The 1,119,639-nt window shown below is 45.8% G+C and overlaps 1 protein-coding gene across 1 annotated transcript; it reads left to right on the forward strand.

Annotated features, from left to right (window-relative positions):
- Window positions 1-76,380: 76,380 nt before the first annotated feature.
- DHTKD1 (dehydrogenase E1 and transketolase domain containing 1) lies at window positions 76,381-947,586 on the forward strand. Its single transcript, XM_069228664.1, has 17 exons — window positions 76,381-76,657; window positions 152,938-153,093; window positions 211,400-211,611; window positions 232,121-232,315; window positions 307,619-307,888; window positions 343,775-343,946; window positions 385,696-385,894; window positions 512,570-512,882; window positions 535,837-535,921; window positions 577,409-577,548; window positions 613,350-613,500; window positions 659,162-659,268; window positions 740,858-741,022; window positions 787,648-787,730; window positions 852,557-852,726; window positions 883,170-883,255; window positions 945,641-947,586. Exons 1-17 carry the CDS (start codon window positions 76,384-76,386, stop codon window positions 945,740-945,742), a joined length of 2,880 nt encoding a protein of 959 aa, XP_069084765.1. The 5' UTR covers window positions 76,381-76,383; the 3' UTR covers window positions 945,743-947,586.
- The last annotated feature ends 172,053 nt before the right edge of the window (window positions 947,587-1,119,639 follow it).

Below are 1,119,639 nucleotides of genomic sequence, written 5' to 3' on the forward strand. Positions count from 1 at the left end.
GGAGTACATCACTCTGGCAACCATGCTGTTTATGGCTGGCTGCAGACGTCTGGTAACCTTCTTATATCGAGCACTTCGGGACAATAGATCGACTAGCCCACTACGGATTCAGGAGCAGTGGCATGACGTATTGGGTGAGCAGCTAATGGACAAGGAATGGGACAGTGTGCATTCAGCTGTCCGGATGTCGGCCGCAAATGCCAGGTTTAAATTGATTCAACATAGTGCCCCAGGTGCACTTGACTACAGTCACACTGGGGGTTTTATACCCAGGTCGCTTCTCTTCTTGCCCAAGATGTTTCCGGCAGAAGCGGATTTCATACATATGATCTGGTGCTGTGTATCCTTAGATTCATTAAATTCATATTGGCAGACAGTAGTAGATTGCCTAAATTAAGCCCCTGGTTAGACATTATCTCGCATCCTAAATTATGCCTCCTTGGCCTCTTCCCCAATGAAAGGAAGAAAAGGCTAAGCAGGAAGTTTTTGATAATAGCCCTCGTCCTGGCAAAACGACAAATTGCAATAAGTTGGTTGGCTCTGTCCCCCCCGTAGTTGATTGTTGGTTGAAAGATATGGCTTAATGGGCAGTGGCAACGGAGTGCCACACGTGTTAATGCAGACAGGACGATAAATTGTTGGATGATCTGCGTTCATAGGGGCCATGATTGCAGATTTACTGAACCCTCCGGACACCAGACCCCCTAGAGAATAATTTTGGGTGAGGTTCAGAAGCTTGATATGTGGGTTATTATTGGGTGGTTCCGCCCCGGAGCGCCTATGTCAGGGTATAGCTCATGGTGCTCGCCCCCACTTATTACTTTCTGCAGCTGTGGTAGTTCGGTAAGGTGGAACGATTTTGTGGCAGTATGCACTCCTCTGGGGCTGTATCTTCCCTGTCAGGATCTAGATGGTCTCAGGTCTTCACTGATAGCACACATGGGTAGAGCGAGGGAATGGTGGGGTGAGAAGAAGGGCTGTAACTGATTGGATTATTTGCACACAAGGTTTTTGTTGCATGTTATAATGTTTTACTCAATTTGTCACTATGGGAGTCATTACGACCATGGCGGACGGTGGTAATTTGGGGAAAGGTACTGCCAAAAGGCTGGCGGTACCTTTTCCCAAATTATGACATTGGCGGTTTGGCTCAAGCCAAACCTCCAATGTACCACTCCGTCCGCCAGGGTGGAAACGGCCGCTGGGCTAGAGTCTTCGGTCTCTAGGCAGGCGCCCACCACAATCCCACCCTCGGGATTATGACCCCACCTACCGCCATGTTTTTCGTGGCAATCGTACAGCCACGAAGACCATGGCGGTAGGCACTATCAGTGCCAGGGAATTCTTTCCCTGACACTGATAGGGGTCTCTCCCACCCCCTCACGATTTCCCACCCTCCCCCTCTCTCTTCCGCACCCCTCGCACATTTACACACCCGCATGCGCACACATACACACTCATACACACACGCATACCCACATCCACCAACGCATGCACACAAACATACCCACACACCGCAACACACACTAACATATATTGTCGCATATATGCATTCACAATGCACAATATACACGTACACTCACATTCAGTCATTCATGCATGCATTCAACGCAACTCACACCCGCATGCACGCATACAAAAACAGACACCCCCCACACACACACAACACCCCCACACACACCACCCCGCACCCCACCTCCCTCTCCTGTCAGAGAACCCGACTTACTTGCATTCAGGGGGTCTTCTGGCAGAAGACGGGATGCAGCGCTGCTGCCAGCAGCAGCGTCTGCCAGCAAAACACCGCCAGACTATATCATGGAACATGATACGGTAGGCAGTGTTTTGCTGGTGTGGCGCTGCTGCTGGCAGCAGCGCCACCTTACCACCATCCGCCGCCATGACCACTGACGGAATTCCGCCGGCGTTCTGGCAGAATTCCATCTACGGTCATAATGCAGGTGGGCGTCTGATAGCCATGGCAAAGATATGTTGGTGGCTGTCGCCATGGCATTAGGCGGCATTTACCACCAATGTCATAATGAGGGCCAATCTTTCCTAGGCATTGAACAAATCTCGTGGAGTGGGTAGGGATGGGTAAATCTATATCATCCTGGTTTCTAAATATTTTTTGCAATGCTTCCTGGTCACTAATGATGCTGTATCCTTTATTTGCCATGCTATACAATTGTTATGGTAGCAAATATGCTTTTGATATGGAATTGTATGTATTGAAATGACAATAAAAATCTATCTGGAAAAAAAGTGTTTGAACACTGCTTGGAACTAGTTCTACAACTGGTAATTTGGATTAGGTGTCTATAAAACAAGAGCTAGGTACCCATCTAGAAAACGTCCACAGTTGACACTAACTTGAGTGTACAGGGCCATGCTGATTCTCCCAGTGGTGACTGGTGTGGGCCTGTCTGGATCACTATTTATTTGACACGGTATGCATTAAATCATTTGTTTCCCCACTTTCACATCCTTCCCTGGAAACTATACTTTTTCACTAATTCAGCCTTTTTTTCCATTCCCTGGTGGCGTTGATGGGCAATTGTTATCACTATGTCCTGTACAATTCTTTGGACTACTATCCTTTTTCCTTGTAGCACAAGTTCTTCACTGGTCACATGCTCTCCAGATTTGCTCCATAGTGTTTCTCGAGTCTTTGTCAAGTATTTTGCAGTTTTCTAGAAAGGACATCCATTGATCGGTCTTGATAGCTTCCTGAGTTTGTTCTAGGCAAGCGTGTTGCCACGAGGCATAGGAGCTCCTCAAGTGAGAGTGCTCTGGAGCATACCACCTTGGGAATCATGTGGACGTGCTGTTCCATTTGGTGTATTGTTTTCAGTGCTTCTCCTGGGGTGCCTGATTTAAAATACGGGGAGGCAGGTTACTGGAGGTGCCCAGGAAGACATTTACCAGGGGTTTGTGATAACTTTGAAGCAATGTCCTCTTAAATACATGTGAGTATGGATGCAACCCCATTTGATGGTTAGTGCTTTGTTCTTGATTTGGGAGTATCTTGTTTCAATGTCTTAGGGTGCTCAGCTATTAAAGGCTACCAGTATCATGCATAGGGTCAAAATAGGCCATTGTCACATTATGAAGCAGGGCATCTTTAGTTCTCCGGAGTGTCGCTTGTTGGACTTCTTCCCACTCCCACCGTGCCTGGGTGTTCTTTAGCACCCTCAGGGGGCTTGTGAGGGTAGCGAGGTTGGGGATGAACCTGCCATAACAGTTTGACAAACCCAGCAAATTCATACTTCGGAGACTGATGTGGGGTGATGGGCATTTCTGATGTCATTGGACTTCTTTGGGTCTACACTAGTGCTTTCAGAAGAGAATACATAAACAAAGAATTCAACCTTTTATTTGAAGAAAGAACACTTAGTTCAGTATGTAGCCACTGTCTGATATCCTTTGGAGTGCGGCACAAACGTGTGAGAGCAGTGTTCATCTTTGGTTTTAGAGTATATGAGCATATCATCACTGATATTAATGACCCCTTCAAGATCAGTCAGTGCTTCTCATATCGCATTTTGAAAGACTTCTGCAGCAGAAAATATTCCAAAGTGAAGTCTTAAGTATCGTCCCAGGCCGAGGTACGTAGAGAATGTTGTGATGCATCTGCTTTTCGGGTCGAGGACTAGTGGATGATATCCTGAGTTGAGGTCAATTTTAGAAAACCACTTTGCTCCTGTGAGATTAGCTATTATATTATCCATAGTGGGAATGATGTGACGTTCATGTCAAACTGCCTGGTTAGGAAGCTTCATGTGAATAGATATTCTCACTGATCCTCTGTGTTTGAGTTTCGGAACAATCACCATTGGTGAGACCCACGGGCGTCAGACCATTGATCTTCTCTGCTACCTCCAGCTTGTCGGTGGTGGAACGGGATGCAGCAGTGCGTCAGAGCAACTGGCTTGATGTAGTCATTGATATGTAGTTTGACACTGTAATTCTTCAGACACTGCAGGCCTGTGAACATGTTTTGGAAGTCATGCGGTATTAAGTCTAGTTGGCAGTAGCACACATGTGGCAAAGGCTACTAATCCCAGGCCTTCAGCCGTTCTGCAGCTGATCAAGGCATCACTGACCTCATGGTGACAGAGAACTTGGCATGTGTCTGCTGACTCTCATGGTTGACAGTGCTATTGGGAGAAGAATGTTACTGCCATAAGTGAAGATTTTGGTCTTGGTGTCAGATAATTTTGTTTTTTCTCTCAGGCATTTGTAAGTGCACCATGTCATTACATTGATAGATGTACTTGTGTCAGTGAGTGTAGGTACCACGCCATCACATTGACAGATGTACTTATGTCAGTCAGTGCAGTGATGGGCTGGCCGTTGATAGGAATTTTGCATTGTGGTTGTGACCTTCTTTACGACATTTTGCAAAGGCATAGGAGAGAAAAAAATGTCTTTGTCACTTTCATCAATGTTGTTGAATGGATCATGGTGGCTTGGATGGCTCTTACACTTCTCAGGAGTGTCCATCAGGATGTTTCAGACTAGGGTGTGGATTAGTGTATGTGCGTCTCCTTCCCTTCCTCTGGCGCTGCTGCGACAAATGTGGGTGAAGTAATTATACTTTCCACAATTTTTGCATGATTTCCATTGTGACGGGCAATGCAGTGGTTGGTGTGAATCCAAACCACAGTAGTTGATGCGTCATAGGAGTGATGGGTCTCTAGGTTTTCCCCATGCCACACGTGGGTTCGGATCCCATCTTCGTTGCCAGTGTGCTTTTGGGCCTAAATGAGTGGGGAGCTCAGAATGGAATGTGGAGAGTGAACATGCTGCACACACACAGTCCATTAGGACAGACTCAGCCCCAAGTGGCAGGACGACCATTTATTTATCCTAGAGGTCACACCTGACTTCCAGGTGCATGTGCCGTTAGACGCAGCTGATGTGAGGTTGAAACACTAGACCAGTACACATGCCACCAATTGTCAGGCCCCCTTTGGGGTGGGGGGGCTACTAGGTCTCAGTCGTGGTAGCTGGGATGAGTTTCCACAGGTGTGCTGAGGACCATTCTACTATGGCCCTGTAAACTGGGCCAAGCAGAACCCTTTCGGCAGTTAACTCTCAGTGCAGCGAAACCGAGCAAGCTATTCTTCTCAAGGAGACAGTGTGAGGGACAAGAGCTCAAACTTCAACAGTCAATCAAAAGACACAATAATGTAAGGTCCAGCCCATTGCTTTCATCTGGCAAAGGGAATACATAGCAGGTGAGCTGCTTGAGACCTCAGTGGTCTTTTAGGACAATAGGGTGTCAATTTGTCCTGAAAGTATTTAGGACTAGTCCTGTAGGAGGCTGCGTGTGCCACAATGATTCCTTGAAAATTACCCTCTTCTTCACTGGAAGCCAGTGTGGCTGGCTTCGACAGTGGGATATCGAGGTGCATTTGGGCAGGTTAAACTCAAGGCAGATGGCCATGTTCTGTATCTTTAGAAGTTTCTGGATGAGGTAATCTGGTATGCCTAAGTACACAATATTAGCTTAGTTGAGTCTCAACAGGATGAAAGTCAGTACCACAGCTTTCTGGGCTTCCCATCGCAGGAATCTTAGGGATTTCCTTAGCATCCTGAGAATCCAACAAGAGGTTTTTATTACAGCAGAGATCTGAGGCTTGAGGGCTAAGTTAGTGTCTATAAGAACTCCTAGGTTCCTTGTCACTTGGGTGGGAGGGGGGTGTTTGTGTTGTACAGTTGGCCGGCCAGGCACCTGACAGCCAGGTAGGGGGTTGTTGCCAAATATCAGGACCTCCGTTTTGTCAGAATTACATTGAAGGGTGTTAGCCTTCAGCAATCCCATCACAGCTGACACAAAAGCTGCTAAATTTGTTATTTTCTCTGGCTAATTGTAGGTCAGTAACAGTTGTGTGTTGTTAGCATAAGAGACAACACAGATGACAAAGGAGTATATAAGATATGCATACAGCATCAAAAAAGCATTGAAAAGTGTGGGGCTCAGGGCTAAGCCCTGATGCACTCCATACTTGCGTTTTTTGGCATCAGAGTAGAGTTGTTTAAGCCAGACTACCTGCGCCCTGTCCTTAAGGAAGGACCTCAGCCAGGCACAAGCCCTTCCCTCTACTCTGATCATGGTAAGACGATGGGGCAGGATCTCATTTGAGGTCTTGTCAAATGCTGCTGAGAGGTCTAATAGAATCAACATGGCATTTTGACTTGCATCCAGGATAAATTTGATGGAATCAATGATTTCCATCAAAGGCAGACTTAGTGCTGTGGAGGGCCCTAAAACATGATTGAGAAGGGCGTAAGAGATTGTTACTATCTAGAAATTGTATTAGTTGGGTATTAACAACTTTCTCAATGATTTTAGAGGCCCCAAGGAGCAAACAGATTAAATGAAATTTGCTAAGTTGTTAGGATCTGCGTTTGTTATTTTTAGTAGGGGAATCACGTTTGTTTTTTTCCATGTAGGGGGCACTATCCCTGACTGAAGAGAGGAGGTGAAGAGCTCATGGAGTGTGGATCAAAGGCAATCCCCTATGAGGCTCATAACGTGAGGGGGGGAGGGGACCAGGGGCAAGCCGGATGTACTTTTGGTGATCAGGCTTTCCACATCCTCAACTGATGGGGGAGGAGAACTGCTTAAGTTTAGCCTGAGCCTGTGGCATAGGATGGCAGATGATATTAGCAGGTATGCTTGCTTGTGCTTTCATGAGTTTGTCCTAAATATTCTGAATTTTTACTTCAAAGAAAGTACTTAATTGGAAGCGTAGGATGGCAGTGGATTCAATGAGAGGTGCAGTGCATTTGGGGTCTGTAAAGTTGGTTACGATTCTAAAAAAAGTTTTCACAATGTTATTGGCTTTATTGATTTTGATAGTATAGAATGTGCAGCGAGCCAGCTTTAGGTTATGTGGTATGCACTAAGGGCCTTTTTGTACTGCGTTTTACTGGAGGCATTATATTCTTTACACCATGTGTGTTCAATTGATTTACATAGTTTCCTCTCCTCCACTAGTTCCCTTGTGAACCATTGGGCCGAAGGGCTTGCCCTGGGTGTTCGATTGGTGGCCATAGCAGAGACTGTGGATTGAGCTTCCAAAAGCCAGTTGTTGACATGGCTTTCTTCAGACACAGTGTCTGTCAGATGTACGAGCAATTACCATGTTGCAGGAGTGAAAGGGACACAAAGTAGTTCCCTCCTTCCCTTTAAATCAATCAGACCACAGCTATGGTCAAGCCTGACCCACTGGGACAAAGGGACAAAGCCAAATTTGAGGTGGACCCCAGCTTCCCACTTGATGATGTAAGGATTGTCTTCCAGCTTCAAAAATAATAAGACTTTAGAATTTGAAACACTTAAGATATTGGGCCTCATTCTGAGGCCGGCGGGCGGCGGTCGCCGCCCGCCTTGCGGGAACCGCTATATGGCCGCTCCGCTGTCAAAAGACCGCGGAGGCCATTCTGGCTTTCCCGCTGGGCTGGCGGGCGACCGCCAGAAGGCCGCCCGCCAGCCCAGCGGGAAACCCCTTCCCACGAGGAAGCCGGCTCCGAATGGAGCCGGCGGAGTGGGAAGGGTGCGACGGGTGCAGTAGCACCCGTCGCGAATTTCAGTGTCTGCTAAGCAGACACTGAAATTCAAAGTGGGGCCCTCTTACGGGGGCCCCTGCAGTGCCCATGCCATTGGCATGGGCACTGCAGGGGCCCCCAGGGGCCCCACGACACCCCTCACCGCCATCCTGTTCCTGGCGGTCGGAACCGCCAGAAACAGGATGGCGGTGAGGGGGTCGGAATCCCCCATGGCGGCGCAGCAAGCTGCGCCGCCATGGGGGATTCCTCAGGGCAGCGGAAAACCGGCGGGACACCGCCGGTTTTCCTGTTCTGACCGCGGCCATACCACCGCGGTCAGAATGCCCTGCGGAGCACCGCCAGCCTGTTGGCGGTGCTCCCGCCGACCCCGGCGGTCCTTGACCGCCGGGGTCGGAATGACCCCCATAGTTCTTTTTCCCAATTGATGTGACCCCTTCTGTCTCACCTAATGTCCCTTCCCCCTAGTAAGTTGATGGTTTTCTCTCAGATGGAGGCCACTATTCATAGATCTAAGAATACAGAGTTGAGACTGTTATTTCAGGAGACCCTATATAAACACACACAACAATGTAGAAATATAAGTACAAGTCGTATCCTACTATTACCCACCTAAAGATTAAGGCCGCTTGCCGCCCGCCAAGTTGAAACCGCTGTGCAGCCGCCAATGCGGCCGCACTCCCGCAGTGGCTATTTGGAGATTCCCACTGGGCTGGCGGGCAGAAACCTAGTTTACGCCCGCCGGGCTAGCGAGGATCTCGGCCGCAACACGGGAGCCGGCTCCAAGTGGCGGTGCGACTGGTGCAGTTGCACCAGTCGCGATTTTCACTGTCTGCTTTGCAGACAGTGAAAAGCTCCATGGGGCCATGGCAGGGGGCCCCCCGACTCCCCTTTCCGCCAGCCTTTTCATGGCGGTTCATACCGCCATGAAAAGGCTGGCGGGAGGGGGACAAGTAATCCCCTGGGCAGCGCTGCAAGCAGCGCTGCCCTGGGGGATTACAACCGCCGGGACCAATGTGGTGGGAAACCGCCGGGACCAATGTGCCGGGAAACCACCGGTCCCGGCGGTGCGACCATGGCGCTTCCACCACTGTTGTAATCCCATGTGAAGCACCGCCAGCCTGTTGGCAGTGCTTCCGTCGAAACAGCCCTGGCGGTCTGTGAGAAAACAGGGCTGATTGCAGAGGCCCCATAACTTTTTGCCCCCATTTTCCACTTTTTGCTGGTGTTTTCCTGACTTTAAAGGTGCCCTGGGTACTGCTAACCAGTCCCAGGGCCTGTGCTCTGTGTAAAATGGATATGCAAATTAGGCTAATTATAAGTGGCTAAGTTAACCTACCTATAAGTCTCTAGTATATGGTAGGGCATGTAGGTTTAGGGACCACAGCATAGGTGGTGCACACCTAGGTGCACTGCTGAGGTGCCCAGTGTCATTTTAAAAGCAAGCCTGCCTTGCTGGCTGCTTTTAAATTAAAGTTATATGCAAATTCGACTTTGGAATTAAAGGTACTTCCAAAGTCTTAAACTACCTTATTTTTACATATAAGTCACCCCTAAGGTGTGCCCTAGGTGCCCCTAGGGCTGGGTGCCATGTAACTATAAGCAGGGACTTTATAAAAATAGATTTATAAGCCCTGGTGAGGTAAAAACAGCCAAATTCGTTTTTCCCTCATTGAAGTAAATGGCCTGCATAGGCTAGAATGGGCAGACTTTAATTTAAATTTTAAAGTCTCCTTAAATGTTACATACCAAGAATTTGGTATCAAATTGATTGTTGTAATAAATCCCACAACTTCCAGTTGTTGGATTTAATATAACTAGTTCAGGTAAAAAGTTTAGACTTTACCTAAAAAGTTGCCAATTTCAGCTCTGCATTGTTTTTGCTGCTGTGCTCTGATTGGCCAGCCTGCAGCAGCTTCTGCCAGGCTGCCGTGATGAGGTGTGAAGTGGCCAGGCTTCACACAAAGGAATGTGCTTGGGGGAGAGAATCTCCCCTCAGCAGATGGTGAGGCAGGAAGGGGGAGGGCTGCCAAACTGGTCTTCAAAGGCACAGAAGGACATTTGGAGCACCCAGCAACACCCCCACATCCTGCAACCCCAGACAATTAGGTGCCCCCTTGATTAGATTAGGAGAGGGCAGGAGAGGGGTGTGTTTATGATTTTTAGCCACACCAGTGGGTGGGCTCAGCCAGATGTAACCTCCAAAAATCAGATTCAGCCATGTTGGATTTTTAGAGACTGTTGCCTTTTGGGATGGATTTTTGCCACACTTCCCAGGAAGTGGTCATCACAGGGGGACGACCCTGTACCTGATTGGAGAACCAGGGCCCCCCTGCTTTTCACCCAGGAGCAAGAATAAAACTGGCAGACCTGCCCCCACACCTCAGATCCCCTCCAGAATTCAACAAGAAAGGAACTTAAGGAGAAGAAGGACTGCCCTGCTGGACCCCAGGCCTGCACCTGGACCCTGCACTCAGAAGGACTGCACCAGCTGCACACTTGGGCTTCACCACAAGAAGGACTTTGCCTGGCTTCAACTGGTTCAAGGAGGGACTCCCTGTTTGCTACAGGTGAAAAATTGCTAACCAGAGTCCCCTGCACCAACTCCTGAAGAAAGCGACCAGCTGACCACTGTCCAGTGGCCAAAAAGGAGTTTGCGCCAGGTGCATTCTGGGAGTTGAAGTCCGCACCCCCCAAGGACCATCACAGAACTTCTGGACCCTTGGGGTGAGCTGTGGACCCCAAAAGAACCTTAAAAGAACATCTGGGTGAAGCCCCAGAAGTTTGGAAAAGATTTGAGAATTTTTGGAAAAAAGCTCCAGAGAGGGACCGACCCGCCGCGGAAATTCTAGCCGGCTTGCCTCAACCGCGACCCGGCCTGACTTCGTGGCTCGTCCCGGTAAAGAAAAACATCCAAAAAAGAGACTAAGTCCGAACGTAAAAAGTTGACCGGGACCTCCCAGCCATCGTATCCGAGAAGGGCTCCATGGACGTCGGATCAAGATCCAGGTTTACCCCGGTCGAAGGATTTTCATCTCGAAAAAACGACTAAGTCCGAAGGTAAAAGTCTCCACCGAGGAAACCCACATCGCGTATCCCGACAAGGGCTCCTGGAGGTCGGATTCAACTCGCATGTTCGTCCCGGTGAAGAAAAACTTCAAAATAAAGACTAAGTCAGAAGGTAACTTTTTAACCGAGGCCTCCCGCGACCTGTAGCCGAGCAGGGCTCCATCGCGGTCGGCCTGAAAGTATGACTTTGCCCCGGTCGAGGTGCAACCAGATGACCCGATTGGCGCTTTTTGTTTCTAAGCGCTAGAAAAGTAATAATTCTTTAAAAATTCATATCTCCGGTTCCCCTGAACCGATTGTAATCGTTTTTGTGTCATTTTAAAGATAAAAATATAAACTATTTTTATAAATTGGTTTTGGATTTTTAAACTGTTTCCTGTGTTTTATTTAATTACTGTTTTGTGATATTTGAATGCTTTACACTTTGTCTCCTAAATTAAGCCTTGACGCTCGTTGCCAAGCTACCAAGGGTTGAGCTGGGATTAATTTACTGAGACCTAACTGTACCTATGTGGAGGTTAGTGGCTTGTTGCTAGGTGTAGGTACCTACCTGCCCTACCAATAACCCATTTTCCAACATAATTGGAAGCAGCGACGGGATCCTGTACTTGTGTTCAATATCACGTTACAGTTTTGGGTAAAACAAATTAAAAATCCTTTAAATTGTCCTAGTGCAAAAATTGTTTTTAATTTTTAATTTGGATTAATTTCAATTATTGAATTTTTGTAATTTTTCTAAATTCTTGTTTCCAATTTTTGCAAAAAGTTTTTGTTGACACAAAACTAGGGAACCATGGAGCTTGATCTGGCTAGCCTACCCACACTGACAGTAGTCCAGCTTAGGGGGTTGTGTATTGAAAGAGGGTTGCCTGCAACCACTGATCTCAGGAAGCAAATCCTGATCACATCCCTGACAGCATGGGCTGAGGCCCAAGAGGTAGAGTCAGAAGAAGCTCCAGAGGAGGGAGAAAGAAGGGAGGATGCAAGCTCTAACCACTCAGGGGAGGGAAGGCATCTGAGCCTAAGTGAGGATGAGGAAGAACGGTCCTCAGTAAATACAGTCACTAGGGGCAGACCCAAAGCTAGTGGTGGGAAGGGGGTCCTTTCAGGAGGAGAGAACCCATCCATCAGAGAAAGAGAGCTGGAGGCCCAGCTAGCATACATAGCTTTGGAAGCAGAGAAGCTGGCCCTAGAAAAGAAAAAGTGGGCATACAAAGAGAAAAGAGATGGAAGCAGCGATAAAGAAGCTGAGGTGTCCATGGGTGGGGGAGTTTGCCCCAGATTACCCAAGGGGGTAGTTCCTGCTTATGTAGAGGGGGATGACATAGATAAGTGGCTGGGGGCCTTTGAGAGGGCACTCCAAATGAGAAGGGTTAGGCCTCAATACTGGGGTTCCCTTTTGTGGGAGTTGGTCCCCAACTCAGGGAGGGATAGGCTTCTGACCTTAAGGGGGGAGGAGGCAGATTCATACCCTAGTATGAAGAGGTGCTTAGCCAAGAAGTTTGGTCTGACCCCAGAGCAATATAGAATGAAGTTCAGGGACACCCAGAAGGTCAGTACCCAGTCTTGGGTTGACTTTGTGGACATTTCACTAAAGGCACTAGAGGGCTGGATTATTGGTAACAAAGTAGATACTTATGAAGGGTTATACAATCTGATCATGAGAGAGCACATCTTGACCAATTGTACCCAAGAAAGGTTACGCCAGCATCTAGTGGACTCTCAGCAGACCAACCCTAGAGAGCTAGGGGAGGCAGCTGATGAGTGGTTGAGAACCAGGGTGGTTGTCAAGTCCCAGGGGGGAGACTCCAAGAAGGGGGGGACAGGTCCCCAAAAACCTAAGGAGGGAGGTGGTAAGCCCACCACAGAGACTCCCTCTGTACCCCAGAACCCTAAGAAGGAGGAGAGTAAATCCCACTCTGACCAGCAGAGACAGTTAGACCCAGGGTTAAAAAAGCTCTTGGACAGTAGGGCTTGCTTTGACTGTCAGCAGACAGGTCACTTCAGAGGAGATGCAGCCTGTCCAAAGAAGGTGGTTAGCACTGGGCTGTCCAGTGTAGCCATAGAGGAGGATTCCTCAGATGATGAAGTCCTCCTAGCATTGAGCTGGGAGACAGGACCAGATGGTAAGCTGGTGATCCCTGAGGGTGGGAGTAGGCACTTCCACCACATTCAAGTGAATGGGATCCCTACCACTGGCCTGAGAGACACCTGTGCCAGTCACACTATAGTGAGTGACCGGTTAGTGACCCCAGACATGTATGTCCCAGGAAAGACAAAGAAAGTCAGGATAGCCACAGGGGAGGTCACCTCCAAACCTGTAGCCATAGTGCCCCTAGAGAGGGAGGGTATCCTTGACTGGATTAGGGTGGTAGTCAGTGCTGACCTTCCCCTAGATTGTATCCTGGGCAATGACCTCCCAGAGGTGAGTCTGGTCACAGATGGGGTGGTCGCCCAGGGCGCCCCCCCAACCCAAGGTCCTGGGGAGTCAGTCTCTACAGTTAGGAGACAGGGGTCCCCAAGAAAAGGAAAGAAGAAAAGGAAGGGTAGGCCACTCTTAAAGAGAGTTCCAGGGAGCCAAGGGCCTTCTGCCCCAGTAAGGGGGGAGCCCAGAGTTGGCACTGGTGAGGCCTCACCTGACACCAAGGAAGTCCTGAGTAGTCAGGCAGCTGTCCAGATGCAGGGTGTTGCCCCTGCACTGACAGAAGAGAGAGTGGAAGGAGGGTGTCTGCCACAGGAGGTGGTAGCCCCCCACTCTAGACAGCAAGAGGGGTGCCAGGACCCCAAAGTTGCCCCTAAAGCAGCTCAGCCACCTGTCAGTGGAGAGCTTAGGGTGTGGTTCTGGGTACTGACAGCTGTCAGTAGCCTCTGCTGAGTGCTAGCCTTCCTGGCAGCAATGTACTTGGCCTGGGAGGCAGACCCCAGGACCAATAGCAAAGTAGGCCCCCTGACCCTATTGGTCATGGTGGGGTTGCTCAAGTGTTGGGTGACCTCTTTGGGTAAGCTAGGTGTTGCCCTAGCAAAGTTTGGAGTAGGGGAGGTGGGCACCTCACTACCCAAGTTGGCAGAGAGAAAGGAGGAAGACCCCCCTAGAGGAAAGTTTCAGTTTGTGTTGGGTCCTTTTACTGTTGGGATGGCTTCACTACCCATAGGGAGTGACCCTGACAGGAGGATATAAGGCAATTGTAGGCCCTGCAAAGGGACAGCCAGTTTTCTTCACTGTCTTCCTCGCCTAACAAGCCAGGAAGACTCTCCCAGGGTTGGGCTGAGTCTCCTGGGCGTGTGGGCTGGGGGGGGGTTGTGTGAGAAAACAGGGCTGATTGCAGAGGCCCCATAACTTTTTGCCCCCATTTTCCACTTTTTGCTGGTGTTTTCCTGACTTTAAAGGTGCCCTGGGTACTGCTAACCAGTCCCAGGGCCTGTGCTCTGTGTAAAATGGATATGCAAATTAGGCTAATTATAAGTGGCTAAGTTAACCTACCTATAAGTCCCTAGTATATGGTAGGGCATGTAGGTTTAGGGACCACAGCATAGGTGGTGCACACCTAGGTGCACTGCTGAGGTGCCCAGTGTCATTTTAAAAGCAAGCCTGCCTTGCTGGCTGCTTTTAAATTAAAGTTATATGCAAATTCGACTTTGGAATTAAAGGTACTTCCAAAGTCTTAAACTACCTTATTTTTACATATAAGTCACCCCTAAGGTGTGCCCTATGTGCCCCTAGGGCTGGGTGCCATGTAACTATAAGCAGGGACTTTATAAAAATAGATTTATAAGCCCTGGTGAGGTAAAAACAGCCAAATTCGTTTTTCCCTCATTGAAGTAAATGGCCTTCATAGGCTAGAATGGGCAGACTTTATTTAAAATTTTAAAGTCTCCTTAAATGTTACATACCAAGAATTTGGTATCAAATTGATTGTTGTAATAAATCCCACAACTTCCAGTTGTTGGATTTAATATAACTAGTTCAGGTAAAAAGTTTAGACTTTACCTAAAAAGTTGCCAATTTCAGCTCTGCATTGTTTTTGCTGCTGTGCTCTGATTGGCCAGCCTGCAGCAGCTTCTGCCAGGCTGCCTTGATGAGGTGTGAAGTGGCCAGGCTTCACACAAAGGAATGTGCTTGGGGGAGAGAATCTCCCCTCAGCAGATGGTGAGGCAGGAAGGGGGAGGGCTGCCAAACTGGTCTTCAAAGGCAGAGAAGGACATTTGGAGCACCCAGCAACACCCCCACATCCTGCAACCCCAGACAATTAGGTGCCCCCTTGATTAGATTAGGAGAGGGCAGGAGAGGGGTATGTTTATGATTTTTAGCCACACCAGTGGGTGGGCTCAGCCAGATGTAACCTCCAAAAATCAGATTCAGCCATGTTGGATTTTTAGAGACTGTTGCCTTTTGGGATGGATTTTTGCCACACTTCCCAGGAAGTGGTCATCACAGGGGGACGACCCTGTACCTGATTGGAGAACCAGGGCCCCCCTGCTTTTCACCCAGGAGCAAGAATAAAACTGGCAGACCTGCCCCCACACCTCAGATCCCCTCCAGAATTTAACAAGAAAGGAACTTAAGGAGAAGAAGGACTGCCCTGCTGGACCCCAGGCCTGCACCTGGACCCTGCACTCAGAAGGACTGCACCAGCTGCACACTTGGGCTTCACCACAAGAAGGACTTTGCCTGGCTTCAACTGGTTCAAGGAGGGACTCCCTGTTTGCTACAGGTGAAAAATTGCTAACCAGAGTCCCCTGCACCAACTCCTGAAGAAAGCGACCAGCTGACCACTGTCCAGTGGCCAAAAAGGAGTTTGCGCCAGGTGCATTCTGGGCGTTGAAGTCTGCACCCCCCAAGGACCATCACAGAACTTCTGGACCCTTGGGGTGAGCTGTGGACCCCAAAAGAACCTTAAAAGAACATCTGGGTGAAGCCCCAGAAGTTTGGAAAAGATTTGAGAATTTTTGGAAAAAAGCTCTAGAGAGGGACCGACCCGCCGCGGAAATTCTAGCCGGCTTGCCTCAACCGCGACCCGGCCTGACTTCGTGGCTCGTCCCGGTAAAGAAAAACATCCAAAAAAGAGACTAAGTCCGAACGTAAAAAGTTGACCGGGACCTCCCAGCCATCGTATCCGAGAAGGGCTCCATGGACGTCGGATCAAGATCCAGGTTTACCCCGGTCGAAGGATTTTCATCTCGAAAAAACGACTAAGTCCGAAGGTAAAAGTCTCCACCGAGGAAACCCACATCGCGTATCCCGACAAGGGCTCCAGGAGGTCGGATTCAACTGGCAGGTTCGTCCCGGTGAAGAAAAACTTCAAAATAAAGACTAAGTCAGAAGGTAACTTTTTAACCGAGGCCTCCCGCGACCTGTAGCCGAGCAGGGCTCCATCGCGGTCGGCCTGAAAGTTTGACTTTGCCCCGGTCGAGGTGCAACCAGATGACCCGATTGGCGCTTTTTGTTTCTAAGCGCTAGAAAAGTAATAATTCTTTAAAAAATCATATCTCCGGTTCCCCTGAACCGATTGTAATCGTTTTTGTGTCATTTTAAAGATAAAAATATAAACTATTTTTATAAATTGGTTTTGGATTTTTAAACTGTTTCCTGTGTTTTATTTAATTACTGTTTTGTGATATTCGAATGCTTTACACTTTGTCTCCTAAGTTAAGCCTTGACGCTCGTTGCCAAGCTACCAAGGGTTGAGCTGGGATTAATTTACTGAGACCTAACTGTACCTATGTGGAGGTTAGTGGCTTGTTGCTAGGTGTAGGTACCTACCTGCCCTACCAATAACCCATTTTCCAACACGGTCTTTGACCGCCAGGGTTGTAATGAGGGCCTAAGTCTTGAATTTCTACAAAGAAGATTACTGCCTCAACCACAGTCCTAATGAAAATATGTATCACAAACTCCTTAATACCTTTATAACCCTAATCAGAGTTCATCTCCTAATAGTAATGTTTCACAGTTCATCAACTTAAACACACAGGGGGTCATTATGACCCCGGCGGACGGCGTTAATATGGAGGAAAGTACCACCAACAGGCTGGCGGTACTTTCCTCCATATTATGAAATTGGCGGTTTGTCTGAAGCCAAACCGCCAATGTGCCACACCGATCGCCACAGCAGTAACGACTGCCAGGCTGGAGACTTCACTCTCCAGCCCGGCGGCGGTCACTTGCCCCCCTGCGGGATTATGACCGCACCTTACCGCCACGAACACCATGGCTGTAGGCACTATCAGTGACAAGGAATCCCTTCCCTGTCACTGATAGGGGTCTTCCCCGCCCCCTCCCCCTACACGGATTCCCCCAGCCACCTTCATCTCCAGCCCCCCTTCATACATGCACCTCCATTCACACACGCACACATGCATACACACACTCATTCACAAATTCATCCACGCATGCAGACATCCATTCACACACACATCCACACACACTTACATACATACAAACACACACACATTCACACAACATAGACGCACTCACACATCCATACATGCAAACACATACAAAACGCAACACACACCCGCATTCACACACGCACAGACATACAGACACACCACCACACACACACACACACAACACCCCTCACCCCCTCCCCAGTCGGAGCACCCGTCTTACCTGTTGTGAGGGGGTCCTCCGGCAGGAGACGGGCCGAGCACTGCTGCCAGCAGCAGCGTCCGCCAGCAGAACACTGCCAGGCCATATCATGGGTCATGATACGGTCTGCGGCTGTCTACTGGTGTGGCGCTGCTGCTGGCAGCAGCGCCACCTTACCGCCATCTGCCAGATTTCCACCATCCTTCTGGCGGAAATCCGGCTGTGGTTATAATAGGGCGGATGGCTGGTAGCCGCGGCGACGGTCTTTTGATGGCCGTCGCCGCAGCGGTAGGCAGTTTTTACCGCCGGGGCGGTAATGTGCCCCATAATGTGTTAAATTCTTGTAGCAAGTTCATCAAAACTGGGAAATATTTATATATCTCTTATTTCGTGTAGAAAATAAGCAACGGTTAAAATCACCACCTTCTGATATTCATAATATTTCATAAGTTCAAGCCTTTATGAAATAATAATTTGTCTCTTTTTTCTTGTAGGTAGCAACAGCGGTTAGAATCATCAGTTCTATCAAAACAATGTCCATTAGATAAGTATACTTATGCTTTGAATGTAGCTTGTATTGATTATACCAGCATAAATTGCCGCTTTTGGTAACTGTGTTTTCTGTTTGTTTCACCAGGATTCCAGGAAGACAGAAGGCGCATCACCAGAAAAGACAAAGACATCGAGGACCCGACGCAGGAGGACATACCCACCAGGATTCTAAGAAAGATGGAAGACGGCAATCGCTCGGGCCAAGGATAGGAGAGAAGGACACTGATGAAAACACCTGAAGACACCAGCCCAGAAGTCCAGCAGGTGAGTACTGTGGGGGGAACTCAAACAATGAGTGGCCCCTGTACCCAATCTGGAGATAGTCTCCCTGCAGCAGAGTACCTAGCGCGTCCGCGCTGTGGCCATCTTTAAATAGTAATTGCTCTACTATGCCTGAACCACTAGTGTGCTGCCATCTAAGATGGCACCTCTCATTGCACAGTGCCCCACCTTTATCCCTGGCCTGACCTCATTGCACTGCAGAGCAAATGTTTCGGGCAGGTTGGGGTGTATGTTGGGCCTGTAATGGATTTCAGCGTGAGGTGAGTGATGAATATCAGATTGGCAGTATAGGGCCTTCAGGGTTTGGTGACAAAATCTTTGGGGCTAATACCAGGATTCTAAGAGCAGCACAGGGAATACACATCAGATTAAAATTTACATCAGATTCAAATTCATATCAGATTGAAATACAGTTTTAAAACAATTCACAATTATTAAAAAATCATAGAGCTAGTGATTAGTCGTAAGAACCATCCTGTACCCAATCTGGAGATAGGCTTCCTGCAGCAGAGTGCCTAGCGTGTCTGCGCTGCGACCATCCTTAAATGGTAATTGTTCTAGGGTACCTGAACCACTGGCACGCTGTCGTCTAAGATGGCGCCTCGGCACCTCTCAATGCATATCACTACCCCCCTCACCATTGTAGGAAATTTCTAGTGCCTACAATTCGCCAAGATGATGTGTGCACAGGTGGTAATCAAGCATAGGTGCAGATCATTTCAATTTACCTCTTTGATTAGATGTGCTACTCAGTTCTACAGTTCTCACCCCATGCCGTTCACTTGATGAAAAACCTTTATTTCTTGCAGAAGATTTCTTTGACCACGTTTAGCCCCTTGCTCTATCCACAGACTACCTGATTAGCGATTGTTACAGCTTCTGTCCCCATTCTTTGCTGTGGCAGCTTCTCACTACATGGGTCTCAATGACAAACTCCCTTTGGAACAGGGTCAAGCATGCAAATCCTATGCATCAGCAAAACTTACATTGAAATGGAAGTGTAGGAAAAGTGATCCTTTATATATGCTCACCCCCCCACTTTTCGCCCCAGTACTGATGGCTATGACTCTAACCAGACCCTAATGCTTGTGCTCTCTTTCAAAACTGATTTGTCAACATGGTAATTCTCTGATTGGCAAATCTTTACCGCCTTATATGTCCCTAGGGCATGAATGGTAAAGGGTCCCCAGGGCTGCAGCACAAGTTTGTGCCACCCTGAGTGACCCAAAAAAATACTGATAGCAGGCCTGCCATTGCAGACTTCAGGAGCAGGTCAAACTGCTCGATCTCAACTGTGCCCTCACCATGCGTGACACTGTCCCATGCAATGCCTTTCATATATGCCAGACACCCCTAAGGAAGTCCTCTGCACCCCAGCAGGCAGGGTTCATTATATTTAAGGTGCAGGCATGTAAACACAGACTTATATGTCTTTATAGTATCTTTTCCATTCAAGTACACTATAAGTGATAGCTGGTCAAAAGCATAACATGGAACTTGCACCCATTGGCTCCATTATGGTTCCACCTAGATATGTTGAGTTTGGTGACAAATAACGTGCTTTCTCTCCACTAACATCAATCTGGTGTCGAGGGACAGCTGGCATGTACCCAGCTGGCACCTTAGAGGTTACCCACCTGTCACCTACCTTGGAGACTACCCACCTCTTAACTTCTTTGTGCGTTGGTAGGCAGGCTGCACTTTTCTGTGCCTGCTACCGCCAAGACAGGATTCTGACCTCCTGCCTGGTAGTGTGAACACTCCCAGGAGTCAGAAACAAAGGCTGAGGCAAAAAGGAGATCACACCTCCGCCCCCCCAGCCAGGCTAGTAAATTGGCACTTCAGGGGGGTGAGCTTCAAAGGCTTCACCCCCCTAATAGGCTTCTGTGTTGTCCCCCATAGGAGGACACAGCCCTCCCCCTGCCCCAGGCACATTTGTCCTTGGTCAGGTGGTAAGTTGTGCAGGACAGTGCACACCCCCAGAAGGCTGACCACACCTCTAGGGTGAGCAGCCCAGTCTGTGCATTAAATTTTGATTTCTGCCACCTTAGGAGTGGCAGAACAGAGGGTTTTGGGTAGTAAAAGGTGACCCACTCCACGAGGTGTGGTCACCTCCGGGGCAGATTAGCTGCAGGAGCTAGCTGCTCATTGGCCACTAGCTTCCACACTCCTAACTCCCCTAAATCCAGGATTTGAGGGACACCCCTGACACAAGAACCTCAGATCTGAATAACTGGCTTTTGAAGAAGGACCAAAAGGTGTTGCCAACATTCAGACTTTGCCCACTGCAACAAAGCAAAAGAGGGATACTCGGTCTTTGAGGCAACAGACTGGGAAATGCATGAACAACCCTTGTCCTTGGCTCAAACTCAGCACTCCTGACTAGAAACACCCCTGTGGAGGACAGAAGCATTCTCAGTCTCCTCCCCTGGACTAATCCCCTGCAAACTTTAGGTAAAAACTCTCTCAGGATCTGAAGATTCACTGGCCATAGGGCTCTCCGTGGTATTGCCTAAATGCAGGTGCCCCCATGTCTTGTGGAAGTTGTAGTCTCCCCTGTCCTGACGTTTCAGGTCACTACTTCGCTCCCCCGGACCTTGTGAAGTTCCCAAACCTTTTTGTCAACCTTACCGAAGCCAAGGCTTGTTAGTTGCCAGCCTGGTAACTGATCCCCACACTCGATGCTGCAACTGCTGGGCACACCATGCAGACTGCATCTGATATTAACAACCCAGCCCCTGCTGAGTTTTTGCTTCTTGATTTCTGCAATGTTGTTTAAGTGGTAAAATCAGAAACACTGCGAGTCATGCTCAGCATTAAGGACAGCCAGGACAACTCTGCATCCGGATGCCATGGGCCACATAAAACCAAACTGACTGTTGTGGCGTGGTCCTAGAACCCGCACCACCTTAAGTCGGTAAGGGTTCCATGTAACTCGAGCCCGAAGTGACCGCTTGTCACTAGTGGGTTTTCTCCATTGACTTCAATGTAACATTTAAATGATTTAATTTTGTTTCTAAAACTATAACTCCGGTCGTACTGATGCAATTCCGTTTATTTTGGTGTCTAAATTAAGACAAAAATAAGCTCTATTGTTGTAAATTGGTGTTGGATTTCTTTTGAGTCATGTCAATTACTTATCATCCATTTTGGTGCTCTGAAATGGTTAACACATGTTCCACTAGTAAAGCCTGACTGCTCTTTGCCACACTACCAGGACTGAGCTAGGATTTATTAGTGGGAAACCAAGGACCATCTTTGGGGTTTTGTGAGAGTATCACATGGTGAGGACTAACCCCACACCACATAATACTCCACTTTCCTACAGGCAGCACTCGACAACCAGCGCACACTCGTACACATGGTGCTCTGAGCCAAATTCTCAGTACCAATGTGTCTTTGGCAGTTGTGACGTGACAGGCCAATCAAGCTCCCACTTTAGAAACTCGCCTTCTTGGGCATCAGCAGTTGCAGCATCAGTTCTTGGATCCACAGTGGGCTGCCAGATGACAAAGTGGTACTCACACTTGAGAAGTCTTGGTGCAGTTCACAATGAAACTGCACAGAGTTGCTTTTGTGTTTGCCCTCTAGGGCAGTCAGGTTTCTCTAGGTGGTCATCAAGTCAGAAACATGCTGGGCTTCTCCTTTTTGACAATCTCTCCTGTTCTAGGGCCAAGCAATCACTTCCCTTCATTTAGTAGGCAGGCAGCCTCATAGGCACTGGGCAGACCCTCTCCCCTCTAGCATAAAGTGCAGATATCAGGTGATGTCCACCTCACCTCTGAGGGTCGGGCTTTCAGGCGAATACCATCCCTAGTCGCACAGTAGTGCTTCGAGTACGTTGCAGAGCAGTCCAATCCTTCATCATGGAACAAAGTGGGGTGGTTTGGATCACACTTTTATACACATTTTCCAGAATGGTCTTTGGATCCACTGTTTAGGGTTTAAAAACCAGTTTGAGAGGTTCTTTTTTAAATGGCATTTTCAGGATAGTTCTCGGACACAGCCTTTGTAAAGGGTGATGGCTCTCGAAACAGGTAGCAATGGAACTTGTTCCAAGTAGGATTATTCAAAACAATGGCAATGGAGTGTGAGACCTCTGCAGCGGAAAGGCATTAGCCTTACAGAGGCAGTAATCAGGGACAGGCAGGAGGGCAGACCCGGCCTACAAACTCTAACAGTACAGAGAGTCCTACTGCCATATATATGTTACCCACTCTCTTCACGTACACGCACACAACCTGCACAAGAAATGTCAGTGCAAAGGTCTGGGTTTCACCTACGAATAGAACTTTACATGAGAGGAGCCATTATACTCAGCTCTCCCTGACACATGCTTGGCACGCATCCTAAGACACAGAGCAGGTTCCAGACCTTGCATTGCCAGGGAGAGGCTTCTACGCAAATGCGAGAATAAGGTGACACTAAGGCCAAACAAAAAAGTTATAATGCTAGTCTCACATGCAGTCTGGCAGTCGGGTTAGGGGTACACACCTGTTACCATTTGTTCTGTTTAGCTTCAAACTAAGAGGGAACAAGGCTAAAGAATGCAAAGGATGCAGCACTCTTAGTCTGAGTAATTCATTTATTAAGGCACTTCCCAGGTCTCAAACAAGGATATACAAAAATATTAACATGAGCATTTAACTTGAATGCAGAAAAACAAATGCAGATACTAAAATAATCACAGCAGTTGAATGATAATAAGCAGAAAAAGTGCAATATATCAACAATGAATATGTATGTAGTGAATATATATCTATATTTACGCATGCACAGAGTGAAGCTAGATGATTAAGAATTAAAAATGCATCACCATGGGGATCGAACTCTTCATCCTTGCCAGCATCATAAAGCCGAGGAACCCTGGACGGCTGAGGCAGGAGGTTTTTCCAACATGGGGTGTTTCCTGAACCATGTGTTGAGTTGTAGCAGACATCACCGATAGTAATATTGTAAGTAATTAAATGGGTTAGGCTATCCTATTTCTCATCCGTTACCTCTTGGCAAAACCTGCAGTATTCATACAAGCAAAAGTGTGACATGTCACTTTCTTGAACTGCTCCATCTTTGTTATTGGTATTAAAGATTTGCAGCAAAACACTGGCAGAAGTTGGTATGGTGACAAGGACGTTGATATGACATCAACAGTACTTAGACATAAAGAAATCCGATGTGTTGAGCACTGCTCATGCCAGTCCAAACATTTTCGATCAGGTGCAGTAAAGGTGTTGATTGGCGTGGTCGGTCAATCATTTTGGAGCTGAGGGCTTTCGCTCCCTCCCGACCCCACACGCCCGAAGGGAGACCACATAGAACAGCTAGCACAAAGACACCTCATTGTATGGTCTGTAAAAGAGAAAAGTATGATCATTCTCACAAATAACATTTAGACGCTGGTATAGATTCCCATTTCTTGTGTCCTGGTTTCATGACTGACAGGACATTGTCTTTGCCCTTTGCTATGTTTTCTGCTAGTCTAGCAGGAAAATGTATGGATTCTACCTACATCTTAACACCAGGGTTTTTGTCAATTGAGCCAAAACCTCCCTACCCACGCACTGTAAGAAGGGCTGGGGCAGTCCCCTTTTTTTACTATTCCTCCATACACTGGAATGATTCAAATTTAAGCAATTCAGTCTCCAGATTGTAGTATCAAGTCAGTGTCTCCAGTATTCAAAAGAATAGTTTTTAATTCTCCCTGGTAGTCTGCATTGATCACTCCCCCCACGACCTGAATACCCTTGAATGACAACCCAATCTGGGAGCAATCAATCCGAAATGCTCTGGGGGAATCTGTATTCCAAAACCTGTTTCAAGAAGAGCCGTGTCTCTTGGTTACAATTGGTAGGTGTTTATGGCATGTAGATAAAGATTTGCAGATTATGGTGTGGCTAGGTAAAGAGCTAAGGCTCCTGGTTTTATTTCCCAATACATAATGGTGTTGGTCGCTACATGGGGTTTTATCTGAAACGCTGACGTCAACAGTCACATTAAAGGGGGTCTCTGCATTTGTCAATGGTCTGTTATTCAGAATTTGGAGGGCTTCATTTAAATGCTCTCTCCAGTTTCTTAAAGTTCCATCTGATAATTTTCGTAATTGTGCTTTCAGTAAGCCGTTCATTCTCTCAGTCAGTCCTTCAGCTTGTGAATAACATGGAATATGTTAAATCCACTCAATATTATGTTGAGAACAATAATCCTGCACCAATTGTCCTTTGAAGTGTGACCTGTTGTCACTCTGGACTTGGAGTGAGACTCCATAATACAAAATTAACAAGTCCAGAGTGTTGATGGTATTAAACTGAGTGGCATATTAGCAAGGGATGGCAATCAGGTAGCCAGAATAAGTGTCCACTACTGTGCAAGCGTACTGACACCCACGACTAGTCGGTATTGGCCCAATGTAATCAGTCTTCCATATCTGCCCTGGCAACTTCCCTCTCCCCAACTGATCTTTGACAGTTTGTGGGACAGATCTCTGTTGTGTGTGTTGACAAATAGAACACTGCATGGTCACTGTTTTTATCAAATCAAGGTGAATGTGCATCCTTCTAATCTCCACACACCTATTAGTGGCCTTCTCTCCCAGATGTCCACATTTTTGGTGCACCCACTTAGCCATCCCCACCAAGTCAGAATCTTGTGTCGCTACTTCTGCCTCTGAGATTTTAGCTTTGTTGTCTGCAAGAAAATTAAACCATTGTTCTAGTGAGTCAGTGGGACAGTGGGACTGTGGGCATCTACATGATACACAGTAATGGTACTTTACTTTGGCATTTCCCAAATTTTTTGCCATAATTCTTTGTCTACCTGCATCAGGGGTCCTACAAGATCTGTATAAATACATCTCACTCAGACAGGGTTATCAGAGGGATTCCCACAAGGTGCCATCAACGCTATCTATGCTACACGTCACCTTGATACAGACCCAGCCTTCGTGTCCCCATGGAGTCTGATCTGAAGACCTCATTCCAAGGTAACCAGGGTTGGGGGGGGCTCTTCTCACAGACATGGTACTGGCAGATCAGGTTCATCATGCTATGGTATTAGGGCTCATTTCACTCCTATTTCACATTTTATGTTATTGCAAGATGGTGGGCGTCTTTATATTCATGACTCTCATTTTTTAAATTCTGTTTCTTGCATTGTTCATTCTCCTAATCATTGAATCCCATGCAATTTAAAGTAGATTGTAGTCTTGTTTATAAAGCCTATTGAAAACTTGACTGCATCTCCTTTATTGCCTGTGTGTGAATGAGACTTGTTGCTCATGTTAGAAAAGGGTAATCTCAGTTTAACCATGACTCCCCCGGGATGTCGCACTTTTAAGTCCATGCGTAAAAGCTGCCACAAATCACCTTTTACTATTCTGGATTTTGGTGAGGTACTGCTTGTGAGCTGGGAGGGTTTGGCCAACAGTTGCAACTTTTTGTAGGATTGGCCTATTCGCCTAAAAACTAAAGTGCTGTCAACCCTAAACCAGCAGTCTCGTTTAAAGCAAGAGCCCAACTACGACATGGCGCCACCAATGATAGTGTTTAGGCACTCATTTACAGACGCCCTGAGTATCTTTGTTTCACACACAACAGGTACCCTAAGTACCATTACATGGAGACGTGGTCTTGGGGATAATCCACCTCAGCTGAACAGGGAGCACCTAATTAGGCTGTAGGTTGTTCGAGCTCAAACTCTTAAAAGGACTTTCTGCCCACTTGGTGTTCCATCTCTTGACTCATTTGGCAGTTATGTACATGCCATGTGGGAAGGCAGGTGGCTAACTCATTGGCGGTAGACCAAGAATCAGTATAAATGTGACAGGTAGGAGGCAATTCCTGTTTCAGTGCCTGATATACAGCATACAGTGCTGCATATTGACTACTCTTACCTTCTCCTGTAGTGGATAGTAAACCATACATGTTTCCTATCCTCAGGGGACAAGGATTCAAATGTCTCACCCCACCTCACTGGTGACTCTTTTATCTCTGGTACGTCCTGCACCCTCTAATCATCCTGCCTGGGGGCCTGTGCTACCTGTTCATGCTGTAGTAAATCCTATTTAGTCTTAATGGGGATCAGGAGTTTAGCTTAGCCTTTTGGCTTGCAGGCCTGTGCCCCCATCACCTAGTGACTTTTCACCTACTTAGCCTGCTCTGTTTTAGCACATTTATTTAATTATTTCTTCTAAGATAGCTGCAATGTTTATAGTTAGGAAGATGTTTTTATTTCACATTATCAGTGCCACTCTATGAAGGCGTTACTATCAGTGTCAAAGACAAATGAGATACGTAGGTATTCACATCACATACTTTCCCACTTACGTGTGACAGTAACATAATGTACCTTTTCAGGGAATTGTTTATATAATTGCCACCCCAAGCATGCCTTATTATCTATTGTTTGGGAACATACCTGCGTCAGGGGTCCTAAAAGATCTGTATAAATACATCTCACACAGACAAGGCTATCAGAGGGATTCCTACCAGATGCCATCAACGCTATCCGTGCTAGCTCCATTTTGTAAGCCTCTGAGCATCTCCCCTGTGTCCTGATACAGCCCAGTGTTCAAGGATTGCAAAAAGACCTAGGTAAGGAGCCCTGAGATTTTTCTGGGTAAATAGTATTATTTGTTCAAAAGTGTTTATTTCAGCTACCTGTGTCTGTTTTACTGTGGACTCTCTGTATTTCAGGCAGCCTGGCCTCTTTTAAAGTGGTGGGTTTTTTTTAATTCGTTTTTGCCGTGACTGTGTGAATTGCCTTGCTAGTTTGTGGCACACCTCCCCCCCTCCCCTTTTTCTCTTCTAAGTAAAAAGGTTACATACATCTTGTAGAGTGTGTTTTTTGGAGACTGTTTTAATCTGTTTCTGTGATTTAAATTGTGCTTAAAAACTGTCTGCCCCCCCTGTATTTTTGCCTCTAAAAAAGCCCGATTTCAGAGTGCGCGCCCAGCAGTATTTCTGTGTTTGTTTCATAAACAATCTCTCCCTTACCTGGAAAGTAGACTCTGCTAGCTTGGAACTGTGGATTCAGCCTGTCTGTATCCAAGGAGATTTTGAATAGAGCAGCAGTTGCCTTTCCCCCTGACCACAGGGACTGGACTTCAGTTAACTTGCTCCTTATTTAAGTTCCTATTGGTTGTTGCATATGTTGTTGTGATAGGTTGTTGGGAGATGGTCTTTCATTGGTTGCTGGCTCCAGGGCTGGGGTTATGATTGGTGGATAGGGCTGCAAATCTGATTGGCTGTTGGTTCTAGGGCTGAGAATCTGATTGGCTGTTGGTTCTAGGGCTGTGATTGGTGGATGGGGCTGAGATTCTGATTGGCTGTTGGTTCTAGGGCTGTGATTGGTGGATGGGGCTGAGAATCTGATTGGCTGTTGGTTCTAGGGCTGTGATTGGTGGATGGGGCTGAGATTCTGATTGGCTGTTGGTTCTAGGGCTGTGATTGGTGGATGGGGCTGAGATTCTGATTGGCTGTTGGTTCTAAGGCTGTGATTGGTGGATAGGGCTGAGATTCTGATTAGCGGTTGGTTCTAGGGCTGTGATTGGTGGATAGGGCTGAGATTCTGATTGTTGGTTTTAGGGCTGGGGCTGTGATTGGTGGTTAGGAACAGGGCTATGATTGGTGATTAGGGCTGGGTCTCCCATTAGTTGTTTGAATCAGGGCTTGAAATTGGATTGGCTAGGTTTAGGACCAGCTTCCTATTGGCCGGTAGGGCTATTAAAAGCTAAGATTCAGGGCGTCTCAGCCCGGGCGTCAAGGCAAAGGGCGGAGAGGACAAGGGCAGCTGCCTGTTTGGGCCTGTTTGGAACAGGAAGGGATTAGGGACTAGGGACCGAAATGCTGCCCAATTCTCAGTGGACCAAGAATGGTTCTAACCCCTACACATCCCTCAACATGCAAACACATATTCTACAAAGGCATCCAACTCATGCATCACGAACTGACCACAGACAGATTGCATTGCCCCATCATGCAACACAATACCCTTTATACAACACATATACCCATATCCCCCACAACTACTACAGTCAAACACCTGCCTTCTCACAGCAAACACTACTCTGTCCACTCCCACTAACACAGCCTGCCATCACCCACACAACACAAAACTATAGTATACATTTCTCTCAGTCTCAGCCTTCCAGATACACACTCTCTGCTCATACTAACCAACAACACTATCCGCTGTTTGCTCCACACAGACCACCTGTCATCATAACAATGCCCAAACCCTGCTTTCAAACACACCATCTACAAACACTCTTCCCTTCTCTTCACCAATTACACACAACCATACAATCCCCACATTACACTCCACCACACATATTACCTCTTCCAGTCATCGCAACTAACACTAACTCCCCTGACACACATCCATCACCTCTTACACACCTCATACATTCATCTCCAAAACACATCAACACCCCGTCTAACACTCAAATTCCACTCACCAGCACTAACTCACATACAAATCCCTCATCAAAAACAACTACACCAATATCCCCTCTCACTATTCCACAAAAACAATACCAACCACAAACATCAGCACATCAAAGCAACACAAACTTAAATTACACTTATCGTCATACCCACCCTCAGGACTACACAAAGAATACAAATTCCATCCTATCTCCACCCCTACTTTCTCACTCTTCACAAACACCTACCACAAGCACCACAACCCAGCAACTTTCATTCACTCGCCTCTCCTCCATTGCACAACTTAGAGCCTTACATCATGATCCACATGCTCCTCAACCACCCCTAACCCATACTCCATCCACACTAAACAAACGCAAACAAAATAAAAAACATGCCACTCATAGCAAACTGGCATCCCCTTGTCTATTACTTAATAAAACTACCCTACAAAAAACAGTACACTCCTGATGGCTCTCTCAGTCACAAAGTCCACCACCCACACACACAGACCCAACAAAATGCCTCCTCAACCTGCTGGAAGAGGAACACTATATTGAAAAGCAAGACTATTGTGAGCCTCAAACAGTTATCACAACTAGCAACACTCCTGCTTCAAGCTCACATTATACTACTTACCCTTCTCCTAAACAAAACAACACTACCACTAACACACCTTTTCTAAACTGCCAGCTCATAAATGCTCGATCACTCTAAAAAAACAAGCACCACATCTACGACCTGCTCACAGACACACAACCTGACTTACTATTCATAAATGAATCCTGGTTGGGAGATGAAATGGCCCCAGTGTTGCACGAAGACGTTCCTCCAGGCTATCAAACCATCACACAAAACCGTATAGGCAAGAGAGGAGGTGGACTAGCTATTATATTCAAACAGGCATTGAACCTCAGTAAAACAGACAACATCTCCATACAAGGTTGTGAAGCCCTCCTTACCAGATGCCACCCTACTCCAACTTCCTCCTGTAACTTTCTCCTCCTTTACAGACCTCCACCTAACAACTCCACATTTCCAGATGCTTTTCTAGACACAGTCTAAAACCTTATTACACTATACTCCAACCTATGCATTCTTGGGGATTTAAACATTTGGTTTGACAAACCCAAAATGCCCCATCCAAAAGCTATCACCGCTGGCCTAGTCGCATTGAACCTACATCAGATTGTACACAATCCCACACACATCGCTGGTCACATCCTAGATGTCATTTTTGCTAAGCCTGAACTAGTTACTATTCATAGCATCACGCCAATCACTTGCTCAGACCACCATTTGATAACTTTCTGACATACAACTCCACAAATCAACACACCCCACAACTACTTACATACATACACCTATCGACCATGGAGCAAACTCAATTTGGATGACTTAGAAACACAACTAACAGCCAACACAGATCTAGATACAATTAATTATGTGCCAAAACTTTATGAGTGGCTACAGGAAGCTTTTGATATCCTAACACCACTCAGAAAAACTAAACACAACAAAAGAAAACCAACACCTTGGAGAAACACAGAACTTAAAAAGATAAAGCAACAAATCAGAAAGTTGCAGTGGACCTGGCTCAAAACAAACAAGAGTCAAGACAAACTGCAGCTACACAAACTTAACAGGATATACAAATCATCGTTCAAAAAAGCTAAAAAAGGTACTGCTCAGACAGAATTCAAAATGCTCAATCTACAACCAAGGAATTTTGTACAATTCTCAATGAATTTCGAAAACCTACATGCATGGAAGGAAGTCATCCCACTACTCAAGGTTTCACAAACAAATTGGCAACTCACTACACAACCAAGGCAGACACATTGGACTCCTATTTAAAACAGAAGAAAAACATCAGCACCAACCCCTTTCCTAAAATACCCTCTAAGAATAAACCAACCCAACCTCTACAGTCCTTCAAACAAATATCCCAAGATGAATTTAGGGATTTGGTCAAAGCAAGCAGACCTTCTGGTTGCCCTTCTGACCCTTGCCCACCACATATCTTCAAGAACATTCTTCTATCTACTTCTGCTGCCACACCTGTAAGAAGAATCATCAACAACTCTTTAACTTCAGGAACTTTTCCTGTAGACCTGAAAAAGGCATACATACGACCTTTATTAAAGAAAACAAACCTAGACCCGCAAGACCCCAACAACTACAGACCAATCACAAATGGACCTTTCCTGGACAAATTGATAGAAAGAGAAGCATTCGCCCAGATGTCACAATTCATTGAAGACAATTCTATACTTTCAGGCTTCCAAACTGGAAGAAGCACTGAAGCGACACTCATAGCAATCTGGAATGATCTTAAAAACACAGTCGACCGAAATGGAGTTGCTGCACTACTTCTCTTGGACCTCTCAGCTGCCTTTGATACGGTTGACCATGACACCCTAGTTCAAAGACTCCACGAAGCCGGCATACAAGGGATTGCTCTTGACTGGATTACTTCCTATCTTCAAAAAAGATCGAATATCATCCACTCGCCCCCCCTTCTCGTCCGAACCCTACCTCACAAAAGCAGACGTCCCCCAATGGTCAATCATCTCACCTTCGCTTTTCAACATCTACATGATATCTTTACCAGAACTGATCAATGATTTCCATCTCATATGCTACAACTATGCAGATGACACACAAATACTACTTAAATTAGAATGCCCCCAAAACATTGAAAACTCACAAGTCTTCAGTTGCCTCAGAGCCGTTGATCAGTGGATGACCTGGAGCCATCTCAAACTAAATACCTCCAAAACAGAAATACTTATATGTGGTGACTGGAAATGTTATGACCCTATGTGCGTCTGGCCTGACGATCTCGGACCACCTCCTCAATTATCCAAAGAAGTTAAAAACCAAGGAATCACCATGGATTCCAAGTTAACTATGAATGCCCAAGTGGACAAATTAGCATGAACAAGCTTCATCACCTTAAAGACTTTACGATGCATCTTCCCCCACCTCGGATTTCCACACAAGGTGCAAGCTACCATCTCGCTTGTACTATCCAAACTGGATTATGCCAATGGCCTCTACCATGGATCATCTCTATCTATTATGAAAAAACTACAATGTATCCAGAATTCCGCAGCCAGGCTACTATTACATGTAAAGCCGCAAGCCCACATCTCCCCTGCCTTGATAGCACTACACTGGTTACCCGTTGTCAGAAGATGCACTTTCAAGCTGCTTTGTATCACCCACAAAGCTATACATGGAACAGGACCGCTTTTGATCAGAAACAAAATAACCAAATACATCCAACAAAGAAACCTCCGCTCAAGATTGGCGCCCCGCCTTAAAACACCACCATACAAGAAAAAGACTGTAGGTGGTACATCCTTCTCCGTTCAAGCAGCCAAACTATGGAATTCATTACCCCCAACTATAAGAGCCACAGATAACTTTCTTGTCTTCAGAAAACTACTCAAGAGTTGGCTCTTTCCCTCATAACCACCATATTCAAACAACTATGAACTACATATGCCTATGTTGATAAATATTGTTTTCAGATTATGTATATATTTCTAATTATGTATAGTTTCTTTAGAAAATATGTATTGCTACTATGTCATAACAATAAAATACACACATACTCTTTAAACCTGTTTGACTAAGTATATTTTACCCATGGTTCTAATTATGTATTGTATGTGCATATGTGTGTGTATTCATATGTGTGTGTATGTATATATATGTATGTATGTGTATATGTTGTTTCTGTGCTTGGCATGTTCGTGGGTCATTGCATGGCTTCTGGGTGGGTTGTTATACTAGATATCTATGAATTCCTGCTCTCATCTTATCACACTTATCTACCCATCATCATATGTCTTGTCTCTTTCATACTATCCTCCATTCTCACTCTGACTCATCCCAAATCCTTTCTACTACTTTCATCTCCTAAATAACTCTGCCTAAGCTCTTCCCTCCGCTTCCACATCTAACTCACCAAACCTCACTCTACTACCGTGACCTCCCACACAACCGTACTAAATTCTCCCGCATTTATATCACCCTGCTACTATGCTCTCCCTAACCCTTCCACATACTCTTCCCTCCTCCATCCCCCTTTACTCATCCCAAGCCTTTGGGTTGAGTAAATTAAGGATATACTCCCAATTAACACTTCTGGATTTCTTTCATCCTCCACCCCTCCATTACTCCAGTCAATCTAACCAACAAACTTTCATATCCGCGGCTCAAATTAACTCATAATAATACTAAAATTGTACTCATTATTTCCCGATACTAATCCATCACTAATTCTTGTTGGGTTCCAGAGTAGCGTGCTACTCACCGAAAAGCGCTTCAATGCCTTGTCAGGGGTAGTAAGCGCTATATAAATACGATTACAATACAATACATGTCGCCTTGATACAGACCCAGCCTTCGTGTCCCCATGGTGTCTGATCTAGAGACCTCATTCCAAGGTAAAGAGGGTTGGGGGGACTCTTCTCATGGACATGGTACTGGTAGATTAGGTTCATCATGCTGGGTATTAGGGTTGATTTCACTTACATTTGACATCTTATGTTACTGCAAGATGGTGGAGGTCTTTATATTCATGACTTTATTTTTTACAATTCTGTTTCTTGTATTTTGCATTATCCTAATCATTGCGGCCCTTGCAATTTACAGTAGATTGCAGTCTTGTTAATAAAACCTATTGAAAACTTTACTGCATCTCCTTCATTGCCTGTGTGTGAATGAGACTTGTTACTCATGTGAGAAAAGGGTAATCTTCGTTTAACCACGACTCCCCTGCGATGTCACACTTTTGAGTCCATGAGTAAAGGCTGCCTCAGCTGAACAGGGAGCACCTAATTAGGCTGTAGGTTGTTTGAGCTCGAACTCTTAAAATGACTTTCTCTCTACTTGGTGTTCCATCTCTTTACCCATTTCACAATATGGCTAACGCCATAGACATTCCCGAGAACACCAGACAAGCATTAACACTACACCTAGTAGCGCATGGCTTAACAGAAGAGGGCGGGATGTCATATTCATCGTAGAAGCTAGTGAAGCTTACCAAGCAGAAACATTTTACTCCTGGGTCACCTTTCATGAGGAAGACCCTAGATCATTCACATTCCACACATACATAGTTGCAAATGTACCACAACGGTACCAGGCATACCAGTATCTTGAAATACTGATTACTTATCAAGAACATCAGAACTGGTTTAATGGCGCCCTACCACACGTAATACAGCATGTGAGATTAGGTCCCTTAGGTAATGATAGACCAACGTGTCCTACGTTTGCCACATATACACCACACCCCGGTGTACAAAATATGTAGGCAGCTGATCAGTGCAATCTTTATAATGAGCTAGTAACACTATATAGACGACTTGTTCGGTTCGTAATGTGAACTCAGAACACAACACCAGCGCGTCCAGCACCACCAGCAACTGCTGGATACCAATTGGCCACTACTGGGATTAATCCACAAACAGTACATTCTATCATGGACAAACTAACTAGCTGGAAGCTGTGTTTCCTCATAGGGGACCACAGGAAGAACATAGAATTCTCACAATGAGCTTGCCCTTTGGGATCGTTCCCTCAGTGGATGACTGCGCCACATGGGGTACAGTCTTAGCTGCAATTTATACAATCACACATGATACCCCTGACACTTGCCAATTTACCAGAAGTGTTAAAACAAATTCAGAACGAACATGGGGCTGCACCAGCTCTAGATCTGGGGATGAAATTAATGCGTAACTTCAACGCAGTCTCCTCAATAATACTTAGTAACATTAAAGGGGAATCAATAGCGTTGGGTATACGCCAGCGACTGGAAGAGATTTCACACCTGGAACAGGAGAAACAGCTACCAAAAATTATTTCAGATTCCAATACCAGTATAGGACAAGATAGTTTGGGAGCCAGGCTGAAAAAGCCTGAAATACATTGTACCACCCCTAAGGAAGGTACCAAACAAGCACAAAAGGGTTCTAAAAAGCGCTGGGATAAACAAAAGCAAATTATACACAGACAAAGTCAGAGAGCAGATTCTCCACACCTGGAGAACTCCGAAAGGAGATATAACCCCCCACCCGACAGGGTTTATGATCAAAATATCCAGATTGAGGGAAACATACAGCAGACCATTAGTGTGATATTCTGGGATGAACTTAGTTCTGATATCCTACTGGGCGAATGGGACTGGCCACCTAAGCACGTCCGTAAGCTCCGACATGGGGAAGATGTAATTTTGCCTTCTTTCTCTGATGTTGTTCCAGAGGCGGTAAGGCTTGTTTTACTGGGCTTTAGCGCAGGCACCTGCACTATACTGCAACCATGCAGGTTGGGACAGGGATTCTCCTTACCATGTAATACCTGTTAGGTCTACATCCCAGCCTCAGCACAATATCCTGTTAAACACGAAGCCAAAGCTCAAGTGAGGGAGATCCTCACTCAGCTCGAGTACCAGGGAGTAATTGAGCCCTGTGCCTCTGCAATGAATAACCCGTTATTTCCCGTTGCAAAACCCAACCATTCATATAGAATAGTCTTAGATTATAGACATTTAAGCAGTCATACACGCACATATGCAATATAAAATTCACACAGCACAGCACTAATTAACAACATAGTGCATAATGAATACAAAACAACCTTGGATATCTCATACGTTTTTTTCTGCCAAAACTTAGCACACAAAAGTCGGAACCTAAGTGCATACTCATTTGGCTCACAAAAACACTTCTGTCGTTTGCCCCAAGGCTACAAGAACAGCCCAGGGCTGTTCTCCGTCTGTATAACATCAATATTGCATGATATTGATCCTCAGGCGCAGTTTTACGTGGATGACATTTATCCCACAGATGACGACCTCAACATTCAGCTTGCAAGGGTCGATCGGATCATTCTAGGATTCGCAGCCCTTGGTTAGAAATTTCAGTTTAGGAAAACTAAAATAGCCTTTCACATTGTACTGTTCCTGAGATATGAGCTATCGAATGAGGGCAAGAGCCTGGCCCTGCATTTTTTAGAGAACTCCAGCCACCAAATACTATCAAGAAACTACAGTCTTTACTTGGTTTCTTTAACTTTGGCAGAACATAAATTCCTGACTATGCACAAAGTATCAAGCCATTCTATGACTTAATAGACACTGGACAGTAGAACACATACGCATCCTTAGAGGATTGCAACAGGACATGCTAGAAGCAAAACACTTGTGACAACAAAACAAATTTGGTCATCAGAATAATTGCTGGTGCCACTGGGTTCACTTATGTCACCTTTAACGAGGGCGACACAGTGCACATAGCATACAAATCACATTTATATTCCAATGCAGAACAGTGCTTTGCACCCACAGAAAAAATGCTAACTGCTGTACAGATGGCTGTCATCAAAGAGAGACCACTTGCCCAAGGGAGACGCATTATTGTCGTTATCCCAGAGCCAGCCTTAGAAGCCGTCACCAAACTTAGTGTTCCTAACGCTAAAGCATTTCATCCATGTTGGATTCGATGGGCAACCTCCCTGACTGCCACCAATGTTGATTACATCTTTGATCCAAAACTTCACACAAAATAATTTCTTCAATACGAACAGGAGTACGCCGCACCTCTAAACATCTTGCCGCTTGACAGATACAATACTGTCATTTACACTGACAGTTTAGCACAACCAGCTGTAGGTACTAAATATCAGTACTCAGCCGCTTGCGCAGCTGTGAGCAGAGTGATGAAGGATGGTATATTCCACCCTCACAATACCTACACGCAGACCCTCAAGGACTGCACAGCTCGGCTGGCTGAATTTAAAGCCCTTATCCTAGCACTAGAACATACGGGTCCAAGACAGTCCACTTTGATTGTCTTTGATTTGTACTATTGTGTCCAGTCCTACAATGATTATCTTAATCATTGGCGATTGAACGGATTCAGAGACTCAAAGGGGAACATCATAAAACACAGAACTCTGTGGGGGAGGGTGGCTGATCTTAAGGATAACCTACTGAGTGCTTATGTAGTCCATATATTGGGCCACCAACGTGTAGGTGTACACGTTATTGGCAACACTTTGGCTGATGAAGCGGAAAAATCTGCAGTAGCTACTGCTTCTGTGGCTGTAATAACTCGTTCCCAAACGAGATTGGATAATGAAATTTGGGCTGTCGTGAAAGCTTTGGATAAAGCCAAGCCTCTCCCAAAAGCATACCCTACAAAATACTCTTACCACTTCAGTGCACAGAATGTTGCCTATGCAACACTTCCTGGGGTGGGAGATCGAGTGACCCCCAGCCAAGATCAGAGATTAGATCTAATCAAAGCAACGCATGAGAGTGTTGCCTCTTCACATGCTGGTGTTGCGGCACAATAACATTTCACAGAAACGCTTCTGGTTGACAGGTCTATACAAACAGACCAAGCAATATGTCCTTTGCTGTGAAATTTGCCAGCAGATAAAGGGCTCAAACATCAAACGCCCACAGAGACATCCTTCTTAATGTCCAACAGGCCACTACAATATGTGTACCTGGACCATTGCGGTCCTCTTTAACCAGATGATGCATACAAATACATTTTAGTCGATGTACATGCTTGTTTTAGCCTCCTGTGGGTAAGGCCTCAGCAGTCGGCTGACGCTTGAACTGTTATAAAAGACTTGCTGATCTTTATCGATACATAGGCGGTTGCAGCATTCCATTAGGACCAGGGCACTGCCTTTGCCTCTAAGGCATTCAGGGACACCATGAGGACAACAGGCATTGAACTCCATTACTCCTCACCATACCATGCAGATGGAAATTCAGTTGTGGAGAGGAAAAATCAAGATCTAAAGCAGTCCTTAACAGCTAGAGTATTAGGTTCTGGACGCAGCTGGCTTCATCACCTATATGGGGTCCAGAGAGCACTGAATAATATACCAAGATGGTCCTTGGGAGGACGCAGGCCTTATGAGATTCTCTTTGGGATACCTAGGTATGTCCCAGGTCTAGATGGCCCTGGTTTGGTGGCAGCAGATACACCTTTTGACATAAATAAATGTTTCACTGTCTTACAGGACTTTCAAGAATATTGAGATGATAACTCATCTGCCTGTGCTGCCACGTTAGAAATAAGGGATTTGCCAACAACTTCTACTGGCTGGATTCCTAGAGTTGGGGATCTGGTTTGTGAGAAGATTGCTGTGAAGAAGAAATTTGGCCCATTCTACAGAGCACCGGTCCAAGTCCTGGGAATACAAGATACCAGAACTGTCATCTTACCACCGCTGCCCAGTTCCAAAGCAAACAGATTCATCTCCATTGATAACATCAAACTCCATCATGTGGCCAATCCTGCACAGTAGACCCAGAGGTCCCTTGGGTAGTTCCCGGTCCCCTCTCACTAGCTAACAGGTCATACCTCTTCAAGGAGGAAATAACAACTCTTCTGACTACAACAGCATGTACAACAATGCTACAAACGCCTCTTCGAGCATGGGGAGAGTGGAAATGAGCTCTTGCTGATTCCTGTTACCGCTTCAACTACAGCACCTGTCCAAGATGTGGCTGTCTTCTGTTCCAACTCAACGCAAAATGACAACATTGTCTACTATGAGCCTCCACACTAAGTGGATCCATCCACAGTAATGCACCGGCTCCTGTGTTTACAGAGACTTCTTCTGGTTATTTCATCGACCTTGATGACTCTTCTTCGACTTCATCTGCACCTGAACTTGAAACTGCTTCAAAGACACGTAAGCTGTACATATGGCTTAAAAATAACTACTTAATTTATCCATGGAACTATCTTTGGATATTTCTGACATTTCTTGCGGTTCTATTATGGATTGGTTTCATTACTGTTTTCTTTCTCCTTATAAACGGTCATTATCTTCCTGAACGCTCCTCTGTTGAACCAGTGGATGAAGTTCTCATTCCATATCTTTCCTTACATAAGGTCCAAAGAGACTTGTCCTTTGTGAATATTTCCACTGTATTAATTCCTGATGTGATTGTTTGGGACAAAGTTCCAATTCATATATATGGGCCTACTGAGGTAATTCAAATACCATATGCCTTTAACATTTCAATGACTGATGTAATTACACCTAATGTTGTTTTGTTTCTGATGACTAGGATGTTAAAACAGTTGATTCCATGCTAGCTGAATTGAAGGATTATACTGTATTTGAAAGTGTTGATGTGTACACTAACACAAAGAATTATGGGGAAATGTTTTGTTGTAATAACACCTGCACTGTGCAACTAGACACAGATCAGTATTCAATTACACACAGTGGGAACACTGTTCAACTCCACCTGTGGGGAGCCCAAAACATTATTCGGATAAATTCACATATTTGAAGGGCATGACGTTAAGAATGCAGAATCATACTACTTCAAGTTACCACCTTTTAGAATTAGGAAAATTTAGCTAACAAACACAAAATTGATATATTCAGATTCCTTTGTTTCCCCACTTACGGTTGAAGGATATGAATAATGGAAGAACACTATAGATGCAAAGAGTGTATGGGGAACACAAGATTGGCAAATTCAGGGTAGAGATGTTTTATTTAGAGTGTGCCTTATTCTTGTCCAAATGATCTTTCTAAATGACACAATTCAACAGACATAATTTCTAGCGTTACCGATAATAAAAGAAATGAATGGGCCCAGTATTCCCACATGGGCAAAATTTACCAATTGGCAGTCCTTCCTAAATGTCACAGAGGAAGAATTAGATGCAAAGGTTCAGGCAGGTACCTATCATTTTCCAGTCCCGGCGGATGGTTATTGTGGCCAATAGAGTATTTTGTTAATTCCTCAGGGGGTTGCAAGACTAGCCGGCCTCGCTTTGTCTCGGGTCAACACCCGGGTATAGTTACTACATACAGTGTGGGTAAACTGTGGTTACAGACTAACACATTAGCAGCAGTTTGAGAACATCATAATACTCTTATCTGAAGATATAGATTTGCAGGACTTCTTGATAGGTCCTAGAAAGCCACACTCTAAAAGAGCCATATATGCCGTATTCAATGAGATCTGGAAGCTTTCTCAAAAGGAAGCAGCTGCGCTTTTAAGGCAGATAGATAAGGATAATTTGAAAAAGGCTTTAGCTGTTGTTGATAATGGCACGAACACTCTGTCCAAAAGGATATATTCCCTTCACAACATAGTGTCATCTGCGATAGACATCATTCAGAATTACATGTCGTTTTTACACTATGGACAAAGTCAACTGCGTTCCATCATGCAGTTAGGTTGGACACTACAGATTCTGAAAAAGGGGCTCGTTCCATGGAAATACATTAACAGTAGTGACTTGTTTGCTGCTTTTAACTTATGCAGGGAACAACAGACAGTGGCTAAAAGGGAGGCAGGTTTCACCATGCTTCTCATAGAAAAGTTAGAAAAGTTGCCTTTCACGGTTGCAGAAAGTCCATCGACAGTATGGCTCATGCATGGCATTATAAATCTGCCCGTTTCCACCTTTTGTTTTTCAAAATGCTTGAAACATCTTGCAATGGGCAGATTCAAGCAGTTAGCCAGTAGCTATATTAAAGAGGAGTAGGAGTTGCCCTTTGGATATAAATGTCTGAATGTCAAAACAGAGGTCTTTCTCAGCGGAAGTGAATGTGAGACTACTGTTAGTCATTCAATGATTTGCAAACAGGTGTCCCTTCATGGCCTTTGCAATAAGGGGGTTGTGAACTTAGCCTGTTTTCTGATAGGAAGTCCCGTCCCTTTGATTCGTCCAGCATTTCATATACTTTCTAATGGAAGTTATGTGGCCCTGAATGAACAAAGCTGTTGCGGTATGAAACCAGGAATTGCTTACGCAATTTCGGTCTCTAAGATTGTAACGTGTTACAGACATGTTTTATTCCCCCCCACACAAGAGATAAGAGTAGCAGAAATGTGGCCTCACATTGATACTACTAATGTAAATTATGACAAGCTGAGCAGACTAAAGGAGCTACTGTTCCATAAACAAGTTGAGTTGACATCGACTAGAGAGACGCATGCTCTCCAGATAGCAAGATCATCAGCTGAGATACAATCCCTAATAAATACCAACTTTCCCGCTCACTTTGGAAAACTGGTATCCAGAATATTCAACGCTTCGAGCACTACAGGGGTTGTGCACTTCTTTACGGCTGTCAGGTCTTGATTTGTGTCCATCTTCCAGACTGTCTTTGGAGTCATTCCTTCAGCTATCCATTCACTCTTTTCAAGTGTGTTTGGCAGCTTTCCTGTGACTTTGGCATTAATCGATGGGATACTGCTGCTGTTGTTCCTGATACAATGTGGTTGTGCCTTCCCAGCTAAGCGGAGTGATGGAGGTACTACCACCAGCCCAGCTGTACCGTGATGGCATGGTACAGTACTTTGGTGCTCCATTGCTGGAGGAATTGGAGCATGATTGGTCACTGTCATTCCAACTAATCCTATGGTGTGTGCAACCAGTCTTTCATTGCACCTGATGCCTCTTCGAACATCTACCTTCGATGGGCCTTGCTGTTCTGCCAGTGCCGCCCTTGGTGGACTATCTGGCTCCATTAGACGCTTTGGATGGTGCTGCCCTCACAGGAGATCCTCCATCTGGGGCTGCTGCGCACTACTGCTCCGTGGATCCATCTGCCAATCCTGTTATCGATCTGACATCTAACAATGTGGTTTCCTTCCTGAATGCCCTTCCTTTCGATGGCTTCGAAGACATTCTTAAAGATCATGACTACTGGGAAATTAATTTGACCATTGGTCTATTCAAAAGTTTCAAAGTTGTTTGCCAACATTGTATTTAACTTTGCCGTGCTGTGCTTGACATGCTCGACATTTGTCTCTTCAAATGTTTAGCTATTTTTAGCAAGTTTTTATTTAGATTTTAGTAATATGCTTTTAGCTTGTTTTAGTCCAGATCATTTTAGCTTGGGTTCATTCACCTTCTCTGACGTCATCATTATGGTGTCATACTTGTTCCGGCATTGGGGAGGGTCTAGTGGATCCTTTAGTTTCAATCGGAATCAGGAGTTTAGCTTAGCCTTCTGGCTTGCAGGCCTGTGCCCCGGTCACCTAGTGACTTTTAACCTACTTAGCCTGCTCTGTTTTAGCACGTGTATTTAATTATTTCTTCCAAGACGGCTGGTATGTTTATAGTTAGGACAATGTTTTTATTTCACGTTATCAGTGCCAATCTGTGAAGGCGTCACTATCAGTGTCAAAGACAAGTGAGATATGTAGGCATTCACATCATGTACTTTCCCACTTACGCGTGACAGTAACATAATTTAGCTTTTCAGGGAATTGTTTATATAATTGCCGCCCAAAGCATGCCTTCTTATCTATTGTTTGGGAACATACCTGCGTCCGGGGCCTACAAGATCTGTATAAATACATCTCACACAGACAGGGTTATCAGAGGGATTCTTAACAGATGCCATCAACGCTACCTAGGCTACACATTGCCTTGATGCAGACCCAGCCTTTGTGTCCCCACCGAGTCTGATTTAGAGACCTCATTCCAAGGTAATGAGAGTTGGGGGGCTCTTCTCACGGACATGCTACTGGCAGATTAGGTTTATCATACCAAGCTCTCTTTAAGTGAGAGATTAGGTTCATCATGCTAGGGTATTAGGGTTCATTTCACTCCTATTTCACATCTTGTGTTATTGCAAGATGGTGGGGGTCTTTATATTCATGACTATAGTTTTCACAATGCTGTTTCTTGCATTGTTCAATATTCTAATCATTGCAGCCTATGCAATTCACAGTAGATTGCAGTCTTGTTAATAAAACCTATTGAAAACTTTACTGCATCTCCTTCATTGCCTGTGTGTGAATGAGACTTGTTGCTCATGTGACAAAAGGGTAATCTCCCTTTAACCACGATTCCCCTGAGATGTTGCACTTTTTAGTCCATGCATAAAGGCTGCCACAAATCACCTTTTACTATTCTAGTTTTTGGTGAAGTAGTACTTGTGAGCCAGGAGGGTTGGGACGACAGTTGTGACTTGTAGGAGTAGCCAAGTCGCCTACAGACAAACGTGCTGTCATCCCTAAACCAGCAGCAAGAGTCCATTGTTGACAATGGAGGGCTGCTGGTCCCACTCCGGCGCTGTCCTGCATGTACCACTTCTATCGAATTATACTGGCTTCTTGTGCATGTCGCATTTAGTGAGTTTTAGATGAACTCATCACCCACTGCATTGTTGGAAACTCAGGTCTCAGAATCACATTGTGATCTAGGGTAATTTGCTCAGTATCCACTAGAATCCAGTAATATGCAAGTAAATGATTTTCAAAGGGATTATATCACTTTCCAGCATCTGGTAGCTTTTTGATCAAGAAACCCAGGCACCCTCTTTCTTCCCTGTTTTTTCCACATGCTCCAATTTGCCTGTTACCCCTGAACTGTTAAGTGTAACTCAATGTCTCCTTCCTGTACTGGCCATAAGTCTAAAGCCTGCTGAATCAATTCCTTTGCCAAGAGGAAGGTTTTGGTAACCTTCCCCCTCCCTTTTAGTAATTTGTAAAATTCAAGCGCTGGGTGTACTTGTCTGTGTTGAAAACACACAAAAGAATTGGCCAGATACCAATGTGCATTTCCAAGACGGTGCCATATAATTCTCTGCTATAAACATTCTCATCCTGGTACACTCTTATCACTGTTGCACCACCCATGATATGTTCCCTTCTCTGGTGAGAAGAGCGAAAACATGTTCAATATAGAAAACAAGCTGTGCATGGAAAAATACCTGCGACACCGATGTGACGGCATTTGAAGCTAAGCTAAGCATAAAATGGAGTCAATGACCAGGATGGAATCAGTGGTTAAATAAATATAGCATTACACCATTTTATTTTTGTGTATTGCAGCATTTATATAGCACAGCACCTGCTACCTCTATGTGGGGCGCTGAAGTGCATGTCTACATGGATAGCATGCTATGCCATGTAGGGCGTGAGGTTGGCAAGATTTTTGTCTTTGTTTTGCTCCTATGTGGGAAGTGTTCCCTTGTTGTTTGAGATGACTATGAGGTGGGGATATTGGACGTAGAGTCTAGCAGTATGGTGGATGGTAAAATGTGAGAGAAAGCCACTCAGTTTATGGTTTTCAGTATGCTAATAGCTTTCAACAGCTCTGCATGCCCCTTTATGTTATTTCTTATGATATAGTCTGCTTAGCTGGTTATTGCACTGGGTTGCCAAGTCTGAGACTTTGTGTATAGTTGTGTTGGGGAACTGGCATGGTTGGAGGGAGAGAGGAGTTGAGAGATTTGTTTGGATGGGAATTATTAAGATCATCCCATATGTGAGTGCCATTGTGAAATGTAAAGAAGCCGTTAGGTGGTATAAATATGTAGGACCTGCAGTAGTGGCTATATTATAGTCCTCCAAATTGTCCAGCATTGTGTGACAGATCTCTCCAGTTATTCCATGGATGTTCATTTGGTGATATATTTTTTTGGGCTGTACCGTTCTTGTGATGGGCAACCCTAATAGCAGATATGGCTTATATGAATGTAAGTGATATAAGTTACAATTTGCTGCTAACTAACTGTGTATTACTCTTAGTATTATTGAGGTCCATTGCAAGTACATAACTACACAATGCCACGACAAATCATAGGTCAGCCCTATGTAGCTTACCTGCATATTGAAGCATGACCCAGCAAGTCAACGCGATCTCCTCTTCCTGCTTCAACACCCTCCACAAGCTTCGGAAGATTTACAAATTAAAATGGATCCCCACTGGAACCAGAAGGACGGTCACCCAAGCCAGCGTAAGCAGCAGAATGGACTACGGCAACGTCCTCTACACAGGAAACATGGCCAAGCTCCAGAAAAGACTGCAACGCATACAGAACGCCTCTGCATGCCTCATCCTGGACATCCCCTGCCACAGCCACATCACAGCCCACCTGAGAGACCTGCACTGGCTCCCCGTCAACAAGAGAATCACGTCCAAACTCCTCACCCACGCTCAAAAGGCACTGCACAACACTGTACCAGAATACCTCAACAGACGACTCTCCTTCTACACCCCGACCGACAACTTCGCTCCGCTGACCTTGCCCTCGCCACCATCCTACACATCCACAGAACGACCGGTGGCGGCAGATCGTTCTCCCGCCTCACCGACAAGACGTGGAAAATCTCTTCCCACTCATCTGCAACAGACACAGGACCTACTTACCTTCAGGAGAAACCTCAAGACTTGGCTGTTCGAGCAGTAGCAGCCCCCCCCCCCTCAGCGCCTTGAGACCCTCACGGGCGAGTAGTGCGCTTTACAAATGCCTTGATTGATTGATTGATTTGCTGTCTGGGTTATTTCTATTCTTTGGGTTCTGAGCTGAGGATTGCGCATAAGGGTGCAACTGTTTTCTGAGTTCTGTTGCCGGGATGTGGGGTGGTGCAGTTATCTAGCAAATAGACATGTTTTCAACTGTCTTCAGAAGTGTATATGCTCCAGGATGCGTCTGATGCTAGCTGGTACTGAGTTCCAAAGCTTGGTCGCTTCTACTGGGAAAGCAGTGACTCCTATGGATTTCTTATGATAATATTGTATAATTGTAGGAAGTTGGCTCTGTATTTACTATTTCAAAGTAAGAAATAGTGTGCACAGAGTCCAAGGGTTCCCCTTAGAGGTAAGATAGTGGCAAAAAGAGATAATTCTAATGCTCTATTTTGTGGTAGTGTGGTCGAGCAGTAGGCTTATCAGAGGGTAGTGTTAAGCATTTGTTGTACACACACAGGCAATAAATAAGGAACACACACTCAAAGACTTACTCCAGGCCAATTGGTTTTTATATAGAAAGATATATTTTCTTAGTTTAAGAACCACAGGTTCAAGATTTACAAGTAATACTTCAAATGAAAGGTATTTCACTCAGGTGTTCTAGGAACTTTGAATAATCACAATAGCATGTACAGTTTTGACAAAAATGGCAATAAGCTATTTTAAAAGTCGACACAGTGCAAAAATCAACAGTTCCTGGGGGAGATAAGTAATTGTTAAGTTCACAGGTAAGTAAAACACTTACAGGGTTCAAAGTTGGGTCCAAAGTAGCCCACCATTGGGGGTTCAAGGCAACCCCAAAGTTACCACACCAGCAGCTCAGGGCCGGTCAGTTGCAGAGGTCAAAGAGGTGCCCAAAGCACTTAGGCTTCAATGGAAGCAGGGGTGCCCCGGTTCCAGTCTGCCAGCAGGTAAGTACCCGCGTCCTCGTAGGGCAGACCAGGGGGGTTTTGTAGGGCACCGGGGGGGACACAAAAGCAGGCACAGAAAGTACACCCTCAGCGACACAGGCGTCGGGTTTTGTTTTGAAAGCAATGGGGGAACCCGGGGGTCTCTTCAACGATGAAGGCAGGCACGGGGGGGGCTCCTCGGAGTAGCCACCACCTGGGCTAGGCAGAGGGTCGCCTGGGGGTCACTCCTGCACTGGAGTTCGGTTCCTTCAAGTCCTGGGGGCTGCGGGTGCAGTGTTGGTCCCAGGCGTCGGGTCCCTTGTTACAGGCAGTCACGGTCAGGGGGAGCCTCTTGATTTCCTCTGCAGGCGTCGCTGTGGGGGCTCAAAGGTCGTCTCTGGTTACTCACGGGCTCACAGTCACCAGGGAGTCCTCCCTGAGGTGTTTGTTTTCCGCAGGTCGAGCCGGGGCGTCGGGTGCAGAGTGGAAAGTCTCACACTTCCGGCGGGAAACGTGGAGTCTCTAAAGTTGCTTCTTTGTTGCAGAAAGTTGCAGATGGTTGAACAGAGCTGCTGTTCACGGGAGCTTCTTGGTCCTTTGGGTGCAGGGCAGTCCTCTGAGGCTTCAGAGGTCGCTGGTCCCTTTTGGATGCGTCGCTGTTGCAGTATTCGTCGAAGTAGGGAGACAGGCCGGTGGGGCTGGGGCCAAATCAGTTGTCGTCTCTGTCTTCACTGCAGGGCTTCAGGTCAGCAGTCCTTCTTCTTCTTTAGGTTGCAGGAATCTAGTTTCCTAGGTTCTGGGGCCCCTAAATACTGAATTTAGGGGTGGGTTTAGGTCTGGGAGGGCAGTAGCCAATGGCTACTGTCCTGGCTATACCCTATTTGTGCCTCCTCCCTGTGGGGAGGGGGGCACATCCCAATCCTATTGGGGGAATCCTCCTTCTACAAGATGGAGGATTTCTAAAAGTAAGAGTCACCTCAGCTCAGGACACCTTAGGGGCTGTCCTAACTGGGGGGTGAGAAAAATCTCCGGATCCAGTCTGACTCCTGGGAGAAAATTCTAAGGTAAGTAATCTGCAACTAGAATATGTCTCGACCAGATTTATTGTTACCGAAGGTAAGTAACTTGTACTTTGAGTGTAATTTCCCAATGGGAGAAGGTTGAGATATGGAGTTTTGTGACTCTCAGCTCACAAATTAAAAATACAACTTTTGGTGAAGTTGGTTTTTAAATTGTAAGTTTGAAAATGACAGTTTTAGAAAGTGGGCATTTTCTTGCTTAACCCTTCTGTGCCTCTTCTTGGCTGTGGAATCAATCATCAATCAATCAGAGTATTTGTAAAGCACACTACACACCCGTGAGGGTCTCAATGCACTGAGGGGAGGGAGTGGTGGCTGCTACTGCTCAAACAGCCATGTCTTGAGGTCTCTCCTGAAGGTAAGTAGGTCCTGTGTCTGTCGCAGGTGGGTGGGAAGAGTGTTCCACGTCTTGGGGGCGAGGTGGGAGAACAATCTGCCACCGGCAGTCGTTCTGTGAATGCGTGGGACGGTGGCGAGGGCAAGGTCGGCGGAGCGAAGCTGTTGGGTCGGGGTGTAGAAGGAGAGCCGCCTGTTAAGGATTTCTGGTCCGGTATTAGGCAGTGCCTTGTGGGCATTTGTGAGGAGTCTGAACGTGATTCTCTTGTTGACGGGGAGTCAGTGTAGGCCTCTCAGGTGGGATGTGATCCTCCTTCTACAAGATGGAGGATTTCTAAAAGTAAGAGTCACCTCAGCTCAGGACACCTTAGGGGCTGTCCTAACTGGGGGGTGACTCCTCCTTGTTTTTCTCATTATCTCCTCCAGCCTTGCCGCCAAAAATGGGGGCAGTGGCCGGAGGGGCGGGCGTCTCCACTAGCTGGGATGCCCTGTGGTGCTGTAACAAAGGGGGTGAGCCTTTGAGGCTCACCGCCAGGTGTTACAGTTCCTGCAGCGGGAGGTGAGAAGCATCTCCACCCAGTACAGGCTTTGTTCCTGGCCACAGAGTGACAAAGGCACTCTCCCTATGTGGCCAGCAACATGTCTGGTGTGTGGCAGGCTGGCAAAAACTAGTCAGCCTACACTGGTAGTCGGGTATGTTTTCAGGGGGCATCTCTAAGATGCCCTCTGGGTGTATTTTACAATACATTGCACACTGGCATCAGTGTGCACTTATTGTGCTGAGAAATCTGATACCAAACTTCCCAGTTTTCAGTGTAGCCATTATGGTGCTGTGGAGTTTGTGTTTGACAGACTCCCAGACCATATACTCTTATGGCTACCCTGCACTTACAATGTCTACGGTTTGGCTTAGACAATGTAGGGGCATAGTGCTCATGCACTTATGCCCTCACCTGTGGTATAGTGCACCCTGCGTTAGGGCTGTAAGGCCTGCTAGAGGGGTGACTTACCTATGCCACAGGCAGTGTGAGGTTGGCATGGCACTCTGAGGGGAGTGCCATGTTGACTTAGTCATTTTCTCCCCACCAGCACACACAAGCTGTGAAGCAGTGTGCATGTGCTGAGTGAGGGGTCCCTAGGGTGGCATAAGACATGCTGCAGCCCTTAGAGACCTTCCCTGGCATCAGGGCCCTTGGTACCAGGAGTACCAGTTACAAGGGACTTACCTGAGTGCCTGGGTTGTGCCAGTTGTGGAGACAAAGGTACAGTTTAGGGAAAGAACACTGATGCTTGGGCCTGGTTAGCAGGGTCCCAGCACACTTTCAAATCATAACTTAGCATCAGCAAAGGCAAAAAGTCAGGGGGTAACCATGCCAAGGAGGCATTTCCTTACACAACCCCACCCCCCCAAACAAAAGAGGATGAGACTAACCTTTCCCAAGAGAGTCTTCATTTTCTAAGTGGAAGAACCTGGAAAGGCCATCAGCATTGGTATGGGCAGTCCCCGGTCTGTGTTCCACTATAGAGTCCATTCCCTGTAGGGATATGGACCACCTCAACAGTTTAGGATTTTCACCTTTCATTTGCATCAGCCATCTGAGAGGTCTGTGGTCAGTGTGAACTACAAAGTGAGTACCAAAGAGGTATGGTCTCAACTTCTTCAGGGACCAGACCACAGCCAAGGCCTCCCTCTCAATGGCACTCCAACGCTGCTCCCTGGGGAGTAACCTCCTGCTAATGAAAGCAACAGGCTGGTCAAGGCCATCATCATTGGTTTGGGACAGGACTGCCCCTATCCCATGTTCAGGGGGATCAGTCTGCACAATGAACTGCTTGGAGTAATCTGGAGCTTTTAGAACTGGTGCTGTGCACATACCTTGCTTTAGGGTGTCAAAGGCCTGTTGGCATTCTACAGTCCAGTTGACCTTCTTGGGCATTTTCTTAGAGATATGTTCTGTGAGGGGTGTCACTACGGATCCATATACCTTCACAAACCTCCTATAGTAACCAGTCAAGCCAAGAAATGCCCTGACTTGAGTCTGGGTTTTTGGAGCTTCTTAGTCCAGAATAGTCTGGATCTTGGGTTGGAGTGGCTGAACTTGGCCTCCACCCACAAGATGTCCCAAGTAAACCACAGTACCCTGTCCTATCTGACATTTAGATGCCTTGATAGAGAGGCCTGCTGTTTGCAGGGCCTGCAAAACCTTCCTCAGGTGATCCTGCCAGCTGGAGCTAAAGACAGCAATATCATCAAGATAAGCTGCACTAAAGGACTCCAAGCCAGCAAGGACTTGATTCACCAACCTTTGGAAGGTGGTAGGGGCATTCTTTAAGCCAAAGGGCATCACAGTAAACTGATAGTGCCCATCAGGTGTAGAGAATGCTGTTTTCTCTTTTGCTCCTGGTGCCATTTATATTTGCCAGTACCCTGCTGTTAAGTCAAAGGTACTTAAGTATCTGGCAGCACCCAATTTATCAATTAACTCATCTGCTCTTGGTATGGGATGAGCATCTGTCTTGGTGACAGAATTAAGCCCTCTGTAGTCCACACAGAACCTCATCTCTCTCTTGCCATCTTTTGTGTGTGGTTTGGGGACTAAGACCACTGGGCTAGCCCAGGGGCTGTCAGGGAGCTCAATGATTCCCACCTCCAGCATCTTGTGGACCTCCACTTTTATGCTTTCCTTAACTTGGTCAGACTGTCTAAAAATGTTGTTTTTGACAGGCATGCTGTCTCCTGTGTCCGCATCATGGTGCACAGGTGTGTCTGACCAGGGGTTAGGGAAAAGAGTTCAGGAAACTGTTGTAGGACTTTCCTACAGTCAGCTTGCTGTTGGCCAGAGAGGGTGTCTGAGTAGACCACTCCATCTACTGAGCCATCTTTAGGGTCAGAGGAGAAGAGATCAGGGAGAGGTTCACTCTCAGCTTCCTGGTCCTCATCTGTAACCATTAACCTGTTTACATCTGCCCTGTCGTGAAAGAGTTTGAGGCGGTTCACATGGATCACCCTTTTGGGGGTCCTGCTAGTGCCTAGGTCTTCCAGGTAGGTGACCTGACTCTTTTTCTCTAGCACTGGGTAAGGGCCACTCCATCTGTCCTGAAGGGCCCTGGGAGCCACAGGCTCCAGAACCCAGACTTTCTGCCCTGGCTGAAACTCAACCATAGCAGCCTTTTGGTCATACCACATCTTCTGGAGCTGTTGGCTGGCCTCAAGGTTTTTACTTGACTTTTCCATGTTCTCTGCCATCCTGGAACATAGGCCTAGTACACAGTCCAATATATCTTGCTTAGGCTCATGAAGAGGTCTCTCCCAACATTCTTTCACAAGAGCTAGTGGTCCCCTAACAGGATGGCCAAACAGAAGTTCAAAGGGGGAAAACCCTACTCCCTTCTGAGGCACCTCTTTGTAGGCGAAAAGCAGACATGGCAAGAGGACATCCCATCTCCTTTTGAGCTTTTCAGGGAGCCCCATGATTATGCCCTTCAATGTCTTGTTAAACCTTTCAACAAGGCCATTGGTTTGTGGATGGTATGGTGTGGTGAACTTGTAAGTCACCCCACACTCATCCACATGTGTTTAAGGTATGCTGACATGAAGTTGGTACCTCTGCCAGAAACCAGCTCCTTAGGAAATCCCACTCTGGTAAAGATACCAAAGAGTGCTTTGGCTACTGCAGCAGCAGTAGTGTACCTAAGGGGAATTGCTTCAGGGTACCTAGTAGCACGATCCACTACTACTAGGATATACTGATTCCCTGAGGATGTGGGAGGTTCAAGTGGACCCACTATGTCCACTCCCATTCTTTCAAAGGGGACCCCCACCACTGGGAGTGGAATGGGGGGGCCTTTGGGTGGCTACCTGTCTTACCACTGGCTTGCCAGGTGGCACAGGAGACACAAAACACATTTACTTTCTGGGACATGTTGGGCCAATAGAAATGGTTGATTAACCTCTCCCATGTCTTGGTTTGTCCCAAATGCCCAGCAAGTGGAATATCATGGGCTAAGGTCAGAATGAACTCCCTAAACTCCTGAGGCACTACTACTCTCCCAGTGGCACCATGTTTGGGATCTCTTGCCTCAGTGTAGAGGAGCCCATCTTCCCAATAGACCCTGTGGGTTCCACTGACTTTTCCTTTTGTTTCCTCAGCAGCTTGCTGCCTAAGGCCTTCATTAGAGGGACAGGTTTCTTGCCCCCTACACAGCTTTTCCCTTGTGGGTCCCCGTGGGCCCAAGAGTTCAACCTGATAAGGTTCCAACTCCATAGGCTCAGTTCCCTCAGGGGTTAGAACTTCTTCCTGAGAAGAGAGGTTCTTTTTCTTTTGCTGTGTTGAAGCTAGTTCTCCAGTCTTCTTTCCTTTTCTCTTGGAGGGTTGGGCCATTACTCCAGACTCCAACACCTCTTTTTCACCCTGAGCCTTGCACTGTGCCCTTGTAGTGACACACACCAGTTCAGGGATACCCAGCATGGCTGCATGGGTTTTGGTTCTACCTCAGCCCATGCTGAGGTCTCCAGGTCATTTCCAAGCAAACAGTCTACTGGGATAGCAGAGGAGACTACCACCTGTTTCTGGCCAGTGACCCCTCCCCATTCTAAAGTTACCGTAGCCATGGGATGTACTTTAGTCTGATTGTCAGCGTTGGTGACTGGATAAGTTTGTCCATTCAGGTTTTGTCCTGGGGAAACCAGTTTGTCTGTCACCATTGTGACACTGGCACCTTTATCCCTCAGGGTTTCTATACTAGTCCCATTAATAAAGTGTTGCTGCCTGTATTCTTGCATATTAGGGGGCCAGGCAGCTAGTGTGGCTAAGTCCACCCCACCCTCAGAGACTAATGTAGCTTCAGTGTGGACCCTGATTTGCTTTGGGCACACTGTTGATCCCACCTGGAGACTGGGTATTCCAGTGCTAACTGGAGTAGTAGTAGAAGTGGAACCTTTCTTGGGAGAGGCCTTGTCTCCAGTTTGGTGTCCCTGCTGATTACAGCTACGACACCAGGCCTTTTTGGGATCGAGGTTTTTACCCTTGTACCCAAAAGAGGATTGTGAAGAGGCTTTGGACCCTCCCTCCTGAGCAGGTTTTTGAAGCCCTGTAGAAGACTCTTTAATTTTTTTCCCTCGGATGTCTGAACACTCTTCCCCTGGGGAGGTTGTACAGCCCTTCATAATCATTTACACCACTGCCATTAATCCAACCATCCAGTGATTTGACTGAGAAGTCAACAAAATCAACCCAGGTCTGGCTTGAGGATTTTTGAGCCCCCCTGAACCTAATCCTGTACTCCTCAGTTGAGAATACAAAGCCCTCAATCAGGGTAGCCTTCATGAGGTCATAGGATTCTGCATCTTTTCCAGAGAGTGTGAGGAGTCTATCCCTACACTTTCCAGTGAACATTTCCCAAAGGAGAGCTCCCCAGTGAGATCTGTTTACTTTTCTGGTTGCACAAGCCCTCTCAAAAGCTGTGAACCATTTGGTGATATCATCACCATCTTCATATTTTGTTACAATCCCTTTGGGGATTTTTAGCATGTCAGTAGTTTCTCTGACCCTATTGAAGTTGCTACCACCATTGATGGGAGCTAAGCCCATCTCTAGTCTTTCCCTTTCTATGGCTAGGAGCTGTTTCTCCAAAGCCAATCTTTTGGCCATCCTGGCTAACAGGATGTCATCTTCATTGAGGCTGCCCTCAATGCTTCCAGAGTTTCTGGACTCCCCTGTGGGAGAAGCAGCATCTCTGAATATCACTTGTGGAGTCAGGGTTGGAGAAACCCTGGTCTCCCTAACTAGGACAGGAGGTGGGAAATTATCCTCCAGGTCACTAGCTTCCTCCTCTGTAAGGTCGTCTTCAGAGGGGTTGTCTTTAGCACACTCTGCCAAGAGCACCTGGAGCTGTACTTTGGTAGGGTTTTATCCAGTTTTTATCTTTTTAATTTTACAGAGAGTCCTTAACTCTGACATCCTGAGATGCAGGTAAGGGGTGAGGTTGAGTTCCACCACCATCTCATCTGTACTAGACATTATTTCTCTAAAAGTTGGGATACTTTTTAAGAATCTAAAACTATCTCTAGAACTTAATCCAAACTTTTACAAAACGTTTAAACTCTAAAAAAAATGCTAACAGGTTCTAACACAAGGCCCTAGCAGGACTTTTAAAAATTTAGAAAAATAGCTCAAATTTCAAAAATCAGTTTCTAATGAAATTTTTTTTAATTTAGTCGTGTGATCAGGTAATGGCTGAGTAGTCCAGCAAATGCAAAGTCTTGTACCCCACCGCTGATCCACCAATGTAGGAAGTTGGCTCTGTATATACTATTTCAAAGTAAGAAATAATGTGCACAGTGTCGAAGGGTTCCCCTTAGAGGTAAGATAGTGGCAAAAAGAGATTATTCTAATGCTCTATTTTGTGGTAGTGTGGTCGAGCAGTAGGCTTATCAGAGGGTAGTGTTAAGCATTTGTTGTACACACACAGGCAATACATGAGGAACACATACTCAAAGACTTACTCCAGGCCAATAGGTTTTTATATAGAAAAATATATTTTCTTAGTTTATTTTAAGAACCCCAGGTTCAAGATTTACAAGTAATACTTCAAATGAAAGGTATTTCACTCAGGTATTCTAGGAACGTTGAATAATCACAATAGCATGTACAGTTTTGACAAAAATGGCAATAAGCTATTTTAAAAGTGGACACAGTGCAAAAATCAACAGTTCCTGGGGGAGATAAGTAATTGTTAAGTTCACAGGTAAGTAAAACACTTACAGGGTTCAAAGTTGGGTCCAAAGTAGCCCACCATTGGGGGTTCAAGGCAACCCCAAAGTTACCACACCAGCAGCTCAGGGCCGGTCAGTTGCAGAGGTCAAAGAGGTGCCCAAAGCACTTAGGCTTCAATGGAAGCAGGGGTGCCCCGGTTCCAGTCTGCCAGCAGGTAAGTACCCGTGTCCTCGGAGAGCAGACCAGGGGGGTTTTGTAGGGCACCGTGGGGGGACACAAGCAGGCACAGAAAGCACACCCTCAGCGACACAGGTGTTGGGTTTTGTTTTGAAAGAAATGGGGGAACCCGGGGTCTCTTCAACGATGAAAGCAGGCACAGGGGGGGCTCCTCGGAGTAGCCACCACCTGGGCTAGGCAGAGGGTCGCCTGGGGGTCGCTCCTGCACTGGAGTTCGGTTCCTTCAAGTCCTGGGGGCTGCGGGTGCAGTGTTGGTTCCAGGCGTCGGGTCCCTTGTTACAGGCAGTCGAGGTCAGGGGGAGCCTCTTGATTTCCTCTGCAGGCGTCGCTGTGGGGGCTCAAAGGTCGTCTCTGGTTACTCACGGGCTCACAGTCACCAGGGAGTCCTCCCTGAGGTGTTTGTTTTCCGCAGGTCGAGCCGGGGCGTCGGGTGCAGAGTGGAAAGTCTCACGCTTCCGGCGGGAAACGTGGAGTCTCTAAAGTTGCTTCTTTGTTGCAGAAAGTTGCAGATGGTTGAACAGAGCTGCTGTTCACAGGAGCTTCTTGGTCCTTTGGGTGCAGGGCAGTCCTCTGAGGCTTCAGAGGTCGCTGGTCCCTGTTGGATGCGTCGCTGTTGCAGTATTCGTCGAAGTAGGGAGACAGGCCGGTGGGGCTGGGGCCAAATCAGTTGTCGTCTCTGTCTTCACTGCAGGGCTTCAGGTCAGCAGTCCTTCTTCTTCTTTAGGTTGCAGGAATCTAGTTTCCTAGGTTCTGGGGGCCCCTAAATACTGAATTTAGGGGTGGGTTTAGGTCTGGGAGGGCAGTAGCCAGTGGCTACTGTCCTTGAGGGTGGCTACACCCTCTTTGTGCCTCCTCCCTGTGGGGAGGGGGGCACATCCCAATCCTATTGGGGGAATCCTCCTTCTACAAGATAGAGGATTTCTAAAAGTAAGAGTCACCTCAGCTCAGGACACCTTAGGGGCTGTCCTAACTGGGGGGTGACTCCTCCTTGTTTTTCTCATTATCTCCTCCAGCCTTGCCGCCAAAAGTGGGGGCAGTGGCCGGATGGGTGGGCATCTCCACTAGCTGGGATGCCCTGTGGTGCTGTAACAAAGGGGGTGAGCCTTTGAGGCTCACCGCCAGGTGTTACAGTTCCTGCAGCGGGAGGTGAGAAGCACCTCCACCCCGTACAGGCTTTGTTCCTGGCCACAGAGTGACAAAGGCACTCTCCCCATGTGGCCAGCAACATGTCTGGTGTGTGGCAGGCTGGCAAAAACTAGTCAGCCTACACTGGTAGTCGGGTATGTTTTCAGGGGGCATCTCTAAGATGCCCTCTGGGTGTATTTTACAATAAATTGCACACTGGCATCAGTGTGCACTTATTGTGCTGAGAAATCTGATACCAAACTTCCCAGTTTTCAGTGTAGCCATTATGGTGCTGTGGAGTTTGTGTTTGACAGACTCCCAGACCATATACTCTTATGGCTACCCTGCACTTACAATGTCTAAGGTTTGGCTTAGACAATGTAGGGGCATAGTGCTCATGCACTTATGCCCTCACCTGTGGTATAGTGCACCCTGCCTTGGGGCTGTAAGGCCTGCTAGAGGGGTGACTTACCTATGCCACAGGCAGTGTGAGGTTGGCATGGCACTCTGAGGGGAGAGCCATGTTGACTTAGTCATTTTATCCCCACCAGCACACACAAGCTGTGAAGCAGTGTGCATGTGCTGAGTGAGGGGTCCCTAGGTGGCATAAGACATGCTGCAGCCCTTAGAGACCTTCCCTGGCCTCAGGGCCCTTGGTACCAGTGGTACCAGTTACAAGGGACATACCTGAGTGCCAGGGTTGTGCCAATTGTGGAGACAAAGGTACAGTTTAGGGAAAGAACACTGATGCTGTGGCCTTGTTAGCAGGGTCAAAGCACACTTTCAAACTATAACTTAGCATCAGCAAGGGCAAAAAGTCAGGGGATAACCATGCCAAGGAGGCATTTCCTTACAATGATGGTATGTGGTGTAAGCCTGGAGCACAGTGTTCTGTTTGGTTTGTATTTCGTGATGTAATTTGTAGGTATAGTGGTCCTTTTGCTTGTCAGGCTGTGTGGACAAACCATGCAAGAGACATTCTCGCCCCACCTCTGTGTTACATAATCTTGATGGACATGAATGTTTAAGTTATGCTACGCTATGATATGCTATGATATGGTATTCAGATTTGCAGAGCACATTATCACCCGGGAGGGTGTCCTGGTGCTGAGCAGGTGTGAGTCTAGCTACCTTTAGGTAATAGTGTGACTACTCAAAAAGCCAGGTTTTCAGCTTCTGGTGGAATTCAAGAAGTGAGGAGGTGGCTCTTATGTGTAGTGGCAGGCCGTTTCATGTTTTAGAAGCAATGTAGAAGAAGGCTCAACTGCCGGATTTGAATTTCCCTATGTGTGGGATTTGTGCAAGTATGAGTTCAGATGATCAGAGGTGTCTGAAAGGTTTGTGAAAGCATATGTGATAGTTGAGGTATGCTGGGTCAGTGTTATATACTACAGAGGAAAGCATGAGTGAGAAGTTTGAATTGTTCTCATTTGTGAAGGGGGAGCCAGTGGAGCTCCTTTGGGTGAAGTGTAATGTGAGTGTGGCGTGGGAGGTTGTGAGTGATTCTGTCCACCGAGTTCTGAATGGTGTGCAGCCTTCTAGTGATTCTGTTTGTTGCTCCTGGCATAGTGTGAGTTTCCATAGTCCAGCCGGCTTGTGACTAGGGAGTGCATGACGGTTTTCTGGGTGCTGATTGGGATCTATTTGAAAATCTTCCTCAGCATCTGCAGGGTATGAAAGCATGAGGTGGTGATGGCACTGACTTGGGCAGTCACATTGTTTGCTCTTGATATTGATCTCAAGGTTCTTGTCATGGGTGGTGCGGGTGGTTGATGGCCCAGGCTCTGTTTACCACCAGGTAGAGTCCCATGGTGATGTACTCTTTCCGATAATGAGGATTTTGTTCTTCTCTGTGTTTAGCTTTAGGCAGTTGGTCTTCATCCAGTGGGCAATTTCAGTCATGCAGGCATTGAACTTGGTCCGGGTACTCAGCGTCTTGCCCGTGAGGGAGAGAATGAGTTGAGTGTCCTTGGAATAGGAGGGAAAGTTGATGTTATAAGAATGGATGATGCTGGCTTGAGGGATAATGGTATGGTTAAAAAGGGTTGGGCTCAGTGGGGATCCTTGCGGTACTCCACGGATGAGGTCATGGGCATCCGAGATGTATGGTGCTAGGCTAATTGGCGGGGTCCTTCCAGTCAGGAAGGAGCAGATCCATCAAAATGCATGTCCATAGATTCAAATGTTGTGTAGGTGTTGGATGAGGGTGAAATGGGAGACTGTGTCAGATGCTGCGGAGAGGTCCAAGAGGATGAGGGTCACTACGTCTCTTCTGTCCAGAGTCATGCAGATGTCATCTGCGATGATAATGAGCGCAGTTTCCATGCTGAGGTTGGGTCTGAAGCCAGACTGAGTGGTGTTAAGAAGTTGGTGATCATTGAGGTATTCAGTGATGTGTCTATTAATGATTTTCTCTAAGACTTTGGCCAGGGGTGGTAGCAGGGAAATTTGTCTGTAGCTGGTGAGCTTTGGAGGGTCAACAAAGGGTTTCTTCAGCATTGGGAGAACAGTTGTGTGTTTTCAAGCATCTGGGAAGGTTTGGAAGTGATGGAGGCGTTCTGAATGGGTGTGAGTATGGCGCTGATGGGTTGCAGTCCTCTGGAGTAGGCACAGTGGGGTGGGGGCCCGATGGGGCCCCTGAGTGGATGGACTTCACTGTGGCAGTGGTTTCTTCTGGGGTGAAGATAGGCCATGTGGTTAGTATTGGTTCTTTGGATATGATAGGGAGGTGCCTGGCAAGGTCTGTTAGGTCCAGTTGTGGGCTGAAGTAGTTGTAAATGGCAGTGATTTTGTTGCTGAAGAACTGAGAGAGATTGTTGCAGAGGTCCTGCCAGGGGGTGATTGAGTTGTAGGCGGCTAATGGTGAGGTGAAATCTTTTACAATGGCAAGGATTTATTTTATTCTGTTGGTGCTGGCATTGATGTGGTATGCCAGTGCATGCATTTGCCGATCTAGATCATTTGGTGGAAGCATCTTAGAGCGGATTTGAATGTGATCTTTTCTGCAGTGTTGTGGCTCATTCTCCACTTGCGCTCCAGTTGTTTGTATTGTTGTTTCATCTGTCTGAGTTCCTCCATTTGCCAACTAGCTTGAGGGCTGGATATTGCTGTATTGCTATGTTTCGGGGGGCATGGAGTCGGTGCAGGAAGTGATTCAATTGTTGAAATTCTTGATGGCTTTTAAGAGGTTGTTGCTGTGTTTGGGTCGGTGAGAGGTCCCTTTAGTTGGCACTAGTTGTGTGATCCGACATGTTGTACTTTTTTCCTATACTTTTTACAAGTTGGTGGTGCACTCACCTGTCCATACTGTATCAGAGGTGTAGATGTTTCTGCCTCCTGATAGTTACCCTAGATAAAACGGGCTTTCAATGAGCTCCTCTTTCAGGGACGGAAGAGGTTGGGTCAGTACTTACGGCACCTCCTGATTCTTCTGCTTCATGACTCCTCATGGCTAACTTATCCTTGGGGAATGCAGGTTACTTTTCCTAATCTTATAAACTGTATTGATGAATATTGATAGTTTTCTAAATACATGCCCGGATTAATTTTTATATCTCTGGATAGGTGAGGGATACTCAAATATTTATTATTTTTAAATACACATTTATCGACAAAGATGTATCGTTTGTGAAGACAGTCTCTCTTTTTCTTCCACTTATGAGCTTCTTGGCTTGTCATGATTCCTCTCTTCTGTCTGCTGGTCCTGTTCTTTTTCCTCCTGTCATTGAAAATGATTTGCAAATACTAGTGCACCCCTGAGCTATGATGTCATCAGCAACAGCTGACGCAACTTCTACAATCTGCCACAGGGTCAGACTAGCAAACTGTGATTTCTTCATTTGTGGTTTGAATCATTTTGATTTGGTGTTTTATCACAAACTCTGTACATACATTATAACTAGCAATTCACAAATTGTGAGTCGGGGGGTAGGCAGGCAAATAAAATGGGACTGCTTAATAGAACACTGAGTGATCGTGACTTTTCCATGGAAGCCAGAGGGAATTGTTTCCCTGATGAAAATGTGCATAAAATGGTGCAACATTATGCATTCTATAGCATAAAAGGACATTTGGTTAATACTGTATTTACCTGTATTGACAACTTTCTTGCATTCTATCTTTATTTTCATCTTCTTTTTCCTTATGTTCTTCTTTTACCCTGTCCTTCTTCCTATCTACCGTTCTCCTCTATTTTCTATTCTTTTTTCTCTCCTTCTCCTTTTATTCCTCTTTCCATATTTCTGTCTGTGTATCCTTTCATCTCTCATTCTTACTGTTCTTCGTGTTCATATTTTATTCTTTCAATATTTCCTTATTCACAAATTTCAATCTTTTTGTTCCTTTCTTTCTTTTCATCGTCCTCTTGTCCTTCCTTCTACCTTTCATTACATCCATTATTTGTTTTCCTTTTATTTGTTAATTCTTCGTCAACTCCAGTTGGAAGAGAACTGCAAGTACGTCACTACTTTTTCGACTCATGTTGGATTGTTCAGATACAAAAGGTTGAGTTTTGGAGTGTTGTCAGCTCATGAAATAATTCAGGATGATATATGTCGAATAATTCAGCCTTTCATGTATGCTTTTAATTACAGTGATGACATACTGGTATTTGGAGCAATGCAAGAGGAACATGACAAGGCTCTTACACAAGTATGCCACTTACTTGCTGATGTAGGGCTCACTCTGAACGCAGCAAAGTGTGTGTTTCATAAGGCCAAACTTAAATTCTTTAGGCACATATTCTCTGATGGGGGAATGACTACTGACACAGATAAAGTTCAAGCACTGTCAGCTACTGCCCCCTCACAAGATGTCACTATGCTAAGATCCTTCTTAGGCATGGCCAGTTATTGTTCAACGTACACTTGTGACTGCTACAGTGGGCCGGTGGGGCTGGGGGCAATCCTTGCTGACTTCTCAGAGACACATACATTGTGGCCTATAGCAGTCGAAGCCTGTTGCAAATAGACAGAATGTGCCAATTGACAGCTGGAGAAGGGGAGTCTGGCTGTAGTGTGGGCCTGTGAACATTTTCATGTGATTCTATATGGAGAATGTTTCACTATCATTACTGACACCAATCAATGCCCACTATTTTTGGAAACCCGAAACCCGACTGCAAGAGTACGACTATGCAATTGTCCACAAGCCGGGTAAAGATCAGAACCCTGCTGATTACTTTTCACGAGTACCAGTACATCGTCACAGTGCGATATCCAAAATGGCTCAAGAGTACATTAACTTCATTGTGAAGTCCCGCATGCCAGCAGCCTTTTTCATAGAACAGATTATTGCTGCTACTAAAGCCGATAAGAACATGTTTATCTTCAAAGACATATTTTCAACTCAGTTGTGGAAGAGGAGCACTCGACCTGTTGCTGATGATGTTGAATTAAAAAAATTAAAAAATATACAGGATGAACTGTGTGTGACCATGGAAGGTGTTGTATTGAGAGACTCAAGAATTGTCATACCTGAGAGCCTAAGTCAGCAGGTCATTGAACTAGCCCGTGAGGGAAATCGTGGCATTGCAACCAGCAAAATAGCTCTACGAGATTGAATGTGGTTCCTGCGTCTAGATGTGAGGGTAAGAAAGGGAACTAAAAGAGTGCCATCTTTGGAACTGCCTTTCCCCCAAAGTGACACAGCATCCACTGACAATGTCTGAGCTTCCTGCACAGGTTTGAGAAGAAGTTGCAGTTGATTTCTTTGGGGCCTTAGGAAATTGACATCATCTCATGGTAGTCATTGATGAGTACTCACACTATGCTTTAGTAGAGGAGCTATCATCAACAACCAATGATAAGGTCAACGAGTGACTGGTCGACATCTTTGCAGCATGGGGTATCCCCGCCAATCTCAAATCTGACAGAGGTCTGCCATTCAACGAAGATATCAAGGAGTTTGTAATCCGATTAAACGTCAAGCATAAAAAGAGTACACTTCTGTGGCCACTAGCTAAAGGTGTTGTAGAACAATTCATGGGTACCCTCAAAAGGATAATTCAATGAACATCGATGGAGGAAATCAAGTTAAACCAGACCCTGTGTCAAGGCCTTCATGCTTATTGTTCAGCTCCTCACTCCATAACTGCCATCTTGGTATTAGGGACAGCCATCTCAGCACCTTGAGACCATACGGGTGATTAGCCGCGCTTTACAAATTTCTGAATGATTGATTGATTGAGCCATCAGAACGAAACTGCCACAGTGGACCGTCCTTTAAATTCTGATAAAGTTTGTGTCACAGACACTTCTCGAAAGTGCAAAATGAAAACATATGTCGACCGGTGTCAACGAGCTCAGGAAACAGTCTTTGATGAAGGTGACTGGGTCTTGGTCAAACAGAAACGAAAGTGGAAACCAGTCACTCCTTTTGCTGTTGATCCCCTAAGAGTGGTGACATGCAAAGGAGACACAGTGAAGGTGCATCGTCCTGGACAGTTCATTAACCGGGATTCATCACATTTAAGCACCTACCTCGACGTTTATCAGCTCCTACAAATATGAATCATGTGTTCCCGCCTAACAGTCCGAATCAAGCTTCAAAACCGGTACCATCGATGTAAAACCAGAGTGCATCTCAACTACCTAATACCACTCGATCTGGCTGACTAGTGCAAGCATTTCAACAACTTATTTGTTAGGAAAAGATCCAAGAACAGTGAGGCATGAGTGGGGGGATGAGAATAATATTTATTTAAGTCCGATTCAAGCAAGCGGCACCGACAGACCCAGCACCGTTGCCTCCAACTGTCCGCCGTTAAACGCTGCAGGCGTCCCACATTCCATTGCCGAATTCCTACGTATTATCACACATCCCCCTCTCAACAAAGAAAATTTACAACAACAAAAACATAATAACTACGGAACAACTAATCTAACAATACATTAGAAATATATAGCATATATTGAATATCACATAATAAGGCAAAAACAAAGAACAACATTTCACTTGTGGATTACATAGTCCTTTAGATATGTAGGCATTTTCTTATTCCTCTCACTACGGCGTGGCACTTCACACTCATTGTCATAATCACTATGACACCCAGACTCACCCACGCCAGTAAGATCACTTCCAAATAGATATCCACTGCATTCCTCTCTGCACTCTGCATCCTGTATCACAACATTAGGCTCTCCCCTACATATAGACACACGCCTTACATTCCAAACTTTGCCATCATCCAATTTCAACGCATTCCTCAAGACTCTCACAATCTTCTTCGGTTCGGACCATTGAGATTTTCCTTTTTCCACAAATCCAAGTAACTTAACTCGAACACTTTGTCCCACTTTGAGTCCACCAATACTGGATCTAACATTCTGGCTAAACTTAACCTGAGATTGCAACACCCTATTCTTCATCTCCTCATCACAAACTACCTTAAACTTCTCACGATTTCTTTCCATCAACCACCAAGGAACTAAACCAGTAGAAGGCTTCCTTCCCCTTAACAGTTCAAAAGGCATTTTCCCTGTCACAGAAGGTGATGATGCCCTGTAGGAAGAAAGCATCTTTCTTACTGCTTCCTTCCATGGAATTCCAGACTTTAAAGCTAGTTGAATAGTTTCCTTAACAACCCTGTTAAATCGTTCAACTAATCCATTAGAAGAGGGATTATACAAAGCTACCCTGACATGCTTAATGCCATTTCTTTTTAAAAATGCTGCCATTTTTGTAGAGGTAAACTGCACACGATTATCGGATACTAATGTCTCTGGAACCCCTTCTCTAGCAAAAACATTCCCCAAAAACTCTATGACAACCTCAGTAGAAATTTTGCTCACAAACTCAACCTCAGGCCATTTGGAAAAATAATCCATCAAAACAACAGCATAAGCTTCTCTTGCAGGTAACGTGGAGAACGGACCAATTAAATCAATAGCCAATTTCCTCCAAGGCCTATCAGGTAGTTCAACTGGCAATATCGGTGCAAAACAAGGTTTAGCACTCTTATCACTTTGGGCACAAACAACACAATTTTGCACAAATCTGTCAACCATTGCATCCACTCCTGGCCACCAGAAAAATTCCTTTACCTGCCGTTTATTCCGAGACATTCCACTGTGACCAACATGACTTCTTTGCACAATCGCATCACGTACTCCCTTTGGAGGAATTATTCTGTCGCCATGCATGATTATACCATTTTCTAAACTAAGTTCATTTTGCAATTTCCATAGCACTGCACTCTCACCTCTCATAGATCTCTCACTAGGCCACCCATCACTTATATATTTTTTTTATCAATTGCATTTCATTATCTTTCATCATTTCACGTTCCCATACTTGTTCAGTTAGTACTGTTTGTTCCGTCTCACAATTTATCTCAGAACCAGAGATTACATCAGCATACGTGTATGCAACATCACATTCTACATCATCATGTGCATCTTGAATAGGTAATCTAGACAATCCATCAACAATAAAATTATTTCTACCGGGTACATACTCTATATCAAAGAAATACATTTGCAATTTGGAAGCAAGTCTTGCTAATCTTGAAGACAAATTCCGTCCACCACCTGGTTGTAGAATATTCACTAAAGGTTTGTGATCTGTACGCAATTTAAATTTTCTTCCCCACACATACATTCGAAATCTTTCTAGAGCCCACAAAGCTGCCAACAATTCTTTCTCAATTACTGAGTAATTTCTTTCAGATTGAGATAAAGTACGTGAGGCATAAGATACAATCCAATTCTCACCATTACTTTTCTGCGAAAAAACAGCCCCAATGCCATAATTGCTTGCATCAACTGCAATTATACAATCAGCATTCGTTACAAATGGCTTCAGACATGGTGAATTCACAATTTCTCGTTTGATACAATCGAAACATTCTGACTGTTCTTGCTCCCACACAAATTGAACATTTTTCTTTAAAATTTTCCTCAAATTCTCCACCTTTGTTGCATAATTCTCTATGAACCGAGAATAAAATTCAGTAAGACCCAAAAACGACATTAATTGTTCTTTACACTCTGGTATAGGTGCGTCCACTATAGCTTTTACATTACTTACTTTGGGACGGATACCTTCAGATGAAATTACATGTCCTAAATATTCGACCTGGGACTGGCCAAAACTACATTTATCTTTCCTTACAGTTAAGCCATTTTTGTCAAGCAATGTTAAAACATGCTTGAGAACTTTGTCATGTTCTGCCTTGTTCTTGCCATATATCAATATGTCGTCCTGGAACACCCTTGCATTACTCACGTCACAAAACATCTTGCTCATCTCTCTTTGAAATACTGCGGACGCACTAGCAAGACCAAAGGGCATTCTTAGTTCCGAAACGCACCTTCCGTCGTTACAAATGCTGTATAATGCCGTGAAGATTGATCCAGCTCAATTTGATGATATGCGCTGGATACATCAATAGTAGAAAAGATTGAAGCGTGGCACACAGACAAAACCAGTTCTTGCAGATTCGGTAACGGAAATGTATCAACCCAGATCACTTCATTTAAAGATCTTAAGTCGACACACAGTCTGAGATCCCCATTTTTCTTGAGAGATAAAACCACTGGTGATATCCAATCAGAGCTCTCAATCGGTTCAATAATATTTTTCTCGCACAAATCCTTCAACAATTCTTTCAACTTAGGTCTATAATTTATCGGAACATTGCGTACTTTGTGGGGGCGTGGCCTGACGCCGATGGCAGAGGAAGCCTCTCCGTGAGGCTCCTGCTAGCGATCCCCACTCCGGTCCAGCCTGAAATGCAGTGGACCCCCAACCCGCCCCATTGCCTGGCTGAAAGTGCGAGGGGGTCCCGAGGTTCATTTTGAGGGGCCCGATCCCGAAGGGAAGAGAGTTTTGGGGCCGAATTTGCGGCCGACGGAGGGCCGCAAAAAAAATAAAAAACAAGATGGCGGCCGCGATCTGACTGGCGTTCCCGGCGGCCCACGATCCACTACAGCAACTCCCGGATCCTATCCAGCTCTCCCCTCTGTGGGACAAGAATTACAAGGGGACCTGGCGGTTCCCTCTGGGGACCCAGAGCCGATGAACAGTGGGGCCCAGCACTTCGACTGTGCTCGGCTGAGGACTGCGGAGCACACACAACATGGCGGCCGGCACCCGAGGGAAGGATCCAGCGGATCACGGTTGGAGGCGATAATTCCGGGGTTCCCCCGGAGCTCCTTTGGCAGCTCCCCTCTGAGGGCGACTGATCGCAGTCTGCACGGCAACGCCGGGGGGTACTTCTGGGAGGCTTGACTCCATGGACCTCCTGAGATGAGCTGGAACGAGGGGGACGAAGTCGGCGGCTTGATAGGGTGAACCTGGCCTGCACTGAGGCACGGTGCATACGGCCCTCCTCTACAGGGGTCCGCCTGGTTGCGCAGTGCTAACTACAGGAGAGTGCAAGGGGCCCCAGACATGCTTGAAGGCGCCCTCCACGAACGGCGAGGCTGCTTGGCTCGACAGGTCCACACCCTGACTGGGAGGAGAGAGAGAGTCCTGACTACCTGGCGTGTGGTGTCCCCAGGGGTTCTTGGCGGCCTAGAGTGCGGAGTGCGGCTGGCACTGGAAGGCGATAAACCTCTTACACGAGTACCGAGCACCGGAAACAGCAATTCTCTAATAACAGTTCGGCGATCCCTCTGGCAGTGCAGTATACAGCGCTGAGGTGGTAGAGTCGATGTCCAGAGCCCACCCACCAGACGGAGTTGGAGCCATACCCCAGAAAATGGGTAAAGTCGGTCGCCGGAGGAACATGGAACAAAAAGGTAGGTCCTCAGCTGAAGCACAGGCAGACCCGCCTGACCCCAGGAATGGCGCTTCAGGAGAGGGACGCGACGACCCCACACTTCAAGATGTCCTACAAGCTATAACGGCTTCCCGTGTAGCACTGGAGGGGAAAATCAACACTTTGGCCACGGATCTCACAGTACTGCGAGATGATCACCGTCGCCTGGCCGAAAAGGTGTCCACCACCGACAGACAACTTAAAGAGCTTCTTCCGGAGGTCAAGGATGCCACTAAGTCTACACAGCAGCTGGAGACCCGGATCAGGGCCCTGGAATTAAGGGCCGAAGATGCGGAAAATAGATCACGACGCAATAACATACGGGTGATTGGTATGCCTGAAAGTGTTCCACAAACTGGCCTGGCGGAGTTCCTCGAGCGGTGGCTCCGAGAGGACTTAGCGGACGATGGACTTTCTCCTTTTTTGCGATTGAGAGGGCACATAGAGTTCCGATGCGTCCTACCCCTCCGGGAGCCCCCCCGCAACCTATAATAGCCAGGCTTCTTCATTACCGAGATAGGGATTACCTGTTGCATCAAAGCAGGACCAAAGGGGATCGCACAATGGACAATCACACGGTACGTATCTTCCCAGATTTCTCCCGGGAAGTACAGAAACAACGGGCCACCTTCAGGGATGCAAAACAGAAACTGCGCCAATTGGGTCTACAATATGGCATGCTGTTCCCGGCGAAGCTTAGGGTAGTGACCAAAGACAGTACACAGTTTTTCACTACGGCGGAGGAGGTATGGCAATGGCTTGATCTACTTCCTCATGAGGGGAATGGTCCTCCGACACAGGGCCCTGAGCATGGACGGAGGAGAGGGACTAAACGCAACACGGCCCGTATAGTAAATAGTCCTTCCCCCGTGGAGATGCAAACTGAGAGACAAAAAGCCATGGAGGCAGCAGCTTCATTGAGCGGCTCTGATCGCGGATCCCAAGTACAAACCGCTGCAGACTGTGAACCATCTGATTCGGACCATGAATCCGAGACTTCCCATGTATCCGACAGATCGGGCCCGGCCATAACACCGGGCACTTCTGACTGTATCATATGAGAGTCCTCCCATCGAACTTCACTTGCACCAGTTGCCCTGGTCATGAGGGCCTCCTCTGGCAGACACCGTAGTGGCCGGTGAGGTGGGCGCACTGGCTGTCACTCTGGCGGTCGTACCCGCCAGATGGATGAGATCTGGGTCCACAAGTACTACTATATCTTGCAATCCGGTAGTGGGGATTGGAGCGATGGCCCACTCCTTTTGTGAGCTAGGAGTTCCCCCGCTTTCGATAAACTAGTTGACATTTCACGAAGTTTGGATGAGAGCCGTTCAAACTTTTGTCCTGGGTAAGGGGAGTTGGGATGTTAATTGTTGGGGCTTGTTTAGGGGGAGTGATGAGTGGTGGATGTTTAACATTGGTCTGCTGGTGTTGTATAATGTGAGAGTAGGGATCTTCGTGGTATCTGCTATCCCTCCATGGGGCATGTCACAGATGGGGATTGAAACACGGTTATGGCGACGTTAGGCACTTACAAATTTCTCTCATGGAATGTACGGGGCATGCACACAATGTCTAAGAGATATAAGGTATTCTCACATTTACAGCGGAGGGGGATTCAGATTGCGTTGCTCCAAGAAACACATTTAACCCAGGCTGAAGGGCTAGCACTGCAGAAACGGTGGAGGGGCCAGGCATACTATACCTCTTATTCCGCATTCGCCAGGGGTGCCTTGATATGGATCAGAGCCGGGGTTCCATTCCAGATATTGGACATGCTCATAGACCCTGAGGGACGTTTTGTAGCAATCCGGGGTTGACTGGAGGGAAGAGATCTAGCGTTGATCAATGTCTATGCCCCGAACTGGGACCAGGGTGAGTTCTTTGCACGCTTATCGGGCCTTCTAGCCACCTATTTGCAGTTCCCCATAGTGATGGGGGGCGACTTTAATTGTGTGGCCAATCCCTCCAGGGATCGCTCCCACCCTCCATTACATGATTCCCCTCTGTTGAGAGTAGCAGGGCTATTCTCCTCCTGGCAGGCGAGTTGGGGGCTGGTAGATGTCTGGAGACGGCTACACCCTGAGACTATTCCTACTTCTCTCCCTGGCACGAGCTCCATGTCCACTTAGATGTGTTTTTCTGCTCCCCAGACATTTTCCCTCAGGTGCATAATGTTGAATACCTGACCCGCACAATCTCTGATCATAACCCTCTGTTACTAGAGTTACGCTGGGGTTCACCCCCTCCCCGCATCCCCACCTGGCGGCTGAAGACTGAGTCCCTAGAAGACGCACCCTTTCGGGAGGAGCTGAGTCAACATATTACCCACTACTTTGTAGATAACGAGGCTTCGACCAATAACCCCTTGATTAAATGGGACGCTTTTAAAGTGGTGGTACGGGGGCGCTGTATTGCAGGAGCGGTGGGGGTCCGAAGGACTCTACTTAGGGACACTGAACAAGCGGAGAGTGAGCTGCGAGATCCGGAGAAAAAAAGGCCTGAAAATCCACTCCTTCAACCTACTATCTTAGAACTTAGAGTAACGGTTGCTGACTGTGTGGAGCATCTTCGATGCTTCGACTACCAAAACTATATCACACGAGCACACGAGGAGAGAGACAAAGCGGGTCGGATGTTAGCATGGGTAGTATCGCAAACGCATAAGACATCACCTATCCTGGAAATTATATCGGAGTGGGGGAATCCCCTTCACGGGCAGGAGTAAATTAACTCTCACCTCATGACCTTTTACGAACGATTATATAAAAGCACTCTTCATCCTGACGGTAACTCCACCGATAGTTATGTATCTAGACTGCAGTTGCAGACACTACCACCGGACGCTGCGACACAACTTGAGGGCGCCATTACACAACCAGAGATTCGTAGGGCCATTAGTGAACTATCGAGGGGAAAGACTCCCGGGACAGATGGTCTCCCTATCGAATTCTATGCCATGTATATAGATTTGTTAGCTCCTAGGCTCGAGATTCTATATCAATCCGCCAGAGACCGAGGAATTTTGCCGGCAACAGCGAGGGAGGTGGTAATAGTGCCCTTGCTTAAACCTGGGAAAAATCCTGCGGAAGCCGGGGCATACAGACCTTTATCCATGCTGAACCTGGATTACAAGATCCTCAGCAAGGTACTGGCCTCTAGGCTGCTCCCCCACATGGCAACGCTAATACATACTGACCAGGCAGGGTTCATCCCGGGGCGCAACACAGCGGATAACATACGCAGATTTATAGCGGTCCTGAACGATCGGAATTCGACTAGCCCAGCCCCTGGAGTGCTCGCAGTCGATATAGAAAAGGCCTTTGATAGCTTGGAGTGGGCTTTCCTTTATACAGTGATGTCCCGCCTTCGTTTCGGACCTGAATACATTGCCTGGGTCAGACTGTTGTATACTGAGCCCACTGCTAGGGTAAGGACAGGACGGACTATATCCAGACCTTATGTGGTTGAGCGGGGTACCAGACAGGGGTGTCCCCTATCACCGCTGCTGTTTGCACTGGCTATGGAGCCATTGGCAGCCTCAGCGCGCTGTGGTGGTGGGGGTCCCGGCATAGTGGCGGGGAGCAAGAGACATCAGATAGCGTTGTATGCGGATGACCTGTTGATCTTCTTAGACGATGTACACAGAGACCTTTCCCGAACCCAACAGATGCTTTTGCAGTTTGGTGAGCTTTCTGGACTTCGGGTGAATTGGGGCAAGCACGGCCTGTTTCCTTTGAACGCTACTGTAGCCCCACCATTGGAGTTGGGAAATGTCCAGTGGGTTCCAAGATGCCTCTCATATTTGGGGGGTCAGGATTCTCCATGACCCACAGGATATAATAGACAGCAATATCGGAGGCTCATTGCGGTCCCTCCATTCCAACATGGCTTTCTGGCAAACCTTACCTCTATCTGTAGCGGGGAGGGTAGCCATCCTTAAAATGGTGGTGTTGCTTCGCCTCCTGTATCACTTCACGGTCCTGCCAGTATGGATTACTAAGGCCATGTTTGCAGAACTGGAGTCCATGGTCATCGCCTTTCTCTGGGGGGGTGGACGGAAGCGAGTGGCTCTGGCCAAACTTCAGAAGCGGTCCCCAGACGGAGGCCTGGCAGTCCCGGACTTTGTGGCTTACTACTTGGCAGCGCAGCTCCAATGGTTGGCGCAATGGATAGGCAACAGAGTAGCGACAGAGTTGGGGGTAAAGGCATTTACTCCCCCAGAGACTAGATTATACGAACTGTTGTTGGGGTGTCCGGGTACTGGGACGCATGAGTCCCTTGAATTTAAAGTCCTTGTGCGCTGTTGCAGGAGCTTCTTACGTAAACTTAAAGTAAAGGCCCCTTACTCCCCTGACCTACCCCTCTTGTCCCTAAGAGCTTTGCCCCATCGGGGTGACTGGGGTGGACTCCAGTCCAGGGTGGAGGCCGGGATACAGACGGTAGGAGCACTATTTAAGGAGGGGACGCTGATGCCGTTTGAAGTCCTTCGGACACAATTCGGTCTACAAGGAGGGCACTTCTTATTATATGGCTCAGTAGTGGCTAGTATCAGGAAACATTGGCTGAGACGGACAGGAGAGCTCACTGCACAAACAACCTGTACATATTTGGCGACTTCTTCTGGCACCTTTAAGGCAGTTTCTAATCTCTACAGCAGGGTTCAGGTGGATAGGACCATACCTTTGACTCAGCTCAAATCGTCCTGGAAAGTAGACCTGGGCACAACTATATCCGATGTGGACTGGGAGCGTATTCTGGGGGGCTTCCCCAAAATGACTTGCAATGCAAGATTTAAGCTGATTAATTTTTATGTACTACATAGGGCATATCTCACCCCTGAGCGGATCAGCAGGTACTTTGGAGTGGAGGGAGTACATTGCCCGAGGTGCGGGCTAGAGAAGGCGGAATTTAGGCATATGTTCTGGAGCTGCCCTACGGCGGAGGTGTATTGGGCGGAGGTGAGCCGACTGGTGGCTGGAGCGATAGGAAGGGAAGTCCCCTGCACAATAGGTCATTGTCTGCTTGGCTGGTTTCCACGCACGGCTAAGTACACAATAACCAACAGGTTCCGGGACTTGGCCTACGTACTGGCCAAGAGGGAAATAGCGATGACCTGGAAGAATCCAGTTGGGCTGAGACTGTCCCAATGGACTAGAGAACTAACTAGGTGGGCTGGGTGCGAGAGCGCTATTCTACATGGTGAGGCCAGAAGGGGTTGGCGGCCCCTGGAGGCGGCGCAAGGTTGGGATGCGATATTAGACTCCTTTAAGGAGGAATGTCGATTGGGTCCAGTCCCCTGATTAAATGATGATTGGATGCTTTGTGAAGTTGCCAATAGACCCAATCCATTGGTGCCATTACGATGACCCCGGGGCAGGATCCTACGGTTGGACTAGATGGGGGAAACACTCTCACATTGTGAGTGGAGGGTCGACTCTTTCATAGCACACCTACATACAATACAACTATCCAGATATGCTACCAGTATCATCACTGGTGGGTGGGGAACTGTTGGGGAGGTTGAGGGATGGGGAGTAGGGTAGATGTTGCAACATTAGATTGCTGTTAGTGCAGAGATGTGTAGAGTGAAAAAGCTCTTGCCCTCAGAGTCTATGTAGATCACTGTATGTTCTCTTATACTATGTTTACCTGCTCACTGGTTGATCGAAATTGCAATAAACTTTGTTTACAAAAAAAAACATTGCGTACTTTGTGCCTCACAGGGCTGGCATTTTCCTGTAATACAATTTTATGTTTAAATCCTTCTAATTTACCTAAAGACTTCGAAAACACTGTAGGATACCATTCTTCTAATTTGTCTAATTTGCTATTTTGGAATTTTGGATTTATAGTATGTCAAATATCCATCCTCCACCATTTTTTCTTGCTGAACCTGGTCAACCTCCTATTCGATGGGAACTATGGATAGACTTATTTGAAGCTTATGTGGAAGTTTTGGAAGAGCAGGAGTGCCCTCCTGAAAGACATTTGGCGTTATTGAAGCACAGATTGGGCGCTATCGGATTAAGGGAATATAAGAACTTGCCACCTGTTCAGAACGTTGGAAATTTTAACGTATATGAACTTGCTAAGAAACAACCTCAGGAACGTTATGGTAGAAAAATAAATGTAGTATTGGAACGCTACAAATGTTATTCAAGATCTCAACAGGACGAAGAATCTATTGATGAATTCGTAGCTGCTCTTAGAGGTTTAGCTATTACTTGCAAATTTGAACAAATGTCGTATGACCAAGTTTTGCGGGATCAGATTCTGATGAAAACTAAATCTCGCAAAATTCAAGAGAAATTGTAGTTGTGTGGGAGTGACTTGTCCTTGAACCATGCAATCGATGTAGCACGAACAATGGAAGTGTCTGAAAAATGTATTCAAACTGTAAGGAAGGATATGAATGATACTGAACATGGTGTGGTTGATGTTAGTGCTATCTCCAAAGACTCAAAAGGTGTTGAAAAAAAAATTGAATGGAAGAAGAGTGCTACTAGGAATTGTTACAGATGTGGTGCTGCTGACCATTTAGCAAATTATAAGAAGTGTTTGGCGACTAACAAGTGTTGCAATTTATGTAAAAAGATGGGACACTTTAGCAAAGTGTGTAAAAGTATGAAAGGGGTCAGTTATATTTCTAGGCAAGAAGATCTCGATTGTGTAGGAGTGCATGAAGTCGTGTTGAGTGTATTACCTAATGATGATCGTACGTCTCCGGTGTCAACGAGCTCAGGAAACAGTCTTTGATGAAGGTGACTGGGTCTTGGTCAAACAGAAACGAAAGTGGAAACCAGACACTCCTTTTGCTGTTGATCCCCTAAGAGTGGTGACATGCAAAGGACACACAGTGAAGGTGCCTTGTCCTGGACAGTTCATTACCCAGGACTTATCACATTTAAGCACCTACCTCGACGTTTATCAGCTCCTACAAATATGAATTATGTGTTCCCGCCTAACAGTCCGGATCAAGCATCAAAACCGGTACCATCGATGTAAAACCAGAGTGCATCTCAACTACCTAATACCACACGATCTGGCTGACTAGTGCAAGCATTTCAACAACTTATTGAAGAAATATAATGTGACTGTTGTTTGTACTTTTTATTTAACAAGGGGGAAGATTTTGTGTTGTGAGACTATGTGCGCTAGGACCCTTGCGGTTCTTGGTGGTTTAAACAGAATGATAACGTAACCTACTTGGAAGTGTTAAGGTGTCGTTATTAATGGTTATGATGTGATCAGAGAGCAGTGTGTGATCGTATGCTGAGGGATAAAGATGTCTGTTATAGAGCTCCGTGTGTGGCATGGTCATTTACATGCTCCCATGCTGGGGAGGACGCTACACATACGATTTTATACAAAGTTCTACTTAAGCACATGTCCGGGCCTTCGCTGAATACATTCATGCCAAAAGACCCAATTCAGGTGAGGGACTCATGATTTTCAAAGCCAAAAATGGCTTTAATGAAGCTTTCTCGTGCCTGAAATTAGCTACACTTCAGTACAAGTCAATGAGGAAAGTACATTCCCCAAATGTTTATTTTTTTTTAAATCTTTCTCTTCCTGTAATCCTAACGTTGGCATGTATGAAAATCTTAAAATGTGAACAGATGTCCAGTATTTTCTCTGGTGCAAACTAAAAACACCAACTCGACATGGCATACTCCCTGTGGGCCCTGTCCACAATACAATGCATATATTATGAATAAGACACCCCTCTGGCAGGCATTCTAGCCCTAAGGCAGGGTGCACCATATTATATGTGAGGGCATAGCTGCATGAGCAATATACCCCACTGTGTCCTTGCCAAACCTGGGACATAGTGAGTGAACAGAGTAGCCATTATAATACATGTGCTGGACACTGGTCAATACGAGTTTCCCAGCTACATGATGGCCACTCTGAATCCTGGGTTGCTTGGTATCAAACAACTCAGAATGATAACTCCAACCTGGTACCAGTATTGGATTTACCCCTAAAAGTACCTGGGATCGCCTTAGAGGGCCCCCCTGCAAATGATAACTACCCTTGCATGGTTGCTGACTGGTCCTACCATGCCTGCCACCTCCAGACACCCAATCTACAAACCTTGGGGGAGAGGCCCGACTCTCTGGTGGTTTGTAGAACAATACCCTTACAGGGTGGAGGTGCCAATCCCCCCTCCCTCAGCAATGTGCATTGCCCTAGTGGCGAGCTTCAAAGGGCTTACCACATTTGAAACTCAACCTCCAGGTCTGCTGGTAGCAGCAGATGGTCAGCCCCTTTGCAAACCCCCACTTTTGGAGGAAGCAAAGGTGGGAAACTACACAAAGAGTAGGAGGAGTGGCCCACCTGGCACGCACCACCCCTAAGGTGTTGCCTGCGAGGTGGGCACTCCATTTCATTTTCCTCCATCTTAGATGGAAGGTAAATAGCCAATCAGAGATAGGGAAGTGACCCTTCCCACAAGAAGCAGTCACTGTAGTGGGTGTAGCCCCACAAAGTTAGGTGTCCCATTGGACACTACCAGGTTACCCCTAAAACGCCCACTAAATTCAGTATTTCGTGGGCATCCCTAGACCAGATGATCAGATTTGAAGGACACAAAGAAGACCAGCACCAAGAAGATCCAAGGCACAAGAGCTGTGGACCTGCTGCACAAAGAAAAGGCGCCAAACCCTGCCTGCTGCACCTAGGACCGACAATCGCCGCTGCGGAACTGCTGGACAACTGGACTGCCCTCAAGAACCACAGAGGGCCTTCAGGCTTTGCCAATCACCCAAGAACTCCCTCCAGAGTGGAGGTGCCACTCTGCAACAAGAAGAAACCATCAAACCAGTGAGGGTCACTTCACTGACCAGCCGCTAATTCCCGAACCGGAAGTCGCAGCTGGGCCCGACGACACACCGACCGTAAGGACAAACCCTGCAAGTGTTTCAAGTGTGATGGCACTGCACCCTTCAGTGGTTGAACCGTGCCAGCACCCTGGGTATTGGTCAGTTGACATAGGACAGCAGGAAAACCAGCCCGCCCGGGGCTGAAAAAGGACCAGGAGGAAGCCAAAGTCGAGGGACTTCAGGAACACCCCGGACCTCCCGCCAGAGTGTCCCTGTTGTCCTGCAACCAACCCTTGAAGCGACTTACCTCCAGATCCAAAGGGCAACCTTGCGCACAGCTCCTGGCTCACCGACTCGCTCTGCACCCAACCGCCCTGTGCCCTGCAACGTAGAACCTGCTGTGTCCGAAGGGTCTCTCACCCCTTGCGGCCTCGACACTCCAAGGGGACCTCCAAGGAACCACCTCCAAATTTATCTGCACAGACCTTTTCCAAGTGGTTCCCCGCAGGGGCCTGCACCAGCTTCAGAGACCTTTACCCGCTGCTCCCGCCAGAATCGGAAACTGCCTGAACTTCTCTCGCTGGCACAGTGTGCCCACCGATTACCTCAACCACCCTGCAAATGAAGAACTTGGTAAAGCAAGTGAGTGATTTTATATGTATTTTTAAAGGTGACTTTCTATTGATTCCTACGGTGCGTAATTACGCACAAAAAGACTATTTTTATTATGCTTCGAAAATTCATATATCAAAAATACTTAACCAGTTTTGGTAATCTTGGTCTTAAAAATTACATAAACATCTGAAGTTTTTTTATAAATTGGTCTTGAGTTATTCCTGATTGTGTGAGTGGCAAGATTGATACTGTGAGTACAGCAAATGCTTTGCACTTCTCTAGGATTGGCCTAACTGCTGGACCAAGCTACCTTAAAAATTGGAGCTTTAGGTGTCCTAGTTTTCACTCCTGTAAACCAAGGTGTGGTTGCCTGTACCCCCTGCACAGTGTGCCTAGCTTTGCACACTACATAGAGGACCAGCCTCCTACAGTTAAATGCCAGTCTCATGGTTAATTTCTTTTACTCAATAAAGGATGTTGAAGTTTGCAAAAGTATAGACGAACAAGAGCCCAATTAGGAGTACCAGCTTGAGAAAAGCGCACGCCTGTAAAATTGCATTGAATTATGCATCTAAACAACTGAAGATGTATGTAGTTTGGCTAGGCTTCGCTAGTGACAACACAAAGATCGTAACGTACGCATAGTTTATTCATATATATACTATCGTTGAACATTTTTTTGTATTGCTTCTGATGAGTTTACCTATGCCCTTGTAAAATGGCATAATCTATTGTTACGCACAACCAATACTAAAATGCTCTTAACCCTTTATCGGTGCCCAAGGGACGGTCTGGAGACTTGAAAAAGGAGGCAGAATGAAAGCAACGCAGATCTTCGCTCAATCACTTAGCGTTACCCTCCTCGCACCAACTGTCATTGCAGACGTTTATAACAGTACAATTCTGTGAGATTAGTGAAGGAGAGCACGCAGCGTTTCGTGCCTTTACTTTTACGTGACCCCTTCTGCTCCACCCCGCGCACAACACATGGCTTCGTCCTACCGGCTACTTCCCTATGGCGAGAGGTCCAGCCAATGGGCTCGGGGGGTGTTGCCTGCGCGTCGGTGCGTGGGCGGAGTCTGAGAGCGGCACATGTCTCTGTAGACTAATGCTGATCTCTACTGTAAACATGTCGGGGCTGCGGTATCTGCTTTACAGGGCCCTGAGGCGTACACAGCCCGGGCTGCGAGTATATCATACGAATCGCGGGGTCTATGGCTACAAGCCCCGGAAGGCGGAAAGTGAGGAACAAGGGGCTGTCCTCGGCGTCTCTTCCCACAGCAGACAAGGTACGTGCAGAACGAGTAGTGGAGGTTTAGGAGACTCCTATTACAAACCATTGGTAGTAAAGCAGAGAACACCCACGTCAGTGCTCCTGTCAGACTGACAGCGCCACAAGGACTCCCTGCACACTAACGGTACTATTGTAAGCCCCCGCCCCCCAACGCTGGCAGTGCGTCTAGGACTTGTTGCACTGAAAGTGGCTTTGGTGACATGACTCTATGGCCCAGCTCTCATGCCTTCACTTAACCCTCGAACACTGACAGTGCCACAATACCCTTGCCTGAGTATCAACTGCACTGTCATCCCACTGACAGTGCTCAGGTACACTAACCTCACTGACGGTGCTGGTCACTCTGACTGTCTAGCTTTAAGTACGCCTGAGCAGATAACCATCATCGCTGTGGAAGAAAGTAATAATAATTTGTATTGATGATGCCATCATCGCTGTGGAAGAAGGTGATAATAATTTGTATTGACGATGCCCGCCAGAAGAGCAACGCAGATGTATTCATACATCAAGAGCGCCTCATGACACGATGAATCCCCAACTGTCACTCGGTTCCTACCCGCGAACCCCATCGTTCCATCCACACGCACACAAAGAATTGAAGGTCAAAGGGTAGGAAAACAAGAGCAAAAAATAACTTTTGGATGTTACATCAGCTTGACTTTTTGGAGAAAATGTAATCCATTAATCAGTGTTGTAACAGAATGACAAGTCAACACTGCTGCAAGAGCTGTAACCATACTGCTTACCTTTGGCCACGCCACACTCTTGTGTGGGCAGGCAGCAGTTTTAACCTCATCTCCAGATTCGTATTTTCTCCAACATCCTTCTCGGACTTATGCAGACGAATCGAGTACTTCTTGCATTTCCACGGTTCCACCATTTACTACACTTGATGGTTTCCTCCCAGCAGAGTTGCTGTCAGATATTTTAGATATTTATTTTTGCGAGCTGAAGTGATAGCTCACTCGCACTGCAAGGGAAACAGCTCAACCTCTGCTCATCTTACATTCATTCTCAATAAACTGCGAGGCTTGCTATACTTATTACTGCTAAGCTCTGTGAAAAGTTTCTTTGTCTTTGCAAATTTGTCTGACGTTCAATTATTGTATGCGTTTAGTATCATCATCATCAAAATCTTTATTCGGTTGTACAAACAACCATAAAATAGCAAACAAAGAACAACTCATACAATTATAAAACATATGGATGAGATGCAAAAAGTTATAGTTACCAGACGGCAATAAAAATAGAATAAAAAAAAATGGCAGCCATACATTAATCAATGAGGTCTAGAAGGCCTATATCTCAAAAAAGCTTGTAAAAAACAAGAGACAACATATAAAACATGTTGATTGGGGAGCGTCTGTAAGTACATAATTGCGCGCATACTTGGGTGAAGTTCAGAGACTCCAGCAATGCGGACAATAAACTTCTATCTGGGCATACTGAAATATGTTCCAAACCTTACAAAATGCAAAGTGTCCTGTGGAAACCAATTGTCGCAGCCACAGGGCAGCATAGGGTCAGGATGAGTCCAGCTGCTAGGTGACGCCAAAAGATGGTGTAAAAAGTTAAATCTGAACCTGCTCAAAACAGATTTGTCCCTCATGTTGGGTCCCTGTGCTAGGTAAGGCTCCAAGCCCTGAACTGTTTTCAAAAACATGTGTCCCTTCACCATAGGTTTCATCAATTTTTCTTGTTCTCTAGCTGTGGAAGCACGCTCTAGAAACAGATCCTTCACTTCACCCTTTTCAATTCTAAGAGTGACAATGAGTGGAGATCAAGAAACATATCCGATCTCCTTAAAGTGGAAAAGGCTGCCATTGCATAAGTGATCCAGTGAATTTAATACGCAAAATGAAGGGAGAGGTAATCCAAGAGAATCTGTCTATTTAGCTTAAGTCCCTCCCTGGTCCAGATCTTAATCCAATTTAACAAAGGACTAAGGGCAACTGTGTCACCCTAAGTATCTTATTTCGAGCTCCCCAAGGACTAAGAAGACCGGAGTGCTTTGAGGTACCTTCACCTGCCGTCTTAAAAATTGATTTTGTCAGTCTTTGTGTACCCCCAGACCTCGCTGTCTTACAGGACCTGTGACACACATTTGGCCTGGTATATCTTAAGCAGAATATGTAGTGACCAAGAACCAAACATATGTAAAAAGCTGGCCACCGCCCCAGTGGCCTTGACAAGCTCAGACCTCCTCCCCTCAGTCAGAGGCTTCCAATTTTTGTTCACGTCAAACAACACCCATAAATAAGGAAAGGCCAGGATTTTAGCCAGGTAGTGATTAGCCACCTCGAATGTTTTAGAGCTGGTGGACCAAGGGCAAACAACCATGGCATACGATTTGGTGAAGTTTACTGCTAAATCCAAACTCCTTATAAAAGCATCAAACTTGTCAAAAAGTAGCTGCAGCCCTACAGAAGTTTGAACCATGAGAACCGCATCATCGGTATATAACAATACCGGAGGCAATTTCTTTCCCATCCTTGTAGAATCTGCCTTGACAGTGAGAAGGGTTTGCTCAAGACCTTTAATGTAGAGGGGGAACAGGAAGAGTGTAGGAATGCACCCCTTACGAATACCTATACAAGTGGGAAAGGCTGAGTGCAGTCAGCTCCTTGAGAGAGCCGCACCAATGCAGAGGTGCCAGAGTGCAGGTCAGGTAAAAGGGCCATTATATTCGGATCTACCCCTATCGCGAGAAGCAAACCCCACAACTTCGCACAATTTAAACTACAAAAGGCAGACGTACGGTACATGAATGCCAGGTGGAGAGATTAAAACAGAGCAACCATATACTTATTAATAATTAAGTATAATTTTAAACATTGATCCAATGTTGACCTGCTGGATGTAAAGCATATTGAACCTCAGAGAAGATATCATTAGTCCACACCATTAGCCTATTTAGAATTATTCTCCCTAGAACCTTAACTACTGTATCAATCAGTGGGATAGGGCAATAACACTGGGTATTGTCCTTATCTTGTTTCTTGAGTACTGGCACAATCACCGCCATAGATCACGAGGGCAACGTCCCCACCCACCCTGCAGCATTCAAAATCAGTCAAAGCTGGGCCCCAGATCTCAATATTGTCCTCAAACAAATCTGAGAGAGCCCCATCAGTGCCAGGGGCTTTGTTGTATGATAACACACAAATGCCCTGAGTAACTTCGTCTGATGTGAAAACAACACTAGCCCTACTCTTCACAGGTTTCACCCTATCCACTCCACCTACATTGGGCCCAAAGTTATAGACACTTTCAAAGTGGTCAGTCCATTGTTGCTCTGAAATATGGTAGCATATTGCTGGGTCGTTTGTCTCCGCAAAGCAGAGCCTGTTTATCACCCTCCAGAAAAGAGAGCTATCTCCCAGCTCAAGCCTGGCCTAGCTCCTCCCAGGCAACTTCTCGCAGTGTAGATTTGCAGTTAGCTAGGGCCTTTTGTATGACATCAACAGGAGGCAACAAGATTCCTGTCTCTGGGGGCCTGCTTAAGAACTGCCTTCAAACGATGAAGGTTCCTTGAACAAATCTTACTGAACTTCTTAGGATCCTGTGAGGCCGAATTTATCACCAGAACCGACAATTCTAGGATTTTCTGGCTAATGTCTGCAAATGCTTGCAAAATGCCCCTTTCTGGGACACTTGGGTCCAGACAGGTGGAAATCTCCTGCTCACAGCTAGAACAAAAGAAACCTTTAAATTGCAATGGTTCCAATCCAGGTCCAATTGATTGTTCTACCCTGATCAACAAGAGAGAACCCCTTTGCTTCTCACCCAGGGCTTTAACACCAAATACTACATTAATGACTTAGGACAGGGGAATATGATCACTAAAAGGCCTATGGATAATATTAAAATAGGAGATATACAATAACAAGGGGACTGATACAAATATAAAATCTGTAATAGTCATACAACCCCTCCCTTTGAATGTTGGTAAAATAAGTGGATTGTGGAAATTAACCAGCTTCTCAAAGGAAAGACCAGGTTCTACATGTCTGGGATAGTACTAAGCCCTAACCCCTGGCTCCCCCTGGTGTGAGCCGGATGGAGCCCCTCGTTCAACAGACATTTAGGGGGTCATTCCGACAGGGCCGCGAACGACGGAAGCACCGCCAACAGGCTGGCGGTGCTTCCTTGCCCATTCCGCGGTCAGAAAACCGGGGCCGGCGGTTTCCCGCCGGTTTTCCCCCGGCTGGGCGAATCCGTCATGGCGCCGCCATGGGGATTCTGACCCCCTTACCGCCAGCCTGTTTCTGGCGGTTGTCACCGCCAGGAAGAGGCTGGCGGTAACGGGTGTCTAGGGGCCCCTGCACTGCCCATGCCACTGGCATGGGCAGTGCAGGGGCCCCCTAACAGGGCCCCAGCCTGCTTTTCACTGTCTGCATAGCAGACAGTGAAAAGCACGACGGGTGCAACTGCACCCGTTGCACACCTGCAACACCACCGGCTCCATTCGGAGCCGGCTTCAGTGTTGCAGGCCGCCTTCCCGCTGGGCCGGCGGGCGCTAACAATGTTAGCTCCCGCCGGCCCAGCGGGAAGGTCGGAATGGCCCCAGCGGTCTTTTGACCGCGGAGCGGCCAAATGGCGGTTCCCGCCGGGGTCAGAATGACCCCCTTAGTCTTAGTTGTGCCCGACACTAGAGGACAATCATATAGATGACAACCCTTCCCCCCCCCCACAAGCATTATCTTCTCCTTCCCGGGACCATGTTCTGACAGGGAATCCATAGCGAAGCGTAAACGGTGAAGAGTGGCAACACTATCTAGCCCATCCTGTGCATTATAGAAGTTAGCCAGTACTATCAGGGTGAGACCTGGGACCAGTATCTTCACCCCTGCAGCATATGTGAATCCCATTCCAGATCCCTAACGTTCCCACACAATTCTACAGCAACAAGAGTGATCAAGCCCCCACTGGTCCCACCTCTTACTGAGGGCACTGAAGGGGAAAAAAGTAAGTATTAGATCCTTCCAAAAAGGAGTTTTGCTCCTCCCAAGATTCCTGGAGACAAATGATCTAATAGGATTTGACAGACTGCACCAAGATGAGGTAATAACACTTGGCATATAACCCTCCAATATTCCACAAAAACAACTTCTGGTCATTTGAGTTGCCAACTGAAATAACTTCCTGGGGAGAGGCAGGCCTAAGGGATAACGGTGATGAGCCAGGGGTACTGTCAGTCAGTCACACGACTCAAGATTACTTAGGGGGTCAAATTTGAGCACCTTGTAGACTGAAGGGCATGCACTGGTGCTACTGAGTCCTTGGGGGGCATGCTGGTGCCACATGACGGGGCAAAATCAGAGGAGTTAAACATCACAGGTGAGGTGTGCTGCCCTGGCTGTGAAACCACCACATTGTTTATATGGTCCTAGATTTACGAGACTTGGGATTCAGTTTGAGTCAACCTGGAAAGTATAGGGAGTAGTTTGGCATTTAAGTCAGCCTTAAACTCGGACAATAGATCATCAATAAAAGGGTCAGACTGCGGGAGACAGCGTGACTGTGAGTCAATTTGAACAACTACATTAACTAAGCTGCTCCTCTGATTAGGAGCTGCCGCACCTCTCCTCCTCTTGCAATTTGAGCCGACAATGAGGCTTGAGGGCCTGAGTTCTTGGTCATGACTCTCCTTCCTCCCACCTTTGGAGGCGGGGCCGTGATCTCTAAAGTACCACTCTGGTGACCTATCAACCTGCTGATATCATTTGTACCTCTGAACTCGTCCATCCTCCTGGGGACATCAGGGCAACAACGGAAACGGGGAGAGATCAGGGGAAGGCTGCTCATAGAGACAGCCTTCTTCCAGCCAACTCAGTCTCCTTCGAGGCCAACCCAACAGCTCCATTCAGAAAACCCTCAATGGTGGAAACTTGATGAGCGTTGTATAGTGTCATTAACTTAGTGGCAGGCACTGTTCTCTTTCCCCATAATCCTAGCCGCTCCAACCAACCAACACCGCTGAAGAGCTGAGGACCAGTAGGCCCCAAGTGCAGAAACAAATACAAGTGGTGCAGGGCTGACCCCAACCCCACAAATGATACTATACAGAAAGTAAAAGAAAAAAATGCTGAGCATGTTAATCATAGTTGAAGTCCCCAATGAAAAGGCACCTGTGCCTCCAGAGAGATGTAGCTAATGTTCCACTCGCAATACCAGCTTAAATAACTGGCAGTTACTGCATGGAGCTCTGGTAAAGTCCAGTCGCAGCCAGGATCGGTATTGGTAACTCTGCACCATTGGCAGTACAAACGCGCAAAAACCAGGGGAAATGTACCTGTACTTGAGTCGTGATCCCAGAAAATCATTTGGCCAAACCAGATGGAATTAAACGGCAACCGACAAAGCAGGCCAAGAGTGATGGCCCTGCCCCTCCTTTTCCTGCCGCTGAAGGTTGGGATCAGTGTAGGCACTTTATAGCGGGTTGAATGTCCACAGGTATTTGCAGGGCTAAGGATCTCCTCCAGAGCCCTCTGTGAATGCTAGGACACGTAGTCCCCTCCAAAACCAGCAGAGTTTTTCCCATGCTGTGGGATCAGTGCAGGCGCTTTGTAGTGCTTTTTATGGCCACAGTTGTTTGCAGGGCTCAAGGTTGCCTCCAGAGCCCTCTGTGAATGCTGGGATCCATAGTCCCCTCCAAAACCGTCAGAGTCCTTCCCATTCATTTAACTTTCCTTCTATTCTAATCTTTTCCTTCCCATTCATTTAGCTTTCCTTCTATTCTAATCTTTTATTTAGAATAGACAAATTGTACTGTTTGATATATAAACATCTTGAAAAGTTGAGAGCATAATATGCATGATTCCACCGTCACTGATGCATAATATGCGTCATAATTGTGTTGTCAAAATCCGAAAGCCAGTACAACTGCTGTTTCCAATGGAAAGCTCTGTTCTTACAAAAGGCAACTCCAGTATTATTAAATCCCAACCCTATACTAAACTCCAACTTCTCTCGTTCCCTACACAACCTCTCCACCCTACAAAGTGATGTAGGACACAACCCAACAGAGTTACTCAGCATACTTTTCCAAGTATGATGAGGCTAGGGAATCTTGTATACCACTGTTTGTCAATTCTCGGTCTGTTTCAACAGTTTCAAATATTGTGAATCCTCAGCGCATATACCATTATGTGTTCTAGTTTTTACTACCTTCAGCCTCAATAATAAGGACAAGGATGGGACTCCCACCAAGAGGTAAGTCAGCACTTGGCTCCAAACCATTTCAAAGTTCTCTTTCCTATCTGTAATAGTCAGTTACTTTCTCTATCACTAGGAGATCCCTTAAGTGTGAATGACAGCTGTAGTCTGGTATTTCAAGGTGGGTGGTCTCGCTCCCATCAGGACTCTGGGTAAGTCCTGTGTGATAGGATAGCCCAGAATAGTCTTAAGGGCCTCCAGGGCTTCAAACCAAACGCGGGAGGTATGGGGTCAGTGTCACCTGATATGCCCTGTACCACCTATTGCATCACAACCTCTCCAGCATTTAGCACCGCCATTAGGATAATATTTGTGAAGTTAGGTTGGATAGTGATACCAATAAAAAAGTGGTTTATAATGGGCTTCTGTGCCAGAGATGCTGTGTACTGCTTGATTGAGGTCCCTCCAAACCAAGAGTGAGCCATTGAGTGAGTGGTACTCCTGTGAGCTCTTGCCACCCCTGACACTGTCTCTTTTGGTCATAAGATGTAATATTTAATAAACGTGTATTAGGTTGTATGATTATGCCTTTTGATCCTGTTGCTTGCTGTACCCATTTCTCAAATATTGTGAAATCCGTGGTAGATACCTCACTCAGTCCCCACTAAAGCACCCAGTGCTTTAACTGTGTTTAGTGAAACCTTTCTGCTTCATGAACCTGCACGCTTTGCTTACACTCATTAAAGGACCTAGTCCTACCACTTTGAAATAAATCTTCTATCATGAGGCAATGTCCGTCATGCCAAAAAGCGAAAGGTTTGGTGTAAATGAGGGGATAAAATGGATTGGGATATGTGAGGATGAATACATAGTTAAGTGTAACTGTTAATTTACTGTGTCCCAAGTCTTGAGGGTCCTGACCGATGGTGTGCTAAGGTAAATACTTTATGGACAGTCACCTTTGGTGTTCAGATCAGATTCCTCAGTACGAGACCTGCAATGGCGCTGTCCCCATGCAGCCACTGTTTATGGGAATCTCTAGCATTCCATTCTGTGAGCACTCGGAGTTTGGCTACTCTGTAGTACATCTTAAGATCAGGTAATTCCAGGCCTTCTCTCTCACACGATTGGCACACAGTTGTATAAGATACTCTCAGCTGGCCGCTCACCCAAGTGTATTTCAGTATTGATTTTTTTTTTTTAAGTTTCCAAAAAAAGGATTCTGTAATACTAATTGTTAGGGCTTGGAATAGGTACAGCAGTTTTGGGAGTAGTGTACTTTTAATAGATTTTATTTTGCCCATCCAGTGGAGTTGTAGTGAGCCCCTTTTATGAAGTTCCCTCATCAACAAGACCAATGTTGGAGGATAGTTTGCATTATATAAATCCACAATGTTCGGAGTAATGGTGACCCCCAGGTATTTGGCTGAGGTAGGGGCCCAGCGGAATTTAGAACTATTATTTGGTGTATCAACCTTTTGCTGTGGGAGTGTTAAATTAAAGATTTTAGATGTCAACATATTCATTTTGAAGACCAAGACTACTTTGTATTCAATTAAAAGGTCAGATAGACTGGGAAATGAGACCTTAGGGGTCTGTGAGCGCAAGCATAGTATTCTCTGCAAAGAGCATCACTTTGGCCAAAGCAAAGTCCCTGAATATCCTCAACCTCCTGAATTCTCTTGCCAAGGATTTTATAGTTAAGGTGTACAAGATGTGAAATTATGGGCAGCTTTGTCGGTTGCCTCACCTTGGGCTAAAAGGGGGAAATCTGACATTTAATGTTAATTCTCAAGACTGGGTCTCAGTTGTTGGCCAGAATCATTGCTTTGACTTTAGGGCCGCAGCCTAAGTTAAGTCAAACCTGTTGCAGGAACCCCTAGTCCAGCCGACTGAAGGCTTTTTTGGTGTTGAGAGTTACTTAGAGTGACAGCGGTACAAGGGAAGCAGCAGTTTTTTTTGCTAGTGTGAGGGGCCGTGGACTTTGCATACCTGACAGATGGCGTGTGACTACACCCCTCAGCTGTCATTGGCTACAGAATAGGGTATCTCAAATCACACTAAATGTGCACCTTCACTCCCGCAGCAGCTTTTGTTTTGTTTTACCAGTGCGGGTGGCCAGGGACTTTGCATACCTGACAGCTGGGATGGGATTACAACCCCCCAGCTGTCCTTGACCACAGAGGAGGGTCTATTAGTTTTATTAAAGGATCCTCCTCCCTACTTGCAGGCCAGTCTGACCAGTTTCATTGTACAACGCGAGCTGTGAGTAATATTACCTCATTTGATTTTTCCTCGGGTCCCAAAGAAGATGGCCAAGAGGCGGCATTACAATATTGCCACAGGGGGTGCTGGGTCTTTGGAAAATGTCTGTCGGGAGCCATGGGGGCACTCAATAAAGAGATATGTGATGCTAAGGCTAAACTTGAGGCAATAATTAAATCTGTTTCTGCACAGGCTGACCTCCATAGCGAAACACCCCCCTCCACTCACTCCCCCACCATCCTGCCCTCCCTAACCTAGGAGCTGTCAATCTGGCTCTGTTCAGTGTTTCTAGGTATGTAAACGATAACAATTATTGGTGGTCATATCTGAGACTATAATGCCTCTATCTCTCTTGCAGGACCCTGACCCCCCGCCTACAAAGAAATCTAAAGCATTGGAGGCACAAGCCCTATCCAGCAAATGGTCTCTTTTATCTGGTAGTTCCAGCACTAGACCCTGCTCAACTTATTTCAGCCATGGAGCAGTGAATTACTGCTTAATTAACTAATATTTCTTTAAGACTAGCCTTAATTGAAACCCTATTAGAGACCTGTGTGGGCTCCCTATGTCCCTTGGGTAAGGAGCAGTCTCCCGAATCCTGCATGCCCCCTACACTGACCGTTGATCAAATCAACAAACCTGGTGGCTGAGCGGCCTTGGAATCGGCAAGTAATGAGAGTGCTCGACCCTCAATTGTTTGAAGCTTTCAAAAGGCCACTCGGCCCTCTTCAGAACAACAGTCACTCAATACTAGTATAGTACCTTCCCGGCTCTCCCTGGATAAACACCCCAAGACTTCTTCGATTCACCTGATTCAGCACTGTATGTTTTGGTTTTCTGCTACATGGAATAGGTCTGTTATAATACCCATTTTAAAGAAAAAAGAAATAAAGCCCAGCCAGAAAATTATAGGCCTTATTAGATGCAACGGCCAAAGTCATGGTCCGTATTCTGTTACACAGGCTGGTGGACTGGACAGCAGTGCATGATATTCTAACAGATACCCAGAATGGCTTTAAGAGGGTGTGGGCACTGTTGATCAACTTCACAACAACAAGGGACCGAGGGCCGTTAAAGGTCTAGCATGCATGCCCCCACCTATTTATAAAGGTAAGTATACAGTTCCTACAAAAACCAAAAGCACTGCGTGCAGGTCAGAACCCCACACGGGGGGAGCCCCTTTCAGGAGCAAGAGCCTTCACACACTCCAAGGGTGCTTCATCATCGGGCAGCTCCACGTTTTGACGGTGCTGCAATGGCCAATGGGCCTCAGTAGTGGGCTCTTTGCCAGAGATCTTTTCTGGTTGCCGATGTGAATGGTGAGGTGCAATAGAGGTTTGGTGTTATGAGAGTGAGAAGATTGGTGCAGGAAAGGTAAATTAAAAATGACTAGCGGAGATCCAAAATCAGTTTATTCAGTGAATTCTATTCATACACCTGAGTCAGAATGATCATTGCGCCCATTACTGACTCACTCTATTGCTTTTAATCATGACAGGGGCTCTTGGATGATAAGGCGACGAGGTGTAGAGCTTTCTCTGATAACCAAAAATCTAATGTATACTCTTACAATCTATTCATACACAGGAAGCCCTGCAACAGTACCTCTCTGATGCCCTAAACAGAGAGCAGTTTTTTGTTCTAACAAAGTTTCGATTTAATCTCTTACTCCTGCCCATTGTGTCCTCTGCTGATTGCTGCACCTTACAGGACCTAACCCCATGTCCCTGTGATGGTTTCTCTGTTCAGTAGACCTTACATATTATGTTTTTCTCCTCGCCGTACCAAATCCCAAGAAGAACATTTTGATTGCTAACTCTTAACGTTTTTCAATTTTCCCAAAGCAGGCCGGCTTTATTATTTTTTACAACAGTTACATAACCTGTGGATATGCTGCTCAGTTGCGCCTTTCATTTAGTATGTTGTAAAAGTTAGAAAAATTCCAATAAATTTATTATTGTGGCATGATTAATTGTACGTATTTTGTATGTTTTGCACTGATATTATACTCAATAATTTATGTTTCAGAAATGCAGCAAATGAAGATATTTTTTTGACTTTGACAATGGTACAGCCTTTTCAGTATAGGTGTGTCACTCTGCATAAATTATCATGGGTTTCTCAATATTTGCTAAATCTTGATTGGGCAGGATTAATCCGATTTAGAGGGATATTTTCCAGGCAGTTGGCCAGGAACTGTGAGTAGACCTTGATGACAGTATTGGTCAGGACAATAGGCCTGTAGGAGCTACAGAGTTTGGAGTCTTTCCAATATTTATGGATCAGAGTTATCATTGTCTCTGGTATTGAGGGGGTGATTCCAGATGCTTGTGTCAATGATTTGAACAGTTTGGTGAGATGGTGCATAAACAAATATGCAAATGTTTTCATAAACACTCCCCCCCCCCTCCTCCCCTGAAGATGTTTTGTTGGTTTTCAGTGGTTTGCTAGCTGTTTATACCTCATCCTCTGTTATTAGGGAGATGGGACTCTCTCTCTGCTGGGCCGGTACTTGGGGAATACGTTCTTTATCTAGGTAATATTTCTGTAATATTTGGAACAGCATGTCAAGTAGAATTTGTGGAATGCTTTCAGTTTGTGTTCTCTCTCCTATTCCTTTTAATAAATGTTTGCGTATGTATAACTGTGATATGTTAATCATTACCTTTCTGATTACCGTTGTGCTGTCGTCCGTCCCAGACCATGGACCGGTATTGGTGCAGCCTAGTCAATGCCAACCTTTTATGTAGTAACACAATTGGTGTAATTCCACTAGAATTATGGTTAATGGAAAGCACCCTAAAAATCTGGCTCTTAAAGCCTTCTTCACAGGCAAGTCTTCTAATTCTACAGTCCTTTAGTTTGCCCCTTTTTTTACTCAACTACTCCATTGCACCAGGGTTGTACAGAGAAACCTTAGCGTGAGCAGCACTGTTTTCCTTCAAGAATGTGCTGAAAGTCATAGTTTGCAACTGGGCTCCATTGTCACTTGCAGTTTGGCTAAGGACACCTTCTCAGGAGGATACTTGTTTCTGGAATTTAGCTACTTCCAGAGAAGATGGCTGTTCAAGGGGTTTCAATTCAGTCTACTTGCAATATTTGCTGCAGCAACGTGTTTGTTATGAGACAAAACTGTTCATTGGTGTGATTAAAATCAATGCTCTTTTCCAAGGTATTTCTGGCACATCACATCCTTATGATCTTCGCAGCATTCACTGTTGCATGTTCCTGGTTCATCTGGTGAAGAAGACAAAAAAACATGAATGACATTCATTTTCCTTGTACTGTAATCTAGTGATAACACGTTCATGTGTATTTTACATGCTGTCTAGCAGAACCTCCATTTTCAATTTCGTTGACAAGAGGTTTGTGATCGGTATCGAGTAGGAGGGGCCTGCCTCACAAGAAGCTTTGAATCTGTTAGCCTCCCACAACCAACCCAAATTTAATGTTCAACCACTGAGTTTAAAAAATAAAAAAAATTATTATGACCCCTCCCCAGTCTACTCAATGCAAACACTATCTCACATTCTTTTACAGATCACATAAGCCGGTTTGACTCCTGCCAATTGCCACCACTGAATCCAGAGTTTCAGGGAAGGACTTTAACGACTGTGCTTCTTGTAATTACTTCTTTAGCTCCATCATACAGTAGTCACACTGATTATTCCACACAAAGTAGATTTTTTTTATTAATCTCCTCATAAGTTTCACTTTCTCTGAGAAGCTCTGTATTAGCTTGGAATAGGACTTTCATATCCTGAAGAAGGATGCTAGTTCCTCTTTCTTTCTAGGTGGTGGTGACTTTGCAATGGCGGCGTTGACCAAGGTATTCCACACTTGGCTGTGTGAATTTACACTTGCCTTTCACTAACGTCAAACTTCTTTCTTGGATTCTCCGTACAATTTTGCTAAGCATAATGATGTACTCCTCCTTGGCTGTGATGTAGGAGATCTGAAAAGGCACTTCAATTCCTTTCGAAGTGCCTGTTCATTATATCCTTGAACTTTACCTTAGCTGGGTTAAAGCTAACGAGCATTTAATACAACCAATATACTCCTTCATGCTTTATGAACATTAGGTTTTAGAACTCTTGTGCGAGCAAACGTGATGATGGGCAGTAGTCAAAAACAATGTTGCAGATATTTTGACTCTGCCCAAGGTCAATACCATTCCATTAATGTGCAGCAAGGGTTGGCACTCTGTTAGCATTTGTCATCTCAGATTTCTGAGATCGATGCAAAGGTTGATGTCTCCGCTATTCTTTTTTAGCAGTCACCACTGATGATAGCCGTAGCGCTGCTGTGATTGGTGCAGTGATGCAAACTGCACACTATCCAGGGCTTTTTCTCTGCCTTCATGGCAGACAGTGGAATATTGCATACTCCAAGATTATGTGGTGTTGAAAGCCTTTCAAAAACGAATGTTTCTCTCTGAATACTCTCCTGTAATTTTACATGACAATGTCCAGATTCTCCTTCAACACACTGAAAATGAAATGTACGGCACCTTCCAAGGGTTTATAAACATGCAAAGATTTTGTTGCTCAGACTATCTGAGTCTGACATTCTGAGATGTCATACTAACAACTAAAATAACAGGAACAACAGTTGAAGAGGAGGATGGTAGGCATAGAGTGAGAGGAGGAAGATGAAGAAAGAAGATTCATATACAGACAGAATATCCTAGCGTGGTCAATAAGGTATTACCTGCTAGCACTAAGTTTTAGCCACTATCAAATATTTTAAACAGTTTTCTATTGATATATCATAAACATAAAATGTAAAATATCCTTAGTCAGACAGATGCAGGATCAGCTGTATATGTGCCAATTATTGGCCCCAAAATTGAACCCTGTGGCTCACACTGTTGATACAGTGAGATATAATTTGTGATCTTTCTCCCCTCAGTGTCTTTAAACAGTGATGCCTTCTAATATGGGTATAATTTTAAATGACAGTACTCCAATCAATAAAATCGTTTTTTATAAACATAACCCCAACAGCATGACATGCATGCAACTTTGGAACTATGTTGGCTGTAGATAAACAATTGAAGCAGCACCAATGTTGAGCACAAATTGTATCTATGGTACCCCCGGTAGGTTACCCAACTTTTAGTCATGGCTTTGTGGGACACTTGAAGACTGGTGGGACGTAGAGCACATTTTTGGGTCTTTATTCCAGAACCCCCTCTTCTGAATTACACTACTTTAAAAGCTTTAAATATGTCAAATATTGTACATATACATTGTGTTTATTGTGTTAAGCTGTGTGAATTTTAATCCATTTACCACCTCCTGGAGTAAGCTTTGACTGCTCGCGGTTGGCATCTTTGGACAGTCAAGTTACTAATAGAATAACTCTGTCATCCAAATGGAATGAAACTGTCCTGAAGTTGGCAACACCAATGTTAAATATCAGTATCCATCATAAATTCTGCTCAGTAACCACCTACTGCTCCTAGACTTAAAGACAATAGAAGTTTCAGAACCTATTAAAACTCAGTTCCAACGCTATAAGCCTGGTTTCTACATTATTATAATTTTTTTATACAGTTCCCAACTCTGTGCTCATCAGTATTCTTAGATATCAGAAGGGAGTCAGCTGTATTTGTAGAAGCATATCTGTTGTACATATAATGTGAATCCAGACAGCCCCCCTACCTCCTTAAGCGTATCCTCAAGTTTGACCCATGTCCCTGCTGGTTCTCTGATGTCGTCATCCACTTATGCTGAGATTATCATTCTTTCGGACTGAAGCACTATTCCATCTTCTGTATAACTGAATCAGATGATATGTGCTAATGTTTTTGTTCCAAAGTAAATACGTTAGGGAGAATATGACACTCTGGCCTGATTCCCTTCTGAGTTTCCCATCTCCTTAATATCTGTTTCCCAGTGAAACTGTGTCATACTTTTATTATATAGGAGAGACACCCATCACTGAGATGTCCCTCCCATAACATACAGGGGTGTGGAATTTAATCCGATATCTACTTGTCCATGGGACAGGTTGCTTCATAAATCAACTTGCACTGTTAAAAGTATCCACTTGTTCTTTTGGTGTAACTTAGTGGGCCCATACTATAGCAGGGTTTGAATACTACCAATTACCTTACATCACCACCTTTCTGCAGATCTATATACTGGGGCTGAAGGTAACATTAACTAATAGTTCCAGAGTTGGAATGCCCTTTTTAGTCTGTACAAGCCAACTAGCGTGGTTTAGAGGTTTTCATCATCTCTTCTCTAATCTTTTCGCATAGAGGGAAAGGTTAGAACCTTACTTGCATGAGCATACCTACACATGCATATTTGCTCGTTCTACAATGCAGTTCAAAAATATTTTGTGGCCTACTTCTGTAAGTTTTTGTGAACTCGAGAAAGCCGTAAAGATGTACTATTATGTGGATATATGCCATGGGTGCACCTATGGTCCGTATAGTCACACTAACTCCAAAGGATACAACCGGTGGAAGCACCTATGGTCCGTATAGTCACACTAACTCCAAAGGATACAACCGGTGGAAGCACCTATGGTCCGTATTGGATTTCTTTCTTCTTTCCGTCTTCTTTCTTGATCAACATTTTCTTAACTGGTCATTGGAGATTAGTTTGTAGCTGGATTTGTCTGTTGGATCTTGGTTGTTCGTCTTCATGAGTGACCTGATATTGGAGGTCTCGAAGCAGAAATGGTAGGTGCCTTATGTTAGAGAGTTGTTGATGAAGGTCTTTGCAGGAGTGCCAACCATGGTTAAGAGTAGGATGTCCTTTAAGGCTTGAGTGGGGCATCGCTATGACAGTGAGTCTGCTGTGATGCTTGTGTTGACCAGCTGTTTGAAATGGGAGATTGAGCTTTAGTTGAAGAAAGCCAGAGTCCAATGTTTTGTCACTCTTTCTCATCTCAGTCTGAGCGGTCCGAACTGCAGGTCTTTTGGTCCTGAGTTGATGTTCCAACATTTTTACTTTTGAAACTTGGTGAATATTGATGGCATTACAGAAATGTTAAGTCAGTGGTCTTCATTTTGTTGGATTTTGGGTTGTATAATTGAAAAAAACCCTATTAAATTCCCATTAAGGGCATTTCGCCTTGAACATCCGGTTGCAGTAGTTCAGCTAAGAGGAGTCTTTGCTTGATGGTTAGATCATATAAATGTCTTGAAGAGATTTTTCCTGCTGAAACACTTGGAAAGCCGTTTGTAGAGTTGCTCTGCTTATGTTATCTGTTTGGGATTCAAAACCACAGATAAATATTATTTGAATGTGGAGAGGTTATGTTTGTCCCACTCTTGTAGGTGGCACTGTTGGTCTGTGTTATTTTGGCGATGATTTAGTGTTCACGTAAGATGATGGACCGCAATGCATTGAGGGTGCTATTTGCTGCACATTCAGACCACAGACCATATAAGAGAAGTTAAGAACCACTAGATTAGTTGTGTGGTGTGTTTATAGAGGAGGTTAGGAAAGCATCTGTGAAATCTGTCTTCTGAAGGAATGAGCAGAAGGAGGAAACCAATAGTGATTTTCACTCTCTTGACAAAGTCATGAAAACCTGAGGTCTTTAAAATGAACCTTGAAGATGACTTGTAGTCCTCCTCCAGACTTTTGGTGACTTTGTACATAGATTCCATAATTAAGGGCATTACTTGTGCAGAATTGGGGATGAAATGTCTCAACCACATTTTTGTTATTAAAAATAGGTCTGGCTTTGAATCTGAAATCAGGTTATAGCTGCTTACACTTCTTTTTCATTGAATGTGTGCTGCTAAGAAAACAATTTGGGTAATAGGGAGGTGGCATAGGAAAGGGATGGGTCATTAGTGGAAGGGTTTGTAGTTGGAGTGAGGAAGAGGTTGAAAATGCTAGCAGTGAAGAGCATTGAAAGTTAAAGAAGTAAAAAATGTAGAAATTAACATTCTCATGCCAAGAGATCTACAGTCTTCTGCTCCACATGTTATAGCATGGCTTAACAAAGTGGGGTCCAGAGAGGCAGTGGTATGAGGTGAGTAGGAAGTGAGAGACTAGAGGAAGTGGAGGATTTGGAAAGATTGGGTGTCCAGGTACAAAGAGAAAAATGCTCAAACATTGAGGGTGGGGTGGGGGTGGGAAGAAGTACAGATGGAACGGCACAACAACCTCAGTTTATTATTTCAGTGAGGAGGGATGTTGTGTGCGCTGTGAGGAATACGGGTTGATGGTGCCTGAAATTCCTGAAAGGAGCATTAGACATGAATGCATGAAGAGAGCGCTGGAAGGTTATGGGTAAAGTAAGGTAATCGGAAGGATAGAAAGAGGAGGATATTGGGATGCTCCTCCACCTGGGCGATAAAGTGAAAGACTGGAGATGGCAGAGTAAGCAGAAGGTAATGCTCAGAGCAGGTGGGAAAGACGTAAAATGCCACTGGGAGAATAACAGATGATATGTGGGAAAGTATAATTTAAGGGTGATAAGAAAGGGTCAAGTGGCATTATAAAGAGTAGTGAAAGTTTGAATGAAGTTTAATGTTAAAAGAGGATGAGTAGGGAAGGAAATTGGTAGACAAAGAATAAGGGTTCTCAAGAAGTGGAAGGTTGTGGGCAACTGTAGCATGGGCAGGAAGTGAGAAATGAGGTTGGGAGGGCAAAAGCAGATGCAACAGATTAGAGTGAAAGAGCAGTATTACTTTAGGCAGACTTCGGAGGAAATTTGCACGACACAATAGAAGGAAATTCGTGTTACTGGGGGTTTCCAGTTGTGGAGGAATAGTGATCAGGTAAGGTAGGGTGAGGAGGCAAAAGGGGTGAAATGGGGGAAATGATACTGTTTCTGGGAAGAAGATAGAAAAGCATTGGGATGAGAGGTAAAGGGTTTATCTAATGAGATACACCACAATGCTGAATCACAGGTGAAACCTCAAATTCCACTATAAAATGCTTTGAATCACTATTGTGTAATTGACAATCTGTGCAGGCCACCGAGATGTGACAAAGACACAAACCCCAGAGATGCAACTTCCAGAAAACTGCTAGTTAAGCCTCTATGGAGTTCCAGTCATTAGATGTATAGGTGCAGTCAACACTGTGTGCTGCCCAAGTTTAGGACTATGATCTCAATGACTCTTCATGGCCAACGGCTGTAAAAGTCACCATATGCTGCTGGTTTGGACCTTTGGATGTTCTTGAATGACTGATTAGGATTTATAATGTACTTTTAATACAAAACATGTACATACAAAAATGTCTCCTGTGCACAGACTTTACTTCAAATCTCTGAAAAATATGTAAAGAATAATTTCTAACTTAGTGGCAGTTGAAACCGATCAAATGCTAGTACACAGGTAAAAAGTATTTTGTTAAACTGTTTTCATTCAGAAGAAAAGTGAAGTAAAAACCATTTGTTTCCAGTGCAGATATGGCTTTGTGCAAAGAATGTACTTTATTAAGTGAGAATTGTAACCACTGCGACAGGGAAGGTCACGTTGGTACAGTTATTAGGTATGAAAACATAATATTTAAAGGAAAGCCAACCTAAAAACGTCATTACAAGGAGTCAGAAGTGGATTGTTTGAAACGTAAAGATGTGATGGTCGTTTGGAGGAATGTGAATAGTGTTGGGGAGTAAGACAATTTTGGGCCTTCCATGTACATCATTTGTGTCAGAGACAAGAATTTGGAAGGCATGGCAGTTTCGGGGTTTCCACTTTTACCATAAATACCAAAGAGTACTTTGATAGCAAACCCCAGAGTATAATAAGGGAACTAAAGGAAGCAGGTGTGAAAGCATTTGATAGGAATAATATATATTTCATGGGGTACTTTGCTGATGAAATGTGTTTCATTCATACAGCAACTTGGATTAAAATCTATATTTCTTTAAAGGTAGTTTGTGTTTTAAAATTAATTCAGGGACCAATGTAGATTAAGTATATTATTGAACTCCTGCTCTCCGGAAAAAGTAATGGCCATTGAACAGGAAATTAAAGAGAATCTAGAAAATGCCACCAGAGAGAATGTTCCACTGTGTTTTTAAGGGGAGTGGGATAAGTTATGTTCTGTGCATTTGTAAAGGGCACTATCACCTGCGAGGGTGTCCTGGCACCGAGTGGATTTGTGTGTGCCTAGCCGTACCTATGATAGGTTGATTAATTTAAAGGCCTTGTCTTCAACTTCTTGCGGAATTCAAGAAGAGAGGAGGATGTTCTGATGTGGAGAGGGTGGTCATTCCACACTTGAGGAGCAATGTAAGAGAACACATGGCCTCCCGATGTGTGGAATGTTGACTAGTAGACGTCATGCAGAGGTGTATGGATGGATGGATGGATGGTTGGTGGGTGGAAGGAGATGCTACTGTTCTGGTAGGTGGGGCCTGAGTTGTGGACTTCCTTTAATGTGTGTGAGAAGTTTGAATTGGGCACATTTGTGTATTGGAAGCCAATGTTGTTTTCTGAGGTGTGGTGTAATATGAGTTCTGAGTGGGACGTTGAAGATGAGGCTGGATGGTCTGTACTCTTCTAGTGAGTTGCTTGGTTTTCCTGGCGTAGAGGGTGTTCCCATAGTCCTACTTGCTGGTGACTAGGGTGTTAGTGACAGTTTTTATTGTGTTGCTAAGATAAAGGTTTTCCTCAACAAACTAGTTTTTAAGCTTAATGCCATTAAACTGAAGTTAGGAGGAGTCTCTTTTACTGTAAGAAAGGACCTACATGTCAGGCTAGAGGAAAGGATGAGAAATTGCATAATTGAGGAAGTAGAGTCTGCAGAATGGGTGTCTTGCGTTGTTTCCTTATAAAGGGTATGGGAAATGTTTGTTGTTGGACCCTAGAGCTTTAAACAATTGTATTCTTGTAGACAATCAACCCTTACCCAACATTAATGCAATAATTTTTATGTTAGATGGAGTAACTGTATTCTCCAGTTTGGAATTTAAAATTGTGTGAAATCGGGTCGAATTAGCTCCTGGATCCAAATCACTCCCCACATTTATGAAGCCCTTTAGTAACTTCTGTTTTTAAGAGAATACCATTTGGTTTGACCACATCCATTCTTCAGAGAACCATGTGCTGTATTTTCCTAAATGTAAATTCAGCAGTCAATATTTTCCCAGATTATATGCTGGCATTCTCTAAAAACAAGCATTGACAAAGCCAGTAAGTCGCACCTATGATAGCTATTGGTTTTGGCAATGTTTTGTAGCCATGCTGTACAGCAGCGCAGATGCATTGCAGTATGGCTAAAACTCATTTTAAAAAGTGCTATGATGTAGCCAGGGCTAAAGCACTTAAAAAAGAAAATATAATAAGTACCTTAGCGCTGGGTGCATTGTGGTGCTTTTTTGTTATTATTTTTAGCCATGCTCCTCAGCAGCCACACTGCTATACAGCATGGCTACAAATCATTGCCAAAGTCAGTAATGCCTATGCTGTACCGCATGAACAAAAGGCGATAGCAGAGCCTACAGTCTCAAAGGTGAGATCTCTTTGGCTTTGCCAGTGCTTGTTAGGACGTGGCCAACATCACTGCGATTCTGAGCAAATTAATCAATCTTCCCATTGTGAGAAGGTAGCCTCTTTCTAGCCTTGTTACCCCCACTTTTGGCCTGTTTGTGAGTGTATGTCAGGGTGTTTGTCACTGTTTTCACTGTCTCACTGGGATCCTGATAGCCAGGCCTCAGTGCTCATAGTGAAAACACTATGGTTTCAGTATGTTTGTTATGTGTCACTGGGATCCTGCTGGTCAGGACCCCAGTGCTCATAGGTTTGTGGCCTATATGTATGTGTCACTGGGACCCTGTCACACAGGGCCCCAGTGCTCATAGGTGTGCATGTATATGTTCCCTGTGTGGTGCCTAACTGTCTCACTGAGGCTCTGCTAACCAGAACCTCAGTGGTTATGCTCTCTCATTACTTTCAAATTGTCACTAACAGGCTAGTGACCAATTTTACCAATTTACATTGGCTTACTGGAACACCCTTATAATTCCCTAGTATATGGTACTGAGGTCCCAGGGTATTGGGGTTCCAGGAGATCCCTATGGGCTGCAGCATTTCTTTTGCCACCCATAGGGAGCTCTGACAATTCTTACACAGGTCTGCCACTGCAGCCTGAGTGAAATAACGTCCACGTTATTTCACAGCCATTTTACACTGCACTTAAGTAACTTATAAGTCACCTATATGTCTAACCTTTACCTGGTAAAGGTTAGGTGCAAAGTTACTTAGTGTGAGGGCACCCTGGCACTAGCCAAGGTGCCCCCACATTGTTCAGAGCCAATTCACTGAACTTTGTGAGTGCGGGGACACCATTACACGCGTGCACTACATATAGGTCACTACCTATATGTAGCTTCACCATGGTAACTCCAAATATGGCCATGTAACATGTCTATGATCATGGAATTGCCCCCTCTATGCCATCCTGGCATTGTTGGTACAATTCCATGATCCCAGTGGTCTGTAGCACAGACCCTGGTACTGCCAGACTGCCCTTCCTGGGGTTTCACTACAGCTGCTGCTGCTGCCAACCCCTCAGACAGGCAGCTGCCCTCCTGGGGTCCAGCCAGGCCTGGCCCAGGATGGCAGAACAAAGAACTTCCTCTGAGAGAGGGTGTGACACCCTCTCCCTTTGGAAAATGGTGTGAAGGCAGGGGAGGAGTAGCCTCCCCCAGCCTCTGGAAATGCTTTGTTGGGCACAGATGTGCCCAATTCTGCATAAGCCAGTCTACACCGGTTCAGGGACCCCTTAGCCCCTGCTCTGGCGCGAAACTGGACAAAGGAAAGGGGAGTGACCACTCCCCTGACCTGCACCTCCCCTGGGAGGTGTCCAGAGCTCCTCCAGTGTGCTCCAGACCTCTGCCATCTTGGAAACAGAGGTGCTGCTGGCACACTGGACTGCTCTGAGTGGCCAGTGCCACCAGGTGACGTCAGAGACTCCTTGTGATAGGCTCCTTCAGGTGTTAGTAGCCTTTCCTCTCTCCTAGGTAGCCAAACCCTCTTTTCCTGGCTATTTAGGGTCTCTGTCTCTGGGGAAACTTCAGATAACGAATGCATGAGCTCAGCCGAGTTCCTCTGCATCTCCCTCTTCACCTTCTGATAAGGAATCGACCGCTGACCGCGCTGGAAGCCTGCAAACCTGCAACATAGTAGCAAAGACGACTACTGCAACTCTGTAACGCTGATCCTGCCGCCTTCTCGACTGTTTTCCTGCTTGTGCATGCTGTGGGGGTAGCCTGCCTCCTCTCTGCACCAGAAGCTCCGAAGAAATCTCCCGTGGGTCGACGGAATCTTCCCCCTGCAACCGCAGGCACCAAAAAGCTGCATCTCCGGTCCCTTGGGTCTCCTCTCAGCACGACGAGCGAGGTCCCTCGAATCCAGCGACACCGTCCAAGTGACCCCCACAGTCCAGTGACTCTTCAGCCCAAGTTTGGTGGAGGTAAGTCCTTGCCTCACCTCGCTGGGCTGCATTGCTGGGAACCGCGACTTTGCAAGCTTCTCCGGCCCCTGTGCACTTCCGGCGGAAATCCTGTGTGCACAGCCAAGCCTGGGTCCACGGCACTCTAACCTGCATTGCACGACTTTCTAAGTTGGTCTCCGGCGACGTGGGACTCCTTTGTGCAACTTCGGCGAGCACCGTTTCACGCATCCTCGTAGTGCCTGTTTCTGGCACTTCTCCGGGTGCTACCTGCTTCAGTGAGGGCTCCTTGTCTTGCTCGACGTCCCCTCTCTCTGCAGGTCCAATTTGCGACCTCCTGGTCCCTCCTGGGCCCCAGCAGCGTCCAAAAACGCCAAACGCACGATTTGCGTGTAGCAAGGCTTGTTGGCGTCCATCCGGCGGGAAAACACTTCTGCACGACTCTCCAAGGCGTGGGGGATCCATCCTCCAAAGGAGAAGTCTCTAGCCCTTGTCGTTCCTGCAGTATTCACAGTTCTTCAGCCTAGTAAGAGCTTCTTTGCACCAACCGCTGGCATTTCTTGGGCATCTGCCCATCTCCGAGCTGCTTGTGACTTTTGGACTTGGTCCCCTTGTTCCACAGGTACCTTCAGACAGGAATCCATCGTTGTTGCATTGCTGATTTGTGTTTTCCTTGCATTCTCCCTCTAACACGACTATTTTGTCCTTAGGGGAACTTTGGTGCACTTTGCACTCACTTTTCAGGGTCTTGGGGTGGGTTATTTTGCTAACTCTCACTATTTTCTAATAGTCCCAGCGACCCTCTACAAGGTCACATAGGTTTGGGGTCCATTCGTGGTTCGCATTCCACTTCTGGAGTATATGGTTTGTGTTGCCCCTATCCCTATGTTTCCCCATTGCATCCTATTGTAACTATACATTGTTTGCACTGTTTTCTAAGACTATACTGCATATTTTTGCTATTGTGTATATATATCTTGTGTATATTTCCTATCCTCTTACTGAGGGTACACTCTAAGATACTTTGGCATATTGTCATAAAAATAAAGTACCTTTATTTTTAGTATAACTGTGTATTGTGTTTTCTTATGATATTGTGCATATGACACTAAGTGGTACTGTAGTAGCTTCACACGTCTCCTAGTTCAGCCTGAGCTGCTTTGCTAAGCTACCATTATCTATCAGCCTAAGCTGCTAGACACCCTATACACTAATAAGGGATAACTGGGCCTGGTGCAAGGTGCAAGTACCCCTTGGTACTCACTACAAGCCAGTCCAGCCTCCTACATTGGTTGTGCAGTGGTGGGATAAGTGCTTGAGACTACTTACCACTCTTGTCATTGTACTTTTCATAAGAGAAAAATATACAAAACAAGGTCAGTGTATATACACATAGCCAAAAAGTTTTGCATTTCCTCTTTTCACTCTTTTCTAAGTGCTGAAAAGTACTTCTAAACTTTCAAAAAGTTCTTAAAAGTTTAAAAAGTTTTTCTGTCTTTCCAAAAAGTTCTGAAAACTTTTTTCTCTTTGTCTATCACTTTAACTCTCTCTAAAAATGTCTGGCACAGGCCAAAAAGTTGAACTGTCCAAACTTGCATATGATCACCTTAGCTGGAAAGGAGCAAGGAGTCTCTGCATAGAGAGAGGTTTGAGTGTAGGGAAGAATCCTTCTTTAGAACTGTTAATTAATATGCTTAGAGTACAGGATAAGGCCATAAGTGCCCAATCTGTAGAAAAAGTAGCTAATGGTTCTCAATCTGATCCAGGGACTCCCCCAGGAAAAGGTTCAGGAAAGAAACTTCTCAGCCTGCCCATTACTAGACAGTCTAGCATAGTTGGTACAGAGGTTGAATCACATCATACTGATGATGTGCTCTCACATTCTACTGGTAGCCAAGCTGTTAGGGTGCCCTCTGTAAGGGACAGGTCTCCTTCTGTTCATTCCCATCATACCTCTGTATCTAGAAATGTCCCTCCCACCCACCCTGATGACAGATTGTTGGAAAGGGAGCTCAATAGATTGAGAGTGGAGCAAACCAGACTGAAGCTCAAGAAGCAACAGCTGGATTTGGATAGACAGTCTTTAGAAATAGAGAGGGAAAGACAGAAAATGGGTTTAGATACCCATGGTGGCAGCAGCAGTATTCCCCATAGTCATCCTGCAAAAGAGCATGATTCCAGGAATCTGCATAAGATAGTTCCCCCTTATAAGGAGGGGGATGACATTAACAAGTGGTTTGCTGCACTTGAGAGGGCCTGTGCTGTACAGGATGTCCCTCAAAGGCAGTGGGCTGCTATCCTATGGCTATCATTTAGTGGAAAGGGTAGGGATAGACTCCTTACTGTGAAAGAAAGTGATGCCAATAATTTTACAGTTCTTAAGAATGCACTCCTGGATGGTTATGGCTTAACCACTGAACAGTACAGGATAAAGTTCAGAGAGACCAAAAAGGAGTCTTCACAAGACTGGGTTGATTTCATTGACCATTCAGTGAAGGCCTTGGAGGGGTGGTTACATGGCAGTAAAGTTACTGATTATGAAAGCCTGTATAACACAATCCTGAGAGAGCATATACTTAATAATTGTGTGTCTGATTTGTTGCACCAGTACCTGGTAGACTCTGATCTGACCTCTCCCCAAGAATTGGGAAAGAAGGCAGACAAATGGGTCAGAACAAGGGTGAACAGAAAAGTTCATACAGGGGGTGACAAAGATGGCAATAAGAAGAAAGATGGTGAAAAATCTCAAGATAAGCATGGGGATAAGGGTAAAACCAAAGATCCCACTTCAAATCTTAAACACTCTTCAGAGGGTGGGGATAAAACAAATTCTTCCTCTTCTTCCCAACCTGCACACATTAAAAAGCCTTGGTGCTTTGTGTGTAAAAACAGAGGCCATAGGCCAGGGGATAAGTCCTGTCCAGGTAAACCCCCTGAGCCTACCACCACTAATACATCAAGCTCTAGTGCCCCTAGCAGTAGTGATACTAATGGTGGGACTGCTGGCAACAGTCAAGCAAAGGGTGTAGTTGGGTTCACTTATGGGTCCATAGTGGAAACTGATGTAATCAGTCCCAAGACAGTTTCTGTCACACCTAGTGGCATTGGCCTTGCCACACTGGCTGCTTGTCCCCTTACAATGGATAAGTACAGGCAGACAGTTTCAATAAATGGTGTTGAGGCCTTGGCCTACAGGGACACAGGTGCCAGTTTCACTTTGGTGACTGAAAACCTAGTGCCTCCTGAACAACACATCATTGGACAACAGTATAAGATTATTGATGTCCATAACTCCACTAAGTTTCTTCCCTTAGCTATAATTCAGTTTAGTTGGGGTGGAGTTACTGGCCCTAAGCAGGTGGTGGTATCACCTAGCTTACCTGTAGACTGTCTCTTAGGTAATGACCTAGAGGCCTCAGGTTGGGCTGATGTAGAGTTTTATGCCCATGCAGCCATGCTGGGCATCCCTGAGGAATTGTTCCCTCTCATTTCAAGTGAAATGAAAAAGCAAAGGAGAGAAGGCCTGAAAACTCAGGATCCCTCTCCAGCAACAGGTAAAAAGGGTATCACAGTATCCCCTAACCACCCTACCATTCAGGATACTATTCCTGTGGTGGGAGAAACCTCTCCTGGGGTGGCACCTGTTCCAAGGGAATCATCAGCTGGCAAAGCTGGACTCCCTGAGGTGGAAGTACCTCTCTGTGGGATAACTAACATTGGTGAGAAAAAGAGCACCATTTTAGTTAACATGGAGCATCCCTCCAACCCTCCCAGAGAAACTTTAGTGCAGAAACTCTGCACTGCCTCACAACACTTAGGACAGCATCCCTGCCCTAGTGTGGAGCTGATAGGACAGCATCCCTGCCCTGCTCCAACCCAAGAGAAACAGCATCCCTGTTCTCTCTTCCAGCCATATGGACAAAGTTTTTGCCCAGCTATGGCTTTTCTGAGACAGCATCCCTGTCTGGCATTTCCATCACTACAAATAGGTTCAGTGGACAATTCCCACTGCTCTAAACTAAAACTTACTGATAGAAACTCTGAAAATACATCTTCACATTGTTGCTTAGCTAAAAAACTTCAAACAGGGTGGTTTACATCCCCACAGGGAAGTAACCATATAGTGGATGATAAAGGGAGTAACCAGTCTATTGCAGAGCTACTCTCTACTTATCACCACTTAGACAATAAAGTCTCAACTGGCCAAGGTTAGCCTTATTGTCCTTCGTTTGGGGGGGGGTTGTGTGAGAAGGTAGCCTCTTTCTAGCCTTGTTACCCCCACTTTTGGCCTGTTTGTGAGTGTATGTCAGGGTGTTTGTCACTGTTTTCACTGTCTCACTGGGATCCTGATAGCCAGGCCTCAGTGCTCATAGTGAAAACACTATGGTTTCAGTATGTTTGTTATGTGTCACTGGGATCCTGCTGGTCAGGACCCCAGTGCTCATAGGTTTGTGGCCTATATGTATGTGTCACTGGGACCCTGTCACACAGGGCCCCAGTGCTCATAGGTGTGCATGTATATGTTCCCTGTGTGGTGCCTAACTGTCTCACTGAGGCTCTGCTAACCAGAACCTCAGTGGTTATGCTCTCTCATTACTTTCAAATTGTCACTAACAGGCTAGTGACCAATTTTACCAATTTACATTGGCTTACTGGAACACCCTTATAATTCCCTAGTATATGGTACTGAGGTCCCAGGGTATTGGGGTTCCAGGAGATCCCTATGGGCTGCAGCATTTCTTTTGCCACCCATAGGGAGCTCTGACAATTCTTACACAGGTCTGCCACTGCAGCCTGAGTGAAATAACGTCCACGTTATTTCACAGCCATTTTACACTGCACTTAAGTAACTTATAAGTCACCTATATGTCTAACCTTTACCTGGTAAAGGTTAGGTGCAAAGTTACTTAGTGTGAGGGCACCCTGGCACTAGCCAAGGTGCCCCCACATTGTTCAGAGCCAATTCACTGAACTTTGTGAGTGCGGGGACACCATTACACGCGTGCACTACATATAGGTCACTACCTATATGTAGCTTCACCATGGTAACTCCAAATATGGCCATGTAACATGTCTATGATCATGGAATTGCCCCCTCTATGCCATCCTGGCATTGTTGGTACAATTCCATGATCCCAGTGGTCTGTAGCACAGACCCTGGTACTGCCAGACTGCCCTTCCTGGGGTTTCACTACAGCTGCTGCTGCTGCCAACCCCTCAGACAGGCAGCTGCCCTCCTGGGGTCCAGCCAGGCCTGGCCCAGGATGGCAGAACAAAGAACTTCCTCTGAGAGAGGGTGTGACACCCTCTCCCTTTGGAAAATGGTGTGAAGGCAGGGGAGGAGTAGCCTCCCCCAGCCTCTGGAAATGCTTTGTTGGGCACAGATGTGCCCAATTCTGCATAAGCCAGTCTACACCGGTTCAGGGACCCCTTAGCCCCTGCTCTGGCGCGAAACTGGACAAAGGAAAGGGGAGTGACCACTCCCCTGACCTGCACCTCCCCTGGGAGGTGTCCAGAGCTCCTCCAGTGTGCTCCAGACCTCTGCCATCTTGGAAACAGAGGTGCTGCTGGCACACTGGACTGCTCTGAGTGGCCAGTGCCACCAGGTGACGTCAGAGACTCCTTGTGATAGGCTCCTTCAGGTGTTAGTAGCCTTTCCTCTCTCCTAGGTAGCCAAACCCTCTTTTCCTGGCTATTTAGGGTCTCTGTCTCTGGGGAAACTTCAGATAACGAATGCATGAGCTCAGCCGAGTTCCTCTGCATCTCCCTCTTCACCTTCTGATAAGGAATCGACCGCTGACCGCGCTGGAAGCCTGCAAACCTGCAACATAGTAGCAAAGACGACTACTGCAACTCTGTAACGCTGATCCTGCCGCCTTCTCGACTGTTTTCCTGCTTGTGCATGCTGTGGGGGTAGCCTGCCTCCTCTCTGCACCAGAAGCTCCGAAGAAATCTCCCGTGGGTCGACGGAATCTTCCCCCTGCAACCGCAGGCACCAAAAAGCTGCATCTCCGGTCCCTTGGGTCTCCTCTCAGCACGACGAGCGAGGTCCCTCGAATCCAGCGACACCGTCCAAGTGACCCCCACAGTCCAGTGACTCTTCAGCCCAAGTTTGGTGGAGGTAAGTCCTTGCCTCACCTCGCTGGGCTGCATTGCTGGGAACCGCGACTTTGCAAGCTTCTCCGGCCCCTGTGCACTTCCGGCGGAAATCCTGTGTGCACAGCCAAGCCTGGGTCCACGGCACTCTAACCTGCATTGCACGACTTTCTAAGTTGGTCTCCGGCGACGTGGGACTCCTTTGTGCAACTTCGGCGAGCACCGTTTCACGCATCCTCGTAGTGCCTGTTTCTGGCACTTCTCCGGGTGCTACCTGCTTCAGTGAGGGCTCCTTGTCTTGCTCGACGTCCCCTCTCTCTGCAGGTCCAATTTGCGACCTCCTGGTCCCTCCTGGGCCCCAGCAGCGTCCAAAAACGCCAAACGCACGATTTGCGTGTAGCAAGGCTTGTTGGCGTCCATCCGGCGGGAAAACACTTCTGCACGACTCTCCAAGGCGTGGGGGATCCATCCTCCAAAGGAGAAGTCTCTAGCCCTTGTCGTTCCTGCAGTATTCACAGTTCTTCAGCCTAGTAAGAGCTTCTTTGCACCAACCGCTGGCATTTCTTGGGCATCTGCCCATCTCCGAGCTGCTTGTGACTTTTGGACTTGGTCCCCTTGTTCCACAGGTACCTTCAGACAGGAATCCATCGTTGTTGCATTGCTGATTTGTGTTTTCCTTGCATTCTCCCTCTAACACGACTATTTTGTCCTTAGGGGAACTTTGGTGCACTTTGCACTCACTTTTCAGGGTCTTGGGGTGGGTTATTTTGCTAACTCTCACTATTTTCTAATAGTCCCAGCGACCCTCTACAAGGTCACATAGGTTTGGGGTCCATTCGTGGTTCGCATTCCACTTCTGGAGTATATGGTTTGTGTTGCCCCTATCCCTATGTTTCCCCATTGCATCCTATTGTAACTATACATTGTTTGCACTGTTTTCTAAGACTATACTGCATATTTTTGCTATTGTGTATATATATCTTGTGTATATTTCCTATCCTCTTACTGAGGGTACACTCTAAGATACTTTGGCATATTGTCATAAAAATAAAGTACCTTTATTTTTAGTATAACTGTGTATTGTGTTTTCTTATGATATTGTGCATATGACACTAAGTGGTACTGTAGTAGCTTCACACGTCTCCTAGTTCAGCCTGAGCTGCTTTGCTAAGCTACCATTATCTATCAGCCTAAGCTGCTAGACACCCTATACACTAATAAGGGATAACTGGGCCTGGTGCAAGGTGCAAGTACCCCTTGGTACTCACTACAAGCCAGTCCAGCCTCCTACACCCATGGGTGAAAAAGGAAAACAAAATATGACATTTGTCAAAACAAATTCTAGCACATAAAGAAAACAATTGCACCCATGTTTTGTCTTAGTGAAAATACATTTAGAAGCAGATAACGTCTGTTGTCGTAATAAACCAAATAATATTTATTGTCACAATAAACAAGGGCTTCTTTAAAGTGTGTTTGGCATGGTAAAATGTAGTTGCAAGTGGCAAGAGGTTCAACAAGGACGACAGGGGAGAAGAAAAAGTAAAACTACCTCAATCACAGCATAGTCAGCAGAAGGACAGCACTCACCCTAAAGCAATCAGTGATTGGTCCATGCTCCAACCGAAAGAAGAGAGAGTGAAGCCAGCACACGCTGGCCAGTTAGTAGGCTGCAGATAAGAGTGACCGTGAAGCCAACAAATGTTTAAGCCCTATTCAATATCTCTTCCAAGTGAAAGTGTATGAAGTGCATACGCTGTTGCAGGCAATACCTAATTAGCAACACCATTTTGAAGTTATAAGTAAATGTGTTTCAGACTACTTAATTAATTAATAATGTGTTACTTTGAGTGCAGATAGGTGCTCCTTGTTTAGGCCACCCTGTTTCTAACGAGGAACTTAGTGAAAACGATGGCCCAAATAGTAAAGAGAGGTGTATCTAACCTGCAGGCATGTCCTAGTATTACTGCAGATTAGTGGAACATTTTACTGAATTAATTAAACCTTTGAGACTGTTAATACATATTGGTCAAAAGTTTGAGTAGGGTAATACCAGATAAAGGCTTTAGATTCTGTAAAAGAAGCCATTACCATGTCACCTACCTTGCAACCATTCTGTGATGGTATGACTTGCGTATTCACTGTTGTGTGTTTATACTGTGATTAGTACTGTTAAATTCTTTCCAAAGATTCTGACTGAAATGTATCATTTGCCTTCAGAGCCCTTAATGTAATTGAACTCAAATGAGCTGTGTTAGAGAATTATTGGTTTGTGGTTTGACTGTAAAACATTTCCAGTGCTCTTTTTACGGAGGCAGATTTATTGTTAGATCTGACCATAAAAAGTTAGTTAACATTTTGTCTCCACGAGGTAGAAAATATTTTATGGGAAGAATTCAAATTTTTTATTTAAAACTGCACAAAAAACGGTTTTGAAATCTGTTTCTTCATTGGCAGAGCCAAAATATGCAACTATTGTTTGCCTCTCACAAATTCCATTAAGATCCCTACGAGCAGTGAAGAATGTGAAACTTGTGTGATTTCCTCCATACAGGAGATGGTGGATTAGTCTTTCTGCTGTGTCACTGGAAAAAAAGACTGGCCGGCTTGAGATCAAAGCAATGACATTCTTAAAAAAAACCAGGTCACTTCAAGGACCTCTTCATTGTTTTAATCATGTTGCAGCAAAATTGGAACTAAAATGAAGTCTCATTTTTGAAACAGGAAATATGTATCACCTCGTAAGTTAGACACAAGTTAGTGGAGAGTGGGCGTCAAACTCATATTGTGATGTTTGCCGTAAAAAATTCTTCTGAGAATCCACTTTTGGTGGCGAGACGTAGTATGAAGTAGACACGTGGGTGAGAAGTTGTAAAATCTGTGCTGACTGACAGGATCTCTCAAACGGCCACCTTACTGGTGTCTCCTGTTAAATGGCCACTACTTAGTATATTATAGGATATTTTAAAGCCACATCTTCCCCACTAAAACATGCCTTGGTGTTAGTAGAATTCTATCTTACGTGGCCGGAAGGGATATTCGTAGAAGATCCTGGAACTAAGAAGGTTTTAAATTTCTGATGTAAAACTCCATTAAAGAAGAGCTCCCCAAAACTTAGGTTTCAGACAGTGGAGTTCAGTTGAAATGGTAGATTTGCTGGAGAGGTATGGCACTGGCCACATCACTGCTTTTTATGGTGCAAAATACAAAAATCAAGTGAAGTGGTTCAGCCATTACATAGCAGTTGTATAACACAAATGTCACAGTACAGACAGTCTTTGGGGAAAAAATACAAGATCAAGGATATGGTCTTACAGGATCTGTCTCATCCAGTCACTGGGCAAAGTCCCTGCTTTGTTCTTAGACACAGAAGATGAGTACCACAAATCTGCCCATGGTGGCTCAAGAAATAGATCACCAGTTTTGATTTGGAACAAGAACTTTATGTGAACGTCATTGAAAAATGTATGTAACCTACAATTCAAATCTAAAGTGAAATATGAAAAAAGAAACAGTGCTAGGTTCTTTGGCTTTTACAAGGTAAACTGGGTACAGATTCAGAGTCCCCACATGATAGCCAAGACTAATTCTACATGTTTACATCTAATGAAGGTAGTGATATTAAATGTGGTGGTAAGTGTTGGAATGTAGGAAGAGTGTCAAAATGTCAAGGAAAGGTGAACAGTTTTTCTTGAGTAATGAGGAGAATGATCAAGGTACTGAAACAGCTCATAAGTACTCTTCCAGGGTAGAAGAGTTAGCTTGCCTCAGTGGTGATCGGTCAAGCACCTATATACTCTCCACCGTAGGGAAAACGAGTACCTGCACAGGGAAGGATCTGATATAGAAAATTATGTCAGGGATTATGTTGCTTTCAGAGTAAAAAGACAGTGAGTGCCAAACCCAGGAAACCTTCTTCGAAGCTCACTCAAGACTAATGTTTCGTCTGGTTTATTTTTTATTCTTGTACAGATGGTGTTTTGTTCAAAGGAAAAAAATGTGGAATGTTTTACAATAAGCAGTTCCATTATATTGCCTGTGTGCTCGCCACCAGCCCTCTTCCTGTAGAAGTTATCCTGATATAATCTCTTGTGGTTGATCTACTCCTGGCAGCAACTTTGTGACTTACCATTCCATTCTGTCAGTTGGAGCAGTTGGAAAAAATGTCAGTGGCTTTATGTGGTGATTCACTTGGTCGCTTCTACAACAATCTTTACACATTTGTTGACATCTGCATAACTAATTTAAGAGTGGCAGCCATACGATAAGATACACTATTTTGTTTAGCGTGTAGAAGTTAGTTTACATAAATACTTTGCTGTTCAATCCTTGTATCAAATAGAGTCTTTTAGCTGCAGATTCCTTACCTTAGCATATTTCCCAGGCATCAGACTGGATCCGGATTTTTTTGAGCAGTACCTCTGCATGCTGGAAGGTGACGTTAATTGGCTTGGGGTTGTCCGTGGCAGATGTGACATGTGCGGTGCCTATACAGGTGCCAGCCCAGTGAACTGACATCAGTTCTTTTCGTTCCACACCATCAGCACAGATCTGGAGAGAGCTACCTCAGTCCATTTTTTGGACTGTTTCTTCAACATTTTGACAACCCTTTTGGAGCTTTTTGCTTACAGTGTGCATTGGGATGTCTCATATAAAAACCTGTGGGGTTTAAATACTATTATTCCTATCACAGACAAATATCTCTGAAAGACCCCGCAAAAAATCTAATAAGTCTAAGTGCTCTTAGAATTCATTGCACCAGTCCAAATCTTCACACAAGCAGCAGGAGCAACACCACCATTCTAAGACCCGCTCCCACAGGTCAGCTGTGGAGTCTGAGTCTGGGTCTGCTTGCACCTCGCAGAATTCTCTGGAGCCAGAACGACTGCTGCCCAATTTCATGAAACCATGCACCTCATATTTGGGTGGGCCAAGCTCTCTGAAGCAAATTTGGGCCTCACAAGTTTGTTGGGTGCCCCACAGGATATCTGTGTCAGGTCTGCCCGCTGTGCCAGCCGGGCCCCTTGGATTCGTTCCTAGTTCGTTATCTGCTTCATTTGCTTGTAACCTTACCCAGTGCCAGTCTCAGTGACTGCCGACCCCATTGTCATTCCCAGCTCTGATACAGAGCCGGACTGGCATCACCTGAAGTTGACTGTCGCAAACTAAAACTCACCCTTTGAAGTCAGAGCCAGGGTTTATTTTTTTTTCACCCAACCCCTTGGAAGAGACCGAAGGGGAACTGGGATGAGAAACTGGTGGATGCCAGTGATTTTGACACCTCTCCAGACATTGGCTTAGTCTCTCCTTTAGTGTGTCCATGGAGGAAAGGGCTTCCTTTGCCATGGTGGTGAGGAGGGTGGCTGAGGTTCTGGACATAAAGCTGCCCTCTGTGTAATGAAGCCCTCACAGATGTCCTATTTGAGGCATGGGCCAAGCCCTGCACAGTGGCTCCTATATACAGGAAGATTGCCCGCCGCCAACACCCTGCTCCTGAAGACTCAACTTTACTAGCCCAGCACCCCACCCTGGAGAACCTCCACATCTGGAGTCAACCCTAGCATGTTCCCTACCACACCGGCTAGGGAATCCAAGAGGCTGGACACCTTTGGCGGGAGGATGTGAACAGTGCATGCCTCGTGGGCCAAAATTCCCACACAGTTTGAGATTCAGTTGTACAAGTGCTGCCCATGGTCTCGGAGGAGGCCGAAGCCATCCTGACCCAGGCTATCGCCAATGGAGAGGGACATCGCAGACTTCATCATACACTGACTGGATACAACCGACTCGCTAGGCAGAGCGATTGCATCATCAATGACACTCCAACGCCACGCCAGGCTGAGATCTACTGGCATTTTGGGGGATGTCCATGCATACCTCATGGCCTTATGGACATGACCTTTGATGGCACTTGCCTTTTTAAAGATCAGGCAGATTCAGCGCTCAAGTGCTTTAGAGTCAGCAAGGCCACTGCCCAGTCATTAGGACTCTCCACGGCCCTGTATGGTTACTTTTGGGGCTACCCACCATGTCCATTCCAGCCCAGCCAACAAGCACCCGTTTCCGTTTGTGGCCTCAGACGCAGCTCCCACAATCCCTGTGGGATCTAAGGCCAGAGGTCTGCCACACTCAACCCTCCAAACTCCTTTAGTTAGCCCTTTTACTAACACAGGCACGGGATCCAGCACCACCTGCCTCACTGGCAGGCCATAACCTCGGATGAATGGGTGCTTCAGATTGTTCAGTGGCATTACTGCCGTCCATTTAGTGAAACCCTGCTGCAGATGTCACTATCCTCAGATCAGCTGACGAAGGACTACCTCTGCCTGCTCCATCAGGAATGCAGGCTCTTTTGGCCTTTTGTTGTTAGGGTGCCGGCATCAGAAGTAAGTCATGTTGCTATTCCTGCTCCTTTAGAGTTCCCAAAAAGGATGGAGGCTGTTACCCTATATTACACCTGCGTCCTAACAACAACTTCTGATAGAAGGAGAAATTATTGATGCTCACATTAGCTCAGGTCCTGTCTGCTTGGAGACTGAATGGTAGCTTTGGACTTGCAAGATGTTGATTTTCACATACCTGTCCTACCGGCCCACTGGTGTTTCCTGCCACAAGCACTTACAGTTCTCTGTGCTCCCTTTCGCCCTTAACAGCGCCTCTCAGATGTTCACAAAGGTGATGGCAGTTTCACAGCCTATCTGTGGGGTCAGTGGTTCCAGTCTTCCCCTACCTTGATGACTGGCTGTTGGAGACGGGCCTGCCCCGGGCAGTTGTCTCCCACCTGCACACCACAGTAGACCTACTGCATTTGCAGGGGTTCACTTGGAACATGCCAAATTCACATCTGACTACCTCTCAGGCATTCCCTTTCATTGGAGCTATTCTTGACACGTGCAATATTGAGCCTGTGCTTCAGAGTGGCAAGTCCAGCATGTTCAGGCTATTATTCTGATGTTTCAGACTGTATCCTGGATTTTATTGACTGTGAAGCTGCTGGGCCTCATGGCCTCCTGCATCTTGCTGGCATATGTGGGCTCTGTAGTGACACCTGAAGTCCCAGTGGGTGCAATAGAAGAGGAATCGCTCTGACCTGGTCCAGAAATCAGAGAGAACTGCAAAAGATCTGCAGTGGTGGCTGACAAACCATTATTGGGTCATTGCCAACTCCCTCTCCCTTCCCCACCCAGTGATGTTGTGACAGATGTGTCATTCCTGGGTTGGGATGGCCATCTAGGAGAGGTGGAGAGCGGAGGGCTCTGGTGTCCGGCCAAGCTTCAGCTCCACATCAACCTGTTTGAGTTAAGAGTGATTCGCCTGACATTGAAAGCCTTTCTTCCTTCAGTCAAGGGAAGGCTTTTTCAGGTGCGCACAGACACCACCACCACCATGTGCTATTGCAACAAGAAGCATGGGTGGGGTTTTGGACCCTGTGTCAAGTGCTTTGTGCCATCGGTCCTACGATCAGGCTGCCCTTTTGGGAGGGTCTTCTGTCACAGCAAAAGGGCAGGGGCCTGCACCTGAACCTGGGCATGCTTCACCTTCTTGCATGGAGATTGAGCTGCTGCAACTGGCAGTCTTTGACCTCCTTGTAGAAGTCTACAATGTAATTCTGGCAGCCAGGTGTCTCTGTACCAAGCCAGCATACGCCTGCTGATGGTGCCAGTTCATGACTTGGTATACTACCAAAAAATATTGATTACCTCTCTGCGCCTTCATCCAAGATGGTGTTATTTGTTCTATTGCTAGGCTAACAAGGCTTTGCTTTGGGCACAGTTATAGGGTTCTCTTTCAGCCAAATCTGCATTCTTGCGGTTGCCGGATCAGCCCTCCCTGTTCAAATCACCTGTTGTGACTTGTTTCCTAAAAGGACTCCAACACCTGTTTCCTTCAAAACCCTTCCGCATGCCCCAGTGGGACCTGAACTTAGTTTTGAAATTTTTGATGTGCACACCCTTTGAGTATATGCACAGCTGCCCTCTGCAACTTTTGACAATCATAACAGCCTTTCTATTGACTATTGCATCAGACAGAAGGGTTAATGAGCTGAGTGAGTTAGCAAGCATTCTCTGTGCGCCATCTTTAAACTAACTTTCTTCCAGCTAAACTGATTCTAAAAAGGCATGCCTTGTTTCTGCTGAAAGTGGTGACACCTTCCACACCGGCCAGACCCTCTGATTAGAAAACTACTTTGCTTTGTCTCATCCTTCCAAAGGTGAGAAAAGACTCCATCGTCTGGATCCAAAAAGAACGTCATACATTGATCAAACCGTAGAACACCGGATGGACAATCAACTCTACCGAATAAGGTGTTACCAAATGTAAGTAACTTGTTCTTCAGGGCAGGTGAAAATATGTTGTTAGTAATACATGCAATTATTGATATGATATATTCTAGGGTGGGAGGTCGATGGAGAAAGAAAAGGCAAGAAAAAAAACATGATCCTCACAGACCAGGGGAAAAACTGCTCTGAATGTATCGGAGTGCACACTTAGCTTTGCTCAATAGACATGAAAACAGCAACCCTGCAACTCAGTCAGTGCCACCAGATGTGAATTGAGACAAACATACCCTACTGCAAGCCACATCAGACTGATCAGTGCCCTGAAAACAAACATTTCTGTCATCCAGCCAGAGCTGAGAGTAATCGCTCAGATTTGACTCAGTTCTGTCTCAGATTAATACTCCTGTGGCCGACTGTAAGCAATATAGGCTTCATAATACACTGTTCTAAGTGGCTCTTTTATTTGAAGTATGGATTGATCCTTTAACTGCCTAGCTTATAATCCAATCCAATACTATCGTCAGTCTGTGGAATCTCACCACCCCTCCCACCATCTGGATAAGATTGGTAGGACTTACTGCTCATTGATGACCACTTGATAACTCTACCATCCCTGCATGATCCAGCAATTACAAACTACAACTGTTCCTGAATATCATCTAATGTCATTAATATAAAGAATGACCATAATACTATCTTATCATGGCAGAACTCTGACCCTTTCCCCTTCCACACTTGTCTGCTTGGTTCCATAAATCTTATAATGAACAACCCTATGCAGTGAGTATCAGTATGGTTTATAACATGCAACAATACCTTAAAGAGACCTGCAAAGCCGATCAAGACTGCCAGGATAATACTAACACTACACAGTATTTCTATTGCACATCTTCATCCATCACATGGCTATGTGCTGCTTGCGATAGTATTATACCACACCTATGTAGCCATCACACACTATATGTAAAGAGTTACCATACATGATTGAACAAGTACAACAAACTTAAAACCACACATCCTACAGTGCATAGCTGCACCACTCAAAAGTGCTATACAAATATTACCACACAATTCTGAGAGGGGTTAGACTTTTACCTCCATCCTCATTTTATTGCTCAGAGTTTAGAATAAGGTGTTATGATTGACTGTCAAATGCCACTGATCAAGTGAAATGTCAAGACATAAAACCCTGTCATCGAGCATGTGCACACAGCGCAATCTGTGATTTGCAGAACGGCTGTTGCAGTACTATAACCTGCTCTGAATTCCGACTGAAAGTTGTCAAGGAGGTAATTATTACTGAAGTATTCTTTGTATTGTTCATACAACATTTGAGAAGTTCAGTGAGATCTGAAATTGGGTACCAGTTATTAAAATCATCTGAGTATTTTGTATTCTTTTACGGTTAGAGACTTTGCCTTCTTACGGGAAAAAAAGCCTTGAGTAAAAGATGTTGATTAAATAATTTCCAAATGTGAAATAGTGAAATTATTAGATACTTTGAGATTGGAGATGGAAATGTCAAGTCGGCAAAATCTTTTAAAATTGGACCACTTGTTCAGATATTTTTTGGGCACTGTGGGAGTTGGTGGATTATTGGTGGCAAAAATAGAGCAAGACTTCAGAGGTTAAGACTTTCTAAGTAATGTACCAACTATTTGAAAATTTGCTCCTTGACATTTCAGGGCTAGCTGTTGCTAGAGTTTATGTTGCCTAAGCTTTGAGGACCTAGCTACAAATTGTGATTTACACAATTACACATGTGAGAGCTTGAATACATAATTTTATCTCCCTGTACTTCTGTTTTTTCTCGCCTGCTAAGTGAGGGGCAATTCAACAGCCCATGAGTATTCTGTTCCCTTTACTATATCAACCAATTACAAGATCACCTGGATATTTTACCTGCTTTGAACGTCCACCTGTTAGCAAAAGTTGAAATGTCTTGATGAAAATATCTGGAGCTGCAACTCTGCGATTGTGGAGCTCATAATTCCAGAAGAATTCCCACTACCTCCTGTCACCTGATACCTTAGGAATTACAGGCCACTCAGAATGAGTGCCATACAGATTAATTTGTAGTTGAAGGCTTATCCGACACTGCCTTGTAGTCTTCATGTCTGAGACTAATTTAGAGTATATCTGTATCAATGTGTTAAGACTACATATGGGTAATGGAAACTACCTGAAAGTAGTCTGAGAACTGCCATACCTTCCCTTGTCCTAGACCATTATGCATAAACCGAAGTAACCCTAGTTAACTGGCTCCCATTAAGAAATAGCTGATCCAGAAGTTGTGGACTGCCACCTTTTTAATCCACACCTGAACACATTTTTTGTTTTTATTGAGCGGGATCTTTTGGGAGCTACGTTCCCATGCTTTTTGTAATTTTACCAAAACACTTCCCACACTTTTTGTTAAAAACAACCAAGGGAAAGATGGGTCTCCTATCTTGTGAAGCAAAGAGATTTGGCAGCCAGCTAAAGCAGAAACAGGGCTTCTCTAAAGGCTGTCTGCTAGCTGAAAGGAATATAAATGTGTGCAGTTGAGATCAGAAAAGCTAAAGGCTGCCTGGGAGCCAGTACAGGCTTTAATTGATTATCATTTTAATCTTTTTGGTGCCAAAACCTTTTATTTTGAATAGGCACTGTAAGGATGTTACCAGTTCTGAAATGTATCTTTATAAAGAAAACCTATTAAAGAGAATTGCACTAGGTAATGTGTGATTGATATTACTAACAAGCATTCAATCAAATCAATCAAGCAGAATTTGTAAAGCTCAACTAATCTCCCAGTAGTTTTTCCAGGTGTTGCTTGAATGTGAATTTACCTTGAAAAAAACAAACAAAAGACAAGTGTTATTTGGCAAAACAGAAACATCTGGTGCAACTAAACACTACGGCTGGGAGAACAGTTATAGAAATGGGGTATGATGACTATCTCAAAGTACAGTTGATCTGAGCGGTGTTATGTAACATTTCTCTTGGCACCATAAAACAATTTGAACATTCCTTTTTAGGTAAGGAATGTGGGCCGCTATATTGGAGACATAAATAATGTCCTGATAAGAAATACAGGTGGGCCTCGACCTTGCGTGGACACAGTGAGTGCCAGTGGGTAAAGTGTCCAGATGTCCCGCCTGAGGGGCGCGTGATCTCTGCGTGTTACTGTGTGCGCTGTGTTCTGATTGGCTGAGTATTCCTAACTTCATGTGGCATCTGACTTTATGGTATTTTTGGAATGTTCGCACCCCTTCAGCCATATGTGCTTTATTGAGGCCAATCTCCTGGGACCATTGTGGTGTCGCTGCTTGTATCTGTGGGATTTGGTCTGAGTTTCTTGTTCACACATTTATCTGCCAGCTTTGTGTTGCCCCGTCAATCAGTAACCTCAGGCCTAGGTTTCAGAACCTGCCTGACTGTTTATTTCGGAGTCTGGCTTGATGGAGAGTTCATGACGGGTGAATTCAATAAAAGTGATGCAATTTTGTTTTTATATGTGAAGATATAATTTTGCCCATCGACATTGACATTTTCGGTATTAACGTTGCCCCCTCTAGTTAAATTTTCAACTACACTATCTAAACCAACATTCACATTATTGGCGGCTTGTTGTTCTTTATTCTTGACTATTACTGTTTCCCTAGTCACTTGTATTCTACCCATTTTGAGGACTACATTTTTACAGCAGGAGACCCCCAGGTGCAGAAAACCACACAAAACATTAATGATACGAAAATTGGCAATGTTGACATGCACAGTCCGGTCAGCTGCGGAGGGAGCCAGGAAAATCAGTTTGTGAGTCACTCATGCTCAGGGGCACCCTCCCCCCTCACATATGTCTCTTTGTAAATGGTGCAGTGCTAAGATGGCAAGAGTCAGAGTCCTGTTGTCCATGTCATTCCCTGGTATAAACGTGCAGCAGGATGCATTGATCTTGGTACACACCCCTCCCTCCATTGCGGTCATTAAGTCCAACACACATCAATGTTGCATCACCATGATGTGGATGGCTCTCAATTTGCTTAATGCGGTTCATCATCTTAAGCTATTCCGACCTGGTTATTTGTAACCAGCGTACATTCGTTTTCATCTGCATGGTTATGAAGCGTATGGAGCCTCCACTGAAAATTTGTGCATAAGAGAACGGTCTGAATTCTTCTGAAATGTCCTTGTACTGAGCTCAGCCAAAGTAATCGGCAGTTCATTTTTTCTCAAGCCTGGTGCAACAGAGTTGTCTTCTTCTTCAGTGGGTGTTGGTACAACTCTTACAGATCTTCCATGGCAATGAGCTGGGTCGGGTGTGTATAGTGACGAGGGAGCAGAGGCCATGCCATCTGGGGGATAAGATGAGTGTAGGCAAACTCTGCTGCATTGCTAGTAAGTATCCATCAACATGGAGGTGCCCTATTGCATGTCCGCAATGTGTAGGATTGTGTCACAGTTTTTATTTGTTCCCAGTGGATTTGTTCCTTTACCACTGAAACTCAAGTGATGCAGTGCAACTTTCCGTACAGTGGGTTATCTATGCTGTTTTTTCAACCCTCCCCTGCGGAACTCATTTCCCTTCGTATCATCAAGGTGGATGGCCCTATGGTGAAACTTCATGTCTAGGGTCCATTTGGTATTATAGAAGACAGCCCCAAGTATGCTAAGAGCCACCCTAGGACCACAAATCGAAGCAGGAGCGCATGTGTTTGTGCATTGGTGTGGTGTTTTTGCTACCTCACAGTCTCTTTTCTTGAAAGTCTTGGGCCAAACAGTATCCTTCCCTATGGTGCCCCTCCTGCGCATTCTATCTAGATTGAATATCGCTAGGCTTAGTGAGAAGGTACAGTGCTGTCGGATTGGTCTTGTATTGGGTCAGATTCACCACTACTCTATGGTGTTCTACTCTAGTGGGTTATATCTTGGCCCTAATCCTCCATAGGTATAGGTGGAGAAGGCATTTTACTTTTCAGGGGCTACCTCTTGAGACAAGTAAAGCCTGTCTGCGACTACTGCATGTGGTATCAGCAAACAGACGCTGCATGACCTGGATGATGTCTTGGAACCAACAGTGGTCATGTGCTGATACCATGTGTTGTGTAAGAGGGCGCTGTGTAGAGTGTGTGGCCTGCTAGTATGGGTGCGGTGTAATTATAGGTGACATGGGAGAGCTCTCTACGCAAGCGCTGTGACAATTTCTGGATGGGCTCCATTTGACTTTGGCAATAAATGGGTGCTGCAGCACCCAGAGTAAACAGAGTGTATTCAAATGTGCAACAGTACTTATGGAGCATTGCCTGTCTTGGGATGAATTCCAAGGTTAGGGGGGGGGTCTCTTGATTTTGACAGTTCATAAGGTTTGTGGAGCGGCTCATGGGGGTTGGGTTTGCAGAGGAAGGTTTCATCCGCACATCAGAAAGGTGGACCCACTCATCCTTCCCCTCCAGCTTGACGGTGGTAGTTCTTGCAAAGATCACTCTGTAGGGTCCTTTAAAATTGACTTGCTTCCATTTCCTTACAAGAAATGTAGATTTCTTCCAGAGTTTAGGTGTTTGATATGGTTGCTTGATGGTGATGAACTTGGAGTTTCGATGGTTGACCCATTTAGATAGGAACTTATAGGTTTTGGTTAGATCAGGGAGATACACATGTAATTCGTCCCCTAGTGCTTGAGAGCTACCCTCAGTGCTTAATTTGGTCTGTGTCTTTGAGATGGTGTTCTCATCATTCTACCAGTTGCAGTCTGGTGTGGTGTGAGATGGTGATCGCTGCTGGACATGTTCCTTATTATAAACAAGGCTAGGGGCAGAAATTGGAGCCACTTCTTGTTAAGGCTGGCACAGATTTTCCTTATTTTATTTTTTAACAGGCCGTTGAGTCTCTCAATAACGCCTTTGCTTTGGGGGTGATACACTGAGGCCAGTTTATGTGTTATTCCTAAAAGGGTGCAGATGTTATTGAACATGGAGTTGACAAAGTGTTTTCCGTTAACTGACCGGATGATGTCTGATACCCTCCTTCCACTACCTGGGTATTACTTCTCTCACAAGGAATGTTTCCGCTACCTTGGCGTTGCAGTGCACACATGGACCAGCTTCAGTCCAGCTAGAGTATGGGCATACTACAAACATCAGGTATTGATAGTTAGCATATGGATCAATCATGTCAATAAAGTTGATGTCCAACGCCCTGACGATGTTGGCCAGTGAGGTCATGTAAACGTTAAAGAAAGTAGGGCTGAGGGATGAACCCTGTGGAACTCCGCAGACAATATTCTTGGGTTTGGAGGGAAAAGGTGGCAGACTGACCATGTGGATTCTTCCGGTGAGGAATGATATGATTCATCTGAGCGCATATCTATGCATACTGATGTTGTAGAGTCTTGTGTGCGTGTAGTTGGAAACAGTGTCGACAGCTGCTGAGAGGTCAAGGAGGTTTAGTGCTACTGTTTCTTCTTGGTTAGGGAGGGTCTGGATGTTGTCTTTGGCTGCGATCCGGGTGGGCTTGGTGCTGTGGTTGCTGTGCAGTCCTGATTGGGATGCATCAAGTAGCTGGTTCTGCTCCAGGTAGATCGTGCGTTGCCTGTTGATGTGTTTTTCAAGCACTTTGACTGGGAATGGGAGCAAGGAGATAGGCCGGTAGTTTTCGAGTTCATTGGGGTCTGCAGAGGAATTTTTGAGGAGCTATCTGACTTCTTCATGTTTCCAGGCAACGGGAAAGTTTGTGGTGGTGACTGATGTGTTGAGCAGGACTGTAAGTTCATGGCTGATCCTTTGGTTTCTGAGGTTGAAGATGTGGTTCAGGCATGGGTCTGTTTGCGCTCCTGAGGGGTTGGGCTTCATGATTGAGGTGGTGTCTTTGTTGGACTGCTGGTTCCAGGCAGTCAGTTGGTGGTTAATGTGGGTTGAGGAGAGGGCGTATTGGTTGAGGATGTCTGTGGGTGTGGGCTGGGGTTCAAAGTTTCTATATATTGGTATATTGTTGTGATCTTACTGTGGAACAAGTCACCGAGCGTGTTGAAGATATCTGGAGAGGATGTGATGTATTTTTTTTCTGGCAACTGGGTTGGAAAACCCCTTAAAGATGATGGAAAGCTCCTCGTTGTTGATGTTTTCGAAGCAAGTGGCTAAGACTGTTTTCTTAGTTGTCTTCAGCAAGTGGTGGTAGAGGTTGAGGGAGGTCTTGAACACTGCTCTGTCGAGATATCCATGCTGCTGCGTTATCTTCTTGTTTCACTTTTCTGAGTTCTTGGGTGTACAAGATAGCCTTCCTGGAGGATCCACTGTGCTTGTAGCTTTTGATGTGGACGGTGCTGTTGGAGCAGTTGGTTTATCCAGGCGTTGAAGTTCTTGATTCCTTGATTCCTTGTTCCAGTGGCTGGTTTGGAGGTGTTGAGGGCGTTCATCCAGCAGGTCTTTGACATTTTGCTCCAGCTGTGTGTGTGGGCGGGGGCGCCTATGTACAGCTTGAAGTTTAGGAATTCAATGAGGGTGGTGGTGTTGTTGGGGGTGGTGGGGCATTGTATGGTCTCCTTGTGGATAATGGCGGTTCCTCCTTCTGGCCTGTTGGTGCGGTCTTGGTGAGTGATTTTGTAACTGTCAGGAGCTTCTGTGGTAATGTCAGAGGCGGATGCAGTGTTGAGCCAGGTCTCGGTGAAGAAGACCGTGTTGGATGTGAGGGTGGTGATGAGGTTTCATACCTCGATGGAGTGTTTGCATAGGGAGCCCGTGTGGAGGTGTAGGCAGTGGAGTTTGTGGTTCGTTTCTGTTGTGGTATGTCAAGAGGTCGGTGGGCTGCTCTTCGGCATGGCAATGTTCTGTGATGTGATGGTGGGTTTGCTGGTGCAGGAGAATTTGAAGTTGGCATAGGCAAATGTTCCTACCATAGAGTACGGTGCTGCCTGGCAGCAGTGTTCGCTCGGCCGGCCGGTGTTCAGGCCACTGAGGAAGGTGGGTCTGTAAGTGCCTGTGAGCCTGGGACCAAGGGTCTTGGTGCTGGTGCAGCCCAGGTGCAGTGAGGCTTGCCTTGGGTGCACCAGCAGAGCAGCCTATTGTGCGTGGCTGCTCTGCGGCCTCCATCAAGTAGGTTCTGGAAGGAGGGGGGTGCTGGAAGGAGGGGGACGGTGGGAGGCGGGAAACGGGTGGCTGAAGCATGGGAGTAGAGCATCAGGGGAAAAAGGCAGGAAGCAAATGAACAAGCATTGGCCTGTCTAATAGGTGCCACATTTGTAACCTATTGGCTTTGGTATTTGCTTTTGGCATTTGCTCTTGGTTGGACCGTACACAAAAATCTTCGCTAAACAGTACAACAACTGGCTCCAACGTTATTACAAAATTAGTGATGATACAGCTGTGCCATCAGTTGGACCCTGTTAACAGTTTGTGTTTGGTACCCAGACATAGAACCTTAACGAACCGTGGTAATATATTTGATGTACTAGGGTGAAATGCTTCTGGACGTTATATACATACTTTTTAATTTTGTAGAGACCTGTATCATATTTTTACATGTTTGTTGCATGATTTAGATGCCAAAAAATTTCAAAGCTAGGCTTGTGCACGGGCTCTTAAGAGCCAAGCCAAACCCTTGCCTTGGCTCCTGTTGGCTCATCCATCTTTAGTGTGTAAACCAGTTGTGAACAAGACCACACACTGCAGCTGTTCCCCTCCCCACCAGTGCCCCCCCACTCACAGCACTTGAAAGATATTGTGTCTCTTGCAGCTCGAAACAGGTTGCTGGTGTCCATGGCCTGAGGGTTGGGTCTCCGCTGAGGGGTGATGTAGCCGCATCAAACCAGTGGTCTGGTGTAGGGCAGAGGAGCTGGCAGGATGCCACTGACAAAGTTTAGGAGGGAGGCAGTGACCCATTAACAGCTTCAGCTGTTCCAGAAACCCTGCACAAAATGGAGACTAGCTGTAGAGGGCTCCCGAATGGAGATCATAGAGTTAAGGATAGTCTAGCACCCGTGGCCAGAGAGAGGTAAGGTCCAACCTTGCCACTCTATTGGTGAAGATGAAAAACCATTGAGTGGCAGGAATGTCTAGCAGATAGGTCATAAAGTATCAGAACATTATGAGTGGACGCGACTTGGGAGAAGCTGACACAGCACTCCTTTTTTTTTTTTTTCGTGTGTGATCGGCTGCTGGCACAAAGCAAATAAAAAGTGGGATAGGATGATAAAAAAGAAGAACGTTGGGTGAAAGCCTTTTGTTACGAAAGCACGCAGGTTTACTGAAAATCATGCTCCAAAGCTGACCAAGCACCCAGATTGTAACACAAGCAGTAAAGAAGTAATAAATTAGTTCCCAAAATTAACAGGTAACCAATCAAAATGAAAGGCTACAGTACTTGCCCAGTGCTCTGTGGGATGAGACAAAAGGAAGGGGCAAAGAGGAAGGATTACCCATTAGCAAGCAAGAATTTTTAAAGGACACTGACATCGACAAATAAAAAAAAGCAGTAGGCGAAGCTGAACCACACAAGCATATACAACAGGTTCCCTAAGCAACAGCGCAAGTTTGGTCTAGGCTCGACCTACAAATGAAGTCAGCAATGGAAAAAGATACTAGAAAGGTAATAGAAATGGGGCAACAATAGCAAAAGACACTAGAAAGACAATACATATGGGGGAAACAATGGAAAAGGAGCTAGAAGGCAATAGAAAACGGAGGCAACAATGGAAGAAGACACTGGGAAGGCAGTAGAAAAACAGAAAAGTAGAAATGCCAAGGCAATAGAAAAAAGATATAGAAACAGTAGAAAGGTGACGGCAAAACCAATGGAGCACGAGGGACAGCTGGGTCTGGACCTGCTAAATGGGCTTGTGCTGCCAACATTGGTAAAGCCAATAGGTCTGGCACTAGCTGCCAGCTTTTGCCTGTCAGTGCTTGTTTTGTTTTGAGTTTTTTGTAAAATCTTATTGTTAGGGAAGCTGTCTGGTCCTTGTCTGTGCAAATTGACAAAACATTGGCTGAAAGAAAAAACATTTTTTGGGGGCTGCTATTGTAGCCTATGGCACTAAAGGGAACTGTCTTGTGTACTGATGTGCTCCTGGTGAAAGGGAAGACTGCTGTCACTCACAGTGGAGCTAGGCAATAGCTGTAGGGAGTGAGCCATTATCCAGGGCTGTTTACTGTAGTGAGGAGCATAATTAAAATGTGAGCAACCAAAAGATGGAGGGGACTGGCTGAAAGCCCGTATAAGTAAGTGTATTATGCATGCATTTTAGTCAAAGCAAAAGGTCTTGGCTAATGCCAGTCATATAAATGTAACTTTTGAAAACACTACAAGCACTTAAACAAGGAATCTTTTTCCACATTTTGCAGCAGCATATCATATATTGTGTTTAATATATTTTTAAGTTGAGTGTAAGCGTACGGCCGCTTGTATACTTAAGTATGCTGCTTGTGGGCTTAAAGCAATTTCATTTATTTGTTTCAGTGTCCTTTAAAAATCCTTGCTTGCTAGTGGTCAGTTCTGCAACTGTATAATTCCACTTTGGTTCTTTATCGCTTGATTTGACGGACTACTTTATAATTTCTTTGTTGCTCCTGTTACACTATGGGTCAGCTGCACCGAGTGCACCTACCAGAAAGACCTATAGTTTAGAATGACATACATTTTAGAAATTGGTATCTCATTCCTTTCGAACTTTAAAAAAATCAATAGCGCTTTACTTGACCTATTGAAGTCCACAATTTGCCATTTCAGGCTGTGCTTGTGACTCAGTGTTGAATGCTGTGAATGCCATATTGGTTATCTTAACGCAACATAATTTCCATCCACTAGGTGACAGCGCTGTAGCCCTGCGAACTGTGTGATGTTCTGCATTAGGATTGCAGTGTCTCCTTTGTTCTCTTAACCCCAACACTAAAGGTTAAAGTCTATTTGCAGCACTTAACTCTACCAAGTGAGCACCACCAATAAGGTGATTCATCCTGCGTCTTGAGATCCGACGCTATATTAGGTATGTTATTTCTGGCCCTGCAGAGCAGTCTGAGAAGTGCAAGAGATGGTGGTGGAGGGAACTTCTGAGCCCAGCTCTGAGGTGGCGGTGCTTTTGCTACTTTCTGCCTTGCATGCCTTGTTCGATTCGAAGGAGCTGGCTCTCCTGCTTAGTTCTGTCATTGAGAGGTGAGAAATATCACAACACCTGTCTTTACCTAGCTAGTGACTCACATGACAGTGGACCACCTCTCCCATCGTGCTTTGGGCTGGAAAGTGTTGCTCAGTTTTCAGTGAGAGGCATTAAACGTTGTGATGTCAGGAGAGATGTTCGTAGCTTCAAATCTTACTAATGATTACAATGATGTTCATTCTAATCACTGTATTTCCTACCAAGTTATACAAACATCATAATCATGAGTCAGCCATTGCTTAAATTAAGTATAGAGTGCACACACACAGCCACATAGCAGATCAAAACACACTTAAAAGAAACTCACCTAGTGTTATATATGTCAGTTGTATATTTTGACTACTGTATAGTTAGTTCTTTTCTGATGGATACATCTACCTCTGGATTTCTCACCTTTTGAATATCCCAGTGCGCAGCATTCAACTGAAACTTTTCCCTAGCTCTCCACGTTGACGAGGACGTCATAATAAACAGCTCCACACGCAACTCCATCTGACGTCATCGGATCCATAAGACGTCCTTGCCAGCATGATGACGTGAGTTCCCTTTTTTCTGTGCATTTAACGCATAATGTTTTTTCTTGGCTCTCCGTTGGTGATACAGTGTATCGAAAAGGAAAGTTGTTTTTTGTCCTGATTCAGACAATGTGCCCTCTGAATAAATCAGGTTTCAAGCCATGTAGAAAGTTTAGGGGGTCAAATGTCTGTGACTGACCTGCATGTGGTCTGTTTGTGGTGCTTGTGTTCAGACCACCACGTCAGGGAGTGTTCGGCATGTCAGAGAATGAACCCCAAAGCTTTAAAGGAGAGGGAAGCAAAGCTGTTTCTTGCGAAAGCAAAGAAGAAAGAAAAACGTAGTAATTGGAGGTCTCACTCTCACTCTGAGCCACCATCACATTGCTCGTCGAGGTCATCCAGGAAGGAGCACAAGAAATGATGGCGCCGGTCCTAAGGGATGTGACTCCACAGCTTCGTATGCCTTCTCTGAAGTCACCCAAAGTGACCCGATGACGTCGCTAGTGGAGATTCAGGGTTTGCCGGTGGTGCCTCTACCATTTTCTCTGGTGACTCCCCCGGATCTGGAGCAGGAAGAGATTCAACCGGCGTCTGGCCCTTTGTAGCCTCCTCAACAGGAGAATGAGTTTCCGAGCTTTCCTGCTCTGGGGCAGATCTGTCCCATTTTCTTAATGCCATGTATGGCAATTTCACTAGGGCCATGACTCCCTCAGGTGCGCCAGCTGGCCCCAGGGGTCTAATGTCCTTTTCATTGGGAGGATTCCTGGTGCTCCGTTATTGCCCTTCTTGCCCATGGACCAGTTGCCCTGCCTTTCGGCACCAGTGGCGCCTGTACCGATGTCGGAGAGGTCTCAGCCGACCTCACGTTACTCTTTAGTACAGTCTGGATCTCCAGTACTTAGGTCACCACCTCTGGTTCCGGCAATACCATCATCCTGTGCTCTTCTGATGCAGGTGCCGGAGTTGAGACCAAGATCCAGAAGAGAAGCTTTGAGGCGGCTGAAGGAGGAGCAATATCTAGCCTCACATCAAGGTCGGGACATCGAGGAAGATGAGATGAACTCCCCATATCAGGACTTTGAGGGGATTGAAGTGGCTAGTGGTCTGGATACTTCCCTGGAGTGGGAGTTGTTGTCCTCAAAGGGTTTGCCTTCACATGAAGAGATCTCATCACCATACAGTTGTACGGATGGCGCCTGATATGTTGGACTTGTCTCTCCTCACAGCTGAGATGAGGTCCAATTTGTTAACACTGGTCCTTCATTCTTCAGAACCCTTGCTGCCATTTAACAAGGCATTAACAGAACCGGTTGAGGAGATTTGTCAGAAGCCTGTGTCTACTCCAGCAGTGTCAAGGGCAATAGCTAGGAGATATAAGACTGCTCCAGGAAATCCTGCATTCCAGAGTCAGCCTCCAACACCAGAGAGTCTGGTGGTAGTGGTTTAGGCTTCTTGCTCTTCCAGGTCTGCTTCTGGATCCCCGTCCTTAAGCCCCTGGGGCAAGGGAATCAAAACAGATGGAACTGACTGCTAAGAAGGTCTTGTCCTCTGGTAGCATGGCATTAAATTAGGTAATTGTCACATTTTTGATGGGTCGGGGTGTGTGTGTTTGTGTGTGTATGTATGTGTGTGTATATATATATATATATATATATATGTGTGTGTGTGTGTATATATGTATATATATATGTATATATATGTTTATATATGTATATATATATATATATATATATATATATAATGGACTCAGCTAGATGGGTTCTTTCTAAGTTACCAGAGTAATTACAAGGGCTTTTTCCAGAGCTTTTGAGTGATAGCCATGTTGCAGCAAAGCTGGTCATACAGTCTGGAGTGGATACTGCAGACTGTCTGGCCAGGGCAATGGGGACCTCAGTTGCCACCAGGAGACATGCATGGTTGAGGGGTTCGAGTGTCTCCACTGATGTACCTTTCAAAGGGTCAAGAATATTTGGACCTAAGGCAGAGTTGACTCTTGAACTGTTTAAGGAAAGCAAGACAAGGGCTAAAACGCTGGGCTTACAGTCTCTCTCTTCAGCCTACAGACCGTTGTACAGGTTCAGAGGATTTAGCCATGCATACTCCTTTTGAGGGAGGCAGCAGCAGCAACAGCAGCCAGCCATTCCCCTGTATAGGTCCTACAGAGGGCTTGGCAGGTCATGACAGAGAGGTTCTGTCCACCAGCCTCCCTCCTCCTCTTTCTCTTCTGCCTCCCTGGCCACTGGTGCAGGAAAGTGACATCTTGCAGCACGCTTTGCCTGTGCGAGGGCGGCAAATTCATTTTCAACAGTGTTGAAAGGCCATAACATGGGACAATTGGGTTTTGAGCATTGTAGAAAATGGTTATGCCCTACCCTTCCAAGAGTTTCCCCCTCACTTTCCACCCCACCCCAGCACAGCTATTGTTCACAAGAACATCATCTATTGCTTCTGCAGGAAGTACAAACACAACTTTTGAAGGGAGCAGGAAAGGGGTCAGGGATGTTATTTGAGATATTCCTTGATTCCCAAAAAGGACAGGCGTTTATGCCCAATCCTGGTTCTAAGGATTTTGAATTTATTCCTTGAGTAGGAAAAATTAAAAATGCTGACCTGGGCTCAGGTTCTTCTTGCGGTGGACAAAGAAGACAGGATGATTTCCATTGATTTGCATGATGCGTATTTTCACATCCCCATTCTGCAGTCACATCGGATGTATCTCTGGTTCATGGTAGGGACGCAGCAATACCAATTTGTGGTCCTTACATTTTATCGTACTGCCACACCTCGAGTCTTCACAAAGGTGATGGTGGGGGTTGCAGCGCATCTCAGAAGGTGGGGAATATTAGTATTCCCTTATCTGGACAATTAGTTAATCAAAGCCAACTCTCCAGAGTTGGTGCTGCACCATTTACAGGTGACAACACAGTTGTTCAATCTGGGCTCTTTGTTAAATGTGCCCAAGTCTCACCTGGAGCCCATGCGTCACCTCCTGTTTATAAAGAAAGTACTGGACACAACAGTGAATCGTGGCTACCCTCCTCCTCAGAGGATTCAAGACATTCAGGCTATGTTTCTGATGTTTCAGGATGGAGTGGTTGCTCGAGTCCTAAAGGTTCTACACCTGCTCGGTCTCTTCGCTTCCTTTGGTCACTCATGCACTTTGGCACATGAGGGCTCTCCAGGGGTGCCTTCACAAGCAACGGTTTCAACACAACAGAGTTCTCAAGGAGTCAATATGGATCTTCAGGGACACTGCAATGGATCTTCAGTGGTGGAGTGTAGACGGCACCCTGACACTACTGAAACTGTTTTGCCCACCACCTCCATTGACCACAGTGATAACAGATGTTTCAACTGTATGCTGGGGACCACAAGTGGGGGATCTGGAGATCAAGGGACTTTGGTCTCCAGAAGAACAGATGTTTCACATCAGTCTGTTGGCATTGTGGGCAATACGTCTGGCTCCCAAGGCCCTCATCTCTCCCATTCATGGTTAGTCGGTACAAGTCTACAAGTCTTGACAGACATCACTACAGTGATGTCATACATCAACAAACAAGGAGGAGTAGGGTCATATTTTCTCTGCAGAGAGCCTCTATGACTCTTGTCCTGGGCTCAGGACCATCATATTTGCATAGTAGCAAACCATTGTGCTGGAGTTCTCAATGAACGTGCGGACAGTCTGAGCTGGCACTTTTCAGCTGACCACAAGTGGCGACTCCTTCCGAGGTTGTTCTTCATGTCTTCCACTTATGGGGGACGCCTCAGAGAGACCTGTTTGCCGCTCACAAGACCGTGCACTGCCTGTTGTTCTGCAGCCTCCAGTATCCGATGCACGGAGTGCTGGGGGATGTGTTTCTGTTAGACTGGAGGAGCCCCCCCTATATCCTTGTTTCCTCGGGTTCTGAGGAAGATTCGCCAAGACCGGGCCCAAGTCCTGTTAATAGCCCTGAATTGGCCAAAAAGAGTGTGTTACACAGATCTCGTCAGCTCTCACTATGACCTTCACTCCATCTCCCTCACAGGGCAGCCCTCCTCTCGAAGTCGCAAGGATGGGTTCTACACCCCCACCTCCAGAGCCTGCACCTACATGCCTGGAGAATGAATGGGGCAACATGAATTCCTTTTCTCTTCTGCTGATGTTGTGGGTGTTATTCTGTCAGCCATGCGACACTCCACCAAAACCGTCTGTGCTGGTAGATGGGCCAAGTTTGTCAAATGGTGTGAAGAACAACATCTTGATCCTTTAAAGGCCCACTTATCCAATGTTTTTAATTTGCTCTTTCTTTAGCACAGCGAAGTTGTACATTTGTGACAGTGGAGGGCTCTTTGTCTGCACTGTCGGCATTTAATATTTGTCTGACCAACCCTCTTTGTTTAAGTCCCATATAGTTTTAGGGTTTCTTAAGGGTTTGGCTAATATGTATCCCCCCACTCCGTTCATTATGCCTTGGTGGAACTTAAATTTGGTTTTAATGTACCTGATGGGTACATCGTTTGAGCCTTTACATAGATGCCCATTGAGGCTCCTTACGTTAAAGACTGTTTTTCTAGCGGAGATCACTTTGGCTAGACATGTTAGCTGGCTGCCAGCTCTGACTGTTAAACCCCCATTTACCACTTTGCATGCCAACAAGGTGGCTCTGAGAACCAGGGCAGCTTTCCTGCCAAAGGTAGGGACTCTTTTTCATTTAGGGCAGTCCATCACCCTTACGACCTTTTATCCTCCTCCCCATCCCTCTAAGGAGGAGGAGAGGCAGTATCGCCTGGTTCCAAAGAGAGCATTGAGCTTCTACATGGACAGGATGAGCGAATTTAGAACGGGTGATCAGCTGTTCATGGCTATGTACGCAAGATGAAGGTCAAAGCTGTCCACAAAAGAACATCGTTAATGTGGGTCATCCTTTGCATCAAAATAAGTTATGCTTTGGCAAAGAAATAACCTCCCGAAGGTATAAGAGCTCTTTTGACCAGAGCTTAGGCTGCTACATCGGCCTTGGCTGAAGGTGTTCCTGTTGCTGATATTTGTAAGGCAGCAACTTGGGCTTCCCTCTACACTTTCGCAAAGCATTACTGCTTTGACTCAGAAGTGAGGAAGGAAGGTAATTTTGCCCATTCTGTTTAGCAGGACTTCTTGGTATAGGCTGACAGGCACCCACCTCCGAGTGCAGGACTGCTTTGGAACTCTATTCAAAAGGTGAGGAATCCACAGATAGATGTATCCATCATAAGAACAAGTTACTTACCTTCGGTAATGCTTTTTTCTGGTGGACACAGTAGTTACCTGTGAACTTCTCACTGACCCACCTGCCTCCCTGTTTCGTGTCTGGATATACAAAGAAAAATCAAAATGTTTGTATATATTGGAAATTGTACATACAGAATGTATGTTTCTATATAAATGTATGTGTTCACCTGTTCTTGAAGGCAGAGGAAAAAAGTGGGTGAAACTGATGTCAGCACTCTGGCGGGGACTTTTTATGGCTCCGATGACATCAGGTGGTGTCGACTGCGGAGCTGATCCATTGTGACCGCCTCATTGACATGGAGAGCTAGGGAAAAGGTTCTGTCAAGTGCTGCACACTGGGATATTCAAAAGGTGAGGAATCCACAGATTATTACTGTATCCGCCAGAAAAAGTGTTCCCGAAGGTAAGTAACTTGTTCTTTACTATTAGTGTTGAAATAGCTTTCTTTTGCAATCTGGACACCGTCTTTGCATATTTCTGGAATTTCCATTGCTTATGTGTGGTTTTCATTCTCTGCAGTTAATGGAGACTTTAAAGTGCTTAGGAATGGCGTGTGTTCATGGGAAAGTAAAATTAACTGTTTCCTACTAAAGAGCTGTGTGGTGTGTTAGTTGTATGGATGTGTACAGCAGACTTTTGCTTTTTATCGTTTAACTTGGCCATTGGTTGTGGTGACCTTGCCTATCCACTTTCTTTTATAGAGAGCATTGCCAAAACAGGTAACTCGCTGGGATGAGGTGTGGTGCCTGTGATGGTGCGTTATGTTTAAGCCAGTTTCATCTAAAAAAGAGTGATGGAGAGTTGCTAGTGCTTTGGCTACTGACTTGTGCTGGTGTTGCGTTGTATGTATGAAGGTACCATGGACTCTCTATTGCATGTTCTCTTTGAGAAAGGCAAATTATTAGGGGAAATTATGTGTTGTAGGGAGTACGTTATAATAGTAGTCTGATTACGTGGCATGACTGCGCTGCATTGGATATTGATAAGATTTCTATCAATTGTGTTTTGTTGGATTAGTGTGTGGCTTTTTGTGGTTGCAAGTGCTGTTGTGAGTACTACGATAGCCACCTGTGTGGCATATCTGTGCAGTATTAGATGTATGCAATCTAATATCTTGTGTAATATTTTCTTACGTTTGCTGTAGCAGTCGTCATTGCTTGGGGGCCATGCTTGGTGTTACTCCTATGTTTTAAAGTATTTATGCAGCGCCACAATATCTAAATGGGACTTTTATGTTTACAGCTAAAGAGAGTAATCACAAAAGGCCTGGTACTCCGGATAGTAGCATCTAAACCATTTGTTTAACTACTTTAGGAGAAGGATCATAACATATCAATACACATAATTTAACTCGACAACACAATTACACAACACACCATATGCATCCAATCCACACCACCAAATTCCACATCATGACACATTTATCAGCACACCACATATTTAAACTCCACTACTTACCACTCCACAACACAATACCAATCCACATAATTACACTCCATGACACAAAATCCCTCTCCACATAATTTCAGTACATACAATACTACATAATTAATATCCACATACTTCCACTGCACACCATGCCACATAATTCCCCTCCACAAATCCACTCAACACCGCACTATTCCACCCCATACAATTGCACAACTAACAATTCAAATCCAACCCACATAATTCTACTTTAAACCACATACATCCTCTCCACTTTAAACCAACGCACATGGGTAAAAGACATTGTCATTCACAACGCCAATAGCTCTAACTCTCTCAAATGCAAGACCAAGTGCGTTATTCTTTTTAAACTAATGATTTGCATATTCATAGCGTATCATTGTAACTGTCACTTTTCCCTAGTGCACCAACTACTATTCAAATCAATGACCACCCGGTTAGCCATACAGACATCTGAAGCAATTGTATTAACCAACTGCACTTTCTCGGGGGGCACAAGGGCTGTACAAGAAACTAATCGCACATGGGCCAAACAGGGCTCAAATAGCTGCTGAGACTCCTGCTGATGGCTGAGGAGCTGCTCTCGGCCGACTGGGGCGGCATTTGGGCAGCGGCGCAACACGTATGGGCACACATGGCTGCAAGGCCACAGACCAATGAGGAACGTGTCCGCTGCCTGGATGGCGTGCCTTCCTGCCGCAGGCCGAGGTCCGCCTGGCCCTGGCTCTGATGGGTGGTGGCGGCCACGAACATTGGGGCCGGTTGTGGCAACGCCAGGACCTTTGTCTCCCGAGGTTTGGGGGGATGAGCAGGGCTCAAACTTGACTACTGCCAGTGCCCGTGGACTTAGAGGTGAGTGGGAGCAGGCAGGCCTTACGGAGCTGCCTGCTTCTCACCTCTTCTGGAGCACATGCTGCGACTGTCCTCTTTGGGGTGCATCGCTGCTGTGAGTGGGCTCACCCCGGTCAGGCAGGCCTCTGTCAGGGATGCACAAATGGTGCAACTGCAGGGGGGCTGGTGACACATGTTGCCCCAATCTGGTTCTAAGAGTTTTGAATTTATTCCTCAGGCACTCCTGCACTTCAGTGCATGTCGCCAAGAAACAACCAGAGTGTTGAGCTCCAGCCAGACTGGGGAAGTGTGCTAAGAGCAGTATTACTGACGTACTCCTTGCAAGACCACCCAAAAATTAAATCAGCAGTGGGTGCACTACGTGTCGGGCGGTGCATCCAGTGCCCCAACTGTAAAGTGCCGCTGTCGCAAGGTGGTCATGGACATACACGGAAGACCTGGATACCTGATATGAATAGCATGTAAACCTGTGTTTTGTCAGTCAGAACCATTGCACTGAGAATACAACACCCAAGGTGGATCTCATCACGACAACAGAGCGACAACCTTAGTAGCCACCACAATGGAGAGGACCGAACCCAAAAGTGGCAGGCTTGACTCCCATGCTCACTTCTGCTCTTCTCCTTGGAGAGCTCTTCCTCTCGCACCTTTGATACCTGTATTCCTCCCACGGACCAAAATGTGCTCCTAAAAGCAACCCGCAGGAATGCACCAATACTCCTTAACAATGCAAGGATCTCACTGTTTCGTTATTATACTGTTGCCATACAGTGCAGTCGCTCCTCCTTTCAGGAAGTAAAACATAATTTACGTTCAGCGGTCCTCTCCTTTTTTTTCTCTTGTTCCCAGCCAAACTTAAACTATTGCAAAATGGACAAGCCCACTTTTTTTGATTCTCTGTATAAAGCACGTGAACGACTGGAACAGAATATCTCATGAACTTGTGGAACAGATGCCGATTGGCTCACTCCCCCATAACCTCATAGGACGCCACATTGTCGACGGCAGGGTGTTGCAACCCGCGAAACCCTGGGTTTTTGCCTGATATTGATGCTAATGTGACTGAGTGTGTGCCTGGATCCTGCTAACCAGGCCTCAGCACCAGTGTTCTTTTCCCTTAACTGTACCATTGTTTCCGCAATTGGCACACCCCTGGCACACAGCTCATTCCCTTGTAAAAGGTACCAGTGGTACCAACGTCTCTGTGGCCAGGGAGGGTCCCAAAGGGCTCCAGCATGTATTGTGCCACCCTAAGGGACCCCTCACCGAACACATGCACACTACCACTGTGGATGGTGTGTGCTGTTGCAGAGAAAGATGTAAAGTCGACATGACACACCTGCCAGGGTTCCATGGACACAAACCACTACCTGTGGCATAGGTAAATCATAGATAAATCACTCCTCTAGTAGGCCTTACAGCCCTAAGGCAGGGTGCACTATACCACATGTGAGGGCATAGCTGCATGAGCAATATGCCCCTACAGTGTCTAAGTCTATTCTTAGACATTGAAAGTGCATTATGGCCATACTAAGTACATGGGCTTGGAGTTTGTCATTACAAACTCCACAGCTCCATGATGGCTTCACTGTAGACTGGGAAGTTTGGTATCAAACTTCTCAGCGCAATAAACCCACACTGATGCCAGGATTGGATTTATTGTAAAATGCACACAGAGGGCATTTAAGAGATGTCACCCGGTATTTTACCCAACCCTCTAGTGTAGGGCTGACTGGCCTTTGCCAGCCTGCCACTAACAGACACGTTTCTGACCCCATGGGGGGATAACTTTAGGCTCTTCCAGGTCAGGAACAAAGCCTGCTCAGGGTGGAGGTGCTTCTCACCTCCCCCTGCAGGAAGTGCTACACTTGGAGGTGAGCCTTGAAGGCTCAGACCTCTTGTTATAGTGCCCCAGGGCACTCCAACTAGGGGAGATGCCCAGCCCCTGGACCAAGCCCCAAGACTGGCAGCAGGTCTGGCGGGAAAGTTGGGTAAAACAAGGAGGAGTGACCACTGCAGCTAGGACCACCCCAAAGGTGTCCAAAGCTGAAGTGACCCCCCCTCCTTCCAGAATCCTACACCTTGCTTTGGAGGATGCCAGCCAATAAAGCTAGGAATGTCCCCCCTCCCCAAAGGGAGTTTGCACAGGAATGGTGTAGCCCCCTCTCAGGGACAGTAGCCATTGGCTGCTGCCCTCTGAGACTTGTATCGCCCCTAAATCTAGTACTTAGGGGCACCCCTGAACCTTTCTCTCCAGATTCCTGGCGACCTCATGAAAGAAGGACTGAAGAGCTGACCTCAGCAGTGAAGATTCCAGATGACAGCTGACTTGGCCCCAGCCCTACCAGCCTGTCTGCAGATTCAAGACTCCTGCTACAAAAAGGCGACGCATCCTGCAGGACCAGTGACCTCTACAAACCCCCAAAGGACTGCCTGCCCAGCAGGGGACCAAGAATTCCCAAGGTCAGCAGTCCTGTCTAGAAGAAACCAGCATTGTCCAGCGGACGCCTCTCCTCCTTGTCCGACCTTTGATTTTCCAGAACTGACCCCCTGGATCCAGCGTGCTGTATCTTTGTGACCGCTGGGGTCCCCCCGTTGAAAAGCATTGGGCGCCCGATGCTGTATTTGCACCCTGCACACGGCCGCACCTGTGCCGCTGAGGATGTGTTTGGTGCTGATTTGTGCCCCCCCCCAGTGTTCATCTGAACCCGCAGTCCTGTGCCCTGAAACCACATGTACTTACCTGCAATCTGTTTTCTTCCAAGTGCCCCCAGTCCTCATGATTCAATTGAAAACCCCACCCCAACTTTGACCTCTGCAGGTGGCCGGTCCTGTGTTGCTAGTTGTACACTTTGGGATCAACCTGAACTTTGACCTGTGGACATCCTAATCCCTAAAGACTGGGATCGTAAGTCAAGTACTTAACTGTGCTAACACTTTTCCTCCCCTAGGTCTGCATTGGGTCCTGTGTGAAATTGCACTGTCACTTTTTTAAATTGAAAAGTGTTACTTACTTGCAAACTGTTTTATCTACAAAACCTAAACAAAGTAAATTTGATACATATGCTTGATACCTGCGTACAACTGCACTTACATGCAACAAAGACATTTTGGTTCTAGTAATATAAAACCATTGTCCTGGAATTAGTCAATGAGTGTGTGCCTCATTTCTTGACTGTGTACAAAAGATGCTTTGCACTACCCTCTGATAAGCCTAACTGCTCCAAGACACTACCACAAAAGAGAGCATTGGTATTATCTACTTTAGCCACAATTGAGCCCTCTGGGGAACACATGGATTCTGTGCACACTGTACCTCATTTTGGTAAAGTATTTACACAGCAACCTTCCCACAGCAGTCACCCACACATATGTTATGTTAGATGGACCAAATCAAGCAGTGTCTACCCCATACACCATGACCACAGTTTCAAAATCATATAATATTCTCATCTGGAATGGGTGGGGGTTGGCTACAGTTCATAAGCGTCATAGAATACTGGCTGTACAGGAGGCATGCACAAATTGTTTACCTACGACTCTTGTCTTAAAAAGGAAATAGAGAGGACATCTCTTCCACACATCTCATTCTTCTTATGCTCGTGGAGCAACGATATGGCTCCAGGTGGGCATCCATTTTGCAAATCAGGACACTTGCATCGGTACAGAGGGTCTATATGTACTTGTTTAGGGAACACTGGACGGTTTACCCTTAGTGCTTGGATGGATATATGCTCCCAACACCAATTCGGAGAAATATTGGTTACATTCAACAACTGTACTAGCAGATGGGGTACAATATCCCTGGGTACTTGGCGGTGACTTTAGTGCAGTACTAGATGTTAACCTCGACCACTCTCGCCCCCCTCTGCGTAGTGCACCTGCTACGGACCAAGGCAAAGCCCTTCAGCAATGGGCGATGGGTTGGTCACTTACAGATCCTTGGTGATTCCGCATCATAGCCCTGCGCGAGAATGCTCATTTTTTTTCTGCCTACATAAGCTGCTCCACTACCGTCTTGATAGGTTTCTCTGTGCCTCTCATTCACAGCCTAGTATCACGCATGCCACATACCTCGCAAAAATATTCTCATATCATAACCACTTAGAGATCACACTGGTTTGGGGACATGTACCTACACCCATACCCACTAGGAGGATGCAGCTGTCAATACTAGAGGATGCAGCCTTCCGAGACTCCCTTGCCAACACCATAGACAAATTATTTTGACGAAAATGCTGGGATGACCTCTTCACCGCTAATGGAGTGGGAGGTGTTTAAGGTGGTGATATGGGGTGCATCAATGAATACACTGGTAAGGGCATGCCAAGAAACACTAAGAGCACTAGAGCAAATTGAATACAGCATGACCCAGTTGGAATAAGTGGAGGCAAGACATGAAATAGACTCAGCGCCACTACAGTGGGAAGATTAGCACACACTGAATGCTCAGAACGTCTCAGAATAATAGACTACCGAACATATTTGCAAAAAAAACACACAGTAGCGGTCAAGTCGGGCTTCTTATTGCCCCGGAGTACCCAACCTACACAGGCCCTACCCCAATTATATCCATAAACTATCAAACACAGGGCGAGGTATCCACACAGTTAGACATAAATACAGCTTTTTGAGATTTTTACATTGAGCTTTACCCCACTGTAGTGAAACATGTGTTTTGACCACTGACTTTGTGTTGCACCTGGATTAGCTGTCCAGTGTTCACCAGTTACAGACTACATTTTGTATTCAGTTTAGCCTTAGATTAATTCTGCCTATTGACTTTATCGTAGCATTAGACACTGCCATGTTAAAGGCTGCCCGTAATTTTCCACATTGTAAACTGTGCATTCTGTCTTGTTTTCGTGCTTTTTCTCACCAAGGGCTTTGGTAGATAAGGGTGTACTCAGATGGCAGGGAATGGCCTTGTTTTGACTTGACATCTTGGGATTGTGACCGAACCCCCATGTGTTATTTTCAAAGTATACCTAAACTAACCAGCATGTTTGAATCGCAAAATGAGGGGGGTGGGGGCTCCAGAAAGCTCCTTTTTGATTTTTTAAGATATAAAAAGACCCAGTGCGACAGTGAGAGGGTCAGTGGCCTCAATCAGGATTCTAGACGTCGGATGCCTTATATCTTTGCCGTGAGGGTAGAGGTCTCCCTCTTTCGCAGTTGAACGGGGTCATCGTCTTGCTGGCATGAGAAAGATGAAGTACCTGACAGGCCCTACGGCGATGCATTTTTTATTCATTATTTGCTTTACGTTATAATATAGATACATATATTTGCTGTGTATATTTTGGTATGTTTTCATTTCATTGCTGTGACTATTTTTAAACGTGTGCTTTCAATATGCTGATCTCTGTTTAGGAACTGTGCATAGTGAAATAATAAATCTCTTCTTAGGCATTCCAGAGATTTGTCAGCTCGGTCATTAGTGAAAAGCAAAACAGCCATCCCGTGCTGCCGTCCACAGACACAGTGTCTGACTATCTTGACAGAATATGCAGACAATATGATTCTGTACTTCAAGAAGCTGCATATGGCTCTTACTGAAGTAGCTAGAGCACTGTCTGAATTCTGACCATTATCAGGTCTACAGATCAGTGCTGACAAATTCTGTGCTTTCGTTATCACGGGCACTCCAGTGCAGTAGCCACTAGAATTTGGGCTTACATCAATCCAAATAGCACCCCCCATTTCCCGCTACTTGGGGATCCATTTATATTGTGAGGCACAAGATATACTATAAGGTAATCTCATGTATTCAGTAAACTCGCTTAAACCTCAAATCAGTTTTTGGACCACGCTATCTCTTTCAGTAGCCGGCCGCTTAGCATTGGCAAGGATGGTCCTTCTCCCAAGGTTGCTCTATCACTTAAATTTGCCTATTGTGATCCCGGTTTGGGTGTTTAAAGTGTCGAACACATTGCTGATTGAATTAGCATGGAGGGGAGGCCGCCGCAGGGTGAGCTTGGCAAAGCTTCAGTTACTCGTGGTGGGAGACGGTATAGGTGCCCCGGACTTTAAAGCATACTGCATTGTGGGACAACTGCAATGGTTGGCATACTTGCTGGCTGGCCATAACCTACATGAAATAGGATTCACAACAACCCAGATTAATAATGGCTGGTTACACGAACTGCTATGACCTGGAGCATCAGCCCCCGTACCTTACTGCACAACTGTGGGGACTTCCTGTTGCTCTGGGCACACTATCAATGCACTCTATAAGTGTGTGGGAACAGTTGGAGACAATGACAGTTTCTGCAATGTTCTCAGACGCGACATTAATGTCACACTCTGATTTTATACGTGCCCATGCACTGCCTGACACCTTACATTTACCCTGAGCGATACCATCCTGCTCATAACTGTGCAGTGGTCTGATAGGATAGGTCTAAACCTGTAACACCTTCATTATGAGGATTATATTCACGCATAAACTTTGTTGACTGTGGCTGCTATACATATACACATTCTTAGAAAGTGTCATGGGCCTAGCACTAACTGTAAACTCTTCCAATTGGTGACTCATAGTTGTCTGTGGATGTTGAGAAGGAGGAGGGCTGGATGAAAGGGAATGGCAAATTACTGTAATACATTGAATGTTATAGGTGCCTTTTTCTCTTACATCTATACGACAGAAACCATACATCGTGTTTGAACTGTAAAATGTCACTCCCTGACATGGAGACACTGTTATATGATGGCTATTATGTCAATAAAATGCAATAAAGTTTGTGAATGAAAAAAATTGCTTTCTTACCTGAAAAATATATATTCCACCATAGGGAGCTGGGTTCTGATTGCACTATTACCTCCCCTCCCCACCACACACTTTTTGCCTGGTTTTTAGATGAAACTTCGACTGAAGTGCACTGGATTCCTGCTAACCAGGTCTCTAGTGCCAGTGTTCCTTTCATAATACAAGACAGCTGGTCACTTGAGCCAAGTAACCAGGCCCTTCAGCCCCCTTTAAGTCCCTGGTAAATGGTACCCCTGATACCTAGAGCATGGGCCCTCAAGAGGGCCGCTCAGAGCTGCAGCACAACTGTGACACTCTGAGGGACCTGGCACGAAACTTCTGAAGACTGCGATCGCACGCTGCTTGACAAGGTGCTTCTAAAATTGAAAACACAGCCTGTGTGCCATGTCCCCTGAACTCTGCATTTAATATATGTAAGTCACCCCTCTAGCAGGCCTTCCAGTCCCATGGCAGGGTGCATTATATTACACGTGAGGGCATGTCTGCATGAGCAGATATGCCCCTGCTATGTCTTTGTAGATTCTCAGACATAGTAAGTGTACAGGGAAGCCATACACTAGTCACTATGAGTTCCCCAGCTACATGATGACTTCTCTGAATCCTGGGATGTTTGATATCAAACATCTCAGAATAATAAGTGATGGATTTATTAAAAAATGCACCCAGAGGCACCTTTTAGGTGCCCCCTGAAAATGTACCAGCTACTAGTGTGTTGACTGACTGGTCCTGAATCACCCTTGTGGAAGATGTGTGGACAGCCACAAACATAGTATCTTTCCAAGAACTCCAGCGGACCTATGCATTATCCAACACACAGTTTTATAAATTCTTGCAGCTGCATCATGTGTTGAGGGTACACATCCCCCCTGACACCTCTGTACTAGAATTCAGTCCTTTGGAAGCTACGGTGATGATGGGGGCCTTGGGTAAGGGACAGGTCTCTCAGATATACCGCTCCCTGATTCTGAACACTCCTGAGACTCTCCATTACCTTAGGACCCGCTGGGAAAATTGGATTGGACTTTTGGAGGATGTAAACTGGTGGGATGCATTGATGACACCTAGAGCCTTCCTGATATCCGCCAGGTTATGACTGGTGCATTTATACTTTCTACACTGTGCTTATCTTACCCCTGTCAGACTGCATAGGGAAGGTCTTTTGGCCAGTCCACAGCGCAACTGCTGCTCCCACTGCCTGGCCAACTTCTTCCATATGATCTGGTCATGCCCAGTCATAGTACCTTACTGGAAGGCGATCCTGGCTGAGCTTTCCATGGTGCTGGGTCAAACATTGTACCTCTTCCCACTTGTAGTTCTATTGGGGGTGGATGGGGGGTTCACGGGCGCACACGATTCAGCTAGGCATTGCCCTAATGGTCGCTAAAAGAGATATTGCGGCACACTGGAAGGCACCTGGCCTCCCTGCAGTTTAAAAATGAAGGCAAGGTGTCGATTGGTATGCCCAGATGGAAATGGCGGTGTACGTGGCACGGGGATGTCCACAAAAAAAAAATCAAGATTTTGAATATTTGGGTCGATGGTACAGGACTGGACACTGAACTGCTGTAACAATGGAGCTGATTGTCTTATCATGTTGATGCTATCTTATGTATTGCATGTTATGTACCTGATGTGATAGGTATACATGAACCTTCGACATGGCGCGCTAATAGTTATTTGACCTGTAGTTGTGACTTGCTGTTTTGTCTAAAAAACAATAAAATGTGTTTGTCAAAAAAATAAAACAAGCTTCTGCACCCTTAACACCATGCAATTGACTTACGGTTTCTATCCTCCCTCTCCGCCGCCCCAATTAGATCCTTACAATATGTCTAAGTAGCCATATCTGCAATAGAGCCTAAGATGAATTTAAAAGTTGATGCTTTACACATTTTCCACAAGTTTATCTCTTTGCCTTTCACTTCTTATTGTAAACTCCGTTCCAAGGAGTGTAGAGGTTTCGGGCAAGCCAAGGCAGGCGATTTCTTAACTAAATATTCCTCTAGCAGTTGCCACATTTTCTTACGCTTTGTTCCCTAATATTATAAATCCCAAGTTGGCATTTCCACTTCAACTGATAACTCTAGTTTGCCAGCCCATACCTGTATAATAGGAATCTTTGTATTTTCATTTGTGGCCTATCAGTTACTTTGCTTCTGAGGTCATATTCACTATCAGTCTCCAGTCACTTTTTGATAGACCTTACATTTCAAGTTGCTTCAGGCTCAAAATCACAATTGCCTGGCCCAAGACAATAGAGAATCCAACTACCCGCTTTATGTGAATCAAAACCTCTTTCCTGAAAATCTATAGCATTAGGAAGAACCACCCTACATGTACTTTACCCCCTTCCTGTCCACATTCTTTCTAACATTTTCCCTCTAAACATATTTGCATCTTAAATGCTTTGTTTGAGATTTGTTCCTACTGTCATATGACATTATACATCGTTTTTCTGTTCTGAACACTTGAACCTGGGATACTCTCCTGCAATATTTTTCACCTTTTCAGATGGGATATCATTCTTGAGATCCTTTCCCAACGTTTTGTGTATGGCTAGCTTACTTTCAACCATGAAAATGCAGAATGAGTATTGGACATCCAGCTTTTCGTCGTTGTATAGGTAGCAAGAAGTACTTCAAACCTAGTAAGGTTCTGTTGTCTGCTGGTTTGTTGTTCGGTATTAATATACAGTGCTATAGCTGAAAATAGTGTGTTAATTTAGATTAATTTAAATGGAATTCTTTCTTGCAGATTTTAAAAGGCTTGATCTGATCCCTTAAAACACGTCCTTCAAACTCCTTGCCCCTTTGTCCCCATCTACAAAATGGATCCCAGTGGCCGCCTATGGTAAACTCTGCATTTTTAAATAGTAGCATGAAACGTGAGGGAAAGAATGTGAACCCCTGATGCTTCATCAGTTTGTCCCACATCTTCAGCGTGGGATACTTTACATCTGAGATGTTACCGATCAGTGCTCGAACGTTTGGGGAGCCATGCTGTATACTATGGGCCCATTCCAGAAATGCTGCTTCTGTATGTATCTGGGCTTCCGCCTTTCACAGTGTGGCTGTTAGAAAAGTACCTGAAGTTGTGTGGCTTGATGATATCTTTTTACATTGGTTAGGGAAACCTCACCCTCTTTCCTTCCCGTCATCAGCACTGATTTAATTATTGTTGATATTCTACCCTTTGAGACACATACAGAGATCCACCAGATGGATCTGCCATCTATGGGAGCCTTGAACCACCAGAAGTCCTGCAAAAACGAAGCACAGATGTGTTTGCAGGAGTCCTCATGCAAGCTACAGCAAATCATAGGGGAAAGGAGACAGGGAGGGGGAGTCAGAGGAGAAGTTACTCTACCATTGAAGCACATCAGCTCTACTTAGTATGTCCTTACAGGTGACACCTGGTCAGAGAAGGAACACACCAAGTTGGCGTAGCTACCATTCAATAGACAGGCAAGACTTGCCGGAAGATAGGGTGAATCTGAGGCTTCTTGCTGAGGCTTCGTCTAATTTTGAACTGTGCTACTCTGTTTTTGTCTTTTGATAGTGGTTTGCGAAAATGCATCACATCACATTATGCAAGATCATACCATTACTGCCAGTAAGAAAATTCACCAACAAGCACCACACTGGTCCACAAAATCACAAAAGCTAAAAAATCTTTGCTAAAACTACTGTAAATAAAGACCACTCTGAAGGGTAATTTGAGAAAGTTTGGGCATCAAACCTGAACTTGGTAATGGGGTTATTGGCCAGTTCAAAAGAACATGGGTGGTGAACCTTAATAGATATGCAGAAATTTAGAAAGAACAAAGCAGACAAGGTGAAAAAAGGTTGACAAAAGAATTAAGTAACATTCACTGCTCCCCCAAAAACTTTGAATACCTAAGTTAACATCCGTAGTGGGTCTCCTCTCCGTTAAACCTTCAAAGTAATTCGTTTTCAGCAGATTTCATCTGTCTGAACATCAGACCTCGATCTCATAGTGGCACCCTCAAAGTGACTTGATTCAAGACACTGCCTAGTGCAGTATAACAAAAAAAAACTATTTCCCCAAATCTTGCAAGCGCTCCCCTTTGCTGCTGTCACAGGACTAATATCTCAAAGGAACAGAACTTGCTGTTCCATGGGTGTCACTTCCCATTAGCTAGGTCCCATCACAGCACCTTTGGCAGTTCTTGCCCTGGAGTGTGACCAGCACTGAAAAAGCCTCTCTTTAGAGCATTGCTTTCCCTTCCCTGAAGGTTTAGTGGCCCTCTCCTCAACACATGTGGGCAGTGTTCATAGTCTAGGTCTGTCCCATTTCTCTAGAATTCTGAGATTGATTCCAGCAGGTCTCTACCAATATCTGACATTTATCAGCCATAAACGTATTGTTGACCTCTCTTTTATCGTCCTACATCTTCTCTAGACTATTTCCCAGTGAGGAAATGGAGAGCACTGCACACTTCTGAATTGCATCACACGTTAACTCCTCTTCTGCTGGTAGGGCATGAAATCCTCCTTCTTGCCTGTGTTTCCCTCCGTGGTTTGGACTGCACTCTCAGCTTTATAAACTGATGTTTTATTGTCCAGTCAGCATCTCAGTGCTGTAAACTTGCACATTATCTAAATAGTTGTCAAGTTTATCTAGAAAGATCATGAGGACCCTCTCCTTCTTTGGACAGACCCAATGCCAATTCCAGATAATAACTAAATGTTCACTTCCTCTTACGCCGTTCTGATGCTAGGATCCTGGAAGAAAGTCCTTCAATTGGGTAGCAGATTTAGTTCTGCTTGCAGGTGTCACAGTAGACTAATGCCCTCATTCTGAGTGGCCCAATGTGAGGTTATAGCACCTGTTAAATAGCAACATTGAGGGCTTTGTTATTTATTGGATGTAATAAATAGCACCACTTATTAGTTGTTCTCCTAAAATGGGGCATGATGAGTATAGGGAAAGGTGCGGAAGACATTGTGACGCAAAGGGTTAATTAGCTTGAGCAGTGTAGTTGAGCGTGATGCCTGTTGAAACCCGAACATCGTGGAAAAGTTCATGATATTAATTTCAAGCTTGTTTGTGTAGGAGACTCTGTCTCAACCTTGAGAACGAGAGTACATGGAGAAGATGGAATGAAAACAATGGCTGGGAAGGGGCAGAGCAGCCAAGGGACAAGTGCTGATAACATAGCTAGAAAATGCCAGAAAGGGATAGAATCCAAGCTTTGAGTTATTTAAGCACTGAAGTGCAGGTGAGGCATTTGAAGCTCGCAGATGGGGTTGTGAAAGCTGCCATCTCCAAGCCTAGCGCTGCCTCCCTGTTTGCTGTTCAGAGACCGTGACGCTTGAGAGGGGGAGAGGTCCAAGCGGGAGGTAGAGGGCTTCTCAGCATTTCGTGGACTAAGTTAAGTTCCACACAGGGATGAAAGGCCTTTGTTTCTCTGCTCTAATATTATGATTGATTATTATGCTTGCACTGTATTTATAATCTGAAGTATTCAGCTCGTTTATATTTTGCTTTCTGAACATCGAAGTGTGAGTCTGCTGCAATAATTGAAACATTCATTTTGGTGTACAGTAAATCTAAGCTTATCTGAAGTATTCAACTTGTTTATATTTTGCTTCCTAAACATCGTAGTGTGACGCATTTTGGTATACAGTTAATCAAAGCTTACAGTTGTCAATTAACTATTTGCTCATATATATATATATATATATAGATGCTCTTTGTAGTGTACTCATATAATAATAGGTGCTCTTCATTGCTATTTTTATTCTACCATTGTTGATGTGCTAAATGCATACATTTACCTAAAATTCTAGTAAAGCTAAATTGCATTCATAATTGGCGTGTGGTCCTTCATTGAGCGTCCTTATTGACTTATACCGAACAGTTGTCAACCAGTCACCTGGATAAGACATTTTGGTACCAGAAGTGGGGCATAAGTCAATAATGCCTCTTTGGGGACATAAGAAAAATGGGGCAGAGAGCGGAAGGCAGCACAGGCCAGAAGCCAGATCCATTCCCGGGTGGTTAGCAACTGACCCGTTCTCTGGTGTGGCAGGACTCCTGAACCGGTGGGCAGCGCCGGTATTATGGGAAGCACTAGGTGAGAAAGTGACTCCCCTCTTTGTGGAAGATGAGGTCGAGAGTGTGAAACTAAGAGGGGCAAAGCTGGAGCTGAAAGCGGCAGGGCAAGTGGGATGGCTTTTCCTGTCTGCGCCCCGTATGGTATACAGGAAGACAAAACTGCTGGATGAGGTTGCAGCCTTGCAGGAAAGTGCAGTGCCTCGGGGTGATCAAATGGAGGCAAGGTGCACCGCATTAGCAGCAACAGTACAGTAGGCAGAAGCCTAAAATGCCCTCAGCTGTGCAAGTGAGGGCACTGGTACGCAAACAGAAGAGTAGGCAGAAGCCTAAAATACCCTCAACTGTGCAAGTGAGGGCATTGGTACGCAAAGAAAATTGGGATCCATATACTTGGGATGGGACAGTCTCAGATAATGATGGTGACTGGAATTGGGAGGATGAGGTGGAAGTACGTGTAGCAGAACTAGGTGGAGTTGAAAGTGGAGAAGGAAGTGTAGGTGAAGTTGAAGTTGGAAGAGGAAGTATAATGGAGGTTCGCCCACTCGTGCAAAACAAATCAAAGGGAGTGAATGGTGGGCAAATACAGAATTCTCATTTGGTGAGAGATTATACGCAGAGTGAGTTGTTGGAGATAACCCGTATGTTTAGGCAGATGCCTGCAGAGCCTTTGTTTAAATGGTTGGTGAGATTGTGGGACACTGGAGAAAAAGATACATTACAGAATCCTTTTACGTTAGGTGCCATCATAGAAGGAGACCCATTTGAGCTGGAAATGATAGTACAGGATGATGTAGTGATGTGGAGCCTATGGCAGAGGCAGGGAAAAAAGAGGGTGCCACAAGGATTTTGGTCAAAGAGATTAACACCATCCATGAGCAATTACACCCCGTTAGGAAAAGAACTAGCAGGGGCATATTGGGCTTTAGTGGAAACAGAACGCATAACTGATGATCGGCCGGTCACCTTAAGAACATGGGTCCCCTTACTAGGTTGGACAAGAGAAGGAGGGGTTGGCACTAAAGTAGGCAGGGCGCAGGAGTTTACCATCGTGAAGTGGAAATGGTATCTGCAGCAGAGGGCAAAACCGGGACCAGCAGGACTATCAAAGTTGCAAGAAGATACGCTAGGGGCAGTGGACTTGCAGGCAATGGCCCTTGCGAAGGAGCCCTCTGAAATGGAATCCTCACCATTTAAGACAGCCCCGCCTTTTGAACGACTCACTGAAGAAGAACAGCAAAATGCATGGTTCATAGATGGTACAGCCTGGTACTATCAAGGAAAAAGACAATGGCAAACAGTCGCATTCCAGCCTGCTACAGAAACGATGTTGCTGCGGGGAGGGTATAATGGGTCAAGCCAGCTTGCAGAACTGCAGGGGGTAGCAGCAGTGATCGAACAAGCCCCCATCAGAGAGAAAACATTTGTGTACACTGACAGTTGGGCCACTTACCAAGGACTAGTAATCTGGGCCCCGACTTGGCGCAAGGATGGATGGAAAATTAAAGGCACCCCCATTTCGGGAGGCAGGCAGTTATAGGAAGAGATGTGGGAGAAAGGGCAAAAATGTCAAATCTATGTGGAACATGAGGATGCCCATTGCCCATCGGATACCTCACTTGCATCTCTATTCAACAACACCGCAGATCAAATGGCCAAAACACGAACGGTGGTCATCAATGAGGAAGCTGAAGCTGCTTTAGCAAACAGGGCCCATGCAACATCCGGACATCTAGGAGAGAATGGCATTTATACATGGGCACAGCAACGACAAATTTCAGTTACTAAAGAACAAGTGCAACAAGCAGTAAAGGAGTGCCCAACATGCAACCAGATTAGACAAATGCCCCTGCAAAAGAAGCCTAGCGGCCATATCAGAAGAGGAACTGCAGCTGCTACGGTGTGGCAATTGGACTATATTGGGCCGCTACCAAAAGAAGGAAGAAAAAGCTACGTATTGACCATGGTGGACACATACTCTGGCCTTATGTTGGGTATGCCCTGTAAGTCTGCAGATCAAAAGTCCACTTTGCGAAGGCTAAACTACCTGATAAAACATTATGGGGCACCTGATGAGATCTAAACGGATAGGGGCACACAATTTTCAGTGAAAACAGTGCAGGCCTGGGCGCAGGAACAGGGACTTTGGTGGATTTTGCACCTTAGTTATTATCCACAAGCTGCAGGCATGATTAAGAGATATAACGGATTGGTGAAAGAACAGCTAAAAAGTTATCAGCGCATGACAGACTTGCACAATTGATTTGTGAACAAGCGTACACCCCCCACATTGAAGAAAGATCTGCCCCCCGATAACACCCAGAGAGGTGAGGGAGGATTTGGAAGCACAGGAAGAAAAGTATGGGTGAACCATCCAGGGAAAAAGCCAGAGGCATGAGAGATATTGAGTCAAGGGGTGGGGAGTACATATATTGTACTTTTAAAGAACCCTAATGTACCTGTATTTGTACCTGCAGTGAGACTTAGCCCACGGTCATAAACGATGACATCTGCGTCGATGACGTGGTTCCTGTTTGCAGTCATAATTACAACCGGAAGAGGTGTTTGGGTCCGACCGAATGTAGCAGAGAATGTCGTTATGGACCTTCATGTCACTTGTGCACCTCAAGCCGCTAATGTAGCTGATGACCAGGGAAATGTTTCACTTTGCAACGTGAAGGTACCTGGAGGCAAGTGGATGGCTGCCAAAGTTGTGACCTGGAAGGTAACTGGACAGCAAATCCGACATGCCAGCGGACTGAACGAGTTGCAGGGGACACCAGCAACAGTACAGGCTTTGGGTCATATGCTAAACATGATATGTAAATATTGTGATACCATTGTACATTTTACACCAGCACAGGCATACCCGTGTAAACCTTATGATCGCTCTGACAAATTATTTTACCAGGACATATGGTGGTTGTTACAATGAACAATGGAACCAAAGGAGTTCGATACCCCAAACCACCAGCCTTCATGTTTTATGTAACCGAAAGACGCATGGTCAGCAACTTAGGCAACGTTTCTATAGTTCGATATAGAATAGGATGTAAGCAAGCTCTGCTTGCAAGCATAATTAATCTTATTGTGTTACAGCTAAATATTGCCTAGGGGAATGTCTCAAAGTATGATCCATTATGTGCACCATGGACACCACAGTTATGGCCCTTGCCAAAGTTACGCATTAGAAGAGATCTAGGATCCTTGATAGCCGGGGCCACCGGAATCGGGGTAGGGGCCCTGAATTCTTTTGATATTGAAGCCATTAGGAACAAGCTATCTTCTACAGGATATATTATAGGAGAGGCCATAAAAGTAATTTCTCAATGGGCCCACACACTCACAAGAAGTATGGAAGGTCCTGTGTGGGTTGTATCGTGATTGGCAATGGCATAATTTCACTTATGAACAATTCAGAAAAAGATTTCAAAACACATAAACAGTGACTAAGGGCATCTAGTGCATACTATGGCAAAGCATTGTTAATCAACAGTATGCAGACTTTATAGCAGAATGGGGACAGCTTCAGGGTGAATATTGGAGACAACAATTGCATTTGCCTGAGGAAATATGGGTAAAGCCCATACAGTTTCACTGTGAGGAAGAACTGTGTTATGCTCTTTTTGATATAGCAAGAAGTGATCTTCCTCCTGACATATGATGCCCCTTTATATTGCTCCCCGTAGTGATAGGTAAAGAATGGTGGATACCTCACACTGACAAAAAGTGGATTGATCAAACAAATCACACTGTAGATCCCACTAGATGTGCAGAATGGTCTAAGGGCTGGGTATGTACCCACACTGGACGGGTGCTAGATCCATGTCCTCACACAATACCAGGAGAATGTGAATGGTTAACTTATCCTATTAATGGCACAGACTTATATCAGATAGGGACAGAGAGCATATGTTATGTCACTAATCATCCCTTACTTATTAACTGATTTATACAAACCACCGGAGAGCAAGTAATGTGTATGTGCAATGTTACCAGCATTATTGACGTAAGCACTCACATCTTGTACCGACTGATTATGGTGAACTAACCACATTTCAGACGCAAATGCGAGTGCAGTTAGAGAGGAACATCTTGCTTGTTGTAAAGCTACCCAGATTAGAGGCAATCAGGCACTACGCACAAGTTACCTTTGCTAAATTTGATATGGCAGTTAAATACCCAAGGATACAGCCACACAGATGACCGTAGACGGTAAACTGCTTATGCATACTACTTCACACATCCAGCAAGTAACTGAGCATCATTGGTATGACATCTTCTTAGGCTAGGCACCCGGAGCTACGAAGATGCTAAATATCGTGTTACATCCGCTAATTTGGTTATTGGTTGTTTGTGTTACGCTAATGACTATACTATGTAGACCATATGTACACACAAAACAGTTTTATACTAAGATGCAGGCGCTTAGAATAACGCTGACAAGTATTCATAGCAACCTAGCTAGCGGAATGTCAAAATAAATGATATCTGTTTCGCATGCATCGCGCTCATCTAAGGGGTGGAGTGATCAGTAAAGGGAAAGGTGCGGAAGACATTGTGACGCAAAGGGTTAATTAGCTTGAGCAGTGTAGATGAGCGTGATGCCTGCTGAAACCCGAACAACGTGGAAAAGTTTACGATATTAGTTTCAAGCTTGTTTGTGTAGGAGACTCCGTCTCAACCTTGAGAACGAGAGTACAGGGAGAAGATGGAATGAAAACAATGGCTGGGGCGGGGCAGAGCAGCCAAGAGACAAGTGCTGATAACATAGCTAAAATATGCCAGAAAGGGATAGAATCCAAGATATTTAAGCACTGAAGTGCAGGTGAGGGATTTGAAGCTCGCAGATGGGTTTGTGAAAGCTGCTATCTCCAAGCCCAGCGGTGCCCCCCTGTTTGCTGTTCAGAGACCGTGACGCTTGAGAGGGGGAGAGGTCCAAGCAGGCGGTAGAGGGCTTCCCAGCATTTCGTGGACTAAGTTAAGTTCCACACAGGGATGAAAGGCCATTGTTTCTCTGCTCTATCATTATGATTGATTATTATGCTTGCACTGTGTTTATAATCTGAAGTATTCAGCTTGTTTATATTTTGCTTTCTGAACACCGTAGTGTGAGTCTGCTGCAGTAATTGAAACATGCCTTCTGGTGTGCAGTAAATCAAAGCTTATCTGAAGTATTCAACTCGTTTATATTTTGCTTCCTAAACATCGTAGTGTGACGCATTTTGGTATACAGTTAATCAAAGCTTATATCTGTCAATGAACTCTTTGCTCATATATATACATAGATGCTCTTTTGTAGTGTACTCATATATAAATAGATGCTCTTCATTGCTATTTTTATTCTACCATTGTTGATGTGCTAAATGCATATATTTACCTGAAATTCTAGTAAAGCTAAATTGTATTCATAATTGGCGTGTGGTCCTTCATTGAGCGTCCTTATTGACTTATACCGAACAGTTGTCAACCAGTCACCTGGATAAGACAGGGCATAATGCCTAATGCACCCAAATCTGCATGTCCTGGTATTTTTCTGACACTTTTCTCCCTTAAATTCTGGCATGTTTGACTTGGTGAAATGTAACAGAAGATGCTACTTTAGTACACCCAGAATGTACCAAGGCCCCATTAGAAAATAAGTTGTTCTGTCTTTCCACTGTGGCACACTTATAATAAGGTGCATTGTGCACCCAATCATAGATTATGGTCTGACTTCTGGGCAGCTGCAAACTGGTGCCTGCAGGGGGGTGCAGAGACTGATGTCTCCCTTCTGCAGAGGAATGTGCTCAGGCCTTCCTCTGGGGTATCATGGACTGTGCGACAACTCATTGTGGTTCTTATTCCTGCACCTGATGGTCTCTTTGCCTCTGCGTCCACCTCCACTATGCTGTGTGGGCGAAGAGGCAAATTGTTTGTTATTAGTAACAGACCATGTGCTTGTGCTAATGGGGAACACGCCATTAGAACTGTGTGTCTGCTACAGATCAGCTCTTGCGAGCATCTGTGATCCCTTCCGTAATACGAAAGCACCACTGAGCGCAGAAAGTAGGCACACAAGCCTGTTGCTCCCCTCAGCACATTATGTAATATAACCAGAGGTGCAAAAAAAAATATATCATAATTCCAGTATGTGTTTTAACAGGAGTTACCAAACACATCAGAAATTATCAGGAAACTTTTATTTCGGGCCTAATAAGGGCAGTTTTTTTACACTTCCCAACTATTAAAGCAACACTGGGTGGAGCAACATAAATTGCCTGGCGACAGTTCAACTAGTCAACTTTGCCTTTGTGTCCCTAGCATCTGCCGTTCTGCTCACACTAGGCCGTCCTGTTGGCACAGTGGGTCCAGGATGTGTGGGATGTGAGCTGGCGGTTTCACCTTTGTTGCAGTGGGAGAAGTAAGCTGATCATCCCCCCATTCATGCTCCTCCTCCAGTGGCCTGGGGCCATGCTGTGTTTACCTACAGACGCTGGTGTAGTGTAGTCCTTTGCCTTTTTTTGACCACCCCTCTCCACCACTTCGCTGGGCTGCCGGCCTCTCTCACAAGTATGCCTAAAATGTCCATCTGTCCTGTATGCATATCTACACAATCTAGTAATTTAAATGTTCAAGGAAATGCTTCATTTACACTACACCCCGATATTCGTAGACGTTTTAGGGTGAGTAAAGTCTGTTTTCTGTGAGATACTTGTGCTCAATGTTGAAAGGAGACAGACAAAGAAGAAATATGAATAAGAAATGAACAAAGGCAAGAAGATTTGATGTATTTGTTGGCTTTAGTTTGGGTCTTAATCTACTCACACGAAACGTTAGAACAGATGAATATTCTTTTACTGTATCACGTTTATAGGTTGAGAACTGCTAAACATATGCATAAAGTTTCAATTTACAGTTGAATTCATCTGCTCTATTTGGAATAGAAAAAATGTTTTGCATTTATTTTTGGCGAAGAAACTGAGAATGGTTAGTTAAAGAAGCTGGACCTTTCATAAATGTGCCCTTTTGCTTTATATTGTGTTCCTGATCTAATGCATCTTTTTCTTTTAGTTGATCATGGTCTTGCTCGACTAGTAACCGCATACCGTGAACATGGGCATAAAGCAGCAAAAATCAACCCCCTGTTTGCTGGTCAAGCTGTGATCAATATGGTTCCTGAAGTTCAAGCTCTAACCGAAATTCTGCAGGGACCTTTCAGGACCACAGGTTTGTTTCTTTTTCATTTGTCTTATCCATTTGCTTGTTTTACGTTTGTTTATTGTTTTTATTACATTAATAGAAATTTAGATTTATTATTTAACATTCGTCTAGACATTGAGAGTTTTGATTTTGTGAACCACTATGGCCAGTACTTCCAACCGTTCATTCCTTCACAACCTCTTATTACCAGCCTGTATTGTGCATATACACATTGGTAAAATGAAGAAAAAAAAACACCTCTTAAAAGAAAACCATAGCATACTGGGACCAATCTGTTTCTTGTACTCAATAGCAGTAAATATTTAATGTGTGACCATAACAACCGTATTAGTTTTTATAGTGCTGCCTACAGCAGTTATGCAGTTTCCCAACACTACAAGTACCGAGTGTTAAGACAGTCCGACTTCTTAGTAGTAATTTTGTCTTCTTTAAAAAGATGAACATCCTTTCGCCTATACCATGATCATCATTTATTTTTGAGGAATGGCCTGTTGCTGCATGCTTCTACGTATGGAACTGATCTGCAGGTTATACACAGATGACAGTTATTAAATGCTGAACGCCAGTGAGCTGTTTTAAATCCTAGCTCATGTCTTTCATGATGTATTCACAATTCCGTGTTAGAACCAGAGGTGAGGATCATGCTCATCTTTCTATCCTTTTTATTAATCAGCAATATTCAAAGACCAAACTACCTTTCCAATAACTCCCTGGGAAAGGACTACAGAAAAAAATGAACAACTAATAAAACTTCTCCACTAGTGTCCATATAGTCCTGTTTCCGTCCTTGTACTTCCTCATTCTTTCCTGCTTTAGAGAAGATAAGTGTTTTTACATTCCTCGTTATTGTTGTTCTGTTGTGTGAAGTTATTTTTCCTCTGCAGCAACCGCGTCGTGGAGTGTGCTTCTTCGACACTCCACCCCGCGGGTTCATTTCTATCCCCACATTCCATGACAACAGCGGGGAGTGAGGTGAAGCAGCCCCTGGAGGGCAGGCTGCTGGCTGACGTGTGCTGCACGTCTCCTCTTTTCGGGGGCTGGTGTCTCATTTAAACTGAGACACTCGTCCCTTGTGCCTCACAGCTCCGGTGCCCTGGAAGGTGGGGTCCGTATGTAATAAAAATTGCCGGCGGACGCCTGTGGGCAGCTCTGTATTCCTTTGAGCAGCCTGCAGGCTTATCTACTACCACTATAGCGAAGGTGTACTGCACATTTCTCTTGCTGCTGCGGGGCTGGGCCCACGGCTCGCTCCACTCCCCTTATACTTCATGGGAGTTTGTCTCTGAGCTGGCACTTAATTCCTGGCTTTTCCCCAGGCATAGTCTGGTAGTGACTTGTCACCCCTATCAATTCCTGGCTGCGTCCAGGTCATTCTGGTGGTCAAAACGACCGTGATTGGGGCTACATTTTAGTCCACTGGGTAATTAGTTGCCTGGCACCCCTTATAATTACCGGTATAATTACTGGGCCTAGCTCTTGGAGCACAAGCATATTGCGGGGGATTTTTTTTTTATATATATATATATATATATATATATATATATATATATATTTATATATATATATATATATATATGTTCGATGGCATGTGTAGCTGCAGATACACATGCTGTGCACATCCCGCCATCTGGTGTTTGGCTCGGAGTGTTACAAGTTGTTTTTCTTCGAAGAAGTCTTTTCGAGTCACAAGACCGAGGGACTCCTCCCATTTCGACTCCATTGCGCCTGGGTGTCGACTCCATCTTAGATTGTTTTTTTTTCTGCCATCGGGTTCGGACGTGTTCCTTTTCGCTCCGTGTTTCGGGTCGGAAAGTTAGTTAGAATCTCGGAAAAAACGTCAGTATTGTTTGCGTTCGGTATCGGGTTAGTTACAACAGATCGACACCGAATTTTGAAGAGCACCGGTGGCCCTTCGGGTTTTTTTCGATCCCCCGTCGGGGCCTGGTCGGCCCGGCCACGTGTGACTTCAAGGCTGATGGAACGGACCCCATTCCGCTTCTGTCCAAAATGCCATAACAAGTATCCGTATACGGATCAGCATCTGGTCTGTAACTTGTGCTTGTCTCCAGAGCACAAGGAAGATACTTGTGAAGCCTGTCGAGCGTTTCGGTCGAGGAAGACATTAAGAGACCGAAGAGCCAGAAGACTGCAGATGGCGTCGCTGCCGACAGGACAAGAGCGTTTCGAGGAGGAAGAGGAAGCTTTCTCTTTCCACGAGTCGGACTCAGAAGAGCTCGAGGCCGAAGAAATGCCGAAAATCGTGAGTAAGACGTCGAAACATAAGACTCACGAGAAGTCAACAAAAGCCCAGGGGACGCCACCGCCAACAGGCCATGGCTTAACCCAAAAAATAGGTGACCGATCCAAGGCATCGAAAAAGGGCACGCTTGCGGCAAAGTCATCCGACTCTGGTCGAGATACCGCCACACAGCAATCTCGGACCCGAGACATCGGCTCAGAGAAATTTCGGCACCAGGACAGCGGCACCGAACAAGTTCGGCACCGAGACACCACCACGCCGAAAATTAAAAAGGTTTCTTCGGAGCCTAAAAAGACGTCCGAAAAAGGTTCGGTTCCGAAACATCCAGCCTCAGAGCCGAAAACAGGTTCCTATACAGAGGAACAAGGATTGTCCTCCCAAATGCAAAAACATAGATTTGGAGAGGAACTTGAAGCAGTAGAGCCAGACCATACTCAAAGAAGGCTCCACATTCAAGAAGACACAGGGAAAATAACCACTCTTCCCCCAATTAAAATAAAAAGAAAACTTGCCTTTCAAGAAAAGGACAAGCAGCCACAAGCAAAGGTAGCAAGAAAAACAACTCCACCACCATCTCCACCACCATCAGTGCACACATCACCGGTAGCAACTCCTCCACTGATGCACTCCCCGACTCATACTACAATGAGTCAAGATGATCCCGATGCATGGGACCTTTACGATGCTCCAATATCGGACAACAGCCCAGACTCGTACCCTGCCAGGCCGTCCCCACCTGAGGACAGTACATCTTACACACAGGTGGTCGCAAGGGCAGCTGCTTTCCATAACGTCACCTTGCATTCCGAACCAATTGAGGATGACTTTTTGTTTAACACGCTATCCTCCACTCATAGCCAATACCAAAGCCTACCTATGCTCCCAGGAATGCTAAAACATTCAAAACAAATCTTTCAGGATCCTGTTAAAGGACGAGCCATAACTCCAAGGGTGGAGAAAAAATACAAGCCACCGCCAACAGATCCAGTTTATATTACAACGCAGTTAACACCAGACTCAGTAGTTGTCGGGCAGCTCGTAAGAGAGCGAACTCTCATACCTCGGGGGACGCACCACCTCCAGACAAGGAGAGTCGCAAATTTGATGCTGCGGGCAAAAGGGTTGCAGCACAAGCAGCAAACCAGTGGCGCATTGCCAATTCACAAGCACTTTTGGCAAGATACGATAGAGCTCACTGGGATGAGATGCAACATTTCATAGAACACTTACCCAAGGAGTTCCAAAAAAGAGCACAACAAGGTTTTCGGGGGCAATATAGAGGGGGACAATTCCAGAAAAATAGAGGAAAGTTCCAAAGCCCCAAAACTCCTCAAAATAAGCAGTGACTTACAAGTCACACATCCCAATCACATAACACCTGTGGGGGGGAGACTAAGCCAATTTTACAAACATTGGGAGGAGATAACAACAGATACTTGGGTACTAGCAATTATCCAGCATGGTTATTGCATAGAATTTCTCAAATTCCCTCCAACAGTCCCACCGAAAACACACAGTATGTCAAAACAACATATAGATCTTCTAGGACTAGAAGTTCAAGCGTTGCTCCAAAAAGAAGCAATAGAATTAGTACCAAAACAAGAATTAAACACAGGAGTTTACTCACTGTACTTTTTAATACCCAAAAAAGACAAAAGACTAAGACCTATACTAGATCTCAGAACATTAAATACATACATCAAATCAGACCACTTTCACATGGTTACATTACAAGAAGTAATCCCACTGCTCAAACAACAAAACTACATGACAACACTGGATCTACAGGATGCATATTTCCATATACCAATACATCCTTCACACAGAAAGTACCTAAGGTTTGTATTCCAAGGGATACATTACCAATTCAAAGTGTTGCCATTCGGAATAACGACTGCGCCAAGAGTTTTTACAAAATGTCTGGCAGTAGTAGCTGCACATATCAGAAGGCAGCAAATACATGTGTTCCCGTACCTAGACGATTGGTTAATCAAAACCAACACGCAAAAACAGTGTTCCCAACACACAAACTATGTCATAGAAACCCTACACAAACTAGGTTTCTCAATCAACTACCCAAAGTCACACCTTCTGCCGTGTCAAACACAGCAATACCTAGGAGCAACAATCAACACAGTAAAAGGAATTGCCACTCCAAGTCCACAAAGAGTCCAAACATTTCACAATGTAATACAAGCCATGTATCCAAAACAAAAGATACAGGTCAAAATGGTAATGAAACTGCTAGGCATGATGTCTTCATGCATAGCCATTGTCCCAAATGCAAGGCTGCACATGCGGCCCTTACAACAGTGCCTAGCATCACAATGGTCACAAGCACAGGGTCAGCTTCTAGATCTGGTGTTGATAGATCGCCAAACATACATCTCGCTTCAATGGTGGAACAGTATAAATTTAAACCAAGGGCGGCCTTTTCAAGACCCAGTGCCACAATACGTGATAACGACAGATGCATCCATGACAGGGTGGGGAGCACACCTCAATCAACACAGCATCCAAGGACAATGGGACATACAGCAAAGACAGTTTCATATAAATCACTTAGAACTGTTAGCGGTATTTCTAGCGCTAAAAGCATTTCAACCCATAATAACCCACAAATACATTCTTGTCAAAACAGACAACATGACAACAATGTATTACCTAAACAAACAGGGAGGGACACACTCGACACAGTTGTGTCTCCTAACACAAAAAATATGGCATTGGGCGATTCACAACCACATTCGCCTAATAGTACAATTTATTCCAGGGATTCAGAATCAGTTAGCAGACAATCTCTCTCGGGATCACCAACAGATCCACGAATGGGAAATTCACCCCCAAATACTGAACACTTACTTCCGAATTTGGGGAACACCACAAATAGATCTATTTGCAACAAAGGAAAACTCAAAATGCCAAAACTTCGCATCCAGGTACCCACAACATCAGTCTCAGGGCAATGCGCTATGGATGAACTGGTCCGGGATATTTGCGTACGCTTTTCCCCCTCTCCCACTCCTTCCATATCTAGTAAACAGGTTGAGTCAAAACAAACTCAAACTCATACTAATAGCACCAACATGGGCAAGACAACCTTGGTACACAACACTACTAGACCTTTCAGTAGTACCTCATGTCAAACTACCAAACAGACCAGATCTGTTAACACAACACAAACAACAGATCAGACATCCAAATCCAGCATAGCTGAATCTAGCAATTTGGCTCCTGAAATCCTAGAATTCGGGCACTTACACCTCACACAGGAATGTATGGAGGTCATAAGACAAGCTAGGAAGCCTACCACTAGACACTGCTATGCAAATAAGTGGAAAGGATTTGTTTATTACTGCCATAATAATCAAATTCAACCCTTACACGCATCTGCAAAAGACATAGTAGGATACTTACTACATTTGCAAAAGTCAAAACTAGCTTTCTCTTCCATAAAAATACATCTTACTGCAATTTCAGCTTACCTGCAAATTACGCACTCAACTTCATTATTTAGGATACCAGTAATAAAAGCATTTATGGAAGGCCTAAAGAGAATTATACCACCAAGAACACCACCAGTTCCTTCATGGAACCTCAACATTGTCTTAACACGACTCATGGGTCCACCTTTTGAGCCCATGCACTCGTGTGAAATGCAATACTTAACGTGGAAAGTTGCATTTTTAATTGCCATCACATCTCTAAGAAGAGTGAGTGAAATACAAGCATTTACCATTCAAGAACCATTTATTCAAATACACAAAAATAAAGTAGTTCTACGGACAAATCCAAAATTTTTACCAAAAGTAATCTCACCGTTCCACTTGAATCAAACTGTAGAATTACCAGTATTCTTCCCACAGCCAGATTCGGTAGCTGAAAGAGCACTACATACATTAGACATCAAAAGAGCACTAATGTACTACATTGACAGAACAAAACCTTTCAAAAACCTCATACAGGAAATAAACAAGGCATTGCTAGATGGATAGTTAAGTGCATTCAAACTTGCTATCTTAAAGCTAAAAGAGAGCTGCCTATTACACCAAAGGCACACTCAACCAGAAAGAAAGGTGCTACCATGGCCTTTCTAGGAAATATTCCAATGAACGAAATATGTAAAGCAGCAACATGGTCTACGCCTCATACATTTACCAAGCACTACTGTGTAGATGTGTTAACTGCACAACAGGCAACAGTAGGTCAAGCTGTACTAAAAAGATTATTTCAAACTACTTCAACTCCTACAGGCTGAACCACCGCTTTTGGGGAGATAACTGCTTACTAGTCTATGCACAGCATGTGTATCTGTAGCTACACATGCCATCGAACGGAAAATGTCACTTACCCAGTGTACATCTGTTCGTGGCATAAGTCGCTGCAGATTCATATGCGCCCACCCGCCTCCCCGGGAGCCTGTAGCCGTTTAGAAGTAAATCTTGAACATTTGTACATTTGTAAATATATTACTTTAAAATTCATTATATACATACGTATTCACTCCATTGCATGGGCACTATTACTAGCATACACAACTCCTACCTCACCCTCTGCGGGGAAAACAATCTAAGATGGAGTCGACGCCCATGCGCAATGGAGTCGAAATGGGAGGAGTCCCTCGGTCTCGTGACTCGAAAAGACTTCTTCGAAGAAAAACAACTTGCAACACTCCGAGCCCAACACCAGATGGCGGGATGTGCACAGCATATGAATCTGCAGCATGTGAATCTGCAGCGACTAATGCCACGAACAGATGTACACTGGGTAAATGACATTTTCCATATACATATATATATATATATATATATATATATATATATATATATATATTAGAGAAAATAAATTACATACCCTTCAACCAGTCAGTAGTTTTTCGCTCAGTATGCAGGACGCCATTGTGGAGGAGGAGGAGGAGACCATTTTGGTTCTCCACACTGATGATGAATTCTACAAGGTGGTGGACGCCTCTAGATGTTTCCTATAATTGGCATATGTGTGCCCGGTTCCTTTTAACCAGTCTGCCCCCACCCCAGAGGTGCTTCTATAGACTAACCGGCGCAACACCTCCCGAAACTCTGGATGGAGTCGGCAGTGGACGTGACAGCGTTTTACAGGGTTAACATGCCTTTCTAAAAAGGGCTGCCCTCGGCAGATCATCAGTCTGAGGGAGTTCAATGGCTGGTTTGTCTAACGCCATGTCAAGGTGGAGGGGATCCACTTGCTTTGCAACTTGCTACATCTGCACGACTGGATGGAGCATATCGATCTACAGGATGCTTATCTGATTAGCCCCTTTTGCCACCTCATCGCTGTTTCCTACAATTTCAGTGTAACGGCTTGGTTTACGAATTCAAGGCCCTGCCGTTTGGGTTTTCCTTGGCCCTCTTGTGTTTCACCAAGGTTTTGAAACCCGTGGTGGAACATCTTTGAGCATATGAATGTTGCCTAATAATTTATCTCAAACAATGCCCATTCAGGTTGAGGGACCATCTTCAAAACGAGATCTCCCCCGTGGAAAGTCTTGGGTTCCTCATTAACGCCAAGAAGTCTCTTCTGACACCTTCCAGACAACTCATTTTTCTTGGTTTTGTCATTGATTCGGTGAACAAGACACTCAGCCCGCCACCTCAGAAGATAGCCAAGATCTGCAGGGAATTGCAGAAGACTGTATCCAGGTGCTCAATCTCTGTTTGCAAGGTGGCCAGGATAGTAGGGCTCCTGGCTCAATCTATTCAAGCAGTCTTTCTGGGCTCTCTACAGAGCTCTACAGAGGCCCAAGGCCTTCCACCTTTGCAGGGGCCTCCAGTATTCATAACAAGTTCCTCTGATGAAGGAGTTTAAGTCTGAGATGTGGGGGTGTGGCCTGGCCTTCCCGCAAGATGGCCGCCACATTGTGAGGCTCTGCCCGGCAGGGGACCTAAACGTTGAATTTCTTCTACATCGCAGCCGCCCGCCCTGTCAGCATCGACTCAGGGAGGCTGCCGGTTGGCTTTGGCTGCTGGTCGGGCACTGAGGGCCACGCCGCCTGCCCGGACTCGCTGTCTGGGTGGGTGCGCGGAGCGCGCAGGCCACAGCTGTGGCTGCCGGCCTTTCAGATTGGGGCCTCTCGGGTGAGTCCCGCGTGTGGGGTGGCCCTTTATTATTTTACTTGCCTCGCCCCTGTGATCGGGGGCCTGAAGCCTGAGTGAGGCCCACTCGGCCTGCCGGGCCGATGCACCACTCTCCTGCTGCCGTGGGGCCCTGTCAGCAGCAGGATCGGGCCGAGGACTCTCATGGGGGCATTGGATCGTGCCGGCACTGGAGGTTGGGGGTCTTTTATTGCTGGCGACCCCTTATTATTTTAAATGCCTCGTCCCTGTGATTGGGGGCTGAGGCCTAAGTGCCGCCCTCAGCCTACCGGACAGACGCTCCATTCTCCTGCTCCTGTGGGGCCTGGTTGATGGCTAGTTTGGGCCGCGGGCTCCCGCGGGGGTGCTGGATTGTACCAGCTTTAGAGGCTGGGGGCCTCTTATCGCTCTCCTCTTGTGTTCTGGCGAACTGGGGGGGGAGGGGGGGCTGCTGGCGCCATGTGACTGTGGGGGCTCCTTTGTGCCATCTGGGGGTGTGGATCCCTCCCCCCTCCTTTTTAATTCTATTCTTTATTACTTCTCAAGGGACCCCACTATTGACGTCCTGCGGGGCCTGTTCGGCGGTGACGCTAAAGCCGCGTGGCTCCGTGGTTGGAAGGGCTGCTGTTTTGGGCTGCTTTAGTTGACTTTTGAGACTGCGATCGGCTGTGCAGTGATGCACGCAGGCCTGGCTTTGGTGCCCGGCGCCCCTTCTTCCTCCTGCCTTGTTGTGGGGTGGGTGGCCGGCGGGAGTGGGCTCCCGCACGGACCTTCTGTCTTCAGGTGGTATCAGTACTGGGCTGACGTCTACTGGTGAGGTGCGGTGGTGCCCTTTTGGTCACCGACCTGGTCGGCCGCGAAGAGGATGGGGAAAGCTGACCAGAAGCAGCCTTAGCTCTCTTTTGAGGGTGGGAAAAAGAAAAGCATCACGGCCTGCCAGTTGGATGACCTGCCGTCCGAGGAGGAGACATCTGCGTCCTCTGTGAAGGCTATGTTTTTAGACCTCAAACATAGCCTCGCTAGCATTGACGCCAAGCTTGACCATCTAACGGAGCTAATGGATCATTTACAGGAACGGGTAGATGGTCACGAAACAGTTGCTGCACATGGAGCGTGTGCTGGAGGTGATCCGGAATAAAAACGAGCATCTTGAGGCCCGGTCTCGCCATAATAACATTCGCATTTTGGGCCTCCCGGAGTCGACGGCCATGGGACGCATGGAGGACTTTGTCGAAACCATGCTCTCTACGCTATTCCCTGGCGAGCTCTCCCAGGTGTTGGTGGTGGAGAGGGCCCACAGATCTCTGGGGCCACGGCCTCTGCCGGGGGCTCCAGCGCGCCCTATTATTGTACGATTATTGAACTATAGAGATATGGACACAATACTTAGACTGGCCAGGGAGCGCAGGCCTGTTGTGTATAATAACACTGAACTGAGCATCTTCCCTGATTACACTCCTGGGGTGAAGGCTGCCCATAAGGCCTTCTTGCCGGTCAAACATGCCCTGAGCCAGACCGATGCTAAATACTTCCCCATTTACCCGGCTAAACTGCGAGTACAACATAGGGGCCAGCTGCATTTCTTTACGGACCCAAAACTGGCTGCTAAATATGTGACCCTAAGAAAGTGCTGTCAGAGATCCCGCGGGCCACAGGCGGAGAGGGAGGTTCTTTGAGTGACAATGACTAAATACATTCTTCTGTTTAGGCCCCACGTGACCTTGCCTGATGCTGTGCGGCATGCAAATTTGTAGTTGGTTTAACTGAAGTGCGGTCTGTTCTGCTATATTTCCTTCATTGCTGGTCCCCCTACCCTCCCTTCCCGCCTGGGATGGTTCTCGGGTGGCCTTGTTGACGCCCCATTGGATGAGTCCATTTAAAATGTTTGCTATTATGTTGTGGGCAATGCATTTGGGGATGGTTGGGATTCTAGCACTGACCCGTTTGGGGGGTCAGCGTGGGTGGGGGTTGGTAATGTTCTGTGCTTGGGTCACTCTTCACGTCTCTTTTCTTTCACACCTGTTCCCTTCCTTGCATGCTGCTGATGCCTCTCTTGTGATGATATGGGAGATGTATGTTTAGATAGGGAGATGGAATGGCGCGAAAAAGTGTGACGCCTGTGCGCTGCCTCACCTAGAAAGTTTGTGGGCTGAATGATGGGCACCAGATGCGATTGATATCGGCCTATATGCAGTGATGCGGTTGATATCTCCATGCTGCAGGAGACTCACCTGGTGAAAGCCGCAAAACACCGGCTGAAATCTGGTTAGATTGGTGAATGGTACGCTGCAATGTATTTGCTATATTCACGAGGCGTGGCGATTCTGATTCGGAAGGGGCTGAAGTGGTGCACTGAGAAGGTATTTGTAGATCCGAACTGTCGCTATGTGATGCTTTGTGGCACACTGCTTGCTAGACCATGCAAGTTGATATCGAGATACGGCCCAAATACTGATGACCCAGAATTTTTTGGGGAAATGAGGCGGCTGATTGACTTGCTGGGCCCCGGGTCCCTGCTGTGGGGGGCGACTTCAATGTGGTGCTGGACTTTGTGGCGGATCGTGAAAGCCAGGCTAGACTACAGCATGTAGCGGCTGCCAGGGCTCTTGCTCTTGTGATGGCTGAGGGTGCTTTGGTGGACCTGTGGAGGGCAAAGCGTGGAACCAACAGGGAAACGTACCTGCGTCAACTATGTGCATGGTAGTTGGTCCCATATAGACAGATGGCTCAGCACCAGGGATGTTGAGCTCTGGACGCAGTCAATTGAGCATAAGGCCCGTATTTTGTCGGATCATTTGCCATGTTGGAGTTGGTTGTTCCTGGAGGCCCAAGTCGTGCCTCTATGTGGAGGCTTCCTCATGGCGCGCTTAAGGATCAGGTATTCAAGGATGAGATCCGTTATGCCGTTGTCCACTACTTTGCTGAGATTCAGGGGTCGGTGACCTTTGCTGGCACTGTGTGGGAGGCTTTCAAGGTGGTGATTTGCGGGGTCTGACTCTCTAAACAGCACTGTGTGCTGAAGGTGCTAGGACGGTATTTGGCAGAGTTGAAGGCCCAGATTGCCGATCTTGAAAAATGCTTGGCCTCTAACTGGTCGGAGGACCATCTGGCTGCACTGAGCGGAAAGATGACACAGTTTGAGGAGGATGCCCTTTGCGAAGTTTGCTTTGTAGGGAAGAATGCTACGTCGAGGAGATATTGTGAGGGGGATAGGGCTGGCGCACACTGGCCCCAATGCTCCTAAAGCCGTGGAGTAATTATATTGTAGTGCTGACTGATTCGACCGGAGCACGAAACGCTGGCACTGGTGAGATCAAGTGCATCCTCACTGACTTTTATTCGGATCTGTATGCTGATCCCCCGGGGCTGAACTCAGCGGCATCCACTAACTATTTTGCAGATATTTGCCTTTTGTGGTTTGAGACAACGCACAGGAAATCTAGATGTTCCTTTTTCGGTGGACGATGTGGTCCAGGCAATACGTAGTTTACCGGGGGATAAGGCACCTGGGCTGGATGGTCTGGCATCATCTTTTTATAAGGAATACGTTGCTATAGTAGCACCGCATCTCTTGGAGGTCTATGCGGAGGCTCTTGAGACCGGGATCCTTCTACCCTTGCTACGGGAGGCTCTCATTGTGACCATTTTAAAGCCCAGGAAAGATCCGTGCTGTTGCGATTCCTATAGGCCCCTCTCGTTAATCAATATTGACAATAAGATCCTGGTGAAGCTGCCCGGTTGCATCCCCTGCTCCCTTTTCTGGTGCTGCGGGATCAATCAAGCTTTGTGCCAGGTCGCTCCACCCTATATAACCTTCAAACTTATTTTGCGATATCTAGCATGATTGATCCTGAAGACCATGCAGCGGCGGAGTTCCTGGATGCCACCAAGGCCTTCGACTCTGTGGCGTGGCAATTCATGTTTGCTTTGCTGGCTCAGGTGGGGTTGAGCTCTAGGTTTATTTAGCTGATTCGCCCGTTGTACTTGCAGCCGTCCGCCTGGCTGAGAGTCAGTGGTACTATTTCTGACCCCTTTCAGATTGCTAGGGGCACTCGCCAGGAATACCAACTCTCAGCTGCTTTTCGCCAACGTGATGGAGCCGCTTGCGGCTCGCTTGCGTTAGTATCATAATCATAGGGGCTTGGCATTCCGGCAGCGCCCAATTTTAATATCCATGTATGCAAACGATGTTGCCTTATATGTTCGCGACCCACAGCTGCACCTTGATGTTCTGTTGGATGAGATAGTGGGCTTTGGACAGATTTCCAGGATCACCATCAACTGGTCCAAGTCGGTGGTGCTGCCCCTCTCTGAGATTACGGTGCCTCCTTTGTGCGGCTGACGGACTGGTGCGGTATCTGGGTATTTGGCTAAGTTGGGACATTAACACGCTTTGGTCAGCTAATAATGGCATAGCTATTATGTGGGTGGAAGACAAGGTAGAGGTGTGGCGTTCACTGCTGCTTTCGCTGACGGTCGCATTGCGATAGCGAAGATGGTTATTCTGCCCAAGTTTTTCTATCTCTTGATTAATATACCTCTTGTCCGTACCGCGGGTTTCTGAAACGGCTTAGATCCGCACTTGTGACTCTGGCCTGGGCTGGTCAGCGGCCCAGAATATCATGGGAAAAATTGCCGCTTCCATTTGAACGGGGTGGGTTGGCGGCCCCGGATCTAGCACTGTACTATCACTGTGCACAGGCACATTTTGTGCATTTTTGGCTACACCCTATCCGATATTTACCTTACCTGGCTCCTGAAAGCAACACTGTGTGGCCTGACAGACTACTGTGGGTGCTGGGTGGCTCGACCAGCCCCAGACCGTGACGGATCGACATGGTGGCGTGCATGGCAAGAGCTCGGACTGCACTGTTGCAGCGCATGGCTGTGGGGGAGACTTTCACCCCTTTGATACCGTTTCTGGATATGGGTGACATGCAGTTGTCGGAGGATGCCCGAGTCTGAGAGTTTCTCAGAGAGTCCGGCTTGACTACCTTGGGGTCCTGGTTCCCTGATGAGAGGTTCATCTCCTTGGAGGCCGCACTAGGTGGAGTACATGACAGTGCGCAGCACCGACTATTCTTTCTCAGAATTAGTACTATGCTCTGTGCGCGTTACCCCTGCTTTCCTGCAACGCCCACAGCGTGCAGAGCGCTGGAGCTTCTGTATCAAACGCAATTCCCGTTCAGGCTTATTACGAGGTTATATGTTTGCATGCAGAACAAGGTGGCTGAGAAGGAGGTTAAAGCCAAAGCCCACTGGGAGGCAGACATGGGTGAAACTATTCCTGATGAAGAGTGGCAACGATGCTGCGTGCATATGAGGGATCTGTCCCCCCCAACTACAGATTGTGCCTTCTTCACTTCATTTTTTTACATCGTTTGTATTACACACCTACTAGGTTGATGGATATGGGCCTCCGGGCTGAGGCGCATTGCGATGTATGACCCCTGATGCAGACCTTTTGCATCTTGCGTGGAGCTGCCTGACGCTGCTTGTATATTGGACGGAAGCGCTGCGGGCAATTGAGGAGATGACTGAGATCCAGCTGCCGCATACCTCTAAACTTGCCCTTTTGGGATATGTTAAGGGGTTACCTGCCGCGCACAGGAGATTGATGGGACTGTTGCTGCTGCTGGCTAAGCGTAGGGTTGCGATGTGCTGGGTAAGGCGTTGAATCTCCTGTTGCTCTGAATGGTTGCATGATGCTTCGTATTGTCAGGAACAACTAATGATATACTGGGACCTCATGCCAGAGGGCTCCCGACCGAGAGATATATGGGTCCCCCTGCGCTCCTTTTTGGAGATTGCTCACTGAATAGCACACAGGCCAGCGCCCCCCAGCGAATTAGCAATAGTCATACTCCCCTGCCATGCTATAGAATCGAATCACTGTTTGCATCTGTATTGGTGATCTGACTGTTGCCATGTCCTTATTGCCCCCCCTCCTTTTTCTGCTATATATTATTCCCTTCTATTTACCTTTTGTCTGCTTCCTTTTCCTGCTCCTTGCTTTTCTTACGTTGATGTCTCAGCCATTACATTTGTTTGACACATCAGGAGGCCTCACTGATGTGGTTTTGATGACACTGCGGTTAATGGCGATAGTCCGCCTTCTTATTGAGTTATACGTCTGATGGATATAAGACTCTGATGGTTCCTACTTTATATTTTGACTACAGTGCATATTCAATGACCTCACTGATGTGTATGTTTGGTGTTGTTATCAATAAATACATAAATAAATAAATAAAAAAGTCTGGAATCGTCTGGTGATTGTCCCAAATAGAGGCCTGGAATGGGCATGCCATTTTCAGTTCCAACCTGGACCTGGTTATCGAGTCGAACACCAGCAGTTCTGGTTGGGGAGCACGCTGCGGCGACTCCATCACCGGAGAGAAATGGGTGGCTCACAAACAGTCCCTACACATCAACTGCCTAGAGCTTATGGCAGGCTCTTTCACGGTGCATTGTTGGACCAAGTACAAGGTGAACAGTTGTGTAGTGTTAAAGATGGACAAGCTGTCAGCAGTCGGCTATATAAATCATCTGGCGGCCTCAAGTCCGAAATCCTAGCGGACTTAGCAAAGGAATTTTGGTTGTACTGTTTAACCATCAATATATCTGTCACAGCGGAGTGCCTTCCGGGGTCCTCCAACCAAATAGCGGACTAGTGTTTGAGGAAGTGGCCCAGCATGAGTTTATGGCAACTTAACCCTCGCATTTTTGCCATGCTCAATTCTCATTGGGATTCTTTTGTGACGGATATTTTCGCCTCCCGACTGGATCACCAGATCCCTCAACGTTTTAGCTGGAAGCTAGACCCTTAAGCAGCAGCGACAGATACATTCCTTCAGGATTGGTCCAAGCAGAAGGGATATGTGTTCTCTCCGTTCACCATGATCATGCGGTTGACAACTCAGTTGCGGAGGCAGAGGGCTCAGGTGGTGGTCATCAGTCTGTTTTGGAGATCTCAAGTGTGGTTTCCAGTTCTTCTGGAACTTACTTGGGATTCTCCACTCCTTCTTCCCCATGGTCCAGATATTCTTCAGGATCCAATGGGTCAGAGACACCCCCTCCTTCGCCAAGGCTTTCTACCTCTAATGGCTTGGAGGTTTACAGGGAGAGATGCTGAGTGCCTCGGCTTTGGCAGAAGGAATCTCCAAACAATACAAATCAGCAGAGACCAAGTGGGTATGTTGGTATGTTCAGCACAAAGAGGATCCCATTGGGTACAGTGTTGTACCCATCCTAAATTTCTTGGCTTCCATGTCCTCGCAATGCATGGTATATCATACGGTCAATTCTTATTGACCTGCCATTTCTGCAGGTTACTTCTCACTTTAAAACTCCCCAGTAGCGGAACATCCTTTGGTTTGCAAGCTGTTGAGAGGTGTCAATCTTGCTCTGCCTTCAGTACCTAAGTATTACAATTTATGGGATGTAAATCTTGTTTTGAATCTATTTCTATCTTGGCGGAGGAATGAGTATCTGTCATGCAAGCAATTTTTTGGCAATAATGTTATGCCTGATTTCTTGCTGTACGGTCTCTGATGCGAGAGCCCTGTATGTTTCAGATTTTGTTTTCTCACCCGGGGGGGGGGTCACCTTGTATATTTCTCAAAGAAGCAAAACGGAACTCTAGGGTAATATCTTACCTGGCCTTTGCTACGATCCTGAAGTTGTGTGTGTAATCAGTTGCCTTAAAGTGTATGAGAACATGATGGAAGAATTCCGCCCCCCTAGGAGAACGGCCACTCTTAATTTCCATGATAAAACCTTTCAAAGCAGTGTCATCTCCCACTGGGTTATGCAAGAAGCGGACATTAATGTGGCCCTCTTTGGCGCTCATTCAGTCACGGGGCTACGGCCTCAAAAGTTTTTTTCCTGGGAGCTAGACTCGAGTACATTATAATTGCAGCTGATTGGTCATCAGACTCTGTGTTCAAGAGGTTTTACTTTACACCAATATTGGACATGGCATCTTTGGTGGTTGATAAGCTTGAAACAAGCATAATCCTTTTTAGTTTTTTTTGTTTTTTAATGTCTTTTATTAATTTTCATAATAATACAATTCAGTGATTAATGCTACATAAAGAACATTCCCTTAACCTTAAATTCTAACCCACCCCCTTAATCTGCATCTCAATCCGCTCTATGTTATGCTTTATAATCAACACATTATAAATTCAACAGTTTTTTTTTCCCTTCACAAATACAGTTGCTTATACATTCATACATTAGAGGCATCTTCTACTTCGGATTCCGATGTTTTATCTGATTTTTCAGACCTTGTGTTGTCGGGGTGCTTTAGTCTATCTAACATTCTGTCCCATTGTTCAGATACTTACCTAGTCTGCTTTACCCATGCTGCTTCTAAGTGTAGTGTGGTTCCCTCGGCTTCCGCCCATTTTACCAGAGCATCTGATCATCTCTGCATCAGAGGACCTTTTACGTCTTTCCAGTGCGATGTGATCTCTCTTTTGGCTCACAGTAAAGCTAAATCCATAAATTTGTCAGTTGTTTTTTTTTTGGAGGGGCGTGGTAAGTCTCCAAGTAATGCAATTAAGGGGGAGGCCGTTAAGTTTCTTTCAGTTATTATCGATAACTGCTTCAATATTTCTTCCCAGAATGTTTTTACTTGAGTGCAAGACCAAAGCATGTGCTCCAATCCGGCTTCGGGTTCTGAGCATCTAGCGCAGATTCCCCCTCCGGTGTTGAATATTTTTGCTATGCCTTTTGGGGTGAGATATGCTCTGTGATATATATATATATATATATATATATCACAGAGCATATCTCACCCCAAAAGGCATAGCAAAAATATATATATATTAACTTAAATCGGGCATTTCTGGATACGGGGTATATATGTGAAGTAATTCTAGACCATTGTTGCTCGTCTATGGTAATGTCGAGTTCTGACTGCCATTTCAGTCTAAGTTTATCCAAAGGTGCATGAAGGTTTTTAAGGAGTACTTGGTAGATTGCTGAGATGGCTCCTCTTTGCACTCCTATTGAGCAAATAAGCTTACACCCTTCATGTGTGGGAGGTTACATCTTACCTGCTTTCCATGTCGTGTGTATAATTCTAGTTATTGTGCTATATGTAAGGAACATTCCTGATGGGATATTGAATTGATCCTGCCATTCCGTGAAGGTGCGTAGTTTACCATTATTGTACCAATCACCCAATACCGTCACTCCGTATGTCGCTAGTTTTTTTTATCCCTGCGATTGTTGGGTTCGCAGTCATGTATTTCAAACATATTAGTGGTACCTCTGGTGCATAAGGTGTTTCTGTATGCGTGTTTCTGAAAATCTGTGTCCAGCAAAGTCTCATCGAAGTCCATCCCAATGGGAGTTGTTGGTGCTTCCCCCTAGGGTTCAAGATAATACTAAGAACATCATCTATTGAACCACTTAGGGTATTCAGTGGTTCCTGGACAGTTGGAATATTCCCAATTAATCTCGCAAACCATTGTAGCTGACCTGCCCAGTAATATATTTCCATATCTGGTGCAGCTAAGCCCCCCTCCTCTGTTGGCCTCTGAAGGGTGCGTAACGCTATTCTGTGTCTACCAGTTCCCCAGATGAAGCTCGTAAATATGGAGTTAATGTCTTTAAACACTGATTTCGGAATCGTTATGGGTAGCACAGAAAACAAATACAGCAGTTTTGGTAGTACAATCACCTTAAGCAGTGCTACTCTCCCTGTAACCGTCAGGGGGAGTATTTCCCAGAATCGTATATTTGATCTGAGTTTTCGTAGAGCTCGGTGTATATTGCCCTCTATTAGGTCTTCTAGTTTATGGTATATATTCAGTCCAAGGTATTTAAATGTGGTAGTTGCCCACGGGAGTCCGTAAGTATCAATAGACTTCGGGGATCCCTCGAGCAGCGGGAAGGCAGCGGATTTCTACCAATTAATCCGGAGCCCAGATGCACCACCAAAGCTCTCCATCATATTCATTGCCTCTGTCAGATCAATCGCAAGGTTTTGGAGGAAGAGCAGCATGTCATCTGCATATAGAGCAATGTGATGAATTTGCTGTCCAATTAATACACCCTTGAAATATCTAGAGGACCTGGCCATCTGGGCCAGTGGTTCAACCGCTAACGCAAATAGCAGGGAAGACAAGGGGCAGCCCTGCCTAGTTCCCCTACCAATCTTAAAGGGATCAGATATGGTTCTGCCCGTGCAGACCCTTGCAGTAGGATCCGCATAGAGCAGTTTCGTCCAGCAGACAAAGGCCTGTCCCATTCCCAATTTCAGGAGTACTTTTTCTAGGTAGTCCCATTTTCGGCTGTCGAAGGCCTTTTCGATGTCAATAGAGATGATTGCTGCCTGCGTTAGGGTTTGAGGGGTTGCATTAATTATCGATATCAGTCGTCTAATATTCTGTGCAGTGCTACGCTGGGGAATAAAGCCGGATTGATTGCGGTGTATCAATGATGCCATATGGGGCAGTAGCCTGGTGGCAAGTATCCTACTGAGTATTTTATAATCCGTGTTGAATATGGACAGTGGTCTATAGGACCGTACATGTTCTGAAAGTCTATCTGTCTTTAACAAAGGAATCATAATGGCTTCGTTTGTGGATGGGGGCAAGTGCCCCTTTTCCCTGGCTTCAGAGTATACGGTGCACAGACGTGGTGCTAATTGCTCTCGATATGTGTTATAAAACTCAACGGGGATTCCATCTGCTCCCGGTACTTTGCCTCGCGCCATCTCTTGAATGGCAGTTTTAATTTCCATGATCGTGATGGGTTCAGCTAGAGCCACACCGTCTGCTTCGTCTAGTCTAGGGAGGTCAAGGGTCTCTAAATCCTCTAATTGGGAAGGTGTTAGTGTCTCAGTGGGGCTAGCATATAGATCAGAGTAATAGCTAACAAATCGATTATTTAGCCCTCTCTGGCTAAATACATTGTTGCCATTGTCAACTTTAATCTCCACTATGACTGACTGTTGCTTTGATGGGTTCGCAAGCCAAGCCAGGAGAGCTCTGGCTTTTTCTCCCTCCGCATGTTGTCTAGCTAAATAGATTTTGTAATCAAAGCGGTCTAGTTTTGCAGTGGCTTCAGCAATTTTCTCTTTAGTCTCAGTCAGAAGGGGAGTTAAACCAGAGCTTTCAGGCCTTTTACGCTCTATTTCTCTGAGGGAGTCCTCCAGTTTCTTAATGTCCTGTGCTAATGACCTTTTGTAAGGAAATGCCTCCTTGGGATGGTTACCCCCTGACCTTTTGCCTTTGCTGATGCCAAGTTATGATTTGAAAGTGTGCTGAGGCCTGCTAACCAGGCCCCAACACCAGTGTTCTTTCCCTAACCTGTACCTTTGTTTCCACAATTGGCATATCCTGGCATCCAGGTAAGTCCCTTGTAACTGGTACCCCTGGTACCAAGGGCCCTGATGGCAGGGAAGGTCTCTAAGGGCTGCAGCATGTCTTATGCCACCCTGGAGACCCTTCACTCAGCACAGACACCCTGCTTGCCAGCTTGTGTGTGCTGGTGGGGAGAAAATGACTAAGTCGACATGGCACTCCCCTCAGAGTGCCATGCCAACCTCACACTGCCTATGGCATAGATAAGTCACCCCTCTAGCAGGCCTTACAGCCCTAAGGTAGGGTGCACTATACCATAGGTGAGGGCATAAGTGCATGTGCACTATGCCCCTACAGTGTCTAAGCAAAACCTTAGACATTGTAAGTGCAGGTTAGCCATAAGAGTATATGGTCTGAGAGTCTGTCAAACACGAATTCCACAGTTCCATAATGGCTACACTGAAAACTGGGAAGTTTGGTATCAAACTTCTCAGCACAATAAATGCACACTGATGCCAGTGTACATTTTATTGTGAAATACACCCCAGAGGGCATCTTAGAGATGCCCTCTGAAAACATACCCGACTTCCAGTGAGGGCTAACTAGTTTTGCCAGCCTGCCACACACCAGACATGTTGCTGGCCACATGGGGAGAGTGCCTTTGCCACTCTGTGGCTAGTAACAAAGCCTGTATTGGGTGGAGGTGCTTCTCTCCTCCCCCTGCAGGAACTGTAACACCTGGCGGTGAGCCTCAAAGGCTCACCCCCTTTGTTACAGCGCCCCAGGGCACTCCAGCTAGTGGAGATGCCCGCCCCCTCCGGCCACGGCCCCACTTTTGGCGGCAAGGCCAGAGGAGATAATGAGAAAAACAAGGAGGAGTCACTGGCCAGTCCGGACAGCCCCTAAGGTGTCCTGAGCTGAGGTGACTCTGACTTTTAGAAATCCTCCATCTTGCAGATGGAGGATTCCCCCAATAGGATTAGGGATGTGCCCCCCTCCCCTCAGGGAGGATGCACAAAGAGGGTGTAGCCACCCTCAGGGCTAGTAGCCATTGGCTACTAACCCCCCAGACCTAAACACCCCCCTAAATTGAGTATTTAGGGGCTCTCAGAACCTAGCAAGATAGATTCCTGCAACCTAAGACAAAGAAGGACTGCTGACCTGAAAGCCCTGCAGAGAAGACGGAGACACCAACTGCTTTGGCCCCAGCTCTACCGGCCTGTCTCCCCACTTCAAGAAAAACTGCAACAGCGACGCGTTCCACAGGGTCCAGCGACCTCTGAAGCCTCAGAGGACTATGCTGCATCTAAAAGGACCAAGAACTCCAGAGGACAGCGGCTCTGCTCCAAAAAAGAAACATCTTTGCAACAAAGAAGCAACTTTAAAGACCAGACGTTTCCCGCCGGAAGCGTGAGACTTTGCACTCTGCACCCGACTCCCTCGGCTGGACCTGCGGAGAAACAACACTACAGGGAGGACTCCCTGGCGACTGCGATCCTGTGAGTAGCCAGAGTTGACCCCCCTGAGCCCCCCCAGCGACGCCTGCAGAGGGAATCCAGAGGCACTTCCTGACCGCGACTGCCTGCTTCTAAGAACCCGACGCCTGGTAAAGACACTGCACCCGCAGCCCCCAGGACCCGAAGGATCCGACCTCCAGTGCAGAAGCGACCCCCAGGTGGCCCTCTCCCTTGCCCAGGTGGTGGCTACCCCGAGGAGCCCCCCCCCACCCCCCCCCCCTTGCCTACCTGCTTCGCTCAAGAGACCCCTGGGTCTCCCATTGAAACCTATTGCAAATCCGACCCCTGTTTGCACTCTGCACCCGGCCGCCCCGTGCCACTGAGGGTGTACTTTTTGTGCTGACTTGTGTCCCACCGGTGCCCTACAAAACCCCCCTGGTCTGCCCTCCGAAGGCGCGGGTACTTACCTGCTGGCAGACTGGAACCGGGGCACCCCCTTCTCCATAGAAGCCTATGTGTTTTGGGCACCACTTTGACCTCTACACCTGACCGGCCCTGAGCTGCTGGTGTGGTAACTTTGGGGTTGCCCTGAACCCCCAATGGTGGGATACCTTGGACCCAACTTTGAACCCTGTAGGTGGTTTACTTACCTGCAAAACTAACAAACACTTACCTCCCCCAGGAACTGTTGAAAATTGCACTGTCTAGTTTTAAAATAGCTTATTGCCATTTGTGTGAAAACTGTATATGCTATTTTGCTAATTCAAAGTTCCTAAAGTTCCTAAGTGAAATACCTTTCATTTGAAGTATTACTTGTAAATCTTGAACCTGTGGTTCTTAAAAATAAACTAAGAAAATATATTTTTCTACACAAAAACCTATTGGCCTGGAATTGTCTTAGTGTTTGTTCCTCATTTATTGCCTGTGTGTGTACAACAAATGCTTAACTCTACCCTCTGATAAGCCTACTGCTCGACCACACTACCACAAAATAGAGCATTAGAATTATCTCTTTTTGCCACTATCTTACCTCTAAGGGGAACCCTTGGACTCTGTGCCTGCTATTTCCTACTTTGAAATAGTGCATACAGAGCCAACTTCCTACACCTTTTGACCCCAATGTGTTCATTAATACACACTCCTCTTATTACGGTCTTAAATGCTTCCCACTCTAGTGCTCTAGAGGAAGCATTATCCGAGTTGGTAGCGAAGAACTCATTAACTGTTGTGAGTATAACGTGTTTAAAAGCCTCATCGTCTAGCATTTCTGCTCTGTTGATATATTCGGTCTATCTCTGCCCCTAGCTAATGTTACAATCAGTGGGTTGTGATCAGATATAGTGCGACACAGGTATTCAGCGGTTAATATATCGCTCTGTATTTCAGGAGAGGTGAGAAACCTGTCAAGGCTGACATGCAAGTCGTGTAGCATGGAGTAAAAGGGGTAGTCACAGGTGCAAGGATTGAGCTGTCTCCAGCTGTCTCCGGTTCACCACTGTTGTTGCCATTCTACAAAGGCTTTGGCTGTTCTTATAGTTGGGGAATGTGCAAGGGGGGATGCGATCTATCCATGCTGGCATCTGCTATGCAGTTGAAGTCTCCTCCCATTAATACAGGTACGATAAGTTAATGCCCTACTTCCGATGAGAGTTTGTGAAGGAAAGCTCCTTGATCTTGGTTTGGGGCGTAAATACTCCCTATGGCAATGTCTCTACCCTCTAGCCTACCAGTAATCAGGACATATCTTCCTTCCTCATCTACCACTTCGTGTGTTTTCTGGAAGGGCACCCCAGGGCGGATCCATACTAGTAGTCCCCTGGCAAATGCCGAATAAGTGGTCGCAGTCACCTGACCTCTCCATCTCTTCACCAGGGCTTTAACCTCCTGCTCGACAGGGTGGGTCTCTTGAAGCAGAGCTATGTGGGCCCCTCGCCGTCTAAGCTGATTATATATCTTATATCTCTTGGTCATGCTATTTAACCCTCTTACATTCCAGGTAATTATTTAATAATTTGAAGAAATATTCATTGATTCAGAGTGTTATGTAGTAGCTAAATGTGTTTTCGCTAATATTTCTATGTGTAGGTCTCAGCATATTTCTTTTGGTGTGAATGAAAGTCAGTGGTATGGCGGCGGATGCAAAACTTTGAAAACCCTTATAACAAATTTTCCACTCCCCCATCTCCCTCTCCCCAGGACCGCTTTCCAGAACTATTCCTGTCCAAACAATTAAAGTTCTAGTGAACATCCTATTGGTAGGGTGGCGCGCCAGAAGCCGAGAGCTAATGCTCCAGGCCGCTCGCGGAGCTCTGACAGAGTATGTGAACGGACAACAGTGTTATTTACTCATGTGCCTTCCATTTAGCAACCGTTCTAAACATCATGCAATTATATGAAAGGCCCCAAGAAATAATAACTACTGAGGAACAGTGTGCCCTCTGTCCTCATTATCCTCATTTGCCCTGCTTGCCAACTCTTCAAGCTTCTCCGGTTATATGAGCAGCGATGGTCGACCAGGGTCTCAACTGTTTTTACCTATGGATTTTCAGAGTATTACACCTCAGATAAGGTCTTCCGATGATCTTGGTGTGATTCTGGGCATGCTGATCGAGGTGCCTTGTCACTAATTGGAAGAGTTCCCACATGTCAAGTCAATATCTGATCTGATTTCGGATGATTGAGTCCTAGGTATGCTCCCCCGTTCAAAGCAGCTGCTGCATCTACCGCTCCCCGCATTTCCTGGAGTGCTTGGTGTCTTGGAGGAGCCACTTACAGTCTACTTTTTTAATCTGCTACGTGTCTTTTGTGATGAGTGAGAGTTTCTGCTTAGCAATTTGGGAGCAGTTGATTCTAGCGTTTCCATCCAGTCCCATAATAGCTGCGATGACATGAAAAAAGTAACTTTTCCCTTGTGCTCCACTCGCAATTTAGCTGGAAAGAGCATCACGTACTTTATTCCACGCTCTCGAAGTAGTCGCTTTGAGTCATTAAATGAGGCTCTTTGTAATTGGGTATCCTTGGTGAAGTCCGGGAAGAGCATGATTTTTTGGTTGTCCAGCATTATGTCTCCCTAAAGTCTTGCTTGGGCTAATATAAAGTCTCTATCCTTGAAGTGCAGCAGCTTCGCAATCACCAGATGGGGGGGTGCTCCAGGTGGGGAGGTTATGAGGGGGGGTCTGTTTGGTATTCTATGAGCTTTTTCGATTGCAAAAAGGGAGATAAACCTTCAGGGTCCACTATTTCTCTTATCCAGTTCTCCAGGAAAGCTTCCGTGCTTGGTAGTCCCACTAGTCGTCGGTTATTTCTGCGAGCGTGATTTTCTGCATCTTCAGCCCTCGCTTCTAGTACTTTCATTCGGGTGGCTAGACCAGTGATGTCAGTGGATAAAGTTTTCTGGGTAGGGGACAGCTGCTCAAGCGTTTTCTCATTAGCTACCACTCTTTCTGTCAATCTGTGATGATCATCTCTTAACAGGGAGAGGTCAACAGTGAGAGTGTCTATTTTCTGCTCTAACGCTTCGCGAGACTTCCTAATTGCTTGAAGTATTGTGTCCAGCGTGGTTTCTTGATTTTGCAGGTTGTCAGGTGGCATTATATTAGGAGGGTGATCCGGGGGCGTAGTTATGTTCAATTCTTCTTGCCCTGTGGTCTCTCTTTTTTTTTTGTTTTTCCCATCTTGTTGGTTCATCAGCAGTTCGCTTATCTCTAGCCTGTTAGAGGTGTGTACTCATTTGTCAGTATGTTAATTATGCAGTGAATATCCCAAAGAAGGCGTGTTATCATCTAAAGGGCCACTAAATTCACGTCCTGGGGTTCAAAGGAGCAGGGCCAGTTGTGAGTCCGCGCTCATCACCTGTGTTGTGGGGGCTGCTATCTCTCAGCTCCCTCGGGGGCCCCGAAGGGCTCGGGAAAGTACCTCCAGTAACTATAGACTCAGTGGATTCTACAGCTGTGGGTGTTAGCTTCCTGTCGCGGGGCCCGGTACCTCGCACTCTCCAAGTGCAGTTGCTCTCGCTCCGGTCGGGGTGCTAGCCAGCAGGGGGGCAGCCGCTTCAGACCCCGATGCTTCTCCCGAGCACCAGCAGAGGATGCCAAGTTCAAGCCTAGAGCGCCTGCGCTCCAGGTCCAGCCATGCGCCCGCTTCTCCTAACGTGGCTCACTCCCCCTCCTCTCGTCATGCTGCGCATCGTTTCGTTGGGGGAGGGGAGGTCCGCCACTCACCTCCTCAGCGTTTTTCTTTACTCCTCCGCCGGCGCTCTGCTTCTAAAGAGGACCGGAGCAGCGAAGGCACGCCGCTCTGGAACCTCACTGTGTCACCATCTTGGATCACCGCGATCCGGCAGTCAGGGTCCTCAAACTCCGCGCCAGAGTCAGTCCGACCGTCGGCAGGGGCTCCTCTTTATGTCCGTCGTCCTCCAGGGTGTGGGGCATCAATCGGAGACTCCTCCGGGGCCGTCGCTGGATCAGGATACTTCGAGGTCCGCTTATGGCGCTGGGAGCTCTGCGCTAAGCGTGTAGCTGCATCGGCTGCAGGCCACGCCCCCGAAACAAGCATAATCCTTGCCTCTGGTTCCGACACAGAATATACACTTTCCTAGCCACCGTGAAGGAAAGTTTCAATTCTGGTAAGGACACGAAGGTGAGGATTATTCCCACTCAGTGTACCTCATGTTTTTCCCACCCTTATAGAAAGGCCTCGATCAGAGACTGCGTCAAGAGGTAGTATTTTTTTTTCTCTTTAGGTTGTTTTTTATGGTTGGAGTTTAAAATGAATGAGGTCTAATATATGCTCTCAGTTGTATTTTGTATAATGTGAAGTTTTTCGGTTGAGGAATTTCTTGGTGTTAATTGGATTTAGTTCAAAGGGTTGGTGAGTTGTCTTGTTTTTATCTAATTTAAAGGTACTGATTCCAATAAAGGTGAGTAATGCAAAAGTTAGTTCTCTTGTGCATCGAGAAAGAGGATGTACACAGACACAAGCAGGAATATATGGACATTACTGGAGACGTTTCATTCGTTTGGTCTTTGAATACTGCTGATTAATAAAAAGGACAGAAAGATTAGCATAATCCTCGCCTCAGTGTCCTTAATAGAATTGAAACATTTCTTCACGCTAACTAGGAAATTTTGTATTTGCTGCATTCTGTCACTCCAAAGAACTTGAATAAAATAAAAGCAAAACAATATATGTATTACGTATGTTCTAAACTTTGATCTGTCGGTCATTTAGTCCAAGGCTGACGTAATCACATGGAAGGACCAGTTATGGTATTCGCTAAGTAACAACATGTAACTGCAGGCTTCAGGCCTTTCAACATACCTTCCAAAGGTATTGGTCCAATATGAATTCTCCTATTTTTAGGTGGAAACCTAAAAACAGGAGAATTCACAACAGGGCAAGTGTGTGCTTTCTAAAGAAGTCTTGGGGGTATTCTGAAAGGTAACCTGGAAATGCATTCTGCCCATTGCTTACCATTGGCTTTTTAGTTTGTGACTCACATTTGCTTGCTTTCTGTTGCTGGCTTAATTTGTTTAGTCTATCCAGCAGGTCTTTGTCCTTATCATGGAGCATGGCCTGTTTACTGTATTCTTCCATGAGTGCTTGCTTTCTGTAAACAGGTCTTTAAATTTTGTTCTTATCTTGTCACGTTTGCTGTACATTTAAAGACGGAGGTCAAATGTCAGGCTTTGGTGGTCATTACAACCCTGGCGGATGGTGTTAAAGCGGCGGTAACACCCCCAACAGGCCGGCAGTAAAAAAATTGGAATTACGACTGTGGCGGAAACCGCCAACAAAGACAGCCACTTTAACACTCCGACCGCCACAGCGGTACAGACAAACAGCTTGGCGGTCACCGCCAACAGACGGGCGGAAGACAAAGTAACGCCCACAGTATCACAGCCTACCAATCCGCCACCTTTTCCTGGGCGGATTCACTGCGGACAAAAACACGGCGGAAACCGTACTTCGAAGGGAAAACACTCACCTCTGCACACCCCACGAGGAATCCGGACGCCATGGAACCCGAGCTGCACATCCTGCCAGCCCTCATCTTCTTGCTCCTTTACCAGGAGCACGAACGCCGGCGGCAAAGACAACGGTGAGTACTGCACCTACGACACAGGGGAGGGGGGAGGGAAAAAACAGGGGGACACACACGCAACACCCCCACCCTCACCCACTACAACACGCAAATACATATTTATACATTATTATAGTCACAGCCCCCCCCACACCCAGAAGACTGCAAAGACAAAAGGAAATGAGTGTAACTATTGTAATATATTAAAATGAAGTACGCAAAAATATATATATACACCATAAACAAAATATACACCAAGCTTAGTAGTCCAGGTAGGGCCCTAGTGAAGTCTGTGGAATACTGGGCCCACACGGTATGGGCGAGGCCCACACAAGATCCCTGACCATGACGGAGAGAACACTGCAGGGGCATCAGAGAGCAAGAAAACAGGCACCTCAGGGGGAGGAAAAGGGGGGGGGCACCTGAGCCGGTTGAGTGCATGACACCAAATCCACTATTGGGCCACATGCCCACTGTTCAATCCTGGGGAGTGCAAAGCCACAGTCTCTCAAGTCTCTACAGTGGGTGGTTTGCCCACTGTGCCATCCTGGGGAGTGCAGAGCCACAGTCTCTCAAGTGGATGACAGTCTCCACTAGTTCTGGAGGGGGCATGGTGCCTAGAGTGCTTCATCCTGCTAAGGACAGAGGTAGTGGATGCCTTTCTCCACTGGTTCTGGAGGGGGCATGGTGCCCAGAGTGCTTCATCATGCTAAGGACAGAGGTAGTGGATGGCAATATCCACTGGTGCTGGAGGGGGCATGGTGCCCAGAGTGCTTCATCCTGCTAAGGACAGAGGTAGTGGATGGCAATATCCACTGGTGGGGGCTCTGTTCCCAGAGTGCTTCATCCTGCTCGTGACAGACTCAGTAGCGTCAGTGCCCTTGGCGCTCATGGGCCAGCGGTGCTTGTAGCGGCGGTGCCCTGTTCAGTGGTGCATGTAGCGGCGGTGCCCTGTTCAGCGGTGCATGAGGCGGTGGTGCCCTGTTCAGCAGTGCCTGTAGCGGCGGTGCCCTGTTCAGCAGTGCCTGTAGCGGCGGTGCCCTGTTCAGCGGTGCTTGAGGCGGCGGTGCCCTGTTCAGCTGTGCTCGAGGCGGCGGTGCCCTGTTCAGCGGTGCTCGAGACGGCGGTGCCCTGTTCAGCGGTGCATGAGGCGGCGGTGCCCTGTTCAGCGGTGCATGAGGCGGCGGTGCCCTGTTCAGCGGTGCATGAGGCGGCGGTGCCCTGTTCAGCAGTGCCTGTAGCGGCGGTGCCCTGTTCAGCAGTGCCTGTAGCGGCGGTGCCCTGTTCAGCGGTGCTTGAGGCAGCGGTGCCTTGTTCAGCTGTGCTCGAGGCGGCGGTGCCCTGTTCAGCGGTGCTCGAGGCGGCGGTGCCCTGTTCAGCGGTGCATGAGGCGGCGGTGCCCTGTTCAGCGGTGCATGAGGCGGCGGTGCCCTGTTCAGCGGTGCTTGAGGCGGCGGTGCCCTGTTCAGTGGTGCTTGAGGCGGTGGGCTCCCTTGCAGTGACTCAGCTGCTGGCGGTCCTCTCTGTCCCAGCGGGGCTTGTGCTGGCGGTCCTCTCTAGCCCAGCGGGGCTTGTGCTGGCGGTGGCCTCCTGGGCAGCGGGATGATGGCGGTCTCTTCCGCCGTGCTGCTCTTCCCAGACTTTCTGGGTTTCTTGTGGCCCTTCCCCACCTTGGAAGGTGTCGTAGCTGACTCCACACTCCCACCGGGACCCCTGTGAGCGGCTTTGGTGGCTGGAGTCTTCCCCCTCTCCCGCCGGGCACTGGCCAACTTTTAATGCTTGACAGGTGGGGGACTGTCCGTGCTGTGGCTCCATGCCACACTGGCTGCCCTGGTGGCCGGTGCACTCCAGATTCCGGTGACTACAGGCACCACTGGTCCCAGAGATGTTGTGGCTGAGGTGCTAGGTTGTGACCTGGAGAGTCGGGCCCTAGGAGACGGACGGGGTGGGGGAGGTGTGGGAAAGAGGTCAAGATTGGACAGGAAAAGTTTTTTGGAGACACTGGGACGGGTAGCTGGAGGGGGTTTGGGAGTGGAGGAAGAGGTTGTGGTTGTAGGAGGTGTTCGTTTGGTGACTTTGGGTGAAGGTGCATGCGCTGGAGGCTGTCGTGAGGTGGATGGCTGTTGGGTGGGTGTGTGCCTGCGTTTGTGTATCTTGGGAGGTGGCGTCACAGACACACTGGGAGAGGACACAGGGGACGTGTGAATGGTAGTGGGGGTGGTGACTGCATGTGAGCGGGTGTGGTGGTGGGTGTGCTGGTGATGGCAGTAGTGGCTGTAGATGTAGTGCATGCAGGTGTGAGTGTAGACGAGACTGGGAGGGAGGAGGGAGGAGGAGGGGGACACAGTGGAGGCATTGGATGTTGGTGTGTCTGCATGTGTGTGATGCTTGCGTGAGTGGCTGTGGGATGTGTGGTGCTTATGTTTGCCTGAGCTTTACTTGTGTGTTGACGTGTGTGCATGCTGGTCTGAAGGTGTGCTTGGGATAGGCTGGGGTACAGGGGATTGGGTCTGGGTGGAGGAAGTTGAAGGGGGGAGGCTAGAGACAGGGACAATGGCTGCCATCAGTGCTGAGGCCAGAGTCTGAAAGGCTCGCTGAAGGGCCGCCTGACCAGAATGAATGCCCTCCAGGAATGCATTGGTTTGTTTCAACTGCCTTTCTACACCCTGGATGACCTTCAAAATGGTATACTGCCCAACAGTGAGGGACCTGAGGAGGCCAATGGCCTCCTCACTGAAGGCAGCAGGGGTGAATGGGGCAGGGCCAGAGGTGCCTGGGGCGAAGGTGATGCCCACCCTCCTGGGTGAGCGGGCACGGGGCAAAGGCTGAGGGGCTGCTGGGAGGGTGGTGCTGGTATGGGGGGGTGGCGGCTGTACCTGTAGATTCAGGGGGCACAGATGTTGCCGCCACCACAAGGGAGCTCCTATCAGAGGACGAGTCTGTGTCGCTGGTGTCCGCTCCTGTCCCCGCTGTGGAGCTCCCCTCGCCCTCCGTCCCACTGGTGAACTCCGAGTTCATTGTCTCGCCCTCCAGGGCCATGTGGGATGCGGCTCCCTCGTGCTCCGGTGCCACTGCTCCTCCGCCTGATGATGCTAATTCACACAAGAACAGGGAGACCACAAAAAGGGGGGGGTAGACAGAAGAAAGACATGTTCAGTGCATGCATTACTGCTGCCGTTGGTGGACACGACAGACACAGAATCCCCCTGCACTACGCCGCGCTCTTGGGCTCCACTGTTCAATCCCTGGGAAATGGCCTACTAGGCTATGGACGACATCTGCACACATGGATGACACAGGGGCATGACTAGGTGTACTTGGCACTCTACAGAGGTGGGGTGGGGTGCCACATGGCCTGCCTTACTGAGGGACCTTGCCTACTAAACTCGCCCTGGCCTAGGGAAACCCACAGCCCACCTCTTCCCACCCAGACCACCTCCACTGCGAGCAATATCAGCAGGATGAGAGTGTACTCACTCCCTTGTGGTTGCTGTGATGCCCTCAAGCACCCATCCAACTCCGGGTACGCCACTGCCAGGATCCTGAACATCAGGGGGGTCATGGTGCGACGGGCACCCCTCCCACGTTGGGAGGCCATCCCCAGCTGAGCCTCCGCCGTCTTCTTGCTCCAGCGGCGAATGTCCTCCCATCTTTTCCGGCAGTGGTTGCTCCGTCTGTGGTAGACCCCCAGGGTCCGGACGTCCTCGGCAATGGCACACCAAATATCTTTTTTTCTGGTGGGCGCGGACCTACATGAATTGTACAGGGGGAAGAGAAAATTATTACCAACTGCACCTTCACTGTCTTTGGCCCCCATCCCTACCCTTGCCATGTGGCATATGCACTCACCGTCGTTTCATGCACGCCGCAATCTCACCCCCCCCTTACATCCACCCCACTCCACAAAGGCATAGCCCATACAGCATGCTCCCAGTGTACTTACCTGTTTGTCTGGAGGACCGTAGAGTAGCATGTACTGGGGGAGGACCCTGTCCATGAGTTTCTCCAACTCCTCTGATGTGAAGGCAGGGGCCCTTCCCAGACACTCGAGCCATTGTCTCGTCCAAACCGAGGTCACAGCAGCACTTGCAGTGTAGGTCCTCTCCTGTCGAAGATCAGGTATCGAGTGATTGAACAGATAGAAAATGGCGGTCACGTCCGCGGCGGTACGTACAGTCACCGCTGGCGTACATCGTCATTGGCTCCTGGGACCCATAGGGTCCAATGTTAACCAATGCAGCATTGCGCTGCGGTCTTCGACCGCCTACCGCGACAGTGTACCACTCCAGCGCAGTTACCTCACATCCCATTGTCCCACTTTACAGGTCAGACAGCCGCCATTTCAAGGGCCCACATGGCTTCATTTTTAACTGCGTCACACATACCTAGGCCTAGACTCAACACACATACAGGCCACTTTTCGGATTAGGATTCGTGTTCTGTGTAAGCTGTGGGTACGTACCTCCGAGTTGTTTGACTCTGTGCTCACTGTTGTCCTTCTTAGGCACCGTCCGCTGGTACATGTGAGGAGATGGCGGCATCCTCCGGTGTACAGACCGCTGGTGGACCTGTCGACAATGGAGGAAAGACATGTGATAATCACATACAGGCTTGACCGTGCCACAATCCAGGAACTGTGTACCCAGCTGGAGCCAGACCTGATGTCAGCTATCCGCCATCCCACAGGGATCTCCCCTTTAGTGCAGGTGCTGTCAGTGCTCCATTTCCTTGCAAGTGGGTCTTTTCAAACAACAGTGGCCATAGCATCAGGGATGTCTCAGCCTATGTTTTCAAACGTGTTGTCCAGAGTGTTGTCTGCCCTGCTGAAACACATGCAGAGCTACATCGTTTTCCCTCAGGTTGAGGATTTGCCTACAGTGAAAGGTGATTTCTATGCCCTGGGACATATCCCCAACATCATAGGTGCCATTGATGGGACACATGTGGCTTTGGTACCCCCCCGCAGGAGTGAACAGGTGTACAGAAACCGGAAGAGTTATCATTCCATGAATGTGCAGATGGTATGTTTGGCAGACCAGTACATCTCCCATGTGAATGCCAAGTTCCCTGGCTCAGTGCATGACGCCTACATCCTGCGGAATAGTAGCATCCCTTATGTGATGGGTCCACTCCAGAGGCACCGTGTGTAGCTATTAGGTGAGCACCTGGAAGCAAGACAGTGGGAATGGTTGTCTGGGTCTGGTGTTATCCCTACAGGTTAGTGTGTGTCTAACAGTTGTTCCTCGCCATTTGCAGGTGACTCTGGTTACCCCAACCTGTCATGGCTACTGACCCTAGTGAGGAATCCCAGGATAAGGGCAGAGGAACGCTACAATGAGGCCCATGGGCGAACACAGCGGATAATCGACCCAACCTTTGGCCTCCTGAAGGCCAGGTTCAGGTGCCTCCATATGACAGGTGGATCCCTATTCTACTCACCAAAGAAGGTGTGCCAGATCATCGTGGCCTGTTGTATGCTTCACAATTTAGCTTTGCGACGACAGGTGCCTTTTTTGCAAGAGAATGGTCCAGATGGCGGTGTTGTTGCAGATGTGGAGCCTGTGGACAGTGAAGACGAGGAAGCAGAAGAAAAGACATGGACAACAGGGACTCAGTGATCCTGCAATATATCCAGTGAGACACAGGTAAGAAAACAAACCTGCCTACTATATGTACTTTAACACTACTACATCTCTACTGTCTGTCGTTTTCACCCAGTGTATGGTCACTGAGTTGTCACTTTCCCTTAAGATTTCACAGATGTGGGCCCCACTGTGTGACATCTGCTTTGATTCCTCATGGACTAGAGCTGTGTGACATAGGTATGTTGACATTACAATTGAAAGAGCTTTTTGCCACAGTAATTGCTAACACTATTCCGAAATCACAGACTGACTACAGATTGTTTTGTGCTTCAAGGGTGTTTATTTAAGTGCAAAATATTGGAGGAGGTTGCAAAATGGTGAGGGGTGATGGTGGAGGAGTGTCCATGGCAGAGTCCAGTCTATTAGTCTCACAAGTGCATTGCCCAAATGGGCATAGGAAGTGGAACTGGGGCAGTTTAAGGATGGACAGGGTGACAAAGTGGGACAGGAGGATGACATTCAGGGTGGTCTCATTTCTTGGCGGGGTCTTGGCATCGTTCTCTGTCTTTGTCCAGGATCTCAGGGACCGTTTGCGGGGTGGTTCTCCCTCTGCAGGGGGTGGGGTGCTGGTGTGGTGGTGCCTCTTGTCCACTAGCGCCGGTGGAGGTGGTGGGCAGTTCATCGTCCAGGCTAGTGTCAGGGGCCCCTTGTTGTGCCACAGTGTCCCTCCTGGTGTTGAGTACTTCCTTTGGAACCCCTATGATGGTGCCCAGGGTGGAATTGATGGCTCTGAGTACTGTTCCTCCTGCAGGCGCTGGGTCTCCTGAAACTTAGCCAGTACCGTTGCCATTGTCTCCTGGGAGTGGTGGTAGGCTCCCATGATGGAGGAGAGGGCCTCGTGGAGAGTGGGTTCCCTGGGCCTGTCCTCCCCCTGTCGCAAAGCAGCCCTCCCAGTTCCCCTGTGTTCCTGGGCCTCCGTCCCCTGGACTGTGTGCCCACTGCCACTGCCCCCAGGTCCCTGTTGTTGTTGGGGTGGTGGGTTAGCCTGGGTTCCCTGTAGTGGTGGACACACTGCTGATTGACGTGTCCTGGGGACAGAGGTATGGGCCCGCTGGGTGGGTGCTGTGCTGGTGTTTCCAGAGGGGGGAAGCTCTGTAGTGGCCTGTGACTGTGTGATGGGAACCGACTGTCCCGAGGTCCCCGATGGGCCAGGCTGGTCATCTAGATCCAGTTGGACAGAGCTGCTGTCATCACTGTGGGCCTCTTCTGTTGGTGGTGTGGACATGTGTGGATCCTCCTGTCCGGTGACGTTGGGTAGGGGTCCTGCAGGGGTATAAAAGGATGTTTATTACATCTGTGTGTGCCATGGTGTGCAATGGGTGGGTGACCGTGTACCCCAGTGCTTGCATTCCTGTGTTGGACCTTGTGTGATGATGGTTTAGGGGAGTGTATGGGTTTGTGCAGTGGGCATGCTTTGGTGATGGGTGTCCATGCCTTGGTTTTGCATGCAGGGCTTGGTGTTGGGATGTGTGGTTTGTGATGTTGGGACATTTGTGAGGAGTTGGAGTGATGGGGGTGAGGGTGAGGGTGGGGGTATGTGATGGCATGCAGGTAGGGTGGGGGATGTAATAGTTAAGATTTGACTTACCAGAGTCCATTCCGCCATCTACTCCTGCAAGGCCGTCAGGATGCAGAATCACCAAGACCTGCTCCTCCCATGTTGTTAGTTGTGGGGCAGGAGATTGGGGTCCGCCGCCAGTCCGCTGAACCGCAAGGTGGTGTCTTGAGACAACGGAACGCACCTTCCCCCGTAGGTCGTTCCACCTCTTCCTGATGTCATCCCGATTTCTTGGGTCCTGTCCCACTGCATTGACCCTGTCCAGTATTCTTCGCCATAGCTCCATCTTCCTTGCAATGGAGGTGTGCTGCACCTGTGATCCGAATAGCTGTGGCTCTACCCGGACGATTTCCTCCACCATGACTCTGAGCTCCTCCTCCGAGAACCTGGGGTGTCTTTGCCATGCCATGGGGTAATGTGGGTGATGTGTGGGGTGGTGTGTGTGGTGATATGTAGTGGTGTGTTGTGTGAGGTGCGTGGAAGTTATGTGGGAGATGGTCTGGTGTGCCTGTGGATGCTAGCCTGTGGATGCTAGTATTGTTGATGGTGGTGTCTCTCTCTGTGATTCTTACTCAGTTGTTGTCATAGGGGTTTGTGGGTGATGTGGGTGTGTGTTTTATATTGTATTGGGTGTGTGGGAGTGGTGTGTGTATGTGTATCAGGTGTGTGTATTTTGAATTGTCCAATGTGGCTGTGTTTTGTATGTGTGTGTGTATTTTGAGCGCGGCGGTGTGTACCGCCAATGGAATACCCCGGTTGAAAGACAGCCGTGTGGATTTGTGTGTCTTGATAGTGTGGACGTATTTCTGTTGGCGTGACAGTGGAGGTTTTGTTTTTGCAGTTCATCACTGACCTTTGGTGTGGCGGACTTGTGTGCGTGTCTGAAGTTTGGCAGATTCCGTGCTGTGGGTCATAATAGCTGTGGTGGATTTCCGCTGCGGTCTGTTGGCAGTCTTCTGCACGGCAGTAAGCTGCTTTTACCGCCAATGTTGTAATGAGGGCCTTTATCTTTCATGGGAACATGATGTTTACTTTTCTTTCTCTGACTTCAAAGTGAGAGGATTTATCAGACAATCTGAAGGTGTGAAAGGAAAGACTTTTTTCTAGCACACAACAAAATTTAAATGTCTGTAAATGAACTGTGCAAATATTTCATAATATATCAGCATTAGGAAAGAACAAATGAAGCAGATTTTATTTAATGTTAAAGAGGTTAGGTGACTTCGGAAGGGCAGGCAAGCAGTATCACCTATGAGCTCTTCACCATTGGAGAACTAGTGGCCTTTTGATCCCACACAAAACTACTTTCTAAAACTAGTGGCATAACCACAGTATATTTGTTGGTATTCTAATTTCCTCGCAAATACTCTAGCTAGTGAATGGTCCATGAAACAGCCTCAATGGTATAAGAGCAAAACAGGATGTTATAAAGCACCCCCCCCCACCCCCAACATACTCCAGCATGACCTGCAAAATTATTCGTTGCTATCAGAATGTACACCCATTGATCTCGATCCAACTTATCTTCATCTCCCTTTCATTGGTCATGTGAAAAGAGTACTTTGTCCATGCAGTAGGACTATCAGGAAACAGAACATCCTGTAGATAATATCCACTTTTGGCATGATGAAGAATAAATCAAATGGAGTGAGTACCCTGGTGGGTCCTTCCTTCACCCTTACGTCCATTGCCCAGTGTCTGACTTTAAGATGCATCTCTCTCTTTCTCTCCATCAGCCCATATTTCTCTTTAACTTGCTCAAATATCTGTTTAATCAAAATCCTGCTTAATATTTCTCCCACTGAACTTGCTGTTGATGGTAAAACAGATTCCTCCTCTCTCATACTTGAAAGGTGCCTTACTCCATACCTAGGATAAAACCAGTATTCCACCATAACAGGGGAGCAGGAAGGGAAAACATATCAATCCACTGTGTTGTCCTGCATAATCACAGCCTCTAAATACTGAGAAAGTGTTGCTACGTTCTCTAGGGTGTACCCTCCAGAGAGCTGCATGGTTTGGGTTTCTGCCCCCTTGGCACTAAGAACTTAGTTAATGTGCCAACCCAAATAAGAAATTCAGTTGAACTACAACACTTACATAACGCACTGAGCAGTGTTGAGTAGGAAATCAGTCCCATAAGATAAATTTAGGCACCATCGTGGGTTTCCCAGCCCACTTTCATAAATGAGTAACTCTGTCAAAACAGCACAAAAAGCAGAATATGTATTTTAAAATGTTTATTTTAAAGTTCTGGTCTAGCGCATAAAGTATGAACGTTAACAGTACAGACTATGGACAGAAGGCAGCAAAGCCAGAGTTTTAACATGTATATTGAATTCATAGTGCTACTTCTGAGCACTATGCTAGCTTTAGCTGAATCTGTAAATAATAAGCCTACTTTTGAGATTCTGAGACAGTACGTGCAACATACCTCTTTACAAAACAGCAAGAAGATGCTGTATCCTTCTGAAATAGCAAAGTAACTACTTTCTTTGAGCAACTGTGGAGCACAAAAGGCAACCTGTGATGGTCACTCAGCTCGTCGCTTTATGCTAAAGTGGGTGCTGCTGCAGTCTGGAGTGACCTCATCTGAAATATTCTGAGTAAAGCTTCTGTCTAACCTATAGTCTAATATAGGTTTCGAAAGGATCTCTTCAGCAGATTGTTGAAAAAAGTTATGTTATCTTATGTATTTATTTCATGTAGTGGAAATAATGAGAAAGCTCTCAAACATCTATGTTATGATAACTTAGCATAAGACAAACAGTCATGGTAGGAAATGTGAATTGGATTATCACCTTTATCTGATATATTCTAGTTATAACAAAGAAACCTAGAAAGTGGATGAAAGCATGTGAAAAGATACTCCCAATCCACTGAATCAAATGCTTTTCGGAAGTCCAATCTATAATAATCTTTATTGTTTAGTTAATAAAAACCATAACAATCATCTCATAATACAACATGTTTAAAGATAAAACATCTCTAAAATTCTATAAAATTCCGTAAATTCCTTGGCCATGAAACCATGCGAGGATCTAAAATCAGTTTCTTAATTCTAAGATGCAAAAAAGTGTGTGATTAAGTATGCATCCCGGATGGCAGGTTTATGTCTTTGGTGTGTGCAGTCAAGAATTTGATAAATTTGCATATTGATTGTTCATCATTAGGATCAAACATTGACATCACCGCTGACTGACAGGAACGAGTCCCATTTCTCATAAAAAACGATTTTAATAGTTGTCTGCGGGCTTCTTTTAAGGCTGGACAAATACAAAGCAGGTGAACCATATCTTCTTTCGGGCTTTGGCATAGCCTGCAGGAAGTCTCTCCTCTATTCTTCCACGATGGTTGATCCGCTCTAGCAGGAGATGCTCCCAAACGCAGAGTCAAGAAGCGATGCTTGATGTGAAGTGCGAAGGTTTCGGCCAGGTATTGTGATGGGGAAGTCAAATATAAGTAGGGCCTGGTGCCCAGGTAGCTGGCACTCATTTCAGTAGCATTGTGGACTCGTCCAATATTGTGCCTGGTAGCTCTGTGGGGAATGAACCTGGATTGGTCAGGGTGGACGCATTTCTCGATGACCCCCAGCAACCTATTGGCCAGCACTTTTTGCCTAGATCGACCCTTCAGTGCTTCTTGGAAGGTCTGCAGTAACAGCGGGCCTACCTGAGGCCACAAGAGTTTCCAGAATTCTGCTGGGTCCCCGTTGGGTACAGGTACCTTGCTCTGCCGCAACTGTCCCAGGGCCTTGCCCAGCTAATTTGTAATGTTGACCTCTAGCATTTACCTATCTGTCATGCCCAGCTTGGTCACTGGGAGGTCTGCTGCGAACCTCTGAAGGCCTTCCTTCCTCCCATCAAGATAGGCACCGTACAGTCTCTGGTAATGGGAGATAAAGGCTTAGGTGATATGTGTGCTGTCTATGACACGCATGCCATTGCCTGTGTCAATAAAAGATATAGAGGTATCGGCGTTACGGGGCATGCAAGCCAGTGAAGGGTCTTGTTAGCCTTACCTCCCCACTGGTATACCCGATTACGTATAGCCAACCATGCAGCATGACCCTCTTGCATATGTTTCTGGCGTAAGAGTGTTTGGACATGCTGTGAGTCCCTCAGGGCTGACTCCACCGCTTCAGCAAGAAATTGTTGTTCCAATTTAAAGATGCGAGATTCTGAGTCCAAAATATTTTGTTGGGACCTTATTGTAGCTGATAATGTCCCCTCTCACTGTAACCTTCAAGGCCTCCCAGACAATATCTGGGGATTCTACTGACCCTTTATTTTTTGTTAGATATCTTACCCCCATTTGGCTACAGACCTTGCTGGACTCTTCGCCTTGCAGGCACCAACGGCTTGGGCAGTATCCCCCCATAGTCTCTCAAGGCCCCCAGGCAAACGTGATTTGCACAGGCGAGTGGTCTGGCAAGCCTTGTGCCTGGATTTGAGCACTGAGAACTCTATGGCAGTCTGCCTTTGGAAGCAGTAGGTAGCAAAGTCGGGGTAGGCCTTATGAGGATTAGAGGAAAAAGGTATAGCAACGCTCGACTGGGTGGTGTGCCAGAAATCCAAAAGAAACATGCTATGCATGAAGGTGCTGCCAGCCCATGGGAGCAGCTGGAAGCTCCATTAGGAGCCGACTCATTGTCACTCTAACTTCTGTCAAAGGAGGGTGTAGACGCACACTAAGGTCATCTGAGAGCCCTGCAGGGACCTAGTCTCTGCCACCTAGACCGTCACAGTATCATGCGACACAGTCTTGACGCCACAATGGGAACCAGCACCTTAATAAGATGACTACTCCCCTCGAGGCATTCCATGTGATGGAACCTCACATGGAATGCCTGCAAGAACCCTCTTCGTGCCAAGAAAAGGACATTGTTGCTTTCATGACTGCCCCTCTCTCAGTTCTATCCAAAATACCATTGCCAATTCATAAGAGTATGGTAAGACTTCCTATGTGAGCTTGGGACTTTTGGGTTCATCATCTGGCCCAGGGGCTGTCTGTATTAATTGCCACATTGTGAGTACTGACCCTACCCCCCCAACCTATACTTTGCCAACAAGAAGCACCTTTTGTGGTGCAGCTAGAGACCAAAGCCAACTGGGCTAAACTAGGGTGTGTGCCCCCACCTCCAACAAACATACGCAAACAAAAACAGCCAAAATAACGGTGAAATCAGATCAAGACATGGATTACCAACCATCCCCTAGCACTGCCATTCAGTGTCAGCATATTTGTCTCAATGTCAGCATATGTGTGCCTTCCAGTGTCCATCTAGGTCTCTGCATCTCATGTAATCGTCATCTCAGGCTGTGGAGGCGGCTGCTTGCCGGGCGCTATCCGGTGTAGGTGAGTGTGTTCTGCGTTCCCGCCATTGATTCTTGCACCGGGGGACAAAGTGGCAATCTCTTTGAGGTTTACCACCACCCCGCGCCCCTCCCAATACTTTCCCACCATCAACCTCACTCCCCTCCCATCACATGCATCCCCCAGCTCCTCAAGTTGAGGCTCCGAATTGCTGAAAACTAGAGATTTGTCTCAATATATGACCTTCAGTTGTGTCGGGAAGAGGAGCATGTAACAAATATTCAAGGCCAGCAGCTTCTGTTTCACTTTCAGGAAGGATCACCGTTGCTGCCGAGCATATAATATGTAGTCTGGGAAGACCATCACTACAGAGGACTGAAATGTCATGTTGCCCAGGGAGTGGGCCGCTTGGGGAACGGCATCTCCGTCTGTGTAGTTGAGGATACGGGCAATGAAGGGGTGGGGAGCCCACTGGATGTTTAGTGAGAAGTGCCCTATGCGCCCTCTCGACTATGAAGCAGCAGGAGACTTCGGCGGCCAGCATCCAACTGTTCAGCCAATCCAAAATGAATGCGGTCAGGCGGTCCCCTCCAGGATACCCATAATACATAAGTTATTGCACCCGGGTCCTGCCTTCTGCCTCCTCTGCTCGGGCCTCCAGTTGACTCACCAGTCTCTGTAGAACTTCCAGTCGAGACTCATGGGACTGAACTATGTCTTTGGTTGCAGAGACTCTGCTTTCCACTTTGTGACTCTGTCAGCCTTGTTTCTTAAGTCCTGTCTAATCAAGGAAAAATCCACTTTTAGTTTCCTCATCTTGCCCTCCATTGAGGTCTTGGATGACCAGGAGGGTAAAGGCCGTCTGGGCAACCATCCTCTACACCCTTACAGTGCCGGCCTCCTCTGGCATTGTGTTTGGATTGGTGAATTTGTCAAATTTTCGGTTGGACCGCCGGGGGTCAGTCGCATGCCGTGGTAAAAGTTGGTCCGCAGGGGTGGACTCAGGTGTGTGATTCGCCTCTGTCCCTGAATGGGTTGCATCACCCCCTCTGTTTTTTCTCTTTTGTAGTGCAATAGACAGCCCTGGGAAACAACCCATTCAGCAACGCAGGTATGGGGGACCCAATAGAGTGTTGTCTCGCCACAGCCTCTTCTCTGCTTACCTTCAGTGCCACCATGTCTTTCATTTCAGTGTGTGTGCCTATGGCCGTCTCAAGGCAGTCCCAGGGCCCCAGTGCTGCACCTTCTTACCTCAGGGCCTTAGCATTCAGGGCACAGGCCTCTCAGGTTCTTCCCCGCAATCTGGTCCAGCTGCTCCACCTCTCTTGCCCACTGTAACCGGGGCAGCACTGGCATTCTGTGTGGCTCTCCTGGTGGCCATTAATGCAAGGGAAGGGGGGCTCCTTCTCTGCTCCCTCAGACCCCAGTCTAGTTCCATATTCCATTGCTGCTGCGGATTCCAGGCCGCAGTTGTGCTGTAGGCAGCTCTCTCCTTTGTCCCGTAGGCCGCACAGCTCTTTCCGGTCGCTGGTGCCAGAGGCTCATGTCTGTGAAACTCTGCGCAGTATGTTGTGGCATCACTTCCTGGGGCCCACTCTGATCTGCGGGGTCCCTAAGAAAGGTGCTGATTAAAGACAAGAGAATAGGAAACCAAGTGGTAAGCTCCAGCGCAGGTGACTTGTTGGCGTCACCAGCCGGAGCGCATGTTGGCCGCTCAGCCCCTCTGATGCTGGTCCTGCTCTGCGCTGCTGTCCCCAGCGGGGTCCCTCAATAAAAGTGATGTTGCCACATCCCAGGGCTCAGTCCAAGGTGGAGGACGCCTGGGAAAGGCATCAGAATACGTGAATGATGTTTGTGAAACTCTTTTAGGGTGCATCCCCCATGATCGGCTTCCAGGCCATGCCCCATTGTCTGGGCTTCTTTGGTCTGCCCACTGTTTGCTATCTCGTTGTCGATGCCATTCTGAATTCCTGTGTCAATGGTGAGGCTTGCGTTTTGTCCATGCTAGAAGGCTGCCTGAAACCTAGCTATCTCTTTTCATGGTCAGAATGGTAGCGGTGGGCCGAGGCAGAAACTGTCTTCCCGGACCCCCCTATGATAGAAGGTGAGAGGCCAGGTCAGGTGCCTGCTTTTATCATGCTCTGAGCTGGTTTGGGCTGGGCTGGGCTCGGCCATTCACCAAGTTGTCTCAGAGTCTCAGGGGCTACAGCCACTCGTTGCGTTATGGCACTGTATGGGTGAGCTGTGGCCAGGTTAGGATGGAGCATTTCCCCCCAGTGGTTTTGGAAAAAGCAAATCAAGCATCCATTGCCTCCTGTGGCAGGCTAAGGCCATGCTGTGAACATAATATATATATTTTTTTCTTGCTAGGTTGAATCAAGCTCTATGCATTTAACATGACAAAGTTAGTGTCTTTGTGTCTGTGTAGTATTGCATTGCATACCTTTGAGAACTTCCTCTCTTTCACCTGCCATCAGTACAGTGAGTACAGTAAAAGCCTTATTTCATATTTGTACTCCCAGTAATTGCTGTTATGTAATCTCTTCTACTAAGACCATGTCATTTTACCACTTTCCAGTTATCTCCATAACTTAGAAACGTGTCTTTGCAGCATAATAATCAATAAAGCTAAGCAAAGGACAACACCTGCAATATCATTGCAAGTCCAAAAACCTTAGAACAAACTTGATCCTGTGAAGCTAAGAGTCCAAAGACTGTTACTTTCCGGCACCCCCACCCAACCAGACAACAATAGAAGATGGCTGAGGTTAACAACCGAAGGCCTTAGCAAGGAATTCCTGGTATTTTATTTCTTCTTCTGAGATTGTTATTTTACAACTTTCCAATTTTCTCAATAACTTAGAAAATGACCTTGCTTGATTGGTCTGTCCCTAGAAACCTTCCTACCATTCGTCAAGGGGAGGCTCAGGCAAATCCTCATTGCTGGAAGTGGCTGGACCAGGAGAGTATCTTCCTGGTAGCCATATGGTTATATGGTTGTCTAGCAGCATCTCTGAATGCTAGGACAGACCAGCTGACCAGAAGCCTGCAGGTGAATCACAAGCTGTATCTACATAGAGGTAGCAAGGAATATCTTCGAGCTATGGGGTATGCCCTGCTTAGATCTTTTTACCTGTGACAAGAACGTGCACTATCAAAAATACTGTGCACTGGAGTTTCCTTTGTGCAATTTGCTAGGAGACACATTCTGATTGCGATGATACAAGGGTCTCCTGTATGCGTTCCTGCCTCTGCCTCTCATGCCTTGAATTGTGAAGAAAGTCAGGACAGGCTGGGCCTAGGTCATCGTAATAACCCCAGACTGGGGCAGGAGAGTGTGGTACTAGTGATCCTGAGCATGAGCATTTACCCTCCGATGTGCCTACCAGTTTGGAAACACCTCCTGTCTCTGCATCAGGGGAGGGTTCTGCACCCGAGCCTAAACCACCTACAGCTTAATGTCTGGAGGTTGAGCGGTGGCAGTTGAATATGTTTGATCTGTCATCAACAGTAGTTTGTTATCCTTGCAGCCTGATGCTCTTTGACAAAATCCATCCACAATAGGAGAAAATTGTTGCCTGGTGTGGGGCTTGTCACACAACCTTCCGCTGGCTAAACGTTCAGATTTGTTGTTTGTTTAAAGGTGGCCCAGCAAGGACTTACAGTGGGCACAGCTAAAAGTTTACCTGTTGGCCTTTTTGGCTTCTCTGTTTAAATCACCAGTTGTGATGCTCACAGGTCCCCCTTAGTTAATGTTTATACTACACTGTGACTTGAACTTAATGTTGACGTTTTGTATGTGCAGGCATTTTGAGCAAGTGTACCACTGCTCATTGACAATGCTGATGCTTAAAATAATCTTCTTGATTGCTATCACCTTTTCATACCACACAGGGGAACAGCAGGCACTACTGGTGTAACTGCCCTATCCTACCCTACCTTTGTATCAAACAAGTTAGTGCTGATAACCTTCTTACTCAGTCATAACACCTTTATATGTTGACCAGTCATGTGCTCTGCTAATGTTTTTCACTCCGCCTTATTCTTTGAAGAAAGAGCAGAGACTCCCTCAACGTAGCCCCTAATGGACGCTGAGCTTTTACAGTGTCTGCCCTAAAGGCCATTTTGTGGATGCTCAACTCTTTATTGGATTGCCTGGAGGGAAGAATGTGAAGACCGAGCAGGAAATAACCTTGTCAAGATGTATAGTCCTTTACATCAAGGTCTAATATGACCTGGCCATGAAGCAACCCTCTGTGGTCTTGTGTGCTTATTCCACAGGGGTCAAGGCTGCTATGACGGAATTGGTAAGTGAATTGCCAGTTCTGGACATCTACCCAGTTGCAGTAGTGGCATTGGTACAAAGGTTCATGAAACATTGCTGCCTTGACAGTCTGGTCCAATAAGAGGGCCATTTTGCAAGTTCCATCCTGCAGGACCATCTGGTCTGATTCCGCTTCACGGACCACCCATCTTTTGAAGGTACTACAGTAATGTGAAAAAGTATCCATCAGCAATATTCTTTCTGGTAGATATTCTGATGGACCACAGATTACCCACTGTCATCCTACTTTCCGTTCTGTGAAGTAGATTCCTGTACATCATTATGTTTTGGCACCTTTTCACCTGCAATGTGCTTGAAGTGCTCTGCATTGGAAGTCATCGAAGGAAAAAGTTAAGGAACTGAAGTCAGCCCACAGGGTTGGCACATATGTGGCTATATCGTATCACTTCTAGGGTCAGTACTGAGTCGTTAAAGTGCTACATGGTACATCCTGCAACAATATATTCTTATGCTGAAGTTTGTAATTACTGTATCCTACCAGAAAGAGTGCCACCAAAGGTAAGTAACATGTTTAGTTACGCCATGGCACTGAAAATATAAGTGGCCTTATAAGTTATATAGTAATATATGTTTCCTTATATGGCAACTGCGCTAATAAACACACATTCACATGTTTATTACTACTGTGCAAAGGTCAAATTCAAGTTTATTACCATGGTACTTTACCTTCTCACAGACTGCATGTAACAATTACTTTACACTATCGTAGTTTGACTCTCACTCCTAGCGAGACTACAGGTTTAGGGGTGTCTGCACGCTTGTCTGTAAGCGACCGAGTCACTCCTACAACAAGTCGCAACTGTCGGCCCAACCCTTCCAGCTCACAAGCAGTACCTTACCAAAACTCAGAAAGCAAAGGTGATTTCTGTCAGCCTTACGCATGGACTGTAGATCAAACCTCTCAGAGAAGTTGTGGTGGAACGAAAGTGACACTTTTCTTTCATTAGCACTGAGTCTCATACATACATAGGCAATGAATGAGATGCAGGAGATTGTCAATATGTTTATTGAAAAGATTGCAATCTACGATAACATGCATATGCTGCAATGATTAGGACAATGATTGATAATAAAAGCAGAATTGTGAAGATGAGAGTTACGGATATAAAACTCCCACCATCTTACAATAAACATGAGATATAAAATTCCTAACCAAGAAAACCAAGTCTCTACCCTACTGAGAGCTAGGTATGATAAACCACCAACCCTTGGTCCCTTGGAATGAGGTCTCAAGGTCAGACTGTGTGGTGACACAACGGCTGAGTTCTGCTGCAAGGTGACCTGCAGCATAGATGGCATCTGGAAGGAACCTCTCTAATGACCTTGTCCGTCCGTGTAAGGTGTATTTATACAGATCATGTAGTATCCCTGACGCAGGTATGTTCCTAAACAACTGACAGTGTGGCAAACTTGTGTCCGCAGTTCCATAAACAATTCCTAACAAGTGCACATGATGTTTCTGTGTGCGTAAGTGGGAAAGGGACATGATGGAAATACCTACATGTATCACTGGTAGAGACGCCAATAATAGCGCCTTCTCAGAATGGCACTGTTAATGAAAATCAAAAGATTTTTTAGGAAAATGTAAGCAATGGAAAAAGCTAAACGAAATATTAAAATAAATGGAATAAAACAGAGGATGCTAAATGGTAAAAAGGTCACTAGGTGACGGGGGCACAGGCCTGCAAGCCAGAGACTAAGCTGACTCCTGGTCCCAGGGGAGAAACTAAAATGAATTCACCACAACACAATGAATCAACTTTTCTAATAGCCCCAAGGTCTCTGCAGTGGGACTTTACAGTATAACAGAACTTTAACCCCATGCATCTTGGTTTTGGTTAAATAACTTTTGTTAAGACAAGACAGAGTAGAATATGCGATTTATTAATATTGTTGAGAGAGGGGAAGGACATAAAGACTTACTATTGGTTTCAGCTCTTGTGACTCATCCACCTTTGCTCCTTCATGTAAAAGTTTTGTGCTGACCCATCAAGTGGGGTCTAAGAAAAACGGGAGGCAGGGGCTCAAAAATCCGATTTCCCATTTTAATTCTATTAGGAACGTCTGCTGTCTGATATAGAAGTAATGACTGTACGGACTTGCATCAAATGTGGCGCAGCATGAAAACTTTACTCTGAAAGCATGCTCTTTGATATTTATTCTAAGTCCCTTCAGTAGTTTTGTGTTTTAAAAGCTATTGGGTAGGCAGGAAAGTATTAGCAGTTAAAGATATCTAGTACCAAAATCCAAAATACTTGTTTTCGAGTGGTTGGTACCACAGTTCCAGAGAAGGATAAACAGTACTGGTATAACCTGGTTAGCTGACCACAGATTAAAAGAAATGGTGCGCAGCTATACAGGATTCTGGGACTCAGTCCCTGAGTTCTGAAAAAAACATAAAAGGCATAAGGCACAAAGTGAGCTCTGTGCTCAACCCTTGCTGTTCTCGGCCAAAGATCGTGTGCTGTTGACGGGTTGATTGCAAGCAGAGCACTAGGATTCTGCTCAGCTTAGAATATGATTTAAAAAAAAAAAAGCACAAACATTCACAGAAAAAAAGCAAATGTTAAAGTAATATTATAAATAAGTTTAGTAATAAGATTTTAACATGTTAAACAGAAGTTCTGTGGTGAAAAATAACTAAACAATTGGTACAGTGGGGTTTTACTTAGATGTTAAGATGAGAACTTTTATTTAAAACTGAAAACCCCTGGGGGCGGGAGATAGATGCCCAGCTCAAAATGGCACTGCATTCAGGTAAGCACCCCACCAGCCTAAGAAATCCTGCAGAATCTGACCCAGCGTTGAGTTGATTAGGGAGGCAACCTACTGGCACCTGTGCCTAACACACCCTCTACCCAGTCTGTCTGTTTGAAAGTTTGGGTTGGATGTGGCAGCGGGGGTGCCAACAGCAAAGAGCAAGAATTGGGGCATGATGGAAGAGGCTGTGACCAGCGATGCAAACTTCGGCAATATCGCTGCCTCCCACAGATTTGCCGGCCATAATACTTCAGGCCATAAAGGACTACCAAAGGGACCTAAACAATAAATTCAGATGTGTTGACGTATCCCCCTTCCCACAAGACCTTGCGAACATATTAGCACACACCACAGAGGGGCAAATCTCATCCCTGGAGGATGTGGCAGGCACCACATACAAAGAAATTAAGTAGATGAGACATTTATCACTCCTTGAACACCATGTTGAAGATCCAGAAGGCCGGTCAAGCATAAATAACTTGCAGCTGGTGGGCCTGCAGTAGGGCGTGGAGGGCCTGCACCTGGAGAAGTTCCTAACGAACTTGTTCAAATCATGGATCCAAGATAGTGAGCTATCATCCTGCTTTGTCTTGGAAAGGGCCATTGGTTGCTGGCCCCAAAGCATCCCTTCCCTCTTTGGGTGCTGCCCAGACCTATCGTAATCAGGGTACTAACTTTGTAGAAAAGGACACCATACTATAGCAGGTACACCATCTCCAGGATGTCTGTTGTGCAGACTTCAAGGTTATACTTTTCTCCGATGATATAGCTCCTTTGCTAGTCCTTCACGGAGGTAAAAGAGAATCTTAGGGCTATGCATATTCTATATATGCTGATGTACGCAACCAAATTGAAAGTGCTCTTTCAGGGAAGAGCTATCTTTAGTGAGAGCCGTAAAAGAGACCTGGGACTATCTGGTTGAGAGAGGAAACAACTGCCAAAATTAACAGGAGGACCAAAGCCATCTCAGGAGGAGGAGAGACCAGACCGCTCCTAGAGACGTAGGAGCTGGAAAGGACACAGCAAGCAGGTCCGAAGTCAACATGGCCCGCACATGAACATAGGTGACGAGAATCCTCCTCAGAAAGCTCCATAGGTTGCCCAAAGAGAGAACCTATGGGAGACTAACGCGAGGTCAATACTTGTACTGTCGGTGTGCTTCTTCATGACCCCTCAGGTTGTGCTGTAGTGTCCGTTTTCTCCCAACGATGTCGAAAGGGTATTTTCAACTCTGGAAAGAGAGGCTGGAGTTAACCAGGATATACCCACTACATAAGGCTTTGCATAAGGATTTCTTATTATATTTCATTTTGTTATTTGCTGTTGTTTACATTGGGTATGTTTGTTTTCTGGGCAACAGATGCATCTATTTTCTAAGCCCTGGGTGAGGGGCATTTGGGGGGAAAGTTGAGAACATTTAGGTTAGCTCTAAAGGTCACACTAAGCTACTTGAAGCACATATGTTCTGGAGTACTGACACACACATTAGATAACCCACCATGACCACAGACAACACCGCCACACGGTATAGGATAGTTTCCTGGAACGTCAGTGGGTTGTTAATAAAATTAAACAGACAGCAATCCTTTGACAAGTACACAAGCTGGGCCCAGTGGGCTTGTTGTTACAAGAGACGCACTTGCTTGGGAATAGGTGCACCTTTCAGGCCCAATATTATTTGTGCTGGGTATACCATGCTGGGTTTATAAGATGCTCCCTCTAGGCACCATGGGGAAACCCAGAGGTAATTGTGTGTGTGTGTAAAACACTATTGGTTACAGGGACAGTATTGTTAGGCTCACATTTCACTCGTACAAAACCAGTCAAATTCAGCAGTTATAGTTACCTGAACGGACTATAACTTATGCACCCCCAAATGTACTGCTTATGACCTCACATATTATATCACTGATGACCTGGTCAGTGACATCACTGATGACATGTCAAATTACATCACTAATGACCTCATCCACAGAGGCACTCACACACTCACTCACACCTCTGTGCAACCTCTCATACACCCACTCACGCACCCACACAGCCACTCAACAGTTCACAGACTCATACAGGTACTTAAACCACTCATCCATAGAACCACTCATACAAGCCCTCACACGACCACTCACTCATCCATACAGCTACTCACACAACCAGTCACTCACCCATGCAGCCACTCACAGAGCCACACAATCACCCTTACAGCTACTTACACACCCACTTCCTAACCTAAACAGCCACTCACACACCCATATAGCCTCTCAAAACTGCCACACACTCTTCCATTCAAGCACTAACATACTCACTCGCACACCCACACAACTACTTACATACTCATTCGCACATCCATACAGGCACAGACACAGCTGCTCACTCCCCTCTACACCCATTGACACAGACACTAACTCTACAATGCAGCCACTCACTCACCAACTCACCTAACCAAACAGCCACTCACTCTCCCATATAGCCACTCACTCTCCCATACAGCCACTGACACACATACTCACTTACCAATATAGTCAGATATACAGCCTCTGATTTCACTGACCATTTCATAAGTGGTATAATATGTGAGGTAATAAGCAGTGCATTGCGAGGCGTAAGTTATAGTTAGCTCAGATAAGTATAACTGCTAAATTACAGTGGTTTTGTATGAGTAAAATATAACGTCCCTGTAACCTTTTGTTTTTTTAAGTGTTTCTAAGGTTTTTTTTAAATGTTATTTCCGAACTGTAACCACCAACCTTTGACTGTGAGTGAGTGCATAAGTGTCTCAGCAGGTCTGTGAGTTTGTGCGAATGTGTCTGAGTAGGTGTGTGTGTCTGAGTAGTTTTGTGAGTGGGTGAGCCAGTCTGAGTGGGTGTGAGTGTCTAAGTGGGCCCGTGAGTGTCTGCGTAGGTCTGTGAGTGGGTACATGAGTCTCTGAATGGGTATGTGAGCCTGAGTGGGTCTGTGAGTGGGTGCATGCATGTCTGAGAGGGTCTGAGTGGGTTTGTGAGTGAGTGCATAGGTGTCTAAGTAGGTCTATAAGTGGATGTGTGTGTGTGTGTGTGTATGAGTGGGTCTGTGTTCGAGCACATGGGTCTGAGTGGGACTGAGTTGTTGCATGAGTGTCTGAGTGGTGTGTGAGTGTCTTTGTGGGTATATCAGTAACTGCATGAGTGACTGTCACAAAGGAATCACACCTGCCCATTTATTCAACAAGAGTCCACAGTTTTGCACAAAATGTCTATTCAACTAAAGTACTTTCTCCTGGTTAGTTAGTAAGTGCTACCTCATTGGGTAAATGTCCAGTATGTATTCTACACTACAGCTTCGTAATGGACCACTAGGAAATGTCTCCAGCGTCCTTGTGCGTATATGGCAATGTGATTGTTCCTCATGCGTCTTTGTCCAGAATTCTGTGAATCCTCCTTTATACAGCCCAACAAGACTACACACACTTAAATCTCCAACAAACTAGGGTCCTTCCTTTTAGCTATATGATGTAAGTGCTTCTTTTTTTTGGTGGGGATATCCTCATATTCCTCAGCATCAAGAATGTGCCACCTAAATCGGCGGGAAATGTACTTGGGGGCCTTTGGTAAGCTGTCCATCATCATGGCAAAAGGCGGAAAGACCTTTGCATACTACTAAGGTGGGCGGGGCCAAGCAGTCGGAGCTTCCAGATGATTTGCACATTTGCATGCTCAATAGCAATTTAAAGGGAGAACCATGGACTCTGCTCTCACCAGGAGAGAACAAGAAAGAACCCACTTGTCACTGTCGCATACGGATTGTGCTCCAGTAGTTGAAAGATGCATTCACCTCCACAAAGGATTTCAGATTGTTTTTTTAATATGGAATCTCACAGTAAATACACTTATTTTGCCTTCACCAATTCCAGAAGTTGGGCAGATTTCGGCCCTGGGGTCCCCATCCCCTGGGGCCCTCTACAATTCAATGGGGGAGGAGGGGCTGTGCGACCCCCTTCCCAGCGCTGATTTAGTACCCAGGGACCAATCCCACAGGGCACTGCCATGCCACCTGGGTGCCCTGGGCACCCAGTGTGCATGATGGGGACCGCAGGAGGAGCCTCAGGGCCCCTGCGATCCAAGCCAGCTCCATGCCTCTGTCTTCTGCGGAAGCCGGCATTGCTCTTTCACCCAGGGATCTGCTAAACCTGCAGCTCCCTGCGTGCAAAGGCAATCATTTAATCTCTTTCCTTGCCTGCATCTCTGTGGACAGGGGAAGAGATGAGTGTTTGCTCTAACTTGGCGGGAGCTGCCAGTCAGAACAAACAGCTGTGTCCTGGGGTAGGCACCCCAGGACATAGCAGGAGCCGGCCCTGAGGGGTGGCAATCCCCAGGGCCATTATTGGCTCTAGCAAGGGGGGCTGCTGGCCCCCTTACATCGTTTTAACTTGGCCCCGGGGAGGTGCTCGTTTTCAACCTGGCTCACTTGCCCCGGGGAGGTGGCGGTTTCTGGGGCTGTGGAGGGGCGACACAGATCCACAGTACAAATTCTGTATTTAGCCCCGGGGTGATGGCGGGCCCCGGGGCTGTGGGCTAGGCAGTATGGGCCTCCCCATTGCAAACAAAGTTTTTGCCCCGGAAAGGTGTTGGTCCCCGGTGCACAGGTTTGGGCCATGCGGACCTCTGTGTACTATTATTTTAAAGCACAAGGGAGGTGGCAGTCTCACGGAGTCCGAAGGACCCCCCCACTATTACAATTAACATTTTCTGCCCCTGTGGGTGGAGGTTTACATTAAGCCCCGGTGAGGCGTCATGTCCCCGGGGCATAAATAAGCCCTTGGAGGGGGTCCCATGAGCCCCTCTTCATTAAAAAAAAAAAAAAGAACAGCATGCCCAGAGTACCTGCCCCACCCTGGGGCTTAATTGAAAACAATTGCAGAAGACAGTACTTGTTTTTTCCCATTTGTGCCAAGAATTTGCAGCAAACATTTTAAAGAAAATGCTTTTTTGCCCTGCCTGGGTCCCTCTGGGACCCCAAGAACAAGGCTTTGGTGTCAGGTTATTCCTACCTTGCCCTCTTTTCTTTTTTTTAAATGTTTTTTGTGGGACTCAGCTAAAGCAGAGTCCGAAGACTGCTGCCAACACTTCCTGGTTAAAGTATTGGCACCCAATCAGAGCTCTGCAATTCCATGCAGAAGCTTGTTATTCTTTGCACAGTCGTCGGGGAGGGTCTGCAGTCCTAGATATACAAATTTGGATGTCCTTAAATTTCTCAACAGCTACTGAACAAATACTGTTGCCGAATGGGAGCAAACGTGTTTCCCTATCCACGCCAGTGTGGGCAGAAAAACTACTATGTTGGGCTCTCTGGGACACAGCAAGTGAGCCAGCCCCAGACGATGGTGTCTTTTTAAGGCTTGGAGGGGGGCACGTGGCCCGCCCCTTTAAAAAAAAAATACTCTGGGATGGGAGGCCTTGGGCCGAATAAGACTTGGAGACAAGAGGCCTTGTGCCACCCTTCCTATAAGGGCACTGGGGACAACATCCCCTGTGCCTCCTCCCCTAAAAAATTAGGACCCCAGGGGATGAGGTCCATTGGGCCAATAACACCTCTGGGAAGCGGGCCACTCCCCCGTCCCCTTTCTAAATAGATTGAACGCCAGGGCCCTTGTGACCAAAAACGATTTTGGGGGACCCTACTGATATCCTATAATAATAATTGTGACCATGTTTCCACAGGAAAAGCATTTTTTCACTTGCCTATATCTTTGGCACCATTTGACGGACCTTCACAAAATTTTCTTTAAAAAAAAAAAAGAAAAAGTGTGCTAGTGATTCTTGTTACACCTAGAAACCTTTTGGGTGATCTGTCAAGCAGGGTAAGAGAAATAATGGGGATTAAGAAAGTGTTTCCTATGTTGATTCCCACAGGAGTTTTAAACACGACTACAGCCTGAACCACTGGATGTAATTACATCAAATTCGGCAGAAAGATATATTTCGGAACGTATATTACACTTTTTGTTATTGGGGTAGTTGTTGCAAAATTTAAGGAAATCGAAATTTGTGTATCTGTTGCTGTGATGACTTTGCAAATAATAACAGGCCCGTCCATGCCCAGAAACCGCCACCAGAATAAAGACATTCTGTATGCTCGAGGCCGCGCAGCCTCTCCCCGCAGACCCAGGGACTGCCACATCCCCAATGCTGAATTTATATAATGAAGGGGTTAGTCATGGTCCCTCGGCTGCAGGGACCTCCACCTCCCTGTGGCTGTTTAACATTAGAGGGGGGTCTTGGAGGGGGCTTGAGGAGCCATAGATGACCCGGACTTGGCGGGAGATTTGACAGCTTCCGTCAACTGAGAACAAACACTACGCTCGCAGCGTGAGAGCTGTCAAACTGTTTCCGCTTGCTGTGATGGAGGTTTCCTCCGTTTCCCTGCTCACACAGGAAAACAGAGGAAACAATTGCTCTCACAGACAGGGAGCTGCATCTTTAGCAGCTCCCTGTCTGTGACATCAATGCTGGCTCCTGCTGGAGGCAGTGAACCAGCTACGACCACGGGGGCCTTCAGGCTCCCCCTGCAGTCCCATTGCACACTGGATGCCCGGGAGGACACCCAGGAGAGATGACTGGGCCCCGGGGCTGAAATCAGCTGGTGTAGCGGGCCATGCGCACGCACTTTAGCCCCCCCCAGAGCCCCCCAAAAATAAAATACATATTAAGGCCGCAACCTGAAGGATGGGGTCCCTGGGGTCGAAATTGGCCAGGGAAGGAGGGCTGTGCAGCCCCCTTCCTCCATTTATTGAAGGCCGGGCCCTGGGGAATGCATTGCTAACTATCCCAGATATTACAGCACTCATGACCACTTTTATAACGTCAATAAAACTATCAATGAAAGATTAGACGTCAACTTAATGAATAAAAAAACTGTGCATGGCGGGTGCAAGTTATAGTTACCTTAGGCTGCGAGTTATAGTTACTTGTAATAACTCTAACTGCTAGTTTTGTGCAAGTAAATTCAGAACCTAACTATAACGTCCCTTAAACCTTTGTTTTTTTTGGTAAAAAAATAATAATATATATCTATAATATATATCTGGAGAGTTTCAGTCTGATTCGTCAAGCAGGGGCTGAGGAAAAGGGAGTGGGGGAAATTTCCCATAGGGATTGTAGACACAACTAGAGCCCAAACTGCTGGATGGAATTATACCAGATTTGGCAGAAAGCTATGTCATGGTCCAGAAAGATCTCTTTTTGATATTTGGTACAAAGGTGTTCAGTAGTTTTGGAGTTATTAAAGAAAAAAATATTTATATGAATCTAGGAATGCAGATCCACAGTGATGGATCTGCATATCTTGAGCGAAACAAAGACCCTGATTAGCTGCCCGCAACCTGAGAGAGAAGTTGCGGACGCTGTTTTGTTTATCAGCTCATTCTGGGCAGGATAAATAAACATTATAAGTGATATACTGGGCAGGATATAGATATCCTGACCCCATAGGACTGATTGGGGTCTCTGAGGGACTCCTCATGGGCAAGAAATTGCCCAGAAATGTTTGGGGGGGTGTGTGTGGGGTGTGTTACAAATAAAGATCCATGGATCTAGAGCGGTGCTCAGCACAGCCCCTATGTGAAACCGCAGTGATTCTGTTTATCCAAAGCCCAATGAAGAAAAAACCCACTCACACACTCACTCACCAAACCACATTGGGAATGGGTGCATGTGGGGGGTTGACCACAGGAGCAGCGGCTGGACCAATGTGTAGTAATTAAGTATTAACCTAAGCTAAAAAAAAAAATATATAAATTCACTGAAGAAATCCAAAGGTTCAGTGATGTTATTGTTAGGTTGACATTTTACATACACAAAGCCATACAAATTCAGCAGTTATAGTTAAACTTATTTGAAGAAACTCCAACTCATGCTGAAAAGTAACTTTTAAGGAACTAGAACTCATAGCCTAAAGTAATTTTCTGGCACAAGTTATAGTTTCTTCAGATAAGTATAACTATAACTGATGAATTTCTGTGAGTTTGTGCGGGTAAAATGTGAACCTTACACTAACACCCCTTTAACCTTTGTTTATTTAGTGAATGTCCATTTTTTCAACGTAAAGTAATAGATAATACTGTACGTTAATAAACCACCGCTGTAGAACGCCTTCAGGTGTCCGTGGTGGGGGTTGGCGACAGGCACTACTGCAAATGGGGCAGCAGGGGGATGGTGTGGGAGTGGGCAAGGTTCCCCCCCCCTCATTGGGCATCCTAGATAAGCAAATTTCTTCTTCCTTTAATAACTCCAAAACAACTGAACGGATTTACACCAAATAACAACATGCATTTGCAGTGCATTTGCTCGAGTTAGAGCTATTAGCGTTGTAAATTCCTAACTGGACTTTTCTTGCCATTTAAATTGAAAATGAAAAGTAAAACAGTTGAAATAAGCAAGCCGATTCAAAGCGTCATGGCTACTATGAGCGCAAAGGAGAGGCACAAAGGAAAAAAAGTTCACTTGCAGTCAAACATATCGGCAGTCGTGTATATATCTGTGTAACAGGGTCGATGTCTAATGCGGTAACAAATCCACCCCAAGGAGGGACAAACGTAAAGGATTTTTTAAAGGCAAGCCAAGGAATGAGTGAAAGTGATAGGCGTGAGGTAGGTGTGATTAAAAGCCCACAAGTCAAAGCTCATGCGCACTAAACCTGAAAAGGGTTCTTTCTGGACCAAAAGATAACTTTGTGCCAAATTTGGTGTAATTCTGTACATTGGGTCGGGCTGTAGTTGTGCCTGAAACTCCTGTGGGAAATTGCGTTGGGAAAGCACATTTTAGGACCCCTACTTTTTCTGAGCCCGTAATTGACAAATTACTCTGAAACTTTTCACACATCAGCTAAAGTGACTGACGTACTAGTTTTGAAAATTTCATGACGATTTATCAAATGGCACAACGTTAAAGGCAAAATAAAAAAAATGATTTTTTCCTTGGTTAATTAGATACATCTACAACCAAAATGCCTGAATGGAATTACTCCAAATTTGGCAGAAAGCTCGATCTTGGTACTGAAAACGTGCTTTTTTGTGATTTGATATAAATCCGTTCAGTTGTTGTTTTGTAATAATTAAAGTTCAAAATGTATAAATATATTGTGTTGCAAAGGATCCGCTGAGCCAAAACATCTAGAGACAAGATCTGATTGGCTGCCACCACATCAACAAAGATGTGATGGCAGCCATTTTTGGGCTCTGGGACTCATTCCACGATCTGAAAATAAGTATAAAAAAGCATATTGGGGGTAAGGGTTGGAATGCCCTGCCCCGGTAGACCTAGTGGAGGACCCAGTGCTAATGTGGGACACCCTGGCCATGGGGTTGTGAGGGGAACCCTCTGGTGCTGTGACTGAGGTACTATTTTCTGTGTTGCTTTTTTTTCCCCCACTTCCCATTGTGTTTCTTCTTTGTCTGTGTTGCTATCCACCCTCCCACCGCCACCCCTGATCTCTTGTGTTGCCTCTTGAAAAACCAAAGGTTTTTAACATGCCGCAACATGGAGTGTGGAGGAGCAACAGAAATTTGTTGAGGGAGAAGTGAATGTGGTGGGGTGGGAATGTTCAACTGCAGGGAAAAATATCAAATCAATATATGAAAAGCTGAGATTGACGAACCAGTGTGCGTGGTGTGAGGTGATGAAGGTGCAGCATGGAGCAAGTGAGGGTTTTTGTGGCTAGAAGGAGCCCAATAGGGACAGAGCTAGAAAACACACGCATTCTCATAGAGTGCTGATAGCAAGCCGTTAAATTAAAAGGACAGTAAAAAAGCCATGCTCTAGGCTGCAGACAAACCTGAGTAGTGTAAGTAAAGCTATGGAATAATAATAGACCACCGAGAGAGACAGAAGAGCCAACCAGGGGTAAGCAGTGGGTCGGAAGTTCTGGTATGGATGACAAAAAGACATGACCTACAGAATAATTTAACTTCTGCAGCTGTTTGTCGAAGTTCCTTGTATTTGACAGAAGTCTTGGTTAATTCACCCTCCAACATTCTTATTCACTTTCCCCACCACACACTGATGTGCCTTAGTTTAACTATTCATGCTCTCTGCCGTACTGTTGTAACTGTCTCTTGTGGTAACTCCTGTATACATACACTGATGTAAATGTCCCAGTTTAACTACTATTAATGTAGCCTGCTGTAACCCTGTATCCTTTGTGTTGAAAATTTCTCTGATGGCTTCGAGCCATGACCGTGCTCTGTAAAATTGCAAAATAAATAAATCAATTTTATTTTTCTTGTGTTTTTTTAGCATTAGTTTGTTTAAATGATTTTATATGATAAGCGTTAGCATGTTTCCCTTACCAAAGGTGGCAAAACTACATTTCTTTTCCCCAACTCTTGAGATAGTCCTCTGCTTCTGTTCGATTAGCTCAATTCTTTGAGTGCTTCATTGACCTTCTCAAACGTAGTTTAACATTACCAAGGATGTTTTTGCCTCTGCCATTTTATGGCATCCTCTTTCTGCTACTAACTTTTGACCACTAGTGCACCCCCCTTACTGGACTCATTCTCGATCTGAAAAGATTGGATCATATCCACCCTGTACCAGTTCCTCTATTATTAGGCCTTACATATGAATGCTCTGGATAACGTTCTCTCTAATGTCTGATCTTAGCACTCTGTGTCCCCACTACTCTTCAGATATTCTTTGTTTTCACTCACCACCAAGAATCAGACTTTACAATATTCTGCATACTCTAACATCTACCTTTTCCATCAGTAGTTCGGACATTGATAGTTTGTGTTCTTCCTTTTGTACGTGTCTGAGTCGCTGCTCTGAAGCCCCATTTGATGGTCCTGCAGCTTTACAAAAAATCATAACCAAATTAAAAATACGTAATTCATGAAAGCTAGGTGCACAACAAAGTGGTACCCAATACAAAGCAACATTCTAATTAGACAAATTATTGACAAGCTAGTAGATTGTGAGGAAAATACATCCAGATGTAAAAAAAATCCAATGGTAAAAAAAAAACTAAAGCTAAAGGATGTACCACAAGCAGATGCACAAAAATAGAAAATAGCTGTCACGTTAACTAGTTTTCAGTATAAGACGATTGAAATAGCCTTTGGTACAGATTTAAATTTCATTTAACACATTTTTAGAATTTGCAGCTTTTCTCTATGCTCCACAGACATGGTTTTTTCCCACACAATGAGTGTAAATGCATAAAGTTGGGATCCAGCGGTGCTTCTAAGAAGATGTCGGTTATGTACAGCAATAAACAATACCGCAGGAGAATGTTTCATCTTACAGTGCACAGTGTGAACTAGATTGATTAATTTATATCAGATTTGTTTTGTAATATCTTTCTTAGACTGATATATGTATTAATAAGTTATGTTCCACTACAGTATGATTTAACAACATAAATCTGAGACTTTAGCTGTTTCACATGTGGTTTGCAAATCACCTTCAGTCGCTCCCTATTTTTATTACAGGGTTACTGAAGATGGTGAAAGAGGAAGCCTCTTTGGAGGACATCTTGGCATACTTGGATCACACATATTGTGGACATGTCTCCATAGAAACTAGCCAACTACAGAATGTAGAGGAGAAACACTGGTTTGCTGAAAGATTTGAGGAATTAAAACAGGAAACATTTACCACAGAAGAGAGAATCTATCTTGCTAAACTAATGTTGGAATGCCAGGTAAATCAAGGCATCGTGTGAGTTCACATGTCAGTATCAATTTAGTATGATGGACAAAAGCTTTAGAATAATGACATGTAGCTTGTTTCTTAACTATTGCTGCTTTATTGCTTCTTGATCTTTTCTGTTTTATTTAAAATGCCAGCAAGCCTTCAGTTTAAGCTCTACCACCTTCAGGAATATCCTCAAAATTGACAGTCATCACTGTAATAGAAGTTCAGACTTATTGTTGATCTGTGAGTAATGGACTGGTCTGGCTCTTTGTGTTGAGATGCCACTGAGATCCAAGCCTAAAATTCTGTTGATGTACTTTGTGTTGCAGTAAAGAGGTTCTGATGGTTTACAGGACAAAAGGCATTTGCTGCAGGAATGTGTGATTAACCTTATGGTCACAGGTTTGAATTCTGTCAGGTCCGCTTAACTTTTCATCCTCTCTAGGTCGATAAAATGAGTACTATAGAATCTGGTAACAAACATTTTGCCAGAATACCACTTTAGGAGAACATGCGCTTTAACAATACATGTTATGCTAACTGTAAACAGAGAAAGTTACAGAATCCTTCCTAAAGGGTATGCTGAAAGGTTAAACAAGACACATGATATTACATCCATATCCATATCACACCATATTTGGTGATGCATACGTGATGGACCCTTCTGTACTGTACAGCACTGCTCAAGTTACTTTTAAGATTGTTTCAGGGTAGATTTTGGTTGAGCAGCAACATATTTTGTAGTAGTTCTTGCTCCCATGGTGCTGTTGCTTGATTCCACTGGTACTAGTGTTCCTGGTACTAATTTACACATTGATCCATCAACTGGTTACCTTCATTAAGAGGGCCTTCCAGCCTGGAAGCCGAATCTATTGTTAACCCAGTTCTTTACAGGAGGCCCTTTCTCTCCACCAGGAAAGCCTTCCTTCGCGTTGAAGTTGCATGTCTTCGTGCATGTGTAGGAACTTTAAATACAGGACTCCTGGGTTCAACAGTGTATTTGTATGTAGTATGTAGTGCAAATCCAGCCAGAAGGCAGCACAGTGCTTTTCTAGGTCAGATGCAAGTAAGTGGAAAAATAATGTTTAAAAGTAAAGATGGAAGTAGGCTGTTAATTTATTTTGATGTAGTGCGCCTTAAAGAGATGTTATTATAACTTTCCTAAATTGGAGCAGGGTTGCAACAGTCTTTATAGGTACAGGAATGACGTAACAGATTCAAGTTACATAAAAAGGAGATGGTCCATGGCATTGTTTTTTCTTTTTTGCACATCTTCTCTTCCATTCTGATGCCTTTTGGCACTGGAGGCGATGACCTTGTCAGCCAGATAATCCTGGGTGCCAGTCATGATGGCCTTGTTACTCCTAATTTTGAAGATATTGGGGGCATCACAAGGAACCTCCCAGGTCAGTTTTTCATGTTAATGGCTGTTTAGCAGAAGAAAAATGATCTGTTGATATTTACTTGCTCAGAGGCCATATTGCTCTAATTTTGAGGAGGAGGAGAAAAAGTCTCAATCTGGTAGTCTGTCAATCAAGCAGATTAACACCATTGCAATCATAGGATTTGAGTATCCAATGCAGATTTGAAAGCTGTGACTCCTTTGTCCCCAAGTGTGTCCAGGAAGTGCATAGATTTATACCTTGCCTTAGAAAGAAGGCAAATGATCTGTTGCTTCCATCTCTGGTACCAGTGCGCCTGATGCAGACCCTGATAGCTGTTTTTGTCAGGTACGAACATTTGCATTAAGACTTTCAATTTGCGACGTTGTTGTGAACATCAGTCTCCAAAGATGATTTAAGTCTTCACACTGGAGATTGGACCAGCTCAGAGACTTCATCTTACTATATTTGATGAAGAACATCTTCAAAATTCTCTGTAGTATGTAACTGAGTCATGACTCAATTCTGTGTTCCATACAGGTAGTAACAAACAGGCTTCAATTCCACTTCCTGTCAGCCAAAGCCATTGACAGTAAGGGATCCTTTATCACCTCAAATTTGACAATCATCTCCTGTACCATTGCCTTTACCTCATAGTGCATAGTCCACATACACTTCAACAGAGGCCAAGAATGAAAAGTTGCCTAGCTTTTGTAACATAGAGTTTCAATTTTGTTAAGAACACAGAGGCGAGGATTATGCTTTCTTCCTTTGCTTTAGTATAACCTTTTCAACAACAGCAGCCATTTTAAATATCATCAAAAAATTGAAAACTACTGTTTCCCGAACACCAGGAAACCTCAACCAGTCCAACATCCACTCAAGTGACAGAGTCCCAAACATAGTCCCTCATTGCTGTTCAGATTCCCTCTTTCTTTGTGCGAATCACACCACAGATCTAAATTGACATGTCCTGTTTCGAACCATCAGATCCTAAGAAGAAAGTAAACACTGTAAATGACCTGTCTGAGATAAAGTCCTAATCATATCACAATAATAACCATAAGCCAGACATTTGAGTAGGCTAAACATGATCAAACAGAGTACATACATTTCGTAAACAATTGTCAACCAATCTGAAAATGAAATACTTACTCCAGAATGGGAAGTAAAGCAAATGGTATTCCTCGCCGGGTGAGATACTCCTCGTCTCTGTGTCCTTCATAGAATAAAACCTTTCTCTTACGAAAGCTAGGCACATTTTCATTCTATGTCGGGACTGGAGATGAGGATAATGCTAGTTCAAAACTTACTTACCACCAACTGAGCCTCATCTAATATCAGTTTAAGTAAAACCTCTTAAAGGTGGAGTCTGAGGACCAGTCTGCTGCATTATGTCCTCCAAATGTGCACCCAAGCTAAAAGCTTTTGAGGCCATTGCTCCACAAGCTGAATCAGCCCCAAATGTCTTGGCATTAATAGCGGCCTCTTGCATTACCCTGTGAACTCATCAGGTTATTGTAGGAGATTACACTGCTTTGTATGGCTTCTGTAGTGCGATGAGCAGTTGTCTTTCACCTGGAGGGCAAACTTCTTCCGTCACCAGCTTATAAGCCTGGAGGCAGTGAACCACACAAAACTTAGGGACAGCCCAAAAAGCTAGGTAAGAGATTATATGAGAGTTAGATTTGGTTCATCTACTTACAGTAAAGGAAACTCCATCTGGGGAAAACACCCTACCAGAAAGATCCAGTTGTCTCACGTCGGGGACCTGTATGCCCAGAACCAGACAAAGAAGCATTGCCAGTTTTGCTGATAACGCTTTCTGACATAGGAATCTGTTGGTTGACAGGACAAAAAGAGATTTAGGATGTGGTTAACATTCCATAGGGCTGAATAATGGGTTTCCAGAGGAAGGGAAAGGCAAATTCCCCCAAGCAAACAAAAGGGTGCACCCGACTGGGACACCATCAATAGGTGCATAGACCTGTTAAAATGGCCGACCGAAAGATATTAATCGATCGATAGGCAAACCCTTCCATTGTCGGGCTGGACAAGAAGTTGAGGACTTGAACTAAATCTGCGCTCACAAGATCCATACCCCGTCCCAAAGACTAATGCATCCACCGTGTCCAGGCCGACCGGTATCATTTGGTTGTGCTGTCGGCCCAGGCCTTGGACAGGAGAAGTTCAGCATGTTCCGAAATCCCTGGGAGCGCCTAGCGTCGCCTATAATCTGCCAGGCCAACAGTTACAGGGACCCTTCCATCACCAGTTGGATTTAGCAGAATAACAAAAATGGATCCCAAAGCACACTGCTGTAGTATGTTAGAAGTCCCAAGTCAGAGAGTCATTTTCTTTGCTTTGAAGTGTTGGTTTAATCACAGGTGTCACAATTTATGTTGACAATTCTTCACAAGGCAGTATCTGAAACGTGTTTTGTCCCCCAGACTTTACCAAGGCTTAAAATCCTGTAAGTCCAAATTTGGCGCAAACAAAGGGAATCAATATATGGCTTTGGTACACCTGAGGTATAGGACGTCACTGCAGAATATGGAGACAAAAGAGTCCAGCCCCAAGTATGGTGACACCTAGGCAAGACTGACAAGGCTTTGTGGCTCTGAAGGCTCTAACAGCGTGCACTGGAATCTCTCTGTCTTGTGAGAGACAAGTGTCTGGGAGCCACATAGATGTGTGGCCCACAGCTCCCTCTAGTTGGCGGCGGATTGCACCACAGTGTCCACTAAAACTGGGCAATCTATGTTGCGTAAGGAGTGCGTTGCGGTCCAGCGATTTGAAATAAGGAATCTAGGGAAAAAAACATTTGGCAGTTTAGGCATGCAAACTCAAATAGGCAGTATACATCTATTCTTCAATATGAAGTAGAGAGCAGGAAAAGTGACTTAGCTGACACTGCTGAGCAGCGAAGAAAGAGGGAGTCTGAACAGCAGTGATTGAATGTTTGACTGGTTGTGGTTCCCTGGTGTTCTGGGAACAGTAGTTTTAAATGTTTTGATGATATTTAAAATGTCTGCTTTTGTTGAAAAGATTATATTAAAGCAAAGGAAGAAAGCATAATCCTTGCCTCAAGTCCTGATAATGAATTACAAATTACCTCAGTGTGGCACAGGTGGTCTCTGCTGCTGCATCCCTGTGAATGGAAAAGCTTCACTTTAACTACTGTCAAACTCTCATGACTATGTCAAATTGAGACCAGCAATTGACTTTTCAGTTTCCCAATTAAGATACATTGGTCTCCAGGTCAGTCTATTTTTCCTGAACTATTCTAACAAAGGTGGCAGTATGGGCTATTACGTCACCTCTAATTACTGCCATAGCAGGATCCTAGATCACGTCGCATTATACATCATCTGTAAAGTTTTCTTTGAAATAATGTGCCAGTACTTATCTAATGGAAGTCCAAAGTGCTTTGTCTATAAATGGGGCTGTATTCATCCACCATTTAGAGGGGTGTTTAACAACATGTGGAAGGTGAACCAGCAGTATTTGGGTACAGTCAGACAATAGCTGAATGCCAGTTGTATATAGAACTAAATTCTTTAAAGTCCGGCTAACAAAAACATAATCTTGCGTTGGCTCTATGTATGTTTTAGACGAATTGTAATTGCCTTCTGCATTAGAGATTGTCCAGCTATCTAGAAGATTCAAAACATTCAGACTGTCTTTCAAAGAAAGGGGTTATGCAGAATAAGAAGTAGTAACAGAGAAGGGTTTCCTCGAATTTGAGGTTAAGTTGAGAGCCCCAGCAAGCATAACGTTCTCTGTAGTGTAATCACTGAACACAGGCAACAGCCATGTGTCAAAGTTATCTCTGTTTTTGTTCAGACCATAAATAGAAAAAACGCATTGGCGTATCTCCCAGCCTGCCTTTAGTGTCCTATCTCTGGCCCTGAGCCTGTCTTTAGTAATAGTTTGCCTATTCGGTTTCTCACCTCTAATCTTGCTTTCTTTCACCAATTAGGCCACAGGGTTGATTCTGGTCAACCCCTCCTTTTTTCAGACATCTTATTTGCTTGTGTTTTACAATTCTTCTTGTCCACAAGTGCTGTATTACTAACACAACAGATATCAGCATGGTGCCTTTTCTGGCAGACCTAGTTCCAGTCCCTCATCTGTTTTTCTCTAGCAGATTATTTAGCGTCACACCAACAAGGTTATCAGCATTCTGTTTGAACTCTGAAGAGGGACTTCTATCATGATAAGATTAAGGGACTGACAACGAGGGTCTAGTTTTAGGTATACCAGACTGCAGTAGTATCATAATTACCTTAATTGTAGGTTAATGGCTGCTTTGGAACAGCCTACTAAACAGGCGAGAAGCAAAATAGGTGAATAATGTTTGGGAGACACATACAAAAATGGAGATGTTGCACAAATGGGGCTGTTGTAGTTGTGGTTGTTGTTACTGTTATTTTTTAAAAACATTTTCATTGATTTAAACCACAAATCTCCCAATGATTGGTACAAATCAAATAAGAAGGCAATGAGTAGGCACAGCAGTATACATCAGAGAAGGAATCAAATGTCCATGACATGATATATGCTAGCAAAACACACAAAGCAACCCTGCAGTTCAGAGACTCATCCATCTCCACAGCTATCCTAGTGCACCCCGCAAAAACGCTCTTCTCTGTCCATGGACCAAGGTCTAACTGGGCAAGATTCTAGCAATATCCCCCTATGACTGTCCCACTCCCTCCATATCTTGTGATGTTTGTGGGGGCACCCTCTCACCAAATAGATCAGGCGCTCAAAACCCACGCAACGATCCATGTCCTTGGCCCATTTACGAACAGATGGGGCCTCCAGATTGTTCCAAGACTGTGCTATGTCTCGCTGGGCGATCATCCGGCTTAACCAGAGCAGCGCCTTCTGGTACATATTCCCTTCCATCCCTTCTGTAATATGTAAGAGAATTAATTCAGGGTCTCTAGGTATTTCCCAACCTATTATTGTCTCCAAGGTACCCAGCACCCCCCTTCAAAAGGACGAAAGGACAGGGCAGTGCCAGAATGTGTGTGTTAAATCACTATTGCAGGTCATCGCACCGTAGGCAAGTTCCTGTCATAATCAGTCTCATTTTGAACAGGTGTGCCCTAGTGAAATATATACAATGTAGTAATTTTAGTTGAATTATTAGGAACTAGGAGGTTATCACTGCCTCCCTGGGGGTGACCACTACCTCAATCCAGTCCTCTTCCTCTAGTGATCCTAGATCTCACTCCCACAAGTCCCTCACTTCCGCCAGCAGGTCTGTCTTATTATGAAACAGAATCTTATATATGGTAGATAGTTTGTGTGCTTTGATATTAGTGAATAGGATCTTAAATTGCAAGGGAGAGAGCTCATGAATGATTTTGATGGACTGTAAGTTGGGCACTAGTGCATGTCGGAGCTGGAGATAATGGAAAAACTGAGTTTGGTGCATTTGATATTCTGCTTGTAAGTCCTGAAAGGACTTCATGGACTCATGATGAAGCATATCGCCCAGCAATGTGAAAAAGCTCAGAGGGCCACGACATGCAGGAGTCTATTCCTCCTCCACAACGGAGTCGCCAAGGTAAGCCCACCCACCTAGCCCATTATTTTTTGCAGCCTACACCCATATTGTCAACTACACTGTCGTGGAGGTTGGTTGGGAGGTTGGGATATCTTCCTCCATAGAGCATGTATGGGGAGTTGCTGCTGCCCATGATCCACCCCCTCAGTTGCTTAAGCCCTATCGTCAAACCCCTCGAACCACTAATTGTTCAGTATAAAAAGGTGTGTAGCCCTGTAAGAACAGAAGTATGTCGGGGTGGCTATCCCACTGTCAAAGGCAGGATGTCAACACTTGTTGAATGAAATATGGGGTACTCCCCCATTCCATAGCAAGTTACAAAGCAGGGTGTTAACTTTGACAAAGAAGGCCCAGCTCACCAGGAACAGGTAGTTTTGGAGCTGATAAAGAAGTTGTGGCAGGGAGACCATCTTAAAGATGGCCAAACGACCCAAGAGGCACAGCAGGAGAATGAAGGCGTATATTGTGTCTTGTAACCCGTCCAGGCATAAATCTGTACTGGTCAGGTTGAACAAGGTGGGCAATCACTCCCATAAGCCTGTTAGCTAGCATCTTAGCCCATATTTTGACCTCCGAATTTAGTAAGGAGATCGGATGTTAGTCCTCGCAGCATGAGCCATTGAGGTCTGGCTTCAGGATCGCCACTATTTCTGGCGATCTGAGGTCCTGAGGTAGTTTGTCTTTCTTCAAGGCCTCATTGAAAGTTTTTAACAATAATGGGCACACCTGGGGACAGAGCAGACGTCAGAATTCCGCTGGATACCTGTTGGGTCGCAGCGTTTTTCTGACATGAAGTTGTGCAAGGGCTGCTCCGAGATCCTCGCAGGTGATCTCTAAGGAGTCACGATTCATCAGAGAGTGGCGCATGTCTTCCAGCTTCCACTCTTCCACCTTCTGCTGAGCGTGTGCCCTCTGTCCCTTATGATGTCACCTTTAACAATGACCTTTAGGACATTCCAGAGGACTCCCACGGATTGCACTGACATCTGGTTCTCACGCAGAAATTGCAGGCACATGCCTTGATAGGTCTCCCAAAACTCCTCACCCTGGAGGCACCAGCGGCTCAGCTGCCATCCTGTTCTAGAGTGTGCCGGGCTCCAAGTTAAGTCCAGTACCACCGGCAAGTGATCTGACAGACCTCTCACCAGGATGTGGGCATTAAGTACATGGTGGCCATCATGTTGGGGCATAAGAAAATGGTCCAGGCAGGAAAAAGATCTATGGGTCCTGGAATAGAAGGTACATCGTGTGCACGCTACACATCAACCAAGGACATATTATAAAAGTAGAGAGTAGTATTGGACTGTGGCCAGCATTTGATAAAGTGATGGAGCGATCCAGGCCAGGTTTACTCAACCCATTGAGATCACCTCCTAGAATACACAGTGCGTCGAGCATCTCCCGAAAGAGATCGACTAGCTTCCATAGGATCTCTGAGGTAAGGGTTGGACGGACATAGAAGCAGATCAGGGAGAGTGGGTAGCCCCATAGGGTGCCCTTGAGTGCCACATATCGGCCAAGGGTGTCATGCCATGCCCTAGACATCAACAAGGGGTCATGCTGTTGGATCAGAATGGCTGTACCCGGTGTACCACGGTGGAAAGCTGATTAATATACCTGTAGGTACCCCCTACAGGTCAGGAAAGGGCTGTTATTGCCCATGATATGTGTTTCCTGTAACATAAGAACGACCAAGTTGGACCTATAGGCTGCCCTGAGGACCTCCCCAAGTTTTCTTTTTGTCAAGCGTGCCATTGACATTCCAGGAAAGGATTGTCAGTCTGTCTGAGGAAACATGTTGACGAGTCTCAGTTAAGCATTCACATGTGTCATGCATGGTACAGAGGTTGGCATGATCTCAGTATGAATACTTCATGTAACTGTCACTGAGCAAGTATTTGATGTACCATCAGAGGAATAAACCAAAACAAACCCCTCTCAACAACTCCTACCCTCAACTCCCTCTCTATACTTAGCAAACTGGAAGTACCTGTAGTGATGCAATTAGGGACAGTAGCCAACCGGGCTAGCCTAAGATGTAAATCTCCCCTACTGTGTAAATCTCCTCCCCAACTACACCAAAAGAATGCCTTGTTACAAAACTAACTTAAATCCACTAAAGAAAAGGGTGATGGTAGGCTTAGTGGGGTGAACAGTGCAGAAGCACATTGCACCTTCTCTACAGTAGCATAGGCACTTGTACTGCTGGAGATCTGAGCTATTACACAGGGTCCAGTAAGGTCGGTGGTAGGTCATTAGACACAGACTGGAGGCACCTTCCCCATCTCAGTTAAAATATCGTCATGACTGGGGGATCTCTCAGGCCCAAGAGAGCTGGCTCTGCAAACTTGGTGGTGTGGCTTTCTCCGCAAAGCAGTACGCCACTTACTTGAAGGTCCCCCAGCGCTCACCTCCCATGCTGTTGCGAATAGGACTATCCTGCATGCAGAATGGGGCGCTCTTCAATACAATCCCATATCTCTGGCAAATTAAAGAAGAAAGTCTTATCCTGAAAGATGACCTTCAGATGAGCCTGGAAGAAGATTATTTATTTTATCTACATCTATTTAGAATTTTCAGCTTATCACAGAATGAATAAATGTAACTACATCTTGTGACTACCATTTTCTAATTTGCATCAAGGCTCATTGTGGTCAATAACACCTTTCTTCTTTGTGTCCCTATTTTTTCTCCTTGGAATACAGTATTCAGTCTGATATCATCACTGTTTGTTACTTCCGGACACTGTCTAGTGGGCCATTCTTTCACATCATTTTGTAACTATAATGGGCAACAACGACTTGGGTGGATTTGACTATTGCACATCCTTTAATGGCTTTTACTAAATGTTGTGGCGGAATAAACTGTCTATATCACCCCTTTAACAAAGCATTTTGATATGTTACCCTATACTTTTTCTTTTTCCCTTGATGCCTCTGTCTCATCTATAGATATATATAACTACTTTGGTATGTCATTATTGCCAACAGAGGAACATGTAACACTCAACATTGTTCTCAATGCTCTACCTTTAACTAAACTCTTTGTAGACACCTTTTGGCTGTTTTCTTTTCAAAAGGATTCCATTCTCTATTGAGACCAGGAATGAATGAACCCAGCAAAAAATGTATCTCTGAACATTAATGTTGGGAGATACATTTACATTAACGAAGTAACTATTCCAGTATTACTGTATGGGTGTGCTCCCATCTTTAATGTATAGCTATGATTGACAGCTCTATCCGGTCACACACTTGACACACATATGTACCAGAGAGGTAATTTGGTGAGCACCTTAAGTGTATATTTCAAACATGTTCTTTCTTACTGCAAGGTCTTCGTACTTTAGCTGTAGCCTTTTTCTGGATGTGCAACCACTATCCTACTGCTACCACTGTACAGGGAGTGCAGAATTATTAGGCAAGTTGTATTTTTGAGGATTAATTTTATTATTGAACAACAACCATGTTCTCAATGAACCCAAACAACTCATTAATATCAAAGCTGAATATTTTTGGAAGTAGTTTTTAGTTTGTTTTTAGTTTTAGCTATGTTAGGGGGATATCTGTGTGTGCAGGTGACTATTACTGTGCATAATTATTAGGCAACTTAACAAAAAAAAATATATACCCATTTCAATTATTAATTATTACCAGTGAAACCAATATAACATCTCAACATTCACAAATATACATTTCTGACATTCAAAAACAAAACAAAAACAAATCAGTGACCAATATAGCCACCTTTCTTTGCAAGGACACTCAAAAGCCTGCCATCCATGGATTCTTTCAGTGTTTTGATCTGTTCACCATCAACATTGCGTGCAGCAGCAACCACAGCCTCCCAGACACTGTTCAGAGAGGTGTACTGTTTTCCCTCCTTGTAAATCTCACATTTGATGATGGACCACAGGTTCTCAATGGTGTTCAGATCAGGTGAACAAGGAGGCCATGTCATTAGATTTCCTTCTTTTATACCCTTTCTTGCCAGCCACGCTGTGGAGTACTTGGACGCGTGTGATGGAGCATTGTCCTGCATGAAAATCATGTTTTTCTTGAAGGATGCAGACTTCTTCCTGTACCACTGCTTGAAGAAGGTGTCTTCCAGGAACTGGCAGTAGGACTGGGAGTTGAGCTTGACTCCATCCTCAACCCGAAAAGGCCCCACAAGCTCATCTTTGATGATACCAGCCCAAACCAGTACTCCACCTCCACCTTGCTGGCATCTGAGTCGGACTGGAGCTCTCTACCCTTTACCAATCCAGCCACGGGCCCATCCATCTGGCCCATCAAGACTCACTCTCATTTCATCAGTCCATAAAACCTTAGAAAAATCAGTCTTGAGATATTTCTTGGCCCAGTCTTGACGTTTCAGCTTGTGTGTCTTGTTCAGTGGTGGTCGTCTTTCAGCCTTTCTTACCTTGGCCATGTCTCTGAGTATTGCACACCTTGTGCTTTTGGGCACTCCAGTGATGTTGCAGCTCTGAAATATGGCCAAACTGGTGGCAAGTGGCATCGTGGCAGCTGCACGCTTGACTTTTCTCAGTTCATGGGCAGTTATTTTGCGCCTTGGTTTTTCCACACGCTTCTTGCGACCCTGTTGACTATTTTGAATGAAACGCTTGATTGTTCGATGATCACGCTTCAGAAGCTTTGCAATTTTAAGAGTGCTGCATCCCTCTGCAAGATATCTCACTATTTTTGACTTTTCTGAGCCTGTCAAGTCCTTCTTTTGACCCATTTTGCCAAAGGAAAGGAAGTTGCCTAATAATTATGCACACCTGATATAGGGTGTTGATGTCATTAGACCACACCCCTTCTCATTACAGAGATGCAAATCACCTAATATGCTTAATTGGTAGTAGGCTTTCGAGCCTATACAGCTTGGAGTAAGACAACATGCATAAAGAGGATGATGTGGTCAAAATACTAATTTGCCTAATAATTCTGCACTCCCTGTATTAGTTAGCGTCTCTGTGCCCGTGAGTTCCACCTCTAAGTTGAACTGAGTACCCCTAGGGAATAGAATTGCAACACCCTTGTTTTGTTTGGAGCATTAGTGAAGACATTAAAAATGTCAGTGAGAGGTTGAATATATATACCTGGCATACACTTTTGTTTTATTTTGCACTTGTGACCATGAACATTGAGAGAGAAAAAAATAATTGTTGTTTCTCTATGTTGTTTATCTGAGGAACAATTTTCTGAAACAAGAGATCAAAATCAAATTGAAACATTTTTGAGGGGCATTGCCTAGCACTTCAGAAAAAGGATGCTTTCTAAGTGGGTACTCATCTGGCACAGTAAATCAACCTTAAATCCTGACCACAGACTTACCGTCTGCCCTGGTTCCATATGCACACAGAGACGGTGCACCTCATAGCTGGTGAGAGGACAAAGTCCCCATTGATCACAGAAGAAGTCTGAGAAAAAGCACTGCCAGCCTGTTTATTCGAGCAGTGGCTTCAGTACATCAGCCTGGGGAAGAGAGAGGATGGGCTACGCTGCTCCAGCCAGACATCACAACTGTAATTTGCGTCATCTGGGGTGCAGGACAGTGGTCTGGCACTTCAGAAAAAAAGGATGCTTTCTAAGTGGGTCCTCTCTGGCACCAGAAATCAACCTTAAATCCTGACCAAACACCACTTTCTGCCCTGGTTCGATGTGCACACAAACATTGTACCTCATAGCTGGTGAGAGGACAAAGAGCCTCATTACGACCCTGGCGGCTGGTGGTAGGCTGTCGGTGTTCCGCCAGCTATTATGAATGAGGCGCAATAGCCACAGACATACTGCCGGCCCCTTCACTATACTGCCAGGTCATAATCCCCAGGGCAGCAGTGCATCCGGCACAGAGCCCCCTTGCAGGGCCCCGTCGGGCATTGCAGCGCCAGCCAGACGTGGAGCAGACCCAATGATGAAGCATGACATCCAAAGGATGTGTGAGGGTTCTAGCTTCTAATTTAGAAGTGCCCATGCTTTCTCGTTTAGCTTTTAGGAACTGTGTGCTCATTTTGATTTTGGTGTGTACCCTACAACATCCACATTCAAGGGAGGCATCACCCTGCGAAATGTGCAGATCTTTTATAAGGCTGCACAGCTCTGGGTAGTCAGCAACTGGGTGTTAGCTCCACAGCCTGAGCATGCACTTAAATTAGACAACATGCCATGGGTTGGGAAAGCTTCATGCACTCATTATATGGAGGAAATTTGGGTACAACATAACAGCCAGAAGATTAATAGTTAACATCTGGCAGAAGGTCACCAAAGATATGGGTTGAATTAAGCATCTTGCCCTAAGAACTCCACTATTGGAAGTAAGGTTACCAGGGCTGACTGGCATTGTAAAAGTCAAAGGATGGAATGACATAGAGTTAGGATTCACCACCTTAGCTGACATTTTGGATGGTGCAGATGTCAAGTCACTTTCACAACTGAATTTGGAATACTCAGTGGCAGACTGTTTAAAAATGTACATATATGCAGCTTAGACGCACTCCTTAAAGACGTGTAGAAAAAGGTACTGCTGCCCCTGGAGGACTGATTCCTAGACATTAATGTACCCAGAAAAGTAATCATCATAATTTATACTGTTAGTGAAGAGTAATCAAAGGGGTATTGTTCCTTCCATATTTCACACTTCTGCTGTTGTCTTTCTACCACTTTTCACTCTAGCTTACATGCTTATAAATGATCTGCTTTAATCCCTGCAGCATAGTAGCTTTGTTTAAGACAGAACTGAGCAGAGAAGGAGCTTGGTGTGCCAAGATGGCTGCACTCTGAAACCGCTTTGGAGATGGGCCATTGGTGCTGTCCACATTTCTGTTCATGGTAGGAGCTTCTGGCTTAAAAATAAGGTGATAGCAGGGGGCAAAGTCCCTGGATGGGAACCCCAGGCGTATAAAACTTTGCAACCTTGTGATGCAGTTCCAACGTATCCTGGCATGCCCACTTTCCGCACCCTCACTGCTCAAGCACTGAGATGGGCATACCGGACTCAGACACTGGCCCACTCACCTCGCTAAAAAACCGGCAACACTCCAACAGAGACCATTGGGTTGTGGGGGGCATTGAGGAAGTACCTGCCACTGGGTAGACTCAGAGGATCACAAGCAGTGATGAGCAGCACTTGCACAGAGTGCGCCTGGCCTTGTCCATTCATGGACACTGCTGAAACGTTTTACGGAGCTTGGAGTCCTGCTTTGCATACGTACGCCAACAGTGGCAGGACCCAACAACCCTTTTTTTTTTTTCAAATATGTTTTTATTAACTGTTTGCTGTTTTACATATGTAGGTCTATTTACAGTAACATTTTGTCCTTATTGTACATTTCTATTTAACTGAACCCCGTCTCTGCTATACATTGCTTGTAATGTGTTTCACAATCACCTGTTCATTTCAATTACAGTTTAATATTTATACATCATTGTTTCCAGCTCTTTAATCAATCCGTTTTTCGGGTGTCAGTTCTTTTAGTGCCACTTGTTACCTTTTGTGTTTTGTGACCTAATAACAGACTTAACTCAACTTCAAACTGTAAATAAACTTATTGGCTTATGTGGGTGGGTCTGCTTAATTTCTAAAGGGAGAATTGCCGGGGAGCTTCTTATTATGTAGAGGTGGCCGAACTCCCCTAGCCTCCTCGGCTTTAAGGGCCTGCAGCTCAGCCCTGGACCATCTTGTGACATCACTTATCGATTCGGACAGAGAGGGGTGGCCGGGGGACTTCCAGCCCTTCGCAATCAGTCTTTTATAGAGGGCCAGGGACAAGTCAAGGAAACGACCCCCAACCCTACTTCATTTGACGCCGGCTCTACGGCCCAGTAGACACATGGCGGGGGTTGGCCGGAGCTCTGTCCCGAACAGCTCTGTGAGGACTGCCATCATCTCGCCCCAACCTCTCTGGAGCATCGTGCATCCCCACATCATATGATCAAAGTTGGCCTCACCGTCCCCACATCTGGGGCATGTCCTGGGTGCACCCCCATATATGCGGTGCAGCCGTTGAGGAGTGAGGTATGTTCTGTGTAGATAGTTGTATTGGATGTATCTCAGCCTCGTGTTGCGTGAGATCATCCTGGGATAAGCTAGCGCTCTGTTCCATTCTGACTCAGACAGGTCCCGGCCAACTGTCCTTACCCATTTTTCTCTTAGGGAATGCAGGGGGTCCAACGCTGCCTCTATTTGGGCCCGGTAGATTTTAGCAATCAAGTGAGGTTCCTCTCCTGCTGTCAACAGGAGGTGCAACACCCCATGGACAACGAATTCCGCGTTAATCGTGTCCCAATGATCTTTTAGGGTGTGCACCAGCCTCCTGAAGAGTAAAAATTGTCCTTGTGGCACTCCCCCCTCAGGACCCAACAACCTTGAGCTGCTGTGAATATCCTGCCTGACCAGACCACTTTGGAAAATCCGAGGGAGCATGTAAACATGGCACCATATCTGCAGGTCCTGGAAGGCATGAGATGTGAGCCACCAGAAATCTTGCCAGCCAATGGTGCCTAAGCATGTTTCACCTCTAAAGGGTGTCCCAACCATCAACCCTACAAAACTAGAGTTTGTGAGTCTGCACTCTACTTCATTGCTAGATTTGGGCACTACATCTGAAAAGGTTGAGGACTTTATTTTCAGACCCTGGACATTGAATCTGGCTACTGACGATCACAATAGACACAAGATCATCAGAACATATTGACCCAGAAAATCGTAAGAAATTATTAAACACTCTTGACCTGTCCTTTATGGAAACCCATCCATCCAGCCTACAACCATCCTTGAACAAGGAGGACATGCCACTGAAAGTGAGGGTTTATTTGTTGCAACACTTTTCCTCCACCAGAAATGTATATATATATTTTGTTTTGGAACACTTAGTGGCTTGCAGTTACATAATCTTTAACCAGTAGGTGGCTGCTGAAAAGAATTCCTCAGCCTGATCATCTTTCAGACAAAGGAGAGATCACTGCAACCTACTCTTGACACTGTGTGTGGACTACCTCCCCATCTGATCCTACACTTATCGCTGAGGTGTGGGGGACTAACTGATAGCTGAACCATCATACACTCTCCTTCCATAATGATACAAAAGGTGCAGTGCAAACATACAGACATATAAATCTCTCACAACTGGTCAACAGGAGGATACCGAAGGGAAATGCTGTAAAAAGGAGTTTGTTAAATGTAAATGTGAAAGGAGCGAAGACTCCATCCTTAGAGAAGACTTTTATTTTGATCATTCCTAAAAAAATATAAATCATCTTGTTTGTGAATCTCACAGACTTTAAACCCTTCTTAATTTTGATGCTAAATTTAATTCCAGAATGTTAGTTGATATAGAAGATCCGGTTCTGCCTAAAATAATTAAAGTAAGTCAGGCTAGCTTCCTTGGGCAGAAACATGTGAGCATCCTAACATTGTCTAACTTAATTGATATTTTCAAGAGGCGCATTGTCTCCTTGGTCTCATTGGATGTAGAAGTGCCTTGGTTTGGTTGTGCTGAGTATTCGTTCTTGTAGAGCTAAAGAGAAAATTAATAGAAAGTTCTCCAACCACAATGGGCTCAATTGGCACATGAGACAAAAGTGTTTTTTCTTGCCATTACTGTTTCCCTTGATGATAAAGTATTTGCTTGGAGAATCAGAGATTGTGCAGGTATTAACGTCTTCTGTATATTCTTGACACATAAGATTTCTCAGTTAGATGAATAGGCACAATTCATAGGGCAAACCCTGAGGCTCTATGAAATACCTAGTTGACAAATAGAATTGAGAGCCTTTAGGGAGACTTTCTAGTTAAAAGGTTCATTTGCACAAATCATATGAAGTACGTTTGAGTTGGTAAGATAAGGAATAACATACAGGCTCGATTTCCATGAATGTTGACAAAGATGACCATGAGACCTTTGGTGTGGGCATATATAAATACTTATTTCACAGGACTATCTATTTAGACCTATATGGAAAAACATGGGTGAATATCTGATCCAGAAAACTCTCTGCCATCTCAATGTGTGTTCCTCACTATTGCCTATTTGAAGCCCTCATAAAACTGCAAAGATAAGTTAATTTGGAACTCAGCTTCCAGGGTTGCCAAATATGTGTTTACTCCAGTATTGGAACTTTCATGGATTCACATGCTTGAATACTTCCCAGTCGTCGAGATGGGAGTCCCCAGTGGAATGTATAAGATATGCTTAAGGTAAGATAGTGGCAAAAATAGATAATTCTAAAGCTCTATTTTGTGGTAGTGTGGTCGAGCAGTAGGCTTATCCGAGGGTAGTGTTAAGCATTTGTTGTACACACACAGGCAATACATGAGGAACACACACTCAAAGACTTACTCTAGGCCAATAGGTTTTTATATTGAAAAAGTAAAGTAGGTAAGTAAAGAATAGATTAGGAGGTAAGAAAAACACTCTCAAGTCTCAGTCCTGGGGCATAGGCAGCCCACCGTTGGGGGTTCAAGGCAACCGGAAAGTTATCACACCAGCAGCTCAGGCCCGGTCAGGTGCAGAGGTCAAAGAGGTGCCCAAAACACATAGGCGCCTATGGGGAACAGGGGTGCTCCGGTTCCAGTCTGCCAGCAGGTAAGTACCTGCGTCCTCGGGGGACAGACCAGGGGGGTTTTGTAGAGCACCTGGGGGGACACAAGTAGGAACACAAAACACATCCTCAGTGGCACAGGGGTGGCCTGGTGCAGTGTGCAAAGCAGGCATCGGGTTTCAAGTAGGAAACAATGGAGGGACCCGGGGGTCACTAGCGGTGCAGGCAGGCACAGGGGGGCTTCTCGGGACAGCCACCACCTGGGCTAGGCAGAGGGTCGCCTGGGGGTCACTCCTGCGTCAAAGTTCGGTTCCTTGAGGTCCTGGGGGCTGCGGGTGCAGTGTTGGTTCCAGGCGTCGGGTCCCTTGTTACAGGCAGTTGCGGTCAGGGGGAGCCTCTGGATTCTCTCTGCAAGCGTCGCTGTGGGGGATCAGGGGGGGTCATCTCTGGTTACTCATGGGCTCGCAGTCACCGGGGAGTCCTCCCTGAGGTGTTGGTTCTCTGCAGGTCGAGCCGGGGGCGTCGGGTACAGAGTGTAGAGTCTCAAGCTTCCAGCGGGAAACGTGAAGTCTTTGGAAGTTGCTTCTTTGTTGCAAAGAAGTAGCTGGTTTTGAACAGGGCCGCTGTTCACTGGAGTTTCTTGGTCCTGTAGTCCAGGGCAGTCCTCTGAGGCTTCAGAGGTCGCTGGTCCCTGTCGGATGCGTCGCTGGAGCAGGTTTTTGAAGTTTGAGACAGGCCGGTAGGGCTGGGGACAAATCGGTTGTCGTCTTCCTCCTTCTCTGCAGGCTTGTAGGTCGGCAGTCCTTCTTCTTTCTTCAGGTTGCAGGAATCTGATTTCCTGGGATCTGGGGAGCCCCTAAATACTGAATTTAGGGGTGTGTTTAGGTCTGGGAGGGCAGTAGCCAATGGCTACTGTCCTTGAGGGTGGCTACACCCTCTTTGTGCCTCCTCCCTGAGGGGAGGGGGGCACGGGCACATCCCTATTCCTATTGGGGGAATCCTCCAAAATCAAGATGGAGGATTTCTAAAGGCAGGGGTCACCTCAGCTCAGGACACCAGTCAGTCCTGCACTGAACAATTGGGTAACATACAGGGGGGCATCTCTAAGATGCCCTCTGTGTGCATTTTTTAATAAATCCAACACTGGCATCAGTGTGGGTTTATTATTCTGAGAAGTTTGATACCAAACTTCCCAGTATTCAGTGTAGCCATTATGGAGCTGTGGAGTTAGTTTTTGACAAACTCCCAGACCATATACTTAATATGGCCACAACTGTACTTACAATGTCTAAGAATAGACGTGGACACTGTAGGGGCATATTGCTCATGTAGCTATGCCCTCACCTGTGGTATAGTGCACCCTGCCTTAGGGCTGTGGCCTGCTAGAGGGATGACTTACCTATGCCACAGGCAGTATTTTGTGTGCATGGCATCCTGAGGGGGATGCCATGTAGACTTTCCCTTTATCTCCCCACCAACACACAATCTGCAATGGCAGTGTGCATGTTTTAGGTGAGGGGTCCCTTAAGGTGGCACAACATATCCTGCAGCCCTTAGGGACCTTCCCTGGTCACAGGGCCTTTGGTACCACTGGTACCTTTTACAAGGGACTTATCTGTGTGCCAGGGGTGTGCCAATTGTGGAAACAATGGTACATTTTAGGTGAAAGAACACTGGTGCTGGGGCCTGGTTAGCAGGGTCCTAGCACACTTCTCAGTCAAGTCAGCATCGGTATCAGGCAAAAAGTGGGGGGTAACTGCAAAAGGGAGCCATTTCCTTACACCCTTTCACCCATTTCAAATCCTATAGTAGTCGTAACAGAGGTGGAGCTGTCTGCCGTATAAACCAACCTGTCGTCTGCGTACAACGAGATTACATGTGTTGGAAGTCTTACATGGATACCCTTGTCCATCATTCCCTTGCGTACCATTTTTGCTGGTGTTTCAGTAGCTAGGGAAAACATTGGGGGCAACAAAGGGCACCCCTGACGTGTGCCTCTCTCCAACTCCCACTTGGACAGCTCCAGGCTACCTTTTTGGACATTGGCCTCCAAGCAGGAGAAAAGTGAAAATCATACTGATATGGTTGATGAAGCTTGTCTGATCTTTTGATTACTCCAGTCAAACTACAGACCAAAGGTTTATTAATGATTTTCATATCTGTATTAACCATGGCTAAAAGGCAATGTCATTCTATCACTCTAGGGTTCTTTCCTGCCCTAGCGGATCACAAATATCAGAGCGTCCCACATTGTTGCTGGAAGACAGCCTTCCTGGTAGGCCTCCTCTGCCACGTCTCAGAGCGTCTCCATAAGGGAAGCTTGTAGACCTAGTTTATAAAATGCAGTCAGTAGGCTATCATTTTCTGTGGGTCTTTCCGTTCTTCAGAGTGTCTAGAGCTGCACGTAGCTCCTCACTGGTTATGGGATGATCAAGTTTTTCTCGTACATCCAGGGACAATCAAACAATCCTGCGGTCCCCAGATAGTAATTATGTGAGCGTCAAGTGGTGGCAGGCTTCTGAAGTGTGTTACTGGTGCCGCTAAATAGGTAAATAGCTTGGTGTTCAGAGTTTGGAACATATTGATATTAGGAAAAACTGCCATGTGCAATTTTTAATAATTCCTTCAAAAATAAAATAATTTTCTGCACTGTATTCCAAAGAGAACAACGACAAATACTGTAATCTGATGTGAGGCTTGACAGCCACATTTGGATTGTGCCTATTTGAGGGAGGAAATCGAAATTGAACTATACCCCTCAAACATCTACCTACTGGGTACTGTGCTTTGAAACCGCATTCTGTAGCTGCAATGCTTCAGCCCCTTCCTCTTATTATTAGGAGCTTTGAGTCGAGGCCTAGAGGGCTGACATGTGCACTGTCAGTGTATATGAAACAGGAAAGTTGTGTTTTCTTGAGAACGCCAGTTAAAAAATGTGAGATTTAACTATAGCTGCAGTGGTGGTGATAATCCTCTGTAAAATAAATATTACAATTTGTTATTTTACAGGAGTTTGACTATTTCCTGGCCAAGAAATTTGCAACAGTAAAGCGGTACGGCGGTGAAGGGGCAGAAAGCATGATGGGTTTCTTTCATGAACTATTGAAAATGTGCACCCTCTGTGGTGTTACTGACGTGATTCTTGGAATGCCTCATCGAGGACGACTAAACCTTCTGACCGGCCTCCTTCAGTTCCCGCCTGAGGTATGTTTGTGTCCTTTTTAAATGAAAAGGGAGAGCCTAAAGATGAAATCACATTGATAGGGCATTGGACATTTTGAGCTATGCTATCATATCTTTGTGCTTAAATGATGGACATTTCCATCTCTTTCATCAATTCATGCTACCTTGCTCTTAATTGTGTAGGCATGCTATCATATTTGGGGATGTTGATTTCTTTGCATTTGCACCACCGTCGGACTGCTAGCACCACCAGTTTACCTCCACAGGAGGGACTGGCGGTCCTAATCCGCCAGGGCAGCACTGCAAGCAGTGCTGCCCTGGGGATTACGACCCCTCCTCTCCGCCAGCTTTTACATGGCGGTGTCACCAGACGGGGTGCATGGAGCCCCAGGGGGCTCCTGCACTACCCATGCACTTTGCTTATACACCCTATGCACTGCAGCATTGCCATCTGCTCCATTATGAGCTGGCGTCAATGCTGTAGGCTGTTCCCTGCTGGGCCAGCGGGAGGAAAATTCTGCCCACTGACCTAGCGGGGAACTCGTAATGGGTCCTGTGGGAAGGTGGCTACACTGACGGCACCCTGACCACAGGAGTTTGGCGGACTGCCTTTTCCGTCTGCCAAACTCATAATGACCCCCTGGGTGTTGAAAAAAAATAAGGACATTTTCCCTTTGTTTACTGTGATCAAATGAGTAACACTTTTAATCGGCCAATAAGGTTCTAAACGTAATTTACAGTCATAAATCATAGGATCTTCATTAGAATAACTCCCTGCTAGGTGTTTGGATCCTAGAACATTTCAAATTCAATATCTGTCCATAAAGTTATGTTGCAGTGTGCCGTTATCCATATGAGACGCAGCACTCTTTAGAGTCCTATGCAGGCAAGATTTTTCTGACATGTAGACATTCTGACTGATGTATGCTCAAACAAGTCAATTTAAAAACTAAGTTTCAGCATTAGAATTTAAGTATAAAAACAGGTATATTCTGTATTGAGAGAGAATTTTAGCATCACATACATACATTGTGCAGCTGTGAAGAAACCACAGCTGTCCATTCCAGAAATCAGGCGCTTCCACAACCCTTGATGCACTTTGCTTTCCGTTACCACCCTTAGTAGCAACAGGGTCACATACCAGTACCAGACGAACTGATGTACGTCACCTGGTGGACTGGACTGCCTCTCTCGGTCTTTGTGACGGCTGGAGGACATTGCACCCTAGACTGCATCAATTTACACACGCCTTTGCAGCCCACTACACTCACTCGCGAATAGACTTAGTTTTCTGACCCGCTCCTGATTGTCAAACACTCTCTCAAATCCAAATATTACTGTGTGGGATGTCGAACCACTCACCATTACTTCTTCACTTCGGACCCTCCAAATCTGACCAGTGTCCCATATGGTGTCTTAATGCTTTACATCTTCATGACAAGTCCCTTGTCCGATCATTGAACACCGAACTTCAGGTTTATTTTTGCAATAATGAGGGCTCGGTCACGAAAGTTGGCACCCTGTGGCTAGGTAGTAAGACGACTATATGAGGTGTTGCCAGGGGGCAAATTAGGGTCTGGAAGAATACCCGCTTCTCTCAGGTTACCCAATTAGAAGCAAGTGTTCTTCGCTTGGAGCAGCTCCCGACTTTTGGTCCCCAGGAACACTTCTCCCACCGCCTGGAACTTCTCCGCGAGGAAATCTGTGAGCACTCTCTTGAGTTTGCCAAACACCTTTGGCGAGCTACACCTGCCAGGATTTATGGCTGGTGGGACAAGAACGGGAAGCTATTATATTGGTTGGCCTCCCACTACCAGGTGAATAGTTTTATACCCGAAATTATTGACGAAAATGGCTCTCTGAGACCTACTCTCTCTGAGATTGACAACACATTTGCCTGTTACTGTGGGAATCTATAGACAGCTCCCAAATGAGGGGACATGGGTGACCCTGGTCACTGTCTTCTCTCCTGCTAAAACCCACATGCTTGACAAACCTCTTAACTCCATGGTGGATGGGGAGGCTTTGTCCGGACTGGTGTCGGCAAAGACTCTTGGACCGGACAGCTTGCTCACGGAGTACTATACTACATTTCATGAAATATTAATACCCTATGTGCTATCCCTAAACAGGGAAGTGAGCCACACCGACGCCTTTCCTCTAGAACTGGACATGGCCTCTACCTCCTGCTCTGACTGCTGCCCTTTATCTCTTCTAAGTGGGGAAGTCAAAATCTTTGCTACTGCCTTAACTAACCACTAAAATATGTTCTTGCTACATTGATACACCCGGATTATTGTGGCTTGATGCCGGGTCGTAGCACAGGACACTGTCTCCGACGTCTCCACGTGGCCCTGGGTCACCGTCATCGCCTACCTCAGGACTTAGTTCTATTTTTTTAATTGATTTTGAAAAGGCTTTCGCCATGGTGAGCTGGAGCTACCTGCAGCTGGTGCTGACTAGAGCTCGTTTTGGACCTTGCTTTGTCGTGGCATGAACTGCGCCCTATACTCTAACCCCATTGCCCAGGTCCAGATTAATGGAGCCCTTTCCAAAGCTTTTTCTATAGAAGGAGGGCACAGACGGGATGTCCTTCCTCCCCACTCCTTTTTGCGCTAGCAGTTGAGCACTGGCCCAGCTCATCCATACAGACGCCCAGTTTGAGGGATGGAGCTGGAGTGACACCCAGGAAGACCGCATTGCTCTATTTGCGGATGATGTCCTTCTGTACCTTGCGAACCCCGCCACTAGCGGCCCCCAATGACTTTATCTACTGAAGTGGTTCGAAACAGCCTTGAGTCTTAAGACGAATCCCTCTAAGCCATGCTGGTTCCCCCAACCCTAACTACAGATTGCTTCGACTGGCAGACTAATATTGCCCTTGGTCGACTCAGCTTTCGATACTTAGGTGTGTGGGTTACTTTGCTCCCGAAACTCACCTGGACTCTCAGTCTGCAACCGTTGGTCTGGAAGGCTAACACCGATCTTGATAGATGGCAACCCCTTCCTTTAAATGTTATGGGGCAAATTGCGTTGTACAAGATGATGATTCTTCCACGCTTGCTATACATCTTACAAAATCTCCTGCTCCACCTGCCTCAGACGTGGTTCCATTGTATGGGTGGGACAGCAACAACGTTTCTATGGCATGGGTCTAAACCCCGTCTTGCCCTGTCAGTGAAGTCCCTTTTATGGTGGTCTGGAAATTACCAATCTTAACCTACTTGGCCTCCCACCTTCTTGTCATCCACGATTGGTTCAATGGGGGCCAGTCTCACACTGCATACTGGCTAGAACTGTCCTGGCTGGGTTTTCCTTGCCTACAAGCCTTGATCTATGGCTCCCCAATCCCTGTTTTTATGCCCCAGATAACTAGATAGTGCTTCTGGCCCGGAATGTTGTGCACACAACATACCCTCCTTCTGGCATGGCAATTGGTTGAGGGAGGTGGTGGCACTTCAGGGCTTTAGAGCCTGGAGCCTTATAGGTATTAGTCAGCTTGAGGATGTCTGGTCAAGAATGCATATAAGCTCCTTTTTTTTTACCTTCATTCCACCTACGACCTTACCAACACCCCACACATACCTCCAACTCAGGCATGCTCTCCACACTTACATCCTCTGAAGCCCTACCAGAGTTTAGTTCCATGGAAGCCATACTCTTTATGGGCAACCTTGGTCGTGAAGGGATCTCCCAGATCTACTGTACCCTGATAGGTAACACAACTGGCACACTGCAGAACCTCAGAGACCGCTGGGAGTGTCGGCTGGGCCCCATTGATGACTTAGGCTGGTGGGATGCCATAATGGCTTCCAGAGAGCTCACTATCTCTAGTTTACTGCGATTGATACAAACATACGATCTTTACTCAGTCTAGCTCTCTCCAACCCGCTTGCATAGGGTGGGCCTTTGCCCTAACCCCTCCTGCCCTAAATGTTGAACAGAACCAGTGGACTTATATCACATGGTGTGGTCCTGCCCTAGGATGACTAAAATCTGGATCAGTGTGATAGGGGACTTGTCGGATGTCCTTGGATGGAAAGTTCTCCTTTCCCTACTACTAATACTACTTGGCGTTTTTGAGGGCACAGGAGATACGAGAGCTGAACAGTCGTTCCTGTGTACGTTCCTCCTGATTGCTAAATGAGATATTGCTGCACATTGGTTGTCCCCTACTCCTCCCACCCTTTCATGATGGTGGCGGGGTTGGACTGGTGTGCACAGCAGGAACGTGTTGTCTATGAAGCTAGGGGCTGCCTCCGTAAACATGGGCCAGTCTGGGGCAAATGGTTGGGTTCAGTGGCTTGAATATTGTGACTGATATATATTTTGGGTGGTGTCCTGCATGTTTACACTGTACTACTTGAGAGTTGTTGCTCTGCTATAGTCACAGCTTTTCTTCTCTTGAATAGCAATGTTAGTGTGTCTTTTGCTCAACTTTCCCTCATTGACGCTTAAAATCAGTAATGTTTGTTTAAAAAAAAAAAAAAAAACTCTATGACTCCCTCGGTTTCAGTTACACAGTACATACAGTCAGTCGATTCAGCAGCTTGTAAACTAAGGTTCAAGTCAAAGCCAAGGCTCCATTTTACGCAAATACAAGAGAGTGAGTCTTTCTCAGGAGGACACATTATGACTGCTCATTTTTCCACATTATGTGCTACAATTGGAGGACTCAATAGAGACTCCTTTAGTCACACTCAGCTTACTTCCGCCTTCAGTCACGCTCCATACCACTGCCAAAGTTGTCACCTACTGTCTCAAAACCAAGAAAGGTGTCAAGTCAAACCGCTAGATTGCCTTTTGGAAGTAGTCCTACACCAAGTGTTAACCATGCTGATCCAACACTCAGGGAGCTGCAGTTTCACTCTTGTGTTTACCTTGCACTCTAGAAGGTAAAAGGAGATTACAATTGAGGTTAAGGTCATGTTCAACATGTTGTGATAGATCTTATTCATTTTGCATCCCGGCTTCTTCTGCCACCTCTCCTACAAAAATCTTGCTAGTAGTTTACATAACCGCTTTCCACAATGTTCTGGCCAGTGTGACAAATAAGTTAGGCATCACATTAGAAGTACGGCAGACATTGATATCCCTCATACTTGAAACTCGTAAGCCAAGAGGATCTCAAAGATCTCTGTTCATTTGATGCCAGGACTTACAGAGATAGCTGAAGACTAGTTTTTAACATCAGCATCTGTTAAATCAGCCACCTGAAAACTCCAAAAGTAATGTGAGCCCAACAACAGGGCCTGGAAACCCTAAAGTCCGACCCTAAGCCAGATTCAGTATTGTGACTTTGGTCATAAATTGTTACACATCAGCAGCAGAAACCACTGCTCCCACCGAAAGAGTTAGCTAAATGATGTAAGGGCAGAAAGAAGTACAATAAGGTAGCAACTGCATTAAAAAATGCAAGCACTGCAGTGTTTCTGGGTTGATACCAAATGGAGATCTTAAAGGGAATGAATTCTTTCATTAAACACCTCCCAAACCATCGACAACAGGATTTTGTGGAAATGGTCAACAAAGGACCCTGTGTGGCAAACCAGATTATAAGTGTAGCTGTAACTGGAGTAGACCTAGCGGTTATATGTTATTGTCATGGGGGTCCACTATACATATTATCCTTGTAGAGACTAACCATTCTAAAATCAGACTTGGAACAAAAATATACATTTTGTTTTTTCTTGTACAGCATTGTTTGGCCAACAGAGGGGAAACAATTATATGGATAAAAAATAAAGCAGTGACCCTCAAGACTGTGGGTCTGGAGGAGAGAAAAAGCTTCTCAAACACCACTAGAAGACGAAGGATACTATCCTCCTAGGGTTCAATCCCCTGTCTGCCCATGCTAATCACAGCAGTAGCAAGGCCAAAGTATCCATACAACATCAAATTCTCAAAACCCTAATCAACACCAGCAAGAGTAACTCCACAGAAAGCCATTCCTCCAGAGATATAAATTGACAACCTTGTACACCCCCACCCCCCACCAAGCCCCCTACTTCCATTCATCACTCCAGTGGATTGGTTCCATCTCAGTAAAATTGTCAGGAAATATACTCAAGATATTTCCAGGTTCACAAAAAAGGAATCAAATGAGTGCAAATCAATACTAGATTTACGTTTTCTCAAGAAATACGTCAAAAGCAAAAGATTCAGTGAGCTGGCACCTCATCAAAAATATCCTCTCAGGAAAGAAAGATTGAACATGGACAGTAGCTCTTCAAGACCCATACTTTCACATTTTAATAGTGAAACACCACAGAAATGGAATTTGTAGTACTACCGTTCAGCCTGAAGTCGACAGCATACCCATTTTCACTGTGCATGTCAGTAGTAGGAGTGCATTTGAAAGAAAAATATATTCATCTTCCTCTATCTAGTTGATTAATTTCTCAATGCCCATGATTGGTTCATACTGAACAAGGGTTTCAAGAAAACTTCAAATCTAATGGCAGGTATGTGCAAACTGCATTGCACAGGTTATTTCTGTCAACAGCTTCACTCCCGGAGATCTAACTGCCAGAAGTAGCAATGTGAGGCCAAATGTCTGCTACTTCTTTTATTTTAGTAGGAGGAAAGAGTACATTCCTGCAGCATGTAACAATTTTAGAAACCAAAACAACATAAACTATTCTGGCTCGCATCCCACAACAGAGAACATAGCTGCCGTTTGAAAACACCTGGCACGTAGGTCTAATCAAAGGAACTGGAACTCCCTTCAGATAACAAGCTAAATTTGCTGTAGATGCATAACACGCCCCATGCAAGGACAGCTGTTTACAAACCATTAAATGGCTGACTGAAGTCTTGCTTTCACTACGGATGAGAAAGACTTCTTTCATGCCACTAAGACATTTGTACGAGAAGGGAAGCTCACACGCCTCATGGATGTAACTATCTCCCAACCTTTCATATCTGCCTACTTGAAAGTGTTTTAAACAGGAGGTGAATTGAAGTTTGGAAATAGGCAGATTAATGACCCCGTGTATTAACCACTCAGCAGATGGTATTTCAGCCACAGTAAAAGGCAACTTTTCTAATTTCGCGATCTTTAGCATGACATAAGTCACTTCTTTCTTAGCCATTAGTTGTTGTTGTCGTGTCAAATTAAAGGAAAAATATTTCCCTCGCGCTGACATGTTGCCAGGGAACGCGACCCGCCTTCAGTGTTTGAAGTGTCCAACCCAACTGCATAATGGACCTTAGCTGACTCTGTCCATGGTGTAAAGAAGACATATCAGTTTGTATAATGTCTGTAGCAGAAGAGATTATGTTATTTAAGCTGTATATTTGGTCGGACAGGGTATTAATCTCATTATCTACAACAGCTAATGCCTTTTTTAGATTTTCCTGATCTATTTGCCTTAACTGGGCAGCTGCTTCTTGTTGGGAAAGCTTCCAAATGTCATTATATACTTCAGGTAGGAAACGCTTTCTGTGATGTTTTCTGGGGCCTAACAGGAAGTCCCGTAAATTGGTGTTATTAGACAGGAGACTGAGGTGTTCTCTAACCGCATCTAGTGAGGAAGATTTAATCATTGCTGGCATAGTTTCCCTACACTGTATGTTGTAACTATACCCGCATGTTCGGATGACATATAGCGAGGACCGGCCTATTAGTTCTAAAACCCCCTGAGGAGCTGATAAAACGTTGGTGACACCCATTGGTATCTACTGGCCACATAACCACCTGCCAGGATGTGTCATTGAAACATTAAATGTACCATTCTGGACCCATTCATCAAGCTGATTTTCAGTTGCATTTGTACATTTTTGCCATTTATAAAATTGTGCAGGGGCAGGTATACTGGGTGTGTTCAATCCCTTAATCAACCTGTTTGTTGTACATTTTCATTTAAAAATATCATTTGAACAGGTATCAGGCATGCTCTGAATAAGGCTCCCCCCCCTAATTTGCCAATGTCTAAATCTCCACACACTTTTTAAGTCAGTCAACTTCAGACAATATTCATAGCCTTCTATAGTCAACCGGGAAACAAAGGATTCCGAATATTTGTCAATAATATGCTTTGTTTTCCGTAGGTGGCAATTTAAAATAATACGACTCAGCTTTTCTAACATCATGCCCAGAGAAATATGTAAACTTTTCAGGATACGTTTTTGAACTCCCTTGCGGTCGAGTCGGACAATGTTCCCATTGTGTATAATTAAAAACAGTTTTTGGACTGCTCGCTGTGTGTATGAAATGGTGTCCATAATAATTATAGAAAACATATCACCATAATTTTCTTTAGATTGATAAACATCTTCGTTTTCAAAGACAGTATAATACTGCAATTCCGTCATCATAGAATCAACTGTTTTCACATCCAATAATCAGAAATAATGCCTGGAATTATTATATAATTCATTGAAAGTTTGAACACATATGGTGTTTTAATCACCTCCGTAGGGCCATATATATCAAATTTTACATTATCCAAAACAATCCCATCAGGAATCGGCATAGCGGAAATGTTCACAAAACACAAGTCTCTGCGGACTTTGTGTGATGAAAAATGTGGTTCTAGGACCTCATCCACCAGTTCAACTGTTGATTTTTCAGGAAGAAAATGACCATGTATTAACAAAAAGAAAATGATCACAAACCCAATCCAAAGCAGGAATGCTAGTACAGACAAAGAAACCCACAGATAGTTCCATGGAAGAATAAAGTAAGTTACTTTAAGCCAGTTTATCAGCTTACGTGTTTTTAACAGTTCAGATGTTGAGAAGCGAATGAGCCTGAGACGGCATAATTGATGTCGGCAAAATATCCAGAAGCAGTTTGTGCAAAAACTGGAGCTGTGTTAGTTGGTGAAGTTGGTGTTTCCCGCAATGGCACAGAATAAATAGCACCATCCGTCTGTGTTGAAGCTGTATTACATTGATCCATTATTTCTGTATTCGTTGTTGTTAGTGGAACCAATGCAAGATCATTTTCCACCCTCCCATAGCTCGGAGAGGTGTCAGTGTTGCTGCTTACAACTTGTAGAGGAACGTCTTGACCAGTAGTGAGAAGGATTCGGGAACTACTGGTTGTTCTTCTTGGCCTGCTGTGCAGGATCGGCCACATGGTGTAGTTTGACATTGTTGATGGAAACAAAATGATTTTCTTTGGCACCTGCCAACGGTGGTAGAATGAGAGTTCTGGTACCGTGTATTCCCAAGACTGGGACTGGTGCATGATAAGAAGGACCAAATTCCTTTTTCACAGCAACCTTTTCACGTACTAGATCCCCCCCACTCTGGGAATCCAGCCAGTAGGCGTTACAGGTACATCCTTGATTCCTGTGGAGGCAGCACTGATAGAAGAGTTGTCGTCACAGAACTGTTGTAATTCCTGTAAGACAGTGACACGTTCATTGATGTCAAAGGGTATTTCTGCCGCCTCCATGCCAGGACCATCAAGATCTGGAACATACATTTGAGTTCAGGCACTCATATGAAGTACGACCCCCCCCCCCCCCCCCCCAGGACCTTCTAGGCAGATTAAGTGCTCTCTGAACTCCACACAGGTGATTAAGCCAACTACAACCCATACCTGATGAAATGGAGACGAGTACTGGAGTTGGACCCACAACAAAGCCATGGCGTCCCTGAATGCCCTTGAGGCAAGAGCAGGACCCTGGTCCGAGTGGAAAGCCACAACTGCATATGTACCGATAAAGACTCTCAAATCTTTAATAATAGTCCGATCGTCAGCCGAGCATTGTGGCCACATCCATAGAAATCTGGAGCAAGAGTCAAGAGCCACCTGAATTTACTTGTATGCACTGTCCGGTGTTAGGGGACCACAGTGGTCCAAGTACACACATTGTAAAGGTTTATTTGAAATCAAGAGAGGTGTCTGCGGCTGGCGTTTTGCAGTGGAAACTTTAACTTGTAGAGGCCTGGCCACCAATAGCGGGCTTGTAAGATAGATATTGTAGCCGCCACACAAGCATGAGCAGATGCTACCCCTTCATGTGCTGCTTTAATCAATTCTGGTCTTATATCTTTGTTGGGAATATCTTGCACCCCTACGCCTGGTATCTGAACTTCAGCGTTCAGGCAGCCTCCCATTCGGTAGGAATATTGGTCAGGAAATGCTTTTGGATAGGGCGTACCATCAGCTGTAGCTTTTACGGCAGCCCATATGTCTGCGTCTGGTTTCATACTTAAACGAGTTACTGCAGCGACAGCAGGCGTGGCTACTGCTGACTTTGCGGCTTCATCAGCCACTGTATTCCCAGCAATGTGTATTCCAACACGCTGGTGTCCAAGTGTATGTACAACATGGACATTTGGTAGCGTTTCCTTCAGATCCACTACTCCCCCCCCCCCCCCCCCCCCCCCCCCCCCACAGAAGTCTGTGTTTAATGGTGTTGCCTTTAGAATCTCTGAACCCACTCTGGCGCCAGCAATGCAGTTATTCATTGAAGGACTGGACACTAATACAAATCACAAACAATCAGTGTGTGCTGTGCAGGATCCGTATGTTCCAGTGCCATCTCCAGAGCTTTCAGCTCTGCTAGTTGTGCTGTGCAATCTCTTAGGGTTTACGTAAATGTATGGCGGGGACAGAATTTATTGTCCTCCATATAGCCGCTTACGACTGCGCATGCAGCCGAGTATTGATGCTTTGTGCCAATTCTAGGTTGTGCAGAGCCATCGGTGTACATGACTCTATGATATTGTTAAAGAGGCAGTGTGTTTTCTGGAACTGGGTATTCTAATTCATGTTGCAAAAATTCTTGAGTTTGTAATTTTGGGTCAAAAATGTAGTTTACATCAGTGGCTGTCAAAGACGTGGCCCTTTGTATCCAATGTGGATGTAATGCTTTTAGCGTTAGGAATGCTTGCTTTTGTAACAGCCTCTAGTGCTGGGATTGGTGAAACGACAATTATGCATTCGCCCTGGGCTAGAGGTCTTTCTTTAATGACAGCCATCTGAACAGCAGTGTGAATTTTCTCAGTGGGAGCAAAGCGTTGTTCTGCTACTGTGTACAAGTGTGATTTGTATGCAGTCGGGACGGTCTCACCCTCATTAAATGTTACTTAAGTGAAACCAATGGCCCCAGCAAGTACTCTGATGACCAAATGTGTTTTGTTGTCCCTTGTATGTAGATGTTGTGCTGCAAGCATGTCTGTCTGCTGTTCTCTAAGTATGCGTGTGTGTTCGACTGTTCAAAATTTACTGGAAAAGTCAGGACGTATGAAATCGTATAAAGGTTTTATGCGTGATGCATAATCCGGAATGTAAGTTCTGTCAAAATTTAGGAAACCCAATAGAGATTGGAGTTTTTTTTATCGTATTTGGAGGATGTAGTTGTGCACATTTCTCTAAGAATTGTGGCGCTAGGCTCTTTCCTTCACAAGATAGCTCATATCCCAGAAGCAGGATGGTGAGGAAGGCTATTTTTGTTTTTTTTAAGTTGAATTTGTAGCCAAATTCAGCAAATCCCACAACAATGTGGGCTACCTGTCTTAAATGTTGTAGAAATTCATCATCCGAAAGATAGATATAATCTACACAGGACAATGCTTCAGGGTCAATGTTGTGCAAAATTGCAGTCAAACGAGCTGCGAACAGTCCTGGGCTGTTCTTTTACGCATGAGGTAAACAACAGAATTTTTTCTGAGAGCATAGTGCGATGAAACTTGTTAAGTCTCTACTCTCAGGCGCTATATTCTGCCAGAAAAAAACATTGGAAATGTCCAGGGCTGTTTTGTATTTTTTACGCACTATGTTGTTCATGAGTGCTGTGCAATGTGAGTTTTGTATAGCATATGTGCGTTTATGACTATTTAAGTGTCTGTAGTCTAAGACTATTCTGTATGAATGGTCCAGTTTAGCTACTGGGAATAAAGGATTATTCACTGGGGAGACGCAGGGTTCAATTACTCCCTGGTACTCTAGTTGTGTGTTGATTTCTCTCACGGGTGCTTTTGCATTGAGTTTTATTGGGTACTGAGGTTGATTTTTAATGGGAATTACATGGTAGGGGGTTCTTTATCCCATCCTACATGGTTGCAGTATAACGTGGTTGCCTGCACCAATGCCCAATCAATGGCGTAGGATTCAGCTAGTTCCTCTGGAACAAGGGGCGTGAAAGAAGATTTAATAACATCTTCCCCATATGGGCAGGTACGGACAAATTCAGGTGGCCAATTTTGTCCGGTCAACAAGACATCATATATATTTATTATGCAATCCCAAAAGATTGCGTCTATTGGGCGTTCAGTGTCTCCTAACTGTAGCGTTACTTTATACACCCTATCAGGCGTGGAGACACGCATGTCTGCAGTTTCTACTTGTAGAAAGTCATCAGTTGCTTTCGCCTCCAGATGCTCTAGAAGACTCAGCCGAACTATTGTGACCTCTGCCGCGCTGTCTAGCAGTGCTAGTGCCCACTTACTGTTCTTCAAGAGGACCCTCTCCTTGAGTGGCATGTCATACTGCAACTGCTGCCACCTTTTTCTTTTTAAATTGGGGTTTTTGTTGGGAAGGTTTCTCTTCCTTTTTAACCGAAACCTCTGATGAGCATTGTGATTCCTGTCTCGGTTTCATGTACTCCGTTCTTTGCTCTGATCGCCCACCTCTCTCACTGCGTTTTTCCGATGAGTTCTGAAACGAACTAGATTGGCATGTATCAGTATATTGATATATATCACACGTTTTTGTATTATCTCTATGTCTGCGATTATATCTATTATATATGTGGGGTCTCTGTACGCGAAGATTCTCCCCTCTCTTTTTTCGGAGTTTGTTGTTTTTTATCCCAGCATTTCTTTTTACTTTCTGGAGCTTGCTTGGAAATATCTTGATTAGATTTTCCCTGAAAATGTGGTTTAGTTGGTCTGGCCCCTAGACTATCTCGACCAATACTGAAATAGGTATCTGCGATAATCTTTGGCAGCTCACGTTTTTGATCCTGTTGAGGAACATCCGGGAGCCGCATGCTTCCCCTTTAAGGTTACCTAAGATAATTGAGGATACTGTGGTAAAATTGCCCATTAGCTGCATCCCCAAATCTAGGGCCGGGGCTGCCCCATATTCATCTTGAATTTGTTTTAACACTTCTGGCAAATTGGCAAGTGTCGGGGTACTGTGTGCAGTAGTATAGAGTGCGACAAATACAGTGCCCCATGTTTTACAGTTATCAACTGTAGGGACCCTCCCAAATGGCAAGCACATCGTTAGGATTCTATGTTTGTCCCGAGGTCCCGTATGGGGAAATACTACTTCCAGTGAATTTATCTTTTAAGCTAGCCAAAACTTAATTTCTTCTCGTTTGGCGGGTACTTTACCCATGATCGAATGTACAGTTGCAGGATTCATTCCTGGTGTCACTGCATGTGGTTGCGCTGGAGCAGCACGTGCTGGGTTTGTATTCAATGTTTGCATTACAAACTGTACTAATCGTCTGTATGTCGCTGTCAGTTCAGTATATAGGCGACAAACCTCAGCTACTGCTAAAGTTGCTACTGCAGGGGGAGGTGTATAGTTGGCCAATGAAGGCCAGGTAGGACCATCATTACTTAGAGGACCTAACCTAACCGTTAATATTGTGTAAGGTAGGGCGCCATCAAGCCAATTATTATGTTCTTGATAAGATACAGGTATTTCTAGATATGCATATGCCCTGTATTGTCCAGGGACGTTCGCAAGTGTATAGTGATGAAATGTATTTGTGTTCCCATCAACTGCTGGAAATGTGACCCAAGAGTAGAAAGGTTCTGTTCTATAAGCTGCATGGGCGTCCACCACAAATGTGACTGGACTCCCCTGGACCGTTAGGCCATTTGCTAATAAATTTGCAGTCCGAGGTTGTCTCATATTGACTGCTATTGCTACCTGTTGGGGATTCGCCATAATAGATTGTAAAATCGTTCAGAGAAGGCACACTAAATAGGGAATTCCCTTTTAAAGTTCAAGCTTGAACAACCTCCAGCATCAGTTAGGATTCCCTATGTAGCTGAGGAGAAAATCCTCAATACCACGGACATCTCCGTATATCGTACTGAGGCGTTTTGTATATAGTGAGACAGAGACACTCAGGAGGACCAGAAAATTAGAGCCTGACCAAACGTTGGCGGCGCCATGTCGCGTAGGCTCTCATTATTCTAATGAGACCACTGGATTTTAAGCGGCAGAATCGCCAGCAGTGTGGGAGACTGAGTCTGACCCAGTGCAGGTGACACTTGTTGCACCAATCTGGGTTCTGCTCCAGCTAACTAGCAATGCCTCATCTCTACCCCAGGGCTGGGATGACTGGGCAGCCGAGCACATTACATAATTGGTTTCTCAGGGAAGCCGTGGTCACTCAGGTCTCATCTGTTTCTCTCAGTTACATTAGTCTCATATATACTATGACAAACAGAGGAAGTATATGTTTCAATAATGATTTTAATAATGCGACTGCATCTTAGATAGCAAAGCGTGAGCTGCAATAACCAGAATGACACAGCATGACATTATTAAAATTGTGACAAGGAGAGTGAAGCATAAGAATAACGTTACCATATTGTCACTACAGTCAGTAGACTAATTCCTACCTAGATTATAATAGAGCACAGCGTGTTAAGCTCTTATTCTGCTCTTCAGGTTCCCCTGGGAAGACATCATCCCCAGTACCTGAACAATGGCCTGAAGTCTGCATTAGCATCTTTAGCAAAGCATTCAGCAGTCAGCACACAGTCGTGTTTCTCTGGCTGGACTCTCCCTCTAACCTGTAAGGGACAGGGAAGTGTTTTCATAATAAAACAGCTGACGTTCTGGGAAAATGTCCCTACGCAAAGATGTATGTTTTCTGCGAATGTCGGAGACTAAACTTAGACCACGTTCACGGGCAACCTATCTTGCTGCAGCCTTGGAAGAAGCACAGAATGAGCAAGAATGTCTTGTTTGAAAACAGAGTGCTAGCCTAGGCAAAACAGTTAGATAGATAGAAAATAAAACAAGACTGTAAAAGTGGCTATTGTAACAGTAATGCAATGAAGCCCAATAAAATACATATAGGTTAAAGTGCACAGCGGCAGGCCTAGTATGCTAAAATGACGTACATGGAGCTATAGGTAAAATGGCTACACAACAGGTGCAAACTGCATTGTACAGGTTATTGCTGTCAGCACCTTCAACTCAGGGTGCTTCAATTCTGAAGTTCTAACTGCCAGAAGCAGTCTTCAAGAGCACTTTTTTTAAAAGCACTGAATGAAGAGTACACCGAGTATATCAGTATGCTTGAGGCATGTGTAGCTATAGATACTGCATATTCCTGCCATCTAGTGTTGAATCTGGATGTGTGTAGGTTGTTTTTCTTCAAAGAAAGTCTTCTGAGTCAAAGATTGAGACGTGTGCTTATGCTCCGAGTTGAGACAGTCGTCGGATCTCTTTCGGTTCCAAATCTAATACCATCATTATTGTTATTGATCATATTTCTCCCATCTGCACGTCAAGGTAGAACCAACCGTCAAGTTGACGCAACTCCCTTGCAGCCCCCAGAGGCCCTAACCCTTTGGGGCCTTCATACTCCATCTCCAGCAGGATCTTCATACAATGCCTTCCTGGTACTGGAACAGAATTCTTTCTGTTTCTGCAGTGTTGTCCCACAAAATACTCACGGACCGACTCCCATCAGGTCTGTAACCTGTGTCTGTCGCCGAACCACAGGGACGCGGATTGTGAAGTCAGTTGCGCATTCTGCCCGAAGAAGAAGCTCTGTGACTGTTGAGCATGCTGATTAGAAGTGCAGCAGAAGACTGCTGAAGACTCCACTGACATCTTCGGCCATCAAGACGTCGGTGAGTAACAGCAGCCACTGATTTCGGTTGCTAAAGAGGATGCATTTTCGGTCGAAGCCAGTTCAGAATTCAACCCAGAGTTCGAGTTTGAAATCACTGACAAAACTATTGAAACCCCTGCAGTGAAAACTGTACCCTCTGCCCCTCAGCCTAAAGTTGAACAATATATTTGTTTTAAAAAGCCTCCAGAACAAAAGGCCTTCGGACCAACACTGCCTGTAGGCCATGGTCAGCACAGAGTCAAGTTTTGTTGCCACGCATTCTGGCTCGGCACTGAAATAGCACTCAAAGCCGAAAACTTTGGCGTTGACAACCTTTATTCCTACTCAGCTGTCTGTGCCGAGCCCACCACATCCACGGCCTAGGCGCCGAGTGGGTCTTAGGTGCCGAAACACAAACTTGGCTTGGAGCCAAAATCTTTGAGGTCGACATCCAAAAAGACCACTGAGGCACCAGTGGATTTTATTCTTCGTAAACCTTAGAAGAAATTGGACTCTCGGCAGCAGCAAATGCAAATCCAGCCCAAAACTGGACAAATTGTAGCCAAGCCTCCACCTACTTTGCCACTATTTTCCAAGAGGTTTGGATGACCCTGCTCCACCAGAGCACGAAAGATGGACAAAGCCACCAGTCCTTTGCCTCTTCCACCACCCTTCACTTCCACCACCTCCACTACCACCACCAGACTTGCCATGTTCACCACAGTCTGATGTAGATCACGTAGACACTTCCCCACAGGGATCCTATGGTGACAGCACCGGTCCCAAAGATACTGGGAATGAGGTTGATGTCCAGGGGACACCAGCCCTGATTTGTGCTCTGCACCCTCATCACTTACTGATGAGTCCACTATATACCAGGAGTTCATAGCTAGGGTGGCTACATTTCATATTTCAAGGCATTCAGATACATAGGGAAGCTCTGGAAGAGGATTTCCTATTTTAAGCACTATGCTCAACACAGGGACACCCAGTACCTGCCCATGTTTAAAGGGATGTTGCACCACATGAAAGACATCTACAAAGACCCAGTTAGGGTTCCTGTAATTATTACCCGGGTTGACAAAAAATATAAACCTTCGCCCTCAGACCCTGTACATATCGAAGGCAAATTACCACCTGATTCCCTAGTAGTCACTAGTGCCAGAAATTCGCAAGCATCTGGTGATACCCCGCCGCCAAACAAAGAAAGCACGCAAATTTACACAGTAAAAGGGTTGCAGCCCAGTCTGCAAACTGATGCAGTTTGCATACTCAGTCTGTCAGCGCATGTTCTTAGGAGTCGTTGTAGAACCCGATACGTAATCCCCAGAGCTGCGTTGTTTTGAAAATCAATGAACTATGCTGTGACTGTCGGCGCGAGTTTCAACAGGCAAGGAATAGTAGATTAATAACACGAGCTGTGTTATCCAGCCTTGTAAATAAATTTAGTTGTGCCTGTCAGCGCGAGTTCTGACAGGCAAGGAGCTGTTCCTTTGTAATCCGATCTTCGCGAGCTACGCTCGTAATTGTCAGGCTACGGAAGCGTTCTAAAATCAATGTGAATCTCGTTTGAAGTCAAACGCGATATATCTTCAGGGAAGTTGAACTTGTCTGGAAGATTTGACCGGCGCTTGCGCACGGTAGCGTTAGGTGGTTAACACCGAGATCGATCGCGTTTGATGTTACACGCGAAGTATTCTCACTGCAAGCTGTGCCTGTCAGCGTGACTTGACAGGCAGAAGGGTCATAAAGTTCACTGCTTGGCTTTAGTAGACCTTCGAAAGTATTCTGCTCCCAGTCAGCTGTGCCGGTCAATGTTTCCCCTTGACTTTTAAGGTTTCAACGCAATTTCCTGAGAGAAAACTCAATGAATAACTCACTCTGACAGGATCAGGTAACTTGTAAACGCATGGATTCCCAGAATGGCGCTGCCTCAACATAAGGCGTACTGCTAATATACTCAATTCCTATATTTTCCGTAGTGAATGATAATAATTACTTAGTTAATGAAGGGCATGAAGAATAGTAGTATTGAGAACAGCAGCGCCTTAGGCTTGAATTATAATTTGATAAGGGGTGGAGATGAGAGTGCCCCCTTTCGCACCTTCTCGTCGCCAGTATTATAAAGTCCAATACGCAGTACTTATCTTCAAGTTCCAGACTTTATTTTCATCTCCACTGTTCAGCCCTTCTTACAGCCTTCTTGTACTCTCTCCCCTCAGAGCTCCTTTCACCACTTCTCTCCGCTCCTCGTCTTCACCTCATCTCAACATTCTATCACACCCTCCAGTCTCCAACATTCCGAAAGTTCCATATTCCACCTTCCCACGGGGAAGTAGAGCTTACCATTCTAGGGTCTGTATTATATACTTAATACATTTTACAACTGTTATAACTGTGACTATCCTACATTATGACACCTAAAATAGATAACTACTATAAGTAACTTTTATACAAAACTACCTTACAACAGAGACTCCACCGCCTGGACCCAAAAAAGAGCATTGGCATTCTACCTTGATCGTACTAAAGACTTCCAGTTGGACGATCAACTCTTTCTGGGATATGTGGGAGTGAAGAAAGGGAAGGCGGTGCAAAAACCATTTCACAATGGGTCCTCCTATGCATCAAAATGTGCTACGCTTTGGCTAAGAAGCAACCCCCCGAGGGTTTGCAAGCTCACTCAAGTAGAGAAACTGCAGCTACCACAGCTTTAGCGCAAGACGTTCAAGTCCTGGATATCTGTCAGGCACCCACGTGGGCATCTCTGCACATTTCACCAAGCATTACTGCCTGGACAGTCAGGTCTGTAGGGACAGCTACTTTGGTCGTTTGGTCCTTCCTTGTGTGATCTTGGTTCGCAGCCCACCTCCGGGGATGGAATCCTCTGGTATCTATTCAAAAGGTAAGGAATCTGCAACTAGAAGTCTCTATCAGATGTACAAGGTTCTTACCTTCGGTAACGCTATATCTGGAAGAGACATATTCTAGTTGCAGATTCCTTACCGACCCGCCCATCCTCCCCGCTCTGCAAACTGATTTCTAGGGGCAGGAACTTTCCTTAAAGGGCCCTAACTTTGGCGCACCACTATCAGTGTTCTTCTTAGCTCTGCAATTCTGGTGTGAAAAGTTGTGAGAAAAAAAAGTAATGTCAGCACACCTATATATGACTGCAACATTGTCACAACATCACCGACGCCCGTGGAGTCGACCGACGCCACTTGACAGCGTACAGAGGTACTGCTCGAAGAAAAGTCTCTGGATCCAGTCTGACACCGGGGGGGAATTCAAAAGGTAAGGAATCTGCAACTAAAATAGGTCTCTACCAGATATGTTGTTACCGAAGGTAAGTAACTTGTACTTTCAGGATATAGTCAGACATACTGGAAGGTCCTTCAATTCGAAAACCATTGCCAACTTGGGGTGTCAATCTGGTCTTATCTATATTAATTTGTTCTCCATTTTGAGCCACAGCACAGGGCTACACTGCAGCATTTTTCATGGAAAACGGTGAGTAAATGAAATTCAGGTGCTATCAATGGTAGAACCATACATGGCATTCCACACACATAGGGTAGTAATGAGGACACATCCATCTTCCCTACCCTAAGTAGTTTCAGAATTTCATCCCTCAAGCGATAACATTGCCTGTGTATTCTCCCAATCTATTCACTCCAGCAGAACAACCCCCACATTAGTTGAATGTTAGAAGTGTACTCTTGTTTTTCTCTAGATAAAACAAATATTCTTACAAATTCCAATAAACTTTTTTGGTAATTAGGGTCACATCTATCAGTGGATGGCCAAGTTCAAACAGTCCACTTTCAGAGCGATTGAAGATTGTATTTTTAGTTATGCTTCCGCCTAGCACAAAATCTTTCCCCAGGTAAACCAAATGCTCATTCAGCTAGAGGGAAAGTATCATTGACAGCTTTTGTCTCCTTAACAGAGCAAAGCTTCCATCTGGGAATCAAAGCACACATACACAAAACACTACTGCCTAGATTTGGGTACCTAGGTTGACGCTAAAGTATGTATAGCCGCTCTAAATGATTTGTTTGCCTAATAATGAGCTATGAGCATAGTTAATTATTCCTTAGAAATCTCTTTCGTATGCCAAGTGCCACATAGGAAAACTGCTAGCAGCTTGCTACTCTATCCCAACATTTATGACTGTCAATGGAGATTCTGCAATACAGACAAAATGGTTACTCACTCGTAGTCCTGGTTCTGCATCATGGGAATATTCATAAATGGCCCTCTGTGTTCCTTGTTGGATTATCTTGGGCTTTCAAAATTAACATACCTTGAAGATTATTAGGAGTGACTGGGAGAGGCAACTGCCAACAAAGTGCATCACATCATGGGTAGTGGAAGCTCCAGGATTCTGACAGGAACAACAGTATTTTCTTCACAGCTTTACAATGTAAGCTTGTTAGGCTGCACTTTTCCCTCAGTGATATAGATTGTACTTGTTTTTGTATTTTAAATGCTGCAATGCAGTTTTTAAATGGACTCTTCATAGCATACATCAGTCTACATTTTAGATATGTCTTGCCTGATTTAGCCTTCTGAAGGGTGATGCACCTTATATGGACATCTGAATAATGAAATCCTGAGTACAATATTCTGGGGTCAGATGTTGAATCTGACATGTTCCGTGGTCCGTGTACACAGCAGGGGAATTTAAGAATTAAATGAAAGTTCCTATGGTGCACAGCCAGGACTACGAGTAAGTCACAATTTCATCTCTGTTCTCAGACAAATATCAGGTAGCTTTTCCATATATACTGAAACATCTCCCTAGCTCCAACATCAATTCAGTTAGTAAATAGATTTCTTCCAAAATAATAAACGCTATCTATGTTTTACTGATATAAAGTTTACAATTCAACATTAAACCTATGTTACGAAGCAAGCTTTGGATATCAGTGAGCTGGTTTTAGGTCGAGCCTAAGCAGTGTGCATGCTGTCTGCAAGACATGTTGTATTCACTCCATGGGCTTTTAACCACACCCACTATTGCCATTCGTTCTTTGTTGTGCTTCCTTTTTATTGGTGAATGTCCCTTGTTTGTGGTCTCAGTTTCCTCTAAGGGTATTTCACTAAGAGAACCTTTTTGTTGGCCATCACACTCTAAGTGTGTCCATGCTTCCTCCTGTTACAGCGTCTGATGGCCCCACCTCCCAGTGGACTTCACTGATTGATTATTTTGGTTGGCCATCTCTGGCCATCCCTTGCCTTCTCGCTCACACACCCTCCCTCATGTCATTGCTGCTTCTCTGGTCCCAGTGGTAATTCCTCATTCTTAGTCCTCTTAGAAATGCTACAAGCTGCTTCTATGGTCCCATCAGTATTTCCTTTCTTTAAGTCCTATAGACAATGCTGCAAGCTGCTTTTCAGAACCAGTTGGTAATTCCTCATTCTAAGTCCTCTAGACAGTGCTGCAAACTGCTTCTCTGGTCCCATCGGTAATAATTCCTCATTCTAAGTCCACTAGACAATGCTGTGTCTGCTTCTCTGGACCCGTCGATAATTATTCATTTTAAGTCCTCCAGGCAATGCTGCTAGCTGCCTCTCTGGTCCCAGTGGTAATTCCTCATTCTAAGTCCTCTAGACAGTGCTGTAGCTGAGTCTCTGGTCCCAGTGGTAATTCCTCATTCTTAGTCCTGTAGACAATGCTGTGTCTGCTTCTCTGGTCCCAGTGGTAATTTCTCATCCAATGTCCTCAACACAGTGCTGCAGCTGCGTCTCTGCTCCCTGTGATAATTCCTCATTCTAACTCTTCTAGACAATGTTGCAAGCTGCTTCTTAGTCCTGTTGGTAATTCCTCATTCTAAGCCCTCTAGGAAGTGCTGCTAGCTGCTTCTCTGGGCCCAGTAATAATTCCTCATTCTAAGTCCTCTAGACAGTGCTGCTAGCTGCTTCTCTGTCCCAGTGCCATGTTCAATGTTGCTGTAATAATCTGTTACCCTGGTAAAGTTAGGGGGTTCAGGCTCTCTGTGCTAGCTAGGAACCTAGTCAGTAATTACTGATGGTGTAGGTGGACTTAGTCCCTTTGTCCTAAAGTTCTACCTCCCTAATACGCAGTCCTACCTTTTAGTGGGAACTGTATTACAGTGCATCACTATCGAATCATTGGCACAGGGAAGACAAGGAATGGAAACATTGCCAGAAGTCTTCATATACCCTTTAGTATTAGTCCAACTCAGTCATTTACTGCAGTGTGTCTCACTGTTTCCCAGACCACAGGCTGCACAAAAGTAGATGAAACCACAACAGAAAGCCCCAGTTTGTTCTGTGGACTTGCACACAACGGCCTACAATTAAATACAGTTCAAGCAAGAAAGTGGCTCTTCTGAAAGCCCCCGTGTTCAACTCATCGTTGCTCGAATCCCAGAAAGATAAATTATAGAGCAATAATCCCAGAAAGCTAAATTATGGAGGTCTTGCTTGCTTGAAAGCAGTATTGTATACAGCAAGGGGCTTGGAGCCTGGCAATTACGTACCATTAGTTGGCTTTTTTTTTTTTTTTTGATAAAGAATTTTTATTGATTTTTGCAAAAGAAAAAATAACCATGATACAAAGGTCATAACACGATGCCAATGGGCATCCAACATTGGTCGAACCTGTGATCCCAGATAGCACTACTATTAAAGATAACAGATAACATAGTATTCAGGAGCCTAGTGCGGCCTCCCATTTCCCCCATATCCTATTATATTTATTCGGACATCCTCTAGCCTCATATACAAGTTTTTCACTCTGCGCACACCAATCCACTCCCTGTCTCCATTTAGCCAACGATGGGGCATTCTTGGCCTTCCAGTTTGCCACTACGTCCCTCTTAGCCACTAAGCACGCCACCCCAAGGAAAATTCGATCTGGTCTCCTTAGCTCGATGTCACCCATGATCCCGAGGAGGAGGGGTAGAGGCTCTCTCTCTATATTCTCCTGCAACACCTCAGAAATCTCCCCCAGGACCGCTCCCCAATAGGCTACCATGGCCGGGCAGGTCCACACCATGTGGAAGAAGTCAGCTGTAAGGTTTCTGCAGCGAGGGCACTCCGCGTTGGGGCGGAGGCCCGCTCTGTGTAGTTTGTCGGGTGTGAGGTATGCTGTGTGCAAAAAGTAAGTTTGTATCAATCTGAAACGGGTGGCGATCGCCAGGGCCCGCGGGGCCATTAGCGCCTCACCCCATTCCATCTCTTCCATGGGGCCCACCCACTCCTCCCATCTCTGGCGAAGTACCCCCAGGGAGCCCGAGGTGCCGGAGACCAGGGTGCGATATATCTGGGAAACACCTCCCCTACCTAGGCTCCCCATCAATGCCTTGGCCTCCATGAGGCTGCATTCAGGTATGTTTTCCCCCTCTCGGATGTGTACTGATAAGGCATGTCGGAGCTGGAGGTATCTGTGGAACTGTGTCTTGTTTAATGAAAAGTTTTTCTGGAGATCTTCAAAGGGCCGTATGTGTGACCCGTTCCAGACATCGCCTAGTGTGGAGATGCCTATGTTGTCCCAGTTCCGAAACCCCTCCAAGCCCGCCACCTCCACCAGTTGCCTCCCATGCCACAGTGGGGTCTGCTGAGTAAGTCGTCCCCACCACCCCGTTGACTTTTGAGCCGTCCGCCATCCCTGTAGAACCACCCTGGTCACATCTGGGACGTCTCGAGAGATCGGACCTCCATAGAGGGTGTCCAAAATCCGTGGTTAACCCATCGTCTGGAGCTCCAGTCGGTACGCCGGGTCTGTCCACCCACCCCCCATCCAGTCATTAATCACAAGTACTTGTGTCGCAAGGTGGTAGGAGTGGATATTGGACATGCCCAAACCTCCATCATATACATCCCTCTGGCAGGTTTTGAGCGCTAATCGTGGGCGGGCTCCGCTCCATATAAATTGGCGCACCAATGAGTCCATTTCCCCAAACCATTTCCTAGGGATGGGATGGGGAAAATTTTGCAGGAGGTAGAGGAGCCTAGGAAGGATCATCATCTTATAGAGCGCGATTCTACCGAGCAGGTTAAGGGGGAGTGTCCTCCAGTGTAGGAGATCACTTCTGATTTTTCTGGTTAACCTAGTAAAGTTAAGTTCCCATGTCAACTCAGGGAGAAGTGAAATATACATTCCCAGATATTTGAAGCTATTTCTTCGTACTGGAATGTTTCGCTGCCAGTTCACACAATCCCCGGAGCGGTGTAGGGGGACCAGTAGGGACTTGGCGGGGTTCAGGATCAGCCCTGAGGCTTCCGCGAAGAGGCCCAGGATCTCTAGCACGCGGGGGCCACTTTTAGCCGGGTTGGATAGGTATAGGAGGACATCGTCTGCGTATAGCGCCACACGGTCTTCTGCACAGGCAGGCCAGGACCAGCCCTCGATCAGGGGATCTCCTCGCAGCAGTATCGCAAGAGGCTCTATCATTAATGCGAAGAGCAACGGGGATAGCGGGCAACCCTGCCGGGTTCCGCGGCCAATAGGGAATGGGTCAGAGACCACTCCATTCACCCGGACTCGAGCTGTCGGTTTGGAGTACAGGAGTCTCACCAGGCCTCGGAATCTGGGACCGAGTCCATTTTTCTGCAAGACCAGTTCAAGGTAAGACCAATCCACTGTGTCAAAGGCTTTTTCAAAGTCCAGCAAGAGTAATGCCAAGTGTGCGTGCGACAGAGTATTGCGATGTGCCAGAGCCAGATGCAACCGCCTAATGCAGTGCCTGGTGCTACGAGTGGGCATAAAGCCACACTGGTCAGGGTGCACTAGTGTAGGCATTATCTCTTTCAGTCTAGAGGCCAGGGTCGAGGAAAGCACTTTGATCTCAATGTTTAGAAGTGAGATGGGTCGGTATGCCGAACAATGTCTCGATGGGGGCTGAGTTTTGGGAATCACTACTATTGTCGCCTGGTCAATTTCGGTGGGAAATCGGCCTAGTTTCTCGGCTTCCCCATACATGTTGAGTAAGTGGGGACCCAGTATATCACTGCATTTGCTATATAGCTCTGCCGGGAATCCGTCAGGGCCGGGGGTCTTGCCCGACGCCAGGCTGGAGATTGCACTGGTGATCTCTGCAAGGCTAATAGTTTCATCTAGCCTGTCTCTTGCCTCCAGGGAGATCCTGGGGAGAGTGATCTCATTCAGGAGGGGAGTCTCTTTCTCAATAGCGGGGCGGGGGTGCATTGCATAGAGGTGGGCATAGTAGGACGCGAAACTTTGTGCGATTTCAGCTGGAGTCCTAGAGAGGGCGCCCGAGGGCTCCAAAATCTCAGGTATAACCCTGCTGGCCAGAGGACGCGCGGCCAGCCAATGTAGGAGCTTCCCATTTTTGTCCCCCCAGCCATATATACGGGCCACCGAAGCTCTCCAAATGCACCTGGCTGAATCTAGCATTATGTGTTTAATTTCTTCTCTAACCATAGTCAGCTGTCTCAGGGCAGCGGCAGACGAAGAAGTCATTTGTTGGCGTTCCAGTCTCAGAGCCCTGGCCTCCAGGTCAGAGATCTGGGAGTTCCTGTCCCGCTCGCGGGTACGGAGAAGGTACTTGGCATGCCCTCTGAGGGTAGCCTTACAGGCGGCCCATAATGATCCTGGGGAGCGGACCGACCCCAGATTCAGATCGAAGTATTGAGTTAGTTGATTTCTGATCTCTTGGGTGTAGTCTTTGTCTTGTAAATACCATGCGTTTAGGCGCCATACTGAGCGTTTGGAGGGATCCGCTCCACCCAGTCGGACCCGCACTGGTGCGTGGTCCGAGACTCCCCGGGGGAGTATCTCTGCCCCTGTGACACTCGAGAGGTCCAGAGCAGACATGAATACCAGATCAATTCTGGATTGCGTCCGGTGGGCGGCCGACGTGTGGGTGTACCGTCGATCCCTAGGGTGCCAAGTTCTCCATACCTCGCAGAGGCCAAGGCTCTCGGTCCAACCAGTAAGAGCCGAAGCCCTGGCTAATCTACTGGCCGTAATCTCGCCGGATACATCCAAATCCGGATCGAGAACCGCGTTGAAGTTCCCCCCCAGCAGGGTGGTCCCTTGGGGCAATCCCACAACCACTCGGCGAAGCGAGTGCAAGAAGGCATCAAGTCTCGTCGGGGGGGCATACGCAGATATAAAATTTATCGGAGTTCCATGAAGAGTCCCCGTAGCCACTACAAATCTGCCCTGTGGGTCGGCCTGTGTTGCTGTGATCACCACAGGCAGAGAGCGGTGAAGTAAAATGGATACCCCTCTAGAGCCCCTGGAGAAGCCTGCGTGGTATACTCTGTCATACCCTCCCCGTATGAGCATGGGGCACCTAGTCCCAAGGAGGTGGGTTTCCTGCAGAAGGACCACTAAGGGGGAGTATCTGCGGAGAGTGTTAAATACTGCTGACCTCTTAATCTTATCCAACAGACCATTTACGTTCCAAGAAAGAACCTGAGTTAATGAGTGCCAGGCGTGAATTGTATAGGTGGTGCATAGGGCTGAGTGTCAGGCTGTGGACCCAAGGACGACCATTTCAAACAAAACAGTAAGATAATAAGGAAGCTAAGCAACTTCTTCCTATCTAGGCTAACTTCAAAAACCCCTCCCCCCAACCACCCTCCTCCCCATACTCCCACCCCGGAAGCATCTGTCGCCCAAATACCCAACCAAAACCAGACAGCCAGCAGGACTGTCCTTGGGGTGGAGTGGTGGACCCCTCCATATAGTCGGATCAATTACAATTAGTGGTGACCTGCCAAGTCTCAGGTATCTTATAGTAGAAAGGCATGACGCCTTCTGTAGTGACCCTTGTAAGGTCTGCATAGGTGAAACGGACCTCTCAAGTCATTTTGGACTCCCATCAGCAGGTGTCAAGTGTGTCATATTAACCAAGGACCGGGGACTGACTCAGGCCGTTATCATCTGCCGTTTGGCCTGGGATCTGAGGCCCAGAAGGGTCCGTGGGTTTCTTCTCTGTTTGTGAGCCAGAATCTCGGATTTCCTCATTGTTGTCCAAATTGTTTGTGTCTTTCGGTCTCCCTCTCCGGGATCTGGTGCGCCTCTGGCTCCTCCGGGGGCCTCCCGGGGTGGGGGGTCCGACCCGAGGGGCCCCTCCGTGTGCTCCAGGGGCCCCCTCGGGGCACCGATGCCCTCCTCCGTCAGCCAGTCCCAAGCCTCTTCAGGTGTTTCAAAAAAATGTGCTCGCCCGGCCAAGAGGACCTTGAGCCGCGCGGGGAAGAGGAGCATGTATGAAAGTTGCATCGCTCTAAGTTTCTGCTTAACGTGTTCATACGACCGGCGGCGGATCTGGACCTCACGGGTATAGTCTGGGAAAATTAAGATTTTATGGTTCTCCCATTGAAGATCTTCAGACCTCCTAGCCTCTTTAAGGATATTGTCTCTATCCTTAAAGTTAAAGAAGCGCGCAATCATTGGTCGTTTTGGGCCGCCCGGTGGGGGGCGCGGGGCCAATGCCCTGTGGGCTCTTTCAATCGCAAACCAGGGCGAAAGGGACTGGTCCGGCATCCATGCTTTAATCCACCTTTCTAGGAACTCAGATGCCTCACCATCCTCCACGCCCTCCGGAAATCCGATGAAACGCAGGTTGTTGCGTCTTGATCGGTTCTCTGCATCTTCCGCACGACGGTGCAGCTCGCCAGTTCGAGTCTGCAGCTGGGCCACTTTACTTCTAAGGTCAGCTAGGTCGTTTTCAGTCTGGGAGACTCTAGTTTCAACCTCGGTGATCCGGCTCACTGCGTTTCTGAGGTCTTGCCGAACCAGACCCACGTCTTCTAGTACTTCCCCGATCTTAGTCTCCACAGCAGACTGTGATGCTTGAATGGCTTGAAGGATGGCACTCACTCCGTCCGGTGCGGGGCCTCCGCTAGCTGTGTCTCCCTCTCCTCGCTGGCCAGCCGGTGTCGTGAACTGGTCAATCTTTTGCTGGGAAGATGGAGGTTGCTTGTTCGCCTTGTCTCTCCCCATCACGGCACCGGAGACAGGAGTCGGGTAGTTTTCCAATCAAGTCTAGATCCCTTGCACGTTTGCTGTTACTGCGATTATGAGTGCGTGGGGAGAGGCATTCAGGCCCAAGCTGTGATCTTCTTCACCTTTGAGATCTGATGAGTCCAGTTTCATCTTGGCCCAGTTGCCAATTGCCATTAGGTATTAAGTGCAAGGGGGGGGGAGGTAGGGCATCTTTCCTCCCTGACTCCTTTCCCCTCCCGCACCCCGTTTTCACTTCGAGTCGGTACCTTCAGTAAAGCCTCGACCGGCCCCGGTGTTAATTACGCTGCTCCAGTGACGCCATGAGGTCACTCAGGGCCATTGCCCTTCCGTTAGTTCGGATCGCGGTGCTGATTTTTCGGCCGTATCGGTAACTTTAGCACAGCCTCATCCTGCCTCGATGTCTCCGCCGTGCTCCGTGGACTCCCGGCATGCCTCCGCCGTCACTCAGGGCACCAGGGAGTCCCTCTCTGCAACCGCCCCGCCGCCGCTCCGGCCTCGGGGTCCTGGGTACAGCGCAGCCGCTTAGCTCCCTCCGCCGCTGTCCCCAAGTTTGCGCACGGCCGCAGCCTCATCCACACGGCGCTCTCTTCCTCCAGACGCAGCGGCGCCGCCCCCACACGCCGCGGGAGCCGCGCTAGGGTCGTAGCCTCAACCCTATCCAGGGTCCCCTTCTTACCCCGTCGCACCTCTGTTCCAGCGCGGCCGCGTCCGGGGGGATCGCCGGTCCGGCCCCAGCTCAGCCGCGGAAGTCAGTCCCGGCCGCCATTTTGTTTTCGGGGATGGGACGGTCGCGGCTCGACAACGGGGGCTGCTTTCGCCAGGAGTTCCTCGCCGGAGCCTCTCAGGGGCCCAGGGATCACAAGGACTGTCAAAACGACGTCTCCGGCTCGGTCAGGCCACTCTAACTACGGGCGGATGACGGAGGGGTCCAGAGCACTCTCAGAGTGCGACCGCCATCTTGACGCCCGAAGCCACGCCCTCTTGTTGGCTTTATTGACACACTTATTTTCTGCCTCCTAGCTGGACAGTGTGTGTTGTCTTCCCTTCCTCTTCTTTCCTCAGAGCATGATGGACCAAATATAAATAGCTTCATCTTTTTTTATATCATTTCTTTATTTGCATTTTGGAACAATACAGCATTCCAGCAAATAAGAAGGCAGTAAGTCGCCCAAAAGTTTTACATACTACCGGTAATGGAGCAACAATATCCGTATCAGAAGGGAAGCTCTCAATGGGGCATCAAACGATAAAGTAAAGCAAACAATATACAATGCAGTAAACCTGCCCAGGAGGTATAGACCCAGAACAGCAATAGGTAAGCTCGGCTGTAAGAGAACAATAGTTAGCAGCCACAATGAACTCTCACTGCTTGGGTCATGATCGGGGGGATAGCGGATAGGAGTAAAGTATGAATAACAAAAAATACTCGTGTCTGTGTTAGGAGCGTGACTCCAAAATCCTCAAACTGCAGCATACGATCATTCAGTTTGTAGAAGACCTTGTGGTATCCACGTTTATGCTCAGTTGGACACCTGGCGGCTTGAAATCAGCATGATCTAGGTCAATGAGGATCAGGTTGTGATCAGATGCGCTAATATGTAGTTTAGAGATTGCTGTTAGATGTCAGACTAAGGGTGCTATATATGGAAAATAATCGATCCAGGAGCGAGTGCCATGAACACAAGATGTAAAGGTTTAGTCCTTTTCTGAGGGGTGCATTAGGTGCCATGATTTAAGCAGGGCATGGTCTGATATGATGTTTTGCAAGACTAATCTGTCATGTTGATGCTTTAGAGCGGTCCTGATGTGGGTCAGGTGAGAGGTTCCTGTCCCCTCAAGAAGGACTTTGGCAGACCCAAAGGAATGTAGGAATCTGGATTGCTTAGTCAGGAAAGGCATTTTAGGGCCAACAGATGCAAAAATGTACCCTACAATCAATGTTTAATTTAGTCAGGATTTATAAAGTGAGGCTAATCATCCGAAAGGGTATCCAGGCACTTGTAGGTCCCAGAGGCTTATTTGAAGAGCCAGGTCTTGAGGTTCATTTGGAATTCGGGAAGTGAGATGATGGTCTGGAGGTGCGTGAGGAGACTGTTCTGGAGTTTTACTGAGATTTGAGAGAAGTAGCGTCCTCTGCTTCGGTAGATGCAGGGAGTATGGGCAGGTGAAAGGGAGGCAGAGTGTAGTCTTCTCAACCAGTGGTGGAAGTTCAGTCTGTGGTTATTGTACTCAGGTCTTTGGTTGTGTAGGAAGTTGGCTCTGTATATACTATCTCAAAGTAAGAGATAGTGTGCAGAGTCCAAGGGTTCCCCTTAGAGGTAAGATAGTGGCAAAATTAGATAATTCTAATGCCCTATTTTGGGGTAGTGTGTCGAGCAGTAGGCTTATCAGAGGGTAGTGTTAAGCATTTGTTGTGTACACAGAGTCAATAAATGAAGAACACACACTCAAAGACTTAACTCCAGGCCAATAGTTTTTATATAGAAAAATATATTTTCTTAATTTATTTTAAAACCACAAGATTCAGGATTTGAAGTAAATACATAAAATGCAAGGTACTCCACACAGGTAAGTAAGGAACTTTGAATTAGAGCAGTAACATACACAGTTATAGTTAAAATGGCAATAAGCTATTTTAAAAGTGGACACAGTGCAAAAATCAACCATTTCTGGGGGAGGTAAGTATGGTTAGGTTTTGCAGGTAAGTAAGGCACTTACAAGTTCAGTTTCTTGGGCATAGGTAGCCCACCGTTGGGGGTTCAAGGCAACCCCAAAGTCACCGCACCAGCAACACCGGGCCTGTCAGTTGCAGGGCCCAAAACACATAGGCGCCTATGAAGAACAGGGGTGCTCTGGTTCTAGTCTGCCAACAGGTAAGTACCTGCGTCTTCGGAGGGAAGACCGGGGGGGGGGGGTTTGTAGAGGCCCTCTGGGTGCATTTCACAGTAAATTCCACACTCAGTGTTCATTTATTGTGTTGAGAAATTTGATACCAAACATCCCAGATTTCAGTGTAGCCATTATGGAACTGTGGATTTCGTGTTTGACATACTCCCAGACCATATACACTTATGGCTACCCTGTACTTACATGACAAACTCCCAGACCATATACTCTTATGGCTACCCTGTACTTACAATGTCTAAGGTTTTGCTTAGACACTGTAGGGGCATAGTGCTCATGCACATATGCCCTCACCTGTGGTATAGTGCACCCTGCCTTAGGGCTGTAAGGCCTGCTAGAATGGTGACTTACCTATGCCACAGGCAGTGTGAGGTTAGAATGGCACTCTGAGGGGAGTGCCATGTCGACTTAGTCATTTTCTCCCCACCAGCACACACAAGCTGTGAGGCAGTGTGCATGTGCTGAGTGAGGGGTCCCCAGGGTAGCATAAGACATGTTTCAGCCCTTAGAGACCTTCCCTGGCATCAAGGCCCTTGGTACCAGGGGTACCATTTACAAGGGACTTATCTGGGTGCCAGGGCTGTGCCAATTGTGGGAACAAAGGTACCGTTTAGTGAGAGAAAACTAGTGCTGGGGCCTGGTTAGCAGGGTCCCAGCTCACTTTCAGCCCTAACTGGCATCAGCAAAAGACAAAAAGTCAGGGGGTAACCATGTCAAAGAAGCATTTCCTTACAGGTTGTGTAGAGCCTTGTGTGTGTGTGTGGCCAGTAGCTTGAATTGATATCTCTTCCGTAGAGAGAGCCAGTGGAGTTGCCTAAGGTGGTTTGTGATGTGGGTTAGTCGGGGAGGGCCACGGACGAGTCTGGCTGTGGTGTTCTGTATGGTCTGAGGTCTTTGTAGTAGTTGTGCAGCGATTCTTTCATAGAGGGCTTTGCCGTAGTCCAGTATGCTGGTGATGAGGGTCTGTGTCACGGTGTGTCTCGTGTAGGGGAAGCCACTTGAAAATCTTATGTAGCATGCACAAAGTGAGGAAGCAGGCAGAGTAGACCGCATTGATCTGCGATTTCATGGTGAGCTTGTTGTCAATGATGAATCCGAGGTTTTTGGTGTGGTCAGAGGGAGTGGATGTGGGTTCTAGGTCTGATGGCCACAAGGAATTGTTCCATGCTGTTGCAAAGATCAGTACTTCCGTCTTGCCTGTGTTCAGCTGCAGGCCGTTGTTCTTCATTCAGTCCTCAACACTTTTCCTGCATCTGTGGAAGGTGGTTCTGGTGGTGTAGGTGTTGTTGGTGAGTGAGAGGATGAGTTGGGTGTCGCCTGCGTAGGAAATTATGTTGACACCATGGGATCTGACGATGTTGTTCAACGGGGTCATATATGCGTTGAAGAGTGTGAGGCTGAGGGATAAGCCCTGGGTGACACGCAGGTGATCTTTTTGAGTTCGGGGGTGAAAGGTCAGAGGTGGATCCTCTGGGTTGGATTTAAGTTTAGCAAAGACATACCTGCCTTCAGTGTCCTTCCAGGTGTGTATGACGCGTGCTGCCAGGGATTAGTGGAGAAAAATAGCCAGTCCAACCTTTCTATGGGCCAGGGGCATTTCAAATTGAATGGGGAGAGCTTGTGCCCTATTAGCATGGATCAGTGTCCACCCAATCACTTCTGAGTTTCTCATGTTCTGTAGATCTTAGATGGGTCAGCCTGAATTAAGGCTATGTCCGGTCTCTGGGTGTGTAAGTAGATGAAAATATTTTTCCTTTTTATGAAATGAGTCAGGTCATTAAAGTTAAGAGACACAAGTCTAAGCGATCTGTCAGTAGCTGACTTCATGGGCACAACCGCCAGGCCAACTAAGGCCTTAAGGGGAGGTGCTCTAGTGAGGGCAGAGTATCTATGCAGTGTATGTAGGATGGAGAGGAAAGAGTTTAATATAAAATGGGCAGGTGGTAGGAGTATAGGAAATGAGGAGGAGTCGAGGGGTTGTGAGTTTCACAGATCAAGCACACAGGCTGATAAACATCTGTAATTTGGTAGTAAGGAAAGCCCAACCTATTTTCTATAGTAAGAGTGTTTTTTGTTTTGCTAATAACTTTGGCGCCGTTTGATGAATAGTCACATCATTTTCCAAGAAAAAATGACGCTCACTTCAGTTGCTGTCTGGAAATTTTTAGGTGATCTGTCAAGTAGGGGCTGAGAAAAAGTGTGGTGGGTGGGGGAGTTTGGATCCCAAAACATGTTTTCTGTATTCATTTTTCCAGAGGGATTTTGAATAGCGATAGCGCCAAAACAACTACAGGGAGTGCAGAATTATTAGGCAAATGAGTATTTTGACCACATCATCCTCTTTATGCATGTTGTCTTACTCCAAGCTGTATAGGCTCGAAAGCCTACTACCAATTAAGCATATTAGGTGATGTGCATCTCTGTAATGAGAAGGGGTGTGGTCTAATGACATCAACACCCTATATCAGGTGTGCATAATTATTAGGCAACTTCCTTTCCTTTGGCAAAATGGGTCAAAAGAAGGACTTGACAGGCTCAGAAAAGTCAAAAATAGTGAGATATCTTGCAGAGGGATGCAGCACTCTTAAAATTGCAAAGCTTCTGAAGCTTGATCATCAAACAATCAAGCGTTTCATTCAAAATAGTCAACAGGGTCGCAAGAAGCGTGTGGAAAACCAAGGCGCAAAATAACTGCCCATGAACTGAGAAAAGTCAAGCGTGCAGCTGCCACGATGCCACTTGCCACCAGCTTGGCCATATTTCAGAGCTGCAACATCACTGGAGTGCCCAAAAGCACAAGGTGTGCAATACTCAGAGACATGGCCAAGGTAAGAAAGGCTGAAAGACGACCACCACTGAACAAGACACACAAGCTGAAACGTCAAGACTGGGCCAAGAAATATCTCAAGACTGATTTTTATAAGGTTTTATGGACTGATGAAATGAGAGTGAGTCTTGATGGGCCAGATGGATGGGCCCGTGGCTGGATTGGTAAAGGGCAGAGAGCTCCAGTCCGACTCAGACGCCAGCAAGGTGGAGGTGGAGTACTGGTTTGGGCTGGTATCATCAAAGATGAGCTTGTGGGGCCTTTTCGGGTTGAGGATGGAGTCAAGCTCAACTCCCAGTCCTACTGCCAGTTCCTGGAAGACACCTTCTTCAAGCAGTGGTACAGGAAGGAGTCTGCATCCTTCAAGAAAAACATGATTTTCATGCAGGACAATGCTCCATCACACGCGTCCAAGTACTCCACAGCGTGGCTGGCAAGAAAGGGTATAAAAGAAGGAAATCTAATGACATGGCCTCCTTGTTCACCTGATCTGAACCCCATTGAGAACCTGTGGTCCATCATCAAATGTGAGATTTACAAGGAGGGAAAACAGTACACCTCTCTGAACAGTGTCTGGGAGGCTGTGGTTGCTGCTGCACGCAATGTTGATGGTGAACAGATCAAAACACTGACAGAATCCATGGATGGCAGGCTTTTGAGTGTCCTTGCAAAGAAAGGTGGCTATATTGGTCACTGATTTGTTTTTGTTTTGTTTTTGAATGTCAGAAATGTATATTTGTGAATGTTGAGATGTTATATTGGTTTCACTGGTAATAATAAATAATTGAAATGGTTATATATTTTTTTTTGTTAAGTTGCCTAATAATTATGCACAGTAATAGTCACCTGCACACACAGATATCCCCCTAACATAGCTAAAACTAAAAACAAACTAAAAACTACTTCCAAAAATATTCAGCTTTGATATTAATGAGTTTTTTGGGTTCATTGAGAACATGGTTGTTGTTCAATAATAATATTAATCCTCAAAAATACAACTTGCCTAATAATTCTGCACTCCCTGTAGATGGAATTACACCAAATGTGGCAGAAAGGTAGCTCTTGGTCCAGAAAGGGCCCTTTTTGTTATTTGGTGTAAATCCGTCCAGTAGCTTTTGAGAAATGAAAGGAAATCCAAACTTTGTATATATAGGGATGGGAAGGATTTACTGCCAACACTTCAACAAAGAAGTTTTGGCAGCCATGTTGGGGCTCCGCTTCAGCTGAGTCCCACAAAAAAAGAATTAAAAAAACCAAAAGGGTCCAGGATGACGGACACCCTGACCCCTTAGCTCTGGTGCTGTGGTCCCCCCAAGGCTGAAAAGCCTTATTTTTTTAATTTTCACTGGGAGTCGTAGCGGATCAGCATATTTGGCGAACATTTTAACAATAATAAGCACAGGCTCCTGTGCTTTGTAAATCTGGACCCCCGGGCGGGCCAAGTCCCGGGGGCATTGCCTATATAATGCAGGGAAGAAGGAGGACATCCACCCCCCCTAAGCCCAGGGGACCACCACCACCTCCCTGAGGCTTTCTTGATTTCTGAGTGGTGGGGGGGGGGTAAGGAGGGTGGGGGTCATGGGGCGGAGATCGGCCCTCCTCCTTTAAAAAAAAAAATAATAATTAAAAAAAGAATTAGGCCGGGGTCCCTGGGGCCAAGATTGGACTGGGGAGGGTGGCCGCGCAACCCCCAACAGGCCCAAAGGCTGTGCATTGCACAGGTTTGGGCGGTTATTCAGGACCTGCCCAGTCACCGCCACACGTGCTCAAAGGACAGGTGCGGTGGGGGTTGGATTAACGTATAGTAATTAAAATTATTTTTTGTTAGAAAGACCATAGAACTTCACTGGAAAAAGCAAAGGTTACAGGGATGTTATAGTTAGGCTAATATTGTAAACACACACCATAGAAATTCACCAGTTATAGTTGGAGTAATCTCTAGCACCTATAACTTGTGCCCTAAGGTGACTATAACTTGCGCCCTCGCAATGCACTGCTAATTACTCCACAAATTACGGCACTCATGATTTAATTGCTAACATCATTTGATAATATCAATGTAATATTTGCTGTATACTTTTTGAAGGAAAAAACTGTGCATGGTGAGGGCATGAATTATAGTTACCTTGGTGCATGAGTTATAGTTACTTGAGATAACTATCACTGTTAAATTTCTTAGTTTCATTTAAAATGTGAGCCTAACTATAACCTCCCTGGAACCTTTGTTTTTTTTAAGTGAATATATATATATATATATATATATATAGTTACCTGTCTGGTAAAAGAATGTATGGTAAAGGCAGATATGTGGTAAATCCTCAACACCCCCAATTTTAGCCTGTTTTTTAGATGCAACTTTGAATGAAGTGCACTGAGTTCCTGCAAACCACGTTCCCAATGCCAGTGTTCAGCCCCACATTTCACAGTTCCAATGCAGCCACCAACAGTGGGCTCTAGCAAATGTCTCCTCTATAGCCATACCATTGCCCCCACATCTTAGTCCACTTTTGTGAGCAGCCTCGGCCCTCAAGCATCACCTTTCCTGCCAGCATGCAACAATCCATATTACTTTGCCAGTTCTCTAGTTGGGGCAATTGTTCTGATCTCCACAGTCTGGCTATATTTCTTTTAGCAGTGGTCCATCCCAGCCCCACACAGATATGGTGCATTCGTTTCAGTGCTGTTCCCTCAAACACATTCAGGAGACACAGCTTCACCACCGTGGTGAGATTTGCCCTGAACACACTATTCATGCAGTCGGTTACCGCCCCCGAGAAGTTTTGTATGAGGATACAGGCCCAAAGCGTATGAAAGTAGGTACCCTCTTGGCTACAACCCCATCTGCAATTGGTATTTGCCGCTTTACCCATCTTGGCTAATATGGTGAGGGAATAGTACGTACGATGCAAGATTTTTAGCAGAACCAATCTAAAACCTGAGCATATAGCTACCTTCTGAGGGGAAGCAAAGGCCTCCTGCCAGTCGTCATCCTCAGTTTAACCCAAATGGGAAGCCCATTGCTCGCTAAGTAGCATCAACCCGTCAGACATGTTGTACAGTATTTTCTTGTTTGTCATTGTTTGACATTGATATGCCTTTACTAGGCATGTCTTCATCCAATAATCTGCGCTAAAAGAGCTGTTTCCAGCAGAATTGCAGCTTTCCTCAGTACCGATTTGAGTCCGTGTCTGACTTGTAGGTACCAAAATATTTTGGTTGTAGCCAGCTGATGTTCCTGTTGTAGGTCTGCAAAAGGGACCACATCTCCCTGCTACCATATGTCTTCTACTCTGAAGATGTCAATCAAGTCCCATTTGGTAAAACCTGGGAGAAGCCTCAGTGTTCCTTCCACATCTGTGTCCCAGAGAGGCGTGGCTTGTGTGGTTGTCTCTTTCCGACCCAATGTCTGCGTGGCCATGGTAATGTTGGGTTAATTGATGTTGATGTACTCAGAGATACATTTTCATACAGGCACGAAGTCGCATCACCTTTGTTAGATTTCCCCTTCACAAATTTTCCATCAACCCCAGCACTTAGGTACGTGGTCAGGCAAGCTCTGACACCCAGGCCTGATGGTTAATGACTGACAAGTTCCAGACATCTCTTCTCTGTTGTTACAGAAGTGGCACCAAGTTCTTTTCAAATAATAAGGTGGAGTCAATGGTATTGAACAACCCAAGATAACAGAAGCCTGCAGTAGCCATGATCGCACCACAGTTAGGTGGCAGGCACAGTGGTTCTCGTCATAGGCTGTAGATTTGGGATTTTCCCCCTGGTAATCGTGTAACCAGAATAGTGGCCAAAAGTGTGGACTATCTGCATTAGTCTTGCCATTATAAGTTCTAGGTCTGTGATGAAGAGCAGGACATCGTCTGCATAAAGCGAAATTCTGTCTTCCCAGTGCTCAGACCAGCATAGGCCTCGGACCAATGGCTTCTGCCTCATCCTGGCTGCCTCATCCTGGCTGCCAAGAGTCCCAGACAAAATATTTAAGTGGAGTGTTCCTCGCTTGAAAACATCAGATATACCCCCATTTACTTTCACTTGTGCAAAGTTTTCTGCATGTAGGAGGTGCTTCCCTTTGACAAATCCTGGGCCGAAACTCATCCTAATCAGGACCTCAAATAAATATGCCCACTCTTTGGAATCAAATGCCATGCTGGCATCCAGGTAAAACACAAGGGCCCACTTCGGCAGGTATGTGACTCTGCTCAGTATGCTAGTGGAGGCGTCGCAGATTCAGTGCGATATTACACAGAGGCATAAAACCCGACTGTTCTGGGTGTACCAGTTCTGGGATTACTTTTATTAGGCGATTAGCGAGGACCTTACCAAGGATTTTGGCGTTCTCGTTCAGGAGAGAAATTGGCCTATACGAAGCACAGTATTCAGGTGACTTTCTCTTCTTTGGGATTACCACTATGGTGGCCTGTCTCCGATCCCTTGATAGGATACCCTTTTGGCAGCTCTTGACAAACGTCGTCAGGAGATAGGGGGCCAGTTTCTGACTCACCAGTTTTTACAATTAAATTGGTAACCCATTCAGGCCAGCTGCTTTGCCAGGTCTCACATAGCTCTTTCAATTTCATTTACCATGATCTCCTCCTCCAGATTTGCTCAACCCTGGGTTGACAAGGATGTAAAGTGAAAATCTGCCAGAAACTCCTGGAGTCCTCCTACATTGCTGTGACTGCTGGAGATACTACTGAGTATAGTACTCTGCGAAAGCCTCAGCCACTTCCTGTCTTCATGTCACTAGGGTTTTGCCTGCGTTTGTATTTCCAGTACCCACCGATGTGCCTGGTCTCTCCTATCTAGCCAGGCCAACAATTTGCTAGCCTTGTCCCCTACTTTGTATATTTGGTATTGTGTGACTTTTCTGACTTAAGCAGGCTGCCTCAGCTGCCAAGGCTTTATATTTATGCTGTTTGTAGGGAGCTGGGTTCTGGTTGCAATACCCCCCCCCCCCTACTTTTTGCCAGTTTTTTAAGATGCAGTTTAGACTGGGTTCCTGCTAACCAGGTCCCCAGTGCCAATGTTCCTTTCCTAAGGCAACACTTGATTCCCAAGTGACCAGGCCCTTCAGCCCCCTGTAAGTTCCTAGTGAATGGTACCCCTGGTACCTAGGACATGGGTACTGAAGAGTGCCCCTCAGAGTTGCCGTACAACCTTTGCCACTCTGAGGGACCCAGCTCCAACCCTATGCAGACTGCCATTGCAGGCTGCATGACAAGGTGCTCCCAAAATTGAGAACACGGTGTGGCACACAGCCTGTGTGCCATGTTCCCTAAGCACTGCATGAAATATATGTAAGCCACCCCTGTAGCAGGCCTTGCAGCCCTAAGGCAGGGTGCAATATATTACATGTGTGGGCAAATCTGCATGAGCAGAAATGCCCCTGCTATGTTTTTGTTGTTTCTGAGGCATAGTAAGTACACATGGCAGTCATTTTAAAAGCATGTGTTGGACACTGGTCATTACGAACTCCCCAGCTACATGATGGCCCCACCTGTGGATACCAAGAACAGTGGAGTACCAGGGTGCCCAGGTTCATAAGGGTGAAGACGTGTCTGAACCTCCTGTTGAAGTCATTGGGGACCTTGGTTGTCCAGCTGCTGTTGTGACCTGTGGACCAGGTCAGTGGAACCTAGGCATGAATTCCTGAAGAAGAGGACCTAGGGAAAGAGGGGACAGAGTCCAGACCACCCGAAGGTGCCCAGGCGGTGCAAGAGGGCAATGCCCACCCTTCTCAGAGATACTTTCCTGTTGGATAGTGGATGAAGACGTGCAGGTGTTGTGTCCAGGCGATGTATGAAGATCCCAGGAGTCATCCACAGGCTGTCCCAAGCTGCTCGTCAAATTGCAGAGGGGTTAGTGGTCAGTGGGACCACCAATAATTCTTGGCAAATGCAGGGAAGCGTTGCACGGAGTTTACAGGATTTGTGGAGACCAGCAAAGTCCAGCCTTGGCAGGTAGGCCAGGGTCAGCCCTCAGCACACAGTTGAGCCAGCAGGAATCGCTGGAGCTCCCAGCAGGACCCTCTTTTAGCAGGCACAGGGAGTCACAGGGAGGTCTCAACAGTGCAGCAAAGAGGGATGCCCATGTTGCAGGAGTTGCAGGGAAGACGTCGTTCTTGGAGCTGGAGGTTGCTGGAGGCCAGGGCTTCTTGGAGCTAGGAGGTCTTCAAACTGAAGCGCCAACAAGCCTTGATAACAACAAGCAGATGCGGTGCGCAGAGGTTCCAGCCAAGCAGCTCCATCGAGGGACCGCAGACGTCCCAGTTGCATGGAAGATAGTTCAGACCTCTAGAGAGCCACAGAATCACCACCTGTGTTGTAAAGCCTTGAAGAGACCATGGGACAGCAGGGTCCACAATCCGGTCATCTTCGTTGAGGCGCCTTTGGATGCAGGGAAGTGACTCCTTCACTCTAAGGCAGATTCCTTGTCTACCTAAGTGGAGGCAGATTCCCTGTGACTCTGGAGGACGCATGGCCTTGGATTTGCAGAAGTCTTTGAAGAGCTTGGAAACAAAGTTGCAGTAGGAGCCCTCCTTCTGGTTACAGTCTTGCTCTTGGTTCCAGTGAAGAACAGCAGCGGTTCTGGTTTCCTAGTTGCAGAAGTGTCTTGCAGAGGAGACTTGCAGATGGTTCCTGAAGTTTTGCAGACAAATCTGGGGTCCCACCCCTAGGGGATCCCTTAAGTAACCCAGGAATGTTGTTGAATACTTATCTGCAGTGACTCACCGATTATAGGGGGCCAGGGACATCACCTAGCTGGACCAACCATCAGATGCTCCCAGGGGCTTCTGCTCATCTTATTTCCAAGATGGCAGAATCAAGTAGACACCTGACAGAGTTCTGTGCACCACCTTAGGGGTGGAGCTGGACAGGGGTGGGGGGTGGTTTCGCGCCAGAGTGGGAAACAGGGGTTCCTGCACTGATGAAAACCGTTTTATGCAAGAAGGGCTCCAAATATGCTCTTCAAATCAGTCTGGTGGTGCTCAACGACCCCACACCCCAGGCCAGAGACACCTATTTCTAAAGAATAGTTGGTCACACCTCTATCCTTTATTCTGTCTTCCCCTGCCTGAGTTAAGCTCAACAGCAGGAGGGCAGAACAGGGTCTGGGGTCGGCAGCAGCACGAGCTGGCATTCAGACCCTGCATGGCTGTATAGGCAGACTTTGGGGGATCCCCAAGGAAACCCTCACAGTACATGGTATCATGCATCTAAGACTGGAATCAGTCTAGTTGCATGATTCCAACATGTTTGATACCAAACATGGCTAGGTTCTGTGAAACCATTAAATCTTGTGATGACCATTGTCCACTACATACCTCAAAATGGCTTCCCTGCACTTACCAAGGTCAGGAAATGGAGTCTGGGGTTTGTAGGGGCACCTCTGCTCATGCAGGGGTGCCCTCACACTTAGAACGATGCAGCCTGCCCTTAGGCTCCCCTTGGGCTGAAGGGCCTACCTTAAGGGTGACTTGCAGGGTCAGAGTGTAGTGACCATGATATAAGGCATAGAAAGGTGCATGCACCACGAATATACCTTTACCACACATGCCTTTATGACTAATTTCATTCTTAAGGCATGAATGGTAAAGGTGTATGCGTGGTCAAGGTTTTTTTTTGTAAAGGCATGAATAGTAAAGGTGTATGAGTGGTTAAGGTTTTGCAGGTAAGTAAAGGTAGGTATTAAGTGCTTTAAATATATATATACATATATATGTTCGATGGCATGTGTAGCTGCAGATACACAAGCTATGCATAGCTCTTCCGTCATCTAGTGTTGGGCTCGGAGTGTTACAAGTTGTTTTTCTTTGAAGAAGTCTTTTCGGAGTCACGGGATCAAGTGACTCCTCCTCTCGGTTACAGAGTGCATGGGCATCGACTCCGTTGTTAGATTGTTTTCTTTCCGCTGTCTAGTTCGGATGTGTGTCCTCTCGCTCTGAGATTTTGAATCGGAAAACCTTAGAAAACCTAGTTAATCGTCGGTATTGATTCGATCGCGTTTCCCATCTAGCACTGAACCGGCAGTACCGTTGGAATCTTCATTTCGCCCTTCGGGGCACGTGCGCCCAACTCAGGTTTGTTCAAGCCTACCGCGTGGAAAGCCTGATGGATCGGGCTCCATTTCAATTCTGCCCTCAGTGCCACGCGAAATACCCATATACAGACCAACACCTGGTTTGTAATTTGTGCCTTTCACCGGACCATTGAGAGGAAGATTGCAAAGCTTGTCGATTCGATCGAAGAAGACCTTGAGAGATAGCAGGGCCCGAAGACTAGAAATGGCGTTGAAAAGCACCAACATCTCAACATCATGGAGGGAGAGCAGGCGCAGACAGCAGTCTCCATCCGAGACACTGACTCCGAACAGGAATCGGAAGATGATAGACCCATCACGGCTGGCCAGCATGTGAGTACATCTGCCCCTACGCCCTCATATAAAAAACAACCAAAGGCCTTGGTACACCACTGCCGGAAGGCCATGGTTTGACCAGAAAAAAGACTGTCGGCGACCGACCTTCCGGATTAGTGCCGAAAAAGAACACTCCTCCGTCCAGTTCGGAGTCGAGCAAGTCGGATAAAACTTTCACCTCGCACTCCGGTAAACAACCTCACTCTTCGACACCCTGCTTCAGAGCTGAAACAACCAACTTCGTTTTCGCGACCGAAAAGGATCCAAACTCTGGAGCCGAACAAATCCTCATACACAGAGGAACAAGGACTTTCGAGAAAACTAAAGCAAATCTCAAAGCCCATGCAAGAATCTCATAAAGCTTCTGAAGAAGATACTGAGATTGAGCCAACATTGGAGGTTATGGATGGCAGACAATCGAGAATCCATATACATAAAGAGACTGGTTGAATCCTCACTGCACATCCTTTAAAGACTACAAGAAAGCTGGCTTTTCAAGAGGAGTTAGTCTCTGATCAACCACCAGCAAAAGTGGAGAAACAAAAGGAGAAACCAGCACCTCTCCCAACTTCTCCTCCTCTTTCCCCACAGCTTTATTTTTCACCTCACGATAGTCCACCACCATTGCCTTCTCCAACACACTCATTATACTTACATGGAAATACAGTGGAACCATGGGATCTCTATGACCCTGATCCCATTCCAGATAATGATCCTGCCCTCTACCCCTCTAAACCTTCTCCTCCAGAAGACACTACTGCCTACACTCAGATAGTCGCTAGGGCAGCGGCTTATCATGGAGTGCTTCTGCACTCTGAACCCCTGGAAGAAGATTTTCTATTCAACACTCTTTCCTCCACTCACTCCAGCTACCATTGTCTCCCAATGTTGCCTGTAATGGTTAAGCACGCTGAACACATTTTTAGTGAGCCTGTCAAAGCTAGAGTCATTACCCTTAGAATTGACAAAAAATATAAGCCTGCCCCTTCGGACCCAGACTACATCACACATCAGGTTCCGGAGTACTCAGTGGTAGTCAGTGCAGCTAGAAAAAGAGCTAACAGCCAGTCATCAGGAGACGCTCCTCCTCCTGATAAGGAAAGTAGATAATGTGATGCTGCTGGCAAAAGATTAGCCATGCAAGTGGCTAACCAATGGAGAATTGCCAATTCTCAGGCACTTCTGGCCAGATACGATAGAGCCCTTTGGCATGAGATGCATGATTTTATACAGCACCTCCCAAAAGAGCATCAAAAAAGGGCACAACAGGTGGTAGAAGAGGGACAGGCTATAAGTAATAACCAAATAAGGTCTGCCCTCGATGCTGCTGATACAGCCGCAAGAAGCCTCAACACTGCCATTACAATTAGAAGGCATGCATGGCTGCTGTCCTCTGGTTTTAAACCAGAAATACAACAGGCAGTACTTAATATGCCTTTTGATAAGAAACATTTATTTGGCCCTGAAGTAGACACCACTATAGAAAAACTGAGAAAATACTCAGACACTGCTAAGGCAATGGGGGCATTATATACCACACCATATAGAGGCTCCTTTCGCAGACCACAGTTTAGAAGAGGATTTAAGCCACAATCCTCTGACACATCTACCTCCCAGACAAAGCAGGGACAACAAACTCAACATCAAAGAGGGGGATTTAGAGGGTCCTACAGAGGACAATATTTTAGGTTCCAAGTCTCAAAACAAGCCACTACACCATCTAAGCAGTGACTTCCTTCCCACCCCTCCACTCCACACATCTCCTGTGGGGGGAAGACTACAGCAGTGCCACTCCCATTGGCAAAATATTACCACAGACAATTGGGTGTTAGCAATTATCTACAATGGCTATTGCCTAGAATTCATCTCCACCCCTCCAAACATTCCACCATGTCACCACAAATTGTTCCCAGAACACAACGTTCTGCTGCAAGAAGAGGTACAATCTCTACTATTAAAACAAGCAATAGAATTGGTTCCACATTCTCAACAGGGAACAGTAGTATACTCACTAAACTTCCTCATTCCCCAAAAGATGGCACCCTCAGGCCCATCTTGGACCTCAGGCCTCTCAATCTATGCATCCTGTCAGAACATTTTCACATGGTAACTCTGCAGGATGTCATTCCACTACTACAAAAACAGGATTACATGTCTGCTTTAGACCTGAAAGATGCGTATTTCCATATACCCATCCATCCAGCTCATAAAAATACCTCAGGTTCGTCATAGCAGGAAAACATTACCAGTTAAAAATTTCGCCATTCGACATAACAACAGCTCCATGAGTGTTCACAAAATGTCTAGCAGTAGTAGCAGCCTACCTAAGAAGACAACACATTCGTGTCTTTCCATATCTAGATGATTTGCTAATAAAATCAAGCAATTTTATACAAAGCCAACAATATGTGATAGAAACCCTGCATACTCTAGGGTTCACTCTCAATTACTAAAACTCACACCTTCAACCAGCACAAGTACAACCTTACGTAGGTGCTATTCTAAATACTCAAAAAGCCCTAGCATATCTGTAAGGAAATGCCTTCATTGGCATGGATACCCCCTATGCTTTTGCCTTTTGTTGATGCCAGTTATGATTGAAAGTGTGCTGGAACCCTGCTAACCAGGCCCCAGCACCAGTGTTCTTTCCCTAAACTGTACCTTTGTTCCCACAATTGGCACAGCGCTGGCATACAGATAAGTCCCTTGTAAATGGTACCCCTAGTACCAGGGGCCCTGTAGCCAGGGAAGGTCTCTAAGGGCTGCAGCATGTCTTATGCCACCCTGGGGACCCCTCACTCAGCACATGCACACTGCCTCACAGCTTGTGTGTGCTGGTGGGGAGAAAATGACAAGTCAACATGGCACTCCCCTCAGAGTGCCATGCCCACCTCACACTGGTGAGGGCATAGTTGCAGGAGCCCTATGTCGCTACAGTGTCTAAGCAAAACCTTAGACATTGTAAGTGCAGGGTAGCCGTAAAGAGTATATGGCCTGGGCATCTGTCAATTACGAGCTCCACAGTTCCATAATGGCTACTTTGCCTACTGCACCCGGCCGCCCCTGTGCCGCTGAGGGTATGTTTTGTGGGCTTGTGTCCCACCCCACCCTCCTTCCCCCAGTGCTCTACAAAACCCTCCTGGTCTGCTCCCCGAGGGCTCAGATACTTATCTGTAAGCAGACTAGGACCGGAGAACCCCTGTTCTTCATAAGCACCTATGTGTTTTGGGCCCTCCTTTGACCTCTGCACCTGACCGGCCCTGTGGTGCTGGTGCTGTGGCTTTGGGGCTGCCTTGAACCCCCAACGGTGGGCTGCCTATGCCCAGGAGACTGACTGTGTAAGTGCTTTACTTACCTGAGAAAACTAACCAAATTGACATCCCCCAGGAACTGTTGATTTTTGCAGTGTCCACTTTTAAAATAGCTTACAGGGAGTGCAGAATTATTAGGCAAATTAGTATTTTGACCACATCATCCTCTTTATGCATGTTGTCTTACTCCAAGCTGTATAGGCTCGAAAGCCTACTACCAATTAAGCATATTAGGTGATGTGCATCTCTGTAATGAGAAGGGGTGTGGGGTGTGGTCTAATGACATCAACACCCTATATCAGGTGTGCATAATTATTAGGCAACTTCCTTTCCTTTGGCAAAATGGGTCAAAAGAAGGACTTGACAGGCTCAGAAAAGTCAAAAATAGTGAGATATCTTGCAGAGGGATGCAGCACTCTTAAAATTGCAAAGCTTCTGAAGCGTGATCATCGAACAATCAAGCGTTTCATTCAAAATAGTCAACAGGGTCGCAAGAAGCGTGTGGAAAAACCAAGGCGCAAAATAACTGCCCATGAACTGAGAAAAGTCAAGCGTGCAGCTGCCACGATGCCACTTGCCACCAGTTTGGCCATATTTCAGAACTGCAACATCACTGGAGTGCCCAAAAGCACAAGGTGTGCAATACTCAGAGACATGGCCAAGGTAAGAAAGGCTGAAAGACGACCACCACTGAACAAGACACACAAGCTGAAACGTCAAGACTGGGCCAAGAAATATCTCAAGACTGATTTTTCTAAGGTTTTATGGACTGATGAAATGAGAGTGAGTCTTGATGGGCCAGATGGATGGGCCCGTGGCTGGATTGGTAAAGGGCAGAGAGCTCCAGTCCGACTCAGATGCCAGCAAGGTGGAGGTGGAGTACTGGTTTGGGCTGGTATCATCAAAGATGAGCTTGTGGGGCCTTTTCGGGTTGAGGATGGAGTCAAGCTCAACTCCCAGTCCTACTGCCAGTTCCTGGAAGACACCTTCTTCAAGCAGTGGTACAGGAAGAAGTCTGCATCCTTCAAGAAAAACATGATTTTCATGCAGGACAATGCTCCATCACACGCGTCCAAGTACTCCACAGCGTGGCTGGCAAAAAAGGGTATAAAAGAAGGAAATCTAATGACATGGCCTCCTTGTTCACCTGATCTGAACCCCATTGAGAACCTGTGGTCCATCATCAAATGTGAGATTTACAAGGAGGGAAAACAGTACACCTCTCTGAACAGTGTCTGGGAGGCTGTGGTTGCTGCTGCACGCAATGTTGATGGTGAACAGATCAAAACACTGACAGAATCCATGGATGGCAGGCTTTTGAGTGTCCTTGCAAAGAAAGGTGGCTATATTGGTCACTGATTTGTTTTTGTTTTGTTTTTGAATGTCAGAAATGTATATTTGTGAATGTTGAGATGTTATATTGGTTTCACTGGTAATAATAAATAATTGAAATGGGTATATATTTTTTTTTGTTAAGTTGCCTAATAATTATGCACAGTAATAGTCACCTGCACACACAGATATCCCCCTAACATAGCTAAAACTAAAAACAAACTAAAAACTACTTCCAAAAATATTCAGCTTTGATATTAATGAGTTTTTTGGGTTCATTGAGAACATGGTTGTTGTTCAATAATAAAATTAATCCTCAAAAATACAACTTGCCTAATAATTCTGCACTCCCTGTATTGCCATTTTAACCTAAACTATGTGTAGCACTGATTTGAATCAAAGGTCTATACTTACCTGTGTGAAGTACCTTGCATATTATTTACTTACCTCAAATCTTGAATCTTGTGGTTCTAAAATAAATTAAGAAAATATATTTTTCTATATAAAACCTATTGGCCTGGAGTTAAGTGTTTTAGTGTGTGTTCCTCATTTACTGACTGTGTGTGTACAACAAATGCTTAACACTACCCTCTGATAAGCCTACTGCTCGACCACACTACCACAAAATAGAGCATTATTATTATCTAATTTTGTCACTATCAACCTATAAGGGGAACCCTTGGAGTCTGTGCTCACTATCTCTCACTTTGAGATAGACTATACAGAGCCAATTTCCTACAATATCCAAATACACAAAGGATACAAGCATTCCAAAATCTCATACCACACATACAGCCAAATCAACAATATACTGTAAGATTTATCATGAAAATTCTAGGGATGATGGCATCTTGCATAGTTATAGTTCCACATGCAAGACTAAACATGAGGCCCTTACAACTGTGCCTCTCACAAAATGGCTTCAGCCACACGGTCAACTTCAAGATCTAGTGTTGATGGACTAGCAAACACATATGTCCCTTCAGTGGTGGAATCTCAGCAATCCAATGAAGGGGCGATCATTTCAAGAGCCTGTGCCTCAGACCACAATCACAACAGATGCATCCATGATAGGTTGGGGAGCTCATATCAACCATTCAAGGAGAATGGGATGCCAAACAGAAACAGCTTCACATAAACCACTTAGAATTATTAGTTGTATTACTTGCCCTAAAAGTGTTTCAACCTCTTCTCAAACAGAAGACTGTTCTAATATAAACAGACAACAAGACAACCATGTATTACCTCAACAAGCAGGGCGGGGCACATTCATCTCAACTGTCCCTACTAGCCCAAACAATATGGAAATGGGCAAATCACAATCAAATTAATTTACTAGCACAATACATTCCAGGGATAGACAATCAGTTGGCAGATCTCCTCAGCAGAAATCACCAACAGACACACGAATGGGAGATTCACTCCCAAGTACTTCAAAGGTACTTTAAAAAATGGGGAACACCAAACATAGATCTATTTGCAACAAGCGAAAACGCAAAATGCCAAAACTTTGCATCCAGACACCCACATCCCCTATCAAAGGGGAATGCTCTATGGATCAATTGGTCAGGGATATTTGCTTACGCTTTCCCCACTCTCCCACTCCTTCCATTTCTAGTCAACAAATTATGTCAAAAGTTACTCAACATGATACTCATAGCACCAACATGGGCACGCCAGCCTTGGTACACAACACTAGTAGGCCTATCTGTAGTGCCTCACTCCAAACAGACCAGATTTGTTAACACAAAACAGAGGTCAAATCAGGCATCCAAACCCCAATGCTCTTAATCGAGCGACTCGGCTCCTGAAGTCATAGAATTTGGTTATTTAAATCTTCCATCAGAATGTATGGAAGTAATTAAACAAACATGAAACCCTGCTACTAGACAGTGCTACGCAAACAAGTAGAAAGGATTTGTCTACTATTGTCAATCTAAGACCATAGATCCACTTACAGCATCTATACAAGATATTGTATATTATTTACTTCATTTGCAGCAATAAAATTTGGCTTTTTCATCCATTAAAATACACCTTAATGCAATATCTGCATGCTTACAGACTATTCGACATACTTCTCTTTTTAGAGTTCCTGTTATCAAAGCCTTCATGGAAGGACTAAAACGCATCATTCCACCCAGAACACCACCTGTTCCATCATGGAATTTAAATATTGTACTTAACAGACTCATGGGACCGCCTTTTGAACCCATGCACTCTTGCCAAATTCAATTTTTAACATGGAAGGTCGCCTTCCTTGTAGCTATTACTTCTTTAAGAAGAGTTGGTGAAATACAAGCATTCACTCTTGAAGAACCTTTTTTCCAAGTCCACAAACATAAGGTTGTACTAAGAACAAATCCAGAATTTCTACCAAAAGTAGTATCTCCTTTTCACATCAATCAAACAGTGGAATTGCCAGTCTTCTTTCCGCAGCCAGATTCTGCGGCAGAAAGATCTCTTCATACCCTAGATCTCAAAAGAGCTATTATGTACTACATAGACAGAACTAAAGATTTTAGGAAAACAACACAACTTTTTGTTGCTTTCCAACAACCACATACAGGCAATCCTATATCAAAACAAGGTTTAGCAAGATGGATTGTTAGATGTATACAAACATGTTACATCAAAGCAAAAAGAAAACTTTTGATCACTCCTAAGGCACATTCTACAAGAAAGAAAGTTGTGTCTATGGCCTTCTTAGGAAACATACCAATGGTTGACATATGTAAAGTTGCCACATGGTCAACTCCTCTTACATTTACAAAACACTACTGTGTTGATGTGTTCTCACAGCAACAAACCACTGTAGGCCAAGCTGTCTTAAAAATGTTATTTCAAACTACTTCAACTCCTGCAGGCTAGCCACCGCTTTTTGGGAGGACTAACTGCGTTGTAGTCTATGCATAGCATGTGTATCGGCAGCTACACATGCCATTGAACGGAAAATTTCACATACCCAGTGTACATCTGTTTGTGGCATGTAGTGCTGCAGATTCACATGCACCGTCCCTCCTCCCTGGAAGCCTGTAGTCGTTTAAGTTTTTAGCATTTGTACATATATAGATACATTTACATTTGCATGGACTTCTCTTTGTATTTCTATAGTCTATCACTCCTTCCTTCATCCTCTACGGGAAAACAATCTAACAATGGAGTCAATGCCCATGGGCAATGGAACTGAGAAGAGGAGTCACTCGATCCTGTGACTCCGAAAAGACTTCTTCGAAGAAAAACAACTTGTAACCCTCCGAGCCCAACACTAGATGCCGGAAGAGATATGCATAGCATGTGAATCTGTAGCACTACATGCGACGAACAGATGTACACTGGGTAAGTGATATTTTCTATATATATTCTTTAGGTTTCATGGTGGGTATGGGTTTTGGGATGCAAGGTATTTTTAGGGTTTTGGGGTGTGTATGGGATTTATGGTAGTAAGGACATCTTTTGGTTTTAGGGTGGGTATGGGATTTAGGGTGGTATGGGTATTTTTAGGTTTTGGGGTGGTAAGGAAATGTTTAGGTTTTTAGGGTGATAAAGGTATTTATAGGGTTTAGGTTGGTTATGGCTTTTGCGGTGTATAGGAAAGTGCCCTCTTTCTTGGCATGGTTACCCCCATTTTCTGCCTGTTGTCAGTGTGTTTGACTGTTCACTGGGATCCTGCTAACCAGGACCCTAGTGACTGTGCTCTCTTCTTCCTAAATTGGTAACTGTACCTTTTCCTTTCCACAATTGGCATACTGGTACACCCATATAAGTCTCTAGTATATGGTACTTAGTTACCCAGGGCATTGGTGTTTCAGGGGATCCCTATGGGCTGCAGCAGTTATTCTGCCACCCATAGGGAGCCCATGGAAAGGGTTCTGCAGGCGTGCCATTGCGGTCTGCATGAAACGGGAGCATGCACCAGTTTTCACTACAGGTCACTGTAAGTCCCCTTTATGGTAGGCCCTCTCAGCCCAGAGGGCTGGCTGCAGGTACCTGTGTGTGAGGGCACCCCTGCACTAGCAGAGGTGCCCCTGCAAACTCCAGATCCATTTTCCTGGACTTTGTGAGTGCGGGGACGCTATTTTACACGTGTACTGGACATAGATCACTACCTATGCCCAGCTAACTCCGAAGCTGGGCATGTTTGGTATCAAACATGTCGGAATCATAGCCTAATACTGTTGCAAGTATTGGAAGTATGATTCCATGATCTCTGGGGGCTCCTTAGAGGACCTCTTGCATTGCTAGCACCAGTCTTACAGGGTTTTCAAGGCAGCCCAGCTGCTGCCAACCCTCAGATGGGTTTCTGCCCTCCTGCTGCTTGATGTGACCAAGCCTAGGAAGGTAGAACAGAGGGTTTCCTTTGGGAGAGGGAGGTAACACCCTCTCCCTTTAGAAATAGGTGTGACTGGCTTGGAAGGGGAAGCCTCCCCAAACCACTGGTTTGTTTTTAAGGACACATTTGGTACCCTTGTGCGTAAACCAGTCCACACTGATTCATGGGCCCCCAGTCCCTGATCTGGCGTGAAACTGGACAATGGAAAGGGGAGTCACCACTCCCCTGTCCATCACCACCCCAGGGGTGGTACACAGAGCTCCGCCAGAGGGTCCCTGGGTTCGGGCATCTTGTTTTCTAGGTTGGCAGGGAACTCTAGGAGCCTCTGAGTGTCCAGGCAAATGACGTCAGAGCCCCCTCCTGATAGGTGCTTACTTGGTTAGGTGACCAATGCCCCTTTCAGGGCTATTTAGGGTCTCTCTCTCTTGGGTGGGTCCTCAGATTCAGCTTGGAAGACCAGTAGGATTCCTCTGCAACCTCCACTTTGACTTCCTGCCACTGGAACTGTGACTGAACCCTTCAGAAACCGACAGCGCTGCAATCAACGAAAACAACTCTTCTGCAACTTTGTTTCCACGGCTCCTGCCAGCTTTACAACATTTCCCCGGCAGTGCATCCTCAGAAGACAGCAACCCTTCAGCCTGCACAAGAAAAAGAATGAATCTCCATTGGATTGAAGGAGTCACTCCCCTGCAACCGCAGCCACCTACAGCAAGCGGTGACTGGCTGTTTGGATCTCCCCTCACCATGAGCTGCGTGGATCCTGCATCGCGGATGGTGGTCCGGAGTAGTCCTCTTGTTCCTCCCTTCCAGTTGTCCAACTTTGGTGGAGGTAAGCCTTTGCCTAACCATGCTGAACAGTACCCCCGTGCACTGCGTCTTTTGCAGCTGCCAAGGCTTGTTGGCATCTGCTCCAAGGGATCTTCAGGCTACGTGCTGCTCCAACCCCCAGCACTCCTTCCTGGCAGGCACAGCCTCCTACGTGGTTCTCCGGCAGCGTGGGATCCTCTTTTGTAGTGCTGTGTGGGCTCCTGCGACTACTGTGTCCCGGTCCAGTGGGTGCTGTCTCTGCTCCTGTGGACTCTCTGCAACGCTGAAGGTCCCCTTTGACTCCCCCTCCTGGGTTGAGTCCACCTGGGCCTTGCTGGTCCCCGGCAGCACCACTTTTCCACTAACTGCAAATTTGCCTTTTCCAAGGCTTGATGGTGGGATTCCTAGACAGACGTCCATCTGCAATCTTTACTGCAGCGTGGACATCATCTGAATCCATCAGGAACTCTTCTCTGACTTCAGGGCTGCAGTGCTGACCGGTTCTTCATCACCGCCAACCAACTCCTGCAAGTACTCCTGCAAGTACAACTTGGTGGTTAGTAGCTCCTACTCTTCCTGGACTCCACTGTGACTCTTGGACTTGGTCCCCTCTCTCCACAGGTCTTCGTCTTCAGGAATCCACTACTGGTTTCGTGCAGTCTTATCTGGGTGTCTTCTTTTCTTCTTTTTCCTCCTTTCGGGTGGTTTGGGGAAATTACAGTGATTTACTCATGCTTTCCTGGTCGCTGGGGGGTACCTTGTTACTTACCTCTGTGGTTTTCTAGTACTCCCAGCTCCCCTCTAAACATTCCACTTACCTAGGTGGGGGTACCTTGTTCGCATTCCATTTTTTTAGTATATGGTTTGTGCTCCCCCAGGGTCACTATTGGTTATTAATATTTGCACTGTTTTCTAACATTTTCTATGCCTATTTCTGATTACTAGTATATATATATTTAGTGTATTACTTACCTCCTATTGGAGGGTTGTCCTTCTAGTATTTTTTTAGTAGTGTGTTCCAAAAATAAAACACCTTTATTTTTTCTATAACTGAGTGTTTTCTTTCATATGTGTAAGTGCTGTGTGACTAAAGTGGTACTGCATGAGCTTTGCATGTCTCCTGGATAAGCGTTGGCTGCTCATCCACAGCTACCTCTAGATAGACTGTCTTCTAGACACTATCTACACTTCACTAAGAGGGGATACCTTGACCTGGTATAAGGTGTAAATACCTTGGGTACCTATCACACACCAGGCCAGCCTCATACATTGGTGGTGCAGCAGTGGGATAAGCACTTGCAATTGCCTTACCACTCTGTCACTTGGTACTTTCCACAGGAAAGACCGCTTACTGCTAGGGATCTACCCAATACCTAGTTTCAGGACGTAGTCTCTGGGGCTTGGGTAAGAGAAGGGTCTAGGCATAGCCTTTACTCCAAACATCTTTTTGGGGACTTGGTTAGAGTAGTTAGGGTTCCTACACCACTCTAGCTAACTGACATGTCTTCAGCAGAGCACACAGATCAAGACATGGAGTCTCCTTATGAGGAAATGACCTTCCAAGAGCTTAGGGAGTTGTGTTCAGAGAGAAAGCTGAAGACTGGGAGAAAACCCTAACAAGACTCTGCTTGTTGGCCTGCTCCTCCAGGATGACCAGCCAGGAGGAGGTGGATGATGAAGTAGGCTCTGACCCCCCCTGTGCTGGAAAAAGAGAATTTAGCTACTGAGGTGGGTCAGGACACACCCAGGGAGGATCAGACACAACCTACGTGCACCCACAGCCCTACTAGGAGCACTATCAGTAGTGTAAACGGGGACCATAACAGTAGGTCCACCTTTATCCCTAGAGGGTTGGTTCAGAGGGGCCTCAGAATAGGAATAAATCCTCCTTTGCCAAATCGCACATCTCTTCAGTATCTGAGGGGACCCACTGCACAACTCCAGCGAAGAGACAGTGTGCTGCTATCCTTTGGCTCTCCTTCTCTGACAAAGGAAGGGATAGACTCCTTACTCTCAAAGAGGAGTATGCTGGTAACCACAAAGTTTTAAAGTCTGTTTTTTTGGATGGTTTTGGTTTCACCACTGAGCTGTACAGGATTAAGTTCAGGTAGATCAGAAAAGAGTCCTCCCAGGATTGGGTTGATTTTGTGGATTGCTCTGTGAAGGCTTTGTAGGGATGGTTACATGGTAGGAAAGTTTGTGACTATGAGGGATTTTACAACCTTATTCTGAGAGACCATATATTTAACAGTTGTGTGTCTGATTAGTTGCACCATTACTTGTTAGAATCCGATTTGGCCTCTCCCCAAGAATTGGTAAAGAAGCCAGACAAATGGATCAGAACAAGGGTGAACAGAAAGATCACACAGGGGGTGACAAAGACAAGAAAAAGGAAGAAGGTGAGTCGCAAGACAAGGGTGGGGACAAAAGCAAACCTAAGGAGTCTTCACCAGGCCCACAAAATTCCTTTGGGGGTGGGTCCAAAACCTCTTCCTCTTCCCATAACAAGAAGCCTTGGTGCAGTGTTTGTAGGAACAAAGGCCAAAGGCCATAGGCAGGGTGTAGGAAGCTGGCCTGGTGTGTGTGGTGGGTACCTATGGTGCCTTCACCTTATACCAGGTCCAGGTATCTCCTCTTAGTGAAGTGTAGGCAGTGCCTTGAAGCCAGGCTCTCTAGAGGTGGCTGTGGATGAACAGCCATGACTTATCTAGGAGACATGGAAATCTCATGCAATACCACTATAGTCACACAGCACTTAAATACATGAAATAAAACACTCAGTTGTACAAAAATAAAGGTACTTTATTTTTGGAACAATTTACCACAAAATACTAGACAGGTAACCCACCCTTAGGACTCAATTAATACACTAAAGATATACACTAGTTATCAGAAACAGGCATAGAAAAGGTTAGAAAAAAGTGCCAATAGCTATAACCAAAAGTGACCCTAGGGGGAGCACAAACCATATACTAAAAAGATGGAATGCGAACAAGGTACCCCCACCTAGGTAAGTAAAATGTTTAGAGGGGATCTGGGAGTACTAGAAAACCACAGAGGTAAGTAACACCGTACCCCCCAATGACCAGGAATGCAAGAGTAAAACCTAGACTTTTCCCCAAACCACCCAACAGGAGGAAAAGAAAAAAAAGAAGACACCCAGAGAGGACCGCAAGAAAAACCGGCAGCTGATTCCTGAAGAATGAAGCCTTGTGGAGAGAGGGGACCAAGTCCAAGAGTCACAGTGGAGTGCAGGAGGAGTAGGAGCTACTACCCACCCATCAGGAGTTGGTTAGCGGTGATTGAAGAACAGGTCAGCACTGCAGCCCTGGAGCAGGCGAAGAGTTCCTGATGGATGTAGATGGTGTCCCACACTGGAAGGAAGATTGCAGATGAGTGTTGGTGCAGGAATTCCACCAACAAGCTTTGGCAAGCGCGGTTAGTGGAAAAGACGTCCTACCAGCAAGGCCCAGGAGGACTCAAGCCAGGAGGGAGAGTCACAGGGGACCCTCAGCGTCACAGAGTCCACAGGAGCAGACTCAGCACCCACAGGAGTCCCACAGGACGGGGACACAGGAATCGCAGAGGAAGCCCAAGCAGCAGTACAAAAGAGGATCCCACGCCACAGGAGGCTGTGCTTTGCACAGTGGAGTGCTGGGGATTCGAGCTACACGTCGCCTGAAGATCCCTTGGAGGAGATTTACACAAGCCTTGGCAGCTGCAAGAGACGCAGTGCACGGGGATACTGTCATGCGTGAGAAGTCAAGGGCTTATCTTCACCAACGTGGGACAGCTGGCAGAGAGGACTACTCTGGACCACCACCTGTGATGCAGGATCCACGTAGCTCAGCAGAAGAGGGGATCCACACAGCCGGTCGTCACTTGTTGTAGATGCCTGCAGTTGCAGGGGAGTGACTCCTTCACTCTAAGGAAGATTCCTTCTTCTTCTTGTGCATGCTGAAGAGTTGCAGTCTTTTGAGGATGCCCGGGTGGGAAAAATTTGCAAAGCTTGCAGAAGACGTGAAAAGAAAGTTGCAGAAGAGTCTTCTTTGTTGTAGCAGTGTTTGTTGATTCCTGAAGGGTCCAGTCGCTGTTCCAGTAGCCAGAAGTTGAAGTGGAGGTTGCAGAGGTGTTCTGCTTGAATCTTACAAGCTGAATCTGAGGACCCTCCCAAAAGAGAGACCCTAAATAGACCTGAAAGGGGGATTGGTCACCTAACCAGGTAAGCAGCTATCAGGAGGGGGCTGTGACGTCACCTGTCTTGCCTGGCTACTCAGATGCTCCCAGAGTTCCCTGCCAACCTTGGAAACAAGATGGCAGAACGCAGAGACCCTCTGGAGGAGCTCTGGGCACCCTCCCTTGGGTGGGATTGGACAGGGGAGTGGTCCCTCTCCTTCCATTGTCCAATTTCGTGCCAGAGCAGGGACTGGTTGGGGGTCCCAGAACTGGTGTTGACTGGTTTTATGCACAGAGGGTACCAAATGTGCCATTCAAAGCATACCAGTGGCTTGGGGAGGCTACCCCTCCCAAGCCAGTCACATCTATTTCCAAAGGGAGAGGGTTGTAACCGCCCTCTCCCAAAGGAAATCCCTTGTTCTGCTTTCCTGGGCTTGAGCAGATCAAGCAGCAGGAGGGCAGAAACCTGTCTGAGGGGTGGCAGCAGCTGGGTTGCTCGGAAAGCCCTGTAAGACTGGTGGTAGCAATGCTAGGGGTCCTCTAAGGAGCCCCCGGAGTGCATGGAATCATACTTCCAATACTTGTATCAGTATTGTGGTATGATTCAGACATGTTTGATACCAAGCATGCCTAGGTTCGAAGTTACCATTGTGTAGCTGGACATAGGTATTGATCTATATACAGTTCACGTGTAAAATGGCGTCCCCGCACTCACAAAGTCCAGCAAAATGGATCTGGAGTTTGTGGGGGCACCTCTGCTAGTGAAGTGGTGCCCTCACACAGAGGTACCTGCAGCCTGCCCTCTGGGCTGAGGGGCCTATCATAGGGGTGACATAGAGTGACCTGGTGTAGTGACCTGTAGTGAAAACAGGTGCATGCACCCGTTTCACGCAGGCTGCAATGGCAGGCCTGCAGAACCCTTTTCATGGGCTCTCTCTGGGTGGCACAATAATTGCTGCAGCCCACAGGGATCCCATGGAACGCCACTGTCCTGGATACCTATGCATCATATACTATGTACTTATATGGAGGGACCAGCATGCCATTTGTGGAAAGAAAAGGGTTCAATTTAGAGAAGAGAGCAAAACTACTGGGTTCCTCGTTAGCAGGAACCCAGTAGACTCAGTCAAACATTCTGACAACAGGCAGAAAATGGGGGTAACCATGCCAATAAAAGGGTACTTTCCTACACCAGGTGACAGCTCCTGCCCTAAGTAAAGCACCAAGCCACCCACCACTGCAACCCCCACCCCTACCACTATTGCCCGTAGTAGCAGCAGTAGTGGTGGGTCAGGTAACAATAGCCATTCCAAGGGTGTAGCTGGGCTCACTTTAGGAAGGGTAGTGGGGTGGCTTAGTTAGGGAAACTACTGAGCCTGTTTTAGTCTCAGATGGGGGCATTTTTATTTTCACCCTTGGCCGCGTGTCCGCTTAACATGGGTAAATACAGGCAGCTACCCTTAATAAATGGTGTTCAGGGAGAAGCCTGCAGGGACACAGGTTTCATTGTCACTATAGTGACTGAAAAACTGGTGTCCCCTGAGCAACACCTACTTGGTCATCAGTACCAAGTGACGGACGCCAACAACAACACTGTGTCACCCCATGGCATTTGTTGATTTGGGCGGGTGGGGAGGGTTACTGGTCTAAAGAAAGCTGTAGTGTCCACAGACCTACTTGCAGAGTATCTCTTGGGGAATGACGTGGAGACTTCCGCTTGGGCTGAAGTGGAGTTGGAGTCCTATGCAGCAGTGCTGGGCATCACAGGGCATATTTTTGCTTTGACCAGGGCAAAGGCCAAAAAGCAAAAAGAGGAGGGAATCTTGGAGCCTGAAACAATGGCCCAAGAGGCTCCCAAGGCCAAGGGTAGAAAGGGCAAAAAGTTGCCCCCTACTCCACCCTCCATTGAGGATTCCCCCTTTGAGGAGGAGGAATCCACTCCCTTGGTAGAACCTACACCTAAAGAGTGGAAAGCTGACACAGCTGAACTCTTAGGTGCAAGGGGTCTACCAGGGAGGAATTCAGTATGGCACAGAAAATCTGTCCTCGCTGGAAGGGTTAAGACAGCAATCTGTCTTTCAGTAAGCAGGAGATGTCAGTGGCAGTTGGTAGTAACTCTGCAGTATAGAGAATTATTGTTGACCCTTGCCCATGACATACCCCTGGCAGGTCACCTGGGGCAAAGCAAGACTTGGGACAGACTTGTCCCACACTTTCACTGGCCCCATATGTCTGAAGATACAAAGGAGTTTTGTCGCTCCTGTGTCACCCGCCAAGCAAGTGGGAAGACAGGTGGCACCTCAAAGTCCCCCTAATTCCAGTGCCAGTAGTTTGGGTTCCCTTTGAGAGGGTTGGGTGGATATTGTTGGCCACCTAGACCCACCCACTGCCTCTGGAAACAGATTCATACTGGTGGTGGTGGACCATGCCCCCAGGTATCCAGAGGCTATACTGCTAAGGACCACTACAGCTCATGCAGTGCCTATGGCCCTCCTGGGAATCTTCTCCAGGGTGGGCTTCCCAAAAGAGGTGGTACTTGACAGAGGTACAAACGTCATGTCTGCATACCTTAAGGCCATGTGGAAGGAATGTGGTGTAACCTATAAGCTTGCCACCCCCAAATCAATGGTTCAAGTTCAATAAGACTCTCAAAGGCATGATTATGGAACTCTCTTAAAAACTCAGGAGGAGATGGGATATCCTTTTGCCATGCCTCCTTTTTGCCTAGAGGGAGGTTTCCCTGAAGGGAGTGGGCTGCAGCCCCTTTGAACTTCTGTTTGGACACCCTGTCAAGGGTCCACTTGCAATTGTAAGGAAAGGACTGAAGCAACCTCTCAAGCCCCCTAAACAAGACATTGTGGATTATGTACTTGGCCTCAGATCTACAATGGCGGAGTATATGAAAAAGGCCACTAAACACCTTCAGGCCAGCCAAGAACTGCAAAAGCAGTGGTATGACCAGAAGCCTGTCCTAACTGTGTACCAGCCAGGGCAGAAATTGTGGGTCATGGAGCCTTTTGCTCCCAGGGCACTCCAAAACACATGGAGTGGTCCCCATACTATAGTGGAGAAGAAGGGTGAGGTCACCTATTTGGTGGACCTTGGCACTCCTCAAAGCCCCCTCAGGGTGCTTCATGTGATCAGCATTAAGCCCTGCTATGACAGGGCTGATATAACTCTGCTCATGGCCACTGATGAGGGACAGGAGAAAGAGAGTGACCCTCTCCCTGACATCTTGTCCACCACTGCAGCTGATGGCTCAATGGATTTTAGTTATCCTAGGAAACTGCCTTTCTGAGTCTCAAAAAAAGACTTCATGAACCTCCTAGGACAGTTCTCAGAACTGTTTTATCTGACATCTGGTCAGACAGCATGGTGTGAACACACCAATGATACAGGGGACAGTTTGCCTATTGAAAGTAAAGTACATAGACAGCCTGACCATGTTAGAGACTGCATCATAGCAGAGGTACAAAAGATGCTAGACCTAGGAGTGATTGAGCACTCTGACAGCCCCTGGGCTAGCCCAGTGGTACTGGTTCCATAACCTCACTCCCAAAATGGGAAAAGGGAGATGCGATTCTGTGTTGATTACAGAGGGCTCAACATTGTCACAAATACTGATGCTCACCCTATTCCCAATGCAGATGAGCTCATAGATACACTGGCATCTGCCAAGTATCTAAGCACATTTGACTTGACTGCAGGAAATTGGCAGATCAGCTTGTCAGATGACGCAAAACCAAAGATTGCATTTTCAACCATTGGAGGGCATTATCAATTCACTGTTACGCCCTTTGGTTTTAAAAATGCACCTGCACTTTTCAGAGGCTGGTGAATACAGTCCTCCAAGGTTTGGAAGCCGGTAGTGCAGCCTATCACGATGACATAGGTGTCTTTAGCTTCCCTTAGGATGACCACCCGGTCTACCTCTAGAATGTTTTGGAGGTCCTGCAAAAAGCAGGCCTCACTATCAAGGCCTCTGATTGCCAGATAGGGCAGGGAAGGTTGTGTGTCTGGTCCACCTGGTAGGTGGCGGCCAAATTCAACCATTGCAGGGGAAAATCCAGACTATTTTAGAGTGGACTTCCCCCTACTACACAGACCTAGGTGAGAGCCTTCTTAGTCCTCACTTGGTACTACAGGAGGTTCATCAAGAATTATGGCTCAATTGTAGCCCCTCTTAATGATCTCACATCCAAAAGAATTCCTAAAAAAGATTTATAGACAGCCTGTTGACAAAAAGCTTTTGAAGACCTCAAACAGGCCATGTGCTCCGAACCTGTGTTAAAAAGCCCTGACTACTCCAAGACATTCATAGACTAGACTGATGCTTCTGAGGTAGGGGTTGGGGCAGTTCTTTCACAGCTCAACACTGAGGGCCAGGATTAACCAGTTGCTTTTATCAGAAGAATGTTGACCCCAGAGAGAGGCATTGGTCAGTTATAGAAAGGGAGGCCTTTGCCGTTGTCTGGGCCTTGAAGAAGCTGAGGCTATACCTGTTTGGCACTCACTTCATTTTTCAGACAGACCACAAGCACCTTCTATGGCTCAAACAGAAAAAAGGAGAAAACCCCAAATTGTTGAGGTGGTCCATATCCCTACAGGGAATGGACTATACAGTAGAAAATAGACGTGGGAGTATCCACTGCAATGCAGATGGACTCTCCAAGATTTCCACTTAGACAATGAAGACTCATCTGGGCAAGGTTAGCCTTCTTGTCTTTTGTTTGGGGGCATGCGGTTGTGTAGGAAAGTGCCCTCTTCCTTGGCATGGTTACCCCCATTTTCTCAGGACTCCAGTGATTATATGCTCTCCTTCCTAAATTGGTAACTGTACATTTTCTTTCCTCAATTGGCATACTGGTACACCCATATAAGTCCCTAGTGTAAGGAAATGGCTCCCTGTTGCAGTTACCCCCCACTTTTTGCCTGATACTGATGCTGACTTGACTGAGAAATGTGCTGGGACCCTGCTAACCAGGCCCCAGCACCAGTGTTCTTTCACCTAAAATGTACCATTGTCTCCACAATTGGCGCAACCCTGGCACCCAGGTAAGTCCCTTGTAACTGGTACCCCTGGTACCAAGGGCCCTGATGCCAGGGAATGTCTCTAAGGGCTGCAGCATGTCTTATGCCACCCTAGGGACCCCTCCCCCAGCACAGACACACTGCTTGCCAGCTTGTGTGTGCTGGTGGGGAGAAAAAGACTAAGTCGACATGGCACTCCCCTCAGGGTGCCATGCCAACCTCACACTGCCTATGGCATGGGTAGGTCACCCCTCTAGCAGGCCTTACAGCCCTAAGGCAGGGTGCACTATATCACAGGTGAGGGCATAGGTGCATGAACACTATGCCCCTACAGTTTCTAAGCAAAACCTTAGACCTTGTAAGTGCAGGGTAGCCATAAGAGTATATGGTCTGGGAGTCTGTCAAAAACGAACTCCAACGCTCCATAATGGCTACACTGAATACTGGGAAGTTTGGTATCAAACTTCTCAGAATAATAAACCCACACTGATGCCAGTGTTGGATTTATAAAAAAATGCACACAGAGGGCATCTTAGAGAGCCCCCTGTATTTTATCCAATTGTTCAGTGCAGGACTGACTGGTCTGTGCCAGCCTGCTGCTGAGAGGCGAGTTTCTGAGCCCATGTGGTGAGGGCCTTTGTGCTCTCTGGGGACAGAAACAAAAGCCTGCTCTGGGTGGAGGTGCTTCACACCTCCCCCCTGCAGGAACTGTAACACCTAGCAGTGAGCCTCAATGGCTCAGGCTTCGTGTTACAATGCCCCAGGGCACTCCAGCTAGTGGAGATGCCCGCCCCTTGGACACAGCCCCCACTTTTGGCGGCAAGTCCAGGAGAGATAATGAGAAAAACAAGGAGGAGTCACTGGCCAGTCAGGACAGCCCCTAAGGTGTCCTGAGCTGAGGTGACTATGACTTTTAGAAATCCTCCATCTTGCAGAGGGGGGATTCACCCAATAGGATTAGGGATGTGCCCCCCTCCCCTCAGGGAGGAGGCACAAAGAGGGTGTAGCCACCCTCAGGGCTAGTAGCCATTGGTTACTAACTCCCCAGACCTAAACACACACCTAAATTGAGTATTTAGGGGCTCCCAGAACCTAGGAAATAAGATTCCTGCAACCTAAGAAGAAGAGGACTGCTGAACTGAAAAACCTGCAGAGAAGACGGCGACACCAACTGCTTTGGCCCCAGCTCTACCGGCCTGTCTCCCCCCTTCTAAAGACACTGCTCCAGCGACGCGTTCCCAGGGTCCAGCAACCTCTGAAGCCTCAGAGGACTGCCCTGCATCTAGAAGGACCAAGAACTCCAGAGGACAGCGGCTCTGTTCACCAAAGACTGCAACTTTGCAACAAAGAAGCAACTTTGAACCAACACACGTTTCCCGCCGGAAGCGTGAGACTTGGCACTCTGCACCCGACGCCCCCGGCTCGACTTGTGGAGAACAATCACTTCAGGGAGGACTCCCCGGCGACTGCGAGACCGTGAGTAGCCAGAGTTGCCCCTCCCTGAGCCCCCACAGCGACGCCTGCAGAGGGAATCCTGAGGCTCCCCCTGACCGCGAGTGCCTGCTTCTAAGAACCCGACGCCCGGTAGGGACACTGCACCTGCAGCCCCCAGGACCTGAAGGATCCGACCTCCAGTGCAGGAGCGACCCCCAGGTGGCCCTCTCCCTTGCCCAGGTGGTGGCTACCCCGAGGAGCCGTTCCCCCCCCCCCCCCCTTGCCTGCCTGCATCGCTGAAGAGACCCCTTGGTCTCCCATTGCTTTCTATTACAAACCCGACGCTTGTTTGCACACTGCACCCGGCCGCCCCGTGCCGCTGAGGGTGTACTTTCTGTGTGGTCTTGTGTCTCCCCCCCGGTGCCCTACAAAACCCCCCTGGTCTGCCCTCCGAAGACGCGGGTACTTACCTGCTGGCAGACTGGAACCAGGGCACCTCCTTCTCCATTGAAGCCTATGCGTTTTGGGCACCACTTTGACCTCTGCACCTGACCGGCCTTGAGCTGCTGGTGTGGTAACTTTGGGGTTGCTCTGAACCCCAAACGGTGGGCTACCTTGGACCCAAAAGTGAACCCTGTAGGTGGTTTACTTACCTGCAAAAACTAACAAACTCTTACTCCCCCCAGGAACTGTTGAAAATTGCAGTTTAGTTTTAAAATAGCTATATGTGATTTATGTGAAAACTGTATATGCTATTTTGCTAATTCAAAGTTCCTAAAGTACCTACCTGCAATACCTTTCATTTGAAGTATTACATGTAAATCTTGAACCTGTGGTTCTTAAAATAAACTAAGAAAATATATTTTTCTATACAAAAACCTATCGGCCTGGAATTGTCTTTGAATGTGTGTTCCTCATTTATTGCCTGTGTGTGTACAACAAATGCTTAACATTACTCCTTTGATAAGCCTACTGCTCGACCACACTACCACAAAATAGAGCATTAGAATTATCTCTTTTTGCCACTATCTTACTTCTAAGGGGAACCCTTGGACTCTGTGCATACTATTCCTTACTTTGAAATAGTGCATACAGAGCCAACTTCCTACACCTAGTATATGGTACCTGTGTACCCATGGCATTGGGGTTACAGGGGATCCCTATGGGCTGCAGCAGTTATTCTGCCACCCATAGGGAGCCCATGGAAAGGGATTTGCAGGCCTGCCATTGCAGTCTGTGTGAAACGGATGCATGCACCCGTTTTTACTACAGGTCATTGCAAGTCACCCCTATGTTAGGCCCTCTCAGCCCAGAGGGCAGGGTGCAAGTGCCTGTGTGTGAGGGCCCCCTTGCACTAGCAGTGGTGCCCCGCAAACTCTAGATCCATTTTCCTGGGCTTTGTGAGTACGGGGACATCATTTTACGAGTGTAATGGGCATAGGTCACTACCTATGTCCAGCTACATAACGGTAACTCAGAACCTGGGCATGTTTGTTATCAGACATGTCGGAATCATACCCCAATACTGTTGCAAGTATTGGAAGGGTGATTCCATGCAATCTGGGGGCTCCTTAGAGGACCCCTGGCATTGCTACCACCAGTCTTACAGGGTTTTCTGGGCAGCCCAGCTGCTGCCACCCCTCTGTTGTGTTTCTGCCCTCCTGCTGCTTGATCTTATTAAGCCCAGGAAGGCAGAACAAAGGATTTCCTTTGGAAGAGGAAGGTAACACCCTCCCCTATTAGAAACAGGTGTTACTGGCTTGGGAGGGGTAGCCTCCCAAGCCACTGGTTTGCTTTGAAGGGCACATTTGGTGCCTTCTGTGCATAAACTAGTCCACACCGGATCAAGGACCCCTAGTCCCTGCTCTGTCGAGAAACCGGACAATGGAAAGGGGAGTGACTACTCCCCTGTCCAACACCACCCCAGGGGTCGTGCTCAGAGCTCCTCCAGAGGTTCCATGGGTTCTGCCATCTTGTATCCAAGGTTGGCAGGAAACTCTGGGAGCATCTAAGTGGCCCGGCCAGGCAGGTGACATCAGAGGCCCCTCCTGATAGGTGCTTACCTGGTTAGGTGACCAATCCCCCTTTCAGGGCTATTTAGGGTCTCTCTCTTGGGTGAGTCCTCAGATTCGGCTTGCAAGACTCCAGCAGGCTTTCTCTCCAACATCCACTTCGACTTCTGGCCACTGGAACTGTGACTGTACCCTCCAGGAACCAACAACACTGCAATTAACAAAGAAGACTCTTCTGCAACTTGGTTTCCACAGCTCCTGACAGCTTTGCAACATTTCCCCGGCAGTGCATCATCAGAAGACAACAACTCTTCAGCCTGCTCAAGAAGATGAAGGAATCTCCCTTGGAGTGCAGAAGTCACTCTCCTGCAACTGCAGGCACTTACAGCAAAAGATGACCTGCTTCGTGGATCTCCCCTCATCTTGAGCCGTGCGGATCCTGCATCATGGTTGGTGGTCCAGAGTAGTCCTCTTGGTCCTCTTTGAAGGGTGGAGGTAAGCCTTTGCCTTCCAATGCAGGACAGTACCCCCGTGCACTGCGTCTGTTGCAGCTGCCAAGGCTTGTTGGCATCTCCTCCAAAGGATCTTCAGGCTACGTGCAGCTGCAGCCCCCAGCACTCCTTCCTGCAAAGCACAGCCTCCGGCGTGATTCTCCAGCGGCTCGGGATCCTCTTTTGTAGTGCTGCGTGGGCTCCATCTGCGACTCCTGTGTCCCCATCCTGTGGGACTCCTGTGAGTGCTGCCTCTGCTCCTGTGGACTCTCTGCGATGCTGAGGGACCCCTGTGACTCCCCCTCCTAGGTTGAGTCCTCCTGACTTTTCTGTGAATTTGCTTTGCCAAGGCTTGTTGGTGGAGTTTGTGCACCGTCATCTATCTGCAATCTTCACTCCAGCGTGGGACATCATCTGCATCCATCAGGAACTTTTCTCCGGCTCTAGAGCTGCAGTGCTGACCTGTTCTTCATCGCTGTCAACCAACTCATGCAAGTACAGCTGGGTGGGTAGTCACTCTTACTCCTCCTGGACTCCACTGTGACTCTTGGACTTGGTCCCCTCTTTCCACAGGTGTTCGTCTTCAGGAATCCTCCGCTGGTTTCTTGCAGTCTTGCCTGGGTGTCTTCTTTTCTTTTTCCTCCTTTGGGGAGCTTTGGAAAAATTCCAGTGATTTACTCCTGCTTTCCTGGTCTCGGGGGGAGGGGTGCAAACTGTTACTTACCTCTGTGGTTTTCTAGTACTCCCAGCTCGGCTCTACACATTCCACTTACCTAGGTGGGGGTCCTGTGTTCACATTCCATTTTTTTAGTATATGGTCTGTGCTCCCCCCTAGGGTCACTATTGGCTATTACTATTCCTGATTACTATTGTATATATTTAGTGTATTACTTTCCTCCTATTGGGGGATTGCTCTTCTAGTATTTTGTGGTGTTTTGTTCCAGAAATAAGGCACCTTCATTTTTGTTCAGCTGAGTGTTTTCTTTTATGTGTGTAAGTGCTGTGTAACTGCAGTGATACTGCATGAGCTTTGCATGTCTTCTAGACAAGCCTTGACTGCTCATCCACAACTACCTCTAGAGAGTCTGGCTTCTAGACACTGCCAACACTTCACTAAGAGGAGATACCTGGAACTGGTATAAGGTGTAAGTACCTTAGGTACCCACTACACACCAGGCCAGCTTCCTATAGGGTGGTAAGGGCACTTTTAGATTTTAGGGTCAGTATGGGTTTTGGGTTGGAAAGGGCATTTTTAGGTTGGAGGGTGGGTATGGGTTTCGGGGTGATAAGGGCATTTTTAGGTATTAGGGTGTACTTGGGCTTTGGGGTGGTAAGGATGTTTTTTAGGTTTTAGGGTGGGTATGGGTTATGGGGTGGTATGGGCATTTTTAGGTTTTAGTTTGTATGGGATTTAGGGTGAGAAGGGCATTATTAGGGTTTAGGATGGGTAAGGATTGTGGTTGACAACATTTTGTGTGTGTGTGTGTATGTATGTGTGTGTATATATATATATATATATATATATGTGTGTGTGTTTGTGTGTGTTTAACCCCTTAGCTGCTGGATCTTCCCCCCCCCTCGTTGCTGAGCCCTTTTTGGCTATTTCGGGTAGTTTGCGCTTACGCATTCATAACTGTTTGTCCTTATAAGCTATCCAGGCCAAATTTGCATCTTTTTTTCCAAGATTCCAAGGGTACGCAGAGTTTCTGTGTTCCCCTGGAGGAGACCAAGAAATGAGCCAAAATACAGCTGAAATTTCGTTTTTTTCCCAGAAAAATAGGAAAAAAGGCTGCAGAAGAAAGCATGTGTTTTTTCCCTGAAAATGGCATCAACAAAGGCTTTGCAGTGCTAAAATCACCAACTTCCCAGCTTTCAGGAACAGGCAGACTTTGGCATTTTACTGGGACATGCCCCATTTTTACTAAGTATTTTGTTGTGCTTCCAGCTAGTGACAGAAATGGGTGTGAAACTAATGCTGGATCCCAGACAGCTACAATTTTGAATTCAGCAAGGAGTCATTTGTGTAGATCCTACTGGGTTTTCCTACAGAAAATAACAACTGAAATAAAAAAAATATTGAAACTCAGGTTAAAAAAACTGCCATTTCTCTCCATGTTTTACTCTAACTTTTTCCTGCGATGTCAGATTTTCAAAAACAATACCCTGTTATGTCTGCTGGAATCTTCCTGTTGCTGGGATATATAGGACTTGTAGGTTCATCAAGAACCCTAGGTACCCAGAGCCAATAAATGAGCTGCACCTTGCAATGGATTACAGTAATTCATTTGGTGAAATATAAAGAGTGAAAAATAAGTGTCAAGGAAACCTTTGCATTTCCAAAATGGGCACAAGATAAGGTGTTGAAAAGCAGTGGTTATTTGCACATCTCTGAATGTGGGGGTCCCCATACTAGCATGTAAATTACATGGCATTTCCAAAATACACTTCTTTATTACACACTGTCTTACATTTGGAAGGAAAAGATGTAGAGAAAGACAATGAGCAGTAACACCTGTTCTTTTCTGTGTTTCCCGATAAAAATGGTTCCTTACTTGTATGGGTAGGCCTAGTGCCAGCGACCGGAAACGTCCCAAAAAGCAACATGGACACATCATATTTTTACATTGAAATCTAACGTTTTTTTTGGAATGTGCCTAGCTGTGAATTTTGCCCTCTAGCTCAGCCGGCACCTAGGGAAACCTACCAAACCTGTGCATTTTTGAAAACTAGACACCTAGGGGAATTCAGAACGGGGTGACTTGTGGGTCTCTCCCCAGGTTCTGTTACCCAGAATCCTTTGCAAACCTCACAATTTGGCAAAAAAACCCAAAATATTTTCCTCACATTTCAGTGATGGAAAGTTCTGGAATCTGAGGCGAGCCACACATTTCCTTCCACCCAGCATTCCCCCAGGTCTCCTGATAACAACGGTACCTCACTTGTGTGGGGAGGCTTAGTGCCTGCAACAGGAAAAACCAAAAAACGGAACATGGACACATCGCATTTTCCCAAATAAAACTGACCTGTTTTTTGCTTAGTGCCTAGCTGTGGATTTTGGCCTATAGCTCAGCCAGTGCCTAGGGAAATCTATCAAACCTATACATTTTTTTAAACTGGACACCTCGGGGAATCAAATAAGGGTGACTTCTGGGTCTCTCTCCAAGTTTTGTTTCCCAGAATTCTTTGCAAACCTCAAAATTTTGCAAAAAATAAAACACTTTTTCCTCACATTCCGGTGATGGAAAGTTCTGGAATCTGAGGGGAGCCACAAACTTACTTCTATCAAGTGTTCCCCCAGGTCTCCCGATAAAAATGGTACCTCACTTGTGTGGGTAGGCTAGTGCCCGCAACAGGAATGGATCACCCAAGGGTCAATGGTAGTCCTTGCATGAGGGCTATTGTTAACCCTGGAGTGATCCATTCCTTATGCAGGCACTAGGCACAGACACACAAGAGTTTTTAAAAAATAAATAAATTATCAGGACAAGTGGAGAAATACTGGGTGGTAGGAATTTTGTGGCTCCCTGCGCATTCCTGTAGTTTCGTTGGCGAAAAAGCAAGGAAAAATAGTGTTTTTAATCAACTTTTCACATTTGCAGGGTATTCTGGGTAAGAAAACGTTGTGAAATCCAAACACGCCACACTACCGTGGACTGCCTCGGGTGTCTAGCTTTCAGAAATGTCTAGGCTTGGTAGGTTTTCCTATATGGCTGCCGAGCCCAAGACCAAATACTCAGGTGACTGTCTTATAAAACAAGGCTGTTTTGTGTTAGGTAATTTTGATGTCTCCACAATCCGTTTTGTGTACTTCCATGTTGTGGTCACTTTCCCACCCACTAAAGTGAGGGAGCGTTTTTCTCTGGAGACTTAGTGGAAAGCTGGGTGGTAGAAAATTTGTGGTTGCCTGCAGATTCCAGGAGTTACCCTCACTGGAATGCAAGGCAAAAGTGTTTTTAAAGAACATTTTGTGAATTCAAGGGGATTCTGGACGAAGGAAAACTGGTGAGAGCCACGCAAGTCCTGCACCCTTGGACTTTCCTGGTGCTAGTATGTTAAAGTTAATCCACCACTCACACTGGTTGGTTTTAGCACCTCCAGAAATTATGATTTCAAAGCATGAATACTTATCAAAGTATCTGAATATTGAAACCAAGCCTTCTGAAGGTAGGCCATATACCTGCGTCCCGGCACCAACCTCTTTATGGTCTATTCACACGCCATTCACGCACAACAAACAACCCTTTTATACTGCCGGCCACAGGCCCAATCCAACCAATCACTGCACTCACATTAATTTACTGCTGCCAGACAAGGGCCCATCACATTCATACGCCACAGGACGGAATACGTTTGACTACATTTGCCCACTTGTCAACAGCTTCCTTCTTCCTGAACATTACCGAAGGCATGAGTAACTAACCTTTACTAATGACTCCCATGACAGCCACCCGAGGCTCTGGAAGACATGTTTTTCATGAGCCTTTAGCGCACTCACTGTGCTAAATCCAACTCCTTTCAGTTTGTGAATGCAAGTTGGGGGTGTCCGAGTATGCTGTACAAAGCGATTCCTCAAACTGAACAAGCATACCTACCTTTGAAACTCAGGCAGACATGCTTGGGAATTCTCGCGATGTTCCCTAAAGAGAAGGTCATAGGCTATGAAAAAGGGTAGTGTTTGACACGCAGGGGAGTCCGCGAGAACGTAACATATGTCCTAGCCAACATGATGTGCAGTGCTGTGACTGTAATGCACTTATCACACAGCAAATTGAACATCTTCTAAGTTCTGATGGAGGATGAATATGAAAAGCAGGTCAAACACTGGCCAATACGTGTCATTGTCCTTCATTGCAGAATGGCACCAATGGGTTTGAATCCATAGGAGTAGATGATGTACATCTCTACTACCTTTATTATCTGCCTTCTACCTGTGCAGTATCCCTGTGAAGGCACACCTACCACAAGCTTTCCTTACTCATTCATATCTGTCCTCTTCAGAGTCCTGACTAATCCTATATAATTGGCAAGTGAACCTATACTAGTTTTGTGGATGCAAGTTGGGGATGTCCTGGTATACCTTGAGAGGCCTATCACTCAAACTTAGCGAGCATATCTACCTTTGAAACTAAGGCAGACATGCTAGGGAAGAAATTCTAATGTCTCCGAATTAAGAAGTCATACAAATATCCTGTGGGACTTATTCACCAACACTTCTACTTTTGCTTTGAAATTGAAGCTACAAATTAAGTTTGCACACTTTCAAACAAGTAGAAATGTTGGTGAATTTGTCAGACAGGACATTTGTTTGACTTATTACACTTACTCTGGTTCTTGTTGGCAATCATGGTGGTCCTTGTGTAGCATACATACGTTCTCTAACAAGTACTTCCAAATTCAGTCATGCCTTCAACATTTTGCCATACAGGGGACTCCGTGACAATGTGGCAAATGTTTTGTCCACTAGTATGAGCAGTTCGGGGACTATAATGCATGTTAATTGAAAAGAACACCTACCACGTTCTGACGGTGGATATAGGTGTCAAGCGGGCTATAAGGAAGTCCATGATTTCCTGAAGTAGATGAAGAAAATTTATGTGGCTGCTTGCCTAACGAAGCAGTGGCCCATGGAAGTTCGGTATCCATGCACAGACACTAAAAGGATTACCCAACAGCAGCTCCACCTCAGTCGATTTCCCAGAACTTTGCTTTAGTATGATACAACATAAAGCAAGTGGGGACACAGAGGCGTGGTTGTGATGGGCGCTGGGGACAGTAATACTGACTGTCCTGCATCTTTCCATGCTTCAAGCACACTTTACAGCGATGACATGGACGATCCTATTGTGTGTTTTAGGAATGCGATCAGCAAAGTGTCACTCCTGCAGCCTTGCCACATCCTCCAGAACATATGAGGTGGAGGCTGCTGCTGCTTCTGTAACGGCAGTGAGGCTTTCAATTACAGACAGCTGAAAGTCAAGGAAAGTCATGAGTCTTCTATGGTTGTCTCATGGTAAACAACATACGCATTGTATGTTGTCATCTGGATCAGGTAGGTAAATAGTTTCTTGTACCAAGTGTGAGTTTTACAACACGCATTTTATGGTTGAACCTGGTCGTTCTTGTCCACTCTGCCCATGTACTTATTGTAATTAAGTATACAGATGGGCTTGTGAACTTCGGCGATCTGACCCCAAACCGTGATAGGGAAGTGCTCTCATCATGAATTGTAGTGAGCACCTATACATCACGCCTATGCAAGAACTTGACTGCGAGAAGTTCGTTGGAACGCAACACAATACTCTGGGATTTCTGGAGCTTCTTGCAAACAAGCTCCTGCTGGAATCCTTTGCAGTTACAACAAACTGTACCGAAGGCCACAGTGCCAGTTTTGTAGAGCTCACTGAACAGCTCTACTCCTGTATAGTAAGTGTCCACATAAAGGTTATAACCTTTGTGAAGGCGTGGCAGGAGAAGTTCCTATACAATCCTACCTGTGACCCCTAACGCGGGAGGGCAACCTACAAGATTTAGGGTAGAGTACTTCCCTGTATACACTCTCAAGCTGTACACATAGCCAGAAGAGCTCTCATGTAGTGTTGTGTAGCCATTTTAGTTATAGCTCCATGCACGTTATTTTATCACACTAGGCCTGCCGCTATGCAGTATAACCTAGATATATTTTATTCAGCTCCGTTTATTGTTTTAACATTAGCTACATTTGCGGTCTTGTTTTATTTCTCTCTATCTAGCTGTTCTTCGCTTAGGCTAGCACTGCGTTCTTAAACAAGCACTCTGTGCTTCTCTCAAGGCTGCAGTGAGATAGGTTGCCGTTAAAACGTGGTAACGCTTTGTCTCTGGTATTCAAAGAAACATACACATCCTTACGTAGGGACTTTTTTTAGGACATCAGCCGTTTTATTATAAAAACACTTCCTTGTCCCATACACGTTAGAGAGAGATTCCAGCCAGTTGACCACGACTGTATGCTGATTGCTGAACGCTTCACTACAGCTGCTTATGCAGACTTCAGGCCTTTGTTCAGGTATGGGGGATGATGTCTTCCCAGGGGAACCTGAAGGGCAGAACTAGAGCTTAACATGCTGTGCTCTAATATATCCTAGGTAGGAATTAGTCTATTGACTCTAGTGAGAATACAGAAGTGTTATTTCTATGCTTTACTCTCCTTTTCACAATTTTAATCTTGGCAAGCTTTATCGTCCTGGTTATTGCAGGGCATGCTTTATTGTCTAAGATGCAGCTGCTTTATTAAAACCTTATTGAAACATATACTGCCTCTGCTTGTCCTTGTATATGTGAGACTAATATAACTGAGAGAAACGGATGAGATCTGAGTGACCACGCTTTCCCTGAAGAGTTAATTGGGTTATGCGCTCGGCTGCCCAATCATCCCTACTCTTAAGTGGAGATGAGGCACTGCTAGTTAGCCGGAGCAAAACCCGGATAGGGGTGACAGGTGTCACCTGTTGTGGGTTAAACTCAGTCTCCCATACCCCGGGCGATTCTGCCGCTCTAATCCATTAGTCTCATTAGAATAATGAGAGCCTACGTGACAAAATCATTTACAGCTTAATGCCATAGCAAGCTCTTTTGCTCTCAGTGTATTGTCTGAACAGCAGACGTCCTTTGTACATGATCGAGGACTCATCAACTGCTATATTCTCTCCAGGAGTATAGATCTCTGGAATCCTGGCAGACAAATGTTGCACGGCAGGCTGAATTTTCAACAACCGGTCATGGTCTGGATGGTCCCGGGGCAGTGCAGTAGAATTGTCAATGAAATGCAGCATGTGCTGCAGTAGCAAAAAACTATCTCTGCTCGTGTATGGTGCAAAGATGGGGGTTACTGAAACAGTGCGAGTCCAATGCTGGCATCAGCCTGTATTTATTAACACAAGGTGTTTGATACCAAACACCATAGGTTTCAGTGAAGCCATTATGTAGCTGGGAAACACGTAATGACAAGTGTCCAGTACATACCTTAAGATGGCTTCCCTGTTCATTTGCAATATCCAGCAATCAAACTGGACATCACAGGAGCATATCTGCTTATACAGTCCTCACACCAGCTATAATGCCCCTTGCTTTAGGGCTCCAAGGACTGCTGTAGGGGTGACTTTCATATATTTAGATGCAGTGAGTGGGGCATGTTGTGTTTTTGCTTAGCTTGCACCAGGACACACAGACTGCACTGGCAGTTGTGTGCAACTTTTTAAGGGAGATCCCTGAGGGTGCCACCAGGGATATTGCAGCCCTTGGGGACCCTCCCCAGGACTTATGCCCTAGGTTCCAGGGGTACCATTTACTATGGACTTACAGAGGTATAGGAGTGTGTGCCAGTTTTACACATTTTATCTGTTTTTGGGAAAGAGCACTGGCACTGGGGACCCATTGCACCTCAGTCAAAAAACCACCGTACCAGTGAGCAAAAAGTGGGGGTGATGATATCCAGAAGGGTCACCTTCCTACAGGTTTGTTTAGGGGAGACACATCTCTAAGAACAGAGGTAAAGGCGGCTTCACCAAACTTACCGTCTCCACTGGCACACCTTGACTTGTGCCCGATTTGCGGCCTGAAAAAAAGCATTTTTGAGTGTACAAAACCCAATTTTGTGATTCAGTAATCAATTACCAAATTGCAAAATGGGTAGCGATTCGGTATTAGGAAGGGGCGGCCAGGGGCGTCCCTTCCTAATAGCAAGTTGCACTGTTATAGAAATGTTTTGCGACCTGGAATGCGGTGGCAAAACATTTGCTGTTAACCACCAACTTAAAGTTGGTGGTAAGCCATTTGTACACGGGAAGGGGTCCTTTTGGACCCATGCCCCTTTGCGAATGGGAGTACAAACATTTTTTAAGTCCAAGCAGTGGGACCACTGCCTTTCATTTTTCTTTTTGTAATGCATTCAGTTTTCTTTTAAGCAAAACGTGCTGCATTACAATAATTGCTTTATTGAAAAAGCAATCACATAGATGGTGGTCTGCTTACCCCAGCAGGCCACCGTCCATGTGATTGTAACCATCCAAAATGGGTCGCAAATTGCGATCTGCCTCATGAATATTGATGAGGCAGGTCCATTTGCGACCCACTGCAAATCGCTAACAGTGTCAAAAACACTGTTGGACATTGCAGTTCGCAATTTTCTAATAGTGAATCGCTAAAATGTTATATTGGGAAATAGAAAGCACATGATTTCGTGCCAATGGCCCAAGAACTTCAATGGTTGCTCAAAGAGGAAGTTCAGGCAGTTCCTAACAAAGGTGCCATAGAAACAATGACTATATACCAACAAGGCCCGCAGAGGTTTATTCACTCTACTTACTTATACCCAAAAAGGGATCGATCCAGAAACCAATATTGGACCCCTAAACCAATACATCTTCTAAGAGCATTTTCGAATGGTCACTCTACAAGATGTCATCCCATTACTACAACAAGGAGACTTCATGGCAGCACTAGATGTGAAAGATGCCTACTTTCACATCCCTATTCATACAGCGCTTTGCAGATATCTCAGGTTCATAATATACAGCCAAAGTTTCCAATTCAAGGTGCTTCTCTTCTGAGACACAACTTCCCTCCAGGATATTCACCAAATGTCTTGCAGTGGTAGCAGGTTATCTGCGCAGACAAAACATACATGTTTTTCTTTACTTAGACGATTAGCTCATCAAGAGCTCAACAAGTTAACTGTTCTCAACACACTCATGGCACTATAAACCTGCTTCATCAATTAGGCTTCACCATGAGTGCAGTCAAATCCTATCTCCAACCTCTCCAGATACAGCCTTATCTCAGAGCCATTCTCCACAATGGGAGATATTTTACCCCAATGCTGTCCAGATTCAGTTCTTTTAGGCGCTCATTCCACATTTCCAGGCTCACCAACAGATAACAGTTAGAAGAGCTGTGCGTCTCCTTTGTATGATGGTGTCATGTATAGCCATAGTATCCCATGCCAGACTCAAAATGCGTCTATTGCAAGAGTGCTTTGCGCACAAATAGACTAATTAAGCGGAAGGTCGGTTGGAAGATCTAGAGTTGGTGGGCCATCAAGAATATCATTCTCTACAGTGATGGAACATTAATAATCTCCTATCAATGCCACGTATGTGTGCTGCCTTTAAAATTAGATGCATCAATCCCCATGCAATGTTGTTAAGGTAGATAGTCTAATCTGGTAATGCCTTCTTTGAATGGAGAAACTGTGGTGCCTTTTTTTGTTCAGATCAGAAACACTAGCTCCTGGCTTGCACAGTTTTCTAAAGAATATATCTTTCGGCAAACAACTGTGTTTTATAAATGTTTGAACTTTGAGTATGCAGTTTGAAAATCTAACATTCTATATATGTACTCTTTCAGCCATTGATGGAAATAAATTCTGACATAAAATATGTAGAATACAAACTTGAATTTTCTGTGTTTTGTGTACAAACTACATTAAAATGTATTATTTATTTATTTTTTATAGCTAATGTTTCGTAAGATGCGTGGCTTGAGCGAGTTCCCAGAGAATTCCCCTGCAGTAGGTGATGTCTTATCTCACCTAACTTCATCAGTAGATTTGGACTTTGGTTCTCACCGCCCGCTGCATGTTACCATGCTTCCTAATCCTTCACATTTGGAAGCAATCAACCCCGTTGTTGTGGGCAAAACACGAGCGAGACAACAGTCTCGAATGGATGGTGACTACTCACAAGACAGTGCTGCACAACCAGGGGATAAAGTCATCTGTCTTCAGGTACTTGGGGATCTCATACATGTGGGTTATATAGATGTTGTTAAACACTCATTAATAATGTTTGGTCAGCTCAATCAGGTATGTTTTTTGTTTCCACAATAATCCATAAGGCAATTATTGTGCTCCTGTTTGTTCTCCTACATTCTTACTTTTTTCTTCTAGGCTGTGTTCTTTGTTTGTACTTCTTTGACAATGTAATTTTCAATGCACAAATAAGTCGAATTAGTAAAAATAGTATTTATTTGCCAGACTTTCTGATAGATTTCAACCACAGGTTGCTCCCCGTTAGAATAACTTCACGTGCTAGACCGGATCCATATTTTCAACATCATTTGCTCCTGCATATTGGCAGCTAGTGCCCTTGAAATGTACAACTGCCTCATGCCACCCCAGAAGTGAGGGCAGAGGGCTGCATGTAGGCACTTCCCCTGCAGGCTGACGTCCGTTCCTTTCTGACAGATTTTACACTGTGCCACGACATTTGTTTATGGTGCATAGGTTCTGGTCACAAATTGAAATTGTACGACAAATGCATGCTAGATGCACCTAAAGGCAATTGTGGGAAGTAAACCTCTACACTGCCGAACATAGGAAAACGTCGCTCTAGAGACAGTGGATTGGCTCCAGTTTCAGTGCTGATTCTCTTCAAATTATCTTGCTATTCCTGCACCAAGTGAAGATCCAGATCCACATCTGTGGGTAAGTTTAAGTCTAGGTCATGCCATAAGTGCAAAAGGACCAATCAGGATTCGTCCTCCTCTCCCTAACCCAGGACAGGTGAGAGCCCAAACAATCAGCATTTCAAGGGCCCGACTCCTCCGGCACCTTCTGACTTCAGTCGCATGCCCAACTTCCACTGGCTGTTTACAACTAAGCATGAGATAGATATCTTTAAATAGGCAGATCCTTGCTGGCACTGAGTGATCTTACATCACTACTTACCCCACCATGTTTCTAGCTCACTTCAGCCTATAGTTCCACTCTGGCTTCTGAGCACCACATGGTTCAGGCTGCTCCAGCTCTGGCACTGACTTCGGTGGTTCCCATTTCTGACCCATTCCCAACACCAACTTCTGACCTGGAGCCTGCTTTTATCCACATTAGACCTATGTGATGCCATGAAACCACCAAAGTGCAGCTTCCATCATTGAATGATTCACTGTCTCTCCCTTGACACAAGTACTGCAGAAGGCTAAATACCCTATTCACCGCAAATTCAGATGCAGTTCAGGTAATTCAGAACATACCCAATGATGAGCAGAGAAAGACCACTTGTTTTCCCTTGTTATACTGATGCTGCATTGTACGTGGATTTACAAAATGCTTGTGGGCTGGAAACTTCTCCCGAGACTGTTGCCACAGAGGAAAATGCGTTCTTTATGGTGGTTGTGTGCTTGGCAGCTGAAAAACATCATTTACAACTCCCTACAGTTGAAACAAAAAAAAAAACGTCTGTCTTGGGCACCACCTTGATTGTGCTGTTGGCAAGTAATGTCTGACCTTCTCTGTAGAGAAAATCGCTGTGGTCTGCAGTGTCTACCCAAAAACATGATGGGAAATGGTAGACAAAAAATGGAGGATGTAACCAAGCTGATCACCTTGGTGTTAAGTAATTGCATGCCAGCCAGGTAGGCACAAATTAAATCTGCCCTCTTCTAGTTCCAGGTGACCATGGGAGGGAAAAACTGGTTGTTGGCAGCCACAGCAGGTAAGAAGGAAGAAGAGTACTGCCCCATCCATTCCTGGAGCCAGTAAAGGTCTGGATTAGTTGCTAGACAGGTTGCAGAGGATCCCTCCGACAATAGGCACGGCCTTTGATTAACATCAGAGCTTCTGGTACAGTTGGTGAAACTGGGGGGTGGTAGAAAGAAGGCCCTAAAAGCAATCTCTACTGTTCTTCAACTCTTCCATAGAACAGTCAGCTTTATCGCCAGAGATCTTTGTATGTTTTAATCATGTTCAGCAGGGAAGCTTGGATGTCTCCTGAAAAGCCAGTAGCATGCATCTAAGATGGGTGCACTCAGGATGTTTTAGTTGTAGCTCCTGAAATTCTCAGGGAGGGCAGGTAAGGTCTTGCTCCCCATGTCTAAGTGTCTGTAGCAGCTTGCCAAACATCCCATTGTAGCTCTTGACTCTCATAGAGTAGTGTTGCAAAGCAGTCCAAGGCTTACTCAAGGGAGGTGATGTGGGCTAGTAATCACCATTCACAAGTACACAAGAATAACACTCAATAAATAATTGCCCAGTCTGTGTTTTTTCTTTTGATAAAGCAAAAGTACATTTATTACACACACACTTCTAAGTACTATGCAACTATTTACAAATGTACACAAGCTGATGGAATTACTTTTGGATGACATTGTATAATCATTCTTACCTCTCCCAAAGGTAGATATAAACCTACAACCCTCATGGCCAAACATTCACTTGTATTCCAGTGCAATATTTGACTATAACTTGGAGTGAGAGCACCTAATACTGGCAATAAAGTGCATCTACTTTGATCACTAGTGGCTGTCAGTCTCATTACTCAAATAAGCATTAACAGGAAACACGTATAGGCATGTTGGAATGATTTGTATCATTACCTTTACTATCAACATGATCTACGCAGTCTAGCCACACCCCTAAAGGGTGTTGACAAAGGGGCTTCTTATTCCACATTGAAACATTCCCCATAAAAATGATGCACAGTTGACAACGTCCCTAAAGACCTCACTTGATTGTTAACAGTTGCATAATACCACCTTTCAGCCCCAGGGTGTGCCTTTTCCTATGACCATAAACACGTCCTATAATTGGCCACAGTTACCTAATACCACCTTTCACTCCTAGGGGGTTCCTTTTCATATGAACATACACGTGTCACAACACTGCAGCCATACATCATTAATCACATTTAGCATAAAATGCTACCATTTGACCACAGTTCCTAAATGACTCCATTTCGGTAGAAAGACATGTAATTACAGCCTTTCACCTCTAGAGGGTGATCATCAGTATAACAATCCGTTGTTATTACCTTTCAGGCCACAAGTACTGCATCCATGATCTTCACCCCTAGGGCAGTGCAGTTCCACCACCTTAAAAAAAAGTTCCAGCTGATGCTAGCTTGAAAACACATTGGAACCCTTGAGGAGTTGTCATTTCCAGGTCACCTGAAACTGAAGGTGAGGCTATTTGATAACTGCCTGGGGTGGGGGCTGCGCTCCTTCTGCAGCCCTCCCCCCTTTCACTTGGTGATCCTTTTGGGGGTGACCCTGCTCTCCTGGGGTCACCACCATTCCAAAGCAAGTGATTTTAGTGCAGCAGTGCAGCCATGCCCGCAAGGAATTATGGGGCGCTCCTTGCGGAGCGTCCATATTTGTTTAGTGGCTCTCATGCTGAGCTGGGGAGAGCCTCTTCACTTTTCCTCGGTTCCTGTTTTATTTCTTTTGTGGCCTTGCGCTGCATCGTTAGGCCTTCTTGGGAGGGGGGGGGCCAGGGGGGCTCTATTTCAGGGGATGTCCGGTCCCACCTGAGCATCCCCCACATCTGAGCTTCCTGTTGTCGAGCGGTGCAAAGAATCCACCCCACCACCCCTGCTGCTCCCTGCCTGGCCCGTACACTCACGTGCAGCCACAGAAGCAGGCACTTGAGGTATGCTGGCCGGTCTGCCCTCTCCTGTGGGCAGACACTGAGGCGGCGGCTGGGAGGCAGGCCACTCAGGGGAGGGTCTCAGGTGGTCTCCCGCCTTTTGTCTTCTGTTAGCCTGCTCCTGCAGGCAAATGTGATTCTCAAGACAGCTGTCCCGGCCGAAGGGGGGAGTGCACTGACACTACACTCTCAATTCTTCGGCAACTAGGATGGGGTCTCAGAAGGGAACTGAAATGTCATTGACTTGTTATTCTTTCATTAATTAATCATTTGGTTATAACGATCGTTTTATATGTATATTAGGGACCACTGTTATTTACTTTTCTAGAGCGAGGGCTGGCCCTGCACCAGAAAGAATATGTAGTGCCTGCAGCAAGAGTGTTGCGGCTTGGCGGTGGTAGAACTCTGTGATGAGGCCTAATTGGCACTGGGAATGGCCCTGCTGGCGAAAGTGTAATTGGATGCCCTGATGGATCCATTGGGCCCAGAGAATGACTAGAGGGACCCAGAACCATTTATAAGAGTTTGGAGAATGCGGTCATTGAAGACCTATGACCCAGTAAACTCAGGACGCTTTGGCTTTAGAGCTGGAATTGGTTCTGAATTGCATGTTAAAGCCATAGTTGGCGCTTGGAATGCCAACTATGTAATTTCTTCCAAGTGCAGGAGTGCAGAGTGGTATCTGAACCCTGCTTTGAGTTCAGAAGCTTCAAGAAGCATTTTTCGCAGGACTTGGGGTAGAGTTTGTCATGAAGGCACCAAAGACGATGATGTGCATTTCTGTGATCAGCATCTGTTTCCTGTAAGTGCTCCACAACTGAACCTGTTGTTTTGGTGGAGACCTGCACTCTGCCACATGGAAAGTTAGGAGCTGAGCTCCTGATCTCTTTTGAATAGCCCAGTAAAAGAGGAACTAATGTCAGCGCGCAAGGGTAGCGCCTAAAGGCAGTTCTGTGTGACACATCTAAATCAGGACAGAGATAAGCCTATGGTGTCACCTTTCAGCACACAGGAGCTATTACAGAGTTTACTGTACCCAGTCTGCCACCTAGGGAGATTAAAAATATGAGTAATCTGCAGTTAGTAGTATACTTTTGAAAATCTGTTTCTTAATTCTAGTTGTTGAAAAAAAAACTTTCCCTCCCTTTACTACATATGCATTTATTAATGGGTTTCAAAAAATGCATAAAAAATATCTAGCGTTTCTCAGTCAGTGATTCTCATGAGGCCCGTTTGGAATCCTTTCTTCAGCAAATGTATTTTTATTCTGCCTTGGAGTTCACATGAGGCTGCTTTGAAACTGTCCTCAGTTTAAGTCTAGGAAGGCACCCGGACTGAGGGAGACCTAGGAGTGGTCTACTTCAGCAATCTAACGGTAGCCTTAATTTCATATCTTTGAATCCCAGTAGTGCAATTGCAGCCTTTTATCCTTCTATGGTTGATCAAGTGAATAATATTACATTTCTTAATTGGAAATGTTATTTGCAGAGATATGAAATCTCAATACCTTAAGCGCAAGTGCTCTATGGAAAGTATCTATGATCTTATTCACTTTATAGGCCAGGCCTACCTATATATGAGAACTCATGTTAACCTATACCCACAGATGTAGTGCCTCAGCCGACTACTGCATCACTAAAAGTGCCCTTTTTTTTTTTATAGATAACCTGGCCAAAGAACCTGTGGTCTCACTGCTTCTTTCATCCTTCCAGGTCAATTAAATGATCCGCACTGACTTGATTAAAAATTACCATCTCTTCTCCAGTATTGTATCTTTTTTAACTTAATTTTCTGATCTTCCAATCAGTTGCTGTTAGGAAAATGGCCTTTTGATATGGTCACCCCCACTTTTTGCTCACTGGTACTGAGGTTTTTCAACTGAGGAGCACTTTGTACCTGCTAAACAGGTCCCCAGTGCCAGTGCTCTTGCCACGGTAACAGTGTGTACAATTGGCACACTCCTCTACCTGTGTAAGTCCCTAGTAAGTAGTCCCCTTGGTACCTAGGGCAGGGGTAGAGAAGAGGGTCCCTAAGGTCTGCAGCATGTATTGTGCCACCTTCGGGGAGCCACCTAAAACCAAGATGCACGCCGCTGCCATTGCAGTCTGTGTCTCCTGGTGCAAGCCAGGAGAGGTGAAACCACGATGCGGCAAATGTAACCATTACTGCATTTAAGTATAAATAAGTTACCCCTACAGCAGACCTTGGAGCCCTACAGCAGAGTGCATTATACTTGATGTGTGGTCATATCTGCACAAGTAGAAATGCCCCTGTCATGCCCAGCCCCATTGCTGAGGATTGCAAGTGAACATGGAAGCCATCTTAAGGTATGTGCTGGGCACTCATCAACATAAGTGACTCAGTCACATAATGACTTTACTGAACCCTATGGTGTTTGGTATCAACACCTCGTCTTCATAAATCCAGTCTGATGCCAGCCTCAGATTTATTATGACATGCACCCAGAAGGCACCTTAGAGGTCCCCCCTGAGCCCCATTAGGCACAGTCTGAGTGTGTTAGCTGACTGGTCTCAACCAGCCTGCCACCACAGACCGGTTTCTGACCACCTAGAGGTGAGAGGCGACACTTTCTGACAGCCTGCTCTGCAGAGCGGTGTTGTCACCCGGTCCAGTAGGACGGCTAGCAGATCTCCATACCAAGGCCAGGGTCTTCAAAGGCCCTGGTGTCTTTGGTATCGAACACCCCTGTCTTTCCAGACCTGGGTGTAGCCCCCCATGCCCTGAGGCCCGTTTGGCACAAGGACAGGTGAGAATATTAGTGAGTCAGTAGGCGTGTACCACCTCTGGCCTAACCACACCCCTAAGGTAGGCAACTCCAAGGCAGACACTCGAGGAAGGAATCCACCATCTAGTATTTTGTAGGAACTAGGCCTTCTGATGGATACAACTACCTGTGGATTCCTCACCTTATGAATTCTCCCATGCGCCAGCATCCAACGGAAACTCTTCTTCCCAGCTCTCAACGTCGACGAGGATGTCACAATTGCGACTGTCACCGTGCCAATAAGAGGTCTTCGCCGGCGTGCTGACGTCAGTTCCCTTTTTTCTGTGCCTTCGACGCTAACGGTTTTCTCCTAGCTCTTGCTACTGTTGAAGGTGTTCCATCTTGTTACCAGTTACAGTCCGGTTTCTAGTTACAATAGGGATAGGAATATGCCCACTCCCCTCAGGAAGTGGTCATATAGGTGGTGTAAGCACCCCAAGGGTAAGTAACCCATTGGCTACAACCCTAAACACCCCTAAACCCCCTAAATGGAGTATTTAGGTGGCTCCCTGACACCAGAACACAGATTATCTGGACCAAGAAGAAGGCCCCCCGAAGAGCTGCGAAAAGCAAGAACCGAGGAGCAGCTCCTGGCTTGGCCCAGACCCTGCTAGCCTGTCTGCAGTCCAAGACAATTGTGCCCAAGTCGACTCGTCCTGCAGCTGCTTTGCCTCCAGAAGCATAGGTGGACTGTCTGCAATTTAAGAAGCACCAGGATCTCCTGTGGAGTAGCGAAGCTACTTCCTTGCACTCTGCAGGCGCCCAAGAAGAACCTTTAGGACTCTGGACTGCAAAAACCTGACACTGGAAAGCACAACTGCACCCATGTACCCTAACCCAAGTCAAAGTGGGACAACAGTGCCAGTGTGGTCCCCAGGCCCTCCAGGACACTAGCCCACCTTGAGTTCCTCAACGGTGGACACCCTGATGCCCCCTGCAGCGTATTTGTGCAGGTTTCTTCTACCGCAACTGCCTCCGGCGCAAAGACCGGACGCCTTAGGACACCTCTAAACCTGGCCATCCTGAACTGAAGAGAAGAGGACCAAAGTTGTCCCTACATCCCCAGCACCACAAGACTTGAGCCCCGCTGTTGGTTCAGCCAGACTGCAAACCCCTCCCCCAGTCCCCACAGCTTCTTTTTCCCAGGACCATTTCCCATTAAAACCAACGGGCCTCCCAAAGTCATAAAGCACGCCCCAGCGCTCCCCGAGGTGACCTGTTAGTGCTGCCTTGGTCAGTGCCCGGTACTTACCTTAACTCCTGAAGACTGGTCCTATATGCCGCTGTTGAATGCCTGTATGCAATACATGTGTTTTTCTCCATGGGATTCCACTACTGCTTTAAAGGCACTAAGTATCTTGCTTACTTTCTTTAAAACTGCATTTATATTTATTTTGGTTAAAGTATTCTGGTGTTGAAACATAATATAAACAAATTAACTATTTTTCTAACAACTGGTCTCAAGTTCCTTCTTGCATGTGTGTCACATTTATTGTCTCTGTGAGTGCAACAAATGATTAGCAATACCCTCTGATAAGCCTAACTGCTCGCCCACAGTACCTCAAAATAGAACTTTTGGGACTGTCATTTGTAATCCTGTAAACCGATATAGGTCGCCTGGAGTGTCTGCATAGTGCCACCATTCATTGGTGCGCTACATAGATAGCCAGCTTCCTACAGGTTTCTTAGAAACTATTATGTAATTTGACACAACCCACACACTAAAATGATACCCCATATTTACGAATATTGATTCCTGGATCCATTTAGAGCTAACCGGTCCTGTTTTTTTGTGTGCAGATATTTGGTACGGCAGAGGTACCAGTCTTGGTGCTATATACAGCCTCTCTTTCTCCCTTTTTTGTTTATATTGTTTATTGTATGTCAGACTATGAGCTGCAGAGAAAGGACCTTCAGAAAAGGACAGGTGAAACTGATATCCAGAGCCTTTTATTTATTTATTTTTGTGATTTTATATAGCGTGGCCTTGGCCTGACAGTATCAGCCAATAACGAGAAAAGAATATATACACATATATTAAAGGTGGAGTTATCACCAGGTTGGCTTCCCCAGTGAGGTAGAGCCCTTCAGACGTATTCATTGTAAAGCATATTAATGAAAAGCAATTGGTACTGTACCAAGTGAAGATCTTCAGTCGTTTGTGTAGGTTGAGGTTGGTATGCGGTCGGCGGAATCATGAGGGGGTAGGAGCGGTTTAGGTCAGGTGTCGTACAAAGAGAAGAGCTTTGAAGTCTTTTTTTGAAGGTGATAAGATGTGGTCAAGCAGAAACCATGCGAGAGAGAGTTCTATATTCTTGTGGCACTTCTAGAGAAGAATTGGTTAATGTATCTCCTGTTTGAAGATGGTGGGTGAGCATTTAGTGAATCTCTGCCGGCGCCTGACATTTTCAGTTAGAAGGTAACGAGGAGTGAAGTTCACGATGGGTGATGCAGGTAGTTTTAAATGGAGATCTTGCCTCAATGGTAATCCCATGAAGGGAATGTAGAATAGGGGAGTTGTGATTGAATTTCCTGTCATCAAGCAGGCTGCTGCATGTAGGACTGCTCTGAGAGGACTTATATGGTCTTTGGGTATGCAGGAAAGGAGTGCAGTTACTTAATCTGGAGAGCACAAGTTCCTGGCCAACAGATTTAAGATGGTGTGCAGGTATAAGATTTCTGACTTCCCCAAAAGTGCCCAAGCTGGAAACGGCCTCCCTTAGCCATGGAGTTTCAGACATCTGTCAAAGCTGAATCCCAGAGATTTGGCATTTTGAATGATGGAAGAGCGGCTGTCAGTGTCTGGGAGGAGATCCATCCAGTCTTGGATTGGCAAGTTAGCATTTTTAGAGAGATGAAAAGACATTGGGGGTCATTACGACCCTGGCGGTCAGAGACCGCCAGGGGTAATGTGGCGTCCGTACCGCCAACAGGCTGGCGGTACGGAGACCCGTATTACGACCGCGGCGGTAGCGCTGCGGTCGCACCGCCGGGGCCGGCGGTTTCCCGCCGTTTTAGCCCCGGCGGTGATAATCCGTCAGGGCAGCGCTGCAGGCAGCGCTGCCCTGGGGATTATGACCCCCCTACCACCAGCCTGTTTCTGGCGGTTTGCACCACCAGGAAGAGGCTGGCGGTAAGGGGTGTCCTGGGGGCCCCTGCACTGCCCATGCCACTGGGCAGTGCAGGGGCCCCCTAACAGGGCCCCGGGCAGCTTTTTGCTGTCTTCATAGCAGACAGTGAAATGCGCGACGGGTGCTACTGCACGGGTGCTACTGCACCCGTCGCACGGCCGCAACACCGCTGGCTCCATTAGGAGCCGGCTCCTATGTTGCGGCCTCATCCCCGCTGGGCCGGCGGGCGTAAACTTGGTTTGCGCCCGCCGGCCCAGCAGGGATGTTGTAATGGGGTCCGCGGGAGTGCGGCCTCATTGGCGGGCGCACCGCCCGCCAAGCTTGTAATGACCCCCATTGTGTTTTCGCTGGGCTTTGTTTGAGGTGGGTGTTAGCAATCCAAGCTTGATTTCTATTCAGGGAGTTGTATAGGTGGGATAAGTCTTCCAGGCATGATATCTTCAAGTAAATTTGTGTGTCATCGCCATAGGTGGAAGAGAACTCTGGAGGTCCTGAGGATTGTAAAGAGGGATTCAAGGTAGAGATTGAAAAGGTTGGTGAAAGAATCGAATCTTGGGGGACCCTTTGTTGCAGGCTGACTGGGTCCGAGATGGCAATTACAATTTTAACACCTTGAGAGTGGTTTATCTGATGGAGACTTGTAGCTGCAGATTCCTTACCTTTTAATTCTCCCCAGGCGTCAGACTGGATCTGGAAGATTTTAAGAAGCAGTACCTCTGCGTGCCGGTAGGTGGCGCCAATAGGCTCTGCATCTCTCATCAGTGTTGTCCGTGGCGAGAATGACATTGCAGTTCCTATACAGGTTCCACCAAGGCGCACTAACGTCAGTTATTTTCTTTTCACGCTGATCCGAAGAGAGCTACTCCTTAGTCGCTTTTTGAGCGGTCTTTTTTAAACTTTTGTCGAGTTCTTTTTCCAGAATTTCTCCTGGTGTGTCAAAAGATGTCTTCTAGAAAGACATATTTCAAGCCCTGCATTCCCTGTCATTGGGCGATGTTTGTGATGGATCTGCACCTTGTGTGCTTGTGGTATCCAGGGTGCAACTACGGCCCAAAGTTGTGCTCTGAATGCCCAGCCATGCATCTGAAGGCTTTGCGGGAGCAGCCCCTAAGGCTGATTCCACATGCGACTAAACACACGTTGAGGTCTCAGTCGAGAGGAAGGTCCTGGAACCATTTGCAGAGTCCAAAGTTGTCTTCATCTCACCCCAGGTCTTCTGGGCGATCATGTAAGTCGGGGCATTAGAAGAAAAGTAAGAATTGGAAGCACTTTTTGACTTCTCCTCGTCCGTCGGCCAGTGCAACAACAGAGCATCATCATTCTAGGCCTCGTTCTTCGGAACGTGTCTGGGATAACTCGCGCCTCTGCATGTTTCTGGGAGCGGGAGCGCTCCCTGCCCAAATCAAAGAGTTTTATGAGGCCATGGGCCTCATTTTTGGGCAGTTCAACCCTGCTGGAGAGCCTTTGGGCCTCGTGAGGTTGGAGGGGGCCCCTTCGGGTTCCACATTGGTGGGTCCGGTCTCTGTGCTGATGGGCTCCCATGGATCGAGTCCTGGTTCTGGACCGGCGCCAGTCAGACAACCTAGAACTTCATCTGCGCCGGTCTTGATGCCATCAGCAGCTCCATCCCCATTTTCATCCCCCAACTCCAACATGATGCGGAATGGGCATCACCCGACACCGGCAGGTGTTTTTCCTCCTCGTTCGGATCCTGAGCCCTGTTCCACTGAGTTAGGCCTCTGGAGGAGTGGGTGGGGTCACTGGATCCTTTCGAATACCAGCCATACGAAGTTTAAATGAACTGGTGTAATTACATGGGTGAAGCCAACAGACTAGACACATCTCCAAATACTGGCATGTTTTCTCCCCCTACTGTGGCTGTGGAAGAGGAGGTGAGAATGCAGTGGTGGTGAGGAGGGCAGCTAAAGTCCTGGACCTTCAGCTAACCTCATTAGCAGTCAAGACTAATCTCTTGACATAGGTGATGCAACCTGGAGCTTTCACCTCAAAACTCCTGCTTCCATTCAGCGATGCCCTCACTGACGTCCTTCTGCCTAACCTGCTATCACCTTGCACCTGGGAGCCCAAGTTTTCTGATGCAACACCTCACCCCTGAGAGCTTGGTGGTCCAAGCCTATACCTCCCACAGTGCATTCCCTACCGCTCCCTGCATGGGGAATCTAAAAGATTGGATTTATTTGGGAGGAAAATGTTTTCTTCTGCCAGCTTTTCATTGCAGTTTGTGAACACCCCATGCGTTTTGGGCAGTTATTACCACATGCTGTGGGAAACAGTTGCACAAGTGTTGCCACAGGTCCCAGAGGAAGCCCGGGCTATACTCTCTCTCAGGCTGTTCCTGATGGGAGAGATACAGCGGAGTTCATGGTCTGTTGCGTACTGGACATGACCAACATGGTAGGTAGCGTGGTTTCTATGACAGTGGCCCAGAGGTGGCATGTCTGGCTGAGGACATCTGACTTTTCGGGGGATGTTTAAATTTCTCTGCTGGGCATAACCTTCGATGGCACCCATCTCTTCAGAGACAAGGCAGACAGTGCTCAAGTGCTTCAAGGATTCCCGTGCTACGGCCAGGTCCTTGGCCGTCGTCCCCCACAGTCTGCTTTTCGCCCCTTTCGCGGCTATGGAAGGGGTTGCCAAAAGCGCCAATTTCTGTCCAGCCACCGTGCCATGCATGCTGTCCAGCCTCTGCATGGCTGAGGGACACACTGACCTTGTGGATCAGATTGCCAGTGGTTTGGTCAGTCCAATGCCCCCCTCTGCAGCACCCTTTTCCTAGTCTGCCCCCCTCTCTGCTCCCCCACACCCCCACCAAGGAACTGTTGGCAGCAGGATTCTCCATCACCTGCCCCACTGGCAATCACTTACTCCAGACAGGTAGATATTGCATATAGTCCGAAAGGGCTGCTCCCTCCCCTTCGAGCCTACCCCTCCATCCATGCAACCATCTTAAGATGACGGAGGATGACTTGTCCCTACTTCCTGAGGAAGTTGTGACTGTAGGCCTAGGTAGCCATAGAGAGAGCTTCCAGTGCCTGAAGTAGGCTCTGGTTGCTATTCCCTCTACATTGTGGTCCCCAAGAAGGACAAAAGTCTTTGTTCTATTGTAGACATACAAGCCCTCAGTCTTTTCCTCAAGAAGGAGAAGTTCAGGATGCTCACATTAGCTCAGGTCTTGTTTTCCCTGGACCCAGGAGACTGGATGGTAGTGTTGGACTTGTGGGACGCTTATTTTCACAACCTTGTCCTGCCTGCCACCAAACGTTGCTTTTAGTTCATGGTGGGACACTTTGGCCATACCAGTGCCCCACAGGTAATCATAAAGGTGATGGCAGTGGTTGCAGCTCATCTGCGGAGATCAGGGGTATCAGTATTCCCCTATCTTGATGACTAGCTGTTCAAGGTAAGCTTGCCCCAGACTGTTGTCTCTCTCACCTCTAGGCCACCGCAGACCTCCTGCATTCGCTGGGTTCACTATAAATGTGCCGAAGTCACACCTAACTCCCTCTCAGATGCTCCCTTTCATTGGAGCTGCTCTGGACAAAGTTCAGTTTCGGGCTTATACTCCTGAGCAGTGAGTCCAGGATATCCAGGCTATGATACCAATGTTTCAGCCTGTATCCTGGATTTCGGTAAGAATGTCTCTGAGGCTACTGGGCCTCATGGCCCTGTGCATCCTGCTGGTGACGCATGCCAGATGGCATATGATGGCTCTGCAGTGGGACCTGATGTTCCAGTGGGCGCAGCGTCAGGGGAATCTCACTGACATGGTGCAGATCTCAGAGGGAACTTTGAAATATCTGCAGTGGTGGTTAACGGACCGTGATTGGGCTAGAGGCAGATCCCTCTCCCTTCCCCAAAAAGATCTGACAGTAGGGACAGATGTGTCACTTGTGGGATGGGGAAGCCATCTGGGAGAGGTGGAGATCAGAGGAATCTAGTCTCTGGCAGAAGCTTGACTCCACATCAACATGCTGGAGCTCCGTGCAGTCTGACTGCCACTAAAAGCCTTTTTTCCGTCTATTAAGGAAAAGATAGTGCAGGTGTTCATGGGCAACACCACTGCCATGTGGTACTGCAACAAGCAGGGTGAGGTGGGGTCGTGGACTTTTTGCCAGGGGGCTCTGTGCTTTTGGCTGGAACAATAGGGCATATCCCTGGTGGTTCAACATTTGACAGTGTAGGAAACTGGGCTTCCTTGCGAAAGCCCCACCCTCACTTTTTGCCCCATTCTAGAACTATTAAATGCTGATTTTCGACTCTCACTTTGCACTAAGGCCTGCTAATCAGATCTCAGTGCCAGTGTTCTTTCCTTAAAACAAAGAAAGTCTAGTTGTTTTAGAACTGGTGCAGAACTTTATCACCCCTGTAAATCCCTAGTAAATGGTACCCCTATACGTAGAGCATAGGTGCTAAAGATGGCCCCTAAGGTCTGCAGCATGACTTATGCCACCATAAGGGACCCACACACACATGGCACACAGCCTGCAATCGCAGACTGCGTGTCAGGAGGCCCTGAGTGAAATCACAACACGGCACACACATTGTGTGCCATGCCAAAGTCACTGCATGCATTATATGTAAGTCATCCCTATACCAGGCCTTAAGAGCCCTAAGGCATAGTGCATTATAATACTTGTGAAGACATATCTGCATGAGCAGATATGCCCCTGTGATGTCTAATTCTATTCGTAGACACTGCAAGTGACTAGGCAGCCATCTTAACCCATGTCCTGGACTCTGGTCAGCACGAGTGGCCCAGCTACATGATGGGTGCACGTAAAAAAGTAGTGTTTGGTGTCAAACACCTCGCCTTCATAAATCCATATTGATGCCAGTATCAGATTTATTATGGCATGCACCCAGAGGGTATCTTAAAGGTGCTCCCTGAAACCTACTAGTCCTCTAGTGTGGTGGCTGACTGGTTTCGACCAGCCTGCCACCATAGACTAGTTTCGGACCCCCTTGGAAGTGAGAGCCTCTGAGGTCAGAAATAATATGTTTGTCTGCCAGGAGTTGTTATCATCTCCACCAACAGGATGGCTATTAAATCTGCATACCAAGGCCAGGAACTTCAAAGTCCCAGATGCCTTTCGTATGCAACCCCTGCTTCCCACAGACCCGGTACAGGCAACCCCATGTCCCGAGGCCCCTTTGGCACTAGGACAGGCACGAAAATTAGCTATGCAGAAGGCATGTTGCACTGCCAGGCTGAACCTTCCTCTAGGGTGACCAGCCTGAAGTAAATACGAAATTAGGAATTCCACCATCTTGTGTGTGGTGGAATTAGGAATTCTGGGACAGGGTGATGCCCACTCCCCAAAGGAGGTGGTTATATCTGGGTGTAGTCATCCCATGGGTAGATAGTCCATTGGCTACTACCTTTTACTCCCCTTAATACCACTACATTGAGTATTTAAGGGGCTCCCTGATACCAGGACTTCAGATTTGCTGGACTAATGAAGAAGATGGATCCAAACAGCCACAGAAAGCAAGAACTGAGTAGCAGCAACTGACTTGTCCCCAGCCCCGACGGCCTGCATACTGTCCTCAACAGTTGCGCCAAAGACGACTCGTCCTGCGGCTGTTCTGCCGCCAAAAACCTGGGAGGGCTGCCAGCACTTCGAGAATTACCTAGGATCTCCAGTGGAGTAGCTAAACTGCTTTCCCGCACACTGCAGGTGCACAGAAGACTAACAAGGGCACTGGACCACTAAAACCAGACACTGGACAGCACCACTACACCCGTGCCCCCTAGCCCAAGTTGAAGTGGGGCAATGGTGTCAGCGTGGTCCCCAGAATCTCCTGAGTCAAATCCCATTGTGTATTTGCCAACAGTGGACTTCCCAATGCCGCTTGCAGACTCTTTCTGCAGGCCCCCTTCAACCACGAGTATCCCCTGCACCAGAACTGACACCAAAAGACATGACTGCTCCTGAGCCCCACAGCCTGAGGAGAAGTGGGCCAACAGTGTCCCTATGTGCCTGAGGATCTCAAGGGTCAAGCACCTCTGTGGGTTCCCCCTGACTGGTCCCCCAGCCCCTGCTTGCTGCCACTTTCTAACCAGACCAATCTCTTTTAAAGTGAATAGGACACCCAGTGCCGTAACACCGCTGCCTCCGGATGCCCCAGAGCTCCATAGGTGACGTGTTGGTGTGGCTTTGGACCTTGCCCCATACTCACCCCAAGTCCATAAGAACAGCTCTGTAAGTCATTAGCAAGTACCTGTATGCAGTGTCTGTTCTTTTCCCATAGGATAACATTAGGGTGTCCAAGGCTGAAAACCACTTCTGCATCCAGACGCCTCAGTGCTCCAGAAGTAGCCTGTGCGTGTTGCTGTGGACCTTGCCCCCCATACGTAACATAACACCAGAAAAACAGTCATTGTTAAGTGCCTGAATGCAGCATATGTTTTTCCACAATAGGAAACCATTACCACTCCAGGAATTGCACTGTGTGAAATTTTGAAACCTATAAAAATGTATATCTTGAAAACGAATTACCTGATTCAGATGATCTTGGTATCTTAAGGCATATAAAATCTTTTATTTTTAGGTTTAGATCTGTTTATTGGTTTAACCCAGTATCTAGTACAACAAACCACTTACATCTGCAGCCCAGTGGGGGAAAAGCAGTCATAAGACAATATAATGCAACAGTAAAGAGGGAAAGGGTCATGAATATGTGTTATTTTTATAAATTGGTGTTGGGTTTCTTTATTGAGAGTGTGTCTCACTTGCTGACTGTGTGTGTGCAATAAATGCTTAACACTATCCTCCGATAACCCTAATGGCTTGCCCAAACTACAGAGCTTCAAGGGTTATTATTTTAACCCCTGTCAGCCAAAAAGGGTCACCCTGGTCTATCTGCATATGTGTCCCCTTACATTGGTGCACTACATAGATAGCCAGCTTCCTACTGGCAGGCTCTCTTAACGTCATAGCGGACAAACTCTAGCTGATCACAATTGGTCTCTCCATACAGAGGTGGTGCAAGGTCTCTTTCAGCAGTAGGGTGAGCCTTGGTTAGATCTGTTCACCTCCGCTGAGATGTCAGGAGTTTTGCATGCTAGAATTTCCAAGGCGGCAACCTTTTCGCCTAAAGTGGAATTCAAGCCTCCTATACGCCTTTCCGGCCATTCCACTCTTGTCCAAAGTTGTCAAAAAGATCAGAAATGACTGGGCCCAAGTCATCCTTGTGGCTTCGGACTGTCCCCGGAGAGTCTGGTATCCCGAGCTGCTGAGCATGTCCATCGATCCTCTGATCAGACTGCCCTTAGGGAGGATCCTCTGTCGCAGCAGCAGAGGAGGGTTGTTAACCTGAATTTTTCCACTCTGCGCCTTCCCACGGGGAGATTGAGTGGCAGCAGTTGACTGCTTTCAACCTTGCTCCTGAAGTCTGTAACGTAATCAAAACATCCCTTCATCAAAACGGTATACGCCTGTCCTTGAAAGACAATTGTGGCATGGTGCACTGACAAGTCTGTTGAACCCCTTTCTGCCCCTGTTTCTTAGGTTCTATTGTTCATTCTTTCCCTTGCCCAGCAGGGTTCTGTTTTGGGCACTCCTAAGGGGTATTTGTCTGTTATTTATGCATTTTTCCGGTTGCCTGATCAACTTCCCTTGTTTAAGTCTCCTACTGTACATAGGTTCCTGAAAGGTGTTACTCATCTCTTCCCTCCTTCCCCATTCATTATGATCCAATTGGATATGAATTTAATTCTAAAGTTTTTGATGTGCGCTTCAAGCCCATCCGCAAGTGTCCTCTCAGGCTTCTCACATTGAAAACACCCTTCCTTATTGCGATTACATCTGGCCGCAGGCCGATGTAGCTGCAGGCCTTGTCATCTAAGCCACCCTACCTTTTTATCTATCCTGACAAAGTGGTGCTTTGCACTAGGGACGCCTCTCTGCCCAAAGTGGTCAAGCCTTTTCATAAGTCTTTTCATATAGGCTAATCCTTCACCTTGCCTACTTTCTACACACACCCACATCCTTGTAAGAAAGAAGAGAGACTTCACAGTCTGGACCCAAAAAGAACATTGGCTTTCTACCTTGATCGTGCAAAATAATTCTGGGTAGATAACCAACTCTTTGTAAGGGTATATGGGTGTGAAGAAATGTTGGGCAGTGCAGAAGCAGACCATCTCCAGATGGGTTGTACTCTGCATTAAGATCTGCTTTGCATTGACCAAAAAGCAGTCCCCCAGAGGATTTGCACACTTATTCTACGCCAAACTAAAGCTGTGACCACTCCATTAGCATGCAAAGTTCCAGTCCTGGATATCTGTCAAGCAGCAACGTGGGCATCTGTGCACATGTTTACCAAAACACTACTGCCTGGACGGTCAGGTCCGTAGGGATGGGCACTTAGCCCATTTGGTCCTGCAGGATCTTTCTTGTTTGAAATTGGTTTCAACCTACGAGATGGTATTGTTTGGGTATCTATTCAAAGGTAAGGACTCTGCAGCTGGAAGTCTTTATCGGATGGACACGTTACTTATCTTCTGTAATGCCATATCTGGTAGAGACTATATCTAGCTGCAGATTCCTTACCAACCACCCATCCTTCCCACTCTGCGAATGGATTTCTAGGGGCAGGAACTTCCCTTTCAGGACCCTAGTTTTGACACACCTGTGGACACTGTTCTTCATGGCTCTGCAGTTCTGGCATTGAAAGTTTGGGTGGCGCCTATATAGGAACTGCTTTACCACAAAAGGACAACCCATTATTTCCTTGTGGGCTTGGGTAACTGTAATCGGATAAGTGCAGATGCCAACAAGAAATTACCTTAGCATACATTTTTTTTGTGAATTTGTTGTACAATTACAATGTCCAACAGTGACATCGCAACTGAATTGAATAGCTTATATACAGTAATTAGAGAAGAACACAAATCTAGATGCAGGTGCATATGTTTTCAACATTGTATTTGAAAAATAGAGCACCTATTAAAGACATGATAATAGGCGTTCTAGACATAAATTTCAATGTACATTGACAATGTTTATTATAATACAATTCAAATCTTGTCCATCATGTATCAATGTATCAAATACCCACTTCTAAACATAAACATTCAGACTGCCTTAACAAAAGAACTAGACTCCACAAAGATGTTAGCGATATTTTCAAACAGAGATGGATTATGCGTTGACGTTTCGGTCTTGGTTGCACTACATGAGTGAGGCCATCTTCAGGACTGTGTCTTTTAATGGAGATGAAGGATCCCCCTATAAATATTTAGAAGGAAATAGAAACCGATCATAAACAAATCTTACTATGAAAGGTATATACACCTGCTGTGGAATAAAAAATCAAAACACGTGAGGATAGAACACCCATCACCATGTTTGAAGTGTTAACGTTGTAGATTCTAGTGATGCTAGTTCAGAAAACCTATGAGTGGCCGTACTTAAAAAATGAAAGTTGTGTGATACCTGAAAAAAACATATATTTGTCTGCAGAGAATTAAATAAGGGGAAAGAAGAATCACCAAACTAAATCGGCCAAAAATATATTCCATAATATGTAAGTCTTTGATTACTGTAGAGTCCCTATCCAGCCAGGCTGAGAGGGCACAGTACTTGAGACTCCGATATTGAATCAGAACTCTCTGTAAGATAAATCAGAGGTAGCAGCTTGAGTTTTTGAGGCATTGGCATTTTCATAGGTTTTTACAAGGTTTAGTATTTTGTACCCTTTGAGTGGAGAGTATGCCTATTTGGGACTGTTGGATGGTGGAATGATTATACTGAAGGATTGTGAATAGAGAGCGGCTCCTGAAGTGTGCCGGATGTAGTGGGTAGCATTTGTGAGAGGTAAGCGAGTTGCTGAAATGAGAGATGGCATGGGTAAGGATGTCTTTTTTTCTTTGTGAGATACGATAGAGGACAGGAGTGCAGAGATGATGTTCTTTTATGGTAGGCATTTGGGAGGACTTGTGGATCTGAGACGTCTGATGCATGTGGGTTAGAGTGAGCAGAAGTGAAGAGTTGAGTTGAGAAGTTTTTGGAAGGTGATTATTCCTTTTGGATGTGATTGTGAGGGGGGGATGAGGTAATGGCCTGGGGAGTTGTCAGCGAGCTAATTATGGGAGATGTGCGAAGAGTTGCAGGAAGGAGGGTGTTTTTGTGCAACAAATGAGAGGAACTTTAGTTGAAGGTGCTGATTGTGTGTGTAGGTGTCTGGATTCTGCTTTAGTGTGGATGGTTGAAGCCGGGGAGTATGAGGGTCTATGAAAGGTAAAGGGAATTGTGAGAGGTGTTGGAGTTAGATAAATGAGTTGAGTGGAGGAGAAATCAGTGGTGTGCGGTGTTGAAAGTTGGGGAACGATGAGGATGGGGAGTAGGATGAGCACCACAAGGGTTGGGATGTGAGCTACCTGGGAGAGGTTTGAAAGTAGGAAAAATCTTGTCATCTGAGGGTAGGAGATATGGCTGTTGGTGTCTTCAGAGCTGCACATAATTGTGCAATATATCCAAATTTGAAGTAGTTCAATAAAAGAGAAGTTGGGCTAGTGCAAACAAATGAATGAAGCCAAGCAGCATTCATTGGTATTCCTTCCATCCGCCTTCCCTTTTTACTTGATTTGAAGTAGGCTGTGACAAGCTTAGCCAGGGTGTGAGGGTTTGCAGCCCAATCCAAGATGTTTGACTAAAATAAAGATCACAGTCCCCTTTCTATGTCACTTGACTTTACGCTTGTGCCTACATCTATCTGTAATGAGAGTTGAGGAAGACAATAAAATAAACATATGTGAAATAAAGGCTATGTTTTTCAGACGCAGTTGGTGGGTGTCAGAAACTAATGACACCTGCTTAAAAGTGCAGTCCCAAGTCAAAAAGGAAGACCGCCCTGGAGTCATTCTGAAGTCACCTGATGACTTCACCTGAGCTATACCTGTAATTATCTGGGTAAATCATCCAAAATCATCCTGAAGTATGCGTATAGGGCAAAGTATTTTAAATTAGATGACTTGAGTCATCATGGAAACTACTCCAGGATTGTTTGTTGATTACTTCATGCGAAAACATGTGCTGATCTTTTGTTCTTTTACTGCTACAGGATAATCCCATGATGATTTCAGGATTAGGCTGTATTACCCCAGGATGAGTTCCTGATTACTTCACTGAAAAACATGTGATGATTGTTTACTACTGTGGGATGATCCCATAATGATTTCAGGAATAGGTTGTATTACCCCAGGATGATCCAATGAGTATTTCACGATGGGCCTGAATTATTACAGATTGCTGTTGTTATGACTTCAGAATGAGGCTGTATCTCTCAAGCATTATCCCAAAATATCTTAAGAATGGGACTGTACTAGTCTACAATGACTTTGTGAACTGGATGTATTACCCTAGGGTAGTTTCTGGCTGGATTATTCCGATTTCAAAATGCAGATGTATTATTCGAGGATGATCTTTAGTAGTAATGTGTAAACCTTTGACATACATAGCAAGTTTAGAAATCTGCAGTTGCATTAGTTTGTTGGCCAAGCAGATTACTTCTCTAAAAAAAAAAAAAAAAAAAAAATTGTTACAGGGTTGGTCTATCAAGAAGAGGAGATTCCTCTTCTGAAAACAAGAAAATAGCTCACTATATTACGTGTGCACAGAAGAAGAGGAACCCGGAAAAGGCATACCTGGCTTGGAAATTATTTCCATTTACCACAGAAAACATACCCAGCTATACCTGTAAGGGCTTAAGAATATGTTCATGTTACTCCAAGACAATTACACTTTTACTCTTTACGAGTTTTCTGTTATTGCCCCTTACTACTACAACTTAATAACACCGGTGTGTTAAGCTATTGCTCTAAGTAGAGAACTGCTAATAATATTATTGCACTCCTTTTAATTCTGCCTCACCCTTATTCTTTCATTTTGATCATTGTCGTTGCAATCAAGTAATTCAGTTGGCAACAGATGTAAAACAGTAACTGTAAGTATGGATGTTAGTACCATCAGTGCAGGACTGGTCTTGAGTGAGACATTGTGCTTATATGAGACTTCTCAAGAAGTATGTTGTGGTTAAGCGTCTGCAAGTAAACATTCAAGTAGTCAGGTGGGTGCTGCAGTTCAGTGGTAATGTGAATGAAGGTGTTATAACAGACTATGGAGAATCGCAGTGGTGCGTTACTGATCTTGTGGTTGTGAGCTGTATAAGCAACTGATGGAGTGTGGTTTGATCAAATGACTGGAGTGGCCATGAATCTTGTGAGTGAAGAAATAAGTGACTTGTATGGCTCAGGTGCATTTTGAGTGGTTTTAGTTAGTATGTAGTGTCAGGGAGGTCTGATACAAGCAGATGTGCATGAATGATAGCTTACGCTCAAAAGGCTGGGAATGATTACATGATAAAAGTGGGTGAAGGCAAGCATTTTTGGTGGTCCCTGATGTTCTGAATGAGTGTTGTGAGTGACTAGTTGTTTTGCTTTACTGCTGACCGAGCCAAAATACACACACTGAAAAGAGTAAAAAAGAATCTCTGTAATGCGCTTCTTAGTCTAAAAAAAACACAGTTATTAAATCACTTCGCAAGGCTTGTGAAGGAAGGTCAGTACAACCGAAAGTGTACCTTTAGAATGCGCAACAATAAAGTGAGAACATGTACAAAGAACCTTCAGTCTATAAACAGAAAATACAAACATGCAAATATACAAATACCTATATTGACATATATATTCATACACAATGCAAAGCAAATAATTAGTAAAAATTCATCACCATGGGGCACAGTTGCTCCTTCATCTTTCTCCTGCCAGCAAGTTGTTAACCCCGGTTCGACTGCAACGAGAAAGAGAGATCTACCCTCACGGGAAATATCAGGCATTCAACGTCTCAATCCTGATTGAGGTCTATGAGTCTCCCACCTGCGATCTGGGTCTCTTATATACCTTAAACAAGCCAGGAAGAAGATTTCTAGAAAACCCCTCCGCTCCGTGAAAAGTGTTAAAAAATGTTGGCTACTTTAGTTTTGAAAGAAACACATTGGAAATGGCCTAGGTGGAAACCGTTCCCTGCTGTACCATAAACATCATTCTAGTACATCCTTATCTTGCTGACTGACTGACTCCTCCACGTTATGTCCTAGCCCTTTGGTGAGAAAGAACACGCAGAATAGGAAACACGTTGCATAACATGTTTTGTACGGAAAATTACTTGCACCTTTAACGTGGCGGTGAAGCTAAGGCTAAGCTGAATACAAAATGGAGTCTGTAACTTGTGACCGCTAATTTGACGGTGGACAGCTAAGCCAAGTGCAAAGTGCTGCGACACTTAGTCAGTGGTCAAAACACAAATATCACTACACTGGTGCAACTGGGGTGTGTTAGGAATGTGGGTGTATAGTGATTGTGGCTGCAGTGTGTGTGTGCTATGAATGATTGCAAGAGTGTTGCAAGGACTATTGCAACTAACTGAAGTATATTGCTGGTGGTGGTATGAGTGGATATGGGGCGGGCCAGTGTTGCTGAATGACTGGGTTAGTGCAGCAAATTGTTGGAAATGATTTAGAAGTCATGTTGTGATGAACTTTGGTAAGTAATTAGTGGTATGTAAATGATGTGAAGTAATGAATGAGTGTTTCAAGTGTTTCACTTTTGAGTGATGGCAGGTTTAGATCTGAGCTGTGAAAGAAAAGTTGGGCGGCTGGATCACGCTGTGAGGCAGAATAGGGTTACACATATCTGTGGGTGAGAGGCAACGGAATGGCTCATGGGACTGATAGCATGGGAGAGTGATGTTTAAAATGGCTGAGATAGGTGAATGTTGTGAGCAAACTAGACAGATAGTGGCTACAGCTCACTGCTGGTATGAGTAAAAGGATGTGATTGTGGTTATGGTTGCTGGTGTGTGGTGTGTGGTATGGAAGACTGGTGTTGCGAATAGCTGAGAATGAATGATGCATGTAGCTGAAGAAGAGTGGTTAGATTAAAATGTGTTAAAAGTTATGAGGTAGCAAGCAAGTGATAAGAGTTCTTGAGAGGAGTGTTTTGATGACTTAGTAGTAAAGCAGCTGAGGTGAATGCCAACTGAACATGTGTGGAGTGAAAGAAGTTTTGTGATTGGTCAAGGAATACAAATGCCAGAGTAACATAGTGCGTGGTGAAGTTAGAGGTTGAGATGAGAGATAGTTGTGTGGACAAGTTATCTTGTGTTTGTGTGTAAGTGGTTGGTGCTGAAAGTAATATTGTTGCAACTGCTTGAAGGCTAGAAAGTGGAGTGGGTGACTGTTGCAGTAGGTGGGCTGTGTCAGTGTCATAGTGGTGTTCTGAAGGGATGACTGGTATTGCATGCAACTGAATGTTTGTTGTGAAATGTCAGTGAACGGGTGATGAAGGCAAGTGATATTGCATCTCATGTGTTTAGTTTCTCATCTGGTGTAATGGGATGATGGTGTCAATGGGGTAAATAATTAGTTCTGTGAGTGGGTTATCTGTATTTGCTGATGTTGCTGTGTAGTAATGCAAGCGACTGAGTGGTTTTGTCTTGGGGCCTGATTATGAGTTTGTTGGGCTGGTATCTTATTTCAAGTAGCATAGGATTAAACACACTTGTAATATTACAGACTGGAAATCCTTTACATTTGTGATTGAGTAACCCTTATGCAAATCTCTAAACCACACCCTTAGTAACCAATCAGCTGCCAAATCACTGTGTTGAGCCTGGGCACAGTTGGCATCCATCACCAACTTCTTCTGAGCCCTGTGACCAGATGAGACAGACAGACCATCTGGCTATTGGCAATGGTAAGTGAATCCATGGAGTAGATAATTTGCAGGAGAGCATCTTCACATAGTGGTGGCTGTGCCATAGAGTGTTTTTTTTCTAATCTTCAGTGATGCTGCACAGCGTGGTTAAAAGGCATTGATAAAGCCAATAACACACAGGCAAGACCTATTGGCAGGGAGTGACTGGGCAAGCAACAACGCTGGTGGTGGACTTGAGGTTACAGGACAAGCAACAATTCGGGAGGGACAGGACAAACAACAACATGGGAGGGTGGTGGGACAAGCTCAATATTGAGACAAATGGAACGCATGCAGTCTCGCAGAGTGCTTAAACAAGAAGAAAAAGTAGAACCTAAAAAGACGAGCAGTGTAAGGACTCGGTAATGCTTCCGTGCTCCAGAGAAGGGACAAATACAAGAAGAGGAGAGAAGAGACACACTAATGAAAAATAAGTAAGCAAATCAGAGTGACAATGAAGCCAACCAGTGGCAAGCAATGTATGGAGCTCTAAGTCAACAGGAAGCTAACAATACTACTCTAATGCTCTGCCTAGTAGTCAAGACCTACAAATGGAGCATTGTGTCACCTATCTTTTTGGGCTGCCTGTGTGGTAGGGATTGGAACGTTTGGGGTATTACTCCTTTCCCCACTTACACCAGGTCAATAAAAAGAAAAACAGATTGCAAAACAATTTAAAAATTGTCTACTGCATATCAAATGGTTTCTCTCATCCAGTATAGTTTTCAATAATGAAAAACTCTCATATTGATTTTTCTGGACTATTGAAATCTTTCACATTTTAAAAGCGGAGAATGAGTACTTACTGGATTCCTTATGATATAAACAAAAAAACAAGGCACTAATTCTGTTTGGTCCATTTTTGGTTTGAATGTGCTAGTCAGAAAAACTTTTATAATATGGACTTGAGCAAAAATGTTAATACACAACTGCCTGTATTACAAAATTCAGCAAAGACAAATGTAAAATAATAATCAATCGGTGTTTGTAAAATGCAGCTACTCACCTCTTAGGCTCCCAAGGCGGTGGGGGGGTGGGGGGGGGATGAGGAGGGGAGTGTGTAGTGTGTGACGGTGAGGTGGATTATAAAAGCCATGTCTTCAGTTCCTTTGTGAAGCTGGAGAGGGAGATGGGTTGACTGATGTGGATGGCTAGGGCGTTCCAGGCGGTAGGAGAAGGAGTGTCCTCCTGTTGTGGTACTTCTTTGAGAGAGAGCTGAACTGAGCATAGGGTCCTGTGGGGTACGTGGAAGTTGAGTCACTGGTTCAGGTAGGTTGGTCCGGTGTTGTGGAGGGCTTTTTGTGCGTGGGTGAGGATCCTGAAAGTGATTCTTTTCTCTATGGAGAGCCAGTGCAGTGTAGTAGGTATTGCAAGATGTGGCAGTGTCAGGGTAGGTCGAGGATCAGTCTGGCGGCGGCGTTCTGGATGTTTTGCAACTTGCAGGTGAGTTTTTTTTGTTGATTCCGAAGTAGAGTGTGTTGCTGTAGTCCAGTTTGCTGGTGATGAGGGTATATGTGATGGTCTTTCTATGTTCGAGGGGGATCCATTTGAAGGTAAAAATAGAAAAAGAACATACACCTTCCAGAGGTGACAAACATTACCCTTCTCCAGTTCCCTCCCCCCATGTTCGCCCCCAGCATACAATAGGTCATTCCTTGAACAGCATGGTCTTTTCAAATGAGAAACCTGAGCAGAGTCCGTTATATGTACATTTATGAATCAGGGTCTTCGTTGGTATCTGTTCCAGAGGCTGAACCCAAATGGTCTGAAGCTGCTTCACTTGGACGTTTGAGGCAATCTAACAAGGTGTCCCATTGTCTCGCCACGTCCCGAGACCCACCCCCCCTGTGCTTCCTCTCGGTGTAATATGCTTCCCTCTGCCCATTTAATCACTGCATTCTGCCATCTTTGTTTGTGAGGGCCCCTGGCTTCCTTCCAGTGTGTTGTGATGTCTCTTTTAGCCAGAATTAGTGCTAGGTCAGCATATCCATTGGCTGTTTTTTTGGGCATGAGGGCAGGGAAAATCCCCCAGTAGTGCTACTAAGGGGTACAGTTCTAGCCTTCTATCTGTAACCGCAGTCAGACTCCGGAACAGCGCCTCCACAGTAAGGCACAATTTATGGACAGCTCCAGAACATGAGCTCTATTCCTGCCTCCAGCTCTGAACAGCGGTGACACCCTCCACCTCCAGTTGCATACATTTTTGCTATTTTATGGAGGGTAAGATACACTCTGTGATAAATATAAAGGTTAATCAATTTGAAGCAAGCATTCCTAGTTACTGTGTATATGTGTATAGTAATTCTGGCCCATCTCTGCTCGTCTATAGGTGTCCCCAATTCATTCTCCCATGTCAGATGGAGTTTATAAAAAGGGAGGGAAGTGTCTTTATGTAAGGCCATATAAAGGGCAGATATCGCTCCTCTCTCTCTCCCCCCTGTGTGCAATTAATTCTGCAGCCATCATTTATAGTCAACTCATGGGATCCTGCCTTCCATGATCTCTGTATAATCCTAGTAATTGCATTGTATAAGAGAAACATTCCTGTGGGGGGGGGGGACATCAAATCGCTCCCTTAACTCAAAGGAGGTGCGTAATTCCTCGTTATGGAACAGGTCCCCGAGTACTGTAATATTATATGTTCCTAGTTTCATGACTCCATTTAGGGCCCGCCCCCCCGGCATGTGAATCAAACCTTCTATTGGTATTTCTGGTGCGTATGGGAGCGCGGTTCGTGTGCGCTGTAGACTACATCCCCAACACACTCGCATAGTATGTAATATTTGTGGGAGCTGCTCTTGTCTCCCTCTTGGGTTCAATAACACGTTCAGGAGGGCGTAGAAAGACCGACCCTTATTACGTTGTGTGTCCCACTCCTCTTGTTCCTCATGTGGTGATCTTGCCAGCCATTGCAGCTGACCTGCCCAATAATATATCTCCATGTTTGGCACGGCCAATCCCCCTTCTGATGTGGGTCTCTGGAGTGTACCTAATGCCAGTCTGTGTCTGCCTGACCCCCCATATGAAGCCAGTCACCATGGTATTAATGTCTCTGAATAACGATTTTGGGATAACCAATGGGAGGGTAGAGAAATAGTACAGCAGTCTGGGTAACACTACCATTTTTATCAGTGATACTCTTCCTGTCACTGACATTGGAAGTGTTTTCCAAAACTGCATGTTGGCTCTCAGTTTCCTAATTGCCCGATGTACATTCCCCTCCAGTAAGTCTTCCAACTTATGATATATGTTGACTCCCAGATAACAAAATGTAGAAGGGGTCCAACTAAGCCCTCGTGTGTTTCTCACCCTCAGGGCCCCTTCCCCTAGGGGGAAGATGTGAGATTTCTGCCAATTTATATGCAGACCAGATGCATCTCCAAATCGCTCCAGCATTGCCATCGCTCCTGCCATACCGGCTTCCATGTCTCCCAGGATGATCAGCATGTTGTCCGCATAGAGCACAATGTGGTGTTCTTGCGTCTCAACCCGGAGCCCGTCAAAACAGGTTCCTGATCTTGCTATTCCCGCAAGCGACTCCACCGCAGTCACAAAGAGCAGAGGCAACAGGGGACCACCCTGTCTGGTGCCCCTGCCAATTAAATATGGTTCTGATACTGTCCTGCCCCGTGTGTACCCGTGCTGTGGGATTAGTGTAGAGCAGCCTCGTCCATCAGATAAAGTCTTGCCGCAGTCTCAATCTCAGCATTACCTGCTCCAAAAAAATCCCACCTACGGCTATCAACAGCTTTCTCAATATCTACTTCATTCCAGTGGCTCTGCTTATTTAGTATAAACCACTAGCCAACTGTGCATGGCGGGGCGGTTTAGAGTAAGTACCGGGGACGAGAAACGCAGTCAAATAAAGTTACAGTCTAAAAAGTGCGATCACAAAATGGGGAGAATTTCCAGTTTCTTGGCAGGTATAAGACTATTAGAGTGACACGGATGTGAGGCTTTTCCTCTGCCGCACTGGCAAGATTGAAAGAGTGTGGGCTCTGCTTAAGTGAGAAGCCGTGGAACGAAGTGGGGTGGTGGGATATCGGAATAAGGAAAAAAGACTGGTGGGGTGGGGGTATTGGGAAAGGAGGCCTTGTTCGAGGCAATAATGTGAGCATTGCTGAGTTTCTGACACCAAGAGTGGCCCACATCTCGGTGACCTGTATAAAATACGCTGCACACAGCAATACCCAAATCTTGTTGATACTTTCTGCCTGCCGCATTAGGGATCCTTTCTTTTATTCAAATTTAGCTAGATGCAGTGCTTAATCTGTACTTGTTTCCGGTGCTGAGCACTGGCACTTATTTTTGAGGGCTGCCGTTGGCACATATAACACATATGGGAAAGACGGAGGAAGGGAAAAATGAAAAAGCTTCACAAAGGGAGAAAGCAGAAAGCTGCAAGAGTGATCTGAAGGGGCTGTACATGTATTAGAGAGGCCCGAGATGATTTCAAGATTTTCCTGCATCAGTATTCCGTGTTCCCACATTTCATTGCAGCAGCCGCATGTTTAAGAGGTGGGCTTTGGGCACTGGCACGTTTTTATTTACGAATTAAGCACAGACTTGATGTGTTTAACCCAGAAAAAAGATGTTAATTTACAAAAAGTTTCTATTTACTTTGCACGCATAATCTTGGGAGGCTTCATTTTCAGTAAGAGCTGCCAGGTGTTTAGTGTATGATTGTTTTCTCCTTGGCCTGAACATGGCCAACTCCTTAAGAGCAGAGACAAAGAAAAGGTCTCTGTAGTGAACTTACTTTTCACTCATGAACGACTCGGGCGCTCTTCTGGTAACATTGCTACATTGCAATAGCAGCCTTGCACTACCTTCCCTCGGGAGTGTAAATTTTCACCAGCGGGAGAGGTTTGGTCTCCCATGTTCCCTCCATTCACATCCCAAACTTTAACTTACCTGATATCTTGGGTTCTCTCACATATGCCGCAGTTACACACACAGCGTGCATAATAAAGCCAGGTTAGCAGTAAATTTCGCCATTGTTACCCTGATGATGGATTTTGGCTGCGATGTATAATTGCCCCCTCCCCGTTTCACTAAAGCAATTTGATGCTGAATGAGAGTCAGCCTCTTGCATCGCCTTTCTTAAATAAAGCGCCTCAGTCATCGGCCGACACCACTAGAGAAGCCCCCGCCTTTGAAAGCTCAGATGAGGCAGTCCAGAAGTGTGAATGGGGAAAGCCATAACCCCCTCTTCTATTTTAAAAAACAAAACAATCCTGACGAGGTTCAGCAGTGCATCCCCCTTCCACTCTCCTGCAAACACAAGGCAGCTTGCATTCAGTTATCAGGCAGTAGGCACGTCAGCTTTTATTCTTTGTCTCTCCTCATCAGTCTGGCTACAGGCCCACTTCCGGTACACGAATGCAACTTCCGATGTGAAAAATGTGAACTAGACAAAGGACAAACATAAACCTCATTGTAAATTTTAGCTGCAGCTTTTTTTTACCATGGTAACTCTAAATTGTGCCATTTCCGTTACACGATTCTATGTCAGTATTGCCAGAAGGTTTTTGCCGTCTCCGCTAGAACTCGTGACTTTGTCCTCCCCAGTTTGTTGACGTAACGGACCGCAGACCGTGTGCACCGTTTACACCCAATGAGTGTGTTACGACCGCTAGAAGCAATTGGAGAGGTGTTATACTGGACGCATGTGTCGCGTGCTCTGGTGCTCTCAGTGCAAACATGCTAGCCTACAATGTTAAATCAAGAAATGCGATATACCAAAGGTACATGTTAGAAAGAATATGAAAGGTAAAATACTTATCTTCCCAGCGAAGCAGCAAAGAAAGAGGACGGTTTATGGTTCCTTGTGGTTATATACTGTATGTTGTGCTATGATTGGTACTGCTGTTTTGATGTCACATATAAAAGGTGTGGGTAATGTAGTTTACAAAAAGTTTATTTTCATTGGTTGCTGTGTTTGTTTAACAGCAAAGAAGGATAAGCATAATCATCGCCTCTGTGTTCTTAATAGAATTGAAAATTCTTGACGCATCCAATAGATTTTTTTTTTAGTGTGCAATGCCATGAACACACCATTTTAGTTTGTGTTCAGAATTAAGCATACTCTTTTTGCGCTTGTAAACTTGTTTTTAACTCTTAACTTTATTAAAATTGGGTTCTCAAAAATAATAGTGTCAAAGCCACTAGAGTTATGCATGCAAGAGCAATCTAATTATGTGATAAGATTTACTAAATCGTGCTGCCAGGAAAGAAAAATTATGGCAATCTCATACATGCCAATATACCTGGTTCAGGCAGGACACTCCTGATTTTTTAAGCCAAACTGGCTTTATTTTGGCCGTCCCTGCATAAAATTGCTTTTCCTTCAATAGAAGTCTATGGGTAAAATGCATTCTCCCAATTATTTGTTTGAAAAATCACCCTCTTTACTTTTTAAAAATGTTGGCATGCATGCATTCTGTGGCATTGTTGCATCACTATTTTGATGTTGTGGTGGCAAATGAAAGAGACATGACACTAACGCTTACAAAGTTTATTTAAGTAGGAAACACATTTAGGGGATTTAAATAAAATGTTATTCACCAACAAATAATGCTTTGGCATGCATGAAAACACAGCAGCAACAGTTTCTTAACAATGTATTTTTCAACTCCCAGAGTAGAATAGTTTGCATAAAACAGACAGCTTCGACCGAGCATAAAATAAGACTACCTACCTCTATACAGTTCTTGTAATATTTAGTAAAATTGATGTCTCTTTTATTCTGTGAATTCCAAATATGTTTTGCAACTGGTGTTCCTCTTCTGGTTTAGTATGGGACTCTTCAAGCAACTCTTTCAGGTGAGAACATTTTTGTGACAAAGAAGGGCTTATTATGTCTACTCTGTCTGATTAATATTAAATATGAAAAGGGTTTGTAATACTACAGGCAAAAGCCTATGCATGACAAAAGACCCAATTCAGTCCTGAGAGTCCTGATTTTTTTTTAAACAAAAATGACTATTTTATCTGTCTGTCATCTGAATCTTCCTCTTTTTCAATGTATGTCAATGGGGAAAATGCATTCTCCAGATTTTTTTCAAAATCTCCCACTTTCTAGTTGTAAAACGTTGACAAATATGAATCTTCTTTCTAGTCCATCAGTTGAGGTAATTAATACTATCTACAAACATTTTCACCTCTTTATTACATGTTTAATGTCTGCATACAGCAATGGAAATTTGAAAGTTGAGTAGTTAGCTTTCCTAGTGTGCATGCCATGGTATTGCATGCTTCAAGTCTGCTGTGTGTTTTTAAGGTCCCATTGAGCATGAAAAAATATTTTTGTTGGAATCTTAATTTATGCAGCAGCTGGTGGATGCTGCTGCTAGGCATTTTATGCTTGAACTAGGCCAGCAGGTGAAAATTACTTCAAAATGTTGGAAAAATAAACATTTCAAGAAATACACATACCCCAATAATCAAGATTTGCTAACTTTTCTTACTGTGTATGGCACCTACACTCGTACATTTTAGTTTTTGTCCTAGTCTAATTAAATATAATAAAAATAGTAACATTATTACCCTGCAAATTACCTTTGACACATTTTTCTGAAGCACGTTGTTTGCTTATTTGTATGTTACCAGCAACTCATGTAGTTGTTCTGCTTTCCTACATATCTCCTATCGGAGCTTACAGAACCTCTCTGGAATGCACTTCTGAGTTCAAAGAAGACCTTTATTGTTGTTAATTCTCCCCCACCCACAAGTTCCTGAGAGACTAAATTAGTAGATTTCAAGCACACGTTTAAAAGTAGTTGCAGCAATAAAAGCAAAATATATCACAGTACTTCTCAGTTGCAATGTACGCAGCAAATCTATATAATTATAGTATAATATAATTGCAAAGCATAAAAGTAAAATTCATCACCGTATGGGCAAGGCAGTAGGGCCTAACTCAGCTTCATCTTTCTGGGGTCTGCAAGTTGATGACTCCGGTCAACTGCAAGAAAGAGATTACCTACCCAAGCGGGAGACTGGCAACTGACGTCTAGCTCCAGCCTGAAGTCAAGCAGATTCAAATCTAACTCACTGTACCCCAGAGTCATCCTTAAAATGAAACTCAGTGTGAGATATTAACAACCTTGGAGAATGGCCAGTTCTCCTGAGCTCTTCGTTCTCAGACTGGATTGCGAGGTAAACACAAAATCTACGTGCTCTTATCAGCTAAGGTCTGGTGTGAAGAAAACAGCTTGGTCCATCTTGTGGAAAAACACAGCTTGGAAAAAACACAGACATCTCTGCAACGTCTCAACTGCAATGTCTAACTCCACGTTAAAGCCAAGAGGCAGCTAACCTAAATATCAAATGTAATGTCTAATCTCATGTCAAAGCCAATAGGCAGCTAACCTAAATATCAAATGTAATGTCTAATATCATGTCAAAGCCAATAGGCAGCTAAACTGAATACAAAATGTAATGGCTAATGCCATGTCAAAGCCAATAGGCAGCTGAACTGAATACAAAATGTAATGGCTAATGCCATGTCAAAGCCAATAGGCGGCTAAACTGAATACAGAATGTAATGGCTAACTCCATGTTAAAGCCAATAGGCGGCTAAACTGAATACAGAATGAAATGGCTAACTCTATGTTAAAGCCAATAGGCAGCTAAACTGAACAAAACATATAGGGGGTCATTACGACCCTGGCGGCCGGCGGTAACACCGCCAACAGGCTGGCGGTGTTCCGCCAGCAATTATGACTGTGGTGCAATTGCCACGGCCATACCGCCGGCCCCTCCCATATACCGCCAGGATTCCGCGTGGAGGTCATAATCCCCAGGGCAGCGGTGCAAGCACAGCTGCCCTGGGGATTATGAGTCCCCGACTGCCAGCCTGTCCGTGGCGGTAAACACCGCCATTGAAAGGCTGGCGATAAGGGGACTTGGGGTGCCCCTGGGGGCCCCTGCACTGTCCATGCACTTGGCATGGGCAGTGCAGGGGCCCCCAGTCATAGCCCCGTCGCGCATTTCACTGCCCGAATTTCGGGCAGTGAAATGCGCGACAGGTGCTACTGCACCCGCTGCACATCAGCATTGCCGCCGGCTCTATTACGAGCCGTCTCCAATGTTGATGTGACATTTCTGCTGGGCCAGCGGACAGTAACACTGTTACCGTCCGCTGGCCCAGCGGAAATGTCATAATAGGGAGACAGGAATACCGACGGCAATGGCGGTATTCTGTCTCCCGCGGCCTCAGCGGTCTTTTTCCAAGACCGCCGAGGTCGTAATGACCCCCATAATGTGCTACTGGTGAACATTGAGCAACTAATATGCGCAGTGGTGAAACACAAAGTCATTGGTCAAACACAATTAATAGCATCACAGTAGTGGCTTAATAGCTTTCACTGTTCAGTGATCAGCCAAAAGGCTCAGCATTCCTGATAAAAATGCAATTAAAGTAGTGGAAAGAAACAATTTCATTTTGTTAATGCCTCTGAAGTAATCCATTAGTCATTTAGAAATCATCCTTAAGTTATCAGGAACAATCTCACTTTAAGAAGTAATTCTAAACTAATTTTCAAATCATTCTCCGTCTTCCTCAGGGACATTCCTATCTTCTGAAGCAATCACATGGTAATTTCCAAGTCATCCTGGAATCATCAGGCTCAAGTTTCTAAACTTTGCTGCTGACTACAAGAGCTTGATGACATTTGATGACGTGAAAATGATTTCTACAGCAGCTGGATGAACATCCATTGATTCTGGGATGGCTTCTAAAGTAATCCTATTTGACCAGGGCAGTTACTAGTGAATCACTTGGTTGAGCACTCTTGAGTCTATGCAGGAGGACTGTGCCATCTTGGTTTGTCAGACTCGGCTCCCTGAAGCTTTTTTCGCACACACAGCTCCACTGGCTTCATATTAATGGACATCTAATTAGCTTAATATGTTGAAAGATGTGCACTAGGCACATTTTGCCACCTGGGCTTATTAGCGATTCCACAGAAGCTGTCTTTCGTTTCCACATGAGCTCAATCCAGTAGGTTATTTTTCATTCTCAGAAGAGTATATTTCACGTGATGATAACAAAGTAAGAAAAAATAGCAACCTCTTCACTTGTTCAGTACAGCGGATTAGAAATAGACACAGAACAATGCACTGGAGACTGTATGTTCGGAAAGGATGTGCTGTTTTTTGCTTGAGGTTCCAAATGTCAAGTCTTTTAGTAAGGGATTGCGCCTCAGTTTTCTAAGCTCCTCCCCAGCTCTATGCCTTACATTTCCTAGGGCCAAAAATTTTAATATAGAAGTTCATTCCACTAGGATGAGTCCACTTACTGGAACCAGAACTTGTTCAGGACACCCTAGTAGCAGAGTGGCATGTCGATAATCAATTCATAACAGTTGCTCTGTAGCTGGTAGAATGGTGACCAGAGTCAAATAAGGTGGACCAGTCTATGGGCACCTTTCTTTCTGGCACTGTAATATATGTGCTTTGAACAGTGCTCTGGAGGTTATTGCTTGGTAAGGTTCATTCTGTATTAAGTATTGCAACTAATTCATAAATATATAATGTTTGCAGGAATCCCACTGATCAAGCTACACCAATTCCAATAATGTTTTCCAGGAAATTATCCGATCCTACCAAGCGTTGACTGTGTCCTTTAATAAGAAGTTTTGTTCTGCTGGCAAAAGATAAAAGGAGTGAAGCAATATCAACTTCCCAAAGCCTTTCTGGTGCCACATCAACTATCATGGTATCCTCTCTGTCAATGGAACATGGTACACATTCTCATACCCACTCAACTTTTAGTTGGCAATACAATGGTGTAGCACTGCTTTGTGTATATGTCGTAGACCATACTCTGCTTGTTCTACAGCATCAGAGAAAGGCAGACATTTCCCGTTATCCAGTCCTTCATGCTATTCACCTGCCAAGATACAAAGGCCTCGGTCTAGTTCTGAAAGTTGGATAACGACAGTCTGCTCACAATTGACCTAGGTTTTCCTCTAGTCTTCCTTCTTTTTGGACTTTATAAAATATGTTGCCTCTACCACATTCAAGTCCCCCCTGAGTGCTAGCCTCAGTTATGTCGAGGCTGAGTGACAGCTTTATGAGTAATTATACATTAAGATTGTTACATTTAGTGACTGTGCTACTGGAAACAGCACATGAGATACAAATAAGCGAAACTATGAGCTCTGACAAAGCTAGAGTTCGATGAACCTGCCACCTCGGTGGCTGAAGGAGATGATAGCGTCCAAAGGGTAATTATGCAAAGTTTAAATGCAGGCACTTGTTATGCAGTTTATAGATTCTATCTACATTTGGATGACTGGTCTTTAAAGGCTTTCATGGGCAATTAATTGTTATTTGAATAAGTGATGATCACTTGCATAACCCCGAAGGCAGTTAATTTTAAATGATTTATGTGCTTTGCTTTGTGTTACATTTTCAGCCAGCTGCACTAGGCTGCCACGTGTGATTCTTACTTTTGTTTTGCAGTATGAAACAATTTATGAAGAATAGAAATTACGAAAGAAATGTGTGTGTCAAATGTGTTACATGTGTTTTATCTTACTGTCTGATAGGTTCACGGAGATGCTTCATTTTCTGGTCAAGGCATTGTTCCTGAGACATTCACGCTTTCTAACTTACCACATTATCGCGTTGGTGGAAGCATCCATCTGATTGTAAATAACCAGCTTGGTTTTACCACTCCAGCTGAGAGGGGGAGATCGTCCCTGTATTGCAGTGATGTTGGTATGTACAATAAGCGTCACGATGTAGCCTTTAAAAAAAACAAAAATTGAAAAAAAAATTGAATTTTCATTAAATTATGTTAATGTGTATTGTCTTTGTAGTACAACTGGGGGATATGTAGTCTGATGGTCCACTCTCATAAAGAGATATCAGCGGATATAAAAATGCTAGTTTCAAAAATAGAATGACCTGAAATGCTTGTAGTCTTTAGCTACGTCATCTACTCTACCATCCTGACTTCCTGCCTTGATGATTAACCTTTGACTTGTGGGCTTTGACTTTCCGTGGAGTGTCTTGCAGTGTATCCCTACAGTATAGCTGAGGTTACACTTTTTGACTGTACTTGGAGGTTTTATCAGGTCAGTGGATTTTGAAATTTACCCCCGAATAGATGGAAAGGAAGAAGAGGCTTAAAGACAATCTTGGTTTATAGAAAACTTGCCTGAGTGTGCCGGTAGGCTTTGAGGGTTGACCAAACAGTGTAACCTGAGTTGAGGCTTGGATCAAAGTCCTATGCACTGTTGCAGAATTGCTGCATAGAGAATACAAACCTGAAGAACAGACAGTGAAGAGACATGGCGCTGAGAAATGTGTTTGTGGAGGCCTGGAGTAGAGAAGAATGTATTGTAACATTCATATAGCACCTATTACCCGTCTATGTGGCACAGAGGATTTTTCTACATGGGTCGCGTGTTACACCATATAGGGTGTGATTGGAATGGTCTTTTCCTTGTTTTGATCTTGTGTGATAAGTGTTTCCATTGCATGCTTGATGACCACCAAGGTGCAGTTATTGTGTTATGGGTTGCAGCATTTGCAGCACATGAGATTTGCATGCAGGTTATGGTTTTCAGTAAGCTGGCAGCTTTGAATAGCTCTGCAGATCTCGTTATGGTATTTTATTGTAACACAATCCAGCGCATTGGTTACCGCTATGAGTTGTCCTTTCTGAGATTTTTAGTTTAAGGTTTATGGTCCTGAGCAGGCACAGGGAGACATGGTGTGTAGATCTGCTGAGGTGGACTTTCTGTCATCTCATATCACTATATCTCTGGTTCTCAAACTTTTGAATGGACTCCCATTTAATCTTTGATGGGACCTGGGGACCCCCATAGAATCCTTATTGGAATCCGGCAACCCCCACTCCGTCATTACTGAAATCTGAGGATCCTGGCCTAATCATTTTCGATGATATGAACTACAAAACAATACATACAAAACACAGAAAGAAGCATTCAAGAGAAAAATACACAAATAATGAAACTCTTCTTTCAACTCACAAATATAAAAAAATCAAACATTTAATAGGAAGGTGAGAGCTTTTCTAAATTCAATTGAGGCCACTCATTGTCCATATTATAGTATGTTTGATGCACTTGCAGTGCTCCCACGAATCAGTCTGAGGATACAAGTTTAATTTTTACCCTTCAGTTTCAAATTCCTTCACGTTTACAGAACGTTTTAACATTTTCATTTGCACATTTTGCTTTTTTATCTATATCCACTCAATTAATCTGTTAATATTTATTTATATAAGCAGTCGAAGACCCCCACTTTAGGCTTCGCAGATCTGCAGAGGTCACCTGACTATGAACCACTGTCATATATGATTGTCTTTTTTAGGTGTCCAGAACCAGTCATAAAATAACTGTGAAGAAGAGGTACCAAAGCACTCAGAGAAGTCCCACTGTTGTTAAAAAAACAAAAAACAAAACAAAAAAAACATGATAAATTATCAGTACAATAAGCCACAGTTTCAGGAACGTTGTTGACTCTTTATTCTTCGTTTAATCCTCTGACATCAATACAATTTGTCCTCCAAAGGCATCCAACATGTGTTTCATCAAGTCTTTTTCAATGCTCCGAAAATGTATACGCGTGACATTAAGATGACAACAGCACAACCCACAGGGATTGCCCTGAAAACTTACTGGAAAGATCACCAGAGTATATGTGGAAGAAAACAGGTGTATTAATAGACGTGGTATTGTATCAGACTTCCGAGTCAACAGAAGTAGTAGAAACAAAGAAAAACAGGAAGCATGCAGAGCCAAAAAAGGCGAGAAGAATCATGTGCACAAGAACAATATCACAGTCGTACATGATGAGTAGAGAACACAACGTGATACCCATTGTTCCATGTGCCGTATGCAAAAAGTTTGATTATTTATATGAAGGTAACCCACATTCCCAGAAATACATGTGAAAGAACAAACAGTTCTCCAGTATTGGATCTTTCATAGATTCACATGCTTGAATCATCCCTGTCGTCGAGGTGGGAGCTTCACAGTAACTTCAAATATATATATAGCAGTAACTGTAACACACTAGGCCATAACAGCCCAAATATGCACTGATATAGCCTATTCATCTTCTTTTATAAAAAAAAAAGAACCAAACTTGAGTTACAGCCAATCAGGCATCAACACCCTCTAGGACACTCCCAACAGAGGCTGTTTCCCTCAGATTTTCTACTGCATGTCGTGTGAAGGGAGTCTCCCTGAGCTTTGCTCAGTTTATTCTTCTGACAGGAATATATTTTCTCAGAGAACCCAGCTTTCCAGTGGACAGGATATCACAGCAATCTAAAAAAAGACTTTTCAGAGACTGTGGCAGTTGTGGGAGGAAAAGGCTTCATATTGATGACCCCCACAAGAAATTCATCTACTGCCTGCATCCAGACCATAAGGTGAGGGACTGAAAGATTTGTCGCACCTTCAGTCATAAAACCCTGAAAGACCGAGAGGGTGGACTTTTGTTGTGGCTCCAAAAGCAGAAGGCCTTGGAGAATCCTTCTTCTGATGAGAGTGAAGCCTCATCACACACTACTCACTCCCTAAAAAGGCCTAGAGGTGAGGAAAAACTGCCTACAGAGCCTTCAAGAAAGGTTGCTAAGAAATTTAAATACCTCTTTGGAGAAGCAGAAGCGCCAGGAAAGTGCTGCCTCGGGATCAGAGACCCACTTAAAACCCTCAAAAAAGGTTCACTCAGAGCCTACCACACCTTTGGGAAAATGCACTCCCAAAAAGTGCCTCTCTGTCTGTATCACTGGGGAAAGAGCCAGGAAGGTTCTCCTCAGATTCGGGCAGAAAAGGCCCGTAGATGACGATACTGTCGATGACCATGTCAACAGCCATTGCGACGACTATGATGTCGATTTTTACCGCAGCGGTTTGCCCGATGATTATTACATTGTCGCCACTTTCATTGCTGACGATCATCACGGCAAAAATATACAGGAAGGCATCATTGACGAGAGAGGGGTCGGAAGCCTCTTTATTGCATCCATCGCCGGTGGCACTCCCGTCGACAAAACAACCGTCGACTAGGGCGAAGAAAGAACCGTCGACGAGAATACCTTCGACAATACAGTCAACGAGGGATCCGTCGATGACACCGTCGACAAAGAAACTATCGACTAGGGAAGAACCGTCGACGAGGAAAAGTCCATCGACGACATCAGCGATGGGAGAACTGTTGATGAGGGAAACAGCAGTTTCATCGACGCAACCGTAGGCGACGAACATAGCAGGGCGAACACCATCTTCAAGAGATCTCACGAATCAGCCTTAAGAGTCAGCAAGATTCCCTCCTCTTTCTTTCATTACGGTGGGAGGTAAGGCATCTTAAATTCTCCTGATGCATACCTCCCCAAGCAAAGTGTTGCCGTATCCTCCACAGCATCTATTGGATGATGACGTCTATTCTCAGGGTGTGAATGTTTGGTGCAGCCAGTAGTCTGTCACAGCTTCATGTCAAATGCCAAGACCTAGATGATGATGATGATGGACAAGATCAGGACACCTATCCGTCAGCCAGGGTCCAACCGGATCCGTCATACTCCACGTTTGAGATGGTGACTTCTATTACTATGCCTAGATCTTTAGTATCAGATCTCCAGGGTATGTTGCAGGATTACAATAGAAGATTTCCGCCATCACTACCAGTGACTCCGTCCAGGTCGTACAATCCGCGGATGGATCTGCACACCCCAGTCCCTAGTCATCCAGGGACACCGCACAGAAACATCCGGTTTGTTCAACCACCGCAGGATGATCATCACTCCATGGACAAAGAGAGAGAAGAAGGTGAGATACCGGAAACAACTCCTAGTGAGTGGGATGAGTACCTCATCCCTACACCGTCGCCACCGGCAGCAGGACGAGTGGATTCACCCCTGGAGGACATAGGGGGCTTCCATAATTTGATGGAAAGAGCGGCCAAAAGATTTGAGCTACCCATTCTTTCCCGGGAAACTGATTGTTTCTTATATGACTTTAAGGAGCCATCAAAGAAGTCGGTTAGGACTGTTCCTATAGTGGATTTTCTATGGCAGGAAGGATTGAAGGCGATGAAAAATCCAGCTACCAAACCTTCCCAGATGCAGCGGTTGGAAAAGAAATATAAAGCCTTAGAAGATACTCCAGCCTGCTTAGTAACCCAGCCAAAGCCGGATTCTGTCATATCTCAAGCATCACAACATCGCTCGAAAAATCCTTCAACGCCGATAACATCACCACCAGACAGAGAAGGGCAGCGTTTGGACAACATCGGAAAGAGGTTCTCCTTGGTGGCAGTGATTACAGGAAAGGCTGCTAACTCGTTGGCCATTGTGGGCAGGTATGACCGCCAAATGTGGGCAGACATGTCCTCTTATATAAACATTTGCCCGAGGATGCCAACCTGGAGGCAAAGAAAGTGTTACAGGAGGGAGAGCGAATCGCATCCGTAGTTATTGATTGTGCAATTGACATTTCACTGACAGGTTTCAGGCAACTAGCAGGGGCAGCGGTCTTGCGTAGGCAGGGGTGGCTGAAGTCTACTTCCTTTTGCCCGGAAGTTCAAAGTAGAATTCTTGACATGGCGTATGATGGGGGAAAGCCTCTTCGGAAAGCATGTGGATGACATGCTGCAGTCCATAAAGGCAGATACAGCGAAATCCCTTGGTACGTTGCAGTATAAAAAAACTGCGATTTCGAGGGGCGAAAGGCAGAGGATGTTACTCCTTTTGTGGTAGTTTCCACCAATATAGACCACAGTACCAGTCATCTCCAGCAGGACACTGACAGCAGTACGGACAGCATCAGCAGCAATATCGGTTGCCACCTACAGCTGCTTATAGACACCCCACAAAGGGAAGATCCGTTGCCCGTGGCAGAGATACGGGTAGAAAACAATGACCGGGCATCCATACCAGCTACCAACACTACCCAGGTGTCGAAGATTGGGGGTCGCATCACTCATCACTTCCTTCAGTGGTCAAGCATAACATGAGACAAGTGGATGCTAGATATAGTAGCCAAGGGGCATACTCTGGAATTCATACAGAAACCACCAGATACCCCTCTGTTAGGACCGCCACCTCCACGAGTGAAACACCTCCTCAAAGAAGTGTATGTGATGTTGCGCAGGGGACAATATAACTTGTTCCAACTCTTCACAGGATCCATGGATTCTATTCACGCTTTTTTCTAATAAAGAAGCCTTCAGGGGATTGGCGACCCATCCTAGACTTAAGATCCTTAAAAAAAGTTCCTGAAGAAGCAGTTGTTTCATATGGTAAGGCTACAAGACATCCTATGCCTCTTGAATACAGATGATCACATGACCACTCTGGACCTCCAGGATGTATACTTCCACATCCCAATGCACCAAAGCCATCGGAAATTTCTCAGGCTCAGGGTAGCTGGTATGCATCTGCAGTATTGTGTCCTCCCATTCAGATTAAAGTCGTCCCCAGAATTTTTACAAAAGTGTTAGCTCCAGTAGCAGCTCACCTATGCCAGTTGGGCATGCAAGTTTTTCCTTATCTGAACAACTGGCTTAGCAAGGCATCCTCAAGAGCTCAGATGGTAGACCACACAACCGCTTGCCTCCGGTTATTTGAGGATCTCTGTCTTACCATCAATTATCGCAAGTCACACGTTCATCCCACGCAGAAACTGAATTTCTTGGGGTCAATAGTGGATACTATCTGAAGCAAAGCATTCCCATCTCAAGAGAGAAAGCAAAAGCTATCCAATTGGCTCACAAGCTATCGACAAAAACGTTAGTTTCAGTTCGAACTTATAAATCAATCATGAGAATTATCTCGTCATGTATTCCGCTGATCCCAAATTGCCGGCTACGTATGCAGCCTCTACAGGAGCAACTGGACGCGCAGTGGCTTCAGGTTCAGGGATCCTTCGAGGATCATATTCTCATCACATCAGCAATGCGAGCTGCCATGTCTTAGTGGGCAAAGCCGCCCAACTTGTCCAGGGGCCTTACCTTTCTTCCACAAGTACCTCAATACATAGTAACGAAAGATGCGTCCCTCGAGGAATGGGGGGACCACCTTCAGGATCTGCGAAAAGCGGTTCTTGGACTGTAAAGGACAAACAGCTCCACATAAACCAGCTGGAGCTTAAAGCAATAGATCTGGTGCTAAAAGCTTTTTTACCAAGAATTCAAAACTCTGATATTCTGATCAGGACGGACACTACCGCGAGCATGTTTTACTTAAATAAATAGGGCGGCACAAGGTCCTTACAGCTTTAAAAGCAAGCTCAGAACATTTGGAAATGGGCCGTAGGAAACAACATTTCTCTGAGGGCAGAACACTTGCCAGGGCAAACCAACGTCCTAGCAGATACTTTGAGCAGGATGGTCATATCGTATCACAAGTGGGAACTCAACCAAATAGTTCTTGACCAACTCTTCCAGATGTGGGGCAGACCAAATCTCGATCTATTTGACACATACTAGAACAGGAAATTCCCATATTACGCACGCTGGCATCCCCAAAAAGGGTTGTGGGGAAAAGCGTTTTTGATGATATGATCAGGTGTCTATGCCTACGCTTTTCCTCCGATTCCACTCACCCCCAGAGTGATCAACAAGATGAACACAGAAGGATGTTGCCTCCTGCTAGTGGCACCCAGGTGTTCCACTCAGACATAGGCCAACCCTGTTGATCATGCACCAGGGCCAGGTCAGGCATCCAGATCCGTCATCTCTACACTTGTCGGCCTGGCTCCTGAATTCATTGAGTATGCCACCTTGAACATCTCACTAGAATGTAGGGCAATACTAGCCAAGGCCAGAGCGGACACCACCAATAAGACTTATAAACTTAAATGGAAGCGTTTTTGTTTGTGGTGTGCTGTGGAAGGAGTCCATCCTATCTCTTCACTCCCTGAACAAGTACTTCCTTATTTGTTACACTTGGCAAAATCTGGGCTTTCGTATTTCTCCATGTAAATGTAGCAGCAATTTCCAGATATCGCCAATCTCAGAACACTTCCTCATTATATTCTACTAGGATTGTGAAGCAATTTCCTAGCGGTCTTTTTGTAGTTTTTCCACCGGTACGTAAACCTCCACTGTTATGGTCCCTAAACATAGTATCGGGGCAACTCATGAAACCCCCTTTCGAACCTATCCACAGGGCAGAATTGAAATTCATCTCTTGGAAGACATCACTTTTGCTGGCTCTCACTTCAGCTAAAAGAGTAAGTGACATACAGGCCTTCACCATCAAAGAGCCTTTTCTTCAGTTCACCCCTAAAGGGGTAATCCTTACGCCACTCGGTGAGAAGGATGCGTCGCTGTTGGACCAGCCGATAAGGTTGGAAGAGGTTATATCAGCAATTTCCCGGCTAAAAGCAGGGAAGTCCCCTGGCCCTGATGGGTTCACGGCCTTATTCTATAAGACTTTCTGCGTGGAACTCGCTCCACTTTTGGTGCGCCTTTTTAACTCCTCTCGGACGACAGGAGCTCTGACACCGACTATGTTGGACGCTACTATTGTAGTTATCCATAAACCCGGTAAGGACCCAGAGGAGTCTGCCTCATACACGCCGATCTCGCTCCTAAAAACAGATGCTAAGTTATTCACTGGCATTCTTGCTACCCGTCTTAATTTCTATATGCCGGGCCTTATCGATCCAGACCAATCAGGTTTTATACGAAATTGACAATGCGGGCATAATACGAAGCGGCTCCTGCATTTATTGGATAAAACAGATCGCTCCTGCAGAGAGGTTCTTTTCCTCTCTATCGATGCTGAAAAAGCGCTTGATAGGGTCCACTGGCCCTATCTCTTTAAGGTGTTGGAGCGATTTCGTCTGGGTCCAGTTTTCAGGTCCTGGATCAGTTGCGTATATCGGTCTCCCAGAGTGGCGGTTCGAGTTAACTGGGTGCTCTCCCTGGCCTTCCCGGTGGGATGAGGGACCAGACAGGGTTGCTCGCTTTCTCCTCTTCTATTCGCGTTATATATGGAGCCCTTCGTGCAGAGGTTGCGAGACAGCCCCTTGGTCTCTGGAGTGAGGTTTGGTGGAGACCACCATCTCATCACCCTATACGCAGATGATGTGATCTTAACTTTGGCGGAGCCCGCGACCTCACTGCCGGCGCTTATGGAGATAATAGCTGAGTTTGGCAGAGTCTCGGGATTTCGGGTTAATATGCAAAAGTCGCAGGTCCTCAGTTTGTCGGTCAGACCGGACCATGAGGCAGACCTGAGAGCTAGCTACCCCTTTATCTGGTCGTCCTCGAGCCTCCCCTGTTTAGGTGTTCAGCTGGCGACCTCGGCCGCTAAGACAGCAAGCTTAAATTACGCAACGCTGATCCGTGAGGTTCAGCGAGACTTGGAATCATGGGGGAGGCATAAACTATCTTGGCTAGGTAGAATGGCGGCGGTGAAGATGACAATTTTGCCACGCATCCTTTACGCGTTTCAAGTGCTTCCGCTGAATCCGCCCCCTAGAACATTGGTTACCCTTCAGGTGGCGATTTTGAAGTTTATATGGGAGGGCCGACTGGCACGGCTGTCCCGACGGGTTTTATATCGATCCAAGAGCGGGGGAGGTTTGGCGATCCCTTGCCTTCAATGATATTTTCAGGCGACCCAACTGCGTTTTCTACTGGAGTGGAATCGCCCTCTCACTGAGAAACACTGGTGCTTCATGGACCAGGCAGTAGCGGGCTCGCATATATGGAAGGAGCCTTGGCTCTGGCGCCGGCATTAGGCGGCCGGACTCTATTCCTCCCCCGTCACAGGGGTTACGATGCGGATATGGGATGCAGTGGCTGTTAGGACTGGATTGACATCCTTTCCATCCCCAATGACCCCCATAGGAGCGAACCCTGACTTTGAGCTTGGATTTCGACTGGAGGGCTTGAGACGTTGGTACGAGGGGGGTTGCAAAAGGGTGGGAGGTCTCTTTGACGAACAGGGGGTCCTGTCCTTTGAACAGATGAGGGAAGCGTACGGCTTAATGGAGGCAGATAGATTGATGTATTATCAGATTCGGCACTGGGCGATGCAGCTGGCGAATAGAGAGTTAATAGATAGGACTCTCACACTATTCGAGAAATGGCTCTTGTTAAAGAAGGATGATAGAGGTGTCATCTCAGAACTTCATAGGCTTTTGCAGGGGGAACAGCGCCCACCAAGGACCAGGGGACAGATGCGTTGGGAGAGGGAGTTGGAGAGGGAGCTTTCGGACGAGGAATGGGATAGTATCTTCTACAGAATACATCACACAGCCTATAATGCAGCGGGGACCGAAACATCATATAAGGTGGCCTCCTATTGGTACTACACTCCGGCGCGCATTCACACATGGGACCCGGGTAAGTCTGACTTATGCTGGAGGGGGTGCAGTGACACGGGCACATTTGTGCATCTGCTGTGGCGCTGTCCCAAACTTCATCGCTACTGGGAGGGTATAATAGATGAGATTGACTTGGCATTTCACACAAAGATCCCCAGATTTCCATCATACATCTTGCTGGGACTGCCTAATCCACTTACCTTCCCCTTGAGGTCGTTGAGGGGGAGACAGATGGCCCTTGCACTTAATGCAGCCTTACAGCTGATTCTGACAATGTGGGGTACGAATAGGGTCCCAACACACAATGCGTGGCTCCAGAAGCTGTGGTTTATACTTGCCATGGAGAAACTCACATTGGCTTCGCAGCAGCAGGCTGGTGATCTGAGTGAACTATGGAAGCCATTTCTGCAGATTCTTTCTGCAGAGTTTACTGAGTTGACATGCCCAGCGTACTTGAGAGTCTTGAGGCTGACCTGAACTTTGACTAGTATGTTGACTGAGAGATTTCCATGGGCTGTGATGCGGTGGGAGGAGAGTTGGAGTGGAGGAGAGATGGTGGGTTGACCCGGTCGCTGTAGGGAAGCATCGTTAAAGTGTTTTATTTAGTTGTATGTTTGTTTGAATATTATAACCGGGACTCGCAGTCTGAAGGATCTCCTGTTGGGACTCTGTCTGTTGAGCTTATGGTCAACAAGAGATTTGTAGCGAGGTTCATTGAGCCAGAACTAGAGCTTTGTCTGGAAGACCTCTGCTAATGGATATAGAGCATCTACAACGGAGATGTACACTATGTATTGAACTGCGATGTACTGTGCTTAAATTTTATATTTGTATTTACATGTCTCAGTGTTTAAAATAATAATAAACAGATTTGATCCATAAAGGGGTAATCCTTAGAACAAATCCTAAATATATTCCGAAAGTGCCCTCAGACTTCCATTTGAATGAGCCAGAGATTTTGAAAACCTTTTTTCCTAACCCACAAACAGTTGCGGAAAAACACTGCACTCGCTGGATGTTAAGAGGTGTTTGAAATTCTATCTTCCAAATACCGCAGAGCATCCGGAAATCAGACCAGTTGTTCGTAGCTTTGGGAGATGCAAGAAAGGGGTCAGCGATATCTAAACAGTCTATTGCCAGGTGGATCGGGCTAGCAATACAATACTGTCATGCCCAGGCCGGAAAGTCGCTCCACAGTAAAGTTAGAGCCCACTCTACCAGGACGATGGCTACGTCACCGGCGCTCTTCGCAGGAGTGCCCTTGCAGCACGTTTGCAGGGCGGTGACATGGTCCAGCCAGCATACATTCACAAGGCACTACTGTCTCGAACAGATTAATAAAATGGACACTGCTATTGGGCAAGCAGTGCTGAGACATCTTTTCCGTTAATGTGAGCCTCTGGTCATCCCACCTTCCACTTGAAAGGGTATGTGATCTACGTTTCCATAATCTGGCCAATGTTAGGTTTTTCTTGTTATAATGATTGCTCCTATTATTATGATTAGTATGATATTTATTGTGGTATTTTATGAATAGGATTATCATTATTATTGTTACCTTCCTTGAAATGTTGACGCATTGCTCTCTAATGTTAGCTGGCAGTAGCATCATTTCTATACCTAGTTTAAACAATATTACTGCTCGCTACTCTAGTTCAAGCATGTGAATCTATGAAAGATCCAATACTGGAGAAGAAAATTGGTTACTTACCTGTAACTGTAGTTCTCCAGTATTGGTATCTTTCATAGATTCACATGCGACCCACCCTCCTCCCCACAGAGGCTTCCCTTACAAACAAATTTTCTGCTTCACACTTGTACTAGAAAATCTGAGGGAAACAGCCTCTTTTGGGAGTGTTCTAGAGGGTGTTGACGCCTGATTGGCTATAGCTCAAGTTTGGTTCTTTCATTTTTTTTTTTTATAAACGAAGATGAATAGGCAATAACAGTGCCTATTTGGGCCATTAGGGCCTAGTGTGTTATACTTACTGCTATATATATATATTTGAAGTTACCGTGAGGCTCCCACCTCGACGATGTGGTTCTCTAGTCTTTTTTTCAGACTTGAGTCAATAAGACAAGTCGGTTAAAGGAGCCCCAACAGGTCACAGGAAGCTCCGGGGCCCCTCCAACATCTGTAAGAAAATGACCATGAAGTAAAAAGAGGGAAGCCTGTAGATAGAAGCAAAAACACCTCAGCTACATAAAGAATGGATGCTATATGTAAGCATATCCAAATGTGACCTAACACCAGTAACTGCATATACGTGCAATATGAACCTCATATAAGCGATAATTATTCAACATAGTGATCCCTGCCACAGTCCCACAGGAGAAGGATTAGAACTTGCCTAGGTGGTTAATAATGATTCTGCCAGACAGAACACAAGTCGAAAATTATAACATTCTTGCAGAAACTTGTACATATGGTTATCATATGTACTGTATCCAAGAAAATGCCACCACCATCAGTGTGTAAAAGAACTGCCCAGTGGCGCATAATGCACATTTCTGATGGATACAACTACCTGTGGATTCCTCACCTAATGAATACTCCCATTGCGCCAGCATTCAACGGAAATCTTCTTCCTAGCTTCTGCACGTCGACGAGGACGTCACAGTTGCCCACGCGACGCCGTCTGATGTCATACAGGCAATAAGAGGTCCTCGTCGACGTGCCAATGTCAGTTCCCTTTTTTCCGTGCCATTCGAAACGGTTATCTTCGAGGGAGCTACTGTTGCTGTTCGACAGTTACAGTGTGTTTTTTGGATCTATTTTTTCTTTGAGATTACAATGTCGCAGAGAAAGTCAGGATTCAAGCCCTGTCGTGAGTGTGGGGGCAAAATGTCGGTAACGGACCCACATTCTGACTGTTTGTGGTGTCTTAGTTCCGATCATGATGTTGACAAGTGTGATTCTTGTCAACATATGAATCCTAAGGCCCTGAAAGAGCGCAAGGCCAAGCTTTTTCTGGCGAAGTCAAAAAAGAAGGAAGAGAGACACTATTGAAAATCCTAGTCACCGAAGTCTCATCAGCGTCATCGGGACTCCCGGCGTCGTCGAGAATCACGGCGCCGGTCGAGTAAAGAGATGTCTCGGTCGAGGTCACCATCAACTCGACGTCGGAAGACTTGGGAGGTCAGTCCCACTGTCACTCCCCATCCGTCGACGCCGTTGCCTTCTCTAGCCTCACCGACTTCGGCCGGGTCATCGGGCCAACCACCTTCAGTGTTTGAGGTTCCGCAGCCTCAAATTTTTTCTCCGTCGTTGTAGACGTCGAGACCGGTGTCGGTGTCGCCTTCGAACCAGGCACCCCAGTACCCGGCTTTCCCGGCCCCTGGAGCTGATAATACCGCATTTTTAAATGCAATGTTTTCCATCTTCCAGCAGATGGCTCCAGGGGGTGGACCGGCTGGTCCTTCGGGCCCTTTGGCTTTCAACATGGGTGCTCCGGCTCCGCTTCGACCGGCACCCTTTATGCCCTTTCTCCCCCTGGGGAACGTGGGCTCGGCATCGGTATCGGCTCCGGTGGCTCCTGAGGCTTCGGCTTCGACAGCTTCGGCTCCGGCGGCTTCGATGTTTCAACCAGTGGCGCCGTCTCGACCTCCTACGACTCCGAAGCAGTCTTCGCTCCATCCGACTCCTTGTTTGGCGCCGAAGGGACCTATGGCGCCTGTAGACCCGGCGTCGGACGGATCCGAAGATTGGCGTCGTTCTTCGACATCTGCTGATGCCATGTCGACGCCGAGGATAGAGGAGAGGCTGGACTCGAGGAGGCTTGCTCTCCGCCTCCTTGAAGAGCAGGAGTACCAGAGACAAAACCTGGAGGAAGGAGAGATTGAGGACTCTCATGAGGGTCTCCATGGGCTGGACACTGCTAGTGGCCTAGATACTTCCCCCGAGTGGGACTTGTCATCTCCTGGGGAGTATACAGAAGAGGCGGCCACGTTTCATTCTATTATCAGGAAGGCAGCTAGCTTCTTGGATCTTCCTTTGCCAGTGACTGAAGCCAAGCAAAATTTGTTGACAGAGGTGTTGCACTCGGCCTCTACATCATCAGAACCACTTTTGCCGTTCAATGAGGCGCTGCTGGAACCTGTTTTGGAAGTCTGGAAGAAGCCGGTGTCTTCTTCAGCTGTCAATAGATCTGTGGCTAGGAGGTATCGGGCTGCACCGGCTGACCCTGGTTTTCTTACCAGACATCCAACACCTGAAAGCTTGATGGTCCAGGCTTCCTGCTCGCCAAGGTCTGCTCCTGGCTCTTTTCCATCTGTGCCCTCGGATAGAGACTCCAAGAAGATGGACATGGCATCCAAAAAGGTGTTCTCGTCATGTAGCATGGCATTGAAGTCCACCAATGCTACATGTATTTTAGGAAGGTACATTTATGATCTGATGGACGAAATTGCATCTACGCATACGGAGGTCCCTCAGGGGCTATTGAATCTGGTATCGGACGCTCAGGTTATCCAATCTGGGTTGGATACAACTGACTCGGTTGCTAGAGCAATGGGCACTGCTGTAGTTACGAGGAGGCAGACTTGGCTTCGTAACTCAGGATTTTCCTCGGATGTGCAGTCGACCCTACTGGACCTTCCTTTTGATGGGGACAAGCTCTTTGGTGCCAAGGCGGATTCGGCCTTAGAGAAGTTCAAGGAGAGCAGGGCCACGGCCAAGTCGCTGGGCTTGCAAGCCTCTTCTTCTGCCTCCTCCAGATTTTTTAGGAGGTTTTGAGGATTTGGTCGTGGCTCCTCCTCCTCCTCCTTTCGAGGGGAAATTCCAGCAGCCTACCTCTGCTCTCTCCTATAGATCTTTTAGAGGGAGGGGTAGGGTCCGTACCAGGGGAGCCTCTCAGCAGCACTCTGCCTCTTCCTCTGGAGGGGTGCAGCAGGGGAAGCAGCCTTAGGCTTCCACCCATTCCCACTCACTCCACTCCTGTAGGGGGGAGGTTACTGAATTTTCTCCACAAGTGGGAGGTCATAACTTCAGACTCCTGGGTTACCAGCATTGTGAGAAAAGGCTACACCCTTCCCTTTCGGGAGTTTACGCCCCCCATCCCGCCCTGCCCATCTTATTGTTCAGAAGAACACCTTTCAAAGGGCGCGGTGGAGTTGGTTCCGGAGCAGGAAAGTGGTCAAGGTTGTTACTTGAGATACTTCCTGATTCCCAAGAAGGATGGTCGGTTGAGGCCAATCCTGGACCTAAGGATCTTGAATTGGTTCCTCAATCAGGAAAAGTTCAAGATGCTGACCCTAGCTCAGGTGCTTTTGGCGCTGAACAATGGAGATTGGATGGTGTCTGTCGACTTGCAGGATGCTTACTTTCATATCCCGATACTCAAGTCGCACAGTAAGTATCTCCGGTTTGTGGTGGGGTCGCAGCACTATCAGTTTGCGGTTCTCCCGTTTGGTCTTACTTCAGCACCTTGAGTCTTCACGAAGGTGATGTCGGTGGTTGCGGCAGAGCTCAGACGGAAGGGGATAGCAGTATTTCCTTATCTAGACGACTGGTTGATCAAAGCCAGGTCTACGGAGCTCGTGTTGCGTCACCTACAGTCCACAACCCAGTTGTTGTTCGACCTGGGCTTTTCGTTGAACGTGCCCAAATCTCACCTAGAGCCCTCTCAGCGCCTCCTGTTCATAGGGGCAGTACTGGATACAACATTGAATCGAGCCTTTCCTCCGCCTCAGCGGGTTCAGGACATTCAGGCATTGGTTCCAATGTTTCAAAATGGAGCGGTCATTCCAGTCCTCAAGGTCCTACGTCTGCTCGGTCTGTTTGCTTCGTGCATACTGTTGGTCAAGCATGCTCGCTGGCACATGAGGGCTCTTCAGTGGTGCCTCCGAAGGCAGTGGTCTCCACACAAAGGGGATCTCGAAGGCTCAGTGAGGATTTCCAGAGATGCTGCCATGGATTTGAAATGGTGGATTGCGGATGACAATCTTTCCAGAGGAAGGCCGTTCTCGCAAGTTCTGCCTGTGGCCACTGTAATAACGGATGCTTCCAATCTAGGGTGGGGAGCTCATCTGGGGGACCTGGAGATCAAGGGGCTTTGGTCTCCAGTGGAACAGATGTTTCATATAAATCTGTTGGAGTTGCGGGCTGTACGTCTGGCTCTCAAGGCCTTCCTCCCATCGCGGTCAGTCGGTTCAGGTCCTGACGGACAACACTACAGCGATGTGGTATATAAACAAGCAGGGAGGGGTAGGGTCGTACCTTCTCTGCAGAGAAGCTCTTCGGCTATGGTCCTGGGCAAAGGACCATCAGATTTGATTGGTAGCAAATTATCTGGCCGGAGTCTTGAACGTACGTGCGGACAGTCTCAGTCGCCATTTCTAGGCCGATCACGAGTGGCGTCTCCATCCAGATCAAGTCCGGATAATCTTCCAGATGTGGGGGTTTCCTCGGATAGATCTGTTTGCCACCCGGGAGAACTCGCACTGCCCGTTATTCTGCAGCCTCCAGTATCCGGTGCAGGGAGCTTTGGGGCACGCGTTTCAGATGACCTGGTGTGACCAGCTGCTTTACGCGTTCCCCCCCATACCCTTGATTCCTCGGGTGTTGAGGAAAATTCGCCAAGACCGGGCCCAAGTCATCTTAATTGCTCCGGATTGGCCAAGGAGGGTGTGGTATTCCGACCTTCTCCAACTCTCACCGCTCCGTCTCCCTCTCAGGGCAGACCTCCTCTCGCAGTCGCAGGGGCAGGTTTTACACCCCAGCCTCCAGAGCCTGCACCTTCATGTCTGGAGATTGAACAGGGCAACCTGAGTTCCTTTTCTCTCCCGCCTGAGGTAGTGGATGTTATCTTATCGGCCAGACGACACTCCACTAAATCTATCTACGCTAATAGGTGGTCTAAATTTGTGGTTTGGTGTGGAGAGAGGCAGATTGATCCCTTACGTGCTCATTTGTCGGATGTTTTATCTTTTGCTTTGTCTTTAGCTCAGAGGGGTTGTGCAGTGGCTACTGTTAAGGGTTACTTGTCTGCCTTGTCAGCCTTTATTTGTCTTCCAGACCAGCCTTCTTTATTTAAATCCCCAATAGTACTTAGGTTCTTGAAGGGTCTTATGAATAAATTCCCTCCATCTCCTTTCGTTATGCCTCAATGGGACTTGACCTTGGTTCTAACTTTCCTTATGGGGTCCCCTTTTGAGCCTATGCATTCTTGCCCCATAAGATTATTAGTTCTTAAAACGGTTTTCCTGGTTGCTATTACCTCTGCAAGGAGAGTGAGTGAGTTGCAGGCTCTATCGGTAAAACCCCCTTATACATCTTTTTATGGGGATAAGGTGATGTTGAGGACCATGGCTGCTTTCCTTTCGAAGGTTGTTTCACCCTTTCATTTGGCCCAGACAATTACTCTATCCACGTTTTATCCTCCGCCTCATCCGTCAAAGGAAGAAGAGAGACTACACTGCTTGGACCCAAAGAGGGCGCTAAGCTTTTATATAGACAGGACAAAGGATTTCAGGCTGGAGGATCAGCTTTTCATCGGATACGTGGGAAAGAGGAGAGGAAAGGCAGTCCACAAGAGAACACTCTCCAGGTGGGTTGTTCTTTGCATTAAAATGTGTTACTCTTTAGCAAAGAAGGATCAACCTGATGGTATAAGAGCTCATTCCACCAGAGCTAAGTCGGCCTCTTCGGCCTTGGCTAGGGGTGTTCCTGTGGTAGACATCTGCAAGGCCGCAACTTGGTCATCCCTTCATACTTTTGCGAAGCATTACTGCTTGGACTCTGAGGTCAGAAGGGATGGCCATTTTGCACGGTCAGTGCTGCAGGATTTCTTGGTTTGACCATTCAGGCACCCACCACCGAGTGCAGTACTGCTTTGGGACTCTATTCATTAGGTGAAGAATCCACAGGTAGTTGTATCCATCAGAAGAACGAGTTACTTACCTTCGGTAACGACTTTTCTGGTGGATACATTAGCTACCTGTGGATTCCTCACGGTCCCACCCGCCTCCCCGTTGCCTGTTTGGTCTAACTAAGTAATTCTTGAGTGTGCTCCTCTTGGTTTTAAGGATTGGTATATATTATGTATATATGTTTATATGTATATATATATAGTTCATATATTTATTTACTTGTATAAAAAAAATGGTAGGTTGAATTCTCAGAAGGATGTGTTTGTTTGGAATATCATTAAATATTACTATTGTTCTTTCATCTCAATGGCCTATTATTCTCAGGCACGTAAAAAATGTTGGTACTGACATCGGCACGTCGGCGAGGACCTCTTATTGCCTGTATGACGTCAGACGGCGTCGCGTGGGCAACTGTGACGTCCTCGTCGACGTGCAGAAGCTAGGAAGAAGATTTCCGTCGAATGCTGGCGCAATGGGAGTATTCATTAGGTGAGGAATCCACAGGTAGCTAATTTATCCACCAGAAAAGTCGTTACCGAAGGTAAGTAACTCGTTCATCTTACCCATGTACAGAGTATATCTGATGTCAGAGAATATCTAAAACACCACATATAAGTACAGAGTGGCAAGGCATTACAGGGCCATGATAAGCATATGGAGAATAATGCACAATAGAGTGCCTCAGATTAACATAATATCCTAACTCATACATCTCATAGTAAGTTTGACCTAATACTATCAGCTAAACCGATGTGCGGTTGCCACGTGTGGTACTCAGCCCGCTGCGGTATTCTGGCTGCACACAAACAGTCCCAACGCCACGCCAGGAGATGCCAGTTAATAGTGTACCCGGCGTGGCACTGTGGAAAAAAGGACTAAAAAGAGGCGCGCTGCCTGTTGTGACTGTGGGCACCATGACAGTATGTGATTGGAGAGTCTTCAAACCTCCAGATAATACAGTGAGCAGGCTAATAGGTGGCATTCTAATGTTATGGGCCAACTGTAACATTACCCAAACAGTCTCACACGCAACCCGCTAGTTCATAGCATACCCGACGTTGCACTCGATGGCAGAAAGAGAAAAAGGACTAGTCGAAGACACCCTGCCCATTATGAATATGCGTGCCATGATAGTTTGCAATAGGACAGTCATCAAACCTCTTAGTAATGCAATGAGTGAGCTAGTGGGTGGCATTCTACTGCTGTGTGTGAACTGTAAAACTGGTTGAAGTTAAGATTCTAGTTATGTAATGGGGTGTATGTATGTGTGCATGCAGAACCAACACCAAAACAGTGATATTATGCAAAAAAGGGAGCAGAGAATGCTGTATTTTGTAAGTGCATGTAGGGTCATCATTCTAGTAACAGCCTCAAAGATTGAAGTAGCCATGCAATATCGTATGAATACATACATGTTTGTCTTTGTAATAATAGAATGTACAAATAGAGGAAAAATATAATCATGCTACATAGTTAAGTCCAAGCGCTACCACACGATCAGAACCAGTACTCAAAAACAGTGGTGCTAAGTAAAAAATAAAATCATATAATACATTAGAGTATGAATGTAAATGGGATCATCATTGTAGTGGTAATGTACAAAATTAGAGTAATCATACAGTATAATATGAAAACCTATAGGGTCTTCATTGTAATGACCTAATGTAAAAATTAAAGCATCCATACACCCCTATTGCACAGTGATGTCCAATTACCCCACAGTCAGTAGTGTGCACATGTAAGTGTCTATAAACATTACTGTTTCGAGCCAAAATTACTATCATTGGTGTTTCTCTAATAATAACGACTCTAAGTTGTATGATCCATCTGCTCAAGCCACCTTGTGGTGTTGATCATTTTTTAGTGTCTATGCGTCGTTTTGAAATGTTTTGCTAGAAGGTAACTGGCAATATTATTTCTGATAGCTATGAGGTGGTCTTGTATTCTTTCTTTAAGCAGTCTGATGGTATTTTCAATGTAATATAAGATGATATTCACAACAAATGCAATATACAACAAATCTTGTGTCACAATTCATGAACTTAGTGATCCTATGCACTTTGTTGGTGTACTTAAAGGTTACAAACTTATCTTTAACAACTCGGGAGACATTGCACGTTCCGCATTTGTAAAACCCACAAGGAGGTGGAGGCAACCAAGTACTCTGTAAGCCTGTCTGTAGATAGCTGTGACAGAGGGGTTTCCAACCTTTTCTGAAGCAAGAGATACTTATGTTCACTGAAAATCATCCAGAGCTACTAATATTATTAGTGTTGTAATAGTGACTACACCAGACATAATTACATAAGTAGCCACCATATGCAAGATTGCTAGCAGTAATCACATGAGTACATGAGGAAGGATTAAGAGCGGTAATGTAAATAAGGCTTTAGCAATTCTATTTCAAATCTATGAATGCGGAATTACATCGCAGCAGTAGCTGCAATGCACAGGACACCAAGGTTACGATAGCAGTGATAGGTCTGCCCTTTGTCACATGATTTATCACTCAAATATCCGCTTTAAATATAGTTAGAAAATTGAGCCATTTTTTCTCGAAACATCAGCTATTGGGTACTGAACAAAACTATATCTCATATACATACTCAAATTTTTGGTATACATATATTAACTCAATCAAGTAAAAGCATCTAATTTAGTAGGCTGGACTGCAAACAGAAGAGCTACTCACAGGTAGGCGGAGAGCTAACAGTAGCTCACGAGCTACTCGTTAGAGAAGTCTGGTGTAAGTGTTCTACCCCTACCATGTGTTTGAACTGCTTTAGTATTGATTACTCTACTTAGAGTACTATGCCAATGTTTGGTTAAAATTCTATACTCTTCTCAACTGAGCACGGTGTACTGTGTGATAATGTCAATCGCTTGAATTGGTCCCTTTTATCAGTCCTTGCACTAGTAAGCAAGTTCTTACGTTTGATTTTCATAACCCTTCTCCTGGCGAGGATCTTTTTGGAATACTTTCAAGGACCACAGAAATATGTTGTTGGAGGAATTGTTTAGGAACACAACAGTACCTACATCTACAACTATTGCTAATAATTAGAAAGAAGGTCTCAGACTTTAATTTTTAAGGCTTGAATCTTTGAAAAATAGAAGCTTTCCAGTTGGTGGGATTCCACCATGTTAATGAGATACAGTGACATCAGATAAGTTCCAAGAGGGCTACGTGTAGCTATTTTTCCCACCTTCGAGGATTTGGATAAGAGTCATCTAAAAAAAAAAGGGAGCAGCTTTTACCTACCTCCTCCTCCTCCTCGGGGATGGTGGACATCCTTATTAGGGATGCTGACTTAAAAAGAGTTAAATTACTAAGGGAAATTCAATAACTTGAGGATGAGATTAGAGATATGATGTTACCAGAAGCCACAGAAAAGAATTATAAAATTCTCAGTTAACTGCTAAGCAATCACCAGGTGTACAATAAAGATTTTAAAAAAAGTGACAAATAAGAGATGAGAATGATTATAAGAGAAGCAGACTCTATACCTATTCATGCAGGTTCAGTAATATCAAGAAACAACCACAACAGGGCACACAGAGTCCAACGGATGATGGCGCTAGACTTGCTGCTTCCACTAGTGAGTCAAATGTCTCCAGTATCACTAGCCATACCAGTGGGGACTAAAATACGACAGCAAAACCTCGAGCCGCCACCGAAACAAATGCTTTTTTATTGGAATTAGAAAGATTTTGCAAGGGGAGCAGGCAAAAACACAGGAGGGCCAATACCCCCAAACAAAAAAAACAGAAGAGAGAAAACTAAACTAGATGCAGAAGTAAAACAAAAAGAGAGAGAACGGGTCACGGCCAGATGAGTCACACACAATCAGAAACACTAAGGGATATGGGGTCTGCTTCTCTGGAAAGAATGATAAATCATGATGTTAATGTTGTTAACATCCAGTTATGACCTCAGCATTGCCCAAATAAAGATACTAAGCAAGGACTTAGGATTTTGTTATACTTACTTCTTTACCCATCTTTGCTAATTTACATGCGGATTGCTTTAAATTCATACGTCAACTAAAATTGCATACGTTTTTTCATGGTAAAGATCATCACCTATCCACCTCAACTACGGGGTCCAGGAATGCAACAGAACTATTTGTGATTTACTAGATATACAGCCTCTACTGTCTCTGGAAAACACACAGGGGTCCACACCATCTGTTTTGGAAATTGTGGGGGATCTTGAGATTTGCTCTAATTTGGACAGTGACAGTGGTCTTAAAACCAGGTCAAAATTTACACCATGTTTGCCTACAAATCGACATTTTTTTACCCAAAAATCACTAGGGACCTGTACAGATCGGAAGACAGGTATAGACAGGGCTGGAAACACATCAGGCATAATATCACAAGGAAGGAGAGACACACCTTACACACCTTAGCATTGGTACCCAATATAGTCATTAGTGATGCTCACAAGGGTGGAAATGTTGTATCTAAAAGAGATAGATAGACAACTGTCACAAACACCTGCCTATTTGAAACTTACACATAACCCACTGATGGATATGAACACCATTGTGGAACAAAGACTTAAACACTGGAGGGATACATGTTTGATATCGGATACAGAAATTCAGTATATGTACAACCCTGCTCCACGACCTCCCTGCATTTATATTTTACCCAAAATACACAAACTGAGAACTTTCCCACCTGGCAGGCCCATTATTTCGGGCATTAGGTCACCTATGGAAAAAAAGTCTGAATTTGTTGATATATACTTACAGCCATATGTCTACAACCTACCTTCTTACATTAAGGGCACCCAGGATTTTTTTAGTAAAATCTCTGATTATGAATGGACAGAAATGACTACATTGGTGGCACTGGATATATGTTCTTTGTACGTTTGTATCCCCAAAGAACAAGGCATTTTTGCTATCCAACATGTGTGGACAACAGGGATGCAATTCTTTATGAACAAACTGAGATGCTGTTGGAACTTATCAAAACGGCTCTTGGTAACAGTATTTTTCTACACAGTGGTGACTGGTACGGTCAAACTCAAGGTGTTGCTGTTGGTGGGTGGGGGGCAATATTTCACCATTTCTTTGCAAATCTATATATGGGACTGCATGAAAAAATGCATATTTAGTCGCATGTCCCCATGTGTTATTAGAACACATCATTTATTGGGGCAGATACTTAGATTGTCTTCATTTTCTGGTCTGGCGATTTAGACTTGCCTACTAGGTACTTCCAACATTTGAACAGTAATACTTTCAACATCACATTCATGCACCACTACAGTACTCTAGAGATTGATTATTTGGATGTGATCTTACAGGTGGAGGTGGAGCGTCTGGAGTCTGTGCTCTTTAGGAAACCTGCTGTGGGCAATGCAGTGTTATATGTGACCACTTCACATCCTCCCTCACAGATTAGAGAAATCCTGTTTGGGGAGATGGTTAGAACCAGACGAAATTGCAGCAGAGGTACACAATTTCTTAAAGAACATGAGAAACTGGAAAACAGATTTATCACTAGCGGATACTCCAAGGAGATCCTCAACACAGTCGGGCACTGAATTATGAAAATCAAACGTGAGAACTTGCTTACTAGTGCAAGGACTGGCAGAAGGGACCAATGCAAGCGATTTACATTTATTACTCCATAGACCGTACTCGGTTTTGAGGTGTATAGAATTTTAACCAAACATTGGCATTTATTGAGCATGGATAATACACTAAGTGGAGTAATCACTGCCAGACCTGTTCTAACACATGGTAGGGGTCCAAGTCTAACACCAACAAAGTACATAGGATCAATGAGTTCATGAATTGTGACACAAGATTTTTTGTATATTGCATTTGTTGTGAATGTAATCTTATACACATTGGAAGTACTATCAGACCGCTTAAAGAAAGAATACAAGAGCACCTCAGAGCTATTAAAAATAATAATGACAGTTACCCTCTTGCATTACATTTCAACACTACACATAGACGCCAAGACGTAATCTGCATTACTTTTCAGTGGCTTAAATTCTTTAGGTACTATGCCTAGAGAAGGCGACAGAACTCTGGACCTGAGACGGCAGAGAGCAGATGTATCATACAACTTAGAGCCGTAGATATTGGTCTAAACATTAACAAAGAGATGCACATGTTTTTGTGAGATAGGAGGATGTATACCCATGTGTTATCCTGAGGCCCAAACTCTCAGTCATGATACATATCTGTCGTAATTGCTTGTACTATCTCTGCTTGATAATAGCCTATAGCATATGGGACTCAAACTATCTTCTCCTTAATATTAGAGAAACACCAATGATAGTAATTTTGGATAGAAATAGTAATGTTTATAGGCACTTACATGTGCACACCACTAATTGTGAGGTAATTCTTGGACATCACTGCGCAGTAAGAGTTTATGGTTGCTTCAATTTGTACATTAGGCCATTACAATGAAGACCCCTGGCGGTCGGTGATAAAGCGGCGGCCAACCCGCCAACAGGCCGGCGGTCAAAAAAACGGAATTCTGACCCTGGCGGAAACCGCCAACACAGACCGCCACTTTAACACTCCGACCGCCACGGCGGGACAAACAAACAGCGCGGCGGTCACCGCCAACAGGCAGGCAGCAGACAGTGTACCGCCCACCCTATCACAACTCACCAATCCGCCACCTTTTCCGGGGCGGGAGCACCGCCGATAAAAACACGGCGGAAACAGACTACGAACGGGAAAACGCTCACCGAAACACACTCCACGAGGAATCGGAACAGCATGGAACCCGAATTAAACATCCTACCTGCTCTCGTCTACCTGCTCATCTACCACGAGTACGAACACCGACGCAGACGACAACGGTGAGTACTGCACCTACGACACAGGGGAGGGGGGGAGGACGAAAGGTTACGGGCACACACATACGCGATACACCCACCCCCCCACCCCAAATACCTACACACCAATGCAGAGCAACAAGTCAGAGTGACACCACCCAAACCCACCGGAATAATGCAAAGACATAATTAAAGTGACAAACAAAATTTATGTAAAAATAGTATCTTAGAAGTCATGGTCAAATAGCAATATCAATATTAAAAAAACTAGTAAAAATGTTGTGCTACCGATAAACAGAGGCTATTAGTCCTGCACATTCAACTAAATTCCAAGTGTCCGTGGGCCAAAGTGTATCGACACAAGGGCAAAGCCCTCACAGGAGACCTGAGTCCGTTGGAGAGAACACTGCAGGGGCATCTGATGATAAAACTACAGGCACCTCAGGGGGAAGGGAAGGGGGGGCACCACAGCCACATGAGTCCACGACGCCAGATCCACGAAGGGGCCACCATGCCCACTGTTCCATCCTGGGGAGTGCAAAGCCACAGTCTCTCAAGTCTCTACAGTGGGTGGGTTGCCCACTGTTCCATCCTGGGGAGTGCAAAGCCACAGTCTCTCAACTCTCTACAGTGGGTGGGTTGCCCACTGTACTATCCTGGGGAGTGCAAAGCCACAGTCTCACAAGTCTCTACAGTGGGTGGCTTGCCCACTGCTTCATCCTGGGGAGTGCAAAGCCACAGTCTCTCAAGTCTCTACAGTGGGTGGCTTGCCCACTGCTTCATCCTGGAGAGTGCAAAGCCACAGTCTCTCAAGTCTCTACAGTGGGTGGGTTGCCCACTGCCATATCCTGGGGAGTGCAAAGCCACAGTCCATCAGGTGGATTACAGAGACCACTGGTCATGGAGGAGGCATGGTGGGCAGAGTGAACCTTGAACAGTAGCTCGACACAGAACCGGCACTGTCATTGGGCCAGCGGTGCTTGAGACGGCGGGGCCCAGCGGAGCGGTGCTTGACAGGAAGGGCCCAGCGGAGCAGTGCTTGAGATGAAGGGCCCAGCGGAGCGGTGCTTGAGACGGCGGGGCCCAGCGGAGCGGTGCTTGACAGGAAGGGCCCAGCGGAGCGGTGCTTGACAGGAAGGGCCCAGCGGAGCGGTGCTTGACAGGAAGGGCCCAGCAGAGCGGTGCTTGAGACGGCGGGGCCCAGCGGAGCGGTGCTTGAGACGGCGGGGCCCAGCGGAGCGGTGCTTGACAGGAAGGGCCCAGCGGAGCGGTGCTTGACAGGAAGGGCCCAGTGGAGCGGTGCTTGACAGGAAGGGCCCAGCGGAGCGGTGCTTGACAGGAAGGGCCCAGCGGAGCGGTGCTTGAGACGGTGGGGCCCAGCGGAGCGGTGCTTGACAGGAAGGGCCCAGCGGAGCGGTGCTTGAGACGGCGGGGCCCAGCAGAGCGGTGCTTGACAGGAAGGGCCCAGCGGAGCGGTGCTTGAGATGGCGGGGCCCAGCGGAGCGGTGCTTGACAGGAAGGGCCCAGCGGAGCGGTGCTTGAGACGGCGGGGCCCAGCGGAGCGGTGCTTGACAGGAAGGGCCCAGCGGAGCGGTGCCTATCTTCACGGCGGGGCCCTGTTCAGCGGTGCTCTTCTGCACGGCGGGGCCCTGTTCAGCGGTGCTCTTCTGCACGGCGGGTCCCTGTTCAGCGGTGCCTATCTTCACGGCGGGGTCCTGTTCAGCGGTGCTCTTCTGCACGGCGGGGCCCTGTTCAGCGGTGCCTATCTTCACGGCGGGGCCCTGTTCAGCGGTGCTCTTCTGCACGGCGGGGCCCTGTTCAGCGGTGCTCTTCTGCACGGCGGGCCCTGTTCAGCGGTGCTCGTCCAGTCAATCAAGGGAGCCAGACCTGGCCAGGACTCCCTGATCAGTCGCCCTCCGACCGTGCAGTTGCTGGACCCTTCGGTGACGGAGTGCTGGGCCCTTGGGTGTCGTCCCTTACACCCGGGATGGGGCTTGTGGGGCCCTCCTTCTCCGCGCTCCTGCTGGCTGACTTCTCCGCCCTGCTGCCCTTTCGCTCCTTAGATGAGGCTCTCTGGCCCTTGCCTCCCCTGGATGTTGTGGCAGGTGAAGTGGCCGAACTCTGGTCCTTGGGGGCAGCCGTATCAGTCTTCTCACGGCGGCCCTTGAGTTTCCGGGTCCTCTTTCCAGGGGGGGGGGGCTGGCAGTCCCCTTGCTGCTGACCGATGTGTCACTGCTGCCAAAGGGTGGACTCCAAAACCCATGCACTACGGTGACACTTGAAGCTGGGCTGGTGGTGGCTGAGGTGCTCTTGGGACTCTTAGCAGATGGAGGGGGTGGGTCAGGGGAGGCAAAGAGGTTAAGATTGGAGAGGTAAACTTTTTTAGGACCAAGGTAAAGGGTGGGAGTAGTGGTTATGGGAGTGGAGGAAGAGGATGTGGTTGTAGGAGAGTCAAGTGTGCTGTCTTTGGGTGCAGGTGCTTGTGACGTAGGCTGTGGTGATGTGGTTGGCTGTTGGGTGGGTGGCTGCCTGCGTTTGTGTGTCTTGGAAGAGGGGGTGACAGACACAGTGGGAGAGGACACAGGGGACGTGTAAATGGCAGTGGGGGTGGTGACTGCACGTGTGCGGACTGTACTGGAGGGTGTGCTGGTGTTGGAAGTACTGGCTGATGGTGGTGTGCATGCATGTGTGAGTGTAGACGTCACAGGGAGGGAGGAGGGAGACGAGGAGGAGGGGGACACAGAGGTGATAGTGACTGTTGGCATGTCTGCATCTGTGTGTTGCTTGGGTGAATGTTTGGGTGATCTGTGGTGCTTATGTCTGGATGAGCTGCCCTTGGGTGTTGAGGTGTGTGCAGGCTGGTCTGATGGTGTGGATGGGATAGGCTGAGGAACAGGAGACAGAGACAGGGTGGAGGCAGTTAGAAGAGGGAGGCTGGAAACAGGGACAATGGCTGCCGTCAGTGCTGAGGCCAGAGCATTGAACGATCGTTGATGGGCAGCCTGACCCGAATGAATGCCCTCCAGGTAGGCATTGCTCCGATGCACCTCCCTTTCTACCCCCTGGATGGCATTCAAAAGGGTAGTCTGCCCAACAATGATGGTCTGTAGGAGGTCAATGACCTCCTCACTGAGGGCAGCAGGGGTAACTGGGGCAGGGCCTGAGGTGCCTAGGGCGAAGGAGATGCCCGCCTTCTTGGGCGAGCGGGCACGGAGCGTAGGCTGAGGGGCTGCTGGGAGGGCGGAGCTGGTGCGCTGGGTGGTGGCTGTACCTGTAGAGGCGGGGGGCCCGGATGTTGCCGCCACCGCTAGGGAGCTCCCATCCGAGGACGTGTCGGTGTCGCTGGTGTCACCACCGGTCCCCGTTGTGGTGCTCCCCTCGCCCTCCGGATCACTGGTGCCCTCGGTGTCTGTACCATGGCCCACCAAGGCCTTGTGACTTGCAGCTCCCTCGTGCTCGATGCCAATTCTCCTCCGCCTGATGATGCTAAGGCACACATGAACAAGAAGATGAAGAAAAAGGGTGGGGGGAGATAAAAAAAAACAGGTTGAGTGCATGCATTCTCAACACCGTTGGCAGAGAGGACAGACACAGGAGCCTCATGCACTACGCAGCGCAATCGGGGTACACTACTCAGTACTTGTGACCAGCCCTACAGGTCTATGGACAACAAATACACACATGGATGATGCAGGACCATGGATAGCTGTACTTGGCACCCTACAGAGGTGGGGGGAGGGGCACAGGGCCATGCCTAAAGGAGAGGACTATACTACAGAAAGCGCTCTGGCCTAATGTCACCCACAGCCCTCCTCCCCCACCCAGACGCCTCCACTGCGCATAGAGATAGCTGAATGTGCTGATACTCACCCCCTTGTGTCTGCTGTGATGTCCTCACGCGCCCATCCAAATCAGGGTAGGCCACCGCCAGGATCCGGTACATCAGTGGGGTCAGGGTACAACTGGCACCCCTCCTAGGTTGGGAGGTCATCCCCAGCAGTGACTCGGCGGTCTTCCTGGTCCCGCGGCGGATGTCCTCCCACCTCTTGCGGCAGTGGGTGCCCTGTCTCTGGTGGACCCCCAGGGCCCGGACTTCCTTGGCGATGGCACGCCAAATGTCGACTTTCTGATGGGCGCTGACCTATTTGACATGTACAGGGTGGGAAAGGAAATATCATCATTTATCTGCAAGTTAGATGTGATTGGCCCCCCCTCCCCAACCTTGCCATGTGGCACATGCTCTCATCTGTCGTGCGTTGCACTCCTCATTCTCTCCCCACCCCACCATCTTATATCCATCCCATTCAACACAGGCATTACCCATTCAACGTTCACCAAGTGTACTCACCTGTTGGTCTGGAGGACCGTAGAGTAGCGCATACTGGGGGAGGACCCCATCCACGAGTTTCTCCAACTCTTCATGAGTGAAGGCAGGAGCCCTTTCCCCAGTCGCAGCAGCCATTGTCTCTTCCAGACCGAGGTCACAGCAGCACTTGCAGTATAGGTCCTCTCCTGTGGATGATCAGGTCTCGAGTGATTAATCAGGTAGAAAATGGCGGTCACGCCCGCGGCGGTGCGTACCACCGCAGTGCGTACCGCCGCAGTGCGTACCACGACCGCCGGCGCACATCGTCATTGGCTCCAGAAACCCATAAGCTTCAATGTTAACCAATGCTGCTTTGAGCCGCGGTTTTCGACCGCCTACCGCCACGGTGTGCCACGCCAGCGCATTGACCTCACATCCCATTGTCACACTTCACAGGTCAGGCAGCCGCCATTTCAAGGGCCCACATGGCTTAATTTGAACTGCGTCACACAGGCCTAGGCCTTGCATTGCCACTCATGCAAGCCTTTCACTGCATTGCGATTCCATTACTGTGCAAGCTGTGGTTACATACCTGTGGGTTGGTTGACTCTGTGCTCCATGTTGTCCTTCCTAGGCACCGTCCGCTGGGACTTGCGAGGAGAAGGATGAATCCTCGCGTGTACCGACCGCTGGTGGACCTGTCGACAATGGAAGAACGCCATATTATACTACGATACCGACTTGACAGAGCCACTATCCATGAACTGTGTGCCCAGCTGGAGCCAGCCCTGATGTCCCCCATCCGCCAACCCACAGGAATTCCCCCTCTAGTGCAGGTTCTGTCAGTCCTCCATTTTTTGGCAAGTGGCTCATTCCAAACAACAGTGGCCATGTCATCTGGGATGTCTCAGCCTATGTTTTCAAAGGTGTTGTCCAGAGTGTTGTCAGCCCTGATGAAATACATGCGGAGCTACATTGTTTTCCCAGAGGAGGGTGATTTGCCTACAGTGAAGGGTGATTTCTATGCCCTTGGACATATCCCCAACATCATTGGTGCCATTGATGGGACCCATGTGGCTTTAGTACCCCCAAAAGACGATGAGCAGGTGTACAGAAACAGAAAAAATTACCATTCTATGAATGTGCAGGTGGTCTGTTTGGCTGACCAGTACATCTCCCATGTAAATGCAAAGTTCCCTGGGTCAGTGCATGACGCGTATGTAATGCGAAATAGCAGCATCCCTTATGTGATGGAACAGCTACAGAGACACCGTGTGTGGCTAATAGGTGACTCTGGTTACCCCAACCTGCCTTGGCTATTGACCCCAGTGAGGAATCCCCAGACCAGGGCAGAGGAACGGTATAATGAGGCCCATGGGTGGACTAGGAGGATCATAGAAAGGACCTTCGGGGTCCTGAAGGCCAGGTGTAGGTGCCTGCATATGACAGGTGGATCCCTAATGTACTCACCTAAGAAGGTGTGCCAGATCATCGTGGCCTGCTGTATGTTGCACAATCTTGCATTGCGACGCCAGGTGCCTTTCCTGCAGGAGGATGCTCCAGATGGTGCTGTTGTAGCAGCTGTGGATCCTGTGGAGAGTGAAGAGGAGGAAGACGACGGGGACGACACAGACAACAGGGACACAGTCATACAACAATATTTTCAGTAGCACACAGGTAAGAATCACCCACGCCATTTAACATTTACTTAAAGCCTCCTGCATCTCTATTTTCTGTATTTCCCCCCAGTTCTTTTTAACAGATTTTTGATTTTCCCTTCCCTTTTCAGTGCTGTATGACCCACTGCGTGACTTCTGCTTGGTTTGGCCATGGACTGAAGCTTATTGACATCGGTAGGTTGTTCTCACAAATTGACTGTACATTATTGAATCGTAATGTGTAATACATTTGTTAAGAATACAAACTGACTCCAGAATATTTTTGGTGCAATGAGTGTTTAATTTGTAGTGCTAGATGATGAGACATGATATAAAACGGTGATGGGTGGGGGTGGGGGTGGAGTAATGTCCATGGCAGAGTCCAGTTCTCAGGTTCCTCTTGCGGGGTGGTTGTTCTTCAGCAGGAGGTGGGGTTCGGGTGGCCTGTCGTTGTGTGGGGGCCTCCTGTCCACTAGCGCCGGCGGAGGTGGTAGGCTGTTCGTGGTCCTGGCTAGTGACAGGGGCCCTTTGTGGTGCCACATGGTTTCTCAATGTGGTTTCTATCCGGTTGAGGGCCAGGACTATGGTCCCCATAGCGATACCGATGTTCCTGAGTTCATTGCTGAACCCCATGTAGCGTTCCTCCTGCTGTGCCTGCATCTCCGTGAACCTGGCCAGTACCGTCGCCATCGTCTCCTGGGAGTGGTGGTATGCTCCCATGATGGTGGTGAGGGCCTCTTGGAGAGTGGGTTCCCTGGGCCTGTCCTCCCCCCCCCCCCTGTCGCACAGCAGCCCTCCCAGTTGCCCTGTTTCCCCGGGCTTCTGTCCCCTGGACGGTGTGCCCACTACCACTGCCCCCAGGTCCCTGTTGTTGTTGGGGTGTTGGGTCAGCCTGGGTTCCCTGTAGTGGCGGACACACCGCTGATTGACGCGTCCTAGAGACAGAGGCATGGGCCCGCTGGGTGGGAGCTGTGCTGGTGTTCCCAGAGGGGGTTGGGTCTGCTGTGGCCTGTGTGTGTGTGTTGGGAACCGACTGTCCAGAGGTCCCCGATGGTCCGGGCTGGTCGTCAGTTTCTAGGTCGACAGAGCTGCTGTCCTCACTGGGGGCCTGTTCTGGGGGTGGGATGGACATATCTGGACCCTCCTGGCCGGTGTGTTGGCGTTCGGGCCCTGCAGGGGTGAAAGGGTATGGTTATTAATTTTGTGTGTGCCATGGCGTGCATTTTGTGGGTGCCCTTGTCCCCCAGTGCTGCCATTCCCTTGTGGGAGGAGTTGTGAGGGTGGTTGGGGGGGGTGTATGGGTATGTGCAGTGGTCATGCATAGGTGATGGGTGTCTATGGTTTGTGTTGGCATTCAGGGGTTGGTGTTGTTTGGGCTGGGTTGTGCTAGTGAGACATTGGCAGGGAGGATGTGTGCTGTGGGGTTGGGATTGGGGGTGAGGGTGGGGGTGTGGGTTGCCATGCTGGGGGGGGGGGGGGCAGTAGTTGAGATTCGACTTACCAGAGTCCATTCCTCCGGGTACTCCAGCGAGGCCATCAGGATGCAGGATGTTGAAGACCTCTTGCTCCCATGCTGTGAATTCTGGTGGAGTGGGTGGGGGTCCGCCGCCAGTCTTCTGCACAGCGATGTTGTGTCGTGACACTATCGAGCGCACCTTCCCCCGTAGGTCGTTCCATCTCTTCCTGATGTCTTCCCGATTTCTGGGATGCTGTCCCACAGCGTTGACCCTGTCTTCGATCCTTTGCCATAGCTCTGCCTTCCTGGCTATTGTGGTGTGCTGCACCTGTGTGCTGAAGAGCTGGGGCTCTACCCTTATTATTTCCTCCACCATGACCCTGAGTTCTTGGTCCGAGAACCTGGGGTGTCTTTGGGGTGCCATGGGGTGGTGTGGATGAGGTGTGGGGTGGTGTTTGAGGTGATGTGTGTGGTGATGTGTGCGTAGATGTGGTGTGGGTGATGATGTTGGGTTCCTGTGTGTGTTGTGCTTTGCGTTCCCTGTGCTCTCTCTGTGTATTGTGCCTTCTCTCAGAACTTCAGGTCGTAGGGGTTTGTGGGTGATGTGGGTGTGTGTTTTATATGGTGATGGGTGTGTGGGAGTGTTGTTTGTATGTGTATCAGGTGTGTGTATTTTGAATTGTCCAATGTGGCTGTGTTTTGTAAGGGTATGTGTATTTTGACCGCGGCGGTGTGTACCGCCAATGGAATACCGCGGTTGAAAGACCGCCGCCTGGATTCGTGGGTCGTAAAGGCATGGGCGTGTTTGTGTTGGCGTGACGGTGGAGGTTTGGTCATCTCCAGTTTATCGCTGCCCGCTGATGTGGCGGCCTTCCGTGGATGTCGGGTTTTTGGCGGTTTGCCAGTTGGAGGTCAGAATGACCGTGGCGGTTTACCGCGGCGGTGGAATGGCAGACTTCTGACCGGCGGTAAGCGACTTTTACCGCCGAGGTCAGAATGACCCCCTATATGTTTTCATTGTATACAGTATGATTCTTTTAATTTTTGAACTTTTTCACTCATTCATTTGGCATTCATACTATGCTGTATTATTTGCTTTTATTTTTTGCTTAGTATCACTGTTTCTGTATTGGTTCTGATCCCATGGTAACTCTTGGACTTTACAGTGTAGCATGATTACATGTTTGCTCTATCTGTACCTTCTATTATGACAACAACAAACATATGTATTTATACAATATTGTATGGCTATTTCAATCTTTGAGGCTGTTGCTACGATGATGACCCTACATGTACTTACACCCTTTTAAAAAAAAAAAAAATCTTTATTGCATTTATATTTCAAAAATGTTATGTATCGGAACAAAAATCCGTGTGAACCGCACTTTTGCAGTCAACTTCAACTTACAGCAACAAACATATGGGGAGGAATAGCAGGCGAAACATATCCATGTACTTACATTGCAGGATTAGTATGACTGTTATACAAATCACAGGTGCTCAGCAGGTTGTCCCCACACACGCGCTATGTGTGGCTTGCATTTGGTGCATTAACCTGCAGTCTGGAGGGAGTGCCCATCTGGTCTAGTCACATATACAGGGATGTGGCATGCTATGTGGAATACATTACGTTACAGGATTCCACTGCCTGCAGCAGGAGGATCAGAGCTGAGCGGCACAGTCATCAGTGGGGTGCAGAGGTCTGTTAACATTACCTTGCATTGTGACACAAGGGGGTATCTGCGCAACCCCAGCACATCTTGGTGCCAAAGAGCAGTGCACTCCGCTCTCGCCCAGACGCTTAATGACTGTACCCATGCTTCGTATGTCGAAGGATCAGGGGACCGCCATCTACGGGTTATGAGGCGTTTAGCTAATAAGAAACCTAGATCCACAAAACGGGATGTGGTTTTCAACTTTTTACCCCTAGGGAACAATCCCAGAATGCTTGTCTCCCACGTCTGCAGTAGGGGCCGGTCCACACAATGCGTTAAGCGCGCTAGGATTGCAGACCAGTAGTGATTCAGAGTTGGGCATGACCACATCATACGCAGGAAGTCCGCACCCAAACCCTGACAACGTGGGCAAGTGGCATCGGCGTGGTTAAAATATCTGTTAATCTTCTCAGGTGTGAGATAGGCCCTCTGGGTAACATAATATTGTATGAGGCGGAATCACATGTTGCTGTAACATACATGGGAGTTAACAGCACAGTCACCCATTCCTTATCAGTAAAAGGCCAATCGCCCACAAAGGCTCGCAAGTGGGCCAGATGTGAGTAGTCGCAGAGAGTCCGCCATTCACAGGTCCCGCCATTCACAGTATAAGGCTAGATTTTTGGGGTCTATTCACCCCGGCAGCGCTGGAGCTCGCTCGGAGCACAGCCATCTTCGTTGGAGGCAAGCGCCGCCCCCTCGCTATATCTTTCTTAATTTGCCAGAGGAGCATTTGATAATTGAGGGCGGCTGTCTCTCTAATGGCCAGGGCTAATTGAATTCTCAGGTCTGGGATAGGTAGGCTTCCAGTGTATGAGATAGAGATAGGTCAGTACAGCCTCTGTCTCCAAGGGGATTGAGAGGTCGAGGGTCTGCAATTTCTGAATGTTTATCACAAATCCTGCAGCACTGCCAAAGACTTCTGTCTCACCTAAGAAGACAGGAAGGAACATAATAGGATTGGCCAATGCCACAATAACATCAACAAAATAGGCTGATGGTGTATTCCTCTCTGCCAAAGGTGACCCCAGTGATACTCGTTGGGCAGAGGGCTCAATATAGAGAGCAAACAGCAGGGGTGACAGTGGTAAAAGGGAGCTGAAGTCTGATCATTTACCCAAACAGTTACTCCTGGTTGGGCTTAGTTGCTGAGAATTCATGTGAGGAACCAAGCCCCAAAATTCAAAGTGGGTCAGCGTTGCCACCAGATATGGCCATGGTTAAATGCTTTCTCTGCATCTATGGCCAAAAATGATTTCTCACTTGGAGCATTTGGCATTAAGCAGGTGCAGTACAGTTTGGTGTTATCGCTACATTGTCTGTTGGGGGCAAAACCTGACTGGTTAGGGTTGATCAGCTGCGGCATGAGTACACGTGGACGTGCCACTAAAATGGTGGTGAATAATTTATTTAAAACATTTACGAGGGTTATGTGGCCATATGACCCACACTGTCTAGTGCTCTTCCCTGGTTTGGGTATAAAAATAATGGAAGCTTACATCACAGAGTACGATACCGCTTCTGGGCCTGTTATTGAGCTGCAAAGCCAAATGAGGAAAGGGACCAGTGCTGTGCAGAATGGTAAAAAGCTGGAAAGTCACCCGGCCCCAGCGATTTAAGGAGTTTACCTGGTGCAATGGTGGGAATTACTTCCTCCATCCGCATCAGGCAATTGAGGTCATCGGCTTGATCCGATGTCAGGTGCACAATGTGTGCATCTTTGAGATAAAGGTCTGGCCCGTCTGCAGGGATAGGTTGTTTTGAGTAAACTTTTGCATAGAACTTGCAGAAGGTAGATGCTATGGGGCTATCTCTCTCGATTTCTGTGCCATCATGTGATAATAGAGACTCAGCCCCTGCAGTTTGCTGTTGTATATGGAGCCATTCGGCCAGGAGGTGTCCATATGTGCCCCACCCCCACGTAGAAGGAGTGTCAAAATCTAAGGGCATATTCAACCTTGTCAAGGTCCAGCCTAGCCAACTCCAGTTGCAGCCAGATTTGTGGAGCACCAGAACGTGTGTGTATGCGCTCTAGCTCCTGTTTCTGCTTGTTTAACTGCTCCCTTTTCTTAATATCCACTGACTGCTTAAATCACTATCCGGTCCCCCCGGATGACAGCCTTTAGAGTCTCCCTTAGAAGAGAGATGGGAATGTCAGCTGTAATTGTTTGTGGTCAGGAAGTTTTTGATCGCCTGGTTGATCTTCTTAACCACTTCCAGCCTCTAGAGTAAAGTTTCCCTCAATCTCCATGTTCGAAGAGTACGCTTTGTAGAAGGGAGAGCTAGGTCAAGAGATACTGCCATATGATCAGAGAGCGAGCGAGGTTCTAGCTCTATTGTTGTAAGTAGGGTCTGTATCTCCCTGGTCCCTAAAAAGTGATCAAGGTGAGCGTGTGAGTAGAATGTATAGTCTTTGATCTGGGGGTGGTGTTCTCTCCAAAGGTCTCTCAAGCCCATTTCCGCAGCCATTGAACTCTCTCCTGGAATATGGCCCTACTACCCCCATAACGTGCTGCTGACTGGTCTTGGTTACCACGAAACACTAGATTCAGGTCACCTCATAGCAGCAGCATCTTATATTGAGAGGATGTGACATCTGCCACCGTCAGGCAGAGAAACCGCTCCTGTCCTTCATTAGGGGCATATATGGAGCCCACAACAAGGGTGTGATCTCATACATTCACTCTATAAGCTAACAGCCTGCCCTTGAGCTCTGCTATTTTAGAATCTACTTTCCCTCAAAAGACTCAAGAGATCAAAATAGCTACTGCAGCCGTCTTAGTGGCAGCAGATGAAAATAATTTTTGCAGGAAGGTACGGGATCTGAGTCTATGACAGTCACCAGAGACCAGGTGAGTCTCCTATAGGAGACACAGGCCCACTCCTGCCTGTTTCCAATACAATAGGATTGCTCGGCACTTAGTTGGATTTTTACGCCCCTTCACATTAAGGTGATAACTTTTAGTGTACCATGTATTACGGGAGAAAGAAAAAAGTGCCCAGGCCCTCTCTCAATTCAGAAGTTCCCCCCAGACATCCCTGGAGATGAAAAGCCTCACGGCAAACTGGAAGGTGGCAAGTATCTAGAGTACAGTGTTCCTTCCTATAGTATTCCCCTTCCACCAGAAACCTAAAAACAAACAGTAACAAAAACATAGGATAAATAAAAATGAAGAACTGGTCTTGTCCAGTAATGTCCCACAGTGTACTTGAGTGTAGAGGTCTGTAGCTCAACTCATTCCTCATGTCCCGTCACCCTCTTCCTCCCACCCCCGCACTCCACTCCCTCCAGCCCCCGCCTCGTATCCTATTTAGGTAGTCTAAGAGACCCAGCGTCTCCCAGGTAGTCTCTTGCTTGTCGGGGTCTTCGCACACTGCCTCTAGTACAGCACATGTCTCCATAGCCATAGTCTCAGGATCCGGACGTAGACCCCTGGGGGAGGCCTGTCCCCTCTGCCATAAAGAGTACTTCCTAGATTTCCGTTCTCAGAGGCTGGTCCGTTGGCTGCTGTCTGAGGATTCTTCAGTCTGGAATGCCCTTCATGCTTCAGTTAAGGATCGAAGCTGGTGGAGATTCCCTTACTAGAAACAAATTATGCAGAAAGGATGCCCTCAGGATTAAGCAGCACCTTTATCCCTGATGTAAAGCATCAGTGTGGGGCATGCAAGTCTCTGGATTTCCGAAGGATCCTTTCTTTGAATTGAAAATCATGAATGAATACGAGGATGTCAGCAGGTCAAGTGTTTTCTAAATGGGGAGGCCCACTCCACGCACTCTGTCTAGCTGTATATCCATGTCAGTTGGGGCCTCTAAGATTTGAACGAAGAGGCCCCTCCCATTGGCCTCAGTGTCAGCATCCTCAGGGTTGATGGGAGCCCCTTGAAATCGCATTTTCACCTTGACCGGTTTTTGAGGTCTTTGACATGGGCTTGCAAGTCAATCTGTTGGTCTTTGAGGCAGATAATTTCTTGCTAGAGCTGCTTGATTTCTTCATCCTGGCTAAACTTGTGGTCCTCCAGAGTGGAGACCCGTCCCCCACCTCTGCCTGGTCTTGGCGGACCTCTTTCAGGTAGGTTTTTCTTACCAGTCAGGATATCTTCCCAGAGAGATGCAAATAGGACCTCAAAAAATCAGGTTATTGTTGTCACCTCCGGACTGCTGCTCTGGACAGGTGGCGGGTAGTTTTTGTTTTTAGCTCTTGCCGTGGCCATGACAGATGCAAGTATCCTCCCTATTACCATTTCAGATCATGATCCCCTGGTGGAGGACTCTGGTACTGTGAGCCTACAGGTGCACCTGTGGGAAAGGCTGGTGGCAACCTGTGACGGCCCTGCCAGAGGGACCCTGTGATCCTTTCTCAAATTACAGTGGGACCTGGCTCATGTCAACAGTGGCTTGTGCTCCTGCACTATGGACCCACCCACTAAAGCTGTAAGCTGGCCAGGGACTGACATTGACCATTCTGCAGCAGAAACTTTGTGGATGATCTTATGGTAGATAGCTTGAAGGTGCATCACCAGATTCGCCACCCCTTGCTCCTTCTGGAGTGACTGGATGCTGTCTTCAATCAACCACCACGTTCATCTTATCCAACGACGCACAATGCTGTTGACCAAGGCAACGCTTCTATAGGTAATTGAAACACTTGGGAACCTGTATTTGAGAGGCTGCACGCCTACATTCCTGGGAGATGAGCCTTGATGCCGGACAGGCGACTGGACTAGGGGAGTTATATAGGGCCTCCCTTCTTGGCCTTCTGCTCACTTTTGCTAATTACCTTACAGAGTCACTATGCAAGGTAGACTTCATAGATGAGCCACAGTCTCATCCAAGCAAATGATGGACAAATATAAGACTCAGACCCACCAGCGGTGACTGCAGCCACACTAGGGGAGCTGCCTTAGCTGTACCCTGGTCCACACCTTTACTGCCATCATCCTATTGGCCATTAGCGACTAAAAGTCTATGCTGGAGGTGAAAATTGGGAAAGTCGGACCTGATGTTTCTCTGCCTTGACGACCTTTGTAATGTGGTCAGTGCTGCCCTTGAGCACTCCAGACCCTTGCCAAACCCCTGCCACGGAGCACACATGTAGTCTCCCTCAGCTAACCTGCTCAGATCATTTGCTGCGCTGTCCAGTACCGTTTCAGAGAATCACGTGCATACATTGGCGCCCACAACGCTGGTGCTTTGAAAGTGCCCTAGAGTCAACTCTATGAACATGGAAATGAGATGGGTAAACTATTGCACTGGTGAAGACAACATACAAATACATACTGTTTCACAACATCACTTGAGGATGTCCGGTGTATTCATACTACTCCAGAGGGAATGACAAACACATTTTCTGCCCTTTACTCCTCACTGTATATTGAAGTGCGGACCCACTCGGCAGTGGAACTTCACCAATATATCTTCGCTGTATCACTGTGACGCCTGAAGGCTGCTCAGCAGTAATTGCTGGGGGAACCATTTACCACTGCTTAGAACGCGGAAGCCATTGCTCAGTTGTTGAAAGGGGTGGGGGTGAACCTAGGTTCCACTGGATTCCCGGTGGAGTTTTTCCATTGTCAGGCCGACATCTTCACTCAGCCCCCATTGGATCTGTATGTAGAGGCCTGTGACAAGGGGATGACCGGGAGGAGTCCCATATCATCATCATTCTCAAACCAGAATGACGCCCATAACGCTGCTCATCCTACAGGCCTATTTTGTTGATCAGTTGTGAAACTAAAATACTGGCTAGTGTCCTCGCAGTGCAGCCCACTGCTGTTGCCTCTGATTTAATTCCTAAAGATCAAAGCAGCCTTGTGCCACACAGATCAGTGAATTGGCAACGGACTATCGGCTTGAGCAGCCACTTGTGCTGTGCTGCTGATTGACTTTGAAAAGGCCTTTGACAGTCTGTTATAGGCTTACATGTTCTCACTGCTTGACTATCTTCGAATCCTGTCATATGTACAATTACATTATGGCAAACCAAATATTTGAGTTAAAGTTGTTGGGGTGCCTTGTAAGTGTTGCGTCCCCTAGAAAGCAGCATTCACCAGGGCTCTGTTGCCCCCTACTATTTCTGCTGATAGCCCTGGCACATGTTCTCTGAGTTGGCCCTCGCATGGAGGGCTTTAAATAGTGTAAGTTTTGTGAAGATCAAGTGTGTTTATATGAAGGTGACTTGTTAGTGTATCTCGGTCATCCCTGCGGTTTGGGGCATATAACCATGGAAATCCTTGACAGCTGTGGGGGACACTCTGGGCTCTGGGTATACTGGCCCAAGACAAAATTGTTCCTGGTTAGAGTGGTGGTTTGACAGAATGGGCTTTGGGTGCGCATCTGACTCTGGCGACCATGGGATTCCGTTATCTGGGCATCAGTGTACGTATTACTGTGACATAGACTAAAACAGACAACCTCACCTTCCTCCTTATGGCAGCACAGAGCGACCTCTTAGCACTGATCCCTCCTGCCGCGGTCCATACTTGGGCGGGCGGCATTGCTGAAGATAACTACTCTACCACATTGCTGTACACAATACAAAATTATCCGTACTCCATACCAAAGTCCACCATGAAGTTCACCTTGGCCCTTACCGAGTTCATTTGGTGGGGAGGGGCCTCTTTGGGGCTCCATCAGCAAGTGTTGCAAATCCATATTTGATGTGGGGTTAGAGATGATTGAGCTGCTATCCTACTTTAGAGCTTCCCAGCTCTTGGCCCTCATCGATTGGATAAACGGCCTCGTGAATGACCCAGCCTACAGATAGGAGAGAGGTGGTCCATGGGCAGTCATTCCCCGCTGGATTACATATATTGAGGTAGGCTGGCATCACACGCTCCCCCTCTGATGCCGGTGGCACTGATGATCTGGACATCCTCATTAATTCTCTGCTGGGGAGGGGGGGGGGGCGTTAGGCTGATGTGTGAGATGCCCTTGTGGTGCAGAACCCAAATGCCTGACGTTTTGCGTTTGAGGGGGGGGGGGGTGTTTCCGTGGCTGGGACAACATTGAGGTAACCTCTCTGGCTCGCTCTTTGACTGGCTGTGATATGAAGTCCTTTACCCAGCTGCAAAAAAGAATTTGGGCTGGAGAGAGACCAGTTGTACAGATACTTGCAGCTGTGCAATGCCTTTAGACCGTATCTGCGAGCGAATCAGGACTCTCAGGAGTTCAACCACCTCCAGGCGAAGCTGACAATGGGAGTCTTTCTTACCTATTAGGGATTAAATCCCCAGATCTTTTTCCGACGTTGCGTGAAAAAAGGAAGGGCTACCTGGAAAATCAGATGACGACGAATGGGCAGTCGCCCTCGCGAGTCCTAGATAGATAGCAATAAGTGCGAGGTTACGTACACCGTGTATATTTGACACAACGGCGGCTCTGGCGATTAACAGAGGATCTGGCTTGTTTGCGATGTGGAGAGGACGTCTGATACTGTTTTTCCACTTTGTGAAATTATGGGGTACTTTGTCCTTGTTTGAACTGTGTTGAGGCGATGCTTGGCACAATGCTAGGCTACCCGATTAATCTTACTTCAAAGATGGCCCTCCATAATAACCTAGATGGGAAGGGGTCCACACATGCTGAGCGGGCGGTAAAGTGACTTGTCCTTGTGATGGGCGACAGGCAGCGACCCCGCAATTGGATAGTGACGCGACGAAATGGATTTATGTTGTACAAGAGATAGACCAGTGGCATAAATCCCAGAGTTGTCATAGAAAGGATGAGAGGGTGTGTGGCAATTACACACAGATTCACACACACATATAAACACACTCACCTGCAAGCGCACACACAACATACATTTAAACACATTTTAATTACCTCAGCTGCCACGGCATATTCACAGGTAATTAATTGTACTTCATTTTTATGACACTAATACTGAATAACATGTTATTATTCACGATTAGTGTAATAAAAATTGACTGCAATCAAAGAGAGTGAAGTCCCAACTGGCATTCGTAGGGACCACTTGCCACTATGTTCCTGGCTCTGTATTTGTTACCCCTGAAGCCAGGGGGCGCAAAGGGCATGCCAGGTGTTGCAGATGTGACACTTGGCTGCCCCTAAACGACGTCCATGGCGTGTTCTATCTTTGTTAAATGTCATAAAATCCCCCAAAACTGTTTTTTTTAAAGTGCTTTCAGTTGTATGTGCCTTCTTAGTATTTGATTTTCCCACCGTAAATCGCTTTGTTGGTTTTGTCTTCTAATGTGCTCTTGGTTTAACCTCTGTGATTTGCACAGTCACGTTATATGCTTTTAGTTGTGAGGAAATTAACGTTCAAATGTTCGCTTCTTCTACTTTTCTTTAACTTTTGCCCAGGTAAAATAGTTGGATGTGCTATAATTCATGTCAATGGAGACGACCCCGAAGAAGTGCTGCGTGCCACAAGATTGGCTGTTGAGTACCAGCACCGTTTCCGTAAAGATGTGATTGTTGATTTATTGTGCTACCGACAGTGGGGTCACAATGAACTTGATGAACCTTTCTTCACAAACCCTGCTATGTACAAAATCATAAGGTAGGTTCAGAAATGTACAATTGTTTTTCTTAAAATTCGCATATTTCAGTTAAAAATGTTAAGATAAATAATTGGGTTCGATTTTAAGGTTAATTGTAAAGTGTTAATTTACAATTAAAATTTTCAAGAGAAAAAATCTAAGCGATCTTCCAATAAATATTTTAACTTTTTAGGAGTAGCTGCGTTGGCGCTGTGCAGCAGGTCCTTGAAGCAAGCACAGTGTGGATGTTATTGAATTGAACGAAATAGCATGTTACTATAGGACATTTAAGGGTCTACTGCTCTGCAGGCGAAGGGAAAAGTGTCACAGGAAATAGTCACACAAGAAACTTTACAACCAAGTTCATTATCTCCACCTCAAATCAACAATTATATTAATCTAGCAACGTCCAATTTTTAACAAATGGAAACTGTACACATTAGAAAATTCTGCTTCCTTTCCCTTCGGCACCTCGTTTTACAGACGAACTTCTTAACCCTTTCGCTGCCAGGCCTTTTCACCCTCCTGTGCTGAGCCTTTTTTTGACTATTTGGGGCAGTACGCGCTTAGGCCCTCATAACGTTTTGTTCACATAAGCTACCCAAGCTAAATTTGCGTCCTTTTTTTCCAACATCCTAGGGATTCTAGAGGTACCCAGACTTTGTGGGTTCCCCTGAAGGAGACCAAGAAATTAGCCAAAATACCGTGAACATTTTGTTTATTTTAAAAAAATGGGGGAAAAGGGCTGCAGAAGGCAGCTCGTGGTTTTTTCCCTGAAAATGGCATCAACAAAGGGTTTGCGGTGGCAAGATCACCATCTTCCCAGCTTTCAGGAGCAGACAGACTTGAATTGGAAAACCCAATTTTCCAATACAATTTTGACATTTTACTGGGACATACCCCATTTTTACTATTTTTTGTGCTTTCAGCCTCCTTCCAGTTAGTGACCAAAATGGGTGAGAAACCAATGCTGGATCCCAGAAAGCTAAACATTTCTGAAAAGAAGACTAAATTCTGAATTTAGCAAGGGGTCATTTGTGTAGATCCTACAAGTGTTTCCTACAGAAAATAACAGCTGAAATAAAATAATATTGAAATTGAGGTGAAAAAAACAGCAATTTTTCTCCACGTTTTACTTTGTAACTTTTTCCTGCGATTTCAGATTTTTTAAAGGAATATACCGTTACGTCAGCTGGACTCTTCTGGTTGCGGGGATATATGGGGCTTGTAGGTTCATCAAGAACCCTAGGTACCCAGAGCCAATAAATGAGCTGCACCTTGCAATGGGTTTTTATTCTATACCGGGTATACAGCAATTCATTTGCTGAAATATAAAAAGTGAAAAATAGGTATCAAGAAAACCTTTGTATTTCCAAAATGGCCACAAAATAAGGTGTTGAGAAGCATAGTTATTTGCACATCTCTGAATTCCGGGGTGCCCATACTAGCATGTGAATTACAGGGCATTTCTCAAATAGACGTCTTTTTTACACACTGCCTTACATTTGGAAGGAAAAAATGTAGAGAAAGACAAGGGGCAATAACAATTGTTTTGCTATTCTGTGTTCCCCCAAGTCTCCTGATAAAAATGGTACCTCACTTGTGTGGGTAGGCCTAGCGCCCACGAAAGGAAATGGCCCAAAACACAACGTGGACACATAACATTTTTTCACAGAAAACAGGTGTTTTTTACAAAGTGCCTACCTGTGGATTTTGGCCTCCTAGCTCAGCCGGCACCTTGGGAAACCTAGCAAACCAGGGCATTTTTGAAAACTAGACACCTAGGAAAATCCAAGATGAGGTGACTTGTGGGGCTCTGACCAGGTTCTGTTACCCAGAATCCTTTACAAACCTCAACATTTGACCAAAAAAAACACTTTTTCTTCCCATTTCGGTGACAGAAAGTTCTGGAATCTGAGAGGAGCCACAAATTTCCTTCCACCCAGCGTTCCCCCAAGTCTCCCGATAAAAATGGTACCTCACTTGTGTGGGTAGGCCTGGCGCCCAAGGAAATGCCCCAAAACACTATTTGGACACATCAAAATTATCAAATACAAAACTACCTGTTTTTGCAGGGGGACACTTGCGTTTTTGGTCCTGGGCTCAGCAGCGTTCTTGGGAAACCTACCAAACCCAGACATTTCTGAAAACTAGACACCCAAGGAAGTCCAGTGAGGTGTGACTTGTGTGGATCCCCCAATGTTTTCTTACCCAGAATCCTCAGCAAACCTCAAATTTAGCTAAAAAATCTAATTTTTCACCACATTTCTGTGTGGGATCACCGCACTGCGACACATTTCATACCACCCAATGTTCCCCTCAGTCTCCCGGTAAAAATGATACCTCATTTGTGTAGGTGGGCCAAGTGCTTGTGAAAGGGAAGAGCCAAAAACATGTCGATATTGAGGGGTAACCAAAGTGGGTTCAAAACGGCAGTTTGGAAAAAAACATTTTTAGGCTGACAAGTGCAGCAGAATTTTTATCGATATAGATTAGACAATGCTGGGTGGTAGGAATTTTGTGGATTCCTGCAGATTCCGGTAGGTTCCATCACAAAAATGTGGGAAAAAATGTGTGCTTTCCAGCAAAGTTGCAGGTTTGCAGGGCATTGTGGGTTAGGAAATGGTGCGGGATGCATGTGAAGCACTCCACCCTAGAATCAACTAGATGTTTAGTTTTCAGATGTGTCTAGGTCTTGTGGATTTTTCTAGATGGCAGCGTCCCTAAGTAAAAAAAAGTGCAGCCCTCACCATTCCAAGTGGGACGATTTTGAGAGTTACCAAGCTCTCATGGCCCAAATGTAAAAAAAAAAAATCAAATGTCCTCTTTCTTGCCATGGGATAAGATGTTTTAGTGTGCAGGGGAGAGCTGAAAGACTGTTAGCCCCTTCAGTTCGGGTGGGGGAATAACCAGGCCCATACTGGTTGGTAGCCACCACCCCACTATTTTCTTTTAATTTTTTTATTCTCTGGCATGTAGAAGACTTTCTGTCCCCCAGGGTGTGTATCGGGGGGGTAATTGCCCAAACTGCCCACTGGTGGGCAGAACAACTTTGGCCCCATTTATTTGGGGTGGGGGGTATGGCCATACCCCCCAACCTCTTATTTTGAAAAACAAATCTTCCCTGGTCGACTTTCTGCCCCTCTTGGGGGCAGATGGTCCTTCCAAAAATACGCCGATAAATTGCCTAAATACAATTTGCCCCCGGGGGAGCGACCCTTGTCTAAGGAGTCCCTACCTAAACATAAAAGCATAAAGTAAAAAATAAAAATATATATATATATCCCCGGTGTCTAGAGGTTTCTGCCCCCCCCCCCACCCCACCCCCCTGTAATTATATTAGGCCGATCTGCCTCGGGGGGGGGCAGAAATGGCCTAAAAATTATTTGGCCCCCCGGGAGCGACCCTTACCTAAGGGGTTGCTCCCCACACATAAAAAAAAAAAAATATATATCCTTGTGGTTTTCTCTCCCCAACGCCACCCCCCCACCCCGGGGGCAGATTGGCCTAATATAATTATACCCCCAGTGGGGGCAGAAATGGGCAAAAAATTATTTGGCCCCCTGGGCCGCTCCCCTTATGCGCAAGTACGAATAAAATAAATAATCCCTGGTGTCTATTGGTTTCTGCCTTCTCTGGGGGCAGATGGCTGATCTGCCCCCAGGGGGTGCAGAAATGGCCTAAAAATAATTTGGCCGACCAGGAGCGACCCTTGCCTAAGTGGTCGCTCCCCAAACCTAACAAAATAAAAAAATAAAAATATCCCTGGTGTCTAGTGGTTTTCTGCCCCCCCGGGGGCAGATCGGCCTAATAATATTAGGACGCGAAATGCCCTAAAAATCATTCCCCCCCCTGGGGAGCGGCCCTTGCCCAAGGGGCTGCTCCCCTTATTTGAAATAATGCAACAAACAAAAATCCCTGGTGTCTAGTGGCCATTTCAGCTACGTTCGGGCAGCAGAAATGCTGTGAGAGACGAGAAATGAAAGGAAAGGTTTTTCCTTTCCTTTCTTGTCTCTCCCGCCCTACCTCCCAATCGGAAGAGAAATGCAAAAGCATTTCTCTTCCGGGAGGTGGCCTCTGATGAGGTCAGCGCGCGATTTGGGGTCAGATGGTTATATATTTATCCAATGACCTTGAGAATACCGGCTCTAATTAGCATTAGTGTATGCACGCATCTCTTTTCTAGATGCACTCTAGCTATCTGAAACTTAATTTGGAAAAGATTGAGGGTTTGCTGTTACGAAACTCACTATAAGCCTATGGCCCAAAGTCTTGTGTAACTGCAGTTAGACCTGGCCTCCTTAGGGTGGTCGTGCACCAGGTTTTTTGCCTTTTTCCTCCTATTTTTCTGACCATCTTTAGGAAGTTGGCTCTGTATATACTATTTCAAAGTAAGAAATAGCACGCACAGAGTCCAAGGGTTCCAAGATAGTGGCAAAAATAGATAATTCTAATGCTCTATTTTGTGGTAGTGTGGTCGAGCAGTAGGCTTATCAGAGGGTAGTGTTAAGCATTTGTTGTACACACACAGGCAATAAATGAGGAACACACAGTCAAAGACAATTCCAGGCCAATAGGTTTTTGTATAGAAAAATCTTTTCTTAGTTTATTTTATGAACCACAGGTTCAAGATTTACAAGTAATACTTCAAATGAAAGGTATTTCACTTAGGAGCTTTAGGAACTTAGCAAAATAGCATATACAGTTTTCACACAAATGACATATAGCTATTTTAAAACTAGACACTGCAAATTTCAACAGTTCCTGGGGGAGGTAAGTTTTTGTTAGTTTTTGCAGGTAAGTAAACCACCTACGGGGTTCAAGTTTGGGTCCAAGGTAGCCCACCGTTGGGGGTTCAGAGCAACCCCAAAGTTACCACACCAGCAGCTCAGGGCCGGTCAGGTGCAGAGGTCAAAGTGGTGTCCAAAACGCATAGGCTTCAATGGAGAAGGGGGGTGCCCCGGTTCCAGTCTGCCAGCAGGTAAGTACCCGCGTCTTCGGAGGGCAGACCAGAGGGTTTTTGTAGGGCACCGGGGGGGACACAAATCAGCACAGAAAGTACACCCTCAGCGGCACGGGGGCAGCCGGGTGCAGTGTCCAAACAAGCGTCGGGTTCGCAATAGGAATCAATGGGAGACCAAGGGGCTCTTCAGCGATGTAGGCAGGCAAGGGGGGGGCTCCTCGGGGTAGCCACCACCTGGGCAAGGAAGAGGGCCACCTGGGGGTCGCTCCTGCACTGGAGGTCGGATCCTTCAGGTCCTGGGGGCTGCCGATGCAGAGTCTTTACCAGGTGTCGGGTCTTTAAAGCAGGCAGTCGTGGTCAGGGGGAGCTTCGGGATTCCCTCTGCAGGCGTCGCTGTGGGGGATCAGGGGGGTCAACTCTGGCTACTCACGGTCTCGTAGTCGCCGGGGAGTCCTCCCTGTGGTGTTTGTTCTCCACAAGTCGAGCCGGGGGCGTCGGGTGCAGAGTGCAAAGTCTCAGGCTTCCGGAGGGAAACGTGTGTTGTTTCAAAGTTGCTTCTTTGTTGCAAAGTTGCAGTCTTTGGGGAACAGAGCCGCTGTCCTCTGGAGTTCTTGGTCCTTCTAGATGCAGGGTAGTCCTCTGAGGCTTCAGAGGTTGCTGGACCCTGGGAACGCGTCGCTGGAGCAGTGTCTTTAGAAGTGGGGAGATAGGCCGGTAGAGCTGGGGCCAAAGCAGTTGGTGTCTCAGTCTTCTCTGCAGGTTTTTCAGTTCAGCAGTCCTCTTCTTCTTAGGTTGCAGTAGTCTAGTTTCCTAGGTTCTGGGGAGTCCCTAAATACTCGATTTAGGGGTGTGTTTAGGTCTGGGGGGTTAGTAGCCAATGGCTACTAGCCCTGAGGGTGGCTACACCCTCTTTGTGCCTCCTCCCTGAGGGGAGGGGGGCACATCCCTATCCCTATTGAGGGAATCCTCCATCTGCAAGATGGAGGATTTCTAAAAGTCAGAGTCACCTCAGCTCAGGACACCTTAGGGGCTGTCCTGACTGGCCAGTGACTCCTCCTTGCGTTTCTCATTGTCTCCTCCGGCCTTGCTGCCAAAAGTGGGGCCGTGGACGGAGGGGGCGGGCAACTCCACTAGCTGGGGTGCCCTGGGGTGCTGTAACAAAGGGGGTGAGCCTTTGAGGCTCACCGCCAGGTGTTATAGTTCCTGCAGGGGGAGATGAGAAGCACCTCCACCCAATACAGGCTTTGTTACTAGCCACAGAGTGACAAAGGCACTCTCCCCATGTGGCTAGCAACATGTCTGGCGTGTGGCAGGCTGCTAAAACTAGTCAGCCTACAACGGGTAGTCGGTTAAGGTTTCAGGGGGCACCTCTGGGGTGTATGTTACAATAAAATGTACACTGGCATCAGTGTGCATTTATTGTGCTGACAAGTTTGATACCAAACTTCACAGTTTTCAGTGTAGCCATTATGGTGCTGTGGAGTTCGTGCATGACAGACTCCCAGACCATATACTCTTATAGCTACCCTGCACTTACAATGTCTAAGGTTTGACTTAGACACTGTAGGGGCATAGTGCTCATGCACTTATGCCCTCACCTGTAGTATAGTGCACCCTGCCCTAGGGCTGTAAGGCCTGCTAGAGGGGTGACTTATCTATACTGCATAGGCAGTGTGAGGTTGGCATGGCACCCTGAGGGGAGTGCCATGTCGACTGTTGTTTTATCCCCACTAGCACACACAAGCTGGCAAGCAGTGTGTCTGTGCTGAGTGAGGGGTCCCCAGTTACAAGGGACCTACCTGGATGCCAGGGTGTGCCAATTGTGGAAACAAAATTACAGGTTAGGGAAAGAACACTTGTGCTCGGGCCTGGTTAGCAGGCCTCAGCACACTTTCAAATCATAGCTTAGCATCAGCAAAGGCAAAAAGTCAGGGGGTAACCATGCCAAGGAGGCATTTCCTTACACAACCCCTCTCCCCCCCCCTCAAACGAAAGAGGATGAGACTAACCTTTCCCAAGAGAGTCTTCATTTTCTAAGTGGAAAAACCTGGAAAGGCAATCTGCATTGGCATGGGCAGTCCCAGGTCTGTGTTCCACTATAAAGTCCATTCCCTGTAGGGAGATGGACCACCTCAACAGTTTTGGATTTTCACCTTTCATTTGCATCAGCCATCTGAGAGGTCTGTGGTCAGTCTGAACTACAAAGTGAGTACCAAAGAGGTATGCTCTCAGCTTCTTTAGGGACCAAACCACAGCAAAGGCCTCCCTCTCAATGGCACTCGAACGCTGCTCCCTGGGGAGTAACCTCCTGTTAATGAAAGCAACAGGCTGGTCAAGACCATCATCATTTGTCTGGAACAAAACTGCCCCTATCCCATGTTCAGAGGCATCCGTCTGCACAATGAACTGCTTGGAGTAATCTGGAGCTTTGAGAACTGGTGCTGTGCACATTGCTTGTTTCAAGGTGTCAAAGGCCTGTTGGCATTCTATAGTCCAGTTTACCTTCTTGGGCATTTTCTTAGAGGTAAGTTCTGTGAGGGGTGTCACTATGGATCCATATCCCTTCACAAGCCTCCTGTAGTAGCCAGTCAAGCCAAGGAATGCCCTGACTTGAGTCTGGGTTTTTGGAGCTGCCCAGTCCAGAATAGTCTGGATCTTAGGCTGGAGTGGCTGAACTTGGCCTCCACTTACAAGGTGTCCCAAGTAAACTACAGTTCCCTGCCCTATCTGACATTTGGATGCCTTGATAGAGAGGCCTGCTGCTTGCAGGGCCTTCAAAACCTTCTTCAGGTGGACCAGGTGATCCTGCCAGCTGGAGCTAAAGACAGCAATATCGTCAAGATAAGCTGCACTAAAGGACTCCAAGCCAGCAAGGACTTGATTCACCAACCTTTGGAAGGTGGCAGGTGCATTCTTTAAACCAAAGGGCATAACAGTAAACTGATAATGCCCATCAGGTGTGGAGAATGCTGTCTTTTCTTTTGCTCCTGGTGCCATTTTGATTTGCCAGTACCCTGCTGTCAAGTCAAAGGTACTTAAGTATCTGGCAGCACCTAATTTATCAATGAATTCATCTGCCCTTGAAATGGGATGGGCATCTGTCTTGGTGACAGAATTAAGTCCTCTGTAGTCCACACAAAACCTCATCTCTCTCTGTCCATCTTTGGTGTGAGGTTTGGGGACTAAGACCACTGGGCTAGCCCAGGGGCTGTCAGAGTGCTCAATGACTCCCAATTCCAGCATCTTGTGGACTTCCACCTTGATGCTTTCCTTAACTTGGTCAGACTGTCTGAACATTTTGTTTTTGACAGGCATGCTGTCTCCTGTGTCCACATCATGGGTACACAGGTGTGTCTGACCAGGGGTTAGGGAAAAGAGCTCAGCAAACTGTTGCAGGACTTTCCTACAGTCAGATTGCTGTTGGCCAGAGAGGGTGTCTGAATAGATCACTCCATCTACTGAACCATCTTTAGGGTCTGTGGAGAGGAGATCAGGGAGAGGTTCACTCTCAGCTTCCTGGTCCTCATCTGTTACCATCAACAGATTCACATCTGCCCTGTCATGGAAGAGTTTGAGGCGGTTCACATGGATCACCCTTTTGGGGGTCCTGCTAGTGCATAGGTCTACCAGGTAGGTGACCTGATTCTTCTTCTCTAGCACTGGGTAAGGGCCACTCCATCTGTCCTGAAGTGCCCTGGGAGCCACAGGCTCCAGAACCCCGACTTTCTGCCCTGGCTGAAATCCAACCATAGCAGCCTTTTGGTCATACCAAAACTTCTGGAGCTGTTGGCTGGCCTCAAGGTTTTTACTTGCCTTTTCCATGTACTCTGCCATCCTTGAACGTAGGCCTAATACATAGTCCACTATATCTTGTTTAGGCTCATGAAGAGGTCTCTCTCAGCCTTCTTTTACAAGAGCTAGTGGTCCCCTTACAGGATGGCCAAACAGAAGTTCAAAGGGGGAAAACCCTACTCCCTTCTGAGGCACCTCTCTGTAGGCGAAAAGCGGACATGGCAAGAGGACATCCCATCTCCTTTTGAGTTTTTCAGGGAGCCCCATGATCATGCCTTTCAATGTCTTGTTAAATCTTTCAACAAGATCATTGGTTTGTGGATGGTATGGTGTGGTGAATTTGTAAGTCACCCCACACTCATTCCACATGTGTTTCAGGTATGCTGACATAATGTTGGTACCTCTGTCAGACACCACCTCCTGAGGAAATCCCACTCTGGTAAAAATACCAATGAGTGCTTTACTGCAGGGGCAGTTGTCGACCTAAGGGGAAATGCTTGAGGGTATCTAGTAGCATGATCCACTACTACTAGTAGAGTAGTAGAGTTAAGGTCTCTTTGAAAACCAAAAAGATTAGAACTGGTTCAAACCCTACCAAAGTACAGCTCCAGGAGCTTTTGGCAGAATTTGCCAAGAACAACCCCTCTGAGGATGACCTCCCAGAGGGGGAAGCTAGTGAATTGGAGGAAATCCCACCTCCAATCCCAGTTAGGGAGGCCAGGGCTCCTCAAACCCTGACTCCAAATGTGATAGTCAGAGGTGCTGCTTCTCTCACAGGAGAGTCCAGCACCTCTGGAATCACTGAGGACAGCCTCAGTGAAGATGGCCTACTGTTAGCCAGGATGGTCAAAAGATTGGCTTTAGAGAGACAGCTCCTAGCCATAGAAAGGGAAAGACAAGGGATGGGTTTTGGTCCCATCCATGGTGGCAGCAACATAAATAGGGTCAGAGATTCTCCTGACATGTTGAAAATCCCTAAAGGGGTTGTAACTAAATATGAAGATGGTGATGACATCACCAAATGGTTCACAGCTTTTGAGAGGGCTTGTGCAACCAGAAAAGTAAACAGATCTCAATGGGAGGCTCTCCTTTGGGAAATGTTCACTGGAAAGTGTAGGGATAGACTCCTCACACTCTGGAAAAGATGCAGAATCCTATGACCTCATGAAGGCTACCCTGATTGAGGGCTTTGGATTCTCCACTGAGGAGTATAGAATTAGGTTCAGGGGGACTAAAAAATCCTCGAGCCAGTCCTGGGTTGATTTTGTAGACTACTCAGTAAAAACACTGGATGGTTGGATTCAAGGCAGTGGTGTAAATGATTATGATGGGCTGTACAATTTATTTGTGAAAGAACAACTGTTAACTAATTGTTTCCGTGATAAACTGCATCAGCATCTGGTAGACCTAGGACCAATTTCTCCCCAAGAATTGGGAAAGAAGGCGGACCATTGGGTCAAGACTAGGGTGACCAAAAGAAAGGGGTCACAAAGACCCCCCAGGGGAAGAGTGGTGAGACATCCAAGGGAAAAAGTAAAGCGTCTTCTATAGGGCCCCAAAAACCTGCTCAGGAGGGAGGGCCCAGAGCCTCTTCACAATCCAATTTTGGGTACAAGGGTAAAAACTTTGATCCCAAAAAGGCCTGCTGTCGTAGCTGTAATCGGCCAGGACACCAAACTGGAGACAAGGCCTGTCCCAAGAAAGGTTCCACTTCTAACTCTACTCCAGCTAACACTGGAATGGCCAGTCTCCAAGTGGGATCAACAGTGTGCCCAGAGCAAATCAAGGTTCACACTGAAGCTACATTAATCTCTGAGGGTGGGGTGGATTTAGCCACACTGGCTGCCTGCCCCCCTAATATGCAAAAATACAGGCAGCAACTCTTAATTAATGGGACTAGTGTAGAAGGCCTGAGGGATACAGGTGCCAGTGTCACCATGGTGACAGATAAACTGGTTTCCCCTGGTCAATACCTGGCTGGACAAACTTATCCAGTCACCAACGCTGACAATCAGACTAAAGTACATCCCATGGCTATGGTAACTTTAGAGTGGGGAGGGGTCAATGGCCTGAAACAGGTGGTGGTCTCCTCAAATATCCCTGTAGACTGTTTGCTTGGAAATGACCTGGAGTCCTCAGCATGGGCTGAGGTAGAACTGAAAACCCATGCAGCCATGCTGGGTATCCCTGAACTGGTGTGTGTCAAGACAAGGGCACAGTGCAAGGCACAGGGTGAAAAAGAGGTGTTGGAGCCTGGAAAAAGGGCCCAACCCTCCAAGAGAAAAGGAAAGAAGACTGGGGAACCAGCTTCCACACAACAAGAAAAAGAGAACCTCTCTTCCCAGGAAGAAGTTCTGCCCTCTGAGGGAACTGAGCCCCTGGAGTTAGAACCTTATCAGGTTGAGCTCCTAGGCCCAGGGAACAGTTGTGTAAGGGGCAAGACACCTGTCCCTCTCTTGAAGGCCTTAGGCAGCAAGCTGCTGAAGAGTCCAAAGGAAAAATAACAGGAACACATACAGTCTACTGGGAAGATGGACTCCTTTATACTGAGGCAAGAGATCCCAAACCTGGTGCCACTAGGAGAGTGGTAGTGCCTCAGGTGTTTAGGGAGTTCATCCTAACCTTAGCTCATGATATTCCTCTTGCTGGGCATTTGGGACAGACCAAGATGTGGGAGAGATTAGTCAACTACTTCTATTGGCCCAACATGTCCCAGAAGGTCAAGGAGTTTTGCGTCTGTTGTGCCACCTGTCAAGCCAGTGGTAAGACAGGTGGACACCCAAAGGCCCCACTCATTCCACTTCCAGTGGTGGGGGTCCCCTTTGAAAGAGTGGGTGTGGACATAGTGGGTCCACTCGAACCTCCCACAGCCTCAGGGAACTCAGAGATCAACGTGCACAAAACAGGGTGCATGGAGCAATACAATAAAAAACAGCATTCTGTGCGAGAAAAAATAAGGAAAAGGAGGGTCACAGTCGTAAATGGCGTCTGTATGGAAATTGTTAAAATCCATAACTCAGATGTCAGTTGTTTGATATTTTTACTGAAAACAGTGAGGTGCTCATCTGAACAAAAAAACATGATTGTGTGCAATCCTGGTATTCTAAATCAGTAAAGAAAATGCCCAAATAATTCATTTAAACTTCCACTTGTTGCATAGAACTGGTGTACTGATGCGAACTGCACTTCAACCGGTGAAAACAGCAAATTCTAATGCTCATTAGGAGAGTGTACCTGCACTATCACAATGAAGATTCTTTATATCATTTTTAAAGTGTCCTTTATAAAGTTGAAATACCTACCCTTATCCTGAATGTGCAGTCAAGAATACCAGCAAGAAAAAGTCACTGTTTTGACTTTTTAATGAAAAAAATTAGTATGTTGATTTAAGGTTGTTTGAATTGTTGTAGAATTTAGTATAGGAAGATGCATGTTTTCTTTGTTCTGAGTGTAATGGTCAGCCAGGATTGCTTTTTGTCGCACTCACTGCATGTGTGTACGTGTAATATAGTCATACTGTGTGAAAGAAGACACAGGCCTGAACTCCCATAGAGCAGTGGTTCCCAACCTTTTAACTTCTGTGGGCCACCACTTTATCATTACTGGAATTCAGGGACCCCCACTGAATTATCAGAATCTGGGATCCCCCCAACTGAGTGGAAATTGGATGCGTTTCTAAATTCAATTGAAACCACGCATTGTCCATACTATATTATTTTTTATGCATATGCACTGCTTGCACAAATCAATTTGAGGATACTAATGTAATGTTTAGCCTCCCATTTCAAATTCCTTGACGTTTACAGTAAGGTTTAACATTTTCAACTGTACATTTAGCCACTTTATTTAAAAAAAACGTAATTATAATCTGTTAATATTAATATTCTAAGCAGTCGCGGACCCACGAGGAGCGTTTTTGGACCCCCAGGGGTTCCCAGACCACAGGTTGGGACGCAACCACTGTCACAGAGCATAGGGAATGTGGCAGATAAAGGAACGTCAACGGTTATCAGCCTTGCTACAGTAGTGCTTCAAATTTCAATGAAAATAATAGGGTCTTGAGTTGCTTCCTGAATTTATGATGGTTGCATTCTTAAGTGATCGGACAGAAAATTCAAGGGCTTGGCTCCTTCCACTGCAAAGATCAATTTCCTGCTCCCAACAAGCAACAGCAACCATAACTCTGGTTCCTGACAGTAGGACCTGTCAAACAGGTCCCGCTGTCAGAAAACAGAGTTCATCTGTCTTCCCTGCACGCAGATAAGCTTGCAGGGAAGGCAGATGAAAACATTGCTCCAGCAAACAGGGAGCTGCAGTTAAAATCAGCTCCTTGCTTGCTGGGGCAATGCAGACTCCTGCAGGAGGCAGGAGCTGACTGGGACTGCGGGGGAGGCCTTGAGGCCCCCCCCAAATCTGCCCCCCCCCCCCTTTCCCCACAGTCCCAGATAGCCCATAAAGGGCAAAAAAATGGAAACGAAAAACAAAATAGATAGCTTAATTCACACTGAGAGTTGAGGGTTCAACTCCAGGTGTATCCGTAGTCATTTCCCATCTTTAATTTCTTTTCAACTGGCATGTTTAAGGCTCATACTGATAGGTGATCTTGCTCCTTTAAATTGACAACTACATTTTTCTTTTCAATTTGTGCAGAAATATCTCATTCTAAGTATATCATACAGCAAAGCCTAAGGAAACGCTCTATCTCTTTCCCTCTCACTTTTTTTCTCTCTCTCTCTCTTTCAGTCTCTTTCTCCCACTCACAAACCCACTCAGACCCATACACAGCCACTCACAGACAGACCCATTCAGACCATTGTGCCTCCACTCATAGCCCCACTCAGACTCTCAGACCCACTGACACCCTCATACGTCACTCACTGTGGCCAACCGTGATTGGATTAACGTATAATAATGAAAGGGGGCGTGGACAAGATGGCGACCGGTGCGTCAGAATAGTTCCTGAGCTCTGCACCCGGCCGACATAAATCCTGAATCCAGGCAATCACCGGCCTTCCCCAGCTGATCCCTGTTGCCCTGGGGCCACCGCAAGGAGAGCAGCGCTGTTGCGGAGCAGATTTTGGTGAGTTGGCGGCACCGCTGCTGGGACGCGGCCTGGGCCTCACCTTGGAGGCTTTTGGAGATGAGGCGTGCCGCCTCGGTCGGACGCGAGGAGCAGAGCTGCTGGAGCAGGACATAGCCTCAATAGCGGTAAGCACCTGGAGATGGGGGCCCAGCCTGGGGGCCTGATGCGGCCAGCAATAGGAGAGGCACTTGCCTTAGTGCCTGGGCAGCCTGAGATCTGGGACGACGGAGTTAGGCCTCGGCGGCACTACTCGGGCCACCACAGGCACTGTCCCTGGCGAGGGCGGAGCTGGCTGGTCCTGGTCCGGTTGATCGACGGTGCCTACCGCCCACTTTAAGGGGACCCTACGGACACCGTAGCGCTTGGCGCTTTCAAAATGCGGCTACTGGGCCATTGTGAACTTTTGCGGGGCCCAACTGAGGGAATTGCAGTGGGTGGCCCGACCCCAGAGCCCGATTTCAAGTCCCTTGACGGCACAGCACTGAGGCGACCCCATGGGCTTAAGTTGTCCTTATGTCTCTCCAAAGGAGCTGAAGTAAGCACCCATGAAGATCTGTCAATTAGTCTGAGCTGCGGATTGAGCCCGAACCGTCCATTACGAGTGTGAGCCACCACATAAAGCACGGAAGTCGAACATCAACAATACGCGGCCCCCGCAGAGTTCTGTTGTTCGCCCGGGATTGCTAGCTTCCGCCTCACTAGACGAGTGCAGTCCACACCGCGTTATTTGGAGTGTTAATAGTAGTACCAACCATCCAGGGTAGACTGCCTGCGTTTGGAGCTCAAATGGGCTAACCGAGGCCTGTCTGGCCGCCGCCGTTGGCCATGACTACACCAGACGCCCCATCTGCGAGCCCAGACGTGACCTCCCAGATCCTACAGCAAATGGATGCCACATTACACATACACAATTCGCAGTTTGACAAGGTGCTGCAGGCCATATTGGACACCAAAAACACTCTGGAGTCCAAGATTGATGCAGTGTCACTAGATGTTAACCTTTTGAGAGCGGATCATCGCATGTTGTCTGAGAGAGTCACAGAGACAGAGAAAGTACTGGCTGAGTGGCACCCAGCCATGAAGGAACTCCAAGAAAAAATGCTTTGCTTATCAGGAGAGGTAGACACACTAAGACGCAGAGTGGAGGATGCAGAGGAGAGATCCCGGTGTAACAACATCTGCCTGTTGGGCTTCCCGGAGCAGGCGGATGGCCCAAACGCAGAATTATTCTTGGAGCAATGTCTTTCTGCCATGGTCCTATAGGACAAGATTCTGTTTTTTTTTTCTTTTTTCGGTGGAGCGGGCACATCGGCTGCCGGACAGGACCCCTCCTCCGGGAGCACCCCCACCCATTGATTGCCCGTTTACTTAATTACCGGGGGTAAGGAAATGGCTCCCTGTTGCAGTTACCCCCCACTTTTTGCTTGATACTGATGCTGACTTGACTGAGAAGTGTGCTGGGACCCTGCTAACCAGGCCCCAGCACCAGTGTACTTTTACCTAAAATGTACCATTGTTCCCACAATTAGCATACCCCTGGCACACAGATAAGTCCCTTGTTAAAGGTACCAGTGGTACCAAGGGCCCTGTGACCAGGGAAGGTCCCTAAGGGCTGCAGCACATGTTGTGCCACCCTAAGGACCCCTCACCTAACACATGCACACTTTCATTGCAGATTGTGTGTGTTGGTGGGGAGAAAAAGGCAAAGTCCACATGGCATCCCCCTCAGGATGCCATGCACACAAAATGTTGCCTGTGGCATAGGTAAGTCACCCCTCTAGCATGCCTTACAGCCTTAAGGCAGGGTGCAATATACCACAGGTGAGGGCATAGCTGCATGAGCAATATGCCCCTACAGTGTCTAAGTCTAGTCTTAGACATTGTAAGTACAGTGTGGCCATATTAAGTATATGGTCTGGGAGTTTGTCAAAAACAAACTCCACAGCTCCATAATGGCTACACTGAATACTGGGAAGTTTGGTATAACATCTCAGAATAATAAACCCACACTGATGCCAGTGTTGGATTTATTAAAAAATGCCCACAGAAGGCATCTTAGAGATGCCCCCTGTATTTTACCCAATTGTTCAGTGCAGGACTGACTGGTCTGTGCCAGCCTGCTGCTGAGAGACGAGTTTCTGACCCCATGTGCTGAGAGCCTTTGTGCTTTCTGAGGCCAGAAACAAAGCCTGCACTGGGTGGAGATGCTCAACACCCCCCGCAAGAACTGAAACTCCTAGCAGTGAGCCTCAAAGGCTCAAGCTTTGTGTTACAATGCCCCAGGGTACTCCAGCCAGTGGAGATGCCAGTCCCCTGGACACAGCCCCCACTTTTGGCAGCAAGTCCAGGGGAGATGAGAAAAACAAGGAGGAGTCACCCACCAGTCAGGACAGCCCCTAAGGTGTCCTGAGCTGAGGTGACCCCTACCTTTAGAAATCCTCCATCTTGATTTTGGAGGATTCCCCCAATAGGATAAGGGATGTGCCCCCCTCCCCACAGGGAGGAGGCACACAGAGGGTGTAGCCACCCTCAAGGACAGTAGCCATTGGCTGCTGCCCTCCCAGACCTAAACACACCCCTAAAATCAGTATTCAGTAACCTAGGAAACTAGATTCCTGCAACCTAAAGAAGAAGAAGGACTGCTGACTTAAAGCCCTGCAGTGAAGACGGAGACGACAACTGATTTGGCCCCAGCCCCACCGGCCTGTCTCCCAACTTAGAAGAAAACTGCAACAGCGACGCATCCAACAGGGACCAGCGACCTCTGAAGCCTCAGAGGACTGCCCCACAATCAAAGACCAAGAAACTCACGTGAACAGCAGCCCTGTTCAACAATCTGCAACTTTCTTGCAACAAAGAAACAACTCTAAGGACATCACGTTTCCCGCCGGAAGCGTGAGACTTTCCATGCTGCACCCGCCGCCCCCGGCTCGACCTGCGGAAAACCAACACTACAGGGAGGACTCCCCAGCGACTGCGAGCTCGCGAGTAGCCAGAGACGACCCCCCTCAGCCCGCAGAGCAACACCTGCAGAGGAAATCCAGAGGCTCCACCTGACCTCGACTGCCTGTAACAAGGGACCCGACGCCTGGAACCAACACTGCACCCGCAGACCCCAGGACCGGAAGGAACCGAACTTCAGTGCAGGAGCGACCCCCAGGCGACCCTCTGCCTAGCCCAGGTGGTGGCTACCCCGAGGAGCCCCCCCTGTGCCTGCCTGCATCGTTGAAGAGACCCACGGGTCTCCCCATTGCTTTCAATACAAAACCCGACGCCTGTTTGCACTCTGCACCCGGCCGCTGAGAGTGTACTTTCTGTGCCTGCTTGTGTCCCCCCGGTGCCCTACAAAACTCCCCTGGTCTGCCCACCGAGGACGTGGGTACTTACCTGCTGGCAGACTGGAACCGGGGCACCCCTGTTCTCCATTGAAGCTTATGTGTTTTGGGCACTTCTTTGACCTCTCCACCTGAGCTGCTGGTGTGGTAACTTTGGGGTTGCCTTGAACCCCCAACGGTGGGCTACCTTGGACCCAACTTTGAACCCTGTAAGTGCTTTACTTACCTGTGAACCTAACAATTACTTACCTTCCCCAGGAACTGTTGATTTTTGCACTAAGGGGGTCATTACAACATTGGCGGTAAAAGCTGCTTACCGCCGTGCAGAAGACTGCTAACACACTGCTGCGGCAGCGGAATTCCACCACGGTCATTCTGACCCACAGCTCGGAATCCGCCAAAATTTAGACACCCACACAAGTCCGCCACACCAAAGGTCAGTGATAAACTGGCGATAACAAAACTTCCACCGCCACACCAACAAGAATACGCCCACACTATCACAACCCACGAATCCACGCGATGGTCTTTCAACCGCGGTATTCTTTTGGCGGTACACACCGCTGTGCTCAAAATACACACACACTTACAAGACACTACCACATTGGACAATTCCAAATACACACACCTGATACACATACACACACCACCCCACACACCCAATACAATATAAAACACACACCCACATCACCCACAAACCCCTACTACCAAAAATTCTGAAAAAAGGCCAGAGATAGACACCACAATCTACAAACAAGCATCCACAGGCACTCAACACCATCACCCACATAACATCCACACACCTCACACAACACACCACTAAATAGCACCCCACACATCACAACACACCCCACTCCACACATCACCCACACCACCCCATGGCACGGCAAAGACGCCCCAGGTTCTCTGAGGAGGAGCTCAGGGTCATGGTAGAGGAAATCATCCGGGTAGAGCCACAGCTATTCGGAGCACAGGTGCAGCACACCTCCATAGCTAGGAAGATGGAGCTATGGGGAAGAATAGTGGACAGGGTCAACGCAGTGGGACAGCACCCAAGAAATAGGGATGACATCAGGAAGAGGTGTAACGACCTACAGGGGAAGGTGCGTTCCGTGGTCACAAGACACCACCTTGCGGTTCAGAGGACTGGCGACGGACCCCACCTCCTCCCCCACAACTAACAACATGGGAGGAGCAAGTCTTGGCTATACTGCATCCTGAGGGCCTCGCAGGAGTAGCTGGAGGACTGGACTCTGGTAAGTCAAATCTTTAATACTATATCCCCCACCCTACCTGCATGCCATCACATGCCCCCACCCTCGCCCTCACCCCCATCACTCCAACTCCTCACAAATGTCCCAATATCATAAACCACACATCCCAACACCAAGCCCTGCATGCAACAACACAGTATGGACACCCATCACCAAAGCATGGCCACTGCACATACCCATACACCCCCCTAAACCATCATCACACAAGGTCCCACACAGGAATGAAAGCTCTGGGGTACACGGTCACCCACCCATTGCACACCATGGCACACACAGATGCAATAATCATGCTTTTACACCCCTGCAGGACCCCTACCCAACATCACCGGACAGGAGGGTCCAGACATGTCCACACCACCAACAGAAGAGGCCCACAGTGATGACAGCAGCTCTGTCCAACTGGATCTATACGACCAGCCCGGCCCATCTGGGACCTTGGGACAGTCGGTTCCCCTGACACAGTCACAGGCTACCACAGAGCTCCCCCCCTCTGGAAACACCAGCACAGCACCCACCCAGCGGGCCCATACCTCTGTCCCCAGGACACATCAATCAGCAGTGTGTCCACCTCTACAGGCAACCCAGACTAACCCACCACCCCAACAACAACAGGGACCTGGGGCAGTGGCAGTGGGCACACGGTTCAGGGGACAGAGGCCCAGGGAAACAGGGGAGCTGGGAGGGCTGCTATGCGACAGAGGGAGGACAGGCCCAGGGAACCCACTCTCCACGAGGCCCTGTCCAACATCATGGGAGCCTACCATCATTCCCAGGAGACGATGGCAACGGTACTGGGCAAGTATCAGGAGATCAGTGAGTAGAATAGGGAACCACCTGTCATATGTAGGCACCGGAACCTGGCCTTCAGGAGGCCGAAGGTCCGCTCTATAATCCTCCATGGGCCTCATTGTAGCGTTCCTCTGCCCTTGTCCTGGGATTCCTCACTGGGGTCAGTAGCCATGACAGGTTGGGGTAACCAGAGTCACCTGCAAATGGCGAGGGACAACTGTTAGACACACATTAACTCTTAGGGATATCCCCAGACCCAGACCCAGACAACTATTCCTACTGATTTGGTTCCAGGTGCTCACCTAGTAGCCACACATGGTGCTTTTGGAGTTGCCCCATCACATAAGGGATGCTGCTATTCCGCAGTATGTAAGCGACATGCACTGAGCCAGGGAATTTGGCATTAACATGGGAGATGTACTGGTCTGCCAAACACACCATCTGCACATTCATCGGATGGTAACTCTTCCGGTTTCTGTGCACCTGTTCACTCCTGCGGGGGGGCCAAGGCCACATGTGTCCCATCAATGGCACCTATGATGTTGGGAATATGTCCAAGGGCATAGAAGTCACCTTTCACTGTTGGCAAATCCTCCACCTGAGGGAAAACGATGTAGCTCTGCATGTGTTTCAGCAGGGCAGACAACACACTGGACAACACGTTGGAAAACATAGGCTGGGACATCCCTAATGCTATACCACTGTTGTTTGAAATGACCCACTTGCAAGGAAATGAAGTACTGACAGCACCTGCACTTGAGTGGGGATTCCTGTGGGATGGTGGATAGCTCCAATTGGGCACACAGTTCCCGGATTGTGGCACGATCAAGCCTGTAGGTGATGATTACATGTCTTTCCTCCATTGTCAACAGGTCCACCAGCAGTCTGTACACCAGAGGATGCCGCGATCTGCTCACATGTCCCAGCGGACGGTGCCTATGGAGGACAACAGCGAGCACAGTCAACCAACTCCAAGGTACGTAAACACAGCTTACTCCGAAAACTATTCATAAACCGAAATTTGCCTGTATGAGTGTTGAGCCAAGTCCTAGGTATGTGTGATGCAGTTAAAAATAAAGCCATGACCTGTAAAGTGGGACAATGGGATATGAGGTAACTTTGCTGGCGTTGTACACCGTTGCGGTAGGCGGTCGAAGACCGCAGCGCAATTCTGCATTGGTTAACATTGGACCCTATGGGTCCCAGGAGCCAATGATGATGTACACCGGCGGAGACGGTACGCACCGCCGCGGACGTGACCGCCATTTTCTATCTGTTCAATCACTCGATACCTGATCTTCAACAGGAGAGGACCTACACTGCAAGTGCTGCTGTGACCTCAGTCTGGAAGAGACAATGGCTCGTGCGTCTGGGGAAAGGGCCCCTGCCTTCACCATGGAGGAGTTGGGGAAACTCGTGGATGTGGTCCTCCCCCCAGTACACGCTACTCTATGGTCCTCTACGGTCCTCCAGACAAACAGGTAAGTACACTGGGAGCATCCTGTATGGGCAATGCCTGTGTGGAGTGGTGTGGATGAAAGATAGGGGGTGTGGAGAATGAGGCATGCATGAAACGACAGTGAGTGCATGTGCCACATCGCAAGGGTAGGGATGCGGGCCAATGACTGTGACGGTGCATTTGGTAATAACTTCTCTTTTTCCCCTTTACAATTCCTGTAGGTCAGTGCCCACCAGAAGAAGGATATTTGGCGTGCCATCGCCAAGGACGTCTGGACCCTGGGGGTCTACCACAGACGGAGCACCCACTGCCGGAAAAGATGGGAGGACATTCGCCGCTGGACCAAGAAGGCGGCGTAGGCCCAGCTGGGGATGGCCTCCCAACGTGGGAGGGGTGCCCGTCGCACCATGACCCCCCCTGATGTTCAGGATCCTGGCGGTGGCGTATCCGGAGTTGGATGGGCGCTTGAGGGCATCACAGCAGCAACAAGGGGGTGGGTACACTCTCTTTCTGCTAATTCCGCGCGCAGTGGAGATGTCTGAGTGGGGGAGGTGGGCTGTGGGTTCCCCTAGGCCAGGGCGAGTTTGCTAGTTAAGTCCCCTTTTTCAGGTAGACCCTGTGGCACCCCACCCCACCTGGGTACATTGCCAACTACACCTAGTCAGGCTCCTGTGACATCCATGTGTGCAGATATTGGCCATAGCCTTGTAGGCCATTTCCCTGGGATCGAATAGTGGACCCCAAGTGCGCGGCGTAGTAGGGGGCTTCTGTGTCTGTCGTTTCTGCCAACAGTAGCAGTAATACATGCACTCAACATGTCTTTCTTCTGTGTCCCCCCCCCTCCTTTTGTGGTCTCCCTGTACTTGTGTGCATTAGCATCATCAGGCAGAGGAGCAGTGGCACTGGACCAGGAGGGAGCTGCATCCCACATGGCCCTGGAGGGCGAGACTACGGACTCAGAATTCACCAGTGGGACGGAGGGTGAGGGTAGCCCCACGGCGGGTACAAGAGCTGACACCAGTGATACGGACTCGTCCTCTGATGGGAGCTCCCTTGCGGTGGCGGGCACATCTGTGCCCCGGCATCTACAGGTACAGCCGCCGCCAACCCCCAGCACCGCCCTCCCAGCAGCCCTCAGCCTTTGCCCCGTGTCTGCTCACCCAGGAGGGTGGGCATCACCTTTGCCCCAGGCACCACAGCCCCTGCCCCAGTCACCCCTGCTGCCCTCAGTGAGGAGGGCATTGACCTCCTCAGGTCCCTCACTGTTGGTAAGTCTACCATTTTGAATGCCATCCAGGGTGTACAGAGGCAGTTGCAACAAACCAATGCATTCCTGGAGGGCATTCATTCTGGTCAGGCAGCCCTTCAGCAAGCTTTTCAGACTCTGGCCTCAGCACTGATGGCAGCAATTGTCCCTGTCTCTGGACTCCCCCCTCCAACTTCCTCCACCCAGACCCACACCCCTGTACCTCAGCCTATCCCAAGCACACCATCAGACCAGCATGCACACACCTCAACACACAAAGGAAGCTCTGGCAAACATAAGCACCACACTTCCCACAGCCACTCACGCAAGCATCACACACATGCAGACATACCAACATCCACTGCCTCCACTGTGTCCCCCTCCACCTCGTCTCCCTCATCCCTCCCAGTCTTGTCTCCACTCACACCTGCATGCATTACATCTTCAGCCACTACGTCCATCACCAGCACACCCACCACCACACCCCGGTCACGTGCAGTCACCACCCCCACTACCATTCACACATCCCCTGTGTCCTCTCCCAGTGTGTCTGTGAGCCCACCTCCCAAGGTACACAAACGCAGCCACACACCCACCCATCAGCCATCCACCTCACAACAGCCTCCAGCCCATGCACCTTCACCCAAAGTCAGCAAACGGACACCTCCTATGACCACTACCTCTTCCTCCACTTGCAAGCCACCTCCATCTACCCGTCCCAGTGTTCCTAAGAAACTTTTACTATTCAACCTTGACCTCTTTCCCTCACCTCCCCCACCCCGTCAGTCTCCTAGGGCCCGACTCTCCAGGTCCCAACCTAGCACCTCAGCCACAACATCGGCGGGACCAGTGGTGCCAGTAGTCACCGGATTATGGAGTGCACCAGGCAGCAGGGCAGCCAGTGTGGCAAGGAGCCACAGCACGGACAGTCTCCCAAGCATCAAGCATCAAAAGTTGGCCAGTGCCCGGCGGGAGAGGGGGAAGACTCCAGCCACAAAAGCTGCTCCCAGGGGGACAGGTGGGAGTATGGAGTCAGCTGCAACACCTTCCAAGGTGGGGAAGTGGCACAAGAAAAATGGCAAGTCATAGAAGATCAGCACGGCGGAAAAGACCGCCATCAGTCCCGCTGCCCAGGAGCCGACTGCCAGCATCCCCACTGCCCCAGACAGGACCGCCGGCAGCAGCCCCGCTTCCCGGAAGGCGCCAGCCAGCAGCCACACTGCCACAGACAGGACTGCCAGCAGCAGCTCCGCTGCCCAAGACAGGACTGCCAGCAGCAGCCCCGCTGCCCAAGACAGGACTGCCAGCAGCAGCCCCGCTGCCCAAGACAGGACTGCCAGCAGCAGCCCCGCTGCCCAAGACAGGACTGCCAGCAGCAGCCCCGCTGCCCAAGACAGGACTGCCAGCAGCAGCCCCGCTGCCCAAGACAGGACTGCCAGCAGCAGCCCCGCTGCCCAAGACAGGACTGCCAGCAGCAGCCCCGCTGCCCAAGACAGGACCGCCAGCAGCAGCCCCCTGCCCAAGACAGGACCGCCAGCAGCAGCCCCGCTGCCCAAGACAGGGCCGCCAGCAGCAGCCCGCTGCCCAAGACAGGACTGCCAGCAGCCACACTGCCACAGACAGGACCGCCAGCAGCTGAACCGCTGGCTAAGACACCGCCGCCATAAGCACCGCTGCCAAAAACACTGCAGGCCCATGAGCGCCAAAAGCTCTGACGCTACTGAGGCCGCCACGAGCAGGATGAAGCACTCTGGGTACAGGGCCCCCTCCAGAACCAGTGGAGAAAAACATCCACTACCTCTGTCCTTGGCAGGATGAAGCACTCTGGGCACAAAGCCTCCTCCAGAACCAGTGGAGACTGACATCCACTACCTCTGTCGTTGGCAGGATGAAGCACTTTGGGCACAAGGCCCCCTCCAGAACCAGTGGAGATTGACATCCACTTGAGAGACTGTGGCTTTGCACTCCCCAGAATTGAACAGTGGGCAAACCACCCACTTAGGAGACTTGAGAGACTGTGGCTTTGCACTCCCCAGGATTGAACAGTGGGCATGGGGCCCCCTCATGGATTTGGCGTCGTGCACTCAACCGGCTGAGGTGCCCACCCTTTCCCTTCCCCCTGAGGTGCCTGTTTTATTTCTATCTGATACCCCTGCAGTGTTCTCTACGTCTTGTTCGGGTATCTTGTGTGGGCCTCGCCCATGCATTTTGGGCCCAGTGGTCCACGGACTTTAATAGTGGAATACCTTGGACTTATATTATTGGTGTATATATTTGTTAATAGTGTATGCATATTTTTTTTAATACAGAATTTTAATATATTACAATCGTTCACCTCATTTCCTTTTGTCTTTGCATTCTTCCAGGGGGATTAGGGGTGTAACTGTAATGTATCATGCTGTATTAGTGTGTGTGTTGTCGTGGGTGAGGGTGGGGGTGGGGGTGTTGCGTGTGTATGTCACTGTTTTTTCTATCTCCCCTCCCCTGTGTAGTAGGTGCAGTACTCACCGTGGTCTTCGCCGCCGACGGCGTTCGTGCTCCTGGTAGAGGAGCAATAAGATAAAGGCTGGAAAAATGTGGACCTCTGGTTCCATGGCGTCCTGGTTCCTCGTGGGGTGGGCAGAGGTGAGCGTTTTCCCTTCGAAGTCCTGTTTCCGCCGTGTTTTTGTTTGTGGTGACTCCACCCTGGAAAAGGTGGCAGATTGGTAGGTTGTAATTCTGTGGGCGGTACATTGTCCTCCGCCTGTCTGTTGGCGGTGACCACTGCTGTGTTGGTTTGTACCGCCGTGGCGGTTGGAGTGTTAAAGTGGCTGTCTATGTTGGCGGTTTCCGGCACGGTCGTAATTCCATTTTTTTTTACCGCCGCTTTAACACCGACCGCCAGGGTTGTAATGACCACCAAAGTTTCAACTTTTAAAATAGCTTATTGCCATTTTTGCAAAGAGTGTTCAAGATATTGTGATTATTCAAAGTTCCTAGAGTACCTAAGTGAAGTACCTTACATTTAAAGTATTACTTGTAAATCTTGAACCTGTGGTTCTTAAAATAAATTAAGAAAATATATTTTTCAATATAAAAACCTATTGGCCTGGAGTAAGTCTTTGTGTGTGTGTTCCTCATTTATTGCCTGTGGGTGTACAACAAATGCTTTACACTACCCTCTGATAAGCCTACTGCTCGACCACACTGCCACAAAATAGAGCATTTGAATTATCTCTTTTTGCCAGGGGAACCCTTGGACTCTGTGCACACTCTTTCTTACTTTGAAATAGTATATACTGAGCCAACTTCCTACACTGGGATAGGGACCCGGTGTTGCAGCTCTTCCGAAAAGAGGGCCCGCAGAAATGTGACATGTGCTCATCTCTGCATATCCTGACTTTACCGCTGAAGTCCAAAGGAAACGTGGCTCCTTCTACCAGCTGAAACAACGCCTTAGGGAACACAAAATGAAATACACCCTCCTGTACCCTGCGAAACTGTGCATACAGGATGGCCCCAAGGTACATATCTCCGCCTCCTCAGAAGACTCCTGGACTTGGCTGCATGCTAAGGGGCTCGCTCAACCAAAAAGATCGGGGGACTCAGAGGAGCGGTGGACATCCCCCAGAACCAGAACCGGGCCCTCCCCCGCCCAGGCGGTGGCAGACCATTCTTGCTTGCTGCTTGTGACTTCACAGTCTGTTTCGAACCCTTTTACTGTCCTGGGAGAGCCCTAAGTCACAGACAATGAACAAGGAGACTGCTCCCCATGTGGTCCGATGCTCAACCCTTGATCTGCGGATGATCTCTGAGTCATGCTTCTAGCGTTATCAGAGGTGTGCGTCGTGGAGGCTCCCTTGGTCAACCTGCTGCTTGGAACAGGCCCGATCTTAGCGGGACGCTGGTATTGCCTCTTAGAGCTGCCTGCTGAGTAATGAGGTGGTGCCAGGAGGCAACAGGCCTTAGGCTGACATTCGATGGGCCGGGTGCACGGAACTGGCTGCCTGGTTTTCACCCCCCTGAGGCCCACCCCTTATGGACCAGTTGTTCCCCACGCCTGCTGTCAGGCTAAGTTTTGTCCTTGTTCTTATGTTGTTCATAGATCAAGATGTTGTTCCTCTGTTGGGCCTGCTTGGGTTCTCCTCTTTTTATTTTTATGGGCTCGTTTTTGTTATTGCCACTAATTATTCTGCGTGAAATAGCAGGAGGGTGCGGACATATAATGTGGATCTGGGACATTATCCTAGGGTGGGAACAGCCATGGCCTGCTGGGTTGAGGGTGGGCTGATCCTCTCGGGGTCTCCCACACTAGCACACTTTCATAAGGACATGTCCACACTGTCGAGAACACAAATATCATGCTATAACATGATTACATGGAACCTCCGGGGTATGGCCACCCCGCGCAAGAGACAGCACGTTCATGCTTACTTGCGCCGACATATAGTGCATATTGCTATGCTGCAGGAGACACACTTATCGGAGTCCACCCTTGGGAGATTGCGTGCTATCTGGAAGGGCCAGACCTTCATTACCACTTCATCATCCTTTGCCCGCGGCGTGGCAGTCTGGATTGCCCCCGGAGCGCCTTATGCGGTCGACCACATACAAGTGGACCCTGACGGTAGCTTTGTAGTTGGCGAGGGCTGTCTAGAAGGTGCTCCACTCTCCCTGGTTGCATTATATGCGCCCAATTCTAACTAGGGTGGCTTCTTGTCTACAGTGTCTGCAGGGTTGCTTCGGGATCCCGCGGGAGAGTGTTTATGGGGGGGGCGACTTTAACTGTGTTCCTGACGTCCATGCAGACCGTTCCTTGCCCCCACTTCCGACCGGACCAAGTAGGCACACTTCTCATGAGTTTGGGGTCTGGAGGGCGACAAATAATCTGTGCGACCTGTGGCGTGCGGGGCATCCTACTGATCGTGAATATTCCTTTTACTCCCCTGTCTATGCCCTCCACACTATAATAGACCTTATATTAGTGCCGCCAGCGGAGGTCCAAAGGATTCGTAGCTCTGGTTACCTTGCACGCACTGTGTCCGATCACTGTTCATTGAAGGCGGTTTTAGGTTGGGGCCGTCTGAACGTGCGGATATCTACATGGCGCTTACAGGTAGAGGCGCTGTCTGACCACCCCACCCACCTTTCGCGCAGAGCTTGCCACATGTTTAGCCATGTATTTCACACATAATACTAACACAACATCGCTCTGTGTTACAGAATGGGACGCGCATAAAGTGGTGGTGCGGGGTCATTGCATGGCTGTCTCTGTGGGGGGCCGGCGGACATTGGTCCGGGAACTGACCAAGTTGGAGTCGAGTATGCGTTCGGTCGAGACTGCCGTGGCCAAGGGTGAGGTGTCCCCTGAGCATTTTCACCCCTTGCGGATCAGATACAGGGAGGCCGACGACCACCTGGGCAGACACGATTACAGACACTACATGACACAACAGTATGCGGAGGATGACAGATCAGGCCGCCTGCTGGCTTGGCTGGTCCAAGATACCCCCCGCCATGCATCAGTTGGGGCTATAATGTTGGAGTCGGGTGGGATAGTGAACACGCAGGCAGTGATTAATGAAGCGTTTTACGACTATTATCAGGGGCTTTAAGTGCCCATCCCTTCCCCCCCATCTGGGCGGGTGTCCGCCCTCTTGGACTTTTTCCCCCTGCGGCACATACAACCGGATGGAGCAGCTGCGCTGGACGGCCCCTTTAGTATGGAAGAGCTGCATCTTGCATTTTCCCAAATGGCACGAAACAAGGCTCCTGGCACGGATGGCCTGCCAGTTGAATATTATGTGGCACAGGCGAGTCCTCTCCTGCAGCCCATGCTGGATATGTTTAATGAGGCGCACGATCGTGGACAACTACCCGGCTCACTACGCAAGGCCTTGATACCAGCGCTTCCGAAGGTTGTCCCTGATCCCATAGATGTCAGGTCATACCGACCGCTCTCTCTGTTAAATACAGACTGTAAAGTATTGGGGAAGATTCTGGCCAACAGGCTCCTCCCATTTATTCCGCAGCTGACCCATGAAGATCAGTCCAGATGTGTCATGGACAGGAACACCTTCCAGAACATCAGGCAACTGCTTCGAATATAGCATAATATCTCGGGGACCTATCATCGGGGAGTAACTGTATCATTGGATATCACTAAGATACTCTTACCTGGGATTTCCTCATTAAAACCCTGGGCGCCATGGGATTCGGTAAGGGGTTCGTAGCATGGATCACTACCTTATACTCTAATCCTCTGGCTTGGGTTAAAACTGGGCAGATGATTTCACTCCCCTTCCCCATACACAGGGGCACTAAACAGGGTTGCCCGCTCTCTCTACTTTTGTTTGTCATTGCCATAGAACCCCTTGCCGCTAAGCTCTGTGAATGTGCACACCAATGGGGCATCCCAGAATTACACACATTCCATATTATATCTTTAAATGCAGATGATGCCCTAATCTACCTACGAGACCATAGGGTCTCCATGCCCGAGGTCATGGAGGTACTTGACTGATTTGCTGTAATATCTGGACTCCGAGTCAACTGGTCTAAATCCTGCATATTCCCCTTAATACCGGTCCCCCTCGACCTTCAACCAGACCTACTGGTGTATCAGTTGTCTTGGTGTCACACCACCTTTAAGTATCTGGGAATTCAGGTGTATCACACCATGAGGGACATCTAGGAGGGCAACATAGACAGTAATTCGTTCAATAAGATGCTCTCTTCCCTTCTGGGGTTCTCTCCCTTTGTCGCCCATGGGCAGAGTGGCCTAGTGCTCATCCTCCCTAGACTACTATATCATTTTGTGGCGCTGCGGGTAGTTCTTCCCCGCTCACTTTTGAAGTCCCTGCAGAGCATTCTAACTGACCTGCTGTGGGGAACGAACACACGGCGTTTAGCGTTTACCATGACACAAAACATGCAGGATAATGGGGGTCTGGGTATGCCTAACCTCGAACTATATTATGCTGCTGCTCAATTACAGTGGCCAACTTGCTTCCTGGGGGGGTTACTGCTTAGCAGAGAGGGAGGTGCTGATAGACTCGCTTCCCCCGACTCCGCCGTTGGCTTGGTTATTGGATAGAAAATGTCCCGCACCTCGGAGTCATATCATATTAAATGCTGCTAAAACATGCTGCCTACGATATGTACACGGTAAGGGCCCTCACATACCATACTCACCGCTGATCACACTGCTGCAATTGCCTAGAGCCCGTGTCCTACTGATGCACCACAACATGGCCCCTTGGCGGGAAGCGGGGCTCGTGAACATGGGCGACTTCTATTCGGAGGCTACTCTGCTGACGTTCAGTGAACTGGTTGAAACCACTGGGATTCCTGCAGGAGTCTTTTTGACATACTGTTTGATACGTCACTTACTGCGCCCCACTTTGGGACTCTGGGATGACGAACCGCGGCCATCACAAATCCTCACAGTGATTCTTTCCCTCAAGGGCACCAAAAAAGTGATCATACAGATATACAGTAGGCTACTGCCGGAGGCCTGTCCGAGCTTGGAGCGCGCGCGTGCTCGCTGGGATGCAGCACTCTGTATTCCCCTGTCGCAAGCAGCCTGGAACACTGCACTTGCTTCAGTCAGGCATGTCTCACGGAATTCCAGACTTTGCTATACCCAGTTTAATTATCTACACCACAATTATTTGTCTCCCTCTCACATCAAACGCATGTTCCCCGCTTCAGACCCCTCATGCCCCCGATGTGCGAAACCATTACCAGACTTTTACCACATGGTCTGGGACTGCCCGCCACTGGCGGAGGAGTGGGGTCATATCACCACTACAATACCGGAAATCACTGATCATGCCTTGACTCCATCCCTGAAGTCCTGCTTGCTGGGGCTGCGTCGTACGAAGGGAGACAAACATCTCAATAGATTAGTGGACTTGGCTTACATCACGGTTAAGCGCCTTATAGCGATTCATTGGAATGCCCCTGCACTAACAATGTGGCTGCAGGACTTGCTTCAGCGGTCCCAGACAGAAGCACAAACCTTACTACTCCTACATTCAAGGGGTCTATCTGATGGTGGTTATGAAATTTGGGACGCATTCATAGTACTCATTGAAGCCAAAAACGACATGCACCAACGATCCCCCCCGCTCTCCCTCCTGAGGGATCTGAGACTACCTCCATCGCATTCAGGTCCACCATGCCCAACTGGGGTGTTCACGCAGGCGTCACCTAGTTGTGCCTCCCGGCGATGTGCACGTCCTCCCCACATGGACCGATACCCGGTCTTACACAATGGCCCTGTTCGCGCATGCTGTGAGACGCTTTGTCCACCATGAATATGATACCTCAGGAGTGTTTAGGCTTCTCTCAGGGGGTCAAGTCCTTACGCTGTCTCACTATAACACATTAGATTCTGGTGACTGGGTTGTTGCCCCCTTGATTTATCTGTCATTTATTTGTCATTTACTTGTCGTCTGCACCTCCTGCAGAACTATTAATTAAGGATATGTGGCACGGTTAAATGTTGTATCTGATATTGTTTTGCCTTTGTTGTTTTTCTGCCTTTCCCTATTGCTTTATGTGGTTATTTCTTGACTGCGCTACTCTCAATAATCAGATATATGGAAAAAAACATATATAATGAAAATTACTATAAGTAAAAAAAAAAAAGAAATTCCCACAAAAAAACAAATATACCATGGACTTTATTCATTAGGAAATAAGATTTTTTTTTTAAACCTAGAAATTCACTTAAAAAAACAAAGGTGACAGGGAGGTTATAGTTAGGCTCACATTTCAAATGTACAAAACCATTGAATGTCACCTGTTAAAGTTATCTCAAGCAACTATGACTCGTGCCCTAAGGGAGTGCGGGCCGGTCATGGAGTCGTACGGACCTCAGGTATAGTACCTTCGAAAACGATGGGGAAACAAAGATGGTTGCAGGGGAGTTGATGCAGCATTGGTTCCTTACAACCTGGTGGGGGGTGGGGGGGGGGGCGATGAATCCAGCAGGTCAAGATGTGAGGCGTCTAATTCCCTGGATCCAATGACTGCCCTGCGCACCAAATGGGAGGTGGACATGGGGGCACTGGACGATGAGGACTGGGGGAAGGCGAGACGGGGTCCTCAGGTGGGGGGGGGCGATCAAAGCGCAACTCCAGTTTCGGATCCTACACAGGACCTACTATTCCAGCGTGGTATTGCACTCGGCAGAGTGCAGACTTCACGGTGCCTGCGACGATGCGGGTTGGAGGGTACCTTTTATCACATATTATGCACCTGCCCAGTCATACAGACATATTGTGCAGGGACTGCCGGGGTGCTTCTGCTCAATGTGGCGGGGAAGGAACACTGGCCGAAACATCAAGTAATATGGCTGGCCATAGCTGCAATAGTCACCAAACGTAATATAGCGCGGGCGTGGGGTGCTGAATCACCGCCAAGTATTCCTGGGTGGGAGACGAATCTGGACTGGTGCTGCAGCATTGAAAAATTAATCTATGAGAGCAGGGGTTCTCCCAAGAAGTGGGAGAAAATCTGGCGGGCATTGGGGGCTTACAGGCCCACGGTGTGACCAGTGGTGGGTTGGGTACAGGCGAACTGGTGTGGGGGTGGGATTGAGATGTACCTGTCTATGTGATTGGGAGGGGGTTGTCCGACCGGCATGTCAGAACCTGGAAACCTCAATACATGCTATGATTGTTTGCTGTGCACAGATTGAAGATGGGATTTTTATTGCCGTCCACTATAATGTACAATTGCTGTTTCGTTGTTTAATAAAAAGACTTATTAAAAAAAATTAAAAAAAGATGTGAGGCGTCGACTTCACAATGTCGTGATCACACGATTGGGCTACAGGTGCTGTCTCACAGTCGAGTGTCATGGACGTCAGTGACACAGCACTCAGGATTCACGCTGTGGCAGGACTCCGAATTCTCTGCGTTGTCGTCGTCATGGTCCTTGCATTCAGCGGAGACCACAGCTCCTGTGCAGGCAGTGGCAAGTCGTTCTGAAGTTGATGTGCTTGGTTCGTTCTTGGTTGCACCAGAACTTACTCTCAAGGGCCCAGTAACTGGATTTGACACCACTTGGCAAGTCTGGACTCTCAGCAAGAGAGCCCAGGTGCTGGCCGATTGTCCGAGTCACCATATCCTTGGGGTCTGCGCACGTTCCCAACATGTCCACCACTTAGATAGGTCCAAGACTCTCATAGATGAATCACAGAGACTGGGAGAGTCCAAGAGGGGAAAAGGGGAATTAGGATGGGGAACAGCTGGGAAGGAGACCTGTAGGAAGCAAATGGTTAAACTCACACAATATCAAGATTATATCACATTAAACTTATACTAAACTATGATTCTAAGCATTGTCATACTGTAACCATGGATAACTTACGCATGGATTAAATAACTAGGCCTCAAGACGACTGGTTACCTGGGAATGGATTAAGAATGATTAATACAACTGAATCTCTTAATGAAATGTTACACATTGACTAGAAACCTAAGAACCCTCTAGAATTATGTTTTCAAAATCAAACATAGTCTTTTGTATGAGGACAAGGAAATAATCTGAACGTTTTCTGGAAACACCCTAGGAGTTGTATTAAGGGACTTATTATGCACATATAATGTAACATTTATAATTCTAACACTTAGTTTTTAAATACAGAAACATGAATTGCGCACATTGCTGATTTGAACAAGAATATGCAAATGCCATGAAATGATCGCACACACTGCAAACGATCTGAAACATCAAGTTCAATTGCGGGAAATAAATCGCACGTCTTGCCGATTCGAATGTCACCTTGTAAGTGCCAAGAAATGGTTGCGCACAATGAACATCAAGAGTTACACACAAGGAATGAATTGCGCGTCTTGCCGATTGGAATACCACAATGTAAATGCCATAAAATGGTCGCGCACAATTAATATCATGAGTTAAGCACAAGAAATGAATCGCTTGTTTTGCCAATTCGAATGCCACCATGTGAATGCCAAGAAATGGTAGCTGTAAGGAAATGCCTCCTTGGCATGGTTACCCCCTGACTTTTTGCCTTTGCTGATGCCAAGTTATGATTTGAAAGTGTGCTGAGGCCTGCTAACCAGGCCCCAGCACCAGTGTTCTTTCCCTAACCTGTACCCTTGTCTCCACAATTGGCACACCCTGGCATCCAGGTAAGTCCTTTGTAACTGGTACCCCTGGTACCAAGGGCCCTGATGCCAGGGAAGGGCTCTGAGGGCTGCAGCATGTCTTATGACACCCTGGGGACCCCTCACTCAGCATAGACACACTGCTTGCCAGCTTGTGTGTGCTGGTGGGGAGAAAATGACTAAGTCGACATGGCACTCCCCTCAGGGTGCCATGCCAACCTCACACTGCCTATGGCATAGATAAGTCACCCCTCTAGCAGGCCTTACAGCCCTAAGGCAGGGTGCACTATACCATAAGTTAGGGCATAAGTGCATGAGCACTATGCCCCTACAGTGTCTAAGCAAAACCTTAGACATTGTAAGTGCAGGGTAGCAATAAGAGTATATGGTCTGGGAGTCTGTCAGACACGAACTCCACAGCACCATAATGGCTACACTGAAAACTGGGAAGTTTGGTATCAAACTTTTCAGCACAATAAATGCACACTGATGCCATTGAACATTTTATTGTGAAATACACCCCAGAGGGCAACATACCCGACTCCCAGTGTGGGCTGACTAGTTTTACCAGCCTGCCACACATCAGACATGTTGCTGGCCACATGGGGAGAGTGCCTTTGTCACTCTGTGGCCAGGAACAAAGCCTGTACTGGGTGGAGGTGCCTCTCACCTCCCCCTGCAGGAACTGTAACACCTTGCGGTTAGCCTCAAAGGCTCACCCCCTTTGTTACAGCGCCCCAGGGCACCCCAGCTAGTGGAGATGCCCGCCCCCTCCGGCCACGGCCCCACTTTTGGCGGCAAGGCCAGAGGGAATAATGAGAAAAACAAGGAGGAGTCACTGGCCACTCAGGACAACCCCTAAGGTGTCCTGAGCTGAGGTGACTCTGACTTTTAGAAATCCTCCATCTTGCAGATGGAGGATTCCCCCATTAGGACTTAGGGATGTGCCCCCCTCCCCTCAGGTAAGAGGCACAAAGAGGGTGTAGCCACCCTCAGGGCTAGTAGCCATTGGCTACTAACCCCCCAGACCTAAACACACCCCTAAATTGAGTATTTAGGAGCTCCCAGAACCCAGCAAGATAGATTCCTGCAACCTGAAGACGAAGAAGGACTGCTGACCTGAACGCCCTGCAGAGAAGACGGAGACACCAACTGCTTTGGCCCCAGCCCTACCGGCCTGTCTCCCCACTTCAAGAAGAACTGCAACAGCGACGCGTCCCCCAGGGTCCAGAGACCTCTGAAGCCTCAGAGGACTACCCTGCATCTAAAAGGACCAAGAACTCCTGAAGACAGTGGCTCTGCTCCAAAGAAGAAACAACTTTGCAACAAAGAAACAAACTTTAAAGGACTGCACGTTTCCCGCCGGAAGCGTGAGACTTTAAACTCTGCACCCGACGCCCCCGACCTGCGGAGAAACAACACTACAGGGAGGACTCCGCGGCGACTACGACCCTGTGAGTAGCCAGAGTTGACCCCCGTGATTCCCCCCAGCGACGCCTGCAGAGGGAATCCAGAGGCTTCCCCCTGACCGCGACTGCCTGCTTCAAAGAACCCGATGCCTGGTAAAGACACTGCACCCGCAGCCCCCAGGATCTGAAGGATCCGACCTCTAGTGCAGAAGCGACCCCCCCGGTGGCCCTCTCCCTTGCCCAGGTGGTGGCTACCCCGAGGAGCCCCCTCTCCCCCCCCCCTTGCCAGCCTGCTTCGTTGAAGAGACCCCTGGGTCTCCCATTGAAACCTATTGCAAACCCAACACCTGTTTGCACTCTGCACCTGGCCGCCCCCGTGTCGCTGAGAGTGTACTTTTTATTCTGACTTGTGTCCCCCCCGGTGCCCTACAAAACCCCCCTGGTCTGCCCTCTGAAGTCGCGGGTACTTACCTGCTGGCAGACTGGAACCGAGGCACCCCCTTCTCCATTGAAGCCTATGCGTTTTGAGCACCACTTTGACCTCTGCACCTGACCAGCCCTGAGCTGCTGGTGTGGTAACTTTGGGGTTGCCCTGAACCCCCAACGGTGGGCTACCTTCGACCCAACTTTGAACCCTGTAGGTGGTTTACTTACCTGCAAAGCTAACAAATACTTACCTCCCCCAGGAAGTGTTGAAATTTGCACTGTCTAGTTTTAAAATAGCTTATTGCTATTTTTGCCAAAACTGTACATGCTATTTTTCTGATTCAAAGTTCCTATGATACCTGAGTGAAGTACCTTTCATTTAAAGTATTGATTGTAAATCTTGAACCTGTGGTTCTTAAAATAAACTAAGAAAATATATTTTTCTATATAAAAACCTATTGGCCTGGAATTGTCTTTGAGTGTGTGTTCCTCATTTATTGCCTGTGTGTATGTACAACAAATGCTTAACACTACCCTCTGATAAGCCTACTGCTCGACCACACTACCACAAAATAGAGCATTAGAATGATCTCTTTTTGCCTCTATCTTACCTCTAAGGGGAACCCTTGGACTGTGTGCATGCTGTTTCTTACTGTGAAATAGTACATACAGAGCCAACTTCCTACAGTAGCCCACAATGAATAAGCACAATAAATTAATCGCGTGTTTTGCCAATTCGAATGCCACCATGTGAATGCCAAGAAATGGTAGTGCACAATGAATATCACTAGTTAAGCACCAGAAACGAATTGCGCGTCTTGCAGATTCGAATATCAGCATGCAAATGCTAGAAAAAGCCAAGCGCACAGTCACACGCACAAGGCAAAATCTTTTATCATGAAAATTAGGCCCAAGAACTCGAAAGCCTTTGAGAACGGGATCGGGGGCCCAGCCCGACCTCCGTCTTACCGCCCTGATCAAGGATCACCAACACAGTGAAGGGCAAGGCCTGGAAGATCAAAGTAGGCCTCCGGAACAGGAGCTCAGGAAGTTGCTGTTCCTCTGCACCGGGACCTCTGAATATTGAGCACGTGGAGCTGGGCTGGCTCCCTTATATGGAGTCTTGGCCCAGCCCACAAACCACACCCAGTCATGCTGCAGAGGAAGCTTCTAGAAGGCCCTGGAAAGGGACCACACCCTGACACACTCTGAAAGCCTGCAGCAATACATTGCAAATAAACAGTATTTATAAGCACCTTGAATATACATCTTCAGGATTAAACTCTGCAATGCAAAAGGTTAAACAACAGCACATCAGCATAATGCATGAATTACGTTGTCTTGGAAGTGCTGGGTTTTTGCATTCCAGTCGGCCGTAAAGCGCGCACTGCCCTGATGTTGACACCGATAACGTTTTTGATGTCCTTGAGACTTCTTAACAGGAGGCAAGCTCAGTCCAAACCCTTGGAGAACCCTTGGAAGCAGGATGTAGAAGGCCAAGTCCAGTCCTTTCACTCCCAGGACAGAAATAGCAAGCGGCAGGCCAGCACAGCAAAGTAATAGTCAGAGTGGTAGTCCCTCCTACAGCATCCAGCTCTTATTCCTGGCATAATGCCCTCAGTCCAGAAAGATTCTAACTATGTGGTGACAGAGGTCCAGTACTTATACCCATTTCTGTCTTGAAGTAGGCAAACCTCAAAGAGAAGTCTTTGTAATGTACAAGACCCTACCGTACTCTGCCCTGGCCCCAGACACAGGAGGTTAGACACTGCTTTGTATGAGGACAGACACTCTGTGTGAGGACAGGCACACCCCTGTTCAGGTGTAAATGTCATCTCCTCCCACCACACCAGCTCAGGAAAACCCATCAGGAAATGCAGGGCACACGTCAGCTCCCTTTGTGCCTGTCTAGAGTGAATTCCCGAACAGCCCAACTGTCGTCCTGACCCAGACGTGCATTCCATGGACTGGTAGAGGCACAGAATGGTTAATCAAGAAATTCCCACTTTCTCAAAGTAGCATTTTCAAAACATCCAATTCAAAAACCACCTTCACCAAAAGATGTATTTTTAAAATTGTGAGTTCAGAGACCCCAAGCTCAATATCTCTATCTGCTCCCAATAGGAAATTGCACTTAAAAGATATTTCAAGGCAATCCCTAGGTCACCCAATGGGAGAGATAGCCCTTGCAATAGTGTAGGAAAATGGCTCCCTATTGCAGCTAACCCCCACTTTTTGCCTGATATAGATGCTGCCTTGACTGAGAAGTGTGCTGGGACCCTGCTAACCAGGCCCCAGCAGCAGTGTTCTTTCACTATAAATGTACCATTGTTTTCACAATTGGCACACCTGTGACCAGGGAAGGTCCCTAAGGGCTGCAGCATGTGTTGTGCCACCCTAAGTGACCCCTCACCTAATATATGCACACTGCCATTGCAGATTGTGTGTGTTGGTGGGGAGAAAAAGGCAAAGTCGACATGGCATCCCCCTCAGGATGCCATGCACACAAAATACTGCCTGTGGCATAGGTAAGTTACCCCTCTAGCAGGCCTTACAGCCCTAAGGCAGAGTGCACTATATCACAGGTGAGGGCATAGCTGCTTGAGCAATATTCCCCTACAGTGTCTAAGTCTTTTCTTAGACATTGTAAGTACAGTGTGGCCATATTAAGTATATGGTCTGGGAGCTTGTCAAAACGAACTCCACAGCTCCATAATGGCTACCCTGAATACTGGGAAGTTTGGTATCAAACTTCCAGAATAATAAACCCACACTGATGCCAGTGCTGGTTTTATTAAACAAATGCAGACAGAGGGCTTCTTAGAAGATGCCCCCTGTATTTTACCCAGTCCTTCAGTGCAGGACTGACAGGTTTGTGCCAGCCTGCTACTGAGATGAGGTTCTGACCCCTAGGGTGAGAGCCTTTGTGCTCTCTGAGGCCAGAAACGAAGCCTGCACCGATTGGAGGTGCTTAACACCTCCCCCCTGCAGGAACTGTAATGCCTAGCAGTGAGCCTCTAAGGCTCAGGCTTCGTGTTACAATGCCTCAGGGCACTCCAGCTAGTGGAGATGCCCGCATCCTGGACACAGCCCCCACTTTTGATGGCAAGTCCAGAGGAGATAATGAGAAAAACAAGGAGGAGTCACCTACCATACAAAAAAGGTGTACACTGTTCCAAATGGAAAAATATAATCACTAGGGGAACATTAAAGTTCAGGAGCAAGAGCCCTCATACATCCGAAAGGATGTCATGCTTCATCATCGGGTAGCTCCTCGTCAGACCGGCACTGCAATGTCTGACGGGCTCCCCGTAAGGGGGCTCTTTGCCGGAGATCTTTTAGGTAGCAGCCGTGGTAGCGGACACTACAAGACCTGGTGTTGCGGTCAGGCGCTAATCCTGGCAGGAGAGTGAAAGCTAAAATTGGTTCCCAGTCTTAATAGGAGCGAGTCAATTTAATTAATCAATGGAATAAGACCGGGACCAAGATTAAAAACAGAAGGAAAGTGTAAAATGAGGAATAATGCTCAACCACTTTCTGCATGGTGCTTAAGGAGATTATCGTCGGGCTCCTAGGACATGGTCAACATGTTTCACGTACAGTGGTCTAACAAGATCCTATGACGCTTCTTCAGGACCAATACATAATAAGACTTCTCCTGTCTATATTACCGAAAGTTTGCAAAAATGTCAGACAAATCATATAGTCACTTACATTGAAGTTCACTAATTGTCAAAAACCTTTAATGGTCGCCCTAGAAAAATACAAACAAATCATTTTGATCAAAACACACGGAAAAATAAGGAAGGACACCCGTGACACAACAGTGTGTAGTAACCAGTTGTGTAAAAACATAATAAGACAATATGCTTACCATCCCTTGGTACATGGGGGGCCCCTTGGGAAGTAGCATGCCGAAAGCGGTCACTACTAATAAAGTGGTAAAGCAGACACCATGAATGCAGCGTAATCAATCAGAACCAAAACAGTCACATTCACTACTAGAGATCGGTTGGTTAGATTGATTATGAACATCAAGCACATTATTAGTCCATGTCACTTGGAAATTCATACACAGACTCGTCACTAGCATTTATGACATTTGTTGAAGGAAAACTGGGAGGAATAAAACAGTTTTACAGCAGAAAATATTTCTAAAAAGGCTTGGTGAGTACTGTAGCAGAGTGTAATAGTCTGCGTGGTGATTTACAAAGGCAAAAACACACTGGCAAAGCGTGGTTATCCATAGAATATTAAGGGATTATCTAAGTCTGTTAATACTTTGAGAGCTGTCATTAGTTGAGCTCAATATACGTCCCCAGAGTAAATAAGTAACCGAAAAAAGCAAACGCGAGGTCACTTACTTTGTGGATGACGGCAGTCTGCAGGGGAACCTACCCTGACGTGCTCTCCCGAAAAGACAACTTCCCGACTCGGTGCGAGTCTTTTAAAGAGAAGTTTTCCCTGCAAAATGGGAGAGGGTGGTCAAAACTGTAGAAGGACTACACTCCGGGAACTGCATCGGAGCGAGTTTCTGAAATAAAAGAAGGACCCTAGCAAAATTACGGCGGCCATCTTTGTGAACAGAGATATAATAGACTAGAACGAGCATTACTCCAATAGCCTCGTGGGTGGTAGTAAAAACAAACAATGGACTAAAAACATCGTCGGCCATCTTGGAATGGCTAGAACTGGATAGTGAGTTATGTCAGTTAATACAATGAGTGGTTTGGAGTGGGAAGCCGGAAATAACCGCCCTAGTAGACAAAAGAAAGGTATGGGCCACAGAGTAATACATAAAATGGGGCTCCCTAAAACCATAGTCTTTCACAGTCAGTCCAATTAGGATGGAAATAAAAAGTGAAAAACAGAACAAATATAGATTGAAGATACTGAATACTCGGTGGTAAATCCTTAAAAGGGGTTGATTAGGCGGACAATGTAGTCCAGGGAATGGCATCATTCAACCCAGTCTGTATCAGTATGAAGCTTGAAAACCCACTGTTGTTCCAGTCTGAACAAGGAGTGTGGAGAGTCAGTAGTGATTCTAGGGGCGTCAAGTACGACCCAACTTAAATCATCGGGACTGTGGGGGGCATCTAGGAAGTGTGCGCATAATTTTGTTGTAATGCTTCCACACCTGATGTTGCTCCTATGCTCGTTGATTCGTGTTTTAACTGGTCTAGAAGTCATGCCCACATAACGTAGCCCGCATGGACACGTAATCATGTAAATGCAGTTTTTAGTGTTGCAATTCGTGTGTTTTGTCAGGTGCCATTGGCCTATAGGTGCCAAATCTAAAGTTTTGTTGGGGCTAGTCAATTGACAGACATTACAGTGTCCACAGGGATAATATCCAGTTACAGGTGGAAGGTTCCAGATTGTGCCGTCAGCTGAGGTGACCCCTGCCTTGAAATCCTCCATCTTGAGTCAGGAGGATTCCCCCAATAGGAATAGGGATGTACCCCCCTCCCCTCGGGGAGGAGGCACTAGGAGGGTGTAGCCACCCTCAAGGACAGTAGCCATTGGCTACTGCCCCCCTGACCTAAACACACCTCTAAATGCAGTATTTAGGGGCAGCCCTGAACCCAGGAAATCAGATTCCTGCAACCTGCACAAAGGACAGCTGACCTGAAAGCCCTGCTGAGACGACGGAGACGACAACTGACTTGGCGCTACTGGCCTGTCTCCAGACTCAAAGAACCTGCACAGTGATGCATCCAACAGGGACCAGCAACCTCTGAAGACTCAGAGGACTGCCCTCAAACTGAAGGACCAAGAAACTCCAGAGAACAGCGGCACTGTTCACCAACAGCAACATTTTTGTAACTTTGAAAGAACCCTCCCTTCCCGCTGCAAGGGTGAGACTTCTCACTCTGCCCCCAACGCCCCCGGCTCGAGCTTCAGAGAACAAACACTGCTGAGAGGACTTCCAGGCGACTGCGACGACGTGAGTAACCTGAGTCGACCCCTCTGCACCCACACAGTGACGCCTGCAGAGAGGATCCAGAGGCTCCCCCTGACTGCGACTGCCGTGTAACAAGGAATCCGATGCCTGGACCAAGCACTGCACCCGCAGCCCCAGGACCGAGAGGAACCAACCTCCAGTGCAGGAGTGACCAGCAGGCGGCCCTCTTCCTAGCCCAATTGGTGGCTGTCCCAAGAAGCCCCCCTGTGCCCTGACTGCATCGTCTAAGTGACCCGAGGTCCCTCCATTGCTTCCTATCTACAACAGACGCCAACTTTGCACACTGCACCCAGCTGCCCCTGTGCCGCTGAGGGTGTGTTTTGTGTGCTTGTTTTTGTCCCCCCAGTGCTCTACAAACCCCCCTGGTCTGCTCCCCGAGGATGCACGTACTTACCTTCCAGCAGACCGGAACAGGAGCACCCCTGTTCTCCATAGATACCTATGTGTTTTGGGCCCTCCTTTGAACTCTGCACCTGACCGGCCCTGTGTTGCTGGTGCGGTGACTTTTGGGTTGCCTTGAACCCCCAATGTCCAGGAGACTGACTGTGTAAGTGCTTTACTTACCTGCAAAACCTAACCAAACTTACCTCCCCCAGGAACTGTTGATTTGTGCAGTGTCAACTTTTAAAATAGCTTATTGCCATTTTAACTTATACTGTGTGTACTAATGATTTAATTCAAAGTTCCCTACTTACCTTTGTGGAGTACCTTGCATTTTATGTATTTACTTCAAATCTTGAATCTTGTGGTTCTAAAATAAATTAAGAAAATATACTTTTCTATGTAAAACGTATTGGGCTGGAATTAAGTCTTTGAGTGTGTGTTCCTCATTTATTGCCTGTGTGTACAACAAATGTTTAACACTACCCTCCGATAAGCCTACTGCTCGACCACCCTACCACAAAATAGAGCATTAGGTTTATCTAATGTTGCCACTGTCAACCTTTAAGGGGAACCCTTGGACATGTAAAACACACCAGTACATGTCCTACCTTTTAAACACACTGCACCCTGCCCAGGGGACAGTCTTAGGCCTACCTTAGGGGAGACTTACATGTAGTAAAAGGGAAGGTTTGGGCCTGGAGGTGCGGGCACTTGCCAGGTCGAAATGGCAGTTTCAGACTTCCCACACAGACACTGTAGTGGCAGGTCTGAGGCATGTTTACGGTGCTACTCATGTGGGTGTCACAATCAGTGCTGCAGACCCACAGTGCTGCAGACAGGCCCTGTGCACACATGGTGACCTATAGTAGGGTCTTGCTAGTAAATCAGATATTCCAATCCTGGATAAACTAATCACCAATACAATTTAGATGGAGAGCATGTGGAGAGCGGTGCTTGCCCTGTTCAGCGGTGCTTGACTTGGCGGTCCTTGCCCTGTTCAGCGGTGCTTGCCCTGTTCAGCGGTGCTTGACTTGGCGGTCCTTGACCTGTCAAGTGGTGCTTGCCATGTTCAGCGGTGCTTGACTTGGCGGTCCTTGCCCTGTTCAGCGGTGCTTGCCCTGTTCAGCGGTGCTTGACTTGGGGGTCCTTGCCCTGTTCAGCGGTGCTTGACTTGGCGGTGCTTGCCCTGTTCAGCAGTGCTTGACTTGGTGGTCCTTGCGCTGTTCAGCGGTGCTTGACTTGGCGGTCCTTCCTTGCCCAGCTGGGCTGGGGCTGGCGGTCCTTCATTGGTCAGCTGGGCTGTGGCTGGCGGGGCCCTCCTGGGAAGCTGGGCTGTGGCTGGCGGGGCCCTCCTGGGCAGCTGGGCTGTGGCTGGCGGGGTCCTCCTGGGCTGTGGCTGGCGGGGTCCTCCTGGACAGCGACGATGGGGCTGGCGGTGGCCTCCTGGCCTGCGGGGATGCTGGCGGTCTTCTCCCCAGAATTTGCGGGATTCTTCTGCCCATTCCCCACCTTGGGAGGAGTCACAGCTGAGTCCTCACTCCCCCCCGGGACCCCTGTGAGCGGCTTGGGTGGCTGGAGTCTTCCCCCTCTCCCGCCAGGCACTGGCCAACTTCTGGTGCTTCACAGGGGGGGGGGACTGGCTGCGCTCTGACTCCGTGATACACTGGCTGGCCTGGTGGCCGGTGCACTCCACATACCTGTGACAACAGGCACCAGTGGTCCCGGTGATTTTGTGGATGAGGTGCTAGTACGGGACCTATGAGTTGGACGGGGGTGGGAAATAGGTTAAGGGTGGACAGGAAAAGTTGTTTGGAGACACTGGGACGGGTAGCTGGAGGGGGTTTGGGAGTGGAGGAAGAGGTGGTGGTTGTAGGAGGTGTCCTTTTGTGGCTTTGGGTGCAGGTGCATGCGCTGGAGGCTGTCGTGAGGTGGATGTATGTTGGGTGGGTGTGTGCCTGCGTTTGTGTATCTTGGGAGGGGGCGTCACAGACACACTGGGAGAGGACACAGGGGACGTGTGAATGGTAGTGGGGTGGTGACTGCACGTGAGCGGGGTGTATTGGTGGGTGTGCTGGTGCGGGACATAGTGGCTGTAGTGGTAGTGCATGCTGGTGTGTCTGTATGTGTGTGATGCTTGTGTGAGTGCCTGTGGGATGTGCAGTGCTTATGTTTGCCTGAGCTTCCCTTGTGTGGTGAGGTGTGTGCAGGCTGGTCTGACGGTGTGCTTGGGATAGGCAGAGGTACAGGGGATTGGGTCTGGGTGGAGGAATTTGGAGGGGGATGCTAGACAAAGGGACAATGTCTGCCATCAGTGCTGAGGCCAGAGTTTGAAAGGTTCGATGAAGGTCAGCCTGACCAGAATGAGGTGCCTGGGGCGAAGGTGATGCCCACCCTCCTGGGTGAGCGGGCACGGGGCACACGCTGAGGGGCTGCTGGGAGGGCGGTGCTGGTAGGGGGGCTGGCGGCTGTATCTGTAGTAGTGGGGGGCACAGATGTTGCCGCCACCACAAGGGAGCTCCCATCGGAGGACGGGTCCGTGTCGCTGGTTTCAGCACCTGTCACCGCCGTGGTGCTCCCCTCGCCCTCCGTCCCACTGGTGTATTCAGAGTCCGTAGTGTGGCCCTCCATGGCCATGTGGGACGCAGCTCCCTCGTGCTCCGGTGCCACTGCTCCTCCGCCTGATGATGCTAATGCACACAAGAACAGGGAGACCGCAATAAAAGGGGGGGGGAACAGAAGAAAGACAGGTTGAGTGCATGGCTTACCGCTACCATTGGCGGACAAGACAGACACAGCAGCCCCCTGCACTACGTCGCGCTGTTGGGCTCTACAGTGCAATTCCTTGGAAATGGCCTACAAGGCTATGGACGACATCTGCACACATAGATGACACAGGTGCATGAATACCTGTACTTGGTACTCTACAGAGGTGGGGTGGGGGGCCACAGGGCCATGCCTTACGAAGGGGCCTAGCCTACGGAACTCGCCCTGGCCAAGGGAAACCCAGAGCCCTCCTCCCCCACCCAGACCCCTCCACTGCGCGTAAAGTCAGCTGAATGAGAGTGTACTCACCCCCTTGTGTCTGCTGTGATGCCCTCAAGCGCCCATCCAACTCCGGGTAGGCCACCGCCAGGATCCAGAACATCAGGGGGGTCATGGTTCGACGGGCACCCCTCCCACGTTGGGAGGCCATCCCCAGCTGAGCCTCCGCCGTCTTCTTGCTCCAGCGGCTAATGTCCTCCCATCTCTTCCTGCAGTGGGTGCTCCATCTGTGGTGGACCCCCAGGGTCCGGACGTCCTTGGCGATGGCACGCCAAATATCCTTCTTGTGGTTGGAGCTGACCTACATGAAATGTACAGGGGAAGAAGAGAAGTCATTACCAACTGCGCCGTCAAAGTGAGTGGCCCCATCCCTACCCCTGCCATGTGGCACATGCACCCACCGTCTTTCATGCACTCAGAACTCCCCCTTCCTTCTTACAACCACCCCTCTCCACACAGGCATAGCCCATACAACATGCCCCCTGTGTACTTACCTGTTGGTATGGAGGACCGTAGAGTAGCGTGTACTGGGGGAGGACCCCGTCGACTAGCTTCTCCAACTCCTCCGATGTGAAGACAGGGGCCCTTTCCCCAGATGCACGAGCCATTGTCTCTTCCAGACCGAAGTCACAGCAGCACTTGCAGTGTAGGTCCTATCCTGTTGAAAATCAGGTATTGAGTGAATTAACAGCTAGAAAATGGCGGTGACGTCCGCGGCAGTCACGTCCGCGGCGGTGCGTACCATCACCGCCGGCGTACATCGTCATTGGCTCCTGGGACCCATAGGGTCCAATGTTAACCAATGCAGCATTGCACCGCGGTCTTCGACCGTCTACCGCGACGGTGTACAACGCCAGCGCAGTTACCTCACATCCCATTGTCCCACTTTAGAGGTCAGCCAGCCGCCATTTCAGGGGCCCACAGGGCCTAATTAACAACTGCGTCACACATACCTAGGCCTACTCTCAACACACATACAGGCCACATTTTGTGTATGAATCGTGTTCTGTGTAGACTGTGGGTACATACCTCTGACTTGTTTGACTCTCTGGTCGCTGTTGTCCTTCATAGGCACCGTCCGCTGGGACATGTGAGGAGATGGCGGAATCCTCCGGTGTACCGACAGCTGGTGGGCCTGTCGACATTGGAGGAAAGAAATCTGATAATCACCTACAGGTTTGACCGTGCTACAATCCAGGAACTGTGTACCCAGTTGGAGCTAGACCTGATAATAGCAATCCGCCATCCCACAGGAATCCTCCCTCAAGTGCAGGTGCTATCAGTGCTCCATTTCCTTGCAAGGGGGTCTTTTCAAACAACTGTGGCCATGGCATCAGGGATGTCCCAGCCTATGTTTTCCAACGTATTGTCCAGAGTGTTGTCTGCCCTGCTGAAACACATGTGGAGCTACATCGTTTTCCCTCAGGTGGAGGACTTGCCTACAGTGAAAGGTGACTTCTATGCCCTTGGACATATCCCCAACATCATAGGTGCCATTGATGGGACACATGCGGCTTTGGTCCCCCCCCCCCCACAGGAGTGAACAGGTGTACAGGAACCGGAAGAGTTATCATTCCATGAATGTACAGATGGTATGTTTGGCAGACCAGTACATCTCCCATGTGAATGCCATGTTCCCTGGCTCAGTGCATGATGCCTACATCATGCGGAATAGCTGCATCCCTTATGTGATGGGTCAACTCCAGAGGCACCGTGTGTGGCTATTAGGTGACTCTGGTTACCCCAACCTGTCATGGCTATTGACCCCAGTGAGGAATCCCAGGACAAGGGCAGAGGAACACTACAATGAGGCCCATGGGCGTACTAGGAGGGTGATCGAGTGGACCTTCGGCCTCCTTGATGCCAGGTTCCGGTGCCTCCATATGACAGGTGGATCCCTATTCTACTCACCAAAGAAGGTGTGCCAGATCATCGTGGCCTGCTGTATGCTTCATAACTTGGCTTTGCGACGACAGGTGCCTTTTCTGCAGGAGGATGGTCCAGATGGCTGTGTTGTGGCAGCTGTGGAGCCCGTGGACAGTGATGAGGAGGAAGAAGACATTGTCAACAGGGACTCAGTCATCTAGCAATATTTCCAGTGAAACACAGGTGAGAATACATCCCTGCCTACTACACGTACTTTTACACTTCTACCTCTATTCTGTCTGTCGATTTCACCCAGTGTATGGTCACTGAGTTGTCACTTTCCCTTACGGTTTCACAGGTGTGGGTCCCAACGTGTGTCATCTGCTTAGATTCCTCAGGGACTAGAGCTGTGTGACATAGGTATGTTGACATTACTATTTCCTGAAAATGTTGTCACTGTAATTGCAAATACACAGACAGACTCCAGATCTTTTGGTGCTTTAGGTGTGTTTATTTACATACAAAATATTGGAGGGGGAAGTTAAACAGTGAGGGGTGATGGCGGGGGAGTGTCCATGGCAGAGTCCAATCTGTTTGTCTCATAGGTGCATTGCCCATATGGGCATAGGAAGTGGAGCTGGGGCAGTTTCAATATGCACAGGGTGACAAAGTGGGACAGCGGGTTGACAATCAGGGTGGTCTCATTTCTTGGCGGGGGTCTTGGCATCATGCTCTGTCTTGTTCCTGGATTTCAGGGACTGTTTGCGGGGTGGTTCTCCGTCTGCAGGGGGTGGTGTGCTGGTGTGGTGGTCATGTGGCCGTGCCTCCTGTCCACTAGCGCCTGCGGAGATGGTGGGAAGTTCATCGTCCATGCTAGTGTCAGGGGCCCCTTGGAGTACCACAGTGTTCCTCCTGGTGTTGAGTAGTTCCTTCAGCACCCCTACGATGGTGCCCAGGGCGGAGCTGATGGTTCTGAGTTCCTCCCTGAAGCCCAAATACTGTTCCTCCTGCAGCCGCTGGGTCTCCTGAAACTTGGCCAGGACCGTTGCCATTGTCTCCTGGGAGTGGTGGTATGCTCCCATGATAGAGGAGAGGGCCTCGTGGAGAGTGGGTTCCCTTGGCCTGTCCGCCCCCTGTCGCACAGCAGCCCTCCCAGTTCCCCTGTGTTCCTGGGCCTCCATCCCCTGGACCGTGTGCCCACTACCACTGCCCCCAGGTCCCTGTTGTTGTTGGGGTGGTGGGTTATCCTGGGTTCCCTGTAGTGGTGGACACACAGCTGATTGACGTGTCCTGGGGACGGAGGTATGAGCCCGCTGGGTGGGTGCTGTGCTGGTGTTACCAGAGGGGGGAAGGTCTGTGGTGGCCTGCGCCTGTATGAGGCGAGCCGACTGTCCCGAGGCCCACGATGGTCCGGGCTGGTCATCTAGATCCAGTTGGACAGAGCTGCTGTCATCACTGTGGGCCTCTTCTGTGGGTGGGGTGGAGATGTCTGGACCCTCCTGTCTGGTGATGTTGGGTAGTGGTCCTGCAGGGGTGGAAAAGTATGATTATTGCATCTGTGTGTGTCATGGTGTGCAATGGGTGGGTGAGCGTGTATCCCAGTGCTGGCATTCCTGTGTGGGGGCTTGTGTGATGATGGTTTAGGGGGGTGTATGGGCAGTGGGCATGCTTTAGTGATGGGTGTCCATGCGTTGTTGTTGCATGCAGGGCTTGGTGTTGGGATGTGTGGTTTATGATATTGGTACATTTGTGAGGAGTTGGAGTGATAGGGGTGGGGCGAGGGTGGGGGTATGTGATAGCATGCAGGTAGGGTGGGGGATATGGTAGTTAAAGGTTTGACTTACCGGAGTCCATTCCTCCACCGACTCCTGTGAGGCCCTCAGGATGCAGAATCGCCAAGACCTGCTGCTCTCATGTTGTTAGTTGTGGGTGAGGAGGTGGGGGTCCGCCGCCAGTCCGCTGAACCGCCTGGTGGTGTCTTGAGACCACGGAACGCACCTTCCCCCGTAGGTCGTTCCACCTCTTCCTGATGTCGTCCCGATTTCTTGGGTGTTGTCCCACTACATTGACCCTGTCGACTATTTTTCGCCATAGCTCCATCTTCCTTGCAATTCAGGTGTGCTGCACCTGTGCTCCAAATAGCTGTGGCGCTACCCGACGATTTCCTCCACCATGACCCTGAGCTCCTCCTCCGAAAACCTGGGGTGTCTTTGCCGTGCCATGGGGTGGTGTAGGTGATGTGTGGGGTGGTGTGTGTGGTGATAAGTGTGGTGATATGTAGTGGTGTGTGGTGTTTTGTGCGTTGAAGTTGTGTGGGTGATGGTGTTGTGTGCCCGTAGCTGCTAGTTTGTGGATGGTGGTGTCTCTCTCTGGCCTTCTTTCGGAATTTTGTGTCGTGGGGGGATGTGGGTGTGTGTTTTATATTGCAATGGGTGTGTGGGAGTGATGTGTGTATGTGTATCAGGTGTGTGTATTTCGAATTGTCCATTGTGGTGGTGTTTTGTAGAAGTGTGTGTATTTTGAGCACGGCGGTGTGTCCCACCAATGGAATACCGCGGTTGAAAGACCGCCGCGTGGATTCATGTGTTGTGATATTGTGGGCGTATTTCTATTGGCGTGACGGTGGAGTTATTTTTTTTTTGCCAGTTTATCACTGACCTTTGGTGTGGCGGACTTGTGTGGGTGTCTGAATTTTGTCGGATTTCAAGATGTGGGTCATAATAGATGTGGCAGAATTCCGCGGCCGCGGCGGTGTGTTGGCGGTCTTCTGCACGGCGGTAAGCGCCTTTTACCGCCAATGTTATAATGACCCCCATAGTTTGTTACAAAAGTGTGGCACGCCTGACATCATCTTGATGTAATCAAAACTGTAATACCTAAAGCACTTCCTTTAAAAATTAGAAAAAATTAGATGGTCTTATTCCTATGGAAATTATGGCTAGTGCTCCAAAAAACTAAATGAGGACATATTTTCTGAGTTCTCAAATAACGACAAAGAACTTGTAAATTATTTGCTATATTTGTTATTTTTATCCAGTTGATCACTTGATTATATGTTACATTTAGGGGAGAGGATTAAGCATTGCAGCCAGAGCTGCAGACTTTGCAACTGGAGAACCAGGCTCAAGTTTTGGTGTCAGCTCGACATCCTGTAATTATGGGCAATTCACTTAATCTCTTCATATCTAAAACCAAAATGAATGTGTACTTGTGTAATGTAACTGAGGGTTATGTAAAGCACTCCAATACCTTCGGGTCAAGTCTCCGCTATATGAAACTGCAAAAAAACAAAGAAATAAGTGTTTTGCACACTTGTCATAGGGCTATATTTGGGGTACAGTTGGGTGATATTTGTGCTATGTTTGGGCTCTTATTTCTCTGGTTGCCACCTTAGGAGACTTGTTATGAAACTACCTAATCTCTTCAATTACTGCAGTATCCTCAGTAGAAAATGCTTTCAATTTTCCACTTCGATTCCATCAAGATGGCTTTCAGATCTGCCATAGTTTTGGCTTAAATTCAGAATGTTAACACTTTAGCTGCTCATTGGAACCCTGTAATAAAGCTGCTGAAAACCAGGGAGTTAACTGGCAGTCTGCTGCTGGTGTTGAAAGTGCTTGTTTCAGCCAGCATGTCAGAATGTTTTAATAAAATAGAAGAGGAAGACATTTGAGAACATTTTTAAAACATGTCCTAAGTTTGCTTTCTAGAGCACTAAAACCACCATTCCTATGACAAAATGAACCCCCTGATTTCGTTCCTTTCTAAATTAAAGGTTGTAAGTTTTACCATGTTGGTTCAATCAAGATGGCTTCAGGTGTGCCACACGTTTGTCATAAGTAAGACTTTTTAACACTCTGGTTGTTTTTTAGAACACTCTGGGAGGCTGCAGCAGAACACAAGGATATCAACTGACACTGTACAAATGGTCCAATATACTAGGGTCTTACTAGTAAATCAAATATGACAATCATGGATAAACCAATCACCAATACAATTTAGACAGAGAGCATTTGCATTCTAGCACTGGTCAACAGTGGTAGAGTGCCCGAGTCCTAAAGCCAGCCAATGCAAATTTCAGCACAGGATCACAAACAGGAGGTCAGGAGCAAAAAGACAGGGGATCACCCTGCAAAAAGCCATTACCGACACGAACTATAACAGCTGAATGTTTCCTGTTGGAAGTACATGTTTTACTGAGAATGTCAGACTTCATTCTAACATGGCTGAAAAAGATAGTGTGAATTTCTTGAAAATATGCTCACATTTTAGCTTTTGGAGAAAATCATGAGAAAACTGATTTCTTGCAACACAGGCTTTCTTCACACCCCACAGTTTCTAAAATTAGTATGGTACCATTAACAAATGATTTACATTGTAACTAAAATCTGTTACCCCCCTTTCTATGTTCTCTTTTTGTGACCCATCAAAACCTGCCATTCACTGCAATGCATTTCTGTGGGGTGCTATCATGTATATTGGTCCCATGGCTGCCAGCATTTCCCAGGTGAAGTGCTGAAAGCTAATCAGATCTCACCATGAGATCTGTGCTTAGATGCCGCCCAAATATCTATATTTCTTTATTTTCTTTTGCCTTTACTAACTCCAAAACTACCAAACGGATTCACAACAAATATCAAAATGCACAATTTACTCACCAAGATCTAGCTTCCTGCCAAATTTGGTGTGATTTCCGCTTTGCAGTTCTGGCTGTTGTATAGGTGTGCTTAAAGACCCTATGGGAAAATGCATGGGGAAAATGTATTTCAGAACACCCTCTTATTCTTGGACCCTGCTTGACGGATCACCCTGAAAAATTCAAAACCACAGATAAACCTACTAGTTTTGAACATTTCATGAAGATTTGTGAAAGGGCACCAAAGTAATTGGCAAATAACTGCACAACTCCATCCACAAAACGAAGTTGCACTCCCCATTGAGGCTGATATTTTAATGCTGCTAAAGAAGTTGGTGAAGTTTTAAAACCTCCTTGCTTGACGCGTATCGGATATCATTATCCTTGTTTACAGGTGGTCATTACTTCAGAATCCAAGGCTGTTAGAGAACATATCGCCCCATGCCTTTTTAAATGTTAGCGACCTCCGATGGGTCTCTCCCGTGAGTTCTCAATTCAGAAGCATTATGGGATCAGTAGTCCCGCACAGTAAATGTCTACATTTCAATAGGTTGGTCGTGTGTAAGAATCACCAACTCCTTCAGTATACCATTTTCTCGGATGCCCAAATGTTCTGGCCCCACATACTATATATCTATCCACTGAAATGTGACCAATTTTACTTGGGTCAAAAAAGGGCACAGCAGTTGCAGAGGTTCATAGAGTGGAGCCGGCTCAAAGCTTTAGAGACTTGGGGATGCGGGCTGCGTGTCCCCCTCCACATTATTTTCTGTTCGTTCCCGGGGACAACATGTTTTTGACCTTACGATGCACCACCAAATGGGAGCAGGTTGATTGGTGAATGTTGTGAGAGGTTCAAAGACATATATAAAAAGGACAACATCCTCCGTAACATGTGGTTACCTGCATGTAAAATAACGTTGGGTAATGCAATCACGGCAGGGGGTGGGGGGATTGGAGGGGGCAGGGTGTGTGTGTGTGTCTGTGTCTGTGTGTGACGAGAGAGAACTGATTTCTGGTTGGTACAGTTGTCTCAGTCTGTGATTAACAGCACTGTGAATACATCATTATTTTAAGTGTCCTTTAAAGGATGCATTGCAGAACCCAGCTGGTAATACTGTTACAGCACCTCTAAGAAAGAATACATCTTTGTCAGTATGAAAATTCAGTGGACTTCATCAATTTAAGCCCATACTGGCTCCTAAGCACTCTTTACATTTGACGATTAACCAGTTGCCACTTTACATTTCTTTCAGGTAGCCTTCATCCTGCTGAGAAGGCATGTTTATTCTTTAGCTCTCTAGCTCTCCCTTGGCTTCACAGCACAGGAGATTGGACTCTCCCCCACTTAACGTTCAGCTAGAGGCACCTTAAGGTCCACATTATCTGTAAAAGATGAGATGGTTGTATTTTTTTTTTTTGATAAAGAGTATTTATTGATTTTGCATGAAACAATGATACGTACAATTTAACATGATGCCAACGGGCGTCAAACAATGATCGAGTCCGAAGTCCCCAGCAACACATTGTTGATAAATGTTATACACAATCTAGAACCTAGAAGCCTGCCATGGCCTTCCATTTCCCCCATATCTTATTATGTTGATTTAAACAACCTCTGGCCTCATGTACAAGTTTTTCTCGCTGCGCACACCAGTCCACCCCCGTCTCCATTTAATCAGTGTCTGTGCATTCCTGGCCTTCCAATCCGCCACTATACCCTCTTGGCCACCAGGCATGCCACCCCTAGGAAGGTCCGATCTGCTCTTCGCAGCCCAGTGTCTCCCATGACCCCCAGAAGGAGAGGCAACGGCACCCTCTTTATATCTTCTTGTAAGACCCCAGAGACCTCCTGCACTACCGCTTCCCAGTAAGTCGCTATGGTTGGGCAAGCCCATACCATGTGGAAGAAATCAGCTGCGGGGCTCCCGCACCGGGGGGCATTCCGCTGAGGGGCGGAGGCCCGCTCTGTGTAATTTGGTGGGCGTGAGATAGGCAGTATGAAGAAAGTAGGTTTGTATTAATCGGAAGCGAGTGGCTATTGTAAGGGAACGTGGGGCCATCAGTGCTTCTGCCCAGTCCGTCTCCTCCATGGGGCCCACCCATTCCTCCCATCTTTGGCGAAGCCCTCCCAGGGAGCCCGCAGCGGTGGTGATTAGGGTGCGATATATCTGGGAAACACCTCCCCTGCCCAGGTCTCCCATCAATGCCTTTGCTTCCATGGGGCTATGTTCGGGTATGGTGTCCCCTGACTGTATATGTACTAGTAGGGCATGGCGTAGCTGAAGATACCGGTGGAGCTGTGTCTTGTTTAAAGAGTAGTGTTTCTTAAGATCCTGGAAAGACCGCATATGTGACCCTCCCCATATATCACCCAGAGTGGGGATACCTATGTTATCTCAGTTCTGAAAACCCTCCAGGCCCGCCACATGTACCAACTGCCTCCCATGCCATAGCGGGGTCTGCTGGGTAAGACGTCTCCACCACCCCGTCAACTTCTGGGCCGTCCGCCATCCCTGTAATACCACTTTGGTCACATCTGGGACATCTCGGGTTCCCGTATAGGGCGCCAAAGATCCGCGGGTAGCCCATTGTCTGTAGTTCTAGTTGATATGCGGGATCTGTCCACCCAGTCATTAATTACGAGCGCGTGCATCGCAAGATAATAGTATTGGATATTGGACATGCCCAAGCCACCGTCGTATATGTCTCTCTGACAAGTTTTGAGCGCCAATCGTGAGCGAGTGCCGCCCCATATGAATTGGCACGCTAAGGAGTCCATCTCCCCGAACCATCTCATGGGGACGGGAAGTGGAAAGTTTTGCAGAAGGTAGAGGAGCTTGGGAAGAATCATCATCTTGTACAGTGCTATTCTGCCAAGCAGATTCAGGGGGAGGGCCCTCCAGCGCAAGAGATCGGTCTTGATTTTCTTTGTTAGTGGCGTAATTTTAAGTTCCCAAGCCAACTCAGGAAGAAGTGAAATATGTACTCCTAAATATTTGAAGCTGTTCCTTCGTACTGGGATGCTTCGTTGCCAGTCTATACAGTCGCGAGAGCGATGCAGGGGAATCAGCAGAGACTTGGCTGGGTTCAGGATCAGTCCCGAAGCTTCCGCAAAAAGGCCCAGGATCTCTAGAACGCAGGGGCCGCTCTTGGGTGGGTTAGAGATATACAGGAGAACATCGTCCGCATATAGTGCCACTCGGTCCTCCGAGCCGGAGGGCCAGCGCCAGCCCTCAGTCAGTGGGTCCACCCCTCAGTAGTATCGCCAAGGGTTCTATTATTAGCGCAAAGAGTAAGGGGGATAGCGGGCATCCCTGTCGAGTTCCACTGCCGATGGGGAATGGGTCGGAAACCACTCCGTTCACCCGGACTCGGGCAGTTGGGTTGGAGTTTCACTAGTCCTCGAAATTTGGGCCCGAGCACGTTTTTTTGCAGGACCTGTTCGAGATAAGACCAATCCACTGTGTCAAAGGCCTTTTCAAAATCAAGTAGAAGTAGTGCCAAGTGTGTATGTGACAGAGTTTTGTGGTGCGCCAGGGCCAGATGTAACCGCCTGATGCAGTGCCTAGTACTACCGGTGGGCATGAAACCACACTGGTCAGGATGTACCAGTGTGGGAATTACCTCCTTCAGTCTGGAGGCAAGGATCGAGGAGAGCACCTTGATTTCAACATTTAGGAGTGAGATGGGCCGGTACACTGAGCAGTGTCGTGATGGGGGTTGGGTTTTGGGGATCACTACAATTGTCGCTTGGTCAATCTCAGTAGGGAAGGGGCCTCGTTTTTCAGCTTCTGCGTACATGTTAAGCAAGTGGGGACCCAGAATGTTGCTGCATTTACTATATAATTCTGCTGGGAAACCATCAGGGCCAGGGGTTTTGCCCGATGCCAGACTAGATATTGCATTGCAGATCTCTGCGAGACCATTGGCCTCCTCCAACCTGTCCCTCGCCTCCGGGGACACCCTGGGAAGGGTAATATCGTTTAGCAGGGGGGTCTCTCTCTCAATAGCGGGACGGGGGTGTTTGGCATATAGGCGGGTATAGTAGGAGGCAAAACTATGTGCAATTTCCACAGATGTTTTGACAAGGGAGCCCGTGTCCTCTAAAATCTCGGGTATAATTCTGTTGGCCATGGGGCGGGTGGCCAGCCAATGCAGCAGCTTCCCATTTTTATCCCCCCATCCATTAATTCAGGCTGCTGAGGCTCTCCACATGTGCTTGGCCGAATCCAGCATTGTGTGTTTGATATCCTCTCTCACCCTAGTCAGCTGTCTCGTGATAGAGGCCGATGCCAAGTTCACGTGCTGGCGTTCCAGTCTTAGAGCCTTGGTCTCCAGCTCAGAGATCTGGGAGTTCTGGTCTCGCTCACGGGATCAAAGGATATGTTTGGCATGCCCTCTAAGAGTGGCTTTACAACCGGCCCATATTATTCCTGGAGATCGAACCGATCCCACGTTTAATTCAAAATATTGACTAAGGTGATTCCTGATCTCCTGCGTGTAGTCTTTGTCCTGTAGATGCCATGCATTCAGGCGCCACATAGGTCGCCTGGTGGGATCTGCTCCGCCCAGTCGGACACGTATTGGCGCATGGTCCAAGACCCCCCGAGGGAGAATCTCCGCCCCTGCGACGTTTGAGAAGTCCAAGGCGGGCATGAACACAAGGTCTATTCTGGATTGTGTCTGGTGGGCAGCCGATGTATGTGTGTATTGGCGTTCCCTGGGGTGCCAGGTGTGCCACACCTCGCATAAGCCGAGGCTCTCCGCCCAGTTGCTTAGGGCTGAAGCCCGATTGGATCTACTAGCGGTGATCCCCCCAGACACGTCCAGATTGGGGTCAAGAACCGCATTAAAGTCGCCTCCCAGTAGGGTGGTCCCTTGGGGAAGTCCTGTAGTCACTCGGTGGAGCTAAAGTAGGAAGGCATCAAGACCTGATGGAGGAGCGTAGGCGCACACAAGGTTTATCGGGGACCCCTGAAGAGTCCCTGTGACTACTACAAATCTACCCTGCGGGTCGGACTGCGCGGCTGTGATCATCATGGGTAGACATCGATGGAGCCACTCCTCTAGAGCCTCTGGAGAATCCTGCATGGTATACTCTATCGTATCCTCCTCGAGCAAGCATGGGGCACCTGGACCCGAGGAGGTGGGTCTCCTGCAGGAAGACCACTGAGGGGGAGTATCTACGGTGAGTGTTAAATACTGCTGACCTCTTGATCTTGTCTAATAAGCCGTTTACATTCCAGGAGAGGACTTGGGTCATTGAGGGCCAAGCGTGGGCTTTGCAGGTGTTATACAATGTTGAGTGTGCGGCTGCGGGCCTAGGGACGACCATTTCAAACATATCGGTGGAACCTTAAAATTACAAACCAGGCTAACTAACTTGTTGCCCTCTAAACCTAATTCAGACTTCCCCCTCCCCATACTCCCACCCCAGAAGCATCTGTCGCCCAAATACCCAACCAGAACCAGACAGTCAATAGAGCTGTCATTGGGGTGGAGTGGTGGACCCCTCCTTTCACTCGGATCAATTGCAATTAACTGTCCCAAATCGAGCTTTAGACACCATATATTAGGAAGTCTTCGGTGTCATCAATGGCAGCCCCACCGGGGCCCGCCCGAGCAAGCCAAGCGCGGCGAGTCTCCCCCGCGTCCATCTAAGGGGCCACACACATGTCAGCCGAGCACCGGAGATTGACTCAAGCGACCGTCCTCCACTGTCTGGGCCGATGTCCGAGGCCCCGGGAAGGCATCAGAGATGTTCTCTGTCTGTGGGCCGGAGTCCTGGGCCGCCTCACTGTCTGCAGGAGTATCCCGGTCCTTCCGCTTACCCCTCCGGGATCTGGTGCGCCGCCGGCTCCTCTGGGGGCCTCCCGAACGGGAGGGTTCGATACGTGGGGTTTTCCCAGTGGTTCTCGGGGGACCCCTTCTGGCTCCGACGCCCTCCTCTGTTAGCCAGTCCCATGCCTCCTCTGGTGATTCAAAAAAGTATGCTTTCCCAGCCATGAGGACTTTGAGCCGTGCGGGGAAGAGGAGCATGTATGAGAGTTGCATTGCCCTAAGTTTTTGTTTAACAAGCTCGTATGACCTGTGGCGGGTTTGGACTTCTCGGATATAGTCCAGGAAAATGAGGATTTTGTGGTTTTCCCATTGAAGATCTTCCGACTGCCTCGCTTCCTTGAGGATATTGTCTCTATCTTTAAAATTAAGAAATCGTGCAATTATCGGACGTTTTGGGCCGCCTGGAGGAGGGCAAGGTGCGAGCGCTCTGTGGGCTCGTTCAACTGCAAACAAGGGCGAGAGGGACTGGTCCGGCATCCAGGTTTTGATCCATCTCTCTAGAAACTCGGAGGCCTTGTCATCCTCTATGCCCTCGGGGAAACCGATGAAGCGCAAGTTATTGCATCTTAACCGGTTCTCAGCATCTTCTGCACAGCGGTGAAGCTCGCTGGTTCGGGTCTGCAGCTGGGCCACTTTGATTTTGAGGTCAGACAGATCATTTTCATTCCGAGAGACTCGGGATTCCACCTCGGTGATTCGGTTCACTGCATTTCTAAGGTCTTGTCTGATGAGGCACATATCCACTCGCACCTCTCCGATTTTGGTCTCCACGGCCGTCTGCGATGATTGAATAGCTTGGAGAATGGCGCTCACTCCGTCCGGCGCCGGACCACCACTAGCCGCGTGCCCCCTCCCCGCTGGCCTGTCATCATCGTGAACTGGTCGATTTTTTGCTGGGAGGGTGGAGGTTGTTTGTTCGCCTTATCCTTTCCCATCGTGGCACCTGGGACGGGGGTCAGATATGTCGCGCCCTCCGTACTACGTTTCAAGCCCAAGACTTCAGTGCGCTTTCAAATGTCCTGGACCCAGGAAGGAGACAACACAGTGTGGTCCCGCCGTGACGCTCAGTGCAGGGACATTGGAGGGTCATAGTCTCAGGGGCATCCTCCAGTCTCCTTTAACCTCCTTTGGGCCCTGCGGAGGCATCTCTTGCCGGCTCCGCGGGAGGGCCGAGTTGTTGGTCCCCCTCCGACAGTCCCCTCCTCACCCTCCTCGCTCAGAGGGGAGGAACTCGCTCCAGTTTAGGGTCTAGCTCCCCCCATACCCAGGGTCTAGTATTTCAGTGGCAGGTCCCGTCTCACCTCAAGCTGGCCGCTGATTTCCAGTCTCCCGTTTCGACAAGGACAAGCTATCTGTGGTTCGGAGTCCTAAATTTCAATTCGTTCTGGGATGCTCTCCTCCGCGTCTCAGATCTTGGTCTGCTCCCAGCCACTGTTATGGGTCACGGCGAACCCCATCCGGTTGAAGGTCTGAGGGAGAGCAGAAAGCAGGCCACTGGGTCTCCCTTTCGTTGTATTAGGGAGGGGAGAGGGGGATTCCCACTATTGCCGCCTTCCTCTCTCTCCTCCTCCCCTTTTTGGCCTTCAATTCGTGCCCTCGTCTCCACGGGACCACGTTCGGCCCCCAGCCGGGTCTTGACCCTCCACGCGGCCCCGGCCCTCACTTCGAGCCAGAAAGGACAGCGGGAGGAGGGGCATCAGCCGCAGCGGCGGTCCTCCTTTCTCCGCCCGGCCGCCCCAGCTTAGTCCCGCGGGCCCGGCGAATCAATGTGCAGGGGCAGCGCCGCTCACCTGGTGCTCTCTTTCTGGGTCGGAGCCACGCCGGTCCCCTGGTCACAGGGGTCCGCGGCCGACGCACGGCCCAGGCTCCTGGGGATTCTCGTCGCTCCCTCGACTCGTTGCGGTCTCCTTCAGTGGGGCCGCCGGCCCGACCTCAGCCCAGCCGGTCGTTTTGCGTTGCGGCCGCCGTCTTCTTTTTCCCCTCCCGGGATCAGTCGCTTGCCGCATCCAACCCTCCAGGGGATCCCAGGGTCACAGGGGTGCCTGGAGCGGCGTCTTTCTGCCCATTCGGATCGCGTTAAGCATGGGCGGATGACGGAGGGGTCCAGAGCACTCTGAGTGCGACCGCCATCTTGACGCCCGAAGCCAGGCCCCCGAGATGGTTGTATTTTTAACAAAAAGCCTAGAAACTGTTTTTGGAAAAATAAAAATGTATCTAAAAACATAGGCATGTTTACCTCCATAGAGCCTACCTACTTTCATTATTGTTTACATGCAGATTTTTCTGCTAGCATTAAGGCTTTTGTCACCCATGTTGCGCTGGGCTCAAGCAAAAGAGGTGGGAAATGTAGCTCTTGTTTCCCTTTTTTAAACTCAAAGGGGCAGGCTGACTGATTTGGGCCTTAGGACTAAGAATGATGGTCCAGTGAAGTGGGCAGAGGAAACAGACTTTACTGACCATTGATGGTGCAGTGGCACCGGGGCCCAGTAGTGTGAGGGGCCCAATGCTTAATTTGTACTTGTTGATTCCGGTGCTGAGCACTGGCACTTGTTTTTGAGGGCAGGCGCTTAGTCTTTTGCCTCAAGCATTTACTGCGAGCAAAAGACACACATGGGAAAGACGGAGGAAGACAAAAACGAAAAAGCATCACAATGGGAGGAAGCAGAAAGCTGCAAGAGTGGGCTGAAGGGGCAGGGGAGTGGATTTAAATGGATTGAAGAGGCCCGAGATGGCTTCAGGACTACGCTGCCTCAGTATTCCGTGCTCGCACATTTAGATACAGCAGCCGCGTGCTTCAGAGGAGGGCTGTGGGCACCGGCACGTTGTTATTTACAAATTAAGCACTGGAGGGGCCAATTAAACCCCAATTATGGCCTGTTTTACTGTTGTTCTCTTCCAGGGAATCCTCATCATAGTGATAAGCACGGATTAGTCACACTCAAACGTGGGGATCCGAAGCACTTTAAAAACAAACCTATATGTATATACAACTTTAGACATTGTTAGTTTAACATATATGCTTGAAGCCTATAAAAACGCTAGCTATTACAAAATTACATTTCATTTTCATTTTTTTTTTAAAAAAGCAAATCAGATAAAATTAGTCACTGACAAGGACCATAGAAAACCTTTCACAAACCTTTTTGAAAAGGATAGTGAATAAAGGATTGTGTTAGTCAATAGGCTAAAATGCAAAATGCAGAAACTGTCACTGTGCCTTTAAGGGCCTCACAATGTACCCAGTATCCCCATAAGGCCTCATGAGTGACAGGTAGGTCAGTTCATTTTCCATCTCCTTGAAACAGGATGCTGGGGCACTGATCTCTGCTTTTTTGGCTCAAAGACATAGGAAAATCTTTTCAAAACTTGTTTTTTTATGTTTTCCTTGGCTTCTTTAGAGGCATAGAGTTCATGTGAACCATTTTCTGACCTTCAGCAAGAGGCTCCTCCAGGTCCACATTAACTGTTCAAGGACAGGAGGGTTGTTTTTTATTAAAAATGTATTAAAATAAAAATAAAAAAAAACGTAGGTAAGTAGGACCCCATAGATCCCACCTAATTCCATCCCTGTGTACAAGCAGATTTTCCTTGGTAGAATTAATGCCCAGGTCCCAAGCAAAACAAGGGGTAAATGTGAGTATTTATTTCCTTTTTTTAACTAGATGGGCAGACAACCTGTTTTGGTCCTGGGGGCTGGTGGTGCCTCTTTGGAGTGCGCAATGGAGACTGCCTTTAGGTATAATTTGTGCTGCCGGTGCAGTGGCACCCGGGCACACAGGTGTGATGGGCCATCTGAACCCCATTAGTGGCCTGTTGTACTATCATTCCCAGGGGGTCATTATATTTATATTTATATATTTATTTTTTTAATACATTTTATTGACATTTTGTAGTTTTAACTTGTTGTCAAACCTATTACAAATATTCATAGATAGAGCGCAGTTTCTCAAACTGACCTTCAAGTTATGTACTTTGGACATTAGAACTCATAGGTATCTTGGCATATCAGTATTATTATTGCTACAGCAGGGATTTTGACAGTGGTGAGTTCCGCAATTCAGGGCATGTCCAGTACAGTAAGCAATAATATTGGAACTAGAACAAGCAAACAATAACATAACTGTGGGGCAGTTGGGAGGGGTAAAGGAATAGGGTATGAGCCATATCAGATGGAGTCTAGTGCTGCAAGGAGGTGTCTCCACTGCTCAATAGAATTAGTAACAAGGGAAATGCTCTAGGGTGCCGAGTTAAGGACAGTATAGTTGCTGAGCCGTCTTTCTTTGTTAGGGGCAGGGTATAATCGCCCAGTGCAGTGTGAACTTTGAGAAGGGTCTTGGGTGTTGGTCTCTCAGTCGAGGTGTTGTTAAAGATTCCAGGAGCGAGTCCTAGGTTACAAGTAGAGACATTCCTGAGTCCTCTGACCTCCTCTCTGCACAGAGGAGAACTCACCCAGCTGCCCTATTTAAGGAGAGTTCGTAACTAGACAGCCAAAGAAGGGTGGAGGATTGGGGTTGGACTTCCATTGGAAATAATGCCTCTCTTGGCAATAATTAGAGCCAGATTAACACGTTGTGTGGAAGCTCAGTTTTTTTGGGATCTCTTGTAGATTCCCAATGCAACCAGGAGCCAATCTAATGGGAATGGTATGACTGTAATTGACGAAAGTGTGTTCACTCTGTAAGTACAAAAGGGCTTAAGAAGTGGGCAGGACCCAAGTATGTTTGTAAATTCAGTTGCCTCTGCAAAATAATGAGTAGATGATACTCGCGGAAAGTATTAGTTAATGGCCGATGGAGAAAGGTAGGTTTGGTGGAGTATATAATGCTGTATCAATTTGAATTTCGTATTCCTGGTGACAATGCAAGGGAGTTCCAGTGCAGTCTCCTATTATCTGTCATATTGGACTCTCCCAGCGTCAGTCTCCCTTTTGTCCCTAGGAGCAATCAGCGTTGGTAGTGCAAGAGGAATGAGGGCCTTATAAAACCATGACGCATGCCATCTGCTGCATCCCATAGTTTTGCATAGCTCAGATCAACGTGTATGTCTCCATGAGTAGGCTCAGAATGGGCCACATCTCAGGTACTGCATGATGGATAGTATTGTACAGAGGAAATTACGCCCCCCATGAAAGTCAAACCTATCTATAAGCTCCTCTATAAGCTCCTCAAAAGAGAGCTGTTGCTCATGATCATACACATCACGAGTGGTTGTTATATGTGCATTGTTCCAGATGTGCATACCATGGGAGTTAGCGGTCCTGTGGATTTGACTACCTACTAATGGGATGGCTTTTCTCTTTGTAAGTGTAAGAGCTTCGGTGTAGCCAGGTAGAGCCACTCAGAGAAGGATAAGATGTGTTAGGTGCCATCTGGCAAGTGTAAGCTGGAGGGTATTCAGATACTGTGGGCATAGCAGAGGTGTCATGGAGATCGTCTTCTCAAGTGAGGGGTCAGAGAGCCATCTGCTCAGCCATTATATCTGCACCGCCAGATAATACAATTTAAAATAGGGTGCTCCCAGCTCACTCACCTCTCTTGGTAGCTGGAGCTTGGCTAGGGCCACCCTTCATCTGGTGTGCCAGATAAATTTAGTTAGCAGTGTATCTAGGCCACGTAAAAAAAACTTGGAGGAGGGCGAGGGAAACAGAAGCAGTGGGAGGACTATCATTTTGGAAATGGCAGTGCGCCTTTTTAGGACCATGGGAAGAGACTTCCAGAAGCACATCTCTGATCTAATGGAAATCACTGCGTTAATGAGTTGTCCGCTTGGAGGTCAGTATCTCTGTGATATACCCTAATTTCCAGATATGTAAACCTGGTTCCTTTCCAATCTAGGGGACCCCTTCCAGGGTCCAGCAGGGTCTCAGGAAGCCCTGGGGTTAAGGGGAAAATACAGGAATTGGACCATTCACCTGAAGGCCTGACACAGGAGCAAACTCCTCCAGGGTATTTCACATATAAGGGGAGATCGTCAGCATACAAGGAAGCTGCCTTATTCCCATTTTGGAGCGGAATTCCCCAGGATATGCCCACTCCCGCTCCCAGACAATGTGCTAGGGGCTTCATAGCAAGTGCAAAGAGCAGGGGATATAAAGGGCAACTCTGCCTGGTGCCATCAGTTATTTTAAATTGAAGAGAGGTTGATTACCCCTATTTGCACTCTCGCTGTAGGATTTGTATATTGTGTCTTAATGAAGAGAATAATCCGGGGCCCAACCTAAAATAGTGCAAATCCTCAAATATATGCACGCAGTGAATGGTATTGAAAACCTTCTCAAAGTGTATACTTAGCACTGCAGCTATAGGTCAAACCTCTATTATATTATATAATCAGCTGAGACTTAAGGAAGTGTTCATGGGATGGATAAATCTGTTTTGGTCAGGATGTATTATTTGGGGAGGGGAGTGGGGAAAATCCAGGGATTCCTCATCATAATCATAAGCTCTGAATATCTCTGCCCCTACACCCCTCCCTCACTATTAATCAAATTCCGCAACCTGTATTATTGTACAAAAACACTTTATTCAGCACGAGGCTATAGTGTCTTTTTTCAGCACAAGGCCACAGTGCTGTTGCCAGCAGGTTTAAGATCTAGTTTCCATTGGAAAAGCGTTTTTTGTTTTGCCAATAACTTTGGCGCCACTTCACAAACCTTCACAAAATTTTCAAAGCTCATACTTTGCTTAGTTCAGCTGCTGTCTTGAAAGTTTTGGGGTGATCCGTCAAGGGGAGCTGAGTAAAAGTGAGGGGTAAAAAAACACGTTTTCCATATTCATTTTTCCATAGGATCTTTAGATGTGCCTACAGCCCAAGCCGCTAAATAAAATGACACCAAATTTAGTAGGAAGCTAGATCCTGTTCCGCAGATTGTGCTTTTGTGATTTGGTGTTAATCTATTCAGTAGTTTTGGAGACATTAAAGGTTAAAAAAATATAGATATTTAGGGACACAGATCCACCACAGGTCGATCCATGTACCAGCGCAGGAAGTTGTGGCCACCGTTTTGTTTGATCAGGGAAACAGTTCCCCGGGGCTCAAATGTTGGGTGGAATGTGGATCGAGGGGTCAGGGTAGTGCTTTCCTGACCCTATGGGGATGGGATATAAGTGTGGAAAAACATAAATTGTGTTTTTAAAATGCATGGGATTAATTATTATTATATGTATATATATATATATTTTTTTTTTTACTGTTTCCGAGATTCCCGGATCCAACCGCGAGGATCAGCGCAGTGCCCGGTGTAAATCTGTGGGTAGATCCGCGGAACTCAACAACCATATTAAAAAAAATATATATATATATATATAACACTCACACCGAGTCTTACAGTCAGACACACTTACGTCCACTCTCACAACTAGAGACCCCTCTCATACCCACTGAGACATCTGGCAGATACTCTCACACTCACCCTCACACCCAGAGACACCCTCACACCCACTCTCACACCTAGAGACTCACACTCACACCCACTCTCACACCTAGAGACTCACACTCACTCTCACACTAAAAGGCACTCTCTCACAGACACTCTCACACCCATTCTTACAGCCAGACAGACACCCTTACACCCACTCTCACACCTAGAGACACCCTGACACACCCACTGTGACATCTGGACAGATATTCACACTCAATCTCACACCAAGAGACACCCTCTCACACACTCACTCACACCCTGGCAAACACTCACACCCCCTCTCACACCCAGAGACACGCTTTCACACCTTCTCTCACAGACAGTCTCATACTCTTTCTCACTCCCAGAGACTATCAAACTCACTCTCACAGACACTCTGTCACACACACTCTTAGACGCACACACACTCTCACACCCATTCTTACACCCAGATACCCTTACACCTACTCTCACACCTAGAGACATCCTCTCACACCCACTGTGACATCAGGACAAATACTCTCACACTCACTCTTACACCCAGAGACACACACTCACACCCAGACACACCCTGTCACATACAAGCAGACACTCACATCCACTCTCACACCCAGAGACACCCTTTCACACCCACTCTCACAGACACTCTCATACTCTCTAACACCCAGAGACACCCACACTCACTTAGGGACACTTTCTCACACACACTTACACAGACACTCACAATCAGAGACACCCTTTCACACCCACTCTGTCAGTCCGACACTCTCATATCTACTCTCACACTTAGAGGAACACTCTTACACCCACTCACATACCCTTACAGCCACTCTCATGTCCAATCACACACACACACACACACACACACAGATACTCATGCAGTCTAGGGTGGCTACGACCTGAGATGCAGAGTTGTGGGTGCCATTTTGTTGTAACGGAAGATGGTCCCCGGGCAAAAATGTGGGCAGTAATACATGAAGGGGTCGGGATAGGAGTTCCCTGACCACAGAGGTTAGAATAAACATGGCATATTAGGAATAAATGGGTAGAGAATGCCAGAAATTGTATTTCTTTGTTGTTTTCGAGATCCGCGGATCCGATTCAGATTTTGTTTTTTAAAATTAAGTATTGAAACATAAATTAATATGTGCATGAGGAAAAGATTTGCTCTGAAGAGCGTTTTTGTTTGTGATGTGTAGGTGATCACTACACATGACATAGGATGCAGTCTCTCAAGTTCTTCATGATCACCCTGTTGCCTTTGTCTATTAGATGAACTCCATCTTTTCTGCATATACCATCCATACCAAATCATACATATTTGTGGTATATAGAGCCCATGTTATGGTCCCTGAGGAATGCAGAAACTGTTTTATTAACAGGCTTCCTGGATTTGTCTGTTTGTGGACATAATTCAGTTGACCTGTTCCACCTCTGCCTCTGGCAGCATGTGGGAAAAGTGTAATTAATTTTCCAAAGGTATGTTTCATTAGGGTTTCCAAATCTACCCGTGTAGCTGTGCCCAGGTCATTGCCACCACAGTGCACTATCATAAGGTCTGGATGTTGACAATCCTTAATGCTTTCAACAAAAGGGAACAATTGATGCCACTTTAACCCTCTCTGGACAACCCAAGTAATATCCACATTAGATAAACCCAGGTCCCTGACAATGCCACTTTTTCTTGATTTTTCTCTGGTCCAAAACACAAAGCTGTGTCCAGAATCCATACTCTGATCATTCTGGAGGGAAGCTGGAGTTTCACACAGGACGGTGATGCATTTGTATGAGGCAGTTTTGAAATGGATTCATTTGAAACGAGGGGGTAGAAATTAATATTTTAAACATCACATATAATTGGTTAATGTAAATGTGTTGGTGCATGAAGCTAGGTAGTGTTATTGTGACAAAAATGTGACAAAAGTAAGTACATGTTGGCTAGGCTTAAGAGAATTTAAAAAAAGTATTGGTGTTTGTAATATGTTTGTTTCTGAAATTCAACCACACATACTGAAGTTGCCTTGAGAGTAAGCATGGTGCACTCAAACTGTTATGAATTTGAGACCTTCAGCAGCAGCAGAATGTTGCAGAGTGTACCTTGGTAGCACAGCTACAGGACTATGAGAGAAAAGGGTATAAAAAAAGACTAGACTATGACTTTGCAGTTGCAAATCTATTGGGGGATAATAGATTAAATGTATTATTTGGTTTGGGTATTTTTTCTATAGAAAAAGAAATATATATATTATATATATATATATATATATATATATATATATATATATATACAGGGAGTGCAGAATTATTAGGCAAGTTGTATTTTTGAGGATTAATTTTATTATTGAACAACAACCATGTTCTCAATGAACCCAAAAAACTCATTAATATCAAAGCTGAATATTTTTGGAAGTAGTTTTTAGTTTGTTTTTAGTTTTAGCTATGTTAGGGGGATATCTGTGTGTGCAGGTGACTATTACTGTGCATAATTATTAGGCAACTTAACAAAAAACAAATATATACCCATTTCAATTATTTATTATTACCAGTGAAACCAATATAACATCTCAACATTCACAAATATACATGTCTGACATTCAAAAACAAAACAAAAACAAATCAGTGACCAATATAGCCACCTTTCTTTGCAAGGACACTCTAAAGCCTGCCATCCATGGATTCTGTCAGTGTTTTGATCTGTTCACCATCAACATTGCGTGCAGCAGCAACCACAGCCTCCCAGACACTGTTCAGAGAGGTGTACTGTTTTCCCTCCTTGTAAATCTCACATTTGATGATGGACCACAGGTTCTCAATGGGGTTCAGATCAGGTGAACAAGGAGGCCATGTCATTAGATTTCCTTCTTTCATACCCTTTCTTGCCAGCCACGCTGTGGAGTACTTGGACGCATGTGATGGAGCATTGTCCTGCATGAAAATCATGTTTTTCCTGAAGGATGCAGACTTCTTCCTGTACCACTGCTTGAAGAAGGTGTCTACCAGGAACTGGCAGTAGGACTGGGAGTTGAGCTTGACTCCATCCTCAACCCGAAAAGGCCCCACAAGCTCATCTTTGATGATACCAGCCCAAACCAGTACTCCACCTCCACCTTGCTGGCGTCTGAGTCGGACTGGAGCTCTCTGCCCTTTACCAATCCAGCCACGGGCCCATCCATCTGGCCCATCAAGACTCACTCTCATTTCATCAGTCCATAAAACCTTAGAAAATCAGTCTTGAGATATTTCTTGGCCCAGTTTTGACGTTTCAGCTTGTGTGTCTTGTTCAGTGGTGGTCGTCTTTCAGCCTTTCTTACCTTGGCCATGTCTCTGAGTATTGCACACCTTGTGCTTTTGGGCACTCCAGTGATGTTGCAGCTCTGAAATATGGCCAAACTGGTGGCAAGTGGCATCGTGGCAGCTGCACGCTTGACTTTTCTCAGTTCATGGGCAGTTATTTTGCGCCTTGGTTTTTCCACACGCTTCTTGCGACCCTGTTGACTATTTTGAATGAAACGCTTGATTGTTCGATGATCACGCTTCAGAAGCTTTGCAATTTTAAGAGTGCTGCATCCCTCTGCAAGATATCTCACTATTTTTGACTTTTCTGAGCCTGTCAAGTCCTTCTTTTGACCCATTTTGCCAAAGGAAAGGAAGTTGCCTAATAATTATGCACACCTGATATAGGGTGGTGATGTCATTAGACCACACCCCTTCTCATTACAGAGATGCACATCACCTAATATGCTTAATTGGTAGTAGGCTTTCGAGCCTATACAGCTTGGAGTAAGACAACATGCATAAAGAGGATGATGTGGTCAAAATACTCATTTGCCTAATAATTCTGCACTCCCTGTATATATATATATATATTATATACATACATACATCTGTTCGCTGGCATGTGTAGCTGCAGACACACATGCTGTGCATATGTCTGCCATCTAGTGTTGGGCTCGGAGTGTTACAAGTTGTTTTTCTTCGAAGAAGTGTTTTAGAGTCACGGGACCGATGACTCCTCCTTTTCGGCTCCATTGCGCATGGGCATCGACTCCATCTTAGATTGTTTTCTTTCCGCCATCGGGTTCGGATGTGTTTCTCTTCACTCCGGCTGTTCAAATCGGAAAACGTATAATTCACCCAAACTTTGTTGGTATTGTTCTCGATCGCGCCCCATCTTGCATCGACACCTCGGTACCAGCGGACACACACCTTTGGTTGCCCTTCGGGGCACCCGCGCCCAACCTGGGCCTGGTCAGCCCGACCGCAAGAAGCATCGAAGCCTCATGGACCGGACCCCATTCCGATTCTGCCCTCGATGCCACGCCAAGTATCCCTACACAGATCAACATCGGGTCTGTAATCTGTGTTTGTCACCAGATCACCAAGAGGATACTTGTGAGGCCTGCAGATCCTTCCGTTCCAAGAATTCATTGAGAGACTGAAGGGTGAGAAGGCTACAAATGGCGTCCAAGAGCACCGAACACCTCGACGAGGAAGAAGAGGAGATGATCCACACTGCCATCTCCGTTCAAGGATCCGATTAGGACTAATCCAACGTTGACCGACCACCGGCAGCGGGCCAGCATGTGAGTACGCTTGCCCCGACCCAGACCAAGACCAAACAAAAGGCCTCGGGGACACCACTGCCGGAAAACCATGGCTCCACCCGGAAAAAATCAAGCGGTGACCAAGGAACACCTTCGGCACCGAATAAAGGCCACACCCGCATCGAAGTCTTCGAGTTGAGACACAGTCTCCGAAAAAGTTCGATACCGACCTGTCGATCCGAGACCCGGAAAGTCTCTTTCAGATCTGAGGCCTACCACCACCCCGAGCATTTCGGTACCAAAAAAAACAGCTTCGGAGCCCATAAGATAATCATATACTGAGGAACATGGACTTTCAAAACAGCTTAAAGAAAGCCATAGATTTGAGGAAGAGCTTCAACAAATGGAGGAATTTGATGACAGACAAGCCAGGATACAGATCCACAAGGATACTGGCAAGATCCTCACAGCACCTCCCCTCAATTTTAAAAGAAAGCTGGCATTCCATGGACGTATGGACACTGATCAGCCAAAGGCTAAAGTGCCAAGAGAGCAATCTCCGCCATGCCAGTTTTCTCCAGCCCAGTCTCCTCCTCATTCTCCTCAACGAACTGTCTCTCCACCTGCTACACCTACTGCACAGTCTCCCCCACACACTATGCAGTCACATCAAGACACAGATCTGTGGGATCTTTATGATGACCCTGTGTCAGACAACAGCCCAGAGTGCTATCCATCTAAGCCCTCTCCATCTGAAGATAGCACCTCCTACACACAGGTTTTAGCTAGGGCTTCAGCTTTCCACAATGTAAGCATGCACACTGAACCACCTGAGGACGACTTTCTTTTTAATACATTGCCCTCAACACACGCAACATACCAAAGTCTACCCATGCTCCTGGGTATGCTCAAACATGCCCAACAGATATTCCAGGAGCTGGTTAAAGGAAGGGCCATAACCCCAAGGGTAGAAAAATAGTATAAACCACCACCTTCTGACCCAGTATTTATCACGCAACAGCTGCCCCCAGATTCGGTAGTGGTCAGCACGGCAAGGAAAAGAGATAACTTGCAGTCCTCTGGAGATGCACCCCCTCCAGATAAGGAATGTAAAAAGTTTGATGCAGCAGGAAAAAGGGTAGCGTCACAAGCAGCTAGTCAGTGGCGCATAGCAAACTCACAAGCCCTCCTCGCAAGATACGACAGGGCTCATTGGGATGAGATGAAGGACATTATTCAACATCTCCCCAAAGAACACCAAAAGAGAGATCAACAGGTAGTAGAGGAGGGACAGGCAATAACAAATAACCAGATAAGGTCAGCGTTAGACTCAGCTGGTACAGCCGTAAGAACCATAAATACGGCAGTTACCATTAGGTGCCATGCATGGCTCAGATCATCAGGTTTTAAACCTGCAATCCAACAGGCTGTCCTCAACATGCTGTACAACCAACAGCAGTTACTCTGCACACAGGTGGACACAGTCATAGAAAAAATGAAAAAGGATGCCGACATAGCCAAAGCGATGGGAGCGCTTTATTCATCCCAATACAGAGGGACACTTCGGAAGCCTCAGTAAAGGGGGGGGTTCAGGCCACAGCCCTCAGAGCCATCCACCTCACAAACAAAGCCCTCATACCAAACACAGTATCAAAGAGGGGGATTTCAAGGGTCCTTCAGAGGGCAATTTCCCAAATCCAGGGGAAAATTCCAATCTGCAAAGCAAGCCACTAACAACAAGCAGTGACTTTGCCATCACCTTCCCTCAACACACATCCCCTGTGGGAGGAAGACTGAAAATGTTCCACAATCAATGACCAAACATCACAGCAGACACATGGGTACTATCAATTATCCGACATGGTTACTGCATAGAATTCACACATTTTCCTCCAGATATTCCCCCAAAAGTGCACAAACTATCATCGCAGCATCTGGCAATGTTACAAACAGAGGTGCAGGCACTATTAACCAAACAAGCCATAGAACTAGTGCCTCATCATCAAAAAGGAACTGGGGTCTATTTCCTGTACTTCCTCATTCCCAAAAAGGACAAAACGCTAAGGCCAATATTAGATCTCAGGACTCTCAACGTCGTACATTCAATCAGAACACTTCCACATGGTGACACTACAAGATGTAGTCCCATTACTGCAACAGGGAGAATACATGTCAACACTGGATTTAAAAGATGCGTATTTTCACATACCCATCCATCCAGCTCACAGAAAATACCTCAGGTTTGTTACAAGGGAAACATTACCAATTCAAGGTATTACCCTTCGGGATAACAACAGCCCCTAGTATTTATGAAATGCCTTGACGTAGTAGCAGCATACATAAGGAGACAACACATGCATGTATTCCCAGATCTCGACGATTGGCTAATAAATGCCAACACTCAACAGTCTCAACATCACACACGTTATGTAATAGATACCTTACACACACACTAGGGTTTTTAATAAATGATCACAACTCACACCTGCAACCATCCCAAATTCAGCAGTACTTGTTGAGCTACACTCAACAATCAAAAGGTGCTTGCAAGTCCAAGCCCACAAAGGGTGCAATCATTCCACACCATGTTGCCGAAAATACAGCCAAATCATCATTACACAGTCCAATTTGTGATGAAACTCCTAGGCATGATGGCATCATGTATCGCAATTGTTCCAAACGCACGGTTACACATGCGGCCCTCAGAGCAGTGCCTTGCAAAACAATGGTCGCAGGCACAGGGTCATCTCCAAGATCTAGTGTTGATAGACCGCCAAACACACTATTCGCTTCAGTGGTGGAATCCCACAAATATAAACAAAGGGCGGCCTTTTCAAGACCCTGTTTCTCACGCCATTCTCACAACAGATGTATCAATGATTGGGTGGGGAGCACACCTCAGCAATCACAGTATACAGGGACAGTGGGACAGCAAGCAAAAGCAGCTACACATAAATCACTTAGAGCTACTAACAGTCTTTCTAGCACTAAGAGCCTTTCAACCTCTTCTGGCTCACAAACACATTCTTGTCAGAACAGACAATATGACAACAATGTACTACTTAAACAGGGGGGAACACACTTATCGCAACTTTGCCTCCTAGCACAAAAAATTTGGCATTGGGCAATTCACAACAACATTCACCTAATAGCTCAATACATTCCAGGGATTCACAATCAATTAGCAGACAACCTCAGTCGAGATCACCAGCAAACTCACGAGTGGGAAGTACATCCCCAGGTACTACACAAACACTTTTGTCAGTGGGGGACACCAAATATAGATCTGTTTGCCACAAACCAAAACGCAAAATGCCAAAACTTCACGTCCAGGTACCCACACCCTCAGTCCAAGGGCAATGCTCTATGGATCAACTGGTCAAGGATATTTGCTCACGCTTTTCCCCCTCTCCCACTCATTCCATTTCTAGTCAACAAACTGCGTCAAAACAAACTCAAACTAATACTTATAGCACCAACGTGGGCACGCCAACCGTGGTACACCACACTGTTGGACCTCTCAATAGTACCTCACGTCAAGCTCCCAAACAGGCCAGATCTGTTAACCCAACACAAACGGCAGATCAGACACCCCAATCCAGCAATGCTCAATTTAGCAATCTGGCTCCTGAAATCTTAGAATTTGGCTATCTAAACCTGCCAAATGAGTGTATGGAAGTCATTAAACAAGCAAGGAAACCTACCACTAGGCAATGTTATGCAAACAAATGGAAAAGATTTGTTTTCTGTTGCCAAGCAAAACACATAACTCTGTTGAATGCGTCCATACAAGACATCGTAGGATATTTACCCCACCTACAAAAAGCAAATCTAGCTTTTTCATCCATCAAAATACATCTCACTGCAATTTCTGCTTATTTGCAAAATATACAGACAAAATCCATATTTAGGATACCAGTCATTAAAGCATTAATGGAAGGTCTAAGACCAATCATACCTCCAAGAACTCCACCAGTACCCTCATGGAATCGTAATATTGTACTTACACGACTTATGGGCCCACCATTTGAACCCATCCACGCTTGTCAAATCCAATTCTTAACTTGGAAAGTAGCATTTCTAGTGGCAATCACTTCATTACGAAGAGTTAGTGAAATACAAGCTTTCACGATTCAAGAACCATTTATACAAGTACACAAACATAAAGTTGTACTACGCACAAATCCAAAATTTCTACCAAAAGTCATCTCACCGTTTCATTTAAACCAAACAGTGGAACTCCCAGTCTTCTTCCCACAGCCAGACATAGTGGCAGAAAGAGCACTGCATACATTAGATATAAAAAGAGCTCAAATGTATTACATCGACAGAACAAAAGCATTCCGTAAAACCAAACAGTTGTTCGTCGCATTCCAAAAAACCCATACTGGTAACCCTATATACAAACAAGGCATAGCCAGATGAATAGTGAAGTGTATACAAACTTGTTACCTTAAAGCTAAAAGACAACTACTCATTACACCAAAGGCACACTCCACTAGAAAGAAAGGAGCAACAATGGCCTTCCTAGGAAACATACCAATGACAGAGATCTGTAAGGCAACCACTTGGTCCACACCTCATACCTTTACCAAGCATTACTGTGTAGATGTGTTGGCAAGACAACAAGGCAAGCCAAAGTAGGACAGGCTCTACTAAGAACACTATTTCAAACAACTTTAACTCCTACAGGCTGACCACAGCTTTGGGGAGGATTACTGCTTTGTAGTTTATGCATAGCATGTGTATCTGCAGCTACACATGGCAGCGAACGGAAAATGTCACTTACCCAGTGTACATCTGTTCGTGGCATGTTCCGCTGCAGATTCACATGCACCCTCCCTCCTCCCCGGGAGCCTGTAGCCGTTTAAGTTATAATCCTTTACTTAAACTTTGTACATACATCTCTATCCCATTGCATGGACATCTTTCTATTCTCACTCTATCACTCCTACCTTACTCTCTGCGGGAAAACAATCTAAGATGGAGTCGATGCGCATGCGCAATGGAGCCGAAAAGGAGGAGTCACTCGGTCCTGTGACTCGAAAAGGCTTCTTTGAAGAAAAATAACTTGTAACACTCTGAGCCCAACACTAGATGGCAGGAACTGTGCATAGCATGTGAATCTGCAGCAGAACATGCCACGTACAGATGTACACTGGGTAAGTGACATTTTCCATATATTTATATATGTTCGATGGCATGTGTAGCTGCAGATACACATGCTGTGCATACGTCTGCCATCTAGTGTTGGGCTCGGAGTGTTACAAGTTGTTTTTCTTCTGAGAAGTGTTTTAGAGTCACAGGATCGAGTGACTCCTCCTCTTCGGCTTCATTGCCCATGGGCATCGACTCCATGTTCGATTGTTTTCTTTACGCTATCGGGTTCGGACGTGCTTCCTTGCGCTCTGATAGTTCGATTCAGAAAACCTTGAAAACGCTTTATTTCTCGTCGGTATTCTTTCGATCGCGTTACACCTTCGATCCACACTTCTTTACCGTCGGAACAAACATCTCTACTCGCCTTTCAGAGTGCGCGCCCCCAAATCGGGCCTGGTCAGGCCGACCACGTGGAAGTCTCATGGATCGGACTCCATTCCGATGTTGTCCTCGGTGCCACGCTAAATTCCCCTATACAGACCAACACCTCGTCTGTAATTTCTGCCTTTTCCCCGACCATCGGGAAGAAAATTGCAAGGCCTGCAGATCCTTTCGGTCGAAAAAGACACTCCGGGACAGAAGAGCACAGAGGCTTGAGATGGCGTCAAAAAGCTCTGAATATCTCAACATCGAAGTGGAAGAGATCATGCAGACCGCAGTCTCCGTTTGAGGATCCGACTCCGACCAGGATTCTGAGGAAGATAGACCGGTAACAGCAGGACAGCATGTGAGTACGCCTGCCCCTGTACCATCTAAGCCCAAACATAAGGCCTTGGTGACGCCACTGCCGGAAAGGCATGGCTCGACCTGAAATAAGACGCTCAGTGACCAACCCACCAGATCAGCACCGAAGAAGGCCACCCCTCTGGAGTCTCACTGACTCGAGCCGAAGCTTTGTCTCTGAACCGAGCAAACACCGCTTTTCCGAGTCCAAATCTCAAAAATAATTTTCAGAGCCGAGGCCATCCTTAACCCCATCTTTTTCGATAACGAAGAAGCCAGCTTCGGAGCCGAAAAGACCTAGTTATACTGAGGAGCATGGACTTTCAAAAACACTTGGAGAAAGCCATAAATCTACTGAGGAGGACTCACAAATGCAACCAATCATGGAAGTAATGGACGAAAGACAAGCCAGGATTCATAGCTATAAAGAAACTGGCAGAATTTTAACTGCACCTCCTCCAAAACCATAGAGGAAATTAGCCTTTCAGGACGAATTGGACACTACACAGCCACCAGCTAAAGTACCAAAAACAAAAGAAACCTCCACCGCCTCAATTTTCTCCTCTGCAGTCTCCTCCTCACTTTCCACATCTACATATCTCTCCTACTACTAGTCCTGCACCTATGCAGTCACCATCACACTCATTTAACTCACAGCAGGACAATGTGGATCCATGGGATCTTTATGATCCAGACCCCATTCAGGACAATAACCCAGATGGCTATCCCCCTAAGCCTTCACCACCAGAAGATAGTACAGGCTACACTCAAGTGATAGCTAGGTTGGCAACATATCATAATGTCACCATGCACACTGAGCCATTAGAGGATGATTTCTTATTTAATACGCTCTCCTCCACGCATATCAGTCACTCCCCGGCATGCTAAAACTTGCGGACCAAATATTTAGCGAGCCTGTAAAGGCAAGAATAACTACTCCTAGAGTAGAGAAGAAATATAAGCGACCTTCTTCCGATCCTGTCTATATTACCCAGCAACTACCTCAAGACTCAGTATTGGTAAGCTGCCAGGAAGAGGGCAAATTTGCAGTCATCAGGTGACAGACCCCCACCAGACAAAGAGAGTAGGAAGTTTGATGCTGCAGGGAAGAGGGTGGCATCTCAGGCTGCCAACCAAAGGATAATAGCCAACTCACAGGCGTTGTTGGCTAGATATGACAGGGTCCATTGGGTCGAGATGAAAGATGTATTCCAGCATCTCCCCAAAGAACATCAAAAGAGGGCACAGCAGACCGTGGAAGAAGGCCTAGCCATCACTAAAAATCAGATCAGGTCTGCCCTCGACTCAGCAGATACAGGGGCAGAATATGCCATTCAATAAGAAACAGCTTTTCGGCCCAGAGGGGAACACTGCTATAGAAAAAATGCAGAAGGATTCAGACACTGCAAAAGCCATGGGTGCACTATACACCACACAATACAGGGGATCCTTTCGCAAACCCCAGTTTAGAGGTGGATTTAGATCCCAAACCTCGAAGGCACATCACAGCCAAAGCTGGCCTACCAACCTCAAAACCAACAAAGTGGTTTCAAAAGCACTTATAGTGGCCAGTACCCCAGAGGCAGGGGAAAATACCAAACACCAAAACAAGCCTCACAACAAAGTAAACAGTGACTAGTGCCATTCCTTTCCAATCCACACCTCCCCTGTGGGAGGAAGACTGCAAAATTTCCACAACAATTGGCTAAACGTTACCACAGACAACTGGCTATTAACAATTATCCGCAATGGCTATTGCCTAGAATTGATACAAACTCAACCAAACATTCCACCAAAACCACACAGGCTATCCACAGACCATATCACTCTGTTACAGGAAGAAGTCAAATCTCTATTTCTCAAAGAAGCAATAGAAGCCGTGCCACAAAATCAAGTAGGGACGGGAGTTTACTCACTGTATTTCCCAAAAAGGATGGCACCCTAAGGAACCCTCAATCTTTACATCCTGTCAGAACACTTTTATATGGTAACCCTACAGGATGTTATCCCACTACTTCAGCAACACGATTTCATGTCAACATTAGACCTCAAAGATGCGTATTTTCATATACCCATCCATCCTGTGCACAGAAAATATCTCAGGTTTGTCATTCGAGGAGAGCACTATCAGTTCAAGGTGTTACCCTTTGGAATAACAACAGCTCCAGGGTATTCACAATGTGCCTAGCAGTAGTCGCAGCCTACTTAGGAAGACAACACATACATGTCTTTCCATATCTAGACGATTGGCTGATAAAATCAAACAGTCATACGCAGTGTCAAAACCGTGCACATTATATAATACAGACCCTGCACACGCTAGGGTTCTCAAATTACCAAAAGTCACAACTACAGCCTGTGCAAATACAACAGTATTTAGGGGCAGTACTAAATACTCAAAAAGCAATTGCAAGTCCAAATACGCAAAGAATACAAGCATTCCAGAATATAATAGCACACATACAAACAAATCAACAGTACACTGTCAAATTTGTCATGAAAATATTAAGGTTGATGGCATCATGTATTGCAGTTGTTCCACGTGCAGACTAAACATGTGGCCCTTGCAATAGTGCCTCGCACAACAATGGTCACAAGCACATGGTCAACTTCAAGATCTAGTGTTGATAGACCTCCAAACATACATGTCCCTTCAGTGGTGGAATTCCACAAATCTAAACAAAGGGCGGCCATTTCAAGACCCTGTGCCTCAGACCATAATTACAACAGATGCATCAATTATTGGTTGGGGAGCTCACCTCAAAAATCACAACATCCAAGGACAATGGGATGCCCAACACAAACAGCTACATATAAATCACTTAGAGCTGTTAGCTGTCTTCCTAGCACTCAAAGCTTTTCAGCCTCTCATTCACAAAAATGCCCTGATCAAAACAGACAACATGACCACCATTTATTACCTAAACAAACAAGGAGGGACACATTCGTCCCAACTCTCCCTCCTAACTCAAAAGATTTGGAAATGGGCAATACACAACCAAATTCACCTGGCAGCACAATACATTCCAGGGATACACAACCAATTAGCGGATGTTCTCAGCAGAAATCATCAACAGACACACAAGTGTGAGATTCACCCTCAAGTACTTCAAAAATACTTTCAACAGTGGGGAACACCAGACATAGATCTGTTTGCCACCAGCGAAAATGCAAAATGCCAAACCTGCGCATCCAGATACCCACATCCCCTATCCAAGGTCAATGCTCTATGGATCAATTGGTCAGGGATATTTGCTTATGCTTTTCCCCCTCTCCCACGGATTCCATTTCTAGTCAACAAATTGCGTCAAAACACACTCAATCTGATACTCATAACGCCAACGTGGGCACGTCAACCGTGGTACACAACACTATTAGACATGTCAGTAGTACCTAACTCCCAAACAGACCAGACCCGTTAACACAAAACAAAGGGCAGACCAGGCACCCAAATCCCAACACACTCAATCTGGCGATTTGGCTCCTGAGGTCATAGAATTTGGGTATTTACAACTACCAACAGAATGTATGGAAGTAATTAAGCAAGCAAGAAAACCCACTACTAGACAGTGCTATGCGAATAAATGAAAAAGATTTGTATATTATTGTCAATCTAAACAAATTGCCCCTCTTTCAGCATCAATACAAGATAATGTATGCTATTTACTTAATTTACAAAAATCTAATTTAGCATTCTCTTCCATAAAAATACATCTCATTGCAATTTCCACATATTTGCAAAATGGTCAGCACAGCTCTCTATTTAGAGTACCTGTTATCAAAGCCTTCATGGATGGCTTAAAATGCATCATTCCACCCAGAACACCTCCAGCTCCTTTGTGGAACCTAAACATAGTGCTTACACGACTTATAGGCCCACCATTTGAACCTATGCACTCGTGTCAGATACAATTCTTAACATGGAAGGTTGCCTTCCTAGTCGCAATTACATCATTGTGAAGAGTTAGTGAAATTCAAGCTTTCACTATTGAGGAACCGTTCATAAAAGTACACAAGCATAAAGTCGTACTACGAACTAACCCTAAATTTCTTCCTAAAGTAATATCACCTTTTCATATCAATCAAACAGTGGAACTACCAGTCTTCTTCCCACAGCTAGATTCTGTGGCAGAAAGAGCTCTACATACATTAGACATTAAAAGAGCTCTAATGTACTACATAGATAGAACAAAACCTTTCAGGAAAACTAAACAGTTATTCGTAGCTTTTAAAAAAACCTCATACTGGTAATTCCATTTCAAAACAAGGTTTAGCACGATGGACAGTAAAATGCATCCAAACATGTTACCTTAAAGCTAAAAGACAGCTTTTAGTTCCTCCTAAGGAACATTCTACAAGAAAAAAAGGTGCTACAATGGCCTTCTTAGGAAACATACCAATAGCTTAAATATGTAAGGCAGCTACTTGGTCAACACCACATACATTTACTAAACACTATTGTGAAGATGTTTTAGCAACACAGCAAGCCACAGTAGGTCAAGCTGTACTAAGAACATTATTTTAAACAACTTCAACTCCTACAGGCTGACCACCGCTTTTATGGCAGGACTAACTGCTTTGTAGTCTCTACACAGCATGTGTATCTGCAGCTACACATGCCTTTGAACAGAAAATGTCACTTACCCAGTGTATATCTGTTTGTGGCATGTTCCGCTGCAGATTCATATGCACCCTCCCACCTCCCCGGGAGCCTGTAGTAGTTGAAGTTAAACAATACTTGTACATATGTAGACATTTATATATATTTAACATTCCATTTGCACGAACATCTCTTTTCTTTATACTCTATCACTCCTACCTTACCCTCTGCAGTAAAACAATTTAACATGGAGTCAATGCCCATGCGCAATGGAGCTGAAGAGGAGGAGTCACTCGATCCTGTGACTCAAACACTTCTTCAAAGAAAAACAACTTGTAACACTCCGAGCCCAACACTAGATGGCAGACGTATGCACAGCATGTGAATCTGCAGCGGAACATGCCACAAACAGATGTACACTGGGTAAGTGACATTATATATATATATATATATATATATATATATATATATATATATATATATATATGTGTAAATATATATATTTTCCACTAAAAGAACAAAGGTTACAGGATTCACTGAAAAAACAAAGGTTACAGGGATGTTATAGTTAGTGCTGGAAAATGGCCTCTCTGTAGGGTCACCCCAAACTTTTTGCCTTCCTCCTCTTCTAATTTCTAAGGTTTCTTAAATTCTATTTTCTAACTATAATGTCCCTGTAACCTTTGTTTTTTTTCCAGTGAATTTCAATTAATTTTTTTATAGCTGGATATAAATACAGTTTTTGTCTTGAATCTTTGGAGATTACGTACATTACGGTATTCGCAGAGACGTCATTATTCGCGACGACAGCGTGTTAACTAAACAATGCAAAAAATGTACTTAGAAGTACTTAAGGATCTGCTTGTCATCAGAGGTTTAGTAATATAAGTTCTTAACTTGTAGAACTGAACGTATTTCGTAGATAAAACATTTTTCCTTTGATTTTTGAACTTCACAAATATGTTCATAATCGCGAATATCATGTGAACTAAAAAAAAAAAAAGAGTGCTATAATTGGATAAGAGAGCCATTGCAATAGTTTTCAAAGGCACCACACTCATTTTATTTCACAACAAGGTTCCATTCATTTCTACAGCTCACACATGGAGAAGCAAGAAGGAGAGAGACAAGAGTTATTTTTTGATTTTGCATTTATCACAGCTAGCTTTCCTGACAGGTGGCAGTAGGAGGAAGAAATTATGATATACCTGAAGAGTTGCACCATGAAGTAGAGGAGGAAGCGGTGTAAAATGAAGTCTCTGCAGAAGAAGGGCCTTCTACCAGCAGCGCTAGCGTGGCTTGGGATTTCTTCACAATCCATAGTGGAGAATCAAAAAATGTGGCAAAATCTGTTAAGTGCTCTCTTTGTAAGAAGGTGTTGTCAAGAGGATCCAAGAAAAAATATTCATGTGGTACAGCATCAATGTTGTATCATTTAAAAACGTATAATGGCAACCCGCTGAAAAGAGCCAGAAAATGAAGAGAAGTTGGACAAGAAACACCAGTTACACCAGTCATAACTATTTCTTCTGAAGGGCACACTCAATTAGAAGATGTTGCTGCAGAATTTAGTTAAATGGCAATGTACTGCGAGGACTGTAAAAAGATTGTCTGCTGAAGAACAGTCTGCTAAACTACTCTAGCATCCAGGAAAGCAGCACAAATGTTAATTTCATATTAAAAGTTTGTTTTAGCAGCTTACATTTTTTTATTGCTGCTTGTTTTAGTTGTCCAACTCAAACTTGCCAGTTTATTGACAAACAAAAGAAAAAAAATATATGAAATGTTATAAAAGGACAAAAAAAAATGCAAAATCATCTCCCAAAACACACTTTTTTTCTAACGTCGAAATTGTGTGAGTGTATATGAGTAAAGAAATATATGAGAGGACTAGAGATAAGTGAGTGCATGAATTAAGGATGAGTGCATGCATGGATAAGTGACTGAAGCCCTTATTACAAGTGTGGCGGCCTTGAGACCGCCACACTCGCGGTGGCTGTCCGACTGCCACCAAAGTGGCAGTCTGACCGTCATATTACGACTGTTGCTGGGAGGTCGACAGCCTGGTGCTTCCTGCTGTCTTAATCCACCAGGGCAGCACTGTCCTGGGAATTACGAGTCCCCTCTCTGCCGGCTTTTGCATAGCGGTTCCACAGCCATGCAAAAGCTGGCAAAGACAGGGTGCCGGGGGCCCCATGGGAGCCCATGCACTGCCCATGCACTGCCCATGCACTTGGGCAGTGCAGAGGCCCCCATGGACAGCCCTGTCACGCTTTTTACTACCTGATTTGCAGGCAGTGAAAAGCACGATGGGTGCTGTCGCACCCAATGCACTGCAACATTGCCACCAGATCGATTACGAGCCAGCGTCAATGTTGTGCACTATTACGCTGGGCCAGTAGACGGAAAATCTGGGTGTCGGTTTTCCGACCCAGAGAGTTTGGCGGGTGGCCTCTGCTGCCAGCCAAACTCTTAACAAGGCCCTGAGTGTATGAGGTCTACATGTGTAATTCAGTAAGTGCATTAGTTTGTGCATGAGTGAATGAGTGTGTTAATGACTGTGTGGGTGAGTGAGTGAATGGTTTAGTTACGTGTCATTTTTTTTTTTTTTTTTAGTGTATGAGTGCTTATATGGATAAGTTATGTAGAGTGTAAGTAGGTTTGGGGGGATTTACTGAATGAGACAATAGATGTACGGGTGAGAGAGTGAATTTATGATTGCTGCATAGGTGTGACAGTGAGTGTATGCCTAGTGTATGGGTGAGTGACTGCATGAGTCTTCTATGTTACATTGAATTAATATATTGATGCTGTACAGGTGATTGGGTGAGACTAGGGATGGTGTGTGGTTGAGATAATGAGGGTGTGAATGAGTAGTTTTTGGCAGATTGAAATGTACAAATGGTGTAGGGAGTTGGCTCTGTATATACTATTTCAAAGTAAGAAATAGTGTACACAGAGTCCAAGGGTTCCAGTTAGAGGTAAGATAGTGGCAAAAGTAGATAATTCTAATGCTCTATTTTGTGGTAGTGTGGTCGAGCAGTAGGCTTATCAGAGGGTAGTGTTAAGCATTTGTTGTACACACACAGGCAATAAATGAGGAACACACACTCAAAGACTTACTCCAGGCCAGTAGGTTTTTATATTGAAAAATCTTTTCTTAGTTTATTTTATGAACCACAGGTTCAAGATTTACAAGTAATACTTTAAATGTAAGGTACTTCACTTAGATACTTTAGGAACTTTGAATAAAAGCAATATCATTTACAGTCTTTGTAAAAATGGCAATAAGCTATTTTCAAAGTGGACACTGCAAAAATCAACAGTTCCTGGGGGAGGTAAGTAAAGGTTAGGTTTGCAGGTAAGTAAAACACTTAATAGTCTCAAAGCTGGGGCCAAGGTAGCCCACTGTTGGGGTTTCAAGGCAACCCCAAAGTTACCACACCAGCAGCTCAGGGCCGGTCAGGTGCAGAGGTCAAAGAGGTTCCCAAAATGACATAGGCTCCAATGGAGAACAGGGGTGCCCCGGTTCCAGTCTGCCAGCAGGTAAGTACCCGTGTCCTCGGGGGGCAGACCAGGGGGGTTCTGTAGGGCACCGGGGGGGGGGGACACAAGAAGGCACAGAAAGTACACCCTCAGCGGCACAGGGGCGTCCGGGTGCATTGTGCAAACAGGAGTCGGGTTTTAGATAGAAAGTAATGGAGGGACCCAGGGGTCAAATCAACTATGCAGGCAGGTACAGGGGGGGTTCCTTGTGGCAGCCACCATCTGGGCTAGGCAGAGGGTCGCCTGGGGGTCGCTCCTGCACTGGAGTTCGGTTCCTTCAGGTCCTGGGGGCTGCGGGTGCAGTGTGGGTTCCAGGCGTCGGGTCCCTTGTTACAGGCAGTCGCGGTCAGGGGGTGCCTCTGGTTTCTCTCTGCAGGCGTCGCTGTGGGGGTCAGGGGGGTCGTCTCTGGTTACTCACGGGGTCGCAGTCGCCGGGGAGTCCTCCCTGAGGTGTTGGTTTTCTGCAGGTCGAGCCGGGGGCGTTGGGTGCAGAGTGGGAAGTCTCACGCTTCCGTCGGGAAACGTGAAGTCTTTAAAGTTGCTTCTTTGTTGCAAAGAAGTTGCAGGTTTTTGAACAGAGCCGCTGTTCACAGGAGTTTCTTGGTCCCTGGGTGCAGGGCAGTCCTCTGAGGGTTCAGAGGTCGCTGGTCCCTGTTGGATGAGTCGCTGTTGCAGTTTTCTTCGAAGTTGGGAGACAGGCCGGTAGGGCTGGGGCTAAAGCAGTTGACATCTCCGTCTTCTCTGCAGGGCTTCAGGTCAGCAGACCTTCTTCTTGTTAAGGTTACAGGAATCTGATTTCCTAGGTTCTGGGGTGCCCCTAAATACTGAATTTTGGGGGGTGTTTAGGTCTGGGAGGGCAGTAGCCAATGGCTACTGTCCTTGAGGGTGGCTACACCCTCTTTGTTCCTCCTCCCTGTGGGGAGGGGGCACATTACTAATCCTATTGGGGTAATCCTCCAAAACCAAGATGGAGGACTTGTAAAGACAGGGGTCATCTCAGCTCAGGACACCTTATGGGCTGTCCTGACTGGTGGGTGACTCCTCCTTGTTTTTCTCATTATCTCCCCTGGACTTGCCCCCAAAAGTGGGGGCTGTGTCCAGGGGGTGGGCATCTCCTCTAGCTGGAGTGCCCTGGGGCATTGTAACACGAAGCCTTTGAGGCTCACTGCTTGGTGTTACAGTTCCTGCTGGGGAGGTGTGAAGCACCTCCACCCAGAGCAGGCTTTGTTTATGGCCTCAGAGGGCACAAAGGCCACATGGGGTCAGAAACTCGTCTCAGCAACAGGCTGGTACAGACCAGTCAGTCATGAACTGAACAATTTGGTAAAATACAGGGGGCATCCCTAAGATGCCCTCTGTGTGAATTTCTTAATAAATCCAACAATGGCATCAGTGTGGGTTTATTATTGTGAGAAGTTTGATACCAAACTTCCCAGTATTCAGTGTAGCCATTATGGAGCTGTGGAGTTTGTTTTTGACAAACTCCCAGACCATATACTTAATGTGGCCACAACTGTACTTACAATGTCTAAGGTTTTGCTTAGACACTGTAGGGGCATATTGCTCATGCAGCTATACCCTTACCTGTGGTATAGTGCACCCTGCCTTAGGGCTGTAAGGCCTGCTAGAGGGGTGACTTACCTTTGCCACAGGCAGCATTTTGTGTGCATGGCATCCTGAGGGGGATGCCATGTCGACTTTGCCTTTTTCTCCCCACCAGCGCACACACAATCTGCAATGGCAGTGTGCATGTGTTAGGTGAGGGGTCCCTTAGGGTGGCACAACATATGCTGCAGCCCTTAGGGACCTTCTCTGGTCACAGGGCCCTTGGTACTTTTTACAAGGGACTTTTCTGTGTGCCAGGGGTGTGCCAACAGAAACATATGTGAAAATGTAATCTTTGTAGTTAATACAATGATTTAGTTTATCAATTTTTATATTTTTCACTGTACTCAGCTTTTATATTCTTCACCTTATAATGATGGTTTGTATAAAGCTTTGTCTTCGAACAAGGGGAGGAAACAGTCAACGGATTGTAAAAAAAAAAAAAAAAAAAAAACTAATATGCACAGTACATCATGGCAAATGAGTGAGACTGCGCATTGCACTCAATCCAATTCTTAGACTAGATGCTTTGTTTTTTATTCACTATAGTAATGTAAAGAATTGGATTTTAATGTTATTGTTGCTCAACAATGTCTGGTGCAATATCACCAATGAATAACAAATATTTTTCTAGTTCAGAATTCTTCACACAAAAAAATCATCCCTGGTAGGCCAAATGATGTAGTAAGTGTTCATAATCCATATATATATTGTATTTGAATTTGTAGGCTTCTCTTGAATATGGCGGTAGAATTAACGTTACGAGAGTGGACTACTTTCCATTCTTTAAGAAACATTGATGTTTCATCTTTGAGTTACTTTAATTTCAGTATATGTTTGTGGATTTACAGTTTAATTATAAAGCGTTGTAGAACTTGTATGGATTAACTTTCCTTTAACATGTTAAAACGACTTTTCAGTTCCGACAATATATTTAAAAGATATTGCCCTTAATAGACCGAATATTATCTGAAGATTATAAGTACAGAGTACTAGATAGTAAGTATGTCAGTTTTTTTTGTCCATAATTGTTCTGAGATCTTTGGTTGAAGAAAAAGAAGATATGAGTTTGATAGTTTGAAGGGAAGCTTTTGTTTGTATGTTAGATTTATGTTGCATTCTGTCCATCCAGTTTTACTTTTTAAACATGCAGTGTAGTGTCCAGATGTGGTACTAGATCCCTCATGAAAGATGATAGCCAAAGCTGTAAACATTTTTCTGTTAGAGATATTTGTCCAGGTTTAAAGCTTGTAATTTGAGTTTCCAATTTTGTACCATCTGGTCTGCACTGTTGCAGCATTACTATTATATATTTTCCTATTCTTTGTAGAAATAGTGTAGTCAGCTGTTGTGGTCTACAGTTTGGGAAGGTCATATTTTGGACCGCATTCTGGACAGTTTTTCAAAATATACAGTTCTGCAATCAGGTAACATTCGGCATAGAAATCTCTCAGAGAGGATATAAATACTGGATGTAAAAGAGCATTCTTCACAGTCGTGATTCCAATTGTAACTCATTCCAAACATATCATCAATATTAGTTTGCTCTTCCTCTAAGACTCCAGGCAACACCATAATTAATCCTTGGGCGGCTTGTTGAGTGTTCAGAGTAAACATCAAGGATCCAGTGCATAAATCTATAAGATCACGGATGCTTGAAGCTGAGTGTTCTGTTACTTTTTAAACATTGCAGCAGATTATGTAGTGCGAAACACATCATTTTATCTGTCTTCCGTTCATTTTTATTTACTAAATGTTGTAAATGGAATAGCTCGTTGAGAATGACATTGACATAGCAGTTGACACCTGAACTTTTTCCCAGTTGATAACCTACAGTTGTTTCTTTTCTTCAACATCTGTAGGTTGTTTCATAATCCATCGTTTTGGGAAGGGAATTTGTTTTTTATAAATTGAATACTGCCCCAAGTGAGGAGCATATAGAGATCCTAACCAATTATATTCTCTTACACAGGCAACGTCAGCACTAACTTTACTATCATCAAACCCAAAAAAGAACAGTGTGCAAAGTTCTAATTTGTGACAGTGCTACATATGACATTTCTTCTTTAAATACAGAAGTACCAACATTAACCAAAGCAAAAACTACCCTTAAGACTGGAGATTTATGGATGGCTACGTTGTATGCTAAACACAGTGGAAACTGTTGTTTTCGGATGTATGTGTCTTTCACAAGTAAAAACTGGGCAATACACCGACCAATTTTCTTTACATCAGATATTTGATCAAATTTTATACCTCAGAATTCCACCTCATCTCTAGTTGGAAAATTAAAAAATTCCACAACTTTACCCATTGCACCATTGACTAAACCTTCTTCAACATTTAAATTTTGACGTAAAATAATGCAACAATTTTTGTAGGCATAGAATCACTTTTCTAATCCTGCTGTTTTTGATACAGATTTCTCCAAAGAATCCAATTTTGCTTGAAGTTTGTCTGTGAGCAGTATTAGTGTTCTATTTTATTCATAGCTGTAATTTCCAAAATGTCTTCATTTTCCAGCTCGAACCCACCCCCCCCCCCCCCCCCCCCTGACAACACCCGCGCGGCGAGGACCGATGCCCAATCCTTGCAGCAAAAACAGCGTGTGGCCGGAGAAAAGGGCCGCCACGACCCTTAACACGGACTGCGGCTGCGTCGCATGGCCTGAAAAAAGGGCCGCCGCGGGACCAGCGCCCCATAACACTGACCGTGGCTCGATTAGAAGACGCTGCGAGTCGCTGCGGCGTGACAAATTCTTTGTATTCAAAATCTAAGCAAATATTTACATTTCCAGTACTTTCAAGATAATTCCTTATGTCATTATAAAGTGTTTTGATAATTGGTTGTCCTCTTACAGGTGTGAGTTGGAGTAGGTCTCCAAATACAATTACATGTTTTCCTCCAAGTAGATGATCATAGTTTGTTCTTAATACTTGTTAGTCTTCAAAATATCTATACTGCTCAGGATCAACTTGAGCAATACTGTGTTTCTGTAATTTGTGTCTTTCCCCCGACCACAATGAGCAGACCTGCAAACCGTGCTTTTCCTTTGCATCAAAAAAGACAAATAGAGATCAAAGAGCTTGTCGGATGGAAATGGCATCTTGAACACCACACCAGACATCTTCGGTGACACGCATGCACAAGAAGAGTTGGAGCAGGCGGAGGCCTTCTCCATTCATGACTCGGACTCCGATGTGCAATCTGACATTGAGAGTCAACCGTTGCAGTTGGCGGAAACCGTGAGTAAAAAGCCCCCTTCACCCTCAGCCAAAACTACATCGAATGGAGTCACTGGTCCACCACTGCCTTCCAACCATGGTCAGAGCCGGGAAAGTCATTTGGATGCCCCGCCTTCCGGCTCGGCATCGATAAAAGCCAAGGAGAAATCTTCAGCATCAACTTCAAGCAACTCTACTTTGGCTCTGACATGACTGAAGGTACATGGTGCTTTGGTGCGGACTACTTCAGTATTGACCACTTCGGCACTGAAAAAGAAAAACAGCCATCCACAGTTTTGGCACTGCAAATATCCCATACACAAAAGACTCTGGAGCCAAAATATAAAAAAAAAGACTTCTGTAGATTCTGGACAGTCCCTAACCACCACCTCTTCACTGGTGGAACAAATTTTAGACATTGTGGATGCTCGTCAGCACCAACTTAAAATTCAAGAGAGAACAGGATGGATTATAACATCATCTCCTCCCCCTTTAAAGTGAAAATTTACTTTTCAAGAGGCTCTTCACTCCTCTCCGCCTCTAAAAAAGACTGTAATGGAAAAGACTCCTTTTCTTACTCAATCTTCTCCACCTACTTCTCCACAACATACTTCTCCATCAACATCTCCCCTTCCTTTGGGGTTCACACCACCCAATTCGCTACCTAGTGGGGCTCATGATTTGGGAGATACAATAGATGATCAAGACCCATGGGATGCATATGATCTGGATCCTATTACACCTAATGATCCATATCTCTACCCTGCTAGACCTTCACTACCTGAGGATCCCTCCTCTTATCAACAGGTTAGAGCTAGGTTAGCAGCATATCACAATGTACATAGGTGCACAGATCCAATAGAAGAGAATTTTCTATTTGACACCCTTGGCGCAACACATAAGGAGAGTCTATTTCTTCCAGTGCTTCCAGGCATGCAGACAAAATATTTAAAAAGCCAGTTAGATCAAGGTTTATCACTCCCAAAGTGGATAAAAAATAAAAGGCTGCACCCATTGACCCTTAAGTTATTAAAGCACAGAAATCCTACAGACTCTATTGTTGTCTCTACTGCTTGCAAAAGGGCTTATAGCCAATCAACAGGAGGCACACCTGCTCCTGATAAAGCAACAAATTAGATGCGTCAGGAAAAGGAGTGGCAGCTTAAGCAGACAATCACTAGTGGATTGCTAATGCCCAGGCGTTGTTATCCCGATACAATAGAGCTCACTGGGATATCATAAAGGAGCTTCTTCAATACCTCCTGGAGGAACATTGTAAAAGGAGGGTAGAATTTGTAACTGAGAGACAAACAATTTCAAGCAATTCAATTAAATGTGCGCTCGATACAGCAGCACATAGTATTACCAGTGTCATCATTAGGAAACATGCCTGGCTCAGATGCTCAGGCTTTAAACCATAGGTACAACACACAGTGTTGAACATGCCATTTGATAAAGAGCATTTATTTGGCTCACAAGTGGGTACCACACTTGAAAAACTAAATAAAGACAATCAAACTGCCAAAGCTGTAGGAGCACTCCAAGCCAACACACACAGGGGTACTTTTGTCGCACAGGATTTGCAAGGGGTATTTGGTCATCATTTCAGGAACAATCTTCCACTCAAACAAAGCCCACCTCTCAAAACAACAGAGATTATTTCAGAGGTTCCTACTGAGGCAACATTAACAAAAGAAGAGGAAAGCCATCTACATCTAGAGGCTCCTCACCCACCACCAAACAATGACTTTCACCTAAACCCACCAACGCACACCTCTCCTGTAGAGGGAAGGTTACTACATTTTTACCCACAATGGTCTCAAACTACCACAGATCAATGGGTGCTTTGAATCATCCAAAATGGTTACAGTCTGGAGCTCACTTCCACTTCACCCAACATACTCCCTCATACTCACAGACTCTCACAGGATCATCTTGTTTTTCTCAATGAGCATGTACACTCTCTTCTTCTCAAAGGGGCTATAGAACCAGTACCATTACAACACCAGGCAACAGGAATGTACTCCCTGTATTTTGTAATACCCAAAAAAGGCAGGTCTCTCGGACCAATATTAGATCTCAGACCTTTAAACCACTGCATCCTATCAGAACACTGTCATATGGTCACTCTTCAGGATGTTATTCCCCTTCTACAACGAGTCGACTTCATGATAACGTTAGACCGAAAGGATGCTTACTTTCACATTCCCATTCATCCAACGCACCACAAATAGCTAACATTCATAGTTCCAGGAAAACATTACCAATTCAAGGTATTACCATTTGGAGTCACAACTGCTCCCAGAGTATTCACAAAAGGTCTTGCGGTAGTCGCAGCACATCTCAGAAGACAACAAATTCATGTCTTCCCATACTTGGACGATTGGCTCATCAATTCATTCACACAGCCACACTCAGCTCACAGTTAGTCTCCTAAACTCTCTGAGGTTCATCATCAATTACTTCAAATCTTATCTTCGCCCTCTCCAGATACAGCCCTATCTAGAAGTGATTCTCAACACTCAATCAGGACTAGTGTTTCCCAGCTCAGCCCGGGTTCAAATCTTTCAAACAATGATTGCTACATTAATAGAGAATCAAGCATACACAGTAAAAACTGTTAGGCGACCGTTACGGGTGATGGCATTTTGCATTGCCATCGTACCTCATGCCAGAATTCATATGCGTCCCCTTCAACAGTGCCTCTCTCGTCAATGGTCTCAGGCACAGGGTCATATGGAAGATCTAGTGTTGTTGGACCACCAGACTTATCGCTCTCTGCCTTGATGGAGCACCACAAGCCTTATGAAATGGTGGCCCTTTTTAGACCCCGTGCCTCAGGTCACCCTCATGACAGACACCTCAAATACTGGTTGGGGAGCTCATCTCCACAATTTCACACTCCAGGGGCTAAGGAACACCACTCAACAGTACTTGCACATCAATTACCCAGAACTGCAAGCAGTCTTCCTAGCAATGAAAGCGTTCCTTCCCCATTTGCAACACAAAGTATTGTAGATACGTTCAGTCAACATGACAGCCATGTACTATCTTCAAAAACAGGGAGGGACACAATCTCATTAACTATCCTGTTTTGCACAAACAATATGAAAATGGGCAATTCAGCACCACATTCACATAGTGGCACAATATCACCCAGGGACAGTGTGAACGGGCGGTCCCGGCACAGAGTACTACCAGTGACGTATCGGAGGGTTCCGATACGTCACTTCCGCGTCTCCCCGTTGTCGGTGAAACGCGACGAGAGCGAGGCTGGCGGGAGGCCGTTGCCAGGGACAACACACTGGTTTCCCGGCACGGCAGGATAGAAAAGAGAAACGCGCCGCAACAAGAGGAGAGACCCGTGGAGCGTGAGGAGGATAGGAGCCCGGAGGAGATACCCAAGGAGGAAGAGCACCATAAAGAAGGACCGACGAGGACGGGAGGACGAGGAGATCCTGGAGAGAACGAGGAACCCGAGTTGGATAACCCTGGAAGGAGAGATCAACAGGAGGACCGCCACAACACCAGCCACGACCCTGGAGGGTTGTGGCTAAACAAGGTATGGTCCTTTTGGACACAGAAAATGGCACAAATCTAAAGGGGACTGGGGAGGGGATAAAGGAGGGGTGAAGAGGGAGGAATAAAAGGGGCACTGCGACCACCACGTGTAAGACACTTTTTTCCCTCACCAATCTTAGACTATGGTCAGGTCATTCCCCAACTCCTCACTGGCACCAACCCCACCCTTTTGTTCTCACCTTTTCCCCAGTCAGTGAGAGTAGAGAGAGTGAAAACCCGGTTATAAACCCCATACTTACCATAGCGTTTTCTGTCCTTCTGTTTCCGGTACCATCCTGGATCCACCTGAGAGAACAAGCCAGTAATTCCACCTGAAAGAGAAAACAAGAGAAACAGAGGAAATCACCAATCCGGGAAAAGACGAACAAGGCCATAATTTCGGGAAAAACCAACCCCACCTTTGTTATGAACATTTCTTTTTTCCACCATTTAATTTGAATAAACCACTTACCTAAGCAATACCACCACCTCTCCGTCGCATTTATACTGTTCGATCTGTCACAGTGGTGTCAGAAGTGGGAACAGGGGACCCCTCCCAGGACAACCGAACAGTATACATAATGAGTGACACCCCCTCGTCGGAGGATATGATAAAACAACTGGCCGAAGGCCAGCGACATCTGCAGTTGGTGTGGGAGGCACACCAACGAGAAGCAAAAGAGGACAGGGAAGCCTTACAGTCGGCTTTGAAAAGCCAGGCAACAATCCTCGCAAATAATCAACTGGTCCACGAGACGGCCATGAAGAAATTAACCGAGACTATTGCTGTCAGTAAGGTTCACCCCAATGTCCCAAGTTCCGTGTTGCAGAAATATCAAGGAGGTGAAGACCCCGAATCCTTTTTCACTAACTTTGAGAGAGTGGCTTCGTCAGCCCAATGGCCTGAGGATAGATGGGGTCAGTATGTCGCACCCCTACTTACGGGGATATTACAAGCAGCATATCAAGCAGCAAACCCGGGGGGAACCACACCATACCAAGAGATAAAGACTAGTATCTTAGAACGTGTGGGACATGACACCGAATACTATAGGGTCAAATTCCGGAAAATCAAATGGGGACCGAATGAGGACCCCCGAACCTTTTATTATCGTGTAATGGATTTGGCCTTGAAATGGTTGGGTCCTTCCGGGAATAGCAGGGAGGAAGTGATCCAGACGATCGTTCTCGAACAATATTTAGACGCCTTGCCTACGGCTACAAAACACTGGATCCGCCAACATCCCAAAGTGAATACTGACATGGCGATCGATTTAGCATGTGCCTATCATCGCTCGGTGGATATAAGGAGTGTACCACCCCGACCCAGCATAAAACCGGGGCTATCCAACCCCAAAAGTGCTCCCAGAGCCCTTCCCTACGAGCCAGTTCCCCGCAGACTAATCGACCATCCACCGGTACCAGGACCCCAATGTTACAACTGTGGGGAATGGGGACACATCGCCCGCATGTGTCCGAGGAAACAGGATAGCAGTGAGCCAATGGAGATCGGAGTAACTCGGCGAAGGGTACTGTGTACAGGAAGAGGTAACCTGAAGTTTAAACAGACCCTGAGCATCAATGGACGAGCGGTATGGGCTCTTATTGATTCAGGTTGTAGCCAATCTGTAGTGAGGAAAGATATAGTAAACCTAGCAGACAAGGAAGTAGAACGATGGGTGAATATTTGCTGTATTCACGGAGACAAAGAGCAATACCCCTTACATAAACTAACAGTAGAGTGGGGAAATTACCGGGATATCCTACCTATGGGAATAATGACAGAACTGATTGAGGAATGTATCATCGGGACTGATTATGAACATTTTCAAGAGATCCTGGATCATGTTAGAAAACCCAAACTGACACAGGACTGGTGGAGGGAAGCTCCCTTTTCTCACAGTGTTATTGAATGCCCTATAACCCGTAGGAAATTGTCACGTAGAGAAAAACGGGCAGAAAAAGCGAATCACCGGGGGAAAGAGGCACCAGGACAAAGCCCAGGCCTTATAGCTGAAACACATGAGGCACCTGTCAGTTTTTCCCAGCAACAGAGAGAAGATCCTTCTCTCGCGCAAGCTTGGAAGTCAGCAAAATCAGAAGAAACCGAGGAGGTGGGTCCCTACTTCCTAATTAAGAAAAACCTCTTATACAGGATAACCACTACTCGTACAGGGGAACATAAACAACAACTATTGGTACCCGAGCATTATAGAGATCACGTCCTAACTCTGGCTCATAGTCAACCAGGTGGGGGTCATTATGGGAGGGAAAAAACCGAAGAGTACCTCCTTAGGCGGTTTTATTGGCCAGGGGTTTTCGCCCACATACGTAAATATTGTTCCCAATGTCCCAGGTGCCAACTTACTGAACCGGGTAGACCAAAGAAAGCCCCTCTAATGCCCTTACCCATCATAGACATCCCTTTTAGTAGGATGGGGATGGATCTGATTGGACCTGTAGTACCCTCAACGAAAGGTCATATGTATATCCTAGTTATGGTTGATTATGCCACCCGATACCCCGAGGCTGTTCCTCTGAAAAGTATGACAACCAAAACTGTTGCCCAAGCAATGATAAACGTCTTCTCTCGAGTTGGGTTTCCGCATGAAATACTCACCGACCAGGGGACCCCCTTTATGTCTACTCTCATGAAGCAGGTGTGTAAGACATTAGGTATTTCCCAAATCCGAACTTCGGTGTATCATCCACAGACGGATGGATTGGTGGAACGGTACAGCCGAACAATAAAAACCCTATTGAGGAAAGTAGTACAGGACTCAGGGAGAGACTGGGATCAGAAATTACCATTAGTATTATACGCTATAAGAACCCATGAACAGGCCTCAACAGGCCATAGCCCTTTTGAGCTCGTGTTTGGAAGACAGCCTCGTTCCCTTTTAGACATGGCCATTGAAACATGGGAAGAAGAGGCGGAAGAAGGGGGAAGACCCTTATTAGAATATGCCCACAACTTACGGTCTCAGCTACAAAGTTTATGGGAAACGGTTAGAGTAAATATGGAACGAGCTCAACAAACCCAAAAACAGTATTATGACAGAGGGAGTAAGTTAAGGGTTCTACAACCAGGAGATCAGGTTCTGATAATGCGTCCCACGTCTGAACAAAAACTGATTGCAAAATGTCAGGGTCCCTATAGGGTCCTACGAGCCGTTTCTCCTATCACCTATCTGATTGAAATCTCGAACAATCCTCAGAAAACCCAGATTTATCATATAAATCTCTTAAAAAAATGGGAAGAACCAGACAACTCCGACACTTCCGGAGAAATGGGCCGATTCCTATGTCCTAGCAAAAACTTGCATATCGAGTTTTGTCCAACCGAACACAACGATGGGGAGAGGCTACCCGCAGTAAATGAAACATTAACGATACCAGAAAAGGAACAGGTATATAGCCTACTAGAGCACTTCCGAAAGTTCTTTTCAGTAGTGCCAGGTAAAACCACCTTGATAACCCATACAATAAGGACTACACCGGGTAAAATTGTTAGGTTACGGCCGTATCGTATCCCCGAGGCAAGGAAACAGATTATGGAGGACGAAATACAGAAAATGCTAGAACTAGGAGTGATAGAGCCTTCGACTAGTCCCTGGTGCTCCCCAGTCGTCCTGGTGCCAAAACCTGACGGTACTATCAGATTCTGTATTGACTTCCGGAAGCTTAACGAAAATTCAATGTTTGACACATATCCAATACCCACAGTGGATGACGTCCTGGAAAAACTGGGAAAGGCAAAATATATGTCCACATTAGATTTGACTAAAGGGTATTGGCAGATTCCCTTAGCCCCAGAGGATAAGGAGAAAACGGCTTTTGCCACTCAGTCCGGTCTTTATCATTTCACCGTGCTACCATTCGGACTTCATGGAGCACCAGCTACGTTCCAACGGTTAATGGATAGACTCTTAAAACCATTTCAAACTTTTGCAGCAGCTTACCTAGATGACGTAGTTATCTTTAGTGAAACCTGGGATGATCAGCTCATCCATTTACAACAGATATTCCATACTCTCGCAAACGCTGGTTTAACTGCCAACCCTAAAAAGTGCGTTATAGGAAAACCCGACATATCATACTTAGGATACAAAATCGGGCAAGGGACTCTACAACCTCAAACTAAGAAAGTAGATGCCATTCTGAATGCACCTAGCCCTAAAACAAAAAAAGATTTACGCTCGTTCCTAGGATTAGTAGGCTACTATCTAAGGTTCATACCCGAATATTCCACCCTTGCCGCCCCCCTCACAGATCTTTTGTCTAAATCCCATCCTAATCGGTTAGCCCCTTTTTCGGATCACCAGAAGGCTAGCTTTGAACAACTGAAGTCCTATCTGACCAGAGACCCAATACTACAATGCCCGGATTTCTCAAAACCCTTCCATCTATACACAGATGCCTCTGATGTAGGGTTGGGGGGAGTACTGGCCCAACCCGACGGCGAAGGTAGGGATCACCCGGTAGTATATGTCAGTAGAAAGCTGTTTCCCCGGGAACGTCACTATCCTACCATCGAAAGGGAATGTTTGGCCATTAAATGGGCCGTGGACACCTTGCAGTATTACCTTTTAGGTCGACCTTTTATTCTTTTTACGGATCATGCTCCCCTCACTTGGTTGTCCGCTCATAAAGATACAAATTCCCGGATTTTGAGATGGTTCCTTGAACTACAACCGTTTTCCTTTCAGGTCCGTCACATACCAGGACCCCAACAGGCACCGGCTGATTATTTGTCTCGGTTCCCGGACTCCACTACGGTCCTCGAACAGGACCGTTCATGGGGAGAGGTGTGTGACCGGGCGGTCCCGGCACAGAGTACTACCAGTGACGTATCGGAGGGTTCCGATACGTCACTTCCGCGTCTCCCCGTTGTCGGGGAAACGCGACGAGAGCGAGGCTGGCGGGAGGCCGTTGCCAGGGACAACACACTGGTTTCACGGCAGGATAGAAAAGAGAAACGCGCCGCAACAAGAGGAGAGACCCGTGGAGCGTGAGGAGGATAGGAGCCCCGAGGAGATACCCAAGGAGGAAGAGCACCATAAAGAAGGACCGACGAGGACGGGAGGACGAGGAGATCCTGGAGAGAACGAGGAACCCGAGTTGGATAACCCTGGAAGGAGAGATCAACAGGAGGAGCGCCACAACGCCAGCCACGACCCTGGAGGGTCGTGGCTAAACAAGGTACGGTCCTTTTGGACACAGAAAAGGGCACAAATCTAAAGGGGACTGGGGAGGGGGATAAAGGAGGGGTGAAGAGGGAGGAATAAAAGGGGCACCGCGACCACCACGTGTAAGACACTTTTTTCCCCTCACCAATCTTAGACTATGGTCAGGTCATTCTCCAACTCCTCACTGGCACCAACCCCATCCTTTTGTTCTCACCTTTTCCCCAGTCAGTGAGAGTAGAGAGAGTGAAAACCCGGTTATAAACCCCATACTTACCCTAGCGTTTTCTGTCCTTCTGTTTCCGGTACCGTCCTGGATCCACCTGAGAGAACAAGCCAGTAATTCCACCTGAAAGAGAAAACAAGAGAAACAGAGGAAATCACCAATCTGGGAAAAGACGAACAAGGCCATAATTTTGGGAAAAACCAACCCCACCTTTGTTATGAACATTTCTTTTTTCCACCATTTAATTTGAATAAACCACTTACCTAAGCAATACCACCACCTCTCCGTCGCATTTATACTGTTCGATCTGTCACAGACAGATAATCACTTGACAGACCTGCTCAGCGGGATGCATAAACAAGTCCATGAATGGGAACTCCATCCACAGGTCCTCCACCAGTACTTCCAAAAGTGGGGAACACCTCAAATAGACCTATTTGCCACACCTCAGGACAAAAACTGCCCAAACTTCGCCTCCAGGTACCTGCACCCTCAGTCCAAAGGCAATGCTCTATGGATGAGTTGGTCAGGGATATTTACTTATGCACTTCCCCTTCTCCCACTCATTCCCTTTCTGATTCGGAAGCTCAAACAATCTTCCCTCACCATGATCCTGGAAGCTCCTACATGTGCATGTCAATCCTGGTTCACAACACTTTTAGACCTCTAAGTAGTTCTTCATCAACAGCTTCCCAACAGACCAGACCTTCTAACACAAGATCAGGGTCAAGTAAGATATCTGGATCGCAAATCGCTCAACCTAGCAATAGGGCTCCTGAGAGCATAGAACGTGGGTATTTACAATTACTGCAGGACTGTATGGATGTTCTTAAAGAAGCACATAAACCCACAACCAGGTAATATTATGCAGCAAAATGGAAATGTTTAGTTTGCTATTGTCAAACACAAAACATTGACCCTCTTAAGCCAACAGTACAAGATTGTCTGTTATTTATTACATTTACAAAAAATGCAAATCTAGCTTTCACATCTAATCGTCTACATTTAGCAGCCATAGCTGCATATCTTCAATACAGACATCACATTTCTTTGTTTAGAATTCCAGTTATCAAAGCAGTTTTGGAAGGACTTGAAAGAATCATTCTACCAAGGATTCCTTCAGCCCCATCCTGGAACCTTAACATTGTACTCACAAGGCTCAATGCTCCTGCTTTTGAGCCTCTTCCTCTCATGGAAATTAGCTTTTTTTGTTTGTTGCTATCACTTCCCTTAGACATGTCTGTGAGCTCCATGCTTTAACTTTAAAAGAACCTCTTTTCCAAGTTCATAAAGAAAAAAATGTTTTAAGAACTAATCAAAAATTCCTTGCAAAGGTAGTTTCACACTTCCATATCAGTCAATAAAATAACCAGTTTTCCCCCAACCTGATTCTGTGGCAGAAAGGGCTCTACACACTCTTGATGTCTAAAGGGCTCTTATGTATTATATAGATAGAACAAAAGAGTTTAGAAAAACAAAACCACTTTTTGTACAGCCTATAAAGCAACTATAGCTAGATGGATATTCAAGTGTATTCAAACTTCCTATAATGAAGCCAAACGACAATTACCTGTACCACCTAGAGCACATTCCACTAGAAAGAAGGGTGCATCTGTGGCATTTTTAGGTAACATAACTATAGCAGACATTTGCAAAGCAGCAACATGGTCTACACCACATACCTTTACAAAACATCACTGTGTTTATGTATTTGCACATGAGCAAGCAAATGTTGGAAAAGCAGTGCTCAAAGCACTCTTTCAAACAATTTCAGCTCCAGCCACCACTTTATGAAGGGGCTGCTTTACAGTCTATGCATAGCATGTGTATCTACAGCTACACATGCCATTGAACGGAAAATGTTACTTACCAGTAGGCATCTGTTCGTGGCATGTAGTGCTATAGATTAACATGCTCCCTCCCGCCTCCCCAGATGCGTGTGGACCTTGCAATTTACTAATCTGTAAATATTGTCCATCTGTAGATACATAGCATGGTCATCTTTTATATTTTACTCTCTGTTTTCATTACTTCACTCTCCCGCCTGTGGAGAAACAATATAACAAAGGACTGCATGCCCATGCGCAGTATTACGGAGAGAAGGAGTCACTAAACTCCTGTGACTCGAAAAGCTTCTTTGAAGAAAAACAAGTTATACTACTTCGAACCAAACACAAGATGACGAGCTTATGCATAGTATGTGAATCTACAGCACTATATGCCACATACAGATGTCTTCTGGTAGGTAACATTTTCCTTTTTTTACTTTTCTTCCTCATACTGAACACTATTTTATCTAGTGTTTTCATTCTGTCTGTTCAAAATTAAACAGTATCCTTCTCAGAGCAAAAGCCATTTCAACTATATTTTCGACATGTTCCTTTTGTTTCAATGCTTGTGTCCTTCTTTAGTATTTTTTCACATTTTTCATTAGATTCTGAGCTACTCTGCTATGAAACATTTGAACTTTTATTTGTATAAACAGACACTGTCTTCTAGATAAAGACTTTCTTAGCCACATTTTTTTGGTCTGACATCATGTGCTTTTAGTTGCTTCTTACTTGATGTAGACGTTTTTCTCTTATGTACCTCACTCTCCTGTTTCTCAAGTTTACCTACCAGCAAGTTCTTGAACTTTCAAAGCTTTTCCAGCATTCTGTTCCTTTTGTTGCACAGTTCTATGTGGATAGTACTTTTGTTTTTCTTTCTTTCTTTGCTGTCTTCTTGACAGCATTGTAAGTCTTTATATTAAAGTACAATATTCTACCTGAAAACTAATAAAAGAGTGTTTATTTAACGTCATTATTTTTTACTTCCTTGTTAAATATTTCACATGATTAATTACAATATAAACAATTACAGTATTGTAGTTCCTAAAATGTGTATATATATATATATATATATATATATATATTTCACAATATAGCCTTAGACCTGCTGTTGCAGGCTATACTAGCCATTAAAGGCCCACAGTAATGCTGAAGGCCCAATCTGAAGATGAGGGCCTTTAACAAGAGAGTGCGATTTTAGTTGCTGCTATAGGCCAGTTATGAAGACCTCTGAGGCTATTAGAACATAGTAGCACTGGAGGGCAGAATACTTTGCAACATACCTACAGCATATCACAGAACTGACACATTTGCACCAAAAGGTGACTTTCAAACCTTGACAGATCAGTTTTAGTCAGTGGCAGACCAAACACATTACCTACACTGCTACACCTCACTCTTCAAAAAAGAATATTTACATGAAAAGATTGTGTCAGATCTTGGCTATTTATCTAAGTAAATGTAGCTCTCTAGATTTCTTAGTGATACAACATACTTTACTACACTTTGTAGTATAAGAGTGCCAGTTTTAGAACCAGTATGACTGGTATTCTATATATAACTGAGCAAGAATATGTCTCAATGCCTATGTTAAAGAATATAGGGATATTTTACTATATATGCCGTTGCCATTGCTCTTGGTGTGGATTTAAGTTGTTCCTCATAATCTCAGACACCACACAAGAATCTGTACTTTCCTATCACTGCCTACATTACACCATCCTTGTACTAGAAATATAAATATGAATTCCTTTATGACTATTATACTCAGTCAAATAGGTAGCTTCAAAGCCTCCAACTGCATCCCTGTGTTTCTAAAAATGAAAAATGTAGTACATATTTAAGAAAAGCGTACCACCACCTAGAACCATATTTGTGTTATTTTTTTGATGGAAATATGGTGGTAAGCTGCTAATTCCCCTGCGGCATATTTACAAAGTGGCGCAATCCATGCATTGTACCACTTTTTAACCCTTTTGCTCCACAACATGCCTGCACCACGTATAATGTAGGAAAGTGGGGTGTTCCGGTGCTAGGAAGCCCAAACAAATGGTGCAGTGAAATGCACAATTTTTTCTGTCATTTTTAACACCTGTTCAGAGCACACAGCCATTCAAATCACCATTCAAATGTTTGACGCTAGTGTAGCAAAGTGCCACAATATCATCAACAATTTTGACACTATTGTTCTAACTACTGCCATGGTGCACCATATTTTAAACACAGCACACTCTTACTGTCGTTAGAGGCCAGTAGGGGATGCAGGAAAAGTGGTGCATCAGAGCTAATGTGCTACTTTTCCATAAATATGGGCCTATATCTCCTAATTACTTGAGCACATTACAGTATGCTCCTTTGCATACCTACAGAAATTCACAACCATAACCATAAAAAAGGTTAATATAAAATTTAATAAACCAATTTTACAGTCAAATTTTGGTACCCAATAAGAGACTACATAGAACCTCTATGGTACCAGGCCTCACACTTCCAAAACCAGTATTTCTATGTATACATTAAAACATCATGTCAGTATTGTGTATATATTTTACTAAACGTAGATATCTACCTCTAAAACAGTCATAATATATATTTTTAAATCTGTTAGCAAGTGATAGCCTTCTTCAGAACCTGTATGATTTTGCATACGTATACATAAGAGTTTCACGATGATCTCAGCACCTCTGTTAGGAAAAAAAAGGGTACCTGACTGTATCTGAAATTCACTTTTTTTTTGCTGCATATATATCTGCTCTCTCAGTAAATAAGCACATATAAACAGGTTTCTTTGTCACTAGATAAAACACAGCATGTATGCTCTCCTAATAGGAATATCTTTTCCTTAGTGATTACTATACTGTATATAGTGCGTAACACTCTATTTCAGCAGCACCAAGGCTTCCATAAGGAATATGAGAGTTCAACACTAAGCAAAACTGTAAACTACATTTTCTAATCAGCTAAGAACATTGTAGCATGGTTCATAAAATCTATACAGCATATCAGAAACCTCAGACTTTCAGATTGCCTGAAAAATACTTCAGTGCCTTTCTTAAAGTATACAGACATACATATGTGTATCGGCAATGGCCTTTCTTATTGCTGCTCATATAAGTGCATTTGGAATTTGAAATGTACTATACAATTGTCTTGTCTTTCTCTGTCATTGACTGGACCACAATATACATGCTCTGCAAACATGAATATCAGTTCCTAGCTAACTACCATACTCTATGTAGTGCTTTGTTAAAAGTTGCATATTATACTAGGGCCAGTACTCTAGTGCTACACATGTAAATCATTTGCACGTTAAAGTACACATCTCTTAATCAACCCACATACAAAACTGCTACTCTTCAATCATTTTATCTACTTTAATTACATTTCTATATTTGTGAGACTCTGTTTTAATAATGTTACAAACATGTATTTTTAGTTACATTCTAATACTATTAACATAGATTACTTCTTCTTATCTCTTGTCTGGTCAATTCAATATTCTCAGCAACTGAGAAAACTAAGCATAAGAAAGGGTCAATACTCTTACACTTAGCAAACATAAACTGCAACCTTTTGCACTTTGCTGTGTGTGATATAGCACATTAAAAGCAAATAAAAGCATACTTTTCATTTTTTTCTTTTGCAAGGCAAGTTCTGAATGGCTACTGTCTGTTAACCCTTTGATGTACTTTTCTAAAGAAGCTCGATATGGTAGGCTGCTTTTTCATTATCCAGGTTTAACCACAATTATCGCAAATGATTCGCGAAACAAATGGGTGTTATAAAACACAATTGGTGACTCCGTTTATCACTTGAAGAGTTTATTTAACATTATCACCAGTACCTTAGTAGGAAAATCAATCATTATTATAAAATATTTCCCACAAACCTATTTAGTTTAAAAAAAAAATCAACTATCTCTTTAAAATCCTTCCTCCAGTGCAGTCTTGGCACAGTCTGCATAGCAACCCACAAGACCCACAGGGTCACAAGTTCACAGCACATTCTAGACGGGTCCTACCTTTAACACAAAGTCATGTTACTGGTGTGCTTTACTATACAGATTCCAAAGCAAATCAACCTCTGCTGTACACATTTACATTTTACCACAGCCAATGAAACATCAACTTACTTTTAAATTCAAGATACAATTTAAGTTCAGTGACATGCATATTTACGGTACCCAATCAAAAGTATTTTTTTTTTTATAAACTTCGCATCAGAGCTCCATTTTAATTGCATCCCATTTTGAAATCTGATCATTCAACTCGAGCGTTCTCCTCACTGCTACTGCTGCTTCACTTCACAATGGTAAGAGTGTGGATTGTTGGGCACAGCTATATGTTTTGGGCTAGACAGGCTGCCTAGAAGAGTGGAATTGATTGGGACCTGGGTTTGCCTACGGTGGACATTAAGTGGATTGGCCAGAGAGGGTTAAAGTGGAATCAGTTGCTGCCTTTGGTTGAAAGCCTTACAGATTTTCAACCTCCTGACCTCTTGATAGTGTTTATTGTGGTGGTAATGACCTCGGCACACCGACTGGTGTCGGACTGGAAATCTTGATGAAGGATACCTTTACAGAATTAATGAGACTTTTCCCTCACACTGTATTTGTTTACTCCAACATATATCAAAGACAGAAATGGAAGAGGTCAAATCAATTCTGTCCTCAGATTGACAAAGCCAGGAAACATGTTAATAAAGCTGTTTCTGTGTTCGTGAGAGACCATAGCAGGGGCTGTATATACAACAACAATCTGCGCTTTCACATGAGTAATATATATGGAAGTGACGGTGTGCATTTTACAGATGAAGGCAACAGAGTTTTTCTTTCCAACCTAAAACTGTGCATCTGCACTTACACGTAACTAAAAAATAGTTACAATAAACTCAAAGGCTCTTGACATGGCCACTTTATTGCCCAAAACTCTTGATAATGTTCTTAATCAATGTCTTTTAAAAAAAAAAAAAATCGTAATATTCACGAAGACTTCGCGATATTCACGACTCCGCAGCAAAAACGGAAAACAAAAACAGGCTTTCAATGCACACTAGCCCTTTAAAAAATAATAAGTATATATTTTTAAAAAAATGTCAGGAATCCGACATCCATATTACCATTCTGAGATAGTCAACAGAGGGATATATGAATTTCTAACACTACCTATGCGTAAGTTTAAGTAACTATTTTTATACTATATAAAGTGACTATTGGTCCGACTTTGTATGTAAATGAGTACATCTGTGACTGAGTGCACGAGGGTCTCCTTGGGTGCGTAAGAGAGTGTGTCAGAGTCTGGGTTGCTCTATGAGTAAGTGCATTAGGCCTCTGTAAGACTGACTATGTGCTTGGCACTGAGTAGGTTTCTGAGTGAGTGCATGAAAGTCTGACTGGGTCTGTGTGAGTGAGTGTGTAACGATGTAGGTGGGTTTGGGAGTAAGTACATGAGGGTCTAAATGCGCGTGTCAGGTACTCCATGACAGTCTCACTGCATCTCTGGGTGAGTACAGAACTATGTAAGCGAATCTGTGAGTGAGTGCATAACATTCTGTTTAAGTCTGTGAGTGAGTGCGTAATAATCTAGGTGAGTGTCAGTGAGTACATGAGAGTCTGAGTGGCTATGTGAGTAAGTGTGTGACAGTCTAACTAGGTTTCTTACTGAGGGAATAACCATGTTAGAGACTCTGTGAGTGAGTGCATGACATTCTGATTGGGTCTGTAAGAAAGTACATAATGATCTAGGTGGGACTGTGAGTGACTGCATGAGGGTCTCACTGGCTGTGTGTGCATAAAGGTGTCAGTGAGTCTGTCACTCAGTCCATGAGGGTGTGAGTGGATATGTGAGTGAACGCATGAGAGTCTGAATCTGCCTTTGACTATCTACTGTATATACACCATGCGTAGGTTTACGAGTGAGAGCATGAGCTGCTGAATGGGTGTGTGAGTGAGTGCATGAGAGTCTAAGTGTATCTATGAGTGAGTACATAAGGATATCAGTGAGTGTCTGAGTGACTGCATGACATTCTGATAGTATTTGAATGAGGGCATGAGGTTCTAACTCACTCTGTCAGTCACTGTCTTTCATTGTGTGTCTCAATATTTGAGTACATCTGTGAGGGCAAGCATGAGTGTCTCACTACTGCTATCACTAAACAAAATATACTATTTGATACTTTCCTTTATTTTTTGTGCCTTATTCGCAAATTTGTCGCATTGACAAATATGACGTATTCGCAAATATCGTGTGACATCCAAGAAAATAATTTCTAACATGTTAACTTTACCTACAAACACTTCTATATTATGGCCCAATGGTCAGACTAACTTCACTCTCACCCATTATCTCATTTTTAAAATCGTTTTCATCCCCGGGGACTGTGCCCCGGTATATAAAATGGCAGACACAAATTTCTGCTCAGCTTGTGACCAGCCAGTCACAGAACTCTTTTTGTCCTGCATATCAGCAAATACTTCATGTTCTCTACGAATTAGTTGTGAAGTCGCCGTGGCCAGAGATATACAAATTTGTTTTTTTTTAAATATCTCAACAACTATTCAACAGATTCACACCAAATAAGCAAAAGCGTAATCTGCGTACCAACGGCTAGCTTTCTACCAAATTTGGCGTAATTCTGTTCAGTGGTTCGGCCTATAGTTGTGTCTAAAGAATCCTATGGAAATTAACATGGGAAACACAAAGTTTTTTGAGTCCCTTTTTATTGGCCCCGCCTAATGGATCATCCCGAAACATTCCATGCGCAACAAAAATCATCACAAAACATTTTTGAGACAATTTCGTGAAGATTCGTCAAACGGTGCCAAAGAAATAGGCAAGTCAAAAAACGCTTGTCCTATGAAAATGTGGTCCTAACTATAACTACCTCGTGGCGACTGAAAAAAACAGAGGTTACAGGGACGTTATAGTTAGGTACTGAATTTACTCACACAAAACCATAGAAATTCAGCAGTTATAGTTACCTGCCTAATTATAGCTTACGCCTCCGCAATGCACTGCTTATGAACGCATACATTGCATCACACGTGACATGCTCAGTGACATCCCTGATGTCATCTCGGATGACACCATCCGGTCGGTGTAAGTGTGTGAAAAATATTTGTTAGTTAACCCCTTCCCCCTCAGGTGGCAAGCCTTTTTTTGGCTGTTTGGGGCAGTTCACACTTAGGCCCTCATAACTTTTTGTCCACATAAGCTACTGTAGACGGGTCTCCGCGACCGCGTCTCCTACCTCCCTGAGCTGGCACCACTCGGTCGGCTCGCTTGATTCACTTCCGTGTTCCCATGAAAACATGGGAACGCTGTTGGACGTCAAGGGAGAGGAGTTCCGTACAGAGGAACTAGAAGAGAGGACGGACTACGCAGCGCGGCAGAAAGACGCGGAGCAGGAAGAGCAGGACGGAGAGAGAGACGCGGAGGCCGAAGCAGAAGAAGATTGCAGACCCACACGGGGACGAGAGGAAAACAAAGTCGTTTACCCCGAGAAATGAGAGGTGAAGACCCAAGAAACCCGCCACGACCCAGGAGGGTCGTGGCTACTCAAGGTACGGTCCCTCCTTTGGAAACAGGGACACAAAAGAATAACAGGGGCACAGGGGAAGGGAACCAGGGAGGTGGGAGAGGGGGAGCACCACAGAACCACTGGGGAAACACTTTTTGGGCACCTTGCTGTATACTGAAGAAAGCGACAGAACGTGGCTTCAATAAACAAACCCTCACCCTCACAATGGGATACCCTTCACCACCAGACACCCTGAGAGATCCCTCCCTGCATGTACCTGTAATAAAGGAAGCCCACGCAAGCGCCCCCACCCCCCCAACATACTTACCCTCGTTTTTCCTCTGTTTGTTTTCCGGTACGCTCGGGAGACCCAAGGACCAGACGTCTGCCGAACCTAGAGGAAGAACCAAAAGAGAAGACGATTAACAGAGACCAGAGAACTCCACAAGACCTATAAATAAAACAAAATTGTACTAGATTAACTCAACAATATAAAGAAAATAAAAACTTCTTTCCCCATATACCAGACTCAGACCCTTTGTACCGCCCAAAGCCTACCACAGCTACCCATGCCATATTTGCGTCCTGTTTTTTTCCAACATCCTAGGGATTCTAGCGGTACCCTGACTTTGTGGGGTCCCCTTGAAGGAGACCAAGAAATTAGCCAAAATACAGCGAAAATATAATAAAAATAAAAAAAATGGAAAATAAGTGCTGCAAAAGAAGCCTTGTGTTTTTTTACCTTAAAATGGCACCAACAAAGGGTTTGCGGTGCTAAAACCACCATCATCCCGGCTGTCAGGAACAGGCAGACTTGAATCAGAAAACCCAATTTTCCAACACAATTTTGGCATTTTACTGGGACATACCCCATTTTTACTATTTTTTGTGCTTTCAGCCTCCTTCCAGTCAGTGACAGAAATGGGTGTGACACCAATGCTATATCTCAGAAAGCTAAACATTTCCGAAAAGTAGACAAAATTCTGAATTCAGCAAGGGGTAATTTGTGTAGATCCTACAAGGGTTTCCTACAGAAAATAACAGCTGAAATAAAAAAATATTGAAATTGAGGTGAAAAAACAGCCAATTTTCTCGACATTTCACTCTGTGACTTTTTCCTGTAATGTCAGATTTTTTACAGCAATATACTGTTACGTCTGCTGGACTCTTCTGGTTGCGGGGATATATAGGGCTTGTAGGTTCATCAAGAACCCTAGGTACCCAGAGCCAATAAATGAGCTGCACCTTGCAATGGGTTTTCATTCCATACCGGATATACAGCAATTCATTTGCTGAAATATAAAGAGTGAAAAATAGGTATCAGGAAAACCTTTGTATTTCTAAAATGGGCATAAGATAAGGTGTTGAGCAGTGGTTATTTGCACATCTCTGAATTCCGGGGTGCCCATACTAGCATGTGAATTACAGGGCATTTCTCAAAAAGACGTCTTTTTTACACAGTGCCTTACATTTGGAAGTAAAAAATGCAGAGAAAGACAAGGGGCAATAACACTTGTTTTGCTAATCTGTGTTCCCCCAAGTCTCCCGATCAAAATGGTACCTCACTTGCGTTGGTAGGCCTAATGCTCACAACAGGAAATGCAACATGGACACATCACATTTTTACATTTTTTGGCCTCTAGCTCAGCCAGCACCTAGGGAAACCTACCAAACCTGCGCATTTTTAAAAACTAGACACGTAGGGGAATATAAGATGGGGTGACTTGTGAGGCTTTCACCAGGTTCTGTTACCCAGAATCCTTTGCAAACCTCAACATTTGGCCAAAAAAACCACCTTTTCCTCACATTCTGGTGACAGAAAGTTCTGGAATCTGAGAGGAGCCACACATTTCCTTTCACCCACCGTTCCCCAAAGTCTCCCGATAACAATGGTACCTCACTTGTGTGGGTAGGCCTACTACCCGCAAGAGGAAATGCCCCAAAACACTATCTGGACACATCAAAATTATGAAATACAAAACTACCTGTGTTTGCGGGGGGCACCTGCGGTTTTGGTCCTGGGCTCAGCAGCCTTCTAGGGAAACCTACCAAACCCAGATATTTCTGAAAACTAGACACCTGAGGGAGTCCAGGGAGTTGTGACTTGAGTGGATTCCCAAATGTTTTCTTACCCAGAATCCTCAGCAAACCTCAAATGTAGCTAAAAAATCACATTTTTCCCACATTTCTGTGTGGGATCATCGCACCGGGACACATTTCCTACCACCCAATGTTCGCCTCAGTCTCCTGGTAAAAATGATACCTCACTTGTGTAGGTGGACCAAGTGCCTGTGACAGGGAAGAGCCAAAAACATGTTGAAATTGAGGGGGAACCAAAGCGGTTTTGAAAATTGTTATCAGTATAGATGAGACTATGCTGGGTGGTAGGAAGTTTGTGGATTCCTGCAGATTCTGGAAGGTTCCATCACAAAAATGTGGGAACAATGTGTGATTTCTAGCAAAGTTGAAGGTTTGCAGGGCATTGTGGGTATGAAAATGGTGGGGGGTGCAAGTGATGCACACCACCCTGGAATCACCCTGATGTTTAGTTTTCAGACCACCCTCTATTTTAAAAAAAGAATCTTCTCTGGTGTGCTTTCTGCCTTCCGAAAATAGGCTGATGTGGCCAACAGTAATATGCCCCCATGGGGAGCAACCCTTGCCCAACAAAACACACACATACCTATCCCTGGTGCCTAAGTGGTTCCCTCCCACCCAGGGGCAGATCGGCCTAATAGAAATAGGCTGATCTGCCCCCAAGCGTAGCAGAAATGGCCTAAAATAAATTGCTGTATCTGGTTTTTGTTTGGTTACGATATTTGAAAGAGTGTACTACGGTGTGTCATTCTACACGTGTGTTTAGTTTAGTATATAATTGTATGCATGAGTGCCTTCCTCAGTTTGTGATTCTAAGCATCATTCTGTGGCTTGTTATATTAGTTTATGCATCAGTGTGTGCCTCAGTGTGTGAACGTGTGCATAAGTGTGTCCCTGAGTGTGTTACTGTATGTATAAGTGTATGTCTGGGTATGTTAGTGCATGCATGAATGTGTGCATCAGTTTATGTCTGAGTGTGAGAAAGTATTTGTCAGTGTATGTCTGAGTGTGGGCCTGGGTGTGTTAGTGCATGTATGAGTATGTGCCTGTGTGTGTCAGTGTATGTATTAGTGTGTATCTAGATATATTAGTGCATGCTAGAGATTGTGCCTTGTTGTGTCACTGTGTGCATCAATGTGTGCCTGGATGCGTCATTATATATATCAGTGTGTCTTCGGGTGTGCTATTGTATGCATCAGTGTGTCTGGGTGTGTTAGTGTATGCTTGATCGTGTACCAAGTTGTTAGTGAATGCATGAGTGTGTATCTGGTTGTCAGTATGTGTATCAGTGTGTGGCTGGGTGTGTCAATGTATGTATGAGTTTATACCTGGGTGAGTTACTGTATGTATGAGTGTGTACCTATGTGTGTTAGTCTCAGGGGCAGGTCCTGTGTAGACAAAGCAGCAGGTTGGGGAGTGGGGCACAAAATACATTACAAATAAAAAAAGAAGTTACCTGACTCACCGCCTCTTCCGCGCCACGCTGCTCCTCGGTTCTCACTCACAGCAGACACAGGCTCCCAGCCTGCCCTCCAGCCAATTCTAACGCTCTCATGCTACTGGCTGCATCAGACTAGTGTGAGTACTGGCCGTAGCGCCCTGGCTGGGTGCTCCCAGGGATACTGGGAGCCTGGGCCTGCTGTCTCCAACCTGGCAACATAGTGCCGGGTTGGCGAGAGCTCCGTGCGCATCTGTGTTTGGCCGTCGGAGACGGCCGGCCGGCCGGCCAAATAGACATGCACACTAAGGGGAGTGCACACCACTCCCCTTAGTGATCTTCATTTCTATGACCCCCAACCCTTGAGAATTTTTTTTTTTTAATTATAAACTTGTTTATTATCAATTTTATTTTTCAATTTGAAGCTGCTGTTTACTGGGTGAAGTGGTTTGGGGGAATGCAACGCTCCTCCGCCATAGAGGAGGAGCCGCCGCTGGTTAGTCTGTGTATCGGTGTGTGCTTGTGTGTCTCATTGTAAGAATGAGTATGCAAGAGTGTGTGCCTGGGTGTGTCAGTGTATGTATCAGTGTGTTACTGTATGTATGAGTGTGTACCTACGGGTGTTTCTCTTATGTATCAGTGTGTGTTTTTTTGTGTGTCAGTGTATGGATGAGTATGTACGTAGATGTCTTTGTGCATGCAATAGTCTGTGCCTGGGTTTGTCAGAGTGTGTCCATGGGTGTGCTATTGGATGTCAAAGTGTGTGCCTGAGTGTGTCAGTGTATGTATCAGTGTGCCCCTGGGTGTGTCAGTGTATACATCAGTGTGTGTCTAGGTGTGTTATTACATGCAGGGGTGTGTGCCTGAATGTCTCACTCTATGCATCAGTGTGTGCCTGGTTGTATCAGTGTATGCATGTGTATCTTAGTGGATGTATGTATGTATATATGTATGTATGTATGAATATGTCCCTGGGTGTGTCAGTGTATACATCAGTGTGTGCTTGGGTGTGTGTGTTTACCAGTGTGCTACTGATGTGTCAGTGTGTGCATCAATGTACGGTTTGTTGTGACAGTGTATGTATAAGTGTGGCCTTGGTGAGTTAGTGGGTGTACATATGTATATATACATTTATTAGTGTTTTCATTACTCTGTATTAGTTTATCATTGCAATTACCTATGCCTGCTTTAGAGGAGTTCCAAACGGTGTGTAAATGGAGAAATGCTTAATTAATAACCTACATTACTCCAATGAATGGATCTGTTTATTTGTGTAAAAAGAGAGAAAAGATAAATACTATTTAAAGTTTCATAAGTAATAAAAAAAAGCTACGAGAAATCTACATCATTGTGTAGCAATTATTATACATATTATTTAAGCATATAATGTTCCTTTTTTCACTGTTCTCAGCTTCTATACTTTTACACTATAAGTAAAGTGTGTATAGATACTCATCACTGAACAGTAGGGACCAAAAAATAAACCAAAGAAGCCCATAAGTACATAGCACGTTATTTTAAATTAATGTTACTATGCATCACACTTACTACAAATAATTACCTGTTTTACCTATACTTGTTAAGTAACATAGCACATATAAGGTTAATATAACTATTTTTCTACATTAAAAGTGTTATAATACATTTAAGATGTATGAGTTATAGCAGTATATGAAAAGCCTTACAAAGACATCACCCTTTGTAGACCGCATGATGTCATAGAATCTTGTAATCCAGTAAACAGGAGTAGAATATTCACAACTGTTCTTGAAGAATGTTTGATTGTGATGTTGTTCTTGTGATAATCTGCTAAATAAAGTTTATTTTTTTAAATAAATACAATATCCAACAGTATGTTCAAGTTTAATAAGTTAGCAGTATTCATTTTTCCCTAAAGTAGTTATTTGTTCTGGTTTGTAGTTTTTGATCTGTGTTTCCAATTTAGTGCTATCTCTGTTGTTTTCTTGCAAGAGTAAGTACATTTTAAGGTTTGGAATCCTCTATGAAAACATCACCCTTGGTAGGCCGTATGATATCCTAACGTTTTGTATTAGAAGTGCTAGTAATGTACGATTCAATTTTTTCATTAGTAATACTAAGTAGTAAAAGAGAAGGTAAGAATTGGGTAGTTCATAAGGTAATCACTGCTTGAATGTAAGGTTCCTATCATTACACTCTGTCCATCCAGTTGTATTTTTAATTAGATTGTGTACTGTCCAGATATAATGCTTACTACTTCATGAGAAAAAAAATGACTACACAGCTATATGTTTTGCCAGAAAAAGGAATTTGTCGAGCTTTAAAATTTGTCATTTGTGTTTCAATTTTAGTTCCATCTGCAGTGCGTCGCTGTAGCATTAGGATGATATATGTACCAGTTCTTCTACTATCCAAAGTTTAAAGAAGACCTGAGTTAGATTTTGTGCAGGTGTTATTCTGCCATGCATCTTGAAAATGTTTCCCAAAACTGACAGCTTTACAGTCTGGTAGAGTTAAGATAGATGCATCTTTCTGAATCTATTTGTGTTTTTGAAGAAACAGAACAATTTCCACAGTTATGCTGCCATGAATAACGTAGTCCAAATAGGTAATCAATAGGTACTATCTCTTCTCCCAAGTATGACCATTAAGAATTCTTGTGCATCTTCTTGAGTGTTTTGAATGGAGTGCACAGATTCAGTGGATAGATCTGAAAAACTCTAATACTAGACACAGATCACTGCACACTTGTTTTTAACGAGGTAAAGAGTGCAGAGCACAATCTTGTATCCTTTTTCTGTTTAATTGCATGAATCAGAGGAGGTATATAGAATAGTGCAATGAGAACTACATTAGCATAGTGGATGACGCCAGAGAGGTTTGAGAACTGGTAACCAACAACTTCACCAGTATTTTTTGTATTTATTTTTCTCCAGTACTTCTTTCTTCTCTTTCTTTCCTCTTTTTCTCAGGAACACCACTATGGTCCTTTGAAACTGAGTACTGTCCTAAATATACAGACTTCTCAAACGGTGATACTCTATCACACAACTCGAATCAGCATTTACTTTACTGTCATCAAACTCTATCAGATACAAAGTGGACAAAGTTCTAACCTGTGAAATTGCTACATGTGACATACCTTCCTTGATGGTACCAAAGATAATAAATGCTGTATCTACTCTTACACCTTGAGACTTGTGTATTGTTACAGCATATGCTAGAGATAGCGGAAACTGCTTTCTGCAAACATAGGAGTCTTTTACAAGCAAGAAATGCACAACAGTCCTTGCAGTCTGCTTTACAACTTCAAGTTGATCAAACTTAACAGCTACGTATTCAACATCATTACTGTTCAGATGCAAAATGAAATCAATTATTTTACCCATGGCTCAATTAACTAATCCTTCCTTAACATTTAAATTATCCCACAAAATTACTCTACAGTTCTTACAAATGTAAACACTTTTCTAATCCCTCAGATTTGGAAACAGACTTCTCCAAATAATTCAGTTTTGATTGTAGTTTTTCAGTCAACACTATTGTTACTCCTTAAGTTTCCATTTTATCAATTGCTGTGAGATCCAATATTTGTCCTTTTTCCTGTTCCTGTTTAATAAAAGAGGTACATTCTTGAAGAGTAGGCACTAGACACTCAATGGATTTTTGTTGTTGAATAATCTGAAACATTAGATGTGCTGCTGAATGTTGAAAGGAAATATGTTTTTTATAAGTTGAGTTTGAAAGCAACGTTTTCCTTCCTTTCACAACATTCCTACTCTAATATCCTTCAGAATATTTACAGTTTGCATATTAGATGCTTGACACATGTTTCTAATTAGTTCTTTGTATTGATAAGTCAACCACATGTTTACATTTTCAATATTTCCTAAAGAATTTTGAGTTTCTTCATGTAAAAGTGTCTTAAACACAGGCTGCCCTTTCACGGGGGTAAGTTGCAATACATCACCAAAAACAATTATATGGTTTCCTCCAAAATGTACATCGTACTCTGTCTTCAATAAATATTGCATTATTAAATGGAGAAAGGTAGGCATTACGTTTGAAACCATGCTCACCTCATCAATGATTAAAAGTTTTAATTTCTTCATAGTCCTGCAAACTTTGTGACAAGCTTCACCAGATAACTTTTGGTATTCCAGTTTATTAATGTGTTCAACAGGTAGCATAGGTAGACAATGCAATGTAATTCCTTTGATGTTGTGTGCAGTTAATCCAGTAGGTGTTATTACTCCATACAACAATATGGAGTCTGTAGTCTCCTGTAGATAAGTAGTTAGAACTTGGATTAGTTTTCCCAGTGCCTGCTTGTCTGCTGACATACAAAAACATTGTCTTAAAAGTAGAACATTTACTTTTTGTGGAGGACTCCATGCTCTGTTTTTTCTTTGACTTCCATATATATTTACTTCCTGCCCATCATTCAGTTGTTCATATAACTGTTCCAAGTCAACATTTTCTTTTCTTACTTGTTGCACTGCGTCTCCGCCTCCTTCATCTCAGTGGCGGCTTCATTTTCGATTATTGACTGTCCAAGATGATCTTGACTGAGCGATCCGGAACTCTGACTGCTTTGTGAACTATCCTTTGCTATCTCAGTAGCAATTGTTTCCTCCTGTTCAGTTTCTTCATTTAACATTTTCAGGTCTTTGGGAATTAAAAGAGTCTTTGTAGCAGTCATATTATTCAAGTAACTCAGTTTCAGAAAGTCAGGGTTTGAATAGCTGGAGAAGGACTAGGTAGAAAAAATATTTTTCTCAGCAGTTTGGCATGTACGTTTTCTATGGTTTATTAAGCTACCTCTTGCATGCCAAACCAAACAAACTTCACAACCGACTACAGCATATTTCTTTTCATTGATGTTTTCTGCCACATTGATCTGTACCTATAGTGTTGCAGACTTTCGTAAAAACATATATTTTCGAGGTGTGTACTTCTTGGATAGTGGGTATCCAACATATTTGTTTTTACAATATCTTTACCCTCCGGATCAAACCCTGCTAGCTACTGAATTACTAGGAAAGACTTCAAGACTCTGTTTCGCGTGTTGGCAAGACCTAGATGAACCCAAACAATTCCCCTATACTTTGAGTAAAAGCTAGCTGAAATCAACCTTTCACAGCACTCAGAGGAACTTATCCCCCTATAGGAAATAATTTTCAAGCTGAAACTGTACAATTTCCTGGATAGAGATTTTTCTGCAGAAATCTCCTTCTACATTTCCTTCATCTCTGTTTTCTCTAATTTTGTGATGTATGAAGTAACATAGCGAGCAACAGCAGTGGAGTTGTCTGTAACAAGCTGTATGTCGATATTTGCATTCCATAATTTCTGAATTACAGGGTTATAATCATTAATATATTTGGAGGCTCCTGATCTTCTCAGATTTTTTACATTTTTGGTAATTTTCTTATCAGCGCATGCCTGATTGCAGATAAAAAGCTGCTCACTCTTCCTTTGGAAATAATAGATCTTGGAACTCCAAAATGACACCTTGACTAACATTTTCCTTTCCATCTGCATCTTTGGCAACAATAGTTGCCACATATATGTGTTTGGAAGCATAGACCTTGCTCTCTTAGGCTTTTGGTATTATTCTTATCTGGGATGCTGCATGTAACATAACATTCTATAAAGGATAGTATACACACTCATCACTATCAGTTCCACATTTTGGTGCATCCTTTATCTATAAGAGCATGTATATCTGAGGAGCACCTCTTGCCTGGTATTCTTTTCATCAAACAAATCTGTAACTTCTTCAAGAGGAGGATGTGTTTTATTGCATATAGAACCCAGTATCGCTTAAAGCTTGTGATTAAAATACCTATACACATTAGCAGGATCCAAAGAGCAAAGTTCTCCTGCTGTCTTCAAATTAATATCCTTAATGTTAGAGTATGCTTCTCTTATAAATTCAAGTAAATCATCCCATGCTTACTCTGCACAATTATGTGTCACTAACCAAGAAGGTGCACCTAAGTTTTGGAGCATACATTTAAGTTCTCCATGACGATTAAACCAATTTTCATTAGTTCCATGTTGACATCTCATCAAATGTATAAGTTGTACTCAAGATTTTCATCCTTAACTTGTATTTTATCAACAAACTCCCTTTCAGAAAGATTTTGCAGATTAACTTCTGTCTTTAGAATATGGTTCACAGCTTAACACAGTACTGACAAGTCACTCTCAAATAACAAATGGAATATTTATGGAATACACTGGCAAAACCTAGTGTCCTCTGAATATAGTCTTGTTGATCTGTACTCTTCTGCTGGTATTAGTACAGGCCAATCATCATATCGCCCACCTACTCCTATGGGAAATAGCTATGGAAAACAGCAAGCCTCTAAACTTTTTTCCCCCACACACTCATTGGAGCTTCTTTAGCTTGTTTCATTTGGAAAAGATCAATGGCATCTCCAGCAGCTTCTTTGGAATGAAGTGGGTGAGTACTGTGGTGCTCATGAATTTCGTTTACCTTTTGTTTATACACTTTTTCTATTTGTCCACTTGTAGAACTTCATCATCAATACATGTTACATCTCCAGTAACATCAACATTTTTGTAAAAAATATTTTATTTCAAATATGATTTGGCTTTTTTAATTTTAGTCACATTTACTAACTCTCACCAACTTTTGTTTTACTTTTGGCGGGCACTCGATTTATTAGAATAATGAGTGGTTCATCTACATTGTTTTCAACATCCACAGTATCAACATTTTTTTTAAATTTAAAGGTAAAAAGACAACTCTTCCTTCAAGTCCTTTCTGTAGATCGGTTAAAGGCATTTTCCCTGTCTTTGGTTCCATTCAAACTATTGCTTGAAATGGATGGACAGTTTGTATTAAAATTGATTCAGACACATTTAATGTGGGGTTGGTACCAAATCTTATCTATTATGAGTTGCTCTAGCTGGCATGTTTTTATCCTCTAATTTATCATACCAGTACTTATACATTGTTTGCTTTGTGGCTAAATCAGTGTCTACAAACAGATGTGCACCAAATTCCTGCCACTTATCTCTGTTGTCTTGCTCAGTTTTAGATAATAGAACTACATTATGAGTTTGGTTTTTATATAAACATACATAGGTTCTCAGAAGATTGTGCATTGAACTTGCCTAACTCTTTTCCATTTTTTTCAATACTAATATCTGTGTCCAGTTGCTCTACTCCGCCAGTCACTACCTCCTCATTTTCCCTCCATTATCTTCAGTACCAAAGAAACAAAATGTCTTAATAAACTTTCTCTACCTGTGCCACAGGACCATGCAATAAGACTCCATTCACCTTTCCTAACCATAAAGCTGAGGATTTTACATAATAAAGTCTCCTTACTAAATTTCACATTTTTGAATGATGCACAGCTAACATTCTAAAATGATAAAAGTGCTTTTACACACTTTCTTTGAAAGGCATGCCAGTGAATGACCTTGTAAGTTATTGTATTTCCTAACTTTGCATGACTCTAATCCTTGCGACATTATAATTTTCTGTTTGAGACTTCTGCGTGAAAGTTCTCAGTTTATCAATTGATTTCTGACGGATAGTACAAATACTGCTACACTTCCACCTGTACACAGGGGCCTGTTTACTTCTTCCTTGTACCTCTTCAGCTATAACTTCTGCACTCCTAGGAACTATCCATCCATCCATTCTTTTTTTTTTTTTTTGGGAGTACTGTACAACAAACAGTAGTGTTAACTGCGTGCACTAATGTATTATTTTGTAAATAACTCTCTTTTGCTAAAATTAGTTTTAAGTATTTTTGCTTAATGCTGTTTTACTCATGCTCATCACTGTTTTACCTAGTGTCTTAATTCTGTTCAATATTAAGGTAAAAAGGTTCCTCTTCACAACAAATGATTTCTCAGTTATAATCTTGATATGTTGCCTTTGCTGTACAACAGTACTTCTCCTCTTATACTTGTTCATCTTCTTCCACAAATGGTGAACTGTTCTATTTCAAAACATTTTTACTCCTAATTCGTTGAACTGTTTCTGTCTCCAAATCTCTGTTGTCGTATTAGATTTCCTAATTTTAATACATGCACTTCTTTCTATTTGTCATTGCATTCCAAGCTTCTCTTTTTTTAATTGACGCCTTTCCCTCGTTTTGCATTACATGGCATATTTTTTTCAATAAATCCTTAGTACTCTTACTGGTGACTGTTTTCTTTCTCTGCACATTTCCCTCCTTATTTTCATTTCTACTGTCAGTTTTAACCAGATGGTACTGTTGATTCTGTATTTTTCTTCATTGTGGTTTGTTAGGCATTGTGAATCTTCTTATTTAATTAGAAGTAGATATCCGGAAAACAAATAAACAATACATTTAGCTCTGCAGAACAAGACTTATAAAGCAGGTTTTCCTATACCAAGTCCAGTTAACAGTAAAATTGCACATTCACGCTGTACAGTAGTAGGCCTCAGTCATGTTTAAAGTAGTCCTTCTCTGGATGGGTGAGTAGGTTTTGTTAGTACTTATTTGAGTGAGTGTCTCAGTCCTTTTATGGATGTGTCAGCAGATATTTAAGTAAGTATACAATTATATAACTGGTTCTTTTAGTAACTCTATGGGTCTTTAAATATACATGTAACTGAGTATATGAATAACTTGGGTGTGTCAGCATATGCATCATTGTGTGCCTGGGTGTGTTCGTATATGTATGAGTGTGTGCCTGGGTATATCAGTGTGTGTTTGGTTGTCATGGTGTATGCATCTTCATGTGTCTGGGTATGTCAGTGCAAGCATCAGCCTATGCTGCGGTGTGTCAGTGTATTTGTTAGTGTGTACCTACATTTGTTACTGTATGCATCAATGTATATCTCAATCTGATCATTAGAAGGACATGTTTTGCATCTTAATTACAAACCACACTCTTTATGGCCTACCTACAGCCTACCCAAAAGTTGACTTTTCTATGCTAAAAGGGGAGTATAAAGCTTGTCAAGCAGCTTTTTTAATGCAAGGTTGAGCTCACAGTAAAACTGTACACTCAGTCTTGCCATTAGTAGATGCAACCCATATTTAGAGGGTCACTTTTCTGAATAAGAAACTGTTATGAGAGTACTTGACTCTATATTTGAGTGACTGTATTAGTTGCCAACTAGGTTTAATACTCCAGCATATCTGGAATCTGGATGTGTGCATCAATGTCTAAAGTGGCTGTTTGTCTGGTAGGGTGTGTGAGTGCCTCTATCCTTTTATAAAAAGCTATTACTCCGGAAGTCCAATAGTATTCCCAAGTCATGCCTAAATGACTACTCCTCTAGATATTTAACTAGGTAGTGTCAGTAATTGCCTCCATGTGTTAGTGAGTGTATCTGTCCCTTTAGAGGTGAGCACTAGATGAAGTAAATATGGCAGTATATATCTGGCTCTCTTAATAAGTTTATAGGCTTGTAAATGGGCATTTACATCACCATATACATTTTTGCTGACTGTACTTATGAGTACAAAGGTATCTAATCACGTGTGCAATTGAGTTTAATCCTACAAAGGTATCTAACTGTGTGCAATTGAGTGTTCTCTGGGTGTCTACCTGATTGAATAAGTAGGTGTCTCAGTATCTGACTAGGTGTGTGAATGACTGTATCCTTTTTTAATTAGCCATAGGAGTTGTAGTGTGTGTACTATACTGTACATATAACTGGGTATAGGGACCTCTAACTTGATATCTGAGTCAATTAAACTCATAAGAACACGTTTCACCTTTTAATCACAAAGCATTCTCCTCTATGGCCTAACTACAGCCCACCTAAGGGGAGAACATTGTGTGACAAAAGGAGAGTGTAAAGCTTGTGAAGCAGCTTTTCTAATTGCAAGTCGAGCTGACAGTAAAAATGTACACTCAGGCTCACCATTAGTAGGCCCAAACCATATTTAAAGGACTACTTATCTGAATAATTAACTATGTTATGAGAGTACTTGACATTCATATTGCAGTGACTGTATCAGTTGCCAACCAGGTCTCATACTGCAGCAAATATAGCTGCTGTCTGGATGTGTACATTAATGTATAAGTGTCTCTTTCTGTGTCTGATTGGCTGTGTGTGTGGCTTTATGCTTTTGTAATTAGGTATGTGAGTGACAGCATGGGTGTGAGACTGCACATATTACTCAACATAGGGGTCTAGAAGTCAGTGCTTAAGTCAGTGAAACTAAGAAGGACATATGTCATCTTTTAAGCACCCACCACTCTCCTATGGTCTACGTACAGCCTAGCTAAGTGCTGAGTTTTGTGTAGTAAAAAGACAAGTTAAGGCTTCTGAAACAGGTTTTCGAATGCCACCTCTAGCTGACAGTAAACCTTCACACTTCTGCTATGCAGTAGTATGCCTCAGTCATGTTTAAAATACTACTTCTCTGTATGGGTAAGTTAGTTGTATCACTACTTAGCAACTATACCCAAATAATGTTTAAAGGACTACTTCCAGGTTCAAGCAACCAGATTCTGTAAGTATTTCACTATATATTGTACAGACTGTATCAGTACCCAACTAACTTTGACACTGCTCCATAAGTACCTGCTCTCTAGTGTGTGCATCAATTTGTAACTGGCTGTTTCTGTGTCTAACTGTGTGTGAGAGAAGCTCTATCCTTTCCTAAATAGACATGTGACTTTCTTTATAAGTTGAACATTACATCTATAACTGGCCATATCAGTGTGGACATGCACATATTTATTTTTTACATATTTATTTTTGCATTTTATCAACATGCTGCTCACTTTCATTTACCTTATATACACCCATCCCTGTGCTAATACATTTTAAAATAAACTGCATTTCACTACACAAACCTGTTATGTGTAGTGAAATGTGTATGTGAGTGTGTGTTTGTCTTGCAGTGTTAGTTATCATTTTTTTCACTGAAAAATGCTCAAAATCCAAGCAGAAGAACGGTACACCAATCTCATGCAAGGCAAACATTAATGGCAACCCTTTCAACTTTGGTTTCAAGTTTACCCAGTCAGAAAACCAACCGCAACCTCCTTTTCATGTTAAAGGTTTGTTCTGTCTCTTGTGACTGGTTTCTATTTTTAACCCTTTTCAATACTCCATAAAAGAGAGCCCGATTTGATAAGAGTTTTCTCTGGATCTGCTCATCCACGCAGAGCTCAGCGCGGCCCATGTGTAACTCTGTGGCGGATCCATGCGGGAGTACGCAATTCATTTTTGCTATTTATTGTCAAACAATGCCATATACACTCCTGTTTCATCAACCAAATGTGTACCCACCTAATAATACTTTTCATTGATTATTACCACTAGATTTGCAAATACAAAGTCACAGTCTAGTCTTTTTCTATTCCCTTTTCCCTTCTTGCACCTGTAGCTGTGCTACCATGGTAACATATTCTGCAACATTTTGCTGCAGTAGAAGGTCACAAGTGCATAACAGTTTCTGAATGCACCATGCTTACTTTTAAACCACGTTTAGCAGGTGTGGTTGAATTTTTGAAACAATAAACATATAACAAACACCAATACTGTTTTGCAATTTCTCAAGCCAATCCAACATCTACCTACTTTTCACTCAATATCACTACCTAGCTTCATAAACAAACATATGACAACAACCAATTGAATGTGTTCTTTTAAAATCTAGCTAGTAGTCTCCATTTTAACTGCATCTAATTTCAAATCTGCCTCATTCAGCTGCTATTTGGTACTCCAGATTCCCTCCAAAATAATCAGAATGTGGATTGTGGGACAAAGCTTTGTGTTTTGGGCAGATAAAGTGCAAGAAAAAGTGGTATTGACAGAGACCTCGGTTTATCTAATGTGAACATTACTTGGGGTAGCCAGAAAGAGTTGAAGTGGCATCATTGCTCCCTTTGGTTAAAACCATTAAGGATTGCCTACATATGGACCTTATGATTGTGCACTGTGGTGGCAATGACCTAGACACACTTACTGGGGTAGGCTTGGAAATCCAAATGAAGGATACCTGTGGAAAATTAATGACACTTTTCCCACAGACTGCCTTTGTATTTTCTTACATTTGCCCAAGGCAGGAGTGGAACTTGTCAACTGAATTCTGTCTACAAATAGACAAATCCAGGAAGCATGTTAATAAAACAGTTTCTTCATTCATTAGAGGCTATACTATGGTCTCTGTTTACCACAACACTTCGCAATTCAATATGGATGGAACATACAGAAATGATGGAGTTCACATAACAGACAAGGGCAACAGGGTGTTTCTGCACAACTTGAGAGACTGCATCCTTTTACATGTGCAGTGATGACCTACACATCATAAACACAGGCTCTTTTCAGAGCCAATCCTTTTACCATACACATATTTATTTGTGAATACTTAATTTTTTTAATCTCACTTAGATCTGCGGATATCAAAAGCAACAAAAAAACCTCCCAATTTTTGTCATTCTCTAACCATTTTCTCGTAATGTGCCACATTTATGTGAAGCCCTGTGGCCAGGGAACTCCTTCCCTGACCCCATCATACACATTACTGCCCACATTTTAGCCCTGGGACCCTTTCCCAATACAACAAAATGGCAGCCACAACTCTGCCTCAGATTGCAGCTATCCAAGGCTGTATGAGTGTCTGTGTGAGAGTGTGCATGAGAGTGTGTGACTGGATAGCAGAGTGGCTGTAAGAGTATCTTTCTGGGTTTGTGAGTGGGTATGAGTCTATTGGCCTGAGTGTGACAGTGGGTATGAGAGGGTGTGTCTGGGTGTGAGTGTGGGGTGTGTGTGTCTGGGTGTGACAGTGGGTGTCAGAGTATCTGTCTGGGTGTAAGAGTGGGTGAGAATGTCTATCTGGGTATGAGAATGGGTGCAAGAGGGTGTCTGGGTGTGAGAAGGCTATGTGGGTATGAGAGTGCATGTGAGAGTGGGTCAAGTAGGTGTTAAAAGGGTGTCTCTGGGTGTGAGAGTGGGTGTGTGTGTGTGTTCCTGGGTGAGAGACAGGGTGTGTGTCTGGGTGTGAGAATGTGCATGGGTGTGAGAATGTGCATGGGTGTGAGAGTGGGTGTGAGAATGTGCATGAGTGTGAGACTGGGTGTGATTGTGCCTGGGTGCATGAGTGGGTGTGACAGTGTCTGACTGAAAGAGTGGTTGTGAACATTTGTCTCTGAGTGTGAGGCTTGCTTTGAGAATGTCTGTGTGGGTGTGAGAGTGGGAGTGAGTGTGTGTGCCTGGGTTTGACAATGGGTGTCAGAGTGTCTAGGTGTGACAGTGGGTGTGAGAGTGTGTGCTAGGGTGTGAGCATCCGTGTGAGCATGTCTGTGTGTAAGATAGGTGTGTCTGGGTATGAGATTGAGTGTGAGAGTGTCTGTCTGGACGTGGGAGTGGGTGTGAGAGTGTGTGTGAGTGGCAGTGTGTGAGAGTGTATACCTGGGTGTGCGAATGTCTATCTTTGTGTGAGTGGGTGTGAGAGTGTTTGCCTGAGTATTTGAGTGGGTGTATGAGATAGATATATATATATATATATCATTTTTTTATACATTTCACGAAGTACACAGCTCCAACCGTGGATTGATGCCAGGGGGGCCACACTGAGCCCCATGGTTGGATCTGCAGATATTGAAAAAGTCAACTTTTATTTTTTTCATGCAGTTTAACAGCACAGTTTAAGGTTTAACCCCACTTATATCCACCCCCCCAAGTTCAGGGAGTCTCTACCCTGACCCCTTTATCTACATTGCACTCAACATTTGTGCCCTTGAGACCTTTTGCCTGATCAAACAAAATGGCAGCTGCAACTTCCCTGTCAGGTTGGTGCCAGACAATGAGATTCTTCTGTGGCGCTTGGATCTGCGGATCGATCCATGGTGGATCCGCATCCCTAGATATTTATATTTTGCACACCTTTAATAACTCTAAAACTACTGAACGGATTTACACCAGATCTCAAAAAGCACAATCTGCGCACCCATATCTAGCTTCATGGCAAATTAGGTGAAAGTTCGTTTGGCAGTAGGTGTGTCTAAAGAACCTATGGGAAAATTAATGGGGAAAGTGTATTTTTGGGACCCCTCCCCTTCTTCTTGTCTGCCGCTTGACAGATCAACCTGGAAATTGCCAACACAGCAGCTTCAACTGTCGTATTAGTTTTGAAAATTTTGTGAAGATTTGTTATGCGGCACCAAAGTAATTGGCAAACCTAAAAACGCTATTCCTATGGAAATTAGGTCCTAATTATAAATTCCTACTGACGCCTCCCAGTAAGTAATATATATTACAGGGCCATGCATTTCCTTTAGTCGTGCATGGTTGGGTGGTTATAGGGGGTTGGCCACAGGCCAGGCCCAGCAGCCAACCCCTGCGGCACACGGTTGATGTTGTTATAGTGGGTTGGGTGCAGGGCCTGGCCGCAGGCCAGGCGCTGTGTTCAACCCACGCTGTGCACAGCCGAAGGTTACAGGGGGTTGGTGGTTATACGGGATGGGCGGCAGGGCCTGCAGGTGACGCCCAGCCTCCATGGCGAAAGGTTGTGCGCAGCGTGTTTGGATTGACATAGATTAATTCAAATTACTTTATTAAAAAAGCCCATAAAAATTCACTGAAAGACCCCAAAGGTTACAGGGGCGGTATAGCTACGAAAAGGAATATTTTAAAAACATAGAAATTCACTTAAAAAACAAAGTTTACAGTGGCGTTGTAGTTAGGTTACACGTTTTAAATGTACAAAACCATAGAAATTCACCTGTTATAGTTAGTAATTTCAAGTAAATATAACTTGTGCTGTAAAGTAACTATAACTCGCACCCTTGCCATGCACTGCTAATTACCCCAGATATTACAGCACTCATGACATGGTTTATAACAACTTTTGCACTGCAACATTTGCAACACAATTATTGATGAGGAAACTGTGCGTGGTGAAGGCACGAGTTATAGTTACCTTAGGGTACTGGTTATAGTTTCTTGAAATAACTAGGTGAATTTCTATGGTTTTGTATGTTTAAAATGTGAGCCTACCCATAACGTCTCTGAAACTTTTGTTTCTATATATATATGTGTGTATATATATATATATATTTTTTTTCCCCTCCGGTTGTGTTTGGGTCAGTTTTCTATCTTTTGGTTCATGAGAGGTGTACTGGTGTAGAAAGGTTTTGAAGGTGGGCTATTTTGTGATGTCCCTGTGTCCAGAGTCCATGTGCTTCAGAACGTGCTGGTACACCGTGGGGTGCTGCATCACGGGGGGACTATGCCCTGATTCTCCAGTAATAGACGATAACCTGACCCTTCAGGGTTGGAGGATGTACCTGCTAGTGAGTGTGGGTTGCTTAACATGAAAGGATACTGAGTGGAACTCCTCTATTATGCAGAGTGCGGCACCAAGGGCAGTGTATAGGACAGCATCTGCGTGTGGGTGTTCTTCATAAGGGTCTCAATGGTACACAGTGACTACCATTGCCTCATGGTCACTGGGAGCTATTGGGCAGATGGACCTGCAGCATTGGGTCTCACCTTACGAGATCATTGGGACCTGGCTGTACATAGGGGCTGCCGCGTTGTGCACTGTATGATGCACCAGTGGCGTCTCCATCAAAAAAGCTTTCCACAAAAGGTGATTCCCAGAGATTAAGTCTCACATCTGGGTCAAAATCAATTTTCAAGTCTCTTAGGGACTGCCAACTGCCAAGGAAGGGAAGCTAAAGGGTGCTCATTGGGGGGTTGGTGGCTTTTGTGATCCAAGTGTAAATATGCAGCTCACTGTCACTTGGAGGCTTGGCCTCCATGGCATCCAGCAGCAGAGGGTGTCCACCCACTTCTCTCTAGTCCATTCTGCCTGAGAATAGGCCCACCACTCTGGTTCACACAGACTTCATCGAGGGGGTAGCCTTGTGAGAGCCTGCCAGAGCCCAGGCCACATGACCACGAGGAGCCCAACCAGACACAGGTGCAGTGGACACCTCATCACTCGCCTCCGCACCACCCCGACTTCACTATAAGCCAGCAAGTCTCAAGACCCAAGTCACATGGGCTCCTGGGTCACTGCCACCTCTGATCCGTTGCGCTTGTCCCTCGATCTGGCTACACAGAGATCATAGCAATGGCCACAGCTTAGCTCCATGACCAAACCCTCCTCAACCCCGTCACACCCCTAATTTTCTCTCTGGCTCCTTGTCCTGTTTCTGTCAACTGATGCCGCTTTGCTGCTGCTTACCTCGTCTTAAACATCAGGTTAGATTTCAACAATTACACTGTAATAAGCATTATTCTAAGGCTTTGTACCTCAATCGCAATTTTCAGGTGGTCCAATGTGCAGCTTTACCAGTGATGACAAGTTGGTCTCTTCTGCCCCCCCTCTTGAGACCTTTTCATTGGCTACCTATGTATTTATGGTTAACTTTTAAATCTCTGGTGGTTGCTGATCTTTTTCTATGTAGGACGTTCCCTTTGTTTATTAATAATTACTTTATAGATGTGTCCTTGCTTGCTTTCTGTTGTCCTCAGATCAGGTCCCTTTGTCTGCTCATATGCTCAGGCAGCAGCGGAAAGGTGGTTATGCTTTCTGTGCAACTCCCAATTTGTGAAATGGATTTATATTGTCTTATCTGTTTTACCTCCAATCATTTCTGTTTCCAGACCTGACTGTTCTGTCATGCTTCCTGAAATAGTCTACTGCCAATGAATCTGTCCTCAGGTAATGTCTGCTTCATTGTCTGTTGCTGTCTAAATACAAAGAAACACTCTAGTGTGAATGAGCACCATATAATAAAAATAATTCAACTAACTAACCTAAATGTATAAAAATTGTAAATATATCAACGCAAGAAAAACCTTAATCCACCATGTACATAGAAATCTATACTTAGGCCAGGTGAGACTGCACCCACTGGTGTTTGATATAGCCATGGTTACTTAGATTGAAATCGACAAAGATATCCATTCACTTGTCTCATTCATTCCTATGAAAGTTTACATTGACTTGTCTGATTATTATTTTTTTCCAATATTTCAAAAATTAAAAATGCCAGATTATTTGCAGTGTCCAACCTGTTCTGTTTGACACTTTATATATAACAATGTGCATTGCATCTCCTCCTCCTTTTGCCCATTAATGGCTTGTCTGTTTGTGTTGTTTTACTGTGGTAATAGCAGATTGTATTGCCATACTTCAGTATATTATGTTGCAATGAAATGAAACAAAATCAATCTTTGTATATAAGCTAGGTTTCTTATAGATCTGTCGTTAAGGATTTATGAGCAAACTATAGTTTCATAGTACAACACTATCAGCTGTGCTGACGTTTTGCCCGTATTTTACCAGGTATTATGTAATGGTATGATATATGTAATTTGTGATGTGTAACCTTCATATGAATATTCAAATGAAAATAATTATTCAGAATGGCTTGAATAATTTTGAAAATTAAACCACTAACTTTTTTTTTTTTAAACAGGTCTCGTAAAAGTATTCCAGATGCATATGCAGAGCGTTTAATAGGAGAAGGGCTTATGACAGAACTTGAAGTTTCAGAAATAAAAACGAATCATTTCTCAAAAATGAACAACCACCTGGCCAACATGACTTTGTACAGCCCACCTGCTACAAACCTACAAGCTCACTGGAGTGATATGGTGGAACCCACTTCTAGGATCACTACTTGGGATACAGGTGTATCTATTGACCTCTTAAAGTTCATTGGAGCTAAGTCTGTGCAAGTTCCAGAGGAATTCCATATGCACAGCCACCTTTTAAAGATGCACGCACAGGTCTGTTTCTACTCATTTGCTCATTCTATCAGTCTGGTTACAGTAGGGACGAAGAACAAGTTACTTACCTTTGGTAATGCATTATCAGGTAGAGACATGATCCAGCCACAATTCCTTGTGGTGAATACATTTTCGTTCCTCACTGTGCACATGAGACTGCTTAGCCATCTGCTTGCTCTTTTTACCTAGTAACCATTCACCCACTTAGCATGGCCTATTTTATCCTATTTATTTCATCATTTTTTTTAGCACTCTGCAAGAAATGTTGTGGTTTTCATTGTCATTGCCCGTCTGAGAATATGTCATAATCAGCGTCCTTATCAGTGATCTGCTTAGGTATTGACATCATGTCCCTTTCTTTCTTACGTTTGACAGGAACATAATGTGCACTTGTTAGACTTTGTTTATGTAATTGCTGACACACATTTGCATACATAATCAGTTGCTTAGGTACATACCTTCTTCAGGGATCTATATGATCAGTCTAAAAACACCTCACACGGACAAGATCATCAGAGGGGTTCCTTCCAGAGGCCATCTATGATGCATGTCACCTGCAGAACTCAGCCTTTGTGTTTTCACAGAGTCTGACCTAGAAACCTCATTCCAAGGTAACGAGGGCTGGGGGACGCTTCTCATGGACTTGTTACTGGCAGATTAGGGTTTATTACACCAAGCTCTCCTTAGGGTAGAGATTAGCCATTCTTTGTTAGGAATGTCTTATCTTATGTTTAGTGCAGTATGGTGGGGGTTTTCATATTCGCACCTCATTTTCATGATTATGCTTTTATTATTGCTCATTATTCTAATCATTGCAGTTCATGCATTTTACCGTAGACTGCAGTCTTTTCAATAAGTATATTGAAAACTCTCCTGCATCTCCCTAATTGACTATGGGCCTGATTACAACTTTGGAGGAGGTGTTAATCCGTCCCAAAAGTGACGGTAAAGTGACGGATATACCACCAGCCGTATTACGAGTCCGTTATATCCTATGGGACTCGTGGTGGTATATCCGTCACATTTGGGACGGATTAACACCTCCTCCAAAGTTGTAATCAGGCCCTATATGTGTGTGAGACTTATTGCTAACAAGAGAAAAGGGTAATTTCCAAAATACCATGACTCCCTTGAGCAGTCTCATCTAGAGTCAGTGCGTAAGACTGCCAGAAATCACCTTTACTGTCTGAGTTTCGGTGAGGTACTGCTTGTGAGCTGGGAGGGTTGGGTCAACAGTTGCGACTTGTAGGAGTGACACAGTCGCCTACAAACAGAATTTCTGCCGGCCCTAAACCAGCAGTCTCGCTAAGGAGCGAGAGTTGAACTATGACATTCTTACTTCAGAATCTTCCCCAGGCACGAGTCTGGATCCAGAAACCTTTTTCACATAGCATGTCTGCACGTCAGAAGAGGACATTGCGTGACTCTGTATCAATGTCGTCCACTGAATGTGACATCAGTGGAGTCTATATAACCCCCTCACAAGTGCATTGATGGTGGAAGGGGAGCTAGCCCAGGAGGCATGGTGACAACCTTGTGATGTCTCTGGAGAATGTGTGTTGCGAGGGAGCCAAGACCCACTTGGACTTTTTATGTTTTGTCATGGACTTATCAGAAGGCTTTGACAGTGAAGATCAGCTGTGAGAACAACCTTGAGAGGTGGAGTGGAACCACACTCTCAACTTCAACCTGGAGTGGAGCGAACCTGCATGAAGTATAGTGATGTTTCGCCATATAGTGCTTCACTTCAGGTTCACGGATGGGCCTTTGGATTTATCTGGGCGCAGTTGTCGCAAACCTTGGAGTCGTATGCCGCACCCAAACACCAGAGACACACCTCATAGAGATCTGTCACAGACATCTGTTTGTAATAGTTCTTATTAGGCTTAAACCTTATGGTCTTAGGGCAGAGATCTTCAAATCTGAGCCCCCATAAGCTTAATGTTTTGAAGTCAGGCCACCCTCTAAAACTTTATGGCACGGACTGGAGGAGTGGAAGGGGCAAGGCTGAGCACAGGCAGCAGGGCTGTGAGATCATTTCAGGGGCACTTTTTCTGTAGCTCGTAATGCACCTTAAATGTTGAACTTACAAAAGAGTAAATGCATCAAACAAAAACAGAATTTGTTGACCGAACACTGATCCCAATAAATGGGGTGTTCCATGCCCCTCACACTCCTGGGCCTCAAAGCAACAGGGAGGAACCACATATAAGGAGTCACAAACATTAAAAAAACATGGAATAAAGAAAATTCATGTTAACACGATTAATCGGTGATGTGGCGAACTAACAAAATGAATATTAAACTACTCGCTCCCCTAATTGGATGCAGACCCATGCACGAACAGCCCATCAATACTGTGGAAAGGACCACAGCAATGATATTAATAAGATAACGAAAACATGAGTAAGAAACACTACCCATCATCATCGGACAGTGTTGCCAAATGAGGTAGTGAATATCAATCTATTTGTTCTTGTACGTAGACTGAAACTGAATGTTCTGTCTAGTTGGAACACAGCGCAGCATACCATGCTATTGAGCAATACCTCTTACCCTATAAAGGTATATCCTAACCAGACCTACACTATAAGACACATATTGAATGTTTTATCTCTTGCAGAGAAAAGATACAATTGTCCTCGTTAAACAGAAGTTGAAGACAACAACAGCAACCGTTTGGCATATAAATATAGTTTTCCCCAGGAAAGGTAGCTAGAGATGATACAAATATCAATATACATACTTCCTGACTTACGAATATAATAAAGAAATGCCTATGTAGTAACCAATGAAATATATATATATATATATATATATATATATATATATATATATATATATATATATAATTTTAATTAACCAGAGGAATTTCACAGCACTCCACAAAGTCCAATTATCAATCCTTCATTTGAATTACAAAGCCACCAACGCGTTACAATTTGCCTCAAGTCTTGCTCACGGTAGTGAGTCCCTTCACCATTTTTATTCATATACAAATAATCCAGGAAGCTAGTAATGAAGCATTCTGGATAACGTAGTTTCAAATAAACACTAAAACAAACTTATGAGTTAAAAATACACATTTTGGCATGTGTGCACCTTACATGTCCCCCAAAACATTTTTGGGGTGCAACAGAGGGGGCCTTATCCCCCCAGCACCCTGGAGTTTTGCATTTCCAAAAATGCGATTTCTGGTTCAGAAATCAAAATTTTAGAAATGCAAAACATTCGCAGATAAGGGCCAACAGGCCCATAGCTGCAAATGGGGCTGGTATCGCAATTTTTAAGAATTTTTAAGAAATCGCTATTACCGAATTGCAAATGTGATACAAGGCACTTTGTGAGTCAGAAATAGTGATTTCTTAAAAATCAATATTTCCGAATCGCAAAGGGCTGTGATGATACTTCTGGCCCTTAGAGCTGCTAGCAGTCTTTCTAGCACTAAAAGCTTTTCAACCTCTTCTGTCTCACAAACACATTCTTTTCAAAACAGACAATATGACAACGATGTACTACTTAAACAAACAGGGAGGAACACACTCATCACAACTTTGCCTCCTAGCACAACACATTTGGCATTGGGCAATTCACAACAAGATTTGCCTAATAGCTCAATACATCCCAGGGATTCACAATCAATTAGCAGACAATCTCAGTCGGGATCACCAGCAAACTCACAAGTGGGAAAGACACTTTTGTCAGTGGGGGACACCAGACATGGATCTGTTTGCCACAAACCAAAATGCCAACACTTTGCATCCAGGTACCCGCACCCTCAGTCCAAGGGCAATGCTCTATGGATCAACTGGTCAGGGATATATGCTTACGATTTTCCCCCTCTCCCACTCATTCCGTTTCTAGTCAACAAACTGCGTCAAAACAAACTCAAACTAATACTTATAGCACCAACATGGGCATGCCAACCGTGGTACACCACACTGTTTGACCTCTCAGTAGGACCTCACGCCAAGCTTTCAAACAGACCAGATCTGTTAACGCAACACAAACAGCATATCAAACACCCCAATCCAGCAATGCTCAATTTAGCAATCTGGCTCCTGAAATCTTAGAGTTTGGCTATCTAAATCTTCCAAACGAGTGTATAGAAGTCATTAAACAGGCAAGAAAATGTACCACCAGGCATTGTTATGCTAACAAATTGAAAAGATTTGTCTTCTACTGCCAAGCAAAACACATCACAGCATTGGATGCGTCCATGCAAGATATCGTAGGATACTTACTACACCTACAAAAAGCAAATATAGCCTTTTCATCCATCAAAATACACCTCACCGCAATTTCGGCTTATTTGCAAATTAAACACTCAAAATCCCCATTTAGGATACCAGTCATTAAAGCCTTCATGGAAGGACTAAAATGAATCATACTTCCAAGAACTCTACCAATACCCTTGTGGAATCTTAATATTGTACTTACACGACTCATGGGTCCACCTTTTGAACCCATGCATTCTTGTCGGATCCAATTCTTAACTTGGAAAGTGGCATTTCTAGTAGCAATCACTTAATTACAAAGAGTTAGTGAAATACAGGCTTTCACTATTGAAGAACCCTTTATACAAGTACACAAACATAAAGTTGTTCTCCGCACAAATCCAAACTTTCTACCAAAAGTAATCTCACCGTTTCATTTAAACCAAACAGTAGAACTCCCAGTCTTCTTCCCACAGTCAGACTCAGTGGCAGAAAGAGCACTGCATACATTAGATATAAAAAGAGTTCTAATGTATTATATCGACAGAACAAAAGCATTTCGTAAAACTAAACAATTGTTTGTCGCATTCCAGAAACCCCATACTGGTAACCCTATATCCAAACAAGGCATAGCCAGATGGATAGTGAAATGTATACAAACTTGTTACCTGAAAGCTAAAAGACAACTACTCATTACACTAAAGGCATACTCCACTAGAAAGAAGGGAGATACAATGGCCTTTCTAGGAAACATACCAATGACAGAAATTTGTAAGGCAGCCACTTGGTCCACACCTCATACTTTTACCAAACATTACTGTTTAGATGTGTTACCAAAACAACAAGCCGCAGTAGGACAGGCTATACTAAGAACATTATTTCCAACAACTTCAACTACTACAGGCTGACCACCGCTTTGGGAAGGATTACTGCTTTGTAGTCCATGCACAGCATGTGTATCTGCAGCTACACATGCCACCGAACGGAAAATGTCACTTTCCCAGTGTACATCTGTTCGTGGCGTGTTCCGCTGCAGATTCACATGCGCCCTCCCGCCTCCCCAGGAGCCTGTAGCCGTTTAAGTTGCAATTAGAAATTTTACATATGTAAATAAACATTCCTCTACCTCAACTTTGTGCATACATCTCTATCCCATTGCACGGACATCTTTACTATTCTCACTCTATCACTCCTACCTTACCCTCTGCGGGAAAACAATCTAAGATGGAGTCGATGCCCATGCGCAATGGAGCCGAAAGGGAGGAGTCACTCGGTCCCGTGACTCGAAAAGACTTCTTCAAAGAAAAACAACTTGTAACACTCCGAGCCCAACACTAGATGGCAGGAACAGTGCACAGCATGTGAATCTGCAGCGGAACACGCCACGAACAGATGTACACTGGGTAAGTGACATTATATATATATATATATATATATATATATATATATATATATATATATATATATATATATATATATATATATATACATGTTTTTAAAAGGGCACATTGGTAGAGTGGTGTAAACCAAGGTGACTATGTGACCCTTTTAATGAATAAGACTCATATACGGATTAAATAGAAAAGCAGTTAATGACTCAAAATTTGAAAATTTACAACCTTCTTAATAAAAAAAATCCATCCATAATCCGTAATTCCTAAAGAGTCAATAATATTATTGTATACAAGTAAGGGAACAGAGAGATACGTCTCAATGAAGACCCATGATAACCTGACATAAGCCAGGAAAAAGAAAGTATAATGTTCAAAGAACATGTGTATACAATTATCTACACCAGAGTGAAATCCATCAAATTTTGAAGGCTATCAGATATAAAACCTTTACGACCAAAGTCTTACAGTCCCCAAGATGATACTTTTTGGTTTCTAATGTATCAAAACAATCAAAAATTAGAAAACTGATACTACAATATCATAGGTAATAGTAGAAAGTACATAACAAATAGTGTAGATCAACAGCTACCTTGTTTGATAGTACAAGAAGGACATTGTAAATAGACACCCATAGTGCTATTTAATCCTTATAAGGATCCTAACACTGTACTGGTTAATAAAAGTATTATCTTAACAAAGTCTGTGACAGACATTAAATAATATACTGACACTCTCATGGAGTTGTTAATATTACAAGTTACTTATAAAGGATACTAGACCTTTTCTCATATGTTAGAAAAATTACTTTCCGTAGAGGGAGCAACTCTGTACCCGACCCCCAAATGAAGGTGCATATAAACATACTGTATTAACGCTCACCAGGCATACAAAATAATACTCCACTTAGAGTAAGGTACATAATCAAGAAGGTATCAACTGTTGAGCGTTGACTGTCCTTCAGAGTAAAATAAACATTACCTTTATATCAGGTATTGTAAAGCAGTGGTTCCCAACCTGTTGTCCAGGGACCCCTGGGGGTCCGCAAAGCCTCCTCAGGGGGTCCATGGCTGCTTAAAATTAAATCATATTAATAGATTAGGTCTCCAGCTTTCAGTAATGGCTCACTGGGGGGGTCCCCGTATTCCAAAAAAGAGTCAGTGGGGGTCTCCGTCTCCAGTAATGATAAAATGGGGGTCCACAGAAGTCAAAAGGTTGGGAACCACTGTTGTAAAAAAATAACAAGAAATAAACTGCTAAGAAACTGTCAACAACAAGCGTGAAGTGAAGAACTCTTTCATACCACTAATAATAACATTAGTAAAAGTAGCCTTGAAGCATCAGACATGACACATCCTTAGGGCTTTAGCGTAATATACACCACGATACTCTACCTTGACAATTTAAGGAAAAATAACACTTGCCAAAACATGAACACCCACCAGGTGCCACCATTAGGTGGAACAGACATAAAACTGAAAAAGCCTCAAAGCACTGCCAAAGCCTGGCACAACCGTGAAACAAGTGAAGACAAGTAACCCCCTACAATCCAGTACAGGAGGTATTAACTAGGCAAAAGGGTAGAAAGGAACCCAGCTAATTCGCTGTTCCACTCCTACTGTCAAGAAAATGAATTAAAGTGGAGTCACCAGTGCACCAAATAAATGGGGACCATAAAAAAGCATATCAATCAGTGTGGCTTGAACCTTAGGGGTGTCCCAGCTGAGGTGGTCACTCCTCATTGTTTTCCCTAATTTTCCCACCAGACTTGGCGCCAAAAGGGGGGCTTTGTCTGTGGGGCGGGCATCTCAACTAGCTGGAGTGCCATGGGGCACTGTAACAAGAGTGCTGAGCCTTTGAGGCTCACCGCTAGGTGTTACAGTTCTTACAGTGGGGAGGTGTGAAGCACTTCCACCCAGTACAGGCGTTGTTTCTGGCCACAGAGAGCACAAAGGCTCTCACTCCTGTGGTCAGAAACTTGTCTGAAAGTGGCAGGCTGACACAGACTGGACAGTCCTGCACTAGCAGTTTGGCTAACATACAGGGGGCAACTCTAAGATTCCCTCTGGGTGCATTTTTCAAACAAATCAACACTGGCATCAGTGTGGGTTTATTGTGCTGAGAAGTTTGATACCAAACTTCCCAGTATTTAGTAAAACCATTATGGTGCTGTGGAGTTCGTAATGACAAACTCCCAGCCCAAATACTCAATATGGCCACACTGCGCTTACAATGTCTAAGAATGGACTTAGACACTGTATGGGCATATTGCTCATGCAGATATGCCCTCACCTGTAGGATAGTGCACCCTGTCTTAGGGCTATAAGGCCTGCTAGAGTGGTGACTTACCTATGCCACAGGCAGTGGTTTGTGGGCATGGCACCCTGAGAGGGGTGCCATGTCGACTTTGCCTTTTTCTCCCCACCTGCACACACAAACAGCAATGGCAATGTGCATATGCTTGGTGAGGGGTCCCCCAGAGTGGCATAATACCTGCTGCAGCCCTTAGGGACCTTCCCTGACCACAGGGCCTTTGGTACCATGGGTACCTTTTACAAAGGACTTAACTGTGTGGTAGGGGTGTGCCAATTTTTGGAACAATGTTACAGTTTTTGGGAAAGAACACTGGTGCTGGGACCTAGTTAGCAAGATCCCAGCACACTCTCAGTCAAGTTAGCATCAATAATCAGGCAAAGAGTGGGGAGGGTAACCAAGTCAACAAGGGCACTTTCCTACAATCACCCAATTCTGCCTGTGCAGTCTTACGGTGACTAGCTGCCTCCTGCTGCCGACCCCATACACTGTTCTGCCCTCCTGCTAATGAGCCTAACTCAAACAGGGGTAGGCAGATCCAAGAATATCCTGCAAGGGAGAGGTGTGACCACCTCTCCCTTTGAAATATGTGTGTCTGGGCTGGGGTGCGGTGGCCTCTGAGCACCACCAGACTGCTTTGAAGGGCACATTTAGTGCTCTCCTTGCATAATCTGGTTTGCACCAGTTCTGGAAGCCCAGATTCCCGCTCTGGAATGAAACCACACAAAGGACAGGGAAGTGCGCCCCCTGCCACCACCCCTTAACCCCCACCCCCCCAACACACACACACACACACACACACACACAGACACAATCCAGCTCCTTGGGAGGTGCACAGCTGCTATCTTGGAATCAAGGTGGGCAGAGGCCCCTTGAAGCATCTGACTGGTGAGGCCAGGTAGGTGATGCCCCTGACCTCCTCTGACAGGTGGTTCACTACAGAGAGTGACCAACCCCCTTTTAGGGTTACTTAAGGGCTCCCTTCAGGATGGGTCCTTAGTTCGTCGAGCAAGACTCTTGAAGAAACTCTCTGCAAGACATCTTCTGCTCCTGGCCTCGGGAACCACTGCTGCTCTGCTTTTCAAACTGAAACAAGACTGTATGAAGTTGGTAGGGTTACAGCTGAAACGTTTTCTCCAGCTCCTTCAAGATTTCTGCAACATCCGTGGCTGTGCATCCTCCAGGGTCACAAGGACACTGTATGCATCCATGAAGCAGGAAGGAATCTCTCTTAGAGTGAAGGAGTCACTCCCCTACATCTGCAGGCACCTCAAGACGACATCGACCAGATGATGGATCCTTCTGTCCCACGGACAACTAAAAGGCTCAGCTCACAGATGGTGGTTCTGTCATCCTCCCCGGGTCCAACTTGTCGTCTGACCAACTTGGGAGATAGTGGGCCCTTGATGGTTCTGTGTTATCCTATGGGACATCCGACTCTATAACAGCTTTGCCCCTGGGTGCATGTGGGATTTTTAGTACTTACCTCTGGTAATTTCCTACTCCCCTAGCCCCTGGGACCCTAACACACTTACCTTGGTTGGGCACCTCCATTCTTATACCACTTTCTTAGTATATGGTTTGCCCCCCTGCCCCCCCTCCCCCCCCAAGCAGTTTGCAAGTAAGTAACACTTTTCAATTTTAAAAGTTGACACTCCTAGGAACCAATGCCGTCCTAGGTAAGAAAAAGTGTTAGCACAGTTAACAGGTAAGTACTCGACTTACAATCCTAGTCTTTGTGGGTTAGGATGTCCACAGATCAAAGTTCAGGTTGACCCAAAAAGTGCACCACCAACAACACAGGGCCGGCCGGGTGCAATGGTCAAAGTTGCTGTTGGGTTTTCAATGGAATTCTATGAGGACTTGGGGCATTCAAAAGAAAACAGATTGTAGGTAAGTACCCGCGGTTTCAGGACACAGGTCTGGGGGGTTTAGGTCAGCACCGATGGGGCTGTAGGTCTACACCCAGCACACACCCTCAGCGGCAAAGGGGGGGCCCAGGGCAGGTGCAAAACAGCATTGGCACCCAATTTTTTTCAATGGGAGAACTCTGGGATTCACTAAGATGCTGCAGGTTTCGTCCAAAGGGTCAATTCCAGAAAACCAAAGGCTGGACAGGAAGGAGAGGCGCTATCTGGACGTTGTTGGACCATCGGATGGATTCCCCAAGGCCAGGGGACTTGGGCTATAAGGGTACCTTTGGGCATCAGGAATTTTCATCAGACCCGGTGTTATGCCATTAATTGTGTTTGACCAATGACTTTGTGTTTCACCACTGCGCATATTAGTTGTTCAGTGTTCATCAGTAGCACATTACATGTTGTATTCAGTTTAGCTGCCTATTGGCTTTAACGTGGCATTAGACATTAAATTTTGTATTCAGTGTAGCTGCCTATTGGCTTTAACGTGGAGTTCGACATTGTAGATGAGCTGTGTTTTTTCCACATGATAGACCAAGCTGTGTTTTTCGTATTGTGTTTACACCGAACCCTAGTGTGATAAGAGGGCGTATATTTTGCGTATTCCTCTTTATCCAGCCTGGGAACGAGCGAGGTTTGGAGACTTGGCCACTCCAACTCTTGTTCTGTTCCCACTATGTACAATAGCCAGCATGTTTTGACTAAGGGGCCTGTTAGCAGGCTTTTTGCATTATAAGACGATGTCCCTGGGCAGCAGCGAGGGGGAATTTTCCAGGACTTCAGTCAGGAGCGGACGTCAGCTGCCTGACCTCCCGTTTCGGTTGAAAATCTCTTTCTCGCAGTTGAACAGGAGTCATCAACTTGCAGGCATGAGAAAGATGACGAGCAGTGATAGGCCCTACGGTGATGAATTTTGACTTTTATTCTTTGCTTCGAAGATATGCTATAATATAATCACATGTATTTGCTGTGTACATTGCAATTGAGAAGTACTTTGATATATTTTGCTTTCATTGCTGGGACTACTTTTAAATTGTGCTTCCAACCTACTAATCTTGTCTCTCAAGAACCTCTTGGTGAAATAATAATAATAAATGTATTCTTTTAACTAGAAGTGCATTCCAGAGAGGTCAGCTCGGTCATAAGATAAGGAAAGTAAAACACCCGGTCAGGGATTGGGGGGGTGGCGGCTTTGGATTCAGGCTGCAGGCATTGTCATGTTGGCCTGGAGGGGTCAACCCAGGGTGTACTCGAGGTCAGAATATCTTGGGGACTTTCTCTGGACCGGTGGACTACCTGAACTCAGGCCGTGGCAGTCAGGTGCAGAGTAGACAGGGCTTGCAGATCCAGGGCGGTTCTGGAGTCCTTTTGGAAGGTTTCTTCTTGATAGGGCCTCTGTCGTCCGGAATTCTTGGTCCTCTGCTGGGCATGCAGTCCTCTGGGGGTTTGTAGATGTCGCTGGTCCTGCAGGATGTGTCGCCTTTTTGTAGGAGTCTTGAAGCTGCTGACAGGCTGGTAGTGCTGGGGCCAAGTCATTTGTTGGCTGGATCCTTCACTGCTGGGGTTGTCTTTGCAGTACTTCTTCTTTCTTCTTTTTTGAGGTTGAAAGGAATCTGGCGAGCAAGGTTCAGGGGTGACCCTTAATACTAGATTTAGGGGCGTTACAAGAGTCAGAGGACAGTAGCCAGTGGCTATTGTCCCTGAGGGTGGCTACACCTTTCCTGTGCCCACTGTGGCTACTGTCCCTGAGGGTGGCTACACCCTTCCTGTGCCCACTCCCTTTGAGGAGGGGGTCACATTCCTATCCGAATTGGTCCCGCTCCTCCAAACCAAGATGGAGGATTCTGCAAGGTGGGGGGGGTTAGTTCAGCTCTAGGCACCTTAGCGGTGGTCCTAGGTGCAGTGGTCACTGCTTGTTTTACCTAATTTTCCAAAATACACACGAAAGTACGGGGTTCTCTAAAAGAGGACGTCGCGGATATTAGCGTAGCCCTGGGTTGTATGTATTCCTATTTGGAAGGGTAAAGTCAGTGGAATGTCAGTTGGAAATTGCCGAGTGCATATTCGGAGAGGAACAACGGGGGGTGGGAAAAATTTTCCCACCGGACCTGCTGCCAAAAGTGGGGCTTGGTCCGGGGGACGGCCATCTCTGCTAGATGGAGTACTCTGGGGTACTTTACCAGGAGGCTAGAGGCTTACTGCCAAGTGTTGCAGTTCCTATTGGGGGGGGGAGGGGAGGTGAAGCACCTCCACCCAGAGCAGGCTTTTTTCCTTACCCCACAGAGCACAAATGCTCTCACTCCATAGGGTCAGAAACTTGTCTGTTAGTGGCAGGTTGGCCCAGACTTGTCAGCTGTGCACTAAAGAGTTTGGTACAATACAGGGGGCATCTCTAGGATGCCCTCTGTGTGCATTTTACAATAAATCCGAACACTGGCATCAGTTTGGGTTTATTGTGCTGAGACATTTGATACCAAATGTCCCAGTCTTCAATGAAGCCATCTTGGAGCTGTGGAGTTCATAATGACAAACTCCCAGACTATGTACTTAATATGTCCACACTCCACTTACAATGCCTAAGAATGGACTTATTCACTGTAGAGGCATATTGCTTATGCAGCTATGCCCTCACTCGTGATATAGTGAACCCTCCCTTAGGGCTGTAAGGCCAGCTAGAGGTGTGACTTACCTATGCCACAGGCAGTGGTTTTTGGGCATGGCACCCTCATAGGGATGCCATGTCAACTTTTACCTTTTTTCTACCCACCAACACACACAGCCTGCAGTGGCAGTGTTCATGTGTTTGGTTAGGGATCCCTTAGGGTGGCACAATGCATGCTGCAGCCCTTAGGGATCCTCCCTGACCACAGAGCCCTTGGTACCGCTGGTACCCTTTTACAAGGGACTTAGCTGTGTGCCAAGGGTGTGCCAATTGTGGGAACAATGGTAGAGTTTAGAGAAAGAATATGGTGCATGGGCCTGGTTAGCAAGATCCCAGCACATACTCAGTCAAGTTAGCATAAATACCAGGCAAAACGTGGGGCGTAACCATGCCATAAGGGGCACATTCCTACAATACCAATGTTAGTATAGTCTTAGTGTTGTATTAAAGAATACTTTATTTTTGCAACACCGGGTGTGGTTCTTTCTTGTGGACAGTTACTGACTGACTGACTGATTGATTATTGCAGTATTGCAAGTGCTTTACACTCCTCCCAAATCACCTTTAGAGCTACCTCTAGAGAGGTTTTGCTATTTGGGCACCTAAACACTATCACTAAGGGTTGCCTGGATTCAGTATAGATTGCCACACCATAGGTGTGCACCATAAACTGAGCTAGCCTCCTACGCTCTGTAAGATCGGTTGGGTGGGCTCCCCTGTGCGCATTTGGGGATGCAGGAGAGTAGGAGATTTTCTGCACACAGTGTGGTCCTGTGAGAGTGTACAATCCTGCTGGGAAGCAGTTAGACAGGGACTCTATAATGTAACCAGAATTAAGGTGGCCAATCTGATGAAGACACTGCTACTGAATGCATGAGGGGATGAGCATTTGCCGCACTACACCAAACTGCTGCTAATGGACTGGCGATAGCAAAAAGAAGTATTGCTAGAAGCTGGGCTTGGGAAACCCCTGATGTTCAGGTATGAGCAGACAACATTGATTGGTGTATGATGGCTAAAAAGCTGGTACATGCTGGGTGGAGGTGCCCCAGTAATGGGAGATGCTTTGGAGCCCATGGAGGAGACACCAAGGTTGAGAAGTTTGGATGGAACCGGGACAGGGAGGGAGAAGATGACTAGGTCAATTGGATGGGAAGGGGAGGGAGGAACGGTGAATGCAAGCTGATTCAATTGTCATGGATGTGGCATTTTTATACATTCAACAATGGGAGACACAGTGGCTGTTGACAGGTGTTAGTGTACGTGTTGCATATTTAATAAGAAGTTTAAAAAACAAAAGAATGGTATTTGGATCGGACCAAACCATCTCACCTTACATCATGCTATATAATGTTAAAGTTGGTTATTACACCAGAGATAACTTGCCAGCAAATGAAATTGAAGTTTATCACCTAATTAACACTGGTTTTTGGTTTGATACGAGAATTATACTCACTTTGCATATTCTCAAAATTGACTAAATTACTCTGTAGAGAAGCCTAGACAAGAAACTGTCAGTTTCTAAAAGATTCAGCTTATTAGTGGATGCAATTTGATACTGCAGTCTTCTTTTGGAGAACATGTAGAGAAAAGGCTAATTGTTAGTGCCATGTGTACTGCCATATGGCTTAGTTCGGAAGTATCTGACTTCTAGTTGCAGATTCCTTACCTTATAATTTCCCCCAGGCATCAGTCTGGATCCGAAGATTTTTCTCAACCAATACCCCTATGCACCATCAGATGGTGTCAGTCGGCTGTGTATTCGTCGTTGTCGTTGTGCACACTGGATATGGCATCACGGGTGTATGGGCTGCGAGCTGCCTGCTGTGGCAGTCAGGACTAACCGCCTGACAGAGGTGCTTCAGCCTAAGGCTTCCTCTTCTGAACCACTTTTGCCCTTTAATTTAGCTCTTATTGATGTCCTGCTGGGGTCCTGGCCCTAAACCAGCACCAGGGGTCCTGTGGACAGGACAATCGCCCGCTGCCATTGACCGGCTCCAAATGACCCATTGTTCCTGACACAACACCCAACCCCTGAGAGTTTGATTATCCAAGCTTCCACATCCTCAGGCACATTCCCTTCCGCACTACTGGATTGGTAATCCAAGATGCTGGATCAGCGTGGGAAGAAGATATTTTCTTTGTCCAGGCTGGCATTGTGGTCTCTGAACATTGCATACCTTTTGGGCTTTTACACCCATACTTTATGGACACGTTTTCACAGGTGCTGCAACAGGTCCGGGCCTTTCTCTCCCAAGCTGTTGCTGATGGGAGAGCACAGCACAAGTTCACAATACTTTGTGGGCTGGATACAACCATTTCACTAGGCAAATTGCTTGCATCGACAGTGGCCTTGAGTCGCCACGTCTGGTTAAGAACGTCTGCCTTTTTTGGGGATGTCCATTCCACCCTTATGGACATGCCCTTTGATGGCACCCATCTCTTCGGAGACAAAGCAGACGCGGTGCCCAACCGCTTTAAGGAGTCCAGAGCTATGGCCAGGTCCTTGGGCCTCGCAGCTGCCCCTCACCACCCCCAGCCTGCTTTTCAACCCTTTTGTGGCTTCGGAAGGGGTCACCCAGCCACAGCCATTCTCCTCTGCGTGGCCAGGGATGTGGGACCCAACGTCCTCATGGATCAGGGAGCCTGCAGTCTAGAAAGTCCACTGCCCTTCCCCGTTGCAGCAGCCTCCAAACTTCTAGTCTGACGCCTCCCCACCAGGGACCAGTCAGAGACCGGATTTGCCATCACCTGCCCTTCTGGCAGTCCATTACGTCAGACAGGTGGGTTTTGCAAATAGTTCGAAGGGACTACTCCCTCCCCTTTGAGATTACTTCTCCATCCATGCCACCATCCTGCGATCGAATGATGGAGGATCACCTGGCACTTCTCCATGAGATGAGAGCTCTTCTGGCCAAGGGAGTCTTAGAGAAGGTCCCTGTGCCAGAAGTAAGTTGTGGTTGTTATTCCCACTACTTTCTGGTGCCCAAAATGGACAAAGGGCCACTGCCCTATCCTAGACCTTTGGTCCCTCAATCTCTTCCTCAAGAAGGAGAAATTCAAAATGCTCAGTCTGGCTCAGGTTCTATCTGCCCTGGACCCAGGAGACTGGATGGTAGGGTTGGACTGGCATGATGCCTATGTCTTATTGTCTACCTGCCTACTCACAGACGTTACTCGCGGTTCATAGTAGGCCACGAGCATGTTCAGTTCACTGTGCTCCCCTTTGGCCTTACCAGCGCCCCTCCGGTATTCACCAAAGTGATGGCATTGGTCGCAGCTCATCTGCGCAGGTAAGGGGTGTCAGTTTCCCCTACCTTGACAACTGGCTGTTGAAGGCGGGTTTGTCCCAGGCAGCCGTTTCCCACCTCCAAACCACGGCAAACCTCTTGAGGTTGCTGGGCTTCACTATAAGTGCCAAAGTCATTCCTGACTCCCTCTCCGACGCCCCCTTTCATTGGAGCTGTTCTGGACACTATGCTGTTTTGGGCTTATCCTCCCGAGCAGTGAGTCCAGGATATTCAGGTTATAATACTGAAGTTTTAGCCTCTGTCCTGGATTTCAGGGGGCCTCATGGCATCCTGTATCCTGTTGGTGACACATGCCAGATGGCTTATGCAGACACTGCAGTGGGACCAGTGGGCGCAGCATCAGGGGAATCTCTCTGGCATGGTGCAGATCTTGGAGGGAACTGCGTGAGATATGGTTGCTTTTGAACTGCATTTGGGTAACAGGCTGATCCCTATCCATTCCCCAACCAAATATGATAGTAGTGACAGATGTGTCACTCCTGGGATGAGGCGGGCACAATGTAGAGGTGGAGATCAGAGGTGTCTGGTCTCCGTTGGAGTCCGGGCTCCACATCAGTCTTTTGTAGTTCAGGGCGATCAGACTGGCATTGAAAGCATTCCCTCCCTCTCTCAAAAGGAAAGTAGTGCAGGTGTTCACATACAATACCACCGCCATGTGGTACTGGAACAAGCAGGGTGGGGTGGGGTTGTGGACCCTTTGTCAGGAGGCTCTGGACATGGCTGGAACATTAGGGCATGTCCCTGGTGGTTCAGTACCTGGCAGACTGAACCCCAGAGCAGATGAACTCAGACGACAATTGTCTGGTCAGTCACGAATAGCATCTCCATCCAGATGTGGTGCAAGTTTTCTTTCAGCAGTGGTTATGGGCCTATGCCCAGGAGACTGAACTTGTAAGTGCTTTACTTACCTGAGAAACTAACCAATACTTACCTCCCCCAGGAACCGTTGATTTTTGCAGAGTCCAGTTTTAAAATAGCTTATTGACATTTATGCCTAAACTGTGTACATTACTGTTTTAATTCAAAGTTCCCTACTTACCTGTGTGAAGTACTTAACAATTTATGTACTTACCTCAAAACTGAATCTTGTGGTTCTCAAATAAATTAAGAAAGGAATATACGATTGGCCTGGAGTAAGTCTTTGAGTGTGTGTTCTCATTTATTGCCTGTATGTGTACAACAAATGCTTAACACTACCCTCTGATAAGCCTACTGCTCGACCACACTACCACAAAATAGAGCATTAGTATAATCTAATTTTGCCACTATCAACCTCTAGCAGGAACCCTTGGACTCCGTGCACACTATCTCTCAACTGTAGGAAGTGGATCAGCGGTGGGGTCTAAGACTGCATTTGCTGGACTACTCAGCCAATACCTGATCACACAACAAAATTCCAAAAATTGGCATTAGAAATGTATTTTTGGCTATTTTTCTAAATTTTTTAAAGTCCTGCTAGGTCCTTGTATAAGTCCCTTTTAGCATTTCCTTTTGAAGTTTAAAAGTTTGTAAATGTTAGGATTTAAGTTCTAGAAGTAGTGTTTGGTTTTTTAAAAAGTTATCCCAACTTTTAGAGTCATAATAAGTCAAACATATGAGACAGTGATGGAACTCAATCTCATACCTTATCTGCAGCTAGGGATGTCAGAGTTAAGGTCTCTCTGTAAGACAAAAAAGATAAAAGCTGGGCCCAACCCTACCAAGGCAAAGCTCCAAGACCACCCCTCTGATATGGAGGAAGCTCCTTCAGATGGGGAAATTAGTGAACAGGAGGAAGAACTCCTGTAAATAGGCAGGACAGGGTTCCTAGAACACTGTCCCCAAAAATCATAGTCAGAGAGCCTGGTTATTCCACAGGGGAGTCCAGTGCCTCTGTTAGCATTGAGGACAGCCTCAATGAAGAGGACATCCTTTTAGCAACGATGGGCAAGAGATTGGCTTTGGAGAAGTAGCTCCTAGCCATAGAAAGGGAAAGAAGAGAAATGGGTTAACTCCCACAGATGGTGGCAGCTACTTAAATAGGGTCAGAGAGAATACTGACATCCTAAAAACCCCCAAAGGGATTGAAACCAAATATGAAGAAGGTGATGACATCACCAAATGGTTCACAGCTTTGGAGAGGGCTTGTGCAACCAGAAAAGTAAGCAGATCTCACTGGGGAGCTCTCCTTTGGGTAATGTTCAGATGTCTCACACTGGTAAAGATGTAGAATCTTATGACCTCATGAAGGCTACCCTGATTGAGGGCTTTGGATTCTCCACTGAGGAGTACAGGATTAGGTTCAGGGGGGCTCACAAATCCTCGAGCCAGACCTGGGTTGATTTTGTACACTATTCAGTAAAAACACAGGATGGTTGGGTAACTGGAAATGAAGTGCATGACTATGATGGGCTTTATAATTTGTTTATGAATTTAAGTAACTGCTTCAATGAAAAGTTGCATCAGTATCTGGTAGACCTAGGTCCAATTTCTTCCCAAGAATTGGGAAAGAAGGCAGACCAGTGGGTCAAGACTAGAGTAACCAAAACTTCCACGGGGTGACCAGAAGAAAGGGGTTACAAAGCATCCCCAGGAGAAAGTGGATGACACTAGAAATAAAGACAAAGAGTCCTCTGCAGGCCCCCAAAGACCTGTCCAGGTGGGTGGACGGGCCCCAAGACACAACCCAAAACAAAGGTGGATAGCAGGGTAAGAACTGGTATGTCACTAAGGCATGGTGCCACAATAGTAGACAGACAGGGCACCACACATAGGACACCTCTTGTCCCAAAAACAAACCCCTAGCAAAACCCCAGGGGTGACCATTGTAGCCATTGGGGATGACTCCTCAGAAGAGGAGGTCCTCATAGCCTTCAACTGGAGAAAGGGCCCAACAGGTGAGTTGGAGATTCCAGAGGGAAGTAGACACTTCCACCACCTACTGGTGAATGGAATCCCAGCCACTGCCCTGAGAGGCACTTGTGCCAGTCACACTATTGTGCATGACAAGCTGGTGCTCTCAAACCAGTACATGCAAGGTGAGATTCGCAGAGTAAGGGTTAGCCCAGACAAGGTCACTAATAGGCCTGTGGCTTTAGTGCCCCTAGACGTGGGTGGGACATTTAGCTGGAGAAGGGTGGTAGTCAGTACAGACCTCCCCCTTGATTGTCTCATTTGAACTGACTACTCAGAGGTTAGTCAGAGCCCAAGAGAGGAACTAGTCCAGTGTCAGACCTCTGCCAAGGATTCTGGAGGTGCTGCCCCTGCAGTAACTGCAAGTAGGCTTCATAAGAAAAAGAAAAGAAAACAGTGCAGGAAAGGTGGACAACCTTTAGCCAAGGTTCCAGCAAGCCAAGGAGAGTCTGATCCAGTAGGGGAGAACTCCAAAAGTGGCACTGGTAAAGTCCAACCTGACCCACAAGAAGTCCTGACTAGTTAGGCAACTGTTAAGCATTAGTGGGTGGCTCCTCAGCTAACAGAAGAAAGAGTGGAAGAAGTGTATTTACTACAAGATGTGGTAACCCCCCACTTTACCACAGCAGACAGGCACCCTGAACCCAAAGAAGCCTGTAACCTAGCCCCTTCCTTTGTTGGTAAAGAGCTAAAGGTGTGGTTCTGGGCACTGACCGCTGTCAGTGGCCTCTGCTGGGTGTTAGCCTTTATGACTTCACTGTCCTTGCCATGGTGGTCTGACCCCATGACAAATAGCATGTTAGGCCCCCTGACCCTGTTGGTCATGGTGGGGTTACTCCAGCTATGGGTAACCTGTTTGGGTAAGCTTGTGGTGACCCTGGCTAAAATAAGATTAGCAGAGGTGGGTACCTCTAACCCCAAAATAGAGAGAATGGGTGAAGACACTAAAAACACAGACAAGAAGCAATTCAGACTAGGTCCTATCACTGTGGAAGTAGGTCAGTTCCCCAGAGGGAATGACCTGAACAGGAGGATGTAAGGCAGAGTAGGCCCTGCAACAAACCAGCCTGTTTTCCCAACTCTTCCTCGCCTGACAGACTAGGAAGACTCTCCAAGCTTTGGCTGAGTCTCCTGGCCTGTGAGTTGGGGGGGTGGCTTGTGTAGGAAAATGGCTCCCTGTTGCAGTTACATCCCACTTTTTGCCTGATATTGATGCTGACTTGACTAAGTAGTGTGCTGGGACCCTGCTAACCAGGCCCCAGCACCAGTGTTCTTTCACTAAAAATGTACCATTATTTCCACAATTTGGCACACCCCTGGCACACAGATAAGTCCCTTGTAAAAGGTGCCAGTGATACCAAGTGTCCTCTGACCAGGGAAGGTCCCTAAGGGCTGCAGCATGTGTTGTACCAGCCTAAGGGACCCCTTACCTAAGAGATGCATACTGCCATTCCAAATTGTGTGTGTTGGTGGGGAGAAAAAGGCAAAGTCGACATGGCATCCCCCTCAGGATGCCATGCACACAAAATACTGCTGTGGCATAGGTAAGTCACCCTTCTAGCACGCCTTAAAGCCCTAAGGCAGAGTGCACTATACCACAGGTGAGGGCATAGCTGCATGACCACCACAGTCCTCGAAATGATGAGGGGGTACGTAGGCCAACATCAAGAATCCATGGGACACGGAATAGACCAGCAAGAGATGAAAATTTTAGCCCATCCAAGTACTGTTACATAATGCTACACAATGACAATTAAATTAATAAAATAACAATAATAGTGCCCACTTTTTGCTCACAGAATGTTCTAATATGTTTGATCAATATTGATCAAATTTTGAAAAATCAGTGCTCAGGTGATTACAAGGTGAATATAAAGGAAAACAAAGTGTGTGTAAAAAGATGAACAGTGACAAAGGAACATGTGGTAGTTCTTGTAGTGGGTGCAGATCACTTATTAATTGCCCACCTAAAGCTACTTCAGTCCTTATAGTGACCCGTTCAATTACCAGGGCCGAAACCCAAACCCCCAAAAAGATTCTGACAGTTGGAAAAGAATAATAATTGCCATATGGCTAGTTTATTGGGAATTCTTTTTACACACTTTCCACAGATTTTCTTTATATTCACCATGTCATCTCCTGAATACTGATTTTTTTTAAATGTGATCTATATTGATCAAATATAATACGTAATTTTGTTACCAAAAAGTATGATTATTATTACGGTTTTATTATTTGGATTATTCATGAGTGTGCTTACTCTTAAAATAATTTGTCAATATTTGGACATCCATACCTCCTTACTTGTTTTGCTTGAAACCCCTGTTGCATATTTATATACAGTACTGGTTCCAAGTGGTTTTGGGCTAACCCTGTTGTAATAAATATACAATGACTAGTGACGCAAAAATGGGAAAACTTTCATAAGCTCCCCAAACCTTCAGGCTCCAGGGTTACCTCAGGCCTTCAACTAGTATAGACACAAGATGATGTAAGCTGCCAACATCACAATCAAGGGGCGTGCCCCCCATTGGAGCTCTGTGCTTAAAAGCTCAGAAAAACAGTGAACGGTATCTGTGCTTGGGAGCTGTGAATGGATTTGCCAGACCAAGTTAGGAACTTTGTCATTTGGCTCAGTTGTCTGTGCGTTTGATGGCTGGTAACTTTAAGTCTCCCAGCACCATTGGGGATAATTTTTTATTACTGGTGTTTTGGGAAAACTAAGCTAGAAAATCCATAAAGCTTCCAAGAATAAACATTAATCTCTTGAAGAACCATAAAAACACTCTTAACAAGACCTCAGGCTGGCATTATACTGTGCATACATAAGAACTGTGTAAGAGAAATATTTTTGCCCAAAAAATGAAAAAACATATTTGTCAACATTATTCCCCGAAATTATTTGTCCCATCCAGTACTTGCTCATTATATAGCAATAACCCACTGAGCATTTCTGTTAACTCTTAATAATTTTTTGAATTGTGTCCCACAGGCATAGACTTAAAAATCTCAGTATATTTATGAATATAGCCTTAAAGATCTCACTGACAGTTAAGGTAAATGTTCATTTTGCAACTATAATGTTTAGTAGTACCTGTTCAGGTGAGTGGTTCTACGTCCTAACATCCTTGATCTGCTCCAAGAACCAGATTGGACCTGGAAAAATTGATATAGCTGTCCTACACAATTAGATGGTGATTGTTTGCATCGCAACATTGGAATCCAGACATGACATCATTGTGACAATATAGCTCCCCCCTTTTTTCAAGTCAGCTCTTTTTCATCCCCCTTTCGACTTGGATTCAAAATAGTTTTGCTTGAAACGCTTTTCCACTAAATTCTATATTTTGCTGAGTCAGGCAGGATGTCTCCAACCAGAAGCCGGGTTTCAAACCTTGTCGCTCCTTTCACGGACATGAGGTCTGTCTGTGGTGGTTGCGGTCTAAGCATGACCCATGCACTCAGTGACCATTAAAGAGCTCAGAGTAAAACCTCTCTATGATGCTGGCACACAGCAGCTGTCAGACTGTGTTGATCCCACTCCAGATCCTTATGCTCGCACATGGCCATCAAATCTTCAAAGCAGGCGTCAGTGAGTGATCAGGTTAAGAAAGGTATAGGAAGTACAACAAGATGAATTTCTCAGCATCCAGGCACCAAACCTGGTCTATATATTAATCTCCTGATAGGCAGCATCACTCCCTGACTCAGTATCCCGTGCAGATCACTCTAGTTCCTGGGTTTCTGTCAGTCTCTCAGGGTTACAACCAGAGGATACCTGAGAAGGTTCATGGTTGCTAGATATGCAGTAGGAGAGTTACATTTTTATTGCGATTAATCATGCATTTGCTAATGGGTATCCACCTCCGAAGAACCTTACTGTAGTCTGAAAGGAAGTCTGGGGGGCAAAGGCGATTGCCTTTTATCCATGTCCAAAAGAAGACGTTTTAATGCTATTACCATGCAGTTGAAAGTTTTTAGAGCTTACTCAGTAACTTCCTCTGAATATAAAATAGCATAGTGAACATGTTGCATTCCTAGAGTACCCAACAATGAAGAGATGACTAAAAGTGAGTAACACCATGTATTTGTTCAGGAATTAGAAAATGTGCACTTAAAATTGCCCTACATGGTTAGTTAAATAGTTGTCAAACTGACTATAATGAAAATGCAAATAGAGCTTAAAATGCATTTACTAAAATTAAACTGTTTGTTGATTCTGAATTAAGAGTTCTTTTTTCACTTGCAGGCGAGGATACAAAAGCTGCAGGAGGGATCAAAACTTGATTGGGGTTTAGCTGAGGCTTTAGCATTTGGTTCATTGCTTTGCCAAGGTAAGAAGTATCCTATCCTTTATATTGCTGTATCCAACCTAGTCATTCCCAATGTGTGGAAAAACACAGGTTTGTGAAGTTTACTGAGAACTACTGAAATTGCTTATCACGTTGTTAACTGGCTTTTTGAGCTGCTCCCATACACTTTGACCCCAAATTGTTTCACACCATGCAAGTTCTCCCTTTAAGTCAACCAAGGCAGGCAGTAAAGTGTGCTGCTTTCAACTCCGAGGACTATCACTCAAAGGCTAACTCAATTCCTAGCTGTAGCTGTTACTAGTGTTGCTTTTGCTGCCTGGAGATTCTCCTCGTCTGTGTTAAACTGAAGGGCTGCTCTTTCTCTTTTTTTGTCCTCAAATGTCTGCTGTAGAACCCATGAGGATTGTAAAGATGATCTGTCATGGTTTCCTTCATACCTTTTGGTCGCACACCTGAAGAAGCAGGCTGAACTGCAGGAGAAGTGAGCATTGGCAATGCCAATAGGTCTGGTCTTTTATTAGTGAATGTCCCTGTTAATTAGTGGGTGTGATTGTGTGCAGGGGGCTCAGTAGAAGGGAAAGTCAGCGAATGCCACAGTTCAGTGAATGGGTGGTTGAATGTGAGTAATTGGGTGAATTCGGATTTGTAGGTCAATGGGAGTTGTATGCGGTTAAGTAAATTTGAGTCAGTAGTGAATGAGTGGGTAGATAGGCTGAAGATAAGCAGTTGAAAGTGAGTTGGTGGGTGGCTGAAGGAGAGTGAATTAGTCTGTGTAAAGATAGTGTTTTAGCCACAGTCTAGGCAGTGATCTCTGTTTACCGTCTGATAAAGGATGCTGTCTTCTTCTTGTAGGCCCTTAAGTGACACTCACTAGTGGGAAGTATCTGGTTAATGCTTAAAGCAGCTCTTGGTTCTTAGCCCATTATCATGTGAGCAGGAGGTGTCATTCTTCTTTCATGAAACCCGCATTTTATGAGGAGAAATTGCCTCCAAAGGGATTAGCTCATCCAAGTATTTTTGTTTTTTCCTTTCTAAAATATTCCTCACCTCAATGCATGATTTTCAAACATCCTCCCTCTTGGGTGCGACAGGGCTTTTCCAAATGTAAGCATATAAAGAGTAGTCACACCTGCTGCTGCATTCACTGTCAGACAGTTTAGTAGCACAAATCTCTGGTAGAACGCTTGCCTTGAACACTGTTGTGCTATCTGTTAGTCTGTGCTAAATCATCATCACTTCCAGATTATCGTGTGCTACAATAAAACTTGTCTTATAATGAGGGAGGTGCTAGAGGAAAAGCCCATGTTGTTGGTGAGATTCTGGATCTGAATTAAAAGTTTTGAGTTTCAGAGCAAAGGTTTGTTTTGCGTTTGGTAAAATATTAGGCAGGATACTGGTCTTGGGGTAAGGACAAAAAATCATAGGAATGATTAGTTGAGGATTCAGTAGGGCAAGGCTAAATGTTGAGTATGTATTAGTGCATTTCTACATGTGTACGTACACTGTTATGTAAAAATATGCATGCATAGAAATAACACAAGACTTCAGAACTTGACTTTCAATGTTCCCGAACCTCAAACTTCAACTATGATTTCTGCATTGCTGTCATTTAAGTTGTAAGCCTTAGAATAGTTTCCCACAGTGTGCATGGAAGCAAATCTCTTTTTTTCCGCAGTTAAATCTAAGGAGGATGTGAATCTAGCATGCCCAGTATGAAAAGGACACCCTCTACATAGCCTGTACAGGCCACAGTTTTCCAGATTAATGTCCCTGAAACCAACATGACAAAGTCATATTGCCCCATACGTTTTCCTAGTGTGCTCCTAAATATTCTGAAATGATGGTAAAATGAGGCCTGTTACAATGAAAGTTCATTCAAAGTGTGCCTGTGCTTATAAGAGATAGATTTGCTTCAAATCCTGGCATGCACTGTAATTAGAGTGGTCTCTGAGAGAGAGTTAGTTTTTCCGGTTTGTGAGAGTTGGACCTAGGAACACTGCAGGTATTGTATTTCCCCAATTTCCACAGACTTTTATTCTTGGAGCTTTATTTTCTGCAGTGCCTGAAAAGGTCTATGTTGTCTGTCTTAATGTGCGCTTTGTGTAACAGTGTCCAGAAGGACATTAAAGGTTCCTGAACAGATCAGACTACATAGCACGCCGGAGGACATTATGGCTAAAGAAAAGGCAGAAAAGGACTCATGAGAGGGGTTCCTGAAACTCCTGTCATTGTCCATCCCACTTGACGTTGGCCAGAGGCATTGTGCTGACGTGCTTGCCATCGGAAGTTGGGTCTCTGTCTTTTTTTTTTTAAACACAAACTTTATTGTATTTTCAGCAAAGTACAACAGTGCATTCCAGTAGTATTGCATTGAACTGCCGGCATCCTGCATATATAAGCGTAAAATCATAGGAAATGCATATATATAGAACAAAACACAGGTTAGTCCATAAAGTCATCATCCAAACATTATATTTCAGGGTCCCAGGAACTGGATGGGCACCACAGGCCAGAGTAGGAGTCTCTCCAGAGACTCCAGGTGCTGGCAGAGGGAAGTCTTTGCTGTCCCTGAGACTTCAGACAACAGGAGGCAAGCTCTAAAACAAGCCCTTGGAGATCTTCAAAAGATGGAAGGCATACAAAGTCCAGTCTTTGCCCTTTTACTCGGGCAAAAGCAGCAACTGTAGGATAGCTCCACAAAGCACAGTCACAGGCAGGGCAGCTCTTCTTCCTCAGCTATTCAGCTCTTCTCCAGGCAGAGGTTCCTCTTGGTTTCCAGAAGTGTTCTAAAGTCTGTGGTTTTGGGTACCCTTCTTATACCCAATTTCTCCTTTGAGGTAGGCCTACTTCAAAGCAAAGTCTCTCTTGAATGTGAAATCCTGCCTTGCCCAGGCCAGGCCCCAGACCCTCACCAAGGGGTTGGATACTGCATTATGTGAGGGCAGGCACAGCCCTTTCAGGTGTGAGTGACCACTCCTCCCCTCCCTCTTAGCACAGATGGCTCATCACGGAATGCAGACTACACCCCAGCTCCCTTTGTGTCACTGTCTAGTGTGAGGTGCAACCAGCGCAACTGTCAAACTGACTTAGACAGGGAATCCACAAACAGGCAGTCACAGAAATGGTATAGGCAGGAAAATGCTCACTTTGTAAAAGAGCATTTTCAAACACACAATCTTAAAATCAACTTTACTAAAAGATGTATTTTTTAATTGTGAGCTCAGAGACCCCAAACTCCAGATGTCTATCTGCTCCCAAAGGGAATCTACACTTTAATCAGATTTAAAGGTAGCCCCCATGTTAACCTATAAGAGGGACAGGCCTTACAGCAGTGAAATACGAATTGAGCAATATTTCACTGTCAGGACATATAAAACACATTACTATGGGCCTGATTACAACTTTGGAGGAGGTGTTAATCCGTCCCAAATGTGACGGATATACCACCAGCCGTATTACGAGTTCCATAGGATATAATGGACTCGTAATACGGCTGGTGGTATATCCGTCACTTTACCGTCACTTTTGGGACGGATTAACACCTCCTCCAAAGTTGTAATCAGGCCCTATATGTCCTAACTTAAACATATACTGCACCCTGCCCTTAGAGCTACCTAGGGCCTACCTTAGGGGTGCCTTTTATGTAAGAAAAGGGAAGGTTTAGGCCTGGCATGTAGGTACACTTGCCAAGTCGAATTTAAAGTTAAAACTGCAGTGGCAGATCTGAGACGTGATTACAGAGCTACTAATGTGGGTGGCACAACCAGTGCTGCAGCCCCACCAGTAGCATTTGATTTACAGGCCCTGGGCACCTCTAGTGCACTGTACTAGGGACTTACTAGTAAATCAGATATGCCAATCATGGATAAACCAATCAACAGTACAATTTACACAGAGAGCATATGCACTTTAGCACTGCTTAGCAGTGCTAAAGTGCTCAGAGTTCATAAGCCAACAGCAACAAGTCAGAAAAAATAGGAGGCAGGAGGCAAACAGATTGGGGAATGACCCTGCATAAACTCAAAAGTCTAACAGAACACCCATGATTTGTTAACATTTATTAGAAGACCATAAAGTTATCCAAACGTGGTTAGTGCCTCCATAATGTCTCGCAAACCCTTCTGAAGATCTCTCAAATAGAGTACCATGTCATCAGGCGTACAATGCAAAAGTTGGGTCTCTGTCATTGTCAAAACTGAAACACCATTGTGTGGTATCTAAAAGATTGATCCTGAAACCCTCTCGCTGCTTCATGTTGAGGCTTTCAATGCAAAAGAGCTCATTGAGGCTCGCCGTCAAGCCACTCAACATTGGAGCTTTATATTAGATCGATGTCGAGTGTCCTTGTGTTCCTATGCTTCTATAATTAAGGCTCTACATCGTAGGTTCTTCAGTGATAGTCATAAACACTTCAGTGATTCAGCGCTGTGCAGTCTTTTCTTCTCTCTCTCCCTCTCTCTATATATATATATATATTTATACATATATATATATATATATATATATACATATAACAAAGGAGAACTCTGGGAAGTTCCCAATTTTAGGTGGAGAGCTGCTCTGATAAGGAGCACCCTGCAACACCAGTGACACTCTAGATTTGCTCACCTCAAATATCTGCTTATCTAGCAAAGTTTTTAAGCAAAGGATCAGCACAGTGCTATCCTCGCCGAGCTCGATAGTGACAGTCTTTTGCCATTTGTACAGCAAAATCTTTAAGCATAGGATTGACACAGAGAAAACCATTTTAAACATTTACCCATTGAACAAAAATCCTTAGAACTACAAACAAAATGACAAAACTGCTCTATGCTCAAGGAAGAAAACCTTTTTTTTTTCCGAAGGCACCATACTAAAGGTGTATGTGCAGTTCTTCATCCATGCTCAAACCTGTTGGTTCCTTGGAATCTAGTCTTAAAATGGACTTTGATTCCGGTCTGCATAGCTCTTTCTCTCTTTCCCCACCTTTCTTCCTACAAGGGACATTATCTATTCCTGTAAATCTCAAACGACTTTTATCTCTCTGGTGTTCCTTCATGAAATGTCTGTCTACTGAGTACATGGCATCCTGATTTTTAATGGCACATAAGTGCTGAAGTATACACTTATGGTCATAAGAATGGTACCTTCACCATATATTCTCTACCAGGAACATTTTAAAATGTATACTCCATTCTCTATCCTACCAGTCAGTTTACCCCTGATATTCATCACTTGTACTTGTGGAGTCCAAATCCGTGTAGATTTCTCTCCTTGTTTACATGCCTTGCATTTACTTCATTTCTTGAATCATTCTTTAGGTTTAAGTCAAGTTTCCCTTCACTCTCCATACATCTCTTTTGACTATGCGGTTTCTTAGTAACCTCGCTCTTCTGAAGGTTATTTGCAGTTTTCTAGTTAACAGACTGCCGAAAATAGTATCAAGTGCCGATGTTTGTGTAATATTGTTCTGACTTGTGGCTGACAGATTTTATAAGTAGTTATGAATCTTCACCCTTCTTTGCCCTTAAAAGGATTTGTACATCTCCCTTTACCATCGAGAACCTTTTCATGCTTTAATCTAGCTACTCTTGCTTTAGCTGAGATCAACATTGGTTCAGAGTTCCCCCCCTCTGTCTAAATTGCTGAATGATTTAATTTTCTGTTGCAAGAGTGTCATCAGTATCACATGTCATTTTGGCCATTAGGAGCTTTTGATAATGTATACTTTGTTTGAGTGCTTTAAGTAGTAACTCTGGGCTTGGAATGTGCTGTTCCCTAATGTTAGTTTTCTAAAGATGGTTGGTGTAATTCTATCATCCTGCACCTGCATTTTTACATCAAGAAATACTGTTTCCCTAGCATATAAGGTGCATGTGAATCTTAAATTCAAGTCATTCTCATTGATGGTATGCACATATCGTTCAGCTTCATCTCGTCCTCCTTTCCACAACATGAATAGCTCATCAATGATCTTAACCCTTAAAATGTGTTTGGTCCCCATCTCCATGTCTGATTTATTTACCACTTGCTTCTCCCACCAGCCCATATGCAAATTAGCTTAGCTGGGGTTGATGCAGTTGCCCTTGCCATACCCCTTTGCTGTTCAAATAACTCATTATTGAACCATAATATATATCTAGCATTACTCCATCGTTTTCAACACCAGTTGGTTATGTTTATAAACCCTTATGAGCCTACCTTTCAATTAATGTTGAATAGCTCTCAAACCATCTTCATGGACTGTACTAGTATACTGAAAAGATAGCTCCAGCGTCATCATAAGCATTTCATGTTCCCATTTCACATCAAATATTTGCTTCTGATAATCAGCGGTATCCTATATATATGAAGGTGAAGCTGCCACCATTGGTCTAAGATAAAAACTTGGACGTACTTTCAAATACTCTCTTGTGTCTCAGTTATGGGTCTGCCTGGTGGTTTAACAAGATTTTTGTGCACCTTAGGTGTCAAAGAAAATTGGTAGTTTAGGATATTCTACTCTGATACTTGCGATTTGCTAGAAGTTTTAGGGTTTCTAAAATTGGGCAACTTATGAGGGAATCAGCTGTTCATCTTTAAATGATCACAGACAACTAGCAACAGCTGGAACAGCACAGGCCTCAAAAAACCATAAAAATGTTACTAGATCTGCAGATCGAGTAGCTTGAATAATCTACTGGACCTAACTGTAATGTACTTGACCTGGAAACGGGTCTCAAATTGAGTATAAATATTGTATCTTACAGTCGCCTTTTTCTTTATTCTCACATGAGTGCACCTTCAAATATGTTAGATCAGCATTTCTGCTCTATAAACAATCCTTTTTTGTTTGATTAAATACACTAAACGTTTGCTCCATGTATAATAAATGTAGGGTACACATAATCAATGCATGGCTTGCCTCTTCATTTACTAATAGCTTTGCCATCAGGGCACTAGTGTTTCTCAGTTTGTTTAAACACTCACTTTTAATAAATAAATGTTCGATGGCATCTGTCGCTGTAGATACACATGTTGTGCATAGCCCGCCATCTGGTGTTGGGTCGGAGTGTTACAAGCTGTTTTTCTTCGAAGAAGTCTTTCGAGTCACGGGACCGAGGGACTCCTCCTCTTTGTCTCCATTGCGCATGGGCGTCGACTCCATCTTCGATTGTTTTCTTTCCGCCATCGGGTTCGGACGTGTTCCTTTCGCTCCGGGTTTCGGAACGGAAAGTTAGCTAAATATCGGAAAAATTACGTCGGTATTGTTGCGTTCGGGATCGGCTTAGTTAGAATCGACACCGAATCGAAGAGTGAAGAGCTCCGGTACCCTTCGGGGTAGTTTTCGATCCCCCTTCGGGGCCTGGTCGGCCCGACCGCGTGTAAAACAACGCTGATGGAACGGACCCCGTTCCGTTTCTGTCCTAAATGCCACAACAAATACCCGTATACAGACCAACATTTGGTCTGTAACCTGTGCCTGTCGCCTGAGCACAGTGAAGAGACTTGCGAGGCCTGTCGTGCGTTCCGGTCCCGAAAAACACTCCGTGACCGTCGAGCCAGAAGACTGCAGATGGCGTCCACGCCGACAGCTCACCAAGAGTTCGAGGAACAAGAGGAAGAAGAAACCTTCTCGATCAATGATTCGGACTCCGAAGAATTCGACGACCAAAGAACTGTGAGTAAGACGTCGAAGCCAGCACACAAGAAAAGTGACAAGGCCCAGGGGACGCCACTGCCACCAGGCCATGGCTCGACCCATAAATTCGGTGACCGCCCATCGGCACCGAAAAAAGCCGAAATGGTGCCGAGATCGTCCGACTCCGGTCGAGACACCGGCACACAGCCTTCTCAGGACCGAGAAAGTGCTGTTGAAAAACATCGACGCCGAGATATCGGAGCCGAAACTGCTCGACGCAGACACAGCGGCACCGAGGAAGATCGACGCCGAGAGGCTTCGACTCCGAAAAAGAAGAAGGTCACTTCGGAGCCGAAAAAGAGTACAGACAGGGTTTCGGTGCAAAAACAACCCGCAACCGACCCACCTACCGGTTCCTATTCAGAGGAGCAATCACTGTCCTCTCAGATGCGAAAGCATAGATTTGAGGAAGAGTTGCAATCCACCGAGGTGGACCACACTCAGAAACGTATTTTTATACAGGAAGGAACAGGGAAAATAAGCACCCTTCCCCCTATTAGGAGAAAAAGGAGACTGGAGTTTCAATCACACCAAGCACCACAAACAAAAATGGTGAAAAAGGTAACTCCGCCACCCTCTCAAAAGGTAACTCCGCCACCCTCTCCTCCACCTGTAACTAACGTTTCACCGGCACAAACTCTATCACATTCCCCGGCTCACACCACCATGAGCCAAGGTGATCAGGACCAAGACGCTTGGGACTTATACGACGCCCCAGTGTCGGGCAACAGTCCAGAGGCGTACCCTACAAAGCCCTCACCACCGGAAGATAGCACAGCATACTCACAAGTGGTGGCTAGAGCAGCAGAGTTCCACAACGTGTCCCTACACTCGGAACCAGTCGAGGATGACTTCTTATTCAACACCCTCTCCTCCACCCATAGCTCCTACCAAAGCCTGCCTATGCTCCCAGGAATGCTTCGGCACGCAAAGGAAATCTTCAAGGAGCCGGTCAAAAGTAGAGCAATAACACCAAGAGTGGAAAAGAAATATAAAGCACCTCCCACAGACCCTGTTTTCATCAGCTCACAGCTGCCACCAGATTCCGTCGTAGTAGGAGCAGCTCTCAAGAGAGCCAACTCCCACACATCTGGGGATGCACCGCCCCCAGATAAAGAGAGCCGCAAGTTCGATGCAGCCGGAAAGAGAGTCGCAGTACAAGCTGCAAACCAGTGGCGCATCGCTAACTCTCAAGCACTACTTGCGCGCTATGACAGAGCCCATTGGGACGAGATGCAACACCTCATTGAGCATCTACCCAAAGAGCTACAAAAGAGGGCGAAACAGGTGGTTGAGGAAGGACAGAACATATCTAATAATCAGATACGCTCCTCTATGGATGCAGCGGACACAGCTGCAAGAACAATTAACACATCTGTGACTATCAGAAGGCACGCATGGCTACGAACGTCTGGTTTTAAACCAGAGATTCAGCAGGCAGTGCTCAATATGCCATTCAATGAGAAACAACTGTTCGGACCAGAAGTGGACACAGCGATTGAAAAACTCAAAAAGGACACTGACACTGCTAAAGCCATGGGCGCACTCTACTCCCCGCAGAGCAGAGGCACTTACAGCACCTTCCGCAAAACATTCTTTAGAGGGGGGTTTCGGGGTCAAGCCACACAAGCCAGCACCTCACAGGCCACACCGTCCAGCTACCAGGGACAGTACCAAAGGGGAGGCTTTCGGGGCCAATACAGAGGACAATTCCCTAGGAATAGGGGAAAATTTCAAAGCCCCAAAACCCCTACAACCAAACAGTGACTCACATGTCACTCATCCCCTCCACACAACACCAGTGGGGGGAAGAATAGGTCAGTATTACCAAGCATGGGAGGAAATAACTACAGACACTTGGGTCTTAGCAATTATCCAACATGGTTATTGCATAGAATTTCTGCAAATCCCTCCAAACATACCACCAAAAGCACAGAATTTATCAAAACAACATTCAGACCTTCTGGAAATAGAAGTTCAAGCATTATTGCAAAAGAACGCAATAGAACTAGTACCAAAGACACAAATAAACACAGGAGTTTATTCCCTGTACTTCCTAATACCAAAAAAGGACAAAACACTGAGACCAATCCTAGACCTCAGAACACTAAACACCTACATCAAATCAGAACACTTTCACATGGTCACGCTACAAGAAGTGTTACCATTGCTAAAGCAACAGGACTACATGACAACCTTAGATCTCAAAGACGCGTATTTCCACATACCAATACATCCGTCGCACAGGAAATACCTAAGGTTCGTATTCAAGGGAATACATTACCAATTCAAAGTATTGCCCTTCGGTTTAACAACTGCACCAAGAGTCTTCACAAAGTGCCTAGCAGTAGTGGCTGCACACATCAGAAGGCAGCAAATACACGTATTCCCGTATCTAGACGACTGGCTAATCAAAACCGACTCACTGACAAGGTGCTCGCACCACACAGATCATGTCATGCAAACCCTCTACAAACTCGGTTTCACCATCAACTATGCAAAATCACACATTCTGCCGTGCAAGGTACAACAATACCTAGGTGCCACAATAGATACAACAAAGGGAATAGCCACTCCAAGTCCACAAAGGGTTCAAAATTTCCAAAAGATTATACAACGCATGTATCCAACACAAAAAATACAAGCGAAGATGATATTACAACTACTAGGCATGATGTCCTCATGCATAGCCATTGTCCCACACGCAAGGTTGCACATGCGGCCCTTACAACAGTGCCTAGCATCACAATGGTCTCAAGCACAGGGTCAGCTTCTAGATCTGGTGTTGATAGACCGCCTAACATACCTCTCGCTTCTATGGTGGAACAACATAAATTTAAACAAAGGGCGGCCTTTCCAAGACCCAGTGCCACAATACGTAATAACAACAGATGCTTCCATGACAGGGTGGGGAGCACACCTCAATCACCACAGCATACAAGGACAATGGGACGTACATCAAAGAACGCTGCATATAAATCACCTCGAACTACTAGCAGTTTTCCAAGCATTAAAAGCATTTCAACCACTCATAACTCACAAATACATTCTTGTCAAAACAGACAACATGACAACAATGTATTATCTAAACAAACAGGGGGGGACACACTCGACACAGCTGTGCCTGCTGGCACAAAAAATATGGCAATGGGCAATTCACAACCACATTCGCCTAATAGCACAGTTTATTCCAGGGATCCAGAATCAACTTGCAGACAATCTCTCTCGAGATCACCAACAGGTCCACGAGTGGGAAATTCACCCCCAAATTCTAAACACTTACTTCAGACGTTGGGGAACACCTCAAATAGACTTATTTGCAACGAAGGAGAACGCAAAATGCCAAAACTTCGCATCCAGATACCCACACAGACAGTCTCAAGGCAATGCCCTATGGATGAACTGGTCAGGGATATTTGCGTACGCTTTTCCCCCTCTCCCTCTCCTTCCATATCTAGTAAACAAATTGAGTCAAAACAAACTCAAACTCATACTGATAGCACCAACGTGGGCAAGGCAACCATGGTACACAACACTGCTAGACCTATCAGTAGTACCCCACGTCAAGTTGCCCAACTGGCCAGATCTGTTAACGCAACACAACCAACAGATCAGGCATCCAAACCCAGCATCGCTGAATCTAGCAATCTGGCTCCTGAAATCCTAGAATTCGGACACTTAAACCTCACACAAGAATGTATGGAAGTCATAAAGCAAGCCAGAAGACCATCCACTGCTATGCAAGCAAATGGAAAAGATTTGTTTGCTATTGCTATCATAATCAAATTCAACCATTACACGCATCTCCAAAAGATGTAGTGGGTTACTTACAACACTTACAAAAAACGAACCTGGCCTTCTCTTCCATTAAGATACACCTAGCAGCAATATCTGCATACCTGCAGATTACCCATTCAACTTCACTATTTAGGATACCTGTCATTAAAGCATTTATGGAAGGCCTCAAAAGAATTATACCACCAAGGACACCACCCGTTCCTTCATGGAACCTTAACATCGTCTTAACCAGACTCATGGGTCCACCCTTTGAACCTATGCACTCTTACGAAATACAATTCCTAACCTGGAAAGTTGCATTTCTCATCGCCATCACATCTCTAAGAAGAGTAAGTGAAATTCAGGCGTTTACAATACAAGAACCTTTTATCCAACTACACAAAAATAAAGTAGTCCTAAGGACCAATCCTAAATTTTTGCCAAAGGTTATTTCACTGTTCCACCTAAATCAAACGGTAGAGCTACCAGTGTTCTTCCCACAGCCAGATTCCATAGCTGAAAGGGCACTACATACATTAGACGTCAAAAGAGCACTAATGTACTACATCGACAGAACTAAAAACATCAGGAAAACTAAACAACTGTTTATTGCATTTCAAAAACCTCACGCAGGAAACCCAATCTCGAAACAGGGTATAGCCAGATGGATAGTTAAGTGCATCCAAATCTGCTACCTTAAAGCAAAAAGACAACTGCCCATTACACCAAGGGCACACTCAACCAGAAAGAAAGGCGCTACCATGGCCTTCCTAGGGAATATTCCAATGCACGAAATATGTAAGGCAGCCACATGGTCTACGCCTCACACATTTACCAAGCACTACTGTGTAGACGTGCTATCAGCACAACAAGCCACAGTAGGTCAAGCCGTACTAAGAACCTTATTTCAGACTACTTCCACTCCTACAGGCTGAGCCACCGCTTTTGGGGAGATAACTGCTTACTAGTCTATGCACAACATGTGTATCTACAGCGACAGATGCCATTGAACTGAAAATGTCACTTACCCAGTGTACATCTGTTCGTGGCATCAGTCGCTGAAGATTCACATGTGCCCACCCACCTCCCCGGGAGCCTGTAGCCGTTTGGAAGTTAGCTTCAACTTTGTACATTTGTAAATATATTAAATCTTAGTTAGGTACATACTTATTCACTCCATTGCATGGGCACTATTACTAACAAACAACTCCTACCTCACCCTCTGCGGGGAAAACAATCGAAGATGGAGTCGACGCCCATGCGCAATGGAGACAAAGAGGAGGAGTCCCTCGGTCCCGTGACTCGAAAGACTTCTTCGAAGAAAAACAACTTGTAACACTCCGACCCAACACCAGATGGCGGGCTATGCACAACATGTGAATCTTCAGCGACTGATGCCACGAACAGATGTACACTGGGTAAGTGACATTTTCATACTAAAGCGTGATGTGGTAGCACACTTTCATTTACCAACAATACGTTTCCAAGAAATGTCCAAAAACCTTCCCACTAACTTGCAGCTTTAGTGATAAAACTATAAAATGTATTAACAATAATCTGTGAAAATTGGGTTTGAGAAAACATTTATCATTTGATCATCACCAAGTAAAGTGTTCTGACTTAACATTCTATTAAAATATTTTTTCATCACACAGAAGTAGAAAAAATGGTCTTTCACAGCTACTGAAATGTATTTTGAAATGTTTGTAAAGTTGACTTAGTTATATAAGTGTTGTGTGGAAAATCCTGATACCAACAGCCCTTCATTTCACATAGGTCAGACAGTTCAACTTACGAAATTGTGGAACTCTGCAGTCACAAGGAAAGGTATTTGCATTGCAAGGAGACAAACTGACTTTTGACCTATCTCTGAACACAGAGCAAAAGAGACAAGAATAAGATTTAAAGGCATCTTAATTGCTAATTTAATGTCTGACTAAACAGAACACCTGTTCTTTGTCCACCAGCCAGAAGGGTCAAGTGGAATCTAAATATAGCTCCACTTCAAAAAATAAAACTCGCCATAGCGACCGGTCGAGTAGATTTTCGAGCCCTGCAGCAAATTTGTCTCTTATCTGAGTGAGAGAGGCACAATCCACCTGCACCTATATTCAGTCATCTATCTCAAGCCCCTGAATACCATGTTCATATCGCTTGCAAAGAAGGCATTAGGAAGAATAAAGCAAAAGCTATATGTATTTAGTGAAAAGGTGGGGACGACTTGTGGCCCAGCAGCTGAAGCAGACTGATGCCCATCAATCCATTCTGGTCGAACTAACTTCAGCTGGACTATTTGCCAATCCAGTGAATATCAATATACTGTAGAGTTTGCTACTTTTTACAAAACCTTATACTCCTTCAACAACTAGACTTGATTCTTTGCAAGCTGAAACTAACTACCTTGAGTAGCTGCCACTTCCCAAACTTAGCAAAGAATGAGCAAGCGACTCTGAAAGCAATTTCACTGAAGAGGAGGTTCATGAGGCCATTAAAACATACTTTCAAGAAAAGCCCCAACGGAAGAATGATTTCCCTTCAAATACTGTAAAATAAATGCACAGATTCTGCTTCTGTGTAAGGTCTTCAAGGAGATGGACATTTATTTAAGATCTTCAGATAGATGTGTGACAAAAGATATTTATTGTTAAAGATAATCTCCAACCGGACTTCAGTAAGGCTTCCATCATTCTTCAAAAGCCCAAAATAGATCTGCAGCAATGCGGCAAATATCTACCTATCTCTTCAAAAAAGTCCTAAAAATACTGGTGAAGGTACTTGCCACAAGAGTAAAGAAACACATTACCTTTCTGATACATAGAAACCAGGTGGGATTTGTCCTGAGGCGATCATCTACTAATCACATGAAAGGTGATCATCTACTAATCACATGAAATTACTTTTTTCATATAAGTTGACAGATAAAAAAAAAAAAAGCCAAGTAAAGAATGTTACAAAATCCCTCACTACTGAAAAGGCATTTGACAGGGTTGATTGACCTTACATATTTCATACCCAACAGAAATTGGGATTTAAAGAAAATTCCCTTTAAAAAATTGGGTTATTTTACTGCACCATCCTCGGCAATGGCAATATGTTACGATTTGCTGTAGGAAGTTGGCTCTGTATATACTATTTCAAAGTAAGAAAAAGTGTGCACAGAGTCCAAGGGTTCCCCTTAGAGGTAAGATAGTGGCAAAAAGAGATAATTCTAATGCTCTATTTTGTGGTAGTGTGGTCGAGCAGTAGGCTTATCAGAGGGTAGTGTTAAGCATTTGTTGTGCACACACAGGCAATAAATGAGGAACACACACTCAAAGACAAATTCCAGGCCAACAGGTTTTTATATAGAAAAATATCTTTTACAAACAATACTTTAAATGAAAGGTATTTCACTCAGGTATTCTAGGAACTTTGAATAATCACAATAGCATGTATAGTTTTGACAAAAATGGCAATACGCTATTTTAAAAGTGGACACTGTGCAAAAATCAACAGTTCCTGGGGGAGGTAAGTAAATGTTAAGTTCACAGGTAAGAAAAACACTTACAGGGTTCAAAGTTGGGTCCAACGTAGCCCACCGTTGGGCGTTCAAGGCAACCCCAAAGTTACCACACCAGCAGCTCATGGCCGGTCAGGTGAAGAGGTCAAAGTGGTGCCCAAAACACATAGGCTTCAATGGAAATAGGGGTGCCCGGGTTCCAGACTGCCAGCAGGTAAGTACCTGCGTCTTCGGAGGGCAGACCAGGGGGGTTTTGTAGGGCACTGGGGGGGACACAAGCAGGCACAGAAAGTACACCCTCAGCAGCACAGGGGCGGCCGGGTGCAGAGTGCAAACAGGCGTCGGATTTGCAATAGGATTCAATGGGAGACCCGGGGGTCTCTTCAGCGATGCAGGCAAGTGGGGGGGGGGCTCCTCGGGGTAGCCACCACCTGGGCTTGGAAGAGGGCCGCCTGGGGGTCGCTCCTGCACTGGAGTTCGGTTCCTTCAGGTCCTGGGGGCTGCGGGTGCAGTGTGTTTTCCAGGCTTTGGGTTCCTTGAAGCAGGCAGTCGCGGTCAGGGAAAGCCTCTGGATTCCCTCTGCAGGTGTCGCTGTTGGGGCTCAGGGGGTCAACTCTGGCTACTCACGTGCTTGCAGTCGCCGGGGAGTCCTCCCTGTAGTGTTGTTTTTCCGCAGGTCGAGCCGGGGGCGTCGGGTGCAGAGTGGAAAGTCTCATGCTTCCAGCAGGAAAAGTGTGGTCTTTAAAAGTTGCTTCTTTGTTGCAAAGTTGCAGTTTCTGTGGAACAGGGCCGCTGTCCTCTGGAGTTTCTTGGTTCTTTTAGATGCAGGGTAGTCCTCTAAGGCTTCAGAGGTCGCTGGACCCTGGGGGATGCGTCGCTGTTGCAGTTTTTCTTGAAGCGGGGAGACAGGCCGGTAGTGCTGGGGCCAAAGCAGTTGATGGCTCTGTCGGGCTTCAGGTCAGCAGTCCTTCTTTGTCTTAAGGTTACAGGAATCTATCTTCCTAGGTTCTGGGAGCCCCTAAATACTCAATTTAGGAGTGTGTTTAGGTCTGGGAGGTTAGTAGCCAATGGCTACTAGCCCTGAGCGTGGCTACACCCTCTTTGTGCCTCCTCCCAGTGGGGAGGGGGTCACATCCCTAATCCTATTGGGGGAATCCTCCATCTGCAAGATGGAGGATTTCTAAAAGTCAGAGTCACCTCAGCTCAGGACACCTTAGGGGTTGTCCTGACTGGCCAGTGACTCCTCCTTGTTTTTCTCATTATCTCCTCCAGCCTTGCCGCCAGAAGTGGGGCAGTGGCCGGAGGGGTGGGCATCTCCACTAGCTGGGATGCCCTGGGATGCTGTAACAAAGGGGGTGAGCCTTTGAGGCTCTCCGCCAGGTGTTAGTTCCTGCAGGGGGAGGCGTGAAGCACCTCCACCCAGTACAGGCTTTGTTACTGGCCACAGAGTGACAAAGGCACTCTCCCCATGTGACCAGCAACATGTCTGGTGGCAGGCTGGCAAAAACTAGTCAGCCCACACTGGATGTTTGGTATGTTTTCAGGGGGCATTTCTAAGATGCCCTCTGGGTGTATTTCACAATAAAATGTACGCTGGCATCAGTGTGCATTTATTGTGCTGAGAAGTTTGATACAAAACTTCCCAGTTTTCAGTGTAGCCATTACGGTGCTGTGGAGTTCGTATATGACAGACTCCCAGACCATATACTCTTATGGCTACCCTACACTTACAATGTCTAAGGTTTTGCTTAGACACTGTAGGGGCATAGTGCTCATGCACCTATGCCCTCACCTGTGGTATAGTGCACCCTGCCTTAGGGCTGTAAGGCCTGCTAGAGGGGTGACTTATCTATGCCATGGGCAGTGTGAGGTTTGCATGGCACCCTGGGGGGAGTGCCATGTCGACTTAGTCATTTTCTCCCCACCAGCACACACAAGCTGGCAAGCAGTGTGCATGTGCTGAGGGGGCCCCAGGGTGGCATAAGACATGCTGCAGCCCTTAGAGACCTTCCCTGGCATCAGGGCCCTTGGTAACAGTTACAAGGGACTTACCTGGATGCCAGGGTGTGCCAATTGTGGAAACAAAGGTACAGGTTAGGGAAAGAACACTGGTGCTGGGGCCTGGTTAGCAGGCCTCAGCACACTTTCAAATCATAACTTAGCATCAGCAAAGGCAAAAAGTCAGGGGGTAACCATGCCAAGGAGGCATTTCCTTACATTTGCACACAGAACAATTTGTCATAACCAAAGGAACACAGCAAGGGTGACCTTTGGCGCCCGATCTTTTTCTTTTAGCACTGTAGCTAATGGGTAATAAAATAAGACCCTCTGCATTACCAGCATTGACACAGCAGCCAGTGAAATATGACTATTGCTTTATGCAGACAACATCATGTTACTGCTCACTAACACGGAAACCTCATTATCTAACATACTGGACATTGTAAACCTATTTCCAGTTACAAAAGGAATAAAAGAAAATATTGATCCTACCTTTGAACTGAGCAACATCCTCGATGGTTATAGACTGTTATAGAAGAATCATGCTGCCCATGGTCAAATATCATACCACGATATGTTGCCTGGGCATTCAACTTGGTAACGACTGGATGGCTCAAAAGGACGTAGAAGATTTGCTGGCAAGAATAACACTTGACTTTAAAAGTGGTCTTGCGTAAAGCTCTGGCTATTGGGACATGTCCAAACAATTAAGATGGTGACAGTATCTAATTTTAAATATTTTGGGGATGATTCCAGTATGCTATCCATAACATTGACAAAGGCCTCCTTTACAAACCCACTGCAACAAAAGAAGGCAGTGAAAATCCAATTATTCTAGAAACGTCCCTGTCATGGATTTCGACTCATAAGCAACTGCACGTTCATGCAGACATAAAATGCGCGCTGATCTGGAAAGTCAAAACTATTCAAGCCAATGTCTATACATCTGATTGGAAACACTGGTCAGATGAAGGCTATTCTAACGATAAGCCATCTATTACAGGATACAGTCCTGAAATCTTTTGCAGACCTACAATCAGAGTTTCATTTAGAAACACAACAACAGTGGAGATACATCCAACTGAAGAACTGTTTGTAGCAAGGACTATTGGTGTTGTCTGATCCTTTCCTAATCCCAGCAACACTTAAAAAAAAAAAAAAAACGAAAAAACGTCAATTTTGTGTTTATTGATAATCGCGTCAATACAGAGACAAAGAAGGAACATGAAAGGGGCAGCCATTGTAATATTGTCACAGGTATAGTAGGTAGGTACATATGATGCAGATCATTAACAGTAGGTATATGCCCCCATTACACTTTCACATGTTTTAAGAGTTGGAACAATAAACAGCCCCGGACATTGTCAGCAGGAAGCTCGAAGTGTTATATCAACTGTCAATTGTCTTCATCATCTCCCAACTCTTCCCCATCAGAAGAGAACGATAAATGAGAACCCCTGGGGTCCATGAATCCTACAAGGAGACACACCCACACCATGCTCTATTAGCTTATCATTGTCCCTGCAGCATCTAAAGTGAATCTCTGCAGCCACCGTCCGTCCGTTCTGCCACATCTGCCACGTATTGCTCCACACTCGGCCCCTGCTGACCCATGCAAGGAAATGCTACCCGCCTCTTAGCCAAAAGTAACTGCAGGTGTAGGAATTTATAAGCCACCTTCCAGCCCTTTTGCCGGCGGACATCTCCCAGTAGGCACACCGCAGGCCCCCTGATCACAGGTATCCTCATCACTGCGCTCAAACAGTCCGTTACTCGCAACCAGAATGCGGACTCCTCCTGGCAACCCCATGCCAGAAGTATAAACCAAGCCCCTGGGGTGGAACACATGAGGCAATCAAGAGGCTTGCTTGGGTCCATTCTGTGGAGAATCACAGGTGTAACATATGTTCGGTGTAAAAAAAAATAAAGTGGATACGTTTGAACATGTTGTTTACTAGACACTGTCTTCACTACAGAGCACATTCTCGGCCGCCGAACGTCATCAGACTGCACCTCAAGATCACCATTCCGAGCCTTCTGGGGCAGAAACAGGACACACTGCCGATCTGCAGTCATAGCTTTTTAAAAGAGGGAAACTAGATGACGACCCTTGTCCAACTCCAGTAGGCCCCAAAAGGTCTGCGATATGGCTCGAGCCACCTTAAATATATGCCATTACTCCTGCACAATGGTCAAAATACTGGCATAATGAATGAACTGTCCCGGTCCCACCCACAAACTTGCCTGCGCTGCCTCGAACGTAATAAATTCCTTGTTGCAGTTTAAGTCCCCCAAAGCTTCGCATCGACCACACCTCTAGCCCTAGACATGTACTGACAGCATTATAAAACCCGTTAAGTCCAAGAACACAAATTCCAGGGTGAAAGGGGCTTTCCCCAAGACCACCCGAACTGCGCATCTCACATAGAAGCACTATGACTTACAATGTATGGAACAGGAGCCGCGCTCCTGCCCCCTGTCATCAGCAGTTGTGAGAGTGGTGTGACTTGTCACATCTGTCAGCGGGGATTTCTCCCAGTTGCCCTCCACTGCACACCAGTGATCTGCATACTGGAGCTGGGAGGCCAGGTAGTATTGCTGCAGGTTAAGAACTGCTAAGTTCCCCTCCTCCATTGGTCGAAACAGGAAATCCTTTACTGCTCTACTCTGTTCTCTGCCCAAAATCAGTGTGGTAAGAAGAGAGTGGAACTGCCGAAAGACCGTACTTGGTAAAATATCAGAACCATGTTAAGTAGAGCACAAGCATCTCGGCAGGAACACCATCTTCAAAATGGCAACCCGGCCCATGAGGGAGAGAGGAAGCAAGTTCCAGAATTGTACAGAGGAGCCGAGGCCCTCCATGACCCGTCCAGTATTATACTGGTGGTGCTTCTGTGGGAAGTGGGCTACCATCACACCCAGGTACCAGAATGTATGCCTCTCTGACTGGAGGGGCACAGGAGGTAAGGCAGTTGCCTCACGTGCAGCCAGTGCCCGTAAAGAAAACACTAGAGATTTCCACTGATTGAGTTGTATACCCGATGGTTCTCTGAATGTAGACATATAGGAGAGGTAGGGGCGGCTGCGGTGCCGAAGATTGAAAAAAGAATAGCATGCTATCAGCATACAGGGAGACCAGATGAGTGACATCTCCTACTGATACCCTACTCCGATATGACCTGCCTGATCTGGGCAGCTAAAGGTTCCAGTGGTGTGGCAAATAAAAGGGTTGAGAGTGGACATCTCTGCTTTCCCCTGCTTTCCTCCTCTGGTAACCTCAACAACACATTACCTAAAAAGATGGAGCGCATGCTGTGAAGTTGCCTCTGGGCTGCCTGGACTCTATTTGAAGAACTTCATTCCTGTTCTCTCAGATCACATTTGCTGGGAAAATGGCAAATAAAGTGGGTATAAAATACTCTGACCTGGATTGAACAGAACTGTTCGACATCCATGACAGGGGCCTTAGGGGGGAAAGGCTAAAAATTACCTTCTTCCACATAAATGGCATTGTATCCCATAGAAACTTAGCCAGCCAGACTTAACATATACATCAAACTGTTGGAGGTGCAGCCGACAGGGCAGATACAAAATGCACCTGGTGTGGTCCTGCCCCTCTTTACACTCATTTTGGCAAAATGTGATTGACACCATAAACTCCAAATATGGTTTCAATCTGCAGGTAACTGCTGAGCAAATGCTAATGCAAGATACTGTTCTAAAACCACCATATCAAGAGATGGGTTAATACTGCATGTGTCCTTTCTGAGATGTTGGAAACAACAACAGCCAGGTGTGACTGATATAAATGACCCCTTCACAGTGTGTCTGACTCTTGATCTTCCTATTGATCTATACGTTTGTTATTGGCTCACCTGACACTGTCTAGATGGCAGTTTGCTCCTTTCTAGTTTGAGTTAGCGATGTTCAACTCTTAAGATATGCATGTTACCTACTCTGTTCTAGTCCTATCTGCATACTCTTTATTGTTCTTCAGTACACCTGGATATTGGGAACCTAACTTACTTTTTGGTTGTACCTAATGTTACACAAAAGTGAATATTTCTTACTTGTTGCTGTAATAATTTTCATTTTTGAAGTGAAAATCTCTTAATTAACCAAGAAAAAATGATTTAAAAAAAAGTATTGACACACAGTTATGGTATTTCAGTAATTCATTGCATGAAATGATGAAACCAGTCTTTGGAAACTAACTCCTTCATTCCAACCCCTAGCTAAACTTTATTTCCAAGTTTCTTTAGGTGCTTAGCTGAACCACAGGCGTGTTGTTTAGTTAGCCTATGTACTTCGAGCAGGTCACTTTCTGTCCCAGTTATATGGTTCCGGAGCTGATAACGACCTCCTATCGCTGATGAACCCATGGCCTTTGCTAGAGAGGTTTGTAGCTAGGCTCACATGATTTCCAACGAAGCTGAAGATTCCTCTCTGCCTAGTATGTGTCTATACAAGTCTTAAATATACTTTTCTAATTATTTTTATAAAAGCAGCCCTCCTGGTGAATTAAATAAAATGGAGAAATTTGCATATGAATTCTGTTGCATCTTCACTAAATGCTATCTCTGCATTCACCACTGCTTTTTAATCCTCCGAAAACACTACTGGACATGGATGGTGAACTTACCTTAGTGTAGCATTGGAATCTTTTTGGCACCACATCACTGAATGCAATACTCCAACATCCTGCATGAGAGCTGTCCATGCTGGGAGAAAACTTGCCAGTCTCCTCTCTATCAGTAGTTGAAAAAAAGGGATAAGCCTTACCTGAAGCCTCCAATGCCTCGGCATTGAGCCTTTCAGGAGTTTAAAAGCAATGCAGAGCCTTGACCGGTTCTGCAGCTGCATGGATCTTCTGGATGGTTGAATTCTTTGGGAGCCTTGAGAAAATAAACAGCCAGCTGACTGCCTCCACCTCTGCCGGCCAGGCAAAAAATCTTAGGCGTAAAGACACACTTAATGGTAGGGCTGTGGTTTATCCAGGGAAGCAACGGTATTATGAGATCTGCTCAGCTCTCAGCAGGGTTTCCCAAAGAGACCTACATCATTGACTAGACTGGTCTCAAGGATCATCAACTCTCCTAACCTAAGGATGATTTTAATCAGTGGAGGTGTCTGTTCAGTTGATATTGCCTAACAGACAGATCATGCTTTGCACCCAACTGGATAAGATGTCCAGAGCAATGACTTCCCATGCACCTGGGATGGAACCGAATGGCACAGGCAGCTGGGTCCCCCTTTCTTTCATCAGAAGCTCCTTTCTTCTGATTTGTGTCAACCCCAAGGTCATCCTCCATCAATGGGGTGCCGACCCCAGTAGCGTCTGCACAGAAGTTACGGTACTCACAGAGTGGTAGTTTTTGAGAAGGACATCTCATATATGTTTGAAAGCATCATGGGGGTCCTCTGTGGCTGGATTTGATTTCGTCCTTATCTTCTTGTGGCTTGATGATAAAACGCCAGCCTCCTGGGGATAAGGGTTTGAGGGTATCTGAGGATCTTCCCACATATGGGGGTTCAGGACATGCTGCTGTGAGTATCAGCAATTGTCTGCCCAAAGACTGCAAGATTTCCTTTTTACAGAGGTATCAATTACCTTTGGATGGGAAAGTTGATCTAGCAAGACTCTTAAGCAGACCTTCAGGCCTTAACAGACCAGTTGTTAGATTCTGGTCACAGCACTGACCTTCACTAGGGCAAGAAATGGGAGTTTATAGAATGAACTGAGTACAGTGAAAGCATCAACATGGGGCTACTTTGTTGCTACAAGGCTCAGCTGGAGACTCGCCCTTCCAATGATTGTTGCCAGGGTCTCGTCTGCCAGGGTTAACTATTAGAGCCTCAAATTTCAGGCAGGAAATGGTGGCTCCGATGGTTATAGAAAATATCAGCCCACAGGGTGTAAGTGCCCGAAAATACCTATGGGCACGCAGAGAGCTCAGGCTTTTTGCTCCTTGATGTAGGGCAACTATGTCTGTGCTCGAGATCCACCTCATCAAAGCCGGGTCTTTTTCACCCCCAGTTGGTTGGAGGAGTACTGCAATACACAACCACAGGCTCCAACGAACAGCAGTAAGAAAAGAGGACTTCTCTGAAGACGTTGTAGTTGTTAGGGAGGGTGGTGGCTCCTGATTGACGGAGGCTTAATGCAGGCTATACTGGGAATTATAGTGTTTGGTTTTATTCTCACTGATTCTTGCTTTTTTTGTGACAGTAATGTTTTTTGGTAATACTTGAAATGCTGCTTGAGTTTGGAGCAAGATAAATAATTCATAATCCTCCACTTCGGTCTTGGCATAGAATTCAAAACAACATGCACAATATCAGCTTTCATAAGGTTTGCTGAAGGTTTTCTTCTAGGAAAATATAACTGGGCTAAAACCGTGTGCTTTCACCAAAACAAAGTGAGAGAACACTTAGAATACATAAGATTTACAATGCAACTGAATTCACACTTGTTTCTTTATCTTTCCCTGACTAGAAGATCATTAGCTACCTCTGCATTGAAAGATCAACAACTAGCTTTTTAATGTGGCCATGTATCCAGGAATAGATAAATTGCACTGCTATTCTACTCTGAAATTGTTAGAATGAGTTGGAACTTCAGTTAAAAGTTTAAATGTGCTAATGGAGCCTCCTTAGAATAAGCTTACATTATTAGTGTATTCATTGTGTCAGCCTTTCCATCACTTGGCGATGGTAATAGTTTCTACCCACACCTGTAGGTGCCTAGGGGTTCGTTGTGAATTCCATTCAACAATCCCTCTGGATGTGGCCTGTATTTCACTTCTGGTGAATTTGAGACTTAGGTCTTTGCTTACTTCACGATCTGAATACCAAGGAAGACTCTTCTTCTCCAGGCCTAAATAGACCTTCCACCTGATTCTGCAGTGTAACAACCCATGTAATCCTTGCTCGTTTGAAGTTTGCCTGAGGAAAAAAGAAGCATTGTAGATCTGTAAATGCAAAGTAGACTGCAATAGGACAGTTGTAGGCATTGCACCACTGGATATGAGGGAGCAGTACTAGTTGGTTTTGGAAAATAATTTGTTAGACCTTATTCCTGGCTCCAGACGCATATGCCAGTAGTCATATGCTGCCTTTTGAGGTTTTTATAATTCATGATTATTTATCAGGGACAAGGTAATTGTCTATTCTTTTGTGAAAAAAGTACACGTTTTGCAAAAAATGCTCACACTTACAACAGGCTAGGTTCGTTTAAAAAAAGAGAACAGTTTCAATGGAATTGACAAGAGTGTTGAACAGCAAGAGTTTTTTTTAATGGTGCAATCTGTGATTTGTAAAAAGAGCTTAGAGCAAAGTATAGAGTAAAAAAGAATGTGTTCTTCGGTGTGGTTCTTCCTTGCACAAGGCCAGTGCTAAATTTTGCCTGATGTGATGTGACCCTTGTGCATTCTGAATGCTTACCAGGGACTCAAGACTGTGCTAGAAGAACAGGCAGAATTGTCTTTTGCGTGTGAGAATGCCAATGTCAAACAAAAAAAAAATATATTAGTCGATGATGAAGTGTATGATGATTTGAATTGAACGTAGCTGTGTGTGTTTTCAAGATGAAGGCGAATTCTTGTTGTAATTCCCCCAAGTTATGTGACTGGGAAGCTGGGAGAGTGAGTGAGTTATTCAATGATTGACCTAGGGTGTTCATGTTGAAACTGGGGGACATGTGGGTATGGCACATACAATACCACTGTCTGTACAAGAGGAAATTGCAACAGTATTGGATAATGTTGATCAGTTTCTTTAGTTCTTCAGCACTGTATGCCTTCACCGTATATGATTTAAACATTATAAAATATCTGCTCCAGCTAAGTTGGTGTTTATGACTAGTAGGTTGGGAGAAGAGGATGATTTATTATATTAGCATGATAACCTGCAGCTCTTAGTTAAGCTTTGAACATACTTGCTATCTGAGCACACAATGGGATTTGAGGGCACAGTTTAAATGGCTGTCCATTGATATATAAGCCAATGGTAAACAAGTATTCTGTTTGTTGTTTGTTTGTTGTTTGGTATAAAGCCTCTCAGGCAGTAGCGGCTCCTCCATCAGAGCAGAGGAGTGTCGCCCCGGTGAGAAAATGCCCCAGAGCAGCTAACAAATACAATGGTAATAATGTTTATTTATTACCATTTTATTTTTCAGCAACCCATCCTTATCCGAGTGTCAGGCAATTGCTGCAGAGTGGCAGCGGGGGGCTCGCACTATGTTTAAAGTGAGCATGTCCCTTTGGCCAGCTGTCTTGCAGCAGCTGGCCTGACGTGCACTTTAACCTTCTCTAGCCCAGTTTTCTTAAGACAGCTGGGTTAGAGAAAGTATAGGCCTCCAGTGCTCTTTAGAGCTCAGAGAGGCCGCTCCATCCAATCCTGACGCTTCTCTTATGGTCTTCAACAGCATGAGAACAGCGACAGCATTGGGTAGGGCGATTTCCTGGGTCCGGAGCTTCAAAGACAGAAGACACCGGAGCGAGGAGGATGTCGTGGCAAGAAGAGAAGGTAAGTGACTTTAAAAAACAAATATATATATATATATGTTCGATGGCATGTGTAGCTGCAGATACACATGCTGTGCACATCCCGCCATCTGGTGTTGGGCTCGGAGTGTTACAAGTTGTTTTTCTTCGAAGAAGTCTTTTCGAGTCACGAGACCGAGGGACTCCTCCCATTTCGACTCCATTGCGCATGGGCGTCGACTCCATGTTCGCTCCGTGTTTAGGGTCGGAAAGTTAGTTAGAATCTCGGAAAAATCGTCGGTATTGTTTGCGTTCGGTATCGGGTTAGTTACAACAGATCGACACCGAATTAAGAAGAGCTCCGGTGGCCCTTCGGGTTTTTTTTTCGATCCCGTCGGGCCTGGTCGGCCCGGCCACGTGTCTCTTCAAGGCTGATGGAACGGACCCCATTCTGCTTCTGTCCAAAATGCCATAACAAGTATCCATATACAGATCAACACCTGGTCTGTAACTTGTGTTTGTCACCAGAACACAAGGAGGATACTTGTGAGGCCTGTCGAGCGTTTCGGTCCAGGAAGACACTCAGGGACCGAAGAGCAAGAAGACTGCAAATGGCGTCGGCGCCGACAGGACAAGGGCGTTTCGAGGAGGAGGAAGAAACATTCTCCACCCAGGATTCGGACTCGGAGGAGATAGATTCCGAATAAACGCCGAAAACCGTGAGTAAGACGTCGAAACAAAGAACTCACGAAAAGACAGCTAAAGCCCAGGGGACGCCACCGCCAACAGGCCATGGCTTAACCTGAAAAATAGGTGACCGTCCATCGGCACCGAAAAAGGGCGAGCTGGTGTCGAAGTCATCCGACTCCGGTCGAGATACCGGCACACAGCAATCTCGGGCCAGAGAGAGTGGCTCCGAGAAGATTCGGCATCGAGACAGCGGCACCGAAATGGGTCGGCACCGAGAGGGCATGACGGCGAAAGTAAAAAAGATTTCGTCGGAGCCGAAAAAAGCAGCCGAAAAGGTTTCAGTACCTAAACACCTGGCCTCGGAACCGAAAATAAGTTCCTATTCAGAGGAACAAGGACTGTCCTCACAAATGAAGACACACAGATTTGAACAAGAATTAGAGACAATAGAGCCAGATCACACACAAAGGCGGCTCTTTATTCAAAAAGATACGGGGAAGATCAGCACTCCTCCTCCAATCAAAATGAAACGTAAACTTGCCTTACAAGACAAGGACAAACAGCCACACGCAAAGGTGGCTAAACAAGTAACACCACCACCATCCCCACATCACTCTCCACAACCATCACCAGTAGCCACTCCACCAATGATGCAATCCCCAACTCATACGGGAATGAGTCAAGATGACCCTGACGCATGGGACCTTTATGACGCACCAGTGTCAGATAATAGTCCTCAATGCTATCCAGCGAGACCATCGCCACCAGAGGATAGTACAGGCTACGCTCAAGTGGTATCAAGAGCAGCAGCATTTCACAATGTCAGCCTTCATTCAGAACCCATTGAAGACGACTTTCTTTTTAATACACTGTCGTCTACACACAGTCAATATCAGAGTCTTCCGATGTTGCCCGGAATGCTGAAACACTCCAAACAAGTGTTTGAAGAGCCTGTCAAAGGGAGAGCCATTACTCCAAGAGTAGATAAAAAATATAAACCGCCACCAACAGACCCAGTGTACATCACACAACAGCTATCACCAGACTCTGTTGTAGTTGGAGCAGCGCGCAAAAGAGCCAACTCTCATACTTCAGGAGATGCACCACCTCCAGATAAAGAGAGTAGAAAATTCGATGCTGCAGGCAAAAGGGTGGCTGCACAGGCAGCAAACCAGTGGCGTATTGCAAATTCGCAAGCTTTGTTAGCCAGATATGATAGGGCCCATTGGGATGAGATGCAACGATTTATTGAACATTTACCAAAAGAGTTCCAAAAAAGAGCACAGCAAGTGGTAGAAGAGGGACAGAGTATCTCCAATAATCAAATACGATCAGCAATGGATGCTGCAGACACAGCTGCTAGAACTGTCAACACAGCAGTAACAATAAGGAGACATGCATGGCTGCGTACATCAGGATTTAAACCAGAGATACAGCAAGCTGTGCTGAATATGCCATTCAACGGACAGCAGTTGTTTGGGCCGGAGGTGGACACTGCAATAGAAAAACTTAAGAAAGACACTGACACGGTCAAAGCCATGGGTGTACTCTACTCCCTGCAGAGCAGAGGCACATTTTGAAAGACACAATTTCGAGGGGGGTTTCGAGGGCAGACCACAGAAGCCACGACCTCACAAACAAAGCCCACTTACCAGAGCCAGTATCAGCGGGGTGGTTTTCAGGGACAATATAGAGGAGGACAGTTTCATAGAAACAGAGGAAAGTTCCAAAGTCCCAAAACTCCTCCAAACAAACAGTGACTTCAAGGTCACAAATCCCCAACACATAACACCTGTGGGAGGGAGACTAACCAAGTTTTACACACATTGGGAGGAAATAACAACAGACACTTGGGTCTTAGCAATTATCCAGCATGGTTATTGCATAGAATTTCTCAAATTCCCAACACACAGTATGTCAAAACAACATATAGATCTTCTAGGACTAGAAGTTCAGGCATTGCTACAGAAAGAAGCAATAGAATTAGTACCAACACAACAATTAAACACAGGAGTTTACTCACTGTACTTTCTGATACCCAAAAAAGACAAGAGTCTGAGACCTATACTAGATCTCAGAACATTAAATACCTACATCAAATCAGACCACTTTCACATGGTTACTTTACAAGACGTAATCCCACTGCTCAAACAACAAGACTACATGACAACACTAGACCTAAAGGATGCATATTTCCATATACCAATACATCCTTCACACAGAAAGTACCTAAGGTTTGTATTCCAAGGGATACATTACCAATTCAAAGTGTTGCCTTTCGGAATAACAACTGCGCCAAGAGTTTTTACAAAATGCCTAGCAGTAGTAGCTGCACATATCAGAAGGCAGCAAATACATGTGTTCCCGTACCTAGACGATTGGTTAATCAAAACCAACACGCTAAAACGGTGTTCACAACACACAAAATATGTCATAGAAATCCTACACAAACTAGGTTTCTCAATCAACTACGCAAAGTCACACCTTCTGCCGTGTCAAACACAGTAATACTTAGGAGCAACAATCAACACAGCAAAAGGGATTGCTACTCCAAGTCCACAAAGAGTTCAAACATTTCACAATGTAATACAGGCCATGTATCCAAAACAAAGGATACAAGTCAAAATGGTAATGAAACTACTAGGCATGATGTCTTCATGCATAGCCATTGTCCCAAATGCAAGGTTGCACATGCGGCCCTTACAACAGTGCCTAGCATCACAATGGTCACAAGCACAGGGTCAGCTTCTAGATCTGGTGTTGATAGACCGGCAAACATACATCTCGCTTCAATGGTGGAACAGTATAAATTTAAACCAAGGGCGGCCTTTCCAAGACCCAGTGCCACAATACGTGATAATGACAGACGCTTCCATGACAGGGTGGGGAGCACACCTCAATCAACACAGCATCCAAGGACAATGGGACATACAGCAAAGATAGTTTCACATAAATCACTTAGAACTGTTAGCGGCATTTCAACCCATGATAACCCACAAATATATTCTTGTCAAAACAGACAACATGACAACAATGTATTACCTAAACAAACAGGGAGGGACACACTCAACACAGTTGTGTCTCCTAACACAGAAAATATGGCATTGGGCGATTCACAACCACATTCGCCTAATAGCACAATTTATTCCAGGAATTCAGAATCAGTTAGCAGACAATCTCTCTCGGGATCACCAACAGATCCACGAATGGGAGATTCACCCCCAAATACTGAACACTTACTTCCAAATTTGGGGAACACCACAAATAGATCTATTTGCAACAAAAGAAAACTCAAAATGCCAAAACTTCGCATCCAGGTACCCACAACATCAGTCTCAGGGCAATGCGCTATGGATGAACTGGTCCGGGATATTTGCGTACGCTTTTCCCCCTCTCCCACTCCTTCCATATCTAGTAAACAAGTTGAGTCAAAACAAACTCAAACTCATACTAATAGCACCAACATGGGCAAGACAACCTTGGTACACAACACTACTAGACCTTTCAGTAGCACCTCATGTCAAACTTCCAAACAGACCAGATCTGTTAACACAACACAAACAACAGATCAGACATCCAAATCCAGCATCGCTGAATCTAGCAATTTGGCTCCTGAAATCCTAGAATTCGGACACTTAGACCTCACACAAGAATGTATGGAGGTCATAAGACAAGCTAGGAAGCCTACCACTAGACACTGCTATGCAAATAAGTGGAAAAGATTTGTTTATTACTGCCATAATAATCAAATTCAACCCTTACACGCATCTGCAAAAGATATAGTAGGATACTTACTACATTTGCAAAAGTCAAAACTAGCTTTCTCTTCCATAAAGATACATCTTACTGCAATTTCAGCTTACCTGCAAATTACGCACTCAACTTCATTATTTAGGATACCAGTCATAAAAGCGTTTATGGAAGGCCTAAAGAGAATTATACCACCAAGAACACCACCAGTTCCTTCATGGAACATCAACATTGTCTTAACACAACTCATGGGTCCGCCTTTTGAGCCCATGCACTCTTGTGAAATGCAATACTTAACGTGGAAAGTTGCTTTTTTAATTGCCATCACATCTCTAAGAAGGGTGAGTGAAATTCAAGCATTTACCATACAAGAACCATTTATTCAAATACACAAGAATAAAGTAGTTCTACGGACAAATCCAAAATTTTTACCAAAAATTATCTCAACGTTCCACTTGAATCAAACAGTAGAATTACCAGTGTTCTTCCCACAGCCAGATTCTGTAGCTGAAAGAGCACTACATACATTAGACATCAAAAGAGCACTAATGTACTACATTGACAGAACAAAACTAATTCGAAAAACAAAACAACTATTTATTGCCTTTCAAAAACCTCATACAGGAAATCCAATTTCAAAACAAGGCATTGCTAGATGGATAGTTAAGTGTATTCAAACCTGCTATCTTAAAGCAAAGAGAGAGCTGCCTATTACACCAAAGGCGCACTCAACCAGAAAGAAAGGTGCTACCATGGCCTTTCTAGGAAATATTCCAATGAACGAAATATGTAAGGCAGCAACATGGTCTACGCCTCATACATTTACCAAACATTACTGTGTAGATGTGTTAACTTCACAACAAGCCACAGTAGGTCAAGCTGTACTACGAACATTGTTTCAAACAACTTCAACTCCTACAGGCTAAACCACCGCTTTTGGGGAGATAACTGCTTACTAGTCTATGCACAGCATGTGTATCTGCAGCTACACATGCCATTGAACGGAAAATGTCACTTACCCAGTGTACATCTGTTCGTGGCATGAGTCGCTGCAGATTCACATGCGCCCACCCGCCTCCCCGGGAGCCTGTAGCCGTTTAGAAGTTGATCTTGAACATTTGTAAATTTGTAAATATATTACTTTAAACTTCATTATGTACATACGTATTCACTCCATTGCATGGGCACTATTACTAGCATACACAACTCCTACCTCACCCTCTGCGGGGAAAACAATCTAAGATGGAGTCGACGCCCATGCGCAATGGAGTCGAAGTGGGAGGAGTCCCTCGTTCTAGTGACTCGAAAAGACTTCTTCGAAGAAAAACAACTTGTAACACTCCGAGCCCAACACCAGATGGCGGGATGTGCACAGCATGTGAATCTGCAGCGACTCATGCCACGAACAGATGTACACTAGGTAAGTGACATTTTCCATATATATTATGATAATGCCACCCCACCACTCTAAATATATATGGCATCCACCACTGTGTGCTGGTAAATGCACATGTTGGCGCTTCAGCAAGTTTATTGGGTTAAAGGGAAATCAATAAATTGCTGTCATCCTTATTGGCTTTGTCAGCAACATTCAGGAGATGCCGAACCAGGAGTTGTCAAACCCTACATCACCTTGAACCTCAGTGTAAGTTTTAGCTCAAAATGCTATCCTCATACTTCACCTTAGAGTCCTACTTCAGTACTCTGACTGCTGAAGTTGAGAGGTTTGTTTGCACTGATTGCTTATCTCCAGGGCCACTGCATCTTCTATCTATGCTGCAGCTGCTGTGCCTGAGGATGTGCTCCAGGCATCTTTCTCCTTTACTCAGATGGTACCTCCTGGCCTGCTCCTCGTTCCTCCAGCTTTGTCTCCACATGTACTCAATATTCATGTCGATTAGTCCCCAGGCATCCCAGGCCTTCTCCATCATTCTTTTGGAATCATTACATTAACACAAAGACTGTTACTGAAGGCCACGATGATCTGCCTTCTTCCAGGTGCTAACCTGCAGTCATGACCAAGGCTTTGGAAGCGCTGTGTATTGAGGTCACAGTGTTCTCAGCAGAGAATAAGATCAGGTATGCTCCTGTATTATAATTATTAGAAACTCCTTCACTGAAGCCTGCCGTGCCAAATGAGCCCCCACTGTTAGGGTGGCTTGATCATTTGGAGAAAGCTGCTATCTGAGTCTGAAATCCACTAATCATCATGTAGCTGGTTCCATGTACAGTCCAGTTTTTGTTTCTTGGAATCTTCCTCCTCAGTCTGTTGTAGTGATGGTCACACTCTTGAAGGGCAAGGGATATGGCAAGGCATAAGAAGTGTCTAGAGACACATTGGGGACGAATATGATGAGTACACAATTCTCTTCCTGACAGAAATGATTCGCAGCACCATCATTTCATCCAGACTAGCCCCGGAGTTCAGGCTGAACAAAGTAGCTGCACACAAACTAATAATTTGCCAGACCTTATTGACTGTTATCAGGACCATGAACTTGTATTTCTATGTGCTGAATATTCATGTTTTAAGTACTTGTGCCTTGAGGCAGAGCCCTGGGAGAAAGCTAATACGATTCTCTTGAAATAGAAAAACGTTTTATCCCGTGATGGATGAGTTCTGCCAGCAGGACAAAATGGTCATGCTCCTGTCTAAATTATCAAGTACTGCTTAAACAGAATTTCGTAGACCATCTCTCCTCTTCCAGACAACAAAGGCTTTTCGGTCTTCCAAGGCCAGGAGGTCATTTTGCTCCAGTGCACAAAAACACTTCAGTCGAAAAAAGAAACCAGCTCCCTGGCTCAATAGATCCCAAGTAATACCAATTAATTTGTAGAGACAAGCAACCTTCCTCCATGCCATGGAAGGCCCAGTGTGACGAACTGTCTATCAGTACCTTGTGCTACAAGTCAGAGTCGTCTTGACACATAATTGTTTGAGCTCATGACTTCTGTATGGCACTTATAACGTTCCCAATTTTGGGTGGTAATATTTTTAGTGCTAATTCTTCCTGTTCCATGGTGCTTTGTACGCTTCTTCTTACTTGTGCTGTTGCTAAAACCACATGTGCAAATTAGGTTGTGCTAATACCACTATCAGTTTTCTCACAGGTGCTAAAATTGGTGCTGCAGAAAAACCTGATCTTTTTATGTTTTCAGTTTTTATGGTAGCTCATTACAATGATATGAGAACCCCCTTTATGCTGCAAGTAGTAGGCTACCAGTTTATGGAATTGGCAGGCAAATATTGGTTGCCTTCTGAGTGAAACTAGGGCTATGCTCAAAGTTGTCCGATTCAAGTGGCTAACGAGATGGATGTTTATTTAAATCCAATTTTCTGTTGTGTTTCACCAAAGACCTAATAACCTTGATGCTAGAACGTCTGCACTGAAATAAATCACATTTTAAGGTGTCTTTTTTTGTTCTCAGGTAGAGTTTGGGATTATTTGACTACGTCAGTTCACATTTTCTGTTTTGTGTATTATTTTTCATTCTGCAGCCAATTATGCTAATCAGTTCTTAAGAAGACTTGAAGGAAAATAATGAAAAAAATGAAAAACAAAAAGGAAATCTAGTCTTTGGCATAGGCTGGAAGGAGAGGGAAAACTAACACTTCCCGTTTGAGAATGGTTAAAAATGTATTGCATTTACACCAAACAGTACATGGTGAGAGAGGCAGTCATTTTTTTTCAGCTTTCTGAGAAGGATCACCAAATGTCTTTATGGATTAAATCTCTTTATTGAAATTTTCTAAATGTATACAACTGCTTCACCTACAACCACTGGCTGATCGATAGTGAAAACAGTTTACAAAGGAAAATAAAGAAACAGGGGAAACAAAACGAATACCCCCCGCACCTATGCATTTTAAATATTTACATAGAGCCTGCTTGTCAACTCCCTTGTGTGGGCCATCCTATTGCCCCTATGCAGTGTCTGTTGTCTCAGTCGGGCATTTGTCTGAACTAGTCAAATGCAGAATGCACAGGTAGCGCGGAAATGTCAGCTCCATAAATTCGTCAGAGAGATAGGAAATACAGAGACCCAATGTTTTATGAAAAGTGGGCAGGGATCCTGTAGCCGCTGCCGTCAACTGCTCCATTCCCTAGTATATCGTATAACTTTTGTAGCCAGTTAGTGTGAGTGGGAATTACCTCGGAACCCCATTGGGCTAAAAGAAGCTGTTTAGCTGCTCCGATCACCAGCGTAATGGCTCTATCTTTCGGGGCTTTAAGACGGTATGTCTGTGGATTCAGGAGTCCTAATAATGTGTAACTAGGAAAGCGTGATATGGTAGTGTCATTTATCAGTGATCATCAATGGTGATACAGAATGTTGTCCCAAAAGGGGGCTCTTTGGGTGCAGTGCCACAAAATATGTGTTAGCATATCCAGCTACCCACATTGTCGCCAACACCGATCTGTGGCGCCCCTGCGATGTCCGACAACCTGTGCTGACGTAAAGTACCAATAATGCGCTATTTTCAGAAATCATTCTTTGATGTTCATATTGCGGGCTGTTACTCGAGCACAGTGTAGCCTCCACCACCCTGCCCCAGGGGATCCCCAGTTCCTCACGCTACGCCCCACACTGGAGAGCTTGGTCGTCCAAGCTTCTACTTCCTGTGTAAATCCTGGTGCATTCCATTTCAACCCACTGGATTGAGAATCCAGGAGTCTATCTATACTGATAAAAATTCTGCTGCACTTGTCAGTCTAAAGTTCCGGACCCGCTTTGGTTCCCCCTTAATTTCAACATGTTTTTGGCTCTTCCCTGTCACAGGCATTTGGCTCACCTACACAAGTGAGGTATAGTTTTTACTGGGAGACTGAGGGGAACGTTGGCTGGTAGGAAATTTGTCCCGGTGTGGTGATCCCACACAGAAATGTGGGGAAAAAGTGATTTTTTTTAAAGCTACATTTGAGGTTTGCTGAGGATTCTGGGTAAGAAATCATTGGGGGATCCACTCAAGTCATACCTCCGTGGACTCCCTCGGGTGTCTAGTGTTCAGAAATGTCTGGGTTTGGTAGGTTTCCCCAGATGGCTGCTGATCTCTGGACCAAAAACGCAGGAGTGGTCCCCCCCACTTTTTGAAATTTATAATTTTGATGTGTCCAGATAGTGTTTTGGGGCATTTCCTTTCATGAGCACTAGGCCTAAGCACACAAGTGAGGTACCATTTTTATCGGGAGACTTGGGGGAACGCTGGGTGGAAGGAAATTTGTGGCTGCTCTTAGATTCCAGAACTTTCTGTCACCGAAATGAGAGGAAAAAGTGTATTTTTTTTTTTTGGGCCAAATTTTGATGTTTGCAAAGGATTCTGGGTAACAGAACCTGGCCAGGGCCCACAAGTCACCCCATCTTGGATTCCCCTAGGTGTCTAGTTTTCAGAAATGTGCAGGTTTGCTAGTTTTCCCTAGGTGCCGGCTGAGCTAGAGGCCAAAATCCACAGCTAGGCACTTTGCAAAAAACAGCTCTGTTTTCTTTGGGAAAATGTGATGTGTCCACGTTGTGTTTTGGGACATTTCCTGTTGCGGGCGCTAGGTCTACCCACACAAGTGAAGTACCATTTTTATCAGGAGACGTGGGGGAACACTGGGTGGAAGGACACTTGTGGCTCCTCTCAGATTCCAGAACCTTCTGTCACCGAAATGAGAGGAAAAAGTGTTTTTTTGGCCAGATTGTGAGGTTTGCATAGGATTCTGGGTAACAGAACCTGGTCAGAGCCCCACAAGTCACCCCATCTTGGATTCGCCTAGGTGTCTAGTTTTAAAAAATGCGCAGGTTTGCAAGGTTTCCCTAGGTGCCGGTTGAGCTGGAGGCCAAAATCCACAGCTAGGCACTTTGCAAAAAAACATGTCAGATTTCAATGTAAAAATGTGATGTGTCCATGTTGCGTTTCCTGTCGTGAGCATTAGGCCTACCCACGCAAGTGAGGTACCATTTTTATGAGGAGACTTGGGGGAAAACAGAATAGCAAAACAAGTGTTATTGCCCCTTGTCTTATTCTACATTTTATCCTTCCAAATGTAAGACAGCGTGTAAAAAAGACGTTTATTTGAGAAATGCCCTGTAATTCACATGCTAGTATGGGCACCCCGGAATTCAGAGATGTGCAAATAACCACTGCTTCTCATCACCTTATCTTGTGCCCATTTTGGAAATACAAATGTTTTTTTGATCCATATTTTTCACTTTTTATATTTCAGCAATTGAATTGCGGTATACGCGGTATAGAATGAAAACTCATTGCAAGGTGCAGCTCATTTATTGGCTCTGGGTAGCTAGGGTTCTTGATAAACCTACAAGGCCTATATATCCCCACAACCAGAAGAGTCCAGCAGACGTAACGGTATATTGCTTTCAAATTCTGACATCGCAGGAACAAGTTACAGAGTAAAACGTGGAGAAAAATGCCTGTTTTTTTCACCTCAGTTTCAATATTTGTTTTATTTCAGCTGTTATTTTCTGTAGGAAACACTTGTATGATCTACACAAATTACCCCTTGCTGAATTCAGAATTTTGTCTACTTTTCAGAAATGTTCAGCTTACTGGGATCCAGCATTGGTTTCACACCCATTTCTGTCACTATGTGGAAGGAGGCTGAAAGCACAAAACATAGTAAAAATGGGTATGTCCCAGTAAAATGCCAAAATTGGGTTGAAAAAATTAGATTTTCTGATTCAAGTCTGCCTGTTCCTGAAAGCTGGGAAGATGGTGATTTTTAGCACCGCAAACCCTTTGTTGATGCCATGTTCAGGGAAAAAACCTTAAGCCTTCTTCTGCAGCCCTCTTTTCCCATTTAAAAAAAAAATGAAATTTTCACTGTATTTTGGCTAATTTCTTGGTCTCCTTCAGGGGAACCCACATAGTCTGGATACCTCTAATTGATGGTTGGAAAAAAAGGACGCAAATTTGGTGTGGGTAGCTTATGTGGACAAAATGATATGAGGGCCTAAGCGCGAACTGCCCCAAATAGCCAAAAAAAGGCTTGGCTCCTGAGGAGGGGAAAAGGCCTGGCAGCGAAGGGGTTAAACAATGGCCTTATGGAGTCACGCCTGGCTGAGCAAAACCGGCTTTTTAGGAGGATGTCCGAGGCTCACTAATGGAAACACAACAAGATGATGGATGGAGTGCTGAAAGATCTCAAACTCTCCACCCCTCCACTACAACGCCTGCAGATGTAATCCCGAGGACCACCCTCACCGCGAATGCTCTGGACTAAGATATCAGACCTTAAAAGACCACTGCACCCGCAGCTCCCAGGCCTTGGAGAACCCGACCTCCGGTGCAGCTACATTCAGCAGGCGGCCCTCCTCATTGTGGTTTACCCGAGTCGACTACGCCTGCAGCATCTGAGTGACCCCCCGGGGTCCCCTCATAGAGAATCATTGGAAACACAACGTCTTGTTTGCAACCTGTCATCCCATTGCCTCTGAGGGTGTGTGATTGGTGCCTATGTGTACCTCTCTCTCTCCCCAGTGCCCCTCTAAACCCCCAGGTCTGCCCTCCGAAGTCACGGATACTTACTTGCTGGAAGGCCTGATTCCGGGAGCCCCCAGTCTCCGTAGGAGCTCATGTTAGTTTTGCCTCCACTTTGACCTCTGCACCTAGCCGTCCCGTGTTGCTGGTGGTGGGTGTCAGGGGTTAACTTGAACCCCAACCTGTGGACTTCCTAAGACCCAGAGACTGGAACTTATTGATTTCAAACCAAGTGCTACTGATATATGTGTGAAATACAAATATTTTGAAGTACTTACCTGGAACTTGAATCTTTTGGTTCTAGAAATAAATTATTAAGAAATATATTTTGCTATAGAAAACCATTGGTCTGGAGTTAAGTCATTTTTGTGTGCTTCTTCTATTGCTGTGTGTGTACAACAAATGCTTTGCACTACTCTCTGATAAGCCTAACTGCTCAACCACACTACCATAAAAGAAAGCATTAGTATTATCTACTTTGGACTCTGTTAAGCCTCTGGGGAACCCCTGGTCTCTGTGCACACTTAATCTCATTTTGATATAGTACATACAGCGCCATCTTCCTACACTGGGTTCACAATCAATGTGCCAAAGTCACACCTGACTCCCTCTCAGATGTTCCTTTTTCATCAGAGCTGTTCTGGACACAGTGTAGATTCGGGGCTATCCTCCCGAACTGTCAGTCCAGGATATTTAGGCTATGATACAAATGTACTATCCTGGATTTTGGTGAGATGGACTCTAAGCCCCTTTCTCTTCCCCAGCCAGATCTAACAGTGGTGACAGTGTGCCACTCTTGGAATGGGACGGCCGTCTGGAAGAGATGGAGATCAGAGGCTTCTGTTCTATGGAGGAATCCTAACTCTACAACAATCTAATGGAGCTGTGGCTGTCCTTGAACAACTTTTCACCCTCCATCACAGCGAAGGCCAGTGCATTTGTTCACTGACAACATCACCGCTTTGGACTGTGCTCAGAGAGTTTGTTATCCTGAGCTGTTTAGCATGGCTGTCAGTTCTCAGATCAAGCTGCCCTTTCGGGAGGATAATCTGTCACAGTAGAAGGGGAAGGTTCTTCATCTGAACACTCCACCTCCATGTGTGGAGATTGGGCAGTGACAGTTTATAGCTGTTGCAAGTTTGTGGCATGGTGTGCAGGTATACAGATTGACCCTCTTTCTGCTCCCCTCTCTCAGATCCTTCTCTTTTCCCTTCTCTTACCCAGCAGGGTTCTGCTCTGGGCGCCCTAAAGGGCTATCTTTCTCCCATCTCAGCATTTCTGAGATTTCCAGCTCAGCCGTCTCTCTTCAAATCGCATGTTGTAAATAGGTTCTTAAAAGGTGTGCAACATGTTTCCGCCTTCATCATGCCTCAGAGGGACCTTAATGTGGTGTTAACTTTTCTAATGAGTGCTCCCTTTGAGCCACTGCACAATTGTTTTCTAATGTTCCATCACAACAGCCTTCCTGGTGGCAATAACATCTGGCCAGAAGGTCAGTGAGTTTCATGCTTTGTCATTCAAGCCTCCGTGCTTGAAAACCACCCAAACAAGCTGGTTCTTTGCACTAGAGCTTCCTTCCTGCTGAAAGTTGCCAAGCCATCATCCTGCCTGGTTTTCATGCTCCAACACATCCTTCCAAGGAAGAGAAGCGAGTTCACCGTCTGGACCCAGAAAGAGTGTTGTTATTCTACATTGATCACACAAAAGTGAGCAAAGAAGGAAAGACCTTGCAAAATTGGACCATTTCCTGATGGGACATGCTGTGCATTTAAATCTGCTACGCATTCCTTACTAGGCAGTGCAGCGATTTGTAAAATGGTCTCCCTGCCTCGACTTTTGTACCAGCTCAGAATTACCCCTATGCAGTTCCCAGGTCATGGTTCAGACAGCTTAATGCGGTTTTCAGTTGAGTCTTGGGGATGGGTGGGGTGACACTAGTGGCTCTCAGAACATGCTTCCAGTCCACATATTGTGGAGGCATCGCTACTACAGATGTGGGTTCCTAAAACGCCACCTACAGGTTATTAATGACTGGTGGGATAGCCCTCAGTTAGATCCAGCATATGCGTCTGTGTGCTGGCTGTGGGATTCACCTCCCCACTAGACTACCTCTGTAGCAGAAGAAAGATAGGGTCTCTACCTCCGGCAGCTCAGGTTGTCATAGACACATGGAGACCGTCCCTTTGGCAGATGGGGTGGTAGGGAAAGCTAACACAGTGGATTCCCCTATGGCAGGGCATCACCCTACACCAGGGGCCCTCTTAGAGGGCGTGCAGAGATGGGATAACATAGGAATATCCACACTGGGTGGCGTCCTGCAGGGTACTTTTCTGAAATTGTTATAAGAGCTCCAGTGTGAATTTCAGATGCACCGTAGCCAATTTCATCAATACCTTCAGTTCTGTCACGTCCTATCCCCATATATCCGGAATCTGCAGGAAATACCAGACTTTATCCCATTGGAGGGGAAACTCCTGTTGGGATACTTGGGTGCCCACAAGATCACTAAAGTATACCAATCCCTTATCATACACAGCCCCACCACCCTTCACGCTCTAGGAATAGCTTGGGTGTAGGATATAGATACCCTGGATGACGATGATTGGATAGAGGTGCTGGGGGCTCCCCACACAGCAGCGATTCCTGCACTCCCTAGATTGATACCATTATAAATATTTACATAGAGCATATTTTACATGACGTTGCCTCTGGTGCATGGGTTTGATTGATTCTTTGATGTGCCCGGGCTGCGGGGCAGAGGAGGGTACCTCCTTCCACACAGTGTGGAGCTGTACTGCGCTGACACATTTCTGGAGGGATGTGACGTCATGCCTTGGAGAGGTCCTTTCATGGGACATCCCACTAGACACTAAGGTTTCCTTCTTTATAGCACAGAGGGTATTTGCCGGAACTGGTATAAACGTCAGTTACTGTTTTTGGGACTCACAATAGCCAAAAGAGATGCTGTCAAAATGTGGAAATCAGGTTCCGGTCTGCAAGAAGGGGATGGATAATTGTATGGGCCTAGAGGGTGCAGTGTTTCAAGCCAGAGGCTACCCCCAAATACACTCCAAAATCCGGCAGAGCTGGACCGACTATAGGAGCATACTTCTGGCTCCTGTCCGCACCCCTGCTTCTCTGCTGGATGCTGAGGTACAGATTTATGGACACACAACGCGGCAGTTGCAATCCAGGAACAGTGCTTGTAATTATTGTAGAACATTTCAGTGTTGGAGCGATTGTGGGTGGCTAGTATAAAAACAAACTGTGCAAGTTACTTTCTTGTAATTGTTGATAAGTAGAATTTGATTAAAAATCTCCTGCATATGTTTGGTGGCCACACAGGCTATATCTCACTTGAAAATTTCAATAAAATTTGTTATGAAGAAAAAAAACTGCTATGCACTGGCTAAGAAGCAACCCCCTGAGGGTTTGCATGCTCATTCCACCTGAGCCAAGCCAGCAACCACTGCTTTAGCATGTACCAGGCAGCAGTCTAGGCATCTCTGCACACGTTTACCAAGCACTACTGCCTGGACAGTCAGGAACATAGGGTTGGGCATTTTGCCTGTTCCGTCCTGTGGAATTCTTAGAGTGAAATTGTTTCCATCTCCTAGGTGATATTGTTTGGGTATGTATTCTAAGGTAAGGCATCTGTAGCTAGAAGTCTCTTATCAGATTAACAAGTTACGTACCTTTGGTAATGCTTTATCTGGTAGATACTCCCATCTAGACGTAGCGGCAGATTGCTTTCCGACCCACCCATTCTCCCCGCTCTACGAACGTATTTCTAGGGACAGGTTTTTTCCCCTTTAAGGGCCCTAGTTGTCCCCACCAGTGGTCAGTATTCTTGAGGTGGTGCCTATATAGGCATCGTGCACGTCACTAAGGGTGTGGACAATGCCTCACGGAGCCAAACAACGCAACCTACCAGCGGGCATGGATACTGCTTACAAAAACATTTCCGGATCCTGTCTAACACCTGGGGCTAATTTTAAGGTAAGGAATCAGTGGTTAGACACCGTTCCTACTACAGGTTACCAAAGGTAAGTACCTTGTTATCAACTTATTTAAGTGACAGTAAAATCTTATATGATGGACTATGAATTAAAACGTGCACTGTTGGTTGAATCACTGAAATTTTTTGTGCCTTTTTCCCATCAAGGGTTTAATGTTCGTATAAGTGGACAGGATGTTGGTCGTGGGACCTTCAGTCAAAGGCATGCAATGGTGGTTTGTCAAGAGACCAATGACACACATGTTCCTTTGAATCACATAGCACCAGAGCAGAAAGGCTTCTTGGAGGTAATAAACGTTTTTTTTTTTTTTTTGTTTTTTTAAACTATTTGTTTATTGATTTTGTAATGTGTACAACATATTCTCATAACAATTTGAGCAATAAACTCATAGGAATAATCAACACAATTAAAACAATTAACATCCAACAACTCGTCCGAGACCCACCCCATCCAAATTAAACAGTCATACAGCATCAGGACTTCCAGATACGATAAGGTCCATTCATCGTTAGCCCATTTCACATTATAAAAGTGTACAGGGAACTGGTCGCATGAGTGTTTCGCCAAGTCCCACACTCCCCCACCCCTCGCCTGCATGACTCTATTGTTGACGGCCCATCCTCGGACCCGAGCCCCCGTATCCTAGTGGTCTCGCATCTCTCAAGGGTAGCGCACTGGTGCCATATCATTATACAATTCTGATTGCCGGTGCAGAAATATGTCCAGTGGGGCCCAAACATCCCTAGGGCGAGATGAGGGTTGGAGGTAATAAACATAATGTAATTTTTCATTATGTCATGCTGACTAGAAACATTTTCTGTGATTTTGTCCTATTCATGCTAATATCTATTTCAGATAGTCCCCATTAGAGACCTACATTTTTGTATTTTTTATTAATTGTATTTTTATAACACGTAGAATGCTTCAGAATAATAATGAAATAGTACAAAAAATTCAGGGGCGTATAACGATACAGTTTGCATTCAGATAATCAAGGTTGGTTAGCAAGTGCTATGAGGTGTTCTGTCAACAATTTTCTAAAAGTGGGTAGAGTTAATGCATTTCTGTAATGAACAGGGAGCTCATTAAATGGATTAAGAAGAAAACTTATAAACTATAGAAAACTTGAAGAAGTACAGGGAGGTACAAGAAAAAGGAAATATATAGAAAAACAGGATGTAGAATGGAGGAGGAAGGTGAGAGTGAACTCGTTTAAAAACAAGAAAATAAAAAGAAATAGAAGGGTAGAGGGCGCCATACGAGCTGAGTGAAACAGGGACATATATTTGTTTAGTAGTGAGGGAAAAAAAAAGAAATGTTTTGAGTTCTGGAATGAAGTAGTGATATATTTAAGGAGAAGAACGCGCAAAGATGTACAGTAGTTGAGTTGTTAAAGAATCAATGGTTAGAGGAGCAGTTTCAGAGACGAAAAACAGAAAATAAATCTGCTTTTAGAAACGTTGCATATATGGAATTACAGATTTTGAAAATATGAAAACATTTTCTGGACAATTAGGTGAAAGATCAAGTATGAAATCAAGTAGAGGCAGCATAGAGAACCACAGTGGAGCAGATGGAAAAGAAATTACAAGAGCAAAGAGGCAGGCAGACGTTTTAGCTTGGACTGAACGAGAAGAGGAGAAAGGGAAACAATTATGACATTATCTTCTTAGGAGTAGCAAGTAAATCCAAAAGAAAATGTAACAGTGGATAGAGGAGCATTATATAGAGAGAAATGAAGGCAGCCCAGGGTATACCTTTGGGGACCACCAAAGCGAACAGGACGGGGTGAAGACGTGGAGTCCTCCCGAGGTACTGAGAATATGCTGCCAGATACATAAAGACGGAAATATTCCTGGCAACACCTGAGATATTTAATTGTTTGGCATGCTTGTTAAAAGTAATTGGAAACTGATAAAATAACAGTTTCATTAGTATAGCATTAACCAAAACATAATTGTACAACAACTGTAGAGAATAGAGGGAATTAGGAGGAGATGATGAATTAATGGAATTCGATTTTTTTAATTCTAAACTATTCGTATTTGTTTTGACTAGTAATAACAAAATCAACATTGCGGTCAGTGGTTAAAATAAGACAGGTTGTATTTACACGGTCTCACACGGATGTATTTAACATTATTTACGAATGCCATAAAAGTCCCACCTCCTCCCTGAAATATTCCCGTTTTTATGGGTACTCCTCAGGCCTTGTAAATGGGCTCCTTCATTTTTGCACAAAAGTCCATACCTGTTCGTTGTTCTACCTGGGAGGAGGCCTCCTACAGGAGGAGCACTGCAGGTGTTATGTATTTTATTAAATCAAAGGCTAGCGTGTCTTTTAATCTGGTCATTAAGACCATTGACATTCCAGTAACAAACTTTAAAGAAAGCCATCAAAATATATTGGCTCATAGACCAGGGCTGTCCCACCAGTGACTACTGTGCATTGCGTTAGGGGACTCGTGAGGTTGGGTGCATGTAATTCATAACCGAAAATTAGAATGCAACCTTAAGAACTGAACATTCGGACCAATAATATCCCAACCCCCTATTTACTCTACACCCCATAATACCACCCCAGAAGCATCTGTTACCCCAACAAGCTCCATTAACAAGTTATTAATATTAGAGCAGTAGGCTTAAGGCATCCCGTATGTAATCAAGGAGAATATGTTGGTGGCAATATGTAAACCAAGAAATTAGAAAGTCTGGGAGCCAGGTCACCCCCAGCCACCCTAGTAGATAGCATGGTGTCAGGACAGTGACATTCAAATGGGCCAGGTAAAGGAACTGGTTATTCTCTGACCCACAATATCAGTGCTCCCGATGGGCCCACTGGGTGAACCAGGGGGCTGATCCTGGCTGTGAATCCTCACCAAGAGGGCCTGCCTCCCCACTGGAGGAACCCAAGAATTCTGTTTGTGTCTGTCCCGTTCTCTGGCGCATCTCCTCCCATGTCCCACTCCAATCTCTGGAGGCCCTCTCTGTCCCTGGCACCATCAACAGCTGGTGGACAGAAGCACTGAGGCATGTCCTTCTTTTTTTTTTTTTTACCCAATCCCACATCGTCTCCAGAGACAATTTAGAGTTAAAAATAACTTGAGGTTTGGCAGGGAACATGAGCATGTATTGCATCTACATTGCAGGCAGTTTATGTTTAACCTCGTTGAAGGATTTCTGCTGCTTCTGCACTGCCCGGGTATAGTCTGATAAGCTTCTGTGCAGCCTTTGTGCCTTTAAGAATGCCATTTCGTTTTCTGTTGTCGAGGACCTTTGCTACCAACAAACGGAGTGGGCTCCTGGCTGCCAGCCTTTGTTGCAGACATCTCTGTGCTCTCTCCACAAAATACAGCAAGAGTGTGTCTGTCGGTCAGCAGGAACTAATACATTGTTCAAGGGTTGTTGCCCTCTGACCCTTAAGGAAATCCCACCGGATGCAAGTTATTTCATCTATCCCTGCCCTCCACATTCTCGGCTTACTCCTCCAGTGCTCAAAACGTTGCTGATAGGCACCCCATCATGGTGTGCAGTTCAGCTACCTCGTCCTTGAGTGCGCTCTTCTCCTTTGGCGACCCTTTCCACCATGTTTCATAGGTAGTGGCGAAGGAGTGCAACATTGAGTCTTACCTCACCTCTTTTGTTTTCAAGGCTGCCTGAGATTCCTTGATGGCCTGTAAGATTTGTGCAGTGGATGATGATTCTGGTCCACATGAACCCCAAATACAAGGTTCACCTTATATTGCGGTCACTGCACTTTTACGATAAAAGTCACCCCTAAGGTAGGCCCTTCAGCCCAAGGGCAGGGTGCACAGTTCAAAGTATGAGGGTACCCCTCCACAAGCATAGGTACCCCTACAAACCCTAGACTCTGAGTTTCTGGGGTTAAGTGCAGGGAAACCAGGGTTTGCATGAACCAGGGTGTGCATCAATCTACTGTGCTGGGGGCATCTGAGGTGGGTGAGGTGTATCTGCTATTTGGTTTGAGAGACAGAGGTAGCATAGCGGTGCTTCCCTATTATGTTCCGGAGTCCGATCGGGCCTCGGCCAAGTACAGTCAAGTCAGCAACCTGCAATGTCCGCAGGAGCCCAGCACTTGTTGTCCATCTCCATTTGGTAAATTCTAGCTGCAGATTCCTTCCATTTTCACAGGTGGCAGACTGGATCTGGAAATTTTCAAGCAGTTTCCCTGGGTGCTGTTAGGTGGCGTAGTTCATCTCCACGTCTTGCATTGTCTGTGCTCAAAGTGACGTATGCAGTATCTGTGTAGGTGCCAGCTCGGTTCACTGACATCAGTGCTTTCTTTTCCTCACCAGATAGCGCAGTACCATGAAGAGCTACCTCTCAGTCACATTTTGAATGGCTTTTTTGGACTTTTTAATTTTTTTTTTGATTTTTCACAAATACATTTTTCCTGGAGTGACAGAATGTCTCCCAAGAAATCAAAGGGTTTCAAACCATGTGGTGCCTATCACAGGCAGATGTCTGTGACAGACCGCAATTTGGACTGTCTCTGGTGCCTCGAGAAAGAGCATGACTAGAAGGCCTGCGAGTATTGCAACGCCATGCTCCTGAAGGGGCTGAGGAAGCGCTCCCTCAAGCTTTGTGCCACCCGATGTCCGGTGACCCTGCGATGATCAAGATCCTGGTCTAGTGGAAGGTCCGGGACCACTCGTGGAGCTGCGCCCAGCGGTCGTAGTCCCAGTTGAAGTCGTCATCAGGTAAGTCAAAGAAATAGAACACATCTAATAAGTCAATGAGGTCTTTGAATGCTCTGCATCCGTCCAATTCCTCAGCCGAGATAAGGGAGCATCCTCACTTCAAGCCATGTGCCTCTGTGGAGCCCCAACCATGGTTGACTATGCACTTTCCCAATTTTTCTGAAGCGACCCCCGCCTAACTTAGAAAATTCCATGTGGACTTGCACCTTATTTTTGGGTGGTCCGACCCGTCTCAAGCGCTTTCCGGCCCCATGTGCTCAAGAAGGACCCCTACTGGATTTCAGCTGGCGGGTATACCCTCTGCACTGGGGGGGGTGGGGTGGAGGGGGTGCTCCCTTGGATCTGGTGTTTGATCCAGATTGGGACACCAGGGAGTCCAAGACCTTCTCCAGTGTCTGCTTCTATACCAACGTCCACAGCACTGTCGACCCTTATCGATGATGCCATCCCCATTATCCTCGACTCTGACACAGAGCAGGACCGGTGTGTAGAAAAGTAGGATCTTTCTGACGTGGTTGTCCTCACTTTTTGCCTGGTGTCCGTGTGTTTTGACTCTGGTACACTGGTATCCTGCTAACCAGTACCCCAGTGCCAGTGTTCTCTCCACTAAATTTGGTTGGTAAGCATTTCTTATACCCCACAATTAGCATACTGATGTACCCCTTTAAGTCCCTGGTATATGGCACTTGGGCACCCAGGGCATTGGTACACCAGGCGACCCCCATGGGCAGCAGCATGTATTATGCCACCCATGGAAGCCCATGCAAACTGTATCTACAGGCTTTCGATTGCAGCCTGTATGAAATGGTGCATGAATCTTTCACCCCAAATACAAGGTTTACCTGCACTTTTACCCTAAAAGTCACCCCTAAGGTAGGCCCTTCAGCCCAAGGTCAGGGTGCATGGTTCAAAGTGTGAGGGTACCTGCACAAGCAGAGGTACCCCTACAAATCATAGACTCTGAGTTTCTGGGGTTTTTAAGTGCAGGGAAACCACTCTAAGGTTTGTGGTGTACACTGGTCATTACAAAATGTCTAGCTACATATTAGTTTCTCCACAAACTTAGTCATGTTTGATATCAAACATGTTGGAGTTATGCAGCTACACCGGTTTCAGTGTTAGCTGCATAATACCATGTACTTTGAGAGTTCCTCAGAGGATCCCCCATGTCTTCCGGTTCCCGCCTTGCAGGATCTGCAAGTCAGTGCTGCCGCCGACCCCAGACACTGTTCTGCCCTCCTTCTGCCGAGCTTAACTCAGGCAGGTGAAGGCAAAACTAAAGATTTCCCTTAGAGGAGAGGTGCTACCCCCTTTCGTTTAGAAAAAGCTTTCTCTGGGTAGGGTGCAGGTGCTCCTGAGTGCCACTAGACTTCTTTGAAGGGCACATTTGGTGCCCTTCTTCCAAAACCGCTTCCTTCCGGTGCAGGAGCCCCCAGGCTCCTGCTCTGGTTTGAAACAAAGTACAGGGGAGTGACCACCTCCTTGACCAGTTCTTCCCCTATAGGGTGCCCAGAGCTCTACCAGGTGGCCACTTGATTCTGCCATCATGGAAGCAAGATAAGTAGAGGCCCGTGGGAGCAGCAGATTGGTCAGTCCAGTTGAGTAGTGTCCCTGATAGGTGGGTCACCACAGTAGTCATCGACCTCCTTCCTGGGACCCCAGATTCGTCTTCACAGCTTCTTCTGAGACCTGGACACTGGGTTCTGCCGCTGGACTTTGCCAGGAACCAAGACAAGCCTGCAACTGGTAGGAGGGTTCTTACTGCAACTTTGGCCCCAAGCATTGCAAGAACTCTGCAACTTCCGTGGCAGTGCATCCACCAGAGTTACATGGACTCTGTCAGCAATAAGGAAACCGAGAAGTAATCTCCCTTGGAGTGAAGGAGTCACTCCCCTGCAACCGCAGGCACCTCGGCGTCTGACTGGATTGTGGATCCGCTGTCCCACAGACTCTTCAAGGCTCTGCAGCACAGGTGGTAGTTCTTTGGCTCTCTAGAGGTCTGACCTTTCTTTTTTGCAACTGTGAAGACCGTGCCCCCTCATTGGAGCCGCTGAAGGGGGGGGGGAAGACCCCTGTGCATCAGTCTGTCGTTGTTACCAAGGCTTATTGACTCTTCAGCTCGAAGACCTCCTAGCTCCAAGAAGCCCCAGACTCAAGCATCACACAGCTCCAAGACCAACATCCTCCCTGCAACCTCTGCAACATGGGCATCTATCTTTGTGCTGCTGAAGCTTCCCCACGACTCCCTGTGCTTGCTGCCAGAGGGTCCTCCTGGGGATCTCGGTTGATTTCTGCTTGTCCTCTTTGCTGCTGAGGGCCGGTCCTGACTTTCCTGTAACGGTTGGATCTCTTGGTCCTTGCTGGTCCCACTACTGCAACTCTTTGTACAGCTCTCCTTTTGCATTTTCCAAGGCTTGTTGGTGGTCCTGCTGACCCCTCTGCATTCAACAACCATTGTGGGACAGCTCTTGGACGAATCCTGGGAACATTCTGCACCGCCTGGACGCCGCAGCTACATCTTCTTGGCAACTGCCCAACAGAAAAGAATCCATGAGCAGGGTAGGCATTGCCCTCCTGCACCCATTGGACGCCTCCGGGTGGTTTGGACTCTGTCCCCTCTCTTCACATGTGCTCCTTGTCTGGCATCCATGCCTGGGTTACATGACCTGGTCAACAGGTCACTATAGCAGCTGGACAGCCAAGATCCCCATTGACTTCCAACTGGAGGTTCTGACATGACTTCACACCTATGCACCTGGGATTCTTAGTGTAGGTACTCCACTTCTCTGGGTATCCACAAGTGGGGGTACTCTTGAACCTTCCTTGTTTCAACAGGTTTCCTCGGGGTCCCTTAGGAATGGTCTATTTCCAACCTTTTCCTAACTGCGACTTGCCAGTGTTATCCTGTGGGACACCCGACACTCGGGAACACCTCTTAACACGGGCTCCTGGGGAATTCCAGCTACTTACCTTTGGTGTTCTAGAACTTCCTGAGTCCTTAGGATTCCTGACTGTCAGTCTTGGTGAGCTGTGTCTTTATTTACCCATTTTGTTGGTATATGGTTTTGCCCTCCCCATAGGGGCCCATGTTATCATATACTTGTACCTATCTGTAGGAAAGTGCCACTTTTGACACCGCCACCCACCCCCAAAGACACAGACACACTTTGAGCCTGGTTTCTGGTGCAGTTTCAACTGAAAGTGCACTAGGTCCCTGTTAAACAGGTCCACAGTGCAAGATCTCTTTTCCCCAAAACTGCACAGTCACTTTTCTCAATTGACAAACTTTTAGCTTCCACTGTAAGTCCCTAGTAAATGGTACCACTTGTACCTATGGCATGGGATACTAAAGGAAGGCCCCTGAGGGCTGTAGCACGAATTGTGCCACCCTCAGGAACCCTCTCACTAAGTGCACACAGTGCTGGTTTCACAGGCTAAGTGTCTTGGTGCAGAACTAAAATGAAAACATGACCTGGCACACAGCCTGTGTGCCCTGTCCCCTTTGCACTGTGTACAATATATGTAAGTTTCCAGCCCTAAATGCAGGGCACGTCATATTACATGTGAGTGCATACCTGCATGAGCCACTGCTATGTCTTTGTCGATTCTGAGACATAGACCCTCATTATGAACACAGTGGTAAACACTGCACCGGCAGCGGTGGGGGTAACAACAGCCAACAGTTGTGCGGTCCGGAATGCCAAATAATTAACTACCTTAAACACAGGCAGCCTGAAAACCATTCACCGCCAGCAGAGGAGTACCGACAACGATTGCAGAGCCCACGCACAGTCCGACGGAAAGGCCCTACCCGCCCATTAAAAAATTAAAGCACTAGACCGCCGTCAGTTCCGGGGCGGTAACCACCACCACGCAGAACCAGACAGAAACAAAACAAATAAAAGGAAACACTCACCGGAGGCACACACAACACGCCGAAGCAGAAATGGATAGAGAGTTGCAGATCGTGCCAGCGCTGCTCCTTGCCATATACCTCCGAGACCGCCGACGATGACGACGGTAAGTACCGCACCTACTACACAAGGGAAGAAAGGGCACAGTTACATACCTGCCCTCTCCACCCACCCTGCAACACACCCACAACCCTTCACAGTAGCACAAGACATACACCCCACAGCAAGAGGTACTTACTCGACACAAGGCAAATCCAACCTGCCCAAAGTACACACATGTGCCCAACTACCCCAACCAAAGAAACGATGTGTGCCATAAACAACACTGGCCACATATGAATTTGTATTCAGCTCAATGAGGAATATAAGTGCAACATAAGGCCGATGGCCAGTTTAGTGTATGTAGTCCGATGGGCCAAATTGGCCCCAACTTGACACCCACAAGTGCAAAGGTACTCCACCTCATAGGGGCAACAATGGGGCATCAAGGCACCTCAGGGGCAGGGGATGGTGGGGGCGGGGACTTGCGACTGGGAGGGGGGGGGGGTTGGTCCTTCCGTTTGGATGGTGGAGGGGGCTTGGATCTGGACCTTGAGGCAGGTGGAGCAGACTTGACCTGGGGTGCGGCAGATGTTCCAGGGCCAGTACGCGGCCTCTTGCTCACAGGGGGTAGCACGGGAATAGGAAGGGCAGACAGGGGCGGGCTGTGACCTGGGAGGAGTGAACAGGGCAAGGAGGTAGGCACGTTTAGGGACGAGACGAGGTGGGCCAGTGGGTTTGAATAGGTCTATACAGGATAGGAAAAGTTTCTTAAGGGCAATTGGGGTGGACCTGGAGGAAGGCATGGAAGTGGAGCTAGAGGGAGTGGTTGTGACAGGTGTAGGTGTGCGTGACATGGGTGCAGGTGACTGGACAGTATGCTGAGGTGTGGTGGATGTGTGATGGGTGGGTGTTTTGGTGCGTTGGAGTGTCTTGGGAGGGGGGATGGACACAGTGGGACAAGACAGGCTGGCAGTGTAAATGTATGTTGTCTGGGTGTCTGCAGGTCTGGTGAGTGTGCTGGATGTGTCAACTAAAGTCGTTGTGGTGAGTGCAGGTGTGGTGTCTGGGGTGCATGAATGGATGTCTGATATTGTGGTGATTGCAAGAATAGGGTCAACAACAATGTATGAGGGTGCAGTGCCTGTGGGTGTGCATGTTGAGGAGACAGAAAAGGAGGTGGAAAATGTGGACACACTGGGGGAAGTGGATGTTGGTGTGTGCCTGTGTATGTTGGCTGTGTATATGCCTGTGGTGGGAGGTGTGGTGCTTGCATTTTTAAGTGTGCTTCTTGTGTGTTGAGGTGTGTGCCTGCATGTCGAATGTGTGCTTTGGACGAGTGAAAGGAGTGGGGTGCTGGAAGGGGTAGAGGTGGTTGGAGGGGGGATGGAATGACCAGGGACACTGGCTGCCGTCATAGAGGAGGCCCGAGCCTGAAAAGATCTCTGTAGGCCAGACAAGGCACTGTGAATGCCATCCAGATAGGCATTGGTCTGCTGCACCTCTAATGCTAGCCCCTGGATGGCATTGATGATGGTTGTCTGTCCTACAGAGATGGTTCTCAGGAGGTCAATAGCCTCCTCGGTGAGGGCAGCAGAGCTGACTGGGGCAGGGGAGGAGGTATCTGGGGCGAAGGAGACACCCACTATTCTGTGTGAGCGGCCACAGGCAACTCGGTTGGGAGCAAATGGGAGGGCGGTGATGGTATGGGCAGTGACATAGAATGGGTGGGCCCACTAGGGTCCGCCACTGCCAGTGAGCTCCCATCGGAGGAGGTATCAGAGTCACTACCTCCAGTGGTAGTTGCCTCCCCTGTGGTACTTCCCTCGCCCTCCAACCTACTGGTCCCCTTGGCTTCGGACGACTCTGCCTCAGTGGAACCGTGGGCCGCTGCATACCCACTCGCTGGTGCCTCAGCTCCCTCGCCAGATGATGCTGATGTACACAGACAACACAAGAGAACAGGGATGGGGAGACAAAACAGGAGAGACAATTGTAAATAGCTGCATGGAGGTACATAAGTGGTTCATACATACACCCACCCTGCAACTTTCAGACCATGCAGCACCAGCCACTATGCCCCTGACTAGTGGCCACAACCCTGCTCTACAGCCATCTCCCACAGCACTAAAGGGCCTAAAGTCCTGCAGACCTGACCATTATAACATTACTCCCCACGGGGGTCATTACGTAGATGGACATCAGTCATGAGTCCCTGCCGCTAGACAGCATACATACGACCGCACACACACACACATCCATCAAGGAGCCCAAGTATGGTTTTTGTACTCACGCCCTTGTGACTGGTGTGCAGCCTTCAAGCGCCCATCCAGGTCCGGGTACGCCACTGCCAGAATGCGTTGTATAAGGGGGGGTCCGTGCCCGACCGGCAAACCTTCCTTGTTGGGAGGACTTCCCCAGTTGGGCCTCACAGATCTTCCTCGCCCAGCGCCTCAGGTCCTCCGACCGCTTCCTGGAATGGGTGCTCCACCGGTTGTAGACCCCTAAGGTCCGCACCCCCCTGGCGATGGCCTGCCAAAGTCCCCTCTTCTGATGGCCGCTGACCTATATGGGACACACAGAAAAAGGAACACAGAGGTCAGACAATGGCCATTACATACAGCTGGCTATACGTCCACTATGGGACGGACATGTATAACAGCATAACAGCACACACACATGCAGCATGTCAGGAACCCTGGACTATACAGTGTCAAACGTGCACACATGTTTAAAGTAATGTACCACCATTACACACATCCATACCCCCCAATCCTCCTACTCCCCTGTACCTCTGGCCGACCGTAGAGCTTGGCGTACAGGAGCAGGACTCCATCGACGAGCTTCTCCAATTCCTCGCTGGTGAAGGTCGGGGCCCTTTCCCCTGCTACATGTGCCATTTCCATGACCAGAGGCAGGACACAGCAGTACACTCAGTGGAGTACTTGAATGCACGAGATCCCTTAGTCAAGTGAAGTTAGGGTGATGAGTTAGCGTACGCACCGCAGCGGTGTGCACTGTCACTGCCAGCGGAGATTATGATACGCTAAGAATACCCATTGACAACCATGTTAACCAATGAATTTGCACACGGCGGTAAACACTGCCTTATGCTATTATGTCAACCGCTAGCGGTATGAGGTCACTTCCACCACAGCACTTCTGGATTACAGGGGGCAGACATTTTGGCCTTAACTACGCAGTTGTTAAATCCTCATCTGTCCCATGCAGGTCCTATTGTCCCCAAACACCCATAGGCATGAACAAATATACATTTACTCACCTGAAAAGTCCTGATGTATCATTGAGGACATGTTACTACAGTGTCACATATACTGTGCATATGTGTCGTCGACAATCATGCGAGCTGTGCTGAATAGGAAACATTGTGGGCAGATGTATGTGTGTTCCTCACATGTGTTGTATACTCCTCCTAGGTACAGGCCCTTGTGGCGAGGGAGGCCTCCATTGGTGTACAGATCACTTGTTGATTTGCGGACCATGGTGGAGCGTCACATCATTATCAATTACAGACTCACTCATGCTACTATTCATGAACTTCGTGCATAACTGGATCCAGCACTGAGACCGGCAAATCATAATCAGCATGCCATCCCTACTGAAGTGCAGGTGCTCTCTGCACTCCATTTCCTGGTCACAGGCTCATTTCAAGTGACAGTGGGCATGAGTACATGTTTATCACAGCCAATGCTTAGCATTATACTTTCCAGATTCCTGAATGCATTTGTACGACATCTGCAGTCCTATGTGAGGTTTCCCCAAAGTGCTGACCTCCCTGCCATCTAGTCTGACTTCTATGCCTTTGCCAATGTACACCATGTGATAGGTTCCATTGATGGATCCCACATTGCTCTCATCCCCCAAGAGTCAGTGAACAGGTGTACAGAAACAGGAAGAACTTTCATTCCATGAATATTCATTTGGTGTGTACTGCAGACCAGTACATCTCACATGCCTTGTTCCCCGGATCAGTCCATGATTCCTTTGTGCTAAGGAATAGTAGTGTGCCACACAAGATGGAACAACTACAAGGGGACAGAGGATGGATCATAGGTAGGTCTGACACTTATTGCCACATAGCAGACAGCCAGGCTGTCTGCCACTGAGGGTTGTCATTGACAGTCCTGTTTTGCCCCCTTTTTTAGGTGATTCTGGCTACCCCAACATGCGTTGGCTTCTGACACCTATGAGGAATCCTAGGACAGATGCAGAGAGGAATTACAATGAGGCCCATGGACATACTAGGATGGTGCTAGAGCACACAATAGGTCTCCTGAAGGCTAGATTTTGTTGCCTACATATCTCTGGCGGCTCCCTGGCCTTTGAGCCTGAAAAGGTGTGTAGAATTGTGATGGCCTGCTGCATGCTGCACAACGTGGCTGTGAGGAATTCTACCCCCCTCTTGAAGGAGGAGGTTGCTGTATATCCAGACCAGCTTCCTCAGAGAGGGGATGAGAGTGATGGTGATGATGAGGTGGGGGAAGATGTACATTCCAGGAACCAACTGATACAACTCTACTTCCAGTAACTATGTGGGACTAATCAATGAGATTGCTGTCTATGCAGCATACTGTCTGTGTGCCTTTTCATCTAGGCGGGTGTTGGGTCAATAGACATTGCCACTGTCACTAGGTCTGCATAGGACATGTAACATTATGGTAAAATTGTTTGTCAGTTTAGTTGGCACAACAACATGTCATGCGTGGGGTGCAATTCCTGCTACTCAGATAAGAATAAATGATTTATAATACAATTGCATCCATACTTCAATGTGTTTCGACATAATGACAGGGGAGATTGTAATTGGTGAACTGGTGTTTTATTTGGTGCAGGGATTACATTGTGCAGTTTACAGTGATGGGAGTGGGCTACTGGTGGTTGTACAATATGGCAACATAGTTGCAGCATTTGTTGGCAGTAGTGGTATGTCCATCTATCATTTCCAGTGTTTGGTGTTGTTGTTACACGGTTTGGTTGTTGGTTCAGTGGGACACTTGGAGGACAGTTCTTGCCAGAGTCACTTCTTTGAGGGGGGGGGGGGGGGGGGGCTTGGTCTTGGCAGATGTTCCTGCCCCATATCTTGGCCTGAGGGACCGTTTGGGCGCCTGGTGTTGGCCTGTACAGGTTGAGGTGCAGGTCTCCTGTGTTTCCTGAGATGGTGGCACAAGTCCAGTTGCTGCTGCTGATGTTGTTGCCCGGTCTTTATCTTGGCCTGTAGTAGGGGCTTCCTGGTCTGTGGGGGCCTCAGGCTGTGTTGGGACAAGGTGCAGCAGCGCACCTGCTATGGTGGCCATTATGGCATTGTGCAGTTTCCACTGCTCCATGGCCTCTTGCTGGTGTGCTTCCTGCATCCTTTGACTCTGCTCCAGGGTGGACACTATCTGGGCCAATCTGTCCTGGGTATGGTGGTATGCTTTCAGGACCTCAGAGATCGCGTCCTGGGCTGCACCATCCATCCTGTGGCCTCCCCTCTGGGCCACTGATGCTCTCCCACTGGGCCTAGCCCCCGGTGCCTGTGTCCCCTGCACAGGTCTGGCGGTACCACTTGTACTGGGGCCATTGTCTTCCTGCCTGTTGGTGGGGGGTGACTGTGGCCTCTGTCCATGTGTTCCACCAGTCTGTGGCCTGGATACACAGGTGTGGGTTTGGTTGCCCTGGGCTGATGATGTTGGCTGGGTGGTAGAATGTCAATGGTGTCCTGGGTGTGGCTGCTGGATGGTGACAGTCCAGAACTGTGTGAGGGGCCAGGGTGTTCGTCAATGTCCAGGGGTCCATCTCCTGTGTCCTGGGTGGTGCCTCTGTCTCCCTGTGGGGCACTGCCTCTCCTTGTCCTGTCCGTCAGGGTGGCATGGGTGGTGGTGCCTGTGGGGGGGGAATGGACATGTGTGTTACAATTGCCTGATCGGATGGGGTGCACAGGTCTGGGTTGTTTTGTGCAGGTTTTTACACTTTGAGGCCATGCAGGGTGCCTTTGTGATGTTTGCATTGCATTTTGCTTAGGATGTGGAGGTGCATTGTAGGTGGTGTTGTGCCTTTGTGATTCCTTGCAGGGGTAGGTGGCTATGTACAGGGGGATGGATGTGGGCCTGTTAGTGGGTTTGTAGGCATGCAGGGTGACTGGGTGTTGTGAATGTGGGCTGGGTGGGGTAGTGGTCCTGGTGGCTGTTGGAGGGGTGGGGTGGTGCATGCATTACAGGTGTGATGGATATGGGCTAATTGTAGATGACTTACCCGAGTCCATTCCTCCAGTGAGTCCCTCAGGGTGCAGGATGGCCATAACAGTCAGGTGGTGTTGTTGGAGATCCTCCCCCAGTCTTCTGGACTGCAATGTTGTGCTGGGATGCCATGGACCTCACCTTCCCACGCAGGTCGTTCTATCTCTTGCGCATGTCGTCCCTCGTGCGTGGATGGTGTCCCACTGCATTGATCTTGTTCACTATTGTCTGCCATAGCTCCATCTTCATGGCGATGGGTGTGTGCTGGACCTGTGCCCCGAATAATTGTGACTCGACCTTCAGTATCTCATCCACCATGGTCCTTAGCTCCCTTTCTGTGAAGCGTGGGTGTTTGGGGAGTGCCATGGTGTGTGTTGTGAATGGTGTCTTGTGTGGATCTAGGTGACGGTGCTCTTGTGTGGTTGGATGTATGTATTGTGTATTGTGGCTTTTGGTGTCTGCTTCTGGAGTTCTCTGCATCAGTTGTTCTAGTTTTGTTTCAAAGGATTCTGGGGTGTGTCTGTGAGTGTTTTATAGTGTTGGTGATGTGTGTCAGGTATGTGGGTTTCGAACTTGCCAATGTGTGCATTTCTTACTGTTGGGTCCACTTGCTGACTGTGGCGGTCTGTTATGCCAATGGTCGTTCGGCTTCCACTGACCGCTGCGGTGATTTGTGCATCATTATTTGGAGGGCGTGGAGTTTGTGTGCTCAGCGGTGGCGGGGTGGGAGGTCCAGCATTTCCGACGACAAAGTCCTGGCGGTGACTGGTGGCAGGGAGATTTTTCTTGGTTTCTGATTCCTACATCATTATATGGCGGGTTTCTCTTCACAGCCATTGGCGGTCTTCTGTTCGCTGTCGCCACGGCGGTCGACAGTGTTTACCGCCGTGTACATAACGAGGGCCATAGTAAGGGAACAGGGCAGCAATTTTAAGTACATGTGCTGGACACTGGTCATTACGTGTTCCCCAGCTACTTGATGGCTTCATTGAAGATAAGGATTTTTGTTATCAAATATCTTGTAATAATAAACACTCACTGAATCAATTGATGGATTTATTAATACATACACTCAACCTACCATCTCCTAGCGTGGGCACTGACTGGTCAAAACCAGTGCAACCACCTTAGACAGAGTTCTGGCCCCTGAGGTGAGGTCCAGTGCTCTAGAGGGTTCAGAACAAAGGCCTGCTCTGGGCGGAGGTGCTAACATTTCGTCCAGTCAGGATGAACATTCCAGGTTGGGGAGCTTTAAAGGCCTTGCTGCATTTGTAATGCGACTCAGGCCTCTCCACATGGTAGAGAAGGCCAATCCCCCAGTGCCTGACCCCACTTTTGGCCATAAAAAGGGTGTTATCACCCTAAAGGAAAGTAGCCCATTAAATAGCACCTGGCACTCCCTATAACTCCCCTAAATTCAGTATTTATATGGCACCGCTGAACCCTAGAATTCAGATTCCTGACAACCTAAGAAGACCTGCACACTATAGAGTTGCATCAGCATAGAAGACTGCAAACATCAACTGACCTGAGTCAAGCCCTACTGGCCTGTCTGACGAACCTGCCCCAAAAGACAACCTGTCCTGCAGCTGAACAACCTCCAAAGCTTTGGGAGGACTGCCTGCCTTCGACAAAGATCAAGATCTTCAGAGAACATCAGACCTGTTCAAGAAGAAACCAACTTTAAAACAAAAAGAACTCTGCCCTGAGGAACCGTGAACCTGCCTCAGGATCCACCTTTGCACCCGACATCCACAGCCTGAGACCAAGTGGCCCACCGGTCCTGTGAAGGTTCCCCAACAATTTTGAGTCGGAGTCCACCGTGGGCTGACCCCTGCTGGACTCTGCAATAAAGCCTGCAGCCCCAAGCCAAAGACTCCCCCTGACGATGACCTACCCGGTAAGCTGTTCCCAACACCAAAGGACACTACTGCACCAGGAGCCCCTGGGCTTTGGGGAGCTGAACCGTCGGTGTCCCTACGTCCCCTAGCATCAGAACATACCTGGGCAGTTGGGCTTTCTTCGTTCAGCATCCTTGCCCAAGCCTGCAGCCTTTTAACCAAAACTGATCTCCCCTTCTGATTTGCATCAGGCGCCCAACTCTATGCTGGCACTCTGCACCCGGCCAGCTCTGTGCGCTGAGGGTGTAAGTTTGATGCTGCCTTGTGGCCCCTCACATGCTTACCTCAACCCCAGGAGATTGAGCCCTGTCACCACTTTACTCACCTGTGAGCAGCGCATCTTCGGTTTCCCCCAGTCTCTATTGGTCAACATTTTGCACCCAACTCCGTGCTGGCACTCTCCACCCAGCCACCCCTGTGCCACTGAGGGTGTAAGTTTGGTGCTGCCTTGTGGACCCCGCTTGTGCTTATCTCAACCCTAGGAAATCGACCCCTGACACCACTTTCTTCACCCATGAGCAGCGCATCTTCGTTCAACCCGTCTCCATTGGTTAACATTGGGCTCTGACTCCGATTTTGACCTCTGCACTCTTAGTACTTTTTTTTTAACCTTGCCTAGTGTTGACCTAAAACCTCGAAGACTGGATTTGTAAATCATGTACTTGCAAAACTGCATTCTTGTTTTCCTCTTATAGGTTAACCTTGCTGAAATGAATTATTGCAGATTTTTTAAATTTCAATGTATTTATGCTTGTAAATCTACTTACCGGATTACGAAGTTCTTGGGTTTGAAACATGTACATAAAGAAATGTTATTTTTCTGAATTGGTTTTGAATTTATTCTTTGCGGTTCTTTGCGGTTGTGTCTCATTTATTGCCTCTGTGAGTACAACAAATGCTTAGCACTACCCTCTGATAAGCCTAACTGCTTGCCCACACTACCACAGATTAGGGCATTAGTCTTATCTGATTTTTCCTCTGCAATACCAATTGAGATTCCACTGGACTGTCTGCACAGTGTATTTCCTTTTAGTGCACTATAAGGAGAGCCAGCTTCCTACACTACCTGTTTTGAAGTATATATCTGTGTGTTCATATCTCCAATTAGGAAATATACCAACGTAAGTTTAGTGCCTGTCTGTTAATAAATAATACTTCATTTTTCTTGAAGTGGTTCTTTCTTGTGTGTAAATCATTGACTGACTCTGAAATTACCTATGGGTGTACACTATATACTGAGCCAGCCTCCTACATGGTGTTGCCAGATGCCTGTCCGAAGCCATGCCTTTTCGAGTTGGAGACAGATCCTTTTGTCTTTGAGAGGCCTGGTACAGTAGACAAATGGGAGGGATATGGGGACCCTGACAAATATCGCCCACCTATTTGATGATACCGAGAACACCTGGTATGAAGATCTGGCAGATGTCAGTGTAAGCCAAGTAACAGAGGGTCTGCTGCACTGGATGTCGAGGAAGGAAAAGGGCGGGGGGGTCCAAGAGCCACACAAACAGGTTCTGCCCCACCCCCAACCACTATGGACCAGTCGCACAGCAAGCAGAAGCAGCACTGCCCCGCGGCCTCCAGTGAGACAGTGCACATTATGCTGAGCCTATTAGGCTGGGTGCACTGACAGGATCTTCAAACACGGCAGGAGTGGAGTACTGCTACCATCTGCACACCACCAGGCCCCACCGTAGTCCCAGTAATATAATTCTTAATGGCATCAATCATAGATAACATTCCTGTATAACTAGGCTACCTTGATAAATGGAATTCATCCAACATAGTCACCGACACACAAAATTCCTTCAAGTATTTTTTTTTTGTTATTCATAAATGATTTTCATTCTACTTATCTTATATGTATTCGTCATATATGTCTTAATACAACCCCAGGGGCACACTCATTTATCCTTCCACCAAATACAACAACCATGACTAACAAGATATGTATAGAGCAAAAACACCCCACCCGTTATTCACTGTCTCTCATTCAAACCTAAACACCACACTCATACACATTCCATACACACGTTTAATGTCATATGTGCCTGTAGATAAACATGCTCTGCATACTCCTGCCATCTAGTGTCGGGTCCAAGAGTGTGCAAGATGTTTTTCTTCAAAGAAGTCTTTTGAGTCATGAGGTACAGTGGTCTCCTCCTCTTGGTGATAATGCGCATGGGCATCGACTCCATTGTTAGATTGTTTTCTTTCCGCTGTCAGGTTTGTACAAGTATCATCTTGCTCCAGGTCAAAACCATTTCAGACACCTTTCCGTTTACTATCCACACTTACCCTTGTCGGAATTGTTATTGATTTTGTTCCCACCTTTGTGTTTCAAAATCATAAAACTATCGCCGGTCTAATCTGCACGCTTTAACAAAAGCCCTTTGGGCCTCGCCCTACCGGGCCTATCTTTCTATCCCTTTCGGCTTCCCCATAGAATGCCCTGCCAATGGAATGGATGCCTTTGCGTTTCTGCTTGAGGTGCCACACTAAGTACCAGCGGACAGACCTTCATCAGGTTTTTAACCTCTGTATTTCTCCAGACCAGAGAGAGGAGGACTGCGAGGCCCGCCAATTGTTTATGCCCAAAAAGACTCTGTGAGACTAAAGGGCACATCACAGGGAGGTGCAGCAGAGAGGGGTCGAAGACACCCGGAAATCTTCTGATACAAAGTTGTCAAAGAAGATGAGCTCCTGAGGCCTTTGCAGCCGAGAAAAAAGCTATTTCTGTTGAGGGTTCCAACTTATAATAGAATTCGACCTTGAGATGCAGGTTCTCCCATTAGGTCAGCGAACTTTGAATACTGACATCCCCGTCCTGCCACCTAAAACACATTTGGCTCTTACCGAACATAAGGCTCCTGGGCCACCACTGCCAACAGGCCATGGTTGGCACCAAAAATCCGATTTGGATGCCTCACTCTCAGGCTCAGCACTGAAACATCAGCTAAAGATCGACACTTCGGGCCTAGCCGGCCAGCTCCACCTGTAACACCAACCACTTTGGCACCAAAAGAAAAATCTATCTCTGCTCCGAATATTTTGTAGTCAGCACAGAGATCTGACTCTGGTAATCCAGTGGAACCAATTGTCCACAAGATGCAAGAGAGGCTAGGTGCCCGTCAGAGGCAAATCCAAATACAGTTTCACACTGGGTGCATTTTGGCTAAGACTGTGATTTCCACGCCACTTCCATCAAAGCACCAACATTTCTTCTGAGAGGCCATTAATCTGCTGGTGCTGACCAAGAAGAGGAAGATTGAGAAGGCCACCAGTCCCTTGCATTCTCCTTCATCTTCTTCTCATTCACCTACACCACCCTCACCCTCTCCCTTTAATTCTCAGGGTGATCTATTAAACATCACTCATCAGGGGTCCCCAAATTCTTTCACTGGTGGGCATGGGACAGGGGAGGGTACCTTTCATGCACCACAGTCCCCAGACCGTTGGTCAGCCTATGACATTGACCACCAAGGGGACAAAGATCCTGACCTGTACCTTGCTAGGCCATCTCCTCCTGATGATACCACCTCCTGTCAGGTACTTCTTAGCAAGGCTGTAACATAACCTTATGTACCACTCCATAAAGAACCTATAGAGGAGGATTTTGAAGCCCTTTCCACAACACAAAGGGCAACACAATATCTCCCTATGCTCAAGGGAATGCTAAAACATACTGACAATATTCTTAAAGATTCTATGCGAGCCTGTATTATCACTCCAAGCGTTGATAAAAAATGTAAATCTGACCCTATTTATATCGGGACAAATTCCACCTGGCTCTCTGGTTGCCTCCGGTGCCCGCAAATAGGCTAATTCACAGGCTGCCAGTGCCACTCCAGATGAGGAGAGTAAGCTTATACATGCTTCTGGCGAAAGATTTGCAGTGTAGTTCACCAATTACTGGCGTATTTATAACACCATGAGGTAATTAGCCAGATACAACTGTGTCCACTGGGACACAACAGAATAAATCCTCCAACTCCTCACAGAGGAGGATAGAAAGAGAGGGCAGAGGATTGTAGCTGAGGGGCAGCTCGTTTCCAACACTTCAATTAGATGCACCCTAGACTTTGCAGACACTGCTGCCAGGGACATTAGGACCAGTGTTTTGTTGCTCCACCATGCCTGACTGCGCCTATCTGGATTTAAGCCAGAAGTCCAGCAGAGCTTCTAGAATGTCCCTTTTGATAAGGAACACCTTATTGACCCTTAGGTTGAACGGGCCCTTGAGAAAATGAAAAAAAGTTACTGAGGTTACAAAGTCCATGGGTGCACAACAACCACCAACTCCTTTCGCCGCTTCTCCTGTAAGGCAGACTCAAAAACAACCTCTTCAGATGGCTCGTCTTCATACCACCAAGACCATAGTCATCAATCCTCTCTCTGAGGCTACTACATGGGCACGTACTGGGGCAGCAACACAAAAGGTATAGGAAAAGGTTCTTCCCTACATGGTGCTGCACCTGCCACAAAGCAGTGACTTCTTTCTCCTTCCCCTCGATCATGCCACAACTGTCAGGGGATGACTGCAACAGTTTCTCCCCACTTGGCGATCCATAACATCAGATCAGTGGGTGTTGGACATTAGCCAACATGGTTACTCTCTGGAGCGCATTACCACACATCCAAATATTCCACCTAGCACTCGAAGACTCTCTCCGCAACACCTAACACTGCTCAAACAGGAAGCTCAAGATCTCTTACTCAAAGCAGCCATAGAACACATCCCTGTACAAATTCAAGGGTCAGAACTATACTCCCTATACTTCCTTATCCTCAAAGAGGAATAATCTTTATGACCAGTCTTAGATCTATGGCCCTTAAATCATTACATCCTATCAGTGCATTTCCATATGGCCACCCTACCAGATGTAATCCTACTTCTCCAACAAGACTATTCCCTCTCAGCACTAGACTTAAAGAATGCCTATTTTGACATTCCCATACACCCAGCACATCACTCTGCAACCATTACCAGATCAAAGTCCTTCCATTCAGGGTCACTACTGCACCTTAGAGTATCACAAAATGCCCAGCAGTGGTGGCAGCACATTTGTGCAGACAAAACATCCATGTTTTCCCATATCTAGACAACTGGCTTATCAAAGCCAGCACTCTCCTGCTGTGTCAACAACACACTCAAGCCTACCATAGACCTACTCGATCATTTAGGATTCACCATCAATTTCCAAAAGTCTCACCTTCAGTCTTTGTAGAGCCAACCGTACCTGGGGGCTATTCTAAACACTAAAGTGGATTTAGCCACTTTAGCCTATCACAATACAGCATGAATACACAATTTCTAAACCCTAATATTGAGCTTCCAAGTAAATCAACAATTCACAGTCAGAACTGTCATGGAACTTCAGGGTATGATGGCTTTGTGCATCACCATAGTGCCGAGCGCATGACTACACATGTGTCCGTTGCAGGAATGTCTAGCGCTACAGTGGTCTCATTCACAGGTCAGTTAGAAGATCTAGTGTAGATAGACAGCTGCACTCATTACTCTGTGCACTGGTCGAACACAAACAACCTGTTAAAAGGGCAGCCTTTCCTCAACCCTGTTCCCCATACCATACTGACAAATGATGCATCACAGGCTGGTTTGGGTAATCATCTATAGAATCGCATAGTCCAAAGTCTTTGGGATACCAGACACCAGGGTCTCCACATTAACTATCTAGAGCTTCAAGCTGTTCACCTAGCATTGAAAGCATTCACTCCTCATCTGATCAGCAAGGTCCAATCCAAACAGATGACATGACAACCATGTACTCTTTATAAAAACAGGAGGGGAACACATTCTCTACAGTTATCATGCCTGTCTCAGACAATTTGGCGTTGGGTTCTCCTTCACATGATCCAACTGTTAGCAGAACATTTTCTGGGAACACACAACAATTTTGCTGACCACCTCAGCAGAATGCGGCAACAAGTCCACGAGTGGGAACTGCACCCACTACTCCTACTCCCCTACTACTTCCAAAGTTGGGGGTTTCCAGACATAGATCTGTTCCAAACAGTGGACACTGCAAAATGCCCAAACTTTGCCTCCTGGTTCCCACACCCCTGATCCAAAGGCATTGCTCTATGGATGAACTGGTCAGGAGTATTTGCCTACACTTTCCCGCCTCTCCTTTTTTTGCATTTCTGGCTTGGAAGCTCAAGGAAACATCCCTCACACTAATAGTAGTGGCTCCCAAATGGGCCCAACAGCCCTGGTTCACAGTGCTTCTCGAACAATCAGTAGTCCCTCACAAGTAGCTTCCCTTCAGCCCGGACCTTTTCACTCAGAACCATAGAGAAATCAGGCACCTGAATCCCAGGAAACTCAATGTAGCAATTTGGCTCCTAACGTCATAGAGTTTGGGTTATCTCAGTCTCTCACCTGACTGTCTGACCATTCTTAAACATGCAAACCTACTACTAGAGCATGTTATTCAGCTAAATGGAAGACATTTGTTTGTTAATGTCTTAAAAGTAGCAATCCACTTGACGCAACAACACAAAACATTGGTCATTACCTAAGGGGGAAGGGAGCTCACTGCCTCTTATCCCAGGACAGTTCACCCCATTGCATTCTGGTTAATGCAGGGGTTTACTTTAGAGTTGCTGTGTCGTTTCACCAAAGTTGGTGAGGTTGTGCTGTCATCTCTAGACACGTTTCTGGATTTAGTCCTTTATCAATAGTGAGCAGAAGAAGAAGATAGCAAAGAAATGTCATCTGGGGTTGCTGAAATGCTGCCCAAGTCTCCATAGGTCACAGTACCACTCCACAGGCACACAGGTGCATCCCAAGTGAGCTTGTCAGCTCATTGGCCCAAGGGAGGCTTTTAAACACAAGGAGGAAGGGAGCACGCTGCCTCTCATCCCAGCACAGTGCACCCCATTGCATTATGGTTAATGCAGTAGTTTACTTCAGAGTTGCTGTAGTTTTTCACCAAAGTTAGTGAGGTAGTGCTGTTATCTCCAGTCTCTTGTTTGTGGGTTTAGACCTTCATCAGTAGAGAGCAGAAGTAGTAGAGAGCAGAGAAAAGTCACCTGGGGTTGCTGAAATGCTGCCCAAGTCTTCACAGGTCACAGTTGTTTGTCACCTGCTCCATCTACAGTGCTCTGGCCTTGCATTCACATCCATACGGGTACATTTAGCAGCATTTGCTGCCTTCCTTCAAAACAGACAGCATATGTCTTTGTTCAAAATACTAGTCAATAAAGCCTTCATGAAATGTCTTAAGAGTAATTCCATCACGGGTTCCACCAGCATCTAAAAGGAATCCTCCATTCAAACCACTACACAGTTGGTCCCTGCAGTTTCTGTCTTAGAAGGTTGCTTTTCTCATTGCCATCACTTCACTCAGACATGTCAGTGAGCTCCAGGCATTAACCTTGGAAGAACCTTTCTTCCAGCTACATAATGATAAGTTAGTACTTCGCACTAACCCTAAGTTCCTTCCAAAGGTGGTCTCCCTCTTCCACCTTAGTCAGTCAGTGGAATTACATATGTTCTTTCCACACTCAGAATCAGTTTTGGAAGAGCTCTATACACATTAGATGTTAAAAGAGCTCTTACATACTGCATTGACAGACCTAAAGATTTTCATAAAACGAAGCAACTTTTTGTTGTTTTTTTCACCCCCTCACAAAAGAAAGTCCATTATTAAATAAGGCATCACTAGTTTGATGGTTAAACGCATACATACTTGTTACATTAAAGCTAAAAGAACTCTGCCTTCACCTCCTAAAGCACATTCTACTTGCAAAATAGAGGTTTCAGTGGCTTTCCTAGGTAACATACCTATAGCTGATATATGCAAAGCAGCTACATAGTCTACACCACACACATTTACTGAACACCTTTGTGAAGAAGTTTAAGCACGCCAACAAGCTAATGTTGATCAGGCAGTGCTACACACACTTTCCCAAACAACTGCAACACCCACAGGTTAGCCACCACTTTTTAAGGTAACTGCTTTACAGTCTACACAAAGCATGTGTATCTATAGCCACATATGCTAGAAAATGTTACTTGACCAGTAAGCATCTGTTTGTGGCATGTAGTGTTTCCTCTCGCTCTGGTGGATCTCGGTTCGGACCTTCTAAACTTTTTCTACCTTTCTGTAATACCGTCAGTATTGTTATGATTGTGTTTTCTGTCTGTAGTCAATCCGATTTAAACCTTCGGGGTTGATTTCTTTTGGCCCTTAAAAGGGACCTTGCCCTTTTAGGGCCCCCTTTGGATTTTGCTCAACAGCGCAAATTACAAATAAAAAAAGGCACAGGAAGGATAATTGCCTCTCTGTAAAAAGAAAATTATCCTTTCAAGAGACGCCTGGACCTCCACCAAAAAAAGGTCTCAAAGGACAAAGAGGAGAAAAGACAGTGCAGCAGAAACAACCTTTACCACCACATACTCCTCTTCTAAACACCCAGTCTTCATAAGAGCTGTTACCACCAGACTCCATAGTGGTTGAAGCAGCAAGGAAAGGGCTAACAGCCAGTCAACAGGGGATGCTCCTCCTCCAGATAAGGAAAGCAAAAAGTTAGACGTTGTGGGGAGAAAGGGTTGCCTCACAAGCAGCGAACCACTGGGGATTAGCTAACTTTCATGCTCTTTTAGCTAGGTATGACACGGTTCACTGGGACGAGATGGAAGAGTTGCTCCAAAACCTTCCACGAGAGCACCAGAAGCAGGGACAGCAGGTAGTTATGCAGGGACAAGCAATCTCAAATAATGCCATTAGATGCACTACAGATGCTGCTGACACTGCAGCTACAGGGATAAATACCCGCATAATTATTAGAAGACATGCATGGCTCAGATGTTCGGACTTCAATCCTGAAATTCAGCAGACAGTTTTAAACATGGCTTTCAACAAGGAGCATCTGTCTTAGCCAGAAGTGGACACAACCACAGAAAAGTTAAAGAAAGATTTGGAAACAGCCAAAGCAGTGGGGGCATTATATACTACACCTGCTAGAGATACGTTTCGCAGGCCACAATTCAGTGGTGGCTTCAAGCAAGCATTCCCAGATACAGCATGCACTTCCCAACAGAAACTAACCTTACAATTCTATTCAAGAGGTTCCTTTCGAGGCTCATACAGATGGTGTAATAAAGAGGAAGAGGCAAGTCATCCACTTCAAGAACTTCCTTCACTGCAACCAAACAGTGATTCACTCACCATTCCCATAGCACATTCATCTCCTGTGGGAGGAAGGCTGGTAAATTTGTATCCACAATGGCAAAACATCACTACAGACCAATGGATTCTATCAATTATCCAATATGGTTATTGTCTGGAACTCATTAAAACTCCACCAAACATTCCCCCTCGTTCACACAGACTTACTCAGCACCATCTCAAATTACTGAAAGAGGAGGTACAGTCACACGTACTCAAAGGTAGAGCTATTAAGAGGGATCTGGAGGATATTCACTATACTTTCCAATACCAAAAAAGATGGCACATCAAGGCCAATTTTAGATCTCAGGCATTTCAATATATACATTCTTTCAGAACACTTTCCCATTGTCACTCTACAAGATGTCGCACCCTTACTGCAAAAAGAAGATTACAAGACAGCATTAGATATCAAGGATGCATATTTCCACATTTCCATACATCCAGCACATCGCAAGTACCTAAGATTTGTCATCTCAGGAAAGCACTACCAATTAAAAGTAATACCATTCTGTCACAGTGCCCTTTCCTCGGGATCTGCACGCTGTAGAACAAATGGCCCACCTCCCGGCGTCACCAACTCAGAAAGTTATTATAACACTGAGTATTGCTGAAGCCAAGTGGGAGGAAGTGAAATTAGGATAGGGAACTGTAGGGAGAGAGATCTGAAAAGGAAAATGGTTAAACATGTATGTATATACTTGTTCATAACAACATCAACATGCAATTATACACTTAGACAAAGGCGTCTCTGTGAATGCAAGTGTTGAGACCCTTATGGAATAGACAAAGGCGTCTCCGTGGATGTAAGAGTTGAGACCCTTGTGGAATAGACAAAGGCGTCTCCGTGGATGTAAGAGTTGAGACCCTTGTGGAATAGACAAAGGCGTCTCCGTGGATGCAAGTGTTGAGACCCTTATGGAATAAACAAAGGTGTCTCCGTGGATGCAAGAGTTGAGACCCTTATGGAATAGACAAAGGCCTCTCTGTGGATGCAAGTATTGAGACCCTTATGGAATAGACAAAGGCGTCTCCGCGGATGCAAGTGTTGAGACCCTTATGGAATAGACAAAGGCGTCTCCATGGATGCAAGAGTTGAGACCCTTATGGAATTTACAAAGGCGTCTCCGTGGATTCAAGTGTTGAGACCCTTATGGAAAAGACAAAGGCGTCTCCATGGATGCATGAGTTGAGACCCTTATGGAATAGACAAAGGCGTCTCCATGGATACAAGTGTTGAGATCCTTATGGAATTTAGAAAGGCGTCTCCGTGGATGCAAGTGTTGAGACCCTTATAGAATAGACAAAGGCGTCTCTGTGGATGCAATTGTTGAGACCCTTATAGAATAGGGAGTGGCCCTCCTGTAAATCATGGAACAAGAACAATTGGTAAAATCATGATACTTCAGGATGTCATGAGCCTTTGACAAAAACTGGGCATGGCCCTTCTCTGAATCATGGAACAATAACAATTGGTAAAATCATAATACTTCAGGATGTCATGAGCCTTAGCCAAAACTGTGCATGGCCTGTCTCTGAATCATGGAACAAGAATGAACTGAGACCTCTGAACCTAGAGAAGGCAAGAGCTTGGACCATGAACATACTCTGAACATCAAACATGCAACTACTATGCATTCATAAACATAAAACTTTTGGTCTCAACCTAGAAATTCGCAAAGACTTAAATATGTATCTCACATATCATCAAAGACTTATATGTATCTCGCATATTATGCTTCAAAAAACAATGAAACTATGATTTGCTTATCTTTGAAATGTTTTCACATTTGCCACCTTGGCCTGAAAGATTTACTCATGTAAACTGAAGCGCCTTGATTATTGGACCAAGGGCGCTTTACTCGTGTGAACTGAAGTGCTTTGATTGCTGTGCCAAAGGTGCTTTACTCCTGTGAACTGAAGCGCTTTGAATGCTGTGCCAGGGGCGCTTTACTCCTGTGAACTGAAGAACTTTGAATATCATGCCAAGTGCGCTTTACTCCTGTGAACTGAAGCGCTTTGAATGTTGTACCAAGTGCGCTTTACTCCTGTGAACTGAAGCGCTTTGAATGTCGTGCCAAGTGCGCTTTACTCCTGTGAACTGAAGCGCTTTGAATACCATGCCAAGTGCGCTTTACTCCTGTCAACTGAAGCATTTTGTATGTCGTGCCAAGTGCGCTTTACTCCTGTGAACTGAAGCGCTTTGATTGCTGTGTGAAGGGTGCTTTACTTCCTGTGAACTGAATTGCTTTGAATGTCGTGCCAAGTGCGCTTCACTCCTGTGAACCTAAGCGCCTTGAATACCATGCCAAGTGCGCTTTACTCCTATGAACTGAAGCGCTTTAAATGTCGTGTCCGGGGCGCTTTACCAGTGTGGCCTGAAACGCTTTGCTCGGTATGCTAAGGGGAAGTTTACTTTTTGGAAATAACACCCCCTTCAAGATTTGGCTCTTCAAGACCTTACCGCTACGAGTACAACCTACTCATTTTGAATGCACCATGGAAACAAGGATACTCTGATTTGCTGCCACCCAGCCATGCAAGGAATCTGCTTTTCTTCAGAGGAACCTCCACGAGGTGTGACTGCATCGAAGTCTTCAAAATAGTGAGCAACGTGCTTGGGTGTGGCCGGGCTTTATAGGCCTGCCACACCCCAAGATGGCTGCTGCCTCTAAAAACATGGGAATTGTAGTCCCTTCATAGGATAGCACTGACAAGTGCATCTTGTCCACCAATGTCCTGAACCTGCAGCTACATTAGCTTTACCACAGGGCAGACGACGCTGATGGCCACCTTTGGAACAAGCGGGGATGACAAGTGGTGCGCATAAAGCGTCGCAGATCTGCGCAGTGGAGTTTCATGCAGGACCTGGACTGTGCACAGCCTTATTCCTGACATTGCACCCCTCTCCCAGTCACGGTCCAATGCCCGGTTTATCAGGATGGAGGAGTTGAAATCGTCGCACCAAACGTGGTGCATGGACATGTCTTGCAGGTTCCCAAAAGTAATTTTCCGGTCCGTATCCTTTCCAGGACACTAAGTACCAAAGGGAGGACCCACGATATCTGGAGTCTAGGTTAGATCGTAACTCATACTCCCAATGACCTTGGCCTAATGGAGGAGCAGGTTGTGCAACACTTGAGGACGAAGCAGATTTCGGAAGTGAAGTGTGAAACACCTGATGAATTTTTAAGGACGATGGCAACTTTAGTTTGTATGTTACAGGTTTCACCTGTCGAAGTACTTTGTAGGCCCCTATGAACTTTGGATGGAACATATTTTCACTCTTGACCACAACTTCTGCTGTGGTTTGGGCGGAAGCAGGCAGCCTGACGGGTAAAATGTGGGGACGACGTCCACATAAGCCATAGAAAAGAGTTACTGCATCGAAGTGTTCAAAATAGTGAGCAACGTGCTTGGCTGTGGCTGGGCTTTATAGGCCTGCCACACTCCAAGACGGCTGCTGCCTCTAAAAACATGGGATTTGTAGTCCCTTCATAGGATAGCACTGATAAGTGCATCTTGTCCACCAATGTCCTGAACCTGCAGCTACATGAGCTTTACCACAGGGCAGACGACGCTGATAGCCACTTTTAGAACGAGCGGGATGACAAGTGGTGCGCATGAAGCGTCGCAAATCTGCGCAGCGGAGTTTCGTGCGGGACCTGGACCACGCACTGCCTTATTCCTGCCACATTCAGAGTAACAACAGCACCAAGGGTGTTCACCAAATGTTTAGCTGTAGTTGCAGCATTTCTCAGACAACACATACATGTCTTCCAATACTTGGACGACTGGCTAATAAAAGCCAATACAAGCCAACTATGTCAACAGCACACTCAGAACACCATAGATCTTCTTCAGAAGTTGGGATTCACCATTGTAGGGGGCTGTTCTGGTTTGTAGTGGTTACCTAAGGTACTTACACCTTATACCAGGTCCCTTATTAGTGGAATGTAGGCAGTTTTTAGAAGCCAGGCTGTGTCGAGGTAACTGTGGATGAGCAGCCAAGGCTTATCTAGGAGACATGCAAAGCGCATGCAATACCACTGTAGTCACACAGTACTCATACACATGAAGGAGAATACACAGTGTTCCAAAATAATGGTACTTTGTTTTGGTGACACAAATGCCAAAAATACCATAGAGACTATACTCCCTTAAGAGGTAAGTAATACACAAATTATATACACTAGTATCCAGAAATGTGCATAAAAACAGTTAGAAAACAGTGCAAGTAGTGAAAATCACAATAGTTAGAAATGGACCTGGGGGAACACAAACCACATACTAAGAAAGTGGAATTCGACTGTTGGTTTCTCACTTAGGCAAGTGTAGTGTATAGAGGGTCGCTGGGAGTACAAGAAAACACCAAAGATAAGTAATAGAACCCACCCCGGAGCCCAGGAAAGCAGTAGTAAATCACAATAACTTTCCTAGAACACACAAGAACACGAGAAAGAAGATAATGCAAGAACCAGAAAAGACTGCAAGACACCAACAGTGGATTCCTGGACCTGAAGACCTGTGAAAGAAGGAGACCAAGTCCAAGAAGCACAGAAGAGTCAAGGGTGAACAGGAGCCCCTGCTAACCCGGATGAAGTTACAAAAGAGGAACCACAGGTGAAGAACAGCAGTCAGTACTGCACCCCAGAAGATGGATGCAGGTTCATGGTTGGTGCAGATGATGTCCCACGCCGGATGGAAGATTGCAGTCTGGTTTGTGTCGCTGATTTCCGCCAACAAGCCTTGGCACACGCAAAGCTCGCGTTTAGCAGAAAATGGTGCTGGCCTAGGCCAGGAGGGACCTGGTGGACTCTACCCAGGAGGGGGAGTCAGCCAGGGGCTCTCAGCAACTCAGAGAGTCCACAGAAGACCAGGCAGCGCACACAGGAGTCTCACAGCATGGGGACAAAGGAGGTGCAAAAGGAGCCCCACGCAGCACTACAACAAAGGATCCCACACCGCCGGAGAACCACTCACGAAGCTGTGCATCACAGGATAGAGTGCTGGGGGCCGGATCTGCACTGCGCACAAAGAACTTCGTGAAAAGATGCCAACAAGGCTTGGCAACTGCAAAATGCACAGTGCATGGGGGTACTGTCTTGAAGGGGGAGGCAAGCTCTTACCTCCACTAAAGTTGGACAGTAGGACATCAAGATTGTCAGGACCACTTCAGTCCACCACCCGTGTGCAGAATCCACGCAACTCGTCAGGAGAGGGGACCCACGCAGCCGATCATTGTTGCAGAGAGGTGACTGCTGAAGCAAGGGAGTGACTCCTTCATTCCAAGGGAGATTCCTTTGTTGTTCTGGTTCAGGCTGAAGACAGGCTGTCCTCTGAGGATGCACGACCGGGAAACAGTTGCAGTTGCTGGCAGGCGCTGAAGATACAATGTTGCAGAAGTCGTCTTTGCTACTTTGTTGCCGTTTGTAGAGTTCCTGGAGGGTCTAGATGCAGTTTCTTTGGTGAGAAGCAGAAGTAAAGGATGCAGAGGATTCCTGCTGGAGTCTTGCAATCCGAATGTGAATAACCACCCAAAAGAGAGTCCCTAAATAGCCCTGAAAGGGGGATTGGTCAGCTTAACAGGTAAGCACCTATCAGGGGAGGGCTCTGACGTCACCTGCTGGCATTGGCCACTCGGATGCTGTCAGAGTTCCCTGCCAACTTGGAATCCAAGATGCCAAAACCCAGGGACCTTCTGGAGAAGCTCTGAGCACCACCCCTGGGGTGGTGATGGACAGAAGAGTGGTCACTCCCCTTTCCTTTGTCCAGTTTTCCGCCAGAGCAGGGACTGGTGTCTCTGAACGCTGTAGACTGGATTATGCAAGGAGGACACCATATGTGCCCTTCAAAGCATTTCCACTGGCTTGGGGATGCTACCCCTCCCAAGCCTTCAACACCTATTTCCAAAGGAGAGAGTATAACACCCCTCTCCCAAAAGAAATGTTTTGTTCTGCCTTCCTGGGCTCGAGCCGCTTGAGCAACAGGAGGGCAGAAAGCTGTCTGAGAGGTGGCTGCAGCTGGGGCTGCCTGGAAAACCTCAGAAGGCTGTAATGGCAGTACTGGGGGTCCTCTAAGGAGCCCCCAGAGTGCATGGAATCATACAACAAATGCTTGCAAAAGCATGGGGTATGATTCCTACATGTTTGATACCAAAGATGCCTATGTTCAGAATTACCATTTTTTGACTGTACATAGGTAGTGATCTATGTCCAGTACACGTGTAAAATGACGTCCCCACACTCACGAAGTCTGGATAAATGGTCCTGGAGGTCGTGAGGGCACCTCTGCTAGTGCAGGGGTGCCCTCACTCACAGTTACTCTGCACCCTGCCCTTTGGGCTGGAGGGCCTGCTATAGGGGTGACTCTTAAGTGACCTGGTGCAGTTTGAATGGCAGTGAAGGGGTGCATGCACCTTTTCACGCAGGCTGCAATGGTAGTCCTGCAGAAGCCTTTGCATGGGCTCCCTATGGGTGGCAAAAGATATGCTGCAGCCGATAGGGATCCCCTGAAACCCCAATGCCCTTGGTTCCTAAGTATCATATACTAGGAACTTATAAGGGGGCACCAGTATGCCAGTTGTGGGTGAAATACTGAGTTACCAGCATGCAACAACCATAATTTAAGGAGGAGAGCATAACTACTGGGGTCTTGATAAGCAGGATCCCAGTAGACACATTCAAACACACCGAAAAACAGGCCAAAAGTGGGGGTAGCCATGCTAGAAAGAGGCTACTTTCCTACAACCATCAATTATCTCAAATCCCATCTAATACCATTACAAATACAGCTGCATTTGGGAGCAATTCTCAACACTCACTCAGGGTTAGCATACCCAAATCTAATAAGGATTCAAGCATTTCAAGATGTAATAGCTCAGCTGCATCACAACCACACTTTCACATTTAAATTAATAATGAAACTATTAGGAATGATGGCCTCATGCATAGCCATAGTTCCAAATGCAAGAGTGCACATGTGACCATTACAAAAGTGCCTCTCACAACAGTGGTCTCAGTCACAGGGTCAACTTCATTATCAATCAGTCAATCAATCAGTATTTGTAAAGCGAGGCTACTCACCGATGAGGGTCTCAAGGTGCTGGCGGGCAGAGTAGGAGCCTCATCCGAAGAGCCACATCTTTAGGTTCTTTCTGAAGACGGTGAGGGACGGGCTTTATCTATGGTGCAGCGGGAGGCTGTTCCAGCTCTTCGCTGCAGTGTATGTAAAAGATCGTCCTCTAGCAGTGGTTTTGCAGATGCAAGGGACGGTGGCTAAGGCCATCTGGGCGGAGCTGAGGGATCTGGTGGGGGTGTGGAAGTAGACACAGTGGTTCAGGTAGGCCGGTCCTGCGTTGTGTATGGCCTTCTACATGTGGGTGAGAAGCTTAAAGGTGATTTGCTTCTCAACCGGTAGCCAGTGGAGGGTCCTCAGGTGATGGGAGATGTGTTCTCAGTGAGAGTGGTCCAGAGTGAGTCTGGCGGTGGGTATATCATACCATGGCTTCTGACGATGGCAGCAAGAGGGGCTGTGTATACGTTGAACAGTGTGGGACTCATTGAGGATCCTTGGGGAACTCTGCAGTTGACTCCTGTGGGTCTGGATTGTAGGGCAGGAGTCTGACCCTCTGCGTGTTCCCGGAGAGGAAGGAGTGGATCCATTCCAGGGCTCCTCTGCGGATTCCTATGTCATGGAGTCTGGTGCGCAGAGTGCTGTGGGAGACCGTGTTGAAAGCTGCTGCCAGATCGATGAGTAGGAGTGCTGCGGTGTGGCCTCAGGCTAGGAGTAATTGGATGTCGTCAGTGGCTGCCAGGAGTGCTGTCTCTGTGCTGTGATTGATGCAGAAGCCGGACTGGGAGCTGTCCAGGGAGTTGTTGGCCTCGCCGAAATTCCGTAGTTGTGCGTTTATTGCTTTCTCTAGTAATTTGACTGGGTATGGTAGCAGCGAGATGGGCCAGAAATTCTTTAGTTCTGATGGGTCGGCTGAAGGTTTCTTCAAGAGGGGGCGCGTTTCCAGTCCTCGGGGAAGGTGCCCGTGCTGATGGAGCAGTTGATTGTGTTACGAAACTCGGCGCAATGGATGCGCTGGCTCTGATGTATATGTGGTGCGGGCACGGGTCCAAGGGGGCTCTGGAGTGGATGCTGTTCATGATGTTGACCGTTTACTCTGTTGTGAGCGTGGACCAGTCGTGGATGGTCTTGGGAGTAGGGGGGTGCAGTGGGTCAGTCACAGGTTCCGTTGCCAGGAGACAGGAAGCTGTTGTAGATGTCCTGGATCTAGTGTTGTTGGACCGTCAGACTTAAAACTCTGTAGTGGTGGAATCACACCAACCTATCAAAAGGGCAGCCCTTTCAGGACCCTGTGCTTCAGACCACAATCACAGCAGATGCATCACAGACAGGTTGGGGAGCTCATCTCAACAACCTTACTACAGGGACAATGGAACTCCTTCCAATAAACCTATCACATAAATTACTTGGAATTACTAGCAGTATTCCTAGCACTCAAAGCTTGTCTGACACAAATTTCACACAAGGTAGTGTTAATACACACAGACAATATGGCAACAATGTATTATCTGGAAAAACAAGGAGGGACACACTCATCCCAATTATCCAGCTTAGCACAGTCAATTTGGAGATGGGCAACTCACAACCACATTCAAACAGTTGCAGAATATCTCCCAGGGATGAACAATCGGCTAGTGGACCTGTTAAGCAGGACGCAGCAACAAGTCCACGAATGGGAAATTCACCCCCAAGTAAATCTGAAATACTTTCAAATGTGGGGAACATCAGACATAGATCTATTCGCCACAATAGAAAACTCAAAATGCCTAAGCTCTGCATCCAGGTACCCACAATCTAAGGGCAGTGCTCTATGGATGAACTGGTCGGGGATATTTGCTTACGCTTTCCCCCCTTTCCCATTAATTCCATTACTGGTAAGGAAAATGAGACAAACCTCAATCACCTTGATTCTCATAGCCCCCACATGGGCGTGTCAACATTGATACACATCACTACTGGATCTATCTGTGGTACCTCTTCACAAGCTACCAAACGTCCCAGATCTCTTGACCCAAAACAGAGGGCAAATCAGGCACCCCAATCCTGCGATATGGCTCCTGAAGTTATAGAGTTTGGTTACCTTAAACTTCCATCTGAATGCATGGATATTTTCAAGGAGGCACGCAAATCCACAACTAGACAATGTTATGCTGCCAAATGGGAACTTTTCGTGTACAATTGTCATCCCAAAAACATAGACCCACTTAAAGCTTCAGCACACAATATTGTATGCTATTTACTATCTAAACAAGGGGCAGTGGGCTATAGCTCAACCCTCCTGACCCCTATTCTGTACTGTATAATAGAAATTAAAATTAAAGAGTGAGAAATTCCTTAAGTGTGCACTCATACCAACACCTTCTGCCGAGGTGCACTCCTTTGAACAAGAAACTAAGTGAATGTTTATTGTAGCATCCAACAACACAAGGATTGGCTGTGCATTTAGCCTTAAACCCCTGCCCATGTGTTTACTTCTACCAGGTTAGTTAACATGCGAGGAATAGAGAGTAATCTGAAAATGACTTGATAGGAACCCACAGTTTATCAAATGATTAGCAAGTCTGAGCAGGAGAAAAATGCTAGTATGGGATGGAGTTGTAAGAATCCTTGCTTATGTTGTCCTGAGCATTGCTGGGCTGTCCCAAACCATGTCCCACTCGCTATTGTCGCATTTCTTTGTGTACTGGTTCCCCCCAGCTAAGGGATATGTATGTGCATTCCAATATTTGTATGATAGGTATTGTACTTTACTGCCACCTGTATATTGATTAATAAATATGGTCTTCTGTTCTATATATTCCCTCTTTTTCGTTTGTTTATATCTGTTCTTCTCCAAAGTGTATTACCACAGTATAGTGGAAAATGAGAATTCTGGGTGCTACTTCATTCTGGCTATATTGGTATAGATTCTGTAAAGAGTAACAATTCAGCCCCAGACGTATGATCGTACTAGTATCTTACAATTCTATTACAGTTGTTAACTAACATATTTCCTTTGACTTTAGGTCAGCAATAGTGCACTGTCAGAAGAAGCTGTTCTGGGCTTTGAGTATGGCATGAGCATTGAAAGTCCAAAGTTACTGACGATTTGGGAAGCTCAGTTTGGAGATTTCTTCAATGGTGCACAGATAATATTTGACACGTTTATCTCAGGAGGTGAGAATTGAACAGAAATGAGAGGTTCTTCATAGGTTTAATAACATTATTGACTTAACTGAAATCATTTTTAATGCCCATGTATGCTGTACATTGGATATAATTTACCACTGCAGGCTAACGTTTGGTGTGCATGTTTTTCTGCATACCCCACTGAAAACATGAACTTACATGTGGAACATATGGAATACAACAGGTGCAGATATTGGGAATTATAAATTGGTATGGTGTGCGGAGGCATTATTTAACGTGACATTTCCCTATGGTTTGCAAAACATTGCAAACTTAATTTTCCTTGTCAGGTGCTTATTTTTTGCAGCATGTATTGTACGAGATACCCTTTGCACTGGTGCACAGCGTAAACAAACAGAAGGTTGAAGATGCTTGGGAAGGCAATAAAGGAAAGGTGGTTTGAGGGGCAGACCGGAGAAGAAGCAAGGCAGGAGAGTGTGTTCAGGGGAAATTTCGGGCATGTATAAGCCTGCTCTTGCTAAAGCATTGAAGCATTTCATGACCATCCTTCCCCTCAGAGTATTATTGCTTAGATCTTACGTACCAGGTACTGTAGTTGCTGTATCCTTAATGGTGGATCAAAGTTTCTTAATTGGAGTATACTTTTGGGCAGCTGCTGCGGACTGTGTAATACTGTTGGTCTTTTAAATTCAGCATACAGCCTTTGATGCTCCATCATAGGATCTCCTTTTAATATAGAAATTCATTATTTTAGAATAAAATAGTATTAATATAGCACCCAAAAGTCCTGAGGGGCTTGAACCCTTATTCATCCAATCAGTAACTGTCAACATGTTTACCCTACTCTTCTCCCACCACATAAACGCACCCATTTAGAGCAAAAAACATAGAAGGTGTGGCATGTCATTTGGGAAATATGTAATCCACATTTCTTTATATATCACCAGACAGTCCTTGATAAAATAGGTCTATTGACTGAACAGCCTAGGCAGAAACAGCCATCGAATCTAACCTATTTTTTGCATCAAGGTAAAGACAAAACACCTTAGGAGAAGCAGTGCTTTCTAGGAAGTTTTTTCTGTATAAAAATAGATGGAGGCAGAGTTCCAGTTTTCTTAATCCTTGCATTACAGACACAAGAACTAGCTCACTGTATCTGTCAGTGCTCTGTATTCTGAGATACTGTAGGGCAGCCAGCTGATACTGCCAGAAGTAAGGGTGGGTTTTTTCTGTAGCCACTGTGTTGCGTAAGGGCCACTAAATGGAGGAATCCAAATAGCAGAAAAAGCCTCCAGGCTATAAGACAAACTCCAAACTCAAAATAGTTGCGGAACCTGGAGCTCACAAACCCAACTAGATGATAACTGATTCCAGCTGGAGTCTCCCCAGGGGATAGTTTGTGGATCTGCTTGTAGTATGTGACTATATTTCTGCATATAATGCAGGACTAGCAGTCTTGGGATCATATATATTCACAAGAGGGAGCACCCATGTGTGGAATTGTGCCTGGAGTACTATATAGCGCCCCGTGCATATAATGATTTGAGAATGCCTTATGGGTAACCCCATTTTCTGATGGATACAACTACCTGTGGATTCCTCACCTAATGAATTCTCCCATGGCGCTAGCATTAGACGGAAATCTTCTTCCTAGCTTCTGCACGTCGACGAGGACGTCACATTTGCCCACGCGACGCCGTCTGACGTCATACAGGCAATAAGAAGTCCTCGCCGACGTCAGTTCCCTTTTTTCCGTGCCATTCGAAACGGTTATCTTCGAGGGAGCTACTGTTGCTGTTCGACAGTTACAGTGTGTTTTTTTTTGCTGAGTGTTTTTTCTCTGAGGTTACTATGGGCCTTATTACAACTTTGGAGGAGGTGTTAATCCGTCCCAAATGTGACATATATACCACCAGCCATATTACGAGTTCCATAGGATATAATGGACTCGTAATACGGCTGGTGGTATATCCATCACTTTACCGTCACTTTTGGGACGGATTAACACCTCCTCCAAAGTTGTAATCAGGCCCTATGTCTCAGAGGAAGTCTGGTTTTAAGCCCTGTCGAGAATGTGGGGGCAAAATGTCGGTTACTGACCCACATTCGGACTGTTTGTGGTGCTTGAGTTCCGACCATGATGTGGCCATGTGTGATTCATGTCAACACATGAATCCGAAAGCCCTGAAGGAGCGAGAGGCCAAACTTTTTATGGCAAAGTCGAAGAGAAAGGAGAAGAGGCAACATAGAAAATCCTCCTCGCCGAAGTCTCATCGACATCATTGAGACTCCCGGCGCCGTCGGGAATCACGGCGCCGGTCGAGCAAGGAGAGGTCTCGGTCGAGGTCGCCATCGACTCGGCGTCGGAAGACTTGGGAGGTCAGTCCCACAGTCACTCCTCATCCATCGACGCCGTTGCCTTCTCCAGCTTCACCGACTTCACCCGGGCGGCCGCCTTCAGTGTTTGAGGTGCCACAGCCTCAAGTGTTCTCACCGACGTCGCGGACGTCGAGGCCGACGTCGGAGTCGCCTTCGATCCAGGCACCCCAGTATCCGGCTTTCCCGGCCCCTGGAGCCGATAATACTGCATTTTTAAATGCAATGTTTTCCATCTTCCAGCAGATGGCTCCAGGCGGTGCTCCGACTGGGCCTTCGGGCCCGTTGGCTTTCAGTTTGGGTGCTCCGGCGCCGCTGCGACCAGCACCCTTCATGCCCTTTCTCCCCTTGGGGAACGTGGGCTCGGCGCCGGTGTCGGCTCCGGTGGCTCCAGACGTTTCGGCCCCGGAGGTTTCGGCTCCATCGGCTTCGGTGTTTCGGCCAGTGACCCCGGCAGGGCCTTCTGCGACTTCGAGGCAGACTTCTCTTCATCCAACTCCTGGCTCGGCGTTGAAGCTTCCTGTGGCGCCTGACCCGGCGTCGGACGGATCCGGTGATCGGCGTCGTTCCTCGACTTCTGCAGACGCCATGTCGACGCCGAGAATTGAGGAGAGGCTACATTCGAGGAGACGTGCTCTCCGTCTCTTGGAAGAACAAGAGTATCAACAGGTCCTGGAGGAAGGAGAAATTGAGGATTCTGGCGAGGGTCTTCATGGACTGGATGCAGCTAGTGGCCTTGATACTTCCCCTGAGTGGGACTTGTCATCTCCAGGGGAGTATACTGAAGAGGCAGCCACTTTTCATGCTGTGATAAGGAAGGCAGCTAACTTCCTGGAACTGCCTTTGCCGGTGGCTGAGGCGAAACAAAATCTGCTGACTGAGGTTTTACATCCGGCCTCTACATCAGCAGAGCCTCTTTTGCCATTTAACGAGGCGCTGCTAGAACCTGTATTGGAGGTCTGGAAGAAGCCGGTATCTTCCTTGGCTGTTAATAGGTCTGTGGCCAGGAGGTATCGGGCTGCACCATCTGACCCTGGCTTTCTTTCCAGACACCCTATGCCGGAAAGCTTGGTGGTCCAGGCTTCCTGTTCTGCAAGATCTGCGCCTGGATCTTTTCCATCAGTGCCGGCGGACAGGGACTCCAAAAAGATGAACATGCAGTCAAAGAAAGTGTTCTCGTCATGTAGCATGGCGTTAAAGTCCACCAACACTACGTGTATTTTTGGGAGGTACATTTATGCTCTGATGGACGAGATAACATCTTCGCATACAGAGCTTCCTCAAGGACTCTTGAATCTCGTGTCAGATGCTCAAGCTGCTGCAACCCAGGTTATCCAATCTGGGTTGGATACAACTGACTCGGCGGCCAGAGCGATGGGCACGGCTGTGGTTGCGAGAAGACAGGCTTGGCTTAGCAACTCAGGGTTCTCTTCGGATGTGCAGTCAACCCTGTTGGACCTCCCTTGTGATGGGGACAAACTTTTTGGTGCCAAGGCAGATTAGGCTTTGGAGATGTTTAAGGAGAGCAGGGCCACGGCCAAGTCGTTAGGACTGCAAGCCACTTCTTCTGCCTCCTCCAGATTTTTTAGGAGGTTTTGAGGATTTGGTCGTGGCTCATCCTCCTCTTCCTTTCGGGGGAAATTCCAACAGCCTACCTCCTGTCTCACCTATAGATCATTTAGAGGGAGGGGTAGGGTCCGTACCAGAGGAGCCTCTCAGCAGCACTCTGCCTCTTCCTCGTCCTCTGGAGGGGTGCAGCAGGGGAAGCAGCCTTAGGCTTCCACCAATTCCCACTCACTCCTCTCCTGTAGGGGGAAGGTTACTGCATTTTTTTCACAAGTGGGAGGTCATCACATCAGACACCTGGGTTACCAGCATTGTGGGAAAAGGGTACACCCTTCCTTTTAGGGAGTTTCAGCCCCCCATCCCGCCCCGCCCATCTTATTGTTCAGCAGAACACCTCCTGTTGTTAGAACAGGAGGTTCAAGTCCTCCTTTTAAAGGGCGCGGTGGAGTTGGTTCCAGAGCAGGAAAAGGGTCAAGGTTGTTATTCCAGGTACTTCCTGATTCCCAAAAAGGATGGTCGGTTGAGACCGATCCTAGACCTGAGGATCTTGAATTGGTTCCTCAAACAGGAAAAGCTCAAGATGCTGGCCCTAGCTCAGGTGCTTATGGCGTTGAACAAGGGAGATTGGATGGTGTCTGTCGACTTGCAGGATGCTTATTTTCATAGCCCGATACTCAAGTCGCACAGGAAGTATCTCCGGTTTGTGGTAGGATCGCAGCATTATCAGTTTGCGGTCCTCCTGTTTGGTCTTACTTCAGCACCTCCAGTCTTCACGAAGGTGATGTCGGTGGTTGCGGCAGAGCTCAGAAGGAACGGAATAGCAGTATTCCCTTACTTGGACGACTGGTTGATCAAAGCCAAGACCCCGGAGCTTGTGCTGCATCATCTGCAGTCGACAACTCAGTTGTTGTTCGACCTGGGCTTTTCGGTGAACGTGCCCAAATCTCACCTAGAGCCCTCTCAACGCCTCCTGTTCATAGGGGCAGTACTGGATGCAACATTGGATCGAGCCTTTCCTCCGCCTCAGCGGATTCAAGATATTCAGGAGTTGGTTCCAATGTTTCAAAGTGGAGCGGTCATTCCAGTCCTCAAGGTCCTTCGTCTGCTCGGTCTGTTTGCCTCCTGCATACTGTTGGTCACGCATGCTCGCTGGCACATGAGGGCTCTTCAGTGGTGCCTCCGAAGGCAGGGTCTCAACACAAAGGAGATCTCGAAGGTTCTGTCAAGATCTCCAGAGATGCTGCCACGGATTTGAAGTGGTGGATTGCGGACGACAATCTTTCCCAGGGAAGGTCTTTCACGCAGCCTCCACCAGTGACCACGGTCATAACGGATGCTTCCACTCTAGGGTGGGGAGCTCATCTGGGGGACCTGGAGATCAAGGGGCTTTGGTCTCCAGAGGAACAGATATTTCATATCAATCTGTTAGAGTTACGGGCTGTACGTCTGGCTCTCAAGGCCTTCCTCCCATCCCTTCGCGGTCAGTCAGTTCAGGTCCTGACGGACAATACTACCGCGATGTGGTATATAAACAAACAGGGAGGAGTGGGGTCGTACCTTCTCTGCAGAGAAGCTCTTCGGCTATGGTCCTGGGCAAAGGACCATCGGATTTGCTTGGTAGCAAATCATCTGTCCGGAGTCTTGAATGTACGTGCGGATAGTCTCAGTCGCCATTTCTCGGCCGACCACGAGTGGCGTCTCCATCCAGATCAAGTCCGTCTAATCTTCCAGTTGTGGGGGTTTCCTCGGATAGATCTGTTTGCCACCCAGGAGAACTCGCACTGCCCGTTATTCTTCAGCCTCCAGTATCCGGTGCAAGGAGCGTTGGGGGACGCGTTTCTTAGAACCTGGTGCGACCAGTTGCTTTACGCGTTTCCCCCCATACCCTTGATTCCTCGAGTGTTGAGGAAAATTCGCCAAGATCGGGCCCAAGTAATCTTAATTGCTCCAGATTGGCCAAGGAGGGTGTGGTATTCCGACCTTCTCCAACTCTCACTGTGCCCTCCGCTCCGTCTCCCTCTCAGGGCAGACCTCCTCTCGCAGTCGCAGGGGCAGGTTTTACACCCCAACCTCCAGAGTCTGCACCTACATGCCTGGAGATTGAGCGGGGCAACCTGAGTTCCTTTTCTCTCCCGCCTGATGTAGTAGATGTTATCTTAGCGGCCAGGCGACACTCCACTAAATCTATCTACCACTAATAGGTGGTCTAAATTTGTGGTATGGTGTGGAGAGAGACAGATTGATCCCTTACGTGCTCATTTCTCAGAGGTTTTATCTTTTGCTTTGTCTTTAGCACAGAGGGGTTGTGCAGTGGCTACTATTAAAGGTTACTTGTCTGCCTTGTCAGCCTTCATTTGTCTTCCAGACCAACCTTCTTTATTTAAATCTCCTATAGTACTTAGATTCTTAAAGGGCCTTATGAATAAATTCCCTCCAAATCCTTTCGTTATGCCTCAATGGGATTTGTCCTTGGTCCTGACTTTCCTTATGGGGTCCCCTTTTGAGCCTATGCATTCTTGCCCCTTAAGGTTCTTAGTTCTTAAAACAGTCTTCCTGGTGGCTATAACATCTGCAAGGAGAGTGAGTGAGTTGCAGGCTTTATCAGTAAAACCCCCTTATACAACGTTTTATGGGGATAAGGTGGTGTTGAGGACCAAGGCTGCTTTCCTTCCGAAGGTTGTTTCACCCTTTCATTTGGCCCAGACAATTACTCTGTCCACGTTCTATCCTCCGCCTCATCCTTCAAAGGAAGAAGAGAGACTACATCGCTTGGACCCAAAGAGGGCGTTAAGCTTTTACATAGACAGAACGAAGGATTTCAGGCTGGAGGATCAGCTTTTCATCGGATACATGGGCAAGAGGAGAGGAAAAGCAGTCCACAAGAGAACACTCTCCAGGTGGGTTGTTCTTTGCATTAAAATGTGTTATTCTTTAGCAAAGAAGGATCCTCCTGATGGTATTAGAGCTCATTCCACCAGAGCTAAGTCGGCCACTTCGGCCTTGGCCAGAGGTGTTCCTGTGGTCGACACCTGCAAGGCCGCAACTTGGTCGTCCCTTCACACTTTTGCGAAGCATTACTGCTTGGACTCTGAGGTCAGAAGGGACGGCCATTTTGCACGGTCAGTGCTGCAGGATTTCTTGGTTTGACCATTCAGGCACCCACCACCGGGCACGGTACTGCTTTGGGACTCTATTCATTAGGTGAGGAATCCACAGGTAGTTGTATCCATCAGAAGAACTAGTTACTTACCTTCGGTAACGACTTTTCTGGTGGATACATTAGCTACCTGTGGATTCCTCACGGTCCCACCCGCCTCCCCGTTGCCTTTTTGGTCTCACCAAGTAATTCTTGAGTGTGCTCCTCTTGGTTTTGAGGACTGGAATAGATTATGTATATATGGACATATGTATATATTTATATATATATATATATATTTATATTTAGTGTATATATTTATTTATTTAAAAAAATATATATATATATATTAAATTTATAGCCATCTTCTCCAATGATGTGTTGTATACAATGTTATGAAATATTGCTTTTGTCTTTCATCGCATTAGATTATTGTTCTCAGGCACGTAAAAAATGTTGGTACTGACGTCTTATTGCCTGTATGACGTCAGACGGCGTCGCGTGGGTAAATGTGACGTCCTCGTCGACGTGCAGAAGCTAGGAAGATGATTTCCGTCGAATGCTGGCGCCATGGGAGAATTCATTAGGTGAGGAATCCACAGGTAGCTAATGTATCCACCAGAAAAGTCGTTACCGAAGGTAAGTAACTCGTTCTTTACTAAAATTGGTACCCTGGGTGTTCAATAAGCATTAAGTAGTGTATTTAGAGTCAACCCAGTTAGCTTGTAACCTCGTCTCGGAGTGCTTCATAAGGTGTATTTCTTGCAGAAGTCTAAACCACCACCATGTCAGTTCATAATTGCCAGTACTTGCCTCACTTTGTACAGCTTGTTCAATTTGCATACATTCAACAACGTAAGTTTAGGAGACCCCATTTAGTGAGCAATTGGTTAATGACTGTAGCAGAGTTTAAGTAGCAATGATAATATACCTGAGCTGATTTTCCAGAACGTGTCTGTGTATTTATGAAGCCTACCAATATTAAGATAGCGTCTGCTTAATGTGTGCTCCCTATGTATAAGTGGGACACCCCTCACTTTGGTTACCTCAACATACCAGAGACAAAAACCCTACCCTGTACACAAACTTTAAAATCAAATTGGCCATCTGTGTGGTACACCCACTGGGAAGCTAGTTAGCAAGGTGAAACCAATTTGGGAGCACTGGGTGCCAGGGATCTTTGTATTAAAAGCTAATCACACAAGGCCCGGAATCGCCTGTCCAGAACCAAAGGCCATAGGTGGGCAAGCTTAATGTTCCTTCTGAGTAAACATGTTGTTCTTCTTTAGAATCTCAAGAGGGTGGGTCAATTATTTATGTGATAGTGTCCATATGGTGCTCATATAGTGTGGTTAGTAAATTGTCTCTCCTACTATTCCAGGAGTTCAATCCACCTCTCAAGTGAATCCAGGCCTCAGACTGGATCGCGGCTTTGTCATGTAGTAGTATGTTACAGTACGCCTGTATACTTAATTCGTGTCACTTCGGTGACCCGGAAGACTGAGTGTCTCCTTAACTCCTGATGTTGGGTGGAGAAGGGAGAGAGGGGCTTGGAGTTGTTCCATATTAACTAGCTTGCCTGATGGGGGTGGGGTCTGTGAAAATGTGGGGTTTATCGTTCAGAGTGGTGTGAAGATTAGCGAGAGCGAATAGAGCATAGGATATTCCTGCTTTCTGAAGTGATCTTTTCACTTGCTAGAACTATTGTCTAGCAGCTTGTATCAACAGAGTGAATTCCATGTACAGTGAAATTGAATTGCCTTCATGACTCAAGTCTCTTTGTTCTCTAGCCAGTCTTAGGATCGAATTGAGATTTTTTGTAATTGAACATCCTAGTGATGGTCAGATGAGCCAGAGACCCAGGAGGAGGCCTTCAGCCAAGAGATCTGTGCGGTCACTCGTCCGACATCTCAGTGAAGTCAGCATCGGGAAAGAGCAGCATATTTGCAGTGTAGTCTTCAATTTTCATCAAGGTGGTCGACTCTGGGATATCCATTATACTGAGGTTGTTGAGCCAAGAACAGGCCCCCAGATCTTCGTTCTTGGCCTTCATGAGTTCGAGGACCTTCTCCATCCTGAGAGTTTCTCATTTTGTCTATTTTTGGAATCCTCAGCGTCACAAACTCGTTGCTCCAACTCTTTCCTTCATGTTGTTTAAACGATCTGTGAGTGAGTCAATTTTCTCTGGACTCTGCGTCATATACTGAAGGTAAACCAACAAGGTGATGGACAGAATGTTGAATTAATTTCAGCCATTGGCAATCGCTTGGGCGCATTCCAATCCATTGTTTTTTGCCCACCATGCCACCTGAATTAGGACCCAGCCATATGCACAATAGTTCTTGACCCTGTTCCTCATCCTGAAGGGGCCACTGTAGATCCGGTTCCCCTGAGGTATCCTGCTGCTTCGGGGTTGCAGTGTCATTGAATTCCACAGATATAGTCTTATTGGCCCTCTTGGTTCCAGACATCAATCTCAATTTCCTCCCATCTGCCTCCCCCATTTTGCAGGCTGTGCCTTGTATATGTGATAAGGCACCTGCCTGTCTATCTTAATTGAGTATAGGTGTCCTGTACACATACAATGGATCAGCCAGGTCGGCCCCCTCCAAGGAGGCCAGTCCCATCTCATCCATCGACCTTGCTGAATTTGAGGTCTAGAGGGGCACGAATGGACCAAGTCTGCACGTTGAGCAACTCTGTCAGGGGCTGCTTAGTGTTGTTTTCTTGATGTTGATAGAGTAATTAAGGGTCCGCAGTAAACAGCAGAAATTGTTTTAGTCTCTTTACACCCAGTAGATTAAGCTCATGTGATTCTCCTCTCCATCCAGCACCTGCTGGTAAACAACCAGATCAGGGCATCAGCATTTCAACCTGCTGTTTATTAGGCAAAGGTCAATGGATTTCACCAGCCTGTGGAGCTGCTATAGTCTGTTTTGTCAAGCGGTCCTACTCTCATGCCAATTGCACTCCTACTGCAGTCTCGCCATAAGCCGAAGGCTCTCCCAGTAAAGAACCGCACCTGGGGCCACACAGGGCTTCCCCCTGCAACTCTACAGGCTTCACTTACTTGATGGAGTTAGCGTTCAAACCTTCTCAACTCTGACTTTATTATGGGTTTATAGGCGTGGCCAGCACACCAACAGTAACCTTCCAGCCAGTCTCTGGCCTTACATTGGCAGCGCCTATGAAATATCTAGGCTTGCGTTCGGGAGTCACTGGATCAATCCAGGAAGAGGTCTCTTTGTTCCCAGGCCCAGTCAAGGCCTGCCGAAAATTAGCATAGGGACTTATCTAATCTCATCGTACGGCTGCTTGGCTTGCCCAGTCTGGGGTGTAGACTTCCAAGAACAAATTAGCTTGTCACCCTCATTGTGTCCCCGGACCCTGTCAGGTAGCAGAAATGAAGTGCCCAGAACTAGGGTAGCCCCTCTGATGTGTGTCGAGAGCCAGTTGGCTTTGTGAAGGAGGTTATTTGGCCGATCAATTTCCTGCAGATCAGAGCTTCACTAATGTGTGTCCATCTTGAAAACCACACTTTCAGGCATCCCATAGTTCCCCGGTAATTTGATGCAAGTTAGTCACAACCAAAGTCTAGTGTTTCTGAGTCTGTGGGTTATTCTGCATCATGTGCAAGAAATCTGCATCTGTTGCTCTGCATCTTTCTCATCTAAATGGTGTTCCCAGATATATTCTAGTGAATATTTTCGAGGTGAGGTAAGCCCGGAATAAATATTTTAAATGGACCAATTTGAATGTGGTGTTGCTCATTTTTATTTTTACTTTCGTGCACACACTGCCCTATTCCTTTTACATATTGGGACTCTTGGGCAGTCTGTACACTGTTTTGCTTGGCTGCCTGTTGTACACCCCTCTGTCTTGCTGTAACACCCCAGGTATATTAGCAATCAGTCACCAATCCTGTTGAAAATTCAATTTGGATGCCATTGTCTGAGTAACCTCATGAACTTCTGGGAATGCTTTTCACACACCTCTGGCACTGGGTGTGATACCTACATATTGTATAAAAACAAATCCCTGTTCCTAATCCGAAGTGTACAAAATTATCTTTTTTTTAAAGAACAAAAACATCTTTATTATGTTTTTTTTTTTACAATGAGCAATACAGTATGTATGCTGACACATGCTGATTTAGTAAGTATATCGATACAAGCATGAATCTCGCTGCAGTCTGTACTGTCATATTATGCTTTTCACAATCAAAAGAAGATGTTGGTTCCTTGAATCAATAAACAGAGAACAATTCAAACTATCAGCCTAAACTGCACCTGTTATATTCTGTACCTTCCAAGGTAGTGGAACAGTTCCTCCAAATCCTCAATTCGTGAGCCCCATGCAGTTACCTCCAAGTACATAATTGCCTGTTGGTAGGTATAAACGCATGATCCGCAGCCTCACTATGCTCTGTGCCCTTCTAGTCTCTGGACACTTCTCTAAAAAGAAGGAAGTACAAAGGTTCAAGTATACAAAATCATGATAGAAATATCCTAAGCCACTAGTAAACACTTGGGGCTACATACAGTCCATTGTTACTTCGCACACCATGCCACCTCAGTTTAGACCCAGCCAAATGGAAATCATTCTTTACCCTGAACTAATAGAATCCAGCCAGAATTGTCAGGACCCGTCCTCCCTGAATCAGAGCACAAGCAACCCAAGACTGGTTTTGGGTCGTCCGAAGTCCGGTAGCTTGATGGATTTAAGTCCTCACAGGTTTTGGTCCCTATCCAAGCACCATAAGCACACTAAGTGTAGTTCTGTCACAGACATCCTGTCTCACCAGGAGAGAAAATCTCTCAAAAAGTGTTGACAAAAAGTCGATAACAAAGGCAGTCGAAAAAACATCCAGAAAACGCTCAAGATCCCAGTGGTGCGCAAGGTCCTGCAACCATTTGTGGAGCTGCCCCTGATGTTCTTTGTCACACTCAAAGTCATCAAGAAAATCCTGTAATTCCTACAAGCAGAAGAAGTCGAAGAGGTCTTCGACTTTGCCATGCCTGTCGAAGTTTTCTGATGAGGTGCGGGAGTGTCGGCACTACAAACCTCATGCTTTGGTTGAGCCTCAGTCAGGGCCTGCTCCATGCTTCCCCGACTTTCCCAGAGAAGGAGTGACCCCCATCCAGCTTAAAGGAATTTTATGAGGCCTTGCATGTCCTATTTGGGCAGCTTGGTCCCTCTGGAGCACCTTTGGGCCCCACAGACTCGGGAGGGGCCACTACTAGATCCCAGATTGGCAGTCAGTTTGCACTCTGTCCAAGCAGGGACCCTCACTCTAGTCAGGGTAAGGGAGAAACACACCTAGGATAACCCCTGTTCACCCTCTTGGCAGCTTGGCACAGGCAGTCAGGCTTATCTCTGAGGCAATGTGTAAAATATTTTTACAAAATACACACAGTAACACAGCGTAAATACCACAAAAGGACTTCACACCAGTTTTTAAAAATAGCCAATATTTATCTAAATAAAACAAGACCAAAACAACAAAACACCAACATACACATGTAAAGATATGACTTTTTAAAGTAAAAAGAGTCTTAACCCATAGAAATCAATGGAAGTGTTGTTTTACTACAAAGTACCTGGTATGCGTCAAAAATAAAGCCACAAGAGCGATGGTGCATCAGGAAAGCAAGCGATGCATCGATTCTTTACTCAAACTGTATTAAAACTGCACACACAGACCCTGCAGTGGCAGGTCTGAGCCATGTTTACTGGGCTACTCATGTGGGTGTCTCAAACAGTGCAGCAGGCCCACTAGTTGATTTAGAGCCCTGGGCACCTCTAGTGCACTTTATTAGGGACTTACCTAGTAAATCAAATATGCCAATCAGGGGAAAGCCAATTACACATACAATTTACACAGAGAGCACTTACACTTTAGCACTGGTCAACAGTGGTAAACTGCCCAGAGTAGCAAAACTAGCAAAAACAAAGTCCAGCATACCGTCAAAAACACAGGAAGCAGAGGCAAAAAGACAGGGGAAACCATGCCAAGGATGCCAGGTCGAACAAATTTGTAGTACACAATGGATGCATATAAAATACAAATTACATTGTATGGAGTGATTCTCGTGTGCACAGTAAAGCACATTATGGAACAACTCCTATAATAATATCATGCAACATTTATCCTTATAATAATAACATATAAACTCATCCTATCAATGTTTGGATGGATGCGTAAGCTGTGTCCCTTATGTTGGTAATTTATGTAATGTGATTAGCAGTAGAGTCACTGAGAGGGTGGTGCGAGGCAGATCCATATTCTAGCCCTAGCTCTTTGCAATCAGAGAGTCGAACCGGTCTGGGGGAGAAGTGTTCGGCCACAGTCCTTGTCACGAGGGTCTCTCTTATGTAGTGGTTGTGTCTTCCTGTTCAGGTATCACGTTTCGCCTAAGGTCACCCAGTAGTCCCTCCAAAGTTTCGGGCAGTCTCTGTCTGATATCCCTCAACACATTAATTCATTCATAGTCAACTCAGCGTATGAGGTCTCCATGCCATTTTGTAAGGCATGCGATCCTAGCATTTTCAGTATCAGGGTGAGGTCTATGACTTTGGTGGTTACCTTATGTTTAGCTGGTGTGGGGAAGAGGCCTGATAGACAGGTTTAAGGGTAGTGTTCCAAGTTGCGGCCTGTGATCTCACTGGTGATCATTAGCATTTCTGCCCAGAATTCTAAGAGATGTGGGCAGTTCCATACCATATGTAATAGTTCAACCCCCTCTTCACAGTAGCAAGGCGCGCTGCTTGGATAGTATCAAAATAATGATTGATTTTGCAAAGCGTAAAATACACTGTATGGCGGTAAGAAAATTAATTATTTGAAATTGGGCATTCCATTTAACCCTGGAAATGTATGTAATGATCCGTTCCCAGTCTTCGCTGGAGATTGGGATACCAATGTTAACCACCCATTTGTCATGCAAGTCCAACAAGGGAGTGAGCACATCCCCGTAGGTCATTGTTGAGGCCTGTGACAACTTTGTGCCTATCCAAGGTGGTATATATGGTGTGACACCCCTTATCTGACGTGGGCTCAGCCTCACCGTCCCTCCATCTCTGCCCTAGAACCACAGAGAAAGCCTTGTGCAGTAAAAACTGACCCACTGACAGGTTGTATGCAGCCTGCAGGTCCTCGAAGGATTGTAGTAGTTCCCACCTGCCCCCACCCCTTCTGCCCCCCGCATAGAGATCTCCCAGTTTTTCGATGCCTGCTGTCCTCCATTCCATCAGTAATGGTTAAGCTCCCGCTGGCAGGAGGACTGAAAGCCAGCTGAAGGGTATCGCAGATGAATAGGGGGCGATTGTTTTATACTGTTGTAAGCATTGGAGGCAACAAGGCTTTGCCACCCACCGTCTGTAGGCTCCCAGGACTAGCCCCTACCCTTCTGGGTTCCAAGATCAATAGAAACAGCCACTGAGAAGTGGGCGTGTCCAACTCTGTCTCCAGTTCCCCCGGACCCTAATTACCATCCAACATGTCACCCATTGCAATTGCGCAGCCAGATAATTTGATTGCAGGTCAGGGGCCGCCAGGCCCCCGTCAGTGCTAGGGTTTTTCGTGAGCACCACCCTGCGTCATCAGTTATTCCAGATCAAGTCTATCAGCAGGGAGTTCAGGTCATGGAATGCACATTTACTAGTAGGTTAGTAAAGAAATATAGCAGTCTGGGTAGTGCTACTACCTTAGTTAACACAGTTTTCCCCATTATCGACAGAGGGAGTGTTTTCCAGAATCCCACCCCGGTGTGGAGCATCGCTATCGCACTATCAATTTCACCCTCCAGAATAACCGGGTCATTCATACAGAGCTGATCACGTAGGTTTCGGAACTAGATCTGCTACCATCGGGGGCACCTAGGGACCACAATGTGGTCCTCGGTAGGTCACAGCAGGAAGACACAAGTTGTTTGCCTGTTTACCCGCAGTCCATATATAACTCTGAAGTTGTCCAAGAGCCAGGAGGTCCTGGGAAAAGCTGTTTTTTTATTGTTGAGAACAAGTATCATGTCCGCGTAGAACGATAAGTGGTGCATCTCTCGAATGCCGCAATACCAGTGCATGTTGCTTCCTGTTGGACTCTGCATGCCTGCGGCTCCACTGCTGTGTCAAAGAGCAAGGGGGCAACTGGGCACCCCTGTCTTGTGTCCTGCTCCACACAGTAGGTGTCGGAAATCATCCTTCCAGTTCTGACCCTCACAGTAGAGAAAGCACACAGCAGTCTGATCCAATCAATTAAGTTTTTACCACTGCATATAGATATTCCCAAATTAGTCGGTCAATGTCTTTCTCTGTGTCAGCGGACATTAGTACTGCATCAGGGTTTAGGTGTGAAGCCGCGAGTAGAAGCGCTGTAACCATACAGATGTTTACAGCAGTATTCCATTCAGGATAAAATCCCCGTTTGACCTGAATGTGTTATAGTTTGCATGTCTGGCAAGAGTCAGGTTGGCAATATTTTGACTTAAATTTTGTAATCGTTGTTCAACATCGACAGGGTACTATATTCTGCCACAATATGAGGGTACCATATTCTGCCACATTATGCGCCGGGTTTTGGCAGTGGGGCAATTACTGCCTCTCTCATAGTCAGTGAAAGACGGCGAGTGTCCTTCACCACCATATGTATTTCTAGATATCTGGGTGCTGGCAGTTCACTATAGGATGTCACCAGGAGCCCACATATCCAGTACTTTACCCTGAGCCATGTTCGTGATGATGTCAACTATCTCCTGGGTTATGTCCACTCCCAAATTCGCTGTTGCAGCCCGGAGAAGAGAGGGTATGTCAACATAGGCAAGATATGCAAGCATAATTTTGGAGGGTGTGTGGTGCCATTGGCATATAGCGTAGTATAGTAGTTCTTGAACAGCTCATTAATTTCAAATTGTCTATATACTCTGCTAGCCTGAGCGTCTTCTAATTCTAAGATAGGGATCTCCTTTTCAATAGGTTTGTCAACCAGGCCAACAGGGAGCCCGGCTTGTCCTGCTCTACCTGTGCCCGGGCCATATATTCTCAGTAGTTGAAGCAGCAAAGCTTTTTCAAACATTTTCGCCAGGGACTGCCATGCCTCTAATACCTCTAGGCGCTGATTAGGGTCACTGTGGCCATTCCATTCAAGCTGGCACAATGCAGTCTCCTGTGCCGGTACCTCATGCATCAGAGTTTTTTCATTCCCCACGTGCGTGCGGTATACATTGACCTCTGATCACAACTTTAAAAGCTTCCTATTCTTTTAGGACCGAGGACGCTGTGAGCATGTTCTCAGTGAAATACTGTGATGGATTCCCTCTTCTATGGTGTGTCAGAAGGCTTGATCCTCTAATTTGTCGCTCTTGAGGCACCATGCCATTATATTAGGTGGGGGATGTATCAATGCTAACGTCAGAAGTAATGGATTAGGAGCGATCCACTAGGGGATCTGCTATGCAGTTGAAGTACCCACCAATGATAATGGAGCGGTGTGCAAGTGGCAACAGCACCGGGGAAAGCTTGTCAAAAATTAGAGCCTGATTGTTGTTGGGTGCATAGCAATTGAGAAGTGTGCTGTCCCTCCCTATCAGCATCCCGCTCACCTTCACAGTATCTGCCGTCCCCTTCAGTTTTGCTTTCCGAGGCTTGAAAGGGTACCCCTGGTCTCACCCATATGAGTGTTCCCCTGGCAAATGTGGAGTACTTTGAATAATAAACTGGTCCCCGCCATCTTTTATATAGAGCAGCACCCGCCTTGTTTGTCCGGTGGGTTTCCAGAAGCAGGGCAGTGTGGACCCCCCTACATTTCAGATAGGCTTGAACCTTGTGCATCTTCACTATTGTGTTAAGCCCCCATACATTCCACATTAATATTTTATAGTCCATGTTAGGACCCACTATTGGGACAATAGTATCGTCTATGGCCAGGTAGGAGCAAGATCCTGGACCCCCAGTTTTCCCTGCCCCCATGCTCATCCTTGCAACACAGTTTAATGAAACATAATTTGATTGCAATAGGTTTTCTCCATCCTCCATCCCAGAAGAGAGAGGTAACATCCCCTGATACAAACTTTTAAGTGTAAGAACAAATAAAAAGTCCATGTATAGATTACACAAGGAACAATGGTTGGGTGCTAGTTGGCTCTGCTGACAGAGACCCTGGGGTCTCAGCTTATCCCCAGAATCAAAGCAATATGCCCTATTATGCCCGAAGTCCTGGATGTCTCAGTGGCCTGTTGGCATGCATCCCTCTTTTTCTTCTGAAGGGCCACACGTGTCAATTAACCAAGCCCCTAGTCAAATGCTTTAGCTCAGGTCATCGACTGATCTTGGTGTGAAGTGTGGCAGCTCTGTTCCAGTGGGGAGGCGGAGTGTAGAGTCCAATCCCGGTTCCGAGTCCGTCATATCTGATGATCCCCACCCTCCTTGTTGCGGTGAGGACAATCCGGTCTTTCTAATGATGGCTGCTGCTTCTGCAGTCCCCTGACAATCATGTCAGGTCTGTTCCTTCGTGGGCAAGATGTTCCATGCAATTCTACGGCTGATGCCAGGGTCTGAATGCCGCAATCTCCTCAGTGGGTCAATGAAAACCTGGTGTCCTCACCGGACATGACTTTCAGCCTTGCAGGGAAATGCATGGCATACTTGATCACAAGCGGTCAAAGAGGTTTTTTGGCCTCCACAAAAGAAGTCCCTTGCCTCTGGACCGCCATGGTAAACTCAGGAAATATCAAATATTTATGGTTGTCTATCATGAGCTCCCATTTAGTTCCTTACTTTAGGATATGATCCCTGTCCTGGAAGTGTAGTAATATTGTTACTACTGGACGAGGTGGTGGGGGGGGGGGGGGGGTGTTGGCACCATGTGGGCCCTCTCCAGTACAAAATAGGGGGACACCCCCTTGGTTTCTATGTTCTCTCACAGCCAAGTCTCCAGGAAGGTGAGCATTTTTTGCCCCTTGAATATTTCCGCTGGCCCTGCCTTCTGCATCCTCTGCTCTGCGTTCAAGGGTCTGAAGCCTCTCCATCATGTCCGCTGTAGTTGCTTTAAGGGTTCCAACTTCCATCTGTTTTCCCCTGTGTTGCACTCTGCTGAGGTGACCCTCTCTGAGAATACTCTTGGAAAATACACAAATTGGCCATGACATAGTCCAGTTTATGTTCCAGTGCCTCCTTGGATTTGTTAATAGCCAGAAGGATTGAATCCAGGGTTCTGGATTGCTTCTGGGGACCTTGAGAGGGCCCCCCCATTTCTTTACTTGGAGAGGATGTGAGTTCAGTGATGTAGCTCCGTCCAGCCTCTGTGCCTACACCTGGCATCCCATGCTCTCCTTTTGGGTAGTAGGGAGCAGGGGTATGGATGTACTAAGGAGTTGCTGGGACCTCTTCCTGTCCCCAGATATCACTCACAGTCAGACCTTGGGGAGTGGAATGATCGTGTATAGCCCACCACTTGTGACCCAGGAGTGTATTTCTCATCCCATGGTGCTGTAAGGGTGAGTGTCTCCAGGGAGACCTCTTTTCCCATAGCTGTGGGAGAGGGCACTGCTCGCGTCTAGGGTTTCAGCAGATCTCTCTCCCTGAAGTACCAGTTGTGCAGGAGGGATCCTCTACACTGACACCCCGCTCTTTGGATGTTGGGGCGGTGCTCAGTTCTGCTACTTATGACCTGCCGCTTGGGGGCTCAATGAGTGTGGACAGCGCAGCACTTTGTCAGCTTGCTGGACACAGCACCTCAGCAGCCAGGCTCTTTCCAGCCGTCTGTGAGAAGCGATAAAAAGGACCCAATTGCTGCTCTGCTTGTAGGCCAGCTTCATCAGAACCCAGCATTTTCCGGTGAAGGCACGAGTCAGGAGAATCTCCACTGCATCTGCAAAGGAGGTGCCTACCTGCCATTGCAGTCCGGTCATGGCCTCCTATTTTCTCCGGGCTGTCCTTCTGTGTATGCCCATCGGGGGCTAGCAGTATCCGCGGGCACTGGATGCAGCAGGTCCGTTGTAGCCAAGCTTGGACAGGTCGCTCCAGCTGTACTCTGTTATGCGGTCTGCGAGTTGCCATTTTGAGTCTTGTCCTCGTATGTTAAACCCCATCGGTGGCTCCTTTTGTGTAGCACTCATCCCTTAGTCAGCTAGGTAGGTCCCCCTGTCACCAGTAGGCACTGCCATGGGGCACCATTGCCAAAGTGGGGCCATGGGGCCGATTTTGGTGGCAGGCAACTATTCCCTGGGGAGCTCTCGGAATTTGCTGTTCACTCCATCAGCTCCAGGCCGCACCCCTATTCAGGTCACCTTTCTGGATAGGTTTCTTAAAGGTTTGGAGCACGTTTCCCCCCCAAACCATTCATTATGCTCCAGTGGGGTCTAAATCTTGTTCTCACCTTCTTGAAGTGTGCAGTCTTTAAACTTCTGCACAATTGCCTTCTTAGGCTCTTAACCATCTAAAAAGGCTTTCTAGTGACGATAACATCGGCCAGTAGGGTCATTAAATTGCAGACAATTTTCGCGCACCACTCCTACTGTCAAATCTCTCAGATCTAGAACTTCTGTTTGCAGACCTTGGACAATGAAAAGATCTTAGAGCCCAGTTCTTGACAGTCTTGGTCTGAGAGACGTAATGTTGACCCCTTCCAGTAAGCATGATGCAGCTGTCACTGAGCTCCTAAGCAGATAGTTCCTCCCAGAATGAGCCCCCAAGGAAGAAAAACCCTGAATGGGAAGAACCTCCATTGGTGACTGTTAGGCTCCAATAAGACAAGAACTGAGGAAACCGATCCAGCGGGCAAATGCAGAATGTCAATATGAGGAACAGGTTAGAGTGTGAACCTCCAACAGGAGCAACAACAACTCACAGGAGTGAGGAATCACACCACCAGGAGCAAGAACCACAAACAGGAGCGAACAAGAATGAAAAGAAAACCAACTTCTATTATACCCACAGGACAGGAAGTTACCTCTCAGATGGAAAAGAACTGAGGATCCCAAAAGGGAATGATAGTCATCTTGGTTTGAGCAGATAATAATCTCAAGAATGATCCACAGGAATTCTTGTTAAGGGAAGGAATTATGGAGACTTCCAACGTGGCCCCTGGCGAGAAGACTGTCAGAGACTGGTGTCCAGTTGCCAGGAGGAACTGCCCACAGCCATGCTAACAGGGCCTCAAGCCTCATCCCCTTCCAGGTAAATGGATCGTGCATCCCGCTGTATACAATTGGAGCCACAAGTGCTTCCGGGGTGCGGTCCAACACCTACCTTAGACCTGAACAAGCTAGTCCTCTGGACATGTGCCTCCTTCCTTCCAAAGACTGTGACTCCCTTCCATGCAGGCCATAATATTCCCCTGCCTAACTTTTTTGCTCTGCCTCCCCCCTCCAAAGAGGAGAGGAAACTCCAGCTTCTAGACCCAAATAGAGCATTGTCATTCTACCTTGATTTCACAAAAGAATTCTGGGTGTTAGGGTGGACAATAAACTCTTTGTGGAGTACATAAGCTTAAAAAAAAAAAAAAAGGAAGGCTGTGCATAAATGGTCCATCTCAAGCTGGATAGTGCTTTGCATCTAGATCTGCTACACACTGGTGAAGAAGTAACCCCTTGTGGGTTTGCGTGCTCATTCCAACAGAGCTAATACTGCAACCACTGCATTAGCCCACAGAGTCCCTGTCCTGGGCATCTGTCAGGCAGCAACGTGGCCATCTTGGAATGTGTTTACGAAACACTGTTGTCTGGACAGTCAGGTCAGTCACGACACGCACTTCGCCTTTTCGGTCCTGCAAGACTTTCTAGTTTAAATGTTCTTTGCAGACTCACCTCCCTTGCTTGGGTATCTATTCTAAAGTAAGGAATCTGCAGGTAGAAGTCTCTTACCTTTGGTAATGCCTTATCTGGTAGAGAATGTATCTAGCTGCAAATTCCATACGACCCTTCTATCCTCCCTGTTGTGCGAGCCAATTGCAGTATAAATGACACCCTACTCAGGGCCCTAGTTATTCATACCAGTGGTCATTTCTCATTGTGGCTCTGTGCTCTTAGCGTGAAAAGTCACAAAAGTAACTGAGATCAGTGGGTGTATAAGTACAGCACATGCTATTTTGGCACAGATGACAAAGAGCCAAACAATGCCACCTACCGTCGCACAGGGGCACTGCTTAAAAATGTCCGGATCCAGTCCTGTTAACTTGTTCAACTAACTACTTTAATTTGGTTGCATCACTTCACCTCACTCATTCCTTTTATTTCCTGTGCACTTGCTATTCCCTCCACCGAGGACCCCCGCAGTTGAACAGTGGATGCCCAATTCAGATGTAATGTGATAAAGAACAAAATAACTGACTACCATTGATAACATCCCAAGGCTCTCCTGATTACTTGGGCTAGACCTATCAGAGTCATGAAACAGTGCTGCACAGTGTATCTATGGCATTTTAGGCTGCTGTGTATCCTAAATGCTCTCTGTCGTTTTTGCAGCTAATTCTCTGCCTTGAAGTTACTGTAGAGAAAGGAGAATCTTAGTTCTAGGAGCATGCTGTCTTCCCATCCAAGCGACAGCCCTCACCTACTCTCAACTTTTATAATAACTATTGTGTTAGGCGTGTATCTTTGACCAAGAGTGTTTTTCATCCTTCAGGCCTCATAAGTAATTTCTTAATTGTCACAGTTCTTCTTGCATCTGTTGAGTGTCACTCCATATCCTTCCCTGGGATTCAGATCTGCAGTTGTGTCCAGTGCACCTTCCTGTCCATCATTTACTGTAAGGGGGCCATCTTACCTCACCCTACCAAAAATAGAGATAAACAAAATAGCACACACAAACATATGTCGGGAAACACACACAAATCCTTGTCATATAAGTTAAATGGATTATTCTTGTGGGATTTTTGTCCATCAAGTCTCCTCCATTCTCAGTAAATATCCCAAAGTGATGCAGAGAGGCCATTCCACATGTTTTGTTGATGGAACCTGTCCTTTCTCTAATTACTCTCTTTGTGTTGTAGGCATGATATCACGCCAATTCCACTGGCAATAGTAATTGTAGTTTCCAGTAATGTAGATAGAAGTGTCACTTCCCATACTTATGGAACTGTCCAGCAGACATTTGGTATCCAATTAAATGAGTCATACCTTTGTTTGTGTTTAATCTAGATGAGCACATTATAGTCTTTTTAGGATAAAGACTGTAAAATGTGCTCATCTAGATTATATATACACCTGCACAACCACAAACAAAACTGCCAAAGAATAGAAACTGAGGGTTGAGTCATTTTTGTTTCTTTGTTACAAAGTGTCAGCAAGAAACGCTGGTCAAAGGTTATTCTGCTTGAATTTTGTTGTGTACGGATGTCCCAAAAATATTGTTTCTTCTTCATTTTGTTTCCTCCAATTTGGGTGCGTGGAATAAAGATGAAGGGTTTAAAAGCATGTTTTAAGTTTGATCTAATTATGTTATACACTGTAGAGAGTCTGGGGATATTAAAATTATAGTTGATTGTTTGGTAGTGTTATTACTTTTGTCACTGATTGGTGAAATGGCTTGCTCATAAGACTCTTAGCCAATATGCACTATTACATTTACCCACAGACAGGGAATGGGTAAACATCCTTTGATATATGAGCCTCCTTTATTAAATAGTCAGTATTGAAAGCAGATCACCTGACAAACAAATTAGGCTCAATAGGTGCTACCAATATAAAGAATTGTTCAGTCCTGATGATGACCCGTGATTGTTTTACGTCTTTTCAAAGGGTCGAAACATTGACTATATTATATGTGGATTGAATAGATAAGGTGACTTCAAGACACCTGGAATAAAGGGGACCTGTAGAAGTTCATCTTTGTTTATATAATTTTAAACCACATTTTGTATATATTGTAATATAAACACTCTGGCACTGTAATATCAAACTACTCACTTTCACTGCACCGTTATTTTAGGACCACCTACTCTTGCAATGCTTTAATTATGTTTTGTGTTGAAGGAGATAAGTAATATTTATTTTTGTTTGCAGATAAAAGTAATAAAAGAGATATGAACCGCACCAAGGATATTATATCCAGTTTTTAAATATTTATAATTGTCATGGAAGTTTAGATATTTACTTCCCCCGAGTGATTAAGTTTGTATTGATTACTGCAACAGAATACAGCAGAAGGGTATTGAAAAATAGAACAGTCACTAGAAAATTAATTCAAAGCACAATGGTAATAATCCATTACGTCAGCTTGTCTTCGTTCTGCAGATCTTTGTGAGGATGAAGATGTGTAGGGAAATAGGATGAGAGAGAGTGAATAAGACATCATCAGAGAACAGCAGCCATTTTATCCAAGGTGTAGTGTTCATATAAGTGTGGCACAACAAAATCATGTGAATGAACACACTTCTGTATATCATATTAAACTTGTTTCAATTGTTCATATTAATATAGCATTTGCATATTGGATCCAACATAAAAATCATTATTATCCGTTATTATTTTTACATGAAAATATAAACCCAGAAAAATGCTTCCACATGCCCCCGATTATTTTGTAATCAAAAAACACATTAATAGAACTTTATTAATCAGGAAATCATTCAGTAAGCAACACTCTTTGCTTCTTTCTGTAATTCTCCTCTGCCATCTTCAACTGTTTTTAAACATGATGTTCTGTTTCATGCAACTTTTCCTTTTCGCCAAACCATTTTTACCCGGTTTCTACATCTCTTGATCATATACTCAGAAAATGTTAACGAAAGAAGTAAGACAGTTACACAACCCATTATAATTATTTCAGGAGTTAGAATCCATTTTAGTGTACCCCCACCCAAATCATTGATTTATTCACCAACCTTGCTAAAACCCTTCCCTAACTCACTTACCCAGGATCGTTCATCTTCCAATAAGCCAGGCTTTTCAAAAGATTCAAGTGCATCTGAGATGTTAGTTATGCTAATAATATTAGAGTTAATAGCCCTACTGTCATCAGGTCCATATATATAACATCTTTTAGCCTTTATTATCTCACAAACTCCAACTTCCTTAGCTAAGGGAATATCTGTTGCTATGCGAGTCTGCATAACCATAGCCCTAATAGCAATCCTTTCTGCATTTACTTGTTACTTGTTTCAAGATTCAAGCTGTATCTACTGTAGGTTTGTCCACTAAAGTAGCATAATGTCTAATATTCACATCATTAATTGCCACTCCTGTGATGGAATCCTTGTATCTAATATGTCTAAAACTACCTTTCTGAAACTCTTGTTTCACTCTTTTCCGGTCCACTGCATCATTCAGTTTATTTACATGATAGACTCTAAGAAACGTCAAAGCAAAATAACAAGATCCAACTGAGTTATGCAAAAGACTGAAATAAGAAGTATTTTCACAAACATAATCTGCCTATCCACCCATCAAATAATTCCCACTCCCCTCGTAACTACTTTAGCACACACGCACACACACACACTCTCTCCTACATATTCAAACTTACCATTTTTCAAGGATGTTCTACTCACTGTACATAATTCCCCACTTTGTTCCTGTTCCATGCCTAATCCAGGACATATATATATATATATATATATATGTTTGATGGCATGTGTAGCTGCAGATACACATGCTGTGCATATCCCGCCATCTAGTGTTGGGCTCGGAGTGTTACAAGTTGTTTTTCTTCGAAGAAGTCTTTTCGAGTCACGAGATCGAGGGACTCCTCCCCTTTCGGCTCCATTGCGCATGGGCGTCGACTCCATCTTAGATTGTTTTCTTTCCGCCATCAGGTTCGGATGTGTTCCTCTTCGCTCTGTGTTTCGGTTCGGAAAGTTACTTAAATCTCGGAAAAATCGGCGGTATTGTTGTCGTTCGGTATCGGGTTAGTTAGCGCAGATCGACACCGAATTAAGAAGAGCTCCAGTAGCCCTTCGGGGCTTCTATTCCCTGGCGGGGCCTGGTCGGCCCGCCTGCGTACGTCTTCAAGGCTAATGGAACGGACCCCATTCCGCTTCTGCCCCGAATGCCACAACAAGTATCCTTACACAGATCAACATCTGGTCTGTAATTTGTGTTTGTCCCCGAACACAAAGAGGATACCTGCGAGGCCTGTCGGGCGTTTCATTCGAAGAAAACGCTACGGGACAGGAGAGCCCAAAGGCTTCAAATGGCATCGGCGCCATCAGGACACCACGACGTCGAGGAAGACGAGACTTTCTCCATCGCTGACTCGGACGAGCCCGAAACAGAACAGGTGCCGCAAACCATGAGTAAACCAGCCCCGGCCAAAACTCACGCCAAAATCATGAAGGCCCAGGGGACGCCACCGCCGGCAGGCCATGGCTTAACCCGTAAAATTGGTGACCATCCATCGGCACCGAAAAAGGGCACACACGTGTCGAAGTCATCCGACTCTGGTCGAGATCCCGGCACAGAGCATACTCGACACCGAGAACCTGGCGCAGACCAGACTCGACACCGAGAGACCGGCTTCGAGATAAGTCGGCACTGAGAGATCGGCACACCGAAACCTAAAAAAGTGGCTTCGGAGCCGAAAAAGACTGTAGAAAAAGTTTTGGTACCGAAACATCTAGCTTCGGAGCCGAAAACAAGCTCCCACTCCGAAGAACAAGGCCTTTCAGAACAACTACAAGGCCATAGATTTGGACAAGAGCTAGAAGCGGGGGAGCCAGATTATACACAAAGAAGGCTCCATATTCAAAAGTAAACAGGGAAGATAAGAACTCTCCCTCCTATAAGGATGAAAAGGAAACTTACTTTCCAGGACAAAGAAAAACAACCACAAGCAAAAGTGGCAAAAGCAGTAACTCCACCTCACTCTTCGCCACAACCATCACCACAACACTCACCGCAACTGTAACCAATTGCAACCCCACCTATGATGCAATCACCAACGCACCCAGGGATCAGCCAGGTTGACCCAGATGCATGGGATCTATATGATGTGCCAGTATCAGATAATAGTCCAGACTGCTACCCAGAAAGGCCATCACCACCTGAGGACAGTACTGCCTACACGCAAGTGGTGTCCAGAGCAGCGGCTTTTCACAATGTGGCACTGCACGCAGAACCCATTGAGGATGACTTTTTATTTAATACTTTGTCATAGACATACAGTCAGTACCAAAGTCTCACGATCTTACCAGGGATGTTGAAACACGCAAAACAAGTGTTTCAAGAACCCGTCAAAGGCAGAGCCATCACACCTAGGGTGGAGAAAAAGTACAAGCCTCCCCCTACAGACCCTGTATACATCACACAACAACAGACACCTGACTCAGTAGTAGTAGGCGCAGCACGTAAAAGGGCTAATTCACACACGTCTGGAGATGCACCACCACCCGAAAGTTTGATGCAGCGGGGAAAAGAGTTGCAGCACAAGCAGCCAATCAATGGCGCATTGCCAATTCCCAGGCTTTATTGTCAAGATATGACAGGGCTCATTGGGATGAAATGCAGCATTTTATAGAACATCTGCCCAAGGAGTTCCAAAAACGTGCACAACAAGTGGTGGAAGAGGGCCAAAGTATCTTGAACAACCAGATACGATCGGCAATGGATGCAGCGGACACAGCCACAAGAACTGTGAATACAGCGGTCACTATTAGGAGACACGCATGGCTATGCACCTCCGGATTTAAGCCCGAAATCCAACAGGCTGTGCTTAATATGCCTTTTAATGGACAGCAATTGTTTGGGCCGGAGGTGGACACAGCTATAGAGAAGCTAAAGAAGGACACGGATACGGCCAAGGCCATAGGCACGCTCTACTCCCCACAGAGCAGAGGCACATTTAGGAAGACACAATTTAGAGGGGGGTTTCTGGCCCAAAACACAGAACCCTCAACCTCACAAACCAGACCCACATACCAGGGCCAGTATCAAAGAGGAGGCTTTCTGGGACAATAGAGGTGGACAGTTCCCTAAAACTAGAGGAAAGTTCCAAAGCCCAAAGACCCCTCAAAATAAACAGTGACTTCAGTGTCACAAATCCCCAACACATAAAACCAGTGGGGGGGAGACTCACAGATTTTTACCAAAACTAGGAAGAAATAACAACAGACTTGTGGGTCCTAGCCATTATCCAACATGGTTATTGCATAGAATTCCTACAATTACCACCAAATGTGCCTCCAAGAACACACATGTCCAAACAGCACTTGGATCTATTACAACTAGAAGTCCAAGCGTTGTTGCAAAAAGATGCAATCGAACTGGTACCCAACCATCAGAAAGGAACAGGTGTATATTCCCTGTATTTTCTTATAACCAAAAAGGACAAAACTCTGAGACCCATCTTAGATCTCAGAACACTAAATCTTTACATCAAATCAGATTACTTTCACATGGTGACACTTCAAGATTTAATCCCCCTTCTCAAACACCAAGACTACATGTCAACATTAGATCTCAAGGATGCGTACTTCCATATACCCATACATCCTTCACACAGAAAATACTTAAGGTTTGTAATCCAAGGAGTACATTACCAATTCAAAGTGTTACCATTCGGGATAACAATAGCACCAAGGGTATTTACAAAATGCCTTGCAGTAGTAGCAGCCCATATCAGAAGACAGCACATACACGTATTCCCATATCTAGACGATTGGTTAATCAAGACCAACACGCAGGAACATTGTCTTCAACACACAAAATACGTCATAGAAACCCTTCACAAACTAGGGTTCTCACTAAACTACCAGAAATCGCACTTACAGCCGTGTCAAATACAACAATACTTAGGAGCAACAATCAACACAAAAAAAGGGATTGCCACTCCAAGTCCACAGAGGGTACAAGCATTCCAAAACGTAATACAAAGCATGCACCCAAACCGAAGGTTTCAGGTAAAATTAGTAATGAAACTACTAGGCATGATGTCCTCATGCATAGCCATTGTCCCAAACGCAAGATTGCACATGCGGCCCTTATAACAGTGCCTAGCAACACAATGGTCACAAGCACACGGTCGACTTCAAGATCTAGTGTTGATAGACCGCCAAACATACACCTCGCTTCAATGATGGAATCCTATAAATTTAAACCAAGGGCGGCCTTTCCAAGACCCAGTGCCTCAATACGTGATCACAACAGATGCTTCCATGGTAGGGTGGGAGCACACCTCAACCAACACAGCATCCAGGGACAATGGGACACTCAGCAGAAACAACTTCATATAAATCAGTTAGAACTACTAGCAGTGTTTCTAGCGTTGAAAGCGTTTCAACCACTAATAGCCCACAAACACATCCTTGTCAAAACAGACAACATGACAACAATGTATTACCTAAACAACCAGGGAGGGACACACTCAACACAGTTGTGTCTCTTAGTACAAAAGATTTGGCATTGGGCGATTCACAATCACATTCGCCTAATAGCGCAATACATACCAGGAATTCAAAACCAGTTAGCCGACAATCTCAGTCGGGATCACCAACAGATCCACGAATGGGAAATTCATCCCCGGATACTACAAATCTACTTCCAAAACTGGAGAACACCACAAATAGACCTATTCGCAACAAAAGAAAATGCAAAATGCCAAAACTTCGCATCCAGGCACCCACAGCCTCACTCCAAGGGCAATGCGTTATGGATGAGTTGGTCAGGGATATTTGTTTACGCTTTTCCCCCTCTCCCACTCCTTCCGTATCTCGTAAACAAATTGAGTCAAAACAAACTCAAACTAATACTAATTGCACCAACATGGGCACGACAACCTTGGTACACAACACTACTAGACCTGTCAGTAGTGCCTCATATCAAACTGCCAAACAGACCAGATCTGTTAACTCAACACAAACAACAGATCAGACACCCGAATCCAGCATCGCTCAATCTAGCAATCTGGCTCCTAAAATCTTAGAATTCAGACATCTAGACCTTACACAAGAATGTATGGAGGTCATCAAACAGGCTATAAAAAAAACCTACTACAAGACATTGCTACGCAAATAAATGGAAACGATTTGTTTATTACTGTCATAATAATCAAATTCAACCATTACACGCACCCGCGAAAAACATTGTAAGCTATTTACTACACTTACAAAAGTCTAAGTTAGATTTTTCATCCATTAAAATACATCTCACAGCAATTTCAGCCTATCTGCAAATTCCACATTCAACTTCACTATTCAGAATCCCAGTCATAAAAGCATTTATGGAGGGTCTAAAAAGAATTATTCCACCAAGAACACCACCAGTACCTTCGTGCAACCTCAATATTGTATTAACACGACTCATGGGTCCACCATTTGAACCCATGCACTCTTGTGAGATACAATACTTAACCTGGAAAGTAGCCTTCCTAATAGCAATCACATCTCTCAGAAGAGTAAGTGAAATGCAAGCCTTTACCATACAAGAAACCTTTATACAAATACACAAACATAAAGTGGTTCTACGCACAAATCCCAAATTTTTGCCAAAAGTCATATCACAGTTCCACTTAAATCAAACAGTGGATCTCCCAGTGTTCTTTCCAGAACCAGACTCTGTAGCTGAAAGAGCATTACATACATTAGACATAAAAAGAGCACTAATATATTACATTGATAGAACCAAACAAATTCGCAAAACAAAACAATTGTTTGTAGCTTTCCAAAAACCTCATGCAGGGAATCCAGTATCCAAACAAGGCATTGCCAGATGGATAGTTAAGTGTATTCAAACCTGTTATATAAAAGCAAAGAGAGAACTGCCTATTACACCAAAGGCACACTCCACTAGAAAGAAAGGCGCCACCATGGCCTTTCTAGGAAATATACCAATGACCGAAATCTGTAAGGCAGCCACATGGTCTACGCCTCATACATTCACTAAACATTACTGCGTGGCTGTGTTATCAACACAACAAGCCACAGCAGGACAAGCAGTATTAAGAGCATTATTTCAAACAACTTAAACTCCTACAGGCTAAACCACCGCTTTTGGGGAGAGAACTGCTTATTAGTCTATGCACAGCATGTGTATCTGCAGCTACACATGCCATTGAACGGAAAATGTCACTTACCCAGTGTACATCTGTTCGTGGCATGACACGATGCAGATTCACATGCGCCCTCCCACCTCCCAGGAAGCCTGTAGCCGTTATAAGTTGATAAAAATAAAACTTGTACATTTGTAAATATATCACTTTTAGTCACATTATGTACATACATACTTACTCCATTGCATGGGCACTATTACTATATACACAACTCCTACCTCACCCTCTGCGGGGAAAACAATCTAAGATGGAGTCGACGCCCATGCGCAATGGAGCCGAAAGGGGAGGAGTCCCTTGATCTCGTGACTCGAAAAGACTTCTTCGAAGAAAAACAACTTGTAACACTCCGAGCCCAACACTAGATGGCGGGATATGCACAGCATGTGAATCTGCAGCGTCTCGTGCCACGAACAGATGTACACTGGGTAAGTGACATTTTCCATATATAGATATATATATATATATAGATATTAGACAATATGAATTCTTCCTCTTCGTTTACTTGTTCCATTATAACTTTCCGTCTCTCCAGTCTCTCACCACTATCATTCCTCTCTCATTATATTCCCTAGTAGACTAATCTTCTTCTTTACCCACTTAACCACACACATACTCCTGTTTAGTAGATTTAACTACATAACCAGTTTGTGTAATCATTCTTAAAAATCGACCAAATTTTACACCTTGGTTACCTCCTTTCGTGGGAAGATCTTCTAAACACATATTGAAATCCGTTAGATAAGGAGAAAGAAAATCATCATTATTAAATATAGCAACATACACATTACAGGACAAAGAATAAGACATTGGTAGTTGCACATATGGTCAGCCCTCACTAGCAGTAGTAGGAAGAAAAGTGTACACAAAGCATTCCCTAATTTTCATAATGATTTCATAATAACATTTTATTCTAGATGTAATTTAAGTTCTCTTTATGCTCCACCATGTCACGTTTCAGTTAAATCCTAACAGTACTTAATTCAACATTTATATAAATATGTCCCACCCAACTAAAATCTAATAATATTATCCGTATGATCACGAACGCTACAAATTTCCTGTATTTCCTGTTCTCCATCATCCTATTAGACCAAATGTATAACGAGACTCAAAAATTTATAGACAAAAAATATTTTTTAAATTAAAAAAATAATCATCTTTTTTGCAGCTCTCAATATGTCAATTATAGTCTTTTGATAGTTTAATCTCAGATATTTTCTAACAAACTTCAACTTTATTTTAACCGTCTCTTTGTTATTTCATGGTGGTTCTTCATCTGTTTCTGCTCCAATCTTAGATTCGCTCTCAAATTTATAATGGCAGTGATTAACTAAATTGTAACTTTACAACTCTACTACTACTTCTTCTGATACTGTAGCTAATTATACCCACTGAGGTGAAACATGTTTTCTATGTGGAAGACTCTTGTTGTTGATCTTTTAGCCACAAGTGATTCACTCCTGCTAGTTTCAGAGTCTATTATTCTTTCAGGTTTCTTCTGGTTCACAGTGCTTCCTTTTGCAATTTTTGTGTCTGAGGAATAACTTGTTCAGCTTTTCTTTGTTCCTCAATTGTCTTTGTCAGGCTCTCTTTATTCTGCACAGACGTATGGTCCTCATTACAAGGCTGGCAGCCTGACCTTCAGCCTGCCAGCCCCATGGAGAGGAGACCGCAACTGAGCTGACTGTCTCCCCTCCAGGCCAATTATAAATCAGAGGTTTCATCCAGTCAGCCCAGTGGAAACTGTGCAACAGCATTGGCCTCAGCTCCTCATGGAGCCAAGGCCCATGCTGTCGCACAGTGGGTGCCTCCAGCACCCTCGGAATGCGCGCTGTCTGCCCTAGCAGGCAGTGCACATTCCGAGGGTGCTGGGCAGTGCAGGCCACCTCCATTGCCCCCCAGCACTGGGTTTCCACCAGCCTTTTCATGGCTTGGTTACCACCTTGAAAAGGCTGGTGGAAACTGGACTCGTGATCAGGGTGGTGGTGCTGAACTCAGCGCAACCGTGGCTGACCACGACTCCGACCGCCGATGTGCTGGCAGGAACCATGTTCCTGGCTGTGGTGGCGGTCTTAAAACCGTCAGTTTCGTAATGAGGCCCTTGGTCTCGAGCTTGATCTTGTGCATGATCTTTGTTCACCCTTATCTACATTGTTTGTTACAAACAACTTTCTTCTTCTGAGAGTGCTTGAGGCTCAGATTTTCAAATGCACTTTCTCTTTGATTTGGTCAGAGACTATTTCTACTTTCTGCCACTCATGTTTTTGCCTTTTACATGGTAACAGCCCTTTCGTCTGATGCCTACTTTTTCTTAGAGTTGATAACGCATACCTATCTCTTTCATGACCGAAAAGGACTAAAGTTAGGCATTCTAAGTGCTGGTGCATGACACAAATTCTCTCTCAACTCTCTCATTAACCTGTAATTTCATAAGTTCATGTCCATTGTTTTCGTCACAAGTTTTCAAAATGTTCACACTCCTTTGGATTTATGCTGCACACTGAACTTGGTCATGAGCTTCACTTTGTCCCTGCATTTGTGGATTATAGATATGAATCTTTGGTGGATTCTTCCACTTCTTCATTTGCCTCCCTTAACTTTTTTTGTGTGAGCGACATGGATCCCTTGCACACTACACCAAAGTGTTTTTCATCAGTATCACCTGATAGGGTCAACACCACCTGTCCTCGAGGCAATTCTTTCTGGCGTGCCTCCAGGCCACTACCCGGTCTCCTGGATTTAAACCATGACAGGAATGTCTTTTGGTACTTCTGTTGCCGCAGTCACCTGATTAGAGACAGATTTCACAATATCAATCAGACCTTTACAGTAATCTAGCATGGTGTCATCAGTTGCTGAAAGCAGTGCATCTGAAGGAATATAAGTAAGTCTTATTGCTCTTCCCATGATGATCTTGTGGGTCGACAAATCAGTCGCTCAGTTGGGAGTGCTTCTCATGTTCATCAAAACAAGAGGAAGTGTGGTGGGCCACTTTAAACCAGTTGAAGCACACACTTATGCCTGCCAGTTTATTTTTGAGAGCTCTGTTAGCTCTCTCCGCCACACCTGAAAACCATGGATGATAGATAACTCCAATAAAATCTCTGATTGATCTGTAGTGCTGTGCAAATTATCATTAAAACCTTGTTCTTAAAATAAGAGCCACGATCAGTCTCAATAGAGCTGGTATTTCAAATTGTGGTATAAAACCAACAATTTTGCAACTGCAAGGCTGTCTGATCGCTGGGTGGGATAGGCTTCAACACATTTAGAAAAACAAGCAGACAGTGACCAAGGTGTATTTCCAATCATTACAAACTGGCATCTCTCCAAAGTCTGCTTAGTCTTGGAAATGAGCCATGTGATTTACAATGTGAATAATCTTTGTTAATGTATTTTGTTCCTTGAGTATTTCTCTGACATGTCAAAAGCCTTACACATATGTCCTCAGCAACATTTCTAAATCCTGTGTTTTCCAAATATCTTCCTAATATGAGTATTAAGCTGTCCTTTCCTGCATGGACTTATTATGAAGGTGTTTACCCATTGTATACAACATTGCATCAGGAAGGATATGCTTTCTTCCAGCATTAGTATGCAAATATTTTTTCTTGCAAAACAGTTTATTTCATTTTTTTTTTTTCATCATCTGAGGCTTCTTCCTGGATATCCCTCAAGTAATTCAAAGACATTTGAATTGAATTCATAAAGAAGCAGTTGACATTTTCTGATTTTGCAGTGTTTATGATTGATTCATTGTTCTCGTTTGCTTGCACAACTGTCTCATCTTGCAATGTACAATATTTTTTCATTTGTTGCACCTATATAATTCCATGTGTGGCTACATTTTTTCAGCTTTTTGGGCAACACACCTGACCACTGCAATTTCTTTTGGCTGTTATATCACTTTTAATATATCTAATATGTAAGCATTATTCTTCATTGGAACTTCTGAAGATGTTATAAAGCCCCTCTGTGACCACAGTTGAGCAAAGTCATGAACTATTGCAAAATCATCTTTTAATATATCTAATATGTAAGCACTATTCTTTATTGGAACTCCTGAAGATGTTATAAAGCCCCTCTGTGACCGCAGTTGAGCAAAGCCATGAACTATTGCTAAATCATACTGTTTTTCTGTATTAATTGTTACATTCAAAATTTCTGACAAGCAGCAAGCTCTTGTCAAAGCTACCAGTTCTACCACCTGTAATGGGGTTACAACGGCAGAAAAGGTTCTTCCAAAATTTCAGAAATAGAAAATACAGCATAGGCAGCTCTCAAGGTTCCATATTGGTCTCTTAAACAAGAACCATCAACAAACAACATCAGTTCAACCATTTCTGATGGAGTTTTTCTAATGTCTGGCCTTGATTTAGTTTAGTAACTTAAATTCGTTTGTGTTCTAGCTAATCATCAGTTTGATCATTTTTATTAATCTCCCTATTTTCTCAATCCCTGGCTGAAATAGGAAGCAGTGATACTGGGTTCAAAGGATTAAACATCTTAACAGAGTTGTTCTCAGCTTCAAGGATGACTCAAATCCGCCTACTGTTTGTCATGCACTGGGTTCTCGTTTGTGTCAACAAAGTGTCATCCTAGTATGGTACATATAAGAGTTAAAATATGACACATCACTATTCCTTCACTTTGTATAAGAGTAGTACGAACAGCTGCAACCAATTTCAAACAACCTGAAAGACCTGCATCTACTGGATACAATACGGCTGATCAGTATGCCACTGGTTGCATCATCCATCATGTCTCTGTGTAAAGATTGACAACACATACTTTACCTCTTTCATGACCGAATAGGAATAAAGTTAGATGATATTCTAACATTCCAAGTGCTGGTGCATGACACAAATTCTCTCTCATTCTTTAAATGCTTCAGGACATTCTTTGTCAAATGATTCAGATATTTTATGCCATGGTGGGTCAGCCTTACTAAATGCTTTGCAATTAAGGAAAAGTTTGGAATACACTGACAACAGTAGACAACAATTCCAAGAAACCATCAAACCATCCCTCTGTGTGCTTGATGGGCTCATTTTCAGAAATGCAGAAACACTTTCTTTAGAGACTTTACTCAAACCTTTTTCAATCTAATGTCTAAGATAAATCACTTCTTTCTTTACAGTACTGCATTTTAGTTGGAGAGACCATGTGTACATCGTCAGCTCCGTTATTTAGTGAGGCAACTGGATCAAGTTTACAGTCCTCTTTTGTCTTAGATGTGACTAACAAATCATCAATATATTGCACTAAGACCGAGTTACAGTGTCAAACTTTCTAGATCTTTCTTCAGGGTTTACTAGAGATAGAAGGAATTTCTGTTGTTTAACCTTCCGGGAATCCTACATCACACAAGCACTTCATCCAAAAACTGGAACTTAAAGAAGTGATGGCTTTCTTTATGAAGGGGAACAGAAAAGAATGTTTGACATGAGTCGATGGCAGTATACCATTCTGCATCTGAAGTAATTTTAATAAACATTACTGCTGATTCTGTACCACAGGACAAGGTGAGATGATAGTTTTATTAACCTTTCTCAAGTCATGAACTATGCAGCACTCCCCATTCAGTTTTGTTAATCCCACCACAGGAGAGTTACAACAACTTCAAAGTACCTCCAGCAGGATTCCCTGTTTAATCATCTTTTTCAGTCACTAGTCTAGTGTGGAGGATTTGTAGAGCGCATGGCTACCTGAAGGCCTCCCAGCGCTGGTGCAGAGCCGCCTGACCCACAGTGAGCATTAGAAGTTGAATAGCCAGGTCTTTATGGCCTTGCCAAATGAAAGCTCATATTGACTTGCTGTGTTGCCGTGTTTCAAGAAGAAAATAATTCCAGAGTCTGGGGACTAAGTAATGGTAGGACCGGCCTCCCCAGTGCAGAGGGCCTTCCTTACCACAGGAATTTGAAGCACCTGAGCGGAAGAGGATCTGAGCAGTCTAATCGGAGTATAAGGCTAAGCAACAGAACTCAATAGGAGAGGAACAATCCTGTAAAAGGTTTTGTGCAAAATACACAAGGCTTTAAATTGAATCGGTTGGTGGACCGGCAGCCAATGTAGGGCCTAAAGGGCTTTCTTCAAGTAGTGTTGTCTTAGCAGACCCACCAGCAATCTGGCAGCTGCATTTTGCATGACCCGTAGCCTATTGATGACGTAACCAGGTGAACCAAGATATAGAGCATTGCCATAGCCAAACCGAGAAAGAGTGAGGGCCTGTATGATAATTTTCCTTGCTAAGAAAGAAAGTATAAAGAGAACCTTTCTCAGAAGTCTCAGTGCTCCGAAACATTGGGCAGCTAGCCTGTTAGCTTGGCACTCCAGGGTGACATTGTAGTCCAGCCATATTCTGAAGCTTTTAACCACTGCCTTCGGGCTCGACATGTCTTTAATACAGGCTGAAAGAGAAGTTGAAATCTCTTTGCCAAGAAGATTACCTAAGATCATGACCTCGGTTATGTCTTCATTCAGCTTAAGCTTGCTGGTGATCATCCAGCTGGACACAGCTTGTAGACAGGCCACCAGATTCTGATGATTGGAGGGAGAATCTGGCAAGATGGACATCACCAATTGAGTATCTTCAGTATAGGAGACTAAGAACAGTACGAATTAACGCACAATTTCAGCTAGAGGTAGCACATATAAAATGAAAAGAGTGGAGCTGAGGGAAGTACCCTGCAGAACCCTACAACTTAGAGGAAGACTGTCCAAGTAAAAGGAATGTCCGAGAACCTGAAAGGTTCTTTTTTTCAAAAAGGAGGGTAGATTTTTAGGGCAGAACCCATGATTCTGGCCTTGGAGATTCTCTGGATCAGGAAAGAGTGTTCCTCCATTTCAAAAGTAGCACTTGGATCCAAAAGGATCAAAGCTGCTGCATGTCCACAGTCCATCAAGGATTACAGTTCTTCCACTACTGTAAGCAGGGCTGTTTCAGTACTCTGCTGAGGCATGAAGCCCATTTGTGACAGGTGAAGGATATTGTTTGCCTTAAGAAAAGATGATATATGTACATTAACATGTTTTTCAAGAATTTTTGATAAGCCCAATAGTAGTAGAGAGATGAGTCTGAAGTTACTTAGTCAATCTGGGTCAAGCCCATGTTCCTTTTATAGGGGTTTGGCTATGGCATGCTTCCAATGGGAAGGAACTTCACCCGAAGTGAGAAACGTATTCAAGACGTCTGCAGAAAAGAGGGACAGCATGGTCGCTACCCTGTAACAGAACATGCAGAGGGTCAGGCTCCAAGGGGGAACCAGATTTGAAAGAGAGGAAAAGATCAGTGAGGGTACTAACCGAAAGAAGAGGAGAGATTGCTCCACGGGCTGCACCTCCCCCCTGGGCTGCACCAGAACAGATTCAGTGCCTGGTGAATCCTCAGCTGTGGAGTTGTTAGCGAAGGAGGAGTAAATGTTCAGAAAGTTTTCCTGAAAGTAAGCAGTTTATTGCTGTGTTCGGGCGAGGCTTCCCATGCTGAGTCCATGTGCTTGGGTTCGGTAATGTCCTTCAAGATCTGAAAAATCTCCCTGGGAGAATTGGCAGTACGCTCAATTATTTCAGAATATTCCCTGCCCTAGGCTGATTTTATAGCAGCATAATAGCGTCTTACCGAGCTTCTATATTCAGTGTTATGCGACTCATAGGCTTTCCGCCAGCATCTTTCAGAAACTTGCAATCCTTTTAAAGGTCTAGAAGACTGGCGTTAAACCAAGGGTCCTTCTTTCCCAGTGGTGCTGACCTAGTTCTCTTAACAGGTAAGACTATGTCTAAGGACTTTGAAATCCATTCATTCAAATGACAGGCAGAAGAAGTAACGGAGTCTAGAAGACATGGTCTTCTTTTGTTTGCCACTTCTCTAAGTATTAATTGTTTAGTTCTAGGGATTATTGCATCTGGTCTCACTTTTATTTTAACTGACTTTGCTCTTTTTAATCTGTCCAATTTAGTTTCCAGAAAAATCCCCACCCTCAACTTTAACAGAATGTCTTACCTCCAGAGGAGCGTCTTCTTTAAACCCAGGAACATCTGAACTCTAGTGTCTTGTGAATTTATTTTGAATACTGAATTTTAATCTTGTGTCTGAATTGCAACACCACCCAGTGTGCAATCAGTCACACTATTCATTGTGAAATACAAGTCTGTACCCAACAGATTCACAGGGCTTGAATCACAAAAAAATAATTGATATCTGTTCTCCATTTGACCAGTGTTAACTGGGACAGATGCTGTAACCCGATTCACAATTTGTTTATTACTATTCCCTACAACTTGGACTCCTCTTCCTGAGATGGGTAGTTTTGGGACTTCCACAGAACGAACTGTAGAATGGGTAGCCCGCATATCAGTCAGAAATGAAATGAAATGGCATGGCTATTAACTTCTCCATCAACATATGGACCAGTTTGGTCTATTTCCAGGTCTGCTACAAGTAAGCAATCCTCCTCCCCAAGCACGCACCGACATTGTGAATTACTCCCTGCTGAATTGTCTTTCAGACTCAGTGGCTTCTGATGATACCCTGCACTATATGGCATCTTATTTCTTATCTTTAGCTGCATCACTGGAGCTGAAGACATTGGCATCTGAAATGCTTTCTGATTCTACACTCCCTGCTCAGATTTTGGCCCAGTCTAAACATCACATTTTTCTGCAAACCTAATGATTTATTTTGCTGCTCTGCTACAATTGATGTTGGGGAGGGTGCCTTCTTGGGTAAGACTAACCCAGGGGAGAAATGTCAGATGTGAATTGTGAGTGATCTGAAATTTTGGGATGACCTGAATATTGGGGTATCATTTCTGCTTCTACTCGGGATTCCTGCTTCTCTAAAATTAACAAACAGAAGAAAGAAGACATGTATGGCAGTAGGTATATTGTTTGCAGCTGTAGATCCTTACATGAGAACAAGAATCTCTTTACACTCATACACCTCATGAATCATAGCCATTTTCAGATATTGTCTAGACAGCGCGTGCCCTGTCTCTTTGAGACCACTTGTTCCCTAACATTGGGCTTAGAGACCTCCCATTGCTTACCATTGGTTGACTTCATTGTCACTCTTACTGGCTTGCTGCTTATTGGTCAGCTTACCGTAGGCATCATTCCTTTTCATGTGTATGTCCCATTCCCGGAAGAACAAACGCATTACTTGTTTCCTTCCACTGCTCATTTTTTTTCAAGCGCTACTTTGTTCTTTGCGTTTAAGCACTCTACCAAAACACATCTTTTTCAGATCGCTCCCTTGTGTACTTCGCCTCCCTTGGTATACCTCCTGCACTCCCTGGTCTGTATTGCTTGCCCCCAGGTCTATGTTTCTTGCTCCTCAACCAGTCTCCCTACCTGGCCTGTGTTGCTTACCCCTCACCTGCCCTCCCTATTGAGTCCATGTTTCTTACCCCCCACTTACCTCCCTCACTCCCTCATCTACATTGATTTCCCCCACTATCCCTCCTTCCCTTGTCTGCATTGATTTCTCCCTTGTCTGTGTTGCTTGTCCCCACCTGCCCTCCCTCCCTCTGTGTTGCTTGCCCCCAGCTGCCCCTTCGCCCACTAGCCTGCCCTCTCTTGTCTGTGGTGTTGATTGCCTGCCATCTGTCCTCCTTCCCTCCTCCATGTTACTGCAGGTCCCTCTTGCCCTGCCTCGTGTTTTGCTTCACTAACGAGCTGAAGCACTCATGCACTGACAAAAAACTCTGGAATGCGCTTCTTAGTCCAAAGAAGACATTTATTATTTCACTTTGCAAGGTTCGTAAAAGGAGATTAGCATGCTGAAAGCACACGTTTAAAAATAGTCACAGCAATTAAATGAAAACACGTACAAATGATTCTCCACTGCAATATACACAATATGTATCTATATTATAATATAAAGCAAATAATGAATTAAAAAATATGCATCACCATGAGCCAAGGGCACAACCTCTTCATCTCCATCCTATTCAGCATCAGATCGCCAGATCCCAGAATCTATCGAGGAGAGAGAGATCAATTATCCTCACAGGAAGGGTGACACACCCCCAGCGTCCTGAGTATGCCTGAGGTTTGAAAATACTCTCACTCCCTGGTCCATCTGGTCTCGGCCTCTTATACTTTGAACAAACAAGAGAGGAACATTTTAGAACCTCCTCACTGCAGAAGTTTATTTATTCCAAAAATGCTAACACGTCAGGACTTGGCCAGAGTCCCAAGGTGCCAATTCAAAACAAGACCATTTCCTGCCGTCTTAGTACATTCTTATCAGCCTAAGCCCTTGGTGGGAAAGAACACGATAAATAAAAACTTGAGCATAGTGTACAACTTGGAAAACTACTTGCAGCTTTTAACGTGGCGGTGGCTAATGCTAAAATAAAGTCAATAGGCAAAATGAACTGGTGGTTACTAATGTGACGGTGTGCTGCGAGGCTAAGTGCAACATGGAGTCAGTAGTCAAAACTCACATATCACCTCGTCAGTTTTACTGCTTGCTCAGCCTGCTGTCCCTCGTCCATGCTACTGCTCGACAATCATGTAACTGCTTGTAGTCTGTTACTGCTTGAAGTCCATGTTACTGCTTGCCCCACCCACCCATCCTCATCCATGTTACTGCTTGCTCCACCATCATTCATGTTACTGCTTACACCACCCGCCCGCCATCATCTGTGTTACTGCTTACACCACCTGCCTGCCCTCATCCGTGTTAATGCTTACCCTACCCGCCCTCATCCATGTAACTGCTTAACCTACCCACCCATGTTTCTGCTTGCCTCACCTGCCTTCCCTCGTCCATGTTACTGCTTGCCCTACCCGCCCTCCCTCTCCATGTTATTGCTTGCCCTACCCGCCCTCCCTCTCCATGTTACTGCTTGCCCTACCCGCCCTCCCTCTCCATGTTACTGCTTGCCCTACCCGCCCTCCCTCTCCATGTTCCTGCTTGCCCTAACCCCCCTCCCTCTCCATGTTACTGCTTACCCCACCTGCCCTCATTCATCTATAGTACTGCTCGCTCCACCCACCCTCCCTCTTCAATGTTACAGCTTCAGCCACCCAGCCTACCTTGTCCACCATACTGCTTGCACCCCCTCTCTCCTTATCCGTTTTGTTGCTTGCCCACACTCTCTCTCCTTCATCCATGTTGCTGCTTGCCCCACCACCTCATCACTGCGTGTCTCCACCCCCTTGTCCTTGTTGATGCTTGTCCCCTCCCTCCCTCGTCCATGTTGCTGCTTGCCCCCACCCTCCCTTCCTCATACATGTTTCTGCTTTCCCCCATTTCCCTGCTCTTTGTTGCTGCTTGCCCGCACCCTCCATCCCTCCTTCATGTTGCTGCTTATGCCCAGTCTCTCTCCATGTTGCTGCTTGCCCTCCACCTCTCATCTGTATTGTTGCTTGCCCCACACTCACCACAACAAAAAATAAAGTGCTGTGACCTGGACTCAACTAGCTGCACCACAGTGCTTTTTCCTCACACCCTATGTTGTCGCCCTCTCTCCCTCTGGCAATAAAATACGCTATGGTATGGCCAGTGCTGGCTGCATCAGCATATTTTTTTTTATTTTTTTTTTTCACTTTCAGCCATGCTACACAGCAACCGCACTGTTGTACGACATGGCCAAACATTGGCAAAGTCAATAGCTCTCACCTCAGAGGTGAGGCCTGTGTGCTTTGCCAATGCTTGTTTAATCGGATTTACAAAAACCTGAACATAATGCTTTTGCAACAAACAACTAGCTGTATTTTGGTTTGTTTGATTCTACATGTATTCTACACATTTGCAACCAAAGGAGCAAGAGGTTTTTGGAGGAAGTTTGGTGTTTTGAACAATGGTTATGAGGAATAACATACCATCGGCCAGACTTAAAGAAGATATTGCAAGTCATGTTGGAGTTCCATGACTGCCTAAAGAAACTCGGACTTTGGCCTCGTTCCTATGTTTAGTGACTTAACTCCTTTGTTATCGTTATTATATTCGGCCATGCCAGAGAGTACTTTAATCCATGCTTTTTCTGTGGGTGGCTTTTGCAGGGTCCTAGAAATGGTAGTGAGGACTGGGTCCACTTTCAGGGAGCAAGTCTGTCTGGTAAGTGAAAACCTCTTTGAACAGGCTTGTTTTCATTAGGGTCAAGCACAAATCGCTCTGTCCCTGGTGTAATCTCTCTCTCAAGCCCATCAGTTCAGTTGGTTCTTGGACTTGCCTTTTAAAATTAGCTTGATTTAATTAGTGAAAGGCATGCATACATAAGCCTTTTCCGGTGTTTAGCCCGCCTCGAGTGCACCGGCCAACTACTGAAAACATACGAGGCTCCATGTCTTCTGTATGGTTTCTACAATACTTTTTCTCTTTATTTCAGAGGCAGCGCGATCAAGCTGGGCAGTAGTAGAGCGCTTTGCATGACATCAACCCTTTTACATGGATATGTGCACTTTTGCCAGTTATATGGATAATTGCACTTTTGCCGGTTACATGGATAATTGCACTTTCGCTGACACGTTTCACTGCGAGCCAACTTCTGTCCTGGTGGTTGTCGGCTCGCTTATGTGAAACTGTTTTACTTTTCAGTTTGTGGCAAGAAAAGTCCGGTTAGGAGTTTACAACCCTAATAGTTTTAACTCGAGCAAATGCGAGACCCATTGCATTGCAAATGCTTGTTTTTACTTGGCAGACCTTCCAGATTGGGAAACGGCTAATAAGGCACTATTCAAAGTCATTCAAATCTGTGAGCGGTGCTTTCTGTCTGTTTTCCTTCAAATATTTGCCCTTCTGAATTCGATTTGGCTCATCTGCCTAATGTTGCATACATATTTCGAGGCTCCACACAGGTGTAATAAGGAGTTATTTTGGACTAGTGCACAAAACATTAAATGTGAGTTTTAATTCCACTGGAAGTCAGCGGAGCTGTTTTAGGCCTGGTGAAATATGGTCACATTTACTCATGTTCAGACAGAAAGTTGTTTCATGTTTTGGATCTTTTCAAGCTTCTGTGCATGCTTCATTGGTGCGCCAGTCTAAACTGCGTTGCAGTAGGGCGAAACAGTAATATCACTCTAATAAATTCAATTATGGAGATAATCTGCAGCAACAGGAGCGCCCGTCTGAGCTTTCAAAACTGAGGTGTCGTTTTTTTTAATTACAACTGCTGTGTTCTGTTGATTTAAGGAGATAGTGAGAGCTCTCAGTCGAGCCAGACACAGACATTTTCTTTTCAAACTGGTATTGGTGCTGTTCTCAATAACTATGGACCTATGTGTGAAGAGGGAAGGATGCATTGTTTTTGTTACAGGTGTTTAGGGTAAGAAACATATGAACATTTACATGTGTTGTGAAGTAAACCTTCGGTGCTCACCACTTGAATGGTTGCAAGTGGAATAATGCAATTTCCCGGTCTCTTACTGTAAACTCTACCTCTGCTATATTGATACTACAATTTGCTGTTTAAAAAATATGTTGTTTATTGCAATCAGTCAGTTAAACAGTATTATTAAAGCACTGCTGTTCGCCCACAAGGGGAGCCAAGCTGCTTGGGAGGGACCAATTTCATAACCAGGTCTTGAGTTTCCCTCTGAATCCCTGAAGAGAAGGTGAGGCTCGGAGGTGGAGGTGTTTCCAGGACTTAGCAGCAAGGTAGGAGAAGAAGTGTCCTCCCCAGTTGCTTCATCAGATGCCGAGGATGAGGGAGGCAGACCTCCAGGTGTCTGGGAGGTTGGTGGGATCTCGGGCAGTGGTTGATGTATGCTGGTCATTGATTGTGCAGTACTTTGTAGGGGTGGATTTGAAACTTGAATTGGCATCTCTTTTGAACGGGGAGCCAGTGTAGTTCCTTTAGATGAGGGGTGATGTGGTTCCGCTCAAGGAGGTCGAGGATGAGTCTGGCCGCTGAGTTCTGTATTGCCTGCAGGCTCTTCAAGAGGTGTGTGGTGATTTCTGCATAGAATGCATTGCCGTAGTCCAGGCGGCTAGTGACGAGGGCTTAAGTGACAGTGCGCCTGGTGGTGAGTGAGAGCCATTTGAAGATTTTTTAGAGCATGCAAACAAAGAAGTAGGTGGAGGAGACTGCATTGATCTGGTTTTTCATGGTGAGTTTATTGTCCAGGATGATGTAGAGGATCTGTCTGTGGGAGTGGGTTAAGGTTCCAGTTCTGTGGTCATACCATGGGGATGTGTTATTCCCAAAGATCAGTACTTCTGTTTTGTCTGTGTTGAGTTAGAGGCAATTGTTTTGCATCCAGTCTGGGGCGCTGGTCATGCGCAGACAGAAATTGGCCCTCGTCGTGGATGGATCTTTGAATAGAGAGGATGAGCTGGGTGTCATTCGTGTAAGAGATGGTGTTCCGTCCATGCGTTATAACAATGTTGACGGGGGAGGACCTGTAGGCACTGAACAGAGTAAGGCTAAGGGAGGAAGCTTGAGGGGTGCCCCAGATGATGTGCTTGAGTTCCGAGGTGAACGGTGTTAGGCGGATTGTCTGGGTTCCTCTGGTGAGGAAGGATGCAATACATTTGAGGGTGTCCTCTTGGATTCCGATCTGATGAAGCCTCTTGATCAGGGTGTGGTGGGACAATGTTTTAAAGGTTGCTGAGAGGTTGTGGGAGATCAGGGTGGCCATTTCTCCGCAGTCCAGGAAGTTTCTGATGTCATCAGTGGCTGCAGTCAGGGTGGTTTTGGTGCTGTGATTTTTTGCAGAATCCGGATTGTGATGAGGCCAGAAGATCGTTGTTTTCCAGGTATTCCTTGAGTTGGCTGTTGATGGACTTTACGAAGACTTTTTCAGTAAAGGGAAACAGGGAGATGTGTGTAGTTCTTGAACTCGTTGGGGTCAGCAGACAGTTTCTTGAGGAGGGGTTTCAATTCAGAATGTTTACATTCTTCTTGGAAGGTGGTTGAGTTAATGGATATGTTGAAGATGGCAGTGAGCTCCTGGCTGATAGTCCTGTTTCTGAGCTTGAACATGTGGTGGGGATAGAGTTCCGTGGATGCTCCTGGGTGAACAGAATGCATGAAGGCTATGGTGTTCCATGTGGTGAGCTGGTCCCAAATGGTGATCCAATGGTCAGAGTTTGCATCTGTGGGAGCGAGGAGGCTGAGGATGTCAGCGGTGGAGGGTTGGTGTTCGAAATTTTTATAAATGGTGAAGATCTTTTTGTGGAATAAGTCCGCCCGGGTGTTGCTCAGTTCTTGGGAAGGGGTGATGATGTATTTAGTTGCTGAGGGGATGCTGAAGAGTTATTTACTGTTGTTGGAGCTTTCTTCAATGCAGTGTATAGCCAAAGCATCCCCTACAGTCATGGCTGCCTTCTACCAAATTTAGTGTAGTTTATCTGTTGCAAAAAAGGTAAGAAAAGGCTATACAGAGCAAATAAACTTAGTATTTTAAGGTTGTTCCTCTCCTTTCCACAACCTCTCAATATGTCCTCTTCCCTAGTTTCTTTTGTCCTCATCTCTAGTTCCACCTTATCATTACAATGTTCCTAGATTTGTGTTATTTGTATGACCATCACATCACTGTTTTTTGCTATGTAAAGAGCCCCCACACCTCTCTGTGCTTGGCACTATATACAACAGTTACAAAAATAAATATGCAATCACTATATAGTGTAAGTTTTTGATATTGATAAAATTTGTGTAAGGGTTGTTACATTTGGTTTTGCAGGTGAGGCCAAATGGTTGCTTCAAAGTGGACTAACAGTTCTGCTACCTCATGGATATGATGGTGCAGGTCCAGAGCACTCCTCTTGCAGAGTTGAACGCTTCCTTCAGGTATTGGGACATCCTTGACTGTTCTTAAGTTTGCACTGCAAAAATGAACCTGATTGTAAATTATTTTTTTCACTATTACCATTCATACAAACAATCATTTATTTTCAGCTTGTACTTAATATTTGAACATAAATGGGGAGGGCCACATGCATGTATATAGCCTTACATTAGGGTCAGTTGATACAAGAATGATTGTGTTCTTAAAACAGTTTTTACCTCACATCTTCCTTTTCAGAAGTCAGACTGCCAGACCCCTGGGGGGATGTGGGACAGGGCCAGGGCACTAAGAAGACAAGGGCTACTGGCCACCAGCCATGATGATTGAGCTTGTTTGTCACTGATGCCCTGCGGTCTGTCCTACTATGAAGGTTGTGCTTTGCTGTTACACACTCATTGAAGCACTCAGTCTACCAGGAACTGGCTGGTATAGTTATCAGTGGATGTGTGACGGAACCACACATGCATTTACCACGCTTGCCTTTAAAACTGGGTCAGTACAAAACATGTGTCATTACTACACATGTATTTACAACAAAAGTTTTTACCATGCATGCTTTTACCACAAAAAATTCCTTGCCACACACAAAGCCATACCCAACCTAATATCCCCTTACCACCCAAAAACACATTCCCAACCTAAAAATGCCCGTACCACCCAAAAACCCATTCCCACCCTAAAAATGCCCTTACCACTGAAAAATGCATACCCACCATAAAATCTAAAAACACCCTTACCGCCACAAAACCCATAGCCACCCTAAAACTTGTCTTACCACCCAAAACCCCATATACACCCTAGAACCTAAAAATGCCCTTGCCACCCAAAAACCCATATCCATCTTAAAACCAAAAAATGCCCTTACCACACAGAAACCCATACTCACCCTAAAACATCAAAATGTCCTTACCACAGAGAAACCCATATGCACCCTAAAATCTAAAATGCCCTTACCACCCAAAAACCCATAACGACCCTAAAACCTAAAAAATACTCTTACGTCCCAAAAAACCACACACACCCTAAAACCTAAAAATGCCCTTACCACCCAAAAAAACCAGTCCCACCCTAAAACCTAAAAATGCCCTTACCACCCAAAAAACCATACCCACCCTAAAACCTAAACATGTCCTTACCCCCAAAAAACCCATACCCACCCTAAAACCTAAACATGCCCTTACCCCCAAAAACCCATACCCACCCTAAAAATAAAAATACCCTTACCACCCCAAAGGCCATACCCGCCCTAAGACATACAAAATGCCCTTACCACCCAAAAACCCATACCCACTCTAAAAACTAAAACACACTTATTACCCAAAAACCCATACCCACCCTAAAAACTAAAAATGCCCTTACCACCCAAAAACCTATACCCCTTCAACCCATACCCACCCTAAAACCTAAAAGTGCCCTTACCACCCAAAAACCTATACCCCTTCTAAACCCTATATATATATATATATATATATATATATATATATATATATATATATATATATATATATATATATATATATATATATATATATATATACACACACACACATATATATATATAAACACTTGAAAGAGTTAATACTTACCAGTACCTACCTGCAAAACCTTTACCATGTATACACCTTGACCATTCATGCCATTACAAAATTACAAAAATAATACTTACCTTTAAAACTTTACCATGCATATGCCTTTATCGTTGTAAAGTCATGTGTGGTAAAGGCATGCCTGGTAAAGATATATGCATGGTAATGCCTGCGTGGTAGTGGTCATGCATGGTAATGACAGAGTTGTAATGAATGTTTCCCCTTATCAGTGTACAGTGGTCAGTATATTTGGTGGCATCTATTACTCGGTCCCGCTTCTCTCTCTCTCACAGACCGCTTTAGGCCGATAGCTTGGCAGGCAGGACTGGTGGGGGCTTGCTTCAAAAGATTTGGCCTCTGGTCCAGAAGTGAGGCATCCAGGTGGGATGTCTCTTTAAGGTGTGACCTCTGGCACAGGCCAAATTTCACTCTACCATGGTGGCTGGTCCCTCGTGGCTGTGTCTCTGGCTGACAGCGGCACTAGGAGTCCTCTGACTGTAGGAGTACCTGTATAGAGGTATGCAGTTGCAATTCTTTTTGCTGTTCACCACTAGAATCACACTTGAGGGGAATAGGTGACCTCTTGCAGCACAGGTCAATCCCAATTAAGTGACCACTGAATATTCAACTTCTTATAGGTGTTTCAAACTCAGGATGGCACCGCTAGGCTAATCCTCCTTGACAGTATTTCCTCATTCATAGTAAGGCACTCTTTGTCCCTCTCCAAGCAGGTAGGCTGGCATCTAGGCACTAGGCTGACGTACGCCTTCTCCATCAAGTTACAGACTTCAGGTGATGGTCCCTCACCTCTGGGAAGAGTGGCTGTCATGCATACCAGCCCAAGTCTCATAGCAGTTCTTTGGGTGCTCTATGGAGCTCTCCTTCCATGGTTAAGATACATTTGGAACTGGAACAGTGTGGGGTGGTTGGTATCCCACCTTTATATTCATTTTCCAGACAGTGGGTATGGACCCCCTGTCTGCGATCCTTGAACCGGTTGGGGGTGGTTTCCTTTCATATATCATTTTCTTGCTGTGGTGCAGATGCATCCTTTTTGCAAGATGATGGCTGTCACATCAGGTAGTGATGACACTGGCTCTAAGCAGGGCAGGCAGGAGTTTCAAAACATGGGCACAGTCAAGTGTGAAGACTCAGCACCTGGCAGTCATCAGCCTTTCTCACAAAGCAATCAGAGACCTGTCCTGCATAAGAACTTTCTCCACATTTAACTACAAATTCTGCTGACCCCCCCAGCTATGAAATGACAATTCTCAGGAACATCTATTCAGGAATCTCCAACAAAAATATTTGAATTTGTAAGTATACCCCGTCTCTATTTTCCTTCAGTTTCTGAGTCTCCACCCACTTGCTGGCTTTAGGATTGCAAGTAATACCCATACTGTCTGGGAAAAGCTATCTGTCCTCCATCTTTCACTGTGAACAGCAAACATTGACATTATGCACAGTCTCACTGTCAGTATATGCCATACATACACAAAAGTATCTAGGATCTACACTGAAGCAAAACTTTGTCTAGATGGGCCAGTAGGTAACTCTCTTTTCTAACACAAATGTTTGGTCAGGGCTAATAATTCATAAGAAATGGTACTCTGCCACCACTGCTTAATGTCAACAACACAGGACATGAAAAATTGTCCTATGTCATTAAAAAGAGGGCACAATTAGTGCGCCCCTCCAGGCCACAGAACCATTTCTGGACCTTGAAATTGCCAGTGACAGGCTTAGGACTCAGTGCACCTTCTAGATAAGCAAAACAACAAGGCTGGTAAAAATCCAAATACCAGATTCACATCTCGTTAGGCCACTCAGGGCAGGGGTACACAATACATATTCCGTTGTTTCATCTTTCTTTATTAGGGTTTTAACACAGAATGGGGGGTGAGGGGTACAGAGGAAGAGAGCATAGTACCAGGGATGAGCAAACACTGCAAAGCAGGTACATCACATCGTAGAAAGCATATGCAGCGTATATGGTAGTCTGCAAGGTCCAGTACGTGAAGGAGCTATGTGGGAATGGCATTAGGATTTAGGTATGTTGTCACAGTGCCTCCTGGGCTAGACCGAGTGGTGTGAGATGGGGGAAGAGAAATGAGGGTAGGTGGGTGGGGTTGGGGTTAGCAACTGGTGGAAGGAAGGGGGGTGAGGGAGGCATTCTGGTACATAGCGGAGATGCATTAATCGTGGGAGGGGGATATGGGTGTGTGACAATGGCGGAGGATACAGCCTTTGCTGTTGCAAGCACCGTATTAAGTAGGCAACTCACGAGTCGCAAGAGGTCTGGAGAGTCTGAGAGGTCGTTCAGTAGGATCAAAGTACATGGCAGTGGGGTTGTGACTGGAAGGGTCTCGCTGAGAGTGGCACCAACTGCCTCCCAAAAGGGTTGGAACATAGGACATTCATAGAGTACGTGAACCGGGTCACAGCTATCATTATCTCAGCACCAACAGTCCATGTGAGGGCAGTAAGCCTGCCGCCCGCAGTTTACCCAGGCTCCAGCTCCAGTCATGCAGGGATTTAAAGAGGCAGAACTTCAGCTGCACCGATTCATATTCCTTGCAGTGGATATTCTGATAGATACTTCTACCACAGGTTCATCACCTGTACAACAATCTCAGGTGTCAGACTGGATCTAGAGACTTCAAAGCTCTCAAGTCACTGGTAGGAGGGCTCTGGCTTTGTATTGACACTAGAAGTGAAATTGCATGATGTTACTGAAGCCATATAACTTCCACTTCAGCACCTTCGGTGCAGTTTTGAGGTTGGCTGTCTCCTGAGAGTTGTGCGTTTTCCTCACAGAAACATTTCAGTGCATTACAATGTCTCCTTTGAAGTGCTCTGGCTTCCTGTCATGTAGGGACTGTGACAGACAAGTGTGCATTAGTGACCTGCGTGACATCAGCCTTTGGTGGTTAAGCTCTGACCATGGTTCTAGGTCTTGTGATTCCTCTTTTAGTATGGAGTTGGCCAAATTATTTGTGGTTTGGTCTTGCGATGATGGGCTCAGCCATCGCTGTTTGAGGCCACGCCCCAGGTCCCTGCCCTCTCATTCATCAGGCAAGTCCAGGATGCATAAAAAAACACAAGTAGCATGGTAAAGGTAAATCACTTAGATGCCCTCCAATCTCCCACAGGATCTTTATCTTTGTATTTAGAGTTGGTTATTGTGGAGCGTGCAGATTCTCCTCTGAGCCTGGCACAGGAGCCTCCTCTGTCTCCTTCAACGCTGCCTCCCATGTGCCCGGCTATAGGTGCAATGACTTCTTTGGATGCCACTCAGACCCTCTGTTTGCTTACACACTGCCAGGCCTGTCATCTGCCAGTGGACTGGCACCTCCCGAGAGTTGGAGATGGAACTGCCTTTGAGAACTCCTACATCAGAAGTGATGCCTTTCCACTCTGTGTTCAAGAAAGCTGGCAAGGTGCTGGAGCTGCATCTCCTCAAAGTAGTTGTCAAAACAAATGCCCCAACTGACATGCTTCTCCCAGCCGCACCTTCATCAGAAACACTGTTGCTCTTCAGTGAAGTCCTGTTGGAACCAGTCATGACACCCTGGGAGAAGCCCACCTCCTCACCAGCAGTCAACATGCTGGTGGCAAAACACTACCTTGCCACTTTAGGGGATCCACGCTTCCTCTCTGCATACCCCTGGCCTGAAAGCATGGGCATCCAACTTTCTCTTCCAGGGGATCCTCATCAATAGTCATAAACATTGAATATTCCCGCCCTTGTGCGGGGACCCCGGAGCATATATAAAATACACACATATTATACATGTGTAAAAACAGCAATGCAGGCTATAATGTTAAAAACAGGCAAAAATGCTTTATTTCTATGAAGTTTTTTTTTTTTTTTTGTATATATTATAAAATTACAATAGAGAATAAATATCTACCTAAGCCCCCAAAACTGGACTTAGGGAAGTAAGCAGCAGTAAACTCTAGAGAAAAAGAGAAAAAACTACGTTGAAAAACAATGGAGCATTCTTAGCCAATAGGCTGCATGCAGGTTAACACAGGAGAACCATAAAAACTTTGGCACCGTGCCTTTAAGACCCTGAGCACCTCCAGTATCCCACCATGCCTCAGGGGTGAAGGAAAGGTGACAGTTGGTTCACAGTTAGGTCAGTTCTTTTTTCCGGCTTCTTCTGAGAGGATCCTGGAGCATTGAGCTCACAGGTTTTCTGAGTTTTTTCTCGGAAAAATCCTTTAAAAAAAGCGTTTTTTCCTGTTTCATTCGACAGATAACATCTTTGTCTGTGTTTGGCAGTTTTTTCCTGACAGAAAAATGCCTTCACTTTTTGTCAAATGCCCTTCTTGTGGGAAGAAGAAGGCCCAGTCAGACCCACACTCTCTTTGTATTGTGTGCCTGCCTCAGAGTCACTGCCCTGACACTTGCAAGCACTGCAAGAATATGTCAAAGAGGACTCTGAAGGACAGAGAGAAGATCAGGCTGCATGGGCTTCATGAGAGGCAGAAAACATCGTCCTCCTCTCTTCCCAGGCAACCAGCAGGCCATTCTCAGGAGAGAATGGCTAGGTCGACGTCAGCAGGTAGGAAAGTACCTGTTTGTTCCCCGTCGACGTCGTCGCTGCCACCGTCTCACCGGCATAGATCGACGGCGAAAGACCCGACGTCTAAGGATACGGCGTCGAGGGAACACCATCGCAGGGGCAGATCTCCGTCGCCGGCAGCCCGCTGATCGACGTCGAGCCATCGCCGGCGTGCCCGGTCGCCGCCAAAGGCCGTACGCCCCCCGAGGTCAAGAGATGCGACGTCGAAATCGCCACGACGGCATGAGAGACATCCGCCATCGACCTCCCACCGCTCCACGTCGAGGCACACGACGGCGAGTAGGTCGAGGTCCAAAGATCGCCGTTCGACGTCGAGGCACTCTACGTCGAGGCACTCAACGTCGAAGCAATCAACGTCGAGGCAGGAGCATCCGATGGGGCACCCTTCGACGTCGACACAGCCATCGACGTCGGCGCAGGTTTTACCTGTCCCGCAGGGAGTAGAACATCGCCCTTCGCCAACAGACAAGGCCACACCATCTCCCGTGGTCTCCATACCGAGCGACTCATCTCGGTCAAGAGCGGCATCATCTGGGCATGTTTCGCCCATCAACCTATCTCCAAGATGGCTAGAGAGCCTTAACAGACCAGCGGCCTCCCCGGATTCGCAGTATTCGCGAATGTACTCGCCTACTGCCTCCCTTCCAAGAACGCCATCACTGACAGCAAGGGCAGGACGGGCTCGTTCTGTTCCTCATCAACCGACCGTGAGACCTGGGCGCTCTGCTACAGCGTCTCGCAGCAGGTCTCGTTCTCAACGGCGATCCAGGTCTCGTTCACGAAAAAGATCACCCTCTTGGTCGTCTTCAGGATCATCTGTCGGGCGTTACTCCCCCACCCTAACAGATTCTCCACCTGCTAGCGTCTCACCGGTGGATGACATTACGACGTTTAACGAGGTGCTGTTAAGGGGAGTGCAGAAATTAAACATAGAGGTTCCAGAGCCATCTACCTCCTCGTCAGTCATCTTCGAGACTCTGCATCATAGATCAGCGTCAAAAAAGCTACTGCCTCTAGTGCCTGGCTTGTTGCAGCCAACCATGGACACTTTTCTGGCCCCAGCTACGCTCAAATCTGCCCCGGCTAGGATTCTGAAAAAATATAAGGCTCCCGAACAGGACCCTCTGTTCCTAAGAAAGGATCTGCCACCGGACTCTGTGATATTGGCCGCAGCCCGAAAAAACCACTCGGTGGCATCATCCTCCACGGTTCCCCCGGATAAAGAGAGCAGGCATCTAGACTCTCTGGGGAGAAAGATGTGCGGTACGGCAGCTTCGGCAATGAAAGTCTCCAGTGCTTCTGCACTCCTGGGCAGGTATGATCGTTCTCTGGGGGACTCCCTCAATAGATTCACAGAGAAATTGCCCAGAGAAGACAGACAAGATTTTCAAGAGATCTTGCAGGAGGGATGCCTGGTATCCAACCAGGTTATCAGCGCGGCGGCAGATGGGGCGGATCTAGCTGCACATGGGTATGCACATGGAATCTGTGCAAGAAGGTCTTCCTGGCTGAGGCTGACTGGGTTAAAACAAGAAGCACAACAGCGCATCCTGAATCTCCCATTCGCCGGGAACTCGCTGTTCGGTACCCATGCAGACGAGGAAATGGCCCGCATGAAGACCGAGGTGGACACCATGAGGGCCGTAGGCCTGGAAAGGAAGAAAGATTTCAGGAGAATGTATAGGCCTTATGACAGGCGCCCTTTCCAGCAGAGGGTTCAATCCCCTCACTGGTCCCAGAGGCCACAACAACGGCAGGGACGCCCTCTTTTTCAGCGAAGGAACACAAGGGAGCGAGGGTCAAGTAGACCTCAGCAGTCCACACCGAAAGCGCTGGCCGAACAATGAGATCTCGCTTCCCTCGACACTGTACACCACTCCGGTGGGGGGAAGTATTGCAGGTTATCTTAACAAGTGGCACTCTATCACAAGAGACAAATGGGTGCTCAGTATTGTCGAAAATGGCTACTCTCTTCTTTTCAAACAGCCTCCACCACACTTGCCACCAGCCAAATACAATCCATCTCATCTCAGCCTGCTGCGCAAAGAGGCTCTCGCCCTCTTACAAAAGAATGCCATAGAAAGGGTTCCACCTGCGCACAGAGGAAAGGGGGTTTACTCCCATTATTTTCTGGTGGCGAAAAAGGGCCGAGAGGGCGTCTTCAGACCAATTCTGGACTTACGGCTGCTGAACAAATACATAAGAAAACAGAAATTCAGGATGCTAGCGCTTCACCAGATTTTCCCTCAACTACATCAGGGAGACTGGATGTGCTCCAACGACCTGCAGGATGCATATTTTCATATCCCAATAGCTCCCAAGCATCGCAAATTCTTGCGCTTCCAAGTAGCGTCACAGCATTACCAGTTCAGAGTTCTACCATTTGGCCTGAAATCTGCCCCACGCGTCTTCTCGAAATGTATGGCGGTGGTAGCGGCACATCTTCGAAATCAAAAGATATTCATCTACCCATACCTAGACGACTGGTTACTGAAGGCTTCTTCTCCGGAGCAGGCGAGAAGCCATCGGGACATTGTGCTCAGGGTTTGCGAGTCTCTAGGTCTTCAGGTCAATTCCCAAAAGTCAACATTGATTCCAACACAGAACCTTCACTACCTGGGAGCTACAATAAACACAGAACTCCAAAGAGTGTATCCTTCGGAGGAACGACTATCCTCAATAGACAGGAAGTGTCAGGACCTGTTGAAAGCCAACGCACCTACGGCACGTCAGGTGACATCGCTGCTGGGCTCCATGGCATCATGCATCTTCATTGTCCCAAATGCCAGACTGCACATGAGGCCTCTCCAAGAGGCATTGGAGAGCAACTGGAGCCAAAGGACAGGTCGCTGGGAGGACAGAGTGCTACTACCGGCAGCGGCACTTCAGTCATTGAAATGGTGGATGCACAGACCTCACCTGTTAATAGGTGCTCCGTTTCACCAGGTAGTTCCATCCGACACTCTCGTAACGGATGCGTCTCTTCAGGGATGGGGGGCTCATCTGGGTCCCCTTCAAGCTCAAGGCCTGTGGTCAGACAAGGAAAAGCAGTACCACATCAATCTGCTGGAACTCAGAGCGGTCCATCTGGCTCTCAAGTCTTTCACACCATTGATTCAGGGGAAAACTCTCCTAATACAAACGGACAATACAACCACGATGTATTATTTGAACAAACAGGGGGGAACGAGATCCCTACCCCTATCTCGAGAGTCCCAAACGATATGGCATTGGGTCCTGGCCAGACGAATGTCACTTACAGCGGTTCACTTGCCAGGACAACAAAACGTGGAAGCAGATTTCCTGAGCAGACACCTAGAAGACGCACACGATTGGGTCCTACACGACGAAGTCGTCGAATACATCTTCGCTCAATGGGGTCGACCTCAATTGGATCTCTTCGCAGACGAAGTAAACAAAAAAATGCCCAGACTTCGCATCCAGGTTCTACCGTCCGGGATCTCGAGGGAATGCCCTGTTGATCGACTGGTCAGGGATATTTCTCTACGCCTTTCCACCGATTCCCCTCATACCGGCAGTGATCAACAAACTTTACAGATGCAGAACCAGAATGATTCTCATAGCGCCACAATGGCCCCGTCAATTCTGGTACACAGATCTCCTCAACCTATCCGAAAAACCTCACAGGAGGCTGCCGTGCAGACCGGATCTTCTGAGCAGAATGGAGGGCAGGATTCTGCATCCCAACCTACCCTCTCTGAGCTTAACAGCATGGCTCCTGAATTCCTGCAGTATGGGCACCTAGGGCTCTCACAGGAGTGTATGAACATCTTGAAAGAGTCCAAACGACCTTCCACGCGGCGTTCTTACGCTTTTAAGTGGAAAAGATTCTACATATGGTGCTGTCAACAAGGCCAGAACCCCATACGGGCTCAGGAGGATGTCATACTGTCCTATTTACTTCATCTGGCAAAGTCCGGTCTGCAGGTATCATCCATTAAGGTACATTTGTCTGCCATTACAGCCTATCGTAAGTCACCTTCTCAGGGATCCTTCTTTACGAAACCTGTAGTCAAGGATTTCTTAGAAGGTTTGAAAAAGGTTTTTCCGCCCATTCGGAGGCCATCTCCTCCATGGGAACTGAACATAGTATTGTCAAAACGTATGGGCCCTCCTTTTGAGCCGATACACAAGGCCTCTTTACAACACCTTACGTGGAAGACGGCTTTTTTGGTGGCCATTACTTCGGCGAGGAGGGTCAGCGAAATTCAGGCTTTGTCTTCCAAACAACCGTACACGGTTTTTCACGACAATAGAGTGGTTCTGCGAACTCACCCATCTTTCCTTCCCGAAAGTGGTGTCAGAATTCCATATCAATCAGACTATATCTTTACCAACTTTCTTTCCCAATCCGGAGACTCCGGCAGAGAAAGCATTGCACTCCTTAGACTTGAAAAGAGTGCTGAAATTTTATTTGGATAAAACAAAATCGATTAGACATTCCAACCGATTGTTTGTAAATTATGGTCATTTGAGGACAGAAGAGGCAGCATCTAAACGAACTATATCAAGATGGATAGTTTCTTGTATTGTTAATACTTACCAGCTGGCTAATAAACAATTACTAGCTAGGCCTAAAGCGCATTCCACAAGGGGAAAAGCAGCTACTGCTGCCCTCCTTAACAGTGTTCCAATATCTGAGATTTGTAAGGCTGCTACATGGAAGTCTGTATATACGTTTACTAGACATTACTGTTTGGACTCAGATGCAAGAGCGGATGCCCAAGTGGGGCAGGCCTCTCTGAGAAATTTATTTGCATAACATGTATCTATTCCTGCACTTCTATTAGACAGTCCGCAGAGTTTAGGGATGGGCTTGCTAATCTATTCAATGTTTATGACTATTGATGAGGATCCCCTGGAAGAGAAGGATAAGTTACTTACCTGTAAATCCTAGTTCTCTTCCAGGGGTATCCTCATCAAAGTCATAAACAACCCACCCTCCTCCCCGGACTCACGTCTCCTAGAAGTGCAGGACAGACTGTTTTTCGAATCAGTTACACAGATTGTCACCGTAAAAAAGTACTGACCTAACTATGAACCAACTGTCACCTTTCCTTCAGGCAAGGCATGGTGGGATACTGGAGGTGCTCAGGGTCTTAAAGGCATGGTGCCAACGTTTTTATGGTTCTCCTGTGTTAACCTGCATGCAACCTATTGGCTAAGAATGCTCCATTGTTTTTCAATGTAGTTTTTTCTCTTTTTCTCTAGAGTTTACTGCTGCTTACTTCCCTAAGTCCAGTTTTGGGGGCTTAGGTAGATATCTATTCTCTATTGTAATTTTATAATATATAAAAAATAAAATAAAAAAAAACTTCATAGAAATAAAGCATTTTAGCCTGTTTTTAACATTATAGCCTGCATTGCTGTTTTTACACATGTATAATATGTGTGTATTTTATATATGCTCCGGGGTCCCCGCACAAGGGCGGGAATATTCAATGTTTATGACTTTGATGAGGATACCCCTGGAAGAGAACTAGGATTTACAGGTAAGTAACTTATCCATCTTGCTTCTCTTGACAGTTGTCACTTCAAACAGGGAGTTTAAACACCTGGAAGCATGGGGGGGAGAAACCAATTTGGTGGACTGCATGGTACATGAATCCCTTAATACGGCCTGTCTTCTGGCATGATATACACATGCCTTAAGGAACATGACCCAGCTAGCCACCACTCATGTTCCAGAGGACTTGAGATCCCACTTCCATGAAGTTATGGGAGACTGACAGAACTGTATCCCATCACATAATCAAGTGAAGTCTGGGTACTGCAGACTCTGTAACATGCGCTATAGGTACCTCCATCTCTCTACATTGGCACACCTTGCTTTGGACCTTAGGTTTTTTCTCTGACATACAGGCCAACCTCATAGACCTCCCCTTCAACAGAGCTCACCTGTTTGGGGACAAAGCTGACTCTGCTTTGCAACACTTCAAGGTAAGGAAGGCCTCAACCCGGTCTTTGGGACTGCAACAGTCTCAGCCCACCAAGGACTACTGCCAGTTTTGGCACTTTCAGGGGTTCACAGGAAGATTCTCCTTTTGCCAGTGTCTGTCCTTTTTGCTCCAGGCATAGCTGCTCCAGAAACCACTGATCTTGCAGTAAAAGGGCAGGGCCAGAGGAAAGTCCTGCTGATCACTCCAGCAAGCTTACTCCTCTTCCTCTTCTTGCTCCCTCGTACCACCAGGAAAGCAGGTCTAGTTTGCTTCTTCAAACCCACATGGAGACTGTAGGGTGGGGCTCAGTGGAATGAGGTGCAGGTGCCCTCCTTTCTACTGTCCTGCAAGGCCATTACTTCAGATCAATTGATGCTTCAGATCATCGAAGGAGGTTACACCATACCTTTCCTTCAGTTTCCATCCCTTTATTCCTCCTCCGAACTCCTCCCACCAGACTATCAAGAAAGAAAAGCTGTCCACCAACTACAACAGAGAATGGATATCATAAAAAAACTGTCAGACCAAGGTGTGGTGCAGTGGTTTCCATGAAAGTACTTGATTATATTGAGGAGGGAATGAAACAACTAATATACCAGCACTTAACCTTTAGAAACTAATCCCAGAGAAGACTTGAACAAATCAATTAAGAACATGGCTGTTAAATAAAGGAGCTTAAATCTCATTGATGGCACAAAAGAAGATATACTTGTTGATTCAAAACAAGGCAGGGGAGATTTGATAGGCTTCCCATAATTAAAAAATGAACACTCTTGGCTGCCCCATTATGTCTGGCAGTGATACAGCCACTGAGAGACTCATATTTGTTTACTTGCATGGCGTGCATCTCCAGCCCATTGTCCAGGAATGTTCATCATTTGTTAAGGATATCCGTTACTTCTTTCAGATTATTGAAAATTTAAAGCAAACCTGCATATTTGATGACACTCTTCTTGCTATTTTTGTTGTTACATGATTGTACACCAGCATACCACATGAGAATGGCCTTATTGCATAATCTGAAGCTCTTAATCACAGAACTGTGAAAAAGCCATCAACAAACATGCTTACCAATTTTGCACGAGTTACCTTTAAATCCAAAATTTTACTGTCAGCGACTGCCCAATCGCCGGGAGAACGAGATCTGAAAACGTCCCTCTTCTCCCCTGCAGGATGAATACCATCACTGTAAGGGAAGTTTACATTCCAAAGAGGAAGTGCAGCTAGAGGATAACTTCCAAGTAATGACCGTAGCGTCAGAAAGAAAAGAGGGGCCAGACTAGGAGATGGTGTCTTCATAATGGCAAACGAGGTGGAGCCAGGAGAGAACAGTGCTGAGTGATCAGAAGAACAGACGCTCGGACATCTTCGGGGGTTGACAGGAGTTGAAGAAGACCCGGTGGAAACCTCCCCCTTCGCTGTGACCCAGGGCAGGAGACGACGAAAAGGGAGCAACCCGAAGCAGACCAGGAGCTGACTCAGGAGGCCGTTTACCGTGGAGCTGCATATTCTAACCACGCTTCAGGAGGAGCGTGACTCAGTCAGGTGTGTGGCTGAGTGCAGGGACTGGGAAAGACACTTGCGGCTATCTGACCACCCCAGTAGTTCTAACAAAGAGAAATCAGAAGGTGGGGGGGGGGGCTCTGTCTTGCATGTCGAGGAAGAGGCTGAGTATAAGCCTTAGTACCCTATTGGGACAATGTATATGTTTTTTTATATTCTTCTTTTACCTCCCAAATCTAAAAGAGAAAAAAACCTTTATCTCCCCCCTCCCCCATTCCACCCTTTTAAGTTACAGTGCTCATTCATGGTGTTTACAGTGATTGTCTCAAACTAAGAAGAAGAATCAAATAATTATTATTACTTAGTGTGCTTCTCTCGAGGGAACGGCAGACAGACCTCCTCCTTGGAACATAGAAGAGAGATGGAAAAGAACAAGCCTTAATCTTCAGTTGAGTGCAACTACTTCCTAAAAAGCGCTGTACAAGCATCACATTTACCTTCAATGTAAAAACTATCTGCAGAGACAACGGGCTTCCATAGGCACTCAGATGGCTCCATTCATTGCAAATATCTTCATGGGCAAACTAGTGGACTATATAGTAGCCTCATCTAGCATCAAACCACTGGTATGGCTAAGATACGATAATGACATATTTATGATATGGTATGCAGTAAGTCAAAATGGAAACAATTTTACAACTTACATAAACAGTAGCCATCCTACGATTAAATTCAGCAGCAGCAGTACTAAACAGAAGCAAAATCGCCCTTTTCTGGACGTGCTACTCACCATTTATGAACAAAAAATAATAACTGATCTGTACCACAAGCTTACCAACGCTCATTATATCTAAACTGGACTTCGTCACCCATACCACACTAAAGTCAACATCATGTATAGCCAAGCATCAGAATAAGTTACATCTGCAGCAATGAGGACACTTGTAAGGAACAGCTACAGCAGATGCTTACTAGATTCTGTCAAATATGAGGCTGTTCTCTGCATATCATACAGCAACAAATTGACAAGTCTTTGCAGTTACCCAAGGAAGCACTTATTTGGAAAACCAACAGCAGAAACAAAAGTGACAGAATCTCATTTGTGGTTGACTGTCATCCATCAGCTCCCAACTACAGAAGCATAATGCAAAGAACATTTCCCTTATTATCCACTAGTGAAAACTTGCAAAAGGGTTTGCTACCACAGAACTCCCAATTTGCAATCTTATTTTGAGGGCTGAACTCAAGCAAGCTGTAACAAATGCAGTGGTTCATTGCTGTGGTTTTAAAAGGTGCATCACATGTGATACCTTTTTTACGAACATCATCAGTAACTAGTTTTGTTATGACAACTACCTGTGAAAGAAGACCACATGTTACGTGTCGCTCTACATGCATTATGTGATTCAGTGCCAATGCCAAACCTGTAAAAAAAAAAAGAATGTAGGCCAAACATTGAATGACCACAGTAAACAATTCAGAAACCACAAATGAACAATAATTGATTAGAAACTTGACCAGTCTGTAGCCAGTAAGTGCAACCTTGTGGACCATTTGCTATCAGATTAGAAGCTTTTCCCTGTAAAATATGTCTTAAATTAAGACCTACTGGACTGCAGCAACTTCTGGATGTGCCATTTAAAATCATTTCATCCAGATGGACTGAACATGTATGTTAATACCACCTTATTACTGCATATCTCAAGAGATCTCAGGACTGCATTGATTCCATATTCCAATTGGAATCTTCACTTAGTACTGCTTTTTGAAAATCAAGCATTGTCAGCTGTGCAGCCACTGAGCAAACAATCTCATACTACCTTAGGAAGGCGGAAGTGGAAACCTTGTAGTGAAAATATGTTTTTGTTCTATGATGAGTCCATCTGTTTGAGTTACTTCTTTATTGGATTTTTCATTTCTTTGTGACTCATATCCTTTGGGATCTGGCTTTTTCCCCTAACTGGCTGCTGTTTCCCTGTGACCCGTTATCATCTAATATATAATGCAAAAGGAAAGTGTAAATTCTATTAAGGACACAGAAGTGAGGATTATCTCACCTATTTATATTATGGTCTACAATATGCCCTCCCAGCTTTATGTCTCGAACTCACGACACATTGTCCATCTTGAGAAGGATAGAGCTATACTTTGCTCACTGCCAAGCTTCCTACCGCAAAGAAGCCCACCAAAAACTCCAGGCAGTTGATATGGAGTTTTTCTTCGTTTTCTGACAACAGACTTTCTGTGGTAGTGTGAGAAATTGAATTGTTGGTTGTCTGGGGTATGAGCCCTGGTCAAGCAGCAGGCACAGTCCTACTCACGGTAAGGTGCAGGCAAACCCTAAATTAACCTTTGCTCACCCTCTGGTAGCTTGGCACAGAGCGGTCAGGCTTAACTTGGAGGTAGTGTGTAAAGTATTTGTGCTTCACAACAAACAGTAAAAACACTACACAAACAAATTCCTAAGCAGGTTAGAAAAATGGATCTGAATTTAATAACTCCAGACCAAAATAACAAAAATCCAGTTAGTGGATCCGGAAATAATTAATTTCAAAGTTTTAAGTAAAAATAGCAAGAAGAAGCACAAAGTGCCATTGGGGATATCTGGTGGCTCCATACCGGGACAAAGTAAAAAAAAAACTGCAGTAGAGTGTAGGTCGGCTACAGGGACCCAGTTAGGCCCGCTGAACCTTAGCATGTTAAATCCTGGTTGCGGAATGTAGCATGGATCCACGTTGAAGATGCATCAGTTGTGAGATGTGGAGGTGCTAGGTCCTGTTGCATTGACATCTAGGATCCTGTTGATTGGCTTCCGATAGGAAGGCAGTGTCGAGGATGTATTGCACAGTCGAGACGATGTATTGGTTCTGATGAGCGGTGAAGCTGCGATGCAGTGTTTTGGCATCGTGTTTGAGGCTTCCATCGACAGGAGATGTGAGAAGCTTGTATCAGGAAAAGCATCACGCTTCAGTTCCGAAGGCGATGCTTCGAACCCAAGATGCAGGATGAAGCGGCTGGTCTTTTGTGACGGGTCCAATCCACGCAACAGCGGCAATGCATTGGTTCTGCTCTGGGATGTGCCGCTCAACCAAGGAAAAGCATCAGTTCTGCTCAGGGATGCATTGCTCAGCAGAGAGGATGCGTTAGTTCCTCTGGTAAGCACCTTAGACCCACTTCCAAGGGTCAGAGACTGGGATGGTACTACTTGGCAGAGTAGATTCACAGGTGGCAGAATCCAGGTGCAGGAGCAGGGTGGTTGGAAGTCTTTTCTGTCCCTGCGACTTCAGATCAGGAGGCCAGCCAACTAGCCTTGGAGTCCCTCTGGGTTCAAGTGAGGTAGTTCCAGTCATCCTCACCCAGGCAGAGAACAGCAAAGCAGGAATCCAGCAGAGTGCAGTCCATCAGAGTGGTAGTCCTTCAGCAGCACAGATCTCCTCTTGGCAAGGATAACAAATCACTCACGTCTGCACTGTGCTTGAATGAATTTTTTAAAATGCATGGATGAAAGCGAAAGATGTTTTTACATCACCAATCTGCAGCGTAGTTTAAATGTTCATTCTCATATATAGAATATAGGGTGGAACAGGGACAAATTAGGGACATGCTACAGATATTTGATAGGTATATATGCAAAAACAATCATACTGTAAAACATTCAGTGAGTCTCTAGTTAAACTTGATGCCAATGTCAGGCAATTGCAGATACAAGGAAAAGAATACTTGAAAGAGGTCAAAGTTCAAAAGCGCCTATACCAGGAACTGGCGAGACAGTGTGCTTTCTGGAAAACAAACTGGAGAGTTTAGAAAACTGCATAAGAGGACATGTCATGTGTTACAATTAGACAAATAGTAAGAAATGTGAATAAATCCAGACAACGGGGAATAACAGGAATGGTTTATTCCAAAACATAGAAGTTCTTCTTAATGTCTGTACATGTATATAGCCTTCAAGGATCCCAGCAAGTGATGGCTCGCAAGGGCGTCTGTTCCTTTTATCCTCTGACGACATTCCAGTCTTCACTCACCCCGCTTTGAAGAGCTCGCTGGAAAGTTAACCAGATGTGAAACCTAACACTACATCATGGAAGCATGAGTTATTTTCTGGGAATGGCAGATGACGATCCAGTGAGGTTCATGAGAGACTGATTTTCTGAGACCATGAATACTGCTGGGTAAATGGCAGTTCTTACCATCTACAGTTTTTTGTGGCTGTGGGGTAGGAAGGAAAACCCAAAATAGAAAAGTGGGCCCAGTGATGCCACGAAAATGCTTCCTATCTGACATACAGATGAGAGATTGTCATAGCTACCAAACTAAAAGGTTCACTTTTCTTTCAGAAACCTCGAGACTTTCTATAATCGAATGTTGGCCACAGGACAAAATGGAGAAGTGAGGAAATGGGGCAATGGCAGCAGAAGATCAGCCAAAAAAGAGCTGTCGCACATTTGATGTAAACTCCCTCATACTTGACGGTCTAAGGGAAAGAAACATGATGTCTTCTAGCAGCCTTAAGGTGCAGAGGATTGCAACTAAGGATGGCCAGCAGTATAACCAACAAGGCTAGAGGACAGCAGAAGACCAGAGCCCAAAGAATGGAAAGTTAAACATTGTATCCACTGAGAGAAACACACAAGAAGGGAAGCCCATCATAAGGCGACGCCAGGCACTGACCCCAACTCCTTGACAATGCGTGCCCTACCACATTGCACTCAAGCAGAAGAACCTGTGGACTAACCTATACACCAAAAGTGGGTGCCCAACAGAAGGATCCAGAAAATACAGCAAAATTATCAGGAGATAGCATGGCAGTGGCACACACCAAACAGCGGCCTCCACAGACCCAGACAACAGCACCTCAGAATTCACTTGGGGAGCCCAGTGAGATTCTGAGTGGAAAGGCCTGGAAGTCTACCACAGAAAAAGGAAACACCGTGAAAACCAATGTTCCAGAATAATGTCCATGTTAACAAACGGAGCTGAAAGCCATCAGACATCCCCATGAGCCTGCATACACAAGTACGCAGATGAAGTCCAAACAGCAAGGCAGACTCCACCGTACCTGAAGAGCTGAATGAAAGGTCACAACCAATAGAGCGGGCATGGCATCCAGAAGGAAGAAAGGCAAATGTACCTAACTCCAGGAAGGGAGGGAACTCAAGTAGACTGCAAAAAAAAGACATGGATTACCCCGGCCCCCACCCGACCAACAGAAACCAAACATTTGGACAGTACACAGCAACAGCACAGTTACTCTTGTCAAAGAAGCTACATAACCACAAATAGCCAAGAAAAGGGGACAGCAGAGGTGGAAAGCCAAACCCCACAATGAGAAAGAAAGACCTAAACCATAAATACATAAATGTTCCTTTCACACGGGGAGCAAAAGGAAATGCACAAGGGTAACTGAGTGGTCAGCGAGTCGAGAGGCCAGGGAGATAGATGCCTGAATGAGCAATGACGAACCTGTCAGAGTACGAAGGAGATGTGGTTTAAAGAAGCCTAAAACAATAAACCGACCAAAGGAGGTAGAGGGGAAGCGAAGAGACAGCCGAGGCTGCATCCTAACCAGCACAAAGTGGTGAACTGCAATACACAGTGCCAGACAAAAAGGGTAAAAAAAATGACCCCAGACCAAAGCCAGAACAGAGATACTTGGTGACAGACCATGGCCACAAAGTAAGTAGATAGGTAGAACATATAGGCTATATTTTTTAATGTGACTGTGTCAGACACATATAACGTTTGTTCAAGTGATGATGCAGGCATAAGACCATAGACCCTGGGACTGAAAGAAATGCAGTTGTCACTATAGGGAAAAGCCAGTACAGAATAGGCCATATAGCGGACACAAGGACCTGGCTGAAAATACTGCCTGCACAGGTGTAATCCTCACAGGGAAACTTAAGAGCCGAACGCACAGATCTAGCACACGACTCCGAGAAGTCAGTACCATAAATACACGAGTAGCGACCTGCAAGGAGTATCCGAAGGCATTAGGGGCAACCCACAACAAATACTTCAGGAGCACACATCAGCCGAAAATGAATGTAAATAGAGACATTAACCACTTTCAGAAGGACGGATGTAGCAGTCATATATGAGGTAGAGACCCCCCAAATACATATGAAAACTCCGGCGGCCCATTGGATATTAAACCTGAGACATGCAGGCAACACATAGGACATACATGGATATAGCAGTGCCCCAAAGCAGTTAACAGATTCAAGGCTTGCAGCCAGGTCTCACACTAGTGCACTAACAGAATTGTGAAATATACCCACTCAACTCTAGGCGAGGAGGTTACGGTCAAAAACAGATCCCGCAGCACCACATTTCAGTAGCATAATGAAAAGATCATGCTCTGCAGAACATAGAAGGCCCTGCAATGTAATCTGAGAGCCTCCACAAACCATATGCCACCCTAAATTTAACAGTGAATCCATGTAGCAGAGACAGGGCTCATGGCAACATCAGGGTCTGAAGCCAGAAACTCCTGACCAAAAAATTTAGACTGCAAGCATAAAGCCATGATATTTGTGCCACAGCACTCGGTATTGCTCATGTGAACTAACCACAATGCCACATGATGCAGCTGTCTGGCACTTCTGCCAGGACAGGAGCCCATGAATTGAAACTGTTAGCCAGCTTAGCCCAGTGCTGCAAGTGAGAGAGAGCACACAGGCGAAGGGCTAACGGACTTGGAAACATACTATTCTTCTCAGAATCAAGTGTTAAAAACTGAGAAACACAAACAGTATTAATGCAGCAATTCACGCATCCATTCAGGGTATTAATACGCGTTGCTTCTGAACGTAAACAAATACAAGTCAGGCACCAGGTATGAACCATGAATCCTGTTGCTATCAGGTAACACACCAATAAGAAAAAGAGAGGGCTCAGAGTAAACAGGTGAACCATACACCAATCGGAGGTTGCACATATTGGCCACATAAGTAAAGTTTTCTACACATTTAAGAGGAAAGCAAATGGGAGCATCAGTAACTTACTGTTGCTTAAACCAGGCCACAGGCATGTGCAGTGTTATGAGTCCCTTTTAGACATTTATCCAATTTAAACCTCGGAACCCAGCAGTGTAGTCGTGCTTTCAAGCAACAGAAGCATTCAGGTAGTAAAAACATGATGTCGACTGCATGACTTCTTGCCTGACATGCCAAGCAATTACTGGAAGCTGACACAGCAATGACAAGTTAACAGCAGTGGCGTAACGAAACTTGAAAGTGGCCCCCCTGCAAGGTAAATGGAGGGCCCTGCGTTTGTGCTCAGTCAGGAGCTTTCAGGCCAGGATACTGTGTTAAAGGGGCCCCATGGAGCTCGGGGGTACCCCGTACCCCAGTTGCGGCAGGCTTTATGACAACACTGGTTGTCAACCAGCTGATTCCAGACAGAAAGATAAGGCAATTTCCAGCAGAGGACAGTTATGATAGCGCACAGAAACCCTGAAACTGAACTGGATCTTCCAGCTGGCATAATCCAGACAACATTGAAGAAAGTAGGAACCAGATACTCCCCTTCCAGCTTCTGCAGACCAGACCCACCTGCGAATGAGCAGCGGATGGAGGTGGTGGTGGGGAAACGGTCAACATAGATGGAGGCTAGAACTTCTTTCAAGATATAGTGCTATGTTTAAAGAAAGAAAATAAAATTAGACTTGGGACCACATTGTGATTTTTTCCGAGGATGAGTCACCCTTGCAGGAAAAGTGTATGGTGAGAAAGAGGGATGAAGTAGTAATTATAGTTTACTCTATCTGAATCATGGCAGTACCATTACTCTGTAGCATGTATGAAACCACACTTTTCTTAAACTGCGTGAAAACTGTTTCCTAAGACTGCAGGAAAGTGGTACAAGCTGTTCTGAAGTATTTTTACACTGAAAATTCTGTATTATAGTCGGACCGTCTCAGTTGACACTCCTTGATACTCTTCTTCAAAAGCATGTAAATATACGAAAGATTGAATGCTGGTGAAGAATTGGTTGTTGTTGTGTAATTAGATAACTGCTGGTGTCAGAGGGAACTAATAAAAAAAAAATAGCGACAGACGGGGATAGAGTTCCCCTCATCACGACACGACTGAACAAGGGGAGAACTATTTCTAAGTTGCCAAGACTTTGGAAGTCTCAGCTTTAAACTCATAAAACGTTTAATGGTTGGCTACTTAATTTCTCAGTAGATATAAGAGCTTGCATAGAACGCACAAGTAACCACTTCTCTACATTGGCAACGTAAATTACATAGAGTAGCAACCTCTCCATCTACAAATTAACTAAACATTATATTTACCTTAATGAGCACCAAAGAAAACATGTAAATTTGAGCTAACTGTTTTATTGTGAACTGTTATTTTATATTAGTTCAGTAATTGACAAACTGAATGTGGGATGTGTTCTAATGTATTTGTGAAAAGAGGTACTCAAGATGACTAATTCAAATAATCCTAATAGTAAACATTCATCTGGTTGCAAAATTATATATTTGTTATTGTGAACATTTGGCCAGAAAGCGTTAGATAAAATAAAGCCTATCAGTGACATGGAAGAAAAGAATAGTTACTGAAACAGCTTCAAGATCCATTTATCAAATCATAATCATAGGTGGAAATATGCAAGAACATTGACAAAAAATATTTATGTATTTAAATGGCAATAAAAAACATTTCAAAATAAAAAATAATTTGGGGAGGTGTAAGAAAAGTCTCTGGGCAGGCACCTCTTGAAGAAGGTAAAGAGTTAGAGTCTATATACTTTAGAAGGAAAAGAGAGGGCTCGATCTTTGAGAAAAATGGGATGAAAGGGAAAGACGTTATGTAAGTCGGAGGTAGGTGGACATTACTAGGGAGCATGATGGATGTGTCTCCTCACCTCCTCAGACCCTATGGCCCTCATTCTGACCTTGGCGGTCTTTTCGCAAGACCGGCGAGTTACCGCCGCGGTGAAGACCGCCGACCGCGGCGGTATGCCGCTGTGCGCATTCTGACCGCTGGGAGCGTTCCGCCGGAAAACCGCCAGCAGCCACACTGGCGGTCGGCGGGAAAGTGGAGACTGGTCAACCTCCACCGCCACGCCAGCAGAACACCGCCCACAGAATTACGACCCACATTTCTGTGTGGCGGTCTTCTGTTGGCGGTCTTCTGTTGGCGGTCACCTCCCCATGGCTCCCGTCGCCTCCCGGAGGACCAACGCACAAGGTAAGTTGATCGTCCGTGAGGGGAGGGGGTGGGGAGGTGTTGTGTGATGTGGGCGTGCATGGGGGTGTGCGTGTGAGTGTGTAGAGGGGGTGTGTGAGTGCGTGTATGCGGGCGGGGGGTGCTGCTGTGTCTATGGGTAATGTGTGCTGTTCGGCAGGTGCGCATGTCTGCATGTATGTGTGCGGGTATGTGTCCCCGTTGTGTATGTGTGTGTAGGGGGTGTGTATATGTGCATGTTGGGGGTGTGTGCATGTCGGGGTGCATGTATGTGCATGTCGGGCTGGGGGTGGGGAGGGGGTTCGTACCACCTCTGGGGGGTGGCAGGGGGGTGGAGGGTGTGGGGGGAGGACTCGGGTGGGTAGTGGGGGGTGGGGGAGACCCCTATCAGTGCCAGGGAAGGAATTCCCTGGCCCCGATAGTGCTTACCGCCATGGTTCGCACGGCGGTTCCCGCCCGCAAGAAACCGCGGCGGTAGGCAGGGTCATAATACCCTTGGCGGTCTTGGGACGACCGCCGGGCCGGAGTGCGCAAACTCCAGCCCGGCGGTCATGACCGCCGTGGCGGTCGGAGTGGAGAAGTGGCGGTCGGTCGCGGCGGGGACCGCCGCGGTCAGAATGCCATTTTTAATACCGCCGGTCTGTTCGCGGTCCGACCGCCGTCTCTCCGCCGACCGCCAGGGTCAGAATGAGGGCCTATGTCTCTAATCAGGCCCTGGCGCCACAAACCTGGTTCTACCTGTCTCTAATAGCAAGACACACTATTGCCTGCACCCCAACTGGACCTGTGCTCCTCACGCCACTCTGTTTATTTACACCCCTCACACCTGTTTATCACCAAACATTCTGACCTGTTCCTGATAATAAACTATGGGATGAGAGTTTGGTCCCAGCCTGTGCCTCAGCTGTTGAGTCCACCAGGGCTCCTAATCTACCACCACATTTCATGGACTCCAGGCAGCCATCTTAGGTGCCATCCAGTAGTTTGTGATTCACTTCAGACAAGAGAGGAGCAGAGTCTCCATCTCACTGTCGCTAGTGCCTCCAGTCTAAATCACCTCAAAAAAGGAAAGCACTGTTCCGCTTACCATCACCTGATACTGTTGTTCAGGTTAGGTATACTTCTGAATAGTCTTTCCTCTAAGTTGAAACCACTCATTTATTAAGTTCCAAGTGTTAACATAAGAGGGATGCAGTTGGTACTGTCACAAAAGTCATAAATCTGTCACTGATATAGAGTTGACTCACCTCTTTGATCACATTAACTTGTATGCCTTTTGTAGCCAAGCATTTAAAAAAGCAGCCAGTTTCTTTTTAGTGCCATTTTCTGGAGGAATATTTCAAGTGACATGCATGCTTATCTACTTTTTACCGAAGGGATTTTGTCAGAGGTGCCACCTCAAGAATCTTAAAACTCCATCCTGGCTAAACATAGGATATTTGCCTTCTTCCACCTAACACCCCCCAAATGAGGGACCATCGGTGTAGTCGGACTGCAAAGTAATGAGATCTGAAGCAGACTCCCTAAACCTACACAAATCACATCGGAGCTTCATCAGGGGTAATTCCACTGTGGATGCACTTTTTATCCAGTTTATCCAACTCCTAAACAATTCTCATGAATCGATATATGGGTTCCTCTGAACAACCTAGGCAGTGTTCAGATACCCTTCTAAGAGTTAAAGGCCTACAGATGTCTCGTAGTCAAATAATGCAGCTAAACCTGGTTTGACAGCCTGTGCCAGGGGTCTCCAACCTTCTCTTGAGTGACCGCTACTTCTTGCCAGTGAAAATCATTGAGAGCTACTGCCTAACATAAATATTAGATATGGGTATATAAAGGCTAAGCAACATAAGTGTTACCTCTGGAGTACCCAAGTTGTGTTGCAATGAGTACACTACATTAACGGCATAATATCTGTGTAGGGAAAGACTTCTATTACCTGACTAAAGCGCTGATGTCCATTAGTTAATGTCTAGAAACATACCCTGCCTTAATGACTGAAGATTAGGGCTAAAATTTCCTGGTGGCAAAAATGTTTGAGGATTACCAGCAAGGCTGGCAGTAGAGTTCTTGCTGCTCTCCGTTTACAAATTCATTGTTCCCCTAATTAAGACATTAGCAATAATAATTTTTGCAGGGTAAATGCAGACTTCATAGATCTCTATAATAAACATGTATCACTGAAGTCACTGAAGGTTGCTGTAGAAAGCAAAAGACCATTAAAGAAATGAAAGAAAGTAGGGAGAAGGAAAAAAAAGCTCAAAAGGAGAGATACAAAGGAAGGAATTAGGAAAGAGGGGGTGTAGTAGAAGTTCAGGAGAAAAGTAGGAAGCAAGGGACCTTCTTCATTCCCTGGGGTGCACTATAAACGTGCAGAAGTCAAACCTGGCTCCCTCTCAGACACTCCCTTCTCCTTGTTGCTGTTCTGGAACCTGCAGTTTTGGGCCTATCCTCCTGAGCAGCGGGTCTAAGGTATTCAGGCTATGTTTCAGCCTCTATCTTGAATTTTGGTGAGAATGACTCTTATGCTGCCTGGCCTTCTGGCCTCCTGCATCCTGCTGGTGACACAGCCAGATGACATATGCGGGCTCTGCAGTATGACCTGCTTTGAAGGGCACAGGACAATCGTCTTCTGCCATTTGGTGCCCTCCTTGCATAATCCGGTTTGCACCATTTCAGGACCACCTGGTTCCCACTCTGGTGTGAAACAACACAAAGGACAGGGGAGTGACTGCCCCCCCTGTCCAGCTCCTCCCCTAGGGAGGTGCACAGAGCTCTTCCAGGTAGGTGGTTGATTCTGCCATCTTGGAAACAAGGTGAGCAGAGGCCCCTGGGAGCATCTGACTGGTTAGGCCAGATAAACTGCTACTGAATTGGTGGCGGGTTAAACCTTACAAATGCACCTGTCTTGGACTACCATAAATGTTTAAACTCTGTGAACTATATTGTCGCCCAATATCTATGGCTATACCTGTGCAGAAATCACGGTACCTGTCACCACAGGGGCAATCCTGAAAGGATTACATGCAAAAAGATATGGATAGTGCACCACTGCGCAAAGTCAGGAAAGTCCAGTAACACAACGTTGTCATTTAAAAATCTTCATTTTTTATTATTGATTTTACTTGAACAAACGAGCTATCAGCCAGCGTGTTTCATCCTACACGAAAGGACTTCCTCAGGGCTGAAATGTAACACAAAAAGAATGTATACATCACGCCAGGACAGAAAAGACACAATAAAATAAAAGAATAATTTAACAGCAAAAAGAAAATGTACAAAAACATACCAAAAATATACACAAAAAATCACCTCTAATACACATCCTTATGGTCATAAAGAACTCGTAATCATAAGAGACAAGGGACACATGCTACCAGGAATGTTATTCACACATACAGTCGATGAAGACCTATATTAATATATCACATGACACATCTTACTAATATTTACAAAGACAAAATACAAAAAACAAAATACAAACACCATTTTTTTTAAAAAGGATATAATCTACATAGTTCTAAAGATTTTTATAATATCGCCATCATTCTGTAATTTTTAACAATATATTTATTGAAAAGAAAAAAAATAATAATTGTTTTATATATAGAGAAATAAATATGATATCAAACACATCATACCTTATATTTGCATGGTCTTTAAATTGATTGTCTTTCCATATTATTGGAATTAAATGTCCAACCTATTATTACTAAAAAGAATGACAACACTATGTAATATCCCACGGATTGAGAAACGAGTAACAACAAAAATTATCGACTACCCTCACATAAATTTAATATTTTCAAAATTTTCAATAGCTGGAGAATTTAAAAAGAGGTCAACAAACTCCATAAACAAATAGCCCTACATAAATGGCCAAAAATGCCACAAAGAAAGACCACCAAAAGAAGCCCATAATATAATTTTTTTAAAACACGAGAAATTGCACTCTAAAGATAATAACCAAAGCTTTTAAGAATAAATATATAAATATAGCTATTTCTATTTTACAAAAAACCACAGCTCATAAACCATAACCCCACAAACCTACAAGTGCTTAGACAAAAACATATATTTATAAATTCTCACACCTCACATGTACTAATATGCTATTAATTTGTGTCATTACTACAAAACAATCCCAATGGGAGAGGAAATTAATAGGCATACTACAAAACAGCGTTCCACAGGATGACATTTACAAAGAAAAGGCATTTGCGGTATATTTAAATTTAAATGCCTAGTCATCGATAATACTGCCTGAAAGGTCTGTGAAGCCCGTGAAATTGCAATCAATTAGTAACCGCTTACCCCATAACATAAGGGATCAGCCATGTCCGTCCCGGTCGGCAAAGAAAGTAAACTGAGCCCAGCTTGACATCCGCTTTTAAACCCTGGGCAATCTAGATAACGAGATTTTGACACAGGTGGCATACTCATTGCTATGGCGACCGTCCTGGAATAAGAATAGTCGCCATCTTAGGTAAACAGATCGGCCATTTTTGAATGGTGTCATCCATTCTATAAACAGATGTATAGGATCCATTTAGCATTATACGGGCTTAACAGGAGTTTTGATAAAGCCCTAAAAAGTAAAAAGAAACTGATAATCTATACTAAACAGGACCCAAGATGCATATAAGTAGCTATAGCGACTATTGTACGATAAAATTACTCTTCATATCGCATAAATACGTCTGCCATTTTGAACTGGTGTCAACTACACTGAGAACCAACGGAGCCTAAGATATTCTTATAATAAAGCACTAAAGTATAAAGCTTACAGACTATGCCATGTTATATTAACATGACATAGGAAGAGCCACGAAAAACTGATCGTTTTAAAATGGGGTGTCAGCCATCTTAGAAGAATGCAATCAATAACGTGAATGGTGACAAAACAAGGAGGAATATTGATAAAAGATTGTTGGGGCTTGAAAACGATTTTAATAAAGCCCTACAAGATAAGAAGAGAAAGATAATCTGTGATGAATAACACACAGGAAACATACCCGTCGCTATAACGACCATAGTACCATTGAAATATTCGCCATTATGGATAAAGGCGTGAGCCATTTTGAACTGGTGTCAATTATACTAAATGTATATAGATTATATGACAATTTTGGCCCATCATCTATTGGGGGTGAGTATCCAATTCAGAAAACCCTAAAATTGTGAAATTCTAAAAAGAAATTAGCCAACAGGGGGAATAAGCGAGAACAGAGAGCTAACAAGCAATGCCTATTTCAAGGAAATAATGGAATTCTTCATCTGTATTGTGACCCATACTCACGGCTCGTAGGCGGCATTTCCATGCTGCCTCTCTGCGCCGCAGGGTCAATTCTCTGTCACCCCCTCTTTTGTTTGGTGGTAGCGTATCAATCCCATGAAACCATATCTTATTGTCATCTGTATGTTGTTCCAACATATGCAGTGACAGAGGATATCTAATGTCTTTATTCTTAATTGAGCTGACATGTTCTTGTATACAGAGTTTGAGAGGCCCTATAGTGCTGCCAACATAGATTTTACCACATCCACATCCTAAAATGTAAACAGCATATCTCGTTTTACAGTTGATGAACTGTTTGATTTCATAGCGTTTACGAGAAGTGTAGCAGATCTTTTTGATCTTATCAATACCCAAGCTACAGATGTTGCACTCATGACATATAAAGAAACCTAGTGGGCCCATAGGTAGCCACATAGATGATTTATTTGTAGTAATATAACTAGGGCATAAGTGATCCCTAAGTGTTCTAACCCTTCAATAGATTATCTGAGGTTTTTCGGAGATACAATTATGAATCTTAGATATTTTCAATAGTAAATGCCAATGCTTCCTAATAATCTTATATATGTCATTACTTGATGTAGAGAATTGGGTAACAAATCTCACATGGGTCTGCTCCTTTCTTCTTTTGTCACTATTACTATTATTCATTACAAGCGTATTGCTTCTCATTAGTTGTCCTACTCGCTTTTCCGCTTTTGTCAGGATATGTTCTTCATAGCCTCGATTTCTGAATCTTTGTTTGGCTTTATCGACATGTGTAGTGAATGTCTTGTTGGTGCTACTAATTGCGTCTTATGTGGACCATTTCTCAGAAGGGGATAATGTTGATCACAGACTTAGGATGGGCACTGCTGGCATGTAGGACACTGTTACATGAGGTAGGCTTTCTAAAGAGAGTGCTCTGTATCTTATTCCCTTCAACATAGAATGTAATGTCAAGAAAGTCAATCTGTTCTTTGCTGTATTGTAGACTGAGTTTGACATTAAAGGGGTTATCATTAAGAAACATATGATACATCACACGTTGCTCAACAGAGCCTTTCCATATGAGTATAATATCGTCTATGTATCTACCCCAAAAAACTAATAGATCAGTCCATTGGGACGTGTGCTTACCCCAGGCATGCTTCCTCGCATACCAACCCATGAAAAGGCAGGCATAAGAAGGAGCAAACCTGGAACTTATCGCAGTCCCCTGTATTTGATGGAACCACTGACCATCATGTAAGAAAAAATTATTTGAAAGAATGATATCAATCATTTCCATCACCATGTTATTATGTTGCCAATGGTCTGCCTTCCTAGTACATATAAAAGTTTCAACCGCTCTAATCCCGAACTGTTTAGTGTAAAGACTAGTAACATCCATGGTTACAAACATCAGATCATCAGACCACTCAAAATCATCAAATGTATTTAATATGTCTTTACTATCTTGTATATATGCAGGTAAATTGTGTACAAACGGTTGTAAAAATGTGTCCACATATTCAGATAGTCTCTCTGTGGGGGAAGAATTCTCCGAGATAATGGGTCTACCAGGAGGAAACCTATCTCCTTTATGTATCTTGGGCAATACATAGATACATGGGAAACGTGGTTCATGTACTTTCAAATACTTATATTCTCCATCTGAAATAAGGCCACTCTCTCGCCAGTCATCCAATCGCATATTAATGAAATCGCCAAGCGATTTCATTGGATTCTCAGTAATGCGTTCATAGCACACTGTGTCATTCAATTGTCTGTTAATTTCCTGAATGTAGTCGACTTTATTCATTAGTACTACATTCCCACCTTTGTCTGCCTCCCTAATAACCAACATAGGATCAGATTTTAGGGAATGTAATGCTTTCCTCACCATTTGGGTCAGATTGTCACTGCTAAATTTAAAAGTGTTACTCTTATCTAGATACCTATACATGTCATTAGTCACTCTAGTGCGGAAAAGATCAATGTTGGGATGTGTTCCAAAAGGCACAAATTTTGAAACTGGTTTAAGTCCACTATTGACCTGTGTATCTTCCTCAATACCCAAATCGTATCTTAAACTGTTTATGTCCACACTAGTATCATCCGTAAGTGACATAAGCAATTGCAAATCTTGTAAATCAGACACCATATGAGACAGAGCGTGTGGTTAGGCCAGGTAAATGATGTCCCTGACCCCTTCTAATAGGTGGGTCACTACAGAGAGTGACAAACCCCTTTAAGGGTTACGTAGGGGCTCCTCCGAGTGTGGGTTCTCACATTCGTCGAGCAAGACTCTTCAAGAAACTCTGCAAGAAATCTTCTGCTCCTGGCCACTGAAACCGCTGCTGGTCTGCTTTTGGAGTTGAAACAAGACTGTATTCAGTGGGGAGGGCTCTCACTGCGACATTGTTTCTCCAGCTCCTGCAAGATTTCACCAAAAATTGGGGCTGTGCATCTTCCAGGGTCACAAGGACTGTTTGTATTCAAGAAGGAGTCTCCCTTCGAGTCCCCTGCATCCGCAGGCGCCTCAAAACGATAACGATTGCCTTGTGGATCCTGCTGTCCCACGCTCTGCTCACAGGTGGTGGTTCTGTGGTCCTCTCCGGATCCAACATGTCTTCTGACTGTAGGAAAGTCACTCTTTTTGGCATGGTTACTCCACTTTTTGCCTGTTTATGAGTGTATTTAGACTGTTATCACTGGGATCCTGCTAATCAGGACCGCAGTGATTGTGCTCTCTCCTCTAAATTTGTTTGCTTTGGAACCCTTTCCACCCCACAGTTGGCATACTGGTGTTCCCCTGTAAATCACTAGCCACCAGCTTCCTTTGAAGGGCACATTTGGTGCCCACCTTGCATAATACAGTTTGCACTAGTCCAGGAGCCCCCGGGCCTTGCTCTGGTGTAAAAGCACACAAAGGAAAAGAGAGTGACCATTGCCCTGTCCATCACCACCCTAGCTCCTCCAGGTGGCCACTTGGTTCTGCCATCTTGGAAACAAGATGTGCAATAGCCCCTGGGAGCATCTGGTTGGTCAGGACAGGTGACTGACATCAGTGACTCACTCTGATAGGTGGTCACCCTGCAGAGTGACCAAGCCTTCTGTTAGGGCTATTTAGGGACTCCTTTGCGGGTAGGTCCCCAGATTCGGCATCTCCACCAGGATTCCTCTGCATTGACCTCTTCTGCTCCTGGCCACTGGAACTACTGCTGGACTTCTGGACTTCACAGGAACCAAACAAGCCTGCAAATTCCGGGACGACCTTGCCTTGCAACATTGTTTCCCCAGCTCCTTCCAGCAATTGAAACATTTCCACGGCTGTGCATCCTCTGGGGTCAGCGAGACTTCTGATGCACCAAAGAAGCAAGAAGGAAAGAGTCACTCCCCTGCATCCGCCCACACCTAAGGCAACGGCGACCGTCTGCTGGGATCTCCTGCCATCCGGCTGCAGGAATCATCTCCAATACAGGTACAGGTGGCATTCTGAGTGGTCCCCTTGATCCTCTCTGCCTGCTGTGCAACCTGGGAGTCAGTTAGCCTCAGCCTCTCCTTGCAGCACAGTACCCCTGTGCACTGCGACTCCTATAGCAACCAAGGCTGCTCCAAGGGATCTTCAGTCTCCACGTAGCTCCAGCGTCCAGTACTTCAACCTTGCAAGGACAGTCTCCTCTGCTGCTCCAGCAAAGTGGGCTCCTCTCCAGGTGTGCTGATTTGGGCCTGACTGTAACTTATTGTGTCTGCTGCCAGTAGGTTGCTTGTGGGGGCTGTGACTGCTTCTGCTGCCTCTCCTGACTGCTGAGGGTCAGCCCGGACTCCCCTTCAAGGGTCGAGTCCCCTGGACCTTGCTAATTCTCTTCTTCACTGCAAATCTTTCTTTGCTCCAACTTGCATTTGCCAAGGCTCGTTGGTGGTCCTCCTAACCACTGCCCATATGGGACACAGCAACCGACGTGGACCTGCACGGCTCCAAGGACTTCTCTGCAGCTCCCGAGCTCCACAGCTGATCTTCATCTTCCCTCGTCGACACGGATCTTTATCCACAGAAGAGTGGGTAGTGGCTACTGCCCCTTCTAGACACTCCTGCATGGACTGGACTCTGCCCCCTTCTTTTGCAAGTCATCTTCTAACAGAATCCACCATTAGGTTCCAATGGACTGGTCCTGGTCTTGCAAGCTTCCTTTTCCAAGTCCCCTTGTTAGTCTTTGGGAAGACCGGTATATTACCTCTGCCCTCCTGGTCACTGGGGGTCACCTAGGTACTCACCTCCTGGGGTCCCAAGTTCTACCAGTTCCCTCCTAACTACTTCATATCCTTGGGTGTGGGACCTCACTTTGCATTCCACTATTTTAGTATATGGTTTGCCACCCCTCCCCCTAAAAAAAGGGCCCTTGCTATTTTTCACTAATTCTTGCCAGTTCTTGTTGTTCTATAATTAATGTGTGTGTGTATATATCTATATATATATATATATATATATATATATATATATATATATATATATATATATATATATATGTTCGATGGCATGTGTAGCTGCAGATACACATGCTGTGCACATCCCGCCATCTGGTGTTGGGCTCGGAGTGTTATAAGTTGTTTTTCTTCGAAGAAGTCTTTTGGAGTCACGAGATCGAGGGACTCCTCCCATTTCGGCTCCATTGCGCATGGGCGTCGACTCCATCTTAGATTGTTTTATTTCCGCCATCGGGTTCGGACGTGTTCCTTTTCGCTCCAGGTTTCGGTTCGGAAAGTTAGTTAGAATCTAGGAAAAATCGTCGGTATTGTTTGCGTTCGGTATCGGGTTAGGTATAACAGATCGACACCGACTTTTGAAGAGCTCCGGTGGCCCTTCGGGGTTTTTTTCGATTCCCCCTTCGGGGCCTAGTCGGCCCGGCCACGTGTCTCTTCAAGGCTGATGGAACGGACCCCATTCCGCTTCTGCCCAAAATGCCATAACAAGTATCCATATACAGATCAGCATCTGGTCTGTAACTTGTGTTTGTCGCCAGAACACAAGGAAGATACTTGTGAAGCCTGTCGAGCGTTTCGGTCCAGGAAGACACTAAGGGCCTGATTACAATTTTGGAGGAGGTGTTAATCCGTCCCAAAAGTGACGGTAAAGTGGCGGATATACCACCAGCCGTATTACGAGCCCATTATATCCTATGGAACTCGTAATACGGCTGGTGGTATATCCGTCACATTTGGGACGGATTAACACCTCCTCCAAAGTTGTAATCAGGCCCTAAGAGACTGAAGAGCAAGAAGACTGCAAATGGCGTTGGCGCCGACAGGACAAGGGCGTTTCGAGGAGGAAGAAGAAACCTTCTCCATCCAGGAATCGGACTCGGATAAGATCGATCCCGAGGAGACGCCGAAAACCGTGATTAAGACGTCGAAACATAAAACTCACGAGAAGACCACAAAACCCCAGGGGACGCCACCGCCAACAGGCCATGGCTTAACCCGAAAAATAGGTGACCGATCATCCGCACTGAAAAAGGGCACGCTGGTGTCGAAGTCATCCGACTCCGGTCGAGATACCGCCACACAGCAATCTCGGGCCCGAGATAGCGTCTCCGAGCAAGTTCGGCACCAAGACAGCGGCACCGAAATGAGTCGGCACCGAGAGACAACAACGGCGAAAGTTAAAAAGGTTTAGTCGGAGCCGAAAAAAGTAGCCGAAAAGGTTTCGATACCGAAACATCCGGCCTCGGAACCGAAATCAAGTTCCTACACAGAAGAACAAGGCCTGTCCTCACAAATGAAAATACATAGATTTGGACAGGAATTGGAGGCAATGGAGCCAGACTACACCCAAAGAAGGCTCCACATCCAAAAAGAAACGGGAAAGATCAGCACTCTCCCTCCTATTAGGATGAAACGCAAACTTGCCTTCCAGGAGAAAGACAAGCAGCCACAGGCAAAGGTGGCTAAACAAGTAAGCCCGCCACCGTCTCCACAACGCTCGCCGCAAACATCACCGGTAGCCACTCCACCTATGATGCAATCCCCAACTCATACAGGGATGAGTCAAGATGACCATGACGCATGGGACCTTTATGATGCGCAAGTGTCAGATAATAGTCCTGACTGTTACCCAGCTAGACCGTCGCCACCAGAAGATAGTACAATCTACGCACAGGTGGTGTCGAGGGCAGCAGCATTTCACAATGTCAGCCTGCATGCAGAGCCCATTGAAGACGACTTTCTATTTAATACACTTTCGTCCACACACAGCCAGTACCAGAGTCTTCCCATGCTACCCGGAATGCTAAAACACTCCAAACAAGTGTTTGAGGAGCCTGTAAAAGGAAGGGCCATTACTCCAAGAGTGGAGAAAAAATATAAACCGCCACCAACAGACATGTACATCACACAACAGCTAACACCGGACTCAGTTGTAGTAGGGGCAGCTCGCAAGAGAGCGAACTCACATACTTCAGGAGATGCACCACCTCCAGATAAAGAAAGTCAAAAATTCGACACAGCAGGCAAAAGGGTGGCGGCACAGGCAGCAAACCAGTGGCGTATCGCAAACTCACAGGCTTTGTTGGGCAGATACGATAGGGCTCATTGGGACGAAATGCAACACTTTATAGAACATTTGCCCAAGGAGTTCCAGAAGAGAGCACAGCAAGTAGTAGAAGAAGGACAGAGTATCTCTAACAATCAGATACAGTCGGCAATGGATGCAGCAGACACAGCTGTTAGAACTGTCAACACAGCAGTGACAATAAGGAGACATGCATGGCTGCGTACATCAGGATTTAAACCAGAAATACAGCAAGCTGTGCTGAATATGCCATTTAACGGACAGCAGTTGTTTGGGCCGGAGGTGGACACTGCTATCGAAAAACTTAAGAAATACACTGATAAGGCCAAAGCCATGGGCGCACTCTACTCCCACAGAGCAGAGGCACATTTCGAAAAACACAGTTTCGAGGGGGGTTTCGAGGGCAAAGCACAGAACCCACAACCTCACAAACATGGCCCACTTACCAGAGCCAATATCTGCGAGGAAGTTTTCGGGGACAATATAGAGGGGGATAGTTCCAAAAAAGTAGAGGGAAGTTCCAAAGCCTCAAAACTCCTCAAAACAAGCAGTGACTTCCAAGTCACACATCCCCAACACATAACACCTGTGGGGGGGAGACTACGCACATTTTACAAACATTGGGAGGAGATAACAACAGATACTTGGGTACTGGCAATTATCCAGCATGGTTATTGCATAGAATTTCTCAAATTCCCTCCAAACGTCCCACTGAAAACACACAATATGTCAAAACAACATATAGATCTTCTAGGACTAGAAGTTCAGGCATTGCTACAGAAAGAAGCAATAGAATTAGTACCAAACCAACAGAAAGGAACAGGAGTTTACTCTCTGTACTTTCTCATACCCAAAAAAGACAAGAGTCTGAGACCTATATTAGATCTCAGAACATTAAATACCTACATCAAATCAGATCACTTTCACATGGTGACATTACAAGATGTAATCCCATTGCTCAAACAACAAGACTACATGTCAACACTAGACCTAAAGGATGCATATTTCCATATACCGATACATCCTTCACACAGAAAGTACTTAAGGTTTGTATTCCAAGGGGTACATTACCAATTCAAGGTGTTGCCATTCGGAATAACAACTGCGCCAAGAGTTTTTACAAAGTGCCTGGCAGTCGTAGCTGCACATATCAGAAGGCAGCAAATACATGTGTTCCCGTACCTAGACGATTGGCTAATCAAAACCAACACGCTAGAACGGTGTTCACAACACACAAAGTATGTCATAGAAACCCTCCACAAACTAGGTTTCTCAATCAACTACACAAAGTCACACCTTCTGCCGTGTCAAACACAGCAATACTTAGGGGCGACAATCAACACAGCAAAAGTGATTGCCACTCCAAGTCCACAAAGGGTTCAGGCATTTCACAATGTAATACAGGCCATGTATCCAAAACAAAAAATACAAGTCAAAATGGTGATGAAACTTCTAGGCATGATGTCCTCATGCATAGCCATTGTCCCAAACTCAAGCTTGCACATGCGGCCCTTACAACAGTGCCTAGCATCACAATGGTCACAGGCACAGGGTCAACTTCTACATCTGGTGTTGATAGACCGCCAAACATACACCTCGCTTCAATGGTGGAACAGTATAAATTTAAACCAAGGGCGGCCTTTCCAAGACCCAGTGGCACAATATGTAATAATGACAGATGCCTCCATGATAGGGTGGGGAGCACACCTCAATCAACACAGCATCCAAGGACAATGGGACACTCAGCAAAAACAGTTTCACATAAATCACTTAGAACTATTGGCAGTATTTCTAGCGCTAAAAGCATTTCAACCCATAATAAGCCACAAACACATTCTTGTCAAAACAGACAACATGACAACGATGTATTATCTAAACAAACAGGGGGGGACACACTCAACACAGTTGTGTCTCCTGGCACAGAGAATATGGCATTGGGCGATTCACAACCACATTCGCCTAATAGCACAATTTATTCCAGGAATTCAGAATCAGTTAGCAGACAATCTCTCTCGGGATCACCAACAGATCCACAAATGAGAGATTCACCCCCAAATACTGAACACTTACTTCCAGAGTTGGGGAACACCACAAATAGATCTATTTGCAACAAAGGAAAACGCTAAATGCCGAAACTTCGCATCCAGGTACCCACAACATCAGTCTCAGGGCAATGCGTTATGGAAGAGTTGGTCAGGGATATTTGCTTACGCTTTCCCCCTCTCCCACTCCTTCCATATCTAGTAAACAAGTTGAGTCAAAACAAACTCAGACTCATACTAATAGCGCCAACATGGGCAAGACAGCCTTGGTACACAACACTACTAGACCTCTCAGTAGTGCCTCATGTCAAACTACCAAACAGACCAGATCTGTTAACGCAACACAAACAGCAGATCAGACACCCAAATCCAGCATCGCTGAATCTAGCAATTTGGCTCCTGAAGTCCTAGAGTTCGGACACTTAGACCTTACACAGGAATGTATGGAGGTCCTAAAATAAGCCAGAAAACCTACCACTAGACATTGCTATGCAAATAAGTGGAAAAGATTTGTTTATTACTGCCATAATAATCAAATTCAGCCCTTACACGCATCTGCCAAAGACATCGTAAGATACTTACTACATTTGCAAAAGTCAAAGCTAGCTTTTTCTTCCATTAAGATACATCTTACCGCAATTTCAGCTTACCTGCAAATTACGCACTCAACTTCACTATTTAGGATACCAGTCATAAAAGCGTTTATGGAAGGCCTAAAGAGAATTATACCACCAAGAACACCACCAGTTCCTTCATGGAACCTCAACATTGTCTTAACACGACTCATGGGTCCACCTTTTGAGCCCATGCACTCTTGTGAAATACAATACTTAACATGGAAAGTTGCATTTTTAATTGCCATCACATCTCTGAGAAGAGTAAGTGAGATTCAAGCATTTACCATACAAGAACCATTTATTCAAATACACAAGCATAAAGTAGTTCTAAGGACAAATCCTAAATTCTTACCAAAAGTCATATCACCTTTCCACTTGAATCAAACAGTAGAATTACCAGTGTTCTTCCCACAGCCAGATTCTGTAGCTGAAAGAGCACTACATACATTAGACATCAAAAGAGCGTTAATGTACTACATTGACAGAACAAAACTAATTCGAAAAACAAAACAATTATTTGTTGCTTTCCAAAAACCTCATACAGGAAATCCAATTTCTAAACAAGGCATTGCTAGATGGATAGTTAAGTGCATTCAAACCTGTTATCTTAAAGCAAAAAGAGAACTGCCTATTACACCAAAGGCACACTCAACTAGACATGCATGTTAATCTGCAGCGACTAATGCCACGAACAGATGTACACTGGGTAAGTGACATTTTCCATATATATATATATATATATATATATATACACATATTGTAGGAAAATGGCTCCTTGTTGCAGTTACACCCCCCCCCCACACTTTTTGCCTGATATTGATGCTGACTTGACTGAGAGTGTGCTGGGACCGTGCTAACCAGGCCCCAGTACCAGTGTTCTTTCACTAAAAGTGTACCATTGTTTACACAATTGGCCCACCCCTGGCACACAGATATGTCCCTTCCAAAAGGTACCAGTGATACCAAGGGCCCGTGACCAGGGAAGGTCCCTAGGGGCTGCACTGAATACTGGGAAGTTTGGTATCAAATGTCTCAGAATAATAAACCCACACTGATGCCAATGTTGGATTTAGTAAAACATGGACAGAGAGGGCATCTTAGAGATACCCCCTGTATTTTACCCAATCAGTCAATGCTGGACTGACTGGTCTGTGCCAGCCTGCCACTGGGAGACGGGTTTCTGACCACCTGGGGTGAGAGCCTTTGTGCTCTCTGGGGCCAGAAACAAAGCCTGCACTGGGTGGAGGTGCTTCACACTTCCCCCTACAGGAACTGTAACACCTGGCGATGAGCCTCAAAGGCTCAGGCCTGATGTTACAATAGCCCAGGGCACTCCAGCCAGTGGAGATGCCCGCCCCTGCACAAGCCCCCACTTTTGGCGGCAAGTCCTGAGGAATAATGAGAAAAACGAGGAGTCACCCCCTCTGCCAGGTCCACCTCTAAGGTGACCAGAGCTGAAGTGACCCCCCTCCTTGAGAAATCCTCCATCTTGCTTTGGAAGATTAGGACCTTTAGGGATAGGGATGTGCTCCTCTCCCAAGAGGGAGTGGGCACAAGCCGGGTGTAGCCACCCTCAGCGACAGTAGTCATTGGCTACTGCCCCCTGAACCTAACACACCACACCACTAAATTGAGTAATTAGGGGCGACCCTGAACCCAGATCATCATATTCCTGAAACCTACAAAGAAGGACTGCTGACCTGGAAAAACCCTGCAGAGAAGAAGGAAGATGACAACTGCTTTGGCCTCGCCCTACCGGCCTGTCTCCTACTTCAGAGAACCTGCACCACAGCGACGCATCCTGCGGGCCCAGCGACCTCTGCCGACTCAGAGGAGTGACCTGCACCCAAGAAGGATCAAGAACTCCCATGGACAGCGGACCTGTCCCACTAAGAAAGAAGAAACCATCTTTAAAGGGACTCCCACCTCCCTCTAGAAACATGAGTCCCCAACACTCGCACCCGACGCCTCTGGCCCATGTCCAAAAAACACCAACTATCCACAGAAGACCCTCAGGTGACTCCAACGACGTTTCCTCCCTGGGCTGACCTCCCTGCATCCCCACGACAAAGCCTGCAAAGGGAATCCCGAGGACCCCCCTGGCTCCTGTTTGACCTCTGCACCTGACCAGCCCTGTGTTGCTGATGCTGAGTGTTTGGGGTTGCCTTGAATCCCAAACGGTGGACTACCTATATCCAGGAGATTGAACCCGTAACTGTGGTACTTACCTCTGAAACCGTACTGTACTGTACTTACCTCCCCCAGGAACTGTTGAAAATTGCACAGTGTCCACTTTTAAAATAGCCTTTTGCCATTTTAATGAAAACTGTGTACAATACTGAATCTATTCAAAGTCTCAACTATTACTGTGCAAAGTACCTTTCATTAATTTACTTACCTGCTAAATGAATCTTGTGGTTCTAAAAATAAATCAACAAAAGAATACTTTTCTATATAAAAACCTATTGGCCTGGAGTTAAGTAATTGAATGTGCGTTTTCACTTATTGCTTGTGTGTGTACAACAAATGCTTAACACTGCTCTCTGATAAGCCTAACTGCACGACTACACTACCACAAATAGAGCATTAGTATTATCTGGTATTGCCTCTTGTCAAATCAAATCAAAGCATTTATAAAGCGCGCTACTCACCCGTGAGGGTCTCAAGGCGCTAGGGGAGGGGGGTTACTGCTGTTCGAAGAGCCAGGTTTTGAGCTGCCTCCGGAATGCAGGGTGGTCCTGGGTGGTCCCGAGGTTGGCGGGGAGGGAGTTCCATGTCTTGGCCGCCAGGTGGGAGAAGGATTTCCCACCTGCCGTGGTGCGGCGGATGCGAGGGATGGCAGCGACTGCGTGGTTGGCGGAGCGAAGTTGACGGGTGGGCGTGTTGAAACCGAGGCGACGGTTGAGGTATTCGGGTCCCTTGTTGTGGAGGGCTTTGTGTGCGTGGGTGAGGAGCCGGAAGGTGATCCTTTTGTTGACGAGGAGCCAGTGCAGGTGTCTCAGGTGGGTGGAGATGTGGCTGTTGCGGGGTATGTCGAGGACGAGGTGGGCGGAGGCGTTTTGTATTCGCTGAAGACGTTTCTGGAGTTTAGCAGTGGTTACTGCGTATAGGGTGTTTCTGTAGTCCAGGCGGCTTGTGACGAGGGCGTGGGTCACCGTTTTTCTGGTGTCGTCGGGGATCCAGCGGAAGATCTTTCGGAGCATGCGGAGAGTGAGGAAGCAGGAAGATGATATGGCATTGACTTGTTTGGTCATGGTGAGAAGTGGGTCCAAGATGAATCTGAGGTTGCGTGCGTGGTCGGAGGGGGTTGGTGCGGTGCCAAGGGCCGTGGGCCACCAAGAGTCGTCCCAGGCGGACGGGGTGTTTCCGAGGATGAGGACTTCCGCTTTGTCTGAGTTCAGTTTCAGACGGCTGAGTTTCATCCATTCTGCGACGTCTTTCATTCCATCTTGCAGGTTGGTCTTGGCGCTGGTGGGGTCCTTGGTGAGGGAAAGTATCACCTGAGTGTCGTCGGCATAGGAGGTGATGGTGATGGTGATGTTGATGTTGTGTTTGCATATGATGTCAGCGAGGGGGCTCAGAGAGTCGGGCTGAGCAAGGAGCCTTGTGGGACGCCGCAGATGATCTTGGTGGGGTCTGAGCGGAACAGAGGGAGGTAGACTCTTTGGGAGCGGTTAGAGAGGAAAGACGTGATCCAGTCCAGGGCCTGTCCTTGGATACCGGTGGAGCGCAGGCGGGCTATTAGGGTTTGGTGGCAGACGGTGTCGAAGGCAGCCGAGAGGTCGAGGAGGATGAGTGCGACTGTCTCCCCGTTGTGCATCAGAGTTCTGATGTCGTCTGTGACTGAAATGAGGGCGGTTTCTGTGCTGTGGTTGGCTCGGAATCCGGACTGGGAGGGGTCGAGTAAGTTGCTGTCTTCAAGGAATTTGGTCAGTTGCTTTTTGACGGTCTTCTCGATGATTTTGGCAGGGAAGGGGAGGAGCGAGATGGAGCGGAAGTTCTTCAGGTCGTTGGGGTCCGCCGTGGGTTTCTTCAGGAGGGCGTTGACTTCCGCGTGTTTCCAGCTCTCAGGGAAGGTGGCAGCAGCAAACGAGCTGTTGATGATGGTCTGGAGATGAGGGGCGATGATGTTGACGGCTTTGTTGAAGATGAAATGTGGGCAGGGGCCCGAGGGGGCACCGGAGTGGATGGTGTTCATGGTAACTTTGGTCTCCTCCGTGCTGATGTGGGTCCAGGCATTGAGGGTGATGGCTGGAGTTGTAGGTTCTGTGGTGGTTGGCTGGGTCTGGTGTCCGAAGCTGTCGTGTAGGTCGGTGATCTTACGATGGAAGAAGGTAGCGAGGGAGTTGCAGAGGTCTTGTGAGGGCGTGATGGAGTTGGAGTTGGCGTTCGGATTGGAGAGCTCTTTGACGATGGTGAAGAGTTCTTTGCTGTTGTGAGTGTTCTTTTCCAGTCTGTCTGTGAAGGAAGTTCTTTTGGTGGCGCGGATCAGCTGATGGTGTTCGCGGGTGGCGTTTTTGAGGGAAGACATGTTTTCTACGGTGTGGTCTTTGGGCCAGGCTTTCTCGAGGGTACAGCAGGTTTTTTTGGATTCCTTGATGGTGTCTGTGAACCATTGAGGTTTCTTGGTGCTGGTCTGTCTTGGGAGGCGTCTGAGGGGTGCGAGGTTGTCCGCGCAGTTGGTGATCCAATGAGTGAGGCTGAGTGCTGCGTTGTTGGGGTCGGTTGAGAAGGTGGGTTGGTTGTCGCTGAGAGTGGAGAGAAGCTGTTCCGTGGGGATTTTGTTCCGATGTCTGCGTGGGATGGGTTGTGTGCCGAGGTGGAGAGTCTTGCGTCTGAAGGTGAAGTGGACACATCTGTGGTCGGTCCAGTGTATTACGGAGGAGTGGCTGAAGGATACGTGGTTGCTGGCGGAGAAGATGGGGTCGTGTGTCCGGCGATGTGGGTGTTCACCAGTTGCTTGAGACCCAGGTTGTCCAGCAGGGTGGTGGTGTTGGGGTCGTAGTTCTGCTCCAGGTGGAAGTTGAGGTCTCCAAGAAGGATGTAGTCCGGCGAGGCTAGGGCGTGTGGCGAGATGAAGTCAGTGATGGATTCGCTGAAGAGGGCGCGTGGTCTGTAGATGAGAGTTCCTCTGAGGGTGGTCCTGGGGTCGGTGTGGATCTGGAAGTGCATGTGATGGCGGCGAGGGGGGGGTCTTCGGTGGAGGTGGTGACATTGAGGGAGTCCTTGAAAATGATGGCGATTCCTCCACCGACTTGGTTGGTGCAGTCTCTCCTGGTGATCTTGTAGCCGTCGGGGATGGCTATGGCGATGTCGGGCCGAGGAGGCGTTCATCCAGGTCTCAGTGATGAAGGCGACGTCCGGTGTGGTAGAGTCCAGGAGGTCCCATAGTTCAATGGCGTGCCTGTGGACGGAGCGTGCGTTGATGAGGATGCATTTGAGATGATTATTGGCGCATGGGCTGGCGGGCGGGGTGCAGTCGCGGTTGAAGGTGTGTTTGCAGGTAAGGCATGCGAAGGGTCCATGAGTGCGTTTTGGGTTGGCTTGGAAGCAGGTTCTCGAGCGTCCCGGGTTGAGAGCATGGAGGGAGGTGGGGTCGTAGCGGCGCAGCGGGGTTTGGGAGTGCTGGGGGCCAGGGGCCATGGCGCTGGGTGCGGTCCAGGTGCGGACGGGTGCAGATGGGCTTGGTTTTGGCCCGCCAGCGGCCGCCATAAGAGGGAGGGGGGAAGGGGTCAGCTGGGGGTGGGAGGGGGGGCGATGAATGAGAGCAGGGCCGAGCGGGAGGACCCTCAGCAAGTGGGCTGCAGAAGAGGAGCAGAGAGCAGAGGAAGATGGCTACCAGAGGGAGGAACAGAAAGCGAAGGGAAATGGACAGCAGAGGTGCGAAGAAAGGTTGGAGGAGAGCGCGGAAGGCAGAAGACAGAAGTTCAGAGAAACAGGTGAGTGGCGAGGGGCTGGGCGGGGGGAGTACTTACGGTTTAGCTGGTCTTGCTGGGAGGTGTCGGGAGCATGGGCAGGTGGAGCTGCAGCGGCGGGGGAAGCGACCTACCCTAGCCGGCATGGCAACAACCGGATTTCCGCCCTTCTTGTGGCGGAAATCCGGCTGTGGTCATAATACGGCAGACAGTTGGTAGCTGCAGCGACGGTCTTTTGGTGGCTGTTGACGTGGTGCTAGGCGTTTTTTACCGCCAATCTCCAAATGAGGGCCTATATCTCATTTTGATGTAGTAATATATATATATATATATATATATATATATATTATTTTTTAAGTAATTTTGCCTCCCAGACATGGTCCAGCGCCTGTCCTGAGTTAAGCCCCTGGCAGAGTTAAAATAGTAATTTTGCCCCACAGTCACTGTCCATAACCTGCTCTTAGGTAAGCATCCGGTTGTGTTAGAATAGTAATTTTGCCTCCAGTTACTGTCCAGCACCTGTCCTGACATAATTAATGGACTCCAAATCATGTCTGATAAAGTCATTCATTTTGAGAAAAAAAAATGTACTCCAAAGGTATGCATGGTATAGGTACGTGTGGTAATGGTTTGCGTGGTACAGGGATCTATAATGTACTCCTATGTAGGGTCTTAGTATTGGCATGCGTGGTAAAGACATGCGTTGTAATGGTAGGCTCGTTGTCGGACCCCGTTGTAAAGGCATGCATGATAAAGGTATGTTTGTGCTGTCATATATAAACTACCAGACTGTATGAAAATTCATAAAGAGGCTAAATATTTTTCCACTAGGACAGTTTGCGCGTTCAGATGGATGAGATTTGTAATACTGTGCTTAAATAACAACCATGATCCAGTTTCCTTATGGAAGAATGTAATAATTCCTTATCTCTTGCACTTGTCTGTCAAGGCTTCAATTCTCTTACATTAATGCCCGTTTTGCTGACATTACAGTGTACAGGAGACAACCCTCCCAGAGGTTTTTCTTTACAGTTCCTGTAATATGAATTTGTAGAAGTATTAAAAACAAGTTTTACTCCTGTAAGACATCCTCATCCTCCATGGGACTTCTTTCTGGTTGTTTCCAAACTAATGGCTCCTCTGTTTCAGCTTATCAATAATACATCATTGCAGTACCCTTCCTGGCAGGTAGGTGTTTAGTAGCCATCACATCGGCTACAGGGGTTAGTGAACTTCAAGGTCTGTTGTCAGTAGAACCATACACTGTGTTTCAGCAGAATATGGTAGTCTTGAGGGCACATCTTTCATTCCCACCTGAAGTCATATCAGAGTTTCATGTAAACTAAGCAATACTAATACAAGTATTTTTCAATAATCCCTTTTAGCCAGCCAATAGACTGCTTTATTTTTTAGACGTCAGTAGAGTCTTTAGATTTTCTTTTGACAGAACCTCCACAAGACAAACCAGTTGCTAATTATGCCATGATTAGGACTGGGATGGCTTCACCCAGGCAGACTATTGTAAGATGGGTCATGTTATGCATTACATTTTTCTGTCTGTTAGCTACTAAACACCTCCCTGATAAGCCTAGGGTTCATTCTGCTTGAAGCATGGCAGCTACTGTGTTCTGTGTACGGAACATTCCTCTGGCAGAAATGTGTAAATCAAACCAGCACCATATCAATTATATATAGAGTATAATTAAAAGTTTAAACACACTTTCACTAGGCACTATTGCATAGGTCTGGAGTGTCCACCTGTTTTGTAATACGAGTTACTTATGTTCAATGAAAGTCGACCCAAACTACTAATATTATTAGTTTAGTAATAGTGACCCCGCCAGAGAAGTTTACATTAGTGGCCACCTTATGCAAGATTACCAGCACTGCTCACCTAAGCGCATTGGGCAAGTTTTCCACCAATAATGTTATAGGAATATTTTAATTTGGAATGCCTCTTTATTGGTTATACTTGACAGCAACTGCTACAAGGCCCCAGGCAACAGAGTACTAATATTAGTAATATTACATCATTTATAACTCAAATATCAGCTTTAAATATATTTTACAATGCCATGATTCTCAAAATATCAGTTTGTGGGTTCCGAAAATACAAAAATGTTCATCTTAAATACACGTTTCAATTTGCGATACATATATTTCTTCAACTAAAGAATAGTTCTAATTTATTAGGTTGGGCTGCACACAGGAGAACTACTTCAAGGTAGCTGGAGAGCTAAAAGTAGGTTGCAAGCTGCCAATTGAAGAAGCATGGCTTAGATGAATATGGAAGAGTTGACACTTCGGTGGGCCAAACCGCATTTAAGAATCTTTTTTTGTTAATGTTACTTTCATATTCATATTTACTTTAATGTAGTGCCTTATGCTGCTGTTTTCATTTTATTGACGACCTCCGAAAAGGGATGTGCTTGATACTCTGTTTTATGTTTATAGCTATTACGGAGAATCCTATGACGCAGTTACCTACGTAATCCTAGTTCTGCATCGCCAGTATCTTTACTGAAGTCCTAAACAACCCTCCCTCTTCCCTTTTGTCAATACTAATAGCATTCTCATCTCCTACACCATACGTATTGTTTTTCAGAAAGAAGTGAGTCTGAGGCAACCTGCTAGTACACTTAATGGTGGGGGATTGAAACATTTCTTAAAAGTAAAATGTGTGCTATATACAGCCAGTGTACTTCTTACCCAGAAGGAATTTTTTCCTTATTGTTTCTCCTTCGCTGAGTGAAGATTAGAGGTTACTTTGGCTAATACCGTACACTTCTTTCAGTGCTGCTAGAATGTGGTCCTGTTGCTATATGCAAGGAAGTTTTTTACTTATGATAAATACAGTAAAAGCTAGGCTACTTTGCCATATGTGAGGTTATGTTCAGATTTAATTTTGAGGTGCCATCTTGAACTACAGTTTGACTCCTCTATATTTAGAAAGAAGCATTTAACATTTCCTTACTCTCCCAGACAATGTAAGTGTATTGCTGTCTGAGAAGGCTACACAAAAGAAAAAACAACCAAAACCTGCTGTAAGAGTATTGACCAATAATACACATCTCCTGTCTGCTATCCCTGTATAAGAGAGGGAGTTGTTGACCCACTTGTAGATTAAAGTTCTATTCATCCAAGGATGGGTTATTGTCAGAGGACCACTGTAGAATCTGAGTTTTTGTCTGCATGAGAGCCAGCTTCCCAGAGGTGAGAGGATAACCTCCAGTCTGACCTGTATGAACAGTTTTTTGTCCTGTAATGCCCAGAGACTTGTCTGAGGAAGATGAAGCATTGAGCCAACCGTACTGGAGGAGCGGATTACTGGCATGGGCAAGAGCAGTGACCCTGGTGCTGTGGCCTGTCTGATAGGAGACTTGTGGAAGCATGACTGGGTTGTTCTCTGTTCGTAGCCAGTCATTTCCATTATTGTTGAAGATTCACAGCACTTCCAAATTGCCAGAGCGAGCAGAAGATTTGCCATACCGCTGACCTGCCAGAGCGAATAATCCCATCCACTGAGTGTTAAAGCCATGGCATCACTTCATTATGTGCTTGCATGATCTGCACCGGTGAAGAAAAGACCACAGTAAATCTCTGCACGTTGCTGTTGCAGCAATGACTTGTTCTACTGAGTAACAGAGCGGTCTGCGCTGCAGAAGGGACATGATTAAGCCCATGCCCCAGGTACACCTGAACTGGCTTGTATAGTAGCACTTGGCATTCATGTGCTGGTGTGGAATAAGCTGCATACAGGGAGGTGCTGCCTCGAAGCACTAGCCAGAGATTTACTGAGCAGCCACCATGGTGTTGACTGAATTTCCACCCAATCAGAATTCAACTGCTGCTATTGTAGTGCCTCAGAGTGACTCAGCTGCCATCTGTGGCTCTGCGCCCAGAAATAGATTGCATCACCGCACCAACTAGGGAGGAGCAAGCCACTGACTCAACCTTCTCTCCCCAATCCAAGAATCCCTGACGCAGTCTATGGGCCCATCTGCCACCCACGACCAACTGTCCAGAAGAGGACTGCTGCTTAAGGATCATTGCCACCGACTCTGCCTCTGAACATTGGTGCACGCCATCTGTGTCGAGGAAGGGTTTTCCCTTTCCACAGGAAAGCTGGGACTGAACAGTGTGAGTCTGAAGCAAGTCCCACCACAAGCCTTGAATATAGGTAAAATGAATGTTGAGAAGAGTGCTGCTGTTTTTAGGGGGGTTGAGCGCCTCACCTGTGCTGAAGCCCACACCAGGCTACCTTTTGCTGAAGGGAAGTAGAGAGGGGAATCAGCATTGCCAAGGGGGGGCATAATCCTGCACCAGAGACTCGAGTACCTGATGCTATTGTGTAGTCTGTAGTATTAAGTGTTCGTGTGCATTAATGCACTTTTCTTTTTACAAAGATGAGCACTGAGCTTGATAAATCATCAGTTGTGCTGTCAGTTGTCTGGTGAGTAATTATACCACCATACTAATCTCCCTAAGAAGCCTTTTGGTGCTCATGATTGCCACCATTGAGAGAGAATTCCAGAAAGGGTTATACTTGGATCAGTTTGCAGTGTCATAGTAGGATGGACCCCAGGAGCAAACAATCACAGTCCCCATTGCTGTGGCCCAGTAGCCTCGGCTTGCTCCATGGCCTCCCGAACAGAGTCTGAGAGTCCATTTTCACAGTACAAAGATGTCATTGCAGCAACTAGATGAAAATTAAGTTGAATCACTAAGAAAAAATTGCCTGTCAGGTTAATGGTGCACCAAGACTTAAAAGCATATGCTGTTCCTTCATGTACTGAATTGGCAGTTTTCGTCACAACCTCCGTTCTTTTTGAATGATAATATATAACATATCAAGTAATTTACTGTCAGAGTTTTTGAGAACTGGGAATGAAAGATTGTTGCTTGACTTCAGCGAGGATGGCTACAATGCAAAATTACGATTGCAAGTAAATAACTTTTCCTTCTGCATTGTGAGATCCTTAATGATACTCATAAACGTAGATCAGAATAGCAGTCTTCTTCCCCAACCGGTAGTTGTCAATAAGAAACAGCAACACAGAAAGACTAAAGTAGAATGCTAAGGAGTAAGCAGTGTCAGCCAAAATATTATTTAAAGCTACTTGACAGATGATTCGTCACCTCAACAATATTTTTTAGTTACCTCTAGGCAGTTGCTTTGCATATGTCTGGTAGGAGATCATTTCTCAACCATGCTGCAGCAGCCATTTTGATTTCTGTTGAGTGCGCCTAAGTCCATATGGGAGAGGTTTGTTGGCCTGTTGATGACAACAATCAATACATAAGACTTTCCATCTAGGAATAGTCTGTTTTGAAGAAGACATGACAGTATGGAGAGGCCCATAACTGATAAAGTGCTGGTTAGTTTTGCATATGTCTTTTGTAATGTCTAAATATAATATTCTGACATCAAGGGAGTGGAGAGATATCTCTGTGGTAGAGAGGAGGGATTCTAAAAAATGCTGAGATTTTTTTCTGGTTTATCAATGAAAGTACAAAACTACTTGAAGCAGTGCTGAGCAAACTGAGTCTTTGGCTCAGCTCTACAAAGTTTGTTTTCACACCCACGGATGAAACAAGTGAACTTAGCCCTGTGCACCAGCGCTGAATGTGAAAGACTGGTTTTTGTAGCCCTGCAGAACCCCATCCAATACATGAATTAGATAGTGTTAATGCTTTTCATTTCTTAACAGAAAGCAGTGGTAATTCAAACGATCGTTCATTAAGGATTTACACTATCAAGCTCACCAGAAACAGAATATGTATTTCAACATATTTATTTTAAAATAGATATTGTAAAATACTGAGATCTAGTGCCCATCATATTGGTAACATCACAAAAGATAATTAAAAGCAGATAATCTTTTCAAGAACAGTGAAAACAGGGAATCTTCATTTTCAAGTTGGTTTAGTTCTGTACACCAGGCAAGAATAGCTTAGATCCTGCCACAACACATAATACTCTCCTGTCTAACCCCAGCCGTAACCGAATCATAGAAACCAATATGCCAACCTGAAACGCCATGTCTAACAGACAACGTATACACATAATATACAATGGGAAGCTGCAGTAATATGCTTGATGGGGGGCGCTCTATGTTCTACACATGTCTAGACATGGGACTTTATATACTTGCATTAACAGCACTTATGTAATGGATGGAAACTACGTGATATAACTGAAATGTACTTTCTGAAATGCCAATAAAATAAGTGTTAAAAATAACAGTGAAAACAGGGAAAATGGTAATATCACAATTTATAGCCCTTACACCCTTACTGTGCTATCTCTAAGTGCTATGCTAGTTCTAGCAGATTAATAAATAATAAGTCTGAGTTTTGTAGGTAGTGTGCGTACCTGGGCAGCAGGGTTTGGTGTCTTTTTAGAATAGCTTATCAGCTATTTCGAACTCAAGGCCAAGAGCTAGGAAACTGTGTCTAAAAGAGAACACAATCCTGGCACCAGTTTGTGAAGGCAGAATGGAATGCTTCGCAGAGCCCCAGTGAGTGTTGCTGGAGTCTTCTTCAGTCAAGATGGAATCTGCTGCTGTTCTGGATCTGCATCTTTTTCATGGGTGAAGTTTTCTCTTAACTAGGTGATCAGGTGATTTTCCTTATATATTGTATCTTATCTAAGATAGAATTTGCAATATTAGAAATGTTTTGACATAATCATATACGTCAGTGTGTGTACTAATAAGGTAAAACTATGTCAATAAACACCACATTGCTTAGGTTATGGTTGTTATTTAACCTTGGAAAAAGGTCCCTGTCCCAGATTGATGTCCAACTGGGGGTTGTGTTGATGTCTATATGGAAAGACTTGACTCTTTCACAGTTTTTGGAAAGATAGGCACAGACGTGTGCATCAAAGACAGACAGGTTGATGATTCTGCATAATTTGAGAAAAAATGGAGACCTCCATTACCTAAGGTGATGACCTCCGTTACCTAACATGGGAACTCCCATTACATAAGATGGTGACTCCAGTTACCTAAGATTAATTTGGGGCCTATTTAAAATCAAATCAGACCTTTGTACTTTACGTCATAATGACATGCAGCATCTGGACAAAAGGTAAAGAAGCTGGACAGGCTAACTAAAATGGGGAGTATGGCTAAAAATAGAACCTAGCCTGTAAGTTTTAAGAATCTAAAACTAAAAGGAAGAATCCTAAAAGCAAGTCATTAAAATAGATAAAATAATGCAATTATGGAGGGAAACAGTAATATGATTTATGGCATTTCTGGAATAATGTATAAACACAATTGTCACTAAATTATAACTGTATTTTTATTAATTGATCTTGCTGATCAGATGTATTTAATATATATTTACAGAATAAAAGCACATGACAGAAATGTGCATTTGATGAAAGAGCAATTCATCACTTGCTACATGTTCAATAACACATCTTCACACTGAAATAAAAAAGAGGTCTCTGCACTGGGAGACATGATCCTTACCTCAGCAGGAAGGAAGGAAAGCTCATTAATTCTACCATGCTATAGTGGTAGAGTGTGTACCCAATTTCCAGGAAAGGTGCTGCAACTATAACCTAAGTATAGGCTGAAATGAAGAAAACCACAATAAGTTCCTATGGAAGAGAAAGAAGCTTCTTGGAGGAAATATCTTTAAGCACTCCAAAAAGTATTTTATTACTGAAATAATGACGAGTGACCTCTGGGAAGGTCTTTTTCTGTACACCATGATGGGAGCAAGGTGGGCTTTATTCAGGTAAATTAGCCAGATGTAGAAGATGGGGAACGATCACATATTTCTAACAAGAGACTAAATCATGATTACTCTGACGGTACCATAATTTCTTCCATTTACAAGCTTACGAATTTATGGTACTCAACATTTTGCTTCCTTGAAAATGTTCATACAATCTTTAGGTAAATTTAGATCACCATATTTCATGACATCAGAAGCCATGCAGTCTCACGCAGAGATAAAGTTCTGGAAACTACTGCTGTTTCAGCAACTCTGGCTCAGTGAAAGTTATCATTGCATTGGAGAGCTTCAGCCTCTTCAGAACTGATGAGAGCAGTGACATTGGAGAAAAATCGCAGAGAAATTAGCTGCACCCAGTTTATTAAAAAAAGGCATATCCCAAACATCAAGGTTACATACTCTTAATTCGACATTTGGGCATTTTGCCCTTTGGCTCATTTTGGATTTGGTTTGGGGGATCCCCATTTATGAATGCCAAATAAGTATCTGCTCGAGAGATCTGCTTGACTATTTTGGATACCTGTGAGATGCACTGCTTGGATCAGTAAGTTCCTGGCTAGAAGGAAGATTGCCTAAGCCTCCAGAGTGAAGTCCTAGGTCTGATACCACCCTGCTTGTTGAGGTAATACATTGTGGTTGTGTTGTCTTCCTGTATCAGAAGCCTGTTTGTTGTTAAGGATGGTAGAAAAGCTTTCAGTGCCAGGTGTACTGCTTTCAGTTCCCGAATATTCGTGATGGACATCTTGTTCCTCTGACTACAATTCTTGAACAATGAGATCCTGCAGATAGAGTCCCCCGCCCCCAGGCCCGTGAGGTATACATCTGTCACAGTTGTCTGCATAGGCTGGGCTTGATGAGAAGAACCTCTTGTCAAAAGATTGTATTCCTTGCACCTCAACTTGTATATTCCTTTGCCACAACTGATGAGGTCAGTTTGTCTTCTCAGGTGTCTTTCCACTGAGACTACTGGTCTTTCATACAAAATTGGAGAGGGCTTGTGAAGCATTTTGAACCAGGTATTTGTGCAAAGTAGAGGTGGTGGAGCAACCAAATTAACAGGGTGGGCCAGGCCAGAGCTGACCCTAATGCCTGGCTTCACTCTTACAGCTTGTACATTAGCAAAGTCCTGAAAATGTTTGTGATGTAAATCATATGTCTCGAAGCTTTTGTTCCTGACCCTGACCCATTGCAGCAACATAACCCCACTAAGCAGTACACCGGACAATGGAGTAGTATCACTGATATGCCTACTTTTTCCTTCCAGCCAGACCGTTCCCTAATACCGACTACATATAGGACAGAAGGTCCTGATGGTCGCTCATGGTGTAAAAGGGCTGCTGGAAGCCCTGTTATTTTTCTGGAGTGACGACCGCCTGAAAATACGAAAGAACCAGGATCCTTTAAAGGGGTGTGTGAGGAGACAGAATTGGATTGGATGAAAACAGATGGGAAACTAGAAGATGTGGCACCGGATAACAAACGGGGGAGAGAAACCGCGACTGCGGACGAAGAAGAAATGCAGCAAAACATCGAAGCAGGGGATACTTGAGACGGAAAAGGGAGGAAGGGACCTCCACCATATAGGAGAAACAAACCCCGAGGTGGCAATAGAAGAAGCACCAGGAGTCTCCGGCCGACATGAAGGATGCCATTCAGACCTACAGTCCTGCCAAGTTCTAGGAATAACGCGGCTCGGCCAGGTGTGTACATGAGTCTGGGGAAGGTGGGCTGGAAGGGGAGGGAAGGACTCATTGTAAAGCAACTACAGCACATTACTAGCCGCCAGTGAAGACCAGGTCAGAGTGTTTTTTTTGTTGCTCTCTTCTTTGTTTTCTTACCCCTCCCTCTCCATTATTTGGGTTTATATTGTTCCCTCCTTGGTTACAAATCCTCACGGTGTTAGGATTGCCCAAGGATAATCATAGACGTTCTGAAGAAAACGCTAATTCCCCATGATACCTATGCGTGGTAATGGTTATAACACTAACAACCAATATTAAGCACGGGGTGAAGACTTACATTGAATATAACAATACTTACCTGAGTCCCCTTCTTCCTCCGAGGGAAACAAGAAGAAGGACTGTCCTGGATTCCTGAAGCAATCCAGTCCTGGGGAAAAAAAGCAATGAATGGTCTGAGAAGAACTAAGGAATCAACATATAAACCAGTAAACTATTAAGAAAAGGATTAATAAAAAAAAAAACTCTTTGTTCTGCACCACCCTGTTATCCAATCATTCTTATTACCAGTCCCGCATCACCATACATCATACATGCCGTAAAATTTGATAAAGTCTCTTAAAAATGAAAAACGTGTATTTCCTTGACACGTGGAAGTTTTGACATTAATACATCGCATTATAGCTCTGCACTTCAAAGTGCTCATTAAAAGTGATACCTTTTAAACATAAACTTAACCATTCCTGCCTTTGCCCCAACCCTGTTGACAATGCCATTAGTGACCTAAGAAGCAAGACAGTTGTCATGTGAACCCTGTTTGTTGCCCGGATTCCTTTGGACAGAGAAACATTACAGTCTATTAAATCAATCACAATAGTTTGTTTTTTTCACAGTTGGTATTCTGAACTCGCATATTTGAAGGCACTTCCATATGAGATAGTGAAAGAAGAGGATTGGTAAAATAAAATATTTTCCAAAGATTATACAGTTAGGTTAACTGGGGAAAGCCATTATTAATCCAGATTATTTGGTTCCACTTTGTACAAATCAGCCACTAAAAAGGCATCTATTTTCCTCTCATTTTTACCTCAAATGTTAATGGTTTGTTTTTACCTCTTTGTGCATGAGGGTGGAGTGTGGGTGCCAGCCAGAAGCCACTTGAAAGTTCGGCTTGTTATGGGCTTACGATTCCAACAGCATCTGGAGCTGAACCAGAATCAGGCTTCAGGCTTGAACCTAGCTCGAGCTTTCAGTGGCTTGCCCACCAGCAGAATCATTCTGAATTTATACACTTCTAGGGCAAAGCTGTTTATTCCAGAAGATATGAAACTGGTATGTGCTGTTGGAAATGGTGCTTTCATCAACTGATGGCATAGCAAAATGGTAGACACTTTCTCCTCCAAAGAGTACACATCTCCCTGTTCAGTGTTGCTCCCAGGTAGTGAAGAACTTGTACACAGGTCAGCATTTTTTTCCCCATGTTTGATATGTAAACCAAGAGGATGTAATAACAGGGCTGTGGTGTTACAGTCCTGACATACCTATCCTGTGGAGTGTGTTTTTATCAGTCAGTAATCAAGGTAAGGGTAGATGTAAACCAGTTGTTTTCTAAGGTGAGCTGCCACCATAGCTAGACTCTTTGAGAAAGTCCTTGCAGTTTATTTCAAACTGCGGGGAAGGGACATATTCTGGAAGTGACCCGTGATTTATATGAATCTGTGCCTCACAGCCACTGGGATGTAGACATACACTTTCTGCAGTTCCACAGTAAACATCTAGGCTCCTTTCATGAGCTATGGGTACATCCCATGTAGAGCCAATATTCAGAACTTTTATTTCTTGATCCATTTGTTGGCGTGACTCAGGTCCAGAATCAGGCTGAATTCTTACTCTTGGCCTTTCCTGGGAACCAGAAGACATATGCAATAGATGCATTTTTTGTAGTTATGGAGGAACAGGCTCTGTTGCTTATTTTTGAAGAAGAGTTGTCACCTTGATGCTTAATACCCGCATTTGTTGTTTATGTGCTGATCTTGGAGGCATTCGGTTTGCGTAGATTTGAACTAAAGGGATTATCCTTTTTTTTTTTTTTTTTTTTTAATTTATTTTTACTTGCAAGACCCACTTGTTGGTCATTATTAGTTTGCCTTCTGTCTGGTGATTTCTTTCACTCCCTGTCACTGAGGTGGTTGACAGACATTGAGTGGAGGACTCATTGTTTGAAGTCGGACCCGGATGATGTTGCTTCTACCTCTACCTGTTAGGTTGTCATTTGTATGAGTTCTGATGTTGCTGACCTTGCATCTGTCGATATAAGTACCACTGAGAGAATTGAGTCTCCCCACTCCCTCTAGTCTTTGGGGTTACCTGCGATCCCTGTGCTCATGTTGAAATTAGTACTCTTTCCTTCTCTCCTCCAAACCTACAGCTTTCACAGACTCCGCCTCTTCCCTCTTATCCTCATCATCTGCATGAGATACAAAAGAGGACTGAACCAGTGAACGGTGGGTTCATGATACTGAGCTCTGCATCCTGCTCCAGAAGTGTTTATCAGAACCAGGGCACATCACAAAGGGAGATTGCTCTGTGACATCCACTAAATTAGTTCCTACATTTTCCACCTGGTTGGAAACAAACTGTCCTTTCCCCATTACCTCAAAGAAGTCTTCCAGTCTCTTGGAATATAGTTTGCAACAGTGGTCAAAGTTTCCCACACTGCTTTATTATATCAATCCAACCAAGCAGACCCAATTGCAGTCTTAAAAGATGTTGCTACTGAGCTGCATATTTTTTAGCTAGTCATATCAGTCCATTTACTTTCGCTTGCCCCTGGTACTGAAGTTTATGGTGCAAATGTGCGACTTTTCTCAACTATCAAGGCTATAGCATAGTCAGGATTTTGTTCCTGCCCCAACTACGTATCTGATGACCTATACGTCTTGAGAAGCCTTGGTGCTGCCATTTTAGTGGTGGCTGGTGAAAATAACTTTCCTCAGATAGCTTGAGAAAGCCTAGTACCAAGGGCATCCCCGCTGAAGCTCTTGGTGTCAGTGTCCCCATTATTACCGAGATAGTGGATTGGGGGACCTACACCTAAATGATCATTTTCTATGCTCCTTTTAGCAAGACATTTTGAAATGTTATTATGCTGTCTATTGGCCAAGATCACACAGGAGATGTAGCTGTAGATGTTGAAGTGTATGATGATGATCTTTTCCTTTTCTGCTTTTTGTTTTTTAAAACAAATTTATTAGGTTTTGTGGAGAAACAATCAGTCACAAACAAGGAGGCCCCACAATACAGCCCCAGTGCCGTTAAAGATAAAATTCCCAATAGCATATAATCAACCCATCAGCGATTTAGGACAGAGTGTAGGTTATTCATATTCCTATTGAAGCATGGATGCATTCCTCTCAGAGGCATGTGGGCCTCTCCTGAGTCCTGTCGCTGATGGAACCTGAAGTAGTTAATTTTACCCCACCCACCCCAACTTGCGTTAGCCTGCTCTTAGCTCTGTATATTTTCACATCAGTACATGTACCAGATTGCGGGGAGGAAAGGGAACCCCAACGATCAAGCCTCATCCCTTAGGTCTTTACATTAGCGTAATGTAGAGGAAGGAAGAGTTTTGTAAATTGTGTGATAAGTAAATCCCAGCTCAGATCGCTACAGTCTTCCTTTTCTGCTTAAGGTCAGTGTAGATTGCGCAGAAGCAGGAGGCTGGGAGTATGGGAAATCGTCAAAGAGGGCTGCAGTGGCATTACAGGCATGTATCCGACATGTGGCATTGAAGTACTCTTCGGTAGCAGGACTCGCCTTGAATATAATTCGAAAGATGTAAGAGGAACTTGAAAAGGATACTCTGCTGGAATCACACTTTTCGGCATTGCAGGTGCTTAAGGAAGCACCACAGCTTCAAAGTAAAGATGTCCAGAGGGGGATTCAGAGGTGCCAGAAGCAGATGAATGTCTCAACGTCAATCTCCTGGACATGGATCTGGAGAGTCTTCACAATGACTGCTTCAATGCTAATTTTATTGACACCAATCGTTTTGACATCATATGTGCCAATGTCAGCGACAAGGTCAGTAGAGAATGCCTCAGCATTGCTGAAGTGGCATCAGGCGGATTAGGTCCCAGGCATGTCTGATGGAACCTGTCTTGGCATCAGTGTTATGCCTGCAGTCAACTCATCTTTGACAGTGAACATGTAAATACGGAACAATGCCATAAGGTTGAACTGTGTTCTTGGGCGTGGCAGGAGTGCATGGAGGAGTTATGGTGGTGTCTCTACCATTGTCTTTCCCATTCTCTTGAACCCCTTCTTCAGGAGCCCTTGTCAGGAGAGTGCAGAGATTCAGTAAAGGGAGCCTTCTCTCTGGTTTGCCCTCACTGTTTCCTCCTCTTCGCTTCTGCAATGAGGTCCTCCTGATTTCCCCAGTGGTGAATCCCTTCTCGATCCCTTAGGACTCTCTTTGTCATTTTTTGGTAAAGTTCTCATTCTTTAACAGAATGTGTGGAGGACAGACATGCAGAGTGAGAGTCAGAGGCAGCCTTACTCCCACAGGTGAGGGCATTTGTGAAGAAAAAGTAATTTCAGAGAGGTGAAAAAGAAGGGAAATCTTTACAGTCTCCTAAATGAAACTCAAAATTTGAAGAAAAATCCTGCAGAAAGTAGGGTGAGAAATCCTTGAAGTGTCCTATGATCCACTCGGCCTGAATCGGAAAATGAATTGAGGCTGTGACGCAAACTGCCATTGCTGTACTTACTTGTAGATGGAACCTCCTAGTTACTTAAATGAAAAGTGTATGCTTTTCACTCTTTATGCACTCTTGACCTGAAAGACTTCCTTCATTTTTCTCCACCTCATGGAAATATTTAACAATTAGTTTTAGGAAGGTAGTCTACTTTTCAGCTTGATACTGAGATGGTGTCTTTGTTCTGGAATATTTCCAGAAAATAAAATTCAGTAAAGGCTATGATTACTGTTGTGGTAACTTGTGATTCGTAAACTTAGAAGAGTCTATCTCCAGCTAAAGACTCCATGATACTGCCTTTATGAAAGACATGTTCTTGAGTCCCTGCATGCAGGCAGGAATAATCTCTACATTTATGACTATCCGTGAGGATCCTACAATACAGAATATGGAGCTCCCACTAAAGTATATCATACCTCTGTGACTGCTAATGAGGTTCAAGCATAGCAAAGTAGTGATTAGACCTTCCAGTGCACTCTTTGCCATTGCTGTCAGCTACAGTTTCTTTTTATATAGCTTTAAATGTGCCAAGGAGTTCAGTGCAGCATTGACAGTGGCGAACATGTAAAGCTCCTCTTGTCTCTTGTCACTTCTGGAGTTCCATATAGAAGGTTTAACTCCAGAGAAGGTTTAACTCAAGATTGAAATGTTTCCCAAAAAAATATTGCCTGCAGTCCCTTTCTCCTTCTGTGGGTTTAAGCACTGTAGTCTTTAGAAGAGAAGTATTTTCCTGTCCTCCGTTCAAGCCCCTTTCATTGCAGCTGCCTTGCATAGTATGGTATCTCGAAAGTCAGAGTTCATGAAGCACCACCATGGTGCCGCTCCACCATGTGAGGCTTAGGTGGCCGGCGAGGCTCTTGGGGTAACGTACTCCCTCCATACCATTTTCCAGCCATCTTTATCTGGATGTGCAAGTGGTCAGTGAAGAATGATTGCTTCAGAACTGCAGCTTATTTCCATGAGGCCACAGCGTGTAAAACCAAATATCTAATGTATGCCCCAACCTTGATTTTCGGACACATTTATCCTCTTTTCACGCTGTACAATTTGTTCAATCAATCTGTACAATCCCAGAACCAGCTACCTCTTGTGTCACTTGTTGACTGTATGCTTGTCTTTGACCATGTAAAGTGATCTCCTGAATTTTTGGCTTACTTTCTGCAAACCAAATTCTATATACGTACACACATGCATGGCTTTTACTGCCATAGAACTGCTTTTTCTCTCAAACAGTCTCAAACGGTCCACTTGTGCATCCCCTCTAATTGCTGCCTCTTCTCAGCCAGGGTTCCTTCAGCCACTGCTCCCCTTCTAACTTCCAATCTTTACAGGCTCACAGACATCCTTTGTCACTTTTTGTTAGACCTGACAGCCTTAGGGTGGTCACCCCTAACTTTTTGCCTGCCTCCCTCCATTTTTGTAACACTGTTTTTGCTGGGTTTAGGACTCTAGCACTGGATAGCAGTGGTAAAGTGCGCAAAGTGCCAATGCTCTCGCCCTTAAAACATGGTGACATTGGCTCATACCCAATTGGCATTTTTAATTTACTTGTAAGTCCCTAGTAAAGTGCACTGCATGTGCCCATGGCCTGTAAATTAAATGCTACTAGTGGGCCTGCAGTACTGATTGTTTCATCCACCTAAGTAGCCCTTAACCATATCTGAAGCCTTCCATTGCAAGACCTGTGTGTGCAGTTTCACTGCCACTTTAACTTGGCATTTAAAAGTATTTGCCAAGCCTTTAACTCCCCTTTTTCTACATATAAGTCACCCCCAAGGTAGGCCCTAGGTAACCCAGAGGGCAGGGTGCTGTGTAGGTAAAAGGCAGGACATATATCTGTGTGTTTTATTTGTCCTGGTAGTGGAAAACTCCTAAATTCTTTTCCCACTGCTGTGAGGCCTGCTCCTTTCGTAGGCTAACGTTAGGGCTACCCTCATAAACTGTTTGAGTGGTAGATTCTGATTATAAAGGGGTAAATAGGTCATATTTAGTATGACCAGAATGGTAATACGAAATCCTGCTGATTGGTGAGGTTGGATTTAATATTACTATTTTAGAAATGCCACTTTTAGAAAGTGGGCATTTCTCTGCACTTAAAATCCTTCTATGTCTTACAGCCTGTCTCCAATCCACGTCTGGGTGGGGCTGGTTGACAGCTCCCTTGTGCATTTCACCCAGACAACCACAAACACAGGATGCTCAGACACACATGCACACATCTGCATACTAAATGGGTCTTCCTGAGCTCGAAGGGTGAAGGGCCTGACGCTTACATTTCAAAGGACAGTGTCCTGCCCTCACACAGTGGACTGCCAAAACCCCCTTCTGGGACCCTGGCAGACAGGATTGTTCTGAAAGGGGACCTTGTGCACTTCTAAGCCACTCTTTGAAGTCTCCCTCACTTCAAAGACACATTTGGGTATGTAAACTGGTACCCTGGCCCTACTAAACTAGACACTTCTTGGGACAGACACTCTGCACCAGAACCTGCAACCTGCTAAGAGAAGATGCCTGGCTGGCCAAAGGACTCAACTGGACTGCTTTGCTGTAAAGGACTGCTGCCTTTCTGTTGCCCTGCTGCCTTATTGGCCTCTGGCTCTGCTGAGAAGTGCTCTCCAATGGCTTGGATTGAGCTTGCCTCCTGTTTCCTGAAGTCTCAGGGCCAAAAAGACTTCGGGGGTCATTCCGACCCTGGCGGTCCAAGACCGCCAGGGCCGGGGACCACGGAAGCACCGCCAACAGGCTGGCGGTGCTTCCCAGCCCATTCTGACCGCAAGGGGATCCGGCGGTTTCCCGCCAGATTTCCCCTGCATGGGCTGAATCTCCATGGCGGCGCTGCAAGCAGCGCTGCCATGGAGATTCCGACCCCCTTCCCGCCATCCTGTTTCTGGCGGTTTTTACCGCCAGGAACAGGATGGCGGGAACGGGTGTCGTGGGGCCCCCTAACAGGGCCCCATAAAGATTTTCACCGTCTGCTTAGCAGACAGTGAAAATCGCAACGGGTGCAACTGCACCCGTCGCACCCCTGCAACTCCGCCGGCTCCATTCGGAGCCGGCTTCCTTGTTGCAGGGCCTTTCCCGCTGAGCCGGCGGGCGCTCTTTTGGCGGTCGCCCGCCGGCCCAGCGGGAAAGCCAGAATGGCATCCGCGGTCCTCTGACCGCGGAGCGGCCATTTGGTGGCTCCCGCCAGGGTCAGAATGACCCTCTTCATCTCTGCAAAGAAACTCGTGCGGCGAAAATAGACGCACAATCTGTCAGAATCGACACATAGCCTGTCCAGTGGTTAGAAAATCACTGCATCGCCGAACTGGAATGACGCAGACCGGCTCCTTGAAACTCTGACGCACAGCCCACCGGATCGACGCATTGCTGTGCCGGAACGATGCAGCCCGACTTCCTGCGAGAGGGATCGAGACAGCGCCAGCCGTGCAGCAGAAATTCTGCTACATCATCCTCCAGATAGACGCAACAGCTGTGACTTCACCCCGCACACCCAGGATTTCCCCTCATCGTCCCTGGGTGTCAAAAGACCCTTTATCGTAAAGAGGATACAAGCCTGCATGCCAGAATTCGTCGCAAAGCCCTTGCCGCGTGGGAAAGAATTGACACATCCATAGTCTGTGTGCGCCCGGAAATCCGGCGCACACCTACCTTTTTCCATGCATCTCCTCTGCGGTCCTCGTGCGTGTAAATTTGACACAAACCAGGTACTTTGTGCTTGTAAGAGGCAACTGTTGTTTTTAAGAAGTTAAGACTCTTCTTATCACTACAAAAGTGATATTTCAATTTGTGATTATCAAATCTTGATTGTTTTGACCTTAATTTAATCAAGTAAATATCCTATATTTTTTAAACCTGTGTGGTGTCCTTTTGTGGTGTTTCCACTGTGTTATTGCATGATTTATTGCATAAATACTTTACACATTGCCTTCTAAGTTAAAGCCTGACTGCTCAGTGCCAAGGTACGAGAGGGTGGCCATAGGATCATTTGGATTGTGTGTGACTTACCCTGACTAGGATTGCGGTCCTTATTTGGACAAGGATGTATACCTCTGCCAACTAGAGACCCCATTTCTAACACTTTTGCATTTTTTTTAAAGAATAACATATTGGGTCAGTATTATTTCTTTCTGGCATCTAGCTAGGTCACATGTGACTGGATTATTATCATTGACTCCTAACTTACCTTCATTCTCTCCTGTACGTGGAGTAAAAACATCTTGCTTCCCCTTTTTACAGGTCTCACCTACAGACCACTTTAGACTTGTATCAATTCTTTCATTACTTTCATTCGAGGAACTATTGTTTGGCTTCGCTTTCAGCACTCCAAGTTAGGTCAAGTGTTTTTGCGCTCTCTAGCAGGTCTGCTCTCTTCCTCCTGTACTGCTTTAACAGTGCATTTGAAGTAGTTTTCTTTTGCTCATTGTTCTCTTGCACAGCATTGTTTGTTTTACACAAGGAGATCTTGGTTAATTGATTTTCACTTATGCAATCTTCTGTGCTTCTTACTTTGTTTTCACCTTTGTAATTGCAGCCTGTAATTTATTTATTGCCTTTTTTCTGTGCAAAACACCACTGTTGGCTGCTAGAGTCTCTATTTCCATTTATGCTCAATGTTTTCTCTCACTGTACACTGCAGTGATGAAGTTCTCACTTCCCTCTTCTACAGTGCACTTTTTTTTTTTTTTTTTTTTTAACTCAGCTTGGGTTCTGCTATCCTCAGATCCATATTGTTTCTGAAGTGACTCAGTTCGTATGAACAGTCTTGTGAATTATTATCTGGGGAATCTGCCACTCTCAGTGCTCTAAAACAATTGTATGTGTTGGACCTGGCCCTTTTTGCAGGGCTATCCCCGAACCTTTTGCTTTCTTCTTCCTAATTTTTCAGATCTGTTTTGGTTGGCTTTTGGACTCTGGGCACTTTACCACTGCTAACCAGTGCTAAAGTGCATATTCTTTCTGTCTAAAATGTATTGATGATTGGTTTCTCCATGATTGGGATATTTAATTAACTAGTATGTCCCCAGTACAGTACATGGTGTGTTCCCAGGGCCTGTAAATCAAATGCTACTAGGGGGCCTGCAGCACTAATTGTGCCACCCACATGAGTAGCACTGTAAATATGGCTCAGGCCTGTCATTGCAGCGTCTGTGAGTGCAGTTTTAAACTGTCATTTCGACCTGGCAAGTGCACCCACTTGCCAGGCCCAAACCTTCCCTTTTATTACCTGTAATTCACCCCAAAGGCAGCCCACTGGGCACGGTGCATTGTATTTAAAAGGTACGACATGTACTGGTGTGTTTTACTTGTCCTTATAATGAAATACCGCTAATTCTGTTTTTCACTTTTGCAAACCCTATCTCCCCAATAGGGTAACATAGGGATTGCCTTGAAATATTATATAAGTATAATTTCCCATTGGGAGCAGACAGAGATCTGGGGTTTGGGGTCTCTGAACTCACAATTTAAAAATACATCTTTTAGTGAAGTTGGTTTTTGAATTGTAAGTTCGAAAATTACACTTTAGAAAGTGTCTCACTTAAAAATGCTCCTAGAGGAATTGTTTAGATATAATTTGTGTATGTAAGATCCAGTCTTCAATTAATGAGTAAGACAACTCCGTACTGTTCAAATCCAATACATTAATCAATCGGATTCAAGACGTTTAAAAATGTACAACAAATACAACGAATGTCCAGCCACTAGACAAGAACACCATATATAACCCTGCTAGATCACACAATTGTATCCCAACAGAAGATCCAGGAAGGAGTTATAACCCTCCTCTTGACACAGTCCTGCACAATAATTGCCCGTTCCTGTCACAGGCATTAGGCACAGCTACACAAGTGGCACAACATTTTTATCGGCAGAAGTGGGCCAATGCTGTGTAGTAGGAATTTTGTGGATTCCCGCGAATTCCGTAAGTTCCTATCACAGAAATTTAAGTTCATTGTGTGATTTCAGGCAAAGTTTGAGGTTTTTGCAGGGCATTGTTGGTTTAAAAAAAAACAAAAAAAACTCATGGGATCCACACAAGTCACCCCATTCTGGATTCCCCTAGAGGTCTAGTATTAAAAAAATGTACAGGTTGATGGGTTTCCCAAAGTGCCGTCTGACCTAGGGTCCAAAATCCACAGCTAGGCACATTTACGAAAACGTTGAAGACTCTACACTAAGGACCCTTGCTGACTTCAGAGTTTTGTCTAGTTTTCAGAAATATATAGCTTTTCGGGATCCACCATGGGTTTCACACCCATTTCCACCACAAAGTGGAAGTAAGTTGAAAATACAAACAATAGGAAAAGAAAGACTGTATCCCAGTATAATGCCAAACCTGTGTTAAAAAAAAAAATAGGTTTTCTGAATCAAGTGTACCCCTTCCTGAAAGCTGGGAAGATGGTGATCCTAGCACTGCAAACCTTTTGCTGATGTCATTTGTAGGAAAGAACAACACACACTTTCTCATGCAGGAGTTTTTCCCATTTTTCCCCAAATGTAGATATATATTGGCTAATTTCTCGGTCCCCTCCAAGGAAATCCATAAACCCTGGGTATCTTAAGAATCCCTGGGGTGTTGGCAAAAAAGGATACTAATTTGGTGTGAATAGCTTATGTGGACAAAAAGCTATGGAGGCATAAGCACAAACTACCTCAAATAGCCTCAAAAAGGCTTAGCACTAGGGTGGAAAAGGCCTAGCAGCAAAAGAGTTAATTATCAGCTCCCATTAAAAATAATTAGACTTTTTAGGAGAATTGAAAGTTAAATTGGAGCTGTGCTTCAAAAATGTGCATGTGGAACTGTGGTAGTTGTTTGTTCTTATGAACTTCGTCTGATGCATCCTATAAAATGACAGGTAGTCATTGCCTGCATCTGGCATATTTGTGCTGTAACTCTCTGGTTCTTTACAATGTATTTCATTCAACTTCTACACAAAACGACAAGCCCGACTAATGTCTCTTCAACAAAGGAAGGCAGATTTAACAGGCTCGGGATGTACCAAGGCTCCATTGTTCTCTTGTAGTATCAATACTTAATCCACAGCATCAGGTATTTCGTCTGTGAGTTTAATTGAGGGTTTTAACTGGCTTCATATGTGAGACAGAAAGTATCGGGGAAAGATAAGATACTTTGGAAACTGAGCCTGTGGGAACATTTGGATACTAACAATATTTGGCATGTAAGTAACAGTGTTTTTTTGATGGCCAATGTTATTGGGTCTGTGCAATTAAAGCCAGAAGAATCGTCAAACGCATACAAAACGTTTTTGCTCTATAAAAACGTCCTAGTCAACTCATCCTGAAATGGCAGGGTAAATGTTCACACTTAGCTACACTGTTGCAGAGAAGAGATTATTCTTTCCTGTGCTACATCTGGTACAGATTTGTGGATATGAAATATTTGTGTTTGTGCTCATCTTTTTACAAAGTTTGTAAGCATACAATGTTCTTCTTGTTAGAGCTAATGAATAGAAGAATGCACTGTGACCCTGGTCTCAGGTATGGGCAGAGCAAATACTGAAGGGAGGTGCTCCGCTTTCTGCTACAGTCGATCAACATTCGGTTTAATGCTTGATAGACTCTGCTTGCCTCTGACATATCTTTCACCTGTGGGATTAAAGCTGCTCTCTAATCTCCCATTTGCTGTAGGATTGGTGTCCAACATTGCCATACATACTCTGAGTATGCCACCCCTGTCTATGACCCAGCCAAAATTAGAAGCAGTGGTGCCAAAAAATATAACATATAAGGAGAGATGGTATCAGAATATATGCTCTTTGCTGCATCAGCAGAAGCTGTCACTGCATGTGCCAGCACCTTTGTGCCTGGTGAACGATTAGACGACAATTAGACAACCTCATTTCCCCGTGAATATCAAGCACGTTGTCATTAGATTGAAACTGGGAGGGAGCTACTCTGCCAAGGAGTGCACTAGCTGGCACTCATTATGCATCTATTACACATATGGCAGTATATCAACATGGACACACCATGAAAGCCTATAGCACCGACCTGTCTTTTCAGTTGTAAGCCAGAGCTATTGATTTTGCCAATGCATTTTTTAAATGCCCTCCGTCGAATTAACAAAAGAAACAAGTGATGTAGCAAAGCTGCAGAATACAACTAATAAATTAATAAACACATTGTCACCGGTGTTTGCCATCTGATGTCAACCACATGCACTCACAGCAGTGCACTCACCACCTCACCAAGTACCCACTTATACAACTCACCCTTGACCCTCACTCATGCAGTCACTTACTAATCCTAATGACTTCAAACCAGCTCACCCATAATCCTCACTCATAGCAATGTACTAAAGCACACTTTTACCAAGGACCCACTTTCACCAGCCCACACAGGACCCTAACACGTCAGCACTTTCATGCATTCACTCACTGTCACCAAGCATACATTTGTATCACCTCACTCTTTACACTCACTTATGCACTCATTGACACCGTTGCACTCTTATATTTACTCGCTGACTCAATATGCACACACTAACTCAAGCATGCCAATCACTCATAGACGCCCAGCAATGCACTGCTTGTGTCTCACCAAGCACCAACTCACACCAGCTCACCTAAGACCCCAATTCATGCACCTATTCACATATCAAGGCATTCACTCACTCTCACCAGTTCACTAATGAACCTCACTCTTGCTCTCAATAACGGGTACACAGGCATATGAGAAGCAGACCTGAAAAAGCCATCTAGTTTAAATGCTAAGGAGCAGGGTGGGAGGTACAGCATAACATGTGAAGGACCGAGTGAGGGAGCAACAGAAGGTGGCAAAGAGGAAGTGGGGAAGGTGGGATTGGAGACCAGCAGGTCGGCATCAAGAGGTATGCATGACCAAGTGTGGGAGCAGTAGAAAGTCCGAACAAGGGTCGCAGCAAAAGGTAACAAGAGTGAGTAGTGGTTCAGCAGCAAGTGGGATAGGGAGTTGAGTGTGGGGAGAGTCAGAAGAAGGTGAAGAAGACTCAGTGGGGAGTAGTAGAAGATGTGAAGGAGTCGAGCAGGGGAGAAGCTGGAGGTGTGATGGGGAAGCAGCTAGAGTTTTGAAGGACCATTCAGGTGGGGCAGCAAGGGGTGAGATTGGAGCAAAGCAGGTGAGAACATCAGGAGGTGTGAAATATGAGGAAGGGGAGAAGGAGGTGGCAAGAATTATTGCACAGGGGAGTAGCTGGAGGTGGGACTTTGGAAGAAGTTTTTTGGAGAAGCAGCAGGATGTTAGAAAGCCTGAGCAGGGGAACATGAGTGTGATGGCACCTAGCAGGTGGATCAGGATGAGATTCGATGTAGTGGAGCAGGAGAACTCTGTGGATGTTCAGCAGATGCTGTATGTATTGTATGCTATGGGGAAACACCTCTGATAGTGACAGGGAGAGAAGTCTGCTCTGCCAGGTCCAAGTTGCAGAATCTGCACGTGCACTGCTATATGGTGGGCACAGATTCAGCATAGAGAGTGGCTGTTAATAAGTTACTTCAGGAGCGGTAGGCTGCTTCTTCTGAGACAGATGGCAAGACTTGTGGTCCTGGTTCGTACGACACAATGAGCCATACTATATGAAGTGTTCCCTCTGGGATCCAGTAGGAGTATGTGCTCCCCTTCTGTGACCTGAGGAAAATTGGTATTACAAAGGGGCAGCAGATGCTTGTGCAGCACCTTCTGTAATACAGATAGTGCTGGTGCTCATTCAAACGCTGGCGCTGACCCAAAGGGGCATTCTCTCATTTGTTTCGTTTATTTGTAACCCATGAGAGAATGCACCTCAGGGCACCCTGGCGGGGATGTGACACCATGCAAATGAGGAAAACATCATCAAAGTGGTGGCAGTGGATACAGTCTGTTGCACGTCCTATGTGTAACGCAGTTAGGCAGTTATGAGAAATATGAAGATGTACAAATTAGTATATTGTTTCAGTATATGCTGATAAGAATAATATCAGAACACCCTGCTACCTACAGGTGTAATAGCAGCTTATTTTTTATTTATTTTTTTTGAGTCCTCATTTGTAACAAAAGACAGACAGGAGGAGCCATAACTTGCCCCAACTTTGGTCAGATCCCTGGCCCACAGACTGACACCAAAGCGGCAGCCTCCATCAACCTGAGGAGAGGAGGTGAGAGGGGGGGAGGGTCAGAACAGATCCACCCCCCGTCCTCCTTGCTTTTGCGCCTTAGTGCTTAATCATTGGACTCTTACCATAATCAAATATCAAGAATTAATTCAGATTAAGTCTCATTGGGCTGTAGACGGGAAACAATGGTTCTATAGGAGGCCAGGAAAGGTTCCCACATTCTCAGACACTTAACTGAGCGATTACTACAATCTAGGTCAGAGATTCTCTTCAGTGACAGTAGCCAATCCATATGGGTGGGGGGAGACTAGAGATCCACTTAATGTATATCTCCCGCCGTGCTATCAGGACCAAGTAAAAGAAAAGGTGCGCCAGGGGTCTCTCCAATCTATTGTGCGTATTCATCTCGGCACCCTCATATAGTCCAAATGCAATCATTGGTAGGGTTATCTCAGCGCGTCTGTTTATGATGGTTAGGATCATCTTACCCACTTGTTCCCAGAATGTTTGAATCCCCGGACACTGCCACCAGAAATGGATATCATCTGCGCCATCTAGATCACGCTTCAGACAGTTACTGTTCCTTTGGAATCCTATTCTAGCAAGCCTTTTGGGGGTCCAGTAGGCCCGGTACACCGTGAACAGGTGGTTCCTCCGCAAGGGAGCAGATTTTACCACAGACCAAATTATATTCATAGAGGCCTGCCAGAAACGAGGGAGTTCTAGTGCAGGAAAGAATGATGTCCATGCCTCTACGGGTGATGGAAAAGACATCTTCGGCTTGTGTTAATGCCCAATACCACCTTGAAACTTCTTTTTTTAATCTCTAAGAGCCAATGATTTCCCTTTCCCAACCTATGGGATGCCTGGTCTCAGGCTCTCCTTGTACCCAGCTTTTAATTTGCATGTATTTGAACCTGGATAACTTAGCATTTGTTGCTTCAGATAGGGACTCCCAAGAACTTACTGAACCCCCACTGACTATCTGTCCCCATCGCGCAATTCCTCCCTCTATTAATGGAATAGCTAGTGCATCTTGCAGACAACATAGCGGTGTACCGGGTGAATTCCAAACTGGGGCCGCCTCACTGTAATACGGGATACCCAGCCTCGTTCTTACTGCATACCAAATCTTGCAGGCATTATTAAGAACCTTTAGTCTGACTTTTTTGTAATACCTAGGATGGCCAAATTTATAAAGAAAATGTGTGCCTTGGTCCTGGAAGCTCCCTGTCAGTGCCTGCAGCCGAGAGGATACATATTCCTTGGAGAGAAGTGATCTAATGTTTTTCAATTGGAATGCCAAGTAATAAAGCTGGAAATTTGGAAATGTGATTCCTCCATCCAGCTTCTTCTTCCTCAATTTTTTCCATGCTATTCTTGGATTTTTATAAGACCAAATGAAACTAACTAGTTCCCCCTACAGTTTCGTTAGCCAGTAAGTTTTAAAGAATAAGGGGATGGCCTTAAAGATGAAAGCAAATTTTGGCAGTATCACCATTTTTATTACATTTGTTCTACCTAAAATGGAGAGATGTAAGTGCGACCATTGGAGGAGGAGCCTCTTTGTTTCCCTAAAGAGATGTGAAAGGTTCACCTGAGCCATTTCTGCCAAATCCTTAACTACTTTTACCCCTAAATAACGAATTTCATTTTTCTCCAGTATACCGTCGTGTGCGCATTTCCAGGTCATTATTTCAGATTTATCCGTATTGACTAAATAGCCTGAAATTTCCCAAAAAAACTGCTATAATTTCAAAAAGTGCCAGAAAAGCACTTTGGGGATTCTGTGTATAAACCAGGAGGTCATCTGCGTACAGGGCTTCCTTCAGGACCCAGCTGTGATACTGAAAGGGTATTATTCTCTGGTCTGATCTGATTCTTCTAGCCAAGGGTTCAATATATAAGTTGAAAAGAAGAGGAGAAAGAGGACAACCCTGTTGTGTCCCTCGTTAAATTTTAAAATGTGAAGATATGATACCGTTAACCAGGATCCGAGCAGAAGGTGCCTTATGAATAGCTTTGAGTACTTTAAGAAAATTATCTCCCAAGTTGTTGCGTTCCTTTACTGCCTGCAGAAAGAACCAGCTTACTCTATCAAACACCTTTGTTTGTTAATAAGGTAAGAGGCATTTTGTGGTAGTTGCAATGTCGATTGCGGAGACTAGATCCTGAGTCAGATTCCCTAAGTGTCGATTTCTCATAAAACCTTTCTGGTTGTTATGTACCAAGTCACCAATCACATTATCCAACCTCCTGGCAAGTAGTTGTGCGAAGATTTTATAATCATTATTAATCAATGAAATGGGTCTATACGACTCACATCTCCTAGCATCTTTATGTGGCTTTAAAATTATGGTTACGATGGCTTCGTTCCATGAGGTCGAAACTGGGGAAGACTCTTTGAGGATCGAATTCATCAACTGAGTCAAGACTGGCTTCTTGACTCAGTTCGTCTTTCAGGAGTTTGTATACTTCAGCTGGTATTCCTTCTGGGCCCTGAGCCTTCCCATTTTTCAACCCCACAATAACATTATCTACTTCGCTGGGATGAACACATTGATTGAGGGTCTGGTTCTTATCTGGTTCTAGCCTGGGGACGATATCTCCCCTCAGCCAATTTTCAGTCGCATCTGTCGAAACCACATTGTCTTCCCTATATAATTCAGAGAAAAACTGGACAAACTCTCCTGCAACATCTTGATCATCTGAGGAAGTTCTGCCTAACTCATCTATCATTATGCCTTTAAACGTATTCCTAACATTGTCAGACCTACTCTTCCAGGCTAATAACCTTCTGCAACCTTCGCCGTACTCAAAATGCGCCAATTTACTGGCTCCCCATTTACTCTTCACAATTGATTCCAAGACCTCAAGTGAATTTTTGACTTCCTGAATTTGGTGCTGTAAGCCCATGTGTGTTGTTGCGTCCTAGGGAATATCCACCCGGGCTGGCAAGTTGCGAAGTTTATCCTCAAGAGCCTCTAATGTGGCTTTAGCTCTCTTATCACTGAAAGCAGTGTAACTGATCAATTTTCCACGAATAATGGCCTTATACATCCAAACCGTGGCTATCGATGCAGAGCCTATATTGATCTCAAAGAAAGCCTTTGAATCCCTTTTCAACTTTAGTACGATCTCTTCCTCCCCCAGGAGGGATCTATCCATTCTCCATCTGGAATGTGCACGAGGACCAGAAAGAGTTATAACCAGCTGCATGGCTGAGTGGTCCGAGAGATGACTTGGCTGGTGAAAGGCTTCCACTAAGTTATTTCAAAGTCTTGCATCTATCAAAAAAAAAGTCAATTCTAGAAGCATGGCCATATTTTTTATTACAGAAAGTGAACTCCTTGGTCTGCCCCATTTTGATTCACCAAGGGTCAATCAGGCCAACATTTTCCATTATATTATGCAGACAAATTGTCATATTGGTTGTGCTGACAGTTGGTCTGGTGGTAGACCTATTTAGGGTAGGGTTAAGCAAAACATTAAGTCTCCTCCAACTATTATCAGATTCTGAGCTCTTCCAGACAGTTGCTCCTAGAGGTCCCTAAGTGGGCCTGGGTCATCCACGTTAGGACCATAATAAGACACCAAGGTGTATTTGACCCCTTCTAACTTAATATTTGCCAACACCCATCTCCCCCTAGCGTCATCACTTACATCTGTCAGGTGAACTCAAACCTTGTTCTTTACAATGATTGCTACCCCTTTTTATGTTACAGGATTGATTAGTGCAGGCAAAGTGAGTAATCCATCTTTGCGTCTTAAGGATATTCATCCACTCATCATATCTTAAGTGGTTCTCTTGCAAATGGATAATCTGACTGTCAGATAATCTTAAAAACTGAAGAATTCTCCTTCTTCTGCTGCTTACTCTTACACCATTTATATTCCAGGTAAGGATTTTAAGTTTAAAAGTGACATCAGCCCCGGTCATCCTGTTCTAGTCCGGATAGCTGTTTCCTGTCCAGCCCCAAAAATTATATAACTGTGTGAGGACTCCATTTTTTATTTTTTTCCCCATCTGCTCCCTACCCAGTGCAACCTTAACCAAGTCATTTTACTATGTGACACCCCAAAACTACCCTTCCCTTGACCCTCCATAGGGAACCCTCCTCTGGACCATATTGGTTGGTTCATACTGCCCTTAAGCCCCATCCCTCCGCAGCCTGCTAGCTATCCCCTTTTATCTGTTTGATTAGTACCATAGCTTCTTGGGGTCTCATATTGTACATTTTATTTCTCCACATTACCTTCAGGGTGGCGGGGAACCTCAGTTGTGGAGTAGCACCCAGAGTCTTAAACTCTTGCATGTACTTCCCCAGCTCCCATCGTCAATCTTGCGTTGCCCTGGAAATATCGGATCTTATTAGGAAAGTCCAACCCTCATGCCTGAATCCCTGAACTTAGAGAGCTTCTGTAAGGATCAGCTCTTTCACTCAATATGAGGCAAAATTAACCAGCACCTTCCTGGGTTTATCCTTGTTAGGGTTTCTCTTAAAAGGATCCCGGTGGACTCACTGAATTTCCGAGTCCAGGTCGATGGAGGCTACAGTTGGGATATGTTCTTTATTCAAGGATTTTATGATCCCTTTAATTTTATCCCCTTCCACAACTTCTGGAATATTCAAGAATCTGAGGTTGTTCCGCCTGCAGTGATTCTCCAAGGATTCTAGTTTTTCTTTCAGATATTTCTCGCTTCGTTTTAAGGCTTGGACCTCATGAATGTTCGACTCCACTTCTGCCTGCAATACACCAATAGAGGACTCCATAGCCCCTAATCTCTCCATCAAATTGGTCATTTTTGCATCAAGACCATCACATACCCCCTGAATTTTAGCTTGCTTTGATTCAGATACAGCAAATTTGTCTCTTATCTCTTGCAATAATGACTTAAGCAGGGAATCCGCATGGGTTATGCTGCTTCGTTCAATCTCCACCTCCTCCTGTACCTTGTCCTAAATCCTGCGTGACAGGGCTATGTAATAAATCCAACGGGGTGGATGATACTCCTGCCAAATTGGCAACGGTATTTACCGGGGAGGTAGGCACACTCTGTTGAGGACTGGAATGGTCTTGTACCTTAAAAAAAGACCTGAGTGAGGGAATGATTTTAACTGTCCTAGAAATGAGTCTAGCAGTGTTTTTAGTCAATGGGGCTTGACCTTTTTGGAGAAATACCCCTCCCTCGCAAAATGGTGGTGATAGCAATGATAATTTGGTGGGGTTTACCTTTAGCAGCACGCTTATTCCTTGAGGTAGTAAAGGTAGTAAAGTTGAGGCTAACGGAGGACCCGGGTGTTCCAAACCAGGCTTAGATGGAAGTAACTTCTGCCCCTGAAGCCGTTTCCTGGCCCCAGGCCCTGATGGGCACCTAGGGGTCATGCAGGAGTGTTGAAGCTGAATGGCCTGATGCGTGGAAAAATACAGCTGAGCATCCTCACTGAAATCAAGTGTGCGAGGGAGCTCGGGAACCAGTTCCCCTTGAAAATCCTGTTTCAGCCAAGGCAAAGCCCAGGAACAAGCCTGTGCTGACTCTTCCCCGGCCGCCCTGGAAGCACAGCCTAGTTGCCGCCATAATAGCAGCTTATAAGAGTAGTCGCTTTAAAACATCAGTAAAACTTGATAGCGGAGCACACAACAAAATAAATATAAATTGTGTATAAATAAATTCAGCAGAAACACTTAGAAAGGTCTATGTTCCCTTGAAGTTTAATGCTTCATTACTTCTTGGTACAGTAGAAATTCTACGTGCAAAGATGCTCTCGTTACAGTAGAGCAGTCATATATAAAGAACCCAATATGTGTTTTGGCCATGGACTATATCAAAGCTCCTTGTCTTTTTTTTTTTTTTTTTTTTTTTTTTTAAGGAGCTGCAGCGTTAAGGGATTGGCAACAACTTACCAGATTTTAAAAGAAAACAGTGCCCCAATACAAACATACAAGAAGGGACGAAAAATAGATTTAGGAGTCCTTACAAAAGATGGAGTAACTACATAGGCATCATCAAGGAATCAGCAAAGTTAATGCCAGTAGCACATACTAATAGTTCCTCTAATACCACAGCCACAGTTATTAAGATTAAAAATTATATTTCAATATTCATTTTGTTTAAAAGTTCTTTAAATGAACATGAAATAAATGTATTAAGCAAGGGTCATGATCTTCCTGGCAAGGTAATTGAGAATATATTTTCATCTGCAGCACTGTTATATACAATCACAAGGTGTTCCTAGAGGTTGTAAATGTCACCTTCCTATGCAAATCTATATATGGGATGGTTGGAAGTACGATATGTATGAACTTATTGCCCACTATCTCTTACTGAACACATTTTATATTGGGGAAGATACTTTTTCTGTCATAATGCTAAGAACAGGTGCTCTGGACTCACTTGGCAACTATACACATTTCTCAGTAACAACACTTCCAACATCCAGTTCCTTCACAACTTCAGCAAAGTGTTATTGAATATCTGGATGTTGTACTTTATGCAGAGCAAGAATGAATACCTTCCAAAATGTTTTAGAGGCCTATATCATATAATTCATTTCTCCGTGCAACCAGCTCACACCGTAAGACAGCTCAATGTTCTTCCACTGGGGAAAATGACTAGGTTGAGAAGAAACTGTAGCGAAGCCCACATAAAAAAAAAACTGGCCAACGTATTAAAAATATACCATACGGTAACCACAGCTACACTGAATACAAAATTCTGCACAATCATTGGCACATTTTATACACCATGCTTCAGAAATCTGTGCCACAAAAACAACGACCACATACAAAAGGACCAGAACAATTCAAGATACTGTGTATCATAGTTATTTGGATTCCAAAGCTACCCCAACATGCAAACCTGGCTTTTATAACTGCCGTGTGGCTTCTATCAATGCGGCGTATGTAATGTGTGTAGTCTAGCAATAAACAAAACGGTAACATTTCGATATAAAAACCTTCGATTATTTACGATTTGAGATTTCATTAACTGTAGTACAAAGTTATAATTTGCCATTGTCAGAAAAATGTATGTGGTTAGCACTACCAGGTCAAGCGAGGAACGTATTCAGGAGCATGTGAGGGCCATCGGAAAAAATGACCCCAACAATCCACTGGCGAAACTTTAAAATACACAACACCGCTTTCTTGAGAAAATAATGGTTAACTTTCAAGCAGTATCACTGGCTAGAAATCAAATGGAATGAAACCCGTGAGGGTCTCAAGGCGCAGTCCGTGGTCACGGGGAGATTAAGTGATTTGCCCAGAATCACAGGACATTGCCCCAACGCTGAGCCTTGAACCCGTATCTCCAGCTTCCGAGTTGGTCGCTCTGACCACGCTCCTGTGGCATAGGATATACTTCTTAACATCCTGTGTCTACAGAGCCTTCACCACTCTAAGAGGGCGCTATTAGCCATGCCATTGGTTTAATCCGCCTTCTGTCTTCACTTTACCATGCTTATTTGTCTTCCTTCTGGAAGTTTCAGAACTCAACAGTAGAATAAGATGCTGCCCTACAGGTCTGTACTGCTCTCCATAGTTTTTCCCTGATGTAATCCATGCTTTTACATTCATGGCACTTAACTGTCTGTTCCTAGAGTTTTACATATACTTCTTCGTACTTATATTTGTTACTAGGTTATTACCTGCCTTTACTCATACGCTCAGTTTAAATGATAGCAGCATTGTATCATTCGCTGCACACCAATCTTGTATTACATACGGTCATTTTATTGACTATTTTAGTTGATTTAATGCACTGCACTACTGCAGACCTGCGCACCACATGCCTTTTCTCAATATTGCGTGGATTCCTGCACCATCTTTCTTCTGAAGCAGTACCAACTATATGGTTATAACTTTGGTCCATATGCCTTTCTTCTTTCAGTGTTTTTCAGTGCAATTAGCCTATCAGAGCCTTTAATAATACTGCACTTGGGTACTTACCAATCACCACTCGCTCTTTATTACCTTGGACAAGAATACAGACACACCTGCAGTTGACTACAATTACTGATCAACAATACTGGCTGTTATAATATTACCTAACCCCTTCGTATGCAGTCATCATTACTATACTTTCCCTTTTGTATTTACATCTACTACCTCTTTTCTTTATTTATGTTTAAAACCCATCATTTAGAACCTGTAAAAGATTGTTTCCTTAATTACAATGTATTTTGGTGTCAATATTCTCTCAGACTACTATCTATCGATACCATCTCTTAATTCTTAATATCACTCACAATGTCCAGTTTTCCGCTTATATTGACTAAGCCCTTTTTTCCTTCACTTACCATCTCTCGGTTTAACGGACTACCTTCCTGTGCAATCCATTCTGGGATATTCTACAAATTGTTATTCTTCATCCGTTCACCCTTTCTCACACACTTGTAAGAATGATAGAGACTTCCTTGTGTAGTATTTTCATGGAAACATCTTCTACATGCCTAGTGCAAACTGGTTTTATGTCCTCTTCATTAGGTGCCTGCTTATAAGTCTGTTGATGTATATTCTATACCGGCAAGGTATTACGGCATGTTCACGAGTGCAGCGTAACACAAACTTTTCTGCCACAGTAGACAATACTATGCACCCCTTAGCTTGTTGGTATTCACTGATACTATTCCAACAACCCCCTTATACACAACTTCCCCTCTCAATAGCAAAATGTCTTGTTATGTTGTCAAATAAACATAAAAGACGCTCTTAAACATTATTATGACTGTATTACAGCCTTGATAAAGAACATTGGACACAACACATGTTGGCTTCTTTCTGTATGGCTGTTCTGCTGTACCAAGAGCATCTATGTACATAGCTGCTCCACTGTATCAAGAACTAATTGAAGCATTCAACCACTAACTGACCTCTGAAAACCTTTCTGCTGAATTTATTTATACAGTGTTTATATGTTGTGTGCTCCGAGTATTTCAAATGAGGGAAACACTTTGCTTCTGCACCTGTGCAATATTATGGATGCTTGTGCTAAGACAAGCAGACCAGTCCATCAGGAGGTGCCCTGGCTGTACACTACAAAGAGGGGGCACACACTCAGGCAGGTGCAATCACTCACTGCACCCACCCTCAGGAGGATCTCTGTTCCCCTTAAATGCGCATGCTGGGTACTGCTTCAACCAAAAAAGGCGGACTGGCTGCTTCAAGCAGCTGGTCTGTATTTCAATAATGCACTGCCTCCAGGCCAGGGCAAGTGTACTGCTGTCCTGGGGGAAGTGCATTGTCAGTAATAGGGCACACTGTCCCTGTTTGTGCACGACAAGCCTAGTTAGAGGTGCTTAGCAGTGCAAATGGAGACTTTGTATCGTATGTAATACAGGCCCATATTGTTATTGGTTTTTGCAGCTTGCAAACCACAAATGTGTGTCTAATCGGCCTGTTTGCAGATGCCTGCTTCATGGTAAGGTTTTCACAACCCCTCCGTACTTCAGACACTAGTGCCCCTCTCTCACTTGCATGTCAGAGTGGACAAAAGCATTAGCTTCTGCAAGGCTTTCACTGCACCTTCCCCGTAGCTCATTAGCTATGTTGTCTGACAGGACTGCTTCGCATATTCACCATTGCAGTTCAAGATTAAAATGTAACATCCGTTAAATACCATTAGCCGGTTCCAAAAGTGAGTTACAACCCAGGAATCCAGTACCTGAAAAGGGCTCTTCCAAATAAAGGAATGGCACACGGATGTCATTTAGGGGGTGGCTTGAGGTCACAGCTGAATTTCTATTACACTGATGCTGAATAATACTTTATTATTCACTTTTAGTGTCTAAAATAAAAGTAAACACCAGGAGCTGCTGGGGTAAGTCGAAACATACTTTTAAATGCATTTTGTGCTCATGCTTTTGAGTGAGAGTGTGTGTGTGAGATAGTGCATGTTTGAGCGTGTTTGTATGTGTGAGCATGTGTGAGGGAACATGAGTGAGAGTCATGAAAGGAATTGGGTGAGAATGAGTGAGACTGCTTGTCAGTAAGTGAGTGTGAGTTAGTCCGAGTGAATGGGAAGGAGTGAGTAGGAGTGACTGCAAGAGTGGATGAGTGAGAATGAATGACCAAGTACGAGTGTGATGGGAGCTTTAAACAGCAAAAGTGAAAATGAATGAGCATGCGCAACAGTGAGTGTAACTGAATGAACATGAGTGAGTCAAAGTGAATAAGATTACATGTAAATTGGTAAGAGTGATTACAAGGGAGTGTAAGAGAGAACATATTAATATGTGAGAGTAAGAGGTAATGTGAGCGTGGATGAATGAGGGAGAATGAATGAGCAAGAGGGAGAATGTATAACGTTATAAGTGAAAGCAAGTAAATCTGAGTGAGGAAACATGAGTGAGTCTGAATAAGAATGAGAGTGAATGCATATCTGATAGAGACTTCTAGTTGCAGATTCCTTACCTATGAATTTCCACATGCGTCAGACTGAATCCGAAGATTTTTCTTCGAGCAGTACCTCAGCGCGCCATCAGGTGGTGTCAGTCAACTCCACGGGCGTCATTGACGTTGTGCTCCCCGTGATGATGTTGCGGTCGTATAGAGCTGCCACCCTGGCTCGCTGACATCAGTTCTTTTCTTTCCACGCCAGCCTACGCGCAGATCCGGAGAAGAGGTACCTCAGTCATTTTTTTACTACGTTAACATTTTTGTCGTATATTTTTGATGAGTTTGTGGATGCGTTGATGGCTGTCCTGCAAGACCGGATTCAAGCCCTGCTACTCCTGTCACCGAACTATGTTGGTGACAGATCCGCACCTCATGTGTTTATGGTGTCTGGAGCGCAATCACGACCCGAAGTCGTGCTCCAAGTGTCGGGCCATGAACCCGAAGGCTTTGAGGGAGCAGTCCCTAAAGCTCATGGCGGCCCGACACTCAACTCCGCGGCGCTCACGGTCCCGTTTGAGAGGAAGGTCTTGAGACCGGCCGCGGGAAGAGCGTCAACGCTCTAGGCCTCCGTCAACGGAGCCTTCTTCTGGGTCGGCTCTGCGCTTCCCAGGAGCCGGAGCCACCCCCGTCCAACTTAAAGAATTTTACAAGGCCATGTGCCTCATTTTTGGGCGGTCCGACCCACCTTCGGAGCCTCCGGGCACAGGTGAGTCGGTTGGGGTCCCCTCGGTTTCAAAACCGTCGGCTTTGGCCTCAGCTCAAGAGGGCCCCTCTGGACCCAATCCCGGATCCGTCCCGATGCCGGTCGTGCCACGGCAACCTTCCCCGGCATCTGGTCAGACGTCGACGCTCCCAACTTCAGCTAGGCCCCAATCGACGTAGACCCCATCCTCATACCCAATGACCCGGAGCCAGAACGACGTTGATTGACGCAGATTCTGTTCTCTATGGGCTCTCCTGGGCCCGTAGTTGATTCAGCCCCTTATTCTTGTGGGTACGGAGATGTCGCTGGACCCTTTAGAATACCAGCCTGACCCCCAAATGGTTTGGGTGTAGGATTTGGGTGATGCCAGTGGTCTAGACACCTCCCCTGACACTGGTATGCTCTCTCCTTCTAGCATGATTATGGAGGAGGGTGCTTCCTACTCTATGGTGGTGAGAAGGGCGGCTGAGGTCCTGGACCTCGAGCTTCCTTCTGTGGAGGTTAGGCCTAACATCCTAACTGATGTGCTTCAGCCAGGGTCTTCCTCTTCCAAGCCCCTTTTACCCTTCAATGAAGCACTGACAGACGTCCTTTTGGGTACCTGGTCCAGACCCAGCACAGGGTCCCCTGTGAATAGGACGATTGCCTGCCGCCATTGTCAGACCCGAAATTCCTGACCCAACACCCCACCCCTGAGAGCATGATCATCCAGGCTTCTTCTTCTTTTTCTTCATCTGGCGCATTCCCTGTCGCACCCCCGGATAGGAAATCAAAAAGACCAGATAATTTGGGAAAGAAGTTATTTTCTTCCAACAGTCTAGCGCTGCGGTCCGTGAACACTGCATGCCTTTTGGGCCACTATTCCCATACTCTCTGGGATACAGTCGCGCAAGTGCTGCCTGCAGTTTCGGAGAGGCTCGGACTGTCCTGTCCCAAGCCGTAACAGATGGGAGGAATGCAGCTAAGTTCATGATTCGTTGTCGACTGTATACGACCGACTCTCTAGGCAGATCGATTGCATCGATGGTGGCATTGAGACACCACGCCTGGCTGAGAACGTCTGGCTTTTTGGGGGATGTCCAGCAATCCTTGATGGACATGTCCTTTGATGGCACACATCTCTTCGGAGACAAGGCAGACTGGGCGCTTGAGTGCTTTAAGGATTCCCGAGCCACGGCCAGGTCCCTTGGCCTCGCACCTGCTCCTAGACCCCAACAGTCCACCTTTCGCCCCTTTTGTGGCTACGGAAGGGCCCCCCAATCGTGTCCTTTCCCCCCTGGCCACAGACCCGCATTCGCTGTTCAGCCTCTGCGTGGCAGTGGACGTGGGATCCCCCGTTCCCGGGGATCAGGGAACCAGCGGGTCGCCCATGCACCCCCACCTCCGCCTCCGCGCCTTCCTAGTCCGCAGGTACATCAGCAGCCAGTAGGTGGCAGGATACGTCATCACCAGCCCCAGTGGGAAGCCATTACCTCGGACAGGTGGGTACTCCAAATTGTCCAAAAGGAGTACTCTCTCCCCTTCGAGACATCTCCTCCAGCCATGCCACCTTCATACAGTCTGATATCGGAGGACCATATGATGCTTCTCCGTGAGGAAGTCCAAGCCCGTTGGCCAAAGGAGCTATAGAGAGGGTTCTGTTGCCATAAGTAGGTCATGGTTGCTATTCCCGCTACTTTTTGGTTCCGAAAAAGGAGAAAGGTCTTCGGCCAAAGGTAAGGAATCTGCAACTAGAATATGTCTCTACCAGATATTTCGTAACCGAAATGAAAGTAAGAGTCTGTGCAAAAGAGTATGAAATATTGAGTACAGGTGAGTGTGAGTGAATAACTATATGTGAAGTGAGCCTGAGTAAATGTGGTGTTGTGCTTGAGAGTCTGCCGTTGGCCATTGTATACCGAAGGTCATTAGTGGCTAATAGACGCACCCATGGCAAAATACGGGTACTTGCATTAAAAAAAAACCAGTTCTTGACATATTGGGTATCCATGTGAAATTGATGGTGCTGGCACACTGGAGCTAATTTGTGTCATAAAGGAGGCTAGCTGTGGTTTAAGGGACGGGGCAACCATATAGAAATGCTGGACATGACATAAAAGAAGTCATTTTTGCATAAAGATCACCCACGGCATGTGGATGAATTAATGGCATATTTCTGGCACAGACTTGTGTGTAATTTTTGCCGTAAGGAGCGACTGGACAAAATGTTGGACTTTGCACATTGGAGGTCATTTTTGACAAATGTGGACTCCAAGTAGAGTCAACTCCTGGGAAGCCTCAATTTTCATTGCCTTGGCTTACCAGGAAAGAAGTTAAGTATTTAATGAGTGGTGCCCTTTCAGAGCCTATGATTTAAGTGGGAATTGTAGTTTAAAATGCCCCCTTGAGCTCCTCCCCTTAAAGTTGTGGGTCACTCGCTTTGCTCATTTGCTACAGCTAATGTAGGTGGTAACTAAAACAGACATTATTTTGTGTAAAAAAATATGATATTAATCAAGCAGTTTGTGGAACTTTAGCAGTAGCAATTATCATGATGTCATCTGGATTAAGATTGTGTGACATCACTTTCTGGTAAGATTCTGTGTCATAGGCCATATGATGTTACTTTTTTTTATTTGATTGAGGTTAAAGGATGTGTGATGTTACTACTGCTTCTGCTGGCATTTTGGTGACTTGACATCCATGCAATTATATGTTGTATTGCACATGGTGGTAACATGAGGTCTGTGATAGGTAAAACTGACTATAACTAGAGTGAAAAAGGGGCACATGCAGCACAGTCTGTGTTTTCTGAGTGAGGTAGTTGTTGAAATTGTTACTAAAGATGATAATTTATTACTTCTATAATATTTGATTTAAATTTGCTGTGTGACTGTTCCTGCTCTTTGCAAATTGACAAGTATACAGGTTAAACATAATTGGACAGTAATACACCTTATGCTTTCATTTGTTCTAGTTATGTGACAGCGCAGAGGAAGGAGTAGATGGTGATAATGTCAATATGTTTGTTGTACACCCAACCACTCCTGCACAGTATTTTCACTTACTACGCAGGCAGATGGTACGAAACTTCAGGAAACCTCTCATCGTGGCTTCTCCCAAAATGCTGCTCAGATACCCGGTAAGTAATAGTTTGGCAACTTTAATGAAAAAGAACATATCTTGGACTATTGATCACAGTTTTTAGTTAACATACTGTTTGAAGAAATATTTACAACTTATTGTGATAAAATGCATTTAGTACCTATGTGTTACTAACATGTTCTTAATCCTGATATTAGTGTGTATAAGATATGGCTGCAAGGTCCCTTGTATGCATATCTAAAACATTATTGCACCATCCCCTAAAGATAAACCGGTAATTGGAGTTTCTGATTGAGACTTCTAGCTGCAGATTCCTCACCTTTTGAATATTCCCCAGGTGCCAGACTGTATCTGGAGACTTTTCAACAGTACCTTTGCGAGCTGGAATGTGGCACAGTGTAGCTGTGCACAGATGCTTTTTCACTTCGAAAGTGATGTGTAGTGCCTACATAGGCACCACTCCTGCGTGCTGACATCACTTCCTTTCTTTATAAGCCACCCAACGTGGACTCGGAGCTCCGGTTGTCTCCCTTCTCCAATGATTTTTCCAGCATATAAGCGATATCACCCCCTCAGACTACAGGTTTTACAACCTGGAAGGACTGTCGCAAGAAGATGCTTGTGACAGATCCCCCACCAGGTTTGTCTGCGGTGTCCGGGTTTGGGTCAGTGGATCTGTGGAGACTGCATTGATGAACCTGAAGGCCATCAGGGAACGCAAGATAAAACTTTGTCACCAAGCACAAGAAGAAGCAGCTTCTGGATCATGCGACGTCCCACTCAAAATCTAAGGCTGGATTCCATTCCTGCTCCCGTTCTTGTAGTCAATGGAGCCACACTAAAAGCTGGTTTTTGTTGCACTCTAAATTTTCTGGTAAGCACAAAAAGCACAACAAATTGAAGCAGAGTCACCGTCCTTCCCCTGACGAACCGTGTGGGCAGCAACCAATCATCCTGTTCTAGCTCTCAAATTCAGATGACTTTGGAGCAGATTCTGCAGCTGGTTCTGACACCACCTAAGTTTTTGGCGCCATCAGCCAGGCCACACCAGATCAAAGAGTCCTGTGCATCTTGCTGTCAGATCTTCAGATCTCTGCCATCTGCCTCTGGTGTGCCTTCATGCCCCACTGAGCCGAGAGGCCTTCCACCTGGACTTTCACTAGTGGGTTTGCCTTCGGCGCCAGCTGGACCATTCATACCACTTCTTCCCTCTGCTCCAGTTCCGTCACCACCCCCGGAGCTCATACCCATGCCATGTCCAGGCACGTCTATGCTGATGTCTACCTCGCCTTGTCTCCGATGCCAAATCAATGCCGGTCTGACTTCGACTGATGTTGCACCCTTTTCTGCTCTTGCATATCCAAAAGGAAGGCAACATTTTTTGCCTTCTCTTTTTGGGACTTAATCTGAAAATTATTATGACCAGGATGATGAGTTCGCTCAGACATATACCCAGGATAATTGGTATGAGGGCTTGCAGGAGGATAGTGGGTTGGATACCTCCCCTGAGACAGCCATTTTCTCCCTGCCCGGCCACAGAAGAATCTGCCTCCTACTCAGTGGTTATGCGTATGGCTGCTAAAGACCTTGACCTCCAGCTTCCTACCATAGAGGTAAAAATAAATGTACTGACTGAGGCCCTGCTACCAGCCCTGACTGCCTTCAAGCCCCTCTGGCCTCTTAATGAGGCTGTGACTGATACCCTTTCAGGAGCTTGGTCAAGCCTTGCAATAGCTCCCCACTTTTAAGAGGCAGATCTCCAAGCCCCGTCACCCTGGTCCCGCCCCCTTACACTCCCTCCCTCATACAGGGGATTAGAGTGAGTGGAGACACGTGGAAAACACCACTACTCATCAGTTTGACTCCGTGTTTGATCCTGTTTGTTAAGTTGTTACGCTCATTCCCTCTTGTACTCAGTGGCACAAGGTCCTCCCTTGTGTACCAGAAGACCTTCTCAGTGTCTTTTCATAGGCTAGTCAAGATGGTCGAGATGCGGCCAAGTCCACAGTTTGTTGTGGCTTAGACACCACCGTCTCCATTGGGCGACCTTTAGGCACCATCATTGACATGTGTGGCTTTGATCACCTCAGTTCTTGGACGATGACCAATCCTTTTTGATGGACATGCTCTTTGATGGGACTCCCCTGTTTGGAGACAAGGCTGACTCTGCTCTTGAACATTTTAGGGCAACCACTCGCTCTCTGGGCCTCTCTACCCAGCCTTGCCAGACTCACCAATCCCACAACTTTGGCGAGGGCATCCCTTACCGCTAGCCTTGCCCGCACCAGCAGGGAACCCAGCAGTATTGCTGGAAAGGTCGAGGTGCCCACCGCCCTAGTGGCCTAGGTCAGGGTGCCGCTTAGTCTGACATGCCCCTCTGCTGCCCAACCTGCCAAACGTCACAGCCACCTGATGGAAGGCAGAACCCACTGATTCTGTCCAGGTTGGCAATCAACCACATTGGACAGGTGGGTCCTACAAATTATTTGAAAAGGGCTACGCCTTAACCTTCCTTTCATCTCTGCTGCACCCTCCACCGTCCACTCAACAACTGATAGAGAACCATCTTTACATTTTGCAGCAGATATTGCAAGCCCTTTTGGCTAAAGGGATTGTGTAGAGGGTGCCAGCATCAAAAGTGGGACATTGTTGTATTCCTGCTGCTACTTTGTGATGCCCAAGAAGGACGGAGGTCTACAGCCTATTGTAGATCTGCTCCCTCTCAATGCCTTCCTCAAGAAGGAAAAATGTAAGTTGGTCACCCTGACTCAGGTTTTGTCTGCCCTCGACCCTGGAGACTCAATAGTGGCATTGAACCTGCAGGATGCCTATTTCCATATTCTTGTCCTACTGGGACATTGATGCTTCTTGCAGTTCGTGGTGGGAGAGGAGCGTTTTCAGTTCAGTGTGCTCCCTGTTGGTCTCACCAGAACCCCTAGTGTTTTCACAAAAGTGATAATAGTGGTGTCAGAACACCTTCAGTAGTCAGAGTGCCAGTCTTCTCCTACTTTGACAACTGGCTGCGTTGAAGGCGGGCTTTCCTCAGGCAGTCAGTGGTGCCTGTCTTCCCCTCACTTGACGGTTGGCTGTTGAAGGCACTCTTGCCCCAAGCTGTTATCAGCCATCTGAGACTGCGGCAAACCTCCTGTCATCTTAGGGGGTCAAACATGCCAAAATCACACCAGATTCTTTCCCAGATGCTTCTTTTCATTGGAGCCATTCTGGAAATGGATTGGTTGTGTACCTTTACCTCGGGAGACAGAGTGAAGGACATTCAGGCTAAGGTCCCGATCTTTCAACCTTGGTCCTGCATTTCAGTGATGTCGACTCTGATGTTGCTGGGGCTGATGGCCTCCAGCATCCTAATGGTCAAGCACGCCAGATGGCATATGTAGGCTCTGCAGTGGGACCTGAAATCCCAGTGGGCCCAACATGAAGGGAACCTCTATGACCAAGTTCAGATTTGGGAGCAGACTATGAAAGATCTTAAGTAGTAGCTAATGGACTGCGATTGGGTCAATGACAGACCCCTCGCTTCTCCTACCCTAGCTGATAGTGGTGACTGATGAGTCTGGGCTAGACAGCTACCTGGAAGAACTGGAAGTTGGAGTCCCGGCTCAACATCATCCTTCCGGAGCTGAGGGCTATCCGCTTGGCTCTGAAAGCCTTCCTGTTGTCCATCAAGCGGGGGTGGTACAGGTACTTAATGACAACACCACCTCCATATGGTATTTTAACACACAGAGTGGGGTGGAGTTACGAACCTTGTTCCAGGAGGTGTTGCGCCTCTGGATATCTCTGGACTGCCAAGGAAACTTCCTGGTGGGAAACTACCGGGCACTCATTGAACACCAGGACAGATGAACTCAGCTGTCTAGCAGATCACAAGTGGCATTTACACCTGGAGATGGTGCAGAGTCTCTTCTTTGAATGGGGAGAAACTTGGCTCAATCGGTTGGCCACCATGGGGAATACCCATTGTCAGCATTTCTGCAGGTTCCGTTTCTATCGCGTCTCTCGTTTGAAGATGTATTCTTCCACAAGTGGAACTCTGGACTCCTGTATGCCTTTCTGCCAGTACCACTCATGCAACGAGTTTTCAAGAAGATCTGAACTGACTGGGCCCAAGTCATCTTAGTGGCTCTGGACTGGGCACAGAGAATATGGTATCTGGAACTCCTGGGCTTGAGCTTCTCCACTTGATCAGGTTGCCCCTCTGGGAGGATCTACTGTTGCAGCAGAAAGGTTGGGTTCTCCACCCAGCCTTCACACTCTACACCTTCGCGTATAGAGATTGAGCACCAGCTGAGTGCCTTCAACATCCCTCTGGAGGTAGTGGATGTCATCTTCGCAGCAAGGAGTTCCTCCACAAAGCCTGTATATGCCTGATGTTGGGACACATTTGTAGTTTGGTGTGGCTCACTCTAAATTGACCTTCTCTAGGCCCAGTTGACTGATGTTCTACTGTTTGTTCTCTACCCTAGCTTGGCAAGGCCTTGATTTAGGCACTGTTAAAGGGTATTTTTCGGGCCTTACGTTTACCAGATTATCCTTCACTATTTAAATCACCGGTTGTGAAGAGATTTTTGAAAGGACTGCAGCATTTGTTTCCCCCTTCTACTTTGGTGATGCCCCAATGGGACCTCAGTCTTGTCCTTATGTTTTTGATGTGCACTCCATTTGAGTCACTCCATAGCTGTCCCTAATGGCCCCTCAACCTCAACACTGTATTCCTGGTCGCCATCACCTAGGCGTGTAGCTCCAGGCTCTCTGTGTTCATCTAACTTGCAACACTTTCTACCCTGATAAGCTGTTTCCGTGTACTAGGGCATCCTTTCTACCAAATGTTTTGATGCTGTTCTATTTGCTCCAAACCATCATCCTGCCTGCATTCTATGCTCCACCTCACCCCTCTAAGTAGGAGGAGGAGGAACTCCACCATTTGGGTCTGAAAGAGTGGTAAACTTCTACAGTGATTGCACCAAAGACCACAAGCTGGATAAACAGATCTTTGTGGGGTTCGCTAGAGAAAAAGAAAGGCAAAGCTGTGCAAAAGCATTCCATCTCCCACTGGATAGTGCTCTGTATTAAAATAGGCTATGCATTGGTGAAGATGCAGGCCTCAAGAAGAATTGCGAGCCCTTTCCGCCAAGGTTAAAGCTGCTACCCCTGCGTTAGCACACGGAGTCCCCGTCCTAGATATCTGCCAAACAGCTACATGGGCGTCTTTCCATATGTTCATGAAGCACTATGGTCTGGACAGCCAAGTCCTCCGGGAAGGGCTCTATGCGCGATCAGTCCTGCAGGCACTTTATAGTTTGAGTCCATTAATAGCCACCTCCTGTTCAGTATTGTTTTGGTATCTATTCAAAAGATAAGAAATCTGCTGGTAGAAATCTCTATCATTAGAACAAGTTACTTACGTTTGGTAAAGCTTTTTCTTGTAGAGACTCTCTATAGCTGCAGATTCCTCACCGAACCGCCCATTCTCTCATCTTCTACCCATTAATAAGATCTCAAGTTAGGAATATGCATACTGTTCTGTCAGTGTGCTTTTGGTAAACAGCATCTGAAGACGTGGACAGTCTTATAAGCACCTCATGTCATTGGCACCTATTTAGGATCTACATGTTACTTCCAGAGCAAAATGCCATCAGTGTGAAACCTTCCAGTGCACAGAGGTACTGCTGGAAGATTTTCCAGATCCAGTCTGACACCTGTTTTATCTTCAAAAGGTGAGGAATCTGTGGGTAGATAGTCTCTACCAGAAAGAGTATTACCAAAGGTAAATAGCTTGTACTTCTGGTGACAATGTGTATGTATTTTCACTGCCTGTTACAGTCCCGCACTTTTAGATTACTTGAATGAAACTAGAATATATTGTTGACAAGGTGGCTGCCAGTCTTTGGGTTGAGGATCTGTAAAGTGGTGATGTAGGAATATGACTATCTTCAAGGATGCAGTACATAGGAGATAGATTTAGAGTGGGTACCATAAAATGATGAGGCATTGCGCTATATGAATATGGCAATGGGCAGCAAAAGCAGGGTAGAGAGGATTCATCGTTTGATTGCTAATGTGAAACAATTGTTGTTAATTACCATACATACAATTGTATCTCTAAGTAGTGCACAAAGTGATTGGTAAATAAGAGAGGTGGCTTTAAACAAGTACAAACTTGAGTTTAAATGATGATTAATAAGCTGATCACTAGTTTATTACCAGCACATCACCATATATTGATCTGTTCCCTAAGGAGAATTTAATTATAATAGAACCAAGAGGGTGGGGCAAGGTGGAAGATTAAAAATAGGTATGGAGGTACACAATGAGGGTAGGCTAGTGGCAAAGTGATGTTAAATATTGTACCAGATCTGGCTGAACTGAGTATATATATATATATATACTTGAAAACCCAAAGGTCACTGGGACGTTATTGTTATGCTCACATTTCAAACGTACAAAACCATAGAAATTCAGCAGTTATAGAGTTAATTCAAGTAAGTATAACTTGTGCCCCATGGCGACTATAACTCGCACCTCCTCCTTGTACAGTTTCTTCTTCAATAATTTTATTGCAAATGCTGCAGTGATAATTTCAGTGATGCCATAGAAGATGTCATGACTTACGTAAAATATGGGGTAATTAGTGGTGCATGTTGAGGGCGCGCAGTCGTGCAGCTTCGTACATAGTGTTCTCACTTTTGTCATCATACTTCATAATTTATAACTCATGCCTTCTCAATGCACTGGTTATACTGTCGCGTAGGCTCTCATTATTCAAATGAGGCTACCGGATTTTGAGTGGCAGAATCACCCGCGGTGTGGGAGACTAACCCACTGCGGGTGACACCTGTCGCTCCAGTACAGGTTTTGCTCCGGCTAACTAGCAGTGCCTCATCTCTACCCAAGGATAGGGATGACTGGGCAGGCGAGCGCATGACATGCTTGGTTTCTTAGGGAAGCCGTGGTCACTCAGGTCTCATCCGTTTCTCTCAGTTACATTTAGTCTCATATATAAATGACAAATGGAGGCAGTATATGTTTCAATAATGATTTTAATAAAACAACTGCATCTTAGATAGCAAAGCGTGAGCTGCAATAACCAGGACAACACAGCATGACAGTATTAAAATGGGACAAGGAGAGTGAAGCACAGAAATAACACTTTCATGTTGTCACTATGGTCAATAGACTAACTCCTATCTAGGCTATAATAGAGCACAGCATTTTAAGCTCTAATTCTGCCTTTCATGTTCCCCTGGGAAAGCATCATCCCCATACCTGAGCAAAGGCCTGCCGTCTGCGTTAGCATCTGTAGTGAAGCATTCGGCAATCAGCTTACAGTCGTGGTTCTCTGGCTGGAATCTCCCTCTAACGTGTAAGGGACAAGGAAGTGTTTTTTATAACACAACTGATGTTCTGAGAAAATGTCCCTACGTAAGGATGTGTGTTTTCTACGAATGTTGGAGACTAAACTTCTACCACATTCACTGGCAATGTACCGGGCTGTAGCCTTGGAAGAAGCACGGAGTGATCAAGAATGTCTTGTTTGCGAACAGAGTGCTGGCCTAGGCAAAAACAGTTAGATAATCAGAAAATAAAACAAGACCATAAAAGTGTCTATTGTAACAATAATAAAATAAAGCTGAATAAATTATATCTAGGTTAAGGTGCACAGCGGCTTGGCCTAGGGTGTTAAAATAATATGCATGGAGCTATAGCTAAATTGTCTACACAACAATAGTCTTCCATAATGTAATTGAAATTATAATAGTATTTATATACTGCTTACTACCCCTGACGAGGCGTCGAAGTGCTTTTCGGCGAGTAGCACACTACTCCAGAACCCAAGAGGAATAAGTAGTGGTTTAGTATAGGGAAATATGAGTTCAGTTTTAGTATTTTTATGAGTTAATTTGAGCAGAGGATATTTGAGTTTATTAGTTGGATTGACTAGAGTAATGGAGGGATTAAGGAGAGAAGAATCCAGAAGTGTTAATTGCAAGTTTATAGTAATAGTATGAGACTTGGGATGAGTAAAGAAGAGCTGGAGGGAAGAGTCTGTCGAAAGGGTTAGGGAGATCATAGTAGCAGGAGGGGTTTTGGATGAGTCAAAGGTGAGATAAATGAGGGAGAATTTAGTAGGATTGTTTGGGAGATCATGGTAGTAAAGTGAGGTTTGGGTGAGCTTGATATGGAAGAGAAGGGAAGAGCTTAGGCAGGGATATGTTTGGAGATGAAAGTAGTAGAATGGGTTTTGGATGAGTCAGAGTGGGAATGGAGGATAGATTGATAGAGACATGTCATATGGTGAAGGGTAGACAAGGTAAAGCTTAGAAGAGAGTAAAATTATATTATTTATATTTAATATAATATATATACACATATATATATATATATATATATATATATATACACTTTTTTATCATTATTTTATTTTTCTTTAATTTATTGTTATTTTTTTTATTTTTTTACTTTATAATTTGAATTTTATTTATAGATTATATTTATTTGTATTTCTACACATACAAACATATAGATATATTCACATACATACAGGGAGTGCAGAATTATTAGGCAAGTTGTATTTTTGAGGATTAATTTTATTATTGAACAACAACCATGTTCTCAATGAACCCAAAAAACTCATTAATATCAAAGCTGAATATTTTTGGAAGTAGTTTTTAGTTTGTTTTCAGTTTTAGCTATGTTAGGGGGATATCTGTGTGTGCAGGTGACTATTACTGTGCATAATTATTAGGCAACTTAACAACAACAAAATATATACCCATTTCAATTATTTATTATTACCAGTGAAACCAATATAACATCTCAACATTCACAAATATACATTTCTGACATTCAAAAACAAAACAAAAACAAATCAGTGACCAATATAGCCACCTTTCTTTGCAAGGACACTCAAAAGCCTGCCATCCATGGATTCTGTCAGTGTTTTGATCTGTTCACCATCAACATTGCGTGCAGCAGCAACCACAGCCTCCCAGACACTGTTCAGAGAGGTGTACTGTTTTCCCTCCTTGTAAATCTCACATTTGATGATGGACCACAGGTTCTCAATGGGGTTCAGATCAGGTGAACAAGGAGGCCATGTCATTAGATTTCCTTCTTTTATACCCTTTCTTGCCAGCCACGCTGTGGAGTACTTGGACGCGTGTGATGGAGCATTGTCCTGCATGAAAATCATGTTTTTCTTGAAGGATGCAGACTTCTTCCTGTACCACTGCTTGAAGAAGGTGTCTTCCAGGAACTGGCAGTAGGACTGGGAGTTGAGCTTGACTCCATCCTCAACCCGAAAAGGCCTCACAAGCTCATCTTTGATGATACCAGCCCAAACCAGTACTCCACCTCCACCTTGCTGGCGTCTGAGTCGGACTGGAGCTCTCTGCCCTTTACCAATCCAGCCACGGGCCCATCCATCTGGCCCATCAAGACTCACTCTCATTTCATCAGTCCATAAAACCTTAGAAAAATCAGTCTTGAGATATTTATTGGCCCAGTCTTGACTTTTCAGCTTGTGTGTCTTGTTCAGTGGTGGTCGTCTTTCAGCCTTTCTTACCTTGGCCATGTCTCTGAGTATTGCACACCTTGTGCTTTTGGGCACTCCAGTGATGTTGCAGCTCTGAAATATGGCCAAACTGGTGGCAAGTGGCATCGTGGCAGCTGCACGCTTGACTTTTCTCAGTTCATGGGCAGTTATTTTGCGCCTTGGTTTTTCCACACGCTTCTTGCGACCCTGTTGACTATTTTGAATGAAACGCTTGATTTTTCGATGATCACGCTTCAGAAGCTTTGCAATTTTAAGAGTGCTGCATCCCTCTGCAAGATATCTCACTATTTTTGACTTTTCGGAGCCTGTCAAGTCCTTCTTTTGACCCATTTTGCCAAAGGAAAGGAAGTTGCCTAATAATTATGCACACCTGATATAGGGTGTTGATGTCATTAGACCACACCCCTTCTCATTACAGAGATGCACATCACCTAATATGCTTAATTGGTACTAGGCTTTCGAGCCTATACAGCTTGGAGTAAGACAACATGCATAAAGAGGATGATGTGGTCAAAATACTCATTTGCCTAATAATTCTGCACTCCCTGTATGTAATCGTGAATAAATATACATTTGTTAAACAGGTTTAAAGAGTATGTGTATAATTTATTGTTATGACATAGTAGCGATACATATTTCCTAAAGAACTATACATATCTAGAATATACACATATATAAAATATTTATCAACATCATATGACATAACACATACTATGTGAAAACATATCTTTTATAACAACATTTATGACATCTCAATTGAGATGATTTTTTTAGACCACAGTGCATGGTAGAATTGTGAGTTATAGTTTACATACTTTGGCGAATGGAGTAATAACACTGTACGAAGCTGCATGACTTATAGTAATTTCAAGGTAGTGTGTTAAATTGCAATGTAAGGTATAAGTAACACTGTACATAGGTGGGCAACTTTATAGTAATGTGAAAGTGGTGTGTAAATTGTAAATGAAAGTTATAACTATAACTTTAGAATTTGTAATGTTTGTGTTGTTTAAGTATGGTTTGTATGGTAAAAATATATATCACTTTTTCCTAACTATAACTTATCTGTAACCTCAGTGTTTTCATGGAATTTCAATGTTTTTTTTATTTTTAATAAAAATGTGTTTCAAATCGTAGTATTGAGTGTTATTTATTAAGGTATGATTTGTTGTTGTTCTTTTTGTGTTGCATTTTCGCCCTAAGTGGGAAGGGTATGCTTGCTGTGCCAACGGTTTCGAGTTAGCCTGGTTGATGAGGGATGATACCCTGAAACTGGTCCCAGGGTGCTTGTTTTCCTGTCCAGGGAGGGCCTGGCAGTTCGGACTGGACTGTTCCCATTAGGAGCAGGGCCAAGGCTGATCTGCATATGGCTGCGTCCAATCTGAAATGGCTTGGCGAGCAAAACAACAATGGATTAAGCCCTTATCTTTGACTGAGGGTGAATGTTTGGCAATGTTCAGCATTCTGTCCATCATCTTTTTGTGTTGCATTATTCGTTGGAGTGTCATACAGGAAACTGAAGGTATGTCATACAGTCAAATGTTGTAGAGTTGAGTATTTTACAGTGGAATTGACTGCAATTTGGTAGAATGTAGTGGGGTAAAGTGGGAACCAGTGTAATAGAGTGTTGTAGAGTGGAGTTGTATAAAGTTCAGTAGTATGTTGTACAGCGGAGTTGTGTAAAAGGGACGATAGAACAGTGGCGTACAGTGAGGTAAAGTTTCATATAGTAGAGTAAAGTTTAGTGGAGTTATGTAACCCAGTGTGAAGTAAAGTATAATACAGTGTATTAGCATGTCGTGGAGTGGAGTGGATTATGATGTGGTTGCATAGAGTATAGTTGAGTCAAGTCTTATAAATTGGAGTGGTGACCCTGCTGTGTAGCCACTTTAGTTGTAGCTCCTTGCCCGTTATTTTAGCACACTAGGCCTTCCGCTGTGCACTTTAACCTAGATATATTTTATTCAGCTTTGTTTATTATTTTAACAATAGCCACATTTGCAGTCTTGTTTTATTTCTCTCTATCTAGCTGTCCTTTGCCTAGGCCAGCACTACGTTCTTAAACAAGACATTTATTTCACTCTGTGCTTCTCTCGAGGCTGCAGTAAGATAGGTTGCCAGTAAACGTGGTAACGCTTTGTCTCTGGTATTCATAGAAACATACACATCCTTACGTAGGGACATTTTCTTAGAACATCAGCGGTTTTATTATATAAACATTTTCCTGTCTCATACACGTTAGAGGGAGATTCCAGACAGATGACCACAACTGTATGCTGATTGCTGAACTCTTTGCTTCAGCTGCGTATGCAGACTTCAGGCCTTTGCTCAGGTATGGGGGATGATGTCTTCTGAGGGGAATCCAAAGGGCAGAACTAGAGCTCAACATGCTGTGCTCTAATTTAGCCTAGGTAGGAATTAGTCTATTGACCCTAGTGACAATATGGTAGTGTTTTTTCTATGCTTCACTCTCCTTGTCACAATTTTAATTCTGTCATGCTTTATCGTCCTGGTTATTGCAGTACATGCTTTATTATCTAAGATGCAGTTGCTTCATGAAAACCTTATTGAAACATATACTGCTTCTGCTTGTCCTTGTACATGTGAGACTAATGTAACTGAGAGAAACGCATGTGATCTGAGTGACCACGGTTTCCCTGAGGAGTCAATTGTATCATGCGCTCGGCTGCCTAATCATCTCTGCTCTTGGGTAGAGATGAGGCTCTGCTAGTTAGTCCGAGCGAACCCGGATTAGCCTGACAGGTGTCACCTATAGTGGGTTCAGACTCAGTTCCACACACTGCAGGCGATTCTGCCGCTCAAATCCAGTAGTCTCATTAGAATAATGAGAGCCTAATCGACATTGCGCCGCCAACATTTGGTCAGGCTCTAAATTTCGTGTTCTCCTGAGTATCTCTGTCTCAATACATACAAAGACATCTCAGTACTGTGTACTGAGATGTCCGTGATCTTGAGGATTTCCTCCTCCGCTAAGTAGGGAGTACCTAACTAACGCTGTAGGTTGTTCAAGCTTGAACTCTAAAAGGATAATCCCCATTTTGGTGTACTTATCTCTGAACAAAACTTACCATTCATTATGGCGAATCCACAACAGGTAGCAATTGCAGTCAGTATGCGACCACCCCTTACTGCACATTTACTGGCACATAACGTCCCGGGGGGGGGGTCCAGTCACATTTGTTGTTGACGCTGACCCAGCCTATAGAACAGAACTTTTTTATTCTTGGGTCACATTTCCAGCAGTTGATGGGAACACCTATACATTTCATCACTATACACCTGCAAACACACCTGCACATACAGAGATACGCATATCTAGAAATACCTCTATCTTATCAAGAACATAATAATTGGCTTGGAAGGCACCCTACCCCACACAATTCTACATATTAGGTTAGGTCCGGTCCTCCAAGTAATGATGGTTCTACCTGGCCTTTATTGGCCACCTACACGTCTCACCCTGCTGCAGCGACCCTAACAGTAGCTGAAGTCCGTCTGTATAGTGCCATCAGATCGGCATATAAACGACGATTAGTACAGTTTGTAATGCAAATATTAAACACAAACACAGCACGTGCTGCACCAGCGCAACCACATGCAGTAACGCCAGGCATTAATCTTGCGACTGTACATTCGATCATAGGTAAGTTACCTGCCAAACGAGAAGAAATTCTGTTTTGGTTAGCTCAAAAAATAAACGCACTGGAAGCAGAATTTCCTCATACAGAACCTCAGGATAAACACAGAATATTAACTGTGTGCTTGCTATTTGGGATGGGTCCCACTATAGATAACTGTAATACTTGGGACATGGTATTTGCCATGCTCTATACTACCACACATGGTACATCGACACTTGCCAGTTTACTGGAAGTGTTGAAACAAATTCAAGATGAATACGTGGCTGTCCCAGCCCTGGACTTGGGGATGCAATTATTGGGCAACTTGTCACAGTATCCTCAATTATATTAAGTTACCTTAAAGGGGAAACAGTCGGACTAGCGGTGCGCATGCAGCTCCGGGATGTTACTCCACAGGATCAAGACCATCAGCTGCCAAAGATAATCGCGGAGACCTACTCTAGCTTTGGTCGAGATAGTCTGGGGGCCAGACCAACAAACTACAATTTCAAGGTAAATCTAATAAAGATTCTACCAAGCAAGCTCCTTAGGGTACTAAGAAATGCTGGGATAAAAAACAGCAAATGCCTAAAAAAAAGAAAGCGGAGAATCTCCGCATACAGAGACCCCACAGAATAGATATAATCTCAGAAATAGAGATAATATAAAAACGCCTGACAGATATCAATACACTGATACACGCCAATCTCGTTCCTTTCAGGACTCGCTGGAAAAACGCAGTGAGAGGTAGGCAGTCAGAGCGAAGAACTGAGTACGTGAAACCGAGACAGGAATCACAACGCTCCACAGAAGTGTAGGAAAATGGCTCCCTGTTGCAGCTACCCCCCCTTTTGCCTGATATTGATGCTGACTTGACTAAGAAGTGTGCTGGGACCCTGCTAACCCGGCCCCAGAACCAGTGTTCTTTCACTAAAAATGTACCGTTGTTTCCACATTTGGCACACCCCTGGCACACAGATCAGTCCCTTGTAAAAGGTACCAGTGGTACCAAGGGACCTGTGACCAGGGAAGGTCCCTAAAGGCTGCAGCATGTGTTGTGCCACCCTAAGGAACCCCTCACCTAACACATGCACACTGCCATTGCAGATTGTGTGTGTTGGTGGGGACAAAAAGGCAAATGCGACATGGCATCCCCCTCAGGATGCCATACACACAAAAAACTGTCTGTGGCATTGGTGAGTCACCCCTCTAGCATGCCTTACAGCCCTAAGGCAGGGTGCACTATACCACAGGTGAGGGCATAGCTGCATGAGCAATATTCCCCTACAGTGTCTGTCCATTCTTAGACATTATAAGCACAGGGTGGCCATATTAAGTATATGGTCTGGGAGTTTGTCAGAACGAACTCCACAGCTCTATAATGGCTATACTGAATACTGGGAAGTTTGGTATCAAACGTCTCAGAATAATAAACCCACACTGATGCCAGTGCTGGATTTATTAGAAAATGCACACAGAGGGCATCTTAGAGATGCCCCCTGTATTTTACCCAATCCTTCAGTGCAGGACTGACTGGTCTGTGCCAGCCTGCCACTGAGACGAGTTTCTGACCCCATGAGGTGGGAGCTTTTGTGCTGTCTGAGGCCAGAAACAAAGCCTGATCTGGGTGGAGGTGCTTAACACCTCCCCCCTGCAGGAACTGTAACACAGCAGTGAGCCTCCAAGGCTCAGGCTTCGTGTTACAATGCCCCAGGGCACTCCGGCTAGTGGAGATGCCCGCCCCCTGGACACAGCCCCCACTTTTGGCGGCAAGTCCAGAAGAGAGAATGGGAAAAACAAGGAGAAGTCACCTACCAGTCAGGACAGCCCCTAAGGAACTCTGAGCTGAGGTGACCCGCCTTTAGAAATCATTCATCTTGGTTTTGGAGGATTCCCCCAATAGGAATAGGGATGTGCCCCCCTCCCCTCAAGGAGGAGGCACAAAGAGGGTGTAGGCACCTTCAAGGACAGTAGCCATTGGCTACTGCCCCCCCAGACCTTAACACACCCCTAAATTTAGTATTTAGGGGTGACTCTGAACCCAGGAAATCAGATTCCTGCACCCACAACAAGAAGAAGGACTGCTGACCTGAAAGCCCCCAGAGATGACAGAGACAACAACTGACTTGGTCCCAGCCCTACCGGCCTGTCTCCAGACTCAAAGAATCTGCACAGCGACGCATCCGACAGGGACCAGCGACCTCTGAGGACTCCAACGAGGACTGCCCTGAACCCGAAAGACCAAGAAACTCCTGAGAACAGCAGCATTGTTCAAAAACTGCAACAATTTTGCAACTTCAAAAGAACTCTCTCTTCCTGCCAGAAGCGTGAGACTTCACACTCTGCACCTGACACCCCCAGCTCGAGTTCAGGAGAACCAACACCGCAGAGAGGACTCCCAGGTGACTACGATGACGTGGGCATCCTGAGTCAACCCCCCTCCCCCTGTACCCTCACAGCGACGTCTGAAGAGAGGATCCAGAGGCTCCCTCTGACTGCCTGGTAACAAGGAACCCGATGCCTGGACCAAGCACTGCACCCGCAGCCCCCAGGACCGAGAGGAACCACCTTCCAGTGCAGGAGTGACCAGCAGGCGGCCCTCATCCTAGCCCAGTCGGTGTCTGGCCCGAGAAGTCCCCCTGTGCCCTGCCTGCATTGCCTAAGTGACCCCCGGGTCCCATCATTGCTTTCAATAGCAAACCCGACGCCTACTTTGCCTACCGCACCCGACCACCCCTGGTCCGCTGAGGGTGTGTTTTGTGGGCTTGTGTGTGTGTCCCACCCAGTGCTGTACAAAACCCCATTGGTCTGCTCCCCGAGGACGCAGGTACTTACCTGTAAGCAGACTAGGACCGTAGCACCCCTGTTCTTCATAGGCGCCTATGTGTTTTGGGCCGTCCTTTGACCTCTGCACCTGACCGGCCCTGTGTTGCTGGTGCAGTGGCTTTGGGGTTGCCTTGAACCCCCAACGGTGGGCTGCCTATGCCCAGGAGACTGACTGTGTAAGTGCTTTACTTACCTGAGAAACTTAACAAAACTTACATCCCCCAGGAACTGTTGATTTTTGCACAGTGTCCACTTTTAAAATAGCGTATTGCCATTTTACCTAAACTGTGTGTACTACTGCTTTGAATCAAAGTTCTATACTTACTTGTGTGGAGTACCTTGCATTTTATGTACTTATCTCAAATCTTGAACCTTGTTGTTCTAAAATAAATTGAGAAAATATATTTTTCTATATAAAAACTATTGGCCTGGGGTTAAGTCTTTGAGTGCGTGTTCCTCATTTATTGCCTGTGTGTGTACAACAAATGCTTAACACTACCCTCTGATAAGCCTACTGCTCGACCACACTACCACAAAATAGAGCTTTAATATTATATAATTTTGACACTATCAACCTCTAAGGGGAACCCTTGGACTCTCTGCACACTATCTCTCACTTTGAGATAGTATATACAGAGCCAACTTCCTATACTTCCCTTCTCGTACAAACGTCTCAGTGGCACAAAAGAGGTATTTCTTAGAGGTAGTGAATGCCAGACTTCTGTCAGCCATTCAATGGTTTGTGAACAGCTGTCCTTGGACGGCGATTGTAACGCTTCAGCAACAAACTTGGCTTGTTATCTGAACGGAGTTCCAGTCCCCTTAATTAGACCTGCGTTCCAGGTGCTTTCAAATGGCAGCTATGTTCTCCTCAATAGTGAAAACAGTTGTGGGATGCGAGCCGGAATAGTTTGTTGTTTCGGTCTCTAAGATTGTTACATGCTGCGGGAACATACTTTTTCCTCCCGCAAGACACAGAGAGGTAGCTGAGATTTGGCCCCACATTGCTACTTCTAATGTGAATTTTGACAAGTTGAGCAGACTCGAGGCTTTATTGTTCCAAAAACATGTGACGCGCCCATCTGCATGCGAGGCGTACTCACTTCAGGTGGCAAGGTCATCAGCAGAGATACAGTCCCTATCTGATAGACTTCTAGTTTCAGATTCCTTACCTTTGAATTTCCCCAGGTGTCAGATTCCTTACCTTTTGAATTTCCCCAGGCGTCGGACGGGATCCGGATATTTTTCTTCGAGCAGTACCTCTGCGTGCCATCAGGTGGCGTCGATCGACTCCGCGGGCCTCATTGGCATCGTGGTCGCCGTGATTACATCACGGTCGTATATAGGCGCCACCCCGGCGCGCTGATGTCAGTTGTTTTCTTTCCGCGCCATCCTACGCACAGATCCGGAGAATAGCTATCTCAGTCATTTTTTGACCACGTTGACATTTCTGTCATATTTTTGACGAGTTTGTGGATGCATCGAGGGATGTCCTGCAAGACCGGATTCAAGCCCTGCGACTCCTGTCACCGGACTATATCAGTGACGGATATGCACATTGTGTGCTTATGGTGTATGGAGCGTGATCACGACCCGAAGTTGTGCTCCGAGGTGCTCAAGGTCCCGTTCGAGACCCGCCGCGGAGTCATCACCACTCTTCATCCTCCAAGTCATCAGGACATTCGGGTCACAAAAAGAAGAAGACAAAGAAAGACAAGCGTTCTTTGACTTCACTCCGTCGATCGGATGATACGACGCAGGAAGAGCTTCGACACTCTAGGCCTCCTTCAGCGGAGCCACCCCTGCTCAACTTAAAGAATTTTAAGAGGCCTTGCCCCTCATTTTTGGGCAGTTCGACCCACCTTCGGAGCCCTCGGGCACAGGTGAGTCAGTTGGGGTCCCCTCGGTTTCAACGCTGTCAGCTTTGGCCTCAGCTCCGGAGGGCCCCTCCGGATCAAGTCGCGATCCGCCCTGACGCCGGTCATGCCACTGCGACCCTCCCCGGCGTCGGGTCAGACGTCGACGCTCCTAATGTCATTTGGGCCCACAATCAACGTCGACCCCATCCTCATACCCGATGGTCCGGAGCCGTAACAACGTCGATCGATGCCAATTCTGTTCTCTATGGGCTCTCCTGGGCCCAGGGTTGATCCACACCCTTATTCTTATGGATACGGGGAGAGTATGGAGGGGTTGCTGGACCCTTTAGAATACCAGCTTGACCCCCAGATGGACTAGGTGCAGGATTTGGGTGATGCCAGTGGTCTAGACACCTCCCATGACACTGGTATGCTCGCTCCTCCTAGCATGGTTACGGAGGAGGGTGCTTCTTACTCTATGGTGGTGAGAAGGGCGGCTGAGGTGGAGGTTAGGCCTAACATTCTAACAGACGTGCTTCAGCCGGGGTCTTCCTCTTCTGAGCCCCTTTTACCCTTTAATGAATCGCAGACAGTCGTTCTTTTGGGTACCTGGTCCAGACCCAGCACAGGGGCTCCTGTGAATAGGACGATTGCCCGCCGCCATCGGCCTGCGCCGTCAGACCTGAAATTCCTGACCCAACACCCCACGCCAGAGAGCCCTGTCATCCAGGCTTCTTCATCTGGCGCATTCCCTGTCACACCCCGAATAAGAAATCAAAAAGACTGGATAGTTTGGGGGAAAAAGTTATTTTCTTCCAGCAGTCTAGCGCTGCGGTCCGTGAACACCGCATGGCTTTTGGACCACAATTCCCATACTCTCTGGGATACAGTCGTGCAAGTGCTGCCTGCAGTTCTGAAGGAGGCCCGAACTGTCCTGCCTGTCCCAAGCTGTAACAGATAGGAGGGATGCAGCTAAGTTCATGATTCGTTGTGGACTGTATACGACCGACTCTCTAGGCAGATCGGTTGCATCGATGGTGGCATTGAGACGCCACACCTGGCTGAGAACGTCTGGCCTTTCTACGGATGTCCAGCAATCCTTGATGGACATGCCCTTTGATGGCATACGTCTCTTCGGAGACAAGGCAGACTCGGCGCTTGAGCAGTTTAAGGATTCCGAGCCGCGCCCGCACCTAGACCCCTACAGTTTGCCTTTCGCCCCTTTCATGGCTATGGAAGGGACACCCAATAGCGTCCTTTTCCCCCTGGCCGCAGACCCGCGCACGCTGTTCAGCCTCTGCGCGGCCACGAGATCCCACGTTCCTGGGGATCAGGGAGCCAGTTGGTCGCCCAGTCCACCCCCACCCCTCCTCAGCCTCCAAGCCTTCCTAGTACGCAGGTACATCAGCAGCCAGTAGATGGCAGGATACGCCATCACCTGCCCCAATGGCAAGCCATTACCTCAGACAGGTGGGTACTCCAAATTGTCCGAAGGGACTACTCCCTCCCCTTCGAGACATCTCCTCCAGCCATGCCACCTTAATACAGTCATATATCGGAGGATCATATGGTGCTTCTCCATGAGTAAGTCCAAGCCCTTTTGGCCAAAGGAGCTATAGAGAGGGTTCCGTTGCCAGAAGTAGGTTGTGGTTGCTATTCCAGCTACTTTCTGGTTCCGAAAAAGGACAAAGGTCTTCGGCCTATATTAGATCTTCGGTCCCTCAATCTCTTCCTCAAAAGGAGAAGTTCAAAATGTTGACATTGGCTCAAGGCCTATTTATCCTGGATCCCGGAGACCAGATGGTAGCGTTGGATTTGCAAGACGCATACCTTCACATTCCCGTCTTGCCGGCCCACAGACGTTATCTGTGATTCGTGGTAGGTCACAAGCACTTTCAGTTTACCATGCTCCCCTTTGGCCTTGCCAGAGCCCCCCGGTGTTCACAAAAGGGATGGTAGTGGTGGCAGCTCATCTGTGCAGGTTAGGGATCCCAGGCTTCTTCTACCTCGAAGATTGGCTGTTGAAGGCGAACTCGCCCCAGACAGTCGTCTCCCACCTCCAAACTACTGCAAACCTACTGCATTCACTGTGGTTCACTATCAATGTCCGAAGTCACACCTGACTCCTTCTCAGTCGCTCCGTTTCATCGGAGCTGTTCTAGATACAGTGCAGTTTCTGGCATATCCTCCCAAAAAGCAAGTCCAGGATATTCAGGCTATGATACCGATGTTTCAGACTCTGTCCTAGATTTCGGTGAGAATGACTCTGAGGCTGCTGGGCCTCATGCCCTCCTGTATCCTGCAGGTTCAAAATGCCAGATGGAATCTGCAGGCTCTGCAGTTGGATTTGAAGTTCTAGTGGGTGCAGCGTCAGGCAAATCTCTCGGACAAGGTCCAGATCTCTGAAGGGACTGCGAAAGACCTGCAGTGGTGGGTAACGAATCAGGATTGGTTCAAGGGCAGATCCTTCTCCTTTCCCCAACCAGATCTTACGGTCGAGACAGATGCGTCACTTCTAGGATGGGGTGGCCACGTGGCAGAGGCAAATATCAGAGGCATCTGGTCTCCAGCGGAAACCGGACTCCATATCAATCTTCTGGAGCTCTGAGCAATTCGACTAGCATTGAAAGCATTTCTTCCCTCCCTCAAGGGGAAAGCAGTGCAGGTGTTCACAGACAACACCACCGCCATGTGGTATTGCAACAAACAAGGCGGAGTGGGGTCATGGACACTTTGTCAAGAGGCCCTTCGTCTCTGGACTTGGCTGGAACATCAGGGCATTTCCCTGCTGGTTCAACACCTGCCAGGATCCTTGAATGGCAGAGCAGACCAACTCAGCCGACGATGCGTGGTCGATCACGAATGGCATTTATATCCGGGAGTGGCGCAAGGTCTCTTCCTGAAGTGGGGAGAACCTTGGTTAGACTTGTTCACCTCTATAGAGTAAGTGCAATGTCAGCTGTTTTGCACATTGGAGTTTCCAAGGCGGCACTCACTCGCCAATGCTTTTCGTCACGAGTGGAATTCATGCCTCCTGTATGCCTTTCCGCCAATACCACTTCTACCCAAAGTTCTGAAGAAGATCAGGCAAGACCAGGCCCAAGTAATACTGGTGGCTCCAGACTGGGCATGAAAAGTCTGGTATCCTGAGCTTTTGAACATGGCCATAGCTCCTCTGATTAGACTGCTTCTTCTGGAAGATCTGTTGCAGCACCAGGAGGAGGTCCTTCACCCGAACCTGTCAACTCTGCAACTTCTTGCGTGGAGATTGAGCAGCGACAGTTGACGTCTTTCGACTTGCCACCCGAAGTCTGTGAAGTTATCTTGGCAGCCAGGCGTCCCTCAGCCAAAACTGTATACGCCTGTTGTTGGAAGAAATTTATTGCATGGTTCATTGACAATTCTGTTGATCCTTTATCTGCTCCTCTCTCTTAAGTTCTTCTCGTTATTCTTTCCCTTGCCCAGCAGGGTTCCACCTTGGGCACTCTTAAGGGATAACTTTCTGCTATTGCTGCTTTCTTAAGGTTACCTGATCAGCCTTTCTCATTTAAATCTCCCATAGTTGGGAGGTGTCTTAAAGGCATCACACATCTATTTCCTCCTATCCCATTCATCATGCCCCAATGGGATCTCAAACTGGTCTTAACTTAGCTTATGTGTACCCCATTTGAACCGCTTCACAACTGTTCTCTAAGGATCTTAACTATAAAGACTGTCTTTCTAGTAGCCATCACTTCTGCCCGCAGAGTTAGGGAACTCCAGGCCTTGTCATCTAAGCCACCCTTTCTTGCCATACATCCGGACAAAGTGGTGCTTCGCACGAGGGCTTATTTTCTACCTAGGGTAGTGACACCCTTCCATGTCAGACAGTCCATCACCTTGCCTACCTTTTATGCGCCCCCACATCCCTCATGAAGATGAGCCCCCACGTCTCTCATGAAGAGGAGAGACTCCACTGTCTAGACCCAAAAAGAGCATTGGCGTTCTATCTCGATCAAGACTTACGGGTGTTCGATCAACTCTTTGTGGGATATGTGGGTGCAAAGAAGGGAAAGGCGGGGCAGAAGAGAACCATTTCAAGATAACGAAATATCTGGTAGAGACATATTCTAGTTGGAGATTCCTTACTGACCCGCCCATCCTCCCCGCACTGCGAACTGATTTCTAGAGACAGGAACTTCCCCTTGAAAGCCCTAGTTTTGGCGCACCACTCTGTGTTCTTCATGGCTCCGTGCTACTGGTGTGGAAAGTCCTGAAAAGAAACTGACAGAGCGCCGGGGTGGTGCCTATATACGACCGCAACATCATCAAGGCGAGCACAACGCCAACAATGCCTGCGGAGTTGACTGATGCCACCTGATGGCTCTCAAAAGGTACTGCTCGAAGAAAAATCTCCGGATCCAATCTGACGCCTGGGGAAATTCAAAGGTAAGGAATCTGCAACTAGAATATGTCTCTACCAGATATTTCGTTATCGAAGGTAAGTAAATTGTACTTTACTTTCCGAGACACTTTGGTGAGCGTATGGGACAAATATTTAATGCATCCAGTACTACTGGAATCGCAAATTTCTTTAAGGCTGTTGGTTTTGGTTTTGTTCACACCTTCACCTCTATATTCGGTTTAATACCATCAGGCATCCACTCAGTAGTCTCCAGTATTTTCGGGGGATTTTCAAGAACTTTGGCTATAATAGGTGGCATTTTGCTATTGCTACTTTTTGTGTGCAATGGCTGTCCTGCTGCAACAAGGAGGAATGAAAGAGCTCTCACCAACGCAGCTGTGTCGTGAACGCATGATGCAGTACTTCGGAGCAACACTCCTGGAGCAATTGGAATTGAGACCAGATTTTCATTGTGTGGTGCTCGTTCGACCATGCACTGAAAGTCTGTCTTTCTACGCAGCGCTTGCTTTCATTAGACGCTGATCTGTTGATGTTTTCGCTGAGGGTTCATTACCGGATTACCGGACATGCGCATTGAGGGTGCATTTGCTACGGGAAGCTGCTTATGAGTTGCCCTTAATGGAGAATGCAGCTCTGAACTCATTACTGGGCACACCACGGAATGCTGCTGCCTTTCGTGACGCTCAGGCTATGGAACACAAATGCTCCTTGGTTCTTCTTGGCGATGATTTTCTTACTTTACCACCTGCTGAAGTGGAAGATATCCTGTCTTCAATTGTCCCGGATTGTATTGGCAACTTCCAAAATGACTCTGACTCTTGAAATTCTGCCTTTTAACGCCACAAGTTAACATTTTTTAATTGTCCTTTTGAATATGCTCAAGTGTCATCTTTAACTTGTCATTATTGATATTTTTATATATATCTTAGGTTGAATTTTAGTAGCTTTTATATATAATTAGGCTTTGAACCACCTTTGAACTGGCAAAGGGAGAGTGTTGTGTAGCCATTTTAGTTATAGCTCCATGCGTGTTATTTTAGCACACTAGGCCTGCCACTGTGCACTTTAACCTAGATATATTTTATTAAGCTTTGTTTATTATGATAATATAAGCCACATTTGGGGTCTTGTTTTATCTCTCTCTAGCTAGCTGTTCTTTGCCTAGGCCAGCACTGCGTTCTTAACATACACATCCTTACGTAGGGACATTTTCTTAGAACATCAGAGGTTTTATTATATAAACATTTCCCTGTCCCATACATGTTAGAGGGAGATTCCAGCCAGATGACCACGACTGTATGCTGAATGCTGAACGCTTCGCTTCAGCTGCTTATGCAGACTTCAGGCCTTTGCTCAGGTATGGGGGATAATGTCTTCCCAGGGGAACCTGAAAGGCAGGACTAGAGCTCAACATGCTGTGCTCTAATTAAGCCTAGGAAGGAATTAGTATATTGACCCTAGTGACAATATGTTAGCGTTATTTCTATGCTTCACTCTCCTTGTCACAATTTTAATTCTGTCATGCTTTATCGTCCTGGTTATTGCAGTACATGCTTTATTATCTAAGATGCAGTTGCTTCATTAAAACCTTCTTGAAACATATACTGCCTCTGCTTGTCCTTGTACATGTGAGACTAATGTAACTTAGAGTAACGGATGCGATCTGAGTAACCACTGTTTCCCTGAGAAGCCAATTGTGTCATGCGCTAGGCTGCCTAATCTTCCCTCCTCTTCGGTAGAGATGAAGCACTGCTAGTTAGCTGGAGCAAAACCCAGATTAGGCCGACAGCTGTCACCTGTAGTGGGTTAGACTCAGTCCCCCACACCGCAGGCGATTCTGTCACTCAAATCCAGTAGTCTCAATAGAATAATGAGAGCCTATGCAACAACTCGTAGAGTGGAAGGCTATGTCATGCAGTATTAAAAAGAGTTGTATAGTGGAATAAAGTATTGTACAATGGAGTGTACTGGCATAGATGGTATGGTAGAGTAGTAGGAGTACCGTATAGTGCAATAATAGTACCCTGTAGTAGAATAGTGTACAGTGGAATACCATACAGTCTTAATAGTTTACAGCGAGTGTAGAAGAGTGGATTGGCAGAAAGCCAAATAACGTACAATGGAGTGCCATACCCTGGAAAGAGTACAGAAGAGTGGTGTACAGTGGATTAGCGCTCAGTGTGATAGCATACAGTGGAGTTACGAACATTGGCATAGATTGGAGTGCCATGCCGTACAGAGCAGTGTAATAAACTGGAATACTATGTAGTCGAGTGGCTTTCAAAGGAGTGTGGCGTCCAATGGAATAGCATAGAATGTAGTGTTGTAGAGTGGTTTGGCGTGTATTATAGTTGCATACAATGGAGTGCCATACAGTGGAATGACGTAGAGTGCTGTGACATACAGTGGAGTGGTGTACTGTAGAATAGCATGTAGTTGAGAAGCATACAGTGGAGTTGGGGACAGTGAAGTGGCATATAGTGTATAACATATAATTGAGTGGCATACAGTGGATTAGCATGCATTGGAGTGATATACAGTGAAGTAGCGTAGAGACGAGTTTCATAGAGTGGAGAGGCATATAGTGGAATAGCATATAGTTGAGTCACATATGGTAAAGTGGTGTACCGTGCAGTGGCATATAGTCAAATAGAGTAAAGTTGAGTAATGTATAATGTAGTCCTATACATTTTAGTGGAATATGAATGTAGTTGAAATTTTGGAGGACTGTAGCATATGGTGTGTAGAGTAACGCAAGGCAGTGACTTGTGCTTCATTGCGCTTCTGCACATGTAGCATGCAAAGCAGGCTGACATATAGTGGTTTTGCATTGCTTTGTAATGTAATACACTGCCCTTCTGACATTATGTGTAACGCAAGGGTAATGCAAAAGAACCCCAAATTTGTCCCCTAGTATTCTGTGCCACGGTACAGCATAGTAATAACAAGGCACTGTATAATTAGCTAATGTCTGCCTTCATAAACATTTTAGTTCACTTTTGAATTGTTGTGGCTTAGGGCCTTAAATCATAGTTGAGCAGTAGCTTCTATTGTTCCTAATCTTTTACAATTTTCTTTAAGTGGACATAGGTATGGAAATGTTTGTATTATTTTCTATATGCTTATTTAACCAGTTGACACCATACCGTAGTACTACCTATCACATACCGTTTTTTTTTATTTATCTAATGCTCATTTTTTAAGTATTTTTTTTAATTAAAGCAGTACATTTTAGGTATTACTGTGGTAATGCATAGACTTTTATGACATTAAATATGTAGAAAATTCAAAAGAGACTCTACTACACTATATTTGTGAAATACTGAGTATTGCAGTGTTTTTTCAATTTTTATACATATATTTTTTAAGGTACTCCGGTACCTCGTAGCTAGTATCTTGGTAGTACCTCGATACTTTGTAATTTGTAAAAAAAAAAAAAAAATATGTATATAGAAACTTACAGCTGTATTTCCCTACCTATTACCGCGCACATTAAGTAGTAATAGGTAGGGAAAACTTATCAAACCTAACACTTACCTATATTTAAGGCCCTACGCTAGAACACCAGCCGAGTAGCCTAAAACCAACATGGCTGTCCATACGTTTTGTAAAAACAGTCATTATCTAATCAGATAATGACTTGTGATTGCTTTGTACCTCTGTACTACTTTGCAAGTACAGCGACCACAGATATAGCTAAAAAAAAATGAATTTAACATTTATTCACTTTACTTACCTCACTATCCCAAAGAAGCTTCTACATCCCCTGCTATGTAATACTGCCAAATTTCAGAATAATCCAGCTGATGTTTTTCGCATTTCGTGAAATACAAAACTCAATGCATTCGATTTCAAGCCTGGTTGGGACCCTTCCTTTTTTCCTTTACAAGGCTTGACGAAACGCCGCAAACTTTCAGGACTCTGACAACCAAACGGAGGCAGCAGGTGTGCAAAGTTTTACGGACATTCGTCAATCATGTGCAAAGTTATTAAGAAACAAAAATCCCAAAATTCCCTAGCTCTGGTAACTCTAACTGGAACTACGGAGTGGCTACCACCAGTCTGTTATCAATATACATACAGTTATCATTAATTGAGCTTGACCCACTATATACAGACACACACACACATATTTACACACACATATATATATATATATATATATATATATATATATATATATATATATATATATATGTAACCTAATGGCAGTCGCTACTGGGTAGTTATAGTTAGGGCCTAGTTTTTATAGAAAAAGCATTTTTTACGTGCCTTTATCTTTGGCACAGGTTGACGAATCGTAACAACATTTTCCAAAAAAATACAATGCTCAAGTCAGTTGTTGTCTGGAAAGTTTTGGGGTGATCCGTCAAGTGGTCAAGAAATGAGGGGGGGTCCCAAAATGCTTTTTCCCCCACTAATTTTTCATAGGGATTTTGAACAGTGATGGCGCCCAAACCACTGGATGGATTTACACCAAATTTGGCAGAGAGCTAGGTACTGGTCCAGAAAGCATCCTTTTTGTAATTTGGTGTGAATCCGTTCACTAGTTTTCTTGTAATTAAGTGAAAAACAAATTTGTATATATAGGGATGTGGATTCGTCCCGACTCCTGCACAGAGCTTCACAATTCCGTGTGGCAGAAGCTGTAGTGCGAATGGCTGGCCACAACCTGTACAGAGAGTTGCAGCTACCATTTTAAGAACTGGGCAACGGTCCTAGGGGAAGGAATTTTAGAGCGAAATTGCGACTGTCCCTTTCTAACATCGCAAGGGAGTTGCGCACTCTGCTGTAAAATATATTTTAAAAAATGTATTTTCACTCATTCACTTATACACTAATACACACACTGTCAGACCCATTAAGGCACTTATACACCCACTCACAGACCCAGGCAGATATTTGTACACCCACTCACAGATCCACTGACACATTCATGCACCCATTCACAGTCACAGTAACACTCATAACCCCCGCCTCAACGAATTTTTTTTTTTTAAGTTGTGCCTCGGGGATGGGGTCCCTGGGGCCAAGATTGGCCTATGGAGGTGGATTGAGTTGGCCAGGCCTTGCACCTAACCCACATTGCGTATGGCCAAAGACCGTGTGCAGCCTAAGGTTGGGTTGTTATAAGGGTTGGCCGCAGACCAGGCCCTGCGGCCAGCCACGCGTGGCCGAAAGACTTACATGGCAGTGGTTAGATTAACGTATAGTAATGAAAATTGTGTTAAACAAAACATAAACATTCACTGAAAAAAGTAAAGGTGAGAGGGAAGGTATAGTTAGGAAATGTATTAAAAAAACATAAATTCACTTAAAAAACAAAGGTTACAGGGATGTTATACATTCTAAACATACAAAACCATAGAAATTCACCTGTTATAGTTATAGTTATCTCAAGTAACTATAACTTGTACCCTAGGGTAACTCTAACTTGCACCACCGTCATGCATAGTTGTAGGAAGCTTGCCTAGTGTGTGGTGGGTACCTAAGGTACTCACACCTTATACAAGGTCCAGGTAGTGTAGGCAGTGTCTAGAAGCCAGGCTCTCTAGAGATAGCTGTGGATGAGCAGCCAAGGCTTATCTAGGAGACATGTCAAGCTCATGCAATACCACTGTAGTCACTCAGCACTTACACACATGAAACAAAACACTCAGTGATAAGAAAATAAAGGGTCTCTCTTACATTAACACAGTACCAGAACACTGATAGGCAACCCTCCAATACGAGGTAAGTAAACACACTGAATATGTACATTACTTATCAGAAATAGGCATAAAAAGAGCTAGAAAACAGTGCAAATAGGCATTAGTGACTTAGGGTAGCCCAAACCATGTACTAAAAAAATGGAATGCAAACACAGGACCCCCACCTAGGTAAGTTGAATGTGTAAAGGGGAGCTAGGGGTACTAGGAAACCCCAAAGATAAGTACCACAGTGCCCCCTAGCGATCAGGAAGAAAGAAAGAAGTAAGTTGCGCTATTTCCCCAAACCATCCAAAAGGAAGAAAATGAAGAAAATGCAACACCCAGACAAGACTGCAAGAAACCAGCAGTGGATTCCTGAAGAGGAAGACCTATGGAAGAAGGGGGCCAAGCCCAGAAGCCACAGAAGAGTCCAGGAGGAGCAGGAGCTACTACCCACCCAGCTGTGGATGCAGGAGTTGGTCGATGGTAGGACAAAAACGGTCACGAATGCAGCACTAAAACAGGTGAAGAGCTCCTGGAGGATGCAGTTGACTTCTCACGCCCGATAGATGATTACAGTCGGTCAGTGGCGTGGGAAAGCCACCAACAAGCCTTGGGAAAGGCAGAAGTCGCCGTGAAGCAAAAGTGGTGATGCCAGGAACAAGCAAAGTCCAGGAGGACTCAACCCATGAGGGGAGTCCTAGGGGGACCCTCAGCAAGGCAGAAAGTCCAGAGTAGAAGAGGCAGCCCCCACAGGAGACCCACTGGACAAGGAACCAGTAGTTCCAGAGGAACCCATGCAGCACAGCTGGAGAAGGGTCCCACGCCGCAGGAGAAGCACGCAGGGCGCTTTGCGTCACAGGAAGGAGTGCTGGGGGCTGGGGCAACACGAAGCCGCCTGAAGATCCCTTTGAGGAGATGCAGACAAGCCTTGGTAGCTGCAAGAGACGCAGTGCACAGGGGTACTGTCCTGCGTGGGAAGTCAAAGGCTTACCTCTACCAAAGTTGGACAGCTGGCAGAGAGGATCAAGAGAACTACTCCGGACCACCAGTCGTGATGCAGGATCTACAAAGCGCAGGATGAGAGGAGATCCACTCAGCCTGTCGTCGTTGCAGTTGGTGCCTGCGGATGCAGGGGAGTGACTCCTTCACTCCAAGGGAGATTCCTTATTCTGTCTCATGCAGACTGAAGACTTGCTACCCTCAGAGGATGCACAGCCGGGGAAATGTTGCAGAAGCTGGAAGGAGCTGTGGAAACAATGTTGAGGCATAGTCTTTGTCGTGGATGCAGATTGTCAGTTCCTGGAGGGTACAGTCGGGGTTGCGATGGCTAGAAGTCGAAGTAAAGGTTGCAGAGGAGTCCTGATGGAATCGTGCAAGCCGAATCTGAGGACCCACCCAAGAGAGAGACCCTAAATAGCTCTGAAAGGGGGATTGGTCACCTAGCTGGTGACCACCTATCAGGAGGGGGCTCTGACGTCACCTGCCTGACCTGGCCACTCAGATGCTTCCAGAGGTCCCTGCCAACCTTGGATTCAAGATGGCATAACCCAGGGACCCTCTGGAGGAGCTCTGGGCACCACCCCTGGAGTGGTGATGGACAGAAGAGCGGTCCCTCCCCTTTCCATTGTCTAGTTTTACGCAAGAGCAGGGACTAGAGGTCCCTGGACTGGTGTAGACGGGTTTATGCATGGAAGGCACCAAATGTGCTCTTCAAAGCATACCAGTGGCTTGGGGAGGCTACCCCTCCCCAAGCCATGTAACACCTATTTCCAAATGGAAAGGGTGTCCCCTACCTCCAAAGGAAATCCTTTGTTCTGCCTTCCTGGGCTTGAGCTGTACAAGCAGCAGGAGGGCAGAAACCTGTCTGAGGGGTGGAAGCAGCTTGGGCTGCCCAGAAAACCCCAGAAGGCTGGTAGGAGCAATGATGGGGGTCCTCTAAGGATCCTCCAGAGTGCATGTAATCATACTTCCAGTACTGGCATGATTCCGAAATATTTGATACCAAACATGACTAGATTCAGAGTTACCATTATGTAGCTGGACATAGGTATTGACCTATGTCCAGTACATGCGTAAAATGGCAGCCCCGCACTTACGAAGCGCAGGAAAATGGAACTGGAGTTTGTGGGGTCACCTCTGCTAGTGCAGGGGTGCCCTCACACACAGGTACTTCCACACTGCCCTCTAGGCTATGAAGGCCTACCATAGGGGTGACTTACAGTGACCTGCAGTGATAAGGGTGCATGCACCCTTTCACGCAGGCTGCAATGGCAGGCCTGCAGATACACTTTGCATGTGCTCCCCATGGGTGGCATAGTACATGCTGCAGCCCATGGAGATCCCCTGGTACCCCAATGCCCTGGGTACCTGGGTACCATATACTAGGGACTTACATGGGGGCACCAATATGCCAAATGTGGGGGTGAAAATGGTGCAAGTAACCAAGTTGGAAGGGAGAGAGCATAATCACTGGGCTCCTGGTTAGCAGGATCCCAGTGAACACAGTCAAACACACTGACAACAGGCAGAAAATGGGGGTAACCATGCCAAGAAAGAGGGTACTTTCCTACAACAACAGTTCTTTTGTCAAACATTTTACTGCAAATATTACATTGATATTATCAAAGGTATCATGAATGCCGTATTTTGTGGGGTAATTAACATTGCATGGCTGGAGCACGAGTTATAGTTACCTTAGGGCATGAGTTATAGTTTCTTGAGATAACTCTAACTATAACTGGTAAATGTTTATGGTTTTGTACGTTTAAAATGTGAGACTAACTTTGTCTCTGTAACCTTTTCTTTTTTAAGTGTGTGTGTGTGTATATATATATATATATATATATATGTATGTTGGGTCAAGCGCAAATAATGGTAATTAGCATCCCAACATTTCAAGAACTTTATACAGTAACACAAACTTTAGATAATTTATAAATTGGGGAATTACCTAATGAGCAGAGTAAAATTCCGGTTCGTAAAATGACGATTTGGAAGGGGTTAGAGAACAACCTGCCTAAGGAATCACTGTGATTGTCTGCAAAAAAAAAAAGAAAATGATGGCCCACAAGGGACAGCAAACAATCATGCATATGTCTCTGTATTTCAAAACCTCACTTTTTTATTTTAAAGGAGCCTGATTAACTTTAGAGAAATAGGTCCATTTTAAATTAAGAATTTTAGTTTTGAAAAATTCTTTGAAAGTTGACTGTGGTTCCCTGGACCACTCTATAATTCCCCTGAAGTTGCCACCTGAATTCACAAAGGGGAAGAGGGCCCAAGAGACTCCATTCCTTTTGCGAATTAGTTACAACCCCAACTGGCGAGTAGGTAACTTTTCAGTGGTTTGCGACCAGAATTACAGCTGCAAACCATTAGTACATAGAACTATTCGATATTTGAAAGGGACTCCCAAGGCACACCCCTTTTAAACATCAAATCGGTAGCCATTTCTAAACACATTTTGCTATTCAGAAAATGTTTTCTGAATTGTAAAATGTGTTTAGTGCTTTTAAAACACTTTTTTCACTAGTACAAACCCTCCTATTCACCACACCAGACGGGTCACAACCATTAAAAAGCTTAGTACATTTAGCCATAGTTTTTATAAATTATTGACAGCTATAGACATCATCTTCTACAGATTTTAATATAAATGTGAGACTCAAAACCAAAATATAAGTTTAAACATCATGGTGATGTAAAACAAAACTAAATAGCCCTTGCCCTGCCGCTGAGATCTGAACTTACTACATAAAAAAATTATTGTCTTTTAGGGTGGGAATTTCCCCTGCATGGGGTAGTCGTGTTCCCCTTAGCTTAAGAGTCTGGCTGCCTGTATTTGGCATCCTGGTTTTGGATTTTTTTGGCCTGGTGTCACACTAATCTAATATATGTGCAGACGCGTTGCCCATCCTTGACATAAGTGGGTGCTGGATTTTTCCTTTGTCCTGAAGGGACACACCTAGTGTGCTCTCATTGACTGTTGGAGAAATACAGTATCTGTCATTGGTTTACCTCATTGGGCATTACTAATAGCGCACAGTTTTTTTCTGAATCCATAGTTGCAATCAGATCTTTTTAGCTCATTCATTGGAGTGGAGGGCTTCTGGGCTACTGAGATAAAGTTTTGCTTCTGTGCACTTTTCCAGTTACTAGCATTGACATTCTGAGTGTGTGTTTTGCATGTTTGTGTATGTGGCCTGCATGGTACATGTATGGTCGGGTACGTGTGGATGACTAGAGTAACGGAAGCCTGTGGGATCAAATTTGGGTATCCCAGGACTAGCCTTTGCACAAGATGGACGTGAGGTTGTTCACCACCCAGTGGAAGTGTATTGCTTGCATCCCTAAATCTGGAGGAAAAAGACTTTGACACTAGAGTGAAGGGAGTAGAGAAAGGGCTTCTTTAGAAATTCGTCTAGTCCTTTTAAAAGCAAGGAACTGACGAAGAGTCTTCCTGTATACTGCCATTTGGTGGATGGTATATCAGAGGGATGGGACTGCAGATTGTTGTAACCTTACACCCAGTTGTGCCTTATGGATAACTTACGGATGATACAGCCTGGCAAGTACCCTGCTGTGATTAGCTTCACTGTGCGAGAGCAGCGTAAAAAGGGCACTTGAAAGGAGAGCCACGTGAAATTGGTTTTACAGTTGTAGGCAGTGACTGCAGATCTCTAGTCTAATATTGGTGTATAAACGTGGGACCTGACTTCCTCACTTGGCATTCCAGTTCCAAGTCCTCGATGGCTATGGAAGCTCTGCATTATATTCAGACGACGACCATGAAATCGAAGCTGGTTTCTGCATAACAGCCAGCTTCTCAGAAGTTAGGGGATATCATTGGAGTCCAAATCCCTTGCTCGAAGAACTGTGTATCGAAAAGTCTACCAGTCTACTTAGAAAAGGAAGGAGCCTGCCACTCTGCAGGAGAAGTATCCATTCAGGAGGAGCAAGGAGCAGTGATTCCCAGATGTCTGTGGGGCACCCAGATAAGATAGAGTAAGGAGAGTGATTTGAAGAGCACGGTATCTTTACGCCTGCAGCTTTCCTACGCTGGTTACCGATTAGCTAACAGCGAACATCGCTACAGTAATTGCAAAAGCCCAACTGGAGCTGCTATTAGGTGTCAGAGTGACCAGCCTGTGTGCATCCGTGACTGCCCAGAATGATTGGCCGTGTGTAACTGCAGCTGTAGGCCTGTGCATGGCTACATCTGGCAGTGTCCTGACCAGCTGGAAGAGGGTGCACTTGAGAACGTCGTCCAAGACCCCAACTGCTGCGACCCTCACCAGTGGTCCAATCAGGACCTTAATGGCTCAAGACTACTACCTATACTTCTGGTGGGTGCAGTACAGGATCAGCAGACAAAGTGGGACTCATAGACAGCGCTGCTGGCGCTCACATTCTCTGGAGAGAGGGTGTGAGTGCATTGCAGAGACGTGCGGCAGCACCAGTCCTATAGAAACTGATCCATTGTGTGTAGAGACAGATAACTAAAATCTGAGCCCACTCATTTCAGCAGTGCTATAACTGCATCAAGTTCATAATCACTCTACTTCCTCATACGCCATAGAAAGGGGGTCACCTAAACCCAAGGGAGGGTAGGTGGTAACAGAGCTTGGATCTAGGAAGAAGGTTTGGGGGTATCGGACAAAATCACAGCACTGTCTGACAATACCTAGAACTCTAAAGTACATCTTGTTATTGTAGTGTGTACTATTCCGTTCTAGTGCATTAAACGACTTCTCTTTCTTGAAAAGAAAAGCACTGAGCTGAGCATTTCTTTATTGTGTGATTGTTGAGTTCTGAGCTTGAGACCCCGCTGAGCATCCTGTGACTATTCGCAGTTGCAACTGCTAAGTGCTGAAGAGGTTGTACTTGGCCAGGTTAATAGAGCCATAGTGGGGTGGTCCCTGGGACAAGAGAGGCAAAGGACCCCAACGCCCATGCTTGAGGCCAAGTAGCATCCCTTCCCCAATACGTACCTGGGGCAGTAAGAATTGGTGTCCCAGTGAGAAAGACATTAGTTACTGCTTGTGTTACAGTTTTTGACAAAGTCTGAAAGCTTTAAAGTACAAACTCTACTCAGGAGTAAACTCATTCCATGTATTATTAACCGGTAATGGGTAACCAGCATCATTGATTGACCCGACATCCTTGAACAGTGACCTCCAAGTCATTGGTTTTATGCCCATGCGTTTCATGTGTCTGTTAATGACAAAGAACTGTTTGCTTTCATGAAATACCTCAGCATGTGTCAGCGGGCAGAGCACCCACGGGGTCGTTATTTGTATAAGTACACACTAATCTCTTAGTTCAGCAGCAGCGAACAGAAAAGACTGTTTGGCCACTTAGGGTGAATCAAAATAAATGAATTGTAAGTAAATAAAAGTGAATTAAATCAGTTACAGACATTTGTGAGCTGTGATTTTAAACCAGGCTGTATTACAGTACAAATGTATTCAACGGTTCTTTTCTAAGGGGTTAGTTCTCCAGAAGGCCATCGCATCACACTCGGTGCCTGCCTCACAGTCCTGGTTCCGTAGGTTTGCTGTTGGTGTCTGTGTGTAAACTCACTGGGTGTCACCGAGCTAGCCTCACAAACACACAGCATTGATGCATTTCAGTCATTACTGCGAACAATGAACAGACGGCACATGATAGCCACTGACTGATGTTTAGTAAACTGAACTGGTTGCCAGATTTGATTAGCACATTAGAACGTCGAGCGGAACAGAGAAGAGAGTTGAATAGCTCAGGGCCAGTAATGGGTGTTATGGTCCTTCTGCTGCAACATGCCAACGGTATTTTTAGGGTTGTATTTATTGGCATTTTCACAAACACAGGAGTTTAGAGTGCACTTCAGAATACATTTCCTTAATGATACGGCATAAGGTCCGTCTATAGTATTGCCCTCAGAGTACCAGTCACATTACATACACGGAAAAAGATAAAAACAGAAATGAAAAAACTCCCAACATAAACAGCTATAAAGCCCTCCCATTGTATTAATTAAGAACATTCCGCACTCAGTAGGTGGAATGTTCTAATTGCCCTATAGCCCTCCTGTCTATAGCTTGTTAGAGCCCATCTCTCACGTTACCGGCCCTCGTCTCCAGCTGTAACATGATGGTTTCCGGGCATTTAACCGATACAACTAGAGCCAGGAACCAGTTGAACAAACTCCAGTTTGCTGGCTTGCCACGCCCTGTCTTTCCTTTTTTATCTGACTATTTGTCTGGCTAGCTGTGGCAAGATTTGTTAATACCATTTCCAATTAGACCCTTATTCTGGCTTATTTGGGGCTTGTGCTTTGTTAGTCCCTCACCCGGAAGTACTGATACAGCAGATATTGTTGACTATTTTATGCAGGAATTATGGGTCCCTACAAATTCACAGAAGGAAGCCATGTTTCAGCAGTGATTCCCACACAAACGTTTTCTGGCAAATCTTGTAATTCGTGATTTTGTCACCTCGCACTGCCCCACACCATCTAGCATGGACTGATACCTGAGACAATCAGGATCCCGATAGTTCTGTGCAACACACTATGTTCTGCCTTGGGCTATCTTGGGATGTGAATTTGGAATTCAAACAATGATTCCTGCAGCAGGTCAGGAAATGCATAATACAATAATGCATGTTTCGTGCCTTTTAAGATTACTGCATAAACGCTGCACATTGTATAGAGGTGCACCATCTGAGCTTCTAGATGCCTCAGAATTTTGATAGCAACACACGGTGCATGTTAGGAAAGAGTTGCATTGTCCAAGTGCTCAGGTGTACTGAGTAGTTAGTCAGCTTCTGGCACTGATTACAATAGAGGTGCACTGTCAGAGCTCTCAGGATGTCAGTGCTTGGATGACAGTTCATAGTGCACGTAAGGATAGAGGGTCACCATCACAGTTCTCAGGTTGTCCAGAAACTATGTTAGAAGATCAAGGTCCAGATAAAGACAGAGCTGCTTTGTCAGAGCTTCCAGTATGTGTCGGTACTAGGACAGCAGTTCATGAAACTGGTCAGGATGCAGGTGCACCATTAAAAGTTTGTTATGCCGCACTACTGCAGTAGCATCACATGGACAATTTGAGGATAGAGGGGTTCTTTGAACTACTCAATACTAGAGCTGCAATTCACGTAGCAGATTTACATAGAGCTCAAATTTTAGAGCTCTCAAGATGCTGTAGTGTTGGGATAACAGCTCATGGTGCAGTTCTGGATAGAGCTGCATTGTCCAGTGCTCTGGATGTGTCAGTGCTGGGATAGCAGCTCATAGTGTGAACATGATGAGTATGTATTGTCAAGTGACGTGGTTTAGCAAGATGGCTGAACACACACTGAGTCTAAGCTCCCCATGGTAATCCTTAGACATCCTGTATTGCAGTGGACATGACAAATCCCTCTCGTATCTTAAAATAAGGGAATGTTAAAGGCTGCAAGACAAGAACAATTATTTCCAAACGGCGGCAGCAGCTGTACTCCTAACGAGCATGCAGACATGGGAACCTAGATGGCACCCAGGAGTCTCAATGGAAGCACAGAGGAATGAACTCTGCTGTACGCTCTTCCTAAGTTTCAGGGAATGGTGGGAAACCAAATACCAGCCCTGGCTGCACAGTAAAGCATATGTGGGAAGGACTCATAGAGAATTGGACTGGTGCCCCAATCTCCACCAAAAACAGGCACTGGGACTCTACTCTTTTGCAGCACCACAGAGTGTGCCCAGCGAAGAGGAGCCCATGGTTCAGCTCTGTAAGTATTGCTCCATAGTGTTCTCGGGCAGAACTCTGGTGTTGTGAGCGGAATAGAGCAGTTGAGGGGACTGGTCTCCCCTAGTTGGCCAGCTATACTTCTCTGGCTGACACATAAGCCACTGTACCTCTACATATAACATTCAGGACAACATACGATTAGGGCACTGCACATAACGAACACTAGATGGCAGAACCCATGAATAGAACAATGAAAATGACTACATGGAATGTATGGGGCCTTAATGTTTACCCAAGGAGGGACAGAATGCATACCTATGATGGAAGATACACCATAACAATCACCTACCTCCGAGATTCATACTGGACATACACAGAGAAGGCCAAAGTTTGGCAAAACAGAAAGATCTGTTACTGTTCAATATATTTCACATATGCACAGGATTGTCGATATGCGGCCATCGGGGGTTCTCTTCAAAGACAGGTGCTCGCAAATTGACATAAAAGGTAGACACATACTGATACAAGGCCTTTTGGGCATGGTGAAAATATTTCCCAAACCCACATACCCCAAATGTGGACAACAGGGCCTATTTATGGACACTGTTAAATCTGCTCCATCCATACCTAGATATACCCATGGCCTGGGCAGGAAACTTCAGTTTTATACTAGATGAGAACCTGCACGAACACCATCCTGAGCTTAACACAGAACCAGCAATGACCGGAGCACGATCTGAAGTCATGGGCAGAGTGGATTATATTGAGGTTTTGCATATACTACACCAAGCCCAAAGATGATATTCATGCTATTCTCTGCAACTCATGGCACATACAGTAGGCTGGAAAGAAGCCTAATCTTATGAGGCCTAAATACCAAATTCAGACTGCCCGCTATTTAAATTGATTTTTCTCAATCCACTCTCCCCTCATGCTAGAATATAGCGGAGATAGACTGTGCAACCGATTTACTCATGGAGATGACACCTTGAGAGGCACATTTCCTTATGGATACATGGGTGACATCAGAAACGTACCTGCAAAATAGTTGGGGGATGATGCCCTCTAGGGTCAAAGAGTGGATAGTTGTAGTAACAGAGGGGACGCATGAGTAAAATGTATGGGATAAAACAACTGCAGAATAACCTACCACGACAAGAAGGGAAACTACCAGTATTACAGAAAGAGAAACCTGCAGGGCCACAGCATAAAAAAGAACTACTAGAGGATCAAAGGGCGGTATAGATGACCAGGGACACCCTCAATAGGTTCACTATTAAAGAATTTAGGCAAAATACTACATAAAGAGGGAGATAAATAGGGGAGACTCTTGGTTTGGTCATTACAAAGAGAAAGACCTCTTGCTTGATACAGCGTCTAAATAAACTTGATGGAAATGTAGTAGTATCAATGACACACTCTCTCAGTACTTGGAGATTGTTAGACCTCTCAGTCTTATAGTCTTCCCCCAGACTTTTTGCCCACTCCCCTCCAATTTTGCTAAATTTATTTTTGTTGGCCTAAGAACTGTGTGCACTTTACCACTGCTAACAAGTGCTAAAGTGTATGTGCTCGCTCTCTAAAACATGGCAATATTGGCTTACACCTGATTGGTATATTTAATTTACTTATAAGCCACTAGTAAAGTGTTAAACCATATATCTAGGGCTGGTAAACTAAATGTTACTAGTGCGCCTGCTGCACTCAATGTGCCACCCGCCTAATAGCCCCTTAAAACATGTCTCAGGCCTGCCATTGTAGCCTGTATGTAGTTTCAAATTGCCAATTTGACTTAGCAAAATAATCTCTTTGCCAAGCCTAAAACTCCCTTTTTATTACAGTCACCCCCTAAGGTAGGTCCTCGTCAGCCCATATGGCAAGTTGCACTGTGATTAAAAAGTTGGACACATACTTTTAAGTTTTACGTGTGCTGGTGGTGAAAAACTCACAAATTGGTTTTTCACTACTTTGAGGCCTATCTCGCCTATAGGATAACATTGAGTTCGCTTATTACATTTAATAAGTGATACCTTTTTGTGTGTGCCCTGTTGTCTGAAGCCTGACCTGTGCTCTCACAGGACTGCCCTGCTGCTTGAGACCTGTTTTCCTGCTTGAACCCAAGACATCCAGAGTGACTCCAAGGGCTAGTTGTCTGGCCTCCTGCTCAGAGCCTCAGGGACAGAAAAGTTTTCCACCACTTTAAACCTGGACCCAGCCTGAGTGAGTACTGACCCGCCGAGTGGTGCCCCTCCGGTCCTGGGCCCCAGGAAGTGGTGCTAAACATGCCCAGATTGACCAAATTCAAAATTAGGGACTTAAAACATTTTCTGCCAAAAGGTGCTCTGAGAACTGAAAGGCAACCAGGGCGGATGTGCTCACCAATCTTCCCAAGGTGCATAGGCAGCCAGCCTGAATTTGCGACCACCCCTGCTACGTTCTCTGCTGTAGCAAATCCTGTGCAGTGGTTCCTTTTAGAAGGGGTATCTGGCCTCGTGGAGCCCTCGTCGCCTGCAGTCTTGTCCCACTGGAGATTTTTGACTTCTATAAAAGATATTACGTCAGAACATAGAGATCTTAACCACAACTTTGTCAATCCATTCTCCACTATTACTCCTCCTCCCTGGACACTGCCCTACCTTGCCTCGCTGAACCTTACCTTCTCAAATATTCTTCTTTAAAATGCCTTCTAATTCTGAAGGTAAGTGGAGACCAGGCCTAATTCATTTTGTGTATTTGACTTGCACTCTATTGCAGTCGGCCATAACTTTCAACTTACCCCTGGTCTTGCGCGACTAGATGTCTGTGGTTGGTGCTCTGATCTTTTTGGCGCTATTTTTCACTTTAAAATTGCATAACTTGCTCTAATAGGGTTTCACCCCCTCTCAACCAACAACCCAATTTCTCACACTGCTCTTTTATAAATGACCAGTCCAAACCTGTGTGACCTCGACAATAAAATTCTTGGAAGTGGACAACTCCTGAAGACTTTCTCCAGAACACAGAGCCATTCTTAAGGAGGAAACTCATTTAATTCATATATGAGCTACCTCTGGAAAAAAACAAGAGCAGATTGTTTCCCTTCGCAGTTTTATCACCCATTTATGACCCTGCTTTTTGGACATTCACTAGGAAGCTAAGCACAAAGGTAAACTCCCACAAACCATGAGGTCCTAGTATCCATGGTACCAAGCTGCTGCAGATCACTATCTATTCTAAGTGTGGACACTTAAGGCCAGATGTAGCAAAGGTTTTTACCCATTCTGTGTCTACGGCAAAAAAGTGTTAGTACATTTGGCCCTTTACTACTACCTAAAATTTTAGCAGGTAGAGTGAGGAGAGTAATTGAGATTCATCCTAGACCACAGCACGCTCATGAACTTTAGAAGGCTCAATCATATCTTACATGCAACAGAGAAGAGCAAATGAAGTGCACCGTAGTGGTGCCTGTCCTTGAAATTGTATTTGATACAATAGGTTGGGAATATATGCTCACAATCCTCACCAGGATATGTCTCGAGCCTATCGACTTGAGTTGGGGAAGGTTGCTATATCAAGAGCCTATAGCAGGGGTCAGATCTGAGCATCTGATATAAGATGGAATATTGGAGAGGTGCCTTGCATGGTGCCCTCTACCCCCCTGCTGTTTGTCCTGACAGCCGAACTGCAGGTAATCAGATCAAGAGAAGTGATGGAGACATGGGGAGTCAGGGTCGAAAACACAATACAAATGTTGTCATTGTACATTGACGAGACGCTGCTTTATTTGAAATTACCACAGATCTCGGTCCCACGGCTACTACAGGAAGTAGACAACTTCACATTGGCCTCTAGTCTGTGCGATGAGTAAGATGGCCCTGTATCCCCCAGCTAGCCTTGCAGGAAAACCCTTAGAAGAGCTCCAAGTGTTAGGTTTATAGTGGGAAACGTGCTCAGATACAACATTAATTATGGATAAAAGAACTCAAAAGGAAAGAGTACAGATTATACGCACACCGTATGTATGTATGGATGTATATGCTATTTCTACAGTTCGAACTCAGCCAAAAGGACAGTTGAGAGCTGTACATAATCAGAGGCAAGATTAAATTAGGCAACAATAGGGGCGATAGCTGAGTTTAATGAGGGTAATTAATTGTGATGTAGTCCTTTTTAAAAAGGCGAGTCTTCACCTCTTTCATAAACTGGAGCTGCATCAGGTGTTGGGTTTGTACGAAATATTTGTAATGGGTACATGGCCTTTGATGCTGTGGTATATATATTAGTGCTGTTTATTTTAAAAACTCTGAAAATAAAGAAGATACAAAAGATGCATTTTTCCTGCTCTCATGATGTCCCAGTTGTGGTATAGCCTATCAGGGGACAGGCAAGGATAGGGAGACAGTGTCAGAACTCTCAGGAACTGGAATAGGAATTCATGCTGCGGGTTAGAACATAGGTGCACAGGTAGAGATTTAAAGATGTCTTGGTACTGGGGAAGCAGCCGAAGGTACAGGTTAGAATTGAGGTGCACTCTTGAAGCTCCGAGGATGTTCCATTACTGACATAGTAACTCATGGCTCACGCCAGGTCAGAATCTACTGTTGGAGCCATCCGCATATCTCAGTTCTGGCATAGCAGAGTATTTTTCATGTGTAGATTCATGGGCATCATGGGAGTTCTAAAAGCAAAACATTAAAAACAAATGTGTATGTGTTTTATAAAGAACCTGGTGTGCGTTCAGCATCACTTTATATTTTCCACAAGCACAGCTTTTACAGCCCATCAGTTTCAGAAGAGATAATAGATATGATAGTTTTGAGTTGGCTTTTGTCTCACTATATGAAAGTTTCATGCTGACATAACTTGCTGCAGTGTAGAGCAAAGCACTGTATCTTTGAGACTGTTAGCATGTTAGAAAGTTGCATTGAAATATTCCAGAAGTACTTATTGCTCAGTAATGGTGGCACCTTAGAGCCAGTGCTGCATTTGATGTGTTGAAAAGTGTAGGCACAAATACAATAAAAACTTGTTTTGTACATAATAGCATATTTATTTTAGACTTCATAACACTTCTCCTGTTTCGAAGCATTGTAAATGACAGGTATTAATATTACGTAATGTAATAATACTAAATGTCCTGATCTTGTATGGATTGGCCTTGCCGGGATTTGTGCTCAGGATCTTCAAATCCCAGATGTCCTCGATGACTATTATCTCACTAAGCTAGCTTGCTGGCAACCTGATCTAATGTGAGTCTACCAACATTTTGGTCATGGTCGTTCCCCGTGCTCCCCCCGTCCACCTACAGCAACTTACGTGTACGCTGCTTGGAGAGGAGTGGGTTCTCAAGATCTAGTGTGGCGATGGTAAGTGGTAGATGATGCCCATTTAATCTGGGCACTAACATTGCCAAGCTCTGTTTCTGCTAAATGTGCACTGTGGGTGATGAATGCTGTCTGTGCCTCTCCCAGCTCTTGCTTTACTATCGAGGGTAGTGGTGTCTGGACTTTTGTGGACTCTCTGCTTTCCTTGCCTTGATGTACACGGAGAAAGGTCAGTACAAAGGTGATCTGTGTCTACTCAGGCTTCTTCCTCCAATGCAAACGTATTGGGGTAGTCTCAGAAACATGCACAGTAGGGTGACCACCTCACTGCAAGACACTGTGGACATTTTCTCTGTGCTAAATGTTTCGCTTAGAAACCACAATTACAACCAGGGGTATTGGTGTCTGTGCTGTGGGCTGTGTATGAAGTGCACGCTTGCCTTGCTTTGATGTGTACACAGAAGGCTTAGTACACAGGTGCTTGATGCCGCCCAGTGCTGAATCTTTTGCCTTCATTTTATATTTTCATGCATGTTATACTAATTAGACTGATATATGCAAAACAAAACTATGATATCCAGAATGTATTCGGTTATATTAAATCCTAGGACTGAAAACAGTGTCTTTAATGACCTGGAGGAGAGAGGTGGTCATCCTGTTTCACAGGCTCTCTGGGGGCAGGGTAGGAGTGACAGCCCTCTGCTGCACTGCTGCTCACTCCTTTCCACCTCCTAAGCTTCATTAATAGGTTGGACTGAGATTCTTGGGCAAGGTCCGCTCCCAGCCAGCTTCGCTCATACCTCAGTGTTGGTCCCAAGAGTACTCTGAGGGTGCAAACATCATAGTAACCAGTGAGGAACTAAAGTAGTAATGAGAGCAACAAGAAGCCTATCCGTATTTTAGGGAGGGTAATGTGACAGCAGCACCCTTCCTTAAAACAGTGATAGCTCAAAAACTATTGAACGGCTGGTTCATATAGGACACAATTCATCGCTACAATTATGGATTTTCACCTAGGTAGTATCTCTGACAGAGGTTATATATAATCTAGGAGAAACAAACCTTTGGAAATTATTTTCCCCATGACACCATTCCAGGCATGGGACTGTGGCAGTGCAGCAGTGAATATGAATTCTACCTCTACATGAGTGGCTTTGGCCATCCTCTGTCCAATTTATGCCTTAGAGAATTATTCCTCCCGAAGGAAACGGAAATTTTATCAAATTTACATAAACTTGTATACCTTTTAGCATGCTTCCTGCTGCTTGAGCAGAAACCAAGTCAATCTTTGGAAATATTAAAACATTTCTTCTTAAAAAATAAATAAAAGGTGTGTAAGGAAATGCCTCCTTAGCATGGTTACCCACTGACTTTTTGCCTTTGCTGATGCCAAGTTATGATTTGAAAGTGTGCTGAGGCCTGCTAACCAGGCCCCAGCACCAGTGTTCTTTCCCTAAAACTGTACCTTTGTTTCCACAATTGGCACACCCTAGCATCCAGGTAAGTCCCTTGTAACTGGTACCCCTGGTACCAAGGGCCCTGATGCCAGGGAAGGTCTCTAAGGGTTGCAGCATGTCTTATGCCACCCTGGGGACCCCTCACTCAAAACAGACACACTGCTTGCCAGCTTGTGTGTGCTGGTGGGGAGAAAATGACTAAGTCGACATGGCACTCCCCTTAGGGTGCCATGCCAACCTCACACTGCCTATGGCATAGATACGTCACCCCTCTAGCAGGCCTTACAGCCCTAAGGCAGGGTGCACTATACCATAGGTGAGGGTATAGATGCATGAGCACTATGCCCCTACAGTGTCTAAGCAGAACCTTAGACATTGTAAGTGCAGGGTAGCCATAAGAGTATATGGTCTGGGAGTCTGTCAAACACAAACTCCACAGCACCATAATGGCTACACTGAAAACTGGGAAGTTTGGTATCAAACTTCTCAGCACAATAAATGCACACTGATGCCAGTGTACGTTTTATTGTGAAATACACCCCAGAGGGCATTTTAGAGATGCCCCCTGAAAACATACCCGACTTCCAGTGTGGGCTGACTAGTTTTGCCAGCCTGCCACACACCAGACATGTTGCTGGCCACATGGGGAGAGTACTTTTGTCACTCTGTGGCTAGTAACAAAGCCTGTACTGGGTGGAGGTGCTTCTCACCTCCCCCTGCAGGAACTGTAACACCTGGCGGTGAGCCTCAAAGGCTCACCCCCTTTGTTACATTGCCACAGGGCACTCCAGCTAGTGGAGATGCCCGCCCCCTCCGGCCACGGCCCCACTTTTGGCAGCAAGGCCGCAGGAGATAATGAGAAAAACAAGGAGGAGTCACTGGCCAGTCAGGACAACCTCTAAGGTGTCCTGAGCTGAGGTGACTCTGACTTTTAGAAATCCTCCATCTTGCAGATGGAGGATTCCCCCAATAGGATTAGGGATGTGCCCCCTTCCCCTCAGGGAGGAGGCACAAGGAGGGTGTAGCCACCCTCAGGGCTAGTAGCCATTGGCTACTAAACCCCCAGACCTAAAAACACCCCTAAATTCAGTATTTAGGGGCTCCCAGAACCTAGCAAGATAGATTCCTGCAACCTCAAGACGAAGAAGGACTGCTGACCTGAAAGCCCTGCAGAGAAGACGGAGACGCCAACTGCTTTGGCCCCAGCCCTACTGGCCTGTCTCCCCTATTCAAGAGAAACTGCAACAGCAACGCATTCCCCAGGGTCCAGTGACCTCTGAAGCCTCAGAGGACTACCCTGCATCTAAAAGGACCAAGCACTCCAGAGGACAGCGGCTCTGCTCCAAAGAAGAAACAACTTTGCAACAAAGAAACAACTTTTAAAGGACTGCATGTTTCCCACCGGAAGCGTACGACTTTCCATTCTGCACCCGACGCCCCCGGCTCGACCTGCGGAGAAACAACACTACAGGGAAGACTCCCCGGCGACTGCGACCCTGTGATTAGCCAGAGTTGACCCCCCCCACCCCCCAAACCCCCCCAGCGACGCCTGCAGAGGGAATCCAGAGGCTCCCCCTGACCGCGACTGCCTGCTTCTAAGAACCCGACGCCTGGTAAAGACACTGAACCCGCAGCCCCCAGGACCGACCTCCAGTGCAGAAGCGACCCCCAGGTGGCCCTCTCCCTTGCCCAGGTGGTGGCTACAGCGAAGAGCCCCACCCTTGCCTGCCTGCTTCGCTGAAGAGACCCCTGGGTCTCCCATTGAACTCCATTGCAAACCCGACGCCTGTTTGCACTCTGCACCCGGCCGCCCCCGTGCCGCTGAGAGGGTGTACTTTTTTTTGCTGACTTGTGTCCCCCAGGTGCCCTACAAAACCCCCTGGTCTGCCTTCCGAAGTCGCGGGTACCTACCTGCTGGCAGACTGGAACCGGGGCACCCACTTCTCCATTGAAGCCTATGTGTTTTGGGCCCCACTTTGACCTCTACACCTGACCGGCCCTGAGCTGCTGGTGTGGTAACTTTGGGGTTGCCCTGAACCCCCAACGGTGGGCTACCTTGGACCCAACTTTGAACCCTGTAGGTGGTTTACTTACCTGCAAAACTAACAAAGACTTACCTCCCCCAGGAACTGTTGAAATTTGCACTGTCTAGTTTTAAAATAGCTTATTGCCATTTTTGCCAAAACTGTACATGCTATTTTGCTGATTCAAAGTTCCTATGATACCTAAGTGAAGTACCTTTCAGTTGAAGTATTGATTGTAAATCTTGAACCTGTGGTTCTTAAAATAAACTAAGAAAATATATTTTTCTATATAAAAACTTATTGGCCTGGAATTGTCTTTGAGTGTGCGTTCCTCATTTATTGCCTGTGTGTGTACAACAAATGCTTAACACTACCCTCTGATAAGCCTACTGCTCGACCACACTACCACAAAATAGAGCATTAGAATTATCTCTTTTTGCCACTATCTTACCTCTAAGGGGAACTCTTGGACTCTGTGCATGCTATTTCTTACTTTGAAATAGTACATACATAGCCAACTCTACACCAGGTCTTAAGTCCCCTTTACAGAGGTCTCTATGCATTCGCGGTTGACAGGTTGTAATCCAAGCAGCATTAACACAGGCCTTCATCTTTCTGAGGTCATTACATTGAGTATCATTTTGTTGTTAGTAAACAATATTCACTGTAGTTATAGCGCTGTGAAGCAGTAGAGATTTTATATGTGGCCATATTAAAAAAAAATATCTGAGTCTTATTAATAGTATTTTAACTTCCATTACACCAAAAGCAGGACATCAGTGTTCTACCAGCAATAATTGGTTGGAATATCCTATAAAGAAAAAAATCAAGTAGAAGATATACGTTACGAGGGAAACTCCGTTATGTGATCCAGTTCCATTCAAATTACCCATTTTGCTCCTTTCAATAATTAAGGATCAGTTTCTTTCACATTGCAGATGTTAATATTGTAATATCATCTGACTTGAATCCGAATTTGTTTAGTTTGACAGATATTAAGTATGTTATATTTCTCAAATGGATTTTGAAATTTCCATAGCAATATTTAAGTCAAAAGCCAATAATATTAATAATAAAGTCCATGATAAGTCATAGTGATTGTTCAATGAAGTAGAAAATGAATATAATTCTGTGCTTTTATTTTTTTCTGTTTGACCTCTCAGGTTGCAGTGTCAAGTTTTCAGGAAATGGCACCAGGAACATCATTCAAGCCTGTAATAGGCGATGCAGCTGTGGATCCCAAAAAGTAAATTTGAAAACTAAATGTTTTGCGTTTTTGTTCATGCTTTTTTTTTTTTTTTTAACTCTTGATTTATTGTGGTTCAAAATATATGAACAGTTCCAACAATTACACATCGCCATTTATTATGGTGGTACATACATACTATGCCGTACTCTTGTGCAATTCTTCTAACAGTATATTGCAATTTCGATCCGCCTCCTAACCATTCCATCACCAACCAGCAGATACCAGTTGTGTATTATAAACAACAATCTATAAAGAACAGCTCCCAACCCCCCAGCACACCTAGGAATACCCCAAACCCAAATGGGAAGCAACCCCTTCCAGTACACTGCGTCCCCACCTACCAGTTCAGCTCTATTCCGATCCCCCCATGCAGTATGTCTACACACTCATATGCCCATTCTCTCTCACGCTTTTCATCCGTCTCAGCAAGCAAACAGGCCGTCGTCGTCTGATATGCCCATTGCACCAGCCAGGAGGCGGTGAGGCAGGTCCACCCAGTCCCTCAAGTCCTCTGCCGCCTTTTCATCTGTCTGTACCATTTGGAGGCATACTTCCTAAAACTAGAGCCCACTCCATCATGTCCAGTCAGCATTTTCCCTCTGTGGGTCATGCATTGGCCACACAGCGTACTAGCACTCCTTTCTTTGCCTGCAGGAATCCCTAAGCACACTTATAGTGCATTACTCCCTTTTTAGGGCTGGAGATCATGCCCCCAGCAGACAGTGTCGCACTGTTAACTGGACACCTATACCAATCACTCACGCCATTGTCCCGGTCACCTCTGACCAGATGTCCCAGATTTGCCTGGACAGTCCTGGTTTTTGAAGGAGTGTCCCGACACTTTCTTCTAAGACCCCAAAATTTTCCGGTTTTTAAGGGAGTGTCTGGTGAACCTGCACATTATTCATGTTTTTTTTTGCAGGCTCACATTTCATCCGACCGTCTTAGAAACCGGGGACAGAAGTTCACTGGTTAAAACACTCCTGTTGTGCGGCCTCGCCTCATACAAGCAGCAAAGCAGGATTTAATGAGGTGAAAAACAGAGCCTGCGTGCATCAAGGCTGTGCCAACCAGCCTGACCCAGGAGCTCTTCATGGAAAGGGGAGGGACTGTAAAAAAAAAAAAAAAAATATATATATATATATATATATATATATATATATATTTATATATATATATATATATTTATATGTTTCATGGCATGTGTAGCTGCAGATACACATACTGTGCATTATCCTGCTATCTAGTGTTGGGCTCAGAGTCTTACAAGTTGTTTTTCTTCAAGAAGTCTTTTCGAGTCTCGAGACCGAGGGACTCCTCCCTTTCAGCTCCATTGCGCATGGGCGTCGACTCCATCTTAGATTGTTTTGTTTCCGCCATCGGGTTCGGACGTGTTCCTCTTCGCTCCGTATTTCGATTCGCTAGCTAGTTATCAGAAAATTAGACGGTATTGTTCGCGCTCGGTACCGGTTTAGTGTTAGCACATCGACACCGAAACAAAGAGGCGCTCCGGCGGCCCTTCGGGGCTTCCACTCTTCAGCGGGGCCTGGTGGCCCGACCGCATCCATCTTCAAACCTCATGGACCGGATCCCCTTCCGTTTCTGCCCGAATTGCCACGCAAAGTATCCTTATACAGACCAACTCTTGGTCTGTAATCTGTGTCTATCTCCGGAACACAGGGAGGATACTTGCGAGGCCTGCCGGGCATTTCGATCGAAGAGAACCCTACGCGATCGAAGAGCTAGAAGACTCGAGATGGCGTCAACACCGGCAGAGCAGATCGACGTCGAGGAAGAAGAGAGATTCTCCATTCGAGACTCGGACGAGTCCGAAAGTGAGCAGCTGAAGACGCAGCAACAAACTGTGAGTAAACCAGCCCCGGCAAAGACTCACTCGAAAATAATAAAGGCCAAGGGGATGCCACCGCCAACAGGCCATGGCTTAACCCGAAAACATGGTGACCAAACATCGGCACCGAAAAAGGCCTCCCAGCAGCCGAAGACATCTGACTCCGTTCGAGATACCGGCTCCGAACCATCTCGACACCAACAGTTCGACACCTCTAAAGTCAAGAAGGTTTCCTCTGAGCCGAAAAAGACTGTACAAAAACCTTCGGTGCCGAAACATGCAGCCTCGAAAACAGGCTCCTATACAGAAGAGCAAGGCCTTTCAAGTCAATTACAAGGGCACAGATTTGAACAAGAACTGGGCATGGCAAGGCCAGACCATACCCAAAGGAGGCTGCACATACAGAAGGACACGGGGAAAATCCAAACTCTTCCTCCAATAAAAATCAAGCGAAAGCTAGCATTCCAAGAAACGGAAACGCAGCCAAGGGCAAAGGTGGCAAAAGACAAAATACCACCAAGGTTCTCGCCACAGCAGTCACCATTGCATTCGCCACACCTGTCTCCGGTAGCAACACCCCGATGCAGTCGCTGACACACACGGGGATGACACAAGATGACCCGGATGCATGGGACTTATATGATGCACTGGTCTCAGACAATAGTCCCGATTGCTACCCGGCAAGGCCGTCACCACCTGAGGACAGCATTGCATATATGCAGGTGGTTTCAAGGGCAGCTACATTCCATAATGTAGCAGTGCATGCAGAGCCCATAGAAGACCATTTTTTGTTTAACACATTGGCATCCACTCACAGCTCATACCAAAGTTTGCCAATGCTACCGGGCATGTTAAAACACACCAAACAAGTATGTCAGGACCCAGTTAAAGGCAGAGCCATCACGCATAGGGTGGAGAGGAAATATAAGCCTCCCCCAACGGACCCTGTGTTTATAACACAGCAAGTAACCCAAGATTCAGTGGTAGTGGGAGCAGCCCCAAAGAGGGCCAACTCACAATCCTCAGGAGACGCACCACCGCCCGACAAGGAAAGTCGGAAATTCGATGCAGCAGGCAAAAGGGTAGCAGCACAGGCAGCCAACCAATGGCGAATTGCCAATTCTCAGGCTCTATTGGCTCGCTACGACATGGCACATTGGGATGAGATGCAACATATCATCCAGCACTTGCCCAAGGAGTACCAAAAATGTGCCCAACAGGTTGTTGAGGAAGGACAAACGATCTCAAACAACCAAATAAGGTCTGCAATGGACTCGGCAGACACAGCAGCAAGGACAGTGAGCACTGCAGTAACCATTTGTAGGCACGCATGGTTACGGAGCTCGGGTTTTAAACCAGAAATCCAGCAAGCTGTGCTGAATATGCCGTTCAACCAAGAACAATTGTTTGGGCCGGAGGTGGATACAGCAATAGAAAAACTCAAAAAGGACACAGACATGGCCAAAGCCATGGGCCCGCTCTACTCCCCGCAAAGCAGAGGCACTTTTAGAAAGCCTCACTTTAGGGGGGGGGTTTGTTCCCAAACCACAGAGCCTTCCACCTCACAAATCAGACCCTTATATCAGGGCCAGTATCAAAGAGGAGGTTTTCGAGACACATACCGGGGTGGACAATTCCCAAAAGCAAGAGGGAAATTCCAGAGCCCAAAAACCCCTCCAACCAAACAGTGACTTCAATGTCACAAACCCCCACCACTCAACACCAGTGGGGGGGAGACTTAACGCACACCACCACAACTGGGAAAACATAACTACGGACGCAGGGGTCCTAGCCATTATCCAACATGGTTATTGCATAGAATTCATAGAATTTCCACCAGATGTGCCCCCAAGAGCACACAACATGTCCAAACAACACCAAGACCTGTTACAACTAGAAGTCCAAGCATTGTTACAAAAACAAGCAATAGAACTAGTACCCAACCATCAAAAAGGAACAGGGGTCTACTCCCTGTATTTCCCGATTCCAAAGAAAGACAAAACGCTGAGACACATATTAGACCTCAGAACACTGAATCTTTACATCAAATCAGATCACTTTCACATGGTAACACTTCAAGACGTGATTCCCTTGCTCAAAAAACAAGACTACATATCAACATTAGATCTCAAGGATGCATATTGTCATATACCCATCCATCCTTCCCACAGGAAATACTTAAGGTTTGTAATCCAAGGCGTACATTACCAATTCAAGGTGTTACCATTCGGGAAAACAACAGCCCCAAGGGTATTCACAAAATGCCTTGCAGTAGTAGCCGCTCACATCAGGAGGCAACACATGCACGTATTCCCTTACTTGGACGATTGGTTAATAAAAACCAGCACTCAGCAACAGTGTCTTCTACACACACAATACGTGATAGAAACTCTACACAAACTAGGGTTCTCTATAAATTACCAAAAATCACATCTACAACCATCCCAAATACAACAATACTTGGGAGCCACACTCAATACACAGAAGGCGATTGCCACCCCAAGTCCACAAAGGGTACAGGAGTTCCGCAATACAATATTAAACATACAGCCAAACCAAAACTACCAAGTGAGGTTTGTAATGAAACTTCTAGGCATGATGTCCTCATGCATAGCCATCGTCCCAAATGCAAGACTACACATGCGGCCCTTACAACCGTGCCTAACAATACAATGGACACAAGCACAGGGTCAACTCCAAGATCTAGTGTTGATAGACCGCTAAACACACCTCTCGCTTCAATGGTGGAACCCTATAAATTTAAACCAAGGGCGGCCATTCCAAAACCCAGTGCCTCAATACGTGATCACAACAGATGCTTCCATGATAGGGTGGGGAGCACACCTCAACCAGCACAGCATACAGGGACAATGGAACATTCAACAAAAAACAACTGCACATAAATCACTTAGAACTGTTGGCAGTGTTTCTAGCATTGAAAGCATTTCAACCACTGATAGCCCACAAACACATTCTTGTCAAAACAGACAACATGACAACAATGTATTACCTCAACAAACAGGGAGGGACACACTCCTCACAACTGTGTCTCTTAGTACAAAAATTTGGCATTGGGCAATTCACAATCACATTTGCCTAATAGCACAATACATCCCAGGTATTCAAAACCAGTTGGCCGACAATCTCAGTCGAGCTCACCAAGAAACACACGAATGGGAAATTCATCCCCAAATACTACAAACTTACTTTCAATGCTAGGGAACACCACAAATAGACCTATTTGCAACAAAAGAAAACGCAAAATGCCAAAACTTTGCGTCCAGGTATCCACACCCTCTGTCCAAGGGCACTGCACTATGGATGAGTTGGTCGGTGATATTTGCTTACGCTTTTCCCCCTCTCCCACTCCTTCCTTATCTGGTAAACATATTGAGTCAAAGCAGACTCAAACTAATACTAATAGCACCAACCTGGGCTCGCCAACCGTGGTACACAACACTACTGGACCTATCAGTAGTACCTCATATCAAATTACCACACAGACCAGATCTGTTAACTCAACACAAACAACAGATCAGACACCCGAATCCAGCATCGCTCAATCTAGCAATCTGGCTCAGGAAGGCTTAGAATTTGGACATTTAGACCTTACACAAGAATGTATGGAAGTTATTAAACAAGCTAGAAAACCTACTAAAAGATGTTGTTACGCAAACAAATGGAAAAGATTTGTTTACTTTTTAGAATCCCAGTCATCAAAGTATTTATGGAGGGATTAAAAAGAATCATACCCCCGAGAACACCACCAGTCCCCTCGTGGAACCTCAATATTGTGTTAACACGACTCATGGGACCACCATTTGAACCCATGCACTCTTGTGAGATACAATACTTAACTTGGAAAGTAGCCTTCCTGATAGCTATCACATCTCTTAGAAGAGTAAGTGAAATAGAAGCATTTACTATACTAGAACCCTTTATACAAATATATAAACATAAAGTGGTTCTCCGTACAAATCCCAAATTCTTACCAAAAGTTATATCACCGTTCCACCTAAACCAAACAGTGGAACTCCCAGTTTTTGTTTCACAACCAGACTCAGTAGCCGAAAGAGCATTACATACATTAGACATTAAAAGAGCACTAATGTATTACATTGATAGAACAAAACAGTTTCGCAAAACAAAACAATTGTTTGTAGCCTTCCAAAAACCTCATGCAGAAAATCCAATATCCAAACAAGGCATTGCCAGATGGATAGTGAAATGTATTCAGACCTGCTATATCAAAGCAAAAAGAGATCTACCTATTACACCAAAGGCGCACTCCACTAGGAAAAAAGACGCCACAATGGCTTTTCTAGGGAATATACCTATGACAGAAATCTGTAAGGCAGCCACATGGTTTACGCCTCATACATTCACAAAACATTACTGTGTAGATGTGTTAACAACACAACAAGCCACAGTAGGACAGGCTGTATTACGAACATTATTTCAAACAACTTCAGCTCCTACAGGCTAAGCCACCGCTTTTTGGGGAGATTACTGCTTACTAGTCCATGCACAGCATGTGTATCTGCAGCTACACATGCCATCGAACGGAAAATGTCACTTACCCAGTGCACATCTGTTCGTGGCATGAGACGCTGCAGATTCACATGCGCCCTCCCACCTCCCCGGGAGCCTGGAGCCGTTATAAGTTGGATGAAACTTGTACATTTGTAAATATATACTATTTTTTGTACACATTATGTACATACATACTTACTCCATTGCATGGGCACCTTTACTATATACACAACTCCTACCTCACCCTCTGCGGGGAAAACAATCTAAGATGGAGTCGACGCCCGTGCGCAATGGAGCCGAAAGGGAGGAGTCCCTCGGTCTTATGACTCGAAAAGACTTCTTCGAAGAAAAACAACTTGTAACACTCCGAGTCCAACACTAGATGGCAGGATAATGCACAGCATGTGAATCTGCAGCGTCTCATGCCACGAACAGATGTAGACTGGGTAAGTGACATTTTCCTTATTTGAAGAACTGAAGACCCCAGCATCGTAAAAGTCTCCCACTTTGGGTAGCAATGGGAAAGCTACAGATGTGAGTCCATTTGAAACTGCCACTCTATTCCAGACTCCAAATGTGGCTCTTAGTACAGGTTTTTTAGAAATATAAATAAATATATGTGTGTGTGTATGTATATATATATATATATATATATATATGTGTATATATATATATATGTGTATATATATATATATATATATATATATATATATATATAAATGTATATATATATATATATATATATATAAATGTATATATCTTGGCCACCCAAGTAATCGTTCAGATGTGAATACCCACTGTGCACTGGTCCATGAAGCACCAATGTTTATCTGAAGTATGATTCCATTCAGCTATATACCAGAGTTGTGCAGCAGCATAATAGTGTTTTAGATATGGAACTCCCAGTCCTCCTTCCGTTACATGTAGGTATGCCTGCTGTTTCGGCAGATAGGCCTATAAGTGGGTTAATAGTGGCAAGATTTGAAAGCCAAACAGTTTATCAAATGAAGTGGTAAAGCCATCTGTTCCTGTGGCCCTGCTTCGTCTTAGTCAAGCAACAGGAGAGATTACCTCCCCTAAAGCAATACCCTTGTCTAATTGGAGGCCTGCTTGGTTGTCAGGCAGTTGGAATCCGTATCTCATCTAAGCAGGCTGTGGTATCTAATCTCTGGATAGAATCAGAGAGTATCGTTTTGTATAAAATTGTTGAAAGGCTTCTGTGGGATCTCCACCTGGACAGGGCATTTTAACCTGGAAGATTATAATTTGGTCAGTAGTGCCCTTCTAGATCTTAGCTCACAGTTTGCAGGTTAGTAATTTACTGGCCCTATTCACCCCATGATAATTTTGACGGAGGAGCAATAAGACATACTCACCCAGTCTGTGTGCAAGGCTTTAAGTTGTTGTCAAGTTTGAGTGAGCTCACGCCTAGTTTTCCATGAGCCTTTTAATTTGTGTAGACCCTCAAGCTCCTTCACCTTTCCCTCTGGTTTCATTCCTTTATCCCTCCTCTCGCCATTGTTTTTGGCTGCTAATGAGATAAGTTCCCCCATATGGCCGACTTTGTCGTGAGGTTATTTTAGCAGCTTTTTATGGGCATGTTATTTTTGCCATAGGCCTGAAGCTTGTGCTCTTTAGCTTAGTATTTATTTGTAGCCTAGTTTATTTTCTGACCAGAAGTCTCATTAAGCAGTGATGTTTTTATTTCCTTTATCTAATACACTCTTAGCCCAGAAACTGTTTTCATTATTTTTAGTTTGACATTTTCATTCTGTGCTTTGCTCAAGGCTGTTCACAATATTGTTGTTGGTACAAAGTGGAACACTTCAATCCCTGCCACTTCACGGAAACATGTATGTTCTTACATTAGGGCAGTTTTCGTAGAACACCAGCTGTTCTTAATAAAACATCTCTCTGTTCTCTATACATTAGAGGGAAGTTCCAGCCAGAAATTACCACTGCATGTTGTTGCCTCATTGCAGTTGTCTGCTGAGACTTGACGTCTTCTTTGCCTACATGGGAGAGGACTCTCAGTAGGCCAACAGCCCTCTTCGCTCCTTCCATATTCAGGTATGGGGATGGTGTCTTTCCAGGGATCTTGAAGGGCGGATTAGGGCTAACACTGCTATGCTGCAATGTAGTACTTTAGCGGTGTAGGTAGGATTTCCCATACTTAACATTGTGACACTATGGTGGGACTTTTCTCATGTTTCACATACTTTGTCATCACTCTGCTATTATTATGTTTCATTATCCTAATCATTACAGTACATGGCATTTTATCTAAAACACAGTTGATTCAATTAAATACATTGAACCAAGTCCTGCTTCTGTTTGTCTTTGCATGTGTAAGACAAATGTAAGTGAGAGAAAAGGATAAGATCTGTTCCACCACGATTTCCCTGAGAAATTAGAAGGTCCTGCGCACGGCTGCTACAAATCACTGCCGCTTTTGGGTGCAGGTGAAGTACTGCTAGCTGGCCAGAAGGGTTAGGCCGACAGTTGTCACATAGTGTGGGACTGGACTCAGTTCCCCACAATCCAGTGGTGCTGCCACCCGAATCCAGCAATCTGACTGATACAATGAGAGCTAACACAATATAGCACCTCCAAAGTTTGGTCAGGCACTGATATACGGATCTTCCTGAGTATCTCTGTCTCACTATGTGCGAAGGACATCCCATTAATATATACATGTCAGTGGTATTGAGGATCTCCTCCTCAGCTAGATAGGTAGCACCTATTTTATACTGTAGGTTGTTAAAGCTTGAACCTTAAAAGTATTAGTCCCCAAGTGGTGTCCTTATCTCTGAACAAGTGCCTTCAGTATGGCAAACCTACAATGGGTGGTAATTACAGTCAACATGAGGCCCTCCTTACTAATCATTTATTGAATAATGGCCTTACAACGGGGTGCTGTTACATTTGTGGTTGAGGCACATCCAGATATAGAACAGACATTTTCTATTCTTGAGTCAGTTTTCCCAGAAGTTGATGGGAACACTACTATATTTAATCACTATACACATTCTAATGCACAATAATGGCCTTACAGATGGATGCTGTTACATTTGTGGTTGAGGCACATCCAGCTTATAGAACATTCTAATGCACTTGCTCAATACAGTGCATGTGCATACATAGAAACACCTCTGACATTTCAAGACCATCAGAACTGGCCTGATGGTACCCTACCAAATACAACACTTCATGTTAAGTTAGGTCCTCTGCGCCCATACCTTTCCTCAGTTGTCCACATACAGACCACATCCTGATATAGGCACCTTGGCAGTATGAGCTTCAGATATTACATTATTTTTTGCCTCAGGGATTCTGGCCTTTTATCTCCTTTCTGTAAAGATAATAGTTTCTTCAATGTGATGTGGTGACACATGTCTGCTAAGACAGGATCCTCTCACTAGTCTAACTCAAGGACCACCGTGATTCAGCATGGCATAAAGAGGGTTGGGTCCACAGCCTTGAACTCCTCAGATGAACCCAGAACTAAAATTTGATCTTGTATTTTAAACCCCTTTTGCTCTTGATGCAAAGGCTATCTTCACCATTAGTAGGTCAGAGAGCTGTTTTAAAAAAATGTTTTTTTAGTTTTGGGGCCACCTTTTTCTGTTGCTGTCTCATTGCATTCACTCTGCCTTCTAGATCACTCAGCCTGCCCTTCAACTGGGTAATCCTCACATTCAGTTTCTCCAACTTAACCCCAAGGTGGGAAATCAGCTTTTCTGATGGATACTTCTAACTGAAGATTCCTAAAATTGTGAATGTTCCGGAGGCATCAGTCTGGATCTAGGAACTTTTGGATTTCTTCTATAAGCTGAGAGGTGGCGTTGTTTTGCTCTGTGCCAGTATTGTTCCACTCCTGAAGTGACAAGCAGAGCCGCAGATAAGCATCACCCATGCAAGCGGACATCTGTGTTTTTTCTTTCCACACCTTCAGATGTGGCTCTGGAGCCTCTACTTGGTAGTTCGACCAGCTTCCTAGCAAAAGTTTCCAGTGTGCAAGGGAACATGCTGCTCTGTCCCCCCAATGGGATTTACACCTTCCAAGCACTGAAGTAAACAGATGTCTGTGACAGACCCTCACAGAGTTTGTGGTGCCTGGGTTCAGAGCATGACTTCAGGGCCAGCACCAGCTGCACCCAGTTAAATCCGAAGGCCATACAGGATTGTGGGATAAAACTCTATGACACCAAACACAAGAAGACCGTGGCGCAACTGGTCAAAGTCAAAAGGAAGGTCCTGCAACCACTCCTAATGTTGTTCCCACAGCAGATTGTCATTGCAGTCAAAGTCTTCAGGTAAGTTGAAGAGAACACACAAGAAATCAAAGCTGGAAATGGCCCTTTCCTGTCACTCTCAAACTCCGGAGAGTGTGCAAGTGTGTCAACGTGCCTCCCGGACTTGCTGTAGATTTTCATCTGATAAGATTTAGGTTTGGTCCCAGCATGCCGATCCCTTCGAACCCCAAGGATCGTCAGGGCCCTCCATTCAGACTTCTGCCTTCAGTGTCCTCTGTGCTCCTTGGACCTGCATCAGGCCCAGCGCTGACTCCGCTGCCATCCCCTGAGCCGATTCCACTTGCTGATACCAACCCTGGGTGAGGATGAACAGCCCAGAGTACTGTCTAACTCCGAGCTGAATCCACCCTGACCTCGACCAAGTTTGAGACCAGCACCCACTGGCGTGCAGACATTTGGTAATCCTTCTCATTCTGATACTTTTCCCTTCCCATGTGAAGGGGCCTAGATCTTTTACACACACGGATTCAGATAATGAGAAATATGATGACAGAGACAACTATATTCCCCAGTATGACAAATAAAACTGTTTTGAAGCGCTTCAGTGCCCCTGAGCTGGACACGTCTCCAGTGTAGGAAAGCACCCTTTTTGGCATGGTTAACCCCCCCTTTTTGCCTGGTATCTGATGTGAATTTGACTGAAAGTCCACTGGGTTCTTGCTTACCAGGTCGCTAGTGCCAGATATCTTTCCCAAAATTGTACAGTTGTTTTCTCCAATTGGCAAAAATGTAGCACCTTCTGTAAGTCCCTAGTAAATGATACTCCTTGTACCTAGTGCCTGGGGTACTAAAGAAGGACCCTAAGGGCTGCAGCACAAATTGTGCCACCCTCAGGGACCCTTCACCAAACACACATCGCAATCTGTGTGTCTTGGTGCAGACAAACGTGACAACACGACCTGTCACACAATGCTGTGCGCCAGGTCCCCTACCACTGCATATGATATTTGTAAGTCACCCCTACGGCAGGGTGCATTATATCACATGTGAGGGCATATCTGCCTGAGCAGATATGCCCCTTCTATGTCTGTCGATTCTTAGACATTGTAAGTGAACAGGGAAGCCATTTTAGAAATGTGTGCTGGATACTGGTCAATACGAGTTCCCTAGCTACATAATGGCTTCACTGAAACTAGGGATGGTTGGTATCAAACATCTCATAATAATAAACTCTCACTGATTCCTATGATGGATTTATTAATACATGCACACAAAGGGCACCTTAAAGGTTCCCTCTGAAAGCCTAACCGACTGCCACTTTGTTGACTGACTGATTTGAACCAGCACAGCCACCCTAGACAGATTTATGACCTCCTGAAGTGAAAACCTGTGCTCTCTGATGCCAGGAACAAAAGCCTCACCTCTTCTAAGCAGGATGGACATTCCTGGGCAAGAAGCTTCAAAGGACCAGCTGCCTTTGTTATGCGACCCAGGTCTCTCTAGATGGTGGAGAAGACCACACCCCTGTCATGACCCCACTTCTTGGCGGCAAGACAGGATGGAAAGTTAATAAATATTAGGAGGTGTGCCTACATCATGCCATTCCCACCCATAAGGTGGACCAACTGATGAGGACACCACTTTTCAAATTCTTCCATCTTGTTTTGGATGGAATTAGTATTCTAGTTTCAGGGTTATGCCCATTTCCCAACTGAAGTGGTCATAGACAGGGTGTAGTCACCCTAAAGGTAGACAACCCATTGGCTGCTACTTGGCATTCCCTGTAATGCTCCTAAATTGAGTAATTACGGGTCACCCCTGATCCTAGAAAGCAGATTAGATGGATCAAGAGGAGGAGGACGAAGAAGAGTTACAGCCTGGCGAGAACAGCAGAAGAGCTATGGCCTTGTGGCACAAAACCCTGCCTGCTTGCAACAGTCACGACTGAGTGACTCGTCCTGCAAGCTAGAAAACCACCAAAGCCTCATGTAGTCAGCCAGCGCTTTGTAATTCACTGCCAGTATCCCTAGGAGTAGAGGAGCTACTTCCCTGCAGACCGCAGGCACCAGCAAGCAGAGTCTGGTCCACTGCCTTGCAGCTCCCCAGTCCGACTGATGCCACAGACGACCAGGAGAAGGTACTCATGCTCTGGAGTACCAAATCTGCCTCCCACCAAGTGTAATGACAACTGGACCAACCGGAGCCTTGCTGCACCAATCCCCGGAGTACTGGATGCCCAGCACCAAGCACAGTCCATTCCAGATTACCACTGCAGCAGGACCAAGCAGCCGTCGCAAGACTTCAGCACCACTGAGACCTACTTTGTGAGTGGCCCAGCAGTCCTGATATTGCCCCTGCCAGCTGTTTGTCGTTAACTGTGAGGAGCATCTTTGCACACTAGGCCCAGCCACCCTATCCACTCTGCATCCCAGCCGCTTGGCCCGGATGCTGAAGAATCGGCTGTGTCCCCTAGCTCCAAGACCCCTTACGACCCAAGCCCCCATATGGGATCTCTGTGACTTTTCCCCCTGTGCAGCCTGTTTCCTGGTGCACCTCCCACACCCAGCTTTAACCTCACCAGCACGCTGCTCCCAGTGAAACCTGGGTGCCTCCCGACAAACTGCTTGTAGTACTTTGGACCTTAGACCTCTAAAACCCCAAACCCTGAAGATGAACCCCTGAAACTGACTGTACTTGCCTTTATGCATTACTGTCTTTTCCTTTCATAGGATTGCATTGTGCGTGAAGGCTCACTGGTTTGAACATTTTACCTACCTGTAAAAATTCAAATCAAAAACAGTATTTGCTTTTTAACAAAGTTCCTGATTCCAGAACATTTATAAAATGAAGTGTTATTTTTCTAAATTGGTCTCAGATTTATTCTTTGTGTGTGTGTCTCATTTATTGCCTCTGTGAGTGCAACAAATGCTTAGCACTGCCCTCTGATAAGCCTAACTGATCACCCACACTACCAAAAAAGAGAGTGTTAGTATTATCTATTTTTGCCTCTATCAACCAATTGGGGATCCACTGGACTCTGTGCACAGTGTATTGTTTTAGTGCACCAAATAAAGAGCGAGCTTCCTACATTGGTGGATCAGCAGTGGGGTCTGAGACTTTGCGTTTGCTGATACCACTTGGTCACAAGTGACTACACAAGTAAATCCATAATTGCCTTAAGTTAAAATTGCATTTATGTTGCTTGGACATTTTTTCTAAATTCTTGAAATTAACTGTTAGGGTCTGGGTTAAGTCTCTAGTTTTAAATTTTAAAACTTAATATAGTTAGGGCTGCGAAACCTGTTATGATTTTTTTCCTGCCTCCAAAAAGGTCCCAACTTTAGTACAAAAATGAGCACCCCAGAGAATGTAGCCAAGGAGCTCAACCGTACTCCTTCCCTGCAGCTTCCACACCAGCAGCTGAGGATCCTCCGTTAAGGGTACAAAATCAAAACTACCACAGCAACACTTAGGAAGCTGTTGGCAGAGCATGAGCAGGCCCACTCTACGGATGGGCCCACCAACCCTGAAGATTAGGGCAAAGAGAGTAGGGAGGAAGATCCCAGTCGAAGAAGAGGTTGTGGATCCTGCACCCAGCAGACCACACAAAGTGCCAAGGGCACGTGCCTCAAATGAGGATGGCTCAGGTCGCTCAAGGTGCAGTGATGAAGCATCTGAGGAGAAGGCTTATCTTGAAAGATTGGTCCATGGAATAGCTTTGGAAGACGGAACACTGGCCATAGAAAGAGAAAGAGCGGAAACGGGTTTAGCACCCATGAGTGGTGGCATTTAGCACCCATGAATGGTGGTAGCAATATAATACCTAGGGATAGAGTAGGAACTTCTGACTCTAAAAGCCCCAAAGGGATTGCCCCCATATATGAGGAGGGTGATGATATCACCAAGTGGTTCACGGCCTTCGAGAGGGCCTGTGTCTTGAGAAAAGTTAATAAAAAGATTTGGGCACTCTTCTTTGCCAGCTGTTCTCAGGAAAGTGTAGGGATAGGCCCCTGACGCTGAATGAGGCAGATGCTGGGTCCTATGACCTCATGAAGGCTACCCTGATTGAGGGCTTTGGACTCGCCACTGAAGAGTACAGAATCTGGTTCAGGGAGACTTGAAAAATCCAGTCAGTCCTGGATCGATTTTGTATACTATTCAGTAAAGACATTAGGTGCCAGGTTAAAAGGTAATACTGTGCATGATTATGATGGGCTTTGCACATTAATTATGAAAGCGCATCTGATAAGTAATTGTGTTCAAGAGAAGTTACATCAGTACCTGGTAGACCTAGGTCCACCTTCTCCTCAAGAGTTGGGGAAGAAGTCAGACGTCTGGGTCAAGACAAGGTTGGCCAAAACTACCACTGGTGGGGGAGACCATAAAAAGAAGGTCATAAATCCCCCCACAAGGCAAAGATGCTAACCAAAACAAATCCAAAAACAAAGAGGCTTCTAAAGGTCCCCAAAACCTGATCATAGGGGTGGGCCCCAAAACTCTTCCCACTCCAAAGATGGGTACAAAGGGAAGTGCTTGGATCCCAAAAATGCTTGCTACCATGACTACAAATCTGTTAGCAAACTGGAGACACTAGCTGTCCTATCAAAAAGAATGCCTTTAATGCAGTGGTAAGTCTCCAGATGGGATTCCAGGTCCTGACCATGTCAATGAACCCACTGAGGCAACTCTAGTTTTAGAGGGTGGGGTAGATGTAGCTGCCCTGGCTGTTTGGCTCAGTAATCTGGAGAGATACAGACAACAGTCACATACCAACCTGGTTAGAGTTGAAGCACTGAGAGACACTGGTGTCCTCAGACCAGTATTTGACTGGTGAGCCATATATAGTTCTCAGCGCTGATAATAAGGCTAAGGTACATCCCTTGACGAGGGCATCCTTATAATGGGGAGGGGTTACTGATCAAAAGAAGGTGGTGGTATCCCCTGCAGTTCCAGTGAAGTTATGGGGTGTGTGTCTGTGTGTACAAAAGCACAGTGCAGAGCCCAGGATGAAAAGTAGAGTTGTAGCCTGGGATAATGGCCTGATCTACCAAGAGAAAGTGCAAGAAGACTGGTAAACCAGTTTCTAAACAGATACCAGATCAGGTCTCATCTCCTCAGAGAGAAGACCTGCGAGGCCCAGAGGGAACTGAGCCCCAAGAACTTGGGCCTTGCACAGCAGAGCTCTTGGGCCCAGGGGGCCCTATACAGAAGATCAGTGCCAGGGGCAGAGGATATGCCCTGCTCTTGAAAGTCTGGGACAGCAAGCTGCTGATAGGAAAAGGGAGACGTCAGTGGCTCCCACAAGACCTACTGGGAGGAGGGACTCCTTTATACTAAGGCCAGAGACCCCACACCTGGTGCCACTGCCTCAGCAGTTTATAAACATTTATCCTCACATTGGCCAATGGCTTCCCCCTAGCTGGCCATCTTGGCCAGGCTAAAACATATAGTAGGTTGGTGAACCACTTCTACTGCCCAGGTATGTCCCAGAAGGTGAAAGAGTTTTGTAACTCCTGTGCCACCTGTCAGGCCAGTGAGGTACAAACTTCATGTCTGGTTACCTGAAACACGTGGGCTGAATGTGGAGAGACCTATAAGTTCACTGCTTTGTAGCACCACAGTCCAACAGCCTTGTTGAAAAGATTCAACAAGACATTGAAAGGTATGATTGGTAGACTCCATGAAAAACTCAGAAGGAAGTGGAATGTCTTACTTCTTTGCCTGCATTTTACTTACAGAAATGTGCCAAAGAAGGGAGTAGGGGGTTTCCTCCTTTGAACTTCTGTTTGGGCATCCTGCGAGGGGGGCATTATATTTTGTGAAGGAAGGAAGAGAAAGGGTTCTCAAAGAACCTAAACAAGATACTGTGGGCTATGTGCTTGACCTTCCCTCTCGTATGGCTGAGTTCATGGAACAAGCATCCAAAAACCTTGAGGCCAGCTAAGACCTCCAGAAGCTCTGGTATGACCAAAAGGCTGCACTGGTGGGGTTTCTGCCAGGGTGGAAGGTGTGGGTTATGAAGCCTGTGGCTCCTAGGGCTATCCAGAACAAATTAAGTGGGCCGTAACCTATCCTAGAAAGAAAAGGTGAAGTCACCTATCTGGTTGACTTTGGCTCTTGCTGGAACCCCAAAAGGGTCATCCATGTCAGTTGCCTTAAACCCTATCATCACTGGGCTGAGATGTCCATGCTCGTGGTCACTCATACTGATCAGGAAGCAGAGAGTGAACCGCTCCCAGACTTCCTTTCTAACAACCCTAAAGATGGTTAGGTAGAAGAAGTGGTGTTTTCAGACACCCTCACTCACCAAAAGCAGGCTGACTGCAGGCACGTCTTGCAGCAGTATGCAGAGCTCATCTCCTTGATCCTTGGTAAGACTACCTGGTGCACACATGATGTGGACACTGGAGACATTTACATGTCAAAAATAAGATTTACAGACAGTCTGACCATGTTAAAGAGAACATCAAAGCTGAGGTCAGCAAGATGCTGGAATTTGAAGTCATTGAGCACTCTGAAAATCCCTTGGTGAGCCCAGTGGTTTTAATCCCAAGCCTCATTCCCAGGGTGGAAAAAAAGAAATTTGGTTTTGTGTGTACCATCTTAATGCTGTGACAAAAACCAATGCTCACCTCATTCCTAGGGCTGATGAGCTAATTGACAGGTTAGGGGCAGCCAAACATCTCAGTACCTTTGATCTCACATCAGGGTACTTGCAGATATGTCTGACCACTGAAGCAAAAGAAAGATCAGCTTTCTCAAACCCAGATGGACATTATCAGTTCACTGTTACGCCTTTTGTATTAAAGAATGCCCCTGTCGCCTTCCATACGTTGGTGAATGAAGTCCTGGCTGGGTTGGAAGACTTTAGTACAGCATATCTTGATGATATAGCTGTTTTTAGCTCCACCTGGCAGGATCACCTGATCCACCTTGGCAAGGTCCTTGAGACTGTGAAGAGTGCAGGCCTCACTATCAAGGCAAGCAAGTGCAGATAGGGCAGGGCTAGGTTGTATATTTGGGCCACCTTGTAGGTTGAGGCCAAGTTCAACCTCTAAAACACACAACGCACACAATTCTGGACTGAGAAGCTACAACCATCCAGACCCAAGTCAGGGTATTCTTGGGCTTCACTGGTTACTACAGGAGGTTTGTGAAGTGGTATGGCACCATTGTGACCCCCTCACAGAACTTACTGGCAAGAAGATGCCAAAGAAAGTGAACTGGACAGTGAGGCTTTTAGCATTGAAGGAAGGAATGTGCTCAGCACTTGTTCTGAAAGCTCCAGATTATACAAACCAGTTCATAGTGCAGACAGATGCCTCTGAACATGGGATAGGAGCGGTCCTATCTCAAATCAGTGATGATGGCCATGACCAACCTGTTGCTTTCATTAGGAGGAGGTTACTCTCAGAGAGCAGTGTTGGAGTACCATCAAGAGGAAAGTCTTTGGTGTGGTCTGGTCCCTGAAGAAGTTGAGGCCATACTTGTTTGTCTTTCACTTCCTTGTTCAAACAGACCACCGGCCTCTCAGATGGCTGATACAAATGAAAGGTGAAAAGCCCCGCCTATTAAGGTGGTCCATCTCCCTACAGGGAATAGACTTCATAGGCGAACACCGACCTGGGACTGACCACACTAGTGCAGATGGAATGCAGATGGCCTTTCCAGATTCTTCCACTTAGAAGATAAAGGCTGTCTTGGAAAAGGTTATTTAATTGTCTCTTGTTTGGAGTCGGATGTCAGGTATCATTTCGGGAAGCACTCTTTTTGGCACAGTTAGTCCCCACTTTTTGCTTGGTACCTGATGTGATTTTGACTGAAAGTGACTGGGTTCCTGCTAACCAGGTCCCCAGTGCCAGATCTCTTTCCTAAAAATGTACAGTTGTTTTCCCCAATTGGCAAAACCTTTAGCACCCTCTGTAAATCCCTAGGAAATGGTACCAAGGCACCAAGGACCTGGGGTACTAAAGAAGGTCCCTAAGGGCTGCAGCACGAATTGTGCCATCCTCAGGGACCCCTCATGAAACACCCACAGTGCTGCCATTGCAGGCTGCGTGTCTTGGTGTGGACAAAAGTGAAAACATGACCTGTCACACATCCCCGTGTGCCAGGTGTCCCCTGCCACTGTATATGATATTTGTAATTCAGCCCTACAGCAGGGTGAACTATATCACATGTGAGGTGCTATATCTTTGTTGATTCTTAGAGATAGTAAGCAAACAGGGAAGCCATTTCAGATACATGTGCTGGACACCGGTCAATATAAGTTCCCCAGCTAAATGATGGCTTCACTGAAACTAGGGATGTTTGGTGTAAACAATCTTGTGTTAATATCCCTCACTGATTCCAGTGATACATGTATTAATTCATGCACAGAGAGGGCACCTTAGAGGTACCCTGTGAAAATCTACCATCTACGAGTGTATTAACTGACTAGTTCAGCCAACTCAGCCATGTTTCTGACACCCTAAGGTGCACGCCAGTGCTCCTGTGGCCACAGGACAAAAACTTGCACTAGGCGGGGGTGTTGACACATCCTCCAGGCAAGATGGACTTTCCTGGGCAGGAAGCTTTAAAGGCCTAGCTGCCTTTGTAATGCGACCCACATCTCTCCAGATGGGGGAAAAGACCACCCCCGTCCTCACCCCACTTCTTCTTGTCAGCAAAACAGGCGGAAAAATTAGTAAGATTAGGAGGTCACAACATGCCAGTCCTACCCCTAAGGTGTCTTACCTGAAGTGGACACCCTTTTTAATTTCCCCCATCTTGGTTTGGAAGAAATTAGGCCACTAGTGTTAGAGTTATGCCCTTCCCCAACGGAAGTAGTCATAGAAAGGGTGTAGTTACCCTAAAGGGGGGCAACCCGTTGGGTGTCAACTGGCATTCCCTATAACGCCCCTAAATTGATTATTTAGGTGGCACTTCTGAACCCCAAAGATTCTGATGTCCTAAGAAGAAAAAACAAAGAAGAGATGCACCCACAGAAGAGGAGAGCAGCTGACCTGGTACCAACCTTGACAGCTGGTCTGAACTCCTCGATGGACTCTGCACCAAAAGACGCCCCATCCTGCAGCTGAATTGCCAGACACCTGGGAGGACTGGAAGCCTTAAAAAAAGACTCAAGTCTCCTGTGATCAGCAGACCTGCACTCCAACCAAATCTAAAGAAAGTACTCTGCATCCTCTGGAACCACAAAGACCAGACTCCTGAAGTCACCACTGCACCCACCATCACTGACCCGAGTGGGAGTGGACCTCTGGTCCCAAGAAAGTTCCCCAGCTGTCCAGAGTCAGAGTCCATCCTGGTTTCACCCCTCCTGGACTCCCTGAAGTCATCTGAAGCGTCTGCATGCAGGCCTCCTCGTGCAGCTGCTGTGGTGAGAAAAACCCGACACCTAAAGCAACCACTCTAACGGTTGCCGCTTATCTGAGTTGAAGTGGACCCCTGGTGTCAATGCCATCCTCCAGATCTCCTGAGCTCAAGACCCCTCCTGGAATCCCTGATGACGTCTGCAGCCTCAGACCACAGGACACCCCAACCGTGAGTGCTCTAGGACAAGGAAACCCGACACCAAAGAGCACCCCTGCATCTGTTGCCACTGGGCCCTTGTGAAGAGGAACGAAGGTGCACCTACGTCTCCGAGCGCCCCACATTTGCAACTGACCCATAGTTGTCCCTGACTGGCCCCCCAGCCAGAGTGGCAGCCTAAATCCACAGTGATCAATCCCCTTTGAAATACATTGGGCACCTGACGCCTACTGCACCTCTGCACCCGGCCGCCCCAGTGCTGCCCCAGTGCTGCCCGGATTGACCTATTGTTGTTGTCCTTACCCTCTCCCAGTACTCACATTAAGTCTACAAGATTGGTCCCATGAGTCATCAATAAGTGCTTGTTTGTTGAATGTGTTTTTCTTCCGTAGGTTAACATTGAAGAACTCTGAAATTGCCCTGTCAACTTTTTGCATCTAAAAAGTATTTATGCTTAAAAGCGTATTTACCTTGGGTATCTATATTTAAAAACATACCTTATAATGAAGTTCTTGGGTTCAAATTATATATTAAAAACGTGTTATTTTTCTAAATTGGTTTTGGATTTATTCTTTGATTGTGTGTCTCATTTATTGCTTTTGTGAGTACAACAAATGCTTAGCACTACCTTCTGAAAAGCCGAAACGCTCCTCCACAGTACCACAAAATAGAACATTAGTTCTATTTATGTTTGCCTCTGCAAACCAATTGGGGATCCACTGGACTCTGCACAGTGTACTTCTTTTTAGTGCACCATATAGAGAGCCACCTTCCTACACTGCCACAGAAGGAAGTTCAAGGTTGAGGACCTCTGCTGCCCTCGTCACCACTTTTGCATATGATGCTCCCTCTTCTGTAGCTACTGTAAGGCGAGAGAGCAAGCCAATATCTGGAGATGTGTCTAGTTACGAGATGTTTCAGTGAGGCCATCATGTAGCTGAGGAACTTGTAGTGACCAGTGTCCAGAACATCTATTTAAAATGGCTTCCCTTACTATGTCTAAGAATCGACGACGACATAGTAGGGGCATATCTACTTGTGCAGATATGCCCTCACGGGTAATATAATGTGCCCTGCTTTAGGACTGTAGGGCCTGCTAGCGGGGTGACTTATATATATTACATGCAGTGTTGGGGGCCATGGCACACAGACTATGCCATGTTGTGTTTTCAGTTTTATTTTTGCCAAGTCATGCAGCGTGCAATGGCAGCCGGTGAGTGGTGCCTTAGGGTCGCACAAGTTGTGCTGCAGCCCTTAGGGATCCTCGTTAGTACCCCAGGCCCTAGGTATCAGGGTTATCATTTACTAGAGTTTTACAGAGGATGCAAAGGTTTTGCCAGTTAGGGAAGTGACTGTGCAGTTTTAGGGAAAAGAGATCTGGCACTTGGGACCTAGTTAGCACAAACCAGAGCACTTTCAGTCAAAATTACATCAGATACCAGGCAAAAATTTGGGGGCTAACCATGGCAAAAAGGGTGGTTTCCTGCAGGCGGTCAAGACTAACCTCTTGACAGAAATGCTTCAGCCTAAGACTTCCTTATCAGAACCCCTGCTCCCCTCCAATGAGGCACTGGCTGATGTCTTGCTGGGAACCTGGTCCAAGCCCAGCATAGGGGCTTCTGTGAACAGGACAACTGCCTGCCACCTTTGCCCCACCCCAGGTGACCCAAATTTCCCCACCCACATCCCTGAGAGCTTGGTAGTCCAAGTCTCGACTTCCCACGGCTCATTCCCTGCCACTCTCCCGGACCTTAGGACAAGAAAATGTTTTCTTCAACCAGCCTAGGGTTGCAATCAGTGAACTCTGCATGCCTTTTGGGCCATTATTCCCACACATTGTGGTTGTGCAGGTGCTGCCACAGGTTTCAGAGGAGGCCCAGGCCATCCTCTCCGAAGCAGTAGAAGACGGGAGAGTTCACCATCAGATGTGGATTGGACATGACCACGTTGCTGGGCAGAGCGGTTTCTCCAACAGTGGCTCATAGAAGCCACGTCTGGCTGAGAACATCTGGCTTTTCCGGCAATGTCCAGGCCAACCTCATAGACATGCCCTTCAATGGGACTCATCTCTTTGGAGAGAATGCAGGCTCCCTGGGCTACAGCCAAGTCCTTGGGCTTTTCAGTGATGCCACGTTCCTAGTCTGTTTTTCACTGCTTTGGTGACTACGAAATGGTGTATCACCGCGCCAACCCTATGCCAGCCACCGTCTTGCACAAGCTCCCCAAGGTTTGCATGGACATGAGTGTGGTGCATTCTGACTCCAGGGGTCAGGTAATCAGAGGTCGTCGTCCATAAACCCCACCCCCTGGCAGCTGCAGCCTCCGAGCCCTCCTAATCTCCTAATAAAGGGATCATGGCTGTCCGGTTGGCAGGAAAATACATCATCATCTATCCCAATGGCAGTCCATTACATCAGACGGGTGGGTCCTGCAAATTATTCAGAGGGACTACCCCATTTCCTTCGAATCCTCGCCTCCCCCTATACCGCCAACGCAAGAACGAATGACTGAAGATCATCTTTCCTAACTACGAGAGGAAGTTACATCTCTTTTGGCCAAAGGAGCCAAAGAGACGGTTCTGATATCAGAAGTTGATAGTGGTCGTTAGTCCTGCTACTTTCTAATCCCCAAAAAGAACAAAGGTCTTCGACCTATTGTAAAGCCATCAATCCCTTCCTCAAGGAGAAATTCAAGATGCTAACTTTGGCTCAGTTCTTGTCTGCCTTAGACCAAGGAGGTAGCATCGGACTTGCAGGCTTTGTATTTCCACATCCCAATCCTGCCTGCCGGTTCAAGGTAGGCCCCAAGCAGTGTTAGTTCACCGTGCTCCCCTTTGGCCTTACCAGCGGCCTTCAGGTGTTCACCAAGGTGATGGTGGTGGTCGCAGCTCATCTGCGGAGATTAGGGGTGTGTGTCTTCCCCTATCTGGATGACTGGCTGTTGAAGGCAGGCTTGCCCCAGGCTGTCCTCTCCCACCTTCAGACTACGGCACAACTCCTGCATCTGCTGGGGTTCACTATGTATGTGCTGAAGTCTCTCCTGAATCCTTCTCAAACGCTTCTTTTTATCAGAGCAGTTCTGGACACAGTGCAGCTTCAAGCTTATCCTTAGCAGCGAGCCCAGGATATTCAGGCTACGATACAGATCTTTCAGCCTCTAACCTGGATTTCGGTGAGAATGACTTTGAGGCTGCTGGGCCTACTGGCCTTCTGCATCCTACTGGTGAATCATGCCATATGGCATATGTTGGCTCAGCAGTGGGACCTGAAGTTGCAGTGGACGCAGAATCAGGGGAAATCTCTCCGACATGGTCCAGATCTCAGAGGGAAATGCAAAAGAACTGCAATGTTGGCTGTCGATCCACTATTGGGTCAAAGGCAGACTTCTCTTCCTTCCTCAACCAGATTCCACAGATGTCACTCCTGGGATGGGTCGGCTGTCTGGGAGAGGTGGAGATCAGAAGTCTCTGGTCTCCGGCAGAATCCATACTTCACATCAACTTGCTGGAGCTCCAAGCAATCCGACTGGCATTGAAGGCATTTCTCCCCTCTGTCAAGGGGAAGATAGTTTAGGTGTACACACGCAACACCACAGCCATATAGTACTGCAACTAATGGGGGGTGAGGACGTGGACCCTTTTTCAAGAGGCCCGCCTCCTCTGGACACGGTTGGAACAGCAGGCCATAATCCTGGTGGTTCAACACCTAGCAGCTTTTCTAAACGCCAGTGTCGACAAACTCCGTCATCAAAGCCTAGCGGATCACGAGTGGCATCTTCATTCAGTTGTGGCTCAAGGACTCTTTCAGGAGTGGGGATAGCCTTGGTTAGATTTGTTGCGTCTGAAGAGAACGCGCAATGTCAGCTGTTTTCCATGTTTCCAAGTCGGCTATTGCTAGGAGATGCTTTTCATCTTGAGTGGAGTTCAGCCGTCCTTTATGCCTTTACGCACTACCGCTTCATTCTTTTGGCACCAGACTGGGCATGGAGAGTCTGGTATCCCGAACGTCTGAGAATGAGCATCGATCATCCGATCAGGCTGCCCCTTCTGGAGGATCTTCTGTCACATCAGCGGGGAGGGTTCTCCACCCAAACCTGTCAAATGAGTGGAGACAGTTGACAGCCTTTGACTTTGCTACCAAAGTCTGTAGTGTTATTCTGAAAGCCAGACATCCCTCCACCAAGATGGTGTTCGCCTGCCGATGGCAAAAATTTGAAAATTTTTGTACATAAAAGTCTGTTGACCCTCTTTCTGCCCCACTCTCCGATATTCTTCTCTTCATTCTTACCCTTGCCCAGCAGGGCTGTGCTCTGGGTACTCTTAAGGGCTATCTCTTTGCTCTGTCCTCCTTCTTGTGACTGCCTGAACAACCCTCTTTATTTAAGTCCCCTGTTATCAATAGATTCCTTAAAGGACATGTACATATGTTTCTCCCATCGCCCTTTATCATTCCTCAGTGGGACCTCGATTTGTTCTAACCTACCTTGCGTGCTCCCTTTGAGATGCTGCACAATTGTCCCTTCTGGCTGCTTACCATCAAAATACCCTTTCTAGTGGCAATAACATCGGCTAGGAGGATGAGTGAGCTGTAGGCTTTGTTATCCAAGCCCCCCACCTGACTGTGTTTTCAGACAAAGTGCTGCTTTGCACCAGGGCCTCTTTCCTTCCAAAAGTGGGGACCCCATTTGATTTGGGACAGTCCATCACCCTGCCTACTTTTTACAATCCCCCACATTCCTCTAAAGAAGAGGAGCAACTCCACCATCTGGACCCAGAAAGATTGTTGTTGTTCTACCTTGACCGCACAAAAGAGTTCCAAGTGGATGACCAACTCTTTGTGGGGTATATGGAGGAAAGAAAGGTCAGGCAGAACAGAAGTGAACCATTTCACACTGGGTCGTTCTCCAACCTTAAAACCTGCTACCCACGGCTAAGAAACAGCCTAATGAGAGCTTAAGGACGCATTCCACCAGCGAAAGGTTGTGACAACGGCGTTGGCACATGGTGTCCCAGTCCTGAACATCTACCAGGCAGCAACATTGGAATCCCTGCACACGTTTTCCAAACACTACTGCCTGGACAGCCAAGTCATTAGGGATGGGAAATGCCTGTATGTCCTGCAGGTCTTTTTAGTTTAATTAATTTGTCCCTAGCCCACACCGGGATGGTATTGCTTGGTTATCTATTCAAAGGTAAGGAATCTGCAGCTAGAAATCTTTACCAGATGAACATTTTACTTACTTTCGGTAACACATTATCTGGTAGAGACAATATCTACCTGCAGATTCCTTACAGACCCACCCGGTGCGTTACCGGAGGCATGTAACTTGCTCATTAACGTCACTAATGATCACACCACAATTTGTGTGTTGTCGGCATAGGAGATAGTTAAGAAGCCACAGGAACAAATCAGCCTAACTAGGGGAACTACATACACATTGAAGAGCCTGGGGCTCAATCATGACCCCTGAGGGACAATGAGAAAGATTTTGACAAATATCATATATTCTCCAAGGGAGACAATCACCTCTCTATTAGTGAGAAAATATTGAAGCAAATCTAGGGCCAGTCCGCTGATCTTATCGTAGCAAACTATAAGATCAGAGTGGCTCACAGTGTCAAAGGCTGTTGATTGCAGATATATCACTGCAGCATTCCCTCCATTGTCCATAATAGATGTAATCTCGTTAGTGATCACTATCAAGACCGCTTCTGTGCTGTGTTTTTTTTACAAAACCATATTCACCATCATCTAGGACTTGGTTTTTGTCTAAATAGTTTGAAAGTAAGATATCATGGTGTTTTTCAAGGATCTCCAACAGCATCGGCGACATGAAATTGGCAATAGTTTTTTTTTCCTTGTTAGGTTTGAGTGTAGATTTCTTCAATTGAGGGACTATGGTGGCTATTTTTCAATCTATTGGGAACTGTCCGGAGGTAATAATGCTGTTTAAGAAGGTGGTAAGAGTGACTGCTACTGTCCCTGCTATTCCGTAAAGGATTTTACCAAGTCAGGTATTTAAAATTAATTTGATCACTCCAAGTATCATAAAGGCGGGTTAGGGGGGACTGGCAAAGCTCAGTGTTCCTGGGACCTAAAGGTTCAGTTTTGTAGATCGAGGAATTGGTATCACAACTGGATTCGAATTCACCGTACACTGCCTCTACTTTATTTTGAAAGAATCTAGCTAGTTGGTTGTATAAAAATTGACTGGGAATCAAAGCATTAATGAAGTTAGGACGGGAAAGGGTTTTAACTGTTTTAAACAGTTCTTTTGTAGATTTTTTTGCTAGTAAAATAATTTGTTTTCTCAGCGATTATCATTTTTTTTTCTCATGAATATATATTGTTTACATTTACTTTTTTCGACTGATCTGTAGTTTTTTTCACCAATTTTTCTCCTGCTTGCTGCATTTTTGTTTGCGTGCTCTAAGACTGGGGGAAAATCATGAGGATGTGGGCTTATTTCTGTGGTTTTTAGCAGTTTTGAGGGAAGCTAGCTTAGTGGCTGCTAATCCATTCAGAATAGTTAGCTGTAGCTACATTCTGATCGCTCATAAGATGAGGCTGTGTAGCTTCTAAAGTGTCTATAAGTTCAGTTTTGTTAATTTCATTCCAGGCCTGAAATTTTATGACCTGTGAGTTTTATTGACTGAAGGATTTATTGCCGGGAATTTTAAACTGAAACCAATGGCTTTATGACCCGACTAAGTTATCAGCAGCATGGCTTCCAGCTGCAGGTCAGGGTAGTTTGAGGCTTGAGAAGACACCATCTAAGATGTGGCCTGCCCTATGTGTAGTGGTATTCACCAGTTGTTTGAGGTTGAAACAGCTCAGGTGGTCGATGAGTTGTTCTGTTTCTTTATTGGTGAAATCTTCTAAGTGAAAATTGAAGTCGCCTAGAATAGTGTAATTAGGGTATTGCATACAAGATTCCATAAATTCATAGTAGAAAGTTTGCTCTAGGGCCCGGGACCTGTAAATCAGCAGTCTATTAAAAGTGAATTATTAGTGAGTTTGCATTTAAAAGTGACTGCTTCGCAGTCTCTTTGATTGGTTGGCTCACATAGAACCACCTGGTGCTGTGGTATATAACTGCTAAAACTCCTCCACATTTGAAAGCGATATATAGTCTAAAGATAGCATAGCCCGCTGGAATTGCAGTTACACAATTAAGGTCCAAGCCTCATCCGCCTGCGTCTTGGTAAGAAAAGCTATATCTGTGGTATGAGTGTCTAAATAATCAAAGAATTCATACTTGTGCTTATAACTGAGCATGTGTTAATCAGTACATAGGGCATTTTAGGGGGGCATTTGGGGGTTTTAGAAGAAGGGGATGAATGGTTTTGACTGGTAGTGCCAATACCGGTTAGGGTTTCTTTGACAGGTGAAAAGGCAGTGAGCACAATGGAAACTCTCCAGTCCTTTGCTGGGATCGAAATTATGACATAAAATGTGCCTATCTGGAATATTAAGCAAGGAAGCAATTCTCTGAAATACTTATGGGAGGGAGTGTGGCCAGGGCTTCTGGTGCAAGGCTCAGTCGGGGCGCGAATGGATGCAGACGGGCTTGCCTTAAGTGCGACACCCGCTGCATGTGGATGTGCTCCGCAGTCGTTTTTAAAGGCAGGCATGGGGTGTGGCCGTGGGCCAGTCAGCACTCTGACTTTAAAAACAGGTGATATTAAACGCAAACTGGAGTCCAGCAACACCCACAGCCCCCCAACTCCTGGTTCAGGGTCACCTGAACAAAGTGAATACTGGAAATCAAGATCATAACTAAAATAATAGTGTGAAACAGTAAAACATAAAATTAAGATAACTAGGTGAAAGCCAACCACTGTGGCATGAGTCAGGAGTCAGGCACCTTTTAAAAGTGACACAAAGGTGTCTTACAACGAAAACACTATTGCCAATGTAGTCAGGTAAAATCAATTGCAGACTGTCTTGGAACGTTTTAAGAAGAGCAGAATAATAGTGCATTTTTTGGGCCTTTCTGCTCCCACACAGCGATTCCATCATCTATTTTGCCCTCTCCGTGGCTACAGAAGAGGCTTCCCATTTCACCAGTGGCAGACTATTCCTCCAGCCCAGCAGGTCTTTCAGTCCCTTTGTGGCAGAGGCCAGGGTTCATAGAGACAACAAGCAGCCACCCTTCGGAGGTCGGGGTATCAATATTCCCCCTACCTCGATGACTGGCTGCTGAAGATGAGCTCCACTTAAGCAGTTGTAGGCCACTTCTAGACAATGGTGAATATCCTAACCCTTGTTAGGGTTCACTATCAATGTGCGAAAGTCACACCTGACTCTTTCACAGACACTAAAGATCATACGTCCTTTTCTGGATATGGTATCATTTGGTGTCTTTCTCCTGGAGTAGAGAGCACAGGACATTTGTGCCTGAGTGAGGATGACTCTAAGCCTGCTAGGATTGTTGGTTTCCTGCATCCTGCTGGTGAAACATGGCAGATGTCACATGCAGGCTCTGCTGTGGGATCTCAAACCCAAGGGACATAACATCAGAGAAAATCTGTTAGATAGAATTCATATTTTGAAGGTGACTGCGAAAGATGTGCAGTGGTGGTGATCTGCGATTGGATCATTGGGAGTCCCATCTCCTTACCCCACCCAGAGCTGATGGTGGTCACTGATGTATCCCTACTGGGATGAGGAGCCATCTGGGTTAGGCGGAGATCAGATGGTTCAGGTCTCTGGCAAGAGTTGACTCCACATCTATCTAGTGAAGTTGAGGGTAATTCACTTGTTGTTGAAGGCCCTTCTACCCACCATCAAAGAAATGTTGGTGCTCTAACTCTAGACAACACCATCACCATGTGGTAATGCAACAAACAGGGTGGGGCGGGGTCCTGGATCCTGTGTCAAGAGGCCTTGGGTATCTGGAAGTGTCTGAATGGCCACAAATTTCTCTGGTGGTGAACCACTTGGCGGGATCTTTAAACACCTGGGGCAGACAAACTCACGCACAGGCGCTTAACGGTTCATAGAAGACAGTTGCACCCGGCAGGCACAGGCTTCCAGCAACAAAACAGAAACTTGGCTCGATTCTTTTTTTTTTTTTTTTTTTCTCCCACTCCTGAGGACACCCAGTGTCAGCACTTCTGAATGCTGGAGTTTCGTAAACAGCTCTCTTGCTCTGAGATGCCTACTGTCTAAAGTAGAGCTCATGACCCCTGTATACCTTCCCACCACTGCCTCTCTCCTGCCCAGATGTATCAAGGAAATCAAGAAAGACTAGGTCCAAGTCATCCTGCCGGCACCAGTTTGGGACAGGAGAATATGGTACCAGGAACTTCTGGGCATGAGCCCCTGTCCTCCAATCAGACAGGCAGAACTTTGTCCCTGTTTGGTGAGGAGGGGCCTAGTACATGGCCTCAGTGTTTCTGCTTTTGCTGAGCACCATGAGGGTTAAACAAATTATTGCCTGTTTGCCATTTCTTCCCCTTGGCTTGAGCAATTGTCCACGTCCTATTGAGAAACCCTATTTTAATGCATTGAAGTGGCTGCCTGTTCTCTGTATGTCCCACTCTCCTGAAAGGAAGCTCCATTTCAATATGTTGACTGCACTTTTTGACCTCAAGATAGCCACTGTTGATGGTTTATTGATTCTTCTCCGTATTTTGTAGGTTAGAATATGGTTCATCCTTCTCCCGCTCTGCTTTTTGTTGGTACTGAAGGTGTCACTGTCAGTTCCTGTATATGTAGGACTTTCCCCTTATTTTACCCCAACAGAAACCAGTAGTTGCCAGGTGAGTAAATTGATTTTCTGTTGTAGTCCTGCTGGCACCCCGGATGCACTCAGCTCAGCACACCCACCTCCATTCTGCCCCTCTTTCCTTACAGCAATCCAGTATCAGCCTGGAACACTGCCCTGGCCTCTCTGTGCATTTCCCCAAAACTATTGAAGGCTGACTGGGAACCTTGGGTGATTTGGTGGACTGAGGTCTCTCCAGAGCTAAACAGAATTTGGTCCTATTGATGGACAGCTAGCAAATTACTCTCTGTTGTTTCTTTTTGATGTCTTGAAAAAACATGTTGTTGTAAAGAGTTAACAAGCGGTATCTGGTAAAAAGTAATAATCTTGGGCTAACAGTTGAAAATTCCAGAACCCTCTAAGTATTAGCATGTACTTTGCCCATGACTCTCAGATTTAGGCCGTCCCAGTCTCCAGGACCATGATAACTAAGGAAGCATGAGAGTCCTCATTTTGTTTATGACCTAACATAGGATACTAGTATTGACAGATTTGTAGCATCATCTAGGTCTTCTTACATTAATGTCTCACCTCTTCGGCAAAAATAGCAGGCAAAGTAATAACTAAATTTGAGTGAATATTGCCTTGAATGCTAGAAACCTTTTTGAATAATGAGGTGGTTGTAACCTGCATACTGATGGACATACACAATCATCACCGTTTGAATCTTTGACAAGAAGAGGATAATTTGTATGCTGAGATCAATCCTGAAGCAATACTATTTGTGATAGTAGGCATTTCAGTGTAAAGATCAGCCCAACTTAGTTTGATGAAGTTCTGACAGAACGATTGAATATTTACATCAGCTGTTCTTCACCTTCTGACTTATGTGGACCCCGACTTAATCATTACTGGAACCCAGGGATCCCTACAGAATCGTTATTGGAATCCAGGAACTCCCACTGAATCATTTATGGAATCTGGTGACATCCACTGTGCCCTTATTTGATGCTGGGAACCCGGGCCTAATAATTTTAGCTGGTTTTAACCGTAAAAGAAAAGACAGACACTCATCAAACAAATACACAAATTAGTAAATATAATTATATCTAATTCACATACATAATAAAATTTAATTTTGTTCTGCTATGAATGCTCTCATAAGTTTAGCAAATCTAGTATTTTGAGTTTACTTCCACTGCTTCCACACAAATTGAGTAAATCAGTGGTTCTTTAGCTGTGGCAGGAGGACCATTGGGGGTCCACAAAGTCTGTTTAGGGGGTCTGTAACTGCTTAGGAAATTAAAAGGTATTTACAAATTAATTGAAGTGTATGTAAACAAAAGAAGCAAATGTATAAGTGAATATTTTAACATGTTCTGTAAACATGAAGGAATTTGAAATTGGAGGATATAAATTCCATTATCCTAGGTTTGATTCATGGGAGCAGTGCAAGTGCATCAAACATGGTGGACAATAAATGGCTTCAATTGAATTCAGAAAAGCTCAAACCATCCTATTTAAATTTAAATTTAGATGTGTCTAAATGGACATGCCCCCAATGATTGTCATGTTAAACCTGCTTTTTTATTTAGGACTGCTGTAGCTCCCCTTGAGTACATCATTGTCTCACTGGACTATTACTAGAGTTTTCTCAATTTGAGGCAGTTGATATTCAGGTGAGCGATCACCTTGCTCAGTATGTATCTTGCAAGAATATTCCTTGTTTTGAGAATAGCTGCATACCATCTTTCAAAACCACATGTCCACAAAGGTTATATACTAGGTTCTCAGCAGAGTCTTGTTTAGCCAATTTTGAACACATGGTTATTGGTTGGTGTTCGAAATAACTGATGCTCCTCTGGAATTGTATTGGTCCATGCTATTTAAGGGGGTGAAAAGTATTTCTTTAACAGTTACATGAAAAAAACAAAGAGTGGTAAAATGAATAAGCGGGGAAGTAAAAGTTGGCTTAGCCAACAATATATTACTACAAAAAAAGAAGTAGCTTGCAAGCTGCAAGATTGTAAATAACAATTTAATGACAAGTGCTGTGTAGATGAAAGTAAGATCAAGATATAGAAGAATAATCAAAGAGAGAAAAGCACTGCTCTTCCAGAATAAACAGATTAAAATGAATGATTTATAATGAGAGGCAATACAAGACAGTTTTTTTCTCTTATCGTCAGTAGAGTCACATTGACTGCACCAGCTTTTGTGGTCCCAGAGGTTTAGTATTTATAGTGTGATCCAGAAATGGGAAATTGCAAAGTATTTATGAAGTCTATGAAGCTGACCAGGTTCTTTTAGCTCTGTGAAAGGTGGTGGTAAGATCTGTGTTACTTCACTCTATGAAGCATCATGGGGCTGGAGGTCCTGGAGGTCCTGATCTCAAGAATAGTTATTTGTGCAAATCCCTTATGGAGACAGTTTTGTCTTTCTTTTTAGATGAGTTCCAGATACTCGTCCAGTTGTAGACAGATGCATTAATTGAAAAGTAACATAATAACGGGGTAGAAAAGATCTAAAAATATATTATTTAATCCCATGCTCGGCTCTATAGCCGAAGGAAGTGGAGATATTCTTAAATACCTGAAATAATGGTCTCTAGAAAAGAGTAAAGTTCCTTATGAACAAGGTGGCGTTCAAGAAAATCATTCAGTGGTTGACCATTGTTTTCCTCTTTTCTCGGTTGCCAAATGATCATTTGAAGTAGCTGGGTATTTAATGCTGCTGCTTTGTACTTTTGATCAGCATTAAATCTGGTATAAAATGTGTTCAACTTTCACATTAAAAATTAATCTTACTGAGGCTTCACTCTGGTACTTGGACCCAGATAAAAAGTTGAGCTAAACAGTGAACTAACATCCTGTGCTCTTATTTAGAATGTATTAAAATCAGTTGCTGAACCATTGGGAAGAAAAGGCACATATGAGCTGTACCATATATTAGTTAATATTTTCAAGGATTCTTTCATAAATTGTAATGCTAAATGGGAGAAAGACGTGGGCAACTTAGATGAAAGCGAGTGGACGGAGACCAAGATACTCATTAAAAATCTGGCAAGAGCCTCTTGAGTCTGCCTTATGTGGAACGGGTGGAAAGCCGCTTAGCCTCTTTGAGGATGTCCATGCATTCTTGCAGCAGATTCAAGTGTCCTTACTGTACAGTCTCAGGAACCATACTGCCAGATTCAAGGAGGAGAGATTGGGGTGTAGTATCTGTCCTTTGAACTTCATCAGGAGGTCTGTCCTGCATGGCAGCCTAAGATGTGGAAAGATGGGCTGGTGAAGGAGGTCCGTGAACCACCACTGATGTGGCCACTCTGGCGCTATTAGGATCATATTGGCTCTCGAGTAGGACAGCTTGATGAGAACTGGTATTAGGGGAATCAGTAAAAAAGAGTAAACAAATTTGCTGGACCAGTCGATCCATAGGGCATTCTCATGTGTCCCTGGTTGGTAATAGCTTGAGGTGAAGCTTTGACATTATTTTTTTTCTGTGGTGGCGAACAGGCTTCATGAAATAACTTGTGATTGAAGTTGTCGTGCAAAACCCACTTGTGATTTTCTTGCAGAATCCTGCTGAGTCTGCCTGAGCATTCTGCACAGTTGGTAGATGTGTAGGGATAATCGTTAGATTCCTGGCTATGAGCCATTTCCATATTGCCTGGGCTTCCTGCAAAAGCAGTCTGGACCTTGTCCCTCCCGGCTTGTTGAGATAGTGCATAGTAGCCGTAATGTCCATTTGTACAAGCAGGGAGTTGGTTTTGAAGGACGGATGAAATGCTTTTAGCGCTAGATGGACTGCACATAGCTCCAAAGGGTTGATGTTGTATGGGGACTCTCTCTCTGACCATGTACCCAGGATCTGGAGGTTGTCCACGTGAGCCCCTCTGCCTAAGAGTGAGGCATCTGACACTATTTGTGTAGGAACCTCCTGATGAAAAGGCATCCCCTGAAGCAGGTTTTTTGGAGAACACCACCACTTCAGGGACAGCTTTGCGTGATGAGATAATATCCTGTCCTTCCAATTGCCAGTCAGCTGGTCCCACTGGTCCTTGAGACATTCCTGCAAAGGTTGCCTGTGGAGACGAGCATTTGATGTGAGGAAGATGCAGGATGCCACCAAGCCTACGAGAGAGGATATTGTTCTTACTGTTGGGGAGCAAGCTGTCATGAGACAGTGACATTTCCGGGGGATCGATAAACGTTTCTCCTCCAAAGGATACACTCTTTCCTGTAATGTGTCGATTGTCGTTCCCAGGTAGTGCAATGTCTGAACCGGGACAGAATTTGACTTGCTGAAGTTTACTTGTTGGCCTAATCTTTTGAGAAAACTGCAAGTCCAGTGGTAGTGAAGCTGAGCTTCTTGAGATGTGGACGCTTTGATCAGCCAATTGTCCAGGTAGGGGGTAGACAAATATTTTGTTTTTTTCTCAGATGGGCGGCCACCACCGCCATGCACCTCGAGAATGTTCTGGGTGCTGACTTGAGACCAAACTGAAGGATTTTGTACTGTTACTAGTCTCCCCGACTACAAACCTCAAGAACTTGTGGTGCTTTCTGGGAAAATGTGTCTTGAAAGTCGATGGAACATAGCCAATCCCCTTGCTGTAATTGAGGATAGATTTGGTGTAAAGACATCACCTGGAACTTTTCTCTCTGAATCCACTTGTTGGCTGTTTAGAGGTCGAGAATGGGTCTGAATTCATTTTTTTTCTTTCTTTTTGACAAGAAAGTACCTGGAATAGATTCCAGTTCCTCATTGGAGAGGGGGAACAGGCTCCACCACCTGCTTCTGTAAGAGGATGTTTGTCTCTGCTTGTAATTGTGAGATTTGGAATCTGGGTGGTTTTGGCTAAATGGACGGTGGGGGTGCTGGTGAATCTGAGACAGCATCCATTGCGAACCATATTGAGACCTGAGGAGTTATGTTTTGCTACTCTGTCAGGTAATGTTGGATGCTTCCCCCTGCTGGAGTAAGAAACGGAAGTGGTGGAGGGGGAGGGGGGAAAATATTCAGGGTTTTGACCTGGATGGATGTTTGCATCCTTGAGCAAGCTGCTGGGTAGATCTCCCTCTAGACTTCTTTCTCTGGTATGGCTGATAGTTGTTGGTGCTGTTGTTGTGCACCACTTTGTGGACATCCTCAATACCAATGAGGGGTTTGAACCCTCTGGGAATAGGTATAATGTTGGTTGGGTCAAAAAGAGTTTCTTTATTCCCTGGACCTCTCTAATCCCACTGCCTTTAGTACTCGTGTACTACTAAAATGGATGAGTATGCTGCAGCACTAATAACTTGATTGCATACCATCAAATCTCCATTTAGGATTTCCATAAAATCCTTTCTCTTATCCCTGGGGAGATGCTCAGCAAACTGTTGCATGGATTCCCACATGACCTGTTGTATCTGCCTAGAAGGGCAGTGGCATTGGCTGCTTTCATGGAGTTTGCTGCAGAACTGCACACTTTACGACCTATGGAGTCAAACTTGCAGCACTCCTTATCTAGTGGTACTGTACAGGTGGGAGTAGTGGCATGTTGTTTCTTCACTGCTACTATAATCACCAAATCTAGTGTAGGATCTGTCCGGAGGAAAGCAGGATCTTGCTTTGTAGGACGATACTTCATTTGAAGTCTGGAAGGTGCCGGTTTAACTCTGGCCAGTGTCAGGAAAAGATCCATGGCTGGTTCAAGGAGACCTGGCACCAGTGGAAGTAGTGATCAAGATGCTGCTCTGTGCTGAAGCATCTCGGAAATAACTGAGGTTGTAGGGGTCGGAGTTGACATGGGTATTTTAGTTTTGCAGCACCCTTCTCTGACACCTCCTGAAAAGTTCCGATGTCTTCCACCGGTGAAACTCGAGCTTGTGGAGAGTCAGACAGGGTTGGCGAATATCTTCCAGTTGAAGTGGAGGATGTGTCAGTGGTCCGATGGTAAGATCGGGAATGCGAGTGGCGAGAGTTAACCGATGAGCGCCTTGAACTATGCCAGTGCCTACTTGAATGATGGCACAACCTGGACTTTGATCTTCAAGTGTCCTGTTGTTGGGGTAGCAGTTCAGGTGAAAGAGGCACATTCAGAGTTGACTGAGTTTCTCAACGTCGAACGATGCATGTGTGTCGACATCGACTGGTCATGTGTCGCCGTTGTTCTTCCCTGCTTCCTCGACGTCGAGCCTGCTGCTAACGGCGAACAGGTTGGCGATGTTCCTCTCATTGACGTCAATTCTTTCAATGTCGTCCGGGACCGGTGTCATTTCTGCGCTGTGGTTTTCTTTCTGGAGGTAAGAAAGGCAGCTGGCAGGGCCCTGGTAGAGGACTGACCCTCTCCTTGTCCTGAGGGTCCACCTTCAAATGAAGCTTGCTGTCTTCGCCGCTCCTCTGTGCCATGTAGTCGGATTTTTTACCTGTCTTTCAGGGTTCGTTTGGAAAAAACCTTGCAGTGTTGGCAAGACTCAAGAACATGACTTGAGGGAAGGCAAATGATACAGACTTCGTTGGGATCTGTTTTGGCCTTCTTTTTCACACAGGTAGGGCACTTGTCAAACAAGGATGGCATTTTATTTAACTAAACATTTCTCTTTTCTGTCAGAAAAATGAAGAAACTGCTAGGGAGAAATAAAAACCATTGAGCAAAACAGGTGTCAACAAATTCTGTGAGGTTTTTGTGTTGAAAAAACCTTTAAAAAGGTTGAGCTCAGTGCTTCAGGATCCTGTCAGCAGGAGCCGGAAAAAATAACTTAAGTAACTGTCACCTGCTAAGCATGATGGGATACTGGTAGTCTCTGGCTTCTTAAATAGACAGGCTCTATTTTCACTCATATAATGGCAGCCTATGGGCTACACTGTCCTAGGATCCTTCATCTCTCTGTTACACCAAACAAAAAGGGCTTTGTGAAAGACTTTTATGCCTTTTTTTACTAAAACAACATCAAATTATATACAGAGAGTGCAGAATTATTAGGCAAGTTGTATTTTTGAGGATTAATTTTATTATTGAACAACAACCATGTTCTCAATGAACCCAAAAAACTCATTAATATCAAAGCTGAATATTTTTGGAAGTAGTTTTTAGTTTGTTTTTAGTTTTAGCTATGTTAGGGGGATATCTGTGTGTGCAGGTGACTATTACTGTGCATAATTATTAGGCAACTTAACAAAAAACAAATATATACCCATTTCAATTATTTATTATTACCAGTGAAACCAATATAACATCTCAACATTCACAAATATACATTCCTGACATTCAAAAACAAAACAAAAACAAATCAGTGACCAATATAGCCACCTTTCTTTGCAAGGACACTCAAAAGCCTGTCATCCATGGATTCTGTCAGTGTTTTGATCTGTTCACCATCAACATTGCGTGCAGCAGCAACCACAGCCTCCCAGACACTGTTCAGAGAGGTGTACTGTTTTCCCTCCTTGTAAATCTCACATTTGATGATGGACCACAGGTTCTCAATGGGGTTCAGATCAGGTGAACAAGGAGGCCATGTCATTAGATTTCCTTCTTTTATACCCTTTCTTGCCAGCCACGCTGTGGAGTACTTGGACGCGTGTGATGGAGCATTGTCCTGCATGAAAATCATGTTTTTCTTGAAGGATGCAGACTTCTTCCTGTACCACTGCTTGAAGAAGGTGTCTACCAGGAACTGGCAGTAGTACTGGTGTAGTGCTTTCCTCTTATCTAGTTTCTAAGCACTAACATAACACAACAGAAATGCACTTCTGAGGTCAAAGAAGACTTTTATTGTTGTTAATTCTTCCCCAACCACAATATTTTATGTATGACGAATTAGTAGCTTTCAAGTCCGCGTTAATCAAACAAAATATATCAGTTTGCAATATACACAGCAGGTTATATTTATAAGATATTGAATGCAAAGCAAAACAAATACTTCACCGTGTGGGAACTATCTACAGCTTCATCTTTCTAAGGTCTGCAAGCTGATGACCCCTGTCAGCCGCGAGAAAGAGAGATTCATCTACCCACACGGGATTGCTGGCAGCCTGCGCCAAGCTCCAGCACGAGGTCCGGCAGATTCGAATCTGACTCTCTGCAGCCTGTTACATTCGTTACAAAGGTGTGCCCCCTCCTCTCAGACCTGGGAAACTGAGCAAGCCTTTTGGAGACTGGCCAGGTCTCCAAGACTACTCCTGTTCCCAAGCTCAAGCGAAGAAAAAACAACACCCATGTACTCTCTCTTATCATGTCTAGTCTACTGTGAGAAAAACATCTTGGTTCTCTGGTGCAAAAACACAGCTTGGAAAAATACAGCTTGGATTCTCAACTGCAATGTCTAACTCCACGTTAAAGGCAATGGGCAGCTAACCTAAATATCAAATGCAATGTCTAGTGTCATGTCAAAGCCAATAAGCATCTAAGCTGAATACAAAATGCAATGTCTTATATCATGTCAAAGCCCATAGGCAGCTGAGCTGAATACAAAATGCAATGTTTAATATCATGTCAAAGCCAATAGGCAGCTGAGCTGAATACAAAATGTAATGTATAATATCATGTCAAAGCCAATAGGCAGTTAAGCTGAATACAAAATGCAATATATAATATCATGTCAAAGCCAATAGGCAGAATATCGAATAGCATGTCAAAGTCAATAGGCAGCTAAACTGAATACATCATGTCAAAGCCAATAGGAATGCAATGTCAAAGCCAATAGGCGGCTAGACTGGATACAGCATGTCAAAGCCAATAGGCAGAATACAGAATGTAATGGCTAATGCAATGTCAAAGCCCATAGGCGGCTCAACTGAATACAGAAAGTAATGGCTAATGCCATGTCAAAGCCAATAGGCAGAATACAGAATGTAATGACTAATGCAATGTCAAAGCCCATAGGCGGCTAAACTGAACAAAACATACCATGTGCTACTGGTGAACATTGAGCAACTAATATGCGCAGTGGTGAAACACAAAGTCATTGGTCAAAACAAAACTTATCAAATGGCAGTACAACTGCGAGTTGAGCTTGACTCCATCCTCAACCCGAAAAGGCCCCACAAGCTCATCTTTGATGATACCTGCCCAAACCAGTACTCCACCTCCACCTTGCTGGCGTCTGAGTCGGACTGGAGCTCTCTGCCCTTTACCAATCCAGCCACGGGCCCATCCATCTGGCCCATCAAGACTCACTCTCATTTCATCAGTCCATAAAACCTTAGAAAAATCAGTCTTGAGATATTTCTTGGCCCAGTCTTGACGTTTCAGCTTGTGTGTCTTGTTCAGTGGTGGTCGTCTTTCAGCCTTTCTTACCTTGGCCATGTCTCTGAGTATTGCACACCTTGTGCTTTTGGGCACTCCAGTGATGTTGCAGCTCTGAAATATGGCCAAACTGGTGGCAAGTGGCATAGTGGCAGCTGCACACTTGACTTTTCTCAGTTCATGGGCAGTTATTTTGCGCCTTGGTTTTTCCACACGCTTCTTGCGACCCTGTTGACTATTTTGAATGAAACGCTTGATTGTTCGATGATCACGCTTCAGAAGCTTTGCAATTTTAAGAGTGCTGCATCCCTCTGCAAGATATCTCACTATTTTTGACTTTTCTGAGCCTGTCAAGTCCTTCTTTTGACCCATTTTGCCAAAGGAAAGGAAGTTGCCTAATAATTATGCACACCTGATATAGGGTGTTGATGTCATTAGACCACACCCCTTCTCATTACAGAGATGCACATCACCTAATATGCTTAATTGGTAGTAGGCTTTCGAGCCTATACAGCTTGGAGTAAGACAACATGCATAAAGAGGATGATGTGGTCAAAATACTCATTTGCCTAATAATTCTGCACTCCCTGTATAGATGTAATCTCTTGGCCTCTTTTTGTAACTAAAGATGAAGGTTTGAAGGTATTGTAGCCTATCCCTATAAGCTGCATAATAATTTTCTCTCTTAATTGAGTCTGCAGGCCTTCCAGAAGAAAGGAGAACATCTCCACTTAAGTAGATATATTAAGAAGAAGTGCTCTGGGATCCCTGCACGTGGGCAGAACTATTCGGTGCTTATGACTATAAATAGAAATCCCCTACAAGAGAATCTGTATTTAGAGGTATCCATCACAAGAACAAGTCGCCTACTTTCAGAAACGTTCTTTCTGGTGGATATTCCATCTAACAGCAGATTCCTCACTTATCTACCTGCCAGATTTGTTGATTGGACTCCTGTGGTTCTAAAAAGGTCCCAAGTTAGGTTTTACACCGTTAAGCTTACAGTCTTTCATGGTCAATCCATGTCAGGGCTTGTAGAAGAGTTTATAAAGAAAACTGACACCAGTGCTCTGGATTGGTGTCCAGTATCCTTTAGAACGACTGAAGGTAAGTAACTAGCTCTACACTGTACCACCCATCCACTCAAGATTATATTTCGGTTTTGTGAAAGCAGATTTTGGTGGCAGGAAAAGGCATTTTGTCATGTAGAATAATGAAGCATTAAGCACATAAAAGACTTGTTAGGCTAGGCTGCGCTGTCTGTGATGGGGGGAAAAAGCCTCTCCCTTAGCACCCTTTAAATCGGCGCTGAGGGAGCATACCTGGGAGTACAACAAGCATGGTGAAGTTGTGTAATTGTATGGAAAAAAATACAATGTCTTCTTCTCTGAACTGGCTTGTTCCTGTTTGTTGAGGTTTAATAAACTGTAATAGCATTTTTATGAAGGAATTTTCTCTTTAAAGAAATAAATAAAGAAATGATGACTTCCAGGAATCTGGCCTTGTACACTGTGTTTACAGATTATTATGAGGTCAGTTTAACCATCATCTCCCAGCATTTGTTCATTAGTTAGCACACAGTGGTCATCTCAACACAAAAGAAAGACACACATTTATACATTAGTTGATTAGATGATTTGCTGCTCAAGCAGGACTCCAGAATGAATGTGGCAGATGGCTAGTAAGTAGCTTTTACATGTCTTTCTGAACACTTTTTTTTAAGGGGAGGCTGTCTTAATCCAATATTAGGTTTTACGACAAAGTGAGGGCTCTCTTGCTTCATTAGATATCCTGGGTACCAAGACGTCCTGCAGTTATGGGCACAATATAGGCTAACATATCTTCTGTATGTAAACTCTTATTACCTCTTTCAATATCTACATTTGTAACGGAGACTTCTAACAGCAGATTTGTAAACTTGTGAATTTCTCCCTGGCACCTGACTGGATCTGGAAAACCTTTTTAGCACTTCCCTCGTCCATAGGTGGCATTGAGCAGCTTAGCCTTGGAACCATCATGCCCGAATGTGATCGGCCACCTTTGATTACAGGGTTCAGACCATGTCATGACTGTAACCGACAAATGTCAGTAACAGACATTTATGACATCTGTCTATGGTGTATTGGCTCTAAACATGAATTGGTGTCATGATTGTACTGCATGAAGATAAATCACAGGGGTATTTGGGATTGTGAGGCCAAGCTAGCAAGTTGCCAATCTCTGATTGAAGTTGAGGGCATGGATACACCTTTCTCACGAGGCCTCTCCCCGGTCTGATTGTTAGCAAGGTCACAGAGACAGATCCCAGGTATGTCCATGAAGTCTCATAAGAAGCATAAGAGGAACACGACTCAAGATAGCGGGCAGGTGAGACTGACGCCCACCCCCCCCCCAAGATGCGGTAGAAGCACGGCTCCCGGCCCCAAGGGGAAGGAGAGGAACGGGAGCCGGAGAGAGGCGCGAGGGACAGCAGCGGGAGCCTGATAGTGGACGGAGGTGAGCCTGCTGGCCCACGATCCCACAGCTCCCAAGATGGCGGCGCCCATCGAAGCTCAGGCATGAGCTGCTGGCTGCGGTCGGAGGAGGCCTCAGGCCCGAGGAGTTGATGCCTGGGGCCCCACAGAGAGAGAGGGAGAGCCGGCCTAAAATGTTCATGATGAGCGCAGCGGAGCCCGAAGATGGCCTGGGGGGGATGCTGAGGACCCTCCCAAATATCAGAGCATACGTGTGCACACAGGCGCAGCGGCGCAGTGGACGGGGGGCGTGCTGACTGGTGGCCCCCTCTACCTTAAAGCTGGTCCAGCAGACGCAAAGGACACCACAAGGACACAAGACAGGGCGATGGGTCCTCAGGAATGGACGGGTGCTGGGTCACTGGGGTACCCTGGTCTGCCGCCCACGGGGGCCTCACAGAGACTCTGACTAGTTAAAGCCATGCAGAGACCACAGGGAATCGGGCCCGACAGAGACAATCCTCTGATGACTTAGAGGCGGCCTGCACCTTGGCAGCGGACCCCCTTGGGGGGTGAGAAGACCAAGGCCGGGCAGCGAAGAGGTTATGGAGGCCCCATCTGGGTCGAGAGAGGGAGCCACAAACTAACCACACAGAGAGCTGCTGGGGATGGGAGAGGAAGTCTTTGGGTCCTGGGACCTTGCCCGCCCCATAGAACACCCTCCATGCGAGACCTACCGGGACTCGGGAGCAGCCAGGTTACTGGCCTGGATTCCACCACAGTCCTAGAACGGCGGCGAGGGAGGGAGAAATACAATGCAACACCAGACCAATGGTGAGTTGCCCTTGGGGGTCCCATGCAAGCCTAGGGAGGAGACGTCAGAGAGGGTGCCCACCAACACCCGACGAAGGGAGAGGGGTGCAACGGCCTTGGCACGCCTCAAAAAAGACAGAGAAGTTAAAGACATGCTGGCCAAGACCATGAAGGGTAACTCTGATGGAGACACCCCCACCCCATCTACGGCTCGGCGAGAGGGCGACGGCGATGGAGAAGGCCCAATCATGCAGTCCTTCCTCGAAGAGCTATTCCTATCTCTGAAAGTAGACCTACAGGTGGTAAAGCGCAACTTGTCCTGGGACCTGAAGGAGGTGAGACATGAGCTAGAAGCAGTTGGAAAGAGAGTGGCCGCCCAAGAGGAGCATGAGCACAACTCCAGCAAGAAGTCATCTTCCTACAGGAGCAACAAATCATGCACCAAGCACATATGGAGAACTTGGAGAACAGCTCGAGGCGGAATAACATTCGCATCCGGGGGGCCCTGATGGGGGCAGAGGAGGACGACATCGCCCAGTACATTGGCTCCCTCTTTTGCCAGATTGTAATAGAGGACCTGAATAAGGAGGTACGAATGGACAGAGTACACAGAGTGGGCCCACTGAGACAGGCCCATGTACCCCCTGCGGGCATTTTGGTTTGTGTCCACAATTTCCCCCTTAAAGAGGGTATTCTTGGGCTAGCGAGAGAGCAAGGTTTCAGGGCCATTTGCTGCTCCTCTATCAAGACTTGGTAGCTATTACCCTACAAAAGAGGAGAGACTTCAGGCCGACCACATATCTCAGGGACAAAGGGGTTTCCTACTCCGGGGGCCACCCCTTTTGTCTGGTCTTTCGATGGGAAGGCAAGCGCAAGCTTCACCATATGCGTTCCCTGAAGGAGGCCTGTAGTTTGTTGCAACTGGAGATGCCTTTGGAGGATCAATCGCAGGTGCCAGAAGCGCAATCAATGGCAGACAGTCCCGTCGAGGAGCACCAAGCCTGACCAAGAGACAATAGCCTCAGCACGAAGGGTGGTCCTGGAGTCCCTCACTGGGGACTCAGCGACAATTGATGGGGGGTGGGGAGAATGAGTAGCCTCGAGGGCATGAAGACACAGAGTGACAGGGCGGGGGCCAGGGGAACGCTTGGTGGCGGAATGACAAACTAGGCGCTCTACTCTCAGACCACAGACCATCTTTCTTGACTATGCTGGAGGAGCCGGCTCCCCCTGACGGGGTTGTTAAGAATGTTGTTGTTGTTTAAGTTGTTTATTTTTCTGGGAAAGGTGCCACAAAGCTCACACACAGGCATACAATGCTCAATGGTCGGAGAGCGGCCCCCAAACGCATTAGCCACATCAGGGAAGGGGGACCTAGTGAATGGGTGGAGGCCTACTGGCACATGACTTGGCACCTGCACAAAACCAAACATCTTTAAAGTAGTAACGCTCAATGTTAAGGGCCTGAACAACCCAACCAAGTGCTGGGCCATCCTTTCCTACCTGAAAAGCCCCAGGGGGGACTTGTGTCTTTTGCAGGAGACACATCTACATCACGCAGATCATCATAGGCTGCAATCGATGCCTTCCAAATACAGCACTTTTCCTCACAAGAGAACAAGGTAGCGGGAGTGGCACTTCTAGTTCCACGATCCTTCTGAGGGAAGGCAGCAGACAAAATCGCGGAAATACCAGGTCGGCTATTAGTCTTCAGGATACACCTAGGGGACTTCCAGGTCGTCATGGCATCTATAAATGCGCCCAATGAGAAGCAGAAGATGTTCATATGTTGTGCAATGGGCGAGGTCATGGCTACGTAGGACAGACAAGGGGCGACTTTAATGTTGTCCTTAACAATGACTGGGACAGGTCGCCCTCTACATACGGGGAGGAGCTATGTCACCGAGGGGACTGCAGAGGCTGGAGTAGTTAAGCTTGAATAACCCCACAACCAGGGACTAAACCTTCTACTCCCACGCTCATAAAAACTACACCCGCATCGACTTCTTCTTGGGTACTAGAGACATCCCACCGACTTTGAAGGAGATAGGCATAGAACCATGTGCCCTGTCGGATCACACAGCCGCCTCCCTCACCCTGACCATTCCTGCCCAACCCCGGGCCCCTCGACCTTAGCGGCTGAAGTCCACTCTCTTGTCGAGGCCCGTTGTAGTGGCCCAGATCCAGAAGGACATCTCCTTCTTTTTAGATATTAACGATAAAGCGGATTCTCTGATCTCCCTATTTTGGGAAACATTGAAGATGGTCATGAGGGGCGAGTTCATCGTGATTTTAACAGCAGACAACAAGAATCGATGAGAGAAGACGGCCCAGTTACAGCTGAACGTAACGGAACTCCAGAGGATTTACAAACAAACTCGGACCAGAGGCTCTGGAGAAGGCTAAGTGCAGCCAGGGCTTAGCTAGCAAGTCTAGACATTGATAGGGCAGAGTACACAGCTCTTTGGCTGCATCATTCCTTCTACGTGGGGGGGGGGGGAACAAATGCGGACGCCTCTTGGCTAACAGACTCCGCGCCCAGAGGCAATCCACGTTTGTGGAGACAGTGAGGTCAGGGGATGGTACAGAGGTGGTCAGTGACACACAGAAAGCTGCAGCATTCTAAGACTTCTACCGGGACCTGTACGCTCCCAATGGTCCAATACGGACGCCACCTGGCAGTATCTCAATGGCGCCTGCACAACACAACTCTTGGAGGTTGACGCAGCTTCGCTTGAGGCTCCCATACGAATAGAGGAGATTATATCAGCAATAGCAAGACTGGACTCTCTGAAGTCCCTGGGAACAGATCCCTTCCCAGGCCTGTTCTATAAAACCTTCTGCAGTGAGCTCTCCTTGATATTGACTCACATTTGTAACTCTATCTTGGGACCACCCACAATACCAGCTTCCATGTTAGACACATCCATCATGGTCATCCCAAAACCTGGGAAGGACCCCACACATTGCGGATCTTACAGACCCATTCCCCTACTCAACGTAGACATTAAATTGCTCATGGGCATCCTGGCTTTCTGCCTGAACCCACTGATGCCCGGCCTAGTGGATCCGGATCAGACGGTATTCATTCCACACAGAGAGTGGGGGGACAATACCAAATGGATCATGCACATCATAGACAAAGCTCAGCGCTCAGGGAGAGAACAAATGCTGCTCAGCATTGATGTTGAATAGGCATTAGACTGGGTCCACTGGTCACAACTGCAGTTAAGGCATCAGTTAGAGTAAACGGGATAACATCTGCCTCATTCCCGGAGGGCCGGGGGACTCGGCAGGGGTGCTCGCTTCCCCCCTGCTGTTTGCTCTCTACATGGAGCCCTTTGCGCAGTGCGTGAGGGACAATGCAGAGATCACGGGTCTACTTTCGGAGGGGAAGAACACATGATATTGCTTTACAAAAACAATTTAGTGGTGGTGCCTCTGGACGATCCACTGAGGGCCCTGCCGGCCTTGTTTTAAGATAAACCTCTCAAAATCGCAGGCTCTTAGCCTCACACTCCTGAAGGAAACGGTGGAGTTGATAGCCCAACAGTATCCGTTTCACTGGCAACTGCACTTCATTCCATATTTAGGCATTCAGATAGCTGGGACAGTTGTGGAGTCCTCACGTTTGGATTATCAGCACCTCCTCCTGATTGTCAAACGAGATCTGGCCCAGTGGAGAACCCATCCCATCTCATGGCTGGACAGAATAGCCGCCATAAAAATGTCGGTCTTGCCCAGGGCGCTATTCCTCTTTCAGACACTTCCGGCAGAGCCCCCGCCTGGCTCCCTCCAAGCGATATAGGTCAATATTAGCCACTTTATATGGGCTGGTGGGAGGCCTAGAATGGCCAGGCACCTATCTTCTCAACCCTTGCTGAGGTGCGGACTGGGCATCCCTGATCTTCAGCAATACTATAGGGCGGCCCAACTTTGATGCCTGATAGAGTGGTCCCGGCCAGAGTCCGAAAGGCGATGGCTCTTTATGGATCTAGCAATCGCTGAGGCCACCCTCTGGAAGATCCCCTTTCTAACACCCTGCCATAAACCACAGGGTTTGTACTCCTCCCCCATCACCTGAGCAACAATGATGGTATGGGACCAAGTGGCCCGCACTAAAGATCTTACTACCTTCCCCTCTCCTCTGACCCCCATAGTGGGGAACCCGGAATTCATGCCAGGCCTGAGTCAGGGTTCCTACCGGTTCTGGTCAACCCCACAACGTTGCTCGATCGGACACCTGTTCGACGTAGATGGCATAATGTCCTTTGAAAGCCTAAGGAAGGCACATTCATTACCTGAGACTGAAAGAATGCGAAATCTCCAGATACATCACACAAGGTGAAGAACCCAACGACACATGAGGGAGCATCTCGACCCCTTCCGAAGTTTGAGAGATGGTTATTGACAGGACAACAGATAAAGAATCTCTGACCTGTACGATCTGATACAGACCGCAGCCCCGCAATCTAGAATCCCAAGCCAGAGGAGATGGGAGACAGAATTGAGGAGACATTTCACACCTGCGGAGTGGGAGGTGATTTACTACAGGGCCAGACAAACAGCAGACAGCATGGCAGGCACAGAGACCGCAGTAAAAATAGCCACGTATTGGTACCTCACACTGACCCGACTCCATAGGAGCGACAGCTCGCATTGACCTCTGTGCTAGACATTCCCAGGTACGCTGACACACGTCCTCTGGGAATGTCCAAAGCCAGCCCCATACTGGACGAAATAGTCTATCATAGGACCACTCAACGTCCAAGATTCCTGGCCTTTATCGTTCTGGGCCTTCCAAACCCCTTGACATTTCCACTCATATCAATAAAGGTACGCCAGATTAGCCTTGCACTAGGCGCAGCACTGCAGAATATCTTGATACATTGGGGCTCCCCACAAATCCCCACACAGCTGGATTGGCTACATCGGCTATGGTGGATCCTGGGGATGGAAAGGCTCACTCTTACCCTTAAGGCACAGGGCCACTCATATAGAGCACTATGGCACCCCTTTCTGACTCTGCTTGCTGGGGAATTTCGAGCACTGACCTGCCCTAAATACTTAAGACTCCTAAGTCACACTGAAGACAACACTCCCCTGAGAAACGAGAGACAGTAGGACGCCAAAATAGTATTGCATACACTCTTCAAAGCTCAGTTGCCATAGGGGCACCTTGGAGGGTGGTCGGGAGGGGTTGGGAGGATAGTGGCTGAGGCCGGTTTCTACTCCTTTTGTTTCTCTACCTTTTGGAAGGCATACCTCCACCCTTGTTTCTATTGCCTGTGGAAACTCAATAAAGAAATTTGAAGCATAAGAAGTCAAAACCCTGATCTTCAGCAATACTATAGCATAAGAAGTCAAAACATGGATCTCCCTCTCCTCCCCACTTCCCCATTCAGAGTTGTGCAATGCCCCAGACCCCTCTAGGCTCCGGGGTTGTTCCCTCCCCAACCTATGTGGAACTGATTCTGACACTGGTCCCCTTATGGCCCCACCCCATGCAGACAGCAACACCATAACAGCTCCAGGAGCTGAAGTTGCAGAAGGTCAGGATTTTTGTTGCCTTTCTGGTCTCTCTGGATCACCTTTAGGCTCCATGGATGCAACTGGGCTTCCATTTGGTTTACCAACGGCATATCATTTCTTGACACCGGCTTTACCCCTTGATGCAAATTAAAGGCCAATTCTGCTTCAGCCCTGCGTTCCTTAGCCTCCATGGCATGCGTGACCCCATCCTCTGTACACGATTGATGACACCTTCAGCACCACATCTGATGCCCCTGGCCCAGGTGCCAACATCATAAAGAGAGCTGATAGTTCCTCCAAACCAGAACTCAGCAATATGTTCATTCAGAGCCTCAAACAAATTTTAATGGGAATGATGATGACAACGATGATGACGACCAAGGAGAATATGATGGTGGGACTATCTTTGAGGACTTTCAGGATCCCAGCAGTCTGGAAGCTTTGACAAATGCAGGCCTCTGTTCGCCTAACTGAGCCATTGCCTCTGAGGAATCCACCTCCTTGGCTACAGTAATAAGGAGGGCCGCAGAACTTCTGGAATTCACCGTACTGATCCAAAAAGTAAAGACTAATGTCCTCACAGAGGTTTTTGAACATTGGCCATGCAAGCCAAGAACCTCTGCTTCCTTTTAACAAGAGCTTGACAAATGCCCTGGTGGGTACCAAGGCAAAACCAGGCTCTTCTCCCCAGTGAGTAGACAGATAGTGAGGTGACAAAGGCCTGAACCCAGAGACCCAGACTTTTTGCTACAACACCCCATTCTGGAAAGGCTAGTAGTCCAAGCATCTACCAGCCGAGTGACCCCAAGTTAATCCTGTATGACTCCTGTAGGAAGTTGGCTCTGTATGCACTATTTCAAAGTAAGGAATAGCATGCACAGAGTCCAAGGGTTCCCCTTAGAGGTAAGATAGTGGCAAAAAGAGATAATACTAATGCTCTATTTTGTGGTAGTGTGGTCGAGCAGTAGGCTTATCAAAGGAGTAGTGTTAAGCATTTGTTGTACACACTCAGGCAATAAATGAGGAACACACTCTGAGACAATTCCAGACCAATAGGTTTTTGTATAGAAAAATATATTTTCTTAGTTTATTTTAAGAACCACAGGTTCAAATTTTACATGTAATACTTCAAATGAAAGGTATTGCAGGTAGGTACTTTAGGAACTTTGAATAATCAAAATAGCATACACAGTTTTCATATAAATCACGTATAGCTATTTTAAAACTAGACAGTGCAATTTTCACAGTTCCTAGGGGGAGTAAGAGTTTGTTAGTTCTTGCAGGTAAGTAAACCACCTATGGGGTTCAAGTTTGGGTCCAAGGTAGCCCACCGTTGGGGGTTCAGAGCAACCCCAAAGTTACCACACCAGCAGCCCAGACCCGGTCAGGTGCAGAGGTCAAAGTGGTGCCCAAAACGCATAGGCTTCAATGGAGAAGGGGGTGCCCCGGTTCCAGTCTGCCAGCAGGTAAGTACCCGTGTCTTCGGAGGGCAGACCAGGGGGGTTTTGTAGGGCACCGGGGGGGACACAAGTTAGCACAGAAAGTACACCCTCAGCAGCACGGGGGCGGCCGGGTGCAGTGTGCAAACACGCGTCGGGTTTCCAATGGAAATCAATGGGAGACCAAGGGGTTTCTTCAGCGATGCAGGCAGGCAATGGGGGGGGCTTCTCGGGGTAGCCACCACCTGGGCAAGGGAGAGGGCCTCCTGGGGGTCACTCCTGCACTGGAGTTCCGATCTTTCAGGTCCTGGGGGCTGCACGTGCAGAGTCTTTACCAGGCGTCGGGATCTGGGAGACAGGTAGTCGCAGTCAGAGGGAGCCTCGGGATTCCCTCTGCAGGCGTCGCTGTGGGGGCTCAGGGGGGCAACTCTCGCTACTCACGGTCTCGCAGTCGCCGGGGAGTCCTCCCTGAAGTGTTTGTTCTCCACAAGTCGAGCCGGGGGCGTCGGGTGCAGAGTAGCAAGTCTCACGCTCCTGGCGGGAAACGCAAGTTGTTTTAAAGTTGCTCCTTTGTAACAAAGGTGCAGTCTTGGGTGAACAGAGCCGCTGTCCTCGGGAGTTCTTGGTCCTTCTAGAGCAGGGCAGTCCTCTAAGGATTCAGAGGTCGCTGGTCCCTGGGGAGAGCGTCGCTGGAGCAGTGTCTTTAGAAGGGGGTAGACAGGCCGGTAGAGCTGGGGCCAAAGCAGTTGGTGTCTCCTTCTTCTCTGCAGGGTTTTTCAGCTTAGCAGTCCTCTTCTTCTTAGGTTGCAGGAATCTGAGTTCCTAGGTTCTGGGGAGCCCTTAAATACTAAATTTAAGGGCGTGTTTAGGTCTGGGGGGTTAGTAGCCAATGGCTACTAGCCCTGAGGGTGGGTACACCCTCTTTGTGCCTCCTCCCAAGGGGAGGGGGTCACATTCCTATCCCTATTAGGGGAATCCTCCATCTGCAAGATGGAGGATTTCTAAAAGTTAGAGTCACCTCAGCTCAGGACACCTTAGGGTCTGTCCTGACTGGCCAGTGACTCCTCCTTGTTATTCTCATTATTTCCTCCGGCCTTGCCGCCAAAAGTGGGGCCGTGGCCGGAGGGGGCGGGCAACTCCACTAGCTGGAGTGCCCTGTGGTGCTGTAACAAAAGGGGGTGAGCCTTTGAGGCTCACCGCTAGGTGTTACAGTTCCTGCAGGGGGAGGTGTGAAGCGCCTCCACCCAGTACAGGCTTTGTTACTAGCCACAGAGTGACAAAGGCACTCTCCCCATGTGGCCAGCAACATGTCTCGAGTGTGGCAGGCTGCTAAAACCAGTCAGCCTACACGGGTAGTTGGTTAAGGTTTCAGGGGGCACCTCTAAGGTGCCCTCTGGGGTGTATGTTACAATAAAATGTACACTGGAATCAGTGTGCATTTATTGTGCTGAGAAGTTTGATACCAAACTTCCCAGTTTCCAGTGTAACCATTATGGTGCTGTGGAGTTCGTGTTTGACAGACTCCCAGACCATATACTCTTATGGCTACCCTGCACTTACAATGTTTAAGGTTTTGCTTAGACACTGTAGGGGCACAGTGCTCATGCACTGGTGCCCTCACCTATGGTATAGTGCACCTTGCCTTAGGGCTGTAAGGCCTGCTAGAGGGGTGACTTATCTATACTGCATAGGCAGTGTGAGGTTGGCATGGCACCCTGAGGGGAGTGCCATGTCGACTTACTCGTTTTGTCCCCACCAGCACACACAAGCTGGCAAGCAGTGTGTCTGTGCTGAGTGAGGGGTCCCCAGGGTGGCATAAGACATGCTGCATCCCTTAGAGACCTTCCCTGGAATCAGGGCCCTTGGTACCAGGGGTACCAGCTACAAGGGACTTACCTGGATGCCAGGGTGTGCCAATTGTGGAAACAAAAGTACAGGTTAGGGAAAGAACACTGGTGCTGGGGCCTGGTTAGCAGGCCTCAGCACACTTTCAAATCAAAACTTAGCATCAGCAAAGGCAAAAAGTCAGGGGGTAACCATGCCAAGGAGGCATTTCCTTACAACTCCTGACAGGGAATCTAAGAAAATGAAGACATTCGCCAAAGGAATGTTCTTCTTCAGCAGTCTTGCACTGAAATCGGTCAATACATCATGCCTCCTGGGCAAACATTTGCACGCATTATGGGACAGAGTGGCGGACATCTTGACTGTTGCCCCTGAAGACATCCAGCCTACTCTACAGCAGCTTATCTTAGATATACAGGATCCGTCAAATATTCTTTCAGTACTGGTTTGGACACTACCACCTATCTGGGAGGGGCAGTCAGAACCAGTGTCGTGCTCAGGCGCCACTCCTGCTTTCTCTCCAAAGGCTTCTCCTCCAATGTTTACCAGTCCCTTATGAACATGCCGTCTGACGGCTCTTTGATATTTGGGGCAAAGGCGGACTCAGCCCTTGAACTATTTAGAGGGAGCAAGGCCACTGCTCACTCTGGGCTTAACTCTGCCACTTTGAAAGCTCCCCCAGTAGCACCTCCTCTTGAGGTTTCGTAGTGGGCTGCCAGAAGAGGCAAATACAATACATACCTCCGCAACAATAGGCCCCCCCCACACCTTTCAGGGTGGAGGCCAGGAAGTACACTGACAGTGTCCAGGCCCCAGGGCAACAAACTATCCAGTCTCCAACCTCTCCCCCTGCAGCCGCCGCAGAACCTCATTCCTTTTTCCTCAGCCGCTCATGATCGGCCTAGTAGGTTGTGCCACCTTTCACCTCCTTGGATGAAGGAGCATCATATCTTATTGATGGGTGCTCCAGATCATGTAGAATTGGGATCTGAAGTGGGCTCAGCACTATGGGAACTTGGCAGAGTCCATAAAGGTGTTGAAGGAGACTGCAAAAGATCTGCATTGGTGGCTGCTCAACCACAGTTGGACTGATGGCAGAATCCTCTCCCTATCCCACCCAGAGCTTACTGTTGTGACAGATGCATCATTGCTGGGATGGACAGGTCCTCTAGGAGCGATGGAAATCAGAGGGTTCTTGTCTTCAGCAAAGGCTTGTCGCCATATTAATCTTGTGGAGTTACGAGAAATTCACTTCTCACTGAAAGTGTTCTTCTGAACCATCAAGGGGGAACGGCTATAGGTTCTCAGGGACACCATGCAACAAACTTACTGATCATAGCCTAGTGGATCAAGGGTGTGCTTGCACTCAGGGAATGGTATATGGTACCTTTCTCTCATGGAGAGAACCCTGGCTCTATCTAGTCACCACTTCAGAGAACATGCAGTATCCAAACTTATGTGTGTTAAAGTACCTAAGGCAGTCCATCCTTGAAGACTACTCCCACCAGCATTGGAAATCAAACCCCCTGTACGCCTTTCTGCCGTTCCCTCTCCTGTCCTGAGTGCTGAAAAAGATCAAGAAAGACCAAGCCCAAGTCATCCTAGTGGCTCTGGACTGAGTGATTTTACTGTGGTAGCCAGAGCGTCTGGCCATGAGCACATGTCCTCTGTTACGGCTGCCTTTCTGGAAGACCTCAAGAAAGACCAAGCCCAAGTCATCCTAGTGGCTCTGGACTGAGCGATTTTACTGTGGTACCCAGAGCGTCTGGCCATGAGCGCATGTCCTCTGTTACGGCTACCTTTTCTGGAAGACCTCCAGTCACAGGTCCTGTCGGAGTTTTGCACCTGAGCCTCCCCAATCTGCACCTACATGCGTGGAGATTAAGTGCCGATAGTTGAGGGCGGTAGGTCTCCTTCTAAAAGTGGTTAGTGTCATCCTGGCAGCCATGGCTCCATCTACCAAATCGGTCTACGCAGGATGCTGGGAGAAGTTTGTCACCAGGTGTTTTTCCTCTGGCATTCCACCCCAAACGGACTGTTATGGGATGCTCTTCTGTTTTGTTTGTCTTTGGCCCAGCAACGTCTTGCTGTGGTAATAGCTGAAAGGTAATCTTTCAGCCGTTTCATCCTTCCCACACTTACTAGATCAGTCATCCTTTTTCAAGTCATCCAGTTGTGATGAGTTTTGTGAATGGGCTGATCACTGTGTTCCTGCAAACACCTTTTGTGATGCTGCAGTGGGACCTTAATTTGGTTCTTACCTACCTAGTGTGCATACCCTTCAAACAGATGTACTTTTGTCCCCTTTGCCTGGTAACTATCAAGACTGTGTTCTATCCATTCAGTAGCGATACAAGACAAGGTCAGAGTAAACAGTGAATACAGTGGTGGGGCCTCTAGTCCCCTAGACCAGCCAAAAAACCTCGACCGCTCAACAGTAAGTGGGGCGGAGGAGGAAAGAAAAACCCACAACAACAAGAATTGAAACACTAATAAAGCCCCCTTGGAGGCGAATGTGATGGTCTCAACCCCCATGTTTATACAGACATTGATATGGTCCCCAGCACAACCAATCACAAAACTAAACAGAGTAGTGAAGTTGGGTGGGAGGGGGAAATGAGAAAGGAATGGGCGATGGGAAACAGAGGGGATCACAGAGAATGGCAACTGAGAACACAATACTGTCCCGGTGAATAACATTGGGGTGGCACTCCTAGACCACAATTGGAACCAGGACCAGAATCAGTCCCTAAGAACAGCATTATAATAATGGGTGTAAACTGTGACCCATTTACAAGCACCCTCAAGAGCCATTAAGTCATCTATTGTGTGGGCACACAGGGTCCCTTGTGCTAGAGGGAAGGGCGACCATTAGCTGTAAAGAAGGACTAGTGTGAGAGGCCTAGCTTGCCCGAGTAGGTACGGTAAGTATGCAATGTGAGGGGGAGGAGATTGTTGGCTATGTGGTCATGTCAGCGATGACGGTGTTAGAGGGCCAGTGGTGCGGTCAAGTGATGCCTTCTGCCCAGAGGGGGCCTACATACATAGGTAGAGGATAACAGTGCAGGGGCGTCTGAGATGGACGAGTCATATCTAAGCAATTTGAGATAGGCAGTCTTATCAGTTAACTTGTATATTGTCCTCTCGGGGAGAGCCAGCTTATGGAGCTCGACAGTCCACTCAGTGGGAGGGGGGTACGTAGGGTTTAGCCAGAGGCGTAGAATATATAGTTTAACTACTTCAAGGAATGTGGCCAGCCAGGGCTGCACATAGATTTCCAGGTCTACTATGTCAGACAAGATTGCATTCCTTATTGCCTTAACATCAGCCAGGTGAGTGAGTGAACTCCAGGCATTGTTAACTATACACTTTGTTCTTTCTGGACAAACTAGTCGTCCAGATGACAGCGGCATTCCTGCGCAGTGCCATCATGCCCTTCCACATTGGGCACTCCATCACACTGTTGAATTTCTATGCACTTCCCCCCCTTCCAAAGAAGAAGGTCTCCAATACCTTGACCTTAAGAGGGTGCTCAGCTTCTGTGTTGAGCGAACTGGAGATTACCGACAAGATGACCAACTTTTCATTGGTTTCTTGGAAGTGATAACGTGTAAAGTGGTACAGAACCATCTCCCAATGGATTGTGCTGTTGTAGGGAAATGCCTCCCTTGGCATGGTTTCTCCCTAACTTTTTTCCTTTTGTTGATGCTAGTTATGATTGAAATTCTGGGATCCTGCTAACCAGGCCCCGGCACCAGTGTTCTTTCCTTAAACTGTACCTTTGATCCCATAATTGGCACCGCCCTGGAACACAGATAAGTCCCTTGTAACTGGTACAAGAGCCCTGTGGCCAGGTAAGGTCTCTAAGGACGGAACCATATATTATTCCACCCTGGGGACCCCTCAATTAGCACATGCACGCTGCCTCACAGCGTGTGTCTGCTGGTAGGGAGAAAATGAGTAAGTCGAAATGGCACTCCCCTCAGAGTGCCATGCCCTCAACCCACTGCCTGTGGCATAGGTCAGTCACCCCTCTAGCAGGCCTTACAGCCCTAAGGCAGGGTGCACTATACCATGGGTGAGGGCATAGATACTGCAGGGGCATAGTGCTCATGCAACTAAGCCAAACCTTAGACATTGTAAGTGCAGGGTAGCCATAAAGAGTATATGGTCTGGGAGTTTGTCAAACGCAAACTCCACAGTTCCATAATGGCTACACTGAAATCTGGGAAGTTTGGTATCAAACTTCTCAGCACAATCAATCCACACTGATGCCAGTGGGATGTATTGAAAAATACACACAGAGGGCATCTTAGAGATGCCCCCTGTATACCAGTCCAAACACCAGTGTTAGGCGGACCAGTTCCTGCCAGCCTGCCACAACCAGACCGGTTTCTGACCACAAGGGGTGAGTGCCTTTGTCACTCTGTGGCCAGGAACAAAGCCTGCACTGGTTGGAGGTGCTTCTCACCTCTCCCTGCAGGGACTGTAACACCTAGCGGTGAGCCTAAGAGGCTCATGCCTGTTGCTACAGCGCCGCAGGGCATCCCATCTAGTGGAGATGCCCGCCCCTCTGGACACAGCCCCCACTTTTGGCTAGAGTTAAGGACAACCAACACCGCAGAAGGGGACTCCCAGGCGACTCAACGACGTGGACACCCTGAGTCAGCCTCCCTGCACCCCCACGATGACCCCTGCAGAGAGGATCCAGAGGCTCCTCCTGACGGCGACTGCCTGGTAACAAAGGAACCCGACGCCTGGACCAAGCACTGCATCTGCAGCCCCCAGGACCGAGAGGAACTACCCACCAGTGCAGGAGTGACCAGCAGGCAGCCTTCATCCCAGCCCAGTCAGTGGCTGGCCGGAGAAGCCCCCCTAAGCCCTGCCTGCGTCGCCAGAGTGATCCCCGGTTCCCTCTGGCAAACCCAACACCTACTTTGCACACTGCACCCGGCCGCCCCTGTGCCACTGAGGGTGTGTTTTTTGTGCCTGTGTATGTCCCCCCAGTGCTCTACAAAACCCCCCTGGTCTGCTCCCCAAGGACGCAGGTACTTACCTGCTAGCAGACTGGAACCGGAGCACCCCTGTTCTCCATAGGCGCCTATGTTATTTGGGCCCTTCTTTGACCTCTGCACCTGACCGGCCCTGTGTTGCTGATGCTGTGGCTTTGGGGTTGCCTTGAACCCCCAACGGTGGGCTGCCTAAGCCCAGGAGACTGAACTTGTAAGTGCTTTACTTACCTGAAAACCTAACCACTAGTTACCTCCCCCTGGAACTGTTGATTTTTGCAGTGTCCACTTTTAAAATAGCTTATTGTCATTTTAACCAAAACTGTGTTTACTACTGTTTTAAATCAGTCGCTCTCCATGGCAGTCCAAAAGGCGGCCGGGCTCAGGTGCTACTCCTGGCTCTTCCCAGGCCCTCGCCTTCCAGCACAGCCGATGCAGCGAGGGTCCCCCTCGGCTGCGGATCTCTCTGAGTCCATCCCACCTGGCGGAAAGGATTTGGACGTGGGCACCATTTTGGACGAAGGTGAGCTGAGAAGCACCCGGCCTCATTTCAAGGTGCAGGCAGTAGCGAGGAGCACTCAGATCTTCTCAATCTGCCACGAACCGAGTGCCCCCGAGATGGGGAGTGTATCTGGGGCTGGTTGCGGCTCACAGGATGGCAGATGATGGGGGAGCAGCAGGCAGGAGCTCACAAAGCCATGTCTGTTCGTAGCGGCTTCTGGGCCCCCCCGGATCTCCCCCGTTTAGGTGGGAATTTCAGTGTCTAGCAATGTGCAAACTGATTGTATTCATGCTCACGTTATCTGTCTCTCATATTCTCCCAATGTACGTCGAAAAGGACATACCTAAATACTGTAATGCTGGACCTATTGAATACCCTGGGGTGTATTTTGACTAGAAAGTTTGGAATCTCACAGGCGAGATTCGCCATTGCACTTTAATATCAAAGCAAAAGACAAATTTAAAACTAAGACAAGACTATAATGAAAGTTGTCTTGAAAGGGACACTATGACCAGAGGACCTTACCTAAGCTAAAAGCCACAAGGAAAATGATGGTTCATAGATGACAAACATCCAAGCCTATCATTGTGCTTACCTGACCCAAGAGAGTGTTCTGTGTCTTTTGTAACTCTGTTCATGCTCCCAGCCTACATGGTTACATTTTTAATTTAATCTGACTGCACCACCCATTTAAGTGCCTCTCTTAAAAGCCACCCCAGTGACTTTCTTACAAGATACATATACCGCAAGGTGATCGCTTGCCTGACTGGAGGTACCACCTCCTAATTCAGAGAAAAACAGTAGGATTGTAATGAGACAAATAAGTAATCAATGGGGGATACTGCAGTCCCAAATCAGTAAGTAGGTTTAGCAGAGCAATAACAGGGGGAATACCCATTTAGGTAAATTAAATTTTGTTGTGCTAAAAGTGCTCCCATAGGTTTAGCAAATCTATTAAATGATTTTAATGTCACTACTGCCTCATAAATAAGGGTAAAAACCTCACTACTGTGTCTGAACTTTATCAAACTGAGTCTGAATCATCTTTAAATTGAAATTATGGGCTACAGTTATTATTGCTTCAGGATAGATCTTTCAACATAAAAAAGATCCTCTTCTAGCACATGAACGATCTTTTCATTGCATTCCAATGTGGGTTGAATGTATATGTTCACCAATACTTTAATTACAACCGCCCCTTTATTCCGAAGAGTCTCTTACATACAAAGCAATATCCATTCACACTGAATTACTTTGCATCCTGTTCTTGCATAAGTAGTGTATAATACATGAAGTAGACTTTCCAAATGTCCCTTACGATTTTTAACTGTAGCAAACGTATAAAAAAATGCACAAATCTCACAGTCTGCAAGATTTCCATCAACCAACAATATACTATTCTAAAAAAACACACACAGAATCTAGACCTTAAAGCTGAGTTGAACATATGCATATTCCAAACAAAGCGATATTGAGAAACAGTATTCCTCTTCCCTCTATGAGTAACCATTAAACCCTCCCATTCTTTTTAAGGCCTGTTGGACTCTAACATTCAGGGGAACTGTATGTAAGCAATGATCCAAGGCCAAATGTACTAACCTTTTTTGCATTTGCAAAGACTCCAGATTGCAAAATAGGAGCGTTTGTGATGCAAAATATGTTTTCCTATTTATGAATCTCAGTTTTGGAGTCGGGAAAGATGTCCCATCACTCAAAATGGGATTGCAAATGGATACACGTTTGGTATTTGGAAGGTGTGCCTTTTGGAAATCCATTCAAACGGTATCCAATGTGTCAATAGTTTGAAAAGTTATTGACCATGAAGTTGAAGAGGTAGCCCATTTATACAGTGGAAGGAGTGGTCTTGGACCTCCTCCTATTTGTGAATTAAAAAGAAGTTTCACAAAGGGTAGGTAGAGGTCCATGTGAATCCTTCTGCGCCGGTTAAGCGCAGGTCTGGGATAGAGCTACCCTTTGCTTTTTTTGGCAAGCCTTTTTCGACATTTTGTCGGAGATTTTTTTTGTCTCTGAGAGGAACATGTAATCTAGGAAGAAGTGATTCAAGCCATGTGGCGCCTGTCATCGCGCCGTGTTGGTGATGGATCCCCATCAGGTATTTCTGTGGTGTCTTGACAGGGACCACAACTCGAAGTTGTGCTCAGACTGCTGGGCAGGGGCCCGGAAAGCTTTGCAGGAGCGGTCCCTAAAGCTCATGTCAGCCCAGCAGTCGACTTCGGTCGGTGCGACTCCTCAGCGGTCATGGTCCTGCTAAGGAGGAGGTCGCAGGACCACTCCAGGAGCCCCAAGTCCTCTTCGTCCAACTCGAGGTCCTCAGGGCACTCGGGGAAGAGGCACGAGCAGAAGACTTCGTCACGCCCGTCAGCTGACAAGGCGTCTCAGGAACGTCAACGTTCTGAGCACGGTTCTGCTGACACGTTGCCAGGGCTGACTTCTCATCCCCCCCACCCCCCCTTCCCAGAGCGACCCCCGCTCCAATAAAAGAGTTTTACAAAGCCATGCACCTCCTTTTTGAGCAGACTGACCCCACGGCTGGGTCTACGGAGATCAGCTGCGACGTCCCCCAAGGATCCATGCTGAGTCCCACCCTCTTTAACCTCAACATGACCCCACTAGCCACCATCGTCAGAAGCTACGCACTCAACATTGTCTCCTTTGCCGCCGACGATAGTCTCCCTCACCAACAACCTGGCCACCGCCAAAAACAATTTCCACGAAGGAATGAAAGCTGTTGCCTCCTGGATGATAGATCGCTGCCTCAAACTGCAATTGGACAAAACAGAAGTCCTCATCCTCGGCTCCACACCCTCCGCGTGGAATGAGTCCTGGTGACCCTCTGCCCTCGGAAACACCCCCACTGACCATGCCCGCAACCTCGACATCATCTTAGACTCCTTGCTGTCAATGGACCGACTGGTAAGCGCAGTCTCATGAGGTTTCTTCCACACCCTGCGCATGCTTTGAAAGATCTAAAATGGATCCCCACCCAAGCCCGAAGGACAGCCACCCAGGCCCTTGTCAGCAGCCGCCTCGACTACGGCAATGCTCTCTATGCCAGAACCACCGCCAAGACCTGGAAAATACTGCAACGCATCCAGAACGCCTCTGCTCGGCTCATCAAGAACGCCCCACGACACAGCCACACCTCTGCCCTCCTAAGAGACCTACGCTGGCTGCCTATCAACAAGAAAATCACCTTTAAGCTCCTGACCCACCTACAAGGCCCTACATGAAGCCAGACCAGCCTACCTCAACCACAGACTCTCTTTCTACACTCCCGCCGACCAGGTCCTCGCCAAAGTCCCACGCATCCGAAAAACCACAGCCGGCGGTAGAGCCTTCTCCCACATCACCGCCAAGACCTGGAACACCCTCCCCATCCACCTCAGGCAATCTCCCACCCTGTCCCAGTTCAGGAAGGACCTCAAGACCTGGCAGGTTCTCTGCATGCCAGGGCAGATGAACTCAGCCGTCGAAGCCTAGCGGATCACGAGTCGTATCTCTATCCGGAGGCAGCGCAAGGACTGTTTCAGCAGTGGGGGGTGCTTTGGTTAGATATTTTCGCCTCCTCAGAGAACGGGCAGTGTCAGCAGTATTGCACGTTGGAGTTTCCAAGGCGGCAACGCTTTTCTTCCAGAATAGAATTCATGCCACCCATACCACTTCTGCCCAGAGTTCTCAAGAAGATCAATAACAACCGGGTCCAAGTCATCTTAGTGGCTCCTGATTGGGCACGAAGAGCATGGTATCCCGAGCTACTCAAAATGCTCATCAATCATTCAATCAGGCTGCCCCTTCGAGAGGATGTTCTGTCGCAGCAGCAGGGGAAGGTTTTCCACCCGAACCTGACAACTCTGCGCCTTAAAGCGTGGAGCTTGAGAGGCGGCAGTTAATGGCTTTAGACCTTCCTCCTGAAGTCTGTAAAGTTATTTTGGCAGCCAGGCGTCCTTCCACTAAAATGGTATACACCTGCTGTTGGAAGCGCTTTGTATATTATTGTACAGAAAAGTCTATTGACCCTCTTTCTGCTTCTCTTTCTGATATTCTTCTCTTCATTCTCTCTCCAGCCCAGCAGGGTTCTGCCTTGGGGACTCTCAAGGGCTATCGTTCTCCCTTATCAGCATTTCTTCAGCTGCCTGAAAAGCATTCTCTGTTTAAATCTCCCATTGTACATAGATTCCTCAAAGGGCTTCGACACATGTTTCCCCCTACACCTTTTATTATGCCTCAATGGGAATTAAATCTTGTCCTCACATTTCTCATGTGTGCTCCTTTCGAGCCTTTGCACAACTGTCCCCTCCAGCTGCTCACCATCAAGACAGCCTTCTTAGTGGCAATAACATCTGCCAGGAGGGTGAGTGAGATGCCCTGTCATCAAAGCCACAGTATCCCACTACCCATCCAGACAAAGTGGTTTTCAGAACGCATGCCTCTTTCCTCCCCAAGTATTTCATCTGGGTCAGAACATCACCCTGCCCACCTTCTTTGCTCCACCGCATCCCTCTAAAGAAGAGGGGCAACTCATTTGACTGGACCCAAAAAGAGCATTGTCATTCTACCTTGACCACATTAAAGAGTTCCAGGTGGATTACCACCTCTTTGTGGGGTATGTTGGAGCAAAGAAGGGCCGGGGAGTGGAGAAGCGAACCATTTCACGCTAGGTCTTTCTCTGCGTTAAGATATGCTAGGCATTGGCCAGGAAGCAGCCTCCTGAGGGCTTGCGGCTCTTTCAGCCAGGGGCAAAGCTGCTACCACTGCGCTAGCTCGAGGTGTACCAGCCCTGGAGATCTGTCAGGCGGCAGTGTGGGCATCTTTGCACACGTTTGCAAAACATTTCTGCTTGGACAGTCAGGGACGAAGAGACGGGCACTTTGCCCGTTCAGTCCTACAGGACTTCTTAGTGTAAGGAGTAGAATCCGCAGCCCACCGCCGGGAGGTTATGGCTTGGGTATCTTTTCAAAGGTAAGGAATTTGCAGCTAGAAGTCTCTATCAGATGAACCAGTTACTTACCTTCGGTAATGGATTATCTGGTAGAGACTCTGTGTAGCTGCAGATTCCTTCCACCCACCCATGCCTCCCCTCTCTGCGGATATGTCTAGTAGGGTTAGGGCTTACCCTTCTCAGGGCCCTAGTTTTGCACAGACAAATGTTGGTTCTATCCATGACTGCTCTTTTGGCGTGTCGGGGGGGCGCCTTTATAGGCGACCGTGATGTGCACGCATATCCAAACGACGCCACCCGACGGCACATGCAGGGTTATTGCTCAGCAAAAAGATTACGGGTTGTATTTCTTCCATTTCTAATAGACAGGGCCACTGGAATTATGCAATTTTTGCAGTTGCAGAATGCTCTGCATAGTTATGAATTTGACTCACCTTTTCCACATAGTCCATCATCCGCTGCATAATCTTCACATTTTAATTTAAAAAATCATTTTAGATTTTTACTTCCTTCTAGCATTATTTATGTGTATTCTCTTTACGAAAGTCTCCATGGTGAGAATGACAGGAGCCAAGACTGATGGTGGCATTACCTAGTTCCGCTATTTATAGCAGAGGTGGGAGAGACCCCTGTAAGTCCCGCAAACCACTCACGCTACCTCTTAACATGCCTGAATCCAGATTATTTATAGGTCCCAGTGCAAAACCTTTTTAGCATCTCTCCAAGGAATTTCCAGATCACCCAGTCAAATGTTTTTTCTGCACCTAATGAAAGCAGAAGATCATGCTAGTGGGTTCTTTGGAGCTATAGATATTTTAAAATAGCTGCAGTAAATTGCTCTGATTTAGGGGTGAATGATATGTTTCTTCATGTTCCTGTATACATCATATTATAGTGTGTTTGTTTAGTAGGTAGGTGACATGATAGGAAAGCTTCCTTTTTCCCAGTTTAACTTTCCGCTCTGTATAAGCCTCTTGGGTTTACTTCCTCTCTTGGAATGGGATTGCTCCTTGCTACCAAATCTCACCTGTATTTATGTGACAAACAAGCCTATTTTTGAGAACAGCAAGCATTAAGAAAACTAAATCCTGCGTGTTTGCTTATCTTTGATATAATGGCAGGTACCTTCTTAATAAACGTTTTGTCCTTCCTTATTAATTGTTCATTCTGAGGAGTGATTGGAGGTTTCCTTATATTTGAATTAGATGATAAACTTGAAAAATGTATACAATATGCTCATTAACGCTGATTATCTTCCTTACCGTCTTTCCCCCCGCTGTCCTCCATTCCCTTCAAAATGGAAAATTGTGCATCCATCTCCAAAAAGTCATTGAAATTCTGGATACAAATGTTCCTATCTATCATGGGCATAATAGTACTTTGAAAATGTTTACTGGTCTCTGAATTGTTGTGCGCAAGAAAAACCTTACAAAGACTTGGGTTACCATATATACAGTTCCACAGGTTTCCTGGTCCCTCTATCTTACATACGAAGATAGATCAGCAAGTTTGTATTTTCTGCGATACCACTCAAACTTTATTGATTAGGGATGAGACTGAAATTGTAAAATGGGAAAACCTTGTACATGCAACAACTTGTAATATGTAGAGTTGTTTGGAATCTTTTTCTCAAAAAACAAAACCAATTAAATAAACATAGGGAAAAAAAGAATTGGGTTTCCATATTTTGAAACATGCAGTGTTTCACCCCATGTTTGCAGTTTGCAGCACAGTGGGACAGTTTGTAGGAAACGTTAAATTATGTACTTCTGGAGCCCCCAGGTTAACAAAACATTTGATATTAAACTAGGACAGTGAGGAAAGCCTAAGGGTGCAGTAAATTTAGGGATAAGGCTAAAATTTTTACAGCAAGCCTCAATATGGTTAGTTGGCCAATAAGGAAGACCAAATGGCGATATTGACATCAAATGAAGGAACAAGTTTAGCACATGGAAGACCTCTACAAGAATTAATTTTTAAAAATTAGCAGATAGGACGGTGGCAGGAGCAGTTTATGCACTTCACAAGGCCAGCAAAAACTACACTTGTCAGCTGGAATGCATTCCCAGAGAATCCCAATGTATAGCAGAACACAATGAGTTGAAATGGATCTCAAGCAGGGGCAGTCCAAATTACTGGTATATGGCATCAGAATCAATACCCAGATGGGAAAGATGAATTTAAGTAAAATGAATTTCCGAATGGCGCGGGCCTGCCTTCATGTTAAAAAGATGTTGAGTGGTGTGCAATGAAGTTGCTCCAATTAAATGTCTTACATCAGACGTATATTAGCCCTTCAGCCTGTCCTTAATCAGAAGCCACACATAGATTCTTTACTAGTACTACAGGTCTGTGCACTCTAAAGATGTGTTTGTGTTCCACATATGTGAATGCTTAGAATAAACCAGAGGGGAGTCTGAAATAACTTAGATCTTTAGGAGAATAAATGCGTGGCCTGAAAAACTAAACTAATAATCATTAACGTACAAATGGATGAGTCTAACATTGATACCAACCGAAAGAAGTATAAATACTAGATTTAAGATCTGAACTGTATAGGTGACATGGAGACACTGGTACTGTGAGCTGGTAATATTGAGACAGACGGCCATGATGCTTTTGACCAATGGCAAGAGGAATGGACTTCTGAAACCACTACACCGATTGCCTCACTATAGAGATATTGATATACTACGTTTGACAATGGGGAAAGCATGAGGAGGTATAGTAAAACCTAGAGTGCAGAATGATCAGACAGATCAATGATGTAACTGAGGAATGAGGAGAGTACCTGTAGTACTGATGCTGAGGGGTAAAGGATTGTTGAATAAGCATGCAAAAAACTATTTATGTTGAATTGTTTACCCTTTTTGCCCTTCCTTTACTGATTACAAGAGCAAAATGAATCAATAATGCTACAAAAAAACATGCCCTGCAACACAACGTTGCTTTGTAACTTCTTCATAAGGGCCTGATGTCACATTTGATACAGCCTCACTTAATGATATTGAACAAGGAATTTAAGCAGCTGAGAATTTCTGATGTTCAGCAAACAGAAATAATGAGCAACTGGTAAATTAATTTATATTTGCATTTAAATAAAATTTGCTAGTTTTTTTGCTTTACTAATTAAGTTTTCTTTTTCTATTTCCCAGGGTCACCAGAGTAGTATTGTGTTGTGGCAAACATTACTATGCTATACTTAAACAAAGAGAGTCAATGGGTGACAAAATCTATAACACTGCTATTGTCAGGATAGAGGAGCTTTGTCCCTTTCCTCTTGAAGCTCTGCAACTGGAATTAAACAAATATGACCATGTCAAAGGTTAGTAGAAGCCTTTTATTCTGTTACTCATTTTGTTTATTATTATTATATATATATATATGTTCGATGGCATGTGTAGCTGCAGATACACATGCTGTGCACATCCCACCATCTAGTGTTGGGCTCTGAGTGTTACAAGTTGTTTTTCTTCGAAGAAGTCTTTTCGAGTCACGAGATCGAGGGACTCCTCCCCTTTCGGCTCCATTACGCATGGGCGTCGACTCCATCTTAGATTGTTTTCTTTCCCCCATCGGGTTCGGACGTGTTCCTTTAGAAAATTAGACGGTATTGTTTGCGTTCGATATCGGGTTAGTTACAAGAGATCGACACTGAATTTTGAAGAGCTCCGGTGACCCTTCGGGGTTTCCGATCCCCCGGCGGGGCCTGGTCGGCCTGACCACGTGCATCTTCAAGGCTAATGGAACGGACCCCATTCCGCTTCTGCCCCAAATGTCACAACAAGTATCCTTATACAGATCAGCATTTGGTCTGTAACTTGTGTTTGTCTCCAGAACACAAAGAAGATACTTGTGAGGCCTGTTGAGCGTTTCCGTCGAGGAAGACATTAAGAGACCGAAGAGCGAGAAGACTACGAATGGCGTCGGCGCCGACAGGACAAAAACACTTGGAGGAGGAAGAAGAAACCTTCTCCATCGAGCATTCGGACGAGGTCGATCCCGAACAGACGCCAAAAACCGCGAGTAAGACGTCGACACATAAAACTCACGGAAAGACCACTGAAGCCCGGGGGACACCACCGCCAGCAGGCCATGGCTTAACCCGGAAAATAGGTGACCGACCATCGGCACCGAAAAAGTGCACGCATGTGTCGAAGGCATCCGACTCCGGTCGAGATACCGGCACAGAGCAGGCTCGACCCCAAGACAGCGGGTCAGAGCAATCTCGGCACCGAGAGGGCGGCACCGAAGCGTGTCAGCACTGAGAGACCGGAACTCCGAAATTAAAAAAAGTGTTGTCGGAGCCGAAAGAGACTGCCGAAAAAGTTTCCATACCGAAACATCCGGCCTCGGAACCGAAATCAAGTTCCTACACAGAGGAACAGGGACTGTCCTCACAAATGCAAGGACATAGGTTCGGACAAGAACTAGAGTCAATGGAGCCAGATTACACTCAAAGAAGGCTCCACATCCAAAAAGACACAGGGAAGATAAGTACTCTTCCCCCAATTCGAATGAAAAGAAGACTTGCCTTCCAAGAGAAAGACAAGCAGCCACAGGCAAAGGTGGCAAGACAAGTAACCCCGCCACCATCTCCACCACGCTCAACACAACCATCATCGGTAGCCACTCCACCACTGATGCAGTCTCCAACTCATACTGGAATGAGTCAGGATGATCCCGACGCATGGGATCTTTATGATGCACCAGTATCAGATAACAGCCCAGACTGTTATCCAGCGAGACCGTCACCACCTGAGGACAGTACAGCCTACACACAGGTGGTGTCAAGAGCAGCGGCGTTTCATAATGTCACCCTACATGCAGAGCCTATTGAGGATGACTTTTTATTTAACACACTATCGTCCACATATAGCCAGTACCAGAGTCTCCCTATGCTACCTGGAATGCTAAAACACTCCAAACAAGTGTTTCAGGAGCCTGTGAAGGGCAGGCCCATAACTCCAAGGGTGGAGAAGAAATACAATCCGCCACCAACAGACCCAGTATACATTACGCAGCAATTAACACCAGACTCTGTGGTAGTAGGGGCAGCTCGCAAGAGAACGAACTCACACACCTCCGGAGACGCACCACCTCCAGACAAGGAGAGTCGCAAGTTCGACACTGCGGGGAAAAGGGTGGCAGCACAAGCGACCAACCAATGGCGCATTGCCAACTCACAGGAATTACTGGCGAGATATGATAGGGCTCATTGGGACGAAATGCAACATTTCATTGAACACTTGCCCAAAGAGTTCCAAAAGAGGGCACAACAAGTGGTGGAGGAAGGACAGAGTATCTCGAACAATCAGATACACTCTGCAATGGATGCAGCGGATACAGCTGCTAGAACAGTAAATACAGCAGTGACCATAAGGCGACACGCATGGCTGCGTACATCGGGATTCAAGCCGGAAATACAACAAGCTGTGCTGAATATGCCATTTAACGGACAAAAGTTGTTTGGGCCGGAGGTGGACACTGCTATCGAAAAACTCGAAAAAGACACAGATACGGCCAAAGCCATGGGCGCACTTTACTCCCCACACAGCAGAGGCACATTTCGTAAATCACAATTTCGAGGGGGGTTTCGAGGACAAAGCACGGAACCCACAACCTCACAAACAAGGCCCACTTATCAGAGCCAATATCAGCGGGGAAGTTTTCGGGGACACTATAGAGGGGGACAGTTCCCAAAAAGTAGAGGGAAGTTCCAAAGTCCCAAAACTCCACAGAACAAGCAGTGACTGCGACGTCACAAATCCCCAACACATAACACCAGTAGGGGGGAGACTAACCAAGTTCTACAAACAATGGGAGGAAATAACAACAGACACTTGGGTCCTAGCAATTATCCAGCATGGTTATTGCATAGAATTGTAAAATTCCCTCCAAATATCCCACCGAAAACACACAATATGTCAAAACAACACATGGATCTTCTACAACTGGAGGTCCAGGCGTGGTTACAAAAAGATGCAATAGAACTGGTACCTATTCATCAGAGAGGAATAGGAGTTTACTCGCTGTACTTTCTCATACCCAAAAAAGACAAAACTCTAAGACCTATATTAGATCTCAGAACATTAAATATCTACATCAAATCAGATCACTTTCACATGGTGACACTGCAGGACGTAATCCCATTGCTCAAATGACAAGACTACATGACAACACTAGACCTAAAGGATGCATATACTTCCATATACCGATACATCCTTCACACAGAAAGTACTTAAGGTTTGTATGCCAAGGGGTACATTACCAATTCAAAGTGTTGCCATTCGGTATAACAACTGCGCCAAGAGTTTTTACAAAATGCCTGGCAGTAGTGGCTGCTCATATCAGAAGGCAGCAAATACATGCGTTCCCTTACCTAGACGATTGGTTAATCAAAACCAACACGCAAGAACGGTGTTCACAACACACAAAGTATGTCATAGAAACACTCCACAAACTAGGTTTCTCACTCAACTACAACAAGTCACACCTTCAGCTGTGTCAAACACAGCAATACTTAGGGGCGACAATCAACACAACAAAAGGGATTGCCACTCCAAGTCCACAAAGGGTACAAGCATTTCACAATGTAATACAGGCCATGTACCCAAAACAAAAGATACAAGTGAAAATGGTGATGAAACTACTAGGCATGATGTCCTCATGCATAGCCATTGTCCCAAACGCAAGATTGCACATGCAGCCCTTACAACAGTGCCTAGCATCACAATGGTCACAGGCACAGGGTCAACTTCAAGATCTAGTTTTGATAGACCGCCAAACATACACCTCGCTTCAGTGGTGGAACAATATAAATTTAAACCCAGGGCGGCCTTTCCAAGACCCAGTGCCTCAATACGTCATAACGACAGATGCCTCCATGATAGGGTGGGGAGCACACCTCAACCAACACAGCATCCAAGGACAATGGGACACTCAGCAGAGACAGTTTCACATAAATCACTTAGAACTACTAGCAGTATTTCTAGCGTTGAAAGCATTTCAACCGATAATAAGCCACAACACATTCTTGTCAAAACAGACATGACAACGATGTATTATCTGAACAAACAGGGAGGAACACACTCGACACAGTTGTGTCTCCTGGCACAGAGAATATGGCATTGGGCGATTCACAACCACATTCACCTAATAGCGCAATTTATTCCAGGGATTCAGAATCAGTCAGCAGACAATCTCTCTCGGGATCAGAAACAAATCCACAAATGGAAGATTCACCCCCAAATAATAAACACTTAATTCCAAAAATGGGGAACACCACAAATAGACTTATTTGCAACAAAAGAAAACGCAAAATGCCAAAACTTCGCATCCAGATACCCACAGGATCAGTCTCAAGGCAATGCGTTATGGATGAGTTGGTCAGGGATATTTGCATACGCTGTTCCCCCTCTCCCACTCCTTCCATATCTGGTAAACAAACTGAGTCAAAACAAACTCAAACTCATACTAATAGCACCAACTTGGTTAAGGCAACCTTGGTACACAACACTACTAGACCTATCAGTAGTACCTCATGTCAAACTACCAAACAGGCCAGATCTGTTAACTCAACACAAACAACAGATCAGACACCCAAATCCAGCATCGCTGAATCTAGCAATCTGGCTCCTGAAGTCTTAGAATTCGGACATTTAAACCTCACACAGGAATGTATGGAGGTCATAAAACAAGCAAGGAAACCAACCACAAGACATTGCTATGCAAATAAGTGGAAAAGATTTGTTCATTACTGCCATAATAAACAAATACAACCCTTACATGCATCTGCTAAAGACATCGTCAGCTACCTACTGCACTTACAAAAGTCAAAGCTAGCTTTTTCATCCATTAAAATACATCTCACCGCAATTTCAGCTTATCTGCAAATTACGCACGCAACATCACTTTTTAGGATCCCAGTCATAAAGGCTTTTATGGAGGGCCTAAAAAGAATTATCCCACCAAGGACGCCACCAGCTCCTTCGTGGAACCTTAACATTGTCTTAACACGGCTCATGGGTCCACCGTTTGAACCCATGCACTCATGTGAGATACAATACTTAACATGGAAAGTAGCATTTCTAATTGCCATCACATCTCTAAGAAGAGTAAGTGAGATACAAGCATTTACCATACAAGAACCCTTTATTCAGATACACAAGCATAAAGTAGTTTTACGAACAAATCCTAAGTTCTTACCAAAAGTCATATCAACCTTCCACTTGAATCAAACAGTAGAACTACCAGTGTTCTTTCCAGAACCAGATTCTGTAGCTGAAAGAGCACTTCATACATTAGACATCAAAAGAGCGTTAATGTACTACATTGACAGAACAAAACAAATTCAAAAAACAAAACAATTGTTTGTTGCTTTCCAAAAACCTCATACAGGGAATCCAATATCCAAACAAGGCATTGCCAGATGGATAGTTAAATGCATTCAAACCTGTTATCTCAAAGCAAAAAGAGAGCTGCCTATAACACCAAAGGCACACTCAACTAGAAAGAAAGGTGCTACCATGGCCTTTCTAGGAAACATTCCAATGACTGAAATATGTAAGGCAGCCACATGGTCTACGCCTCATACGTTTACCAAACACTACTGCGTGGATGTGTTAACAGCAAAACAAGCCACAGTAGGACAAGCAGTACTACGAACTTTGTTTCAAACAACTTTAACTCCTACAGGCTGAACCACCGCTTTTGGGGAGATAACTGCTTACTAGTCTATGCACAGCATGTGTATCTGCAGCTACACATGCCATCGAATGGAAAATGTCACTTACCCAGTGTACATCTGTTCGTGGCATGAGACGCTGCAGATTCACATGCGCCCACCCGCCTCCCCGGGAGCCTGTAGCCGTTTAAAGTTGATCTTGAACATTTCTAAATTTGTAAATATATCGCTTTAAATCACATTATGTACATACATATTTACTCCATTGCATGGGCACTATTACTATAATACACAAATCCTACCTCACCCTCTGCGGGGAAAACTATCTAAGATGGAGTCGACGCCCATGCGTAATGGAGCCGAAAGGGGAGGAGTCCCTCGATCTTGTGACTCGAAAAGACTTCTTCAAAGAAAAACAACTTGTAACACTCCGAGCCCAACACTAGATGGCGGGATGTGCACAGCATGTGAATCTGCAGCATCTCATGCCACGAACAGATGTACACTGGGTAAGTGACATTTTCCATATATGCATTCACACGTTTATATATGTATATACACACATGAAGACTTCTGGGATCCCCTCATGCCGTCACCTGGAACAGTTTAAAAATATTCTCCTTGAGATCTGTAACTCTGAATATGAGAGTTGGTCCCCATTTCCTACTCTGCTGTAATCCCTGCTGATTTAATTCTAATGTACCTCTTGGTATGGAACACATGTTCATTGTTGCACTAGTGCAGGAAATTGGATATGCAGATGCAAAATACACAAGATCTCTTCATCATTAGCGCTCATTAGAAGTTTCAGGGTGCTTATTTGGTCAGGTCTGACCCAACATCTGGTTCTACTGGGAAGGACTTTATTTTCCTTTAGCACATCATCCGACCTTTACTTGTGCAGTGTCGTTCTGATTTCACTTGGTGGTCCCCTGTGTGCTTCTTCCTGCACTTTGCCATTGAGGGAGAGGTTGTTTTTGCCTTCGGGGTGCTGTGAGACGGCCATTTAGTTTGTCACGCACCCTCTTAAGAATGAAGATGGATATTTTCTTATATGATGAGCGCTCTATCAGTGAAGTCACAGACTGGTTAGGAGTGCCTTAACAAAGCTCAGTCAGTGGCCTGTTGCATGCTCTTTGTGCTGAGATGGGTGAAGAAATCAGTGCCACCCACCTTCCTTTTCATTTGCTCAGGCTGTTGTAATAGACAGTGGGTGATCTGTTGTATTCCCTAAGCACTGCACTAATTTTTCCTTTTTGCCATCCCCTTTTCTCTGTTTATTTTTCTCCTCGCTGGAGGAAAGAAAGGCCACTCTCAAACATGCGGTTTTGTGGGCTGCTAGGTGCAGATCTACCACACCAACACTTCAATACTGCTTCTATAATGAATGCATGACATAGGTGTGCCCTTCCTCACTCCTTAAGGCTTCATTTTCCTTGGTGGCTTTGTAAAGGTTGAGTACTCTTATTTAACCTTGCAGTCTGGGAACCAGCATAGATTTACCTTCAGGACCCCGTTCTTCTATATCCATTCAGTTTTGTGGAGCAGTTTTGTGGTCTGCTAGGTGTAGATCTACCACACCAACACTTCAAGGCAGCTTCCGGTACGGATGATGAATTCAGGACCTAGGTGTGCCCTCCCTCACTCCTTAAAGCTTCTGTTACCATGGAGGCATTGGAAGGGTTCAGTACCCTTTTTTGCCTATAGGACAAGGCAAACCTGCCCTCTACAGTCACAGGCCAACCAGTAGCCTGAGCAACTGAATACTGATGACCACACAGCTTAATTCCTATGAGTCTTTCAGGCTGCTGTTCACTCTTTACCACAGCTTTCTTAATGTACAGGGATGTGGAATTCCTATCGCCCGACGCCCGGGACATCTTGTTTGGGGTCAAGGGCAACAAGTTTTTATGTTTACTTTGTCCTTGGGACAAGTAGGCCCAACCCCCTGCAGCACAAACCCTTTGGCTGCCTGTTTACAGAGAGTTGAACTCTCTGCAGTTGAGGTAATGTGTTTCCAGAAGATAATGCTGTTCGAACTTGTATTTATGGTTCATTATTTGAAAGCCTTCATTATTAGGGTGCGTGCTGTAAATAAATGTTTTAAGGTCACACTTCACTACTGACGTTGGTTCCAGTACAAAAAAAAAAAACGTGTACACACATGTTTGAAAAGTTTAGGCTAAGATGCTAAGTATAATGCTCCCAGAATACTCTCTGATTATATGCAAATGAAATGTCATTTAGTAAAATGTGTTGATGCATGCTAGTATTTCCCAAAAATATTTCTAATAGAAAATCAGTGTAACCATTTTCAACACGATTATGGGAAGCATGAAAATAAACAAACACTGACAAAGCCAACTGATCTGACATACTTTTATAAGTCTTTTAGTTTCATCAATGCGTGTCTTGTTTTGACATGGCTTTTGTAACACTTTATTGTTGTGGGAGCTACCAGGCCCTCAACAATGTAACAAACATTGGCAAACCCCCCCCCCCAAAAAAGTTTTTGAACTCTTAAAGCACACGTTGCCACCAGCGGCATAACAAAGGCCCCGCAGCCGCCCTCCAGGGGGCCCCGTCAGCACAGCACCTGCCCTGAGTGAGTCTGGAGAGGGAGCTCCTCCATGTTCTTTGCAAAAGAGCACCCTCCAGTTTCGTTACGTCACTGATTGCCACTGTAGTTCCTGACACTGAACAAAACTACTTTGTGTGGCAATATACTCCTTGTGGAAGAGCAGAATGCGATCACTCACAGTAAAGCCAGCCGAAAGAGAGAGAAATAGAAGTTTAATAAAAACAAAATGTCTTTGTTAACACCAGACCTAATTAGGGACCAAGACCCACATGTAGGTAGCTTTTTGCATGTCGCAAACAGCGACTTTCGCTGTATGCGACGTGCACAAAGCACATTGCGGTGCACAAACCCAGTTTTGCGATTCGGTAACCTGGTTACCGAATCACAAAACGGGTTTGCGACTCGCAATTAGTAAGGGGTGTTCCCTTCCTAATTGCAACTCACAGTGCAATGTAGGATTGTTTTGTGACCCCGAACTCGGGCGCAAACCAATCGCAGTTTGCACCCATTTCAAATGGGTGCTAACACTTTCGCAAAAGGGAAGGGATCCCCATGGGACCCCTTCCCCATTGTGAATGTCACTGTAAACATTTTTTCAGAGCAGGCAGTGGTCCTGCGGACCACTGCCTGCTCTGAAAAAATAAACAAAAACGTTTCATTTTTCGTTTTTGTTATGCATCTCGTTTTCCTTTAAGGAAAACTGGCTGCATTACAAAAAAAACCCCAAAAAACTGCTTTATTGAAAAGCAGTCACAGACATGGTGGTCTGCTGTCTCCAGCAGGCCACCATTCGTGAGGGGGTCGCAAATTGCGACCCACCTCATGATTATTCATGATGTGGGCATTTGCGAAGCCCTTGCGAATCACAGATGGTGTCAAGGACACCATCCTACATTCGGATTTGCGACTCGCAATTTGCAGGTCACAAATCTGAACCTACCTACTTGTGGCCCCAAATTCTTAAAGAAAGTCACAAAAGTGCACCCATGGTATATGTTGTACCCCTATAAAATATTTGTGAACTGTATTTTAGCGTGGGTAAATACGATGTGTAGATTTGCTCATGTGAAAATCTATTGAGCATTTGCAAGTTCATTTTCCCTCCAGCCACTTTCTTCCCAAACCTGGAAGAAGTTCTAATTCTGCCATTGTCAGGAGTAAATGCCCAACCTTTCTTATTATGGGAAAATATTAGAGAGAAGCTGGTAAAAATCTTTAAAACATGCAGGTTAGTAGGTTTGCAGACTCAAAGGTATTCCAGCCCTGGAACTATTGCTTACTGCTTCCTCCAGCCCCAGTATGCAGATCTGCAGAAAGGTGGCAAAATAAGGAAATTGCTACAGTAGGGATTGAAACTCCAAGTATTCAAGCCCTACTATGGTAGTAGCCCTGGCATAATCAGAGAGGCTATTAATTGCTGCCATAATTTGTCGCCACACTACATGGCACCAAAGGGACAAGTAGATCTTTTTACAGGACAAGTAGATTTGAGAAGCAACCTGTCCCCTGGACAAGTAGATATTTTAATAAATTCCACACCCCTGATGTACTTGGTCCCTTTGCTCAATAAATTCTCTGATAGAGCGTCTCTTACTCTCAGTGATCTGAGTCCCACACTACCGTACTGAGAATGGTAAGGTGGCAATCTTCCTCACTTAAGCTCTTTCAAGCAAAGGTCTCAATGATTCTTTCACTGAATCCTTAGGTCTCAAGTGAGCACTTAACACCAATGTTGTTTTTTCTCCTGACCATAAGCTGACTAAAAATTATTGAATGACCTTAGAAATATGCGAGATCTCCTCTTTAGCCACATCACAATTCTGATTACAGTCCACTGTTTGGTCATTGCAGTATCATAGATAATGATTTCATTTTAATGTGTACATGCTAAACCTACTAATAAAAACACATTTTTAAAGAAGCTTTTTATTGTGTGCCTTAACCGTAGGGTTACTGTTGAAACTGAACTATATGCTTCTCATAAAAATACTCACATTTGTCAGTTTGACACCCATTTGTTATACTTTTTTAATTCAAACTAAATGGCCAGAACTTTATTTTTACTGAAAATGAGTTTTATATGACATTAGAGATATCTAGAACTTCTCATTTATTTCACTATCACTATTATTGTTTTTTCTCTTACCTAGCAAGCTGTATGGGGCTCTTAGTTCTGGATCCAAGTGCCCAAGAACTGCTGGACACCACCCAATCCTGGGACAGTAACAGATGGATAGTTTCACTGGGGGTAGTAGAACTATCAAAAGATAACACAGGTGTCTTAAGGCAAACTTGGGGAGGACAGAACAGAAGAGCAAAAGCTGCTTGATCTCGATTTTCAGTATTACAGACCGTGAAAGCAGGGCATCACAATCCCTCTGAATTTTTGGTTTTCAAGCATGGAGTGTCAGAAACATTACTACAGGAACAACCGGCTTGTGGCAATTCAGTGTTCATAGCGATGCCGCATTTTGATCCTTCAACGTCACCTTTTTCTATGTATTGTGAAACAGAATTCACCAGGTGCTGCATTATTCAAAAGTAATATGGAGTTTGAGCTAGCTTTAGACCATCCTTAGATTGGTTAGTTTCACCCTACTGGTGATGTAATGTATAAATAGTAATTCTGCTCGTAGAAGAGGAACTGCAGGTTCAGACATTTGGTGTATGTGCTTTGCCGAGGAAGGTTATGACAACATACCAGAGACAATGGCTGCACTGCTCTCATTTTGCCTTTGTTGCCCAGTCATTTTCTGGTTATTTTTGTTACTGGAGGAAATAAAGGCCACCCATCAGACAGTCAGTGTTCTGAGCTGCTATGTGCTGGTCTACCACATCACAACTTCATGACCTCCTCTACCCAGACTTCAAGACCTAGGTGTGCACCTCTGCAATCCTTAAAGCTTCAGTTTCTGCCTAGGCACTGGAAGGGACCAATAACTTTCTTTACCCATGCCCATTGACAGTCATCTGCAGTATAACTGCTTTCAGCACTCTGTCCTTCTGGATGTTCTATTTGCCATAGTTGCACGTCAGAATCCCTCCTCAACTGCAAAAATACCACAGTGCTACAGAGCCTCAGTTGACTTGGGATAGCAGACATCTGGACCAGTATGTAGAGATGTGCATTTGGGGACCAGAGCACAGATAGAAGGGGCCGCCTCCATTGCCTCTAGCTCACCCCATGTTTGTAGGGCACTAGATGCTAAAATGATCATAGGCAACTTGAATCTGGGTCAGGTTGTCATTAGTAGCAGAGCAACTGTGATCTACTGCAATTCACTCTCCCCGAGCCAAGCTTTTATCTCTGTCTGTGGGCACCCATGTTCTCATCCCTCTGCTGCCACCAGTGGGAGGGATAGAGCATGGTCCTTAAGAAGGCTACTTTGATGTGCTGCAGGGTGATTGGGCTCACCATTCCCATGGTCAGGGACATAATCTGTTCCAGGTCAATAAGATGATCAAATGGCCCACTTGGGCACCAACAGAGGTGCTGGGACGTGGCTTTGGGCATGGCAGTGAGGGGCTCTCTGAGCGTTGTCCTCAGCTTTAGTCAATTGGCTACTATACCGCTAGGAACTGTGGTCAGTGAACAGCCTGGGCTATATTATTGGCAGACTGCACAGGCCATCTGGTCAATGGACAGCTTGGGTCATCTGGTTGTCTAACGCAAGCACCACTGCTAATTCAGTGCTCCTTCTAGGATGAAAGCTGAGCTGCCAGTTATCCAGCCAGTTTGTCTCTTCCATTTGGGGAGACTTCCTGTGCTTTGCCAGGGTGGAAAGCTCCGGCAGGCCTAAGGATACCTGGTCCTCTGTACCTGGACTCCTTGACTGGCCTGCTGAGTCACAGAGTGCGCAAGACGGAGTTCCTGAGGCCCAAAGAAGGATTCCTTCCTTCATCAGACTGAAAGCTTTTCCTGAGTTTCATAAGCAAGGGGTGCTTAAACCACCTCTGCTACCAGAGGTGGGTTTCAGGAAAGTAGATAGTTCTCGTGGGTATTCAGGGCTAAACCACAGGGCAGGATCTTGCTGTTGCACCCTACCCACGCCTTGTCACCAGTGACATTTCATTGTCAAGACATATCAGTCCAGCGAAAAACTATGGGTTTGGCAACTCTGAGTAGAATACTTAATTTTATTCAACACTAATAACACCATAGTCTATCTCAGGCTAAATACTCAAGAATTTGTTAAGATTTTAAATGCCCAGTAAGTGACAACTCCACATAAAACAATACTTCAGCATGCCCCTATTGGAGAGGGCTGAAAAAACTGCTGGGAAATATAGACAGATAGACACCACTGTGAATAGTTTAGAAAATACTACACCGTTTAAGAATCCAGCAGCTTCCCAGTCCCAGCATGCCCTATACTTATATATACAGAGTCCATTCTTTTTTCCGGCTTATGCAAGAGAATCTTTGAACGTTGTTATGTCTTAATACACTGTATTTCTGGTTAGGTTTCTCTTAGCATTCTACTTATCAAGCTTTTACTTGACATCTTTGATGCGTGGGGAGAATTTCCAGCTGTTTTCTCTCCTTTCCTGTGGATTTCTTTAATTGTTGCCCATGAAGTATCCCTCCACTTTGAAGTGCCCCTCCTGTTGCAGTAAAAAAACACCAAATGACTCACACTTAGTCTGTGTTGTATGAGTACCTTCTTCACATTCTACAGAGGAGTGCAGATTTCATAAAAACATGGTTAGGCAAACTCAAGGCTGGACAAGGTGTCCAGATAACCTGGATGGCTTAAACGCAAAGAAAAGCAGAAAACACACAAAAAGTAGGCCAGAGACAGTTCTCCTGCCACTGGTTCCATACCACCACCTCCCACCCAGAATGACATCGAAGACTGAAAACAAAACATTAGTTGTGGCAAAGCATGGTTTATGGTCAAAGGAGACTCCAGTGTTGATACACTCATTATTGAAACACTCCGCCACACTCATGATATCAAGGCACTCAGACTTGAAACCTTTGACCTTTAGACACATGGGCCCTCATTATGACGTTGGCGGTAAATCCCGCTTACAGCTGCAGTGACGTCGCCAACATACTGCTGCTGTGGCAAATATCTGTTTGCCCTATTATGACACACACACACACACAATCCAACAGAATACAGACACATACACAGGTCCGCCAGCCCAAAGGACAGTGCTAAAGTGGCAGTACCAACACCCATACCGTTACACCAACAGAACAACGCCCACCACATTATGACCCACGAATCACCATGGCTGCAAACCATTGGCGGTACATACTGCCGCACTCAGACTGGGCACCCACATACAAAACAACACTACATTTGCCAATACTAAAAACACACAGCTGACACTCATAGACATACCACACCCACCCACAGCACTATAAAACACACACCCTCATTACCCACAACCCTTTACAAGCAAAAGTTACTGCTAGGAGATTAATATGAACAGCACAGAGACAACTAGACACACACCACAAAACATCCATACATACCTCACAGACCTCACATCACACACCCGACCACATTACTCAACACACTCTCACTAACACACACCACACATCACCCATATCCCCACGAAGGCACTCCCATTTCACTGATGAGGTTTTAAGGGTCATGGTGGAAAAAATTGTCAGGGTAGACACAGTTTGGCGCACAGGTACATCAGATATCCTTTGCCAGGAAGATGGAACTATGGCAGAGAATCGTGGACAGGGTGAACGCCGTGGGACAGCTTCCAAGAACAAGGGATCACATCAGGAAGAGGTGGAACGACCTACGGGGGAAGGTACGTTCCGTGGCAGCAAGGCACCAGCTCACCATACAGAGGACTGGTGGTGGACCCCCTCCTCCCCCCCCGTAGCTCACGGCATGGGAGGAGAAAGTCTTGGCACTACTGCATCCTGAGGGGCTCACTGGAGTAGCCGGAGGACTGGACACTAGTAAGTCAATATTTAACACTTATCACCCCCCATACAGGCATGCCATCACTCACCCTTACCCCCATCACACCACTCCATCCCACACACTGCATCAACGCAGTGCCAAGCCCTGCATGCCATACCAATGCTTGGACAGCCGTCCCAACCCTGCATGGACACCCATCGCCAAAGCATGTACATCATAGGGAAACTAATAATCACACAGTACATCACCATATACAAATAAAGGTGGCAGGGCAACAACAACGATAGAGGGGAAGCCAGGGATGACCAATATGTCACAGACATGAAGCATAATACATCACTTACATCCCCATAGGTGCCCCAGCCAATGTCAGCAGAGAGGAGGTGCCACGACTATCCAGTCTGTCCAGTCCCCCAACAGAAGATGCCCCAAGTGATGACAGTAACTCTGGATTTCAGGACCTGGACCAACAACCTGGCCCATCAGGGACCACTAGACAGTCGGTCACCCAAGCCCACCCAGAGTCCACCACAGAGCCTCCCCGATCAGTATCCAACACTACAGCACCCACCCAGCGTACCCACACCTCTGTCCCTGGGACAAGTCAATCAGCAGTGTGCCCACATGTACAGGGACCCCAGTCTACACCTAATACCCAAGACAATCAGGGACCTGGGGTCAGTGGCAGTGGGCACACCGTTCAGGGGACCGAGGCACAGGCCAGCAGGGACACTGGGAGGACCGCTGTGCACCAGTGGGAGGACAGGCCAAAGAAACCGACTCACCAGGAGGCACTCACCGAGATCCTGGGAGCCTACCAACATTCCCAGGACATGATGGGCCAGATCCTTGACAATGTGCAGGAGAAGAGGCGGCTGCAAGAGGAACAGTATCAGAGGATCAGGGAGGACTTGGAGGCCATTAACACCACCTTGATCTCCATAGCAGGGATGCTGGCAGATATGGCCAACATCATGAGGGAAGCAACAGCACACCAGCGGGCCCCTACCACTAGCCAGTCCATTGACCAGCCCCCCCTTCCACTGCAGCTAGTGGGCAGGAGGCCCCACCACAGGACCCACAGGCCACCAGCACCCCTGCAGAAGGTGAACCACCCTGCCAATGTTCCCTGCAAACCAGACAGAAGCCAGAGACACTTGCCAAGACTACCGCCAGGAAATGAGACTCCCGATTGTCCCCCTTGTGTCCCATCCTGTCACCTTCTCCACTTTGAACTGCCTTTGCTCCCCTTCCTATGGCCCCTTGGACACTAGACCTGTGCTACAAACAGACTGGAACAATAACCTAGACTTTGCTCTATCATCACCCTATTCCATTGCACTTTTCCCTCAGTTTCACAGCACTACAATAAACACTCAAGACAACTTGGCTACTAGTATTTTATGTGTTGAAAATGTGCATTTATGGAAACAGTCACATCTAGTGCAAATAATCTGAACACTGTGAGAGCATAGGAATAATGACCTGTAGTTCTCTGTAGTCATCACACCAGTACACAGTTCTTATCTCACCAACATCTGTAAAACAACAAGCCATGGGTGACAGTAAGTTAAGATGCAATGGAAGTTAATGCCATCATGCTACAGCCACACAGAAAACATCAATAGTCAGAGGAATGATCAGTTGCACTGTCTCACCTGTGTGTCATTGGAAGTATTGAAAGATAACTGATGTTCGGTTGTCCTCATCCTCTGCCTCCTCGTCTTCACTGTCCACAGGGTCTACCGCTGCCATAGGGGCATCTCCAGTCTCCTTCTCCTGCAGAAAGGGTACATGCTTTCTGAGGGCCAGGTTGTGCAACATGCACAATGCCAATACTATCTGGCAGATCTTCCCGGGTGGATAGCACAGGGATCCACCTGTCAGATGGAAGCACCTGAACCTGGCCTTCAGGAGCCCGAAGGTCCTATCAATTATATTTCTGTTTCGCCCATGTGCCTCATTATAACGTTCCTCATCCCCTGTCCTGGCATTCCTCACAGGGGTCAGCAGCCACAATAGGTTTGGGTAGCCAGAGTCACCTGCAAATGTTGAGGGACAACATTTAGCCTCACACAATGATTTGGGGATGACACCTGAAGGCATACATTAACATACAGTGGGTGGGGACCATGGCTCACCTATTAGCCACACCATGTGCCTCTGAAGTTGGGCCATCACATTTGGGATGCTGCTATTCCTCAGAACAAAGGCATTATGCACCGACCCAGGATACTTAGCATTGACGTGGGAGAGGTACTGGTCAGCCAGGCACACCATTTGTACATTCAGTGAGTGGAAACTCTTCTGATTCCTTAACACCTGTTCATTCTAGTTGTTGGGGGGGGTAGGAGAGGTGGGGGGGGACTAACACAATGTGTGTCTCGTCAGTTGCTCCAACAATATTGGTCATATGTCCCAGAATCCAGCCTTCACAGTGGCCAGATCTTCCACCTGGGTGAAAGCTATGTAGCTGCACATGTGTTTCACCAGGGCAGACAAAACTCTTGCCAGCACGATTGAGAACATTGGCTGTGACATTCCTTCTGCCAAGCTCACTGTCACTTGGAAAGGACCAGTTGCCAGGAAATGGAGCACTGATAGCACTTGCAAAAGGGGGGGGATCCCAGTCGGATGACGGATAGCAGATATCAGGTCAGGCTCCAGTTGGGCACTGTGATTGTGGCCCTGTCCAGTCTATAGGTGAGTATAATGTGCCTGTCCTCCAGTGTAGCCAAGTCCACAAGGGGTCTGTACACGAGGGTATGTCTCCTCCTCCTATTTATCCACAGCAGTAGGTATCTAAGGGACACAAGAGTGAGTAGGCCGTCACAATTTGATTAATGGAACCCCAACCTTAGTGTACATAGGGCATTTATATGATGGGACAGTGGGAATGGCTAGGTATGTGATAATCTAGGCTATGATGCAGTTAAGGTTGATATGACTGTTGTCCACCACCGTGAAATGGCAACCGCCTGTTCTGTATGTAGGGATAGGTGGAAGTGAGGTAACTCCGCCGACGTTGGGCGTCGTGGCGGAATGCGGTCTTGCACCGCTGTGTAATTCCTCATTGGATAATATGGGGCTATGTGGAGTACAGTGGCCAATTGGGATCTGCGCCGGCAATGACGGTGTACACTACCGTGGACGTGACCTCCATTTTCTATCTGAATCCTCACTTGTTTCCTGACATTCAACAGGAGAACACCTACTCTGCGTGTGCTGCTATGACCTGCGTCTGGAACCTACCATGGCCCGTGTAACTGGTGAAAGGTCCCCTGCCTTCACTTCGGAGGAGTTGGAGCGTTTGGTGGATGGGGTCCTACTCCAGTACGGACTGCTGTATGGGCCTCCAGACCAACAGGTGAGTGCACCTTGGGCACGATGCATGTGTGAAGGATGCATGGAAATGTGTTTGCAAGCATCGTGTCATCTGTGGTGGAGGGGAATGTCTTGTGGTGGTGTACATGGTGTGCCAATGGTGATGGAAACGGGATTGGTGGGCCATATGTGTGACAGGCTGGATTGTATGTTTAATGGTGTCCTCCTGCCTGTATTACCTCTGCAGGTCAGTGCCCATCAAAAGAAGGGATTATGGCATGCCATCGCCAACGATGTGCAGACCCTGGGGGTCTATGGCAGGCGGAGGACCCACTGTCAGAAACGGTGGGAGGACCTGAGATGCTGGGCTTGGAAGACCGCAGAGGTCCAGCTGGGGATGGCTTCCCAACGAGGAAGGGGTCCCCTTGGAAACCTGACCCCCCTGATGGCCTGCATACTAGTGGTGGCATTCCCAAGGCTGGATAGGCGCTTGAGGGAATCACAGCAGCCACAAGGGGTTGAGTACAGTGGGCATTACTACAATAATTTGCAGGTGGCATGGAATCCGCGTGGTGGATGTGACTTAGTGGGTGCCCCTAAGGCCAGGCCAGACATTGCAGCGTGATCCAGCTCAAGGTTAGTGGGTGTATGGCCAATGCTGGTAAACTAGCCTGTTAGCACTCCATGTCAGTCAGGGCTTTTTGGGTCTCAGGGGGTGCAGTTGACGGTGGGTAGGCATTATCTTGCTGCCGCATCTAGCCAAATCACTGGCAGTGCTATGCATAGTGCTCAAGCCTGATCCCTGTGTGTGATGGTGATGTCTATGCCAACTGTGGTGTTGGTGCAGTAATTGACCTAGTGTTTCCTTTTTCTCTCTCCCGCCCCCTTTTTTCTTCTGTTATTCTGTCCGTGTGTGCATTAGCATCATCTGGCAGAGGAGCAGGGGCACCGGCAACAGAGGGAGCTGCATCCCACAGGACCCAGGAGGCAGAGTCCACCGATGCCGAGGGAATCAGTGGGACAGAGGGCGAGGGGAGCACCACGGTGGAGAGAGGAGGTGACAACACAGACTCTGATACCACACAATTGCTCCCTGGTGGTGGTGGACACCTCTGTGACCACCCCAGCTGCAGGTACAGCCGCCACCCCGTACCAGCACCGCCCTCCCAGTAGCCCCTCAGCGAGTTGCCCATGCCCGCTCACCAAGGAAGTTGGGCATCTCCTTTGCCCCAGGCACCTCAGTCCCTGCCCCAGTGAGCCCTGCTGCCATGAGTGAGGAGGCTATTGACCTCCTGAGACCTATCTCTCTAGGGCAGTCATCCATTGTGAATGCCATCCAGGGGCTGGCATCCCAGATGAAGCAATGCAATGCATTCCTGGTGGCCCAACAGAGATTGATTCATGCTCTGGCCTCCTCTCTGATGGCAACCATTGTCCCTGTCCCTACCGTCCCCCCTTCAACTACCACTTCCCAGTCCCATTCTCCTCAACCCCAACCAATCCCATGCACACATACAGACGAGCATGCACACACGATAACTCACAAGAGTGGCACAGTCAGGCACCACACTTCATCTCACAAGCACTCACGCAAACACCAGACAGTTGCATCCACTGTCTCTCTCTCCTCCTCCACCTCCATCACAATCTCGTCCACACGCACACCTGCATGCCCTGCATAAACATCTACCACCAGCATCACCACACCAAGCAGCACACGCACCTCACTAGTAGACACCTCTACAACATCCATGCATGCGTCCCCTGTGTCTTCTCCCACCCTGTTTTTCCCCCCTCCCAAAGGACACAAATGCAAGCACTCACACATCCAGCAGTCATCCACCTCACATCAGCACACTGCCCATGCACCCAAATCCAGCACACCTACAACCACTCCCTCAACCTCCACTCCCATCCCTCCTCCCTCCTCCCGCCCCACCGTCCTTAAAAAGCTTTTCCTTGCCCAACTTGACCTCTTCCCTCCCCCTCCACCCCTGTCCTGCCCATAAGAGCAGGGTCCCAACGACCCAGCCCAGCTCCTCAGCCAAACAGTCCACACGGACAGTGGTGGCACCACCTAGTCGTGGTGGCAAGTCAGTGAAGGATCCAACTCCATCAGCCAGGAAGGTTAAGGATCCCACACCTCCTGCCATGAAGGGAAAGAAGCCCTCGACTCCTGCGTGGAAAGCTAAGGAACACGCGCATCCTGCCATGAAGGGGAAGAACCCTTCAACCCCTGCCATGAAGGGTAAGGATCCAACGCCTCCTGCCGTGAAGGGGAAGAAGCCCTCGACTCCAGCGGAGGCTGTGAGGGTGACACCAACACCGCCACCACCAGTGGTCACGGTCCCTCACCGCCAGCTGAGGAAATGCAGCCCTTACCTTCAGCAGAGGTTGCCCAGGAGGCACCTTCACCTGCTGACACTGTGCAGCCATCACCACCAGCGGAAGCCATGTAGGCCACCGTCCAGGGACTGCTGTTCAAGGGGCCCCCTCCAGGAGCAGTGGGTATGTTCCACACCTGAGAGATTGTGACCTTGCATTCCCCAGGACAGAGAAATGGGCATGGAGCCCCCTCCAGAACCAGTGGGAAAGTCACCCACTTCAGAGACCGTGGCCTTGCACTCCCAAGGACAGAGAAATGGGCATGGAGCCCAATTCAGAACCATGGCGAAAGGCACCCACTCCAGAGACTGTGGCCTTGCACTCCCCAGCACAGGGAAATGGGCATGGAGCCCCCTCCAGAACCAGTGGGAAAGTCACCCACTTCAGAGACTGTGGCCTTGCACTCCCTAGCACAGAGATGTAGGCATGGAGCCCCCTCCAGAACCTCTGGGCTTGTTCCCATATTCGGCTGAGGTGACTACCTACTTGCAAACTGATGCCCATGCAGAGTTCTATCTGGATGAAGTCAGGATTTGAGCCTTGGACTATCCCCTGTGGCCATGTGGGCCCCTAGTACATTAGGCTGGGTGTTGGCCCCTTGTGTACATTTGCACATATCTGTTTTTCGTACAATTGGTTCATTTAGTAGCTGTTTATTTCAATACATTCTCATTACTGCATTCTTGTTGTCCTTGCATTATTCTGCTGTGTATTGTGTGCCATTGTTTTTCATCTGCAGCTGGTTGTGTGTATGGTGTGTGTAGGAAAATGACTCTCTGTTGCAGTTACCCCCCACTTCTTGCCTGATATTGATGCTGACTTGACTGAGAAGTGTGCTGGGACCCTGCTAACCAGGCCCCAGCACCAGTGTTCTTTCACTAAAAATGTATCATTGTTTCTACAATTACACACCTCTGGCTCACAGATAGGTCCCTTGTAAAAGATACCAGTGGTACCAAGGGCCCTGTGACCAGGGAAGGTCCCTAAGGGCTGCAGCATGTGTTGTGCCACCCTAAGGGACCCCTCACCTAACACAGACACACTGCCATTGCAGATTGTGTGTGCTGGTGGGGAGAAAAGGGCAAAGTCGACAGGGCATCCCCCTCAGGATGCCATGCACACAAAATACTGCCTGTGGCATAGGTAAGTCATCCCTCTAGCAGGCCTTACCGCCCTAAGGCAGGGTGCACTATACCACAAGTGAGGGCATAGCTGCATGAGCAATATTCCCCTACAGTGTCTAAGTCCATTCTTAGACATTGTAAGTACAGTGTGGCAATATTAAGTATATGGTCTGGGAGTTTGTCAAAAACAAACTCCACAGCTCCATAATGGCTACCGTGAATACTGGGAAGTTTGGTATCAAACCTCTCAGAATAATAAACCCACACTGATGCCAGTGTTGGATTTATTACAAAATGCACACAGAGGGCATAGATGCCCCCTGTATTTTACCCAATCCTTCAGTGCAGGACTGACTGGTCTGTGCCAGCCTGCCACTGATACGAGTTTCTACCCTCCTGGGGTGAGAGCCTTGGTGCTCTCTGAGGACAGAAACAAAGCCTGTGCTGGGTGGAGGTTCTTCTCACCTCCCCCTGCAGGAACTGTAACACCTGGCAGTGAGCCTCAAAGGCTCATGTCTTTTGTTACAGCACCCCAGGGCATCCCAGCTAGTGGAGATGCCCACCCCTCCGGCCACTGCCCCCACTTTTGGCAGCAAGGCTGGAGTCGATAAGGAGAAAAACAAGGAGGAGTCCACCCACCAGTCAGGACAGCCCCTAAGGTGTCCTGAGCTGAGGTGACCCCTTGCTTTTAGAAATCCTCCATCTTGTGATTGGAGGATTCCCTCAATAATATTAGGGATGTGCCCCCCTCCCCTCAGGGAGGAGGCACAAAGAGGGTGTAGCCACCCTCAAGGACAGTAGCCATTGGCTACTGCTCTCCCAGACCTAAACACACCCCTAAATCTAGTATTTAGGGGCACCCCAGAACCTAGGAAATGAGAATCCTGCAACCTGAAGAAACAAGGACTGCTGACCTACAAGCCTGCAGAGAAGACGAAAGACGACAAATGCTTTGGCCCCAGCCCTACCGGCCTGTCTCCTGATTCGAAAACCTGCAACCAACGACGCATCTGACACGGACCAGCGACCTCTGAAGCCTCAGAGGAATGCCCTGAACTAAAAGACTAAGAAACTCCCGTGAGCAGCGGCTCTGCTCAACACCAGCAACTTTTTTGCAACAAAGAAGCAACTTTCAAAGACGTCACGTTTCCTGCTGGAAGCGGGAGACTTCACACTCTGCACCCGACTCCCCCGGCTCGAGATCCAGAGAACAAACACCAGAGGGAGGACTCCCCGGCGACTGCGAGCCCGTGAGTATCCTGAGACGACCCCACTGAGCCCCCACAGCGACGCCTGCAGAGAGAATCCAGCGGCTCCCCCTGACCGCGACTGCCTGTAACAAGGGACCCGACACCTGGAACCAGCACTGCACACGCAGCCCCCAGGACCTGAAGGAACCGAACCTCAGCACAGGAGTGACCCCCAGGCGACCCTCTGCCTAACCCAGTGTCCCAAGAAGCCGCCCCTGTGCCTGCCTGGACCGCTAGAGTGATCCCCAGGTCCCTCCATTGATTCCTATCTGTTTTTTTCATGACCTCATACGCAGAAGATACCCAGATCATCGTCTCCCTAGCTAATGATGTCAAGTGTACAGGGTCCAGTTTGTGTGATTGCATGCAGGCTTTTAACTCTTGGATGGACAAGAACTGCCTAAAGCTCAACTCAGGAAAGACTGAGGTCTTACTATCTGGAGCTCAAACTTCCTTTTGGACCCCGACCTGCTTGCTGCAGGAAATGGACTCCCTACTGACTTCTGTGAGGAAGACTTGCGATCTTGGTGTATTGATGGATGACAACTTACCTGTACAGAACATGCCAATGCAGTGACCACGGCCTTTTTTACTCTGAAGACCATAAAAAAGATGTTGCCTTTCTTTCCTCTGCACCTCCAAAAAACACTTTGGTTATGGCAGCGCTGGATTACTGCAATGGCTTATTTCTCACGGCCCTCCAGTACTTATTGAACAAACTGCAAACTCTGCAAAATTTAGCAGCCAACTCCTTTTTAAGATTCCTAAACACCATTCTGCAGCCAGTTCTATTTAAAAAAAAACTGCACTGGCTTTTCTTTAAGACAAATAATCACTTTCAAAGCACTCTGTATTGCCTACAATGCACTTCTCGGTCTTGGCCCCGTTTTCCTACAAAACAGTTTTAAATGGTACACCCCAGGCTGGACCCTACGCTTGTCCACAGCCAAATTTGCACTGCTCCCCAGGTTTAAGCAAGCAGCTTAAGGAGGCAAGAGATTTGTACTGGGAGCCACAAGATTTGGAACACTCCATCAAGGAGGAACCAAATCTACAAGCCTTCAGGAAGACTGAAAACCTGGCTATTTAAAACGTTTTAGTCCATGAGTCCTTTCATTTAATTGCCTGTCGCCAAAGCCAGCACCACGACTCCTTTGGGTAATCAAGCGCTTTAGAAAACCACATAACATAACATATCATAACTACAAGGGGAGTGGGGCTGCGCGGCTCCTTCTCCTGGCCGATTTCGGCCCTGGGGACCCCAGGGCACAGCCAGTCAGTGGTGAGTGCCCTGGTCCCACCCAGTGTCGTTTTGGTGGGGGGGGCAACAACCCTGTGGTCCTTGTTAGCTCCCCGCCTCCAGCAAGAACCGGCATTGCTCCCACACGCAGGGATATAAAAAATTGCTTCCCCTTGCGTACAAGACAGTTATTTTCATCTGTTTTCCTGCCTGCTTTACAGCAAGCTGGGAAACAGATGAAAAGTCAACTCCCAGTGGGCAGGAGCATTTTTCCTGCTCCCGCCCACTGGCAGTGGATTTACTGTTTGCTCTCACTTGAGGGAGCTTTAAATTGCTCCCATCAGATGAGAGCACACAGAGGTTTCCCTGCCCACACTAGTGCGGGCAGGAAAACTGCTATATCCCAGGAGTAGAAACACCATGGCATAGCAGTAGACCAGCCCTGGGGTCCCCAAAGCCATGAATGGCTGCAGGAGAAGGGGGGTGCAGAACAACCCTTCCTCGACATTGCATGGCTGGGCCCCAGGGGATGTTGTCCATGGTGCCGAACACAGCCCGGAGACAGGAAGCCACTCTTCCCCCTCACCCGCCCCTCTCAGTCTTTTGTTAAAGGCCAGACCCTGGGGGATGGGGCCCTGGGGCCACAATTGGCCCGGGAAGGGGGCCCTGTGACCCCAAACCTCCACCCTCCTCCCCCTCAATTGTGCATAGCAGCCAGGCCCCGGTGGATGGGGTCCTCAGGGCTGGACTTGGCCTGTGAAGGGGCTGTGCAGCCTACCTCCCCATATTATATTTTGGCCGGGTCCTGAGGGATAGGGTCCCCTGGGCCAAAATAGGCCCAGGAGGTGGGCTGTGTAGCCCCCCTCCATTCCTATATTCCCCCAGACCCTGGGGGATGGGGTCCCCGGGGCTGAAATCAGGCCAGAAGGGGCTGCCGCAATCCTCCTCCCCGTATTTAATATCAGCCGGGCCTGAGGGGGGGTGGTGGTCCCTGGGGCCGTAATCAGCCTGGGGAGGGGTGTCATGTGTGCCCCACTCCCCTATATTACTAAACAATATGACCCCTTTCCGGGCCTGGTCCACATGCGGGGAGGGGTGGCAGGGGCAGAGGGGGGGAGCAAATGAAAAAAACAAGTTCAGGACACCCTACTTGTTTTATTGTTATTTTTTAAAATTTTTGTTGGATTTGCAGATCCTCTGCAAATTTGTGGCTTTCTTTTTAAAGCATTTTTTGGCCTCAGCAGGGTCCCTGTGTCACAAAGTATTCCTACCTTGCCTTCTTCTGATTTTTTTTTTTTACTTTTCTCCTGGGCCTCAGCTGAGCAAGAGTCGTTTTCTGGTGACATTGGGGAACTACATCTACCAGCATTCTCGGGTCCCAGGAGGGGGCCTGAGCATCGCACTTACCTGTGGCAGTAACTGGCACCTTAAAGCACATTTGTTTGTCCCGCTATGCGGGCAGCTCATTTTCTGGTGACATTAGGGGACTACATCTACCAGCATTCTCGCTCCCCAGGAGCCGGCCCGAGCATTGCGCTCACCTGTGGCAGTATCTGGCACCTTAAAGCGCATGTTTATCCTGCTGCGCGGGACACACCCAGACCGCACCTGGGTAGGTCCGTACAGCGACAGGAGGCGGCAGGGCAGGGCTACCCCCTTAGTTTTTTTTTTTGTACCTACTGTGATTTAGTGTATAATCGGTAGAGACGTGCAAAGGGAGGAAGGGTAAACTTTGGGAGGTGAGCGCTGAAGGAGAGTGAGAATCTGATAATGGGGAAAAGAAAGCGTGCAGCGTGAAGGCACAGGATCAGGGACCCTCGTGTTCCTCCTTATTAAATTACATAACGGGCAATGGGAGCAATTGAGAAACAAATCACCACTGTTGAAGAATCCCTATCCACACTTGAGGAGGAAGGTTTGGACTCCACCCACTACGTATCTGTTATCCCTAGAGTAGCTCCGATAGACAGGGGTGATATGGATAGCAGGGCCAGCCTTAACCCTTTTAACTTACATGGCGATGCTGAACGCCCGCAAAAACGTATAAGAATGCCTGGTCCCATAACCAGACGCCAATTAACCATGTCAGGGGCAACTAAGCCAGGGAGCAAGGTCATAAAAAACGCCTAATAAACCGGGCACAGTAAAATCTGCCACAAGGAAAAGTATGGCTAAAGTAACATCAGAGGAGTTTAAAGAGTCATTAAACACTGCAATCGCTGAAAGCCTTTCTTAAACTGTCATTGAGATCCTTATCGAATAGAGTGGCTCAGGTAGTATGCATGATCCCTACCTGTACTGAACTCCTACAATCAGCCCTAGCATTAGGAGTAGTAAAAAACCCCCAAGTATCCCCTCCACATTCAGAAGTGGATAATAATGCAACTGTGGGGCCTATACAGTCTACAGGGGGTGTTGCACAGCAGAAGGAGGGAGTATGCCAGTGTGGCAATCAGCCGGCGAGTGATCATCCTGCTCAGACGATACATATTAGTTAGAGTGGGGTGACCATGGATTATAGCACTGCAGTACCAAAAGGTGAGCTTAGTAAAGGCAAGGCTTTAGCTGTCTATTCGGGAACAGTTCCCCCATACCCGGATTTAACCCCTGCAGTGTCATCTTATACTGTAGTGCTGGCAAACGTGCCAATCCTCCCAACAGCGGTAGAGGTTAAGGGAAATTGGATGTTGTTGAGGAACAAAGCTGCACAGTGGGGAGGGGAGAAAGCCGGTGTCTCTCACATATTGTTTGAGGATCTGAAAATGGTTATGAGGGTTAAATGGGTGGGGAGGGGACAGAAAAAGCTACAGGGAGATTGCGTGATTTTGTCTTTTAAATCGCCGTGTCTGGTGGAAACCATATTAAATAGAGTGGGCTCGTGGGAGGTGAAGCCAAACTACATAGTGGTACTGCCCCTTGGATACTTCTGTCAACCTAATAGAGTATGGGAAGCCCTTATGCGTACCTCCAGATCAGGTCCAAGCATCCCCCCCATTGGGTTACCTGTATCAGCTTAATAGCGAACAGGAAGCCCCTATTCGTCCTACCAGAGTGGGTTTAAGCCTGCCCCACTCACTACTAGCAATCGCTTTTCATGGCTTGAAGGCTTAGAAGGTGTGCATTGACTGGATATAAGCACAATTACCCGTTAGGGTACCATCCCCTTCTAATCTATTAGCCAACGTGTCATCAGAGTCTATTAGCCTTAGTGTCAGGAGTGTACTACATCTACCATGCAGTTCGCCAGACGAAGGGACAGGGCCAAGCCAAATTTGCGTGGAAGGTCTCTGTTACTTGAGTTACATCTGGCACAGGCAAGTTAATTGTGGCATTTTGGCATGTGGCAGGATTGCCGACTAAATTGGCAATAGCTGATTGGGGTGAATTTGTGAACGGTTTTGACTTTCTTTGTTTTCAAGAGACTTGGGTAGTAACCTCAATCCACTTAAATGGCTACCAAACGTTTCACACCCAGGCGGTGCCAATGAGCTCAGGGAGAGAGAAGGGAGGAATATGCACCTACATATCAAATATTGTGAATGCTGCCATTATAACAATGGTGTCTCCACTGCCATTCTACCAGATTGTTATCATGGTGTTTTCAGCTACATGTGTTGGCATTGATTAATTTCTATAACAATATACCGAAGATGGAGGTTAATTCAGTTCTGAGTCAACTAAAAAAGGATCTTGAAGCTATCAAGAATGATATAAGGATGTAACAACCCTGCGGGGTGGGGACTTTAACGTAGAATTATGTACCAAGGATGCCGCCAAGATATGTGGTTTAAGTGAAAGGGGTTCTGATTGGTCTTCACACTTTATGCACTGCCCCTATGGTGACTGATTGAATGAGTTTCTTTTTAATATCGATTTGGCGTTTTGCAATGAGATTTGCTCCCCGTCAGTCCCATTTACATATACTTTTAATGGATTAGGTAATAATTAGTTGATAGACTATATAGTAATAACTAATAGACATTCTGCTAGGGTTGGAAATTTTATTACCCACTCCATTGCACGTAGTGACTATTACCCTTTAAGCATCGAATTGGATCTTTTGTCTAATGATGGTTTAGCCCAGGTGGTACAGTCAAACCCTTGTATGTTGGGTGATATGGAAATTGCAGGGCAAAATGGATACACTTTGCAATGGTCTCAGATTAATTACCAGGAGTGTTTAAAAAAGCTAATCTCCCGTAATAAACAGCTTTTTGAGCAATGTCTGGATATGGACTCGAGCCCTGAGGAGATCATAGTTGGCTTCCAGAGTAATGCTAGGGACATTAAGAAGAATTTGTGGGTTTCCAGTAGAGGGAAAAACACTAGGGAAAATGGGTGGTTTGATAGAGCATGTACTAAGGCCCATAGCATCTTGAAAAAAGCTCTTCATAATAGCCCACATTGCATTCATGAGATCCGGGCTGCCAGGAAAAACTATAATTACATCATAAGACAGAGGAAACATGTTCTGAAAGAAGAACTGTGGGAAAAACTTCAAGAAACTAGCCTTAGTAAAAATTCAGCCCTATTCTGGCGTGTAATTAATTCACCTTACTTTAGGCCAGATGACGGACCACGCCTGGAAAGGGCAATTAGCGAGGCTGATTGGATCTCGCACTTTACGGCCATCTACTCTTGCCCTCTGAACCTTCTAGCTGTGGTTCTCTTGCCTCTGTTAATTTTCCAATCAACTTTGAATTTACTTTAGAAGAAGGTATTACGGCTGTAAACGCAAGTTAGGGTGAGAAGGCGCTGGTCCCTGATCTAATCCCTATAGATTTATTTAAAGCCAACATCAACCTTTGGGGACCGCTACTCACTCAAGTGTTAAATGCATGCTGTAAAATTGGCCTACTGGAGTCTTAGTCGGAAGCCCTTATCGTGCCAATCTTCAAAAAGGGGGACAGGCATAGTCTATTAGATTCCATGGTGAAAGTGACGGGACAAATCGTATTGGAGAGATTGCAAGATTGGGATCAGCAGAATAACGTGCAATCTGACCTAGAGCATGGGCTTGCGAAGGGTTGGGGACCATCGAGCAGGACCTTAACCTAAAGATGCTGGTTGAGAAATATTGTATTATCAAACAAGGGAGACTATATTTGGCTTTTGTCGATTTGTCAGACGTGTTTGACTGCGTAATCCACAGTAATTTGTGGATTACTATGAAGAACTTTAGGGTGGATCCTGCGATCATACATTTCATCAGGCAAATATACGAGGGTAGTAGGGCCAGAGTCTGGTATGGATTACAGGGCGAGTTTACCCAGTCATTTAGAATAGAGAGGGGTTAAGACAAGGATTTGTTTTGGCTCCCTTTCTTTTCTCCTTATATATTAACAGCCTGGGCAGCACGTTAAGCGTGAATTGTACAAATCTGCCCCAAATAGGACACCGCCCTATCTCTGCCCTGCCTTACGCAGATGATGCCGTGCTTATGGCACATACACCTTTAGCACTTCAGCAGCTACTAACAAGCTTTGTATCTTACATGGAGGAGCTAGGATGACTAGTCAATCAGGGCAAGACTTTCGCCATGAGGTGTGGAAAGGTGCTACCAAATTCTCATAGTCCAACGATAAATGGCACCAAAATGTATCATATTAAGTTGTTTTCATACCTGGGGTTATGTTTGACCACAATGGTTCTTGGTCAACGGCTTTTAAGACTAGGGGGCTACACTTCCAGAGAGTTATTTTGGCATTGCATAGTTTCGCAAGTAAGCTTGGGAAAAAAATCCCCTAGGGTATTATTGACAGTATATAAAGCCAAATGTGTGTCTACTGTCCTGTATGGGGCAGGCCTGTGGGGCCATGCAAACAGCAAACCTTTGCAGATTCTACCTCCTTTCTCTTCAGCTGGGCAGTTCATCTTTTGTATGTCATGCCGAATTGGGGTTTCTTTCATCTCAATTTAGTTAAGATCCAGCCGATTCTGCTGTGGCATAAGATATGGTCCTCTGAGCATACTAAACTAAATCAGGACATTATTGTTGACTGCCTTAGATCCACCCAAGAAGGAAAAGTACGGTGGCTACAATATGTAAAGAACTTCCTGTCTGACTTGGGGCATCAAGATTATTTCCTTACACCTGAAATGCTAAAGTCAGTTTCAAGGAAATCTCTGAAGCAGGAGTGTTTGAACCTCATAGAAGAGCTAAGGTTATCTGTTGAGCTGCTCAAACCAAGTGTGGTAAAAAAACAGTTGATTTTAAACTCAACGATCAGCATAGATTTGTTTTTACTAGGTTTAGATTGAACATCTTTCATCACTTGGTGAGCTTCCCAACTATGAACAACTGGTCGTGACCCTCGGAAAGATGCCTGTGTGATAATGTGTCTGATCAAAATACCTTTCATGTAATTCTTTTTTGTAATTTGTACAACTTACAAAGAAAGAGACTTTTATTGCTGCTGTTAAAAGCTATGAATCTGCCCCAGTGTTGCCAGCATATGTGTTTTTACAATCTTTGCCGACTATATATGTTTGCAATATTATGTCCAAATGCTTATAGGCCATTTTAAGACATAGAAAGTTGGCTCGTTTTAAGGACAACGGAAGCCAGTCTTCATTTTAGCTGTATGTGATTTTTATGTATTGATTTTATGCTGTGCTGTTATGATTTTTAACAAACATCGAATAAAGCTTATTTTGATTTGATTAGATACTGAATGAATTTACACAAAATTACAAAAAAACACTCTTTCTGGACCAAGACCTAGCTTTCTGCCACATTTGGTGTAATTCCGTTCAATGGTTTGGGCTGAAGTCATGTCTAAAATCCGTATTGGAAAGTGCATGGGGAAAACGTGTCTTGGGATCCCCCTTTTTCTCATCCCTCGTTTGACGAATCATCCTGAAACTTTCCAAACAACAGCTTAAGTGACTAGCATACCAGTATTGAAAATATTGTGATGATTTGTTAAATGGCATCAAAGTTGTAGGCAAAACAATAAATGCTTTGTCTATGGGAATTAGGTCCTAACTATAACCAATAGATTATGTATATATATATGTGTGTGTGTGATTTAAAAAATAACTAAAGGATTTTTGGAGGATAACTCCCCCCGCACCACACTAATTTGAAGTATATCAATTAACAAATAATTGCGTGTGGGTATGTATGATGTAATTACTTTTGCAATGTAACAACATTCCTGAGCGTGTAGTGGCATGCAACCCTCAACAGTCTGGTTCTTCTGTGCCCAGACAAAAATGTATTTTCGTGTCCCTGATCTTCATTTATTCTATATTTTAATTCTTTACGTCATACAGATTGGGTCTGGAGTCAAGAAGAACCGCAAAACATGGGCCCCTGGACATTTGTGGCACCAAGGTTCGAAAAGCAGTTGGCACGCAAGGTATGCATGAGGACTGTCTCTTGATGTATCTCAGTTTGAACTGTGTTTTATATATTTCTCTGAGTACCATAAAGTAATTAAAACATTCCTTTCTTGGGTAAGAATGCGAACAGTTGTCATGGTGTCATAAATAAGGTTCTGGTAACAAATGCAGGTGGGCATCAACCTTTTGTGGACACAATGTAGGCCAGCCGGTAATATGTCCGGCCTGAGAGGCTTGTGGTCGTTGCGTGTGCTGTGTTCTGATTAGCTAAGTGTTCCTAACTAAATGTGACATTTAACTTTATGGTGTTTCTTGGAATGCCCACACCCCTCTGGCCTTGTGTGTTCTATTGGGACCAATCTCCTGGGATCATTATGGTGTCACTGAGCCGATCTGTGGGATTTGATCTAAGCTTCCTGTTTGTCCGTTTGTCTGCCGGCTACGCGTTACCCCACCTATGACCTGTCAGTCAGTATCCTCAGGCCTAGGTCTCAGAGACTGCCTGCTCACGTACCTTTGTGCCGGGCTTGTAGGAGAGTTTATGACAGGAGAATCTAATAATGGTGATGCAACGCAGTGTATATGAATGTATTGTTTTGTGCATTGTCATAGATTACTCCAATATGAACATGGTCACTCGATGTGCAATATTCAGTTATTCACAGTGTGACCTTCAGTACCAGTTCTGTCAGTGGAAGAGAAAGGAGTATTGTAAAACAAAGAATTAGCTCCCTTCATGTTCACCCAAATGAACAAATCTAGTTCAACTCCCTTCTAACATACCATGTGTTTTGTGAAGTGCACGTTCATGCCAATGAGTTTATTAAAGCTATAAAAATGATTTTTTTTATTGTAGGGACCTATTGTATTGCCTGGGGTGACAAAGAAAGGTTGTCATGATATGTCTACCTCCCTCTGTGGCCTATGCTGGGTTGATTGGATAGTTCCCTTCTATATCTAAACTGCCTTGTAATATTCTCCCATTCTCCAGTTCTAAAATGGGTGGGAAAACATCCAGTATTTCTTGAACCAATCCTTAATGGGGAACTCACAATAACCAACCCCAAAATAAGCAGGTCAGTGTGCTTTCACATAAATAAAACTGCTTCATTCTATTCTACCCCTTTCATTTTGGTAATCTTTTCCATAATTCTTCTCCTGTGACATGGTCTTAATTATGATGATGTCCAGCTTTAAGGCTAAGGTGACCCAAAGATCTATTGGAAATTCCCACAGAGAGCGATAATAATTATTTAGTGCCCTGCCAGGTATAGAGTTGAAGCCACTTAGAATAGTAACCCACACAGACCCTGTTGGAAAATGTCTTGATACTGTGAAAGTTATCTGTTCTCTGCTCCGTATTTTACAGCTTTGTACCTTTGTGGGTTGAGCTAGTTGACTAATGGCTGCCATAATACCATGTCTGGCATTTTTGATCCGGGTCTCCTCCAGCACACGTGGTTGTTCACAGCATGTTGTTTGTTCCCTGTACATTATGGCCCATAATTGAAAAAACTACACCAAATAATTGTTTTGTTTTACTCAATATCTTTTTATAGAAATTTTGCAAAGCAAACAATAAGCTAAGCATGGTACATCACAATTGCCTTGTCATGTAGTAGAGCCAGAGATACAGTAAACTTACAGTAAGTGCACAAGTTTCAATGTCCGGCCGAGCCAGAGATTAGCAGACATGGATTTGGCATACATTTTCACAGGATAGTGCTTGGTCAAAACAGACAAGCTAGCCATAGTTCGCTTGCAAGGGGCGGTCCCTCATGTGTGTAGATAGGGGTAAGAACTGTTAAGGGTGTTGTAAAGTGTGAGGCTCTAGAGATGTCGGGGAAGGCGTAAATGGTGGATAGGCATGTGGGAGGTTAGTCAAGAAGATGCAGTGACCTCGGTCCTGGCGGGTTGAAACAGTGAATTCGAGGCGTGTAAAATGATGGAGGAGCGGGCGCCATAAAGCTTGAAATTTAGCCTATGCCTGTGGGATACTGTGAGATAGTTCCTCTATTGCCATAATGTGCCATATGCAGATGAACCATTGAGCAATAGATGGGGGAGTCTGTTTCTTTCAAGTTATGGCTACTACCTTTTGTGCCACGTGGGACATATACCTAGTGAGCTTCCAGTCTGTGTGGATGATGGTGTGGAGGTCGGGGGCGTACGCCTAAAATCTCTGTGAGGTAAGTGGGGGTAGTGGATAGCCAAGGACAGCTTTGATGTGGCCCAGTATCTCTTTGCAGAAGATCGTGATGAGGCTGCAAGACCACCAAATGGGGCAGAGATTGCCCAGTGCCAGGCCACAGTGCCAACACTGTGGTAAAGTAGAGGGGTAGATGGTGGCAAGACGTACTAGGGTATAGCACCATCAGAACATAAGCGTATATGCAATGTCCCTGAGAGAGAGAGACTATGATACATCTTGGGTATATCTCGCCAAAGAGTCTCCCATTGTTTGAGTGAGCTATCTCTGGCTGTGGTGGCATGCCAGAAGGTCTGGTATGTATGAGGTCTCTGTGGAGTTGTTTTGCTTTCACTAATGACTGATCGGACAAAAATATCTTTGGAATGCACTTCTTAGTTCAAAGAAGACATTTATTATTACTTCACCACAAGGTTCCTAAAAAAATGAAGGAGATTAGTAGGTCGAAGGCACACATTTAAAAAGTCACAGCAATGAAAGGAAAATATATCAAAATTATTCTCAACTGCAATGTACCCAGCAAATATATGTGATTATATTATAGCATAATTGCAAAGCAAGGAATAAAGTAAAAATTCATCACCGTAGGGCCTGCCAAGCTCTTCATCTTTCTCATGCCAGCAAGAAGACAACCCCTGTTCAACTGCGAGAAAGAGATCCTCACCCTCACTGGAAAATGTCAGGCGTTTGATGTCCAATCCTGACCGAGGTCTCGGAATTCCCTCGCTACTGAGTAGGGCCACCTCTTTTAAAGTTTAAACAACCATGGAAAGAGCCTTCTGAAAGGCCCTCCCCTCTCGGATGGAAATATTCAAACATGCTGGCTACTTTAGGTCAGAGTTGGAAGAAAAACGTTGAAAACTGGCCAGCATTTCAAGGCTCATCCTCCAAGGCCGCATCTTTCCTTGCACTGAAGAAAACTAAAAATATGTGCTCTCTTATCATGAACGGTTTGTGTTTGGTGAGAGAAAATACGAAGAAAGAAGCTTAGTTTACCATGTGGAAAAACACAGCTGAACTGCAATATCTCAACTGCAATGTCCAATGCCACGATAAAGCCAGTAGGCAGCTAAACTGAATACAAAATGTAATCTGCAACTGGTGAACTCTGAACAACTAATATGCATAGTGGTGCAACACAAAGTCAGTGGTCAAACACATCTATTTTTACTACAGGAGTACAATGTTGTAGTGTGCACTATGTATTGGAAATAAGGCCCCAGGATCCCGCGTATGACCGTATTAGGGTTTTGAAAGGAGAGTAGAGTAGGATGATCTTTGGGTATACCCTCAGATGTAAACACCAGTGCCTTAGCTGGCAGTACTCAATCTGTGTGGTATTCGGGAGCCAGTATTCCAGCTTACATTGTTCAAAGGTTTGATATTGTGTCCAGTAAAAACGTCATGCAGGGTCCTGCATTCACCTTCTCGCCAGGCAGCAAAGGATTGGGGCGAGAACAACGGGAGAAAATCAGGATTGCGTGCTATAGAAGTGTTGGGGAGGGGGAAGTCGTGAGGCCCAGTGTAGCAGCGCCAAACAGTACAGACACTCAGTAAAGGCAGCTGGGTTTGTTCAGGTAAGTATTTATTTGTTGTTTTGAATAAGTGATGTATATGGTTCGGTACAGTGAGTTGAGGATTAGTTCTTCATTGAGCGAAGTTCGTTTTCCTAACGTGTTTCTCTCCCTCTTCTCCTTTTACTTGGTGTTTGACATCTCCTCTCGGGCTCCCGGGTTGCATATAGGGGAAAGAAAAGGATAAATATCGATGGTGAGTGGGATGACAGCCGTTACATACGTCCTTCGCTTAGCTATACTACTGGGGAATGGGTTCGGGAAGGGGGGGGGTGCGCCAGTGAGGACGGTGGGCTGTGTCTTTGTTTCCTTATCTCCTAAATGTGTTTACTTTTGGTCGTGCTCGTTACGTGCTCCTTTTGGTGCCCTCTGACTCCCTCCCTGTCCTCCCCTCACCCCGCCTCCCTCCCTTCCCCAGCTCGTTCCTCTTTTAAGGTGCCCCTCTGCTCGCCCACAAGGACCGTACCTTCCAGAGCCACGACCCTCCGGGGCCGTGGCTGGCTCTATGGTGGTCCCCTCGTTGCTCTCTGGTCCCCTCGGGCTCCGGCGCCACTCCGCTTCCCCTGGCTTCGTCGTCCCAAGTTCCTGGACCGCGGGGCCGCCCTCCGTCTTCGGGGTTGTCCCTCGGATTGCGTGGCTCTCCTTCCCCACCGTTGCCGCCGCCTTTCTCCTCGCTCGTAGCTTTCTCCGTCGCCGTCTCCTCCTCGTTCGCCGCTTTCTTCGTCTCCTCGCTCGCCGCTTTCTCCGTCGCTGTCTCCTCCTCTTCCCCTTCCTGGGGAATCCCCGGTCTTTGACCTCCCGCCAGCCAATCCGCTTTGGCCCCGTCATCGGTGGTTGTCAAGGCAACCTCCGAATGCCGTCCTCGTGGTGGACGCGTTCCCATGGCAACATGGGAACGCAACAACACTTGCTCTGCCGGTGCCGTGCCTCCGATCGGGCTGACCCGGTCACACACCCTTCCCCAGGAGCTGTCCTGCTCTAGGACAGTGGTAGACAGGGGAAAACGAGACAGATAATCCGCGGGGGCTTGATGAGATCCGGGTACGTGTCGCACCTGAAAAGAGAAGGGTTGGAGTTCAAGGAACCAGCGGAGTATTCTGGAGTTCGAGTCCTTATGTGCAGCTAACCATGTCAGGGGAGCGTGATCCGTGAATAAAGTAAAAGGTCGGCCCAGGAGATAGTATTGTAGACAGTCTATGGCCCATTTGATAGCCAAACATTCCCTCTCAATAATCGGGTAATTACGCTCCCGAGGACATAACTTCCTGCTGATGTAGACTACGGGGAGGTCAAGGCCTTCCGCATCAGGTTGCGCTAGAACCCCTCCAAGCCCAACATCCGAGGCATCGGTGTAAAGGTGGAAGGGTTTCGTAAAATCCGGGCAGCGTAGTATGGGGTTGGAGGTTAAGGAGGCCCTAAGTTGTTCAAAACTCGCATTCTGTGTCTCCGAAAACGGCAAAAGCCGATTGGGATGGTGTTTAGCGAGAAGGTCCGTGAGGGGGGCTGCTATGGAGGAATGGTGTGGAATGAAACGTCGGTAATAGCCCACTAATCCTAAAAATGAACGTAACTCTTTTTTAGTGTGTGGAAGAGGGGCATGCAGGATAGCCTCCACTTTTGGATTCTGAGGTTGTAGAGTACCCTGATTAATCCGATAACCTAGGTATGAGATGTCCGTCTTACCTATGATACACTTCTTGGGATTGGCTGTTAAGCCGGCTGATTTGAGGGCATGGAATATCTTCTGTAGGTGTATCAAATGTTCTTCCCACGATTCGCTAAAAACGACTACATCGTCAAGGTATGCGGCAGAAAATGTCGGAAAGGGTTTTAAAATCCTATCCATCAACCTCTGAAAGGTTGCGGGTGCCCCGTGAAGTCCAAAAGGCAGTACAGTGAACTGATATAACCCTGATTGGGTGGAAAAAGCTGTTTTCTCCTTGTCCTGAGCGGCTAGGGGAATTTGCCAGTATCCTTTGGTTAAGTCGATAGTGGACATGTATTTGGCTCTCCCTAGTTTTTCGAGAACGTCATCTACTCGTGGGATGGGGTAAGTGTCAAAGAGGGAGTTTGTGTTAAGTTTGCGGAAATCGATACAAAACCGGACGCTACCGTCAGGTTTTGGTACTAGAACTACCGGTGAACACCAGGGACTCCTGGAGGGTTCGATGACTCCTAAGACTAACATCTTTTTGATTTCTTCTTCAATTATTCGTTTTCTAGCTTCTGGAATGCGATAGGGATGCTCTCTAGTGATTGTACCGGGATTTGTTCGTATGTTGTGGTAGATTAGGGAAGTTTTTCCTGGCTTCTCGGAAAACAGCGGTTGCCACTGTTTCAACATTGTATGTGCCTGTTGTTTTTGTCCTCCAGATAAGTTATCGTTCACCGAGGGTAAACTAACCTCTGGGGATGAGGTGGTGGGGTAGAACTCGATATCTAATCTCTTGTTGGGACATATGAAGTGACCCATTTCTATGGTTTGGTTAGGCTGTTCGGGTGTTTCCCATTTTTTTAGTAAGTTTACATGATATATTTGTGTTTTCCTCGGATGGGAGGATATTTCAATAAGGTAAGTGACGGGGGAAACCGCTTTGATAATGCGATATGGCCCTTGCCATTTGGCGAGGAGTTTGTGTTCGGAGGTGGGCCTCATTATTAGGACTGGGTCTTCGGGTTGGAAAACCCGTAGTTTGCTTCCTTTGTCATATTGGAGTTTCTGAGCTCGTTGGGCCTCTTCCAAGTTGGCATGCACGTCCGCCCATAAACTGTGTAGGTGTTTTCTCAATTTTTTTGCATATTCTAATAATGGAGTTCCCTCTTCCTCCGCCTCAGCCTCCCAGGCTTCTACCGCCATGTCCAGTAGGGAGCGAGGTTGGCATCCAAACACCAACTCAAATGGGCTATGCCCCGTGGATGCTTGTTCGTGGGTTCGTAGGGCGTACAGAACCAGTGGGAGCTTTTGGTCCCAATCTCTCCCTGTCTCATTGATGATTTTTTAAAGTAACGTTTTAATGGTTCTGTTATATCGTTCTACCAGTCCATCTGTTTGAGGATGGTAAACGGACGTTCTGATCTGAGCTATTCCCAACGTTTTGCACACTTGTTTCATTAGGGTGGACATAAAGGGGGTACCCTGGTCTGTAAGGATTTCATGGGGAAAACCAAGTCAAGCGAATATATTAATCATGGCTTGGGCAACTGTTTTGGTCGTCATACTCGTCAGGGGAATAGCCTCTGGGTATCGGGTGGCGTAGTCTACAATGACCAGGATGTAGGTGTGTCCCTTTGATGAAGGAATTAAGGGCCCGACCAAGTCCATCCCTATTCGTTTAAAGGGAATATCTATAATGGGAAGGGGTAACAGGGGTGCCTTCCTGGGCCTACCCGGTTCAGTTAACTGACATCGGGGACATTGGGTGCAATACCTTCGTATATGAGCATATACCCCAGGCCAGTAAAATTTTCTGAGTAAATACTCTTCGGTTTTCTCTCTTCCCAAGTGTCCCCCCCCGGATGACTATGTGCTAGTGCCAGAACATGATCACGATAATCGGTAGGTACTAGAAGTTGGTGTTTACGTATACCCAACCGAGTGGTAGTTACTCGATACAATAAGTTATGTTTCACTACAAAGTAGGGACCCACCTCCTCAGTCTCTTCTGATACGGCGGAACTCCAAGCGTGGGTAAGGGAGGGGTCCTCTCTCTGCTGTTGGCTAAAACTACTAGGGGCTTCTTGAAGTTCTGCCACTATTTCCCCACACGATTTCTCCCCTGCCGTCTTCCGATATTCCTCCCTCTCATGTCGTTTTTCCTTTCGTGATAATCTTCTACGATCAGCTGGACACTCAATACAACTCTCTGCGAAAGGAGCCTCTCTCCACCAATCTGGGACCACCTTGTTATCTCTAACGTGATCCAACAACTCTTGGAAGTGGATATAATCTGTCCCAATGATACACTCCTCGATTAATTGGGGCATTAGTCCTACGGTTAGGAAATCCTGATAGGGTCCCCACACGATTGGAAGCACCTTTATAGGATACTGGACCTTGTCTCCGTGTATACAACATATGGTTACCCATTCTTTCTCCTCGGTGTCGTCCTGTATCAAGTCTTTTCTAATCACCGATTGGCTACAACCAGAATCAACCAGGGCGTATACTCTTTTCCCGTTAACGGTTATCGTTAGTTTAAATTTGAGGGCACCCTTTCCTGTACATAGTACCCTCCTCCTTGTCATTCCTATCTCCATTGGTTCCCCAGTATCCTGTTTTTGCGGACACATACGTGCGATGTGTCCCCATTCGCCACAATTATAACATTGGGGCCCCATTGTAGGTGGACCTTCTGGAAATCTTCGTGGTACTAGGTGGTCGGGTGGGCTTTTTACCAAGGTCTTTGGGCTCGGAAGAATTGGTTTAAGGATGTTTTGTGTCGGAGGGTTCCTAACATCAGTAGACCGGTGGAAAGCACAGGCTAGATCAATGGCCGTTTCAGTGTCCACTTTTGGGTGTTGCCTGATCCAGTGTTTTGTAGACGGTGGCAGACCGTCTAGATATTGTTCTAGTATGATGGTCTTGAGAACCTCCTCTCGACTATTTCCTACATGGCCTAACCACTTCAACGCCAGATCTTTTACTCGAAAATAAAAGGTTCTAGGATCTTCATTGATTCCCCATTTGATTTTACGAAATTTAACTCGGTAAAATTCTGCATCATGGCCCACCCTTTCCAGTATACTAGTTTTTATGTCTCGATAAGGGGTGTCACCACCCGGGTTGGCGGCTTGGTATGCTGACTGTAGGATACCTGTGAGTAAGGGAGCAACGTACTGTCCCCACTTATCTTCGGGCCACAGGGCGGAGGAAGCCACTCTTTCAAAATTGGTAAAAAAGGACTCTGGATCCTCTCCCTCCTGGTATTTCTGTAGTACCGAACTAGGTACTTTCGGATGTACCTTGCTAGCGGCAATAGTCTCAGTTAGTTTTTTTCATCGCGCTTTCATGGACTAACTGATTATTAGCCAATATGGTCGCCTGACTCTTCAGAGCAGATTGGAGGGCCTCCCGATCCTCTTTAGCTTCCCGCTGTTGGGCTTCCCAGACCAGCTGCAAATGCCGTTGCCCCTCCGCTAGCTGTTTGACCATGGTCTCTAAGGACGGACTTTCACTCATAGTGTATACTGTTTGGACTGCCCGAGGGGGGGGTTGAATCCCACTTCTGACACCACTGTAGCAGCGCCAAACAGTACAGACACTCAGTAAAGGCAGCTGGGGTTGTTCAGGTAAGTATTTATTTGTTGTTTTGAATAAGTGATGTATATGGTTCGGTACAGTGAGTTGAGGATTAGTTCTTCATTGAGCGAAGTTCGTTTTCCTAACGTGTTTCTCTCCCTCTTCTCCTTTTACTTGGTGTTTGACATCTCCTCTCGGGCTCCCGGGTTGCATATAGGGGAAAGAAAAGGATAAATATCGATGGTGAGTGGGATGACAGCCGTTACATACGTCCTTCGCTTAGCTATACTACTGGGGAATGGGTTCGGGAAGGGGGGGGGGGGGTGCGCCAGTGAGGACGGTGGGCTGTGTCTTTGTTTCCTTATCTCCTAAATGTGTTTACTTTTGGTCGTGCTCGTTACGTGCTCCTTTTGGTGCCCTCTGACTCCCTCCCTGTCCTCCCCTCACCCCGCCTCCCTCCCTTCCCCAGCTCGTTCCTCTTTTAAGGTGCCCCTCTGCTCGCCCACAAGGACCGTATCTTCCAGAGCCACGACCCTCCGGGGCCGTGGCTGGCTCTATGGTGGTCCCCTCGTTGCTCTCTGGTCCCCTCGGGCTCCGGCGCCACTCCGCTTCCCCTGGCTTCGTCGTCCCAAGTTCCTGGACCGCGGGGCCGCCCTCCGTCTTCGGGGTTGTCCCTCGGATTGCGTGGCTCTCCTTCCCCGCCGTTGCCGCCGCCTTTCTCCTCGCTCGTAGCTTTCTCCGTCGCCGTCTCCTCCTCGTTCGCCGCTTTCTCCGTCTTCGTCTCCTCGCTCGCCGCTTTCTCCGTCGCCGTCTCCTCCTCTTCCCCTTCCTGGGGAATCCCCGGTCTTTGACCTCCCGCCGGCCAATCCGCTTTGGCCCCGTCATCGGTGGTTGTCAAGGCAACCTCCGAATGCCGTCCTCGTGGTGGACGCGTTCCCATGGCAACATGGGAACGCAACAACACTTGCTCTGCCGGTGCCGTGCCTCCGATCGGGCTGACCCGGTCACACCCAGTTTAAGGGCTAACTTGTCCCAAATGTCAAGCACTGTTTTGGTAGGGGTCAGCAAGTAGGCGCTATGCAGTCGCACGCTTTGGGTAGCCAGGCCAGATCCCAAAGGTATCTACAGGCCACTGCATAGTCCATATGGGACTAGTGCTCCTCACTGGTGTGTACCACAGACTTCCGAAATGTAGTGCAGATGGACAGTTCAATAATATCCAAGGAGGTTGAAGCAAGCCAGTCCTCCTCTAGCACGCAGCAGCATCAGTAGTGCATTAGCTATCCTTGGTCTCCTCCCATTCCATATAAAGGATCGGACGTTGCATTGCAGTTGTTGTATATCGCCCTATGGGATGGGGTGCCTACAACAGGTAGATCTTAACACCGTTAATTCAACCCAGCCAGGAGATATATAACGGCTTCCATCTCTTGAGATTAGACCGGATTTTGCGGTGAAGTTGAGGCCAGTTCGCTTGCTTCCAGGTATCCAGGGAAGGGGTGAGGTTGAGACTGCCTCACATTCCCACAAACAGGTGACCAGGGCAGGGAGAGAGAGCTCCGGGCGAGACATGGTGAGCAACAGGTCGGCAGTAAACAGACTGATCCTGTGGGTCCTCCCCCCAAAATGGATAGCCATCAACTCAGTTGTGCCGCTTATAGCGATAGCCAGGGGTTCCACCACCAGGGTAAATTAAAGAGGTGATAGCGGGCAGCCCTGGCGCGTTCCACGACCCATTATGATTACAGGCCATTTATGCATATTGTGGTTGTGGGAGCTGCATATGACCCATGATTTTGGACATTATGGTAGGGCATAGACCCACTTTCCCCAAGACCGCTCGGAGGAAAGGGCAGCTTATCCTATTGAATGCCTTTTCAGCATCGAGGGATACAAGTCATGATGGAATGCAGTGGCAGTGGGCCTTCTATGAGATGCACAACCCAGTGAACTTTATCCGCACCTTCCTGGCATGGAATAAAGCCCACTTTGTCTGGGTCGGTGAGTGCCAGTAAGTACTTTTCTAGCTTAGTTGCCAAGATTTTAGCAGACAATTTTACATCTGTATTGAGAAGAGCTTTTGTACGTTAAGATGAGCATTCGGTCAGATCTTTGTCGGAATTGTGGATGAGGATTATTTCCGCAGCCATTTTAGATGGTGTGTGCCCCGTTTTAGAAGAAAAGTGGATGAGGAGGGTATGAAGATCAGGTGGGAACAAGCAGTAAAAGCTAACAGGCAGCCTGTCAGGGCCTGGGTTTACCCTGGAGGCATAGCTCGTATTGCCTCTCAGAGCTCTTCCTGAGAGATAGGGGCTTCAAGAAACTCTGGGCCCCAGCCACAGGAGTTTAGGTAAGTGTGTATCTGCTCGGGAGAGATATTTTTGCTCTGATAGAGCACCTGATAGTAGTTCCGGAACCAGCGTTGACTGTCCCTCTCCATGGTCACCCATCCTGCTCTCCTTCACAGAGTTTCGATATGTGTGCCCTTGTTTGGTTATGTCTCGTTTGGTTATGTCGAAGCCGACAAGCTTCTTTATTAGTTCTGAGGGCCCTCAGCTGACCTCTCAAAAGGGCCAATTGGCGTTTGTTTTGTCACAATGGGGGTAGTCTTATCTTGCAGTTCTAGGTCCTTAAGTTCTTTAGTGAGATTAGCTTCTACAATTTGGGCCTCCCTCTATCTAGCTATGGCTAAGGAAGTGATGACACAACATATGTGCGCTTTAAAACCGCCCTATCGCAAATGTAGGGAAGTATCCGGCTCAGTGTTATTGGTGAAATAATCCCTTATCCCTTTTTTGATCTCTTTGACATTTACTGGATCACGTAGCAACTGAGAGGGCAGGTACCAACTCAGTTTACGCCATGGGTGCGGATGGGTCTGACCAGGCAAATTCTTCATGAGCATGGTCAGAAATTGAGCAATCCAAGGTCGCTAAAGTGGCCATGGCGTGCAAGAAGGGTTGTGTGACCAAAATTATGTCTGTGCGTGAGTAGGAAGCGTGCACATGGAAATAGAAGGAGTAGTCTGTTGAGTCGGAGTGCTTATAACGCCACACATCCGTAAGGCCTACCAAATACCTTTACAGCTTCATTTAGGAGTTTTTAGTACAGAGAATACATGGTATGTAGATTCTGTCCTAAATTCATAAATAGTACAATTCCAAAATCATAGCCTGTGCATCATCAAAGGTTCAGAAATCACTGTTGCATTTGTCATGTCCAATATAGGCATCCATGAGTCCTGTACAACATGGTTATAGTGGCTAGAGTGTATTACCATTATCACTGTTTTCTGTAGTGGAGGTCATTCCCACCTAAATAGGGTTTTGTAACAAAATTGGCATTAAGGAGGCCCTCTCCTCCCATACAGTCTCCTTTAACTTGTGTTTTAAAAGGGTCACCCAAGAAGCTAAATAGAAAGATGTCTGGTGAGGCACAGATTGTTTATCAGTGTTTAAAGTAGGGAAATTGTTTTAATGGGATAACAGGAGTTAGCTTAGCCTTTGGCTTGCGGACTCGTGCCCCCGTCACCTAGTGAATTTTAACCTACTTAGCTTGCTCTGTCTTAACACATTTAATTATTTATTTCTTCTAAGATGGCTGCCTTGTTTAGAGTTAGGCCACTTGTTATGAGTTACATTATCAGTGTCACCGCGCTAAGGCGTCAAGATCAAGCACCAAAGACAAACAAACAGTAGGTGTTCACGCTTAGGGATTTTCCCTCTCTATACTTTCGAGGGATTGTTTATATTAATTGCCGTCTCAAGCACGTCTGTTATCTATTGTTTGGGAACACACCTACGTCAGGGGTCCTTGAAGATCTGTATAAATATATCGCACTTTAGACAGATAATCAGAGGGATTCCGACCAGAGGGGATCGCCACCATCGCTGATATCGATGCTGCAGTCGTCTTGACACTGACCCAGTTTTCGGGTCCCTGCGGAGTCTGAGATAGAGACCTCATTCCAAAGGTAACGAGGGTTGGGGGCTCCTCTCATGGGCTCTCCTTTAGGTAGGAGGTTAGGCCTTTCACATTAGGGTATTAGGGCATAGTACATCTCATAGGTCTTTCCTATGCATTGCAAGGTGGTGGGGGTCTTTGTAATAATGACTCTTGTCTTCACAATTCTGTTTCTTGCATTATTCATTATCCTAATCATTGCAGCCCATGCAACTTATCGCAAATTGCAGTTATGTTGAATAAAAACTATTGAAACTTTACTGCATCTTTGTCATTGCCTATGTTTATATGAGACATGATATATCTGTGAGAAAGGGGTAACCTCCGTTTAACCACGACACTCCCTGAGATGTCATATTCTCAAGTCCATGCATAAAGGCTGCAACAAATCACCTTTTACTATTGTGTTTCTGGTGGGGTGCTGCTAGTGAGCCGTTAAGGTTGGGACAACAGTTGCGACTTGTTGTAGGAAAGGCATAGTCGCCTACAAACAAAATTACTGTCATCCTTTAAACGACAGTCTTGCCTAGAGCAAGAGTCCAAACTACGACATGGCGCCACCAACGATGGTGTTTAGGCACTAATTTACGGATACCCCGACTATCACTGTCTCACAGACAACAGGTACCCTAAGTACCGTTATACGGAGACGTCCTTGGTCTTTGGGAAAATCCTCCTCAGCTGAAAAGGTAACACCTGATTAAGCTGTAGGTTGTTTGAGCTCGAACTCATAAAAGGACTTTACTCCCCATTTTTGGTGTTCTGCTTTTCTAAACAAATATGGCTAACGCCATTGACATTCCTGAAAATGCTAGACAAGCACCAACACAACATTTATTAATGCATGGCCTTACAGATGAGGGCAGGATGTTACTCTTATAATAGAAGCTAATAAAGCATACCAAACAGAAGCATTTTACTGTGGGGTCACCTTTCCTGAGGTCGACCAAAGAACACATACATTCCACTCATATGAAATTACAAACGTACCTCAACAGTACCAAGCATACCAGTATCATGAAATATCGCTCACATACCAAGAGCATCAGAACTGGTTCCAAGGCGCCCTACCACATGTACTACAAAGAGTGGGGTTAGGTCCTTTAAATAATGACGGACCTACATGGCCTATGTTTTCCATATACACACCTCACCCAGGCATCCAAAACATGCAAATAGCAGACCTGCGAAATTTATATAATGAATTAGTGACATTAAATAGACGATTAGTTCAGTTCGTAATTCGAACATTGAACACAACACCAGCGCGTCCAGCACCTGGTGGTTATCAATTGGCTACTGGGATTAATCCACAATAAGTACATACTATTATGGGTAAAGTGCCCACGGAACGGGAAAAAATACCGTTCTGGATTGCCCAGAAAACTAATCAGCTTGAAGCTGTGTTTCCCCATACGGACCACAGGAAAAACATAGAATGCTCACTATGTGCTTGCCTTTTGGGATGGTTCCCTCGGTGGATGACTGTGCCACATGGGGTACAGTCTTCGCTGCCATATATACTACCATATATGGTACCCCAACACTTGCCAATTTACCGGAAGTGTTAAAACAAATACAAAAAGAGCATGGGGCTACACCAACCCTGGATTTAGGGATGAAATTAATGCGTAACTTTGAAGCCGTATCCTCAATAATACTCAGCAACATTAATGGGGAAGCGGTAGCACTGGCAATTTGCCAGCGTCTCTGGGAAACTCCACACCAGGAACAAGAGAGACAGCTACCGAAAATTTCCGATACCTATACCAGTATAGGACGGGATAGTTTGGGAGCCAAACCAAAGAAATTGGAGTTACAAGGTACCACCCATAAGGAGGGTACAAAGCAAGCACAAGAGGGCTTGAAGAAGCGCTGGGACAAACAAAACAATGTCAAAGAAAGTAGAAATAAGAGAGCTGATTCTCCACACCCAGAGAACTCCGAAAGGAGATATAATCTCAGAAATAGGGAGAACATTAAAACTCCAGACAGATATACTGATTCAGGTCCCTCTTGTTCCTTTCAGGACGCGCCGGATAGACGTAGCCAGAGAGCGGGCCGTCAAGATCGACGTCCTGAATACGTGAAAGAAAAGAAAGACTCGCCACAGTCTACCATTAAAAAAGAAGAAAAGACTCCTCAGCAAAAGCCACAGTTTAAAAAGAAGAAGGTGGCAGCACTGACAGCTAACAATGCCAGTATACTTGAGAACACTGTTGAGGAACAAGACGTGGGCAGTGACTCTGTTAGACAGCGCAGCAGAGGTCATGATATGTCGCCAGAGTCTGAAAGATCATCTGGATGCGTCAGCAACTAGCGATTACATCGCGGTTGAAACAGCGGATGGCCGCGTTCTCCCCCCCGATAGGGTTTATGATTTAAAAATTCAGATAGAGGGAGACGTGGAATGCTCTATTAGTGTGATATTTTGGGATGAACTTACTAGAGATATCCTATTAGCCGAAAGAGAGTGGCCACTTGAACACGTCCGCAATCTCCCACATGGGGAAGATGTAATTTTGCCTTCTTTCTCCGATCTTGTTCCAGAAGCAGATAAAGAAGCCTATGCTTCTGAATTGGCTTTAGCGCAGGCACCTGCGTTATATCGCAATCATGTAGGTGGGGACAAGGAGTCTCCTTGTCATGTTATTCCCGTTAGGTCTACACCCCAACTGCAACCACAATATCCTGTTAAACATGGAGCAAAAGCTCCGGTGAGGGAAATCCTCACCCAACTTGAGTACCAGGGAGTGATTGAGCCCTGTACATCTGCAATGAATAATCCGTTATTCCCAGTTGCAAAGCCAGACCATTCATATAGAATAGTCATTGATTATAGACACTTAAATAGTCATACACGCACATATGCTATACAAAATTCACACAGCATGGCACTAATTTACAATATAGGGCGCAAAAAAATATAAAACAACATTAGACATTTCTAATGGATTCTTCTGCCAGAATTTAGCACGTGAAAGTCGGGACCTGAGTGCATTCTCATTTGCCTCTTAGAAACGCTTTTATCATTTACCTCAAGGCTACAAAAATAGCCCAGGGCCATTTTCAGCCCACGTAACTTCAATATTACATTATATTGATTCTGAGGCGTTATCCTATGTGGATGACATATATCTCACAGACGACATCCTCGACATTCATCTTGCGAGGGTCGATCGGATCATTTTGGGATTTGCCGCCCTCGGTTACAAATTAAATTTTAAGAAAAGCAAGATAGCCTTTCTTAGTGTATTATTCCTGGGATATGAGCTATCAAGTGAGGGAAAGAGCCTGGCCCCACACTTTCTAGAAAAATGTGCTCAACTGCACCCTCCCAACTTGCTAAAGAAACTCCAGTCACTTCTAGGTTTCTTTAATTTTGGCAGAACATACATTCCAGATTATGCACAACGGATCAAGCCACTTTATGACTTGGTTCAGCCCAAATTTTCTAGCAGGCACTGGACAATTGAACACACACGCATCCTTTGGGAAATGCAACAGGACATGCTAGAAGCTAAACATTTGCACACACGTGACAATAAAACAAATTTGGTCATCAGAATAATTGCTGGTGCCATTGGATTTACTTATGTCACCTTCAATGAGGGTGACACGGTACCCATAGCATATAAATCACATTTATACTCCAATGCTGAACAGCGTTTTGCACCTACAGAAAAGATTCTGACGGCAGTTCACATGGCCGTCATAAAAGAGAGGCCACTTGCCCAGGGGAAACTTATTATTGTTGTCTCCCCGGTGCCGGTCTTAGAGGCTGTCCCCAAAGCAAGCGTTCCTAACGCTAAAGCATTACATCCACGTTTGATTCAATGGGCAACGTCTCTGACCGCCACTGATGTCGATCATATATTCGATCCAAAACTTCAGACACAAGAGTTTCTCCAGTACGAACAAGAAATACCCCGCTCCTCTAAATATCTTGCCACTAGACAGATACTATACTGTCATATACACTGACGGTTCAGCACAACCTGCTGTAGGTACGAAACATCAATACTCGGCAGCTTGCGCCGCCGTGCACCCTCACAATACCTACACGCAGACCCTAGGGGACTGCACAGCCCAGTTGGCTGAGCGTAAAGCTCTTATTCTAGTGCTTGAACATACTGAGCCAGGGTGCCAGACTTTAATAGTCTGTGACTCTTACTGTTGCGTCCAGTCATACAATGACTATCTCAATCATTGGAAACTGAACAGGTTTAGAGATTCTAAAGGGAACACCATTAAACACTAAATATTGTGGGGGAGGGTGGCTAATCTTAAGGATAAGCTGCCGGGTATCCATGTAGTCCATACATTGGGACACCAACGTGTAGGAGTACACGTTACCGGTAATACATTGGCTGATGAAGCGGCCAAAGGAGCAGTAGCTACGGCTTCTGTGGCTGCTGTGACTCGTTCTCAGATGAGATTGGATAATGAAATACTGATTGCCGTTAAAGCTTCGGCTGCAGGCAAACACCTTCCAAAAGGATACCCTACAAACTATACTTACCATATCATTGCGCAGAATGTTGCTTACACAACAATTCCTGGGGTTGGAGATTGAGTGATTCCCAATGAAGACCAGAGATTAGATCTATTTAAAGCAGCGCATGAGGGTGTCGCTTCTGCACATGCTGGTATACAGGCAACGATAACACTTCCAGAGAAACACATCTGGTGGCCTGGTCTATGCAGACGAACAAAGCAGTATGTCCTTTGCTGTGACATTTGCCAGCAGATCAAGGCTTCTAATATCATACGCCCACCACAGACATCCCTCTTAGTGTCCAACAGGCCACTACAGTGTGTGTACCTGGACCATTGTGGTTCCTTACAGCCTGATGGTGCATACAAATACATTTTAGTTGCTGTAGATTCTTGTTCTAGATTCCTGTGGGTATGGCCACAGCGGTCGGCTGACGCCTGGACTGTTATAAAAGATTTGCTGATCTTTATCGGTACATATGCGGTTGCAGCATTCCATTCAGACCAGGGCCCTGCATTTCCCTCTAAGGCATTCAGGGACACCATGGGGACGATGGGTGTTGAACTCCATTACTCCTCACCATACCATCCCGAGGGAAATTAGTTCGTGGAGAGGCGGAATCGTGATCTAAAGCAGTCCTTAACAGCTCGAGTATTAGGTGCAGGCCGCAGTTGGTTACATCACCTATATGGGGTCCAGAGAGCACTGAATAATCTGCAAAGACGGTCCTTGGGGGGACGCACTCCTTATGTGATTCTCTTTGGGTTACCTATGTATTCCCCAGATCTTGATGCCCCTGGTATGGTGGCAGCAGAAACACCATTTGACATAAATGAACGTCTCACTGTTTTACAGGAGCTTCAGCAATTTTGTGATGATAAATCATCTGCAAGTGCTGCCCCCTTAGGAATAAGGGATCCAGCAAAAACTTCGACTGGCTGGATTTCTAAAGTTGGGGATCTGGTTAGTGAGAAGATCACAGTAAAGGAGGAGTTCGGTCCATCATACAGAGCACCGGTACCGGTCTTGGGAATTCAAGGCATCAGGACTGTTATCTTACCACCACTGTCTGGTTCTAAGACAAACAGATTCATCTCCATTGATGACAACAAACTACACCATGTGGCCGATCCTTCACAGTGGACCAAGATGTCCCTTGGGTGGTTCCCGATCCCTTCTCTCTACCCAACAGGACATACATCTACATCATCTACATAGTAGGATGAATATCACTACTACAGACTATGCAACAATGTCAACTGCTGTTCCAGACACCTCCTTGACCATGGGGTTGGAGGAAAATGAAGTTTTGCTGGTTCCAGTCATTACTTCAGTGACCACCCCGGTTCAAGATCTAGCTGTTTTTTACACAAAGACATCAGAGACTAATGACACTGTCTACCAAGAGCCCCCACGTGAAGTGGACCAAGGTGTACCTGCTCCTGTGTTTGCAGAGACTGCCTCTGGCTGTTTCATTGACGTTGATAATTTTCTTCAGATTCATCCACTATTGTGATTGACATTGTTTAGAAAAGTAGTAAGCTGTAACAATGTTTTAAAAGAACTATTTGAAATACCCATGGAACTACTTATGGTTCTGTTTGATATTTTTTGCATTATTTGTATGGATTGGTTTTGTGACTGTTTTCTTTTTGCTTATAAATGGTCACTATACTCCTGATCGCTCCTCTGTTGAGCCTGTTGATGAAGTTTTAACACCACATAATTCTTCCCATAAGGCCCGGAGAGATTTGTCCCCTGTAAATACTACAGCAATAACAATTTCGGATGGGATTGTGTGGGACAAAGTTCCATTCGATCTATACGGGCCTACTGAAATTATTCAAATACCATACGTGTTCAAAATTTCAATGACTGATGTAATTACACCTGATGATGTCTCTGATGATTGAGATGTCCAAACAGTTGATTCCATGCTAACTGAAATGAAGGACTATTCCACTTTTGAAAGTGATGATGTATATGAATATACAATGAATTATGGGGAAATGTTCTGCTATAACAAATGGGGACATTACTACCTACACCGTGCCACTAGATACAGGCCAGTATTAAACTACACACAGTGGGAACACTGTTCTACACCACCGGTTGGGAGACCACAGTACTATAGTGATAAATTTACATACTTTTCTGGGCATGACACAAGAAAAGCAGGGTCATATTATTTTAAAATACCTCCGCCACAAATTAGGAAAATTGTGCTAACTAATACAAAACTGATTTATTCAGGTCCCTTTCTTTCTCGGCTTGCAGTTGAAGGTTACGAGTACTGGAAGAGCACTATTGATTCGAAAAGTGTATGGGGAACACAAGATTGGCAGATACAGGGTAGGGAGGCTTTATTCCGAGCATGCCTGATTCCTGTACAAATGATTTTCTTAAATGACACAATTCAGCAGACATTCTGTCTGGGGTTAGCAAAAATTTAAGACTTAAACATGCCCAGTATCCCCACCCCAGCAAGGTTTAAAGATTGGCAATACTTCCTCAATATCACTGAGGACAAGCTAGATGCGATGGTTAAGGCTGGTACTTATAATTCTTCACTTTCTAGTCCCGGTGGGTGGTTAATATGGCCCACTGACACTAATGGGTGTCAAGCGCGTTTTTTTAACTCTTCAGGGGTTTTTTCAATTAACAGGCCAGACCCTTGCTTTGTATTGGGTCAACATACAGTAATAACTACGACATACAGTGTGGGAAAGCTGTGCCAGCAATGGGTACAGACCAACACTTTAGCTGCAGTTAGGAAACACCTGAACACACTTTCTGAAGATGTAGACTTGCAGGATTTTCTGCTGGGTCCTAGGAAACAGCGCTCAAAGAGGTTTCTATATACTATGTACAATGAAATTTGGAAACTTTCCCAGATTGAGGCTGCTGCACGCTTAAGGCACTTGGATAAAGAAAATTTAGAAAATGCATTACCTGTTGTTAACAATGGCATGAATACACTGTCCAACAGGATTTATTCACTGTCGAATATAGTGTTGTCTGCTATTGATATCACTCAGCCAAGCCAGACCTGACCCGGTTATATCATGGGCAAACACAGCTGCGTTCCATCATGCAGCTGGGTTGGACTTTACAGACACTGAAAAATGGCCTCATTCCATGGAAGTATATTAACGGGAGTGATTTCTTCACTGCTTTTAATTTTTCTAAGGAACAACAGACAGTGGCTAAAAGGGGGGCTAGTTTCACCATGCTTTGCGTAGAGAAGTTAGAAAGTTGCCCTTCACGGTAGCAGAGAGTCCTTCAACTATCTGGCTATTACATGGCATAATTAGTTTACCGATTTCGACCTTTCTTTTTTCAAGCTGCCTGAAACATCTTGCAGTGGGAAGGTACGAGCAACTAGGAGATAGCTATATTAAGGAAGAGTGGGAGTTGCCCTTTGACTACAAATGTCTGAACGGTGAAACGGCGGTCTTTCTTAGCGAAAGCGAATGTGAGACTGCTGTTCGTCATTCTATGATATGCAAGCAGGTGTCTCTTCATGGTCTTTGCAATGCGGGGGTCGCGAATTTGGCCAGTTTGTTCAAAGGGTACTCCTGTCCCTTTGATTCGCCCGGTATTTCATGTACTCTCCAATGGAAGTTATGTAATACTGACCGATCAAAGCTGTTGCGGCATGCAACCAGGAATTGCCTACGCAATCTCGGTCTCGAAGGTCGTTACGTGTTGTGGACATATTTTGTTCCCCCCCCCACGAGAGATAAAAGTATCTGACATGTGGCCCCACATAGATACTATTAATGTATCTGACATGTGGCCCCACATAGATACTATTAATGTGAACTATGACAAGCTGAGCAGGCTAAAGGCGCTATTGTTTCAAAAGCAGGTTGCCTTGACATCCGCAGAAGAGGCGTATGCTCTCCAGATTGCGAGATCATCAGCCGAGATACAATCCCTATTAAATACCAACTTCCCCAAGCACTTTGGAGAACTGGTATCCAGAATATTCAATGCTTCAAGCACTACTGGGATTGTTCACTTCTTTAAGGCTGTCGGGTCTGGTTTCGTATCCATCTTCCAGAGTGTCTTCGGAGTCAACTGTCGGCCATCCACTCGCTCTTTTCAAGTGTGTTTGGTGGCTTTCCAATTATTTTGGCTTTGATTGGCGGACTACTACTGCTATTTCTTCTGATTCGCAGTGGTTGTTTCTTTCCAGCAACACAGAGCAATGGAGCCGCTCCCACCAACTCCACTGTGCCGTGAGCGAATGGTTCAGATCTTCGGTGCACCCTTGCTGGTGGAATTGGAGCATGAATGGTCGTTGTAATTTTGGCCCCTTCTCTGGTGCGTACAACCAGTCTTCCGCTGCATATGGTGTCTCTTTGAACATCTGCCTATGGTCTGTCTTGCTGTTGCACCAACATCTCCTGTGAACCACGCACTGCTGATGTCCCCGATAAGGGTTCATACACGGTCATGCCCCTTGAGACTGAGGTTGCTCTGCGAGGCCACCTATGAGCCTTCCATTTTGAGATCTACCACGGATGAGGACACTGCAACGGATAACGTTACACCAGGAAATGCTGCTCACTACTGCTCTGTGGATCTGTTTGTCTGCCCAGCTCTAGATTTTACATCCGATGATGTTGACTAATTTTTGAGGTCCTTGGTTAGTGACTTCGAGGACACTCTTCAAGATCATGCGTACAGCACATAATTTGATAATTTGATTGCCATTCCCGTTTTAAAATTGTATACTTCAATTAACTTGCTTTGGCACACTGTGCTTGTCATGGTTGACATTAACATCTCTGTGTATGTTTTAGTGACATTGTTTTTATTATCTTTTTAACACATTTTAAAGGTTTTTTTAGCTGATTTTTTATGCTTTTAGCTTTTAGTTCGGAGCAATTTTAGCGTTTGGGTTCCTATACGTGTCATACCTGTTACGGCAATGGGGAGGGTGTAGTGAATCCTACTTCATTTTAATGGGATAACAGGAGTTAGCTTAGCCTTTGGCTTGCAGACTCGTGCCCCCGTCACCTAGTGACTTTTAACCTACTTAGCTTGCTCTGTCTTAGCACATTTAATTATTTATTTCTTCTAAGATGGCTTCCTTGTTTATAGTTAGGCCACTTGTTATGAGTTACATTATCAGTGTCACTGCGCTAAGGCGTCAAGGTCAAGCACCAAAGACAAACAAACAGTAGGTGTTCACACTTAGGGATTTTCCCTCTCTATACTTTCGAGGGATTGTTTATATTAATTGCCGTCCCCAAGCATGTCTGTTATCTATTGTTTGGGAACACACCTACGTCAGGGGTCCTTGAAGATCTGTATAAATATATTGTACTTTAGACAGATAATCAGAGGGATTCCGACCAGAGGGCATCGCTACCATAGCTGAAATCGATGCTGCAGTTGTCTTGACGCTGACCCAGTCTTCGTGTCCCTGCGGAGTCTGAGATAGAGACCTCATTCCAAGGTAACGAGGGTTGCGGGCTCCTCTCATGGACATGGCACTGGCAGATTAGGTTTAACAAACCCAGCTCTCCTTTAGGTAGGAGGTTAGGCCTTTCACATTAGGGTATTAGGGCATAGTACATCTCATATGTCTTTCCTATGCATTGCAAGATGGTGGGGGTCTTTGTAATAATGACTCTCGTCTTCACAATTCTGTTTCTTGCATTATTCATTATCTTAATCATTGCAGCCCATGCAACTTATCGCAAATTGCAGTTATGATGAATAAAAACGATTGAAACTTTACTGCATCTTTGTCATTGCCTATGTTTGTATGAGACATGATATATCTGTGAGAAAGGAGTAATCTCCGTTTAACCACGACACTCCCTGAGATGTCTTATTCTCGAGTCCATGCGTAAAGGCTGCCACAAATCACGTTTTACTATTGTTTTTCTGGTGAGGTGCTGCTAGTGAGCCAGTAAGGTTGGGACAACAGTTTCGACTTGTTGTAGGAAAAGCGTAGTCGTAGTCGCCTACAAACAAAAGTACTGTCATCCTTTAATCAGCAGTCTTGCCTAGAGCAAGAGTCCAAACTACCACAAAATGTTTCTAGCGTTTGTCTCTGCCAACTCTATCTCTAATAATACATATTATACATATTCACTGAAAAAACAAATGTTAAAGTGACGTTATAGTTAGGTGAATCTGTCAGTGAGAACATTAACTCTTTGAACTAAAAAAAAACATAGAAATTCACCAGTCAAAGAGTTATAGTTACCAGAGCTGAGTATAACTTGTACCTAGGGTGACCACCTGGCATTGAGGCAAATTCTAGACAGGACTGTCAAAAATTCAGGACAAAGGGTCAAAATTCAGGGCAAAAATATAGTGTGAAGGGTCAAAATTCAGGACAAAAATTCAAGATCAAACGTCAGTTTTACAGACACACCCAAGCACGGCCATTCAGTGCATTTATTTACTCTGTTTTTAACATAGCACTATTTATTCACAGTGGTCTTTTTGTGATTGCCTCCTGGTATGCTACACTCAGCACTAGCAGATGTGGTGGGCTGTTCAGTTGACTGGCTAGTTGAAGGGCCCCACTGGTGTGCTTTATATTCCCTCATGATGTTGGCCGTATCAGCCAGCACCCCTGCTATGGAGTTGAGGGTCTGCAAATCTTTTCTGATCTCCTGATGGTGTTCCTCCTGCAGCTGCTGGTTCTCCTGCATGATGTTAAGAATCTGGCCCATCTTGTCCTGGGATTGTTGGTAAGCCCCCAGGACATTAGTGAGTGCCCCCTGAGCAGTCGGTTCCCTGGGCCTGTCCTCCACCTGGTGCACAGCTGTCATCTGAGTGTCCCTGTGGCTGTGTCCCCTGAACGGTGTGCCACTGCCACTGACCCCAGGACCCCGATTGTCTTGGCTGTGAGGTGTGGACTGGGGTCCCTGTACAGGTGGACACACTGCTGATTGACGTTTCCTGGAGACAGAGGTGTGTGGACGTTGGGTGGGTGCTGTGGTATTGGATACTGAGGGGGGAGGCTTTGTGGTAGACTGGGGTGGCCGACTGACCAGTGGTCTCTGATGGGCCAGGAAGTGCATCCACATCCAGAAGTCTTGAGTTACTGTCATCACTGGGGGCATCTTCTGTTGGGGGACTGGATAGTCATGGCACCTACTTGCCGCTGAGATCGGCTGGGGCACCTGTGGGGATGTAAGTGATGTATTATGCTTCATGTCTGTCTGTGACATATTCTACATCCCTAGCTTCCCCTTTATCGTCGCTGTTGCCCTGCCACCTTTGTTTGTGTATGGTGATGTATTGTGGGATTGTTAGTTCTCCATGCTGTGCATGCATTGGTGAAATATGTAGGTGCACTGTGTGGGGTGGAGTGGAGTGATGAGAGACAGGGTGAGGGGGTGAGATGGCATGCAGGTATGGGGGCGGGTTTATAGGTAGTAAATGTTGACTCACCAGTGTCCAGTACTCCGGCAACTCCAGTGAGTCCCTCTGGATGCAGTATTACCTAGACTTGATCATCCCATGCTGTCAGCTGTGGAGGAGGAGGTGGGGGTCCACCCCCAGTCCTCTGGATAGCGAGCTGGTGCCTTGCTGCCGTGGAACATACCTTTCCCCGTAGGTCGTTCCACCTCTTCCTGATGTCTTCCCTTGTTCTTGGATGCCGTCCCACAGCGTTCACCCTGTCCACGATTCTCCGCCATAGCTCCATCTTCCTTGCAATGGTGACTTGCTGTACCTGTGCTCCAAACAGCTGTGGCTCTATCCTGACCATTTCCTCCACCATGACCTGCAACCCATCATCAGTGAAACAGGGGTGCCTTTGTGGGGACATGGGTGTTGTGTGATGTGTTGTGCAGTGGGTGTTGTATAATATGGTGGGGTGTGGGGTGCGTGACAGATGGTTGGATGTTAGTGGTGTGTGTAGTTGTTGCTGTGTTATGCGTGGCTATCTCGGCTATTTGTTTGTGTTCATAAAGGGTTGTGGGTGTGTGTTTTATTGTGCTGTGGGTGGGTGGGTGTGGTGTGTGTATCAGTGTCAGGTGTGTGTTTTTGGAATTGGCCAATGTTGTGTCGTTTTGTATTTGGGTGGCCATTCTGACCGCCCCGTGTGTACTGCCAATGGTTTACCGCCGCTGAATGTCCGCCGTGGTGATTCGTGGGTTATAATGTGGAGAGTGTTGTTTTGTTGGCGTGACGATATGGGTGTTCCTACCAATATTTTACCACTTAACTTTGGACTGGCGGATATGTGTTTGTGGCAGTATTCTGTAGGTTTAGTGTGTGTGTGTGTGTGTCATAATATGGCGAATGGATGTTCACTGCCGTGACGGTATGTTGGTGGCCATCACCGTGGCGGTAAGCGGCACTTACCGCCAATGTCATAATGACCCCCTTAGTGTTTACTTTTTTTCCTCTGACTTCGAAGTGAGAGGATGCATGCAACAATCTTGCTGGATACTGGGGTGAGGAAAGAGTTTTTTTCTGTCACATGACAACATTAAAATAAACTGCAGAATAAGGAGCACAAATAAAGCACATTTTTATTAATTCTGAACTGTGCTGGAAACAAATACAATTATATGATTAAAACAAATCATTGCATTTGGTGATGCAATTTCCACACATCACCGTCTGTGCACTGTATAGTTTTATTTTAAAAACTGTATGTCTGTGCAATGCAATGGTCATTTCAATCAAAAACTTGTTGTCTGTAATGGCATTATGTTACCATACTATGCATTCTCTGTTCTGCACCTCTCCACACCACTGCACTCTACTCTGCATCACTCCACTTTACACCACTCCATACCACTGCACTGTGGGACACAACACTCTTCTCCACTCTTCTCCACTCTACTCTATGCTACTTCACTTTATGCCTCTCTACTCTACTCTGTACCACTCTACTCTATGCCAATGTACTTTGTGCCTCTCTACACCACTGCACTCTGCGCCTCTGCACACTATACCACTCCAGTCTAGGCAACACCAATCTAGTTCGCACAACTCCACTCTATGCCACTCTGCAACACTGCTTTGTGTGCCACTGCACTCCGTGCTAATACACCCTATACTAGTGCACTTTATTCTGTAACACTCAACTCTATACCCCTGCACTCTACAGCAATACACTGTACGTCACTCTAATCTACTCTATGCCACGGCACTCTCCACAACTTTACTCAATGCCATCACACTCTATGGCACTCTATGCAACTCCACTCTACCCTGCACCTCTCCACTCTACGCCACTTCACTCTACTGTGAAACAATCTACTTTACGCCACTGCACTCTGTGCCACTGCATTCTATGCCACTGCAATCTACCCTAAATCTCTCAACTGTATGCCACTGCACTCTACTCAGAAACAATCTATTCTACGCCACTGCAATCTATGCCACTCTGCACCACTAAACTCTTAACCACAGCACTCTACACCAGTGCACTCTAAACAACTGCACTACACACCACTGCACTGCCACTGGCCACCACTATACTCTACACCACTGTACTCTGTACTACTGCATTCTGCACCAATACATTCTATTACACACTGCACTCTGCCACTATACTCTGCATAACTCCACTCTACATCATTGCACTTTACAGCACTACACTCTGCTCTGCATTGCACCATGTTACACTACTCTGCACCACTGCAATCTGTGCCACTCAAGTCTATTCTGCACTCTATGCCACTGCACCACCCTACACTACTGCACTCTCTGCCACTCTATTGTATGCCACTCTACTCCACTGCACTCTATGCCACTCTACTCTGCCCATGCCACTCTATGCCTCTATGCCAATGCACTCTAAACAGCTGCACTGTACACCACTGCCCTTTACTCTGCACCACTATACTTTACGCCACTGCTGTCTGTACCACTCTACGCATTCTACACCACTGCACTGACACACTACTCTGCAACATTGCACTCTCTGCCACTGTACTCTACACCACTCTACTTCATACTACTGCATTGTATGCCAGTAGACTCTGCCACTCTACTCTGCATTATTCCACTTTACAACCCTGCACTCTACAGCACTATACTCTAATCTGCACTGCACCACTCTACACTACTCCATTCTGCACCACTCTACGCCACTGCACTCTGTCACATGAGTCTACTTTGCACTCCATGCCACTGCACCACTCTACACTACTGCACTCTCTGCCACTCTAGTGTATGGCACTCTACTCCACTGCACTCTATGCCACTCTACTGTCCCACGCCACTTCATGCCACTGCACTCTAAACAACTGCACTGTACCCGACTGCACTCTACTCTGCACTGCACCAGTGTGCTCAACGGCACTGCTCCTTTGCCACTCTACACCACTATGCCACTAACATTTAGCCATGCTGAACAGCAGCCACTCCAGTGTATAACATGGCTAAAACACATTGGTAAAGCCAATAACTCTTGCGTGGACGAGACCTATTGGCTTTGCCAATGTTTGTTAGTATTATGAGGTACTAAGGTCCCTGAAAGAACTGTGAATGTGTAAGTCCTTATTTTAAACATGTATTACACACATCATAATATAGGCTGCTACAAAATGTGCAAATACATTTTGGTTAAATAAAAAAAAAAAAGTACTTCTAAAATACAGATTTGAATAATATACAGTTTATACCTAGTACTAACTTTTTTTTTATAAGTCCAATAAAACCACACACTCCACAGCTCACCTTGGAAGACCCTTACAGTACCTCTCCAAAAGAAAATGTCTTTATCATCAGAAAGCTTCAAGTCACTCTTTTAATTAAAGTCAATGCATGTTTCCAAGCCTTTTTACATATGCAGATTTACCAGTTGCGCACATTTGCATTCCTTTAGGGGAGGAGATACCCTGGCAAGAAGGCCTTTTCTTATCTGTCTGCCCCTCCCTCCCACAGAGCACAGGAGACTCCCTGCCTTGCAATAGTGGCAGAAACTTATCTGTCCTAATTGCATTTTGTCCTTTAGGTGAAAGACTAAAATTACGGACAAATGCTGTCCTTTAGGCCTTTCATCACGGACAACAGATGGCTATGCGACATTACGGGCAGTCCATGAAAATTACTGACTGGTGGTCACCTTACTTGTGCCCCCCACCATGCACTGCTTATGACCTCACACATTACAGTATACATAACTATTTTATGATATCAATTTTGACATCACTGATGACATCGCATCTTTTTAAATTGATGCTCTCAAGAGACTTCCGTGAACCCAACTGTACAGATACACACTTATTTTTTAGCCTTAATTTCTCAAACACTACTGAACAGATTTACACCAAATCACAGCAGCATAGTCTGCGCACCAAGGTCTAGCTTCCTGTAAAATTTGGTTTAATTCGGTAGCCCTGCCTAAAAAAGTCTATGGAAAATGCATGGGGAAATATGCTTTTGGGCCCCCTCCCTTTTTTTTAATCGACTCCTGCTTGATAGATCACACTGAAACTCTCCAGGAAGCAGCTGTAGTGAGTTTGGGATTTTTGTTTGAACGTTTTGTGAAGATTCATCAAACAGAACTAAAGTTATTAGCAAACCAAAAACACTGTGTCTTTGGAAAAGCAATCCTAACTATAACTACCCATTGGCGACCAGCCTCTGAAATATTTATATATGTTTGATGGCTTGTGTAGCTGCAGATACACAAGCTATGTGTAGCTCTTCCGACATCTAGTGTTGGGCTCGGAGTGTTACAAGTTGTTTTCTTCGAAGAAGTCTTTTTGGAGTCACAGGATCGAGTGACTCCTCCTCTCGGCTACAGTGCGCATGGGCATTGACTCAATTGTTTGTTTTCCTTCCGCGGTCGGGTTCGGACGTGTTTCCTCTTGCTCCGAGATTTCGATTCGAAAAACTTTAGAAAACCTACTTATTCGTCGGTATTGTTTCGATCGCATTTCCCATCTAGCATAGAACCGGCAGCACTGTTGAAACCTTCATCTTGCCCTTTCGGGACGCCTAGCGGCCACCTCTGGCCTATTCGGGCCTACAGCGTGGAAAGCCTGATGGATCGGACTCCATTCCTATTTTGCCCTCAGTGCCACGCGAAGTACCCCTATAAAGACCAACACCTGCTATGTTATTTGTGCCTTTCTCCAGACCATCGGGAGGAAGATTGCGAGGCCTGTCGATCATTTCGATCAAAGAAGACCCTGAGAGATCGCAGAGCCTGAAGACTCGAAATGGCGTCCAAAAGCACCGAACATCTCGACGTCATGGAGGAAGAGCAGGCACAGACAGCAGTCTCCATCCGAGACACTGACTCCGAACAGGAATCGGAAGATAACAGACCCATCACAGCTGGCCAGCATGTGAGTCCGTCTGATATATATATATATATAATATATATGTGTTCGATGGCATGTGTTGCTGCAGATTCTGTGCATATCTCGCCATATAGTGTTGGGCTCGGAGTGTTACAAGTTGTTTTCTTCAAAGAAGTCTTTTCCATTCACGGGATCGAGTGACTCCTCCTCTTGGTGATAGTGCGCATGGACATCGACTCCTTTGTTAGATTGTTTTCTTTCTGCCATGGGGTTCAGACGTGTTCCCTCTCGCTCCGGGACTTTGGATTCAGAAACTCTATATTATCTCAAACGTTTCTCATACCGTCGGTATTATTTCAAACGCGGTATCTTCTGCAATCGATCCGATAATACCAGGATCAAGGAAACGCCCTTTCAGGAGCTCGGGCCCTCCTTGGGCGTGTTCAGTCCTACTGTGTCATAACCTGATGGACCAGACTCCATTCCGATTCTTTCCTCGGTGCCACGCTAAATTTCCTTACACCGACCACACTTGGTCTGTAATCTCTGCCTTTCTCCGGAACATCGTGAGGAAAGCTGTGAGGCGTGTATGTATTTTCAATCAATGAAAACATTACGCGATCGAAGGGCACGATGACTGGAGATGGTGTCCAAGTATACAGAGTCCACCACTGACATCCTCGAAGAGGAGCAGCACAGGCGGCAGTTTCAATCCCAGCCTCCGACTCCGAGCAGGGTTTAGACGACGATAGCCAGTCGATAGCAGCGGCGCAGTATATGAGTACACCTGCCCCAACACCCTCTTTTAAAAAAATCACGCAAGGCCTTGGGTGCATCACTGCTGTCAAGCCATGGTTCCACCCGAAAAAGACTAATTGTACACTGACCCTTGGGTTTAGTGCCGAAAAAGGCCAAAACACTCTAGCAACAGGTTAACACGCCTGTTTCCATGTCGGTGTCAAGCTGAAAAATTCAAGCCTTAACCTCTGAACCGAGCCGACGCCCACAGTCATTGGATCCGAAAACAGTTCGCTCTGCTTTGGAGCCGAAACCTCGGGCAACAGCTTCGGACGTGAAACACCTCGGTCTGACTTTGGTGCCGAAAACATCATCCTATACAGAGGAAACCGGACTTTCGGCTCAAATGAGGCAGGGGCCCAAAACATTCACTGAACATTCCTCTAAGGGCACCAAACATACCTCTGAACATCAAATGGAGGAATCGGACATTCAACATGTTTCAGAGGTAATGGACAGCAAGCAGAGAAGAATACAAATCCAGAAAGAGACTGGAAAAATTATTACTTCTCCACCTCCACAGACTAAAAGAAAGCTAGCATTTCAAGAGACTCTTGATTTTGCCCCACCACTGGCAAAATAATTCAAGCGGAAGGAAAAGCCGAATCCTCTTCAGCTTTCTCCACCACATTCACCGCAGCTTTCTTTTTTACCACAACCTCTCACTCCTCCACCACCAACTTCACCATCACTATCTCATACTTCTTCACAAGAAGACACTGTAGACCCATGGGACATGTACAACTCGGATCCTATACTATCTAATGATCCAGATCTCAACCCTACTAGACCATTCCCACCAGAGGATAGTACAGTTTATAACCAAGTGATATCCAGGGCAGCTGCATACCATGGGGTACAAATGCATGCAGAACCTTTAGTAGAGGATTTTTAATACACTATCCTCAACTCATAAGCAATACCAGTGTTTACCAATGCTTCCTGGTTTGCTTAGGCGTGCAAAAGAAATATTTAAAGAACCAGTTAAAGCTAGGGTTCTAACACCGAGGATTGACAAAAAATAAAAGCCTGCACCAACAGAACACACAACAATTACCACCAGATTCTATTGTGGTCAGTGCAGCCAGGAAGCATGGCAATAGTAAGTCTTTGGGGTATAACCCACCCCCTGACAAAGAAAGCAGAAAATTTGATTCTGCAGGCAAAAGGGTGGCAACACAAGCAGCCAACCAGTGGCATATTGCCAATTCCCCAGCCCTTTTGGGAAGATACAACACGGCACATTGGGATGAGATGCAAGAATTCTTCCAATACCTACACAAAGAGCACCAAAAGCGGGAGCAGCAAATTGTGGAAGAGGGTCAGGCCATAATAAATAATCAGATTAGGTCTGCTCTAGATGCAGCTGACACTGCAGCTAGAGGAATTAATACCTGCATCACAATTAGACAACATGCATGGTTGAGGTCCTCAGGTTTTAAACTGGAAATACAACAGGCGGTCCTTAATGTGCTGTTTAACAAACAGCAACTCTTCAGACCAGAGGTGGACACAACCATTGAGAAACTCAAGAAAGACTCTAAGACAGCAAATGCCATTGGAGCCCTTTATACCACACCATTTTGGGGTTCCTTTCGGAAACCGCAATTTAGGGGAGGTTTTAAAACCCAGGCTGCAGAGGCGTTCACCTCCCATCCAAAGCAAGGACATCAGTACTACCCAAGGGGGACATTTAGAGGCTCTTACAGAGGACAGAATTTCAGGGCCATAGTAAAATTTGCAGCCTCAAAGGGTGCTTCCACACCCACTAAACAATGTCTTCCCAAAACATCCCACAATCCCATACATCTCCTGTGGGAGGAAGACTGCAACAATTCCATTCTTACTGGCAAAACATCACCACAGCTCAATAGGTACTCTCAATTATCCACAATGGTTATTGCCTAGAGCTTATCTTTACTCCACCAAATATTCCCCCTCTTTCTCACAGACTCTCTCCAGAACACACTATTCTACTAAAACAAGAGGTACAAGCAGCAATAGAAATAGTTCCCATCTTTCAGCAAGGGACAGGTGTATAGTCCCTATACTTCCTTTTACCAAAGAAGGATGTACTCTCAGACTTATTCTCAATCTCAAACCTCTAAATCTATATATCCTGTCAGAACATTTCCACATGGTCACTCTACAGGACGTCATTCTCCTGATACAAAAATAAGATTACATGACAGAGTTAGATCTAATTGACGCTTACTTCTACATACCCATACATCCAGCTCACTGCAAGTATTTACGGTTCGTAATATCAGGCAACCACTACCAATTCAAAGCACTACCCTTTGGAGTAACAACAGCACCAAGAGAGTTCACAAAATATCTAGCTGTAGTAGCGGCCTACCTCAGAAGACACCTCATACATGTCTTCCCTTATCTAGACGATTGGTTAATAAAATCCAGCACCATTTTAAAATGCCAACACATACAATACACAATAGATACCCTGCACACATTAGAGTTCACATTTAATTACCAGAAATCTCATCTGCAGCCAGCACAAGTTCAACCTTATCTAGGTGCAATTCTCCATGCTCATTCAGCATTAGCCTACCCAAATCCACAAAGGATACAGGCTTTTCAATACCTCATATCACAAATGCAGGTCAATCAAACTTACACAGTAAGATTTGTCATGAAACTATTGGGAATGATGGCATCATGCATAGCAATAGTACCAAATGCGAGGCTAAACATGAGACCACTGCAACAATGTCTCTCACAACAATGGTCTCAGGCACAGGATCTAGTGTTGTTAGACCGCCAAACTTACAAATCTCTGCAATGGTGGAATCATAACTTAACAAATTGGTGGCCATGTCAGAACCCAGTGCTACAGACCATAATCACAACAGATGTGTCAATGACAGGTTGGGGAGCCCATCTAAACAATCTGATGATACAAGGAAAATGGGACTCAATACAAAAAACTTACCACATAAACCACTTGGAATTGTTAGCGGTGTTCTTATCCATCATTGCATTTCAACCACAGATCTTACACAAAACAGTCTTAATAAGAACAGACAACATGACATCAATGTATTATCTGAAAAAACAGGGGGTGACACACTCATCCTAACTGTCCCTTCTAACTCAAACAATATGGAAATGGGCAATTCACAGTCACATTCATCTGCTAACGGAATACATCCCAGTAATACACAGCAACAAATACACAAATGGGAGAGTCACCCACAGGTAGTTCAATATTACTTTCAAATGTGGGGAACACCAAACATAGACCTTTTCGCAACAAGCGAAAATGCAAAATGCCAAAACTTCGCATCCAGAAACCCACACCCTCAGTCCAATGGCAATGCTCTATGGATCAGCTGGTCAAGGATATTTGCTTACACTTTTACCCCTCTCCCGTTAATTCTGTTTCTGGTCAACAAAATGCATCACACTTCCGTCACCATGATACTCATAGCTCCCACGTGGGCACGCCAGCACTGGTACACAACACTTCCAGATCTGTCAGTAGTACCACATCACAAGCTTCCAAATGGACCAGACCTGTTAACTCAGAACAGAGGTCAAATCAGGCATCACAGTCCCAGTGTGCTCAACTTAGTGATTTGGGTCCTGAGGTCATAGAATCTGGATACCTACAGCTTCCATTAGAATACATGAACATTCTAAAACAAGCACGTAAACTAACAAACAGACAGTGCTATGCAAATAAATGAAACAGTTTGTATACTGCTGTCGACCTAAAAATATAGATCCACTTAAAGCATCAGTACAAAATATTGTGTGTTATTTGGTTTATTTACAAAAAGCTAATTTTTCCTCTGTTAAGATTCATCTAACAGCCATATTAGCCTACCTACAAAACATACAACATACCTCTCTGTTTAGAGTTCCTGTCATAAAAGCATTTATGGAAGGACTTAAATGCATTAATCCACCCAGAACTCCACCAGTTCCAGCATGGAATCTTAATATTGTACTCACAAGCCTTATGGGTATTGTGAACCCATGCACTCTTGCGCTATTCAACTTCTAACATGGAAGGTTGCTTTCTTGGTAGCAATTACTATGTTGAGAAGAGTAAGTGAAATTCAGGCATTTACTCTAGAAGAGTCTTTCTTCCAAGTACACAAACACAAAGTAGTGTTTAGGACAAATCCAAAATTTCACCTTTTCACATTCATCAGTCAGTGGAATTGCCAGTCTTCTTTCCACAGCCACACTCTACTGTTGAAAGAGCTCTACACACTCTTGATCTTAAAAAAGCTCTAATGTATTATGTAGACAGAACAAAGGACTTTAGGAAAACTGAACAACTTTTTGTTGCTTTCCAACAACGTCATTAAGGTAATCCCATTTCAAAACAAGGATTAGCTATATGGATTGTAAAATGTATTGAAATTTATTCAAACATGCTACCTTAAAGCACAAAGACAGTTATTAATACCTCCATAAGCACATTCCATTAGGAAAAGGGGTGCCTTTATGGCATTTTTAGGAAATATACCAATGGCAGATATATGCCAAGCAGCCACATGGTCCACACCACATACATTCATGAAGCATCACTGTGTAGATGTGTTATCTAGACAACAAGCCAATGTTGGACTAAAAACACTATTTCAAACTATTTCAGCTCCCATGGGCTAACCACCCCTTACTTGGGAGGAGAACTGCTTTTTAGTCTATGCACAGCATGTGTATCTGTAGCTACACATGCCATCGAACAGAAAATGTCACTTACCCAGTGTACATCTGTTTGTGGCATGTAGTGCTGCAGATTCACATGCACCCTCCCTCATCCCCGGGAGCCTGTAGTCGTTGTAGTACTTATTTGTACATTTGCAGGGCCATCTTATTTACTTTTTATACATCTATAGTTGTACATACACAATGTTTCACTTCTTACTTCACCCTCCTGTGGGAAAACAATCTAACAAAGGAGTTGATGCCCATGCGCACTATCACCGAGAGGAAGAGTCACTTCATCCCGTGACTCGAAAAAGACTTCTTCGAAGAAAAACAACTTGTGACACTCCGAGCCCAAAACTAGATGGCGAGATATGCACAGCATGTGAATCTGCAGCACTACATGCCACGAACAGATGTACACTTGATAAGTGACATTATATACATATATATATATATATATATATATATATATATATATATATATATAATATTAATATAATATATAATATATATATAATATTAATGTGTGTGTGCTTGAAATGGTGCAGCTCCTAGCAAATGCCTGTTTTTGTGCTCCACTGCTTAATAAAAACGCCCGCCTGCGCTTGTAGAAATCCGCCAAGATGCCCTTCCTGACTGAAAAGAGGGCTGGGCAGTCACATAGCTGGGAGAAACAAAATCCTAATTGTTGCTGAGGCGCAATCAGCCTGTTTCGGGTTCAAAAAAGCCTTGTTCATGATGTTAGCCCCAATATTGTGAAATTGATTTTAACACCACTAACCATAACATCGCCAGTGAAAACATGAATGAACAAAGCACAAAGGAAAAAAAAATAATCAGATCTGTCTTGTAACATTTTACAACACTGCTATTCATTATGTGGTTCAAACTGCAGTGTGCATTTTAATGATACTACATAACAAATACTGCATGATTTTAAATCCATATGCCTACAAGATAATTAATAAATGCATTGTCTATATACTATGAAGTAAATACTGGTACCTTAATTATACTGCCTACTTGCTTATTTCCTTTCTGACTGTTAACGATTGCTCTCTTATTTTTTAAGAGTGTTGAAGTCTTTAATATTTTTAATAGTTTTATTTGGAGGTCCTAGAGAACCTTGCGGCTACCGGAACACTACGTCCAAGGTTTAGGGCTGGTTACAGCCCACCCCCGTTCTACGTAGCGGCAGCCATTTTGGAGGTAGCGGGCGGGATGCGGTCTAGTTCTCGATCGCCCGGCCTGCTTTCCCTGCAGCATTGAAGCGGAGGGGGATGTGGCTGTGCATCGGGTGTGCCGCAGGTGCGCCTAAGGCAAGCCCGTCCGCATCCGAACGGGGTTCAGGGTCCGGACACTCTGCCCCAGGGAGCTGCTCCACCACACCTCAAAAATACTCCAGACAAGAGCTTTTTAATATCCATACCAGGCAGACTCATAAGGGTTGTGTTCAAGTTGATCCTAACCTTATAGGGGTATGGAGCTGTGAGACATGTTCCTAGGACCTTGAAGGGACACCCCATAAAGACAGCCTACCCTCAAAGCAACTGACTGTACCGCTATGCAGAAACCAAGTAGGTGAGACTAGGCAATTTATTATATGTGGCGTAATTAATGAGCGCTCATTGGGCCAACACTGTTTAGAAATCAGGGAACTGATTGAATCCTCCAACTTAGATTGCCTTTTTATCACAGAAACTTGGGCCAGAGAAGATTCTAATCCTGACTTTTAGGCTGCCTCACCCCCTGGGTATTTATTCACAAGACTCGATAGGACGGGGAAGAAGGGAGGCAGGCTTGCAGCAATTGTCAGAAGCAATTTAACCTGTACTTTCGAAGATATCAGTGTCAAACTGGCTGTCTGTGAAGGAGCTACTTCAAACTACAACTTTATTACTCCATTCTTTTTAGGGCCTCCTAATCTATCGTCCCTGGGCCCTGAGAACAACTTTCTTTCTTTGTGGCCTGCTATTATCAAACCCATCGCCATGACCCCGAAGGCCATCGTTCTGGGGGATTTTAGTATTCATCTAGAGCATAAACGGGACCCGGCAACAAGGGAGTTTCTTGACCTGATGTCAAGCCTCGACTGGGCTCTCACTGACTTGTCTGCGTCTCATTGCGCAGGACATACACTGGATGGCATATTCATCCATCATGATAGTTTGACTAACCTAGAAAACACTGCCCTGGATTGGATAGGTCACGATTTGTTGACTTTCAAGGTAGCCTGCACTGTGCCAGCTATTGAAATGCCTACTGCCCCTAGGCTAGGGTGGAAATGGCATAAGATAGAGGAGCACAGCCTGACCAGGGCCCTTAAGTCGGGATGGGAATATACAAGAGAACGGGGCCTTTCCAAGCTGGAGGGCTTTGAATCGGGGCTCAGGGCTGGCATTGATAAGCTTGCCCCCTGGGTGAAACTTAGTCCCAGGCCGATGCAGACCCTTTCCTCTCCATGGTACTCTGAGGAAATTAAGTACCTATAGAGATAATATCGGCGTCAGGAACGTAGATGAAAGGCCCATAAGACTGCAGCTGAGAGAGACAAGCTGAGGGCCTCTCTTGAGAACTATAAACCAGCTATTAAAAAAGACAAAACTGAATATTTTTCTCGTAAAAGCAGGGAAGCACAGAATGGATCTAAGGAACTTTTTAAAGTGGTTCGCTCTCTGACCCACCCGCCCATCCCCTCCGGGCTTGGGAATTCTCCCACTTTTTGCCAAAGAGTCACTGACTTAAAAAATATATATATATTCAGCTGCACGCAAATTTTGCTCAGCTTTTTCCTGAAGGGGATCGAAGACTCCCCACCCTTAGTTCCCAGTGCTAAGCTGACTAGCTTTTCCCCATTATCAGCAAATAGAATTTCAGAATTGCTAGCAGGCGTAAAGTCAGGGTTACCCATTGACCCTTGCCCCCCAAGGATATTAAAGCTAGTGCCTAACCTGGTCTCTGCTGCCTTGGAACTGGTCTACTCTGACATCTTAAGGGAAGGGTTCTTCCCTCTTGCCTGGAAGGAAACCATTGTGATCACTCTTATAGGGGAAACCTATTGGCAAACATAATGACTTGACAAATTTACGACCCATCTTCCTTCTACATACCACGGCCAAGATATCAGAAAAACACCTCAGTACCCAACTGGCTGTTTTTCTTCAGACCAGTGGCCGACTAGACCCCTCTCAACATGGGTTCCGTCAATCTCACAGAACAGAATCTGCTCTGTTATCTTCGGCAGATATTATTCAGAGAAGAGTGGATCGGGGGAGGGAGCTATTCTTGTTCTATTGGATCTTTCAGCAGCATTTGACACTGTCTCCCCTCAACTGCTGATCCAGCGGCTCTATCAGGCGGGAGTAATAGAGAAGGTAGATCGATTATGGTGAGCTGCGGCGATTTCAAAGCTATCCCGTTTCAACTCCCTGGCAGTGTTCCTCAAGGGTCCTTGCTCAGTCCCACTCTATTTAATCTTTATGTTGCGCCTTTGACCAGACTGGTCTGTTCATTTGGCTTTCAAGTGGTGTCTTACGCGGACAATACGCAGTTAATTATTCCTGTCAACCATAACTGGGAGGAGGTGGCAGACAGATTTCATGATTGCATGAGTAAGATTAACAACTGGATGAGCCATAACTGTCTCAAAATGAATGGAGAAAAGACGGAAATTATTTTCTTGGGCACTGACACTGATTTATGGAACCCACGCTGGTGACCAAAGTCTTGCAATGAGTGTCCGGTCCCGAGCCCTTCAGCCAGGAATCTCGGCATTGTATTCAACAGGACTTTATCATTTGAGCAACAAGTCAACCACATGGTCAAATACTGCTACTGGTCAATGAAAATGCTAAAGAAAATCTTCCCTTTTCTTCAGGAAGAACTCAAAATTGTGGTTATCCTAGCTTTAGTCATTTCTAAATTAGATTACTGTAACACTTTCATGTTGAACATCAATAAGGCCGCACTATATAGTCTGCAGCTTTTTCAGAATGTGCCTGGTCTTGGGTCTACCTCGATCCGCATCAGCTAGCAGGAGCCTGAGACACCTCCACTGGTTATCAGTCGAGAAACAGATTAAGTTTAAAGCACTTTGCTTACATATAAGGCTTACCACAAGGAGGGCTGCACCTACCTGAGCTCGGTCCTACAGCCCTACCAGCCCTGTTGTCAGCTTAGATCGGCTTCTCTCCAGCTCATCTCAGTGCCCCGCTGCCATTGGGCTCGTTGGGGGGGATAAAGACTTCTCGGCGGTGGCAGCAAGACTATGGAATACACTTCCATCATCAATTAGACAGGAGGAGACGTATCTCAGCTTTAGAAAGCAACTTAAAACCTGTCTGTTTTCGTATTAGGCATATTGTACCTTCTGGCAGTCTTAGTGTCTCTACTTTCTGGCCCAGGTTTCCCTCGTCTAACGGTTTTCTTCTAGCACTTCGATGCTACAGCCTGAATGCGCTCTACAAATACTGCAATACAATACTTCCTTTGTAACATTCATAAGAATCCCCTATTTACTCAGAACATACAAAATGTTGTAAAGACTTCTATTTTCCTTATATCTTATCCAAATCATAATTCTGAAGTTTCTCATAGTACCCCAATGGGCTAATTGATCATTCAATATGGCTTCTTCCTTGTATTTCCTAAAAAACATATCAAATCAACTAAAAACCAAAACAGTTCTGTCTGCTCTCACAAAACATAACCTATATCATGTCACAGAAGATGAATAATATTTATAGAGAGATACAAGACATATCATTCTTCATCAGCATTCAGCCTTTTAGGTGCTTTGCAATCTATTTCAAGACTCATGCTGGCCTCTAATTTCCTCAAGTCTAACTCCCTGTCTCCACCCCTCATGTTCTTAGCTATTTGCACTATTCTGCTGTGTTTCAATGCCATCTCATCCTTATTGTGTTAATTCACAAAATGTCTCACCACTGGTTAAGCTGTGTCTGTATTCCTTATTGCCCTCACACGTTGTAATATTCTTTTATGTAATGGAAGTATACTTCCAATATACTTTTTGGCAAGTTTATGTTAACATATACACCACAAAGGTGCTCTTACATGTTATTCTGCCTTTGATTCTTATATTTCTTCTGAAAGGTGTACTGTATGTGCTGATATTCTCTCCATGTTTACAAACTATGCATTTGTTGCATTTGATGAAACCTTCTCTAGACTTAAACCAAGTTTCTTTAAGCGTGGCTGCATATACATCACTGCAAACTTGATGGTCATGTATGGATCTAGCTCTCCTAAAACTAATTAAGGAGCATTTCTGCACTTTCTCACCTATGATTGGATCATTTTTAATGAGGTGCCAGTGTTTACACGGGGCTGCCCTTTCTTGTGATATTGTTTGGTATATGTTATTATAAATCTGACATCCCTACCTCTAGATTTACCATTCGTTCCACTTTTCTTACTTATGCCGAACAGTGCTATCTCTGTTTTGCAACTTCTAGCTAGATCAGATGCTCGCCTCAAAACCCCACTAAAATAAACTCTGTTTAAATCTTGTGAGCGTTTCTGTTTCTATTCTTGAACATTCCAATTCTATGCTGTTGCAGACCCTCCTAGCCCTGTATAGTTCTCCAAAAGGTATATTTTTAATTACAGGTGTGTGATGGAAACTTTGTGCATGCAGGAAACGATTTTGTGTTGTGGGTTTACTAAAAAGTGTACTAACTAGTTGTTGTTCCTGTACTTTAACCAAAAGATCCAAAAATTCAATTTCCTTCTCACTAATTTTATTTGTTAAAGTTAGGTTCAAATTGTTGCTCTTTGTAATTTCTACAAACTCCACTGCTTCCACTTGATTACCTTTCCCTATTATAAATAAATTGTATATAAAGCTTACTCATAGTACAATGTTGTTGGGCCATTTCTCCATTTCAGGGCTCCCGATCACTTGCTTCTCCCACCAATCTGTATGCCAATTCGCATAGCTGGTGGCTATACATATATATGTTCCAGGATCCTTGTGCGTGGACACAAGAATTCAGTTCTTAGGGCTGTGAAGATGAGGCTTTCTATGGAGGAGAATTAACCTATCTCATAGAGACTTCTAGCAACAGATTCCTTACCGTAGAGGTATCCCCAGGGGTCAGACTGGATACAGAAGGTTTTTCATGAGCAGTACCCCTGCACGCCAGTAGGTGGTGCTGTACGGATCCGTGTGGCATTGGCGTCGTCCGCACCGGATGAGATATTCGCAGTGCCTATATAGCTACCACCCAGGCGCCCTGGCGTTAGTTGTTTTCTTTCCACTCTAGTCAGCACAGATTTGGAGAAGAGCTTCCCCTAGTCATTTTTGACTAATTTTTTGGATGTTTCGCCAGTTCTTTTTGAGGTCTTTTCCACCTACTGTGGCTTCAAGCACTGCAGTGCCTGCCACTGATTTATGACGGTGACAGACCCGCACCTTGTATGCCTCTGGTAATCAATGTATATGAACACTCATGAAGTCCTTGCGCTGGATTTTATGTTGGTGATCTCAGCAGACCAATGTCCGACTGGGACATCAGTATTCTGAAATTACATAAAATACAGCCAACATCTGTTTTATCTTTAAGACTTTCTCAAGTGTGTAAATTAACACCATTACAAAAAAGTTCATTATATGATATTTCTTTACACGGAGCAGAAATATTGAAGAAACACCAAGAAAAAACAGTTAACAACATACAAAAACATTTTACTTGTATGGTCTGTTGCTTTGTCCCCTTTTTTCTTTTGAAAGTTTTTGTTGGATGACTCCTGATCCATCCTCTTCCATATGGTCACTGTTGCACATGCCTGTCATGATAAGAGTTTTGGGAGACCAGACCTGGTGGGTTGCTAGAGATCAGGGATTCTGGCATGCTCTCAGCGTTGTCAATCAGATGCCCATGCTTTGATGGGCAGCATCATTGTGTCCTGTACAAGACTGGCTAATGTGTGGTGCTCGAGTCTAGGCCAGTTTATGAAGCAGGCTAAAGCTAACGTCTGTAATAGGACATTATCTGTGAGTAGATGATGTAAAGCAGCTGGAACAGAACAGCACAGTGAGTCCCAACCTTATTTCAAAGCATTTGGCCCCTTTCATAATCCACCAAGGCCCTGTGAAGCCCGGGGTTTGTATGCTGGGATCAGTTTTATGGCTTTTTCACTTAGATTAGGTCCTGCTTCTTAGTAAGTTAACTTAGGCTGTTTCCCTGCAGGTCCCTTGCTTTCTGGAGACTATATTCCTGTGCCTCTTATTTGGGGTATTGGATAAATCAGGTAAGAGTGCTTCCCTACGAGGTTTCTCACCAGTTCTGCTGCCTTGTGCCCTAACAGCTAATCCTCAAGGGCTTGTGACTTTTTTCTGATTGGTGTTCTCAACTTCTGCCCTGCTACACTTTTCAACATCTTTCTGTGATAAAGATGCTTTTCGACCCTTTTAAGTTGGGGGACCATGTATTATGTGGTCACAGAACTCTTCTGCATCCTGGTTGATTTTCCCATCTGTCAAAGCTCTGTTCCATCCGTTTGATAGGTTCCAGTTGGCTTCTGTCTGTGTGCTGTTATATTATGGGTTTTAATGGGTTAGTTCCTTTTGTTCCCTTCTAGGCCTGTTGTTTGGGGCAGCATTCCTCACTGTTTTTTCCTGAAAGACCTAGGCATTCTGATCTCCTGGCTATTCCTGTTTCCCTGTTTTTACTATTCCGGGGCCAAGGTGGAAACATAGTCTATCCCTTGTGGTGAACCTTCAAATCCTAGTCTCTGGGTGGTGATATCTATGTTATTGTATGTTACCCTGAGTTGTTATGTGCACACTCAACGCCAAAGGGATATCCTTGCACAGTCAAAACAGGTCCAGAGTCAAGGACAATGCAGATCACTTAGAAGAGATCATAAGGCCTCTGGTAGAGATTATGGAACAATTAAGGCTGAAAGAGCCATTTTTATGAGATTTTCTAAATTGGCTATTATTGGCTTTAGAGAAAAATCACATTATATAGCTCCAGCAATGATGTGTGTTTCTGGGTTTTTCTGGCATTGCTGTGGTTGTGTATTTTTGCTTTGGTATATCCTCGCAATGCAAGAAATGGGACGAGGTGGCCATATGAGGGGATAATTACATCATTACTTCTCAGTTATCTTTATTTCTCCAAGTCTTCCTTATCACAGCCGTAGATATCTGCCCTTCCTGTCCTGTTGACTTTGACTTCCAAGATGCTTCGTATTGCAGGAAGGATGGTAGGTGGACTCCCTGTTTATAACTCCCAGGGAGAAGGTGGGGACTAAGTTGATGCCGTAAGGAAAATGTAAGTTTATTTTTGGGCTAAGGTAGGTAAATCCTGTATGAGCAAGAAGGAAAACCTCAAAAAGTAAGGACTGTGATGAGGAAGGCTGGTAAAGTTATGACGTCTGATGGTAAGTAGTCAGTACACTAACATATTCATCCATTTCGCACTAATTGTCCTCTAGGGTAATAAGTACTAACCGATAATATATAGATGTGCACTGAATGGAGCACAAGCTGTTCACTAACCCTTGTAGAGTGAAGAGTTTTTTTAAACAGATCTGACATCAAATGCTATTTTTAAAGAAATCATGTTTTGTCAAAAGTAAATCAAAACTCAGCACAATTGTGGATCCCATTCAAACCATAACGTTCCTTGATGTTTCAGATCCCGGTTTAATTCCCCCTGACAATAATTTATCAGTTATACAATATTCCAGAGAGTTATTATCCCAAATGAGTGACTATCTAGAGATTCACATACACTATTAAACTAAATCCATATTAAAGCCAGCACATTATTAAAAAAAGAGAGAGGTAGCAGGAATTTAGGCACTGTATTAAATCTTCACACAAAAAGGACAAGAAATATGGTCAAACTCCAGACCAAACAAAAATCAATAATATTTGAAAAAACGGCCCTCACCCACAAATTGTGGCATGTTTCATCATAGGGCCCTGCTAACACACTCCAAATAATAAATCCCCTTTGGAGTGGAGCAGTAAGGGTGGGGGAACATATAAGCACAAGAGACAAGACCAACAATTATAGTACAGGGATCACAGACGCACAACAGAAAAAATATCTAAAACTGACTCAGGCTGATCACTAATTTATTCTGGTGTAGCCTGGATAGGATTAAAATATTGTTGGTGGTGTTTTAGGAACTAATCACCTGTACACCCCAATATCTGAAAGGGTATTAAATCTGCCTGGGTGTTTAAGGGGAAGTAGTTAAAATGTATTGCTTCGCCCAGGCAAGTGCTCAGTGCCCCTCAACAGTATAACTGGACAACACTCATGTTAATGCCTCCTCTTTTACACTGTAGTCTGAGCTATTTCCTGGCACTCCTTGGTTATTTACCCCAGATAAACATTGTGAGAATTGTAACACTGGCTCCTTATCATGGGAATTGTCATTAGTGCGTATCTCTACCCATGCACAGGATCCAGGAGCACTTTTGCAATAGAGAAAAACATCTGGGGAGGGTGCCAGGTTAGAACTCAAGAGAGGGAGTGTTGTAGTGTCAGCCTGTCTTAGCAACTTAGCAAACATTTTCCCCCTGAGTCACCCACTGTGTGCCACCAAATTTGCTTTCCAAATCTTTTGCCAGGCCAACCACAAAATCAGGTTTTAGGTTACCATTGTCGCCGACTCAAGGAGTTAATATCTAGGTGGAATCAAGTCTGGTTGAGACACTGGCATTGCAGTTTGTTTTCCAGAAAGATAAGGCTCAAGAAGAGCAAAAGGTCAGCTAGGATTAGAGGGAGAACCTAACATTAGGTCGCAAGGAATGAGGAGAAAGCAGGAGGGGCCAACTAGAAGAATAGGCTTTTGAGGAGAGAGAAAGGGAGTTGGAAAGAGAAATACAGGAAAAGGAGAGATAGTTTGTGAGAGAGAGGATAGCATTGGAAAAAGAGAATGACAGAGGAGATAGCTACATCTGGGAAACGCAATTTCACTTCCAACTCTATCAGAATACCTGGCTGGGATCCAAAAGAGCTTGTGTGCATGGAGGAATAAGATAGTTTGGAATATTTTGCTGAAAGAAGTCCTTGTTCTGCTGACAGAGGGTGCCATTGAGTGGGTTCTGTCTTTGGAGAGAGAAGAATGATGCTACTTCCTTGTATCAAAGAAAGATCGAGGCCTCAGATCGATACTGAATTTCTGCCTACTAAATGCCTTTGTGTGGAAAGACAAATTCAAGATGCTGACCTTCTCCCAGATTCTTTCTGCTTTGGGCGCAGAAGGTTGGATGGCACCCTTGGAATCCAGGACACATAATTTCATATCCCAACCTGAAGTACCAGAGGTGTTATCTGCGATTCACAGTGGAGACTGCACACTTCCAATTTGTAATTTTCCCTTTGGCCTTCTCTTGGCTCCTTGGATGTTCATGAAAGTGTTGGAGGTGGTCGCTGAACATTGGAAGCTTGGGGAATACATATGTTCCCATTCCTTGATGAATGCCTGCTGAAGGCTGGCTCCCCACAGTCAGTCATAGACCATCTATGGAAGACGACGCAACTTCAGACATCTTTGGGGTTTTCTGTTATGTCATGTGTCTTTGTAAATCTCTCCATCACCTACAAGGGTATCCTGGTGCTGAGCTGTGGTGCGTGCCAACCCTGCCTATGGTAGGTTGGTTAACTGAAGAGCCAGTTTTCAGCTTCTTGTGGAATTGAGGGAGGGAGGTGGAGGCTTTGATGTGGAGTGGAAGGCTGTTCGATGCTTTAGAAACAATGTAAGAGAGCTGATTATTTGTATGCGTGGGATATGTGCGAGTAGGAGTCCTGCAGAGGTGTCTGGGTAGTTAGTGGAAGGAGATGCTGCTGTTCAGGTAGTTCAGTGCCAGATGACATATGCAGGCCCTGCAGTGGAACCTCAGGTTTTAGCTGTCTCAGCTTTTGGGCTGCCTCTCCGAATCCATTCAGATTTCACCGGCGATGGCTCAGGATCATCTGTGTTGGCAGGAGAATGCCAACCTGACCTGCGGCAGGCCACTCACCCTTCCCCATCCAGACTTCACAGTTGTTACAGATGCATCACTGGTTGAGAAGGGCGGGTTAACTGGGAAAGGTGGAGACCAGAGGCCCCTGGTCTATGGATGAAAGCCAGTCAGCATTATTCTTTTGGAGCTTTGAATGGTCCATGTGGCCCTAAAAGCCTTCCTGCAATCCGCCAAGGGACAGCTAGTGCAAGTCTAAAAGGACAATATAGCCGACATGTGGTACAGCAGCAAGCAGAATGGAGTGGCATCTTGGGACATGTGCCAGGGAGCTTTACAGCTAGGGAACCAGCAGAAATTTGTTCTGCTAGCCAACCATCTGACAGGTTTTCTGAATGAGAGAGCAGATCAACTGAGTATACGTCGGCTGTCGGATCACAAGTAGCATCTCCACCTCGAAGTGTCAAGTGGCTCCAAGAACAACCTCTTCTCTGCAACTCCTGTGAAGTGGGCACCCTTCTTTGCTGTGCTGCCAAGGCCTCCCTGTGCCGCCTGCCAGAGGGTCCTGCTTGGGGGCTCCAACGATTCCTCCTGGCTGTCCTCCTTGCTGAGGGCTGGCCCTGACTTTTCTGCTAAAGTAAAGTCTTGTTGACCTGGCTGGTCCTCAAAATTCTGCAACACTCTGTGCAATGCTTTGTTGCATTAGCCAAGGCTTATTAGTGGTTTTGCTTACAACTGACCCCTCTGCAATCTGACAACCGGCATGGGACAGCTCATGGACAGCTCCTGGGATCTTCCTGCATCGCCAGGACTCCACTGCTGCTCTTCTTCGACCACCATCTCATAGGAAAGTATCTCCAAAAAGGGTAGGCATTGACCCCTGCACCGCGTGGGCACCCTTGGGTGGTCTGGACTCTGTTCCCTCTTTCCTTAGGTCCTCTTCTTCTGGAATCCATGCTTGAGCTCCACCGACCTGGTCCATCGGTCACAACAGCAGCTGGACAACCAAGGTCCCCATTGACTACAATGGGAGATTCCTACACGTCACCCTGTGCACCTGGGCTCCCTGGTATAGGTACTTCACTTCACTGAGTATCCACGGGTGAGGGCACTCTTGAACCTCCCTTGACCCAACAGCTTTTCTCGGGGTCCTACTGGAAGGGTCCTAGAACATGAAAACTCTTATCCGTGACTTCCCCATATTATCCTGTGGACACTGTCCCGGGGTTACAACTCTACACACGGGCACCTGGGGAATCCTAACTAGTTACTTTTGGTGTTATATTGCTTCCCCAGTCCTAAGGGTTCTTGGGTAGTAGTCTTGGTTAGTAGTGACTTTCACATTCCATTTTTGTAGTGTATGGGTAAGCCCCCCAGTGGGGCCCATGTTATTTTGTGCTTTTACTTACCTGTTTCTGAGTATATTTGTATATGTCTGTATCTCCGGTTAGGAGATATACCACAGTTAGTTTAGTGTTTGTGTTATGCTAAGTAACATATTATTTTTCTAACACTGGTGTGATTCTTTCCTGTGTGTACATCACTGAGTTACCTGTGTGGTATCTGCAACTGCTTTATACCCTCCTGGATAAGCCTTAGCTTCTCTCGACAGCTACCGTTTGAGAGCTCTGGTTATCTAGAACCTCTTACACTATCATTAAGGGTTGCCTGGACTCAGTACAGTGTACCTGACCCATAGGTATACACCACATACTGAACCAGCCTCCCACATTTGAGCCAGCCTCGTACACATTCAAAGTAAACAAGTGGTAATCTTCTGCATAAACTCAACAACAGAGGACATATTCATACATTGTGTTCCAGTGACTCGCAACATTTGCATTTCTTGCTGCTTAATATGCTGGCTTCATATTTTAAAGATGGGAGTGGGACCACATGAGCTGATTCTGCATGCATGCTTCAGCTTACTTCTCATCTGAGAGTGGGTAGCTGTAGTGTTGAATGTTGATAATAATAAGTGCCCTTAAGACAACTTGCTAAATTCCTCCCTGTTCTTGTTGTGCGATAATGCTATTGCTGCTTTTATTTAGCAATGATCATAGTCATTATACTGTAAACTACTCTCCCATTTTTTTGTAGATTCAAAGATGTTAGTTTTCCATGCAGATTTTACAGTTCATTGTAATGAAGTTGGTTTGTGATCATTTAGTTCTCTCCAAGTTAAATTATTTAGGGTCCCAAGAGTTCTCCAACCTGAAACAATACTTCTGAAACTGCAGATCAACACATAAGCCAGGATTTAGCAATCCAAAGTCAAGTCCTAATTCCCTTTTGGGCATGCACTGTTCAAGACTATAGACTGAACGAATCACTTGCAAAAACACCTTGTTCAGGGCATGTGTGGCTGTAGAGACACATGCTTTGCATACTCCTGACATCTACTATTGGGTCCAAATGTGTGGAAATTGATTTTCTTCTAATAAGTCTTTTGAGCAACGAGGTAGAGTTACTCCTCCTCTTGGTGATAATGTGCATGGGCATCAACTCCGTTGTTAGATTGTTTTCTTTCTGCTGTTGGGTTCAGACGTGTGTGCCTGAGCTCTGGATCAATGCTGCCATGGTGCTCTTTTTGGTTCATGCAACACTATCCCTTTGTCGGTATTGTTTTGATCTCGTTTTCCACTCTGCTTAAAGTATATCCTTTCACTCATCGAGTCTGTTCACTTTGACCGCAGCCCCTAACGGGCCTTGAATTTCGGGGCCTATCTTCAGCTCCATCGAGTTCTCCAGAAAATGCCTCGCTTGTGATGGAACAAACTACCTTCCATTACTGCCCTCGTTGTCACATGAAGTATCCACAAACAGATCTACACCAGGTCTGTAACCTGTATTTGTCTGTAGATCACAAAGAAGCGGACTGCGTGGCCTGCCACTCCTTCCAATCTAAGAAAACGTTTTGAGCCCACCAGGCGAATCAGCTGAAAATGTCCTGGAGGAGCATCGAGGAGACTCCATACATCTTCAGACATGAAGGCCTCGAAGAACAAGAAAGACACCAATAGCCATTGGCTGCAGAAGAGGAGATGTTCTCCGTTGAGGGCAGCTCCGACTCAGACCCTGAGATAGACCTCAAAATTCCAGCTTGCTAAACCGTGTGTATGGTACCCCCGTCCCTCAACAACGCACCCATCACCCTAACAAAACACTTGACTGCACTAGAACACCAGACAGAGGCCCTCAGTCCACCACTGCCTTCTGGCACCGAGTAATTGGATTGGATTCCCTGCCCTTCAGTTTGGTGCTGAATCACCAACCAAAGTGGAATTTTTCAGCGTCAGTGCCCACCCGATCCTCAGTGCTGACTCGAACATCATCAGTGCCGCCCACCGATTTGATGCCGAGCGGTTCTTTGGTGCTGAAACCAAATACTGGGTCGGACCCAAAATCTTCAAAGCAGACCTCCAAGAAGGGTTCCGGCAAGTAATTGGAGCCCATTCTCCATAGACTCCAAGAACCACTGGATGCCAAACAAAAGGCAATTCAAAACCAGCCTCACACCGGCTGGATCCTTGCCACAGATTTGCCTCCCACTCCTACTCTATAGAGATGGCCACAAACTTACAGGGTAAGTAGCATTTTCTTTCTATTTCCATATTTAGCTGGCCCTCGTAGATAGATAAATATGTGTGAGTGCAGGATCAAATTTTGCTCTACAAAGATCAAGAATCGAGGAACCAGTTGGGTGTGAAAATTACACTAAAGTTTCTACAGACTTGATTGTAAAAAAAATTGCACAGTCACACATGGCAATCAGTTGCACTTTGTCTAAACTTTTCATCCGACCACACTCCTAGGTACTGGTAAGCTTGACTCAAAGCAATATTTTCTCCACCAGTACATCAAGAGTTATTACAGAAAGTTTTCTAAATTGTACAAACTTTGTTTTTCCCAAATTCACCCTAAAATCATTTTATTAATTTGTCAATGCTCTTTGTAGTACTGTTGGTGTGCTATCCAGAAACACTATCATCAGCTTATTGAAGAGCTGTAACGTGAGTAGAATTCAAATTTGGAGAAAATATTCTTTCCTTCAGGGTGGGTACCAGGCCAGCAGTATAGAGATTGAATAGTAGGGGCACCATTACACACCCCTATTTTAATACTCTATGTAGGAAGCTGGCCTGGTGTGTAGTGGGTACCCAAAGTACCTACACCTTATACCAGGTCCAGGTATCCCTTCTTAGTGAAGTGTAGGCAGTGGGTAGAAGCCAGGCTCTCTAGAGGTAGCTGTGGATGAGCAGCCAAGGCTTATCCCGGAGACATGCAAAGCTCTTGCAAAACCACTGTAGTCGCACAGCACTTACACACATGGAAGAGCACACTCAGTTGTACTTATTTTTGGAACACAATACCACAAAATACTAGCAGGGCAATCCTCCATTGGGAGGTAAGTAAAACACAAAATATATACTCTAGCAATTAGAAATAGGCATAGAAAAGGTCAGAAAACAGTGCTAATAGCAATAACCAATAGTGACCCTAGGAGGAGCACAAACCATATTCTAAAAAAAAATTGAATGCCAACACAGGACCCCCACCTAGGTAAGTGGAATGTGTAGAGGGGAGATGGGGGTACTAGGAAACCACAGAGGTAAGTCACACAGTACCCTCCAGCGACCAGGAAAGCGGGAGTAAATCACTGGATTTCCCTAAACCACCCAAAAAGGAGGAAAAAGAAGAAAAGAAGGCACCCAGACAAGACTGCAAGAAACCAGCAGTGGATTCCTGAAGACAGAAGACCTGTGGAGAGAGGGGACCTAGTCCAAGAGTCGTAGTGGAGTCCAGGAGGAGTAGTATCTACTACCCACCCAGCTGTACTTGCAGGAGTTTGTCGACGGTGAGGAAGAACAGGTCAGCACTGCAGCCCTGGAGCCGGAGAAGAGTTCCTGATGTATGCAGAAGATGTCCCACGCTGGAGTGAAGATTGCAGACGGGTGTCGGTGAGGAAATTCCACCAACAATCCTTGGCCCAGGAGAACTCGACACAGGAGGGGGAGTCACAAGGGACCCTCAGCATTGCAGAGAGTCCACAGGAACAGAGGCAGCACCCACAGGAGTCCCATAGGACAGGGAAACAAAAGTTGCAGAAGGAGCCCGCGCACCACCACAGAAAGGGATCCCACGTCACAGGAGAAGCACGCAGAGGGCTGAGCGTCACAGCAATGGGTGCTGGGGACTGGAGCTGCACGTCGCCTGAAGATCCCTTGGAAGTGATGCAAACAGGCCTTGGCAGCTTCAAGTGACGCGGTGCACGGGGGTTCTGTCCTGCGTGAAAAGGCAAAGGCTTGCCTCCACCAAAGTTGGACAGCTGGCAAAGAGGACCAAGAAGACTACTCTGAACCACCACCTGTGATGCAGGATCCAAGCAGTTCAGGATAAGAGGAGATCCACACAGCTGGTCGTCGTTGCTAACAGGTGCCTGCGGATGCAGGGAAGTGACTCCTTCACTTCAAGGGAGATTCCTTCTCCTTCTTGGTCAGGCTGAAGAGTTGTTGTCTTCTGAGGATGCACAGCCAGGGAAATGTTGCAAAGCTGGCAGGAGTCGTGGAAACAGTGTTGCAGAAGAGTCTTCTTCGTTGATTGCAGCGTTGTCGGTTCCTGGAGGGTCCATTCGCAGTTCCAGTGGTCAGAAGTCAACGTGAAGGTTGCAGGGGAATCCTGCTGGAGTCTTTCAAGCCAGATCTGAGGACCCACCCAAGAAAGAGACCCTAAATTGCCCTGAAAGGGAGATTGGTCATCTAGCCAGGTAAGCACCTATCAGGAGGGGGCTCTGATGTCACCTCCCTGGCCACTCAGATGCTCCCAGAGTTCCCTGCCAACCTTGAATTCAAGACGGCAGAACCCAGGGCCCCTCTGGAGGAGCTCTGAGCACCATCCCTGGGGTGATGATGGACAGGGGAGTGGTCACTCCCCTTTCCATTGTCCAGTTTTGTGCCAGAGCAGGGACTGGAGGTCCCTGAACCTGTGTGGACTGGTTTATGCACGGAGGGCACCAAATGTGCTCTTCAAAGCACACCAGTGTCTTGGGGAGGCTACCCCTCCCAAGCCAGTCATACCTATTTCCAAAGGGAAGAGGGTGTTACCTCCCTCTCCAAAAGGAAATCCTTTGTTCTTCCTTCCTGGGCTTGATCAGATCAAGCAGCAGGAGGGCAGAAAATTATCTGAGGGGTGACAACTTGGGCTGCCCGAAAAACCCTGTAAGACTGGTGGTAGCAATGCTGGGGGTCCTCTAAGGAGCCCCCAGAGTGCATGGAATCATACTTCCAATACTTGCAACAGTATTGGGGAAAGATTCCAACATGTTTGATACCAAATATTCCCAAGGTTCGGAGTTACCATTATGTAGCTGGACATAGGTAGTGACCAATTTCCAGTACACACATAAAATGGCACCCCTGCACTCACAAAGTGCAGGAAAATGGATCTGGAGTTTGTGGGGACACCTCTGCAAGTGTAGGGGTGCCCTCACACACAGATACCTGCACCCTGCCCTCTGAGCTGAGAGGGCCTACCATAGGGGTGACTTATAGTGACCTGGTGCAGTGACCTGTAGTAAAAATGGGTGCATGCACCCGTTTCACGCAGACTGGAATGGCAAGCTTGCAGAACCCTTTGCCTGGGCTCCCTATAGGTGGCAGAATAACTGCTGCAGCCCATAGTGATTCCCTGGAACCCCAATGCCCTGGGTACATAGGCACAATATACTAGGGACTTACATGGGGGGGAACAATGTGCCAATTATGGGAAGAAAAAGGTACAGTTTACAGGAGAGAGCATAACTACTGGGGTCCTGGTTAGCAGGATCACAGTAGACACAGAAACACTGACAACAGGCAGAAAACGGGGGTGACAATGTCAAGAAAGAGGGCACGTTCTTACACTCTGTTAGTATAGAGTTTTCCTGTCACTGTCCTACCTGAACTGATCGTCATTCTGACACATGTGTCTGTGTGAAGCATTCTCATGGCACTGAAGAGTGACAGTGGATGATGATTTCTTCAACAGAGTTGCTTGGCTCGCCCTGTCAAAAGCGATATTGTATTACAAGTAACAGGCATACAGGCTATTCCTTGTTTGTGCCATTAAATGAACCGCTACAATTATATCCCGGGTTTCTGCATCTTTTCAAAATCCTGCCTGTTGGAGCAGTAAAATTCTGTTCCTAATGGCACAGTGTCTTGAAGTATCCATCAGAACAAGATCCTTACCTTTGGTAATGCTCTTCTTGGTGGATAATCTATCTAACATCAATTTCCTTACTGTCCCTCCACCTCCTCATTCTGTGGAGTGGACTCCTGACCATCATAGTAATGTTCCACATTAGATATTACAACACCTTCATCTGCAGTTGTTCTTACTGCTCTGCATTTCAGAACTCTGCAGCAGAAACATAAGAAACTAATTTATGCGCTGAGGTGGTGCTAATATGCGGCTGTGCTCTGTCACTTCCCCAGTGGTACGGAGTCATCACAGAGCTACATGGTGCCATCGATCAGCATTCAGGAGCATTGCTGAAGATGTTCTCCGGATCCAGACTAACGACTGGGGATATCGTTAAGTTGAGGAATCTGCAGTGATCTGATTATCCACTAGAAGTTATTCAAAATAATTAACCTTGTAAGCATGCAAGGGAGAACTAAAGGAAAGATAAAATATCAATTGTGCGGTGACCAGCACGAGCTGATGAGACAATCTGGAAAACTTGATACTCACACATGCCTGCAAATACCATGTTTTGAGGCAAAAACCTTTGACCCTCTGTTCCCTTGTAGTGTCTTGCACAATGAAAGAATCACATAGGCAACTTATGTGAATACATTACATGACCCAGGTTGTTTTTTTCTCTTTCTCAAGAGACTTGTCTGTTGATAGGCCAAAATGCCATACCAGGTGTTAACAATGAACCATCTTTGAAATTTGAAACGTGCTGATGTCTTTCCAGAGAGAAAGCATGCAACCAACTATGTCCCCTGACCTGTACTATCCTTAATCAACTCACACCCTGGATGCAGAGGAAGGAAAAAGATGCACAGCACACTGGCAGTACAGGACCTAAGACGACAGGCCTAGAGTGACCAGAATTACCGCCTCGTACACTGTAATGCTGGACACTTCCCACAGTTGTTAGCCTTCAACCGATAAGTCATATCCAGCAGGCGTATTATTCTAATTAGTCTAGTGGAAGCACACCGTAGCACCCAGAATTCATTGGGTTATCACATGACGACCCAGTAATGGCAACAGTGCCCACCACAAAATGGAGCTAGGTGACTACTTTTATGGCAGGCCTAGTTGAATGTCAAGGAACCCTCCCCATTCTCCCAGACCCTCCTCTCCGTCCTTGTCTTCTTCCTGTTCCCAGGCTCCCAACCAATCATGATGCTGCTGTCAACAGCAACAGTTTTAATGGAAAAGGGGTATGACCTCTAAAACAGCGAGGCTAGGCCAATCAAACTACACAAAAGAAACAAGAGGCAACACTGTAGTTAACTTGGAAAAAAATATTATTTACAATGAGAATGCAAAACCAATTACCTGTCCCAAGCATTAATACGTAACATTTATTCAGAACAATTTTAATTGAAAAACATTTGTCACGCACAGAAGAACACATACAAAAGTGAACAATTACCTCATATAAAAAAATTGGCACTGCACAACCATTACTTATATCAAAAACATTTGACAATAATGCAAATTCAAGAACAAACAATGGCACAAAAAATCTAACTAAAATTCAGGTTCTGCACCAATTCGAAAAAGAGGGAACTCGGAGCCTAACTCATTCGCTAAATTTTAAGGCTCTTCTTTAAAGAACAGAATAGCGCAGAGGCCCTAATTGTAAGTCTTTGTATGGTAGCTCAAACAGGAATGATGTGTATTGCAAGACAATACTTTGAATTCTCCTAAAAGACCTAATCTTCTTTAATAGCGCTCACAGCTGCGCCCTATTGTCGACGTGTTTCAAACCCACTGGATTCACGGGTTCTCTTCAGGACACAGAACATCAAAACACAACTGTTGCCAAAAAAACGAAAATCACATATACTACGTAAAGAGAAAGTGCCAACAGATCTCATCACTATGCCCTTAACACATTCCATTATAAATACCTGGTCAGGAGGAACTGCCATCTTGTGATGGCTTACCACCAAAGCAGGGGTCTTACGATTCTGTGAAAAAATTGATGGCCTCACTGTTATACATTGCAACACAATACTAATACTGTAGCCAACCTTGTGTGTTTGTAACAGAATTCACCAATGTAAACTCGTTTGAGAACGCCAGTTCAAAACAATACTTGCTAAAATGTCACCAGTTTCAAGTGAATTCCATTTACCATGAATTCAACACCGAAAGCCACAGTGATAAAATGAACAGTGATAAAATAAATTGCAGCCAAGGAGCATTAAAGCATCATTTCAAACCTAGCTGGATGAAAACTAAATTGCAAACAGATGTCACTTGGCATAAATCAAACAACTAAACCCATAATAATAATCCAGCCTGGAAAGCAAAAGAAAAACATTTAAAAATGCATTCCTTGTGCATATAAACATGTAACCTCAATTGTACTTTACCCAATAACTTGCTGCACTGAAGTATAAATCACTTTAATTGCTTCTCCTGAAACAAGCAGATTAGCAAAAGAACATCAAAATAAAGCAACCTTGAAATCTCAAGAAAAATGTAATAGCACCATCTGACAATGCCGGACATTACCTTTTGCTTGCTCACTTTGCATTCAAACCAATGTTAATCCAGCAAAAAGCACCTTTAGTTTGAGGGAGGGTTAAATAGTGTGTGACCATGACTTATGACGTGTAACTCCTGCACCCTAACTTTCCACTAAAGAAAGTTTCAACAGAAACGATGCTAACCACTATGACTCCAGCATCAAATTGCATGAATGTTAATGTCCATTAACAAAAATTACTTTAATGAAAAAATCGAAATGCATTTCTCAATTCAGGCCAGACCACGCCCTAAACAAATTAGGTGGTTCTGGGAACTGAAGTCCAATTACCAAGCATTACTCTTTACTGCAGAAGTAAAACGAAATACACATTATTGAAAAAGACATTCACTACGCTATACCGGTAAACACTGTAAACCACTAAAATAGAGGATTGTGAGAGCTGGACAGCATTTATCCAACATCTGCCCATGCCACACACAACTATCCATAGCTACATACACGGCTTCATAGTTGACAACAAATACCCTCTGGTGCCTATGTCTTCCAACACTATTAAGCCACAATGGCTGCACTGAATTCCCAAGAGGGGATCCACATTGCTATACTATAGCTGGCAAGTTTGTGGAATTGCGAGCAAATTATTAAAGAACACCATGGTTAACAATCGACAATTACAATAAATTCTGCAATTCATTGAATTAATTCAACCCCTCTGTAGCAGTATTACATTTCCAAAGCAAATTGGCTTATCTTCTCATGAGCAAGGATTTTGAATGACCACCTCTTTGTCCAACCTTGACCACAGCGAGCACTGTCCATAGCCCATCATTCTCTGAATGATGATTATCTAAAAAATGGCTCACAATTGGTGCTGTAGTGACCCTGCGTCTGATTAGGGACTTATGTTGAATGATACGCTGCCTTACTTCTTGGTTAGTCATTCCAATATACAATTTGTTACAAGAACATACAGGGGGTCATTCTGACCCTGGCGGTCATTGACTGCCAGGGTCAACGACCGCGAGAGCACCGCCAACAGGCTGGCGGTGCTCTCAAGGGCATTCTGACCGCGGCGGTTTGGCCGCGGTCAGAAAGGGAAAACCGGCGGTCTCCCAGCTGCGCCGCCATGGGGATTCCGACACCCCATACCGCCATCCTGTTCCTGGCGGTTCGCCCGCCAGGAACAGGATGGCGGTATGGGGTGTCGTGGGCCCCCGCAGTGCCCATGCCAATGGCATGGGCACTGCACGGGCCCCCGTAAGAGGGCCCCCACAAAGAATTTCAGTGTCTGCTTAGCAGACACTGAAATTCGCGATGGGTGCAACTGCACCCGTCGCACCTTCCCACTCCGCCGGCTCCATTCGGAGCCGGCTTCCTCGTGGGAAGGGGTTTCCCGCTGGGCTGGCGGGCGGCCTTCTGGCAGTCGCCCGCCAGCCCAGCGGGAAAGCCAGAATGGCCTCCGCGGTCTTTTGACCGCGGAGCGGCCATATGGCGGTTCCCTCCAGGCGGGCGGCGACCGCCGCCCGCCGGCCTCAGAATGAGGCCCACAATGCCATAAATAACATTATTGGTATTCCCTTTAATAGTGGAATCACACACATGCAAGAACCACATTTGTGATGCCCCTCTAACGAAGATAAATTCCATGCTTGGTACAAATCCCTTCTCGAAGAAGCTGGTGACACAAAAGCTTGTACTATTTGACTCCCGATTCTCTGATCCTTCTTAAAAGCAAACAGGGGTCTCACAAATGATTTGTCATTTTTTTAAATCAAATGTCAATTCTGCAGTACTACTTTTTTGGAATTGTTAGTCTTTCGACAAAACGTGGATACACAAACTAATCTATCTGTGATGGCCCTCACGTTTGACCAACAGTGTTTCCCTCGGAGTCTACCAAGCCCGTTTCATGGATTGCATCACCAAGTTTTTGGAGTAACCTCTTTCTGTCAGTTTATCGTGCAGTTTTTTAGCATGGTACTCAAAAGTTGTCTTTTCAGAACAATTACACCGAATCCGTTGAAACTGCGCATATGGCAGATTATCTTGGAGGCTGCGGGGATGGTGGCTAGAGTAATGCAATGCCTTATTACGATCATTAGGCTTCTTGTAGAGGGAAGTTGCTAGTTTACCATTGAGAGGGAACACCTCTACATCCAAAAATGTGATAGATTCACAGCTACTAGTTGCACAAAATTGAATGTCATTAGTTCTCTGACTTAACCACTTTGTGAAATGATTCAATGACTTAATGGAGCCAGCCCAGAGACAAAACATGTCATCAATAAATCTGAACCATATTGCAGTATTACTAACAAAAGGGTTATTATTATACACAAACTTGTCTTCAAACATTGCCATGAACAGTACTGCTAGCTCTGGTGCGAAGGGACAACCCATTGATGTCTCTTTCACTTATATAAAGAACTGACTGTCAAATTTGAAATAATTATTTCTCAATACAAACAGTGCTAATTTCAATATGAAGTCAGTGGGAACCTGGTGAAGAACAAATTCAGTAGCATTCAACTCATCTTCTTGGGGAATCTGTTTGTATAATGACATTACATCAAATGTAAGCAAAATCTGAGAGTTGGGATAAAACTATCAAACTCAAGGTCATCAATTTTACTTAGAAAATCTGTTGTGTCTCAAGTAAGAAGGAACTTGAAGAACTAAAGGTTTAAAAAAAACATCAACATATTTGTCAAGAGGCTCTAACACTGAATCACAGCCAGATACTATGAGACGGCCAAGTGGGGTCTTTTTATTTTTATGCACTTTGGGTAATAAATAGAAGCCTGGGATCGTTGGGTTTTTCTTAACAAGGAAATCACATTCCTTAGGTCCAATTAACCCATCCTCAAAAGCCTCTTTCACCATGTCTTGCACCTCACCTAGAAGGTCTTTAGTAGAATCCTTTGGAAGTTTTTTTTTAATAGAATTCAACATCATCCAGTTGTCTTTTGCCTTCTCTCCTGTACCCGTCTGTAGGCCAAATTACAACTGCCCCTCCTCTATAAGCCTGTTTTATAACAATTGACTGATAATTTTTCAAATCCAGCATTGATTTTTTTCCTCTTTTGAAACATTATGTCAAATGTACTCTCTCTTATGTTCTTACTGCGCGATAGCAGGAAACACTGCCTGCTCAAAAATTAACACCTCTTTAGGAACCAAATTGGGAGCTGTACAAAAGGACAATTTATTCGTAAGACCAAAAGCCTCTACATTGGAGGAAGCATCATGATTCTGAAAAAAGGTTTTCAATCTGATTTTCCTACAAAATTCTAGAGCTTCTGTTTTTAACCGAACAAAGTTAGTGTGTCTTATTGGTACAAATGAAAGCCCCTTACATAGAACTCTCTCTTCATCTTCAGAAAGTGACCTGTCTGAAGATTGAAAATAGGTGATACTATTGTTTTTGTAATACTGGCGTTGAGTAGTCATTTCCCAAGGTTGTTTGAAATACCTGATTCTTCCTCTGCCCCTTTGCCTGCCTCTTCCGAAAAAAGACTGCTGCTGTTTGTGAGGGACTCGGTTTGATGGACCTTCACCAGGGTCCGATTCACCAGCAGAGGAGGATGATGTTCCAGGAAAAAGTGATAAACTGGATCTAGCTTGGAAATATGGTAGATATCTCCTACAATCAGGACGGGTATAACAATCACTTTAAAGATATGGGTACACTGTCTCAAGACTGAACGTTTTTTCAAGTAATGCTTTAGCTTCAGAAAGAGAATGACTGTCTTTAAGCTCTTGTTCTAACTCAAAATTTCATCAAGCTGTTTTTTTGCAAGATGCTGAGCAGTCTCATTTATAAGAACCATGAGATCACGGCTGTATTTAGTGCCTATGCAACTGTACCCTTTTTGGTACTCTGGATCCTCTATAAAGATAACAGGAATGTTTTTTTATTTGTAGCCCCCCGGGATAGTGCCTGCTCTTAAATGCTCTTGCAGGAAATATCCATGTAACTCCGCACGGATCTGTTTTTTTCTTAATTCTACTCGATCTATCTGATTAAGTCTGTTGTTTGGCGGTCGAGCTCAGTGAAACCAAAGTGAATGGAGAAGGGGCATTAAGTAAATTCTGTATATGGTCTTCTGTGAAACACAGTGTCTTGCTCATACATGATTTCAAGAGGGAGTTGAACATGTGGTGGAGATTAGTCACTAGCCACGGCACCTATCCCTGAGTAAACCAACCTACTTTTAAAAACTTTCTAGGGCTATTAAAATGCCTGTAGACCCTTGTGAGAAAACTCTTGCTCACAATCTACTGTAATAGAAAAGGGGTATGGCCTCTGAAACAGCGAGGCTAGGCCAGTCAAACTACAAAAAAGAAACAAGAGCCAACACTGTAGTTAACTTGGAAAAAAATATTATTTACAATGAGAAGGCAAAACCAATTACCTCTCCTTAACATTAATACATAACATTTACACAGAACAATTTTAATTGAAAAACATTTATCACACACAGAACAAATACAGAAGTAAACAATTACCTCCTATTAAAACAATTGACATTGCACAAACATTACTTACATCAAAAACACTTGACAATCATACAAACAGCAGCAGCATCGTGATTGGTCTGAGCGGCCTGTTTCGCCGCTCAGACTGGGAGTGGGAGCCTGGGCATGCTCTCCACTCTGCTGTACAATACAACCTGGTAGAGAACATGCAAAGTGCGCATGTCTGTTTGGCTGGTCCAACACAGCTGGCCAAACAGACATGCACACTTTGTGTGCACATTGCCCTCCTCCGGCCCCCTCCCTACAGCCCAGCCCCTTCTCCCAGGGAAAATAAAAAGATAATAATGTTATTGTCTTTTTTTTTTTTTTTTTTCCCCACAGTCCAGGGGGGGCGACGCTCTTCCACCTTAGTGGAGGAGCCACCACTGATAAGACTGCTAAGGCAGTAACAGGACACCCACAGTATGATGAAAAGAAGCATCTCCCCACGTTCCCCATCACCTGTGTTTCACCAAACCATGCTTCCCCAGCTCCACACCTCCCCACCAGCAGACCCAGAGCCTGAGTGAACAAATGCATAAAAAACACCCAGCTACATATTTGTTGCTTCTTCTGGCAAAGCGACGGATCACAAGAAGCTGGAAATTCCCAAGTGCACCGTTGTTCTCGATCTGGAGAGAGGAGGTCATACAATAGAGCACAGCTGAGAGTTACACCCTATGCAGGGAAGAATACTGTGGTGTCAGTAGGCGACTTATAGCCATGATTTAGGACACTTTACTGGAAGTCTTTAAATCCCAAGAAGACCCTAAGTAACACCAATCGCTTACATGACATGCCACACAAACCTTCAAATAAACCCACATACCATGACTGGCCAGAAATCACCTCTGCTGCCTAGGACATAGCCACGGAGGTAGTAGTGGGTAGGGCAGTTGCCTTAAAAAGTGCAGCAGGTGCTGCGGCACCATGGCATAATGGCATGTGAGACCCACTGCATCCCATTTATAGCTGCATCTTACTACCAAGCCAGAGGATGGATGGATTTTTTAATTGAATCAGGGCCATTTGCCACTGATATAGGGTATGTAGGAGATGAGAATACAAAAAGAAAAGAACAACTCTTACCCAAAGAGATCGTGGGCACCCAGTGCTGTGAGACAGAAACAGAAAGAATGGTAGGTGGAGTCCCTCTTTATGACTCTAAGGAAGGAGATGGAAACTAAGGGCCTGATTCAGAACTCGGCAGACGGGTTTCTCCATCACAACGGTGACGGAGACCCCATGGGCCGAAATCTGAATCCTACAGGCTATAACGAGATTTAGATTTTGGTGGATGTGATATCCGTCACCGTGGTGACGGAGTAACCCGTCCGCCGGGTTAGTTCTGAATCAGGCCCCAAGTTAGGGACTGGTTACAAGTATCTTTTAAGTATATTTTAGGGCTAAGTTCGCTAATTCTTGTCAGTGTCACAAGACACACCTTACAGTGAGAGGACTGGGACATGGATTACAGGGGTGGGGAGATAAGGAGTCGGTCAGTCGAGTGAATTTTCTTATCACTGCACTATGATCCGAAAACAGTCGCCCATTTCTATTTGTTTCAGACTGGAGGCCGACCGAGTTGTGGTTGCCCGGGTTTGAATCAAATGCGCCTCACCTCCTCACTCATACTGCTTTGAATATTGTTTAGATTATTTTTTCCGAAGCGTCCCTTATGGGACAATGACATGGAAAACAAATGGCACAAAGATTTTTACAAAACTGATATTTTAAATATAGTAGAATCTTATATGGGTATTTATTTATCCGTCTACTTTGGCTGTGAGCTGAAGTTCTACGGAATAAGAATTGTGTATTTTTTGTACTGCTATAATGTAACGCTCACCCTTTAATATTAACTAATGCACTCCTCCCCTTCAACCAGGCACAGGATCAAGAGTGGTTTTGTAAAGCTATGTTCGCCTGTCTATGTTCAATGAATGCCATCTGTCCCCATGTGAGTTGATAATGGTGGTTTCATTTCTGTTTTGTAGCTCCGGTTAGTGAGCAGACCTCCGCTCCCAGTACCGGCAGTGGGAATCATAACCATACACCGCCAGCAAGAAGAGGACATCCTCGCCAAAACGTTGGCCTAGTGTTACTGCTAAAAGAAATCTAGATTTTGTTACAATGGGCAGTTTTATGTGACAGATATGGTTTGCTCAGGATCATTTATGTCTAGAGCAAAGCTCAATTTTATCTGTTTTTATAGCAAATGAACCAGATATTTTGGTTTCTTAACGTTCTTCACATAATGCTGGTGAACTAAAAAATAAAAAAGTCACCTGAATCTAAAACTTCAATATCCATACTTGTGCACAGAGAATTAATATGCTGTCGAATGAACAAAGTTGAAGTTGACGATGTGCATTTCTCCTTTAGGGTTTTCCACACAAAATGTGATTTTTGTTTTCTGAATATGTGCTTGGTGATACATTGCATATTTGTTATTCAACCTTTACAACAGTAGGAAAAACATTTTTGCAAGACGTGTGTGATTGTTGAGTGCTTAGTGTGCAATAGTCCACAGTTTCCTGTGACACTAAGAAGCTGCCATGAAAGAATGAAACGCGATTGAAATGTTAAGAGAAATAAAAGCTATTGTACGCAATTAACAAGAAAAGTGTTTCTACCTCCGATGAACCAGAGGCCGGTGCTGTCGTGGTGTCCACATATTTATAGCGTAGTTATGTCTGGCAAAAGGAATTGGATAATGTTATCTAAATTGAGGATGAAAGGCGTGTAGAGGAATCTGCTATATTTTGAGCCTGAGATCAAGTAAACATTTAATTTTAAGGAACCACACAGTGTGTGGAGGTGCACAATGTCCCGAAATTCAAGCAGTCCTCGTCAGGCAAAGGAACACTTTTGAATACTTATTGTTGGTGATTAGTGGGGATGCAGGACTAGGCAAAGAGAACTGTTTTTACTGTAAAATCGGTGACACTTTCCTAAAGATTTCACAAGCAGAAAAGAAACGTGCATCGTATATGGTCGTCCACTGGACCTGTTTTCTTATACTTTTCATTTCTTCCTATTTATTCACTTAATGATGTATGCCCCTAAAATGTTTTGCTACCTGATTTTATTCGCCCCCAGTATTAGTAAATGATTGCAACAAGAGTGGCTTCCTGTCCTCTTTTGCTTGCTCCAATTTTGGTATTGGTTTGTTACGGAGGCAAAGCCAATGGATCTCAACAACCACGCTCACTCTCTTCCCCCTATTGGAGCCTAATCGCTCTCTCACCCACTCATTTTTCACCTACTTCTCACCCTCTTCTTGTACGTACTGGCAGGAAGTGGAAGGTTACCCTGTTGTGGAGGCTTGACTGATATCACCCCAGCACCTTCCACAAACGCTAAATAGACATCTTTAAATCAACTGATGCACAGAACCACAAGTGCTGTTACGTGAATATATACGTTCCAACAGTCATGAGAAGCTTGACAGTGATAATGTGTGACGTGTGTAAATGCAAGCATTATTACCTGATCAAGAATGTGTTTCATTCAGAACCATAAGAGAAGATGCAATGCAGAATAATAAGAGCTGGAACAGTGGATAGCAAGATAGCAGATCAGATGTGATTTTGTGTCAATACCTCATTGTCTTGATAAAGACGCAAAGTGAATGAAATATTTAACTGGTGGGCAAATGAATGAAAAGACTACATTATTACTAGCATTAGGCATATGCTTGGTTTACAACAGCAATAGATTGAACTGCACTCTAGCAGCATTGTCTTTTTCCACAATGAATGCAAGTTGTGTTGATGTATTCTAAGCTCCATGCAAGTTGATTGACGAGTTCCAGTTGTGTCTGTGACTTTTTGCGTTATTTCTCACTAACGCCTTTCTCTACTGATTGACGTAAGAAGGGTTCCTGTCTGTTATGTGTCCTAAATGACCTATTTACTTGTAATAAAATATGCAAATTTAAGCCGATGCATGCATCTCTTTTATGGCAGATATATATTTTTCCTCTTGAGTGGTTAAAATCTGATAGACATTTCTAGCTGCACATTCCTTACCTTAGAATATTCCCCATGGCATCAGACTGGATCCAGAAATTCTTGAGCAGTGCCTCTGCGTCCCGTTAGGTGGCTCCAAGCATCTCCACATTGTTTATGTCATCCATGCCAGATGTGATGTTCGTGTTGCCTTTGTAGATGGGTTCCCTCTTCCCTGATCCCAGTATCTTTCTTTCCACAATAGCACTGATCCAGAAGAGTTACCGCAGTAATTTTTTGACCACCTTTTTCAGAAATTTGTCAACCTTTTTGCTCCCAGTGTACCATGTGGGTGTTCCCTAAAACACTTATGGGTTTTAAACCCTGTATAGCCGGTCACAGGTAAAAGTCTGACACAGACCACCACCTGGTTTGCTTGTGGTGCCTGGAGCCAGACCACGACTCCAGGGTCTGCTGTGGGTGAGCACGATAAATCTCAAAGCGATTCGGGAGCAGGCAGTGGCGCTCCTCATGGCAGCATCTATAGGAAAGTCAATCTTTTTGGCATGGTTACCCCACTTTTTGCCTGTTTATCATTGTGTTTTAATTGTTTACACTGGGGTCCTACTAACCAGGACCCCATTGATTGTTCTCTCTCCTCTAAATTTGGTTGCTTTTGTACCCTTTACACCCCATAATTGGCACACTGGTGTGCCCCTGTAAGTCCCTAGTACATGGTACTAAGGTACCCAGGGCATTGGTACACCAGGTGTCACCCATGGTCTGCAGCATGTATTATGTCACCCTTGGGAACCCAGGCAAACTATGTCTGCAGGTCTGCCATTGCTACATGCGTGAAAAGGTGCACCACGGTCACTGCGAGTCACCCCTATGGTAGGCCCTTTCAGCCCAAAGGTAGGTTCCTATGTGTGAGGGCCCCCCTGCATGAGCAGAGGTGCCCCTATGAACTCCATTTCCAATACACTGGACTTTTTAAGATGGGGGAAGCCATTTTACCTGTGTATTGACTACAGGTCACTCACTACCTGTAGTCCAGCTACATAACAGTAACTCCAAACCTAGGCATGTTTGGTATCAAACATGTCGGAATCATACCCCAATAGTAATGCCAGTATTGGTGGCATGATTCCATGCACTCTGGGGGCTCTTAGAGGACCCCCCAGTTTTGGTCGTACCAGTCTTCAAGGGTTTGCAGACAGCCCACTTTGCTGTAGCCCCTCAGAAAGGTTTCTGCCTTTCTGCTGCTTGACCAGCTCAAGCAGGGGAAGGCAAAACAAAAGGTTTCCTGTGGGAGAATGAATGCAACACCCTCTCCCTTGGAAATAGGTGTTACTAGGCTGGGGAGGTGTAGCCTTTTCACGCCACTGGCTTGTTTAGTAGGGCACATTTGGTGCCCTCCTTTCACAGTCCGGTTTGCACCAGGCCAGAAACCCCGGTCCCTGCTCTGGCGTGAAACCACACAAAGGAAAGGGGAGTGACCACTCCCCTGTCAATCACCACCTCAGGAGTGGTGCCCAGATCTCCAGGTGGCCACTTGAATCTGCCATCTTGGAAACAAGATGTGCAGAGGACCCTGGGAGCATCTGGTTAGTCAGGACAGGTGACTGATGTCAGTGACTTCCTCTGATAGGTGGTCACCCTGTAGAGTGACCAAGCTCCCTGTTAGGGCTATTTAGGGACTCCCTTGCGGGTGGGTCCCTAGATTCGGCATGCAGTACTCGACCGGGACTCCTCTGCATCAATCTCTTCTGCTCCTGGCCACAGGACCACTGCTGAACTCACAGGAACCAAACAGGCCTGCAACTCACAATATGACTTCCCCTTGCAACATTGTTTCCCCGGTTCCTTGCAGCAATTGCAACATTTCCACAGCTGTGCATCCTGCAGGACTTGAAGCTGCACCAAAGAAGCAAGAAGGAATCTCCCTTGGAGTAAAGGAGTCAATCCCCTGCATCCGCACTGGTACTGCTGACCACTGACCATCTGCGACCGGTCTGGGACATCTTCTGCACAACTCCAAGGACCTCCCTGCAGCTTCTGTCGACCCGGATCTACATCCACAGAAGGGTGGGTAATGGCTCCTGCCCCACCTGGACACTCCTGTGTGGACTGGACTCTGTTCCCTTCTTTTGCAGGTCCTCTTCATCCGGAATCCATTGGTGGGTTCACTGACCTGTTCCTGGTCTTGCAATCTTCTTTTTCCAAGTCCTCTTGTTAGTCTGTGGGAAGACCAGGCAACTTACCTCTGCTCTCCTGGAAGCTGGGGGTCACCTAGGTACTCACCTTTTGGGGTTCCAAGTTCTGCCAGCTCCCTTCTAACTACACCACATCCTTGGGTGGGGGAGCTGACTTTGTATTCCACTATATTAGTATGTGGTTTGCCCCCCCAATAGGGCTCTAGCTATTCTCTGCTATTTCTTGCCAATGCTTGTTAATTTATATGCTAATTCCTAATACTTACCTTGTATATATAGTGTGTACTTACCTCCAGTTGGGGGACTGCCTATAAGTAATCTAGTTCAGAGTTACTGTAATAAAGTACCTTTACTTTTGCAACAGTGTGTGGTTCCTTTCATGTGTGATAAGCTACTGTGTGACTGTTGTGGTATAGCAAGTGCTTTACACTCTTCCTAGCTAAGTCTTGGCTGCTCACCCCAGCTACCACTAGAGAGTCCTGGCTTCCTAGACACTGTTTCACTAACTGATCGGGGTTGCCTGGACCCGTTATTAGGTGCAAACACCATAGGTGTCCACCACACACCAGGTCAGCTTCCTACAGCGTCGGATGACTCCTTACTGGTCAAGAACCCGTGGAAGATCCTGAGTTATTCACTGACTCGTTCCCATCAGTTGTCCACGAGTTGAAAACAAATGAAAGAAGACAAAAAGTCAAAGCACTATTTGAAGTCACCACAATGGTCCAAAACATCAAACGAGATGCAGGAACCATGCCACAAGTTTTAGACCCTGCTCCCACACCCCTCCCCTGGAGTCTGCACCTCCATCAATTTCCCAGACCCGGAACGACTCCCACCCAACTCATGGAGGTCTAGGAGGCTATACACCTCATATTTAGGCAACCAGACTGTTCTCAAGAGCCTTCAGGCCCCACAGGTTTAGGAGGTGCTCCGACTGGATATCCGCATGCAGGTTTGCTTATGAAACAATTGGGGCTGTCTGGATCAAGATCGACTACTGTCTTGAACCCACAACCTTCGCTAGGGTTCATTCCTGTGGCATTGTTCCCAGTGACGCCAAACTCTGTAGTCATTCCAGACTCTGATATGGTGCCAGATCTGCATTGACCGGCCAAAGACGGTCCGGGTCTGAGACTGTGCCTGATTTCCTGATAGGCCCTGTGAGGAATATGGCTGGGGTGGATCTGAGGATCCATACGGTTACCCTGATTCCCTTGAAGAACCTTTACCAAAGACAATTTGTATGAGGACCTGCCTGATGGCAGTAGCATGGACACCTCACCAGACACAGGCCAGTTCTTACTTCTTAGTGTGGCTGCCGAGGAAGGGGCCTATTTTGCTACGGTGGTGAGGATGGCGGCTGAGGTCCTTGACTTCACTCTACCCCCTGAGGAAGTGAAGACTAATGTCTTGACATAGGAACTTCACCGGGGGAATCCCATATAGAACCCCTCCTGCTCTTCAACAAAACCCTCAATAATGTCCGGCTCTAAGTCTTGGCCAGCCCCTGCATGGGCACTCTATTGCACAGGGCAATTACACGTCACCACCGTCCTGCTCCTAAGGACACCGTGTTCCTCACCCAGCACCCCACCCTTGAGAGCTTGGTGGTGCAGGCCTCAACTTCCGAGATAAATACTGGTACGTTCTATATGGCTCCCCCAGACAGCGAATCCAAGAAGTTGTATACCTTCAGGAAAGGATTTTTTATTTCCACAAGCCTTGTATTACAGTGGGTGAACACTGCGTGCTTTTTGGGCTGATATTGCCACACAATGTGATACTTGGTCGTACAAGTGCTGCCCATGGTCTTGGAGGAGGCCCGAGCCATCGTGACCCAGGCTACCTCAGATGGCAGGGAGTCAGCAAAGTTCACCATCAGATGCAGGCTTAATATGACAGACCATTGGGTAGGGCCGCAATTGCTTTATTGGTGGTACTCCGTCACCATGCCTAGCTGGAATCGACTGACTTCTATGGGGATGTCCAGTCAGCCCTTTTGGACATGCCCTTTGATGGCACTCACCGGTTCGGTGATAAGGCTGATTCAGTGCTTGATCACTTCAAGAACAGTAGAGTCACTGCCCTGTTATTGGGACACTCCATGGCCCTATGCCACCCACACTCTTTCTTTTGCTCCTTCGGTGACTACGGTAGGGATTACCAGCCGTGTTTTCACCCAGCCACCACAGCCAAAAGGCTCCTCAGTCATTTTGAGACTGCGGACGCGGCTCCCACAAGTCCTGTGGGAATCGGGGACAGAGATCTGTCCAGCCCACCAACCTCAGTTGCCTCCAGTCTCTTTAGTGTGCCCTCAGAGCAACACAGGTATCCTGTTGGAGGTAGGATGAAGCGAGCCATAACCTTGGATAAGTGGGTGCTTCAAATTATTTGGCAGGGTTATGCACTTCCATTCACAAAAATCACCAGCCCCTGCTGCTTTCCTGAGATCGGCTGATGGAGGATCGCCTCTCCTTGTTGCATGAGGAACTGCTGGCTTGTTTGGCTAAAGCAGCCATCAAGAGTTTGCTAGCATCAGAAGTAGCTTGTGGTTGCTATTCCCACCCTTCGCCCGATCCTAGATCAGCACCTTTTCAGTGCCTTCCTCAATAAAGGAGAAATTCAAGATGATCACACTCCCTGTGTTCCTGTCTGCGCTAGATACTGGAGACTGGATGGTAGTGTTGAACTTGCATGACATCAACTTTCATATTCCCACCCTGGGGGTCCATCAGCCTTGCTTATGGTTCACAGTGGGTCAAGAGCATTTTCAGTTTGCTGTTCTCCCCTTTGGTCTCACCAGTGCCCACCCTTGTTATTCACAAACGTAATAGTGGTGGCTGCAGGACACATTTGGAGGTCAAGTGGTCCAGTCTTCTCTTACCTTGACCTCAGGCTGCTGAAGGGGGGCTCACCACAGGTAGTCGTCACCCACCTTCCATTTACAGCAGACAGCCTCCATTTGCTGGAGACTGCAGCGGAGGTTGCTGATCCAAGATTGGGTTGTGGCAGGCCCCTACCCTTTCCACCCGGTGCTGACAGCCAAGACAGATGCATCACTTCTGGGATTGGGTGGCCAACTGGGAGAGGTGGAGATCAGAGGCCTCTGGTCTCCTGTGGATACTCGGCTCCACATCAGTCTTCTGAAGCAGAGGGCAATTCACTTGCATTAAATGGAAGCTGGTCCAGGTATTCACAGACACCACCACTACCATGTGGTACTGCAATAAGTAGGGCTGGGTAAGGTGTGGACCCTGTGTCAGGAGGCTCTGTGTCTCTGGAGATGGCTGGAATGCCAGAACATTTTCCTAGTTGTGCAGCACCTGGCAGGATCTCTAATCGCTAGGGCAGATGAACGCAGCCGCAGATGCATTGTGTGCCACAAATGGCATTTGCATCCAAAGGGTGCTCACAATGTTTTTTAGAACTAGGGAGAACTTTGGCTAAATCTTTTCACCACTGCTAAGAACGTGCAATGCCAGTACTTCTGTGTGCTGACTTTTCAAAGCAGGTCTCGTTCTGAGACTCATCCTGACTAGACTATGGGACTCCCATACACCTTCCCACCATTACCTTTCCTCCTGTGAGATCTGAACAAGATCAGAACTAACTGGGCCCAAGTCATCCTGGTGGCTCTGGACTGGGAGAGGAGAGAAGGGTATCCAGAACTCCTGAATATGAGCGTCTGTCCTTCAATCAGACTGTCCCCTTCTGTAAGATCTTCTGATGCAGCAATGTGGCAGGGTTCTGTATCTGAACCTGCATACTTTCCACCTTCATGCGTGGATATTGAGCAGCAACAATTGAAAGTTTCTGACCTCCCTTCTGAAGTCTGTAATGCCATGTTGGCAGCCAGGCGTCCATCAACCATTTGTACTCTTGTCCGAAGTGCTGATGTTTGTTTTGTCCTTAGCTCAGCAAGGCCTTGCTCTAGTCACATTTACAGTTTCAGCCACATCAGCTTTCCTGCTGTTGCCAGAGCAACTCTCTCTGGTCAAGTCACCTGTTGCGACAGCTTTCCTTAAAGGGCTTCAACACATGTTCCCTCCCAAGCCTTTCATTATGCACTTGTAGAATCTAAATTTGATGTTGACCTTCCAAATGTGTTGCCCCTTTAAACTCATGCATAATTGTTCTCTCAGACTCCTAACACTCAAGATGGTTTTCTTGGTGACCATCAATTCTGCCAGGAGAGTCCGTGAGTTACAGGCTCTCTCTGTCCAGTCTTAATACACCAGCTTCTTCCAAAATAACCTAGTTCTCCACACTTTTGCCTCTTTTTTTTGCCAAAGGTGCTGACACCTTTTGACGTCTGCTAAAACATCATACTGTCAACATTCTTTGCCCCGCTGCACCCCTCCAAAGAGGAAGAGAAAATCCACCGCCCGGACCCAAAAAGAGCATTGTCCTACTATCTCAATCGAATCAAAGAACATCAGGTAGGCAATCAGGTCCTTTTGGGGTTCACCAGAACAAAGAAAGGGAAAGCAGTACAGAAGCAGACCGTCTCCAGATGGATTGTACTCTGCATTATACAGAAGCAGACCGTCTACAGATGGATTGTACTCTGCATTAAGATTTTCTACCCACTGGCCAAGAAGCAACCCCCTCAAGGCTTGGGGGCTCTTTCTACCAGAGCCAAATCTGCCACCACTCTGTAAGCTCATGGGGTTGTTGCCCTGGACATCTATCAAGCCAGTAAGTAGGTATCTCTGCACATGTGTTTACTAAACACTGCTGCCTTGACAGTCGTGTCTGTCGTGACAGGCACTTTGCTTGTTTGGTCGTCCAAAACATTTTGGTCTGAGCAAGTTCACAGGCCCACCTCTGGGTAGGGATTGCTTTAGTATCTATTCTAAGGTAAGGAATCTGTGGCTAGAAATCTCTTGCAGATGAACAAGTGACTTACCTTTGGTAAGACCTTATCTGGGAGAGACTGTCTTGCCAGAGATTTCTTACTGACCCTCTCTCCCTCCTCATTCTGCAAACTGAACCTCTCCACCTATAAAGGTCTTTGTTGGGACACTGGTCGCCACACCTTGGTGTGGCACTGTGCTTTTGGCATGGAAACAATAACATAGAAACTGAGTTCAGTGCTCTGGTATGGTGCCTATATTGGCACCCCCTTGTCACATCTGGCACAGCCGCCGCTACCAATGTGGAGCCACATGGCACCACTTGTCAGCATACTACTCAAGATTCTCTGGATCCAGACTGATGCCTGGGGAGATATTGTAAGGTAAGGAAACTGTGGCTAAATAGACTGTGTCAAATAAGACGTTACAAAAAAACTGCATTTTTCTTGAGATCCACAAGGGTGACCACAGAGGTTACTGCTTCATATAGAAACTTTAACATGATGAGCCACATTCTTCAAAAACGAAACCAAGTTTCTTTCCTAGGACCACTCTGTGACACCCTTGAATTTCAGAGTCAGATCAAATTGAGTCTCCAGTTGAGCCTAGGAGTTTGAACAGGCATGATTTAACTCCTGTGCCTTCACCTGAACTTACACTGACGCTAGAACTGGCACAGGCCCTGCTTCTAGCTTACCTACTACCTGCTGTAGTCCCTGTTCTTCTGCTGATGGCCTTATGATTATGACCACATAAATGTCCAAGTGCCTCTCTGGTTGTCTTGGCCTTGCTTCATATACCCAGCCTGTGTTCTGAACTGTTAGCTTTTGTGATTGGAACAACTAGCCTCTTTGCTCTGTGCCAGCTAAGGTGGATTGGCCTTCCGCTGGAATCCATGCCTATGACTGAGGGTCTGCCACTTCACTTTTTGTGTCCATCTCTGTGTCAGGGTACAATCTGGAGGGTGGCACCACAGTTTCACAGCTAAGTATGGAACACCGGTATCTGTATTCAAATTTAGCACTTTTTGTCTCCTCAGAACTATGACAAGCAAGTACTGGACTAAATGTTTGTCCTGAATACAGACCACTGAACCTGAAATATTGATATAGTGTGTGGTTCCAGAATGCTGAACTTGCCCTTTATCTCCCTCTAACTGTCAGTATGTGTGTAATGAGGATTAGAGCCAATAAAGGATAGACACATTTTTGAAACACAAAAAAACATATCATTATCAGACTACTGTGAAAGTGGAGCAACTCAGAGGGCCACATCCCCAGTCATAGAGTCAAATACCCATTGGCACCCTGCACCTCTCCTCAGTCCAACTGCAGAGGCGGTGATGTAGGCTAGAATCCCTGTGTCAGTGGAGCAGGTATTAGTGGTGGAGTGAGGGCTTGTGATGTACTGGTTTGGTGAGGGTGATAAAATGATTTGTTGAAGAGGATAGCGTACTTCCTTAACTTCCAGTATTCAGAGAAAACGCAGTTAAAAATACCTCCTGGTGGACCAGATATTCTTCATTAACTTTCACGTTTCTTACAGTTAAAAAAGCAAGCATTGCCAGAACTAGTTGGTGTTGTCTTTTAGACCTAATTGCTTTGACAGTTAAGTTTGCTGGTGCTTGGCATCCTTGATTTTGGGCAAATCATTTAATCTTGCTGTGCCCACAAAAATGAGTATGTCCTTGTGTAAAGTAACTAGTACCTTCGGGTAATGTTGGCGCTATATAAAACTGCAGAAGAAAAGTAACTGGTGCTAATGTAAAGCACTCAATACCTTTGCGTTGTGTTGGGGCCATATAAAACCGCACAAAAAATGTGAAAAACAGAGTTAGTGGAGGACGGGATCTGTGCAATGGAGTTCATCAGGGGCAAGCAGCGATGGGCGGGAGGTGGACTGGCAACCAACCAAAAATGATGGCTGCACAGAGGCGATTAAGTGATTGCGGTTGCGCTGCTTCAAGAGTGTGGATGGAGGTGGTGATTCGAGTTTCCCTATTTATTTTAACGTTTTTAAGAATCGCTCTGAAACCACCCGCGAGTACTGTCTGCAGCCCAGTTTGTGCTGAGATTGTCATGATGAAATGTATCTCCAGATGTTACCTTCTGAAAGTTGACAGAAGTGCAAAACCCACTGTTTCCAGCAAACCTCTTACAACTTGGACGTGTCATCTATCATCGAGAAGGTCCCAAAGTCACTGTACAGGCTTTATTGCCAATACTGACCAAAAAAATACAAGTTCAGAGGTGTAAATATGCCAAAAGGTAAACTGAGCACATTGTTGTGGCTTCGAAAGAAGCACTTCTGTTCGAGCAAGGAACAACAAACCACACGCTTCATTCAACCAAGTCTTTAGGAACTAAATCACATACACAAGAAGTGGTAAACACTTGTAAATGTGTGCCATCTCGATATGTCTTGGCCCCAGTGTTTCTGGGTAGATCTTGCATTGATGTCCATGTCTTGATACTTTGAAGTGGCATGCAGTGCCCGATCAATAATGAGTACGTAAAAAAACTGTCAGTCCCAGGTTTAGTTAAAAGCCTTCTCTGGGGATGGGTAGCACTGCGCACTGTCCCTCAAAGTGACAGGCATGGGTGGCGGTGAATCCTTCCAAAGTCTGCTCCAGACAGGGGGACAGTGCCTTGTGATGCACACATTCCAGCACAACCGGGTTCAGCTACCACCCTGAGGAGAAACCACACTGGAACAAATCAATGCGTCTGACAGAACACTGTCCTCGCCACACCTCTTTACTCCATAAGACCCTTTTTCATAGGCCTCATTAAGCGCTGTAAAAGCACTAGACAGAAGGCAAGCCTAAAGAGTCGACGTGTGAGGTCGGACTACATGTGCTCACCCCTAATAACTCACTGATAACGATCCTCACTCGCAATCGCCCCTCAAAACTGTGACTACCTCATCTCCCACCTTGTTTCACAGATTCTGAGTTTTATTAGCTATGCTCTTTTTGGACATACCTTGTTGTCATACTATGAAATATGTTATATGCAAGACAAAACATTCCTCAAAATATTCAGCTCATAGTAAGTAAAGTGAAAGTGAAGCTGCAGGTTATTGCTCCGTAAAGCAACAAGAACGAAATGAAGGAAAGATAAGTGCAATTCATCACCTGTACACGAAACTAAACTTCACCACAACACTCCCACCTCCCAGTGCTGTGTTCTATGACACTCCATGCTGCCTTCACCCACATTTGATCTTGTGGCACCATCGTCTGGAGGCAGGAGGGCGTGAGGGGTAGACAGCAGGTTTGTAGCAAAGCATACCCTGATCCGGACAGCTAGAGACTGCCCCACACATAGAAACTCGAGTAAAGCCTTCGAGCGACTACTTGGCTTTAACACACTGACTTCTACACTGCACCTCACACACATGTTACCACAGGAATGGCTGAAGTTATCAATACTACCCCCCAATACAGATGCCAGAACTGAGAAGCACGGAAGAGGCGAGTCAGGCTCAATTTTTCCTTTCCTTCTTTTTATGCAGGCCAGAAACATTTTACGGGCACAGCCCCACTGCTTCAATCTTCTCCTCAAACGCTTGTCATTTTATTCTCTCAACCATTGATTCTTGCTTTGCGGTTTTGTATCTGTGCTACGAATAAAAACGCAAAGGCAAACTGAGGGGCAAAAAGGGAGGGTGTGTACAGTTGCGCTTCAAATAAGTCTGTCATTGTTTTTACTTTCAGTGATCTTGGTTTAGCTTGTTTGTTGAGAAACATCCTAAAGCAAACAGCTGAAGTTATTGAAAATTTCACAAGCCCTTGCAAAAAAATCTCACAGATTCACTTGCTGGGGTTACTGGGCTGGAGTGGGAGGAAGAAAGGAGTGAGGTTATTGCAGCGCTTCAGAGGCTCAGTCTCTTCTCCATCTTGTTTTTGAGAAGTCGGAGGCAGGGACGGCTTCCGGCAAGGATTGTTGTTGCGGCCTAGTTAAAGCTTGTCTATAAATAACAAGCAAGGATGGGGCAAGCAGCGATGAGTAAAGGGGTGGGGGACGAGTTCTCACTTTGAATTCAGAGAAAGAACAGATGTTTTGGGGGATACAGCATCTGACGTTTGATCTCTGTCTTTGAATGAACAGCAAATGTGATGAGATAAGAACAGGAATTACAGCCCTGTTAACAGAAAAAGCTCAAAGCATCGTGAACACTGATTGCTTGTGTTAAGTGCTCTTAAACAAAGAATAAAGAAGTCCCAAAAGCAGTTGTTAAAATTGGACAAGTGAAAAGCTTCAAGTAATGGGGCGCTGCTCCATGGGGGGGGACAACCAATGAAAAGGAAAGACAAATAGGATCAAATAACCACTTGGAAGCAAGGCTTTTTTAAAAACAGCATGTCTGGAAGAGACCAGGCAATCGCTGTGTAGCCAAGACTTGAAAATGGAGGCTGTGTAATTCATCCCCAAATTAGGTTGACATGTTTCAGCCTCTATCAGTTCCCTACTTTGAGGTGCTGTGGGCTTTCCTCAGGACCAAAGAATCATTCTCTGTGTTCAAGCCAATATTAGCCTGGATAACAAATATATAAGGAGGTTGTATACTTTACCCAATAGAGCCTTAGGCACACTCTTGCCTAATATGAATCTCTAGTACCTGGTGATGGAAAAAAAAACAGTATTAGTTCACGTTAACATATTTGCATTGCAATGCCGTGGTTGGGATTTCATTTGTGAATTGATAAATTGACCCTACACACACACTTGTGATGCAATGACAGTGTTAATTCTTGATGATTTTAATTTATACATATCACAATAAGAAGCTCTAGCAGTCAGTTATGCTGAAAAATATCTTTCCCTGGTCTTGCCTAGAATGGGCCTACACGTGTGCAACTGACATTGTGGTCAGCTGCAATGAAATTAGATCAACTTCAATTCTAAGTATATTACCAAACACTGTGCCTATAGTACTGCCTAGAATTATTAAATGTACAAATGACATCAGTCCCTAGGCTGATGGATCACATGTTGTTGATTTAAGAGTCTAGTGTGTAGGTGATGTTTGTTTGCAATTGATAAGATGGACAAACGCCTTTTTGGAATGATGTCACAGACGGTCGTGAGTTGTTGATACAAAGTTTAAAATCATAGTATGCTAATGAAGAGTTGGTTAAAGATCTTGTGATTTTTGTAAGCTCTTAAAACCTCCAAACCTGCATATATCTTAGGTATCCTCTGAATTTATACAAGTTAAACAATAAAGTTAATCCACTACATTTGTATCTAAAATACCTCCCAAAAATCATTGAACATTTAATTTGTGAGAGTCATAGTCTAAAGTCCATGCCCACTCGATTTTCTAAAACGTCTTAGGTGCTATAGTATCTCCAAATGTTTATCTTCTTTGGTATACTCTGGTGCTAGAATGTGTTCTGTACCCTCCCATGGTACATCATTTAATTTGCCGGTGACATAGGTAATTATAAAAAGCCTGAGCGTTTATAGTATCATAACAAGTGGCAAGCTGTAAATTTGTCAAGACACTCATCTAACCAACAGTCACTCTCACGCCTCTTGTCTCAAAGAGTGGATCGCACTTCTCCCGTTTACCTTGCATCCTACTGAGTTTGTTGTTCTTGTGCCCCTGCGGTAAGATTTTTGTGCCAAATTACTTAAAATTATGCGCACTGCAATCAAGTAATTTCTGATAATTTCATGTCAAAACAGTAACTCAGAATTACTGAAATTACTCTGGCTTAATTAAAAGTTCACCCATACGTAGTTATTTTTGATTGTGGTGTGACCTGTCGCTGGTAGATTTCTTTTGTAAAAGCAACAAAGAAGACTGTGTATGAACTAGTTAATAACGCAGTAATCATTTCTTATATCGTGTCAGTGTAGTGAAGAATCAAGACCTTAACTAAAACTAAAAAAAAAAAGATAAATTACACCAACAGTCCTAATAATTTTATCATTGTGGACGTCTGACAGAAGGATGACCCATAAGTCTTAAAATACTAAATGTCCCAGACTAGCAAAGTAGTTTGAGAGAGAATGGCATATAGAGATATGAGGTAATTAATATATGTGGTCCTAGATGGAAGATAGATTGAACAACATCTACAGTGTATCATCATTTGGACAATGTTGATGAATATGAAGTTTGAATATCTTACTTTGTGCTTTACAAAACAGTAAATTCTGAATGGATCATGGATTAGTTCTTGGTTTTTCAGTGATGGTCCATGGGATATTGACATCTTGATGCCCCTTGTAGGAAAATGGGTAGTCAATTTCAATTTTGTTGTGGCTCTTTTACACCACATACTGTTGAAGTGTTCTTATATATTGTTCGTTATTTACGGATTGTCATTCCTGTGTTCTCTCTCTGTCCCAAAAACAATGTACATATTGTTATATTACACATATATTTTATCACTACATCAGTAAACAGTAAATATTTTCATAATTCATCACAGCCTCAAGCGCACAATTTCATCATGAGATACATTGTATAAAGGATAAGACCCAATGCCTTTAAAGTTGTCAGTGCTTCAGTCTAAACTTGACATCTAGAAATCACACCATTCATAAATAGCATCCACAAACACACCCCCTGATACTTTAAAATCAGTCATGAATGTGAAATATATCACTACAGTTTCATAAAGCATATGCAAAAGGCTAGCTACATTTGATGGATATAAATTGTTCTTCTGTCCTTTTCGATGTATTTTTCAGTGCATCACGGTCCACCAACCGCTCACTTTCTTCAGGATGACAGTAAAAAAGCAAAAACTTGAACTTGGTAATAGGGTGAAAGGGTAACCATCTGCAATCTTGCATAAAATACATATATTTTATTTGAAAAATTAATAACGCTTTGCCAACCAACCAAGAACAAATGTCTAAGAAAGTGAAAAGAGCATAGCTATCCACTTTCTCATCCAGTGTGAAATGCAAACCACCACCTTCAGGGCTCGAAAAATCTTCTCGACCACTCGCTATGGCGAGTTTTATTTTATGAGGTTGAGCTATTTTTATATGCCACTGGACCCTTCTGGCAGTGGACAAAGAACAGGTGTTCTGTTCAGTCAGAAACTGAATTAGCAATTAAGATGCCTTTAAATCTTATTCTTGTCCCATTTGCTCTGTGTTCAGAGACAGAGGTCAAAAGTCAGTTTGTCTTCTTGCAATGCAAATACTTTTCCTTGTGACTGCGGAGTTCCAGGATTTTGTAAGGTGAACTGTCTGACCTATGTGAAATGAAAGGCTTTTGGTATCAGGTTTTTCCTAACACAACATTTATATAACTAAGTCAACTTTACAAAAGTTTCAAAATATATTTCAGTAGCTGTGAAAGACCATTTTTTTCTACTTCTGTCTGATGAAAAAACTTTTTTAATAGAATGAAAAAAAAGAACACTGTACTTGGTGATGTGCAAATGATAAATGTTGTCTGAAACCCATTTTTCACATATTACTGTTAATATAATACATAGTTTTATCAGGAAAGCTGCAAGATAGTGAAAAGTTTTTTTTGACATTTCTTGGAAATGTACTGTCTGTAAACGACTGCGCTACCACATCATGCTTTAGTTATATATTTATTAAAAGTGAGTGTTTAAACATAAACTGAGAAACACTCCTTCCCTGATGGTAAAGCTGTTAGTAGACTAAGGGGGAAGACATGCATGGATCATCTGTACCCTATATGTGGGCTAGATTTATTATACACGGAGCAAATGTTTAGCGTATTTAATCAAACAGAAGAGGATTTTTTTACAGCAGAAATGCTGAACTCACATATTTGAAGTACACTCATATGTGAGAACGAAGAAAAAGGAGACTGTAAAATAAAATATTTGCCTAGGATCACTAAATTTGAGACCCGTTTCTGGGTCCAGTACATTACAGTTAGGTCGAGTAGATTATTCAAGCTACTCGACCTGCAGGTCTAGTAACATTTTTATGATTTGGCGATGCCTGACCTTAGAATGTAAAAATTGTGTTATTCAGGAATCAACCATCCTTGACTTGCATGCCATCACTTTTTTGGATCAAAGCCTTACTTTCAGTCAATACCTTTGAATTCAAGTGCTCATACCCACAGATTGAATTGCAGACAAGTGGCACACACCACTATTCACATTTATCACTATAACAAGAGTACATATGTATTATTTCTATACTTTCAAAGAAGATCTACTAGACTGTCAAGATGTAAGCCCCTGTGCTGGGCTTGGACACATTTCCCAGCAGGACGTTGTTAATTATCGTGTTAAAGGGCAGGAGTGGGCTCGGAAGTGGAAGCCTCAGGCTGAAGCACTTCAGTCAAGATGTTTGTTTTGACAGCCACTGGGGCACTTCGAGGTCGAGGAGCTCTGCTGCCCTTTGCACCACCATTGCATCGGAAGCTCCCTCCTCCATAGCCAATGTAGGGGGTGAGAGCAAGCCAGAATCTGGAGAGGTGCCCAGTCCACTGGTCTGTCCTAGTTCCTCATACCAGTCCAAAGATCTTTCGGACTGGTGTTCTAAAGGATCCCATGACACCTTCCAAACTAATCCCATGCCTGGATGCTGAAAATAAGGCTCTGGTAACGATCTGGTACCTCTGGGTACTGTCGACACCACAGTCGACGTCGCACTATACCATTCTGGCTCCGGATCATCAGGAATCTGAATGGGGCTGGCGGCACCAGTGGCACTGGGAGCATCGGCTTCGGGAATGGCATTGGAGAAGGTCACCTGGGTACGACCAGCACTGGTTCAGATCTGGAGTTGGATCCATGAGACCCCATTTGAGCCTCGTAAAATTCCTTTATCTGAGCTGGTGTCGCTCCGGCTCCTGGAAATGAGGGGAGGCTCAGAGTCGAACGGGGCAGTGGCTGCACAGAACCGCGCCTGGAACGCCGATGTTCCTCACCCGTCATGTCGGCTGACGGATGAGGTGAAGCCGAAGTCCTCTTCCACTTTTTGTGCTTCTTCCCGAGTGTCCTGTGGACCTCGAGTGTGATGAAGAGGACTTGGGGCTCCTGGAGCAGTCCTGCGACCTCCTTCTTGACTAGGACCAAGACCTCCGAGGAGTTGCCTGTGGCGATGTCATCGACTGCTGGGCCACAAGTAGATTTAGGGACCGCTCTCTCAAAGCTTTCTGCGCTATGGCCCGACAGTCTGAGCACAACTTTGAGTCGTGGTCACGATCTAGACACCAGAGGCAGACGAGGTAAGAATCCGTAACCAACATGACGCAGTGACAGGCACCACATGGTTTGAACCCTGTCTTCCTGGATGACATCCTCTACACACCAACAAGAAAAAAACCTCAAACAAACCATCAAAAAAGTACTGTTGAAAAGCGACAGAGAGGCATCTCTCTGGATCTGTGCTAACTGGCACTGTAACAAAATACCTGATGTCAGTGTGCCTGGGTGGCGCCTATAAAGGTGACCGTGACATCATATCCGACGCCACGCGGAACCGGATAGAGCCACCCGATGGCACGCGCTGGGATATTACTTGAGTAAAAGTTTCCGGATTCAGTCTGACGCCTGGGAAAATTCAAAGGTAAGAAATCTGCAGCTAGAAGTCGTTTCAGATTTGGGTATTTAGGTGGCCCCCCCCAACACCAGAAGAGCAGATTTGTCTCACCCAAAAAGAAGAGGACAAAGAAGAGCAGAAGGAGTGAGAACTGTGGACGACTAGTGAACTTTTGGTGCAAAACTTTACCTGTTGTGTCCCGACAATCGCGACATCCCGACTTGTCTTGCAGCTGTGGGAACTCAAAAGCCTTGGAGGTTCTCCAACATTTTGCCAGCCTGTAAGCTTCTCCCTGTCGTAGTTGGACACTATCGCTCCCTAGCAATACTGTTGGTTTAGGGGAGACAGCACTTTTGTTTGTAGGTGACTGAGTCACTCCTACAGCAAGTCACAACTGTCGGCCCAACCCTTCTGGCTCACAAGCAGTACCTCAGCAAAATTCAGACAGTAAGGATGATTTCTGACAGCCTTACACATGGGCTCTAGAATGCGACTTCTCAGGGAAGTCGTGGTGGAACAGAAGTTACTATTTTCTCTTGTTAGCAGCAAGTCTCATACACATAGGCAATAGAGGAGATGCAAGAGAGTTTTCAATATATATTTATTGAAAAGACTGCAATCTACGATTAAATGCATGTGCTGCAATGATTAGGATAACGAACAGTATTTTTATTTATTTAAATACATTCGGTCCAAAAGATTTGGACCATTTAAATTTAAAAGAAAAACACAGTTTTACATGGTTGTATAAATCCATTGGAATCGCAATAACTCATCATAATTCATAATAACAATCATTCAAGATACTATAAAAGTCTTATAATCAGCTAACGTACAAAATATTTCAATAAAATCCTTACGACTAAAATTAAAATTAGCTTATGCAGTCCCAATTTACTCCTAAAAAGGTCCAGAATTCTTGCTAAAATAAGAAAAAGATGTCACATATAAGTTAATAAAATCAGAAAAATAACAGGATACATATCCAGTGTTAAGAGATAAAAGAAGGAACGAAGAAACAAAAATCTGATTGGGATCTCCCTCTGTGAACGGGCAAAAACTCAGCCTAAAGCTCTTAGGGCCTCTCTACAGAAATGAGCCTGCGACGGATACGCCAAGCCTCCGATAAAAATTTGGAAACTGAGGAGGCAACCTGTGTGGATGTTTCATATTTGCATATTCTGGTAGCATTGACTCTATCCGACAGTAATACATTATTACAGAGGGGGATAATCCACTTTCCTCTAGGGTTCTTGTATGAGGGGCAGAAAAACTGAATATGCTTGATTGTTTCTTTATGAAGGGGACAAGATATGCATCTATCAGTCGAAGGGATGCTGGATGGCCAGTGGGCCGTATAGATATTAATAGGCAGGGAACCATATCTAAGTTGTAGATAAAGGGCACGAGCATGGGATGGCATAGGGAGGTTCATGAAAATCTGGGGCCAAGGTTCGTGTTTGATTTGGATAAATTCTGTTGTTAGCCTACCCAGCCCATTTTGGCGCAGTATATCGTCGTTGACTTTTTCCCAATATCTTCTTGTGACAAGATGTTTTGCGTTATTGGGAATCAGTTCCGGGTGTTCCCAGTAGTGGGAAAGACCTATATTAGCCCAAGCAGATTTCATCTCCTGCAGCCATTGAATTCTAATCGGGCCCTGTGAAGTGGCTAGAAGTTCCCTCACCGCCACCCTATATGGTTCTAGTTCAGGGGTTGTTCAAAGGCGAATACAATAAGAGAGCGGTCTCAAGGCCGCTATGGTTGTAATACTGTTTAACCCTAAGTCGAGCCTAAGAGGAATCATTGGGGTACCTACCCCTAACTGGGAAACCTGTCTAAGGAAGTTGTTTTCTTTTGTTTGTAAAATCTCCAGTCTTCTGTGTGATCCCCAGAGTTCTGCTCCATATAAAGCCGCCGCACGGATTTGGGCATTATAGATCTCAGCAATTATAATCAATGAAAATGAACAGTAATAAAAGCAGAATTGTGAAAGTGAGAGTTGTGAATATGAAAACCTCCACTATCTTACAATAGACATGAGATATGAAATTAATTACCAAGAAAACCTAATCTCTACCCTAACAAGAGCTAAGTATGATAAATCCTAATCTGCCAGTTACATGTCCATGAGAAGCGCCCCCAGCCCTCATTACCTTGGAATGAGGTCTCTAGGTCAGACTTTATGTTGACACAAAGGCTGAGTTCTGCAGCAAGGTGACATGCAGCATTGATGGCATCTGGAAGAAACCCCTCTAATGACCATGTCTGTGTGAGGTGTATTTATTCTGATCATGTAGGATCCCTGGTGCAGGTATGTACTTAAACAACTGATAATGTGGCAGACTTGTGTCGCAATTTCATAAACGATCCCTAATAAGTGTGTATTACGTTCATGTCACATGTTAGTGAGAAAGGAACATGATGACAATACCTACGTACACCACTGATAGTGACGCTGATAATGACGTGACGCCTTCTCAGAATGGCAATGATGATAAAAATCATAACATTTCTTATCAAATGTAAGCAGCTGCAAAATGCTAAAAAGAAATTATAAAATAAATTGGATAAAACAGAGCATGCTAAGTGGGTAAAAGGTCACTAGTTGACAGGGGCAGCAGGGCTGCAAGCGGAAGGCTAAGCTAACTACTGTGCCCATGGGGAAACTAAAATGCATTCACCATACCCTGTCCATTGCCGAAACAAGTATGCTAACTCACTGGTGAGGATGCATTAGTCCAAGTCTAAAAATACTATGAACCTAAAATCTAAGCTAAAAACATGCAAAAAGAGATATAGGGTGTGATTATGACTTTGGCAGATGGAATACGCCGTCACAAACGTGACGGATATCCTCCCGCCCTTTTACAAGTTCCATAGGATATAATGGAACTGTAATACGGAGACGGGAAATCTATCATGTTTGTGACGGAGTATCCCATCTGCCAAGGTCGTAATCAGGCCCATAATGTCAACCATGACAAGCAAGCCAGGCCAAATGTGAGCCGAATGAATAATGCAATTTGGTATCACATTTGATATTTTGAATAAGGCCAATGGTCAAATTACTCAACAATAAGTATGGTCTTGTAGAATGTCCCCAAAGTCATCAAATGGGAATGCGTCCAAGAAGGACTCCAGATGTCAGATCGATCACAGGATTGGCAGACGCATCCACGGAGCAGAAGTGCACAAAGCCTCAGACGCAGGGTCACCCGTGTAGGCAGTATCATCTTTTGTGCCCAATGTCGTTGGAGCCAAGTAGTTCACAAAAGGTGGCTCATAAGCGGCCTCGCAAATTAACCTCAGTTTCATGGGGCACGACCGTCATCAGGAACATTAACAGTTCCTTGTCCACAGGAGGCACTGGCTGTACAGCAAGACACACCAACATGACTTTCTTGAAGAGGCACCAGGTGCAATAAAAAACTAGTTGCACGCACCACAGGACTGGTCTGAATGACAGTGCCCAATCATGCTCCAGTTCATCCAGCAACAGAGCGCAAAAGTACTGCATCATGCGATCACGACACAGCTGAGCTGGTGCTAGCACTATCACTCTACTTAGCTGAGAAAGCACAATCACTGCTTATTAGGAATAGCAGCAGCAGTATTCTGCCAATCAACACCAAAGTTGTAGAAAATCCGCCAAACACTCAAAATGAGTGAATGGATAGCTTACAGAATGACTCTAATGACAGGAAGGTGGACACAAATCCAGAACCGACAGCTTTTAAAAAGTGTACAATCCCTGCAGTGCTTGAAGTGTTGCTTTTGAAAGAGTAGCGGCTTTGGTCTGCTCAGCTTGTCAAAATGTTCATTAGTAGTATCAATGTGAGGCCATATTTCTGCTACTCTTAACTTGTGTGGGGGGAATAAAACATGTCCACAACAAATTACAATTTGAGAAACTAAAATTGCGTAGGCAAGTCCCGGTCTCATTCCACAGCACATCTGATTGTTCAGAACCACATAACTGCCATTCGAAAGTGTTTGAAATGATGGATAAATTAAAGGGACGGGAGTACCCCTCAGAAAGCATACCAAGTTTGCGACCTCCGCATTGTAAAAGCCGTGAGGAGACACTTTTTTGCAAATCATTGAATGACTAACAGTAGTCTTCCGCTCAGAAAGACCTCAGTTCCACTGTCCATACATTTGAACTCAAAAGGCAACTCCCACTCTTTCTTAATATAGCTACTCGTATCTGCCCACAGCAAAATGTTTCAAACATTCTGTGAAGCAGAAAGCGGAAATTGGCAAATTTATAACCCCATGTACTGACCATACTGTTGCGTCTACTACAGTGAAAGGCAAGTTTTCTATGTTAACCATGTTGTAGCCTGCTTCCTTTGTAGCCATTATCTGTTGCTCTCAGGACAAATTTAAAGCAGCAAACAATTCACTACTGTTTATGTATTTTCAAAGGACGTGGCCATTTTTCAGAATATGCAATGTCCAACCCAACTGCATGATGGAACGCAGCTGATTTTGCCCAGATTGGAAAAGGCACGTCATTCTGAATTATATCAATTGCAGATGACACAATAATATTGTGTGTATATATATATTGTTGGTCAGAGTATTCATGCCATTGTTGACAACAAATAAAGCCTTTTCCATATATTCTTTATCTGCCTTAAATGTGCTACAGCTTCCTTTTGAGAAAGCTTCCAGATACATTGTAAATGGCATACAGGAATCATTCAGACAGGGGGTTTCTTGGACCTAGCCAGAAATCCTGAAAGTCTATTTCCTTTGATAGGAGACTAAGATGTTCCTTAACTGCTGCTAAGGTGTTAGTGCGTAATTATTGTTGGCACAGTTTTTCCACACTGTATGTAGTAACTATACCAGAGTGTTTACCCGAGACATAGCAAGGGTCTGGCCGGCTATCCTTGAAACCCCGAGGAATTAACAAAATGTGCCTGACATCCATTTAAGTCTATAAGCCACAATAACCACCCGTCGGGACTTGAAGGTGTGGAATTAAATGTACCATTCTGGACCCAAGCATTCAGTTCTTCCTCTGTGACCTTTAGGAATGTTTGCCAGTCGGTGAATTTGGCTGGTGTGGGGATACTGGGCACATTCATTTCTTTTATTTTTGCTAACCTGAAGCAAGATGTTTGTTGAATTGTGTCATTTAAAAATATAATTCGTACAGGAATAAGGCATGCTCTAAACAAAGCCTTCCTACCCTGACTTTGCCAATCTTTTGTTCCCTGTACACTTTTTCACATCTTTAGTGCTCTTCCAGTATTCATAACCTTCAACGGCAAGTCGGGAATCAAAAGAATCTGATAAATTTGGTGTTGGTTAGCAAAGTTTTCCGCATTTTAAAAGGTGATAATTTGAATTAATATGACTCTGCTTTTGTAGTGTCATACCTAGAAAAATATGCACATTTGCCTACATATGTTTTGGGGCTCCCCACAGGTGGAGTTAAACAGTGTTCCCATTGTGTATAATAAAATGCTGCTCTAGGTCTTTTAGCTCAGTACAGAAAGTAATGTCCCCAATGATAACAGAACATTTTCCCATAATTCGCTGTGTTCATATACACATCATCACTTTCAAATACGGTGTAATCTTGAAGCTCAGACAGCATAGAATCAACTCTTTTACCATCCCAGTCGTCAGAGACACCACCAGGTGTAATTACATCAGTCATTGAAAATTTAAATGCATAAGGAATTTGGATAACCTCAGTAGGCCCATATATATCAAATTGCAGTTTTTCCCAAACAATCCCATCAGATATTGGTACTGCTGACATGTTCACAAGAGACAAGTCTCCTAAGACCTTATGGGTCAAATTTAAGAGCCCCTTATGCCACATTAGCGTAATTTTTTTGAATGCTAATGTGGCCCAATGAGGCCAAAATTGGCACGCCAAATTCACAAAGTGGCGCAATGCATGCTGTGTGCCACTTTACCTTTTGCAGTACATTATGCCTACATCAGGCATAATGTATGCAAAGGGGGCAAAAGGAGGCACACCATTGTTTATAATGGGCCTCAATGGGCTTTGCAGAATGAGCGTCATAATTCTTTACGCTAATCTAGCAAAGCTCTGAACTTGCATCAAAAATGATGATGCTAGTTCCTTAACTACTGCCATGGTGTGACATATCTTCGATACGGCGCACACATGGTGACTTTAGGGTGACACTAAGGGGCGAAAGAAAAGTGGCACTGCATTGGGGGCAGCACCACTTTTTTAAAATCAGGCCCTATATGAGGAAAGATATGGTGTTAAAACTTCATGCACTAGCTCGACAGAAGAGCGTACAGGAAGGTAATGGCCATTTATAAGGAGAAAACAGTTACAAAATCAATCCATAACAGAAAAGCAAGCAATGTCAGTAGTATCCACAGATAATGCCATGGATAAACCAAATAGTTATTTTTAAGCCATATTTACAGCTTGCGTCTTTGAAATAGTTTCAGTTGCAGATGGAGTGGGAAGAAAAGTCATCTTAGTCAATGAAGCAACCGGAAGCAGTCTGTGCAAATACAGGAGCCGGTGCTGAGTTAGTGGATGGATCTACTTCCTGTGGACGTTCATAGTAGACCGTGTTGTCAGTTTGTGTTACATTGGAGTAATAAAACAGCCACATCTTGGACAGTTCTTGTCGGTGAAGTGATAACAGGAATTTACAAAAGCTCATTCTCTACGCCACCCATGCTCGAGTAAGCATTTGTAGCATTGTTGAACATGCTGGTATATTAAGAAGCATTGTTGTTTCTTCTTTAAAGAGGTATATCCTGTTGGTTAGTGAGAGGGGAGCAGGAACTACCCAAGGGACCTGGGGGTCTAATGTGCAGGATCCGCCACCTGGTGCAGTTTGATGTTGTCAATGGAGACAGATCTGGCAGCGGTGGTACAGTGACAGATCTGATAAAGACTTCTAATTGCAGATTCCTTACCTTAGAATTTCCGCCAGGCGTCAGATTGGCTCTAGAGATTTTTCTTCAAGCAATACCTTTGCGCGTCGGTAAGTGGCATCGGTCGACTCCGCGGGCGTCTTTGGCGTCGCAGTCGCTGTGATGACATCGGGAGTAGCATATAGAAGCCGCCCTAGCGCAGTGACGTCAGTTCTTTTCTTTCCGCGCCACGTGCTGAACCGGAGAAGAGCTACCCTGGTCTTTTTTTTTTAATCGACTTCAACCGTTTTGTCGAGTTTTTGTGAGAACTTTGGTGCGTCGATGATGTCACCGAAGACCGGTTTGAAGCCGTGCAAGGACTGTCATCATACGATGTCAGTGACGGATCCTCATCAGGTTTGTCTGTGGTGTCTCGAGCGCGACCACAACCCGAAGTTGTGCTCCGAGTGCCGGGCCATGCACCCGAAGGCTTTGAGGGAGCGGTCCTTAAGGCTCATGGCGGCCCAGCACTCAATTCCGCGTAGGTCCCGGTCTTGATCGAGAGGAAGGTCTTGAGACTGGTCACGGAGCCATCACCACTCGTCTTCTTCCAAATCCTCGGGTCAAGGTAAGAAGAAGTCGAAGAGATCCAGGCGCTCGGCTGACGCAAAGTGGGAGGAGCATCCACGCACAAGGCCCCTATCCTCAGAGCCTGCGTCTGGGTTGGCTTCGCGCTTTCCAGAGTTTCCTGGAGCCGGAGCGACCCCCACCCAGCTTAAAGAGTTTTATGAGGACATGCGCCTCATCTTTGGGCGGTCTGACCCCGATACGGCGCCTTTGGACCCAAGGGGTTCGGATGAGGGGCCTTTGGGTTCTGTGCCGGCGGCTTCGGCTCCAGCCACCGAGGTCACCTCCAGATCCGCACCGGCGCCGGTCGCACCCTTGAGACCTTCCCCAGTGCTGGGTCGATTGTTGATGCTCCCAATGTCGGTAGTGCCCACTATCGACGTCGACCCAATTCTTATCCCCGACGACTCGGAGTCAGACCAGCGTCAGCCTTTGACTTCGATGGGGCCTATTCACCCCAGGTCGGATTTGGACCCTTTTTCTTATGTGTACAAATATGGAGAGGGATTGGAGAGGTCCCTGGACCCTTTTGAATACCAGATGACCCCTCTATGGACTGAGATCAGGAATTGGGCGACGCCAGTGGTCTGGATACTTCTCCTGACGCTGGCATGCTGTCTCCTCCTACCGTGGCTACGGCGGAGGGAGCAACTTTATGGTATGGTGGTCAGTAGGGCAGCCGATGTCCTTTTGGGTAACTGGTCCAAACCCAACACAGGGGCTCCTGTGAATAGGACTATCGCACGCCGCCATCGGCCTGCTCCAAATGACCCTAAATTCCTGTCCCAACACCCCACGCCTGAGAGTCTTGTTATCCAGGCTTCCTCTTTTTCAGGCGCATTCCCTTCCTCACCCCCGGACAGTAAATCCAAAAGGCTGGAACAGTTTGGCAAGAAGTTATTTTCTTCTTCCAGTCTTGCGCTGCTGTCTGTGAACACTGCATACTTTTTGGGCCGTTCTACCCACTCTTTGTGGGATACGGTTGCACAAGTCCTGCCGCAGATACAGGAGGAGGTCCGTGTTATCGTCTCCCAAGCTATGAACGATGGGAGAGATGCGGCAAAGTTCACAATCCGTTGTGGGCTGGACACGGCCGACCCTCTGGGCAGAATGGTTGCTATGACCGTGGCCTTATGACGCCACGCCTGGTTGCATACTTCTGGTTTTTCTGGGGATGTCCAACAGTCACTCATGGACATGCCCTTTGATGGCTCACGTCTCTTCGGAGACATAGCGGACTCGGTCTTGGAGAGATTGAAGCATTCCTGGGCTACGGCTCGGTCCGTCGGTCTTTCCTCCACGGAAGGGGCTTCCTGTCGCGTCCTCCACCCAGCCATCATGCCACCCATGCTGTTCAGCCTCTGCGTGGCCATGTTCGCGGAATCCCACATGGCCGTGGGACAGGGAACCAGAGGTCTGCCCAGTCCACTTCAGCCCCCGCTGCAGCCTCCAAACCCTACTAGTCCGTCCCCTCACTCCCGTCCAGTTGGTGGCAGGATTCGCCATAACCTGCCCCACTGGGAAAACATCACCACGGTCAGGTGGGTTTTGCAGATAGTTCGAAAGGGCTACTCCCTCCCTTTCAAATCTGCTCCACCAACCATGCCTCCATCCTTCAGTCACCCTCCAGAGGATCATTTGGCATTTCGCTGCCAGGAAGTCACAGCTTCCTTGGCCAAGGGGTTGTGGTTGTTATTCCTGCTACTTTCTGATACCAAAAAAAGGCAAGGGCTTACGTTCTATCCTATGCCTTCGGAACCTAAACTACTTCAAGAAGGAGAAATTCAAAATGCTCACCCTGGCTCAGGTTCTGTCTGCCTTGGACCCAGGAGACTGGATGGTAGCATTGGACTTGCAGGGTGCTTTTTTCCACATCCCCATCCTGCCTGCCCACAGCCGTTACCTACGATTCGTGGTAGGTCACGAGCACTTTCAGTTTACCGTGCTCCCCTTCGGCCTTACCAGCGCCCCTCAGGAGTTAATGAAAGTGATGGTTGCAGCTCATCTGCTCAGGTTAGGGGCCTCAGTCTTCCCCTACCTCGACGACTGGCTGTTGAAGGTGGACTAGCCCCAGAAAGTCGACTCCCACCTTCGGACTACGGCGAACCTCCTGCACACGCTGGGGTTCACAATAAATGTGGCGAAGGCACACCTCACACTCTGTCAGACGCTCCCTTACATCGGAGCTGTTCTGGACACAGTGCAGTTTCGGGCTTATCCTCCTGAAAAGCAAGTACAAGACATTCAGGCTATGATTCCGATCTTTCAGCCTCGGTCTTGGGTTTCAGTGAGACTGACTCTGAGGCTGCTGGGCCTCATGGCCTCCTGCATCCTGCTAGTAACACATGCCAGATGGCATATGCGGGCTCTGCAGTGGGACCTGAAGTTCCAGTGGACGCAGCATCAGGGGAATCTCTCCGACATGGTCCAGATCTCATAGGGGACTGCAAAAGACCAGTAGTGGTGGCTTTCAAATCCGCATTGGGTCCATGGCAGATCCCTCTCCCTTCCCCAACCAGATCTCTCTATAGTGACAGATGTGTCACTTCTGGGTTGGGGCGGCCACAAGGGAGAGACGGAGGTCAGAGGGCTTTGGTCTCTGGTGGAGTCTGAGCTCCATATCAAGCTTCTGGAGCTCTGGGCGATCAGGCTTACGTTGAAAGCATTCCTTCCCTCTCTCAAACGGAAAGTAGTGCAGGTGTTTACGGACAATACTATGGCCATGTGGTACTGCAACAAACAGGGCGGAGTAGAGTCCTGGACCCTTTGTCAGGAGGCACTACGCCTCTGGACAAGGCTGGAACATCAGGGCATTACCCTGCTGGTTTAACATCTGGCGGGTTCCCTCAACGCCAGAGTGGACAAACTCAGCCGTTGATGCACAGCCGATCACGAATGGCGTCTCCATCCGGCCGGTAGATCTGTTCGCCTCTGCAGAGAACGTGCGGAGTTTCCAAGGCGGCACTCGCTCCGAGACGATTTTCGTCTCGAGTGGAACTCCGGCCTCCTTTTCGCCTTTCCGCCTATACCTCTTCTGCCCAGAGTTCTCAAGAAAATCAAGAATAACCGGGCCCAAGTAATTTTGGTGGCTCCGGACTGGGCACGGAGAGTATGGTATCCAGAGCTATTGAGCATGTCCATCGCTCCTCCACCCAGACTGCCTCTTTGGGCGGATCTTCTGTCACAGCAACAGGGAACGGTTCTTCAACCGAACCTGTTCAACCTACGCTTTCATGCGTTGAGACTGAGCAGCGACAGTTGCCGGCTTTTGCACTTCCACCCGAAGTCTGCTATGTTATCTTGGCAGCCAGGCATCCATCAACCAAAACTGTATACGCCTGTCGTTGGAATAAATTTGTGGCATGGTGTACCAACAAATCTGTTGATCCCCTTTCTGCCCCTCTATCTGAGGTTCTTCTGTTCATTCTTTCTTTTGCCCTGCAGGGCTCTGCTTTGGGCACCCTTAAAGGGTATTTATCTGCCATTTCGGTCTTTCTTAGGCTACCTGACCAGCCCTCACTCTTTAAATCTCCTATTGTGAGTAGATTCCTAAAAGGACATTTATTTTCTCCCACTCCATTTATCATGCCTCAGTAGGACCTCAATCTTGTACTTACTTATTTGATGTGTACTCCATTTGAGCCAATGCATAATTGTCCCTTGCAGCTCCTCACCTTCAAAACTGTCTTTCTTGTTGCAATCACACTGCTCGCAGGGTGAGTGAGCTTCAGGCCCTTTCCTCAATACCTCTTCCTTCCTAAGGTGGTTACGCCCTTTCATGTAGGCCAGTCCATCACTCTGCCTACTTTCTACACACCCCCACATCCTTCCCACGAGGAGGGGAGACTCCACCGTCTGGACCCAAAAAGAGCGGTGGCGTTCTACCTCAATCATACTAAAGATTTCCGGGTGGACAATCAACTCTTCGTTGGGTATGTGGGTGCAAAAAAAGGGAAGGCGGTGCAAAAGCGTACCATCTCTCGATGGGTGCTTCTTTGCATCAAAATGTGCTATGCTTTGGCCAAGAAGCAACCTCCTGAGGGCTTGCGTGCTCATTCCACCAGAGCAACTGCTGCTTTCACTACGTTAGCACACGGAGTTCCTGTCCCGGATATGTGGCATAGGCAAGTCACCCCTCTAGCAGGCCTTACAGCCCTAAGGCAGGGTGCACTATACCATAGGTGAGGGCATAAGTGCATGAGCACTATGCCCCTACAGTGTCTAAGCAAAACCTTAGACATTGTAATTGCAGGGTCGCCATAAAGAGTATATGGTCTGGGAGTTTGTCAAACACGAACTCCACAATTCCATAATGGCTACACTGAAATCTGGGAAGCTTGGTATCAAACTTCTCAGCACAATAAATGCACACTGATGCCAGTGTGGGATTTATTGTTAAATACACCCAGAGGGCATCTTAGAGATGCCCATGAATACCAGTCCAACTCCTAGTGCTAGGCTGACCAGTTTCTGCCCGCCTGCCACATCCAGACGAGTTTCTGGCCACATGAGGTGAGTGCCTTTGTCACTCTGTGGCCGGGAACAAAGCCTGTACTAGGTGGAGGTGCTTCTCATCTCCCCCTGCAGGAACTGTAACACCTGGTGATGAGTCTCAAAGGCTCATGCCTTTTGTTACAGAACCCCAGGGCATCCCAGCTAGTAGAGATGCCTGCCCCTTCGGCCACTGCCCCAACTTTTGGCGGCAGGGCTGGAGGAGATAATGAGGATAACAAGGAGAAGCCACCCACCAGTCAGGACAGCCCCTAAGGTGCCCTGAGCTAAGGTGACATTTGCCTTTAGAAATCCTCCATCTTGAGATTGGAGGATTCCCCCAATAGGAATAGGGATGTGCCCCCCTCCCCTCAGGGAGGAGGCACAAAGAGGGTGTAGCCACGCTCCAGGACAGTAGCCATTGGCTACTGCCCCCCAGACTTAACCACACCCTTTATTTAGTATTTAGGGGCAACCCTGAACCCAGGAAATCAGATTCCTGCAACCTACAAGAAGGACTGCTGACCTGAAAGCCCTGAAGAGACGATGGAGATGATAACTGACTTGGCCCCAGCCATACTGGCCTGTCTCCAGACTCAAAGAATCTGCACAGAGATGCATCCGACAGGGACCAGCGACCTCTGAGGACTCAGAAACTCCAGAGAACAGCGGCACTGTTCAAAACGTGCAACATGTTTGCAAATTTAAAGCAACTTTCAAAGAACTCTCTCTTCCCGCCGGAAGTGTGAGAATTCACACTCTGCACCCAACCCCCCGGCTTGAGCTCCAGAGAACTAACACTGCAGCGAGGACTCCCAGGTGACTACGACAACGTGAGTAACCTGAGTCGACCCCCTTTATCTCCACAGCGACACCTACAGAGAGGATCCAGAGGCTCCCCCTGACCGCAACTGCCTGGTAACAAGGAACCCGACACCTGGACCTAACATTGCACCCACAGCCACCAGGACCGAGAGGAACCACCTTCCAGTGCAGGAGTGACCAGCAGGCGGCCCTCTTCCTAGCCCAGTTGGTGGCTGGCTCGAGAAGCCCCCCTGTGCCCTGCCTGCATTGCCTAAGTGACCCCCAGGTCCCTCCATTGCTTTCAATAGCAAATCTGCTGCCTACTTTGCACACTGCACCCGGCCGCCCCTGTGCCGCTGAAGGTGTGTTTTGTGTGCCTGTTTGTGTCCCCCCCCAGTGCTCTACAAACGCCCCCTGGTCTGCTCCCCTAGGACGCAGGTACTTACCTGCTGCAGACTGGAACTGGAGCACCCCTGTTCTTCATAAGCGCCTACGTGTTTTGGGCCCTCTTTGACCTATGCACCTGACCGGCCCTGTGTTGCTGGTGTGGTGGCTTTGGGGTTGCCTTGAACCCCCAACGGTGGGCTGCCTATGCCCAGAAGACTGACTGTGTAAGTGTTTTACTTACCTGAGAACCCTAACCAAACTTACCTTCCCGGGAACTGTTGATTTTTGCACTGTATCCACTTTTAAAATAGCTTATTGCCATTTTAACCTAAACTGTGTGTACTAGTGTTTCAAATCAAAGTTCTATACTTACCTGTGTGAAGTACCTTGCATTTTATGTACTTAGCTCAAATCTTGAATCTTGTGGTTCTAAAATAAATTAAGAAAATATATTTTTCTATATAAAAACTATTGGCCTGGAGTTAAGTCTTTGAGTGTGTGTTCCTCATTTATTGACTGTGTGTGTACAAAAAATGCTTAACACTACACTCTGATAAGCCTACTGCTTGACCACGCTACCACAAAATAGAACATTAGTATTATCTAATTTTGCCACTATCAACCTCTAAGGGGAACCCTTGGACTCTGTGCACTCTATCTCTCACTATGAGATAGTATATACAGAGCCAACTTCCTACTGTGTTGCAGCCCAGGGGTGGCCCCTGGTGTACCAATGCCCAGGGTACCTAATTACCATACACTAGGGACTTACAGGGGTACACCAGTATGCCAGTTGTGGGGTGTAAAGGGTACCCAAACAACCAAATTTAGAGGAGAGAGCACAATCACTGGGGTCCTGGTTAGCAGGACCCAAGTGAACACAGTCTAAACACACACAGAAATAGGCAAAATGTGAGGGTAACCATGCCAAAAAGAGTATCTTTCCTACAGTGTTGGTCCATCATTACTTAAGGGACCTAATCTCACGGGTTGTATTACATGTGGTAGAGCGCTATTGAAACAGTTTTGATGTTCTTGATAGGAAATTGGTGTCTCTAGATACCTGTAAGCCTGGTATCTTTGTGGTACGTTCACTATATGATATCTGTGAAATGTATGTGTTGTATCCAGGGGCGGCTCCTCCATAAGGGTGGAGGAGCGTCACTCCCACCCCCGCCCCCCCTGCCAGGAGCAGAAGTTATGTTTTATTATTCTTTGTTTCTGAAAGGGGTTGGGCTATGGGGGATACGTGTACTGGGGGGAGTGCTCGGCACGCATGTGTGTTTGGCCGCCTATTTTGGGCCGGCCAAACAGACATGCGCAGTAGGCTGTCTCTAGCCAGGCAACTGTGTCTGTGCCTGCAGCGACGGAGGAGAGGAGCGTCGTGGGTCGTCAGATGAGGTAAGCTTTTCTTTCTTTTAAAAAAAAAAAAATTTACTGTACCCCCCCGCTCCACCCCTACCCGTCGAGCCGCACCTGCCCCGCCCCTTTTATGTGCTGTGAGCCGCGACTGGTTGTATCATCTTCTTCAGGAAAAGTGACCCAGGAATAAAATGTATGTGACAGAGACTTCTAGCTGCAGATTCCCTACCTTTAGTTCTTTAGCATCTACAGGCTTCATCTTGGAATACTGAACTTTTGCTGAGCAATACTTCTGTGCGCACCGTCAGGTGACGTCATTCGGATCTGCGTGAAATCGTTGGAGCCATCTGTGATGTCACGCTTGCTTATAAAAATACCACCCAGGCACTCGTACGTCAGTTCTTTTCCCTTCCGTGCTGCTTAAGCACAGATCCGGGTCAGAGCTACCCCACTAACAGACCTTTTTCAACCTTTTTTATCAAGTTTTTCTGTCTCTGAGGGTGACTTAGAGGAAGATGGGATTCAAACCGTGTGGAGCCTGCTATTACGCCATGTCAGTGATGAATTCCCAGCAGACCTTTGGTTTCTTGAGCGCGACTACGACTCAGACGTGCTTGGACTGCCAGGCCATGGCTCCAAAAGCTTTGAGTGAGCGGTCCCTGAAGCTAAGGGCGTCCCAGCAGTCAAGATCGGCCGGGGCAACTCCTCGAAGGTCACAGTCCCAGTCGAGGAGAAGGTCGCAGGACCACTTCCGGAGCCCCAAGTCCTCTTCATCCCACTCGAGGTCCTCTGGGCACCCGGGGAAGAGGCACAAGAAGAAGGACTCCAAGAGGACTTTGACTTTGCCTTGCCCATCGGCCAATGAGGTGACTCGGAAATATCCATGTTCTAGGCATGGGTGCACTGAACCGTTGCCATGGTGGACTCTGTGCCTTTCTCCCTTCCCAGATACCAGAGCGACCTCCCACTCAAAGGAGTTTTACGAAGCCATGCGCCTTGTGTTTAAGCGGGCCAGACTCGCCGAAGCACCTTTGGGGTCGGCAGAGGCCACATCAGGTTCCGAGCCAGCAGCTTCGATGAGGCCTCGTGGATTTGATTCTGGGCCCGGAAAAGTACTGGCTTCACACAGTCAACCTTCTCCTGCGCTGCTCCAGACATCGACGATCCGGGAACCCACCGGTGGCGCAAGCGCAATTGTTATCACCATTGATCCGGAACGGTGTTGCACACCAATTTCAGCACCAACCATGCCCACGGGTGCCAGATCATTATCTGAGCATTTGATCGATCAGCCAGGCACTGGTGAGGAATGGGAGAGGTCTTTAGACCCTCTAGAAACCCATATGGAACCCTTGGACTGGTATGAGGAACTAGGAGAGGCCAGTGGACTGGACACATCTCCAAATACTGGCTTGCTCTCCCCTCCTACTGTGGCAGTGGAAGACAGTGCATCATAGGCAATGGTGGTGCTTAGGGCAGCGGAAGTCCTTGACCAAGAACTGCCCTCAGTGCTGGTCAGTTCTAACTTCCTGACGGAGGTGCTCCGGCCAGGGGCTTCCACATTGGAAGCGATGTTGACTTTCAATTAAGCCCTTACTGATGTCCTGCTGGGGACGTGGTCCAAACCCAGTACAGGGGCTCCTATAAACAGGACAATTGGCCGCCATCAGGCGACCCTAGTTTCCTCATGCAACACCCCACCCCAGAGAGCTTGATAGTCCAAGCATCCACTTCCCATGGCGCTTTCCCTTCTGCGCCTCCGGATGGGGCATCCAAGAGGCTGAAACAGCTTGGGAGAAAATATTTTCTTCCAACAGCCTCGCATTGAGGTCAATAAGCACCTCATGCCTATTGGGCCACTTTTCCCACACTTTGTGGGATTCGGTGGCACAGGTGTTGCCTCAGGTCATCAAGGACGCAAGGGCCATTCTCTCTCAAGCAGTTAAAGACAGGAAAGATGCAGCAAAGTTTACTATAAAGTGTGGTTCGGACACGACTGACCCGCTGGGTAGGGCCATTTCATCAACAGTGGCCCTTCGACACCATGCCTGGGCTATGTACATATTTTGGGGGATGTCCAGGCAAACCTCATGTACAAGCCCTTCGATGGTGTAAGAAAGTTCCCTCTTTCTGGCATGGATACCCCCACTTTTTGCCTGATGTCAGTGTGCTTATACTGTTTTCACTGTGATCCTGCTAATGGGAACCCCAGTGATTATGTTCCCTTCTCTACATTTGGTTGCCTTGGTACTTCTTGTGGCAAAGTGCCCATTTTGGCATAGTTACACCCCACGTTTTGCCTGATATTGATGCTCCCTTGACAGAGTGTGCTGGGATCCTGCTAACCAGGCCCCAGCCCCAGTGTTCTTTCCCAAAACTCTACCATTGTTTCCACAGTTGGCACACCCCGGCACACAGCTAAGTCCCTTATAAAAGGTACCAGTGGTACCAAGGGCTCTGTGACCAGGGAGGGTCCCTAAGGTTTGCAGCATTTATTGTGCCACCCTCACCGAACACATGAACACTGCTATTGCAGATTGGGTGTGATGGTGGGGAAAAAAAGGTAAAGTCGACATGGCGGCCCTCTCAGGGTGCCATTCCCACAATCCACTGCTTGTGACCTAGGTAAGTCACCCCTCTAGCAGGCCTTACAGTCCTAAGGCAGGGTGTACTATACCACATGTGAGGGCATAGCTGCATGAGTTGTTATAAACTCCACAGCTTCATGATGGCTTCACTAAAGTCTGGGAAGTTTGGTATCAAACTTTTCAGCACAATAAACCCACACTGATGCCAGTGTTGGATTTATTATAAAATGCACACAGAGGACATCTTAGAGAAGCCCCCTGTATTTTAACCAACCCTTTAGTGCAGGGCTGACCAGTCTGTGCCAGCCTGCCACTAACAGAGATGTTTCTGACCCAATGGGGTGAGAGCCTTTGTGTTCTGTGATGTCAGAAAGAAAACCTGCTCTGGGTGGAGGTGCTTCACATCTCCCCCCTGCAGGAACTGTAACACTTGGCAGTGAGCCTCAAAGGCTCAGGCCTCCTATTACAGTGCCCCAGGGCACTCCAGCTAGTGGAGATGGCCCACCCCACCTTCTGTCCTCCCGCTCCAAGACCAAGCCCTAATTTTAGTGGCAGGTCCGGCGGGAAAATTAGGTATAAAAGGGAGGAGTGACCACTCCAGCTAGGAACACCTCTAAGGTGTCTAGAGCTGGTGACCCCCTCCCTGTAGAATCATCCATCTTGTTTTGGAGGGTAGAGATCAATAGGGTTAGGAATGTGCCTTCTCCCCAAAGGGAATGGGCACTGGAAGGGTGTAGCCACCCTCAAGGACAGTAGCCATTGGTTACTGCCCTCTGACCCCTGTAACAGCCTTAATTATATTATTTAGGGGCTCCCCTGAATCTCACTCACCAGATTCCTAGCAACCTCAGAAGAAAGAAGGACTGTTAAGCCGACCCCAGCAGTGAAGATTCCAGACGACAACTGACCTGCCCCAGCCCTACCAGCCTGTCTGCAGCTTCAAAGACCCCTGCTCCAAGCAGGCAACACACTCTGCAGGACCAGAAAACTCTAAAACAAAACAAAAAAAACTGAGGATTGCCTGCCCAGCAGAGGACCAAGAACTCCTGAGGACAGTGGCCCTCTCCAGAAAAACTCACAAATAAGACTTCAGAACTGCCCTGGATCTGAGAGTCGTCCTGGCCACTCTCCACATGGTGCCTACAGCCCAAGTCCAGGTGGCCCGCTGGTCCAGAGAAGGTCCCTAGGTGATTCTGACCTCAAGCTTATCCTGGGTTGACCATTCTTAGCCAACAGAACAAAGCCTGCAGCCTGAATCCAGAGGCTCCCCCTGAACGCAACTGTATCCGATGAAGATTCCTGATGCCTAAAGGTATTCCTGCATCCTCAGCCCCCTGGCTTTGGGGAATCCGACTGACTGTCTAGCAACGTCCAGTGGGTGCCTCTCCTTCCTGTCCAGCCCTTGGTTTTTTAAAACCGACCGCCTGGACCCAGCCTAAAGCGTATTTGTCACCTTTGGGATTCCCTCAGTGAAAAGCATTGGGTGCCCGATGCTGTGTTTGCACCCTGCATCGGGCCGCCCCTGTGCAGCTGAGGGTGTATGTTTGGTGCTGACCTGTGGCCCCCTGGTGCTGATCTAAACTCTTCAGGCCTGTGTCCTAAAACTGTGGGTTCTTACCTGCAATCTCTTTGCCACTAAGTCCCCCCAGTCCTCATAGGATTCCATTGCAAACCCAATGCCAACTTTGACTGGGTGCCTCTGCACCCGGCCGGCCCTGTGTTGCTCGTGGTGCATTGTTGGGGTCAACTTTAACTTTCTTTCACCTGTGGATATCCTAACCCCTGAAGACTGAAATCGTAAGTCATGTACTTACCTGTTTTCTGTGCTAACGCTCCCCAAGACTCTATGGACTCCTATGGAAAATTGCACTATGTCAACGTTTAAAATTGAAAAGTATTACTTCCTTGTAAACTGCTTTATCTTCAAAATCCAAAGTACTTTTGATACATATGCATGATACTTAATTACAACTGTACTTTTCCTGCAACAAAGATCCTTTGGTTCTAGTAATAAAGTAACAAAATATATTTTTGCTATATAAAACCCATAGGCCTGGAGTTAGTCATTGAGTGTGTGCCTCATTTATTGACTGTATGTGCACAACAAATGCTTCACACTACCCTCTGATAAGCCTAACTGCTTGACTGCACTACCACAGAAGAGAGCATTACTATTATCTACTTTAGCCTCTGTTGAAACCCTGGGGAACCTATGGACTCTGTTCACACCATACCTCATTTTTGTACAGTATATACAAAGCCAGCTTTCTATATTGGTGGATCAGCGGTGGAGTCTACGACTTTGCATTTGCTGGACTACTCAGCCAATATCTGATTACACCATTAAGTTCCAAATTTGCCTTTAGAGTCAACTGAATTTTGAATTGACCATTTTTTCAAAATTTTCAAAAGTCCTCCTAAGGCTTGGTTAAGTCCCCTTTAGCATTTCCTTTTTAGATTTAAAAGTTAATATAGTTGGAGGTAAGTAGCTAGAAGTAGTTTTAGTTCCTTAAAAGAAATCTTAGTAACTAAATGAGCAGCTCAGAGGACATGGTTGTGGAGCTCAACCTCACACCTTACCTCAATCCTTGGGATGAGTGAGTTAAAGTCCCTCTGCAGACTGAAACAAATAAAAAGTGGTTCAAACTCTAATAAAGTTAAGCTCCAGGAGCTCTTGGCAGAGTATGCAAAGGAACACCTTACTGAGGAGGAAGACCTCCCATCAGGTAGGGAAGAAGTTAGGGATCAGGAGGATGAACTCCTCCCTCCTAACCTAACTAGGGAGGACAGGGTCCCAGTGCCCCTGACTCCAAGGATGGTACTCACAGCTTCTGGGTCTCCCACGTGGGAGTCCAGTTCCTCTGGGAACATTGAGGACAGCCTCAATGAAGAGGACCTCCTTTTAGTAAGGATGGCCAAAAGATTAGCTCTGGAGAGACAGCTCCTGGCTATAGAAAGGGAGAGATCATAAATGGGCTTAGCACCCATTAATGGTGGCAGCAACTTAGTTCTTAGGGACAGAGAGCACTCTGACACCCCTAAAATCCTCAAAGTGATTGTCCCCAAGTATGAGGAAGGTGCACAGCCTTTGAAAGGGCCTGTTAAACCAACAAATTGAAAAAGTCTCACTGGGGAACTCTCCTTTGGGAACTATTCACTGGTAAGTTTAGGGATAGGCTCCTCATACAATCACTGATGCAGATACTGAATCCTATGCCTGCATGAAGGCTACCCTGATTGAGGGCTTTGGATTCACCACTGAGGAGTATAGGATAAGGTTCAATGGGGCTCACAAAATCTCGAGCCAGTCATGGGTTGATTTTGTAGACTACTCAGTGAAAACACTAGATGGTCGGATAACTGGCAGTGGAGTGCATGACTATGATGGGTTTATAATTTGTTTATGAAACTGCTTCAGTGACAAGTTGCATCAATATCTAGTAGACCTAGTTCAAATTTCTCCCCAAGAATTGGGTCAAAACTAGGGTGACCAAGAATTCCACTGGGGCTGACCAAAAGAAAGGAGGTACAAAGCCTCTCCAAGGGAAAGGTGGTGAGACACCTAAGGATGAAAGTAAAGAGTCTTTTAAAGGACCCCAAAAACCTGAGCAGGAGGGTGGGCCCAAGCCTTATCACAATCCACACATGGGTACAAGGGTAAAAACGTTGATCCCAAAAAGGCCTTGTGTTTCAACTGTAGGCAGAATGGACACCAATTTGGAGGCTTGGCCTGTCCCAAAAATAATCCCACCGGGTAGTGCACCAGCTAGCATTGGTATAGCCAGTCTCCTGGTGGGATCAACAGTGTGCTCGGAGCAAATCAGGGTTCATACTAAAGCTACTTTAGTTTCTGAGGGTGGGGAAGATGTAACCACTCTTGCTGCCTGCCCCCCTAACATGAACAAATACAGACAGCATCCCTTGATAAATGGGACTAAAGTAGAAGCCCTGAGGGATACAGGCTCCAGTGTCACCATGGTGACAGAAAAACTGTTTTCCCCAGTACAGAATCTGTCTGGACAAACCCATCCAATCACCACTGCTGACAATGTAACTAAGGTCCATCCCATGGCTATAGTGACCTTAGAATGGGGAGGGGTTAATGGCCTGAAACAGGTAGTGGTCTCTTCTGCAATCCCAGTTGAATGTCTGCTAGGGAATTACCTGAAGTCCTTAGCTTGTGCTGAGGTAGAAGTCAAAACCCATGCAGCCAAGCTGGGAATCCCTGAGATGGGGTGTATGATGACTAGAGCTGATAGCCGAGCACAGGGTGCAAAAGAAGTGTTGGAGCCTGGAATAATGGCCCAACCTTCCAACAGAAAGGGCAAGAAGACTGGGGGACTATACAGCAACAAGCACAAGACTCTTCTTTTCATGAAGAAGTCTTAACATCCTCTGAGGGAAGTGAGTCCATGGAGCCTAATCCTTATTAGGTAGAGCTCTTGGGCCCAAGGGGGCCCTTAAGGGACCAGCTGTGCTAGGGACAGAGTGCCTGTCCCACCCTTGAAGGCTTGAGGTAACAACCAGGCGCACAGGAAAAGGGAGATGTCAGTGGCTCCCACAGGGTCTTTTGGGAGGAGGGACTCCTGTACACTCATGCTAGAGACCCCAAACCTGGTGCAAGCAGTAGAGTGCTTGCGCCTCAGCAGTCTCAAAAGGTGAAGGAGTTTTGCAGCTCCTGTGCCACTTGACAAGCCAGTGGTAAGGCAGGTGGCCACCCAAAGCCCCCCAGTTCTACTTTCAGTTGTTGGGGTTTGCTTTGAAAGGGTTCTTGTGGACATAGTAGGTCCCCTTGAACCACCCACAGCCTCAGGAAACTAATACATACTAGTAGTAGTGGGTCATTATACCAGGTATCCTGAAGCATTTCCTTTTAGGCCTACTACAGCTCCTGCAGTAGCCAAAGCCCTTATTGGTATTTTTACCATGGTAGGGATTCCTAAGGAGGTGGTTTCTGTCAGAGGTGCCACCTTCATGTCAGTTTAACTAAAACACATGTGGAATGAGTGTGGGGTGACTTACAAGTTCACCATACCATCCACAAACCAATGGTCTTGTTGAAAGGTTCAACAAGACATTGAAGGGCATAATCATGGGGCTACCTGAAAAACTCAAAAGGAGATGGGATGTCCTCCTCCCATGCTTGCTTTTCACCTACAGAGAGGTGCCTCAGAAGGGAGTAGGAGTTTCCTCCTTTGAACCTCTGTTTGGCCACCCTGTTAAGGGACCACTTGCACTTGTGAAGGAGGGTTGAGAGAGACCTCTCCACGAGCCTAAGCAAGATGTGGTGGACTATGTGCTTGGCCTCTGTCAAGGATGGCAGAGTACATGGAAAAAGCATCCAAAAGCCTTGAGGCCAGGAAACAGCTCCATCAGCAGTTGTATGATCAAAAGGCTGCACTGGTGGAGCTTAAACCAGGGCAGAAGGTATAGGTTCTGGAGCCTGTGGCTTCCAGGGCACTCCACGACAAGTGGATTGGCCCTTTCCCTATCATAGAAAAGAAAAGTGAGGTCCCCTACTTGGTAGACCTGGGTACTAGCAGGACACCCAAAAGGATGATCTATGTGAACCGCCTCAAACTCTATTGTGTCAGGGCTGATGTGACCATGCTGATGGTTACGGATGAGGAACAAGAAGAGAGTGAACCTCTCCCTGACCTCCTCTCTCACAACTCTAAAGATGGGTCAGTTGATGGAGTTGCCTACTCAGACACCCTCATTGTCTAACAGCAGGCTGACTGGAAGGAAGTATTGCAGTAGTATTCAGAGCTCTTCTCCTTGACCCTTAGACAGACCCACCTGTTTACCAATGATGTAGACACAGGAAACTGCTTGGCTGTCAAATCCAAGATCTATCAGCAGTAGGGCCAAGTCAATGAGAGCATCAAAGTTGATGTCAACAAGATGCTGGATTTAGGGGATATTGAACCCTCTGCCCATCTCTCAGCTAGCCCAGTTGTCTCAGTCCCCAAACCTGACCCCCAGGGTGGAAGGAAAGAAATTATGTTCTGTGTGGACTACAGAGGTCTCTATCACTAAGACAGATGCTCACCCTATTCCAAGGGCTGATGAGCTGATTAGGTGCAGCAAAGTTTCTCAGTACCTTTGACTTAACTGCAGGGTACCTGCAAATTCGCATGGCACCAGGAGCAGTAGGAAAGACTGCATTCTTTACACCTGATGGGCATTTTCAGTTCACTGTAATTCCCTTTGGTTTAAAGAATGTCCCTGGCACCTTCCAAAGGTTGGTGAATCAAGTCCTTGCTGGCTCGGAGTCATTCAGTGCAACATATTTTGATGCTATTGCTGTCTTTAGTTCCTCCTGGCAGGATCACCTGGTCCACCTGGGGAAGGTTCTGCAGGCCTCACTATCAAAGCATCCAAGTGCCAGATAGGGCAGGGCACTGTTGTATACTAGGGCCACCTTGTAGGTGGAGGCCAAGTGTAACCTTTACAGCCCACAATCCAGACAATTCTGGACTGGGAAGCCCCAAAAACCCAGACACAAGTCCGGGCATTCCTAGGCTTGACTGGTTATTACAGAAAGTTTGAGAAGGGATATGGATCCATTGTGACCCCCTCACAGAACTGAGTTCTAAAATGATGCCAAAGAAAGTAAACTGGGCTGTTAGTTGTCAAAAGGTATTTGAAACACGGAAGGAGGCAATGTGCTCAGCACCAATTCTCAAAAACTCTAGACTACTCTAAGCAGTTCATTTTGCAGACAGATGCCTCTGAACATGGGATAAAAGCAGTCCTGTCCCAAACAACTGACGATGGCCATGACCAACCTATTGCTTTCATTAGTAGAAGGTTACTTCCCAGGGAACAGCGTTGGAGTTGCATTGAGAGGGAGGCCTTTGCTGTGTAGAAAAGTGGCCCTTTTGGTATGGATACCCCCATCCGCCTTTGCCCCCACGTTTTGCCTGCTACTGATGCTGACTTCATTGAGAGTGTGCTGGGATCCTGCTAACCAGTCCCCAGTACTAGCGTTCTTTTCCAAAACTACACCACTGTTTCCACAATTGGCAGAGACTTGGCACACAGCTAAGTTCCTTGTAAAATGTAACAGTGGTACAAAGGGCTCTGTAACCAGGGAGGGTCCCCAAGGGCTGCAGCAGCATGTATTGTGCCACCCTAAGGCCCCCCCCCCTCACCAAACACATGCACATTGCCATTGCAGATTGTGTGTGTCAGTGGGGAAAAAAAGGTAAAGTCTACATGCCAACCCTCTCAGGGTGCCATGGCCACAACTCACTGCCTGTGACCTAGGTAAGTCATCCCTCTAGCTGGCCCACCACCATCCTCCTGCACCAGGGATCCCTAATTTCCTCAGCCAACACCCCACCCCTGGGAGCCTGGTAGTCCAGGCCTCAACTTCCCATGGCGCGTTCCCTTCTGCTCCACAGGACAGGGAATCCAAGAGGCTGGACCAGCTTGGAAAGAAGATGTTTTTTTTCCACCAGCCTGGCAGTAAGGTAGGTGAACACCTTGTGCTTATTGGGCTGTTTCTCACTCATCATATGGGATACGGTAGCGTGAGTGCTGCCTCAGGTCCCGGAGGAGGCCTGAGCCCCATTCTCCCAAGCAGTAAACGAAGGGAGGGACGGAGTGAAGTTCACTATTCGGTGTGGCCTGGATACGACTGTCTTGCTGGGCAGAGCGGTTTTGTCGACAGTGGCGACACACCAGGCTGAGAGCACCTGGTTTTTTAGGGGATGTCGAAGCGAACCTTATGGGCATGCCTTTCAATGGGGCTTGTTTGTAATGTCTCACCGCCTACAAGCCCAGGCCATTAAACAACGGGTATCTGAACTAGAGGGGCTGCAAGGTACTGACCTATTTCAGGATGAGCATATTGTGCAGGCCTTTGAACGCCTCTATGCCTCGCTCTCCTCAGCAGAATCACTAAAGGAGGACGATACTGCCTCTTACCTAGCTCAAGCCCCACTAGAGCAAAGTATGTCCCAGGAGGCCTCCCACATAGAACGAGATATCCCAACAGATGAAGTACTGGCTGCCATCTCTCAGCTTTAAACGGGCAACACACTGGGACAGGATGGCCAATTCTTAAACTTTTTTTGCAGCCTGGCTGTTTCCCAGCCTTATCCACCTTTATAAGTCATTTAGCACCACTGGCTCACTTTCTGTTACTAGATAGCCACCATCATGGACATACCTAAACGTGGCAAAAATCCTAGGCAGTGCTCCCCATACCGCCCCATTTCATTGTTATATGTAGACACAAAAATTTTCACCTACATACTAGCGGCACACCTTGCTCCCTACATGAGGCAACTGGTGGACCCTGACCGAACAGGTTTTATACCTGAGCAGGGGTGCAGCAACAACACCAAACACCTTTGTCACATAATAGACAAACCCCAGCGCTACCACATAACTGCTCTTTTATTATCAGTTGACGCTAAGAAGGCATTTGACTGGGTGCATTGGCCATACCTACAACTAGTACTTCGTAAAGTGGATCTTGGCCAGCTGTTCAGAAACTGGATCTGGTGTAGCTACTCAGGACCCCGGGCAGCTGTCCGTGTCAATGGTTTAACCTCCTCACTGTTTGATGTTTCACGGGGTGTGGTGAATCCATTTTAGTTCCCCACTGGGCACAGAAGACAGCTTAGCCATCAGCTTGCAGGCCTGTTGCCCTATTTACCTAGTAACCTTTTACCGACTTAGCATGCTCTGTTTTATCCTATTTATTTCATTATTTCTTTTAGCACCTTGCAACTGCTTACATTTTATAAGAAATGTCTTGCTTTTGTTATCAGTGTAATCCTGAGAAGGTGTAATTATCAGTGTCATTATCAGTGATGTACGTAGGTATTGTCATCATGTCCCTTTCTTACTTACATTTGACAGGAGCATAATGTGCACTTGTTAGACATTGTTTATGTAATTGCCGACACAAGTTTTTGTACATAATCAGATGTTGAGGTACATACCTGCATCAGGGATCCTACATGAGCGTGTAAATACACCTCATATGGACAAGGTCATTAGATCAGTTCCTTCCAGATGCCATCTATGATGTATAACAGCTTGCTGCAGAACTCAACCTTTGTGTTTCCACAGAGTATGACCTAGAGACCTCATTCCAAGGTAACAAGGGCTGTGGGTGCTTCTTATGGGCATGGTACTGGCAGATTAGGGTTTAACACACCTAGCTCTCAGTAGGGTAGAGATTAGGCTTTCTTTGTTAGGAATTTCAGAGCTCATGTTTGTTGCAATATGGTGGGGGGTTTCATATTCACAACTCTCATCTTCATGATTTCGCTTTTATTATTGCTTATTATCCTAATCATTGCAATTCATGCATTTTACTGTAGATTGCAGTCTTTTCAATAAATGTATTGAAAACTCTCAAGCAAATTATGGGGAAATGTTCTCTTATCATTATTGGGGATATTACTTTCTGTACCGAGCTAACAGACCTACAGCTGTATTTATTTATACACAATAGGAACATTGGTCAACTCCACCTTTGGTCGCCCCAAAACGTATGTAGATACATTTGCATATTTCTCTGGGCATGACACTACAAATGCAGAGTCATATTTGAAATTACCACTGGCGGAAATTTTGCTAACCGACTCCAAGTTAATGTTTTCAGATTCCTTTGTTTCCTGGCTTGCTATTGAAGGCTATGAATACTGGAAGAATACTATTGATGTTAAAAGTATATAGGGAACACAAGATTGGCAAATTCAGAGAAGGGAGGCTTTGTTTAGAGCATGCCTTATTCCTGTACACATTATATTTTTAAGTGATACAGTTGAACAAACATCCTGCTTAGGGTTATGAAAAGCAAAAGAAATGAACGCCATTCACCAATTGGCAAAAATACTTAAATGTCACCGAAGAAGAACTGAATGCTTGGGTCCAGAATGCCACCCTTTAATTTCACACTTTCAAGTCCCAGCGGGTGGTTATTGTGGCCTGTGGACACAAATGGATGTCGGGCACGTTTTGTTAATTCCTCAGAGGGTTTCAAGATTAGCTGGGCAGCCCGCCGCTATGTCTCAGGTCAACACTCTGGTATAGTTACTACATACAGTGTGGAAAAACAGTGCCAACAATGGTTACACACAAGCGCCTTAGCAAATCCTATCAGAGAAAGCAGACTTGCATGAAACCCTGCTTTAAATGATTCTGTATGCCATATACAATGAGATCTGGAAGCTTTCTCAAATGGAAGCAGCTGCACAGTTAAGGCAGATAGATGAGGAGAATATGGAAAAGGCTTTAGCTTTTCTCAATAATGGTTAAAAAGGAGGCAAGTTACACCATGATTAACATTTAAACGGTAGAAAAGCTGCTTTTCACTTTAAAAGGGACACCATCAACAGTGTGGTTAGTGTAAGGGGTTGTGAATCTGCCGATTTACACCTTTCATTTCACAAAATGTTTGAAGCATTTTGCTATGGGCAGATACGAGCGGTTTGGAGACAGCTATTTTAAGGAAGAGTGGGAGTTGCCTTTCGAGTTCAAATGTATGAACGGCGAAACAGAGGTTTTTCTGAGTGGAAGTGAATGTGAGACTATTGTTAATCAATCAATGATTTGCAAGCAGGTGTCCCTTTGAGGCTTTTACAATGTTGAGATCGCAAACTTGGCATGCTTTCTGAATGGCACTCCCATCCCTTTGATTTGTCCAGCATTACATACACTTTTCAATGGATGTTATGTGGTTCAGAACAATTAGAGTTGCTGTGCAATGAGGCCGGGAATCGCCTCCGCAATTTCAGTTTTTAAAATGGTTACTTGTTGCAGCCATGTTTTCTTCCCCCCCCCCCACAAGAGATGAGGGTAGCAGACACATAGCCCCACATTGTTACTACTAATGTAAATTTTGGCAAGCTGAGCAGACTAAAGGCTCTGTTGTTTTAAAAACAAGTAGTGTTGACATCAGCCAAGGAGACATACAATCTCCAGATAGCAAGATCATCAGGCGAGATACAATCCTTATTAAATACCAACTTCCCTAAGCACTTTGGGTAGCTGGTCTGCAGGATCTTTAATGCCTCGAGCACTGCAGGGATTGTACACGTTTTTAAGGCTGTTGGTTCTGGATTTGTTTCCACCTTCCAGACTCTTTGGAGTCATTCCTTCAGCTATCCATTCAGTCTCTTCAAGTGTGTTTGGCGGATTTCCTATAACTTTTGCACTGATTGGCAGAATACTGCTGTTCCTGATAAGCAGTGGTCATGCTTTCTCAGCTAAGCGGAGTGATAGAGCTACCACGAGTCCAAATGTGACTTCGTGATGCAGTACTTTGGCACTCAGTTGCTGGAAGAACTGGAGCATAATTGGTCATTGTTATTCCGGCCAGTCCTGTGGTGGGTGCAACCTGTCTTTCTTTGCATCTAGTGCCTCTTTAAGTGAACGATGATAGTGTGTCTTGCTGTACAGCCAGTGCCTCATGTGGACAAGGAACTGTTAATGTTCCCAACAAGGGTTCATTCACGGTCTTACGTATGACAGTAACATAATGCACACTTGTTAGACATTGTTTATGTAATTGCAGACACAAGTTTGCTTACATAATCAGTTGTTTAGGTACATACCTGCATCAGGGATCCTACATGAGCTGTATAAATACACCGCACACTGACAAGGTCATTAGTGGGGTTACTTCCAGATGGCATTTATGCTGCACGTCACCTTGCTGCAGAACTCAGCCTTTGGGTTTCCACGGAGTCTGATCTAGAAACCTCATTCCAAGGTAATGAGGGCTGGGGGTGCGCTTTTCATGAACATGGTACTGGCAGATTAGGGTTTATCACAACTAGCTCTTTTTAGGGTAGAGATTAAACTTTCTTTGGTAGGAATTTCATATCTCATGTTTATTGAAATATGGTGGGGGTTTTCATATTCGCAACTCTAATCTCCACGATTTTGCTTTTATTATTGCTCATTATCCTAATCATTGCAATTCATGCATTTTATCGTAGATTGCTGTCTTTTCAATAAACGCATTGAACACTCTCTTGCATCTCCTTCATTGCCTAGAAAAGGACTTCCATTCCACCATGACTCCCCTGAGAAGTCGCAGCTAGAGTCTATGCATAAGGCTACCAGAAATCCCCTTTACTGTCTGAGTTTCAGTGAGGTACTGCTTGAGAGCCGGAAGGGTTTGGCCGACAGTTGCAACTTGTTATAAGAGTAAATCAGTTGCCTACAAACAAAAGTGCTGCCAAAGTGCTGCTACAATTGGGGCACTCAACAGGGCTCCCTGTAATCACTGTTCCTTTTTGCTTTGGAACCCAGCGATAACGAGTATTGCAGAGGGGGGGAGAGATCACAAACTTGCGCTCAATGCAGCTGACACTATTGTAGCTTTGACACACCCTCATCAATACGTGCAACCTCATGTGAGTGAACTGGCTGGCCACTTTTGGGAAGGCCTCTGTGTTAAAAGTTAATTTGCAGAAATCACAAATCCTTAACCTCATGGTTCCCAAGTCTGACCAACTCTCTCATATATGCCACTTCCCCTTCACATGGGCCAAACAAAGGGTAACATATTTAGGTCTCCAAATCAATTCTACTCCAACTTGAACCACAGTGACCAATTACAACACCCTCTTCATGAACACTTACTCTACCTTATACACCTGAAAACGATATACTCCTCAAGGCTGGGGCATCTAGCAGCAGTTAAAATGATGCTGTTGCCTAGAATCCTATACGTCATGCAAACTCTATCAAACTCCTTACATGATCTACTTTGCCTCCTAAATGACTACGGCCCTCATTACGACTTTGGCGGGCGGCTTGGACCGCCGGGCAGCGGCCAATGCGGCCACATTCCTGCCACGGTCATTTTGAGATCCCCGCTGGGCCGGCGGGCGGAAACCAAGTTTCCGCCCGCCGGCCCAGCAGGGATCACGGTCGCAACACAGGAGCCGGCTCCAAATGGAGCCGGCGGTGTTGCGGCTGTGAGACAGGTGCAGTTGCACCCGTCGCGCTTTTCACTGTCTGCATAGCAGACAGTGAAAAGATGCACGGGCTGTGGCAGGGGGCCCCTGCACTGCACATGCCCCGCCCCAGGGGCCCCGCGATTCCCCATACCAACAGCGGGACTCGTAATCCACTGGGCAGCGCTGCAAGCAGCGCTGCCCTGGCGAATTAAAACCGCCGGGACTGAAGTGGCGGTAAACCCGGCGGTGCGACCGCAGCACTTCCCTCTCGGTCGTAATACCCGTGGAAGCACCGCCAGGGTTGTAATGACCCCCTATATCTGGGCAGGTAAGAAAGCTTGGATAGCCAAGAAGCAGGCTTATTTACCATCAGCAGAGGGAAGCATGGGAAGTCCCCATCTTACCTAATATTATCAGGCAGCACAGCTGCTTGGTAGAATGAGCCAGGCCCTACTCAGAGAAACATTGGTGTTTCAGTGACCAAGCAGTTGCAGGCATCCACGTTTGGAAAGTACTCTGGCTGCCCAAACCTCACAGACCACCCGGAGTGTATATCTCACCAATATTTAGAATCCTTATGGGCGCTTGCGATAAGGTCCAATCTGTGAAGTGACTATCTACCCCATATCTCCTAAACTCCAATAATTGGGAATCCTGATTTCCCCCCAGCCTGCCAAGGAAATACATACATGCAATGGCGACAAACCAATTGTAAGAGCATATGTGACACTTTTTGACCATGCAGGGCTCATGACATTTCCTCAGTTGAAACAGGAATATGACCTATCCTCCTTGGTACACTAGCGATATGTTGCTGGGTTAATCAGCCTAATATACGCCCACATGCTAGTCACCCTTTGCTGCTCTTTGAACAATGGCTGATTACTAGACAGACAGATAAATGCATACTCTCTGATATTTATGCTTTCCTAAATAAGACACGTCTCCACCAAATCAAAGGTGCATCTCTGCTGGGAACAAGAATGTGAATGCCCCTTTGCCATTAGAGAGTGGGCAGACATCCAGAAGAGGGCTAACACCTTGGCCTGTAGCGTGGCCAGCAAAGAGACACTTCTTAAGTTTACTCACTATTGGTACTAACCCTGTCACACACAGCACAATGGTAACAGGATGGATACGCATGTTGTTGGAGGAGATGTGGACAAATGGGAACACTAACTCTTCTTTGTAGATGTCCCAAGCTTCACCAATACTAGGCAGATATTTTAAGGACAATGGAGGCACAAGCAGTACTTAATGTCTATGAGACAACACATTTGCCCAAATGCATCATTTTTTAAGGCATGCCTCGGGCAAAAGCTGCACCTAAACAAGCTGTGCCATGCACAAATTAAAATATGCAAGGTAGGTGTGACCCCACAAAATCTCACACAAATCTAACACACTAATATTCATGGGTTTGGCAATGTGTGACATATTGTTTGGATGCAGCACGCAAAGCCAGAAATGCGTCAAAGGATCTGCGCATTGGCAACCCAGGCATCCGAAATGATGCAGTTGCTGTGGTATAAAAACCTGAGCATCCAAAAACACTTTGGCAAGCTCACCTATACCATGGAGGTTGTGATCCTGCAGCTCTGAGACACAAGAAGACCACCATCACCACATAGTCAGCAAAGGAAGAGGGAGCGTGTGTTCCAGCAGGTCATTTCCCTCGCCGACCTTAGTGATGATGAGGTCATCCAATTCTACAGACTCTGGAAGGAGTCTATAATAGAATTGCTCCACAAGATTGGACCAAGTCTCCTGCCACCAATTGCCAGGCCCACTAATATTCTTCCATAGGTCAAACTGATGGCGCCATGCACAAATTAAAATATGCAAGATCTCACACAAGTCTAACACACTTAGGGGCATATTTATGAGCCCCTACCTCCACTAGAGCGTCACTTTACGTGCTGCCAAACAAGTCCTAATGCAGCACAGCTAAAATCCCCACCCACCTAGAGTGGCTCCACAGACTATAGGACCTCATAGTTATGGAAGAGCTGACTACTACAATTGACCAAAGGCTACTCTAAGTTACTAAGACATGGTAGCCCTGTCTAAGGCACCTCTCCCAAGAATTTAGGGAACTTACCTGCCCTGCCTACTTACGCATTCTAGACCTCACAATGACGGAACATCATAACGATTGAGCCCATGGAGGGGATGGCATACATATAATCCCCAGTAGTCCTATACATAGCCTCACGTTTCCACTGGAGAGAACCAACCTGGATAGATAGGTTATCTAGCCTACTTCCCCACCTCATTCATGAGGCACTTCCCTCCCTTACCTCTGCCCTTCCCGGTTGCCTGTGTTTTGATTATCCCTCCCTGGCCGTTGGATGTAGGTGAGTGGTTTTGTATTAGTCTCTCTCTCTTTTAAAACAATAAAGCAGATTTAGACCATAAAAATATAATGGGGCAATATGTTCATTTTAATTATGTTAATTCCTCTAAGCCATGCAATATATAGGTTTTGCCATTTATCTAAATGTGCCACCCTCTGAGTTTTCAGGGTCTTGTCAATTAGCTAATGACCATTTTCCCCCAACAAATACATAATACTTAGTACTAGGTGTTTGATAGATTTGCAGGTGTATTTAATTGGGCATTGCCCTCCTGCCCCACTTCCTTTTGGAGTAGGAGCGAGTGTAATATTCAGGATCTCAGACTTACCCTTATTTTGAAACATTTGAGGATTTCAAAGTTGTCCAGTATCTTCATAATTTCTGGTAGTGCGGTTTAAGGCTCCAAGACGGTGAGGGGCACATCATTAACAAAAAGACCTATTTCATTTACTATTCCACCAAGCGTTTAACGCGATGGTATACCACACCCTGATCAGAAGGCTTCATAACATTGGAATCCAAGGAGATGCACTCAGAACCTTCCGGCCCATCTCCCTGCTCCCCTTTCCGGCAAAAGTCATAGAGAAAATTGTCAACAAACAACTGACCCGTTTCCTTGAGGAGAACAACACTCTGGACCCATCCTAATCCGGATTCCGTAGCAACCACAGTACCGAAACCATTCTCATCGCCTCCACTGATGACATCAGGACCATACTTGACAACGGCAAAGCCGCGGCCCTCATTCTCCTGGACCTTTCAGCCGGGTTCAACACCATTTGCCACCACACCCTATGCACATTCCTCAATGACTCAGGAATCCGTAACAGAGCCCTGGACTGGATCACCTCCTTCCTCACCGGCAGAACTCAGAGAGTCTGCCTCCCACCATTCCGCTTTGAAGTCACCAGAATCATCTGTGGCATACCATAGGGATCATCACTCAACCCGACCCTCTTTAACATCTACATGGCTCCGCTCGCTAACATCGCCCGAACTTACAACCTCAACATGGTCTCATATGCCGAAGATACGCAGCTGAACCGCTCCCTCACCAAAGACTCTGCCAAGACCAACCTCCATGAAGGACTGAAGGTCATCGCCAAATGGATGAAGAACAGCTGCCTGAAACTGAATTCCAACAAGACTGAGGTCCTCATCTTCAACTCCACCCCCGCCACATGGGACGACTCCAGGTGGCCTGCCACATTAGGAACTGTACCGACACCTATCGACCACGCATGCAACCTGGGATTCATCCTGGACTCATCACTATCAGTAACCCAGCAGGTCAACGCCATCTCCTCCTCCTCCTTCAACACCCGCCGCATGCTTTAGAAGATCTACAAATGGATCCCCACTGAAACCAGAAGGACAGTCACTCAATCCCTCCTAAGTAGCGAATTGGACTACAGCAATGCCCTCTACGCAGGAACTATGGCCAAGCTCCAGAAAAGACTCCAACGAATACAGAACGCCTCTGTATGCCTCATCCTGGACATCCCCCACCGCTGCCACATCACAACCCACCTGAGAGACCTACACTGGCTCCCCATCAACAAGAGAATCATGTTCAAACTCCTCACCCACGCTCACAAGGCACTGCACAACACCAGACCAGAATACCTCAACAGACGGCTCTCCTTCTACACCCCAACCCAACAGCTTCACGCCACCGTCCCACGCATCCACAGTACGACCGCCGGTGGTATATCATTCTCCCACCTCGCCGCCAAGACGTGGAACACTCTTCCCACCCACCTGTGCCGGACACTGGACCTACTTACCTTCAGGAGACATTTCAAGACATGGCTGTACGAGCAATAGCAACCCCCCCCCCCGCTCCCGTCAGCGCAGTGAGACCCTCACCGGTGAGTAGTGTGCTTTACAGATACTCTGATTGATCCATTGAAGTGGATTGTTCACCGGCAGAACCCACAGAATCTGCCTCCCGCCCTTCACATGGGAACCAAAGAGTAACATCTGTGGTGTCCTGAAAGGTTCATCCCTCTGCTCTGAGACACAAGAAGACCACCATCACCACATAATCAGCAAAGGAAGAGGGAGTGTGTGTTCCAGCAGGTCATTTCCCTTGTCAACCTCAGGGATGATGAGGTCATCCAATTCTACAAACTCTGCAATGAGTCTATCATAGAATTGTTCCACACGATTGGGCCAAGTCTCCTGCCACCAATCACCAGGCCCACTGATATTCTTCCATAGGTCAAATTGATGGTTGTGCTCCACATGCTTGCATCTGGTACCTTCCAGGTCACAACAGGAATATCACCATTTTCCAGCATCATTTTCTGCCTTTCTACCCTCTGTCCTGGATGCCATCATCCGGCTCACACCCCAGTACCTCCTCTTCCCCAGGATCCACCAACAACAGCTGGAGACCAAGCAAGGCTTCTATGCCATTGCAGGATTTTGCCATGGGTTAGGGTTCACGGATTGAACACGTGTTCAATTGGTCCTCTTGCTGAAACATCTCACCTGTAGCGGAACCAAAAGTACACCTACTCTATCAACGTTCAAGCCATCGTGGACCATCTCAAGGTGCTCACCATTGTGCTGGCCAAATATCTTGGAATTGTGCATGATGTCTACATATTCTGGCACAGTCCCATCAGAGAGAGCTTCCAGAATGGCCAATATGGGAATGGTCTACTTGGAGATAAGTGAGTCTGAAGTACGCAACATACCAACAAAAATGTAGAAATGTATGACATAATAGCCATTTCTGTATCTGACGATGGAGCCAGGGGCATAAGTATGAGAGGTGTGCCTCATACCTGCACCATGCATTGTGGTACATGTGTGATACAAACCCCTAAGTCAGATATTTGAGGACACGCAAAACTACTTTGTGTGGCTTGGAATGGCATCACAAATCTGGAGAAATGCAACACACAGCAAAAATTCAGTGTTGAATTATTATGTGTAAGGGAGGTGTTCCGTGGGACGGTGTGGGTGTATCCATGCAACTATCTGGACCCTAGTGTCATGTGCACATAGTAGGAACAACTTACTGCACAAATGATGTACCATTCTGTCATACCTTCACAAATACTGCAATGGCAGTAGAAACACAAAACCTGTGCATAGCATTGTGTCATCTCACACTGAATAGACTAAACCCCATTATCTGCACTGCTTAACAAATCAGGATAATAATCATATGGTACACAAGACAACTTAATATTAGTACAAATTGAACATGATGTCTGAGTGTGAGATGAATGTTTCTTCACTGGTGTACCTAGTCGTGGTATCAGTTAAACTTAAAATAAATTAATTGTGGGTGAACAAAGCCTAAGTAAGTGTCAGCAGACTGTTAGTTGTCAAAAGGCATTTGACACCCTGGGGGAGGCAATGTGCTCAGCACCAGTTCTCAAAGCTCCAGACTACACTAAGCAGTTCATTGTGCAGACAGATGTCTCTGAATATGGGATAGGCGCAGTCCCGTCCCAAACCAATGATGGCCATGACCAGACTGTTACTTTTGTTAGAAGGGGGTTACTCCCCATGGCACAGCGTTGGAGTGCCATTGAGATGGAGGCCTTTGCTGTGGTTTGGTCCCTGAAGAAGTTGAGACCATACTTGTTTGGTACTCACTGTAAGAGGCTGGCCTGGCTTATAGTGGGTACCTTGTGGTACTTACACCTTGTGCCAGGTCCAGTTATCCCTTATTAGTAGATTAGTAGTGTTATAGCAGCTTAGGCTGATAGAGGTAGCTATAGCAGAGCAGCTTAGGCTGTACTAGGAGACATGCAAAGCTCCTACTATACCACTTTTATCATATAGCACTATATCATAAGAAACACAATACTCAGAGTTACTAAAAATAAAGGTACTCTATTTTAGTGACAATATGCCAAAAGTATCTCAGAGGATATACTCCCTTAGGAGGTAAGTAAAATACACAAAATATACACACAAACCAAAATCAGGTAAGTAAACACTTAGCAAAGTAGTGCAAACACTGTAGAATACATTAGGGCACAATAGGCTTAGGGGAAACACAAACCATATACTCCAAAAGTGGAATGCGAACAACTAATGGACCCCAGACCTAGTGTAGTGTGTAGAGGGTTGCTGGGAGTGTAAGAAAACACAAAGGGTGTCCAAAATACCCCACCCCAAGACTGAAAAGTTGGAGTAAAGTTACCCTACTACCCCAGAAAGACAGTAACGTTGAGATAGGGGATTCTGCAAAGGCAACAACTGACTGCAAAGCACTGAAGACAGATTCCTGGACCTGAGGACCTGCAAAGGAAGGGGACCAAGTCCAAGAGTCAGGCAAGTGTCCCGGGGGGGCAGGATCCCACTGAACCCCGGATGAAGTTGCAAAAGGGCTGCTTCCGGGTGGAAGAAGCAGGAGATTCTGCAACAACGGAAGGTGCCAGGAGCTTCTCTTTTGGTCAGAAGATGTCCCACAGCGTGCTGGAGGATGCAGAGTTGTTTCCACACAGAAAGACCGCAAACAAGCCTTGCTAGCTGCAAGAGTCACAATTGAAGATAATGGGTGGTACCAGGGCCCAGGAAGGACCAGGAGGTCGCCCCTTGGAGGAGGAGACAGAGGGGGCACTCGGCAACAGAGAGAGACCACGCAGAAGCAGGCAGCGCCCGCAGAAGCACTTGAACAGGCATTCAAGAAATCAGAGCACTTGGATCTAGCTCCTGTGTTCCAGGGACCACGCTCGTCAAGATGAGAAGGGACTCGGAGGACCGGTGATGCAGATGTTTGGTGCCTGCGTTAGCAGGGGGAAGATTCTGTCGACCTCAGGAGATTTCTTCTTGGCTTCCAGTGCAGGGTGAAGGCAGACAGCCCTCAGAGCATGCACCACCAGGAAACAGTCGAGAAAGCCGGCAGGATTAGACGCTACAAAGTTGCTGGTAGTCGTCTTGCTACTTTGTTGCGGTTTTGCAGGCGTACTGGAGCAGTCAGCGGTCGATCCTTGGCAGAAGTTGAAGCGAAAGATGCAGAGGAACTCTGGTAAGCTCTTGCATTCATTATCTGAAGAGAAACCCACTGGAGAGACCCTAAATAGCCCTCAGAGGAGGATTTGCTACCTAACCAGGTAAGCACCTATCAGGAGGGGTCTCTGACGTCACCTGCTGGCACTGGCCACTCAGAGGCCTCCACTGTGCCCTCACACCTCTGCATTCAAGATGGCAAAACTCTGGGACACACTGGAGGAGCTCTGGGCACCACCCCTGGGGTGGTGATGGACAGGGGAGTGGTCACTCCCCTTTCATTTGTCCAGTTTTGCGCCAGAGCAGGGGCTGGGGGATCCCTGAACCGGTGTAGACTGGCTTTGCAAGGAGGGCACCATCTGTGCCCTTCAAAGCATTTACAGAGGCTAGGGGAGGCTACTCCTCCCCAGCCCTTAACACCTATTTCCAAAGGGAGACGGTGTAACACCCTCTCTCAGAGGAAATCCTTTGTTCTGCACTCCTGGGCCAGGGCTGCCTGGACCCCAGGAGGGCAGAAACCTGTCTGTGGGTTGGCAGCAGCGGTAGCTGCAGTGAAAACCCCAGAGAGCTAGTATGGCAGTACCCGGGGTCCATGCTGGAGCCCAAGGGATGCATGGGATTGGCATCCCAATACCAGATTTGGCATGGAGGGGCAATTCCATGATCTTAGACATGTTACATGGCCATATTCGGAGTTACCATTGTAAAGCTACATATAGGTATTGGCCTATATGTAGTGCATGCGTGTAATGGTGTCCCCGCACTCACAAAGTCTGAGGAAATTGCCCTGATTAATGCTGCAGCCCAAAGGGATCTCCTGGAACCCCAATACCCTGGGTATCTAGGTACCATATACTAGGGGATTATAAGGGTGTTCCAGTCTGCCAATTAGAATTGGTAAAAATGGTCACTAGCCTGCAGTGACAATTTGAAAAGCAGAGAGAGCATAAGCACTGAGGTTCTGGTTAGCAGAGCCTCAGTGACACAGTTAGGCACCACACAGGGAACACATTCAGGCCACAATCTATGAGCACTGGGGCCCTGGCTAGCAGGGTCCCAGTGAGACATATAAAACACACTGACAAATAGGGTTTCCACTATGAGCACTGGGGTCCTGGCTAGCAGGATCCCAGTGAGACAGTAACAACACCCTGACATATACTCACAAACAGGCCAAAAGTTGGGATAACAAGGTTAGAAAGAGTCTACCTTCCTACACTCACTTCATTGTTCAAACTGACCACAGGCCTCTCAGATGGCTGATGCAAGTGAAAGATGAGAACCCTATACTTTTGAGGTGGTCCGTCTCCTTACAGAGAATGGGATTTACAGTGCAACATAGACCTGGGACTGCCCATGCCAATGCAGAAGGACTTTTCAGGTTTTTCCACTTAGACAATGAAGACTCTCTTGGGAAAGTTTAGTCTCATCCTCTGTCATTTGGGGGTGCGTGTAGAAAAGTGAGTGTGCGCCTCATTTCTTGACTCTGTGTGTGCAACAAATGCTTTCCACTATCATCTCATAAGCCTAACTGCTCGACCACATTACCACATACGAGAGCATTAGTATTAATTACTTTATTCTCTGTTAAGCCTCTGGGGATCTGTTCACACCTTACCTCATTTTGGTATAGTATATACAGAGCCTGCTTCCTACAAATGTCAAGTGGGTAAGCAACACAATTCAGATGTTTCAAAAGGGCATATGTATGTGTGAGTGTCAAACAGGTTCACACTGTCCAAACATACCTAGTGTTGAATATACCGCACAAAATCAGATCACTGCTTTGTCACTTTGCACATGTAGTGAGTTTACATACCAGAGTTTTCACAACTTTCTGAAATATCTAAAACAGTAACCTACTGCCTGAGCATGAAAGTCAGCATGTAGAAATGTCCAAAGTATCAGGACAGGGTCAACATTTCATTGACATATAACTGGAAGAGACGTGTCAAACCATGGTCAACTGTATGAATAACACATAAAGTTCAGTACTGTAAGAAATATCTATGAGTAAGTCAGAATACATAACACACACGGTCAGGTATGTTGCTGTAACAATGTGTATAAACATAAATAATTGTTTTCTTTCTCCATTTAGGTGATCAATGATATGGTCTGCAGCCAGGGGTCATGACCTCATTTGTACATCCCCAGACAGAGCCTGAAAAATGGTTTAACCAGCCACTGACCAGGACTAAAAATGTGTTAGAAAGGTCGTTCAGTGTTCTCAAGTCCAGGTTTAGATGCTTGGATGTGTCCGGGGTAAGATATTTAAAATTCATACCCCTCCCCCCATTTCTTTCCCAATGGTGTGCAAGATAATTCTGGTGTGTGCAATCCTGCACAACATATGTGTTAGAACAAATGTACAGTAGGACTTTGATACAGAAGAGAGTGACCAAATGGAGAAGGATGACAATGGTGGACACATCCACCACAAACTGGCTAGTCGGCGGTGAAGTAACACTGTGTCCAATTTTTTTCATAATTGATTTACAAGTTCTGTGAAATTTTCATAGATGTTCAGCATGAGAATAAATGTTTGAACTCATTCATTGTGTTCTTTTTATGTCACAGTCCATGTAAACATCAAGTCATGCACATCTTCTCAACTAGCTGTAGGCCTAACATGTATCAGCCAAGTCGTCATACCCAGTGAGCAACACGGGGCCATGGCTCTAAGGCCCATATTTATACTTTTTTAGCACCGTATTTGTGTCATTTTTTGACGCAAAAGCAGTGCAAACTTACAAAATACAATTGTTTTTTGTAAGTTTGCGCCACTTTTGTGTCAAAAAGCAGCGCAAATGCAGCGCAAAAAAAGTATAAAAATGGCCCTAAATATTTAATCAAGCAATGCAAAGTGATGTAGTGTACTGCACTTAAGGGACAGGCCAAGCTTGCCACATATTCACATTTAAATAGTACATTTCTGTCCTCAAGCTCTTTAGCAGAGTAGTGCAGCGCAGCTAGCGCCCCTGCTGTGTTATGCAGCAGCAAAGTGTGTTTCATATGGGACTCAGAATGGCAGCACTTTGCAGGTGCAAATGTTGCGTATACCATCACAGATCATGAGTGACAGCTGTCATGGACAAAGACAAAGTATGATGTGTACAAGTTTAAATTTTGCTTGTGCAAAAGGCATACATGCATGTGTGAGGATCGACAAAAAACTGCACATACGAGTCACTTCCTGGCCAGATTTTCAAATATACCACTTCAGGCCATAGTTGTCAAAATACACATTTAACAGATATCGTTCAGCAATGTGATGAGACTCAAAGTCCTGTAATACAACAAGGTGAACAGATAAAGTTGCAATGTCAGGAATTACCCAGTGAAGTAAGACAATGCAAACATCACAACACCTGAAGAATACAGAGATGTCAAGAGTGTGAAGTGTCCATGTCAAATGTCACACAAAAATGTATGTGTACATACACTAACTCATTGAACATTGTGTGATGGAGGAATTTGTATGAACTTACCTATGCATGGCAAGAGTAGTTTACTCCTGCCCTGAGAGTACAAGTGCATAGTTGAGGGGATCACAAATCTTGTATAATCCCAGAGGGCAAATTGCATTTGATTGTATGCCATTACATAGGCCTGTGTCATGGATTGCAGTCTTCTTGGCCGTAAGTGCCACACAGATACCTTCCCTCAGAGTAGATGTACTGCTACTGCCTTTGCCCGGAGTAAGACAGAGCTCATGTGAGGTTGGCAGCATGTTTGTTGAACAGTAGTAGTGAACACAACAATATGACCCTGGTTCACTGCAGTGAGGCTTACTGGTTCACTCACCTATTCCAAAGGTCTGTTGCTGTGTGCTACACTCACTACTGCCTAAAATCATGTTGATCAAAATATGCGGCCATGAAAAAACTATGTGCCTAATGCATGTGCCTGTGTAAGACATACACAACACAAAGGTTGTAATGTGGAACATTGTGCATAAGGCGAGTGTGTGTGTGCTGGTAGAATGTGTTCACCTTCAGACACTATAGCACAGCCCAAAGGGAGTGTAGAACCACTCATGATGATGTGTGTCATATGTTTGTGTTCGGCCAATACATGTGGATCACAGTATAGTCCCCCTAATGTCCAGTGACTGTTACAGAGGAGCTTATAATGAGCATGGTCACACAGTGCAACACAGATAGTCTCCATACTGCATGGCTACATGCGAAAGCAAAAGTCAAGTAATGTTCTGTATCTAATTGAACACAAATCATTCCTATCTTTTCCCCTGCACCGGTGTTGTTTTGGCTGCCTAGGGCCAATGCAGGTACACTTACACCATGGAGCAAGGATGCTCGTATTGCATGCAGGAATGTATTTGTGCATGAAGGTGCGTCTTCCTGCTAACCAAAATATCCTGTGAGCCATATTCCACCATCTGTGTGTGCTGCAGAATGCAGCACCCATTGAAAAATGAAGTAACAAGGATATTTAAAGGTTTAACTCCTTGTAATGCCACTTCTGGGAAGGTTGTACTTTCTGGGCGCAATTTCAGGTTTACCTGGTTTTCTAAGTCTGGGAATCCATCTACAACCATGGGATATGAATGGGTACCTCCATGCAATAGTCAAGGAGCCTTTCTCTGGTGCAGAGCGAGGTAATGAGATGATTTGAGATATATTGTGTCACTTGAGATTAATGACACTTCTCAGGGCTACACAAACTGGCTTTGGGTGGCTCAAAAAATATACAAGTAGATTTGTGTTGCACATTACCATTAAGCAAGCGCCACACATATTGGTTCATACATATAGCCCTGAGAGCAGAAGTGTCTTTGCTACCACATTACATGGAGTACCTTGCCTAACTTTGTGTGCGAAGTCATGGCTGCCTGACGATCACATGTGCAATAATTAAATTACACCATATGAATTAAGAAAATCCAGTAAATCTACAAGCTGGGTGGCACATACACTGTAGTATGGGTGAGCCAGCCTGTCTCTGCTTCCCTAAGTGTGTGTGTTGCAACCACCTCATATAGAAGGATTCCTGATAGACTGAATGAATAAAGAGATTGGACAGAATAGGGAATACAATAGAGTGGGACATAGGCCCCAGGAGCAATCTTTACATGCACATATGACTGTGAGGGAGATTCAGGTGTGTATCCTGATAATGGCTGTTACAACTGATGACTGATCAGATAGCTCATGATTCCTGCCTTGCTGTGCTGCCATGTTGCCTGCTGTTCCCCTGGCTGGGTGAAGAGGAATGCATATGCACTCCTTGAACCTAGACTGGCTCTATGGCCCATGTGCTGGCCCGTCTGTCATGAAGTGACACGGGCATTAAAGATTTACAACCATCCAGATTCACCACCTGGTCACTGCCCTCTGTCACTCGGTCAGGTCAACTGGTACCACCCTATTCCCCAGGTCTGCCAAGTACCATGCAACATTGTGTATACTTGCCCATTTATGAAAAATGTCCTGTATGTGAGAAAGTAACCTCTTTCTTGGCATGGTTACCCTCATTTCTGCCTGTTGTCAGCGTGTTTGACTGTGTTCATTGGGATCCTGCTCTCTCTTTAAACTTGGTTACTTGAAACACTTATACCCCACATTTGGCATACTGGTGCCCCCATGTAAGTCCCTAATATATGATATCCAGGACATTGGGGTACCACAGGATCTCCACGGGCTGCAGCATGTATTATGCCACCCATGGAGAGCCCATGCAAAGTGTATCTGCAGGCCTGCCATTGTAGCCTGCGTGAAAGGGTGCATGCACCCTTTTCACTACAGGTCACTGCACCAGGTCACTGTAAGTCACCCCTAAGGCAGGTCCTCCTAGCCGCGAGGGCAGGGTGCAAGTACCTGTGTGTGAGGGCACCCCTGCACTAGCAGAGGTGCTCCGCGAACTCCAGTTCCATTTCCCTGGACTTTGTGAGTGCCGGGACGCCAATTTATGCCTGGACTGGACATAGTTCACTACCGATGTCCAGCTACATAATAGTAACTCTGAACCTAGGCATGTTTGGTATCAAACATGTTGGAATCATACCCCAATACTGTTGCCAGTATTGTAAGTATGATTCCATGCACTCTGGGGGCTCCTTGGAGGACCCCCAGCATTGCTCCTATGAGCCTTCGGAGGGTTTACGGGCAGCCCAAGCTGCTGCCACCCCTCAGACAGGTTTCTGCCCTCCTGCTGCTTGAACAGCTGAAGCCCAGGAATGCTGAACAAAGGATTTCCTTTGGGAGAGGGGGTAACACCCTCTCCCTTTGGAAATAGGTGTTGTATGGCTTGGGAGGGGTAGCCTCCCCAAACCACTGGTATGCTTTGAAGGGCACATTTGGTACCCTCTGTGCATAAACCAGTCTACACCAGTTCAGGGACCCCAGGTCCCTGCTCTGGCTTGAAACTGGACAAGGGAAGGGTGGCATGACTACCCCCCTGTCCATCACCACCCCATGGGTGGTGCCCAGAGCTCCTCCAGGGGGTCCCTGGATCACCAATCTTGAATCCAAGGTGGGCAGGGACCTCTGGGATAATTTGAGTGGCCAGGTCAGGCAGGTGATGTCAGAGCCCACTCCTGATAGGTGGTCACCTGGCTAGGTGACCAATCCCCCTTTCAGAGCAATTTAGGGTCTCTCTCTCTTTGGTGAGTCCTCCGATTTGGCTCGCAACATTCTAGCAAGACTTCTCTGCAACCTTGACTTCTAGCCATTGGAACCGCATCTGGACCCTCCAGGAACTGACAATCTGCATCCACGATGTAGACTCTGCTAGCAACATTCTTTCCACGGCTCCTTTCAGCTTCTGCAACATTTCCCCGGCTGTGCATCTTCTGAGAGCGGCAAGTCTTCAGTCTGCACGAGAAGAAAGAAGGGATCTCCCTTGGAGTGAAGGAGTCATTCCCCGACATCCGCAGGCCCCTACTGCAACAACAACTGGCTGTGTGGATCTGCTCTCATCCAGAGCTGCATAGATCCTGCATCATGGGTGGTGGTCCGGAGTAGTCCTCTTGGTCCTCTCTGCCAGCTGTCCAACTTTGGTGGACGTAAGTCCTTATCTGCCCACGCAGCACAGTACCCCCCTGTGCATCGCGTTTCTTGCAGCTCTCTGTAAATCTGTGAAAATGCTATTTTCCTGCACCAGGGGCCTGTTCAATGTTATGTGGCTTTAATATTTAAAATATACATGCTTGTATCTGGAAACATGACCTGATTTCACATGTGTTTATGCAGGGCATGATCCAAACATTTTAAAACGCAGCACAGATGATGTGTACGGAGGAATGTAATGTTTAATCTCCTATGATGTTAACCTTTTCATGTGTGCTGCATTGGTCAGCACACATAGACAGTTTAACATAGTCCTGGCAATGATAATGGTTCATATAGGTGGTCCTTACAGGACAGAGATTTATACTGTCTTACAAGGCATGCACCCTTGCACCATCTTGAAAGGTAGCATGCTTTGCCGCTAGTCAGCACTCTGTGCACCAGTGACATAATAATCTGATGTAGTGCCCCGGCACTACTTTGCCCTGCCTTGGGCCAATGGGATTACCCCTTTGTGTCCTGGTGAAATGGGCCTTGAGATGATGGTGTCCAGTAGTATACAAAATATTCATTCACATGCCTGAGGTATGCTTCAGGCATGTGATGTGAGATATGTCTGAGCGTCAACAGCCAGCCAATTCTGCCACTTAAGGTGACAGGCTGCATCTCATATCTTCAGACAATGTATACATTTGTGTGTCGAACGTGCTGAAAATGCCAAGTTACTGGGATGTCATAGTACTGTTCATAATATTTAGACAGTGTGATTTGCACTATTTACAATGCAATGTTCCAATTGTTGTCTTGTAGGTGCACCAGCACCTTACACCAGTGGGGAAGTTGAGACCTTCTGGGATCCCATCACTACCAGTAAGTGTAATAAATACATGGTTGTAACTCTGTAAGGTGTGCATTATCCATGACAGCAGTATCTTTGTGATGTGTATGAGGATGTATCAATTACCTGTAGCCATTTTGCACTTTTGCACTCAGTGTACATGCACAACAGAATTTGTACACAGAATAATGTTTAAAGGGCAAGAAATTATGCCACTGTGCTTATAGGGACAATATATGCAGGGCCACAGGCAAGATTGATCTTTACCTGCTGTAGTGATGTTGGCTCACCTACTGTTTGGTTGCCTATGACACATTTACCATCACCTGGCACTAGATATGCTTATGGTCCAAAGAAGCAAAATGTGACATCCAACATTTGGCATAAACATTACAAACAATGGTTTGTCAAATGTTACAGCCAAGTGGAATGAGCTAGGCTAAGCTTGTCTGGACACAGTCTGCTTGGCTATGTCTGTATCTGAGTTTGACACTGGTGCTGATGAGGTAGAACACATTACCCAGAGAGCATTACACAGTGTAAACATTATGGTTTTATGTCATTTGAAATAGAGTGTGTGTACAAATGCCACATATATTGCTAAATTTTGCATCATACCATGCTATACTATGTATCATGTATGCGCATACATGCTACATACGTTGAACATATCCTGCAACATAAGATCAATGTGAAAGATTATAGGCGTTGTCAGACATTCATTTTCATCAACACTTAAGATGGTTTGTGGCCCATACCTATTCCTGTACCCATGTTCGATTTCAAAAGTACAAAATGTACAAACTTGTATGACAGTGTCAGCAGGCTAGCCATCACAAACAAACCATTCCTCCTATGATAGATGCTGCTAATGTTATGATATTGCAAACAGCTTCCTAGTCATTGATTTGACTCATGATAGAGGACATATGGTATCTCAAAAACTGTAGCTGTAAGGGTGTTAGTACAATATCAGTAGCATTTTTGTTTCATCATTTGCAAACCTTAGCCTGAGGTATGGCTGCTGAAATCCAGTCTCAGGGGTACTTGGGCATCCCTCAGAGTAGTGCATGTCATCCATATGTCAAATGGAGTGGGACAGAGAAACAATTACACAGATGCCATGGAGGCTGTAAAGATGTAGGCCTGCAACTCTATGTAACCATGACGTGGGACAAATCATTTCCAGACTGCCTGACTGATGCACATTGTGAGTGTAGGTGTCCACATGGAAGCAGAAGGACATATGGCTTGAGAGAATGTCAAGAGTCCTACCTCAGCTCACACAGAATTGTTTGGAGCACATTGCGCATGTCACTAGTCTGCATATGGAATTGCACTGAAATGGCAAACTCATGGCCTCATATACTCTATGTCTCATTTCTGGGAGACATTTATACAATGCGAGATAGTTAGTGACTTTGCTGTAATGTGTACAAGTGCACATGCAGGGATGCACCGTCTCAGCAGCAAATAGCCCATTAAACTGCTCCCTTATTGGTATGGTAACTTATACTAGCCAGCACCAACGCTGTCACCCCAGACTTATGGTGCATGGTTCCCTGCATCACATACCACAAATTACTTGGACAGATGAGAACTCCAGCACGCATTCACACACTCCTGACATGCATCGCCTAAATCATATTGTGCGGGAAGGAAAGCAGCCTTGGGTAGATGTGTACATACATTTGCATATGTGAAAGACAACATGGTATTGCTACAGCTGTATACCAGAATCTTTATGTTAGATTTCTATGGAATTTGTCTGAGTCTATATTGGTGAATTGGACAACAGTTATGTCTTACAGAAGGTAGCTACCCACACTTCATATATGTTTTGACTACCTCGCATTGAGCCAGTTAAAACAGCAATATGTGTTGCCTTATGTATTTCCAGATGAGTAGTGCAATGCAGAGGCACACTAACTTGACTTGCTTAACTTAACACATTTCATATATGTAAATGAGCAAATGACAAACCCAGTTAATTGATTGTTAGTCTTGGCATCCTTGGCGTGGTCTCCCCTAACTTTTTGCCTCTGCTTCCCAGGTTGTTGATGTGTGCTGGCCATGTTTTTGCTGTTTTTGATACTCTGGGCACTTTACCACTACTAATCAGTGCTAAAGTGCAAGTGCTCCTATGTAAAATGTATGTGTAATTGGCTTATCCATGATTGGCATATTTGATTTACTACTAAGTCCCTTGTAAAGGACACTAGAGATACCCAGGGCATGTAAATCAAATGCTAATAGTGGGCCTGCAGCACTGGTTGTGCCACCCACATTAGTAGCCCTGTAAACATGGCTCAGACCTGCCATTGCGGTGTCTGTGGGCAGTTTTAAACTGCCAATTCAACTTGCCAGGCCTACACACTCCCTTTTTATACATGCAAGGCGCCCCTGAGGTAGGACATAGGTAGCCCCACGGGCAGGGTGCAGTGTATATGAAAGGAGGGACATGTGCTTTTGTGTGTTACATATCCTAACAATGAGATACTGCTGAATTCAGTCTTTGCTGTTGCAAGGTCTATCTCTCTCATAGGTTAACATGGGGGGCTGCCTTTAAATAACTTTGCAAAAACAACAGATGATGGACGGAATGCAGAGCAAATCAAACATTCACCCCCAGTCGCAGATCTGGGTTTAATCCATCAATTTCTTTTGCTTGCCATGCCATTCCAGTTTGGACTCAGCCATATGCAAATCAGTCTTGACCCTGTTCCCCATTGGAACAGTCCAGCCCAAACTGCCAGGCCAGGTCCTCCCTGGACCAGATAAAAGCATCCTGGGACCGGTTTCAGGGTATCACCCTTCATCAGCCAGGCTAGCTTGAATCTGGTGGCATAGCAAGCTTGGGACCCACGTCTGGGCATACCCTTCCCACTTAGGGCAACAAATGCAAAAACAACAGATGATGGACGGAATGCAGAGCAAATCAAACATTCACCCCAGTCACAGATCTGGGTTTAATCCTAATAACTTTAAAGCAGATTCCCTTTGAGAGCAGTTAGAAATATGGTGAACTCACAATTTAAAAATACATCTTTTAGTGAAGTTGGTTTTTAGATTGTTAATTTGAAAATGCCACATTTAGAAAGTAGGCATTTTCTTGCTTTAACCATTCTGTGACTCTGCCTGTTTCTGGATTGCCTGTCTGGGTAAGTTTGACAGTTGGGCTGTTTGTGAATCCCCTCTAGACAGTGAGACAATAGAAGCAGGGGTGTAGCCTACATACCCTGATGAGCCATCTGTGCTAGAGTGGAAGGAGGAGCGGTCACGTACACCTGAATATGTTGTGCCTGCCCTCTCACAATGCAGTCTCCAACCCCTTGGTGTGTGTCTGGGGCCTGGTCTGGGCAAGGCAGGGCCTGGTCTTGTGAACAAGAGACTTTCCTTTGAAGTAGGCCTACTTCAAAAGCAGAAAGTGGTATAAGTATTGGACCCAAACCCCCTGAAAATTAGATCACTTCTGGAACCAAGAGGAACCTCTGCCAAGGAGAAGAGCTGAAGAACTGAGGAGGAGTGCTGCCCCTGCCTGTGACTGTGCTTTGTTGGACTATCCTGCAGTTGCTGCTTCTGCCTGTGAAAGGGGAAAAAGACTGGACTTTGTGGTATATTCCTGCTTGTGAAGAGTCTCCAAGGGCTTAAGTTGAGCTTGCCTCCTGTTTTGAAGTCTCAGGGCCATCAAAGGCTTCGTCTGCTAACATCTGGACTCTCTGCTGACACTTCTGCCCTACCAAGTGGTGTCCTATCCAGTCCCTGGGCCCTTGGAAGGTGAAGTTGGCAGACAAGAGCTGATAATCCACGCACAGAATGCTGTGCGGGGAAATTTTCAATGTACCATCTGCAACACGGCTGATAAACGGTGCGCTGCCGGCCTCGTGACCAAAATCAACGCTCCACCTGCATCACGGCTGGAGAAACAACATACAACACCCACTTGCAGCTGCTGATAACAACGCAAACCCCACGCAGCGTGGTTTTCTAACACCGTGCCAAAGGATTTTCCGTGCATCGTCCCTGGGTGTCAGAATCAACCTGACTCTGTGCGGATCAGAGGTGTCCCGCCCAGAAATCGATGCATCACTCTCTTGCAAGGGAGAAAAACGATGCATCACCGACCCGACTGGAGAAGAAACAATACATGGCCTCCCTTTCAAGGAAGGAATTGACGCATCGCTGGCTTTTCCAATGCACGCTCGCCCATGCAGCTTAATTTTTTATTCTAACCAAGTACCTTGTGCAAAATCAACTTTTCCATTGTTTTCTATGGAGTAAGACTCTTATTCTTTTGAAAATTCATATTTTAACTTGTGTATGTTTGATTTTGGTCATGTTTGATTTAGATAGATATTACCTATTATTTTTAAACTGGTGTGGTGTCCATTTTGTAGTGTTTTCACTGTATTACTGTGTGTGTTGGTACAAATACTTTACACATTGCTTTTGAGATAAGCCTGACTGCTTGTGCCAAGCTACTAAGGGGGTAAGCAGGGGTTATCTAAGTGCGTTTCTTCATTACCCTGACTAGAGTGAGGGTCCTTGCTTGGACAGGGGGCAACCTGACTGCCAACCAAAGAGCCCATTTCTAACAATGATGCAACACCAAAGTATCCTTATCTGAACCATGTGTCCTTTTCCATAAGCAAACATCATCATGCTTATGACTCAGTGTCAGGAATGATATGGTTATAAGTAAATTTGTAATTACATTTCCATATTGCATACCTACACTGCCAGCAATACTTGAGTCAGTTTGTCTTGTTTGATTAGGAGATGTATTTGTACACAAGGTATATTGTTCATATCTCTTTTTCAATATTTGGTCCTAAGCTGGCCTGCAACTTATAATAGTATGACGATGTAAGCCTACTATTACCGACATCATGCACATTCCCAACTTAACCTGATGCATTATTCCTTTACCTACCTAGACAAATGACAGATGAAAAGGCCAAACAATTTTACATCCATTTTGAGCGCTACAGACCCATAGGTCATGTCACCAAGGCCTACAAGAAGTTTGGGGTCTTGTGTGAAGAAGGGAAGGCAGCAGGAACCTGGAATACAGACAGGAAGGCAGGAACAACAAGCATAGTCCAAAGCCAAAAACAGAAAGGAGGGGGCCCAACAGCAGCTGGATGTTCAGCAGGCCATTCCAGGTCCATCCTCTGCACATCAGGTGCCAGACGCACAGGGCATACAACCAACCTCTGACACAGGATAGTTATTTGAGGCCCAGGCCCTGAAAAATCTTCAGGAACTTAAAATCTGGGTGGCAGGCCTTGTGGGTGAGCTGGCAAGCCTCAGTGCCATCATGCTCACGCTACAGGGGGACATGGAGCACAACAGTGCGTACATTTTATTTTTCCATAGTGTAAGTTAGGGCTTAGCATCGGAATAGTGTAGGGTAATGTTTTTTTTTACATGTTTAATAAGGACGTTTTTAAGAGTGTTTTTAGACTGGTAGATTTTTAAGTGGGTGGTGAGTTTATGTTTAGTGTGTGTTATAAAACAAACAAATAAATGAATGAATATATATATATATATATATATACACACACACACATACATACATACATACATACACACACACACACACATACAAATCCAAACAAATCTTTATTTGTTTAAATTTGCATGTATAGGTATTTTATGTTTAGGATGTGTTTGAGGTATTGAGCTGATGTATATGTATTAAGAGGTGTGGGGCAGATGTTTAACTTCTCATTTGTGTATAGTTGGTAAGATAGTTTAGGAGTGTACGCTAGAGTTAAGATTAGGTAGGATAGGCTAGGTAGGTGTAGGTAGTTTAGGATAAGTAAGGATAATGTGAGGTAGTTTAGGCTAGATAGGTGTAGGTAGGTTAGATAGTTTTCATAAATGAAACTTTATACTTTCGCTACTTCGTCATTTGATATTTCTGATTTGCTGGCATGGAGTAACTTGAGTACATAAGTATGTGGCTACTGATCTGCAGGCTTTGTAGGTAAATGTTTTGTCAAAGGCCTACAGCAATTTGATAGACTAATTGACAACTGAGTCAAGTGTGGAGCCTTTTTAAAATGCAGCCAATGTAAGCTGGCCTCTGGCCTTTACTCGAAACATAGGCAGCATACTGCTGTTGCACTCTGTGTGAAGGTGATAGTGCAAGTACAGTTTCAGAGCAATTGATTACACATTCTAGGCTGCGCAGGGACACATTGGTGCCGGCTAGTACCACACACACATCCTTGCACCATTGCAAGTGGATCATTGTTGTTACCTGGATACAAATGATAAATGTATCTACACCTGCCTGAAGTACTTCCATCATACTTGAGTACTTGCTAAGTGTGGCACTTCATGCATGTTACTTCGTTTTGCTACTTGCTGAGTTTCAAACACATGAGTCTCTAATATCTTCTTCTCCCGGAGAAGTGTTGTTTTGTTCCTGGTTCTGTGGTCTGGCCCCTGTGCAGTAAAATGTGTGTACTTTGTACAATATATGTCATGTGTGGTTAAACTCAAAACATGTGAGGCTTCTCAGGGTCAGAGGAACACATTTACATTACATATTCCAGTGTAGTTTTTTACTCCATTTATCAGTTGACACAGAACCCCAACAATCCCTTGCACTTTCTGTATACTGACATCCAAGATATAGAACTGTCCTAGTACATGCTAATGTGGCACAGGTATGAGGCAAATTCAGAAGAAGTTTGGGCATGAGTATCTGCATACTATCAGTGCAAGCATGATCATTTATGTACTTTAGGATCTCTTCAGTGTGAGCTTTGAGGCTATCATATGTGTTTGATCACGTTGTCATGTTTACTGAGCTAGATGTATTTGGATGATTGAAACAGTGTTAGTGGTTCACATGCCTCACAGGCCCCATTTTTAACAGGCTAGGCATTTGTGTGTTTAGTACAGGCTTTTCATTGTGTGCCAGTCAAGTAACTGAAGCTTACTGTCACATCGTGATGTACCATTGGGAGACAATACATTCCGCATAATGCCATCGCAGTGGATGTACTTGATGTTGGTGCATATACAAAGAGAGCAGGTGACAGTGAATTTAGCTCACTCTCCTTGAGATGCTATAAAGTGGGCTTTGTTAATGCATACCACTACCGTTTAAGTAGTCCTTTCTGCAAAAGGCATACAACACTGGTTTATAGGATGAATTTATTTGCAAATGTGGGTGAGTCAGCATTTTGGCAGTGTTTGGCATAATGACACCAAAATTGATCGAGAGCAAAGGATGTCCAGACAAAGTCCATTTGTGAGACATTTAATGCAACATGTAGAGTTGAGGCGAATTTCAGTGAGGAGGTACAAATTGCCATTAAGGAAGGTATGAGTTTTTCAAAGTACAAAAAGTAGATAAAATCAGCAGGTGCTCAAACAAAGAGTATAGTACTGGGTGACAAAAGAAGTAGAATGATGTCAAATGCAGGACCACTATGAAACTAGCCTGGAGGCACTGACAAATGTCATCAGGCAAATTGCTGCCGAAAACTGGTGACCTCCACACCCTCATCCTCTGATGGGTTTTGTGCTTCCCCTGCATTTGATGGTGTTTGTATGGGAGGAATCTGAGGCACACAGACAACATGGGCCGAAGATTTGGTTCCCCTGTCCCCACGGGCTTTTATCAGTGCCAGTAAGGCAGCCTAGAAATCCCTGACAAATGGCTGGTGGCTTGCCAACAAAGCAATAATGTTGCTATTGAGGTCCCCTATTGTTATGTAGGAGTCCAACTTGTGCTCCATAGATTCCTCAATGTTACAGATGGCCCCCAGCTGTGTGGCAACTTCAACTGGTGTCAGACAGAGGACTGATGCTGTTCCCTCTGCATCATGACAGCAGTAATGTCAGCTAGGGACTCAACAATCAATTGGAGCCAAGCGAAGGTGTCTGTAACAGCTCTGGCTATACCTTTATTAGGACTCAGACACCTACAGACTCCTAGGATTTCTGCTACAGCCACCATCCCTACCCGCAACTCATTAGCCATTCGCTGCTGGAATCCTACCACTCGCCATTGAAATTCAACCTGGGGGTCCTCTGAGTCCTCAGCTGGGATTGCACAGCTAGATGGGGATTGTCCTGTAGATGGTGGATCCTCTGGAGACCCTGCAACTTCGTCCTCACTTGGCAAGAGAGGAGAAGTAGATTCAATAGCGTCCAGGAGTTGTCAGAATTGTCGTCACCTGGGAAAGAGGGTTAGGAAGGGGGTGGGGGGGCAGGATGGTGTCCTCAACTGGTTGGTCATCAAGGACACGTGCTCTACAGGAGGTGTTGTTTCTTCCTTTGGAAAGAGAAACAATATGTCAATATTGCTCTATGATATGTAGAGATAAGTATTTTTACTGAGATTCAGACTGGTTTGTTTCAGCTATCAAATACACATGGATCTCTGGTACATATGTTACAAAAAGTATTTTTAGGCCATCTTAGGCTATTGTTTCATTACACATGGCAGAAACTTAACATTGTTCAGACTAGCTCTGTATGAACAAGGAGTACCATTTGTTTAAAGACAATGCAATGCAGCTTGGGGGCTTCCTGGTCTGCCCTGCATTAAAGAAAGAGTGCAGATAATGATCACTTTTCACATAGAATATGATTTATGTGATAAGTGGCTTCACTGATTTTACATTAGGTTCTTAACCCCACTCCTGTGACCATTGCAACATGTCACCAGGGTGCCAAGATTCCCTCATGCCATGAGTTACTACCACAGCAGTGTCAAAGTCATGTGTATTTTGTTATGTTTAAATAATAATCCTGCAGTCTGTTGTGCACACAGAACACCACAGAAATCTGCCTTTCTGTACTGTCTTGTATGCAATTGTTAAAAAGTCATGTGCCATAGGGGTTATATGTGTCACACATCCATGTAAGTCTACACATCAAGCTAACTTCCTACACTGCAGGACTTTTGATATCCAGTAGTTTCCTGGCACACACATTCATCTCCAGAGTAGAGCACCATGGACACTGATCCCATCTCTGAATGGGATTACAAACATCCAATTAGAAAATATGCAACACCTCAAGCTCAGTCCACTGATTCTATACCCAAGATATTCATTTGCAGAGTCCCACTAATCTCTGTACTCCGCCATACCCAGTTGTACTTGTACATGGTTTCTCAGGCAACCATCATTCAGGCCCAGTCACTATACTTAATCTCACACACTGATGAGACCCATATCATACTATGACTCTCAGAAGACACAAACACCACCATTTGTTACATTATGCTGTTGTCCAGCATGCCTACCTGTATGTGAGAGTAATGGGTCATACTGAACCTCACTAGATGTTAGTGAGGATAATCTGCAACATGTACCTACCCTGGTTGCCCACAAGACTAGGCTCAAACCCCAGACCCTCCAACCACCTTGGACACCTGACCATCATCTGGGACACATAGATTACCCAGATACTTCACAAATCCTGGTTTCACCTCCACCTGCTTTCACATATGCTGCATAATCAGACTTCTCCCTTTTCCCTCTTGCAACCTGTGACACCATTTCCCAGTCCCTAATCACATGTAGACTGTAGTTCACCAATTTCCTCTACCACAGCATCTCTGCACAGCTGCCACACAAGTGTTAAACTATCATGCCGGAGTATTACTCAGCCTACCTTTGCTGCACATACATCACCTGTTGCCTCCTTGAGATACAATAATGTGTCCCCATTCAGAGACAATGCCAGTTCATTCTGCGCCACCACACCTAAAAGGCACTACACCACCTGGGCCCCACCGAGTACACACACGATCTATGCTCTCAACAAATAATCATGGACCTCTGCTGTGCATCACTTGCATTAATTCCCACCCCCAAGCTCTATACGAGCACGACAGGGTGTACGGTGGTCTCTCACATGGCATCCAACACCTGTAACAAACTCATCCAGCAAGTCAAGACAGCTGGATGCAAAATGGTTTCATTTAAATGACTGTACACCTGGCTCTTCAGGTGATCCTACTTGGTGAGCCAGAACAATACCTGCACCTGAATGCACTCTTGGATGTGAAGCTAGCACTCTGGCAAAGCACAGTACTTGACATTCCAATCCAATACATTCTTGTCTGCACAGGCCCAAGACAAGCACACTTGCTACATGGTGCAAGGGACCCACCATTGACACTGACAACCCTGCACAGTTACCAATGACCATGCCTGTGCTACTCCAGTTCCAGATTTTTTTCTTTGCATTGTGGGATTTATAGTCCAAGTCTTTCATGTTGTATATTAGACCACAGATCCCTTGATTAATTGACAACCTGTACTGTACAAACACAACACGCAATGATGAGTGAAAGCCTGCAGAGCTGGTGGTAAACATATAGACAGGGCAATTATATCAGAGTTATATGATGCATACAATAATTTGCGAGACATTCCTGCCCTTTCACATGCACACAGTGCAGCATAACAAAGTGACTTTCTGGGCACCATTGTGTAACAAATCACTTTAATATGCCCCATGGTCTCTTTTTTCTGTTACCATGTATTTCTTCCTGGTCCTCAACCGCAGCACTGTCCTGTCCTTTGACTTATGCCACCAACTCAGACTGGCCTTCTGTCTGGTTATCTTGGCTGGGATTTTTGCCCTCCTGACTTGTAGATGGTGCTCCCTTTTTTGTGCATTTGTTTAGCTATGCTATTCAGATTTTTTAATTAAGTCTTTTTTTATGCTTCCCGCGACACGCCACACTCCTAAGTGATGCAGTGCTGATTTACGGCATTTACAAGTGTTTTATTACACGCAAATCAGCATTGTGTCATGAAGGGGCCAGTTGCCTTATGCCACGTTGCGTCATTTTGTTTAAGATGCATCAACATTTTTGACACACCTTCAAACCTTATGACATGATGCGCTGTTTCATAAATCTAGCGCATTCATGTTGGAAGCAAATGGCACTCCACAGTGCAAATTGTTTTTGACACAACACTGCTGAAACACAGCGTTGCATTACTTCTCATAAATATGGCCCTTAGTACGTAAGGGCTGTCCTTTGTCTGTGGAGGTCCTTGTCCCAGATTATCTCAGGAGATTCTGCCAGAGACTGTCTCACCTACTGCCAGAACACTTCTAAGATGCTACATCTTGCATGCTACTACTAAAGCCAAATCCAGGGGGAAAGCCCTACCACAGCACATATTTGCCCTCTGCAGGGAACACTGCCTTTACGCCTCAGCTGATGATAACAGCTTTTGCTGTTATCACAGTGTGCAGTGCATCTCTTCTCCGCAAGTTACTCTACTTTCCATATTCTCCCAGTGTAGCGCATAGAATTAAGTTTTAGGTAATAAGAATTTAAATTACATTTTAAACATGTTAGAGAGCTTAATTTTGTCCTCTTCGATTACAACATGCCTTCTTGCTATTTTTGATATCCTGTGTATCCATTTTGGAAGTGCTGCAAAATAGATTAGTCCTGTTGTGATAAACGCTTTCAGTTAAGTGTCTAATTCTTCTTATTGTAGTACTTGTGTTTTTTATTGTGAATAAAGATATTGGTTGGTTTCTGTTACATTACATTCTGGCTTAATTAATGAAGGCATTGATTTTTCTGATTCATCTAGGACCATGTCCTAAAAGTAATAAAAAGATTCCTGGCAACTGGAATATTTGCCATTTATAATGAATAAAATATATATTCAGAGAGGGAAGCTGCAGGAAGAAATAGGTAAATAGATAAAATCTGTGAACAGTTTTTAAAATTATTCATAATGAAATCCATGTTTTCTAAAAGAGTGCACTCATTAAACCACATTCTGTCCTCAGCTCTAGGCCTCATTAAGAAGACCTGTTTTTTGCAACACAGACAGACTCAGTTAAATGCAATTATACAATTAAATTGGGCATTACAAATATTCAGATTCGGTTTTGTGCCCTCTCATCTACTCAATGAAACAGCCATATCTGAACCTTGTAATTTGACACTTACTCAAAAAAACAACAGCAAAGAAAGAATCCATATACACACTACTGAGTATTAAACAAGTGGAAGACACACCATTTACGATTAGTGGCACCCCACCTATCACCTGGTTTCTTTACCTATTACAATGTTTAATTTTCATGACTGACAGGAATATAAATCTATTGGCAGGTATGACATTATGCATAATTCACAATTGTTCCATTCACTATTTTCCTTTTTAGTTTCACCTGCACAGCACAAAAACCTTAGCCTGCCCATTATTTACCATTGGTTGGCTCCCACGTTGCTCGTTTCCTTGCCTTCTAGTGGTCAGTGCCTCCTCCTGGCCTTCTTCCTTTATTCCTGCAGTAGAGTTGTAAGGTATTCCTAGCTTTGTGCCCTGAAACATGCCCTCAAGGCAGCACTCTCTTTATTTGTTTTTTAGGATTAAAATCTCTTTATTGAAAAATGTATATAAACGGTTGTACAGCTGTTCCACCTACAACCACTGGCCGGTGGATAGCAAGAACATATAAAAAAGGAAATAAGGGAACAGGAAGCAGGACCGGTATCATCTGCACCTATAAATAATCATTGCTGCAGAGCCTGCTCATCGACCCCCCATGTGGGCAAACCTATAGCCCTTATGCTGTGTCTGCTGTCTGAGTCGGGCATATGTCTGAACTAGTCAAGCGTATGGGGTGTAAGTACCATGGACAAGCGAGCTCCCTAAATTCGTCAGAAAGACAGGAAATACAGGGACCCCGTGTTTTGTCAAACGAGGGCAGGGCTCTGGTAGCCATCGCCGTCAGTTTCTCCATTCCCAGTATGTCCCATAGCTTATGTAGCAAGTCAGTGTAAGTGGGGATCACCTCGGAACCCCATCAGGTTAAGAGAAGCTGTTTAGCTCCTCTGATCGCCAGCTTGATGGGTCTGCCTTTTGGGGCCTTGAGAGGGTATGTCTGTGGATTTGGGAGCCCTTATAGGTCGTAACTAGGAAAGCATGTTATTGTTGTATCACAGACCTCATCAAAAGTTTTCAGGATGTTGTCCCAGATGGAGGCTATTTGAGGGCAGTGCCACAAAATATGTGTTAGTGTACCAAGCTGTCCACATTGTCACCAGCACTGATCGGTTCTGCTCCCTCCGCCATCCAGCGACACTTGCCGATGTAAAGTACCAGTAATGCGCTGTTTTCAAAAATAATTCCTTAATGTTCATATTGCAGACTGTTACTCACGTGCGATGGAGCATATCTTGCCATTCCCTGTCTGTAAAGGAACTACCACATTCGGCTTCCCATCTACACCTTACAGGTGTCTGAGGGAGGAGTGGCGGTGTGATCAAAAAGCCATTAATGTCAGAGATAAACCTCCTATCATTCATGCTTGTTAATAACCACTTTTCAAAGGGAAGGAGGGGCCTACTCATATGTGGTCGAATTGTTGGGGAGGACACCCAATGCCAGATCGCCAGTGTACCACCTGTCGGAGGCCATAAGCCAACTGGAACTGGGTAAATTCCATAATGCCTTGAGCATCAAAAAGATCCCCAATTTTTTTACAGTTGGAGTCCTGGCAGATCCTGATGGAGAACCCGGTAAGTGTTGGAGGGAAATTTGGATTGCTGATAATCTGCGTTTGTGGGGCTATTGGGGAGGACTTACCCTTATGCGTCTGCACCTTGTCCCAGACATCCATTGTCGGCAGGATGGGAGAGATAAATACCCCTGGGGGTGATGTGCCAGTGGGAGCCAGGGAACATTCCAAATATGTTGCCCAGCCAGTGCTTAGTCAATAAAGCACCAGTGTTTCTCGGAGCTCGTACAGGACCACTTCACCAGGTAGCGCAGATGGGCAGCCTGGTAGTAACCAACCAAATGAGGGACTCCCAGCCCTTCCTCAGACTGTGGCAGGTAGGCCTGAACCCAGGCCATTTTTGCCTTTTTCCCAGCCCAGATGAATTCCCATATCAGCCTCTGTATAGTATCAAGTACCTTGGGTGGGGGTTGTAATAGCAGAGTTTGCATAATGAACAGCGCTTTGGGCAACAGCGTCATCTTTATAGCCGCCATTCGGCCCAGCCAGTAGAGTCAATAGCCTCTCCACTTGGCCAAAGCACCATGAGCCTCACCCAACAGGGAGGTATAATTACATTCAGCTGTAGCTGCTGGGGTGGTTCGAACTTGTAAGCCTAAATATTGCACTGCTTGGTTGGCCCACATAAAGGGCAGAATGGGTTTCAGTGCCTCCACCTCAGTCTCCGGCACTGTCAAGTTGAGAATGGAAGATTTAGACAGATTGGCCTTGAAACCGGCAACTGATTTTGTTGTATATGCTCAGGTAATAGTTCCACACATAGGGCAAACAGTAATGGCGACAGGGGGCAGCCCTGCCGGGTACCCCTGGCGATAGGAGAAGACGCAGACAGTCCGCCATTAACACTCACTCTGGTCTGGGGGAGAGTGTAAATACACTGTACCCATTTGCAAAATCTTGGTCCCAAACCATAGCGGGGAAGGACCACAAATAGAAAGTTGCAATGAACCCGGTCGAAGGCCTTCTCTGTGTCAATGGAGAGTAGCAACAATGGAATTTGGGCCTGCTGCGCTTTGTCTAAAAGATGACAAAGATGACAAAGCCTCCTAGTATTGTGAGCCCAACTTCGCACAGGTATAAATCTGGTTTGGTCTGGGTCTATCAAGCCCTGCAGATGAGGGCCTAGCCTGTTTGGTAGGATGCCAGTAAAAAGTTTAGCATCCACATTCAATAGTGTAATAGGCGATAAGACGAACAAAGGTTGGGATACCACCCAGGCTTTGTAATAACCTTAATCGTGCCCAGTTGCAACGACAGGGTAAGTGATCCCAGAGCAACAGAGCCATTAAATAACGGTGCCAGCAATGGAGCCAAGAGGTCCCCAAAAATGTTTATAAAACTTTGCCCCAAGTCCATCCTACCCCGGCGCCCTACCCGTGGAGAGGCTTTAAGGGCCAATAAAATATTTCAGTGGATTAATATCTTAATCCAATGCAGTGGCTATCGACTGGGGGGAGTCAGGACAACGGCACAGAGTCCAGGTACCCCATTATTGCATCAGCTTCCAGTTGCTCCGCTGTATAGAGGAAGGCATAAAACATCTTAAATTCCTTCAAAATCAAACTCTCATTATTAGTTACAGTGCTGTTCCGGGTCTGAATCGCATTCACCTGCCATTGAATCGCCTCTGGCCTGAGCTGGTGGGCCAGGTTCATCCTGCCTTATTCCCCCCACATAGTACATTTGTTTGGTATGCAGTAGAGCGTATCCCCTCTCTATCCATGTCTAAGGCCTTTAATTGTTTACGAGTCACTGCACGTCTTGTTTCCATGGCAACCGTTTCCCTATGCCTCCCCTCCAATTGCTCTATCTTGGCCTCCAATTGCTGATGCTTCTTCCACCGGAGTGTGTTAGCATGCACTGCAATGTGCACACATCAGCATATGCAAGGAGTTTAGTATTAAGTCGCCATAGCCTAAGACTTCTTCTCAGGGCTGGTACCGTGAATTGCAGTGTAATCGGAGCATGATCGGAAAGAACCGTCACCAGATTTCTGTCTGAGTGATTGTGTTAAGGAGACCCGAGGTGGCTAGGAAGAGGTCTAGTCTTGCATATTTCTGATGTGAAGTTGTATGGCCTCTCACCACTCTCGGCTGAGGACGATGCCCGAGTCCGCCCTGCATCTCCCTCCCTTCCCTGGCTCCAAGATTACTCTGACCCAGGGGCGAGAATATTATCAATCTCTTCAAATGATCATTGGATCTTCACCTTCCCCTGGAACACCTTTGAGAACAAGGAGATGCAAGGTGCCTTGAGTGTGTCCATGCCGGCGGGATCACTCTCGGCTTCAGTTCAGCCTTCTGCTTCAGTTGTCGAAGACGTTATGGCACCAATGCACAGCCCTTCAGGGTTTTCACCTTTGGCGCTTGTATCCAATCCGCTGACTCTGCCAAAACCACTGGGCATGCCGATTGATGTCACGCCCTTCTCCTCTTACGATGTCGAGACATTGCCTTTTTGGCATCGGTCGATGTCTGGTACGGTGCCGGTCTTATCTGACACCCTGTCTCTGCTTTCTGGGGAGTTCCCTCATGTTTGTCCTTTTGAGGGACATGGTTTTGGAGGTACTGGGGAAGAGTTGGGGTTTCTACTACCCAATTATCACAATGCTCAGCCTCCTATGGGAGACAGCTGGCTGTCTGTTGTAGGTGTGGCTAGTGGCTTGGACTGTTCTCCAGCTTCAGGCCTCCTCCCACCCCCCGGCCTTTCTAGGGAGGTGAGCTCCTTGTAGGAAAGTGGCATCTTTCTGGCACAGTTGCTCCACTTTTTGCTCGGTGTCGGTATGTTTAGACTGTAGTACACTAGGATCCTGCTAACCAGGACCCCAGTGTCAGTGCTCTCTCCCCTAAATGTAGTTGTATGGTAACCTTTACACCCCACAATTGGCATACTGGTACACCCATGTAAGTCCCTAATATATGGTACTTAGGTACTCAGGGCATTTGGTACACTAGGGGTCTCCCATGGGCTGCAGCATGTAGGATGCCACCCTGGGGAGCCCATGCAAACTGTGTCTGCAAGCCTGCGTGAAATGGTGCATCCACTTTTCACTATAGATGTAAGGCTTATATTGCGGTCACTGCAAGTTCCTGGTATATGGTACTCCAGTGGTCCCCCATGGGCAGCAACATGTATTGTGCCACCCATGGAGGCCCATGCAAACTGTGCTTACAGGCCTGCCATTGCAGCCTGTGTGAAATGGTCCATGTATCCATCACTCCAAATATAAGTTTCGCCTTATATCATTGTCGCTGCACTCTGACCCTATAGGTCACCCCTAAGGTAGGCCCTTCAGCCCAAAGGCAGGGTGCATGGTTTTAAGTGTGAGGGCACTGCTGCATTTGCAGGTGTGACCCTACGAACCACAGACTCCATGTTGTGGGCTTTGTAAGTGCGGGGAAGCCATCTTAAGGTATGAAGTGGACACTGGTCAACACGAGTTGTCCATCTACATAATGGCTTCACTGAACATAGGTATGTTTGGTAGCAAACATATTTGAATCATGCAACTACACTGATTCCAGTGCTAGCTGCATGATACAATGTACTCTGGAGGTTCCCTAGGGGATCCCCCAAAGTTTGCCTGTACAGTCTTGCAAGGTCTGCATGTCAGCCTGTGCTGCTGCCGCCCCAGACACTGTTCTGCCCTCCTGCTGCTGAGCCTAACTCGGGTAGGGGAAGGCATAACAAAGGATTCCCTGTAGAATAGAGGTGTGGCCCCCTCTTCTTTAGAAATAAGTGTCTCTGGTCTGGGGGTGCCTCCGAGTGCCATCAGACCGCTTTGAAGGGCACATTAGGTGCCCTCCTTGCATAAACCGGTTTGCACCATTGCAGGCCCCCCCGGTTCCCACTCTGACGTGAAACCAGACAAAGACCAGGGGAGAGTCGACCCCCCTGTCCAGCTCCTCTCCTAGGAAGGTGCACAGAGGTCTGCCAGGTAGCCACTTGATTCTGCCATCCTGGTAATAAGATGAACGGAGACCCCCGGGAGCATCTGATTAGTTAGTAAAGCAGGGTGATGTCCCTGACCCCTACTAATAGGTGGGTCACTGAAGTAAGAGTCCAATCCTCTTCCTGGGTTACGTAAGGGCTGCCCTGAGGGGTGGACCCTAGAGTGGTGTGCAAGATTTTAGGAACCATCTGCAAGTCTCCTCTGCAAGACACTTATGGACACTGGAACCACTGCTGTTCTTCACTAGAACCAAGAGCAAGATTGTAACCAGAAGGAGCGCTCATACTGCAAATTTGTTTCTAAGTTCTGCAAAGACTTCTGCAACCCTGTGGCCATGCACTCTCCAGAGTCACAGGGACACTGCCTGCACTTAGGAAAGCAAGAAGGAATCTCCCTTGGAGCGAAGGAGTCACTCCCCTACATCCGCAGGCACCTTGATGACGATGACCGGCTTGTGGATCCTTCTGCCCCATGGATTCTTCAAAGCTCTACTACAAAGGTGGTGATTCTTGCTTCCTTGCAACTAGGAAGTCTGTGGTCCCACGCTGGAGCTGCTTTGCTGGAATCCCTGTGCACTGTGTCTGTTTGTCGTTGCCAAGGCTTGTTGGCTCTTCAGTCCAAAGACCTCCAAGCAACTCCGACCTCCAGCACTCTGCAGCTCCAAGAATTATGTCCTCTATACAACTCCTGCGACGTGGGCATTGCTCTTTGTTGTGTTGTTTAGGCCTCCCTGTGCCTGCTGCCAGAGGGTTATATCGGGGGCCTTGCTGGTCCCCACAAATCCTGCACACTCAGTGCAATGCTTCCCTGCATTTGCCAAGGCTTGCTGGTTGGTCCCGCTGACCACTGACCCCTCTGCAATTCAACGACCGGCATGGGACAGCTAGTGGACGACTCCTGAGATCTGCTTGCATCACCTGGACTCCACAGCTGCACTTCTTTGTCCAACAGGAACGCATCCATGGGAAGGGTGGGCAATTCCCTCACAACTTCACCCCTATGCACTTTGGCTTCCTGGCATATGTACTCCACTGTTCTGGGTAACCATGGGTGGTGGCACTATCCGACCTCTTTTTTCCCTAACAGGTTTCCTCAGGGTCCTCTGGGAAGAGTCCTAAACCGCCAAAACTCAAACTGCGACTCTCCCATGTCATTCTATGAACACTGACCCAGAATTACAACTCTGCACTCAGGCAACTAGGGAATCTTACTAACTTACTTACCATTTGGGTTTTAGTACTTCCCCAGACCTAAGGGTCCTTGGTTGGTAATTAGGGTTGGAGTATATGGTTTGCCCCCAACCCCCCACATAAGGGCCTATGTTATTTTACACTTTTACTTACCTGTTGCTAAGTATATTTTTGTATGTTGATATCTTCGGTTAGGAGACATATCAAAGTTAGTTCTAGAGTGTGTTACAATAAATATAACATTTTTCTAACACTGGTGTGGTTCTTTCCTGTGTGTACATCACTGACTGACCTGTGTGGTATTTTCAACCGTTTTACACCCTGCTCAATAAGCCTTAGCTGCTCTATACAGCTACCCTTCTGAAAGCTCTGGTTATCTAGAACCTCCTACACTATCACTAAGGGTTGCCTGGACTCAGTACAGGGTGCCTCACCTATAGTTGTACACCATGTACTGAGCCAGCCTCCTACACTTCTCGCTAGATAATATGCTGGAGCAGGTTGCTGTGGGTTTTGATCTGGATCTGAGAAATTGACGACTAAATCCTCTGATTGATGTCCTTCATCAATGCCAAACAGGGGTTGAGTCAGTGCCTCCTTATAGTGACATCCTACATGACATTTTGTTGGGGGCTTGGGCTAAGCCTGATACAGGGGCCCCTGTTTGGGCTATATCTCATAGGCACCAATCTGCCCCAGGTGATCTGACCTGTCTCTTCAAGCATCCTACTTCTCGTAGTTTAGTGGTGAAGGGTGCTTTGGCTTCTCAGGATATTGAGTCTCTTCCACATGTCCCGTTCGACAGATTCCAGGAGACTCAACGCTTGTGGTAGGCATATTTTCTCCTCCACCAGTTCTGCTCTGCGAGTTCTTAATATGTCTTGAACGTTTTTCCCATTAATTGTGAACTCATTGGCACACATCTTGCCATCATTTCCTGATGACCCAGTAATGATCTTACCCCCTTGATCGGAGATGGCGAGCAGACAGCTAAATTAATCATTAGCTATGGTGTGGATACCACTGACTTTGTGGTTGTGGTATGGCCTCTTCAGTGGCACTATGTTGCTGTGCCTGTTCAAGCCACTTTGAGGGCGCCGATTTTTTCGGCTCATAGGCTGACTCTGCTTTGAGGCATTTTTGCGACAGTCAGGGTGGAATAGCGAATTAGCTCCATTCCTCTGTATACTCTGCCTCGCCAGCCCCTCTTAGACTGGCTTCTTTGGGAGATATTTGTATTTGCTTTTTCTCACAGATGAGCAGTACTTTGGCAGTGCCCTTGGGGTTTTTTCTTTCCTATGCCTGATCCACCTAATGTTGGCACCTGGTGGGATGTTCCTGCCTTCTGCAGGTGTTAATCTTTTTAAACTGTCAATGGCAGGTTATTGTTTTGTTTTTTGCCTTCCTTAGGGCGGATATTGCCTTGGGACCCTATGTGGATTTTCATGCCTGCTATTTCAAGGTGTTCTTCCTTTCTGAAGAAGGTCTTCTACCCAATTCTACTTTCATAGGGGGTGTTTTGCTAGCATTGTACGGATGCACTGTTGCCTTGTTCCCTGTTCTACATTAGGTGGCTTTCATTATTTGTATTGCTACTTGGTGTAGAAGTGGTGGCTTCCACTTCTGGTTTGTCAATGACGGCTGTTCTGCTGTTTATTTCTTTTTTGAGAACTAGACCCCCCTCCAGCCCCAGCACACCCGTGCCCCCTTCTGACATAGCATCCCCCTTCTGACACTGCGCCACACCCCCTCCCCGCATAGATGCACACAGACACCCACTCACCTACTTTCATACATACATCCACCCACACTCATTCACATCCATAAAGGCATTCACAACTCCATTCATATACACATTCATGCACGCATACTCACACCCATCCAAACATGCATACACACTGACATACAGACACGCATACTCACATGCATACACACTGACATACAGACACGCACACACACATTCATGCACACATTCAGACACCACACACTCATACACAACAACCCCCCACCCTCCCATCCCCTCCCTTGTCGGACGATCACCTTACCTGATCCAGGGAGAAGGTTGTCCGGCAGGGAACGGTATGGGGCGCTTCCACCGCTGGCAGCGCCCCGCCAGCAAGACACCACCAGGCGATATTATGGCCCATAATATGGCAGGCGGTGTCCTACTGGTCAGGTGGGTCCAGTGGTGGAACTGCCAGAGCGCCTCCGACCGCCAGCATGACTACCAGACGATGAAGTCAGATTCTTTTTACGACTTGCCACACCAGAAGCAGAGAGCCATGAAAAACACGGACTACTGCTGTGTCAAAACTAAGGCCCTGAAAAGGGAGACCCCGCCCCTAGAAATCCGTTTGCAGGGCATTACCGAAAGTAAGTAACTTGTCCATCTGACAGACTTTTAGCTGCAGATTCCTTACCTTCGAATAGATACCCAAGCAATACAATCCTCAGAAGTAGGTCTGTGAACCTAGTGCAGACTAGAAAGTCCTGCAGGACCGAAAAAGCAAAGTGCCCACCCCTACGGACGTGACTGTCAAGACAGTAGTGTGTAGAAATTACCATGTTGCTGTCTGACAGATGTCAAAGACTGGAACGCTTTCGCTCGGGTAGAGTGGCCAGATCTTAATGCAGAGTACAACCCTTCTGGAGAGATGGTCTGCTGCTGTGCTGCCCCACCTTTCTTCGCACCCACATTACCTACAAAGAGTTGGTTACCCACCTGGAACTCTTTTGTCCGATTAAGGTAGAACACCAACGCTCTTTTTGGGGCCAGGCAGTGGAGTCTCTCCTCTTCCTTAGAAGGATGTTGGGGGAGGGGGTGTAAAAAGTAGAAAAGGTGATTGACTGGCCTACGTGAAAGGCTATGACCACTTTCGGCAGAAAAGAGGCCTTAGTGTGACATACCACTTTGTCAGGATAAATAAAAAGGTAGGGTAGCTTAGATGACAATGCCTGCAGCTCACTCACTGTGCGATGTAATTGCCACAAGTAAGGCGATTTTCAACGTGAGAATCCGGAGAGGACAATTGTGGAGCTGCTCGAAAGGAGCACACATTAAAAAACAGTCAGAATCACATTCAGATCTCACTGGGGCATAATGAAGGGGATGGAGGAAAAAGATGTGTAAGACCTTTTGTCAACACCAGGACAATGCGCGTCTAGAATGCAAAAACCAAACACTCTCAAGATAATGTAATCTATGCATTGTAATGATATGTTATTGTTTAACCTTTTGCATTGCAGAATTCAATTAAAAAGATTAATTTTTAAGGTGCTTATAAATACTGTACATTTGCAATGTATTGCTGCAGGATTTCAGAGTGAGTCAGGGTGTGGTCCCTTTCCAGGGCCTTCTAGAAACTTTACCTGCAGCATGCTTGGGTGTGGCTGTGGGCTTGGCCAGAAATCTATAAAAGGGAGTCAGCCCAGCTCCACGTGCTCACTATTCAGAGGTCCCGGTGCAGAGCAGCAGCAACTTCCTGAGCTCCTGTTCCGGTGGCCTACCTTGACCTCCCAGGCCTCTGTGCTTCCTTCTTCAGTGGTGATTCCTAGTCAGGGCGGTAAGGCAGAGGTTGGGCTGGGCCCCTGACTCCGTATTCGTTGACGGTCAATTCTTGGTCCTAATTTTGGATGCTAATAACATTTTGCTCCTGCAAGTGTAACTGTGCATTTAAAACTTTTCATGGCATTTGTATGCACACATTTGAATCGGCAAGACGCGCAATTATTTTCTTGAGATTCATTTGTGTTATTCATTGTGCGCTACCATTCCTTGACAGTTTCATGGTAGCATTCGAATCTGCAACGCGCGCGATTCCCTCATGGTGTGTAATTCTTGATAGTCACTGTACGCTACCATTTTCTTGGCAGTTCCATGGTGACATCCGAATCGGCAACATGCGCGATTCAACTCATGTGTGAAATTCTTGGTATTCATTGTGTGCTACCATTTCCGAGGCATTAAATGGTGGCATTCGAATCGGCAAGAAGCGCAATTCTTTTCTTGTGTGCCTTTCATGTTATTCATTGTGCGCTACCATTTCCGAGGAATTAAATGGTGGCATTCGAATCGGCAAGAAGCGCGATTCTTTTCTTGTGTGCCTTTCATGTTATTCATTGTGCGCTACCATTTCCGAGGCATTCAATGGTGGCATTCGAATTGGCAAGAAGCGCGTTTCTTTTGATGTGTGCCTTTTTATGTTATTCACTGTGCGCTACTATTTCTTGGCAGTTTCATGGTGGCATTCGAATCGGCAACACGCGCGATTCCTTCCTTGAGTGTGAATTTTGAGATTCATTGTACGCTATCATTTCCAAGGCATTTTAATGGTGTCATTCGATTCGGCAAGACGTGCGATTCTTTCCTTGTGTATAAAAGATGTCAATTACTGTGCGCTACCATTCTAAGACATTTCCTTGGTAGCATTTTTGAGTTGACAAGTTGTGTGATTTATTTCCTTGAATATAATTTCATGGTGCACAATACTTTATGGTGTTTAGTACACATATAGAAACCTGCAATGTGTGCAAGTTATTTTTCCCATGCTAAAGAAAGTACTTGAATCTGAAAGTTCTATTTAACCTTTTCTTGTCTCCTTCCCAGGTATTTGGTCATCAAAAATCCTAGTCAGTTCTAGAATTATTCTAGGGTTGTTTCACGTTTTCAGAAAAGACAAAGCTAAGAGTTATAGCATGGTACTAATTTCATGAGATGTAATTTTGATGTTGTTTTTTAACCTCTTGCTTCCTACAGGTCTCCTTCCCAGCTGTTCCCTTCCTAATCCCCTTCCCCCGCTTGAACTCTCTTAGACTCTGTGATAAATCTAATCAGAGTATTGGAGCTGTCTACTGGTGGAAGTGTTGGAAACATGCACAGACCCCGAGGATCTGGTGACTCTGACAACTTTGAGGAACCTAAGTAGGTTGATCAGGCAACCACGGAAAAAAAAAAAACAGAAATAGCACACAAATATTGTTTGAGAGTGCCCAGCGCAGATCCCTGCTGGGCAAGGGACAGAATGAACAACAAGACCTCAGCGAGAGGGGCAGAAAGGGGAGAACAGATTTGTCTGTGCACCACGCAATAAATTACTACCAACAACAGGGGTATACGATTTTGGTGAAGGGACGCCTGGCTGCCAACATTATGTAACAGGCTTTGGGAAGAAGATCAAAAGCTATCAACTGCTGCAGCTCAATCTATATTTGCTCTTATATCCATGATCCGCTCAGCATTTTCTGCTGAGTTCATCTGTCATGGCGTTCAGAGAGCCCACCAGATGCTGAACCATCAGGAATATGCCCTGCTGTTCCAGCTGCGTCCAGCGGCGCAGAGCCTCTTACCAAAGGATTCACGACCCTACCCTGCCCTGCTTGCTGCAGTACCACATGGAGGTGGTATTGGCTGTGAACACCAGCACCATCTTTCCCTTGGCAGAGGGAATAAAGGCTTTCAATGCCAGCCGGATTTCACAGAGCAACTGGCCCATGGTGGGGATGAGTCAGACTAGGAAGGCATAGAGGCTGCTGCAGAGGGAGGGGTGGCAGACTGACCAGACCGTGGCCACCTGAGCCAGAGTCAGTGGATTCTATGCCCTCAGTTACGCAGAGGCTGGGCAGCATGCATGGCAAGGTTGCTGATGAAGAATGGGTGTGGTTGGAGACTCCTTCTGTAGCCAAGAAAGGCAGACTGGGAGGAATGAAGGGCCGGTGCAAGGCCCAACGACCTGGTCGTAGCCTGAGAATCCTTGAAGAGCTTGAGCACCAAGTCTGCCTCGTTTCCAAAGGCATGGGTGCCATCAGAGAGAATGTCCATCAAAGAAGCTTGGGAAGCCCCGAAAAGCCAGACGTCCTCAGCCAGACGTGGAGCTCAGGGCCACTGTAAAAGAAACCGCTCTGCCTAGTGAGTCAGTTGTGTCCAATCCAGGATGAATTGTGAACTTTGCAGCGTCTCTCCCATCTGTAACAGCCTGAGAGTACAGCCCGGGCCTCTTTTGAGACCTGAGGAAGCACTGTGGCTGGTGGAAGAAAACATCTTCTTGCCAAGAAAGTTTAACCTTTTTGATTCCCTATCTGGGGGAGTGGAAAGAACACAACATGGGAGATAGAGGCTTTGACCACCAAGCTCTCAGAGGTTGAGTTGTTGCATTGAGAAACTTGGGTGACAAGGTGTGGGGCTATGGTGGCGGACATTCATCCTGGTCACAGAGACCCCATGTGCTGGGTTTGGACCAGGTACCCAGTAGGACATCAGTGAAAGCATCATTGAACAGGAGCAAGGGGTTGTGAGGTGGAAGCTCCCAGTTGCTACACTTCTATTAAGAGATTAATCTTGACAGCCACCGAGGGCAGTTGAAGGTCCAGGACCTCAGCCACCCTCCTTACCACCATAGCATAAGAAGCTCCCTCCTCCAAAGCCATGGTAGGGGGGGAAAAAGCATACCAATATTTGGGGAAGTATCCAGTCAGCTGGCCTTACCCAAGTCTTCTCGCCAGTCCATTTCTTCATGGGGCTGGTATTCTAAAGGGTCCAGCGACCCCTCCCATTCCTCACAGAATCCTAGCCAATAAGAAAAGTGCTCAGGATCATAATGAGGAGGCAAATCTCCTGCCGGTGCCGGAGTTGGCATCGTACAATGCTCATCCGGCTCCATGTTGGAGTTGACAATTACAATGAAGATGGTGTCACCCGAGGGTGCAGAATGTGCCGGGAATGTCAGGACCGGCATCGGGGAAGGTCGGCGTGGCACAACTCTGGATTGGATCCCTGGGAGTCCCTTGTGCCGAGGCTGAAGCCACCAGTGCAGAGCCTGAAGGGGCCCCCTCAGACTCAGCAGGGCCCAAAGGCACTCCAGCTGTATTAGGCTACCCAAAGACGAGGTGCATGGCCTCATAGAGCTCTCAGAATTGGGCAGGTGTATCTCCGGCTCCTGGAAACTCAGGGAAGCGCAGAGTCAGCCCAGGTGCAGGTTCCGCACAAGGAGACCTAGAACGTTGATTCTCCTTCATCCTGTTGGCTGACAGACAAGGAGAAGTCGAAGATCGCTTTGACTTCTTAGATTTGTTCTTGTGCCTCAACTTACCCGATCATCCCGAGGACTTTGAGTGTGGCGATGACGACTTCAGACTCCATGACCAATCCCGGGACCTTCCTCTTGACCGGGATCTCAACTTGCACAGAGTCGATCGCCGGGCCATCATCCGCTTCAGGTACATTTCCAACAAAGCTGCTGGATGCATGGCCTGGCACTTGTAGCACAACTTCAGTCTATGGTCGCACTCCAGACATCAAAGTCACACGAGGTGCGGCTCCTTCACAGACGTTGCCTGATGGCAGGACCCACAGGGCTTGAATCCTGTCATTCTAGGAAACAACTCTCTTCATACCAGGAGTAAAACTCGAAAAATACTTGACACAAAGTAAAAAAAAAAAAAGCCTGTCAAAAATTGTTCTCTTCAAATCAGCACTTAGTTGGTGCGGAAAGAAAAGAACTGACGTCAGCATCCTGGGGAATCCGACAGGGGCAGGTGGGACCTGATGAGGGCCAGATCTGCAACAGTTATAATTGCCTCCCAATATTATGTGTTGTGTCATCTGTGGGGCCCAGCGTCTGCTGAGTGAGAGCAAGTGCGAGGTGGCATATAACTGGCCCTGCTATCTTTTGCGTAGTGCCTCTTTTGGTGGGGGAAAATTTGGTCTTCTGCAGGAGGGCGATGTGAGCCCCCCTCCTCTTTAGGTATGTATGGATGTTTTATAATTTAGACATATTGTTAAGCCCCCGTACGTTACAGGATATAAAGTTAAATGACAAGGGGGTAGCCATGGCAGGGCAGAACAATGGCGGTCCAGCAATGAAGGTAGGAGGTCTGACTCTACTTTGCAGGTAAGTGGCTTCAGCAGGCACTTGTTGAGTGAGCAGAGGCAATAGTGTACATAAACTCTAATAACCATAAGCTACCTTCCCAACCCTAGGATAAGAACAAACATACTCCCCATCTAAATCAGGTAACAAACATACAACACACGTGCAGTCACCATTCACTAAACATCATTTTGGGTGGATGTAAGGTGCAACAACTATAGTGCCTCCAGTCACACCATCCGACAGGGAAGAGAGAATAATGGATCCCTTGTTTGGCTCAATGATAAGTTATTAACTGAACAGGCTTATCATACAGGCACAACTGTAAATCACAATAGTATACTCTTGCAGTAGCAATATCGGGTCCAAAAAATGATTTTGTCTGATATGCTGGGGGGACCAAGGGTAACAAGTTGTCTGAGCCTCATGAAGAGAGCGATAGACGGTCATGTGGTACAGTTTCTATTTTGGGACTAGGACAGTGTAGTTTAGGGATGCAGTACTACCGAATGTGGGCGACTGTGTCAGTCCCACACTGTCTCGAAGCTGTCAGCCTGACTGCTGGCTAGCTTGCAGTGCCTCACCAAGCAGCCCTAGAAGGTGATTTATGGCTACCTAAACACGACACTTTGACTCCACAGGGAAGTCCTGGTAACCTGATCACACCCCTTTCTCTCAGTTACACAAAGACTCAAACAGGCCAAGGCAATTGAGAAGATGCTAAATAAATGTCAATGTATTTATTTAAGCAATTGCATGATCCTATAGCCTAGAGATTCCTACCTACACTCTAATGTCTAATACCTGATAGCATACAGGTGATGACCCTTCTGCCTGTCCTGGTCTATGGGAAGGACCTCAACCCCATACCTGAAAGGCAGGAAAAGGTCTGCTGGCAATCCTCCAGGTTGGCTGAAGAGTAGGTGCCAGGATCAGCAAATTTATCAATGGAATGGTGTACGTTGCAGTACGGCCATGACTGGAATGCTCTCTAGGCCTCTTTAGGCCTACGTGGTGTTTATATAACAAAACATACAGTGGTCTAAGAAGTGGCCTGAAGTGATATGTCTAAAACTGAGGGCTGGCTCCATAACTCCTGGAGAGGCAATGCTATTTAGAATATTATGTACTGAATGTGACACCCCTGAGGAGGACCCAAAGGGAAATGTGTGAGGAGCTGATATAATGCGCAACCTGTACAACTATGTCTTCTCAGAAAAGGTAATTGATCAAAATATAAAAACAATGAGTTAAAAGTTGACTGTGCTAAAATATATGGAAATTAATAAAATGAGAAAAAGTTGTGTGAAAGGGCACAAGCTGTGGGCCTAAAGTTAAAATAAGGGTGCCCAACCTGTGTAGTAGGGGGAAGCCACAGCAATCTGAGAAAGCTCCAGCTCCATTATTGGCTGCCACCACTTTTTGATGCTCCTGCAGGGCCTGAGAATAGGAAGGAACTGCTCCAGTCCACAATTTCACCTTTTTCCTGGGTGGCCTCCAGTTTGTCTTCTGAGTGTTGGCTGAAGAGCTCTCACCTATCTGGGTGGAGGTGGTCAATCCAATCCCAGAGCACTGTGGGGGAGTAAAAAAGTGCACCTCTTCACCGTGGGTGACTTATTCTGGCTGGGAACAACATGGGGTATGGTATGCCTAAGGCACCTTTTGGCATCTGTAAAGGAGACCCGCTGTTTTTGGACCTCTCTAGTAAAGTCTGAAAAAATCACCACTTTTTGATTCTCCACCAGGATGTCACCTTTCAGCTGGGCTTAACGAAGGATGTGATCTCAATCATGGTAGTGTAAGACCCTGGCCACCACAGGGCTGGGAGCTGCTCCTGGCAAAGGCAGGCATACTGGAACATGGTAGACGCGTTCAAGGGCGTAGAACTGGGACAGGCGCTCCGGGGCCACCTCATCACGAAGCCACTTTTCTAGGAAGCCATGTTCATACTGGTGCCTTCAATGCGCTCAGATAGGCCTACAATCCGTAGGTTGTTTTACAGGGCCCTATTTTCTAAGTCTTCTGCCCCATTCTCCAGGGCTTTAACTCTGTCCTCCATGTGAGACATCCTTTCGCACATGGACACCATTTCAAGGGTGACTGTTGCAATTAAGCAGTCTGGGGTCGTGAGTCGCTAAGCCAAGTGTCAGTGGCTGTCCCACAGGAACCCTGTCTACTGCCATAATGTGAATTTTCAATTTGAGCGCCTCTTGGGAGGCAGCAATGGTCTGCAAGAGAGTGTCTAGGGTTGCACCATGTTGCTCTACTTGGGGAGGCCCAACACTCAAGGCCATAGTGTCCGTAGCAGCAGGCTAAGGCTCTTGGGAGGAGCCAGGTTTGTTCAAGTCCTTCTTAGAGTACTTGACCACTGCCATACTGTAGTGGGAATTTGGATGGAGGCACTGGAGGGTGCAACAGGTAGACTAAGAAAGCGTTGGTAAGCAACCGCCCAACCCTCCCCTGTTGTCTGTTAACTCAGTGTCAGGTCAAGCACTCTCTGCCTTGCAGTAGAGGATGTCGCTCTGTTGAGTAGGTAGTTGTCTCAAGCTGCTAGTGCGGTGGGACAATCAGGCTGCCTCCCGACCCCGCAGGACCTTGTGCAGTAGAGGAAGTCACACATGGATGTAAGGAAGCCAGCAGGGAGGAGGGGACCCAAGCTGTACCCATCCGAGTTCCTAGCGCTTCCTAAAAGGTTCAAAGGTGGCTGGGGCAAGAACCAGGTCCATAGCCCCTAAACTTTCAGGGGCAGCAGTGATCAAACTCACCTGATGGTTTGTAACCAAGGCTCGGGGGTCAGCTGCAGCTCCTGGCAGTGGAGAGATATCCAATGTAGATCCCTGAAAAGGCCCTCTGCTCCACTCCCAGTCTATGCCCCGGGCAGTCCCTCAGCACTTGCCACCAAAGGTGGGCGGTACCAGTACCTGAGCTTCTGCAGGTCCAGATTGCACCAGCTAGTGCCAGTCATGAAGGTATGGCTCCCACTGCCTTATGGACACTCTCTGCAAGTCCCCCCACGCCTGGTTGTGGCCACAGGCTGTCACAGCACTCCAAATGGCAGCTGTCTACCACCACCAAGTCAACAGTAGGCCCTTGCAGCACCAATAGTTGCAGGGCACCATAGGGCAAAAGAGTACTCTGCCCAGCAACTGCCCGAGTCCTCTGGCCAGCTTCGTGCAAAGGCCATGCCTGCCGGTAGTTCAATTTAGGCAAAATTCACTGTCAGCAGGGGAGCAATCCCTCCCTCCAAGACAGGCCATGCCAGGGAGAGTCTGTGGGTCATGCATGAGCTTCCCAGAGCACCAGCCAGGTCCTTCGCTGTTGGGATGCCCTGCCTCACATCCGCTCCAGTCTGGCTATGCAACTGGTCCCAGCTCACCATTGCTCACAGCGTCCTGTGTCTGCAGGCCCAGCAATCCTCAATCCCTCTTACTCGGTGAGCCACTCAGCCCTCTGCTAGGGTTTTTCTTCTGTTTTCCCCACCAGATGGACACCTGCATCCACACTGGGTTCGGGTAGTCGTGGGCCTGCCCATGGTGCCCTGCCCCACCAGCTCATTCAGTTCAAGGGGAGGGGCGGCACTTTACCGCTCCACCTTTTCAGGAACTCTGCTGCGTTGCCACCTTGGAAGGCAGCCACATGGGTCGACTCTTCAAACTGGTGACAAACATCGTGTAAATTACCCCCAACATATCGGCAACCAGTTACCCCTGTGTCTTGGGCCTGGTTGGCATGGAGTTCTGCGGCAGGTCATGTATGTTTTGTGGCAGATGCCCCTGGATGGTTGAGTTTGACCAGGAGCACCAAAACGTACAAACTATTCCATCATGCCTAGCCACACCCCCTCAAGGCAGCATTCTATGCCATTCACAATAACTAATTTTCACCCATTCCTAAAAATATTTGGAATACTCCATGACTGGAGTTGGAATATTAAATACGCCTTCTGGTATATTTGTTGGGAAGTTGCTCTTTCCCCAACTATTCTAGGAATGGAGTTAGAACAGTAATTTAGTTTGTTGATTCAAACGAGCGCAGTGCAGTCTGAACCAAGTACTACTACCTGTAGCTAGTAACCTTCCACTGGCCAGCAGGCTCCTGCAAGTGCTCTTTTCTTTTACTTTGCAGTGTGCACTGAGAGTGCGTGCTTCTGCATCCTTCTCCTTAACCCTGCTCCCCCCGTTCTCCCCTTCCCTTTTATTCACATCTGTTATTTTCTTCTCCTCTTTCCTGCTTCCTCCTTCTTACTGCCTTTTACACCTTTGCAATTCACCAGCTTTCGGTCCTACTTTTCTACTTTGATCTCACTTTTCATTCTTATCTGTATTTGTGAAAACAGGAGCATAAATTAGGCACGAGCCCAGAGACAGATGGTGAAGGTGAATGTTGCATCCACTGCTGTGTTTTATTAGAGAGTTATAAGGCAGAATGCGTCAAGGAACCTTTGTGAACAGGAGAGTGAAAGTATAACTGAACAAAAACATACCCCTGAAAATTATTCTCTAAGGGAAGCGAAGCTCTGAGGCCACGAGCTGAGAGGAAACTGCTGATGCTCCTTGGTAGCAGGAGGGAAAGAATGAGGTTTAGAAGTTTACTTGGGATTATTTACTGTAGGAAGCTGGCTATCTATACAGTGTACTGAAAGTAGGGATACACTAGCTAGATAATACAGGCAACTCTTATTGGTTTACAGGGGTGAACATAATAATCCTAAAAGCTCTCTTTTATGGTAGTGTGGGTGAGCAGTTGGTCTTATTAGAGGGTAGTGCTAAGCATTTGTTGAACAGTCAATAAATGAGATACACACTGAAGAAGGAACTCAAGACCAATATTTAGAAAAAACATTACTTTTTATATTATGTTTCAACACCAGAATACTTTCAAGAAAAGGAATAGTTGCAATTTGTATTGACGTAGCAAATAAGTAAGACTTTTACTCAAATGCGTTTTTACGTGGTAAAGCTTCCAAAGTACTTTTACTGTATAGGAGTCCCTGCAAACAGTTCTCAGGGATCCGTTGTGGATAGTAGGGTGCTAGTAGTGCAAGGTCACAAGTAAGACCAGCAATACAGTTTTACCTGCCCTGACGCATCTGGGTGCAGTAGGGCTAGTCAAGTAAGGAATCCTGTGCACCACACAGTTGGCAAAAAGGGGGGCCACCGAGAAAGAGTGCTGGGGGGAACAAATCCTGGAGCTCCTACGTGGGGCTTGATTGGTTGTGATACTAGGAGCAAGAGAACACCTTTGGATGCCGTAGATCTGGGCCAGGGAGCTGGAGTGCAGCAGGTGTTTGTTGTCTGCGCTCCTCTTTCAAGGTGCCCACAGTTCTTTGTGGGACCTGCTTGAGGGACAAAACAGAACAGCTGGATGGCTCTGGAAGATGTCCTCTGCAATGCTGACGGCTCTTGATGGCTGATCATCAGATGAAGTGTTGGAATCTAGATTGGACTTCAACAAGCCTTGGTAGTTGCAAAGGATCAGCTACCCCAGGTATTGGTCCAGCTCATCTCCGGTTGAGCCTGATGTCTTCTCATTTGGAGGGGAGAAAGAACTGGCCTCTTGGAACACTGTGGCCTCCTCCTGGGTGGCTGCTGCATTGGTGGCCAGCAGATCGGTGGACTGGACTTTGCGGTTGGTGCCTGCACGAAGCAGGGCAGTGGCTTCTTCACTCCAAGGGAGATGCTGACAGGCTGGCATAATGCTGGAGCACCTCAGAGGCTTTTGGAGTCCCCACAGCTGAAGGATGAGTCAATGTTGAGACTGCTGGGACAGGAGTAGGTAGGCAGACAGAGTTTTGCGCCAAAAGTTTACCAGTCATTCACAGTTTTTTCTCCTTCATCTCTTCTCCGTCCTTTTCTTCTCTGGGTCAGATGAATCTGTTCTTTTGGTGCCAGGGGGCCACCTAAATAGTGGGTAGTAGACAATGGGGTACTTGCCCTTTGGGTGACTACACACCTATATAACCACTTCCTGTAGGTAATGGGCATAACCCTGCCCTAGAATTCTTAGTTACACGAAAATCAAGATGATGGAACCCTACTTTGAGTGTCCACTGGGCTCCAAGGCCTGCTGTAGGGGCGACTTGCATCTATTTAGCTACTGTGAGTGGGGCATGGCGCACAGTGGGTGGGCCATGTTGTGATTTCATCTGGCTTGCACCAGGAATCACACACTGCAATGCCATCTCTGTGCAGCTTTTTAAGGGGGAAACGGGGCCCCTGAGAGTGGCACAATACATGCTGCAGCCTTCAGGGACACTCTCTGGGACCCGGGTACCATTTGCTAGGAATTTACAAAGGTATAGGAGTGTGTGCCAACTGTACACATTTGACCTGTGTTAGGGAAAGAGCACTGGGGACCTGTTCAGCAGGGACCAGGGCACCTCAGTCGGAAAAACCTCAATACAAGTGTGCAAAAAGTGGGGGTGACCATGTCCAAAAGGGGCACTCTCCTACAGTTATTTATACAATGATGTATCAAGTAGTATGGCATGTGTGTGCTTCTGTACAAGTGCTGTATACATTGTCAGTGTATGAGTGTTTGTATTTGTTCATGCCTGTGTGTTTGCATAGAGTTTATATGCCTTTGTACTTAGTAAATGGGTTTGCAGCGTGCTAGTGAGTGTGAAATATGCATGAGACTTTGTACTCTGCATTTGTGCATATATACAAAAGTGTGTATGCCTTTGGATAGCGTTTTCATTTTTATGTAGGAATTATTCTGTTTGTATATGCTTATGCACGTGTAATAGGTGTTTGCGCTGCCTGTCTGTATTCCATTGCAGAGTGTACTAATTTTGTTCTTTTTCATCTGAAAAAGTCTTGTGCTACAGCATTCCTGTACCTGCAGCATGTAGCATACATCCACTCAATGTGCGCTATTGATAGAGCTTAGGTTTATGTAGTTTTTAAATGTCATACAGATGATAAGAACTAAAACAAACACTGGCAAAACCAATAGGTCTTGCCTATACAAGAGCTATTGGAATTACCAATATATTTAGCCATGTTGTACACCAGCATGGGTAAAGGTTAGTGGGGTAAAGGAGAGTGGAGTGTTGTAAAGTGGAGTATAGTAGAGCGTTATGGTGTGGCACAGAGTGGAGTGAACAGGAGTGTTATACAGTGGTATTGAGTGGTGTAGAGTGGTGTGGAGGGAGTATAGTGCTGTAGAGTGGAAAGGAGTAGTGTGTCATGGAGTGCCATAGAGTGCTGAGTGGTGTAGAATGGAGTGATGTAGAGACTTGCTTCGAGTAAAGTGTAGTAGAGTGGTGTAGAGCACAGATCATACAGTGGAGTAGTGTAGGAGAGTGGAGTGGCACATAGTGAAGCGGAAAAGAGTGGAGTAATGTATCATAAAAAAGATTAGATTACAGTGGTGTGGAGTGGCACAGAGGGAGTAGAGTAGAGCGTCTTGAAGCAGTGTTGTATAGTGGCGCAGAGTAGAGTGTTGTGGAGTGGAATAGGGTGAAGTAGAGTTTAATGGACTAGTGTCCTAGAGTGGAGTATCAGACTATAGTGCTGTAGAGTGCAGTGTCAGATTGGACTAGAGTGATGTGGCGTAAAGTACAGTGGTGCAGAGTAGAGTGGCGTAGAGCAGGGGTCTCCAGCCTTTTCTGCAGCAAGAGCTACTTCTGAGCTACTGAAGGCTAAACAACTCTCACATTATTACCAAACACCCCCACGCCAAACCTCCCTGACTTTAAGCCTAATGTTCATAGATCCAGATACTATGGTTTGAACAAAATACTTTAACTAGGGGCACTATGACAGGGCTGCCATGTGCATCAGTGAGAGCGTTTTATTTGGGGATGTATGAACATGTGTGCATATGAATGGAAGATATGTGTATGGGTAACTGAGAGCCGGTGTCATATGTACTTGTGGCACAGGGCATACCTTTCACCATATGTGGCACCATTACAAGTACAGCACAAACATATAGCCATATTTGTAAATGGGAGAAATGTAAAGTGCAAAAATGTTCATTATGTGGAAAAAGTTTCTACGCTTTAAATTTCTCCCATTTAAAAAATGATTGTATTTTCCAGTTCTAAATATTGCACAGTGTGTTACTGGCCACTGGGAGCAAGAGGCCTGCTGTTTGTAAATGCAACACTTATAATAACTTGAGAAAATTAAAGTGAAAAGTTAACTTAATTATAATGTAATTTTTCATTTTCTCAGTCTTAAAAGCATTGAGAAACATATTTTTCTGATTGTTTGAAAGGAGAACCGTGACCCTGTGCTTATTTAAAAATGACCGCCAGGCTGTGAGGTACTCTGAAGGGGTGGGGAACTACTGGTAGCTTGCGATTGACTGGTTTTAGACACCTGGTGTATTGGTTTTGAGTGAAGTGGTGTACAGTGCACTGGCACAGAGTGAAGTGGCTTACAGTAGATTCTTTCAGAGTAGAATGAAGAGAAGTAGAGTGGAGTGGTGCTGGGTAGAGTGGTACATGGCGTAGAGGGGTGTACTGTGAAGCGCAGTGGCACATAATCAATTAGAATGGTGGGGAGTGGGGTAGTGTGTATTGGGGAAGAGTAGAGCAGATATGGGTGGTGCAGAGTAGCGTACAGAGGCGTAATGTGCAGTGACAGAAAGTGCAGTATTGCAGAGTGTCAGAGTGTGGTGGTGTACAGAGGACTGGAGCAAAGTAGGGTGATGCAGGGAGCACGGTGCAGAGTAGAAAAAAGTGGCATGGAGTTCTTTCAGTGACTTAGAGTGCAATGGTGTAGAGTAGTGTAGCATGCAGTGGCACAGCCGCTGGCACTGATTTCAGTGGCGTACAGTGCATTTGTTTAGAGTAAAGTGCTGTTGAGTACACTGGAGTGGTGTATAGCGCAGCAGCACAGAGCACAGTGGTGCAGAGAGGAATGGCGCAGTGTAGGGGCACAGCATGCAGTGGTGTAGGGTGTTGAAGAGTATACTGGCACAGAGTGCAGTGGTGCAGGTTAGTTGGCATAAAGGAAAGTGGCATAGAGTGCGTTGGTTTTGAGGGTGGTGGCATAGACCGCAGTGGCATGAAATGTCACAGAATGCAGTGGTGTTGAGTAGATTGTTTCAGAGTAGAGTGAAGTGGCATGGAGTTGAGTAGGGTGGAGTGCAGTGGCATAGTGTGTTGCAGAGTATAACGGCATAGAACGTGTGGCATAGAGTTCATTGGAGTAGAGTGCAGTGGCATAGATTGCAGTGTTGCAGAGCAGAGTGGAGTGGTGCAGAATGCAGTAGTGAAAAGTGCAGTGGTGCATAGCAGAGTGGGGTAGAGTGCACTGGCATAGACTAGAGCAGTGGTTCCCAACCTGAGGTCTGCGGAACCCTGGGGGTCCACAAAGCCTCCTAGAGGGTCTGTGACTACTTATCAAATTAAATATTAACAGATTAATAAAGTGCATATAAATAAAGTGGCAAATGTACAACTGAACATTTTTTAAAATATTGTAAATGTCAAGGATTTTTAAGTTGGAGGCTAAAAACTAAATAAGCATCCTCAGATTGATTAGTGGGAGCAGTGCATGTGCATCAAACAGAATATAATATGGACAATGTGTAGCTTCAATAAAATTTAGAAAAGCTCCATCCTTCATATTAAAATGTTTATTTTGTTCTATTTATATTTGTGCACAAATTAACCCCTCGGGTGCCCGGGACACAATGGTTACATCCTCGTTTACACCGCTCAGGTGCCAAGGGTGTAACCGTTACATCAGCGCTCCCCCCCGATTGCCTCGCACCCCCTCCCATGGCCAGGGATGGAAAGGGAAATCGCTTCCCATTCCACCCCCAACCCCTGTGGAGTCTAATGTCAGCCTACGATTGCGTGCTGACCTCATCAGAGGCTGCCCCCTCTGTGCTGGAAAATCAGAGCATTTCTCCTCTGATCAAGTGGAGGGGGCAGGAAATGCATCAAAGGAAAGGCCTTTCCTTTCATGTCTCTCCCTTCAATTCTGCTGACCGATCGCGATGCGATCGGGAAGCAGAAATGCCCATTAGACACCTGGGAGCTTTTTTTATTTATTTATTTGCACATAAGGAAAGTGGGCACTTGGGCAAGGGTCGCTCCCCAGGGAGGCAAATTAATTTAAGGCCATTTCTGCCCCCGTGGGGGCAGATCGGCCTATAGTAATTAGGCCGGTCTGCCCCCAGCGGGGGCAGGAATCCCTAGACACCAGGGATCTTTTTTTTTTGTTGTTTCTTTTTTTAATACGTGCGAGCAACCCCTGAGGCAAGGGTCGCTCCCCTGGGGGGCAAATTGTCTTTAGGCCATTTTTATGTGGCCAATCTTCCCCTTGGGGGTGGGGGGGCAGAAACCACTAGACACCAGGGATTTCTTTTTTAGATCAGTTTCACACAAGGGGAGCGACCCCTTAGGCAAGGGTCATTTCCCTGGGGAGCAAATTTATTTTAGGCCATTTCTGCCCCCCTTGGGGCAAAAACCGCTAGGCTCCTGAGATGATTTTTTTGTGCCAATTTCACGCAAGGCTTGCTCCCCTGGGGTGGGGGACAAATTTATTTTAGACCATTTTGGCTCCCCTTGTAGGCAGATTGCCTATTTCTGTTAGGTCGATCGGCCCCCAAGAGGGCAGAAACCACTTAGGCACCATGGACTGATGTGTGTGTTTTATTTGGGGGTGGCAGCCCCTTGGGCAAGGGTCACTCCCCATGGGGGCACATTACTGGTGGGCATATCTATCCCCCTTGGGGGTAGATCGGCCTATTTGTGGAAGGCCCATCTGCCCCCAAGGGAAAGCCCACCAGAGGCCAGGGAAGATTTCTTCCTTTCAAAAAAGAAGGTGGGGGTATGGCCTTACCCCCACCCCAAGTAAATGGGGCAAAGGTTGTTCTGCCCACCAGTAGGTAGATGGGGCAATTACCCCCGATCCAATCCACGGGGATGGGGCAGAAAGCCTATTAGATGCCAGGGAATTAAACAAAATAGTGGGGTTGTGGCTACCAACCAGTATGGGCATAGTTATGCCCCCACCCCAGCTGAAGGGGGTAACAGTCTTTCAGCTCCCCCGCACATTTTGGGTTTTGGTTTTACATTTGGGCCATGAGAGCTTGTCTAACTCTCAAAATCGTCCCACTTGGAATGGTGAGGGCTGCACTTTTTGGACTTTGGGACGCTGCCAAGTAGAAAAGTCCAGAAGACCGAGAGACATCTGAAAACTAAACATCTGGGTGAAGTCCAGGGTGGTGTGCTTCACATGCACCCAGCACCATTTCCTTACCAACAATGCCCTGCAAACTTCCAACTTTGATGGAAATCACACATTTTCCCACATTTTTGTGATGGACCCTTGCGTTTTTTTTTTCCAAACTTTTGGACCCGCTTTGGTTCCCCTCAATTTCAACGTTTTTGTCTCTTCCCTGTCACAGGCACTTGGCCCACCTAAACAAGTGAGGTATAATTTTTACCGGTAGACTAAGGGGAACGTTGGGTGGTAGGAAATTTGTCCCGGTGCGGTGAGCCCACACAGAAATGTGGGAGACGTGATTTTTTTAGCTAAATTTGAGGTTTGCTGAGGATTCTGGGTAAGAAAACACTGGGGGATCCATGCAAGTCACACCTCCCTGGACTGCCTCAGGAGTCTATTTTTCAGAAATGTTTGAGTTTGGTAGGTTTTCTTATATGGCTACTGATCCCAGGACCACAAACGCAGGTGATTCCGCACCCCTCTCCCCCACCCCACTGCAAAAACAGGTAGTTTTGTATTTGATAATTTTGATGTGTCCGCATAGTGCTTTGGGGCATTTCCTTTCACAGGCACAAGGCCTAACCACACAAGTGAGGTACCATTTTTATCGGGAGACTTGGGGGAATGCTAAGTGGAAGGACATTTGTGGCTCCTCTCAGATTCTAGAACTTTCTGTCACCGAAATGTGAGGAAAAGGTGTTTTTGTGGCCAAATTTTGAGGTTTGCAAAGGAATCTGGGTAACAGATTCTGGTGATAGCCCCACAAGTCGCCCCATCCTGGACTCCCCTAGGTGTCTAGTTTTAAAAAAATGCACAGGTTTGGTAGGTTTCTATTATAAAGTCCACGGTACACTTCTTTACTTCAAGAAAATACTTTATTTCTTCTTCTCCACTCTGCGCCTTCCTTCACCTCCTTCTCGGTCAACTCTCAACATTCTATCCTGCACTCCCGATCCCTACCACCTCCCGAACATTCCATCCTGAGTCTCCCACATAGGGAAGGACGGGCCATACCATAACGAACTACGTTCCACCCATAACTTAACATATTGCTATTAAAGACATTAATAACATAAGGATTATATTTATCTAATGACCGTATCTTTATGGAACTACATACACATAATTTATTAACTTATAAATTGACTAATTAATTAACTTATAAATTGACTAATTACAACACATCTTCCTCGCACAATAAAATGTCCAAACAATGGGGAAGGGAATTACTTTGGAAGGGAAAGTTTATATTTAATCACGCGATAATTCCTGAAATAATCAAAATTCACAAATGTTGACTATTTGATGTAGTCCTTACTCCACACCGGAGGTTTAGTCATCCGACTACTTGGAGTTCTCAGTACCTTGTCCCTGATCTCCATCCGCCTTGGTTCCTTCCATGCAGAATTCTTGTCTGTGACCTTTGCAGTATAAGGAACATATCTTGCAACTCTGTCCATGCTCCAGCACTGACCATTTTCTAAAAAAAACACATTTTTCTTTACCTCTGAAATGCAAAAAGGACCCATGAATTTTGTATCCTTCCACCTGCCTCCCGAATAACCAATTGGTTTTCGGATCATGACTTTATCCCCCACTTTCCAGCATTGTCCCTTAACACCAAATTTGGTATTATACCTTTCCTTATAACCTTCCTGGTGCTTCACTATCTTTGTACTAGCAGTTGGAACAGTATTCTTACACGGTCTGCCCCCACCCAACCATGAGGGATAGAATTTAGTACATGGTTCTCTGCCCCGTAATGCTGAGAAAGGTGAGATCTTTGTAATCGAGTTGGGAGTGGTATGATACGCCCATAACATTTCTCTAATGGCACTTTCAATATTCAATTTGTTAATACTTGCCAATTGAATACAATCCTTTAACATTCTATTGGCCCGTTCTGCTAAGCCATTGGCTCTGGGACAATATAAAGCTGTGGTGTGATGTTTTACCCCGATTGAATCCAGGAACTGCTTCATTTGGCTAGAAGTTAATTGGACCCCATTGTCCGTTATAAGAACTTCTGGAATTCCTTCTATGCTAAACACATTTTTCAAGAAGTTGATGACTGATTCTGTGGTAACAAGATTGACTAACTTTACTGTGATCCAATGCGATTGGTAGTCAATAAGAACAATCGCAAATCTTGTAGGTAGACCCGTAAAATTAAGGGGTCCAATGATGTCTAATGCTAATTTAACCCATGGCGTGGTAGGAACCTGTACTGGGGAAATGGGTGTCTTGCGTATTGCCTTTGATTTGTCGCTTAGAGCACAACATGAGCATTCCTTAACTTCATCCTCTATCATAGAGTCCATGTTTGGAAACCAGAATCTTTCTCTTACTCGGGCTTTAGTAAGACTTCTCCCAAGATGACCCTCATGAGCAAGTTTGATAATCTTTAGTCTGAGATTACTAGGAGGTATGATTTTGTCGTTCCTGAGAATATAATTGTCTTTCTCATTAATTTCCAATCTTACCTCCCAGTATTCCTTGATGATATCCTCTACATCCCTTTTATTGGCAGGCCATCCCTCTCTCGCCCTCCTTCCTAACAGCGCCAAGGAATTGTCTTGTTGGGAAGCAGAATTCCACTCTTCATCACTTATGGATGGTAAGTCAACCGCTAAGATGGGGTATTCTAAAGCATTAAAATTCTCTGTACAGTCTAATGGGGTTCTTGACAGGAAATCAGCTGCACAGTTTTTATTTCCTGGTAGATACACCACTGAGAAGCAGAAATTTTCCAAAGCTAGAATCCATCTAGCTATCCTGGGTGTGCTACTATTAAACCCCTTGGTGGAAAATATATATACCAACGGTTTATGGTCTGTGCGTAATGTGAATTGAGTGCCCCACAGTAAAAATTTAAAATGTTTTACCGCCCAGAAGCATGCAAGAGCCTCCCTTTCAATTACTGAATAGTTAGTCTCCGCCTTGTTTGAAGTTCTTGAAGCGAATGCTACTATCCTTTCCTCCCCATCAATAATCTGCGATAAGGTTGCCCCTAGGCCTAATTTGCTGGCATCAGTTGTGAGGAATATTTTTCTACGGTGGTCAAAATTACACAAATATGGAGCGTTGACAATGGCCGTTTTGATTTGTTCAAACGTTTTGTCATGGCACTCGCTCCATTCAAAAGGAACCTTATTTTTCAACAGTTCTCTAAGATCTGCTGAGACTTTTGAGAAATTTTTTACATACTTGGCCATAAATTCAGCAAGACCAAGAAAGGACCTCAGCTCATCTTTGTTTTTTGGTGCACTGGCATTCATTACTGCGTCAACGAGTGAAACTTTGGGTTTAAAGCCATCCTTGGATATAACATGCCCTAAGTACTCCACCGAATTTACTTTCAGTCTGCACTTCTCTTTCTTTAATGTGAGACCTGCTGCTTTTAACTTTTCTAAGACAACTCTAAGTATTTTATCATGCTCAGTTTCTGTTGCACCATATATAAGTACATAATCCTAGAAATACAACGTATTGGATACATTGCCTAGGATGTTTTGCATGATTTTTTGGAAAACCGCCGCAGCTGATGCTAGGCCAAAAGGCATCCTGTTGAACATGTAAGATCCAAATGGAGTGGTGAATGCAGTTAACCATTTGGACTCCGGGTGCAATTCAACTTGATGATATGCACTCGAGAGGTCTAGAACAGAAAAGTAGGACGCTTCCCCCATTGTGCTCAGTATTTCGTGTATTCTCGGAAGAGGATGCCGCTCGACCCAAATATTTTTGTTAAGGTCTCTTAAGTCTACACAAATCCTAATTTCATTGTTATTGCTTTTCTTGGCTACAACAATGGGGGCCAACCATTCGGAGCATTCAATGGGTTGGATAATTCCCTGTGACTCTAATTTTTCTAATTCTTTTTTTACTAATTGCTTCAGCAAGTGTGGCATAGGTCTGGTTTTATGCACAATGGGTTTACTTTTGGGCTTGAGTTTAATTTTATGTTGAAAGTTTTTAAGTAATCCTAGTTGCTCACAAAAAATATCAGGAAACTCTTGAATGAAATCTTTCACCGAATTAGAATCAAAATTGTCTATACACAGAACCTGATCAGGATTATTGGGGTCCAACGTTATCCCCAGTTCTTTTTGATGTTGCCAACCTAAAAGATTGGACCCTTCTTCTACGATATATACTTTCCCTACCGTGGATCTATCTTTAAAGGAAATGATACTTTTAAACATCCCTTTCAAATTTATCGGATCTCTGTTATAACCTTTGGGACTTATGTCAGGCTCCTGTATCTCTATTGCATCATTTTTATTGATTTTCTGAAAGTTCTTTGCATCTATTATGGTTATAGGGGAACATGAGTCAGCATACATTTTTATGTTCTCGTTACCAATTGTGACTGTACACACGGGGTATTGGGTGTTGCTTTTACCTTCACAATTGACCTGCAGGATAATCTTTTTAATTAATTGTGGTAGTACTTCAGGTTTTTTGTTATCCCCACACTTGGAACTCTCTTTACATACCCTCGCAAAATGACCCCTTCTATTGCATTTCCTGCAAATCGCTGATCTAGCTTGGCATGACATGGAATTGGCAAGGTGATTGTTACTGCCACAGCGAAAACAAGTTAAATTCATTCTGTTCACATTATATTTTTGGGGTTGTCTCTCATTACATTTGACTTTAAGGATTTTCTCCTCTTTCGCTTCCTCCACAATTTCATTTACCTGTGTATCAGGGGAAGGAGAGTTGATTTCCTGTAGACAGATTGCAGTATGTTCAATTGATTTGGCCAATTCAATTGCTTCTACCAAGCCTGGTTGTTTCTGTAACAGTTTTTCTTGTATCTTATGGTTGTTGGTACAACGAACTAATTGATCCCTAATTAGAGAATCATTTAATTCTCCAAATTCACATAACGTACTCAATCCTCTTAAAGCTGCAATATAGTTTGTTACACTCTCTTGCTTGCTTTGACAGCGGGAAAAAAATGTGTCTCTCTCTAATACTACATTGACTCTGTCTCCAAATTGCTTTTCCAGTTTCGAGTATGTAATTACATACTCATCTGGGGCTTGCCCCTCAGGGAAGATTGGATCTGGAAGGGATTCAAATATTTTCCTCCCATGAGTTCCTAGATTATGCAGTAAAATGTGTTGTTTCCTAATGGGATTGAACTTGTCCCCCCCAATTGCAATTAAGTAAGACTCAAAAATCTTAAACCAGTCTTTCCACGGTACATTTGGTTCACCCATCTCGTTCAAAAATGGAATTGGTTGTGACATTCCTGCTGCTGCCATTGTCTGTTAAAATACCAATTGATAGAACAGATTATGTCTTATTAGCACCTGATATAAGGAATTAACCTTGTAATAACTAAGCTATGAGATTCAATATGGTTACATCTGAAAATACACCCAAAAGATTGTGCTTGAATACTACTAACATAATAGTACTGGCATTTTTTTTTTTCTTCTTAAATGAACATATTTAAATAAGGAACAAAATTGCCCTGGACACGGTTAAGCACAAAACAATTAATCGTGAAATACAATTTAGTTGAATGCTGTGCCTGTCAGCGAAATAGTTAACAGGCAAAAGATTAATCCTTGACAGACAAAATTGCCGTGTCTGTCAGCAATTGATTTACAAGTTGCTGTTCATCTTAAAACCTCCCTGGAAGGAATTCCTGTCAGGCATGAATCACAGAACCTTCAACGACGACTTGAAACCACGAAGAGTAAAGCTAAATGCCGCTCGTCTTGTCAGCTGAAATTCTAGTCAGGGTGAATAGAATGTTCACAGCTGTAAACTGTAATTGACCCTTAGTTGAAGTACGCGGCGCCTGTGTTAGTTTCTGAGGAAAACACTTGCAGATCGAATCCTCACAGCTGTAAACCGCAATTGATCCTTCGTTGAAGTACGCGGCGCCTATGTTATTTCTGAGGAATGTAAACCAGCTGCCGATAGTAGTGAAACACTCGCCAATCTAATTCACCTGCCGCTCCTTATGTCAGCGTAAATGTAATTGAATTCTAGAAGAAGTGCGCGGCGCTTGTGCTTTGATTCAGGGAATTCAAAGCAAGTTGCCCTTCGTGCTTTACGCGTTGTCTGCTGAAATCTGAAGCTGCCGTTGCCGCACTTAAAACAACACTCCTTTACACCATTGTACCTCCACACCGATCGCGGGAAACTAGTGCCGCATTAATATACGGTGTGTCCGACACTGCTTCACCTCTCAGCCCGTACACTACTCTGTTATCCCATGTAACCAACGCGGACAGAAAATCAATTTCAGTTCGTATTCAGTTCTTATTTTTCTGCCCATTAACCGAATGTTAAATTCAGATGACAGTTAATGCAATAATTCGGAACTCCAAGGCTTCAATTTCCGAAGGACACAGGATGGGTGGATAGTCACCAACCTGAAAAGGGGTGGAGAAGAATGTGCCCCCTTACGCACTCCTCGTCGCCAGTATTATAAAGTCCACGGTACACTTCTTTACTTCAAGAAAATACTTTATTCCTTCACCTCCTTCTCTGTCAACTCTCAACATTCTATCCTGCACTCCCGATCCCTACCACCTCCCGAACATTCCATCCTGAGTCTCCCACATAGGGAAGGACGGGCCATACCATAACGAACTACGTTCCACCCATAACTTAACATATTGCTATCAAAGACATTAATAACATAAGGATTATATTTATCTAATGACCGTATCTTTATGGAACTACATACACATAATTTATTAACTTATAAATTGACTAATTAATTAACTTATAAATTGACTAATTACAACAGTTTCCCTAGGTGCCGGCTGAGCCAGAGGCCAAAATCCACAGCTAGGCACTTTGCAAAAACAGCTCTGTTTTCTTTGGGAAAATGCGATGTGTTCACTTTGTGTTTTGGGGCATGTCCTGTCCCGGGCACTAAGCCCACCCACACAAGTGAGGAACCATTTTTATGGCTCCTCTCAAATTCCAGAATTTTCTATCCCCGAAATGTGAGGAAAAAGTGTTTTCTTTTGGCCAAATTCGTGGCTCCTCTCAGATTCCAGAACTTTCTATCACCGAAAAGTGAGGAAAAAGTATTTATTTGGCCAATTTTTCAGGTTTCCAAAGAATTCTGGGTATCAGAACCTGGTGAGAGCCCCACAAGTCACCTCATCCTGGATTCCAGTAGGTGTCTAGTTTTTTAAAAAAATGCACAGGTTTGGTAGGTTGATATGTCCATGTTGCATTTCCTGCTGCAGGCATTAGGCCTACCCACGCAAGTAAGGTACCAATTTTATAGGGAGACTTGGGGGAACACAGAATAGCAGAACAAGTGTAATTGTCCTTTGTCTTTCTCTAAATATTTTCCTTCCAAATGTAAGACAGTGTGTAAAAAAGACATCTATTTGAGAAATGCCCTGTAATTCATATGCTAGTATGGGCACGCAGGAATTCAGAGATGTACAAATAACCACTGTTTCTCAACACCTCACCTTGTGCCCATTTTGGAAATACAAAGGTTTCCTTGATACCTATTTGTCAGACGTTATATTTCACCAAATAAATTGCTGTATACCCGGCGTACAATGAAAACCCATGCAAGGTGCAGCTCATTTACTGGCTCTGGTTACCTAGAGTTCTTGATGAACCTACAAGCCCTATATATCCCCACCACCAGAGGAGTCCAGCAGACATAACAGTATATTGTTTTCAAAAATCTGACATTGCAGGAAAAAGTTACAGTGTAAAACGTGGAGAAAAATTGCTGTTTTTTCACCTCAATTTCAGCATTTTTATTTCAGCTGGTATTTTCTGTAGGGAAACCTTGTAGGATCTACACAAATGACCCGTTGGTGAATTCTGAATTTTGTCTACTTTTAAGAAATGTTTAGCTATCTGGGATCCAGCATTGGTTTCACACCCATTTCTGTCACTAACTAGAAAAAGGCTAAAAGCACAAACAAATAGTAAAAATGGGGTGTGTCCCCATAAAATGCCAAAATTGTGTTGAAAAATGTGGTTTTCTGATTCAAGTCTGCCTGGTCCTTAAAGCTGGGAAGATGGTGATTTTAGCCCCACAAACCCTTTATTGATGCCATTTTCAGGGGAAAAAAACACAAGCCGTCTTCTGCAGCCCTTTGTTCCCATTTATTTTTTTATTTTTTTTAAAAGGAAATTTTCGCTGTATTTGGCTTGTTCTTCTCCACGGAAACCCACAAGCTCTGGGTACCTCTAGAATCCCTAGGATGTTGATAAAAAAAGGATGCAACTTTGGGTTGGGTAGCTTATGTGGACAAAAGGTTATTAGGGCCTGAGCTCAAACTGTCCCAAATAGCCCAAAAAAAATGCTGCCACCTGAGGGGTAGGGTGGGGGGGTGGGGGGGGGGGGAAGGCCTGGTAGGGAAGGTGTAGGAAGTTGGCTCTGTATGTGCTATTTCAAAGTAAGGAATAGCATGCACAGAGTCCAAGGGTTCCCCTTAGAGGTAAAATAGTGGTAAAAATAGATAATACTAATGCTCTATTTTGTGGTAGTGTGGTCGAGCAGTAGGCTTATCCAAGGAGTAGTGTTAAGCATTTGTTGTACATACACATAGACAATAAATGAGGTACACACACTCAGAGACAAATCCAGCCAATAGGTTTTGTATAGAAAAATATCTTTTCTTAGTTTATTTTAAGAACCACAGGTTCAAATTCTACATGTAATATCTCTTTCGAAAGGTATTGCAGGTAAGTACTTTAGGAACTTCAAATCATAAAAATTGCATGTATACTTTTCAAGTTATTGACAAATAGCTGTTTTAAAAGTGGACACTTAGTGCAATTTTCGCAGTTCCTGGGGGAGGTAAGTTTTTGTTAGTTTTACCAGGTAAGTAAGGCACTTACAGGGTTCAGTTCTTGGTCCAAGGTAGCCCACCGTTGGGGGTTCAGAGCAACCCCAAAGTCACCACACCAGCAGCTCAGGGCCGGTCAGGTGCAGAGTTCAAAGTGGTGCCCAAAACACATAGGCTAGAATGGAGAGAAGGGGGTGCCCCGGTTCCGGTCTGCTTGCAGGTAAGTACCCGCGTCTTCGGAGGGCAGACCAGGGGGGTTTTGTAGGGCACCGGGGGGGACACCAGTCCACACAGAAATTTCACCCTCAGCGGCGCGGGGGCGGCCGGGTGCAGTGTAGAAACAAGCGTCGGGTTCGCAATGTTAGTCTATGAGAGATCTCGGGATCTCTTCAGCGCTGCAGGCAGGCAAGGGGGGGGTTCCTCGGGGAAACCTCCACTTGGGCAAGGGAGAGGGACTCCTGGGGGTCACTTCTCCAGTGAAAGTCCGGTCCTTCAGGTCCTGGGGGCTGCGGGTGCAGGGTCTCTCCCAGGTGTCGGGACTTTTAGGTTCAAAGAGTCGCGGTCAGGGGAAGCCTCGGGATTCCCTCTGCAGGCGGCGCTGTGGGGGCTCAGGGGGGACAGGTTTTGGTACTCACAGTATCAGAGTAGTCCTGGGGTCCCTCCTGAGGTGTTGGATCGCCACCAGCCGAGTCGGGGTCGCCGGGTGCAGTGTTGCAAGTCTCACGCTTCTTGCGGGGAGCTTGCAGGGATCTTTAAAGCTGCTGGAAACAAAGTTGCAGCTTTTCTTGGAGCAGGTCCGCTGTCCTCGGGAGTTTCTTGTCTTTTCGGAGCAGGGGCAGTCCTCAGAGGATGTCGAGGTCGCTGGTCCCTTCGGAAGGCGTCGCTGGAGCAGGATCTTTGGAAGGCAGGAGACAGGCCGGTGAGTTTCTGGAGCCAAGGCAGTTGTCGTCTTCTGGTCTTCCGCTGCAGGGGTTTTCAGCTAGGCAGTCCTTCTTCTTGTAGTTGCAGGAATCTAATTTTCTAGGGTTCAGGGTAGCCCTTAAATACTAAATTTAAGGGCGTGTTTAGGTCTGGGGGGTTAGTAGCCAATGGCTACTAGCCCTGAGGGTGGGTACACCCTCTTTGTGCCTCCTCCCAAGGGGAGGGGGTCACAATCCTAACCCTATTGGGGGAATCCTCCATCTGCAAGATGGAGGATTTCTAAAAGTTAGAGTCACCTCAGCTCAGGACACCTTAGGGGCTGTCCTGACTGGCCAGTGACTCCTCCTTGTTTTTCTCATTATTTTCTCCGGCCTTGCCGCCAAAAGTGGGGCCTGGCCGGAGGGGGCGGGCAACTCCACTAGCTGGAGTGTCCTGCTGGGTTGGCACAAAGGAGGTGAGCCTTTGAGGCTCACCGCCAGGTGTGACAATTCCTGCCTGGGAGAGGTGTTAGCATCTCCACCCAGTGCAGGCTTTGTTACTGGCCTCAGAGTGACAAAGGCACTCTCCCCATGGGGACAGCAACATGTCTCGGTTTGTGGCAGGCTGCTAAAACTAGTCAGCCTACACAGATAGTCGGTTAAGTTTCAGGGGGCACCTCTAAGGTGCCCTCTGTGGTGTATTTTACAATAAAATGTACACTGGCATCAGTGTGCATTTATTGTGCTGAGAAGTTTGATACCAAACTTCCCAGTTTTCAGTGTAGCCATTATGGTGCTGTGGAGTTCGTGTTTGACAAACTCCCAGACCATATACTCTTATGGCTACCCTGCACTTACAATGTCTAAGGTTTTGTTTAGACACTGTAGGGGTACCATGCTCATGCACTGGTACCCTCACCTATGGTATAGTGCACCCTGCCTTAGGGCTGTAAGGCCTGCTAGAGGGGTGTCTTACCTATACTGCATAGGCAGTGAGAGGCTGGCATGGCACCCTGAGGGGAGTGCCATGTCGACTTACTCGTTTTGTCCTCACTAGCACACACAAGCTGGCAAGCAGTGTGTCTGTGCTGAGTGAGAGGTCTCCAGGGTGGCATAAGACATGCTGCAGCCCTTAGAGACCTTCCTTGGCATCAGGGCCCTTGGTACCAGAAGTACCAGTTACAAGGGACTTATCTGGATGCCAGGGTCTGCCAATTGTGGATACAAAAGTACAGGTTAGGGAAAGAACACTGGTGCTGGGGCCTGGTTAGCAGGCCTCAGCACACTTTCAATTGTAAACATAGCATCAGCAAAGGCAAAAAGTCAGGGGGCAACCATGCCAAGGAGGCATTTCCTTACACAACCCCCCCCCAAACGAAAGAGGATGAGACTAACCTTTCCCAAGAGAGTCTTCATTTTCTAAGTGGAAGAACCTGGAAAGGCCATCTGCATTGGCATGGGCAGTCCCAGGTCTGTGTTCCACTATAAAGTCCATTCCCTGTAGGGAGATGGACCACCTCAACAGTTTAGGATTTTCACCTTTCATTTGCATCAGCCATTTGAGAGGTCTGTGGTCAGTTTGAACTAGGAAGTGAGTCCCAAAGAGGTATGGTCTCAGCTTCTTCAGGGACCAAACCACAGCAAAGGCCTCCCTCTCAATGGCACTCCAACGCTGCTCCCTGGGGAGTAACCTCCTGCTAATGAAAGCAACAGGCTGGTCAAGGCCATCATCATTTGTTTGGGACAAAACTGCCCCTATCCCATGTTCAGAGGCATCAGTCTGCACAATGAACTGCTTAGAATAATCTGGAGCTTTGAGAACTGGTGCTGAGCACATTGCCTGTTTCAGGGTGTCAAAGGCCTGTTGGCATTCCACAGTCCAGTTTACTTTCTTGGGCATTTTCTTGGAGGTGAGTTCAGTGAGGGCTGTCACAATGGATCCATATCCCTTCACAAACCTCCTGTAATACCCAGTCAAGCCAAGGAATGCCCTGACTTGAGTCTGGGTTTTTGGAGCTACCCAGTCCAGAATAGTCTGGATCTTGGGTTGGAGTGGCTGAACTTGGCCTCCACCTACAAGGTGTCCCAAGTAAACCACAGTTCCCTGCCCTATCTGGCATTTGGATGCCTTGATAGAGAGGCCTGCAGATTGCAGAGCCTTCAAAACCTTCCTCAGGTGGACCAGGTGGTCCTGCCAGGTGGAGCTAAAGACAGCAATATCATCAAGATAAGCTGTGCTAAAGGACTCCAAGCCAGCAAGGACTTGATTCACCAACCTTTGGAAGGTGGCAGGGGCATTCTTTAAACCAAAGGGCATAACAGTAAACTGATAATGCCCATCAGGTGTGGAGAATGCTGTCTTTTCTTTTGCTCCAGGTGCCATTTTTATTTGCCAGTACCCTGCTGTCAAGTCAAAGGTACTTAGAAATTTGGCAGCACCTAACTTATCAATGAGTTCATCAGCTCTTGGAATTGGATGGGCATCTGTCTTGGTGACAGAATTGAGCCCTCTGTAGTCCACACAAAACCTCATCTCTTTCTTTCCATCTTTGGTGTGAGGTTTGGGGACTAAGACCACTGGGCTAGCCCAGGGGCTGTCAGAGCGCTCAATCACTCCCAATTCCAGCATCTTGTGGACTTCCACCTTGATGCTTTCCTTAACATGGTCAGACTGTCTGAAGATTTTGTTCTTGACAGGCATGCTGTCTCCTGTGTCCACATCATGGGTACACAGGCGTGTCTGACCAGGGGTTAGGGAGAAAAGCTCAGGAAACTGTTGTAGGACTCTCCTACAGTCAGCCTGCTGTTGGCCAGAGAGGGTGTCTGAGTAGATCACTCCATCTACTGTGCCATCTTTTGGGTCTGATGACAGAAGATCAGGGAGAGGTTCACTCTCTGCCTCCTGATCCTCATCTGTTACCATCAACAGATTCACATCAGCCCTGTCATGGAAGAGCTTAAGGCGGTTCACATGGATCACCCTCTTGGGGCTCCTGCTTGTGCCCAGGTCCACCAGGTAGGTGACCTGACTCTTCCTCTCTAGCACTGGGTAAGGGCCACTCCATTTGTCCTGGAGTGCCCTGGGAGCCACAGGCTCCAGAACCCAGACTTTCTGCCCTGGTTGGAACTCAACCAGTGCAGCCTTTTGGTCATACCAAAACTTCTGGAGTTGTTGGCTGGCCTCAAGGTTTTTGGTTGCCTTTTCCATGTACTCTGCCATTCTAGAGCGAAGGCCAAGTACATAGTCCACTATGTCCTGTTTAGGCTCATGGAGAGGTCTCTCCCAGCCTTCTTTAACAAGGGCAAGTGGTCCCCTTACAGGATGACCAAACAGAAGTTCAAAGGGTGAGAATCCTACTCCCTTCTGTGGTACCTCCCTGTAAGCGAAAAGCAGACATGGCAGGAGGACATCCCATCTCCTTTTGAGTTTTTCTGGGAGCCCCATGATCATGCCTTTTAATGTCTTGTTGAATCTCTCAACTAAGCCATTAGTTTGTGGATGGTAGGGTGTAGTGAATTTATAAGTCACTCCACACTCATTCCACATGTGCTTTAGGTATGCTGACATGAAGTTGGTACCTCTGTCAGACACCACCTCCTTAGGGAAACCCACTCTGGTAAAGATACCAATGAGGGCCTTGGCTACTGCAGGGGCAGTAGTCGACCTAAGGGGAATAGCTTCAGGATACCTGGTAGCATGATCCACTACTACTAGGATGTACATATTTCCTGAGGCTGTGGGAGGTTCTAGTGGACCAACTATGTCCACACCCACTCTTTCAAAGGGCACCCCCACCACAGGAAGTGGAATGAGGGGGGCCTTTGGATGCCCACCTGTCTTACCACTGGCTTGACAGGTGGGGCAGGAGAGGCAAAACTCCTTAACCATGTTGGACATATTGGGCCAGTAGAAGTGGTTGACTAACCTCTCCCACGTCTTGGTTTGTCCCAAATGTCCAGCAAGGGGAATGTCATGGGCCAATGTTAGGATTAACTCTCTGAACAGCTGAGGCACTACCACTCTCCTAGTGGCACCAGGTTTGGGGTCTCTGGCCTCAGTGTACAGGAGCCCATCTTCCCAATAGACCCTATGTGTTCCATTTTTCTTGCCTTTGGACTCTTCAGCAGCTTGCTGCCTAAGGCCTTCAAGAGAGGGACAGGTTTCTTGTCCCTTACACAGCTCTTCCCTTGAGGGTCCCCCTGGGCCCAAGAGCTCAACCTGATAAGGTTCAAGCTCCAGAGGCTCAGTTCCCTCAGAGGGCAGAACTTCTTCCTGAGAAGAGAGGTTCCCTTTCTTTTGCTGTGTTGCAGTTGGTTTCCCAACTGACTTTCCTTTTCTCTTGGTAGGCTGGGCCATTCTTCCAGACTCCAGCTCTACTTGTTCACCCTGTGCCTTGCATTGTGCTCTGGTTTTCACACACACCAGTTCAGGGATACCCAGCATTGCTGCATGGGTTTTTAGTTCTACCTCAGCCCATGCTGAGGACTCCAGGTCATTTCCAAGCAGACAGTCCACTGGGATATTCGAGGAGACCACCACCTGCTTCAGGCCATTGACCCCTCCCCATTCTAAAGTAACCATTGCCATGGGATGTACTTTTCTCTGATTGTCAGCGTTGGTGACTGTGTAAGTTTTTCCAGTCAGGTATTGGCCAGGGGAAACCAGTTTCTCTGTCACCATGGTGACACTGGCACCTGTATCCCTCAGGCCCTCTATTCTAGTCCCATTAATTAAGAGTTGCTGTCTGTATTTTTGCATGTTAGGCGGCCAGACAGCTAGTGTGGCTAAATCCACCCCACCCTCAGAAACTAGAGTAGCTTCAGTGTGGACCCTGATTTGCTCTGGGCACACTGTTGATCCCACTTGGAGACTAGCCATACCAGTGTTACCTGGATGGGAGTTTGGAGTGGAACCTTTCTTGGGACAGGCCTTGTCTCCAGTTTGGTGTCCATGCTGTTTACAGCTATGACACCAGGCCTTTTTGGGATCAAAGTTTTTACCCTTGTACCCATTGTTTTGTGAAGAGGCTCTGGGCCCACCCTCCTGTGCAGGTTTTTGGGGGCCTGTAGAAGACTCTTTACTATTTTTAGTTTTGGTTGTCTCATCACCCTTCTGCTGGGGAGTCTTTGTGACCCCTTTCTTTTGGTCACCCCCTGTTGAAGTCTTGGACACCCTTGTCTTGACCCAATGGTCCGCCTTCTTTCCCAATTCTTGGGGAGAAATTGGTCCTAGGTCTACCAGATGCTGATGCAGTTTATCATTGAAACAATTACTTAACAGGTGTTCTTTCACAAATAAATTGTACAGCCCATCATAATTACTTACACCACTGCCTTGAATCCAACCATCTAGTGTTTTCACTGAGTAGTCAACAAAGTCAACCCAGGTCTGGCTCGAGGATTTTTGAGCCCCCCTGAACCTAATCCTGTACTCCTCAGTGGAGAATCCAAAGCCCTCAATCAGGGTACCCTTCATGAGGTCATAAGATTCTGCATCTTGTCCAGAGAGTGTGAGGAGTCTATCCCTACACTTTCCTGTGAACATTTCCCAAAGGAGAGCACCCCAGTGAGATCTGTTCACTTTTCTGGTTACACAAGCCCTCTCAAAAGCTGTGAACCATTTGGTGATGTCATCACCATCTTCATATTTAGTTACAATCCCTTTAGGGATTTTCAACATGTCAGGAGAATCTCTGACCCTATTTATGTTGCTGCCACCATTGATGGGTCCTAGGCCCATCTCTTGTCTTTCCCTCTCTATGGCTAGGATCTGTCTTTCCAAAGCCAATCTTTTGGCCATCCTGGCTAACTGGATGTCCTCTTCACTGGGGCTATCCTCAGTGATTTCAGAGGTGTTGGTCTCTCCTGTGAGGGAACCAGCATCTCTGACTATTATTTTTGGAGTCAGGGTTTGAGGGACCCTGTTCTCCCTAGATAGGACTGGTAGGGGGGAATTGTCCTCCAAGTCACTATCCTCTTCCTCTGAGTTGCCACCCTCAGAGGGGTTGGCCTTTTCAAACTCTGCCAAGAGCTCCTGGAGCTGTATTTTGGTAGGTTTGGGGCCCATTGTTATTTTCTTTATTTTACAGAGTGACCTTAGCTCCCTCATCTTAAGATGGAGGTAAGGTGTGGTGTCGAGTTCCACCACAGTCACATCTGTGCTAGACATTTTGCTTCTAAAAGTTGGAATACTTTTTAAGAATCTACAACTGGTTCTAGAATCTAATTCAAACTTTTACAAACTTTTAAACTCTAAAAGAAATGCTAAACAGGATCTAACACAAGGCCCTAGCAGGTCTTTTAAGAATTTAGAAAACTTTTCAAATTGCAAAAATCAATTTCTAATGACAATTTTGGAATTTGTCGTGTGATCAGGTATTGGCTGAGTAGTCCAGCAAATGCAAAGTCTTATATCCCACCGCTGCCACCAATGTAGGAAGTTGGCTCTGTATGTGCTATTTCAAAGTAAGGAATAGCATGCACAGAGTCCAAGGGTTCCCCTTAGAGGTAAAATAGTGGTAAAAATAGATAATACTAATGCTCTATTTTGTGGTAGTGTGGTCGAGCAGTAGGCTTATCCAAGGAGTAGTGTTAAGCATTTGTTGTACATACACATAGACAATAAATGAGGTACACACACTCAGAGACAAATCCAGCCAATAGGTTTTGTATAGAAAAATATCTTTTCTTAGTTTATTTTAAGAACCACAGGTTCAAATTCTACATGTAATATCTCTTTCGAAAGGTATTGCAGGTAAGTACTTTAGGAACTTCAAATCATAAAAATTGCATGTATACTTTTCAAGTTATTGACAAATAGCTGTTTTAAAAGTGGACACAGTGCAATTTTCGCAGTTCCTGGGGGAGGTAAGTTTTTGTTAGTTTTACCAGGTAAGTAAGGCACTTACAGGGTTCAGTTCTTGGTCCAAGGTAGCCCACCGTTGGGGGTTCAGAGCAACCCCAAAGTCACCACACCAGCAGCTCAGGGCCGGTCAGGTGCAGAGTTCAAAGTGGTGCCCAAAACACATAGGCTAGAATGGAGAGAAGGGGGTGCCCCGGTTCCGGTCTGCTTGCAGGTAAGTACCCGCGTCTTCGGAGGGCAGACCAGGGGGGTTTTGTAGGGCACCGGGGGGGGACACCAGTCCACACAGAAATTTCACCCTCAGCGGCGCGGGGGCGGCCGGGTGCAGTGTAGAAACAAGCGTCGGGTTCGCAATGTTAGTCTATGAGAGATCTCGGGATCTCTTCAGCGCTGCAGGCAGGCAAGGGGGGGGTTCATCGGGGAAACCTCCACTTGGGCAAGGGAGAGGGACTCCTGGGGGTCACTTCTCCAGTGAAAGTCCGGTCCTTCAGGTCCTGGGGGCTGCGGGTGCAGGGTCTCTCCCAGGTGTCGGGACTTTTAGGTTCAAAGAGTCGCGGTCAGGGGAAGCCTCAGGATTCCCTCTGCAGGCGGCGCTGTGGGGGCTCAGGGGGGACAGGTTTTGGTACTCACAGTATCAGAGTAGTCCTGGGGTCCCTCCTGAGGTGTTGGATCGCCACCAGCCGAGTCGGGGTCGCCGGGTGCAGTGTTGCAAGTCTCACGCTTCTTGCGGGGAGCTTGCAGGGATCTTTAAAGCTGCTGGAAACAAAGTTGCAGCTTTTCTTGGAGCAGGTCCGCTGTCCTCGGGAGTTTCTTGTCTTTTCGGAGCAGGGGCAGTCCTCAGAGGATGTCGAGGTCGCTGGTCCCTTCGGAAGGCGTCGCTGGAGCAGGATCTTTGGAAGGCAGGAGACAGGCCGGTGAGTTTCTGGAGCCAAGGCAGTTGTCGTCTTCTGGTCTTCCGCTGCAGGGGTTTTCAGCTAGGCAGTCCTTCTTCTTGTAGTTGCAGGAATCTAATTTTCTAGGGTTCAGGGTAGCCCTTAAATACTAAATTTAAGGGCGTGTTTAGGTCTGGGGGGTTAGTAGCCAATGGCTACTAGCCCTGAGGGTGGGTACACCCTCTTTGTGCCTCCTCCCAAGGGGAGGGGGTCACAATCCTAACCCTATTGGGGGAATCCTCCATCTGCAAGATGGAGGATTTCTAAAAGTTAGAGTCACCTCAGCTCAGGACACCTTAGGGGCTGTCCTGACTGGCCAGTGACTCCTCCTTGTTTTTCTCATTATTTTCTCCGGCCTTGCCGCCAAAAGTGGGGCCTGGCCGGAGGGGGCGGGCAACTCCACTAGCTGGAGTGTCCTGCTGGGTTGGCACAAAGGAGGTGAGCCTTTGAGGCTCACCGCCAGGTGTGACAATTCCTGCCTGGGAGAGGTGTTAGCATCTCCACCCAGTGCAGGCTTTGTTACTGGCCTCAGAGTGACAAAGGCACTCTCCCCATGGGGCCAGCAACATGTCTCGGTTTGTGGCAGGCTGCTAAAACTAGTCAGCCTACACAGATAGTCGGTTAAGTTTCAGGGGGCACCTCTAAGGTGCCCTCTGTGGTGTATTTTACAATAAAATGTACACTGGCATCAGTGTGCATTTATTGTGCTGAGAAGTTTGATACCAAACTTCCCAGTTTTCAGTGTAGCCATTATGGTGCTGTGGAGTTCGTGTTTGACAAACTCCCAGACCATATACTCTTATGGCTACCCTGCACTTACAATGTCTAAGGTTTTGTTTAGACACTGTAGGGGTACCATGCTCATGCACTGGTACCCTCACCTATGGTATAGTGCACCCTGCCTTAGGGCTGTAAGGCCTGCTAGAGGGGTGTCTTACCTATACTGCATAGGCAGTGAGAGGCTGGCATGGCACCCTGAGGGGAGTGCCATGTCGACTTACTCGTTTTGTCCTCACTAGCACACACAAGCTGGCAAGCAGTGTGTCTGTGCTGAGTGAGAGGTCTCCAGGGTGGCATAAGACATGCTGCAGCCCTTAGAGACCTTCCTTGGCATCAGGGCCCTTGGTACCAGAAGTACCAGTTACAAGGGACTTATCTGGATGCCAGGGTCTGCCAATTGTGGATACAAAAGTACAGGTTAGGGAAAGAACACTGGTGCTGGGGCCTGGTTAGCAGGCCTCAGCACACTTTCAATTGTAAACATAGCATCAGCAAAGGCAAAAAGTCAGGGGGCAACCATGCCAAGGAGGCATTTCCTTACAGAAGGGGTTAAATAAAATGTGTTATCATTTGTGTATGTGTTTGATGAAAGTTTGTTTCTGCATTTTTTGTGTATAGTTTTGCAGTTCAAATCATCAACTATGTTTAGGTCGGGACCCTGGCTTCCAGTAATGACTTAGTGGGGGTTCCCGGATTACAATAACTATTCAGTGTGGGATCGCCAGATTCCAGTAATGGCAAAGTGAGGGTCCACAGAAGTAAGAAAATGGAGAACCACTGGATTAGAGTGGTGCAGAGAGGTGTAATTAGGCATCAAGTGCGGTTTTATAGAATGCAGTGGAGCACAGTAGATTAGCAGAGTATTGTGGTGTAGAGTGTAGTGTCTTAAAGTGCATGGGTGTAGAGTGCACTGGTATAGAGTGGCATAGTTTACAGTGGTGCACAGTATTGTGGCATAGAGTGCATTGTTGTAGAGTGCAGTTGTGTACAGTGGCAGAGTGCATTGTTGTAAAGTGGGGCACATTAAACTGACAGGATGCAATGGTGCAGAGTGTAGTGGTATATAGTAGAATGTTTTAGTGTTGACTATTGTGGCGTAAAGTAGGGTGTAAATTGGCCTGGAGTGCAGTGGATTAGAGTGTATTGGTTCTGAGTAAAGTGGTGGAGAGTGCATTTGAGTGGGGTGGCATGGACTGCAGCGGCATGGATTGCAGCAGTGTAGAATAGAATGTCATGAAGTGTGGTAGTGCAAGGTAAATTGCAGTGAGACAGAGTGGATTGCTGCAGAGTACAGTGGAGTGGTGTAGAGTGGAGTGGTGTAGAGTTTAGTGGTGTAGAGTTTAGTGGCATACAGTACAGTGGTGTGGAGTGCAGAAGAGTGGCGTAGAGTGGTGCAGAGGTGCAGATGAGTGGCGTAGAATTCAGTGGTGAAGATTGCAATGTTGCAGTGTAGAGGGATGTAGAGGAGTGGTGCAGGGTAGAGTGCAGTAGCAGAGTGCAGTGGCAGAGTGGTGCAGAATAGAGTGCAGTGGCATAGACTGCAGTGAAGCAGAGTAGCCTCACAGAATGCAATGAGGCAGAATGATGTAGAGTGCTTCGGTATAGATTGAAGTGGCATAGAGTGATGCAGAGTATAGTCAGAGTGAATCAGCGTGGAGTGGTGTAGAGCAGTGCAGAATAGTGCAGGGCAGAGGCATTCCATCAAAATGATGGTAAAGAGCTTATACTCTAAGTGAAGGCAAAACACAAGACAGTTGGAAAAAAACATTGAATATAAAGCAAGGAAATAACAGTGACCACACGGCATCCAGTGGCAAGCAATGGGTTGGGCCAAAGTCCTCTGTACGTTTTTGATATATTTACAATACAGCTAAACGCCGTCTGGTAGTCAAAACATGAAAAGTGCCTGCTCACCTATGAAGAAGCACCCCAAACCCACCCCCACGAAATGATGCGATTGACAATCCATAAATGCTGTTAGGAAACAATAAAGCAGGCCAATTATCAGCTGTGAAGCCACTAAATTTAAGACCTGTCCAACACAACTTAGTTTTAATGATTACAGCAATCTAACACACATCTGTACATTAACATACACTTCTCAGTAAATTGTTGAATTGCTTTCAGTATACATCACACTCAATATCTTTTTGATTGGTCTAGAACACCACACTCTTTAATCATCATCATCATCATCCTTGAATTTATAATGACCTTTACTTCACAGAAGCACCCGTGCCCATGTGATTGACACAAATCACAACGTTAACCCAAGGGTTGTGTGTACTAGATTCTCCACGCTTTATATTTCTAACCCAGTGTCTAATAAAAGGATATTTTAAGTACGTAGGGCCATTTTCATCAAGGGTTGTGCCGCTTTTGCACTATGCAAAGAAGTGGAAAAGCGACAACCCCCGACATTCTATTTATCAAGCCATGCAAGGTTACCTGTTTTTATCTCTTTCTACGTGTGCCACGTTCTGCGGCACACACAGAAAGGGGAAAATGCCTCAGGGGATTGTTTTTGTGCAGGAAGTCATCCCTTCTGGCACAAAAACAATCCTGCTAACAACGCAGGCACCCTTGCACAATTGTCTAAGATTGCCTGCGTTGGTACTAGGCAGCATATTGTAGGCCAGCTCTGGGAAAAGGCAGGTTATGTGCCATACAGTGTTAAGTACGGCGCATTCCTGCCCTTTCCCTATTATGCAGTGCAGTAAAGTGACTTGCTGTGCAATATAATGATAAATATGCCACAAAGTATGTAGGTACTCAAGAGAGCATACTACAAAGAAGTGCTGCATTGCCATACCAGGTTCAGAATGTGTGCTATACAAATGCTGAATAACACGGTTTATAATGCATACGGACCCTTCCATATGTACATGATGCTTACTTTCAAGTAATAGAACACACTCGCACCTTTGCACTCAGCCTGTTACACACACACACACACACACACACACCCTCCCACCAATCAGTTGGACTTCTTTGCACAATGACATGGAATTGTTCTATTGTATTATATAATGATGTCATCCAATTGTGAGGTCCTGAGGCAGTATACAAAGTATTTGCTCCTAATTCTAAGTAAAGTTATCTGTCGCCCAGCTGGAAACCTTTTGGGGAAAAATGCTTAGAAATGTGATAAACCCTTATCCTGCCAAAGCAAGAAGAAAATGCAATCCCTAAAAGTATGTTCGATAACCTGACAGACTACTCTTAACCCCAGTAGAAAAGGAAAAAAACCCAGAATAAACTAATATTTTTCAAACGGGGCGTCAATGTATGTTTTTAACAAGGAGTCATGGCACATACTAAGTTGAAAACTGACTTGACACGACTCATTACTGCTCAGGGGACCCTCAGACAACAAGGACACATCTGCCAAAGGAGGTGAAGCACATGCTCTGAGCATCTGTAAATTCAAGAGCACAATTTGGAGGAACCAGTTAAATTATTGAAATTCACTACTGCTGTAGTTATCGGTTAGCTACCATGTGTCTGTATATGAAATGAAACGTCATGCACAAACTAGAACTTGAAATTGAGTACAAAATATAACCAAACAGAAAAGCCTGAAACTTCTAATAAACACCACTGGTTTGAGAGAACATGATTTACGTCACCACCATCCGCTTATACCCTTCCATATCAGATTTGTTTCTGCCGAAAAGACTCTAATGTATTTGTTTCCATTAGTATTGTTGAAAAGCAGTTCCTCAGATTGCTTTCATACTTTGCATCGACTTTTATAGTATTTTAAAACTTCTAAAATAATTATTTTGTTTTCTTACCAACACAAAACTATCCTCCTACAGTTACACTCCTGGGTATCTGAGTGCACACTGTTAAACGTATTTCAGGGTCTGTATTTAATGGACAAGTTACTTACCTTTGGTAATGCCTTATCTGATAGAGACTGCATCTAGCTGCAGATGCCTTATCTTTGAATTCTTCACAGGCATCAGACTGACTCCAGAAGATTTTCATCAGCAGTACCCCTGTGCGCCGATGGGTGCCATCAATTGGCTACATGTCTGTCATCATAGGCGTCCATGTCACAAATGACGCTGTGGGTCCCTATGTAAGTGCCACCCAGATGCACCAATGTATGTTTCTTTTCACGACAGAGGTGCAGAGCCATGAAGAACACCGACTACTGGTGTGTAAAAACTAAAGCCCTGAAAGGGAAGCCCCTGCCCCTAGAAATCAGTTCGCAGAGCAGGGAGGATGGTTGGGTCAGTAAGGAATCAGCAGCTAGATATAGCCTCTACCAGATAAGGCCTTACTGAAGGTAACTAACTTGCCCATCCAATAGAAACTTCTAGTTGTAGATTCCTTACCTTTGAATAGATACCCAAGCAATACCATCCCTCAGGTGGATCTGCAAACCAAGTTCAAATACGAAACTCCTGCAGGACCGAACGTGAAAAATGCTCGTCTCTACAGACCTGACTGTCTAGGGAGTAGTGTTTGGAAAACATGTTCAGAGATGCTTACGTTGCAGCCTGACAGATGTCAAGAACTAGAACTCCTTGTGCTAACACAATGGTCGCGGCTTTACCTTGTGTAAAATGAGCACGCAAATCCTCAGGGAGATGCTTTCTGGCAACCGCGTAGCAGATCCTAATGAGGAATACAACTCATCTGGAGATGGTCCGCTTCTGCACTGCCCAACCTTTCTTCGCACCCACATACCTTACAAACAGTTGTTCATCCAACCAGAATTCTTTTGTATAATGAAGGTAGAATGCCAACACTTTATTTTGGTTCAGTAGGCTTGGTGATGGACTGGCCTACATGAAAAGGCATATTCGCTTTTGGCAGAAAAGAGACCCTAATATGAAGTTCCATTTTGTCAAGTTAGATAGAAAGGTAGGGCTGCTTAGATGACAAGGCCTGCAGCACACTCACTCTGCGGGCAGATGTAATCGCCACAAGGAAGGCTGCTTTCAGTGTGAAAAGCATGAGAGGACAATTGTGGAGGGGCTCGAAGAGAGTGCACATAAAAAAGTACTGAACAAAATGCATATCCCATGGGGGCATAATGAATGAGAAGGAAGGAAGAGATGGGTGAGACCTTTGAGCAACCTGTGTATAATAAGAGACTTAAACAAGGGAGGTTGATCAGGCAATCGGGAAAAAAGCATAAATAGCGGTCAAATATCCCTTAAGGGTGCCCAAAGCAGAGCCCTGCTGGGCAAGGGACTGAATGTACAATAGAACCTCAGAAAGAAGGGCAGAAACGGGGTCAAATGACTTGTCTGTGCACCATCACAAAATTTCCTCCAATGAGAGGCGTGTACCATTTTGGTGTAGTGATGCCTGGCTGCCAAGATTACGTCACCGACTTTGGAAGGTAGGTCAAAAGCTGTCAACTGCCACCGCTCAATCTCCAAGCAAAAAGGTGGAGAGTGGACAGGTTCAGGCGAAGAACCCTCCTCTGCTGCTGCGAAAGAAGATCCTTCTGAAGGGGCAGTATGATCAGACGATCAATGGACATGATAATCAAAAAAGTACACTGTTCCAAAAACAAATATGTAGATACCAAAGGTGTCTAGAATGGAAATACATCAGAAGCAAGGGCCCTTCGTTTTCATCATCAGGCTTGCTCCACGCCAGACTGGTGCTGCAATGTCTGACGGGACCCTCAATGGGGTCACTGAGCCAAACTTCTGTGGAGAACAGACAAAACAGTGGAGAGAAAGGAAAGTGAAAATAAAATTTACTCAACTCTCCTCAGGAACTTCCTTTAATTAATGATAGAGAACTTTGGTAAGGTTAAAAATAACAAAGAGAGTCTAAGGGAAATAATGACCCTTTACTCTTGCAGCAATGTGGTTGAGAATGCTGCTTCTGACACCACTAAATAAGTCAACATGTTTCGCACCTACTCATGTCTTAACAGATACCCTTGGCTCTTCTTCAGGACTGTGAAAAAGTCTTCTCCAATCAAAAACAGACAAATTATTCAATAATAATAGTGCTTATGCTCAGGTATCTAATGGTGAGACTCTACTCACTCAATTATTCACTGGACTCCTGCACGTATCCCATACTTGAAATTGAAACTGCACAAGAACAATATATTGCTAGTACGATAAATTATCTTTTGTCCATTCTACGAGACTGTAACTCTAATAGCACACACAATTGAAGACTGAGACAATAGTTGCACTCTAATGGAAAGAAGAGAGAGTAACACAGAAAAGAAATGGAGACGGAGGGCTTACCACCCAATCTGGAGGCATGGTCTCTTCTAAGGGAAGGCACCCTGACAATCTGCCACATTACCTGGAAAAAGAAGAAAATGTGTGCCCAAGAATACAAGCGCCTCTAAATTCAAACAAATCCCTTCAGGGAGTGAGTCTAACACATCCCAATCATCTAAATTATCCTTACCTGTCATATAGGTAATAACAGTCTATTGTTCAGAATAACATTTTAGGGCAAAAATTATATAAATTGTATTGTTCAGCTTCTAAAGTGGGTACTGGGAAAGAAAGCAGAGCAACTTCAACAAAGTTACTGCTGTTAATATAGCTGGACCCACTTCGTAGCGAAAATAAACCAAATTAAATCATTGTTTCTTGAAAAGGAAAAGAAAAGAAAAATGACACGCGATCTAACCATAAGCATGCGGTTCCAAAAGTTATGTAGAGAGAGTACGACGAGTCTACTTACAAAGAAGAAACTTCTGTGTGAGTTTCTCGGCTGCCGCTGAACGTTGGGGGAACGCGGTAACCATGGAGATTAAGGACGTCTTCCAACTTTTCGTCCAATCGACTAACCGCTAGGAGGGGCGATGGCGTGGAGAAGAAGTAAAAATAAAGAAAGGACTAACTGGGAAACCCCATCAGTGCGTATTCATGACACCGATTGTTTTCAGAAATAAAGGAAGGACTAAGGACTCTCCTGAATGGATGCCGTATTTATTACAGAATGGTGAGAACTACTCACCATTAGCTGTAGTAATGATGGATGGGAAAATTATAACTAAGATTCCCAAAACAACTACACAACTAGATGTTACTGAAAAAGGAAATACCAAAACCCAAAGAAACAGATCAATCACTGCTCATGAGTAGTAAAAACAATACCAATGAAAGAGACAAAGGACTGGACGGGGAACTCTCGATCGGAGCGTGTATATGACTTCAATGTTCTGAGTCAAAAATAAAGAAAAGGACTAAAAGGCTCTTATGAAAGAATACAGTATTCAATACAGAGTGGTGAGGTCAACTCCCAATTAGCAGTAATAATAATCAGGTGTCCTCCCACGGGAGAATTACAACCGTGTTCCCAAAAATAGCAGTTATGCAACTATGTTACTAAAAAAAAAAGGAATACAGGAACCCAGAGAGATAAATATGCAATTGTCTTAAGAAGTCACTCAAAGATAACCTCGAGGGTGGACAAACAAATATCGATAAGATTACACTGAAAAAGGGGGAAGTAATCATTGTTGCCAGGTGGGAGAAAGGATCTAAAGAGGATATTTGAGTAACCTGAATGGGTTACAATCATCTATGGCCCCCGCAACGCTCAACCAGGGTATCTCATCATTAAGCCTCAGAATGTGTGTACCTAGCTTAAACACTCAGCGTTGTTCAACTTCTAAAAGTGCTTTTGCAGGTGATTGCACTACTTCCAAAACGATCCACCACAAATCATCAGGGGTGTGCTTGACAATGGACATGCTCAGCAGCTCGGGATACCAGACTCTCCAGGCCCAGTCCGGAACCACAAGGAATACTACGCCCCGGTCTTTTCTGGTCTTCTAGAGAACACTGGACAGGAATGGTATGGGCTGAAAGGCGTACAGGAGGCCTCAACTCCATTCAACACGAAAAGTGTCTACAAGCGATTGCTGCCCTGGAAACAGCAACGAGCAAAACTGCTGACATTGTGCATTCTCAGCAGAGGCGAAAAAATCTAACCAAGCCTCTTGCCACTGCTGAAAGAGACCTTGCGCCACCACCAGATGGAGATGCCATTCCTCATCCGCAAGGCATTTCGGCTGAGTTTGTCTGCTCTGGTGTAGACAGCCCAACAGATGTTGAACCACCAGGGATGTGCCCGGCTGTTCCAGCCACATCCAGAGACACAGAGACTCCCGACAAAGGGTCCACAACCCCGCTCTGCCCTGCTTGTTGCAGTACCCAATGGGGGTGGTGTTGCCAGTGAACACCTACACCATATTTCCCTGGACTGAGGGCAAAAAGACTTTCAAGTGCCAGCCGGAGCACACTGAGGCCTAGCATGTTGATGTGGAGTCCTCTTTGCACCACAGACCAGATGCCTCTGATCTCCACCACTCCCAGATGGCTGTCCCATTGCAGGAGTAATGCATGTCACTACTGTGAAATCTGGTTAGGGAAGTGAGAAGGATCTGCCTCTGGCCCAATCGTGGTTCGTTAGCCGCCACTGCAGGTCTTTTGCAATTTTCTCAGAGATCTGGACCTTGCTGGAGAGATTCCCCTGATGCTGTGCCCACTGGAGCTTCAGGTCCCACTGCAGAGCCCCCATATGCCATCTGGCACATGTCATCAGCAGGAGGCCATGAGGCCCAGCAGCCTCGGAGTCATTCTCACCAAAATCCAGGATAGAGGCTGAAACATCGGTTTCAAAGCATGACTATCCTGGACGTGCTTATCACAAAAGGTTGACAAAAAGTTGAACAAGACCAGTAAAGAAATTGACTGCACCTGGCTGTGCCTATATAGGACCTGAGATATTATTTCTGGCATGGAAAACGCTGGACATGGAGCCAATCAATACCACCTACTGCTGCACAGGGGTACTTCCCACAAAAATCTTCCGGATCCAGTCTGACGCCTGAGGAGAATTCAAAGATAAGGAATATGCAGCTAGAAGTCTCTATGAGATCTTCCTTTCACCCCAAGGTTTCAACATGTCTTGTGACCGGGATATTCCTCTAAATACGTGGGTACAACATAACTTCAGTGGTGAGGGTTTAATTTCTGCAACATGGTATGATGATCTCCAGGCCAGCATCTACCTTTACCATTCAAATACTATTTTGGCTCTCTGCTGTTGAAAACCAGCCGTAAGCTTTCAAGTAACCTAGGCAATAAAAATTTTCCTTTGGTGTTGGAGGTTTTAAACTGTGGAGGCGACTGGGAGGAATTTCATCCATAGACCGATGGCCCAACAGCAAGAAAACACACCTAGTTACTGGTCAACATGTAAACCGAGAGAGAAGACAGGAAAGCAAATTCAGCAGACAAGTGGAAAGCAGTACAACAGTGAGTTAGAAGGGGGGGGGTAACTAGTTTATGGTGGTTCAAAGCGTAAGTGAACTCCACGAATCCTGAAGAATCTCTGATAGCATTTCTTGAATATTCCACAAGTTGTGTATGATTTAAGGAAGTGTGGCCGTTTGAAGTACAGAAGCTGTATGCTTTGTAATCACGCACCTCCAAAATGACGCAATAGCCTCCTTTTTTTATTTTTTACTTACTGATCCATTTTGGAATGGTAAATAAAAAACGAAGTAGTAGTACAAATGAGCTTTTTTAAATCCATAACATGTTTTTTTTGTAAACTGGTACCCACTCGGCTTATGAGCAGCATACCCTGGTCCATGATTTCAAGAATTTATGAAGATTTCTCAAAGGGTGCTGTCTTTGACTTGTTTCGCCTTTGGAATTGTGGCATTGTTAGCCTTGAAACAGTCCTGTGGATGAAACATGTGTCAGCTGCATCTATGGAGAAAGCTTTTTATGGTATGAACAGAACAATGGGATGAATAAACAGATGAATTTGAACAACTTGATCCTGTAACTACATGTACTTACTTATCAAGGAGTTTATGGAAACACTTTATACTGTGCGTTTGGGTACCTTCGTATCTCTATAGAGCCTCTCTGCACTAAAGTTTCTCTTCACCCCTCAATATTGTGCATATAGTGTCAACAACGTGCAGCCATGCAAGTTCTTCTACCACACTTTGAGCTTATGTCTACAGATTCGCTGTTACTCCCCTTAAATGCCCCATGTGCCTCCAATTCTTTCCCCTCTCCTCCAATAGAAATCATCAAGCGGCACCAGACTGTTTAAGAGCCTTCATTATAGACTCCAAACACATCATTCCCCTTTCTTCTGTTTAGCCACTGACTACCACATCTTAGAGCAAAGCCAGACCTGGCACTGCTGCTTGGCCACCTCTAAGGATCAGCATTCCTCCTAAGGGCTGTTCTTTTGTCTCACTCGGGGAGCCTCTCCCACCTCCCAACTGCACTCGGCAGCACCATATTCTTCTTTACTGCAAGGCCCGCAGCACTCCAGCTTCATCCTCAGAGCTTTCTAATCACCCCTCTGGGCGGCTTACCAACCACCAGTTGTCAAGTGCTTAAATTAAAGAACAGGAAACCTATAGCTGTAAAAAGATCTTAATTTGGATTACAGGGCTCATTCTTTCTAATTAAGTTAATTAACATAACATACGAGGTAACAGAGAACGGTTTGATCAAAATTATTGCAGGGAAATATGTCTGACAAAGGTACTCTTGAATGGGTACTGCAGGTCAGAGTTTAATTTCTTATTGGTGCAATGGATAAATCAGTAAATCAAATGCTTATAATGGGGTGCTATAATAGTTCTGAGCGAAATATCACCTCAAGTTTGAAAGGGGAAGTTCCACCAAACGTGTTTTTGAGCTCTGAATGGCCTGACTGCCTGAAACATCCAATATTTTACTTTTTAGTAATGACTTGAAAGCACAACTGTCAGAATACCTAGTGTGATCAACCAAAAAAAAACGTTTTAAGAAGCACTTCTGGAGAGGTGCTTTGATTCTGCCCACATGTTAACTCCTTAATTACGAGGGTCACTAGAGAGCTGCGACCCAAATGGCCTTAAGTGTGTGCTTCTTCACCACTGCAAGCCAAAAATCCACATAATCTTCCATTGTAATGGAGATCTAGGCAAGTGCATTCAATAAAGTCTTCATTCAGGTAGAAGGAAATGAAGCAAACACCAGCCTTCAAAAAAGCGTCCTCCTCTCTTCTCTAGTCCCCGGTCTCCAACCACCCTGGAATGAGACAAGATTCCACACTCCAGCCTGGCTCAGAGGCAGAGGCAGAGGCCAGCGTAAAGTACATATAGAAGGACATAACCCATCTCCCCCATTTATGATAATGGAAGTAAACCTTTCTTGGTAAACTAGAACGAATGAAAAAAATATGGAACTAAATAAAGATATAACAACCACCCAAAGGATATATAAATGACTGGCAAAAATAAAATCACAATGCTGTGCCCAACCACAAGGCAATGTTCATCTAAAATTATTATATATATATATATATATATATATATATATATATATAAAGAGTATGTTGAATAGCATTTTTTCAAAGAATTACATCATGACAACTTCCTCAAATTTCTCAGGTACCCTAGTTGCAAGCTTCTCACGAACATCATCATTTTACGTCTCGTCACACTTTCACAGTAATCACTTTCTTTCTCAGGATAACACGGACACTGGTCTTTCAGCACCTTGGCAACATTCCACCAGTGTGCAGTGTCCATTTTCCAGCCTTACCGCTCTTCCATTCCCTTCATCCACTTGACAAGGTGCGCCACCCTACCTTTCACTACCTTGACACTTGGCTACCTGATATAAACCCAGTCTCCTCTCTTGAAATGAATACATTCCCTTTTTCTGCACTCATAGCTGATTTCACCTCTAAATTTGCTTTGCTCAATATTAGCACACATGCTACTGACCTGTTGCTTTACATCAGCACCTGCTCCAAGTTTGGATAAATTGCTCAACTAGGCCAGTATTAACGTCACGAGGAGACCTTCCCCTAAGTGCTTGAAAGGGTGATATTCCAGTAACACATTGAGGATTGTTGCGATAACACCATAACATGGCTCGCACAGCATCCGCAATGTCCACCCCCTAAATTATAACACCTCTGAACATTCATTCATTCAGCTGTTGGCCATTTCTACTTGTCCTTTACTTTCAAATGGTAAAGACTACATCTTTTATGCTTGATGCCAGCATCTTTCAAAAATCTTACCATATCATCCAATACAAATTGATCATCATTATCTGACATCATTTCTGATGGAAAACCCTCTCTTGAAAATATATCCATCAAAAAAGTAATTACTGTTTTTGTCTTATCACTTACAAACTTGATCTCAATGCACTTAGACAGATGGTCAATCAGTATAATGCCAAACGATGACTACGTGACAATGTTCCAAACTGACCTAGAAAATCCTATCTTACTCTGCTCCAAATATTCTCTGGACTGCCATTTTCCACCATAAGGGGTGTTACACTCTTAAGTCGTTTGACATTTTGTAGGCATATTGAACACTTCTTGACTACATTCTCAGTGTCCCTGTCCATACTTCGCCACCATTAACTTTCCCTCAACCTTTGCTTGTCAAGAGTCATTGGTAAGTGTCCTTCTTAATTAAGTTGCCTCAATCGTTCTCTAACATTACTTGGTGGAATTAGTTTGTCTTCTCTGAACAGAAGACCCGCTTCAAGTGATAACTAGACTGTAACTGACTGTAGGGTTGTAAAGTACATTGTTTTCTTTGGGCCACCCTTTCATCATGTATTCTACACTTTTTCTCAGCACAGTCTTCTTTCAATTCTTTCCTCCAGGCTTCTTCATCAATACATTTGGCATCACTCCACACAATGTACGCTACCAAGCAATCTTCACCCTGTATATCAAACGATTATATCTCTAGGTCATTACTAGAATGTGGGAGGCTTGACAAACGATTAGCTTCAATATTCCTGCCACCAGGAATGTATTGCACTTCAGAATGGTATTCTAAAAAATTCACATTCAATCTCATCAATCTGGCTGTCGCTCTTGTGGAATGGAGATTAGAGCCGCTGATGACTGAACTAAAGGCTTATGATCAGTTTGTAACACAAATTTTGTTCCTCACACAAGTTTGAATCTGTCCACTGCCCACACACAAGCCACCATTTCTGAATAGAGATGCTTCTGTGGTTTAAGTGGACATGTGGCAAAAACAACAACCTGTTCATTAGTGCCTTCCCTTTGTGATAGCACTGCTCTGAGACTAACTCCACTGGCCTCAACAGTAATACATAACTGCCTCACATGTACATAAGGAGTCAACAAAGGCGCATTCATTAATTTCTTTTGCTCCTCTCTCTAAACAAATTTGGAATTTTTTCAGTAACTTGAATAAAGGCTCTGCTTTATTGGCAAAAGTTGCGAATAAACTTAGCATAAAATTTCACACATTCCAAGAAAAGCGTGAGGTTGCTCTCTATCAACAGTAGTAGAAACCTCCTCAATAGCTCAGAGCAGCCCAGGCTGTGGTGCAATACCCTCACCAGATATTATATGACCCAGATTCTCAACATTGCTCACTCCAAAATCACATTTATCTTGCCTTAATTTCAGACCTCTGGCTCAGAGTGCTAACATAACAATATTGAATCTCGACTTATGTTCAGTATCACTTTCCCTATAGACTAGGACTCGTCCTGGAAAACCAAGACTCCTTTCAAATTCTTCAGGACATCTCCAATTACTTGCTGAAATACAGCCACCACAAGGCCAAACAGCATCTTGCATAACTGAAATAGCCCTGGTGGTGTCACAAATGCTGTGAGACGCCTAAATTCCTGTGCTAGCACTATTTGGTAATAAGCTGATTTCATATCCAGCTTGTAAAAGCATTTAGTGCCAGCCAAAGTGGTAATCATTTTCTCAATATGGGGCAAGGGATGTCCATCCACCCATATAGCCTTATTAAGACTTCTCAGGTCAATACACATCCTCTACTCATTTTGTTCTGTGCCACTATGATTGGAGATAACCATAAGGAAAATTCCACTGGTTCTATGATGCCACCATGAAATAATTGTGAAATGAGATCATCCAACTTGCCTCTAATGTTCAGGGGAGTACATCTAAATTTATGTTCAACTGGTATGTGGTCCTTTTTTTAAAAAGTTTATAAACATGCTCAAATCCACTCAGTTCACCCAGTTTGTCCTCAAAAATCTCCCTGTTTTCCACCAACACTGACACCAAATTATTACTAGTAGTAGGTATTATACACTCATTCACCAGAAGTATGTGATTGGTTCATCCAGGTCTTAGAACAATCCCCAGACATCCTTGGTGATGCCAACCTTGTATTATTCCATTACACAAACCTTCTAGATCAATTCTTGTACCTGGAATTTCTAACCTGTTTTCAAAATGCTTGCTAGAATACTTATTCTTGGAAGTAAGTTATTCTATCCTGAATCAGTTAATAACTATACATTTTTATCATTAATGACAGATTCATCTATAGGGTATAAATTGTTCTCATGCACTCCCACATACAAAAGCATATTATCCAAACTATGGGCTAATTTTTGTTCTTTATCCACAATGTTCACATTGTTTTTGCGCGATTGAGAATGGCATACTCTGGCAAAATGGCCAAGTGTGCCACATTTGAGACATTCCTTACCCACAGCAGGCCAATGTTTAAATAGAGCATTGTGAGATTTTGACCCACAACTAAAGTATGCATGCCTCCACTGAAATGTTTCCTCTCGTCAATCACTTTGTTAGATGCAGATTTGGTAGGATTCACTAGCAGTACTACTTCTTCTGTGTCTTTATTCAATTCTTTGACTGACTTTTGTGAATCCTGCATATTATTTGCAATGTCAACCACCTCATCAAGCAAAGGATTCTTGTAAGTAAACGTTCCTATATGTTTTTTGTTGTAACATCTAGTCACTGGTTGATCTCGGATGAGCTGGTCGGTGAATGTTCTAAATTCACACTTAGTCACTAAAACTCGTAAGGAAGCTATATAGATATCAATAGATTCTGCAGCTGATTGTTCTCTAGAGATAAACATATGCCTTCGCAGAATTAAGTTCAGCGGTTTGCAGAAATGCTTCTCGAGTTTTGATACAGCTAATTCATATTTATCCATATCTTCCATTTCTTAATCTGGTAGGTGCGCAACTATTTCTTGGCTTTCCATGCCCAGGGAATGTTCCAAAAGCCTCTTCTTCCTTTCTGGTTTAAACTTAAAACCATAAATTGTACCCAAAAAATGCACTGAATGCTCTAATCTATTCTTTCCATCGCACAGGTTGCTCACCTGGATACTGCAAAAAGATTAGTACACTTTGTTTAAATGAACAAATCAAATACAAAAAGTCAAAAAAAAAAACAAAAAAAAAAAACATAGATGTCCTTACAATTTTTCCTGTTTTGCCAAACAAAATCACAAAAAAGGAGACAAAATGAACTTAAAGTATGTTAGATTGTTAAATGTCCCTAGTCCAGGCTTATAAAATGGCCGCCGTGAAATGTTTCTGGTCAGACTGTCTGCCTAATCTTGTATTGAGACATAAAAGGGAGAACGAGATGGCCACTGAATATGCGCGTCAGTACGCACATGCATGCTCTGCGGTTGCCCCAAACGCAATCATGAAAATAAAATGAAGGGCAAATAAAGCGCGTCTTAATACAACACGTGCACTCACCAAAATGACCTCGGATGGTGCCTGAAATCACTTATGCCATTCACAGGGGCACGTAATGCACACTGACTCTCTGGTGTGCTGAACAGTCCGGTGAACAGGAATGCGCAAACCCCAGGGTGCTGACCAGATTGCCAATATTGTAATGGAGGCAAGTGTATTCAAGAAAGTTTTTTTTTTTTTTCAAGTAGAAGGAAACAAGGCAGCTACCAGCTTTCCAAGTGTTCTCCTCTCTTTGCTCATCCCTCGTCTCCAAAAGTCCTGGAATGCGGCACAAGATATCACACTCCAGCTTTGGTCGAGATGCAGAGACAGAGAAGAGCATATACATAGGAGAACTTAAAGTCCTGCATCACTGCCCAAATATGTAACCAGTGCACGAGAGAAAGATTACAGGCCCCTGTGTAGCTATCCTGAGGTCAAATCTAGAGGAAGAAAAAAAAAGAAAGGGCAGTCAGAAGAGCTGGTGGGTGCCAGGAGTGCAGTAGGCCCAGCAGGATTAGGAAGCCTCTGGCCCACATACCAGCGAATACTAGCAGAGGCCAGGGTTGGCACTTGGCAGACTCAGATGCTGACCGTGATGACACTGCAGTGTGAAGATGAAATTCTGAGACAACCTCAGTTCCGGTTGGGGGCCAGGACGGGGTTCATGCAAGCGCTGGTATGCTGTGGGCTCTGCATCCACAAATCCAGGCATTTGGGGAGAGTTATGGATTTGTTGTAAAAATATCAGAGATGTAAGGTTCCCCTCACATAAGTAAGTTTAGACCAATAAATTGATTATTAAATTACAGGATGGAAGGCCACTATAAAAAAATAACAGGCTTCATCTCCATGAGGCTGCATTCCACAAAGATTACAGAAACGTCTGGGGAATAATCTCATTGGCCAGTAGGAGCAACAAAACCTATAAAATCAGCATTATTGCAAGTGAAGGGTGGTCATCTTACATCTCTAAACTCTACGCCACTAAAGTGACTATTTCCTGCTGTGTCTCTTCATATGGAGGGAGGTGACTAATATTGCCCTTCCAAAACCCAGATATTGTCCACCGAGCTAGAGCTTCCGGTGGCAGGGGCCTTGACCAAATTCCTATTACAAATCAAATTTGGAAGAAGATCTGCGGTAGATCTACTTGGCCGCTCTATTTAAATATTGTTATTCAACTCAAGCAGTCGCCACTTCATGGAGGGGTAATATTCTTCCATTGTATAAAAAGGGTCATAGCCAACCCAGTAATGTATAGGCAAATAAAGCTGCTTGGAAAATATTTGATAAGAGTTTTGAATCAGCTACAAAGCTAGGCTAAGGATAACGATATCATCCGTTAGGAGAAGGCAAGTTTTAACCAAATAGTTATATTCTTGATAAAAATCACTCCTCTGCAATGGACCTTGGAGAAATATGTGGTGTTGCGGGATATAACTTTCTACACAGCCAATATTGATTTTTCAACTATGTTTAATCACGTGGACAGACCTACCCTCTTGTGAAAGCTGAGAGATTTGGAAATACATGAGCCTCTGCTTAAAATCATAATAGCACTTTATTCCTTTACCTGGTATCATGTTCTACTTGGAGGTGAGATTGTAGGCTATCTCCGAAAATCTTTATGAATGGTCTAAAACAAGGATGCATGTTAACTCCCTTCTTTGTACTGTATATTTATGACCTACCCACTACTGAGAGGGGATTCCCCGAAGCCAGGACATTGCAATATAGTCTTGCTGCTATTTGCTGACATTATTGTGATCTTTGGACATTACTCCTAAAGGTATACAAAACGGTTGGATTGCCTGCGAAATTAAGTTATGCTGATAGCCAGTACTTGAAAATTAACATTAAAGAGAGCAAAGTGATGACTTTCAGGGAAAATGGGTGTAGAAAGACCAGGAAATGCAGATGATTTTTAGGTAGTGAAGATCTAGAAGTGGTCAACACTTATCCGTACTTGAGAAAAAAAATTTCAACTAAGCTGTCGAATAAGGAACATATTTCACATGTCTTGAGTAAAGCGATGGCCCATGCAAATGCACATTTGTTACTTTAACCGGGCAACAGGTCAAATATATTGTAACCGTTTAATTTTGGTATATAGGGCAACATTTCTTCCAATGTTCCTATATGCAACTGCAGTTATAGATTAAAAAAAAATAAAAAAAAATAAAAAATCGAAACTTAATGCACAAACCAGAGGAAACAAATGTTCATAGAATTTGTAACTTAAACGTGCTGAACCCAACTGAAATGGGACTATCAAGTACATTTGTAAGGCGGTTGGCTGCAATTCTACTGTGGGGATACGGACTTCTGCACTGTAAGAATACTTAGAAGTATTAGGCCAGACTATGAAGGTTAATATTCTCCTTACTTATTTTACTAAGGCATTTTAAATTGAGCAGATTTGAACTAATTGAAATGTCTCGTTTTGAACTTAAAAACTTTTTAAAACATAGCATTAGGAGTAGTTCCATGAATTATGACATGTGGATTTGCATTGGGAAAAGGGAGATAGGTGCTACAGTTTCATCATGTATTCTAACAGCTTCAACCCATTTAACTTGCAATATAGAACAAGGGGTCAGGTGATTTTTTATTACTGTTCTGTATAAATATTTTACCATTAAAATTGGTTGGAGGTGCTTGGATTAGTTTGATTCCAGAGGACAGGTTGTGTGATCTTTGCAGGGACTCCACCCAAACTCTTGGACATGTTATCAGTTGCCTCTTCTTGAAACAACTGTTTGTGAAATATGGAGCATCCACGACAAAAGAAGCACTTCAAATTCTATTAAATCCAGTGAATGAAATTATGCGTTTTAAATTGTTTTAAAAGTTGTTTCCAGTTTGTATTGAGCATCTAGTCTTCTTAGTTTACCATGTGTATCTCATTGTAGATCTAAATCTTCACAAATTTGAATTGAGAGAGGTAAGGGGAAGTGGGAGGCTGTGCTGGCCCCTGATGCAAGAGGGCGAGGGGGGCGCTGTGCACGTCAACCCATGATGACTGTCTGGGGCGGATGAGCACTGTACAGCCTTGTAGAATAAGACTTATGGTGGGAGAGCCAAAGCGCTGCTCACCCATTGGCAAATTGAGAGAATCTGAGACTTTGCAATAAAAGACATTTAAGGAATATGGCATGAAATAGTGTGCTAGGGCTTAGTATAGGAGGAGCAAAACATTGGGCCTAAAATCCCTGGACTGATTGCAGGTGGTGGCTGGGGGCACTCAAAACAGAGTGCCCACATGCTGCATGCACCAGCCCCTAGTTAAGAAAACATGGCAATAAGTAAACTGGGCTGTTGGTTGAACTGACATTAACACCTCTGGTTGTTCTGGTACCATAAAAATCAAAAATAAATAAAACAGCAAAGTAACTGGTACTACACTTCGCACAACTCACTAAATAAGCCAGAGGCTGCACAGCAATAAAAATAAAAAAAAACACTAAAAAAACAAGCATTTGCAATGTAATGGGTCTCGCATTTGCTTGAGTTAGAGATATTGGCAGTGTAAATTCATAACAGGACTATTCTTGCCACATAAATTGATCAAACCTGCCTCATAATTTGATCTTTTCCTGACAGATAATTCCAATGAACCCAATAAAAACCTTTATCAGAAATACACTTTTGGCTTTAGTCTAATGCTGAGAACAGCTCCTAGAGGACAGCACTTGCCAAAAAACACATGGTCTTGTAACCATATAGTTATCCCCTAGAGGGCATAGCCACATTTAAACAGAATGGCAGAAAGTGATGCAATGCAACCACAGATTTAGCCCCGAGAGGGCATAGTGCATTAGACATTTTCAGGGCTAACAGGCATACTGCAATGATATTACAAACAAGACCCTTAAAACACAAACTACTTTCAGCTGTAAAACAAACATTACAACCATGACAGTGCTTAAAAAGGAACTGGATGGTGGGAGGCGTTATTATTTTGGGGTGCCAACTAACCTAGGGTAGGGACCCAGAGATTACCTAAACAGAAACCGTGCATAGTGCTGAATGTTTTGGTGTTGGTCTCATTGTCCTAGGGTCACCACAGGCTGAGTTATGGGCAAAAATGTTTTGAAAAAGAATGCCTGCATAGGAATATGGGCTCACTTTTCCCGAGTGCAGTGAATATTGCAGTATCTGCTGTGTCACGAAAGCAGCTTTGAGGATTTCTGTGTTTTTTACGTAAAGCATTTATCAATTACAAGTGTTGTTGTGAAAGCTATGGAGCGCAAAGTGAGCCAAAAGAAATGAAACTGATTAGATAACATTGTGAACAATGTGACCAGCGCCTCAATACCGCAGATGGAGTTTGCGCTGTTCTGCGCTGTTAGCGCCATGGCTGCCCTGGAGCACTAAGGGGAGAGACAAAAAGAAAAAAATAATTGTGCAATAATCCATGTAACAGGGTCAGTCTGAAAGGCAGTAACAAAACCGCCCCAAGGCGGGACAAACGTAAAGCAGTTACCGATGACATCAAGGGATTTTTTAAAGGAAAGCACACAAACGTGTCAAAGTGATGGGAATGGTTAAATGCCCACAGAATACTTACAACGGGTTGAAAATTGCTTGCGTGCTGAACCTAAAAACCGGAGTTTGAAATACAGCATATTTATTCTGGTTTGTGCACTGATCTAAAGAAGCCCGAAAATATTGGTTCACAACTGTTAAACTGGTGAAATCCACATATTTTAACAACTCCTGAGAAACTAGTGGATTTGAGGCATTCCATATGGTTGGGCATGGCTAGGTGAGAGCTAAAACAACAGCACACAAGTCAGGCAGTTCGTGTCACTATCTTCGACCTTGTTTTCACTAAGAAAACCATACAAATTGCCCACGAACAACAAAAAAGTTCACACTTCGGGGGTAAGAGGTCTGGCTGCTGTTCACCATTTTTTCCTTCCATGATAGGAAGAAGCAAATGAATGAAAGTCACTTTGTGTATAATTCGCTACTGCATACTGCAAAAATATCTATAAATGCCTCAGCACTACTAGCTTCCACTTGCAGCATAGATTTGAATGCCTAACAGTGCAGCCCATGCATCACCCAAAATTTTAAAGATGATATCAGACACAGAAAAGAGGCACCCGAAGACAATTACATGATCTTGCATGGTACGGCGTGAATGATCTTAGGTAATACTGTATTATTGCCCTTCTTTGGAGCATAACACCCTTCACTCTCAACAGAGTTGTGAGCCCCTCAAAACACTAGAGAATCGTAATGCGTTGTAGTCTTGCTATGTTCATTCAACGCATTTTATGGGCGCTGCTGTGGATTTTACAGGACTACCTGCTGTTTCAAATTAGACAAAGATAGCAGAGTCAAGAAAAAAAAACACAAAAAAAAACAAAACCTTTTACACTTTTTTTTTTTTACTTGGGCTCTCATGAGTGTTACAACTAAAATGTGTCACCGAGAGGTGCTACCATATACCAACTTAAGATAAGGGTGCAGTTATTTGCATGAAGTGAGTCAGAAGTCAGAAGCAGCACAAAATAAAACACACTTCAACCAGAGGAAAAAAAAGGTTACAGCGCAGTGCCAGAAACCTGGGTCGATATGGATTAAAGTACAAGTCACTGGGTCAGCCGGTCCTTCCCTATCACCTATGCACGAGCCTTGCTTGTGAAACCCATGCTCTCTGTCACTGCCTAGGCAAACTCCCAGAAACGAGTCCATGGTTGAGCGCCGGTGGTGTACACACACCCACTCCACCTAGTGAAGGACGGGCATGCTTGTGCAGGTCAGGGATGCCAGCACTGCTGCCTGGCTTTGGTGAGTGCATGACTGAGCCTTACAATCATACTGCCGCCAATCATCCTGTATCTCTTCAGAAGGCTTACACTACTACTGCTGAGCCAGTTGCAAGTGCGGTGACTTAGTTATGTAAAACCCTATTTTTTATTTATCCATTGAAATGTAGTGATACTGTCAACGCATGCTCAAATCAAGTCAGGGTTTATAAAGCGCAACTACTCACCCGTAAGGGTCTCAAGGCACTAAGCTTGTTGAGCGGAGAGGTCTGGTGGGGGAGTAGAAGGTAATGCGGTGGTTGAGGTAGGCAGCTCCTAGGTTGTGGTGGGCCTTGTAAGCATGGACTAGGAGCTTAAAGTTATTTTTTTTCTCAATAGGAAGCCAGTGAACTTCTCTTAGGTGATTGCAGATATGTTCGCAGCAGGGGATGTCCAGGGTGAGTCTGGCAGAGGCGTTTTGGATGTGCTGTAGTTTCTTCAGGTTCGTCTGGGTGTTACCGGCGTAGAGGGCGTTGTCATAGCAGAGTCTGCTGATAATCAAGGCATGGGTTACGGTTTTGCGGCAGCCCTTTGGGAACCATTTGTAGAACTTTCGGAGAAGTCGGAGTGTGTGAAAGCAGTTGACTTGGTGGGTCATAGTGAGCGAGGAGTCCAGGATGAAGCAGAGGCTGTGTGCATGTTTTTTTGGGGTGGGGCCAAGGGTCAGTTGCCACCAGGAGTTGGCCCAGGCTGATGTGGAAGTTCTTCTTGGTAGCAGTGGGGTTTTTCAGTCAGTGAGATGATCGGCTGGGTGTCAGTGTAGGAGACAATGTGCAGCCCTTGGTCCCCGACAATGGATGATGCAAGCAGGGCCATGTAGATGTTGTAGTGTGGGGCTCGGGGAGGAACCTTGTGGAGCTCTGCAGCTGATCTCTGTAGGTTCTGACAGTTAACATGGGAGACTGACTGTTCTACCAGTCAGGAAGTGGCATATCCACTGTAGGGCCATTCTGCAGATGCCAGCTGCGTGGAGCCTGGAGCACAGGGTGAGAGGTGTGAGAGTGTTGAAGCTGGCTGATAGATCCAATAGGATGAGGGCGGCTGCATGGCCTCGGTCGAGGAGAGAGCGGATGTCAACTGTGCTGTCATTGCTCCTGAAGACAGATTGGGAGGTGTCCAGGATGTTGCTGTCCTCGATGTGCTTACAGAGCTGAGCATTGATGGCCTTTTCGATGACCTTGGCTGGGAAAGGCAGCAGAGAGATGGGGCGGTAATTCTTGAGGTCCTGGGGGTCAGCCGTGGGTTTTTTCAAGAGCTGACGGATCTCAGCATGCTTCTAGTCCTCTGGAAAGGTAGCTATCTTTATGGAGCAATTAAAGGTGTGTTAGAGCTTGGGTGGGATGAATGTGTTACTCTTGTTAAAAATGTGGTGAGGACAGGGGTCCATAGGGGCTCTGAAGTGAACACTTCTCATGATGGTGCAGGTCTCGTCCAATGTGAGGGTAGTCCAGCGGAGTAGGGTCTGTGGTGGTTAGATGGGTTGGGTTTGGGGGGGGTTGTTTGAGGGCTCGAAGGGTCTTGGGATCCAAAGCTGTTGTATATGTCTTTGACTTTCCAGTGGAAGACGTTGGCTAGCCTGTCGCAGAGGTCTTGAGATGGAGGGATGCTTGCTATTTCTGATTGGGGTTCGGCAAACTCTTTGAACACAGTGAAGAGCTCCCTGGTGTTGTGAGCGGTGGCTATGATAATGTCCTGCATGGCGGCTTTCCTGGTGACTCTGATGAATTGTTGGTGGAATTTGGTGGCAGCTTTGAAGGCCTCTAAGTCTTCCAGGAACTTGTTGTTCCTCCACCTTTTCTCTAGCCGTCTGCAGGTGTATCTGGAGTCCTGGAGTTTGGGGGAGAACCAGCTGGCCTTTTTGAGGTGGTGTTTCGCTGATGTCTTAAAGAGGTGCTAGGGTGTTGGCGCATTTGGAGATCCATTGGTGGAAGTTCCATGCTGAGATGTTAGCGTCAGCGGTGGGGGGCAGTTGCTGAGGGTGTTGGAGAGCTGTTCCTCAGTGATCTGGTTCCATTTTCTGCTTGGGGCTCGGAGTGTGTGGAGGTGGATGGTCAGTGAGGTGATGGTGAAATGGATGCAGTGATGGTCAGTCCAGTGAAGTGTGGAGGTGTTGTTTACTGAGATGATGTTGCTGGTGGAGAAAATGGCGTCATGCGTGTGTCCAGCAATGTGTGTTGGTGAGGCGACAAGTTGCTTTAGTCCTATTGTGGAGAGGTTGTCGAGCAGGGAAGCAGTGTTGGTGTTGTTGCCGTTGTCAATGTGGTAGTTGAGGTTACCGAGGGGGACATAGTTCAGGGAGGCGAGAGCGGGAGGAGAAATTGCTGAAGGCTGGACGGGGAACCGGGTGGCCTGTAGATGAGGGTGCCGCGGAAGGTTGACTTGCGTGTGGCATATATCTGGAAGTGGAGTTCTTCAGTGTTGGTTGTCAGGTGGATGAAGGATTTGCGTATGATGGCTAGGCCGCTGCCTGAGTGAGGAGGCCGGTCTTTGCGGAGCAGTTTGTAGTCGCTGGGGATGGTGATGTCCAGTGCAGATGCTGCGTTTGCCGAAGTTTCAGTGACGAATGCGATGTCCGGGGGTGGAGTCAAGTAGGTCCCAGAGTTCTGTTGTGTGTTTGTGGAGAGCGCAAGTGTAGAGGAGGATACAGCTGAAACGCTCCGGTTAGTGTTCGGTGGCTCAGCGACAGGAGGGTCCGCTGCTTGCTGTAGGGTGAGGGTGTGGTGACAGTGGACGGAGGAGAATGGTGTCTCTGGGTAATGCGTGATGGCAGGCGGAGGATCATCCTGTGTTCAGTGCATGAAGGATCTCTGCGTTGTAGCGATGGAAAGTCGGAGGACCAGGATTCATGGCACTGTGGGCGGTCCAGGCTCAGACAGGCTTGCCTTTGGTGCACCAGCCGCACATCTGCTGAGTGTGACTGCGCAACGGCCGCCATTGAGAAGGGGAGGGAGGTGGGGGGGTCCTGTCAGCTGGGAGGCGGGAAAGCCCTTTGCAGGGAAGGAGGGGGCGGGGAGAGTGAAACGCTGAAAAAGAGACAAGAAAATGAAAAAAGAAATAAAAATAAAAATGACAGAAAGAATAAGCAGAAGTAAAAAGAGACAGCAAGATACTTACATACAGATGGCCAGTAGGCCACCAGGGATGAGGCGCAGGTGGTAGCTTGCTGGTGAAGGTGGGCCTCGAACTTAGTCAGGCAGGCTCTCAGTTTAAACGCAGCAGCAGCAGCAGCAACAGGTGGAGCTGCGCAGAGGAGAGCTAGCAGACACTGACCATGAGGTCAGAGAAGCCACCCTCTCAATGCCTCTGAGAGGCCACCATTAAGAAGGAGAGGGAGGCGGGGGTCTGGTCAGCTGGGAGGCGGGAAAGCACTTTGCAGGGAGTAGGGGGGGCAGCAGCGGCACGGGAAACGTGGTTTGAGTGAAAGGCTGAAAAAGAGACAAGAAAGAAAATGAAAATAGAATTACAAATTACATTAAGAATGAGCAGAAGTAAAAAGAGAGCAAGATAGTGACCTGCTGGCCACTAGGCCACCAGTGATGAGGCATAGGCGGGAGCCTGCGAGTGGAGATGAGCCTCGAACTGAGTGTCAGAAAGGCTCTCAAGTTTGACGTTGGCAGAGGCAGCAGCAAAAGGTGGAGCTGCGCAGAGGAGAGCGAACAGACACTGACCAGAAGGTCAGAAAACTCTTTTTATACCAACCCAGCCTATCAGTGTCTGGGGACATCACTGATTATTTCCAGATTAAATCATTAAATCCAGAAAAATTATTAACTGTATTTATATAGCGCTTACTACCCCTCATAAGGGGGAGGGGGCAAAAGTAGCATTTATGGAAATCAGAAGGGTATGGCATTTGTTAAAACATTAATACTTGAGGTACACACACTACAACAAATGATTAAAAGGGAGGCAAGTCTCATATCAATAGAACAATGGCCGCAGCACTAAATGTAACTAAGTTACCAATTAGAAAAAGAAGGATAGTACAGTTAGATTACCCTTCCTGTGGCAGGAACATCTCAGCACCCTGCCTGCTAAAGTAGGACCACAGTTTATGATTTGATGTTGTGTGTCAAGAGACCATTCCGTGCACGTTTTTTCATCCTGCTTAAAGCCCTGTATGACATAGTCAAACAATTACCAACAGTGGCCTGCATTAAAATACGGTGTACCTTATCACTGTACGACGAATGCATAAATATCATTGATTTATCTGTACAATAAGTGTAGTTGTTCAAGCAGAATACATTTCCTTTAATTTGTTCGCCATACATAAACAACAGAGTGCACACATGACAGGTGTGCATGCATGACACTCAACCAATGTCTATTCTGATGGTATATAGCTCAATGCAGTGCTTAATTTGTAAATAAAAAGGTGTAGGTGCCCAAAGCCCTCCTCTTAAACACGCGGCTGCTGCAATTAAATGTGTGAACACTGAGTACTGAGGCGCCCTAATCCTGAAGCCAACTCGGGCCTCTTCAGTCCATATAAGACCACTCCCTGCCCCCTCAGCTCACTCCTGCAGCTTTCTACTCTCTTCCTTTGTGACGCTTTTTCGTTTTAACCTCCTCCGTCTTCCCCATATTTGTCTATTGCTTGCAGCAAATGCTAGAGTTAGAAGAGTAAGCCCCGGCCCTCAAAAATAAGTGCCGGTGCTCAGCACCGGAAAAAAACAAGCACAAATTAAGCCCTGGCTGAATGAAGACTAATGTAGCAAGTTAACATCTAATCAGTACTGAAATAAAAGTCAGTCAGTAACTCAATTGCTTTTGCAATGTTGACACCCAAAACGCTTTTGAGTGCAATTGTGTCTTAAAGACCACGCGGGCGAGGATACCAACCTACCAACAGACAGGCGAGGCAATTTTTTGGGGGGTGGAGGGTAGATTAAATCTCGCAATCAAGAGCATTTATTTTAACTTTCATTGGGCTCTCCGACAGCATCTGTCCTAACTACGTCTTAAAACCTCCCCAGACCTCTTTATTCACCCAGGCGCTAATGAAAAAGTTAGTGAGGTGACTGAAGTGAAGAACATGAATTAATATGATTATGAAGTTTAAGAAGAGTTTGAATCCGCCGTTTCAAGCTTAGAGGACACTTAGTCGTAACACCGCCGCGGGGTAGGATTCACAGTGCATTCCATTAACTCAGGTACTCTTTTTGCTTCAAATGTCATCCGCTGCCTGACCCGCTTGGGCGGAGACAGCACCTTTTGCGAGTGGTTTCCACAGTGAACTATAGATTAATACAACAATAACCAAAACTATTAACAGCCGATCGCTTTGTGCCGCACTCTTTAAAATGTAAATAAAAAAAGGGGCAAATAATTCGAGGCTGTTTAATACACGTCAGATTGGTTAATAAACGAGGATCGCTGGCCAGATATACTGGTAGACATCTGTGCCCCCTATATATAACATAATTTTAAAGCAGGGCATTCTCACACATCAATTTACAGTTCTCACGGACTATCCACTCGAGCCACCCACCTATAATGTAACTTCTATGATAAACATGTGCTCAGTATAAATTAACAAAATCTGTTCAACCACACTGGTTGATTAACACCTGGAGGCCTTCAACCCAGATTCTTTGCTTCACAACTGCGCTCTTGTTGAGACTTTCATTGTCAGAAAACTCTCAGCGAGGCTGCAGTAAGAGCGGAGGAGCTGCAACAAAAGAAGCTGGAAAGCCTCCTGTGCTGGAACAGGGAGAGGGTTGGCACAGTAACTTCGGAACTGAGGATCCAGGTTCGAGTCAGGGCATCGGCTCAATCAACATCACTTAATATCCCCGTGCCTACAAAACATAAATACGTCCCTGTATAATGCAGCTGGTAGTCATGTAAAACCTCCAAAGTTAAAACAAGTAATCAAATAAACAAGCACTCACTGGGGACACCCAGCGCAGAGAGCCCACGAACAACAAATGTATCCAAGATAACAGCCTGATATACAACCTTGTGTACTGTGTCAGCTAAGCTGACAGTAAGAGTGATTTGTAAATTAAAACGGAAGCATTCGCCAAACAAGTGCAAGGAAAAAAATAGTCCTCTAAAGAAGAGTTAAACAGGACAAAGTGTAATTATACAGTAGTTGGTCCCTACTCCCAAAGAGAACAAGCATTTGCTATGCAATGGGTCTTGTGTTTGCTTGAGTTAGAGCTATTAGCATTTTAAACTCCTAACAGGACTTTTCATTTTTGATTTACGTGGCAAGAAAAGTAAAAGTTTCACATAACTAACCGAACCTTTCTTGCCATATAAACTGAAAAGTACGTAACAGGATCGATGTCGTACAAAGCGCTCGACTACTGCCCAGCGAGACCGCACTGCAAAATAAGGAGAAAAAGAAGTCCAGAAACCAAACGGAAAACATTGAGCCTTGAATGTTGTCAGTAGTTGGTCGGTGTGCTCGAGGAGGGCTAAACACCGTATGACGTATGCATGCCTTTCACTGATGAAAGCAAGCAGATTTTAAAAGGGTAGCCCACAAACCAATGAAAGTGACTGACGTGACATGGGCATGGTTAGACGACCAAAGAGAGATTACAGCAGGGGATGGAGTGCTTTGCGCTCGTCCCTAAAAGAAGGAAAAAATGAGCACGACTGACCACTAGCAAGGAAAGATTTTTAAATGACAGTGAAACAAGCAGATGAAATGACTAAGTCTTCAGTAAGTATACTAAAAGTGTACAAGAGGCCATACGCTTACGCTCGACCAAAAAACAGGGGCATTAGAAGCAAAGCAAGCAAGCTGATATAATCCTAGAATAGAAGCATGTGGCTCCCAAGCTGGTGAAGGTGATTGCTGCTGATTTTGTCAGTAAAGTGTGGAAAGGCCCCTATAAGATGACCAAGACCGTGGTTGGAACTGCATCCAACAAGGGTGAACATGACAATAACAAGCCATGCTAGTGTTTAGTCAGGAAAAACAAATCTAAGCCTATCGATTGGAGAGAAGGATGCCTGGAGCTGGAGGAGGACAACACCAGTACATCAACCAGCGACAGTGATATGAAGATAATACTCCTCAATACCCAAAGGAAGATAAAAGCAGCACTAATAAATGCCAGTTTCCTAACAAAACATGCCTTGGGCATCTACAGTTTGATAGAGGAAGAACAATTAGATGTTCTCCTCATGACGGTAACATGGTTTAATGAGGAGTCCTGCCCTGACTTGAAACTGCCCCCCATCACCCACTACACCTGTCACACCAAGACTGAGAAGGCAGGAGGGGTGGTGGAGTTGCCATATTTTTTAAGAAGTCATTAAAATGTACTGTATTCCAGGTTGAGGACATGGTTGGTGCAGAGGCCCTAGGATTTGTCATTTTTCCCTCCACCCTATGTTCCTTTGCAGGAATGATGCTGTATTGCCCCGCCCCCCCTTCCTGGTTATGCGGGAGACTTTATGAGCTCCATTTCCCAAGCACCAGGTGTAGGAAGCTGGCTCTGTTCATACTATGTCAAAATGAGATATAGTGTGCACAGAGTCCAGGGTTTCCCCCAAGAGGCTTGACAGAGGCAATATTAGATAATAATAATGCTCTATTTGTGGTATTGTGGTCGAGCAGTTAGGCTTATCAGAGGGTAGTGTTAAGCATTTGTTGTACACACACAAGCAATACGTGAAAACACACACTCAATGACTTAACTCCAGACTAATAGGTTTTTATATAGAAAAATATATTTTTGGTAATTTATTTCTGGAACCATAAAATTAATTTAGCAGGTAAGTACATTAAATGAAACGTACTTTGCACAGTAATACTTAGAACTTTGAATGGAATCAACAATGTACACAGTTTTCTTTAAAATGGCAAAAAGCTATTTAAAAAGTGGACACTGCAATTTTCAACAGTTCCTGGGGAAGTAAAGTACAGTTTTTGAGGTAAGTAACAAACGTACAGGTTCAATCTCCGGGCCATAGGTATCCCACCATTGGGGGTTCAAGATAACCCCAAACACCCAACCCCAGCAACACAGGGCTGGTTAGGTGCAGAGGTCAAACAGGAGACAAAATAACGTGGGCCCCTATGGAGACAGTGGGTACTCCGGTTCCGGTCTGCTTGCAGGTAAGTACCCGCTTTGACGGAGGGCAGACTGGGGGGGGGGGGTTTTGGAGGAATACTGGAGGGGCCCCAAGTAGGCAGAAAAATCACACCTTCAGCTGCATGGGGCGGCTGGATGCAGTGTGCAAACAGGGTGTCGGGTTCTCAATAGAACTCTATGGAGGGACCCGGGGATCACTTAGGCCCCCCTGTGCCCTGTCTGCAGCGCCTCTTGGGCAAGCCACCGACTAGGCAAGGGTGAGGGCTTTCTGCTGGTCATTGCTGCACCAGTGGTCGGTTTCTCTCGGGCCTGGGGGCTGCGGGTGCAGTGCTTCTACAGGAGACGGATATCTTCATCCCAGGCAGTCGCGGTCAGGGCGGTCCTCGGGATTCCCTCTGCAGGCGTCGTCGTGTGGGTGTAGAGAGGTCAGCCCAGGGTGCACATGTTGTCGGAGTCGCCTGGGGATCCTCTCTGGCTAGTTGGTTTCTCTGGACACAGGCCAGGGCATGGGGTGCAGAGTAGTTGGATTTGCGCTTCTGGAGTGAAGCGAGAGTCCCTTTAAAGATGGTTTATTTTTGTTCTTTTTGGACAGATTCGCTGTCCACAGGAGTTTCTTGGTCCTCAGTGATGCAGGCAGTCCCCTGGGGGCTTTTCAGGGGTCGCTGGTCCTGCAGAACGTGTTGCTTCTTTTCTCGCAGCTTTTTGAAGCATGAGATGGGCCGGTAGGGCTGGGGACGAGTCAGTTGGTGTCTCCTCTTCTCTGTGGGGTTTTCAGCTCAGTAGTCCTTTCTTGAGGTCGTCAGGAATCTGAAGAGCTGGGTTCAGGGTCGCCCCTAAATACTAAATTTAGGGGTGTGTTAAGGTCAGTAGCCAATGGCTACTGTCCCGGAGGGTGGCTGCACCCTCCTTGTGCCCACTCCCTCGTGGGAGGGGGGCAAATCCCTATCCCTATTGCTCTTTATCCTCCAAAGCAAGATGGAGGATTTCTCAAGGAGGGGTTCACTTCAGCTCTCGTCACCTTAGGTGTGGTCCTGGCTGAGGGTGTGACTCCTCCCCGTTTTTCTCATTATCCCTCTGGACTTGCTGCCAAAAAGTGGGGGCTCGTCCAGTGGGGCAGGCATCTCCACTACCTGGAGTGACCTGCGGCACTGTAACACCAAGCTTGAGCCTTACCACCAGGTGTTACAGTTCCTGCAGGGGGAGGTGCGAAGCACCTCCACCCAGTACAGGCTTTGTGTCTGATCACAGAGCGCACAAAGGCACTCACCCCATGTGGTCAGAAACTCATCTGGAAGTGGCAGGCTGGCATAGATTGGTCAGCCTTACACTAGCAGTTGGACTAACATACAAGGGGCATCTCTAAGATGCCCTCTGTGTGCATTTTTCAATCAACCCCACACTGGCATCGGTGTGGATGTATTGTGCTGAGAAGTTGGATACCAAACTTCCCAGTATTCAGTGTAGCCATGATGGTGCTGTGGAAATCGTAATGACAAACTCCCAGACCATATACTCATTATGGCTACCCTACACTTACAATGTCTACGAATGGACAGACACTGTAGGGGCATAGTGCTCATGAAACTATGCACTCACCTGTGGTATAGTGCACCCTGCCTTAGGGCTGTAAGGCCTGCTAGAGGGGTGACATACCTATGCCACAGGTAGTGGTTTGTGGGCATGGCACTCTGAGGGAAGTGCCATGCTGACTGTCTTTTCTCCCCACTAGCACACACAAGCTGCAAAGCAGTGTGCATGTACTGAGTGAGGGGTCCCAGAGGGTGGCATAATACATGCTGCAGCCCTTGGGGACCTTCCCTGGCCACAGGGCCCTTTGTACCAGGGGTACCTTTTACAAGGGACTTAACCGAGTGCTAGGGGTGTGCCAATTGTAGAAACAAAGGAACAGATTTGGGAAAAGAACACTGGTGCTGGGGCCTGGTTAGCAGGGTCCCGGCACACTTCCAGTCAAAGCAGGCATCAACACTAGGCAAAACATGGGGGGTGACTATTCCAACAGTGGCATTTTCCTACACTAGGTCACAAAACCATTCACTACGCAAGCTTCACAATTTAGGATGACTAACATTCAATTGGATAACCCATTGGGCAACCTAGTATGTAAACATTTGTTGGCTGACGTTGATCTCTCTACTACCCTAAAGGGACCCACACACAAAGCAGGCCACAGAATAGACCCCAGTTTCTGTAATCACCACTAGATCCAGACAGGCCAAAAGAAGTCCCATGGTCAGATCATTTTATACTAAACTTCTCCTGGACTTGGTCCCCTTCTAAACATCTAGAACAGGACCTACTACCATGACTCAGAATAAGGTGGACATACATCTACTGAAGGATACTCTTATGGCCACCAAATTTGTACTAAAGGGCAACATCATGTCAGATGAGGACAGTGTGAACAACTGTCTTGTAGAAGCCACCTCTATAGCCAGCATTGTAGTTAGCAAGAGGAACCTTTCACCTAAGCCATCTGCCCCATGGTTTAAAAGGGAGCTAACAGAAGATAGGAAACATTTTAAAAAGTTAGAACGCGTATGGTGGAAACAATACAATGAAGCCGACAAAAGCTGGTACAAAGTGGCACTTACACCTACCAAACTAACCTGAAACTGGCACGTCACACTTTTTATTTTCATATAATTAAGAAAGCAAATAATGCAAAATACATTTTTTAAATTGTATCTGATCTCACAGACCCTAAAAGCATTGCACCCCCCACCCTGAAACTAGCATCACTGTATGCTCTCAACTGAACACTTTTTTGATGCCAGAATCCAAAAAATCCCGGACAATCAAGCAAAAGTGCAAGATAATGAGCCCTCAAGGGTTCTATGCAATTCAGTGCCCCGGCCTCATGACAAACGAATGCCGTTTACCCCCCTAACAGTCAAAGACATGGAAAGTTTCTTCACCAAAAGTAAATCAGCCTTCTCGCTGGATCCTTTCACCCCCACAAGTTATGAAACTTATAGGGGGATAGCCTATGCCCCATTTTCCATGATCTGTTCACTACTTTATGCTCCGGGATAGTACCCCCACCTCACGGAAAATTCTAACGTCATCCAAATAAAATAAAATTTAAAAAAATGAATGCAGATTCCAATATACTCTCAAATTTTATACCCATCTCCCTGCTCCCTGGGGTATTTAAGATCATCGAAAAAGTTGACACCCAGCTAATGCAATTCCTGCGAAACTGTAGTCTTTTACACCCATCACAATCATGTTTTAGGGCCCTCCACAGCACGGAGATGGCACTCATGGAAATTACAGACTCCATCAAATGCATGTTGGACGCAGGTCAAAATGCTGCACAAATTCTATTAGACCTCTCAGTGGCATTTGACGTATCATCGCATGAGATCCTGTTACACTGGCTCGCCCATATTGGAGTGGAGGGGGAGGCCTAGGCCTGGCTGAGTTACTTTCTAGAAGACAGGGAACAGGCAGTTTAGCTCAAACCTTATTTTCTGGAAGCGTAAACACTTACATATGGAGTGCCTCAGGGCTCTGCCCATGAGCCCCACATTTCTTTTTTTTTTAAATACATATATGACGCTGCTGGCTTACCTTATTGATTACTTCGGTATCCAGGTGGTCTCCTACGCAGATGATACACAACTTCTGCTGACCTATATTAGCGAGTCAGAGGACAAAGTCCAATTTGCGGCCTGTATGACAGCTGTGATGGGTTGGTTGAAGGCCACCTCTCTATACTGCAACCCTCAAAAAACGGAGGCCTTGCTGTTTGGCAACAACCCCCTGCCCGGGTGGTCTGGGGCCTTGCCAACTAGTTGCACTGTACCTCCTCCACCGACCAAAGTGGCAAAACACCTAGGGGTTGTTTTCTACACACATCTATCCCTTAAACCGGAGATCTCATCTGTGATCCAAACCGCATGTGGGATTCTAATGAAATTCCTGCCATTGGAAGCTCAGAAAACTGTGGTGCAAGCATTGATCCTATAGAAGCTGGACTACGTCAATATCTTGTACCTTGGAATCCCAGAATACCTTATCCAAAGTCTACAACAGGTACAAAACATGGCTGTCCGCCTCTTGTTTAATCTTCCTAGACATACCTCGATCTCCCAGTACCGAAGCCAGCTACACTGTCTTCCAGCGACGATAAGAGTTACTTTGAAAGCACTGACTGGGATACCTAGCTTTTTACAAGATAGGTCCGAAACACCTTCTGAATGGGATGAGCCTATGCTGCGCTAATAGATCCTTACGGTCACAAGCGGCCTGTCTCCTGTCCACCCCTTTAACAAAAGAAATGGGGCAGCTCGGCCTGCTCGGTATTGGCAGTCAAACGTTGGAATGAACTCCCTCTGCCACTCAGATGCATTCCGGATAAAAAGCTCTTCCGCAAACAAATGAAAACGTACCTTCTCAAGGGATAAGGTGGTTTCGTTCCTACCTATTAGCTGAATGCCTAAATCGCAGTAGCAAAGCACTCGACATATCCCATCATTCATTGAATATGTTCTTGAATTCATTTTTATTCATGTTCAATTACATGTAAACAGTGCGCCGCGTTTCCCTTTGTGCGAAAGTAAGAAATAATAAAACTATATTAAAAGGGTACTAACAACGCTACTTCTAAACAAAACAAAATACAAATACACATTAAAATTCTTAAAAGAAAGAGCATTGTAAATATTACCTCTTTCTGTCTTACATTCGAGTTGCTATGACTAAAAAATCCACAGAGAGAGTTCTTAAAGCAAGAAAGTATGAAGTGCTTTTATATTAATGTGTGTGGCCACAAGGGCCAAACTAGCTTTGCTTATAACCTTTAAAGTGTTCAACATGTGCAGGTTCTGGCCCCAAGGAAGGACAGAAGAAAGAGCATGTAAACTAATGAACCAGACCATTGGCAAACAAGTGCAGCGTGCTCTTGCTGCAGCATGACTGACCGCAAGGGCCGGACTACTTTGTTAATACCACTTGAGATGTTCAAAGCCCACAGGATCTAGATCTAGGTTGCTCTGAGTAGGAAGACAACAGAATTAGTGCAAAAGGCAGGAAAGTGCAGAGTGCTCATGTTGTAACATGACTGACCACAGCAGCCGGACTACTTTGCTTGTATCCCTTGAGATGTTTTAAGTTGCCTCTGAGTAAAAAGTCCACAGAGTTGGTGCAAAGGAAAGAAAGTGCGGAGTGACTCACTGCCAGGGCGGACTGCTTTGTTTTTATCCCTTGAGATGTTTAAAATGTGCAGGATCTAGATCCAGTTTACTTCGAGTTAGAAGTCTACACGGTTAGTGCAAAACGTGAGAGTACTCATTTTGCAGGGCTGCAGGCGCAAGACTGCCTTGCTTGTAAACCTTAATATGTTCAACATGTGCAGGGTCTACGTTCCAGGAAGCAAAAAGGGAAAGTGCAGAAGTGTGCTAGAACTGGGCCACTGTCACCCTGCTGCGGGTTTAAGAAGTGCAGAACAAATAACTTCTGTAAATTCCCCCCACCTTGCTTGGGCCTTAGGCGTGTTAGCGGTGAAGCACAGGTCCAAGACTTTCCTGCAATATCTTATACCGCCTGCCCGAAATACGGGAACCAGTTATCACTGGCAGGTTTGGGGCAGCAGCACAACAGGTGGAGCAAGGATTCTCTGGTAGCTGCAAAGTCTGCAGGATGTTGCCTCATCCTACGTCGTCCAGAAGAGTGAAAATCCACAATCGGTAGGGAAAGGAGCCTCAAAAATGATTTTCCTGCGCGTATGAGCTGGGAGGTCATGATAAAAGTAGGGCTGGACCTTCCCCGACGTAAATAAGGCGTACAATGCCTCGAAGGAAGGGGCTGCAGCAAAATCTTTCGGTATCGTATTCAAATTACGTTTTCATGATCTGCACATTCACTGCTTTTTTCCAGGCCAGGAAAGTTATAACCTTGGTGTAAGTGAGAGGCCTCAATTTTCAAACAACTGATTGCCTCTACCAGATGTACTTGCCTTGGGAAGCCCTACTCCTCAAAGATTAATTTAAGTTGTGATTTAAGTGTGGTCCCTGGGGTCCGCAGGGTCCTATGGTAATATTTAACTAAGTATCCTTGGCATGCAAGGTCCGGTCTCCTGCGGCCCATCTGCAGTGTCAGCCTCGCTCTTCTGGCTTGCCGGGGTGAGTAGAAGAGTTTTTGTGTACTTAGATTTAAATGACCATAAGATACATTTCCAGTGTGCCAGGAATGGCTAAGTGGCCGTAGTTTAGAGCTGGAATTAGTTTTGCTCTCAAGACTTAGCATTGGTTCCGCTGTTGGATTTTGCAGACAACAATTTAGGCGTTTCAGACTGTGGGTGACTCCAGAGCCCTTGCTTTTGAAGTGCTTTAAATGGGTCGTGGGTTTGGGCCCTTTAGTAAAGCAGACACCTAGGTAATTATAGCTTGCTGCCGTTGTTAGTAGGTTTCCCAGCTGCCACTCTTCTGGTTTCTTATGGGGGTATTTGCCAAAAATAACAATTTTAGTCTTTCCCTGATTCACTAGAAGTTTATTCTTCAGATTGAACCTATGGAATGAGTTGAGGGCTCTCGGGACTTGCTTTTGTTTGGTCCATGATCACAATGTCATCTGCATACTGCAGAATTGGGAGACACCCTTCCCAGCCTGGGTGCAATTAGATGGGTGCCTTCCGTGCCCAGGTCGGCTGTTTACAGATTTAAATAAATAATAAAAAAAAGGGGGCGGGGGACAACACACAGCCCTGTTTAAGTCCGTTATTGGTTGGTACTGTTGCAGTGGATGTGGTGGGGCCTATGTTTACCCTGACCCAGCTCCCCTGATAGAGAGATGTTTCCCCCATTTTGTTAGTTTCTCCCACGGCTTGCCTCGATTCACCCTGTTGAAGGCTGCACTGTAGTCAAAGAAGAGGCCAACACGGAAGGTTGCCTGCTCCGTGTAGCTTGTTGAGAAAGGTACGCCAATGCTGTGGTTTGCGGAACTTTCGGCCTGAAGCTGGATTGAAAGTAAGGGAGGATACTTTTTTCTGTTGCCCAAGCTTTTGTTAGGATCCGTGCATTCAATATGTAGCAGAGCTTAAAATCAGTCAACTCGAAAATAGATACCCTGGCAACTAGAGTACACCAAATAAAAGAATCGACAAACAAACTGCTAGACCTGTCAGTGCGTCACATTTCAGATAATAATTACTCGCCACACATGCAGACAACCTTAACACAAGCACTAGAACAAGATATAAAAGCTATATGCAATGTTATGTTATGTGTATTTGAAAAGTGCGCTATCATCCGTGAGAGCCTCCTGGGACTGAGTAGGTGTGTGTAGCTCTACAAAGGCCAGGAAGTGCACTTGCAAAGAAACAATCTTAGAGATAGGTATATATTGTATTGTTAACTGTAATTTTATACATCTCATTTTGTGCATATTGTCTTTTATACGCAATAAAGTAGGGCATACGTTGGGGACAATGACAAATGCTATAGGCCTGAATGGTTACGTTTTAAAAGTTGTTTGATGCCATAGGTCTAATCTCTATTATGAAAGGTTACAAAACAGGGTAGGCCCAACTTATTTTTTGTGAAAAGCATATGTGTAAGGAACTGCCTTCCCTTGGCATGGTTACCCCCTAACGTTTTGCCTTTTGTTGATGCCAAGGTATGATTTGAAAGTGTGCTGGGACCCTGCTAACCAGGCCCCAGCACCAGTGTTCTTTCCCTAAACTGTACCTTTGTTCCCACAATTGGCACAGCCCTGGCACACAGATAAGTCCCTTGTAAATGGTACCCCTAGTACCAAGGGCTCTGTGGCCAGGGAAGGTCTCCAAGGGCTGCAGCATGTATTATGCCACCCTGAGGATCCCTCACTCAGCACATGGACACTGTCTCACAGCTTGTGTGTGCTGGTTGGGAGAAAAAGACTAAGTCGACACGGCACTCCCCTCAGAGTGCCATGCCCACAACCCACTGCCTGTAGCATAGGTAAGTCACCCCTCTAGCAGGCCTGGCTGAAGGTGATACTTCTGGTAATTGATTGTGAACCATAGACTGTGTAGGGTATCGATTGTGTATTGTTGACAGGTTTGAATGGTGCAGGCTATATTAGCCAGTCATCCAGATAGGGAAAGACATGTATATACTGCCTTCTGAGGTATGCTGCAACCACTGCTAGGCATTTGGTAAATACCCTTGGTGTTGTTGTTACTCCAAAGGGTAACACTTTGAATTGGTAGTGCTTGCCTGTTATCACAAACCTTAAATATTTGCAGTGTGCTGGATGTATGGTAATATGGAAGTAAGCATCTTTTACATCTAATGCTGTCATGTAGTCTTGTTTTTGTAACAAAGGGATGACATCCTGAAGAGTGACCATGTGGAAATGCTCTGAGAGAATATACTGATTGAGAGGTCCGAGATTGAGGATTGGTCTGAGTGCCATCCTTATTTGGTATGAGGAAGTATAGAGAATACACTCTGGTTCCTCGTTGATTGATGGGTACCACCTCAATTGCACCGTAGAGTAGAAGAGATTCTACCTCTTGTTTTAGCAGAGCAATGTGGTCTGGAGAAAGCTTGTGTGAACAAGGGGGAATGTTTGGTGAGTGGCGAGGAGTTCTAGGGAATAACCATTGTGGATAATGGACAGTACCCATTGATCTGATGTAATTTGCTCCCAATGACAGTGGAAATGTTGCAGTCTTCCTCCCACGGGAGATGTGTGCTGTGTGGGGATGCAGAGAAAGTCACTGCTTTGATGAGGTGGATTTTCCCCTACCTCTGAAATTGTGTCCTCTTTAGGAACCCCTGAAAGTTCCCCTGGAATAATATTGTTGTCCCTGTTTTTGTTGGGACATAGAGGCGTCTGGTGTTTGTAGTTTAAAACCTCTGAATTGGGGCTTACGAAAACTGCCCCAAAAAAGTGTTGGGTAAAGGGCACCCATGGCCTTTGCTGTATCCAAGTTTTTCAAAGGTAGTATCCATCTCAGGTTCAAATAGTCATTCTTCATTGAATAGCATATTAAGGATTGCTTGCTGTATCTCAGGTGTGAATCCTGAGGACTGCAACAAAGCATGCCTCTGATCATAACACTAGTATTAATTCCCCTAGCTGTGGTGTCAGCTGCGTCTAGTGCGAATCTAATTTGATTGTTGGCAATAGCTTATCCTTCTGCCACTACCTGCTGTGCCCTTTTTTGGTGATCTGTAGGGAGATATTGAAGAAACTCCTGCATTTCGTCCCAATGAGCCTGTCGTGGGTATGTTAGTGCTTATCCTGACCCGGGGTGTAGCTAATGCAGAAACTGACAGACGACTCCTTACATGGGGATGAGAACGTGATTTCTTTTTATTTTCTTTATACATTCTTTTATCTTTCTTTTCTCTTCTTTTCTCTCTCTAGTCGTCGTCTTCTGGGACTTTTTAGTAATATCTTGTTTTTTCTTTTCTTCCTAGGTATGTCCCCGTTTCCGGATACGTTGAAAAGAAGTAATAGAGAGGAAAAGGTAAATATTTTAAATTTTAGTATTGGCTAGTAAATCCTGGTGGGAGGGGGGAAGGGATAAGGAAGAACCCGGGATCAGTGAGGGACCGTGCCTAATATTGTACATTTAGTGTATATTCTTTTAGTCTCACTAGAGTGGCAGGGTGTTCTAGTGTTAGCGTGCAGCCAAGGGAAAGGAGGGAAGAAAAAAAAAAAAAAAAAAAAAGAGGAAATGATAAATGAGTCCTGTTTATGTTCTGCTTTCTATTATTTCATGTCTGTTTCTGGCAGTTTCTTTTGGTAAATGTAAGTTTTCCTCTTGTCTCCCTCTTCTCTCATTCCTCTCTCCCTTCCTCTCCCTTTCCTCTTCCAAAATATGCACTGGGGTTCAGTATGCAGGCACGTACCTGCATTAGCCATGTCCCTCCTGGGACGTGGCGGGTAGTTTCGGCTTCTTCTAGTGTCTCACCTCTTCGGCTTGGGATCTCGTTTCCCCAACACGTTCTGCCTCCCTGGGACCTCCCACGCTCTCCTCTCCCGGCGTCCTTCCTTCTTTACTCTGTGTTTTCCTCCTTTCCTGAGTTTCTCGGTCCCGCGTCTCCCTTCTCTGGGTCTCTCCTGTGCGCGTCTTCCTCCGCCGCTTCCTTCTCGCTGGTGTCTCCCTTCTTCGCGCACCTCTCCTCCTTCGCTTCGCAACCCTCTATTTCCAGGTGAGCGTGCATGCTTCTACTTATGTAGCTTTTTGGAGTGCCCCCAGGGCACTCCTCTGTCAGCCCCACTCGCGTAGTAGTAACCCTGTTACAGAGCCCTGTCATACCTGGCCAAAAGAGCTTGGGAGTTGGCACTCCTCCACTGATGTGTAGCTTGAGTTGCCATTCTTTTGCCTGCTGCATCAAATTTGCGGCTTTCTTTATCAGGGGAGGAGCATCCCTTGTGGACTGACTATTTGCCCTTTTCCTAGCTGCACTGAATACAATGGAATCAGGTGTCAATTGGAAATCATCCTCTATGGGCTCAGAGTGCAGCTGTACATTGTGGTATGTGGCTGTTCTAGTAAGAGTAATCTGATTATAGGCGTGGTGTCTTCAGGTGGAGATGGCCTTGTGGGATACAGATCAGGGCCAATAGATGGAATTGGGTCAGAATCGTACATATCCCATGGGACCATATCACAAGGATTGTCACCCATATAATCCGTGTGTGAGGAAACAGGAGATTGTGTAGAAAACTGTGGGTGAAGGTGGCGGTGAAGTAGGAAGGAAAGGCAAATGCGATAGAGAAGGCTGATGCACTGTCTTCGGCTTCTCCTTGTACTTAAATATTTTCACCGGGGAAGGCTCAGATTCCAAACCTTCTAGGAATGACAGTTTCCTTTGGGTTATAGGAGGGGGAGAGGCAATAATTTTTCCTGTATCCTTTTGGATTTGTAATTTCCTCTGTTTATTGTGCATGACATCAAGAATGGGCCTAATGTCTGTTGACTCCTCTGAAGATCGAAAATGTTTACTTCCGATAAATGTATGCTCCAAAGCTTGGTGATAGATTGCTTTAAACGGGCTGAAAATGTAGGCTGTGATGCAAATGGAAGATTTTTGGGCCCCAAAGAGGAGCGTGGATGTTTCAGCTCTGAGGTGGTATATAGCAGTTTCTGTTCCGACGTGGAAGCTTCCATCTTATGACTCGGCCCCGAAATAGGCGTGGCAGTCTGTTCGGTCGAGTGCATTTTGGCCTTTTGAGACACCGAACCCTAGGTTCCAGTCATTGAGATGTAATTTTGGTGTCTGACCATGGCCGGCAAGCAGTGGTGGACCCAAAGCCTTCTGTGCTTACTTTTTAAACTGTTTTTGGTGATGTGAAAGGACTGGCATACTCATGTACTGCGCTGCAGGAATAACTTGTCTGTCCCCATCTGAGTCATGGTCGGAAGTTCAGATAGTACCAAACCGAGATCTACCAGAGCAAGAGGGAACATGTCCGAACCAGATGGCAGAAAGAAAATAATGTAACAAAGGACTCTATGCCCATGCGCACTATCGCTGACAGGAGTCACTCGATCGCGAAAAAAGCTTCTTCGAAGAAAAACAACTTGTAACACTCCTCGCCCAATACCAGATGGCGAACTTATGCAAAGCATATGTATCTACTGCAACACTATATATATATATATAAATAATGTCACTTACCCAGTGTACATCTGTTTGTGGCATGTTCCGCTGCAGATTCATATGCTGTGCACTGCTCCTGCCATATAGTGTTGGGCTTGGAGTGTTACAAGCTGTTTTTCTTCGAAGAAGTCTTTTAGAGTCACGGGACCGAGTGACCCCTCACTTTCGGCTCCATTGCGCATGGGCATCGACTCCATCTTAGATTGTTTTCCCGCATAGGGTGAGGTAGGAGCGGTAGAAGGAGAATAGTAAAGATGTCCAAGCAATGGAATAGATATTTATGTACATAATTTGCACTAAATGAATGTTTATTTACATATATACAATTTCTAATTTCTAATTGCAACTTAAACGGCTACAGGCTCCAGCGGAGGTGGGAGGGTGCATGTGAATCTGCAGCGGAACATGCCACTAACAGATGTACACTGGGTAAGTGACATTTTCCGTTCAATCGCATGTGTAGCTGCAGATACACATGCTGTGCATAGACTACAAAGCAGTAATCCTCCCGAAAGCGGTGGTCAGCCTGTAGGAGTTGAAATAATGTTCTTAGTACAGCCTGTCCTACTGTAGCTTGTTGTGTTGCTAACACATCTACACAGTAGTGTTTAGTAAAAGTATGAGGTGTTGACCAAGTGGCTGCCTTACAAATCTCCATCATTGGTATGTTACCTGCCATTGTTGCTCCTTTCTTTCTAGTGGAGTGTGCCTTTGGTGTAATGAGTAGTTCTCTTTTAGCTTTTAGGTAACGTAAGGGAATGCCTCCTTGGCATGGTTACCCCCTGACTTTTTGCCTTTGCTGATGCTAAGTTATGATTTGAAAGTGTGCTGGGACCCTGCTAACCAGGCCCCAGCACCAGTGTTCTTTCCCTAAACTATACCTTTGTCTTTGCAATTGGCACAACCCTGGCACCCAGGTAAGTCCCTTGGTAACTGGTACCCCTGGTACCAAATGCCAGGGAAGGTCTGTAAGGTCTCTAAGGGCTGCAGCATGTCTAATGCCACCCTGGGGACCCCTCACTCAGCACATACACACTGCTTGTCAGCTTGTGTGTGCTGGTGGGGAGAAAATGACTAAGTCCCCTCAGAGTGCCATGCCAACCTCACACTGCCTATGGCATAGATAATATCAAAACAGGTGCACTGTTCCACAAAGAAGAGACATAAAGAAAATGATCCAGTTTGGAAATGGCGAAGCTATACTGAGTAATCTCAGGAGGGCCCTCAACCACCCATTTGGGTGACAGGTATCATCATCGGGCTCACTCCTCGCCAGACTGGTGCTGCAATGCCTGGCGGGCCACCCAACATTCTGGGTGGCACTCAACCGTTATAAAATTGCTAACAACAAGGGTCTGGGAAAGAAACTGAATCAGAAACGGAGAGTATAGAAAAAGAGACAAAACTCTAAAATTGGCTCTGAACCTGAGCCACTATTTTAATGTGATAGAAATTGGGTTCAGGCCAAGATTAAAAGCAAAAAATATATATTAGAGTGTCACTGGAAATAATGTACCGTTACACTCTATAGTCTAGGAAGGTAGTTCGCCTAATCCCATATGGTCAACATGTTTCGCGTCTATGTTTGGTCACTAAGTGATCCGGTGACGCTTCTTCAGGACCCACAAAAAAGCCTTTGATTATTAAACTACTTCTCCTATGTGTCAGTAATTTATCAAGTGCACATCAAGTCACTTACAGTGTAGAAGACAGAGTATGTCTGAGTCAGTCGGTCAGTATAGTCGCCCATCCCATATTAGAGATTGAGCTCCATAGGTCTGCGCTAGCATCAACCAAGAAAAGCGAATTTTTTTTCGATCCTCAGTCCGTCCGGGAACCTGCCCCCTGCCGCGCGCCTGGGTTTTCAGGCGCGCGGCAGGGGGCAGGTTCCCGGACGGACTGAGGATCGAAAAAAATTCGCTTTTCTTGGTTGATGCTAGCGCAGACCTATGGAGCTCAATCTCTAATATGGGATGGGCGACTATACTGACCGACTGACTCAGACATACTCTGTCTTCTACACTGTAAGTGACTTGATGTGCACTTGATAAATTACTGACACATAGGAGAAGTAGTTTAATAATCAAAGGCTTTTTTGTGGGTCCTGAAGAAGCGTCACCGGATCACTTAGTGACCAAACATAGACGCGAAACATGTTGACCATATGGGATTAGGCGAACTACCTTCCTAGACTATAGAGTGTAACGGTACATTATTTCCAGTGACACTCTAATATATATTTTTTGCTTTTAATCTTGGCCTGAACCCAATTTCTATCACATTAAAATAGTGGCTCAGGTTCAGAGCCAATTTTAGAGTTTTGTCTCTTTTTCTATACTCTCCGTTTCTGATTCAGTTTCTTTCCCAGACCCTTGTTGTTAGCAATTTTATAACGGTTGAGTGCCACCCAGAATGTTGGGTGGCCCGCCAGGCATTGCAGCACCAGTCTGGCGAGGAGTGAGCCCGATGATGATACCTGTCACCCAAATGGGTGGTTGAGGGCCCTCCTGAGATTACTCAGTATAGCTTCGCCATTTCCAAACTGGATCATTTTCTTTATGTCTCTTCTTTGTGGAACAGTGCACCTGTTTTGATATTATAGGTTCATATGGGAGACTGTGCACTGGACCAGTAATCTCCCAGTCCCCTCCTTGTTTATAGAGTTTATGGCATAGATAAGTCACCCCTCTAGCAGGCCTTGCAGCCCTAAGGCAGGGTGCACTATACCACAGGCGAGGGCATAGGTGCATGAGCACTATGCCCCTACAGTGCCTAAGCAAAACCTTAGACATTGTAAATGCAGGGTAGCCATAAGAGTATATGGTCTGGGAGTCTGTCAAACAAACTCCACAGCACCATAATGGCTAGACTGAAAACTGTGAAGTTTGGTATCAAACTTCTCAGCAATAAATGCACACTGATGCCATTGTGCACTTTATTGTAAAAATACACCCAGAGGGCATCTTAGAGATGCCCCCTGAAAACCTACCCGACTCCAGTGTGGGCTGACTAGTTTTTTCCAGCCTGCCACACACCAGACATGTTGCTGGCCACATGGGGAGAGTGCCTTTGTCACTCTGTGGCCAGGAACAAAGCCTGTACTGGGTGGAGGTGCTTCTCTCCTCCCCCTGCAGGAACTGTAACACCTGGCGGTGAGCCTTAGAGGCTCACCCCCTTTGTTACAGCACCACAGGGCATCCCAGCTAGTGGAGATGCCCGCCCCTCCGGCCACTGCCCCCACTTTTGGCAGCAAGGCTGGAGAAGATAATGAGGAAAACAAGGAGGAGATACTCCCCAGTCAGGACAGCCCTAAGGTGCCCACTCTTACTTTTAGAAATCCTCCATCTGATTCCCCCAATAGGATTAGGGATGTGCCCCCCTCCCCACAGGGAGGAGGCACAAAGAGGGTGTAGCCACCCTCATGGCCAGTAGCCATTGGCTACTGCCCTCCCAGACCTAAACACACTCCTAAATTGAGTATTTCGGGGCTACCAGAACCGAGGAAGATAGATTCCAGCAACCTAAAGAAGAAGGACTGCTGACCTGAAGCCCTGCAGTGAAGACGGAGACAACAACTGGTTTGCCCCTCAGCCCCACCGGCCTGTCTCCCTACTTCGAAGAAAACTGCAACAGTGACGCATCCCACAGGGTCCAGCGTCCTCTGAAGCCTCAGAGGACTACCCTGCATTTAAAGGACCAAGAAGCTCCCGAGAACAGCGGCCCATTCAAGAAACTGCAACTTTTGGAAACAAAGAAGCAACTTTTAAAGACCACACATTTCCCGCCGGAAGCGTGAGACTTTCCACTCTGCACCCGACGCCCCCAGCTCGACCTGCGGAAAACTAACACTACAGGGAGGACTCCCTGACGCCTGCAGAGGAAATCCAGAGGCTCCCCCTGACGCGACTGCCTGCTTCAAGGAACCCGATGCCTGGAAACCACACTGCACCAGCTGCCCCCAGGACCTGAAGGAACCGAACTCCAGTGCAGGAGCGACCCCCAGGCGACCCTCTGCCTAGCCCAGGTGGTGGCTACCCCAAGGAACCCCCCCGTGCCTGCCTGCATCGTTGAAGAGACCCCTGGGTCTCCCCATTGATTCCTATTGAAAACCCGACGCCTGTTGGCACGCTCCACCAGGCCGCCCCTGTGTACTTTCTGTGCCTGCTTGTGTCCCCCCCCAGTGCCCTACAAAACCCCCCTGGTCTGCCCTCCGAAGTCACGGGTACTTACCTGCTGGCAGACTGGAACTGGGGCACCCCTATTTCCACTGAAGCCTATGTGTTTTGGGTACCACTTTGACCTCTGCACCTGACCGGCCCTGAGCTGCTGGTGTAGTAACTTTGAGGTTGCCTTGAACCCCCAACAGTGGGCTACCTTGGACCCAACTTTGAACCCTGTAAGTGTTTTACTTACCTGTGAACTTAACATTTACTTACCTCCCCCAGGAACTGTTGATTTTTGCAGTGTCCACTTTTAAAATAGCTTATTGCCACTATTGTCAAAACTGTACATGCTATTGTGATTATTCAAAGTTCCTAGAATACCTGAGTGAAATACCTTTCATTTAAAGTATTGTTTGTAACCTGTGGTTCTTAAAATAAACTAAGAAAATATTTTTTTCTATATAAAAACCTATTGGCCTGGAATAAGTCTGAGTGTGTTCCTCATTTATTGCCTGTGTGTGTACAACAAATGCTTAACACTACCCTCTGATAAGCCTACTGCTCGACCACACTACCACAAAGTAGAGCATTATAATTATCTCTTTTTGCCACTATCTTGCCTCTAAGGGGAACCCTTGGACTCTGTGCATGCTATTTCTTACTTTGAAATAGTACATGCAGAGCCAACTTCCTACAGGTAACAAGTCTGTATGCATTTAACTATCCATCTGGCTAAGTCCTGTTTGGATATAGGGTTATCAGCATGGGGTTTCTGGAATGCGATGAACAATTGTTTAGTTTTACAAACTGTTTTTGTTCTGTCTATATAGTACATTAGAGCTTTTTTTTATGTCTAATGTATGCAGTGCTCTTTCTGCTACTGAGTCTGGCTGTGGGAAGAAGACTGGGAGTTCCAACGGTTTGGTTTAATTGAAACAGTGAAGTGATCTTTGGTAGAAATGTTGGATTTGTGCGGAGAACCACTTTATGTTTGTGTACTTGTATAATAGGTTCCTCAATAGTGAAAGCCTGTATTTCACTAACTCTTCGTAGTGAAGTGATAAATGCCACTTTCCAAGTTAAGAATTGGATTTGACAAGAATGCATGGGTTCATAAGGTGGGCCCATGAGTCATGTAAGTACAATATTAAGATTCCACGAGGGTACTGGTGGAGGTCTTGGAGGTCCTTCCATGAAGGCTTTAATGACTGGTATTCTAAATAGTGATTTTGCATGTTTAATTTGCAAGTATGCTGAAATTGCAGTGAGGTGTATTTTGATGGATGAAAAAGCAAGATTTGCTTTTTGTAAGTGTAGTAAATAGCCTACGATGTACTGTATGGACACATCTAACGGTGTGATGTATTTTGCTTGGCAGTAGAAATCGAATCTTTTCCATTTATTAGCATAGCAATGTCTGGTGGTAGGTTTTCTTGCCTGTTTAATGACTTCCATACATTCGTTTGGAAGATTTAGATAGACTTCAGGAGCCAGATTGCTAGATTGAGCATTGCTGGATTGGGGTGTCTGATCTGCTGTGTGTGTTGCGTTAACAGGTCTGGTCTGTTTGGAAGTTTGATGTGGGGTACTACTGAGAGGTCCAACAGTGTGGTGTACCACGGTTGGCGTGCCCACGTTGGTGCTATGAGTATTAGTCTGAGTGTTTTGACGCAGTTTGTTGACTAGAAAAGGAATGAGTGGGAGAGGGGGAAAAGTGTAAGCAAATATCCCTGACCAATTGATCCATAGAGCATTGCCCTTGGACTGAGGGTGTGGGTACCTGGACGCGAAGTTTTGGCATTTTGCGTTTTGGTTTGTGGCAAACAGATCTATGTCTGGTGTCCCCCACTGGAGAAAGTAGTTTTGTAGTATCTGGGGATGTATTTCCCACTCGTGAGTTTGCTGGTGAACTCGACTGAGATTGTCCGCTAGTTGATTGTGAATGCGTGGAATGTATTGCGCTATTAGGCGAATATTGTTGTGAATTGCCCAATGCCAAATGTTTTGTGCTAGGAGGCAGAGTTGTGATGAGTGTGTTCCCCCCTGGTTGTTTAAGTAATACATTGTTGTCATATTGTCTGTTTTGACAAGAATGTGTTTGTGAGCTGGAAGAGGTTGAAAAGCTTTTAGTGCTAGAAAGACTGCTAGCAGCTCTAAGTGATTTATGTGTAGCTGTTTTTGCTCATTGTCCCACTGTCCTTGTATATTGTGATTGTCGAGGTGTGCTCCCCACCCAATCATTGATGCATCTGTTGTGAGAATGGCGTGAGGCACATGGTCTTGAAAAGGCCGCCCTTTGTTTAAATTTACAGGGCTCCACCACTGAAGCGAATAGTGTGTTTGGCCGTCTATCAACACTAGATCTTGGAGTTGACCCTGTGCCTGCGACCATTGTTTTGCGAGGCACTGCTGCAAGGGCCGCACGTGTTACCGTGCATTTGGCACAATTATGATGCATGATGCCATCATGCCTAGGAGTTTCATCACAAATCTGACTGTGTAATGTTGATTTGGTTGTATTTTTGGTACCATGGTGTGGAATGATTGTACCCTTTGTGGGCTTGGACTTGCTAAAGCTTTTTGAGTGTTGTGTAGCTCCCAAATATTGTTGAATTTGGGATGGTTGCAAGTTTGATTTTTGGTAATTTATAGAAAACCCTAGTGTGTGTAGGGTATCTATTACATAACAGGTGTAATTTTGACGCTGCTGTTGAGTGTTGGCCTTTATTAGCCAATCATTCAGATAAGGGAATACATGCATGTGTTGTGTCCTTATGTATGCCGCTACCACAGCAAGGCATTTTGTAAATACTCTGGGGGCTGTTATACCGAAAGGTAATACCTAGGAATGGGTAATGTTTTCCCTGTATCACGAACCTGAGGTATTTTCTGTGAGATGGATTGAAGGGTATATGAAAATACGAATCCTTTAAATCCAGTGTTGACATGTATTCTCCCTGTTTTAGTAATGGGACTACATCTTGTAGTGTCACCATGTGAAAGTGTTCTGATTTGATGAATAGGTTGAGAGTCCTGAGATCTAAAATTGGTCTTCGTGTTTTGTCCTTTTTGGGAATAAGGAAGTACAGGGAATATACTCCTGTTCCCTTTTGTTGATGAGGTACTAGTTCTATGGCTTGTTTTATCAATAGTGCCTGCACCTCTGTTTGTAACAATGTTAGATGTTGCGATGACAGTTTGTGCGCTCTTGGGGGAAATATCTGGAGGAAGATGTGTGAATTCTATGCAGTAACCATGTTGGATAATTGATAGGACCCATGTGTCCGTTGTTATGTTGTCCATTGATTGTGGAACATTCCCAGTCTTCCTCCTACTGGGGATGTGTGTTGGGGAAAGGTGATGGGCAAGTCACTGCTTGGTATTAGTGGCCTGCTTTGTGGCTTGGAATTTTCCCCTTGACCTTGGGAATTGTCCCCTGAATGACCTCAAAACCCCCCTCTCTGATACTGTGATTGGTAGGAGGGTTTTTCTTGAGAGGTGGATATTTCTGCTGACTGTGGTCTAAAACCTCCCTTATATTGCAGTTTTTTTTAATATCCCTCTGTATTGGGAGGAGTAGAGCGCACCCATTGCTTTGGCCGTATCCGTGTCCTTCACCTTTTCAATGGCCGTGTCTACTTGTGTGCCAAATAGCTGTTGCTGATTGAACGGCATATTAAGGACAGCCTGCTGAATCTCTGGTTTGAAGCCTGAGGATCTCAGCCAAGCATGGCGTCTAATGGTTACAGCAGTGTTCACTGTTCTTGCGGCAGTGTCTGCAGAATCTAAAGCAGATCATATCTGATAATTAGATATTGCTTGTCCATCCTCTACCACTTGCTGAGCTCTTTACTGTTATTCCTTGGGGAGATGTTGGATGATATCGCTCATTTCGTCCCAATGAGCTCGGTCATATCGTGCAAGAAGGGCCTGAGAGTTTGCTATGCGCCACTGATTGGCAGCTTGTGACGCTACTCTTTTTCCTGCCGCGTCGAACTTCCTACTCTCCTTATCTGGAGGTGGCGCATCTCCAGATGACTGCGAGTTGGCTCTCTTTCTCGCAGCTTCAACCACTACAGATTCCAGGGTCAGCTGTTGTGTGATGAACAGTGGGTCCGACGGTGGTGGCTTGTGTTTCTTTTCCCCCCGGGGTGTAATGGCTCTCCCTTTCACAGGCTCCTGAAAAATTTATTGGGCATGTTTAAGCATGCCTGGGAGCATAGGAAGTCTCTGATAGGAAGCATGCATAGTGGACAAAGTATTAAAGAGAAAATTGTCCTCCAATGGCTCTGTATGCATGCTCACATTGTGGAATGCAGCAGCCCTAGCCAAGACTTAAGTATATGAGGTGCTATCCTCGGGTGGAGAGGGTTTCGAAGGATAGTACTCAGGGCTATTGTCCGACACAGGGGGATCGTAGAGGTCCCAGGGGTCTGTATCCTCTTGCGACTGCACAGTGTGTGTGTGGGTGACTGTGCAGTGGGCACTGCAATAGGTGACACTGTTCTTTGCAGAGAATTTGGAGGAGAAAGTTCTGGTGAAAAATGGTATAACGAAGATTTTTCTCTGGGTACTTTAGCCTTTGGCTGTTCAGTGTCTGTCCGCCCTTGGAAAGCTAGTTTCCTTTTGAATTTGAGAGGAGGTGCAGTTTGGATCTTCCCAGTATCCTTATGGATCTGTATCCTTGCCTGTGTTTCATCAAACTCCTCCATTTTAAGTTCCTCCTCAAATCTGTGTCTCTCTTTTAGTTGTTTTGAGAGTCCAGGTTCCTCGGTGTACGAGGCATTTTTCGTCTCCGAACCCATTGTTTTCGGCACCGAAATGCCCATGCTGATGGTAGGCCTCGGCTCCGAAAGACTCTTTCGAGGCTTCGCCGACTCGACGAGTCGATGTCGAGTTTTCTCGGTGACGTGTTCTCGGCACGATTTTGGCCTTTTTCGGTGCCGAATGTGTTGCTTGGTCACCGCTTGATTTTTTATGTGGTCGAGCCATGGCCTTCCGGCAGTGGCGTCCCCGAGGTCTTATGTTTCTTAGACTGACTGTGGGCTTGGGTCAGGGCAGGCGTACTCACGTGTTGGCCTGCTGTAGGTGGTCGGTCTCGTCTGAGTCCGAACCTTGGATGGAGATAGCCATCTCCTCTTCTTCGACATCAAGGTGCTCTGAACTTTGACGCCATTTGCAGCTGCCTCGCCCTCCGATCCCTCAAGGTCTTCTTCGATCGAAAGGACTTGCAGGCCGTGCAAGTATCTTCTCTGTGGTCGGGTGACAAACAGATTACAGACCCGGTGTTGGTCTGTGTATGGATACCTGGCATGGCACTGTGGGCAGAAACGGAAAGGGGTCCGGTCCATTAGGCTTCGACATTTTCTGTGGTCGGGCTGACCAGGCCCCGGCTGGGCCCGGAAGCCCCGAAGGGCCACCGAAGCTGTGTTTCGCCGGTGTCGAGGCAAGATGTTTCCCGATCGAAAACAATACCGACGCTTTTGGGTGATTTTAGTTTTTTTCTGATTCAAATACACAGAGCGAAGAGGAACATGTCCGAACCCGATGGCGGAAAGAAAACAATCTAAGATGGAGTTGATGCCCATGCGCAATGGAGCCGAAAGGGAGGAGTCAGTTGGGAGCTAGTTTCATTTGGAAGAGTGTTTTTTGTTGTGCCAATTGATCCCCCCGCCTCCACCTCTCCAGCCCACCCTCCCCCAAAAATAAATATGTTTAGGACTGGCCCCAGGGGATCAGGTTCCCGGGGTCAAGAACGGCCTGAGAAGGGGGCTTGCGCATACCTTCCACCCAAAAAATAATATAAGAATGACAGCCCCGGGCTGAAATCGGACGGGAGCCGCGTGGCCCCCTCCTCCATTTATTGAAGGCTGAGCCCCGGGGGATGGGGTCCCCTGGGCCCAGATGGGCCTGAGGAGTGGGACCATGCGCATCTGCAGCCAACTTGCACTGCGCATGGTCAAAGGACGAGCGCTATGTGGGGTTGGATGGTTAAGGGCTGGCCACAGGCCTGGCTCTGTGGCCAACCCTGACTCACATGGCCAAAGGCCGTGCGCAGCACAGCATTGGGTGGTTATAGGTGATTGGCCACAGAGCCTCCCCACAGGCCAGGCCCTGCAACCAACTGCCACCCCACACGGCCTTTGGTTGGATTAACGTAGAGTAATGAAAACTACTTTACATTTTTAAAAAACCCATAAAAATTCACTGAAAAAAAGCAAAGGTTACAGGGACGTTATAGTGAGAAAACAGAATTTTTAAAAAAACAAATTCACTAAAAAAAATAAAAAAAACAAAAAAAAATGGTTACAGGGACTTTAGGCTCACATTTTAAACTGAAAAAAAACATATAATTCACCCTCTTATAGTGTTATCCCAAGCAACTTTAACTCATGCGCTAAGGTAACTTAACTATAACTCGCGCCCTCGCCGTGCACTGCTAATTACCCCACAAATTACGGGACTTATTACATTGATATTATCAAAGATAATCACATCTGCAGTAAAATTTGATGAAAAAACCTGGTATTGTACGTTTAAAAGGTGAGCCTAACTATAATGTGTAGGAAGCTGGCCCATTGTGTGGTGGACATTGATGGTGTTACACCTTATACTAGGCCCAAGCAAACCACAAGTAGTTAGTGTTACAGTGTCTAGACAACCAGTGCTGTCTAGGGTATTTGTGACTAGCAGCAAAGACTTATTTAGAAGGTATGTGAAGCACTTGCAATACCACAGTAGTTACACAGTAACTTATCACACATGAAACGAATCACACAGTGTTGCAAAAATAAAGGTACTTTATTTTAGGCACACAAAACTAGACTACCATTGGTACACCTCCCTCTGGAGATATGAACACACAAAATATACACAGTACTAAAGGAAACCATAAATTAGCAATGGCCCACATAGGTGGGACAAACTATACACTAAAAAAAAAAAAATGCGAATGGGTGTCCCCACCAGAGTGTATGGAGTAGTTAGACAAGGGCTGGGGGAGAGTGGAACCCCAAAAGGAAGGTACCTAGAAGATCCCCAGTGGCAGGGTGCAGAGGGGTAAGTTACAAATACAAAGAAGCTGCTGGAGGTTTCACAGAGCTGTGGAGGACCAGCAAGGTCCAGGGGACTCGACCTTTAGAGAGGAGTCCGGGTGACCCTCAGGATGCAGGAGAGCCAGCACAAGCAGTCCGCTGGCAGCAGGCACAGTAACTCGCAGTGAGGCCCAGTCTGCACACCTGAAGAGGAGTCCCACATCGCTGGAGCAGAAGAGAGGAGACTGTCCTTGCAGAGGTAAAGTTCTGGAGGACGGGGCTACATGGAGCCTGAAGATCCCTTGGAGCAGGAGTCAACAAGGCTTGGTTGGTTCAACAGTCGCGGTGCACAGAGATTCTGTCCCAGTTGCAAAGACTCGACGTCTCCCACGTTGGACAGAAGGCAGAGAGGCCCCAAGGTATTCTTCGGAACCACCACCTGTGTTGCAGAATCTGCGCAGATCCAGAGGACAGAAGATCCCACCAACCAGACGTCATTGTCTTAGGTGCCCGCAGATGCAAGGGAGTGACTCCTTCACTCCAAGAGAGATTCCTTCTTCCTGCAGCTGAGGTCTTGCTGACCCCAGGGGATGCATAGCTGTGGAAATGTTGGAGAGCGCTGACAGGAGTCACGGAAACAATGTTGCAAAGAGAGGTTATCTCAGGCGGTGCAGTCTTGTTCGGTTCCTGTGTAGCCCAGCAGCGGATCTAGAGGAAAGCAGATGTTTTTGCAGAGTGTTCCTGGTGGAGTCTTGCATGAAAAATGTGGGGACCCACCCACAAAGGAGTCCCTAAAATGACCAAAAAGGGGGTTTGGTCACTCTGAGGTGACCAACTATCAGGAGGGGTCACCGAGGTCAGCTACCTGCCTACCCAGTCAGATACTCCCAGATGCATCTGCCCATCTTGATTCCAAGATGGCAGAACCAAGCGGCTACCTAGAGGAGCTCTGGGCACCACCCTAGGAGTGGAGCTGGACAGGGGATTGGACACTCCCTTTTCTTTAGTGTGTTTCACACCAGAGCAGGGACCAGTGGTCCTAGGACAGGTGCAAACCGGATTATGCAAGGAAGGCACCAAACGTGCCTTTAAAGCAGCCCGTGGCACTGGAAGATTACCCCTCTCCAGCCCAGTAACACCTATTTCCAAAAGAGAGGAGGTTGCGCCCCTGTGACAGGAAATCCTTTGTCTGCTGTCCCCTGCTCGAGCTGGTCAAGCAGGAGGGCAGGATCGGGTCTGGGAGCTGCAGCAGTGCGGGCTGCCTGCAGACCCTGGAAGACTGGTAGGAGCAGAACTGGGGGATCCTCTAAAGAACCCCCCAAGAGTGCATGGAATCACGCCGCTAATACTGGAATCAGTATTGGGGTACGATTCTGACATGTTTTATACAAAACAAGCCCAGGCTTGGAATTACCATTATGTAGCTGGACCACAGGTAGTGGCGAGTACATAGCTAAAATGGCTTCCACGCACTCACAAAGTCGAGGGAATTGGAACTGGAGTTCTTAGGGGCACCTCCGCTCATATAGGGGTGCCCAAACACAGACCAACACCCTACCCTTTGGGCTGAAAGGGCCTACAAAAGGGGTGACTTGCAGTGACCTGGTGTAGTGACTAGCAGTAAAAGGCAGCATGCACCATTTCACACAGGTTGCAAAAGACAGGCCTGCAGACACGGTTTGCATGGACTCCCTTGGGTGGCATAATACATGCCGCGGCCCATGGGAGGCCTATGGTGTACCAATGTCCTGGATACCATCTACCAGGGACTTACAGGGATACACCAGTATGCTAATTGTGGGATGTAAGAAGTACCAAGACAACCAAATTTAGAGGAGGGAGCACAACACTGGGGGTCCTGATTAGCAGGATACCAGTGAAAAGCGTAACCACACTGACATCAGGCAAAAAGTGAGGGTAAGCATGCCA

The sequence above is a fragment of the Pleurodeles waltl genome, chromosome 4_1 (genome assembly GCF_031143425.1).
Source record: "Pleurodeles waltl isolate 20211129_DDA chromosome 4_1, aPleWal1.hap1.20221129, whole genome shotgun sequence".
Taxonomy (NCBI): domain Eukaryota; kingdom Metazoa; phylum Chordata; class Amphibia; order Caudata; family Salamandridae; genus Pleurodeles; species Pleurodeles waltl.

Bases quoted from the DNA above. Each gene is read 5' to 3' on its own strand.
- DHTKD1 (XM_069228664.1), top strand. From the start codon at position 76,384: ATGGCGAGAGGTCCAGCCAATGGGCTCGGGGGGTGTTGCCTGCGCGTC. The intron at 535,922-577,408 runs GTAAGAAGTATC...TTTCCCATCAAG, and splicing joins TGGTTCATTGCTTTGCCAAG to GGTTTAATGTTCGTATAAGT. The intron at 852,727-883,169 runs GTTAGTAGAAGC...TACGTCATACAG, and splicing joins CAAATATGACCATGTCAAAG to ATTGGGTCTGGAGTCAAGAA.